Source organism: Ornithorhynchus anatinus, chromosome X5 (assembly GCF_004115215.2).
Source record: "Ornithorhynchus anatinus isolate Pmale09 chromosome X5, mOrnAna1.pri.v4, whole genome shotgun sequence".
In the NCBI taxonomy this organism is placed as follows: domain Eukaryota; kingdom Metazoa; phylum Chordata; class Mammalia; order Monotremata; family Ornithorhynchidae; genus Ornithorhynchus; species Ornithorhynchus anatinus.
The window spans coordinates 61,199,083-62,274,980 of NC_041753.1; the positions used below are offsets into that span (position 1 = coordinate 61,199,083).

A 1,075,898-nucleotide genomic window follows, 5' to 3' on the forward strand; every position below is an offset into this window, starting at 1 on the left:
TCCCCCACAACTCCTCAGCATGAGCCTGTAGCTGCAGCTTTAGTCCATCCTGACCCTTCTCTTACTCAGAGCCACTAACATCGTTTGTAAAAATAATCTTGTATTTCTTCCTCAAAAAATGGGGGGGTGGGGGAGGGGTTATGCTGTGGGGGGAATTATTTGAGTAAATTCATCATGGCCTACATGGTCTCAGGCTGCAGTGCAGTTATAATTTATTACAAAACTCACCACTGTACAGTGCTTGTTTTATATATGAATTCAACCTTCTGTTAGGCACATGAGCATATATACACATAAAACATTTTCCAACTTCTTCCATGTTCAGTTTGGGTAGACACCCATTTCCATATGGAAACCTCAGCTTCTGGCATGAACTCATTAGGTTCAAAGATGCACATTTATCAGTTTGGTGTCTAAAATATTTGGGTGTGTAAGTTTAGAGGTCAACATGAAAACTGAAACATTAAATTTAATCACAGGCTGTATTTTATAAATAGAGTAATTGAGAAATGTAAGGGACTTGGAGTCTACCCCCTCTCCCGCAGTGATGAACTGTTATTTTTTCCATTTTTTTTTGGAATTGTTGACTTTAGTCTGATATTTTTTTCCTGGTGTATCTCCCCTCCCTACCTTTAGATGGAAAGCACTCCCTGTCGACCAGGAGCTGGTGTCCAAATAATAATAATAATAATTATAGTATTTGTTAAGCGCTTACTATGTGCCAAGGACTGTTCTAAGCACTGGGAGAGATACAAGGTAATCAGATTTTCCCACGTAAGACTGACAATAGGGATAAGTTCATTCATTCATTCAATAGTATTTATTGAGCGCTTACTATGTGCAGAGCACTGTACTAAGCGCTTGGGATGAACAAGTTGGCAACAGATAGAGACAGTCCCTGCCGTTTGACGGGCTTACAGTCTAATCGGGGGAGACGGACAGACAAGAACAATGGCAATAAATAGAGTCAAGGGGAAGAACATCTCGTAAAAACAATGGCAACTAAATAGAATCGAAGCGATGTGCATTTCATTAACAAAATAAATAGGGTAATGAAAATATATACAGTTGAGCGGACGAGTACAGTGCTGTGGGGATGGGAAGGGAGAAGTGGAGGAGCAGAGGGAAAAGGGGAAAAAGAGGGTTTAGCTGTGGAGAGGTAAAGGAGGGGTAAAGGATAAGGACAGTAAGTGCTCAATAAATACCACTGATTGATTGAAATCCGCCAGTAACAAGAGAAAGGCACGTACACCTGGGAGTGAGGTAGCGTGAATGTGTTAGGCTCATCTTCAAGGCAGAATTCATGTGCTGATGAAGGATCCTTAAAGAGCAGTAAATCTTAGCAGTGATCTTCTGGCCCCATGTACACCCCCATTTTACAGATGGAGTAACTGAGGCACAGAGAAGTGAAGCGACTTGCCCAAGGTCACACAGCAGACAAGTGGCAGAGCATGATTAGAACCCATGTCTTCTGACTCCCAAGCCCGTGTTCTTGCCACTAGGCCATGCTGCTTCATGCCTTCTCCCCAGCACTTGATGCTATGCCAGTTGGAAATGATCAGTGAATATTATCGATTATTGAATTGTACATTCCAAGTGCTTAGTACAGTGCTCAGCACACAGTAAGCGCTCAATAAATACGATTGAATGAATGAATAATAGCAGAGTGAACCTCCTCATTAGTGCATCCATGCTGATGTGAGCTAGAGTCTTTTCCTCAACGTAACCTTTTCTGGCTTTATTTCTTTCTCAGTGTGGTAAAGGTTGGAGTAAAAGTGTTGACTTTTAACCCTTCTCCTGCTGCTGGCTTGGATGACTCTGGGGCCCCCATTGCCCTCTCAGTTTGGCCATTTCCTTATATAGAACGAGAAATTCCACCTGCTGTACTGACTTGCAAGATAGTTCCTTACCTTGAAAACCAGAAAACCTTAATGAGAACCAACACATAATAATTCAATGTTGGCTTCAGATCCTAAAGGCCTGACACAGTCTATTTTTCAAAGACTCTCCTGAAGGAAAGAAGAGACATTTCTCCCCATCAACCATCAGAAAAAAAAAGCGGGGGCTGGGAGGTGGGGGCAAGAGCAGACGGGGGTAAAACTGTCTCAGTGGAGAGTTCATAAGAAAGCATCCTCATTACTGCTGTGACTAAGCATCCACCTACCAACTTTAAGACCAAGCTTCCTGCTCATCCATTTGCTCAGAGTTAGGAATAAGTTGGCTGACTGGGGGATGTTGGGAGTATACAGGGATTAAGTCATGTTTGATAATTTTTTAATACAGAGAACACTTTTAATTAATGCCAGGGGCCAAATGTGCATGACATTGGCATTTTAGAGAAAAGTAGTATAATGATTAAATATAAATCTCATCTGTAAGCTACATTTTATGCATTTCCAATTTGAAACTGGTATGTATGAAGATCCAGGCTGCACAGGACCTCTGCATGAGTAGTTTTCACAAACTGGCTCAGAAAATCTTTTAAGTGAAAACAACAAAAAAAAAACTGCACCCACAGAGCCCAGTAGAAATCATGTAGAAGACCAACTGAAAAATCACATGAGATCAGAACTAACCAATAATGACATGGACTTGTGTCATGGAGCAGACAGGAAATGTTCATAAGATGAATGTGTTTATGGTCTTAACTCCCTCCTCTTTATTCCCTAAACCCCAAATCTCCTCTAAAATTTTCTGGGAAAAAACTCTCGCATCAGCTGCTTGTGCTTCCTGTATGTAAAACTCAATGGAAAACTCTGTGGAATCTTAAGATAAATAGGTTAGGCAAAGGATTTGTTCCTGTAACTGCAAAGTTGGCACAGAGATAAGTGTTACTCTGGGTTTGTTAAAGAAATAGCTGTTTAACATGGAGAAAAACAAGAGGCTAACATTTGGTATTTTACAAAGACTCCAGGGACACTTGGCTCAGACCATTCCTCAACTCTTGGTCTGTGTTGATAATGGAGCATTGGACAATAATGTTCCTTGTGCCATTTGTTTCTTTGGAGTAAAGCAGAGCTATAGTGGTCTCCCATGCCACCCAAGGGGGCATTCTACCACTGCGTCTTTCCCAGACCCCTCAAAACATTAAAGCATCTGGGATGCAGTGAACTCTTTCCAGAGGAGAATCCAGGAACGAAGAAAACTTTATAATTTTATATCCCATGGTAAGATTTGCAGTGGGAACTGAATGAGATGAACCAAAGCCAGAAAGTTCTTGGTTCTTATCTTTAGTCACTACTGTTTCACCTACTTGCTCCTGGAGGAGATGCTCTTCTCCTTTCAGCAATGGTGAGAAACTTTTCCAGTTCTGTCCCACTCTTGGCCAATCTCATCTCTCTCTCGAGGTACTATTTCCCTCTCTCTCGAGGCACGACTCTGGTACTTTTTTTTTTTTTGGGCAAAAAGAGTAATGGATTATACATAAAATATTTGATGCCCATGACTGGAAGGGGCTTTAATCAATCCATAGTATTTATCGAGTGCTTACTATGTGCTTGGGAGAGTATGAGAGCTTGGGAGAGTTAGAAGACAAGATTCTTGGCCTAAAAGAGAGAGTCAGTGTGGCCTAGTGGAAAGAGCACAGGCCTGGAAATCAGAGAACATCCTGGCTCTGCTACTTGCCTCCTGAGTGACCCTGGGCAAGCTATTTAAATTTCTGGGCCCCAGTTTCCTCATCTGTAAAATGGGGATTCAGTACCTGTTCTGCCTCCCCTTTTGACAGTGAGCCCTGTGTGAGAAAGGTACTGTGTCTGACCTGATTATCTTGTATCTGCCCCAGTACTTAACACAGTACTTACACACAATAAGTGCTTAACAAATACTATTATTATTATTCTTGTTAGTATTAAGAAGTTTACAATCTAATCAAAGTATTTATTGGGTGTTTACCAAGTGCAGAGCGCTGTACTAAATGCTCGTGAGAGAACAATACAATAGAGTTGGGAGCTGGTAGACATGATCTCTGCCCTCGAGGAGCTGACAGTCTACTGTGTGCAAAGCACTGTACCAAGCACTTGGGAGAGTACAATAGAGTAAGAAGACATGATCCTTACCCTAAAGGAACTTGCAATCTAATCAATCAACTGTATTTATTGAGTGCTTATGGTGTGCAGAGCACTGTACTAAATGCTTGGAAGAGTTCAGTAAAGTCAGTAGACATGATCCCTTCCCTGAAGGAGCTTACAATCTAGAGGAAAAGAGAGACAGTTAAGAGAAAAAAACCCAGATACAATTAGTAAAAATAAGAGCAGGGAAAGAGGGATAGTGATTAAATAGTATCGTGGCTCAGTGGAAAAGAGCCTGGGCTTCAGAGTGAGAGGTCATGAGTTCGACTCCCGGCTCTGCCACTTGTCAGCTGTGTGACTGTGGGCAAGTCACTTAACTCCTCTGGGCCTCAGTTCCCTCATCTGTAAAATGGGGATTAACTGTGAGCCTCACGTGGGACAACCTGATGACCCTGTATCTACCCCAGCGCTTAGAACAGTGCTCGGCACATAGTAAGCGCTTAACAAATACCAACATTATATTCAAAAATTAAATCACTGATGGTGACATTCATCTATGGGGGTTGGTGTGGCAGAAAAGGCCAATGTGGGGCCCACAGTCCTGACCACACTGTTATCCACATAAAAGCTATCTTTTGTTATGCTGGGTCTCATTTGTCAGTAGTGTCTGGAACTGTTTTCGCTTTTCCTATTTAGTCTCATGATCCTTTCAAAGTTTTTGCTCAAAAAGATCTACCCCTTTCTTGATTGTAATGCACCGTGCCAGTCTGTCACAGATTGCCTTCTACTTCTTAGCTGAGATGCAACACAGTCTGAGGCTTTGTTTTACTGCATCCTTGAACTGTTTCCACCATCCTCTCTGCTTTGGATTGCCCAGTTACAGCTCACAATCCAGCAGGTGTGTTGAGGTGACTATAGTTTGAATGCTCCTAGACTGACTTCTTCCCAGGACTTTGTTGCTTGTGATCCTGTCTGTCACTTAATGTTAAGCTAATAATAATAACAATAAGAATTGTATTTGTTAACCACTTACTATATTCCAGGCACTGTACTAAGTGCTGGGGTGGATATAAGAAAATCGGGTTGGACACAGACCCTGTCCCACGTGGGGCTCACAGTCTCAATCTCCATTTTCCAGATGAGGTAACCGGCCCAGAGAAGTGAAGTGACTTGCCTAAGACCACGCTGCAAACAAGTGGTGGAGCCAGGATTAGATCCCATGACCTTCTGACTCCTAGGCCCATGCTCTATCCACTGCACCAGGAACTGCTCAAGGAGTTGGTTGTAGGAGGTCCAGATTTCCTAAACATAAAGAAGGTTGGTTAACATTACATTCTGTAGACCTTTAGTTTGGTTTGAAGCCTGATGCCATGGTGCTACCACCCTCTGTCTGACAGTCTCCCAAAGGATGTGTTGGCCTTCTTGATTTGATTTTCTACTCCTCTATCCAGTACTGCCTCTTTGACCAGTGTGCTGCTTAGGTAGCAGAAAAACTAATTTAACATTGTTGTAGGCACCCGGGTGTAGAATCTTGTTTGAGGTTGGGTCAGCTTGTGGGTTCTATGGGTTTTGAACCACTGGGCTGTGTTGGATTGGGTAAGACCGAAGGCAGACCTGTTTGTAAAAGAGCAGCCCTCTTTTAGGGTTGTGTCAGGCTTGGGGGTTGTGAACCTTTTTTTCACGTCAGTTGTCTCCATGGGCTCCTGGGATTTCAAGTCCAACAGCTATCTGGGTTGATTGCACTTATGTGAAAATACCACTCGCTCACTCTTGTCCTGCTCAGATCCATGTCAGACATGGACTCCATAGTCTAGGACTTGTCTAAGGTTGGGTTGGGCAGGGACTGGGGTCAGGGCTTGGCCCTGCTGTGATATTCAGAACCCCGTGTGCTATATCGATTCCATCGAGGACAACTTTAAAGATGTTGCTCAAGACTGAGTCTCCTTCCTTCCATTGATTTGTGTTAGGCTTTGGGGGCGACTAACAAAAGTGATAGCAAGACACCATTCGGGGTTTTCAACAGGCATTAATGGCTATCACACACCTAAATCCTTAGGCAATGCTTTGAATTCTTACTCCTTCATATTGTTTTAATAGATTCTACTATTAACTTCCATTTAGAAAAGATCTGCAATACAGCAGCAGCATGGGGTCATGAAGACATCTTTGCATGAAGAAAACCTTTCTCGAATAGTGTAATGGAGTTTGCATTGGCAGATTTATCAAATCACTAGATGTTAACCGAACACTAGAAAGTTAAAATGAAAATTGAGTTCAGTCTATTTACATATACTGAATGTTCTCTACTTACCAGGTAACGGGAACATTCAATAAGGATGAAGCTGAACCCTTTATTTACAAGAATAATAATAACCATATTAGAAAAGAACAAAAAGATTTGCTAACTTTTCAGAAAATATTCCCAAATGTATTCCATCTGGAAAGTCACAAATTCTGTAAGACCCATGTCTTTCTATGCTTTGTTGTTCAGCCTGCTTTAGGAGATCGATACATGTTAGATTCATTCAGTATGGCAGTGTACTATCTGCTTGGGGAAAATTTTATTTTCCTGTTTTAGTACTGGCAATTTCTTCAGAGAATCTGATCACTACTACAAAAGCTATTGTTTTTGAGACAAGTATTAAAGATAAACCAAAAGCAACATTTATAAGCATAACTCAATACTGAAAGCAAATTAAAAGAGGTTACTCATTTAAAAATAAATGAGTAGCCAGATACTGCTGTTAAAATGATAGAATGTAAGCTCCACTTCTTCCTAGAGAAGGAGTGCATCGTAATACTCAAATGCTTTCCCTTTTTAATAAAAAAACCAGTAAAAATGATAGGTCCATCCTAGGGCTAAATGCCTGCAAAATATCAACTTGAAAATTCACTTATTTTACGGGAGAGCTGGCTCAAGAAGGAGACAGTAATAATGTGAAAGGGCACAATATCTCCCTAAAGAACTTATTTTGCAGGACTATTTTCAAAAAAGAATCTAGCAAAGAGATTGCCCAGAGCTCTAGAGTCAGGGAAGGCAATCAGGAATCAGGAAAATGAGGTGCACTGCTAAAAAAAATGAGACAAAGAGCTACAGGTGGAAATGTAGGTGACTAATTGAATCCATGCATCCACTTAGGAGAGAAATTCAAGGCAAAATATTTTTCAGATGCTTCCTCTCCACTCGTGCAATGCTTTTGTGTGGTGGGAAGATAGGAGAAGTGTGTGTGTTTGTGTGTGTGTGTGTGTGTGATGGTTGTATTCTAAAATTGGCAAATTTCTACTCTGGAGTCTAGGAGGTAATTGTTCATATAATGAAAAAGCTGTTTCATTTGGATAATGTGTCAGCTACTTTTAGGTCTGATCTCTTCTTGGGTTATAGACTGTTTTATTAATTGCTGCTACTTCTAGCATAGCAAATTTAATACTTGAAAGAAGAATCTGTCTGTTTGGCATGCAAGTCTGTTTCACTAAAAACACATTTGAAGGAACAACAGAAACTCTGTATAACTTTAAAAATCGCTGGTCTTAACCGATTGAAAACACTTTTTAGAGAATAAAATATGAAGCCGAAAGAGGGTCAAGTTTCAGCCTTCAAAATCTTAAAAAGGTCCAAGTCATGAATTTCCTAAAATTAGAGGTGAGATTGTCACTCTTTATTGTTGTATAGTACTTTCCCAAATATTTAGTACAGTGCTCTGCACCCAGAAAGCGCTTAATAAATATGATTGAATGAATGAATGAATATGTGTCCTAATAATGGAAGTGACAATTAGAACCAAATTATCAGAGGGAGAGACACAATTCCAGGCTCTAATTAAAGGAGAGCAGATTAAATAATATATGTCTGACCGGGCTGAGCGCTAAAACCAGCACCAGAGGAAGTGGGGGTGAGTGGGTATCCACTCTGGCTCTTGGCACCAAGTAATAAAAATAATGATGGTCTTTGTTAAGCACTTCTGTGTTCCAAACACTGTACTAAGTGCTGGAGGTAGATACAAGATACACGTTAGGAAGCTTGTTAGGGATGGGGAACGTGTTTGCCAACTCTGTTGTGTTAAACTCTTTCAAGTGCTGAGTACAGTGCCCTGAACATAGTAAGTGCTCAATAAATACCATTGATTGACTACAGTAATTGGTGCTCCATGCCCGCTGAGGAGATTGAGCCGGCCATGATGTTTCCTTCAGCCTTCACAACAACACTGGCACCGGCTTTGTGATGACATTATATCCCAAAGTTTCCAATGGGACCAGGGGCTAGGGAAGCCCCTTGTGGACAGAGATTGTGTCCACCGATTCTATTGTATTGTGCGCTCCCAAGAGCTTAGTATGGTGCTCAGCACACAGTAAGCACTCAATAAATCACATTGATTGACAGAGCAACTCTGTAGGGTAGCCACTGACAGCATTAAAGAATTTCAATTCCCCTTTGCTAACCCCCGTCTCTGTGCATACAATATATATAATGTGCATCACATAAGAGGATCATAAGGACACACCTGAAAAGGTTACTTGAGGAAATTCACAGAGCCTATATAGTTGCTTAGCATGCTGCTAAGTGGTCCTTTGGCCCCCTTCACTGGGCTAGATACATTGTTTTCCCTTGCCACGTCTCTGCACACATGGGCACCACTTCTGAGTTGTGGGATTCAGGGGCAGGGGCAGGGGCAGGATGGGGGAGGGGTGGGATTTAAAAAAAAAACAAATAAGTACCGGGCATGAGGGTGTCTGAAGTCATATTTTGAGACAGGGACAGACCAGCTAAGAATACATGGCAGCATAAAGCCTCTCCAAACAATAATAATGGTAATAATAATAATGATAGTGGTGTTTGTTAAACACTTACTATGTGCCAGGCACTGTACTAAGCACTGGGGTGAATACAAGCAAATTGGGTTGGAAACAGTCTCTGTCCTGTGTGGGACTCAAGGTCTTAATCCCCACTTCATAAATGAGGTAACTGAGGCACAGAGAAGGGAAGTGACTTACCCAAGGTCACAGAGCAGACAAGCGGCAGAGTCATATTAGAACTCGTCCTTAAGAACACTTCATTCAATCATATTTATTGAGCTCTTACTGTGTGCAAAGCACTGTACCTAGTGGTTGGGAGAGTACAATAACTGGTTCTGTGCTCTCACCCCTCATGGGCTTTGTTTTTTCATTTGTCCATGAAGGTAAATATTATTACAACTCTTTACCCTCATTACTTTCAGCAAGTCTATGGTGGAGCAGCATTCATGGCATGGTCTGGATTCTCCCTCTGTTGAGAGTGGGAAGGAGCCCTAATGCACAGGGAATGAAGAACCTGGCTTGGTGTCTGCCATTTTAATCTATTTCTCTGTTTCCATCATCAAACTTTTCAAAAAGCCCTTGTCTTTTTCATCCTCCTGGACCACAGTCACTCTTCCTACATGATTTCTCTACAAGTGAGAATATAATATCAGTGGTAATAATTACAATAATAATGGGGTTGGTAGATCCCAGTTCAAAACTCCAAGGCTAAAGTTATTGGCAGGAACTTTTACTACTCAGTAGCTAAAATTCATATGGCCAGCATCCATAAATGTGGGAGAATCCAGACCATGAAGTCAATGCTGATCCACCGTAGACTTGCTGAAGGTTAATGAGGGTAAAGAGGCGCAATAACATTTACCTTCCTGGACAAATGAGAAACCAAAGCCCAGGAGGGATGGCAGCCCAGAGCCAGTGCTCTGAAGTTGAGAGAGACTTTATGCTGGCATGTAAGGTGGCCATTTGTCTGGTCTGGCTCCTCATGGCCAGGGAACACATCTGTTACATTATCCTCTCCCAAGTGCTTAGTACACTGCTCAATAAATACGATTGACTGCCTGACTGGAATTGATTTTTTTAAAGCCCACTTACCTCACTTTGCCCCTGCCTCCGAGTCCCACAACTCCAAAGTTGTGCCCACGTATACAGGGACCCGGCAAGGGAAAACAATGTATCTAACACAATGAAGACATCCAGGGGGCCACTTAGCAGCATGCCAAGCAACTATATAGGCTCTGCAAATTTCCTCAAAGAACCTTTAGGTGTGTGCCCTTATGATGCCCTTATGTGACGTACATTTTATATATATAACGTATATATATAGAGAGAGAGAGAAGCAGCATGGCTCAGTGGAAAGAGCCTGGGCTTCGGAGTCAGAGGTCATGGGTTCGACTCCCGGCTCTGCCACTTGTCAGCTGTGTGACTGTGGGCAAGTCACTTAACTTCTCTGTGCCTCAGTTACCTCATCTGTAAAATGGGGATTAACTGTGAGCCTCACGTGGGACAACCTGATTACCCTGTATCTCCCCCAGCGCTTAGAACAGTGCTCTGCACATAGTAAGTGCTGAACAAATACCAACATTATTATAATTGTTGGAAGGAACTTTCTACTTCTCAGTAGCTGAAATAGCCCACCACAGTGCGGCCTGCATCCATAAATCATTTGACTTTTTATTGGTATTTACTGTGTGCTTACTGGGTGCAGAACACCGTGCTAAGGGCTTAGGAGAGTACAGTACAATGGAGTTTGTAGACATGATTCCTACCCTTGGGAGTTTACAGTTTAGTGGAGGAACTCCAGATGCCTCTTATGGATGAAACTCGTGACTGCACATTGGATACGTCACTCTTTTTATACTCCTGAGCCACACCAATAAGAGCAAAAGGCCGTGGACCCCACTAGGTAGAAGGGGCCTATCAAAATGTGATAGAATGGATGGTCTTCCCACCTGGGAGAAAGTCAGTGACCTAGGCACAACCTTGAATGGATAATAGTATCCCTAGACCTGATGGCAGATGTGAGAAGATTTTTCAGGCAGGGAGGGGAGAGGTTTCTTCATCAGCAACAGATTTTCCTTTACATATGAGCAACCAAGTATTGGTCACAGATTTTCAAAGAAATCACTGCTCTCCATCATTGTCAAGAGCAGTCAATCAATGGTATTTGTCGAGCGCATACTGTGTGAACAGCTCTGCACTAAACACTCGGGAGCTAGACTGTAAGCTTGTTAAGGGGAGGAAACATATCTGCCAATTCTGTTGTACTCTCCCAAGCACTTAGCACAGTGCTCTGCATGTAGCAAGCACTCAATATATACGATTGATTGATCGATTGAAAGTACAGGATGATAGAAGTGGTAAACACAATCCCTATCCAGAAGGAGCTTGCTGTCTATAGATGGAGACAGACATTAAAATAAATTACAGACAAGGGAAATAGTAGAGTATAAGGACACGTACGTAAGGGTTGTTCGGCTGGGGTGAATATCAAAGTGATTAAGGGATACACAGCCGAGTGCATAGGCGACCCAGAAGGGAGGGTGGATAGGGGAAATGAGGGCTTAGTCAGGGAAGGCCTCTTGGAGGGGATGTGATTTTAGGAGGGATTTGAAGGTGGGGAGAGTGGTGGTCTGGCAATTACAGAAGGAGGCTGGAGTTCCAGGCCAGAGGGAGGGTGTGGGCAAGGGGTCAAGGTAGGGTAGACAAATGCTGGCTAGGAACCTCCTGGATTACTTCTAGCATAAAGTCAGCAACTCTGAGCTAGCCGAGTCACAATATGGCTTTAAAACCACTATGTAGCATACTGGACATGATCTTTGCTATGCCTCAGGTGTAAGAGAAGCAGCATGGCATAGTGGATAAGAGCATGGGTCTGGGACTCAGAAGGTGATGGGCTCTAATCTCGCTCTGCCACTTGTCTGCTCTGTGACCTTGGGGAGGTCACTTCACTTCTCTGGGCCTCAATTGCTTCATCTGTAAAATGGGGATTGAGGCTATGAGCCCCAGGTGGGACACAGTCTCAGACAAGCAGACAACCTGATTTCCTTGTATCCACCCCAGTGCTTAGTACAGTGCCTGGCACATAGTAAGTACTTAACAAATACCATAATAATAATAATTGTTATTATTATTAAGAAAAACAGAGAGGGCCAGAGCATCACCGTATACCTCTCTAGTGCATTTGCTTACCTCAGAAAAGTTTGACATCAAGGAATGGTTTGGAGGGGTCATTTAAACCACCATCCTGAACCCTTGCCTTAGAAAGATACTGAACCAGAATCCTTTATTCCCTAAAAAGCCTTCCTAATGGCCAGTGAACTCTAGCTTGTGGGCTGGAGCTAGGGAGTGAGTATTCAATCCTTGTCTTCATGGAAGGCATTACTTTCATGTTTTCTTGTTCAACGTCATGTCCAGTTCTCACCCGCCACATCATGTCATTTGTTCAAGGACCGGTCCCAAGGTTCTCTGAGATTTTAGCTGAGTTTTCACATATACTAATGACTAGAGGGGACAGAGAGTGCTGGATGTTTACCTGCAAGTGCATATTAAAAGGGCAGTATGGGCAGATAGAATAGATCAGAGCTACTCAACGCACAATCTTAGGAGTGAATTGTCCTTTTTCCCAAGCAAGAGTTATGGAAGGAGCTTTAGAAGTAATACCCTTTTTTAGGTTACTGAAAGTCCAAGTGGCCTTTTCCCAACCAAAATCTCTCAGTGCCTGACAATTGATTTTGGATAGTTTCCCAATTGCCCAGGCTCTTTTGATTTTCCTCAGGGAATAATATCATTCTATATATTTCATCTCCTGCATTTATAAAGATGTGTAAATGTGTTTCTTGTGATTTTATTAGCTGCAAGTAGTTAGAAGTGTGGATACTTTTTAAAAAATTAATTGGCACACTAAGGCAGCGTGACATTGAGAGGACAAGACTATTGACTATGCTCAGGAGAAAGGGTAGAGTGTCTTGAAACTGATTTATGTGATCATCCTGGGGAAGGTGGGAGAATTATCAATCAATCAATGGTATTTACTGAGCGCTTACTATAAGCAGAGCATTGTACTAAGCATTTGGGAGAGTACAGTACAGCAGAATAAGTGGACACAATCCCTGCCCATGATGAGCTTACAGTTTAAAGAGGAGACAGATATTGATATAAATAAATAATTTACAACACATGATTTAAAGCTGTAAGAAGCAGTGTGGCTTAGTGGAAAAAGCGCAGGCTTGGGAGTCAGTTTGTGGGTTCTAATCCCGGCTCCACCACTTGTCAGCTGTGTGACTTTGGGCAAATCACTTAACTTCTCTGTGCCTCAGTTACCTCATATGTAAAATGGGCATTAAGATGAGACATTAAGATGTGAGCCCCATGTGAGACAAACTGATTACTTTGTATCTAACCCAGTACTTAGAACAGTGCTTGGCACATAGTGAGCGCTTACCACATACCATCATTAAGTGTTGTGGAGCTGCAGGTGGGGCAAATAACAAATGTCCTAAGGTCACAGATCCAAGTGCATAGTGGAGGCAGAAGGGAGAGTGAGCTGGGGAAAAAAAGGCTTAATTGGGGAAGACCTCTTGGAGGAGGTGTTACCTTAACAATGCTTTGAAGATGGGGAGAGAGAGGTCTGGCAAATATGGAGAGGGAGGGAGTTCCAGGCCAGGAGGAGGATGTGGGAAAAGCGTTGGCAGAAAGATTATGCCCTGATCTCGTTTGTGAGTAAACTGGCGCTAGAGGAGTGGACTGCATTGGCTTGGCTGAAGTAGGAGACTAGTGAGGTGAGTTAGGATGGGGCGAGTTACCCAGTCCACACATCTTGCTCCCCTAATGCTCACCTTCTCACTCTACCTCAATCTTGTCTATCTCACTGCTGACCTCTCACCCACATCCCGCCTCTTTCCTGGAATGCCCTCCTTCCTCATATCCGACAATTACTTTCCCCACCATCCAAGACTTTTTGAAGGTGCATCTCCTCCAAGAGGCCTTCCCTGACTAGGCCCTCCTTTCCTCTTCTCCCACCCCCTTCTGAGTTGCCCTGACTTGCTCCCTTTCTTCATCCATCCTCCCAGCTCCTCAGTATCTATGTACATATCTGTAAATTACTTATTTATAATGGTATCTGCCTCCCCCTCTAGACTGTAAGCTCATTGTGGGCAGGGAATGAGTCTGTTTATTGTTATAGCATACTCTTCGAAGCACTCAGTACAGTGCTTTCCATGCAGTAAGAACTCAATAAATATGATTGACCGACTGACTGAGTGCCTTAAAGCTGATCTTAAGGGGTTTTTGTTTAATGCGGACATAGACGGGCAACAAGCAGAGGTTCTTGAGAAGTGGGGAGACTTGGACTGAACGTTTTTGTTATTCCTGGACATCTTGGGTGGGGAGGGGTAGGGTAGAGAGGAGAATGTCCAGGTGTTTAAGTAACACAGTGCACCAACCCTTTCAAGTCAAGAACATACTTTTTCTCAACTCTTGGCTGGCTCTTCTCTCCTTTGGTGCTGTGTGACATCTTCAACTTACTGAGCTCTATAGCTCATCTTCATAATTTCTGAATCCTTCCTCTCAGAGAACATTCAAGGTAGCTGACACAAATGAGCCAAAGTCTTATACCACCCGAGCGTGGAAATAAATAGAATCATTTCAACCATTGGAGTTGAAAATCACAAATAAACAGTTTTTATACCAGGGTTTTGATACTCCTGAAAGAGCAATTGAATGAATTAACAGGTGTTCACCTGAATGTTATTCTTTTCTGTTGATCCATCATGGGGTTGCTGTGACTATATGTCACGTACCATGACTTTCTCATTTTTCCAGTGTTTGAAGTGGCAAGATACCACAGAAATTTCATCAGCCTGAAAGGTATCCAGGGAACTTATTAGGTAATTGTTTTTTTCTGAAGTATATATGTTTCAGTTATTTTCTTCTTCTTGTGTACAACTTTCTCTTCTTTCTTTTTTAAAAGCTGCCTCCACCAAAAGAGACCCAGGGTCCATAAATAATTGCCGTTTATCCACAGCCTTTGCCCAAGTGTCTGAGAATAAGGAGGGAGCTGTCTTACCCAGAAAAATGCTGTTTTAGGAGACTGTGGAAAAATGACCCAATGCTAATCTACAGTCCTTCTGGGAATATAAACCCCTGTGGATCTCAGAAAAGTTCTCTACCAGAATTCAAAGGAGTCATCCCCAGAGATTTGATGAGTCTGGGACTTCTAGAAGAAAACAACCAACCCCTAGAGATATAGAACTTGGAAAAACAGGATGGTGTATCTGTTAGTCCACCATTCTATTTTTTTTCATGTTCTAATATTCCAGTGAGGTTGACTGAAAAACCTGAATCTGAACCGGAACAGATCCTGAGCCATACCGTACTTCTTTTCACTGTGAGGTATGCGTTGAATGCTAGGACATCGTTGAACACCATGAGAGAGGCTGTTTGGCAGGACCCATCGTAGCAGAGAGCATAGCCCCTGAATTTCAGAATCCCTGAAGAAGTTAAAGGCTTTTGCAAGTGTTTTGGTCTTGACAAGTTGCTGGTGCATTTTACCCCCCATACTTTGCTTGGCTTATTAAACCCATGTGTATTTTAAGGGAAACACGATCCCTCTAGTTCTGAGTCATTCACACTTAAACCATCAGAATACACTTTAGCTAGAATTACTTGATGAAACTGTCGAGCGGCCACCTTAAAGCTCTTTATAGCTGTTGTTTTTCAGAGGCAACAGAGCCAAGGGATGAAGCCAGGAGAACGGAGTCCTGGACTTGGCTCTACCCCTGGGTGACCTGGCGATCATCACTTAAGCACTTCATACCTCTGTCTCTTCACTTGTAAAATGGGGTCTATTACCTCTCTACTTCATAGGGATGCTGCAAAGAGGAAGGTAATGTCTATAAAGTGATCTGGGCTTCAAGGCATAGTTATAAAAAATGGAGTTGAATTTTTCTAAATGCAAATAACTTCAAAGACATTGTTATGCGGTGGAAATGGCAATTTTTTCTCCCCATCTGGAAGACAAGAATATCAGAAACCTTATAAGAAAGCTAATTCTTCTGTGATTTCCAGACTACATATTTGTTGTTTCCCAATAAGTAAATATTAAATTACAGGCCTTTTGAGGTGTTTGCATTGCTTCCACGCATGTGAAGGAGAATCAGATCCATTCCATTTTGTGATAAAACTGAGGAAATCCTAGGAATTTGAGGAAAACTAAAAGCACAGTTTAACCTAATAATAACTGTGGTAGTTGTTAAGTGCTTACTGTGTGTCAAGCACTCTACTAAGCCCTGGGGTAGATACAAGATAATCAGGTCGGACACAGTCCCTGTCCTTCGTGGGGCTCACAGTCTAAATAGGAGGGAGAACAGATAATTAATCCCTATTTTGCAGATGAGGAAACTGAGGCACAGAGAAGTTAAGTGACTTGTCCATGGTCACTCAGCAGACAGTGACAGAGTTGGGATTAGAACCCAGGCCTAAAGACTCTCAGGCCCCTGCTCTCTCTGCTAGGCCACATCACTTTCCAACTCCTTAAAAAAGCACCCATTTCTGCATTTCAGATAATGTTTTTGATTCACTGGGTGTGGTTCTTAAGGGAATACCCAGTTCTCTTTCTTTGATTTAACCTTCTCTCTCTTTCCCTGCAAATCCACCTACAGCATTGTTGGCATTCAGTAAATATTCAGTAAATATTAACCTCATTATAAGTTCCTGGAGGACAGAAATCGTGTCTGTCAACTCTTATGTGTTGCATTCTCCCAAGTGTTTAGTTCAGTGTTCTGCTCACAGTAAGTGCTCCATAAAGAAGCAGCATAACCTATTGGAAAGAGTAATAATAATAGTGGTATTTGTTAAGCGCTTACTGTGCTCCAAGCACTGTTCTTAGCGGTGGGATAGATACAAGGTAATCAGGTTGTCCCACATGGGGCTCACAGTCTTAATTGCCATTTTACAAATGAGGTAACTGAGGCACAGAGAAGTGAAGTGACTTGCCCAAAGTCACATAACTGACAAGTGGCTGAGCCGGGATTAGAACCCACGACTTCTGACTCCCAAGCCCATGCTCTTTCCACTAAGCCACGCTGCTTCTAGGACCTGGGTTCTAATTCCGACTCTGCCACTTGCCTGCTGTGTGACCTTAAGGAAATCACTTAACTTCTCTGTGTCTCAGTTTCCTCATCTGTCAAATGGGGATTCAATCCTACTCCTTCATACCTAGACTGTGAGCCCCATATGGGACAGGGACTGTACCCAACCTGATAACCTTGTACCTACCCTAGTGCTTAGAACAGTGCTTAGCATATAGTAAGTGCTTAAGGAATGCTGTACTGCTCCTCCTCCTCCTCCTATTACTACTAAATACCATTGATTGATTGGAAGACTTGGGTAGAGAAGAGAGATGTTTGCATGATTATTTCTTCATGTTAGAAGAGAGCTTCTCTCAAGGGTTCTGTTTGGAAAGGATATAGGCCCTTTCAGCCAATCATTTATTGAGCACTTACTGTGTGTAGAGCACTGTACTAAGCACTTAGGAGAGTACACTATAACAGAGTTGGTAGACATGTTCCCTGCTTTCTTTGTGAAGACACATTATCTTGGGTCCCAGCCTTGCGTTGGTTATTAGATGTTGCTATTCGTGGAGCCTGTTGATGTTTGTGGCTTAAATTTTTTATTCTACACGCAGGTCATGTTGTCAGTCAGCTGAAAGCATTTATTGAGTGCCCGCCTTCCAAGGAGCACTGCGCTAGCCACTGAAGAACAGGAACTGGTTCCTGCCATCAGGGTTCCCTTACAATCTAATGGATCGATATATTTTTTCCAAAGTCAAAGACGTACCCCGTAGTAGAATCTGTGGGTCTGTAGTAGAAAGCATTGACTAATGGAATCTTCCTAAACTGTGGGAGTTAGCACAGGGTCATGCTTCAAGATCTTGGTTTCATAATGAGAGCTTTGTTTTCTGAAATTTCTACAAGAGGCCGAATACATTTCTTTTGAGAAAATGTGTTTTAGTGACTATCTGATCCTTGAGGCTTACTGCTCTGGGGAAGGCCTTGGACCTTCTTGAGTTAAGCCATAATGGTGTGACATATTCAAATCACTGAATGTTCCCCCGACAAAATAAGTGCTAGCTCCATTTGGATGCTCCCACCCTAAGTGCTAGTGGAACACTGGTTGGGCCCCATCCAGCCCGCAGGCCACAAACTGGTTCCTCTAGACTGTAAGTTTGTTGTGGGCAGGGAATGTGTCTGTTATAATATACTTTCCCAAGCACTTAGTACAGTGCTCTGCACACAATAAGTTCAATAAATAGGATTGACTGACTGACTGCATTAAGCTACAATCGGATCAGATACATTCCCTGATCCATGTGGAGCTCACAATCTAAGGGAGAGGGAATAGAGCTCTTTAATCCCCATTATACAAATGAGGGAACTGAGGCACAGAGAAGTTCAGTGACTTGCCTGAGGTCACACAGAAGGCATGTGGTGGAACCGGGATGAGAGTCCAGGTCTCCTTCTTTACTTCATTCATTCAGTCGTATTTATCGAGCGCTTACCGTGTGCAGAGCACTGTACTAAGTGCTTAGGAAAGTACACTACAACAATAAACAGTGACATTCCCTGCCCACAACGAGCTCACAGTCTAGAGGAGGGGAGGCAGGCATCAATACAAATAAACAAACATCAATCCCCAACACGTGCTCTTTCCACTAGGTCACACTGCTTCTAATTAACAAGAATATACAAGTGGTAAATATCCCTTTCCATATTAAATACACATCTCCTTACTCCCTTACAGAGGAGGACTTGAAAAAAACAACCTAGGACATTTTTTGCATGCCTATCCTTCTCATTGGAGATCCACAGATACTCCTTTTACTCACTAGCCAGATTGTTATAGGCGTGTGACTATATTCAAGTATCCTTTTAACCTCTGAATTGCCAATTCAACCAATCAGTCAATCAATAGATGGCATTTATTGATTAGGAGAGTACAACGTAATAGGCTTTGAAGCCACGATCCCTGCCCACAAGGAATTTACAGTCTAGACAGGGAGACAGATATTGAAATAAATGTATGTAAGTGCTGTAGGCATGCGCTGACTTGTTTTATCCAAAACCTTTCAAACACAAATCTCCAATCCCGTCACAGACATTGTCTCAGTCAGACTGTCTCCATTTCCCTGATGGAAAAGCTGAGGCTAAGACAAAGTCATCTGGCCGAACCTGGGTCGGACTCAGATGTAATGGCAGAGTTCTGGCCAGATGGGAGAAGCCGCATTCTTACCCATGGCAGTACAAATGATTTAATCTCAAATTGACTATTTTCTAAATGTGGCTGTTCCCAAAAATAGTATATCATCATTTTTAAGAGATAGTGCGGTATGACATCTTGCTTACACTGGAAACATTTGCTGCAGAGATCATTTAAAACGAGGGTTAAAACCCCCCCTCCAAATTTAAAGCCCAATAATCTCACATTCCATACAATTCTTAATATCCAAGATGAAAAATGACAAGTGATATGCCATATCAATATAAGCATGCTTTGCTTTTTACTGTTGCCTAAAAACAAACACTCCAAGCTGTTTCTTACCCACACAAAGGTCATATAAAAGCAGACTATAAGCAAAGAGAGGAGTAAGTGGTAACAGAGGGCACCAGCCTCAGCAGTAAGCGGTGACCATGACTGCAAAGTCAATGCACAGATGTGGATTTTATGCCCTAATGAGCTACAGGTGACCATAAAACCACTCTGGAGAAATCAGCCAGCCCGCATTTTTCCAGGGACCAGACTCTTGCCTTGAATTGTGAGACCATTTTGCCATTTTCCTTACTAGAGAAACAATCATGTGAAAATCCTTTTCATTTGATAATATTTCAAGTGAGTGCACTGCTGTCTCTGAAAGAAAGGAGGGGGGAAAACGGTTTCAAAAAGCTCAGACACACATGTGCATGCGTGTGCACGCACACGTGCACATACACACACACCACACCTTTCACCCGGCCCCACTAACCTTTCGGTGGGTTTAGTGCCGTTAAAGTTACATGAGCTTACTGCTGTCTTCAGTTAAAAACAAAAAAATCTCTTCCAACATTTAAAGAATTTAAAAAGAAGGCAGTGATTTCAGCAATGAGCACAGCCAAATTTTGCATCTGGCCCACACACATTGTTTCAAGTCTAGACCGATCGGCCCAGACATCATCATAGCCACATGTTTGCAAATTAAACTTAGACCTCCCGATCAAAGAAACGGGACCTCTTAAACATGCCATAAATTCTAATTGTGCATATTAGGATATTATTTGCCTGAGGAAACATGGAGACGACAGTGATATTCAAATACGTTTTTTTGGGGGGGGCGGTGGGGAGTCTTTTTCCTCAAGGACCAAAGGTAATAAAAGAACTTTTTATGCTCCAGATACATGAAAAAGAAACAGAAAAAATAAAATAAAGCAATCAGTGCTTACTTCAACTAGTTACAATTTTAAAGACTTGGACAGCTTACTGAGTCAAACGGAATGTCATTTGTATTGCAACGAGGCACAGACATGTGTAGTGGGGCGAGGAGGCAGGGGAAAAGGACAGGAACTGCCTAATCAATCAATCAATCAATCAATCAATCAATCAATCAATCAATCAATCGTATTTATTGAGCGCTTACTGTATGTACAGCACAGTACTAAGTGCTTGAGAGTGGACAGCACAAGAATATAACTGACCCATTCCTTATGCCCTCTTTTTAAAATATTTTTTGGCCCTGTGAGAAACAAAAAGGGGGGAAATTAAAGGCTTATTTTTCTTCAGGAGTTGGACCATCCTACTAGACTTTTCATTCTTTTTCTGTCAGTTGATCAGGTTCTAAATTCCATGTGTGTCTGGCTTCACATAAGCAGCCTTATATTCTTCCAGGCACCAGTGGAAATGAGCCTGTGTGGTGAGGAGAAGTCTGAAGCAGCTAAATGAAAAAGAAGTCTCAAAGCCATATCTGCCCAGTCCAAAATAAGGTGGAGGTTTGGATAGGAATTTAGATTTCTGAGGCCAATGCTCTGTTTTTCCCTTAATTATCTCGACAACTCGAGCAAATATGGCTTATTTGTGCCTGGATTCTCTTAGGTAATTGGAGCGGAGTAGAACTGGATTTTCTGTTTCCCAGAATAAGCAGTGGCTTTAAGGATGAAAAAAGTAATTCTCCAGTGTTTTCACCCCTAAAAGTTCTGGGTCCATTTGAAGTCTCAGGAGGGCCTGCTGAATTTCACTCCATGTTCCTTACGTTTTTCTTGAGAAATCAATTTGAACTCTTTTGTGAAAATTCATGGGCTTAGTCTAATGATAGGGAAGGGTTTCAAGTGAATTTCAAATACTGAGAGATCCTGTTGACATTTGTATATAACTCTGTATGCCAGTTTACAAGATGAAGTTTCAGTTTATTTCCCTAGATGTGAAAAGCATCATACACGCTGATACAGTGACAAATATAGATTTATTCAGAATACCATGTAGCGAGTGCCTTGTTTGAGCCTGCAGATGTCAGTGTGATAACTAGTAGTCAAAATATTTTATGATACAGTAATATTTCAAGAGATCTTACTAACTACTATTTTCAGGTTTAAATCTCCCATTACTCAACCATTTTTCATTAAACAAACATTGATTTTTCTCCTTTCTCAATAGTCAATAGCTGATGACATTTATTAAGTACTTACTAGGTGTGAAGCATCAGAGTGTGTGCTGGGAAGACAAGATGGACATTGATTCGGCCCTGGGCACCAGGGGCTTCAAAGCCTAATTACTTTTTTTTTAATAGTATTTGTTAAGCACTTAGTACTTTCCAAGGACTGAACTACACACTGGGGTAGATACAAGCTAATCAGGTTGGGCAAAGTCCATGTCCCTCATGGAGCTCATGGTATTAAATTTCCATTTTACAGATGAGGTAACTGAAGCACAGAGAAGTTAAGTGACTTATCCAAGGTCACACAGTGGACAAGTGGTGGAGCCACCAGTACTAGCGATTCTATTTATTTAGTAGCCATCTGATGCAATTTATTTATATTGACGCTATTGATGCCTGTCTACTTGTTTTGTTTTGTTTCTGTCTCCCCCCTTCTAGACTGTAAGCCCGTTGTTGGGTAGGGATTGTCTCTCTTTGTTGCTGAACTGTACTTTCCAAGAGCTTAGTAGTGTTCTGCACACACTAAGCACTCAATAAATACGATTGAATGAATGAATAAATGACTAAAAGTGCTTGGGAAAGTACAGGAGAAGCCAGAGTCACATATCCAGGTCCACAAGTTGCTTCCATTGTAATGGGAGTGGATGGTTAGGGAAGGGAATGCAGGGTGGAAGAATGGACACAAAGAGAAAGGCCAACCAATAAAATGAGCCAGAGCATGGGTAAACAGATAAAGTAGAACAATTGAATAGTTTTACTAGCCAAAAAGTGTAATAGTACTTTCCTGTAACCCCCTCTCAGAGTCGCACCTGGAGAGTTTCCAGTACTCTACCGGTCTCGGCCTCGGGAGGGAGTGTCAAGCAGAGGCCTACCCATTCCATTCCTAGCTTGGGCTGTGGCTAACGAGTGGAAGGCAATCTGCTAAAAGTCAAAACTCATCCATGCTGGGCAGCAGCGGCACGTGAGAGAGTCGAGAGCGGAGACTCGAGTTTACTGCGCAGAAGGCGGCAGTGGTAAACCCCTTCTGTATTTTTACCAAGAAAACTCTCTGGATACACTACCGGAACGATTGCAGATGGAGAGCGGGCATTCTGGGAGAGATGTGCCCATGGTGTTGCTATGGGTCTGAAATGACTCGACGGCATAAGACAAGACAAGACTTCCCTGTACAGTCCTTGGACATCTTGTAGGTCCTTAGGCTGTCCCTCTCTAGTCTCTGGAGCCCTGACGTTGCAGGTGGGGGGAACTCCAGGTGATGTGTTCATGGGCTACTCACCCACCTTGTGCTCCTACGCATATTTCCCTGGGCAGGGAGGCAAGGGTGCCTCACCTCCATTAGCTCCATTTGCTATTACTCTCAAACCCGCTCCTGAAGTGACCAGATTTTTCTTGAGGCAGAGTAGGGAAGGGGATGGGGTGTGCAGGGGGTGAGGCAACCAGAGGATGGATGGGGCCAATGGTCCCAGCTGGATGGAGAAGAAAGGGGGAGGGGGAGGGCAGGCAAGGGAGATAGAAATGAGGAGAGAAAGAGGCAGAGGCATGGGTTGCCCCCACTGGATCATCACTGAGAGAACAAATCTAATGGTGTCTCCATAACATTTTGGTCAGGGCAGACAACTAGAGCTATCCCACCCCACCCCCTGGAGCTAGAAGTGGTTCCCCCTCTTTACCCCTGCCAGAAGGAGGATGCAGAGGATGCTTGCCCCTCCTCTTGCCCCACCAAAACCCGATGAGGAAGAGACATCTTCCTGCCTCACCTCTGTCTGATCTGCCATGGCAGCCTGGAGGACCAGCACCCCCACCCCCCACACACACCCCACCCGAGGGATGGGTTTGGAGCTTTAGAGTTGTCGCAGCGGCACAAACCCCAGTCACTGTGGCACTTTCCAGCCAGGATTTACCATCCACGGTTTGGCCCTGTCAAATCTCCCCACTGACCACCCAGTCTCCCAACACTCCTCCCCCAATTTGACTTCTAGGCTCAAAATGAAAAGTTGGCACCCCTGAGGAAAGACTGAGAATGACACACACAGGTCCACCCGAACGCAGACGCATACTCCTACCGGTCATAACGACTGCCTCACTTGGATCCACAGGCACACAAATCGACTCACTGATTGAAATCCACAGTCAGAGGGATGAGACTTCACTCTGGTGGTATGTTTACAAACAGACACACAAGTGCACACACTCCCCCCCCCCCCCCCCCACCATGATGATGATGGGATGATGATGGAGTCTTTAGTTGAATCCTGAGACTTCGGGACTGAGAACCCGTGTGAAAGGAACTCTATTATATGCTGTGATTTGCGGAGTGCCACTTGCGTTCTCTTGTCTCTGTCAGTTGGGTTCGCACTGGGGCATGGAATAATGGGTACAGCCATCTTGAGTGACACCCTTACAAGCATGATTAATTTCAAAGTGGCAGCTCCCCCAAAACTTCAGGATTCACTTAAAAGCTTGCTAAATCATGCCAACTGGGGAACTCTGATCTAGAACACTGGGCTTTATTGGATTTTCCCAAGGGCCAAAGCAAATTGTATGAAATATAAAGACTCCATGTGATTCTCCTAGCCATTCCTAGACAGTTCTAGACAAAACTCATGGGCTATTTTCATGCATTTTTCATGTGCAAATGATCAAAAATGGAAAGAGCATTATTTATTTTTTTCTCATCTCAGTTCTTTTTCACCCACCAACTGTCATGGACCCAAATCCTCTGTGCCTCAGAAGTATATGCGTCACAGTATTAGGGAAAGAGCCACCAAAGAACTTTGCTGGCCCCCTGATGATCTCAGGTCACAGACTAGAGAACACTGACCCGGAGGGCCAAGGGCCTCCAACAAGAAAGGATTTATCCCAGTTGGCTTGTTGGGAGTTTTAGGTGGAGAACATTAGTAAAGTAATACCACAAGAACACTGAATGCCTCATTTCCTTGGTTTGCTAGCCTGAAGAACTCAGCAAAAGAGTTACACTCATTCTTCAGTGGGGTGTTCAGCTTGTTTGGGTTATTTAAAAGGCAATAGTCAATCAAAGTGTGACATAATCTCTTTCTTGGAAGAAGCTGGCTGTATTGCAGGCCATTTTCGGAAAGTGAGGGTAAAGCACAAGGAATGAGAAAATGCTCGGAAGGAGAATTCTGTAAAAAAACCTTCAAACCTTTTTCTCTGAGTTCTCTCCAGGGAGGAAAAAGAGGGCAAGAAAAAGCTCAGTCACTAATGGGCGGGTTCCTGCTAACATAGACGGGAAAGGAATCGTGTTTGAGGAGCACTTAAAAACAAATGTGTCTTATCCCATTGGGACTGTGTACATCGAGCTGGAACTTAGATTCTTAGGTGAGGTCTTCAGACAGAAAGTCACCCCATGTACTAACTTGAGAGACTAGGGAAGAGAAACAGAACAGAGCAGAAAGCCAAAGCCAAATGTCAGACGAAGTTTAGAGAAATTTCAATGGACAACAACAACAAAACTATTGAACTATAAAGAAGTCTCTTGAAGAACCCACGGAGACCCAGAGTTTCTTGGATGGTGATGGGAATCAAGCAATCAATCAATGGTACTTATTGAGCACTTACTGTTTGCAGAAAACCATCTGTAATTGAGTTTAATGTCTGTTTCCCTTTCTAGTCTGAAAACTCCTTGTGGGCAGGGATTTCCTAAGCTCTTTTATACTGTACTCTCTGAACTGCTTAGTACAGTGCTTTGGACACAGTTAGTGCTCAATAAATATGATTGATTGATTGCTTGATTGATTCATTGATCGGATGCATAGCTCCTGTTGCCCCCAGCCCATCCTTAAAGAAGCTTGGCAGCATCAGGGAGGGATGGTGACACATTCTGTTCCAGAACATCCCTAAACAGAGGCAGAACTGTTGATTTTCCTGCTCCCAGTTGTCACCACTACCGCCGGCTTCCCCCAGCCCTTCCAACTAGTCAGTTTAATCAACAAGAACATTGACAAGTGGACCCACCCGAGTGAAGTGGAAGATGAAATCACTCGAGTAGTATATTGGTGGCAAACTCCATCTTCCTCCCCTAATGGGTTGGGAACTTTAGAAGGAGGAGGTGGGAGTTTAGGAGTTGATGGCTGAGCAGTGTGAGTCAGGTAGGGTAATGGGTAACTGTTAAAATGGAGCTGCCACTACTGCGAGCCTAAAATCATTAATGTGAGCTTAATGGCCCTCTAGACTGTAAGCTCGTTCTGGGCAGGGAACGTGTCTGCCAACGCTTTTATTTTGTTGTATTGTACTTTCTCAAGCACTCAGTACAGTGATCCACACAGAGTAAGCCCTCGATACATATGCCTGATTGACTGATAGAGTTTTGCAAAGCATGGTCAGGTTGAAGTTAGGAAGGCTAACGTCTTTGAGAGAACCAGGACCATCATCGTCGAATGATTTCAAATGGGAGCCCAAAGCTCTGACTGGAATTGGAAGTGAATTAGCAGCAAAGGCAGCGAGTGCAGAATGGTTGTGCTGTGATCACTGCCGACTGTTCCCACCAACAAGGAGGATGCTGTCATGTCTGGATTATCTGTAGTAAATGGTTGACTTTTTGGGTCAAACCCAAGTAGAAAGTATGGCAAAAAGTCTAGACAGGAGGTGACAGGCATGTTGATCTTTGTGACAAGGCCAGTTTCCTTAATGGCATTTTCCAGTGGGAGGCCTTTCTGTTTTCAGTTAGGTGGACTTGTCCATTAGCTTCAGAATGAAACTTTCCAACTGAATTCATTATCAGTGAGTGGGACCCACCCTGTCTGTGGTAATGATTCTCCTTAGAGGCTCTCTAAGTTACTCTTGGGGTGAAAATAATGGTATTGGCTTGTAATAAAAATAATAATAATAATGATAATTATTGTACTATTTGTTAAATGCTTACTATGTGCCAGGCACTGGCTTAATGCTGGTGTAGGTGCCTTCTCCGTCAACTTTCATAAGGAGGTTAGATTTCTACCAGGAGACTTGGAGAAAACATCAAAGTGAAGTGATGATTTGGAGATGAGGCTCAGATAGGTGCCTAAAAGGGAGCTATTTGCATCTTGAAGGGTATGAGAGTCATCATTTGTGTGGAATTTGAGCCATAAACTTGGGCAAGGGTCCAGCAGTCTGGGAGAGTTTCAGCATCTTTAGGTACACTGGGCAACAGACAAGTATGAGGGCAAACAATGTTGGACAATGAATTTCTTTCTCCTCCTCTAGTGATCCACGGGAGCCGAAAGATTAGTCTCGATCCAATCAGTCTTTCTACAGAGTAGAGGGGAGCCCTTGGTCCTGAGTTGAAATGGAGGTTGTCTGGGCTAATCAGGGGGTTTAGTGGAAAGGACAATTCATCAGATCCAGATTTTTCAGAGGCTGCTGAAAAGAAGATAAACATCTTGGTTTCATTCAAGACCGCGGCAGAGGATCAAGTATCCCTGTTATGTGGCTCTGACAAGTTGCTACTGGATACCGGAGAGGCCCTGAACTGGGTTAATGGATATAGGCATCCAGGCCTGGCGCGAAGAGGGGAAAAGGGGTGGTTGAGGCAACTGCCCTGGTCTCCACCCCCACCCCTCCCACCCCCTGCAAATAAAAAAAAAGGTGGCAGAGAAGCGTGCATGGGGCAAAACCTCTCCTGGCCTCAGAGCAGCACAGTCATTGACTCGCTGCCCCCTCTGTAGAAGAATTTGGCCTGGTCAGGAGGCATCCTGGCCCTGGGACTCAAGGAGCCAGCAGAGGAAACCCCCGTTCCCAATTGGAGCAATTGGTGCGAGGGGCTAGGATGGGGAGGGTAGCGGTACCTTGAAGGGCCAGAGGAGACACCGCACTGCCCCCACAGGCTGTTCCACCCCGGGCCAGGGCTACTGCTTCAGCTGCCTGGCTCCTGTCCCCCGGCAGTTCTGCCTCTCAGAGGGAACCGCAGATCCAGCTCTACCTGGCTTTATGAACATCAGGGTGGTCCCGGAAATACCCTGCAGAGTAACTGGGAGGGCCCTAGAGATGGCTTTAAATGGGAAAGAAATGCTGATTTCTGAGGTTTTTCCTAAGAATCAAGTTCAGGGATAAAAGCTTCTAAATGAACAACTCTTATCCAATTAGCCATGTGCCAACCCGACATACGGCATGTATTTCCTTATACAATCAACCCTAATGCTCCCCCACAAGGGATACCTTCAATTATCATCTCGTCATTGCAATAGACATAGTGTCTGGGCCAAGTCTCCACAGTTTCCAGAGAGCTCTGATTTTGCAAGCAGAATAAGTCCACAGAGCCACAGTTAAAACCCCTTTTACGGTGAAGCCTAATGTAGGATATAGGTTTCAGAATCCTGAAGAGGAACATCTACGAAAGGCCAAAATAAAGGAGGAAGGGGAATCGGCCCATGGCTTGTCGACTGATCCACCCATCTCTCTTTCTGCCTGAGGGCAACATGGAGAGGGAGGTATATACTGTGGACCAATGAAACAATGTCTTGGAAGTTTGAGCATCTTGATACAGCCCTCGGTATAATGGTACTTTAGATAAAATGGAATTGGCACCTTCAGAAATTTGCACCTGAAAATACATAGTTGGTGACAGTACATAACCCAGATTTTGCAGCCTATGCCAGAACCTTAGAAAGATGAACTCTATTTCAAGAAACAGATGATTTGATTCTAAAATGAAGACTCAAACCCCCCTCTGTGTAAGGGCAATGGTATATGGTTAGGAATTCTGTCAATTAATTTAGAAGGAATTTGCACATGGAGCTGAGCATTATACAGTCACTCTCTGAGGTGAAATCTGTTGAGAGTTGTCAGAATAAACTGCTTCAAAATGAAGTGTCTGGGATAGGAAACACCATTGTGACAGGCAGATGGAGCTGATCACAGAACAGTAGTTTAATGAGGTGACAGCACATGATCACCATGTTCTTTACTGTCATGTTGAGTGCTTGCCCCAAACATTTTACCACAATTATGTTTATAACATAGTTCAGTTGTTGCTCAGTGACAGTTCTGGGCCGGGCTTATAGAGTTATCAATGGTTTAACAGCAAACGCAGCGGTTATGCCTTTGGATTTGGGTTTCTCTGTACATCTGGATTATGTTTACACTCAAATATCTCCGCCTGAGAGCCTGGGTACCGTGGGGAATAGGGACCATTAGAAAGGCTTAGATAGAGATCAAGATATCCAAAAAGCTCATAACCATCCTCCAGCAAAAAGTCTGTGTACATTGACTGCGTCATCCCGGAGGAAAAAAAAAATCCCAACTGAGATGATCCAGGGTTTTATGCCAAACGTAAAAACAATTCTACCGGACAGTGAGCTTGAACTGACGGCTAATGCCCCATTGCCTCACGAAGTCAGTCGGTTCTTCGCTTTATTTATTTTGGATTCATTTAATGTATCTAATTATACACCAGGGCTTTTTTGTTTTTAACAATTATAGTATATTAATCTAGAAAAGACGTTTGAAAGTTGGGGGAACTGTCCAAGTTTATATAGTGCACTTGGTCATCTGTTGCTTCTAGGTGTCTTCTTGAGTCACTTGCCGACAATAAACCATTTCATAGTGAATGGCCGGTGGAAAATCAGGACTCTGTCCAACCAGATTAACTTGCATCTATCCCAGTGCTTAGTACAGTGCTTGGCACATAGTAAGCACTTAACAAATACCATTATTATAATAATAGTATAATGGTATAGTATAATAATAATAATAAAAAAGGAACAATAGGTTGTCTGGGCATTTTGCTTCAAATTGGTTAGGAGGCTGAGTTTATTTTGGTTTATTTTGATGAATGCTTCCACAGTTCAATCTCCAAAACCTTCCAATTGAAGATTAATCTAGCAAGAAATTCTCCTGACACAAGCAAAGGCTCCAGAGAGGGGCCTACCTCGCAGACAAGCAGACCGTCTGGCCAATTGAGCCCATCTGAGTTTCCCGATGCAGATTTGAGCAACAGCTGTTGATGCAGCATTCCCCTTTGGCCCGAGGAGGAAAACACCAACTTTCATCCTTTCACCGTTGCCTTTTCTTAATTGGCTGTACAAGGCAAGAGAACAAGGAAGCAGTAATCTGATGGAAGGAGCATGTGATTATGAGCTAGAGACCCAGGTTCTAATCCCAGCTTTGCCACTTGCCTGCTGTGTGACCTTGGGCAAGTTGCTTAACCTCTCTGTGCCTCAGTTTCCTTATCTGTAAAATGGGAATAACTGTTCTCTCTCCCTCGAGAGGACTATGAGCACCGATGGGACAGGGACTGGGTCCGATCAGATAATCCTGTATCAACCCCAGTGCTTGGCCCATAGCACTTAACAAATACCTCAATTATTATTATTCAAACAAGGGATTTGAGATTTGGGATTTCGCTTAACTCTGGGGGCACCACAGCCTTGGCCTGCAGGAAATTTTTTCGGCCCCCTTTCAGGTCTTTTGCCTGTTTTGTGTCATAAAGACAGAGCTCTAAGTTCAGCAGGTCGGCAACACAAACACTGTTCTGTTTTTTGTGCCACTTTACAGCACGTTCTCCACAGCATGTCAGATGGTGCTTGTTTACACAGTGATGCAAATTGCTATAAAGTGAGGTAATGCACAGTAAAGCGTGGCGAATAAAAGTTAAAAAAATGTTTGCATTCCAAGGTGAAATTCAGTTTCAGGCGGCTGAAACAAAACATCTCACTTTTTATGGGAGTTAGAAGTAGAGATGAATGAACTGGTCTTAGAATCAATCCCTCCCTCCCATTAGATTTTTCCATGCATCTCTTCCATTCCTTTTGCTATTTCCAACTCTAACTGGCCTTTCATTTTCCTGAAGTTCAGGATGCTTATTTCCTTCCCATCATGCTCCCCAACCTCCAACCCAGGTTGAGACTTCTCCTTTCAGAAGGCTCGGGGAGGAAATCTGGCTTTCTCCACAGCCACACTTGTGAGGAGGTCTCCTTTCCTTTCCTTGGGGGAACACCCGGCCAGCACCATTGGGATTGTGGAATGGGGCTGGGAAACAAAGCCAGTTGGACCTGCTGCTCTGTGTTTCAGTCTACCACTGTGTTGTGGAACAGGGAATGTGTCTTTATTGTTATATTGTACTCCCCCAAGCACTTAGTACAGTGCTCTGCACACAGTAAGCGCTCAATAAATACGATTGACTGACTGACTAGAACCCCTCCTCCCAACCATTCTGTGAGGACAGGACCCATCTAAACTTCTGTCCACTGTGATTATTTCATAATCAGGAAGAGGCTAGGGTAAATGCTGTGAGGTGAGAGGTTTAATTAAGAAGCTTTCAAGGCACCTAATAATCTCCCCAACAATGTTCACATTGGGTCCAGAAAGCCCCTTCACCAGTAAAGGCACAAGTCATTTAGTTACATAAGGGAAATTTCATTCATTCATTCAATCGTATTTATTGAGCGCTTACTGTGTGCAGAGCACTGTCCTAAATGCTTGGAAAGTACAATTCGGCAACAGATAGAGAGAATCCCTACCCAACAACAGGCTCACAGTCTAGAAGGGGGAGACAGACAACAAAACAAAACAAGTGGACAGGCATCAATAGCACCAAAATAGATAAATAAAATTATAGATATATACACATTATTAATAAAATGAATAGAATAATAAATATCTACAAATATACACAAGTGCTGTGGGGTGTTGGGGGGGGTAGAGCAGAGGGAGGGAGTAGGGCAATGGGGAGGGGAGGAGCAGAGAAAAGGGGGGCTCAGTCTGGGAAGGCCTCCTGGAGGAGATGAGCTCTCAGTAGGACTTTGAAGGGGGAAAGAAAGCTAGTTTGGTGGATGTGAGGAGGGAGGGCATTCCAGGCCAGAGGTAGGACGTGGGCCAGGGATCGATGGGGGGACAGGCGAGAACGAGGCATAGTGAGGAGGTTAGCGGCAGAGGAGCGGAGTGTTCGGGCTGGGCTATAGAAGGAGAGAAGGGAGGGGAGGTAGGAGGGGGCAAGATGATGGAGAGCTTTGAAGTCAATAGTGAGGAGTTTTTGCTTCATACGAAGGTTGATAGGCAACCACTGGAGATTTTTGAGGAGGGGGTGACATGCCCAGAGCCACTTCATTCATTCATTCAATCGTATTTATTAAGTGCTTACTTGGTGCAGAGAACTGTACTGAACGCTTGGGAAAGTACAATGCACCAATAAACAGTGACATTCTCTGCCCACAATGCCATTGCTGTCACTGCCACCCTGTCTCGTTCCACAGTTTGTGGTCCCAACCTTCCAGGACTGTAAAGTCAGGGCCCATCAATCAGTAATTAGTGGCATTCATTGAGCAGTTACTGTGAGCAGAGCACTGTGCTAAGCATTTGGAAGAGAACAGAACTACAAGTGAGCACGATCCCTGCTCTCGAGGAACTTAGAGTCTACTATGTGCAGAGTATGGTACTAAGCACTTGGGAGAGTACAGTATGTTAGAGTTGGTAGGCATCATACCTGTCCTCAAGGACCTTTTAGACTAGAAGGGGAGACAGATATTAACATAAATTACAGATAGGAAAAGTAACAGAGTATAAAGATATGTACTTAAGTGCTGGGGGGGCGGGGGGGCGGGGTTTAGGAGAGCTTATTTGAGGATTTAGGAGAAGGCGTGGACCCAAAATCATAGGTGATGCCAAAGGGAGGGAGAATAGGGTGGAGAGATGAGAGTTTAATCAGAGAAGGCTTTCTGAGGAGGTGAGATTTTAGAAGGCTTTGAAAATGGGGAGAATGGTGGTCTGTTGGATATGAAAGGGGAGTGAGTTCTAGGAAGGAGGGAGGATGTGAGTTAAGGGGTTAGTGGCGAGGAAGACAAGAGTGAAGCACAGGCCTGGGTGGGGTGGCGGGGAGGACACATGAACTCGGAAAGGCGGAGGGCCAAGGTGTTGGGGAGAAAAGCTGAGGATGCACTTCCTTTTCCTTCCTCCCTATGGTCTTTCTTCCCTACCTCTTCCACCACCACCTCCTTGCAGCCGGTTCGCCCACACTGTTCTGGCCTCCGGCCCCCACAAAGGAGTTGGGATGGAGGTGGCGGCAGCAGCATTGACTTGTTAAAAATTAAGCAAGTTAAAAGAGTAGAAATAGAATAGAGGGGAGGACTGTGGAGGCAGGACGATGAATTTAGAGTATGGGAAGAAAAGAGAGAAAGCTTTATGTCTAGGAACCGAGGAGGACTGGGTTAGTGAGGGTGGAAGCAGGGAAGGGACAAGTTTACTTCACTGCAGAGTAGGCATCTGGGAGTCAGAGGACCTGGGTTCTAATCCCGGTTCCACCACTTGCCTGCTGTTGGAGACCTTGGGCAAGTCACTTACCTTCTCTGTGCCTCACTATCCTCATATGAAAAATGGGGATTCAGTACCTGTTTTCACCCTTTGATTGTGAGCCCTGTGTGGGACAGGAAATGTGCTTATCTGATTATCTTGTGTCTACTCTGCATTTAGCACAGTGCTTTTGTTTATAGTAAGTCCTTAACAAATCCCACAATTATTATTAATTATTATTTTCATTACTCTGGAAAGTTTCCAAAAGCAAAAACCTGATTTGCAGTCCCTTCAAGAGGAGGTGATCTCTGCCGGGTTCCTGTAAAACCCTTGGGAAAAATACAGCCACATAGCTGGATAAGCATGCACCGGAAACTATGAGATGAGGGTAGGGGAGACAGGCTGGGGGATCCAATAATTTGAGAATTAGTAGCTTTAGGGGTTCAGGCATACCAGCTTCATATCATTTAACAGAAAATAGGTGATTTAGAGATAACATGGTCGGGACTCCCAGAGAAAATCACTTTTCTTTTCCACCAGTGGTTACTGTGTCCTTTCCTGAGCTATATCTCAGGTGATAGATATATCATTTTTCTAGAAATTGTATATTAGTCATTTTAAAAGGGTGGTGTTTGAAACAGCATATTTGATGCTTGAGTAACAATATTGGCTGCTTGAACTTTGAACTCAGGTGGGAAGCTGCTCCTAGGAGCATGAGATGAAACATTCCAACCTATCCAGGTTCAATTTCTAGTAAGAATCACTGTCATCTCATCACCCCCAAGTTTATCTGCCAATCTTCTCGGTAGATAACTTGCCCTGTCCCAGAATGATTGTTCATATTTCAAACCATTTCACGTTCTCTTGGAGGAAGAAAAGCAAAAGAAAAAATTATTTAGAATATAGCCTGTCAGAAATTGGAAACATTCTGACTGTTGTTCCAAAACAGTCACTTATATTCTCTGTTTCTCAGTCTCCTCAGCTGTAAAAATAGAGGTTCAATCCCTGTCCTCCAGCCTACTTAGACCGTGAGCCCCATGTGGGAAAGGGACTATGACCAACCTGATTATCTTCTATCTCCCCCGAGCTTAGCATGGTACTCGTCATACAGTAAGCCCTTAAATACTGTGATGATGATGATGATGATTATTGTTATTATTATTTCATAGGGGACAGACCAGCAGAAAACCAGACTGCCTGGTACAAAATCAGACAACAGGCCACCCTCTAGCAGGGTCTGCCCTTATTGTGCCTCTTTCCTGGCTCTGTGATTGAAGCAGGCGGGGGTCTGGTTGCAGGACTGTTTCTAGTCTCTCCCAAGCACTCAGTACAGTGTTCTGCTCACAGTAAGCGCTCAATAAATACCATTGGTTGGTTGGTAGTCAGGCCGGAGGGCACACTGGATGCTCCACTAGGCCCCCTAGAGACAGCTGATTTGACTGACTTTGGGGGTCCAGGGTCATATGGCTAGAAGTTTCTATCCCCATGGAATGCCTCAAGACTGCTATGGCTTTGATGCAGTCCAAACCTAAAGGTGACCCCCAAGTCACGCAATTATAGCTTCCCCCCATATTTTACACAATGAACTGCCTATGTGTAATACACTTAAAGATGGATATCTGTGAGAGAAGTTTTATTTCCGTTGGTTTTTTTAGTATCCCATAAAAGTAGAGTTAGGGTTTTCTTTCCAAAGTATTCCCAAGTTGGTACTTCAAGGCATGTGGGTGCAGCTTCACTTCAAAATAAAGACTTCCCTTAATGGCTAGCATCCTATATGTAGGTCACCAGTCTAAAATTTTATCCCTGCAGATGGTGGAGTATGAAGAAAGTTTCTCTTGTCTGTTCACTTTTGTCCTGGCTTCCCTATCTTAGTACTTTTTTTCTTACTGAAGTGACTGAGAGGATGGGAACAGAGAGAAAAGCCAGGGTCAATAGGTAGGAGAGAGAACTGGAAGAAGAGAGTCAGCCAATGAGCAGACAAGCAGCATGGCCTAGGGGAGAGTGCAGTGGCCTGGAAGTCAGAGAAGCTGGGTTCAAATCCTCCCTCACCACTTGCCTGCCGTGTGACCTTGAGTAAGCCACTTGGGTACAACGTCTCTGTACCTCAGTTTCTTCATCTGTAAAATGGGGATTCAGTATATGTTCTCACTCACTCCAACTTAGATTGTGAGCCCCTTGTGGGACAGGGATGGTGTCCAACCTGAATTATCTTCTATCTCCCCGAGAGCTTAATACAGTGCTTGGCAAAGAGTAAGAGTTAACAAATACCACAATTATTATTTAGGAGGGGCAGCGGTGGAGAAGTGCTGGCTGAATTCTTGCTGGGCCCAACTTTAACTTTCTCCAAACACGTGGGTGAAATTATGATTTGGAGATAGTGAAATCCAAAGCAATTCCACTGTAATGTGAGAGCTAACCTACCCCGTCTGGTAGAGGAACCAAATTATTGAGTCGGGAATTGATTGGTTGAGCCATCTTGTTGAGTTAAATAATCCTTCCAGGTAGGCCTGGTGTACACTGCATTCTGCTTTAGGAATCCTCGTCCTATTTGGCCATGTTCGGAAAGTGAGCCCCTGTTTCCAACCATGAACTTGGGTTCATTTCTGTTGCAAATGATGTATTTTTTCAAAGGACACAACTCCATACACTCTCGATACTGATACCGGAGAATACCTAGAATTAGAGTGGATTTTTTCAGGTTTTTAGGTGCCTTTCTGGATAGTGGCTAGAGGATCTGGAGATAGATTCTGGATGGGGGTAGGAAAGAGGATTTTTCAATCTGCCTGTAGAGTGTGTTCTTTCAACCAGAACACAAAACAGTGATTTGGAGGGGGTGGCTGCTTGACCTGATCAAACGTAGTGTCAGGGCTGTGATCAGCCTTAATGGTTCCTGGTAGATCAAAGGCAATAATGACAGTAGCCAAAGGTGGCATTTCCACTTTTTTATTTAAACTGGTAATTGCTAAGCGTTTACTATGTGCCAGGCACTGTACTAAGCACTGGAGTAGATACAAGATAATCAGGTTGGACACAATCTATGTTCCTCATGGGGCTCACAAGTCTTAATCTTCATTTTACAGATGAGGTAACTGAGGCCCAGAGGCCCAAGGTCACATATCCACTAGGCCATGTTGGTTCTCTTAATTATACCACTTAATTATAATGAAGCCCTGGAATAAAGTGGGAAGGCTACTGGTTGATTGTCATGGGTGATTGTGGTCTAAAGGAGCCAAAGAAAAGCATAGTTCCCTTTGTGGGGGAATTAAAGTAGGAAGGTACTCTGTGCAGAAGGAAAATGTAAGGTTCACTGAGAATGTGCACATGATAACCTGCTTGGATCAGGCCCAAGTAAGTGAATTGGAGAATGTCAAAACAAACTATAAATTACTCTAGAAATAATTGGGTGCAGATTTTGCAAAAAACTGTTTGCAATCAGCTGTTCTTTTTTAAACAGCCAGGGAAAAGGCCGGCCTGCTTGGCTTTTTCAAAGTGCCAGTAAGAGAAAAGGGAATTTATTTTTATTTGGAAACCACCAATTCTCCCTTTGCTCTCCCCACTGTTCTAGAAGAGCTCTCCTCACAAAGGCTGCTGCTTTCTTTGTTTCCTTCTCCCCATTAAAACCAAACATTCATTCTTTCAGTGACGAGTTCTTCTAATTCTTGGTCATTTCAGGAGAAAGCAGCATTAGAAGGCAGCAGTGGGAGCTGAGATTCTTGGTGGTGTCTTGTTGGGTTTGATTATTAGTAATTATTGAGCTATTATTATTATTGTTAATAATATTATTATTATTAGAAGCAGATCAGAAACAATCCCTGCCCCAAATGGGGCTCATAGTCTAAGTAATTAATCCATCAATCAATCACATTTATTGAGTGTTTACTGTGTGCAGAGGACTGCACTTAATGCTTGGGAGAGTACAATATAATAAACAACAGGTATTGAACCCCTACTTTACAGCTGAGGAAACTGAAGCCCAGAGAAGTGAAGTCACACAGCAGGCTGTGGGAGATCTGGATTTAGAAGCAGCATGGCCTAGTGAATAGAGCATGGGCTTGGGAGTCAGAAGGACCTGGATTCTAGTTACCTCCTTACCTGCTGTGTGACCTTGGGCAAGTCGCTTCACTTCTCTGTGCCTCAGTTACCTGATCTGTAAAATGGGGAAGAAGACTGTGAGCCCCATGTGGGACACAGACTTTGTCCAACCTGATTACCTTGTATCTACCCCGGTACTTAGAACAGTGCCTGGCACATAGTAAGCACTTAAGAAATACCATTAAAAAAATTAGAACCCAGGTCTCCTGGCTGACAGTCCGCTGCCCGGCTCATCTTCCTGCAGAAACGCTCTGGGCATGTCACTCCCCTACTTAAAAACCTCCAGTGGTTGTCTATCAACCTCCGCACAAAACAAAAACTTCTCACTCTAGGCTTCAAGGTTCTCCATCACCTTGCCCCTTCCTACCTCTCCTCCCTTCTCTCTTTCTACTGCCCACCCCACACGCTCCGCTCCTCTGCTGCCCACCTCCTCACCGTCCCTCGGTCTCGCCTATCCCGCCGTCAACCCCCCCGGGTCACGTCTTCCCGCAGTCCTGGAATGCCCTCCCTCCTCACCTCTGCAAAACTAATTCTCTTCCCCTCTTCAAATCCCTACTTAAAGCTCACCTCCTCCAAGAGGCCTTCCCAAACTGAGCTCCCCCCTTTTCCCTCTGCTCCCTCTACTCCCCCTTCACCTCTCCACAGCTAAACCCTCTTCTCCCCCCTTTCCCTCTGCTCCTCCCCCTCTCCCGTCCCATTCCCTCAGCACTGTACTCATCCGCTCAACGGTATATATCTTCATCACCCTATTTATTTTGTTTAATGAGATGTACATCACCCTGATTCTATTTATTTGCTATTGTTTTAATGAGATGTTCTTCCCCTTACTCTATCTATTGCCATTGTTCTTGTCTGTCTGTCTCCCCCAATTAGACTGTAAGCCCGTCAAAGGGCAGGGGCTGTCTCTATCTGTTGCCGATTTGTACATTCCAAGCGCTTAGTACAGTGCTCTGCACATAGTAAGCGCTCAATAAATACTATTGAATGAATGAATGACAGTCATGGATACTATCCACCAAGACACCATGCTTCCTCTTTGCACAGAGGGGATATGGTCCAGCCTACCTTGTCTGAGACCGGAGGAATTATGCTCTCCTTGAGTTGTTACTGACATGTAAAGGCCAGACACTGGTATCACTAAAATGGGGCAGTCAGCGGCAAACTCGAAGGCCCTCCTCTTTTCTGTCTAACCTGGCATCTGTTCTTTCTGGTAGAAGAGCATAAAGTGTTTTTATTTTCCATTAATGATAACTCAGTATTTTTTATAGTATTTGTTAAATGCTTACTATGTGACTGTACTAAGCTCTGGGCTAGAATCAAGCTAATCATTCATTCAGTTCATTCATTCAGTAGTATTTATTGAGCACTTACTATGTGCAGAGCACTGAACTAAGCGATTGGAATGTACAAATCGGTAACAGATAGAGACAGTCCCTGCCCTTTGACGGGCTTACAGTCTAATCGGGGGAGACAGACAGACAAGAACAATGGCAATAAATAGAATCAAGGGGAAGAACATCTCATTAAAACAATAGCAAATAAATAATCAGGTTAGATACAGTTCATGTACCAATCAATCAATCCACTTTATTGAGCATTTACTGTGTGCAGAGCACTGTACTAAGTGCTTGGGCAAGTCCAATACAACAGAGTTGGCAGACACATTCCCTGTCCACATGGGGCTCACAGTCTTAATCCTCATACAGATGAGGTAACAGGCACAGAGAAGTTAAGTGACTTGTGCAAGATCACACAGCAGACGTGGCAGAGCCGGGAGTAATCCTTCTGACTCCCAGTCCCATGCTCTAGCCACTAAGCCATACTGCTTCTCACCTATATGCAAAATTTCTCATTAAAAAGAGTCAAAACTACAGGGGAAATTTGCAGTGTTTCTGGTGGCTGAAGCCTAGAATGACACTCTTAAACTTCAGTGACTGTGGCTGTTGCCTCACAAACCTTGATTTTAACATTTTCCGTTGTGGTCTTTTCCAATTTATATTATTAAATCCCAGTTTTGCTTAGTATCTTGTTTAGGAAATTTTGCTGGGCCTAAAACAAAATTCTCAGTGGCATCTCTTTGGGAGTTTTTAATCTTATATCTACTGTAGAAGAAGCAGCGTGGCTCAGTGGAAAGAGCCTGAGCTTGGGAGTCAGAGGTCATGGGTTTTAATCCCCGCTCCGCTGCTTGTCAGCTGTGTGACTGTAGGCAAGTCACTTAACTTCTCTGTGCTTCAGTTACCTCATCTGTAAAATGGGGATTAAGACTGTGAGCCTCACGTGGGACAACCTGATTACCCTGTATCTACCCCAGCGCTTAGAACAGTGTTCTGCACATAGTAAGTGCTTAACAAATACCAACATTATATAGACAATATTTAACAATAGGGTGGGCAGTAATTTTCACCCTAATCCAGTGGTATACAACAAAACAGCTCCAATTTCCACCTCTCAAAGGAAATCCCTTGGTGGAGGTCTAATACTTGGCTTTACTTCTCTGCACCTTCTCCAAATCTATTCTGTCCTTTCCAAAATTTGGTCACCAGAACTGAATACAGCAGTTTTATATACTGTATATTGGATTTGTTTAATGATAACAGTAATAATAATTATGATGGCAATGATGATGATGATGATGACTGTGGTATTTGTTAGGGACTTACTTTGCGCTAAAATGCTGGGTTAAATCTGAGATCATCAGATCCCACATGGGGATGACAGTCTAAGTAGGAGGAAGAACAAGTATTGAATCCTCATGTTGCAGATGAGGGAACTAAGGCACACAGAAGTTAAATCACTCACCCAAGATCACACAGCAGGTAGAGCAGGTAGAGCAGGGATTAGGATAGAGCACAGGCCTGGGGGTTAGAAGGTCGTGGGTTCTAATCCTGGCTCTGCCACTTGTCTGCTGTGTGACCTTGGGCAAGTCACTTCACTTCTCTGTGCCTCAGGTACCTCATCTGTAAAATAGGAATTGAGACTGCGAGCCCCATGTGGGACAGGGACTGTATCCAACCCAATTTGCTTGTACCTACCCCGACGCTTAGTACAGTGCCTGCAACTGATACCAGTGTGCTTAACAAATACCATAATTATTATTTTTATTATTCTAACTTCCAGGCCCGGGCTCTTTCCATTAGGCCACACTGTTTCCTATGGTATTTATTATTATTATTTATTATGATGCTTGTTTAACTCTTCCTATGTTTCAAGCACTGTACTTAAGCACTGCCATAGATACAAGATGTTCAAGTTGGCCAAAGACCCTATATTACAGGGACTCACAGTCTTAGAGGTAGAGAAAACAGGTATCGAATCCCCATTTTATAGATGAGGAAAGTGAGGCACAGAGAATTTAAGTGACTTCTCCAAGGTCACACAGCAAGCAAGTGGCCAAGCTGGGTAGAACTTTTTTTAGGAAAATTATCTGGGGAGCAGAGTGAAGTATGGCCTGGAGACGGGAGAGAGACAGGAGGCAGGAAGGTCAATGAGGAGGCTGATGCAGTAGTCAAGGCAGGATATGATAAGTGCTCAAAACAGCATGGCAGTAGTTTAGATGGAGAGGAAGGGTTAGATTCTAAAGATGTTATGAGGGTAAAACCAAATAAGTGGATCAATTGACAGAGATGAGTTGAGGATAATGCCTAGGTTATGGGCTTGTGAAACAGGGAGGATAGTGGTGGGGTCTACAGTGATGGGAAAGTTGTAGGGAGGACAGAGTTTGTGTGGGAAGATGAGGAGTTCTGTTTTGGAAATGTTAAGACTGAGGTTTTGGTTGGAGATTCATTCATTCAATAGTATTTATTGAGCGCTTACTATGTGCAGAGCACTGTACTAAGCGCTTGGGATGAACAAGTCAGCAACAGATAGAGACAGTCCCTGCCATTTGACGGGCTTACGGTCTAATCGGGGGAGACGGACAGACAAGAACAATGGCAATAAACAGCGTCAAGGGGAAGAACATCTCGTAAAAACAATGGCAACTAAATAGAATCAAGGCGATGTACAATTCATTAACAAAATAAATAGGGTAACGAAAATATATACAGTTGAGCGGACGAGTACAGTGCTGTGGGGATGGGAAGGGAGAGGTGGAGGAGCAGAGGGAAAAGGGGAAAAAGAGGGTTAAGCTGCGGAGAGGTAAAGGGGGGATGGCAGAGGGAGTAGAGGGAGAAGAGGAGCTCAGTCTGGGAAGGCCTCTTGGAGGAGGTGAGTTTTAAGTAGGGTTTTGAAGAGGGAAAGAGAATCGGTTTGGCGGAGGTGAGGAGGGAGGGCGTTCCAGGACCGCGGGAGGATGTGACCCAGGGGTCGACGGAGGGATAGGCGAGACCGAGGGACGGTGAGGAGGTGGGCGGCAGAGGAGCGGAGAGTGCGGGGTGGGTGGTAGAAAGAGAGAAGGGAGGAGAGGTAGGAAGGGGCAAGGTGATGGAGAGCCTTGAAGCCTAGAGTGAGGAGTTTTTGTTTGGAGCGGAGGTTGATAGGCAACCACTGGAGTTGTTTAAGAAGGGGAGTGACATGCCCAGATCGTTTCTGCAGGAAGATGAGCCAGGCAGCGCAGTGAAGAATAGACTAGAGCGGGGCGAGAGAGGAGGAAGGGAGGTCAGAGAGAAGGCTGACACAGTAGTCTAGCCGGGATATAACGAGAGCCCGTAACAGTAAGGTAGCCGTTTGGGTGGAGAGGAAAGGGCGGATCTTGGCGATATTGTAGAGGTGAAACCGGCAGGTCTTGGTAACGGATCGGATGTGTGGGGTGAACGAGAGAGACGAGTCAAGGATGACACCGAGATTGCGGGCCTGAGAGACGGGAAGGATGGTCGTGCCATCGACGGTGATAGAGAAGATCCAAGTAGATCCAAGTAGATCCAAGTAGAGATGTCCTGAAGGCTGGAGGAAATTCAAGGCTGCAGAGGAGAGAGGTCAGGGCTGCAGAGATGTAGATTTGGGAATCATCTGTGTAGAGATGGTAGTTGAAGCCGTGGGAGTGAATGAGTTCTCCAGGAGAGTGGGCATAAATGGAGAATTAGAAGGGGGACTCAGAACTGAGCCTCGAGGGGCTCCCAGTTAAAGAATGGGAGGCAGAGGAGGAGATGGCTAAAGACACTGAGAAGGAGTAGTCGCCTATGTATGAATGCAAAGCCACATAAGCTGCCTGTAGGCAAGAATACGTTTGACATGACTGCAATTGAAGAAAATGAAAAGCAACCTACAGGCCAATGTGAGAGGTGCAGGGTGGGATTTGTTTGTTTTTTTCCAGTAAATCTGTTACCTTAGAGGCTTAGGTTAGTCATGTTTAGTCTGTTAAATAGTTCAGAGTGGAGGGGAAGTTTTTGGCTTTCTTTGCAGCTTACTAAAAATTTTGAGGCCATGCCTCCAAAATGCCAAGCTGGGAATACGAGAATCTAAATTCACACTGCTTGTTCTATTAATGAGAGAGTGGGAGAGGGAGAGATAGGTGAGAGAGCGGGAGAACAGAAACAGTTTTGTCTTCAAAAGAATCGTAGAACAATATATTTCGCATTTAAAAAGGAAGAGCGTTTAATAACCACAAATGGGATTCCATGGGGGATAAGTGCAATATGAAGAAAAGTTTAGCCAGAGTTTGTCCTCCATTCCCCCCTCCTCATCTATTGTTCACTCCAGGTGGAATAATTATCTGTTCTAATCAAGAACAGCTCCTTTTTGTCAGGCTGCTTTAACCACTAGTCCTCTGCTCTCAGGGAGCTCCTTCACTGCTATCTGGGCAGCCCACCGCCCTCAGCTCTTTATGGGGGACCCACCTTCACCATTCCAGCCCCACCTTCCTCTTTCCTCCTCTGCCGGAGCCCTTGCTAGACTAAAAATAGGTTGGCAGTATTGGGGAAAGGAGTGCACATCTGCAATGAGGGTCTGCAAGACTGGATGCTTCTTGAGGGCAGGAATCATGTCAGTCACTCCATCAAACTCTCCCAAGTGCTTAGTACAGTGCTCTGAAGGAATAGACTGGAAAATCCTTGAAGGCAGGGATCGGGTCTACTTATCTATTCTACTTTCCCAAGTACATAGTACAATGCTCTGCACGGAGAAGACTGGAAACTCCTTGAGGGCAGAGATCAGATCGTGTCAGTTACTCTTTTGAACTCTCCCAAGTGCTTAGAACAGTACTCTGTACAGATTAGACTGGAAACTCGATGTGGGCAGAGTGTCAATTACTGTTGAACTCTCCCAAGCACTTTGTAGAGTGTTCTGCTCACAGTAAACACTGGATAAATACCACCGATGATGATGGTGATGTTGAGAATTGGAGAAAGAAACTAGGCTTGGGGGAGGACCCAGTGGGCTTTCTCCATCCCTGGTCCTTCAGGGTCTTAATCTGACTCTGCTAGATGGTCCAGGCCCCCCTCTTCCTCCCTGCCATCAGCCATTAAGATTGGGAAAACTCAATTTGGTAAATAATGCCTAATTTGGACATTGGGCTATAAAGGGACCTGCATCTGCGGCGCTTATAAACTGAAACTCAACCTATTCATAGCCGTGCACTCTCTTCCACAGGGCAGTCAGCTTCATTGACCTGCCATTTCTCTTCAGTAGTTTGAGGCCTCATCAGACGCTTAGGCAGTTGGTTTTAATTGACATTCATTAAATGTGCCATGCATCGGCTCCCACCTCTTCGAGTAGGTCGAGGTAGGTTAACAAGGCAGGATGACTCTTGGGGGAAGGGGGACCCATACATCAATTTAATTGGAGCATTCACCTATGTTCCCTGGACAGCTGCCAAGGAACTTTCTACTCGAGGCACAGGGACAACTGTTTGTGGGAAAGAACCTTTTGGAACCTTTAAGAGGAGGGACTAGGGGCTAGCCTAGCTCATCACATTCTAAAAGACCAGGGCGATCAGGGACATCTCATTACAGAGCCGCTCAAATTTGATCCAACCCGTCTTGGGACAGGGCGGGAGTATGGGCAGGCTCTTTCTCTATGCATCTGTGATTCTCTCCCATGTTTTACCATCCCTTTTTGTGGACCTATGCTTGCTTCTTGGATCAAAGGGAAAGCAGTAGGAAAGGCTCTCTAGAAGACAAATACGGGATTGGTGGTCACAGGCAGAAGCCAGGCTGCATAAGGCTCTGAGGACTTTGTCGCCCTATTCTACTGCCATTTGGAGGACCACTTGCCATTGCAATGACCAAGACCAATGCCCACACTCTGCAGGGGTGGAGGCTGGTTGATGGTGAAATGTGCCCTTCAGAAAACCTAGAATTATGGGGTAAACTTACAGTCAGAGGAGCAGTGTGGCTCTAGTGGTTTGGGGATACAGAAGACTTGGGTTCTAATCCCTGCTCTGCCATTTGCCTGACTGACCTTGGGCAATCACTTAACTTCTCGGTGCCTCAGTTTCCTCATCTGTAAAATATGGATTCAATACCCATCCTCCATCCTACTTAGACTGTAAGCCCGGTGTGGGACAGGGTATCCTACCTGATTACCTTGCATCTATGCTAGTGCTTAGTACATTGATCGGCACATAGTAGGACTTAACAAATACCAATACAAATTTCCACAATTATTACTGATGGGGTTATTGACTGGATGATGGAGAAAAGGGGTAGGAATTCCTGTGTTGTTCTAAACTCATCCTTAGAGTGTAAGCTCATTGTGGACAGAGAATGTATCCTGTGCTTTTGCTGTACTAACCAAGTACTTAGTACAGTATATTGCGCTCAGGCACATAATAACTTCCTCTCCCACTCTCACTACCAGGCAGAATTTGCTTAATGGTTGAAATGTGACCTATAATATTCAACTGTTATTGTTTCTATGCTTGTTCTCCTTCTACCCCACGGCATAATAAATACACATTGGGGACACTCAATAAATCATTTTGAAGGTAATGATATGAAGATGATGTTAGGAGGAGGTTGGCAGGCATTTTAAGGCTGATGAACAGGTGAAGGAGAGAGGCACTGGAAGACTTGGAAAGGAAATTTTCTGGAGAGGCAAATGGAAGAATGAGAGGGAGGGAAGGAACTGTGAGGACAAGGAGGATGAATTTGTCAAAACGTTTCTCTAAGGAATGTATCGGAACTGCCTGAAGGAGAGTATAATGTATAGAGCTGAACAACTCAGGGGAAAACAGAAACTGGACAGCAGGAGAAAAACCGGAAAGGAGTGGAGAGGAATGTGGGAGAGAAATGAGAGGCAAGAAAAGAGAAAAAAACCCCAACAAAATGCAAAATTTTAAATGTTCCAGGTGAGTTTTGAGACATTTCCCTGAGTAGCCTATAAGAGACAGTCTGGTTCAGATTTATTTTATGACTCCAAAGATATTAATTGAAGGGATTTCTATCCAGGTGCAGCATAAAGCAGGAATGCTTTATTGAGTTACAGCCTGCTTCATCCCAAGTCTCCAAAACATGATTAATTCAGTGGCAATTTCTCTGGGATAGCTGGTAATGGGCTGCCAACCAAAAAAAAAAAAAAAGATGTGTAATTCTGTCCCTATACTTTTTTCTCCAAATCCACGTCTTTCAAATAGCATAAGCATCCTGAAACTGTTCAGATTTGCCAACAAGCAGGACTTGGGCAGACTGAGCTCAGACTGCACCTGAGCATAGGTTTCGTGGCTGAGCTCAGCCAGACGTGACCGAAAAATCCCAGCTGTACTGATGACTGCCAGCGTGGGCCGCTGCCTTGGTTGAACCGCACTAAATTACATTCCCAGGTGCGGTGGTTCGTTCCCGCATGGAAGCTGATCAGAAGGCAAGTTCACTGGCTATGAAATGGATGGGGCAGTTGGGGCAGGGGTCGTTGGCCTCATCGTTCCTGCTCTGTTGAAATGGGCTGGAGCTTTGTCCCCTGCGACCCAGATCTTTCTTGCCATAGCCTGCAGCTGGATGTGATCCCTGTGTCAGAGGTTGGGGTGAGGAAGGAGGTTGAGCCCAGATCCACATCACCACACTTTTCAGGCAGGATTCACTGCTGGGTGAATTCTCTTCGAAATAAAAGCTCAACTGCCACAACCCGAAGGCCTTGATGGGACAGTCTCTGCCTCTAGCCTACAACCATTCTCCCATCCCCCATGTCACCAACCCAGAAAATCAGGTTTCGTCTTTCTTCTCTTCTCTGGAGGAGAAATGGAGGTTCCCAACTTTGCCACTGATATATCTTTGGGCTTTGGGCAACCATCAGTAGTTTGAGACCTGGGAAGCAGTGTAGTCTAGTGGAAAGAGCACGGGTCTAGGAGGCAGAGGACCTAGGTTCTAGTCTCAACTCCACCACTTGCCTTCTGTGTGACCCTGGGCAAGCCACTTTATTTCTCTGTGCCTCAGTTTCCTCAGCTGTAAAATCAGGATTCAATGACTGTTTTCCCTCTGTCTTAGACTGTGAGTCCCATGTGGGACAGGGACTATGTCTGAACTGATTAGCTCATTGTCTATCCCAGCACTTAGAAGAGTGCTTGTTACATGGTAAGTGTTTAACAAATTCCCTGAAAAAACCCCCAAAACCCTTATCTCCTAACAGGATGTAGAGCTATAGACTGTAAACTCTTTTGGGGGAAGAGATCGCAACTACCAATTCTTTTTTATTGTATTTTTCCAAGGACTTAGTACTGTGCTCTGCACGCACTAAGCACTCAGTAAATACAGTGGACTGACTGACATGTACATATCCTTATACTTTGACACTTCCTCTATCTGTAATTTATTTTAATGTCTGTCTCCCTCACTGGACTGTAAACTCTTTAAAGGGAGGGTTTGTCTCTATCCACTCTGTTGTATTCTCTCAAATGCTTAGTACAGCCCTCTGTGCATAATAAGCCTTCAGTAAATACCACTGACTGATTGATCGATGACTGTTGCCTATATCTCTTCTGCAAGTTCAACTTTCACAGCCTTTTGCATTTTGCATTTTCAGGTTTCCTCTTTCTTCTCTGTCTCTGGAGGAAAAATGGAGGTTCCCAACTTTGCCACAGATAACGTATCTTTGGGCTTCAGGCAACCATCAGTAGTTTGAGAATGCATTTTGGCAACTCTTCACAGCTATTCAGGTGTGCTGCCTGAGACCTCGCCTTAATCCATTTCAGTAAGGACCTGGTGTGTCAGGGAATGTGTCAACCAACTTTGTTGCATTGTATTCTCCCAAGTGCTTAGTACAGTGGTCTGCACACAGTAAGTACTCAATAAATACCATTGATGATGATGAGGAGGAGCAGGTGGAAAGATGTACCAGGACAAAGCAAAGAAAAATCTAGCCTGTGGGTGAAAGAGGGAAAAGGAATTCAAAGGAGAGCAAATGGAAACTTAGAGGAGCATTATTTCCTGAAGTTATTGGAGCCAAAGAATTCCAGTGCAAAAAAAATTATAAAGGCTCAGCCCCCTTAATGCCAAATTCGGAGGAACTTCCAAAAGCATTTTTGAATTAAAGGGGCTTGAGCTGACTGTCTTGCTTATTAACTTGCTATATTGTTTCTTCTGAAGTGCTGATTATTGTTCATTCATTCATTCAATAGTATTTATTGAGCGCTTACTATGTGCAGAGCACTGTACTAAGCGCTTGGGATGAACAAGTCAGCAACAGATAGAGACAGTCCCTGCCGTTTGACGGGCTTACAGTCTAATCGGGGGAGACGGACAGACAAGAACAATGGCAATAAACAGCGTCAAGGGGAAGAACATCTCGTAAAAACAATGGCAACTAAATAGAATCAAGGCGATGTACAATTCATTAACAAAATAAATAGGGTAACGAAAATATATACAGTTGAGCGGACGAGTACAGTGCTGTGGGGATGGGAAGGGAGAGGTGGAGGAGCAGAGGGAAAAGGGGAAGATGAGGCTTTAGCTGCGGAGAGGTAAAGGGGGGATGGCAGAGGGAGTAGAGGGGGAAGAGGAGCTCAGTCTGGGAACGCCTCTTGGAGGAGGTGATTTTTAAGTAGGGTTTTGAAGAGGGAAAGAGAATCAGTTTGGTGGAGGTGAGGAGGAAGGGCGTTCCAGGACCGTGGGAGGACGTGACCCAGGGGTCGACGGCGGGATAGGCGAGACCGAGGGGCGGTGAGGAGGTGGGCGGCAGAGGAGCGGAGCGTGCGGGGTGGGCGGTAGAAAGAGAGAAGGGAGGAGAGGTAGGAAGGGGCAAGGTGATGGAGAGCCTTGAAGCCTAGAGTGAGGAGTTTTTGTTTGGAGCGGAGGTCGATAGGCAACCACTGGAGTTGTTTAAGAAGGGGAGTGACATGCCCAGATCGTTTCTGCAGGAAGATGAGCCGGGCAGTGGAGTGAAGAATAGACCGGAGCGGGGCGAGAGAGGAGGAAGGGAGGTCAGAGAAAGAGGTGCTGGGTGGAAGAATCAAAAGATTTATGATCTTCTTTCCCTCTTATATTGAGAAGCCAAAGGGGGTGACTCCAGCTGTTAGTTTTCTAGAAATTAACCAACCAAATCCTAATGGCAAAACAATGTCTGGATCTGAGTTTCACTTTTGATTCAGTATTGGTTGTACCTTTTGGATTAACTTCAAATTATACAGAAAACCTTATCTAGATAGCTGGATGACAAAGCTTGCTCCAAATTAGACCCACTGTTAAGGGGATGAGAATTACTCGGGAAGACTCCAAGAAGAAGGTGTATGGGTAGAGAGAGAGGTGAAGGGGGGAGGATGGAAGGGAAAGTCAGGGGGGTGGATTGGGAAGGGAAAACAGAGAGAAGGACTGGAAGAGGGAAAATGAGGAGAGGAGAGGCAGGGTCCAGTGAGTGAGGGGAATTTACTTCTTCCTTTCCCTTCTCTGCTCACTGCCTGTAGTCTCTGTCTCTGCTCACCAGTGGTGAATTGTATTGACAGGTGGAAAGCAGACACAGTTGCCCAGCAACTTGACAAGGCCAAAAATATCTCTTCTGGGCAAGGAATGGGAATAGTTCCTGGCCATGCTGGAAACTCCCATTCCCTGCCCAGAGGAGAGTTCATATTGGGTATTAATAATGATGGCTGCTGTGGCTGCTCTTGAGGAAAAGAAGAATAAAGGACTCCTCTTGTTTAGCGACAGAAACAGTAGCTGTCATCACCATCACTGCTGAGTCTTATTATTCACTTTGCAGAATATCTAGGGCCTTGGCTTCTTCTCCTTTTTCTCCCTGACTTGTGGCTATTTCACTCCTCCATTGTCAGGGCATTCAAAATTACAAGAGGTAAAATTCAAATGATAGAGTAAATTAGATATTGGGATTATAGATTATATGATATATACTATATTATATTATTATATAATCTATAGATTATAATGATCCACTCTAGTTTTGCTTCTCAATTCCATGTATATTTGAGATGCTTTCTGTTCTATGAACTGAATACTGAATTAATGAGATTTCCCTCTGGGGAGAGATGAGGATGTGTTTCTGTTTGAAGGAGAATATATGGTTTAGTTAACTTATCTATAGAGAGGAGGTAGAGTTATAGAAAACTACAATATACAGTAATTAGCTCAATATAAAATAACTTCTGTATTTTGCTGTTGGTTTTTATTTGTCTTGGACGAGGAAAGAGAAAGAAGGATACAAGATGATTTTGGAGAACTAAGTAGAGGCTTTGTTGTCCTCTACCAAATTTCAGTGGAATATCATAACACGTTTGCCTATTTATCCCAGAATATTTATTTTCCAATGTCTTAATCTTTTAAAAGAGTGGAAATTGCATCTGACATTTTCATTTTTTCATGGATATACTTCTGTGCGCTCAAACTGTGATACTGTTTCTGCTTCAAAATAACATAATTTCCTGCTAATCAACTAACTCCTCCAAGTCACACATAGCACTGGGAGAGAGAATCTGTTTTTTTGGCCGGGGTTATATTAACTCTTGCACAGAGATTGGGAGAGGACTGTGATATTATGGTAATATTCAGACTCCATTCTTTGGTTACTTTATAAAGAATGGTCTCTTGACACCCCAGATAATAATAATAATAATAATAATGTTGGTATTTGTTAAGCGCTTACTATGTGCAGAGCACTGTTCTAAGCGCTGGGGTAGACACAAGGGAATCAGGTTGTCCTACGTGAGGCTCACAGTCTTAATCCCCATTTTACAGTTGAGGTAACTGAGGCACAGAGAAGTTAAGTGACTTGCCCACAGTCACACAGCTGACAAGTGGCAGAGCTGGGATTCGGACCCATGACCTCTGACTCCATAGCCTGTGCTCTTTCCACTGAGCCACGCTGCCCAGATCTTCAACAGCTGATGGGGAAGCAGACTAGTGGCAGAGTGGAGGGGCCTACCTTCCAAGAGTTAGTCTCTACCTTGCTTTTATTTATTACTAGGACTTTATTCAGTGGTAGAAAAAAGAAGCAGCATGGCCTAGTAGATAGAGCCTGGGCCTGGGAGTCAGAAGGACCTGGGTTCTAATGTCGGCTCTGCCATTTATCAGCTGGAAAATGGGGATTAAGAGCCCTATGTGGGACAGGGACAGAGTCCAACCTAATTTGCTTGTATCCACCCCAGAGCTTAATATAGTGCCTGACACATAGTAAGCGCTCTACAAATACCTCAATTATTATTTCCATATAATTCCTTTTTCCCATTTAATATACTCCCTTAAAAACTGTATTTTACTCTCCCATGCTCTTAGTATAGTGCTCAGTAATAATAATAATAATGACAATAATAATAGTGGTATCTGTTAAGTGCTTACTGTGCATCGTACTAAACTCTGGGATAGATACAAGATTATCAGGTCCCACATGGGGCTCACAGTCTAAGTAGGAGGGAGAACAGTTATTGAATCCTCATCTTGCAGATGAAGGAAGTGAGACACAGAGAGGTGATTTGCCCAGTTTCACACACAGCAGTAAGTGGTGGAGCCAGGATTAGAACACAGGTCCTCTGACTCCTGGCTCGGGCACTTTCCACTAGGCCATGCTGCTTCTCTGTTTCAGTTGCCATTTGGAAGATCACTGGACAACCAGCTCTGTTCCTGTACTCTCCAGAAGATATCAGTCTTGCACCATACAGGCCCTTACTGCTCCCAACAAGCATTGACCTCATTCCACTCCAAAAAGATAGCCTCTCTCAGCTAGAACTTTTCCTTCCTCACTCTAATGGTGCTATGGCCACTCACTACCTCCTTTCCTGATGGACACCTTACTGGACAAAATGTGGGTATCCTTCATCTTAGCACAATCCACAGAATCATGTCACTCATAGCACGGGGACAGGTTGGAGGATTGGAGTGGTGGGAGTGAGAAACTGGAGTAGAAAATGCTGAGCCATGCAAAATTTATTCTGTGTGGTGAATTGAACTTCCCTTTGGACGTTCGGGCTTCCAGTTTCTGCTTGTCTAGTTTCTGACCCCTCCTCCCCCTGTTCCTCCATAATCTTAGTTGGTTGACACCGGGACGAAGGACACCTTATTCCGCATTCCTGGCCTGGCGTGGGATGTCTGGCGGGTTCGGTCAGCAGGGCGGTGCCCCTCCCGCACTTCTGAGTTCCACTTCGCTAGCTCAGGGGGTCACGTGAGATGGTGGGTGCCCCGGTTCACCTTGTAACAACTCAGCAAACCGACAAGATCCACCCCCTTTCCAATGCTAACCCAGTACAATCTAGGATTGGCAAAGATGGCATAATAATAATGATAATAATGTTGATATTTGTTCAGCGCTTACTATGTGCCAAGCACTGTTCTAAGTCCTGGTGTAGATACAAGGTAATCAGGTTGTCCCACGAGAGGCTCACAGTCTTAATCTCCATTTTACAGATGAGGGAACTGAGGCCCAGAGAAGTGAAGTGACTTGCCCACAGCCACACAGCTGACAAGTGGCAGAGCCGGAATTCGAACCCATGACCTCTGACTCCCAAGCCCGGGCTCTTTCCACTGAGCCACGCTGCATCTTGAACTATGCCTCTTGTAGTTGAATCTTCGGGACAACAGTGTGCTTAGAGTGGCTATGCAGTAACTTCAGGCCCAGAGAAAGATGCTACATCCATCCATTTGGGGAAAAGAGCTGTACTTCATCAGGCTCTTGTTGTACATTGCCATCGAAAGCATCACTCACAGTAATGGACCCGGAAAGGGCCAGTGACCACTTACTCAGGTGATAGCCTAGTGCCTACCTACAAGTCTGGCTTGCATAGGCTGAAAGCCCCTCTAGGTCAGCAGGACTCTCTTTTTATTGCATCTGTATGCTTCACAAGTGAGAAGCAGCGTGGTCTCGTGGAAAGAATATGGGCCTGGGAATCAGAGGACCTGGATTCTAATCCCGACTCTGCCAGTTGCCTGCTGCGTTACCTTGGGAGAGTCACTTAACTTCTCAGTACCTCATTATATCTGTAAAATAGGATTCAGTGCCTGTTCTCCCTCCTATTTGGACTGTGAGTCTGACCTCATTAACTGGCATCTACCCCAGAGCTAAGAACAGTGCTTGACACGTCCTCAGTGTTCAACAAATACAATAATAGTAGTAATTATAGTAATGAATGCCTAGGATAATGCTTTGCATAAAGTAGGTGCACGGTGAGTGATGTGGATGATGGTGGCGGTGGTTTAACCCTCTGCCCAGTTTGTACTTAGGGCAACCTACTGTAGGACGAACCATTTTCCTCATATTCAGAAAAAGCTTTGGTTGCCTTACTGCTTTCCTCATTGGTCCTGTTTTTCTTTTATACCATCCAATTGCATGACCCTTTCATCTCCCTGTCAGCTCTATTTTATTCATCCAAAAGGAAAAATGAAAGGCTAATGTGGGTTGTGTAGATTTTTTGCTGGAGAATATGATGGAATAAAAGTAGATAAAACAGTGAGCAGCTGTGCATGGGAACTGCCTACTTAATTACTTTTTTTCCCAGTATAAAGTTTGGGTTTCTTATGAAAAGAGCTATAGAGAGTCGGAGGAGTTCATTTTGACATCCATTTCCAAGTTGTTAAAAGGTCGGGTTTCTGGGGAGAGCAACCACATCCAAAAGTTGTTTTTATTTTTCTGGCTTGCCTTGCCCCTGCTACTTGCTGCTCTTAGTGTCAGTTCTCTGGCCCTGTAGGTTTTCTGCAGTACAGCTGGCCAGACAGCCCCCGGTGGGCTCCCAGTTTGAATGGCTACTATGAAATCAATATTCATGTCATTCCCAGGTTATACAGTAGTATCATTTTCCTTTAAGTGGATTGTTTGAGACCAGAGGCAGTGCCTTTCAGTTTTCTACAAAAACGTTCAGGCCATGTTTCCCCCCTCCTCAAGAACCTCCAGTGATTGCCCATCCACTTTCGTATCAAATATGGAAATATTTTGCCATCAGCTTTAAAGCACTCAATCGCCTTGTCCCCTTCTACCTCACCTCGCTAGTCTCCTACGACAACCCAGCCCTCACACTTCACTCATCTAATGCTAACCTTCTTACCGTACCTCAAACTTGTCTATCTCACTGCCCACCTCTAGCCCAAATCCTGCCTCTGACCTGGAACATCCTCCATCTTCATAGCTGAAAGACAATTACTCTCCTCAATAAGTATGATTGACCGACAAATACGACTGACTTCTCACAGTAACTAATAAAGGCCTTTACATACAGTGGCTACTCAGGAAATGTTGATGGACTGACTTCACATTTCTGGATGTGGTGATCCTAGAAAAGGAATTGGGGTTGGCAGTTTCATGGCCCAGTGGAACAGGTCTGTTGAACTCTTTAGACTCCTAAGGATTCAAGTTGATTGTATTATTAAAAGTGGTGATGACTTGGGTGAAAGTCTTCCCACTCTTATTCATGACTATCAAGGATGAAGGGCAGGGCTGATTTATCCACTGGGCGAATTGAGCATTTGCAGTGGGCCCAGTTGTAAAACAATGGTATTTTCTGAAGCTTGAAGTAGGAACGGGGGGTTTCCGGGAATGAGGTCTATAGTCCAAGCATGGGGAGTGAGTACAAGGTGGGGGGGTGGGGAAGACAGTGAGATAAGAGATGGAGAAGCAGAGGTAATTAATCAATCAATCAATGGTATATATTGAACATTTAATGTGAGCAGATTACTATACTTAGCACTTGGGAGAAAACCTTGGCATCAGTGACCTTCTTCTTGCCAGATCCAATGACTTCTACTCCATCCTAATCTTCTTCGACCTCTCAGCTACTTTCAACATTGTGGACCACCCCCTTCTCCTGGAAACATTATCCAACCTGGATACTGATACTGTCCTCTCCTGGTTCTCCTATCTCTCAGGCCGCTCATTTCTCAGTCTCTTTTGTGAGCTCCTCCTCTGCCTCCCATCCCCTAACTGTGGGAGTCCTTCAGGGCCCGGTTCTATACTCCATCTACACCCACTCCATTGGAGAACTCATTTGCTTCCATGGCTTCAGCTACCATCTCTGTGTGGATGATTCTCAAAACTAGCTCTCCAGCCCTGAACTCTCTCCTTCTCTGTAGTCTTGCGTTTCTTCCTGCTTTCCGGACATCTCCTCATCAAACAGAAACACCTCACCAGTGGTTTTAAACCATTCAATCACCTTGCCCCCTCCTATTTTAGGCTACTGATTTCCTACTACAACCCAGCACACTCACTTTGTTCCTCTAATGTCATCCTACTCACTGTACCTCCATCTCATCTACCTCATCACTGACCCCTCACCCATGTCCTACCTCTGGCCTAGAACTCCCTCCCCTTTCTTATCTAACAGCTGATCACTCTCCTCACCTTCAAAGCCTTTTAAAAATCACATCACTCCAAATGGCCTTTCCTGACTAAGCCCTCATTTCCTCTACTCCCTCTCTCTTCTGTGCAGGTCCTTGTATTTTGATTCATTCCCTTTATTTACCCTACCTTCAGCCCCTCAGCAATTATATACATACTGTAATTTATTTAAATGTCTGTCTCCCCCTCTACACTCTAAGCTTCTTGTAGGCAGGGAACATGTCTGCTAACTCTGTTATATTGTTTTCTTCCAAGCGTAGTGGGAGAGACAGACATTGAAAGAAACTACAGGTAGGGGAAATAGGGAGTATAGGTATATGCACTAAAGTGCTATGGGCCTGGGGGTAGGGAGAGAATCAAAGTGCTGAAGAGCTACAGACCTAAGTGTTATAGGCAATGCAGAATGGAGGGTGAATAGGGTGGGGAAATGAGAAGGGCAGAAGAGGTGGGAGGAAAACGTAGAGAGACATAAAGGCAAGTATACACACACACACACACATTGACCTACACACATCAGACACACCAATCGGACTCACAAGTAAAAACACAAACAGACATTCTCACGCTTTCCTAGACAGGTATGCTTGGTACGGGGGTTGAGCTACATTAGCAGGAGAGGCAAGAGAAAGTGTAGCAGCCACGTGCAGTCATGGCTACTGCCAACAACCTGGAATTACCACCGTGGATGACTGACTGAGCCCCTAGACGGTCTATATTTTGAATCCACAGAGGAAGGGCACTGATGGCCATGGTGGGAGTTGAGCTCCACAGCTGCTTTCGAGCATATCCTCCCACTATTGCTGCTGCTGCTGCTCTTCCTCCACTACCTTCAACCCCTTGGTAAGACTTCGGCCAGACTTCTGGCTTTCTGTCCGGTGAGAAAGAGGCGAATTTTGCTTTGTGGAATCCCTGACTTCCTGGTCTGGGGCTAGGGTCAGAGCCTTGCAGTGGCCCTGGTGAGAAGAAATAAAATTGCAAAGAAATTCCAGGGGTTTGTAAAAAAACCAGAGGGGTAGAGATGATGATAGTGATGATGATAGTGATATATTTGTTAAGTGCTAACTATGTGTAGAACAGACATTGTTCTAAGTGCTGGAGTGGATCCATGATAATCAGGTTAGACACAGTCCCTGTCCCACATGGGGCTCACAGTCTAAGAAGGAGGGAGTAGAACTGAATCCCCATTCCACAGATGAGGAAACTGAGTCACCAGTGTTCTTAACTCTGTTCTGCCTGTCTTCCTCTTATCCAGTCAGTCAACAACAATTCCCAAGCACACTCAGTGTCTTGTCTTATGCTGTCGGGTCATTTCCAACCCATAGCGACCCCATGGACACATCTCTCCCAAAACACCCCACTTCCATCTGAGATTGCTCTAATATTGTATCCATAGAGTTTTTCTGGTAAAAATACAGAAGTGGTTTACCACTGCCTTCTGCTGCGCAGTAAACTTGAGTCTCCACCCTCGACTCTCTGCCCTGCTGCTGCTGCCCAGCACAGTTGAGTTTTGACTTGTAGCAGATTGCCTTCCACTCACTAGCCACTGCCCAAGCTAGGAATGGAATGGGAATACCTCTGCTTGACTCTCCCTCCCATAGCTGAGACTGGTAGAGTACTGGAAACTCTCCCTGTGCCATTTACTATTTATCCTTGCTTAAAACCTAACTCCTGGAAAGAACTCATCACCAGACTGTTGCATCATAGATTCCCATTTCCTTGTCACATAAATGGCACATGGTCAGATCAATTGTCAGATCCATGGAATGCTTTTACTGGAATCTGAGAAGCAGAATATTACTGTGATTTTTTAAGTATCTTTGAACTGCGTGAATTTTAAATATTTCACCTAACTTCCACGCTTCCTCCGTTCATGCATTTCCCATTTTCCCAATTTTCTTTCTGTTCCTTAATCGTGTACTCATACCAACATCTGTGTGATTCTTTTCTAATGTTAATGGTTCTTTTCTTTGTACCCATTTAATATAGTCCTTTAGAAGTCCTGCATTAATCAGCTAAGTTTAGGAAAATTTACAAAACATACATTGTAATCTGCCTCATTGCATTTACAGTGCACGTCTGTAGCTCAGACTGACACTAACTCAATCCTGGCTACAAGCTTCATTAGTGACACCATTTTGGCTGTATGTTCCACATGGCAGAGATCATGTGATGACCACAGCACCTGCTTCCAACCTGCTAAATTGTATGATCATAGGATTATGCAAAAAAGTTGTATTATATAATTAGGCACTAAACCTTTTCCATGTGTGACATTATAATAATTGCATCAGTTGAAATATTTGAAACATAATATGTATAACATTAATAATAAAGGCATTTTTCCATATGGTATGGCCAATGTCTAACATGCGAGGTAAATGTAACATTTCACTCACTAGCAATTTGTCCTTTTTGAAAGAGAGTACGGTATTGACAGACACTTTCAGACCTGAGATTTAGGCTGTGGTTATCACTATGGATGTTTCTGACATAGTTTTCATTTTGTTAAACTACCTTCAAAAGCCTCAGGATTTGTGGTCAACTAAATTCAGGCTCAACCAGAAACTCGCTGGGTGTCCTCCAAAGTCAGAGATGAGCCTCTCTGATCCTTTCCACCTCTCCCTTAGTGGAGAGAGCATGGGCCTGGGACTCCGGAGACCTGGGTTCTCATCCTGGCTCTGCCACTTGCCTGCTGTGTGACCTTGGGCACGTCGCTTCACTTCTCTGGGCCTCATTTTCCTCATCTGGAAACTGGGGATACTATAGATTAGGAACCCCAGGTAGGGCAGGGACTCTGTCTCATCTGGTGTTCTCATATCTACCCCAGTACATAGCAGAGTGCTCGGCAAATCGTAAGAGCTTAACAAACACCACAGCTATTATTAGGAGGACACTGGAATAGAGAAGCAGCGTGGAGCAGTGGAAAGAGCACAGGCTTTGGAGTCAGGGCTCATGAGTTCGAATCCCTGCTCTGCCACTTGTCAGCTGTGTGACTGTGGGCGAGTCACTTAACTTCTCTGCGCCTCAGTTCCCTCATCTGTAAAATGGGGATTAAGACTCTGAGCCCCACGTGGGACAACCTGATTCCCCTGTGTCTCCCCCAGCGCTTAGAACAGTGCTCTGCACATAGTAAGCACTTAACAAATACCAACATTATTATTATTATTATTATAGAGGGGCTGGCTGGGAATGGTGCTTGACACATAGTAAGTGCTTAACAAATACCATCATTATTATTATTATTATTCACAGCTCACACTGCTATAACAGGGGCACGGAATTCAGGCATTCAGAGTCCACAGAACACATGCCCTTAGGGAGGAGATGCCTGGAACTCCAGCAAAATTCTCATCCCTCTGCCTCTACTAGCAGATTTCTGGGAGTGCACTGATCGCTTGTAGAGCCATGGCTACCTGGAAGCACTGTTGTCGTCTGGGAAATTCATCCAGATAATAATAATGATAATTGTGGTTTTTAAGCACTTACTATGTGCCAGGCACTATACTAAGCGTTGGGGTAGATACAAGGTAATCGGGTTGGAAACAGTCCCTGCCCCACATTGGGCTCACAATCTTCATCCCCATTTTACAGATGAAGTAACTGAGGCCCAGAGAAGTGAAGCATCATGAAACATCGCTACACAAGTCCATGTGGGAGAAAGGGGAGTTGAGCCAATCCTCCCCATCTTCATAGGGCATGTGAGGCTAGCCATAGGACTAGGACAGGAGTGGATTTTTAAAGGCCCTTTCCCTGCCCGCCCCCCGGGATAATGTGGTTCATCAATTGGGAATGCAGACTACAAGGAACTGCTAAAAAAACCCCTTCTGACAAAAAAGAATTTGGCTGCCTAATGTCAGTCAAGTCCAATGTATTTCTTTTTCAAATAGGGAAGGCTCAGTATGTTGCATTATGTTCTGTTTAATTTGCAAACTGCAAACCTTCATCCACTGTGCAGGAGAGAGGAACTTGTCTGTCTGCCACTGTTTGGATAGGAAGAGTTGAGAGAATAATAGTGCCAACATTTGCTACGTAGATTGGATTACCCCAATGATTCCTTTTTTAAAAGGGAGTATTTACAAAGCTTTTCACAGGAGTCTGAAGAAATGCTCAAATGGAACCTCACATGTCAGCCACTCTTGTCAGAGAAAAGCATCAACTCCTTCAGGAGACTCCAAAAGTCAAAACAGTTAAATAAACTCAATCCCATTTTCAGTGGAGGGCAGAGAGCATTCAGCACACAGTTCCCTCTTTCCACCAACTCTTCAGCCTGAAGCAGCTTAGAGGCTAATAAAAAAATAAAATAAAATGGTATTAAAATGTGAACAATGCTCCCCTATTTTCATTTGTAACAGGTTCTCTATTCTCTAAAGTATGGCTTGAAAATTGCCACAGTTCGACAGAGGTTGACAAAACTGTGAGCGCTGCCAAATCAGAGACAGGGTTTGGATTTAGACTGTCACTGAAATGAGGCTCAGGGTAGACTGAACAATTGCAAGTGGAGCTGTGGCAGGATGTGAGAGTTCCGACTGATTTGAAATCAGAAAGAGGGAGGGAGGCTAAGGTGATCAGAATTCTGGGAACTCAAAATGGGATGGGGGTGGGCCAAGTCAATCTCAGCTCTGCCTGCCACTTGCCTGCTGTGACCTTGGACAAGTCACTTTGCTTCTCTGGGCCTCAACTGTAAAATGGGGATTCAGTAGCTGTTCTCCCTCCCACTTAGACTGCGACTCCCATGTGGGACAGGGACTGATTAACATGTGCCTAACCCAGAGCTTAGAACAGCGCTTGACACACAGTAAACACTCTTTCTCCCTCTTCCCCCTCTCTCTCACCCCACCTGTTCTTCCCCTCTCCTTCTTTCTCTCCGCCACCACCTTTTCTCTCTCCCTCTCCCCATCTCCCACCAACATCTCTCTCTCCCTCCATCTCTCCTCTCTCTCCCCCAAATTCTCTCTCTCCCTCTTAGTCTCTCTCCCTCCCTCCTTCACCCTCTCTTCCCCCACCTCTTCCGCCCTCCCTCTCCCTCCGTCTCTTCCTCTCTAACCTCTCTCTCCCGTCTCTCTCTCTCCCCCAAAACCCTTTTCTCCCCCCCGGGCCACCGACTCTCTTTCTCTCTCTTCCCACCCTCTCGCTTCCTGTCTGCTTCCCAGTCAGAATAATGCTTTACCTCCAGATAAGCTACCTCATTTCCACTTGCCTGGAGGTAGGGTAATCTTTCACTGCAGCTGAGCCCCTGCCCTGGGTGCCAGCATGCAACTGCTTTAGACTGTGTTGCAGCAAGTACTGAAAAACTCTCCTCTTCCCTGCCTTTTGCATCCATCCCCCATTTTCCCATTTCCCAGGCAGCATCCACTTGGGTATTTTGTCAACAGCCATTCTCATTGCAAGGGCAACAAGGTCACGTTTAAGTCTATCAGCCTAGTTCCTAAATTTCATTAATGGAAACATCATCCTCTGTCATTACGTAGGTGCCGCATCTGAAACTGACACAGGGGCTGAATATGATGAAAATACAACCTAAGCAGACAATATTTTCCATATTTGCAAAGCTGCCTTTCAGATCACCACTGGTTAGTTGAAGGACTTCAGGAGTCTTCCAGTAAGAGAACAATAATGCAGCCTATTTTCAGAGTGTTTCCCAGATGCAGCATTCTTCAAGTTGCCCGTGACTTGACTTCCCTTTTTGCTTGTCTGATGCCCCACACCTGACTTCCCTGATAATAATAATTACAAATTAAGGTATTTGTTAAGCACTTACTATGTGCCAGGCACTGTACTAAGCACTGGGGTGGATACAAGAAAATCAGGTTGGACACAGTCCCTGTCCCACGTGGGGCTCACAGTCTTAATCCCCATTTTCCAGATGAGTTAACTGAGGCAAAGAGAGGTGAAAATGACTTTGCCCAAGGTCACACAGCAGACAAGTGGCAGAGGTAGGATAAAAACCCATAATCTTCTGACTCCCAGGCTCATGCGCTATCCACTACGCCATGATGAGTCTTCCAAAGAAATGGAAGTGTGAAGGAGAAATGAACATTGGGGCCAGAAAGGGACTGTGAAACGTTACTATCAAGATTATTAATGTGCTGGTGCTAATATTAGTCAAAGCAAGTTGATTTTTCCCATAATACTTGGAAAATTTAATGCAAGTCATCATGAAGGCTGTAATTTGGGTACCTGTCCTGTAGGATGTATCAACAGATGCAGTGTATTCGGGTAATTTTTAAAGTGGCTTTCTAAACTTTGGTAAATTTTATGCTAACTTCTATGCACTTCATTTGTATTGCCCAGTTGCACGGTTCTTCCTATCAGTACTTTCAAGGTAGGGTAACAGTTCCTGAAGAAGAGTGCTAATGCCACAGACTTCAGGGAATGTGGGTTGATGTTTTATGCAGGTCTAACTGCTCCTCAAAAATCCCCAGTGGTTGTCCCTCCATCTCTGCATCAAAAACTCCTCACCTTCAGTTTCAAGGCACTCCTCAATCTGCTCTTCTCCCTACCTGTCCTTACTTGTCTCCCACTACCACCCAGCCCAATTTCCACACGCACATGCACAGAACTGTTTCTTCCAATGCCATGTCATGCTATATGCAGGTGGATGGGCTTTGTCAGAAGACTATCCCTAGTTCAACTGTTACATTCTACCCAAAAGATGTAGGAAAATCATGTGTTGGGAAAGAACTGACCAAATTGAAGTTTTTTTCTCCATATTTCTTTTCCTTTCCTTCTCTCATCTCCTGCTTCTCTCTGCGGCACAAACATCAATCGATCAGTCAATCGCAATAATTGAGCACTTACTGTGTGCACAGCACTGTACTAAGCACTTGGGAAAGTACAATATAGCAGAGTTGGTAGATATGTTCCCTACCCACAAGGAGCTTACAGACAAGAGAGGGAGACAGATAATACTATAAACAAATTATGGATATGTACATAAGTGCTGTGGGGATAAGGGAGGGGTGAATAAAAAGAGCAAATCCAAGCACAGAGGCAACACAGAAGGGAATGGGAGAAGAGGAAATGAGGGCTTAGTTGGGGAAGGCCTCTTGGATGAGATGTGATTTTAATAAGGCTTTGAAAGTGGAGAGAGTCCTCATCTGTTGGATATGAAGGGGGAGGGCATTCCAGGCCGGAGGCAGGATGTGGATGAGGAGTCTGTGGCAAGAGAGATGAGACTGAAGTACAGTGAGTAGGTTGGCATTAGAGGAGCAAAGTGTGTGGGCTGGGTTGTAGTAGGAAATCAGAGAGGTAAGGGAGGAAAGGACAAGGTGATTGAGTGCTTTAAAGCCAAGGGCAAGGAGTTTCTGTTTGATGTGGAGGTGGATGGGTGACCATTGGGGGTCAAGAGGCCTTCCCTGACTGAGCCCTTCTTTCCTCTTCTCCCACTCCCTTTTGTGTCGCCCTGTCTTGCTCCATTTATTCATTCCCCCCCTCAACCCCACAACACTTATGTACTTATCTGTAATTTATTTATTTATATTAATGTCCATCTCCCCCTGTAGACTGTAAGCTCGTTGTGGGCAGGGAATGAATGTGTCTATTTATTGCTATATTGTATTCTCCCGGACTCTTAGTCCAGTGCTCCATACACAGTAAATGCTCAGTAAATACGACTGAACAAATTAATTCTTGAGGAGTGAGAAAACATGAACTCATTGGTGTTGTAAAAAAATGAACTAGGCAGCGGAGTAAAGTAGGGACTAAAGTGAGGAGAGATAGGAGGCAGGGAGATCAGTAAGGAGACTGCTGCAGTAACGAAGGTGGGATAGAAGAAGCCCTTGAATAACACTTGTAGCAAGTAATTGTAGCAACTTGTATTAACTTGTAGCAAGTAATAAATGAAGCAGGTACCTAAGAACTCTGGATACTCCAACAACTGGTTATGTATTTCAAAGATCTGACCCTTTAGCATGGTCTAATGGAAAGGGTGTGGGGCTGGAAGTCAGGAGACTCAAGTTCTCATCTCAGTTTCATGTGGGCCTCGCAGACTATGAGGGGGAATAAACAGGTATTTTATCCCCATTTAACAGATGAGGAAACTGAGGCACAGAATGATGATTAAGCGATTCACTCACAGTCACCCAGCAGGGAAGTGTCAGAGTTGAGACTAGAACCCAGGACTCCTGACTCACAGGCCGCCCCCCCCCGCCCCCCGCCACAATCTTTCCACTAGGCTATGCTGCCTTCCACTTAGACTGTAAGCTCCATGTGGGACAGGAACTAGGTCTGATCTCATGGCTTAGTGGAAAGAGCATGGGTTTGGGAGTCAGAGGACATGGGTTCTAATCCCGGGTCTGCCGCTTGTCTGCTTTGTGATCTGGGGCAAGCCACCTAACTTCTCCGTGCCTCAGTTACCTCATTTGGAAAATAGGGAGAGCCCCACCTGGGACAACCTGATTACCTTGCGTCTACCCCAGTGCTTAGAACAGTGCTCCGCACAGCGTAAGCACTTAAAAATGCCATCATTGTTATTATTATCTGATTCTCTTCTAACTACCACAGGGCTTAAGACAGCGCTCGGCATATAGTAAGTGCTTAATAGGTACCGTCATTACTATCATTAATTTGTGTCGTTGCTCGATTGAGCCTTCCTAGCCTCTTGACCCCCAAAATAGAATTCATTGTTCACTGTCCCCTTCTCCCACCTTCATAAAGAAGCACAGTTACTGAGTTGCTTGTCTGGCAGAGAAATGGGAGAAGGCAAACATCACTTGCTTTTTTATCACTCGCTCGCTTGCCTCTCACAGTCGTGGGTCAGTGATTTCTTCTGTTGGGAAATCACCGTATAGTGAGTGAGAAGCTAAAGCATCGCTCCTTCTATCAGACAGATACCAGAGCTAATCCGTTGCCAGGGTGTTGGGCTTTTTGCACAGAAACTGCGTTCGGTTTTTAATATGGCATATTCTATTAGGCTGCAAATGGCTCCATCTTATTGAATTTATTTATAGTGCAATCATTAAATATATTGTGTGGTAATTGGAAAAAAAATAACTGCTGCACAAATAAATGAAGATATTTTATGAATAATCATGAGGCTATAAATAATATTAGTTGACGGCAACCAGAGGGATGCCTCTCTACAAATAAAAAATCAATTGGGATAGTGGCAAGGGAGGGAGTTGGTTGTATCTGAGCGGATTGAATGGTGCCAACTTTCAGTCTTTGCTAAAATGCTTCATCTGGATCTCAAGAGCACTCTAAGATTTTGTAAAACTAATCTTGTTTTCCAATAATGACCTGCCCCAACTCAATTTCAAAAATAAACCAGAACGTGGGATTTTCCAACCTGGAACAAGCCATTTATTTCTATGTAGTCACTACCTCAATCAATCAATTATATTTATTGAGGGTTGTAAATAATAATAATGATGGGATTTGTTAAACGCTTACTATGTGCCAAGCACTGTTCTAAGCCTGGGATAGAAACAAGGTTAGCAGGTTGTCCCACTTGGGGCTCACATTCTCGATCCCCACTTTACAGATGAGGTAACTGAGGCACAGAGAAGTGAAGTGACTTGCCCAAAGTCACACAGTTGAGAAATGAAGGAGTTGGGATGAGAACCCACGACCTCTGACTCCCAAGCCCGGGCTCTTTCCACTAAGCCATGCTGCTTCTCTACTAAATGCTTGGGAGAGTACAAAATAACAGCATTGGTAGGGACCTTCCCTGCCCACCAGGAGTTTACAGTCTTTAGGTAGCTTACACTCTATAGTCCACCTGGGGAGGAGATGAAGGAAACATCTGGTACTTCCCCATAAGGTGAAAACCTTTCATTATCATCCTATCTTCAACTGCATCACTTCATCTGAGAGAAAAACCTTCTTTTCAGATGTCTGGTGCTTCCAATTTCTGGCCTTGAACTATGGCAATATGGTTATACTTGCTAGTGTTTGTGGAGCCCGACAATGAGACCTGACTGAAACCCCACCTCTCTCTCCACCTCTTCCCTGGGACCTGGGAAATCAAAGAATTTCCCAGTTAAGTCTCTCCTTATGAAAAGTATTTCTAGTTATTGTTTCTAAAATTACCGGCATTTAATTGTACTGAGGTGATTCTGTTCCCCACACGGTACGAGGCAGGGTGTCAGTTTTCCATTTATTTTTTCAAAGTGTGAAGTTGGCAATTATATTCCTTCTCACCAGGGCCGCTGCAATGTTCTGCGGGGTTCCATCCCCACTGGCTTTCGTGAGAACTGTTTAACAGCATTGAGTTAACATGAAAGGGCACAAGGATGCCAGTCAAGTTTCCTCTATTCCCAGAACTGTCAGCTCCATAGGGCTTCTTTTTACTCTTCTGAAGCTTCTCTCCTTTGAGTTTTAGATAACTCAGATCCCCCTTTTTAAGCACCTCTAGTTCTCTCCCTCTTGTCTCCTTATCTCCCACAAACAACCACCCCCCCTCCCTGTAATTACATTGCTGGAAGAAATGTGAAACTGCAGACATAGCCCAGGTGCAGTCTGTTAAAGATGGCTCTTAGTTACTGCTGGGCAGCTGCTACCTGAGTCGGACTAGCTTCCCACTCCTCTTACACCAAAAACAAGACACGGAACAGACTGTGTTAGCAGTAGCCAGTCTTGGGATCCGAGGAGGACGAGGCTTGCTCTGTTAGCAGTTTGTTCACTGTCCACTTAAACCATGGCTCAGAAGCAGCATGGCTCAGTGGAAAGAGAAGGGCTTTGGAGTCAGAGGTCATGGGTTCTAATCCCGGCTCTGCCACCTGTCAGCTGTGTGACTTTGGGCAAGTCACTTCACTTCTCTGTGCCTCAGTTACCTCATCTGTAAAATGGGGATTAAGACTGTGAACCCCACGTGGGACAACCTGATTACCTTGTATCCCCCCAGCTCTTAGAACAGTGCTTAGCACATAGTAAGTGCTTAAATGCCAACATTATTATTATTATTATTATTATTCAGGGGGATCTGGCTTCCGGCAGAACATAAGGGTGACTCGGAAGGCATCTGATGTGTTTCCGGTTCCTTCTTTGGTTCAGCGCCCACTGGTGTGAGATGAAGTGCAAAGGCCTTGTTCGTCAGGCCCTTCTGCCAACCATAAGGGCAGTTGCCCTGTTCTAAACCCTCCACCTCTCTTGGCACATAGTAAGTGCTTAACAAATCCCATCATTCTTATTATTTTGTCCCCTTAAAATACAAATTGTAGTATTTGTTAACGGCCGACTATGTGCAAAGCACTGTACTAAGTCCTGGGGTTGATGCATTATAAGCTGTGAATCCCTGGCCTTCCTGGGACTAAGAGGGAAGCAGAACAGATATTGAATGTCCATTGTACAGATGAGAAAACTGAAGCACAGAGAAGTGAAGTGACTTGCCTAAGGTCACGCAACAGGCAAGTAACAGATCTAGGATGAAAGCCTAGGCCCTCTGACTCCCAGGCCCATGCTTTATCAAGTGGGCACACTGCTTCTTATGGCCACAAATGGAGATGAACACATCCCTAGTTACCTCAGTGAACAGGTCTGATTGTTGATCCAGGTTGCTATCAAAAAAACAGATGATTTGTCCTAAAGCCCTTCCCACTTGAGACATTTTATACATTCATAAATCAGTGGCATTTACTGAGCAATTACTACATGCAGAACACTGTACTAAGTGCTTGGGTATGATAGAACAAAATACTCGACCTGGCTAGAGACCAAACTTGCAGAAAATAACCTAACAAATAAGCCTTTATTGTCCTGGATACCCCTTGTGTGTTGAAGGCAGAGAACTGAAACTGGGAAGTTGGAAGAGATCCCATAAGGTCTCAGATGTACGTTTTGCATTGGGGACACTAGACTGGAAGCTCCTCGAGGGCAGGGATCGTGTTTATTAACTCTGGCGTACTCTCCCAAATGTTTAGTACAGTGCTCTGCACAAAGTATGTGCTCAGTAAAGCTGTTGATTGATTGATCAATTGATTGACAGCATGAAGAAGCTTGGAAATGCCCTTCTCTGGGGAGGTCTGTTTTAGGCCAATTGCTCTGCCTTTCCTGCATCCACACATTTGAGGAGAGAGGAAAGAAAGCTTTCGCTAAAGGATGACTGCCATATTTAATGCTGGAAGTGAATGGAGCCCAAATTGAAGCATTAGCCGCATATTTTCTATTTATATTTCACTCCAGGCAATGAATGTACATATGCAAATTCACAACAGCTGTTGGTCCATTTTTATTTTGTCCTGACTTACAGCTTGTTTGATATTTCTGCTTGCCCTATTGCACTGGAGCACTTGAAAAAATGAAGAGTTTACTCAATTTTATCTGCTTTGCCTCCGAACACTTCACCAGCAACATCTGATTCTCACAAAGGTCAGGAGAAAATATGGTTTCTCCTCCCCAACTTGGAAGTGGAGAAAGTGAAGTCCAGGGAGAGCAAATGACAGCTAGAAAGCTTTGCAAATTGCCACTCCCTCGAGAAGGGTTAAAACCTAAAGGCTGAAAGAGAAGGGAATGCAGGAAACTGAAAAATTCTTCTCTCCACCCCACTCCCACAGCATTTATGTACATATTTTTCTACTTAATTCCTTCCCCTCCATGTAATTCATTTTAACGTCTATCTCCCCAACTAGGAGGGCAATCCTTCAGGGCAATCAATCAGTCATATTCATCGAGAGCTTACTGTGTGCAGAGCAGTGTACTAAGCGCTTGGGGGAGTACAATATATCCGAGTTGGTAGACCCGTTCCCTGCCCACAACAAGCTTACAGACTGGAGGAGGAACTGACATTAATAGAAATAGTTACCTAGGTGCTATGGGGCTGAGGGAGGGGTGACTAAAGGGTGCAAGTTCTAGTAAAAGGGTGATGCAAAAAGGAGTGGGAGGAGGGGAAATGTGCGGCTTAGTCAGGGAAAGCCTCTTGGAGGAGATATGTTTTTAATAAGGCTTCGAAGGTGGGGAGAATGAACCTTTGTCTGATATGAAGAGGGAGGGAGTTCCAGGGCAGAGATGCAGGAGGAAATATGCTTCCACAAGCAAACTCAGAATTTCATAAAGGCTTACATGATCTAATCAATCAATCAATCAGTGCTATTTACTGAGAGCTTACTATGTGCAGAGCACTGTATTAAGTTCTTGGGAGAGTACACTATGTGAGATCTAGGCAACATGCCCATGATTAAGACAGTAGGTTTATTTCAGAAGATAAAAGGTCCACTTTAAAAGGCAACAAACAGAGCGGCTCTGCGGCGGCAAATGAGTGGAAAGGAGAAATGCCACTATACCCAAAAGTCTTCAAAGGATTCAGGGAGAAAATGCCAACAGAGAGATAATCCTTAGGATCCGCACCCCCCGTTTTCATATTTTCTTTTTTGATCAATGTCCTGTGAAATCCCTACCAACTGTAGCATTTAGATTACCAAGCGACCTAGATAGAATTAGAGAATTGTAGAAGAGGGTAGTTTTCCCTAATTCGTTCATTCCTTCAATCGTATTTATTGAGCGATTACTGTGTGCAGAGCACTGTACTAAGTGCTTGGAAAGTACAATTCGGCAACAGATAGTGACAATCCCTACCCAACAGTGGGCTCACAGTCTAGAAGGGGGAGACAGATAACAAAACAAAACAAGTAGATAGGCATCAATACCATCAAAAGAGATAGAATTATGGATATAATAATAATAATAATGTTGGTATTTGTTAAGCGCTTACTATGTGCCGAGCACTGTTCTAAGCGCTGGGGTAGACACAGGGGAATCAGGTCATCCCGCGTGGGGCTCACGGTCTTAATCCCCATTTTACAGATGAGGGAACTGAGGCACCGAGAAGTTAAGTGACTTGCCCAAAGTCACACAGCTGACAAGTGTATATACACATCATTAATAAAATAGTGTAATAAATATGTACAAATATACACAAGTTCTGTGGGGAGGGGAAGAGGGTAGAGCAGAGGGAGGGAGTAGGGGCAATGGGGAGGGGAAGAGGAGCAGAGGAAAAAGGGGGGGCTCTCTTAATATGGGCTTAGTGCTTGGCACAGTGCTCTGCACACAGTGAGAGGGTCAGTAAATACCACTGCTTGATTGAAATGGGGCAATAAAATACCAATCAGTCTTGCAAAGAAATGCAAAACATATACTAGTCCTGAATTTTGGCTCCCTCTCATCCACTCCCAGGGTGTACATAGATAGTAAATCAGAATGTTTTTCTACTAGGAATATTTTACTAGTTCCCTTGGTATATCCAATTTGTTGGATGATTTTGTCATACCCATAAACGGCCAATCGATCAAATCAGCCATCTTCTCCACTCCACTCCACTGCATTGTTACTGAGCCTGGGCCCATGGGTCCATTATACATGACAGCCTGCTCAGGGACTGTTTTCCCTTTTATCTCCTTGTCTCTCGTTCCGTGTGAGGGTTTTTCTCACAAAACCTTCCTTGGCAGCAGCACGTCATGCTGGTCTAACCTCAGCCAATGACTTGCAGTTTCAGTATCGTCAGAGGCTTTGTTTCACCGTGTCTTCAAATACTTGGCAAGAAGTCGGAAACCTCATATTCCAGCTCCAATCCCACTAACGCCCAAATGGATCACCTTGAGATAGCACTTTCCCTCAGGTGTAATCTAGGATTACGATAAGCATCACTTTCTTCCTCCCCAGAGGAAAAAAACTGGTGACCAGGAGGGCAGATAATGGTGGAAAGAGACTTGCCTATTCCTTCCCCCAGCAATCGTCCCTGTCGGTATCATGCTCTGCACACAGTAGGCTCTCAGTCAATGCCGGTGATTGATTGAAGGGGCCAGTCCCTTTTCCTTGAGTCATTCTGGACCTACCTTAGGGTTCTGTTGCACCCCTAAGAAACTCTGGGAGTTGTCCAGAACTGTGTTGGAGCAGCCAGACTGGAGGAGGGCAATCTGTCCCTCTTTGCAGCAGGTCACACCGTGCCTCAGACCTCTTAGTGTCCCTGGTGTAATTAAGCATTTCCAGGTTTAGTCACTTGCTTTGTAGTCGAGTCGAAGCCGGCATGAGAATTCTCAACCCTCTGAGTAGCTAATCAATTGCATTTCAGTGGCTTAGTCCAGTGAACCACACTGCCTCCAATTTTCAAGAGTCAACCCTCCCATTGTCCTAGGAGCGGGACCTCCCAACATCCCCCCTTACCACACCAATGAAATCGACTAGCCGCTACCTAGCTTCACAACCCTAGTGTCCCACCCCGACTGTGCCCAAGTGATCCTTGACTTGCAAGAGCAACTCGAGAGAGGGCACGTTCTCTGAACAGATTCTGTAATTCGGTGGGCCCGCTGCACGATACGCAATTACCAATGTACTCTAGTACACTGTTCCCAAAGGCATTTAAATCGGGTGATAGAAAATTCCCATCTATTTTAAATGAGTTGGATCAGATTAAAAGATCCCCAGGCTGCAGACCTACACAAATAATAAAGGGTGGTGGTTGGGTGGGGGTGGAAGGAACTCTTCTGATGGGCATCAACATAACAAAGGGAATTATTTTCCTCATGTTTCACAGTGGGATCGGAATGGAAATGGGCACTAGTTTGATGAAACGATGATTGGTTAATTAGCAGGCTGGAGGGTTAGATATAGAGGAGCTCAGGGAGTGATCTTTGAACCCTCTGTATCCCATTCTTGCCCTCTTCTCTCCCCACCCGTGTTCTAGGCAGCATACAAAAGTAGGTACCAGGGCAACCTAGTTTTCCTCTTCCCCGGTCTCGAAGGATTTGCCGCTGTCTGCTGCCCAGGTAATGTCTCCACATGAGGTCCTCGTGGGCAGAGATTGCATCTGCCTATTCTACTGTGTTGTTCTCTTCCAAGAACTTTGTACAGTGCTCTGCACGAAGTAAATGCTCAATAAATACCATTGATTCACTGATCAGTTTTCAAGACCTGTGAGGAGAGTATCCTGCATCCTGCTGACTTGTTCACTTTAGCTGTATTTGGAAAGAATGCTGGGAATTAGGCTTTCCTATGTGGGACCACACTTCTCCTGTTTCCGATCTATTCGAGATGAAAGGAAGGTGAGCAGATCTGAGACGGGACTGAAAACCGTGGGAGTGGGGCCAAGGACCACTGTCAGAAAGATCCACCAGAACACCTCCCCCTTATCTTACGTCTCCCCACAAACCCCTCTGGAGCTGCAGATGTAGCCAATATGCCACCATTACTGAATACTGAGACCCAGCTATTGAGGTAAGCACTCCCAGATTTAAGCAGAATACCCTTCAATTAGGAAATGAAATGTGCACATATTAATGGTAATGCAATAATGTCTAGGCAGAGGGCACGGATGCTTGTCTCATCTGTTGCTGATTTGTAGATGGCCAGTACCTTGCAATAAGTCCATAGTTTTCACTGTGTCCCGCACCAGGGAACAAGCTACATAGTAATTACCTCTGGAAATACTACAAGTGATTAATTTACTAAGTACTTATCACTAAATTATAATTATGTGATTATAGGATGCTGACTAATGAAAAGTCTGGTGAGTAGACATTAAATTGTGCCTTGTAATTTGAAACATTAAGATTCTGTGAGTGCAGCTTTAAGATGCTGTTACAGTTATTAGAGATAAGACTAAGTTATTCTATTTATGGTCAACTGGCACCACATCCAGTTTTTTTTTACTGTATGGGATTTGGGTTAAATCAAGGATTGTTGTGAAAACAGGCCAAGATCAAATAACTCCTATTATCCTTCACTGGTCCTGTGGCATTCATACCCAGTCAAGCCTTCTTCCCATGACAGGAAGACCTCGGTCTAGGGGAGAGAGTGGAAGAAACTCTCTCCCATGATGCTGGAGTGGGAAGAGGGGAGGGTGCGTGGATGGACAGAAACACCAGCGTATAACCCCTGGGACTCCCTTCCTATCCACCTGGAGCTCCATTTCTGCCTTTTCTCTTCTCCCAATCCTCATGCTTGACAAGTCACTTCACTTCTCTGTGCCTCAGTTCCCTCAACTGTAAAATGGGGATTGAGATTGTGAGTCCCAAACGGGACAGGGACTGTGTCCAACCCGATTTGCTTGTGTCCACCCCAGAGCTTAGTACAGTGCCTGGCACATAGTAAGCGCTAAACAAATACCACTATTATTATTATTGTTATTATTACTATTATTCCCCACCCCTCTACCCCCATTTCCTGGAGCTCCTGGCTTGTGCTGAGGAGCCTACGTCACTAGTGCCCGATACTGCAAACATTAAATACAACATTTTGTGTACACAATGTGGCTGGGATTGTGGATCCCACATTGACATTTTAGCCATGCCCACACTCATAAATGAATTTCACCATCATTGGTTAGAAAGACATATACACTGTCTCTCTTCATCCCCCCCCCCCCTTTTCTTTCATTCATCTATTTCACTGTATTTATTGAGCTCCGCACGCAGCACTAAGCACTTAGAAGAGCCTTGTCTTATGCTGTTGTCATCTCTGACCCATAGCGACTCCATGGATGCATCTCTCCCAGTACGAATAATAATAAACAGACACATTCCCTGCCCACAACGTGCTTACAGTCTCCATTGATCACCCTGGGGCCTTGAGTTGGTAGGACTCTTCAACTAGGAAGGACAACCCTTTGACCAAGTTTTTGAAGCTTTTATTTACATTTTTTCCTGTAAATTTTGAACTAGGAATTTCCCTCTATGAGTTGTCTTCTTCCCTCATCTCCCTCCTTCCCCGTCTCTTAAATTGTTAGCTCCTTGAGGTCAGGGACCATTTCTACTTCCATTTCTAACCGTGTTCTGCAGGTAGTACCGTGCTACATGAATAATTGAGGCTGTTGCAAATGTTACAATGGAATGCCAAATCCTTACACACCTCATCAAGAGGAGAAGCAGCGTGGCGCAGTGGAAAGAGCACGGGCTTTGGAGTCAGGGCTCATGAGTTCAAATCCCAGCTCTGCCACTTGTCAGCTGTGTGACTGTGGGCAAGTCACCTAACTTCTCTGTGCCTCAGTTCCCTCATCTGTAAAATGGGGATTAACTGTGAGCCCCACGTGGGACAACCTGATTCCCCTGTGTTTACCCCAGCGCTTAGAACAGTGCTCGGCACATAGTAAGCGCTTAACAAATACCAACATTATTATTATTATTATTATAATTTGCTAGTTGTTTGCATCTGCAAAAAGGGAGGGTTTTTTTAATGGTATTTGTTAAGCCACTTACTATGTATGAGGCACTGTACTAAGTACTGGGGCAGATATAAGCGGATCTGGCTGGACACAGTCCATATCCCATGTGGAAGTCATGGAATTTGCACCTCTGTAGCCCAGCTACTGTTATAGAAATGAACCGTAGGAAGGCAACTGAGTAGGTAGTATACTGACACCTCAGAAATTATGCTTCCCCCCAACCTGAGTGATTTTTCCTTTGTGTCAGAGGGTTTATGAACTGGAGTCCTGTTGTACTATGGGAAGGGGGAGAATTTCAGAACCAAAAGGTCTTGGAAAAGTTTCCTTTCCAATGCTGGCATTCAAACACTGGAAACTGCTAGCAAGAATTTGCCCAGATTGCATCCATGAGTGTGTCTGTGAGACTCTTTTACACAGAAGCACTCTTTGATGGTAAAAATCCATCATGCACATTTTCTGGCTCTTTGCCATTGGGTGAACACTACTCAGATGTCAATGGCTGAGCAGGGAAAGATGTCCTACCATCAGCAGGATATGCACTCGAGTTATTTTTTGCAGTAGTGGTGACGGTTTGCACCAAGTCATCCATGCTCTCACGTTGCACTCCCCCTCTCCCCAACCATGTGCATTGTGAAACAGCTGGAAGGGAGAATGGGTGCACCCTTTGTAACAGAATGTCTCTGAGATTGCTGTGGCATGAGTAACATGGGGAGAAAGGAGTCACTTCTCACTCCCCAAGATGAACCAAGGCCCAGACCTTCTAGAGCTTTATATAACTTGTCATGTCGAATTGCCTTTAGAAGTCAGTTGGCAAGGAGGCCCCCTGGTACAGACTTTAGGGTAAGAGAGCACTCTACCTCTTAACAACCAGAAGCATCTAGAAGGCAGGAATAATAATAATAATAATAATGTTGGTATTTGTTAAGCGCTTACTATGTGCCGAGCACTGTTCTAAGCGCTGGGGTAGACATGGGGGAATCAGGTTGTCCCACGTGGGGCTCACAGTCTTAATCCCCATTTTACAGATGAGGGAACTGAGGCACAGAGAAGTTAAGTGACTTGCCCACAGTCACACAGCCGACAAGTGGCAGAGCTGGGATTCGAACTCATGAGCCCTGACTCCAAAGCCCGTGCTCTTTTCACTGAGCCACGCTATCAAGATGGTGTCTTCTGAAGAGTTTCAGCCTGCATAAAATCTTGTTTGGGTGTTCAAAAAAGGCTGCTACTGAACTAGTTTTATTAGCTATGCTTTTCAAATGACATGCTTTTCCAAAGATATAACTCCTTTAGGAGATTCTTGGAAAAAAACACCAGGTAAAATGAAGGTTAAAAAAAACAACAACGCGCATCAGAAACTTAGCCATGGAATCAGGACTGTGAGGGGGTAGGGGAAATTGTGACAGGGGAATGGAGCAGTGAGTTCCAGATATGGTCAGAGTTCCCCCTCCCCACTTCTTTTTTTTTTAAATCTCATACTATATTTTTTCAAGAAGTTTGAGAACTCTTAATACCTCTCGGCTACAGCAAAGCAAAATTGTAAAATAGAGTTTGGGGCGATTTGACTCTGCTTGTAAGGATGGGAGCAATGTGCGGAAGGAATTGAGGCACTTGAGGGTTGGAGAGAGTGATGGACTTCTCCATTTATACGTAACTTTCCCCCCGGATCCTCTAGTAAAGTTACAGGACAACAACTGTAGGTATCCCAAAGAGGCTCAATTCAAAAGACCTTTATGATCCTCCAAAAGACAAATGCAAGAGAGCTGATGGAAAATCAGAATGAGTCTATGAACAGAAGCAGAAGGAAGGAGAAGGTGGAGAACCAGGAGGAGGAGGTTGGAGAGTTGGCTGAGAGAGCTGTTGGCCTGGCTACCTGACTATTTTGAGTGAATGGATGCATTTGCATTGGAGAAGTGGCAGGCATCTGGAAGCAATGCTTGTTTTGCTTTGGATGATATTAAAACATAGAGCAGACACTCAATTTTCACTTTGAGACAGAAAATGAAGAAATGAATCTTGCTCACCTGTTCCTGTAACCCTAATGACTTCTTTCTTTTCCCTGACGTTAGGGGAGGGAAGAAATCTTTTAGGTGGAACACAAGGAGAAATTGCCTGGAAACACTCCCTTAACCAGCTTAGGCATGGTCTCTCTCCCTCCCCCCATGAGCCCTGACCCCAGAACACTTCCTGAGGAGGAGTGTAGAAGACGGGGCTTCTTCTTGAACAAATGAACCTCTGGACTGTTCGATCCAGAGATCAGCCCAAACCAGCTGTCTGGGAAATTTCTTTTTCTTTTATCAGGAAAGAAAGATCAAGACTGGGGAGGATCTTTCTCAGGCCTCCTGCATCACAACTTCTCTTTAACAGGTTACATGCCTCTGTCCTGAAGGACCCGGGGGAGCTATCACAGTGATCACCATTTGTCCTGTGTTAATTTTCTTGAAATCACTGCCATCAAACTACAGGAAGCAGAGTGGCCTAGGGGAAAGAGCATGGGCCTGGGAGTCAGAGGACCTGGGTTCTCATCCTGACTTCGCTACTTCCCTGCTTTGTGACCTTGGACAAATCACTTCACTTCTCCGGGTCTCAGTTCCCTCACCTGCAAAGATGGGGATTAAATACCTCTTATCTCTCCTACTTAGACTCTGAGTCCCATGTGGGATCTGATGATCTTGCATCTACCTCGTGCTTAGCACATTGTTTGGCACATAGTGCTTACAAAATACAATTTTTGTTAGCATCATTATTATTACATTTCTAAAGTGCCCTCTAGGATTTAGAGAACAGAGGTCACAAGATGAGGCAAAGCTGGTTTTTTTTCTCCTTTTAAAAACTGGTTTTATGAATTACTCCATGTTCTCAGTGATATGAAATTTAGGGGAATATGTTCCTGCTGTAAGATTTTATTGTACCTTTTTGGGACTCATTTTGTTGGCAGTAAACACTCTGCTTTGATATTTATTGGTAACCTCTTTGACTGGAAAAAAAATCTGTCTTAGAAATCTGGATTTCTGGGGTCTAGCAGTGCTAGCGGGGGACAGAGTGTACCGGCTAGAGAGAGGTCCTTCCCAATACTCCACTCAATAAGTACAACAGGAATGCAGTGTCATTCTGGGAGAGGGGAGGGAAAAAGAATAAAAAAAAACTTGTAGGCAGAATAAATCCATGCAGAGGAAAGAAAACAACTTCTAAAAGCGAGGAAAAGTGAAGCCAGTTGGATTAGTCCTGTAAGCTTCTTGTGGGCAGGGTTCATATCTACCCCAGCGCTTAGAACAGTGCTCTGCACATAGTAAGTGCTTATCAAATACCAACATTATTATTATTATTATCTGTTGTACTGTACTTTGCAATGTTCAGTTGCATAATACATTCCCAAGTGCTGAGAACAGTGCTCTGCACCCAAAAAGTGCTCCGAAAACGCCATGGATTGATTGACTGCTGCCCAACTCCTGATACGTTTGGTCTATCTGCATAGTTAGTTGGGCTTTCAAAGTCTCCCCTCTTGAATTACTTGAAGGTAATTTGGGTCTTGACAATGAAAACTATCCAAGACACTCAGAGCTGAGCTGCCATCAATGGCTACGGCTAACATTGAGCACTCCTCAGGTATCTCCAGTTACCTGGTCATTAGAGTCACCAAGCCTTTGAACCTCTCCTAAAGCTCCCAACAGAAGCCAGATTTTCTTGGGAATACCTCCAACCACACAGTTAAGTCAGGACTAGACTGGCCTTTTTTCAGTAAGGATCATTCTTAGTAGGAGGTGAGGCTTCAGAAATGATCACATGACACTTGTAAAAAACTCAGTAGTCCAAAAAGTTTATCCACCTCTCCTCTTGAGGATTGATACACTGTGGTGACACGGATTTCTGACTAATGGAGGAAAGGAGTGAGAGGAGTAAGAGGAGCGAGGATCTTGTGTAATATGCATTCTACTGAATGTCAATTTACAATGCAAAGCGCCTTCATAGCCAGCAGTGCGGATATCCAATTTGTTTTCACTTTATAGAACACTAAAGATATTATTGAATCTCCTCTTGCCCTGGTTGCTTATGGAATGACTTTTCATCACACACAAAGGCATAGTGGCAGCCATTTCGCTTTAATTAGCCATGTCTTTAGACACAACGTTGTCCAATGTGATTACATACTATTACAGGATATTCTTCTCTCACAAAGCCCAGCTAAGTTCAATGAAGCAAGCATTCTGTTAATTTCAATGGGAGCTCTCAGAGCAAAAACTGAAGCCAAGTTATATTGTCTATTATAAAGGGCTCTAGAATGGTTAACGAATCAGATTCCTGCACAGACTAAACATTCTTCTCAGACTATCATTTAGCATGTTCCATGGTTTGTAGCTAACTGTCCTTAAATTGTTCCATTTTTAAATGTTGGATTGCATCCCATTTTGAGATCACTCTGAGGTAGAGCAAACAATCATAACAAAATTGTGACTTTAGCAGCTTTACATTCCACTGCTTTTTTTTTATTACAATAAAGGTATTTCATTTGTGCTTTTTTTTCATGGTATTTGTAAAGTGCTTACTTTGTGCCCGACACTGTACTAAGTGCTGGGGTAGTTACAAGCTAACCAGATTGGACACAGTCCATGTTCCACATGGGGCTCACGGTCTTAAACCCCATTTTACAGATAAAGGTAAGTGAGGCACAGAGAAGTTAAACGACTTGCCCAAGGTCACACAGCAGACAAGTGGCAGAGTCAGAATTAGAGCTCAGGTCCTTCTGACTCCCAGGCCCATGATCTATCCATTAGGCCACACTGCTTTTTGGCACCTTCCTACCTTACATTTTGCTCTGCACACAGTAAGCACTCAATAAATATGACTGAATGAATGAATTTCAATGGAGTCCTGAAGGAGTGGCTGTTTGTGTTACTGAGTGACAGTTACTGCCAGTTTATCTGCGATAGACCCCCTTTGATTTAACTGTGGAAAATTTCTATTTCTACTGCCTCGATTAGGGAGTTCATTAGGAGACACAATCTTAGGAGACAGAGAAAAGGAGATTGTAATGGGCTCCCTTAATTGGTGAAGACTAGGGTATTAACAATATAAATGGGGAATAGCCTCAAGCTCCTGAAAATGTCACAAAAACATGATTTATTTTCGCCTATTAGGTACTGACAAAATCCCCTCTTTAAGAGGTTTCTGAGTACAACTTAATAATAATATTGGTATGTGTTAAGCACTCACTATGTGCCAAGCGTTGGGGTAGATAGACGATAACTAGATGAGTTAGATGGGATACAATCTCTATCCCACTTGGGGTTCAAAGTCTAAGGAGAAAGGAGAACCCCTATTTAATCCCCATTTAACAGATGAGGAAAATGAGGCACAGAGAAGTGAAATGATTTGCTCAAGCTCACACAGCAGGCACGAGGTAGAGCTGGGTTTAGAACCCAGGTTCTTCTGACTTCCAGGCCTGGGCTCTATCCACTAAAGCCATACTGCTTCTCTAATTTAAGAAAGGTAAAAAAAAAAAATTCTCCCCCTGTCCTCTATGAATTTTGTATCACTGTCTTTCTATTGGGGTTGATTTTGATTGGGGCCAATGGGGAGAGAGAGGAGCTTTCATCCTCTGGTTCCAACAAAGATTTACTCCCATGGTGGCTGCCTGAACATCTTTTACCATTAATACCATTAAAAAAAATTTTTAGAGGAGGAGTGGATTTTGATTCTTACTCTGATGCAGGAATTGACAGAATTATTGAGCATCTACAGAGTGCAGTGCACTGTACCAAGAACTTGAGATTCCACAGAAGTATAAAACACATTCTCTGCCCACAAGGAGCTTACGCTCTAATGGAGGAATAGAAACATAGAAATACTGAGTATTCATATATGATAATAATATGTGATACATGATTATAATAAATAATATGTGAGTACATGAGTGCCAGGAGTGGCTAAAAGGTTGATAAAAATCATGGTACTGATAATTAGTTGGAGAAGGCTTGCTGGGGGAGATGGGCTTCTGGTAAGTAGGTAGGTAAGTACTCAGTAAGTTGATAATTTGATTAGGAGGGTTTTGAAGGTGGGGAGGGTTGGAGTTTGATGGAGTTGGAGGGGAAAGGAAATTCCAAGATCTGGGGATAACATAAGTGAGGGTCGATGGCAGGCAAGGTGATAGTGAGGTCCAGCTAGGCAGTGGGTTTGGGAGGAGAGAAGAGTTCAAGTAGGGGGTGCACAAGCCATCCTCTTCCAGCTTAGAGCAGCCTCCTGTCTGCTTGTAAAACCGCAGAAGGAGGCCACAGCAGGTTTCTGACCACTGGATCTCTCCTCCTTCAATTGGGGTGTCAGGTGCATTATATCAGGAATCTGCCTGAGCCCTCCGATGCAGGGAATCAGCCCTTGTCATCGTACTCAGATAGAGAAACCGGGACCCAGACAAGATATAGGACTTGACCAAGGCAGCTCGGTACAGGAACAAAGAGAGAACTCAGTCCCAGTCCAGAGGGCATTGGTCCCTACCTCTCCCTGCCAAGTTAATCTAAAACAAATACCAAGCTCAGAAGAAAAAAAGCCAAGAAAACAAACTTTCCAGCCAAGTTGAGGATTTCCAACTACGAAGATAAACCACGGTTTCAATGCAAGCATGGAACGGTTTCTAAGTGGCGTATCATGCAGAAAGCCTCACTGATGTCTAGCCGGGACTGCACCTGGCTTTGCTCAGTACCTCAGTTATTCATCACCTAACACAAAACATACTTACATAGTCCCAGCCTGAGACATAATAAACGCACACTCTGTGATTCTGATGTGGTTTACTTCTAACATTGGCTTCTCACAGAACATCTGTCTGGCACGGGAACAATAACCAGGATCAAAAGATAGCACAGCCTTTCGGACACTCCTTAGCCTGTTGTGCACTCCCCTGGGGGAGGTGAAGGAAGAGGGATGCTTATCCATGGTCAGACACGTGCTTTAAATCGGGAGGAACGGCAGGCAAAAGAGCCTTTCTAACCATGAGCAATTTAATTTCAGTTTCCCCATCTGAAAAGTCTTGCCTTGTTAATAATAGTGGTCTCTGTTTAGCGCTTTCTAAGTGCCAAACAATGCACTAAACACTGGAGTAAATGAAAGACAATCAGGTGAGACAGAGTCTCAAATAGGACTCACAGTTTAAGTGAGAGGGAGAAGAGGTATCGAATCCCCATTTTTTAAAAATGGTATTTGTTAAGTGCTTACTATGTGCAAAGCACTGTTCTAAGCACTAGGATAAAAGGTGATCAGGTTGTCCCACGTGGGGCTCACAGTCTTAATCCCCATTTTATAGATGAGGTAACTGAGGCACAAAGAAGTGAAGTGACTTGCCCAAAGTCACAGAGCTAACAAGTGGAAGAGCCAGGATTAGAACCCATGACTTCTGACTCCCAAGCCCATGCTCTTTCCATTGAGCCATGCTGCTTCTCTAATTACAGATGAGGAAACAGAAACACAGAGAAGTGAAGTGACTTTCCCTAGGTCACATGGCAGGTAAGTGGATATGCTAGGATTAGAACCCAGGTCTCCTGACTCCCATGCCTACGCTCTTTCCACTAGACCATGCTGCTTCTCAGACTTCAAGGTTCCTCTCATTTTCAGAAATGAACTGTCTTCTTACAAATGTCACCATTAAAAAGTTTTTTATTTGGGAAAGTAATAGGCTGATAAGATAAAAGGGACACTCACTAATACCATCAGCAGCAAAACATGACAAGGGGCATATTACTTGAAACAATTAAAGACATCTCAGGGGCATTCATTAGGCCCTCATCTGCCTTAATGACCCAGGAATTCACTTGCCCTTTTCTCTTCCTCCAGAATCTCCAAGTAATGAAAATATTGAAGCATGTTATTGTAACTATAAAATTGCAATATAATGTTCCTTTTCTTTTTTTAATAAAGGTTGATATATCTTTCTACTTTAAAAATGGTTCATTATGCTTCTTTTCCAAGGAAGCATAAAAATGCGGTAGGACAAATTATTTGGCTTACTTTGCCAAGACAATCCTCAAAAGTGTCCCCTCCTTCGCCAGGCCTGAGCAACGCTGATCTTGGCTCTCTCTCTCTCTCTCTCTCTCTGTGTGTGTGTGTGTGTATTATTTGTTAAGTACTTAGTATATACCTCACACAAGGCTGGTGTAGCCGGTTGATTCAACACTTTTTCAAGGCCTTTAAGCACTTTTGCGGGTTCTAGTTAAGAAGGGATGGGGTGGGGGAAGCAAGTAGGAACAGACCTTCCTCTTGCCTAATCCCGTATTCTCCCAAATCCTGCCACATGCCCTTTCCCCCCATATCCCTCCATCAGTCCCTGCTCCCCTTGCCCGGCAATATCCCTCCTGGTTGCATCACTCCCCTTCTGCCCCTGGCCCATTTGGACTGCAAAGTTCTCATTATCAATCAATCAATCAATCAATCAATCAATCACATTTATTGAGTGCTTACTAAGTGCAGAGCACTGTACTAAACACTTGGTAGAGTACACTATAACAGAGTTGGTAGACAGATTCCCTTCCCACAGCGAGCTTACAGTTTTCTTGTTTTCTTCAGAGATTCTAGGACACTTTTAATTGTAAAACAAAACAAAAACCTGATAGGGATGGGAAAGGATCCTGTCCCTGAAGTGGTGCAGTATCGCTGCTGCTGCCATTTTGTTCCCTCCCCCACCCAAACTTCTCATAGACCCATGTGAATTACATGAGATGTAGTGTGGTCTAGTGGAAAGAGAGTTCCCTGACAGGTTGGAGCATTTTGCTCTAGAAAGCATTATTCAGGCAATCTTTCGAAATAACAGGAGAAACTAACATTTTTTAATGGCTATTGATTGATCCATCTTGCAGTTTGGATTACAAGGTTACCCGATCATCCGAGCAGGGGTTGACGCTGGGGAAGAGGGGAGGTGGAACTTTCCATGAAGCTCCGTAGAAGGAAGGAACTCGTGTGCGGGGAGTGGATGGGGGACGTCAATGTGCGAACTTTCCTCTGAAACCACAGTGTGTGTGGGTGAACCTGGAGCTGACCCCCTCAGCTGGGGCAGGGACACCAGTCTGGGCCACCACAGCCGGGGCTCTCCCAGCCAGTCATGAAGAACTGCTTCTGCTACCTCGGTCACTGCTACGCTCAACTCTGAGGGACGGGAGAGAGCCGCCCTGGGCTTTCCCGGCCAATTCTAGAGAGCTGTTGTTGTTACTGCTGCCGCCAGGCCGTGGGGGTGAAGGGGGAAGTATGCTCATGCACGTGGTTTCCACTGCTGGACCAGGGGACAGGGAGGCCACTCTGGCAGGGGTTGGGGCAGGGGTGGGTCTGTCTTCCCCCTCATCAGTCTGGACTCTGGAGCAGGGAACTCCTTTCTCCTCCCCTCAAAATAGAAAAGCTGTTGTCAAGGTTTCCTCAACTGTAAATTGGGGTTTCAATGCCTGTTTTCCTGTCTGCTTAGACTGGGAGCCCCATGTGGGGCAGGGACTATGTCCAACATGATTATCTTGCATCTACCCTAATGCTTAGTGCCGTGCTTGGCAAATAGAAAGCCCTTAACAAATATCACAGTTATTGTTAGTAGTAGAGCTAGGATCAAATCATGTACATTAACTGAGAACACAACTTTTTTTGGATTTGTTTAGGAATTTTTGTGGTATTTGTTAAGGGCTTACTATGCGCCAGGCACTGTAGTTAGCGCTGGGGTGGATAAAAGCAAATCGGGTTGGACACAGTCCCTGCCCTGCATGGAGCTCACAGTCTTCATCCCCATTTTACAGATGAGGGAACTGAGGCACAGAGAAGTGAAGTGACTGGCCAGACAGCAGACAAGTGTCGGAGCCAGGAATAGAGCCCATGACCTTCTGACTCCCATGCCTATGTTCTATCCACTATGCCATTACGCTTCCAGTCCGCCTCTATGGTTCCCTTGACAAATTCTCCAGAGTCAGGCTCACACAGAGTCAAGCCTATTGCATTATTTTTTAAAAAATATGTTCCCAAGAGGCATCTCTCTGTCCCTATATGCATTGCATTTGCGGTGGGGGGGAGGGGCGGGGAGAGCTGGGAAGCCTCAGGGTCAAGCCAAGGTGTCAAACCTAGAAAAAGGAGTAGTCCCAACTTCACTATTGAGCCTCAACCAGGCCAGATGCAGAAATCCTGGTTTTCCCTTTCTTCAAGCCCCAGGGACTGACCAGAAGCCAGTGAATAGAACTGAATGATCTGGCCTGCAATGGCTGGAGCTAGTCAGGGCCTGAAAAGGCTAGTCAAGGCCTGAAAAGGAGCCAGGGAGAAGGGACATAAAAGAGGGATTGAAAGAAAGAATGGAAAAAAGGAGAAGAGTGGAGTGGAGTGGAGGAATACTGGGACTAATCAAGGTGGTGGAGAGAGATGCTGGGACTGACTTTGTTGTGAAGAAGAAAGGCTGGGAGTTTCTGGATGGATAAAGAGAACAATATGAAACAGGTGAATATACTGGGTTTCAGAAAAATAAGGAGTTGGAAGATAAAAAGAGGTGCAACACAACCATCCCTGGAATGGTTCCTAACGGTCCTAAACTGTTGAAGAGATCCAAAATCTTCCCAGTACATTCCATCTGGGTCATCCGCCTCCAAGAAATTTGTGTTAGTGGAGAGAACAATGGAGCTTGGGTTGAATCCTGATTGTGCCATGGACAGTTGAGGTCCTGTATGTCTTCTACTTTGATTACACTCTCCCCAGCTCTTAGTAGAGTGCTCTGCACACAGTAGGCAATCAATAAATACTACTAATTGACCTGATAATGTATGTTTTATATCTATATAGCTATAGATATAGAAGTCCTTCATACTCAAATAAGACACTATTCACTGATGATAAAATGGGCACCTCTGTGATTGAAAAGACCATTGTAGAACCAACAATCAATTAATCAGTGCTATTTAATGAGTGCTTACTATGTGGTGGGCACTGTGCTAAGCTCTTGGGAGAGTGCAGTAGAGTAAGTAGATACCATCCCTGCCCTCAAGGAGCTTACAGTCCAACACTCCCCACACTGCACACATACAGACACACTTCTTTGTAGTGCTGTTGTGTTCATTGCTTACCAGCACCTGGTGCTGTTTTTGTTTTCATCTCAACTCACAGTCTTTTTGAAGCTTCTACTCTAAAAGAGCCACAGCTTTTTAAAATGCAGTATGCCATGCTGCTCTACCTTCAGCAGTTGACTCTCTATTTCCAGCTGTGAGGCAAAATTGTCAGAGATTTTGTTTTGCCATACAGTTACAACATTCCTTCTGTCCCCCTTATTTGAAAGTTTCCCAGTTTGAACTCATCATTCAACAGCCATTTGGGTATCCTAGTGTCATCCATTCTCCTCTTGTATCCCACTCAGTGCAGCTGTATCGAGATAAGTATAACATCGAAGCACACCTTTAATGCTAGAAGACATTTTGTTCCATGACTTTGTTGTCGGTGATTCTGTCCTGCCATTTGATATTGAATATAGCCCTTAAGAGTCCCTGATAGAATGACTCAAGGAGCCTGCTGGACATCTGTGTGGGGTCCAGGTCTCTCAGCCACAGTGTAAGTGTTCCCCACCACTACATCTCTGAGGCCTTCAGTTTGATCTGGATCCTAATATTGCATTGCTGGTACACTCGGTTTAGCAGCCTCTCAAAGGATGTGCTGGCCTTGAGTCGATTTCATACATTCTTGTTTTTTGTTGCATCCTTGGCCATTGTGCTGCCTAGGCCACAGAATTCTGTGGCATTATTTATATCTGAGTTGCGATATCGACTGTGGGTTGTGTGTACCTCTTCCTTGCTACACTGAAATACCTCACTTCCCCCATCCATAAAAGTAGGAGTTAGTGAGATGAAGGAGAATTTATGTGACAGTGCCTTGGAGAAAGACAAATGTGATAATGTGATAATGCACAGTAAATCATTCCAAGTCATTAATATGAATCTCAGGTGTTCTTTTATTAGTAATGCTGTTCATTTTAATAATATTCATCTGGCAACTGGCAAAGGTTAATGAGTTTCTGCTTCTAAAAATGAAATTTGCTCTTGGAAAATGAAAATCACCAATTACAACTAAGGTTGCTCCTGATGACAATGATAAACCCAGATGAACCAAACCTGCTTTGAGTGCTCTCCTAGTTCCTACTGATGAGAGCACCATCCAAGGCCGATACCTTGGCCAGAGAAGAGCAACGTGGCTCAGTGGAAAGAGCACGGGCTTTGAAGTCAGAGGTCATGGGTTCAAATCCCTGCTCGGCCACATGTCAGCTGTGTGACTTTGGGCAAGTCACTTAACTTCTCAGTGCCTCAGTTACCTCATCTGTAAAATGGGGATTAAGATTGTGAGCCCCACGTGGGACAACCTGATTCCCCTGTGTCTACCCCAGCGCTTAGAACAGTGCTCGGCACATAGTAAGCGCTTAACAAATACCAACATTAACATTAACATTAAGTATACCTGAGTAGAACAACTCTGCCATCTGTACTGTACAGTTCTAGCTAATGTGCATGCAGTAACTCCCATTTTTTACCTTTTGTATAAAAATCTGTGTTGTGGAGGAAGACTAAAACCTACTCAAAAGAAAATAGTCTCTTGAGATTTCTTGGCCTTGCAGGAATTAACCTAACACCCCAGAAATAGGGCATGGTGTTGGAAGCATTTTGTAAAGCCTGCCATTTGAGCTCTTGTGGACCAGGAAGGCTGCGAACTGGCTCCTAACACGTTTCCTCAGTGGCCTGGGAGTGTATCCGATTGGCCGCAGCTGCCCAGGGGGCTTCGGGCTCCGTATCCCCCTTTGTCCAGCCTCCAGTCTGTCAAGACAGTGGAGATGGCCTTGAAATCATCCAGAGCAGCTGCTGGATGGGAATCTGAGGGGAAGGGGAAAGTCTGATGTACAGTCTGTTCATCAGGCAGATGTGCTGTGACCTCAGGGTTTCTGGTTGGCCTCCCAATCCAGTGAGAGGGCTAATGGAATTTAGCTCCGCTAGTGGTCACTGGGGGTGCCCAGCCCAAGGAGGTGCTGTGATCGGGGGGAAGGGAGGTACCGAGTAAGAGAGCCCTGTTCTGAGCAGATTTAGGGTACAGTTAACATTTTCAGGAAAAGTATCTTCAAAATTGTCCCTTCCCTATGCAGACATCTCCACTGATTAAAAAAAATGCCCCTTAATCCCAGAGAATGTTGGGATAAAGGGGAGAAGAGTTTTTGCAAAAGATAATGTCACCTTTCCTGGTCGTGGCCCGTACCATAGATGCATTCTACCTACATCACATATATAGCTACTCTCTGACCCCATCCAGTAAAAAAGTAACAGATGGTAAATGGGCTATTTTAATCTAAAATCTGGGCAAGCAGAGATGCCATCTGAGTTGGATGATTCTGTAGGGAACATTTTTGATGTAATCCCACTTTAAGGGAACTGCTAATTACTTCTAACACACAAGGTCTACAGATTGTACTCTAGTGCTCACAACTTCCCAGACCCTGAATGGAGCAGGCTCTGAATGGCCAGGTCAATCTCTGAGCAATATAAAGACACCTGTAAGGAATAACTGTAAATTTATAGAAGGGGGAAAAGGGAAAGCAATCTATTAAACTATTATGTTGAGCAAGATAAATTGGCATTTTAACCTAGGGAAAAATACGAGTACTGAATGAGAAACTGTCCCTCATCACCAATCCAGTCAATCAATCCATCAATGGAATTAAGTACTTACCATATGAAGAACACTGTATTAAGTGCTCGGAAGAGTACAATACAGTGGAGTTGATTGACACAATCCCTGCCCTTGAGGATCTTATAATCACATCTTCCCTTCTTATTCCTCTTCTCCAGCAGTAGTTGGGGCAGCATTAATTGACTGCCTACTAGGTGCAGTGCACTGCATTAGCCCTTTGGGAAATGGAGAATAAAAAAGCAGTCAGTCAGTCAGTTAATTGTATTTATTGAGTGCTTATTGTGTGCGGAGTACTGCACTATGCACTTGGGAGAATACAATATTATGATAGACATATTCCCTGCCCACAGTGAGTTTACAGTCTAGAGGGGGAGACAGACAATAACATAAGTAAATCAATTACAGATATGCACATAAGTGCTGTGGGGCTGGGAGGGGAGATTAATAAGGGGAGATGACTGAACTCTCCTTTCCTCTTCTCCCACTCTCTTCTGTGTTGCCCCATTTATTTTGTTAATGAGATGTACATCACCTTGATTCTATTTATTTGCTATTGTTTTAATGAGATGTTCATCCCCTTGATTCTATTTATTGCTATTGTTCTTGTCTGTCTGTCTCCCCCCGATTAGACTGTAAGCCTGTCAAAGGGCAGGGGCTGTCTCTATCTGTTACCGATTTGTACATTCCAAGCGCTTAGTACAGTGCTCTGCACATAGTAAGCACTCAATAAATACTATTGAATGAAAGAATGCCCTGACTTGCTCCCTTTATTCATCCCCCACCACCCCCCAGCCCCACAGCACTTATGTACCTGTCATTTATTTATTTATATTGTCTGTCTCCCCCTCTTGACTGTAAGCTCATTGTGGCAGGAAATGTGTCAGTTTACAGTTCTATTGATAAACCCCCTAAATTCAATGGTATTGAGAATGGGCTTTTAAATCCTTTACAATTACAACTTCTTCAGTAGACTGCTATTTTTTTTTAATCTGTGATGTTTTGGATGACACATGACAAGTAAGTCTAAAGACGTTTTGGAGAGTCAGAAGCTGGGAGCTTGTTTAAAAGAGCAGTAGCATATTTGGTTATGCATTAACATAGTAGTGAAAAATCAACAGAGAGTGGCAGAAGGTTCTCAAATATGTGCCAGCTGTTAGGACCTACTGACTCGTGTTTACTGTTGTTCTTCCAGATGGTCTTTTCAGATCCCTTGGGGTTACTTATTCATTACACCTAATGCTTTTGTAAATACAGTTTGACTCTTTAAGTGAAAACACAAGAAATAATAAAGAAGTGGTTGGACAGAAAGAAAAATAGACTGAAAATGATAAGACAAAAAGATTTTTCCTTAATGTTCGCTCCTCTGCTCCGCTAACATCAACCTGCTCACTGTACCTCACTTTCATCTGTCTTCCTGTTGACTCTTCATCCATATCCTCCCTCTGGCCTGGAACTCCCTCCCCCTCCATATCTGACAGACCATCACATTCCCCACCTTCAGAACCCTCCTGCAACAGGCCTTCCCTGACTAAGCCTTCATTTCCCCTATTCACCCTCCCTTCTGCATCACTTGTGCACTTGAATATCCACCCTTTAAGCACTTGATATTCACCCTCCCCATCCAGACCCACAGCACTTATGTACATATCCTCACACTCCTCTGCTTTCCCTATCTGCAATTTATTTTGATTTTTTCTCCCCCACTAGACTGTAAGCTCCTTGTGGACAGACATCAGGTCTATCAACTTTATTGTATTGTACTCACCCAAGCACTTAGTATGGTGTTCTCCGCACAATATCTCCATACAATAAACATTCAATAGATACCATTGATTGATTGATTGATGTTCAGGTAGAAATATGGGGGATGGGAGAGAGGGTGGAAGAGAGAAAATCTGATATATAATATCTATATATAATGTATTTATAGATTCGAATGTATGTGAGAAAGACCCCACACCACTCATATATTCTAGCTGACTCCTGCTGGATTTGTTTTCTTCTTAGATCATCTGTCTTGTTTTCAAAAAAGACAAAGAAAGTCCCTTTTAAGTGGAATTTCACTGGGAAGAGCAAAGTGACCTTAGAACACAAATAAAGTTGAACTAATGACTTGACTAGTGCTTTTTGTGTTGTAGAATGGCTAATGATTGAGTTGGTCCACACCATCATTTATAATGTAACTCATTACATAACATTACAGCCTCTTGTAAAAATCAGGGACAACACTCAAATACAGTAAAATATGTCCAGGGGTGAGTGATCAGATTCAGACATAGTTGCTGAACAAGAGTGAGTAACGCTTGGGAAAATATGAGTTTAAATAGGTAAAACAATATAACAGAGGGGAGGAGGAATCCAATTCCCAAATAAGTTTCTTCAACTGGTGTATTTGCTAATTCTTTTATTCGAAACTCCTGCAACAACCAGAGACATTTCATGTAGCAGCTAAATTGTACCTTGTAAGGCATCCTCATGCAAAATGAGGGAAGATTGGGTAATCACTGTTTTGTGGGGTAACATCTTTTTCCTCCAGTTCTTTAAGCTCACAAGTAGATGGGCAGGTGAGTTAAAAGCTGACCCAGGTAATGCAATACTTTCATGACCCAGTTAGAAATGCTTTAAAATGGACCACTTCTTAATATCAGTTGACTGGAGACTAATCCATTGCTAACTGCAAGCTGAACTTCAATCATTTTTTAATTTCTGCAAATCCAACTGATTTCAACTTAGTCTTAAATCCACTCTTCCATTGCAGTTGGTAACCCTGGGGGTTGAAGATCCAGCTATCCTTAGTCATCCAGATTGGCAACTTCCTCTACATAAGCTGGACCAAGGATTCTGTGAGGGAAAATGAATCAATGTTCAGCCACTACGTCCATTCGGTTTCCCGCTCGCCATACTCTCAGACTCTCTTTTTGTCCTTTGTTTCCGGAGGGGGAAAAAGAAAAGAAAACGGCCATCCAATCGTTTCTTCTCTGAAAGGTTTTTGGAGATCTCGGAATCAATCTATCAATCAAGCAATCAATCGTATTTGTTGATTGCTTACTGGGAGGGGATCACTGTACTAAGAGCTTGGGAGAGCACCACAGAAATGGTAGACACTTTCCCTGCCCACAGGGAGCATACAGTCTAGAGGGGAAGACAGACTTTAATATGAATAAATGAATTATGGATTCATACATCAGTGTTGTGGGGTTGAGGGTAGGGTCTATAAAAGGGGTGAATCCAAGTGTGAGGGTGACCCAGGAGGGAGTTGGGAATAGAGGAAATGAGCCAAATGTGGTCATGCATTGCATGCCCACTTGCTTTAAGTCTGAAGATTTTGTTGGAGGGCCAATATCCGAATGTGCCCATTTGCCCAGGAGCAAGGTTGGACCACTCCAGAGATCATCTGGGCAATAGTCCAAGAGTCCATTTGGTAAAATGAACGTTCTGCACTTTCCGAGTAGAGGAGGGAAGAATGAGGGGTAGCAGTATTGCTAGCTTGTTTCTCTCCTCCACCCTCTGGATGTGATACACAGGATGTCATCAATCCCCAGAAGCTCTGCCCAGTTCGTCCTAGGCAGGGGGATGCCTGGCCTGCTGGTTGGAGAGAGACCCAATCTGCCTGGACTTAAAATAAAGCAATCTTTTTTTAAGTAGCATTTATTAAGCACTTGCTATGTGGCAGGCACTGTACTCAGCACTGGGGTAGGTCCAAGATAATCAAGTTGGATTCATTCGGGGCTCACAGTAGGAGGGAGTAGAATTTAATCCCCATTTTACAGATGAGGTAATTGAGGCACAGAGAAGTTAAATGACTTCCCCAAGATCACACAGCAGGCTAATGGCAGAGTAGGGATTAAATAGAGCCCAGATCCTCTTACTTCCAGGCCCATGCTTTTTCCACTAGGCCACGCTGCTTTTTGTGGTCCAGTCAGCTGGCCAATATGAAGTGCAATAAATTCTGCCTTCATTTTTATTTTTATTTTGGTAGGCTTACATAGGAAATTGGATTTGTAAAAGAACCCTGAGGGTTTCATATGAGGATACTTGCTAAAACATGGGAAGGGGTGGGCATTGATAAACATAAGAGGGCCAGGCAAACATTTTGGTGGGCCCATGGGGTTTTTTTTACCTTGTCTATGAGACTTGCATCGATGTTGGTTATCAATACAACTTACTATGTTATGCTCTCTCTCCCCACTACATCTCAGCTTGCCCTCTTCATTCCTCTCAAGCCACCGCACCACATCCTTGTCTCTCTGGCCTCCAACCTTTTGTTCCTGCCCTCCTTCTTGCCTGCAACTCCTTCCCCCTTCAAATCTGCCAGATCACTGCTCTCCCTATCTGTGAAACCCTCCTGAAATCACATCTCATGAGAAGCAGTGTGGCTCAGTGGCAAGAGCCCGGGCTTGGGAGTCAGAGGTCATGGGTTCGAATCCTGACTCTGCCACTTGTCAGCTGGGTGACTGTGGGCAAGTCACTTAACTTCTCTGTGCCTCAGTTACCTCATCTGTAAAATGGGGATTAAGACTGTGAGCCCCACGTGGGACAACCTGATTACCCTGTATCTACCCCAGTGCTTAGAACAGTGCTCTGCACAGAGTAAGCGCTTAATAAATACCAACATTATCATTATCTCTTCCAGGAAGCCTTCAATCGGTCAATCAGTTGTATTGATTGAGCACTACCTGAGTGCAGAGCAGTGTACTAAGCACTTGTTTAGAAACTAACTTCCCCAGTTAATATCCCTTTTCCCAGGAATATCCTCCCAACTACCACTTTTTACGGTATTTTTATAGTATCAGAATTCGTGCACCAACTATGCAATGTCTGTACCCAATTCCATCCAGAGCACCTATGCACACAGAGACTGACACACCCTACTGTTTAAGCATTACCTTATACATAGAAATCCATGTTCTCCTTCTACTCCTATCTGCAAATTATTTCTGTGTGTCTCCGCCACCAGACCCTAAACTCTTTGAGGGCAGGGATTGTGTTGACTGCTATCTTGTAAGCTTCCAAGTACTTAGTTCATTCATTCATTCAATAGTATTTATTGAGCACTTACTATGTGCAGAGGACTGTACTAAGCACTTGGAATGTACAATTTGGCAACAGATAGAGACAATTCATTCATTCAATAGTATTTATTGAGCGCTTACTATGTGCAGAGCACTGTACTAAGCGCTTGGGATGAACAAGTCGGCAACAGATAGAGACAGTCCCTGCCGTTTGACGGGCTTACAGTCTAATCGGGGGAGACGGACAGACAAGAACAATGGCACTAAACAGCGTCAAGGGGAAGAACATCTCGTAAAAACAATGGCAACTAAATAGAATCAAGGCGATGTACAATTCATTAACAAAATAAATAGGGTAACGAAAATATATACAGGTGAGCGGACGAGTACAGTGCTGTGGGGATGGGAAGGGAGAGGTGGAGGAGCAGAGGGAAAAGGGGAAAATGAGGCTTTAGCTGCGGAGAGGTAAAGGGGGGATGGCAGAGGGAGTAGAGGGGGAAGAGGAGCTCAGTCTGGGAAGGCCTCTTGGAGGAGGTGATTTTTAAGTAAGGTTTTGAAGAGGGAAAGAGAATCAGTTTGGCGGAGGTGAGGAGGGAGGGCGTTCCAGGACCGCGGGAGGACGTGACCCAGGGGTCGACGGCGGGATAGGCGAGACCGAGGGACGGCGAGGAGGTGGGCGGCAGAGGAGCGGAGCGTGCGGGGTGGGCGGTAGAAAGAGAGAAGGGAGGAGAGGTAGGAAGGGGCAAGGTGATGGAGAGCCTTGAAGCCTAGAGTGAGGAGTTTTTGTTTGGAGCGGAGGTCGATAGGCAACCACTGGAGTTGTTTAAGAAGGGGAGTGACATGCCCAGATCGTTTCTGCAGGAAGATGAGCCGGGCAGCGGAGTGAAGAATAGACCGGAGCGGGGCGAGAGAGGAGGAAGGGAGGTCAGAGAGAAGGCCGACACAGTAGTCTAGCCGGGATATAACGAGAGCCCGTAATAGTAAGGTAGCCGTTTGGGTGGAGAGGAAAGGGCGGATCTTGGCGATATTGTAGAGGTGAAACCGGCAGGTCTTGGTAATGGATAGGATGTGTGGGGTGAACGAGAGGGACGAGTCAAGGATGACACCGAGATTGCGGGCCTGCGGGACGGGAAGGATGGTCGTGCCATCCACGGTGATGGAGAAGTCTGGGAGCGGACCGGGCTTGGGAGGGAAGATGAGGAGCTCAGTCTTGCTCATGTTGAGTTTTAGGTGGCGGGCCGACATCCAGGTGGAGACGTCCCGGAGGCAGGAGGAGATGCGAGCCTGAAGGGAGGGGGAGAGGACAGGGGCGGAGATGTAGATCTGCGTGTCATCTGCGTAGAGATGGTAGTCAAAGCCGTGAGAGCGGATGAGTTCACCGAGGGAGTGAGTGTAAATGGAGAACAGAAGAGGGCCAAGAACTGACCCTTGAGGAACTCCAACAGTTAAAGGATGGGAGGGGGAGGAGGCTCCAGCGTAGGAGACCGAGAATGATCGGCCAGAGAGGTAAGAGGAGAACCAGGAGAGGACAGAGTCCGTGAAGCCAAGGTGAGATAAGGTATGGAGGAGGAAGGGATGGTCTACAGTGTCAAAGGCAGCAGAGAGGTCAAGGAGGATCAGAATGGAGTAGGAGCCATTGGATTTGGCAAGAAGGAGGTCATGGGTGACCTTAGAGAGAGCAGTCTCGGTAGAGTGGAGGGGACGGAAGCCAGATTGGAGGGGGTCTAGGAGAGAATGGGAGTTAAGGAATTCTAGGCATCGATTGTAGACGACTCGTTCTAAGATTTTGGAAAGGAAGGGTAGTAGGGAGATAGGACGATAACTGGAGGGGGAAGTGGGGTCAAGAGCGGGTTTTTTTAGGATGGGGGAGACGTGGGCATGTTTGAAGGCAGAGGGGAAGGAGCCCTTGGAGATTGAGTGGTTAAAAATAGAAGTTAAGGAAGGGAGGAGGGCAGGGGCGATGGTTTTAAGAAGGTGAGAGGGAATGGGGTCCGAGGCGCAGGTGGAGGGGGTGGCACTTGCGAGGAGGGAGGAGATCTCCTCTGAGGATACTGCAGGGAAGGATGGGAAAGTAGGGGAGGGGGTTGTTGGGGGGGAGGGGAGAGGCGGAGGGGTGACTTTGGGGAGCTCAGACCTGATCGTGTTGATTTTCGTGAGGAAATAGGTGGCCAGATCATTAGGGGTGAGAGATGGGGGAGGGGGAGGAACAGGGGAGGACAATCCCTGCCAATAATGGGCTCACAGTCTAAACGGGGGAGAACAGAGTTATAGACACAGTAAATTCTATCCATTGATGTTGTTCTTTTAAAGCTTGGCAAATCTTTATGCAAATCAGTATCTTTTAGGATTTAGTGTTGTAAACTAAAGTCCCTGTAGGGATTTGAATTACATGGGATTCTCATGGGATCTCAGATTTGATGAGGTTGTTTGGTGAGTATTGTGCAAAAGAGTGAGCAATATGGCTATGTTGCTAGGAGGAGGAGCTGAATATATTTTTGCTAATTGATCGATATTTGTTATTTACGATATGACCTGGAGATCTAGACCAGTGTCTCAAATGTGACCACAAAAGGATATCTCTGCAGCTGCAGGGAGACCCAGACAGACAGATACAGAGAGATGAGTACAGATACACATACAGGTACTGTACAGATACAGTCAAGTGCTTCGAACAGTGCTCTGCACTCAGTAAGTGCTTAATAAATACAATTGAATGAATGTAGAGGGAGAGAGATAGAGGCAGAGAAAGATAGATGAGAGACACCAAGAGGCGTAACCCAACCATGGGGAGTATATTTCAAAATACCATGAACATGGTATTTAACAAGTGTGTTTGTTAAGTGTTTACTATGTGCCAAGCACTGTGTTAAGCACTGGGCTAGATACAAGACAATCAGGTTGGACACAGTCCCCGTCCCACATGAGACTCACAGTCTAAGTAGGAGAGAGGCTAAGTAAGGGGGGTTTTGCTAATTTTTCATCATTTGCCCTATTTTGAGAATGGACAGCTACCTTAGTGATGCAGAATCATTCTATTTTCTTTTAGAACTGCTGGTCAAAAAATCTCTTCAATCAATCACATTTAGTGAGCTCTTATGCTGTGCAGAGCCCTGTACTAGGTGCTTTGGAGAGTATATACAATACAGCAGAGTTGTAGACACATTCCCTGCTCACAAAGAGCCTAGAGTCTAAGGGGGGAGATAGACATTAAAATCAATTATAGATGTGTACATAAGCGCTGTGAGGCTGAGGGTGGGGTGAATGAAGGGTATAAATCCAAATGCAAGGACAACGCAGATGGGAAAGGAAGTAGGGGAAATGAGGGCTTAGTTGGGTAGACCTCTTAGAGGAGATATGATTTTAATAAAGATTTGAAAGTGAAGAGAGTGATGGTCTATCAGATATGAAGGGGCAGGGAGTTCCAGGCTAGAGGCAGGACATGGGCAATAAAATCTGTAGCATTTGCTAAGCATTTACTCTGCCCCAAGCACTCTACTAAGCACTTGGTTAGATAAAGAGTAATCAGATTGGACACCATCCCTGTCCCACACTGGTCTTACAGCCTAAGGGGAAGAGTAAACCTGTATTGAATCCCCATTTTACAGATGAAGGAAACTGAGGTCCCTGCCACTTGCCCAAAGTCACACAGCAGGCAAGTGGCAGGGCCGAGATTAGAACCCACAGTTGTCCCCCCTCTACCACTTTGAATTTGGACTTAGCCTCTGTCCTTGTACCACTTGATTGACTTGCTTTACCTCTGGGTAGTGAAATGCATCATCACGGCCTGGCTTCAACTCCATCTCCTGTGATGTAGGGATTGCAATTCAGTGCTTCTTCCCAAATGCATCTGAAAATCCATTCCTGTGAGTAAAACCACTTTGCGATCCATGGTCGGGAGGGGTGACACACAGGAAATGGATTATTCTGTTGGGTATTGCTACTGTTATTACAGCTACTAAGAATTCATTTTTATAGTGAATGAAAAAAGTTTCCTTTCGGTGCATAGTCAGGGTAGCAAGGCAGCTTTCTTCCATGGGAGGCCATTCTTGCCTCCTAGCATGAATCACAGACAGATATTACTCAATCCACAACCCTCCCGTGATGAAAGACATCACCGGATTTCCCATCTTGGGTGTGGATGGGAAAACTAACCGGCAGTGGACGAGCATAATAAATAGGGTTGCCAATTCCTGGTGCCAGGATGATAATTCGTAATAATAATAAGAGCAAAATGACGAATGATCACGGTGTCCTGGGATCTGTTTCTCTTCCTTCAGGACAGGGTGGAGAGGCATGACAGGTGTCTTGGTTGCTGTTTGCCCCATTAGCCATCTCAGGGCCAGATGGCAGTAGGAAAGGTTTCTTATGAACAAGAAAAATTTTACCATGAGAAAGGGTGGAATATCCTCTGGAGGTCTTTCAGAACAGGATACTGGCATCTGGAGCAGGTTTAAGCCTATGGATGGCTAGAAGAAGGAGGGACTAACTAAACGATCCTTGCAGACTGAAGCCTATGACTCTAGGAACTATGTTAATGAAATAAAGGGACTTGACTGCCCTCAATCAATCAATTGATGGCATTCACTGAGCACTTAAGTAAAGAGCACTGTACTAAGCACTTGGGAGAGTATAATAAAGTAATCCCTGCCCTCAAGGAGTTTATAATCTAGCAAGGGGAAAAAGGCATTAAAATAAATTGCAGATAGGGGAAGCAACAGACTATGAGGGTGTTTACATAAGTGCTTTGGGGGTGGGGGAGTGGAATGAGTACTTAAGTGATTAGTGGGTAAGGATTCAAGTACATAGGTGACACAGAAAGGAGGGAAAAATAGGTTGGAAAATTTGGCTCCACCCAAGGAATCCAGAATGCTTTGCAAATGTTAGCTCACTAGCCCTTACCAGATCCAGTGAGCAAGGGAGAGGGTTTATAACAAATAATGACAATGATTAGAATAAGAATAATAAGAATAACAATAATTGTGGCATTTATTAAGGATTTACTATGTGCCAAGCACTGTTCTAAGCTATAATAATAATAATGATGATGGCATTTGTTAAGCGCTTACTACGTGCAAAGCACTGGGGAGGACACAAGGTGATCAGGTTGTCCCATGTGAGGCTCACAGTCTTAATGCCCATTTTACAGATGAGGTAACTGAAGTACAGAGAAGTAAAGTGGCTTGCCCCAAATCACACAGCTGACAAGTGGTGGAGCGGGGATTTGAACCCATGACCTCTGACTCCCCAGCCCATGCTCTTTCCACTGAGCCATGCTGCTTCTCTGAGGTAGGTACAAGGTTATCAGGTTGTCCCATGTGAGGCTCACAGTCTTAATGCCCATTTTACAGATGAGGTAACTGAGGCACAGAGAAGAGAAGTGGCTTGCCCAAAGTCACACAACTGACAAATGGAGGAGCCAGGATTAGAACTCATGACCTCTGCCTCCCAAGCCCACGCTCTTGCCACTGAGCCACGCTGCTTCCCCTATATAAACACTGGGGTAGATATAAGATAATCAGGTTGGACCCAGTCCCTGGTCCACTGGGCGCTCAGAGTCCAAGTAGGAAGGAGAACAAGTATTGAATTCCCATTTTGCAGATGAAGGTAAAGAGAGGCTAGCAGAGCACTGGTCTAGGAGTTGGAGGACCTGAGTTCTAATCCCAGCTCTGCCATGTCTCTGCTTTGTGACCCTTAAATTCTCTGTGCCTCAGTTATCTCATCTGTAAAATGGGGATTAAGACTGTGAGCCCTTTGTGGGACAGGGGCTGGCTCCAATCTTCTTATCTCGAATCTACCTCAGCACTTAATACAGTGCAGAAGCAGCAGGATGGAGTGGATAAAGCATGGGCCTGGGAGTCAGAAGTTCATGGGTTCTAATCCCGGCTCTGCCACTTTCCTGCTGTGTGACCTTGGGCAAGTCACATTACTTCTCTGTGCCTCAGTTACCTCATCTGTAAAATGGGGATTGAGACCATGAGCCCCACATGGGCCGGGGACTGTGTCCAACCCACTTTCCTTGTATCTTCCCCAGCACTTAGTACATTGCCTGGCACATTGTAAGCACTTATCAAATACCATTATTATTATTATTATTGTTACAGTGCCTGGTACACAGTAAGTACTTAACAAATACCATTTAAAAAAATGAGAGAAATGGAGTGGAACTGCTTGAGGGAGAATTCAAGGCTCCAGGGAAGTGGGGAAGAGATGAAAGTAACTTGGGGGATGCAATAATTTGCATCCCAGATCTTGCCCTGCCTATCAATTCCCTCAGATCTGACCTAAGCCTCTGTGACGCCACCTCCCCCTCAACCCACCCAAGTGTTCTAGTTTCTTCAGGTCTCCCCCAGCCCGAGCCCCTCTGGGGAATCCTGGCATCAGCTTTTCCAGCTAATTGATGATTAGCATTTGGCGTTTTCCCTAGTTCCCCTTTTAACCCCTATTCCCATGACCCCATCCCCACCCCTTGCAGGCTAATCAGGAGGCATGCTTGAGGACCCTGGGTTCTGTTGATTATATTCTCAGTGGTATTTACTGAACACCATTATTCTTGAGGCTATTTATTAAGCCTTGAAGGAATGTCCTTTATTTACTTATTAGGAGGTTACCACCTCAAGAAGTTAAGGGCTGTGATCCACACAGCTGGTTTCTGGGGGCAACCTCCCACACACTTGAGAAGTATTGGCTCTAACAGGAATTGTGGGATGGAATTTCCAAAGCTTCTCGCTGGGGCTTATAAACTATACTGAAGGATTGCTAGTTAGAAAGTTGATTAAAAACCCTAGACAAATAACAACTTAATCTAATAAAGATCTAAGTCTGTTCTGAAATAGTAAATATGGGGATTCCTGCGGGTATTTCAGAGCTCTTGTACTACAGAGATTCATTTGTTCATTCAAGGCACGTTGAATAAGAGAGGGGAACTTGCTTGCTAGATCTGCGTAACAATTCGGAAGAAAGGAAAAAGGCCTGTGTTTTAGGTTGTTTTTTTTTAAGCAGCCTTTACAAAATAATGACTTCGGTGCCCATGGCGGAGCTGGACAGTGCAAGGGAAGCAAAGGGCGGAGTGATTATCCTGCTGCTTTGCTGCACACAGACAGCTCAACCAGATCATTCAGGGTCCAAGAGTCCAATTTAGGTCTTTAATTTTTCATTAGGGCTGTCTGCATGGACCAAATCAAGTGGATAATTAATCGATCCTCTGCTTCACTTGCTCCATGCAGACCTAGCCATCATTTAAATTACCATATGTGTGTGTGTGTGTGTGTGTGTGTGCAAATTATCTACGGAACCCCTCATCATGAGATCATTTATATATGTCTGTAGAGAGAGCGAAATAAAGAGAAGCATAACTATCTATCTGTGTATATTCATGTATATAGTTGTCCTTCATATTCAAAACCAGTATGGATGATGAAATGCACCTATGAGCCCCTGTGTGAATGATAATGACAATGCAAGACCCCCAGTTCCAGCCCCATTGTGCACACAAAAAGGCTGGCCCTTGTGTTGTTGTGCTTAACGTTGGTAGTGCCTGGAGGTCCTTATTCTTTTACCACCTCTCTTCCTTAGGGCCTTTCCTTTCCTGCTAGCAGTATGCTAGCAGTAGAAGTCTGTACTGGACTCCCAGTCAAACCCAGGCTTCAGACCAAGAACTTACTTGAAGGAATTGATGGTAGTGTTAGTGGCTTATCCATTGTCATACCCACTCTCTCATTCTTGGCAGGCTGCTTCTCAGGACCCATTTATGCTCCACGTGACCATAGCATAGGGATAATGCTGTGCCAGAGTACCTTAGCCAAGAAGCTGGTTGCCTTGGTAGTCACTACAATCTTTGCTGCCCATATTAGCCAACTATTTTTCAAGATTTCTGCTGGGCCTGTCCACTAATAATAATAATAATGATAATAATAATAATAGTGCTCATTAAGTGCTTACTATGCGCCAAGCATATTAAGATCTGGGGGAGATGCAAGATAATCTGATCTCACATGGGGCTGACAGTCTAAGTAGGAGGGAGAACAGTTATTGGATCCCCATTTTGCAGATGAGGGAACTGAGGCACAGTTATATCAAGACAGACTATGACAGATGACTTTGATGTGGCCATAAAGGGAAAGAGAGGGGTAAGAGATGAACACACATACAGTAAACAAACAAACAAAAAGTAGTTTTCCATACACCAGGATGGAGTAAATGAGTTAAAAACTGGTGCTCCTTGAAGAGCTGAGACCAATATTTTAATAAAATATGAAAACCAGCCACGCATAATGCTCTATAGACTCCCTGCAGTGAAGATGATTTCCCTTGGAGCCTGGAAGCTGAGGAAATCCTAGTGTCTCGGGCATCCATCCGAAAACCTGGGGGAGTTGAGATAGGTAGTTCTCAGCTCAGAAACTGCCCCACTGGTCTCTCTCTTAGATTTTATGTCTAAGGTGCAATTTACGTGAGGTAGATTTTCCAAAGTGGATGAAATTTGTCAGCATGGTCAGCCTGCTCTGTAATAAGTTCCTGTTGCCCTGTGTTTTTTTTTTTCAGTTCATGCCCCCATCCATGAGCTGCTTCACAATCAGTCATAGCAGGTGACTTGGGGGATGCCCTTCTATTTCAGCAGGCACCACTGCAACCTTTCAGAGCATTGAAAATTGCACCGCAAGCCTCCAATCTATTTTGTAAACCACTCAGCTCCAGCTTTTGTTTCCATTCACAGCCACAAGCACCTTCCTTTCTTTCACCCACACACTACCTGAGCGGGTCTTGCTCTTACCCTTTGAAGGTCACCCTCCTCCGCTTTGATTCAAGGCTTCGCTTTCATCCCATTTTACAACACTTGGAAGTTCCTGCTCATCCTGCTCATTTCTCCTCTATCCATTTCAATGCATCTGCCTAGGAAATAGGACAGCTCTTTTGACCTCTGCAAGTCTTTTCCGCTGGCCCTCTCACCCATCTGAAGTCTTTGATCCGTGCTCAATCAAATAAGCACTCACGCCTTTTCATTCGGTCTTTGTTTGGACTCCGCAAAGGGGAGTCTACCTGCCTCTTGTGTTTGTATTTGAAAAGAGGAACCCCAGGGCTTGGTGAAGCTAAAAACCAAACAGGGACTGATAGAAGGCCTCAGACAGTGACATTTGGAGAGAACTGAGTCACTTCCACATGCACATTTTTCCCTTTTCTCTCTATATTATTTTTCTTTTACCTAAAATAGAAACATACTAACCTTTCTTTGAGTAGAGGAAGGAAGGAATTCTTAATTAGCAGCAATGTCACAGTTTTAAAAGGCAGAAATAACAGCAAAGATTAAGTTTCCCTGAGAAGAGACTTAACTGAAGCACTAGTATGATTCAAGGCAACCTAAAGAGATGAAATATTTTTTAATGATCTTTTCAAGGAAGCTGAGGAGGAACAAGACCCTCTGACTGTCCTGAAGTTCTTTGTCCTTTAAATACAGGATGAAAAGTAGAGCGCTGCTTTGAATTTTCCCAGACACCTGCCCTCTCCTAAAAAGCTAATCTTGGGGCTCATGGAAAATCGTCTTAGAAAAGGATTTCCGAGTGATCCTTAAGCCAAGTTTTTGCTTGACCAAAATCAAGCTACGTTGCGAAATGTGAAATTGAAGTGAGGTGCCACCAGCTATGCCACCGGATTCCCTTTTTTCCAGAAGATTATGGGGAAAGTTCAATGGAAATTTATCCTGGGGGGTGGGGGGCAGGGGCATGATGGAGCAACTGGCAGGTGTAGGTAGTCACATGGCTAAAGTACTTTCAACTGCTGTCAGTCTTGGAAGCCTCATCCACTGGGCCTAAAATGAACCGTATTCTGTCATAATGGATGTCATATATTAGAACTGTGGATTAGCCAAAATATGACCAATGAAACCACTTTAACAGTTTAAGAGCAGTGCCATTTTACAGGATCCGCCCTTAATCCTGCATACAATAGTTGCTATCCCACAGCAGAATCTACAGGGCCACTCAGTCATCATAATAGTGATATTTGTTCAGCAGTTGTTATGTGTCCAGCACTGTACTAAGTGCTGGGGTAGGTGGCAAACAATAATTTCTTATTAATGATAATACTAATAATGTAATGGTATTTGTTAAGTACTTACTGTGTGCTAAACGCTAGGGAGGAAACAGAGTAATCAGATCAGACACTGTCCTTGTCCCACATTCTAAGAGGGAGGGAGAACAAGTCTTAAATCCCCCTTTTATGCATGGGGAAACTGAGGCACAGAGAAGTGAAGTGACTTGCCCAAGGTCACACAGCAGAATTAAAACCCAGGTCCCTTGACTCCCAGGCTTGTGCTCTTTCCATTAGGCCTTGCTTGCTTCCCAGGCTCTTTCCCAAAATCCAGTCCTCACCGTTCACCCCTTTTGGCCAGGTAATAAGACTCCTGGAGAAACGATAGAGCTCATCTACATTACAGGCTTGGGTATTCAAAAATAAACCAAGAGGAATCTGAGTTCTTAGTCTGAGTTCTCCATGACGGGTGAAAGGCAGGGGAGGCTAAAATGCTCAAGGAGCATCAGGGCAGCATCAAGCCACACTTTCTCCAACATGGGAGCTGACTATCGGCTTTGTATTTCTTTTTCCTCCCTTCCTCTTCCTTTCAGTCTCCTCCTTTGCCATTTCCTTTCCTTCCCTTCAGCAGCAGGGAGCCCGTTAGTCAGTCCTCAGCATATGGGCTCCCCTCGTGTGTCCAGTATGGCACAATAGCTGCCTTCTGGGAAATTTCCAACCTAGGCTACTGATGGCATTTGTTCAGCCACAGCAGGCTCCAGGAACATTTGTTGGGATTGCCTCATGAGGACGCCAGGCTTCAAGAAGAGTCAACTTCAAAACTTTATTGAAGGCACATCTCCATAAGGCCTTCCTTGACTAAGCCCTAAATTCCTCTTTTCCCATTCCCTTCTGCATCACCCTGATTTGCTCCCTTTCTTCACCCCTCCCTCAGTCCTCCAGTACTTATGCCATAGCCATAATTTATTTATTAACATTAATGTCTGTCTTCCCCTTTGGACTGTGAGCTCGTTGCAGTCAGGGACTGTGTCTACCAACTCTGCTGTACTGTACTCTCCCAAGCACTTAGTATAGTATTCTGCACAAAGTAAGCACTCAGTTGATTAATAGCTCTGGACGGAAGGTGCTTTTCCAACCTCATTCCCGGGAGTGCCCGGCTTTCATTTCAGAGCAGTCTAGGGAGGAGCGGGCTCTGCCAGAGAGCTACAGATACCCATGAAGGTTCAAGCTGAATGGTCGGTTTAAGTCTGGAAAGGATACCACACGATGGAGCCCGGGCGACCAGCCTGTGACCGGAACAAACATTATAATGCAGGAAGCTCATTTATAACACGAAAACGGCAGATTACAACATTGAGCGGTGGTAATTACAGTCCCCACTGATGCCGCTTCTTAAAATGAGGGATTAAAGACGTCTGTGAACTGAACAATGCTATGGCCTGTTTCAGGGAAACGGGTAATTTCTTCCAGCTGTTTGGCGCTGTAATCCCCAAAAGCCTTACCCCAAAGTTAGCATTAGCTCCAGACGCTCTAGAAATGATACACGGGTTGGAGCGAAAAGATGGCTGTTTAGTAGCCTAACTGAAATGGGTCGGTGGTTTCATCTTGGGCAAGTATGTCCATAGCACCCTAACCTCCCCCACGATTAGCACTCATTTACCCTGTTGTTTGCCTTTGCAGCTGAGAACACTCTTCTGTTGGCTCTTGACCCCATATACCGTGAAATCGGCTAAGTATACCGCCCCTCCCTTAATGACCACATTTTCCTCCAGCCACTCAACTGCACAGCATAACACAAAAGGCATCTGTACAAAATGTTTGAGGCCCAAGGGCCAGATAAATGTGGTCATGTCTCTGTTTTCTGGAATGGGGGTTGGGGGATGGGGGAGACTTAAAAAGCATCACTGGTTCAAATCAAGTTTGCTGAAAATGAGAGAATTGGACAGTTCATGAAATGGAGTTCTATCCTGGGGAGAGAATTTCTATCTGGCATACAGCCGTTACTCTTCTTGACCCTCTTAGGGTCATCTGCTAGCTGCCCTTTTTAATGTGCCATACACCAGGGGCGTTTTGTGATCCAGATGCTCTACTTCCCTGGCCATCAACCTGAGGACTGACAGAGCTGCAACTTCCAATAGAGAGAAAGGAGATCTGAAAGGCAAACGTTAGGTAGAGAAGCAGTGTGTCTTAGTGGAAAGAGCATGGGCCTGGAAATCAGAGGACCTGGGTTTTAATCCAGGCTCTGCCACCTGCCTGCTGTGTGACCTTGGGCAAATCACTTAATCTCTCTGTGCATCAATCAATAAATGGTGTGCAGAGCAGTGTATTAAACACTTGGGAGAGTAATAATAATAACAATTTTGGTATTTGTTAAGCGCTTACTATGTGCCAAGCACTGTTCTAAGCACTGGGTAGATACAAGGTAATTAGGTTGTCCCACGTGGGGCTCACAGTCTTCATCCCCATTTTACAGATGAGGTAACTGAGGCACAGAGAAATTAAGTGACTTGCCCAAAGTCACACAGCTAAGTGGCAGAGCCGGGATTAGTACCCATGACCTCTGACTCCCAAGCCCATGCTCTTTCCACTGAGCCACGCTGCGTACAGTACAACAGAGTGGGTAGGCACGTTCCCTGCCCACAACAAGCTTTCAGACTAGAGGGGAAGACAGACATTAATATAAATAAACTAACTATGGATTTGTACATGAGCACTGTGGGGCTGAGGGTGGGATGAATAAAATGCAAGGGTGACACAGAAGGGAGTGGAACTGGAGGAAATGAGGTCTTAACTGGGGAAGGCCTCTTGGAGGAGATGTGCTTTGAATAATGGGGATTCAATATCTGTTCTCCCTCCCCCTTAGAAGGTAAGCCCCATGAGGGATAGGGACTATATCTGACCTGATTATCAAGTATCGACCCCAGTGCTTAGTACAGTGCTTGGCACTTACAAAGTGCTCAAAAGAGAGCACAGTTGTTGTTGGTTTCCTTTGGGATTACTTTAATCTAAAATGGATAATGAATGATCTGAGTAACTATCTAGAGAAGCTGTCCTTCATAAAGCTCTGTAAAGTATATGGGAAGGATCAGAGTGCTGTGCATTACATCACAGCACAGAGGGGAGGAAGACACGCATGCTTATAGGAAGAGCCATCGCCTCGTTTTAGGGGTTCTTTAATGGTGTTTATTAAGTGCTTACTATGTACCAGGCACTGTACTGTGCATTGGGGTAAATACAAGATAATCAGGTCCCACCTGGGGCTAACAGTCTAAGTAGGAGAGAGAGACAGATACTGAATCCTTATTTTGCAGATGAGGTGACTGAGGCACAGAGAAGTTAAATGATTTGCTCGAGGTCACGTGGCAAAAAAGTGGTGGAGCCTGGATTGAAACATAGGTCCTCTGACTCCCAGGTCCATGCTCTTTCCACTAGGCCATGCTTTCCCACACAACTACCTTGCTTCCCAGGCTATTGTTTTCCATATGAATGGAGGCACTGGTTAGATGTCTTTGTGCATGGATGTACTGTGTGTGTGTGTTTGTGTGTGTGTGTGTGTTAGATAGTAATTATGGGATTTGTTAAGCATTTGCTATGTGTCAAGCACTGTTCTAAGCACTGGAGTAGTTAGAAGTTAATCAGGTCAGACAGAGTTCCTGTCCACATGGGGTTCACATTCTGAGTAGGAGGGAGAACAGGTATTGAACCCCCATTTTACAGTTGAGGAAATCGAGGCACAGAGAAGTTATGGGACTTGCTCGAGGTCACACAGCAGGCCAGTGGCAGAGGTGGGATTAGAACCCAGTTCTTCTGACTCCCAGGCCCGTGATTACTGCTTTCTGATGAATTAATTAGAACATTTTTAGTTTCCCATTAGAGTACAATTCATTCTGCGCCCACAGAGAGGAGAACTGGCTTGCATTACCCTGGGGGATATTTGGTCCCCATCTCCCAACATAGAAGAGGTCTGTTGCCTGTGGCCATGCCATCCCTGCGATTCAGGAGCTGCCCTGCCTTAGATGAAGAGATGCTTGAAGGAGGGCAGGAGTGGATAGGGTGGAGGCCAGGGAACATTTCTTTATAGCAATTCTCCCCTAGCACCTGACTGACTCTTTCCTCCTTATACCCTGCTGCTTTATTGTTAGGCACTTGCAACAGGGTACAGAAGCAAATTTTCCTAGCTGCTACATAGTCAGGAGTGTGACCACTGTGACAGTCAGATGACTCTCCAAGGCGGTCGGACAGACACAAGAGAGGGAACAGCACTGACAGCAATCCTTTAAACTGTGAGCTCACTGTGGGCAGGAATCTATCTGTCTTTTGTTATATTGTACTCTCCCAAGTGCTTAGCAGAGTGCTTGATCACAGTACGTGCTCAATAAATACGATTGAAAGAATGAATAGCAATCAGAGAACCAACATTTCTCCCATTTCCTTGTTGTGTTACTTTGGGTAAGCCACTTAACTTCTCTGCGCCTCAGTTTCCTCATCTGCAAAATGGGGATTTGATTCCTGTTCTCTCTCCTACTTAGACTGTGAGCCCTATGAGGGACCTGATTATCTCATATCTACTTCAGTGCTTAGTACAGTGCTTGGCACATAGTAAGCTCTTAACGAATACCACAATTATTATTATCATTATTATTATTATCATTAATAATATTATTCCTGCATTTCCACTGATAGGGCTCCTTCCATGAAACTTCAGTTAAAGTGGATTAAGAAAAGCCTCCAAGCAAACAAATTCTGTAATTAGATGAATGTCCTGCTTTATTTCTTGTACTTTCATGTTGTTTTCTGGACTATGGCTGCTTAATTTCAGGGAGAATATTGAATTACAGTGGGTGATATCCCAATCAAAGTCCAATATTCTCTTAGAAATGAAACACGAGTAATGAAATGAATTACCTTAATTAGGCATTACTGTCTATTCTCTAGGAGATGTGTATTCAATGTTTAATTTTGCTCTCTTTCATCTCAACTAATCTCATTTCTTACTAAGTAGGATAGGCCTACTTAGTAAGCAGATGATGTTATAAATGGACAGACATATTCTGAAAATATGAACAAGGAACATGCCATACAAAAAAACAACATAAAGCTAGAACTGAACATCGGAAAGAGTGTGAACTACTTGATGTGCCAAACATTTTCAATAGGAAATATTGGAAAAAGAATGTTTCAAAGAAAACCTAGGGGCATTTCACCTTCAGAGAACACAGTGGCAAGAAAGTTTCCTGACTAAATATACCATGCTTTCCAAAATTGAATAAGCAGGCAAGAGGTCTGAAAAATAGCACTGTTAAGAGGTTCTAAATCCCTTTCATTTAGAGTGAAACTGGATAAAAGATTCTTGGATCTCATAAGCCTACATCACATAATAGTCCTGCAGTCGACGATGTATATATACATATATATATATATATACATATCGCAAAACTGAGTTATAATATCTGACTTGGACCATACAAAAAAGGTCAAGGAAGAGAGAATTTAGCACTGACTCTAATGGTGTGATTGAGGTCCCAACAGAAACAGAAAGGGTGCATCAGAATGAGCAAACCTCCCTTCATCAACACTCATTCCTGTTTTTGTGAGGTGGGCCATATTTCCTTCATTTTATGTGATGCTCATTACATTAATCCTGAACAAAGGAATTCTGAAGTACAGTGGGTTATGAGAATTCATCCCTATCATATGATGAGCTCATGTAAAATTGAGTTTATGTAAGAGGAAATCTGGAAAAATTTGTTTCTATTCAGGAGCCCAAAGCGAAATAATTGGTTCAGATTGAATTACTAGTCTCTTCCAATGTGGGACTAGGGGACAGTGGAAACACTTAAACACATGGTGGCCTCCCTCTGCAGATTAGCTGGTCTGAGCCAAAGGAAGAAGAAGGAACAGCTCCTTGGACCCCCACTTAATCATCGGCGGGGTCAAATGATGCCTGGTCGCAGAGCTCACTCCGGATGGCACTGGGTTGGCTATAGGGATGGAACCATAAGCAACATTACCAGGACCTTCCTAGCTTCTGAGCAGCACCAGTAGGCATCTGGCGATGAAATCCTAGCTAGTGCATAGGGCTGGGAATTGATGAGGACCCCAAATCTCCAAGCTTCTGGCCAGCACTGACACGGGTCTGAGGTGATCTTGGGGGGCTGCTCCAGAATCCCAGCAACTCTCGTTGGGAATGGGAAATCAATCAATCAGTCAATGGGAAAGAATGGCGACATCACACGAGACTGGATGGAAAAACCTAATCAAGCCCCTGATGGAGTTTTGGGGCTCCCAGACACAGATAGAACCCGGAGGACTTCTGTGCCTGGTAGATTGCCCTACTCCCAAGACCAGATGGGTCCTACTCCAGGGCCAGGAGCAGACTGGAGGTTCAGCAAGGCCATTCTCTCAGCCTCTCTAGGGCTGCTTGTCTGCATCCTCTGGAGAGAATTGAGTTTATTATTTCCATTCCTACTACCTTATTAAAGTGCATTTTTGTCCCGTGAAGCCATCAACTCAGGGAAGACCAAAGGTTTTCTAAATAAATTAGAGGGAAAGAAATAAACTAATCAAAAGTACCAGAAAGTTAAATCATAATGGAATGCTGATGGGGCAAAAAGAGTACAGTATTTAGAACCAAACAAGACCATATGTTTCATACAGTATAATTCACCGAGATCATTTTTCAAGGTTCGGAGAAAACACTCTCAAATGCTCTCTGGGCCCTTGGCTACACCCCCCCCCCCAACAAGTTTGAAAGGTCTAGGTGCTAGGACATTCGATATTGGCATTGGCATTTTACTGGCTGGTTTCACTATAAATACAATCTTCTGTCTTGAACATGGGTCAAAGCCTATCCATTCATTCACTTGTTTTCTTTTGCCGTTTGCTGACCTACTGATTCAAGGAAACTGGATTTATTCGACGGGGACTAAAAATGGAACCCTGGAAACTGGTCACCGTTACTAACCATTTTGGAAATTAATACCATGATCTTTTATATGAAGTCTGTGAGCAAGCCCAGAGGCTCTGAGAAGCAGCATAACAAATCTCCCCTAAGCACACAACACAAGGCTCTCTTGGCTAATTGACTCAAGTCATTCTATGGTAGAGTACTCCACGTGTAAGTTTCGCAATAACAATTTAAGGAATTCCCCACGAGACTCGAGAATTTATGTTGGAAGTACTTGCTGCTTAATTTTTGAATTCCAAAAAGGCTCTTCAGAGTTGATATAAGGAGATACCGATATTAATAGGACAGCGTGACATCACATCTGTGCTCCTTGCCTTTCTATGCTGTTGGTTCTCCTGGGGGAGTTTTCCAAGTGCTACGAAAGACGAGGTCATAAGTCTGTCAACACTCACACCGCAGGATCAGAGAGGGTCAGGACGTCATCCTTGGAAGTCTCCCAGTTAAGGTTGCCTTATAATACTGTAATGAAGTGTGCAAACTTGCGGATCAAATCTGGAGATGAAGCAATTAGGCCCAGGACTGAACAATTACCAGTGGACTGAGAAATGAAGCTGCCTGATAAGCTGGCTGCCAGCTATCCATTACCAATCCATCAGTGGCATTTATTAAGCACGTGCTGCAACAGAGCACTGTACTAAGCACTTGGGAGAGTACAAGAGAAGTAAGACACAAACACAAGAAGCGAGCAAGGTGGCTGTGTGACCTGGCTGAAAGAAATCTGTAGATCCCTCTAGACTGTAAGCTTGTTGTGGATAGGGAACATGTCTACCAATTCTGTTGCTTTGTGCTCTCCCAAGCATTTAGTACAGTGTTCTCACACACAGTAAGTGTTCAATAAATACCATTAATGATGAACATGATGGTATAGGATGGGGAGTTAGGAGATTAGAGTTCTAATCCAAGCTTTGGGATCCACAGCATGGCTCAGTGGAAAGAGCATGTGCTTGGGACTCAGAGATCATGGGTACTAATCCCAGCTCTGCCACTTGTCGGCTGTGTGACTTTGGGCAAGTCACTTCACTTCTCTGTGCCTCAGTTAATAATAATAATAATAATGTTGGTATTTGTTAAGTGCTTACTATGTGCAGAACACTGTTCTAAGCGCTGGGGAAGATATAGGGGAATCAGGTTGTCCCACTTGAGGCTCACAGTTAATCCCCATTTTACAGATGAGGTAACTGAGGCACAGAGAAGTTAAGTGACTTGCCCACAGTCACACAGCTGACAAGTGGCAGAGCCGGGAGTCAAACTCATGACCTCTGATTCCGAAGCCCAGGCTCTTTCCACTGAGCCACACTGCTTCTCCCCCATCTGTAAAATGGGGATTAAGACCGTGAGCCCCACGTGGGACAACCTGATTACCTTGTATCCCCCCCAGGGCTTAGAACAGTGCTTGGCACATAATAAGCACTTAACAAATACCATCATTATTATTATCCTGTACAAGAAGTCACTTAACCTGTCTGTGCTTCAGTTTCCTTGACTGCAAAATGGGGATAAAATATCTGCCTCTCCCTACTGCTTGGCTTGTAAACCCTATATGGAACAGGATGTGTCTGACCTGACTTTCTTGTGCTTGGCATATTAAGAGCTTAATAAATACTATTATAATAATAAAAAAAGACACAGCCCCTAACCTCAAGGAACTTCCAAACTAATGGGGGAGGAAAACAAAATATATTTAGAAACAGAGGGAACAGGAAGAAGGACAAGAGTATAGCCGGTTGTAGTAATAATAATATTCATGATAATAATAATGATTGTGGTATTTGTTAAGCACTTACTATGTGCTACACACTGTACTAAGCACTGGGGTGGATACAAGCAAATCAGGTTGGACACAGTCCTACGTGGGGCTCACAGTCTCAATCCCCATTTTACAGATAAGGGAACTGAGGCACAGAGAAGTGAAGTGACTTGCCCAGGGTCATACAGCAGACAAGTGATGGAGCCAGGATTAGAACCTATGACCTTCTGACTCCCCGGTTCGTGCTCTACCCACTACAATTGTGTCAGATGACATAACCCTAGTGATGCTCAGCATCTTCAGGGAGGCCTAGCAACAGTCTTTGCCTCATCTAAGAGAAAACCTAAAGCGTAGAATGCCTCCAACTCACTACAAACACTGAATAATAATTATGGTATTTGTTTATCATTTACTATATACCAAACACTGTACTAAGCACTGGGATAGATACAAGATAATCGGGTCAGACACAGTCCATGTCCCACATGGGACTCACAGTCTAAATAGGAGGGAGAACAGCTAGCTATTGATTCCCCACTTTACAGATGAGGAAACTGATGCACGGAGAAGTTAAGTGACTTGCCCCAGGTCACACAGCAGTCAAGTGGCAGAGATTAGGTCCTCTGACTCTCAGGCCCATATTCTTTCCACTAGGCCCCACTGTTGGAGATTGTTGTTGGTGTCATTAGCTCAAGACAAGAGGGAGAAAGCGAAAGGGAGCAGAGGAAGCTGAAGCAGATACACAGGAAGGGGGAGAGGGGCATGGATGTACACCCGGTTCTCATAAAACATGGGGACTGTGTTCCCCCGCAAACCCCACATTAAGGAAAACTCATGCTGTAGTACTCATGAGGTCTAATGCTGAATATGGGCCCAAATTTACAAGTGTCCTCAGTCTAAACAGGCTCACATTACCAGATGGACATTCTTCAATTCCCAAACAATGTTCTAGCCAAAATGCGTTGGGGAAATGTGCATTCTGGCAGAACTTGGGTGTGATTGGGGAACCATGCAGAGGTGAGAGAGAGGGTAAAGGAAGTAGGGAAGAGCAAATTAAGGGGAATAGAAAGGAAATGTTGGAGGGGACTGGAGTAGGTTAGCGATGGAGAGAAGGGAAGCAGCATGGCCTAGTGGGAAGAGCATGGGCTTGGGAGTCGGTGGACCTGGCTCCACCTCTTCACTGCTGTGTGACTCTGGGCAAGTCTCAGTTACGTCATCTGTAAAATGGGGTTTAAAACCACGAGCCCTATGTGGGACAAGGACCGTGTACAACCCAATTATCTTATATCTACACCAGCACATAGTATAGTACCTGGCACATAGTGAGCACTTGGAAAATGCCATAAAAAGTAAGGGCTCAATAAACACTACTGTTTGATTGAGCAATGAGAAACAGGAAGGAGAAGGAAAGAGAAAGAGTCAGGGAGAAATGTGTAAACTCAAAATCCCATAAAAGTTCCATAAATACCAGTATTTAAATTTTTGGCAAAGTTCTCTCTGATGTACTAGATTCTTCTAGGAATAGACGGTACAATACCCATTAGCAGGTGCAGGGAAATTTTGAAACCAAGTAAATTCTTAAGTCCCCTAAGGAAAGTAAAACACTGATAGCACAGGGCAGGATAAGCATACTTCTGTCAGATGTTCTACTGGCTCCGCAGATAGTTCTCCAAATGTGAATTTATGCATCCAGACCTATGCTCCAATGCTTCAGTTCTTCCAAAGTCAAAACTTTTTATTGAACAGTAGGAATTAAACCACCTCATACTCAATTAATTTCCATTCATCTTTTGGCAGTTTGCATAATTTTAAGGGTGCAAATTAGCAAATCATTTTTATCTGCTTCTCCATTAGATTGCACACTCTCTGAGGGCAGGGAACATGTGTCTTCTTTAGCACAGTGCTTTGCATTCAGTGGGTATTCATTAAATATCAATGATTGATTGATTAATTAAGGAAAGTTACCAGTGAGTCTTCTGAACCCAGATCCCGGGTAAAACCATTAGGCTTTAGAAGATAAGACAGCATTTCTGCCCACCCAATATAATAAGACCAGTTAGCTGGTTCCTAAGCAAATAGCTCCTAAGGTTACTATTGCAACTTTGCTGATGCATAGAGGACATAGCCTATAAAACAGATTTTATTTTTGTATATTTTTTAATAGTATTTGTTAAGCACTTACTATGTGTCACGCATTGTTTACTGAGGTAGAGGCAAATGTTCCAAGTTGGACACGGTCCCTGTCTCAAATGGAGCTCACAGTCTAAATTGGAGGGAAGAGGATTTAATCCACATTTTACAGATGAGGTTACTGAGACACAGAGAAGTTAAGTGACTGGCCAAGGTCACACAGGAGGCAAATGGCAGGACCGGGATTAGAACCCAGTTTCTCTGACTCCCAGGCCTGTGCTCTTTCCACTAGGCCATGCTGCTTCCATGATTTCAGTTACTTCCCCCATAATCGATCAATCAATGGTATTTACTGAGTGTTTGCTATGTGTAGAGCACTGTACTAAGCACTTTGGATAGCACATTACAAGAGAATTAGCAGACAAGCAGACATGTCCCCTGCCTGCAACGAGCTCACAGTCTAAAGGGGGAGACAGATATTAATATGAATAAATAAGTAATTTATAATATATAATTTAAAGATACATATATAAGTGCCATGGGGCTGGGGGTGGGGCAAATATCAAATGTCCAAAGGTCACAGATCCAAGTGCACAGACAACATAGAAGGGAGAACGAGCTGGTGGAAAAGAAGACTTAATCGGGGAAGGCCTCTTGGAGGGGATGTGACCTTAATTATGCTTTGAAGGTGGAGAGAGCGGTGGACTGGCATATAAGGAGGGGAAGGGAGTTCCAGGCTAGGGGGAGGACGTGTGCTGCGGTTATTTTGGCTATAAGATGAGTCCTGCATGTAAAACACCTTCTGATGTACTCTTGTCTGCCTACTTGCTTGTTGCACTCTGTGCCCCAAGAGTAACGTGACTGGCTGGGAGGAAAGAGAGCACATAACACTATGCTAATCAGTAGCATTATAATCTCAGGACTGAGGAGTGTCTGTCATTCTCGGCGGGAGACTCCATCATCACTATTGGTAAGATGGCCTTTTGGTGACATGTTTCATTTCTGACATTTTCACCTTCAAAAATAAACAGATGTGTGGAAGAGGTCATGGTGCCGATCCAAATCTATCGAAGCAAACAGTATTCATTGGGGAGACTTGTGGGGCTGATTGCTTTAGGCCAAGAGACACAGTATCAAGGTTAGAATGTTCTCCTCCCTCAGCGTGACAGGAAAGAGGAGATTGTTTTCCTGGGATTGGCATCTCCAGGAGGGAAGAACCTGAGAGGAAGTATAAAGAAAGAACACTGAGATTCTCCTGAGAGGTTTATGCCATGGGTTCTGAGGTTTTACTTAAGGGAGAAGTAAATCTTGTAGTGGAACTTGGGATGAAGCTGACTGTAAGTCAATAAAACTATACGTCACGCCTGACTTGGCATCTGTTCAATAATGTCTTTGAACTCACATAAAAATAAATAGCTATGTGATCTGTCCTTTCCTGGATATTTGGGGAAATACTCCCAAGTTTGCCAGGGCTGTGATACCATCTCCATTTGACCAAAAGAGTGGATAGTTGGGTGGACATCTTCTTCCAAAGCTGCCTTCCTGTACTAATAATGGCTCCATTTTGGGAAATTTCATGTCTTTCTCTCTTTTTTTTAAAATGGTATTTGTTAAGTGCTTACTATGTGCCAGGCACTGTAATAAACGCTGGGGTCACTACATGCTACTCAGGTTGGACACAGTCCATGTCCCACATGGGGCTCACAGTCTTAATCCCCATTTTAGAGATGAGGTAACTGAGGCCCAGAGAAGTGAAGTGACTTGCCCAAGGTCACACAGCAGACACGTGGGGGAGCCGGGATTAGGACGCAGGTCCTTCTGACTCCCAAGCCCGTGTTCTATCCACTGGGCTGCACTGCTTCTCTGCTGTTCCTCCATTCCATCAGACCAAACTTCCTGGGCACTCCTCCCCTCTCCAAGGAGCAGTTCTGTGTTGAATCACCCTGTGTTTGCTAAAGGAAGCCCAGGTACTGGTGCAATGTGTCTCTTTGCACTTCCCAGTTATCTTTGACGCTTAAGATGGTTCCAGGTAAAGATTAGAAGAGGACTGAGTGGGGGCACTCTTTCCTGACTCTACTTTGTTGGAGCCAGGACAGATTTACACTTTGAGCAGAAGGGAGAGCCCCGATGGAGTAAGTCCCACTCTTTTATCACAGCTTTGATATCTTACAGCCCTGTAAAGGACACTCCAGGAGTGTGCCTAAACTGGTGAAAGAAAATAGAGGAATGAGCAATTGTCTGATCAATCTGGGTGGGTAGACAAACAATCTACATAACATGAGCCAAAAATACCCCCAGAAGGATTGGTGAAACTCCTTTTCTTTGTGTTATTGCAATTGACCTCTGGACTCTAGACTGTAAGCTCATTGTGGGCAGGGAGTATGTCTACCAATTCTGACATATTGTATTCTCCCAAGTGCTTAGTACAGTGCTCTGCATAAAGTGAGTGAATACCACTGACTGACTGACCTAATCATATTTAGACTCTGTTTGGTGTATGCTCATTTGGGTTCATCCAGTTCAACATATCCCAAAAATTCTATGGTCCATTAGCCCAGCAGATGCAACAGATGTAACAGAGAAGCAGCATGGCCTAGTGGAAAGATCATGGGCCTGGGAATCAGAGGACCTGGGTTCTAATCCTAGCTCCACCACTTGTCTGTGTGATCTTGGGCAAGTCACTTAACTTCTCTGTGCCTCAGTTCCGTCATCAGTGGGAAGCAGAGCGGCCTAGTGGATAGATCACAGGCCTGGGAGTCAGAAGGCCCTGAGTTCTAATCCCGGCTCTGCCACTTATCTGATCATTTACCTCAGCTGTAAAATGGGGGTTAAGACCGTGAGCCCCACATGGGACAGGGACTGTGTCCAACCCATTTTGCTTGTATCCACCCCAGTGTTTAGTACAGGGACTGGCATAATTTAAGCGTTTAACAAATACCACAGTTATTATTAAAATGGGAACTAAAACTGTGAGCCCTGTGTTGGACAGGCACTGTGTCCAACCCAATTACCTTGTATCTACCCCAGCCTTTAGTGCAGTGCCTGGCAGATAGTAAGCACTTAACAAGTACCATTAAAAAAATGAACTCTGTGGGCAAATTTCTGAAGGAGTGAGGCAGTATACAATGAAGGCATAAGCAGTCATCTGAAATTGAGCATTACATTTAATTAAGGTGAGCATCTACACCAACAATTAACCCTTGCCCACCCAAACCACGAAAGACGAGGCTATCGACAAACCAGAATAATTTTCACAGGGACCATATCTTCGACCTCTGTTGGACTCTCCCAAGCACTTAGTACCATGCTCTGCACCCAGTAGGTGCTCATTAAATACCATCAATTGATTGGTTGATTAATTATTAGGTCCTGGAAAGAGTTAGTGAAGGAAGTTCATTTAATAGTATTTATTGAGCGCTTACTATGTGCAGAGCACTGTACTAAGCGCTTGTGATGAACAAATCGGCAACAGATAGACAGTCCCTGCCGTTTGACGGGCTTACAGTCTAATCGGGGGAGACGGACAGACAAGAACAATGGCAATAAATAGAGTCAAGGGGAAGAACATCTCGTAAAAACAATGGCAACTGAATAGAATCAAGGTGATGTACAATTCATTGACAAAATAAATAGGGTAATGGAAATATATACAGTTGAGTGGACGAGTACAGTGCTGTGGGGATGGGAAGGGAGAGGTGGAGGAGCAGAGGGAAAAGGGGAAAAAGAGGGTTTTTAGCTGCGGAGAGGTAAAGGGGGGGTGGCAGAGGGAGTAGAGGGAGAAGAGGAGCTCAGTCTGGGAAGGCCTCTTGGAGGAGGTGAGTTTTAAGTAGGGTTTTGAAGAGGGGAAGAGAATCAGTTTGGCGGAGGTGAGGAGGGAGGGCGTTCCAGGACTGTGGGAGGACGTGGCCCAGGGGTCGACGGCGGGATAGGCGAGACCGAGGGACGGTGAGGAGGTGGGCGGCAGAGGAGCGGAGCGTGCGGGGTGGGCGGTAGAAAGAGAGAAGGGAGGAGAGGTAGGAAGGGGCAAGGTGATGGAGAGCCTTGAAGCCTAGAGTGAGGAGTTTTTGTTTGGAGCGGAGGTTGATAGGCAACCACTGGAGTTGTTTAAGAAGGGGAGTGACATGCCCAGATCGTTTCTGCAGGAAGATGAGCCGGGCAGCGGAGTGAAGAATAGACCGGAGCGGGGCGAGAGAGGAGGAAGGGAGGTCAGAGAGAAGGCTGACACAGTAGTCTAGCCGGGATATAACGAGAGCCTGTAGCAGTAAGGTAGCCATCTGGGTGGAGAGGAAAGGGCGGATCTTGGCGATATTGTAGAGGTGAAACCGGCAGGTCTTGGTAACGGATAGGATGTGTGGGGTGAACGAGAGAGACGAGTCAAGGATGACACCGAGATTGCGGGCCTGAGAGACGGGAAGGATGGTCGTGCCATCCACGGTGATAGAGAAGTCTGGGAGAGGACCGGGTTTGGGAGGGAAGATGAGGAGCTCAGTCTTGCTCATGTTGAATTTTAGGTGGCGGGCCGACATCCAGGTGGAGACGTCCTGGAGGCAGGAGGAGATGCGAGCCTGAAGGGAGGGGGAGAGGACGGGGCGGAGATGTAGATCTGCGTGTCATCTGCGTAGAGATGGTAGTCAAAGCCGTGAGAGCGAATGAGTTCACCGAGGGAGTGAGTGTAAATGGAGAACAGAAGAGGGCCAAGAACTGACCCTTGAGGAACTCCAACAGTTAAAGGATGGGAGGGGCAGGAGGCTCCAGCGTAGGAGACCGAGAATGATCGGCCAGAGAGGTAAGAGGAGAACCAGGAGAGGACAGAGTCCGTGAAGCCAAGGTGAGATAAGGTATGGAGGAGGAGGGGATGGTCGACAGTGTCAAAGGCAGCAGAGAGGTCAAGGAGGATTAGAATGGAGTAGGAGCCATTGGATTTGGCAAGAAGGAGGTCATGGGTGACCTTAGAGCAGTCTCGGTAGAGTGGAGGGGACGGAAGCCAGATTGGAGGGGGTCTAGGAGAGAATGGGAGTTAAGGAATTCTAAGCATCGATTGTAGACGACTCATTCTAGGATTTTGGAAAGGAAGGGTAGTAGGGAGATAGGGCGATAACTGGAGGGGGAAGTGGGGTCAAGAGCGGGTTTTTTTAGGATGGGGGAGACGTGGGCATGTTTGAAGGCAGCGGGGAAGGAGCCATTGGAGATTGAGTGGTTAAAAATATAAGTTAAGGAAGGGAGGAGGGCAGGGGCGATGGTTTTAATAAGGTGAGAGGGAATGGGGTCCGAGGCGCAGGTGGAGGGGGTGGCACTTGCGAGGAGGGAGGAGATCTCCTCTGAGGATACTGCAGGGAAGGATGGGAAAGTAGGGGAGGGGGTTGGTGGGGGGGAGGGGAGAGGCGGAGGGGTGACTTTGGGGAGCTCAGACCTGATTGTGTTGATTTTCGTGAGGAAATAGGTGGCCAGATCATTGGGGGTGAGAGATGGGGGAGGGGGAGGAACAGGGGGCCTAAGCAGAGAGTTAAAGGTCCGGAACAATCGGCCGGGGTGACGGGCATGGGTGTCGATGAGGGAGGAGAAGAAGTTTTGCCTGGCGGAGGAGAGGGCAGAGTTAAGGCAGGAAAGGATAAATTTGAAGTGTGTGAGGTCGGCTTGGTGCTTGGACTTTCGCCAGCAGCGCTCAGCAGCTCGAGCATAGGAGCGTAGGAGGCGGACAGAGGAGGTGATCCAGGGCTGTGGGTTAGTGGAGCGAGAGCGGTGGAGGGAAAGGGGAGCGAGAGAGTCGAGATGAGTAGGGAGGGTGGAGTTGAGAGCGGAGACCTGATCATCGAGAGTGGGAAGAGAGGACAGGGCGGCAAGGTGAGGAGAGATACTATTGGAAAGACGGATGGGATCGAGAGAGCGGAGGTCTCTGTGGGGCAGTAGCGAAGATTTGCAGGGGGAGGGAGTGTGAGAGATGAGGCAGGTGAGAAGGTTATGGTCAGAGAGAGGGATTTCAGAGTCGGTGAGGGAGGAGATAGTGCAGCGGTAGGAGATGACGAGATCGAGGATGTGACCGAGTCGGTGAGTGGGCACGGTATGGTGGAGGAGGAGGTCGGCAGAGTCGAGGAGGGATAGCAGGCGGGCGGCAGAGGAGTCGTCGGGTACATCCATATGGATGTTGAAGTCTCCAAGGATCAGAGTGGGCAGAGAGAAGGAGAGAAGGAAGGTGAGAAAGGGGTCAAGGTGGTTGAAGAAGTCGGAGGTGGGACCGGGAGGGCGGTAGATGACGGCGACAAGTATCTGGAGGGGGTGGTAGAGGCGAATGATATGGGCTTCGAAGGAGGGGAAGGAGAGGGAGGGGGGAGGAGGGATAGTGCGGAAGCGGCAACGGGGCGAGAGGAGGAAGCCGACGCCTCCTCCCTTACCGGTGAGTCTGGGGGAGTGGGAGAAGGAGAGGCCTCCGCTGGAGAGAGCGGCGGCAGAGGAAGTTCTCCAAAGATCTTTAGAAACATGGTCATTGTCATGACTGGGCTCTCATTATTTCACAGATTTAGACAGAAGAAATGTAAAAGAATCCAAGAGTCAATGGAGGACCCTTCTATTTCTTGTTCCCTTGATCCAGGTTCACAATTCGCTTAGTACAGCTTAGTTAAGGATAACTGGGATCTCGGTGGGCAGCATTGTAACCTTTCCTCAACCACATTTGGGTGAGCAACTGCTAAATACCACAGAAATAATAATGAGAAGCAGCGCGGCTCAGTGGAAAGAGCCCGGGCTTTGGAGTCAGGGGTCATGGGTTCGAATCCTGGCTCTGCCACTGTCAGCTGTGTGACTGTGGGCAAGTCACTTCACTTCTCTGTGCCTCAGTTACCTCATTTGTAAAATGGGGATTAAGACTGTGAGCCTCATACGGGACAACCTGATTACCCTGTATCTACCCCAGCGCTTAGAACAGTGCTCTGCACATCGTAAGCGCTTAACAAATACCAAGATTATTAAAAATGAATGTCATGATTTTAAGATCTCTCCATCTTCTCCATCTTCCTCTCTTCCCATACTGATTTTTATCAGTCTTTTCAGTTAGGTTACAATAGGCCTCCACTGCTTTCCTTAACTTGGACAAAGGTATAGCATTTAAAGGATTTCCTTCCTAAGAGGTAAGACCATATTTGTGCAAAGGATAAATCATGATATCTCCCGAGGCCAAAACAAATGTCCTTGACCATCTGGACAGACATCCATATCTAACTACCTCATGAGCCCGTGGGGTGTTTTGTGGTTCTGGAGTCCCTAGTAGCTGAGTCCTAACCTACTTCTGAGCACAGACAGTGCTCAGCATGATCTTTTCATATTTTAAGCACTGGGCCCGACTATTTTTTTTAATGCCTTTGTTTCTTTAACCATCAAATGAACTTTTGTTCTATTTCATCCTGCCAGACAAATCGATTTCTCTCCTTCCCTTTACTAATCTTCAGATAAACAGCTATTTGGAACCCAAAGGTTTCTTCAGCTTTTCCTCCTATTGCCAGTGTGCTGTCCTCGCCAGTGAAGAAAGCTGAAGAGCTCACAAAGTAGGCGTAGCAACGGTGCCTCTTCAACTGTTCCATCTGGCAGGCAGTAGTCAGGCTTCCCTAATCCCTTCAGAGTTTCACAGGTTTCTTTGTAAATCAGCTTGCTTTTTAAACCAGAGAAATCCGATTGGCATTGTTGATTTTCTTTCTTCTTTTGGGTGGAGCAATCACCCTCTGAAGGGCTAAGGGGAATAGATGTGATCTACCTATTGGCTGAACTTTTAAATCACAAACTGTGGTGACAATTTGCATTAAAGATAAAGCTAGATGGTGTTGCAGTGGGGCTTACAGGCATTTTTGATAGAAATGAAAATATCATTCATCTGACTAAAATGGATTGAACGGTTCAGTGCACAGAGCGTTCTTTTCATCGGTAAACAGTTAGAAAAATCCAGTGAGTGAAAAATGAAACACTGATTTGGTCTAAAATTGAAGCTTCTTATAGAAATGCAATACTTGTTCTGACTACATTAAAACGGCCTGGGTAGGAAACTTGGAGCTCTGGGCTAAAATTTTGGAAATATAGTTCATCCCCACTAACATAAACCAAAGCCCAAGTTTCCTGATGAGAAATGAAGAAAGGCTGAAGAGTAATGAACTACCTACAAAACAAAAGAAATCATAATCAGGCATGTATTGAATGATCTTGGGATGCATGATACTTTACTAGGTATTTGGGGGGCTTACAGATTTTTGTGAACCCTTGAGGGGCTTCCCCTCAAGTTGAAAGATGAAACAAGCCCCTAGATAGACAGATAGGCATAAAAAAGGGAGAGACCGAGAAACCCAAGGCCAAGTTAGAGGGAAGGGTGGCTTGACATCCATCAAATAAGGGAAGTTACAGAATGTCCAAATTCATCATCCAAGGGCCAGCCACCAAAGAGCCAGCACCTGGAGGTTCATCAGGAATGGAAGTGAAAGCTGAGCACTGCCCACATCTAGTTTTTGTGTATAAGGATAGGGCTGAGTGCCTATTGTGGGCAGATCACCGTACTAGGCACTAGGGAGAGTACAAAGGAATCAGTATATATAATCCCTGTCCTGAAGGTACTTACAATCTAACAGGGGAGACTATCTGTAAATACATTGCAATTAGGAGGAAGCAATAGAATATATAATGGGTAGAGTTACAGTTCATTCAATCCATCAATGGTATTTCTTGAGTACTTACTGAGTGCAAAGCACTGTACCAAGCACTTGGGAGAGGACAAGACTCACAGTCTCTGCCCTCAAGTAGTTTCATCCTGATGGTTGCAATCTTAATGGCTCACTAAGAATGGGAAGCACCATGGCCTAATGGAAAGAGCACCAGTATGGGCATCAGGGAAACTGGGTTCTAATCCTGGCTCTGCCACTTTTCTGCTGCGTGACCTTGGCTGTCACTTAATTTCACTGTGCCTCAGTTCCCTCATCTGCAAAATGGGGATTCAATACCTGTTTTCCCTCTTACTTAGACTGTGGGTTCCACGTGGGACCCAATCTTCTCGTGTCTACCCCAGCGCTCAGTACAGTGCTTGACACATAGTTAGTGCTTAACAAATACCATAATTATGAAGTCACAATGATCGTTATTCATGTTCAAGAACTGAAAGTCATTATGCTGGCATCTTTAGATCCCTGAGTAGCTGGATTTCTACCTTTGATATGTAGTCTATAGAGAAGTCATTCCCAGAGCCCATTGATGGCCTTTTATTATTTAGTAATTTCAATGCCAAGGATTTAAGGACATTTGCTTGTTGAATTTGGTTAGCTTACAAATTTGTTAGTGCTCATCTTTCGTCTTCTCTGGAAGTCACTTAGGAGTTTGAGAAGGTGGATTTGCTCTTGCAGGCCTCTAGTTTTCCTGAGTTAAATTGGAACATTGCACTTTTGATTGTTTCATTCTATCATAAAATGTTCTTCAAAAATGTAATTTGATTTATCAGAAATGTTGCCTACGGTTAGTGTTCAATAGTTTGAAAATCCTCAATCTAAACCTGAATTTATAAAGGCTCTTTTTACTCCTAGAGCCTTTCCGAGTTTCCACACAAACTAGGCTTCATGGTCCATTTTCTAATTAGATCCTCATAGTTAGCATTTTAAAGAGGAATGTCAGAGGAAAACTTCCTCAGATTTGGTCTGGTAAAAGGATGGAAGAAAGCCATTTTGGATAGAATTAGTGATTGTTTTCTCTAAGACGCTGTTGAACAGATGCTCATATTCTCTATATCCTTTATCTTTCAGAAACTAGAGAGGCTTTTATGTTTGTATTAGACCAGCAGAAACTTGAACAATTCCTTAATCCTTAGAGGCCTATGAGCTAACTTGCACTTTTCCAGGGAGAAGGAACTTTCTGGCTGATAGTCCAACTCTACCTCAATGCTGCTATAGCCCCTATCTCTCCCAAGGATATCACACTGGGTGTCATTAATTCCTAGACTTTTTTATGATACTTGTTAGGTGCTTACTATGTGCCAGGCACTGTACTAAGGACTGGGGTAGATACAAGATAATCAGGTTGGACACAGTCTTTGTTCCACATGAGGCTCAGAGTCTAAGTAGGAGGAAGGACAGGCATCAAATCTCCATTTTACAGATGAAGAAACTGAGGCAGAGAAAAGTTAAATGACTTGCCCAAGGCCACATGCCAGGCAAGTGGCAGAGCTGGGATTAGAATCCTCTGAGTCTAGACCCGTGCTCTTTCCACTAAACAGGGCTGCTTCTGCCCTGGGAGAGATCATCTTGGGAAACCTTTTAAGGATGTAGTAAAACAAGCCTCAGACAATGTGACATCCCAGTTGAAAACTGGGAGGTAATTACAGAGGTTAGACCTGCATGGAACACCGCATTCAAGAAGGGAGTAGCTGCCTTTGAACAAAACCTTCACACAGAGAGAAGCCAGCAGGCAAAAGAGAAAACAGTGAAAAGTGCTAAGCATATTAATCCCAGCAAAACAACAAGGGATGATCTTTTCATTTGCCCAATGTGGCCGTGGTTGTAGATCCCACATTGACTTTTCAGCCACACACACGCTCATGGGCGAATTTCACCAGCAGTGGTGTCTTCTTCCAAACCAAAGGACAACTATTATGAGTGAATGAATCAATCAATCAATCATATTTATTAAGCACTTACTGCATGCAGAGCACTGTACTAGGTACTTGGGAGAATATAACAAAGTTGGTAGACATGCTCCATATGTGTATTCATCTGAAAATTCATCCTGTTGTAGACGGAAGTAACCCAAACACCCACAGTAGGGGTCTTACTTTGTCCTAGGGCCTGAAACCCCATGGGTCATATTCCATTCCTGTCCTGAACCCTTATAGAAAAAGGTAGTTGTTTTATTTAAGGATTTTAAGTAGAAAGCCTCAATCATCTTCCTCATCTCATGGAACTAATAGTTAAAAAAATTTCAGTCTGCTCAGTGGATGTTCATTTACTTCAGTAACTTACTAACTGAATGCAGTAATAATTATACATGAACAGTGGGTTAATGATATCCTCTTCTTCTAAGAGGCAGACTGTCACATAAGGCCTAGCTAGGCATGGCGTGTTTAGGGAGGAAACCTGGCCTGGTGGAAAGAATACTGAGCTAGAAATTAGGAAACCTGGCTTCTCTCTCATCAACTCCCATACCTATTGGTCCCAGGAATTCTTTTAGACCATTAACTATTTTCTGAAGCCCACTGTGCCCCCTCCTCTCAACTACTTTATAACAAAACAGATCCCATCAGATGAGAGCTCCGCAAAGCAACAATAAACAGGCACATTTACTGTCCACACTAGCTTACAATCTGGAGGGGGGAGACAGATATCAATACAAATAAATAAATTACAGATATAGATAAGTGCTGTGGGGCTGGGAGCGGGGAAGAACAAAGGGGGCAAGTCAGGATGATGCAGAAGGGAGTGGGAGAAGAGGAAGGGGAGGGAAGTCTGGGAAGGCCTCTTGGAGGAGATGTGCCTTCAATAAGGCTTTGAAGGTGGGGAGAGTAATTGCCTGTCGGATTTGAGGAGGGAGGGGTTCCAGGCCAGAGGCTGGACGTGGGCCAAGGGTCGGCGGCGAAACAGCCAAGATCAAGGCACAGTGAGAAGGTTAGCACTATCTGGTCCATACTTCATTTTTCTGCTCATACCATTTTTCTACAAGATCAACCTGCACACATCTCTCCACTCCCCAAAACCCTTTAATGGTTACACATTTCTCTCCACATCAGAAACTCCTGATTGTCTTTAAGGCACTCCATCAACTCACTTTTACCTATTAACCCTCTTCTCCTTCTACAGCTTACACTCTTCATTCCAATAAAGCTACCCTATTCACTGCACCTCAATTCTTGTTTCCTCTGCTGCCAATTTCTTACTCACACCCTTCCTCCTGCCTGGAACTCCTTTTGCCATCAAATCTGGGCTACTTTAGTTCTCTCCATCTTCAAATCCCTCAGAATCAATCAGTCAATCATGTTTATTGAGCACTTCCTGTGTGCAAAGCACTCTACTAAGCACTTGGGAGAATATCATATAACAATAAAATGGACCACAACAAGCTAATTACATTCATTCATTCAATAGTATTTATTGAGCGCTTACTATGTGCAGAGCACTGTACTAAGTGCTTGGAATGTACAATTCGGCAACAGATAGAGACAATCCCTGCCAATAACGAGCTCACAGTCTAAACGGGGGAGACAGCAAAGCAAAACAGAAAAAAAAAAACAAAACACAACAAGTAGTCTGACACAGACATCATCAAGATAAATAGAATCATAGATATATACACATCATTAACAAAATAAATAGAGCAATAAATAATATATACAAATATGCACAGTGCTGAGGGGAGGGGAAGGGGGAAGAGCAGAGGGCAGGAGAAGGGGGAATGGGGAGGGGAGGAGAAGCAGAGGGAAAGTGGGGGCTCAGTCTGCGAAGGTAACTGGCTCCAAATCATTTTTCTCCTCCTAGGCTCTTCTGACCTGTGTTAGCCGCCAGCCACTAAATGGTCTCTTGCTGGATGAAAGCATTAACGTGCCTCCCAAGGCCCCATCTTTCTCTTGGGGAGAACATAAAGCTGTAACAGTTTTGCTAATAAAAATTGGCATTTTATTCTTATGTGTTTCACCAGTTCACCATGGAATCTGGAATATATTCCCTATCCCTATTCCTCCAGAGGTGAAATAATAACTTTTCTTTCTCCCTTGGAGGGTTCTTACAGCTATATTTGAAAAGAGATTTGAGATCTGCAGAAAAGTCCAAACAAGAGCATTTTCTTGAGGGTGAGTGGCAGGATATCTTAGTCCAGCAGGCCAGACAAATTCCCAGAGTGAAAGGTCACTGGTGGATGCAATGCTTATGGGATTGCTGTTGTTCTGTGTGCCATTACTGGGGCGGAGGTAGAAGGGAGGGTTCGACTCTTTCTTCCCCTCTGTGAATGAGTCGAAATTATAACTCCGGCTACTAGGCAGCTAACTATCCCAGTGTCCTTTGCGTGGGTCTGTCCCTGCAGAAGACAGATGGGGGTTGAGATCAAAATCTGTCCCGAGTATTCTGAACACAGTCAATGCTTTTATACATTGAACACCAAACAAATTCCCAATCTGCATTGGGTTTCTGAGGTGACTGAGAAGTGTCCTTCTTTGGGCATCTGTAAGAACAAGATAGAGAACTCTATCTTCCTGGAATGCTTTCAGGAAACATGGGGTTGGACAAGATGACTTCCCAGCATCTTTTCCCAGCTTCAACCCTTTGGTCTATGATGTTTGAGTGAGAATGTAAAAAGCCAAGACTGATGAGATAACTACTAGGAAGCACTGAGGTGTGAACTGCTGAGGAAAGAAAAAGATCGGGTACTTAACTCTGCCACACTGGCCAGCAGTTTTGATGATTAATATTTCCAGTATAACTCTAAGTCTAGGAATGGAGCCATACATTTTAATGGTAAGGCTAATTGATGGAACAACGAAAAACTCCACCTTATAGTACTGTGAGAAGGGATAGGCAATATCTAAATTCAACCAGAAGCTGAAGAGTATTTGGAGAAGAGGAGGGTAATGTGCATCTATAGCATTACCTAGGAGCCACTAGGTGCAGGTGTGGGATATAAACAGTTTTCAGTCCCTGTTTATTAATTCACCTAGATGGGACATTTTATTGATCTGAGAATTGAGTAGTGAGAGCCGCCTTCTTGTTGGAAAAAAATCATTAGGTCCATAAAAAGTTGGTTTGCCCTTCAAAATTTGCATCTGCTCAGCCACTTCCAAAGCCATCCTCTCCTAGCCATCTCTATTTTATATTCTCACCCTCAGTTCCCATCTCCTTCTGCTCCCCAGACAGCAGCCTAAGAGAAAACAAGCATCTGCCCTCAGGGAACACACTCAACGTTGGCCATTCAACTGTTCCCACTGTTACTCCCACTCCCCTGCACCCTACTTTCTCCACTTCCTCACCAATACACACATTCTCATGAAAGCCAAACAAAAGCAGAGGAGATAGGAAAAGTGCAATTTACACCATTTCTTTTAGATCTGCTCCCTGATTTGTATAAGGCCCTTGTCTGACATCTTTTAAACCCTGGGCACCTGGGCCAGGGCTTATTTTCAAACCTGGGCTAAATTTTGGGAAACTATAAAGTCAGTCTTTTCCACCATTATTTCTTGCCTAAGTTTCTGATAAGAATAATTTTTAAGACACCTGCCTGCGTTGGGAACAGATAAATGAATAATTATGGTATTTGTTGAGTGCTTACTATGTGCCAGACACTGTACTAACCACTACAAACCTCCAAAAGTAACCTCTGAACCTCCAAACGTAAACCCAGCTCCTCTGAGAGGACCCCCAAATCTTCTGCCAGTGGCAGCATTCCGATGCACAACTTGTATAGTACTTGGCTAGGAGTGCGTGGATTAGCCTGCAACACAAAGGCTGGACAAGAAACTAAGAAGGTAGTTCACTCTGTCAAACAATAAAATGTGCAAAGAATACCATTTGGCAACAAGATGAAAGTCCAGCGCTACCTCTCCATGAAAGAGCCGGTTACGTTGATTTTCTTTTTTTTTTTGAAGTCATTAAAGGTCAGTGTGAAAAAGTTTCCACTCTTTTTAGCAAAGCCCCACATACGGGCTGATTTTGCTGAGAGTGAAAATTTTCCCACACAGCTCTAGTATCTTATTCATCTCCTCTCCTTCTCCAAACACAAACAACCAAATCTTTATGTGTGATCATGCCATAAATGGAGAGAAACAGCAGAGGCCTTTTGGGTTGTAATTATGGGCATGAAACACTGTGAGCTATATTATCTGGGCTCTTAAAGGCATTATACAATGCGATGAAAGCTATGTAATTTTGCTGCCTATATACGCTGGATTGCCAGGTGAAATTTTTGTTTAACAACAAAAGTGAGATAGAAAAAGGAAGCCATTGGACCAGATATAGTTTTCTCCCTCAACAACATACAAGTGTTTTTCACATTTCCAAATATGAAGTAGGCAGATGGTAGTTTCTACCAATGATTATTTCGTTTTTATAAACGCAAAATAATGACTAGCTCAGGAGTCTCACTGCTGTGATATCCAACTCCAGAGCTTTTGTAATCTCTGTAATAAGTAATATATGTTCTCAAAGGGTGGTGTTTGGACACCTGAGCTTTCTAAGGGCCTCTTACACTGAACAACAGACAAAGAAAACAAAGCAAAAAAAATCCCTTTAAGTCTCTGAATTCTAATTATTTCGGTGAGGAGGGAACACAGCAGGCTAGACCAGACAAGGGAAAAGGAAGGCTATCGAAGTATGTGGAGAGGAGCTTTAGGGGTATGGACCTCTCTCTAAATCCTGGACTACTGCCATCCTAGAGGAGAGTGATGCCCCCGAAGTCTGTTTTCCTCTTCAGGTTTCTCTTTGCTCCCCCCGGAACTACTCTCTGTCTCCAAACTCTGCACACTACTCCTTCTTCCAGCAAGTTGTAGGGGAACCAGGTGGCCAAGATTTAAAATGGTCTTCCCAAAACTGAGTCAGAACACCATGCCTTCAAAATACACATGCATAAGGAGTGGCAAGGCCTACTGGAAGGAGCATGGGCCTTGGGAGTCAGAGTTCTAATCCCTGCTCTGCCAGTTGCCTGCTGAGTGACCTTGGGCAAGTCACATAACTTCTCTGTGCCTTAGTTTCCTCATCCCTGTGTCCAACCTGATAACTTGTATCTACCCCAGCACTTAGAACAGTGCTTGCCACATAGTAAGCACTGAAATACAATAATACTAACAATAACAATAATAATGTAATAATAATATTAAACACTTGATTAAAAAAGAAATTCAGAAGATGTGGACAAGCAGGGAAAGATTCTGAAAATCTGTAAAATAGGAGAGGCATTTTAAACTTTTAAAGCTATAGGAATAAGCATGGGAATAGGGACAACTGGAGACTACTATGGATATATAAGATGGAATGTATTGAGCCACTAAGAGAGTGGGATAGTGAGTTCATCACTGTTTAAACACTTTATGGTGTTAAGGTCTGGGAGAATACAAATGTTAATAATTCATTATGGAGGAGATTTTAAAAACACAGTGCACATTCATATTCATTCTCCTTGCTGACCTCCCAGCCACCCATCTCTCCCCACTCTAGTCCATACTTCACTCTGCTGCCTGATCATTTTTCTACAGAAACATTCAGGACATGTCGCCCTGCTCTTCAAAAAATTCCAGTGGTTGCCCATCCACCTCCATAGCAAACAAAAACTCCTCGCCATTGGCTTTAAATCAGTCCATCACCTTACCCATTCCTATCTCACCTCACTTGTCTCCTACAACCCAGGCCGCACACTTCTCTCCTCTAGGACTAGCCATCTCACTGTGCCTCGATCTCACTTATCTTGCTGCTGACCCCTAGCTCACGTCCTGCCTCTGGCCTGGAACACCCTCCCTCCTCAAATACAATAGTTACTCTCCTCCCCTTACAAAGCCTTATTGAAGGCACATCTCCTCCAAGAGGCCTTCCCAGACTAAGCCCTTCTTTTCCTCATCTCCCATTCCCTTCTGCGACACCTTGACTTGCTCCCTCTGCTCTTCCCTGCTCTCAGCCCCACAGCACTTATGTACATATCTGTAATTGTATTTATTGTATCGATGTCTGTCTCCCCGACTTAAGCTCGCTGTGGGCAGGGAATGTCACTCTTTATTGTTGTATTGTACTTTCCCAAGCTCTTAGTACAGTGCTCACCACACAGTAAGTGCTCAATAAATATGACTGACTGACTGAATGAATGAATATTCAGCTACAATACAATTACAACTTCCCCTTAATCTATCTCACATTATTGCAAGGCCAAGGACAGAGATGAGTCATTACTGAAAACTAATCATGGAAATTAATAGCAGTGGAAAAGGGACACTCCACAGTGGAGGTAATAGACAGTAATGAGAAACAACATGGCTTACTGGAATGAGCCCAGGCCTGGGAGTCAGAGGACCCAATTTCTAATCCTGCCTCTGCCACTTCTCTGATGGGTGATCTTGGGCAAGTCATTTCACTTTTCTGTGCCTCCATTTTCTCATATGAAAAATGAGAATTAAATAGTACTCTCACCTACCTAAACTGTGACCTCCATGTGGGACAGAGCCTGTGTCCAATCTGATTATTTACTCCAGTGCTTAATACAGTGTATAGCATAGAGTAAGTGCTTAACAAACACTATTATTATTGTTGCTATTCTTATTATTAATGCTTAACAACAGACTGCAATTCTTAGCATTTTGATACTAATTAAGTTATTAATTATTAAGGGCTTCACTCACTTCTTCCTTCCTGATTGGGTCTACATAGGTTAAGTGATATTGCATATATGCTCCCTCCCCAAAATATTGTTGTTTTCTCACTGGGCTCTAGGCATGTCTGGGCATGTCTGGATGTTCTGGGAATGTCACACCCCCCCCTCCTCAAAAATCTCCAGAGGTTGCCTATCAATCTCCGTATCAAACAAAAACTCCTCACTATTGGCTTCAAAGTTCTCCTCCACCTTGCCCCTTCTTACCTCACCTCCCTTCTCTCCTTCCACATCGCAGCCCGCACACTCTGCTCCTCTGGTGTTAACCTTCTCACTGTGCCTCGTGCTCGCCTGTCCCGCCGTCAACCCTCGGTCGACCTCCTAACTCTGGCCTGGAATGCCCTCCCTCCTCAAATCTGCCGATCACACTTCCCCCCTTCAAAGCCCTACTGAAGGCTCACCTCCTCCAGGAGGCCTTCCCATTCTAAGCCCCCCTTTCCCTCAGCTCCTCCTCCCCTCCGTGTTGCACTGACTCTCTCCCTTTGCTCTACGCCCACTCCCCGCCTCACAGCACTTGTGTATATATGCACATATCTATAATTCTATTTATTTATATTGATGCCTGTTTGCTTGTTTTGATGTCTGTCTTCCCCCTTCTAGACTGTAAGGCCGTGTGGGCAGGGATTGTCTCTATTGCTGAATTGTACTTTCCAAATAGCAGCGTGGCTCACTGGAAAGAGCACGGGCTTTGGAGTCAGAGGTCATGGGTTCGAACCCCGGCTCTACCACTTGTCAGCTGTGTGACTTTGGGCAAGTCACTTAACTTCTCGGTGCCTCAGTTACCTCATCTGTAAAATGGGGATTAAGACTGTGAGCCCCACGTGGGACAACCTGATTCCCCTGTGTCTACCCCAGCGCTTAGAACAGTGCTCGGCACATAGTAAGCGCTTAACAAATACCAACAAATACTTAGTACAGTGCTCTGCATACAGTAAGTGCTCAATAAATATGATTGAATGAATGAATGAACATATAAGCTACACATTGGTGTTCTGAATGACTACACCTAGAGTACCACTTCTATGTTTATATGACACCCTCTGGATTGTTAGCCCTTATGAAAATATTTGGTAGCATGAGGGGATTTGGGTCTAATAACTATTTAACAAATTTGACTTCCCTGAAAAGTTCACCAAGATTCCGTAGAGCTGTCCTTTGGGTTCAAGCAGGTACGTTGGCCTAAGCATATTTTTATGGGGGTATACAAATCCCTATATGTCAGGGAGTTGGCATTCAATAATAATCAAAGCAGGGAGATTGGCGAATGCCCAGAAGGAACTATCAAAACTTCAGGAGCAGCAGGCCTGAGCAGCCATAAGGAGAGTGTTCTGCACAGAGTAAGGGCTCAGTAAATACCATTGATTGATTGAGAAACAGAAGGTTAGCCCCAGCAAAGGTGAGAGAAAAGGCCACGCTACTGGCATCTCTGAAGAAGAGCAATGCATAAATCCCCAGTGGTATTGAGCAAGTGCCGTGTCAGAGTTTGTGATTGATATGTCTGTATTGAGACCCCAAAAACAATGAAGTGGAATGAATTCTCTGCTTCTTTAGGCCCCAAATTGTAATGGACAAAGAGACTTTTAACAAGCCCCCTCCAGCTCTGACAGGGGAAAGGAAGTCTCTTCTCTCTGTGTTGGCCAGGGAAAAGCAGGAAGCAGGAAACAGGAAGCAGAAAGAGGAAGAAGCAGGAAGAAGCAAGGACAAACAGTGTGCCAGGACAGCGCAAACTGTGACACAGAAATGCAAGGTAAAAGTTTTCTCCAAAGGTCCTCATATTCAGTGTTTTAGAAAATCTGACCGAACTGTGGTGCACTGACCTTTACGATGAGGTAACAGTCTGTCCTTTTCACCAGATACTGGCCCAAATTAGAACAGTCTGCCAACTCTTTCTAACTTGTAGTACTAAAACATAATTTTGCTTCTTTAATCATCCAGAGGCCTAGGCCTGTGGCGTGCTTTCCTAAGTCCCTAGAGCATAATGAACTATTAAGTGGTTCATCCAAAGGGGAGATTATCCTAGATCTAGTGCTAATAGGCTTGTTGCTGAAAAAAGCAATAGATAAGAATCAGCGGCCTGTCTGAAAGAACAAATGGTTCCACAGTGAGCCCCGTTGCTGTATTTTTGGCCATTTTGGAAGTGCAGGAGACAACCTCAGATCCTTTCACAGATAAAGCAGCCCAGATATCATCTGAGGGGTCCACTACCCCACGGCATCTGACTCTGGGGTCCGCTAAGTCATAATGACATATGTTAAGTGCTTACTATTCATTCATTCATTCAATAGTATTTATTGAGCACTTACTATGTGCAGAGCACTGTACTAAGTGTTTGGAATGTACAATTCGGCAACAGATAGAGACAATCGCTGCCCAATGAAGGGCTCACAGTCTAATCGGGTGAGACAGACGAACAAAAATCAAGACAACATAATCACGATAAATAGAATCAAGGGGATGTACAGCTCATTAACAAAATAAATAGTGTAATAAAAATATATACAAATGAGCACAGTACTGAGTGGAGGGGGAGAGGAAGGGGGAAGAGCAAAGGGAAATGGGGCTTAGCTGAGGGGAGGTGAAGGGGGGAAGGGGGAGGAGCAGAGGGCGGAGGGGGAGCAGAGAGGGAGCAGAGGGAAAAGGGGTAGCTCAGTCTGGGAAGCCCTCTTGGAGGAGGTGAGCACTCAGTAGGGCTTTGAAGAAGGGAAGAGTTAGTTTGGCGGAAGTGAGGAGGGAGGGCATTCCAGGACAGCGGTAGGACATGGGCCAGAGATCGACGGCGGGATAGGCATGAACGGGGGACAGTCAAGCACCATTCTAAGTGCTGGGGTAGACACAAGCTAATCACATTGGACACAGTTCCTGTCCCCATAGGGCTCACAGTCTTAATTCCCATTGCACAGATGAGGTAACTGAAGCCCAGAGAAGTGAAATGACTTGCCCAGGGTCATACAGCAGGCAAGTGGCAGAGTGGAATTAGAACCCAGGTCCTTGTGACTCTAAGGCCCGTACTCTATCCACTAGGCCAGGCCCATCCCCTTCAGGAGCAAGGGGCGGGCATTATTGGGGACCCTAGGCCCTGAGCTGAGGACCTGGGTGACTCTCCCTCTGCATCTATCATTCATTCATTCAATAGTATTTATTGAGCGCTTACTATGTGCAGAGCACTGTACTAAGCGCTTGGAATGTACAAATCGGTAACAGATAGAGACAGTCCCTGCCCTTTGACGAGCTTACAGTCTAATTGGGGGAGACGGACAGACAAGAACAATAGCAATAAATAGAATCAAGGGGATGAACATCTCATTAAAACAATAGCAAATAAAATGGAATCAAGGCGATGTACATTTCATTAACAAAATAAATAGGGTAATGAAAATGTATACAGTTGAGCAGACGAGTACAGTGCTGAGGGGATGGGAAGGGAGCCGTCGATTAGACTGTAAGCCCGTCAAACAGCAGGGACTGTCTCTATCTGTTGCCGACTTGTTCATCCCAAGCGCTTAGTACAGTGCTCTGCACATAGTAAGCGCTCAATAAATACTATTGAATGAATGAGAGGGGGAGAAGCAGGTGGAAATGGGGGGAAAAGAGGGTTTAGCTGCGGAGAGGTGAAGGGGGGTGGTAGAGGGAGTAGAAGGAGAAGGGGAGTTCAGTCTGGGAAGGCCTCTTGGAGGAGGTGAGCTGTAAGTAGGGTTTTGAAGAGGGGAAGAGAATTAGTTTGGCGGAGGTGAGGAGGGAGGACATTCCAGGACCGCAGCAGAGGAAACTCCTCCCTCTTTCCCCTTCATGTGTACACACACACATGCTCACAGGAATGGAAGGCAAGCAGCAGCTTATCTTCACAACCTTTATAATATCGGAAAGGCAGTGGCAGTTGTTTTCTCAGGACTCTGGCCTGAAGCAGTGAGGTGTCCGAAGTCTGTGCAGTAGTGTTCCAATTATTGCTTCCAAAACTTTTCAATTATTCAATTTTATCCATTTTCCCCATTCTGATTCATTTTAATTATTAGCTATTTCCTGGGTATTGGTCTTCTCCCTCTCTCCACTTTAGATGGTAAGCCTCTAACCCTCTAACCACTTTAGATGGTTAGAGAAGCAGTATGGCTCAGTGGAAAGAGCACGGGCTTTGGAGTCAGAGGTCATGGGTTCGAATCCCAGCTCAGCCACTTGTCAACTGTGTGACTTTGGGCAAGTCACTTAACTTCTTGGTGCCTCAGTTACCTCATCTGTAAAATGGGGATTAAGACTGTGAGCCCCAAGTGGGACAACCTGATTCCCCTGTGTCTACCCCAGCGCTTAGAACAGTGCTTGGCACATAGTAAGCACTTAACAAATACCAACATTATTATTATTAGCCTCATGGAGGACAAGGAACTGCGTCCAATCTGATGATCCCATATGTACTCCAGAAGGGAACATGTTATAAGTATTTAATAAATACCTGGGACCACTGACTATTTTTCTAATGGTATTTGTTACGTGCTTACTATGTATCAGACACTGTAATGTGCATTGAGGTTAGTGAGCTAAGGTAATTAGGTTAGAGTCCATTTTGCTTTGTTATCTGTCTCTCCCTTCTATACTGTGAGCCTGTTGTTGGGTAGGGATTGTCTCTATCTGTTGCTGACTTATACTTTCCAAGCGCTTAGTACAGTACTCTGTACACAGTAAGCACTCGATAAATACAATTGAATGAATGAATGAATGTGAGGCTCACAGTTAATCCCCATTTACAGATAAGGGAACTGAGGCACCAAGAAGTGAAGTGATTTGCCCAAGGTCACAGCAGATAAGTGGTGGAGTTGGGATTGGAACCAGGTCCTCTGACTCCCAGGCCTGTGCTCTCACCACTAGGACCCTGCTTCTCTTCTATCTGTAGTTATCTAGGCCATCAAATTTCAAACACCCACTCTGTACTCGTCCGCTCAACTGTATATATTTTCATTACCCTATTTATTTTGTTAATGAGATGTACATCACCTTGATTCTATTTATTTGCTATTGTTTTAATAAGATGTTCATCCCCTTGATTCTATTTATTGCTGTTGTTCTTGTCTGTCTGTCTCCCCCGAGTAGACTGTAAGCCCGTCAAAGGGCAGGGACTGTCTCTATCTGTTACCGATTTGTACATTCCAAGCGCTTAGTACAGTGCTGTGCACATAGTAAGCGCTCAATAAATACTATTGAATGAATGAATTTTCAATTATCTATTCTGCTGAAAAGTAGCTGCTGCTACTCAAAGAAGTTTCCTTTCCTCTTCTCCCACTCCATTCTGCATCGCCCTGGCCTGCTACCTTAATTTATTTCCCCTACCAGCCCCAGCACACTTATGTACATACCTGTAATTTATTTATTTATTTATTTTAATGTCTCTCTCTCTCTCCCCCTCGACTGTGAGCTCACTGTGGGCAGGGAATGTGTCTGTTTACTGTTTTGTCCTCTCCCAAGCACTTAGTACAGTGCTCTGCACACAGTAAGTGCTCAATAAGTACGATTGAATGAATGAATGAACAATACAACGGAGTTGGTGGACACATGCCCTGCCCACAACAAGCTTACAGTCTAGAGGAAATCTATGAATATTTTCAACAAATTAATTTACACTAATTTATTCACTTATTCTTACAAATATCAGCAACCAATAGCTATAGAATCATTTCTTTGTTCCCTTACAATTATTTGTGAGTGGCTTGTGTCTGTCAGTCTTTCCCATTATATTATAGCCTTCTTGAGGGCAAGGGCTATGTTTCTTATTCAATGATATTCTCCCAGTGCTTAGCACAGTGTTCTATGCACAGTAGGGACTCAATAAATACTGGATGATTGATTGACTGATTGGGTGCACAAATAGGAAAAGAGCTGCCTGAAAGTAGTAAGAATGACTGATTTGAATTTCATCTCCTTCAATTTCTTCTGCCTACCTGCTTATGGAGATACCGTTGTTGGGTAGGGATTGTCTCTGTTGCCAAACTATAATTTCCAAGTGCTTAGTACAGTGCTCTGCACACAGTAAGTGCTCTATAAATATGATTGAATGAATGAATGAATGAATGAAAAGAGCAGTACAAGTAGTGACAGAGAGGAGGAGGAGGAGAAGGAGGAAGTGGAGAAGGAGCATGGCCGAGTGGATAGAGCACCGGCCGGGAGTCAGAAGGACCTGGGTTCTAACACCGGTTCTGCCACTTGCCTGCTGTGTGATTCTGGGCGAGTCATTTAATTTCTCTCTGCTTCAGTTACCTAATCTGTAAAATGGGGATTATAGTCATTATTAAAGGAACTAGTAGTCAAGCAACATGCCGAAGATTAACGTTAGGAAGACTTGCTATGAAGAGCCTGGAAAAAGTCATGAAACGTGCTGATGTAACAATTGCCACAAAAACACAAATTGTCAATTCTATGTTTTTTCCAGTGACAATTTTTGGATCCAAAAGCTGGACAGTGAAAAAAACAGGATAGAAAAAGCATAGATTCTTTTGAAATGTAGTGATGGAGAAGGTTTTTGCCAATACCATGGGCTGCCTGAAAATGAACAAATGGATTTTGGAGCAAATTAAGCCAGTGGTCTTTGAAAGGCCAAATGACTCAACTTAGATTAGCATATTTTGGACACATAATCGGGGAGACTAATTCTCTGGAGAAGACAATAATGCTAGGAAAAGTCCAGAGAAAACGTGGAAGAGGCAGAGCAACAGCTAGATAGAAAGAGACCATAACGACAATAACGGAAGAACCATTAGAAAGGTTACAGATTGTGGCAGAGGACAGGACGTTCTGGAGAAAATATATCCATAGAGTTGCTATGAATCAGAAACAACTCAATGGCACTTGATAATAATAATAAAATGGGGCTTAAAATTGTGAGGACCATGCAGGACAGGGACTGTGCCCAACCTGATTAGCTTTTACCTACCACAGTGTTTAGAACAGTGCTTGACACATAATAAGCACTTAACAAATGCCATCATCATCAGAAGAAGGGACAGGAGGGAGAGGAGGAGGAGGAAGAAGAGGATGACTGAAGGGCTTGGATCATCTCTGCCTGGCTGATCTCACCCTGAATAAAAGATACTGGACTGTTCTCTGCAGCTAATGACTATTTTCCATCTTTGTTGATCATTTGAAACATAAACTACTGAAATTAATTTTTGCAATTCCCCCCAGGAGGTAAGTAATTAACATTCTCAAGTAGATAAGCAACTTCCTTTTCCTAGGGATGGAAAAACCCAGCTCACACTCTTTACTCTACCTTCATCATCATCTCCCCTCCTGCCCCCAACACACACACAACTTGCCCATTTTCTTTGGTTCATACCTTTGCCCCCACCCAAATGCCCTCTCCTTCATCAATTAATTTAAAACTTGCCTAAAAACATATCATCCAAATGAAGATTTCCCAGTTTAATCCCTCCAGACCTAGCTTTCTCTTCCTACCCAAGCACTTATGTATGTTGCTGTAAATTTTGCATATATATATATATATACATACACACACACAAATACATATATCTTATTTGTATGCTTATGTAGATATTCTCATTGGATGTTCTGTTTTTTTTTCCTCTTATTTCTCCCCTATAGATTGCAAGTTCCCAGAGGGACAGCAACCTTGTTCTTCTTTTATAATTATTCTTAGGTCCAGACCAGTACTCTGCAGAAAGCAGACATTCAGTGATGATGAGTTAGTAGTAAAGCCAGGAAAACTAAACAGTTCCCAGTTTAATAACTCCTTTCCAAGTTCCCAGACAGCCATTTTTCTTTCTGGATTTTCCTACTTCCTGTCTACCCCATCTCCTTCGCATCATTCAATCCCTTTACTTCATGGTCTAAAATTAAACCCAAGGGTTCATGGGCAAACAAATACTAAATTTTAATGCTCTCCTTTCCTTTTCTTGTTTATTTTTCTTCCTGGTGGAGTTTTAAACCCCTCCAGCAGTTGCTGCATGATGTAGACCTGCAGTTTCTAGAAATAAAAAGACGGTCTAAAACTTTATGGATATTTTTGCTGACACAAAACGATCAAAAGGGGCATTGAAAAAGAAATAATGAAAGTTATTAAAGAGAAAGTTATTAAGTTTGGCTTTAAGGGCTTGAACAAAACATTTACTAGGAGTTGATCTTGTTTGAAGACAGAGTTGTCTAAACTAGTTATTGGCTGTGGAGAAAAGCATTTGTGAAATACATTTACAGTCACTTGTCTTATTGTCTTGCAAGTAGATTGTAGGTTCATTGGGGAAAGATCCTTAAGGAGACATAGAGATAGTTAATACCTCAGAAGAGGAAGTTTGTCTGACTTGTGGAGGACCCTGACCAGTTGTTCTCTAAGGCCTCAGGGGATTGGAACAGAACAAGATAGAATTTGACTGGGCAAAAAGAACTTAATTGGGTGATCAAACAGCAGCATTTTTGAAAAAAGGAATAGATGAATAGATGTCTCTGATGGTTTCAGTCATTCACTTGCTTGGAAGTCATGCTGGCTAAGCTGATTTCTTAAGGTGACTTCCAGCTCAATGAGGCTTCTGTTTTTCCCTGGGACAGGTAAGGTGACCTGTGGGATACATGTCTAGAAATGTCAGCCCACAGGAGAAATGAAGAGAATTGTTTCCTATCGTACACCCAGCACAAGGTTCCATGATTTATTCACTGCTCAAGAATCAGATCCTAGAAGAAGGATGACCCCAGAGCTTGGGGGAGGGTGGGGCCCAGAGGAATGATGTGGGTGGGGAGAGGGTGAAGGCATGGCAAGAACATATAATAGCTCATCCAGTTGTATTGTGGCTACTGCGTGCCATCACTACTAGGGATTTCTTTTTAAGAGTTCTTCACCAACTTAGCGCTCATTTCTCTCTCCTGCATCTCCCTTCTTTCTACTCCCTCTCCTTTCTGTGTCAACCTTGCACTTGTGTCGCCAACCTCTCGCCCCCGTCCTGTATGTGGCTTGGAACATCCTCCCTCCTCATATCCAAGAGACAAATTACTCTCTCCTCCTTCAAAGCCTTATTGAAGACACATGTCCACAAGAGGCCTTCCCTGACTAAGCCCAGCTTTTCTCTTTTTCCAGCCCCTTCTGCATCCCCTTGACTTGTACCCCTTATTCGTCCCCCTTTCCAGCTCTACAGCACTTATGTATATATCTGTAATTTTATTTATTTTTTTTAAATGTCTGTCTACCTCTCTAGACTGTAAGTTTGTTGTGGGCAGGGAATGTGTCTCTTATATTGTTATACTGGACTCTCCCAAGCACTTAATACAAAGCTTTGCACACAGAAAGCGTACAATAAATACGACTGACTAACTACCCCTGTAACCTGTAAAATAGGGATTCATTAACTGTTCTCTCTCTTGCTTAGACTGTGAGCCCTGTGTGGGACAGGGACTGTTTCAACCTGATTATCTTGACTCTACCCTAGTGCTTAGTAAAGTGCTTGGAATATATTAAACCCTTAATAAATGCCATTAAAGAAAAAGCAGGGTAGTTCAGTAAACACATATTCCCACTTAGGGCAGTAAGGAAACCCCTATGTATCTATGTAGGTAGGCTATCTATCAAGATCCAGGCAAATAACCCTCTCCTTCCTCCCCACCCCCCTGCTTTGGCAGAGCTGGGGCATCAGAGGTCATGGGTTCTAATCCCACTCCGCCACTTTTCAGCTGTGTGACTTTCGGCAAGTCAATTAACTTCTCTGTACCTCAGTTACCTCATCTGTAAAATGGGGATTAAGACTGTGAGCCCCAAGGGGGCAACCTGATTACCTTGTATCTCCCCCAGCACTTAGAACAGTGCTTGGCATATAGTAAGCGCTTAACAAATACCATAATTATTATTATTATAAGAGGAGGGAAACACATGACTGACTAGATGTCTTCTGTTGATGACTTGAGGTCAGTTGGTCAAATTTATTGAGCGTTTACTGTGTGCAGAGCATTGTACTAAGCGCTTGGGAGAATACAATATAACAGAGTTGGTAAACATGTTCCCTGCCCACGATGAGTTTATAGTCTAGAGGGGGAGACAGCCATTAATATAAATACATTACAGATATTAAATAAATGCTGTGGGCCTGAGGAAGAGGTGAATAAAGGGTGCAAATCCAAGTGCAAGGGTGACGCAGAAGGGAATGGCAGAAGAGGAAACAAGGGCGTAGTCACAGAAGGCCTCTTGGAGAAATGCTTTTAATAAGGTTTTGGAGGTAGAGACAGTTATCATCTGTTGAATATTCATTCATTCAGTCCGTCGTATTTATTGAGCGCTTACTGTGTGCAGAGTACTGTACTAAGTGCTTGGGAAGTACAATTCAGCAACAAATAGAGACAATTCCTGCCCACAACAGGCTCACAGTCTAGTAGGCGGGGAGACAGACATCGATAGAAACAAATAAATACATCTTTGGATGTTATGAAAAGGAAGAGGGCAGGATGTGGGCAAGAGGTTGACGGCAACATAAATGAGATTGAGGTACAGTGAGTAGTTTGGCATTAGAGAAGCCAAGTGTGCAGACTGGATTGTAGTAGGAAAGCAGCGGCGTAAAGTAGGAGGGGGTAAGATGATTAAGTGCTTTAAGGACTAAGGAGTTTCTGTTTGATGCAGAGGTGGATAGGCAACCACTGGAGATTTTTTGAGGACTGGGAAGCGTGGACTGAACATTCTTGTAGAAAAATGATCCGGGCAGCAGAGTGAAGAATGGACCAGAGTGTGGAGAGACAGGTGGCAAGAAGGTCAACAAGGAGGCTGATGCAGTAATCAAGGTCGGATAAGTGTTTGGATTAATATGGTTGTAGTTTCCATGGAGAGGAAAGCGTGGATTTTAGCAATGTTGGGAAGGTTGAACCAACAGAATTTGGTGACAGACTGAATATATGGGTGGAGTGAGAGAGATGAGTTGAGGATGATGCCAAGGTTACATGCTCGTAGGACACAGAGGATGTTGATGCTGTCTACAGGGATGAGGGAAAAGTTAGGGAGGACAGAGTTTGAGTGGAAAGATAAGGAGTTCTGTTTTGTTAAGTTTAAAATGTCGGCAGGAGAAAATGCAAGACTGCAGTGAAAGAGAAAGATCAGGACTGGAGATGTAGATTTGGGAATCGTGGCCCTGGGCAACTCATTTTGCCTTTATTCCTTCATTTACTGAGCTCTCAGATAGGTAGATTGAGCTGATTCCTCCCAGTGTTGAAGCTGAATTAACCCCATCTTATCAGTTAGAACTTTGAAATTAATAGCCTTGTTGCTAGTCCTGTGGAAACAGCCCATCTTGGAGAATTATGGGTTCTGGTCCTGGCTCTGGAAGAAGGATGGGGCTACGCAGTCAGTGGTGAAAAATTCTGACCAAAGAGCCACCTAAGGAATTCCGGGAGGCAGACAGGCCCAGCTAGAATCCTGAAAAATAGTCACTAATGAGGACAGCAAAGACCACAGTGCTTACCTGGGTTGCTGAGTGCTTAATTATGATGCTCTGGTGGTAGGAGTAGTAATAATAATAACTGGGGTATTTGTTAAGCACTTATTGTGTGCCAGGCACTGGGGTGGATACAAGTACATCAGGTTGGACCCAGTCCCTGTTTTATGTGGGGCTCACAATCTCAATCCCCATTTCACGGATGAGGTAACTGAGGCACAGAGAAGTGAAGTGACATACCCAAGGTCATACAGCAGTGGTGGTGTAAGATTATTTATTAATAATAATAAATAATATATAATAATAATGCTGGTATTTGTTAAGCTATGTGCAAAGCACTGTTCTAAGTGCTGGGGGTATACAAGGTGATCAGAATGTCCCACGTGGGGTTCACAGTCTTAATCCCCATTTTACAGATGAGGTAACTGAGGAACAGAGAAGTTAAGTGACTTGCCCAAAGTCACACAGCTGGCAAGCGGCGGAGCCGGGATTAGAACCCATGACCTCTGACTCCCAAGCCCGGGCTCTTTCCACTGAGCCACGCTGATTCTCCTATTAAGTGCTGGGTGCAGAGCACTGTGCTAAGCACAGGGGAGAATTAGACACATTCCCTGTCCTTCAGGGAGCTCAAAATCAAACCGTATAAGTAGGGAGAAGGGACTGGAGACAGGCACACAGCAACAGGATTCTGCCGTGGTAACTGTGGTCATAAATGGATCTTGCGTATGAAATCCCATGGGGGTGCTTTTCAGTGTGTCGCCCCACTGCCCAACTCATTGTTCATTGCACTTCCATGCCAAGCAGGAATGTGATTGGCAAATATGAAAGGGAGTGATAGTGATGTTAGACTGTCAGCTCCTTGAAGGCAGGGGACCATGTCTGCCAACTCTGTTATATTGTGCTTAGTACAGAGTGAACACTCAATAAATACCACTGATTGATTGATAGATTGGCACCTCACAAACCCCTAACCGCTCTGATCAATTTATTCAGGAAGATTCTCATTCCTAAAGCCTCAGGACTGAGGTCCATCAGTCATTCTTGACGGGAGACTCCATCATCACTTTAGTATTAAATCGAGTTCCACAGGCCTGAAATGATTAATGCAGTACCAAAGATGCTTAACTTTCAACTGGGAGACGTTGAGGTACTATGGAAATCTACTAGCTTTGGACCCCTTGGGCTTTTTTTTTAAAAAAATCTAGAGACTTGTAATAGACTAAGTGCTATTACTGGCTTAAAATTCTGAAGATACAGACATTAAGGGAACCAGTAGCGAAGAGGAGGGAAATAATAATAATATAGTAATAAGAATAATTGTGCTATTTGTTAAGCACTTACTTTGTGCCAAGCACTGTACTAAGAACTGAGGTAGATACAAAATAATCAGGTCCTACATGGGGTTCACATTCAAAGGAGGAGGGAGCTACAGATACAGGGGCTTCCATTCTGGGGCACCAAACTAAAGACAGTCAGGAGGGAAGAAAACCTGAAAGAATTTCCTCAACAGTTCTCTAGCTGTTCCTATTCCCTGTAGCCAAGTGAGGCTAACTTAATGCATGTACGCTTGGATGCGCACGCACACACACAGCCACAAACACACACCCACACCCACACACACGAATGCCTTTGTCCTGAGGAAAAATATCTACTGGCCAAACATTGTGTGGGCACCACACAAGCACCCTGACATTCAGCTCCTATTGTCTTCATCCAGTGTAGACAATACACTGGTTTGTCTTCATCCAGTGTAGACAAGGTCCTGAGCCTTTCTCTTGAGACCCGCCCCCTCCCCCAACACTCCGCCCCCTTCCAATTAGAATTAATAGCTTTCCCTCTGCTGGGATCCAGAAGCATATTTTCAGGCTATTAGCTTCTTTATAACTCTCCTCCCCTCCCCCCCCCCCCACCCACCCAGTTGCTGGTCAACATTTCTTCTCATGGCTTCAAGCATTCTTCCCCTCCCAAGTCTCTGAGCTCCACACTGCTTTCAGGAGGAAATGTATAACCCCGGTGAGGTCCCAGAAAAAAGTCAGTCTGCCTCTCCCAAGCACACTCCAAAGCACACCCATCCTGAGTGTCAACAGCCTACTAAAGTCTTCCACAGTTGTTTCCAAGCTGTAGAATTTGTAAATGGTATATCATTCCCTAACTGAATGGTCACGTTTTGTTTAAAAGAGAAACAGTGGAAAGATGGACTGTGCCCATTTTGGGTCAATTACCGGTAAGGGTAGCACTTATTGGCCAAGTCTTTTGCAATTATTCAGTAATTAAGTTGCCCAGTACCCATGCAAAGTAGGAAAGTATTGATTCTATTTTACACTTCACCTGAGGAGACACTGAGGCAGAAAGGAATAATAACATTCCCATGAAAACTCCTAAGGAATTTTGAGGTTTTAAGAGTATGATCAGAAAATGAGGGCAGCCCTGCAGTCCAAATTGGCTTTTATTTCTAGTGACTTGCGTTCCTCTGTGTGATGGTACCTAATAAAATCAGGGCAGGAGCTCTCACTGTTCCTGGTTAGTTCCATAACATACTAAGCGCTTAGCAAATACCTCTGTTATTACTGAAAGTATTTTTTGGGTGCTTACTCTGTGAAGAGCACTGTACTATGCACTTGGAAGACTAATAATAATAATGATGTTGGTATTTGTTAAGCGCTTACTATGTGCAGAGCACTGTTCTAAGCGCTGGGGTAGACACAGGGGAATCAGGTTGTCCCACGTGGGGCTCACAGTCTTAATCCCCATTTTACAGATGAGGTAACGGAGGCACAGAGAAGTTAAGTGACTTGCCCACAATCACACAGCTGACAAGTGGCCGAGCTGGGATTCGAACTCATGACCCCTGACTCCAAAGCCTGTGCTCTTTCCACTGAGCCACGCTGCTTCTAAGAGTACAATATAGTTAGTAGACATGATCCCTGCTATCAGGAATCTTACAATCTAGCAGGTGAGGGCGGTAATAAAATGAATTACAGGGTAGGGAGAATCAACAGAGTTTGAAGATATATTTGTACATAAGTGCTACTGGAAGGAGGGGTGTGTGTCTGTGTGTGTGAAAACACCAGTGCTTAGGTCCCAGAAGTGCCGAAGTAGTGGAAGTGGGAGTGGAAGTAAGTGGGAAGGTGAAAGATTAATCAGGGAAGGAATATGCCAACATTGAGGTCTTTCTTCAAGTGATTTTGAAAAAAAATTCACACCAGTGGCCAAAGTCTGTCAAGTTTATAATAATAATAATTACAATTGCGATCTTTGTTAAGCATTTACTGTGTGCCAGGCACAGCGCTAAGCACTGGGGTGGATACAAGCAAATTGGGTTGGACACAGTCCCTGTCCCACATGATAATAATAATAATGGTATTTATTAGGCATGTGGGGCTCACAGTCTCAATCCCCATTTTACAGATGAGGTAACTCAAGCCCAGAGAAGTGAACTGACTTGCCCAAGGTCACCTAGCAGACATATGGCAGAGCCTGGATTAGAACCCATGACCTACTGACTCCCAGGCCCGCACTCTATCCACTAATGCCATGCCCTTCTCAAAGAATCCTTAATCCACTCAACTGCCAAAGGATTTGAACCTGCACTCTTCTGATCCGAAGTCAGATGCCTTATCCATTCAGCCACATGGCTGCCCACAACCTTCTGACTCCAGACCCGTGCTGCCCCTAGGCCATGGTGCTTCTCACTAGGCCATGGATGAAAATGACTAATTTGAAGGGGTATTTAGTAGGTGGTATAAAATAAAGCAAAGTTCCCATCATGCTTACCCACTGCCAGCCAATTCAGGGTGTGTTTGACACTCCACTTAAGAGTTTTGATTTAATTTGCTGCACCATTATATTTTTCATTGACTCAGAGCAATCAATCAATAAATGCTATTTACTGAGAACTTACCGTGTGCAGAGCACTGTATTAAGTGCTCGGGAGAGTACAATACAACAGAGGTGGCAGACACATTCTCTGCCCGCAATGAGCTTACAGCTAGAGAATTTAAGTGCTTAGTACAGTGCCTGGCACCCAGTAAGTGCTTAACAAATACCGTAAAAAAAAGAGTGAAAAATCCCCAAAAGCCAAAGGAATGGATACTGACTAACAGAGATGAACTTCTCTTCCTTTGCCTGCTAAACAACCCAGTGGCTTGTATTGCATGTTACATTAGATGTTTAATTACCATCATCTTTCAAAAGAGAATTTATCTGTACCCACCCAATTCATTTCACTTAGGATCTCAGTTGTCAGTCTATTGGAATGATTTTTTTTGGTGAAGAAAGGATTAAATTCAGGCAGTCTTTCTTTTATGGGTCAAGTAGCAAGTAGGCAATCTATTGTGCCACCTAGATCACCGCAACTATACATTGATTTAAAGCCACTGCCCTGCAGAATGTGTTCCTCTCATGCACGTCTGGGCAGCTGCCCAGAGTCGGCAATAAAATGGGCAATTATCATTTTTTGTAGCGGCTTTCTCTACCTCCAGAGATTTCCTTTTCAATTCCATATTTTTTAACTTTTTTCTTTCCTGGTGTGTACAAATCACCCTTTGAAGCTTCATTACCCAGGGATGAAGGAAATTTTACTGCCTTGAAAATGTTTGGCAGGATACACCCTGGAAAAAAAAACCCAAACTAAATAAAAAAGCATTATATAGCCAAGAATAAAAAAAGGAATTTACCACAGCCTATTCCAGAGACTGCTGGGGTTGGAAAGAGGAGAGAGATGTTTCGATTTTTTACATCCAGGAATGGATGATTGAAGAACCATGAGTGACTGACTTCAAAGTTAATAATGCTAGTCACACTGCTAGATGAAGCCTGTTTCTCTGCCAAGCAGCAGAAGAAAGCAAGAAACCACTGAAAATCCCACCCACATCACCCTTATCCTTTGGACCCTGGAACATGGCATCTCCATCGTAAGATTTTTTGCATCCCCATAGTACTCTCTGGCCCCCTTCTCTCAAGAAGACTTCCAAGTCAACAGACTAAGTGCAAATCAGGTGTTGGGTTTGGGGGCCAAAATAAGAAGAGGAAAATTGAGACAGAAAAAAAAGTTTAGCAAGCAGTTCTATTTATGAGCTTCTTCATAATGTTAATTTGAGAAAAGCAAGGGAGGTTTTGCTTTTTGTTAAAATTCAACAGCCCCTCAAATTGTAAAAAGTGAATGTCTTTCTTCATGATTGGGAGCAAACTGAAATGAATGTTTTTGGGCCTCCAGTCATGAATTGCAAGCGATTCATATTGACAATATACCTTCTCAAATAACAGCTAAACATCCACGGACACAGGAGAGAAGACTTCCTTGAATGTGGGTGGGGGTCCTTTTGGCAAAAGGGCCATGGGCTTCAAGGTTCTCCACCAATTTACCAGACACGATATATCTGCTCTCCATACCTGCTGCTTCCCAACCCTCGCTTTTCATTCCTCTCAAATGTTATTTGACTCTCCCGCCTCCTTCTCTTCGCTTCAGCTGTTGCTCCGGCTTGGAATTCCCTCTCTCCACTGTTCTCCCAATATTCAAAGACCTCCTGAAAGCCCACCTCCTCCACCATGCCTTCCCTGATTAATTCCCAACATGCTAAGTCATATAAACCCATCAGTCATCTCTAGCATTTATGTACCTGCCTAGACCTAGCATCAGCATTTGGGTGCAATGCATTGTATTAAGCGCTTAGGAAGGACAAAACAAGCAAGTGACACACTGACCATAAGGAACGGATACTCTGACGGGGGAGACAGACATAAAAGTATGTACAAATAGACTAATAAAAATGAAAGAATATACAGTTAAAAGTGGGTATATACAAATATAAATGTATATATAATAATGATGATGATGGTATTTGCTAAGCACTTACTATATGCCAAGCACTGTTCTAAGCGCTGAGCACTGTTCTAATCACTCCACCTTCCTCCATTATCTCCCACCCTTCTTCAGTTCTCATGTATCCCTCTGAGACCCAAACCTGATAGCTGTCCAGGGAAAGTCTATAACTCTGTTTTCCAAAAGAGCCTATTAAACTGATATAAAGTGTTGTGCATGGTAGTATTTGAATTGGATTGGCCAACAATCCTGGGTCCACTAAAAGGAGGTGCTCCAGCAATCACTGACCATGGAATTTCTTAAAGCAGGGTGGCGGGGGGGAGGAGGTGGGGAAGGACCCAGCCCAATGGAAGTTTATAATCAGGTTTTGTTGCCAAGCGTAGAAGTTGAAGACATTCTCTTAAAAGGGAGTAGAGTATGTTGTCTAATGCAGAAGACCCATGAAGATTCAGGGTAAGGAAATCCAAATCCCACTTTGTTTTCCATTTATGGGGTCCATTTATTTGTTTCAAAGCAGAAAGGGCGATAACTTTCTGCATCTTCTGGCAGAAGCAACAATCTCTTTATTTGACAAGCTGCCTCATACTCCGCCCCCCACCCCACCCCCATACATTGAGCAGAGGACATTCAACTTGCAGATTCACTTACCCTGGTGGCTCAGACCTGCTCCCATTAATTGGGGCATCAGTCTCTATGATTTGAATCTAGGAAGCAGTTATGCTTTGCTGAAACGTCAAGGTCCTCCTGCCTGGGACCTTCACAAAGATATTGAATTTCTCTCTCTGGAGAGGAGGAGGAAAATGAATGAGTTTCAAGGATGCCAGCGACTGATAAATTCTGTTTGACTGGAGAAAATTGTGTGCATGCAGTGATAAAGACAGAGATAATTGAAAGGAAGTCATTATCATTTTTAAAAAATCATAATTTGGGGCCAGAAGTGTTGCGGTTTTGAGTTAAATGATGTGCAGTATCTGCAGGGAGCCTGTCACCATTGATATATTTTAGATACAAAATCTGCATACAGGTTCTTTTTACTTTCAGAACCTTAACCAAAAGAGACCAGTGGAAATATTTATCCACCCTGACACTAGGTCTCTCCAGTAAGAAAGTGGCAGGGATTTGGATTCCCATTTTTGTTTTGTTTTTCTTTGCTTGTTTGCTGTACCGATTACATCTGATTTTAAGATCTCAATAAATCTCTCCTTAAGTAAAGGACAGATCGTCACTCCTTATGCAAATAAAATATTCAGTTTCTTTCAAAATTTAGGATTGACTTTGAATTGACCCCATACTTTATTCCTCGGCGGAGCTCTATGGAGGGATATTTATAATACCAGTGGAAGTTGTACATTATACCAGTGGGAGTTTTCTTCATCAGTAGATGAATAGCAGAAGCATGGGCAGACTAAAACATGACAGATATATGCAAAAGACAGCCTGAATCTGATTTATTGTGCAGGCTATTACTTACATAGCTCTCTTTTGTCTCTCTCTTGGGTGCCTGAAATGGCATTATTTTCTGTAACAGTAAAGTATAAAACTGGAAAAAAAAACATATAATAAAATACCAAGTGAAAAAAATGTAAGCACAAGTGCTATTTCCCATTTCCTAAATATAGTAGATTTTTAAAACATATCTTCATGAGTTTCTACTCTGGCCAAATTACATACCAACTCAAGGAATAAATTCCCTTTCACATGGAAAGATCTTGTTTCGCGTACATATCCAGTTGCATGTCAATTTCCAGCTTTGTCAGTAAATTTCCCTTTGGGTTTTTTCACCTGTTTTCATATTGCTTTCGAAATTTGAATAGACAGAGCAGAACACTAACCTCAGATAAAATATGATTTTTTTAATACTTCTCTCTTACTCAAATCTTGTTAAAGTTATTGGAAATGAGATCATTTCCCTCATAAAGCAGACCCAAGAATAGCGATTGGCATATACTTGTAGTTACCCAGATACTGTCACTGCCAAATTCAGAGGACTTTAGAGAGGGATTTTGCTATTTTCCTCCCCTTTTTTTTTTTATTGTCAAAGACATATTGACTGCATTTTGCGATCCTGCTATTGGCTTAGTTCAATAATATTGTATTTCCGCTGATCTGGGCTGAAGCGTGATCTGGTGTTCAGTGCCAGGGGCTTGGAACCAAGAGACCCGAGGAGTAGTCACTTGGGAAAGTCACTTAACCTCCTCAGTTTCCTCATCTGTAAAATGGAGATAATAATGAGGCTGATGTCCATCCCTCCCTCACAGGGATATTATGAAACCACACTGGAAGTATAAAATCACTGTACAAAATACCAGGCACCAATAAGTTTCCCTATATAGACAAACTTGTATATTTTCATGGAGTCTTGCAGGTGAGAAATTGAGATCTTTTAGGAAGCTTTGCAGTTCACATTAAGACTAGTAACACTCTTTTCTGAAATGGGAAATTGGCAGAAAGGTCAGAGAAACTGTAATTATTTAATATCAAGGAGAGAAAGGGATAGCTAGATTTCCATAATTGTGCCCTTATCAGAATAATAATAACTGTGATATTTGCTAAGCACTTCTGTGAACCAAGGACTATCCTAAGGTCTGGGGTACAAGATAATTAGGACCCTCATGGGCCTCACATTCTAAATAGATGGGGGAACAGGTATTGAATCTCCAATTTGCAGATGAAGGATCTGAGACACAGAATTAAAGCGACTTGCCCAAGGTTACACAGTAGGTAAGTGGTGGAGCTCTGACTCCCAAGCCTGTGGTCTTTCCAATGAGCCATGTTGCTTCCCCTTATGCATATGCAGCCACCATTAGCCTGTAGTGTCTCTAGACTGTAAGCTCATCTGGGGCAGGGAATGTGTCTACCAACTCTCCCAAGCACTTAGTACAGTGCTCTTGTCACAGTAAGCCCTCAGTAAATGTCGTGGATTGATTAGCGCTCATGTAGGTATCTATTGATCTATTTTTTTTTATTCATTTATCCATCCTTCCATATTCTTGCTATTGCCAATTGTATCTTTTTTATCCTTGACTCCTCTCTCTCATTCCACCCACATATCCAGTCTATCACTAAATTCTGTTGGTTCAACCTTCACAACATTGCTAAAATCCACCCATTATCTCACCATCCAAACTGATACTATGTTAATCCAAGCACTTGTACTATACCATGCTGATTTCTGCCTCTTTGCTGACCTCTCTGCCTCCTGTCTCTCCCCACTCCAGTCCCTATTTCACTCTGCCGCCCGGATCATTTTTCTACAAAAAAGTTCAGTCCATGTTTCCCCACTCCTCAAGAATCTCCAGTGGTTGCCCATCCACCTCTGCATCAAACAGAAACTCCTTACCATATGCTTTAAAGCACTCAGTCACCTTGTCCCCTCCTACCTCACCTCACTATTCTCCTACTACAACCCAGCCCACACACATCACTCTTCACAGCCAGCATACTCACTATACCTCAATCTTGTCTATCTCTCCACCGGCCTCTCACCCGCATCCTGCCTCTTGCCTGGAACAACCTCCCTTTTCACATCCAACAGACAATTACTCTCCTCACCTTCAAAGTCTTATTGAAGGCATATCTCCTCCAAATGCCTTCCCTGACTTAGCCTTCATTTCCTCTTTTCCCACTCCCTTCTGTGTAGCCCTGACCTGCTATCTTCATTCACCACCCCAGCTCCCAGACCCACAGCACCTATGTACATCCATAATTTATTTATTTATATTAATATCTGTCTCCCCCTCGAGACTGTAAGTTTGTTGTGAGCAGGGAACTTGTTTGTTATATGTTCCATCGTACTCTCCCAAGTGCTTAGTACAGTGCTCTGTCCACAGTAAGCGCTCAATAAATATGAATGATTGATGTGTGTAAATAATCCATGTATACCCCATTGGATTGTAAGCGCTTCCAGGGCAGGGATCATGTTTCTACTTGTGTAGTACTCTCCCAATCATTTCTGTTACATCGATTTTTTGCTAGATTTAGACAAAAGAAGAGTGAAAAATAGGAGACCATAGTCACCATAACATGGCTAACATGGCTATGAATCACCTATAAGGGCTCTTGTTGTATTGTACTTTCCCAAGAGCTTAGTACAGTGCTCTGCACACAGTACATGCTTAATAAATATGATTGAATGAATTGAATGATTACCAAAAATAAATACGATTGAATGAATGACCATTTATTTTGAGGAAAGGATCCAGGACCTTGTAAGGACTCTGTTCTCAGTTCTTCATTAACATTTCAAAGAGAACCATCTGCAAGTATTTGAAACCCGTTGACTACTAGACACTCATTTTGAATAGTGTAGGTTTTTTTAATGGTATTTGTTAAATGCTCATTATGTGCCAGGCATTGTATTAAGTGCTGGGTTGGATGTAAGATAATCAGGTTGGGCATAGTACCTGTCCCACATGGGCTCACAGTCTAAGTCAGAGGATTTCCTGTGAGATTGGTTCCCTGTGAGATGCTATAGATCACTGATAAGTGTCAGAGAAATGTCACAGAAATAAGTGTAATAGAATAGTTCCAGATATATGAGGCTAAAACGTGAAGTAAATAAGCTTTATAAGGCTTTTTTGTCCTCCACAACCTTCTCACATTTCACCCAGTATAATAGAAGCTATGTACAATTTCAGTTGTTTCCCAAGCAACTTTCCCCCTGCCCCTTATTTCCCACTGAAATGGTAGCTGAGGCAAGTGATGTGTGGATAACATGGAGGTTTGCAGAAACACAATTTACCATGTAGTTGTAAAATAACTGTATAGTGCTCTGCATGCAGCTAGTGCTCAATAAATACTAACGATCAATGGGAAAACATTGTCGAAGTAGTGCTAGGAGCCTGCAAAATCTGAATATTAGTAAAAGGTGCAGGCAAAGTAATTAAATGTGATACCATGCCCATGATGGTATTTGAAGTCTGTTTCTGATCTCGATGCAAAATTAATCATAAGCAAATACAGATCACTGTTCACTGAGTGACTCAACATGTCCAAGTCAGAGCTCCTCATCTTCCCTCCCAAACCCTGTCCTCTCCCTGACTTTCCTGTCACTGCCGATGGCACAACCATCCTTCCCATCTCACAAATCCACAACCTTGGTGTCAGCCTTGACTCCTCTCTCTCATTTGCCCAACATATCCAATCCGTCACCAAAGCCTGCCGTTCTCACCTTCACAACATCACCAAGATCTGCCCTTTCCTCTCCATCCAACCCACTACCATGTTAGTCCAGTCACTCATCCTATTCTGACTGGATTATTGCATCAGCCTCCTTTCTGACCTCCCAACCTCCTGTCTCTCCCCACTTCAGTCCATACTTCAGTCTGCTGCCTGGATTATCACTCTTCAGAAATGTTCTGGGCATGTCACCGCCTCCTCAAAAATCTCCAGTGGTTGCCTATCAACCTCCGTATCAAACAAAAACTCCTCACTATTAATAATGCTGGTATTTGTTAAGTGCTTACTATGTGCAAAGCACTGTTCTAAGCACTGGGGAGGATAAAAGGTGATCAAGTTGTCCCATGTGGGGCTCACAGTCTTCATCGCCTTTTTACAGATGAGGGAACTGAGGCATAGAGAAGTGAAGTGACTTGCCCAAAGTCACACAGCTGGCAAGCGGCAGAGTCAGGATTAGAACCCATGACCTCTTACTCCCAAACCCGGGTTCTTGCCACTGAGCCACGCTGCTTCTCTATTGGCTTCAAAGCTCTCCATCACCTTGCTCCCTCTTACCTCACCTCCCTTCTCTCCTTCTACATGCAGCCGGCATACTCCGCTCCTCTGGAGCTAACCTTCTCAATGGGCCTTGTTCTTAACTGTCCTGCTGTCGACCCCTGGCCCACATCCTACCTCTGGCCTGGAACACCTCCCTCCTTAAATCTGCCAATCACACTTTCCCCCTTCAAAGCCCTACTGAAGGCTCACCTCCTCCAAGAGGCCTTCCCAGACTAAGCCCTAAGCCCCCCCTTTCCTCTGCTCCCCCTCCTCTCCAAATCACCTCATCCCTCTCCCTGCCCCATAGTACTTGTGTATATATGTACATATCTATAATTCTGTTTATTTATATTAATGTCTGTTTACTTGTTTTGATGTGCATATATCTATAATTCTCTTTATTTATATTGATGCCTGTTTGCTTGTTTTGATGTCTGTCTTCCCCCTTCTAGACTCTAAGCCCAGTGTGGGCAGGGATTGTCTCTCTTTATTGCTAAATTGTACTTTCCAAGTGCTTAGTACAGTGCACTTCACATAGTAAGCACTCAATAAATATGATTGAATGAATGAATGAGTACTTACTTTGTGTAGAGCACTATATTAGGCACTTGAGAGCATACAATATGAGGTCTCTGTCCTCAAGGATTTTAGAGCCTAAGGCAGGAGTTTACAATCTAATGGATTCTAATCCATCCAGTTGGATTGTGACACTACTGGTGCTAAACTATTTCAGGACTCAAAGCAAAGCTCTCCGAAAAGTGTGTTGGATGAAGGATTTACAGGCAATCATACTCAAATTTGAGACTCATGTTCTTCCCTTGTTTTCTATATAGCATTTTTCTTGCTCAAGTTAAAATACAAGGCAGTGGGAGTTATGTACATGAATGAGATTGGGAGTTGAATGTTTTGTTTTCCAGCAATACTGGGCACTCTCATCAACAGTTAAAGTAAAATGAAAACTACAGGAAAGAGGGTTATTAATCCTCTCTCATACACATGCTAGAGGGTTATATGCTATTATTGTTCCAAACATTATTTTCCCTTTCTTTTTCAATTTATTGTCTCATTACAAGAATTGATAATAATACTGTCTTGTGAGTGACTACCGTGTACATAAGTTCTTTCAACTGTGGCTAGTAGCCAAAAAGAAAAATTGTATCCTCTCTTTAGGGTGCTTTTTGTGCTCAGGCACACTTATTCTTTTTAATATACGGGAGTATGGACAACTCTTATTATTTCTTTATATTCTTTTCTCTTCATATGGCTTTATTGGTGTTCTGAGCAAGAAGACCCATATAATACAACTGCACATTCCTCCTGGAATCCAGAAGGAGAGAGAGGTAGAGAGATTTGCAGCCAATGAGAAGGGAGAATGAAGATCTCCTCTGCTCCACCCAACTTTAAGTCCTCCAATCCTGCCCCCACGAGACAAGGCAATACAAGAAAGGCATTAACAGTTCTTGTTCTTTTACATCTGGATATGCTGGCCCATATTTTTATACTGTCTCTTAGTCTACTGTGGAGAATGAAGAGTCCTTGAGGATAAGGACTTCATAGGTCATAGGATTTCATGCTTGAATCTTGAATCTTAGAGGAAGCATCGTGGTTTAGTGGCAAGAACCCAGTTTTGGGAGTCAGAGGACCTGGACTGTATTCCCGGTTCTGCTACTTGCCGGCTTTGTGACCTCAGGCAAGTCACGACTTCTCCGTGCCTCAATTTCTTCATCTGGTGATTCATATCTGTTCTCCTTCCTACTTAGATTATGAGCCCCATGTGGGAGAGGGACTGTCCCCGATCTAATTTAACTTGTAGAAGAGTGGGTGACAGTAAATGCTTAACAAATACCATAATTATTATTGTTATTATTTTCATGGTATTTGTTATTATTACAATCCTAGACTCTGAGTCATAACAAAAGGTCATTAGCATCCTGATCATTAATGCCCTTTCTATGAGTGACTGTGAATTTTTTATTATTATTATTACTACTACTACTAATAATATAATAATATTTGTTAAAAGTTTACTTTGTGACAAGCACTGTACCAAGTACTGGGATAGATACAAAATAATCAGGTAGGTCACTGTTCCAGTCCCACACGGGGCTCACTGTCTAAATAGGAGGAAGAACAAGGTTTGAATCCCCATTTTACAGATAAGAAAACTGAGACATAGAGAAGTTAAGTGACTTGCCCAAGGTCACACAGAAGGCAAGGGGGCAGAGCCATGAATAGACTCTGTCCAGATTAGGGTCATGATGACAGGGTACGAGTGAGGTTTAAGACCATTTTACTGATCATTTTCCAAAATCATCGGGCCAGCAGAAATTCCATTTACTTCACACAATTAGCATTGGTCCTGCCCAAAACCATCAAACCCATCTGCTGCCCTCCTAGGGACACCCACAATCCTCATCTGCTTCCCAAGGACTCATGCCTTAGCCTCTATCTGCATCTCACAGCACATCGGAAATGACGGGGCCGAGGCTCCACCACCATTTCCGATGCCCTTGTCATCGTCATCACCTAATTCGACCGTGGTTATCAGAGCTGTCTTCCCAATTCAGCAATACTCCAATAGACCTACAAGAGGCATAGTTCAAGAAGCAGCGTGGCTCACTGGAAAGAGCATGGGCTTTGGAGTCAGAGGTCATGAGTTTGAATCCCAGCTCTGCCACTTGTCAGCTGTGTGACTGTGGGCAAGTCACTTAACTTCTCGGTGCCTCAGTTCCCTCAACTGTAAAATGGGGATTAAGACTGTGAGCCCCACGTGGGACAACCTGATTCCCCTGTGTCTACCCCAGCACTTAGAACAGTGCTCTGCACATAGTAAGCGCTTAACAAATACCAACATTATTATTATTATTATTACCTGCAGAGAAAGCGACTTAGCTAGATAATCCTGTTGGCCCCATCCTAGGAAATAATCCTGACACTTGGTCCCATCCCTTACCCAGAAACCTTGGATCCTGATTAGTGCAGTGGGTCTTCAGTGGACAGTTGATAAAAATGGTAAAGTACAGAGTAGACCCTCAAGTAAACATAAACAACTCAGAGTGCCAAGAACCTGCCTCACCCTCTTGGGTGTCCTCCCTCCCCCAGCACTCCAGCATTCCAGCACTCTCCACTGATTGTGCCACGTAGGTGGGTGAAAGTAGGGGTACCTAGAGAAGCAACTCAGGTCCTCAGAGCTCCCTTGGCAGCATTTCTGGTTTACTTCTAGGTTGCCTCTAGACTGTAAACTCTCCGCGGGCAGGGAATGTTTCTACCAACTCTGTTGTATCGTATTCTCCCAAGCATTTAAAACAGTGTTCTGCACATAGTAAGCACTCAATTAATATGATTGATTGATAAATATGATTGATTGGTCACCAGTCTCACACAGACCTGGGGACTAGCACAGAAGGAACCATGAGGTAAATCTCCTGCCTGGGCAATGGCAAATATTGAGGGGACTCTAAGAAGCTTCCACTTTTGGGAGGGGGGTTTGGGTGTCCCCTCAACATTTCTGGATCCGCTGAATGATCTGTGCACTCTAACAGAATGTATTTTGTGTATGCGTCTTCATATTCTTTCTGTTTGAAGATGGTGCCATTGAGGATGAGATGAAACCCTGCATGGTATGGCAAAAAAGAGCCATGCATGACCCACACAGTCCTTTTGAGATTGTTTTTGTTATATGCAAGTGCCTGGGGCTATTTGACATTTTGCATTTTGGTATTCTGCTCTCCCAATCCTCTGTTCTAAATACCCAACCCAACACCCACTCTTTAACACTTTTCTATTTTATTCCTGTCTTCAGCAACTAGGCTCACATAGGCATTTTATTTATTTAAATAGTTATGTCTATATTCAATTATTCAGCTATTTCATCTGATGTATTTGTACTGCTTCCTGTGATATCCTTATTCTTCCTCCTACTCCCAGTATTTGTAAATCATTTCTGTCTGTCCATCTACCTCCCCTTCACCCCCCCACCATTAATCCATCTGCTTTCCTAGCTCTCGACCCTCCCCACTTCTCCCTTCCTCATAAGCCATACCCATTCCCAGCCTGGGCCAGCAGGGAAGATCAACATCACATTCTGGGAATCAGACCTCTAGCCTCTAACCAACAGCAACAGAACCAGAGAGATGCACCTAAAGATTCCTCCCCTGACCAGCTCTGCCTTTCCCATCTATTTTCTTAACAATGAACCAACTTTGCCATGAAAGCAATTTGGTTCTTTAGTGAGGCAGTGACTTTTAGTGGACAGAGCAGAGGGCTGGGAATCAGAGGACCACTATTCTTGTCCCTACTCCACCAGTTGCCTACTCTATGACTTTGGGCAAATCATTTAACTTGTCTGGGTCTCAGTTTCCTTCTCTATAAAATGGGGATAAAATACCTGTCCTCCCTCCTCCTTTTAGACTATGAGCCCCAAGTGGGAAAGGGACTGTGTATCTCTACCTGAGCACTTAGCATGCTGCTTGGCACATGGTAGGTGCTTCAAATATACCATGTGGTAACTCACCACCAAGCACAGGGACTGACCAACTCAGTCAATTGATCGTATTTGGTGAGCATCTAACTGTGCACAGAGCTCTATAAAAAGTGACTGGGAGAGTACAACAGAAGTACAAGAAATAATCTCCACCTGAAAGTGTTTAGCCAGTAAAATATACTGTAAACTCCTTGAGGGCAGGGAGCATGGGTCCTTCTGCTGTTGTCTTTTCCCAAACAATTAGTATAGTGCTTTTCGGTCTGTAAGCATGCGATCAATACCACTGATTGACTGATTGGAGTCAACACATTTCCCCTGCTGAGATGTTTCATTCATGTCTTGCCCATCAATGCAGAGCTGCTGGGATGGCTGTGTCAGCTAAAGGACTTGTATCTGGAGAAAAACTGTAGATATGGATTTCAAGACTTTTATTGGTCTGGCCACATACATCTAGTGAACTGCTCTGTAGGTTCCATGGTTGAGTAGGCCCTTCATGCCTGGATTCATTTTATCAGTGCTTGTGAAAGGGGGGTTGATGTGAAACGTTTCTGGCTCTCCCAACAAAAGAAGATGGGTCAGCTTGACATTATGGGGTGGGAGAGGACTGAGGAGACAACAAGATTGAAATCCAGATGCTTTTCAGCTGCTGGTAGGGAATAACAAATGGTGATAAACAGAAACCTTTGCTGGATCTCATAAAATAATAACTTTCATGCTGGGTTGGGTTTTGAAGCATCCAAACTTTCTCCGGAGATTACATCTGAAAAGCACTAGTTCAGAAGCATAGTGCACACAGAAAAGCTGCCTTTAGTTAATGACTTTGGCAAAGTATCTCTCCTGGGCAACGTTTGGAAAATGATCTCCATAAGATTTTATTATTACTGATCATCCTGTACCTTTTCTGTGCTATTTGTCAACAAATAGCTCTTCTAACAGATCTTTTAATAAACCCCATGTGTTCTGTGATTCATTGCAATGTCGGGGAGATCCTCACCGGAGATATTGCACTTGAAAAGGTTTGCTGGGTTTGTAACTTACACCACGATAGCTAGAAGTAGGAGAAAACTACCAAAGAGCTCTTCCACGTGCAGCTGTTTGTGTTGGACTTAAAGCTCTCTTAATTGAAGACATCCTGAGCGCTGGGCTCTTTTGTTTTCAACAAGTCAAATCAAAACCAAGGACATTGGCATTCACAACTTGATTTGCTTGTATCCACCCCAGGGCTTAGTACAGTGCCTGGCACATAGTAAGCACTTAACAAATGCCATCATTATTCATTATTATTATTGTTATTGTTATTAAATGCCAATCAGACCCCTCAGATTTCTGAGGCATTTCTTTATTTCCTTCATTCTTTAAATTGTTCATAGGGAAATTGGGACCTCCTATGACATTGGCTGTTACATTCTAATCCCTAGAAAGAGCAATGTTAAAGTACTGAATGTCCCTGGGCTGTGGCAGCCTTGGGAAGTCCCCCACGCTATAGTCTACACTCACCTCACCCCCTTTCCATCATGCACCTGCCTCTAATTACTTGTGTGCATCATCCCTCTTTTTTGGCAAGGAGCAGGAGTAGCTGTGTCAGCAGATACAGTTTGATCAGGAAGCAGCGTGTGATCAGGAAGCAGCGTGTGATCAGGAAGCAGCGTGGTCTAGTGGATAGAGCCCGGGCCAAGGAGTGAGATGGACTTGGTTTCTAATCTCAGCTCTGCCACACTTCTCCTATGTGACCATGGACAAGTCATTTCACTTCTCTATGCCTCAGTTCCCCTTTCAGGGTCACACCTGGAGAGTTTCCAGTACTCTACCAGTCACGACTACAGGGGGGAGAGTCAAGCAGAGGCATGCCCATTCCTTTCCTAGCTTGGGTAGTGGCTAGTGAGTGGAAGGCAATCTGCTACAAGTCAAAACTCACCTGTGCTGGGCGGCAGCGGCATGGGAGAGGGTCATGGGCAGAGACTCAATTACTGCGTGGAAGGAGACAATGGTAAACCACTTCTGTATTTTTACCAAGAAAATTCTATGAATACGCTACCAGAATGATTGCAGATGGAAGTGGGGGGTTCTGGGAGAGATGTGTACATGGCTTTGCTATGGGTCAGGCATGACTAGATAGCATAAGACCACAACAACATGCCTCGGTTCCCTCATCTGTGGAGCAGCCAGAAACTGTAAGCTTGTAGTGGACAGGGAATGTGTTCATTGTTGTATTGTACTCTCCCAAGTGCTTAGTACGGTGCTCTACACACAGTAAGCGCTCAATAAATATGATTGACTGACTGCAAAATGGGGATTAGGGCTGTGAGCTCCTTGTGGGACAGGGACTGTGGCCAACCGAATTTGTTTGTATCCACCTTTGCACTCAGTACGGTGCCTGGGACATTAGAAGTACTTAACAAATGCCATTATTATTATCATTATCAGTCACAGACAGGACCTTCTCAGGGATGTGAGAAATGGACAACGGTCAGCTTGCCCAAAGGCAAAAATGTCCCTTAAAGAAAACATCAACTTTCAAAAGATGGATGTTGGAAAACCTAATGGGCCCTCAACAAGTGCAGTGCATAAAAAGATGAGAGTTATAAGAAGTCTTCCAAATGCTTCCTAAACCACTGACACCTGTTTTCAGCACAGGGGGAGTTTGAATGAGGCTACAAACACCCATGGGTAATGAAAGTGAATTTCAAGGAACTAGAATAATTTTAAGCCAGGCAGGCAAAACAGGTTTATTGGAAACTAAAAATGAAACAAGTAACCTTAGATGGGAGGATAACTATGCTGGAAGATGGAATGAAGAAATGCAGGAAGTGTCACTGCAACACCAAGACTTGTAGAGAAGGAATAGGAGGAGAAGAGAAAATAATAATAATTATGGTATTTGTTAAGCATCTATTATGTGTCAAGCACTGTATTGAATGCTGAGGTAGATACAAGTTAATCAGGTCCCGCATGGAACTCAAAGTCTAAGTAGGAGGAAGAACAGGAATTGAATGCCCATTTTGCAGATGAGGGAACTGAGGCACAGAGGAAGTGAAATGACTTGCCCAAGATCACACAGACCACTGGTAGAGCTGGGATTAGAACCCAGGTCCTCTGACTCCCAGGTCCATGCTCTTTCCGTTAGGCCATGCTACTTTTCGTGAGATGATAGTGAAATTTCAAGAAATTTCATTTCATAAGGGACAATAGTGGAGCAAAAGTGTTTCAGAGAAAAGGAGCTCATTGGTGGACTTAAATGTCATTTTATAGAACAAAATTTTATGTTACTTCCTTTTCACCTTCCATTGTAGTTGGTGAATAATAATAGTGGTATCTAAGTGCTTACTATGTGCTAAGCACTGTACTAAATACTGGAGTAGATAGAAAATAATCAGGTTATATTGTGAGGAGGGGCTCACAATATAAGTAGAATGGAAAACAGGCATTGAAACCTCATTTTTTAGATGAGTAACCTGAGGCCCAGAGAAGTGAGAGAGAAGAGGGAAGATCCTTGGATTTGTTCAATGTTTTAACAATTTCTTTCCCTTGGCACTTATTGGAAAGCAGTGGAAAGAACCTGGGCCTAGGAGTCAGAGGACTTGGGTTCTAATCCCAGCTCCACCATGTACCTGCTGTGACCCTGGGCAAGTCACTTAACTTCTCTGGACCTCAGTTACCTCATCCGTAAAATGGGGATTAAGAATGTGAGCCCCACCTGGGGCATGGAATGTGTCCAACCTGATTAGCTTGTATCTATCCCAGTGCTTAGAACAAAGCCTGGCACAAAGTAAGTGCTTAACAAATACCATTAAAAAATTGTGAAGTGATTTTCCCAAGGCCACACAGCAGGCCCTAGTAGAGCAAGGATTAGAAGCCAGGTCCTCTGACTCCAAGGCTCATGTGTTTTTCACTAGACCACACTGCTTCTCAATAATTGTCAAGGGGAAGAATTTGTTAAAACATTAAACAAATTTAAGGATCTTTTCTCTTTATATGTTTGTCAAGACTCAATAAATGCAAAATGCTTCCCTAGCCTATCTCTCTTAGGATGTTCCTTGCTAGTTTTAGCTACATGAGGAAAGTGAGGTGGAGGATGAGACATTACCTGAAGCATTTAGCTTCCTCCAAATCTGGAAATTAGAAGGAAAGTTTTTTTTTTCTTCCAAAGGAAATTTATTCTGAGCATGTGAAGCCCATGAAGAGAAAGAGTTACAGCAGTGGCCAGAGTTACTTGTCAAAGGGCAATCTCGAATCTATCTGATGAGAAAAGTACTCTTCTTGAGTAAACTGACAAGACATCTAGACACCTAAGGTGTGTCACGGCAGAGCCTATAGGAAGTGAGTCCAGAGAAGGGAGGGGGCAAAGAGAGCGAGGAAGAAGGAAGAGGGAGGAGAATGAGAGGGCAAAGAGAAAAGGAGGAACAAAGAGAGAATGGCAGGAGAGGGGGGGAAAGAGAGTAGGAGGGATGGTGAAGGGGGAGAAGTAAGATGAGAAAAGGGGATTAAAATAATACCTTATATTCATTCTGCACTTTTAGTTTTCCACATCAATTGTGTCATCCTCTCCTCCCAACAACTCTTAGAGGAAGAAGTCCATTTTACAGATGAGGAATCAACTGTGGCTTAGAATCATCTGGTTCCTCGGGGGACCCCATCAGTACTGCCACTAACACTGCATTTTGGATAGAAGTAGTGGCGGCAGCCATTACCAGCTTCTCCTGTGACTGGAACGAGTAGGAGTTTTCAGTGCGGCTGGGAAAACGTAGTTCCAACTGCTCCAGATCCTCCTTGTCCTGCCTAGCCTCAGCAAGGCCCAATGCAGCTGCTACAGTGATTAGTGGTGGCAGCATCAAGCTATTGCTACTGGAAAGGAGGAAGAGATGACCCTGCCTCCTCTTCTTCCTCTTTATTTTCCTTCTCCTTTCCCTTTCGTCCTCCTCCTTCCTATTTCTCTCTCTCCTCGCTGCTACCATACCACCACTACTGCCATAGTGGCTGAGTCATTCCTTCATGTCACTCTGACCAAAGAGGAATTTTTAACAGCTCCCTGCTTTGGCCATTCAGAAGCAGCATGGCCCACTGGAAAGAGCGTGGGCCTAGAAGTGAGGGGATTTGGGTTCTAATCCCAGCTCTGCTAATTGCTTGTGATATGACCGTGGGCCAGTCACTTAACTTCTCTGTGCCTCAGTGTCCTCAATTGTAAAATGGGGATTATATACTTGTTCTTCCTCCTTCTTATACTGTGAGTCCCATGTGAGACAGGTACTGTGTCTAACCTGATTAACTTATATCTACCCCAGTGCTTGACACATAGTAAACTCTAAACAAATGTAATCATCATTATTATCATTCAGGTGATGGAAACTGAAAGCATGGTGGTAACAGCTAATGCAGGACATCTGGTCATGGCCATCTTCAGTTACCTCCAGAACTAACCACACTATCAAGAGCAGCAACTTGGAATATGGATGTTGTGGTATTATTCCTTTACATTTGGAGGAGCTGTTTCCAAGAGGAATTATTCAGAAATGACTTAAGAAGCTCTTTCTCTCTGCACCCATGCCAATCTGCAGAGAAAAACCTCTCCTTTGAAGTGCTTCACAGTTTAAGCTTTTGAATTCAGAAGGTTATTGGTTCCAGTGTTTTGACAGTCTGTTAAGGAAGAGGGAGGTGTAGGGGTGGGTTATGAGCATTGCCCTGGATGAAGGTGGCCAAGAAGCTAAACTTTAAATTTTGGTGAGAATATGCCAGCTGGTGCACATTAGAGATAATGATGACATTACTGTTGAAACTGAACAGCTGGTAGTTAGTTGAAACGATGATGGAAATCAAATAGGGTAATTAAAATACAGTGATCACATCAACTGAAACATCTAAAAAGAAAAATTCTGTTGACCCATATTGGGAGGCTCTGGAATCTCTTTCTCTGAGGAGCTTTAGTATTGGAAAGTAGATACGCATCTGCTTTAGCAATTTTAAGTGCTGAATAAGAGGGGTGGATGAAACAGCCTCTCTGGGTTTCTTCCGGTCTTTTGATTCTATAAAACGTTAAACTTTCTTTTTTAGAAGAGAAGGACAGCAAGGATGGTTGGAATAATATAAAATGTAGATTCCCCTCTAGACTGTAAGCTCACTGTGGGTAGGGAACGTGTCCACCGAGTCTATTACATTGCCCTCTTCCAAGTACTTAGTGCAGTGCTCTGCACACAGTAAGCGCTCGATAAATAGGACTGATAGATTGAGTAAGCTAAGGATCCTAACAAATGATGGGGGATAGAAATGAGGAGGGCATGAGATGGGGATGGAGGTGGCATAGGGGTACCCTCACTGGCAGCAGGAGCAATAATGAATGCCTTTTCTGAGCAGAGCACTATATTAGGTCTTTGGGAATCTACCATAGAAGTAAAAGGACATGATCCTTGCCCTTAAGGAATTTATAGTCTAGCGAGATAGACTATACAAATCCTAAAAAGGATGATGATAATGATAATGACGATGATGTAGTCTCCCATCGATAATGACAGACAAGCCTCGGCCCAGAGATTTCAGGACTGAGAACCTGGACGAGAGCAGAAACGAATCAGTTTGAGCCCTTGGGATTTCTGCCACGCCACTCATGCTCTCAATCCTGCCAGTGGTCTTTCCACTGGGGTGCTGAATTCAACCAGTGAGAAGGCTGGCAGGGATGTCGTGCACTGTGAAGTAAGTAAAAAAAAGTAAAGGTATGAGTACAAATGATAATAATGAATGACTAATTATGGTCCATTTTAAGCACTTACTACGTGCCCAGTATTGTATTAAGCACTGGGATAGATACAAGATAATCAGGTTGGACATAGTCTCTGGCCCCGCAGGGGTGAAAAATCTGAATAGGAGGGGTGAAAAGAAAAGAAGCCAATTCATTCCATAATTAGATATGGACAAGGGTACTGAAGGGGCAGATGGAATGATATATGTGACCGGGAAGGTGGGATTAATTGGGAAATGCCTCTTGGAGGAGGTGATCTTTGAGGAGGGTTTTGGAGTTGGGAAAGGGTGTGGTTTGGTAGATTTGAGGGTGGTGGGAGTTCTAATCTGGGGGATAGGCACCAGCAAGGTGTCTGACCTGGGAGAGTCATATGCAAGATACATAGGCAATGATGGGAGAGAACTGGCCGAGGGGAACTTGGAGGAGGAGGGGAAATAGTCGGAAGCAGTCTCCGCCAGGCTCCACACACACATGTTCCTTGGGCCCCTTGTCTCCCCTGACCTTCTGCCATTCCTTGAGAGAAGTGACAGATGTTTCTGATAGCAACCAACATTCTTAGGATGGAGCAAATCAAACTAAGGAAAGAAACCAATTACTATTTTTTTTACAGCGTTCTCTAAACACCGGGATAGATACAGCATAAGATAAACAGATCAGGGAGTCACTGTTCCACGTAGCTGTACCATTATGAAAATGAAAAGATTCAAATGTACGGAAACGAAGTAGGAGGAAGAAAAAGAAAAATACTACTGAGCATTGATGTAGCATGCCTTCATATGTATTTGATGCCAGAGGAAAATAAAAGACACAAGTATTTGCAAGATAATAGATTCTCACTGGTCTGGTTTAGGCTTGGTCCTGCCTTGAGATGGACTTGGTGACTTCTCAAAGACCCGTCCAGTTTCAGAATGCTCTGATTCGATGAGTGAAGAGGCAAAAAGAAAGGTCAACCCAAGACCTCTATTCTGTCCCGTGCTTGTTTCCTTAGGCCGTGTTGCCTCCCCTTCCTAGTAGAGGATCAATGCCTACCACTGAAAGCTCTTCACTGTTGTTCATTCTAAGTGTGCAGAAAAGTTGTCTGAGTAAAAAGAAGCCGATGGTGGATTTGGAGATATCGGCTAATGGGTTTTGGGTGAAATATAAATTGTGAAAAATGGAACTTCTGAAGTGCTTTAATGCCCTAATAATTGAATTGTGTTGGTTGAATACTTACTGAGTGTTCATAATATGCTAGGTGCTATGTTTCATTACAGCTTCAAGGAATCTTAGCTGGCTTCCGTAAGTTGTAGTCCTTTGCATATAGCTGCATATAGCTGTGGGTGGAAGGGGGGGCGGTATAGGGAGAATGGGTGAAAAGGTCCGGGTGTAATCAGTAGTCCTTTCCATGCTGTGAATACCTAAAGATGGTCCTTTGCCATGGTCTTACATTTGCTTTTCAGGTTGTAACTTGGGCTGTTATTGATTCTGCCCCTGTTTCTCAATTTTTCCAAGGGAGACTTTCCCTTCCTTATTCCAGGGATGCTTTGAATGTTGAAACTAATAAATGATTGCCAAGTGCAGTATAAATGCTACATATTCTCCTTAATGAAAACACATATCTAAATACAAAAAAAAAAGCCTTAGGGAACTTTAGCAGAAGGGAAAAGCTGCCAAAACAATGATTAACTTAAAAACTGCAAAAATAGTTGGAAAATACCAGCAAATTCCCTACCTTTAATTTCAGATCCCTTTAATTTGCATGCTCATTACACGTTTCTTGGAAAAGGCGAAGGGCAGGGATTATTATATGAGAAGGCATCTCCTTCAGAAGGATGGAAACCTGAAGTATGAGTGAATTTAGGTGTTGAATAAGAATGTAATTTTATGACAGTGCTAGTAAGTGGTAGTAATAGGAGGATTAGAAGCCCATATTCTGAAAGGGGAAACTCTTTATGCTTCTTGGGAGATATAAAGAGGATTCTTTAAATCTTGGATCTGTGACCTTTGGGTAATTGATATTTGCCCCAACCCCATACTTATGTACATATATTTAAATTATATATTGTAAATTATTTATATTAATATCTGTCTCCCCCTCTGGACTATAAGCTTGTTGTGGGCAGGGAATATGTCCACTAACTCTGCTGTTTTGTACTCTCCCAAGTGTTTAGTTCAGTGTGCCACACATAGTAAGCACTCAATAAGTACCATTGATTGATTGATTGATTTTATATATTTAGCAAAGAACAACTCCCTAATTTCCCTATCACTTTATCACAGAAAGAATTTGGGCAAGTGTGGACTGATGAGCATCTAAATTCTCTGCATCTGGTAGAATGTAAACCATACACCCAACTGGAAGTAAGTTGGAGAGAACAGTTGGGGAAGGAAACTGTTAATGTTGAGATGCCTCCGAGGGGGGGAGGTCCCCATTTCTAGGGGAGCCATCTTCCCAAGGTAATGGTAGGATTGTGTGTTCAAAGCAGAGGATGGCCAGGACAATGACTGTGAGTGGCTTGCTGGCCCCAATTTGAAATTGACCAAGAAACCTGCAGAGATCGAGGCAGAATTGACCACTGGGAGCTGACCTGTCACTCCCAGACTCTTGATTGTACATACATATATGTACATTAGCATCTGGCAACAGTATGAGTTTGGGAGTCAGAGGTCACGGGTTCTAATCCTGACTCCGCCACTTAGCTGTGTGACTTTGGGCAAGTCACTTAACTTCTCTGTGCCTCAGTTACCTCATCTGGAAAATGGGGATTAAGACTGTGAGCCCTACGTGGGACAACTTGATTACTTAGTATCTACCCAGCGCTTAGAACAGTGCTTGCATAGGAAACACTTAACAAATACCAAAATTATTAAAAGGCTCTTTTTAGCGAGACCCCATTGGTGAGCACCTTCCATGCAAGAACTGAAAAAGAAAAAGAAAGTTCCTGGAGGGAAAGACAGAAATATCTTGATTGGAAAATCATTAAGAGAAAAAACTACTATCACTCTGGATTTTGATAGGATTTATGTATGCAAATCCCCTGAAAATATAAGGAATCAGGTGTTCTTGAAAGCCCTCAACTTAAAGCCACAAACAGCATATGGAATGGTACTGTTCATTCTGTGGGATAAATATAAATAAGATTAAATTGATATCTAAAATCAGTCACAGATTAAGACAATGTATTTTGGCAGTCAACTTCTAGAGCACTCATTTCTGATGGGGAGCTGGATATGATGATAATAGTATTTATTAAGTGCTTACTGTGTGCCAGGTGCTGTCCTAAGCGCTACTCTTGTTACTAATAATAATGTTGGTATTTGTTAAGCGCTTACTATGTGCAGAGCACTGTTTTAAGCGCTGGGGTAGACACAGGGTAATCAGGTTGTCCCACATGGGGCTCACAGTCTTAATCTTAATTTTACAGATGGGGTAACTGAGGCACAGAGAAGTTAAGTGACTTGCCCACAGTCACACAGCTGACAAGTGGCAGAGCTGGGATTCGAACTCATGACCTCTGACTCCAAAGCCCATGCTCTTTCCACTGAGCCACGCTGCTTCTCTACTACTTAGGCAGCTCTCATTTCTCACCAGCCTCTGGGAGCCTTTCCCTGAGTGCAGCAGGCAGAGCCCTCCCCAGGCCTGAGACTATCGCCCGTGTACCTCGCCCAATCAGTTAGTGGGATGGATGGAGGGCCTAGGCTGTACGCTGGGCAGGGCCCCTGACCACAGTGGGCTTTTCCCCAGGGTGGCATTATTGGTTGTGTATGATGGTAATTACTTCATGTACATTAGAAGACAGGCAAAATTATATTCCCTTTTCCTATTTTCCAGGGCAATATTTGTGAGTGTTTGTTATATAACTAGCTTTAAAAATAAAAAGAAATCTTTCAGAAGAGCTTTGGAAAGTTGATATGACAACCATCTATATCAGTGTATCGTAGGTTTAGAAATTGGCTATATGCAAATATGCACTTAGGCAATTTTTCAAAAGCATATTATTACCCTCTTCTTTCTGTATAGCAGCTACCTACTTTGAATTTTCGAGGGCCTTTATGATGAATTTAATTAAGACATTTTAAAAATAAATGGATTTTCATTCTCTTAAATTGCTCAGTCCCTTTATGGTAATCATTCATGTTAAAATACTATTTAATAAGCAGGTAATTATATCAGCTGCATCATCTTCGAACCATGGACAGCTCTATTAATCATATCTCCAATTAACAGATGAGTCTGAGGCACATGGCATTTAATTACTTTTTCAAGGCAAATGGAAGACCAGTGGCAATGTTAAGAAGAAATTTTACTCCAATTAGCAGAAAACAGTTCCCCTCGAGAGCTCATAACACTCTTCTTGTTGATAGTTTTACAGGGATTCCAAAGCCTTATGATGTCTTGCAAATAGCCACCTAACTTCTTGCCTAGGATGAAGAACATTCTATGCCAGGTGAAAAGAAGAAAATCATATGTTCATTTGCTTTATTACCAGTGTCTCCTGGGGGAAAGAGAAGAAAGGTCAGAGACAGACAACAAATCATCCAATATAAATTGCTCATTATTATTACTATTGTTGATAGTAGTAATAACAATAATAATAATAATAGTGATATTTGTTTATGCTTACCATGTGCCAAGCACTGTACTAAGCACTGGGGTAGTTACAGGACAATCAGGTCAGGCATACTCCTTCCACATGGGACCCACATTCTGAAGGAGAACAGTTGTTTAATCCTCATTTTATAGATGAGGAAATTGAGGCACAGAGAAGTTAAGTGACTTGCCCAAGGCCACCCAGCAGGCAAATAGTGGAACAAGGATTAGAACCCAGATTTCCTGACTCCCAAGGTCATGATCTTTTCACTAGGCCAAATTGCTTCTCACTTAAGCTCCAATCATTGAAAAATTGAAATTGCTGAGGTGTCCAAAAATCCACAGTGATTTGTGAATGTGTTCAATAGACCATTTGCCATTTTAACCTTCCTCTTTTCAGTCTCACAAAGGACTAGGACACAGTAAAGGACCATGGGAGGTGGCCAAAAATCCTGTAGCCTGAAGCAACAAATGCCTGAGACTCTTTGTTAATTTGCTACTTTAGCTTAGCTGCATTATTCTGTTGGCAATTGGTTTAGATAAATGAATGAACTGCTGGTGACAGAATATTGTTTTCAACAACAGAAGTTCCATTTTGACATTCCAGTTTCCATGGGAAGTTGCTATATGCCTGGAAAGCAACTGGTAAAAAAAGGTATATGTGCTGGTGAATGTTTTGCTCTTATTTATTTGTCCAGGTGTTAAAAACGTATGGTCAATTTGAAATGTAATTTTCAAATACTTCATAAATCGAAGCCACCGCCACCAGAGAATAAAATAGCCTCACTGAGCGTCAGTGAACACAGAAATGTGTGTAGTTCAAAGTCTTGTTTGGCAAGAAATTCTCTAGGCTCTTCACTATCATTGCAAAATATTCTGGAAAGAAAAATATTAAAACAAACATTTGTATTAAAATTAAGAAAACATTTGTGTATTATAGAAAATCCAAGGTATACAAAAGGAATTTCTATGTTTTCATTTTTGAAGCTTTTTAACATCAAAAAAGTAGCAACTTGAGATTTTTTTCTTACATGTAGTAAGAAAAAAAAGCCCTACTACTCTCTCAGCCTATCAGATTCCCTTTCAAAGAGAGTTTTACAATGTATAACTTCCCCAAATTGCAGATTTATGCAGAAAAATAAGGGATAATGATAAGGAATCTGACAAATCTTTTAACTATAACAGTGCTAGTGAGGCTACTATAATTTATGTATAGATACTGATTCTAATTAAGTAATAGTAGAAGTTGCCTTTGAATTTATGAGGCTATAATCAACTCCCTTATGTTCAATAAATGCCACAGCTACAGTCTGTGGTGTTAATTTCACACTACAGTGGGAGCTAGTGATTGTTGCCAAATATACTCATAAGTCACAGGCAATTTGGATTATTACCGTAGTGCACACTGCATCAAGAAATGAGCTAGTCCATAATCACTTTTTAAAGTCATTACTGAGTATTTGAGCATTATAATGCTTGTGTCTTTAATAAAGCATAGTGGAGTTGCTTCCTACCCTGGAAAATGATCTTCTTAGATGCTGTAAATACTAACAGTCCTTGATGCAAATAACAGGTAACAAGTTTCTCCCTCCTTAGCCTTTTGGCCAAATAGATCTCTGGGCATAAGAGATCTATAAAGCCCCAATTTTTCCTGGAAACCACCTCAAGTGAGATAGTCCTACTTGAGGTAAGGATATACTTACAGTCTATACTTAGACTGTGAGCCCCATGTGGGACAGGGACTGTGTCCAACCTGATTAACTTGTATCTACCCCAGCACTTAGAACAGTGCTTACCAAATATAATAATGATAATAATAGTATTGATATTCCCTTAGGCAAAACTGCCAATTTGGGATCAAAGTCCATTTGATTTCCCAGTTGCGCATGGTTATTCCCAACTCTAAGAGCTTGCTGGCTAGAATATGTGCTGTTCACTTTCAATTTCCTGAAGTATGGTGTCAAGGAAGGCAGTCTCACTTTGTGGTTTAATGTTAGAATCACTTTCCTACAAGTATCATGGAAAAAAGATGGGAAGCTGGAGAAACTTAGAAAAACATATAACCTCTTTTTTCCCCCCAACATAGGTGCCAGTTGAAATTTATAAGAAATTCCACATGGAACCATTTATTATTTGGACTATTATTTGTTAATCCAAACCTGACAGAAACCACTTTGGAGCAGTTACCTGTTGCTTGAGATCAGCTAATTGGCTAATGGCTATCAATTAACTCCAAGGGATGGTTTGAGGGGATGCTGTTTGGGACTAGCTCTTAGAAGAGGAGAGGGGAACAAGAAGAGCCAAATTCCAAAAGGATGTTCAATCTGTTGATCAGTCTTCTCTTTTCCTTCTGTGCTCTATTTGAACAAAGGAGAAAACTAAGAAGTAGAATCTGGCATTTTCTCCCAGCCCTACTGACTTTTTTTCATCTAGGCATCTCCTTTGGCCCTCCTGGTTTACCGAGCAAGCACTCTTCATGAGAGAGAACTCTTCTGTTTCTTTTTTTCTTGTGGTATTTTTGAAGCGCTTACCATGTGCCAGGCACTGTACTAAGTGTTGAGTAGATACAAGATAATCAGGTTGGACATGGTCCGTTTCTCACATGAGGCTTATGTTAATACCCATTTTACAGATAATAATTATTATTATGGTATTTAAGCACTTACTATGTGCCAAACCCTGTTATAAGCTCTGGGGTAAATACAAGGTAATCAGGTTGTCCCACGTGGGGCTCACAGTCTTAGTCCCCATTTTACATATGAGGTAACTGAGGCACGGAGAGGTTATGTAGCTTGCCCAAGGTCACACAGCAGACAAGTGGTGGAGGAGGGATTAGAACCCGTGTCTTCTGACTCTGAAGCCCAAGCTCTTGCCAGTAAGCCATGCTGCTTCAGATGAGGCAACTGAGGCACAGAGAAGTAAAGTGACTTGCCCAAGGTCACACAGCAGACAAATGTGAAGCCAGGATTAGAACCCAGGTCCTTCTGACTCAGGCCCGTGATCTCTCCACTAGGCCATGTTGCTTCCCTAGTACAGTGTAATAGAGTACAATAGAGGTACAGTAGTGGTACGATAGTACAATTAAGGGCAGTAGACTTAGTAGACATGATCTCTTCCCTCAAGCAATTAACCACCCTGGGGGTGACCACAAGTTTGTGATTAGAGCATTTGAACATCATTTCTTGAGGAATCAACCAGCAACAAAAGTAAAAAGACAAACTTTTCCTCATGCCTGATGGACAAGCAAATAGAGACAGAGGCTTCCTGCTGACTTCCAGCACCCGTTCTGCTTCCTGTGATTAGTTAGGCAGCCCATTGTCTAACATATTTTCCAGCACTATCAATCTAAAATCTTGTTCTGCATTTTCTTAAGGAAATCCAGGGATGGTTTAATTGGAAGACTAGTTACAAATTTCAGGATTGACATTTGAGAAAAAAGGACATGGAGAATCTATCGGGGAAGCAGACACTAAAATGAAGTACAGATAGAGGGAATCATCAGAATTTAAAGACATATACATGAGTGCTCTGAGGGGAGGAGGGCAGAGTGAGTACCAAAGTGCTTAGATGCCACAGAAGTAATACTCATAATTGTGCTTTTTGTTAAGTGCTTACTATGTGTCAAGCACCATCCTACGCCCGGGAAGATACAGGATAATCAGTTTGGACACAGTCTCTGTCCCCCACAGGGGTCACAGTCTAGGTAGAGAGGAGAACAGGTATCAAATCCTCATTTTACAGATGAGGTAACTGAAGCACAGAGAAGTGAAGTGGCTCCTACTCAATCCTAATCCTCCTTGACCTCTCAGCTGCCTTTGACACTGTAGATCATCCCCTTCTCCTCCACACCTTATCTCACCTTGGCTTCACGGACTCCGTCCTCTGCTGGTTCTCCTCTTATCTTTCTGGCTGTTCATTCTCGGTCTCCTTCGCAGGCTCCTCCTCCCCCTCCCATCCTCTAACTGTAGGAGTTCCTCAAGGGTCAGTTCTTGACCCTCTTCTGTTCTCCATCTACACTCTCTCCCTCGGTGAACTCATTCGCTCTCATGGCTTCAACTATCATCTCTATGCAGATGACACACAAATCTACATCTCTGCCCCTGTCCTCTCCCCCTCTCTTCAGGATCGTATCTCCTCCTGCCTCGGGGATGTCTCTACCTGGATGTCTGCCCACCACCTAAAACTCAACATGTCCAAATCTGAGCTCCTTATCTTCCCTCCCAAGCCCTGTCCTCTTCCTGACTTCCCTATCACTGTGGACGGTACGACCATCCTTCCCGTCTCTCAGGCCCGCAACCTCGGTGTCATCTTTGACCTGTCTCTCTCGTTCACCCCACACATCCGATCCGTCACCAAAACCTGCCAGTCTCACCTTTATAATATAGCCAAGATCCGCCCTTTCCTCTCCACCCAAATGGCTATCTTATTGTTACGGGCTCTTATAATATCCTGGCTAGATTACTGTGTCAGCCTTCTCTCTCATCTCCCTTCCTCCTCTCTCTCCCCGCTCCAGTCTATTCTTCACTCCGCTGCCCGGCTCATCTTCCTGCAGAAACGTTCGGGGCATATCACTCCCCTTCTTAAAAACCTCCAGTGGTTGCCTATCAACCTCCGCGCAAAACAAAAACTTCTCACTCTAGGCTTCGAGGCTCTCCATCACCTTGCCCCTTCCTACCTCTCCTCCCTTCTCTCTTTCCACTGCCCACCCCGCATGCTCCGCTCCTCTGCCGCCCACCTCTTCACCGTCCCTCATTCTCGCCCACCCCGCCATCGACCCCTGGGCCATACCCTCCTGCGGTCCTGGAATGCCCTCCCTCCTCACCTCCGCCAAACTAATTCTCTTCCCCTCTTCAAAAGCCTACTTACAGTTCACCTCCTCCAAGAGGCCTTCCCAGACTGAGCACCCCTTCTCCCTCTACTCCCTCTACCGCCCCCCTTCACCTCTCCGCAGCTAAACCCTCTTTCCCCCCCATTTCCCTCTGCTCCTCCTCCTCTCCTGTCCCATCCCCTCAGCACTGTACTTGTCTGCTCAACTGTATATATTTTCATTACCCTATTTATTTTGTTAATGAAATGTACATCACCTTGATTCTATTCATTGCTATTGTTTTTGTCGGTCTCCCCCGATTAGACTGTAAGCCCATCAATGGGCAGGGATTGTCTCTATCTGTTGTCGAATTGTACATTCCAAGCACTTAGTACAATGCTCTGCACATAGTAAATGCTCAATAAATACTATTGAATGAATGAATGAATGACACACAGCAGACACTTGGTAGAGCTGAGATCAGAACCCAGATCCTCTGACTTGCAGGCCTGTGCTCTTTCCAGTAGGCATGCTACTTCTAAGTACTGGAGGAAATAGAGTGAAGAGATAAGAAGCACGAGAAGCAGCATGGCCTAGTGGATAAAGCACGGGCCTGGGAGTCAGAAGGTCAAGGGTTCTAATCCCGGCTCCGAAACTTGTCTCCTCTGTGACCTCGGGAGAGTCACTTCATTTATTTGTGCCTCAGTTACCTCATGTGTAAAATGAGGATTGAGACTGTGAACCCCACATGGGGCAGGGTTTGCATTCAACCCGATTTGCTTGTAGCCACCCCAGCACTTAGTATGGTGCGTGGCACATAGTAAGTGCTTAAAAATGCCATTATTATTATTATTATGAGAGATTAATTAGGGAAGAGCTCCTGGGGAGAATAGGATTTCAGAAGGGCTTTGAAGATGAGAAGAAAGCATGTAGGTTTGGGAATTTTTTTTTTCCCAACAAGCATTTGGGAAACATGCAGGCTTGGCCACTGAATGAGGGGATGGGAGTAAAGAAACGTACCTATAAGAGTCCAAAGGAAAGTCACTGAAACAACCTAGGTGCAACCCCTTCAGAAAGTCATCGACTCAATAGTGTACAGACTTATTGTAAATTCCGCTCTGGCTCTGTTGCTGTCTAGCTGGACTTTATTTTCCCCAGTGGCTGAGTCAATGGTTGGTAGTTAATAGAGTCATCTGGATCATAGATCCAATAAGGGTAATTGTCCTGGTTCTGTGAGAAGCAATGGTGGAAAGACAGGGGTGGTTCTGCTCCCAAGCCTGGGTCACTTACATCCACTTCCTCCTGCATTCTCCAGCCACCAATCAATCAGTCATATTTATTGAGCACTTAGTGTGTGCAGAGCACTGTACTAAGCCCTTGGGAGAGTACAATACAACCCAATTCGCAGATACGTTCCCTGTCCATAACGAACCAGCTCCCTCCTTCCCAGCTATATTCTATGTAGCTGCAGCAGCTCTCTAAGGTGCAGGCCTGGGACTGTTTGGAGGGCTGAGAAGACAGATTATCTTTTGAGAAGCCTGGCACTGCTACAAATCAATCAATCAGTAGTATTTATTGAGGGATTACTGGGTGCAGAGCACTATATCAAGCCCTTGGGAGACACATTCCCTGCCCACGATGAGCTGGTCGATCTCTGGGGGAGAGATCTAAGGGCACAGCTTCCACTCTATTTTAAAGGATGTCTCCCCCTGTATCTTGTAAACTCCCCAGGGGCAGGGATTACATCTACCAACTCTATTGCATTGTACTTTCCCAAGTGCTTCGTACAGTGCTCTGCACACAGTAAGCACTCAATAATTCCAGTGATGGATTGATTGATTCAACAATCTTTCTGCTTCTCTCCACCAACCCCTAAGAGTGACAGGGCCCTGCACGCTCCAACCCAGAACCTCTTAAGAATGGCCCTGTAAGTAAGATTCCTAGAACACAGGCCACAGGGTACCATTTTGTGCTCTGCAGCACAAGGTACAGCAATTATCCACCCTGAGGGGTGTCCACAAGTCTATGATTAGAGTATTTGAATATCATTTCTTGAGGAGCCAACCAACAATAAAAGTAAAAGGCAAACTTTACCTCATGCTTGATGCACAAGCAAATATAGACAGAGGTTTCCTGCTGACTTCCAGCTCCCTTTCGGTTTCCTGTGACTTGTTAGGCAATCCAGTGTCCAACATATTTTCCAGCACTATCAATCTTAAATCTTTTCTCTATTTTTTTAAGGAAATCCAGGGTTACTTTAATTGGAAGACTGGTTACAAATTTCAGCACTGACAGTCAAGAAAAAAGGACATGGAGAATCTGAGGATGGTGGGGAAAAAGAGAGAGACCAAGATAGAGTTTTCTAAGAAATTTTCTGTCAGCTTCCCTTGCCAGCAAAGATTCAAAATTGCAAGGGATGTAGAGGATGATTTTTTCTTAGGAACCTCGCTGACTGGCCACGGTAAAACAAAAGATATCTGGTTTCAAAATTATTGCTAATTATTGCTTTCTCTTTTGGCCAAGCAACTTTTTTTTTCTTTCTAGGTTATTGAATCTCCTTTATGTTAGGAATTATGTAGTTATTTGGGGTTTATTTAATCTATTTAGGGGTTAACTCTTGATGTTCTTGGAATCTTTTGACAGTTTCCTAAGTGAATACCCAAGGCAGCCTCTGATTGTACCTAGTTCCTCACAAATAATAATAATAATAATAATGTTGGTATTTGTTAAGCGCTTACTATGTGCCGAGCACTGTTCTAAGCTCTGGGGTAAACACAGGGGAATCAGGTTGTCCCACGTGGGGCTCACACTTAATCCCCATTTTACAGATGAGGGAACTGAGGCACAGAGAAGTTAAGTGACTTGCCCACAGTCACACAGCTGACAAGTGGCAAATGATTGACAGCAGTTTTGCTATCAATAAACTAACTTCAGACAATAGGGAACTGCTTCAAAAGGATGAGTTTTCTTTGTTAACAAATAACATTCTGAATAATACATGGTCACAGATTGAAAAGAAGACTGTAATTCAATCAATTGGTTTGGATGATGTCATAATCCACAAGGACAGCAGAGTACCTGCAATTCAATCCTTTCAAGTTCATTTCTTCTAATATTCACAGCAGGGCTTCAACCGGCATTTACTTCATCACTTCCAACCTTTGGATATTTTAGTTTATCACAGGATAGACTCAAGAGCTTTAGAAAAGGATTAATTCATTTTTTTAACATGGTTTTATAAGTGAGTCTAAAAGCTAGGGTATTGTTACTGAGATGGAGGGGAAAGAACTAGGGAATATAGGGGAAGATAAGTATGATTCCTTTTCACCTTCTGACCCTGAGATTTGCAGCCCATGAGAAAGTTTCTGTGTGTGTGTGTGTGTGTGTGTGTGTGTGTGTGCGTGCCTTTGGAGTGTCTTACATCCTTATGTTTGCAAAATTCCTCTTAGAGAAAGGTCTCTATCACAGTGGCCTGTGTTTTGTGAGCATGTGATTCGATATTACAAATTGCTCAAACCTTGAGACCTTATCTTTTAAAATCACAATCAGAAATTCAGTAAACCTCAGTAGTCTTTTCAATCCATGTATTCAGCAACATTTACAGACTCACTTATTAGTAATTTCATTCTACAGTAGTGTTTTCAGAACATAGGGATCTCAGGCCTGGTTTCTCCAACTACAACAGTTTAAGTAATTGAAGTTAAAACTGACAGTGTTTCAGATATCCAGATCATGTTCCACTCTGTTCTACATAGATCTAGCCTCAAGCTAAATCACAACAGGTTCTTACCTTGAAAAGAACTCAATGTATTTCCTAGTTTGTTAGTTTGTTACAGGATTTATTAAGCACTTACTATGTATCAAGCACTGTATTAAGCCCTGAAGAGAATCAAATCAGACTAAGGCCCTGCCACATGGGCCTGTCAGTTAAAGAGGTAAGAGAGAGGGGATATCTTCTTCCCAACCTCCTATTATCTAGGGTGTGTCTTCCATAGCATATTATCTGAATAATTCAGGCCTCAAGATATCTTTTGTCCTCAAGTATCTGAATATTTCAGGTGAAGTGTTGCCAGTCGTGTTCTTGCCCTTTGATTCAAAACATGTGTGAGGAGAGTGCTGAAGGCTGAAAATTCATGATGTGGATATTTTGGGCCAGAAAAACACTTTGGCCTGAAATATTTGAATAATGGAAGCCAAAACAGACTTTTAGGTCTGAATGATCTGGAGATCAACTTCTCTTTGCGTTTCACAGACATTGTACCAAGGCTGAAAGTAACTTGGAATAGACTGGAACTTAAAAAAGTCCTGGACTGATTTTTTGGGGGTGATAGGGGTAATGGTGGGTGTGGCCCTTTCAGAAGAGGAGGACAGCACTCCTTCCCACATGGGCCCATGCCGGGGAGGATCTGTATCACTGGTTCCATCCTCAGCCCTGCTGTCTCTTGCTTGCAGTTGCTGTCTCTAGCCCTTCGGTGAGGAAGCAAAAGTGAATCCCCCTTCGCTGGCTTGCCATTTCTCTATGCAGAAGGTACTGCCCTACTCTGCTGCCAGATGAACAGGGGTGTGTTGAGGGAGAACTGTGATCACTTTGGGAGGCCTGAGGTCTAATCTGTGCTTCACTACTTGCTGCTGTGTGATCTGGATAAGTCACTTGATTTCTCTGTGCTTCAGTTTCCTTGTCTGTAAAATAGGGATTCGATATCTGTCCTATTTTTTTTAAGGTACTTGTTAAGTTCTTATTATATCCCAGGAATTGTACTAAACATTAGGGTAGATAAAAGATAATCAGGTCGAACCCAGTCCCTGCCCCAAGTGGGGCTCACAGTCTAAATGAGAAGGAGAACAAGTATCAAACCCCCATTTTACAGATGAGGAAACTGAGGCCCAGTGAAGTGACTTGCCCAAGGTCACACTGCAGACACATGGCAGAGCCGGGATTAGAACTCAGGTTCTCTGACTCCCAGGCCTGTGTTTTTTTCACTAGACTACACTACTTCTCTGCTTCCTTTCTACTTAGACTGTGGGTCCCTTTTGGGACAAGGACTGTGTACAATCTGATCATCTGATATCTACCCCAGTGCTTAGAACAGTGCTTGGCACTTAGTAAGCATTTAGCACATACCACAATTATGATTATTTCATGCCCAGCAGCACCAGTTAGTTTTGTTTTTGTTTTTACTTTCAGCATTGCATGGAACTTTCTTGACAGATACTTTTTAAAGAGTTCTTTCTTGGGGTATTCTAGTCCCCTCCTTGACTTTTTAGCATCTCCTTCCATTTCTCTCTGGTTGGGATCTGGTCCTTGTAGAGGTTGGTGAGGAACCAGCCTTCAGCTCAATCCTCTTGAATGGGATAATTATCTGCTCCCCATTTTGTTTCTGGTTTCTCTTTTCTGGAACTTTCCCTAATTCCAGAGAGGTTTTTTTTTTTTACAGAGCTTTCCTTAATTTTGGAATAGCATATGAATGACAGCAATCTACTTTGGATCAAGTATTTATCCACAACATAAAAGTTTCCACTGCTCACCACCCCCACACATTGAGAACTCTGACTGGCTGAGTAACCTTGTAACTTCACCTCTCCTTAGCTCGTGGCTCTCCAGTGGAAATTGATAGCATTGACCTTCTTTCATGGAAACTAATGAATAAGTGATTGCAGAATACTTCTGAAATGTAAAATACTCTACAAAGGCTAGTTAATAATGGTAGATCAATTGACAGCCTTAAAAAACCTTCCATATCTGAATTGAAAAAGGCCAAACCATGCAACCTATGGGTCAGACAGCCTGAGTGGAAGGCTTACTATGGCTCCTTTAACTGCAGTGATCTGGAATTCTTATTGTCTATCAGTGTCCTTGTGTTCTTATGTTGATTTGTCTTTATGTATTTAATCATTCCTCACTGCCCTTTGCCACCATACCCACTTTTAGGTAGCGAGACATGTGAGGGCCAGAGATCCAGTCTTATATATCCTTTATTCTATTCTTCCTCAATGCTTAGTACAGTGTTTTGTACACAGTTGATTCTCAATAAATTCCAATGTATGAATGAACCAATACCCAGATAAAGGCTAAGAGTAGCTGATGGGATAAAAAGACCAAGAGGATGGGGATTCCTCAAACAATGCCTTCTGGAGAAGATGGCCATTTTGAAGGTCTCTAAAGTTGGGAAGGAAATAGTATGGTGGATTTGAGTGGAGAGGAAATTCCAAGCAGGGAGAAGGGTGGGTGCAATTAGTCTGGCCTGAGAGAGTTGAGAGTGAGATATAGTGAAGAAGTTAGCTTGGGAAGAGTGAAGAATGTGAACTGGAGTGTAGTGGGAAAAGAAAGTGAAAAGGTAAGTAGGAGACACTGGTGGAGAGACTTGAATCAGATGAGTTTTGAGAAATGGGTAGCTATCTGAAGTCCTTGAGGAGGGAAGGGATATGTTTTCAATGGTATTTGAGGAAGATGATCCAGACAAGTGAGTGTAGGACAGACCGGAGAGAGGAGAGGCTTGATGCAGGAAGATGAGTAAGAAGATGTGGTAGTCAACAGGGTTTGGACCAGGAGATGAGAGCTTGGATCAGGTAGATGGCCATAGGAGTGGAAAGAAAAGGAGCTGGGATTTCAATCTATGAAGGCCTTAGCAACAACTGAGGAATAAAATCCAGGGGGTAGTTTGTCAACAGTACCCTAGTTTCTAGTTTTAGAAACTCCCTTGAAGCAGTTTATGTCTCTCAGTGAAGGATGGATGTTTTCAGTCTCTGCCTTTCGCCAGATAATGCCAGGGCCTTTGACAGTGACCCTAAAAAATGGCTGGTGCCTTTCTATAATGAAAAGGGGATACCCAGTGAGGCCCTTTTCCCCACCACAACTGCTGATGATAGAAACTGGGAATTATCAGCTCTCTTCTGTGAGGTTCTGACATTGTTTAAAAACATGTTGAATTCAGAGATAAATGAACTGTGGTTGTTTGGACAAAGAAGCATTAATGCGTGTGGAGGGCCAACCAACACTTGGAGCGAAGAGGAAAATTTTTTTTTAGGAAATCTGGGCCTGATGAAAGGAGAATAAAGAAAGAAGGAGTGGTCAAGTTAAGGTTAATGCTGACATTGACAATGACACTGAAGGGCCTTGAATGAAGCGAAGAGAGATGTAATCTTTCTCTTCGCCCTCCCTCATCCTCCTCCCTCAACCCCAACTCCCTAAAAATAATCATAATAATTGTATTTGTTAAGGGCTTCCTATGTGCCACACATTGTTCTAAGCGCTGGGGTAGATTCATTCAATCGTATTTATTGAGCTCTTACTATGTGCAGAGCATTGTACTAAGCACTTGGAATGTTCAATTCGGCAACAGATAGACAATCCCTGCCCAATAATGGGCTCACAATCTAAACGGGGGAGACAGACAGCAAAGCAAAACAGAACAAAACAAAACAAGACAAGGTAATCAGGTTGGACACAGTCCTGGTCCCACTTGGGATTCACAGTTTTAATCCCCATTTTACAGATGAGGTAACTGAGGCACAGATAAGTTAAGTGACTTGTCCAAAGTCATTCAGCACATAAGTGGCAGAGCTGGGTTTAGAACCCATGTCCTCTGACTCCCAAGCCCGTGCTCTTGCCACTAGGCCATGCTGCTTTTCTTAAACCTCATTCTCCCCGTTCCCATTTTGTTGCAGCTGCTGCTGGTTACAAAAATAGCTTCAGGAGGGATGGAGAAGGGAAGTCAGGGAGGCCCACACTTTACATTGAGACTTCCATTGGGCATTCCCTGCTCATTCCCCAGCACGGCCTCAAGTCATCTGGTCCTGTTAAAGGTGCAATAAAGTGAAAGAGTCAGCATAGGGACCAACTTTTCATTTTGAGTACAGGTATCATCAACTTTCCCCTCTCAGGGTCGCACCTGGAGAGTTTCCGGTACTCTACCAGTGTCGGCTAAGGGAGGGAAGAGTCAAGCAGAGACATACCCATTCCATTCCTAACTTGGGCAGTGGCTAGAGAGTGGAAGGCAATCTGCTACAAGTCAGAAGTCTCCTGTGCTGGGCAGCAATGGCATGGGAGAGACTTGAGGGAAGAGATTCAAGTTTACTGCGTGAAAGGAGGCAATGGTAAACCGCTTCCTTATTTTTACAAAGAAAACTCTGTGGATCCACTACCAGATCGATTACAGATGGAAGTGGAGTGTTCTGGTAGAGATGTGTCCATGGTGTCGCTATGGGTCAGAGACGACTCGACAGCATAAGACAAGACAGTCGTCAATTTAGGGTGGAGCTTTGGGGAGGCGGCCTTCCAGGGGCAAGGCTTTCAGATGGGTGGGAGATAAAGAGGCAGAGAGTCCCAGAGAGGTAGAGAGTAGAGAGACAAATAGGAGACAGACAGTGAGGTCAGAGAGGGAGTCTGAAAGGGGTACCGGGGGCAGGTCTGTATCCAGGGTGGGTAGGGGTAGAAGAAACCCCCTTATACATGATGGAGCTGCTGAGTTGAAGTGAAATTCCTAGCCTAGACTTGGAGGCTAGATAGGGTGAGTTAAGCCCCTAACTAGGCCCAGAACTACAATGAGGGAGAGAATCCTGCCCTGCGGGGAGGAGCTCATCCCCTTACTACTCCCAACTAAAGCCAGGGACCCGAGAGATCCCAACACTGACCATAGCAGAGAGTAATCAAGAATCTGACCCTGCCACAGCTTAATTGGATGGAGGTAATTCAATAGAGACATTACCACCTTGAGTCTCCATTTCTTGTTGGCCCCCATCCAGGTCTAAAAGCCGGTTGGGGTAGCTGCTTGGCCTATGCTAGTAGGCTTTCCTCCTCCACACTGTCCAGGTCTTGGTAGGGTTGGAGTTTGGGGGGTGGTGTCAATTTCTCCTTTCTTCCTTATGGAGTTTCACATCCTTAAACTAGCACATCATTTTTTGATGGACTGTGCACAACCTGATTATCTTGTATCTATCCCAACACCTGGTACTGTGCTTGGCACATATAGTAAGCCCTTAATAAATGCCACACTTATTATTAGTAGTAGTGGTAGGAGGAGTAATACTGAAGTTTTCCAGTCTATGAAATAAGTTGCAAAATTACATCACAGTTTCCAAATTACTTATACTTGACTTATTGTAATGGACCCATAGGTTGTGACTTTTTCTAATAAATGAGAAGTGATGTCTTAAATATCTGGCACATGGCCTACAATCCCTCTGTAACTGTTTGAGGTGTGATGTTATTAATTAGTATTTTACCTTGGCTTTACACACACAATTTTATTAATGAATGCTTTATAGCCAGAGATTTCTGCTAATTGCATTTACATTCACATATGTATAAATACACAGCCTACTTTTGCTATACATATGCATATATATAGCACATAGAGATATATATGTATTATATATATATGTATTAACAGTGATATATATATCACTGTTAATTGGGTAGGGGCCCAGAGCACCAAGAAAATCAGGAAGAGAACTTCAAAGAAAGCAGACCACCAGCCATAATAATTTAATAAGCACTCCCTCTCTGTCATGTTTTGGTTCCCCATTTGTTAGATGCTCATAGGAATTTGGTTTTTACATGAACTCGAGTATGCTTTCCTACAGGCACACTGCTGTGTTCACTGAGTGGAAAGAGATGGAGAAAGTTGTAGGAGAGGGAAGTGAGAGAGGGACTGATTGAAATTTGGAAACAGGAGAAAATTTTTATGGGTTTGTAGATTCTTTTAAAAAATGTATCCCTAAGATAAATTCTAGGGACTCTATTTTTCTATATTTACATCTTCACTGATATCTCTCCAAGAAGCCCAAAGAGCATCCGCAAAGACAATTCATCCTCCTATGAAGGAATGTATTATTGGAGACCAGAGAAAACCCCCCCACACTGCTCATTATTAAAAAAAGGGCTAATTCCAAGATATTTTTCTCAATTCATAATTTTCTTTACTGAGTCAGATGGTTGCCTGGGGTCACAACCAGTCCCATAGAATTAATTCATGGAGGGCAAGAGAATCAATCTCCTTCCCTCTTGTTCATGGAGGGACATTAGAATGCCTTGCACTGACATCCCCTCCTTGTTACAACATGCACAATACCTTTACTGGATCAGATCGATAGCCTTTCCAGCTCAGCATTCATTCTTAATGGTGGCAACAGTTTGCTTGGAGGAATCATGTGTGGACAGGGATTGTCTCTCTTTATTGCTGAATTGTACTTTCCAAGTGCATAGTACAGTGCTCTGCACACAGTAAGCGCTCAATAAATACAGTTGAATGAATGAATGAACCATGTGACAGTCACCCTCCTTGATATCCATCTGAATGTTTAATGATGCGCCAATTTTTCCCTCTAATACATTTCCTCCAAACATACCAAATTTTCCCTCTAGTGGCTTATTGTGACCCTTTGACCCCTAATTTATCCAAACCCCATCATTCTATTTATTCTTTTGGCCTGCACAACTTCCTACAGTAACAAATTCCACATTCCTCTGTGGCTAGTGTTGTGCGATTTGGTGACAACATTTCTGTATTCATCCTGTGCTCATCCTTCATGATTTTGTAAATGTCAATCATGTTCCATGTCAGCTTTCTTTCCAGATCAGAGAGTCCTAAACATTTTCATCTCCTTTCACATGGAAGCTTCTCTATCCCCCGGATCATCTTGATTGCCCTTCTCAGTATCTTCTCTAGCTCTCTTATGTCCTTCCTAAGATGTGATTTTTCTCTGTGTGTGTGTGTGTGTGTGTATGGCAACGAGAACTGCACTTGGTATTCTACATGTAGGTGAAACTTGGATTTATATAGTGGTAGAACTCTAGATCAGCATCAATCTTCCCTCAAGGCCTAAACTAAGAGTTTTATTTGACTGCCAAAAGAAAAATAAAACTCCACTCTCTCAAAGGGAGCTGGAGGCACTTAGGATGTCCCAACTGAGGCAGAACTCTGAAAGTACCATCAGTATGATTTCCCTGAGGCTCTCAGAATTCAGGTAGGAGATTTCTCCTAGAGAGGTAGCCTTCTGCCCTTGGAGCAGCCTATTCCCAACCTCTCTGGGCTCGGTGTGAAAAACCACTGAGATGAGATTTCAGCTGCCTAGAGAAGCCCTAGAAGAGCAGAGTGGGAGAATGTCAACTCAGTGGTTTGTTTATTCTGGAAAAGCTGCAGAGAGTAAGGGCTATTTGGGGAGTTCCCCTCTGCTCCGCTAGAGCTATAGTGGCAAAGGAGTGGGAACAAGTATCCACACCCAAGGCCTGGCCAAGATTAGTTTCTCTTAGTAGACTCCCAAGTTGATCATTGACATGAGCAGAGCCTTCACTTTCCACAGAGTTGTACATCAGGGTACCTATGGGGCAGAAGACCCACTGAGGGTATGCCTATGATGTTCCGAGTCACAGTCCCAGAGTTGGTCCTGGTTCCACAGCGAGTGTAATTCTGTTAGTAAATATCTTATGTCTGTCTTCCGTGTTAGAGTGTAAGCTCCACGTGGGAAGGGAATGTTTCACCTCTGTCTTTTGGGGTTTCCTGATCACTTTGTACAGTGCATTTCACCCAGTGGATCCCCAATAAATACCTTGACTGCTACAAACCATAACCTTGTTGTGGGCAGGGAGCCGTGTCTACCAATTCTGTTACACTGTACTCTTCCAAGTGCTCATTGCTGTGCTCTGCACACAGTAAGTGCTCAATAAATATGATTGATTGATAAATGGGCAAGGGAAGTTGCAGTAGGTCTCTCAAGGCAACCTACCAGCTGACCACCTCCTCCCCGACACCCCCACACACACTTAGGGTGAATATATGCTTACTGAGTTCAAAAGAGAGAGGAGATGTTTGTAACTTTGTTCTATGTAGCAGATTCAGTATTCCCAGAGCAAACATCTACAATCCCTCTAATGCAGAGTGGCATGTTTTGCTGTTGATGATTTCCAGTGGGTCAACATACTACAGTTCAAGGGATTTCTTTGGACATAAGTGTTTTCCATTGCAATTAATTTGTATCCAGTCACCAGGAGAGAGAGATTAAATTAAAAAGCTTTCATGTACTCGGCCTCATCACAAATAAATATGGACTAAACTGAGTCTCTGCTTAAACTACCGTAATAGGGGTCAGAAAGATGAGTATTTTCATCTCTGTTTTGGAGTTGGAAGTTATTCAGGGGGCAGGTATGCACCACAGTGGTATTGCTTTGAACTGCAAGTAAGCCACCTTAGGTGAGATCAGAACCGATTTTAAGAAAGGAAATCACCTGGCTCAAATGAGATCAGCTGGACAATAGACTTTTGCTGTTTCCCTGTTTATTTAGGCAAATTACAACAGAGGCTAGCTCCTTCAGCCCCGTGGAAGGCTGAGCCCTTGTCTGCTATTTTCGAGCCAGCTATTCATCACAACAAGAGCTTTATTAAAAATGTTCCTCCCATTCTTCAGAGAACAAATATGAAAATCTGGTTCCTGAAGATATCAAAATCATTTATTTTTGAAGTTAGCAGCAATGGCTGCAGAGACTGCTCCTAGACTGATCTCCGCTATAGCAGAGGACATATATTTTTCAGAATGAGGTTTCCTTCTTTCATCCATGAGAAATAATGGAATATTAAACATTCTATAAAAAAATTAAAATGTTTTGAAAGCAAGAAAGTGAGAGAAAATCACACCTACTGACTGGAAATCACCATAGGGAGCTTTGCTGTTGTGAGGCAGAAGACATCAGAGAGAGTTTTCTTGACGTGGAGTCTTTGGGTTATCACAGCCCCAGGCAGGTTTTTCCATGCAATTTACAGATAGATGAAGTTTGTGTGACTAACGGAGCAGCTGCTGTGCCCGTTGGGGCACTGAGTACTCCGTGAACAACTTCCAGATGGTCATCTGTCAGATTTCCCAAAATGTCCCTCCTCGAGTGACTGCGGGAGTGGACAAAATGGCCACATTTTAGCAAGTGACGTTCCCTTACACGATCCCTGTAGCCTAACATTCCCTGAAACGATCGAGTTTCAAGTTAGGGGCTTGAAGTACATTGCTTCTTGGAGTAGTAAAGGAAAAGATTTGGGGACCAGTGGGATTCAAAGATACAGAGATCAGTTTCTTAACCTGGAAACAAATTGGGACTGCAGCTTGGCATGTAAACCTAGAATTATGATTAGAGGATGAGGTATGAGCAAATTGGAGCCTAGGGTGCTACCAGCTCTATGGTGGACCAAATTCAGGATCCCTTGCCTCTCTCCAAGAGGAAACACCACATTGGAAGCATTGCTTCATTTAGACATGTACCCTCTCTCCAAGGTTTTGTCCAAAACTGGAGCACAGGAAATTTTCTCCTCATCACATCCCAGCTCCACCACTTGTCTGCTGTGTGACCTTGGGCACGTCACTTAATTTCTCTGTGCCTCAATTCCCTAATCTGTAAAATGTGAGTCCCATGTAGGACAGGGACTATATCCAACCCAAATATCTCGTATACACCCCAGCGCTTAGAACAGTGCCTGGCACATAGTAAGCCCTTAACAAATACCATAATTATCATTATTATTATTATGACTTTGGTTCATTGGCATTTAGCACTTAGCATTTAGCAATAAATATGATTGATTGACTGACTGACTGGCACTTGGGGGATGAAGGTCATGGGGTGGGGGAGTCATCACCCTGGTCAGCAAAGGAGTTGGGGTGGCCAATGTTGGGTTTCTGTAGTGCTGACCTGGGGATTGTTGGTGAGATGGATGAGCTTTGCACAGTAAACCTCTCCTGCATCGAAATGGCCCATCACAATCAATCCATCAGTGATATTTATTGAGCACATGGTGCAATAGAGTTGGTCATTATGATCCCTGCTCCCAAGAAACTTTCATTCTAGTTGGGAAGGCAGACATTAAAATCAATTACATACAGGGAGACTCGACCGAATTCAAAGATATGTAAATAAATGTTGTGGGGCTGGAGGTGGGATGAGTGAGTATCAAAGTGCTTAGTGAATATGGATTTAAATGTATAGGTGATGCAGAAAGAATGGGGACTTCGGAGGTTGGTCAGGGAAGGCTTCCTGGAGGAGATGTGATTTTAGTTAGGCTTTGTGGAGAGTGGTGGTCTGACGGATATTAAAAAGGAAGAAGCAGATAATGAAATGGAGCAGCAGAGAATAGTTTCTTTCCATCCACAATAAGGAGCAAAACCTAAACACCCCTTTTATGCCATGTCTCCCGCTGTTCCTCCCTCTTGGGCCTTGAGTCTATAGTGGAAGGGGCCAGAGCAGTTAATGTAAGGCCCAGGATGGCTTCTTGGATACGCTCCTCTCATATTTGACCATTATTACATGATCAAAGCTGTGACAGTTCAGGATGACTCCTGGGGCCTGTGTCGGGCGGCCAGTGGAAGACGTGGGCTAAAAGAGGAGGAAACCAAGAGATAGGGGGTTGGTGGGGAGAGGGACTCTTTCATCCTCCTTCCTCTTGTGTTCCCCGCCTCTTTGGCTATTTTTATCATGCCTTTTACATGGACTGTCAAAGGGAAATGGAAGGGCTACTTATCCATCCCTTCAACTTCCCCTCTGTCCAGCTCTGAGCATAGTACTTAGAAAGAGGGTGGGGTGGAGGTGGGGAGTTTATTTGGGTTTTGCTTGGGAGTCTTGATTTTGAGGTTTCACCTCCAGTAACAGCTGATTCCCAAAACTTTGCTCCCTGCCATGTTCTTTCAATAAAATCCCGACTGCTTGTGCTCACTGACATTACATCAAAACCAAACAAAACGAGTCTGCACAAATGTCAAAGTTACCTGCTGGTTTTAAAGTGTAACGTTAACCTGACCAGAAAAAAGGAAAACATTCAGCTTCTTGCCACTCACATTTTCTCAGGATTTGCCAGCTTGATGTTTTTAATTAGCCCCATGCACCCAGTATTTCATTTCCCACAGACGAGACACTACATCATTTACTTCTTACTCCTCTTTTCTCTCAGCAGTCGCCACTGCATGATGTAATCTGTCCAGAGTAGCATCCCTCCTCACATAGCATCTGGCCTGGATGAAAAGAGATGGGCTGGCGGGTGCTCCTCACTTTACCTCAGAACCTTCCTCAAGGGTGTGGCCATGTCACCGCAATGTGGCTATTTGGAAGGCAGAATGCTACCAAGGCTACACTGATTCCAAATGCACCTGAGTGAGAAGAGAAAGCTTTTGATTTTTCCCATGAAAAATCTAATGCTTTCTTTCTTGACTCCCCCAAACCGTTATGCTTTATTCTTGAAGGAACGTGGAAGCTGAAGATGAATTAACTCACAGCCAGAGACGTTGATTTTTAAAACAGTGTGGCCTCTTGTAAAGAGCACAGGACTGGGAGTTAGGAAATCAGGTTTGTAATTCCAACTCTGCTAATGCCTGCTATGTCACCTTAGGCAAGTCACTTTCCTTTTCTGTACCTCAGTTTGTTTTCCTGTAAAATGGGGATTTAATAATTGTGGTATTTGTATTCCACAAGGTATTCTCCTTCCTACTTGAATGTGAGCCCCGAGTGAGAGAGGGACTGTGTCTGATCTGATTATTCCACTTCTACCACCATCACATAGCACAGAGCCTGGCACACATTAAGTGCTTAACAAGTCCCAAAATAATAGTTATTATTATTATTGTTATTAATAATGATAGTGCAGGGAGAGCCTGCTAGATTGAGAACAGAACTAACCTACCAAGTTTGGTGATAAATCAGCATTTTTACCATCTTCCAAGTGTTTTTGAAAAGGGAATAACGGACCTTGTATACTTACACAGTAAGAATCAATCACACCTTAGAAACTGACTCAGGGCCTGATTCGAAGCTACTCTCAGTTCAGACCAGTTGAAACAGCACCGTGTGATGCCTGTATTAGGACTAGGACTGATGCTATAAGCATAGTTTAAGGCCCAGAACCATGTGCTTGTACATCAATCCATCAATCAGTTGAATTGTAGAGTGCTTACTGGGTGCAGAGCACTGTAGTAAGCACTTGGGAGAGTACAATATAACAGAGTTGGTAGACACATTCCCTGCCCACAACGAGAGAGGAAAAGTGACATTAATATAAAGAAATAAATTATGGGTGTGTACAAAAGTGCAGTGGGACTGAGTGAGGGGTGAATAAAGGGTGCAGATCCAAGGGCAAGGGTGACACAATGGAGTGGGAGAAGAGCAAATGGAGACTTAGTCGGGGAAAGCTCTTGGAGGAGATGTGCTTTTAATAAGGCTTTGAAGGTGGGGAAAGTGATCTGTGGATATGAAGAGGGAGGGAGTTCCAGGCCAGAGGTATGCAGCGAGATAGATGAGATAGAGGTTCAGTGAGTACAGGGATATTAAACATCAATGAAATACTAAAGTAGCATCTTGAAACTAAGTTACTGACTTTTGTAAATTATTTTCATTAGCTGCAATCCAAGGCAAATAAGATATCCCTTTCTATCTGATAGAAACTGTTTATTTGGAAACAGTTTTCTAGAGTTATTTAGTATGAAAGGAAATTTATCACATGATCAGAAGGTTTAGCACATTAAATACCGGAAGATATTGCGTAGCTAAAAGGAGATAACACCTTTATAGTTCTGAAAACAAATCCTAAAAGAACTTCAATAAATAACTAGTTGGAAGCCTGCCTTAAGGATGAAAAAATATTTTGTATCTAATCAGAATTTCTGGCATCATGCAAAATAATTTTCTCTGATTGAATATTTTTGTACTGAAGAAAATCTTTATGATCACTTCAGAGAACAAAAAGACAAATTCCTTCAGAGAAAAATACCACATGTTTTATCACCCTGTCTACCCAGAAGGCTGAAAATGTTTCACTTACCTTTTCATTTTGCTATAACTTGGGCAAGTGCTTAACAAATACCATAAGTATTATTAATAATTAAGGAAGTTCTGTTTCTTTATATTCTTATATTCTTCATACTCCAGTGTCTTGTTGATGACATTGACAATTCTTTACTAAAGAACAGAAACCAGTTTTCAGTCAGTCACTTTATTAAGAGTATTTATTCATTGCCTACAGTGTGCAGAGCATTATACTCAGCACTTGGGAGAGTACAGTAGATAAGAAGACACATCCCCCCTCAAGGAGTTTACAATCTAGCGAGGGGGGGCGGGTGGACAGGAAGAGAAGGGGATATATTTGTATACATACATATAGATATAGATACATATTTTCACACTGCTTTAAAACAAAGAGTTTCTCCACCTTTCCCGCTTTAGGTTTTACTTGGTACAGTCGTTTCTGTTTCACCACTGAAATTTATGAGATTTTTGACATGGTGAGCACCAGAATGCTCATCAGAATAGGTTCCTGACCCTGAAATTTTTACCAGGAAATCCTGGAAATAAACTGAAGCTTGGGACAGAACAAACTTAGTACAGTCCTTTTTCTGTTCTAGCTAGGGACCTCACCTTTTTTCATGTTAGACTTCATGACCCCATTCCTCTCTCCTGGAATGTCCTACCCACCTCACCTCACCATATACAGTCCTTCTCTTTCAAAATCCTACTTAAATCCCATGAAACCTTCCATGACTAAGCCATCATTTACCCATGATTCACCACCCACCATAGACTCTCCAGGGCTAACACAAATAACTGTAAGGATATATGTCTTTTATTATGATTTCTTATTCATTCCATCTAAGTTCCAAGTACTGTACCTTTCAATTGCACATAGATCTCTGTCAATAAATCATAAAGTGTTTGAGGGAAGGGTCCTTATTTTTTCTTTTCTTGTAATACCACTCAATATCTAATAGAATGTGTTGCACAAAGAAAGCACTAAATGAATGCTACTATTATTACTGCTACTATTATCACTCCTGTTACTAATACTATTACTGTTTTGGAGGAATCAGTGGACAATTTGCCTGAATAAGGTCTGTCAGATCTTATTATCTTACAGTGAACATTTCACATTCAACTTTGGATTCCTGACCACATTAAGATTTAAGTCCTGAAAATAGCACACACTGAAAAGAACAACCCCCGCTACCATAATGCCATATATTAATTCATTCGTTCATCCATTCAATCGCACTTATTGAGCCCTTACTGTGTGCAGAGCACAGTACTAAGCACTTGGAAAGTACAATTTGGCAACAAATAGAGACAGCCCCTACCCAACAATGGACTATTAATCGGTTACTTAAGAGTTTCACCACTGAAATTTATGTGATTTGGATATGGTGAGCACCAGAATGCTCATCAGAATATTCATTCATTCATTCATTCAATAGTATTTATTGAGCGCTTGCTATGTGCAGAGCACTGTACTAAGCGCTTGGAATGTACAAATCGGTAACAGATAGAGACAGTCCCTGCCCTTTGACGGGCTTACAGTCTAATCGGGGGAGACAGACAGACAAGAACAATGGCAATAAATAGAATCAAGGGGAAGAACTTCTCATTAAAACAATAGCAAATAAATAGAATCAGGGTGATGTACATCTCATTAACAAAATAAATAGAGTAATGAAGATATATACAGTTGAGCGGACGAGTACAGTGCTGAGGGGATGGGACAGGAGAAGGGGAGGATCAGAGGGAAAGTGGGGAGAAGAGGGTTTAGCTGCGGAGAGGCGAAGCCGGGGGTAGAGGGAGCAGAGGGAAAAGGGGAGCTCAGTCTGGGAGTCCTCTTGGAGGAAGTGAGCTTTAGGTAGGGTTTTGAAGAGGGTAAGAGAATTAGTTTAGATTCCTGACCCTGAAATTTTTACCAGAAAGTCCCAGAAATAAAATGGAGCCTGGGACAAAGGAAAGGGGATGTTGAGAAATATGGAAGTTTTTGATTTCTATTGGTTGCCCAGCTCCCTTCATTTGCAAAACCCTCCTGAATTCACATCTCTTCCAGGAGGTTCTGCCCCAATACATTTTTTTCTCCTTAAATTATGTTGATGCTTAGTACAGTGCTCTGCCCACAGTAAGCACTCAATAAATACCATTGATGATGATGTCACCCCCAACCACCACCTCAACACTTCTGTGCCAATTAGTCACTTAACCAATCAAATCCATCCGTAGCACTTCTGTGGCTCTACTGGTCAGCAGTAAATCAGAAGTCAACAGAATCTATTCTCACATTAAATCTCATTTAAGTCCTCTTCTTTCATTACCGTGTTGAAATATGAAGTGATCTTCTTCATCTTCTGCATTCAGAAACATACCATTGACTTTGGTCCACTTGGCCAAAGTAACAGTTTAAAAGTAATCAATTCTGGGAAACAGTGTGGTCTAATGGAAAGAGCATGGCCCTTGGAGTCACAGGACCTGGGTTCTAATCTCTGCTCTGCCATTTACCTGCTGTTTGATCTTGAGCAAATCACAACTTCTCTGTGCCTCATTTCCCTAATCTGAAGAGGGGGCAGTCAATGCCTATTTTTCTTTCTGTGAGCCCCATGTGGGACCTGATTAATTCGTGTTCATTCATTCATTCATTCATTCATTCATTCATTCATTCATTCATTCATTCATTCATTCGTATTCATTGAGCCCTTACTGTGGGCAGAGCACTGTACTAAGCGCTTGGAATGTACAATTCGGCAAAAGATAGAGACAAATGCTGCCCAAACAACAGGCTCATCTACCCCCCAGCTTAGTACAACGCTTGGCACATCATTATTATTATTGTTAACTCTTTACCTCCCAGTTTTAAGAAAAAATTAATGACAAAAGTAATTTAAGAGTTCTTTCCTAAACTTTCTAGATAATAAGAGGATAAATGATTTATTTGGGATATATTTTTAAAGGGGAAAATTACAATATCTGTTTGTTCTGTTTTATTTTCAAGGCTATTTTTTGACTGTGAGATCTCTGACTCGTAAAAACACCCTAATGTCTCACGCTCCACATTGTTGTGCATTTTAAACATAAGCAAATTTTTTTGTAGATTCTATAGCTGCACATATATTTTCTGCTTTATTCACTTTGCTCCATTCCATATTCCCTTGTCTATGCATTTTCCTTACGTTTTTATACTTTTATTGATTTAGCATATCTCTAAGTATATGAAAGCGAGGCATAAAGGCATAGCATGAGATATTACAACAAGTGATGACAGAGCTAGCAATTGTATTACATCTTGAGACTCTGGCCCTAGAGTAAGTGATAAAACTAGGGTTTAGAGTGGCCCGATTCTAATAAGGGATCAGAAACCAACACCTCTTTGGCAAATAGATCTGAGTTTTGCCAGGGTTCTTGGGAACTAGGGGATAGGGGATTTAATTAATCAATCATTGGTATCTACTGAGGGCTTAGTGTGTACAGAGCATTAGGCTAAATGCTTGGAAGGATATAACAGAACTGGTGGGCCCTGGTACCTGCCCACGAGGGGCTTATGTTCTAGAAGGGGGAGAGTGCAGTCTAAAATCCATTTAAATCACTTTTCTATAAACAGTATTATCCTGCAAATAATCAATGAAGCCATTCCCATTACACTAATCTCAGGTGCTTAAAAGTGTCCCTCACCTAACAGGAAATTGTCCAATCCATCTTTTATGACACATGGAGTATGCATTGGCATTTGACTTGGAATTTTGGCTGGATTGAGAGAATATTTGCTGCCCAAATATTTTCCAAACCTAGGTACAATATTTAATCCTCTGCTATGTAAAGAAGTCTAGTTGTCATCATTGTTGTCATCAAAATCATTCATTGGCTGTGTCTGCTTGTGACAGGCATGCTTTGAAAAATTGTCCAGTGGAAAATAAGATTTTTATAGCCTGAATTTGCCTGGATCAACCTAAAAGGAAGTGTCAACATTAGTGGGTACTGAGCCACACAAGCAGAAACATTTGATTGTGCTGAATTTTGAATAGAATGTTCCGGTGCCAAATTCTTCTAATATTATTGAATTAACATGGGGAATGCCATTAGGGCTGCTAAGAAAAATCTGGATTCAGAAATGTGTTTTCAACAGGATATTGAGTTGGCATTATGCAGCAGACAACTGGGTATTGAAAAAATTGGGGTGTTGACTGGATGAATGGCAATGCATTAGCACTGGACATTATAGCCAGCCAAGCGTCTGTGTTGGATTCATGTGTGCCCTGTGCTTACCCAGGAGGACGATGGAGCCAATTACAGCTCCATTCCCTGAGGATACTCCATCACTGAGCTAATGAGGTAGCCACAGGTCACCTGACAGGGCGGGTGGATGACTGGAGATTGAATCCTGCCTAACAGCTCTTTTTCTTCACTAGAGTGCATTGATTAATTACCAGGAAAAAGAGTGAGTCCTCACATAGAATGTAGCATTTTCTATCCATTTCCTAGTTGCTTGACTGGAGTCAGAGAGGACATCTCCCAGGAAAGTCTCCATTTAATCCATTTGCTTAGGGGCTGCCATAGGGGAAACCAAGACTAATGAAATTCAAAAATGAGTACAGGGAGTAGCTCCAGTGGATTAGCTACCTAATTTCCTGACAAGTATCCTATTGGCCTATACAAAGTTCATTTGCATGGGGAAAAAGCCTAAAAGAAATCAGGTAGTGGAAGATTTTTAACAAAATTGAAACTACAGTCCAGTTTACTGGTAGTGTCCTTCTTTGGGATGTTTCGTAAGGAATCTTGATGCTGGCAGATGCATCATTACTGTGGTAGTAATGAGTGTGGAAGACCTGGTTAACTTTATGTGAGTTGGGCAAATTTTGAAGAGTGGTAGATTTTTAAACCTATCTGGAAGACATTTATGTTACTCCAGAATAAGGAAAGGGTCATGAGGAAAGCTAGCTCGCCATTCTTAGTGGCCTCAAGTGCATGTGTACTCACGGGTATTATGTTTGTTTATGATCAACTGAGGTTAATCAATGTAAAGGTACTCGAGGAAAATAACAAGAGTGAACTCTTTCACGAGCATATTGTTATTAAAGATCTCTCCTAGATATATGAGGTTAGCTGCAGTGCTACAAGCAATACTGGCAGTACGTATTCTTTATTAACAAATAATTCAAATTATTTCCTGATGTTTTCAAACCACATTCCTCCCTTCAAAGCACAGATAAAAATCAACCTCCTTGCAGAGGCCTTCCCTGAGTAATCCCCATCAACCACCATAGCACCCATGCAAATACCGTTTATTCATTTGTTAACTATTTACCTATTTAGTTAATTACTCATTTATATTTCTGCTTATTTATATTTTATTATTATTTATATTTCTGCTCTTACTTTTTCCTATTGTACATGAGGCAATGTATCCCTTTGTCTCCTCCATTAGATTTTAAACTCCTAGAGAGCAGGGACCATGTCTCTTACTTTTCTTGCGTATTCCCGAGTAATGGGCAAAAAAGACCGCTGATGATGATAATATTTTTGTGGTTATGTCATCAGAGATACACCTTGCTACAGCCTGAGCAGTGGAACCTGGTTAGAAGCAGTCGTTTGCCCAATTGAGCATTATGGAACATCTACCCTGCTAGGAGATATCTTAATGACTGACATCAACCTAATGTTTCTGCTAACAAGCGCTCCCTTTGAAAAGGGAGATTGTTGGCTGGATAATTTACAAAGAAGGATCCTGACTCGGGAAAGTTGTTTCTTTGCATCAGAAAAAGCTTCAATTATTGACTCTTTGGGCTCAACATAAAACTTATCTGTTCCTTTAGATATCTGTCTGATGATGGAGAAATACTGGCAAGGGCCATCTCAGAGAATAAGTATTTAAACCAGAGTTTTGCTCTTCCCTGGGCACCTAGAGATTTGGTGATGACATACTTTATTAACATTAAAAGAAACACTATAATTATAATTATATTTTAATGATTCTTTATGTCTGCTTAATATCAATTTTGAAGAAGGCAACACAACATTAAAGAGACAATAAAAGTAGAAACTATGCGAGTTTAATGCAGTAGTCTTGGTCAGAGCTGACTTTAAAATCCTTCAGCTATATCAAAAGACACCCTGGAGAAGGAAGCAGAGAATGGCAGTACCAGTTAGAGGCTGAGACAGAAAAATAAAAGAGGTTAACCAAGGAAAAGGAGTATTCAATCAACAGGTAAAATAATCTGTTTGCCTAAAGAGGTGGGTTGAAAGCAGAGCTCCTTTTTCTAGAGATGCTTGATTGTGTATTGAGCATTAAAAACTTTACAATTCATGGAAGAATCATGGGCTCCCTCATGCTTGCTGTCTTGTTTCCTCTCAAAGTTCTCCAGCCTGGGCTGAGTCAGGCTCAGAAAGCTTGGCCAGGAAAAATTAAGGATGAGGTTCCAGGTAGGTGCACCCAGTCTCGATTGCCAATCCCCAAAGGGAAGCCCTGTGGCCCGGTGGAAAGAGCATAGGACTTAGAAGATGTGAGCTATAATAATAATAACTGTGGTATTTGTTAAGTGATTACTACATGCCAAGCAATCATTCAATTGTGCTTACTATTTGTGGAGAGCTATACTAAGCACTTGGGAGAGTACAATATAACAGAATTGGTAGCCACATTCCCTGCACACAGTGAGCTTCAGTGTAGAGGAGAAGTTAAGAGCAGTGAAGTAGATAAAATCTACAGTGAGTCCCTGTCCCAGATGGGGCTCACAGTCTACGGGGGAAGGACAATAGATATTGAATCTCTATTTTACAGATGAGGAAACTGAGGATGGAGAAGTTAAGTGGCCTTCCTAAGGTCACACAGCAGGCAAGTGGTAGAACTGAAATTAGAACCATGGTCCCCTGGCTCCCAGACCCAGGGTTAAGGTTAGGGTTGTCTACAGTGATGGAAAAGTCATGAGGAGGGCAGGATTTGGGTGGGAAGATAAGGAGTCCTGATTTGAACATGTTAAATTTGATGTGTCGGTGGGACATCCAAGTAGAGATGTTCTGAAGGCAGGAGGAATTGCAAGACTGTAGAGAAGGAGAAAGATCAGGGCAGTGGAGATAGATTTGGGATAGAGGTGGTAGTTGAAACCATGGGAGCAAATGAGTTCTCTAAGGGAGTGGGTGTAGATAGAAAATAGAAGTGGACCCAGAACTGAGACTTGAGGGACTCCCACAATTAGGGTATGGGGGGCAAAGGAGGAGTCTGCAAAAGAGACTGAAAATGAGCAACCAGAAAGAAAGGAGGACTAGGAGAGGACAGTGTCAGTGAAGCCAAGGTTGGATAATGGTTCCAGGAGAAGGGGGTGGTTCACAGGGGTTGAGGGCAGCTGAGCAGTCAAGGAGATTAGGATGGAGAACAGACTGTTACACTTGGCAAGACCATGATCATTGGTGACCTTTGAAAAGGCAGTTTTGGTGGAGAGAAGTGGTCAGAAGCCAGATTGGAGGGAATCAGAGAGAGAGAATTGGAGGAGAGAAAGTGGAGGCAGCAAGTGGAGACAACTCGCTCAAGGAGTTGGGAAAAGAATGGTAGGAGGGAGATGAGGCAATAATTGGAGGGAGACAGGGTTTTTTTTTTTGGTTTTAGGATAGGGGATACATGAATGTGTTTGAAAGCAGTGGAAAGAAGTCACTGTAGAGTGAATAGTTGAAGATTCAGGGAGGGGAGAAGGGAGGGAGCAAGTTTTTAGATAATGTGCAAAGGGATGAGGTCAGAAGTGCAGGTGGAGAGGTTGGAATTTGAGAGGAGGTGGGAGATCTCTTGAGATACTGCTGTGAAAGATGGGAGAGTTGAAGAAGGGACAGGTGAAGAGAGGGACTGGAGAGAAGAAGGGGAATTTTAGGGAGATCATGCTTCATGGTGTCCAAACTGATTATCTTATATCAACTACAGTCATTATTACTGAATGGCTTGAATTATTGCCTTCTACTTTTCCCCTTCCTCAATTGTTGGATCCATTGCTCAGAGTCCATTTCCCTTTCTCTCTCTTATTCTTCGGGGAGAGCATAAAGCACATGCATATTTATGACACTGAAAAGTGAATGGGGAGTCAACATTAATCATTCCAACAATCGTAGAGCAGAGCGCTGTACTAAGCACTTGGGAGAGAACAATACAACAGAATTAGCAGATACGATCCCTGCCCATAACGAGCTTACAGTCTAGAGGAGGAAGCACCCCCTGTTCAGACTCCCCTAATATCAACCTAATCTTTATACCTCAATCTTGTCAGTTCTGCTACTGACCCCCTAACGGACCTTCTCCCTCTGGCCTCGAACTCCCTTCCCCTTCATATCCGACAGTCCACCATGCTCACCACCTTCAAAATCCTCCGAAAATCCCATCTCCTCCAAGAGGCCTTCTCATTCATCCTCATTTCCCATATTCACCCTCCCCTGCTGTATCAACTATGAACTTGGCTGTTTACCATTTAAGCCTTTGATAGTCGCCCCAGCCCCACAATACTTAGGTACATATCCTTGTACTCCCCTATTCCCCCTATCTATAATTTACTTTAATGGCCATCTCCCCCCATAGACTGTAAGCTGTTTGCCTACAGGGATCTCATCTATCAACTGTGTTGTACTGCACTTTCCCGAGAGCTCAGTACAGTGCTCTACACACCATAAGTACTCAATAAATACCACTGATTGATTAATTGGATGGGGAGCCAAAGACTAGAATCAATCATAGCTGGCCAGACAGTTGGTCCAAACTGGGAGCACAGCTGAGAGACACAGGGTGGGGACAAACCAGAAGAATTTGTGAACAAGTATTAGAGGCATTTTGCTCACAGCAACCAAATATCTTATGTTGGCCCTGCCTGGGACAACAGAGGGTTGCGAGTCCCATGTAGACCAGGGACTGTGTCCGACCTAATTATCTTGGATCCACTCCAGCATTTATGACAGTGCTTAACAGATGCCATAATTATTAAGAGAAACTGATCTCCTCACAGGGTTGGTTAGTGCCACCTCCAGAAATAACTGAATGCCAAGGGAGCATCTATGCAGAAACCTCACCAAATGGCATCTGTTTCAAGTGTCAAGGAAAGAAGTACTAGGAATTAATTTTTGATATTACTGAGGAGAAACAGGAAGAAAGAGAACAAGGTCTATTAATCATAACAGGGACATCGACACTGCTTTCAATTAAAATGCTTCTCCCTGCTGGTGTGTCTTTTAAAATATATCAAATAATTAAAAAAAATCACTGTCTGGTTCCAAGGAACATTTTTTTTTTCCATTTATCTCCTTAAGAGTAGATTTCAGTTTAGTTGTTTTACATTACAGCATTTTAATCATCATCCTTCTTTATCCAAGCACAGCTACTTTATTTTAACAGTTTAGTCTCTTGCATTGTTAAGTCTAAGTTTTCCTCCCTGAATTTATTGGATTATCTTGGCATTTTCATAATTCCTTCTGTTTTTCCTCCCCTCTGCTTGTTCCCTTTCCCTTTCACGGGTCCCAAAGGGCATTATTTTTTCCATTTGTCTCTTTTACCTAGAATTTTCTGAAGACCCTCTTCCTCAACATCCCTCACCTAGATTGTTTGCACCTGACTTTTTTTTAAGCTACCTGAGTTACTAGCCTCCCTAAGTCATCTCTCCAGAGGAACCAGTTGCCTTGAGTAGTAGCTTAAGCCTTACGGTGAGGCAGTTCTAAGCAGTGTTTTTTAGTTCCTCTAGTGCATCCAGTTACTATGGCAACACAAACCTCCATTGATAGCTTTAGCCTATTTAGCTACCTCCAGACTCAAGCATTTCCCATACACTATTAGCTGGACTCTGATCTCCCCTCTCCTCTGGGTTTCTACACAATTTTCTTTAAGTAGTCCTAAACTCAAGATAATTTGTGTGAGTGAATGAGGGCCTTTCCCCCCCCTTCTTAAATTAAGTTTCTCTTGTACTGTTAATTCAGAGGATGGGCAGGTGTATAGAGGGGTACTGAGAAGCAGTGTAGCTCAGTGGAAAGAGCATGGGCTTTGGAGTCAGGGCTCATGAGTTTGAATCCCAGCTCTGCCACTTGTTGGCTGTGTGACTCTGGGCAAGTCACTTAACTTCTCTGTGCCTCAGTTCCCTCATCTGTAAAATGGGGATTAAGACGGTGAGCCCCACGTGGGACAACCTGATTCCCCTATGTCTACCCCAGTGCTTAGAACAGTGCTCGGCACATAGTAAGCACTTAACAAATACCAACATTAATTAATTAATTGCTTGGAACCACCCACTGTGGAGCATCAGCCAGGTGCTCTATCACTGGTATCAAAGATGATGGATGGATGTGTCACACTGTCCATAATAGAGTGGCCCATTCTTTAAGGTAAAGGTCTGTCACATTTCTAGAACAAACTTCTAATTTAAGCCCTTGCAACTTGCCCATAAAGATTCATTCTGAAATGAGATTTGGCACTCAAAATCTCTCATTTAGGGGACAAACTTTCCTCCTGCCCTCATTCATCCCAGTAAATATATCAGCTTTGAAATGATTTTCAGAGTCATCGAACCCAGGAATGTTTTCTTTTTCTTCCATTTAATGCTACCAGCTATTATTTCATAGAACTGAATTCTGACTTTGTGGAATTTTAGTTTTATTAAATATATGCATTAAACACAGGGAAATCGTGATTCATTCAGTGATCTGAGATAGCTAATTTAGGTCATTTAGGAGCATTTTCTGAATTTATTCTTTGAAATCATTGTCAAAATACAATCATGAAGACCCCTACCTGATCCGAAGCACAAATAAAAAAGAACCAATCAAGAGCACAAATACTTACACTATTGGAATTTTTTAATGGTATCCTTTAAGCACTTACTATGTGCTAGGCCCTCTGACAGCCAATCTAAAGTTAAAATATAAAGCTCAGCCCGACTTACTTGCTTGAAGCACCACAGAACTGGGTTTTCTTGACAGAAATACATGTCTTTCATAATACACATAATATATAATGGATAAGTCTTAATATGTATTATTAATACATGTCTTAATAATTAGTCTTAATAAGTCTTAAGTAGGGTCTTCCATGAATACGATTAGGCCTTCAGGTGGGCAAGTGAACAGAAGTGTCAACAGCACCAGGCTCTGCAAGCAGCTAAAGCAACACCATGACAACACGATTCAGTTCTTCATGCGAATTTACTTGAGTACTGAGTTGTTCTAAATGCATTCTAAGGAATCCTAATCACCACAATAGATTTAGCAAGCAGTGTATGCAATGGGGCTAGGGGCTGGAGAGTTCTTTTGAGGGCTAAAGTGCTCACAGTTCTAGGCATTTGTTGGGTGTCTCCTGTGTGTATTCCCAAACTCTGAGGTAATAACAACAATAATAATACTAATAGTAATGACATCTGTTAAACACTTACAATGTGTTAAGCACTGTATGAAGTACTTGGGTAGCTACAAGATAATGAGGTGAGACACGGTCCCTGTCCCTCATGGGACTCATAATATAAATAGGTATTGAATCTCCATTTTACAGATGAGGAAATTGAGGCACAGAGAGGTTAAGTGACTTGCCCAAGGTCACACAGCAGGCAAGTGACAGAGTTGGGATTTAGAGCCCAGATCCCTCTGACTCCCAAATCCATGCTTTTTCCATGTGGTTGTAGGTTCTTCTTTTCGTTCCCTCAAATGACCACTAAGAATGCAGATTGGATTTCAGTGAGTCTGCTATAATAATAGTAGTGGTATTTAAATGCTATGTACCAACCACCTGAGGTGTCACAATACCCTTGCTTATATAAGTTTTACGATCTGTCTAGATGACTCCCTGGTAGATAGGGCTGAATGATGACCTGCCACATGTTCTGGTCTTCTCATGGAGCTGGAGGGGAAATTTCTGGTAAGTCTAATTACCTCCAGCCACCTCACCATCCATTCCATTGGAGCAGGGCAGTTAGGAGAAGAAATCTAGGTAGAACCATTGAAGTTAGTTGAGGAAATTTTTTGCCAGAGGTTACGAAAGGCAGCATGGTCTGGTGGTAAGAACATGGGGAAGGGAGTTGAGGGACCTAGCTTCTAATCTAAGAGGCCGGGCTTGGGAGCCAGAGGTCATGGGCTCGAATCCCACCTCTGCCACTTGTCAGCTGTGTGACTGGGCAAGTCACTTAACTTCTCCGTGCCTCAGTTCCCTCATCTGTAAAATGGAAATTAACTGTGAGTCTCATGTGGGACAACCTGATTATCCTGTATTTATCCCAGTGCTTAGAACAGTGCTCTGCACATAGTAAGTGCTCAGCAAATACCAACATTATTATTATTATTAATAATCTCAGCTCTGACACTGCCCTGCTGTGTGACCATGGCAGGTCACTTAACTTCTCTGTGCCTCAGTTTCCTCACCAGTAAAAGGGGGCTAAAAAATACCTGCCTTCCTACCTCTTACACTGTAATCAATCAATGGTATTTATTGAGCACTTACTATGTGCAGAGCTCTGTACTAAGAGCTCTGTACTAAGTGCTTGGGAGAGTACAATACATGGAGTTGGTAGACAATTTTCCTGGGACAAGGTTTGTGTCTGATTTAATGATCTTGTATCTACCCCAGTGCGTAGCACTTAGTAAGCGCTTAATAAGTACTATTAGTACTATCAACGTAGATAGATCTTCCTGCATAAGATTTAAACTGGAGAGTTTGTGATTATCTTCCTTGTATAGTTTTGTCCAGTGGCTTTGAGCTAGAAAAAAGATTCACAAATTGCTGATTTCTAGGTCCAAGTCTTGCTGTGGGACCAGAAACAAGGGGAGGGGGCTGGGAAGTAGTGCTAAGGTACCTTAATAATGTTTGGTCTGAAGACCAGAGCTGAAGGCACACTGAAGAGATGCTTGGTGGCTGATAAGGCAACTTTATAAAAACTTTCTCTTGCCCTTGCTCTTTTTCCAGAATAAGTGTTTACTCTCTGCTATTGATTGTTCACATTACTGAGCACCCACTATATATTTTTCACCTCCTCCATTAAGAGCTCAGGTCCTGTACATTTGCTCCAGAAAAATAGAACCCTGCATGCCTTTTGGGGTCTTATGAAAGGTGTTTGCATATAGTAGTAATTCATATGCTTTCATCTAAGTGGTGCATGAAATACTTCTGTCCAAGTTGGGTTTTATTCCTTTATCTGACACTGCTGTGCAGAAAGAATTGAGCAATTAATCAAGCTTTTGTTGCAAATCATAATAAAAGGGTTGATTTAAACCTACATCAGCTGGCCACTTTTAACTAGTTCCTGTTGAGTGCACACTGTACCTAATCCTGCTACAGTGCCTCCTGCTTTCAACTTTGAATTTCTATACTTTTGTGGGTTGATTTCACACTCTTTGTGTTGGTTGAACATTTCTTTATGTATTTGATTTCTGAAGTGCGCATAAATAGAGTATGGTGTAAAATAACAATAATGCTTCCAGTGTAATTTTGTTTTCGCATACTTATATCCTTTTTGAAAGCTCTTCTTTTGGGTTGAGCTTTAATACATTAATCTGAGTCCGCAAGCGAAGGTCCTTTTCAGAGAATCTGAAATAAATCTATTCGACTTGTTTTCTAACTCTTCTCCTGTGAGATTCTATCTGCCCGCTGAAGGAGGGCTAAGATGTTCAAAGTTTCAGTCCAGCTCCTTCTCTGCAAGAAGCAGTTCCTCTGAATGTTTAAACACTTAAGAATTTGCTAAGGGTTTTGTTTTCATTTTTTGAAACACCATTTTTAGAATATGACGCTGAAAATCTTTACAGTCATTTTGGTTTACTGGTTGCCTAGAGAGCATTGTGGACTTTCATTAATCTTTATTTCTGATGGTGGAACTGTTCAATGCTGCATTTGGGTTCTTGTAATGGTCGTATAGGGGCTTTCTTTTAATAGTTTTTCTTTCTTTTATCCTTTATAAAAGATTCCCCATTTGGACTCCCTTAGAAGTTGAAGTGAAAAACTTAACCTTAATCCCTCATTAACTCTTCAGTTTGAAACCCACCTGTTGCAAAATTGGAGTAACTTATTGTGGCAAGGTTTTGTCTTTTTTTGTTTTTGTTTTTTTTGTTTCCTTCCAGTTAAATGTCTAGAGCTTCCAGGCTGAAGTGGGGTTTAAAGCAGCCAGGGAACTCATAACTCAACTCGGATTGCATGATCCTTCAAGTTGGGAGACAACTTCTTGGAAAACAAATGACCTAACAGAAGGACAATTACCATTGAAGAAAGGAAAGGAGAAACTAAAGAGTAGCTTTAATGGTGGTATTAGATCTATTAAATGAGGCAGGCTGCCCTGGAGGCATAGATCTTCCCCAGCATTTCTCCTTGATGATTTATGATATGGATACAGTGAATGTCCTTGTGGACTCGTTTGTGGTAAGCATTTTTTGCTTGAGTTTCACTCTGCGATGCATCCACATGAGGCCAGAGATGTTTGGGTCCAATACTTCACCTTCATCAGAGCTCCCTTTCCTGTTGGGGGTGGGGTGGAATGTGAATTGAGAACTTTCATATGTGGAAAAATGGTGAAGGTCAACATGGCACAGTCTTTCGGGCTATGGGAGAGTTGTCCCTGACTAATCCCTGCTATCACACCCCAGAGGAGCGTAGTTTAGAAAACACCCTAACAACAGCTGGTTCCAGTACAAGTGCCTTTATTCCCACTTCTTTCTTGGGAGGTTCCCAGCTCATGTCTGCAGGTCCAGGCGCTATGCACATGTTGCCCACAAACCTGGCCTGTTTTAGGTTTTATCTATTTATTGAATTCCTTCCCCCAGATAGTTGTGCCAATACAAATCCTCCATGGCCTTCCCACTGGTTAAGCTTAGGGCTGTCAATCCATTTCCTCAGCCAATCAGTGGTTTGCACCATCAGTGTCCTCTCCTCCCAGTGGGGTCCGTTAGGACCAGCCATCCTGGATTCCCTACTACCACGTGGGCAGGGTCCGGATCTTGACCACTGGGCAGAGGTGAGGCATTGGGGTCAGACCCCCTTCCAGACTTCAGAGTGTAGCAGGGCAAAGCCCAGGTCCCTGTGGCCACTGGGCTGAGCACTGGGGAGTGGGAGGGGAAGGACTGGAGCTTGGATTGGAGCCAGGGCTCCAATCTCTGTGGAGAGAGGAGAGGGGGAAGGGAAGGCTAGCCCCAGAGCAGCCCAAGCTCTCCACCTGGTGTGCATGCCTGCCCTCACTCCAGGCCGTGTCCCAGACCCAGAGCAGACCCTCCTCCACCTCCGCCATGCAGCCTGACCTCTCTGCATGGTGCAAACACCCACCTTCACTCCCACCCACATCCCAGACCTGGCACTGACCAGGAACGTCGAAACACCCCACTCCTCCCCCTCCCCCCAGCTACTATGGGCATGCTCCTGGTTGGGTTCCTGGGCTCTGCCAGGCAGCACAAGCAGACCAACAGCACACGCTCCCACTAAATCCATAGCCGTTGCCGCCCTCAGTATTGGGCAGGGTGTCACCCGGGCCTGAGTAACAATCCCCACCTTTGTGGTCATGTCTTCCCACCAGAAGGAGAAGCAGCGTAGCCGAATGGAAAGAGCATAGGTCTGGAAGTAATGACTGTGCCACTTGTCTGCTGTGTGATCTTGGGCAGGTCACTTAACTTCTCTGTGCCTCAGTTCCCTCATTTGCAAATGGGGATTCAATATCTATTCTCCCCACTATTGAGGCTGTGAGCCCCATGTGGGATCTGATTATCTTGTATCTACCCCAGTGCTTAGTGTAGTGTTTGACATATAGTAAGCTCTCAGCAAATACCATTATAATCACTATTATTTTTATTACCAGCCACCTTTGGCATTTATAATTGGATATGGGTTTATTTATTCCACCTATTTATTCATTTATTAATCTTTTGCTTTTGTTACTGCCAGATGACTCTGTTTCTCCTCATGCTCCTATTCTGTATATAAAAGCTGTGAATGCCTATCTTCCCCATTCAGTTGTAAGCTCCTTGAGGGCTGAGACCATGTCTTCAACTTTTATTGTATACACCCAAGTACCTAAGATAATGCTCTACACATTGTAGCTTCTCAATAAATACTTCTGACTGACATACAGCTTTCCTACTGCCCTTTGATCTACTCTGCCTGCAGTAGGTATGACAATTAACAATGCTAAATAAATAATCTTCATGGTGGCATATGCTGAAAGTTGGATTTTTAAAAATTGGTGCTAGGAATTTTAACTAGGAACCCATAGGAAAAAGGGCCCTTTGGAATAGTCTTGTCCACTCATAGTGTGCAAGATCATGGGTTGACAGAAATACCTTAAAAGGAATAAGTTGCTGTGCATATCCTTTTTGTCAGGATTGTAGAAAGAGATCTGGGTTGAGCAAATCTGATGCAGAAATAGCTGCTTCAGGTTCACTTAGAAACAAATATTCACAGAAAAATGTTACTTAGGAGATGTGTGCCTTGCTATGGCATTGGGGAAAGAAGCATCAAATTGGATGATTCACAGAGAAAATGCATAGGTTGCATCAGAAAAACAGTAGCAGCATACTATCAGGGGTCATTGAAAATGGACTTTTTATTTAACAGAAATGAGATGATGTGTCAGTCATATTTTGTTTTGCCTTTGAATGTATTAGTCATTGGTTTAACATCTGGAATTTAACATTCATAGCTTTTTTTTCTTAAACACATTCAGAGCAAAGACAAGCATTTTATTCATTTTGTACATTCCCCCTCTGCCATAAATTCCGTGCTTTAACTTGTTTCCTCATGATAGTCACACTTAGCAATTTGCTATGAATCTAGAACTACCAGCACTGTTCACGCAGGAAAAAAAAGTAGCTGCTGGCTGGACCTTTTTATTACCAGAATTCAACAATACAGATTTCCTTTTCCAATTTCTGTAATCTCAGCTAGTCTCTTCCATCTCATCCTATTTAGAAACTCTGTGAATACTCAATAAATGTTTACTGGCTGATTACTATTAAAAGTTTCATTCCACAGAACAATAACCAGTTGAATTAAAAGGTATATGAATAACACTTCATTAGGTAAAATATAGAAAAATCTATAAAATGAAATCTCACCACTATTTGGCAGGCATATCAATTCTTGAGATTTGGGGATTTTAATCCTCTAGAGTGTAAATTCCCTAAGTGCAGGGTTCATGTCTACCAACTCTACTGTATTATACTCTACAGCTTCTGACCCCATCCCTTCACACCTTATTAAAATAACTTGCCCCTTCCTTGACCACCATCTTCAACTGCTCATTTTCCAATGGCTCCTTCCCCACTGCTTTCAAACACATCCATGAATCCCCTATCCCCCCAAAATGTTATCTTGACTCCACTGCACCCTCCACTTAACACTCCATCTCCCTCCTACTGTTCCTTTCCAAATTCCTCAAGCAAGTTGTTTAGACCCGCTGCCTCCACTTCCTTTCCTTGGCTCTGGCTTCTGCCTCCTTCCCTCTATGGAAACTACTCTCTTGAAAGTCACCAAAGACCTTTTAGCCAAATTCAATAGCCTCTACTCCATCCTAAACCTAAACCTGTCAACTTCTCAACTGCCTTTGACACTGTGGACCATCCCCTTCTGGACATATCATCTAAGCTTGGCTTCACTGATACTCTCCTCTCAATTCTCCTTTTTTATGGCATCTGTGAAGCCCTTATTATGTGTCAAACACTGTTCTAATCTCTGAGGTAGATACAAGTTAACCAGACCAGATACAGACCTTGTGCCACATGGGGCTCACAGTCAACTGGGAGGAAGTCCTCCTCCTATCTGGTCATTCCTCAGCCTCTTTCACTGGCTCTTTCTCTGCCTTCCACCCATTATCTGTGGAAGTCTCTCAAAGTTCAGTTCTTGGTGCCCTTCTATTCTCCATCTACACCCACTCCCTTGGAGAACTCATTCCCATCTCGACTACTGCAACAGACTTTTTGCTGACCTCCCTGACTCCTGTTTCTCCCCTCCCCAGTCCATACTTCACTCTGCTGCCCGGATCATTTTTCTGGACTGTCTTGCCACTTCTCTCAAACCTCCAAAGAATGCCCCTCCACTTTTGCAACACACAGAAATGTCTTACCTTTGGCTTTCAGGCTCCCAGTCAGCTCTCCCCCTCCTACCTCACCTTGCTGATCTCTTAGTACAACTGGATCCACACATTTTGCTTCTCTAACGCCAACCTACTCACTGTACCTTGATCTCGTCTCTCACCACCGACCCCTTGCCCACATCCGCCCTCTGGCCTGGAACTCCCTCCCCCTTCATGTCTGACAGACCACCACTTCCCCACCCTCAAAGCCTTACTAAAAGTATATTTCTGCCAAGAGGCCTTCCCAGACTAAGGCCTTTCCCCCACTATTTACTCTCCCACATTACCTATGCATTTGGACCTGTACCCTTGAAACATTTGGTGTTTGCCCCACAGCACATATGTGTCTAGCCTCTGCTTTCCCATTTTCCCCTACCTGAAATTTATTTTAATGTCTGTCTCCCCTTCTAGTCTGTGAGCTACTTGTGGGCAGGGATTGTCTCTACCAACTCTATTTTATTGTATTCTCCCAAGGGCTTTAGTGCAGTGCTCAGTCCATAGTAATAATGATGATAGTATTTGTTAAGTGCTTACTATGTACTAGGGATGCACTAAGCACTGGAGTGGATACAAGCAAATCAGATTGGACACAGTCCTTTGTCCCACTTGGGGTTCACAGTCTCAATCCCCATTTTACCGATGAGGTCAGGGAGGTCCAGAGAAGCTAAATAACTTGCCCAAGGTCACACAGCAGACAAGTGCTGGAGCCAGGATTAGAACCCATGACCTGTGCTCTATCCAGTACACCATGCTGTCTCTCAATAACATTGACTGGGTATAAATAAGACAATGTCAAGGCAGAGGGTTCCTTGCTTACCTTCCCTGTTGGATGTACAGTTCCATTTATTATTATTTCTGAAAATACTTCAGGCCGGTCTAAGCAATGAATGGGATAGGTGGTCAAGATAATGCAGCCTTAAGTATACTTGGCTGAGAGTCGACAGTCGTGCTATTCCATCTCTGCCTAGAGGTGGGATAAGATCATCGTGTTCTTTAGTGTGAGAACTTTGCAAGTCAGTGCAAAATGACCGAGGACCTATTTACTGTGTGCCAGTCATCAAAATTGTCAAATTTCAATGATAATGAAATATTACTTTTGGGTTCTAAGTGGGTAATATAAGCTCACATATTGTCTTTCCCTTAACGTGTGCTGTTTGTAATGTTGTTTGGAGAGATTTCCATATCATTCTGGTATGTGCTGAGGTAACTTTCTATCTTTAGTGATTTGTTGAAATCAAAAAGGATATAAATCATATGGAACCTGTCAAAACTCACTGCTTCTTCCCTGAGGCTATCGTCCAGTTAATTTTCTCCTAAACTTCTGAAAATCTTTTCACTTCACGGTAAGCCTGTTTTAAAAACCTATCTGCACACTGTGCTGAGCTAAGGGTAAACAGAAACCCTTCCTACCCTCAAGCTGCTTGCTATCTAAGAAGCGGCTTGCTACGAAGTGGCTTGGAAAAGAAGGTGTCAGGGTGGGGTGTTGTGATTTGAGAAAAGGTTCAGTCAGGAGTGAGTGAGCCAAATGCAGTTATCCAGCCATGAATTTTGTTTTGGCTCCCTTTTTAGGGCTCACGCACAGCTTATTGGCTTTTCAAAAATTCCTCTGAGACACAACAATGGGAATTGATTAAATTAGCTGCTTTGGGACTTTTTTGCAGGGTTTATAAAAAGCAGCAGGCAGGCATTTCCTATGAAATCTAAAAACAAAACAGGAAAATAGTATTTCTGCTGTGTCTCTGATGATTCAGCTGGCTGTTTGGGGAGTTGTTCCACATTTTATAGAATTAAACAATTCCAGCTCCTTTATCCTATTTGATACCTCATTAAAAGTAATCAAGAGGCAACCTGGCCCTGTATAAATTTAGTAAAATTATTGAGGATTCAATCCCAGCTGTACCGGGGATTTGATGAATCTGTGCCTCCAGTTTCTTCAGCTGTAAAATAATTGAGCACTGCAATGGATCTACCTTACAGGACTGCTCTGTGATCTAATTAAAGATAGTAAAGTACCTTAGAAAATAGACTTTTTTCTGTGTAAACACTCATGTATTTTTAAAGTGTTCTGATGGCAGAAAACTGCTTCAAAAAGCCTTTTATTAAAAATGAAAACATAATTTTCTTAGGCATCTTGTACTGAATGAGATGCAAATAAGGACCAAACTTTGGTTTTAATCTAAGGGGGAAAAAAATCCATTTATTTCTCCTATAGAAAGCACGGAACAGCAAGAAATAGAGAACGTAACTAGTTCTGAACTACAATCTAAGGGACAACTATATGACTTATAATTTCCATTCACCTTAACACAGCTTCACTTTGTGGGGTAGGTGTGTAATATGAATGATAGAGAAGCAGAGTGTCTGAGTCAGAGAACTTGGTTTCTAATCCTGGCTACGCCACTTCCTGCTGTGTGAGCTTGGTCAAAATCACTTATCTTCTCTGTGCCTCAATTCCCTCATCTTCAAATGGGGATTCAATGCCTGTTCTCCCTCCTACTTAGACCGGGAGCCCCATGCAGGGTCTAATTATCGAGAAGCAGCGTGGCTCAGTGGAAAGAGCGTGGGCTTGGGAGTCAGAGGTCGTGGGTTTTAATTCTGCCTCCGCTGCTTGTGAGCTGTATGACTTTGGGCAAGTCACTTAACTTCTCTGGGCCTCAGTTACCTCATCTGTTAAATGGGGATTAAGACTGAGCCCCACGTCAGACAATCTGATCACCTTGTATCTCCCCCAGCCCTTAGAACAGTGCTTTGCACACAGTAAGTGCTTAACAAATACCATCATTATTATTATTTATTATCTTGTTTCTACCCCTGTGCTTAGAATAGTGTTTGGCATATAGTAAGCACTTCACTGAAACCACAATTATTATAACAGGATCCCCAGACATCTGCTCCCTAGTAAGGTGAAATGGGACAACTGAAACTGCGGGGGGGGGAAGAGGAGCCACTGAACGGATGCAATGAGTTGCAGGCTCAAAAAATGAGGCAAAACTGATGAATGTTCAAAAACTTCCAAGGCAGACAGACCAGACTGAAATCAGAAAGAGTGACTTTTTTCAAGCAGAAGCTTTGAGGGGGATCAGGAGACTGATAGAAAACCCAAAGCGGCAGCAGGTGCTGCAAACTGCAACCTCATCAGCACAACCGAAGCCAATTTGTGTGGGTACTCAAAATCATACAATCTGTTGGCCTCCCATCCATCAATGGCACAATCTATGAATACAAAGAACAATAATATAGGAGGAATTAACAAAAAAATTCTGTATGGTCCTCTTGCCAATCATTTATCCCCCACCTACTAACCTATTTAATCTCATCTCCTTCCCATGCCTTTTCACTGCTCCCAATTGTCACTAGACTTAAAGAGCCCAACCACCTGCTGGCTGTACGTGCGTTCCTGGAAACCACTCTCTACCCACCTCAATTATCAAAAAAACCTCATTTTGGCCATGTTTGGCCTGTCATGTTCACCATTCAGTTTGGACATAGTATGGTTCCCTTATTGCTTAGAACACAACCTGCGTTTCTCTTTTTGGAGGCATAGACCTTCAGGACTGCCCAAAAGCCCATCCTGGGAATGATGTTGTGAACATATCTGCCTATTTACAGAAAAGATTTGGGGTTTTTCCAGTGTTTTTGATGATCCAGCCAGTCAGATAGGATAAGCAGATAACAGTATGCCACTGATAGACTCTCCCAAGCAATAAAAGGTGTTTACTAAACACTTACTAAGCATTTGGGAGAGTTCAAAACAATACAGTTGGTCGACAAGATCCCTGCTCTCAAGGAGTTTATAATCTAGTGAGGGAGAAGAGGTAAAAATAAATTACAAATAGGAGAAGCAGAAGTATATAAGGAGATATATATATATATATATATATATATATATATATGTATGCCATCTCTGTGGAGGTGGGGTGAGCATCAAAATACTGAGGGGCACAGACCCAAGTGCACTGGTGATGCAGAAGGGAGGGATAATAGAGTGGAGAGAGGAGAGATTAGTCGAAGAAAGTTTCTTGGGGGAGATGTGGTTTTAGTAGGGTTTTGAAGATGGGGAGAGTGGTAATTTGTCAGATAAGAAAGGGGAGGGAGTTCCAGGCACTTAGGGACAATATGAGCAAAGAGTTAATGGCAAGAGAAGCTAGGTCAAGGTATGGTGAGTAAGTTGGTATTAGAGGAACAAAGGGTTCAGGCTAGGTTGTAGTAGGAAAGGAGCCAGGATGAGTAAGCGGGAGAGAGCTGAGTGAATGCCTTGAGTCTGAGGGTGAGGAGTCTCTGTTTGATGTGAATATGGATGAGCCACCACTGGAGGTTTTTGAGGAGTGTGGAGACGTGATAAGCAATTTTTTTAGATAAATGACCCTGGAAGCAGAATGAAATATGGATTAGAAAAGTGAGAGGCTGGAGGCTGATACTGCAGTTGAGGTGGGCTATGACAAGTGTTTGGCCCAGCACCATAATCAATCAATCAATCATATTTATTGAGTGCTTAATGTGTGCAGAACTCTGTATTAAGGTGTTGGGTGAGTACAAACCAACAGAGTTGGTAGACACATTCCCTGACCTCAATGAGCTTACAGTGCTCTGAATGCAGTAAGTGTTCAATTCAATGCCATGGATTTATTTGATTATGAGAAGAGGGGAACAATTCAGAGCTCCAGCACACTGGGGAAGCAGCAACTGTCGATCATGCTGAGTCTGGCCCTTTGAGAGGCAGCAGGAGAATATAATGCTTGGTCAAAAGTTCCTATCTAAAATACGATAATAAAATGTAATATTTGCCAATCCCACTTTGGCTTGATTGAAAAGGAAGCTGGATCCAGTAGGGTCATTCAGAAAAATGGAGTTTGGTATTTATTTTAGAAGCCAGCATTGCTTTTTCCCTGGCCACCATTTTACTGTGAAGGGACCTTGCTTAAAGCCATTGCAGTCAACACCATCTTTGTCATCAGCATCAACTAGCAGCAACATTTATTCATTTTAAGGAATTTAAGTGTTTTACTAGGTGTCCTGTACCGTTCTAAACACTGGGGTAGCTACAAGTTAATCAGTCCCTGTTCTGTATGGGGTTCACAGACTAAATAGAAGGGAGAAGGGGTATTGAATCCCAATTTTACAGATGAGGGAACTGAGACACCAAGAAGTTAAGTGACTGGCCCAAGGTCACACCGCAGGCAGGTGCCAGAGGCAGGTTTAGAACCCAGGCCTCCTGCCTTCTAGGCCTGGCTCTTTCCTCTAGGCCAAACTGTTTTATTGAGCAAAGTGGACTGGTGATAGAGTCAAGTTATATTGTAAATGTGGAAGTAAAGAGGAAAAGGCTATTGCCATGATCAACTCTGTTGTATTGTACTCTCCCAAGTGCTTAGTACAGTGCTCTGCACACAGTAAGAGCTCAACAAATATGATTGATTGATTGATTGATTGATTGATGAACCCGATCCAGTTTTTAACCTTCGTTTTAACCTTTCTCTAGTCAGGGGATACATCTCTTTTTTTAAATTTTGAACGCACGAGTTCATTTCATTTCAACTATGACAGACAAGCAAAGCATCCTGAGCCCCAAAGGAACTACCACACCAAGCTTTTTGACAAGTCAGCACAATAGAGATGAGAAAGAGAAAGCCTCTCATCGTCCCCAAACTCTCCATGACTTTTCAATCAGCCTCAATGTTGGGTGTGAGCCAGCCATTTCAATCTGGGGTTGCTCTGGAAAAACTGAAGCCAATCAAAACCTAGGTAAAGCATCCTCCAGTGATGGGACTGTAAGGAAGTTGGTTATGTAATGGAACTCTTCTTTGACCCAGTTAGCAAGTTGATCAGCGCTGAAATATACAGCAAGAGGAATCAAGGCTTCTCGAGGGAGGGTGTTTGCCTCAAGCTGCTACTTGTTGGAATAGGAAATGGTCTGTCACCTTAATACACATAGCTCATGCCAGTCAGGACATGAATCAAACTGAATCCACAAACACTAGGTCAAACCGAGATGACTATTGGTACTGAAATTACCTTTTCTACTTTGCATTCTGTACTGTGAAACCAATTGGAGTTTTGTTCCTGAGGAATAAAAAGCCAGTTCAAAGTAAAAAAAAAAATCTCAAAATGGTGGGTCCCAAGGACACCACTTCCTACAAATCTAGCAATTTTCAATTTTATTTGAAATAAAATGCTGGTTTACAAGAATCCTTTTTGAAGTGAAAGCATTAAACTAGCCAGCTGACAGAACAGAACGTATTGTAAAAATGGATGAAGGCTCAAGAGAGGATTTGCTGTGTTTTTCCAGAAAAATTATTGTACAGTGTGGGAAAATTGTTTAACTTTTAGGGTTTAAACTGAGTGTGCTCTCAAGCAACTGCACATTCTGGATTCCTGATGTTTTTGGAGGGTGAAGAGGAGTGTGTCAAGAAGAGGAAGGGAAATGTGCTGGTGACAAAGGAGGAATGAGGTCATTATGGAAAGGATTAATTATTATTAGTGATAGTAGTAATAATAATAATTCTATATGCCAAGCAGATCAATCAATTAATTCTATTTATCAAATGGATTGATTTAATTTGAGAAGAGCATGGTCTAGTGGATAGAGCGTGAGCCCGGGAGTCAGAAGGACAGGAGTTCTAATCTCAGCTCTGCCACTTGCCTGCTATGTGACACTGGGCAAGTCACTTCACTTCTCTATGCCTCAGTTACCTCATCTGTAAAATGGGGATTAAGACTGTGAGCCCCATGTGGGACATGGACTGTGTCCGACCTGATTTGCTTCTATCGACCCCAACGATTACCTGGCACATAGCAAACGCTTAACACATACCATAAAAAACAAAGCAAAACAAAAGCTGCTCACTGTGTAGAGCACTATACCAAGTCCTTGAGAAAATACAAAACAATAGAGTTGGTAGGCACGATCCCTGCCCACAAGAAGCTTAGAGTCTACAGGGGTAGACAGGCATTAAATTACATTACAGATGGGAAAACAGTAGAGTATACAGATAGGCACGTAAGTGCTGTAGGGTTGGGGTGAGTATTAAAGTGCTTAAGGAGTGCATGCCCAAGTCCAGAGATGATGCAGAGAGGAGGGCGGGTAAGGGAAATGAAGGCTTAGTCAGGGAGATACAGTATAGATGCAGTATATGCAGATTCATCATCATCATCATCATCATCATCATCAATGGTATTTATTGAGCATTTACTGTGTGCAGAGCACTGTACTTAGCACTTGGGAGAGTACAATATAACACATTTCCTGCCTACAGTGAGCTTATATTCTAGAGGGGGAGACAGACATTAATATAAAGAAATAATTTATAATATACAGTATATACATATGCACATAAGTGCTGTGGGGCTGAGGGTTGGACACAGTATAATTACCTCTACCCTGCAGACAGAATTTCCGGGAGCAATATTCGTGGTTATGGGTGATATTCTAGGTGACATCACTAAGAGTGGGGTTAGGGGCAGATCAGAGGGAGGCTTCTCCTCCAAAGCTATGGAACTCAACCCTGAATTCACCAAGCAAAATCCTTAATTCTTCCTGGGGTAATCTGACCCTGGATAATGGGATTTGTTAAATGTTTACTATATGCCAAACTCTGTACTAAATGCTAGGGTGGATCCAAAATAATCAGGTAGGACATAGTTCCTAGCCCTCATCAGGCTCATGGTCTAAGTAGAATAATAATAATAATAATAATGTTGGTATTTGTTAAGCGCTTACTATGTGCCAAGCACCGTTCTAAGCGCTGGGGTAGACATAGGGGAATCAGGTTGTCCCACGTGGGGCTCACAGTCTTAATCCCCATTTTACAGATGAGGGAACTGAGGCACAGAGAAGTTAAGTGACTTGCCCACAGTCAAACAGCCGACAAGTGGCAGAGCTGGGATTCAAACTCATGAGCCCTGACTCCAAAGCCCATGCTCTTTCCACTGAGCCACGCTGCTTCTCCAAATTGTGCTATTTGTTAAGTGCTTACTATGTGCAAAGCACTGTTCTAAGCGCTGGGGGATACAAGGTGGTCAGGTTGTCCCACGTGGGGCTCACAGTCTTACTCCCCATTTGGCAGATGAGGTCAAGTGAGAACAGCTTTTTGATTCCCATTTTACAGATGAGGAAACTGAGGCACAGAGACTTTAAAATTACTTGCTCAAGGCCATGCAGCAGGCAAGTAGCAGACCAGGATTAGAACACAGATCCTCTGACCCCCAGGCCCATGCCTGGGGGAGGAAGGTAGGATAAGTGAAACTGTGTTTTCTATTCCTTTAAATTATTACAGCTTCTTTCAAGGAGAATTGGAAAAATATTTTTAGAAAACTAAAATGCAGCACCAAGCACCTTGGAAACTGAGGTAGGGATTTTGTTGGATACTCTTCTGAAACACATTTTCAGAAACCACCATGGAGTGGAAGAATTAGGCATATCCCCGAGCCCAAGATCCTGAAATAGGGCAGTGTTTTCTTCAGGAAAATAACGGGCAGCAAAGGAAAGAGTTTTTTCCCTTCCCTTAGCCCGAATCATCCTTGAGCCATTTTCTTTGGAAAGAATTCACTGGTAATAATGTTGGTGTCAGAAAATGTATAACATACCTTCTGCTTCTGTGATCATGAATAATTTTAAAAAAAATTTAGTGAAAGAGTGAAGTTGTTGAGGCTGTTGCTGCAGAAGCTATGTAGAAGTAGTTTTTTCATCATTATTGAACAGGGAAAATGGAAATCAGGGCTAGTTGATTTTTTTGGAAGCAGTTACATAGAATTATTTCACTTTGGGAAAACATATATTTTGATCTGTCTGTCTTCCCCTCTAGACTGTAAGCTCATTGTGGGCAAGAATCATATCTACCAATTCTGTTGCAGTGCACTCTCCCCAAGCGCTTAGTACAGAGCTCTGCACATAGTAAGCTCTCAATAAATGCCAGTGACACACTCTCTCACACACACACCCCTTGAAGATCCTAGATCAGGTGGTGCACAGAAGCAGCGTGGCTCAGTGGAAAGAGCACGGGCCCTGGAATCAGGACTCATGAGTTCGAATCCCACCTCTGCCACTTGTCGGCTGTGTGACTGTGGGCAAGTCACTTAACTTCTCTGTGCCTCAGTTCCCTCATCTGTAAAATGGGGATTAAGACTGTGAGCCCCACGTGGGACAACCTGCTTCCCCTATGTCTACCCAGCGCTTAGAACAGTGCTCGGCACATAGTAAGCGCTTAACAAATACCAACATTGTTGTTATTATTATTAGACAGGTCCACAAATTTCAGGGCTGTTCTGTCAAAATGAGTCATCTGAACCATATCACACATGTGCAGCTCCCACCTTGCTATGAGGCTAGGCCTTTTAAGACCGGACCATGGCTAAGGGCCACCCATTCTGGCTGTGGCTTGAAGCGGGCAAGGCCCCCGGATTTCAGCCCATACAGGGCTCTACATGCCAGCTCAACTTCAGGCCCCTTTGTCTCCCCCTCCCCATTAGTAAAATGGTGATAGTAATAATCCACCCTACAGCTCAAGGGGGACATCAAGAACTCTTAACTAATAGAGATGAGAGCGGAGTTTAAGCATTCTGAGAATGTCACAATACATGAACTAAAAACCTGGCAAACCTCCTGGGTTGAACTATTTTTGAGTTAGCAGAATATCAATATGGAAAGAGCATGAGCCTGGGAGTCAGAAGACCTGGGTTCTAATCCCAGCTCCACCATATGCTTGCTGTGAGACTCTGGGTAAATCACTTAACTTGTCTGTATCTCAGTTTCCTCATCTGTAAAGTGAAACCTCAATACTTGTTCACCCTCCTACTCAGATTGCAAGCCCCATGAGTAGAGGGACTCTCTCTGACCTAATTAGTTTGTATCTACCCCAGCCTTCAGTACAGTGTATGGCACATAATTAATTAATTAGTTGATTAATTATGGTATTTGTTAAGCGCTTACTGTGTGGCTTAGTGGAAAGAGCCCGGGCTTGGGAGTCAGAGGTCATGGATTCTGATCCCGATTCTGCCACTTGTCTGCTGGGCGACCTTGGGAAAGTCTCTTAACTTCTCTGTGCCTCAGTTACCTCATCTGTAAAATGGGGATTGAGTCTGAGAGCCCCACATGGGACAACCTGATTACCTTGTATTTACCCCAGCACTTAGAACAGTGCTTGGCACCTAGTAAGTGCTTAACAAATACCATAATTATTATTATTATTATTATGTGCCAATAAAACCCTGAATGACACTTGCTGGACAATGAGGTAGAGTATGCCGCACACAGTAAGCGTTCAGTAAAAACGATTGAGTGAATGAATGAACTCTGTTGTAGTGTCCTCTCCCAATCACTTAGTACAGTGCTCGGCATGCAGTAAGCACTCAATAAACATGATTGATTAATGAGTCATTTAAATGAATGAAATACAATAGAAAATACAATGAAAACAATTAATGTTCCAAGCTAGTGATTTATATTTCCTCCATGGGTAGACCACTTGTGCTACTGTTTCCTCCTCAAGTCCATGCAACAAGTGAGCTGGGAGGGGAGTGAGTTGGCAGTGCTGCCTTATCTTCAGTCATTGGTCAACCAAAAGATCCTGTTGAAGGTTGGCAAAAGGGTTGTAGGGAAGGAAAAGGGAAACTACATTTCCCAGGAAGCAAAGGGTTGACACATGATCCTTCAAAACAGCAGGAAGCAGTCCTGGTAAGTGTAGAGCCCCCGAGCTCCCTTCATGGTGGGGAGAGGTGAAGAAGCTGAATTTGCCTCTTTCTGCTCCAGAGGCAGCTCAGAGAAGGAACTCTTCAGAACTGAGTCCTTGTGGGTAAACCCATATCCCTGAATTAAGCCGACGGGAAGTGGGGCCTGATGACCTATCTTGCAGTTTTGCTGAGGTGATTCTTACTTTGTGGTATGTCTCTCTATTTATGTTCCAAATTAAATCTTGTTTGTTTTTTCTGCCTCTTTGTGGGTGGCTCTCAGTCAATCACTAGACTGCATTGAGTGCTCACTGTATGCACAGCAGTACGCTTAGCCTTTGGAAGAGTGCAGTAGAATTAGGAGGTAGGTTCCCCACCTTCAAGAGCATACAGCCTAATGGGGGAGATAGACACTAAAATAAATTATAGGTAGGGGAAGCAAGAGAGTTTATGAATCTGTGCAGAAATGCTGTGGTGGTGGGATCTTGGGTGTGGGAGAGTACCAACTGCATACTGTGTGTAGACCACTCTACTAAGCGCTTGAGAGAGTTCAGTATAACAGAGTTGGTAGACACGTTCCCTGACCATGACGAGCTTAGGAGCAGGGGAGATGAGATTAGTTAGAAAAGGCTTACTGGGGGAGATGTGATTTTAGTAGGGTTTTGAAGACGGGGAGAGTGCTGGTCTACCAGATATGAAGGGAACGGCTGGAAATCTAGTCGGCTCAATCATAAACATAATCATCAGTGGTATTGTATTTACTCAGTACTTAACTATGTGCAGAGCACTGTATTAAGCGCTTTGGAGAGTACAATACAACAGAGTTGTCAGATGCATTACTTGCATGTGAATTTACTGTCTAGAGAATTGTTGTGTGCAGTGAACTACCAACACTGTTATATTGTACTCTCCTAAGCTCTTAATACAGTGTTCTGTGCACAATAAGCACTCAGTAAATGCAATTGATTGATTAATAGAGACTATATGATTTCACAAATGGAGGCCTTGCTGAAATTTCTAAGCTCATGTGGCTGAGATTAATCCTGGTTTAGGGTGAAGCAGCCCAGAACTCAGTCTAGGGAGGACCCAAATTCTCCTTTAGATTCTAACTGAGGAAAGGAACCTTTTAGATGGTAAACCTCCATGGCTGAATGCCATTCTGGTGGTTGAGACTGACTTTCAGGTGTGCCAAAAACCAGAGCAATCACCCTCCACTTTTCAGTAATAGCAAATCTGTGAGTCATTAGCCCTCTGTCATATAATACGAAGTGCAGAGGCGTGTTTTTAATATCCACCTCATTATGTAGCAAGACACAGTGTTCCTATCTTACGTAAATGGCTTTGCAAGCCCACCCTCTCCATCGTAACAGCCCAAGTCTCTTCCCCTTTAATGTCAGGCTAAAAATGGAAATCTGTGTTTATTCTTGAATGTCTCTGGCCATCAGCCTTGCTCATCTATGCCTGGAAATTGCTGGGTAAAATCTGAATATTGTTCCTGTTATTTGATCACAATGGGCTGAATTTTGTTTTCCAAGTTTGGCAGCAGGGAAACCAGGTAAAACAGCTTTTGAGAGAAGGGAATGATGTTACGTGATGATGTGCTGCTCTACCATATCCTATAAATTCTAAGTTTGGAGCTGGAGGCAACTGAAAGGCATTGGAGGGTGTCTGGGTCGTGACAGCTATTTAGGACATGGCTGAGACAGTGGCCCAGCGGTGAGAGTGCCAGATAAATTGTACATGGACTGGAATGAAGCTAGGAAGAAACCACTCTTCAGGAGAATATTGAAGTTGTGACCCCCCCAGGGTTTCTTGAACTGGAGTATGGAGGATGTGGATAAATAGTTGGCATTCTTGCTGTGAATTTCTAAATCATTAGTATTTATTGAGCATGTATTGTGTGCAGAGCACTGTATTAAAAGCTTGGGAGAGTACGGTATAACAGAGTTGGTAGATACACTTCCTGTCCACCAAAAAATCCATATGTGGTGTCTGTCGCTTTGCTGGGGGTGTTCAGGGAGCATAATCCAAAGGCCAGTTTCAACTGTGTTGGAGGTGTTTGCTTGGTGTTTAGGATTTGCCAAATGTAGGTTGACTTGACTCGAATTTCCCTAAGTCGATCAATCAATCATATTTATTGAATGCTTATTGTGGGCAGGGTACTGTACTAAGTACGTGGGAGAGTGTAACAGAGTTGGTAGATGTGTCTCCTGATCACAGCGAGCGTACAGTCTAGAGGGGGAGGCAGTGCTTCATAAATCAGTCAACGGTATTTGAGCGTTTACTGTGTACAGAGCACTTCATGAAGCACTTAGAACAGTAATACAACAAATACCATAATGACAATCCAATAAATTGGATCGTGATAGTTTGTGAGCCCACTGTTGCCTCATCCGATAACCTTGTAAGATTCTTAAGGTGCGGACAATGTTTCATACTTCAGTACAGTCAGATGTCATTCATAAAACTGAAGTTAACAGGCATTTTTAAAATAGTACTGAATATATCCATTGATTTTTTTTTGAAGCATATTAGCTGCCTTCTAAATGAAGCAGAATTGCTCTGCCCTCGTTATGATCCTGAATTCACACATACCATGTGCCAGGTGGCACTTTTCTTCTAGACTTAGGTAAGACCTCTGAGATAGAAATAGTTCCACTTTCCTTGCCCTCACATCTTAACAGCAGTCGTCATTTGGCAAAAGAGGAAACTGAGGCACAGAGAAGTGACTTATCCAAGGTCATACAGCTGACAAGTAGCAGAGCTGAGATTAGACCCCAAGTCCTCTGACTTGCAGGCCCATGCTTGTTCGAGTCAAATCTATCCTGAACCCATTTTCAGGGTTGAGTACCAGGGAATGAAAACAGGGAATGGAATACATCACAACTACCTCTCTTTGGCCCACACTCTCATCACAGCCTCCTTTGCCCACCAGGGCCACAAAAGGCATTCACAAGTTTCCAATCTCCAGGAGAAAGCTGTGAAGGTGAAAGAGCAGAACTGGTTTTAGGGACAGTTTCCATTTGGGAATCTTGCCATCTACAGGACACATTGGAAGGTCCAGTGTGCTCAACTTCAGATCCTTTCTCTGAGGCACTTACCAAATTCATACACTGTTATCATGAAGAAAAGGCATCCAGAATAATTCCCTGGCATTTCCCCTCAAGAAGAGTTGCCCTAAGAAGACCATTAAGTAGGGGAAATGCATTTAGCTAGTTAATGAGACACTTCTAAAAGAAGTTCTTTTGAAAAGGGTGATAAGTAGATGAACAGATAAAACTGATAAATCTGTCAAATTTGTCCAATTTCACGACGGCTACTGACTAAAACACCATTTAAAAACTTTTATCATTGCACATTTAGAGAGAAGGCATGCGAGAGGCGAAAGAAGCTTAGAGTCATGTCCTTAAGTTCAAATAAAAGATTAGATTCGTTTTTACAAAGTTCAAAGGTCTGAAGTTCTGGATTCAAGTAGGATTTGTTTTGTAAGCCTCAGAGCATGGTTTGTCCAAGTTCAGAAGTTAATTAAATTCTCAGTCTCTTGTTAAACAGGCACAAAATGCCTCTCTTGAAAAGTGATTAAATTTTATCGGCCACTGGTTGCCACATTTAAAGGTAGAAACTTGTGGCCAAAAAATGCGAGTGGGGAAAAAAAATCCCCAGAAGAAAGAGCTCGCACAGTCTCAGGACTCAGTTCCCTTCTCCTCCACTTCCCAATTCCATTAATAACGGAGGGTAATGAAGAGAGAAAATGGCATCCATCCCTATACTAATTTGGCCACCAAGATGAAGGTGCAAAGAGAAAGCAGCAGTTAACCAACAAAAGAGCTATTTAATCCACCTCTTTTCAGTCACCCCCAGTGAAGGATTTGACAAGATGCTGTTAAGGTAGCTCAGTTAAAAAGAACACCATTAGCGTCACTACAGAAGCAAGAAGCTTGGTGTAGACCATTAGCCAAACTGCTTCAGCTTTTAACTTAGTGACTGCACTAGGTCCTAGGGGGCTCCTAATTATCTGTGACATGCTGCAACCAGGTCTAAGGATGGCAAAGGCATATTTTACCGGTGTCCTTCTGATATGCCCCACACATCCAATTACGTAGAAATGTCTACAAAAATCTCTCCTCTGCCCCAAAAGAGAAATGGACGAGTAATTGAGGAAATAACCAATGCAGAATCTGAAAAATGGAGAAAGTGCTGTGAAGTACTAAGATTCTCCCTTCATCAGTGCTAGGATGTCCATCGAAGGTTTGTCGTCAATGATTTGGTTAAAGAACCTGTTCTTTTGGCAATTGAAGGGACAGACCATGGACTCTGTCTGATCTGTGGCGATCGTGGCAGTCAGTGAAAATAGGCCCAGAAAGCCCCCGGAAAGGTGATGATGACGGCAAATGTGGCTCAAGAGGCCAACCTAGGGTTGGGTGGTACTGTGTCTTTATACTTCTCCGCTCCTTTCCCACAGCTAAACGAAAGTTTGACACCCACACCCTCCACTGGCCATGGCAGAAAACACTCAAGGCTCCATTCCTGTGTCACTGGACAGTGAAGTCAGGTACAGATACGGATGGTGTCTTTTTTTTTTTAATGTTATTTGTTAAGCACTTACTATGTACCAGGCACTTTACTGAGTGCTGGGGTAGATACCAGTTAATCAAGTTGGACACAATCCCTGTCCCACGTAGGGCTCGCAATCTTAATCCCCATTTTACAGATGAGGGAATTGAGGCACAGAGAAGTGAAGTGACTTGCCCAAGGTTACACAGCAGACAAGTGGCAGAGTCAGGAGTAGAATCCAGGTCCTTCTGACTCACAGGCCTGTGCTCTCTCCATTCATTCATTCAATCGTATTTATTGAGTGCTTACTGTGTGCAGCACTGTGCTAAAAACATGGGAGAGTACACTACAACAACAAACAGACACATTCCTGCCTGCAACCAGCTCATGGTCTGGAGGGGGAGACAGACATTAATATGAATAAATAAGTGGATAAATAAATTACAGATAATAATGTTGGTATCTGTTAAGCGCTTACTATGTGCCGAGCACTGTTCTCAGCGCTAGGGGAGATTTACAGGGTAATCAGGTTGTCCCATGTGAGGCTCACAGTCTTCATCCCCATTTTACAGGTGAGGTAACTGAGGCACAGAGAAGTGAAGTGACTTGCCCACAGTCAAACAGCTGACAAGTGGCAGAGCCAGAATTCGAACCCATGACCTCTGACTTCCAAGCCCGGGCTCTTGCCACTGAGCCACGCTGCTTCTCTAATATATGGGATGGGAGGGGATATGAATGAAGGAGTGAGTAAGAGTAGCGCAGGAGGGAGTGGGAGAAGAGGTGAGGAAGGCTTAGTCAGGGAAGACTTCTTGGAGGAGATGTGCCTTCAATAAGGTTTTGAAGTGGGCCTATCCACTAGGACATGCTGCTTCTCTTCCTTTCCAGGAAGGCACTGCCCCCACTTCTTCAAAGAAATAAATGCTGACACCGGATGTCAAAAGACTGGCTACAGCAGAATCCAAGGTAGATGAAATTGCTGGTGATTAGTGGCTGTGTTGCATAAGGCAAGCTGCCTGATTAATGTCGAGAAAAGTATTGCAGGCTCCGTAACAATAATGTAAGCTTCAGGGAAGAGAGCTTCTGAACAGAGATGGCCTAGCCAAGTGGTGTGGAGTGAGAATGGGCCTGGGAGTCAGAGGACCTGGGTTCTAATTCCCACTCTGCCACTTATCTGCTGTGTGACCCTGGGCAAGTCACTCCGCTTCTCTGTGCCTCAGTTTCCTCATCTGTAAAACCAGGATTTGATACCTGCTCTCTCTCTGACTTAGACCATGTGGGACTGGGACTGTGTCCAACCTGAATAACTTGTATCTACCCCAGCACTTAGAACAGTGCTTGATGTGCTGAAGTGCTTAACAAATACCATAGTTATTATTATTCTTAGATGGGATCTATATCACAAAGAAAACAAAGAAGATTTGGGAACACAGATATCTCCTCTAGCAAAGGCAACTTGAAGCTATGTTTTTCAGGTAGAGATCCACTAACACCGAAGTTAAAGTTGTACACATCTAGAGGAAGAAAATTAGGGGGAAAGGGTGAGCAGGGCAGGTTTTATTCTCCATACATTTTTACGGTACTTGTTAAAGCGCTTACTGTGTGTCAAACACCATTCCAGATGCTGGGATAGATACAAGTTTAATCAGATTGGACAGAGTCCCTGCCCTACATGGGGCTCAAAGTCTAAATTGGAGGGAGGAGGATTTAATCCCCATTTTACAGATGAGGTAGCTGAGGCAGATGAAGTGAAGGTCACGCAGCAAGCAATTGGTAGAGCCTGGATTAGACCCAGGTCCTCTGATGCCCAGGCTCTTTCCTCCAGGCCAGGTTGCTTCTGCTACCTCCTACCACCTCAGCACTTCTGCAACAATTAAAACACTCGGGTCCTCATAGCCGCTTGAGGCACTTGGGTACATATCGAATTACAGACTCTAGTATATGCTCACACACCCACATATCCACTTTTCATCCCTTCTATCTGTAAATTATTGTAGTGCTTGAGTGTAAGCTTCTTCAGGAGAGGCTTTCTATTAACTCCCTTGTACCATCCCAAGTGCTTAGGGCACTGCACTGCACACAGATGCTCAGTAAATTCTACTGCTAGACAGTCAGTCCTCTAGACTGTAAGCTTGTCGTGAGCAGGGAACGTGTTTACCAACTCTACCTCCTACCTTACCTCCCTGATTTCCTACTATAACCCAGCCTGCACACTTTGCTTCTCTCATACCAACCTACTCACTGTTCCTCAATCTCGTCTATCTCACCGCTGTCCTCTGGCTACATCCTGCCTCTGGCCTTGAATGCCCTCCCTCTTCATAACCAACACATGATCATTCTCCCCATCTTCAAAGCCTTAATAAAAGCACATCTCCTCCATGAGGCTTTCTCTATGTCCTCATTTCCTCTTCTCCCACCCCAATCTGTGTCGCTGTTGCACTTGGATTTGCACCCCTTATTCACCTCTCCCTCAGCCCCACAGCACTTATGTACATAGGCCTAATTTATTTATATTCACGTCTATATCCCCCTCTAGACGATAAGCTTGTTGTGGGCAGGGAATGTCTCTACCAACTCTGTTAATATTGTACTCTCCCAAACACTTAGTACAGTGTTATGCCCAGAGTAAGCACTCAATAAATGCCATTGATTGTCAATGGGTTGCGGAGGTGACGTAATTTTGGTGCAGCATTTAACACTGTGTTGCCAATATGTATTTTAGGTTGTGTATGGCTTCTCTAATGCAGGCGGATACACTGCCTAGGTTTTTTTTGGACTTATCAGCTCGTAACACCTGGCAGATTTTGGCAAATCGGTTTATTGTCATTTGCATGTCTTCTTGGGTGTGTGCCTCGAGTGCAATCATCTGTATATAGTAATTCTCGAATGACGCTAGGATTTTGGATGATGCTCAAAATTGGAGTTGGAAGAGTTTCTCAGAGGTATGGAAGTATATTCCAACACCTGTACCCAGATTTCCTGTTGTGTCTTCCGGCATGGAGAGGCAGTGCGGCCTAGTGGTCTGGGAGTCAGAGAACCTGGGTTCTAATCCCAGCTCTGCCAGATGTTTGCTGTGTGGCCTTGGGCAAGTCATTTAACTTAATAATAATAATAATGTTGGTATTTGTTAAGCGCTTACTATGTGCCGAGCACTGTTCTAAGTGCTGGGGAAGACACAGGGTTATCAGATTGTCTCACGTGGGGCTCACAGTCTTAATCCCCATTTTACAGATGAGGTAACTGAGGCACCGAGAAGTTAAGTGACTTGCCCAAAGTCACACAGCTGACAAGTGGCCGAGCCGGGATTTGAACCCATGACCTCTGACTCCAAAGCCCGTGCTCTTACCACTGAGCCACGCTGCTTCTCGGTGCCTCGGTTACCTCATCTGTAAAATGGGGATTAAGACTTGTGGGACAGGGACTGTCATCCAGCCTGATTAGCTTGTATCCACCCCAGCACTTAGTACAGTTATTGGCACACAGTAAGCACTTAACAGGTACCCTAACGGAATCGAACAGAACCTGAACCCTCTATGCATCTCTGCTTTACAAATAGGGATGGGTAAGACAAGGCTCCTGGCTCTGACCTGGCCAGCCATATCATTATGAAGCCTCAGAACCTGAATGCACTTTTTGGGACAGCCAAATTTGCTAAATCATTTTCACAGTCCAGATCTCCTGATGGTGCCAGATACTTTTGTAAGATCTAGGGCAACCATATCGAGATACTGGTACTGTTTCCTGCACTCTTCCTGTGTCTGTTATGTTGCAAAGATCATCCCCACTGTACCATGCTGAGATTTTGAGCCACTCTTTGAGAGCCGATACAGGAGTACTCTGGCTAGAATCTTTCCAGCTGCCTCGATAATTGCCACAATTTGATCTTTCACCTTTCTTCGGGAAGACGGGAATGATGGTGAGATCATATGGCATCTCTGAGTTCTGTAGGATGAAGGAAAGCTTGGGGAAGTGTTTGAGCAGGGTGTCTCCTCTCCATGCTTGTTGATCTGCGTCGGAGCCTGGTTCTTTGTCATTTAGTATGACTCTGATTGCTGCAGGGACTTCCTCAATAGTTGGAACAAGTACTTCTACCTTCATGTGTTGGAAGGTTTCTGTTTCGAAGGGCCTTGTCTTCCACTGAATAGGGTAGATACAAGCTAATCGGGTCGGACACCGTTCACATCCCACGTGGGCTCATAGTCTTAATTCCCATTTTACAGATGAAGTAACTGAGGCACAATTATCTTTAAATATGTACATATTTTAAAATTATATATTATAAACTATTCATATTGATGTCTGTCTTCCCCTCTAGACTCTAAGCTCACTCTGGGCAGGAAATGTGTCTGGTAATTGTGTTGTACTCTCCCAAGCACTTAGTACAGTGTTCTGCACATAGTAAGCATTCGATAAATAATAATAATAATGGAATTTAAGCACTTACTATGTGCCAGGCACTGTACTAAACGCTGGGGTGGATACAAGCAAATTGGGTTGGACTCAGTTCCCTGTCCCACATGGGGCTTACAGTCTCTATCCCCATTTTAACAGATGAGGTGACTGAGGCACAGAAAAGTTAAGTCACTTGGTCAAGGTCACACAGCCTACAGATGGTGGAGCCGGGATTAGAACCCATGATCTTCTGACTCCCAGGCCCGTGCTCTGTCCACTAGGCCACGCTGCTTCCCTTCAGTGCTTCAGTGCTGTGTAGAAGTTCTTGGTTTTGTGGTGCTCTGCAGAGCACACATTATTTTCCCCTTTGGCATCTCATCACCTGTCAGTCATGTTCTTTAACTCGAGAGACGCAGCGTGGCCTAGTGAAGAGAGCACGGGCCCAGGAGTCAGAGGACCTGGGCTCTAATCCTAGCTCTGCTACTTACCTGCTGTGTGACCTTGGGGAAACCACACAACTTCTGTGCCTAATTAGTTTCCTAATTTGTAAAATGCAGAATCAATACCTGTACCCTGCTTAAATGGTGAGCCCCATGTGGGACAGGGACTGTGTCTGACTGGATTATCTTGGCTCTACTTCCTGCATAGTGCTTAGCACATAGTAAGCGCTTAACAAATACCATCATTATTGCTGTAACAAAATAAGGGCTGCTTAAACCCCCAGTCCACATTGACAGTGCCGAAACAAGTAGCAAAACAGGTACGTGAAGGACTAGGACTTTGTCTGACTCCCTCTCTGCTAACTGCATGCAGCCAGGGGATGCTATAGGATGCCACTTTCCGTATCTTTATTGGTTATCTGGACAATGGAGTTGTGGGAGCATCAGATCTGCAAATGGTACTCAATTAGATGGAGGTGATTCAGACTTTGGAAGAACATTATTTGCAAATCTACATAACAGTGGGAAATATAAAAAAGAGTTGAACGTGAAACTAAAAAGCAATCCTGCTACACCTGGGTTTGCCCGACTGTCTGAATACTTTTTGGTTTGGGTTACTGCTGTCCTTTTTAAAGAAAACCTATCTATGGGATTTATCAAGCGCTTATACGTATAGCGGTCCACATTCGGAGACCCCACTGATGGTGTAAAGGCCAATGCGGGATCCTGGCCAGAGAGATAGTCTCCCTCTAGACTGGGAGCTCCTTATGGGTAGGGAATGTGTCTGCTGTTATATCGTACTCCCCCAAGCGCTTAGTACAGTGCTTTGCTAGTCAATAAGTACGACTGAACGAGTGAATGGAGGGGAACTAGGAGAGGACAGTGTCAGTGAAGCCAAGCTTGTATGCTTAAAGTTTGCCATGCCTGATGCTGTTTTCTCCTTTGCCTCCTTATCTCTCTCTGGCTCAGAGAGCCACTCCCTACTTGATGGCAGTCTATCTGCAAGAAGTGACTCCCAGCCGGGACGCAGCATTTTTTGAGGCTTTGTTTTACTGTGTCCATAAAGTGCTCCCTTGCTTTCAGCTTCCTGATCTCAGCTGTCCATACAGCATCGTTGGGGGCATAAGTGCTTATGATAAGTGTTTTTGTTACGGGTTAGGTCAGCTCTCTCACTTGCCTGCTATGTAACCGTGGGCAAGTCACTTAACCTCTCTGTGCCCCCATTTCCTCATCTGTAAAATGGGAAGAAAATCCCGGTTCTCCCTCCCTTGAACCGTGTCCGATCTAATTGTCTTGTTTCCACCTCAGCACTTAGTACAGTGCTTGGCACATAATGTATTCTTAATAAATGTCATCCTCGTTATCATCGTTCCTTCAAACTCTTTGAGTCTGTGATTCTAGTCACTAAGGGTTCACTTTGTGCATTCATTTTTACAAGGTTTCTGAAATCTCATAGTCACGTCTCATAGTCACTTATGACTATGCTTTTGCTTTTATATTAAGTTCATCAGTATCTTCATCAGTAGTAGTTACTAATAGATATGGTCAAGGCTAGTGCCTCTGGCTAATTATGTGTATTCAGGATTTAAAGTTAATCATTTTCCTCTATTTTAGTTGAATGGTCACAGTATGGAGCCTGCTCTGTTCATGTTTTTGTAATTCCAGCTGGCATCTAACAGAGTTATACTTAAATCTGGAAAAAAGAATGGACCTCTGGTGTGAAAAGCTTCTTGAGTTCATGAAACCTGAACTCAACAATACAAATTCCTCATCCTTCTACCTGGAGGATCATTTAAGAAAATCAAAGCACAGACACAAATGAAGGACCAATGTAAAGAAACATGAAACTTCATAATGAGGATAAAGAAGAGCCCCTCAAAAAAAAAAAAAGAAAAACAAGAAATAATTATCCGTTCTCAAATTATTCAGTGTGGTAATACAGTTCCAGAGGATTCCCTTTCATAAAATCAGCTGCTTATTTGAATCAGTCTAGAAAAACCTAGGCCGTTTAGGTATGTTGTTGCATATAAAAATGACTCCTCTTGCTGCACAGCTTTTAGGCTTTTGGAATCACATACAGGAATCACTAATCACTAATGGGGGAAGCAGCGGGGCTCAGTGGAAAGAGCCTGGGCTTCGGAGTCAGAGGTCATGGGTTTGACTCCCGGCTCTGCCACTTGTCAGCTGTGTGACTGTGGGCAAGTCACTTAACTTCTCTGTGCCTCAGTTACCTCATCTGTAAAATGAGGATTAACTGTGAGCCTCACGTGAGACAACCTGATTACCCTGTATCTACCCCAGCGCTTAGAACAGTGCTCTGCACATAGTAAGCGCTTAACAAATACAAACATTATTATTATTAATTAAGTATTTTGAAAAACTAAAAATAGCTGTGATATAAAGCAGTGGACCAGAATAAGAGAATAACAAACTTTAGCCTTTTGGAGTCAAATTTCCTCAAAATTGTTGTAAGCTCTTAGTCGGCAGGGAACATGTTCACCAATTCTATATTATTATACTCTCCCAAGCACCTAGTAGAATGCTCTGCACACAGTAAGTGCTCAATAAATATGACTGATAAGGAAAAGGACTTTAAAAGACAGCATTAAGTCATTTATCATCACTCAATAGTATTTGAGAGCTTACTGGGTCCAAATGAGTAGATGGGATGTCTCTTGAGCCTGGCCTCAGTACCCACTAAGAATAATATGGGAGGTGGTGAAGAAGGAAGTGATCCATGTGCCATACCTTTAGTTTCCTCTTCCTCCCATTCATTTTCTCCTCTCCTTCCCTTCCCTTCCCTTCCCCTCCACTTCCTCCAGTGCATAGTCTAAAGCTCCACCTCTGCGTACACCCCCATGATCAAAATGAAACAGGGATGCCCCGATTCTATATGCTATTAGTATGCATAAAACATGAGTCTAAATTGTGAATGTTTGTGTGTGTGTGAGTAGCTGTACAACCATCCTTCGTATTCTAAAGATGACACCAGTGATTGTGAAATTTGTGTGTGTGTGTGTGTGTGTGTCTGAGAAGGCCATTGTGGGGCCCACAGCCCCATCCATATGGGTGTACACACAAAGATAGACAATCAGTAATATTAAGTGCTTACTTCGTACAGAGCACAGCAGCATGGCCTAGTGGATAGAACATGGGCCTGGGAGTCAGAAGGACCTGGGTTCTAATCCAGACTCCTCCACTTGTCTGCTGTGTGACATTGGTCAAGTCACTTCACTTTTCTGGGCCACAGTTACCTCATCTGTAAAATGGGGATTAAGACTGTGAGCCCCATGTGGCAAAGGGACTGTGTCCAACCCAATCACCTTGTATCCACCCCAATACCACGCCTGGCACATAGTAAGAGCTTAGCAAATATCACAGTTATCATTATTATCATTATTCCTAAACACTTGGGAGAGTACAATAAAGTTAATAGTGCCTGCTCTCAGGGATGTTTATATCTAGCATGGGAGATAGACTAAAATAAACTACACGTTCAGGGAAGCAACAAAGTTTAAACATGGGTACATAAGGACTACTGGAAGGTAAGAGTACCCAAGAGCTTCAGGAGACCTGCAAATTCTGAAGTGGCAATTGGAGGGGATTGTACTCTCCCAAGTCCTTAGTACAGTGCTCTGCACACAGTAAGTGCTCAGTAAAAACCATCGATTGACATTGGTTGGGAAGATGAAAGACTATTATTATGATATGAGATTACTATGTGTCAAGCACTGTTCTAAGTGCTGGGGTAAATACAAGTTAATCAGGTTGAATTGATCCCTGTGTCACATGGGGCTTACCGGGTACTGACTCTCCATTTTACAGATGGGGGAATAGAGGCACAGAGAAGTTAAGTGATTTTCTCAAGGACACACAGCAGGCAAGTGGCAGAGCTGGATTAGAAGCCAGATCCTCTGACCACCAGCCCTGTGCTCTTTCCACTAGGCCATGCTGCTCCTAATTTAATCAAGGAAGGCCTCTTAGAGGGGAAATAATTTCAGAAGGGCTATAAAGATGGAAAGAGCAATTGTTTACTGGTTGTGAAGGGGAAGGGTATGAACAAGAGATTGGTTGGAGAGAGATGAGAAAGAGAGACAGTCAGTAGTTTGGCTTGAGAGGAGCAGGGAATGTGAGTTGGGATACAGTGAGAAGGAGAAAGGATAAGCAGAGGGGTTGGAATTGATTGAGTGCCTTAAACCAGATGGTCAGTTTCTGCTTGCTATGGTGAGAAATGGACAGCCACTGGAGGGTTTTGAGGAGTGGGGAGATGTGTGAAAAACAATGTTTTAGAAAAATAATCTGGGCAACAGAGTGAAGAATACAATGCAGAGGGATTGGGGGCAGGGAGGTCTGCCAGAAGGCTGATGCAGTAGTCGAGTCTAGGTACTTGAACCAGAATAATGGCAATTTGAAGAGGAAGGGGTGGATTAGTTGGATTACCTCTACCTCGGTGCTTAGTGCTTTCTAACCCCGGCTCTGCCACTTGTCTGCTGTGTGACCTTGGGCAAGCCACTTAACTCCTCTGTGCCTCAGTAACCTCATCTGTAAAATGGGGATTAAGACTGTGAGCCCTACATGGGACAAACTGATTACCTTGTTTCTACTCCAGCATTTAGAACAGTGCTTGGCACATAGTGCTTAACAAATACCATAATTATTACCATTATTATTATTATTATTAGTGTAATGCCTGGCACAAAGTAAGTACTCATTAATAGGAGTAGAATGGAAACTCAGCTGTTTTCTACAGAGAAGGAGAGATATTAGGGCAGGAGATGTAGATTTGGGAATCATCTGCGTAGAGATGGTAGTTGAAGCCATGGGAGCAAATGAGTTCTTCAAAGGAGTGGGTGTAGAATGGAGAATAAAAGGGGACCCAGAACTGAGCCTTGAGGGATTTGTTCAGTTAGTGGGTGGGAGGCAGGCGAGAGATCTCTTTTTGAGAAAGTGCTGGGAATATTGGGAGAGTTGAAGAAGGTGGTTCAGAATGGGAAAACTTGAGAGGAGCAGGGAAGATTTTAGGGAGAGCACGCCTGATGGTTTCAGTTGTCTTAAAGTACGTGGCCAGGTCATTAGGGGCAAGAGATGGGGGAGGTGGGAGACAAGGGATTTGAGGCGGGAGTTAAATGTCAAACAACTGGTGAGGGCAATGGACATGAGAGTCGATGAGGTTGGAGAAATGATGTTGCTGGGCCGAGGAGAAGGCAGAGTTAAAGCAGGCAATGTTAAACAAACATTGCAAACTTTGCTGTTAAACTTAAAAGTCCTTTTTAGATCTTGAGTATAATCAATATCGCTGTCTTTGGGAGTTTTACCCTTTTGCAAAAGAAATGTCTGAAGCATCCCCATTCTAGTTCTCTCTTTAGAGACTGTTTACTGCTCCCCCAGCTTTTCTGTCTCTTCCCTCTCTCCACCCCACCCATCTCCACTTATCCTACAGTCTGGGGCTTTGTTAAAGGGTTGCAGCAATTTCCCAGTGAAAGCGTAGGGTACTTTTGAGACGGTGGGTCTCTGCATCTCTGGAAAGAATTTCGCGAACCTTTATTGTACTCAAGAGGGCTTGAACAACAAAAGACCTGAGATATGTTCCTATTCCTCCTTGCAACCCATTTCTGACTGTCACCCACACTAGGGCCCTTTCTCCATTTCCTCTTCGCTACCTCCCTCTTCATTCCCCTCACATCACCAGCTCAAGTGACCAAGATTGCTCCCATACAAGCATATCAGTACCATTCCTTTGACGGGGCCACAGTGTTTGCTGTTGAATGACAAAAAGCAGCTCCTTTTCCTCTCCTCTCTCACTAGTCTTATGCAGCTGCTACCCCACAACCGGCTTTTTCCACCACATCCAGAACTGGACATTAACCTTTGGCCTTCTACCCCCAACTGTAGAGTCCTACTAGTAAACTATAGCGTGTTTCCAGATCCCTCTGCCACTGTATCCCTTCATTTCTAAGCCTAGGCATTCACCCCTGAAGCCCGGGAGGAACTTCAGAAGCAGCGTGGCTTAGTGGAAAGAGCCCGGGCCTGGCAGTCAGAGGTCGTGTGTTCTAATCCCGGCTCCGCCACTTGTCTGCTGTGTGACCTTGGGCAAGTCACTTAACTTCTCTGTGCCTCAGTGATCTCATCTGTAAAAATGGAGATTAAAAAATGTGAGCCCCACGTGGGACAATCTGATTACCCTGTATCTACCCCAGTGCTTAAAACAGTGCTCTGCACATAGTAAGCACTTAACAAATACCAAATATCATAATTTTCTTTAGGACATGCCTGCTGTGTGACCTTGGGCAAGTCACTCAACATCTCTGGGCCTCAGTTTCCTCATCCGTAAAATGGGGATTAAGAGTGTGAGCCCCATGTGGGACAGGGACCTTGTACAACCTGATTAACTTGTATCTACCTCAGGGCTTTGAACAGTATTTGGCACATAGTACGCTCTTAGCAAGTACCATAATAGTGATAATATTTATCATTATTACTATGTGGCCCAGTAGCAGGCGGCAAGATGGGAGCAGTGAGAGAAGCCAGTCATCTAAATAAGTCACAGCTTCTCTAAGGAAGTAATATAATTTGTATTTGTTTACACCAAACAGCTCCTGCAACTATTGACAGTCCTGCTTGGTTCTGATTTAAAATTATTTGGAACACCAATGAGAGAGAGAGCAAAAAGCTTCGAAGCCCAACTGACTCATTGGCCTATCTCCGTGTTTGCTCTGGGCCTTGGACAACATATTTATTGATCTAGTTCATTCTGTAGGGTTTTCAGGACTAAAATAGAAGGGGAAGGACCGTCTGTGGCAAATAAATGGACTCTGTGGGGTCCTGGTTGCAATATAAAGGGAACAAATTTGTTGTGGTTTATAAATTAGAAAGGAATTAATCATCTTCAAGTAACACTTGAAGATTGTAATTTGCCAGTATTCTTTCCCTGCATATAGGAATGTGCCTGCCAGGATTGATGTGTAACTTCCAGGCTTTCCCCCACCGAGCCCAATATACTGTGGAGAGGGTGTCACAGATCCTATAGATAATAATAATAATAATGAAAAAATAATAATTATGGTATTTGTTAAGCACTTACTGTGTGCCAAGCACCGTTCTAAGCACTGAGGTAGATACAGGGTAATCAGGTCGTCCCATGTGGGGTTCACAGTCTTAATCCCCATTTCACAGATGAAGTAACTGAGGCACAGAAAAGTTAAGTGGCTTACCCAAGGTCATACAGCAGACAAATGGTAGAACTGGGATTAGAACCCACGTCCTCTGACTCCCAAACCCATGCTTTTTCCACTCAGCCATGCTGCTGTGCTTATGGGGGTACATCCATGCCCCTCCCAACACACACATGACAACCCTGCTACTGAGAAGTAGTGTGACTTAGTGGAAAGAGCACGCGCTTGGAAATCAGAGGATTTGGGTTCTAATCCCAGCACTGTCACTTTGTCTGCTGGATGACCTTGGGTAAGTCACTTAACCTCTCTGTGCCTCAGTTACCTCATCTGTAAAATGGGGATTAAGACTGTGAGCCCCACGTGGGGTGACCTGATTACCTTGCATCTACCCCAGCACTTAGAATAGTGCTTGGCCCACAGTAAGCACTTAACAAATACCATTATTATTTTATTTATTATTATTACTGTGAGGGGAACCGAGCATGGCAAATGGGGGGGCGTGTATGATCTCCATTCCCATTAGCTCCCTTCCACTCGCCCCATTACCCAGTGAATAACAGGGTTCAGCTAGGCAGTGGGGCTTGTGGATAGGGTAGGCAGGGTGTGGGTACCCCCATTAGCCCTTTTGGGCCTCCTCACCCCTGGGAAGCAGCCACAAGGGCAGGCAATGAGGAGGAGGGCTCAGTCAGTCCACAGTCCATCCTCTCATTAGCTGCAGTGGTTACTTGAATAAAATCCGTTGCCATTTGTGGCTTTCTCTTGTTTCCTTATGAGTGGGCCATCTCTGATTTGCTGAGCTGCTGCTTCCTAACAGTCCACTAGCTAGACCTTATCTTTTAAAGTTGTGCTTCAGCATCTCCTTATATATGTTGTCTCCTGAGGCAGGATGACATCCATTCCTCACCAAGTGCCACTCGGAGGCCGGTTTTAATGGTGGCCATTGTTGGCCCGGACTTAGCATTCAGTAAAACAGTGCCTGGAGCTGGAAGGGTGTTCAAGTGATCGCAGCCAGGCAGGTGCGTGTCTCAGCCATCCAGAAGAAGTGGATTTTGGAGCACTTTCTTGAATGGGCTCCAGAAGTAGAAATGGCTTGAAGGTGCCATGTTCTTTCAACTGCTGTAAAGCCTGCAGTGATAAAGAGGGGCAGGTTCACATCTCCAAGACAAGTTTAGGCAATGCTCAAATGAGGTCATGCATGCTATGTGTCTTTTTGATAGGTGTCTGAGATGAATTTATTAAATAACATTTTTGGTATTATAGGGAAACCAGATGTAGACATTGGTGTCTTGTTGGCAAGATTTTTTTTTCCTTTTTTGCTCTTGCTGGAAGGAATTTTAAGCTGAAGGGTATAAAAATGGTCACAGGTGAAAGCAATGTCCTAAATACGCTTTACATCAGTGCTGAAAAATCCCGAGAACAAGGAGACTGTCGCTCGTCTTGTGTTTTATTATAAATCTGATGCACTAGCAAAGGCCTTGAATTGTTCAGCTCTGCTGATGCATCCATAAAAATCCTCTCTAAGGGACTGCTGCTACTTTCTTTATAACACTCATTATAAATGAATCCTCCCTGACAACTAACTAGGGAAATATCTTAATCTACATAGACAAGATCATACTCTTCCAGGAAGCCATCTTTACTTCGACATTCCATTAATAGAAAGGATTCCATTAAGGTTCAGGAGTGATTTGCAAACTAATGTTGTTCTGAATGCTTCTAATATATAACGTTGTTGTTCGGTTTATCTATTGAATTAGTCCCTCTTGGTGCACGTTACACTGGGAGTAATCTTGGGAAATAGCAGTGAAATTGAACTTTGCTTCATGCTTTGATTACCTGTATTATTATTATTACTTTCCCCTCTGAAAGACTTAAATAAAACCCAATTATATTATTCTTGGGAATAGTAGTGTGTGAGAGCAAATATTTTTCTCCTGTAGTGATATACAAGTGGGAGGGTAACATAAATGTTCCAAAAGTACAGAACACAGTGCAACCAGCCAAGAGGTATATCTTGTTGTCAGAAGTCTATAGATTAGGCTTGTTTGTTATATTAAAACTAAATAATGTGTATTTCAGTCTAAGGGATATTGGAAGTAGAATTATATTTCTCGCGCACAGGGCATAAACCATCAACAAATAAACCGATTGCTTTTACTGACTATTTGTTCCCCTCTGTCGCCAGCATATCTGTGATTCTGAGACACTCCAGGGGTTGGTGATAAAGGTGATGGGTGTCCATTTTGAATTAGCTCCTATTATGGTGAAATGCTGGCCAACCCGAGCTCTTTCACTTGTGACAACTCTCGTCTATCTCATCCTTTTCATGAAACTCTGGGCAATTGCTGCTTGAAATGCTACTCCTGACAAGAAAGGCTGTTCTCCAGAGGGAAGTGATGGATGGGAATTATTGTGTTCGTATCCAGAAAGCCACAGTGTAAGCTTAGGCTGACTTGTATGCAATCACTCAACTGAAACCTGTCCCTCATGCACTGGGTGCCCTCTGCCTGATCACGGATCTGTACAAAACTGAAGAAGGGAAAACTAATCTCCGTGGTTCATTTGCCAGCACAGACACAGTCAGTGGTATTACTTAGTGCTTACTGTTTGCCAAGCACTGTACTAGGCACTTGGGAGAGTAAAATAAAATAGAGTTGGTGAGCACAATTCCTTCCCTCAAGGAGCTTCCAGTCTAGAAGAAAAGTATTTGGGGAGAGGGGAGGGGAGAGAAGACACACAACCGGCTCGCGGCATAATTAAAAAGTAGTTTTGATGGCGCAGGATGCCCCGCGGCATCCCCAAGGACCAGTTCTATTCAGAGTTTTTATCCATGATCTGGACAAAGGTATTGAAAATATTCTTCTCAAATTTGCAGATGGTATGAAGACAGGGATAGCATTCAGTAGGACCTTGAAAACTGGAAAAATGGTCAGACAAAAAGAAGCTGAACTTCAGTAGGGCAAAGGCAAGGAAGTACCCTTAAGGAAATTATTTAAAAAGGCAGAAATATAGGGTAGGATGAGCTGAACATGGTACAGGGAAATCAGAAAAAGATTTGGAGGCCATAGTGGACCTCAAGCCGACTAGGAGCCTGCAGTGAATGTAATGCCACACTGAAAGTATATTAACAGGAGAGGCACATGCAAGAGAGAAGGAATTATCTTTCTCCTTAGAGAGCATCAGATGAGATATTTAGTTTGTTGTGAGTTACCCCATTATAGAAAAGATGTGGGGAAATTGGAAAGGATGAAGAGAAGAGGAGAATGCTAATCGGGATAGAAATCTGTCCTATGAAGAAATGTCCTATGAACACTGGGGTTGGAGGAGGGGCGGGGGGGAGGAGGGTTAAACTAAAGAAGAGGTGGCTAAGGAATTAATGACCTTATATAGAAGTTCAACCTTTCTGTTGAACTTAATTATTGTCTTCAAGTGTAATAGGGTTTTTATGAGGAGGATGCTAGCTGGTTATTCACTTAGTCCAAAGAGGAGCAACCGAGAGGAAATAGGCTTAAATTCAAGGAAGCGACATTTTGGTTGGCCATTAGGGAGAACTTTTTGACTGTCAGGATGAGAAACACTAGACTAGGCTACCAAGGGAGATAATGGATTCTCCATTTCTGAAATTCTTAGAGGAAAGAGTAGACAACTACCTCTCTTAGCTTGTTTGGTTGTTCACCTGGCTGAAGGCAGGAGTCTGAACCAGGTGATCTGGCACTATTATTCTGTGATCAATCGGTGGTATTCAATGAGCACTTACTATGTGCAGAACACTGTACTAAGCACTTGGGAGAGTGCAATACAATGGAATTAGCAGTGATTCCCTCACTTGCTTCAGGTTGTAAAAGAAATAATATCTATTTAGTAATGAAGGAGAAGCCACGTTGGGACTTTTCAAAGTGATGGATTCCTGATGAGGTTTTGCCTTTTCAGTGAAGCTGCAAGACAGTCATCCTGGTGAGTGATTGATCAAACACACCTCACTGGGTAAGAGGAGAAACCACGTGGACCAAAGAACAGGGAAGCAGGATGGTCTAGTGGAAACAGCCTGGACCTGGGAATCAGATGGCCTGAGGTCTATTCCCCTCTCTGTCACTTGCGCGCTGTGACCTTGGGCAAGTCACTTCACTTCTCTACATCTCAGTTTTCTCGTATGTAAAATGGGGATTAAATCCTACTCCCTCCTACTTAAACTGGGAGCCCCATATGGGACAGGGACTGTGTCCAACCTGATTATTTCGTATTTACCCTAGTGCTTAATACAGTGCTAGGCACATAGTAAACTCTGAATAAATCCCATCGTAATAATAATCATGATGACTCGACGGGAGAGTCCGTGGTGTGCCATGCAGATGTCCTGTTGGAAGACGGGGCTGGGTTGATGGGTCAGTGTCTCAAGTCCATAGAAACGTAATGCCCCTGGTCTCCATTTCAGGAGACTGCAACAGTGTGAGAAGGCAGAGAAGAGGTGGAAGTAACCATGCCTATTGACGTGGGCAGCAGCCTTGAAGGCTTTATAAGCTGCCCGCCTGACAGAGAGACAGAAGTAGGGAGCTGAATTGTTAATGATCCTCTGTTGGAGCAATCCAGCCTGGGACACCCCCAGGAAGGCCACTCTACTCAGGTGCTGAATGCAGTCTAGTTTTGTCTCATCTCTGGCTCTGATGGTGATGATAGTATTTAAGCGCTTACTATGTGTCAAGAACTGTTCTAACTCCTGGGGTAGACATGAGCTAATCAGGCTGGATAGAGTCCCTGTCCACATGGGGCTCACAGTCTTAATCCCCATTTTACAGATGAGGGAACTGAAGCAGAGAGAAGTGAAGTGACTTGCCCAAGGCCACCTAGCAGACAAGTGGTAGGCTTTCTAATCCCGGCCCTGCCACTTGTCTGCTGTGTGGCCCTGGACAAGTCACTTCACTACTCCATGCCTCATTTCCTTCTTCTGTCAAATGGGGATTAAGACTATGAGCCTCATGTGGGACAGGGACTGTGTCCAACCCAAGTTGCTTGTATCCACCCCAGTGCTTAGTACAGTGCCTGGCACATAGTAACCGCTTAACAAATACAACAAAAAAAGTAGCAGAGCTAGGCTTAGAACCCAGGTGCTTCTGACTCCCAGGTCTGTGCTCTATCCACGAGGCCATGTGATGCTAGGGATTCACCCCTAAGGAATTCCAGTTGCTATTTTATGGGCCTTTGGACCTAGGGCAGACTGGGATTTCCCTGGAGCCACTGTTGCCAGGTGGAGAGTCCACAGAGTTGCCCTCATTCCAGACTCTAACCTTTGACTGACTCCAACTTTCTGTAAGGCAGCAGGGAACCCACAATCCCTTAACATTTAGCTCAAGATTTCTGGTGCTCAATCAGACACTGATTTAAACTTTTCTTCAATCTCTTTGTTTTTAATAGTACTTGTTAAACACTGTGTGCCAAGCACTGTACTAAATGCTAGGATAGGTACGGGAGTAACAATAATAATAATAATTAGGGTATTTGTTAAGGATTTACTATGTGCCAGGCACTGTACTGAGCGCTGGGAAGCAAATCGGGTTGGACACATTCCCTTTCCCACGTGGGGCTCACAGTCTAAGTAGGAGGAAGAACAGCTATTGAATCTCCATTTTACAGAGGAGAAAACTGAGTCACAGAGAAGTTAAATGATGTGTCCAAGGTCATATAGCAGGCAAGTGGCAGATTCAGGATTAGAACCCAGGCTCTGACTTCCAGGCCGTGCTCTATCTACTAGGCCACGCTACTTCCCACTGAGGATAGAAACAAATGGAAAACTACCTCAAACCAAAAAAAATGACAACTATTTCATGGAATGCCCAAACTCTTCATGATAACCACCCAGAAACGGGAGCCCTTATCTAGATTTGGAGATAATATTGCTCTCAAGGTTTGACTTCTCAATCATAGTTATCTATTTCAAACCTTCCAAAACAGCCCAGCGGCAGTAATAGGTGTCTAACTGATCCAACACCTTCTTCCAAACAGAAATGTTTTGCTAACTTCACAAGCTTGTATGGTTCTTCCATGATGTATATCTGAAGAGAAAGAAAAATGCTATAAGGCTCTGGATAGACTCATGACAACAGGAACAGTACCTGTCAAACAGACTGTCAGGGGATATTTATTTGAATGTGTAGCCAGCAGTGCTGAAATGTGGGGGAAAAATAGTCATTGGATCAAAGTTTAATCGGTAGTTGAGTGTTACTCAGAGTATGCCAAATATCAACTTGTAACTGCCAATTCAGTCTTCTCCTTAACAGAATAAGAGATTGCCAAGATCAAAACAATGGCCCCGTATTGACTCTCATGGTTTGACAGAAAGATTTATTGCAACTGCTATGAATGACACTATTTCCCTGATCTTCACTGAACAACACAAAAGTTTCACTAGTAATGCAACCAGCTTAATGTCATGGAAACCAAAGCTCCAGACAGCTGTTGATGGTAATGATGATGATGATGTTGTTGAAGACCAATAGCAACTCTATCAGAGCAGGAAAGTACATCTGCCTTTACTATTGAAATGTTACATAATCATAGGATTTTAGGCAGTGTTTAGGATCAGCCAAATGCAGCAGATTGACAACAAAACCAAAGAAATTGAAGGTTGCATATTAGCCCTCACCCAGCCATCAGAGATCTCCATCGGTAATTCAGAATAATGATGGTGCAAAGTTTGGCTTTCCAGGGTAGCTCATTGTCCAATGACACAAAAATGAGCAAGAAGTCAGGCACATCCTTTGGATAACTGACACGATGGCACCATTATGGATTCAAACTTCAGATGGTTTGTGAGGAACTGTAGTGTCTAATTTCCCATTTGGCAGCAAGGCCTGGATTTAGCATCAGTATCATTCCTTAATCCGTTCTAGTTCTGAGGCATTATGTATCATCAAATCACACAGCCGTGTCACAAACCTAAGACTTGGGACTGCAGTCCATCCACTAGTATTAAAATAATGCCAATTGCCCCACACCAGTTTGGCTGAGTCATGGGAGGGGAAAATGGATGACAACAGGACACCCAAGCAGCTGTTCTTTTGGTAAACTAAAGTGGGGATACTTTAAAGGATGAAAGAGGAAGCGTTTTTTTTTAAGACACCATGAAGCAAACTTCAGACAGCGTGGCATAGCTGAGGAGACAACAGCAGACAGATGGTCCTGACAGGAAGTAAAGGGCAGAATTTATTTTAGTTCCATTTGATATGGTATTAAGCACTTACTAAGTGCTAAACCCCCTCTCAGGATTGCACCTGGAGAGTTTCCAGTACTCTAACAATCTTGGCTATGGGAGGAAGAGTCAAGCAGAGACACACCTCTTTCATTCCTAGCTTGGGCAGTGGCTAGCTAGTGGAATGTAACCTACTACAAGTCAAAGCTCACCTGTGCTGGGCAGCAACAGCATGGGAGAGGGTCAAGGGTGGAGACTCAAGTTTACTGCACAGAAGAAGGCAGTGGTAAACTACTTCCATATTTTTATTAAGAAAACTCTATGGATACACTACCACAATGATTGCAGATGGAGAATGGAGCATTCTGGGAGAGATGTGTCCTTGGAGTTGCTATGGGTTGAAGACAACTCGACAACATAAGACAATACAAGTGCTAAGCACTGGGATAGATGCAAGAAGAATTGAAAAATAACACTATGCACTGCAGGCAGAAAATGCAACCATACTGGGAGGAACTACACGTACACAGCATGGAAAGGATTATCAGTTATATTACAGTCTGGCAACCATATTTGCACACATGATAAAATGTTCACTGTTGGTAAAATCATCATCCAACCCTGTAGGGACCAACTCCTCCAGTAATCAATCAGTCAACCATATTTATTGAGCATTTACTGTGTGGAGAACACTTTGCTAAGTGCTTTGTTGAATACAACACAATAGTTGATAGACACGATCAAGGAGCTCACAATCCAGGGGAGGAGCTTAAGGAAGAGGTCGATGGTGAGAGATGAGAACAAGACACTGCAAAAAGTTGGCTTGGAAGGACTGAAACATGGAGCTGTGTTATAGTGGGAATAGAGCTGATTGCATGCCTCATAGCTAATGGTCAGGAGTTTTTCATTCATTCAATCATATTTACTGAGCGCTTACTATGTGCTGAGCACTGTACTAAGCTCTTGGAATGTACAATTCTGCAACAGATAGAGACAATCCCTGCCCAGCAATGGGCTCACAGTCTAAATGGGGGAGACAGACAACAAAATAAAACAAAGCAAGTAGTCTGGCATCAATATCATCAAGATAAATAGAATCATAGATATATACATATTAACAAAATAAATAGGGTAATAAATAATATATACAAATATGCACAAGTGCTGTGGGGAGGGGAAGGGGGAAGAGCAGAGGGAGGGAGTAGGGGGAATGGGGAGGGGAGGAGGAGCAGAGGGAAAAGGAGGGCTCAGTCTGGAAAGGCCTCCTGGAGGAGATGAGCTCTCAGGGCTTTGAAAAGGGGAAGAGAGTTAGTGTGGGAGATGTGAGAAGGGAGGGAATTCCAGGTCAATGGTAGGACGTGGGCCAGGCGTCGACGGCGGGACAGGCGAGAACGAGGGACCGTGAGGAGGTTAGCGGCAGAGGAGCGGAGTGTATGGGGTGCACTGTAGAAGGAAAGAAGGGAGGTGAGGTAGGAGGGGGCTAGGTGAAGAGGAATGAGCAACTACTGGAGGATTTTGAAGAGTGGGGAGATGTGCACAGAATGATGTTTTAGAAAAATGAGCGGGGCAGCAGAGTGAATAAGAATAATATTGGTCATATGTCTCAAGCACTTCATTATGCAGAACAATTGCACGTGGAGAGTGGGGCATTCTGGGAAAGATGTGTCCATGGAGTCGCTATGAGTCGAAGATGACTCGACAGCGTAAGACAAGGCACTATACTAAGCGCTGGGATAGATGCTAGAAAATCAAGTTGGACATAGTGCTTAGCATGTAGTAAGCGCTTAAGAAATATCACCATTAATAGCAAAATGTTACCATTTCTTCAGGATTCCCTCCTTGTCTGGGATGAGACCAGAGGCACCTTCACCCTTCAGAGGTGCCCATGGTGGCAAGTGCAGGACTGTATATAATAATTGTGGTATTTGTTGAGTGCTTACTATGTTCCAGGCACTGTACTAAGCGCTGGAGTGGATACAAGCAAATCGGGTTGGACACAGTCCCTGTCCCACGTGGGGCTCCCAGTCGCAATCCCCATTTTACAGATGAGGTGACTGAGGCACAGAGAAGTGAAGTTCATTCAGTAGTATTTATTGAGCGCTTACTATGTGCAGAACACTGTACTAAGTGCTTGGAATGAACAAGTCGGCAACAGATAGAGACAGTCCCTGCCGTTTGACGGGCTTACAGTCTAATCGGGGGAGACAGACAGACAAGAACAATGGCAATAAAAGTGAAGTGAAAGTAAAAGTGAAGTGACTTGCCCATGGTCACACAGCAGACAAGCGTCAGAGCTGGGATTAGAACCCAGGTCCTCCTGACTCCCAGGCTGGGGCTCGGTCTGTTATGTCATGCTGTTTCATCTCCCTCTGTAGACTGTAAGTTCCTTGTGGGCAGGAATTGCACCTACCAACTCTATTGTATTGTGTTTTCCAAGCACTTAACACAGTGCTCTGAACACAGTAAGCACTCAGTAAATGTCGATGACTGATTTTTGTGGTGGCCTGCAGAGTTCTGAGTCTCTACCATTTTAGCCATTCACCAGTCCCATAACCTCTTCGACTCGATTCTGTGTACAACTGAACATTGTGGGCATTGGGTTGCTAGGACCGGTGGTGTTGAATTAATTGGGAAAGGCCTGTTGGAGGAGGTGAAAGTTTTAAGTGGCTTGACTGGGGGGTGAGCCGTGGTCTGCCAGTAGGGGGTGGTTAGTAGTATTACAGGAACAAAGACAGATCAAATTTGTAGGATTTGGTGACTTCTGAGTCATCTTCTATATGGATCTCTAAACCCACAGTTGATAGGAGTGAGTTGAAAGGTTTGGGAGTTCTCTGGGCAGGAACACTAGACTTTAAACTCCCCAGTAGACTCTAAGCTCCTTGAGGGCAAGGATCATGTCTACCAACTCCTATTGTACCCTCCCAAGTGCTTTGCCCAGTGCTCTGCACACAGTAATACCCAAGGAGCAGTGTTGCCTAGTGGAGAGAGCACGGGCCTGGAACTCAGAGGACCTGGGTTTTAGTCCTGGCTCTGCCACTTGTCTGCTGTGTGATCTTGAGCAAGTCACTTCACTTCTCTGTATCTCAGTTCCCTCATTTGTAACAGGACTCGCCTGTCCCACTATCGACCCCTGGCCCACGTCCTACCTCTGGCCCAGAATGCCCTCCCTCCTCAAATCTGCCAAACTAGCACACTTACCCCTCTTCAAAGCCCTACTGAAAGTTCACCTCCTCCGGGAGGTCTTCCCAGACTTAGCCCCCCCTTTTCTTCTGCTCCCCTTCCCCTCCCCATTGCCCCAGCTCGCTCCCTTTGCTCTACCCCCTCCCTGCCCCACAGCGCGTGTATATATGTACATATTTATAATTATAATTCTATTTGTTTTTATTAATGTTATGTATATATCTATAATTCTATTTATAATGATGCTACTGATGCCTGTTTGTTTGTCTGTCTCCCCGCTGGGAGCCGTTGTGGGCAGGGATTGTCTCTAATCCTGAACTGTACTTCCCAAGCGCTTAGTATAGTGCTCTGCACACAGTAAGTACTCAATAAATGCTATTGAATGAATGAATATAAAGTGGGGATTAAAACTATGAGCTCATGTGGGACCTGGACTATCTCCAACCTGATTAGTTTGTATTTACCCCCATGGTTAGTACAGTGCCTGCCACATAGCGCTTAACAAATACCATTAAGAAAGTACCATTGATTAATTAATTGATTAATTAATTGATTAATTAACTGATTGATTTCTATTGTGGTAGAAATATACTTGCTCTTTGAGAGTTTCTTCCTGAAGCCACTATGGATTCCCGGCATGTCCTAACCTTTTAGGGTTGGGAATGTCCCTATTTCCTCATTAGATTTCTCTGGAAGTGGAGAGGAAAGGTCCCCAGGAGTGTCTCAGAGCCCACTTAAGAATTTCAAGGTGACAGAGGAGGAATTAGTTTTCCTTTATTAGAATCCAGAAGGTGCAATTTCAGGATTGGGTTATTGCTGGATGATTGAATGTAAGGATTTTAATGGAGCTTGGCAATTGTTCCAATCTGGAGTTCTGTCCTTAACTGAGGAAGAGGGGGCACCCAGACTGCCCCCAACTGGGAAGCTAGTGGTTAGTAAGGTATCTGATGGAAAGAACAAAGCAGACAAAGGAGTCTGACTCTGGTCAGCCATGTCTAGGCCTGAACCCAAGTAAATCTGGGCTCTTTGCCAATTCACGTGGCCAGGGAATTCAGGGACTCCAGGGCAGGGTTTTAGCAGCCTGTCTCTCTCCCTTTTCTGTATTGCTTCTGCCTTTCAGTCTAAGAAGCTTCTAACAGATTAGGGTTGAAACTACAGCCTTACTCATGATACCTAGGAACATGCCACTTTATCCTTCGTATTCCCTGCAAATGATGTATAATAGTTCCAATTTTGTCACCATTTATCCGTAGGCTTGTCACTCAGTTGTTCTGTGCCTCAGTTTACCTATCCCATCTGCCACATGCATTCATCATGAAGGTAAATGACTCATCTGTGTAGCTGTGAAATGGCTTTGTGGTCTATGGAAGGAAAATGACGTATGGATTCAAGGTACATTGAGAAGCAGTGTGACCTAGTGGAAAGAGCACGGGCCTGGGGGTCAGTGGACCTGGGTTCTAATTCCGGCTCTGCCACATGTCTGTTGTGTGACCTTGGTCAAGCCACTGAACTTCTCTGTGCCTCAGTTCCCTCATCTGTAAAATGGGGATTAAGATGGTGAGCCCTATAATAATAATAATAATAATTATGGTATTTGTTAAGCACTTACTATGTGCCCAGCACCGTTCTAAGTGCTGGAGTAGATACAGGGTAGTCAGGTTGTCCCACGTGGGGCTCACAGTCTTAATCCCCATTTTACAGATGAGGAAACTGAGGCACAGAGAAGTTAGGTGACTTGCCCAAAGTCACACAGCTGACATGTGGCCGATCTGGGATTAGAACCCACAACCTCTGACTCCCAAGCCCATGCCCCTTCCACTAAGCCACGCTGCTTCCACAGTGTGCTTCCCTATGTGGTTCAGAGACAGTGCCCAAGCAGATTATCTTGTATATATCCTAGCACTTTGTGCCTGGCATATAAGAAGTGCATAACAAATACTGTAAAAAACACAGTAGAATTTTTTTTCCTCAGAGTTGGTAGGACTTTGGAAATAATTCTCCATACTTCCACAGAAGATATAGTCTAGAATATCTGATAAAACCGGGACATTCTGCCGGTCAAACCATCCTACGAATTGTTCATTTTAAGGAAAAAGGAAATGGGAAATCTCTAGCATTCGTCTTCCCCAGCTTTAGCTGAAGTCAGTTCTGTGAGGGATCTCCTTTAGGTGGGCAAGAATATGCCCTGTAATATGAGATGCTACACTTGCCTCCTCAGATGAAGGATTGTTCCTGAGCTTTATATTTCTTCACTGTGGGGTGAATTGGAAACAATGCTACTCTTATGGATGTGTGTGCTCATGTATAAATAAATCAGCTGAAATGTACATTGCAATCCCACAATGCCCTCCCCCTTTTTCTCTTTTGTTCTATAAAAAGCATCTACCATCCTATGTTCTTGATGGATTTGTCTTTGAGATGTCCTATTCATGCACATGTGTGCAAACACACATATATAAATCTAGTCAATTGCTCAACCTACATCTCTAGACTGTTGGTGGTGAGAGAGAGAAAGCTTAAATGTATTGGGTGAACTGTATGTGTGGGGTGGGGGGAGGGGGAGATTCTCATCTCTGGCAGCTTAGAGCAAACATGGACAAATGTTGAGGGGGGAGAATAAACAGTTCTAATCCAAGATCACATATTTCAGATGTAGACAGCCTGTCTAGGGGTTGTGAGCACTCTTTCTCTCTCCTGCGTCAGGGATTTGGGTTATTTTCATCATAATGAGTATCATTATAATTAATATTAATTATGACATGACACTTTAAATGCCACTTTCAGTTTGTGGCTTGAAATGAAATTAAAGCGATAAAACTGTACCTGTTAAAGGAATGGTATGAATTTTTAATTTTGTGGGGAAGGTGCTTTAGCCTTTCTGAAACTAGGGATTCTAGGCTGCTGTGGCTGCAAAAAAAAAAAAAAAATGAGGTCTTTCCCCTTTCTCCTCAGAAAATCACGTAGGCAAAAGGCAGAAAGCAGCACATTAGTCATGGACTTAAGTACTGACTTACAAATGATACTCAGTTTTGGCTTTTTTATGAATTCAGGATCAAAAAGCACAAGTCAGAAATATTTTCATCTGAATATCAAGTAGCTTCTTCCAGCTAGATAGGGTGTGGGAATTGGTGAACGATATTCTGCTTGCTTATTGCCTCTCCACACCTCTTTGGAAATCAGTCCATCAGTGGTATTTATTAAGCACTTACTGTTTCCAGGACACTGTACTAAGCACTTGGGGAAATTACAGTACCAACAGAATTGGTAGACATATTCCCTGCTCACAATGAGCTTACATTCAAGAGGGGGTGACAGACATTAATATACATGAAAGAATTACAGATATGTAATAATCATAGTAATGATAATGGTATTAAGTGCTTACTATGTGTGAAGCACTGTTCTAAGTGCTGAGGGAGATACAAGGTAATCAGGTTGTCCCACGTAGGGCTCACAATCTTAATTCTCATTTTAAAGACGAGGTAAATGAAGCACAGAGAAGTGAAGTGACTTGCCCCAAGCCACAGATGACAAGTGGCCGAGTCGGGATTAGAACCCACGACCTCTGACTCCCAAGCCCATACTCTTTCCACTAAGCCCCGCTACTTCTCTAAGTGTACATAAGTGCTGTGGGGTTGAGGGAGGGAGGCAGAAGAGGAGCCTGCAAAAGAGACTGAGAAGATGTCAGAGATCTAGGAGGAGAACCAAGAGAGGACAGTGTCTGTGAAGCCAAGGTTGGATAATGTTTCAAGGAGTAGGAAGTGGTCCACAGTGTCTACGGCAGCTGAGAAGTAGAGTAGGATTGGGATGGAGTAGAGGCTGACAGATTTGGTGAGAAGGTGGTCACTGGTGACCTTAGAGAGGGCTGTTTTTGTGGAGGAAAGGGGGCAGAAACCAGATTGGAGGGGATCAAGGAGAGATTTGCAGGAGAGGAAGTGGAGATAGTGGATGTGGAAAACTCTCTCAAGGAGTTTGGAAAGAAATGGAAAGAGGGAGATGGGATGGTAACTGGAGGGAACCATGGGGTCAAGGGAGGTTTATTTTTAGGATAAGGATATTTGAGCATGTTTGAAAGCAATGGGGAAGAAGTCACTGGAGAGTGAACAGTTGAAGATTGCGGTCAGGGAGGGAAGAAGGGAGCAAGTGTTTTAATAAGGTGCGAAGGGATGGGTCAGAAGCACAGGTGGAGGGGGTAGATTTTGAGAGGAGGTGAGAGATTTCTCCTTGAGATACCGCTGGAAATATTGGTAAAGTCAAAGAGGGTGGAAGAGATGGGGGAGACTGGAAAGGAGCAGGGGAGATTTTAGGGAGATTACGGCTGATAGTTACAATTTTGTCTAAGCAGGTGGCTAGGTCATTAGGGATGAGAGACGGGGAGGTGGGGGGACAGGGGGTTTGAGGAGGGAGTTTGAAGTCTGGAACAGCTGGCAGGGGCAGTGGGATGGGAGTCTATTTGGAAGAAGTATCGTTGTCAGGCAGAGGAGAGGGCAAAATTTTAGGAGGTGAGAATAAATTTCTGATGGGTGAGGTCAGACAGATCTGGATTTCTACTGGCAGCTCTTCACAACTCGAGCACAGGAGTGGGGGAAGAGTACTGTAGTGGTGATCTAGGGTGGTGGGTTAGTGGTTTGAACTTGGCAGAAGGACAGGGAGTGAGGGAGTTCAGTTTAGTAGAGAAGGCGAGGTTGAGGTTATGCATAAAGGGAAGGTAGTTTGGGCATGGAGATCAAAAGGGGCATGATGGCTCTCTTGTCTGCTGTGTGACCTTGGGCAAGTCACTTCACTTCTCTGTGCCTCAGTTAACCTCATCTGTAAAAGGGGAATTAAGATGGTGAGCCCCATGTGGGATGAGGACTTTGTCCAACCTGATTACTGTGCATCTACCCCAGTGCTTAGAACAGTGCCTGGCACATAGTAAGTGCTTAACAAGTGCCATTATTATTATTTAGATTATTATTTAGAATATTGGAGGAGGTAAAAAAGCCTGGAGGTCTCAGTGGGGCCATAGGACAGATTTGCGAGGGGTGGGTATGTGGGAGAGAGAGCAGGTGAGGAGGTCGTGGTCTGACAGAGGAATTTCAGAGATACTACAGTGACTACTAATTGTAAGGTCAAGTATGTGTCCAGGTTGGTAAGTGTGTGAGATGGGGTGGAGCAGGAGGTCATTGGAATTGAACAGTGAGAGGAAGTGGACAGTGGAAGCATCGTCGAGTACCTCCAAATGAACTTGCAACCTTAAGGCTAGGGGCAGTTATACTCTGGTTTCCCAGATTAAAAGAATTAAAAATTTTTCTTTTTCTTATTAGAAAGAACTTGGAAGGAAGATGGGATTTTGATATGTCCTTATAACCATAAAAGTGGAATGTTGAACAGAAACAGTAGGTGTCTTAATTTCTAGGGACTCGATTGAGGAAAATGATGTGATTTCCAAAATAGAAGGTTGAATTTATTTTTGCCTCTTCCCATCCCCTCAACCCTCACCCTCAAAATTGGGAGAGTCAACCCAAATTTGTACTTTATGACTAGGTCAGTATTACACAGCACACCATCATAAATCATATCATCAACTATACTGAGTGTCATTTACAGAGTGATATACTAGGTGCTTGGAAATGTACAATAGAAGACACCATCCCTGCCTTCGAGTGTGTATTGTGTGAATGTGTCAGGGCTGGTTGTGCTATCTGGAATGTAGTAGGGTGTCTCTGGGCTTTGTTAATGATGTACAAAGTCCATACCTCTACTTTCTTCTCCAATTGCATATATGGCAGGTTTTTTTGGTGGGGAGAGGGAGGGTGCTGCTCAGTTACCTGCATGCCAGTTCTGCAACTGAACTCAATATGATGTGCTTGAAACTTCCAGTGAATGGCTTGGCACTGGTTGAGATCTCCCTTGAGCTGCCTTTGATTACATTCCCAGGTTTTGCAGTGATGCCCATCCGAGCAGGCTTTCTTTATTTAAAAAGTAGCAGAGGCGGGTAGGAGGATGGCTTTAACTAAACTCAGCTGCTATTAGTTGGAGGCTTGGCCTCCAGAACAGACACTTGCCCTGCTGGCATGGGGATGGACTCATCTTTAGAGGGGGAGAAAGGCCAAAGTTGACCTAGACTTATGTTACCACCCTTTTGTGTCATTTTCCCCTATTTTTAAAACTGGTATTTATTATGGTATTTGTTTAGCACTTGTTATATACCAAGCACTGTACTAAGCACTGGGGCAGATAAAAGGTAATCAGGTTGGACACAGTTCCTGTCCCACATTATAATAATGTTGGTATTTGTTAAGCGCTTACTATGTGCCGAGCACTGTTCTAAGCGCTGGGGTAGACACAGGGGAATCAGGATGTCCCACGTGGGGCTCACAGTCTTAATCCCCATTTTACAGATGAGGTAACTGAGGCACAGAGAAGTTAAGTGACTTGCCCACAGTCACACAGCTGACAAGTGGCAGAGCTGGGATTCGACAGATGAGGTACTTGACGCCCAGAAAAGTGAGGTGACTTGTCCAAGGTCACACACAAGACAAGAGGCAGAGCTGGGATTAGAACCCAGGTCCTCTGACCTCCAGTCCCCAGCTCTTTCCACCGGGCCATGCTGCTTCAATTATGGACTTGAAAGGCAAATTGGACTCTCTAAATAATACTTGGCTTTGAACTGGCCTCTTTTTTCTGAGAATTTCAAAGCACCTTGTCAGGGGGTGGTCTGTTCCATTAAACCAGACAAACTGAAGTTTAGACCCCAGCTGAGTTGAACAAGTGTGCAATAGAAGCAGTCGTACACTGGTTTAGATTGGACCTAAATTTAAATGCTGATCCTGAATGTTGCCCCCTCCCTTTCCTCCACTCCCTCTCCTACTGTCTGGTGTATCAAAATGCCGAATTGATTGAGCACTTATTGTGTGTAAAACACTGTGCTAAGTCCTTGGGAGACTACAGTGTAATAGAGTTGGTGGACATGTTCCCTGCCTACAGCATGTTTGCCAATAGGAAATACTCAGGCAGACTGCCATAGTCTATGCTATCCAATAAGCAAATGAATGGTGCTGTTTGCAGCAATGTCCTTCTGGGATGGGTAGTTATTCCAGTGTGTCTGAAGCCTGGCTAACTGCTATAAATAATTATATACTATATATGGGTAGGTTGGATGGTATTGGCAGCTCTTTGAGGTCAGGGATTGAGTCTAGAAACATCTTCTCTGCGTCAAGCAAAAACCCCTCACAATTGGCTTCAAGGCTTTCCCACCAACTCTCCCACTGGTGCCCAGTGGAAGTCCAGTAAATATAATTACTGCAGTATACTCATTATACTCATTATGGGCAGGGAATGTGTCTGCTAATTCTGTTGTATTGTACTCTTCCAAGAGATTAGTACAGTGCTCTGCACATAGTAAGCACTGAAATACCCTTGATTGATTTCTAATAGCCTGCACCTGATTGTACATAGATGTCCAACAGATACTTGTTGACTAGATGACTTATTTGGTCACTTATCCCTCTAGTCACTGCATCAAATGGCTAATAGGTGACTCAAAGATTAAAACTGAGGCAAAGAGGTTCAAAATGCATTTTGGATTCCTGGAGGGAATTTTAGCTTGGAATAGATCCTACCACTTCAACTAATGTTTTTAGGATTTTTTTCAATCCCATTCATCAAATATCTCAAGCCTCTCTTCAGTAGATAACACTCATGGTATTTGAGTGCTTACTGCGTGCAGAGCACTATACTAAGCACTTAAAAGTACATACAAGATTAGGAAGAAAAGAAGAGAGTCAAGACATAGTTCCAGAATGAGTTTCATTGCTGACTAACAGGTTAACTGTGGGCATGTCACTTTCTCCTCCCCAGGCCTCAATTTTCCCATCGTTGAACTGGGACCATGTTCCCTGCCCCTTCTCAATTATTTTTAATAGTATTTGTTAAATGCTTAATATGTGTCAAACATTCTTCTAAGTCCTGCGGTAGATACAAATTAATTAGGTTGAGTCCCTGTCCTGCAAGGAACTCACAGTCTAAACAATAATAATGATAATGTTAAATAGGAGGGAGTACAGGATAACTGTGGCACAGAGAAGTTAAGTGACTTGCCTGACATCACACAGCAAGCATTTGGTAGAGTCAGGAGTAGAACCCAGGTCCTCTGACTCCCAGGCCCATGCTCTTCCCACTAGACCATGCCACTTTTCCAGTTTATCTGGATGCTCAGACAAAAAATGAGGTATGGAAAAGAAATATGTTCTAATTGAGGCAGATTCTCTTTTGAGCCTGTCACACCTTGGTAATATTGCTGTGTTACTGCTACCATCACTGTAACCACAGAAACCACAAACTAAGAAGGGAGGTGGCTTTCTTTGGGTCATAGAGTCTTTTAGTGGTCTAGCTCAGGGTACAATCTAATTCCCATTGCTGTGCTTCAAGCATAAGACCAGTATTTTATTTTCTACATAGAAAGGGGCTGGCATTGTTCATTCTGGGCTGTGAAAGTGGGTGGTAGGTTCTAGGGAAAGATTCCTCAATTTTCATGATCCTGCAGACGGTTCTGAGCAAGTGTTCTTTAAAAAACTTTCACTCTGCACTTTTCCTGAGGTGGGGGTTTTACTCCTCCTGTTGATTGGTGACATGCATTGAGCTAATGCACACAGGGGAATTTTACCACATGAGCCAGGTACAATCTCAGCTAACATTCATTTGGTGCCTGACATTAGGTTTTCCTGGTATAGATTAAAAGCCAAAATAGAATTTGCTACAAGAATTATATATCCCAAATTGCACCTCACGCCCTCTACCTCTACTTAGGAGGCAACTGATTTCATGTATTTTAAATGGATTTTTTTCCTATGGTATTAAGTGCTCACTATGTGCCAGACACTGTACTAGGTACTGGGGTAGATAGGAACTACTCAGTTTGGAAACAGTCCATATCCCACATGAGGCTCACAGTCTTAATCCCCATTTTACAAATGAGGTAACTGAGGCACAGAGAAGTTAAATGACTTGCCCATTTCACACAGCAGATAAGTGGTGGAGCCGGGATTAGAACCTAGATCCTCTGACTCCCAGGCCCACGCTTTATCCTTTAGGCCATGCTGCTTCCCCATTTTGATTTGGAGCACTGCCATCTTTGCAGATAAATGCTCCCGGTTGCGGTGTTAGTCATTTGATTAAGCATTTTGTTTAGATGCTCATCTCTCAGTGGAAAGAGCACGGGCTTTGGAGTCAGCGGTCATGGGTTCGAATCCCGGCTCAGCCACTTGTCAGCTGTGTGAATTTGGGCAAGTCACTTAACTTCTCGGTGCCTCAGTTACCTCATCTGTAAAATGGGGATTAAGATTGTGAGCCCCAAGTGGGACAACCTGATTCCCCTGTGTCTACCCCAGCGCTTAGAACAGTGCTCGGCACATAGTAAGCGCTTAACAAATACAGAGAAGCAGCGTGGCTCAGTGGAAAGAACATGGGCTTTGGAGTCAGGGCTCATGAGTTTGAATCCCAGCTCTGCCACTTGTCGGCTGTGTGACTGTGGGCAAGTCACTTAACTTCTCGGTGCCTCAGTTCCCCCATCTGTAAAATGGGGATTAAGACTGTGAGCCCCACGTGGGACAACCTGATTCCCCTATGTCTACCCCAGCGCTTAGAACAGTGCTCGGCACATAGTAAGCGCTTAACAAATACCAACATTATTATTATATCTTTAAAGAATAATATTTTGATTAATAACTTAAGACCCCAGGACTGTCACTGATAACCCATGCTGACAGTGGGTTTTAAAAAATGACTCAGTGACGGGACTGAATGAAATATTGAATTTCACCTCATTTACAATTTATATCTTGCTATCCTTTCCTCAATCATCCTAACTCCACCCTTCCTCTCTAGTTACCCAGTTGCTCACCAAGGAGCATAAAAAAAAGAACAGCTCTTCAGCACAAGCCAGTGAGCCAAGGAAATGCGTTTTGTTTATACTTTGGAATGAAAACAATTTCTATAGATATACCTAATTGCTACAGAATAAGAAAAATGTAACCATTATTATTGTTTGGGTAAGCTCTTAGGTAGTTGTGATATTAAGTGCTCAATAAGTGTCAAGCACTATGCCAAGCACTGGTAAAGATATAAAGCAATCAAGTCAGACACAATCCCTATCTGATTGTCTGTCAGACTCTGTCTCCTAGTCTGAGGCAGGGAGATCATTGTGTACAGAAAGGCCAAAGATAAAATGGGCATCCAAGTATCCTACACTGAGGATTCTAAAAAGAAGAAGCTATGTTTCTCACCATTACTTAGAGAGCACAGGTAAGGATGCCTTAGAGCGTGTAACTGAACATCACCTTGGACCCTGATTCTTGTTTCAAACCAATAAGGGAGCATCCCCTCTAGACTCTGTTTACTAATGCCTCCAAAAGACTGCCTGGCGAACCTGATCAGGTTGTATTTACTTTGTTCAGTGCTTTGCACATAGTAGGCACTTAACAGGTACCATACAAAAAAAAATCATTAATGGAGGAAATTCTCCTGAAGCAGGTCAGATTTCAGAAGGGCTTTGAAGATGGGGAGAGTTGTGGTATGGCGGGTTTGAAGGGGGAGGGGTTCGTTTTGCTGTCTTCCCCTTTTAGACTGTGAGCCCATTTTTGGGCAGGGATTGTCTCTATCTGTTGCCGAATTGTACATTCCAAGCGCTTAGTACAGTGCTCTGCATACAGTAAACGCTCAATAAATACGATTGAATGAATGAATGAATGAATGAAATCACCATTTAAAAAGTATCATTCCGCCCAACCTCCGGGAAGTTTACTTGTGGAAAAAAAATGTAATCAGCTCTTACTGGCATCACGATGCACAAAGAACAAGGGAGTGAATGGGTATTTGCCAGGCTGGCATAGTTTGTCAGAAAGCTTAATTACCTAAGTCCCGGCATGTGGTTGCCTAGCACAGGAAATACTGAGTGGAGCTACCATAGACACAGTGGTGAGCAAGAATGTGGAATTTGTTACCACAAGAAGTTGTGCAGACAAAAATAGCAAAATATTTAGCAAGGGCCGGGATACTTGCAGCCTCCAAGTCCACCCTACATTATTGGAGAGAAAGTTTTGGAATGTTGCTGGTTCCTCCAAGCGTCCTGTAGTCCCTGACAGAATATTGAGTTGGATACACACTGTTCTCATAATTGGGTTCTGCAATTGTGTTTCTCTTCTACATTAGAGAGCACACACCTGAAAATGTGGCCATCATGTGGTTTTCTCCTTTCTCACATACCATTAGGAGGGCTTTTACTTTTTTCGTCAGTTTGCCACTTGACTGATGAGATGGTTTCTTTCCCCTTAATTTTCCAGCTTTAGTTGGCATCATTCTGGTTAGCCTTGATTGACTGAATTCCCTATCTATTTTATTAAGAAGGACATTCTGAAATAGATTAAAGAATCAAAAATAATAAAATTGCCTTCAGAGGGAGAGGGGAACAATATGGCTGAGTAGAGGTGAAAAAAGTAAAATGAGAATCAAATTAGAAGGTCATCATCAAAACCCATTCATTCAGTACCACCGCACTCCCTGCTTCCTTCTGGCAAGCCACAGTACATCAGCCACAGCAGAAATCTGTGGGTAGAAGAAGAGAAAGGAGTCTGGCTTCCCAAGGTTTGAGATAAGTAAAGGTGACAGTTTTTGAGAGCACTCTTCACCCTGTAGGCCTCCTCATCTCCTCTCCCATTGCTCCCTATCTTCTTATCTATTCCTTCCTCCCCAACCTCCCTCAACATATACAAGCCTCAGGACCTGGGAAACAGTGTGGCGTTGGGGAGAGAGCACAGGCCTGGGAGTCAGCTCTGCCATTTGCCTGTTGCGTGACTTTGGACAAGTCACTTAACTTCTCTGTGTCTCAGTTCCCTCCTCTGTAAAGTGGAGAGTCAATGCCCATTCTCCTTTCCTCTTAGATGGTGAGCCCCATGTGGGACAGGGACTGTGTCCTATCTGCTTGTATCGTATCAACCTCAGCACTTAACAAATACCAACATTATCATCATCTGGCAAATGGATGTTACCTTCTTTGGTGTTCATATAGCACTTTTCTAAGGAGGAAATTGTTGTTTTGCAGTTTCCTTCAACAAGTCTGTGTGGACCGGTCCATGATGATAATATTAATTGTAGTATTTGTTAAGTGCTTACTTTGTGCCAGGCACTGGGATGGATACACGTAAATTGTGTTGGACACTAAATTGGGTTAATGTGCATAGTAAATAATTTTAAAGGACCAGAAAAGGTTAGCTAGTGGCCCCAGGCCACACAGAAAGAAAAAATAACACAACTCAGCTTTCCTAGTCCCTGGCCTTGCTCCCCAAACTCATTCCTTTTTTTTGAACACTTTGGAAAAACTCTCTGGAGATGAATCCGAGGAAAAGAGAAGGGAAAAAAAAAGTATACAGAATACCACAAAAAAAAAAGTACAGGGTATAAACCTTCCAAATGTAATCCTGACAAAAGAAATCACTGCCTGGCAGTCTCTAAAGTGGCCGTGTGATAATTCAGAGAAGTTATTTAGCACTCAGGATAACATTGCCTCTGAATGATGAAGGAGTCTGCTGGCAGAAATTGTCAAAAGACTGACATCGATCAAAGTTAAGTGAGGTGTCTTTGCTGATGCTGCATACCCTGGAGTGCTGCCAAAACAGATCTTAGATACTACTGCTGATGAGCCTATGGGTAACTCTGATGATGAGTGATGGGTTAGCCAAGCCAGTGCTTAGGAGCAGAAGAAATGGGCTGTTGTTTTCTTCATCCCCAGTAATTCATTGCTGTCTGCATGTTAATTTCCCTAAACTGCATTTGTGTTTTAGGGAGAGGGATGTTTGGCTTGGCAGTCAACAAATTGTAGTCAATGAATTTGTTCTTATTTCCCCAATTGTTTGGGAGTGGGGAGAGAAGGACAATCACTCACCATACATTGGAAGTAGACAAAGGCAAGGGTGAAGTAGAAATCAGCTGAAGAAATCAGTCAGTGGAATAGAAAGATGCAACTCAGGGGCTGCTCGATGTAGGTGGGGTGTCTCAGTTGGAGCAGCAGTGTGTGGGGGACAGAGGGTGAGCTTGAGGGCTGCTGCTTCCCAATGCAACCCAAACCCTTATCGTTTTGGTCATTCGGCAGCCTGGGCCTGTGCCAGCCTTGGTCCAGAGGGAGAGGGAGATGGTTCCAGGATGTGTCGGGGGGCTGGCCTCTGGGCCTGCCATAGACTGGTCCCAAGCACTTCGAAGAACTCTAGAATGATCCTTGTCTATTCCTGCACCCCTGGAGTATAGGTGGATATTTAGCATGGCCTACTGGAAAGAGCTCGAGTCCAGGAGTCAGAAAGACCTGGGTTCTAATGCTGGCTCTGCCAATCGCTTGCTGTGCGACCTTGGGCAAGTCACTTTACTTCTCTGTGCCTCAATTTCCTCAACTATAAAATGGGGATTCAATACCTGTTCCCCCTCCTACTTAGTCTGGGAGCCCCATAAGGGACAGGAACTGTGTCTGGCTTAATTAGCTTGTACCTACCCAGTGCTTAGAACAGTGTTTGACACATACTAAGTGCTGAACAAATACCCTTAAAAAAAAAATGTACCATGCTGCTGGGGTGGGGATGAAGGGTCCACTCGATGAATGTGAATTCACCTCACTGTTTCTTATTCATGTTTGGGCTTGTCGCCCTATTGGATGAAGAGTAGAGTGCACTGGGCAGAAAATTCTGTCCCCTACACTTTTAAATATGCCCATCTTGATTTTCATGGGTGGCAGAACCTTATAACAGAAGAATCTAGAAGGAAGATGGGTGGGGACTCCATACCCCGGTGGCCACAAGAACCAGGAGGAATCAAGGGGACAATCTGCTCCCTTAATCCTGTGTGTAATCAGCCATCCCACCTGTGGGACAAAAAGAAGACATCAAACACCACCAAAACAAATCCACATAGAAGTTGAGGCAAGGAAGCTCTGACTGTGATTATTTGGTTTGGTGAACTGAGCCAACAAGTTTGGGGCCCTGGTCATCTCCCTCCATCAATATCTGAATACCTGCAATGTAATACCTATAAGCTCCCAGTTCCCAGACCCTCCTACTAAATCCTCATTTAACTTCATTTACACTTCCTCAGAACTCCATGCTCACACTATGTGGTGGCATGTTTTGATCAAGCTTGTGAGGAACAGTCACATGCTCAATCTTGAGCCATGTAAATATCTGCTCTTTGCCTCTTAGTTATACTGCATTCGTACCTCTACTCTACCAATGGTACAGATTTATCAAGCAAAGAGGTAAAAAAATTTTCCTTTTGCCTCACTAATAATAGCCCCCTGACACTATATTAACTTCTGAAGAGCTCAAGACACACTTTCTCATCTGTGTGTGTCCTCCCACTCCCCCTTACCCTCATTGCAATGGATAGATGGACAATGAATATAGATTTCTCTCTCTCTAAAAATGTGTGCACACATTTAGGCGGGGGTTGTATGCTGCACAGATCTATCCTTTCATAACACACCTTCCGTGTTTGCTTGGCAGGATCTCAGGATTTCAAACACATTGACATTGGGAACAAAGTGATAAAGGGGTAAGAAGAAGAAGAAGAAGAAAGCTTCTGTAAATATTTTTTCAGAGCAGAATAAACTGGATTGGAGCGGGAGTGGAATCTCCACCTGCATCCAATTCAGAGGGATCCTATGGTCTAGAAGACAGGACTGTTCCTTTTTCCTTCACAGTTCTTCCACTATCAAATAGCCTAAATTAAGCCATCATGGTAGAAGGAGATCTGCGGAGAACTTGGTTTTAAATCATGCAAGTTATAAATCATTTGCAAATGCCATTCTGAATAGGCAGTGGAGAAAATTTTGCTAACTGCAAGGGTACCTGCCAAACCATTTGATCTCTGCACGAGTGAGAAGGGCTTAAGAGATGTACTTAATTAAATGAGGATTTAACAGGAGCACCCTTGTGTGATTTTATTTTTTCCCTAGTCCCTTCTCCCCACCTCCCCGCCTCCCCGCCCATGCAAACAACACAGGTAATGTCACAAACCTTTGGTAACATGACATTAATATTGCACAATCAAAATGAAAATGACAGGAAATGCAAAAGTTTCGGCTGTTTTAGTAATTCCATTTCACCCATAGTGCACCCAGGCAATTCTTCCAATTACTCATTAATAGATTACCTGGACTGTGGTACATTATATCCTCCCTGCAGCAACCCTGGAACACAGAGCACAGACATGTCCTGTTCTCTGTGAGTTCCTTCAAAAGTCTTTGCAGTGTTATGACGAGCAAAATTTCTGAATTTCCTTTCTGTGATTTTAGAATGCAAATGTTCTTTAAACATTGTGTAAACATGGGTTTTTTCCCTCGCAGTCAGTGAGATGGATAATTCTCATTATTCAGTATTTGCACCAAAGATAAAGACTCCAGAGACCCATCAAAATGGGATATTAAAAATGTATATGGCTAGGTGACTCACCATACCTTTCTCTAGTTTACTCAAACCCCATGGCTCCACCAAGTCAACATCTTCATCCTCATTAATAGCCAACACTTTTTCCACAGTAACTCTACTGTCCCCTCACTGGGTTCTTTTGAAATCTCATCAAGTTTTGCGTAAGACAAGTGAAAATTGAAACATCCCTTAGACAACAAATAGCCCACAAAACGTATCTTTTTCTCCACTAAAAGTTGTGTTTTCCTTAAAGCCAAACTTGATGGAAAAGCTGAGATTTTTTGAATCACCCAGAGGCAAATTATAACAGCTTCATAGCTCCAAAGTATATCGAGCAAGACAGCATAGAACCTAAAATAATTTCTAGCATGTGACACCAAATGAGTCACTCACACTGAGGAAAAGTCTAATCCTTCCATCTCCCCAGTTCTTTTAAGCCCTTTCTTTATTAAACCTTGCCTTCTCTAAGAGAGAGTAGGTCAGGTCCCTCTGTGACCAAAGTAAACCACAGATCCGTCCCCCTTCTGCCGCTGAATGGATTGGAACGACGCTTTTTGCTTGCCTAACTGGGGTCAGTAGACATTCTCCTAATTACCTTGGAGAGAATCCCAAAGGATCCCTTGTCCGACGTGGCAAAAGAGCCTTAAGATCTATTTCCTCAATCCTGGAGACCATAAAAAGTTAAATATTTTTTAGGATAGGGCATGAGAGATGGAAGAGGGACAATGTCTTGCAAACCAATGAGGGAAAATCTCTACGTGCAGCAAGAGAGTTAAAGAGTTATTTCCTGTGTGGGTATTCAAAACTGTTCAAATGCTGAAAAATCTGGCTTTACTCTGCACAGGTACCTGACTTTGTCTAGGCTAGTTAGGCTTCAGTTACCATCTCTTCTGTAGGACACATCTCACCTGTATATCTGGATGCTGATACAATGTACGAAGTTAGTAAGCAGAGCCATGGCGAGCCACATGTGCCGGTAGAATGGCAGCCTAAATGTCACTTCCCTCTGATCCAGGTGGAGGTCTTCCAGACAGGATGCAAACTAGGTGTCCAAAGCACACCTGTACCCAGGAATGATAGCCTGGCTTGTTTATTCTAACAGCTGTAAGAAATTCCCTTTAGTTAGCCCATGCATACAGCAGAAGGTGTTCTCTCATACCCTTTACCTTTTCCCACACCCATCCTCAGAGTAGCCATGTTGAAAAGTACCAATCTCTGAATCAGCTGCCTTCATTGGGCCCCTCACCGGGTATGGAGCACTCCTTTCTCTAAGAGTGGGTTCTTACAGCTCCTTCCCACAACTCTCATCCTTCTTCCTTGGGTGGGCAGGAAGAATGGGAGGAGGTTCAGGATCCTCACTGAGACCCAGCGTCATCTTCCCTGCTAGTCTCCACTCCTCTGCCTAACTTCTGAGTCTTCTGTCCATGCCCTGATACTCATGATTATTACCTCTACTTCACGTCCCCCTCCCACCGCCCCCCCCCGACTCCCCCACAGTTCCTAGACACCGAGAATCTGACTGTTATTAAATAAATATACCTCTCCCAGCTGCTTTGACAGTAAGTTCCTTCCACATCATTGGGAAAGAGAAAATCAACTAAAAAAACCAAAAAACTTTTGATCAGGTGTCATCATAAGGCAAATGAAAATCTGAAACATTTCACAGAAACATAAGTAGGAGGTTCTGGACTCACTTTTACAATATGGTTGTGATCGTATAGCCCTTTCTGCTTGCAGAGAACAAAATTCAATCCTGTTTATCAATAGTTTAGTCCTAGCATGGGGGCCTAAGAAAAGGGAGGCTTTGGATCAAACAGCAAGTTAATCACCAGTCTGTGACCTCTTGCTCCCTCCTCTTCCTTTACTGGTGTAGTTCTAAACGGGAAGGCATCTGCCCAACTGCCTTAATATAAATCATTGTAATTGCCTGCTTAGGTTGGAGATTTACAGCCATGACAATAGGTGACTTGTGACTGCTGACCCTGTAAATGTTCTCTCCATCCCATAAACCCATAATGAGGGCTCCTAATCAGAGCATCAAGTTTGAAAAGCAAAGGAGGAAGTGGTTGTTTAAGTTCTGGAAGTTGACTATCTCCTTTTAAAAGATACTGTCACTGAGAAGCACCCTAATCCTCTCTGATGGAGGCCAGGCCTTGACATGTGGCTAACTTAAATAGCAGCTTTTCTGAGAGTGAGCTTCAAATCCCTTGGTAAAATGCCAGGAGTTGTAAACTGTCAAAAGCAGTTGGAGGATAGAGGCCTTCGATTCTCCCCTGGCTAATAACGATTTGAACTGCAGGGCTCACACCGACCCACACTGGCTCTCCCTTTCCTGACGCTTCCAAGCTCCCAGGGGCTAGTGGGACAGGGAGACCCTGTGCAGGCAGCATCAGTGCACTCTGACCACGGCAGGACTGTGGTGCCACTAGTCTTGGAAGTTACACCGGCTGCAGCTCTACTTGCTTCTCACTCAACTGTTCCCTGGCCATAGTTCAGTTGGGCTCACCGTTGGGCAGTGCCCCGACTCAGCTCTTCTGGCCAAGAGTCACTGTTTAGAAACAGCCCTCTCTATTGAGACACCGCTGAGCCCATTTCTAAGTACATTAAGGAAATCCCAATTAGGATTGCTAATAAGCTCAAGGCTTTGCACTCTTGGGGATCTTTTGCCTTCTGTGGGCGGTCAATATTTGTTGATGTCTTGTCTTATGCTGTTGAGTCGTCTCCGACCCCTAGCGACACCATGGGCACATCTCTCCCTGAACGCCCCCCCCCCCCATCTGCAATCGTTCACAGTAGTGTATCCATAGAGTTTTCTTGGTAAACATATGAAAGTGGTTTACCATTGCCTCCTTGCATGTGGTAAACTTGAGTCTCCGCTCTCGACTCTCTCCCATGCCACTGCTGCCCAGCACAGGGTAGTCTTGACTTGTAGCAGATTGCCTTCCACTTCCTAGCCACTGCCCAAGCTAGGAATGGAAGGGGTATGCCTCTGCTTGACTCTCCCTCCCGTAGTTCGTTCATTTATTCATTCAGTAGTATTTATTGAGTGCTTACTATGTGCAGAGCACTGTACTAGATGCCTGGAATGTACAACTCAGCAACAGATAGAGACAATCCCTGCCCAACAGTTGGCTCACAGTTTAAACAAGGGAGACAGACATCAAAACAAAACAAGAAGTCTGGCGTCAATATCATCAAGATAAATAGAATCATAGATATATAAACATCATTAACAAAATAAATAGAGTAATAAATAATATATACAAACATGCACAAGTGCTATGGGGAGGGGAAGAGGCAATGGGGATGGGAGGAGAAGCAGCGGGAAAGGGGGGGGCTCAGTCTGGGAAGGCCTCCTGGAGCTCTCAGTAGGGCTTTGAAGAGGGCAAGAGAGTTAGTTTGGCAGAAGTGAGGAGGGACGGCAATCCAGGACAGTGGTAGGACGTGGGCCAGGGGTCGATGGCGGGACAAGCGAGAACGAAGGACCATGAGGAGGTTAGCGGCAGAGGAGCGGAGTGTATGGGGTGGGCTGTAGAAGGAGAGAAGGGAGGTGAAGAAGGAGGGGGCTAGGTGATGGAGAGCTTTGAAGCCAAGAGTGAGAGTTTTTGTTTCATGAGAAGGTTGATAGGCAACTGCTGGAGGTTTTTGAGGAAGGGAGTGACATGCCTAGAGCATTTCTGTAGAAAGATAATCCGGGCAGCGGAATGAAGAATAGACTGGAGTGGGGAGAAACAGGAGGATTGGAGATCAGAGAGGAGGTTGATGCAATAATCCAGTAGGGATATAATGAGAGCTTGTACCAGCAAGGTAGCAGTTTGGATGGAGAGGAAAAGGTGGATCTTGGCGAAGCTGTGAAGGTGAGACCAGCAGGTTTTGGTGATGGATTGGCTGTATGGGGTGAATGAGAGAGCAGAGTCAAGGATGACACCAAGGTTGCGGACCTGTGAGATGGGAAGGATGGTAGTGCCGTCCACAGTGACAAGGAAATCAGGGAGAGGACAGGGTTGTTGAGACTGGTAGAGTACTGGAAACTCTTTAAGTGTGACCCTAAGGGGCTATTTGTTGATGGGAATGATCATAACAGTTTGCCTTTATAGACATGATGAGAATAACTGTGATATTTTTGAAGCACATACTAGGGTTGTTAGAAGATAAACATATGAGACAGACACAATCTCTGTCCTACATATGACTCACAGATTAAGTAGGAGGGAAAACAGGTATTTAATCCCCATTTTACAGATGAGGAAACTGAGGCACAGTGAAGTGAAATAGCTTGCCCTGGGTCACACAGTAGACAAGTGGCAGAGCCAGGATTAGAACCTAGGCTTGTGCTGGTAATTCACACAATGTCTGTTTCCCAGAAATCTTCCGCTGGAAGGGAAAACAACTAGAAGCATCAGAACACTTCTACAATAGCAATCCATAATTGTAAACCACCCCTTTATGGATCTGTTGAGTCTCTAATGTAGAGCAAAGAGGCCAACAAACAGATTACTGTCATCCTCCTTTAGTAAATCAAGCACTACAGCGTGGGTCCACCGAATGCTCCTTTATGTGCTGGGAAGTTGTACAAGTGCTACTGTTTCACTGGTTGAAAAGCACTGTTCTAGATTACTGATTCAGAGTCAACATGCATCGTCAAGAGTGACAACCTCATATTTTCTAAAAGCAGTTGAAACCCAGGATTCAATGAGCCGGTAATTTCCGCACATTCCCAGCTACTTGGCTCATTGCACCATAGCCAGTCAATCCATCTATGGTATTTGGCAAGTGCTTGCTGCGTGCAGAGCACTGAAGCTCTAACTGTTGCTGTACAGTAGGGTAGACATGATCCCTGCCCTCAAGGAGCTTACAATCAAGTGGGGGAGACAGGCATTAAAATAAGTTTAGTTTAAGTTATCATGGTATAAGAATGTGTATCTTCACTCAGTCATATTTATTGAGCGCTTACTGTGTGCAAAGCACTGTACTGCTTGGGAGAGTACCGTATAACAACAAACAGACACATTCCTGCTCACAATAAATGGGTGAATGTGTATATAAGTGCTGTGGGGGTGGGAGTGAATATCAAAATGCTTAATGGAATAGACCCAAGTGCGTAGGTGATACAGGAGGGAAATAAAATTGGGTGGGGAAAAATTGGGAGAGGTTAGTCCGGAAAGCTTCCTGGAGGAGATGAGATTTAAGTAGGGCTTTAAAGGTGAGGAGTGTGATTGTCTGTCATAGGTGAAGGGGGAGGGAGTTCCAGGCAGTGGGGAGGGGAAAGGAGAATTGAAGGTGTCATGCTCTTTAGTTGATGAGGCACTAAATAGCAGCTGTTAGGAAGACTGTCAAAAGTGACCCTGACCTTGGGGGTATAGTTCTGGCATGTTCTATCCTGCACTGTCTTTGCTTGATATCGGTTACGTGTTGTGCCTGAGGTCCCTCTGAGGAAAGAGTCCTTTAGGAATTTTCAGTCCGTGCAAAGCTTCTCCTCCCTTCATCCCCTCTCTCTGATGATCATTGAACTTCAGTATCCAAAAGGTTTTTCTCCTTTACTTTGAATTGGGTCAGAAACTGTAGTCATCAAAGAAATCAGTACTACTGTGATCTCTGCCATTTATGAAGGAGAAAATACAGTGGCATGTCAGTCATCCAAGTGTTCCTTAGGCACGCTTTTAGATTCGGAATGTTTGGTTAAAAATAGCAGGTGCCATAAAAAAAACCCAAAACGGTATTTGGCCGACAAAATGCCTCACTGGAGGTGGCCCTGTAGGCATGATGGCTACTTCTTTAATCTGCCAGGAGGGAGCAGGGCTGCTTTTCCATAAGGAGCTCCTATTGGCAGTGATACCCAGGGGGCCTCTAGGAGGTCAGAGAGGTGGACAGAGGAGAAATTTACACAGAGATGATGAACTGTGTGGGGAGGAAAGTAAAGGAGCGCTATGCAGGCTGCTTCATCCTAGGTCCAGACCTTTATCAGAACAGCCCTGCATATTAATGACCTTTCAAAATGCCAACTCTTTGAGCAGTAGCCTTACCATTAGTTATTTATGGGATTTTTCGGTACTTACTAGATGCCGAGCACCGGGGTGAATATGGGATAATCAGACCAGATGCAGTCCCCGTCCCATCCTGGGCTCACACTCTAAGTGGAGGTAGATGGATAACTGGAACAACAAGAATGAATCATGAGTAACTATTTGCCAAGTTATAACCAGTAATAATGGTTTTATGTAGAACAGAGCAATATACAGTCAACTCTTGATTATCTGGCATGATGGAGGAGGGTCCTGGTGTTCATACTACAGAAGTTAACTCAACAGAAGAGAGGTGGCTTAGGGAAGAGGGAAGAGAAGGACTTGGTTAATGGGAAAGAGAGAGAGAGAGAGAGAGACCTGCTTGCAGTATTGGAGAAATTTAACAGGAAAGCAGATTCATGGGTAGAGCTATTTTAACCCACTGGGCAAAATGTGCAGTGCCTGGGACTCAGACCCCCTAGGAACCCTCCACAGTCAAATGATGCCCTTTCCAACCACCACCATGCTACTGAGCAGAAATGGGAGGAAAAGAGCCTGCACAAAGTTGGCTGAGCTCCTTATCTTCCCCCCCAAGCCCTGTCCTCTTCCTGACTTCCCTCTCACTGTGGATGGTACGACCATCCTTCCCGTCTCTCAAGGCCGCAACCTTGGTGTCATCCTTGACTCGGCTCTCTCATTCACCCTACACATCCAATCCGTCACCAAGACCTGCCGGTCTCACCTTTATAATATCGCCAAGATCCTCCCTTTCCTCTCCACCCAAACCGCTATCTTACTGCTACAGGCTCTCATAATATCCCAGCTGGATTATTGTGTCAGCCTTCTCTCTGATCTCCCTTCCTCCTGTCTCTCCCCACTCCACTCTATTCTCCATTCCGCTGCCCGGCTCATCTTCCTGCAGAAACGCTCTGGGCATGTCACTCCCCTTCTTAAAAACCTCCAGTGGTTGCCTATCAACCTCCGCACAAAACAAAAACTTCTCACTCTAGGCTTCTAGGCTCTCCTTCACCTTGCTCCCTCCTACCTCTCCTCCCTTCTCTCTTTCTACTGCCCACCCCGTAGGCTCCGCTCCTCTGCCGCCCACCTCCTCACCGTGCCCCATTCTCACCTATCCCGCCGTCGACCCCTGGGCCACGTCCTCCTGCTCTCCTGGAATGCCCTCCCTCCTCACCTCTGCCAAACTAACTCTCTTCCCCTCTTCAAAGCCCTACTGAGAGCTCACCTCCTCCAAGAGACCTTCCCAGACTGAGCTTCCCCTTTTCCCTCTGCTCCCTCTGCTCCCCCTCTGCCCCCCCCCACCTCCCCTCAGCTAAGCTCCCTTCCCCCCCTTTCCCTCTGCTCCTCCCCCTCTCCCTTCCCCTCAGCACTGTGCTCGTCTGCTCATTTGTATATATTTTTATTACCCTATTTATTTTGTTAATGAGATGTACATCCCCTTGATTCTATTTAATGCTGTGTGTTTTTGTCTGTCTGTCTCCCCCTATTAGGCTGTAAGCCCTTCAATGGGCAGGGATTGTCTCTATCTGTTGCCAAATTGTACATTCCAAGTGCTTAGTACAGTGCTCTGCACATAGTAAGCGTTCAATAAATACTATTGAATGAATGAATGAATCAGTCGATCATATTTATTGAGCACTTACTGCGTACAGACCACTATACTAAGGGCTTGGGACAGTACAGTATAACAGAGTTGGTGGACACATTCCCCACCCACAGTGAGGTTACAGTCTAGAGGGGGCAACAGACATTAAGTCATTACATATTTGTACATAAGTGTTGGGGCAGAGAAAGCCAGAGAAGCCTACATAATTAGGTCGGACACAGTTCCTGTCCCACATGGGGCTCACAGTCCAAGAGAGAGGGAGAATGGGTATTTCATCCCCTTTATACAGATTAGGATAAGGGGCCCCGGAGAAGTTGTGACTTAACCAAGGTCACATTACAGGTGAGTGGTGTAGCCAGAATTAGAATCCAGGCCCTCTGACTCCCTGGACTGTTATCTGTCTACTAAGCCTTGCTGTTTCTCCAAAGATTGTGTCTCTTATTGTTCTCTGCAAGTACAGTGCTCTCCACTCAGTAGGTGCTCAATAAATACTAATGACTGAATGAATAAACCAGAGCCTTTCTTGGACTCCTCAAGGATCGATAGACTCATAAGTGCCATCTCGAAGGGGGCTATGAGGGCAGGTATCCCAGTGGTTTGCCAACCGTTGGGGGCGAAGCCATTATTTACACCTCAACAGCTCTTTTGGCCAGACACATAGCCTGGATCATCCCAGCTCATTGTGGGCAGGGAATGTGCCTCCCAACTCTGTTTTATCGTACTCTCCCAGGTGCTTAGTATAGTGCTCTGCACACAGTAAGCGCTCCATGAATACTACTGCCTGACCCATTGACTGACTCACTGTGCCTCATTCTTGTCTCTCCCACCACCAACCCCTTGCCTAAACCCTTTCCCTGTCTGGAACTCTTTCTTCCTTCAAATACTACAAAGCACAGTTATCCCCATTTTCCGAGTCCTTGAGAATAGGGAATGTGTGTTTTGTTTGGGCTGTACTCTCCCTGTGCTATACCAATCAATGATATTTATTGAGCCCCAGTTGTGTGCAGAGTAATAATAATAATAATAATGTTATTTGTTAACCGCTTACTATGTGCAGAGCACTGTTCTAAGCACTGGGGTAGATACAGGATGATCAGGTTGTCCCACATGGGGCTCACAGTTTTAATCCTCATTTTACAGATGAGGGAACTGAGGCACAGAAAAGTTAAGTGACTTGCCCAAAGTCACACAGCTGGCAAGCAGCAGAGCCGGGATTCGAACCCATGACCTCTGACTTCCAAGCCCGGGCTCTTTCCACTGAGCCAAGTACTGTACTAAGCACTTGGGAGAGTATATATATATTTGTTATTTAATTATTTATATGTATCATTTGAATCTCTCAGTCAATCAATTGCAGTGTGCAGAATACTGTACTAAGCGCTTGGGAAAGTACAGTATAACAGGTAGAACTAGTAGACATATTCCCTGCCCACATCGATCTTACACTGTAGATGGGGAGACAGACATTAATATAAATAAATGAATTATTGGATAAATGGATATGTATATAAGTGCTGTGGAGTTGAGGTAGGCGTGAATAAATGGAGCAAATCAGGGCAATGCAGAAGGGAGTGGGGAAAGAGGAAATGAGGGCTTAGGGAAGGCCTCTTAGAGGAAATGTGCCTTCAGTAAGGCTTTGAAGGTGGGGGGTGTAATTGTTGGATATGAAGAGGGAGGGTGTTCCAGGCCAGACGCAGGACGTGGGAGAGAGGTCGATGGCGAGATAGAGGAGATCGAGGTACAGTGAGTAAGTTAGCACCAGAGGAGCTGAGTGTGTGGGGTGAGTTGGAGTGGGAGAGCAGGGAGGTGAGGGAGGAGGAGGCAAGGTGATTGAGTGCCTTAAAGCCGATAGTAAGGAGTTTCTGTTTGATGTGGAGGTGGGTGGGCAATCACTGGAGTTTCTCGAGGAATGGGGAGGTTAGCTTGGGAGGACAGAAGTGAGGATGGGTGTAGTAGGAAAAGAGAGATGATTGAGTGCCCTAAAGCCATCGGTTTGTAGTTTCTTCTTGATGTGGAGAGGAATGGATAACCATGGGAGGTTTTTGAGTAGTGGCGAGATGTGTATAGAAAGACTTTTACAAATATGATGCAGGTGATGGAGTGAAGTATGAACAGGAGAAGCAGGGAGTGACGGTGAACGTTGGGCAGATCCTGGAGATGTTGTGGAGGAACCGCTGTTTCAGGAGGCTGCGGGCTTCACAGATGCTTAATTCCCCCAAATGGCAAACTAAATTCACTCTCCCACCAAATTATATGCCACTCTGCCATTGTCTTGTACACTGTTCCAGCCAGGGCCCCTCTACCCCGCTGACAAAAGTGTCTGAGCATTGGATAGTTGTGAATACCACACAGGCATCCTGCCATTGGGCTCCTATTACTTTCACTCAGTGAGGAGGATGAGCACCTAGCCTTCCCCCTGAGAGCAGATAAGGGCTCTCTGCTTGGCTTTCCCTGCAGGCCTGGATCCTGGTGGGAGGTAGTAGGAGAGTTGTCCTTTGGTTCAAAAAGTCCCCACTGGCTGGGAGACTGCATCCCTAACTGGGAGGATCGCTGAGAGAGAATCTCTTGAACATTTACACACTTTGCTCATGAAAATAAAGTGGTGAACTTTGTCTGGTCCTTTACTCGGCTAAAAGAGCCATGGCTAAAATAGGTAAGGCCTGCCTCCTGACAGCTGGGCATGCACTTGATTTGGTTTTTGCAGGAGCAGTGACGGTTTGCACTGAGCTGTCCACACTGTCTCACCTGATCCTCCCCTTCCCAGCAGCACACACTACGAGATGACTGGTAGGGGGAATGGGTGCAGCCTCTGGTCACAGAACAGAATATCTCTGAGACTTCACCTGCAGATGACACCACTGCTGTGCCGACACCCCTTTGGCCTAGTGGATAGAGCACAGGCCTGGGAGTCAAAAGGACCTGGGTTATAATATTGTCTCTGCCACTTGTCTGCTGTGTGACCTCGGGCAAGTCATTTCACTTCTCTGGGCCTCAGTTACCTCATCTGTAAAATGGGGATTGAGAGTGTGCGCCCCATAGGGTACAGGGACTGTGACCAACCCTATTTGCCTGTATCCATTGCAGTGCTTAGAACAGTGCCTGGGACATAGTAAGCGCTTAACAAATACAACAATTATTATTATTATTAGGTACTCTCAATCATTTAGCAGCATCTTTGAGAGATCCTCCTCCTTTAGATCCAGCAACTAATGACTCCAGGTGTTCCTTTTTTATGGTGCTTGTTATCAATCAATAATTCAGTCATATTTATTGAGTGCTTATTGTGTGCAGAACGCTGCACTAAGGGCTTGGGAGACTACAGTATAGCAATATAACACGCCATGTGTTCGTTAAGTGCTTACTATGTTCTAGGTACTATACTAAGTGCTGGGGTAGATACCAGATAATCAAGTTGGATACAGTCCCTGTTCCACATGGGCTCACAGAGGGAAATCAGAGGGAGGATTTTTAATCCTCATTTTACGGATGAGGTAACTAAGGCACAGAGAAGTTAAGGGACTTGCCCAAGGTCGCACAGCAGACAAGTGGTAAAGTCGGGATTAGAACCCAGGTTCTCTGACTCCCAAGCCCATGTTCTTTCCACTTGACCGTGCTGCTTCCCCCAGAACTCCGGGTTGACCTCTTCTCTGATCTCGGTAGTATTTTCAGGTGTTTACAGAGACTGGGCTGAGTGTATTGTGCTGAGCCAAGGTCTTCAGTGGGCAAAGATGAAAAATAGTGCATTTACCCCACCTCTTATGTCCTGCAAGGCAAAAGACAATCAGTCAGTCAATCAGTGGATTTATTTAGTGCCGACTTTGCCTTGGCTTCCTGCGGAAACATGTCCACACATACTCCCATCCTCCGTCTGAGCAGGCTACCCTCCGACGGAACATATAGTGTTTCAAACGTCAAGAAAGAGCAACCAGTTTTCAGTCTGTTTTGCAGGCAATTTTCAAAGAAAAATATGATCCCATATTGATTACACTTTTCAGGATAATGTTTGCTTACCATACCTCTCCGCATACTTCAAGTCTTGTGGTTGAGTCTCTCGCGTCTACCACAACTCCACTGTCCAGTTGCTGTTAGTGGAATTGCAATAAACACATTGCTATGCTCTGAAGCGATTTAGCATTTTCATTCTATTTCATTCCACTCACAAAGGTTCCAAGTGCATGATCCATGAGTATTTTTAAAGTCAAAATCTAAGTGGAAAATCTCGAGGTTAGCTGGTTCAGTTAAAATAATCAGAGGAGGTTGGATAAAATTTGAAATATACCAACATACGTCAGTGTTTTGAATGTGTTAACATGTAACAAATTCATAGATTTGTTTTGGGTTATCGTCTGTTACCTTCAAGCACAGGGAATTGGAAGTATATTTCAAACATGATCTAGAAACTCTGGATATTTATTTTGCACATGGACTGGCTAATCCAGAGATTATGATGTGTGTATTTGTTAAATATTGTATTTACAAATGGGTGATTGAATTGAGTACTTTGTATCCCAATTTCAATTAGCACAATTGTCAAAGAGATATTATTTAACTTTCAAATTTCTTCCCCATTCTTCATTTTTTTCCACGAACTGAAAGCCAGGTTTTTCAGAGAAGAGTTGAAATGGGCTATTGGCCGTGGGAGTCTCTCACCTTCAGCTGGGAAAAACAAAGAACTAGGTTTCCTTCAGGCTTTCCTGGAGTGATGATTGTTTACTCTGGCTGGTTGGTTACACTGCTGCTCTGAATTCTGAATGCTGTATGCTAACATGTCTACTTTCTCTACTGTACTCTCCCTTGCACTTAATATGACACTCTGCACACAGTAGACTGTAAGCTCCTGAAGCAGCGTGGTGTAGTGGCTAGTGTACGCCTGGGAGTCAGAGGACCTGGGTTCTAATCCCAGCTCTGCCATGTATCTGCTACATGACCTTGGGAAAGTAACTTCACTTCTCTGGGCCTCAGTAACCTCATCTGGGAAATGGGGAGTCAATCCTACTCCCTCCTACTCTACCCCAGTGTTTAGAACAATGCTTGGCAGATAGAGGGCTCTTAACAAGTACCATTATCATTATTATTATTATTGCGGGCAAGGGGTCATGTCTACTTACTCTCTTGTTCTCTCCCAAACAATGCGGTGCCCTGTACACAGTAAGGTCTCAATAAATATCGATTGATTCCTCTCCAGGCAGGTGACTACCCTCCCCCGATTAGACTGTAAGCCCGTCAAACGGCAGGGACTGTCTCTATCTGTTGCCGACTTGTTCATCCCAAGCGCTTAGTACAGTGCTCTGCACATAGTAAGCGCTCAATAAATACTATTGAATGAATGAATGGTCTAGACACTTGTCCTATCCTGGCTAGACTACCATTCGGTAAACACCCAATAAGTACCATCAATCGAATGGATCTGTGTCCATAGACTTAAGTCAATTGATTAGAGAGTATATCCTACCTGATAATTAATTATGGTATTTGTAAGCACTTACTAAATTCTCAGTCCTCCTGCAATTTGCTCTAGACAACTCTGAATTGTCCATGTTATTGGAGGACAGGTAGATCTTGGATAACTAAAATCTGAAAATAATATTCAATCCTCTTTTCAGTCAATACTTTCAACCTCCTTCCCCATAACTCCTAATAACTCTATTAGAAGCTGAGTTTTCATAGAAATCTGTTATCCAATGGATCAACTATGTGAATCGAAACTAATTCAGATTATCCAAAAAACAAACCCCTCTGGCTCAGAAAATTGAGCCTAAAATGGCCAAATCCACTTTTGTTCAAGGAAGCTTTCAATTACCTGGATTACCTTGGTTCCAATTAGGTCAGATCATCTGTTTTTTGCCTTTTCTTTTTGTTTTACAGTAGCAAAATGGACTGTTTTGAGTTTAATTTCCTTTTATTTTCCCTACCTCTCCTATTGAAGTGGCCCTGCTGAGCCATCAAATAGACATTAGACAGGGAGATGGAGTGAAGGAGAATAAATGGGCCTGGATAGTCACAGACTGAACCATCAGTCTCTGAATTATCCAGATTTAACTCTATTTTACTGCCTAACCTTCAACGGGCAGCCCAAAATCTAGAAGTGGGGATGGCTTGTCTCAAGCTGAGAGCATAGGTGAGCACAGCACAGAGTGCTGGCAAATAACCCTAATCATAAAAACACATCAGCCATAATAAGGGGTGACCAAAAATAACACTAGTTATTTTGGCCTGAAAGCATCATAACTTTCCCAGTAACAGCCCCTCTGAAAGGAGAGCATAAACCAAGAAATAATCCCAAAGGACATTTGGGGTCAGGATTTACAAGTGTTCGCCCAATCTTGTTCAGTGTTATTTCCCTTGTTAAAGAGCCATTTTCTTAAGGCAAATTGCTTCCTTTTAGCTTGGATAGGATATGTGATGGCTTGAGTTTAAATAGCCATTCCATGTAGCGATTTGACTGAGAACATTGTTCCTTTGATTATAGTCTTGGGCCACCAGAATCCATGAAAACCTTGTTTGGATCCTCAGTGCCTGAATAGTGACAGGGAATTAGGTACTATAGGCAGCCGTGCAAGGGGAAAACCTTGGTAGGCTCAAGAGGGGTTGGAAAAATTAGTGGCCAGGCCCTTCATTCATTCATTCAGTCAATCAAATTTATTGAGCACTTACTGTGTGTAGAGCACTGTACTAAGCACTTGGGAGAATACAGTATAACAATAAACCCTGTTCCTCCATCTCATCTATCTCATCATCGACCAGCCCCTTGTCCACATCCTGCCTCTGTCCTGGAACTCCCTCCCCCTTCCTATCTGACAGACCACCACACTTCCCACCTTTAAAGCTTTATTAAAATCATCTCTTCCAAGAGGCCTTCTCTGAGCCCTCGTTTCCCCTTCTCCCTCTACCTTCTGCATCACCCAAGTACTTGGATTTAGACCCTTTATTCACCCCACCCTCCACCCCATGACACTTACGTTCATAGCATGTTTTATTTTAATGTCTGTCTCCCCATCTAGACTATAAGCTCCATGTGGGTGGGGAACATGCCTACCAAATCTGTTTCATTATACTCTCCCCAGCACTTAATAAAGTGCTGTATTCACAGTAAACACTCAATAAATATGATTGATTCATTAAAAGGGAAGGTTAAGGAAGCAATTATAATAATACCATTATTATTATTATTATTTTAAAAGGCACTTGTGATTACCATGGTGCACCTCCCAGTAATAATGGTGACATTTCTCAAGCACTTTTCTTGACAAGGTGGTTACAAGATGATTAGGTTGGTCGCCAATGTGAAGGTAGATATGAAGGGCAGCCTTCAGACTGTCCCTCCTAGTGTCTTCTGCGGCCACTGCTGGGGACCGAATCCTGGGCCGGGGGACCATTGCTCTGCCCCAGTATGGTATTGCCTATGTGGTAGTGGTCCCGGTATTTATTGAGCACCCACTGAGTGCAATGCACTATACTAAATGCTTGGGAAAGTATAACTGACCCTTTAGTTGGGGCGACAGAAAAATAATGACAAATAGAATAATCGGAGTAATTAATTGGCCGTTGGATGGATTATGCACATGTACCCAAGGGCTTCTGTTTGAATGTGAAGGAAAAAAAGGCCAGCTTTGAATCATCAAAGATAAACCGTCTGCTCGTACACTGAGGAAAATAGTACACTAAGGAAAACATTAGAATCACTGGCTGAAAGGAATGCACTCTGCTCAGAGAATAACGAGACCTCTGTTTGACTCCATGGAGCGTCCCACAAAATGTCACATTTTAGCTATTAAAGAGAATGAGGCAGAGGCAGTTCTTGTGGCTGACAGATTCCTGAAGTGGTTATTGAAGAAGAGGGGTATGGGTATCCCACTGGGCATACAAAAAAACTTGGTAAAATCTGGACTTCCAAGCAAAGAATATGTGTTAGGTGTTTATTAGTGTGGATTTAACCCAATGGGGAGGAAACCAGGCCCAGAGCTGTGTGTTTGTCTGGTTTGGTGCTTTTGGCAGTGGAACTTGTCCCTCCGATAATAATAAAACTAAATACAAGTGAAACAAGTCAAAACAAATACAAAATGGGGAAAGAACTGCTTAAGGTTTTCATTTTCATGTTACTGAGTAGCAAAAGTCACAGTTCTTGTAGGTTTATCATTAAAGGTAGGTGAGCCTGTGGAAGTGGCATGTCAAAAAAAAAAAGAGAGAGAGGATTTAATAGCCACTCACCAATACCTGAGGTGAGGTAATGGCTGGTGCCATTATTTGCTGAATTTTTTTAAATTGAGCCTTTCACAGCAAATGCCCCTGGGTACAAATACAAAAGGAACAAAAAAACACCAGGCGAATCAGCAAATAAGGCCACGTTAAAAATAGCCTCAAATTACCACCCTCCAAGAATTCGCCCATTTTAGAAGATAGGTCTTATTCCTATTTCAGCTCAGGTGTAGTGAGAACTCCCTTCTCATTACTGTTATTGCCCTCTCCTCTCCTCCCTTCCCTCCCCTCTAACCTCCCTGTCCAACACACTTTTCCTCCCCCAAATAAAGATGCTTGCATGCCATGCTTCAAACTTCAATTTTGCAAAATTTGGAAACTGCCCTTTAGAACATCTGCTTTCAAAACATTCCCTGCAATAGGATCTAAGGTGAGGAAGAAAAAAAAATTGGGGCTCTCTTGCTGAAAGAAGATGTTTTTGGATCTATCGGCTTCTGGGAGGAGAAGAGGTTTCTCATCTCATGCTAAGTGTCTACAAAACTGGCAGGGTATGTTGGACTGGATCCAACCTGATTAACTTGTGTCTACCACAGCACTTAGAAACAGTCCTTGGCACATACCGTTGTGGGCAGAGATTGTCTCTCTCTGTTGCTGAATTGTGCTTTCCAAGTGCTTAGTACCATGCTCTGCACACTGTAAGCACTCAAAAAATATGATTGAATGGATGAATGAACATAATAAGCAATTAATGAGCACCGTAGTGATTATCTGTTACAGAACCACTTGGAGAATCAGTGTGGATGGGCTTCTGATCAAGGCACATATTGATTCAGTTGTATTTATTGAGCGCTTATTGTGTGCAAAACACTGTACTAAGCACTTGGGAGAATACAGTATAACAATAAATAGGCATGTTCCCTGCCTATAATGAGCTTACAGTCTAGAGGGGGAGGCAGACATTAATATAAATAAATAAATTGTAGATATGTACATAAGATATGTATATATGTACATATTGGTTCTGTGGTATGTTCTCTATGAGGCCAGACTGAGAAATGCACCAAGGGTTCATCAGTTTGTTCACAGAGGTGAATAGTGGGAAAGGAATCTTGAACAAAGAGTTTCAGTTCCCTGAATAGGGTGTTCTAGGGACTGTTTGGACCAAACCAAACTCAGGTGATTTGGGATTTGGTGATTTCTTTACCTCCCACCGATCCAAACTAGAGTGGTCACTGATGGCCCTCCTGTATACAGGACAAGGAGAAACACACATACCTGGCAGTTCATTACACGTGGTACACAGAGTAGCTTGATAATGCCATAGCTGGCAATTTGCAGTTCTCCATCTATTTTCCCACCATTCTCGAGCATTTCTCTCAGGGGAATCCCTAGGCCTCCCACTTGTTCCAGAGCCTTTATGTTCTCCTTTCACATCAGGGTGAAGTTTGGTGCAATATCTAAGCCATGGATTTCTGAAGCTAAGGGACTCCCGGAGCTGAAAATAGAAAAACAGTGTCCGATACTGTATCAGAACCAGACGGGAGACAGACCAGCTGAAAACTGGAAGACTGTCCTGTATAAAACCGGACTCCTGGTCACCCTAGCCAGAACAGACAACCTCCTCAGAGCATCGCCATGGATGTACTTATGATTCTGATCTGCCCAGTGGAAGGCCACAGTAGCAGGCATGGGGCCATCAGGAAAGGGCTGCTTCTCTCTGAGCAAATGTTTTGGGGAAAATGCAGTGCCAAGAAACAAAATTAAAAACAGCACCTCGTGCTGGGAATGATAAATACAACATTTTGGGAAAATGACAGTCTTTACTTTCTTCAAATACAGAAGATGAATCAATCTATCAGTTAATATATTTGTAAACTGTAAAGCTGGATGTGAAGTCACAAGGCCCTAGACTGCTTCTCTGTTGGGACTCAAGGATCCACAGAGCAGTGTTTCCTCCCTCCTACCCCACCCTCCATTCTGAAGCCAAGACCCATCATAATCCTACTAATGATTGTGGTATTTACTAAGCACTTACTCTAGTATAAATACTATACTAAGCACTGAGGCAAATACCAGATAATTAGGTCAGACACAGTCCCTGCCCTACGTGGGGTTCATGGTCTATGTAGGAGGGAGAACAGGTATTGAATCTCCATTTTACAGATGACAAAACTGAAGCACAGAGAAGTTAATTGGTTAACCCAAGATCACACAGCAGGTAAGTGGCAGAGCAGGGAGTAGAACCCAGGTCCTCTGACTCCCAGGCCCTTGCTCATTCTGCAGGGTAGGAGAAGCTCCTGTCTGTTAGGAAAAAAAACCTAGGGAACTGCAGTGACTTACCTCACTGACCTCTCTGCCTCCTGTCCCTCCCCACTCCAGTCCATACTTCACTCTGATGCCTGGATCATTTTTCTAAAAAATATTCAGTCCACATCTCCCCATTAGTGGTTTCCCATCAGTCTGTGCATCAACAGAAACTCCTTACCATTGGCTTTAAAGAACTTAATCAGCTCTCCCCCTCCAACTTACCTCACTGATTTCCTACTACAACCCAACATGCTCATTTCGCTCCTCTAATGCCAACTTATTCACTGTAGTTCAGTCTCATCTATCCCATCACTGAATCCTCACCCTCATCCTCCCTCTGGCCTAGAACTCCCTCCCCCTTCATATCCAAAAGATAATCACTCTCTCCACCTTCAAAGTCATACTAAAATCACTTCTCCTCCAAGAGGCCCCTCCTAACTAAGCCCTCATTTCCCCTGCCTCCTATCCCTCTGTGTCACCTATATATTTGGTTTGTCACTTAATAACAATAATCATGTTATTTGCCAAATTCTTACTATATACCAAGCACTCTATTAAGTGTTGGGGCAGATACATGATAATCAGGTCCCACATGGGGCTCACAGTCTAAGTAGGAGTGAAAACAGGCATTGAACCCCCATTTTGCTGATGAGGGAACTGAGGCACAGAGAAGTTAAGTGACTTGCCCAAGGTCATACAGCAGGTAAGTGGTGGAGCTGGGATTAAAACCCAGATCCTCCGACTCCCAGGCCTGTGTTCTTTCCGCTAGGCCAAGCTGCTTCCTTGATGTTCATTCCACTCTCAACACCATGACACTTAGGTACATATCCAAAAATTTTTTTAATTTCTGTCTCTCCCTCTATGCTAAAGTCTTTGTGGGCAGGGAATGTGGTTACCAGCACTGTTGTATTGTACTCTCCCAAGTGGTTACCACAGTGCTCTGCACACAGTAAGTCTTCAATGAATACCTTGGTTGATTGATTGATTGATTCATTCATTCTCTGGAATCTTGCTCCAACTATTTTTATATCACCTTTATTTGGAAAGAGCCCGGGGTTGGGAGTCAGAGGTCATGGGTTCGAATCCCAGCTCGGACATTTGTCAGCTGTGTGACTGTGGGCAAGACACTTAACTTCTCTGTGCCTCAGTTACCTCATCTGTAAAATGGGGATTAACTGTGAGCCTCACATGGGACAACCTGATTACCCTATATCTACCCCAGCACTTAGAACAGTGCTCTGCACATAATAAGCGCTTAACAAATACCAACATTATTATTATTATTATCTGCCTCTTCCTTTAAATTGTAAACTCTTTGAGGGAAGGGAAAGTGTTTCTGCTTCTGTTGTACTCTTCCAAGCACTTAGCTTGGGGTTACATAACTTCTCTGTGCCTCAGTTACCTCATCTGTAAAATGGGGATTAAGACTCTGAACCCCATGTGGGATATGGACAGTGTCCAATCTGATTAGTTTGTATTATTTACCCCAGTGCTAGTTCAGTGCCTGGCACAAAGTAAGTGCTTAACAAAAATCATTTAAAAAAAAGAAGAGAGTATTCCAGACTTTCAGAGCAGGGAGGTGGTGCTGAGGAAAAGGGAGGTGGGTCTTTGAGCTGAAAGGCAAGGGATGCTATCCGGACCATCCTAAGTCCCAACACAGTTGTCATTCAAATCACAACTCTGTAGCAGCACTCTCTGTTGTATTGTGCTCTCTCAAGTTCTTGGTGCAGCATAAATATTCATTCAGTCGTATTTATTAAATGCTTACTGTTTGCAGAACACTGTACTAAGCGCTTGGGAAAGTACAATATCAGTGATTGATTGTCAGTGCATAAGTTCAATTGGTATAGAAATGCTAAGGTGGTAGTTGAGGCCTGGAGAATATATGACGTATGGAGAAGAAAAACCAATCAGGGGAGGCCCCTTGGAAGAGATGCAATTTTCAGAAGAGCTTTGAAGATGGGGAGAGATGCAGCCAAACCCAGTTGAATATAGCATAGTGCTGCGTTGTTGAGGAGGGGCGGGGGCGGGGGGTACGGGAAGGATCAGAGAACCGCACTTTGTCACCTGGCTGACAGAGTGGTGATCGATCAATCATCTGTGGCATATAGTGAGCGCTTACTGTGTGCAGAGCACTGTACTAAGTATTTGGGAGAGCACAGTAAGTACACACAGTGCAGAGTATTGGCAATTCTCCTTGGAAAATGCTACAAATTGTCAGGTACTGCGCCCATCCACTGCAGTGGCAGTTGTACAAGAGGAAACCAGGAAGCAACTGACACAAATATTAAATTTCTCCACATTCTTCAATCTCCCTACAGGAGCTGGTCTAAGAGTGGTACTTGGCTTGTGGTTGTTGGCTTCCCTCTACTCTCCAAGGAGAAACACCTCAGCGATTCAAAATAAGATTGGGCCTGGGACCAGCGCTACAAGTCAACCTATCAGTGAACTGCAGCCACGCCAAAGAGGAATCTGCTTTAAAAGTGGTCAGGCTATAGCATGAATCAAAACATCCACCTTCACCATGATGTTTGTTTTTTTGAATTTTGAAAACTGCCTTTAGGGTGAGTTTTGGATTTGTTTCTTTGGAAAATTATGGCATGACAAAGCTTTGATCATTGTGACATTCAAAACTCATTGTTTCTGGATAGAATCCACAGGAACTCTGAATGTCTCTTGCAAACGTGATGCACAACAGTCTTCAAAGATGGTGGGTGCAAAATAGAAAGATGCTTCATTGTGTGTAGTTTCGCCATTTCTAATTTCTTTCTTAGCCATTGTTTCCCAATCCCCATTTCTGGCTTTTTATTACTTGTTTATAAAAGGTGGTACCATCCCACTTCCTTCATTTCCTTCATGTTACAGAATAGACTGGATCTTCAAGTCTCAAGTAAAACAATTCATTGGGGAAAGCAATTATTTTTGCATCTGTTGAGCAATTACTATGTGTCAAGCACTGTTCTAATTACTGGGGTAGATACAAGTTAGTTGGGTCAGACACAGCCCCTTTCCCACATGGGGCTCACAGTCTAAGTGGGAGGGAGAACAGATATTTAATCCTCATTTTACAATGAGGAAACTGAGGCATAAAAAGTTAAGTGACTTCCCCAAGGTCACACAGCAAGCAATTGGCAGGGCTGGGTTTGGAACCCAAATTCTCTGACTTCCAGGACCGTGCTCTGTCTGCTAGGGCATGCTGCTGCTTAAAACAATAATGCCTAATACCCTTCCCCTCTCCCCCACCCCATTTAGCTGGGATGGGAAGGAAGGGGAGATGTGAGTGTTAACAGAAGGGATTAATAACCATGACGTTTATTGGTAAGGAGAAGAAGAGGAGGCTATGAAGAAGGACCTGGGGAATCTGGTTCTGACAATGAGAATTTCAGAGCAGGATGCAATCTTCTTTTGAATTAAGTTATAGGACTCTGTTTTTGCTGTATTTTTGCAATGGTGAATGCTAAATTCAACTTGTTTTGATGTGCTCTTTAAGCACCTCCTAAGGAGGAAATAAAAAACAGTACAACTGATCAGAGAAAAATTATCAGCTTCTGTGGTTAGGCGGCTGCCATTTCATTTCAGTTGTGAATTTGGACTGGGTATAAAATACCACACAGAATCATTATCATTCTAAAAGGGACTATTTTATGTTTGTAATGTCAGTCTTCAGAGAGTATTGCTAGTCAACTGTTGCTATACAACCGTTACCTTGTATATTTTAAAATTCATTTTCATTATCAAATGCATGTCATTCTACTCATGCAAACTTCTTTTATGAGAACTCTCCCCCACATACAAAAACACATACACACCCATACACACGAACACTTGGATTTCAAGTTCTTTACTGGACTACCAAATGAGGTAACTCGGCTCAATTTCAGGTGACATCAGTGATGCTGCCTCTTTAAGGACTGTAGATTGGGGACCGTTTCCATGGTAATAAATTGAAAGCAAAACTGAAGTTGTTGAGTGCGAACCTAGCCAGCAGAAGGCTGTGGTTGTTTAAGAAAAAGTAACTTGTTTTCTCATCGGTGCCTTGTCTTGTCTTATGCTGTCGAGTCTTCTCCGACCCATAGCGACTCCATGGACACATCTCTCCCAGAAAGCTCCATCTCCGTCTGCAATCGTCCTGGTAGTGTATCCGTAGAGTTTCCTTGGTAAAAATACAGAAGTGGTTTACCATTGCCTTCTTCCAGGCGGTAAAATTGAGTCTCCACCCTCAACTCTCTCCCAATACCACAGCTGCCCAGCACAGGTGAGTTTTGACATGTAGCAGATTGCCTTCCACTCACTAGCCACTATCCAAGCTAGGAATAGAATGGGTATGCCTCTGCTTGATTCTCCCTCTTGTAACTGAGACTGGTAGAATACTGGAAACTCTCCAGATGTCAACCTGAGAGGGGATATCGGTGCCTTAGTGTTAGGTAATTATCAGAAAAAAAAAAGAAAGAAAACAGTTCAGAGAAGCAATGATAGATTCAGGGAGGTCATCCTCTAGACTGCAAGCTCGTTGTGAGCAGGGAATGTGTTTGTTTATTGTTATATTGTACTCTCCCAAGTGTTTAGTACAGTGCTCTGCAAACAGTAAGCACTCGATAAATACGAATGACTGACTGACCATTTGGTCCAGCATTAGGTGTGCGCTGTGGACCCCATGCTGTCTCACAAAGAGTAGCCAAAATAATTACTTAGAGTCCCATTTTTTCAAGCAGGGTTACAGGAGAGGACATGGCAGGGATGGGAATAACATTACAGTGTAGATAGAGTGCTTGGGTGGGTGGGGGAGTTACCACAGGTCCTCACTGTTCCAGGCAATAGTCTTTGATCACAACTGCCTTAGGAAATAGAGTTTCCAGGACACAGAGTTCTGCAGCGGTGGCGGGATGGCTGGTCTACCTGACTGGTCCGGACATCGGGAGGTCCTGCTGGCTCCACAGCTCTCCGTCTTGTGGGGGCTTCGGGTCACACGAGTCCCTGCACTTTCTCCATTCCCGGATCCTGAGAGAGAATCACCTATAGCAGGAACCCCTCTCCAGGTGGTGGTGGTTCAGTGTTGAAGTTGCAAGAATTCTCCCCCAACAAGGGTGAATCCTAATGGTAATAATGGTTTACAGTGAGCACCACTGAGTACACTGTAATAATAATAATAATTGTGGTATTTGGTAAGTGCTTGCTATGTGCCAGGCACTGTACTAAGAACTGGGGTGGATACAAGCAAATCAGGTTGGACACAGCCCCTGTCTTGCATGGGGTTCACAGTCTAAAAATGGGCATTGAATCCCCATTTCACAGATGAGGAAACTGAGGCCTAGTGAGGTGACTTGCCCAAGGTTACACAAAGGCACCTGGTGGAGCTGGGATTAAAACCCAGGTCCTCTGACTCCCAGGCCTGTGCACTTTCCATTGCTTCTCCCTAGGTCACATCCTCCCAATTACAGCTGCCCGCCCACCTCCGAGAACTCACAATCACCAATAGCATTTTTTTCCATACAGATTTACCAACTCTACTATTTAAGCATCTGTTCATATATGTATAATTCCATTTTCTTCTTCCACCTATCTGTACCTTTGTGTTTGCCATCCCTGCTAGAGAGAAGGCTCCTTCTAGGCTCTATGTCTTGCAGTCTAGCAGGCAAATAGCAGAGATGGGATTAGCTGGCATTAGAACCAGGTCCTCTGACTCCCCAGCTCATGCTCTTTCTACTAAACTACATTGCTTCTCACCCCCTTGCTCCTCTCCCAGGTCCCTTTGAACATAGGTGCCACTTTCAAGCCTCGGGACTTGATCGCAGAAGATTAAGCCCTAGGAGAGGGCTGGGAGTTTAAAGCAAAAATACCAGTCATCAAGACATCTGGTGCTGTATTCACACAATACAGGGGTCAGACCAACAGAAAACCAGGAGTTCTGGTGGATAATCAGACAAGAGGCCACCGTATGAGAAAGTAAGGAGATAGGGCCAACGGACACCAGCTGTTTAGGCCATTATGAAAAAGGCTATTCACTGCTGCTAAGGAAAGAAGCCATAAACCCATCAGTGGTATTATTGAGCACTTACTGTGTGCTGAGCACTGTACTAGGCATTAGGGAGAGTACAATATAACAAATTTGGTAGACATGATCCATGTCCACAAGGAGCTTACAGTCTAGGGAAGAGATTGAAAGACTGAAATTGAAGAAGGATCCACCTCTGGCAATGTACTACAGTATTCCTAACGAAAGCTCTGTTTCTCTGCCCTGTTCCAAAGACTGAGGGGTTTTCTTTTGTTCCTTGATTATGTGAGATTAGCCTTCATCTCCAATCCTGAATTCCCTCCAGGGTCCTGTGGATGGCAGTTGGGAATGTGGTTGTTGGCTGGGTGGTAGAGTTGGACAGGAAGCCTACAGATAAAGAAAAGCCTATCTTTGCAGGATTCTACTGACTGGGTCTGACCTGACGATGAGGCCAGATGAAGGGGAGAAGACAGCAACTCAAAACGTATTAATAAAAGTTTGGAAATGTTCCCCTTGTCTATGGATCTGAGTATGACCCATTTAATTTCTGAACTGGGATGATTTTCTAGTATCCCTTCCTTTTTTATATAGTATTTGTTAAGTGCTTACTATGTGCCAAGCACTGTTCTAAGTACCAGGGTAGGTACAAGGTTGTCAGGGTGGACATTATCCCTGTCCCGTCTGGGGCTAACAATCTAACTTACCATCTGAATTTGCTGCAAGTGAAAGATGACCAGAATGTTCTACACTGAAAGGGACAATCACAGATTGCCCCCTCTGGTCTTCCTTCTTCTCAGAAGCCCTGCAGAACAGGCAGAAGTCTTACTGATGTCCTTGACGGTGAGAGTGAGAGTCTGAGGGAGCTGGCGGCACGGGAACAGAAAGGAGGAAGCTGCAGTTCCTGGCCTCCTGGAGTCCTCACTGCCTTTCCTCTCTCTTACAGACCCCAGAGAAAGGCTGTTCTACTGGCTTGGTCCCAACCAACTGCAGTGGGAATTCTGGGGAGCTGGAAGCAGTGGCAGCTGCTCTCAACTGCTGTTTTGTCTTGGGCTCTACTCCATGCTGAACTGGACTGATTGTGAGTGTGGCTACGTGCGCTCATCTTCTCTGTGTTGATGTCCGTGTGTCTGTCTTTTTCCTTTTCCTGTGCTTTTCTCCTCTGAACTACTCGCCTGTTCTTCGACAGTTAGCCCTGTTTCCCAGAAGCCTTCTTCCCCACCCACTCCCCCCATCACCAGACTCGAGAAAATTGGGTTACTTTATGTAGCTATCACTCTGTCAGTAGAACCCTCGATTCTTTGAACATTTGGAAAATACATTTCGGGAGTTAACAATCATTTTTCGATGCAAATTCTGTCAACCTTCCAGCTTTCTCTTTCTTGCTGTTCCAGGAAAAAAAAAACCCAACCCTGGTTCTGCCTTTGAATTTTATCAGGTGCCTCCGACTCCTAAGATGTTCCTGGTGAATGGATTTCATTATGTAGGAACCTGGTTGTTGGAGGCATTTAGTCACTGCAGATGGCTTCCATGTGTTCATTTCACTTCCTGACCACATCCCATGCTCTTAACTTGTGAATTTTACTGGAGATACCCTCCGCAAAGATCATTTTATAAAATGAGTTATTGAGAGTATCTACATCTCTCCCTGTGCTAGGCTAGTTATTTCCTCCAGCAAGAACAGCTGATTAGAAGAGGAAGAAAGAAGATGGCATTGTGCCTGGTGAAGCCTAAGTAGGTCCTCAAACAGAATAACTTAGAGGGCTCAGTGCTGAGAGCCTCAGCCCCCTCACCCATTTTTATGAGAAGCAGCGTGGCTCAGTGGAAAGAGCATGGGCTTTGGAGTCAGAGGTCATGAGTTTGAATCCCAGCTCTGCCACTTGTCAGCTGTGTGACTGTGGGCAAGTCACTTAACTTCTCTGGGCCTCAGTTACCTCATCTGTAAAATGTGCATTAAGACTGTGAGCCCCATGTGGGACAACCTGATTCCCCTATGTCTACCCCAGTGCTTAGAACAGTGCTCTGCACATAGTAAGTGCTTAACAAATACCAACATTATTATGTCACAAATGCTGATAAAATCCACTAAGCCACAAGAGGCAGCATGGCTTAGTGGCTAGAGCATGGGCCTGGGAGTCAGAAGGACCTGGGTTCTAATCCTGGCTCCGCCACATGACTGCTATGTGATGTTGGGCCAGTCACTTAACTTTTCTGGGCCTAAGTTACCTCATCAGTAAAATGGGGATTAAGGGTGTGAGCCCCACATGGGACAGGGACTGTGTCCAACCCATTTAATTATATCTACCCCAGTGCTTAGAACAGTGTTTGGCACATAATAAGCACTTAATAAGTACCATTACTATTATTATTATTGCTCATTCAAGCATCTCTGCATCTATGGAGAGCATTTACAGAACAGATTTCATTTACAAAGACTCATCCACCGGGCTCCTAATGGCTGGTGATGTGAATTGGATTTCAGCATGGGCATTAAGGAAAAATCAGTCATTCAGTTGTATTTATTGAATGCTTATTGTGTGCAGAGCACTGTACTAACTGCTTGGGAGAGTACAATGTAACAGAGTTGGTAAACAGGTTCCCTGCCCACAAGGAGCTTTCAGTCTAAAAGGGAGCTAAGAAGCATATATAAATATGTAAATATACCACCAAATGGATATTTGGAATCCAAATGTAGCATAAGGAAGTCATTTTAACTTTGTATCTTTAGGGCAGTACTTCTCCAGCTCAGATGCTGTAAACACTCTCATGTCCAAGAAATAACTTTGAATACCTCAGATTTAACATTTTCCAAAGTCTAAACATTTTCAACTGGGAGATGGCTTGTCACAGATGTTCGGTGGGGGAGGGAAGGCCATTGTGCTTTTTCCTCTCTAGAGCTGTTAACCATCAGCAATACAACCTTCTGTATCCTAAACAGGTGTTCAGTTGCAATGCCTACCATTGAAGAAATTTCCAGTGTATAAAAATTAAAAAGCTACATTCAACCCTGGAGACCCTTAAAAGGCAAAACTGCCAAATGAATAATAAATACCGTCACAAACGCTGCCCCCTGATTGGTTGTTATTACACGGGTTGAGCTAAAAAGAATGCTAAAACGCAAGTTTGGTGCTGCAATGTTAATTCATTTTTGTGTATTTAAAAGGAAAAGGGATGGTTTGACATCATTTGGGTAGTTTCCAAAGCAACTGAAATATTTTCTGGGCATAATCTAATTTCCTCATATACTTGTGGGTTTTACTTTTCCAACAACAGACCAAGGTGGCAAAAACTGTTGTTTCTTTCCCAAAATGCATACATACAGTTAATAATAATAATAATATTGGTATTTGTTAAGCGCTTACTATGTGCCGAGCACTGTTCTAAGCGCTGGGGTAGACATAGGGGAATCAGGTTGTCCCATGTGGGGCTCACAGTCTTAATCCCCATTTTACAGATGAGGGAACTGAGGCACAGAGAAGTTAAGTGACTTGCCCGCAGTCACACAGCCGACAAGTGGCAGAGCTGGGATTCGAACTCATGAGCCCTGACTCCAAAGCCCATGCTCTTTCCACTGAGCCACGCTGCTTCTTCAGTTACCTTCATTTGTGTTTGAAGTGGTTTACAGTTAATATAAAGATCCAAATGGTTTAATTATATTGGATAGTTTTGCAGTGTAACTATAAGTTGAAAAATGTCATGCTATTTTTGCTTAGTTTGGATGCTTTAAACTGTTCATGTGAGACAAATGGCTTTTAAGATATTTTAGCATAGAAATTAGCAAAGAAATCGGTAGTAAACCACGAGGGTCCCATCTTCAATATTTTGTTGATCATGTTTCACTGCATTCAGTCTTTGTAACTCCATTTCTTCCCTGCTGTACCACCCCTCCACCCTTCTCCAAAAAGATTGCAGTATTTGAAGAAAGTACTTTTAAATTTGAAAAGCTTCCTAATCACCCCTTTTGACTTTCATGCCTCTAACCCACTGCACACAGCTTCCCCCACCCCCTCCCCCCAACATGGAACTCTGTTCCTCCTCAGTTCCTAACCACATCCCTTTGCTAAGTGGAATTTATTGAGTGCTTACTGTGTGCAGAATGCTGTACTTAACCCCCTCCTCCCCCTAACTTTCCCATTTTAATTGACAGTACCACTCTCCTCCCATCTCAGAAGCACACAACCTTGGCATCATCTTTGACTATCCTGACTCCATTCCTCTGTTTTCCCAGCTTGGCCCAACCATCCACCCCACATAAGACAGGCTACAGCTCTCCCCACGTTCAAAGCCCTCCTAAAATCCCACCTCCTCCAACAAGCTGTCTCTGTTTGATTTCCCAGTACCTTGAGGCATATTATCCCTTCAGCCAACTTTAGCACCTTTGAACTTCTTCATATTGTTCTTGGCACTCATACATATACATGTATAGATATGTAGGTACCTATACATGCACACCCTTCTTGGCACTCATATATGTATGGATATCTGCGTATGTATTACATATAGCTATTTAGATATGTCTATACATGTATTTGTATGAGTGCCAAGGAAGACATAAATGAGTTCATAATGAATAAATTGAGTGCAATTCAATTTATGTATACATATATATGTGTGTGTGTATTTATATATATATATACATCAAGTGCATATATATGTATGTGGGTGTATATATATATATATTTATACTATATTATATACAAGTGTGAATACGGCACCAGGCACTGTGCTCCCATCCCCCTGCAGGATGAGTATCACAATGACATATTATATAATTAAATTTATTATATATAAAAATTATATCTATATATATTATAACATTATATAAATTCATATATATATAAATGCCCACACACATATATATGCACTTGATGTATTGATTTTGATTAGCTGTAAACATTTTTACACCTAATGCAAGCTCTCTGTAGGCAGGAAATGTGTCACTTTGTTATTCTGAATTTCTCTGGCACATAGAAGAGTGGCCTGCACCAAGTGGGAACTTTATAAATGCTGCTGCTATTATTGCTACTTTCATTTCTATTTATTGAGTGCCTTCTACATACAGAGCACTGTCCTCTAGGCTTTGGAAAGTTCAGCAGAATCAAAAGAAGGTGATGCTAATGGATCCAAATGCCAAGTGGGGATTCAACACCCGTTCTCCCTCCTACTTAGACTGTGAGCCCCAGGTGGGATCTTTCATTCATTCGTTCAATAGTATTTATTGAGCACTTACTAGGTGCAGAGCACTGTACTAAGCACTTGGAATGTGCAATTCGGCAACAGATAGAGACAATCCCCGCCCAATGACAGGCTCACAGTCTAAATGGGGGAGACAGACAGCAAAGCAAAACAGAACAAAACAAAACAAGTAGTCTGGCGTAGATATCATCATGATAAATAGAATCATAGATATATACACATCATTAATGAAATAAATAGAGTCATAAATAATATATACAAATATGCAGTGCTGAGGGGAGGGGAAGGGAGAAGAGCAGAGGGCAGGAGATGTACACGAGCGGGTAGAACAGTGTTTGACACGTAGTAAGACCTAACAAATACCACAATTATTATCATTATTAAAGGGAGCCAAGACTTCTAGGTTCTGGATTTTGTTGGTTCAGCGAATATGCTGTGTCCCTGCATGACTCTGGCTTTTAGCTTATCTACCAAATACTGAGGATGGTTAATCAGTATTTTGAAATATTTTAGGCAATAATCATTATAATTGATATAAAATCAACCATTACAATTGCTGTTTTGTGTGATGGCCACAGTCAATCCATCAGTGGTATTTATTGAGTGCTACTATGTGCAGAGCACTGTATTAAGTGCTTGGGGGAGAGTACAGTGCAAAAGAAGTAGCAGACCTGCTCCCTGCCCATAATGAGCTTACAGTCTAGACAAATGGTCAAGATAAGTCTAGACAACATAAAAAGCTTTTGCCAACAGCTAAAGGCCTGCCTCCCAGCATATATTAGGCAGATCACTAGAATGTGAGATCCTTGGAGTCAGGAATCCTGTCTACCAACTCTATTGTACTCTCCCAAGTACTAAGTACAGTGATCTGCACACAGTACATGTTCACTAAATACCATTGATTGATTAATTAATTGACTCAAAGATGGCTGAGCTTGATCCTATAAGATCTACACCAGCAAGATGGATGATTGCTAGATTATCTGGTATTACCTTGGGATTCCTGGCAAGGGATTGTTGTTATCTGCCCAGAAAAAAAAAAATTGGACAAAGACAGGAGGGAGAGGAGGTACAGACACTGGATCCAGGGAGTTTGCTTTCTGATGGTGTCAAGCATATAAAAATAGTGGCATTACTGAGTCAGACCATCCATCCCAGTATTCTAGAGGGGCAACAGGATGATGGGAGGGAATGTGTCATGGTTGCCATCTTTGAAATCCATCTATCATCAGAGAAGTTCCATCCAGTGACTTTCAGTCTTCCCTCCATATCCTTTAATTTCCCTCTGGAGCCCTCATCCACAAATTTATCCAAACTCTTCTTGTACCTACTCCTATTTTTGGACTGCATAAATGGTAGCCTGTGGTCTTTGGTAGCCACTTTCACAGAACTGAATCATTTCTAGACTGTAAGCTCACTGTGGACAGGGAACGTGTCTGCTAATTCTGCTGTATCATACTCTCCCAAGCACTTAGTACAGTGCTCTGCATATAGTAAGTTCTCAAAGAATACAATTGATTGATTGATTAGGAGAGGCAGCACAGTATAGCGAAGGAGCTGGTAGCTGGAGAATCTATGTAAAATAAGTGCTTATAGGAAGTTGAGAGTATTTCAGCAGCTTAGGAGACACCCTAGTGCTGGACTGGCAACTGGGGGTTATACAGTGGGGAGATTAGAAATTAATTGGGGGGTGTTTCCTCGAGGAGCTATGCTTTGAGAAGGGCTTTGAAGGTGGGGCGGAGTAGTAGGCTGCTGGATGTGAAGTGGGAAGGAGTTCCAAGCAGGGGAAGAGGGCATGAGCAAGAGGTAAGAGGTGAGAATGAGGCACAATGACTAGATCAGCTTGAGTGGAATGAAGAGTAGGAGCTGGGGTCAAATGGGAGAAGAGAGGGCTTAAGAGGGAGAGAGCTGATAGAGTGCCTTAAAGCCAATGGTCAGAAGTTCCTTCTTGATGTAGAGAGGAATGGACAACCATTGGAGGCTTTTGAGGAGCGGGAAGACCTGTACAGAAAGACATTTTAGAAGAATGATCTGGGCAGTAGAGTGAAGTATGGACTAGAGTGGAAGTGATGGGAGGCATGGAGAGCAACGAGGAGGCTGGTACAGTAGCCAAGCTGGTGCCTAAGTGGTGGATGATTGGTTGGAGAGTATGGAGTGAATCCTGAAAATGTCGTGGAGAAAAAAAACCAACAGAATTTGGTGAAAGACTGAATAAGGGGTTTGAAAGAGAGGGAGGATTCAGGGATAATGCCAAGGTTGTGGCCCTCAGACTCAGGGAGGAGGGGGTGTTGTCAACTGTAACTGGAAAGTTAGGTGGAAGAGAGGATTAATTAATTAAAACATAGAAATTTACCATAAGACCCCTCTGGAAGTACTCCCAGTTCTTGGCAGCCTGGGGGCTTGCAGTGCCAAAATGCAGTTTTTTTTTAAATGGTATTTGGTAAACACTTACAATATGCCAGACACTATACTAAGCACTGGAGTAGATAGAAAATAATCATGTTGGACAGAGTTCCTGTCCCACAGAGGGCTCACAGTCTTAATCCCCGTTTTACAGATGAGGTAACTGTGGCACAGAGAAGTTATGCAACTTGCCCAAGATCACACAACAGATAAGTGGCAGAATTGGGATTAGAACCTAGGACTTTCTGACTCCCAGGCCCATGCACTAACTACCAGGCCAAACTGCTTCTCAGAGATTGGATTCCCAGGACCCAATTTTAGGGAGGTCATGGGATAATTTCAATTTAGGGACAGAGATCCAGTGTCAGACTCGTTCTTGTATCTACCTTGGAGAAGCAGCATGGTGTAGTGGATAAGCCCGGGCCTGGAATCAGAAGGTTATGGGTTCTAATCCCGGCTCCGCCACTTGTCTGCTGTGTGACCTTGGGCAAGTCACTTTACTTCTCTGGGCCTCAGTTCCCTCATCTGTAAAATGGGGATTGATACTGTGAACCCCACGTGGGACAGGGACTGTGTCCAACCCGATTTGTTTGTATCTACCCCAGTGCTTAGTACAGTGCCTGGCACATAGTAAGCGCTTAACAAATGCTATCATTATCATTATTATTCAGCAGGGATCTGAGTGGCTTGTATGATCCAAACTGACCCTGGCTACCTTCTGTTATTAGGCTGAAATTGGGCTGTGTGTCACCCTTGTCAGCATCATTAAGTCACCAGGAAGCAGGGATCTCAAGTTCTGTCTCCTGTTCAAATGATGAGAACCTAATTCCCTATTTCCCTGAGGACCAATGATTCATAAGACACAGCATTTTCTCAGAATGTAACCACTGTGTTATGTGAATTTTACTGACTTGTAAAAAAGAAAAAAGTACTCCAGTGGTTTTAAACAGTTCATGCAGTTTTGAAAATTCTTTACCTTCATGTTAGTAGTAGTTTACTCACATGTCAGGAGCTGACCTGGGAGATAGTAAAAATTAGGATATATTTGAAGGTACCTGGAAAATGAATAAATGGCATTGATGTCATGTAAAAAAACCAGAAAATTGTAATGTCATACGTAAATGTACATAACATAAAATAATACATAGCCATAAATATTGCAAAACTAAAACTCATTAAAACTCAGAATAAAGACTCAAACTCAAATTCCCAGTATATAGTGTGGTAGAGTTACAGCTTTCAAGGAGGACTTTTGGTCAAAGCACTGTATTTTCTCTACGTTAATAATGCTCAAATGTGACTACCCACTAAAGTACAATAAATCAATATTGACATAACCTTTTTAGAAGCAATAAGGAGAGCAGAACAACATTTCTCATAAGTTGGGTCTGCATAGCCCTAAGTGAAGAGAAGAATTTTTTTTTCATGCAGATCATTAAATGGGATCATTCAGGCCCCCACATATCCACTTCAGAGACTGAAGTATCTAGTTTAATAAAACTCAGCCTCATTCTATGCAGTGTAGACAGACATAGGATCTGAGGTGAGAATTGAGGAATGGGAAAAAAATAGAAAAGAAGAAATTCAGCAACGCATGACCATGGAAGAGTCTATCTTTATCCAGGTCGTATTAGAGAATACTTTAGAATGGTGAAGAGTATGTCAGATCCAGGCAGAGTCAACCTTTTCACTTTATGTTCCAAAGAGACAACTGATTAGCTCAATGACTGTTAACCTAATTGGAAAAGGTTAAAATGACATTTATAGTCACAGGACATGTCTGCAGGAGGCAAACATGTTTGTGGGAGGGAAATTTTCAAGGAGAGATGTCACTTTCTCCCCAAAATCTGTGGAGGGAAAGTCTACTGCTTAATGCTGAAATAATGTTAGCAGTCTTGGAGCAGCCCAGATGAAAATATGAACACTAGGCAGCATTTTTTTTCCAAAAGTGGAGCCCTTTGGAACAGTCCGTCCATAGCTGTGTAGCTATCCCGATGCAGACCTTCTGAGAGAAAGTCACTCGGAATGGAATCAAGCTATGCCCTATGCCAAAGCACAGGTTTCCACAGGGAGTTGGCTTCGCTCCAGGTCACGAAACATCTGGAGTGGACTTTCCAGTCCCCCCAACTCCTGACTCTGGAAAAGAAGAGGCAGATTTTTCCAAGCTTATGAAAATCCTCAAACACAGAATTTCAAAACCTAAAGAGGCCAGCACATGTTTTCTATCTTCCGAATCCATTTACCCACTCTCCAGGGTCAGACTGCTACTACCCAATAGACTGGGAATTTTCCCATGATGCCAGACCACAAGGCAGAGTTTCCACTGGCAGGGATTGTTGACATCCTCAATAATGTCACTAGGTGTGGGTTGGGGCCAGGGCAGAAGATGACATTGGCAGATGAGCGCTGCTCTTCCACTCCCCAACCTTTCCAAAACGACTTTCCTCTAGACTGTGAGCTTGTTGTGGGCAGGGATTGTCACCATTTATTGTTGTAGTGTACTTTCCCAAGCGCTTAGTACAGTCCTCTGCACACCATAAGTGCTTAATAAATACATTGAATGAATGAATGAATGAAAAAGGGATCGGTCCCACAAGGGCCAGTGGGAAAATGCCTAAATTACCTCCAGGATGATCAAACCTGATCAATTTCCTCATTGGGGATCAGCAGGGGGATGAGGGAGAGAGAAGGTAATGACCAGGGCTTCTCTCCTCCTGTTAGCACTTTCAGTCTAACCAGTAGAATGCTATTTAGATAAACCGCATCCCACTCCACAAAATCCCTTTCTCAAATCTTTGTATACACCCTCTTGGCCTGAAGGCCAAAGGCAGCCATTGGATTCTAAGCTTCTTGAAGGCAGGGATTGTGTTTTCTATATCTGAGGGACACTCCCAAGTGCTTAGAACAGGATTCTGTTCCCAGTTGGCACGTGAAAAATGCCTAGGAGGGCTTAGAGTAATGTTTCCAAAACAACTTTAACCAGAGACAGCCTAAACTCATCTTTACATTTTTCCAGACCTCTTCCTCACTGCATAATTGAACTGCCCTTTTAAAGCAAATATTTTCACTGTGACAGATTTTGAATAAATATTCATTATCCAGGTACATTTATTTCAGTGAAACAAGAAGCATTAATTGCCAATTTCTGATTACTGCCATACATTTTCCAAAACAAATTTAAAGGGAAGGAATTGTACCAAAATACTTTTTTATATCACAGATCACAATGACAGCACATATATGGAAATTAATGAGAGCCTTTCAGATTTTTCTCTTTCACAGAATCGAGAATCAATCAGCCAGTAGCATCTATTGAACCTCCTACAGTGTGCAGAGCACTTAGCTAAACACTTAAAGTGCAACAGAAATAAAAGACACAATTCATATCCTAAAGGAATTCACAATCTAATGGAAGAGTCAGGCAGAAATAAAATTATATATAAATACTGAGAATGGAAGGAAGAATAAGGCTTCAACTGGCAGTAGCAACAATACAGAGAGATGAAGTAGATGAATATATACCACAGATCAATCTATTGATGTATATGTAAATGGTGTGTATATACAAGTGCTAAGGAGGCTTGTTGCATTGATGAGAAGTGAGCTGTTGGGAGCAATGAGCAGGAGGAGGAAGAAAGACCCCTGGGCCACATCCTCCCGCGGTCCTCCCGCGGTCCTGGAACGCCCTCCCTCCTCACCTCCGCCAAACTGATTCTCTTTCCCTCTTCAAAACCCTACTTAAAACTCACCTCCTCCAAGAGGCCTTCCCAGACTGAGCTCCTCTTCTCCCTCTACTCCCTCTGCCACACCCCCCCTTTACCTCTCCGCAGCTAAACCCTCTTTTTCCCCTTTTCCCTCTGCTCCTCCACCTCTCCCTTCCCATCCCCACAGCACTGTACTCGTCCGCTCAACTGTATATATTTTCATTACCCTATTTATTTTGTTAATGAATTGTACATCGCCTTGATTCTATTTAGTTGCCATTGTTTTTACGAGATGTTCTTCCCCTTGACTCTATTTATTGCCATTGTTCTTGTCTGTCCATCTCCCCCGATTAGACTGTAAGCCCGTCAAACGGCAGAGACTGTCTCTATCTGTTGCCGACTTGTTCATCCCAAGCGCTTAGTACAGTGCTCTGCACATAGTAAGCGCTCAGTAAATACTATTGAATGAATGAATGAAAAGAAGAAGTTACTGTGTGCTAAGCACTGAACAAAGCAGTGGAGTAGATACAAGGTAAAACCATCGATGCACACAGTCCCTGTCCCCTATGGGGCTCACATTTTAAGGGAATTAATCTGGGCAGATTTCTTGGAGGAGGTGAGCTTTCATGGGGGGTTTTGAAGATGGAGAGAGATGTGGCCTGGTGGATCTGAAGAGAGTAGAATTCTAGGCATCGGGAGATGTAAAAATGTTCTTTAGGCCACTGATGTTCAACCAGAGGAACAAGTATCTGAGGATACTTCAAGCTATCAAACAGGGGTATGACCCTATTTCATTCATTCATTCATTCAAAAGTATTTATTGAGCACTTACTATGTGCAGAGCACTGTACTAAGTGCTTGGAATGTACAAATCGGCAACAGATACAGTCCCTGCCCTTTGATGGGCTTACAGTCTAATTGGGGGAGATTAATCGGGGGATATTTCTGCAGAACTGCTTCTTGCTGAGCTCCCTGATGATCCCGGCAAGCAGAGCATTAGCCAGATCAGATGAGTAAAGAAACTACGCTTCCTACCGCTGCCAGATCCCTGGACTTTGTGCCTCTTTTGGGGGCAGAGCAACAGTTGACCTCCCAGTCCCATGGATATTTTTTTTCTGGAGATGCAGAGATAATGCAGCAGCAGGGGCAGTGGAGCAGTTTCTCTTTTCACGTAATCTGGCTACCGTGTCTCTTCTTCGTCAGCTTTGACTCTGAGGAGTATCCTCCCTCCTAGACTGTAAGCTCCTTGAGGGCAGAGATCAATGTCTACCAGCTTTCTTGTACTGTGCTCTTTCAAGTGCTTAGTGCTCTACAGTGCTCTACACCCAGTAAGTGCTCAATAAATAGCATTCATTGATGGATTGACTAACAGGTGCCAACTTCACCAGGGTAATGGGGTTAATGGCCCCACAGCTTTCTGCCCTGGACTCCCAAATTTGCTCATCCCTGGTCTCTAAAGAAATCTGAGAGTTTCCAATCAGGACTGAAAAGACTCAAAATGGTGACTTTTGAGCCTATTAGTTCTTTGAAGCCTAGCCCTCCCAGTCTTCATTACCACCCTCCCCCCACACACACACCTAAAATCTCTCTGCCCCTCACGGTTTTCTCCCCCTCCCCAAAATCTCTTCCCTCCCCTTTACCCCCCTGCACTCTCAATAGAAACTTGACGATTCAGATTCCTCTCTATGTCTTGCAAAAGAGAAAGGATGTTGGTGGCTGGGTTAACCCAAGCTAATCCCACCTTTCTCATCATGCTAGCCGATTAACTACCTAAGACCTGTGTACATCTCTTTGTCATTTAGTCAGCTATTGAACTTTGCATTTTTGTTTTTGTCATTTGTATCTATATTCCTAGTCTTTTACCTAAGGTCTGCTTGCAATCCTATCTGCCTGTCTCTCCCATTAAATTGTAAGCTCCTCAAGGGCAGGGACCAGAACACGGTGGTCACTCAATAAATGCTGTCGTTGATGATGATGGTAATGATAATGAAGCCCCAACCCTAATATCCTTAAACGGTCATGGTCCCATGTTCGTTAGCATCACGGCTCACCCATTCCCCCCTGGCAACCCAATGTCCTGCGACTATTTTTGTTCCAGAATTTAGCATGGGGCTGGTTAATCTTTGCAGAGTTTTGAAATGATGTGTTTAAGGTCAGCCAGAGAGTCAGTGGGGTTAAGATCCAAACTTCCTCACCTTTAGACCCCACCGGGCTTCCATATTGCAGAGCAGAGTCTGTGGGAGAGAGGAAATGCAGAGCTTTATAACTGTTACTAAGCCCTGAAGTCCTGGCAGATACACCATTGGAAAGACATTTTATTTTAGAAAAGCTGCAGCAGCCCCAACAGGGCTACTTCACACAGGAACTTCCCTCGCCATTAACAATCCCTGCATCAGTCTGCCTCAAGCATTTGGGCCCAAACCCAAAACCGAACTGTGGAAGCCTAAGCATGTCGACTCCATTCATGAAGTTTAGTCTCTGATGTCCCCTTTGCAACATGGATTTGAATTAGTGAAGCTAGTCTCTCTGTCGGTGTGTGGGTACAGTTGTGTCCTTTCCTGTGTGTATTAAAAAGCGGATCTTTCACAGAGGAGACCTGTTTCATCATTTGAGTGGGACAAAACTACTTTGGGGCAGTCTGCCTTGCCGTGCCTGACCCGCCAAGTACCCACTTTGGGGATTTTCCCATTCAAACTTGCAGGATCCAGAGCAAGTACCCACAGAGATAGGAAGGCTTCTGACATCTTGGGAACTGGGAGTAGCTTGGGGGTCGGAGAGGATCTTTTTCCAAGAGGGGACCCCTACCACAATTTCAGGGCCTGCCTTGTTGTTGGAGGATATTTCCGAAAACTGCTTGGGAGCCCTGGAGGTCCCACAGTGGTCATTGTTGCCAGTGATTGTTGTAGGGGGACGGTTGGTATAATATTCTCCCAAGTGCTTAGTACAGTGCTCTGCACACAGTAAATGCTCAATAAATATGATTGATTGACTGAATGGTTGGGAAATGTGTGGGCGTGTGTGTGAGGAGGAGGACAAAGAGGATGAAGAGGAAAAAAGGGGAGGAGGCAACCCAAGAGTGAGGGAATGAAGAAAACTACAGGAACCCCCACAGTGCACTCCATACCTAACCTAGTTCCATGCAACTACCAACTGAGGAAGTACTGAGCTGAGGAGAGGTGGGGAGGAGTCTTGGCCCAAGAACAAGGAACCAAAAGTGACGGTGAGGGCCCACATGTTTCGCTCCTCTGGTGCTAACATGCTCACTGTGCCTTGATCTCTCCTGTCTTGCCACCGACCTCCGGTCCACATCCTACCTCAGGCCTGGAACGCCCTCTTTCCTCAAATCCACCAGACAATTACTCTCCTTCGCTTCAAAGCCTTCCGGAAGGCACATCTCCTCCAAGGGGCCTTCCCAGACTAAGCCCCACTTTTCCTCATCTTCCACTCCTTTCTGCGTCACCCTGACTCTCCCTTTGCTCTTCCCCCCCTCCCCGCCCCACAGCACTTATGTATATATCTGTCATTTTATTTATATTAATGTCTGTCTCCCTCCTTGTAGTCTGTGAGCTCGCTGTGGGCAGAGATTGTTTCTATTGCTGTATTGTACTTCCCCAAGGGCTTAGTGCAGAGCTCTGCACACAATAAGCACTCAATAAATATGATTGAATGAATGAACCAAGTGAGAGAGTGCATGTGTGTGTGTGTGTGTGTGTTGAAGTTGCCATTTGCTGTGGAAAAGTGGGAAGATGGGAATGTAGAGGCACAGTTTTGCCATGGGCGTAAATGTATCTCACTTTTATGGGTATCTTTATCCTGTCCTTTTTGTCCTTCTTGAGGAAGTATGGATTCCAGTATGGTAAATACCATCAGTGGTATTTACTGAGCACTAACTGTGTGCAGAGCACTGTACTAAGTGCTTGGGAAAATACAACAGAGTTGGTAGACATGATCCCTGCCCACAAGGAGTTTAGTCTACAAGGAGAGACAGACATTAAAATAAGATACAGATAGGGGAAATAGTAGAGTATAAGGATATTTATATAAGTACTATGGGGCTGAGATGGATATAAAGTACACAGCCAAGTGAGTAGTCACCACAGAGAAGAAGGCAGATGGGGGAAATCAGGACTTAATCAGGGAAGGCTTTTTGGAGGAGATGGGATTTTAGGTGGGCTTTGAAGGTGGGGAGAGTGGTGGGCTGTCCGATATGAAGAGGGTAGGAGTGGGACACGGACTGTGTCCAACCTGACTACCTTGTATCTACCCCAGGGCTTAGAACAGTGCTTGGGAAATATTAAGTGCTTAATAAATACCACAATTATTATGATTATTAAGAGGGTCAGTGGTGAGATAGATGAGATCAAGGTACAGAGAGTTGGTTGGCGTTAGAGGAGTGGAGTATGCAGGTTGGGGTTGTAGTAGAGGTTCAGCGAGGAAAAGTAGGAAAGCAACAGCCGATCGAGTGCCTTAAAGCTGATAGTAAGGAGTTTCTGTATGATGTGAAGGTGGATGGACAACCACTGAAGGTTTTTAAGGAAGGACGAGATGTGGACTGAATGGTTTTTCAGAAAAAGCGATCCAGGCATCAGAGTGAAGTATGGACTGGAGAGAGGACTGACTAATTTGTCCCAGTTTGGGGATGGAGCGAAAAGAAGAGGGAGGACCTTACTCTGAGTTTGAGAAAAGTGGGACACTCATTTTGACCATTCATCCTTTTCTGAAACAAATGTGGAGATCTTTATATTTTGATCTGATAAAGGGACCATGAATCACACTATCTATAGGATGAGTCACGCTCTATAGGATGAGTCACGCTCATGGATGCCATATCAGTAGCAGGGGAGTCTTTGAAACAAAGGACAATTCTACTGCAGTAGGGTAAATAGCAGATGAACTTCATTTCAACCTCATCCACACAGTATCCAGGGTGTTTGATTAATCCCATTTCAGGTTTAGCCGCTCTGTCTAACAAAGAATGGTTCCATGAGGGACTATAACTAGAACATCAAGTGCCTGGCAGATTTTTCTTAATTAAACCAGGAAATAGATGCCAAGCCATTCTATTGAGACTATAGAAAAAGCTGTCAGTCAGGGAAAAGGAAGGAAGAAGAGCGAGAAAGGCAAGAGAAGACATCTGTGTCAAAAGGCCATTTAGAGAAGAAGCAGTGTGGCTTAGTGGGAAGAGCATGAACCTGGGAGTCAGAAGACTTGGGTTTTAATCCCAGCTCTGCCACTTGTCTGCTGTGTGACCTTGGACAAGTCACTTTACTTCTCTGTGCTTCAATTACCTCATCTGTAAAATGGGGATTAAAACTGTGAGCCCATGTGGGAACTGGATGTGTCCAACCTGATTAGCTTGTATCTACCCCAGTGCTTGGTACAGTGCCAGGAACAAAATAAGTGCTTAACCGATATCATAAAAAAAATTCCAGGAGAATGGACATACCAAGTGAAGATCATCAGAATTTTAAAATGGAGGAGGACAGATGTAGCCATCACCAGTACATCCTTTTAGGTTCTAGGAAGTCACTCTGGGGCTTTGCTTTCTGCCCGAGTGAGTTTCTTCATTTGGGTTTGTGTTGAATGACCACCAAAGCAGACACTGGAAGTTGTGGGTCATATTTCATTGGTACAGTGCTCTGCACACAGTAAGCGCTCAATAGATACGATTGAATGAATGAACTTCAAAGCCTCCTGGATAAACACTGGTGGCTTTTCCCCCAAGAATAGACACACTTGTATCTAGATGATGACTTTTTCCTTGCAATCCTGGAACATTACAACACTATTCCAAGTCCGAGGCCATCCTTCCCCACCACCACACCCGTTTCAGACCTAGAAACAACTGTGGAAGAACAAAGTCTATGAACTATAATTGAGGGAAATGGTAGCCTCAATAAAGGGCTCCCCAGGGCTGGTAAATGGCAGCCAATCAATCAGTGACATTTATTAAGCACATACCATATGCAGAGCACTGTACTAAACACTTAGGAATGTACAAAACGATAGAGTTGGTAGACACGATCTCTACCCACAAGGAGCTTATGGTCCAGAGAGGTAGACAGACATTAAAATAAATTATAGATGGGGAAATAGCAGAGTGTAAGAGTATAGGCAGTGTAATGGCTGTAATGCATCAGTGCTGAGAGGCTGGGAGTGGGGTATCAAAGTGCTAATGCCAATGTTTCAAAATGGCACACACAATTCATTAGCAATTACAGCTGTCCTACTTGGACACGAGAACATTGCAGAGATCAATATCTAATGGAATTTTCAAAATGATGGCCACATTTTCCTCATTGGATTTTTGGCTGCAGCACTGGTATATTTTCTAGTCTTGGCCTTCATTAGATTGTAAATTCCCCAAGAGCGGGGCTTGTGTCTTCTATATGTTCCCCAAGTGCCTTCTACAGTGGTCTTCACACAGTCGGTGCTCAATAAATACCGTAAATACTGATGCTTGTACTTTACCAAATTATACCTTGGTTCAGGGAAATATCGCATGACCTCCATCTGACGGAAAGCAGCCGTTTGGTGTTTTCCGAGAGAGGTGACTCAATTAATAATAATTGTGGTATCTGTTAAGCGCTAACTAGGTGTCAGGCACTGTACTAGGCTCTGGGGTAGATACAAGCAAATCAGATTGGACACAGTTCCTGTCCCACATGGGGCTCACAATCTTAATCCCCATTTTACAAGTGAGGTAACTGAGACACAGAGAAGTTAAGTGACTTGCCCAAGATCAGACAGCAGACAAGTGGCAGAGCCGGGGTTAGAACTCAGGTCCTTCTGACTCCCAGGCCTATGCTCTATCCACTAGGCCTTGCTGCAACCAATTCTGTGATTGCCTCAGCACGCCAAACTGTGTTTGGATTAAAGATAGAAACCCCACTAACTCAGGTAAACCTTTTCATTGGGTTGTAAAAAGGAGATTGAAATCAATCAATTAATCTATCATTCCAATGCATTTATTGAGCACTTACTGTGGGAGAAGTACTGTATGAAGTGCTTGAGAGAGTACAGTTTAACGCTATAATGGAATTGATGGACACATTCCCTAACCACATCAAGTTTACAGTCTAGAGAGGGAGACATACATTAATATAAGTAAATAAATAACAGATGTGTACAAACGGACCGTAGGACCGAGGAAAAGGTGAATAAGGGGAGCAAAGCCAAGTGCAAGGGTGGCACAGAAGGGAGTGGGAGAAGAGGGAGTGTGGGCTTAGTCAGGGAAGGCCTCTTGGAGATGTGCCTTCAGATGTGCTTTGAAGGTACCATCAGATGTGCTTCGAGTAATCGTCTGTTCAGTATGAAGAGCGAGGGCATTCCAGGCTTCCAGGCCAGAAGAAGGACGTGGGTGATGGGTCGGTGGCGAGATAGATGAGATTGAGGTATATTGAGTAGGTTGGCATTGAGCAAAGGGTGTGGGCTAGGTTGTAGTAGGAGAGGAGTGAGATAAGGTAAGAGGGGGCAAGGGGTTTCAGTGCTTTAAAGCCAGTGGTAAGGAGTTTCTGTTTGTTTCAGAAGTTGGTGGGAAACCACTGGAGGTTCTGGAGGAAAGAAGATATCTATGTGTGCTTCCGTTACAGGAGGAAGGCCCTATTAATATCCCTGGTCTGAATGCTAAGAGGTATGAACCGTGTCTTTTCCTCTTAAGATGGAGAAAAACTTAAAGGGTTTCTGAAATATCAGTACTGCCATGGAAAGAGTATTTGCTGGCTATGTTTTAGATCAATTGGAGAATTGCTGGGCTGTGTAAAAGCGGTGAGAACTGAATTTGTGAATTTTTTTTTTCCACTACACCTAGGTCATTTCTGCATGGGATCACATCTAATGTACTTCTAAATTCCCTGTGTGCCTTAACACTAAAAATAAATGTCTCACAGCTGACCATTAGATTTGATACTAGCATTTTTCATTACAATTCAGCACGAGAGATGAAAAGTGTTAGGTGGAGGTTATGCAGAAACGATAGTATTTCTTGGAGATTGCATCCTTTGTGTAGCTTCCAGATTGGCTGAGGAAGCCGCCTGATTGATAGGTGCTACCCAGGGATGCTGGCTATTCTGAATTATCCCAGTGTGCTTGGATTTTGCTTACTGAGCTAATGTAAGATAGGCAGGTAGTGGAATGGAGGGGCCAGGGCTAAGCCTAAAATGCAGTCTAACTGTCACGTGGACGTGCTGAGAAGGCAAACTCAGAGGAAGGACAAGTGCTACAGGGGCAACTATGATCAATCTTGGCCCATTTATCCCCATAGATGGAAAGGTTTAGGGACCAGGGAGGAAAGAAACATCTCGTGGTTCAGGTTTTTTGGGTTCTTTTGTTAATTTAAAGTCATTCTTGAAAACTTTCCTGTAGAATGACTTCTGGGGGGAAAAAAATCATGGGAGCATTTCCTGAGGCCCCGCTTTAAATTTCAGTTAATTAGTCAATCAATCAACGGTATTTATTGAGTGCTTACTGGGTGCAGTGCACTGTACTAAACGTTTGGGGGAGTACAATTCAATAGAATTGGTAGACACGATCCCTGCTCACAAGGAGCTTTCAGTCTACAGGAGAGACAGACATTAAAATAGATTATGGATAGGGGAAATAGTAGAGTAATTTATCCCCCAAATGGAAAACCAAACTTCCCCTCCCTGCATAGGTTTATGGCTGCTTGGGATAAAGGGGGTCAAGGTCTTTGCGATGTCCAAGTGCCCCTGTGTCTACCCCAGCGCTTAGAACAGTGCTCTGCACATAGTAAGCACTTAACAAATGCCAACATTATTATTATTATTATCCATACAGAGCTCCCAAAATGTTGCTCTTGTCTACAGTCACTCTATCAATCAATGGTATTGATTGTTTCCTGTATGCAATAATAATAATAATTATGGTATTTGTTAAGCGCTTACTATGTGCCAGGCACTGTGCTAAGTATCAAGCCCTTGGGAAAGGACAATAGAATTAGTAGATGTGACTCCTCCCTTCAAGGAGCTTACAGTCTAACTGTGAGACAGACAGTAAAATACATTATAGATCATTCTACACAGCCTGGTTTTCAAAAAGCATGTTTGCTCTGTGCAGACCTGGACTCAAACAATCTATTAAAAGCCAAAATAATTTCTGCTTATCCAAGCCCTAGCCCCCCATCTCCATCTTTCACCTTGAGTCCCAAGAAAATCAACTGTTTACGGGAGACAGAGAACCAGTTTCATGTCTGGATTCTAAAAGATGAAAGGTGGGAAGGAGGAGGCTATATTTATAAAGACAAAACAAACATGTCTTCAAAAACCCCAGAATTTACTCATTTCTTTTTTATAGTCTTGTTTTCAATGTAATAAATGGGGATTGCAATGCAATTTTGGCCTCATTTCATATAAATCAGCTGAAAAATTGTCCGACTGATGTCCAAATATATTGGATTTTTTATTTTTTTTTGGCTGTGCATTCTCGAGCGTGAGTCCTGATTGGCCTCAGAGTTTGCCTTATTGACGGCAGCTTCCCATGGAGCCTGGTGATAGCTCCAGACGTACAATAGGATGGTTCCAAGTGAGAATGTGGTTTCAATATGAACAGGGAGTTTTTTTCATCAGAAAAGTGGTGGGGGGAGGACAGTGAATGCATCTTCTATGCTCTTATTTTCCATGGTTTGGTAACTTAGAGATAGGAGAGCTTAGTAGCAGGCAGAGCTTAGGGAGGATGGAAAAGAGAAATATGCAATTTGTCAGTCAGGGTTACTTTAGCAGACTCTGAGATGAGACCAACAGTGGGTGTTTGCAAAATCATTTCCTTTGTCTGGCAGAGTTTTCCCAGCAAACATTATGTTGGTGCTAAGGTTTAAATTGCCCTGGGCAGAATTGTGCAAAACACCCTTCAGAAACTTACAATTGCCCCATTCAGATCTTTTGACAAGTAGGTATCAAACTGATGATATCTATGAATAATAGTGAACAAGACCATAATGAGGAAAAGGCAAATGCAGCAAAATCTGCAAGCCAATGTCCAGTCAAGAAAAGCCAGGAAAATATATAATCAGGGGGCAGAGAAAAAAAACATTGACCTAAGCAGTAGTTCAGTCAGACAGTTGGGGGATTCAGTTTGCAAGCATAATACACTATCATCATCTGCTTGAGAGACTTTTGTAACAACAAAATATAGTAGACATAAACATCATTATAACAGCAACAGCTAAAATGAGTACACATTTTGTATATAGGAAAATGCTCTCTCTTTCTCCAACCCTGTCTGTTTTAAAAGAGACAAAATGCCAGCAACAGATAATGTCCATGCTTTCACCCACTGGAAACATATTGCTGATTCAATTTCCCCTCTCTGTTTTTCTTTTTATTAAATCATTCAGCTTGAAACAAAAACAACAATAAATAAACATAAACCTCGTTTAAAAGAAATATTGAAAATGAGGTGATAACCAGCCACTTGGTGGAACAAAGTGCTTCCAAAATCCTGCAAATGAAAAACTACAATGGGGCCAATACACTGTCACTCATCTAATAGTCCTTGCAAGCTATTTCTGAAATTAAAATGGAAAAAATGCTCAAGAACCTTTTTCTATAAATGTATTCATTCATTTATTTCTAGAGGAAAACACGCTATCATGGTGAATGCATGGCCAGTAACAAATTTTCTCTGCAGGCAACCACCAGTCCCAACTGAAAGACCCCCCAAATTGTTTTCCAGAGTACCCTATGTAGAAGGGTGTGACCTTCCATGCAAATATGAGACCTGCATCAACCACAGGGGCAGGCCCAGCTTCTTGAGCAGTTTCAATGATATATCACCCTCAATCCCCCTCTAGACTGTGAGCTCACTGTGAGCAGGAATGTGTCTGTTTGCTATTATATTGTACACTCCCAACTGCTTAGTACAGTGGTTTGCACACAGTAAGCGCTCAATAAATACGATTGAATGAATGAATGAACCCCATACTCACCAGCCATCAGATGGCGAGACAGCATCCCCAACAATGAATTCCTGGAATGTGGTCAGTTCACCAACACCGAGGTGGTGCTTGTCTCAACCCAACTTCACTGGGGAGGACATGTGAGGAGCATGGATAATAGCAGGCTATCCAAACAGCTGCTGGATGGAGAGCTAAAATGAGATGCATGCAAATAGGGAATACAAAACAAATATTTTAACAACTTACTGAATCCCAGTTTCAAACGAGCTCACACAGCAGGCAGGTGGCAGACTCAGTATTAAAGCCCAGGTCCTCTGGTTTCCAGACCCCTGCTCTTTCCAGTAGGCCACGCTGCTTTTGCGTATGATAGCACCAATTTGTTCATTCACACTGTGAAGTGGATGATTGGTCACAGATCATTCTATTCAGCCTCACTCAAACAATGCTATTTACTATGTCCTCTAGACTGTAAGCTCGCTGTGGGTACGGAATGTGTCTGTTATACTGTTGTGTTGTACTCTCCCAAGCGCTTAGTACAGTACTCTGCGCACAGTAAGTGCTCAATAAATATAATTGATTATTTATTGAGCACTTACTGTGTTGAACATACTGTACTAAGCTCATGTACTAACCACTATACTAAACCATACTTACCCGTATAGGCAGCATCTCACCATTAGTAATGTCATCTTCAAATACAAAAGGTTGCTCTGCTACTTGTGCCTGACAGTCCAGGAATACCTTACCTGCTATAATTCAGCACTCTCCGTTCCATTCAGCGACATGCTCATTCCTTTCCTCTTTGACTTCCATGTCTATGGCCCCTACCAACTGGTCCAAATTTGCTCCCCTTCCTAACCTCTGATAATCTTGCCAACTACTTTGTTGGGAAAATATGGAAATTCTCAGCTGTGAACTTCCAAGAGCCCTTCCTTTACCACCTCACCACTCTTCTGTCCCCTCCTCCTCTTTCTTTTCCTTCTCCGCTGTCTTTCAGGAAACCTTCCTTCTGCTTTATAAAACTGCCCCCTTGTGCCAGTGCCCGGACCCTAATCCTTTCTCATCTCTTAAGAACCCTCGGTCCCCTTCAATCAATCAATGGGATTTATTGAGCACTTAATGTGTGCAGAGCACTGAACTAAGCTCTTGGGAGAGTACAATATAACAGAGTTAGTAGGCATATTCTCTGAGAAGCACCATGACCTAATGGAAAGCACGCAGGCCTAGGAGTCAGAGGACCTGGGTTCTAATTTTGGCTCTGTCACATGTCTGCTATGCGACCTGAGGCAAGTCACTTAACTTCTATGTGCCTAAGTTAACTCATCTCTAAAATGGGGATTAAAGACTGGGAGCCCCACATGGGGCATGGACTGTATCCAACCTGATTATCATGTATCTATCGCAGCATTTAATACACTGCCTGGCACATAGTAAGAGCTTAACAAATGTCATTAAAAAAAAAAGAAGCTTCCTCACATTTACCAGTCTTCAACCTCTCACTCTCAGATGGCCCCTTCCACTCTGTCTTCAAGCACATTCAAGTGTCCATATACTAAAAAAACTATTTCTAGAGCTCCATCTAACCTCCCTAACCTAGTCCTGTAGAAACTCCTTGAGTGGGTCGTGTACACTTGTTGCCTTTGCTTCCTTTCCACAAACTTTCTAACTCTCCTCTTGACCCACTGTGTTATAGGTTTCGGCCTCTTCATTCCAGTGAGATAGCACTTTCCAAATTCACATATGACATCTGCATAGTCAATCAATCTATCGTATTTATTGAGCACTTACTGTATGCAGAAAACTGTACTGTGTTTGGGAGAGTATAATACAACAGAGTTGGTAGATATGTACCCTGCGCACAGTGAGCTCACAGTCTAGAGGGGGAAAAAGACATTAATATAAATGAACGAACTACAGATATGTGTGTGTGTGTGTGTGTGTGTGTGTGTGTGTGTGTGTTCTGGGGCTAAGGGAGGAGTGAATAAAGTGAACAAATCAGGACAATGCAGAAGGGAGTAGGCAAAGAGGAAATGAGGGCTTAAGGAAAGCCTTTTGGAGGAGATGTGCCTTCAATAAGGCTTCAAAGCTGGGGAGAGTAATTGTCTGTTGGCTATGAAGAGGGAGGGCGTTCCAGGCCAGAGGCAGGATGTGGGCGAAAGCTTGGTGAGAGGTTGGAGACAAGATTGACGAGATCGAAGTACAGTAATTAGGTTAACATTGGAGGAGCGAAGTGTGTGGGCTGCATTGTATTAGGAGAGCAGGGAGGTAAGGTAGGAGAGCAGGGAGGCAAGGTAGGAGGGCACAAGGTGATTGAGTTCTTTAAAGCCGACGGTAAGGAGTTTCTGTTGGATGCAGAGGTGGATGGACAACCATTGGAGGTTCTTGAAGAGTGGGGAAACATGGACTGAAAGTTTTTGAAAAAAAAATGATCCTGGCAGCAGAGCCAAGTATGGACTGGAGTGGGGAGAGACAGGAGTCAGGGAGGTCAGCAAGGAGGCTGATACATCCAGGTGGGATGGGATAGCTAAGTTGAATGTGACCTACTGTGCATTATGCTTCCTTTACCGTTCACCCAGCTTTGACACTGTAGACAATTATAATAATTGTGGTATTTGTTAAGCACTGTTCTAATCACTGGGGTAAATACACGATAATCTGGTCAGACATGGCCCCTGTCCCACATGGTCCTCACAGTCTAAGGAAGGGACAGAACAGGGATATAATCACCATCTTACAGGTGAGGAAACTGAAGCACAGAGACGTTAAGTTACTTACCCAAGGTCACACGGATGGCAGGTGGCAGATCCAGGATTAGAATCCATGTCCTCTAACTTTCAGGCCCTTGCTCTTTCTACTGGGCATGCCACTTCCTCGTTGGAATGCTATAAGATCTTGGTTTTGCCAACACAGTACCCACCTGGTTCTCCACCTACCTCTAACTAACTGATCAGTTTCATTTGCGGGCTCCTCTTCCTCCTCTGACCTCATAATTGTGGATGATCCACAAGGTTCTGTTCTGCATCCCCTATTCTTCATGCTCTTCACTCACTCTCTCGGGGAGCTCATCTGCCCCCATGATGTCAACTATCAATCCTATGCAGATGAAATATGAAGCAATTTGAAATGGCCCAGATGATTTTTCAATCATTTCATCAATCAATGGTATTTATTGAGTGCCTACTGTGTGCAGAACACTGTATTAAGCACTTGGGAGAGTACCATAGAGCAGAGTTGGTAGACACATTCCTTTCCCATAACGAGCACCCAGTCTAGAGGGGAAGACAGACAAGTAGAGATGCCTTGAAGACAGGAGGAAATGCGAGGCTGCGGAGAGGGAGAGAGGGCTGAAGATGTAAATTTGGAAATCATATGCATAGAGGTGGTCTGTGAAGCCATGGGAGCGAATGAGTTCTCCAAGGGAGTGGATGTTGATGGAGAATAGAAGGGAATTGAGCCTTGAGGGACTCCCAGAGTTAGAGGATGGGAGGCAGAGGAGGAGCCTGAGAAAGAGATAGAATGAGCAGCCAGAGAGATAGGAGGAGAACCAGGAGAGGACAGTGTCAATGAAGCTGAGGTTAGATAAAGTTTCCAGGAGAATGGAGTGGTCAACAGTGTCGAAGGCAGCTGAGCGGTCGAGGAGGATTAGATTGGTTAGAGGCTGTTGGATTCAGCAAGAAGATCATTCATGACTTTTGAGAGGGTAGGTTATGTAAAATGAAGGAGATGGAAATCAGTTTGGAGGGGGTCAAGGAGAGAACTGGAGGAGAGGAACTTGAGATACAGGTGTAGACAATTTCTCTCAAGGAATTTAAAAGGGAATGGTGGGGGGAGATGGGGCAAAAAATGGAGGGAGAGTTGGGGTCAAGGGGAGGGGGTTAGTATAGGGGAGACATGGGCATGTTTGAAAGCAGTGGGGAAGAAGCCATTAGAGAGTGAACAGTTGAAGATGGGGGGAAGAAGGGAGAGGGCAAATGCTTTGATAAAGTGCGAAGTGATGGGGTCACATGCACAGGTGGAGGGGATGGGTTTTGGAAGAAGGCAGGAGATCTGCCTCTCCTCTGGAGATACTACTGGGAGAGATGGGAGAGTTAAAGAAAGGAAAAGAGGAAAGAGGGACTGGAGAGGAGCAGGGGAGATTTTGGGGAGATCACGCCTGATAGTTTCAGTTTTCTCAATAAAGTAGGTGGCCAGGTCATTAAGGGCAAGAGATTGGGGCAGGGGGAGGCAGGGGACAAGGGGTTTGAGGAGGGAGTGAAACATCTGGTACAGTTGGTGAGGGCATTGAGCATGGGTGTCAATAAGGATGGAGAAATAATTTTGCTGGGCAGAATTAAAGCACACAGTGATAAACTTGAAGTGGACAGGGTTGGCCTGATATCTAGATTTCCACCAGCAGTGCTCTGCGGCTTGTGCACAGGAGCAAAGGAAGTGGGCTGTGGAGGTGATCCAGGGCTGTGGGTTAGTGGTACGAGATCGACAGAGGGATGGGGAGTGAGTGAGTTGAGTTCAGTAGAGAGGGTGGTGTGGAGGGAAATGAAGGCGATGAAGAGGGAGGACATTCCAGGCCAGCAGCAGGACATGGATGAGAGGTCGGGGGTGAGATAGATGAGATCAAGGTACAGTGAGCAGGATAGCATTAGGGGTGCAAAGTGTGAGGCCTTGATTGTAGTAGGAGAGCAGGTAGGTAAGGTAAGAGAGGGCAAGGAGATGGAGTGATTTTCACACAGGCTCCTTTTTACAGACAATGAAACTGAGGCCCAGAGAAGTTATGTGACTTGCCAAGGATTACACAGTGGCGGAGCTGGGACTAGAACCCGTGTCTCCTTACTCCCAGTCCTGTGCTCTTTCCACTAGGTAGCACTGTCTCTCAAGACTGGTTTCCTTTTTTTCCAAGAATAGCAAGTCTTAATTGGACCAACGTTGTGTATGGCGATGAAACACCTTAGAGACGAGCAAAGCAAATTTTGTATTGGACCCAGCAAATGAAGAGTTTGGATGTGATTTGAACAAACCCGGGGAGCATTATAAAGAAGTTGTTCTTATTGTTCTTCTAATTTTGTGTGAATTTTAAACTACAGTTATGTGTAAGGGCAAAGAGCATTCTTCATTTTATGAAAAAGAAATATACTATAACCTGTTAGCACTCCAAATTGGTCTCATGAAAATAGTTAAGCAAAAGTACTAAATGAAGTATAGTTTCCCAAAGGAAATGATTTAAAGTGCATCAGTGTTTTCCCAAGATCCAAAAACTTGACCAAATGAGAAAATATATATTTAAAACCACAATAAATATAATTACATGACCAAATAACAATGGAAATATGTACCAGTAATGATAAACTTTGGATTCATTCTAAAGAAACAGCCTTCTCTAAGGTAACCAATGACCTTCTTCTAGCCAAATCTGACAGCCTCTACTCTATCCTAATCCTCCTAGGCTTCTCAGCTGTCTTTGACACTATAGACCATGACCTTTTCCTTGAAACTTTATCCAACCTTGGCTTCACTGACACTCTCCTCTCTTGGTTCTCCTCCCTTGTCTCTGACCGGTCATTCTCAGTTTATTTTTCTGGCTCCTCCTCTGCCTCCCATCCTCTGACAGTGACAGTTGGGGAGGTCCTTCAAGACTCAGTTCTGGCTTCCCTTCTATTTTCCATCTACACCCACTCCCTTGGAGAACTCTTTCACTCCCATGAATTCAGCCACCATCTCTATGCAGATGATTCCCAACCTACCTCTCCATCCCTTACCTTTCTCCTTCTCCGCAGCCTTGCATTTCCTCCTGCCTTCAGTATATTTCTACTTGGATGTCCCGCTGACACATCAAACTGAACTTGTTCAAAACAGAACTCCTCATAGTCCCACCCAAAACCTGTCCTCCCCTGATTTTCCCATCCCTGTAGACAGTACCACCATCCTCCCTGTCTCACAAGTTCACAAGTTCATATCTTTGACTTTATCTTTGACACATCTGTCTCATTCAACCCACATATTCAATCTGTCACCAAATCCTGTCAGTTCAACCTCCACAACCTTGCTAAAATCTACCCTTTTGTCTCTATCCAAACTGCTACCACGTTAATCCAAGCACTTATCCTATCTCCCTTTGCTTACTGTATCAGCCTCCTTCCTGACCTCCCTGCCTCCTGTCTCTCATTCATTCATTCATTCAATCGTATTGATTGAGCACTTACTGTGTGCAGAGCACTGTACTAAGCTCTTGGAATGTACAATTCGGCAACAGAGACAATCCCTATCCAACAACGGGCTCACAAAACAAAACAAGTAGTCATGCATCATGTGTCTCTCCCCACTCCAGTCCATACTTCACTCTGTTGCCCAGATAATTTTCCTACAAAAACGTTCAGCCCATGTTTCCCCCTTCCTCAAGAACTTCCACTGGTTGTCTATCCACCTCTACATCAAACAGAAACTCCTTACCCCTGACTTTAAAACACAAAATCATCTTGCCCACTCCTACCTCACCTCCCTGATTTCCTTCTACAACCCAACCTGCACACTTCACTCCTCTAATGCCAACCTACTTGCTGTACTTCAGTCTCATCTATCCCACTACTGATCTCTTGCCCACACCCTGCCTCTGGCTTGGATTACCCTCCCTCTTTATATCCAACAGACAATCACTGTCCCCACCTTCAAAAACTTTATTAAAGTACATCGCCTCTAAGAGGTCTTTGTAGTAAGCCCTCATTTTCTCTTCCCCTATTCTCTTCTGGGTCCCCTTTGCACTGGGATTTGCACCTGTTATTCACCCTTCCCTCAGCCCCACAGCATTTATGTGCATATCCATAATTTATTTCTATTAATGTCTCTCTCCCCGCCACCCGCCCATACTGTAAGCTAACTGTAGGCAATGAGCATGTCTACCAACTCTCTTGTACTCTCCCAAGCACTTAGTACAGGACTCTGCATGCAGTAAGCATTCAAATAAATACAATTGATTGATTGATTGGTATGTTAAATTGAAATGAGAATCTTCTTCAAGTCATTGAACCTACCTTGAAGAGAGAAGGTGGAGTGTACTTGAGCTAAGGTAAACTTTACAGCTCCGTGAGAGAGTGCTGTAACTAATACCGGTATTCGAATACAATAGGGCTTCCGCAACCAGGATATACCAGAATTGCTGTGGCAGAATTAACTCAAAAAGAATTGCCAGGCGATTCAACTTTCCCTTGTGAAGAGAAGTGTACACCAATTTCCTTCTAACAGGTTATCATATACAGTATGTAAAATCTATATGACTTTTTTCTGGTGCACATGCGTCCTCTTTGAAAATGTCATTTTTCATGTAGCTCATGAAGCTGTGATTTGTCTAGAAAAACTTATTTGCCTTCAATTTTAAACAATCTGTCATTATTGTCCTGGGCCCATACTCCTGGCCTTTGAAGAATGAAACATTGGCATTTAATCATTAGTATTTATTGAGCACTTACTGTGTGCAGAGCACTTTACTAAGTGCTGGGTAGAGTACAGTACAACAGAGTTGTTAGACATGTTCCCTGTCCACAAGGAGCTTACAGTCTAGAAGGTCAGACAGATGTTAATATAAATAAATGAATTAACCTCAGAGGTAGTCCCAATCATGTGCCATTCAAACTAAAGTTAAGAATGGAGTCATTCGTTCATTCACCTGCCTAGAGGCGAGACCTAGATCAGATGGCCTCTTGGTGTCATTTTATGATGTTATTGATTATAATGGTATTTATTAAACAGTTACTGTGTGCCAAGCACTGTACTGAGCAATGGGATAGATACAAGATAAACAGGTTGGACACAATCCCGGTCCCACAGGTGGCTCACAATCTAAGCAGGAGGGAGTAGGAGTTAATCTCCATTTTACAGATGGTGAAACTGAGGCACAGAGAAGTTGTGATTTGCTCAAGGTCACATAGAAGACCAGTGGTGGAGGTGGGATTAGAACCCAGGTTATCTAACTCCCAGGCGTGTGCTCTTTCTACTAGGAAACACTGCTCTTCTCCTCTCCAGGTCTCTGACTCTCCGTGGATTCTGCAGATGACAAATTTCCCCATGTTTGATCTTATTAACCCCTGACATTCCACTTAGTCTCTCCACGCCTCTTCCTGGATCTTTCTGGCTTAATCGTATTAACTACAAATTCCTTTCTTCCACTCATTTCTGTTTCTAGGTATAGAGATGAGAGTCGACAGACTGACTGCCACGCTACCTCTGTGTGAAGTTACATACACGTTTTATACTGGAGCTCTAATTATTGGTTATACCTTACTACATATATAGTGGCATTGCATAATCAAAACCATAATCATTTCTTCATAGCCTGCCTGTGGAAGGAAAGGAACTAATAAAAATAATAATAATGATAATTGTGGCATTTGTTAAGCACTATGTGCCAAACAATGGACTAAGTGCAAGGATAGATACAAAATAATCAGTTTGGACACAATCCCTGTCCTACAAGGAGCTCCCAGTTTAAGAGGGAAGGGGAGCAGGTATTTAATTACCATTTTATAGATGAGGAAATTGAGGCACAGAGAAGTTAAGTGACTTGTCCAAGATCACACAACAGGCAGGAGGCAGGGCCAGGATTAGAACCTAGGTCTCTGACTCCCGGTGCTGTGTTCTTTCCCCTAGGCATCTATTCTTACATATTGTGATGTATTACCATTCTACAGATGGGGAAAGAAAAGCCCAGAGAAAAGTGTCATAATCATAACAATGCAGGAGTGGAGTGATGTAAGCACTAAACACTCCATGATCCTAGTTCTGTGCTTTTCCTTTTCATGATTCCTACCCTTCTAATCACGTCTTCCAAGTGAATAGATTATCATTGTGCATTACTATTGAAGTGTGTGTTATCACGTCACCCTCTAGTGGCTCCAGTCAAAAGCTCTAGGAAAGGGAAGGGGTAAGAAAAATAGGGTTGGAGAAACTGGGGAAGGAGCAAAGAGGGAATGAAAAGTCAGGAGAAAAAAGATGTCCAGGGTGAGAACTTCTATAGAGGTGGCATTTGGTTCAAAGATGATGCTGCAGATAGTGAAATTGTATCCATGGATATCACTCTGAGACTCTCTTATACACCAAGTCCATGAAAATTAATTAAAGTACCTTTCTTGGCCCTCTGCCTTTTAGGGTGAAAATTGCTCAGGTACCACTGGTTAAGAGATGAGCAGTATATCCTACCACCGGCAAGATGTGCGCTTGAATTGCTTTGACCAAAGCATGATGTTTTACCCTGAATGATCCACATTTTCTTTCCTGGGCCTTTTATGTCCAGTGGCCCACATTGTAAGATGACTGGAAGGGAAAAGATTTGCAGTCTGGGGGACACAGAACAGAATATCTCTGAGCTCTCTACAGCAGCGAACACCACCGGGTCCACATCCATTTTATAAGCCATCTCTGAGGATACTCAGGAGGCGATGATGGAAGAGGAGGAGGCAGGTGGTGAGAGCGTCCGGAACGGCAACCTCCTCCTTCCCCTCCGGCACTGTCCATTCTCCCCACCCTCTTGCCCCAGTCTGGCCCTGGCACGCTAGTAGTTTTGGGGCCCCGGAGGATGGGGGCCAAAGGGCCCAGAAGGAGCTACTGATGGTGGGATAGGAGTGATGGCAGCTGCTGTCAGAAAAACAGAGCAAGTAAAAGCCAAACGAGGAGAAATAGAACAGAGTAAGGGGAGGGGAGATGGAGGAGGCAGGGCAGAGGTGTAGAGAGGTAGGGTGTAGAGAGGTAGGCAGGTGAAGACTAGGGAGGGCTGGATGAAGGGGAGAAGTGAAAATGAATGTACTGTCAAGTCACAGTTTAGGACACCAGTTCCATTGCCCACTACCCTGCTAGCAAACAAGGTCAAAGTTCATACACATAAAAACATTTCATTCATATTATTTTATTATCAGTACAAGTTTACATTACTATTTGATCATGTTACTAAACTTAATGTGTTTTTTTATCACTGGTTTTCAATATATTTACATTGCCTTGGTCAATCTTTGTGATCTTGTAAATGCAATGATGTAGTGATATTATTGAACTAATTGGTCAAGTAGTTAGTTCAGGGTAATTTTGGTAAAAACTGGGTTTTTCAGCCTTGATTCAGGATCCAATCCCCCATTCATAATATTGTTCCTATGAGAAAATTGGTTCCAACTTCAAATATTTTTACTTCCGATACAGTTTGCGGGGAAACGTTTGTGTCATTAGTCTGAGGACTGCAAGTAGTTCCTCACTTAGCAGCTCCTCTGTGGGCACACCATCCACAGATCCTTTCCAGTGGGAAGGGGAGTATCTCTATTCCCACCTACTTAGAGCGGAAGCCCCATGTGGGACAGGGACTCTGTCCAGTCTGATTCTGATTTCCTACTACAACCCCAGCCTGCACACTTTGCTCTTCAAAGGCCAACCTAATCACCATACCTCGATCTCCTCTATCTCAACGCCTACACCATACCCACATCCTGCCTCTGGCTTGAAATGCCCTGCCCCTTCATATCCAACAGACTATCACTCTCCCCAACTTGAAAATCTGTACTTTCCCAAGTGCTTAGTACAGTGCTCTGCACACAGTAAGTGCTCAATAAATGATTGATTATCTTCTCTCTACAGTGCTTGACACATAGTAAGTGCTTAATAAATATTAGTAGTAGTAGTAGTATCTTCCCCCCTCTCTCCACCTCACAGCACTCAGGTATATATGTATATATCTATAATTCTATTGATTTATATTGATGCCTGTTTACTTGCTTTGATGTCTGTCTCTCCCCTTCTAGACTGTAAGCCCTGTGTGGGTAGGGATTGTCTCTCCTGCTGAACTTGCTGAACTTGCTGAAGTACTTTCCAAGTACTTAGTATAGTGCTCAGCACACGGTAAGAGCTCAATAAATATGATTAAATGAATGAATGAATACTCCATACCACTGGCTTTAAAGCACTCAGTCACCTTGCTCCCTCCTACCTTTCCTCATTGCTCTTCCACTACAATCCAGCCCATATGCTTCACTCTCTCTACTCACTAAACCTCTGTCTCATCTATCTCACCGACGACCTCTTGCCCACATCTTGCCACTGGCCTGTAACCCCCTCCCTCTTCATATCCAACAGACAATTATTCTGCCCACCTTCAAAGCCTTATTAAAGGTGCATCTTCTGCAAGAGGTCTTCCCTGACTAAGCCCTCATTTCCTCTTCTCCCACTCCCTTCTGTGTCACCCTCACGCTTGAATTTGCTCCCTGTATTCATCCCACCTTTGGCCCCACAGCACTTATGTACATATCCATAATTTATTTCTTTCCATTAATGTTTGTGAGCTTGTTGTGGGCAGGGAATATGTCTGCCAACTCTATTATACTTTTTTCTCCCAAGCACTTGTGCTCTGCACACCGTAAGCACTCTATAATCCAAGCAGATGAGTGAATTATGGACTGTAGGAGGGAGAAAAGAGGCTGATGCAGTAGTTAAGGTGGGAGATGATAAGTGCTTGGATCAACGTGGTAGAAGTTTGGCTGGAGAGGAAGGAGCAGATAATGGTTTGGTTCCTTTCTTAAACTGAGTAATATAGTTTGATATACAAATACACCTTGCAGACTATACCTGAGTTCAAGAGCAACTACTAGCCTTCAAACATAAATCAAAAGAAATGAGCAGCTTGGCTATTTGATGATGTTTCTGTGTATATTAGCTTGCTGAATAGAGTAGAAAAGAAGGCAAGGAAAGGGAGGTGACTGAGGTTAAACAAAAAAAAAATAGCTCATAAGGCAAAAAGACATAGAATGGAGAAGAAAAGAAAAATTTGGAAATGTTGGAAATCATTTTTAGAAGCGTGTGTAGCTCATCATCATCATCATCATCTTCCAATACCTTGAATGTAGAAAAAAATGAAATATTTTAAATGGCCTTAAGTACTTGAAGGAATATAATCAAGACTCTCAGTACTTCCTCTCATCAGAGACTAGCTACTTTCTCCCAAAAGTCTTATATTTGGTAGTATGCAAATTATTGAGATATGTTGGTCATTCTAAATATCCACCAGTAAGTGGCACTAGTAGCTTCATTAGCTGAATTAGTGAGCAATTTATGGTCCAGGCTAAGTCTACCTTGCCATAATTTGAGGGCGGGAGCCAAGTTTAAATCAAATGGGCATTCTAACCCCCTGAACACATTGTCATTTACATTGTAAAATGAATAAACAATAACTGTAGCTATACTGTTGCTCAAAATAATAAGAGTACATTTCTCAGGACATTTTGTTCATTACCCAGATATCTGGTTTGGGGAACCACATTTAACAGACTGGCAAATCTTTTCCCATGTCTACATTGTTCATGGGTGAATTATTCCGTGGTCTCTCTCTGGGCCAAGCCCTTGCCTCATCAAACTGAAACTCTTCAACCTTAGCCCTCAATCAGCTCTCCCCCTCCTGCTTTACCACATTAATCTCCTACTACAACCTAGCCCGTACTATTTGCTCCTCTGACACCAGTCTACTCTCTGTACCTCAGTCTTGCCTATCTTGCTGCCGACCTCTTGCCCACGTCCTCCCTCTGGCCTGGAACTCCTTCCCCATTCATAGCCATCAGACCACCACCACTCCCCCTACCTTCAAAGCCATCCTAAAATCACATCTCCTCCAAGAGAACTTCACTAAGCCCTCATTTCCCATACTCCCTGTCCCTTCAGAGTCACCCTATGCATTGGGATATGTACCCTTTAAGCCCTTGATATTCACCCCGCCCTCAACCCCACAACACTTAGGTAAATATCCTTATACCTTGCCATTTCCACTTTCTGTATTCATTTTAATGTCTATCTCCCCTTCTCTTGTGGGCAGAGTTTGTATCATACTCTCCCAAGTGCTCAGTAAAGCGCTTCGCACTTAGTAAGTGCTCAATAAATGCCATTTGATTGATTGATGATGAGGAAACCACAATCACTCTTTGGAAGTTGGCAACCAATTTAGGCTTTTAACCCAGTAATAATAATAATAATGATATTAATAGTGATGGAATTTGTTAAGCACTTACTCTGTGCCCGGCACTGTTTTAAGCACTGGGGCAGATACAAAGTAATCAGGTTGGACACAGTCCTTGTCCCACGTGGGGCTCACAGTCTTAATTCCCATTTTACAGATGAGGTAACTGAGGCATGGAGAAGTGAAGTGACTTGCCCAAGGTCACATAGACAGCAGAGCCAGGATTAGAACCCATGACCATCTGACTCCCAGGTCCATGCTCTATCCACCATGCCATGCTGCTTCTCCATACTGCTTCTATGGAACTTACTCTTAGAAGAATGTTACAGCGAGAATACCAGGAAAATCACAGAGCCTTTTCAAAAGGAACACAGATCTTTTAAAGCCTCACCAATTTAAGGAGGGGTTTGGGTGACTTAAGTTTGTAGTTGTCCAAGGGGCCATCTGAGGCAGGCTTTTGTTGGTTAAAATGCCCAAGTGAAGTTTGAAAGGGGTGGGGGGCAAGGAGGTGTCAGTTTTGCCAGTATTTTAGCCTTTCTTCTGTGCCTTTTCTTCCTCTGCTTCTGCCAATTTCTTCCTGAGCTTTCGTTTTGAAGGCTTACCTGCCAGCATAATTTGTACCGCTTTCTTCCCTGATTGAACAAGTAATTCTTCTAGAGTTTAATCTAAGCAGGTTCATTTTGACTTCAGTTCTTTCTCCCTACCTGCTTTAGGGGCTAATAAAGGAGTGCAGCTCAACTGTTTGATATTCAGGTCCTTTGATTGAAATGGTGTAGGGAATAAGGCTGTGCTGTGTATTGTTTCTAAAGCAGATCTCCCTCTTGTGGCAAGAACATTTTTACCAGCCAATTCGTTAGCATCCCGGGGAGGTGATGGGGACTGTTCACTTAGGGAATTGCATATCCCTCAGAATCGTTCATCTTCTCAGGCATTTTTTGGATCCAGGTGGCCATCACCAGCTAAACCTGGTGGCAAAATCAATCCATCAATCGATCAATTGTATTTATTGAGCGCCTGCTATGTGTTGAGCACTGTACTAAGCACTCGGGACAGTAATCAATCAATCAGTGGTATTTATTGAGTGCTTACTATATGCAGAGCACTGTGTTAAGCGCTTGGGAGAATACAACAGCAGACACATCCCCATCCACAACGAGCTTGCAGTCTTGAGGGAGAGACAGGCATTAATATAGATAGACAGTAATAATAATAATGATGGTATTTGGTAAGCACTTAGTATGTTCCAGGCACTGTACTAAGCACCGGGCTGGATACAAGCAAATCAGGTGGGACACAGTCCCTGTCCCACACTGGGCTCCCCGTCTCAATCCCCATTTTACAGATGAGGTAACTGAGGCACAGAGAAGTGAAGTGACTTGCCCAAGGTCACACAGCAGACACATGGCGGAGCAGGGATTAGAACCCATGGCCTTCTGACTCCCGGGCCTGTATTCTGTCCACTATGCCATAATAGTTTAAAGTATATAATTTCAAGACATGTACGTAACCAGCAATCCATTCCTCTTCAATCCGATAGGCATTAAGGCTACTCTGTCCATTAACCAGCCCGTACTGTACGTGCAGCGTCCCACTGTTGCATTTTACTTACAGGAGGCAGAGCCCTGAAACTGTTATTCCAGCTCCTACTTCTCCAACGGGATTAACTAGAAATGACTAAGATATTTGGGGATCTGAGAAAGCCAATGTAAATATGCACTGTACAGCCTCAGTTCTAAGACAGCCACTCCGCCTTTTGCAAACACCTCTTACTGTTGGGCATTTCAATTCTGAAACTTATAGTGTTTTTCTCTTTCTTATTTTCAATTCTGTGCCTGCCTTTCTCCTTAGCCGATATGATGCTTTTCCTCAGCCGGCTCCTTTCATCAGACCACCTCAGGGTGAGGCATTTGGCATTTTATGCCTTTCAAAGGCCTTCACAGCTCTTTTCTAGTTTGTCTTGGTAATGGCCCCATGAGGCTGGTGAAACACAAGTATAATGTCCCAGAAATTGAAGCATAGAGTGGTTAAGGGGCTTTCCCAGATTGGGAGCATAGCTGGGATTAGAACTCAGCTCTCTTTCAGCACCAGTGTACAACCCATCAATTGTCATCACCTGCATCTAATTCACTGACCACTGCCTAATCCAAAACTGCAGGGAGAAAATGCTATTCCATGGCACTGTAGAAAACAAGTGTCTACTGGGTTTAAGCATTTGCAGTTTCAACTACAAAAACAGCTCTTGGAATGCAGATAACATAAATCAAGTCCTTTGCACATTTAAATGGTAATGGCCCCAGTTCTCCACAAAAATCTTTTGTAGACATCTGCTGAGAGACTGCAAGCTCCTTGAGGGCAGGGATAGGGTCTACCAACTCTGTTGTATATTCCCAAGTTTTTAGCACCGTGTTCTGCCCACAGAAAGCACTCCATAAATACCATTGATAGCTTGAGGGAAACATTTACCTACCACGAAGTCTGTCACTAATTCTTTTGTGAATTAATTCTTTATAGGTATTCACATGCCAGCCGTATGCCCAGAGAAATGTGTCCTCTGTCTCTCAGGGTAAGACACTGGGCTGTAACATATGTTTATATCATTCACTGAGTGATTGCAAATAATAAATTTTTACCAATGAATCATGAATGTGTTCTTACATAACATCTCTAGTTTATGCCTTAAATTTGAGGAGGCAAGAGAAAATGCCAGATTTAATGTTGTAACACATATTTGCCAAACTGGTTCCTGGAAATTTTCTTTCTGCTAGAACCTAAAATTTCACAATTGGAAAAAGAACACTGTATATTCATTCAAAAGTATTTATTGAGCGCTTACTATGTGCAGAGCACTGTACTAAGCACTTGGAATGTACAATTTGGCAACAGATAGAGACAATCCCTGCCCATTGACAGGCTTACAATCTATTTTCTTAAGGAACCTCAAAATCCTTCACAGTTACAGTCACACTAATATTTCTTACATGCCTTTGATGTATAAATAGGACAAATGTATCAATCCTAAATTTATAGGTGGAGAAATTGAGGTAGAAGGTGATCAGTGGATTGATCAAGGGTATTTGTTGAATACTTACTCTGGGCAGAGCACTGTACTAAGTGCTTAGGAGAGTAATAATAATAATAATAACAATGGTACTTTTTAAGCACTTACTATGTGCCAAGCACTGTTCTAAGTACTAGGGTAGATACAACTTAATCAGGTTGGACACAGTCCCAGTCAGTCTATGTAGGGGGCATGTAGGATTGATTTTATAGATGAGGTTAACTGAAGGACATAGAAGTGAAGTGACTTGGCCAAGTAGCCACATGGCAGAGCCGGGTTTAGAACCCAGGTCCTCTGACTCGCGGGCCTGTGCTCTTTCCGCAGTTTGGTAGACCTGATCCCTGAGCTCAAGGAGCTCAAAATATTAATAATAATAATTATGGTATCTGTTAAGTGCTTGCTATGTGCCAAGCACTGTTCTAAGCGCTGAGTTAGATACAAGGTGATCAAGTTGTCCCACGTGGGGCTCACAGTCTTAATCCCCATTTTACAGATGAGGTAACTGAGGCACAGAGAAGTAAAGTGGCTTGCCCAAGGTCTCACAGCAAACAAGTGGTGGAGCAAGGATTAGAACCCATGTCCTCTGACTCCCAAGCCCATGCTCTTTCCAAAACATGCTCCATGGTGAATTATTTTCTATGCTGAAATATCCCACAGTTTAAAAGATGGAATATTCTCATATCAATCGATCAATGTTATTTATTGTTTACTATGGGCAGAGCACTGTACTAAGCGCTTAGGAGAGTTCAGTGCAAAAGATTTGGGAGACACATTTCCTGCCCACAGTGAGCTTACAGTCCAGAGGGAACAGTGCTGAAAGTAAAGAGAATCTTTCCCCGGAATGTTGGCTGCCCCTGCCACCCTGGTCATGACCTGGCCTTCCTATGGACGGGAGGTGGGAGGGGTAGCTAGCCACTGGCAAAGACACTGGGTGCCTGGCACAGGCACTCTGGGGGAAGTACAATGAGACACCCGCCACCCCGGAATGCCCGTTCCGGGATTTGGTATTATGCCAGAGCCGAGTTCAGATTGACTCTGGTCTACTGACTCTGGCATACTTCCAGCACTGTACTGGTTTCACACATACTGTGCCCCCCAGTTATTATACTTGATTAATGCCATTAAAGTTTGAAAGAATAAAGCAGTCAGAGACTTTAGTCCCAGGAGATAACACGCTTCCAATGAAGATTTGACGAGCGGAAGCTGATTGTGCTCTTTAAAAATCTGAAGCTCCCAAAAACGTTTAGGGTACAGGACCAAAAATCAGTGTCCAAATTTTGTCTTTAGAATGTGTTTTTACAAAAGCAAACAAAGGCAGGATTCAGTGGAGACATAAAGCTGTGGGTGGCAATATCTTAATGTCATAACCCTATGTACACTTGATTTCATCTGTTTCCAGACGTTAGTTTCGGCTGTTTCGGCCAAATCGACCTCTCCAGTCCCAAGCTGTTCTACCTTCACAACATCGCTAAAATCTGCCTCTTCCTCTCTATCCAAACAACTACTACACTGATCTAAGCGCATAGCCTATCCCGCCTCGACTACTGCACAGGCCTCCTTGTTGACCTCCCTGCCTCCTGGCTCTCCCCACTCCAGTCCATACTTCACTCTGCTGCCCAGATCATTTTTCTTCCAAAAAAAGCATTCATTTCATGCCTCCCCACTCCTCGAGATTCTCCAGTGGTTGCCTATTCACCTCCACATCAAACAGAAACTCCTTACTATGGACCTTAAAGTACTCAATCACCTTGGCCCCTCCTCTCTTACTTCTTTGGTTTCCAGTACAGCGCAGTCCACACACTTTGCTCCTCTAATGCCAACCTACTCACTGTACCACCATCTCATCTACATTGCCTCCAACCCCTCGTCCACGTCCCACCTCAGGCCTGAAACTTTCCCTCTCTCTTCATATCCAACAGACATTCAGTCTCCCCACCTTCAAAGCCTTATTAAAAATACATCTCTTCCAAGATCCGAGAGGCCTTTGCGGATTAAGCCCTCATTTCCCGTACTCGTTCTTGTGCTTGGATTTGTGCCTTTCAAGCACCCGACATTCACCCCACCCACATCCCCACAACACTTATGTACATATCCGTAATTCATTTTAACATCTGTCTCCCCCTCTAGACTGACATCTCCTTGTGGACAGGGAACATATCTACAGGTCTGTTATATTGTATTCTCCCAAATGTTTAAATGTACAGTGCTCTGCACACAGTAAGCCCTCAGTAAATACAATCGATTGATTGATTCCCCATTTTATGGAAGTATACCAAGTTCACTGAAGCTTAGAGCACGTTCCCAGGCCATGTTCCCTGACCCCCGATACACTTGCTTAGAGTTACTATCTTCCCTCCCTAGGGATGCTTGAATAAGGGCAGCCATCGACATTTAAAATAAAACTAACAGACAGTGCAGGTCTGTACCAGACAGAGGACTGACCAGCTGAAAAATGGGCTGTCGGACATAAAACAGGGCAATAGACATCGTAGCGATCTCTTGGGGTGGCTGATAGGGGCTGCCGTAGCCTCAAAACGGGGGTTTCTTATCTGAGAAAAAAAAAGAATGTTTTCTGTGTGTCTCCAATCCGGGAGGGGTAAATACAAGTAATTTAATTGCCTGTGGTGTCAGTTGAGGGTTTTTCTGTCAGGTAGCTTTCTCCTGACTTATCCGTCTTTTCCCATTTTTCTTCATTTGTATCATTCCTTCCGGTCCCTATGACATGGACCAGGTGTGCTCTGTGGGCTGAATTGAGTTGGTGGCTGGGTCAGTTTGAGACTGGCCCACGTGGACCCACCCTAGGCCACCACTGGCAGTAACTTCCATCAAGCACTAGTCTGATGTGGGACTACCAGGCCACTATGCATGCATGGTGCAGTTAAGTAAGGCCAGATAATAATAATGGTGGCATTAGTTAAGTGCTTACTATGTGCAAAGCACTGTTCTAAGCACTGGGGGGGATTTAAGGTGATCAGGTTGTCCCATGTGGGGCTCACAGTCTTAATCCCCATTTTACAGATGAGGTTACTGAGGCCCAGAGAAGTGAAGTGACTTGCCCAGTCCCACAGCTGGCAAATGGAGGAGCTGGGATTAGAGAAGCAGCGTGACTCAGTGGAAAGAGCCCGGGCTTGGGAGTCAGAGGTCATGGGTTCTAATCCCAGCTCTGCCGCTTGTCAGCTGTGTGACTTTGGGCAAGTCACTTCTCTTCTCTGTGCCTCAGTTACCTCATCTGTAAAATGGGGATTAAAACTGTGAGCCCCACGTGGGACAACCTGATCACCTTGTATTCCCTCCCAGAACTTAGAAGAGTGCTTTGCACATAGTAAGCGCTTAACAAATACCATCATTATTATTAGAACCCATGACCTCCGACTCCCAGGCCCGGACTCTTTCCACTGTGCCACACTTCTTCTCTAGCTCGGTGTACTATAAGTCCCAACCACCTATAGGATCTGGCCTAGACACATGCCTTTTCCTCTGCTCCCCCTCCCCTCCCCATCGCCCCAACTTGCTCCCTTTGCTCTACTCCCATTCCCCCCCAACAGCACTTATGTATATATGTACATATTTATAATTGCAATTCTATTTATTTTTATTAATGATGTGTATATATCTATAATCCTATTTATTTATAATGATGCTGCTGGTGTCTGTTTACTTGTTTTGTTGTCTGTCTCCCCCCTTCTAGACTGTGAGCCTGTTGTTAGGTAGGGATTGTCTCTATCTGTTCCCAAATTGTACTTTCCAAGCGCTTAGTACAGTGCTCTGCGTACAGTAAGTGCTCAATAAATACGAATGAATGAATGAATGAATGAATGAATGAATGAATGCCTGGCCTTACTTCTGGATGGACATGGAACCATGTTTCTGTGACACATGTGGGCACCTGCAACCCCATCTGGAAGTGAAACCAATTCTGATGATCAGGGTTTTGGCCGGATGGGATTGAAATTCCTGAGGCTTGGTCTGGGTACCAGAATTTCTTGTGGGCAAGGAATGTGTCTGTTTATTGTTATCTTGTACTCTCCATAGCGCTTAGTACAGTGCTCTGTACACAGTAAGCACTCAATAAATATGATTGATGTACTGACTGACTGACTCAACTCCCTGCTCCTCTAAACACCCAGCTCTCCCAATTTACGCATATTTCTTCCACTGTTCCATTCAGTCAAGCAGCATGGCAGAGTGGATAGAGCACGGGCCTGGGAGTGCGAAGGTCATGAGTTCTAATCCCAGCTCTGCCACTTGTCTGCTGTGGACCTTGGGCAAGTCACTTCACTTCTCTGTGCCTCAGTTACCTCGTCTGTAAAATGGGGATGAAGACTGTGAGCCCCATGCAGGACAGAGACTGTATCCAACCCGATTTGCTTGTATCCACCCCAATGCTTAGTACAGTTCCTGGCACATAGTAAATGCATAACAAATGTCATAATTATCATTATTATTATTAATAATAATAATCATCATCATCATGTATTGAGCGCTTACTGTATGCAGAGCACTGTACTAAGGGCTTGGGAGAGTACAATATAACAATAAACAGACACATTCCCTCAGAGAACACTGGTTTTGTTTGTAAAGTTAGAGGAAGTTGAGTACTATAAAATTTTACCAACTTCTGCATTGTTGACATTTTCTGCAGAATTCTTCTCATTTTTCATTTTATTGCCAAAATGTCAAGATGCAAATGCCCTAAGTGTTTGCCAACTTGTATCTGTATGGCCACAAGGAAATATTCAGTACGAACTAGGGTGAACAAGGATAGGCTATACATAATTTATTTCCAGTTCTTTCACCCAAAATTCGACAGAAGGTGCATTCAGAACACACTTAAGACGCAAAGTGACACCAGGCATTAGTTTTTCATAAATTTAACTGAATAGAGTTCTGGGGAAGGAAGTTTCTTCTCTCTCAAATTGAAGTTGTATCATGCAAAATTTTCATCTAGCTCATTACAGTGAAACTTGTACAAAGCATCTTCACAGTGAAATTTTCACTCACAAAGTTATTACTGTAGAAAACATTTACTGTATATTGACCATTTGGAGAAGTGCTTCATGAACATTTCCATTAGTTTTGCCTCCTAGCTCCTCTTGTAGTTGGGCTAGGACTGTTTAGAGATGAGGAAACTGAAATACAGAGAAATCAGCCTGCTCCACAATTTTCAGTGAATTAGTGTCACACTCACCTTTCGAATTTTGAATCCCACACTTAACCAACCAAGTCTCAGCCCTTAAATATAATAAGGGTCTCAGATAAGAATTGATTTTTTTCCTTCATCTAGTATCCTTTTCACAATGGGCACAGGGAGGAGCTGAGAAATGTGTCTTCAGCTCACCTGGAGGAACAGAGGAAGTCTCCGAGAAACAGCATAGTGTAATGGATAGAGTACGAGCCTGAGAGTCAGAAGGTCGTGGTTTCTAATCCTGACTGTCACTTGTCTGCTGTGTGACCTTGGACAAGTCCCTTCACTTCTCTGTACTTCAGTTCCCTCATCTGAAAAATGGGAATTGAGATGTGAGCCCCAAGTGTGATAGGGACTGTATCCAACCCAATTTGCTGGTATCCACCCTAGCTTTTAGTAAAGTGCCTGGCATATAGTAATTACATAACAAATATGACAGTTATTATTGTCTCATCTTTTTTTTTTTTGGATTATCAATGTCATATTAGATGACATCCTCTGTGTGTATGTGTGTTTGGTTTTTTATGGTATTTGTTAAGGTCTTATTATGTGGCAGGCACTATGCTCAGCACCAGGGTAGTTGCAAGCTAATCAGGCTGGACACAGTTCAGGTCCCACATGGGGCTCACAGTCTTACAGATTTTACAGATGAGGTAACAGGCTCAGAGAAGTTAAGGGACTTGCCCGAGGTCACGCAACTAACAAATGTCAGAGCTGGGATTAGAACCCAGGTTCTTCTAACTCCCAGGATCATGTCCTTTCCACTAGACCACGCTTCATCCACCACTTCTTTGGGAGCCCCGCTACCAGCTTTCAGAAAAAGGAGGTTCAGTCTTGTGCTGGTGTGGCCACTATCGAGCAACCACTTTTTTTGTTCTGCAGCTCCCTTATACTGGGTAGAATGATGGATGTGGCTGCATGACAGCTTCATCATCGATATGATAGGAAAGATGCAAAGTTGCAGTATTCTCCAGAACAAATGATGAGTGGTTTAAAAATAAGCCCCCAGGAATGATGGGGAAACAACTACAGCGGAAAAGAGCCTATGTCCCTTCATGTATGAAGCTTATTCCCCATTTCTTATCACTAAATATAAAATCCCAGGATCAAAATTCAATTTCATAGTGATGTCAGAAAGAAAAACGGTCCTTAGAACTAGTCTGTCTATATTTAGATTCACATAAAAGAGCATAAAAGTTGTACGGACAGGCAAAAAGCGGGGCAGAAATCTCCAAGCCACTTATTTGGAGGCCACTTTTTGGTGCAATCTGTCAGTTTTCCCTTCCTTCTGGTTTCACCAATGCACTTATGTCCACAGCTTCTAAGCACTTTGATACTCACCTCACGCTCAGCACATTTATGTCCATATCTTTATATTCTGTTTCTTCCTCTATCTGTAATTTAATTTAACATCTGTCTCCCCCCTCTAGATTGTAGGTTCCTGGAGGGCAGGGATCGTGTCTACCAACTCGTACTGTATTTCCTTAAGCATTTATACAGTGCTCTGCATACAAAAAATCCTTGATTTATTGTTGATGTTGGGACTGAAGAGGGCATTGGTGTGAAGAACAGAGTGCAGAGTAGTTACTAATCAATCAAGGATCTAAAGTTACTAGGAAGGGAAAGAAGCAGTGGTTAAGTTGGATGAGAAGTGAAATTTACTTCTTAAAATTAAAGGGGGGATTCTTTAAACTTAATGGCTAAAAAAATGCTAGTAACTGCTCTAGAATTTGGTTAAATTCTGGATCTAGAATCCAGGAGCTAGTCCAATTCTGACCACTGTTCAACTTGATCTATTCTGTGCCCCATTTCCTCTACTGAAATTATATATTTATATGCACATTTTATTGGATATTTGATGGCCAATTTTCCACCCATCAGATATTGCTCTGGAGGTTCTAAGAAGAGCTCTACTTCAGACTTCCTGAATTATTGGTAGCTACTTTCTCTCTGCTGACTCCCTCAAATTACATCTCTTCTTTCCCTCCTGGTTCTCCTCCTACCTCTCTGACCATTCCTTTTTAGCTTCATTCACTGACTTCCCCTCTGCCTCTCATCCTCTTACTGAGGGTGTCCCCCAAAGTTCAGCTGTGGGTACGCAACTCTCCTTGCTCTTATTTTTAAGGCACTCTTCATCAGCTCTCTTCCTCAAGCAGTCAATTGCATTTACTGAGTGCTTATTATGTGCACTTGGGAGAGACCCTTTCCCTGCCCACAAGGAGTTTATAATCCCGAGTCCATCTAACCTTGATGATCTCCTACTACAACCCAGCCCACACACTCTGCTCCTCTAATGTCAGCCTACTCTCTGTACCTCCATTTAGTCTATCCCATGATCGACCCCTTGCCCTCCCTTCAACATCAACTACGCCCTTGGCTGTGTACCCCTTAAGCACTTTGATACTCATCCCAGCCCTACAGTGCTTATATAAATATTTTTATACTCTTCTATTTCCCCAATCCCTAATCTATCTTAATGTCTGTCTCCCCCTGTAGGCTGTAAGGTCCTTGTAGGCAGTGACCGCATCTACCATCTCTGGTGTATTGTACTTAGCCAAGTGCTTAGTACAGAGCTCTGCACATGGTAAGTGTTCAATAAATTCCATGGATTGATTGATCCACTCACATGGCCTCTGCTCGCATCACTTTGTGGACGATTTCTAACTCTATCTCTGACCCCCTCTTCTGACTTACAATCCTGCATCTCCTTTTGCCTCCAAGACATCGCCTCTTGGTTATCCTGCCAGCATCTCAACTCGGCACATCTGTATCAGAATTCATCCTTTCCCCTAAACCCACGCCACTTCCTAACTTTCCCATTTCAGTCAATAGCACTACCATCCACCCCATCCCAGAATTTGTCAGTCTTGATTCAAACATTCGATCTACTGCCAAACCCTGCCGGTTCTTCCTACATAACATCTCCTAGATGCCCTCCTTCCTCTCCACTCAATCAGCTGTCCCCCCGATACAAGTTCTGTTCACTTAGGGACCAGTGTAATGTGAGCTCTGAGATGCCTACCAGGAGGTACAGAGGTCCCCGGGGAAGTGAGTGAAATTGTGAGATCTAGAAAAAGGTGGTTGGGAGCAGAATTCTCTTGGTTTATTACATGATGATTAACATACTAAAAATACTTGCAAGAGTTTTATTATAACATATGGAGATCCCTGATCTTGGCACCTGCCTGAGGTCAGGCTGGAGGGGAAGCTCCGGGAGTCAGGGGGAAGTGTGGACCTGAAAGCCAAAGGAGAGTCGAACCCTCTCTCTCTGTGAGCTGCCCTTAGCCAGCCCCGGTAAGGGGTGGTAAGCAAGTCCCCGGGTGATCTCATCTTCAGGGAGATGCCTGGGTTTGAGACAATATGAAATGGCAGCAATAGGGGTGCAGGGATTTGGGATGTGCTAGGCAGTGATCCCCATATCTGACTGCCCCAGGAAAGGAAGGACTGGAGGTTTTTAGGGCACAGCAGAGGCTAGAGGGTCCAGATGCTTCTGAAGTGACTTCAGGGACTCTTTTGGCTGAGATTTAATAATAATGATGGTATTTGTTAGGCGCTTACTATGTGCCAGGCACTGTACTAAGCACTGGGTTGAGGACCCCTGGAAGCAATGCTTACAGCAACACAACTCCCATGGGGGGTGAGAAGAATAGATGATTGCAGTGTATACCTAAACTGAATGGGGAAGTGGAAGGGAGCACACAGATCAATCCATCAGTGATATGCATCGAGCGCTTACTATGTGCAAAGTACTGCATTAAGCACTTGGGAGGGTACAGTACATGTGGCCTAGTGTCTAAAGCACGGGCGTGGGAGTCAGAGGACTTGGGTTCTAATCCTGGCTCCACTGGTCTGCTGTGGGACCTTGGGCAAATCATTTAACTTCTCTCTGTCTCATTTACCTCATCTGTAAAATGGGGATTAAGACCGTGATCCCTATGTTGGACATGGACTGTTTCCAACCCAATAAACTAATATCTACCCCAGCGCTTAGAACAGAGCCAGGCACAAAGTAAGGGCTTAACAAATAGACCGTAGTCTATTTAGTAGTCTAGAGCCTTACAGTCTCTGTAAGACTGTGTCTGTGGACAATATCTAACTCTATCTCTAGCCCCCTCTTCTGACTTGCAATGCTGCATCTCCTTTTGCCTCCAAGACATCTCCAGTTGGCTATCCTGCCGGCACTTCAAACTCAGCACACCTATAGCAGAATGTGGAGCAGGACACATCTATAGCAGAACAAAATGTGTCTGTTGTTATATTGTACTCTCCCAAGCCCTTAGCACAGGGCTCTGCACATAGTAAGCGCTCAACAAATATGATTGGATGAAATACCTTTAAAAAAATAGTATTAGTGGTAATAGTATTAACTGTTGTACACAGAGCACTGAAGTAAATGCCGGGAGAGAATACACAGGTGTCCCTTGTGGGGCTCACAATCTAGAGTTGTACCAATAAGGTTGGTAGTCATGGACCCTGCCCTCAAGTTTACAGTGTAGTGATGAGCTTAGCCTGGCTATATGTAATAATAATAATGATGATCACATCTGTTAAGCGCTTACTATGTGCAAAGCACTGTTCTAAGCGCTGGGGTTGATGAAAGGTGATCAGATTGTCCCAGGTGGGGCTCACAGTCTTAATGCCTATTTTACAGATGAGACAACTGAGGCCCAGAGAAGTGAAGTGTCTTGTCCAAAGTCACACAGCTGACAAGCGGCAGAGCCGGGATTTGAACCCATGATCTCTGACTCCCCAGCCCATGCTCTTTCCACTGAGCCATGCTGCTTCTCTAGAAGGTGTCACTTCTGCAACTGTCTATCTTGTTCCTATTTAATCATAGTTGTGTGAATCTGATGTTTCTAAAATTAAGAATCACAGGAGAAGACTGGCCTTTCCCATCTAAGCTCTCAGTTCCTCTTCTCACTCCCTTCTGCGTTGCCATTGCACTTGGACTTGCACCCTCAGCCCCACAGCACTTATTTACCTATGTGTAATTTATTTATATTAATGTCCGTCTCCCCCTCTAGACTGTAAGCTCCTTGTGGGCAGGGAACATGCCTACCAACTCTGTTATATACTCTCCCAAGCACTTAGTACAGTGCTCTGCACACAATAAACACTCAATAAATAAATAAATATCTCTAATGTATTATATCCAATGTATTTATTATATCTGTAATTCATCTATATCAATATATATGCATTTTATTTATTTACTTATTTTAATGCCTGTCCATCCCCCCCCCACACCAGACTGTAACCGTCATGGGCAGGGAATGGGTCTGTTTATAGTTATAGTATACTCTTCCGAGCACTTAGTACAGCGTTCTGCACATAGTAAGCGCTTAATAAGTACGATTGACTGACCGATTGAAGATGTCCTCTTCTGTGCTTTTCTGTCTGTGCTCCCTTGACTTGGACAAAAAGAAATTTAGGCCTAAAGAGTGGAGCAGTATTCTTTTGGAGACCATTGTGTGATAATAGCTGCAACTCTTATGTTTGTAAATTTGGTTGGTACTGTGCCGTCCATTACCTTGGATAAAGAGGTGATGGCCACATCGACCTGAGCTAAGGGAAAGAATCTCAGCCAGATAGTCAAAACTCTCTTTAGTGCCAGGTAACAGTGGTTTGAACCTTCATCCTGCAGAACCAAAAAAAATGTTTTCATTATTGGAAATTAAACCCAAGCTAGGCTTTTGCCAAAATTGCAGCATTGAGATTGGCTTATTTTAACGATGCCGGCCAAGTTAGACAGTCGTCTATGGTAAATTGCATTGAGATGGACTTCTATCTTGCCTTTTTGAAGGACTTTGAAAAATTTCTGTGATGTTTGAAGGGCCTTCAGTGGGCAGCTTCATGACACCTTCTGACTCCTTAGTGTTGCTCAGATAGTAGTTCTTATGAGGTTGCAGAAATGTTGTTGATATGTACTGGGTGGTGTTTGTTGAAACTTCTTGTTGAAACTTCTTCGCTTCCTCTTGTGAATTGTGGTTTTGAAGGAAAAACTGCCTACGTACGGGGCTTTTCTGTTGGTTGAAATCATGCTGGTAAATTGAAATGTATGGTATGTGGCTTTCGAGTTCTTTCCCGGTCAAGTTCCATGCAAGAATGTTGCTAAAGTCCTTGTCTTTACTCTCATCCTCAGATGTTTTTAAACCCTGTAACAGGATGCAGGAAGATGTGAGATAGCTCAGCCCCCTTACCCTATACTCCAATTGAATGGAGCTACAGATAGCACCAGTCTGCACATTTAGTATGCACATACTAAATGCTTACTTAGTGTTCTCTCCTGCTGTCAATCAATCACATTCATGGAGAGCTTACCGTGTGCAGAGCACTGTACTAAATGCTTGGGAGAGTATGATGTAACAGAGCTGGTAGACATATTCCCTGCCACAATGAGCTTACAGTCTCCTTATCCCCATTATTACTCGCCAAGTTCATTATCACAACTGCTCTTCCTGGCACTGCTCTTCCTACATTTTCAGAGCACTGTACTGAACGATTGAGAGAGTATGATGTAACAATGTAACAGAGTTGGTAGACATGTCCCCTGCCACAATGAGTTTACAGTCTCCTTATCCTCATTTTCACTCGCCAAGTTCATTATCCCAACTGCTCTTCCTGGCACTGCTCTTCCTACATTTTACCCTACCAAACCTTATTGGGGTACTACAGATGAGAAAATGGCAGATTAGGTCAGAAAACTCAGTTGAGGCTCTGCCCAGGACTTTCTGGATGAACTGCAGTGCCATATGGTATAATATCAGAGGTTAAAGCAGGGCTCTCTGTGTGGATGAAGGAGATAACTCCAGTGGGACCCTTTTCTACCTTCCCTATCCCCGAGCCTGGGTAAGTCCAGCACTCACACTGTTGAAGCTGTTACACAACTCAATATGCTGTTGGCAGGAAAAGTGCTTGTTTAAGTCTTGGGAAAAAAAATGAGACAACATAAGAACGGGGTGTAAAGCCCTCTGCTATCAATCACCTCCGAGGGGCATTAATAATGCAGTCTCATAATAATACTTATGGTGTCGGTTAAGCGCTTACTAAATGCCAGGCACTGTATTAAGCGCTGTAGATTCAACCTGTGTGATGGGCTTCAGGTTGCTTGAACAGTCTCCCGGAGGTAGGGCTCACATTAAATTTTGAACTTCCATCATTTTGTATGTTACTTCAACTAAGTACCTACCGTAGCACTCCGTAGCTGCACCCCGACCACCTGAGGGCAGAGCTGAGTTTTCTTGTTGGTCCTTCTTGGCAAAAGCAGCAGACTGGATCCACCCCACTGCATCAGATGTTTTCAAGCGCTGGTTGCCAACTAGCAGACTGAGAGCAATGTGACATCACAAGTTTGGATTGTCGGGTCAAGGGCTTCCTTAGAATAGTAAGCCCCTATTTTGCTTCACCAAAGTGTCCAAGGGTTTTAAGGACAAGTAGTTCTCAGTGTGCAAAAGCACCCAGAGGGCACACAATAAATCTTTTATCATCATCAGTGGGTCTAACTGAGCACTCGATAGGGCACTGTGCTAATAGCTTGGGAGAGTATAGTCAAGTCTGGGGACTGGACCCCTGCCTTCAGTGACCTTACAATCTACTGGGGGAGACAGACATTAAAATGAATTACAGTAGTGAGTGTCAGGTAATTGGTTGATAGAGCAATCTCATTAAGTTCCTTAAATTATGTACTTAGTGTTCAGAGGCATATTTAGTATAGTATATCAATCTATCAGTCAATCAATCCGTCATATTTATTGAGTGTTTACTGTCTTCCCAAACACTGTTCAGTGGAATTGCTAGACATCATCCCGGACTACAAGGAGTTTACAGTCTAGTAGGGGAGGCAGACATTGAAATAAATTACAGATAGGATAAGCAGCAGAGCGTAAGGATGTGATTACAAGTGCTATGGGGGTGGGAGTGGGGTGAGATTCAAAGTGCTTAGTAGAGTAAGTGCTTACTTTGCTTCACCAAAGTATTCGAGTAATATGAGAACATATTGTTCTTCATCTGCAAAACACCCAAAGGGCACTCATTAATTCATCATCATCGTCAACATCATCATTGGTACTGATTGAGCACTTACAGAGCACTGAGCTAAGCACTTGGGAGAGTACAGTAAAATCAGTAGACAAGACTCCTGCCTTCAGCGACCTTACAATCTAGTCCGGGAGAGAGACATTAAGGTGAATACTTTGTAAACCTGCAGGAACGAGGTTAGACTTGAGAGGAGAGCTGATTGAGTGCCTTAAAACTTACGGTGAGGAGTTTCTGCTTGATGTGGAGATGGATGGGCAACCACTGCAAGTTTTTGAGGAGTGGGGAGACATGCTACTGGAAGCAGTAGGTTCTGTTTTAAACTTGCTTTTTGTGACCCACTTCCCTTTCAGTCATGTAACTTCCTTGGGGAGAGTATTTATCAGAGGAAGATAAAGAAAATTCCCATACAGAAGACATGAAAAGGAATGCAGAGGGAGTAAAATAAGAGTAGAATCTGTGGATTAAGCTTTGGTCTTCCATGATGCTCAGGAAGTTGATCCAGTTCAGTTTTCACCTGTTTATCGCTCTCGAGCAGAGGATTTCAAACTGGCTTCAGGATCCTGTTGAGGGTTGGTTTACGGGACTGCCCCAAATTCACACAGCAGGCAAGTGGAGGGGCTGGGTCTAGAACCCAGGTCTCCTAACACCCACCCCTGTGCTCTTTCATTCATTCATTCATTCATTCAGTATATATTGAGCACTTACTGTGTGCAGAGCACTGTACTAAGCGCTTGGGAAAGTACAATACAGCAATAAAGAGAGACAATCCCTGCCCACAACCAGCTCACAGTCTAGCGGGGCCACGCTGTTTCTCATTGCTATGGTTCCATTTAAAAATTACCTGCATCACTAGAATTCACTTTTTAAACAAAATGATTTAATGCATCAAAGTGTCAGCTTTTGGCCACCACATAACAGACTTAGAACATCACAAACTGGGATTTACATATTAATAAGCATGGTATTTATTAAGCACTTTCCTATATTCCAAGTGCTGGGGTAGATGGAGGATGATCAGGTAGCAATATTAGTAGAAACAGTTTCCTCTCATTCTCTACCGCTTTTCACCATCTTGTGACTACGGAAGCATCTTGTAGTCCAGGAAACCCTACAGTGGCTGCTCAGACTCTCTTTTGGTAAATCTTGAACTTTTCTATGCTGATCTTTATAGAACAGTCAGTCGAATAGAATGCTTGCAGATAGCCATTCCCTACTCTTCTTGGTTGAATAGCAAGGTCCATGCCCGGTGAGTAGTAAAGAATGTTGGTTTAGTGGATTTAACTCCCCACATATTAGGTTTTGTGGATATGGGGGAGGAATATGGGCCAAAAAGATGTTTGTGGGTTGATAACTTTCTTGTATATATATCAGATGTATGGTGCTGGAGTGACAAGTGGGTCTGAAATTGTGAGGCCTCTAAACTTGTCTATATTAGCTGGATTTATCCATCATCAATGGCATTTATTGAGCATTTGCCGTGTGCAGAGCCCCACAGTAAGCATTTAGGAGAGTACGATACAACAGAGTTGGTAGGAGAGATCCCTGCCCAAAAGGAGCTTACAGGCTGTAGGGGGTGACCGACATTATAATAAATTACAGATAAAGGAATGGCAGAGCATAAGGATGTGTCACCTCCTCACTGTCCCCCGTTCACACCTATCCCACCGTCAACCTCTGGCCCACATCCTACCACTGTCCTGGAATGTCCTCCCTCCTCACCTCCACTAAACTAACTCTCTTCCCCTCTTCAAAGCCCTACTGAGCGCTCACCTCCTCCAAGAGGCCTTCCCAGACTGAGCTACCCCCTTTTCCTCTGCTCCCTCTGCACCCCCTCCGCCCTCTGCTCCTCCCCCTTCCCCCTTCACCTCCCCTCAGCTAAGCCCCCTTTCCCTCTGTTCCTCCCCTCCCCTCAGCACTGTGCTCATTTGTATATATTCTCATTTGTATATATTTTTATTCCCCTATTTATTTTGTTGATGAGGTGTACATCCCCTTGATTCTATTTATCGTGATAATGTTGTCTTGTTTTTGTTTTGTTCTGTTGTGCTCTGCCATCTGTCTCCCCCGTTTAGACAGTGAGCTCGTCATTGGGCAGGGATTGTCTCCGTTGCCAAATTGTACATTCCAACCGCTTAGTGCAGTGCTCTGCACATGGTAAGCGCTCAATAAATACTATTGAATGAATGAATATGTACATAAGTGCTGTTGGGCTGGGGTGGGGTGAGTATCAAGTGCTTAAAAGTTACATACTCTCCATAGGAAAGATTCAAACATAGACCCAAGTGAATGTTGTATTGTTGTTTTGTGGGGAATAGAGATTGGGAGCTAGGGGGAGTCATTATTTTCTGCCCAACTATCGGTCTTCTTGACTCTCACCTGAACCTGATGGTTTGTGAAATAGATCACTCTTTCATGCAAAGCCATCCACCAACCAGCGAGCATCCCCTGTGTAACACAAAGAGCTAATCGGAAGTCCAGATAGTCGACGTGCCCATCTGTGATTCATGATAAAGATTAATTGATGCTCCCTAATGGAAACAAATTGAATCTGTCAATGATCCTTCTTGCTCAGCTCACATCCCCCCACACCCCACACCTTTCCATGAAGGCTTGGGGAGTTCAACTAAATCAGCAGGTTCTTGGAAACAATTGATTCTGAAGCCATTTCTGGAGACGAGGACATGGCTAATTGGAATCTTCTGATTAGCAACCACCAGGGAAGAGTGTGCTATAGCTCATTTCCAACCAAAAGCAGATGAAATGGGCTAAGTAAAATGTGTTTGTGTCTGTCTGTCTTTGTGTTGTGGGGGGGGTAAGAACAGAGAAGTCATCGAGTTAGACGTCTCTCATTCAAACCATATGGCAACTTTTCAGGACACTGAAGTTTTTTCTGTGTAATGTTCCAGCGAAGGACAGACAGGGGAGTTCTAAGCATAGACGTCGTAAAGGAAAGGCTTTTTGTTGCTGTTGCAGCTCTTAAATAAAAAGCTTAAAGTATTTATGCCATCTAGCACCGTCAAAAACAGTGGAAAGATGCTGCTGGAGTGATTTCCTGAATGAAGCTCTCACCATTCACAAGACAGGTCTATGGGAAGAGCAGGGATTTTTCTCTGGGTTCCCTAAGTGTCTTACCATGAAATCCTCCGCATGCTGTTCTATGATTTGCATCTGGTTGGGGCTAGGAGAAGGTGGAATTGGATTCCTTGATGCATCCTCATGCTTCCCTAACTCCACCTCTGGCATCAGCCTTTCAGTGATCTCTCGGAGCCTTATTTAGGCAGTTGGGAGTGGGGAGGGAGGGGAGAGAGAAAGAGTGAAGGGAGACAAAGGTAAGTAAAGAAGGGAAGACAGGAGGAAAAGTCTTAGGCATGAGAAGTCACGTGATAGGCTGAAAGCTCCTTCCTTTAACTCTTTTTTTGCAACTTCAAGAGCAACAGTTGTTTGGGAATTCAATACTTAAATAGCATGCCTGCTCTATCCAACAACTCTGGGGCCAAGCAAAACCTTAACCTTTAAAGCAGCATCTGTTTGCCCATTGCATAACAACTGGGTAATGTAATGAAGGAGAAAAAACACCCATATTATATGAGGAGAAATGGCTGGTTGAGGAGGTAATCTTAGGTAGGGGCCCAATATCAATTGGGCGGCGGGGGCTGGGGGGGTGGGAGTGCCCCATAGGAGGTGCTTTCCCTCTCCCCCAACTCATGACCCACTGCAAACAGCAGCCCTGACTCTTCGCCTATTTGCCCCAGTGCTTAGTGCTTGGTACACAGTGCTGAACATTTTTATTACTACTATTATTGTTGTTATTATTATTATTATTTGCACCACAAGACTACTGCAAGAGTCGGACTTGGATGGGGGATTTCTCCTTTTATTTTTCCCACTTCTCACCCTAAGCTCAGGGCTGCTGAAAGAGTAAATTGGCCAGGCTGGTTTAGTAGTTCTCCCCTCACCTATATACACCCCACCTACTCCGTCACACTCATGACCTGTTCCTCTAGAAAATCTGAAGATGCTCCTGATTGGGTGCACCCAACTATAGTAGAAGAGATATTTATAGTAGAAGAGCTATAGAGGCCATAGTAGATTAAGAGATGAAAGCATACGTTAAATCCACTGCCATATGTGGTGATAAGGAGAGATGGATTATGTTGTGATTTACCTCTCTCTCAGTACATATTTCATTAGTTAAGCCTAATGGTCAGCCTGGTAGATATTCAGAAAAACCTTTAGGCCCACACAGAACTCTGGAGGGGGGAAGAAGGAGGGTGGAAAAAAACCTTATAGAATACACGGCGAAGCACAGTCTCAAACTCTGTGCCGTAACAGTAAGTTGTTGGGAGACCACATGCAGCAATCAGACGAGTCTGACAGGCAGAAATTGGGAAGGGGGTTGTTTCTAGTTCTAGACTAAAAGATTCATGAAGCTTGAGATGTTAGGAGGCAGAGTTGAAAAGAGCAACTGGCCTGATGTGGAACTGATCCAGTAGTTCATTGAGGGTCTATCCTTTTTGTAAACAGTGTGGGAGTGTGTACTGATCCAGCCTCAGGTCTTTTTGACCTCATGCATCCACATGGGTAGCATCTTACCATCAGTAGCATTATTTTTGAGTATGAAGGAATAATGATGGTAATAATAACTGTGGTATTTGTTAAGTGCTCACTATGTACCAAGCACTGTACTTAGCACTGGGGAAGATACAAGATGATACGTTCGGACACAGTCCCTGTCCCACATGGGGTTTACAGCCCAGTAGGAGGGAGAACAGAGATCAAATCCCCATTTTGCAGATGAGAAGACTGAGGCACAGGAAGTGAAGTGACTTCACAACACAGCAAACAGATGGCAGAGCCAGGATTAGAACCCAGGTCCTTTGACTCTCAGGCCCATATCCTTTCCATTAGGTCACATTGCTTCTCAAGAAGGACTCCCCCACTGACCCCACCTTCTCACTCCCTTTCTTTCTCTGTCTTCTCTTTTCTCGCATTCTCTCGATCTATATTTCAAGAAGAAATCAAGTAAGTCTTTCAGAGGGCTGGAACCTTACAGGATTTCTGAGGTGGAACAGATAGATCTTCGGATAAGGTTTTCATTTCCCTGGCCATGATGAGATTGTTTGGGAAGAAGTACTGAGGTCAGAGATGGGGCTGGGTGCATTATCAAGGAGGTTCAAATACATATTCATGTTTCTTTATCCCAAATAGATAAATCAAACAAACTTATTCCTGTCCTCTAGAAGCTTCCAGCAGAATAAATCCTGACATTTAGTGACTGCAGTCAACTTGAATAATTGTAGCAGTGAGAACTGGAATCGGGAACAGATCTGGAAATAGACAGAGGCCCTGTACTATGATTGGGATAGCAGCACAAAGATTTAGGATTTGCATAGTAGGGAGCAAAGAAGTCAGTTTGAGTAGAAGGTAGCAGGAAATTGTCAGAATGAATATTTAAAGGAAAGTATAGTTTGAGGGATGGACAGTAGTTCAAGATCTTTTTTAGTTTTCAGGACTGATTTTTCCCCTTCCTCATTTATACATGTGCCCAAAAGGAAGAATATGCCCTTTCACTGAGCTGGATGCTGGTCCAGGTATTGGTTTACAAAGTAGAAAAGTGGTTTAGCCACTTCCTACCTCACTTACAAATTCTCTCTCATGTTCAACACTGCGAGTGTTATGTGTGCCAAGCAGGGCATAATTACAGAAGGGAAGTGTTAGTGGAAAGAAAAAGAGAAAGAGACCATGGAGAAAAAGTATCAATGAGCAATTTTACCCCTCCTCAGGGGGAGAACTGACATTGGTTCATCTACTCCAGTGCACTAAAAAAGCTGAGAGGAGGACTTGTATCTCGGGAGGAAGGAGTGCCTGAAAGTCTGGAACTCCATCCTCCTTCCAATCCTCCCCCGCTTTTCAGAGCTCTTCTTCAATTCCACCTCCACCAGGAAGCTTTCCCTGCTTCTTCCCTCCAGATTACATCCTGGCAATTATCATCTCAGCACCTTCGTCCCGCCTTAATACTTCGGCACTCACAACCTCCCATTGAACGCTTATTATATATTGATTTACATATTCTACTATTTAAGCGTTTTCCCTCTCCTGTAAATCGTTACGTGTCTGGTTCCCCCATTAGACAGTCAGCTCCTGGCGGGCAGGGATCGCGTCTACCGACTACCATATCGTACTCTTCCAAGTGCTTAGTATGGGACTCTGAACACAGTAGGCGGTCAATAAATACTGTTGATTGATTGACTGATTGGCAGATTCCTGCTCCTCTTGGCTATTCCTCCGTTCCTCCGTTGGTGGATCACTTTCATTCAAGAGAGAGAACTCAGGTGAGAGAAATGTTTCATGCTCCCCAGAGGTTAAAGTAAGTCGGAACCATCCGCAGTGCCCCACTGGTAAAACAATACGGAAAACAATACTACTGCTAGTAATGCATGGCAGAGTGGATAGAGCATGGGGCTGGGAGTCAGAAAATCATGGGTTCTAATCCCCCCTCTGCCGCTTGTCTGCTGTGTGACCTTGGACGAGTCGCTTCACTTCTCTGGGCCTCAGTTACCTCATCTCTAAAATAGGGATTGAGACTGTGAGCCCCACGTGGGACAGGGACTGTGTCCAACCTCATTTGCTTGTATATAGCCCAGTGCTTAGTACAGTGCCTGGCACATAGTAAGTGCTTAACAAATACCATAATTATTATTTTACTACTACTACTACTACTAATAATATTTAAGTGCTCGCTGTGTGCCACGCACTGTACTAGGCGCTTGGGAAAGTACAATAGAATAGAGTTGGTAGACATGATCTCTGGCCACAAGGAGCTGACAGTCTACAGGGGGAGAAAGATATTCAAAGAGATTAGAGATAAGGGAAATAATAGCATACAGAGATATGTCTAAGGAGAAGCAGTGTGGCTAGAAGGAAGAGCATGGGCCTTGGAGTCACAGGACCTGAGTTCTAGTCCTGGCTCCGCCACTTGTCTGCTTGGTGACCTTGGGGAAGTCACTTAACTTCTCTGTGCCTCCATTCCCTCATCTGCAGAATGGGGATTCAATGGCTGCTCTCCCTCCTACTTAGACTGGGAGTCCCATGTGGAACCTGATTATCTTGTATCTGCCCCAGCACTTAGTACAGTGCTTGGCACATAGTAAGCGCTTAACAAATACCACAATTATGTTAATAAGTGCTGTGGGGCTGAGGTGAGTATCCAAAGTCATTAAGGGGTACATAGCCAAGTTGTTAGTTGATGTACAGGGGAAGGAGGGAAGGGGAAATGAAGGCTTAGTTAGGGAAGGCCTTTTGGAGTTGTGCTTTAAGTGGGGCAGGCTTCAGCCAGTCAATTGTATTTATTGAGTGCTTAGTACTAAGCACTAAGTGTACTAAGTGCTTGGGAGAGTACAATTAACAGACACATTCCCTGCCCACAACGAGCTCACAGCCTAGCAGCCCATTGGCCACCAGCAGCACCGGCTGCTCCCACAGAGAGTCCGGCATGGCTCCGTTCGGAGTGTGGTAGGGATGGGGAAGATGGGCAAGCCAGCCTATGCTCCCACTGCGCCCACTCTTTCAGTTGGCATTATCTGGCTCAAGACCTGAGGGGAATCCCATCATCCTCAGTGGCTGCAGGCTCAGCTGGATCAGCCCTAGGCCCCTCCACACAACATCCACGTATATCGAAACACTAGGCACTTCAAACCGACACCATCACCTCCAGTTCTTAAATCTCACCCCTTCTCCCTCCCACCTAACACACTCAATGCCCGTTTGCCGTTCCAATAAAAGAAATATTTTACTTTCACCCATGCTACCTTGATTCCAGCAAACAACGAGGACATGTCCAGTGGAAACAAAAATAAACCTTCCTGAAAACCTGACTCAGTGCAGATTTCTGATGTTTTTCACTATGTGGCCAGTGCCTTGAGAAAATAGGCCAAATGTCACGTGTAGGACAGAAAGAGAATATGGGGACGTCAAGGAAACAAAAATGGCTCAGCCCCTTGTTAGCGTCCATGTTCGATGGGAGGAAAGTGGAGTTAGATTTGGATTGAGCTCTTCTGAACTCTCAAAAGCCAGTCAGCTGTGGCCTAAAGAAAATCCACAACTTAATAATAGTAATAATAATAATGGCTTCTGTTAAGTGCGTACTATGTGCCAAGCACTGTTCTAAGTGCTGGGGGTAGATATAAGGTAATCAGGTTGTCCCACATGGGGCTCACAGTCTTAATCCCCATTTACAGATGAGGTAACTGAGCTACAGAGAAGTTAAGTGACTCGTCCAAGGTCACACAGCAGACAGGTGGTGGAGCCGGGATTAGAACCTACGGTCTCGGACTCCCAAGCCCTTGCTCTTTCTACTAAGCCACGCTGCTTCCCTGAATGGGTCCCTGGTGGGTGGGTCCTGGTCACCATCTGTGGGCATTGCCCTGTGCACCTGAGATCCCAGACATTCTCCTTCATACACCTAGGGGAGCTACAGCTTTTTTCACGTGGAGGAACATGCGGACCGAAGGAGCAGTCTCTGAGCACCCCCTGGGGGCGGTAGGAAACGTGGCCCCAGATCGCCACACTTTTGGTTCAGCTTGGAAAAAAGTAGATATTGGGAATGAGTCAATATAACAGACTATCACATAGTCTAATCAGTCATTGCCTAGTACATCGGGATCAGTTTGGGTACGGCGAATAAGGTGCAGAGCAGGCTGAAAAAAGTTCATCTGTCATACCCGTTTCTTAAGGGTATGACAGATGAACTGACTTGAGCCGCTGATGCAAGAGGACTTACTTAGCAACTAGTATTTTTCGATGTGTTCGATCCTGCAGGGTAAGATTCTGCTCTTTTTAAAAAATGGCATTTTTTAAATACTTAAGTAATGGGATAGATACAAGTTTATAGAGAAGCAGCGTGGCTCAGTGGAAAGAGCACGGGCTTAGGAGTCGGAGGTCATGGGTTCTAATCCTGGCTCCGCCACTTGTCAGCTGTGTGACTTTGGGCAACTCCCTTAACTTCTCGGTGCCTCAGTTCCCTCTTCTGTAAAATAGGGATTAAGACTGTGAGCCTCATGTGGGACAACCTAATTACCTTGTATCTACCCCAGCGCTTAGAACAGTGCTCGGCACATAGTAAGCGCTTAACAAATACCAACATTATTATTATTATCAGGTTGAACACAGTCCCTGTCCCACATGGGGCTCACAGTCTAAGTAGGACGGAGAGCAGGTATTAAATCTCCATTTTACAGATGAGGAAATCGAGGGACAGTGAAGTGAAGTGACTTACCCAAGGTCATATAGCAAGCAGTTGGCAGAGACGATTGGAGGCAAAACAGGATAACCATGGATTGTGGTAGTAATGGTATTTAGTGAAAAGCAGGATAACCATGGATTGTGGTGGTAATGGTATTTATTGAACACTCATGGGAAGCAGCACGACCTAGTGGAAAAATCATGGGCCTGGGAGTCAGAGGACCTGGATTCTAATAACGGCTCTGCCACTCGCCTGCTGAGTGACCTTGGGCAAGTCACTTCATTCATTCATTCATTCAATCGTATTTATTGAGCGCTTACCGTGTGCCAAGTACTGTACTCAGAACTCGGAGAGTACAATTCAGCAAGAGAGGAGACAATCTCTGCCCAACAACGGGCTCACGGTCTAGGGGAACTTAACCGACTTTTGCCTCAGTTTCCTCATCTGTAAAATGAGAATTCATTACCCGTTCTCCCTCTCTCTTAGACTTTGAAACCCCTGTGAGACAGGGACTGTCCCCCACCTGATGGTGTTGTATTTCAGTGCTTAGAGTACAGTGCTTGGTGCGTAGTAAGTGCTGAACAAATACCACAATTATTATTAGTATTTTTTATTGCTAGGTGCCCTGCACTGTACTAAGCACTTGGGATTCCTTTTTCAGATGTTCCACCTGACTGACCCAGGGTCATGGGCAGGCAAGCTGCTAGTACTGGTAGCCTTACCTTGACCCTGTCCCTTTGTTAGCATTTCACTTGGACTCGGGGAAGACACTGAAGCCATTCAAGCTGGCAAGGAAGTGGAATGCTTGCTGTCAACTAGGGAGAGATGGTGACATCATAGTCCTTTGGGGTGGGCTCGGAGGTGGCGCTAGAGATTTTTCAATATTATCTGCACCGTTTATACTCCCTGTGAATTCCAGGCAGGCGCTCGCACTTGGGAAATTGCTCCGGATAGAGATGAGACGAAAATAACATTTTCTTCTAAAATTTTCTAACGTGTTTGCTCTGTGCAGACACATCTTGGGAATAGGAAATTGCCAGGTTTGGGCCCAGAATTGAGCACCACGGCTCCATCATCTAATATTTCATCTCTGATTCCTTTTTATTTGTAAAATAGGAGGAAACAATACTGTGCTGTTTCTGACCGGAGGTCCGTGAGGGTTAAATGTTTGTAAAGATATTTTAACTCCTTGGAAGAAAGGTGACGTGCTAGATAAATACAAAGTATCATTATTCAAAGCGGTGGATTGAGATAAATTAACCTGTCACAGTATATTTAGCTAATGTAGTACAAGACTATAAGAAGGAAGGGAAAAATACCTAGCCTGGCTGAGAGGGCGGTGAGAATTCCGAATTGGGGTAAAGATGACTTAAAAGGAAAACTAACCTTATCTTTCTCCTTTTGTCAAACCGTTTTGTCAGTTTGGGGGGGGGGGGGAGACCTGAGGGAGTGGGTCAAATCGGCTTTTTTTTCCCTTCCTGCTCTCCCCCCCCCCCGCCCCCCGAGACACCATTTGACATTTCGACATATAATTTGTGAGGGAAAGGTTAAAGGAAAATGTATTTTAAAGGGAAAATGAAGTAGGAGTATGAGATCATTTAATGTGAATTGGGCATTATAAATTTTCGGTTTAGTGATGCGCTTCCCAGGTTCTGGGACTCACGAGGTGGCTGGAAAAGAATTGGAGGATTTCTCCCCTTGGCAAAGTACTCTCTATTCTCAGTCCGGCATTGTACGGAAAACTTCTGCTTCCCCAACCCCAATTCCACCCTACATATCCACGGGTAGATTTGGCTGCGATTCTGGAATTTAACTCGTCTCTCGAGTCGCACGGGATGGACCCCAAGCACTGCTTTCAAATGCCAGCAAGTAGCGTGATCTCTCCAGTTTGGGAGCTGCACTACTAATCGATCCCTTTTCAGAGAGTCGATGCGCCTCCTCGTCACGTTAGATCGTCTCGCTCCGGAGCAGAAGGTGTAAAATAAACAGTTGCTAAAAAGCGTGAAGAATTAACGAAGTGCAAATCTCGGGTTATTCGTCGGCAATTGACATGGAATTGACCTTTTTGAATGCTAGTTGTTAAGGACGTTCAGGGTGAGGCTGCAAGAACTCCTCGGCTCGCAAGCCTCTGGGCTGGTTCATACCTTCCTTTGATTTGGGAAAGCACTGACACGTTCGCAGGAAACGGAGGGTCTGGCTTGGTTTGGGTTGGTTTCGGTGACTTCACAGGTCCTTCTGGCCCAGGCAGCGTAGGGGTGACGAGCCGAATGTGGCGGCGCTAGGACCTGGTGAGCTCTCGGGCTCGGACGCTTTCGGACGAGCGGGGGTGGGGGGGGGGGGAGGGGAGGTGGAGAAGGAGGGGTGTCGGGGCCGGGGGGGGAGAGTCATTTATGCAGAGAAGGCGCTGCTGCCATTTCCACTCACACTCCACATTCACTACTCAGAGAGGGAGGGAGAGAGGTTCCCGAATCCGTCTGAGCTGAGGAGGCGCTCAGCTGCCAACACTCTTACACTGCCGCCTGCTGCTGCTGCTGCTGCTACTGCTCTGGGCCAGAGAGGAGGAGGAGGAGGAGGAAGAGGAGGAGGAGGAGGAAGAGGAGGAGGAGGGGGAAAGAGGAGGATAATCAGGGAAAGAGAAGAAGGATCGGGGAGAGCCAAAAAGAACTAAGGCAGAAAGCAAGAAAAACTCGAAACACTTTTTTTTTCCTCTACGAGAAGAGAGCGCTACATCAAAGCTGTGGGAGCGCTTTAACCCCTGCAGAGGAGAGACGAGGGCGATACACCTTAAGAGTCAGAAATGGTCTGAAGCCAGCCTACGGTTCAATGCAATATTCTAAGATATTTCTTGTTTCCGCCACTTCAAACCGAGAGATTACCGGCGGCCGCCGCCGCCGCTGCTGTTGCTGGGGTTGTCCGTCTGGAGGAGGTGAACGTTAAGGGGCCGCGAGAGGACGGGAAAAGCCTCGGAAGGAAAGAGAAGTTGTGTGGAGTGCTTGGCTGACGACGAGGAGGAGAAAGAGGAGGAAGAACCGAAGGAAAAGATGGGCTGGAAGAGTGGCTGCTGTCCGGGACGATTGGACCTGCTCTGTGTATCCGTCCTCTTTCTGGGCTTCTTGATGCCCATGTGCAGGACTCGAATGTACACCAACCACTGGGCTGTGAAGATAACGGGGGGATTCCAGGAGGCCAACAGGATAGCTAGCAAATACGGATTCGTCAATATAGGACAGGTAACCCGCACTCCTTTTCTCTCTCTCCCCCACCCTCACCCCCACCCGCCCCCTTGCAAACTTTCCGTACGTGTCGCTGTCACTGTCGCTACCGCGGTAAACTCAGACACGGGACCGGGGCAAACTAGGACAGTGACACTCCCCACCCCTCCACCCCCATCCCCTGCCCCTCTCCACACCCCCCAGCCTCCTTCCCTCAGATGTTCTGCACCCCCGTGACATGCGAACACAAACAGTGCTCGAATACACACTCACACAGACACGCATACACACAGACACACGCGCGCGCCCGCACGGTAACTCGCCAGCCATCCCGAGCAGGTACGGGCTTTCCTGTAGCCCAGATCCTTTTTTTAACCTGGGGGTCTCCCGGTGTATTTCATCTCGGCTGTGTGTTGTTGGGTTGTATTTCAGTCCGTCTCGTAAAATCCGGATTCGGTTCAGATGTCATCAGAGCGATGGGAAGAGAGGTGTGTGCGTGCGTGTGTGCGTGTCTGTATCTGAAAACCAATATTTAGAGGCGGGGTGGGGGAATGGGATGGTCAGGTTTATTTTCCTGATGGGTCCCGGCAGAAGCGTTTTGGGGAGGGGTGGGAGGCAGAGGAGAGACACCTAACTCAACGCAAGAAAGAAGTTTGATGATTCTCGTGAGAGCAGTTGTGTAAACGAGGGGGGAGAGAGGGAGAGAGAGAGGAAACCCCCCGACCCGTTTTTCTGGTCTCAGTTGTGTGGGATATTTCGGGAAACAACTCTTCCCGGTCTCCCGTCCCCGGGGAGAGGAGGGAGGATGGAAGCGAAGTGGGGAGTCAGAATGAAGGGCGAAGGGTGCTTCGCAGGAAAACGTCCCGGGATGGGCCTCGGGGCAGTGGGGCAGGATCCGTGCTCGCACAGCGAAGGCTGCGGGCGGCCAGTTGAGCCAGCGGTAGGCCCCCCCCCGCCCCCCCCCAAGGTTAAGGGACCTCGCTGGGCTCCTACTCTTCTGCTCCTACTCTTCTTGGACCGCTTGCTCCGCTTTTATTATTGTTGAAAGGCACCGCTCGGTCGGGAACGCTGCAGAAAGCTGCCTGGCTGCCTGAGTAGTGATAGTAATACAAATAACGTGATTCGGTGGGGATGGTTGGAAGCGACCAACGGGAGGAGACTTGAGCGCATACAAGTCCGGGATCTCCCGCAGATCTTTTCCTCCTTCGCCTCCTCTCCCCACCAGCACCTCCAGCCCCAGCCAGGCCTCGCGGGCTGCTCCCCGCGGCTTGTCCCAGCGAGCGGGACGGGGGCAGGAGGTTTCAGCCGAGCGGGGTTAGAAAGCGGCCCGTCGCCCCGTCTCCGTCCCCCCCGACCGACTGTCCCCCAACCCTGCCCGCCGTCTGCGTCCTTCCCAGTTGGGGGGTGGGAGGCGGTGGGGACCGGGGCGGGCGGGGGCTGGGGGGGCGGGGGGGAGGGGACGGGGGGGCAGGAGGCGCATGGGCCGGGAGCGCAGCGGCGGCTGGAGAAAAACGGCCTCGGGGGCTCCCGGCGGAGAATCGGGCGCCACTGGAAGAGCTAGGGACGGGAGAGTGTGCTTTTCAGGAAGGGAGGACGGACAAGGAAAGGGGTCAGGAGTTGGCCGAGGGGAGGTCGATGCTCCGGATCTGGTGCCCGAGTACCGGTGGGCGCCGGCTCCCGGGCCTTCCTTCCCGCCGGGAGGAGCCACCGAGTTAGACATCCAGTTAGAGCCTTTTCCCACTCGGGCCCCGAGGGAACCGTCTGTGACGACCAACGGTGAACTGTCAGTTCACTGTTCCCGTAGGTCCCACTTGCCAGAGAGACAGACGGTACTGACTTGCTTGTCTCGTCCACCCGAGAGCCCGAGGCAACTGGGGAATCAGGAGACTCGAGTTCTAATCCTGGATCCGCCGCTTGCCTGCTAGATGCCCTTCTCCGTGCCTCACCTTCCTCCTCTGGAAAATGGGGACTCAATACCCGTGCTCCTTACCCTCGTCCGATCATCTTAGCGCAGAGCTTAGCGCGGTGTCCGGCCCCTAGAAGGCACTTAACGAATACCCCAGTTCTTTCTCGCCGAACTCAGATTTAGCGGGGCAGGGCCCTGCGTCCTGCCCAGTCAGTATGGGAACCCCTGTAAAAGTGCCCGGACTGCCTCCACAGATGTTTTGTTTAAAAACACCTGGCCTGCCGGCATCGAAGGGGGCATGAACGAACGTTTGGATCCAAACGGCTTCAAGAACGGCGAGAGAGGAAACACCTGCCCAAGCTGGATCCAGCCACGCTTACTTAGGAAGGACTCGGGTTCCGCATCCCCTTGCACAGCGAGTGGGGTGAAACGCTCATTAAAGCCCCGTCGGGAGCAGATAGATGGTATTCTTTTCCTATCACACAAACTTTCCTGGCTTTTTTGAGACGCGTGTAAGGAAGGTACGAGTTGCTGCTCTTTACAAACCATGATTTAAAGTAATTCCTGATAACCGAGTGGAAAAAAACCCCGAGTGGCATGTGCACACTTTCTCCTCAGTGCAATTCTTTCTAAGCTTTCATTCTTCTAATTAAAATGGGCTTTGGAGTCAGGGCTCATGAGTTCGAATCCCGGCTCTGCCACTTGTCAGCTGTGTGACTGTGGGCAAGTCACTTAACTTCTCTGTGCCTCAGTTCCCTCATCTGTAAAATGGGGATTAAGACTGTGAGCCCCACGTGGGACAACCTGATTCCCCTGTGTTTACCCCAGCGCTTAGAACAGTGTTCTGCTTTTGGAGTGGCTTTTGGAGTTACGAATGACCCCTTTGATGCCATCAGAATCCACAAATAATCCGGATGTACCCCCGAATAAATCGTTTTGCATCAAAGGTGTACTGGAGTAGTAAAATAAATTCACCCGTGCAGTATTTGTCACTCACGTTTCAGTGCATTGAGCTTTTCACATTTTGTACAAATTTACTTGTCTACCAACTCTTTTATAGTGTTGTAACTGACTCTGGTTTCATGGTTCAGTTAACGGCAGGGATCGAGTCACGGTCATATGCAGTGTTCTATGACAAAATTAAATGCCTTTATTTCAGTTGGGCTGCCCATTCCTGGAGAGGCCTAGAAGGTAAATTGGGAGGAGTAGTAGTATTTATTAAGCGCTTACTGAGTGAGGGCACTGTGCTGAGCACTGGGAAAGAAGACACAAAAGAGAATTTGACAGGGTCCCTGGCCTTTGGGAGGTTCACAGTTTAAACATATAAGTACATGGAGGAGAGGGGACTGGAGACAGACACATTTAAAACAGCATAAACCACAAGGATGAATACACAAAGTAAAAACAAAAATCACTAAGGTTCTGTGGCTAGAGGAACAGACATTCAAGGGGTGAGTCCAAGGAAACAAAAATCACTAAGCTTCTGTGGCTAGAGGAAGACTTTCAAGGGGTGAGTCCAAGGCACACCCATAGCCATAGTGACTTCTACAACAGCCACCAGCTTTCCCCGGGTTTTGTGGACGCCTCGCGCTGGGTATGCTTTTCTCGTTCCCGCCAGGGTGGAGGAAGATGGGATGGGGTGGAGTCTCCCCGGTGGTGCTGAGGAGAGCTGGTGCCGGTTCCTGAGGAGGCAGTACGTCGGCTTTAAGGCGCTCAGTCGGTTCTCCACCTCCTACCTTTCCTTGTTTATCTCCTACCACATCCCCAACTACGCACTTGGCTCTTCTAATGCCAAACTTCTCACTGTACCTCCATCTCCTTTGTCCCACTGCCTACCCCTTGTACATGTCCTCCCTCTGGCCTGGAACTCCCTTCCTCATATATGACAGTTCTCCCCTGACTCCACCTTCAAAACCCTCCTAAAATCCCATCTCCAAGATACCTTTCCTGACCAAGCCTTCATTTTCCCTACTAGCCTTGTCCTCTGGGACACCTGTGTGCTCAGATTCATTCATTCGGTCATATTTATTAAGCACTTACCGTGTGCAGTGCTTGGGAAAGTACACTACAACAATAAATAGTGACATTCCCTGTCCACAATGAGCTACAGTCTGGACCGCGGAATATGGTATTTGTTAAGTGAGGCTCAGTACTAAGCGCTGGGGTGGATACTTGAAGCAGCGTGGCGCAGTGGAAAGAGCATGGGCTTTGGAGTCAGGGCTCATGAGTTCGAATCCCAGCTCTGCCACTTGTCAGCTGTGTGACTGTGGGCAAGTCACTTAACTTCTCTGTGCCTCAGTTCCCTCATCTGTAAAATGGGGATTAAGACTGTGAGCCCCACGTGGGACAACCTGATTCCCCTGTGTTTACCCCAGTGCTTAGAACAGTGTTATGCACATAGTAAGCGCTTAACAAATACCAACATTATTATTACTCTTCTGATAGTTACTTACTGGAGTAGTACCCCTTGAGCACTTTAGATTCACCCCACCCTCAACCCCACAGCACTTATGTACATAACTTTAAGTTGCCATTTCCCTCTCTGTAATTGCACACAGTAAACACTCAATAAATGCCATTGATGATTGATTGATTGATTGGGATGCTGAGGGCAGGCAATGACAGCTTTTATCCCGGTGGCTTAGCATGCACAGAGCATGCCAGGAGCAGGGGTCCTTGTAGACAGGAGGGAAGGTGGCAGATGCTGGTTGTTTTCCTCCGCTGCAGTGGGTCAGATCCTTCCCCTGTCTCCCAGCCTGGAGTATATTCTGTCATAGTCCCCTCTTTACCACTGCTATGGGGACACTTAATTCATTGGGCCTTGATAATGCCTTAGAGGGATCCAACCCCCAGATCCCTGGGGTCCACTTGGGGTCACCCTAGAACTCTCCTCTCCAGTGTTCCCCAGCAATTTCAAAGATGGGTGGGGCTCCTCGTCCCATCAATCAGTGACATTTATTGGGTGCTTACTGTGTGCAGAACACTAAGGAGAGTACAGTACAATAGATTAGAGTAGGGCACGATCCCTGCCCACAAGGAGCTTGCAGACTAGAGTGGGAGACAGACATTAAAAGAAATTACAGATGTATATATACACAAGTGCTGTGGGGTGGGGGGATGGGTGAAAATCAGTGTGTTCAAAGGGGTACAGATTTATGTGCATAAGTGATGCAGAAAGGAGGGCTTAGATAAGGAAGGCTTCTAGGAGAAGATATGATTATAGTAGGGCTTTGAAGATGGGGAAAATGGTGGTCTGTCAAATGGGAAGTGGGAGGGAGTTCTAGGCCAGTGGGAGAATGTGGGCAAGGGGTTGGCAGTGAGAAAGATGAGATCCAGGTATGGTGGGGTCAGCAGGGCGAGGTGCATGGGCTCGGTTGTGGAAGGAGATCAGAGAGAGTAGGTAGGAGAGAGAGAGAGAGTTGATCCAGTGCCTTAAAGCTGATGGTAAGGAGTTTCTATTTGATACAGTGATGTATGCACAGCCATTGGAGGTTTTTGAGGAGAGGAGAGACATTGAGTGAATTTTTAGAGAAATGATCCAGGCAGCAGAGTGAAGTAGGGACTGGAGAGAAGAGAGGCAGGAGGCAGGAAGGTTAGGAAGGAGCTGATGCAGTAATCAAGGCAGGGTATAATAAGTGCCTGGATCAGCATGGTAGCAGTTTGGGGAAGATTCCAGAGATGTGAAGGTAGAACTGACAGGATTTGGTGACAGGCTGAATATGCAGTTTGGATGAGAGATGAGTCCAGGACGATGCCAAGGTTATGGGCTTGTGAGACGAGGAGGATGGCGCTATTGTCTACAGTGATGGGAAAGTTAGGAGGAGGACCAGTTTGGGTGGGAAGATAAGGAGTTCTGTTTTGGACATGTTAAATTGGGGGTGTAGCCGGGGCATTCAGGTAGAGATGTCCTGAAGGCAGATGGAAATGTGAGACTGCAGAAAAGCTTCCCCTATTTGCAGTAGCCCCTGGCTTTTCATTGTGGACTGGCATCCTAGCTCTTCACTGGAGAAGTAAGTGGTCAGTTCTTCCTCCTCAATGCTCCTGACACCCTTAGGGCAGTCCCTTGCTGAGATCTGAGATAGGAAGTCAAGGTCATTCCCCACTCTTCACACACACACACACACACACACACACACAGAGTCTTGGAGACCACCCCTTCTACATTCCTCTCAGCTCCTGCTGCCTACAAGGTATGTACATAAGTGCTGTGGGGCTGTGGGGAGAGAGGGATGAAAAAAGGGAGTAAATCTAAAGGCAATGCAGAAGGGAGTAGGAGAAGAGGAAATGAGGGCTTAGTCAGGGAAGGCCTCTTGGAGGAGATGTGCCTTCAATAAGCTCTGAAGGTCGGATATGAAGGGGGAGGACATTCCAGACCAGTGACAGGACACGGGTGAGAGGTCAGCAGCGGCGAGATAGATGAGATCAAAGTTCAGTGAGTAGGTTGGCATTAGAGGAGCAAAGTGTGAGGAGCAAAGCGTGAGGGCTGGATTGTAGTGGGAGAGCAGCAAGGTGAGGTAGGAAGGGGCAAGGTGATTGAGTGCTTTAAAGCCGATGATGAGGAGTTTCTTTCTGATGCTCGGCTCCAAAGTCATGGGAATTGCAGGCTCAGAGTTGTCCAGTTCTGTTTTATCTCCATATCAGGAGGCATGGGCTTTAAGGGACCCATATGGCAAGGATGGGGCAGAGACGTTCACAGCGACGTGGGTTAAATACCACACAGAACAGCTTTGGCTGTGGGATTGGGGTTGTTCTAGTAGTGGATGGAAATGCATAAGTTAATTTCATTTTGAAAATATGGAACAAAGTGCATCCTGTATTGATTTCACAGGGGCCGTGTGAACACTTGAGGAACAATTGGCCAAAAAAAATGGGGTATTCCATAAAACGGGATATGTGGCCACTCTAGAGGGAAAGCAGTGTGGCTCAGTGGAAAGAGCCCGGACTTGGGAGTCAGAGGTCATGGGTTCGAATTCAGGCTCTGCCACTTGTCAGCTGTGACTGTGGGTAAGTCACTTAACTTCTCTGTGCCTCAGTTACCTCATCTGTAAAATGGGGATTAACCGTGAGCCTAACGTGGGACAACCTGATTACCCTGCATCTACCCCAGCGCTTAGAACAGTGCTCTGCACATAGTAAACGCTTAACAAATACCAACATTATTATTATTTTTAGAGCTGACCATACCTCTAGAGGTCTCTACTTAGACTGTGAGCCGCATGTGGGACAGGGACTGTGTCCAGCTTGAATATCTTGTGTCTACCCCAGCGTCTAGAGCAGTGTTTGGCACATAGTAAGTGCCCAACAATTACCACTGAAAAGTAAGCAAACCAAAAAATTGGCCAACGTATGGGATATTCCATAAAATAGGGGGTATGTGGTCACTCTAGAGCTGACCATACTTTTAGGGGTTGGGACCATCCATTCCCATGAATGCATGGATGTTTACTTCTAACAGTGTCAGATCGGCACACAGAAATTCAAGGAGGGGAACACAACTCTGGGCCAGCGATTTGAACACAGTGTATGCGCAGATTTATCGTGGCACCACTGAGGCCACAGCATGCTTTCTTTCCCCTTCCCCTAAACAATGGATGCCCAGGAAGGGGAGAGGTATTGGCCATCTTGTGCTGAGCAGTGAACAGAGCAGCATGGCCAAGTGGAAAGAACATGGGTCTGGGAATCAGAAGGCCTGGCGCTGCCAATTGTCTGCTGTGTGACCTTGGGTAAGCCACTTAGCTTCTCCGGGCCTCAGTTACATTATCTGTAAAATGGGGATTTAGACTGTGACCCCCATGCGGGATATGGACCTTGGCCAAGCTGATTAACTTGTATCCACCCCGAGCTTAGTACAATGCCTGGCACATAGTAAGTGCTTAACAAATACCATAAAACACAACAAAACAAAGTAATAATGTATTTGTTAAGTACTTACTGTGCGCCAGGTACTGTATTAAGCATTGGAAAAACTAAGCACTCCCCCTCTAGACTGTGAGCTCATTATGGGCAGGGAATGTGTCTAAAAACTCTGTTATATCGTTATTTTTACTCTCCCAAACACTTAGTACAGTTCTCTGCACACAGTAAATTCTCAATAAATTCAATTGATTGAGAGTGCACTAGAAGTAAAAGACACAGTCCCTAGCTTCTGAGAGTTTAGAATGTCAAAAAGCCTGTAGAGAGCTCTAACAGTATGGCTGCAGGTGGTCAGATTTTTGAGCCTACCCTGAGGAGAGTTATGAGGACATAGCCACAGAACAGTCATACTAAAGGAGATTAGTTTGATAAAAAAGAAATATCCAAGATGAGGTAGAATGGGTTTGATATTCTGAAAGAGAGAATAGTGGGGAGGTTTGCTGCAGTTATTCAAATGACAGAGTTTTGCACTGTGGGATGTTCTGCTGGTGACTTTGTGTTTTGCTCATGTTATTTCTGAAATGACTGAGCATTTGTATGGGGTTGTTGCTCTTACTGTACAATGTGAATATGTTTTACATTACTTTAACAGAATGATCACACCTAAGATAGGTAGTGTAAGAAGGGACTTCATTGAATCTCACTTGACTGAAAGAGCATCATTAATATCTCTTCAGCCTGAATTAGCTATAAACTCAGTGTTAAGTCACCAGCTCATTAAAAAAAAAACAACTCATGGAGAAGCACCACTTAGGGCAAATTCCTTGCACAGGGAAGCAGCTGTACTATTTAGTTTCACAACTTTGTGCTGCCTTCAATTATTTTTTCCAAACCTGAGACTGACAGTAGCAAGAAGAAAAAAGAAAAAAAACAACGTATAGACGTGGGACTACAATGAAGAAAATCAGAAGGGAAATACTTCTGTAGATCTTCAGTAGATGAGCCCAAGGCAGCCAGAATTCAGCATTATTTGGGCCTCCAGAAAGGAAGGAGAATTGAATCGGAAGATACAAAACATGAAAGAGAAGAAGTTTCTGAAGTGGATCGCAGCGACCGAGACCGGAGTTCTGGGTTCCCCTGAATAACCCGAGCAACTGCATACGTTTTCTGTCGATTAGACTGTAAGCCCGTCAAACAGCAGGGACTGTCTCTATCTGTTGCCGACTTGTTCATTCCAAGTGCTTAGTACAGTGCTCTGCACATAGTAAGCGCTCAATAAATACTATTGAATGAAGATGAATGGGCTGGGAGCAAATGTATAGATATGTGCACAGTCACCAAGATTTTATAAGCATGGAGGGTATGCATTTCTTGAGATACTTAGTTAATGCTGAATATGTTTAGATTTAGTAACTGTGACTAAGACTGGATTTAGGAGCCAATGTTCCAGGTCACTGGACTTGGTGTGCCTTAAATGGGCAGAGTGTGTGTGTGTGTGCATGCGTATGTGTAGGGTCCCCTGGGAGTGGGGAAAAGGGGAGGAGGAGGGAAGCCTGAGAGGGATGTAATTTGTGCTTATATCATCACGGCCTGTCACTGTTGTGGTTGCTGATGCTACTTCAGCAGCAACTTAGTCAGGGTGGGGTGCATTGGCCACCAGAATAGTAGCAGTTTCGTCAGCGGAGCAATTTTACCCAGGCCTGGCACTGGGAGGGGCACCAAAACACTCCTACTTGGGTTGCGCCATTTGGGCTAGAGCCACCCAGAATGGGGTCAGTGGAAGTCTGTTGTTCTACTGGAACAAGAATGTGCTTTGGAGTGTCCTAGATTTGACTTAATGAGGTCTCTTCATGGTCAAGATAACTTGCTGTAGGACCGGGGCATGGCCACTGAACACAGCATGCTCCTAGTGGAATTTCTGTGCCTGCACATAGGGGCCTTGGGCAGTTTGAGAAGTACTTTAGAAAAATCCCTCCAATCTATGCAGTGGCCTGCCACCCACCTAAACCTCCCCTTTCTCTCAGCCCATTCCTCTCATACCGTGACTCAATCAATCAGTGGTATTTACTGAGCCCTTATTGTGTGTAGAACACTGTACTAAGTGCTTGGAAAAGTACAACAGAAAGGAGTAGGTATAGATGATCCTTGCCCACAAGGAACTTATAAATAAGAGGCACTGTCCCTGTTACCTAAGCTAGTTTCTCCTAGCTAGGAGTCAGGGAAAAGTTCTACCACTTCAGCTTCGGGACTCTGAGCTAGCTGACTATGCATCTGTTAAGCCAAAGATCCGGCCTTTTGTTTTAGCTCTTCCCCTACCTTGCCCAGTTTGCAATATGACCTTGCTTCCCCCTCTTTTCCTCTCCTTTCTTTCCTGCTAGTGTTTCCTTTCTGGAATGAAACCAAGGAAAGTGTTACTGTTGTTCTTCCAATTTGCAACCACCTAAGGGATAGTAGGTTGCAAATCAACTAGACTTTGGGAAAGAGCAAACAGACCAGACAGTTGCAAAATTTTCTTCCTTGAGAGAGTGAGAAGTCAACTAGACAAGGGGGAAGCAGTAGAGATCATCTGTCTGGTCTTTGGTAAGGGTTTGGATTCTGTCTCACATGACATTCCCATTGAAGCAGGAGTCCCAGCTCCAAAAGGGAAAGGGGACCATTGGATTTCTCCAAAGGGACCAAACCATTAGCCTCACCCACACAGGTTTTTGGACAGGGTGGATAGCTGTAGGTAGTCCACTCCACTAATAAGGGTTGGAAAGGAGCTGGAAGAGGCGACTTAATTTTTTGACCCTCCTGACAGGCCACATCTCCCTGGCCCCTGACATGGCACCTGCCACCCACCTAACCTCTCTCTCGCTGGACTCTAGGCTACTAGAGACCCGCGGCTACTCTTGCCCCTGACTTCGAAGCCCTGTGAGGTTAAGCTGTATATACACTTCTCCAACCCCGAGTCTGTGAGACAGGCTGAGGGAGGCTCTGGGAGTGAAGTGGATGTCTGGGTTCCGGAGCCACTACAGGAGCTGCGTAATTCTGGTGAGGCTGGTCTGTGCAACCACTGTGCTCCTCCAAACCCCAAGTCACCATCCTCTGCTTCTGCTCCTTGGCTGGTAAGAATGGTGGGAGCAGTGCAGATGATGCAGCAGCAGACATGAAGCATCCCTACCCTTCTTCTCTTTCCCTCCCCTCCTCTTTTCCTTTCTCTCCCCCTTTACTTTCCTTCCACGTCCCTATCCCTCTAGTGTCTTCTTCCTCTATCTTCCTTTTACTCCACTCCCCAGTCCTCTCTCTCATACTCCCTTAAAGCTCTTTCCCCCAAACCCCACCCTCTTAACACTCTTCACCCAGGTTTGCCCCAGTGCTTCAAACGAAGAGTTTGCACCCCTTTCTCCAAAACCACAGAAGAATCTGTCTCGACTGTCAATTTGGATAGATAGATGAAGTGATTTTTCTGCAGAAGGCAATGTGGGGGAGGGTCTATTCAAGATCTTTATCAATAATCTGGATGAAAAATTGAGTTGAGTGTGTTCTTCAAGGTTTTAGAAGACAGTAAAATGGGCAAAATTGGTAACAGTTGGCAGGCAGGGAATAAAGTACAAATAATTTTGTTGTTAATTTTGATAATTTTGTTTAAATGGTTCTATAAGTGGAGATCATGACGAGGCAGTACAAGGACAAAAAATGCCCACAAACATGCGGCATGACCACCAGCTCAATGCAGCAGCAAATTGGGGCCATTACAAAAGCCATCGTGATATTGGGGGACACTAAGGAGTGTGATAGATCTTTCAGCTATACTGAACCTTGGTCAGACCCTCATTGGATTATTCAGTCAATCGTATTTATTGAGTGCTTACTGTGTGCAGAGCACTGTACTAAGTAGGTGGGAGAGTACAGTCCCAAGAACTGGTTGACACTCTCTGTGTCCAACAAGAAGTTGCAGTCTAGAAGATTATTTTATAGAGTTTTGGTTCCCTAAGTTTAACAGTAAAGAGAAGCTGGAGAGGGTGAGAAGAGCCTGGCAAAGGTTAAGGGAACAGCAATAAAAATGAATAAAGGGTGGAATAAAGACCCCATGAGTAAAGGTGAAAGGAATGAGGGTTGGTTAACCTAGGGATAAAAAGGCTAAAGGTGCTCTAGTGAGTCATTTCATGCAAATAATTCATTTTTTTATGAGGATGGAGCTGATAAATTCTTCCCTGTCCCCTAGGAACAAACAACGGGAAATAACTCTCACAGTGGGAGGAAGCATGGTTCTGGTCTTTAGGAGATCTGAGTTCTAGTCCCAGCTCTGCCCCTGGGTGACCCTAGGCAAATCACTTAATCTCTCTGTACCCCCGGTTTCTCATCTGTAAAATGGGGATATTCATCTTTACCTGTCCCTGCCTCAGGGATATTGTGAAGACAAAATGCAGTGATTGATGTGAAGGCACTTTGGAAAAAGAGAGCGGTGTGCAAATCCAAAGTATTATTATTAACCAATCAATCAATGGTATTTATTGAGTGCTTACCATGTGCAGAGCACTGTACTAAGCGCTTGGGAGAGTAGAGTTGGTATCAGTATAATCTGGAGCAGGCTTCCGAGGGAGGTTGTCTGATTTTCATCCTTGGAAAGATGTAAGAAATGAATGGATGGTTCTGGATGGTTCTGGAAAGACAGAGGGCTGGACCAGATGATCTTTCAAATTCCCTCTAGGAGATGATAGTCCCTGAACCCATGTATTTCCAAGACTGGACATCACATTTTCACTTCGTTCACTGGTGGTCTGCAGAATGTCATCCCTGGAGGCAAGAGAAGTTGGGGGAAGGCCCGGCTTTTCAAGGTTTGTACAAGTTGGGGAGATGCTGCCGCCTCCCCAACTCCCCTATCCCCCCTGCCACCTCATCTCCACTCAGCTCCCTGCCAAACTTCAGGAAGCTGAGGTTCCCACCCCAACTCGTGCATGCTTGCGAGTGTCGGTCCGGGGCGGGAGGTGGGCTCCTTAAATTCCCTTCCCACTGGATCGACACTCTGACACAGCCTCCCTGCCCATCCTGGCAGGACTCCTTAGGCCAAGAGGCCCTGGATTAAGTACATTGCATTGCTTGTAATACATATTGCTTATGTATTGAGAAGCAGCCTGGCCTAGTGGAAAGAGCACGGGCCTGGGAGTCAGAGGACCTGGGTTCTGATGCCGGCTCCGCCATTTGTCTGCGGTGTGATCTCGGGCAAGTCACTTCACTTCTCTGTGCCTCAGTTACCTCATCCGGAAAATGGGGATTAAGACTGTGAGCCCTGGGTGGGACAGGGACTGTGTCTAACCTGATTATCTTAGATCTGTCCCAGCGCTTAGTACAGTGCCTGGCACATAGAAAGCACTTAACAAATACCATAATAGTTATTATTATTATTATTATATATTTGAGGCCCAACACCTTTCTATGAATTTAGGTTTCAAACAGCCGTGAACTGGTTGCTTCTCTTCATTTTTGAGGTTGCCATGCTTGAGCCTCACATTCCTGAAACTGTATCCTGAAACTACAGTTTCTCAGTGTTCAACTCCCCAAAGCCTTGTAAGAAAGTATCCATAACCATAAGTGTTGAAGTACTACCCATTGCATTTGGGCTTACCTTTCTCAATTTCTAGTGCCCTTCCAATGGAAAAACCAAGCTACAGTTCACTTCAAAATCAGTACGGAGTATCTCCTGGCAATACCTTTTCAAATTTTTTAAATGGAATCTCTTTGTTTGATTCATTTTTTGCTTATTGGAGTGTAAGTTCCCCAAGGGGCATGCCAATTAAGCAGCAGTGTGGCCCCGTGCATAGAGCACGGGCCTAGAAGTCACAGGACCTGGGTTCTAATCCCAGCTCCACCACTTGTCTGCTGTGTGACCTTGGGCAAGTCATCTAACTTCTCTATGCCCCAGTTACCTCATCTGGAAAATGGGGATTAAGACTGTGAGCCTCATGTGAGACATGGACAGTTTCCAACCTGATTAGCACCTAATAAAGTGCTCAGCACATAGTAAGTGCTTAGCAAATAGTATTAAAAAAAGGGGTGGGGACCAGGCCTTTTATCATATAATCCCAAGTGCCTAAAACAGTGCTCTGCAAACAGTCAGTGCTCAGTAAATGCTTTTGATGATGATGATGATGATGACGACACTGATATTAAGTTTCTATGTGCAAGTGTGTTTCACCTAAAAAAAATCCTTTCGCTGCTATTTGTGTAATTCCATATTTATTTGTTGGCAGATGATCTTTAGAAAAGTAAACAAATTATCCTGCAATTTGGTTACCAGTTTTATAAGATGATTCAATCATGTGTCTGCCTTTGGCCTTTCAAGGAGATGACAAGGTCTACGGTGTTGAGGGCTACTGGATTGGCTGGGGTTCTCCTTCTCCCTCTACTGCCTTGTCATGTGATCGTAGTGAGCCCACTTAGCCTCCCCTGGCTCCAGTTAGAAGATAATGCACCTGCCTCTCAACCTGCCTCCCAGGAGTGACAGGCAAGATGCACTCGCCTTGAAAGACCAATAAGTTAGGATTTCACTATTAAGCAGAGGACTCTAAAGGCCAGAGCCCTCTGGAAAATGCCATTTGCTCTAGGCCCTCTCGGTCCTTGAGATTTTCTCATTGAGGGGAGCGCTAGTTCCATGCTTTCAGAATTCCTAAGGTGAGAATCAAAGAACAGGGCCCACGGGAAATTTCAAGGGCGTCGAATAAGTCAACCAAGCTCCTGCTCACTTTGGACTCTGGCAGCGAAATCCAGGATTTGGCTATTGGGGTCTGATTGGCAGTGCAGTTATCTCCGACCCGAGTATGAGGATCCTCAAGATCAGACATAGGAGCACATTAGAGGAAGAGAATGAACGATGGTGAGAGAGTTTCCAGTTAACTAATTTCTAATTAGTTTCTAATTATTTTGCCTTTAGATGTATTGGGGAAACCAGCACAAGCAGTTGAACACGAGAGGTAGGCTACCAGACCAGATGCAGTTCCTGAATAGTCTTCAAAAAATACCCCCAAATACTAAACGTCCTGCTAAAGTCACAAAGGATTGGAGAATTTTGACAAAAGTCAACAGTAGAGTAAAATGTAGCGGCAGCATGGCCTTGGGGAAAGGGCCTGAGAGTCAGAGGACCTGGGTTCTAATCCTGGCTGCCATTTGCCTGCTTTGCAACCTTGGGCAAGTCACTTAACTTCTGTGCCTCAGTTTCTTTAGTAAAATGGAGGTTATATTCCTGTTCTCCATCCTACTTAAATCGTTAGCCCCACCTAAGACAGGCTCTGTTTCTGACATGACTATCTTATATCTAGCCCAGAGTTTACTGCAGTGTTAGGCACATAACAGATTCCCCTAACGAAAACTACTATCGTTATTATTATTATTAGCTGAGCTACAGCTTCTATCCTGAGCATAAATGAAGATAATCCCAGATGTTGCTGCCACCAATGGCATCAAGTGGAATTTGAGGTTCTGGAATGCCCCTACAGTGGCTTAGCCCCCTCCATTATAAAATGTACGCTCAGAAGGGGAGCGAGAATTGGTTATGTTTTCCGATCATTTCCCTCTGTTCACCAGTATCCTGTTTCAGTCTTATCAGGATCGAGGCTCCAATGGCCAGTTCCTCAAATTTAGTTAGGTATTGGAAGTCTTCAGTCCTTAAACTATTTGGGTCAGAGGAAAGAAGTAAGTAGAGCTGAGTAGCATCTGGGCCAACGATATTTCATTTAGGCATTATTTTGCTTGCTCTCTTGCTCCAGTTCATAGACCACATGGAACAATCAGGTTAAAAGCAGTACTTCACAGAAGAATCCCCATTTCTTATTCTCTTTCAAGAGCTTACTCTCCATTTCGGTTCAGCACTCAATAAATACCAATGATTGATTGATTGATTGATTGATTTCCACAACCGGTGCAGTTGAGGTGCATAGAGAAGTATCAATCAATCATTGACATTTATTGAGCACTTACTATGTGCAGAGCACTACAATGCAGGTTTGAAAAACAATTACAGTCCTCAAGTTTACAGTCAAATAGGAAAGACTATACGGTTCTGCCATAAAGCGTGCTTTCATTATACATTTTGGCTGAAAGGCTGTTAGGAGATCGGGGCCTGTCCAAGACGGGTTACAGTGCGACGTGGTATTGGAAGAAATGGTTTGTCCATGGTGTAGGACACGGTGAGTACTGTAATGTGAATTTTCCTTATCACAAGCTTTGGCCAGAGCCTGACCTCTGTACTGCAGTCGTAGGTATAGGCACAGATGGAGAAGTAGACAGTAGTTGAAAGGATGTGAGAATAGATAGAAATAATAATCACATGATTAGATTGAAATACAAATCAAAGTCAATCTCTTGCACGGTCTTTGAAGGTGGGGATAGCACCATTGACTTGTTCCATATGTTCCCCAAGCACCTAGTAGAAGGTCACACAAAAACGGTGCTCGAGGGATATGCTTTATTATGATAAGTAGACCAGTAACAAACAGGTAAGCACATGAGGGCCAAGATGGCTGAGGGGATGGCCTGGCCAGTATCGAGTGGGGGATTCCAACAGGGCCGCTAGTCGGCCGGGACTTCCTTCAACAGAACCAGCCTTCTTTCTTCTCACAACATCTGTTCGTGCCATCTGCAATTTTGGGGTGGGAAGAGAGGAACAGTATAGGATGGGGTGTTTTTTTTCTCATTGAGTCTGATCAAGTGAAAACTTGGCATCTCATCCTTCACAAAGAATTGCTTTTGCCCCTAGTTGGAAGCGAACATCTTGTTTACGTTTGCTCCCAGGGCTGGACCCTCATTTCAGATGTATGACGTGAACTGCCGCAGAGCTCACTTAAATCTGCCACACCATTCTCATAGAGATGGTGCCTCTTTTCTCGGCAAATTGGCTTGTGCATTTGTGTACCCCCATGTGCTCATGAGTTATTTTAAATGGGCATGCTGTGTAACATCTGAGATTTAAAGCGGTATCTGAAGCGTCATCTGTGGAAATGAATCCAAAGGAGGGGGGTTCTTCCTTTCTCAGACAAAAAGAAATTAGCTGTGAATAACACATTCGGAATAACTTGCAATGGCTGCAAAATATAAAAATATTTTCTAAATATCACCCAGAACAACCACGTGCTATTTTGCAGCCATTTAAAGATAAGTTTAATGGCACAAACCTAAATCTACTTTGAATCGACTTCAAATGCATGTGAAATGCTAGACTTTTGTGAGGCACAATCGACCAAAAATGGAAATTTTCAGATGAATGTGAAGGTGGCTTATAGATTTGAATGGGACAAATGCAAACACACGAGCCTGCAGACCTAAGCATTCACATGAAATTAAAATGAAAAAAAATGCTCGGGAACAGGTTACCGAAGAGAAAACCTGGAGGCATATGCTCCTCTAATCTTCCTAAACAACATCCGCATCCTCTACCCATTGATACATATGCTTAGTTCTCACTGAAGCGCAGGGTGTAAAATGTCTCTTTTTCTTAACAGGCTTTGTGAAGCACGCCCATGAAAAACATGAACTAGAATTGAGAAATGAAATGAATTTGCTGTATCATGATGTGTCCTGAATTACTTGTCTGTGCATCACTAACTTTGAACTGATTTTAACTAATTATTAACTCGGCTGGATGGATTTACTTTATTGTTATTATAAAGGGCTTTGAGGTGACAGCCTGACAAAGTGCTGTAAAATTTATTGCTTGCATTTTGCTCATCCAGCATTTCTTTAATGACTTTTACCAGCTTCCCTCAGATTGGGGTGTTCTGTCATGGAGGCCCAGTGCTTTTTATTAATTGATACTTCGTATAGGAATCCTTGTGGAAATAGTACCACGTCCCGTTCCTCCCCCCCCCCCACACCAGGTGGTATATTACTCATTGTGCTGTGCTCAGGGAGGAATCAACCTTCAGGTGTAGCTTTACTATTTATAAGAGAAAGTGGTGTCCTATGTGTGTGTGTGTCTCTGTGTGTGTTTGTGTATGCGATGAGGAATGATTCTTCCTGTGATTGAGGTCTTGGAAAATCTGACCATTAGACACTCTCCATTAGACTGTTTTGATAAGGTTGGTAAATTTCTTTCAGACTTTGATACAGGACAAAGTCTGGGAGGTGAGTTACAACTTCATCTCAGTGCCAGTTCCTGCTGATCAAGTAAATGATCAATCTAGAGGATGAGGCATGAATCCCTCTGAATGCAACATGGAGCAATTGAGCTCCTTCCTGGTGAGACCCAAGAGTCAAAAGGTTTATTGGAGGCAGGTGAGAGGTTACTTAATCAACTCAGTGCAAGGTAGCAAAATGACCCTAGGGGTAATTATGGCATTTGGCCCTTTGTCACTGGGAATACTAAGTGTTTCGTTAAAATAGTGTGGCTCCACCATATGTTTCTCTATTACTCACTTTGAATATATGGGGTGCTAGCCCTCTTTAGTCTTCAAAGCCTAGGCTGCAGTTAAAATCACAGAATAGTGATGTTAACATATCAAACTCAGTCCTTCTAAGAATGCAAATGAACCCCACCACTTTACATGGAAGTAAATGCTAATTTGGTTTTTTCCTTCTTGAGAATTTATCACTTTTTGAAAAACTTCGAGCATATTTCACAAGAAGGCACATAAAAGCAGTTAGGCCTAGTGGAAAGAGCAATGGCCTGAGAGTCAGAGGACCTGGGTTCTAATCCTTGCTCTGCCATTTGTCTGCTGCGTGACCTTGAGCAAGTCACTTAAATTCTTTGTGCCTCAGTTTCCTCATCTGTAAAATGGGGATTAAATTCTAGTCCCTCTTATCTAGACTGTGAGCCCCACGTGGGACTAAGACTGTGTCCAAGCTGATAACCTTGTAGCTACCCCACTGCTTAGGACAGTGCTTGGCACATGGTAAGCACTTAACAAATACTATTGTTATTGTTATAATTATTATCATTATGAGAAGGAGGAAACTTTATGAGAGCCTGTATTTCTCAAATTACAATAACAATGTAGCCATGATTTGGGCCAGGCTAGTAATAAAATATATGGATCATTTTAGTGCTGCACCTCAAGTAGAAGTTAATTATGTGGGAAGTCCATTTTCTTCTTTATTTCTTCTAGGTGGTGCATAATGAAATCACTGGAAAAATATCATTTTCCATAAAATGTGATCGTAAGCTCCGAGGGCAGAAACTGTGTCTTTTATTTTTACTGTGCTTTCTCAAGCACTTAGTACAGTGCTCTGCCCACAGTAGGTGCTCAATAAATGAATTGTTGTCTGAACAGTCTTCAGAGAGGAAAAGTTGTCTGGCTTTCATGTATAAGGAAGAAGCGGCTATGTAGATTGGCCCAGCCTCATGCTAGCAAGAAATTAAGTCACCAAAGGGCAGGCGTGGGCAAGTAAGGATTTTCATAAAAATGGAAAACGTGCCCTGCAACATGAGAAGTGTTATGGAGGCTTAGTGGCATGAGATATATCAGTACAAGGATGCTAGCATGAGAGGAAAGGAAAAACATTTTGTGGGCTCATGAAATCTTTTATAAGTTGATAGATTCAAAGAAAATCTTACCTGCAGGCCTGGAAGGAAGTGTTTGCTCCTTGGATTTATTAGGAAAGTAAAAAAGTGGTAGTGACTGGATCTGCACAAGGCAGGTGCATTTTTAAAATAGATCAGTCAGTAGTGTTTACTAAATGCTGACTGTGCAGAGCACTGTACTCGGGAGAGTACAATGCAATGGAGTCGGTAGGCACGTCCCCTGTTTACATTTTACACTTGGAGTTTAGAGGGAGCTTACAGTCTAGAGAATTCTCCAGTAGGAAACTCCTTTTTAGATAGGGTAGAGCCAACCCAACATCTGTGGGCACTGATTGCCCTGGGCAGGAGTTGGATTTTGGAGTCATATCCTGCCTCTGCCCACTTAAGGATCCCAGAGGGAAGAACCGTCTACCATATTAACAGATGAGATTGACAGATCACGTTGAGCTTTTCCAATCTTAGCTGCAACTCTGCCTACAGGAAAGAGCATGGTGGTAGTATGTATTAAGTGCTTACTATGTGCCAAGCACTATACTAAATGCTGGGGTAGATGCAAGATAATCAGGTGGGACATGGTCCCCGTCCCCCATAGGGCTCACAGTCTAGGTAGGAAATCCCTTTGGCGTGTTGAGACTACCTGTCCTATGAGTCCAGAGGGGCAGCCATATCCTCTTGGAAGTTAGAATAGGTGTAGATAGGTGTTAGACTGTATACCTTGGCTCTGACCAGGCCTGGTGGGCTTGGTTTGGCCCGGACCTTAGATTGCCAATCGATCGAAGGTATTTATTGAATGCAGATCACTGTATTAAGCTCTTAATACAGAGCATGGCTTAGTGGAAAGAGCCTGGGCTTGGGAGTCAGAGGATGTGGGTTTTAATCCCAGCTCCACCACTTGTCTGCTGTATGACCTTAGGCAAGCCACTTTAACTTCCCTGTGCCTCAGTTACCTCATCTGTAAAATGGGGATTAAGATTGTGAGCCCTATGTGGGACAGCCCCATTACCTTATATCTACCCCAGTGCTTAGAACAGTGCTTGGCACATAGCGCTAAACAAATACCATAATAATAATAATTATTATTGTTATTACAAGAGAGTAGAGTTGGTAGACGCAATCCCTGCCCACAAGGAGCTAATGGTCTAGAGGACTTGCAGCTAATGGTCTCTCCACTGCCAACCCGATGACCTCAGAACAATTTCCAGGCAGACTGTAGTGGGGTGAAGGCAATAATGTGTAGGCACCAACACAGCAGCTGTCCATAAGGGTAAGTAGGCGGAACAGCCGAGAATGCAATTGGATGGGGAACAAAGGGGAAAAAAAAGAAGCTATTTCCTTGAATACTTTTCAGCCTCTCTGTGCTCAACAGCAAAAAAAAAAAAAAAGGACCTGCAACTGCAAAATCCTCCTTTGGTAGGTTGAAACAAAAGCTGGTAGCATTAATATTAATAAAAACACATCATTAAAAAACACATAGATTCTGCAATTTTTTTAAATAGATGCTTGTTAATGCAATATTAATGTTTGTCAGCCAGTGTTAATGCGAGCAAAGTCTCGGCCTCTAAATGGGAATTTTGAGGATTGTTCGAGAATGTGCTATTGTGCACCTTTTAAATGTGGATGAGTGCCTCATAGGCATACTGAAAATAACATTTTCACTCTCAAACATTTGTGAGAAATGGAACGCTACATGAAAAGGAAGAAAACTGCCAATGGAGACAGTTGTTTATCAGCAAAAACTGGACAAATAAAACTTCTCCGTTGTTTTATAGAGAGGGCCGAGGATAAGTCAAAAATATCCCGACTGATTGACATATAATCCATGTAATAAATGTCCCCTTTGAAATGAGCATTCACATAGCTTGTACATTTTCAGTTCAGAATGCTCTGTGCTCTCAATTCCAATGGGAACTGAGTTTTAACTGAAATATTATATTACTAAAGCCATCTGAGGCCCTGCTCACTATGGGAAATGCAGACAAACATCTTGGTCGCCACTCCGAGTGGTGGCAGGATGGCACCTTGTTTCCTTCAGCCATGTGTGGCTATTGGCTTGGGCCCTAAACTCTAGCTCTATGCAGCAGGAGTGGCTGTACTTACTTCCCCTATCACAAGGCTGTTTGGATGATTTCCTTGTAGACTGTGAGCTCCTTAATAATAATAGTAATAATATGTGCCAGGCATTGTACTGGGATGCCGGGGTGGAGACAAGCAAATTGGGTTGGACACAGTCCCTGTCCCACGTGAGCCTCACAGTCTCAATCCCCATTTTACAGAAGAGGTGACATAGACACAGAGAAGTAAAGTGACTTGCCCAAGATCACACAGCGGACAAGTGGGGGAGCCGGGATTAGAACCCATGACCTTCTGACTCCCAGGCCCGTGCTCTATCCACTATGCCATACCACTTTCTTGTGGGCAGGGATTGTGACTACCAACTCTGTTGTATCGTGCTCTCCCAAACGGTTAGTACAGTGTCGTGCACACGGTAAGCACTCAATAAAAAACATTGATTGATTTCCTGGCCCCTTTTAGGCAGAAGTGACAAATGGGCTCCTCGTTTTCAGACCAAGGGATGAGAGGCAGGAGGGCAGGGGCAGAGATAGGAAAACGTGAGTTTGGAGCTGGAGTTCGAGCTGCCTGTTGAGGGCCAGGAGCTAAGGCTTTGCACCCCGTAGATTGGGAGTAAGATCGGTCCAGTCCAAAGGCAAATTTAGTTGACTTTGGGTTGACCTGGGCAGTTTTCTCCTCCCTCCTTTACTGGGCTGAGCAGCAAGGAGTAGAGGAAGATAGGGAAACGAAATGTGTATTTCAAGGCTTGTCTTAGTTTTGACTTGATCTGGTTGAGAGTGGTACAGCCAAAACGAAGATCTTAATCTGACTTGGTTTTTCAGAGCTCAGTCAAAGTGGGGAAGGAGAGGAGGGAAAGAAGGCAAGATCAGGTTGGAGGGGTGGATGTGATTGTCTGGGAGTGCCAGTTAGGACCAGAAAAGTGGCTGTTTGGTAGAGAAATATTAATTGCCCCATCTCCTCCCACACCCCTCACAATACATTCAGGGTTACGATGAAGTTCATTGCTCCCCAAGTAAAGCAATTCGAGAAATTGTAGCTTAGTGGAAAGAGTACGGGCTTGGGAGTCTGAGGACCTAGGTTTTAATTCCAGCTCTGACCTCTGACACTTGCCTGCTATGTGACCTTGGGCAGGACACTGGACTTCTCTGTGCCTCAGTTTCCTCACCTGTAAAATGGGGATTAATACCTGTTTTCCTTCCTACTTAGACTGTGAGCCCGGTGTGGGACAGGTTCTATGTCTGACCGGATTAAAAACTATCTAGCACTTAGTCAAGTGTCTGGCACAGAGTAAGTGCTTAATAAATACCACAATTGTTATTAGTACCTGTAATACTGATAGTAATTATTGTTACCTGGGCATGATCGACATCTCTTTGGGAACTCCCAGCAAGGTGTGTACGTGTGTTATGCGTGGGGTTCTTTACTGCACAGGTTGTGCATAAAAGAAAGGTTCATCTGTTGCCCTTTTAGGGTGTGGTGCTTCACAGCTCTATCAGCCTCCTTGCTGTAGGAGGAGGCTACAGGGGTGTGGTGTGTTTGAGTATTAGAGATTCCAAACACGTCCCTCTCCCCTCCCACCTCCACTGTGTGCTTTCCTCAATCTGTTTGCCTGCCTCACCTTTTTACCCCCTTCCTTCTCCCAGCCCTCAGTCCCTCTATCTCATCTATCAATCAATGGTATTTATTGAACATTTTTGGCAGGCAGAGCACTTGACTAGGTGTTTGGGAGAGTACAGTATAGTAGTACAGTGCTCTGCACACAGTCAGCGCTCAATAAATACGATTGAGTGAATGAATGCTGGAATCGATAAACAGGAGCCCCTGCCCTCAAGGAGGTTACAGTCTAACAGTCCTTCTCATCTTGCCCTCATACCTCACTCCAGCTGCCTCCCTGCTTCTCGTGTCTCCATTCCCCCCCGCAAATTGCTTTTGAACATTCTTTGTGGTTGTCTGTATAGTATGTCACTGGCAAATAGTGACAGGCATGACTGCTAGAGTTGTGTGGGGACCAAGACCAAGCGTGTCTATTCTTTGGAGTGGTAGATTGTGATCGGTCTTGAGACTTGCTTCATAGATACTTTCAGAGCTGATGCCAAGAAAGGACATACAGCATAAAGATGAAAAAAGGTAGGCATCCCCTTCAGAGCAGTTGGCACTCCTCTGTTGATCAATCAATTGTATTCATTGAGCGCTTGCTGTGTGTGGAGCACTGTGAGAGTACAGTATAACAGAGTTGGTAGACATGTTCCCTGCCCACAAGGAGTTTATAGTCTAGAGGGAAGCCGTATTAACAAGATGCCTCACTGTTTTTAAATTAGAATTTTGAAAAATCAGGACCTGGTGGATTCCAAGTATTTTTCTGCTCCCTGTGTTTCAAACTAGCAAGATTTTACTATATGCAACATATATGAGACAGTTAATTGTACAATCCTCATTAATTCAGCAAAGTTTATTCAAAATTGTGTAAAATTCCCTAGGGGGTTCCTACTTTAAGTGTTTAATAAACTGAAGTTTAGATACTATCAGTCACATTGCAAATTGGATCCCACTATTAAATTGTTTGGATAACTGAAAATAAGTGTAGCTTGTCTGTAAATCAGCACTAAGTGAAGTATGGATTTCTAGGCCATCAGGATTACCTGCCCTCCACTAGAGAGGAGGGTGAGAGACTATAAGCAAGGTATCCCTTTCAAGTGTTTCCCCCCCGCCCCCATTGGCAACTAATCCAAAACCTGAACGGATTCATTATTTCAAGAACCAGTCCTTTTAAGTCAGCCGTTCCCCTTCGGTAGATAAAATGAGATATCTGATAATCACTTTAATTTGAAGTTACTTGTTTTGGGCCCTGAATTTCAAATTTAAGGAGATTTTACTAGATCTAGGTATAATAATAATGATGGTATTTGTTAAGCACTTACTATGTGCCAAGTACTGTTCTAAGCGCTCACAACAATTACAAAGGTTTATATACAAAGCACTTTCTAATATCCAGGACCATTTCTTCTTCTAATGGCACATCTACATCCACCTGGATGTCTCTTTTGGTTTTCATGTTGTTGAAAACGGTTATACTGGCAGCTGTGATGAATAATAAGCCACCTTTAGGCAGCTGTGCAAGTATACCACAGACAGTATTGCAACCTTGTACAAGATGGCATGATTTTTCAGACTGACAGTTGACAGAAGACCCAGTTCATCTTGGTAATAGTGAAAGAGCTGGTGCAAAACCTGTTAAGGTTTGGCTTTTTGGCTTCTATTCTTTATTTTGGGGCTCTAGTGATTCACATAGGTGGGAAAGTTTAAATATTAAACTCTATTTCAGCTTCTTGGAATCACTTCCAGATGAGGTTGGTTTTGTGTTTTCTTTTTGTAATCTGGCTGGATGGAAACAACAGTAATAATGTTTTTATCTGAAAGACTATAATGCAAGAGCTATTTTATGTTAATGATGCAATTATTCATTTTAGACACTGTTTGAAAAACAAAAACCATACATTTCCAGTTCAGTGTAAGTTCCCAGGCAAGAATTGTCCAAGCTAGCAGTTGATATCTGAACAGAAATGATCAGAATCTGAAATGGAATCCACTCATGTATGTCAGCTCGATGGGATAGGACATCATTTGTTTAAGTAAAAGGTGGGGAAAAGAGGCAGAAATTACGGACAGCTGCTGTTAGCTGTATTTTGGGGATTAAAATGATACGGTTGATTGTGAAACTGTCAGATGCCTACTCCCAGAGGTGAGGCAGCACGGCTTTAGGGATAGAATGAGGGAGGACTTTCTCTGACTCAGTTTCTTCATTGGCATTTATTGAGCGCTTTTTGTGTGCAGAACCCTGAACTAAGGGACTTGCAGTTTCTCAAAATAGAATTAAAATCTATGGGCCCTGCCCTCGATGCTCCATCTGCCCTGGTCTAAGAATAAACTGTTGTTTGAAAACGTATTGATGAAGAAAAAGAAATTAGAAAACAGTCTTGAAGGCCAGGCTGTCCCTTGATCAGAATGAAGTGCCCAAGTGTCTGCAAGCTCCAGACCAAAGTGAACATCACTGTAGTAGTTGAAGTATCCTGGTTACTAACCTTCAATACCTGGACCTACCTCACCAGCTACACTTCATATAAAATGGCAATAATAGTAATGGTATTATGTTAAGAGATTGTGTAGATTAGAATGCAATCAGATCAGGCCCAGTCTAAGGGGAGGGAAGACAGGTATTTCATCTTCATTTTACAGAAGAGAAAGCAGGCCCAGAGAAGTCAAATGACTTACCCAAGGCTACCACAGCAGGTAAGAGGTGGAGTTAGAATTAGAACGCAGGTCCTCTGACTCCCAGGCCCGTGCTCTCTCCGCTAGACCACACTAGGCAAGGTAAGTAGCACAAGCAGTGAGCATGGGAACACAATCAGTCAAAACATTGCTTGTCACAGCACACCCTAGCTGGGCAGGCTGGAAATTGGATGGAAGTAGGAAACTCAAGAAAGTAGTGTATGGTGAAGTGAAGAGGGAGCTGGACTGCACGTAGTAAGCGCTCAATAAATACTATTGAATTGAATGGACTGTGAGCAAGGTTAGTAGAAGAATTGCTTTCAGGACACAGTGGTGCACATCCTCTGACCATGTGTGAGCAGTTTCCTGCTGTCCAACAATAGCAGCAGCAGACCAGTCCATTATGAGGCAGTCAGTAATTGGGTGGCTTTTACAACAGAGGTTTTAGGAAGATGATGATAGCAGGCGGCTGAATGGAAAAAAACCACCAGCATTGGAGCAAGAAATTCAGCTGTGCAGTCAGAGGGGATGATATGAGATATGAGAGGGGATGTCCGTCTCTCATCAGTCTTTTCAGCTGCACCTGTCCACAAGAATAAAATCTCTCTGCCAATAGCATCTTCTTGAAAGAAAGGACCACTATATGTATGCCACTTGTTTAGTAGAGTATTTATTGAGTAGCCCGGGGTTCTGGGCAGTGATCGGAAAGAAGATGCTAGGTAGTTGCTTAACAAGAAGTATCTTCTAGACCAGGCTTTTAATATATAGATTATTGAATTTCAACAAGAAACATCCTTGGGGATGAAATATTCATGAACATTTTCACGAACTATAGAGGATGAAAATCTGACCTGCTAATGATTTTAAGGTTGTCTAGAGGATCGCAGGAATCATCCTGAAAGCATACCCTTAGCCTTCTGGAATTTCAGCCCTGTCTTGTAAATCCCTCGTTGAATGGCATTTGGAGGTTTCCGGTCATTCCCTGTGCACTTATCTTTGGGTTTGCTACTGTTTCAGAGTAAGAGATCAGAGCTTAGAAGTCTTAGCTAGTGCTCCTCCCCCTTTGTTGATTTCGTTCAGAGACTTGTTTTTAGAACTAAGCCAGATTTTCTAAGGTCAATAAGAGGTTCAACTTGAAGCGTGGAGGAGTGTTTGACAGTTCCTTCTCTCACTCTTCAGTTTTCAGCCCATGTGTGAAGAATTTGGAAAGAAGTGATTTGTGACAGTCTTCTGACCAGGAGCATTAAAGCAGTGTTTTGTTTGGTGGGCTTTTTTTTTTTTTTGGTTTGTTTTGGTTACTGTTTTTTTTTTTTTAATGGTATTTGTGAAGTGCTTACTATGTGCCAGGCACTGTACTAAGTGCTGGGGTAGATACAAGATAATCAGGTTGGACACAGTCCATGTTCCACAGAGGGCTCACAGTCTTAATCCCCATTGTACAGAGGAGGTAACTGAGGTACAGAGAAGTTAAGTGTCTTGCCCAAGGTCAGACAGTAAGCAAGTAGTGGAGCCTGGATTAGGAACCGGGGCCTTTGACTCCCAGGCTCATGCTCTTTCCCACATGATCCTTGTTGGGGGGAAGGAAGGAATGAAGAATAAGAGAGGAACTGAAAAATATATGTCTATACTTGGTTGTGGAAGACCTGCGTTCTAATCCCGGCTCTGCCATTTATCTGCTGTGTGACCTTGAGCAAATCACTCAGCTTCTCTGCCTCCGTTCCCTCATGGGTAAAATGTGGATTCAATACCAGTTCTCTCTCCTATTTATACTGTGAGCCCCATGGGGATCTGATAGAGCACGGGCTTTGAAGTCAGAGGTCATGAGTTCGAATCCCGGCTCTGCCACTGGTCAGCTGTGTGACTGTGGGCAAGTCACTTAACTTCTCTGTGCCTCAGTTACCTCATCTGTAAAATGGGGATTAAGACTGTGAGCCCCACGTGGGACAACCTGATTCCCCTGTGTCTACCCCAGTGCTTAGAACAGTGCTCTGCACATAGTAAGCGCTTAACAAATACCAACATTATTATTATTATTATTACCCCAGCATTTAGTACAGTGCATGACACCATAATTATCATTATTATTATCATTCTTAAGAGATAGCAAGATACACCTAATTCTCCTATAACACTGGGGTTGCGTTCTTGCAAAACCTCTCATCAAGACAGTATTTATTGTTCATCCACTTGCTGCAAACAGATACGTGATGGGCAGTTTCTTCCACTTGATGGAGTGAGCCATACTAGGCACTTGGAAAGTTCAGAATAAAGAAGTGACATGTTCCATGCCCACCAGGAGATTACACTCTAAAAAGGGAGACAAACACAGAGTCAAAGGAAACTTGTGTTGTAGTGGTCACTCATTCCCATGTTGCATGTGTGTACTCAGGCAGTTTCTTTGATTACAATGCGTGATGGGCCCAATCAGGCTAGTGTTGTCCGAAGAACATTCCTGACTTCCTAGTGGTGCTGTAGACAAAATGCATAATGAAAACATACATTATGGAAGAACTCAGTGTACGGTTACAGGTTACATAGAAAACCTATTATCTGAACTTGGTTTTGCAAATCAAAGCTATTTCTGATATTTAAACAAAATCAGGCATGTGCTTATCTGAGACAATCAAACTCTATTACGTTTGGTTATGTGAACTTTCAGCTCTCGGAACTAACTTTAGTCCCAGTTAGTTTGGATTAGTGTCTCTTTCCTTGTCTATTTTTGAGTAGCCAAATCTGAAAATCTTCCTGCACAGAGCCAACCTAATGTCAGGCTGAAATCATTTTGCCGAGTCCACGTATTTTTTAACGGCCTTGAGGAATGCCAGCAAATTAATGGCAGATTTACTACCGGTAAATTGGGGAGTAATTGAGCACCAAAGGTCTAAAAAGTGTAAATGGAGGATAGGCAGCAGACTGGACTTTTTCCTGTAAAATTACATCCTGGTGTCTGCCACTTGATTGGCAGCTACTGCTCAGAGGAACTTCACCTCTCCCCTTACCGGTTACACGTCACAGGGATGTACTCGCTGGCTCTCACTGGCAAAAGCAACAACAACAACAAAATCTCCCTGACACTGCTAGCCCCTTTCATCCCCGAAAGTCACAGGAGCAGTTCAGCAGAGACAGGGAGGAAGAGACAAATTAAGAAAATAAAAAGTGGGTGGGCTCAGACTTTGGGATTACAAGCCAGAGGATGAGGTGGGGAGGAGGAGGATGTGGAGTCTCCCAAATGCCACTGGGACTCAAGTTTAAAGGTGGGAGGGGGCCGTTGGGATTGGGGAAGGGCAGGGCTAGTAATGGAAAAAAAACAAACCCAAATGACTTAACCGGCTGTCAGTGACAGCCAGTAAGTATGAGCCTCTGGCATGGGCCACCCCACTATCAGCCTCCCTGATCTCTGCGATTTACTTTGAAGGCCTCCCAGGGGGACAGTTGGGTAGGGGTGGGAGAGACAGGTGAGCCACATGGGGCTCACGATCTAAATAGGATGGAGAGCAGGCATTGAGTCCCCATTTTACAGATGAAGAAACTGAAGCACAGAGAAGCCAAGTGACTTGCCCAGGGTTACATAGCAGGCAAGTGGAAGAGCTGGGATTAGAACCCAGGTCCTCTGATGCCCAGACCTGTGCTCTTTCTACTTGGCCACGCTGATGGGGGAAAAGGTGTCTGAAGCAGATAGAGGTGGAACAGAACAGAGCAATGATAGCCATGTGGGGCAGACCTAACAGAAAAGTAATTGTTATTTTTCTACTGCCAAGTTTTGCCTACTTTTTTTTCATCTCTCATAAAATAAATAGATGCCTCAGTAATTGATTTTGTTGTTTGAAGTTACGAAATACATTCAGAGTCATATTTTCTTTCTGAGGGGCTAGGTGCTTAGGAGTTTTGGGTGGGTTAAAGATATAAATAACCTGACCGTGCATTTTGCTGTACATTTTCTTAAGTAAACTGGATGGAATGATTTTGAATAATCATATAGGCATTTGATGATTTTTATACCTCCCATGTGAAGACAGTTTGGTTATAGATTGATACAGAATTACTTAAAAAGCTGCATATAAATTAAACATTAAGAACGCAGACGCAGACAGGCCAAGCAGCTCAATTATAATCTTTGGTTATGCAGTTCCTGCCTCAAGGACACTCCATTCATTTCATATCATATGTCCAGCTTTTGAAAGTTGATCACCAAGGTTCAAGTAACGTTTCAACACAGCAGGAAAGTGCATAATTTATAGGGCTTTAAAAAAATTAGAAACAGAAAATGACTTTTCATAACTTAAACCTCTCTCTCCTCTTTCCCTCATCTCTTCCTCCTCCCCCCCCCCCCCCCACTCCCCAACTTCCAGATTGGCGCACTGAAGGACTACTACCACTTCTATCATAGTAGAACAATTAAAAGATCAGTTCTCTCAAGCCGAGGCACCCACAGCTTCATTTCATTGGAACCAAAGGTAAGAAACCCCAGCTGGGCCGGTACAAGACGTCAAAGCTTTTGCATTTTTAATGGGAACTCTCCCACCAGGCGATGTTGGCTAGGATGAAGTCTATTGTAATAGGTATTGGTATGCCATCTCTTCACTCAGTCTTTGCTTACTATTCAGAGGAGGACTGGAAAACAACTGTTTTGAACGGCACAGCCTCATCATCTCAATAAAGTGCCATAGGGTGATCCGTGGAAGCTGGCTCGGGATCCGTCTGTCGCCTCAGAGATTCATTGGTTGCTTCTTTACATAGGGGTGGGTGCAGAGAAAAGGCAGTTAAAATTCATTCATTCAGGCAGTGGTATTTATTGAGCGCTTACTGTGTGCAGAGCACTGTACTGAGTGCTTGGAAAGTACAATTCAGCGACAGTTAGAGACAATCCCTACCCAGCCATGGGCTCACAGTCTAGAATGGGGAGACAGACACCACCACAAAACAAGTAGACAGGAAACTCATCAGTGTACCCAGTTTGCTAATCACTTTAATAAGTATTGCACTTATTAAGCGCTTACCGTGTGCTAAGCACCGAGGTAAATAAAGATCATGCAATCGGACACAGTCCCTGTCCTGCATGGGGCCCGCTGTCTTGTTTAATCCTCATTTTACAGATGAAGAAACTGAGGCCCAGAGAGGTTAAGTGACCCAATTAGCTTGTGTCTACCCCAGTGTTTAGAACGGTTCTTGACACATAGTCAGTGCCTTAACAAATACCATCATTATCATTTCCTAAGATCACACAGTAGACTAGTGGCTGAGCTGGGACTTGAACCCAGGTGACATCCAGTCCTGTGCTCTTTCAGAGTAAGAGGAGGATTCAGTTCCAATCAGAAAGGAAGAGGCTTATTCAAATGATAGAAACTGTAAAGAGGATCTCTGTAAAGATCTTGCAAAGGCTGTCAAGAGCCTTTGCAAGACACTATACATGAGAACTCAGGGTCAAGTGCTACTTCTTCTCTTGGTGTGGGCCTGTCGCAGTCCATGGATCAAAGAGAAACAGGTGTCTTAAATACATTCTGAGGAAAGCGAACCCAGTTTTAAGTAGTACAAGGAGAATTAAGGCTCCTGATGATGTCTTCCTTCTCATCCTTTGTCAGGGGCAAGAAGGATGATATGATGCAATTTTGAAAGTGCTTTAATGTGTGCGGGTAGCAAAGATCCTCAACTCTATAAATGAATGAGCACAGGGTAGAAGAGTCCTCAGGTAAGCACCGTCATTTAGGATCACAATTATCTTCCTCTTCACTTCTTCACTGGCAGCACCTGGTCTGTGCCACCTGTGGGTTCTGGAGGAGTTTTGGGCACATAAGAAAGATAGTACCTTTATCTAACCTGCAGTAGATGGTGAATGGTGAACTGCCATCTGTCATGCTGAAGCCAGGATCTTTCAACAGCACTTCAGATCCCCATGCAGTCCTTCTAGACTGTGAGCCCGTTGTTGGGTAGGGATGGTCTCTGTTGCCAAATTATACTTTCCAAGGGCTTAATACAGTGCTCTGCACACAGTAAGCGCTCAATAAATACGATTGAATGAATGAATGAATGTACATTCAGCAGTGTGGAAATAGCACAGGACTTGGAGTCAGATGATCCGGGTTCTAATCCTGGCTCTGCCACTTGTCTGCTGTGGGATCTTGGGCAAGTCACTTCACTTCTCTGTGCCTCAGTTTCCTCAACCGTAAAATGGGGATTCAATACCCAGTTGCCCTCCTACTTAGTCTGTGAGCCCTGTGTGGGACAGGGCCTGTGTCTGGCCTGATTATCTTCTTCCCTCCTGAGTCCAAATCACCTGATCTGCAATGACCCTGGACTTGCCTGAACTTCTTTCTGGAAGCTCTCTGGACATGAGTATGAGTTGGAACCAGGAAACTAGATCACTCTGGTTCCAAACCCCGTAACCAAAGATTGATCCAGAATTGGCCTTGGGTTAAGAAATAGTGAAGTGATTATCAACCAAGTTTTTTTTCTTTGGCATAGAGAATAGGGGCATGGCCTAGGTGAAAGAGCGCAGGCCTGGGAATCAGAGGACTTGGGTTTTATTCCGAGCTCTGTCACCTGCCTGCTGTGTCACCTTGGGCAAGTCACTTCACTTCTCTAGGTCTCAGTTTCCACATCTGTAAAATGGGGATTCAATTCTTGTTTTCCCTCCTACTTAGACTGTGAGCTCCATGTCAGATAGGGACTGTGTCCAACCTGATTATCTTGTATACCCCACTGCCTAATACAGTGGTTGGCACATAGTATTTACTTAATAAATACCATGATTATCATCATTATCATCATTACTAATTACTTGCCTCATCATTGGATCTTCGAGCCTCACCGTCTCTCTGCAGAGTTGAAGATAGATGGATGAGAAGGCTACAAGCCAGAAGAACATAGGAAAAGTATAGCAGTGACCCACAAGCAATTGAACAAGAAGCCATAGCTGAGTTGCAAGCAGAAGCTGATGTACCAGGCGTGGTCTATAACTGGTTGTGCCACCCTCTCTCTAGAGGCAACATAGTTTGTTGGAAAGAGCCAAGATTAGGAGTTGAGACCCCTGTGACCTAATTCCTGCTCTGCCATTTACCGGCTAGGTAACTTGGGACAAATCAGCTCAACTCTGTCTCAATTGTTCATCTGTATAATGGGATAATAGTATCTTCCAGTGTATATTGTGAAGACGAAAGCATTATTATAATCATTATATGCTATAGGTTGCTGCTACTTTGTTTCAGGGAAATTCCAAAATTGGAGGAAATTTACAGGGCCATTAAATGGGCCGTGTGATTCTTCTGTCTAGTAAATGCTACAGTGCCTAGCCTTTGCTCCCTCCTGATTATATGTTGCTATGGTCTAAAGATGGAAATTCAGAAGCAATGATAACACAACCAAAAAAAAAAAAATCCCCTTGACCTTCAGGAGCTAGGGAGAGTCCAGTGCTTAGATTGGTTCTCTGAAGGAATGGAGCAAGAATAGAAGTGGTGGTCATGCTAACTCTATCTTATGATTTACTTTTCAAATGACTGGACTCCCAAAGTTTATGATAGCATTTCTGGTGCGCTAGTAGAACAGTCAAGTTGAATAGCTAGAGTCTGGTGGCAGTAGAGCAGCCTAGCAGTTAAGTCTCATCAATTTTCCAAACCACAACTTTTTTTTTTCACTAGCAGCTCTTACCTAGCCAGTATAGCCTGAATTTCATAGCACAAAATAAATGAACTTTCCCTATGAAGAGCCTGGCACAATTAAGTCTGTCTGCATGATTCCTTAACCAGTTTGGGGGAGAGGCTGCCTGTATCCATCTCCCAGAGTTGTGTCTTTACAAAATCTGTGGGAGAAACCTCAGGCGTGGCTGTAGCTAGCCACTCCTTTCCCTACCCCAAGACAACATTATTTCCGTGATGGTGCGTCTATTGTCTGTGGTGTCCCGACCCTATGTACAGTGGGGGGATATATCCTCTCCATCCTACTTACATCAGTGAACTGTCCACTCTCGCTCAATGCAGAAAGCAGAATTGGATTATCTCCCAGTTTAAAGATTGATTTCCTTGAGAGATCAATAACTTCCTACTTCCTCAGTCTCCTCACCAGCCCCTTCACTTTTGTTGGTGCTACACAGAACTCTTTGTTTTCTGGGGGGGTTTTTTGGCAAATAGCTGTGCCATTTATACATGGTAATTTTGCTTACCTTGAAGTCATATTATCAATGCATTAACACATTCCAGGGTTTCTGTTAATGAGTCAACGTAAGGTATCTTGGATGTGTTCATGCCCTTCGCATCCCAGAAGTTGTGAATGTCTTGGCTGACCCTGTTGTGTTGTTGGTTACCTATCACCATAGTGATCATTGCTAATAACCTACCTTCTGAGGAGCTGAAAGCAGTAAAACGGGTGAAGTGGATGGCACCGATCCTCACAAATCCTCTGAGTGAAACTCTTCTCAATGGCCTGTCATATTTTTTTATGGTATTTGTTAAGTGCTTACTATGAGCCAGGCACTGTACTAATAATAATAATGTTGGTATTTGTTAAGCGCTTACTATGTGCAGAGCACTGTTCTAAGCGCTGGGGTAAACACAGGGGAATCAGGTTGTCCCACGTGGGGCTCACAGTCTTAATCCCCATTTTACAGATGAGGGAACTGAGGCACAGAGAAGTTAAGTGACTTGCCCACAGTCACACAGCTGACAAGTGGCAGAGCTGGGACTGTGGGCAAGTCACTTAATTTCTCTGTGCCTCAGTTCCCTCATCTGAAAATGGGGATTAAGACTGTGAGCCCCACGTGGGACAACCTGATTCCCCTGTGTTTACCCCAGCGCTTAGAACAGTGCTCTGCACATAGTAAGCGCTTAACTAAGCACTGGAGTAGATACAAGATAATCAGATTGGACACAGTCCCTGTTCTACATAGGACTCACAGTCTTAATCCCCATTTTATTGTTGAGGTAATTGAGGCACAGAGAAGTTAAGTGACTTGCCCAAGGTCACACAGCAGACAAGCGGCAGAGCCGGGATTAGAACCAAGATCCGCTGACTCCTAGACCCGTGCTCTTTCCACTAGACCATGCTGCCATCGTGGGAACTTTTCTCACCTGTCAACCCTGGGGATTATGAGGTCAAATGTGGAGAAGACTTACAAAGGTTGACCAAGTGGAGACTGTCATAAAGGGGATGGGGAGGGCAGGAATAGGAGGAATATTATGAAAAGAAAGAATGAATGATAAAAGCTTGCACTTTTAGCAGCTTGGAGGAGAGGTCAAAGTACTAGTGTTTCACCAGTCCTTATGACATCGCCGGGAATAGGGAGCTATGACTCCATACAACATGTGATGGAAAAAAGGCTCAGTTGATTAGCTTCCTATTGCTTAGGCAAGGCCCAAGGAAACTCAGAGCACATCACATTAGGAGAAGGGAACCTCAGCCCCGTACAGCCTCTGGGGAAATCCTGAACAAGTTAGAATAAAATGGGGTCACATGTTTAAGAAGCAAAAGATAGTTGGGCTTCCCGAAAGTAATTTAAGTTGCCTACTGAGGTGGGGGGAAAAGACATCACATAGTTTTGTGTATATGTTTCAGTGAATGCAAAAAGGTCCCAAATAAAAATGTCAACACCTAAAGTACCTCAGGGTAATGTCTTCTGCTCTCTTACCTACTCTTCTGGTTTTCACTCCCATCCACGATTATTCTAAACTCAAACCAGCCCTAAAAAATGAAGTCAATGATGGGTGGGTCAATATTTTTGACTCACTCTCCCCATTTTCAAAACCTTTCAAAAATCATATCTCCGCCAAGAGGCCTTCCCCGACTAAGTCCTTTATTTCCCTTATCTGCTCTCCCCTTCGCATCGATTCTGCGCTTGACTGTGTACCCCCTAAGCAGTTTGATACTCACCCCATCCCCACAACACTTATGTAAATAAATTTATGCTCTATTTCCCCTATTGCTAACCTATTTTAATGTCTGCCTCTCTCTGTAGACTGTAAGCTCCTTGTGGGCAGGGATTGCATCTACCAACCCTTTTGTATTTTACTTTCCCAGGCACATAATACAATGCTCTGCACACAGTAAGTGCTCAATAAATACCATTGATTGATGATTTATTGCTTGTGGACACAGACATTTAGTTATCATGTCCAAACTGCCCAACCTGATTGTTTCCTGGTTGGAAATTTGGCCCTACGGCCTCCAGCAGGCCTTTCTGGACTCAGGTCCACAGAAAACTTTCCCCACGAGGTTAGAGTTGGCCTTGTAAACTGGGGCCCCAGTCCTGGGTTTAGGCTGGGTGGAGTGAGACTGGGATTGGGGGCACCCTTGGCTAGCAAGGTGGAGCTGGGAACATCAAACCCATGCCTGTGTTCTTTCTTGGAGTCTGAGGGACATCCCCTTCAAAAAAGGAAACCAGGCCACGTTAATGAATCGGCAAAGTTAAGGCCCAGAAAAGTGAAAGTGACTTCCCCAAAGGAGCTGCGGCAAAGTGAGGAAGAGCAAGAATAGAAACTCGGTGTTCTGATTTCTAGTTCAGTGTTCTTAAGAATAATAATAATAATAATTGTGGTATTTGTTAAGCTCTTACTACGTGCCAGGCACTGTGCTAAGCTCTGGGGTGGATACAAGCAAATCGAGTTGGACAGAGTCCCTGTCCCTTGTGGGGCTCACAGTCTCAATCCCCGTTTTACAGATGAGGTAACTGAGGCACAGAGAAGTGAAGTGCCTTGCCCAAGACCACACAACATTGGCAGAGCCAGAATTAGAACCCATGACCTTCTGACTCCCAGGCCCGTGCTTTATCCGCTATGCCATGCTGCTTACCTCCAGACTGTCCACTTCTCTGGGCTGGGAAGGCAATGAACACCCCTTTGGGGAGCATCTCAGTTCTCTACCTGGTTATTCCTGCTTGCATCTGAGGCTGCTTGTGCCCTCCACCAGGATCAGCCAGTGTCTGATGTGAGCTTGATTCAGGGAGCGAAAGGGAGGCGGTGGGTACCACCATGGCTTCCCTCCTGCCCGCATCCTGCCCTTCCCACCTCACCCCCAGGAATCAGTTAATGCATCTAATAGCACGGAAACTCTGCAGCCTTCTAGAGTAAATGTCCACACATTGCTTTCATCCCAGCAGTTGTTCTAGGAAAGGTTGTGGCTGTGTGGTCATAACCTGCTGCCTGTGGTTACCTTCTGTTATTTCTCTATATTGATAGGAACAGAATTAGGAGCAGCACAGCAGAAATTGGAAGACAGCCCTAAAGGAATATATGCTATGCATAGACAAAAAAGAAGACAGCCCAATGAATCACCAGTAGAGAGCAGCTGGGCCAGCTCAATTTTGTCATATGTCAAAATGTTATCGCACCCCTAAATCAATCAATCAGTGGTATTTACTGAGCACTTACTATGTTCAGAGCACAGTACTAAGGGCTCGGGACAGTACGACACAACAGAGTTAGCAGATTTATTCCCTACCTATAATGAGCTTACTGTCTAAAGGTGAAGACAGACATTAATATGAATAAATAAGTAATTTATAATATTAATTCATTTGATCATATTTATTAAGTGCTTACTCTGTGCAGAGCACTGTAGTAAGCACTTGGCAAAGTACAATACAGCAATAAAGAGTGACAATCCCTCCCCACAACTAGCTCACAGTTTAGAGCGGGGGAAACAGACATCAGTAGAAATAGACATCAATAGAAATAAAATTACAGATATATACATTAGTGCTGTTGGACTGGGAGGGGGGGAAGAGCAGAGGGAGCGAGTCATTTTGACGTGGAAGGGAGTGGGAGCTGAGGAAAAGTGAGGCTTAGTCTGGGAAGGCTAGAATGAAATCGAAAGATATGTACGTAAGTGCTACAGGGTTAGGGTTGAGGCGAATATCAAATGTCCAAAGGTCAAAGACCCAAGTGTAAAAGCAGGAGAATTGGTAGCCTTAGAGCGTTTCCCCAGTCAAGGATTGCAGTACCCCACATTCTGATGGAGTCAGTTTCTGGTGACGGGGGGAATGATAGTGGTGACTTCCAGACTTGCCATTTTCTTGTACGTAAAAGGGTTATAGGGAACCTCTCTGTCCATAATTTCACTCCCCCATTCAAATTTGTGGTTGGGCAAACCCTGTGGAGTAGCTATGTGGCTGAATTTGCTGCATAACTTAGAATTCTGAATACTCCGCTCTGTTTGGCCAAAAATCGGAGAATGATCAGAAAGGTGGCCCAATTCCCATCTCTGAGAAATCTGGGCCCAATTTTTCAAGGTGCTGCAGTGTTGATGAGACACCCGGCTTTCAGTAGTCCTTATGAAATCCCATTGAACAGGAGGACATCAAAAATAAAACACACACCAAGTTGATGCCCAGTCCATTGCAGTCATAAGATTGAAGAGTGAAATAAATTATTCAGCTCATTTCCTATTGTAGAATATTCCACTTAGAAACAAGGACAAAAATATGCACATGTTAGTTTTGTGTTTTTACTGTATCTGAAAGTCTTCATACTATTGGGATTCATTGATTTTGATTGTAATTGTATATGTTTGTGTGTGTGTGTGTGTGTGTGTGTGTGGTGGGGGAGGTGGCACAGGGGGTGGGGGTGGGGGGGTTGCCCCGTTGGAACATTTTGTAAGAGTTGATAAGCAGCATAGCCTAGTGGAGAGAGCACAGGCCTGGGAGTCAGAAGGAACTGGGTTCTAATCCCTGCTCCACTACTTGTCTGTTGTGTGACCTTGGGCAAGTCACTTAACTTCCTTGAGGCTCAGTTACCTCATCTGTAAAATGGGAATGAAGACTGAGCCCCACGTGGGACAACCTGATTACCCTGTATCTACCTCAGCGCTTAGAACAGTCCTTGACACATAGTAAGCGCTTAACAGATACCGTAATTATTATTATTAATATTTGTATCTTGTATGGGTACCATGTGTCTACCCCATTGCTTAATACAGTGCCTGGCATATGTCAGTAATTAACAGATACCATAAAAATAATGCGGGCCTATTTGGAGGTATCCTAGTCTTGGAAAGATGCCGGGGTAAGGTGAAGATTTGATGGGGAAGAAGGGAGAATGGATGGTGGGGAAAGAGGGACAGGAAGAAGAAACGATAGCAACCACAAATCAATATTTCATCAGGTTGCTATGCAGCAGTGGTTATACCAGTTCAAATTGCTTCAGAGTAAGTCAGGTTGATACAGGGTTTAGTTAGCTGAGAAGCTGGTGAAGGGATGGATTTCACCACAGGTTTGTGGTTTTGTTTTGGCTTGGATTCTGGTGCAAAATTTGAGAAGCCACTGCTTTGGAAGATAGCCAGTTGGAAAGGAAAACCTGCTTGTCTTTTCTTGCTTGGTGAATTTATGCTAAATGGAGGGGTAGTGGTTTTTGTTGTTGTTTTGTTGTTTTTTGTTGATTGTATGTCCTTTTGGAAGGGGTTCTTGGTTTGCGGCACTGTGTATTGTGCATGGGTATGTTTGGATGAATAGGAACATGAAAGAAAGGAGGCCAGAGATATGAAAAACCCCCTTAATTCTGTGGTTAGGGCTAAGAATCCTTAGTCTTTTCTAAAAGGAAAATAAATCCCTTCCATTGGATTATGAAATGAAGCTTTTTCTGGGGGGAAAAGGAGGCAAGGATAATGTGTTTGTATTTTTAAAGACATTGGTTATGGTCTTTGAGTTTAGAGAATAGTGATGGGGAAGGTCTTATCATGGAAAAGTTTTAGTTTAGCATTGACGCAGAGGTGTTAAACTGATAAAGATTATTAGTGAACCAAAGAATTCTATTGGCCAAGCCAATGGTAGAGTTTGGAAGCACTATTAACAGGTTGCCTTTTGGCTGTGTGTGGCTAGGAAGATATTTCCCCACTGAGTTTCCTAAATCATTTGCCATTCAAATGAATAGTAGTCGTGTTTTTACAGTCACGCTTGCAAACCTGCCAATCAATCAGTGGCATTTATCGAGCAGTTATTGTGTGCAGCTGAAAACCGAGTTTATAGTCAGTTTAAAAGTCCCTCTAATTCTACATCAATATTTTTTACACTTGTGAAAAGAAAAGGGTCCAGATGAAAACTAAAAGCATTAGCTGAATAATTGTGGATTAGCTTGGATTCATATGGGATGGATGTGTGGTTTAATGTCTGGGAGTCAGAGGAACTGGTTTCTAATCCCTCCTCTGCCACCTGCCTGCTGTGTGGCTTTGGGAGAGTCACTTACCTCCTCTGTGCCTCAGTTTTCTCAGCTGTAAAATGGGTATTTAATACTCATTCTCACTCCTACTTATACTGTGAGCCCCATGTGGAACAGGGACTGAACTGCCATCAGTAATAGATGCACTCTATGATGAGCACAAACAACACACTTCCCCCTGGTTTAACTATGGTGGTGATACAAAACTACCAAGTGACCAAGCCTGGTTTCTCTCTGGATTACATTTAGTTATAATTACGGTTGCTACAATAGCAATTTGTTGCATTTACAAAGCTTGACTCCTGGGAGCAGCATTGTTAAAGAGAGAGTGAGTGTGGAGTTGGGCTGCTCGGTCTGAGTGTATTTAGTGCTCAGAAAAGCAAATGCTGACAAATCAGCCAGTGCCACCCAAACTTGTCCCTTCGTCTGCTGCAGTGGGAGGCAGCATGAACTAGTGGAAGCGGTATGGGGCTGAAAGTCAGGATACCTTGGCTTTAGTCCTGGCTCTGCCACTGACCTGCTGTATAACCTCGGATTGGGCCTCAGTTTCCTCATCTGTAAAGAAGAGATAAGCGACTGTAAGCTCCTTGGGGTCTTACCAACTCTACTGTACCAAACTCTCCCAAGCACTTAGTAGAGTGCTCTGCACATAGTAATCACTCAATAAATTCCATTGATTGATTGTTGATACTTACCCTCTCTCTTAGATTGTGAACCCCATGTAAGGTCTTAGTACTCACATCTATCACCCCTCCCACCCTGATGCCTTATTGTATATAGCTTTATAATCTATTTCCTCCCTCTTCCTATAATTGATTTTATTACCTGAATCCCCCACTAGGTTGTAAGCACCTCAGGGATCTTGTCTAATTAATCTGTTATACTCTCCCAAGTCCTTATTACAGTGCCCTGCATAGAGTAAGCACCCAATCAATGCGATCGATTGGTTGAGAGGCAGAGGGTGTGTCTGTTCTGACCTTGTATCTGCCCCCAGCATGTAGCACAGTGCTTGGAACTGAATAAGTACTTAATAAAAGCCATAAATTTGCTACTAGCTAAATCAACTAGCTATGCTTTAGTGCCTCTCCTGGGGCCTGTCTCCTTTATGGCTACATAAGACATAAAGGTCAGTTGCTTTATACTATAGAAAGTGAATGCACAATTGGAAAATAAATAATCCTGGTGTAAAACTCTCTGAGCAGATAATATGGCAATAATAATAATAATGATATACTTAAAGTACCTACTATATTCCATGTGCTGGGTTAGAGTCAACATAATCAGATAGGACAAAGTATTAAAGCCAGGGAGATCAAAGTATCATGCTCCATTTTACAGATGAGGAAACGGGCCCAGATGTATTGCAGTCACACAGCAAGCAAGTGTCAGAGCTGGGACTGGAACTCTTGGTGTGTGTATGTGTTAAATGCTTAATACGTATCAAGTACTATACTGAGCCCTTGGGTAATTACAAGATAATCAGGTGGGACACAGTCCCTGTCCTACGTGGCGCTCACGGTCTAAATAGGAGAGAAGACAGGTATTGAATTTCCATTTTACAGGTGAAGATACTGAGGCACAGAGAAGTTAAATGACTTGCCCAAGGTCATAAGACAAGCAGGTGCCGGGACCAAGATTAGAACCCAGGTTCTCTGACACCTAGATATTAGGCCACAATATGAATCTGAGCTAACGTTTTCAGTCTTTATCTGGCCTTTTTTCTTTTAACACATTAAAAATATTGGTGCACAATTAGAGGGACTTTTTAAACTGACTTTTTAAATTGTGGGGATTCGTTCCTGGATTTTTCAGGTTATGAGCTACTGGGATCGCTTCAATGTTTTATTCATCTGAAATCTTAGTTAACATTTTTTTATGGTTTTTTTTTATTTGGTATGGTTCTAAGTGCTGGGGTAGATATAAGAAATTCAGGTTGGACAGAGTTCCTGTCCCACATAGGGCTCATGGACTTAATCCCCATTTTACAGATGAAGTAAACGAGGCATGGAGAAGTGAAGTCATTTGCCCAAGGTCACGCAGCAGACAAGTGGTGGAGCCGGGATTAGGACCCAGGACCTTCTGACTTCCAGGCCTGCTCTAGCTATTAGGCCATGCTGCTTCTCAACACATAGTTAATACATTGTTAACCATTACTATTTCTTCTCAAAATTAGAGCAGTTTACCTGTTACAATGATCCGCTTACTCTAGATATGTTGCTCAAAATGTCCCTTGAATAATTTTGCCATTCCTTCAAATCTTGATAGTGTTGGCTCAGTCCTACAAACCTCTGGAATATATACATAGTGTTCATTGTAATTTTAGGGATGAAAGCCTAGAAAGGGCCTAGTGAGCTTTAGAACATCTCTCTCTCTCTCTCCCTCGCTCTCTCTCCTACACCCAAGGGAAAGCAGGGATTGTCCTGGGCAGGGAATGTTTCTGTTATATTGTACTCTCCCAAGTGCTTAGTACAGTGCTCTGCACACAGTAAGCACTCAATAAATATGATGGACTGACTAGTGTCACAGAAAAAGATTCTTGGATTTATTAACAATAATTGTGGTATTTGTTAATAATAATGTTGGTATTTGTTAAGCACTTACTATGTGCCGAGCACTTTTCTAAGTGCTGGGGTAGATACAGGGTAATCAGGTTGTCCCACGTGGGGCTCACAGTCTTCATCCCCATTTTACAGATGAAGTAACTGAGGCACAGAGAAGTTAAGTGACTTGCCCACAGTCACACAGCTGACAAGTGGCAGAGCCGGGATTCGAACTCATGACCTCTGACTCCCAAGCCCGTGCTCTTTCCACTTGCCAAGCAGATACAATTTATTCAAGTCCCACTTGGGGCTCACAGTCTAAGTAGGAGGGAGACCAGGGATTGAATCTCCATTTTGCAGATGAGGGACTGAGACAGAGAGAGGATACATGATTTGCCCAAAGTCACACAGCAGGAACGTGGCATAGCTGGGATTAGAACCCAAGTTCTTTGACTCCCAGACTTATGCTCTTTCCACTAGGTGACCCAAGGAGGAAAGGGAGTGTTTTAAATAGCAAAACACTGCTCCTGGAGGTTTAAAAGGCTTAATTTCCTGCATGACTTTTAGAATACAAGTGATTTGCCCCAGGTCACATAGCAGGCAGGTGGAAGAGCCAGCATTAGAGCTTAGGTCCTCTGACTCCCAAGCTTGTGCTCTTTCCACTTAGAGCTCTCCTGTTACCGTCTCGCAAGCCTCCTTGCTGACCTACCTGCCTTTTGTCTCTCCCCACTCCAGTCCATACTTCACTCTGCTTCCCGGATCATTTTTTGACAAAAACTTTTGTTTGTGTTTCCCCACTCCTCAAGAACCTCTGCATCAAACAAAAACTACTTACCATCGACTTTAAAGCACTCAGTCACCTTGCCCCCTCCTTCCTTACCTCACTGCTCTCCTACTACAACCCAGCCCGCTCACTTCGCTCCTCTAATGCCAACCTGTTCGCTGTACTTTGATCTTGTCTATCTCGCTGCCGACTTCTCACCCGCATCCTGCCTCTGGCCTGGAACGCCCTCCCTCTTCATATCCAACAGACGATCACTCTCCTCATCCTCAAAGTCTTAATAAAGGCACACCTCCTCCAAGAGGCCTTCCCTGACTGAGCCCTCATTTCCTCCTCTCCCACTGCCTTCTGTGCCACCCTTGCACTGGGATTTGGTCCCTTCATTCACCCCTCCCTCAGCCCCACAGCACTTACGCATATATCTGAGATTTATTTATGTTAATGTCTGTCTCCCCCTCTAGAGTGTAAGCTCACTCTGGGCAGGGAACGAGTTTACCAACTCTGTTATATTGTACTCTCCCAAGCGTTTAGTGGCTCAGTGGAAAGAGCCCGGGCTTGGGAGTTAGAGGGCTTGGGTTCGAATCCCGGCTCTGCCACTTGTCAGCTGTGTGACTGTGGGCAAGTCACTTCACTTCTCTGTGCCTCAGTTACCTCATTTGTAAAATGGGGATTAACTGTGAGCCTCACGTGGGACAACCTGATTACCCTGTATCTACCCCAGCGCTTAGAACAGTGCTCTGCACATAGTAAGCACTTAACAAATACCAACATTATTATTATTATTGTTATTATTACAGCACTCTGCATACAGAAAGTGCACAATAAATACAATTGATTGATACTGAGCACCTGATTTGTTCAGATCACTGCACCAAGTGCCTGAGAGAGTGCAACAAAATGATTATATATGATACCAGTCCCCAAGGATCTTACAGTCTAAAGGGGAAATAAATTATAATAAATGAATGCACTGATAAATAAAATGAATTACACTAAAATGAATTATAGCTAGGAGGAAACAATACCAGATAAAGATTTATAGGAAAGTGCTGTGGGGGAGTGTGAGTACCCAAGTGCTTAGTTGGAAGTGCCCAAGTGGAAATTGGGGTGTGGGGGGGACATAAAGAAGTGAGGAGGTGAGAGATTAACCCATTGTTCACACCTTTCTTCCTGACTGCCTAATCAGTCATGCCACCCTTAAACCCTCTAAGAAATGTATTCACACTCAGTTACTTTGGGCAAGTCACTAAACGTCTCTGTACCTGTTTCCTCATCTATAATAATAATAATGATGGCATTTGTTAAGCGCTTACTATGTGCAAAGCACTGTTCTAAGCGCTGGGGAGGATACAAGGTGATAAGGTTGTCCTATGGGGCTCACAGTCTTAATCTCCATTTTACAGTTGAGGGAACTGAGGCACAGAGAAGTTAAGTGACTTGCCTAAAGTCACACTGCTGACAAGCGGGATCTATAAAATGAGGATTCAATACATAGTGTCTTTTCTTCTTGGACTGTGAGCCCCGTGTGGGAAAGGGATTCTATCCGACGTGATTACTTGTATCTAAGGTCACGTGTCTTCCAAGAGGCCTTCCTTGATTAATAATAATAATAATAATAATAATAACAATAATAATAATAATAATGAAAATGGTATTTGTTAAGCACCTACTATGTGCCAAGCACTGCTCTAAACTCTGGGGAAGATACAAGGTGATCAGGTTGACCCCTTGGGGCTCACAGTCTTAATCCCCATTTTCCAGATGAGGTAACTGAGCACAGAGAAGTTAAGCGACTTGCCTAAAGTCACACATCTGACAAGTGGCAGAGCCGGGATTAGAACCCCCGACTGACTTCCAGGCCCATGCTGTTTCCACTGAGCCATGCTGCTTCTCCTAATCCCTCTTTTCCCGGCTCCCTGTGCCTTCTGCGTCATCTATCCACTAGGATCTGTGACCTTTGGGCATTTGAATCCCAGCTCTGCCACTTGTCAGCTGTGTGACTGTGGGCAAGTCATTTCACTTCTCTGTGCCTCAGTGACCTCATTTGTAAAATGGGGATTAAGACTGTGAGCCTCACGTGGGACAACCTAATTACCCTGTATCTCCCCCAGCGCTTAGAACAGTGCTCTGTACGTAGTAAGCGCTTAACAAATACCAACATTATTATTATTATTTTTGAAATTCACCCCACCCTCAACACTCAGCACTTAACAAACATATCTTTAAACTATATATTCTAAACTATTGAATTATACTGGTGCCCGTCTCCCCCTCTAGACTGAAGCTCACTATGGGCAAGGAACGTGTCTGCCAAATCTTTTATATTGTAGTCTCCCAAGCGCTCAGTACAGTGCTCTGCACATAGTAAAGCTCGATCGATACATTAACTTAGTGATTGATTACCCCAGCGCTTAGCACAGTGCTTGGCACATATTAAGGTCTTAGCAATACCTACAGTATTATTCAACTCCGCCCTTCCTTCTGCATGGGCTGGGTGTGCTGCCTGAACCACTTTTAAAGAGCATGCCTGGAAAAAAAAGAATACTAACCCTCTAGACTTAACTCGTTATGGACGGGGGACATGTCTGCTAATTCCATCGTATTGTACTCTTCCAAGCTCCAAGTATAGTGCTCTGGACATAGTAAGAGCTCAATAAATACAATCGATTGACTGCTCTGTACGTAGTAAGCACTCAATAAATACCACTGATTGATTCAGTTACCAATCAATTAATCAGTTGTAGGGAAGCAGCGTGGCCTAGTGGATAGAGCACAGGCCTGGGATTCTGAAGGACCTGGGCTCTAATCCCAGCTCTGCCACTTGTCTGTTCTGTGACCTTGAGCAAGTCACTTCACTTCTCTGTGTCTCAGTTACTTCATCCGGAAAATGGGGATGAAGACTGTGAGCTCACATGGTGGGGCAGAGACTGTGTTCAACCTGATTAGCTCCTATCTACTTAGAACAGTGCTTGACCCATAGTAAGTGCTTAACAAATGCCATCTATTTTGTGTAATCATTAAACAAGCTTCACTGTACTGGGCTCTCCCTGCATCACTGCTCAGTTGAGGCAACGCTAGAGGGTGGGGGCAGTGTATTTTGGTGTCGTTTATTTTAGGTCGAAGCATTTGCATGTCGGGTTTTGTACACGGCTCTTAATGATGACTTAAGTGAATGGCCTTGATCAGTCCAGGTGGACTCATACCTTAGTGTCTCCGTCTGTTTGTAGGCTGTGTAAAATGGTATCGTCCCATTAAGAACAAATTAGTTCCTCTTTTTTTAGCATTGTAACATCCAAAGATTTATTTATTTATTTGTATCGATGTCTGTCTTCCCACCTTCTAGACTGTGAGCCCGTTGTGGGCAGGGATTGTCTCTATTTGTCTCTGAACTGTACTTCCTGAGCGTTTAGTACAGTTGCTCAATAAATATGATTGAATGAACGAGCATTGGAAATACAAAATCCGGAATCAGAAACTACTGCTTTGAGATGAACAGTAGACTTTATCTTAATGTGTTCTAACAAAAGTGGAAAAGCTTTCTAGTTTATTGTAAAAAAAGTTGAGTTCTCTTTTCGGGGATTTACAAGTTTGTCTGCCCACTCTGACAGCCCAGCCTCATCATAATTAGCCCAGTCGTTAACGGCAGCCTCGAGGTTTTTAGGCTGTCCCCCCCCACACACTAAAAAAACTCATTAATTTTTTTTCATTTTGTAATTACAGTGTCCTTTTGAAATGCATCAGTAAATATATTAGCATTAATTGTGGGGCAAAAAATGGAGATGAGTTTGAGGGTTTTATTTGGCTTGCTTCCTTAATTAGTGTAGCATGCATTGGGTGTTGGAAAAAAAAATGCACTGCACAGCCCCAGCCTTTTAGCAGGATGGGTCAGGATGGTCATGTAATTTGTGGGCCTGAATGCCGCGTGAAATGGGACTGGAGTCCTAGCAAAGATTGCCTTTTCTGAATCAATCAGTAGTACTTATTGGGTGCTTACTGTGTGCAGAGCACTATATTAAGCTCTTGGGACAGCACATTACAACTGTACTAGCAGCCACAGACCCTGTCCTTAATAAGCTTACAGTCTAATAATAATAGTAATAATAATAATAGTTGTCTTTGTTAAGTGCTTACTATGCACCAAGCACTGTTCTAAGCGCTGGGGTAGGTACAAGGTAATCAGGTTGGATACGGTCCCTGTCCCACACAGGGCTCACAGTCTCAATTCCCATTTTACAGATCAGGTCGCTGAGGCACAGAAGTTAAGTGACTTGCCTAAGGTCACACAGCGGACAAGTAGCAGAGCCGGGATTAGAACCCACATCCTCTGACTCTTGAAACCATGCTCTTGCCATCCACCTTCAGCATTAACGAATACACATATTCATTTATCCATTTGGTCACTTCACCCCAATGTACTGATGTTACTAACCACGACCTCCTTGTTCTTGCTATACCTCCACGATTGACATCTGCTGACCTGCTGCAGCCACAGCCGGCGTCAAGGCTTTGGCACATGGTTGTGCTTAGCAGAACAGTAAGCACTAAAATACCATCAACTGATTTGACTAACAATTAAACTCGATACAGACAAGTGCAGCCAGAAGGTCCTGCCTGGTTAAAACTTTGCTTATGAACTTAATCATTAAGAAGTGTGACCTAGATAACATTCATTCAATAGTATTTATTGAGAGTTTACTATGTGCAGAGCACTGTACTAAGCACTTGGAATGTACAATTCGCATAGCTTAGAGAAGCAGTGTGGCTTATTGGAAAGAGCCCGGGCTTGGGAGTCAGAGGTCATGGGTTCTAATCCTGGCTCTGCCATTTGTCAGCTGTGTGACTTTGGGCAAGTTGCTTAACTTCTCTGTGCCTCAGTTACTTCATCTGTAAAATGGGGATTAAGACTGTGAGCCCCACATATTCATTCATTCATTCATTCAATATTATTTATTGAGCGCTTACTATGTGCAGAGCACTGTACTAAGCACTTGGAATGTACAAATCGGTAACAGATAGAGACAGTCCCTGCCCTTTGACGGGCTTACGGTCTAATCGAGGGAGACAGACAGTCAAGAACAATGGCAATAAATAGAATCCAGGGGAAGAACATGATTACCTTGTATCTACCCCAGCGCTTAGAACAGCGCTTGGCACATAGTAAGTGCTTAACAAGTAACAAGTAACGTCATTATTATTATTATTATAGTCACAGCAGATTTGCTCTTGACCAAAGAGGTCATTCCTTGGCACCAAATCCACGGTTTTCTCTTCATCTAATAGTGTAGTTCAATAAAAGTTTTGAATGAGCCCAAGTTCAAGAGTCCTTCCAGTCAAAATAACATCCAAATCATCCACCTAATGAAAATTGGAACCTCACGAAGAGACTTAGTCCTCCCATCTATGAAGCTCACTATGTTCAGTTCTTGGGATTTATGTAGGTAGTACTGTGGAACCTCAGACCTGACCTAAACTCCTGATGTCTGCTGCAATAAGCATCTTCTTGCTTTTAAAGGACCAAGACTCTCGTTGATGGGAGCTTTATTTGATTGCCAAAAACAGCCTTCCAACATGGTTATGCAAATTCCACCACCTTTCAACGGGAGCATGATGACCTGCTGAAATAGCATACCACCTTTTTGAGGACACCTCCTCTGTTTTGAGGACACCTGGGGAGAGCTGAGTTGGCTCCAAAAAACTTCTTCTTCCCAAATTCCAATGAAAGGAGGGACACCATTGTCTGGAACTGGTTCTCAGTCACTCAGTGAGCGACCCAGGCTGGTGACCTGATGTGGCCAATTGATGGGGAGTTGGCAAGGTTCAACACCTCTCGACATATGGGTTGGAAGGGGTGTAAACCTGACCCAAAGAATTTCTCCCCAAGTGCAATGTAGTCTGGCAGCTAATGCAGTATTGATATTGACAAACGTCAACAGTCATTATGACTAATGTACACAACTTTACACTGACCCAAACAAAAACAACAAAATGCAGTGTTGATATTGAGTTATGATTAGTGTATGCACCTTTACACTAACTCAAAAAAAAAGTGCAGCATTGATATTGACAAATATCCACAGTCATTATGACCAGTGTACACAACTTTACACTAACCCAAACAAAAACAACACAAAACCCAGAGGTGTTTTCTCTGCATTGATTGCAGATCTAACCTAAAAGCTAATGCCCAAAAGTGGTTGGGTTAATTTGAGTTATCTATCACAACACGCCAGAGGTCACAGTGAAGCTTGTGAAGCAAAATGACTTAGCTTATTAGTAGTAGTTAATGGATTTCTTCATATTACATTTTATTGAAACCATAACATTATCCACAGGGCCTCATACTTTGATTCAAGCAGTGCAAGATATGGCCTGGCCTTCAAAAGCAGTATAATTTATTTCAGATTAAGGCATGTGTTAGGAAGATCAATTGGTTTCCAAGGATATTTCACCTCTGGTGTGAAAGCATCCTAAGGTTGCTATTACTATTAATAATAATTATGGTACTTGTTAATAGCTTATTGTTCACCGAGCACTTGCTGTATTAAGAGTGGCGTGACCTTGGGCAAGTAATTTCACCTCATCTGCAAAATGAGGATCGAGACTGTGAGCCCCACGAGGGACAGGGACTGTGTCCAACCTGCTTAGCTTGTGTCTGTGCCTAGAACAGTGCTCGACACATAGTAAGCACTTAACAAATTCCGTCATTATTATTATTATTATCCTCTAGACTGTAAACTCGCTGTGGGCAGGGAATGTATTTGTTTATTGTTGTGTTGTACTCTCCCAAGCATTTAGTATGATGCTATGCACACAGTAAGGCTCAATAAATGCGATTAAATGAAGAGCTGGAGTAGATAACAAGATAACTCAGTTTAGCACATTCCCTTATCCTACATGTCATGGTCTAAGTAGAAGAGAGTAGGATTTAAATAATAATTATGTTATCTGTTAAGTGCTTACTGTGTGTGAGGTACCGTATTCAGAACTGGGATGGATACAAGCAAATCCGGTTGGACAGGCACTTACTATGTGCCAGGCAATCTACTAAGCACTGGCGTGGGAACAAGCAAATCAGGTTGGACCCAGTCTCCACCCTCCATGGGGCTCACAGTCCCAATCCCCATTCTACAGATGAGCCAACTGTCTAGAGGGGAAGACATAACATTAATATGAATGAATAAGTAATTTAGAATATGTAATTCAAAGATGTGTATCTATCACCCCACCCCCAATGGTCAGTCCAGTTCCAGCCCAGCATGGTCTGTCCATTAAGAGCTTTTATTGACTAATTGATTTATGTTCTACCTTCACAGCATTTCTAAAATTCACCCTCTCCTCTCCATCCAAGTTGCTACATCGATCCAAGCTCTTATCCTATCCCGCTTTGACTACTACATCAGCCTCCTTTCTAACCTCCCTGCCTTCTGTCTCTCCCCACGCCAGTCCATGCTTCACTTTGCTGCCCGGATCATTTTTCTACAGAAACTTTTGTTTGTGTCTCCCCACTCCTCAAGAACATCCAGTGGTTGCCCATCCATCGCTGCATTTAACAGAGACTCCTTACCATGGGCTTTAAAACACTCAATCACCTCACCCCCTTCTATCTTACCTCGCTGGTTTCCTACTCCAAGCTAGCACGTTCACTCCCTTAATACCATCCTATTCACTGTATCTCCATCTCGTCTGTCTCACCGCGGACCCCTTGCTCACCTCCTGCCTCTGGCCTGGAACTCCCTCCCCTTTCAAATTGACAGACGATCATTCTTCCCACCTTCAAAGCCTTATGAAAAGCACATCTCCTCCAAGAAGCCTTCCCCGATTAAGCCCTCACTTCCCTTACTTCCTCTCTCTTCTGCGTCACCCTTGCACTTGGATTTGTACCCTTTATTCACCCCACTCTCACTCAGCACTATAACCTTTACGTATATATCCAGAATTTATTTTAATGTCTGTCTCCTCCTCTAGCTGTAAGCTCCCTTGTGGGCAGGGAACATGTCTACCAACTCTGTTATATCATACTCTTCCAAGCGCTTACTTCCAAATCGGTCTTGGAACCAACCCAGGTTGCTGGGGATGTTCTAGGCTGGGGATGGTCCAAAGCTGAACTGGATCTCTGCCTCACTAGAGTGTAAGTTTTTGTAGGATAGGGACTATGCCTTCTGCCTTCGTTATATTCTCCTTCTGCCCAGTACAGTGCTCTGTACACAGTAGGAGCTCAATAAATACTCATGATGATGATGATGACAACGACAACAACGATGATCTTGGTCCAGACCTGCCACCTCAAGATTTGGGTGAAACAGGCCCGATATATCTGATTATCTTGTATCTATCCCAGTGCTTAGTTCCACGCTCGACACATAATAAGCACAAAATAAATGCCACCAGTGAGCACAGTAGATCAGGGAGGAACTTTGGAATGCTGATGATAAATGGGAAAATGAATTAAAAGAAAGAAAAAGGGAAAAGAGAAAATGTTAGAAGAAATCAATCCATCAAGAAATCAGTGCCAGGGAAAAATGGGGAATGTTCGGCAACCAATTCACAACCAACTGTCGCACTTATATATTTACTGTATTACTTACATACTTGCCTATGTACCCATTTCCTCCAAATTGAGTTTTCTAGTATTAAGGGCAATGCAAACTATTTGTTTCCTTTTATATGCCACAAAGGTATGTGGGCTGTTTATCACTCCCCAGGGTTGCATTGCAGAAGATAAGAGGGCAGCGTATGACTTTGAAATGTCGATGGAGCGTTCTTATTGAAAGGGAATAGGGAGAACATCATTTGCATTGGCAATAATTGTAGTTCTATTGCTCAGCTGGCTTGAGCAGGATCCTTGGCCTTCTGGAGGCTCCAACAGGAGTGTTTCAACTGATCTAGCGGTGGGAATTCTCAGAGAGAGTTCCTGGCTTGGGAACAAGTGGAGGGATGACAGTTAGGGAGAAGCTAATCCTGCTGGGCTAAAAGCCAGAAAATCAGCTAGGAAATACATGGGCGAAGAGTCCATTTCAGGATGAGGCAACGCAGGGCAGTCTGAATATTGACAAGGACCAGTGTGACAGAGAAACTCTTCCAAAAGATTAGAGAAATCACTGCCACAGCCACTGGGGATATGCCTACGTAATAATAATAATGTTGGTATTTGTTAAGTGCTTACTATGTGCTGAGCACTGTTCTAAGCACTGGGGTAGACACAGGGGAATCAGGTTGTCCCACGTGGGGCTCACAGTCTTCATCCCCATTTTACAGATGAGGTAACTGAGGCACCGAGAAGTTAAGTGACTCGCCCAAAGTCACACAGCTGACAAGTGGCCGAGCTGGGATTTGAACCCATGACCTCTGACTCCAAAGCCCATGCTCTTTCCACTGAGCCACGCTGCTTCTCTATGTCTGATGCTGACATCAGACCTGTCTATATCTGTAATGTATTTATTTAGATTAGTGTCTTTTTCCCCCCTCTAGACTGTAAGCTGGTTGTGGGCAGGGAATGTGTCTGTTTATTGTTGTATTGTACTCTTCCTGGCTCTTAGTACAGCACTCTGCACACAGTAAGCGCTCAAAAAGTATGACTGACTGTCTGACATTAGAGAAGCAGCGTGGCTCAGTGGAAAGAGCACGGGCTTTGGAGTCAGGGTCATGAGTTCTAATCCCAGCTCTGCCACTTGTCAGCTCTGTGACTGTGGGCAAGTCACTTAACTTCTCTGTGCCTCAGTTACCTCATCTGTAAAATGAGGATTAAGACTGTGAGCCCCACGTGGGACAACCTGATTCCCTGTGTCTACCCCAGCGCTTAGAACAGTGCTCTGCACATAGTAAGCACTTAACAAATACCAACATTATTATTATTATTATTATGAAGACAGGGTATTCAAACTCAAAATATGTCAAGTCTTAACCAGCATTCTTTCTTTGAAAGAAACCAACCTGACTCAGCATGGTGTTATGTACTCCAGTATGTTGCCTAACACTGAAAATGTGCAGCAATGATTTGGATGGGTGCTCTTGGTAATTCATTGTGACAGGCTGAACCACATATTTAGAAGCAGGCAACCTGCTAACAGTTGTGATATGCACAGATAACTGGACCATCTGGAGTGAGTGACAGTATTAATAGTAGACAGGGATTTACTAAATCATCACGTCCAAGGCTGGTAATCTGTGATTTGAGAAAGAGACCGGTCAAAGCGTTGTGTGTTATGAAATGTGATGTGTGTTGCCAGCGATTGGTCAATCCTTTCCATTCGTTCTCAATTTGCAGCCCATTATGTTAGCATCCTATCTTACAACCTAACTTTTTAGGAGCGCCTAAAAGCACACTTTCAGCAGGATTGGTTTATGTAACATCGCTCCTGTCCTGAAATCGAGTACCAAATTGTTGGATCAAAAGTTACCTAGAGACTGATTTACCTCTAATCAATTAATCAGGAGTATTTGAACCACATTTTAATGATCCACACTCTGGTAATCCTTCTAGGCACCCATTAAGGTAGAAAACCACTTACACATTGCTCTAAGAGAGAAGAGAAGTCTGGTCTGCAGTGGATCTCCGATCTCAGAAGGAGGCAAGCAAATAACAGCTTTCCACCGACCCATTTCTCTCTTTGATTTTGGACAGGTTCACCTTGGAGACTCATTTGGGCAATTAATCAACCCCAAAACCTACTGGGTAGGTACAGATTAACTTTTATAGAGATTCCAGCAGTAACGCTTCCAGTTTAATTCTCTTGAAAATGGCTATCTCTAGGAACACTATAGGAGAGCATAATTAATCTGTGTAATAGTGATCATTATTGACATTGGTATTTGTCAAGAGCTTATTGTGTGCCAAGCACTGTACTAAGTGTTGGGGTAGATACAAGATGATCAGGTCGGGCACAAGTCCCTATCCCATGTGAGGCTCACAGTCTAAGTAGGAAGGAGAACTGCTATCTTATTCCCATTTTACAGATGAGGAAACTGAGGCCCACAGAAGTTAAGCGACTTGCCCAAGGTCATACAACAGCCAAGTGGAAGAGCCAGGTTTGGAATCCTGGTCCTCTGACTCCCAGCCCATGCTCCTTCCTCTAGGCCATGCCACTTCCCATTATCTCCATTTCATTTAGGGATGCCGCTGGTTTTATATATATACCCAGCAGCATCTCTATATCTCTGTGTGTGTGTGTGTGTGTGTGTACATATATATGTATATTATATATAAATACAGATATATACAGTATATGTGTGTGTGTATAAATATATATATGATTAAGCCCTCTTTTTCCTGACTCGCACTCGCTTCTGCATCGTCTATGCATTTCAATTTGTGACCTTTGAACATTTGAAATTCACCCCACTCCCAAATCCCACAGTACTTATATACATATCTTTAAATGATATATTATAAATTATTCATTCATATTAATGCCTGTCTTTCCCTCTGGACTGTAAACTCATTTTGGGCTGGCAACATGTCTGCTAATTCCGTTGTACTCTCCCAAGTGCTTAGTACAGTGCTCTGCACATAGTAAGTGCTCAATAAATACGATTGATTGTTTAATAGATTGAGATGTGTATATCTATAGATAGATTGAGAGAGAGAGAGAGATGTAAAAAAGCAGAGAGGCTGCAGATATAACCCTAACCCTCAGCAGAATGTCATCCTCAACTGGGATCAGAAGGTACTAAGTACATACTGGAGGTTTCTCCCTCCTTGCTTCCTCCAGCCTCTGCATACTGCCTGTCTCTATTTCTCCAGTTCCAGGATATCTCAGAAATCTAAAGAGCAAGCCTTAGAATCGTGAAAATCCTTGCTTCGGGTGTCAAGACAGTGTGGTAGGCACTCGTTTGGCAAGGAGAAGTCCAACTTCCACTAGGGAGAATGGGGAGTGGCCAGAAAGTAATCAATCATCACCCAAACCCTGTGCACCTTCTCCGTGGAGAGCCCTGTACTACATGTCAGTGACCATGTGATAGAAGTGAAGACTCTTGAGGGATTTGCGATCCTTTCCTGGGTTGGAGAGGAGATGGTTGTCCATGTCCACTGAGCAGTGTGACACCTCACATTTCTAGAAATATCAACAGAGCTCATTCAAGGTATGCCAATTCTAAATACACTCCTTCCCAAAAGGATGCTTTTATGGATGCTTTTGGCCAGTCAGACAGAAAATATGTCAGATAAAATGACAGTGATGAAAATGATGACTCTTTCTCCCAGTCCCCGAGCCTTATCTTTTCTAATTTATTTTAGAAAAGAGTATTAGTTGAGATTTCAGAGAAAGTAAGCCCCAGCAATATAATTGTTCTTAGCCTTCTTCTAGGTGTAGTGAATCCTGGGAGTCAGACATCATGGGTTCTAATCCCGGCTCTGCCACTTGACTGCTGTGTGACCTTGGGCAAGTCACTTTACTTCTCTGGGCCTCAGTTATCTCATCTGTAAAATGGAGATTGAGACCGTGAGCCCTGCTTGGGACAGGGACTGTGTCCAACCCGATTGGCATGTATCCACCGCAACGCTTAGTACAGTGCCTGACACATAGTAAGCACTTAACAAATACCAAAATTATTATTCCTAGGTTGAAACAGGACCTGCCAGGAAGCTGGGAGGCACGGCACTGTCTTCTTTTTCACACGGGGTTTTAGAAAGTCCTCACCAGCACATTCATTCATCGAGTGCACCTCCAACATTTTATGTGCTCTGACCTGCAGAAGCAGCGAGGTATCACCTTGCTGGAAACCATGTCAGCGGTTTCTGAGCTGTGGGAATAGCCCTGCAATTGAGAAAACATTTGGTTTGCCTCAAGCAATGGGATTTAGGAAAGTAAACTCCATCTGTATCCCCATTCACCCAAGGATGTTTCACTTTTCCTGTAGCCCCTGCACACAGGCTTCCCTCCCACCTCTCCCACCTCCAAGTAGTTTGCGGGTTAAATATTTCAGAAGGCGATGATGGTGTTTAAGAGCTGTAGCAATCACCGTGTTTTGGTAGCCACAAACTCCCCTGCCAACTGGGAGGTTAGAGTTTGGGAACGAGCGCAGCTAGACTGGGCCCCAGGTCAGAGGCCAGCCAAAGGAACCGATGTCATTAGCACAGTTGGGCAAAGTGGGGAAAGCATATTTCCCAAATTTCTTGGGGGTTTTCATTCATTCATTCATTCATTCAATAGTATTTATTGATCGCTTACTATGTGCAGACAACTGTACTAAATGCTTGGAATGTACAGTTCGGCAACAGATAGAGACAATCCCTGCCCAGTAATGATGGGCTCACAATCTAAATGGGGGAGACAGACAGCAAAGCAAAACAGAACAAAGCAAGACAACATCATCAAGATAAATAGAATCATGGAGATATACAGCTCATTAACAAAATAAATAGGGTAATAAATAATATATACAAATAAGCACAGTGCTGAAGGGAGGGGAAGGGGGAAGAGTAGAGGGCAGGAGAGGGAGGAAGGGGAGGGGAGGAGGAGCAGAGGGAAAGGGGGGATCAGTCTGGGAAGGCCTCCTAGAGGAGGTGAGCTGTGGCAACAGCTAGGAACCTGCCTTAAGTTAGGCACAGTCATCCCACTTCCCAGGTTTTCCAGGAAACCACCAGGCATTCCAGAGAAATTTTGCTTTTCTTCAGCTGAAAATCCAAGTGGAATTCAAGGGAATGTAAACCACGGCACACTGGACATTAGAAAGGTTGCATATTTCCAGTTTTCCCTTGCCAAAGGGAAGCTGATTTCAAAAAGCTCCTCTTATCACTGTTTATGATTTGAAACAAAAGGTGACCCTATTTCTCTCCTTTCCTCTTCTGATTATAGCTGCTAATGTTTCATCTGCTCCCTTGTGTTCTTGGTGACATGGGACAGAAATAACAAGTGTCAGAGCAGTGGAATGATCACCAAAGAAGAGATTTATTTTCTAGCTGTGGTGAATGGTGTAAAAACCCAATCCATAGTGTCTTTTGGGATGAATGGGATAGACAAAGAGAAGAAAAAAACAAGGAGAAACAAATTTAGGGCTCAATTCTGATATTGCACAGCAACATTGCTTTTCCACATTTGGGACTTTGTGATTTAAAACTGCTGTAGTAATGACTATTTATTAAAGTTTAAAACTCAAAGCTGTTGCTTTTTAGAGCTGCAAACAACTCATTAAACTGAAAGGCCTTGATTGCATTGGGAAATTCCTGCTTCTAGTTAAAACTATTCCGATTGAATTAGGCAAAAGGGGAAAGAACATTTCTTTTCTATATGTGTAACAGAGCCTTGATTTTCATTAATAAACACTTATAATGTAAAACGTTGGGTCCTGAAAAGTTTAGGATAGATTAACTTTTCTACCTCAGGGGTTTCCCTTGCTGCCCCTCTCACCTGCTATTAAATACCTAATCAGCCTTCACAGCTCGGAGAAGAATGCCATGCCTATATCCTTCTTCTTGTGAGCATTTCTCCTCTTTCTGCATTAATTTCAGTTTAAATGAGCAATTTCTCCGATCTAAAGAAAACAGTGCAGCTCTATAGTCATTTAGTCCATTATTCACAAATGCAAATTGGGTAATCTAGAAGGGTTTTACTAATATCGTTGCCTGTCACAAAAGGTGCAAAAAATCCCATGAAACAAGCTGAAAACCGGGGGGGTCAGGGGATTGAACTTCATCTGGAAATCTTTTTCTAGTATTTTGGAACTCCCAGAATAAAAATCTTTCTCTCCATGTATGCTTGTCCTCATTGGAAAGAAAATCATTTGGTAAAGCACAAAACAATAGTTGAACCAGGAGAGGGAAAAAAATATTTACATTCATCCTGCCCCTTAATCTGGGACAGGAAAAAAATGTAAAGTCAAGTAAAGTAATAGCTAAGTTGTCTTGAAATATGTGATGAAATTTCAGAAGTGTGCACAACTGAATTTCTAAGACGATTTTCTGTATCACTTTAGGGCCAGGAGCCCCGCTGGTATAAGGCTTGTTCACTCAGCCACAAGTGGTGATTTCAAAACCCTTTCTGTGACCCCTCTTTCCATTTTCCTTTCCCTCTTTGGTTTTCCCTGACATCTGGCTTTCTTAATCATGCTTTTCTGCCTGCGTGCAGCGTAATTATGTCCACTGCTTTGATTGTGGACTAGTCATTGACCCTTAAAATGTTGGAGAAGCACTTTGTCAGTCAGTGAGAATGCATCACTTAGCGCTGCTGGATTCATTGACTTTTATCCAACTTTAGACCCCTGCAGTTTATGAAATGGCTGCTGGTATCTGTAATAATTCCCAAGCTCTTGACCTGTGTCAACAGCTACTTTGTCCTACTGTCTTCATCCATTTTTATGTAGAGATGGCTGTTGCTGCTATTAAGAGAGAAATTGAGATGGCCAAAGTAGGGAAAAATAGACTCTCCTTAAAGAGAAAGGGAAATCTGCACAGCAGTTGATTTTAAGAAAAATACAAAAAACAACCAAAACAAAGCCAATGTCAAATGCTGTTAGAATAATACCATTAATGATATGCATTGATAGAAGGCTGACCATTAATGTGTCTACATCTAGGAAACATCCAAAATGATATTTAGCTGGTTTCGAGATAAGAACTCAAGATCCAAGATAAATGCTACTCAGTTCCAGTCATTCAGCCAGTCGGTCCATCAATCGTGTATTTTGAGCACTTATTGTGTGCTGAGCACTCTTAGGAGAGTACAGTATAACAGATTTGGTAGATATGTTCCCTGCTTACAGCCTAGCTACTCTCAATACTTTTTTGACACCAAGAAAATGTAAATGTGGATCAGGAGGCAGCCTGGCAGCCTAGTGGAAAGAGATGTTAGGAGACCCAGATTCTAGTCCTGGCTCTGCCATTTGCTCGTGGTGTGACCTTGGGCAAGTCACTTAACTTCATTCATTCATTCATTCATTCATTCAAACATTCATTCACTCGTATTTATCGAGCGCTTACTGTGTGCAGAGCACTGTACTAAGCGCTTGGGAAGTACAATTCAGCAACAAAGAGAGACAATCCCTGCTCTGGGCCTCAGTATCCTCATCTGTAAAATGGGGATAAAATACCCGTTCTCCTTAGGCCATGAGCCCCATTTGGAAGAGAGATTGTATGTGATCTTATTTTCTCCCCAAGCACTCAGCACAGCGATTGGCACTGAATCAATGCTTAATACATATCATCATTATTGTTATTAGATAATACCAAATGCCAGACATCTAGTGCCCCTAAAGTACAGGGAATCATTTTTGCAAACCCCCACGTTAAGGAAAACCTGAGCTATTGTACTGACATGACAGGGCACAGTGTTTTCAAGGAGGCTTGGGTTATTGGACCAACATTCCATGATTCCCTAATGATGCTCTAGCCTAAACATAGAGTGAAAGCATGTTATTGCTGAACTGGGGAAGCTGTGTAGCCTACTGGATAAAAAAAAGGGGCCCAGGAATCAGAGGAGCTGGGTTCTAACCCCAGCTCCACCACTTGTTTGCTGTGTGACCTTGGGCAAGTCCTTAACTTCTCTGGACCTCAGTTACCTCATCTGTAAAATGGAGACTAAGACTGTGAACTCCAGGTGGGACATGGACTGTGCCCATTGTGATTAGCTTCTATCTATCCCAGTGTTGAGTACAGTGCCTGGCTAGTAAGTGCTTAACAGATCCCATTAAAAAAATTGAGTGCTCTTGAATAATGATAATAATAATAATAATTGTGATATTTGTTAAGTGCTTACTTTGTGCCAAGCATTGTACTTAGCACTGGGATGGACACAAGACAATTAGGCCTGACAGTTCCTCTCCTATAAGGGGGTCACAGTCTAAGGGTGAATGAGAATGCATATTGAAGCCCTATTTTATAGATAACACTGAGGCAGAGAGAAGTGAAGCGACTTGCCTAAGGTTACATAAAAAGCGAGTGGGAAGTGAATGACTTGCCTGAGGTCACATAGCAGGCAAGTGGCAGAGATGGGATTAAAACCCTGATCCCAGGCTCCCAGGCCCCTGCTCTTTCCACTAGGCCACACTGCTTCTCTTGATGCTAAGTATAACCCAGTCCCAGAAATGAGAAGTGTTTGTTGTTCTTGTACATGGAAGAATTTGCATAAGATTTTATGCAAACTTATCCAGTGAAATAAAAGTACAGTGTTTAGCACATTTTCCCCTTCCCTAGTTATTGTCATTTATTTTTAAGATACAGAGGACTTCGTAGGTAACAGGACAGAGTTCAGACTAGAACTCATGCCTTCTGTCTTCCAGTTTGACAACACTATACTTTGCCATATTTTCTATGCCTACTTACTCCCTGCTTTGAAATCCTTTTCAGTTCTCACACTTTTCATTTGACAGAGAGAAAGCATGGGAAGAGCAGGGCCTATGGACATGATACCATTTTCCTTCTCTTTTTCACAGTCTCCAGCTTACCCCTTGCACTACATAATAGATGGCCCCAATAGAGGGTAAATGCCCATTTATAGCTACTGTTTCTGCAAAGAGGCACTGGCTTGGCTCTCTGAACATGTACATACTTCAGACATGTTATGTGATACTTAGATGTCAGTCATGCTTTTGTTTATTATTATGCCCTTGTTTGCCAAGGTAAAATTGCACTCCCAAGATGAAGTACTGTGTCTCTTTCTTCCAACACAATGTTTTCCAGAAAATATCTTTAGGCCAATAGGGAAATTAGAAAGCCATTAAAAAAAATGGCAGGAGAATTCATTTGTGGTTTTGTGACAAAACCTGAGAAAGATAACAATATTAATTTCCACAAAGTGATAAAAGAATGGGAGGAATGTTGGTTATCCGTGATTGGACCTAGTTCGGGTAATCAAGATCAGTTCAGGAAAAGTCAACGCAGTTAGGCCTAAACCTACCCGAGATAGCAATCCCAATTTTATTTAGTTAGGGATTTTCAGTTGCCTGAACTAGTCTTGATCCCACATAATTTGGACATCTGATTTTCCTTTGTTCCACCATATTGATATGCGTACAAAATAAGAGTGATTGTCTCCAATATAACCAGATTCAAGTGTGAAAATTACCCCGAAGTCTTTTTTAAGCTTCTCTGAGAAAACTGCATGAATGGGAAATTGTGTCAAGGATGGGATTTCTTGGCATTCCTGTCTCCTGGGATATTGCATCTGTAATTTGTGTAATTTAAGAGGGGGAAACTCCTGGTGCAGTGTGTCAAGCTTTTTTCCCATTACCTTCCACTCTTCATCTTTTTCCCAAAACCCTCCTAGGATCCTAAACTTATCCTGAATAAGAGCATGTACTTTGAGTGGAGTGGTCAATTTGGGTGGCTACCAATGATTTCTTAGGTTGGTAGAGTAGGCAAACACCACAACTGGAATTATGTGAGACATAATTATGTTATTTGTTTTCTAATTTTAGTTTTCTCTCCAGTAATTCATTTCATGATGTATGAGGGGAGCATTAATGTAATACCACAGTGCAAAATCTACTTGGTTAGCTTCACACCAAATGTAAAGTTGCTGAGAAACCTCAGGTTGCCTGTTCCTTTACGACCAGACTTTTGTCTCCAGTAGTGGCTAAATTTGGGAGAAATCCAAATTCTCAGTATTTCCATGAGTTGTGTGTTCCCCCACCTTGGCGCTGGGAAGAATAGAGGCTGATCTTAAAGGGACAGGCAGTCCCTTTACCAAGTTACTGATTCATGATTCTTGAAACAATTCTTTGGAAGGATGGCAGGGGTAGAGGTTTGGAGAACATCATCAGATATGCCCTGAGTATTGTATAGGTTTTTAGAGTCTATTAGAAGGATAGGGATCTGTGATAGTCCCAAAATAGTTCTCGTTTTTAAACCACACTCCTGGTGACTGCTGAGATTAGTGGAGCCTACAAATGATGATTTCTGAAGTAGTGTGGTTTCCATTTTGGCTTAACTTTGGTTTGGAGACATTCAAGAAATGAAATTTTTGGAGCTCAAGTACACAGTTTCCCTTCACCTCACAGTTCAGTGGGACAGTATGGAAATGTTAAAAAATGCAGCCTATTATGTGAATAGAGCCTCCTCCAGGAAATAAATGGACGGCTGTACAGTCCTTTATTCCTGAGATTTTTTTCCTTCAAGAGCTACGGGGTAGGAAGTGTGGAAACTTATTTTAAAATATAAATGACATTGCTCCACTTGAAGAACACTTCCAAACCAAGAGTAAAATATTTTCAAAAATAATAACAGTTGTAGGTTATGTATGTCTATACACCAATAAAGCACAGGCCAAAATACATGGTATGGCACCAAATAAGTACTGACCTATTCTTTGGTATTATAACCCTGTGATCTGACAGGGCAGCTTCTAGGAAAGTCCAGCTGGCAGGCTGCCTTGTCACCTATGAAGAGCTAAACTCTGTAACCAAGCACTCTCAGAACTGTCTAAATGATAATGTGTGTTAAGCTTTCAGTCCACTCATGTCCCTAGAAATTAAGTTCTTTTTGGTACTCTCAGTGTCTGTGTGAGAAAAAGAGAGCCCACAGCTTCATTGTAACCATAGAAACAATTATTCAAACAAATATCAATACAGTTGGCGTATTTCAAAATATCCACAAACACTAGTATAAGCTACATCATGAAAATTTAGAACTCCAGAATCCTGAAAAGTCTCTTTATTAGCTTTGTGTGCTTTTGCAGACAGATGTGGCTACTTTGATTTGTGCATATGGGTCCTTCTGCACTTTGGAATTGATGGTAGCTTAGAGAAAAGAAGAGCATTTACCATTCCCGGATTTGTTTGGAAAAATTCTGTGGAACTCCTCTCACTGAGGACTGTAAATGACATGGTAGTCTAAAACCTCGGGGATAATTTACATGTTGAAAGATAGGATGAGGATCAGGTCCCTGACATTTCAATTTTACCTCCTAAGATTGCTATTATCCTGTTCCTTAGTATCTTGAATATCCAGGTTTAAAAAAAAATTAACATTACCATCTAAATGTATATACAGCTAAAGGAGAATTCATGGAATGTGGCTAGCGAATGGGACTGTAGTCTATGTCAAAGAGACTGAAACACTATGAAGGCTTCTGTAAATTAAAAAATTTCTCTTTCCTGCCTCTATGAAACATCTGTTCAATTTTTAAAATTGATTCTCATGGACAATAGGGGTCTTTTCTGTTCCATTTATAATCTCTCTTTTAAGAAACATCAGCATATTTTCTTTAAAGCATGTTAGGCCATGCTTAAGTGATTTTGCTAAAACATGATTCATAACAAGAAAGCCCCTCTTCAGCTTCCTTAGCATCCACAGGACAGGGCATTTAAAAGTTATAGATGGAAAAGTAGGAATACTTTCTTGGGAAGTGAGGCTTAAGAGGGAGCAGGGAAGGAAAACATGTGGTATGTAAATCACCACAGAATAATAGCTATTGCCCCTTTCCAGAACATTAGTTTTTATTTGTTGATTGTCCTAGTATTTTACAAAGATCAGTTGTCAGTGAAACCACAACTATGAAGTTCAACTGTGGTTTTAACCACAGATAACTTGACATTTTTTCTTGTAGAGCAACATGCTTCTTGCAAGCATGGTTAGTGGCGTGAGAAAAAAATGAGTTTCTAAAATGATTTGCTTTTGTCTTGTTTAGTTACAAACTTTCTGCATGTGTCTCACCCTATGATGAGTTTCAGACCTTTGATAGCTTGATTTTGGCCTTGATCTCTTGTTTGCCTTGTATTTTGAGCTTGTTGTAATTTAACCTGTTAATCAGTATCTTGGTCCTCTTTTCCCCAAGAAATGCTTCAATTATACTGACAATACTGGTCTAAAAAGCCTCACTGAATTAATCGGGATTGAGAGAATTCCACAGCAGTGGGCTACTAAGTTTTTTGGGTTCCTCCCCCCACCCCTTAATTCCCTTTGTGTCCATGTGTGGGTAGATAATGTTTGAACAGAGCTTTTAAATGCTTTGAGACTGCATTAGCCATTGACCAAAGAAGTTTACCAAAAGACACTTAAGAAAACAAATTGGAGAATGCCACTGGGGCTTTGAAGATTGGCCCGTAACTTCTAAACTAAACTGGATTGTGTTCAGTTTTATAAGTACAACATAGAGGTTGCTTATTTTTATGTTACCATAATTTTGCTGGATAGTAAAGGAAACGAAGACCACAAATTGAGACCCTGCGTGGGGAGATGTGGGGTGTAGATTTTATAGACATTGAAACTTGGAGTAATGTTTGCAGCCTAATTCTAAAACCAGTTTAAATGAAGCGGGTCATGCAGAAAGCACAGTGCGCCATCACAAAAGGCTTTTGAAGCCGAATTAAGGGGTGCCTGTATTATGAGCAAAAAAAAAAAATAAATGCCATTGTTACTAATAGCATAACAGCATACAACACCATGTTCTTGAAATTTGTTCTACAAAAGATGATAGCTAAAGGGCTAGTCTGTCATTGAGTGACATAAATAGCCTGTCGTGGAGGCCTGTAAGACTTGTTAAATTAACTAAATTCCCAAAGGATCCATAAGGCAGAGTGAGTGCTCAAGTCCATTTCCAGAACAAAGCCTATAACATGGAAGGTATTTTGGACTTGAGTAATGGGAGATGATCCAATCCTGGATAATATTTAATAATCTCCATGGAACCCTAACCCTTAACCACATGTTTTCTTTGTTGGCAGGTGGAGTGGATTCAACAACAGGTAGTAAGAAAACGGATAAAGAGGGATTATGAACTCAGTGGTACCCACTCTACTTATTTCAATGATCCCAAGTGGCCAAGCATGTGGTACATGGTAAGTGTCCAAAGGAGGCACTGACTCGACTTGAAGTAACCCTTTTCTTGAGAGGGGATGGAGTTTTGCCTGGGAAAGTGGAAGTACATTCAAAGTCTCAATTTTGTGCTTAAAGTTAGCCTTATGGGGTTGAGGGACAGTTGATTTCTATTTATTTTGGAGCGCTTCAACTGGCTGTTTCATAACAAAGTCCTGAGAGTGAGGCGAATGAGGGAAACGGATTAAGGTATATGAAGGCAGAAAAGTTTCTTTATGATAATAATAATAATTATGGTATTTGTTAAGTGCTTATGATGTGCTAAGCACTGTTCTAAGAGCAAGTTAGGCAGTATCATTTTAAGTGAAGATGAGTCGGGGCAAGCTCAGGAACTCTACAGTATTTACTGACTAGAGAGAACAACGAGGACTAGATTGTCTATAGAAATTAGCAATTTTTCTGAAGATGATGGTGACACATGCCCATTACATATAGACAGACAAATGGGGCCTAATCTGCTGGCAAAACAGTTCAAGATATCCACAAGCTAGCTTGGTTCCAGGACCCAAAATTCCTTGCCCAGTCACCTCCCATTACCATTTCTGGTAAGATGCTTCTTGGTCTTTTAGAAGAATAATTCTGCAGCTTCAGTCTGAGGTTTGGAGAGCTAATGGGGGTATCTTGGTAATCAATCAATCAATCACATTTATGGAGAGCACTGTACTAAGACAATAGAACAGAGTTGGTAGGCACCTTGGCTGCCCACAGCGAGCTTACAGTGTAGAGGGGAGATAGTGACCTGAGGGTGACCTATGCCCCAAGCAGCTGACCCTCACTTGAATAGTCCTCGATCTTCTGTCTCTGTTGATGATGCAAAGCTCCTTGGGTTCTAGACCATTCATTCTTTAGGTATTAAACCTGTCTCATGTTCATAAAGGGATATAGACTGCCCTGCTCATTCTTATTCACCACATCTTTAGTTTTAATTGTTCAAAGGACCCACCTATGACCACCCTATCCATACCCACTCCCCTCCCCCAGCCCCATCATTAGTACTGGCTTCCTCTCCATTTGCCTCTCCAGCAAGGGTTACACTATTCCATTCTCTCTGCAGTTGTGTGGTGTGTTCAGTCAATCAATAGTTTTTATTGAGCACTTACTCTGTGCAGATCACTATATTAAGCACTTAGGAGAGTACAGTATAATTGGTTGACACAATCCCTGCCCCACAGGGAGCTTACAGACTAGAGGGAGAGACAGACAAATAATAAATTACAAGTAGGGGAAGTGGCATAGTATAAGGATATGTACATAAGTGGTGTGAGGGTGGAGTGAATATTAAAGTGCTTAAGGGATACAGACCCAGGTTCATAGGTGATGCAGAAGGGAGAGAGAATAAGGGAAATGAGGGCATAGTTGGGGAAACCCTCTTGGAGAAGATGTGGTTTTTAGTTGACTTTGAAGGTGGAGAGTGAGGTGGTCTTCTGGATATGAACGGGGAGGGATTTCTACTCCAAAGGGAGGACGTGGGTGAGAGGTCGGTGGAGAGATAGACGAGATCGAGGTACAGGTAGTAGGTTGGCATTAGAGAAGCAAAATGTGTGGGCTGGGTTTTAGAAGGAGAGAGTTCAGCTCCTCCAGGAGGCCTTCCCAGACTGAGCCCTCCCTTTCCCTCTGCTCCTCTTCCCCTCCCCATTGCCCCTACTCCCTCCCTCTGCTCTACCCCCTTCCCCTCCCCACAGCACTTGTGTATATTTGTACATATTTATTGCTCTATTTATTTTATTAATGATGTGCATTAATCTATGGTTCTATTTATCTATTTTGATGGTAGTGCTGCCTGTCTACCTATTTTGTTTTGTTGTCTATCTCCCCCTTCTAGACTGTGAGCCCATTGTTGGGTAGGGATTGTCTCTATCTGTTGCCGAATTGTACTTCACAAGCACTTAGTACAGTGCTCTGCACACAGTAAGCGCTCAATAAATTGAATGAATGAATGAATGAATGAATGAATGAATGAAGGAGATCTGCAAGGTAAGGTACAAGGGGGAGAGCTTATTGAGTGCATTAAAGCCATTGGTAAGGAATTTCTGTTTGATTCTGTGTGTATTCTTACAATGGATTTTTTTTTTTTTTGCTAAATCAAGATGCGTTGTGATCCCCCAAGATCAGTGGAAAATCTTAGGGAAACTTATCCCTTATCTGCCATGAGTTTCCATTTATTCCTATCTCCCTAACATGATATAGAATCTTCCTAAGTCTGCTTGAAGCAAAAGTCCTTCAGCTCTAAAGAAGGTCAGACTTAAGGCCCATTGGTTACAGTATGCAAATGATGGCTTTTTATTCCCCCTTCCCTCTTCTGTTTGCTCTAAAATAGTAAGCAATTGTAATTGTGTGTCTGAGTTTTAATTAAAAGCTTCACCCATGTTGGTCTTCCCTCCCTAAAACCATCCTGTCTGGTCTTGAGATCTGAAAAATGTATTTATCTGAGTTTCTCTGGAGATAGTAGCTAGGATGAGTTGCCTCTGCTTTAAAATACCGAGGTTTCCAAGAACCAGAAGGTTCAAATCAGGTCAAGGTTGCTCTGGGCTCCTCCTCTAGCTAAGGAAATGCTGGAAGCTCCCTGTAAGAGGGAGAGGGCCGGGACCATATCTAGCAACCCTCTTGGACTCTCCCAAGTGCTCAGCAGAGTTCTCTGCACACAGGAGACTGTAAGAGCCTCAAGGGCAGGGATCATGTCTTCTAACTCTATCGCACTCTCTCAAGCACTCAGTATAGTGCTCAACACATTGTCGGTGCTCAATAAATGCCATTGATTGTTTGATTGTTGAGTTAATAATAATGTTGGTATTTGTTAAGCGCTTACTATGTTCATTCAATTCATTCAATAGTATTTATTGAGTGCTTACTATGTGCAGAGCACTGTACTAAGCGCTTGGGATGAACAAGTCGGCAACAGATAGAGACAGTCCCTGCCGTTTGACGGGCTTACAGTCTAATCGGGGGAGACGGACAGACAAGAACAATGGCACTAAACAGCATCAAGGGGAAGAACATCTCGTAAAAACAATGGCAACTAAATAGAATCAAGGCGATGTACAATTCATTAACAAAATAAATAGGGTAACGAAAATATATACAGTTGAGCGGACAAGTACAGTGCTGTGGGGATGGGAAGGGAGAGGTGGAGGAGCAGAGGGAAAAGGGGAAAATGAGGCTTTAGCTGCGGAGAGGTAAAGGGGGGATGGCAGAGGGAGTAGAGGGGGAAGAGGAGCTCAGTCTGGGAACGCGTCTTGGAGGAGGTGATTTTTAAGTAAGGTTTTGAAGAGGGAAAGAGAATCAGTTTGGCGGAGGTGAGGAGGGAGGGCGTTCCAGGACCGCGGGAGGACGTGACCCAGGGGTCGACGGCGGGATAGGCGAGACCGAGGGACGGTGAGGAGGTGGGCGGCAGAGGAGCAGAGCGTGCGGGGTGGGCGGTAGAAAGAGAGAAGGGAGGAGAGGTAGGAGGGGGCAAGGTGATGGAGAGCCTTGAAGCCTAGAGTGAGGAGTTTTTGTTTGGAGCGGAGGTCGATAGGCAACCACTGGAGTTGTTTAAGAAGGGGAGTGACATGCCCAGATCGTTTCTGCAGGAAGATGAGCCGGGCAGCGGAGGGAAGAATAGACCGGAGCGGGGCGAGAGAGGAGGAAGGGAGGTCAGAGAGAAGGCTGACACAGTAGTCTAGCCGGGATATAACGAGAGCCCGTAATAGTAAGGTAGCCGTTTGGGTGGAGAGGAAAGGGCGGATCTTGGCGATATTGTAGAGGTGAAACCGGCAGGTCTTGGTAACGGATAGGATGTGTGGGGTGAACGAGAGGGACGAGTCAAGGATGACACCGAGATTGCGGGCCTGCGGGACGGGAAGGATGGTCGTGCCATCCACGGTGATAGAGAAGTCTGGGAGCGGACCGGGTTTGGGAGGGAAGATGAGGAGCTCAGTCTTGCTCATGTTGAGTTTTAGGTGGCGGGCCGACATCCAGGTGGAGACATCCCGGAGGCAGGAGGAGATGCGAGCCTGAAGGGAGGGGGAGAGGACAGGGGCGGAGATGTAGATCTGCGTGTCATCTGCGTAGAGATGGTAGTCAAAGCCGTGAGAGCGGATGAGTTCACCGAGGGAGTGAGTGTAAATGGAGAACAGAAGAGGGCCAAGAACTGACCCTTGAGGAACTCCAACAGTTAAAGGATGGGAGGGGGAGGAGGCTCCAGCGTAGGAGACCGAGAATGATCGGCCAGAGAGGTAAGAGGAGAACCAGGAGAGGACAGAGTCCGTGAAGCCAAGGTGAGATAAGGTATGGAGGAGGAGGGGATGGTCGACAGTGTCAAAGGCAGCAGAGAGGTCAAGGAGGATCAGAATGGAGTAGGAGCCATTGGATTTGGCAAGAAGGAGGTCATGGGTGACCTTAGAGAGAGCAGTCTCGGTAGAGTGGAGGGGACGGAAGCCAGATTGGAGGGGGTCTAGGAGAGAATGGGAGTTAAGGAATTCTAGGCATCGATTGTAGACGACTCGTTCTAGGATTTTGGAAAGGAAGGGTAGTAGGGAGATAGGACGATAACTGGAGGGGGAAGTGGGGTCAAGAGCGGGTTTTTTTAGGATGGGGGAGACGTGGGCATGTTTGAAGGCAGAAGGGAAGGAGCCCTTGGAGATTGAGTGGTTAAAAATAGAAGTTAAGGAAGGGAGGAGGGCAGGGGCGATGGTTTTAAGAAGGTGAGAGGGAATGGGGTCCGAGGCGCAGGTGGAGGGGGTGGCACTTGCGAGGAGGGAGGAGATCTCCTCTGAGGATACTGCAGGGAAGGATGGGAAAGTAGGGGAGGGGGTTGTTGGGGGGGAGGGGAGAGGCGGAGGGGTGACTATGTGCAGAACACTGTTCTAAGCGCTGGGGTAAACACAGGGGAATCAGGTTGTCCCACGTGGGGCTCACAGTCTTAATCCCCATTTTACAGATGAGGGAACTGAGGCACAGAGAAGTTAAGTGACTTGCCCACAGTCACACAGCTAAGTGGCAGAGCTGGGATTCAAACTCACAAGCCCTGACTCCAAAGCCCATGCTCTTTCCACTGCGCCACGCTGCTTCCAGTTGAGGTGCTATTTGGATATCTTCTCACCCAGGTGGCCTTACCTTGGTTTTCTTCATTTATTGGTTTGTTCTGAGGTTTCCATTTAAGATGTTGGTTTCTCTAAAACATGTAGAATTAATTTTATCTTACAGGGAATATTCCCTTTTACTGATGGCATATTCTCCTGTGATGTTTGGAGTGTTTTATTTAAGAAACAATAAAGGGGATTAGCTGAAGTCATTATGAGGTGAACAAAGCCCCTTCCTGTAATCCAAACGAGTTTGACATAATCCTGTGGTTTATTTGTCTAGTTTTTATGCTCACTAATGAAAACCTCACTTGGATTCTGTAGACAACGAGACTCTGGGAATGAATTATTGACCCAGGATGTATCCCGTCAAAAACATTCCAGAGAGTTAGCAGAATGTTAAATACAGTATTGTTGCAAAGATGATGTCACCTGCTCACACGACAGGATCTTTATTTATAGTCTTTGGTTCGGCTGAGCTGTTTTTACTACATCTTCTAGGCTTCTAGGCTGAAGGTGTGCTTTGTACGCATCAGAGGAATTCGCTAGTTTGGGTTGTTGACTGGGAGCCACCTGGCAGACAATTTGGAAATTAGTAATGAACTGCACAGGCGTGGCAACTCCAGACCTCACAACAACTTCTTGTTCTTTTCAATGTGAAAATACTTGGAAGTTTCTGAAGATAACTCTTGTCCAGGTGTGATTCCTTGAGAGGCCATTAGGTCCCTACTGACCTCCAAGGGCAGGGACTGTGCCTTCCCAAACACCTAGTACAGTGCTCTGCAACAAGATAGGTGCTAAGTAAATGTTACTGTTGTTGATTACCAATGACACCTTCCAACATTTGACGGCAGGGAGTTTGTCCCACTATAGGGGAAGTCACCATAGCAGTCTTGCTCCTCTCCCAGTGCAGCCGACACCACCCACTTTGCTACTCAAACACCAATCTACTTACTGTACCTCGATCTCACCTCTCTCGCCTCTGACCCCTTGCCCATGTCCTCCCTCTGGCCTGGAACTCCCTCCCCCTTCATATCCGGGGACCACCGCTCTCCCCATCTTCAAAGCCCTCCAAAAATCACATCTCCTCCAACAGGCCTTCTGTGAATAACCTTTCATTTTCCCACCCTATTCTCATCCCTTCAGTGTTGCCTGTGCACTTGAATCTGTACCCATGCGCACTTTGATACTTAGCCCAACCCCAGTTCCACAACACTTTCACACATACCCTTATACTCTGCTGCTTCCTCTCTCTATATTTTATTTTACTATCTGCCTCCCCTGAGCTCCTCTTCTTCCCTCCCAACCCTGGTCCTCTCCCAGACTTCCCTATCACCGTGGATGGTATGGCCATCCTTCCCGTCTCTCAGGCCCACAACCTCGGTGTCATCTTTGACTCGTCTCTCTCGTTCACCCCACACATCCGATCTGTTACCAAGACCTGCTGATCTCACCTTTACAATATCGCCAAGATCCGCCCTTTCCTCTCCACCCAAACGGCTACCTTACTGCTACAGGCTCTCGTAATATCCCGGCTAGACTACTGTGTCAGCCTTCTCTCTGATCTCCCTTCTTCCTCTCTCGCCCCTCTCCAGTCTATTCTTCACTCCGTTGCCCGGCTCCACTCAAAACAAAAACTCCTCACTCTAGGCTTCAAGTCTCTCCATCACCTTGCCCCTTCCTACCTCTTCTCCCTTCTCTCTTTCTACTGCCCACCCCGCATGCTCCGCTCCTCTGCCGCCCACCTCCTCACCGTCCCTCGGTCTCGCCTATCCCGCCGACGACCCCTGGGCCACGTCCTCCCGTGGTCCTGGAATGCCCTCCCTCCTCACCTATGCAAAACTAATTCTCTTCCCCTCTTCAAATCCCTACTTAAAGCTCACCTCCTCCAAGAGGTCTTCCCAGACTGAGCTCCCCCCTTTTTCCCTCTGCTCCCTCTACCCCCCTTCACCTCTCCGCAGCTAAACCCTCTTCTCCCCCCTTTCCCTCTCCTCCTCCCCCTCTCCCGTCCCACCCCCTCAGCACTGTATTCGTCCGCTCAACTGTATATATCTTCATCACCCTATTTATTTTGTTTATTTTGTTTAATGAAATGTACATCACCCTGATTCTATTTATTTGCCATTGTTTTTATGAGATGTTCTTCCCCTTGACTCTATTTATTGCCATTGTTCTAGTCTGCCTGTCTCCCCCGATTAGACTGTAAGCCCGTCAAAGGGCAGGGACTGTCTCTATCTGTTGCTGACTTGTACATTCCAAGCGCTTAGTACAGTGCTCTGCACATAGTAAGCGCTCAATAAATACTATTGAATGAATGAATGAACTGTAAGGTCCTTCAGGCCAGGGATCATGTCCCTGAACTCTTATTGTATTATACATCCCCAAGGGCTTAGTACAGTTTTCCATGCACAGTGAGCACTGAATATCCTTGATTGATTAATTGGCTAATTGATCATTCAGAGCCACGAGACATGGCCACGCACCTGGACCCGAAGTATACCTGCTGTGATCCACAAACTTGGAGAGGGGGCACTCTGATCAAACATTTCCACTCAGCATATGGATCACAGACCAGATGCCTTCAAGAAGAAGGGCAAAGGATCAGATCGTGGCAATCACCAGTTAGTCGATTGTATTTATTGAGCATTTACTGTGTGCAGAACACTGTACTAAGTGCTTGGAAGAGTACAATACAACAATAAACAGTCATAGTCCTTGCCCACAGCGAGTTTATCAATCAATCAATTAATCAGTCGGTGCTATTGATTGAGTGCTTACTGTGTGCAGAGCACTGTATTGAGAGCTTGGGAGAGTATAAGACAATAGAATTAGTAGACACCTCCCAGCTTTCAAGGACCTTAGAATCTAGTGGAGGAGCTTACAGTCTAGTAGGCATCTAATTGCTCTACATTGGCAGCAGGAACCCAGCCAGAATTATCCTGGGGTCAGCTTCTAAAGTAAATCATTGATCTAATGCTCCTGGAATCACAGTGGGCTCTAATTCATTCATTCATTCATTCAGTCATTTATTGAGTACTTACTGTGTTCAGAGCACTGTACTAAGTGCTTGGGAAAGTACAATACAACAATAAACAGTCACCTTCCCTGCCCTTAACTAGCTTACAGTCTAAAGTGGGGGAGACAGACATGAATACAAATAAATGAAATTACATGTATGTACATAAGTGCTGTGGGGCTGGGAGGGGGGAAGAACCAAAGGAACAAGTCAGGGCAACACAGAAGGGAGTGGGAGTGGGGCTTAGTCTGGGAAGGTCTCTTGGAGGAGATGTGCCTTCAGTAATCACAGTGTGGCACAGTGGACCCACTGCTTTGTGCAGAGCACTGTACTAGGTGTTTGGAAATGTACAACAGAAGGCATGGTCTTTGCCCTTGAGGACCAATAAGGAAAAAATTTTTTATGGTATTTCATTCCTTCATTCAATCGTATTTATTGAGCTCTAACTGTGTGCAGAGCACTGTACTAAGCGCTTGGAAAGTACCATTCAACAGCAAATAGAGACAATCCCTACCCAACAACGGGCTCAAAGTCTAGAAGGCGGCGGGGGCGGGGGGGAAGGGGGGGGACAGACAACAAAACAAAACAGAGCAAGCTTCCTATGTGCCAGGCACTATCCAAAGCCCTGGGCTTGATTCAAGATAATCAGGTTGGACAGAGTCCATGACCCACTTGGGGCTCACAGTCTTAATCCCCATTATATAAATGAGGGAACCGAGGCCCAGAGAAGTTTTGACACCCTGTGGACCAGTGGCAGAGCCAGGATTAGAACCCAGGTCTTTCTGACTACCAGGCCCGTGCTCTATCCCCTGCTTCTCATTTTCTAATGGCTTCTCAAGGAATCACAACTGGACAGTAATTATCTTCAGAAACTGCCAAGTATTGTCCTGATCTTTGCAGCATATCCGAGACATAAGTACAGGAAAAGGCCCTGAGACCTTTACAGTTGTCTGAGACCTTGCCAAAGCATTTGACCCCACTAGTAGATCTGGATTCTGGAAATTGCTTACCAGATTTGACTGACCTGAAAAGTTCTTTAAGATACTGAGGCTACCTCAAAATGGCCTGGGTGGCCAGGTCAGAGCTGAGGGTGCCTTGTCTGATGGATCGATTTATCAGTCATATTTATTGAGCGCTTACTGTGTGCAGAGCACTGTACTAAGCACTTGGGAGAGTACAACACAACAATATAACCGACACAATACCTGCCTACAGTGAGCTTTACCACCTAGAGGGGGAGACAGGCAATAATATAAATAAATTATGGATAAGTGCTGTGGGGCTGCGGGCAGGTGTGGTGAATAACGGAAGCAAGTCGGGCGATGCAGAAAGGAGTGGGAAAAAGGGAAACGAGGGCTTGAGCAGGGAAAGCCTCTCGGAAGAAATGTGCTTTCATTAGGCTTTGAAGGTGAGGAGAGTAATTATCTGTCAGATATGAGGAGGAAGGGAATTCCAGGCCGAAGCAGGAAGTAGGCAAGAGATCGGCGGCAAGATAGACGAGATTGAGGGACAGTGAGTAGGTTAGCATTAGTGGAGCGAAATGTGTGATGTCTGATCCAGTTCCCACTGCAATGCATTAAAGCTGGAGGGAGTAGTGGTCCTGGTTCTGTTCAATTTATTCTCTCTAGCCATGCTGTAAGATACAACAAGAGACCTTGATGCAGGTGCTAGAAAATGCTTCCTCACTTCCGCAAAATTCTTCCAAATGCAACAAATTTTGGGCATCATCTAAATTGTGGTATGCCCATGACCGTTTCCTTGGAGCACATATGCAAGCCACTGTAAAGCACTGCACCAAATCAGCCAGACATTAACCATGATATTACCTAAAGAAAACAGAGGCAATCTATCAGCTTGTGCCAGAGAAATCAGACACACATCTAAAAGTCTATATTGTCAACACAGAGTTGAGCACTATCAAATAATTCCGTTACCTAGGCAGCACACCGACCAACGATGCAATGTTAGACAAGGAAGTAGAAAACCAAATCAAGAAGACCAGCACATCATTTGGAAGACCGTCGGAGTGTAACAGCATTGTGGCACAGACTCCAGACCAAACTAAAGGTCTCAGAGCTGTAGTGCTGTCCAAACTTCTCTATGGTTGTGAGAACCAGACTCCTCAGATCCACTTCTTAAGCACTTCTATCAACATCTCTCAGGGGCTATCCTCAGCACTAAATGTCAGGACAGGATCACAAACAATAAAGTCCTGGAATAGAGTCAGACTCCTAGCATTGAAGCTATATGTTCTGCAACACAGCTCTGCCATGTGAGACACCTGAGGTGATTGGACAACAGCATAATACTCAAGCAGCTGCTCTATGGCAGGTTGAAATTGGGAACCCAGAAGCAAGGAGAACAGAGAAAATATTTGAAGGACATGGTAAAACAACACCTCAGACGAGGCTGCGTCCCAGCTGAAAACCGGGAGTCAGTTGCTGTAGATGGACAGGCATGGCGCACTGTGATGAAGAAAGGCGTGGCCCATTTGGAGCAAAAACTCCAGAAGAATTGTGAAACAAGGAGACTGAGGAAGAAGCCGCACCGAGACCTGCAAGCAACAAACCCGACAGCACAACAAGGATTGGCATCTGTGTGGGCACAGTGTGGCTGGGACTGTGGGCTTCACATTTGTCTTTTCAGTCACACACACACACACATACCCATTGGTGAATTTTGCCATCAGTGGCATCTTTAAGTATGAAGCACAACCACTCACATACACAGACATGCGCACATCCACACACACATGAACATGCACACTGTTGATGGATACTGCCAGAGGAGAGGATGAACCAAGAAAAAAATAAAAAATGTTTTGTGGGTTAGCAAACTTTTGTGGTAGAGTTCCTAAGAGTACAACATGCAAATTCCTAAACTTAATATGAAGTGGCCCATCTAAGAGTCCTGTTTAAGGTCAAATTGCAGTAAGCATGGCCCTTGTCCCAGAACCTCCTCCTTATATTTCATGAACGAGAGCTAGGTGGTTCTTCTGCAAAAGTTTTCAGACTTGCAGATCAGCAGAGTGAGAATTAGTAAAGTTCTGCTGCAAATGTACTGTCTAACTGCCAAGAGCGATTGACTAGCAAGGACAGTAATTGTGAAAAATGATTTTAAGCCACATGGTACTTTCTCAGCCAACTGGAAGGATTTCAGAACTTCCAAAGTGTGGAACATTGCTATGTCTGCGGTCGATTTGATTTATACTGTGATTTGACTCTAATAAAAACTGGTGGAGTTTATGGCATTATTGGCCTGGCATCTCTGAAGTCTTCTTTTTTTAAACACCTCATTTTTAATTGAAAATGCAACATGTTAGTAATCTCTATCCATGTGGCACAGCTAGAAGAGAGCAGGTGCTCTTAGAGAAAAGGGAAAAAAGAAAAGAAGGAGGCAGTAAATCATACTGGAGGAAAGGGGAGAATTATGCAAGGGTAACCTTACAGTTTGGGTGGGATATTATAAATAAATGTAAAACTGTCGATCAAAATGGCTGGTATTCAAGCAATCTCCATTTTAGGCATTACACTGATGGTTTTATAATATCCCCAGCAAACCTCCAGTGAAATGAGAGATGGAGTGGTTGGTTATATTATTTGTTTTAGTAGAAATGGAGTCTCTGGAATAGAGAGGCTCTAACAACTTCCTGATTTTGGTATTTTGAATTTCTTCAGTGTTCCTAGAGAGACTTCATTTTTGGCAGTTGAACTAGGCAGATTTTCTGCTCTCCTATTAGCCTGTTCTCTTCACAGAAGGATCCAGCTTTCTCCTCCATATCTGTCTGGAATGCCACTCTCTATAGTGTGGAAGGATGAATTCCCAATAAAAGGCTTTTCCATAGTCCATTGGTTCTCAGACTTTAATCCTACACCCTCTCTACCGCTCTCACAACTCTTATGCCTCAGATCATCCCATCTATCAAGTATGACTATTACTAATAATTGTGGTATTTGTTAAGTGCTCACTATGCGCCAAACATTGTCCTAAGCACTGGGGTAGATATATGATAATCAGGTTGGACTCAGCTCCCGTCCCACATGGTTCTCACAGTGTAAGTAGGAGGGAGAAAAGGTATTGAACCCCCATTTTACAGATGAGGAAAGGGAGGTTCAAAGAAGCCAAGTGACCTGCCCAAGGTAATGCAGCAGGCAAATGGTGGAGCTGGGATTAGAACCCAAGTCCCGGGTTCTTTCCACTAGTGAGTTTCTCTCCACCATACGACCATTTGAAGTTTTGTTGCTCCCCCTCCAAGACTCCAAAGCCATGTTAGAATGCCCCACCATCCTCCTGGGGCTTCATCCTCATGGCTTGATAATAATGATACTAGTAATATATTACTAATAAGTGTGGCAGCTGTTAAGATTTTCTGCTCTTCTATTAGCCTGCTCTCTTCACAGAAGGATCCATCTTTCTCCTCCCTATCTGTCTGGAGTGTCACTCTTTATAGTGCGGAATGATGAATTTCCAATAAAAGGCTTTTCTATAGTCCATTGGTTCTCAAATGTCCATCCTGCAACAGGCACACACTGTGCAAGTGGCAGACCCGGGATGGCAAAGCGGGAGACTATAATCGTGCCCACCCCATCCCAGTGTTGAAGGTTCTTTCTGCACAAACTGTTTGAAAATTTTTCTAATGCAGTAACCCCACAGGGAATGTCTTGGAACAGTGATAAATGTGTGGTGTGTGGTCTGCCCAAAAAACAAACAAATGGATTTGGGAGCAAATTGAACCAAAGTGGTCTTTGGAAGGCCAAGTGACTCGATTTAGATTAGCAAATTTTGGACACATAATCAGGAGGACTAATTCTCTGGAGAAGACACTAATCCTAGGAAAAGTCCAGGGAAAACGTGGAAGAGGCAGACCCGCAGCTAGATGGATAAAAACCATAGCAACAATAACGGAAGAACCATTAGAAAGGTTGCGGATTCTGGCAGAGGACAGGACGTTCTGGAGAAAATATATCCGTGGAGTCGCTATGAATCGGAAATGACTCGACGGCACATAATAATAATAATAATAATAATAAATGGTAGGATAAGACAAATTGGCCCAATAACTGGGAGGTTGGAAAGCTAAACAATGCTTTGTGCTCTAACCCTCCTCACTCCTATGACATCCCTCCAGTTTAGTTTAAGTTTAGGTTTATTGCTTGTCTAGGAGAAGTAAGCCTAACCTCAAAACCAGCAAGGATCATGTCAGCAGGCTGATGTGAAAAATACAATAGGATTTTGCATGGAGCTCGAGTGTGAATGTCACCAACCTGTGGTTTAATGCCTTCTCTCTTCCAAAAAACATTCAGGCCATGTTTCCCCACTCTTCAAGAACCTCCACCTCCACATCAAATAGAAACTCCTTACCATCGGCTTCAAAGCACTCAATCACTTTGCCCCCTCCTACTAAACCTTACTGCTCTCTTATTACAACCCAGCTCTCACACTTGGCTCCTCCAGTACCAATCTTCTCACTGACCTCGAGCTCGTCTATCTCACCACCGGCCTCTCGCCCATGTCCTGTCTCTGGCCTGGAACACCCTCACCCTTCATATTCTTTGGACAATTACTCTCCCTTCCTTCAAAACTTTATAGTAGGCACATCTCCAAGAGACCTTCCCTAACTAAGCCCTTCTTTTCCCCATCTCCCACTCCCTTCTGTGTCGCATTGACTTGCTCCCTTTATCCCCCCTCTCAGTCCCACAGCACTTATGTACATACCTGTAATTTTATTTATTTATATTAATGTCTGTCTCCTCTTCTAGACTGTAAGCTCACCGTAGGCAGGGAATGTGTCTGTTATATTGTACTCTCCCAAATGCTTAATATAGTGCTCTGCATCCAGTAAGTGCTCAATAAATACGATTGACTGACTGACTGACAAATCCCAAGGCAGACTTACTCATAAATTCTGTGTATTTTGTTGTCTTTAAGATGATGGCCAATGGCCTTGCAGGAAAAACACTCCAAGATTGTAATTCAAGGGGAAACTCAACCAGGGTTATGTTTGAAGCAGCAGAAACACCCTTTTCTACACTGTGGTTGATTGTAATTCCTGTTGGGTTTCATAAACTCACTTAAACTATGGTTTGACTAATTAAGCAAACCTCATTTTCTCAACTGCTGCCCTGCAAAAGAATTAAAAGCAGTTAGTCTTGACAACTGAAAGGATTGGTGCCCTATTATGAGTTGCAAAGTTGTTTCTGCAAAAAGGTTATAAGGCACTTTTATGTGCAAATTTTGCTTCATTAGTAACTTATTTACTGATTAAGATTACTACCACTGACCCTTGAACTGACTTAATCTCACTAGGGTTGTAAATTTCTTGAAGATTGGGTGATCCAAGGTCTTTCACCCATGTATAGTGGTCAAACAGCCTCTCTACAGTTATAGTTCCCCTTTTCCCGCATTACTATACACCTTTACAGTTCTGAGTCATCAGGAATGTGTTTTGATGCCTTTAAGCCAACCATCTGAGAATAGGTAGGAGTGCTCTAAGTTATCTGACTTTCATAAAATAAGATGAAAGAATAAGTTTAGCACTCCCTGGCAATTTGATGTCAGAGACCGTCGGCTATAATGTGGGAGATGAGAGTTAGGAAACTACATCTGGTTCCTTATTTTCCAGATCATTGGAGTCAAATTGGGCTGTTCCTGGGCGATGAGAGCCAGTGATCATCAGCCCCACTGAAGAGGGCTGGCTGGGTTGGAAGTCCGAGAGAGAAAGTCAACAGAGCCAAAGCCCCATTTGCGAGGGGAAAAAAATCCTTTTAACAGTCTAGTCAGAAAGAAGAGAGCTCAGGGCTCTATTCTCTTATGCGTTCCCATTAGGTTTAATAGAGTTGCAACCCAGCTGGTTTGTTGCAGTCTCTTAACTGTAAAAAAGCTTGATGGATTACTCGAGGTGACCGTAGGCCATACCTATTAGGCTACAGTCCAATACACATAATAGATTGGCAGAAAGACCTGATGTCAAGACTGGGAAAGAAGAACTTAGAGGCAGAGCAAAGGCCAAGGAATCTTGTATTTTGACCCCTGAGCTGGAACTCTTTTCTAATGATAGTCTGTGAAAGAAAACGAAAAGAATGTCTGGGTGTCCTGAAACGTGTTTTTATCAGGGTAGTCAGAGAGCAATCTATCTGTACTTACTATCTGGTATCAGAGGAATTATTATTGGATTCTAGTGAACTGAATGACTAAGCAGGCTGCACAGTACAATGTAATGAATCAGTACGTTTTTGTGGATCAACTTCAGGAGAGCAGAAAGACCAGTACGGACATTTTATTACCATTAATTTGCCCTTCTGTTGGGTTTTAATTCTCTACCCACTCCCTCAACCTCCTCCTCTGTTAAAAGGTGCCATTCATGTTGAGTTGATCGAGAACGTTAACATTCCTTGTGCTCCTAAAGTGAGCAAAAACAGGGACATCTGCAAATATTATGCACGGTCTTATTATTACAGGGCATTGTACTGGGTGCTTGGAGAACGTACAGAAGGAGTAAAAGGCATACAATCCCTGCCCTTGAGGAGTTTTCGATCCAAAATCAGACTCAGCCTATGTGTCTTCCTGTCAATAATGACACGATGGTAGTAGAGATGCCAGTCTGCACAAGAGGACGATGTGGTCACTCTAGAATGTCATTTCCACTTGGGGAGCAATCTATACATTGGCTATAAATTATGGTCGAGATCAGTGAAACCCAGTGGATTTTTCACTTGGGCAGACCCTGCAACTTTGTCACGACTGGATTCCGGGATGGATCAGGCTCAAGGCAAGATGTGATTTGGGGCAGTGGTGAAGGGTTTCAGCATAAGGTTCGAAGAGACGTAGATATCGACTAGGGTGGCCCTCGGACCTCTTGCTTCTGAGGCCGAGGCCTCACAGACTCAGCTGCCTACAGGACTGCAATTGGGCGCTGTAACCTGAGGGTTGTTTTAACCCTACTCAGTGTACACACTTACACAGCAAGAGCTCATTGGAGGTGCAAAAAGAATTCTAAAAATATCCATTGTAGATAGAAAAGACTGGATGCTTTGTATAAGGGGCCTTTCCTTAATCGTAATTATGTTATCCAAGATAAGGAAAGATTGAAGAGGGACAAGAGTAACTGAAAAGGCATCATACCATTTGGCTGAAGTTCCCCCCGAATTTAGGAGCATTTTTCCAGGAATTTTCCAGACACCCCCTTCCCTCCTAACCTCACTTGGTCAAGTGGCTTTAAGTTTCCTCCTCACCACCTCCCAGATTCCTCTGAATGCAGTTTAAGCCCTTGATCTTCACCTTACCCTCTCCTTTCCCCAAGCATTTACGTTCAGATCCATAATTTCTTTATTTTAATGTCTGTCTCCCCCTCTAGACTGTAAGCTCCACATGGGCAGGGAAGATGTGTACCAAATCGTTGTATTATATTCTCCCAAGTGCTTAATGCAGTGCTCTGCAGACAGTAAGCACTCTCAATACATACCATTGATTGATGGGTGGATTGAGCTGGGGAATTTGGCAGCAGGATCTGAGGTGGTGGAAAGGGGGTCGCTGCAAATAAAATTACTGAACCTGAAGGCGTCAGGTGCCTTATCCGTCCATGCCAGACAGGAGACAGACTGTTCGGAAACTGGACTGTCTGAGGCAAAACTGGTATGAAACAGAATGCTCAAGAAAACATCGGCTCAGTGTGTAATTATGGGGTGAAAAATAACCCTCCCCAAATGTTCAGCCCTGTAGAGAAGTAAAAAAAGAACACTTAAATCATGGTAGTAAGCTCCTTGAGGGCAGGGATGATATGTTCCAACTATTATACTCTCGTAAGTGCTCAGTACAGTGTTCTGTACACACTAACCACTCAATATGTCTTATCAATTGATTGATTCACCCTAATTTCTAAACTCAGTTTGGAAAGACAGTGATAGAAAATGAGGGGAAGCTGGAGACTGGGAGGTTTCAGGACAAGATGCTTCATCTAGCTTGTGTGTGGGATAGAAGGGGTGGGGTGAACCAGAGGGAAAATATTGGAAAGTGGGAGAGGGTCAACCTTACTGGAAGATTAGCCATTAAAAATAAATGAAAGGATCAGAAACTAATGAGATTAAGCCACCCTCTCCTCTTGCCTCCCATTTGTTTAATATTCATTCATTCAATCATATTTATTGAGCGCTTACTGTATGCAGAGCACTTGACTAAGAACTTGAGATAGTACAATGTAACGATAAACTTTTGCTTATGCCAAGGACTTAGTACCCAAAAAGCAACTTCAGGAGCATAGCAGAAAAGTATTGGAGAATTGGCTCAGTGCAGCCTTGCCCTAAGACAGGATCGAATTCTCTCTAGCAAATGAAGTTACCCTAGTACCTAATTTGTATTTTGCATTGGTTTTGTATTGGATTCGTAATCTCTAGACCTTTATTTTTTTCACCATAAACTGAGTTCGAAAGCATGTCAGAATCACAATAAATATCTGTCGAGCTCCTTCAACGCAGATAGTACCGTACTAGGAACAGTGAGCTAGGAATTTACTGGACATGGATAGTTACCAGACCTCTGCTCCAAAAGACCTTACAAAATATAGTATGAAATAGACAGATTGAGTTTATGTTTCTCTTCCTTGTGACCTAATGGAAAAAACACGGGCCTGGGAGTCAGAAGACCTGAGTTCTAATCCCAGCTCTGCTACCTGCTTGTTATGTGACCTCGGGCCTGGGAGTCAGAAGACCTGAGTTCTAATTCCAGCTCTGCCACTTGCTTGCTATGTGACTTCTGTCAAGTCCCTTAATTTCTCTGGGCCTCAATTTCCTCTGTAAAATGGGGATTAAATATCTGTCCTCTCTCCCTTTTAGACCGTAAGTCCCATGCGATATGGGGACCGTGTCTGACTTGATTATCTTGTATCTACCCCAGCATTTAGTATGGTGCTTGGCATAGAGACACAGAATAAGCACTTAAAAATACCATTATTATTATCATTATTATTATTACTACTATTATTATTATGAAGGGAGGGAGGAAGGTGGAGTTGGGTATGAGGCTCTACTAGTACTTTCATGCACATGCATCATCACTATCAGTCCAGTAGGCTTAGTCAGAAGTTAAGGTGATTCCCTTGTTTTCATAAAATCACACCAGTATATAGAGATGGCATTCAAAACCAGGATAGGACACTTACAATTTGTATAGTGCCTTTGCAGAAAAGAAATCCTTTTCTCTGCACCAGTAATACCTGCTGAAGGATGTTATTGAAGAAAATGGCCTAGTTGGATTCCTGAAAGGATTAGACACTTGGATTAATAAGAAAAGCACCAACAATTATCCTGGCTACAGCAGGGTAAAAATGACATGGTTTTCTCATTCCTTATGCTTTAGGGCATGAAAAGAGAATTTCCAGTAGTTTGGGGCAAAGTCATCAGGAGAGCATTATAGTATACTGAGTAGGTTGATCGAAATGCATTAATTTTCCTCTGAAGCCCCTGCTCTAGGAAATTAGTGGAGTCAGGCTGTCCAGGTATGCTTCTCTGTCCATGTGAGCAACTGCTGTATGTTTCAGGCTCAGTTACATCTGATGGACCCCAGTGAGAGTAAAGAAGCTAATCAAGCAATTTCCTGCCAATAATTTTGATTCAGTGAAGAAGTCGTATTAAAGTGGTCTCTTTAGTAGCCATCTAGATTTATTTTGCTGCTTGTCAGAGGTGAGATGGTTTTGTTTTCTGCTCAATAAATAGATTTCTTTCTCAGGGATACATAATACAGCACTACCACATACCCTTTTGCTTATTGCAGTTGATCTTTTGGCAAGGGAAATGAAGGAAGGCATTTGTATTACCATCTGAAATGTGGAAATGCCCTTATTTGAAATGGCAGTTGGTCTGGAACCTCAATTTTGCTGCAACTTAAATCCAAGACTTAGCCTGTAAATACCTCTCTTTATATGAAGTCTTCACATTTTCCAAATAACAGTCCCCTCAATAAACAGTTCACTTTTGATAGATTAACTATTGGTATAACTAGAGACAGAGTGAACAGTAGTTTGCCCCAAATAAATGTTATGGTGTGTTCTCACATTCAATTAGTAGTTCATATTTATTGTGTCAGTGACTTATCCGGCATCATCTTGGCACATTTGGTGGGGACATTAGAGAGCAGTTGTGTGATCCCTGTCCTTAAAGAGCTTACAAACTATACGGCTACATATGTGGTTAAGGCACTTAAACCACAGAATTTACCAGCTCACCCAGGTTTTTGCCAGATCTCTTCAGGAGGTGAAGGTGGATATAGACGTTTACACGATGGGAGGTGGGGAGTTGGGATGGGGAGGGGGGTGCGGGTACAGGGGAAGCTGCTTTATTGAGGAAAGTAGGACTGGGGCACAGGGGAATACTGAATGTCAGGGAGAGGGAGCAGAAAGAGCCAGGGAACTCACCTTCTCCTGTGGGCTCCTAAAGCAGCCTGTGCTGTGGTATGGGATTCAATTGAGATGAGATTGGCCACTCGAGACATTTCGTTTACTTGCCTCATAGGGACGCAGTGTGGCCTCGTGGAAATAATAATAATAATAATCGTGTAATTAGTTAAGCTCTTGCTGTGTGCCAAGCACTTCACTAAGTAATGGGGTAGATAGAAGATAATCGGGTCAGACACAATCCCTGTCCCACGTGGGGCTCACAGTCTAAGAGGGAGGGAGAACAGGTATTGAATCCCTAATTTACAGATGAGGAAACTGAGGCCCAGAGGAGTGAAGTGACTTGCCCAAGGTCACACAACAGGCACGTGATGGAGCCGGGATTAGGAGCCAGGTCCTTCAACTCCCAGGCCTGGGCTTTTTCCATGAGGCCAATTCTGGCAGAAGACTTGGAGTCAGGAGCCCAAGGTTCTACTCTCAGCTCTGATACTGCTGTGTGACCTTCACTTCACTTCTCTGTGCTTCAGCTACCTCATCTGTAAAATGAGGATGAAATCCCTGTTCTCCCTCCTAGTTGGACTGTGGGACAGTGACTCATTCCCATCTGATGATCTTGAATCTACTCCAGTGCTTGGCACATAGTAAGAATTTAACAAATATCACACACTAATATTATTATTAACAGCAACTGAAGATGGCAGTTTCACCCCTCACTGCCCATTCCCCAGATCCACCTCACCTGTCTCCAATCACAGCAGTCAACCCCTATCTCTGTAAATATTGTTTTTATGTATCTTTTCATGTTTTGAGGCATCTGTTACCTGGATTAAGTTGGCATCCATTAATCAAAAGTATTTATTGTGCACCTACTGTTTGCAGAGCACTAAGAACTTGGAAGAGTACAATAGCATCAGTAGGCTGGATCACTGCCATTGAGAACCTTAGAATCTTTAAAAATTGGTGCTTTTGTAAAGTTGTTGGGGTCAGGGGTCATGTCTCGGTCTTCTTTTGCAAGAGTCCTTAGGCCAAAGTGTACAAACATCTAGTCTAAGGATTCCCAAGCTTTTGATGGACAGAGCTCCAATCAATCAATCAATTGATGGTATTTATTGAGTGCTTACTATGGGCAGGTCTCTGTACCAAGTGCTTGAAAGAGTACAGTATGACAGAGTTGGTAGACAAGTTCTCTGCCACCAACTATCTTACAGTCTTCATTGTAGGATTCAGTTCCAGGACCCTCATGATAATGATGATGATGATGATAACAAATACCAAAATTATTATTATTATTATTATTGTTGTATTCATTAAGCCATTGTTATTATTATTATTATTATTAAGTGCTTACTATGTGCCAAGCACTGTTCTAAGCACTGGAGTAGATACAAGGTAATCAGGTTGTCCCACGTGAGGCTCACAGTCTTAATCCCCAGTTTACAGATGAGGAAACTGAGGCCCAGAGAAGTTAAGTGACTTGCCCAAAGTCACACAGCCGATAAGTGGCGAAGCTGGGATTAGAACCCATGACCTCTGACTCAAGCCCGGGCTCTTTCCACTAAACCACTCTGCTTCTCATTCCCTCACACTGTCTCTTTTTCATCAGAAATCACGTTGCCTTTAAGAACCAAAGAGAAAATACCTGTCAAGTACCATGTGGAGGTATTTGTTATAATAATGTTGGTATTTGATAAGCGCTTACTATGTGCAGAGCACTGTTTTAAGCGCTGGGGTAGACATAGGGGAATTAGGTTGTCCCACGTGGGGCTCACAGTCTTAATCCCCATTTTACAGATGAGGGAACTGAGGCACAGAGAAGTTAAGTGACTTGCCCACAGTCACACAGCCGACAAGTGGCAGAGCTGGGATTCGACCTCATGAGCCCTGACTCCAAAGCCCATGCTCTTTCCACTGAGCCACGCTGCTTTGCTTCCTTCCATAGAGCAGAACAAGGGGCACAGGCTCTTTTGACTAGCTGAGCTGCTTCAGTCTTCCAGAAGTGGATTGCTACAGCGCTCTGGGAAAGTCGAGCTCAACATTGTTAATTGATGCTATTTTTTATGAAGAAAAGGACTAGTTTAGAGGAGCTAGTCAGTCAGTGGTATTCATTGAGCGCTTACTGTGTGGAGAGCACTGTAATAAGAACTTGGGACAGTACAATATAACATCATTCCCTGCCCACAACGAGCTTATGATCTAGAGTGAATCAGTCTAGTTGAGAGAACCAGTAACAGCTAGAGTACTTGGAGGCAATGTTTTTCTCGAGTGAAGAGTGTTTGAATTTGAGGAATGTTTTTTTCTGTATCGCTCTTCCTAATTGAGGAGCTCACAGGGTGGCCCAAACCACTGGTCGAGCTTGGTTTTGTTACCATGCCAAGCCCTAGGGTAAGACCCAGGTTGTCTCAAACTCAAATATGCACTTACTGTTTCTCCCACAGTCTAATGGGAAAAGCAAACCAGTGGCTCCACATTTCATCTCTCTTTGACCACACTGGGGTCTGCTTAATGGAGCCCACAGAGTGGATATGATTTTACAAAGTGCACAGCTTACTCAACCTGTGTAATCTCCAATCCTGAGCAACCTGAGTCTGCCTGGAGTCCCCTGGTTCCTGCATGCCATGTGGGAGGATGGTGTAAAAATAATGCAGTGGCATCCATAGATAGGAAGAGTTTCTCCACCTCCTGCCTTCCCTGGGTCCTCCACTCCCCAGCAAAATATCAGGATGCTGAACGAAGCCTGTGATTTCAAATAAGGGTGTTCACAATTATAAGGGCTAGCTGTAGATGACACCTGTCAACGCTTCCTACCAGAGTTACAATCGTCATGTCTAATGGCTTCGTCTTTTGAATAATTGGCCATTTCGGAGAGGCGAAAGGGGGCAAGAGGGTGGAGGTATTTCATATGAGCCGAGAAAAAGCTGACAACTCATTTTTCCCCCTTCCTCCTCTTGTAAGCTAAATCTTCAACTGCAGCAAAAGTCCAAAAGGTCCCAGGCTAACTTAGGACTAGTAGTACTGGGGAGGTGCTTAACTTGGTGGGGGGGGGGAGGCAGCAGCAACACTCCAAATCACTGAGCTCCTAGACACACATGACGTGACACATGCAACACCAGCACGTAGCATGATGAGAGGATGTCACACACCTGGCATTTTGTGGAAGTCTGCTTGATTCAGCGCAGCCTAGGGTGTTCCTCCAGACTGCGACACAGGTAGGCTTGGGGCCTCAAATTACAGGAGATCATCAGCGTCCAGGACCGTATCGGAATCGCACAGGCGACAGGTAAGCTGGAAACCAGGTTCATCAGGGTAGTACCGGATCTCTGGCCAACCTATCTTTGGCTCATGGATTGGCACCTATATCTCTGCCATGTAGATCTATGCTAAGGCATGTTGACTTTCAGTATGGTTTAGTGGAAGTGATAATGAAGCTGATAGAGCACCTAATACAGTACAAACATTCTTATAATGTTTCTCAGCGGTCGGCCATTTTTTTTGCTCGCAGTCCACATACCACATTTTGTAAATGGCCGTGAGCCAGCCCATAGTGAATTCATTCATTCAGTCGTATTTATTGAGCACTTATGTGTGCAGAGCACTGTGCTAAACGCTTGGAAAGTACAATTCGGCAACAAATAAAGACAATCCCTACCCAACAACGGGCTCACAGTCTAGAAGTGGGAAGAGAGGGAGTGACTGATCTGCGGGACTGTAGCCACTTCCAACCGTTGTGGTTCATTCCAGAGTTCGAGGGAGCTGTGGATGCAGTTGGTAATGCCCAGTACCCAGCTATTCTCGGTCACGGCTCACCAGAAAGGAAGTACCTCCATCCATGGTTGAAACAGACTGAGTTAGGACCTGCCTCAGGCAGAAGGACCTGGCTCAAATCCAGCCTGATTCCAACCTAGTCTTGAGCTGTATGGTAAATGTTCCAAGCCAGAGATTATGTAAAAAGTCTTTCTGAGCATGTGCAGGGGAATGACACTTTGCTGCCCCCTAGTGGAGGGCTCCTCTACTAAACTCCCTGCACTTTTCCCAGATTCTTGAAAGGAATTTGGGAATAGAACTAAAATTTGGACTCCATAAATGAGCCCTAGATACCACCAACCTCTGCTTCAACCTGGCCTAAACTCTGATCCACACCTGACACCCTGACCCACTCCCGAGACTCCGCAAGTTGAAAAATATCAATTTGTCTGGTTGCTGAGTGGGCAGGCTACTTGAAAGTCTTATGGGTTTAGGATAAGTGGCAGGCTGAGCCTCTGGGTCTCCAAGCAGGCCCCAGTGGCCAGAATTCACATTTCCCGGCCTCTTGAGTTTTTCTGTCTCTTCTCCTACCACCCTGGCTTGCTACCCATCAAGATGAAGATGGAGTATGGCCGATGAGCTCAACAGCAAACTGGCAGCAAGTAAACAAGGCCCATTCTGAATCACTGCAAAAAAAGTTAGAGAGGACTCTAGGTTCAGGAGGGAGAATCCTATGAGAAGTTCCTGTCTCACTGCATCCACTTTACATATTTACTGTTGTTTCCCTGACTTTGGCAGGACTGTTGAATATTTGTTTGCAATTTTATTGCCTTCAGTTTAGATTGTCTTCTTCTAGAGATTAGGGACCCTCTCCTACACCCTCCTGGTAATTTTCCCAGAGCCTAGGTGAGATGGACGCGTATGTTGGTATAGTCTGTGTGGATGCAGACAGTTTCCTTGAAGATGTGTAATCAAACAATTTATCGATGATATTTATGCAGTTTTAACTGTGCTCAAAGTGCTGGACTAAGCACTTGGGAGAGTGCAGTGCAACAGAGTTGGCAGACATCTTTCCTTCCCACAGACAGCTTAAAGTCTAGAGAAGGAGACAGACATAAAAACTATATGTGTATATATATATATATATGTATGTATACCATTTAAATATATGTTTTATTATATTTCTATAACTAGTGTATATATATGCATCTATACAATTTAAATATGGTATTTGTTAAGTACTTACTATGTGCCAGACATTGTGCTAAGCACTAGGGTAGATATAGGTTAATCAGGTTGGGCAAAACCCACATCTCATATGTGGCTCACAGTCTTAATCCCCATTTTACAGATGAGATAACTAAGGCACAGAGAAGTTAAGTGACTTGCCCAAGGTCACACACCACACAAGTGGCAGAGTCAGGATTAGAACCCAAGGCCTTCTGACTCCCAGGCATGTGCTCTATCCACTAGGCCATGTTGCTTCTCTCTCTCTCTCAGTATATTTGCCATTTAAATATGTATCTACATGCATGTATATATACATATATGTATTATATGTATATATTTATTCATATTTTAATTCATATTTGTTAAGCGCTTACTGTGTCCCAGGCACTGTACTAAGAACTGGGGTAGATACAAGATAATACAGTTGGACACAGTCCCTGTCCCATACAGGGCTCACAGTCTTAATTCCCATTTTACAGATGAAGTAACTGAGGCACAGTTATCTTTAAATACATACGTATCTTTCAATTACGTGCATATCTTTAAACATCTGGCATGGGTATTGGGAATGGGAGTCAATAAAGATGAAGAAATAACGTTGCCAGGTGAAGGACAAGTCAGAGTCAAAGCAGGTGTGGATGAAATTGAGGTGGATGAGGTCAATCTGATGCCTGGATTTCTGCCAGCAGCACTCTGCAGCTCATGCACAGGAGGGGAGGAGGCATACTGTAAAAGTGATCCAGGACGGTGGGTTTGTGGGTTTGATCTACAGAGGGACAGGGGAGCTAGTGAGCTGAGTTCAGTGAAGAGGATGGTGTGTGGTCTTAACCTTGAACCCTAAAAGTAGGAGGTGAATTAGCTAAGATGAAACAGAGCTCTTTGTCTTCTTTATATTTTACAGTATACTTCTTGAGCACTCTGTGTGGTAGGAATCATACAATATGCAATTTTTAAACAACCAGGGTTGCGCTCTCACTTTCAACATTTTTTTGTCCTTTCAAAATGGCCTGAATTCCTTGGCTCCCAATCCTTTGATTTTTACAGCTGAAATGCCTTGGAAATGTTGCCTTTAATGTGAAATGCAGCCTTTCCAATTTATTGTGTCTCAGCTGTATTGGGTTTGGGAATTCTGCTTTACCCAAGTTTAAAAACTGCACCTGGACATGCCAGTAACATTCTCTTTACCCAGTGGAACTGATTATCTTCTAGGCAAGCATCCTGATGACTGCAGTAGGGCTTGGCATAAAGAAACAAAGCACATGAATTTTCTTAGGAGCTGTTGGATTTTTGAGTCAACAGCATAGGTTTTACATATTTATACAAAACATCTTAATACATCCCCAGCTAGATTATGTAGTCAAAAGGATTAAGAAATCCAGACCATGCAGAATGGTCCAGGCATGTGATGGGAATGCGAGAAGAAAGGGAAATGGAGAGAAAGAGAGTGACAAGCCCACGAGTGCTGCAGAGAATCCTAGAGGCCCTCATCTGACAGCCAAACCCAGACAGATTTGTATCAATCTCTTTGATTGTGAGGAATGGTAGGAGTTCAGAGATGATATCACCTTTTCAGGACCCAGAAGGTTGAACGTGGGGTGGGTGGTGAATTGCTTGATGGTTTAGTTGTCTGGAAAGATAAGTTACATTAGGGGAGTCGGTCAATCAGCAAGTATTTATTGTGTGTCCCCACAGTTTGTAGACCCAGTCTCTTGCTTTCAAGGAGCTTACAGTCTAATATCAGTGACAAGAGAGACAAAATGTCAATCTCCAAATGCAGCACAATCAGATGCAGTCAGGTGTTTTTTTTTCTTACTCAACTATGAACAGTGAGGAATGGATCAGTGATTGTGCTAGTGGACTGAAGAGGAAGTAGAGCTTTGATATAATCAATGGCATTCATTGACCGCTTACTGTGTGCCAAGTATTTTACTAAGCACTTGGGAGAGTACAGTACAAAAGAATAGGTAGACACATTCCCTGCCCATGAGGAATTTACAGTCTAGGGGGTGCATAGGGATGCAGAAAGGAGGGAGAATAGGATGGGGAAATGTGAGATTAGTCGGGGAAGGCCTAGGCTCCTAGTAAACTGGCACCTGTGAAGCTAAGGAAGATCCACAGAGAGGCTGAGTAAGGAGGCACAGATACTCTGATTTATGGGCAAGGGAAAGTTATTTGTTTTCCATATGTGCAAAGGGTTTTATTTTGCTCTTATTAATGTGTGGAAATTCTTGAGCTCTTACCAGTGCCTTCTGTTTTTCACTGTACATGCCTCTAGAGGTGTTGGCTAAACCGATGAAGCCTGGATCTACTTCCTATAAAAACAGTGAATCTCCAGTGACTCCAAACTGATCACTAGCCCGAGCAGAGTGGGTCTAGCCCATCTCCAAACTTATGAAGTGGGTGGAGTATCCCTTGGCTACCAAGATCCTGCAACGAGAGCCCCTCAAGGATAGCTGGATGTCACTTTGGAAAATCTAACCACTCAATTAGGGTGACCATTTAGTCCAAATTAGGCAGGAAAGGCTTGATCTGGGGGCTTTCCCACCTGTCCATCCAATTGCTGATGAATGCCAGCAAAATCTCATCCAGGAGCTCCAGAACTCGTGGCCTAGGGGAAAGAGCATGGGCCTGAGAGTCAGAGGACCTGGATTCTAATCCCAGCTCTACCATCTGCCTACTGGGTGATCGATCTTGGGCAAATCACTTAACTTCTCTGTGCCTCTGTTACCTCATCGGTAGAATGGGGATTAAGACTGTGGGCTCCTTGTGGGACATGGACTGTCTTCCACCTGATGATCTTGTCTCTACCTCAGTATTTAGTACAGTGCCTGGCTCACAGTAAGCGCTAAACAAATACCATTAAAGAAAACAAGTGAACAAACAAACAGTGGGTGATAGGTTGTTTTTAACATGCCCTCTGCTCTGCATCCTGTACTGTTTGAGACCAAGGACTTCACATGCTAATGGAAATATCATGATACTCTGATGTCATGACTTCCAGCATCTCTGGGGCCTTTAGAACATGTTAGAGCTCCTGCACTTATAGTAATGTCAGTTTGGTGTTCTTAACTCCCGTTTCATAGGTGAGGAGAGGTGTAACTATATCCAACGTATTCCCAGGAATTGAGATAGGGCTGAACAAATGTAATAGTAAGATCCTTGAGGGCAGGGATCATGTCTACTAACTCTATTGTATTGTAGGGCATGGGCCTGGGAGTCAGAGGGCCTGGGTTCTACTGGCAGCTTTGCCACTTACCTGCTTTGGGACCTAGACCAAATCACTTCTCTGGGTCTCAGTTTCCTCATGTGTAAAATGGGGATTAATACCTGTTCTCCATCCTACTTTAGACTGTGAGCCCCATGAGGGACAGGGAGTGTGTCCAAACAGATTATCTTGTATCTATCCCCATTATTTAGTAAAGTGCTTGGAACAGAGCAAGTGCTTAACAAATACCACAGTTATTATTATTATTACTCTCCCAAGCACTTAGTACAGTGCTCTACACAGAGTAGGTGGTCAATAAATCCTATTGATTGATTGGTTTTTCTGCCATTCATTGTGACTTAAGCTTCATTAAAACTTGAAGTTCGGGAAGATTCTTCAGGAGATGCAATCAAAGTTCAGGATTTAGCTTTGAGTGAAGTAATTTTCTGGCATCACTGCTCTAAGTCTCATTTTTCCTTTTTTTAAATGGAAATAATAGTAACTCACACTGTCTGACTTCACAGAGACATTGGAGGGATAAATTATACACAGCTCTTTGGTCTCTTCGGAAAAGATGCTTTGCAACATCAACATTTTTATCGAGTAATATGATTAGAATACACTCCACGAGTGCTTATGTTTGATGTTCTACTCCTACAACATAGCTAAAAAAACTATTATCCAGACACTTCTTCCATGTTTTCTTGGTGCATTTGGAGAAATCGAAGTCTGTAAGCCAGATGAGTTCAAAATCCAGATAGCACTGCTCATGCTCTTTGTGGAAAAAAAAAAGGAAATCATTTCTTCCTTCTCTTAGTTCCCATCCTAGGGGCCTGTAGCAAAGAGAAGAGAGGTAACTTTACTCAGTAATGAGCCTGACAGATTTTTCATCAAGGGGACCGAGAGGAGAAGGAGTTCATGCAGACAGAATTTCCTGAACAATATAAACAAAGAAATTACATTTTAGAAAGAAAAAGGGTTGTTTCCTGCTAATGTTCCTCAAAATTATTGAATAATGCAGCCCAGTTGTCTCTAAAATTCATTTTCATGGCACTAGTGATGGAATTGCCTCTCAACTTACAGGCACTTAAAGGATACATTTAACTGGATATTGTCCTCAAGCAAACACAATTGACTAATTGCACTTCTTGGGGGCAGGAGAGAGAGTAGGGGAAATTGGATTCAAATGAAGCAACATTTTGTTTTTTCAGTCACTCCACTAAGCCCCATCCATTTTCGAACCTTGGGTCTTGCTTCCCCATCCACTTAATGTTTCAGTTTGAATAGCATCTCACTGCAGCTTGAATCACATACCCCAAACCAGAGAACAGTTGGCAAGTGTTAACTTTGATCAATACACCATGTTGTTCCAAAACAAACAGACCTCAGCACCACAGAGCACACCACTCCTGCCAGGAGAAACATCCCATCAGTGCTGCAAAGGCAATGACTTCCCTTGTCTAGATGTAACAGTTCTGCTGACCTCTACAGCAAGGAACATTTAACATCCCAGTACAACTGGGTTGCCCAATGTCCAGAAATACACGTCCTCTCCTTCTTTTTGTCCAATACCTATGATGGGAAATGAACAGATAAGTATTGTGTGTTCTGCCCTAACCTTTGGCCGCAGCCTGCCTGCCTCATGAAACATTTGGGCCCACCGATACATCTCATCCTGGGCCCTGGGGTGCACTGCTGCTTAGCAGTCAAAGGTCTCAAACGGAGTGAAAATATTTCCGTTACCCACAGTGCCTGTCCTTTTACACTCAAACCCAACCCCTTCCACCCCTCTTCCTCCTGTCCCCATTAATGCTTCTTCTTGAAGAGCTCTCTTTAACACCAAGAGATATAGTGGCAGCTGGAAAATCTTGAATCAGATCCCTAAGCAGGAAGGAGTTCGGCTTTTAAATCGGGAGCGGGTAAGATTTGTTTGGTTTTGAAAGAACTGTTGAAATTCACTATATGCAGTGAGGGGGAGGGATAGGAGGAAGTAAAACCTTTCCGGTTTTAATCACTGCTCTCGAATCTGTTGTTTGCCTAGTTGACTATCTTTCCTTAGACCACCCAGTTATTCCTTTGGCTACTCTGGTTGGATGATTCAGTCCACAAGTATGAGTAACATTGCAGAAACTGAATGATTTCTAATGATATCTGATCTCCTTTTTGCTGGATGGATTTTTCTTCTGCACAGCAGTGGCTTCTTCCTATCCTTCCTTACACTCTCTCAGATTACTTTATTAAAATGCCACAATTTATCAGGCCAAACTGAGGAGTCAGCCAATCATTTGAAGAAATATGGAGTGAGATTTCTGTGGCTGTCCTCCAGGTCCAAGGGATTTATAAAGAAGTTATAAGACAGGAACCCTGCCCTCAAGGCACTTTACACTCTGAATATAAGAAAAGATCCATGGAAAAATTTATATTAGTAACCAACCTAAGGATGGATATAGTAATAGAAATTTTCAACAAGATGGAAACAGGGTTAAAGGGCCCTTTCCTACCCTGCGGAAAGAGCACGGCCCGGGAAGTCTTGAGTTCTAATGCCAATTATGCCACTTGCCTTTTGTGTGATCTTGGGCAAGTCACTTCACTTCTCTTTGCCCCAGTTTCCTCATCTGTAAAATGGGGGTTAAATACCTATTCTTCCATGAGCCCCATGTGGAACAGGGACTGTGTCCAACCAGATGAACTGGTCATCTACCCTGGCGCTTTTTACAGTGCTTAGCACATTGTGTGCGCTTAACAAATTACCACAATGATTTGTCAGTCTAGCAATGGTATTTATTGAGTGCTTAATGTGTGCAGAGCACTGTACTTAGTTCTTGGGAAAGTGCCACACGATGCTGGTAGAAACGAACCCAGCCCACAAGGAGCTTACAGTTGCATTTCTATTAACTGGCCTCTAGGTTTCTTACCATTCTGTCATGGTGTGCCAACCCGCTTGACGTCACCAACCCCGGGGACGACTCTAAGCTGTGCCAACTTCTGTCCGTTATCTTTTTTGGAAGAGTGACCTGTGTTCTCCTCCACCTGTCTACTCCTTAGAAAGAAATAGCCCTTCTGGCCTCACTTCCCTATCTTAGCCTCTCCTGGCTGAATGCTCCTGCGTTGTCTTGGGGGTGGAAGAGGCATTTGAGGTCATCCTTGCAATGGTGATTAGCTACGGATAGCTAGGATGCTAACCAAACAATAAAATTGGCTTTTCAGCATAGCCCCTGAGGCATTTTTTGGATGACACAGCCACATTTCAGCCTCAGAAAATCCTTCTGTGCCTCCATGCACTGGCGTGTGCCAGATAAAGAGCTGAGGGGAAAAAATGCATAAAATGTGAAGGGTGGTGTGGGGGGAGCTGCAGAGCCACTGTCTTTTGGGCAGGCACCCAGGCTGCTAATCAGGCCAAATAATTAGGGGAGCCCCTCTGCCCAGTGGGAGATAATGAGGCACAGCTGGAGGGAGTTGGGGAGAGTCAGATAAAGGGAAAGGTTGGACAGACTTAAGGGGGCTGGCCCAATTGGGTCGTGAAGAAGCCAGCCAATGTTCCTGTCTGTTGAGATAGTTTACTTGAATAATGAACTCTTCGGGCCATGTAGCCCAATCCTCTCCCCTTTTAGCTGAACAGAGGGATAATCTGGTCCCTGAGAAGTGATTCCCTACAGGTCAAGATAAAAGCTTGCGATGGACTGAGAGCAGCCTCAAGTTGTAGTGGGGGCTGCCTGGACCAGCCACCCTGTCAATGACTCCCTCCCAGAGATAATAAGACTTACTTTAAAAGACTCATCTGGGCGAGAGTCATGCAACCAAGATGGACTCTTTCAGCACTATTCCCTTCCCTGCAGGGTGCTCTTTACTGGAACTGATTATGGTTAAAATGCTAAAATTTTCTTGGTGACTTTGCCTCTCGCATTGGATTGTGAGCTCTCACAGGCCGGGGACCAACTTCCCACAGGGCTTTTGGACATCGTAGCTGCTTGATGGATGAAAGAAAATGGTTGGAGCGGAGTGGGGATGTTTATGTCTATGAAGCTAACTATGCTTCCATGAAGCAAACTTGAAATGGGTATTAGGACATTACGGAAGTAGAATCCATCTAGTTACTCACCCACTAAGGCAGCTGGCAATTTTTTATACTAGATCTCTGAATTCCAAAAAGCCCCGAGGAAGTAGGGCGTGGTCTAGGGGGAGATGTAAAGGGTGAGAAACATCCTTGTTTCAAATGATTTGTTTCAGATTTTGGGTTACATAAAGTTTTGAAAACTTGGGATCCCCCTGCATAATACATTTGTACTCATATTGAAATATAATACCATGATTCAATCGTGGTGCACGCATCTGGCTATAAATATTTATCCTGCTGTTTTGTAAATATGCGTGGTTTTTGTTCACTCCCTAAACACCAGAAGCTTCTGACTAACCCCTTCTGTAGAAATTGAGCAAGGGTCTACTTAGTCAATAGCCCAGTTTTCGTAAGTTGATTTTTAGCAATCTGTCACCCCAAACTCAGTCATTCTTGATGCAGAAAATCAACTAATACTCCACAAATGTGCCTCCCTGTCAACATCCGTGTTTCAGCCATTATGTTAGTCCCCTTCTTCCTCTGTAGTGCAGTGTCCAGTCCAAGTTTACTCCTACTAAGGCACCGATTTTTCTGCAGGGGATGATTTGTCTGTCGCTTCTCTTCCTCCTTGGGGGTCAGTGAACTTCATGTTGGGCTAAGAGCCAAACTTGAGAAGCAGCATGGCCTAGTGGAAAGAGCATGGGCCTGGGAGTCAGGGGACCTGGGTTCAAATCCCAGCTCTGCGCGCCACATGTAGGCTGTGTGACCTGTGGTAAATCACTTAACTGCTTTGAGCCTCATTTACTTCATCTATAAAATGGGGACTATGAGCCCCATGTGGGAAATGGACTGTGTCCAACCTGATGAGCTTGTATCTACCTTAGTGCTAGTACAGTGCCTGGCACATAGTAAGCACTTCATAAATACCATTTGAAAAGAAAGAAAGAGCCTTGATAAAATGGGGAGCAATAGGATGAAGGTGGTGATGGGGGTGGGAGTGTTATAATGATTGTATTAAGCTCTTACTGGTGCCAAACACTGTCCTAAACACTGGGGTAGATACAAGATAATCAGGCAAGACACAATCCATATCCCACATAGGGCTCACAGTCCAAGTAGGAGGGAGAACAGGCATTGAATTCCCACTTTTCGGAGGAGGAAACTGAGGTCCAGAGAAGTTAAACTTTCCCAAGGTCACACAACAGGCATGTGGCAGAGCAGGGAGTAGAACCCTGGTCCCTGATTCATTCAATTCATTCAATAGTATTTATTGAGCACTTACTATGTGCAGAGCACTGTACTAAGCGCTTGGGATGAACAAGTCGGCAACAGATAGAGACAGTCCCTGCCGTTTGACGGGCTTACGGTCTAATCGGGGGAGACGGACAGACGAGAACAATGGCAATAAATAGAGTCAAGGGGAAGAACATCTCGTAAAAACAATGGCAACTAAATAGAATCAAGGCGATGTACAATTCATTAACAAAATAAATAGGGTAATGGAAATATATACAGTTGAGCGGACGAGTACAGTGCTGTGGGGATGGGAAGGGAGAGGTGGAGGAGCAGAGGGAAAAAGGGAAAAAGAGGGTTTAGCTGCAGAGAGGTAAAGGAGGGGTGGCAGAGGGAGTAGAGGGAGAAGAGGAGCTCAGTCTGGGAAGACCTCTTGGAGGAGGTGAGTTTTAAGTAGGGTTTTGAAGAGGGGAAGAGAATCAGTTTGGTGGAGGTGAGGAGGGAGGGCGTTCCAGTACTGTGGGAGGACGTGGCCCAGGGGTCGACGGCGGGATAGGCAAGACCGAGGGACGGTGAGGAGGTGGGCGGGAGAGGAGCGGAGCGTGCGGGGTGGGCGGTAGAAAGAGAAAAGGGAGGAGAGGTAGGAAGGGGCAAGGTGATGTAGAGCCTTGAAGCCTAGAGTGAGGAGTTTTTGTTTGGAGCGGAGGTTGATAGGTAACCACTGGAGTTGTTTAAGAAGGGGAGTGACATGCCCAGATCGTTTCTGCAGGAAGATGAGCCGGGCAGCGGAGTGAAGAATAGACTGGAGCGGGGCGAGAGAGGAGGACGGGAGGTCAGAGAGAAGGCTGACACAGTAGTCTAGCCGGGATATAACGAGAGCCCGTAGCAGTAAGGTAGCCGTTTGGGTGGAGAGGAAAGGGCAGATCTTGGCGATATTGTAGAGGTGAAACCGGCAGGTCTCGGTAACGGATAGGATGTGTGGGGTGAACGAGAGAGACGAGTCAAGGATGACATCGAGATTGCGGGCCCGAGAGACGGGAAGGATGGTTGTGCCATCCACGGTGATAGAGAAGTCTGGGAGAGGACCGGGTTTGGGAGGGAAGATGAGGAGCTCAGTCTCGCTCATGTTGAGTTTTAGGTGGCGGGCCGACATCCAGGTGGAGACGTCCTGGAGGCAGGAGGAGATGCGAGCCTGAAGGGAGGGGGAGAGGACAGGGGCGGAGATGTAGATCTGCATGTCATCTGCGTAGAGATGGTAGTCAAAGCCGTGAGAGCGAATGAGTTCACCGAGGGAGTGAGTGTAAATGGAGAACAGAAGAGGGCCAAGAACTGACCCTTGAGGAACTCCAACAGTTAAAGGATGGGAGGGGGAGGAGGCGCCGGCGAAGGAGACCGAGAATGACCCGTCAGAGAGGTAAGAGGAGAACCAGGAGAGGACGGAGTCCGTGAAGCCAAGGTGAGATAAGGTATGGAGGAGGAGGGGATGGTCGACAGTGTCAAAGGCAGCAGAGAGGTCAAGGAGGATCAGAATGGAGTAGGAGCCATTGGATTTGGCAAGAAGGAGGTCATGGGTGACCTTAGAGAGAGCAGTCTCGGTAGAGTGGAGGGGACGGAAGCCAGATTGGAGGGGGTCTAGGAGAGAATGGGAGTTTCCCAGGCCCCGGCTCTTTCCAGTAGGCCACACTGCGTGAGTGGTAGTGGCATCAGGAGAGAAAATCCTCAATTTTTACTCTTCCAAATAGGAGCCCTCTCTTGCCATGAAAAGTAGGGATTCTGTGAAACTGTATAAAACCTTTTTGGGAATAATAAATCCCTCAAATTGCCCAAAGGTGTATATATAATAAGCTGAAGCACAGCCTTGTTTTAGGAGCAGATAATACATGTCAGATAGTGATGAGAGAGAGGTCTTCACAGATGATTTAAATAATGTGTGAATCCACTTGCATTCTTTGCACCTTTTTGAAGTGCTAAAATAGAGGTGGGAAGTGATGGGAAATTGGTAAAGGCTGTTGAGTTGTGAGTGTTGCTATGGAATTCATTTCTGGTTTAGCCAAAGGGATCTGTAGAACAGCAACGCTGAGGGCAGTTTTTGAGAGGCAAGTTTTGGAGGAATGACTGTAGATTAGAGGGAGGCCAGCAGTGTATAGAAATGCAATGATACTGTATTACTGTATCATGACTCCAATTAGAGAATGATTTGGTGTTAAAATGAAATTCTTTCTCTTCAAAAGTTCCCAGTGCTTCCCTTATACTCCTATTTTCATTTTCAAATTATCCCTCTTTCCCTGACCCACTATTGCTTCTCTCTCCAACCTCAATGGGGTTTTTTCCAACTGATTCTCCATCTCCAAACAATCCATCAAGCTTATTTCCAGCATGGCCTAATGAATAGCGCACGGGCCCGGGAGTCAGAAGGACCTGGGTTTTCATTCCGGCTCCACCACTTGGCTGCTATATGACCTTGGGCAAGTCTCTATGTCTCAGTTATCTCATCTGTAAAAGGGGGATTAAAACTGTGAGCCCCATGTAGGACATGGATTGTGTACTATCACCATGCCTGGCACATAGTAAGCACAATTATTATTATTATTGTCATTATTACAACAATTATTATTATTGTTATCATCATTATCATTATTATTACTGGGTGTATTTTACAGATGTGGAAACTGAGGCCCGGAGAAGCTAAGTGACTTGCCCAAGGCCACACAGGAGCCAGGTGGTGGAGTTGGAATTAGAACTCAAGTCCTCTGGCTCCCAGGCCTGTGCTCTTTCCATTAAGTCACACTGCTTCTCTGTGAGAACTGGTTTTGTTTCTGGGAGTCTTATGCTTTCAGTAGGTTTGGCTTTTCCCCTGTGTTAAAAACTTTGGCTGGCAGGCAACATAATGTGATAACATCATTTGGACGCCATTTTGGCAGATGTCCTCCAAATCCTCCTGAACCTAGGAGCTTTCCTCCAGGGAATCCTGATGTCCCAACTTGATTCTATTTATTGCTATTGTTTTTGTCTGTCTGTCTCCCCTGATTAGACTGTAAGCCCATCAGTGGGCAAGGACTGTCTCTATCCGTTGCCGATTTGTACATTCCAAGTGCTTAGTACAGTGCTCTGCACATAGTAAGCAGTCAATAAATACTATTGAATGAATGAACTCCAACCACCAACCGACTGCTCCAGAGCCGTTTCATTCCCCTCCCAGGTCCTTTAACCCTACTACCACTTCTGGGTCATGGAACTCAACATTAGAAGCCGTAGTGGAGGGGACTTTAGTTTGAAAACACAAATGCCAGACAAAAAGTTGTGCAGTACAGATTGCAGTTGTGCAATCCTTACCAGAAAGGGGACGGCGCAGCTGAAAGCCAGCGTGTCCGGTTTGAAACTGGGAGACTGTTCATGCGTGAAGACCAGTGAAAATGTTCGTTCATGGTCACTATTCAGACTTTGCTTCCTGTTTCCTCTAAGGCCTCAGCATTTCTCATAGATTAGTAACTGTCTCTTTCTAATGCCTTAGCATAAGTGGAAATCTCAGAAGAGATAAGATATTGGCAGAGGCTTCCATTTCACTTGACTGTTTTGTTTTCCCCCCAGACTATCTTGCTATTTGTTAATGAAGACATTGATCTGCTGTACCCATTGTTCTCTGCCTCCACTGTTCAAATCAATCTGCTTATCCTCTGTTAAGTCATTGCATTATGCTAATGAGTAGGTTAATTCCCAATTCCCCCCATTCAGTAATCTTTGTTGTCCAACACATTATCTCTTTTCTTCTTATAGCACTGCAGTGATAACACTCATCCCTGCCAGTCAGATATGAATATTGAAGGGGCTTGGAAGAGAGGCTACACCGGAAAAAACATTGTGGTCACTATCCTGGATGATGGCATTGAACGGACCCACCCGGATCTGATGCAAAATTACGTGAGTTTTTATTGTGTTGTGTTCAGACCACGCAGGGGAACTGTGCTGTGATTCTCCTAAAGAGATAAAGGAAGAAAACGAAAGACAGAGGGACTATCCAGTCCATGAACAAGCTGGTGCAGAAAAATATGCAGAACAATTTCCCTTCATTCATTCCATCGTATATACTGAGCGCTTACGACGTGCAGAGCCCTGTACTACACGCTTGGGAGAGTGCAATCTAACAGGACACAGACAAATTCCCTGCCCCCAATGAGGAGGCAGCAATATAAAAATCCTATCTTTGTCCTTTTTACTCTGTCCTCATCAAAGTGGTTTAGTAATAATACATCCTCACCTCCCCATCACCACCCCAGATTTATTTTTAGAGACAATATTATTCTACCTTGATTGTTCTAGTGTCGACACACCCATCTTCCTTACTTTCATGAGCATTTTGGAAAATTAATTTACCTATACAATTATCTTCTGAAATTTCATCCATCCCCCAGCTTTCCTAAATTACTTTGTAAACTTGCTTCCCGTCTTGTTATTTGGATCCCTGACTTTGTGTACATCCTGTGTTGAATTCTGACACATTGGATTTGGGGGGATTGTTTCTATTTCTTCTCTGGCCTTAACATTCATGAGACTTAAAACAAATGAACCAGAAGTAATCTGAGGAATTGCACAGTGAACTGTACCTCTCTCAGTTGATCAATACATTTATACATTTAAAATAGAGTTGGTTATTTTGATTGCACAAATAAGGTGCCGCAGTTTTACCCAACTGGAAAGATCTAATTCTTACTTAAAAACACCTGTTAGACATCAATTCAGGAAGTAATTTTCCAGATACTACTTGTGATTTCAAAATAATCGAACAAAGCAACTACTCAGCGAGACGTTTAGGAGGCGTACCCAAAACTCATAGCCTCTTGGATAGAGTCACAAAGCTGGGTGCCATAGGAAGGGACCACACTCCCCTTCCCCCACTCTCCCTCCCCCCACTTTTCCCTTAAGCAAAATTCCCCATTCTCTATTCATTCTGCAGCAGATAACTGGCATTACTAGTGGGCTGCCTGTGCTGGGCAGTTGTTAATCTGGGATCATTTGAGATGGTGGTGGTAATGAAGGTGGAACTGTGAAGCGATTAATAAAACTGACTTGCTATGACAATACACCACAAGCTCTCACAACAATTAACAGCTGCCCTACAGGCTTAGCAGTTATTTGTTCTACAAATTGCTGTGTGCAGAGCACTGTGCTAAGAGCTTGGGAGAGTACAGTACAACAATAAACAGACACATTTCCTGCCCACAACAAGCTGATGATAATGAGACTTGACCACAGACATCCAAGGACAGAAAGGGAGCGACACTGGAAAAAACATATTGAATATAGCTAGTCATCCAGTACTGATAAAAGGTGAACAAATAGTACTTTCATTACGTAAAGGAATTTGCACATTTCTTTGGAACTGGGGTAATTGCATCTTGTGAGGAAGAGAGTGCGTGGTGATAGCAATAGCAGAGAATGGGCAGCATTCTGAGGAGCAGCACGGCTAGGTGGAAAGAGCATGGGCCTGAGAGTTAGAAGACCTGGGTTCTAATCATGGCTCTGCCTATTTCTTCCTCTGTGACCTTGGGCAAGTCACTCAACTGCTCTGCATTTCAGTTACATCATCTGTAAAATGGGATTTATGACCTTGAGCCCCATGTGGTACAGGGGGCTAACCTGCGTCTAACCTGGCTAGCTTCTATGTACCCCAGCTCTTAGAACAGTGCTTGACGTGTAGTAAGCACTTAATAAATTCCTTAAAATAGGGCAGGTTGAAGGGAAGTCGGTGGATGAGTCAGGAAAGATTGTATAGAGGCTGTGGGATTTCAAGAATGTTTTGAATGATGAAAAGGAGAATGCTTGGCAAGATGGGAGAATAGTAGGAGTAGTAATATGAGTATTTGCTAAGCACTTACTCTGTGCAGAGCACTTTAGGGAAGCAGCATGGTGGAGTGGATAGAGCACTGACCTGGGAGTCAGAAGGTCGTGGGTTCTAATTCCGGCTCTGCTACTTGTCTGCTGTGTGACCTTGGGCAAGTCACTTCACTTCTCTATGCCTCAGTTACTTCATCTGTAAAATGGGGACTGGGACTGTGAGCCCCATGTGGGACTGTGCACGGGATGAAGACTCAGATCGTTCTGACCCAAGGACAGAAAAGGTACTGTGTCCAACCCAATTTGCTCGTATCCACTCCAGTGCTTAGTACAATGCCTGGCACATAGTTAGTGCTTAACAAATACTATAATTATTGAAAAGCAGCATGTGATAGTAGATAGAAGGATAGAACACGGGCCTGGGAATCGGAAGGTCATAGGTTCTATTCCCGGCTCTGCCACTTGTCTGTTGTGTGGCCTTTGGCAAGTCACTTCACTTCTTTGGACTTCAGTTACCTCATCTGTAAAATGGGGATTGAGATTGTGAGCCCCACGTGGTTGTCAGGGACTGTGTACACCCGATTTGCTTTTATCTACTCCAGCACTTAGTACAGTGCCTGGTACGTAGTGAGCGCTTAATACCATATTTTTTTTTCTAGAAAAGTAAACAAGTGGGAATAAGAAATGGACCCCATCCCTAAATGAATAAAGAATGAATAAAGACTGAGGAGAGGACTTGAGGCGGACACTTTGAGAGCAATGAAACAATAAAACATTAAAACAGCATAGGGAACACAGACAAATACACAGTACACACACAAAAAAAAGGTCAGTAGGGAACTGTGGCTAGAGGAGCAGAATTTCAGGCTCTTCGTGATTCAGAGTCTCCATTGTACCTGAAGCCACAAATGGCTACCATGGCCACTAGCCTCCCTGAACTTTTAAGGAGCCCTCTTGCTGCAAGTGCTGTTCTATTTCCCCATGAGGTTGTGGAAAGCAGGATGGGAGGGGGTCTCCTCAATGGGGCGGATGATGCACAGAGCAAGCCAGGGGCAGGCAGAGAGTTCCTCAGCCTTGGTGAGTGGGAGCCGAGGGTGCGCAGGGAGGTGAGGCTGCAGTTACCAAATGTTTTCCTCATAATTGCAGAAAGAGTATTTTGGGGGAGGGGTCGGAGAGGGAAGGGGGTCAAATGGCACAGGGATTAGGTGGGAACTCGATGTTTAGAGTAGGAGGGCAGTGAGCAGTTTAGCCAAGAATGAGCAGAAGACTCAGACCATTCTGACCCAAGGACAGAAAAGGTATTTAAATAAGCCAAGCAGCTTTAATAATGTTGGTAATTGTTAAGCGCTTACTATGTGCCGAGTGCTGTTCTAAGCTCTGGGGTAGACACAGGGGAATCAGGTTGTCCCACGTGGGGCTCACAGTCTTAATCCCCATTTTCCAGATGAGGGAACTGAGGCACCGAGAAGTTAAGTGACTTGCCCACTGTCACACAGCTGACGAGTGGCCGAGCGGGGATTCGAACCCATGACCTCTGACTCCAAAGCCCGGGCTCTTTCCACTGAGCCACGCTTACCATTCAGCAGTTGTTTAGAATGTGCCTTTACGGGGCACCTCCTTCCCTTAGAGGGGGAGAAAAACAATAGTGCCAATAATTATTAAACAAAGAATCTATGCCTAAAACAGTCAGTCATCGCTGAACCACAAGAATGTTAGTTAACCTAATTGCTCACTTGCAGGAACATGTTTAAGAATTCATGAGTCCCTTGAGCAAATGGCTAATTAATGAGATTCCTTTCCTTCTCTCCCCTGTTGGCTACAGGATGCTCAGGCGAGTTTCGATGTGAATGCGAATGATTTCGACCCGATGCCCCGCTATGATGCAAGCAATGAGAACAAGTAAGGTCCACCTGTAGGGGGGCACACATCTGACATGCTCATATTAAGGGAGGTATTTTAATGGGGATAGTCACCGCTCGACTTGGTTTAGTGACTCCGGTCACTTCTTATTGGGCCTACGATGTGTTCCATTTTCTCCTTTTATTAATCAATTCCTGGCTCGTATTGAGAGCTCACCCTGTGCAGAGCACTCAGGAGAGCACAGTACGATAGAATTCGTTGACACGATCCCTGCCCAAAAAGACTCGTTGGCTGGGATGGTAGTTTTTACCTTGTTTCCGTCGTCCCTCCTAGTCTTGTGAAAAATGTGCATCTTTACAGACATAATGGTAACTTGGACAATTTGTATATCCAAGCAGTTTTCCACACCTTAGCCCTGACAAATTTGCTACTGTGTTTGGTGCTAGCAATGAACTAAGAACTAACATCTCACAGATCAGTGGTGAGCGAGGATGAAATGAAGGCTCTTGGTTCCTTTGCTTCCAATCACAGTCATCATTGCCTAATTTAAAATGCAATGAGCGGGGTACACACAGGGAACATATTTTAATTTGCTGTATGAGCTGATGTGGAAATCACTGAAGAAAAATGGGAGATGCTGCAACGCCGTACAAAAGAGCGAGGCACGGCAGGCCAACTTCTAGATTCCGGGCCCATTGACTAGTTGCATGTCACTGAGTTTTATTTGCAATGGGGAAAGAAAAAAAATGAGAACAATATTAACTAAGGATCGGAGACAACAGCTGCATCTGAACAACTCACTTTCCAACTATTCTTGAAAAATAGGCCAATGCCATTAGGTTTTAGACCAGCTTCCATTCTCCAAGGGGCCCGAACTCCTTTGTCTTGGGGCTGTTGGCTATTGAGGACATTCTGGGTGAGGTCAACAGTGGGTAAGGTTTGAAATAACAGAAGCCCGGCTCAGTAAGCAGTCACTACTCCTCTTACTTCTCTCCTCTTACCTCCCATTAGAATATGCATGCCGTCGGGTAACTGTCTGGTTAATCTCTGCCATAATCTGACCCTCTTATGGGGATCACTGGGCTTCTATTAGTTTACTTGGTTAATGCACATAAGTGGTGACCTGAACTGGCCAGAGTTCTGTGTGTCCTAGGCTGTTGACGTCGTAACGTCGTGCCCACTCCAGAATGGGGTCTCACCCGCGACTCCATGCTGAGAAGCAAAGTTGCCGGGCTCTGGGGTGCCTGGGTAGCAAAGGCAGAAACCCCAGGCTGGAGATCTCTCCCAAAGCCGTGGGGACCTGGGGTCTATCCTGTCAAAAGCCGAGCTCCTCATCTTCCCTCCCAAATCATCTCCTTCTAATTGAGAATCAGCAAGGCCTAGTGGATAAAGCATGGGCCTGGGAGTCAGAAGGACCTTGGTTCTAATCCTGGCTCCACCATTTGTCTGCTGAATGACCTTGGTCAAGACACTTCACTTCTCTGGGCCTCAATCCCCTCATCTGTAAAATAGGGATTAAGATTGTGAGCCCCGTGTGGGACATGGACTGTGTCCAACCGGATTAGCTTGTCTCTACCCCAGCACTTAGTACGGTGCCTGGCACATAGTAAGCACTTAACAAATACCATTAAAAAAAAACTGCCCCATCACAATCGACAACACCGTCATCCTCCCTTGTTCCATTTTAATGTTCACATTCAGTCTGTTGCTAAATTCTGTCAGTTTTTCCTCCACCACATTTTCTGGGTCTTTCCCATCTCCTATATCTAAACAGCCAGTCTCATGGTCCAGACGTTCATCTTATCTCACCTAGGCTGCTGTGTCGATTTCCTCCCTGCTCTCCCTGCCTTCAGCCTCTCCCCTTTTCAATCACTGTGTTGCTCAGATCATCTCTCTAAAATGTCATTCTGCACATTTCTCTCCAGGCCTCAAAAACCTTCAGTGATCACCCATTCCTCTCTGCATCAAGTAGAAACTCCTGATTTGGGGTTTTAAAGCATTCCATTAGCTCACTCTCCCTTACCTATCCACTCTGTTTTCCCACCACATCCCAGTTCACACTCTCCCCTCCTCCCAAGATCATCTTCGCGCTGTGCTTCGTTCCATCTTCTCCTGTCTCCAGCCCCTAGATTATACTCTCCCCCTAGCCTGAAACTCCCTCCCCCTTGAAATCCACCAGACCTCAGTCAGCTCTCCCCATCTTCACAGCTCTTCTGAAATCCCACCTCCTCCAGGAAATTTTCCCCGATTAGTCTTTCATTTCCTCAGGTTACATCTTCCCAACCAGCATCCCCACACTTTTTGCACAGCCCCCATTACATTTTTGTATATATCTATTTGGTACTCTGGTACTTTAACACCATTTTGCCCTCTTTCTTAATGATTTTGAATGTCTTGTTAGATTGTGAACTCCTTGTGGGCAATCATGTCTCTTACACCTATTGTGCACTTAGTATGTGCTCTGCCTACAGATGTTCAGTGAGTACTATTGATTGATCAAATGATTGATTGATGGAAACAGTATTCTTGGTCCTGGCTTCAGAGACTGGTCTTTTCAGGATGGGGATTCCTATCAGATTTATGCCACCGTGGTCTTCTAAAGCAGGATGGGGTCCAGAGTTGGTGTTTATTGAACTGTTGAGGAAATGAAATTGGTATGTGTGTTTGTGGGGGGGCAGGGGGATGTTACCAATTTATATCAGTTTAGTGTTTAATGAAAAATGGGCATGTTCCGATATCTACATTCTCTCTAGGAACTCTGCTCTTAAAATATTTTAGAGTGCTAGAAATCAGTTCCCTTCTGCTTACAGTGGGCCCACTTTTATTTAGTTGCCCACCCCTACAAAATACCTGAATAGAAACTTTCACTTTCCACCTTTCATAAAATTCAAAAAAATCCATCATACCAAGAATAGAAGCAGTGTGGCCTAGTGGAAAGAGCAAAGGACTTGGAGTCAGGAGACCTGGGTCCATCACTTGCCTGCAGTGTGACGTTGGACAGGTCACTTAACTTCTCTATGCCTCAGTGTCCTCATCTGTAAACTGCTAAACAGTGAAGATGTCTGTTCTCCCTCCACCTTAGACTGCGAGTCCCATGTGGGTGGGATGGGGACTGATTTGCTTATGTTGTATTCATCAATGGTATTGATTCATTCAATGGTATAACTATTCGCAGAGCACTCTACTAAAGCAATTGGAAAGTTCAATACAATAGAGTCAGTAGACATTTCATTCATTCATTCAGTAGTATTTATTGAGTGCTTACTATGTGCAGAGCACTGTACTGAGCGCTTAAAATGTACAATTCAGCAACAGAGACAATCCCTGCCCAATGACAGGCTCACGGTTTAAATGGGGGACACAGAAAGCAAAGCAAAACAGAACAAAGCAAAAACAAGGCAACATCATCAAGATAAATAGAATCAAGGGGATGTTCCCTGCCCACAAGGCATTTACCGTCTAGAGGACTGTATTTTCTAGAGTACCTGTACCTAGAGGATCGGATCTGCCCCGGCACTTAGTACTGAAGCAGCGTGGCTCAGTGGAAAGAGCACGGGCTGGGGAGTCAGGGATCATGGGTTCACATCCCAGCTCTGCCGCTTGTCAGCTGTGTGACTTTGGGCAAGTCACTTCACTTCTCTGTGCCTCAGTTCCCTCATCTGTAAAATGGGCATTAAGACTGTGAGCCCTGCGTGGGACAACCTGATCACCTTATATCCTCCCCAGCTCTTAGAACAGTGCTTTGCACATAGTAAGCGCTTAACAAATGCCATCATTATTATTATTATTACTGTGCTTGCCACATAGTAAGTCCTTAACCAATACCACAATCATTATTCATTCATTCATTCAATAGTATTTATTGAGCGCTTACTATGTGCAGAGCACTGTACTAAGTGCTTGGAATGAACAAGTCGGCAACAGATAGAGACAGTCCCTGCCGTTTGACGGGCTTACAGTCTAATCGGGGGAGACGGACAGACGAGAACAATGGCAATAAATAGAGTCAAGGGGAAGAACATCTCGTAAAAACAATGGCGACTAAATAGAATCAAGGCGATGTACATTTCATTAACAAAATAAATAGGGTAATGAAAATATATACAGTTGAGCGGACGAGTACAGTGCTGAGGGGATGGGAAGGGAGAGGGGGAGGAGCAGAGGGAAATGGGGGGAAAAGAGGGTTAAACTGTGGAGAGGTGAAGGGGGGGTGGTAGAGGGAGTAGAGGGAGAAGAGGAGCTCAGTCTGGGAAGGCCTCTTGGAGGAGGTGAGTTTTAAGTAGGGTTTTGAAGAGGGGAAGAGAATCAGTTTGGTGGAGGTGAGGAGGGAGGGCGTTCCAGGACCGCGGGAGGAAGTGGCCCGGGGGTCAACGGCGGGATAGGCAAGACCGAGGGACGGTGAGGAGGTGGGCGGCAGATTATTAGTCTCTTTGCCTCAGTTTCCTCCTCTAAGTGGGGACTAAATACCTGTGCTGCCTCCCCTTTAGAGGAGGAGCCCCATGTGGGATAAGGACTATGGTGATTGTATTATATGTAACCCAGTACTTAGAACAGTGCTTGGCACATAGATGTGACTTAGATACCATTATTATCAGTATTTTAAAGAATAGTTTAGGAAGTAGAGTTTAATATCCGAATATTTCCAGTCTCTGAAGATCAAAGCATTGAGGTCTGTTAGGAAGAGCACCCAGATTTATCAGATTTATCATGAAGGCACCTAAAGACTGCACCTAATATTGAAGAGAGCCGGGGAGTTGTGTAGAAAGGATCCAAAGCCAGTGTTAAATGATGGTATTTGTTAAGTGCTTACTATGTGCCAGGCACTATACTAAGCACTGGGGCAGATACAAGGAAGTGGCAGGGCTCCTTTTCGTCAAGGAGGCAGTCTATTTGTAGCTGTTTACAGGTTATATTCATTTGCAAAACACAGGCCTTCTGTAGGATTAGGGCTTCTCTGCGGTGCAGAGCCGGTGTTGGGGGGGGGGGGCATGAGGGGGGGGCATGGGCGAGTTCCTTCACTCTTACATAATTGTACTGAATTCATGATTGTATTGACTGACTCACTGTTATTCTTTATAGAGTATAAAGGGCTCCGGGGTTGCCTTTATCTCCATATTCTGCTTACCTTTAGGTTTTCCTCTCAGGTACAAGCATACTTTTCCTAATCCCCTCATCCCAAACACACCCTGAACCGGCATCTCCTCCAGGTCACACCCAATATTAGCATCATCTCATTGACCTCTTTGAAGGTGTTAACCCTTCCCACCCTTACATTTGGCCCAAAGGATTAAGAGAGTTTTCTGAGTGGTTGGGCATAAAGAGGTGACCCTTCTCCATCAGAGTTTGAGATCACTTAGAGGCCATTCCTGCTGTTGTCCCAAATATTCAAATGCCATATCAAGGGTGTTTAACTCCAGTCTAGAACTCTGGGTTCTCTTCACACTGTCTCCCCATCTCTCCCCCTCCCAGTCTTCTACTATTCCTAAGCAATCACTTTCTCTTCCTGCAGAGCTGGGATTTTCCTTAGGTAAATTTTAAAATTAGCATTATTGCCCCCTAGTCTGGACAATCGACAAATCTAGACCATAAATTCCTCTAGACCGTAAGCTTGAGGTGGGCAGGGAATGTGTCTGTTTAGTGTTGTATTCTCCCAAGCTCTTAGTACAGTGCTCTGCACACAGTAAGCACTCAATAAATATGATTGAATGACTATTGGGGATGGTGGGAATGTAATCACCCCCACCCAAAAACCCTGGGAAGTAGGGAGAGGCCAGTATTATTACCTAGCTTCAATTACCTAGCTAGTATTACCAGAGCTTCAAGGCTCTACGTCCCCTTGCCCCTTCCTACCTCTCTTCCCTTCTCTCTTTCTACTGCCCACCCCGCACGCTCCGCTCCTCTGCTGCCCACCTCCTCACCGTCCCTCGGTCTCGCCTATCCCGCCGTCGACCCCTGGGCCACGTCTTCCCGCGGTCCTGGAACGCCCTCCCTCCTCACCTCCGCCAAACTGATTCTCTTCCCCTCTTCAAAACCCTACTTAAAACTCACCTCCTCCGAGAGGCCTTCCCAGACTGAGCTCCTCTTCTCCCTCTACTCCCTCTACCGCCCCCCCTTCACCTCTCCGCAGCTTAACCCTCTTTTCCCCCCATTTCCCTCTGCTCCTCCCCTTCTCCCTTCCCATCCCCTCAGCACTGTACTCGTCTGCTCAACTGTATATATTTTCATTACCCTATGTATTTTGTTAATGAAATGTACATTGCCTTGATTCTATTTAGTTGCCATTGTTTTTACGAGATGTTCTTCCCCTTGACTCTATTTATTGCCATTGTTCTTGTCTGTCCGTCTTTCCCGATTAGACTGTAAGCCCGTCAAACGGCAGGGACTGTCTCTATCTGTTGCCGACTTGTTCATTCCAAGCGCTTAGTACAGTGCTCTGCACATAGTAAGCGCTCAATAAATACTATTGAATGAATTGAATTGAATTGAATGAATTACCTGCATCGACAGCTAGGGAAACTGAGGCACAGAGAGGTAAAATGACTTGTACAAGGGATCACAGCAGGCCAGTGGCAGAGTTGGAGCTGGAAGCCAGGTTGTCTCTCTTCCAAAACTGTGCCCCTACCAAGAGACCAGTCTGTTGCTAGCACTCGTTACCAGTCAGTCACTCAATCAGTCAGTGGTATTTATTGAGCACTTACTGTGTGCAGAGCTCTGTGCAAAGCATTTGGGAGAGTACAATATAATAGAGTTGGTCCACAGGCTCCCTGCCCTCAAGGAGTTTACAGTCTAGGCAAGTAAAATCCTCTCAAGGACCAATCGTTTTCCCCTAGAAACCACTGACTCTTAAAGGAAGTGGGGTCAGGTGACTACCAAACTTGGATCCAGTTTCCTCTCCTCCAAGATTCACAGGCAGTATTTCTTTACCTACTACCTACCAATCTTTCCCCCACCACATACATTCTGAAAGGAATTCCAGGGCGATTTTCTTTCCCTTCAGCTTACTCTCCTTTATTCTAACTGTTTCCTAATCTATGTCATTCTAGCTATACAGCCCAGTTCTGCGAGCTCCCACATAAACCAATGTTCTCAACCTCATTCTGGGAAACACTTGGGAAAAAACAGCGGGACAGGAGAGAGGAGAGTTGATTTCTCTTTTGACGTGTGTAACCTCTCGGTGCCTCAGTTTCATGCTGTTCCAGGGGGACCTGCCACCTTCCTTTCAGGAATTTGGATTGGGTAATGAGATCTTTGATAAAATACTTTAAGTTCACTGAAACCAGTTCAACTCTTGTCTTAAACTAAACCTGTGGGAACCCAAATTGGCTTTGTTAATTTAAAGGTGGCTAAATTTAAATTACCTCTGTCAGGAAAAGGCTCCTAGACTGTAGCTCCAGTCAGATAGATAATAGTCGGCAGCAGTTCTGAGAGTCTGTCAATCTGGTTTCCAGTCCCAACTCTGAACTACTGTGATACCTTGTAAGAACAGTGCTTGGCACATGGTAAGCACTTAACAAATGCCATCATTATTATTATTATTATTCAAAGTAACTTCATTTAAGTAAGTGACTTCGTTTAGCCTCTCTCTGCCTCTGTTTCCCTAGCTGTAAATATGGGTAATAATTCCTGCCTCTCTACCTCCCAGAGATGTTGAGGGCAAAAGGAGATGTGATAGGAAAGTGCTTTGGAAAAATAATAATTCAATACAAAATCAGGGCATAATCGTTATTGGTTCACTCTGGGTTTTGCTTCTGATAATAATAATAATAATAATGATCAGTACATTTATTAAGCACTCATGTGCCAAGCACTCTACTAAACCCTTGGGTAGGTACCAATCCTTCAGACTCCTCCCCCTTCGCTCATCATCATCATTATAATCAATGGTATTTATTGAGTGTTTACTGTGTACAGAGCACTGTACTAAGCACTTGGGAGAGTACAATACAACAGAGTTGGTAGAGTAGGCCAGGGTAAGAGCTGGTACTTGAACCTGCGTCTTCTGACATAGAGTCCCATGCTCTTTCTACTAGGCTACACTGCCTTCCTGATTGTGGGAGGAGGCAGTGCAACTAGAAATTCACTGTAAATGATACTTAAGCAGGAAAATGGATTAACATTTTTGTTCACATATTTGTGGTTTTTGTTAAGCACTTACTTCGTGCCAATCACTTTACTAAATTCTGTGTTTGATATAAGATAATCACCTTGGACATAGTCCTTTTGCCACATGGAGCTTACAGTCTAAGAAGGAGGAAGAGGAGGTATTTCATCCCTATATTGCAGCTGAGGAAATTGAGACATGAGGGTCACAAAGCTGGGATTAGAACCAAGGGCCTCTGATTCCCAGCCTCATCCTCTTTCCACTAGGCCTTGCTGCTTCTCTGAAAACTTTCTGTTTTATCTGAATTTGTGAAGGCGTTTATTCCTAAATTCTATAGGGGTTTTAAGAACCCTCAATTTTTTGAGAACACTTTTAGTAGTTATGCTTGCTAAAGTGGGTGTAGACCATACAAAGGGGTGGTACTATTGAAGCTACAGAACTTTCATCTCATTCAGCAGCTGCCCAGACTGAATCCTGAGGATCTGCACTCTTAGAGAGAGTGAATACTCACTGCCGATAGTAATTTCTCCCCACTTCCTAGTGGCTTGAGCGGTCAGCTGACCTAAAGGGCACCAGACATCTCATCCTTTTAACACATGTCCTTGGAGAGAGACTCTTGGAGCTGATGTATGAAATAATTTGTATTAGGATGCCTGGTTCATTCAATAGTATTTATTGAGCGCTTACTATGTGCAGAGCACTGTACTAAGCGCTTGGGATGAACAAGTCGGCAACAGATAGAGACAGTCCCTGCCGTTTGACGGGCTTACAGTCTAATCGGGGGAGACGGACAGACAAGAACAATGGCACTAAACAGCGTCAAGGGGAAGAACATCTCGTAAAAACAATGGCAACTAAATAGAATCAAGGCAATGTACAATTCATTAACAAAATAAATAGGGTAACGAAAATATATATAGTTGAGCGGACGGGTACAGTGCTGTGGGGATGGGAAGGGAGAGGTGGAGGAGCAGAGGGAAAAGGGGAAAATGAGGCTTTAGCTGCGGAGAGGTAAAGGGGGGATGGCAGAGGGAGTAGAGGGGGAAGAGGAGCTGTCATCTAGATGTCAGTGGGGAAAAGGTTATCTGTACTACTTCATGATGTATCTCAAGAAAAATACAATTTTACATGTTAGAACTTGAAACAGCATGTTACATTCAAGTCCCTCAACATTTGCTTTTCACTTTATCATGGGCTCTTTGAAAATGTTACAGCTTGGAGAGGAAAGGCAATCCACAGAGCTGGGAGTGCATCATTTCAGTGTATCACTAACTGACTTTGTAGAATGCCGTGAGGAAGGGACCTTCAGTAAGTCGCTTTAAAATCTTTGAGCCACACCCTACCCCCCACCCCCTCCAGTCATCCAAGCGGAGTGGTTGAAGGAGATAGAAAATTGGAGAATGCAGAGTGGTGACCTGGAACAGGAGCAGTGGAAGGAGAGAGAGGGTATAGGCAATCAATAGCCGTGCTGTTGGTCCAGAAGATAGTCAATCAATCAGCATTATTTATTGAGCACTGATCATCTGCAGAGCACTGAAATAAGCCCTTAGGAGAGTTGATTGACACAACTCCTGCCCACAGGTAGCTTACAGTCAAGTGGGGAAAGACAGACAATAAAATAAACTACAGCTAGGGGAAGCCAGAGAATATAAGGATAAGCAGAGAAATGCTCTGGGGTTGAGTGGGGGTGAATATCAAAGTGCTAAGGGGTATGAACACAGGTGCGTAGGTGACGCAGGACGGAGGGAGAATAGGGTGGTGAGATGAGAGGTTAGTCAGGGAAGGCTTCCTGGAGGAGATACAATTTTAGTAGGGCTTTGTACTTGGGGAGAATGGTAGTCTGTCAGATCTGAAGGGGGAGAGAGTTCCAGGTAGAAAGGAGGGCATGAGCAAGGGGTCGTTGGCAAGCGACAAGATTGAGGTACAGTAAGTAGGCTGGTGTTAGAGAAGTGAAGTGTGCAGGCTGGGTTGTAGTTGGGGAGGAGCAAGGGTAAGTAGGAGGGAGAAAACTTTTTGAATGTTTTAAAGCCAGTGGTGAGGAGTTTGTGCTTGATGCAGAGATGGATGGGCAACCATTGGAGGATTTTTAAGGGGCAGGGAGATGTGCACAGAACAATCTTTTAGAAAAATTAACTGGGCAGAAGAGTGAATTATGAATTTGAGAAGGGAGACGCCAGAGGTAGGGAAGTCAATGTGCAGGCTGATGCAGTAGTCAAAGCAGGATATGACAAGTGCTTGGACCACAGTGATAGCAGTTTGGATGGAGAGGAAGGTGTGGGGTCTAGAAATGTTGTGAAGGTAGAACCAAAAGGATGTGATGAAGCAGAGAAACAGCGTGGCTTAGTGGAAAGAGCACCGGCTTGGGAGTCGGAGGTCATGGGTTCTACTCCCGGCTCCGCCGCTTGTCTGCTGTGTGACCTTGGGCAAGGCACTTAACTTCCCTGTGCCTCAGTTACCTTTTCATTCATTCATTCAATAGTATTTATTGAGCGCTTACTATGTGCAGAGCACTGTACTAAGCGCTTGGGATGAACAAGTCGGCAACAGATAGAGACAGTCCCTGCCGTTTGACGGGCTTACAGTCTAATCGGGGGAGACGGACAGACAAGAACAATGGCACTAAACAGCGTCAAGGGGAAGAACATCTCATAAAAACAACGGCAACTAAATAGAATCAAGGCGATGTACAATTCATTAACAAAATAAATAGGGTAACGAAAATATATACAGTTGAGCGGACGGGTACAGTGCTGTGGGGATGGGAAGGGAGAGGTGGAGGAGCAGAGGGAAAAGGGGAAAATGAGGCTTTAGCTGCGGAGAGGTAAAGGGGGGATGGCAGAGGGAGTAGAGGGGGAAGAGGAGCTCAGTCTGGGAAGGCCTCTTGGAGGAGGTGATTTTTAAGTAGGGTTTTGAAGAGGGAAAGAGAATCAGTTTGGTGGAGGTGAGGAGGGAGGACGTTCCAGGACCGCGGGAGGACGTGACCCAGGGGTCGACGGCGGGATAGGCGAGACCGAGGGACGGCGAGGAGGTGGGCGGCAGAGGAGCGGAGCGTGCGGGGTGGGCGGTAGAAAGAGAGAAGGGAGGAGAGGTAGGAAGGGGCAAGGTGATGGAGAGCCTTGAAGCCTAGAGTGAGGAGTTTTTGTTTGGAGCGGAGGTCGATAGGCAACCACTGGAGTTGTTTAAGAAGGGGAGTGACATGCCCAGATCGTTTCTGCAGGAAGATGAGCCGGATGGGGATGAAGACTGTGAGCCCTATGAGGGACAACCTGATTGCCTTGTATCTACCCCAGCGCTTAGAACAGTGCTTGGCACGTAGTAAGCGCTTAACAAATACCACAATTATTATTATTATTATTCATTATTGATGACTGACCGAATATCTGGGTTGAATGAGAGAGATGAACTGAGGATAATGCCAAGGTTATGGGCTTGTGAGACAGGGAGGATGGTGATGTTATCTACAGTGATGGGAAAGTTGGGACAAGGAGAGCGTTTGGGTGAGAAGACGAGTTCTGTTTCAGACAAGTTAAGTTTGACATGTTGGCAGGACATCCAAGTAGAGATGTCCCAGAGGCAAGAGGAAATGCAAAACTGCAGAGAAGGAGAGGTCGGGTAGGAGAAGATCAGCACTAGAGAAGTAGATTTGGGAATCATCTGTTTAGAGATGGTAATTGAAGCCATGAGAGTACATGAGTTTTCCAAGGAAGTGCCATAGATGGAGAATAGAAGGGGACCCAGAACCTGAGTCTTGAGGGACCCCTGCAGTTATTGGATGGGAGGCAGAGGAGGAGCCTGTGAAAGAGACCAAGAAGGAGCAGCCAGAGAGATAGGAGGAGAACCCAGAGAAGGCTGGTTGAGTGATGTTTCCGGGAGAAGGGGGTGATCTACAGTTTCAAAGGCAGCTGAGAGATCTAGGAGGATTAGGATGGAGTAGAGGCAAGAAGGAGGTCATTGGTAACCTCAGAGAGGGCAGTTTCCATGGAATGGAGGGGGTGGAAGCCAGATTGCAGGAGTTTAAGGACAGAGTTGGAGAGGAAGAGGAGACAGCGGGCATAAACAGCTATTTTGAGGAGTTTGGAAAGGAATTGTGAGGTGGGCAATGGCTATACAGGAGGGTGCCATGGGATAAAAGAAAGGGGGTTTTTTTAGGATAGGGGATACATGGGCATGCTTGAAAGCAATGAGGAAGGATCCCTTGGTCAAGGATTCCTTGAGTGGTGAAAAATAGTGGGGTAGAGAAGGAGAAAAGAAGAGGACAAGTGTCTTAATAAGGTGTCAAAAGATAGGGTCGGAAGCACAGGTGGAAGGGGTAGATTTCCATAGGAGGCAGGAGATCTTTAGAGAAATGGCAGAGGAGCAGGAGAAAATCAATGAAGAGGTAAGGAAGGATGGGACTGGAGAGCTGCAGGGGAGAATTTAGGGAGTTCTCCCGCCTGATGGTTCCAATTTTGTTGAAGAACTAGCTGGCAAAGTCATCAGGGCAAAAGGTGGGGAATAGAGCGCTGCTCTGGGACTCTGGAGTCCTAGATTCTAGAGCAGGTTCTGCTCGGAGCTGACTAATGATAGTAATGATAATTATTATATTTGTTAGGCACTAACAGTGTGCCAAGCACTACACTAAGCACTGACAGTCCCTGTCCCACACGGGGCGCACAATCTAAATCAGAGGGAGGTGGATTTCATCTCCATTTTACAGATGAGGTAACTGAGGCCCAGAGAAATTAAGCGACTTGCCCAGGGTCGCACAGCAGACAAGTAACGGAGCCGGGATTAGGACCCAGGTCCTCTGACTCCCAGGCCTGGGCTCTATCCGCTAGGCCAAGTGGCTTAACATGGGCAAACACGGCACGTGCACTTCCCAGTGTGCTGCAGTCTTGCCCACCTATTCGCTCGTTACACTCCATGGTCCAGCAAGGGATGAGAGAATGCAAAAGGTGCTCTGCAAACCATTAAGTACTCTAATTACTCCCTCCTAGCAGGTCCTCAGTCCATAAGGAGCAGGACAAAGGCTCATCAGTTGTATCTGATGGGCAATTCCATCCATCCGACTGGCAGCCAGTGTGTTAAATGGCAGAGCTGTGACTACCCATGAGATTCCATTCACTGTGACCACCCATCTGCGCTCTCTAACATTCACGCAAAAACTCCTTCGGTTAAAATTTATATATTTCTAAAGCCGAATGAGGTGAACAGAAATACAATTTACAATTAAAGGCAGCCTATCTCAAGTTTGGTGCTAGTTGCTGATTGCTACTTCTTATTTGAAAAATAGATGCTTGAGCAAAAGCATCCCGAAAGGCGGCATAAAACTGCTGCTCACATTTAGCTTTGCTCTCCTTTTGCATCAGCCTGCAGAGTTAAACTAACTGCATCGTTCCAGTGGTTTAAAATAGAAAAAGCCTGCTCACATGCAGAACCACCTCCTGCCATTTTATACCCTGACTCCTCTTTCTGAAGACTGAGTTATTGACAACAGTGGCTAGATCTTCCCCTTGTTGGGATTCACCTGATGTGGAAGTCCTAGCTGCTTAAAACGTCACAGTGAAATATTTATTGGCCAGGAGATGATGGGGCCACAGTCATTTGAAGGGAATAAGGGAGAAGAGCAAAACATCTACTTAGTTTTTAAGAGTAAAACCCTCCACTGGGTAAAGACCAGTGAGTCTTAAATCCTCCTGCTTATCTCCAGTTCCAGGATCTTGACAGAAGGAGGGAAGGCATTTTTTTGGTTCTTTTTGCCTACCACCTTTTCCATAGCTGTCTCCTCCTGTCCAACTGAAAACAGTCTTTTTCCATTCACCTCTGCATCAAACAGAGAGTCCTTACTACCAGCTTTAAAGCACTTGATCAGCTCACCCCATCCTACCTCACTTCACTGATCTCCTACTATAGCCCAGCCCACACACTCCGCTCCTCAGGTGTCAGCTTGCTCGCAATGCCCTGATCTAGTCTATCTTGCTGCTGACTTCTTTCCCACATCCTGCCTCTGGCCTGGAACTCCCTCCCTGTCCATATACATCCAACCATCACCCTCCCACCTTCCCCGATTAAGCCCTCTTTTCCCCGACTCCCTCTCCCTTCTGTGTCATCTGTGCACTGGATCTGTGACCCTTGGCCATTCTATATTCACCCTACTCTCAGCTCCACAGCATTTATGTACCTGGCTATAAATGATATATTATAAAGTATTCATCTATATTAATGTCTGTCTCCCCCTCTAGACTGTAAGTGCACTGTGGGCAGGGAATGTGTCTACCAACTCTTGTACTCTCCCAACCTCTTTAATACAGTGGCTCTACACACAGTAAGCACTCAGTAAATGCCATCGATGATGACGATGATGATGATGATCTTTCTTAATAGTGATGGTATTTGTTGAACGCTTACTATGTGCCAAGCACTCTTCTAGGCACTGTTCTCATTAATTCTCATGATTCTCATGATTCTCTTCTCATCATCGTCATCATCATTTTTAATGTTAGGGGTGGAGTTTTGGAAATCAAAGTTCAGATGAGAAGACAGACAGGTCTCGGTGTGTCCCTTGGTTCTTCTGCGGGTTTTGCAAGAAATTATGTGGAGATGGGATTCTGAATGGAGCAAATGCAAATATTGTTTCCCTTCATTAGAAAGAAACTTTATTATACATAAAGTAGAGAGAACCCATACTATTGATCTCAGGTCAAAATCCCATTTTTCCTCCATTTGGAATGTGCTCATGTGGATGAGCCTCACCCTGTCAACAGTTGAAACTTGTACTGTGAAACTTACACTTAGAACCTCAGTGATGTGAAAACCAAATGGACTATTCTGTAGATATGAAATGTGGCTAGTTGATTTTGAAACTGCAGTGTAGAACTTTCAAGTCTTGAAGGGTGCAGTTCTCTCACCTGATTTATTTACTTCTAGCATTCAGATACTCTTGCCAGGCACTGGGGTTAGGGTCTTGAAAACTCCCGTGGTTGGTAAAATTTGGTTGATAAAATCAAAGGCTTTTAGGGTTATGGCTTTGTAGTTTCAGTCACCTTGGGTACTTCCACTTTTTTAAAAAGTACTGCTCACAGTAGGCTTGTTCACTTCAAAATGTCTCCTCACAGGTGTCCTATTTCTGCATGGACTAGACCATTCAGCAACTTATTTTTTTTTCCCTAGGAACTTCACCTTCCTTGTTCTCTTCACAAATTTCTCATTTCTTTTACTACAGAGGCAGTGACTCAGGAAAATGAAATTGGGGGGGCGGGGTGGGGTGGAGGGGAGAGAAAGGAGCTCTGTGACTGATTCTGACCTGCCTGAAGCACAATCCAGAGGGGGCAATGGAGAGGCAACTGAGCATAAGTGCCCTCTGTCATGGGAGCTATGGGAGCGATGGCCCCCTCAGCTATCTCTCTCATCCCAGCTCTCTGACAAGACCTGGGCGTTTCCCATCAAAACTGAAAAGACTGGAGGAGAATGGTGGCTTTCGAGGCTGATAGCTCTTCAGTGCCCCCCTCCCCTCTAAAGTCTCCATCTTCTTTTTGCCCCAGTCTCAAAATGATAAGATGACACCGCTGTAAGTGAGCAGGAGGATGATTTGAAATAGCGGGTGCTGACCCTTACCAAAAATGGGGAGGCAAAATGAAATCCCCAAAATTAAGTGTGTCTATTCACAACTGTAGCTGGTGAGGGAATACCTGCATTTCATAGACAAGTTGGAATTTTCCTTCTCTAAAAGGCCTACATTGTAGTAACTTTGAAAGAGAAACTAGCCGGATTTATTTAGATTCATAACACTCAGAATTCTGTTTCTACTCTTCTTTAGCTGTGAAAATTATCTAAAAATCAAGTTTGGGAGATCTGGCCAAGCATTGTGGTTGGACTGTAATTGAATGAACACCAGGTAGAAATGGACTAACATTCACGGGAGGGGAACCAAAAAATGAAAAACAAGCAGGTCCAACCTTCCAGACATACATTTCTTAATGAAAACTGAATCTCCAGAGGTTCATTTTGATCTAGATAAAGAGTTTTGGGGTTGTTTCTCTTTTTAAAATCCACATTCTTCTGAAGTGAAGCCTCCAGTGTTTTATGGAGCCAGTTCTCAATTATTCAGAGTCTGGTTTTCTCAGTTGTGGAGTTTCTTCTCCTCACCCCCTCAAGCAGTGAAAAAGGGCAAAGTTTGAAGTGTACAAGACAGTCAGTTTTGGTACTTGCTTTTACTTCTGATAAAAGGTTTGAGGAGGAGATGGTTGGAGCTTGGTTAATTGAAGTTGGGGGATTCTCGAGTTTTCTTTCAGTGACCCACACTATCCCTCTGAGCCACGGGTAATCAAGAGTTGGCTCTATCGAAACTGCTTGGTTAAACAATAACAACACCTGGTTTATTTGTTCGTTATTCTGTTCAGCCAGTGGAAGAGAGCTAGTAGGGTCTTTAAAAAATGGTATTTGGCCAGGAATTACATTTATGCTTTTCCCTGCCTCTCACAATCCTTCCTCTCATCCTTTCACTTTCCTGTCATTTTTTATTTTTATGTGTCTGGGTCCAATGCAAGATGTAAGCTCAGCATGTGAAGGCCATTCTTGAATTTTTGTGTTGGGTTAAGTGCCCATTTCCTATAGATTCGGTAATACCATTTTTCTCTTACTTTTCCAAAAAAATCTGGTAAATGGATTTTAAAATCTTAAAGTAGTTTCACCTTATTTCTGATGATCCCTCTGCTAATTCCCCTATTTGTTCTTTTCACAGCTCTGTATTGATCTTCTGATATACCCCTAAAAAAATCCTGTTTTCCCATAAAACATTGATACCCAGACTTTATGATGAAAGCCTCCCCAAACTTCATTTCAGGTCTTAAGAACCTTTGCCCCAATTCTGACAGGAGCCACTGGCCCAGAGTGAGTAACAATAGTCCTCAAGCAAATTGTAAGACACCCCAATTTCATCTAACTTCTGGAGTAGTATCGACTGGTCTTTAAAAAAAAAGGTTTAGTGGGCTGACACGGTTTTGGTACTTTATACAAGTCAGTTTTAAGCATCCAGTCCACCTTGGAAAAGGATGGGCAAAGTCTCATTCCAGCATTTTCTTTTCTTCATACAAACTGCCCTCAGTCTACAATTAGATTTAGTGGCATTTTTCATTTTGATGGAGTATTGGCTGATTCTAAACATAATTTTATTCATGAATGAGATACAATGGCCTGTAGGGAAAACTCTGGCTACTTGTTTAAATAGTAAAACTGCAACTTAAAAAAGATTGATTTCATTCCTTTAAAATTTCAGGGGCAGCAACAGGAGAACCAGCCCACCTGCAAATTACTCAGTGGTTCTCCTAGAAAGCCTTTACAGTTAGAACGATCATAAGACCTTGGTGGTGGGTTGTTGGTTTTTTACCGGAGATCGGTGTAATTGGCCACTCCCAGTGTCCCCTGCCCTCATTTACAGACTGTAAGTGTGCCACCTTTCTCAAAGACTCCTGAATCACTGAAATATAATTTGTGGAGAGTGATGGAAGGACTTGGCTGGGAGTGAACCTTGATTAAAATGCCCTGAAGAAGCAGACTGGATTTGGATTTTAAAAACCCCATCTCATAAATCCCATCCATCCTAATAGTAATAATAATAATGTTGGTATTTGTTAAGCGCTTACTATGTGCCGAGCACTGTTCTAAGCGCTGGGGTAGACATAGGGGAATCAGGTTGTCCCACATGGGGCTCACAGTCTTAATCCCCCTTTTACAGATGAGGGAACTGAGGCACAGAGAAGTTAAGTGACTCGCCCACAGTCACACAGCCGACAAGTGGCAGAGCTGGGATTCGAACTCATGAGCCCTGACTCCAAAGCCCGTGCTCTTTCCACTGAGCCACGCTGCTTCTCCATGCAGGCCTATGCAGGCCTAGGCAGAGGAGGGGCCAGGAAAGCCAATTGGCCCAGTCCCAAGGTCAAGCACAAGCCCAGCATGATGGTTTGCCTCTCTGCACAAAATAAACTCTGGTGCCTCCATGAAAAATAAATGGATTTTGGGTTTCATTTGAGCGGTAGATTGTAAGATCCTTGAGGGAAAAATGTGTGTTTTGCTCCCGTTATATTCTCCCAAGTATTCCACTGCTCATGTCAATCAGTCAATCAATCACCTCTCTTGCTTGTTCTTTGGATCCCTCCCATCTACTCCTAAACCCCAAACACTCTTATATGCCCTGAAATAACAGGGAGGAAACCACATGGCCCACTGCCCAGCTTTATATCCCATTCCTTTTTCCAGTGTTAATTTTAATGGAGTTCTCAATCTTTGATTTTTCTTTTCTTCCCTACTCCAAGAATTACCAGGCTCTTGAAGAGAGGCCTATAAAACAGTGGGAATGGCCCAATTCAGCATTTAAAATCACTGGTATCAATGAGTTTCCCTTCCATTTGGAGTGAAAATTATGCATCCTAATAAACAGTGATTAGGACGACAAAGCAGTTCAGCTGATGAAAAGGACATCATAGTTGAACAGAGTAGCGGGAGTAGTAATAACAAAGTACTGTACTGAATATTAGGAAAGAAAGCAAATGGATGATAGAGACATGGCCCCTGGACCCAAAGGCCTCACAGTCTACTGTCAGTATGCACCATCAATACTTTTCCCAAGGACCTAAGCTTTAGCGTGAATGCTCGATCCGTAGTTGAACCCTTCTTAAAGGGAAATGCAGCATGACCTAGTGGCTAGAGCCCGGGCCTGGGAGTCAGAGGACATAGATTCTAATCCTGGTTCTGCCACTTGTCTGCTGGGTGACCTCGGGCAAGTCATGTAACTTCTCTGTGCCTCAGTTACCTCATCTGTAAAATCGAGATTAAGACTGTGAACCCCATGCGGGACAGGGACGGTGTCCAATGTGATTATCTTGTATCTACCCTAGCTCTTAGAACAGTCCTTGGCACATAGTAAGCAGTTAACAAATACCATAATTATTCATTATTTTATTATTATTATCATTATTATTATTAAGGGGTTGGTGACAGATGCACGAGGAAAGATGAAAACAGAGAAATATAAGAGACAAGGCCTGTGAAAGAAACAAGAGCAGTGCAGTATTATGACTGGAGCAGCAGCAGAGTACCAGACTCCTCATGGCTTAGAGTCCAGCTGTCACAACATTCACAGCCGCAGTCACAGCCATGGCCTTACCAGCATTCTAAAATTTGCAAAAAAAGCCTCCCATTGCCACCCATGTTTGAGTCTTTTCTGAGCTGCGGCAGGGGTTGATGGGAGTCCTGATAGCATGAGGGGAGCAGCTTCTCACCTGTGAAGTGCTCACCCTTCCCGCCAGGGTTTTAACAGAGGAATTTAACATGTCCGGACATGGCTCAAATGTTAAGAGCCCTAAAATTCTAGCATGAGGCCATGTATAAATTGCCACTCAAAACAGGCCTTGGGTGAGCAAATTGTCAAGCAAGGGGCCAGATTCAGACCCCTGTGGGCAAACTTGTGCAATACTACAGCCTCAGCGATGACATGGAGCTGCTCATTAACTATGGTGAAATTTTTCCTACTCACCCAGGCAGTCTGTCAATCAGTGGTATTTACTGAGCACTGACTCGGTGCAGACCACTGTGCTAAGGACTTGGGAAAGTACAGTCTAACACAATTGGTAGATAAGTTCCCTGCCCCATAGGGGTTTACAGTCTAGAGAGGAGCTTACACACATTTGGCATGGACATCAATGGCTTAGGTAAACAACTGTGGACAATGGAGCTGTGGAGCTTTCTTTTTTACCCTTTCACTATATGATTCTGCTCTGGATCTTTGTCTCCAGAACATAGTGTCACCATGAAGAAGTTGCGTGGCCTAGTGAAAAGAGCATGAGACTGGGAGTCAGAGGACCTGGATTCTAATCTCTGTTCCACCTCTTGCCTATGTATGGCTTTGGGCAGTCACTTAACTGCTCTGTGCCTCAGCTTGTCATCTGTAAAATGGGGATTCAGTACCCGTTTTCCCGCCTATTTAGATTGTGAGCCCCGTATGGAAAAGGGATTGTGTCCAACCTGATTTACTCGTATCTACCTCAGCACTTGGAACATAGTAAGCACTTAACAAAGATAATAATAATGATGAGGATGATAATAAACAAAAACTTTCCCATTTTGCGTTCGTAAAGATCTTCTCAAAGCAACGCTGGATGCCACTAATTGCATTATTGCCTCTCAACTGAGTTCCAACACAGAAAGAGTGGAAAAAAAGGCTCGTTTCAGTGGGCCATAGAAGGATCCATAGTCTGACTGCAACCTTGAAATGTCTGTATTCATACTTGTCGCTTGCATTTGAGTAACAAAGAATTTGAGACTGAGGAATTACCCTAAAAGACCATTACCAGGATCTGAATGTTCTGTCCCTACATATTTTATATTTCCTCATGTAATTTTTGTGCTGATCTATCTTTTCTTCATTTCCCTTCCTCATTACACTTTTATTATAGGAGCTTCTACTAGAATTCCTATTATAAAGCCCATTTCATTTCCAGGGTTAATAACCTGGTGGTTAATTTGGTCCTGGTAGGAGCTCTTACAGCCCAAGAGCTTTCTTTTCTTTCCTTGTCTTGTCTTGTTTTTTTTTTTTTTACATTTTCAGAGAAACATATCTACCTAATAATGATTGAATTCATATAATGCCATTTCGTGGAAGCTATCGGTTTCTGCAAAATGGTTTTATCAGAATTTTTTTCTTCAGCTGTTTCAAGGAGACTGTTCAAATAAAAGGTTAGCAGTTGTATTTAATATTTTAAAACAGACCTGTTGTATGGTATGGGTACATATGTGGACTAATATGAAATGTCGTGGTTGTCCTGATGAAACACACAACCTGCGTTTTTGGAATGAGACTCCTGTACCATCCTGAGGATTCTGAAAACTTAAATTTATACAAATTGGGTCTGATTTAGAAGACTCTGCTGAATGGTTTGATGGTTTGATGTGAAATCTTAGGTGGCATTATGACACACTCAAACCTGCAGAATTTCTAAATATGAGTTAAGCATGAGCCGTACAATCCACTGAGAGACTGAAAAGGAGAGTCGGCCACTGGAGAAGTGGGTTGATGGGGTTCATGGCTGGTCAAAGGCCTCCCGGGTCATTTGGTACTGAGCTCATCCTCAAGCACCCTGTTGGATATTGTGAGACCCAGTCTTTTATTCAGACAGGTATGGTCCACAAGGGGCTCATAATCAGATGGTGGGAAGAACAGCAGAGAATCAAAGGGTAAAAGTTAGTATACTGGGGTTTATAACTGAATAAGTGTTAATAGAGTTAATAAGAAACAAAAACATTTCAACTAAAAACAACAGTTCGACAAGAACGGAGAAGCAACGCATCACTCCTGTGATGGAATAGTCCTCAGACTTCTCACTGTTGCAGGTATAACTGGCCTCGGTCTAAACTACGGCAACCTCCTCAAGGCAGGCTTTGGTCCTTCCCACCTTGTCTACTCTAGTGAAGGGGTGGGTTTCTGTTGGCAAGTGGCAAAGTTGTAGTGGGTAGGAAGGGGCTGTGGAGGAAGAGAATAATTGTGGTATTTGTTAAAAGCTTACTATGTGCCAAACATTGGACTAAGTGCTACCAAGTAATCAAGTCGGACACAGTCCTGTCCCACAGTCTAAGTAGGAGGGAGAACAGGTATTGAATTCCTATTTTACAGGTGAGCCCCATGTGGGACAGAGACTGTGTCCAACCTGCTTATCTTCTATCTACCCCTCTGCTTAGTACAGTGCTAGGTACATAGCAAACACTTAAGGTGAGAAAACTGAGTTCTGGAGTAGTTAGGTGACTTGTCCAAGGTCACACAGCAGGTAAGTGACAGAGCCAGGATTAAAATCCAGGTCCCCTGACTCCCAGGCCCTTTCCACTAGACCACACTGCTTCTATTGGAGAGGAGGGCACTCACATCTACAGAGCCCCTTCCTCTGCTTTCCTCTAGAAGCCTAGCCTCAGTGGCAGAGGGTGCTACCATTGAAGGCATTGACAAGCTCTGGCCTGAAACTCCCTCCCCCTTAATATCCGACAGACTATCCCCCTTCAGATCACATCTCCTCCAGGTGACTTTCCTGGACTAAGTCGTCACTTCCTCTACTCTTCTGCGTTGCCCTCGCACTTGGATTTGTACCCTGTATTCAACCCACCCTCAGCCCCACAGTACTCATTTGCACATCTGTAATTTATTTTAATGTCTGCCTCGCCCTCTAGATTGTAAACTCTTTGTGGGCGGGGAACGTGTCAACAAATTTAGTTATATTGCAATCTCCCAAGCACTCAATACACAGCGCTCAATAAATATGATTGATTGATCGAAGCCCTTATGCTTCTTGGAGCAACTTTCATCATGGATTGGGAAACTGGAGCATGGAAGATCTGTTCATTTTTCTTAAGCTGAGAAGGGTCTTCAGTCTTAGCTCACAGGGCCAATGTGTTTCTCATGACTTGGGACTGAGTACCATAGTCTCTCAGTTTTAAAATTTTACCAGTATTTAATGAAGGTCATTTCTCTTTTTGAATACAGGTGGGAAGGAACCTTTTAAACATAATCTTGAACCTCCTATTCAGACCAATGTGTTTTGGTGTTTGTTTGTTTTTAATGATCTTGTTTGAAATTTGATGGTTGATGAGGTTGGTATGAAATTCTAAAGAGGGTTTGAGGTGGAGAATTCCATTTATCTTTGTTCTTTCTTTTCATTGTCAGAATGACTAATGACTGCCAAGCATTTCCCACCTGTTTGCTAGACAGAGCTGCTTGTCTTAAATGAGAATAAATATCTGAAAAATTCAGGAATGGAAAAATCAACCTATACGGTAAAGAGTTGGGGAAAACTGGGGTGTATTTGTGTACAAACTCGGCTGTGTGGTGAATATCGAGAGCAGTAGCACAATAAGATAATGTTATTTCTTGAGATGTTTGTGATGGACATGCATTGAAATGGTCTGTAATCCTTTTCCCCTGAACTTCATCGTCTGAAAAGATTCAGTGGTGACAGCTTGAAGTGGATTGGACTACAGTGTTAGCGACATGAAAAGCTGGAGGGCTTTAAGCCCAGGAGTCCCCAGAGTTTTCATATTATAAAAGACTTGACAGACTGGGGAGGAATAAAAGATGGTTAAGAGCAGCATTTTCAAAGTGTTTCTGGAAATCAAAAGAGTAGTTTTGGATTGGACTGTGAAATAACAGACCCAATTGCACGGAAAGAGAATGTTGCAAGTTACCTGTGTCTGAGAAGGGAACAAGAATAACATACCCATAACATCTGAAAGAACTATGAATTTGTTAACCTTAAGAACACTGATTTTCTTTTTCCAGGTCCTTTGTGTTAGCCTACACTTGAAATAAGAGGCAAATTAAGAAGTGTAAACTTTGGTGGGGTCTTTTAATTGAACGAATTCAACAGGAAGGAAGGAACACACAGCTAAAAGTAGGGTTTGTTTGAGGTTTCAAAAATGTTACCTGACATGATCACTCCTCCCCTCATCCTTGTTTTGGTCAGAATCTCATTACAGGTTTCCTAAATGCCTCCTCTGTGCTTTGATTCTTAATTGATTAGGCAAAATTCTTCTGATCTTAAACACAAAGGGCAAACATCTTCAGGACCTTAACTTAATAAAAGAAACTGACACTAAAACATGAATAGCACCTCAAATTTAAGATATTAGTTCAAATTTAGGCTTTAGTACTTTCATCACTTGGAACTTTAAAATATTTTTATTGAAGAAAAATGAAAACATGGTGCATGAAAGAAGAAGTCTCATAGGATTGCATAGCACTTCCATTTTCAGATCTTGGAAGAGATATAAGGCAAATCATTATTAAAGCTGTCCAACGGATCACTGTTCGATGTGGAAATGTTATAAAAAATCATTTCTTTTCTGGGGTTATGACTGAAAAAACTAGATTCTCCTTTTTGGAAAGAAACATGAAATATGGCAGTTTGAAAGTTTGATCCTGTACTAGACTTTCTTGCTTTCTTCAGAAACAAAATTTTTCTGAAGACTCACTAGAGAAATTATTTTCCTCTGGCCTGTAAGCTTGCTGTGGGCATGGAACATTTCTACCAACTCTGTTGTATTGTAATCTCCCAAGCACTTTGTAGAGTGCTCTGCACATAGTAAATGCTCAATAAATACCGTTGATTGATTGATTGATTGATCCTAGTCCTTCTCCCTCCAGTTCCCTACTTGGCAATTTGAGTGAGAGTATGGAAGTTCAAGATTAGATCAAGGTCATGGAAAGGACTCAACTCCAGAATGAATTCCCTCCTGGTTATATCCACTGAATCTCGAGGGTGACTGTGCGTGCTATTTCTTTGAATACTTGCTTTGAATTCTTTGAGTACATGTGCCTGGAAATAGTCTGTGTGCCAGTTCCTTCTAGAAATAAGACTCCCCTTTTCACCCGCTTAAATATTAACTTGGATTATTAATAATATTAAGTGATTCCTATATGCCAAGCACTGTGCATAGTCCCTTGCCCCACTTGGGGCTTACAGTCTAAGGGGGAAGGAGAAGTGCTTTTTCACCATTTTTATGTGGAAACTGAGGCACAGAGAAGTGCACTGACATACCCAAGGTCACTCACTCAGCAAGCACTCCCAGACTTGTGCGCTTTCGACTATGCCTCACTGCCTCTTGAAGCAAAGTGTGCCCCATGTCTGTTTTAGGGCTTCCTCTGAATTTGTCAGCTCAGGTTGTGAATAATAGGGCTTGACAGGCAATCAATAGTGCCGAATGAACTGATAAGACTTGAGGACGTAATGATTTGCATGATTTCAGAGCAGTTGCTTTTGAAAATGTTTCTCCTTCCTCATTCTCAAAGATCTACCTACCTAAAATAAGCTAGAACATCGGCCTCCTCACTGACCTCCTTGCTGATCTCCCTGCCTCCTGTCTCTCCCGCTCCTGTCCATACTCCACTCTGCTGCATGGATCATTTTTTCTAAAAAAATGTTTAGTCTATGTCTCTCCACACCTCAAGAACCTTCAGGTGTTGCCCATCCTTCTCATCAAACAGAAACTCCGTATCATTGACTGTAAAGCACTCAGTCAGCTCTCCCCTCCTTCATTACCTCACTGATCTTCTACTATATCCCAACCTGCCCACTTCACTCCTCTAACACCAACATACTCACTGTACCTCTGTCTCTTCTGTCCCTCTGCCAACCCCTTGCCCCACATCCTCCTTCTGGCCTGGAATGCCCCCCCCTTCCCCTTCATACCACAGAACATTACTCTCCCCACCTTTGATGCCTTACTAAAATCATATCTCCTCCAAGAGGCCTTCCCCAACTAAGCCCTAATTCCCCCTACTCCCCTCCCTTCTCTGTCGCTTATGTACTCAAATTTAAACCCTTTTAAGCATTTAGTATTCATTCCACCTTCAGTACTTAAGTTCACGAATGTGTCTACCAACTCTGTTGCATTGTACTCTCCCAGGTGTTGGTAGACACATTCCTTGTCCACAGCGAAAATGAATTGGGGCCATCCTCAGTCTGGAGCACTGAAACACACAATTCAATCCAAAACTGACCCTGTCACCCTAAGGTCACTTGGATCAGAGATGACTGAGCCCTGGGGCAGACCCCCGCAAGAGAAGAATCAAAACGGGGAGCTGGGTAACAAGCTCATCATCCCACCTATTATAAAGAGTACCCCTTGGAATTGATAGGAGAATTTATTGAGCATTTACCCTGAAACAAAAGCACTGTACTAAGCTCAAGGAAGAATAGATAAACATTGCTTCCTATACATTCTCTGGCCCAGAAAGGAATCTTACTCTCATAAATAAGAATTGAAAGTATATTCCAATCAATCAATGGTATTTATTGAGCTCTTAGACGCTTGGGAGAGTAAGCTTCTTGAGGGCAAGGATCATGAGGACCAGCTCTATTGTATGTACACTCAGTGCTAGTACAGTGCTCCACACACAGTAAGCACTCCATAACTACTTTTGTTTGATTGACTGAACTAAGCACTAGAGTGATGGTGGTGATGATGATGATGGCATTCCCACCATTAAGAACAAATGCTAAGCCTTGGTTCTGAACTTTTAGGGGAGAGACCCTCTGTGAAAGAACTGGTTATCATCAATGGTATTTTTTGAGTGCTTACTGTGTGCAGAACACTGTACTGAGTGCTTGGGAGAGTACAGTACAACAGAATAGGTAGACACGTTCCCTGCCCACATTGAGTTTATAGACCAGAGATTATAGTTGTAGTGTTTTTGTGGAGCACCGCTTATACTTCCAGTCATGTTCCCGCTGGAATACAGAGTGCAAAGAGTAAGCAGGTGGGCACGGGTACAGCTCATTGTGACATGTACACAAAGGTTTTAGGGGGTTTTATGTGCAGCACTCATTCATGGCCGAAGTAACTACAGCAGAATGCTCATGCCGTGTGGCCTAGTGGAAAGAGCACAGAACCTGGAGTCAGAGGACCTGGGTTCTAATCCCAGTTCTGCTCCTTGCCTGCTGGGTGAAGTTAGGCAAGTCACTTCACTTCTCTGTTCCTGTTTCCTCAACTATAAAATGGGGATTCAATGCTTGTCCTCCCTCCTACTTACACTTTACTATGTGCTGGGGTGGATACAAGCAAATCAAGTTGGACACAGTCCCTGTCCTGTGTGGGGCTCAACAGTCTCAATCCCCATTTTACAGATGAGGTAGCAGAGAAATGAAGTGACTTGCCCAAGATCACACCTTGACTCTGCTCTCTCACTCACCTCACACATCCAATCTGTCACCAACACCTAACGGACTCACCGTCACAGTATCGCCAAGATCCACCCTTTCCTCTCCATCCAAACTGCTACCATGCTGGTACAAACTCTTATAATATCCCGATTGGATTATTGCGTCAGCTTCCTCTCTGATCTCCCATCCTCCTGTCTCTCCCCCCTCCAATCTATTCTTCATTCCACTGCCCAGATTGTCTTCCTACAGAAACGCTCTGGGCATGTCACTCTCCTCATCAAAAACCTCCAATGGTTGCCTATTAACCTTTGCATGAAACAAAAACTCCTCACTCTTGGCTTCAAAGCTCTCCATCACCTTGCCCACTCCTACCTCACCTCCCTTCTCTCTTTCTACTGCCCACCCCACATGCTCTGCTCCTCTGCCGCTCACCTCCTCAACGTCCCCCGTTCTTGCCTATCCCGCCGTCAACCCCTGGCCCACGTCCTCCCGCTGTCCTGGAATGCCCTCCCTCCTCACCTCCGCCAAACTAACTCTCTTCCCCTCTTCAAAGCCCTACTGAGAGCTCACCTCCTCCAGGAGGCCTTCCCAGACTGAGCCCTCCCTTTCCCTCTGCTCCTCCTCCCCTCCCCATTCCACCCTCTCCTGCCCTCTGCTCTTCCCCCTTCCCCTCCCCTCAGCACTGTGCATATTTGTATATATTATTTATTATCTTATTTATTTTGTTAATGATGTGTATATCTCTATGATTCTATTTATCTTGATGATATCTGCGCTAAACTGCTTTTGTTTTGTTCTGTTTTGCTTTGCTGTCTGTCTCCCCTGTTTAGACGGTGAGCCCGTTATTGGGCAGGGATTGTCTCTATCTGTTGCCAAATTGTACACTCCAAGTGCTTAGTACAGTGCTCTGCACATAGTAAGTGCTCAATAAATACTATTGAATGAATGAGTGAAAGACAAGTGGCAATGCTGGGATTGGAACCCATGACCTTCTGACTCCCAGACCCACTAAGCCATACTGTATTTGTTAAGTGCTTACTGTGTGCCAAGATCTGGTCAGATAATCAGGTCAGACAGTTCCTGTCCCACATGCAGCTCACAGTGGGAGGGAGAGCAAGTATTTAATCCCTATTTTACAGATGAGAAAACTGAGGCAAAGAGAAGTTAACTGTCTTGCCCAAAATCTAACAGCAGGCAAGCAGTAGAGCTGGGAATAGAACCCAGGTCCTCTGACTCCCAGGTCAGTGTTCTTTCCACTAGACTTTACTGGTCTTCTGATTGATCCCCCAGTTCTCCCCCCACTCCCCCCCCACCAAACACACACACACACACACACACACACACACACACAGGTTGGAAGAAATTAGGAGGAAATGGCCTTTTAAGGCACTGACCCAGCATAATATAATTAAACATACGCCTCTTCTTCAGTAGAGTGAAGGTTGCTGGATGAATCCTACCAACCCACCTTTTTTGTCCTTGTTTTTTGTTTTTGTTGTTCCCTGCATTTGCTAAGAATAGCTCTTCCCTCCAAACACACCAAGACAATAGTCAATAAAAAGTCATCCCTTTCTGGAGCAACTGTGCATTTACCAGTCCAAAATGTCAATTCACTTTTTGAGAACAAGGACAGGGAAATTTCTAGGCACAAAAAAGAAATTCACATCTCAGAATCCATTTGGAGATGAGGGTTCTCTGATTGATTTGACCCTACCTCATCTATAAGTTTGAAAGAAAATTAGCTCTTAGATGCACAACAGATCATGAAAAGACTTTGCCAAAATTTTAGTAAATCCAAGTGAAGATTGGTGTTCCTGGAAAGCAATGCATTCAGAATCAATTTGGGAGATAGGCATTGTAGTCACAGTTGACAGTTTTGCTGATTCAAGTTCATTCATTCATTTCTTCATTCAATCATATTTATTGAACACTTACTGTGTGCAGAGCACTGTACTAAGCACTTGGAATGTACAATTCGGCAACAGATAGAGACAATCCCTGCCCAACAATGGGCTCACAGTCTAAAAGGGGAAGACAGACAGCAAAACAAAACAAGTAGTCAGGCATCAATACCATCAAGTTCCCACTTGTGAGTAGGGTCAGCAGTATTAGCTCCGCCTTACACAAAAAAAGAAGTTACTGTCAACTCGTGGTCTGTGCATATTTAAGAGCGTTGGACCAAACTTCAGCCCTGGGTTGGGAAAACTGGCAGTGGCAAATTAAGTGACTGTGGTCTGGGGACAAACACCACCAATTTAGTGAGTTTACTTCTAGTCTGATTTTAGAGCTGAGAATTGCCAGGTCCAAATTCATCAACTCAAGTGCTTTGACTTAGGTGTGGCTTTTCCCAGGGTTCTGGGAAACCTCAAATTTTCCAGCACCTTTTCCTCCAGATACTAGTTTTCAGGCACTAGGTGAGGAAATAATGTAAAACTGAAATGTTTTAAAGCTTTTTTTCAGCTACCCAAAGGAACCCTGGCAAAAAGCTATAAAAACATACTCCCTACTTATTGGATTTATAAAGCACTTTTCTCCAAAAAGTGACCAAAATCCCATAGGAACATGCTAATGTTCTCAGAGCACAAACAAAAGCCTTTAAAATCCAGGGCAATGTGAAACTTTTCATTTCAGTAGAACTTTCTGTATTCTTATAGGATCACAAAGCACCCCTCTCTATCTCCAGGCAAGTGACGGTTTCAAACTGCGATTATTTCAACATTCCTGATTCACCTTGTTTTTACCAGTTGGCGAGTGGTTTCCATGGAAATAGGAATGGAATAAGCATTCTCAGTTTTAGACTGTCAGCTGCCAGCTGAGAGCTATAAATGCCATTTGGTAAACAGCAAGAGTCCAGCAGTCACTGATTTTAGAGTAGCAGGGAGAGAGGAGGAAGTGCTTGCCAAATCATTTTCTCCCTTCTCCCATTGCAAGGATATATGATGAACTATTTGAAGTATTATTGATTGATGTTAATATCCATCGATTATTTGAAGTAGCAGAGTTAACAGTACATCACTTATAGATGAAATCCACAGATAATCTCTTACCTGTTAACTAGCAAAATTTGTTCAATTTGAAATTCCTTTTCACTCCCATCCCCACTGACCCCACTGGTGGAAGAGCTAATGAACTGTCAAATTGCCAAAAGGTAGAAGAAGGAAAAAACAAATGGCCTGGCTATCTAGGACATGGATTGTTCACTTTTGGACTGTGGAGAGTTGACTGTAATTGTCTTCAGTGGGCCAAAGTTTCTAGTTTCTCCTGTATGTTCAGAATCCTGTGTACACATCATTCCAGCTCGTCTTCCAAAATGACCACTTATATTTAATATGTTGGGGGAGTTATGCTATAATTCTTGGCTCTGATTAAAATGTTCAGGAGAAAACAAATGACTTTGGGCCTCAGTTATCTCATCTGTAGAATGGAGATTAAGACTGTGAGCCCCACGTGGCGCGTGGACTGTGTGCAACTTAAATATCTTGTATCTACCCCAGCGCTTAGGACAGTGCCTGCCTGGCACATAGTGAGTGTTTAACAAATACCATAAAGAAAACATGAACAAAATGGGATTGAGTTGATTTCATATATATGGGTTTTTTCTCCCATTTTAGAATACAGGAATTAGTCAAGTACATTGCCATTATCCTGTAGTAAATTACTGTAGCAAGTATGTCAGTTAGTTTTCACAAATTTCTGTACATTCTTCAGGAGTTTCTAACACACCAGGCCTCAGTGGTAGAAAGTGTTTTTGAGTGTCTACAGTGTGTAGAGCACCGTACTAAGCCCTTGGAAGAGTACAAAGCAGTTAGTAGACTTGATCTCAGCCCTTGGGGATCAGTCAATCTATCAATTATATTTCCCGCATGCTTCTGTGTGCAGGGCACTGTACTAAGAACTTGGAAGAGTAAATTAGTTTACAATCTAGTGGGAGAGGCCCACCTTTCCAGAACTGGTGGAAGGCCAGTTACTATCTTTATAGCAGTACTTATCCAAGTCAAAACAGTCCTTGAATTTGGGGTTTATTTAGTCCACTAATCCCAAATTTAAAAAAACAAAAATCAGAAAAATCGAAAACTACTTTCAGTTACAGAAAAAAGCTAGTGTATTTTGCCCAACACTCTCCCTCCAAAGAAGAATATCACCTCCTTGTTTTGGTGATCCATTCCTCGAGCATCACCTGGGTGATGTTTTTCTCCCCAAATCATCCCAAAATGAACATGCAAATTCTTTATTAGTGTGGGGTGGTGGAAAGGTTTCAAACAGTAAGCAACATATTTATTTGTGCAGTTGGAAAGTGATTTTTCTGAATATCAAATAAGGCCTTAGAGTGGCACTAAAATTTGATGTTATTGTCTGCTTTGCTTTCTATTCCAGTTCCTGTTTGAAATTGAAAAGGGCTGAAGAAAATGACAACCAAATAATGTTGTGAGATTTGAGGCCAGTCCTTGATCACCCTTGACTGCTGGCTGGGTGTTAATTATGCAGCTACTGTCTTTTCCAATATTGGGCAACTATTACAAACACCAAGTGCTTAACCTTAAGTCTGTCCCAGCAGGATAGTCCCTCTGGTTCAAAGTTATGCATTTTAGATACTTACATATCTAGATGACTATATATTATAAGTGCTCTCATGTACAACTGAAGTAAATAATTTATTAGTTGAGAAAAATGAAACCTCTAATGCAGAGTTGTGAAACTGCCTGAATACTTCAGCAAAATGTTACTAATGATTAGCATCAGTTGAGTATTTGACACGTTTTCTATTGCCAGTTCTTTCTACTGGGGAATATCACCTTTACTAAACAAGCTTAATTGTTTTGGTAAATAAGTTTTGGGCACAGAAGACTAGAGAAAGTAATCAGGGTAAGCAGGAAACCAGCCTAGAAAGCAGAAAATATTTGGGCGTGTACGTGCACAACCTCCCTTTAAATACATTATCCAGTGGGTACTTCTTTCTTGTAGAAGGCACTGGAATGAGTGAAGAACACACAATAGACACTCAGCAAATATCAACAATACATCTTGTCTTGTCTTATGCCGTCGAGTCATTTCCGACCCATAGCGACACCACAGACACATCTCTCCCAGAACTGCCCTGCTGTCCATCTGCAATCCTTCTGGTAGTGGATCCATAGAGTTTTCTTGGCAAAAATCTGGAAGCAGTTTACCATTGCCACCTTCCGCGCAGTGAACTCGAGTCTCCGCCCTTGACTCTCTCCCATGCCACCGCTGCCCAGCATGGGTGAGTTTTGACTTGTAGTAGATTGCCTTCTACTCGCTAGCCACTGCCCAAGCTAGGAATGGATCAGGTAGGCCTCTGCTTGACTCTCCCTCCCATAGCCGAGACGGGTAGCGTACTGGAAACTCTCCGGGTGTGACCCTGAGAGGTTTCAACAGTCAATAAATATCAACACTCAAAAGAAATATCAAATGTAAAGACACCCTGCTCTTAACACTAGCCATTCAGATCCTACAGCTCCCATCTTCCATTATAGAATGGATGTAAAATTATCTGGATTCACAGAATCAATAGAGTTGGAAGAGAACTGTGAGAAATCAGCTGGCCTGTTTGGTTTCATGGCTTTCTCTTCTTCCTCTTCCTTCACTGCATCACCTCATATCCAGGTTCAGATCCAGAAATTTGACTACTGGATAATTTTGAAGAATGAAAATTGAGCTGAAGAGACCTGGAAGCCTTTTGAGGGCAGGAATCACATCCTGCTCAGCCCATGGTAGATTCTGTGAAGCCAAAATCATTATTTTCCCCCAAAGGAGAAAGAAATCTATATGGCTACAGAATAAAATGCATGACTCCTTACCTGCTATTATGGCAACCCAAACACTGCTAGGATTAATCCCTCAGCAGTGATTACTGCATAATGGGAAAAAGCCAAAGTTTGAGACAACTGTATGCAGTAGTGCTGTGATAAAGGAGCATTCAGCAAATGATTTTCAATAAATGAATCGAACAGTAATTATTAAGATAATTGACATTTTAAAATACCTGAGAGAGATTGGTTTTATAAGGTGAACCGCAATTCTATCCAGGTGTCCAAATATACTTTGATTATCCAAACTAGCTTGGTTCTTATAAGGGGTTGGTTTGGTGAACTGGTGGTTTGGTTAATTGGCTTTCCATTATAAAATGACAAGGCATGAGTAAGGCAGATGCTTAGAAGCCAAGGCTTTTGGAGTGCAGTTAAATCGAAAGGGGTAAGAATGACATTAGACTAGCTGTGATGTGGAGTTGGGCATGGGGAATCTTGGTTTGTGTTTTTTTTTCAACTGAAATCCTGTTTCACCTGGAAAACTCATCAGAAACCAGAAAAGGAATTAAGAAGGATGAAAAGAGAAGGGTAAATCTTTGGAATCAACCTGTGATCAGGATACATGTTGTCAGCCCTGACCACAAATCTTTCAAATGGCTTGGCAGAACAGAAAAGCTTTGCAAAAGTCACCAACCTGTGAGTTTGGGCTGGTGATAGTTTTGAATTAACCCTATGATGTTTATCTTTATTATTGGTAATATTATTGATACTGAAAAGACCTTATGGCCTTTTTCATTCTAAAGCCTAGTAGCATCAAACTGCAATTATGCCAAACAGAAAAAGAAATCTGTTGAATGCTTTGGCTGTTGGACTGTCTTTTTTTTAATGGTATTTGTTAAACACTTACGATGTGACAGGTTCTGTACTAAATGCTGGGGTTGATACAAGCTAATCAGGTTGGACATGATCCATGTCCCACATGGGGCTCAGTCTTAATCGCCATTTTAAAAATAATAATAATAATGATGGCATTTATTAAGCACTTACTATGTGCAAAGCACTGTTCTGAGCCTGGGGGGGATACGAGGTGATCAGTTTGTCCCACGTGGGGCTCACAGTCTTCACCCCATTTTACAAATGAGGTAACTGAGGCACAGAGAAGTTAAGTGACTTGCCCAAGGTCACACAACATTTTTCTACAAAACCTCCAGAACCTCCAGTGGTTGTCCATCCACCTCTGCATCATACAGATATATGATCAGATCAGTCATACCATCAACTTTAAAACAGTCACCTTGCTCCTTCCTACCTTACCTCACTGCTCTTGTACTATAACCCAGTCCTCCCACTGCACTCTTTTAATGCCAGCATACTTACTCTGCCTTAGTCTCATCCATCTCACTGCCGACCTATCCGCCCACATCCTGCTTCTGGCCTGGAATGCCCTCCCTCTTCCTATCTGACAGACAATTATTCTCCCCACTTCAAAGCCTTATTAAAGGCACTTCTCCTCCAAGAGGCCTTCCCTGACTAAGCCCTCATTTCATCTTCTCCTACTCCCTTCTGTGTAGCCCTTGTCCTTGGATTTGCTCCCTTTTTTCACTCCTCCCTCAGCCCCACAACACTTATGTACCTATCTGTAATTTATTTATATTAATATCTGTCTCCCCTTCTAGACTGTAAGCTTGTTGTGGGCAGGGAATGTGCCTACTGACTCTGTTTATACTGTTATATTGTACGCTTCCTAGAACTTACTGCAATGTTCGGCACACTGTAAGCACTCAATAGATACCACTGATTGATTGGTACGTGGAAGAGCTAAGATTGGAACCCAGGTCCTCTGACTCTCAGACCCGGCCTCTTTCCACTAGGTCACACTGCTTCTCTTGTTAAATGTTAAGAAGATATTTCTATTTTTATTCATTTCAATACACTTTCAGATAGAATTTGGAACTGGTCAGGCCCTTGGGATTTCATCGGATGATTTTCTGTATGACACGGAAGATATTCGGTAATAGAACAGGAAAGTATTTGCTAGTGTTTGCCTAGCCTTTGATTTATGCCTTCATCTTTCTCTGTAAAGTCCATTTCTCCCCAGGAAACAAAGAAGTACGGTAGAAATAAAAAATAGCAGTGCAAAACGACTTCGTAGGCTCTTTTTAGGAAATAGCATGCTGCTTTTATCTGCTCTTCTGCTAAGATGATTACTGACATAGTAGAGACAAGTAATGTTTGTTGCTATGTCAGTTACATAGGATGTCATTCATTCATTTATTCAGTCATATTTGTTGAGCACTTACCTAGTGAAAAGGAAACCATCGTGAGAACCATCACCAACATTCATTGTCCATGCACCCTTTAGGAAAACTCTGTGATATAATAATGGTGGTATTTGTTAAGCGCTCACTATGTGCCAGGCACTGTTCCAAGTGCTGATTTGATATGTGGTCAGCCGATAGTGTAGAGACTTTTTGCCCAAGTGTCTCTTCATAGTCGTTTCAAAGCCCAAAAGTCTGTTTCTTTTTATATGTGAAACCTGCTTATCGATTTTATCACCTTGCACTCTCCCAAGCGCTCAGTAAGCTGCATTGCCCACAGTAAGCATTCGATAAATACCACTGGTTGGTCGATTGATATGTACACAAAGAATGGTTACAGAGTCATTAAGACATAGACCGGCATTTGTCAGCATGGGTTTCTGGAAGATGGCAGGCATAGTTTACTTGGCTATGCCATCTGAGAAGTAGTACAAGTATGAACATTGTGGTATGAGGGTTGAAAGTTTCGGCAACATGGGAGCTGGATTGTAATGTCCATGAATCAGTTCCAAGTCAAGCTATTACCTCACCTGAAAGAAGCTGTCTACTAAGTGCCCCATCCATGTGCCCTGACATCATTTGGACACAATCAATGATGATAATCTTGGTATTTGTTAAGTGCTTAAAAGTGCCAAGCACTGTACTAAGCGCTTGGGTAGGTACAAAATAATCAGGTTGGACAAAGTTCCTGTCCCACATGGGGCTCGCAATCAACTCAGGGATGTCGAAGGGATGGCTGTTCCTTTTGGCTTTTGATCTCCTTTGTAGAACGTACTCTTAGGTATTCTCCCTCAGGTATTCTGTTTCTTAAAACAATTAGCATGATTTTAAGTGTGATGGAGCAAGGTTTGCCTGACACTGTCAGAACCCTGTTTATATGTTCTTTCAGTGGACTTTCATTTCAGTAACCCTTAGCTTAATTGGCTCACGTTGGTCTTGCCTAATGTAGGCCGGGTGCTGAGTGATCTCCTGTATTAATAAACATGATATTAATTCAGTTCTGAATATGTGCTCTATTTGAGCCTTTGTTTGAAAGACTCCCAGCACTTTCCTCTTTCTAACTTGAATAATGTATCATGGGAGTTCTGTGCAATATGATTTCATTAATAGTAATAAAAGAACAAAGTTCCTTCTACCTCTCTGGGCACCCAGAAAAATAGCATGATGGGTAAAGCATTGCAGCAAACTGTAATTGCAACAAAACATTTCTTTCTTGCTCAACGCTCGACCTTCGAAAATGGTGTAAGTGAAAGCAGATTCAAGCTCTGAGAAGCAACATGGTCTAGTGGACAGGGCACAGACCTGGGAGTCAGAAGGATATGGGTTCTAATCTGGGCTCTGCCACTTGTCTGCTGTGTGACGTTGGCCAAGTCACTTAACTTCTCTGGACTTCGGTTCCCTCATCTGTAATAGGGGAATTAAGACTGTGCGCCCCATATCGTGTCCAACCTGATTAGCCTGTATCTGCCCCAGTGCTTTGTCCAGTGCGGGGCACATGGTAAGCGCACAACAAATACTATTTGGAAAAAGAACTTGTCACCAAGCAGAGAGAAAACTGGGTTGGAATGCATTTTTTACTATGCTGTATTGAATAAAAGTGCTGTCTTCCACCCAGATTCTCTACATTGATGAATGTTTTTGCATCTCGCCTCCATGATTAGATGTCCCATATGATTAGATGTCATATCCATATAAATGTGCTTTGTTTTCAAAGATGACCGTCTCGTCGGTAAGGCTCCACCCATGTGAGTCAATGTAGCCGGAGAAACTATGTGACTGACATTCTCTCCCCCACTATATGCAAATGAAGGTTGTCCCTTGCAGTGCCAATGTATTTGTTCCATACAGGGCCTGTGTCTGTTTGTGAGACTGTCTCTTGGTATCCCAATCTTTGCAAAGCCTTCATTCAGAGAGAGCAACATCGCTCCCAGTTACTGCCCTCCAGTGGTCTGTGTGCTGCAGTGGTCTCCCAACCATCACTGCTGTGTCACATTGTGAGAGCTTATACCTCACTGTGTCTTGAAATCATGTTTACTACCCTCCTGGCTTGTGAATGCTCCCTTTCACTTCACTGGCTGTTTGGGTATCCTGCTCTGGTCCATTCTCCTCACAGATCTTGTCCAGCAAAACAGTGTTGCTGTGAGCAGGGTCTCAATGCTGGTAAACTGGGTGTATTCCAGGAGACCCGTGGGTGTTTGTCCTGCAATTTGACGTTGAGGTTGAGCTGGTGAAAGTGCTCAAGAAGCTGGATGTGCCTCCTGTGGGTGAGCCAGGCCTCACAATCCTATAAACGATTGAACACCAACAAATCTTTTTAGACCTTCAACTTGGTCTGCACCTTGATGCCCACACTCTGCCAAAACCCTAGGGGCCCTTTTTATTTGGTTTTCCACTGTTTTGTCTATCCGTGCATCTTCGGATAATGTATTGCCTAAGTAGCAGAATTTGGTGGCATCATTGAGTTATGTGTTGCCAACGAAGATCTTTGGTTGAGTGTGATGTTTAGGCTACTCTTTCCACACTTCAACACCAAAAGTCTTCAGCAATGATTGATTCCAGCCTCCACTCTTCCAAAGCTGCCGTGCCCCAATTCCACGGCTAATCCTTACACTGCCTCCCCTTGCAGTCTAGCTGCCTTTCCTGTTTTGTATTCAAAGCCAGTTTAGTAGCAGGTAAATCAAGTGGCCGCCCAGGGCCACCATTTCCTAGGTGACAGGTTACTTGTTACCAAGGAAGAGAGGCTAATAAATAGCTTTGGTTTTCTTCAGACTCACTGCTGGTCCATAGCCCTGTGCTGAATCTGTGAAGCGACTCAAAATCATTCGCATTTCTTCTTCGGTCTGTGCCTCAAGAATGCAGTCTTCAATATTCAGTGGTTCCTGAATGACCGGCTCAGTGACTTTTGATGATGTTCGTAGCCTGTTGAGAAGAGTTTTCTGTTCAATTGGAGGGGGACTCCAATGTCCCCTTCCAGATCCCTTTTTGCATGCTCAAGCATGGCGCTATAGAATGAGTTGATCAGGACAGGATCCACACTTGTTCAGTTGGATGCCTGGTCCTCTTCTTCTAAATCCATGCCAAAATCCCAGTCAAATCATCCAAACAACCCAACTGGACCTCTTTGAGAGTGACCTGTGAGCAGTCTAGTGTGGACCCAGTGAAACAGCTGCCACCGTAAACTGGAATACAATACCCAATGGTATTTGAAATGAATGGTTCAACAGCAAATGCAGAGTGCTGTTCAGGAATGCCAACATTTTTCTGTTTGACAGAGACAGTGCTCGCGGCATCCAACCAGTTTGCGGTGCACCCTAGAAAGTACATTGGGCTAATACACAGATAGCCTGTGTTGAAGAACTGAGGAATTAACCCCGTGATGATGAACTTGGACTTAGGTGTTGGAAGTCAGGAATTCAGCACAACTGTTGGGTAAAGCAAAAGGGTCTCCGAATGATAAAAACACTCATTTTGTCTTTAACGGGTTCTGCGGGTGATTGTCCAGATAAAGTCTCAGCCAGTCGAAGTCTTAACTTCTGAGAAGCCAGAGCAGGCCCGTTAAATACTGATGCCCTGGGTCGGAGAGGATCATGCTTACTTTAGAAAATGTTTGTGTTCTGCCTGCAGGCATGGGACTCGTTGTGCTGGAGAAGTGGCAGCCGCTGCAAACAACTCACACTGTACAGTAGGAATTGCATTCAATGCCAAGATTGGAGGTATGTGAAACAGACTCACACCAATAGAAAAATAAGCCAAGGGCAATTTGTACTACATAGCGATCCGAAACCTCTTTGAACTGGAGGTAGAAGTGTGTTTGCATAACAGCACACAACTGCTGCTGACAGGTAAAATGGCTATGATACGCATGTCATTTAATGCCATACTTCAACAGCAGCCCTCACTCAGAAATTTGGTTCTTTAAATGGACACAGAAATTGAGGGTGTCCTCGGCGGAGATAATATTCCTGCTTTCAGAACTAAAAATATGTAATTGGTACTTGGCTAGGAAGTACCAGAAAGGGCAAAAGTCTCTCTGTGGAAAAAAATGGTTTGAAATGTCTCCAAGCTGAGAGAATTTTTAATTGTCTCTCTTGCTCAGCCTTTTCAAAGCATTCAACTACAATCATATTTTGGATTTTTAAAGGACAGGGTTCAACCTTGCAGGTCAGTTCAAAATAAAACGATGATGGAGTCATCGGTTATCCCATAGTCCCCATACTATGAATGATTCACATCCTACGTAGATGTATGTATGTTTGAATTTCCACATACACACATCAGGAAATTACTGGATGTGATTGTCTAGACCCTGTTGGTCAGATAGGGCACTAGTCTCTGCAATTGTGCACCCAGGAAGAGGTTGATGTTACTCTTTTTCTCAAATGCTTCTGAAAGAGCCAAGAAGATGAAAAGAGATGTACTTCTCGTCATTTTCATCTGTAGTCAGTTGCTGAGGGGCAGACCAATAATAGGTCTAGAGGGCAGGTGCTATCAAAACAAGGTACGGAAATAGTCCCTCACCATCTTTCCCATAATGTTCTTTTTTCACATTACATCTCCTTAAGACGCAGCTGGAGAAGTACAGTTAATACTTGGGAGCTCCTCTCCAATTTTCCCCTCACTTTTGCAGTAGGCAAGTTCAGTATTTCCTCCAAAGGTTGTGGAGGTGGAAGACAGAATGGAGGCCTTCTGTCCCTCTTCCTCCATTAAAAACTGTTCCTCTGGAAGTAAAGATCGAGAAGATGCCTTTCTGTGTGACGATTCCAGGCAAGATTTGATTAACCTGATTGCTTTCCAGACCTTTCACACTTCATGTCATTTCTAATGAGCCCCAGAGATTTCTGTAGAATACTGATCCTGGTTCTCATAAAACATAAAGAGGAAAGAAGCCTGAAAAGATCACGAAACCTGATGCCAGGAAACTTGGGTTTTACCCCAGCTCCGATACTGTTGAAAGGCACTCTGTTCCCAGGACTAGGGATAGGCAACAGATGAGATGACATTCTGTTATTTAATTTGCAGTCAGATGCCATAAAATGAGCAGGATCCAGGTGCAGAGAACTCTCTTGTTCATCTGAAACCCAGCATTCTTCTCCGGAAGGTTACCCACAGTTCAGTGTTCCACTTGGAAGTCTTGGGAGAATTACTTAGCAGGGATAACTGGCTACACAGCACATCTACCCACCTATACACGCTTGGATTGTTTTCAACCATCCTTTCCTTATCCCTTTTGCCTATCTTTTGGCTGAACCAATTTCTTCTGGACTGATTCGAGGTTGGTTTTTTTTCTATTTTCAAGCCGAGTATGCTTCCCATTTTCAAGTTAACAGGGAAACTCCTTCAAATGGTTCCTAATCTAGAACATTTCCCCAAAGCCTATAAACTCACAGGGTGGTTTCACCAGTTCTTCCCAAATTCCCTAGTCTTCTAGTGATAAAGGACCTGATGACAGTTGCACATCATCAGCCTGATGAGGGGCAGTGTTGTATTTTCATATTAATCCTGTTGCTATAGGTTCAATTCCAATAATCTGGCTGACTGATGTTTCTCACTTTGGGATTTGAAATAGGAAGGTCTTATGTCTAATTCTTCCCTGAACCAAAACCATCCCTCTGTGGCAATTAAATCAGTCAATTGTACTTACTGAGCACTTACTGTGTGCAGAACACTATACTAAGCGCTTGGGAGACTACAATATAACAGAGTTGATAGACACGTTCCCTGCCTAGTAGTAGTTTAGAGTATAGAGATTGCATAGTTTAGACGATTTTTACCTGAACTGTCCCTGTTTTTTCGGATTTGTACACAGGAGAGAATGCTCTAGGATGTATTGAACTACTCTTGTCTTTCCTTTATATGCCAGAAGCTATTATTAACTCTCCCTCTGTGAGGCCAAACATAAGAAAGCCACCCTACTCCCGAGTAGTCTCCCCTTCAGTCAGAATTATATCTGGCTAGCTGGAGTAGAGAATTCTAGGGCAGGCAAAGCTGACTCTATGCAGCCCACAAACAGCACATGTGGGTGGATTAGGGCTGAGAGTATTGGAAGCACTTTTGAATTGTATGGAAGCAAGATGCTGAACATGAGGTAGTCTAGTAATGCTTGTGAAGTCAGAAAAAGCTTTCTAAAACTCTCTTGAATGTCATTCGGAGCCTTGAATTTTAACAAAACCATGGGATAAACACCCCTCACCACCACCCCCCCACAAAAAAACAACCAAAAAACACCCTTTTCCCACTGAAAACTCCAGCTTGTTAACTGGTGATTAACTGTACAACAAGAGTGAGGCCATCTGGGTAGCAGAAGTGCGAGCTGGATGTGCATCCAGAGGAGGTGAACAGCTATGTGAAAGACAGTGGGAACTACAAGCAGAGGAACTGAGAAAAGTTATTGCCCTAAAGGAGACAAAGGCCTTCTACTGAAAAGCAGCAGGGAAGGAGGGGAAGGCATTATTCACAAGTTAATCAAGTAACCAAAAGGCGGCTGGCCACCCTCACACAGTTACTCTAAAGCTTTTTATTCACTGAGTCACTCAAACTTTTCAAGAACCTCCTCTGGCCTTTTAAGAGAATAAATTGCAGATGAATGCTTGACCCAGCTTAAGTGTATTGTACAGGAAAAAAAAAAGCTGAACTAAAATACATTTATGGACGAAACACCCAGGCGCATGAAAACAAGAACATTCAGAGTTATGCATTTAACTCCTCAACCAGTAGGCACAAAGGAATGCAGTCGGATGAGGTTAAAGAGACACTTCTATTATGTCTAGGCTGTAGGGGTTAAATCCTTGTCTGTGAATTTCCTTTCTCTAGGGATTAGTGTCACTCTATTTACATGCTTTCGGGGTCTTTTATTTTATTGACTGAATTTCTTTTTTCCTTTTCAAATCACCAAAGATCATGATCCAATAATCCACAGACTAGAATCAAGCTGTGCGAATTTACATGTTGCCTACAAATTCATATATCGCCAGGCTGATCAGTACATGGCTCCAAAACACTCCCTAAGAATTTTTTTTTTTCCTGGACTTCCGTTGGTGTATTAAAGCCATAACCCCAAAATCCAGCTTCTCTCTATGTACAGTTTGGGGTAACATTGACGTTACGTTTTTCCATAGCACGTTTTTCTATGTATTTTGGCTAGAAGGCTGGTAGAGTATTAGATAATATTCTTCTGATAGAGCACGTTGATCTGCATAGATCACCATATTGGAAAAAATGTTGGGTGCATATACACGGCGTCAGTGAAGAATTTTCCTTAATGTGGGGGTTCTACAGGAATGCAAACTCTACATTATAGGAGAACTGAGTGCGTCGCTGTCGACCGTGTATTTGAAACCGTTCAGGATTTCACACTCTTTTTGCTGGAGTTGAGGGGGGCAAGTGGAAGCTACCATTTTATAGACTACACATTCCAAGGACAGACATGAAACTCAAATCTGTTTTAATCATTTCTTTTTAAATAATCCCTTCACCACGTGGAGTAAATAAGTCAATATGCGCATAAGTGCTAAGGGCTGTGGGGTCAAGCGGAGATTAGTTGATAAGATGCTTTTTAGGGAGGGAAGGGATTTGGCAAATTTGAGAGGGAGAAGGTTGTGCACGTGGGTTGTAGTCAGGAGGGGTGAGAGCAAGGTACAGTGAGGAGTTAACTTGGGAGGAGTGAAGTTACTTATTGGCCCAAAAGGACTGAAGGTCATTTTTTATTTGCTTTAGGAATTGTAAACTCAATATATATGTGAAGTACAATTGTGTATGGTCTTTTTTTAGATTAGCTGATTAATTAAATAGTGTACTTTTGACAAAACTGTCAAGCATATCTTTCTGGGGTTCCAGTTAGAGCACCGAGGAAGTAATTTGCAGACTGGCACACGGTTAGCCTGGAAAAATCATGGCTTGCCATGGTTACCCGAAATCTCTAAGAGTAGCCTTCTCATCTATGAAAAATTCTTTCCTCTATGCATTATTCAGCAGAGAAATTATTTTCACATAAAGTAGGCATGACTCTAATTTCAGCATGGCAGTACAAATAGAAACAAATCATATTTTATGCTTATAATATCAAAATTGATTCAGAAGGTAATTGTGTCTGTGTTGAAGCCTCCTAAAATGTTATGCATTATAAATTTATTGGTTAATGTGCCTCCAAAACGCTCAAGCTCTGTGCTGAACAAAAATGTGGACTCTGATCTGAAAACCTTTTATAGTAAAGTGGAAATGCTGATTTTTCTCTTTTAAAGAAATAGAGTACGCACCATTCTCTGCATTTCAGGTGGTGACTGAGATTTCAAATATCTGCTAAATGTCAGTTTCAGAAGGCATTTACTGTTCATCTGGGGATTAAATCCTACTCCCTCCTACTTGGACTGTGAGCCCCATGTAGGACAGGGACTGTGTCCAACCTGAATATCCTTTATCTAGCCCAGCACTTAGCGCAGTGCTTGGCACATAGTAAGCACTATACGAAGTACAGTAAGTATTCATTATTATCACCTAGCTGTACACAAGACAAATTAAGCACAGTAGTGTTTCAGTCTTCAAGAAACTCCTGTAAATCGATTAGATTGGCTTTGCTTGTAATTGGCGGGGATTTGAACACACATTTTGGTTTCTAGCTATTTGTTTACTCTGGTGCCAATTGGGCAATTGTGGGGATGTAACTTTTAAGGTGACTGGCAAAGCTTGGGTCCTGATAAAACATGATGAGTTCTACTGTTTTATTAAAGAACTGAGGCAGGTCATCTTCATTTGACCAGAAATGTGTTCTGCAGTTGAGTAAGCCACTGATGGATAGTGAATGTTTGCAAAGAAAATTAATTGCAAATGTTTGAGTTCCATAAAAATTTAAGGTAAAAGGATCTGGAAATGAAATTCCCAGCTAACTACTGGATGCTGTCTTTTATATATCACCACGTGGCATACATAGCAGTTTGAAAATCATTGCATACACTTGGTGATGTGCAGTTCAGTGAATTTAGTGGTAATATCAAAAACGTCCAGCAAGAATTCCATAGAGGAAAGGCATGCCTGCCAACTGCTGAGGAAGTCCAGTATGAGGAACATATTTTACAGCTCTGGCTAGGTCGTTTGTGATCCCAAAATTTAGTGTGAAATGCCTGAGGTGCCGCTGTATTGGCTTGGAGGGTGGATTGAAGAAGGGCCTCTCTGTTTTGCTCCTGTTTTATTTTAATGTGATATACCTTGGGGTGAAACCACCTTGAAATAACCTGACTATTCAGCAGATTTTTCAAACTGAAACAGCCCTTTGGCACTTTACCTCAGAGTTTCCTGGGCCCTGGGGTTGGAAGGAACCTTGAGGTCATAGGGAATATCAACCCCAATGTGGGTCCCCATATTAATCATCTTCAAGACAGGAGATTTTTGCTAGTCTCATTAATCTGCTCCTGTGTTTTCACCACTCACATAGTCAGGAGGTTCACAGTTGAATGCTTCCCACTGCATTTTACACCTAGTAAGACATGTTCTGTTCTCAATTAAATTAATTAATTCTTGTTGGACATTTTATTGGGCCCCATTCTCCCACCTGCAGGTGAAGAGCACCTCTTTACTCCCTAATGCTAAACTCAAGGATGTTATGCAATGTCCCCGAGTATGCAGTAAAAATGCAAGCAAAGCAACATTGGTTAGATACTAGAAGGTAGATAATTCAACTGGATTTCAGTGAATGTTGTTGGTCTTGCTTCCCCAGTGACTTCTGTTGTGTCAGTTTGGGCCAGTACCCAACTTGTGGGTGCCTTAATTTTTCCATCTGTAATATGAGAACAGTCTTATTTCTGACCCACTTAGTAGGAATGTACCCCAATGAAGTAGTGGTAGTAATCGGATTTATTAAGTGCTTACTGTGTGCATAGTACTGTACTAAAGTGCTGGAAAAGAATACACAGGAATTAGACACAGTCCCTGCCCCACGGGGGACTCCCAACCTAAGAGTATAATTGGGGGAGAGGAGACTGGAGTCAGACACATAAGGAGCGGTGAAACAATAAAACACAAGGACAAATTCACAAACTAAAAGCAAAAATCAGCAAGGTGCTGTGGCTAGAGGAGCAGCATTTCAGGCTCCTCTGGGCTCAGAGTCCAAGGCACACCCATAGCCACAGCGACTGCTACAAAAGCCCCCAGCCTATCCGTCGTTTTGTGGAGGCTTTTCTCTTTCCCGCTGGGTGGTGGAAGACAGGACAGGATGGAGCCGGTGCCGGTTCCCAGGGAATCAGCGTGGCTCCTCCCAGTGTGGCGGGGGGCGGGGGCGACACAGACAGAGCACGTGGGACCAGCTCTTATCCCTGTCCTGGCTCACCTGGAACAAGTTGGGAGCAGGAGTCCTCAATGGCAGGAGGGGGGGCAGTGGTAGGTATAATAATTATGGTATCCGTTAAGGTGTTTGTTAAACGCTTACTATGTGCCCGAACGCTTACTATGTGCCCAAACGCTTACTATGTGCCAGGCACTGTTACTAAGCGCTGAGGTGGATACAGCAAATTGTCCCTTGCCCCACGGGGGGCTCTCACAGTCTCGATCCCCATTTTACAGATGAGGTAACTGAGGCATAGAGAAGTGAAGTGACTTGCCCAAGGTCACACAGCAGACAAGTGGCGGAGCCAGGATTAGAACCCATGACCTTCTGACTTCCAGGCCTGGGCTCTATCCACTACGCCATGCCACCGTTCCTTTACTTGGCTGCTGTGGAGAGGGAGAAGAAGATTGATGACTTACCACTAGTAAAGTCTTTTCAGATTCTGTGAAGAACAGTGCACCATGAATCAAAGTTAATTATTGGTGTAAAAATAACTTGATGATGAAGTAATTTATAGTTTGGCTACTCGGGCTTGAATATCCATCTTTCAATTAGAGTGATAGTGTTTGAAGTGAATGAGAAGAAAATGTAACATGGAGATTTTCAATATACAGTGCGGTTGTCAAAGTTCGAATAGTATGGTACAGACTACAACCAGGTATTTTATTTAAAGAAAGATAAAGGGAAAACAAAATAAGTGAGGATAGCGCACTTCCCTTACTCGTTTTTTGTTTGATGCCAAGTGGTTTGGTGTTCCTTCCCATCCATGAAGGAGAAAGTCACCTGAATATTTCCTGGGCTTCCTGAGTCGGTCCACTTTGGTCTTGACTCCACTTTTCACCTGTACTCTCATCTTGATTTTTCAGGAGTGCGAATGCTAGATGGAGATGTGACAGACATGGTGGAAGCAAAATCAGTCGGTTTAAATCCCCAGCATGTGCACATCTATAGTGCGAGTTGGGGTCCCGACGATGACGGCAAAACAGTAGATGGACCTGCCCCTCTGACCCGTCAGGCCTTTGAAAATGGCATCCGCCTGGTATGTTCTCATTGACGCGCCATCGGTTTGCACCCTATCCATGCCTTTGTGTTGGGAGGATTGGGGGTAAGCACAGTCATGTATATCTGACAAGTACGATGCCGTGCACGCAGATCTTTACATGGTGTTCACACAAATTGGATTGGCCCAAAAGGGCTAAGTTGGGGGGCCAGGTACCAAGGTGGAGATCTTTTGAGCCGCTATCCAGTTTAAATCCTGTAAGTAAACACACAGGCACACATGCACACACACCCCCCCCCCCAACTCTGCTGCATATGAGGTCACAACCTGTGAAAAGGAAATAATTGAAACCCAGCATGTGCAGAGGGAGAGAGCTAAGCTAGCACAACCGGGTTTTAACTTTGGTCTAACCTCTTCCTCTTGCCAAGTGTGAATGGGCTTGTTGGGATTTATTTACCAGTAAACAATCTGTCTGGATTCTGAGCCAGGGAATACATGCAGTGGTCTGAGACCTGGAGTACAACACTATTTCTAGCTGGACTCCAAGTAAAAATGATTCCCATATCCATTTATCTTGGAAATTGTATTAACATCTCATTAGCAGAGCCCAAGTTTAAACTCGGGGACTGTTAGAACAACCTCTCTATATTGTGGAAGCGGCTGATGGGGAGAGCTTATGTGCTTGTTCTGTGGATGCCTCCTGACTAAAAGATAACTCAGGTTTATTTAAGAAAATCACTTTTCCTTTTCAATTTGCAGCTACATTAGAGCCCTTTTAATGCATAAGATGATGGTTTAAATTGTTGTCTGGAGTTCCCTCTCACAGCCCCATAACACTAAATGAATGTGCCTTTAGGTAATGTGTTTATTCCATTTGCAGAGCCAGAACTTCAAATTGCTACTCTGTAGGGCAGAGCTGAGTCATCTGAGCTAAATGAGCACAGACTTATCTTTTTTTTTCCATATATTTCCAAACTTTTGTAATGTGTTTATTTAATGGCAAGCAGGAATCTATAAGTGTGGGTTCAAAAACATATCTGCCTGCATATGCATTCCTATTTAGTCATCCCGTCACATGTACCCTCATTTGAAAATGATCAGTAACTAGATCACTGGTAATCAGGGATTTCTAGCTGGCTAGCTAGAATGGTCCAGGTGCACATCTCAGTTAGTAGATGATTGGGGGAAACTTGGCTTGAGTCGCAATGAGAACAAGCCTAGAATTACATTTAGGTAAACCTTTGATCTGCCTAAAGTAGCTATCAGCTTTCCCGCAATTCTTAACTTGCACCAGGCGTGGAAATGCTGCAAAATATCCTCAGAACTGGGAAAGGAGAGACTGGGGCAGTAAAGTTGGAGCCCACTCCTGAGGAGCAGTATGGCCTAGTTTAAAGAGCACGGGCCTGGGAGTCAGAAGGAGCTGGGTTCTAATCCCGACTCTGCCACTTGTCTGATGTATGACCTGGGCAAGTCACTTCACTTCTCTGTACCTCAGTTACCTCATCTGTAAAATGGGGATTAAGGCCGTGAGCCCCATTGGAGGCAGGGACTGGGACCAACCTGATTATTTTGCATCTGTCCCAGTTTTTACTACAGTGCTTGGCACATAATAAGTGCTTAATAAGTACCATGATTACTATTAATTATTATTCCTTTGTATGTGTTTTTGAATGTAAGTGGGAGTAGAAAGACATCCTATTACCAGGGAGAAGACAGGTTCCTGACAGACAAATGCAAGCTCAAGGCCTAGTGGAAAGAGCTCAGGCCTGGGAGTCAAGATTCTGACTCTGCCACTTTCCTGCTCTATGACCTTGGGCAAGTCCCTTAACTTCTCTGTGCTTCAGTTTCCTCATCTGTAAAATTGGGATTCAATACCTATTCTCCTGCCCCTTAGACTGTGAGCCCCATGTGGGACAGGAATAATAATAATAATGTTGGCATTTGTTAAGCACTTACTATGTGCAGAGCACTGTTCTAAGCGCTGACGTAGATACAGGGTAATCAGGTTTTCCCACATGAGGCTCACAGTCTTAATCCCCATTTTACAGATGAGGTAACTGAGGCCCAGAGAAGTGAAGTGACTTGCCCACAGTCACACAGCTGACAAGTGGCAGAGCCTGGATTCGAACTCATGACCTCTGACTCCCAAGCCCATGCTGTGTCCAACCTGAATTTCTTGTATCTACTCCAGTGTTTAGTACAATGCTTAGCATATAGTAACTGCCTACTAAATATTATCATTATTATTATTATTATTTCCTTGGCACCTGAATTTTGACTGTACAGGGTGGGGGGGTGGGTGGGGTGTGTGTGTGTGTGTGTGTGTGTGTGTGTGTGTGTGTGTGATATTCTATTTTTTCTAGAGGAGTTTGTTTCAAACCCTCTTGTGCCCCCCAAAAAGATCCTTTCTTCTTTATTTGCTATTTTGTGGGAGAAGGCTCATTTTATACTCAAATCGTGCATGTGCACACATGTCCACACACATCTACACAGACATACACATACATTTACACAAGGCATGCTAAGCAGATATATCCTCTGTAAGATGTATTCATCTCAAAGGTTTATTACTGGAAGATCTGGGTAAAAGACCCAAATAGGTGAAATAAGCTAATGCTCCAGATTGTAAATGCCCTATAGCATTTTTTCTCAAATGAAAGAGTAAAATATACATAAATGAAAAAGCATAAAGATGTCAAGCTGTTCAGCATAGCTTACTGAGTTCATAAAATCATGTATTCATGTGGTGCCTTCTTCTGAAAGACTGGGGAAGGAAGTTAGGGGAGGGAGTGGAGAAAAAACAGGCAATCTCAAAGCATGGAGGGAGCCCCTTCGGCTTTCTTTAGCTCTGGAGGGAGGGAAGGAGCAGAGAGGAGAGTAATATTTACTCTTTCTTTGCTCTGTCTGTGATTTTTCAGGGTTGCCCAGGCCTATTTCAAGGAGGGGTTCAGCTTGGGGAAGGGGCAAAAAAGGCAAAACTAAGAAATAAGAGCAAAGGAGGTTTTGATGTAACTCTCTCTTGAGCTGCTGCAGCCGCTGCTGCTGCCAATTTGGAGTCAGTCCCTCTTGAGGTGGCTGGAGGAAGATTTTACCCTCCATCCGTGGCCCAGCAGGTCCACAGATGATCACCACAGACAATCACCAGAGGGAAAGCTAGGGATAACTAAAGATGGCTGTCAACAAGGACAACCTTTCTCAAAGTAGCCTTTTATCACAATTGGAGACAGAATGCTAGGCTGGACAAAACATTTGTCTGATCCACTAATGGCTTGGGTCCTATCCATATTTCCTATGCACTATCCCCCAAAGCCCAAAGGGGAAAACTGTGCTCACCGTTTCAGGGAATTGACCATTGGGGAGGTGATAATGATAGTCTTTTAAGGATAAATAATTCAATTTCCTCATTGTCTCTCTAGTGTTAGACTCTGGAATTTCTGGAGTTCCAATAATTGCAAAGTTTTCTATTTTTCAGTACTAGTCAAAAATTCAAGCACCATTTGGAATGGGCCAAGAGATCTCTGGCACAAAGCTGACTGGCCTTAGGATTGATAGATTTGAATGGCATAGGCTTTCCATTTAAAGGAATCAAGAAACCACTTGGCTATTTGGTCCAATTGTTAAATAAGGAAATACAATGTAATGAAATCAGGAGAAGTTATGGAAAATATTCAGGAGATATTAAGAAACAATCCCTTACTGGCAGAAAGAGAGATTTGGATAACCCATCAGGAGTCTTTGATTCAAATTCCTGAAGTTTTATTCTAGATAAGCCAGCAGTTCCCGTGATAATTTATGGCCAAAGCTGAAGCCTCCCCATACTCTATTCATTGCTCATTCTAAGTTCATTAAACTACTCTTACACACGCACACACACACACACACACACATGCACACAAATGCTTAGTCTACTCCCCACACTCCCTGAGATCACTCCTGCTGAATGATGAGGGATGCCCTTGGCTCAAGGGGTCAGGTTGCAGATGTTGACTGCCTCAGTTAGGTTGCTCCAGCAGGAGTTTTGTTGTTCTAACTTCATGGGGCCATTCTAGGTTCTGTTAGGGACCAGATAGTGGAATCCAGGAGCCAATCCAGTCCCTCCCCGGAGACAGCCTAGCACAACCTTCCTTCACTAGCACTTCAGAACCATTTTCCACCAGCTGGTAGATGGAGGAAGTGAGGCTGAGTAGGGGGCCATGCTGGCAAATGTGCGCTAGTGGATCCCTTAGTCCTAACAGCCATGGTGGCTCCTTGGAGCATGTACTCACCCCTCACTATTGTCTTCTCCAGGCCATGGTTTCAATTTAGACAACTGGAGGGATGACAGGAAAAGAAGACAAAATTTCAAGGCTCCATTTTTCCCCACCCCCGCCTCCCCAGTTCCACACTGGATACCCAAATAATTGCTTCTTCTTCTCTGTTTGGATTTTGTTTGTTTGTTTTGGGCCTCACCTGTACTGCCCATCCTTGAATGACAGTGGTTAGTGAGCAGGACATCCTCACTCTAATAGAGAAGGGGAGGACAGGCAGTGAAATCTAAATCAAAATCATTGGTTCATTGCCTGTGTGGCGGTACTATGGCCTTTATCCTGTTCTCACTACACCATTCTGCTTCGTGGGTTGGATAGCAGCCAGGACATTTGATGGACATTAATGATCAGATGTTTTGCCGCTGAGCCTCTTGTGTGAACTCGGCTTGGTGCCTCCCCTCCCATCCTCATTGTCCCTTTTCATCTTTCTCGCTTCGCCAACTTTGGCTGCTGAATGTGTATTCTGAGTATTTGTTAGGGGGTGGGGAGGGGCACACGACCCTTCTAACAGTCACACGCAATCTGGCTCTCTCAGGCACAAGTATTCTCCTAAATCTCCAGATATGTAAGCTCAAGGGGAGGGGAGAGGTTCGAGTGGGTTGCATAATGAAAGTAGTAATAATCATCACAGTGAAATTAGTTAATTCCACTAGGAAGGGGAGGATTGGGACTTGGCTATCATTTGGACAAGTGACAGTGTGCTATTAAATTTGTTCGGTGATGCTGTAACTTCCAAACATCACCAATTTGCGGGTCTGCAAGGATGTGCTCATTTAACAAATCTTCTTCGATGTCAATTGACTTTAATTTTAAATCCCCACTTTCCAGATAGATGTGTAATCTAACGTCTGGTCCTGTAGATCGGGCCAAAGAGACAGAAGAGTAGTATACGATAGACAGACTTGCCCTTCCGATTCAAAGACGATGCTGCTGGTGGTGCGGTTGTACCCACGGGTGTGTGCGTTATGCTGAACATCACCTGGAACCTGTGCCCATGAAAACACAGCATGATGGTTAAAAAGACCATATTTTAAGGGTGCATTGTGGGGTGGGCCAGGGTCTCTAGGATTGACAGGCAGGCCCCAGTGTGCATATGTACACACACACACATACACACACACACACACAGCCCTCACCAAGCTCCAACAGTAGGCGATATCCTGGAGGTATATGCATTATATAGTCGTCACAATTTGATCCAGAACCAGACTTGGCAGGCAGCATCATAGATTGCCTATTTTTATCAAAAAAACACAAATCCACTCCAGCCCTACAACTGATTCAGACTGCAGGTTTTTTGGGTTTTTTTTTTTTTTTGCTTTCTAGCTCCATTATGTTCAGGTCAGCAAATGGGGCTTATTTGACAAATTCCATACTGCATACATAACTACAGTGAAATTACCCTTTTTATTACCAGTCAGCATTCAAGAGTTAGAAAGTGAGGCGTTCTTCCTCAGCCATCTGGACCCTTGCTAAAGCCCTTTTGGCCGGGGAGTGGGGGGTGCGGGGGGCCGGGCAGGGAATGTCCAGCCCCTCAACCCAGACATTGCACTGAGATCTGTCCCTCAGAAGCGCAGCAATAGTCTGGCAGAAGAAAAACCACTTGAGATGCATGTACAAAATAAAAGGACAAGATTATCTGGAGTCCAGAGCAGGATGCTCCATAATTTTATTGCACGCTCTCTCTTCTGATTGCCATCCCCAACACCACAGCTAAGGAAATCATATGATTTGTCAGTGACCAAATAAACTGGCCAGGATTGATCCATGTCTTATTATATTCCAAATCAATCAGTCAGTCAATCAGTTGTATTTATTGAGCGCTTACTGTGTGCAGAGCACTGGACTAAGTGCTTGGGAAAGTACAGTATAACAGAGTTCCCTGCCCTCAATGAGCTTAGAGTCTAGAGGGGCATATAGATATTGATATAAGTAAATTAATTATGGGTATATACGTAAGTGTTGCGGGGCTAAGGGAGGGCGGAATAAAGGGTGCAAATCCAAATGCAAGGAAGTGGCAGAAGAGGAAATGAGGGTTTAGGAAGGCCTCTTGGAGGAGATGTGTTTTTAATAAGGCTTTGGAGGTAGGGAAAGTGATCGTCTTTCAGATGTGAAGGGGTGAAGGGGCGGCGTGAAGGAGTTCCAGGCCAGAGGCAAAATGTGGGTGAAGGGTCGGCAGTGAGATAGATGAGATCAAGTTACAGTGAGTAGGTTGGCATTAGAGGAACGAAGTCCGCAGGCTGGATTATAGTAGGAAATCAGATAGGTAAGCTAAGAGGGGGCAAAGTGATTGGGTGTTTTGAAGCCTACGGTTAGGAGTTTCAGTTTTATATGCAGTCAGATGGGCAGAGGTTCTTGAGGAGTGGCGAGACAATGGACCAAAGAAGGGTTTTGTAGAAAAATGGTCTGGACAACAGAATGGAGTATGGACTGGAGTGAGGAGAGGTAAGAGGCAGGGAGTCAGCAAGGAGGCTGATGCTGTAATCAAATCTCCTGATTGGCCTATGAATTTTCAGTTACCATTTATATATTCATTGGGTTGAAAGATAAAGAAAATTCAAGTTCCAAGTAACGTCTAAACTGGCTCAGCCCCATTATTCATAAACATTCTCTTTCTTCTTCTTCAAATGCCGAGTCGTTTCTGACCCATAACGACTCCGTGGACACACCCTCTTCAGAACGTCCCATTTTCTATCAGAATTCTTACCATCGATTTGTTGTATATTTCATTAGTGATATTTTCCTTAATCACTCTGGTTAAAATGAAAGCTGTGCTGCCTTATCAGTGGGCATCACCACTTGGAAAAACTGACTTAAATTGACCGTAAGTCATAATTTATAATGCGAGCTCATTGTTTTCCCAAGAAAAGACATTTCAGTGTTCAGTTATTCTAGGGAATAGCAGAACAAAGTAGAAGGCGGCACTAACAGTCATATGTAACTGATAAAAAGGAATGGCTGATTTATTCAACTTAATTTTTAGGCAGCTGTTGGTGATGGAGTAATGAAAGCATTTATAAGAAATTTCCACCATAACTCATTCAAAAGACTCAGAAGAGTTTTACAAGTTTAACATCCTTTCTCTCTTAGACATTGCAGCAAGGGAAAACCAGAAGAATCTCTGGTCTTGCTTTAAAGGAATTAGGAAAGTGTTTTAGTGGTATCTGAGGAGAGAGGGGAAAATTCCACACACCGATTTACCTTGTGGGTCACATTGATCTTCATGATTGGTGTGATATTGCTTTAAAGTTATTATTGACCTCCATAGGAATCCGAGACAACATTCAGTTCTCTGTTAAAGAACTGAGAACTGTGACTTGTTTACTGTTTTGGGGTTGAGCTGGAAGGTCTCGTCAGCCAAAGTGAATCATTCTCCAGCATAGTGCCGACTTCAGAGCAGCGCAACAACTTCTTCTTATTGCTGGAGTGTTGCTCTCCCTTACTTTTCCAAGTTCATTTCCAAATACATTTACTGTAAATTCTTTGCATGCTCTAGTCGACAGTCAATATTTTGTATTCTCTGCACTTTCCAGTAGGAATTGAAAGCTGATTCTGGGTATTTCTGGGTAACATCAAGACAGACCTTGAAAGTTAGTATTGAAAATACCCCAGCGACCCTCAGGGGCCAGTCTTCACCACCCTTGCTAAAACTCAAAGCCCTGGATCAAGCGGTTTGCATTTTCCAAGATCCCACTGAGCATTTGTTCTGAAAATATTCTGTCTTGAGAGGATAAAAGATGCAAAAACTTTAGCCAGATTGAAAATTGATTTTTCAGCTCTGCGGTGGTGGGATATAGTTGTGATGAATGGCAGATTCAGAACAGCAGCGTCAAAGGTAAAGTCTGTGTCTTAGTGTTGTTCATTATTTAGGATGATTCTTTAAGGAATGACACGGGATAGTGAAGATTGTGTAAACCCTGGAGAGGTGCCTGTCACAAGTAGCTTACATCCTAAACCACATGACTTAACTCAGAACCATTCTGTGAAAGTTCTCTGAACCATTCTGAACCAGGGTATCCATATAGTAGAAGGGCAGCAGATATCCCCCTCACCCTCAGCCCCACAGCACTTATGTACACATAATTACATTCGGCCATTTCCCCTATGTGTAATTTCTTATAATGTCTGTCCCCGCCACCTCCCCAGACTGAAAGCTCCTTGTGGGCAGGGATTGTGCCTACCTGCTCTATTGTAATATACTCTCCCAAACACTTAGTGCAGTGCCCTGCACACAGTAAGTGCTCCATTGATGGATTGATTGATGCCACGGTTGTAATTTCCCATTGGTCCAATTTCCGCAGTTACAGTATCCTTAGCTTTAGTGTAGCTGTTGCGGTGAGCCACAGTATGGAACAGAGGAGAGAAATGAGAGAAAATGAAAAGAAACAAATAGTCACTGAACAGACTGTTGGATTTCCTTGGGCTATTTTTTTTTTCTTTTACTCAAACTGTTGTTTTCTTTGGCCTCATTTAGGACTATGGTACTTAGCATATTTTCGGTATCGGAAGTTAGATTGCATTATTGTCTGTGCAATCTGAGGTGTCCAGAAGATCATATTGTTGTGTGTTAGTGCACGTGGGACTCTTTCCATTGGTGACTGCATCGGATGTCATTTTGGATGCTTTGCTTTTAATCTTCTCCGAGCTGTGTTAAATAACTCTGCTTTATAGTAGTATCGGTGGGAGTAGTATCAATCAATCAATGGTATTTATCGAGAACTTTCTGTGTTCAGAGCACTGTTCCGAGCACTTGGAAGAGAATGATAAAGTAGACTTGCCCTCAAGGAGCTTACCATCTAGTAATAATAGTTGTAGTAATGGTATTTATTGAGCACCTGCTTTGTGTTGAGCATCGTACCAAGGGCCGGGGTGAATTCAGATACAGTTCCTTTCTGTGGGGTCTGGACTTGTACGATATGCAAAGGACAGAGGGAGACCGTTCAGGGTTTGAGGAGACTCTGAGTTCATGGATCCTGCCATTTTTGACCTTCGGCTCCTGCCACGGCAGGGTCATGATTTCCTTCATTCTGCCAACCTAGCGTGGTTTAGTGGAAAGAGCCTGGGCTTGGGAGACAGAGGTCGTGGGTTCTAATCCTGGCTCCCCCACTTGTCTGCTGTGTGACTTTGGGCAAGTCACTTAACTTCTCTGGGCCTCAGTTACCTCATCTGGAAAAATGGAGATTAAAAAATGTGAACCCCCACGTGGGACAGTCTGATTACCTTGTATCTACCCCAGCACTTAGAACAGTGCTCAGCACATAGTAAGCGCTAAATAAGTACCATAATTATTATCAGCGCTTAGAACAGTGCTTTGCACATAGTAAGTGCTTAACAAATGCCATTATTATTATCATTATTATTATTATTCAAAAGTGGAAAAAAATGGATGCTCTGTATGGTGTACTGGTGGACCGAGGCCTTGATTTGAATATCATTTCAAATGCATAATTTAATTTTTGATTATTTTTTACATTCCATTCAAACAATGAATACACGGGAACTTGAAATAGCCATTAACAATTGAGGTTGTAAGAATTTTATACTTATTTATTAATTACTCTTTACCCTCTTGAGTGAAGAGGATACTCTTTTTCACCTGAGAAAACTCAAGGACCCAGTGGGTAAGAATTGACTATAGAGATTCGTGAACTGGAATGTGAGGTACATGATAGGGAGCTAAAATGTAGGGTATAACCTGCTTTTATTATATCTTTCTACATTATTTTGGCAATATTGTTAGTTGCTGTCAGAAGCAGCCCATCACAAATTAACAAGCAGGGATCTCCTGTGCTCCACAATCAATCAATCAATTAATCAATGGTATTTATTGAGTACTTACTGGTGTGCAGAGCACAGTTGTAAGTGCTTTGGAGAGTACAATGCAACAGAGTTGGTAGACATGTTCCCTGCCCACAACGAGCTCTCAGTCAACAGGTGGAAGATGAACTTCTGCATTTACCTTTCCTTAAAAGAGAAGGATATATGGTGAACTCTCAATTTTCTATAGAGTAGGGAGAATCTTGAAACTTCCTGTTAACTAATAGCCTCAACCTTACTTCTCCACAAACTTGGTTAAGCACTCTGGTCAAATCAGCAAATTGTGTGATTTGAGGTGTGCCCCCAGCAGTAGGAAAAGAAAAGGGGCCACTGTCTCCCCCATTCTAGACTGTGAGCCTGTTGTTGGGCAGGGATTGTCTCTATTTGATGCTGAATTGCACTTTCCAAGCACTTAGTACAGTGCTCTGCACACAGTAAGCACTCAATAAATACGATTGAATGAATAAATTTGAGGATCCAGAGGGTGGAGGAGATGAGTGTGGGTTTATTTATCGCCCCATTTTTACCTGCTATTATAAAATTACCAATAATGAGCATCAGTCATCTTATAACTTTATGAGTTCCTTGTGGGCAGGGAACATGTCTACCATGAGGCTTAGAACAGTGCTTCAGGGCTTAGAACAGTGCTTGGCACATAGTAAGTGCTTAACAAATACCATCATTATGAGAAGCAGTGTGGCTTAGTGGATAGAGCACGGGCCTGAGAGTCAGAAGAACCTAGGTTCTAATCCCAGCTCCGCCACATGTCTGCTGTGACCTTGGGCAAGTCTTTTCTTTTCCTCAGTTACCTCATCTGTAAAATGGGGATTAAGAGTGTGAGCCCCATGTGGGACAGAGACTGTGTCCAATCTGATTAACTTGTATCTACCCCAGCACTTAGAATAGTGCTTGGCATATAGTAAGTGCTTAACAAGTAACATAATAACATTATTATTATTACTACCAATGCTGTTATAGTGTACTTTCCCAAGTTCTTAGTACAGTGCTCTGCACACAGTAAGCACTCAATAAATATAATTGATTCAGGATTTTGTTTGGCCCCTACCTAATTTGTTAGTCAACAGGCATTTATTTAGGGCCACTGGGGTACCCTTTAAAGACAGTTATTAATGTTATTATTACTAGTAATAATAGTTGTAATATTGGTTAAGCACTTACTATGTGCCCAACAACTGTTCTTATAACTGGGGTAGATACAAGATCATCAAGTCAGTCATGGTCCCTGCCTCACATGGGCTCAGAGTCAAAGGGGATCACAGTTATGAATTAATTCTGAAAGGGTTTAGTTTATTAGAGGACAGCAACATAAGCAATGTCACGCTGGATCAGACCAGCATTATCATCATCTCTTGAGAATCTTCGTGGTGAGATGCACTGTAATAGATGCTGTATAACCCTCCGCGAGAAAAGGTCAGGAAGGTAGGTGAATGCTTATCATCCATTACCTTATGTCCAATTCCTCTGTTATTCAATTCCTCTAATCCTGCAGTCCTTGAGCCTCATAACTACTATAGTTTAAAAAAAATACAGCCCAATCCTCTGAATCATGAATATTTTCTTCCTCTGTTTTACACTAGCTGGGGTAGCATCCTGGACTAGTGGAAGGAGTATGAGCCTGGGAGTAGGAGGACCTGGGTTCTAATGAGGATTTGCCTGCCATTTGCCTGCTGTGAAACTTTAGCCAAATCACCTTGCTTCCCTGGGCCTGTTTCCTCATCTGTAAAATGGGGATATCGGTCAGTCAAACGTATTTATTGAGCGCTTACTGTGTGCAGAGCACTGTACTCAGCACTTGGGAGAGTACAGTATGTCAGTACAGCAGACGCATTCCCTGCCCACAACGAGCTTACAGCCTGTAGATGTAACACCTCCTATTTAGACTGTCAAGCCCCATGCAGGGCAGGGGCTGTGTCCGCCCTGATTATTTCTATCTACAGCAGTTCTTAGTGTAGTACTTTGCAAATAGTAAAGACTTGATAAATACCACAATTATTATTATCTTTATTAACTGGGCTCAGATGGCCAAAGCAGTGCACTTGGTTTAGTTGATACATTTTTTTATGGTATTTGTTAAGCGCTTACTATGTGTCAAACACTGTTCTAAGCACTGGGGTGAGTACATAATTAGATTGGACACAGTCCCTGCCCCGCCTGGGGCTCACAGTAGGAAGGTGAACAGGTATCCCCATTTTGCAGTTGAGGAAACTGAGGCACAGAGAAGTGATTTGCCCAAGGTCACACAGCAAGCAGTTGGCAGAGTCAGGATTGGAACCCAGATCCTTCTGACACCCAGACCTGTGCTCTTTCTACTAGGCCACATTGGTTCTCATTGGGGATTTTTGGGTTGCTTTATCATTCACCTTTAAAAGGACTCTTGGTTTTAACATGCATCATTAGTCCTTCATGGTAATGATTCTAAACAAGCTATTATTAAGTGCTGCCTAGATAAGGAATGTGTTTTAGAAGCATGGAAAAACAGGTATTGGTATGCAGCATACATGGCCTTAAAGAAGATTTCACTCATTTTAATTAACATGAAAATAATTTCAACCAGATTATGGGTTAATTGCCACTCATCAAATTTTATTTTTAAATCCAAGATTGATTCTACGAGTGATGCCGCAGAAGGAAAATTTCTCAGTAAATTTTTCTTTCTTTTTTTAAATTTTTTTTAAAAAAATTTTTATAATGCTGCTATTGAAAATTTGGAACCTAAATCACTTCCAGTACTACTTCTTTGCTGTTAGTTCAGACCTAGCTTCAGCTTGACGGTTCCTGCAAGAAACACTTCTTGGAAACAAGTTAGTCATAACATCCTCCAGTCTTGAAAGATTGGCAGTTTTCTCCTCAAAACTGTTTGCTCTTCTATTGAAATAGAGTGGGGGTTTTTCGTGGCATTCCCCCGGGGTAGTGAGCTTGTAAGAGCTCCTGACCAGTGAAACATCTTATTCATACAACTGTATAAATACAAAAATAACACTTAGGCTAAATGTAGGAAAACGAAATGAGGGAATAGTTAGGCTGCTGAGGTTCGCTGCCCATGCTCTCCTCCCGAAGGGGTCAGTACAGACAAGTAAGAGAGCCTGGTATGAGCCTGGGAGTAGAAGGACCTGGGTTCTAATCCTGACCCTGCCATTTGCCTGCTGTGAAACTTTAGCCAAGTCACTTTGCTTCCCTGGGCCTGTTTCCTCGTCTGTAAAATGGGGCTATCAATCAATCATTCGTATTTACTTCCCACTTCCAGTCGTGGCAGTGTGAGGTTGTCTCTCGTTCCACATGGGAGGTACTGATAAGGCACCACACTGGTCGGACACAGTCCCTGTACCTCATGAAGCTCATAGTTTAAGCAGGAGGGAGAACAGGTATTTCATCCCCATTTTGCAGATGAGGAAAGTGAAGCACAGAGAAGTGAAGTGGCTTGCCTAAGGTCACACAGCAGACAAGAGGCAGATCTGAGATTGGAACTCAGGTCCTCTAACTCCCAGGTTCTTTCCATTAGTCCACATTGCTTTTTCCTAGCCCTCATGAGGGGTCTACCAGAAACTGTACTAAGCACTAGAGTAAGGAATATAGTGGCAAAGGAAAAATCACATCCGAGTGCCTTATGGAGCTGAACGAGAGAGGGAAAAGAAAGGAAAGGGAGGATCACGGAGAGAGAAGCCAAGAACAGGAGTCCCCAGAAGCAAGGTCTGCCAGGGGAGTTCAATTCCGGATGGGGCCTGGAGAAGAGAGGCAGACAGAGGCCCTTTGAGGAAAGTGCTAGTGTGGGTTCGTGAATTCTGAGAAACCATCTAGAGTAAGAAATTCTTGGGGCTGAAACTTCCGCCGTCGATGAGGTGCAAGGACAAGGGTCTCGTCTACATAATAGCGGCTACCAACATGGGACTGGGGAAGAGAGCTGCTGAAGATAACTGCAAAGCACTTTGCTTGCACCCAAACAGTTCACAAGGTAAATGCTAACAAATAAATCAAGGAGGACTGAATTGATCTATCCTGCCAAACCCGAATGTCAGGACATTTGACGTCCAAGGGGGTGTATCTGGACTGAACTAAGAGGCAGACCACCACTGGGAACATTCTCCAAACCATGATTGGCAGACCCAGAATGTCACACTAGCCAGATGTTGTAAGATGAAAAACTGTAAACCACTATCTGACCTTCAATCTTTGGACTTGGTAAAAAAAAAAATACTTTTTGGTTGTTATGGGGTGCAATCACAGGTGTCCCAGAGGAATAAAGACAAATTAACCAATAGAGAATAGAAAGAGCAAGCAATATTTGCAATGCTTGACCGGTCAAATGTGTCTCGTGTGTGGATTTCATAATACATTTAACTTGGCATCCTGTTGAGTCGGAGTGTTTTTCCAGCTCAAAATAATTTTTAAATGAGAGATTGCATTTTCTAGGCGTGACCTTTTGTAAACATCAGCCTGGAAAATGTGATAACTTCTTCTGTTTTAAAGAAGAATCTTTTGAGATATTCCCCCTCCCCAAACGCTCCCTAGTTAAAACTCACATATTGTCATCCAGAAGAATTTCTGAGTATTGTTATTTTATTTCCACATGCATTTAGGTTCTGTTACACTCTGAACAGAGCACACTAATGAAAACCCCCTGTACATCTGGATTAAATAACTCTTTGAATCGTTAATTGTTTCGAATTGACCTATTAGATCTCCAGCAGCTGTCTTTATGGCATTTTCAGTACACAAATCCCCTCTGTTTATTTCACAGAGTTTAACTGTAAAGTATATTTATCAAACTCAATTCTTCTCTTCTGGCTCAGGAAGGCGCTAGTTATACACAGTCTTGGATGTGGAGGAAAGTACAAGCCACCGTGGTTTGAGTCTTCTCTCTCGGGCCGCCCCCCAAATAGTTTCCTCTTTTTCAGCTGGATTCATGTCCATTGGGCTTCAAAGTGATCATAGGACTTCCCTTGCTGGGACTCCTTCGACAGTCTTGCTGCCAGATGGGAAGGGCTACTGTCGTGATTCCTGATTTCCTTAATTTTCCTCTCATTGGTCCTTTTGTGAGTGAGAGGCTGGGAGAGAACAGGAAAGGCACCTTCACATTCACGTAACCATTTTGCAACACATATGGGCTCCGATCGCAAGCCCATCATCTATCCAGAGCATGGAATCTGCCAAGTTTGTTGTGTAGTCAGCACATTGTATAGGGCCCTGACTGAGGTTACTTAAAATAAAAGTTGACAGTAACCCAAAGATTTCTCTGGACCACCATGAAAGATATCTAGGGATGTTACTCTGCTAATATTCCCTGCATATTATTGGCCGTATTGGTCATGGGAGCTTCTCCTATGGTGATTATTGTGCATGGGGGTGACCTTCAAACATGTACTTTCTAAGCACTTAGTACAGTGCTCTGCAGACAGTAAGTGCTCAATAAATACGATTGAATGAATGAATGAATGGATGAATGAATGAATGAATGAATAACAAGCTCAGATCCATAGGAAAGAAGAACCAGCTCCCTGTTAGATAAGGCTATTGCATGGTGTTTCAACTGTAAGTTCCTTGAGAGCAGGAATTATGTCTGCCAACTGTACTGTATTGTTCTTGGGAAGCAGCATGGCTTAGTGGCAAGAGCACAGGCTTGGGAGTCAGAATACGTGGGTTCTTGTCCCACCTCCGCCGCTTGTCTGCTGTGTGACCTTGGGCAAGCCACTTAACTTCTCGGTGCCTCAGTTGCCTCATTTGTAAAATGGGGATTAAGACTGTGAGCCCCATGTGGGATAACCTGATTACCTTGTATCTACCCCAGTGCTTAAAATGTGCTTGTCACATAGTAAGCACTTAACAAATACCATAATTACTATTATTATTACTTAAGTACTTAGTATAGTGTTCTCCACCCAGTAAGCAATCAGTCATGTTTATTGAGTGCTTACAGGGTGCAGAGCACTATATTAAGCCTCAATAAATATAATTAATTGATTCTTATTCTTCAAAGTCCCTGGGAATATGACTAGAGGCAAGAACTAAGGAAATAAGGCAAGAACCTATTTCTCCCATTGTTTAGAAAGCCCCTCATGGGTAAAGCTACTGTTGAACTCCAAGGGAGCATTAGGTTGGATCAAATAATCCCTATCCCGGGACTAGTTATGAACTATGTTCCTATTATTCTAGGTGTAGCTTTTTTGAATCTTTGCTTTTCTTCCCATTAATAATTAAACAATGTCTCGAGGGCCTAGACGTAGCCTGGGGCTCTCAAGATCCCTCCTCTCCCATGAAGTCTCCCAAGGAAAGATATTTGACTGGTTACCCCATAAGCACTTTGATACTCATCCCAGCTGCACAACATTTATGTGCAAGGAAGCAGCATGGCCTAGTGGAAAGAGTATGGGCCGGGCAGTTAGAGGACCTGGGTTCTAATCCCACCTCTGCCACCTGCCTCCTATGTGAGCTTGAGTAAGTGACTTAACTTCTCTGAGCCTCAGTTTCCTCAGCTGTAAAATGGGGTTTGAAAGTCTGTTCTACCTCCTACTTAGACTGTGAGCCACCTGTGGGACAGGGACTGTGTCCAATCCGCTTATTTTTTTCTTCCCCAGTGCTTAATACAATGCTTAGCACATAGTAGGCACTTAACATATATAATAATAATAATGATAATACCCTTATACTCTACTATTTCCCCTATCTGTTATTTATTGTAATGCCTGTCTTCCCCTGTAGACCTTAAGCTCCTCATGGGCTGAGAGTGTCTCTACCAACTCTACCGTATGGTACTCTCCCAAGTGCTTGGTACAATGCTCTGTACCCAGTAAACGCTCGATAAATCCCGTTGAGTGATTGATTGATTGATTTAATTGCTCTGTGCCTTGTCCAAGGTTAACAACGCAGCCTCGAGCTACCTCTTAGGGTGGTATGGAATTGTTGAGCCAGATTCTTCTATGATATCATCTCGGGTGCTAGGATTACTTAGTGTAAATTATCACTTGGGTAATGACTCCCTGGTGGGCTGAAGGACTTGTGGCAATTTTCCAAAGCATCTAAGGAGCTTAGGCCAAGGGAGAATCCAGCACACCAAGGAAAGCTTTTTTGAACTTATTAATTATTGTATTTATTAAGCACTTCTTAAATGTCACCACACTGTGGGCTAAGTCCTGGGATTGGCACAGTCCCTGTCTCACATGGGGCTCACATTCTAAGAGATGGAAATAGTAGGCACCTAATCCCATTTTACAGGCTCAGAGAGGTTAAGTGACTTGCCCAGGGTCACATAGCAGGTAAGTGGCAGAGCTGGGACTAGAACCCAGGACTCTTGACTCCAAGTCCTATTCAGCCATGCTGCCTCTCTATCCTAGCACTATAAAACAATAATGTGCATTTCTCCTCTAATGTTCTAATTTTGCAGTGACTATTGTCTGATCTCTCTAATGCATTACATGAGATGTTTAACCAAATCTTCATTGTTTCACAGGGAAGAAGAGGTCTTGGTTCTGTTTTTGTTTGGGCATCTGGAAATGGTGGAAGGAGCCGAGACCACTGCTCATGCGATGGCTACACGAATAGCATCTACACCATCTCTATAAGCAGCACAGCTGAGAGTGGCAAGAAACCTTGGTACCTGGAGGAGTGTTCATCCACACTGGCCACGACTTACAGCAGCGGTGAATCTTATGACAAGAAAATAGTATGTCTTTTTATTGGCTGTAATGTTTGGGGGTTTGGAGTTTGGGAGGACATTGGGTTTGGGGGATGATAAGGGAACTGGCAAAAAAGATGTACACATGAACACAGACATTCGTATCTCTTCTTGTTGCAGATTCAAGGTGTGTTTTCGAGCAAGTCACTTAAACTTTATTTAAACCTAACACACGGGTTCCTCCGATTCCTGTCAGACTAGAATTACCCACCTATCAGTCAATCAAGCGATCAATCGGTGGTATTTATTGAGTGCTCGCTACGTGCAGAGCAACGATAGAATTGGTAAATACATTCCCTGCCCACCAGGATCTTACAGTCTAGGTCCTGGAGGAGACAGACATTAAAATAAATTATGAATATATACGTAAGAGCTGTGGGGCTAAAGGTGAGGTGAATATCAAGAATTTAAAGTGTTCACATCCAAGTGCAAGGACATGGTAGAAGGGAAGGGGAGGGGGAGAAATGAGAACTTAGTTTGGGAAGACCTCTTGGAGGAGGTATGATTTTAATAAGGTTTTGAAGGTGGAGAGAATGGTTGTCTTATATGAATGGAGAGGGAGTTCCAGGCCAGCAGGAAGATGCGGGCAAGGGGTCGATGGTGAGATAGACGAGATCGAGGTACAGTGACTAGGTTGGCATTAGAGGAGTGAACTGTGCTAGTGGGGTTGTAGTGGGAAACCAGCACAGTAAAATAGGAAGGGGCACAATGATTGAGTGCTTTAAAGCCAGTGGTAAGGAGTTACTGTTTGATGCTGAGGTGGATGGGCAACCCCTGAAGGTTCTTCAGGAGTGGGGAGATGTGTACTTAATGTATTATTAGAAGAATGGTTCGGGCAGCAGAGTGAAGTACAGACTGGAGCGGGGAGACGTCAGGGAGGAGATTGATGCAGTAGTTAAGGCGGGATAAGATAAGTGCTTGGATCGGTCTAGTAGCAGTTTGGATGGAGAGGAAAGGGCAGATTTTAGTAATGTTGTGAACAAAGAACTGATGGGATTTGGTGACAGATTGAACATGTGGGTTAAATGAGAGATGAGTCAAGGATATGTCAAGGTTATAGGTGTGAAAGAAAGAGAGGATAGTGACTTCAATCTATGACCTTTGGACATTGATATTAGCCCCACAGCCAACTCCACCGCACTTATGTACATGTCTTTAAATTATCTTTTATAAATTACTTATTCATATTAAAGTCTGTCTCCCCCTCTAGACTGTAAGCCCATCATGGGCAGGAACATGTCTCCTAATTCTGTTGTACTCTCCCTAATGCTTAGGACAGTGCTCTGCACTTAGTAAGCACTCAGTAAATACGTTTGATTGACTGATATTTTCTTCAGTGATGGGAAAGAAAGTGTTAGGACAGGGTTTGGGTGGGAAGATGAGGAGTTCTGTTTTGGTGAGGTAAAGTTTGAGATGGCAGTGGAACAGCCAAGTAGAGATGTCCTAAATCAATTGAATGAATGAATGAATGAATGAATGAATGAATGAATGAATGACAAGCAGAAATATGAGACCTGCAGAGAAGATAGAGAGGTCAGGGATGATGAAGTAGATCTGGGAGTCATTTGTTGTGGAGAAGGTAGTTGAATCTGTAGAAATGAATGAGCTCTTCAAGGGAGTGGGTGAAGATAGGGAATAGAAAGGAACCCAAAACTGAGTTTTGAGGGAGTCCCACAGTTGGGGGAGGAGGGGAGAGACAGAGGAGCCCACCAAAGAGACTGAGAAGGATCAGTCACAGAGATAGAAGGAAAACTAGGAGAGGACAGTGTCAGTGAAACTAAGGTTGGATAATGTTTCCAGGAGAAGGAGGTGATCCACAGTGTTGAAGGCAACTGAGGGATCGAGAAGGATTAGAATGGAGTAGAAGCCATTGGATTTGGCAAGAAGGAGGTAATTGGTAACCTTAGAGAGGGCCCTTTCCATAGAGTGAAAGGGATGGGAGCCAGATCGGAGGGGAACGAGGAGAGATTTGGAGACAAGGAAATGGAGGCAGCAAGTGTAGAAAATTCACTTAGGGAGTTGGGACTGGAATGACAGGAGGGAACCGGGGTGATGCTGAAAGGAGCCATGGGGTCAACTTCTGCAACAAGAGCTGAATATAATGCTTGTACAGCAATCTCCATTTTCTAATGCAGCAGATCCAATGGTGCCCAGCAACAGAAGCAAGATCTCCCAACCCATCCTCGGCATACTTTGATTGCCTCTGATTCTTCTTCTGAAGGGCTTTCTTGATGCTGCCAATCCCTCAGCTGCTGCTTTGTGTTCTTCAACCTTTTCACTCCTCCCGGTCTCTTGCTGACGGCTCATTGTCAAATAAACTGTCTGGTATTCGGTTCATCTTGCTGAGGGGACTCCCATCTGTGTTACTACTCTCTCTCTCACTCACTCAGTAGTATTTATTGAGCGCTTACTATGTGCAGAGCACTGTACTAAGTGCTTGGAATGGACAATTCGGCAGCACACAGAGACAATCCCTGCCCCGTAACGGGCTCACAGTCTAAACAGGGGAGACAGACGGCAAAGCAAAACAGAACAAAACAAAACAAGACAACATCATCAAGACTAAGCGCTAGGAGGGAATACAGAGGTGGGAATTAGATACGGTCCCTGCCTCTCATGGGTCTCACAGTCTACCTACGCTACTGTATTATACTTTTCCAAGCACTCAGTAATAATAATGATTGTACTTGATAAGCACTTATTGTATTCCAAACATTCTACTAAGCACTGGGTTAGATATAAGATAATCAGGTTGGACCTAGTCCCTGTCCCATATAGGGCTTACTATCTAAATACAATGCTTTGCCCACAGTAAGTACTCAGTAAATAAAATTGATTGATTGATTACTGACACTTTTCAGTATTCAGTCCCTTGCCCCCATTCCTTGCAAGGTCGTTTTGATCCTGTGCCCTTCTTTCTCTGATGCTGACTGGCTCTCTCGTCGGTCAAGCCATTTGCATGTTGTGGATCTCCGGGTAACTGAGAAGCAGATAGAACAAACTCAGCCCCAACCCACCTTTCTTCCTCACCCCTAGTCCAGCGTAGTCAGTATGGCATCGCCTGAATTCTGATTCCTAAATCAATCTCATTTGGGATTACTGCACCTAAAGTTATTTTTGCAGTCTTTCTGTTCATGCTAACACCCTCATGTGCTAACTCCACCTTCTTCAAATCCTATGACTCTAAGGCAAGCGGACAGAAGTATGTTCTACAGAAAGCACATTCGAGTTCACCCACAAATACAAATCCCATGAAACCCAAGCAAATTCAGGGCTAAGTATTCATTCAATCGTATTTATAGAGCACTTAGTGTGTGCGGAGAAGTAGAAGTAGAAATCCTGCTGATCCCTGGCCTTTCCCACATCATCTGATTTGGAAGGTTCCAATACCTTGGTCACCATCATCAGTATTTGAGTGCCCACCATAGAACACTGTGCTAAGCAAGGTGGAGTAAGTCTAGAGAGAAAACAGGTTGTAATCACTGTAAGCAATTTGGCATTTATTTATCTATGGGTTTTTTTAATGGTATTTGTTCAGCAGTTACTATGTGCCAGGCACTGTACTAAGTAAGGGCTGGGTAGACACAAGCTAACCAGGTTGGACACAGTCCACATCCCACATGGGGCTCACAGTCTTAATCCCCATTATACAGGTGAGGTAACTGAGGCACAGAAAAGTGAAGCGACTTGCCCAAGGTCACACGACAGACAAGTGGTGGAGTCAGTATTAGAACCCAGCTCCTTCTGACTCCCAGGCCCATGCTCTATCCACTAAACCACACTGCTTCTCAGCAAATGTGGTGTAACCTAAAAAAATCCCATATTCAGCCTGCTCTTTAGTAACTTTATAATTGATGAATTGATTTTATGCTTTCTTTTCATTGCTAGTATCGCTACTACTGATAATTATGATATTTAGTAAGTGCTTACTATGTGGTAAACAGTGAGGTAGATACAGAGTTATGAGATAAGACACAGTCCCTATCCCACATGGGGCCCCCCACTCTTCCTTATTTTTTCATTTTACAGATGAGGACACTGAGACTCAGAGAGGCTAAGTGACTTTCCCAAGGACACACAATAAGCCAGTGATGGTGCTGGGACTCAAGCCTGGATCTCCTCACTCTTTTCACTAGAGCACCCTACCTCCCAACAGGGGTTGTGAGTTATTTTAATCAACAACGGGTCAGAGTAAAAAGCACACATGAGGTGATGTTGTATTCTTGGTTTGGGTTATCTATTAAGATGAAATCTTACTCTCATTCTAGAGCAGGGATCTGTTTGCACAATATTTCCCACCATGTGATGCTCATTTCATGGAGAATAGAGCATTTTTTCCGGCACGGCAACCACACATTTTGAGCTGGTGCCAGCTGCTAAGATATTCTCCCCTCCAGTCATGTGTAGAGGAAAGAGGAGCAGGGAAGGGATGGAGATCATATATGCCAGGCTAGTTGACAGTGTAGTGGAAGTCATCACAATATTTGTGGTGGGCAAGGTTCTTCAATACATGTACCCTTTAAAACCCAGCTAGGAGGTTACTCCATTTTCCTTTTTGGCACAGTCAGCAAGGAGTGCCATTTGTATTTTATCTTGACTTGATCGGCTGGGTTACAATGTCCTGGGAGGCCAGCCAGTTATTCCTCTGTGTTAGCTATTTTCAGTTGCTCTGCTTTTTGGGGTGGCTTTTGGTTAGGTTGTGTGTTTTATTTTTTGTTTGTTTTTGTTCTGACGTAACTTTTCATTCCGATAATTTTTCCGTGCTCTCTTTGCCCTCTTTCCACAGAAACGTTATCTCTGTTTCTGGTGTGTTTTCCCCATTCTGTTTGATAAAGAGCAAGGCAAAGTCATTAGGTTTCCCAGCAACATTCACTCTTCTATGATGAAATGCTCTCTCTCCTCCATCCCTGACCTCTTCTTCTATTAACAAAAACTTTTATTTATGTTTGCCTTGTGTTCAGTCTTTCTTTTCTCTTTCAGTAGTAATTCCCTTCAGTGCTTCAAGTTTCTAAGGGTAGTGTAGCTTTATGGATTCAATCCTGGAAGTCCAAAGCTCTAGATTCTTTTCCTAATACTATTGCAGGGCCTCAAGTTTACCTAAGCCTCCCAGGTAAAATGGGCTATTCAGACCAATGGACCGTCAGTACGGCTAAGATAGCCATTTGGAGACGTTTAGCGTTACTGGACATCAGTTGTCACTTAGAAAAACAGCTTGATCTAGTGGAAAAATCACAGGTCTGGGAGTCAGGAATCTGGGTTCTAATCCCAGCTCTGTCATTTGGATGCTGAGTGACCTTGGCCAAGTCACTTAACTTATCTGAACCTCTGTAAAATGGGGATTTAATACCTATTCTCCCATTTTTTAATGGTATTTGTTAAGCGCTTACTATGTGTCAAACACCGTTCTAAGCACTGGGGTAGATACAAGTGAAATAGTCGCTTACTATGTGTCAAACACCGTTTTAAGCACTGGGGTAGATACAAGTGAAATAGTTTGGACACAGTCCCTGTCCCACATGGTTCTCACAATCTATGTAGACCCTTCCCCTTAGACTGTGGGCCTGCAATTCACACAGGGTCTGTGTCTGATCTGCATGTACTCTAATAAGAATAATAATAATAATGGTATTTTTAAGTGGTTACTATGTGCCAAGCACTGTTCTAAGCACTGGGGTAGATATAAGTCAGTCAGGACCCACAGGGAGCTCACAGTTTAAGTAGGAGGAAGAACAGGTATTGAATCCCCACTTTGCAGATGAGGGAACTGAGGCACAGAGAAGTTAAGTGACTTGCCAAAGGTCACACAGCAGGTAAGTGGCAGAGCAGGGATTAGAACCCAGGTCATCTAACTCCCGGGCCCCGGCTCTTTCCACTAGGCCATGTGGCTTCTTGACCTCAGTGCTTGGTACAGTGCTTGCCACATAGTAAGCACTCAACATATACCTCAGTTATTCTCAGAATAGAAAGAATTACATACAGCTTTCATCCATGATCTTTCCTTCACTGACATTTCATGATTGAGCTCTCTGGCCCCTTGACAGGCATCATGTCCTTGTCCATTTACTGTCATTGGGGTAAAATGGTGTTTCCTCCCATTCCATATTATTCCATATATTATAATTTCCATATTAGAGTCTAATCAATGGTATTTATTGAGTGCTTACTGTATGCAGAGCACTGTACTAAGCTTTTGGTGCTCCTTATAGTCAGGGAACATGGCAGTTCTTTTTGTTGAACATTCCAAAGTGCATAGTACTCAATAAATATTCTCTCTCCTCATTTCCTTCTGCTCTGTACCACATCTCCAACATTCAGGTGCTCATGAGCTGGAAGAAGCATGGAAAGAAAGGCAGCATTCTACCAGTGCCCTGGCCAAATTATCCACCCCCTGTAACTCTCCTTCCTGGAAAGTTCTTAAGTTCTTTCAGTTGTAAGCAGAATAACAGAACATTCCACATGCACTCATACCCTGAGATTCCACCCTCACTTTTCCAAAAGAGGACCTTTCCTTCTGCTTTCTCAAGGGCTCAGTTTAGGGACATGTTTAAGAATGCTCATCACCTAATGGTCTCTTTTCTTACATCCTGGCACTGGGGAACCATCAAAGGTCTTAACACCATATCATGACTGCAGGTGCCACCGCAAGACTTGAATCTCCACAAATTTCATCTTTTTCCTGTGGTAGGGATGTGGCCCCTTATGGTTTTTGTTTTTTTATGGTATTTGTTAAGCGCTTACTATGTGCCAGGCTCTGTACTAAGCTCTGGAGTAGATACAAACTATTCAGGTTGGGCACAGTCCATGTCCCACGTGGGCCTCACAGTCTTAATCCCCAACTGAAGTAACTGAGGCCCAGAGAAGCTAAGTGACTTGCCCAAGGTCACACAGCAGACCTGTGGCAGAACCAGGATTAGAACCCATGTCCTCTGATTCCCAGACCCGCGTTCCACTAGGCCATGGGAATTCCTTCTTCTCAAGTATCCTTTGTTCTTTCTCCTTGTAACCAGAAGGGTTTTCTCAATTCTTTACTTTGCCCCCCAAGGCCTTCTTTTCCTGGCTCAGTGGAAAGAGCACGGGCTTTGGAGTCAGGGCTCATGAGTTCGAATCCCAGCTCTGCCACTTGTCGGCTGTGTGACTGTGGGCAAGTCACTTAACTTCTCTGTGCCTCAGTTCCCTCATCTGTAAAATGGGGATTAAGACTGTGAGCCCCACGTGGGACAACCTGATTCCCCTATGTCTACCCCAGCGCTTAGAACAGTGCTCGGCACATAGTAAGCGCTTAACAAATACCAACATTATTAACATTATTATGTTCAGGCTCTAGGGAAGGAGAACAGGACCCTTTGCCTCTTTCCTTTAAAAAGCCCAACTTCTTATTTTTTCACCACCTGCCCATGACACAGTCCTTCTAATAACCAACAGTGTTTGCCTTCTAAATAAAAATCATAAGCCTATTGTGATCCGTTTGTCCTTGTGGTCAGTGTGGATCCTCCAACGGCTTCCACAAGAAAGTGAAATTTTGCATCCTAAGGGCAGGAATTTCCATCCCCTTTAAATTGCAGTATCCAAGTAAATTGGAAATCCAAGGTAGTTCAGGATGGAGTTTGGTACTAGAGCAGCCCAGGTCCCTTCTGGCGTGCAGACATACCAGGACCATATGTGTTCCTGCAATATGGAAAGGGGTAGGCACTTGCAGAGTGAGTCCATTTTAGAACTAGTCTGTATGCCAGATTGCATAAACCAGGAAATAAAGTTTTGAGGGTCACCTAGATGGTGTCTCCAGCTACAGCTGATGGGCCTGTGACCTAACCATGCTGCTTTAAACTGAGAAGTGTGTTCATTCTTTACTTATCCCCCAGGTGCCTAATTTAATTCTGTATGCCAAGAAAGCACTCACTATTTTGTGAAATGACTGACTGCAAAGGTGTCTCATGTCTAAGGTGACTAGACAGCCTTTCTTTTTTTTTTCTGTCATTTAGCATTTTTCCTGGGTCCCCTTAATTTTTTTCCTAGTACAGTAACCTAATTTTTCCTCCTATTCATTAGACAACCTATTCCTACTAATTAGGCCCAAACTCCATCAGTTGATTGAGAAAAGTTCGTTAAGCCTCTCTGTAAGTAAAAATTAAAAAGCTCAAATGAGGAAATCCAGGCCAGTTTAGAAGGTGGGGATGTTTGAAGCAGTCTCTTAGAATCATTCAGTCCATCAGGGGAAATGGTGTGGCCGAATGGAAAGAGCATGGGCCTGGAAAACAGGGGACCTGGATTCTAATCCTAGTTCTGCCACTTGCATGCTCTTTGACCTTAGGCAAGTCACTTAACTTCTTTGAGCCTCTGTTTTCCCATTTGTAAAATGGGGATTCAATACTTGTTCTCCTGCCTACTTAACTGTGAGTCCCATGAGGGGCGAGGACTGCATCCGACCTGATTATCTTGTATCTACCCCCAGCACTTAATAGCGCCCTTGACACACAGTAAGTGTTTAACAAATACCATCATTATTATTATTATTATAGTCATTCAACTGTATTTATTGAGTGCTTACTGTAAGTAGAGCACTGTACTAAGCACTTGGGAGAGTGCAGTAGACTAGGTAGACACAGTCCCCATTCTCCAGGAGCTGACAGTCTATTGTGTACAGAGCACTGTTCTAAGCACTTGAGAGAGTACCGTAGAGTGAGTAGACATGAACCCTGCCCTCAAGGAGTTTACAGACCAAGAGATGCCGTTCCTGAAAAGTTATGATTTTATTTTAGCCCAAGAAAGAACCTCTTTTCCCCTCTTGCTTACTATGTTTTCTTTACATCAAGAGGTACCTGACACTATATCTACTTTTAGTGTTCTGTACCATTCAGTACCCACCCATTTGATTACTACCAGTTGCACGTTTAGACCAGCGTCCCTGAATGTTACCCATCCAACAGATTCCATGCAAGAGTTATGGGGAACCAAGCACTTGTGGTGAGCACCTTATCTAATTTCAAAATCTGTGTGGTTTTCTTTAGAAAGTTAAAACTCCTTCTCCCTTTTATGTTTCTAATCCTATTAGTAGTACCAGGAGGTTATTTGTATTAAATCTCCCTCAAAGGAGAAACAGATCCTTAAATTTAATTTTTGTTGACAGAGGAGTAGTTTGATTTTTTTTGCATCAAGCCCAGTGATTACTGTGGGCATCAAAATTAATTGGTCTCTGATTTATTTTTATCCTCTTGTGCGTAACAAATCAGCACCCCATATTTTATTCATTAATATTTTCAGTTTTAGGCTTTTCCTTATCCATCTAAGCAGTTTTTGAAAGAGCTCTTCCTTTCCAGATCTCCTAGTAGAAAGCAAAATTTACAGCAGAACCTGAACCAATTTATTAGACAGCACCATCGCTGGTTGGTTTAAAATAAAAACAAAAAAGTCCCCCATGTTCAACTTTCTTTTAGCAGATATGATAAAATATGACACCTCCAAAATAGAATACCGTAGTTGGAGATCTCCTGATGTTAGGGGAAGAGGAAGTAACTATAAGATCACTTTAATCATTTGTCACTTGAAAGCAAAAGCCAGTTTAAGCTGACATACCTTTGGGAATTACATCAGCAGGTAAAAAAAATGGTTTCAATCATTGGTCACGGCTCAAGTCCTGAAATGTGAAATATCAGGAAATAAGAGGCTTAGGATGAGAAAAGTGAAAACATATAGGTTTAACAACCATAATGGCACACTTTCAAACTTCCAAAGCAAGTCACTTGTACAAACCAATTTTATGTTCAGTCAGGCTGAGTTGTGGCATCATCTGCTTCGGTGAATGAAAATATAAGCTGTGATTGTGACAGCTCCTAACTGCTCTGCCATAGCATCCTGTCCTGTTCCTTACACTCAAACAGACACCTGTAGCACTTGCTCTCTGAAATCAGAATGAAAAATGTTGTTTCAGTGTTGGGTAGAAAATGAGGGAATTTATAATGCAGTAGACTATAATGCTGGGCCTAACCTCCAGAACTCCCCTTTTCCAGACACTCTTTCAATTAGTATCTAACGCAGAATCACATTATCATCTGGGTGACTCACGTAGAATCTCTGAACTCCCGCCCCTGAGAGCGGCGTGGCAAGTGAATACTAACTATCCTTTTAAATTAACTTCTGTGCCTCTGTCAGGGCTGACATCCATGGATTGTGATTAATGAGGTTGCTTCCATGTAGTCCTGGAATTTGGAACATCATTTTTCTTCCTGAAGCCTGCTTGTTTGTTGGTGGTCTTGTGCCCTTTCTCTTGAAAGATGGACACAAGAGCTCCCTGATGGTGCCCCCTTAATGATGAAAGTCCTGCCTTAGATCTTTCCTCTGGTAATTTACACCTAAACAGCTCCACTGCTGTCAGGAACTTCCTTTTGAAATAGCTCAGCTGGAACTTCCACTTGGAATGAGAGGGAAGGAGGGAGGAAGGACAGGAATGTTTTTCCTTCTCCCGCCACCCCCTATCTCCCTCCCTTCACCTTCTACCCTACCCCTCCAGTTTCTGCCTGCCTTAGTAGCTGACAGACAGAAAAATTAAGGAGTAAAGCTAGAAATACTGCAGACCTCCCTTCATTTCCTAACTTGACAACAATTAGCAGTATTTGGACATATAAAGGCTGAATAGCTAATGCAGTCATTCCTTCGCTTCGGCTGCATCTTTGAAAGTCAGGTGACGGTGATTTTTCTTTAATAAATTAATTTTGAAAAGTAAAAAAAAAAGCTGGGTCAGCCCAAAGAGCACACTGCACTGAATTAGCCATAAAAATCCATCAGTGGCATTTATTGAGTGCTTACTGTGTGCAGAGCCCTGATAGCCCTGATCATCATTACCTTCAACCTCTGTTGGACCTCCTAGGTCACATTCATCCGTATCGCGCCTCTCTCTGTTCTGAGCAGATACTGGGGTCTTGAGGTGTCAGAAGGAGCAGAGATAGCAAGTAGAACCAGTGCCAGAGAGTCATCATCATGTCTGATTCCAGCTTCTCTCCACCAGGCTCAGATTCTGTTCCAAATCCAGAACACACACACACACACACACACACACACACACACACACAAAAGCACAGGGTGCAGAGGAGAGAAGATTCCTCAAACCTGCGGGAAGGAGAAACACAGGATATGGAGGCCAGCCCCCTCCCAAGTCCAACAGAAAACCATTCCTTTATGTGGTTATACCCAGGTTTATATGTGCCTGGGAAAATGCATATGTGTGTCTTATATAAAATGAGATCACGTGATGTGAGAGGTACTAAGTGAAATGATCCCTTAGCCCCAGGCTTTGGAAAGTGTCTGTTGCACTGATTTCAGATAATGATAAGAGGCTATTTGAAAGGCAGAAAGTCTCCACACACACTCTGTTTTCTGGATTTGTTTTGGGGACTTGAAGTTATCTGTGCGGCTGAGTGGAGAGCAGCTTCAGAGCTCCATGGAGGGATGGGGGAGAAAAATCCTGAAAGACCTTCAATCTTTTCTCTCATAACTGAAAAAATGATGACTTGAGAATGAAGTAAAATGAGAATGATAGAAAGCTCTCTGAACCCCAGGCCCCAAACCTGGCTGGTCATTGTTGGATGGTGAAATAGAGTTCGTGACTGCTTTGTTATTTTAGAATGTAAAATGAAGGCGGAGATTCATTCTGGCCCTATGGGAAGGAGTCACCTGCTTTTGAATACATCTAATCTCTACATTTGTAGATCTACAGCGGAATAATATTAATCAAAATGAAGGTCGCTACCTACTTGGATGAAGGCTCCAAACTAAATATAAATCCACCCAATTGAGCATAAAAGAATGGTACTGAGTTAAATAATAATAATAATTATGGCATTTGTTAAGTACTTACTATGCGCCAGGCACTGTACTAAGCGCTGGAGCAGATACAAGCAAATTGGGTTGGACATAGTCCCTGTTCCAAAAGGGGCTCACAGTCTCAATCCCCATTTTCTAGATGAGGTCTCTGAGGCACAGAGACGTGAAGTGATTTGCCCAAGATCACACAGCAGAGAAGTGGTGAAGATGGTATTAGAACTCATGACCTTCTGACTCCTAGACCTGTGCTCTATCCACTAAGCCATGCTGTTTCTCGTACAAATACTAAAATGCTAAAATTAAAATGCTTCTAAGTGGAGGCTGATTGGAAAATAAAAGTTAGGAGAATTAGATAGTGTCTTCTACCACTGGTTTGGATCCAGCCCAAATCAGTAGTGGTTGAATATAATTACCATCCAGTAAATGTTCAGTGGCTTGTGAGATGGGTTACTGATCTCATTCCAGTCCTTAGCAGGTCAGTTATTTCTTGGTTACCTTGGTGGAAAGAGAAAGCTGCAGGGAAATAATAAGCTGCATTCATAGCTACATGGCAAATAACACACTGTCTCTCAGAGCAAAGGGGAGGAAGGGGACCCTGAACTCCATCAATCCAGGCTTACACCTGGGAAAAGGATGCCCTGAGAATTTGAATGGGATGGTTCAGTCTGATTTAGAAGCAGGAAAAAGGCTAACCAGAAAGAAGGTGGGAAGCCTTATGGCAAGGTGAGATCAACCCTTAGGTAGTACCTTTTGGGGTGCTAAGATTTAACACTACAGGTATTTTGCGTGGCATATTTTTCACTCTCAGTGGAGTTTATTTGGATGAAATGGGTGCTTGCGACTAGTTTTTTAGGCTGTCCTAGAAGCAGTTGAGAGCCAATTTTCAAATTGAGGTAATTTCAATTGGAAGGTGGAAGGGAGCAAAGGAGTCTCTGTGAACAGGATTGGGTGCAGGGAAGGAACCTGGAATTTAAACCATCCTTTTCTAGTTGCCCATCTGGGACTGTATTTTGGGTCCACCTGCAAGTGACTCAGGCTATGAGGGATTTGTTTGCTTTCACAACCACAGCTGTGAAACGCCAGCAACCTAAATTTTGCTCTTTCATTGCTCCCAGATTACTACGGACCTGCGGCAGCGTTGCACAGATAACCACACGGGAACTTCAGCCTCTGCCCCCATGGCTGCAGGCATCATTGCTCTGGCACTGGAAGCAAAGTAAGTGTCCATCTCTACCCTCCGTTAGCTGGTAAACCACCCCTTCTCCCTCCATTGCTGCTTATAGCCTCCAAAATTGGAGTGTTCATTTCCTGGGTGCGTATTTTCAACGTTTTGGTTTTTTGACTCTGGGATCTTGCATTTTCCAAGATTACTTGGGGCTTTTTTCCTTTTTCAGTCATTAAACCAGTGTGCAAGTGGTTCTGTGCTCTGAATCTCAGACTTAAAGTTTATGAATCAGTTCATTGATCAGTCGGTCAGTGTGGTATTTATTGAGTGCATATTGTGGGCTGAGTACTGTATTAACCACTTGGGGAGTATAATAGAGGAGGAGGATACAGTCCCTGACCCCAAGAATCTCCCAGTCTAGTAAGGCAGACACACTGAAATGAATTACAAGTAGGGGGAGGAACTGAGTATAAGAATATATAAACATACCCTGGGACACCAAGGAAGCCCAGGGAGAAATGATTTTCCTAGTCTCTGAGCATCCTTTTTGCATCCTCCTCACCCTCTTTTACTCCTACTCCACTAGAAAACTCAGCCCCACCATTTCCAGTCAGGTGGAGTATATTTTCAATTAACCACTGTCATTTATTGAGCACCTACAATCAATCAATTGTATTTATTGAGCACTTACCGTGTACAGAGCACCGTACTAAGTGCTTGGGAGAGTACACTGTAACAATATAACAGACACATTCCCTGCCCCCAATGAGCTTTCAGTCTAGAGGATGAGCTCACCATATGCAGAAGACTGTATTGGGCACTTGGGAGTAAAATAGAATTAGAAGATACGATCCCTGCCTCAAGGAGCTTATAGTCTACTCTGTGCAGAACACAGTGCTAGGAACTTGGGAGAGTGCAATAGAGTTAGAAGACAGATTCCTGCCCTCCAGGAGCTTACAGTCTACAGTGTACCTAACACAGTACTGGCTGTCTGGGAGAGTACAATAGAGTTAGTAGAGCCGATCCCTGGCCTCAAGGAGCTAAAATCTAGTAGGGGAGGCAGAGGCTAAAATAAATTCCAAGCAAGGGGAAACAGTCTGCAGATAGACCCAAAGAGTTAAAGCAGCATGTTTCCATGATCCACTGCCTCAGAAGATGGAATGAGAGAAATAACAGATGAACGGGAAAAACTGCAAAATGAGAATTAAATCATTAAATGTATTTTCATACTTGTACTGAAAGACCCTCCTATTGATTTAAAGGCCACCTTTCTTTTAGGAGGGAAAAGCCCTTGATAGCATATGAACACAGAAAAACCTGGCTTTAAATAATATAAGGCCTGTGACAACTACTACGGAAGCGAGAACATCTTCTACCTGAGATGTGAGGAGCCTGTGTATTGCTCCACTTTCTGGAGGGACTTCATTGCCCTGTCCCAGGCTCTGTGCTGTTTTTTCATCCTGTAAAGGGGACTGTGATCAGATTACAGGGTCTGGCATGAATGATTTAAATTTTCTTTATCAGAAAGGGGTAGGTTAAGTTCATTCAAGCACGGAATAGACAGTCATCCATGCCCGTGCTAGAGAGTGGCTTGCCAGGGATACCAGTATCCGCTTTCAGATTCTAAGATCCTCTATTAGATGGTATGCTTCTTGAGGGCAGGGATCATGTCTACCAGCTGGTTTTGTGCCAGCTCAACTCTAGCAGTGTTTTGGCTCCAAACCTTACACACCCGAGCTTTGAAGACGAGAGCCATGTTCGACCTACCTGTGGAAACATGCACTTCATTTCCTGCCTTTCTTTGGAGATAGGAAACTCCAAATCTTTAGTCCAGTGGAACAGGTGTTGCAACTGGAGAAGCAGCATATTCAAGTGGAAAGAGCACGGGCCTGAGAGTCAGAGGACCTGGGTTCTAATCCTAGCTCTGCTACTTGTTTGCTATGTGACCTTGGGCAAGTCACTTCCCTTCTCTGTGTCTGTTACCTCATTTGTGAAATGGGGGTTACAGCCTCCTCCCTCCAATTTAGAGTGTGAGTCCCACGTGGGACAGGGATTGTGTCCCACCTGATCAACTTGTACCTACCTCAGCCCTTAGAACAGTGCTTGACACATAGTAAGCACTTAACAAATACCATTATAAAAACACCTAAAAACTGGTTCTCCAACAGAGGATCTTAGAGTTGATGAGAACATGAAATTAGAATCCGACTCCAATTTCTCCCCTCAAGTTCATAGTCCTTCCCCTTTCTCAGACTACTCCTCAAAGGCATTCAAGTCTTGCTGCTATATTATTTTAATTTGAGACAAGATCTTTGCTCTGCCTCTATCAGTTGGTATCAGAGCTGTCATCTTGAGAGGAACTTAACTACACTGCAAAATTGAGGCAGGAATCATTGCCAATTCTCTTCTGAAGATGTTTTGTGTCAATGTGACAGTATCGAAGGTGAGAGAGATGCTTCCCATTGGTAGAGATAGAGATTTGAAAATTGGCACTCAGTGCGTTGTTTGTTTGGGGCCCTGACCCTGCAAGATAAACCATAAAACCGGGTACAGAATGGATCCCAAGCAAACTGGGAACTATACCATGGATATTGGAATCAGTTGGTGATGGTCAGAGGAAGAATGAAAAAGTGTTTCTGGGGTGTGTTTTGAAAATAATCTGTTTTCTAAATGGGACATCTACTAACATAGTCATCAAAATAATCTGCTTTCCTTTGTGACTTAGTCCAGAGTTTTAATCAATCAATCAGTGGTATTTATTGAGCTCTTACTGTGTACAGAGCGCTGTACTAAGCACTTCAAAAAGTATTGCAGAGAATAACATTTTTAAATAAAGGGATTTAATATCATATAGATTAGGTTCAAGAAGAAAGGAAAAAGCCAAAGAGGAAGGGTTGTCACTCTTGTAAAGGTTTTTCATTCATTTCCTGGCAAAATCTAGTTGTACATAAGGACTCTGGGGAGAAAAAAGAACAGAAGAAATGACAATTCACACTACATCTCACAAAGCAGTTTAAAACCGGATTTAAGGAAAATAAAATGAATAATGGCTCAGTGTTTATCAGGGTAGTAAAATGTGTTTTATTGCAAAAACATTCCCTAACCGAACACAGCAATTGAGTCCAAAGAAAAATAACACTGGGTCAATTGGGGTGATTAAAGCCTCAGTCTTGAGTCAGGAAATTTAAAGCTAATGGTGTCCACAAATAAGAATAACTCTTTTGCCCTGCATTACAATAGGATTTTTCTTTGCAGGTTTCCCCTATATTTTCAGCAATGAAGAAATGCTATCTATATGCAGCAAAGACTGCAGAAAAGGGAGCTATTTAAGCATGTACGAACACACTTTTGATGTTAATTAATGCTTAGAAGATTAAGGATGAGCGAAATTGTAGCCTTGTCCAACCAGAGTTGAAATACCAAATGATCTCTGGACATTCGTCCTGGCATTGGAGCAGGATCGGCCCCTCTAGTTTCACCTCTATCCTTCATCCTCTATCTCTCCTCTTTACCGCCTCCACCTTCTGCTGAGAGGCCTGACATTATGGGAGTTTGCCTTGCTCAGCACAGTTCCCAACTCTTTCTCCTAAAATGTAATTTGTACTGTGAGTTTTATGTTACTCTCCTTTAAGAGAAACTTGTCACCTGACTGACATTCCTACTCTTCCACACTTCTGAACTTCTGATTGATTGACCCACAGAAAGAAGTGAGGGGGTGGAATGGGATAGGCAAATTGAACAGGGCAGGTGGCATCAGAAGAATTACCTTTGCCCTGATCGTACATAAAAAAAGTTTGAATATGATGGTCTCCACCATGATTTTTCAATGTTACAGTTAACTGCTTTTTTTCCCCTTTAAGACCATGTATCTTCCTCTTCTTGCTTCCTTTCCGTTCCCTTTACAATTGACTGAGATCTCCCGTGCCAAAGTTGGTGGACGCTCCAAGGAAGGGAGGTAACAAGAGGCAAAAGACTGGGACACCGTCCTTAGCCCAAACCTAAAGCTTCTTTGCCCTTCTAAACCCTTCATCTGGCTAGCTCCAGAATGGCAACTCATGGCTTCCTGCTTTTATTAACCCAAGCTTCTTTAAATGAATGCACTGAGTGATGCCTACGCCCTCCACTCTGAGAAAGGCATCTTTGGGTATCTCTGTGACCTCTAGGAGCCCCTCCATGACCTCTTCGAGGGGTTTGAGAATCTCTGCCATTAGTATGATGCTGATTTTAATGTACTTTTGATTGCTTTACATCCTGTAGACTGTCTTTCAATTAACTGGTTGTGAGTGATGATTTAGGGTGGCAGTGTGGGAAAGTGTTTTGAATTTTTCATAATCTGGCTTGACTACTGCATCAGCCTCCTTTCTCTCTCCTCCTTAGTCCCTACTTCATTCCACTGCCCAGATCACTTTTCATTCATTCATTCAATCATATTTATTGAGTGCTTATTGTGTGTTCAGAGCATTGTACTAAGCTCTTGGGAGAGTACAATACAACAATAAACAGAGCCATTCACATTCCCTGCCCACAACAAGCTTACAGTCTGGGGGATGGAGAGGTGGGAAGGAGACAGACATTAATATAATTAAATTATAGATGTGTACACAAGTGCTCTGGGGCTGGAAGGGGGGATGAACAATGGGAGCAAGTCAAGGCCACACAGAGCGGGTTGGAGAAGAGAAAAGGTGGGGCTTAGAGAAGGTCTCTTGGAAGGAGAGACGCCTCAGGGAAGGAGATGTGCCTTCAGTAAGGCTTTGAAGGAGGGGAGAGTAATTGTCTGTCAGATTTGAGGAGGGAGGCTGTGAGGGAGGGCGTTCCAGGCCAGTAAAATGTTGTTCTGCACCTGTCTCCTTGCTCCTCAAAAACCTCAAATTGTTGATTCATTCAATCGCATTTATTGAACACTTACCATGTGTGGAGCCCTGTATTAAGTGCTTGGGAGAGTACAATACAACAATAAACAGACACAGTCCCTGCCCACAAGAAGCTCACAGTCCCTCTGTGCACCAAGCCAAAATTCCTCACTGCTGGCTTTAAAGTACTCAATCAATTTCTCCCTCTTGATAATTAACTCTGTTCTTCCACTGCATCCCAGCTGTCTCTCTTCATTGATCTCAAACTACCATACTCACTGTGCCTCGTTCTCATCTTTTCATTCAATCGAATTTATTGAGTGCTTACTGTGTGCAGAGCCCTGTACTAAGTGCTCTACCACCAACCTCTTGCTCATGCCCTCCCCCTGCCTAGAACTCCCTCTCCCTTCACATTCAACAGACCACTGTTTTTTCCTTTTGCAAAGCCCTTCTGAAACCCCATCTTCTCCAGGAGCCTTCCCCGATTGGCATCTAATCTCCCGTTCTTATATCCCCTCTACTCTCTATTCAGCATTTCTGTGGCATTGTAGAACTGAAGAACACACATCCTCCGATGGCACTTTCTATCCGTGTCTTCCGTACCTTATTACTTAGGCATTATGCCATGGGCATCCCCCTTTTTACTTCTCTCTCCCATCTGTAATTTAGTTTAGTCTGTCTCCCATGCTAGATTGCAAGCTCCTTGAGGTCAGGAATCGTGTCTACCAACTCTATTGTACTGTCCCAAGTGCTTAGTACAGTGCTCTGCACATAGTAACTGCTCAATAAATACCACTGATTGACTGAATTTCTTTCACATTGAGAAGTTTGAATACATCCACAATTACATATCTGTAATGCATTTATTCATTAATCCATTCATTCATTTATATTAATATCTGTCTCCTCCTCTAAGCTGTAAACTCGCTGTGGGCAGGGAATGTGTCTACCAACCCTGTTGTATGTGCTCTCCCAATTGCTTAGGAGCAGCATGGCTTAGTGGAAAAAGCACGGGCGTAGGCTTCGCCACGTCTCTGCAGTGTAACCTTGGACAAGCCACTGAACTTCTCTGTGCCTCAGTTACCTCATCTGTAAAATGGGTATTAAAACTGTGAGCCCCACGTGGAACAACCTGATTACCTGGTATCCACCTCAGCACATAGAACAGTGCTTGGCCCATAGTAGGTGCTTAACAAATAACATTATCATTATTATTATTATTAGTGCTCTGTCCATAGTAAGTGCTCAGTAAATATCATTGATTGAGCAAGGCTGTCAACTCCCAGGAGGAGTTGAAATTGGGACTGTGCTCCCACACTTTGTAGCGGTGTCCACCCCATCCCACACTGCCCTAAAGTAGAGGGCCAGCAGGAAGCAGGAGCTGCAGTGGCTCCTAACTAGGTAAAGCTCACACTCTGCTGCTCTACATTAGGACAGGAATGGGCCTACTGGACCATGCCTTCTCTACCCTCAGTGGGGAATCAATCAGTAGTTGATGATAATGTTGGTATTTGTTAAGCGCTTACTATGTGCCGAGCACTGTTCTAAGCGCTGGGGTAGACACAGGGGAATCAGGTTGTCCCACGTGGGGCTCACAGTCTTAATCCCCATTTTACAGATGAGGTAACTGAGGCACAGAGAAGTTAAGTGACTTGCCCAAAGTCACACAGCTGACAAGTGGCTGAGCCGGGATTATTTACAGAGGACCCACTGTGTGCAGAGCACTGTACTAAGCGCTTGGGAGAGTGCAATAGAGTAGGTAGACAAGATCCCTGCCATGAAGTCACTTACAATCTAGCAGGAGAAATAGGCCCGGAAATAATTTACCAATAGAAGGAGGAAGGAGAATTAGCTATGACTATGAGTTAGTGTTAAATAGGTGCTTCCCCCATATCCTTTCCAGTCCAGTGTGTGTGTGCAAACGTGTGGGTGTGTCTGTGTGTGTCTGTTTCTGCATTTCCACCCATCTGGCCCCACATGTGTCATTTTTATCCCAAGCCCTGCCCCACAGTTACCCTCTCGCTTCTAATGAAAAGTTGGCAATCTGATTCCCACTGGACAAAAGAAGGAAACCAGGAGACTTGCTAAATAACCTTTCTCCCAGTGCCTTTTGCAGCCTTGTGGCTCAAAAAGGTCACTGTAGTTGCCAGAGGAGATTAGCCTATATGCCCTGGAAGAATCTGTCTGATCATCTCCTCCATTTAACCACGTTGTGGGAGGTGGTTAGTGGGTGTGTATTTAATAATAATAATAATAATAATGTTGGTATTTGTTAAGCGCTTACTATGTGCCGAGCACTGTTCTAAGCGCTGGGGTAGACATAGGGGAATCAGGTTATCCCTCGTGGGGCTCACAGTCTTAATCCCCATTTTACAGATGAGGGAACTGAGGCACAGAGAAGTTAAGTGACTTGCCCACAGTCACACAGCCGACAAGTGGCAGAGCTGGGATTCGAACTCATGAGCCCTGACTCCAAAGCCCATGCTCTTTCCACTGAGCCAGGCTGCTTCTCCATTGTAGAGATGGGTAAAGTAAAAGGGTTCAGCGAGTTCCTCAAAGGTCATTCCAAAGACCAACCAGCAGGCTGAAATCAGAACCGACGGTGGGCAGTCTAAAGAATACACAGCTGCAAACCACACATTGTCTCCTGTTCTAGCTTGTCAAATTGCATTCCTAAACATTGAATGTTATAAATATCAAATGGTGCAATTCATCTTCAGGCAATAAAGGGGTAAAGCATTGACAAAATCTTGCATGATATGACTCATGCCAAAATCATGGTATCATTTTTATGGCTTGTTCCCTCCTGCCATCATGCCAAGATTTTCAAAATGTACCACACTCAGCTGATATGTTATTCAGTAAAAAAAAAAAAAGAGGCAGACCGCCCATATAAAACTCAGGAGACAGCTAAAGGAGATTTCCAGGTAGTTGGATAGGAAAAGTTATTCTGTGGGGGCCAAAATGAATTGGAGGCTGAGGAGGTGGGCTGGGAGCAGTCTTTCAGAGGGAAAAGAAGAATACTGAAGCCCCATTACACTCCGTGGGTTTTTTTAATGGGGAAGTGGAAGGCCCAGCCAAGAAAACAGGTAGGAGAAAGTACACATCTCCCTCTTCCCTCCCCTCTCCACCCAACCCTGGACATGGGTGGAAGGGACAGGAAAAGGGGTTTACAGAGAATTCACACTGGGTGTTGGCTACATGAAGTTTTGGTGGAGACTACTCCAAAACTGGATATCTCTTGGAAATTTTTCTTTGATTTCAGCAATAAGCAATCAGTGAATTTTTCAGGGGATTAATGACTATGCTTCAGTACATCAGCTCCACCAGCTGGTAATTAATCCTCTGTAAATGCCTTCTGCTGGGTGATTATTACTATGAAAGGCTGAAAACTTCTCAAAAAATGTGGGGTGTCTTTTTTTGTATTGCTGATTCACTCTCTTTGTCACTTTCTTTGCATAAGGTGCTGACTGTAGTGAATTGGTATCTGTAGTGATTGTATGCATTGTCTGTCTCCATGCCACTCATTTTGCAACAAGGATGACAAAATTTTGAGTTTCCTGAACTTAACCCCCATTGGGTTTCAGAAATTCATTCAATTGTGTAAGTCAGATGATGAGGTATCATTTGTTCACTTCAAACTTTGTGATGGTGTCTATGGCAACACCAAAATGCTGGATTTTTTTTGAGCGGGGGTGGGGAGGGGGGAAGATTAGTTGAATGGAAATTCTCTTTTTCAAGGTTAATTGTGTTGTTCACAACTGCCCAGTAATCATTTACCCAAAGCATACTTCAATACATTTTGCAAAATGGCTCATTGTGTTTCTTGATTAAAAATCACTGTGTTAGAAATTACCAAACCCCCTGCTCTCTACTTTGAAACCTTGGAAGACTTGAGAGCCTATTCTCTGTGGGACTCGGCTGATGGCTGCCAATTGTGTTGACCTATAAATTCTCCCTTTCTGAGTGTTTGTACTGCCGCAGGAAATGTGTGCTTTGCGACAACTGGAATTAGGCTACTGTAATGATCAGAAAACGTGGGGTGTTTGGTTTTTTTTGCACTTTTTTTTTAATCAATCCAGGTCAAAAGGATTCAAACGACAGATTTCACAACATATCATCGATCTAGGTAAACCAGGTGTCCTAACAGGGTCCCTAACAAAGATGTAGGGGTTTGATACAGCAAAGACCTGCTGTAATACCATCAAAAATAAATTACTCACATACTTGTAACACCTTGAATAGTCTAGTATTCAGGAACATGGGGGCACATTTTCAATAAAATGGACTGTGCCAATTAATTTTCCCCAAAATACCTTCATTTCTCATCATTCTGAGGATTGGCTCTCACATTTCTGATCTTGGAAAATGTAACCCGTTAGCAAATCTATGTGTGAGATTGCAAGGCTGAGTGAAGATTCTTCTTAGGCATAACACATAAACATACCAAGTACCCAGCCATAGAAGATGCTTTTGGAACATGGCTTGTCTAATTCTCTAGTCTGTTTTACTCCTTTATAAATAAATGTATTTATTTATTTATATTAATGTTCTTCTCCCCCTCCTAGACTGTGAGTTTATTGTGGGAATGTGTCTGTTAATTGTTATATTGTACTCTCCCAAGTGTTTAGTACAGTGCTTTGCACACAGTAAGTGCTTAATAAATAATGAATAAATGAATTTATCAGTCAATAGTATTTATTGAGCACTAACTCTGTGCTAGCCAATATAAGGAGCACTTGGAAGAGTGCAAAAGAGTTAAGAGACATGATTCCTGCCCTTGAGGAGCTCAGAATCTAGCAGAGGAGTGTTAAAATTACAGGTGCTATAGAGTTTAAAGATAGGTGTAAATAGGTGTAAGAGTGCTGTGGTGGGGGGGGGTGGAGGGGTGAGGGGACGAGTATTCAAGAATACCCAAGTATATTCAAGTACTTAGAATACCCTGGAGTCTAAGGGATGCAGAAGTCCTGAAGTGGCATAGGAGGTGAGGAAATGAGAGCTAAGCAGGGCAGACTACTTGGGGGTGATATAATTTTGCAAGGACTGTGAAGGTGGGAAGAGAGGTAATCTGCCGGATGTGAAGACGGGAAGGGAGTTCCAGGCAGGAGGTCGATGGTGAAGGAGTTGAGAGAGAGGCACCGTAGAGTGAAGTGTGTGGGCTAAGGATAAGTAAAGGGGAAAGAGTTGAGTGTCTTAAAGCCAATGGTTAGGAGTTTCTGCTTGATTCAGAGAAGAGTGGTGACTATTGGAGGTTTTGAGGAGTAAGGAGATGTGTGCCAAATGACATTTTAGAAAAATGGTCCAGAAAGCCAAGACAAGTATGGACTGAACTAGGGAGGAGGCAGGGAAGTCAGCAAGGAGGCCGATGCGGTATTTGAGCCAAGATGTGAAAAGTGCTTGGACCAGCATAGTAGCAGTTTGGGTGGAGAGGAGAGGGCGGATCTGGAGATGTTGTGAAGGAAGAAATGATAGGATTTGATGACAGAAGAATACGTTAATTGAAAAAGAGGAGCCAAGTTTGTCTGAGAGACAGGAACGATGGTGGCATTGCCTACGGTGATGGGAAGCTTATGGGTAGGAAGGAATGTAAAAACATTCCATGTTCACTTTCTATGCTCAGAGGAATCTAAATTGCTGCAAAGGTGGGCTGTGCTGAACTGGTTTATTTGATTACAATATTCAGGGGTCTTGATTCTTATTGCCCAAGGCAGCTTCATGATTTGACATTTTTTAATGGTATTTATTAAGCGCCAGTACAGTCAGGCACTGTACTAAGTGCTGGAGTAGATACAAGCTAATCAAGTTGGACACAGTGTCTGTCCCATTTGGTACTTATAGCCTTAAATCCCCATTTTAAAGATAAGGAAATTGAGGCACAGAGAAGTGAAGTGACTTGCCTTAGGTCACACAGCAGACAAGTGATGGAATTGGGATTGGAACCCAGGTCTTTCTGACTCCCAGGCCCATGCTCTATCCACTAGGCCATGCTGCTCAGAATTCAACATGCAGAACTCAGAATTTTAGAATTGAGATTGTTGGGAGAAATGGGGGGAATTAATGCATACTGCAGATTAGAAGTCATGATGGATAGCCACAAACTGTGGAGGTCACTGACCCTGCAGTTTAGTATTCATATTCATTTATACATGCCTATTTCAGCCTATTAGGCTGTTGATAACATTTGGCTTCTCACAGTACTGTTAATCTGTGAAATCGGGTGCTGAATTGTATCTCTTTCCCTGTTGAGAGTCTAATGGGAGGACAAACTAGCTAGCGTTTAAGTTGCAATACAGTAGTTCATTAACTTGATGAGGATGGCAACCTCATCTCTGAAAAGAAACTGTTGAAGTTACTAAATTATTGCACTGAGTTGCCAGGTCAGAAGATGCTTTTGATTAACTGAGGGGTTGAAAGGAAGATTTGCATTACTTTGGAAAAGGAACAAAAGCAGATTCCATGTTGAGGACATGACTTCACTCTTCCAGAGAATTCAGATTTTCAAATTTCCCTGATATTGCATTTTTTAAATGTTATTTGTTAAGCACTTACTATGTGCCAGGCAATGTTCTCAGCTCTGGGGTAGATACAACGTAAGCAGGTTGAACACGATCCCAGTCCTATACAGGGCTCGCAGTCTTAATCCCCATTTTACAGATGAGGTAACCAAGGCACAGAGAAGTTAAGTTCATTCACTCAATCGTATTTATTGAGTGCTTACTGTGTGCAGAGCACTGTACTAAGTGCTTGGAATGTACAATTCGGCAACAGATAGAGACAATCCCTGCCCAACAGCAGGCTCACAGTCTAAAAGGGGGAGACAGCAAAGCAAAACAAGTAGTCAGACATCAATACTATCAAAATAGATTAATAGAAGTGACTTGCCCAATGTCGCCCAGTCAACAAGTGGAAGAGCCGGGACTAGAATCCACAACCTTCTGACTCCCAGGCCTGTGCTCTATCACTAGGCCAATTCTGCTTAGAAAGTACTCAGCCTATATGGAACACAATCATAAATTGTAACTTCTCAGTTACTTGCAATAGTGGGACAGGAATGGCATAGAAAATTGTAATCCATAGGTGATCTAAAGTTTCATTTAGCTAGTAATGTAAGTGTTCCACCGCACACTATCTTTCACTATAAACCGTAACATAATTACTTAGACAATTAACCCCATATGGGACAAGAACTTTGACCTGATTACATCATGTCTACCCCAGAACTTAGTAGAGTACTTGGCAAATAGTATGTGCTTAACAAATGTTATTATTACAATTGTTATTCTCATTATTACTGTTGTTATTATTATTTGGCTGATGGGAGTTTCACCTCCTCCTGTCCTGGTACAAAATACAAAGCCAAAATACAGGGAAGCAGGGAAGAAAAAAGAAGCTGCTAAGTGAAGAATCAGCACTTATATATAACTAGGAGGAAATCACTCTTAACACTTTTAACACATTAACTCTTGTATTTTGTTAGAGGCTAGTTTTCATCATGTCCTGTGGCATTTCTTCCATAAAGTTTATTCTAGGTTTCTTTGTTTCAGCCATTTAAACTACACTGTACTCTCCCAAGCACAGTGATCAGTGATCTGCATACAGTAAGCGCTCTAAATATAATTGATTGATAAATTGATTGATTGTGCCTGCTGTCAGTTTGTTTTTGAACCATGGGTCAGATCAATAAATCGGTCAATTGTATTTATTGTGTCTACCAAGTTGGTAGACACATTCCCTGCTCACAACGAGTTTAGTGTAGCAGCAGGGGGTGGGGGGGAACGTACATTAATATGCATAATTAAATTGAATTATAGATATATACATATGTACACAGGGCTCTCGGGCCCGCAATCTCGGTGTCATCCTTGACTCGTCTCTCTCGTTCACCCCACACATCCTATCCGTTACCAAGACCTGCCGGTTTCACCTTTACAATATCGCCAAGATCCGCCCTTTCCTCTCCACCCAAACGGCTACCTTACTGCTACGGGCTCTCGTTATATCCCGGCTAGACTACTGTGTCAGCCTTCTCTCTGACCTCCCTTCCTCCTCTCTCACCCTGCTCCAGTCTATTCTTCACTCCACTGCCCGGCTCATCTTCCTGCAGAAACGATCTGGGCATGTCACTCCCCTTCTTAAATAACTCCAGTGGTTGCCTATCAACCTCCGCTCCAAACAAAAACTCCTCACTCTAGGCTTCAAGGCTCTACATCACCTTGCCCCTTCCTACCACTCCTCCCTTCTCTCGTTCTACCGCCCACCCCGCACGCTCCGCTCCTCCGCCGCCCACCTCCTCACCATCCCTCGGTCTTGCCTATCCCGCCGTCGACCCCTGGGCCACGACCTCCCACGGTCCTGGAACGCCCTCCCTCCTCACCTCCGCCAAACTGATTCTCTTCCCCTCTTCAAAACCCTACTTAAAACTCACCTCCTCCAAGAGGCCTTCCCAGACTGAGCTCCTCTTCTCCCTCTACTCCCTCTACCACCCCCCCTTCACCTCTCCGCAGCTTAACCCTCTTTTCCCCCCATTTCCCTCTGCTCCTCCCCCTTTCCCTTCTCATCCCCTCAGCACTGTACTCGTCCGCTCAACTGTATATATTTTCATTACCCTATTTATTTTGTTAATGAAATGTACATCGCCTTGATTCTATTTAGTTGCCATTGTTTTTACGAGATGTTCTTCCCCTCGACTCTATTTATTGCCATTGTTCTCATCTGTCCATCTCCCCCGATTAGACCGTAAGCCCGTCAAACGGCAGGGACCGTCTCTATCTGTTGCCGACTTGTTCATTCCAAGCGCTTAGTACAGTGCTCTGCACATAGTAAGCACTCAATAAATACTATTGAATGAATGAATGAATGAATGAATGAATGAATGAATGAAGGGCTGAGGGAGTGGTGAATAAAGGGTGCAAAGCCTAGTGCAAGGGCGACACAAAAGGGTGTGGGAGAAGAGGAAATGACAGCATAGTCAGGGAAGGCTTCTTGGAGATATGTTTTTAATAAGGCTTTGAAAATAGGGAGAGTGAATATCTTTTGGATATGAAGGGAAGGGGAGTTTCAGGCCAGAGGCAGGTCATGGGTGAGGGGTCGGTGGCAAGATAGATGAGATCAAGGTACAGCGAGTATGCGGGCATTAGAGGAGCAAAGTGTGCGGGCTGGGTCGTAGTAGGAAATTAGGTAGGTTAGGTAGGAGGGGGCAAGGTGACTGAGTGCTTTAAAGCCAATGTTAGAGTTTCTGTTTGATCTGTAAATTGTGTTTGTCTCCCCTGCTAGAGTCTAAGATTCAGGAGGTCAGGGATCTTGTCTTCTAATTCTACTCTACTTTCCCAAGTGCTTAGTGTAATACTGTGCACACAGTAGGCCCTCAACAGATGTTATTGATTGGTGGATTATTGAGCACCTACCTACTGTGTGGAGGGCACGGTTCTAAGCACTTTTAAATAGGGGATTAAGCTGTGAGTCTCGTGTGAAACAGGAATTGTGTTCGACTGGTATGTATATTGTATCCATCCCAGCACTTATTACAGTCCTTGGTACATGATAAGTGCTTAACAAATACCACAATTATCATTATTTTGTTATTATGATGATTATTAGGGAGTATAGCCATCATGGTAGTAGCAGCAGCTTATGCCACTGTTCAGTTTTCTACTGGACTTTCTTTGTGGAGTTGAGAATTGCAGGGAGCACAGCCAAAAGCAGAGCAACAACAGTGAGAGCCTGGCCCTGCATGATTTGAGCTCAGGCCCTGTGGGGTCCTGGTCAACCCAGTAGCTGACAGGGATCTTAAGAGATTGGCCACCTTCAGTTCTGAGAATGAAGGCTCGTGCGTTCAACATTGGCCCCATGGGTTGCTGGGGCAACTTTGCATGAGTGAACATGTCACATTATGGATCTCTCTGCCCAAGACTGAGCCTGCCCTGACTTGTTTTTTGCTTGGCGGAACCCAGTCCAAATGTCAGGCTGGCCTGAGGCCTACTTCATACAGTACTCTAAAATGAGTTCTTTGAGGGGCACATAAGAGGTAGGGCAGTTGTTGACGGCTAAATAGCTTCATTTTCCCGATGGTTATACAATCTGGGAAGCAGTATGGCCTAGTGGAAATAGCATAGGCCTGGGAGTCAGAGGACCTAATCCCAGCTCCACCACTTACCTGCTGTGTGACCTTGGACAACTTGGACCTTGGACCAACTTGGACTTTGGACATAGACAACTTCTTTATGCCTCAGTTTCCCCATCTATAAAATGGGGATTCATTACCTGTTCTCCCTCCAACATAGACTGTGAGCCCCATGGCGGCTGTGTCCAACCTGAATATCTTCAATCTACCCCAGCTCTTAGTACAGTGCTTGGCTCATAGTAAGAGCTTAACAGATTCCATAGTTATTAGCTGATCTTATAGGTGTTTTTAGATGTCATGTGAGAGGAGAGCAGATGTACTTACTTATAACATTTTCACTCAGTTCTGGAGCATAGGATGCCAAGGATCCAGAATGATTGGGTGTTCAAATAATCTGCAGTTTGGATAATGAAATGAATGAAATTGGGTGTGGTTATATTAGACAGGCACACGCCCAATTTAGCTCATTTAGCTGATCCTTTTTTTTTTTTTTGCCAATTATTCAAATTATCTTTGGTCCAGTTAACCAGCTGGTTTGGATAACTGATGTTAAGACTCTCAGTTTTCCACAGTATTTGTTAAAACTATCACAGTGCTAGTGGTTCCATTAGATTGAGATCATCTACCCTAATCCCCTGTCTATTGATGCTACTACACTTATCCCACTTTAGCTGATCAATCAGTTGTATTTATTGAGCTTCCAATGTAGAGATCACTGTACTAAACACTTGAGAGACTACTGTGCAATTCTACAGAGTTGGTAGATGTGTTCCTGTCCACAAGGGGTGTACAGTAACAATAATTGTGGTATTTGTTAAGGGCTTGCCATTTGACAAGCACTGTACTAAGTCTGGGGTAGATACAAGATAATCAAATCGGACACAGTCCCTGTTCCCTCTCTCCTATAGACTAGTAAGCTCCTTGTGGGCAGGGACCGATTTGTACATTCCAAGCGCTTAGTACAGTGCTCTGCACATAGTAAGCGCTCAATAAATACTATTGAATGAATGTCTACCAACTCTGTTGTATTGTCCTCTTCCTAATGCTTAGTACAGTGCTCTGCACCCAGTAAGCACTCAATAAATATGATTGAATGTGTGAATATGGTGCTCTTCACAGAGTAAGCACTCAATAAATACCTTTGATTGAGTGATTCTTGGGGCTCACCATCTAAATTCATTCAATAGTATTTATTGAGCGCTTACTATGTGCAGAGCACTGTACTAAGCGCTTGGGATGAACAAGTCGGCAACAGATAGAGACAGTCCCTGCCGTTTGACGGGCTTACAGTCTAATCGGGGGAGACGGACAGACAAGAACAATGGCAATAAATAGAGTCAAGGGGAAGAACATCTCGAAAAACAATGGCAACTAAATAGAATCAAGGCGATGTACAATTCATTAACAAAATAAATAGGGTAACGAAAATATATACAGTTGAGCGGACGAGTACAGTGCTGTGGGGATGGGAAGGGAGAGGTGGAGGAGCAGAGGGAAAAGGGGAAAAAGAGGGTTAAACTGCGGAGAGGTAAAGGGGGGATGGCAGAGGGAGTAGAGGGAGAAGAGGAGCTCAGTCTGGGAAGGCCTCTTGGAGGAGGTGAGTTTTAAGTAGGGTTTTGAAGAGGGAAAGAGAATCAGTTTGGCGGAGGTGAGGAGGGAGGGCGTTCCAGGACCACGGGAGGACGTGACCCAGGGGTCGACGGCGGGATAGGCGAGACCGAGGGATGGTGAGGAGGTGGGCGGCAGAGGAGCGGAGCGTGCGGGGTGGGCGGTAGAAAGAGAGAAGGGAGGAGAGGTAGGAAGGGGCAAGGTGATGGAGAGCCTTGAAGCCTAGAGTGAGGAGTTTTTGTTTGGAGCGGAGGTTGATAGGCAACCACTGGAGTTGTTTAAGAAGGGGAGTGACATGCCCAGATCGTTTCTGCAGGAAGATGAGCCGGGCAGCGGAGTGAAGAATAGACTGGAGCGGGGCGAGAGAGGAGGAAGGGAGGTCAGAGAGAAGGCTGACACAGTAGTCTAGCCGGGATATAACGAGAGCCCGTAACAGTAAGGTAGCCATTTGGGTGGAGAGGAAAGGGCGGATCTTGGCAATATTGTAGAGGTGAAACCGGCAGGTCTTGGTAACGGATAGGATGTGTGGGGTGAACGAGAGAGACGAGTCAAGGATGACACCGAGATTGCGGGCCCGAGAGACAGGAAGGATGGTCGTGCCATCCACGGTGATAGAGAAGTCTGGGAGAGGACCGGGTTTGGGGGGGAAGATGAGGAGCTCAGTGTTGCTCATGTTGAGTTTTAGGTGGCGGGCCGACATCCAGGTGGAGACATCCTGGAGGCAGGAGGAGATGCGAGCCTGAAGGGAGGGGGAGAGGACGGGGCGGAGATGTAGATCTGCGTGTCATCTGCGTAGAGATGGTAGTCAAAGCCGTGAGAGCGAATGAGTTCACCGAGGGAGTGAGTGTAAATGGAGAACAGAAGAGGGCCAAGAACTGACCCTTGAGGAACTCCAACAGTTAAAGGATGGGAGGGGGAGGAGGCTCCAGCGAAGGAGACCGAGAATGACCGGCCAGAGAGGTAAGAAGAGAACCAGGAGAGGACAGAGTCCGAGAAGCCAAGGTGAGATAAGGTATGGAGGAGGAGGGGATGGTCGACAGTATCAAAGGCAGCAGAGAGGTCAAGGAGGATTAGAATGGAGTAGGAGCCATTGGATTTGGCAAGAAGGAGGTCATGGGTGACCTTAGAGAGAGCAGTCTCGGTAGAGTGGAGGGGACGGAAGCCAGATTGGAGGGGGTCTAGGAGAGAATGGGAGTTAAGGAATTCTAAGCATCGATTGTAGACGACTCGTTCTAGGATTTTGGAAAGGAAGGGTAGTAGGGAGATAGGGCGATAACTGGAGGGGGAAGTGGGGTCAAGAGCGGGTTTTTTTAGGATGGGGGAGACGTGGGCATGTTTGAAGGCAGAGGGGAAGGAGCCCTTGGAGATTGAGTGGTTAAAAATAGAAGTTAAGGAAGGTAGGAGGGCAGGGGCGATGGTTTTAATAAGGTAAGAGGGTCCGAGGCGCAGGTGGAGGGGGTGGCACTTGCGAGGAGGGAGGAGATCTCCTCTGAGGATACTGCAGGGAAGGATGGGAAAATAGGGGAGGGGGTTGGTGGGGGGGAGGGGAGAGGCGGAGGGGTGATTTTGGGGAGCTCAGACCTGATCGTGTTGATTTTCGTGAGGAAAAAGTGGCCAGATCATTGGGGGTGAGAGATGGGGGAGGGGGAGGAACAGGGGGCCTAAGGAGAGAGTTAAAGGTCCGGAACAGTCGGCGGGCATGGGTGTCGATGAGGGAGGAGAAGAAGCTTTGCCTGGCGGAGGAGAGGGCAGAGTTAAGGCAGGAAAGGATAAATTTGAAGTGTGTGAGGTCGGCTTGGTGCTTGGACTTTCGCCAGCAGGGCTCAGCAGCTCGAGCATAGGAGCGTAGGAGGCGGACAGAGGAGGTGATCCAGGGCTGTGGGTTAGTGGAGCGAGAGCGGCGGAGGGAAAGGGGGGCGAGAGAGTCAAGATGAGTAGAGAGGGTGGAGTTGAGAGCGGAGACCTGATCATCCAGAGTGGGAAGAGAGGACAGGGTGGCAAGGTGAGGAGAGATGCTATTGGAAAGACGGATGGGATCGAGAGAGTGGAGGTCTCTGTGGGGCAGTAGCGAAGATTTGCAGGGGGAGGGAGTGTGAGAGATGAGGCAGGTGAGAAGGTTATGGTCAGAGAGAGGGATTTCAGAGTTGGTGAGGGAGGAGATAGTGCAGCGGTAGGAGATGACGAGATCGAGGGTGTGACCGAGTCGGTGAGTGGGCGCGGTATGGTGGAGGAGGAGGTCGGCAGAGTCGAGGAGGGATAGCAGGCGGGCGGCAGAGGAGTCATCGGGTACATCCATATGGATGTTGAAGTCTCCAAGGATCAGAGTGGGCAGAGAGAAGGAGAGAAGATAGGTGAGAAAGGGGTCAAGGTGGTTGAAGAAGTCGGAGGTGGGACCGGGAGGGCGGTAGATGACAGCGACAAGTAACATCTAAATAAGAGGGAGAAAGGGATTGAATCCCCATTTTACATATGAGGAAACTGAGGCACAGAAAAGTTAATTTACTTGTCCCAGATCACACAGCAGGCTATATAGAGGGCTACTGAGCCACTAGCAGAGATTTCACAACATCCCTCAATAAACTGTGCAAGGAATTCCCTCAGAGCATTGAGTAGCCAACCATTCAGACTGAAGTAATAATAATAATGACAATAATTGTGGTATTTGTTAAGCACTTACAAAGTGTCAGGCACTGTACTAAACGCTGGGGTGGATACAAGCAAATTGGGTTGGACACAGTCGCTGTCCCACATGGGGCTCACAGTCTCCATCCCCATTTGACAAATGAGGTAACTGAGGCACAGAGAAGTTAAGTGACTTGCCCAAAGTCATGCAGGAGATAAATGGCAGAGCTGGGATTAGAACCCTTGACCTTCTGACTCCCAGGCCCATCCAATGGTCACAAGTATCCCACTCTGTTTAATGAATTCCTGGGACCATTGTTAAATACATTTCTGAAAGATGAAGTCACATAGCTATTCCCCTCTAAAATAAAAAGTGATTTGTAATCCCTGTGTTAATTGGGTGTTTTAAGTACACTTATACAGAAGCAAGATTTTTTTTGGTACTTTTCTAAAAGTACTCCTTAGAAAGATAAGTGGGCCACATTATTCATTCACCATGAAGCCATAGACTGAATCACCTCTGCCCCACTAGAAATGATTGTGTGGCTGGATGTTAATGGGGGTAGAATCTAGTTCCCTGGTGAATCTCCTTTAATTGGGATCCACGCTGTAGTAAGCTGAAGTGAGTTCCCAAGGTACAAGATCACCTGGGTTTCATCTTGTTGACCACACGGGAATTTTTATAGTTCTTTTTGCTTTCAGCCTGGTTTTCTGACCCTGAAATTTGCTCTAGAAAACAGAGCAGGAAATGAAATGGGTTTCCACCTTTTTTGCTTTAAATTAAAATCATTTTTATGTATATTATTTGAGTAAGCCTATTGACCTATTTTAAATGTCCCAGCAGAAGAGCTAAAATAAATATAAAATATAAAATAAATACCACAACCCAGCACTTTCACTTCATTCCCCTAACATCAACCTACTCACTGTACCTCAATCTCATGTATCTGGCCGCTCGCTCCCATTCTGCCCTTCATATGTGACAGATGATCACTCTCCCCACTTTCAAAGCACTTCTCCTCCAAGAAGCCTTCCCAACTAAGCTCGTTATTCTCCTACACCCTCTCCCTTCTGTGTCCTCCTTGCTCTTTGATCTGTACCCTTTAAGCACTTGGTATTCACCCCACCCTCGGTCCCACAGCACTGATGTCCATATCCATAATTCCATATCCATATCCATGTCCATAATCCATAATGTCTGTCTCCCCTCTCTGGACTGTAAGCTCTCTGTGGGCAGGGAGTATATCTACCAACTCTTGTACTCTCCCAAGACCTTAGTACAGTGCCCTACACACAGTAAGCACTCGATAAAGATGATTGATCGAAATATGGATATTGAAGTACATCAGGATAACACCAATTTATTCAGCACCTAGGGTATTTGCATAGTTACATATCTTGGAAATGTTGCAATGAGTGACACCCATTCAGAAGACAAGCCAGGATCACTGCTCTGGTCAAAATCTGTCCCCTCGCACCCTCTCTTTCCTGACACTGCCAAGTCTATCTTTGTATGTTCTGATTGGGTATTGGAGGTCCAATGTTATGACAGCAAATATATGGCTGTAACTTTCTTTAAATGTTGTGTGTGGATGTGGGTGTGTTTTGAGGGTGGTGGTGGGAGTGGCCACCAATTTATCCTGCAGAATCATTTAAGTAACAAAGAATTCCAGGTCAGTGTGGTAGAATTTGAGAATGGAATATCATTTCTCAGATGAGTCACTGCAGATCACTCAAGGCCTTTCAGGTGATATATCAAATATATCCAGGGATAACACAGTATTTATAAAGAAGAAATGCTGATGCCTTCAGATTGCATGACACCATTTGTTCTTTGTACATAAAATTGGTAGTGTTATCTTCCTTAATTTGTTTGAAGATCAGGTTGCTCTGCTTTTGTTCAACCTGAGCTGGCAAGTCTGGGAGTGATTTGGACAACAGAGTGAAATCAAGCTATCTGCATGGAGGGCTAACAGACCCCATTGCTGATTTGATCTACTTTTTCTTTCTCCCTTTGCTTCAGTGGTAAATGGCTTACACACCTCATTTCTGGTCTGGATTTAAGTATCGATAAAAATCGCTTAGCCGTCAGCTCTTTTGCAGGAGGGTATACGGATCCAGTTTCTGAAAATATTGGTGACTTTTAGAAGGAGATGGGTCATTTGCGATGCATTCACCCCTTCTGAGTTAAAGACTTGGTTGTGATGAGGGTGATTCTCCGATTCACAACCTGTGACATCAGGGAACTGCTTTTCAATGGTATACATTTTCTCCTGTTCTGGAATTTCCATTTGCATTCTATATTTGTATGAGGTTAGCTCCTCGATGAGTGTTTCAGCATAAAAATGAATCTTTTCATATGATTTCTAATTTTATGACACCAGATACTGCCTCAATTTCATGGCTACTGCCTCCCATCAGCTTCTTTAAATTCATTCCCAGAAAATATCTTGGATGGTTGTTCAAAATTTAAGAATTTTGAAGTTCAGCTCATCATTTAATTGTCAGGTGATTTTGAATCAAATCTTTTCCTCTTGGATCTGGTATGCTGTGGATTATGTCTGGTTGGTATAATCCCCCAAACATTTCATGAGATTTCAGGGGATTTCAGAGGATTCTTCTGTGGAATATGATTAACCCAGTTAGAAAAAAACATTCTCGGTCCCTAAATTTGCTAGCACATATTTCTCTTATTGATGCTCTTCTTTTGTTTGGGAGCAGTTTTGTCTTGCAGTATGTGATAACTCAATTAAATCAGTTTCTTTCAGTGGCATCTTGTCTAGATCTTGTCTGTCCCAAATGTCCATTGAGTAACTATTCCTCACCTAGGGCCCAATATCGATATGCTTGGCAAATTGTTCTTTTTCCAGATGTTTCATAACCACTGCTCTAATGCCTTTGTTTGATAAAGGTTAATCTTTTCATAGATGAACTGTTCGTTCAGTCTTTTATTTTTCTAAGAAAACCAATTTGGGCACCCCAGAATGTTTGAAGTTCAGGGGCAGCTTTGATAAGTGCCACCAGATTCATATTCCAGGTACAGCAACTTTTGAGACTGCCCAATTAGCCTGGAAACCTAACCGAGGCAGATTTTCTTGGAAAATTGCCAGGAATGTCACTCCCATCCCCTGCTAGAAAGCCTATGTGCTAAAGGCTCTCTTGAGATATTAGCATTTGGAATATCCCAAGTCTTCTCTTTCTAGTGTTATGCAGATTATAGGTCAAGGTCCATAAAGTGTTGTGAACTGCTGAGAAGAAAAGTGATCGACAGATACCAGGCAAAAATGGAAGGGATGCCGGTGCACTAAGGAATAGTGGACTAAAAGCTATAGCTCTGGGGCACTTGAAAACCAAACGGAAAAGATTTCATAATGACAAATAATAATGATAATAATGGTATTTGAAAAGCGCTTACTGTGTGCCAAGCACCGTACTAAATGTTAGGGGGTAAGTACAGCAGATACAGATCGGACACAGTCCTTGTTTCACAAGAGGCTCACAGTCTAAGTAAGAGGGAGAACTGGTACTTTATCTGCATTTTACAGTTAAGGAGACTGAAGCCCAGAGAAGTTGAGTGACTTGCCCACGGTTATGCGGCAGGGAAGAGGCAGAGCCGGGACTAGAACCTGGCTAGTCTATTTATTACCCTATTTATTACCCTATTTATTTTGTTAATGAATTGTACATCGCCTTGATTCTATTTAGTTGCCATTGTTTTTACGAGATGTTCTTCCCCTCGACTCTATTTATTGCCATTGTTCTTGTCTGTCCATCTCCCCTGATTAGACTGTAAGCCCGTCAAACGGCAGGGACTGTCTCTATCTGTTGCCGACTTCTTCATCCCAAGCGCTTAGTACAGTGCTCTGCACATAGTAAGCGCTCAATAAATACTATTGAATGAATGAATGAATGAATGAACCTGGGTCTTCTGACTCGCAGACCCATTCTCCTTCCAGTAGGCCATACAGAAGATAAATGTCAAGTGCCTAGTATAGAGCATCGCACCCAGTGGGTGCTCAATAAATGCTGCCTCTGCTACCATTCACTGCTATGTTGAAAATCCACATTTCCAGATGTGTTTATCAATTTTTCTACTTGTCATGTGGATCGTCTTGTTCCAAAGAGATATGAGGCAATTTGGTAAGCTGTAAGGTCAGAGAAGCAGCATGGCCTACTGGAAAGAGCACAGGACTGGGAGTCAGGAAGACCTGGGTTCTAATTCTTACTCTGCCACTTGCCTGCTGTGTGACCTTGGGCAAGTTATTTCACTTAACAATAGTAGTTGTGGTATTTATTAAGCGCTTACTATGTGCCAGACACTGTACTAAACTCTGGGGTGGATCCAAGCAAATGGGGTTGGACACAGTCCCTGTTCCTCAGGGGGTTCACAGTCTCAGTCCCCATTTGATAGATTAGAAGCAGTGTGGCTCAGTGGAAAGAGCACGGGCTAGGGCGTCAGAGGGCATGGGTTCAAATGCCGACTCAGCCACTTGTCACCTGTGTGACTTCGGGCAAATCACTTCACTTCTCTGTGCCTCAGTTACCTCATCTGTAAAATGGGGATTAAGACTTGAGCCCCACGTGGGACAACCTGATTGCCTTGTATCCTCTCCAGCGCTTAGAACAGTGCTTTTCACATAGTAAGCTCTTAACAAATGCCATTATTATTATAGGTGAGGTAACTGAAGAAAAGAAAAGTTAGGTGACTCACCCAAGGTCACACAGCATGCAAGCAGCAGAGCCAGGTTTAGAACCTAGGTACTTCTGACTTCCAGGCCCACGCTTTATCCATGTTGCTGCTCTGCCACGCTGCTTCTCTGTGCTTCACTTTCCTTCTCTATAAATTAGGGATTCAATGCCTGCTATCCCTCCCCAAATATTATGAGTCCCATGTGGGAGAGGGACTGTTTCAGTTCTGATTGTATTAGTAATGATGGCATTTGTTAAGCACTTACTATGTGCCGAGCAGTGTTCTAAGCGCTGGAGTGGATGACAGGTAAATCAGCTTGTCCCACATGGGGCGCTCAGTCCTAATCCCCATTTTACAGATGAGGTAACTGAGGCCCAGAGAAGTTAAGTGACTTGCCCAAGGTCACCCAGCAGACAAGTGGAAGAGCGGGAATTGGAACCCGTGTCCTCTGACTCCCAAGCCCATGCTCTTACCACTAGACCATGCTGCCTTTTATATTGTATCTCCCTCAGCGCTTAGCACAGTGCTTGACACATAGTAAGTGCCTAACAAATACCATACTGAGGTCCCAACTGCACAGCTAGTGCTCTTGCCACCTGCCAACTGGATCTCTGCTTCTCTCAATAGTTTTTAAAAATTTATTTGATTACTGTTTTGAAGCTGCTGTATCCTCCCTGGGACTATCTCTCGGTGGCGTGGTTGCAGGGGAGGAGGGCTGGTTTCTCAAGCCCAATAGGATAGGAGGGACAGAAGAGGTTAGGTGGGGAGGGATATTCACAAACTTTCCTTAGTGGAAAAAATGAGCCCCAGCCTTGCTCTTTCCATCTCATCTGCACAGATTTGGTCTGAGCATCACTCCTCTTGAGAGTCCCCTCAGACTCCGCTTATATTATTGCTATTGTTCTTGTCTGTCCGTCTCCCCCGATTAGACTGTAAACCCGTCAAAGGGCAGGGACTGTCTCTGTTACCGATTTGTACATTCCAAGCGCTTAGTACAGTGCTCTGCACATAGTAAGCGCTCAATAAATACTATTGAATGAATGAATGTAAGATCCCTGTTCCTAAGGACTGTGGGTATGGTACAGATAAGCCATCAGTGGATCTAGATGGGATTCAGTTTGGATTCATTCAGTAGTATTTATTGAGCACTTAGTATGTGCAGAGCACTGTACTAAGCACTTGGAATGTACAATTCGGCAACAGATAGAAACAATCCTTGCCCAATATTAATGAAAATGAGAGCCACAGATCTCCTAGAGATATAAGTCAGAATGTAATAGGGAAAAAAAACCTTTGTCAGCTCCCTCTACCTATGTATGAAATATAATGAAAATGAAAAGCAACTTTCTGATCTTCTGTCCTCACACAGGTAAAATCTGGGTGATTCTGTCATTAGGGTCTGGTCTTTCAATAGAGGGAGATTTGGGGGCATTATAGACTGAGGAGTTATAGGATACTAGGGCAGTCATTTTGGAAGGCCTCCTGATATCTTTGTGCCGTTTCAATTTTCTGGAGCTCATTTCTCCCTTCTAATTGCATGCATTCCATGAAGAACTAGTTTTTGCAACCCAGCATGAGAGGAAGTAACTCTTACTCCTTCAGGCCGAGTGGCATGTAGGAGGTTTCTTGAATCTGTCGGATGTGGCTGCTTGTGGCAAAAGATAAATGTTATGCTTTTATGCTTGGTTACGGCAACCATCGGGCATGACTACTAATGTTCAAATAAGAATCTGTCTCATATCATGAGAATTTTATTTTTAAAGGTTCAACTCATAAAAAGAGGCACTTCTGCATACTTAAAAATATTGCATATGAAGCAAAATCTTGTTTATAAAAACCCAGTACTAGGGATTTATGCAGCACCCATCCTGAAACCTCCAAATGCTTCATCTCTGTCTCACACACTACCCCTGTCAGCTAGATATGACCTGTCTCTCCCTCCCTCTCACCTGCAGGAGCTTTAGGTTGGTTGCCATCTTTACGTAAAATCTCATAAATGAACCTTGTCAAAGAGAACTCCCTTAGTCTCCAGCCTTCTTAAGTAGAGACACCCTAAATGTACTTCAGAGATTTTCATGACAGCCCCATCTCTAATTTTGAAGATTCCTGTCAATTCAAATGTGATTAACTTAAACATAGAAATATAAACTAACTGCTTCTAGTAATAATCATCATCATAATAACAATAATAATAACGGTGGCATATGTTAAGCACTTGCTACGTGTCAAACATTGTACTAAGCCCTGGGGTAGATACAGAATAATCAGGTCGAACAGTCCCTGTCCCACATGATGCTCACATTGGCACATAGTAAGCGCTTAACAAATACCATAAGGATTATTAATTATTATTAGAAGGGAGAGCAGGTATTGAGTCCCCATTCTATAAATGAGGAAACTGAGACGCAGAGACTTGCCCAAGGTCTCACAGCAGGCAAGTGGTGGAGCCAGGATTAGAATCCAGGCCTTCTGACTCCCAGGCCCATGTGTTCTCAACTCGGCCAGGCTGTTTCCCTAAGTCAATCAATCAATCATTTATTGAGCGTTTACTGTGTGCAGAGCACCGTAGTAAGCATTTGGGAGAGTACTGTATAACAACAGTGATAGACACATTCCCTGCCCACGAGGAGCTTACATTCTAGAGGGGGAGACAGACATTAAAATAAATTATGGGTATGTGCCCAAGTGCTGTGGGAGACTATGGGTGGGGTGAATCAAAACGACGAATCCAAATGCAAGAGTGATGCAGAAGGGAGAAGGAGTAGGGGAAATGAGGGCTTAATGGGGGAAGACCTCATGGAGGAGATGTGAATTGAATAAGGCTTTGAAAGGGGGGGAAGTAGTGGTCAGTCGGATATGAAGTGGGAGGGAGTTCCAGGCCGAAGTCAGGAGATAGGCGAGGGATCGGTGTTGAAATGGAAGAGATGAAGCTACAGTGTGTAGGTTGGTGTTGCAGGAGCAAAGTGAGTGTGTTGGTTGTAGTAGGAAATCAGGGAGGCAAAATAGAAGGGGGCAAGGTGATTGTTACATTCCCCCAAATGAGTTTTAAAGTCAAGGCTTGTATGACCAATGCTCAAAATTATGGATCCAAAATATAGAGAAATCAATGAAAACTGTTCTGACCTTTCTAACTCATTTTGCTTCTTAGTGAGACACATGGGATTGAGAAGATCCCCACAGGTCTTTTAGCCCAACACATTTCTTCAACTGCTTGTGGTTCCCAGTTTTTACATGGGTTGAAAATGCAGCTTTACTGTATCAGTTGGTAAATAGCTAAGAAGAAAATGAAAAAAACACTCCCCCCTGCTTGTAACTGTGCCTGTATATTAAGCACTTGGCATTCACCCTACCCTCAGCCCTTCAACACTTATATACATATCTGTAATTTATTCATTTATATTATTGTCTGCCTCCACCTCTAGACCCTAAGCTCATTGTGGGCAAGGGAACGTGGGATGTAAGCTCCTTGTGGGCAATACAACTCTGTTGTATTGCATTGCTCTGTACATAGTAAGTGTTTAACAAATACCATCGATTGGTGGATTGAATATCAGGTCACAGAACATCTTGAAAGAAATGAACTCCAAAGATTTGACAGATTCTGGTAAAGGAAATAAAGGATACATTGTTGAGTCAGTGAAAAGAAGCTCTATTTTAGTCTATTGGAGTTTGTATACTTGTTAATTAACTCCAGGCCCTCCTAAATCAGAGCAGAATTGTCACTGCGGCAGGCAAGGTTCATTATTCGTTATAGGGAGTTGATCTCCAGTTGTCTGAGATTTCAGCCAGGATGAGGACCATGTGTCAACGGGAGCCCAGAAAGCTTCTGGTGCACAGTCTCTCTCAACATCATTCAGGACCATCCCCCCTCCATCCCCCTACTCTACTGGGAGGCAACTTGGTCTGGTGATGCCTTGACTGGTTTGAATGGCAGTAATAGGGAAGCAGTGTGGCTCGGTGGAAAGAGCCCGGGCTTGGGAGTCAGAGGTCATGGGTTCGAATCCTGGCTCTGCCACTTGTCAGCTGTGTGACTGTGGGCAAGTGACTTAACATCTCTGCGCCTCAGTTCCCTCCTCTGTAAAATGGGGATTAAGATTGGGAGCCTCACGTGGGACAACCTGATTACCCTGTATCTACCCCAGCGCTTAGAACAGTGCTCTGCGCATAGTAAGCGCTTAACAAATACCACCATTAATACCCTTGAATTTGTCATGAATTTCTGTTCCTCTTTACGGGGCCTGAAGCTCACATTCCTTCTCACAGAGGGACTCAGTAAGACCAGGCTTTTCTGCTTATATATTTTCTAAGCCTGGCTAATGACTTTCATTTTTATTATCATAAATTCAGTGCCCCTAGTCTGGCTCCCAGGTAACCTGGCAGTTTCTTTGTGGCTTGTTCAATTGATCAATCAATGGTATTTATTGAGCGCTTACTATGTGCAGAGCACTGTTCTAAATGCTTGGGAGAGTACGGTACAACAGAATTAGCAGAAACGTTCCCTGCTCATAATGATCTTACAGTTTAGAGGGGGAGTCAGATATTAATATGAATAAATAAGTGGGGCACAAAGAAGTTAGACAACTTTCCCGAGGTCACATAGCAGACAGCCCCGTTTTAAGCTCTCACCTCCAGTTACTTGAGTTCAGTTCTCCAGTTCAAATATTGGAAAAACAGCTGGGTAGAGTGAAATAATTTTGTTGGTAAAGCAAATGAACTTAAACCTACCGTCGTTGAGCTGGCTTGAGATGGAGATTAATATACTCCTGTGACTCCAGACACAGAGTGCCCCTGTATGTCTGCATTCAGGAGCTTGAGACATCTCTAAGTAGTCAGAGATGCATTTATTCTGCAGCTCTCAGTCACCACCTCTGCAATCAAATCCTCTAAATAAAAGATGATAGAGGAGACAACCATCCAGGACACACACAAAGTACACCTTTCTCCATTTCAAATTACAGGCCAGTGCATGCACGTAGGAATTCAAGATGGGGGTGGATATGGTTAAGGACATGAATTTTGGTTTCATGCTCCAGGTGTCTGGTTGTGAGTTATTCTTTTCTCAACATTAAAATCTCAATCACATGACTCCTAAGAAAGAAGGAAAAGTCAGGAGGACTTGGTCTTTGTTTCATTATTTGAATGCTTAGCCTAGTTACATGCTGGTTATAGTTCTTCTGTGTGCAAAATAATTCCCATGCAGGTATTTCTTTAAAGATGCTATGTCATGGGAAAAAAGGAACAAAATAATACGATATTTTAAACCCAAAATACACAGGGAAAAGAAAGATTGCTCTCACATGCATATATTTGTGAACCCCCCCAGCTCCCCCCCCCCAAAAAGCAGGAAGAACACATTTGCCATTATACTTCTCTGTTCTCGGAGAAAGGATGGTGTTTCCAATGAAAACCCAATTTTCATCTACCATTTCTTATCATTCTTGGTGTTTCTATAGAAGCCTCTCTATCCAGTAGTCAAGTTCAGATGTGCAATTTGAGCCTGTTTCCTGTCACCAAATGATCGTTCAGGTGCAAATTCAGGCTATAATGATTGCCACCGTACATTCAGTCTAGAACCTGGGTAGCTGGTCTGACCACTTCGGCATGCTTTTATTTGTAGGGGAATAATGGAAGGTGTTTTTCTGCTGACATGAGGGAAGCAACAGGTGGCCATTTTGCTGAGGTCTGATACTTTGTTGAGAAGCCTTCTTATTTAAAGTTTCCTCAGCCATGAACTACATTTTGATAAACTTGGAGATAATGGTGCAGTCCATATCAAAAAGGGAAGGTGAAATTGATCTCACTTAATGCCAGAACTAAATTTCCAATCCAGACCCCATGATACTTTGCCATTTTGCTTTTGCTTTCTGAATTGCTTGTGACTCTCTGCTTCCCCGACTTGTGCTTTCTTTTGCACAGTGATTCTTGTCTTGTCTTTCCTCAGTCCGTTCCTGACCTGGAGAGATGTGCAACATGTTATTGTTAGGACTTCCCGTCCAGGACATTTGAACGCCGATGACTGGAAAACCAATGCTGCTGGTTTGAAGGGTGAGAACTTTCTTTCGTATTCACTGTCACAGGCCAAAGCTCTTCATTTTTGTATTTTCCAGTTTTTAAGAGGGGAGAAGGAATTGAAGCAGCTAGCCTAGTGGAAAGAGCACAGCCTGGGAGGCAGAGGACCTGAGTTCTAACCCCAGCTCCTCCACTGCTGAGTGACCTTGGGCAAGTCACTTAACTTCTCTGTGCCTCAGTTTCCTCATCTGTAAAATGTGGATTAAGACTGTAAGCCCCAAGTGAGACAGGGACTGTGTCCAACCCTATTATTTTGTATCTAACCCAGTGCTTAGTACAGTGCCTGGCGCATGGTAAGCACTTAACAAATACCACAACTATTAGCATCATTATTATTATTTGTTAGCTGAAATCATTCAAGAGGTACTTATATTGGCACAAGCAGCTCCTGGCCTTTCAATTAATATGAAACAAGGTCTCTTGGCTCCCCACAAAGGTAAAGGAAGACCCAAGCTGGGACTGACCTACAGGAAATGCATTTTGGGGAACCCATTTGACTTTCATTTCTTGGTTGATTTTTAGAATAAATTATTTATAGTATAATGAACCTTTCTTAGTAGTGCTTTTTTATTCTGGGCTGTTAATTCCCATGCGAGTTGTTTCTGAGAAACTTACATATGAATGAATAATCACTGCAATTTAACTCTCTCCGTTCATAATCATCTGTGTGACCTTGGGCAAGTCACTTAATTTCTCTATGCCTCAGTTACCTCATCTGTAAAATGGGGATGAAGACTGTGAGCCCTACGTGGGACAACCTGATTACCTTGTATCTACCCCAGCACTTATAACAGTGTTTGGCACATAGTAAGTGCTTAACAAATACCAACTTTATTATTAATGTATACTGGTTTATACAGCCCAAAATGAACTAAAAACTTTGATATAGCTTACAGCTTTCCTTAAGTAAAAATGTCTTTTATTCTCTGAGGAGTCATTTCTCACCAAAGTACAGGGCAACATATACCATGGGGGCCCAAACATGTATAATTATATACACACACACACCATACATGAAGATACAGAAATCCAAGCACCTATGTGGTCTTGATCAAGCACTTGTGAAATATGTAAGAAGAAATATGCACATAAACATTGATTAGTGATCATTTTTCATTAAAGCCCATGATAAACTCAAAATGTTAATAATAATAGTAATAATAATAATTATGGTCCATGTTGAGCACTTACTATGTGCCAAGAACTGTTCTAAGAACTGGGGAAGATACCAGGTAATCAGGTTGGACACAGTCCCTGTCCCACAGGGATGTTAATCCCCATTTTATAGATGAGGAAACTGAGACAAAGAGAGGTTAAGTGACTTGCCCAAGGTCACACAGCAGACATGTAGCAGAGCTGGGATTAGAACCCAGCTCTTTCTGACTCCCAGGCCCATGCTCTAATCCACTAAACCACACTGCTTCTGAAAGCATTTCAGAGTTCTCATGTCATAAAATCTATTGTCATAAAGCATATAATTTCCTATGTAGGTACCATCATAAGATTTTGAACAGTTTTCTGAGAGAAGCAATAAATCCTTCTCTTTTGAACATTATTCCACACAAGTCTCCATCCTCTTATATTACATTATTCACATTAGGATTAGCAAGCAAAGAGCTGTATATGCCTCAGTTTGCTCAGTGGCCATTCATTCCACCATCCGGTGTACAGAGAGGGTAGAGAGGTCTGAGATAAATCAACATATCATCTCATCTGGTAGACCATGACCGGAGGCTGCAGAGTGAAAGGAAGACAGACCGAGTTTATCAACCTCTCTGGAGGTAAGGAATCCAAATTAAGGGCATAGTTTTACTTTTGGGGGCAATTTAGGCAAAGCAAATGGTTCCAATAAAAAAAAAAAGCTAGCTCTCTTTCAATCTGTTGGTTTTGGATAGCAGGGGGTGGGGAAGAAGTGGGGTGGTAGAGTACAAGTTTAAATTCAATTAGATTAAGTCACCACATCCAAACCTGAGATTGGAAAGGGATTGTATACCACTTCTGGCAAGAATGATGCTGCATTTTACTATTGCACGTGGCAATATTTAGTCTAATATTTCACTATTCTCCTTGACTGCTGCCAAGAGTAACAATTAAAGTGCTCTTTTTCATAGATGAATGATTCTGAACAGGCTGGCTTCCCAAAGGAATTGTATTGTAACATTGTTGATGGCAAGATCCATATTTCATCCAAAGCATGTTCATAACAAGAAAGAAATGCGGGGGGAGTCTCTCTCTGTCTCCTTTCCTACTCCCACACACATACACACACCAAAAAATAGGAAACAATATGCCTTTCTTCCATGAGTGGAAGGGGAAAGAGGCCGGGGGTGGGGGGAGGTTGGGGAAGAGACAGCCTGACTCCTTTTGAAATGAGAATTGAAAGGGTGAAAAACAACAAAAACTTGGAAGAGCCTCCCACTCCACAAAGGGTCAGCAAGAGCTGGTTCTTGAAAGTGGGTCAGCAGAGGCCTTTTCAGGGAACTGTTCAGCTGGCGGTGCTTGGCAACCTGCAGCTTCTCCCACTTGTCAGGACCCAGACAGAAGTTGCTCACAAACAGGAGCTTTTGACCACATGTTCTCGCTTTTATTTCCCCCTTCGTGCTAATGAAATGAACGCATGGAATCAAATGAAAAACACTTGAGTCGCCTTCTGTGTCCTTTATCTGTGCTACTTGAGATACGTAACTGGTTTGGAGGTGATATTAACTTTCAGTGCTCATAAAAGATCTGTCCGCGTGGTGAACTACAAACGCAGCACTAACATCCTTGTATCATTAGTGCTAATCCACAGCAGATCGTCTCAAAATGGTCCCCAAAAATGTCTGCCGCCACCCCTGCCCTAAGTTATTTTTCTGTCATCAAGGCCATGATCTTTGGTTTCTAGTTGTGCTACCAGGTGAAGGTAATCTCAGTGCATTTAGGATGACTGCAAAAAGCAGCCTCAGGAGACAGTTCTGCCTAGTCGGGTCCTAACTTCACTTATCATTCGTAGACTGTAGAATGATGGTGTAGAAGTGGGTTTATTTTGCCCAACCTCCTTCCAAGAAAACTTTAGTTTGCTGAAAGCAAGAGGTTGTGCATCTCTTCCCCTTTGTCAAAAATATCCAAGCATATAGATTGTTTTTGTATTCACTGGTTCATTTTGAAAAGTTGTGGCCATTGTGGACCTTGGAAAACCAAGGAGGAGTAAGGCCCATCTGCTGATTTCTCTGTACGTAGTGCTTACAGAAATTTACTCAGCAGTTTCTTCAGGACTTGTTCCAGGTTCTCTGGCTGCCATTCTTCTGTTTCTGATTTTGCTCTGCACCCCTAGGACCTTGGGTAATCTCCTCTTGGGGAGGCCAGCTTGACACAAGACCACCTAAGAAAAAGAAAATTGCTTCTGCCAAAATCATGTTAACCAAATGTAAGGGAGGATGCATACCACACCATTTGTTTCCAGAAATGCCTCACCCTCACCCTTGAATTAGCAGTAACAGAAGAACACTCCCAGGAACAAATGATGTAAACATGTGCAGCTCAGTATAGGCCAGTGGAACCTAAGAGGACCCATAGAGAAACAGTGTGGTTTAGTGGTAAGAGCATGGACCTGGTCAGAGGACCTTGGTTGAAATCCAGCTCCACCCCAAAGAATAAGCCAAGTGTCAGTGAGCCCTGAATTGGGGAATGGAAGAAATGGGTTGGTCATGGGACGGTTCTCTACTGTTACTAGAGCTTTCCCTACACGAGTCGTGTGCTTGGAAACATCAGGTGATACATGTCAGCTCGCTAAACTAGACACCTAAGTCTCCTACAACACAGGGGTTGCTTTGAAGCAAACTAGCATTTCAGAATCCAAACGGGCTAGTGTTGTTGTACAGTTATTTCCTAATTCCTTAACTACATTCTAGCCTAAATTTGGAGTGAGAACATGGCAGAACAGAGTATACTAAGAAATGAAATGGCTTATGCTTTACCTGTTTTTCTGAAGAACAGCGTTTATTCCCCAGCAACTCATTTAGTTCAGATTTTCATCCCCTACGTAGACTGGAGGGTGCTTTAATGGGTTATGTGTAAAATGCACACATAATGGTCAAGAAATGCAAGTCACCCTATCCAGAGGAAAATGACTGTTCATTTCATACATTTATTGTGGTGACAATCATTCAATCAGTCAATCAGTGGTATTTATTGAGTACTTACTGTTTGCAAAGCACTGTACTAAGTGACTGGGAGAGTACACTACAAAGGAGTAGGTAGCCAGGATCCCTGACCTCAAGGAGCTTACAGACTAGAGGGAGAGACAGATATTAAAGCAAATTGTAGATGGATATGTACATAAGTGCTGTGGAGCTGGGGGAGGGGTGAATATCAAAATGAATAAATATCAAAGGGGCAAATAAATACCATGGATCGATTGACTGATGCAAAAACTCATATCTGCCTAGAATATAATCTAAATACTATTTGGAGATCTCCTGGATGTGACTGTATAAAGTCACCCATGTCACGTGCAGGCTGAATTACTTTTTCTTCACCCTCGCCTTTGCCATTACTAGCCATATGGAAGTGAAAGAGCAATCGATACATGCTTGCAGTGAGTGAAATCAGCATTCTAGATAGAAAGTCTTCTTAGTTGGGTGGTGTTAATGTACTCTGTTAAACTGTTCTAATCAAGGAATGGGAATAGCTAGCTGTCAGATAATAAATCAAGACTGACTGAAAGGTCCTTGTGGGCAGGGAATGTGTCTACCAAATCTGTCATATTGTACTCTCCCAAGTGCTTAGTATATTGCTTGGCACACGGTAAGTGCTCAAAAAAATATGATTGATTGATTCTGTCATCTTTACTAGGAGGAGGAATGAAAAAAAGTCACTGATAATAATAATAATGTTAGTATTTGTTAAGCGCTTACTGTGTGCCAAGCACTGTTCTAAGTGCTGGGGTAGGTGCAAGGTAATCAGGTTGTCCCACTAGGGCTCACAGCCTTCATCCCCCTTTTACAGATGAGGTAACTGAGGCACAGAGAAGTTAAGCGACTCGTCCAAGGTCATGAAAAATGACCACGGAGTCTAAACGAGTTTACCATGCCTTCCCAGGCAAGGCAATCTCTTTTTTCTACCAGCATGTTGCTGCAACTCCCCAGATCTTTCTGTGACCACAACTAAACTGCTAGATATTTTTATTTTCTGACTTTCCAACAAAAGGTAAAACAATGAACAGTCTAACATTATGATTAGACTCCAAGGCTTTAACATTTTAGCCAACTACTGTTAATTGCCATCATTTCATCTAGTAGGGTTGGTGATTTTAAGATGTGCCAAAATATCTTTACGAGCTGCCTGACTTTCGATTTGTTACACTTATTAAAAAAGAAGTTGAAGGTACTGCAATTATTAAGCATGCAACATGTGTTCAGGGTTAGTGAGCACTGAAGCCGAGGAGGGGGTTCTGATATGACTTCTGAATTCGTTACCCTTTGGAAGTATGTGGCCCCTTTTAATTTTCCAGCTGTAACATTGTCCCATTCCGTGCATGTCTCCCCACTCCTCAAAAACCTCCAGTGGTTGTCCATCCATCACCACCTTAAGCAGAAACCCCTGACCGTTGGCTTTAGGCACGCTATCAGCTCTGACGCTTTTCCTCACTCCCATCCCAATCAATTCATTCAATAGTATTTATTGAGCGCTTACTATGTGCAGGGCACTCTACTAAGCACTTGGAAATGAACTAAGCACTTGGGAGGGTACAGTTGTAGAAGTAGACCCAATCCCTGACCTCAAAAAGCTTACAATCTAGTGGAGGAGACAGACATTAAAATAAATTAGAGATAAAAGAAGCTGCTGATTATAAGTAAAGATATGTACGTAAGTATTGTGAGGGGAAGAGGGAGAGGATGAGTGCCCAAGTGCTTAAGGGATACAGACTCATGAGAGAAAGGAGAGAAGATGGGTGGGGAGACTGAGAGATTAGTCCTAGAAGGTTTCCTGGAGGATATGTAATTTTATAAGATCTTTGAAGGTGGGGAGAGGGGTGGCCGGTTGGATTTCAAGGAAGAGGGAGTTCCAGGCAAGAGGCAGGGCATGAGCAAGGGGTCGACAATTAGGGAGACGAAAGCAAGGTACAGTGAGTAGGACTCCCACTACAACTAAAATCAGCCTACTCACTGTCGTGTTCTCATCTCTCCCCCCACCAACTTCTGGCTCACACCTGCCCATCTGCCTGGAACTCCTTCCCATCTTACATTCATTCATTCAGTCATATTTATTGAGCGCCTATTGTGTGCAGAGCACTGTACTAAGCCCTTGGAAAGTACAATTCAGTAGATCACTGTTCTCCCTATTTTCGGGGCACTTCTGAAATCACATCTCCTCCAAGAGGCCCTCCCTGATCAATCCCCCTTCTCTCCATGCTATAGTCCCACCAACTCCTACTTCATCTCTTCCCCATCAACTAAGCATTTAGGGACTCATGCTCACCTGTCGTAGTTATACACACCTCTTTGTAGAATATTTCTCCCTCCTGTTTGTAATTTATTTTAGTTTCTGTCTCCCCACCTAGCATGGAAGCTCCTCGAAGGCAGGGATCATGTCTACTAATTCTCTTATACTCTCCCAAGTGCTTAGTATTGCATTCTGCATACCGTAAGTATTATGATTGATAGGTTGTTTTGATCATTTTGATAGGACGGTTTCAAATGTTTCATAATAGTAATAATAATAGTGGTATTTGTTCAGCTCTTACTATGTGCCAAGCACTGTATCAGGAGCTGGTGTAGCCCCAAAAGCAGATCAGACACAGCCCTGGAGGCGGTTGACTGGTGATAGTTAAGATTAAGCAATAGAGAGCACCAAGAGTTAGGTCTTGCCTTGGAGGAAGGTCAGAAGAAAGTATCAGCAGCAGAGATGAAATTAGCACTCAGAATTCCTGGTCCTGCACTCAGCCCATTGGATTTTGGTCCTACCCTAGAGAAAGAATAACATTGTTTGTGGCATTGTTATCTGGAGGGAGGGAAATACAGTGGATCCCTCTTCACATTCATTTGCCTAATAGAACATCCCTTCCACCAAACTCTTTTTGCCCACGTGCCATCATTCCTGCTTAATATCTAGTGGATCAAAATAACATAACACTTAATGTCAATTGGAAGTCGACCCATTTCCACGCTCCAACAACATTTGAAAGTGAATTATTGGACATGAAGCGGAGTTTCCCAATTAGCCACATGGTATAATCTCGTCCATTTGATCTAATGGCATGGGAAATGGTAAAATATGGTCTCAAACGCTGTGTTATTGTCATTTATAGCTGGAGCAATGAGGGAGAGCAAAGAAGAAGAGAAGCAGCGTGGCTTAGCGGAAAGAGCCCGGGCTTGGGAGTCGGATGTTGTGGGTTCTAATCCTGGGTCTGCCACTTATCTGCTGTGTGACTTTGGGCAAGTCACTTCACTTCTCTGTGCCTCAGTTACCTCATCTGTAAAATGGGGATTAAGACTGTGAGCTCCACATGGGACAACCTGATTACCTTGTATCTCCCCCAGCACTTAGAACAGTGCTTGGCACATAGTAAGCACTTAACAAATACTATTATTATTATTAATAGGAAAAAAATCTCAATTTTACAGATTTCCAGCTGAAGGCATTGTTTTTTGGTTTATTTGAAAATCCTCAATAATGTCCAACAATGATTGTGGCAAATTGACCATGTTTAAGTGAGCTAGAGTGAAATTGAAGGTAAGAAAATCCAGTTTTCCAAATCAGGCTAAAGGATCCTGAGAGGATGTCAAATCTATGGGGAATGTATGTTTTTGGAGCCCTCCCCCAGTCAGCTCAGCAGTCTCTTCCTGTCTGTCTTTTCCTTTCAAGTCTCCCATGCTGTCTGAGTTACAGGGGGACGGTAATCAGGTGATCTTGACTCCAAGTGCTGAGTGCTGAAGGGGGATCTTGTTATAATGAAGCAAGGCCATTATGCTTGATGCCGCTCTACTTAAGCTCTCCTATCTCTAAGTAGGTGATGGCCATCAGCCGTACATTTGGAGACCTCCTTGTGTGCTCCGTGAGATTTTTCCTAAGCACATGGGGTTTAAGCATATGTGGTTTCACACCAATTATTCACAGCCGAAACTGAACCGAAATCTTGATGTCTGCGCTACGTGTGCCATGGCAGGTTCTTTTTTTTTTGGTTGTTTTGTTATCCATATATCACATGCAACTAGTGAATGTATAAAGTTGTGCTTGGTGGTTGTGCAGAGAACTAAGGACTTTTAAAGTCTAAATTTATGCCACCATTGTCCCTCTCTATGGGTTTCAACTAAGCCAATTAACCTCAATCTCCATTTCAATCCTATGGGGATAACAGATTTCTAGGCATAAGAGTTCTGGAGATTGAGCTCTGTGAACTTGGAAGATGAAAACTATCCAACATTAAAACAGCCTTGAAGCTAAATTCCCACTCGTTGTAGGTCCCCCAACAAACAGTAATTAAAATAACAGTGCTTTGTTCCCATGGTGCCTTTCTGTCCCAGGGTTCAAGCCACTTTTCATCTCCCTGAGTGGAGCTAAGTGGGGTCTGAGTTTTGTGCCTCCCTGCTCATCTTAGTCCTTGAACTTGAAAAATAAATTAAAACCAGGGCTTTTTTTAGGTTAAGATTAAAGCCAGTTTACAGGAGAGAATTTTAGTTTAGCTTGGGTCATTAATAGGGTTAAAATATGGATTGATATGGGGCATAATGATGATAATTGCTATGAAGTAGCAGATCATTTTAAATCTTTTTGGCCTTCAGAAGGCCTTGATATTTAGTGTTCAGCCCTCCCTCCTAAATCCTTCTGGTGTTTATTTTACATTCTGCAAGATTACAGTGAACATCCAGCATAAACTATGGCATTGCCTGGGCAGAAGGTGATTTGGGGGATTCTGCTCTGAACCCTGGTGCATCACCCCCTTTATCCCCAAAGACAGAGAAAATGAGGAGGGCAGTTCCGTTATCAGGCACATGATATGTTAGTCAGCTCTAAAGCAACTAATAGAAGTGGTACCTCTGAGGGTCTAAATTTAAAGATCTGTCACTATTTGCATTTCATACCTATCATTTTGGATGAGCCAATTGCTTTCAGCAGAAACCTGACCTTTAAAGTCCTTGCCCAGGGGTGATTTCTGTTGAGTAAGACTAATGTCTGGCCACTTTGGGATTTTAAGGCTCTAGAATAAAAGTGGGTTCATGCTTTTAAATGCTTTTAGGTTTTTTTATATTCCAAATTCCAAAATAATGGCAATATTTAAACCCCACATGGGGTTCTTTGAGTTATGAGTACCATGTCAATCAATCAGTGGCATTTATTGAACCCCTGCTGGGTGCTAGGCACCGAAATCTCTTCTCCCCCTACATCCCACTCCCTCTCTTTGTTCCACTCATGCTCACCTACTCACTGTGTCTTATTCTCGTCTCTCCACCCTCTGATCTCTTGCTCACACCCTCCACCATGCCTTGTCCTTCATATCTCGCAGATACAGCTCTCCCCCATGTTCAAAGCCTTTCTGAAATCTCATCTCCTCCAGGAAGCCTTTCCTGATTAATTTCTCATCTCCCTGCCCTTTATCCTCCCAAGTGCCACTTCAGCATTTCCGTGCCACTTAAGGACTTGGTTGCTCTCTCCCCCATATCCCCTTCAAGCGCTCATAGAGCAGAGGTACATATCTTTATTCTCTATTACTCCCATCTACCTGAAGTGTAATAATAATAATGTTGATATTTGTTAAGCGCTTACTATGTGCAGAGCACTGTTCTAAGCACTGGGGGAGATACAGGGTAATCAGGTTGCCCCACATGAGGCTCACAGTCTTCATCCCCATTTTACAGATGAGGGAACTGAGGCACAGAGAAGTAAAGTGATTTGCCCACAGTCACACAGCTGACAGGTGACAGAGCTGGGATTCAAACCCATGACCTCTGGCTCCCAAGCCCGGGCTCTTTCCACTGAGCCACGCTGCTTCTCTAAAAGTGTAAAAGTGTTTAAAAGTGTAAAAGTGCTTAAAAGTGTATTTTAGTGTCTTTATCCTTGGCTGCGTTGTAAGCTCCTTGAAGGAAGAGAGCATGTCTATTACTTGTATTTTATTCTTAGTATACTCAGTGTAGTGCTTGGAATGCAGTAGGTACTCAATAAATATTAGTCACTGTATTAAGTGCTGTGGAGAGTACAACAGAAGATGTGCATTCCTTACTCTCAAGAAGCTTACAATCTAAAGCCCAAGAAATTTAAAAATAGACTGTGCAGATGTGGTTGCCATGTTTCTATAGCAAACGATACCATGTACTCTATTAGAATACATCCTATAGCTTGATTGATTATATTTCTGAGAATAAGATTCCTGTGGCTACTTTAGGGACTGTTGTCAAGTAGTTTCCTTTAATGTGATGCTACTAATGAAGTTGCAGGCATTCATATGCCAATATTTTTGCTATATCCATGACCACGGCTCTAGTCATTCAACAGGAATCTCCAGGTATCTAAAGTTCTTTTGTTTTTAATACAAGGTGAGGAGGCTTGAACACTCGCATTAAGATATATTGGCTATTTGAGAGCTGGAAAATCTTTCTTCTATATGTAACGAGCAGTGACCTTGGAGAAGGCCTGCTTCCTGTACCACAAATATTCAGTCACTCAGTGATATTTATTGAGCATCTACTGAGTGCTAGATACCATACTAAATGCTTAGAAGAGTCCAGCAGTAGCAATACACATGTTCCCTGTCCTCAAGGAGTTTACAATCTTGTGGGGTGGAGAGAGACAAAAAATTTTTGCAGATGGTGAAAGTACAGATAATACAGATAAAGATACAGATAGAGATAAAGCAGGGAAGCAGTATAAACACTTCAGGGATGATTCAACTCCCTGAGATCACACCTTTCCACTTAGCATGGCCTAGTGGGTAAAGCACAGGCCCAGGAGCCAGTGGACCTGGGTTCTAATCCCAACTCCACCTCATCCCTGCTATGTGACCTTGGGCAGGTCACTTAACTTCTCTATGCCTCAGTTTCCTCACCTGCAAAATGGGGGTGCAATATCTTTTTTCTCTCCTATGTAGACTATGAGCCAGTCAGTCAATCGTATTTACTGAGCACTTGCTGTGTGCAGAGCACTGTACTAAGTGCTTGGGAGAATACAGTATAGCAATATAACAGACATATTTGCTGCCCAAAACGAGCTTACAGTCTAGAGGCGGAGACAGACCCGATGTGGGTAGGGATTGTCTTTATTTGTTGCCAAATAGTACTTTCCAAGCATCTGCACACAGTGAGTGCTCAATAAATATGATTGAATGAATGAATAAATAAATAAATTACAGGGACTGTGCTCAGTCTGATTAACCTGTATCTACCCCTGCACTTGTGGCATGGAAGAGAGTCGAGGACGGAGAAGACAGTGGTAAACCACTTCCATATTTTTACCAAGAAAACTCTATGGGTACACTACCAGAACGATTACAGATGAAGGTGGGGTGTTCTGGGGGAGATGTGTCCATGGAGTCGCTATGGGTCGGAGACAGCTCGACAGCATAAGACAAGACAAGACCCCAGCACTTAAAACAGTGCATGACACATAGTAAGTGCTTAACAAATACCTTAAAGAAACAGCTGAAGTAATAGCTGAATATGCAGGTAAATGCATAACTAAATAAAAATGTACACCTGTACATATGTGCTGAGGTTAGGAATAGAATGCACAAGTGCTAAGTTGTTTGGCTGTTGTGACTGGGGAATAAACCCCACCACAACAACCCTTTCCTTTTTAAGATGATTTTAAAAGACAGAAGCAGTGTGGTCTAGTGGATAGAGCACAGGCCTGGGAGTCAGAAGGACTTGGGTTAAGGACCTGGATTCTAATCCTAGCTCCACCACTTGTCTGCTTTGTGACCTTGGTAAAGTCACTTCACTTACCTCATCTATAAATTGGGGATTAAGACTGTGAGCCCTACATGGGACATGGGCTACGTCCAACCTAATCAATTTGTATCTACCCCAGTGCTTAATACAGTGTATTAATAATACATAGTGATACATAGTAAGCACTTCACAAATACCATTTTTTAAAAAGGCATGTGTGAGTATATTTCTGCCTTAGCTATGATGAGTCCATTTTAGGTTACAAGTTCAGATGAACGGTTGCAAATCTAGTGTTTCCTGAGATTTGCTAAAATGTGCATTTCCTGAACTTCTATTTCTTCCTTTGGAACAGGGAAGGAAATCTCAGCAGATTTCCATACCATGGATGTAGTTAAAGTTACTTGGGTGATGTTATGCCAAGCCCTTTGAGTAGCCCCATGTTAGGTGAAAGCAGACTCTCACTTGTGTCAGTGTTGGGAAATGCATATTCATGTAGCAGTTTAAAGAGGAGTTGCCTGTGTCTGCAGTTTGGGGTTAATATACTTTTGCACGTAAAGCAAATTCAGAACTCTCAAAATCCTTAGATAGTCCTACTGAGGCTTCAGTGCATGCATTTTCTGTGTTCTATATGTGATGGTCGAATCTGGAAATCATTTGCCTTCTATTCATGTTTCACTCGCAGAAATAGCTACAGAGCAAAAATGGAAGGTATGTGGCCAGCCTTGTTATTAGCAAAGGGCTAAATCTTATACAACTTATGAGCCTGGGACCCCATTGAATTCCAAGCACATATTACTAAAGGATCGGGATAAAAACAGAGAAATGCAAAAAATGTGTGATTGCTTTGCATCCTGCAACCTCCCGTGATTTGAAAAGACAGGGAAATGTGAAAAGCATGTGGACAAAGAGTTTGTTCCCCTCTAACCCTCCCCCACCATACCTTGAACAGAAAAGAACACTGTCTCTTACATAACACATTTCCTCTGCAGCATAGTGTTTCTGTGTTTCCAAGGTCAAATTGAGTTAAACAAGATCCCCGGTCACTTTAGTACTACCAGAAGATATTGGTGTCAAGCTTTTTTTAAGTTTTAAAAAAATGGGGTTGTCTAAAGTAAAACATAAGAATTGGAAATGAGGCTTATTCAATCAATCAGTAGCATTTATTGAGCACTTACTCTGTACTAAGTATTTGGGAAAGTACAATAGAGTTATTAGACAAAATCCCTGTCCTCAAGAGTTTACACTTTAGCTGGGAAGACAGACACTAAAAGAAATTACACGTAGGAGGAAGAAGAAAAAGGAAATATGTACATGAATTACTGCTTAAATAAGGCATGTAAGATATGTACAAAAGTGTCATGGGAGCTTCTGAATACTTTCTGTTCCCATATCATTATTTTCATCCCCTCCATTTTTGGTGGAGTAAATAAATAAAATGGAACCATTCAAGCACCTTTACAAGATACATGTGCAATGAGTTAATGGAATTAAATTTGCCATGCAGTCAGATGAAGCAGATTTTCTGTGCAGGTGGTTTCTCTGAATAGTGACTGGAATGAGATAGGTGATGAGATGAAGGAATTCCATGTGGGCAGTGGTTGTTTGGGGGTGGCCCAGAATTCAGAGTTTCCATCACCTGTCATATCTCTCAGTGGGACTCGTCGACTTGGGCCTTGTGTTTCATTTGATGCCTTCCAAACTCCTTAGAAAGCAGTAGTAATAGGAATGTAGCCAGTTGGAAAGGCATTCACAGTAGAAGGAAGTGTGTTCAATAATGAAACAGGGAAAGGCAAAGCGTAAAAAGGTTACGGCTTCACTATCAGGGATGTCAGTTTGTGCTATGGCAGGAATACATCCTCGGTGTCAGAAGTGCCTCGTCAATTGTTACCCTAGGGCCTTCGCGTGCCTTGTCCACAGAGGTAAAGCTGGAGCCAAATGCCCACACACCTCTCTGCCTGGTAATCATAATGGTATTTGTTAAGTGCTTACTATGTGCCAAGCACTGTTCTACGCGCTAGGGTAGATACAAGGTTATCAGGTTGTCCCACGTGGGGCTCACAGACTTAATTCCCATTTTACAGTTGAGGTACCTGAGGCACAGAGCAGTTAAGTGACTTGCCCAAAGTCACACAGCTGACAACTGGCAGAGCCAGGATTAGAACCCATGACCTCTGACTCCCAAGCCCATGCTCTTTCCACTAAGCCATGCTGCTTTGTCCTGCTCTCCTCACTAGACTGTAAGCTCCTCAAGGGCAGAGATTATGTCTACCAACTCTGTTGTATTGTACTCCCACAAGTGCTCAGTACAGTGCTCAGCACACAGTAAGTGCTCAATAAATACCGTTGATTGAAGTAGACTCCGCAACAGTATGAGAGGCGGCATGGCCTAGTGGAAAGAGCACAGGCCTGGAAGTCAGAGAATGTGGGCTCTAGCCCTAGCTCTGCCACATGTCTGCTGTGTGACCTTGGGCAAGTCATTTAATTACTCTGTGCCTCAGTTACCTCCTCTGTAAAATGGGGATTAAGATAATAATGTTGGTATTTGTTAAGCGCTTACTATGTACCGAGCACTGTTCTAAGCGCTGTGGTAGACACAGGGGAATCAGGTTGTCCCACGTGGGGCTCACAGTCTTAATCCCCATTTTACAGATGAGGTAACTGAGGCACCGAGAAGTTAAGTGACTTGCCCAAAGTCATTGCCCAAAGTCACACAGCTGACAAGTGGCCGAGCTAGGATTCGAACCCATGACCTCTGACTCCAAAGCCCGTGCTCTTTCCAGTGAGCCACGCTGCTTCTCTGTGAGCTCCATGTGGGACAGGGACTGTGTCCAACCGGATGACCTTGTATCTACCCCAGTGCTTAAAACAGTGCATGGCACATAGTAAGCGCTTAACAAATACCACAATTATTATTACCAGTGTAGCTGTGGAAACAAGATTGGAGTCATCAGATGTCCAGCCTGAGCAGAAATGGGTTTCTCAATGTTATATCTCTTTAAAAAAAGAGAGAGGAAAAAAAGAAGGATTCCAGTACAGATGTCTATGTTCTCATTTGAGATTTGGGGAGATTTTGATACTGGTGTCAGTGTCCATACTAATAGAAAACTAATCCAGAAATCCAAGGAGGAATCCTGTGGCTTTATTTCTCATTCTCCTCCTGGTTTCCTAAGGCCACAACAACAAGCAGGGTAGAGGGACATTCCAAGCAATTGTTTTGCAGATTCCAGCTGGTATGTTTTGAATAAAGTCAGATGTAGTCTTTTGCCCAGAATCTGAATTCAAGCTTCTTCCACATGCTCTCATCTTTCTAACCTTAGGCATTTCAGAGCAATTAAGTTCCTATCACACTGCCCCAAAATGGCTGCAAAAGACTTAATTTTATGGGGTGGTACCAGGAGGCATGTCATGTGCCCCCTAAAATGTGCAAAACCAATCTAAACAGGGTGTTGGGATCTCTGCTAGATATTAACAAATGGAAAAGAGTGATTTGGCACTGAAATGTCATTCTTCCATTTGTGCCTGTCTGGTCAATTCCAATAAAAATGTGGTCTACAGATAAATGTAAAATTAAAGTATCTTTTCCATATTAATGGCATCTTCACACTCATGGAGAATTCCTGATCAAAATGGCTGTTGGCCATTTTTCTGCAACAATAGGGAAAAGCAAGTGTTTCAGGCCAGATTCTTTCTACCTCTCCAAGCTCCACATATTTCTTCTCCTCATGCTGCATTTACATGATTTTATGGGGCTGAGGGAATGCATTCTGCAGGCAAGTGATTAACCGGCAGCCGGAAGGGTAAGATTCAGCCTGAATGTCCATCTAGGAAATGGGACTACGCTTCTTCAGCTTTGCAGGGTTATGGTCAGATGCTTTTGCTTGTAATAATAATAATAATTCTAGTATGTGTTAAGAGCTTACTGTGTGCCAGGCACTGTACTAAACGCTGGGATGGATTCAAGCAAATAGGTTTGGACACAGTCCCTGTCCCACATGGGGTTCACAGTCTCAATCTCCATTTTACAGATGAGGAAACTGAGGTATGAAGGAATAAGGTGACTTGCCCAGTCAAATATTCATAATATATATTTATACATATAGATATATATAACGAGTGGAAGGCAATCAGCTACAAGTCAAAACTCACCTGTGCTGGGCATCAGCAGCATGAGAGAGAGTCGAGGGCAGAGACTCAGGTTTACAGTGCGGAAGGAGGCATTGGTAAACCCCTTCTGGATTTTTACCAAGAAAACTCTATGGATACACTACCAGAACGATTGCATACACACACACACACACACACACACACACAGAGAGATAGATATATACATACCAGTGCTGAGAATACGTATAAATAATTCGTAAATGCTACAGGTAGCTTACAATATGGAATGAAAAGTTGATCTCCAGGAGTTCTTAGAACATGACTTTTATTTCATTACTGATTCAGCCATGTCAATTCCAAATTTTCCTTTCCATGACTTCACTAGTGGGGATGTTGGATTGAACTTGCATTTATACATAAATCAGAGGACTGGTTGAATTGATCACTTAATGGTATCAATCAATCGATCGATCAATGGTATTTCAAGAAGCAGCATGGCCTAGTGGAAAAAGGATGGGCCTGGGAGTCAGAAGACCTGAGATCTAATCCCAGCTCCACTGATTTCCTGCTGTGTGACCTTAGGCTAGTCACTTAACTTCTCTGGGCCTCAGTTTCCTCATCTGTAAAATGGGGATTCAAACCTGTTCTCCCTCATATTTAGAGCGCGAGTTTCCTGTAGAACAGAGTCTGTGTCCGATCTGACCAATTTGTATCTAATCTAGCACTTAGAACAGTGCTTGACATATAGTAAGCGCTTAACAAAATACAATAATTTATTGAGCACTTACTGTAATAGAGTTGACCACAAATACAAGTTGTGTCACATGGGGTGGTTTTTATTGTTTGTTTCTTGTGTAATCACCTCAAATATAAAGTCTCTTCTTAGATGCCCATGGTAATAAGGGAGAGTGAAAGCCTGACATGATGAAATCCATGGGTGGTCCCCAAACTTCCCTAAACCTTAGTTTTGACCTCCTGTCTTCCTCTTGCCTCCCTCTGCTACCTTTATAAAATAATCCTCAGGGGGAATGGTGAACTTGTTTAAATTTCCCCTCATCTTCCTACTCCCAGTGGTGCTAAAAAACACCCTAAAAAAACCATGAAATGGGCCAAGATGAGGGGGAGAAAGGAGAGAAGGAAAGAAGAAAGAGCAAAGGTGGTAGAGAGAGAAAACCCACAAATTGTGACAAACTGTGTACACCACTTGGATAATTAGGACTTGGTTGAATTGGTCAGATTGTCTATAAAGGGAAGTGCCATAGAATGAATACCTGGGGTGGGGGGGGAAGGGGCTCTTCTGTTCTTCAGGAGCCCCAGACCCAGAGAACCCCACTGAGATAGATGTAAATAAATTTATTCTCTTTTCCATACGAACAGCTTTGATTTCCTTTCTGCAAATAGTAAGTGCTCACTAAATACTATTGATTGATTAATTTTTTATGGTATTTGTTAAGTGCTTATAATGCACCAGGCACTGTAGTAATTAATTAATTAATTCATTCATTCATTCAATAGTATTTATTGAGCGCTTACTATGTGCAGAGCACTGTACTAAGTGCTTGGGATGAACAAGTCGGCAACAGATAGAGACAGTCCCTGCCGTTTGACGGGCTTACAGTCTAATCGGGGGAGACGGACAGACAAGAACGATGGCAATAAATAGAGTCAAGGGGAAAAACATCTCGTAAAAACAATGGCAACTAAATAGAATCAAGGCAATGTACAATTCATTAACAAAATAAATAGGGTAACGAAAATATATAGAGTTGAGCGGACAAGTACAGTGCTGTGGGGATGGGAAGGGAGAGGTGGAGGAGCAGAGGGAAAAGGGGAAAAAGAGGGTTTAGCTGCGGAGAGGTAAAGGGGGGGTGGCAGAGGGAGTAGAGGGAGAAGAGGAGCTCAGTCTGGGAAGGCCTCTTGGAGGAGGTGAGTTTTAAGTAGGGTTTTGAAGAGGGGAAGAGAATCAGTTTGGCGGAGGTGAGGAGGGAGGGCGTTCCAGGACTGCGGGAGGACGTGGCCCGGGGGTCGACGGCGGGATAGGCGAGACCGAGGGACGGTGAGGAGGTGGGCGGCAGAGGAGCGGAGCGTGCGGGGTGGGCAGTAGAAAGAGAGAAGGGAGGAGAGGTAGGAAGGGGCAAGGTGGTGTAGAGCCTTGAAGCCTAGAGTGAGGAGGTTTTGTTTGGAGCAGCGGTTGATAGGCAACCACTGGAGTTGTTTAAGAAGGGGAGTGACATGCCCAGATCATTTCTGCAGGAAGATGAGCTGGGCAGCGGAGTGAAGAATAGACCGGAGCGGGGCGAGAGAGGAGGAAGGGAAGTCAGAGAGAAGGCTGACACAGTAGTCTAGCCGGGATATAACGAGAGCCTGTAGCAGTAAGGTAGCCATTTGGGTGGAGAGGAAAGGGCGGATCTTGGCGATATTGTAGAGGTGAAACCGGCAGGTCTTGGTAACGGAAAGGATGAGTGGGGTGAACGAGAGAGACGAGTCAAGGATGACACCGAGATTGCGGGCCTGAGAGACGGGAAGGATGGTTGTGCCATCCACGGTGATAGAGAAGTCTGGGAGAGGACCGGGTTTGGGAGGGAAGATGAGGAGCTCAGTCTTGCTCATGTTGAGTTTTAGGTGGCGGGCCGACATCCAGGTGGAGACATCCTGGAGGCAGGAGGAGATGCGAGCCTGAAGGGAGGGGGAGAGGACGGGGCGGAGATGTAGATCTGCGTGTCATCTGCGTAGAGATGGTAGTCAAAGCCGTGAGAGCGAATGAGTTCACCGAGGGAGTGAGTGTAAATGGAGAACAGAAGAGGGCCAAGAACTGACCCTTGAGGAACTCCAACAGTTAAAGGATGGGAGGGGGAGGAGGCTCCAGCGAAGGAGACCGAGAATGACCGGCCAGAGAGGTAAGAAGAGAACCAGGAGAGGACAGAGTCCGAGAAGCCAAGGTGAGATAAGGTATGGAGGAGGAGGGGATGGTCGACAGTATCAAAGGCAGCAGAGAGGTCAAGGAGGATTAGAATGGAGTAGGAGCCATTGGATTTGGCAAGAAGGAGGTCATGGGTGACCTTAGAGAGAGCAGTCTCGGTAGAGTGGAGGGGACGGAAGCCAGATTGGAGGGGGTCTAGGAGAGAATGGGAGTTAAGGAATTCTAAGCATCGATTGTAGACGACTCGTTCTAGGATTTTGGAAAGGAAGGGTAGTAGGGAGATAGGGCGATAACTGGAGGGGGAAGTGGGGTCAAGAGCGGGTTTTTTTAGGATGGGGGAGACGTGGGCATGTTTGAAGGCAGAGGGGAAGGAGCCCTTGGAGATTGAGTGGTTAAAAATAGAAGTTAAGGAAGGTAGGAGGGCAGGGGCGATGGTTTTAATAAGGTAAGAGGGTCCGAGGCGCAGGTGGAGGGGGTGGCACTTGCGAGGAGGGAGGAGATCTCCTCTGAGGATACTGCAGGGAAGGATGGGAAAATAGGGGAGGGGGTTGGTGGGGGGGAGGGGAGAGGCGGAGGGGTGATTTTGGGGAGCTCAGACCTGATCGTGTTGATTTTCGTGAGGAAAAAGTGGCCAGATCATTGGGGGTGAGAGATGGGGGAGGGGGAGGAACAGGGGGCCTAAGGAGAGAGTTAAAGGTCCGGAACAGTCGGCGGGCATGGGTGTCGATGAGGGAGGAGAAGAAGCTTTGCCTGGCGGAGGAGAGGGCAGAGTTAAGGCAGGAAAGGATAAATTTGAAGTGTGTGAGGTCGGCTTGGTGCTTGGACTTTCGCCAACAGCGCTCAGCAGCTCGAGCATAGGAGCGTAGGAGGCGGACGGAGGAGGTGATCCAGGGCTGTGGGTTAGTGGAGCGAGAGCGGTGGAGGGAAAGGGGGGCGAGAGAGTCGAGATGAGTAGAGAGGGTGGAGTTGAGAGCGGAGACCTGATCATCGAGAGTGGGAAGAGAGGACAGGGCGGCAAGGTGAGGAGAGATGCTATTGGAAAGACGGATGGGATCGAGAGAGCGGAGGTCTCTGTGGGGCAGTAGCGAAGATTTGCAGGGGGAGGGAGTGTGAGAGATGAGGCAGGTGAGAAGGTTATGGTCAGAGAGAGGGATTTCAGAGTCGGTGAGGGAGGAGATAGTGCAGCGGTAGGAGATGACGAGATCGAGGGTGTGACCGAGTCGGTGAGTGGGCGCGGTATGGTGGAGGAGGAGGTCGGCAGAGTCGAGGAGGGATAGCAGGCGGGCAGCAGAGGAGTCGTCGGGTACATCCGTATGGATGTTGAAGTCTCCAAGGATCAGAGTGGGCAGAGAGAAGGAGAGAAGGAAGGTGAGAAAGGGGTCAAGGTGGTTGAAGAAGTCGGAGGTGGGACCGGGAGGGCGGTAGATGACAGCGACAAGTATCTGGAGGGGGTGGTAGAGGCGAATGATATGGGCTTCGAAGGAGGGGAAGGAGGGGCGGGGAGGAGAGATAGTGCGGAAGCGGCAACGGGGCGAGAGGAGGAAGCCGACGCCTCCTCCCTTACCGGTGAGTCTGGGGGAGTGGGAGAAGGAGAGGCCTCCGCTGGAGAGAGCGGCGGCGGAGACCGTGTCTTCGGGAGAGAGCCACGTTTCCGAAAGGGCGAGGAGGAGGAGAGAGCGGGAGAGGAAAAGGTCATGGACGAAAGGTAGCTTACCTGTAATAGAGTGGGGGTTCCAGAGGCCACACTTGAAAGTAGCTGTGGGTGCAAGGGGGGGAGGGGGGGAAGGGCGGGGGGAGGGGAGGGTTTGGATGGGAAGGAGGTGGCGGGGCCCTGGACGGGGAGAGGGGGATGAGGGGTAGCGGTGGGACAAGAGGACTGGGATGGGGTGTAGGTGGGGAAGAGAGAAGGGGGGAGGGGGTGAGGAGGGGGTTTGGTGGGGGGGAGAGGAGGGGGAGGGGGAAGAGGGGTAACGCTGGTAAAGTGGGGTTCTAGGGCGGGGGAGGGGAGGGGGGGAGGAGACAGAGGAGAGAGCGGGAAAGAGCTGAGCGAGAGAGGGGAAGGGGAAGGGGAGGATTAGAAGGGGCGGGAGGGGGTAGGGGGGGAGGAGGGACATGGCGAGGCCAGAGAGGTGGGTGGCAGCACTGACAACAATAAACAGTAATAAACGAAATCGGTAATATAGCAACATGATACAGTATGATAAAATACAGTAGTGCTAATATAGCAACATGATACAGTAGGATACAATATAGTAGTGTTAATAAGCGGGCGATGACCAGGGTCGGGGGTAGGCTCGATTAAGGGGCGACCTGATCAAAGTCTGATGACAATAAACAATAACAAGCGAAATCACTAATATAGCAACATGGTACAGTAAGACACACTACAATAGTGTTAATAAGCAGGCGATGACCAGGGTCGGGGGACGAGCCGACCCTACCCGATCAGACTCAAAGTCAAGCGGCCAGCGGCCGAGAGAGTCCCAGAGCTCATGACCAAATAACCCTGTGGCGGCGGGGGGGCCCTGAGGTTGTCCGGGGTGGGTGGCGGCCGTAGGCGGCGGCTAAGGTAAGGTAACACGGTGAGACAATGACGTCGTCGCCCGGGGCGGGGGCGGGGGAGATGAATCACCTCAAGGGGGAAGAGGGAGTGAGGCCTTCCCAAAATGGCCACCTCATGCAGAGTGGGGGCTTCCCAAAATGGCCACCTCGGGCGGAGTGGGGGAGCGGTTGGGGAGCACAATGTCCCCAGGCCCGAGCAGGGGGACACAGTAATTAAGGTACAGTACAGTAGTAAGGTATAGTAGTGTGTACAGTGATTTAATAAAAATATTCTCATTAGGAAATCCAGATCCAGACATACTCCAAAAGATAGACTTAGCACTCTCCATGGGAGCAAAAATTTTCCTACCCCTCTTAAATCAGTGGCCATCTATCAGTAAATAAAGACTCTAAGCTCCTTGTGGGCAGGGAATTCGCCTGTCCATTGTTGTATTGTACTCTCCCAAGCGCTTCATACAGGGCTCTGCACAAAGTAACTGCTCAATAAGTACAATTGAATGAATAATGACAACCAAACCAATTGAGCAGTTCATGAAGGAGTGTGCCTGAAGAGGGGAGGAGAACAAGATTTTCGATGGCTCTGGGAAGGGGTTGTTCTGTTCCTTGTGTTAACTCCATAATTCATATGTGCAAATGAAGGGCCTACCTGCAGCTGTTATCCAAATCTATCCCCCTACCCCTACCCCTGCCCCCAGAGGAACTTTGAAGTGCAGATCCCAAAGACAGCCACATATCTGCATCTGGAGGGCTTCCACTTACAAGTCTTCATGAGCACCAGCTAGAAGGCTGGCATGTTTGGGTTTAGCTGGGATTGCTTTTCAAGGAGAATTTACCCGTGTCTGAGCTTTAAAAAGAGGAAACAAACAGAACAGGTGCAGCTCTCCCCTGGATTCCCACTCCTCTTTTCCGTACTCCAGAGGGAGAGCCCTTTGCAGAGTGGAGCAGCCAGCAAATGCTGGCCAGGATGGAAGAATAACCAGTCCGGCAACTTCTAGTCCCTTTCCCTCCCATTCCACCTTTTATTCTGTTGGGAGGGAAGAATAGAAGGAGAAGAAGAGGGAGAGACACCAAGTTTTATAGGAGGTGAGGGATAGTTTAAAGGTGATCGTGCCTCTGCAGGCAGGATGATGGAGTAGGATGACTTCATTGTCCCTTCTGGCTCAGGAATTTCTAGGATTCATTCAATCGTATTTATTGAGTGCTGACTGTGTGGAAAGCACTGTATTAAGTGCTAGGATTCTATTTTTCATCCAGAGAGAAACTGTTGGTGTTCCCATCGCATCCCTCTAGACTGTTAAACTCATTGTGGGCAGGGAATGTGTCTGTTTACTATTGTATTGTACCCTCCCAAGCACTTGGTACAGTGCTCTGCACAAAGTAAGCGCTCAATAAATACGATTGAATGAATCTGAAAAGACTTCTCCTATGACATAATAATTGGTCACAGAGGAGCAGTGTGACTAGTGGAAAGAGCAGAGGCCTGGGAGTAAAAAAGACCTAGGTTCTAATTCTGGCTCTGCCACTTGTCAGCTGTGTGGCCTTGGGCAAGTAACCTAACTTCTCTGGCCCTCAGTTATGTTATCTGTAAAATGAGGATTAAGACTGTGAGCCCCCTGTGGGATGTGGACAGTATCCAACCTGATTAGCTTACATCTACACTACTGCTTAGGACGGTGCCTGGTACATAGTAAGCACTTAACAAATGCCATTAAAAAATGGACTTGTCTGACTAAGCCGTGCCCCTCCCCCGCCCCCCCCCCCCCCGAAGCTGGCAGACAGGCAGGAGGTTGGGGCCAGCAAGCAACCCACCACTCCTCCTATCCTGCATACTTGGCTCCATGTTCTGAGAAGGTTGTAGAGAAGGTTGTAGAGCAAATGATTGAAGGGGAGGAGAGTGGTACTTCCAAGGGGAGGGATAGGGGGCACTAATTGTGGTATTCTGAGGATCAAAATGGAACCCATCGTTCACGCAGCTGCAGGCAGCTCTTTGATCTCCAGGGTCCCCACTGCACCGCGTTTAACACCTTCTCCAAGAAAGTTATTGAGTAGCTCTCTCCCCCCCCTACTGTTTCCCACTCCCCAATCTCCATTCTCTGAGGAATACCCTCGTTTATTACCTAATAACCTGAGGCTTCAGGTCTAAACATTAACATTGAAGTCAGTTGCATGAAGATTAATATAGAGAGATGCAGTATCAATCACTCAGTAATATTTATTGAGCTCTTACTGTGTGCAGAGCACTGAACTAAACACTTGGGAAAGTACAGTACAACAGGGTTGGTAGACATGTTCCCTGCCCACCAGGCACTTACAGTCTAGAGGGAGAGATAGACATTAAAATAAGATATGGATGTTATTCAAATGTACTGTTTTAGTAGTAGAAATACCTGAGCTTTGCCTGAGTTTATCATTTTCCTCTGGGTTTTTTTTTATTACTATTATTAAGTGCTTGCTACGTGCCAGGCATTGTTTTAAGTGTTGGGGTAGAGACAAGGTAATCAGGTTGGACACAGTCTGTGTCCCACATGGGGTTCAAAGTTTTAATCCCCATTTTACAGTTGAGGTAACTGGCATGACACAGTTGACAGGCTGGGATAATAATAATAATTATAATGGTATTTGTTAAGCATTTACCATGTGCCAAGCATTCTACAAAGCACTGGTGTAGATACAAGATAATCAGGTCCCACATAGGGCTCACAGTCTAAGTAGGAGGGAAAAACAGATATTGAATCCTGATTTTGTGGATGAGGCAACTGAGGCACAGAGAAGTTAAGTGAGTTGCCCAAGGTCACACAGCAGGTAAGTGGCAGAGATGAGACTAGAACCCAGATCCTCTGACTCCCAGGCCTGTGTTCTTTCTAATAGACCAAACTGCTTCTCATACACTCTTCCTCTAAATTAGATTTTTGCAAAGAGATTTAACCTCAAGAATGGGAACAGATTGAAAAATAATAATAATGTTGGTATTTGTTAAGCGCTTATTATGCGCAGAGTACTGTTCTAAGTGCTGGGGGAGAGACAGGGTAATCAGGTTGTCTCACGCGAGGCTCACAGTTAATCCCCATTTTACAGATGAGGTCACTGAGGCACAGAGAAGTTAAGTGACTTGCCCACAGTCACACAGCTGACAAGTGGCAGAGCCGGGATTCGAACCCATGACCTCTGACTCCCATGCCCGGGCTCTTTCCACTGAACCACGCTGCTTCTTTGGTTGATTTGCAGCTCAATCATCCATTTTCTGACTATTAGATTGTAAACTCATTATAGGCAGGAACCTGTCTGCTAATTTCTCTTGTATTGTGCTTTCCCAAACACTTAGTGCTCTTCACATAGTAAATGCTCAATAAATACCAGTGATTGATTGTTTGATATATATAAACTGAGTGGTGCCCCTTCCCCACCCACCCTATGATTATTCCTTGTGATCTTTCAAAGGTTTGTGAAGATATATTTTCAGATAGTGCTGTTGTTAAAGTGGATGAAAACAACCTTTTCTCTAGAGATGAGAAAATTCTCTCCATATTTGAGGCTTGCTGAAAATCTCAAAGTTCTTTCCAAAGTGATCACTGACCATTATTTGACCTGAACAAATGTGGACCAGTGAGTCTCCTTGTCTCTAGTTGACATGATGTGCCCAGCAATTCAAAACAAGCTCTCCGTAAAAAAAATACGTTTAAGTCCTCACTCTCCCAACCAAAGAGTTTGTGAGGAGGCACACTTTTCCTGGCAAACAATAATGTTGATATTTCTATTTGTTAAGTGCTTACTATGTGCAAAGCACTGTTCTAAGCGCTGGGGGATACAAGGTGATCAGGTTGTCCCTCGTGGGGCTCACAGTCTTAATCCCCATTTTACAGATGAGGGAACTGAGGCCCAGAGAAGTTAAGTGACTTGCCCAAAGTCACACAGCTGACAAGTGGCGGAGTCGGGATTAGAACCCATGACCTCTGACTCCCAACCCCAGGCTCTTTTCACTGAGCCACGCTGCTTCTCTACAGATCTTGGGCTAAAATAATAATAATGGTGTTAGTTAAGCATTTATTATGTGCCAAGCACTGTACTAAGTGCTGGGGGGTTGGGAATGCAAGCAAATTGGTTTGGTCACAGTCCCTGTCCCACATGAGGCTCACAGTCTTAAATCCCAATTTTACAGATGAGGTAATTGAGGCCCAGAGAAGTAAAGTGACTTGCCCAAGGTCACACGGCAGACAAGATAATAATAATAATGTTGGTATTTGTCAAGCGCTAACTATGTGCAGAGCACTGTTCTAAGCGCTGGGGTAGACACAGGGGAATCAGGTTGTCCCACGTGGGGCTCACAGTCTTGATCCCCATTTTGCAGATGAGGTAACTGAGGCACAGAGAAGTTAAGTGACTTGCCCACAGTCACACAGCTGACAAGTGGCAGAGCCGGGATTCGAACCCATGACCTCTGACTCCAAAGCCCGTGCTCTTTCCACTGAGCCACACTGCTTCTCAAGAGGCAGAGTCAGGATTAGAATCCATGACCTTCGGACTCCCAGACCCATGCTCTATCCACTAGGCCATGCTGCTTCAAAAGGAAGTGAGTTACCATCATCCATGTATAAAGATCCCCTTTTTTACAAATGTCTGGTGGAACTACCTGCGTCAACCACTTCTAGATCATCTCTTGAGAAGTTCATGGTTCAGTTCTCTGTGTTTGGGATAAGGGTGGGTGAAGAGCTAGAGAAGGAAAAGAGTTCATTACCTTCATCGTGCCTCGGAGTCATTTATTTGAGCATCTCTGCCCAGCTAGTGGTTTTAGCCACTTAGACCTATTAGTCTTCTTGGCAAGAAGCCTTGTAGTGCTTGACTTATGCTTTAACTGCTACTCTGTTGACAATGGTTTGGGATGATATGGGGGTATGTGTCTCTGCCAGCATGGGCGCAAGCACATGTGAGGAATTCACTAGCTCTGCCTTGGCATTGGTTAGGAGTTGGCTTCCTAATCCCACTACACAATGCAGCTGGAAAGACTTAGCCCATGCCTTGTCACATCACTTGTTAAGAGACCACGTACATTTTTGAAGGAAGCAGTATGGTGTGGTCTAAATTGATTTATCAGTTCAGCACTTTGTGGTTTCACTCATTTAATTCCACATTTACATACCCAAAGCCAAGCAAACCAGGGGTTTAAGTGTATGGTCTGCTCCCTGAGCAACTACGAAGGCCTACAGTTCCATATGATGGAAGGGAATTGATTGAAAATGCCTCTTTCATTCATTCATTGAATTGTATATATTGAGCACTTACTGTGTGCAAAGCACTGTACTGAGCACTTGGGAGAGTATAATACAACAGACACATTCCCTGCCCTCAGTATGTGAAAATTGTAGTGGGAAGAATCTACATTATGGCATAAATGTAGTCTGTGATTCCTTGCTTGCTGTGAACCAGGTGACCATTTCACTCCCTTGATGGGCTTTTACATTCAATTCCATTTGAATTTTAAAAAATTCTGCCAACTAAAACATCTCTCCATACCCTTAATGCAATTCTCTTCAATACTTGCATTTTCTGGAATGGCAATTTCAAGTTGGGATTTTTGATCTGTGGAAGCGTGCATCATTTAAATGTTTCAGAATTGAAAGATTACAAGATTTCAGGGTGGGAATCTGTCATAAATGTCTAGTGGCCTCCATATATTTTACGCAGAGAGTTCAATCTATTCCTCCCTTGTAAAAGGAAAGATAATTGTTTAAGTCTTCTGGGGTGTTCAGCCTAATTACTAGGTGTGACAGCAAATTGATTTTCTTGCACGTAAGCTATTAATGCCAGAAAATCCTTAGAATATGAGATGTTTCCCCCCATACCTCAATTTATTAATTGCTGGTAGAAATAAAGCCCAATACTTCAATTATTCCAGTGTGTGTGGCTGAGAAGCAGCGTGGCCTGATGGATAGAGCATGGGCCTGGAAGTCATAAGGGCCTGGGTTCTAATGCTAATTTTGCCATTTGTCTGCTGCGTGACCTTGAGCAAGTCACTTCACTTCTCTGGGCCTGAGTTTCCTCATCTGTGAAATGGGGATTAAGACTGTGAGTCCCAAGTGGGACATGGAGTGTGTCCAACTTGATTAGCTCGGATCTATCCCAGCACTTAATACAGTGCCTGGCACATAGTAAGTGCTGAACAAATACCATAAAAAATTAAACTGTCAATGAGGGGACGATGGTGTCACTTTGTAGACTCATTATGTTTGCTTTGAAAGGCTTGACCGGAGACTGAGGTCAGAATGGGACCCATCCAAAGCGTTCCAGATGGATGGATGGATGGATGGATGGATGGATGGATAGATGGATACCTGCATGGTATCCATGTGAGCTGGTCGTGAACAGTCTTGGTGTGATCCTAATCATTCTGTTTATCCTCCATAGTGAGCCACCTCTATGGATTTGGACTGATGGATGCCGAAGCCATGGTAATAGAAGCGGAAAAGTGGACCACAGTCCCGCAACAGCATGTGTGTGTGGAAAGCACGGACCGGCAAATCAAGTAATTCTCATGATAAGAATATATTGAACTATTGCTCCAAAGTAGTCATGGCCTGATATGATCTTTCCAAACTCCTGTTGCCCTTGATTTCATCCCATGGACATTAATGGTCTAATGCATAAAGCTTTTGGGGGAGGGTTAATGTCCCTGGCTTCTAAATTTCGATCATTATTTCTCCAAGGTTTTAACTACAAGCACTGCTAGAGGAAAAGTGTCATGGAGCCTCATGTGGGGCAACCTGTTTACCTTGTATACCCCAGCACTTAGAACAGTGATCTGCACATAGTAAGCGCTTAACAAATACCAACATTATTATTCTGAAGAGGACTCCGTTAACTCTCAGTGCTCACAATATTTGCCTCTAGCAGTGGTCACTTGCATCCTGGGGTAAAGTGGCTTGGATTTTGCCCTTACTGGGCACCAAGAACCTGAGTCTGTTAAACTCTTTCTAACAAGTCTCCTGGCAGCAGGATGCAAAGCATCCAGTTCTCAACCCTCAGGGAATGCAGATCTAATACAGTCATGTTGGCAAACGGAGGTTAGATGCCAGCCATGAGGGAGAGGTGGCCAATTGGTTCTGCTTAGAAGATCCTGGTGTTCCACTTGTATTTTTCCTAATTCCCATATTTTTTTTCCACGCTCCCCTCTCTTGATCTCTATTGTCAATTACATTTGAGGGATACACCATATTGTTCTTTTTCTCGTTCCTTCAAACAATTCAATAGTTTGAGAGCACCTTGATCCTCACCTGCCACTCTTAGCTTCCAGGTGCATTGTGCCTGGTGGAAGATCCCCTACCTACCTATAGTTTCCAAAAGAGACTTGGACAAGAAGCAGGAGGGCGCACCCTTTAAGAAACCAAAGCTGGTCCTTTATTCAGCTTCTCTTAGTAAGCAAGATTGAAGAGGGAGGAAAGCCACATTTCAAAATCCCGAAGTGCTTACGTTGGGGAGGTCTTGATGTGCTGAAGCTCCTTCCGTTTGTTACAGAACAATCCGCCCCAACAGCGCGGTGCGCTCCATTTATAAAGCCTCTGGCTGCTCCGAGAAATCCAACCACCACGTCAACTACCTGGAGCACGTGGTTGTCCGTATCACCATCACCCACCCCCGGCGGGGGGATCTGGCCATCTATCTCACTTCACCCTCAGGAACCAAGTCCCAGCTGCTGGCCAACAGGTATGTGGGGTGTCCCTATCCCTCCTGCACCTCGAATTACTAAATGTACATCTCCTGCTACTCGTAAGGGGTGAGAAAAGTCACAGTTGCCTAACTACTTCCGGAGGTGGGAGTGGTGGCTGGGAAGGGGGAGGGAGGTTGTGTGCTGCTGGAGCCTATAATTTCAGGGTCCTTCAAGCAGATGGGAGTGGGGGAGGAAAGAAACACCTATAATCTGAAAGGATGAAAGAGAATGGATAGTGACAGATGTAGTACCCATAGGGGATGCCGGGGAAAGTATGATGAATCTTTGGGTTCCAGAGAAGAAAGGCGTGTGGTTGGAGTTCCATGTCCTCTGTAATTTTTCCTCTTTTCCCCCTTCCACTCCCATGCAGAGATGAAACTGTGTCTTGGGGCAGAAGAAAATGGGGGTGGGTCGGGGTGGGGGGTGAGGGGCTGGAAGGCATCCATTTCCCTCCTCCACCTAAATCCTCAAACTACACAGGGCTAAATATGGAGCTGTGTCCTACCTGCGCAAGCCAACAATCTTCCTTTGAAGTTAGTGTGTAGCTTCTATAGCACGAACCCTGAACGTTTTTAAAATGTGAGCCAGAAGAGGGGAAAACAGTCCATATCTCCAGATGATGAAATGAGTGAGGTCATTGCAGCTGCCTACAAACCACCACATCCCTGTTTGGATTGGTCTGGGTATAAAGGTCATTTGAAACTTTGCTCCCTAAAGGGCAATTTTCTTACTATTCTGAAGTGGAAAATGAAGAATATTGGGAGATGGTGGGATGGGGGAGCGGGGGAGCACAGGTGATTGTGGGTTTATTATTCAGCCATAACAACTTGTAGCATAGGTCCCATTCCCTTAGGTTGTCAACTCCTTGTGATCAAGGAACATGTCTTTGGCTTCCGTTGCATTTTCCGAGCATTTGGCATAGGGTGCTGCACTCAGTAGGCCTTTAGTCAGTGCCATCACTGGTGCTACTTCATCTCTTAGCATTTACTATGTGCCAGCCACTGTACTAAGCACTGGGGTAGATACAAGCTAATCAGGTTGGACGCAGTCCATGTCCCACATAGGGCTCACAGTCTTAATCTCCATTATACAGATGAGGTAACAGGCACAGAGAAGTTAAGTGACTTGCCCAAGGTCACACAGCAGACAAGTGGCAGAGCTGGGACTAGAACCCAAGTCCTTCTAACTTCCAGGCCCATTCTCTATCCACAGGCTACACTACTTTTCTAGTCTCCTGTCATTTAGGTTTGCAGTGTTGTCGACCAATCAGTGGTCATTAAGCGCTCATTGTGGGTAGAGCACTGTGCTAAGTGCTTGGAAGGGTACAATACAGTAGAGTTGGTAGACATGTTCCCTGCCAACAAGGAGATTACTGTCTAAAGGGATAGACGGACACTGAGATAAATTACAGATATGTACATAAGTGCTTGGGGCTGAGGGTGGGGTAAATATTCATTCATTCATTCAATAGTACTTATTGAGCGCTTACTATATGCAGATCATTGTACTAAGTGCTTGAAATGTACAATTCGGCAACAGATAGAGACAATCCCTGCCCAGTAATGGGCTCATAGTCTAAACGGGGGAGATCAAGTGCTTAAAGAGTACTGATCCAAGTGCAGGGAATGCAGAAGGGAGAGCGAGTAAGGGAAATGAAGGATTAATTGGAGAAGGGCTCTTGGTGAGATATGATTTTAGGAGGGCTTTGAAGGTGGGGAGAGTGGTGAACTCGCAGATATGAAGGGGAAGGAAGTTCTAGGCCCGAGGGAGGAACTGGGCGAGCGGCGACAGCGAGAGAAAAGAGAGCAAGGTACAATGGGTATGTTGGCGGGATAGGAGCAAAGCGTGTGGGCAGTGTCACCCTAACGACACAGCAGGCTTCTGTATAGACTTCTCATTTTTATTTTACTCCATACCAGGAGAAGAGAGCTGTGAAAAAGTGAACATTCTCACTGACCGTAAACCTAACAGATCTTTTTCCTCTGTGCCCTCCTTGAATTCTATTCAGGGTATTTTTAAGTGCTTACTCTTTGCTAAGATCTCTGGGGTAGATACAAGCTTATCAGAGTAGACACGGTGTCTGTCCCCTGCAGCGAAAGCCAACTGGTTGGTTATATGCCTCCTGGGAAGCTGTGAGTGGTTTAAGGGAGAGCTCCTGGCTAGTGGATGGGGACCAGATCGACGCTGAATTGGACTTCTCGCATGTTGTATTTGGAAGGCCGGGTTTGCATTTTCCCTCACTCTTCAATCCATCAATCAATCTATTTATTTACTGAGTGCTTTCTGGGTGCAGAGTACTGCATTAAGCCCTTGGGAGGGAACAGTACAACAGAGCTGGTAGGTATGTTCCCCTCCCACAAGGAGCTTACAGTCTAAAGGTGAGCTTACAGCTGGGCTTATACTCTTCGGTGAGGGCAGGGTGAGGTTAATGACTAATTCCTGACCCATGGATCCCAATCTTGCCAGAGTCAGTCTACACAGATGCAAAACAAAATAAGGATGCTTTGGCATCAGATGTGTGTGTCGGGGGTGGTGTCAGGAGACAGAGGGGGTAGGGGGGCTTCCCCCATGCCCCTCTCTTTCAAGAACCAAAGAGATCTCCGCTGCTGCTGTATAATCACTGCTACCTGCCTGTAACATTCTTTCCAAATCAAGCAAGACCTTTTGAATGTATGCTCATGTGATTAATGGTGGTCTCACCAGCTGTTGTTACTGAACCTAAGGAAAACCTTTCTTCTCCTACATTACTCATCTGGGCTTAATTTGAAAGAGTATGCTGGTGAGGCATATTGAAGTGCAAAGGTATGTTTTACACATGTGCAGATCTATCCACTGGTTTTAGAAAAACAGTCTCTCCGCGGTTGCTGTTTGCTTAGCCAGTCGAGCCCCTTTAGGCCCTCTCTGGCCTCCTCCTGCAGATTTTGTTTTTTCATGTTGGCTTCCCCCAAAATGACTTCAGTGAGGAAACTTGTGAGTCAGAGATGCAGTGGATTCCATCGCAGGCATTTGGTGGATTACATCGTACTGGCTTCAGCCTCTTGTGCATTCTTCAAAAAACAGTATTACAGGGAACATCTGCCTTGTTGTCTGGAAAGTGCCGAACACAAACATGCCGGATGATGGCCTGGAAAACAAGCGAAGCAGGTTTGGGAGAGTAGATGGAGAAAGGACTTTTGCTTCTGGTTTTGCCAGTTGCCTGCTGTGTGACCTTGGGCATGTCACTGAACTTCTCTGTGCCACAGTTTTCTTATCATAAAATGGGGGCTACCTTCCTGTTCTCCTCCCTGCTTAGAGTGTGTTCCCCAGGTGGAACAGGGACCTGATTTTCTTGTATTTACCCCAGCCCTTGGTATGGTGCTTGACACATAGTAAGCACTTAAATACCACAACTAGGATTAATTATTATTAGCTAAAACTCATTTAAGGATGAAACTAGCATTGAGGTATACTCTCTCCTGATCCCAGGGTGGACCATGCCACTTTCCGTATAGCTGTTTCTGAGGCACACACCCCATATGAGTGGCTCAAGGGGGCTGGCTAAGCTCTGACAATAAGTAGCCAGCCCAAAGGAGTAGTTTGGGAGCCAGAGGAAAGGGAGTATTCAGAGGTGCAAAGGAAGTGGTGTGGACTCATTTGTCTCCCACTGAAGAAAAAAAAAAGTCCCTGGCTTGTTATTGACCCTTTTAATGTCAAACAGCTGCTGCCTATTAGAAGTACATAAGGGCCTAAGCTTTTAACCACATGGAGGCACATTCCGGGGCCCCCACCTTCCTCTGCCTTCAAGGCTATGACGCTAACGGTATCCCTCCTACTGCTGTGACAGGGGAAGGGTGTGCTTCTTTTTGTATCTTTGTTTTCCAACAACCTTTTGAAGCTTTCATTTTATTAGCAGAAATCCCAATTAAAAACCTACGTACCTCTTACTCCAACCCATGAAGATCCCATCCCCGCTTACTTTGGTATCGTTCTGAGAGTTTTCAACATTGGTGATGAGGAGGACAGAGAGACCTGAGAGGAAGCAGGGTTCTAGCTTTGGGCCCCTTTTTGGGTGTGAGGGTATTTTCCCACCCAAGGGAACAGGTGGAGCTGCAGGAGGATCTTTCAGAAGGAAGTTTGAGAAGTTGTTGGAGCCATCCAGTTGTATCTGTGAACTCTAGCTCTCATCTTCCCAAGAACTCCCAGCACTAAGTAGGAGGCTTTTATAGAGTAGCTCACTGGAGCACCCTTCCCTCCATGGAAGGCCAGCTCAACTCCCGTACCAGTGTTCTAAATTCTAGCCTGCCTCAGCTGGGGTTCCTGTGTCCTGAGAGAGTCTCCTGGCTGATTGAAAAGTGTCTGAGTGACATGTAAGCCTTCTGGCATTTTAGGCTGTAAATTCACTGTGGCCACCACATGTGTCTACCAACTCTGCTGTATAATGATAATGGTATTCGTTAAGCCCTTACTATGTGTCAAGCACTGTTCTAAGCGGTGGGGTAGATCCAAGCTAATCAGGTTGGACACAGTCCCTGTCCCACATGGGGCTCACAGTCTTAATCCTCATTTTACAGATGAGGTAACTGAGGCCTAGAGAAGTGAAGTGACTTGCCCCAGGTCACACAGCAGACAAGTGGTGGAACCAGGATTAGAATCCAGATCCTTCTGACTCCCAGGCCTGTACTCCATCCACTAGGCCATGCTGCTACCAAGGGCTTCATACAGTGATCTGCACACAGTAAATGCTCAATAAATACCATTGTCTATGATGATGATTCAGCTCCTATTGGATTTGCAAGGTATGGAAGAGGTCCCTATCATTATGGCCCTCGGTCTGCTGTGCTTTCCCTCCAGGACTGGATCCTCCTGGAAGGCTCTCAGAAGAGTTCCAATTTATGGTACTCAGAGTTCTAGGCATTCAGGTTTTATGAGGGGCTGGGTGGGATGTACTGTGCTGTATTTCAGGATCGGTAACAGGCGATGGTGTAAACTACTACTGTTGTTCAGTTGTACCTATTGAGCACTTGCTGTGTGCAGAGCAATATACAATGCACAATATGACAGAATTGGTAGACATGTTCTCTGCTTACAAGGAGCTTACAGTCAAAGAGCAGCCTGCTTTCCCCTCATGCCTGATAATGACTGTGGCATGTTAAATGTTTACTATGTGCCAAGCACTGTACTAAGCACTTGGGTGGATACATGGTAATCAGGTCTAGCACATTCCCCATCCCTCATGGGGCTCATAGTTTATAGAGGGAGGAAAATGGTCTAGAAGGTTCAGAGGAAACCCAACTGCTGTTGAAGAGTTAAATCAATAAATCATAGTTATTGAGCACTTACTATGTGCAGAACACTTTACTAAATACGTGGGAGAGTACAATATAAAAGAGTCAGTAGAATGTTCTCTGCCCTCAGTGAGCTTAGAGTCTAGAGGGGGAAAGTTCAGTCAACAAAATCAGTCCATTCATATATGGAGGTCCACTTTCTTCTACAAATGTGTTATAATGAAGGAATCTAAGATCACTCATTATGCCTGCTCAGGTCTCCCTCCAGCTGTTCTCTCCCTCTTTCTCCTTCCCCCACCCCCTCATCAGAAATGGTAGTACCTACTGAACACACTTCTGAAAGATCTTTTTTCCCTAACATACTTAGATGAAAATGTTCTCTGGGTTGCTCATCTCCTGGGTTATTGCTTGGGAGTGTTTGTTTTCCCCCAAGCAAATGGGTAGTAGAAACAAGCTAACTGCTTTGATTAAGTCAGCTCAGGTTGTCTGGAGTTCCTCAACGGTTACTTCCCCCAGAAGACAGGCAGTGGCCTGATCCCCTGTGGAGAACAGCTGTTCAAAGGAGACTAGCTTTTTTCCAAACATCTGCAGGTGCTAAGCTCTGTGAGGCATTCTGCTGTGTTCAGAATACACGTTCAGCTTAAGCTTTGGGCCCCATTAGCCCAGCATGCAAGGACCGTTTGCACAGCAGGTCCCTAATTTTAGGGGGTGGGTGCCGTGTAAAACAAAGAACAGTACTTGAAGGGACAAATAATGGCCCCCTCTCCCTTCCCCCTTTCGGCTCCACCCTCCTTTCCCCAGCACTTCTGTCAGGCCACCACTTTCTCAGTCCTTCTGTATTTTCTCATTCAAAAGCAGTAAATTCAGAAGAAAAGGCAGGATCTTCAGATGACCCTTGTGGGACCTTTTTTAATGAGGTCAGTCTGCACATTTCCTGGGCACAGTCCTACAATCAGTGATATTTATTGAGCATTCTCTCCATACCTAGCACTGTACTAAGCTCTTGGGAGAGTCCAATATATGTGCCTACACATAAGGCATCTATAACCCTACATTCATCCTTCACCCTAGTAACTGACAAGGAATATAATTCAGAAATCCTTCCCTTGACTATATTCAGCAGTCATGAGGCATTTGCTAGAATTCTGAAAATCCTTTCCTTTTTTTCAATTTTTTCCTGTTTTTAGATTGAATTAGAGGTATTAGTCTTAAGCTTCAAATTCTGGCATTTGACTGAAAACCAATATGTTGCCTCCACTTCAAATTTGATTACAGCTGAATATTTCTGCTTCTAATTATTGGTTTGAAAAGGAGAAGAGGTACAGTTCCTAGTTGGAGGGGAGAGAGACATATACATTCTAACTGGGAAGCAGCATGGCTTAGTGGAAGGAGCACGGACCTGGGAGTCGGAGGACCTGGGTTCTAGTTCTGGCTCTGCCAGTTGCTTGCTGTGTGACATTGGGCAAATCGCTTAACTTCTCTGTGCCTGGGTTTGCCTGTTCTCTCTGCTATTTAGGTGGTGAGCCCCATGTGGGACAGGGACCGTGTCCAACCTAATTCACTTGTATGTACTTCCCAAGTGTTTAGTACAGAGCTCTGCACACAGTAAGATCTCAATAAATGCAATTGAATGAATGAATGAATACTCCAGGGCTTAGAACAGTGCTTGACACATAGTAAGTGCTTAACAAATATGATTTTTAAAAAACTGACCAACTGGAAAGTTTTTTTTAAAAATGTATTATTCAAAATTTCACAATCCATGACTTGGTTCAGGAAAGCAGTAATGTAGGCATTGACACTATTTGAAGCTTGCCTAACTGGAGAAAATCTTAGGTGAAACTATTTTCAGGCCTCAGTGAAAGTGACCAAGACCTTGAATCTTTGATTTCCTTCCTCCCTCATCAAAGGCCTGTCTCATTTTGTCCTGGGACCTGCCTCACATCCAGGCCTGTTAAGTTCCTTGAGGGCAGGAATCTAGTCTTCTAACTTCATGATACTCTCCCAAGTACTGAGTACTGTGCTTGGCATAAAGTAGGTATTCAATAAATACTATTGATATGACTGATATACAAAAATACTAGCATAGGTCAGCTGCCACTTTACATTTCTTTTGCTTATTTTCTCACTCCCAAAGGAAGATTGGAAGTCTTTTGTTTTTAAGCACTTACTATGTTCCAGGAACTGTACTGATTGCTGGGTTAGATAAAAGATAATCAGGTTGGACAGAGTTCCTGTCCCACGTGGGGCTCAGAGTCTAGATTGGCGGGATTCTGTGTCTCCAGATGGAAATATCTGTGGCTACCCGATATTCTTCTAGATATTTAAATGGCCTCAGAAAAGTTGGAATCCCATCAAATGCTTCTTCTCAGTGCTTTAATTTCCTTATCTGTAAAATGGAGATTAAATCCCTGTTCTTCCTCCTCTTGTGAGCCCAATGAAGGACAGGGACTGTGTCTGACCTGATTATCTCATATCTACCCTAGCACTCAGTACAGTACTTGGTCACATAGTAAACACTTAACAAATGTCTTTAAAATTGCTACAAGTGAAATATGCTCAGAAAAGGAAAGCTTTCATATGACGTAGAAATGGAATGACAATTGCAAATAGATGTTTTCCGTCAGACTCATTCACATAGAAGGGATCTGTCCTTCAGTGGCATCATATTCAGAAAAAAAAAAGCTAGACATAGCTCAGGGTATGTGTGTGCTGTGTGTATATATATATATAATTGTTTTAGGTATGCGTATATATGACTAAAGTCACTAGGCCAGACCTATTTTTGCTGTTCTGAAAATGCCTGAACTGGTTGGATTTAGATAAGAATAGAAACCCAACAGCATAATTAAAATACCACATTTTGGAAAGAATTTATGAAAACAGTTCAAAGACCAAATATCTGAAGAGACCAAAAATTCAACTGCGGTTGAGCTAAAGGGAAGTTTGAAACATGGACTGTAACCTCTTCTTTAAAAAGAAGGGGAAAATACTTCTGGAAATCATGGTCTAATTCTGTTGTGAACTGAGATGGTAAATACTATCTGAGTCATAACAGATGAGACAATTCATAATCAATTTATAATTTCAAAAATAATTACATGTCAATACGTACTTGAGAGTATTTATAAAAGACTGTATTCTTTAGTTGCCATAACAGCGTAGAAGAATGTTGCTGTCTTGACAAGTTGGCAGCCAGCTATGAAAAATCATACAGTAATGCTATGAGTTATTTGCTGAGTTAATCCCTCAAAAAGCTGCACAATATTTAATGGCAACAATGCCAGACTTCTTCCAAAGTAACGTGCATTGAAATGACTGGCAGGGGTGGGGTTAGGGGCATTATTTTTACAACTGGAGGTGTAATTTGTTACGGCACATATATATTTCATTCCACTAAATTCTTGTTCGGGAATCCTGCTCTGGACGGGGCGGACAATTTCTTAATGTAACAATTGCTGAGGACAGGGGTATCAAGTTAAGGCATCCTGAATTTTCTTGGTTAATACAAACAGCAGTGATATTGGATTGTGTGGTTTGTCAGCGTTTGCCCATTTTATAAATTCAACACTATAAAAATCAGCTCTTTTTAGTTGGCGATATGAACCAATAAATTGAGGAATCCTTGCACTCCTGAAATGTTTTCAGTGGTTTTGAATATTATTTGTGCAGATTTCTTCTCCGAGAATGACCCTGGCAAAGGCCACACCAGTGATATTCATTCATTCATTCATTCAATCGTATTTATTGAGCGCTTACTGTATGCAGGGCACTGTACTACGCACCGGGAAAGTACGATTCGGCAACAGAGACAATCCCTACCCAACAACGGGCTCACAGTCTAGAAGGGGGAAGAGAGACAACAAAACAAAACAAGTAGACAGGCATCAATACCATCAAAATAAATAAATAGAATTATATATATATACCTCATTAATAAAATAAATAGAATAAATATGTACAAGTATACACAAGTGCTGTGGGGTGGGGAAGGGGGTAGAGCAGAGGGAGGGAGTAGGGATGATGGGGAGAGGAGGAGGAGCAGAGGAAAAGGGGGACTCAGTCTGGGAAGGCCTCCTGGATGAGGTGAGCTCTCGGTAGGGCTCTGAAGGGGGGAAGAGAGCTAGTTTGGCGGATGTGAGGAGGGAAGGCATTCCAGACCAGAGGTAAGACGTGGGCTAGGGGTCGACAGCGGGACAGGAGAGAACGAGGCCCAGTGAGGAGGTTAGCGGCAGAGGAGCGGAGTGTGCGGGCTGGGCTGTAGAAGGAGAGAAGGAAGGTGAGGTAGAAGAGGGTAAGGCGATGGAGAGACTTGAAGCCAATAGTGAGGAGTTTTTGCTGCATGCGAAGATTGATAGGACACCACTGGAGATTTTTGAGGAGGGGGGTGACATGCCCAGAGCATTTCTGTTTCTGATATTTTAGCGAATTAATTTCTAAATTTTTTTTCCAGAAAATCTTGTGATCCCAAAGCATTTTCCAAAAGCATCTAGTACTGTTAGTTGGTACCTAAAATTTAGACTGCAGAGTATCACGTAGAGGAGTGAATTAGAGTCCTGCACCCAAAATTGAATGTTGCCCAGTCAACTCTCAATTAGTCATGGTTATGAAAGAGAGAGCCTAAAAAAAATCCACAGATTACCCCAAAACCTAATTTTAGCCCTTACTGTCAACCTCTTTCCCCATCAAACTGCTCAAATACAGTGCTCTTAACTAGTTTGAATTTCACCTCTTCTCCCTGCCCCTCCTGATTTTCTAGCAGAGGTGTGCGGGGGCAGGGAGAGGGTTAAAGGACAGGCTGCAGAATGGAGATGAGCAAGTAGAAGGCTGATGTCCATAGAATGGGTAATCAGTTCCTGCATAACTTATTTCGCTGAAATGAAGACAATTTTTTGACCTTCTTTTCAGTCCTTCCAACAGCCCCGTGATTTAGACCCAATGGCTAAGAAACTGTTCCTGCCTAATAATAATAATAATAATTAGGGTACTTGTTAAGCACTTAACATGTGCCAAGTGCTGTTCTAAGTGCTGGGGGAGATACAAGGTGATCAGGTTGTCCCACGTGAGGCTCACAGTTTCAATTCCCATTTTACAGATGAGTTAACTGAGGCACAGAGAAGTTAAGTGACTTGCCCAAGGTCACACAGCAAAGTGGCAGAGGTGGGATTAGAACCCACGACCTTCGACTCCCAAGCCCGTGCTCTTGCCACTAGGTCATGCTGCTTCTCAATGCCGTTGGTGCCTCTCAATCAGTCGATTGATTAATGGTCCTTATTGCGCACTTACCCCATCCATGGGACAGAGTCATCTGCCTACCTCACCCCGGTCCTGTCAGCTGGGGTCAGAGCTCTGGAGCCACCATTGCAGGTGCCCCAAAGGCGATCTTGTATTGGGATACGTGGCCGGCAGTGGAACTGGATTTCTGTGGTACATCCATGGTCGTGACTTGCAGATCCTGCCCTGAGAACAGTGGCACATGTGGGGTTCCTTGGGGAATGGGTCTGCTTATTGTTATATCGTCCTCTCCCAAGCTCTTAGTACAGTGCTCTGCACACAGTAAGTGCTTGATAAATACAGCTGAAAGAATGAATGAGTTGTGCTGTGGCTTAGTGGCTTCAACCCCATCTCTGGTGGATCTCTCTCCCTCCCCCACCACTCCTCAGCTGTCTAGGCGGATTGGGTGGGGGTAAGCCAAGCAGGTGAGTGGCTCTTCCTCACAAGGCTTCAGAGAAGAGCCGAGCAGAGCCATTAGAGCCTGGCCCCTAGTCACACCTGGTCCGGGACCAGAAGGGCAGTGGTGGAGAAGTAGGAGGTTTTCATCTTTTGATACCTTTTTGTTCATCCATTCATCCAATCAGTCATATTTATCGAGCGCTTACTATGTGCAGAATACTGTACTAAGCACTGGGAAAGTACCCCCACACCCCTCTTTCCCCTTTCCTTTCTCCTCCCAATTCCTTTATTCTCTTCCTGGAGGGAGGCATCTTGGCCTAATGGAAAGAGCACGAAGCTGGGAGTCAGAGGACCTGGGTTCTAATTCTAGCTCTGCCACTTGGCTGCTGTGGGACCTTGGTCAAGTCAATCAGTCGATTAATCAGTGGTATTTATTGAGCACTTACTATGTGCAGAGCACTCTGCTAATCACTTGGGAGAGTAAAATTCAACAGAAATTAGCAGACACATTCCCTGCCCATAACGAGTTTATGATCTAGAGGGGTGTCACTTATCTGGGCCTCATTCTCCTCATCTGTAAAATGGGGATCCAATACTTGCCCTCTTTCCACTTATACCATGAGCCTCGTGTGGAACAGGAACTGCGTCTGACCTAAACAACTTGTATCTACCCCAGCACTTAGAATAGTGCTTGACACATAGCACTTAATAAATACCACCATCCTTATTATTCTGCCTCCTCTTTCTTCCCTGTCCTCTTAAAGCCACATCCCTCAGCACTCTGCCCCTAAGTTTGCCCCCACATTCAAAATGTGAATTTGGCACCCCTACCGGAAGCCGTATCCCATTTCTGCTATTTCCGTCTGGTGAGACTTCAAAGGAAATTCCGTCTTAAAATTCTGCTTCACATAGTTCTCCAGTGACCATTCCATATGGCTCAGGTGTGACTACATGCTCGTTGCATTTCAAAGGAGTCTAACTAGTGTCCTCTACATTGTGCAGAGCAAGGCAGCACTAAGGTGAACCTGCAGGGGTTTAGAAAATTCTCAACATAAGAACACGTACAGTCATTACTGATTCAGACCACAGGTTTTTCCTGTTGCCTCTATTGCATAAGAAATTGTAGAGTTCAGGCAGGCTGGACCCTGAATTTTCCCCAGATCATCAGGCTGGGACTTAAAAGGGAGTAGGCCAGCTCCTCCCCCCACGCCCCCACCCCCCCAAAAAAAATGCCACCCTTGCAGACCTCTGGCATAGGGTGTGTTGATCACTGGGAAAAAATGTGTGCCCTTCCGTCACCTCTCAAAACTTCATTATTAGCTTCCGGTTTTAAGTAGTATCTACTTGAACCAAAATACCTGTCTCAACATTAGCCTGCAGGATCCGAACAAACTGGGGCTTCTCTTTTTAGGATTTAGAACTTAGTTTCACCCTTCTCACCCAGGCCCTCTGTAATTCAATTACCATAGTACTATTAGGGAAAGGAAATGTCTCTATGCCAGGTAAGTCTCAAAATTGTGCTCAAAGCCAGTCTCGTCACAGAATTAGTCATTGGTGGGCATTAACCCTCTGAGGTTGGGCACCTAAAGCTTTGTTTACATTTGATTCTCACAGCATCAGCCATGTGCTGACTGCCTCTCTACAGGGCATGACAATCATGTGCTTTCTCTACAAAGCAGTGGACAGGGTGGGTTCAATCCCCATCGCTTATGTTTCAAAATCAAATCGATCGGTAGTGTTTGTTGGCCCATAACCATATATGGATCACTGTACTAACTAACAATAATAATAATGATAATTGTGGTATTCGTTAAGCACTTAGCATGTGCCAAGCACTATACTAAGCACTGGGGCAGATACAAGCAAATCGGGTTGGACACAGTCCCTTTCCCGTATGGAGTTCACAGTCTCCATCCCCATTTTACAGATGAGGGAACTGAGGCCCAGAGAAGTGAAGTGATTTGCCCAAGGTCACGCAGCAGACGTACTGAAGCCGAGATTAGAACCCAGGGCCTTCTGACTCCCAGGCCCGTGCTGGATCCACTAGGCCATGCTGCTTCCACCAGGGGCTTGGGAGAATACAATAGATTTAGTAGACAGGATCCTCCCCACAAGAAATGTACAATCTAGTTGGGGAGGCTGAAACTAAAATAAATTACAGGTAGAGTTTAAAGATATGCATGTAGGTGCTGTGGTGAGGTGAGGGTGGGATGAGTACCTCAATATTCATCAATCTGGATTGTGCTTCCACCTCAGCAAATATGAGTCTGAATAAGGGAGCAGATAGAGATACTTTATGTCGTCTGGAATGAAACAGATCTTATCCCCTATTAACATATTTTTTCCAAACAATTCCATCCGGCACATGCCTTATCGAATTGCCCCATCACCGTTTTGGCCCCAAGAACTGTTAGCACTGTGGTTCCATTCGTGTCATGCAAGGGCCCAGGTCTGGGTGGATGCTTTTTTTCTTCCTCCCCACAAAAGACTTCTTTGCCTGTCATATTTTCCTGTGTTCCAGCCAGATCCTGGAAAAGCCAGAAGGAAAGCTAACAGTTGATCCATCTGGATACCGTAGCCTCAGATGTCTTGCTGCCACTTTAGCAGCCTCAAGCACACTGTGGATAGATAAAACGTTTCATCTGCTGTGGAACTGGGGCAGAGTTTAATTTCATCACTTTTTTCCCAGTTTAGGAGGTGGGGAGGAGTGTAGAAAGATATATGGGTGACATTTGACTCTACTAAACTGATTTTCTTTGTTGCCCTGGCCCCTCTCCCACAGCAGCCTGGCCCTTGATGTTGACCAGGCAAGCCTTACAAAGAGACTGTCAGCTTTGGATTCATCTTTCCACTGAACAGAGAGAGGGTACAGTGCTCTACGTTAAGGATGTTTGACTCCCTTCAAGATGTAGGAGGGCTAACTAAAGGTTCACCTCTTCATCTTATCAATCAGTCCGTTGTATTTATTGAGCACTTACTCTGTGCAAAGCACTGTACTAAACGCTTAGCACTGTGCTAAGTGCGTAACCGAGCTTCTTCACATGCAGCTTTCCCAGGTTGACTGGCCCCTCTTCCCCTGCCTCCCCCCTTCTCTTTCCACCACCTCAGGTGTCCCCACTAACTGCAGCTACCTCTGCATGATGTCGTCCTTTGTCCGCCCAGATGTATATTGTGTGATTTATGTTCTTGTGTTTTTATTTAATCATCTCCTCAGATCTTTGTAAGCACACTGTAGGCAGGGAACATGTATACCAACTCTGTTGTCGTGTACTCTTCAAGTGCTTAATACACTCCCCTGCACATAGTGAGTGCTCAATAAATACCACCGATGGTGATCTTTGCATGCGTGTGCCTGTTTTGCCCTGTAAGACTGTAAATTACTCAAGGGCAGGGACCGTGCCTTATTCCCTAGCCATGCCCATCCATCCTTAGTTCAGTGCATTGCCCAAGATAATAATAATAATAATAATATAATTATGGTGTTTGTTAAGCACTTACTATGTGCTAGGCACTGTACTAAGCGTTGGGGTGGATACAATCCAATTGGGTTGGACACAGTCCCTGTCCCATGTGGGGCTCACAGTCTCACCGAATATATGATTCTCTTATCAATGGTATTTACTGAGTGCTTACTATGTGCAGAGCACTGTTCTAAGCATTTGGGAGAGAGTACAGTACAACAGAGTTGGCCCACAATGAGCTTACAATCTAGTGGGGGAGAAAGACATTAATATAAATAATTTATAATATATAATTTAAATATATGTACATAAGTACAATGGGATTGATGGTGGAGTGAATATCAAATGCCTAAAGATCACAGATCCAAGTGCATAGACAGAGAAGGGAGAGAGAGCTGGGATAAAGAAAGCTTAATCTCTCTGAATGTGGCCTTATTCTAATTCTGGATGGGCCGTGAAGAGGGGGATCTCTGATAAAGGAATGAAGTTCATTCTTTCTGGTCTTTATATAATAATCAAGCAATTGTTGGTGGCTCTCTTACAGGTTATTCGATCATTCTATGGAGGGATTCAAAAACTGGGAGTTCATGACTGTTCACTGTTGGGGTGAAAGGGCAGCAGGTGACTGGGTCCTCGAAATTTATGATACTCCATCTCAACTGAGGAACTTCAAGACTCCGGGTAAGAATGGTCATTTCTTACCCTTATCAAACTTTTCCGTTTCTCCATTTTCCTCAGCTTCTCCTGCTTAGCACAACCCTTTGGGGGCTGCAAAATATATTTGCCCACAGAAGCCTTCAGTCCATCTCACGTTATACTCACTGCACTAGCAAAATCATCATCTGGCATTCTTCATCATACACGACAGTGTCGTCCTTGCAGAGAGATTTGATCACTTCCCCAGGTGCCTGCTTTGTCCTTGCCCCAAACCACATACAACTCAGTTCCCTGTTGGCTTATGTCAACTTTTGCGTTCATGGAGAAAAGAGACAGCAACTAAACCCCATTACCTGTGCTTCTTCACAGGGCAGAGAAAATGAGCTTCCTCAGATATCCTTAGCCAGATATCCTTAGCCAGAGTTCCCTTTTTATTGTCTACCTAAGCAAGAGACAGGATTGTGCCAGTTGCTGCTAAACAAGCCAGCACTGAGCAGCATGAATATGGGGACTCGACTTTCTCCTAGTGACCTAAGTCGGCGAGCCAAGATTGCTGAAAAGTCCTCTGGCCTTGGGTCACTCACAAATTACCATGTTAACAAAAGCCTTTTCAGGGAGGCTCAGACTCCATACACCACACCACACCAACACACTGCTGAAATGGATGAAACAGGCCAAGTTCAAGCTCAGCATGAGTGGAGAGGATTGGAGGTTTTACAATTAGCTTGGGTTAATAAGAGTATTTGGGCAGTGTTCGCAGTCATATTTTATTCTGCTAGCATGATTGTTTCCTTCCATTTTAGGGGAAAAACAGAACTAGTCTGAAAATGTAGCCTGAACTACAGCCACCCAACTTGACTCCATCAGAGTTTTATAGTTAAGCATGCAAGACTTCTGCATTAATTCACTGACAGTGTCATGACCCATATTTAGCCCAGTCTAAAGGACACACGTTATGGTTTTTTGAGTCTCCTGAGGGAACTCCACTTTCTCCCACTCCCCAAAACTTACAGGGAAAGTAAATTTTCCCCCAGTGCTGCATTTACATAATAATAGCAATAATTGTGGTATTTGTTACTACTTCCTATGTGCCAGGCACTGTACTAAGCCACTGGGAGGGATACAAGCAAATCGGGTTGGACAGAGTCCCTGTCCCACATGGGGCTCACAGTCTTAATCCCCATTTTGCAGATGAGGTAACTGAGGCACAAGGAAATTAAGTGGCTTGCTCAAGGTCACACAGCAGACAAGTGATGGAGCCGGGATTAGAACCCGGGTCCTTCTGACTCCCAGGCCTAAGTTCTATTCACTAGGCCTCGCTGACATCATCCCGCCCACTCTATCCCTCACCTTCTCATCCTTTGAAGCCCACATCATCCATCTCTGACCCTGCTGCAACTACTAGTCATGGTTATCTACCCTCTCCCTCCTCCACCCCAGTCCACCTCCAGTTTATTTTCTGAGCAATTTTGATGCCTTCCTCACCTTCCTTCATTCCTCCAACTCCCTTTTGGATCCTCTCCAATCTGGCTTCCACTACCTTCACTCCACTGAGACTGCTCACTCCATGGTTATCAGCAACCCCTCCTTACTCAATCTCATGAACTCTACCCTAATTCTCCTCGACCTCTTCATTTATTCAGTCCTATTTATTGAGCATTTACTGTGTGCAGAGCATTGTACTAAGCACTTGGAAAGTACAGTTCAGCGACAAATAGAGACAATCTCTGCCCACAACGGGCTCACAGTCCAGAAGGGGGAGCTTGGCTGCCTTTAACACTCTTGGATCACACTCGAGTTCCGGAAACACCATCCAACAACCTTGTTTTTTCTGACACAACCCTCTCTTGGGTCTCTTCTCTCTTTGGCTGATCCTTTTCAACCTCCTTCACTGACTCTTCCTCTGCCTTCACTCCCTAACTGTGGGTGTCCCTCAAGGCTCTGTTCTGGGCCCCCAACTGGGCCTATACTCATTCCCTTGGGGAGCAGCTTTTTAAAAAATTCTACATTCACATTTGTAAGTTCTAGAAGGATCTCCATCTCTGTTGAGTGGGAGAGTTTTCAGGCTAAATTAAATGGTGAACTCTGCCTCCAGCAACAGTGTTATTTGCACAGATATGGGCTTTTTACTTATTCATTATTAAAATACGTATTTAGTAAAATATTTTCATTGTCCCTATTAAAGCTGCCTTGGGGGCAGATTTCATTTATGTGCTGGCAACTTGTAAGGACTTTCTCACTCTTTATTTAAACAACTACTCCATAATAGAAAATCCCATCTGGGAACAGACACTTCTGCCTCTCCTCCCATTCACCTGCTAACTACTTTCATACCTAGAAGAAAAATAATCTGTTCTCCAACACAAGAGGAAAGAGGTGGGAATGCTGGTGGTAATTCCAAATCACAGGTCTTCGTAGAGGTCTAAGGAATGAAAAATGAGACTGAGTATTTAGACTGTGAGCCCATTGTTGGGCAGGGATTGTCTCTATCTGTTGTCGAATTGTACATTCCAAGCACTTAGTACAGTCCTCTGCACATAGTAAGCTCTCAACAAATACGATTGAATGAATGAATGAATGCTACAATCAATTAGTCGATCAGTGGTACTTGTTGAGCACTTACTGTGTACAGAGCACTGTACTTGGAGGAGTACGATACAGTTGGCAGACATGATCCCTGACCTCAAGGAGTTTACAGTCTAGCTGGGGAATCAAACGTTAAAATAAATTAAAAGTAAGGGAAGGAACTGAGTAAAGTGGGGAAGTACCTAAGTGCTTGGGGTTAGGACTAAGTGCACAGGAAGTGCAGGAGGGAGGGAAAATAGGGTGGAGGTTGAGATCTGAGTCTCACTGAGCTTGAGAGAGCTTAAGAGGTTTACCGTCTAGCTGGGGAATCAAACATTAAAATAAGTTAAAAGTAAGGGAAGGAACTGAGTAAAGTGGGGAAATACCTAACTGCACAGGAAATGCAGTAGGGAGGGAAAATAGGGTGGAGGTTGAGAGCTGAGTCTGGGAAGGCTTACTGGAGAAGATATGCTTTCAGTAGGGCTATGAAGATGGGGAGAGTGGTGATCTGTCGGATAGAGAAGCAGCATGGTATAGTGGATAGAGCACGGGCCTGGGAGTCAGAAGGTCATGGGTTCTAATCCTGGCTCCACCACTTGTCTGCTGTGTGACCTTGGGCAAGTCACTTCACGTCTCTGAGCCTCAATTACCTCATCTGTAAAATGGGGATTGAGACTTTGAGCCCCATGTGGGACAGGTACTGTGTTGAACCTGATTTGCTTGTATCCACCCCAGGGCTTAGTACAGTGCCTGGCACAGAGTAAGCACTTAACAAATACTACAATTATTATTATGATTATGATTATGTAGAGGGTGGGAATTCCAGGCAGGAAGAAGGGTATGAACAAGAAGTCGACAGCGGGTGAGGCAAGACCAAGGGACAGTGAATAGGTTGGTGTTAGAGGAGTGCAGAGTGCAGGCTGGGTTGTAGTGGAAGAGGAATGAGGATGATTATGGGAGAGAGAGAGCAGATGGACTGTTTTGAATCTGATGGTGAGGAGTTTCTGTTTGATGCAGAGATGGATGGGCCACCACTGAAGGCACTCAAGAAGTGGGAAGATGTGCACAGGATGATTTTTTAGAAAACTGATCTGGGCAACAGAGTGAAGTATGAACTGGAGAGGGGAGAGGTTGGAGGCAGGGAGATCAACAAGGAGGCTAATGCGGTAGTCAAATCGGGATATGACGAGTAGTTGAACCAGTGTGGTAGCCGTTTGGTTGGAGAGGAAGGAACAAATTCAGGAGATGTTTTAGAGATAGAAGGATATCCCTTTGGACCAAGACTGCACTTCAGAAACTCTAAGGAATAATGATAATTGTGGTTTTTGTTAAGGGTTTACTATGTGCTTGTGCATATAGCATTTAGCACATAGTAAACCCTTAACAAAAACCACAATTATCATGGTGTAGGAAGTAGAACAAATTTTCAAACCCCATTTTATAGATGAGGAAACTGAGGTCCAGAGAAGTTAAGAGACCTGCCCAAGGTCACAAGCAAGTGGCAGAGATGGGATTAGAACACGGGTCCTCTGACTCCCAGGCCCTTAGTCTTTACAGTAGGCCATGCTTCATCTCAGAAATTGCATTAGGTAGGCCAAATTTAGTATGAAACAGGAGTTAAAAGAGGTGAGTCTTAAAGAAAAAGGATCAATTTGGAGGCTGCTCCAAATGAGAGGATATATTATCCCCCCACCCTTAAACCCTCATGTGTGCTCTGTTTGTTCCATGAGGAAAATACAGTTAAGAATCAGGCCCTGCGTTACTCTCATTTATTGGTGTTCAGTGATAAATCAATCAGTACATCAATTTTCTTGCAGTCAGAAGAACCTGTTGCTCCTTAAGTACAGACGTCTTCTGCTACAGAAGTGTGAGATGTCAATCTCTTGTTTTTCCTGCAGAAAGTTAGGTGACCTGTATCCTTTGCCAAGGAGTAGGCCTGTAGTCCATCACTGAATACGAAGAGGAACAGGCAGTGATGGGGAGTAGGACGATCAAGGGTGGGAGAGGACAAGGAAAGCAGGATGCTAAGGAAGGATCTGGAATGGCCACACATTAGAAGGAAAGTAGTCTTCAGTTCCTCCAAATCATATTAGACCCTTTTCATTAGAAGTTCCCAAATTGCCATTTAGGGGTGCATATTCTTGAATTCCCTACCTGCTTTGATTTGGAGAATTTCAGAGCAGAAGTTATGACTTGCTGGGGAGGTTGGGTGGGGGGAAGGAAGCTCATACAGCCTTCCTTCTATTTTATGTTATTTAATATTTATGTTTTAATCACTACTGCTAGTGCTTGCTTCGCTGTGATTTTCATTATACTTGGGACCTTGAGGCTATTTAAGTCTTTAAGATATAAATGAATGAATGAATGTGTTAAACAGATCAACTGTGGGAGGGAAAGACTCTGATAGACCTGCCAGTCAAAGGGAAACTGTATAGAAACCATTAGACTCATTTCTAATCCTGTGCTACATAAACCTCAGTTACTCAGAAAATGCCACATAAAATTTTGTATGTGATAGGTAAAGGTAGAGTTGCAAGTAGGATGTAATACAGTTCGTGTTTTTGTTCCTGACTTTATAAAGAGATCCCGTAATACAGAAAAATTCTCAAAACAGTTGTTCGTATGTTTTTTTTGAAATCAAGATCAGCAAAATTCTGACTTTGAGACTCAGGGAGTTCTTGTCCTTCTTCGTGCACATATACACACACGTACTGATAAGAAGGTATTATTAAACAAATAGTCTTTATTAACAAGTTGTATCTGCTGCTAGCTCTTCTTTGACAAACTGGTAGGAGTGTCCGATGGGGACAACGTTATCAAATATTTTACAGAGGGAAAATTGAATCTGCAAAAGGAAATACAAACTAGTTTGTTGTTGCTTTTCTGGAAGCGGGTTTGTATGTGAGTCAGATTTTCCATGTGATTCAGAGAGAACAGGGATGGGAAGAAAATCCATATCCCCCAAATTTGATCAGTTTCTCAAATTTAGACAACTCATGTCAGAGATCCATAGGAATGAGGATTTCAGGGTCTCACTAAGAAACATCTGCTGCCTCTTCTTGGTTCAAAGACTGGAATTCTTTGGTAACTGTGTGGTTTTGTTCTTGGTTCCCAAGGCAAATTGAAGGAATGGTCCTTGGTTCTGTATGGCACATCTCTCCAACCTTATTCACCAACAAATGACTTTCCTAAAGTGGAGCGAGTGCGCTCCAGTAGAGTGGAGGACCCCACGGAAGACTACCCTCCAGATGATTACACAGGTAAGTCAGAGACTGCATATTAGCAACACTCAGTTCTACCCAACCAAAATCACTTAAGGAACTCAGGGGGAAAATTTCCCCCCTCAAAAGACTTTGCCTGGGTTCTCCAGACACTAAAGGTAAATTTGGGGATTCAGAAGATCAAGGAATTTGCCTAGTACTCCATTTTGCAGTGTTGTCCTGGCACCCTTTCTTTCAGGGTTTCCAGTTGCTTTTGTTTGCAAGTTTTTCATTAGTTTCATTGGTTTCTGTGGCATCAAATCTGGTTCGAAAAGCATTCATCAGGAAAAGGAGAATAAGAAGTTCATGTATGGTTACTAATATAATGAACTACTTGCATCCCATGAAGCATTCACTCATTGTTCATGCATTTCTTCCCCACACTCCTCCCTATCACTGCCTGGCACTTACCCAATTCCCATCATCCTATCTCTCTGGCCTTTTCCTATTACCATCTAACGTTCCCTCATTCCCCTATTCCCTCATCCCACTCTCGATCTGTCTCTCCCTTCCTATCTTTTGCTTTCTCTTTGCCTGATCTTCAAAGCTTAGGATGGGTAACCAGAGATAAGGACATGGGGTGAGGATAGCAGGACTCCTCCTTGATAGAGGGCAGCAGAGAAATTCGATGAGTCACTATCCTCCCTTGCTCCCTCCCCTCTTCTCCCCATCATGATCCTGGCTCATGCCACTGAGATTGGCAGCCATCCTTGTGACACCCTCTGTCCAACCTTCTGAACACACTCAAGCAGACATAGCAGAAGTGGAGAACAAGGAAGGGGCCAACCATCCCTTACTCCAGGCTGTGGCTATACTTAGTGGTGGAATCCACGGCTGAGCAAGTGGTTCAGAGTTCCAGGCTATTATTGGCTAACATTGTAATAAATGCTGAGGTGACTCCATAGAAGACTAATGAAGGATAGACCCTGACCTTCAGTGGTCCTATAGTCTACAGGTGGAAGGATGGACACAAAGAGAAAAGTCAACTGTTAGAATATTGTTTAACATTTCAAGATAAGAGACTAAAATTCTACAGCTCAAAAGCCTCAACGGTAGAAAACGCCTGATAGATAAGTACTGCTTGTGTGTTGGAAGCTGGGATTACTGCTCCAGGCTGAGCCATCGTGAGTCAGAACTCCCCAATCCAAATGGAGCCTTCATTCATTCATTCAATCATATTTCCTGAGTGCTTAGTGTGTGCAGAGCACTGTACTAAACGCTTGGCCTCCTGACCTGAAGACACTGGAGCCCCAGTGGTGTGGGAACTCAACCATGCTTGACTTGGTAAAGAGCTCCCCTAATACAGAAAATTTCTCAAATAAATTGGTCCTGCCTGATCCTGGGCTTTCTCCACACAGTGGCTGGAAGGTGAGGAGGAGACTCCCCTCAGCATTCAGGATCCCTATCCTTCCCTTCACCCCATCTCATTCCCCAGTGTAGATCCCACAGCCCAACTCCCAGAGAACCTTCAACTGAACAAATAACAAGAAGAATGATGACACTACCCATTAAGCACTTACTCTGTGTCAAGGACTGTGATAGTACACACGATGATCGAGCTTTTCATGGAAGGTGCAGAGGAGAGAACCAAGCTCTCCCTCCACTTCCCCATGAACTTCCTTTTCCCTCTGCCTGCTTAGGGCAGCAGGGCATTCTCTCCTTCCCGTGGAGAGTTGTCCTTAGGTTTGGGAAACTCAGCTCTGAGCCTTCCAGCCCATGAGAGTCGAGGGACAAGAGCCGAGTGGAGTAGCATCGATTGATCTAGGCATTAGGAAGTCTGGGATTGGTCCTGGACCCCATCCCATGGCACCTGATGGCGCTTTATCTGGGTCTTTCCTCCTGTTTCTTCACACTGAATTGAAGTTCCTGTACCCATACTTGGGAATCAATTATGGGGAAAGAGCCAACAAGTGCAAAAATTGGTTAGAGGACACGGACAAGGGAAACAGGATCTGGAAAAACTTGCATTATTATCAGGTACCTCACCTTCTGGCCATGGTCTTTCAGGGAGACAGACCATGCTACTCACTTCCCACCCATCCCAGCACCATACATTTCTAGTCTTGTGGTGGGTGCTTATGTTGTCAGGAAAGATGGAACATCCCCAGTCCACTAGCTGTGAGGAGAGAGTCCTGTGGACAGGGCCCATAGTCTCAAACTGTTCAGAATGCCATTTTAACATATATCAGTGGCCTGTTTCCAAGGGTTGCGATATAGCTCACGACGCCATTGCATAATGGGCAAAGCTTCTCACATTGGGGCGATGTTCATAAATTACGTATTTTAAATTCCTCCTCGGAGCACCCTGCACTTTTACAATCCACTCCAAGCTTCTTCCCTGTGGGAATTAGAGAGGGTACTTTGTTGAGCAGCCTCATAACCTAATGTCTTAGCTGCTCAGGTGGCACCTTCTAATTCCAGCAAGCATTACCTCAGAGTCATTTATAAACTTACATTACAGAGCTCCCAGGGCCACTGAGCTGATCAGATCTTAACTGGCGAAACCATCTGAGTTCTCTCTTTGGCCATGGAATGTTATGTGTACTAGGGCACCCAGTAGACCATTTCAGGGTCTCTCTTGGGGGCCAAGAGTAGGAAGGTGTTCCCTCACTATGTATATATATATACATATATATATATATATTTCTCAAAAGGAGAAATGGGGAACACTGGGGCATCTTATTACCTATTAAGGTAAACCCAACAGTGACTTCCTCCTCTTCCAGTTTTGGCTGCATCTACATTCTGAGCAAAATGAAAATTTATCGGGATTTGGTTAGCACCTGAATTAATTGCAATCATTGCTCATTTCCCATTTCAGCAGACATCTGGTAAAGTGAAAATTAGAAGCTACCCAGAACCCCCTTTCTGTGAAGCCATCCCAGGGTTTATACACTAGGTCTCGTTATTCACCTCGTATGTGAGGTCAGCCTATCTTGAGGCGTGTAACCTGATTATGTCCATTTTGGCCCAACACAGAGATTCTGTCTCAATCATGCTGCCTACTCAAGCTGCCTGAGTAGATGAGACTTTGCCAGCTCAAATTAAACCAAGGCAGACAGAGATGTTGCTTGTAGCACAGGGGATATTTGTGCAGTTACAAACTGAACTAGTACTATTGATGGAGTTTATTTCAAAGATGTTGATAGGGGTGTTCTTTGTGTTGTACATGAATGTAGAAGCCAGGTTGCTGCAGAAGCCAGTTGTGGTTACTTTCAGCTCTGCAGTTTTGGAAAGACGACCTTTTCTACTAGATCCAGACCTCCCCACCCACGTTTGGAGTCCTTCATCTCTCTTAAGAAAGACTTAATAGTCTGAGTCTGTGTACATCAACCAATGCTTCAGGGAACTTTCATTCATTCTCAGAATAATTCTCTTCCAAACTTGCAGTGAACCAGTGAATGTTCCACCCTTCCCCTTGATTTTGGTGACCAGCAGCACCAATCCACCCTGAGTGAGACAAACTCACAGACACCATGATATGCTTACACCAAAAGCACACAGAAACACATACGGATGATCACCAACACAAACACCCACTCTGGGACATGCACCCTCCCCACCCCTGCCCCCCTCATTTCACACATCATGACACTCAAAATACACCCCAAGTTACACCTGGTCATACTCACCGTTAGGACATTAACACTTCAAGACACCCACACCCATACACACATTCCTGACCCACATATTCACATCCCCACATATATATCCCAGCACATGCACACCCTCTGGGAGATGTTTAGTTGAACAGTGACACACACAACACTGTCCCTGGATCCTCTCACCCTGTTCAAGTCAGTCTTGGCTAGGCCATACCCAGCTGCCTGTCATTCCTGTCACAGTTTAATACCCTTGGGAGGAAGCTATTATCTCTGTTTCATGAGGAAGCTGAAGCACATAAAGGTTAAGTGATTAGTCAAGGTCACCCAGGAAGGTAGCAGTAGGACCGGGATTGGTTCTCAGTATTCTTGACTCCTACAGCTCTATTCACTAGATGATCGTATGTTCTGAACCTTTAGAAATTATGACCGACTGTGTGCTGTGCCAGAAGCAGGTGGACATTTGCCTGGGGGTCGATAATAATAATAATAATAATGATGGTATCTGTTAAGTACTTACTACGTGTCAAGCACTGTTCTAAGTGCTGGCGCAGATATGAGTTAATCGGGTTGAACACAGTCCCTGTCCCACACAAGGCTCACAGTCTAAGAAGGAAGGAGAAGAGGTACTGAATCCCCATTTTACAGGTGGGGAAACTGCGGCCCAGAGAAGCAAGGTCACACATCAGGCAACTGGTGGAGTAGGGATTAGAACCCAGGTCCTCTGACTCCCAGGCCTGTGCTCTTTCCACTTGACCACCCTGCTCCTATAATATGTGTGGTACTACTATGGCAATTGAGATGAATCTTGGGGCAGCCCCGAGGCTAGATGTGCAGAATTGTTGTGTGGAATAGTTCTGTAAAATACAGAGCCTTCTTCAGAACTCACCCCAATCTCCAGCCATTAGGACAAACTTCCAGAATTGTATACTTCCCTTTCCATTCCTGTGGTTCATCGCAGTAACCACTTCGGTTTGCTCTGTTGCAGAGCAGGTGGACATAAGAAATGACTCCCAGGCTCCAGTTCTGGAGTTATTTGGGCTTGTGGCCCTGCTTTAAATTACATTTAAACCTACCCTTTTTTGAATTTCCCATGGGCCTGCGGACATGGGTGCAGTTTCTAATATGTTAATATCTATGTTTAAAGTGCCTGCTTCAAGATCCAAGACTAGATGATGACGAATTTCTCCCCAGTGTTGGAATCATTTTCTTTTTGTGCTTGCGTCAGTATCACTCTACTTATTCTGTGTGCTTGCTGGCCTCATCGAAGATGGGCCTTCCAGTTCCACAGCTGAGCAGTGACCTTATTTCTGCTTTATCAGCGGATTTTCCTCCTGGTTTTCTGCCCTTTTTTTTTCATTTTGAATGTCATGGAAAGTTGTTTATTTCAGTTTCTTCTCTAGTTGACCCAGTGACAACATTCATTTGAATTTAAAATTTTTGTTCTTTTGCCCATGACAGTTACTGTCTTATTTTTTAGAGCATCATGTGACCTGGGTTTACAGTTTGGAATAATACTGAGGCATCTACTATTTTCTTCGGAAGCCAGGAGTTCACCTATAGGGCATTTCACCCAAACAGTGGGTAGTAAGCATTTGGAATTGATTAACACAGGAAACAATATCATGAGGTTCCATAAGGGTTTGGCTAAATTTTATGGAAGAGAGGTCCATAATAGGGTACTTGAGGGAAAGTGAAGGTTATAACGGGAAAGGCTAGGGATGTCAGAGGCTTGAATAGGTTGAAATCGATATGAGGATGAGAGGTCAGTGAAGGGTTATTGAAACAGGGAAAAGTGAGGGAGGCTAGTTTCCATGTCCTTAACCGCTAGGGTCAATATAAGGAAGCCAGTCATCACACTGTTCATCTGGGCATTCTTTGTTCCCGCCATTGGAGACAAAAGTCTGGGCTGGATGGACTACTAGCTTCATCCAGCATGGCACTTCTTTGTTCTTCTTGTGATTCTTCCATGTTGGAGAAATTCCATGCAGTCCTTGCAATTTAGTGTGTGAAGAGGATGGTAATTCTGACCTGCATTAGTCACCTAAAAAATGAGTAAAAAATAAAGTTGTTTCCCTTAATTTTTGGATTTCAAAAGGTCTGTGTGACCCTGAATGCAGCGAAGTAGGATGTGAGGGTCCAGGACCAGATCACTGCAATGACTGCCTACACTACTACTACAAATTGAAAAACAACACTCGGTAAGAAAGAGGGATACACAGGCCTCCCTACCTGGAATACGCTTCTTAGCTCTCATGGAAAGTGAGTTGTTATTAAGTGGTGAAAGCATCGCATCCTATCTCATCTCTCTGAGGTGAGGTGAGGATTTGTTAACAACCCTCTGTCCAGCACTTAGGTCTCTTCAGAAGCTACACATCCCGAAGTTCGCTGACCGCTGGAAAACCTGGACATTGAGACATCATCTCAAGCTTACCTGTCTTCCCCTTCCCCCTGGACAACTGGGAGAGCTTGGGGGTGGGAGGGTAAATTGTGGCATTAATATTTCCTGGCCTTCGGGGACTGTCTGGTCTTTAAGTCCCAGAATGCTGTGGGACACAAAACTGAGCATGTCCTGAGAGTGCTCCAGCCAGGACATGGGCATCCAGGCATGTTCAGAGAGTGAGAGTAGCCGGGGATTGGGCAAGGTAGGCTGACCAGTTTAGCCAGGATAGTCCCACTTCTAGGCCTCATGGATATTTTTCTCAATTGCCCGGGCTAGCCCACAAAAATCCTGGATTGCCTTGGCCTACATGGGAAGTATGGCCGGCCTTCTTAAAAAGAATCATGTTTATTGCGGATCTTGATGCCTGCTTCTTTACTCCCCATTCCATCATCATAATTTCCTGTATCATTAGTGGGAGACAGAGAAAAGTCCCTTCTCGACCCCTTATCTGGCATTATCCAGCATTGCCCAGTATTGCTCCCAAGCACATCAAGCCAACATAGAAGAGGGGTATGTGAGTTAAAAAAAAAAAAAAAGACTAGCATGATGGGTGTGCAATTAATCACTTGCCGCCTACCTCATTGCCTAAGCCTTGACACCCCCACATCCACCCTTCCATCCAGTTGCATACCCCTCCACTTCCAGAAAAGGGTTGGAATTAGGAAGGTGGGAAGATTTCTTGGCACGATTTCATCGATTGACTCCCTGAGGAAGAGAGCTCTATGAAACCTGTGGGCAGATGCCTGGATGGACTTATATTGGACAGCTTTTGATTGAGGGTAGGACCTGTGGAACAAGGGAAACACAGGGAAGCTCAGGAGGGCTGCTGTTTGGTGACGGTACATAGAGGAGATGCTGGAGATTGCACCTCTGGTGACCATGACCGTTTCTCTTATCAGAATCTGTGTCTCAAACTGCCCCTCGGGTCACTACCATGCGGACAAGAAGCGCTGCCGAAAGTGTGCCCCCAGTTGTGAGTCCTGCGTCGGAAGCCACAGCAACCAATGTCTCACCTGTAAATTGGGCTACCATCTGAATGAAGAAACCAGCAGCTGCATCTCTGACTGCCCTAATGGATTTTACCTGGATCTCTGTAAGTAATTTACTAGAGTTTGGGACTTCCTGGGGAGGGTAATTCCTCCATGAGTTTAATGCAAAGGAGACCGTACTCTATTGTAATCAATCCATCAATCGTGTTACTGAGTGCTTACTGTGTGCAGGGCCCTGTACTAAGCACTTGGGAGAGTACAGTATAGCAGAGTCGGTAGACACATTCCCTGCCCACAACGAACTCACAGTCTAGAGGGGGAGACAGACATTAATATAGATGAATAAGTTATGGATATGTACATAAGTGCTGTGGGGCTGAGGAAAGGGTGAAAAAAGGGAGCAAATTAGAGTAACGCAGAAGGGACTGGGAAAAGAGGAAAGGAGGGCTTAGTGAAGGAAGGCTTCTTGCTGAAGATGTGCCTTCAATAAGGCTTTGAAGGTGGAGAGAGAAATTGTCTTTTGGCTGTGAAGAGGGAGGGCGTTCCAGGCCAGAGGGCGGACACAGGCAAGGGGTCAGTGGCGAGGTGGATGAGATCGAGGTAGAGCGAGTGGGTTGGCCAAGTGTGTGGGCTGGGTTGTAGTAGGAGCACAGGGAGGTGAGGTAGAAGAGGGCTAGGTGATTGCTAGTACTCTCGCAAGTGCTTACTACCATGTTCTGCGCACAGCAAGAGCTCAATAAATACCATTGAGTGATTGTAGCAGTGGTGTCTTCCCCTGAGAAATTATTACTATTATTATTATGGTATTTGGTAAGCACTTACTATGTGTCAAAAACTGTTCTAAGCTCTGGGGTAGATGCAAGTTAATCAGGTTGGACGCAGTCCCTGTCCCATATGGGGCTCACAGTTTTAGTAGCGGGGAAAACCGGCATTGAATCGCCACTTTACAGATGAGGAAACCGAGGCCCAGAGGTGAAGTGACTGCCCTAGGTCACACAGCAGATAAGTGGCAGGTCTGGGATTAGAACCCAGGTCATCTGACTCCCAGGAGCATGCTCTATCCACTAGGCCATGCGGCGGTAGCACTTTTATGGACATACATACCCTACTATTGAAGCAGTAACTCATCTACATATCCATTTCTCCTTCTTCCTATCTGTAAATTATTTTAGTATCTGCCTCTTCCACTAGAAATATTTGAAGGCCAGGGCCATGTCTACAAACTCCTGAACTTTCCTAAAATACTTTGTACAGTTCTTTGACTAGAGTTGACACTCAATAAATACTATTACTAATAATAATAATGTTGGTATTTGTTAAGTGCTTACTACGTGCCAAGCACTGTTCTAAGCGCTGCAGAGATACAGGGTAATCAGGATGTCCCACGTGAGGCTCACAGTCTTAATCCCCATTTTACAGATGAGGTAACCGAGGCACCGAGAAGTTAAGTGACTTGCCCAAAGTCACACAGCTGACAGGTAGAGGAGTCAGGATTAGAACCCATGACCTCTGACTCTTAAGCCTGTGCTCTTTCCGATTGATATATGAACCAACCCAACAGCAGTGAGAGGCTGGAGAACAACGTGGAGGGGAAGCAAGACCTAGTGGAAAGAGCCTGGATCTGATAGTCAGAGGATCTTGGATTCTAATTCCGGCTCCACTGCTTGTCTGCTGTGTGACCTTGGGCAAGTCGCTTCACTTCTCTGTGCTTCAGTTACCTTATCTGTAAAGTAGGGATTGAGATTGTGAGCCCCACGTGGGACATGGACTGTATCCAACCTGATTGGTTTGTATCTACACCAGTGCTTAAATACAGTGCCTGGCACGTAGTTAGTGCTTAGAAAATACCATTTAAAAAAAATATCTGAAATCCCTTGCCTTGGAACCCTCATCCCAGCCAAGGGGAAAACCCAACTTGGTGTATACGGAACTGGTAAAAATGTCTTTCAATGCCATGTGAGAACCCAGCTCGATTTCTCTCATTCCCTGGGCCACGGGATGCAGCATTTCTCTTCTCTCCCATCTCCAACCTCCTGCTCAGGTCCCCTCCCCGTCCTGCCTAAAACTCCCACCCCCTTCACCACCAACAGACCTCTGCTTTCCTTATCTTCATTCATTCAATAGTATTTATTGAGCGCTTACTATGTGCAGAGCACTGTACTAAGCGCTTGGAATGAACAAGTCAGCAACAGATAGAGACAGTCCCTGCCGTTTGACGGGCTTACAGTCTAATCGGGGGAGACAGACAGACAAGAACAATGGCAATAAATAGAGTCAAGGGGAAGAACATCTCGTAAAAACAATGGCAACTAAATAGAATCAAGGTGATGTACAATTCATTAAAACAAATAGGGTAAAGAAAATATATACAGTTGAGCAGACGAGTACAGTGCTGAGGGGATGGGAAGGGAGAGGGGGAGGAGCAGAGGGAAATGGGGGGAAAAGAGGGTTAAGCAGCGGAGAGGTGAAGGGGGGGTGGTAGAGGGCGTAGAGGGAGAAGGGGAGTTCAGTCTGGGAAGGCCTCTTGGAGGAGGTGAGTTTTAAGTAGGGTTTTGAAGAGGGGAAGAGAATTAGTTTGGCGTAGGTGAGGAGGGAGGGCGTTCCAGGACCGCAGGAGGACGCGGCCCAGGGGTCGACGGCGAGATAGACGAGACCGAGGGACGGTGAGGAGGTGGGCGGCAGAGGAGCGGAGCATGCGGGGTGGGCGGTAGAAAGAGAGAAGGGAGGAGAGGTAGGAAGGGGCAAGGTGGTGTAGAGCCTTGAAGCCTAGAGTGAGGAGTTTTTGTTTGGAGCGGAGGTCGATAGGCAACCACTGGAGTTGTTTAAGAAGGGGAGTGACAGGCCCAGATCGTTTCTGCAGGAAGATGAGCCGGGCAGCGGACTGAAGAATAGACTGGAGTGGGGCGAGAGAGGAGGAAGGGAGATCAGAGAGAAGGCTGACACAGTAGTCTAGCCGGGATATAACGAGAGCCCGTAGCAGTAAGGTAGCCGTTTGGGTGGAGAGGAAAGGGCGGATCTTGGCGATATTGTAAAGGTGAAACTGGCAGGTCTTGGTAACAGATAGGATGTGTGGGGTGAACGAGAGAGACGAGTCAAGGATGACACCGAGATTGCGGGCCTGAGAGACGGGAAGGATGGTCGTGCCATCCACAGTGATAGGGAAGTCTGGGAGAGGACCGGGTTTGGGAGGGAAGATGAGGAGCTCAGTCTTGCTCATGTTGAGTTTTAGGTGGCGGGCCGACATCCAGGTGGAGACGTCCCGGAGGCAGGAGGAGATGCGAGCCTGAAGGGAGGGGGAGAGGACGGGGGCGGAGATGTAGATCTGCGTGTAATCTGCGTAGAGATGGTAGTCAAAGCCGTGAGAGTGAATGAGTTCACCAAGAGAGTGAGTGTAAATGGAGAACAGAAGAGGGCCAAGAATTGACCTTCTGACTGATCTGACTGATCTTCAAAGTCCTTCTGTCTCTATCTGTTGCCGATTTGTACATTCCAAGCGCTTAGTACAGTGCTCTGCACATAGTAAGCGCTCAATAAATACTATTGAATGAATGAATGAATGAATTCTTCAAATCACATCTTCTCCAGGAACCTTCCCTGATTAATTTCTCATCTCCACACCCTTTATCCCCCTTACTGCCCCTTCAGCACTTCTGCTTCGCCTAAGCACTTGGGTACTCACTACTTACACATCCCTTTATACTTTATACTCTGTTGCTTCCTCCTAATTCTAATTTATTTCAATAATTTCAGTACCTGTCTCCCCCATTAAATTGTAAGCTTCTTCAAGGCAGAAATCATGTCTATTGATTCTATTATACCTTCCTAACCACTTAGTACAGTGTTTTGTACATGTTAGGCACTCAATAAATGCTATTGGTTGATCGACTGAGCAGAAACAATCTCGGGAACCAACAGCTACCTGAAGGACCAGATGGCTTTGACAAAAGTGGTGTGCATTCCACTTGGTTTACTTGGGTTACAACATATCATTATGATGATGATGATGATGGTATTTGTTAAGCACTTACTCTGGGACAAGCACTGTTCTAAGTGCTGGAGTAGATACAAGTTAATCAGTTCGGATGTGGTCCCTGTCCCAGGTGGGTCACACGTAAGTAGGAGGTAAAACAGGTATTGAATCCCCACTTTACAGTTGAGGAAACTGAGGCACTGGGAAGGTGAGTGATTTGCCTGAGGCCACACGGTCAACAATTGGTGGAGATAGGACCAGAACCCAGGTCCTCTAACTCCCAGGCCTGTGTTCTTTCCACTAGACTGTGCTCCCTCTCTTTCGTACTATTTCCAAGCTCATTTATATAGCCTTCCTGGATTAGAATTCTGTTGATCAGACATGCCCAATGAGCAATGCTGATTCATTTAAAATGGAAAAAAAAATCATTTCTGTTCTATTTTAAAAGTGATAGAAATAATGAAGATACATTTGATCTGCGAGAAAGGGCAATGATGGATTTGGCATTCTGTGCTGCATGCTGATTTCCACTCACATCCATGTGGAAAATATTTAAAACAACAAGCATTGGAACACTGCCATATGATTTCATTAAATCAAATTGATCTGTACTTTCTGGATTTCTCCCTCCTCCCTATCCCCCAAAACAGATAAAAATGTATGCCGGAGATGCAGCGAAAACTGTAAGACCTGTACGGAATTCCAAAACTGCACAGAATGCAGACACGGCCTGAGGTAAGGAACGATGAGATGGGATTTCACTGTGCACAATAACGAGGGAAGCTTCAGACTCTATGGATATACATTCAAGAGAGTTACACCTCGTTCCTATTTGACCTTGGCTTTAAGTTAAGTGTTTTATTGCTATTTACATTGCCTCCTAGTTTTTCTCCTGAGATGAAGTTTGTGTCGTTTAGCAGTTTAGCGATAGAATGTAGACCAGACAGATTCACTTAAAAAAAAATGTTCAAATGTAGGTAAATAAAAGGTCTGGCCACATTAGAACATTCTTCACCCTTTTGACCTACAGTGTAGTAATCAAGGATTATTGCAGAAACAAAGCTAGTAAATTGTATAAATCTTCCTGATTCATTCCTGTGATAGTTGGAAACTATTTTCTTATCTTTACTGTGTCTCTCCATACATCCAATCATTCACTTTATCTTAAGTACCTCAGGCCTAGCTCCATTATGGAACGGAATGCACATATATTTAATACCAAAGGCTATTTTTTCTTGGTAAGGGACTTAATCATAGCAAAAATCCATAAAGGAACTACACGTTTCAAGCCCGCAAATAAATAAGTGACCATTTGATCCAAACTGAGGAGGTGACACAATGCTCCACCGCAGCCAAATTAGTTTGAAGGGATAGTACTGTGGGTTTTTGTTGAGTGGCCCAATAGGCAAGGCACAGGCCTGGGAGGCAGAGGATGTGGGTTCTAATCCTGGCTCTGCCGCTTGCCTGCTGTGTGACCTTGGGCAAATCATTTGATTTCTCGGTGCCTTAGCATCCCCAACTGTAAAATAGGGATTAAATATTTGTTCTCCCTCTTATATAGATTGTGAGCCCCTTGTGGGGCAGGGACTGTGTCCAATCCGATTATTTGAATCTGTCCCAGCGCTCAGTAGAGTACTTGGCGCATAGTGGACACTTAACAAATACCACTATTAAGTCAAAATTCTTCTGTGACACCTTGAAAAAAAGCCATATGTGGTATGTCAGTGAGCCACGTACCTGATATCCATACATCGCTAAGGTCTCTGAATAATTCATCTTAGAACATCATTCTTGGCTCCTTTAGCTAACAGTTTTAGCCAAGTTGAACAGGGGTTTAACCTGGACCATGGTCACAGACAAGTTTCTGTCAGGGCCAGACAGGATAGGCTTTATTAATCAGAGCAGCCAAGCCACCGATTTCCCAGTTTCACATCAGGACAGAATCACAATTTGTTTCTCCGGTTTTCCATTCCTGGAGAGTCTATTCCTCAGGTAATAGAATGCCATCCCTACTTGATGGCAACAACTATATCCTTCAAAGGTATAAGGAATTGAGGGGATGAAAATAAAAGCCTCAACTAAAAGTAGAGTCTTTTCTTAGTTTCTCCTCTTCTCTCTCCCCCTTGGACTGTGAAAGCCCCTTGTGGAACAGTGACTGACTGATCTGATTGTATTGTATCTTCCTGCACTTAGATCAGTACTTGGCACACAGTAAGTGCGTAACAATTATATTACTATTATTATTTTCCTGTTTTCTACTTTAAAAGAATGGAGGGTTTTATCACCCAGTACTCAGGGCCACCTGGCTTTAATGCTGAATCCTGTGGGCTTTCAAGACTCCAGTGCAAACTGTGGGCCTTTCCTCCATCTGAGCCGAAGTGCGAAAAACCCTTAGTTAGGTCTCTGCTACCTAGTAGTATTTTCAGTGACTGTATTCTGGCATCCTTAGGTCCCACTCTCATTTTTCTCTTCACTAGTATTTACCTCTATTTCTCACCGTGAGGTTATCGGGCAGTGTTTCTACCCGCTAAACATTACCCTTTTCCATCTTACAACGTTTGCATTCCACTGTTTGGTGAAGTCATTTCTGGGAAGAGTGGTTCAGCTTGCTCCACCCCTCAAGCTCCCTAAGGCTTCAGGGTTCCACAGTGCTGCTGCGGGCCAGAAGGCATAGGCCAGCTGATCCCTCAGCGTTTCTAGTCAAGCCACAGGTAACATCAGCCCACCCCCTACCAACACTGGGGCAGCTTCAGAGGCCCCCAAGAGCACCCCAGGGGCTTGGCTTGAGCCTAGGGTGGCCTTGGGGGACCTGTTCTGGGCTGCAGCTGCTCCAGTGGGGCCTGCTCTGGGCCAAGCCACTCCATCCCATCTTGACAAACCCCCAGGTTGGGTGTGGGGAATGGTTCCAGTTCGGAAGAACTTGGGGAGGATCCAGAGGGAATCGGGAGCCTCCCAAGCTGAGTGAAACCCAGGACTGCCTCAGCCCCCAAAGCGGATCCTTCCAGGGTGACTCTGGATGGCCCCAGAGTTGGGACCAGCTGGGGCAGCATGTTTTAGGTGCCATAGCACCACTATGACTTTTCTACGATCAGACCTTCCACGGGGACATCATTAGCAGCCCCTGGAATTTGACTTCTATGAACTACCCGGAACTTCTGAATTTGCAGAGCTTTGAGAATCCCTCTGGGGTGAAAGGTGCCATCAAAAGTTAGGAATCTCAGACCACCGCTGAGAAAAATAAGTTCCAGACACATACCTACATGCATATAACCAGTGCTGAGAAAGAGGGTGGAAGGTTTATCCGGTTCTTCTTTTATCTTTACTAGCTTACATGGATCCAGATGTTCTATCACCTGTGAGGATGGGCAGTACTATAACGGCAAGGACTGTGAACGCTGTCACCGCTTCTGTGCCACATGTGCTGGTACTTCTTGTTGTTTTCCTTGACATGATCATTCTGTCTTTGTGGAGGTGGGGGAGCAAATTCCCTATGGGCAGGGAATGCGTCTACCAACTCTGACATATTGTACTCTCCCAAGCACTCAGTACAGTGCTCTGCATGCAGTAAGACCTCAGGAAATACAATTGATTGATTGATTTGGGTTGGTTTGGGATATCATCTTTCCGAACAGGATACATTTGTGATGAGGAAATTCTATAGGCCCCTGATGTTGTCTTGGCTTGCCATCAGCCCTTAGAACAGTGCTCTGCACATAGTAAGCACTTAAGAAATACCATCATCATTATTATTATTGGCTCTTTAAAGCCATCATGAAAGACAGACCCACTTGTTGAAATGTGTACACAGTTGCCAGAACTACCCGTAAGATGCATTGACAACTGAGGTCGTGTTGTTCTTCGTGTCTTATGATTCCATATTAGGACAGGATATTTTCTTTTGGCGCATAAAAGCCAGTAGCTCTGGTTGAGACGGCAAGAAGCTCTGCTATAGTTGATGTTTCAAAGCACCACACGTGTCAAATCTAACCTCAAGAGAGGCATAGCATTACTATCACACGTTGAGCTTTCTGTGGGTCATTCGATAGATTGAAGGTATTGAGCGATTACAGGGTGCAGAGCACTGTACCGAGCGCTTCGGAGGGTGCGAGACAATAGAACCGGTAGACGTGAGCCCTGTCTTTAAGGAGTTTACAATCTAGAAATAGGTTCTGCAGTCAATAATGGGGGACATTCTGATATTTTGTTTATTTGCCTTGGCTTTAAGGCTCCGGAGCAGATGCGTGCATAAACTGCACAGAAGGTTACTTCATGGAGGATGGGAGATGTGTACAGAGCTGTAGTAGTGGTTATTTCCCTGATCACTCATTGGATAATGGATTCAAATCCTGCAAAAAGTAAGCAGATTTTCCCTCCTCCCCCAAGTGTTGCATGTGTTTGGCCCTTTTAAATGGAAGGGTACAATATGGTTGACTATGTTTTTGGATGTGACTCTCAAATCAGGTTCTGGGGCAATTTAGAATTTTATAGCAGGAATCATGGTGCAAACATTAAACCAAAGGCATTTTAAGAGAAAATGTGTGTAATACAACTTAACATTTTCTCTTGAAAGGCTTTGCCTTGTGAGTGGTTTAGAGAGGGAAATCATGCTTTTTTCCATTTCTAGATATGTAATATGACTTCCAGACTTGGCAGGAAAGGTCTACCTGCTGGGAGTCTTTTCACGGTGCAAAACCAGTCACTGCCCTAAGAAAAGCAGCACTTGTGTATATTTGTACATATTTATTATTCTATTTATTTTATTAATAATGTGTATATATATCTATAATTCTATTTCTCTAGTTTGATGTTATTGATGCCTGTCTACTTGTTTTGTTTTGTTGTCTGTCTCCCCCTTCTAGACTGTGAGCCCATTGTTGGGTAGGGATTGTCTCTGTTGCCAAATTGTACATTCCAAGTGCTTAGTACAGTGCCCTGCACAAAGTAAGTGCTCAATAAATACGATTGAATGAATGAATGAAAAGAGCTTGCATAATCTTCCCCGGGGAGAATCAAACGGGCAGTGTTATGTAAATAATGTTTTCCTGAAAGTGCCATGTGATTAACTGGAATAAGATGTAATGTTTTCTCTTAGATGTGATGCCAGCTGTTTGTCTTGTAACGGTCCTGGGGACAAAAACTGTACGAGTTGCCTAAGTGGATATCTCTTAGATACAGGGGTCTGCGTCCTGGGAGCGATCTGTAAGGATGGTGAGTCCCATGGTACCTTGTTGATCATTCTGTGCCACGTCTTTATAAAAGGTGTCATCAATCTAGTGTGGGTCAGTTAAAATCATCTCCCTGTTGGCTTTTTTTCCCCGGTGATTTATTTCACTTCCATTCATTTTGAAGATGTTACTTCATATCCTTCAGTAAGTGTTCACTGGCATTTTCAGCTGGGCATCGTTGGCTAAGCAATATGAAATTGTCATCCCCATGAAAATATTGCCCATGACATTCCTTCCTTTCCATAACCACCAAACCCATATACCCCAAGGAAAGGAGGGTTCCTATTGCGGGTGCGGCACCATGTTGGTTGAGGAGATTGTTAATGCACTGACCAGCTTTGAGGGACTCATAGTCTGCAGAGCTGAGATAGCAAATTAAATGGATGAGCTGGTACCCAATTAGAGGGTGGTTCAGAGTCACTTTATATTGGTTCCTTCTGTAGAACTTCCTTCGGGGTAGCCCAAATTCCCCCAACTGTGTGAAACCAGTAATCTCCTAGGATAAAAGTATAAAAGCCCAGCGGAAGCTATGATCTGACTCACTTCTTCCCGACACTAGTCGAGTATAGAGGTCAAATCAGATTCATTCCCCAACCCTCATATACGTTAACTAACGTGTTGTTGACTGGATACCACAAGGCCTCTTCAGAGTACGTTGGGAATTCAAGGTCCTGAACTGTTGTTTAAAGCTCCTTTGAACTTTCACAGATTTGGGTTCAGTGTGAAAAGACAGTGGAGGCCAAGGCCAGTGCCAGTTTGATCAAAGAAATCATCCATTTAAGAAGAGTTTCACCCACCCCCAATCATGATCCTGTGTTTCATTCTCATCCCTTTTTTTGATTGTTTCTCACCTTTGGGCTGTTTGTAACAGAAAAAAATAAAGTTAACTGGAATTTCATTTCTCTTCCCTGGGTGAGGGTCACCACTGGAGTGGTTGGGAAATGGAGGCCACACATCCTCAAACTCACGTTTGGAAGGACTGAAAGGGGGGTCAGGCAAGACCTGGGAGCACCAGACAGAGGGAAGATAATGAATTGGGTGACAGGCAGGGCAGCATAGCAAGAGGGAGGGTTCAAGAGGGAGAAGAGCATGAGGAGGTGATAGGTGCTTCTTCACGGGAATTGGCTTTCACCCTTCACTGTTCCGGTGACCCCCATGCACCCCAGCCCAGAAGCCTCTTCACCCTCTGAGTGTAGGAAGCCATATATGTCTGTTTGTTGTTGTATTGTACTCTCCCAAGGGCTTAGTTCATTGCTCTGCACACAGTAAGTGCTCAATAAATACAATTGAATGAATGAAGAATCCTTAGAAGCAGTGTGACTTAGAGCAAAGAGCCCGGGCCTGAGAGTTAGAGGACCTAGGTTCTAATCCCTGCTCTGCCTCTTACCTGCTGTGTGACCCTGTGTGACCCACTTAACTTCTCGGCCCCTCAGTTCCCTCATCTGCAAAATGGGGATGCAATACCTGTTTTCCCTCCTATTTAGACTGTGAGCCCTCAGTGGGACCTGATTAACTTGTATCTACCCCAGCACTTAGAACAGTGCTTGGCACACAGTAAGCACTGAAAACATACTATATATTAAAAAAAGGGTCCCAAGTTAGAGCTGTGAGGGCTGCGTCCATCTCTCCTGAAACAGCATGGCCTAGTGGAAAAGTACAGGCCTGGGAGTCAGAGGACCTGGGTTCTAATCCCAGCTCTGATGTTTGCCTGCTGTGTGACCTCGGGCAAGTCACTTCACTTCTCTGTGCCTCATTTTCCTCAACTATAAAATGGGGATTTAATTTATGTCCTCCCTCCTTAGGCCATGAGCCCCAGGTGGGACAAAGACTATGATCCATCTGCATATACTGTATATACCCCCAGTGCTTAGTACAATGCCTGACACATAGTACGTGTTTAAAAAATATCACAATTATTATTGTTACCCTTGAATTCAGGAGGGTCGGGCCATCCCCTTTGTTATCAGCTAGCAGACTTCCAGGTTGGAAATAGAACATGGGCCTGGGCATCAGAAGGACCTGGGTTCCAGTCCCAGCTCTGCCACTTGTCTGTTGTGTGACCTTGGTCAAGTCACTTTACTTCTCTATGTCTCTGTTATCTCATCTGTGAAATGGAGATTAAGACCGTGAGCCCCATGTGGGACATGGTCTGTATCCAACCTGAATATCTTGTATCTGCCCCTGCACTTTGTACAGTACGTGGCACATAGTAAGTGCTTAACGAATGCCATAAAAAAAGAAAGAGGCAGTTGAAATAGATGGGGGAAAGAGAGCCCCAAAGGAGCCAGACCATACCCTCTTGTTCTTCCACCACATCTGAGAAAATGAGGCAAAGCTGGTGATGAGCAATTTCCTCCTGCTCTCTTCCATACAATCGAGCATGGGCCCAAATCTTTTAGGCTGAGCCTCTCAGAATGTGGGCTGTAGAAAGATTGCTTTGGTATCCAATTGTAAAATAAGTTCCTGAGCACTTGCCCTGGTCTTTAGTCCATGATGCTCACTGTCAGTAGCTGCACACTCACTGAGGCTTCAGTAAGTATGGGAAGGACTGGCAGAAAATTAGGTTGGTAAATTAGGTTGGTAAATTCAGTTGGCTAGTGTCTTGTTCTTCAAGGCCAAACAAAGCCCTTGAAATGCCTTGTATGCATTGGCCTTGTGGAAGGATGGGAAGAGACCAAGAATCCCCTGTGAAAATGAATAAGCCTTTGGATCCTTTAAGGACTGCTGTCACGGGTGGCCCAGGTAGAAAAGTTTAATTACAGTTTAGAAGATTTTTTTTATACTCTCTGTAGTACAATTGTGTGTATTCTTTGTCTCAGTAAAATTCCTTTACTGTTTTAATCACCAATTTCTAATTTATTCTTTTTTCTAATCTTTTTTTTTCCTTTTCATAAATGGATACCAATCATTTCCTGTTGGACTGCAATATCTCTTCTTGAAAAAAATGCTGTTGACTGAAATTACTTTTGATGGACCCAATTTCTTACCTGTTACCTGCTCCTGAATGGTCTCTTGCAACCAAAAACCAATTTTACCTCTTTGACCAATCAAAACCTTCCTGCCTGTGTGTGCATCATGCTGTCTACACCTTCAACTCCCCCTTCTCTGTCACTGACCCCTCCTGGAAAAGCCAAGGAAGAATCCTGGAACGAGGGAAGCTTCTGTATGCTAGTGAAAAAGAACAATCTCTGCCAGCGGAAAGTCCTCCAGCAGCTTTGTTGCAAAACGTGTACATTCAAAGGCTGAACAACCAGTGCCCAAAATCCCTTGTTCCTGTAGATTGATAGATTAATCTGTATTATTAAAAAGAAAAAAAAAAAGCAAGGCACCTCTTTCTCTCTCTCTCTCTTTCCTCTCTCTCTCTTTCTCTGTCGACTGTACAGGGAGATGATGAACTGTTGTGTCAGAACTTAAACGAAAAAAAAAACCTACAACAAGCCTACCTTTTATACCTGGGTGTTGCGTGCTAAGCACCCAGAATCATAGAGTCAGTATTGTATGACCAAAGTATTTGATGCCAAAATTACAATTAAAGTAATGATTTGATATTCTGTCAACTTTAGGGTATCCCTGTTTTTGAAGGTTCTCTATTTTTTTCCTTCCTACTTTTCCTTGCCTGTTTCCCCTTCGAGATGTTTAAAAACATGTTTCAAGAATACGACACAAGTTTACATGGATTAAAACAAAACAAAAACTCTTTGCATCGGTCTTTTTGTGTGCTTGTATTCAGAGTCAGGAAACTTGAGGCAACCAGGCCAGTGGGAATCCAGAGGGTCCCCCAGGGCTGTATTATGTGTCATATGTCCAGAATTTCAGGAATGAAACTTGGCTTATTCCACATCAAAATTCACTCCGTACACCGGGCACTGGTTTTTGCCTTCCGTGCAGCTGGGTGGCTTTTTTCACCTTTCCTACATACGCTTATGGAAGCACAGAGCCTGTGAATGGATGAGGGCATCAGGCTGCCTATGTCCTTGCTCTTGGCCTCGCCCCTTGGATCTGGTCCTTCTGGTAGTGGGTGGGTAGTTGGACATCATGCCTCTGATGCAGTTGGGTGGGTCCGAACTAGTCCAAATGCTGCTTCTTAGAAGCTGTGAGTATTAGTCAGGGCTGGACATGTTTTTCCCCCGGCCCCCGGATGGTACCAAGGCGTGCAGAAACTACACCATCAGTTTTGGGGGGGAAGAGGTAGGAGGAGGCCTGCATTACCATAAAACTAGTTGCATTTTACAGAGCATTTTTGCCTATGATCCCTATGAAATCAGCCTGCCAAAAAGCGCTTTTCAAATGGGTTAAAAATTATTTTTTCCCTGTACAGAGGAGGTTGTGTAGCTGTTAGTTTCCTAAAATGTGTATGGGGACGGGGGGAGGGAGAGAGGAAATCCGCTGAAGTCCTGTGCTTTTCAAAAATCCCACCTGAGCTTGCTTCTCCTTTATTTGACAGTTCAGGGATCAGGGCTTGTGTGGGCCAAAATGTTGGGAAGCAGACTGCGGGTGTTCGGCCTGCATTTGCAGCATCTCTGCTTCTTCCAATCACACCGAGGTGACTGTGCACGCCATTCGGCATATGAGAAAATGACTCTTGTGCCCAAGTTGCCCGGTAATAGTCTCAACGAGGCCAACAGCCTCTGGCTACCTTGACCACACCATCATGGTTCTGTCACTCTCAGACCCGTGGCCTTTCGCCTGTGTCCCAGACAAAACACAAACGTTGGCCAAGCCCATTGTCATTTGCTTTCTCTTTTGTTCCTTTGCCATCCCAAATAAGTCACAGAACTAAGCAAACCAAACTTCAAGGAAATCCCATTTGGCCTTAAAGGGCAGGTCAGGAAGAGAAACGGCAGGACGCCGATTATCCAAAGAGCCCAGGACGAGGCAGGTTCAGCTAACTGAAAATTCAGAGTAGAATTGGGTGTGATTTCCTCAGAAAGACCACAGTCACGATTTTGCTCCATTTTCCAAACTGCTTGTTTTCCGTTACCCAACCTAGCCTTCCTCCGGACAGCTGGTCATCGGCTTACTCCATGTACGGATAATCGGCTCTCTGCTCTAAAGCCCTTTGTTACTTCAGAGCTTGGCATGCGTATAAGGTACGAATGGCAAGAGGATTGCCTTTCTGTGAAGTCTGAGGACTTTCGCATGCCTCCCTTTTGAGTGTCCAAACCACTCCTGTGTTTTGTGAGCAAACTCTTTCTGCCAGGGCCCTCAGCTTCCCCGAAAGCCACTGAAAGCCTTCCTCCACCAGGTCTTGGCTTCTAAGCGCCTTCACTTCCTTAGAATAATTGGCTCTTTCAACTCCGGAGGAGGTAGAGGTCCAGCGAGGAAACTGAGAGTCACCTCAGTGTGAGCTGGGAGACTAAAATACCCATCGGATCGAGTGTCCGAAAGAGGGTTTTGTTCACCCCACCCCTCCGTAAAAGCTGCCCTTGTATGAATAATTCCAATAAGCAAACAGACCCTATGGATAGTTAGAACCTCACTGAGGTGATGGGGCATCCTGTCGCAGCCCCCGAGGGCCTGAATTTTTGGCTTCTTTCTACCGAGGCTACTGCTGGATGTAGGAAGCCGCCTACTGTGCAGGAACAGAAGCTTGGCAGGGCAGACGCCGGCTTCACACGCAGGCTTAAATGGAAAGGAGCCTAGCTGTCTAGGGATGGGGACCGATGCAACCTTCAGAGACATCCATTCAGCTGAAACGGCTTGTAATCTTCATGGCTCATGTGATGTCATAGGAAAAGTCAGAAATGGCAATTGTGTCTTCTGGTAGTCCACAGTCTGAAAACCCTTGTGAAGTCCCCCTGGTACCCTCTCGCATTTCCCCGCTCGCCATTCTGCGTCAGGTTGACTGTATGTGTACTGGTTTAACTACTAGTCTGGTACTGGCTCATTTCTCTTCATACCATTCTTAACTAGAACATAATGCTTTCAAAGGTTTAAGTTAATGTTATATATATGATATATGAATATATATTCCTAATTGAGATATAATTATGTAATAGATAGAAAAATGTTTGGATACTTAAATGCCTCTAACACTAATATAGAGACAAAATTCATATCTTCTGTTTTTGTCAAGTTTTTTGAACTAGAAACCCACTGTTACATCCAAGTTCATTTTTACTGAAAAATACTGTACACGTGTAAACTGTTCAGTTGTTTTTTGTAAAATATGGTAGAATCGTTGTAATTGATACTGGTCCAAATCAATGTTATTCCATATTTTATTTTTTCTATTAAATTAACCTAAGTTCCTGTTCATTTGCTCTGAAAGAACATGTGTGTGAGCTGTGGGCCAAACCTCCGCTCTGGGGTCATGTCAGGAAAGGAACTTATAGGATATAATATGCACAATATAACAATATAACTCTGTTATATTGCACTCTCCAAATCACTCAGTACAATGCTCTCCAGGCAGTAAGCTCTCAATAAATGCAATTGATTGATTGATCGAATGATTGAACTTTCCCCTCTGTTTCCAAGTGGGAAGAGTTTGATACCAGAAGAGTCAGGCCTCAAAATGAAATAGAAACAGCTTATTTTTTCTTTTCAAAAATCTACAACTTTTTCCCAAACCTGTGTTCAGAATCTGACTCAAACCCCATTTTGTGAAGGCAGGGAAATTGGTGGGGTGGCTACTTTCCAAGACTGGATCAGTGACAGTGGGGCAGGACTCCTTTTGGGTCAAAAATGATTGCCAACCACAATCACTGTGCAACGCTGCCTGCTCATAATTTTCCAGGGACAGATCCTCACACTGTGAGCCCCTTGTGGGACAGGGAATGTGCGCGATCTGAATATTTTGTACCTACCCCAGTGCTTAGCCCAATTAAGTGCTTAATAAATGCCATCATTAAATTATTATTAATATAATTATCATTATTATCATCTTTAAGGATCAGGCCGGCCCCTTGCTTCTCAGTTTAGGTCAATTCATTTCTCATTGTACACCCACTAATTTCGCAACTTTCTAGCAAGTCTCCTTCTGAGGGAAGAGGTTGGGCTGATATCTTGGCTTGAATGAGTTGTTTAGGGAATGTCTATGGAAAAGAAGGAGTTGGCTGTTTGAGATGCCAAATGTAGGTACCCTCAGTTCTTCCATAGCACGTGTTTTCACCGATCATTTTGGATAGGAGGCGACAGCAGAATTAGGGAATGCTTTTCCAACATTGCCTGTCTGTCCGGGTATAGCACGACTTGGTGTTAGAGGATCTGGTTGTGGCCATGCCTACGTCATCGGACAGAGGGTGAGTACTGCAGCACACGTGTTCCTTCACGTGGCATTCTGGAAGAAGGCAATCCCCCCCATATTGTAGGAGAGCTAAGTTTACAGGGAGAAATGGGAGCTTCAGGGATTGTACTTATAGGATCCTTGGGCTTCTAGTTTAATAGTTGGGGTGCTGCCACTTGGCAGCTAGATACCCTGATGAACTGTGATTGTGGGCCCGATGTGGGACAGGGACTGTGTCCAACCTGATTACCTTGTATCGACCCCAGTGCTTAGAACAGTGCCTGGCACATAATAAGCACTTAACAAATACCAATTAAAAAAAAATGGGAAGTGAGAATTAGAGGTTCTTGGTCCTCTCAGGGTTGGCTAGCTGGGAGTGTGGCATTGAAGAATCCACTTCTCCCAGGCAATAATGATTGACTGAATCCTGTTGGGTTTTCTCTCCAGAGAAACCAAGGCCTGGTATGGCCCAAATCTCCTCTAGAGTGATGGTTCCAGAGCAGGAATGACTAATAAGATAAATTGACCTTGAACCTTCTCACCTGCTTCCATTCATGTTCCTTTGGGGAACTCCTAGAGACATCTCATCAACGGTGTCTGTACTTTACCATTTCCATGTCTACCTGGTTGGCAAGAAAGTGAAATTGGGGAATGTGAACATCCCAACAACCTGCTGAGGAAATACTAAAACATCATTAGAAAAACTGGGTGTGCCCCAGTCAAAATGGGATGTCTGGTCACCCTCCACTGAGAAAGGTCATGACTAAGGGCCTGCAGAGTAGAGCCTCTCCCTTTTGGCCCGTCTTAAGGTTGGGGTCCTGTGAGGTCCTCGGTAGCAATCTGCACCCACAGTCTTTTGGCCATCAGTGTTGGTTAGCATTCACATTACCACACTTCCTCTGTTGTACAATTTTCCCAAGTGCTTACTACAGTGCTCTACACACAGTAAGCACTCAATAAATACCATTGATTGATTGATCGATTCCTCTGGGGCTGTTGTAACCACAGCTCCCTCTGCTGGTAATAGCAGCACTAGCAATAGTGGTCGTAGTACTATCAATCAATCATGTTTATTGAGTTCTTACTGTGTGCATAGCACTGTACTAAGCGCTTGAGAAAGTACATTATAACAAAGTTGGTAGACACATTCCCTGCCCACAACGAGCTTACAGTCCAGAGGGGGAGAGTACTGGTATTTATTGAGTGCCTACAGAGTTCTGCGCAGCTCTGTTCACCGAGGAGAAGCTAGGAAGCAGCATGTCAAAGTGGAGAGAGCACGGGTCTGGGAGTCAGAAGTTCATGGGTTCTAATCCTGGCTCTGCCACTTGTCGGCTGTGGGGCCTTGGGCAAATCACTTTACTTCTCTGTGCCTCAGTTACCTCATCTGGAAAATGGGGATTGAGACTGGGCACCCCATGTGGGACAGGGACTGCATCAAACCCAATTAGCTTATCTACCCCAGCGCCTAGTAGAGTACCTGACACATAGCACTTTACGAATACCATAATTATTATTATCATTATCGTTATTATTAGTAGGAAAGAGCATGTGGTTGGGAGATTGAGCACAAGGAAGGAATGCAAGCTGAGCAGAGGGAGAGTGGATGCTGATGGATTATGCAGAGCAGTTAAGCCATTGGCTCAATGTCCGTCGCTACCCAAAAGGGCCAATCAAATGCTGGACAGCAAAGAGCAAGATTCCTCATGGTATAAAAACATGGTGTCAATACTTGGAATACTGAGTGCAGTCCTGCTCACCACTAATTTTAGTTTAGTTATGACATTTACTAAGCACTTGTTCTGAGCTAAGCACTGGGTTTGGTTACAAGACAATCAGATCGGACACAATTCCTGTCCCCTCTGGGACTCACAGTCTATGAGGAGAAAGAGCAGGTATCCACTCCCTTCTTTACCATCCACATTAGTAGCTATCTTTCAGGACTACTACTGTGCTTGTCCACATTGCTCTTTGTGGGGTTTTGGTCAGAAATCCTCACCATTGATGGCATAGCTCCTACCAGGCAAAATCGAGACTAGAACCCAGCTCTCCTGAGGATATAATAGAGCTGGAAAAGGGAAACCAAGACAATGTGGGAGATGTGGAGGAGGGGGGAGGGCAGGGGGAGGGAGAGTCTTCTGTATGAGGATAAATGAAAAGGGGAAGTCTTTAGCCTGGACAAAAGCAGGCTTGATCAATGTTTACAAAAGCTCGAAGCGGGATGGCAAGGCAGCCACAGAATTGTCGTTCGCCAAATCCCACTCACTGGGATGTGGGGACCCCAGATGAAGCTTCAAGGTGGGAGGTTCAAAAGACACAAGGGAGATAAGCTTTCCCCCAGGGGGAGGTAGGCATATGGCATTCATTACCCCAGGAATGAATGAAAAATATCAGTGGTTGAATAAGTGATTGGATGAATTCATGGATGAGAGTTATCAGAGGGAAGGTTAGGAATGTTGAATAATACGATTCTCTCCGTGAGGATGAAGGTCAAGGAGGCCAACTGTCAAACTGTCCCTCCGAGCATCCTTTGGTGGCTCCATCGGAAACAGAGTACTTACTGAGTTGCGCGGACCACGGGCGATGTCTTCTGTTCTCAGGAGGATCTGGGGTCCCTGGATGAGAGAGTGCCCTGAGTGGTGGTTTCAAGCAGGGACAACTCATTTACAACTGCTCTGCATCGATTCACAAGTCATTTTGAATGCAGTTTGCAACAAATCAGTGGTGCTTGCCCCCCTCTGTCGAGAAGGTTGTATTACACTCTAGGTCACGAATTTTTTTTCCCTCTGTTATTAACCGCAAATCACATTTGAAGTGGGAGTCTCAAATCTCAGGAAATCCGGAAAGTCTAAACGGCAGAGGCTGCAACATGAAATATTTGGGTTGCCAGAGGCTTTTGTGCTGAACGGCTTCTGTCTCAGCTTCTTCTCTCCCGGGAGATCAGTCCTCCTCCATTCATAGCCGCAATAAGGAGAACTTGCAAATTTGATGTCTAGTGTCTAACTTTGCTAGGCGGATGTTTCGGTTTAGCATCTCTGTTAGGCTCTGTCAAACCAATTCTCATGTCAGGTGCATGTAAGCATGGAAAATTACAGTTTCCTTTACTTCTCACATTGCCTGAAGCAGTGACGGAGCCAGAATGTATTTATCTGCCTGCCGGAACAGGAAGGAAAAAAAGGAGAAAAGGGAAGCCATGGCCAGGGATGGCGCTACGCTGTCGCCATTCAAGTTTTAACCCCCATAATTAATCGAGCTGTGGGATTTATTGAACATTTACTTAGTAGGAAGCATTGTGCTAATACCTTGATTTTCTAGACCCCTTTTATTCAGTTTGGGGCTGGGGTATCAAAGTGCTTAAGGAGTACAGACCCAAGTGCACAGGCAGTGCAGAAAGAAGGGAGGGAGTTGAGAGGTTAATCCCAGTAGCTGCTAAAAGCAGCCCAGTGACAGGCCTATAGGTTGGTGCCAAGTCTCAATGCGACGAAGTGGCATGGCCAGAGCTGCGTGATCAGACAGCACAATAGCAAGGCTGTTCAGACCGAATCTTCTCAGTCACACAGATCATACATCCCGACCTCTAGAAATGACTAGGCTTCATCTCACTGAGGGAAGGCAGAATCAATCAGTGGTATTTATTTAGCACTTACTGTGTGCAGAGCACTCTACTAAGCACTTGGGAGAGTACAATATAACAGTTAGTAGGTACGCTCCCTACCCACATTGAGCTTACAAACCTAGAGGAGGAAACAGGCAGCCAAACTGTTAGGATGCTGCTCCAAGCACTTATCCTATCCCACCTCCATTGCTGCAACAGCCTCCTTGCTGAGCTTCTTGCCTCCTGTCCCTCCTCGCTTCAGTCCACACTTCACTCTGCTGCCTGGATCATTCTTCTACAAAACCCCTCAGTCCACATCTCCCCACTCCTCAAGAACCTCCAGTAGTTGGCCATCCACCTCCACATGGATCAGAAACTCCTTACCATAGGTTTTAAAGTACTCAATCCCCTTGCCCCTGCTCCTTTTCCTCTCTGATTTCCTAGTACATCCTAGCCTGCACACTTTGCTCCTCTAACACCAACCTACTCACTGTACCTCAATTTTATCTATCTTGCTGCCCCGACCCCTTGCCCACATCCTGTTACATAACAAACTGTTACGCTAGGACCAATGTAAACTACGAGTGTGGCTAACTGGATGGCCACTCCCAAAGCATACTGCTGAGGAGTATGAAAAGCAAAATTGGTTTGGTTTTGTAAGAATCCGTGCATGTCAAAAAATTAAACATCTTGCTCCTTTCAGAGGTGTGTGTTCCCCGAGGCAAGAAGGCAAGTAGGGAAGTACTAAGAGAGGAGAGGCAGGAGTGAATGTGGGTCGGATGATGCAAATTTTCTAACCCAAGTAGAATTTGGGCCGGCCTGGTGTCTTCTGGGAATTATTTGCAAGGCTGGGATAGCAGAAGATTGTATTGTCCCTTGAGTCGACCTTTTGTAACCATCTAACAGGGACACTAAGTAAAAATTCATTCATTCATTCACTCAATTGTATTTACTGAGTGCTTTCTGTGTGCAGAGCACTGTACTAAAGTGCTTGGAAAGTACAATTCAGCAACAGAGATAATCCCTGACCACAACGGGCTCACAGTCTAGAAGGGGGGAGACTGGCATCCAAAACAAGTAAACAGGCATCAGTAGCATCAATATAAATAGAATTATAGATATATACACATTATTAATATAAATGAATAGAATTATAAATACGTACATATATATACAAATGCTGTGGGGCGGGGAGGGGGTAGAGCAAAGTGAGCGGTCGGGGTGATGGAGGGGAGCAGAGGAAAAGGGGGTATTAGTCTGGGAAGGCCTCCTGGAGGAGGTGAGCTTTCAGTAATAATAATAATAATAATGTTGGTATTTGTTAAGCGCTTACTATGTGCAGAGCACTATTCTAAGCGCTGGGGTAGACACAAGGGAATTGTCCCACATGGGGCTCACAGTCTTAATCCCCATTTTACAGATGAGGTAACTGAGGCACAGAGAAGTTAAGTGACTTGCCCACAGTCACACAGCTGACAAGTGGCAGAGCCGGGATTCAAACCCATGACCTCTGACTCCAAAGCCCGGGCTCTTTCCACTGAGCCACGCTGCTTCTCTATGACAATGACAATGATGGTATTCATTAAGCGCTTACTATGTGCCAAGCACTGTTCTAAGCGCTGGTGTAGATACAAGGTAATCAGGTTGTCCCACATGGGGCTCACAGTCTTAATCCCCATTTTACAGATGAGGTAACTGAGGCACAGAGAAGTGAAGTGGCTTGCCCAAGGTCACACAGCAGACTAGTGGTGGAGCAGGAATTAGAACCCAGGTCCTCTGACTCCCAAGCCTGGGCTCTTTCTACTAAGCCATGCTGCTTAGGGCTTTGAAGTGGAGAATTACGCTTGTTTGGCAGATTTGAGGAGGGAGGGCATTCCAGGCCAGAGGTAGGATGTGGGCCAGGGGTCAACAGGGACATGAGGACAGCAACGCCGGAAAGGTGAGAATGAGGCACAGTGAGAAGGTTAGCCCCAGAAGAGCAGAGTGTTCTGAGTGGGCAGCCTGAGATGTAGAAGGAGAAAAAGGAGGTGAGATAGGAGGGGGCAAGGTGATGGAGAGCTTTGAAGCCAATAGTGAGGAGTTTTTGCTTGATACGGAAGTTGATAGGCAACCACTGGAGATTTTTGAGGATGAGGGGGGTGGAGCGGGTGACATGCCCACTTTCTGCAGAAAGATAATCTGGGCAAGCAGAGTGAAGTATAGAATGAAATGGGGAGAGACTGGGAGTTGGGAGACCAGAAAGAATGTTGATCCAATTGGGATAGGAAGCTTCATGCTTATTCGGGAAAATGATTTATTTCAATTTGATCCAGATTTGGATCTAGCATTGTATATTAGAGAAGCAGCGTGACTCAGTGGAAAGAGCTCAGGCTTGGGAGTCAGAGGTCATAGGTTCTAATCCTGGCTCCGCCGCTTGCCAGCTGTGTGACTTTGGGCAAGTCACTTAACTTCTCTGTGCCTCAGTTACCTCATCTGTAAAATGGAGATTAAAACTGTGAGCCCCACGTGGGATAACCTGATCACCTTGTATCCCCCAGCGCTTAGAACAGAGCTTTGCACATAGTAAGCACTAAACAAATACCACCATTTATTTTATTTTTTATTAAAAAGATACTTGTGTTTCTAAGAGAAGAGGAAAGCAAGTGTAGCCTAGTGGAAAGAGCATGGGCCTGGGAGTCAGAGGACTTGGGCTTTAGATTCAAAACCCATTCTCTCTCCTTGGACTGTAAGCCCTCCGTAGGAGAGGGACTGTGTCCAACCTGATTGATTTATATCTACCCTTGTGCTAAGTACACAAATATTATTATTACTATTACTATTATCATTACTAGGAAGAAAAGCAGGCATTGTCATGGGACAGCCATCTAACAGTAACTCAAATACACACATATACTAAACAAACGCACCGTGCCACCCAAGCGAAAATATCAAGAGAAAATAGTGGGTTGCAACTGCTCTTTCAGGGTTAGCCATTTAAATTCTCCCTAAAAAAGCATGCGACCTATTAATGCATAATGACAGGCCTTCCACTGTGGGGAGATGCTTAGCATACACAATTTCCGAGGCACACTCTGGTAAATAACATGTTCTTAAAGGCTGCAAATTAAAGAATAAGCCACCCGAGAACCGGCCCTCAGCTGGCAACTAACCAACACAGCTGAAACACATTAACAGCACATCAAATAAAAGAAGCACCACAGGAGCAACAAAAGCTTTTGAAAGCCTGCACTTAAGCAAGGTAGGCGGCTCCTCTTTGGCTCAAGAAGCGTGGCTGAGTGTTGGCTGTGGCTTGGGGCTATGCTAGAGGCAGATTAGAGCTGAAGAGAAACCAGAATCCTTCTCAGAAACTAGGAAATACGCAGGTATCTTAAACGTACCAGGAAAAAAAGGGGATTACCAAGTCCCTGAGCGATAGGCTACCTGGGTTTATAGATGCCATTTCCATATGCTCAGCATGCTTTATTTTTTTTTAAGAGGAATGAGTGTTAACCAAAAGACTTGCTGTCCTTGGGGGTGTGTGGGGGAGGGGAATATAATAAATGCGATTCCAGGCTGTCACTGCTGAGCTGGATTTTGGTGTCTGATTTACATTTAAATTTGGGTTGTTTCCTTTTATTAATAACGAGAGTAATGACACCCCAATTCTCTCGTGTTTTGCAATATTTCCAAGCAGCCGTGATGTTTCCTTAATTGTCTGAAAGTGTTAATGTGCCTCCCAAATAACCTACTGTATTATGGGAGAGTAAATTTAGGCAGTTGAATAACAATGATAACATTTAATATTTCTCTAATCACTTTTCTTCCAACAATTTTAAAGCACTTCATGGCTGCTAATTAACTCCCCTATTTGAAAATGGTTCAAAATGATGACATGCATCCTTCCAGAAATGGAGTTAGCATGTATGTACAGTCTTACAGTTGCTTCCCATACTTATAACTTAATGTCTGTCTCCCCTGCTAAATGGTACTGTCCTTGACAGCAGCGACTGTGTGTACTTACTGTAGAGCCTAATACATTGCTCTGCACATAGTAAGTGTTCAGTTGATACCATTAAGGTGGGATGACTTTCAAGTCCTCAAAAGAAAGGTGCTCCATCAGCTGTCCTTGCTGAACCATTCCCTGATCGATTGCCTTAGGTATTCCATAACATGCATTATTATCATTCCACCTCCCCAGAGACTCCTTTCCATCAGTTTTAAAGCATCGTTTAGACTGTGAGCCCGTTATTGGGCAGGGATTGTCTCTATCTGTTGCCGAATTGTACATTCCAAGCGCTTAGTACAGTGCTCTGCACATAGTAAGTGCTCAATAAATACTATTGAATGAATGAGGCACAGAGAAGTGAAGTAACATCCAAGGTCTCACAACAGCCAAGTGGGGGAGTCAGCATTAGAACCCATGACTTTCTGACTCCCAGGCCCCTGCTCTATCCCCTATACCATGCGGGTTCTGGTAGTGCTTCTGGTTCTCCCTCCCTCTTCATATCTGACAGAAGATCTCTCTCCACCCCCTTCAAAACCTTATTGAAAGCACAACTCCTCGAAGAGGTCTTCCTGACTAAGCCCTCATTTCCTCTTCTCCCATTCCCTTCACCTTCACTGTTGCTCTTGGATTTGTGAGTTTTAGTCACTCCTCCCTCAGCCCTAGGGCACTTATGTACATAACCGTAATTTGTTTCTTTATACTAATGACTGCCTCCACATCTAGATTGTGAGCTTGTTGTGGGCAGGGAACATGTCTAACAACTCTGTTTATATTGTACTCTCCCAAGCCCTTAGTACGATTGATTGAACTCTTACTGTATGCAGCACTCAAACACCACTGATTGCAGAACACTACCCTAAACTCTTGGGAAAGTACAGTAGATAAGACCACTGCCTCAAGGCTCTAACAATCTGGTGGATGTGACAGACATTAAATTACAGGAAGGGAAAGCAATAATAAAAATTGTGGTATTTAAGTACTTACTATCTGCCAAGCACTGGAGTAGATACAATAGAATCAGATCACAGTCCCTGCTCCACAGTCTAAGAAGCTGGGAGAAAAGGTTTTTTTAATCCTTATTTTATAGATGAGGGAACTGAGGCACAGAGAAGTCAGTAGACTTGCCCAAGATCTCACAGCAAATGCATGCTCTTTCCACTAGGCCATGCTGCTTCTCAAGCAATCAATTGAGAATAAACACAAAAAAGGGAAGTAGTGTGGCTTAGTAGAAAGAGCCTGGGCTTGGGAGTCAGAGGTTGTGGGTACTAATTAATGTTGGTATTTGTTAAGCGCTTACTATGTGCAGAGCACTGTTCTAAGCACTGGGGTAGACACAGGGGAATCAGGTTGTCCCACGTGGGGCTCACAGTCAATCTCCATTTTACAGATGAGGTAACTGAGGCACAGAGAAGTTAAGTGACTTGCCCAAAGTCACACAGCTGACAAGTGGCCGAGCTGGGATTCGAACCCATGACCTCTGACTCCAAAGCCCGTGCTCTTTCCACTGAGCCACGCTGCTTCTCTCTCTGCCACTTATCAGATATGTGACTTTGGGCAAGTTACAACTTCTCTGTGCCTCAGTTACCTCATCTGTCCCACATGGGATAACCTTGTATCTACCCGAGCTTTTAGAACAGTGCTTGGCACGTAGATGCTTAAATACCATTATTATTTTATTGTGGACAATGGATGAGACCACAATTGCTTTCCCTGGTGGGATTGATTTAGTGCAAATAGATTATGGATATAAGAGCAGAGAAACATCCACTTCTGCTAGATCACGAGGGTTGTATTCTTGCAGATTCTCACGTTAAGAAAAACCTATGCTGTTTTTACTCACCTGTCCCAAAGCCACATAGCTGCACACAGCAGTTGCTTCGTTAACAAGGCTCACGGTGCTGGAAGAATGTTCCCCAATTCTGTAGCAGCGTTCTAGTCAAAACACATATTAAAAACCTGGTCTGGTGGAATTAAGCAAACAATTAACAGGTAGAACACATTGTGAAAGAATTTGGGAGAGAGGGCAGAGTCCGAACAATACAAGCATCAGTGTGTGTATGTGTGCAAGCACTAAGATAGATACTTTTTTTTTGCTACCTCAGAGGCTTGCAAAAAAAGGTGTTTAAAAGCAAACAGTTTTTATGTGCTGTGGAAAAGCTCAATAATTTTTCTCACTAGCAAAGAGTGAGTGTAAAAAAAAAAAAAAGTTGCTAAAAGTTGCTAATAATTCCCGTATGGTTTACAGGCTCCTCAGGGCAGACAATGTGTGTGAATGGGGATTTTCACAAGATTCAGCAAGCCCCATTCACCTTTAGTAACAGCAGTTCAGTGTATTATCCTTCCCAAATTCTTGTTTTTACCCACACTATTTTTTTTATTTGAAAAATGTGCTTGGGGGCCACAGATACATGAAAGGCAATCTTTAAGATGTTTTATTTTTGCCTTCCTGAATGAAAAGTGTTCAGGCATTTCCATTTCAATTGGTTAATTACTATTTTTCATCTTAAACTCCCAATTTCCAAGTTGCAACACAAAAAACCCCTGAGAATCACTACTTCCCTTTCCTATCTGCTCCCCGCCCCTCCCCCACCATCACCACCCCAGCTTTCTTTCTAGATCCCCTAGGTAAAGTGTATTTCCTCACTTTGATTGGCCTGTTTTTATTTTTCATCCTCTTTGATTCTACAGTGGCAGTCAATAGTATTTATGGAGTGCTTACTGTGTGCTGTATTAAACTCTTGGGAGAGTGCAGTACAATAGAGTTGATAGAACTGAATGCATTCCTTAAAGCCAATGGTTAGGAGTTTCTGTAATGCAGAGGTGAATGGTCAACCTTTTGGAGGTTTCTGAGAAAAGGGGTGATGTGGACTAAATGGTTTTTCAGAAAAATGATCTATGCATTATATATCACCAATATAATTTTTCTCAAATTTCAACTCATTGATCTCTGGGATTCTGGATTCAATAACTTCCTTCAAACTTGAACCATTTGATTAGAAGTTCCTGGAGGACAAGGAATGTGTGTCTTGCTTCTGTTATACTCTGTAGTGCTCTCCCAAGTGCTTTCCAGTTTGGGCTCAATGAATACCATTGATTATGGCATCAAACAACCTATTTTCAGATTTTTCTTTTATACATTCAATCATATTTTTTGAGCACTTACTCTGTGCAGAGCACTGTACTAAGTGCTTGGGGAATACAATTCACCAACAAATGGAGACAATCCCTGCCCAAAATGGGCTCACCATCTAGAAGTGGGGAGAAGACCTGGGAGCATGTTTTGTGCACTTTTGTACCCCAAAACTTCATTTCTCTTGATCAGTTTCCCCTATTAGTCCTACTTTGGTAATTTTATAATAATGATATTAAGGGATTACTCTATACCAAGTACTGTCCTAAACCTTGGGGTGGATTCAAGATAATCAGATTGGGCACTTTCTTTAGTTTTAAATGGAAGGCCTGAGACGAGTGCTGGAAAAAGCAGTCACCCCCATGAGGAGTCTTATGACAAGAGCTAGCCAACACCCATCCAGTAGCTGTTCAGAGCACTGCTCTCTCTCCCCATCCGCAGGATTAAAGCAACTCACCTTGCTCACTTCTCCCCTCCACCTGAAGCTGGTATCTTTTCTCCCTACTCCCACCCTCACCCAGGCTCAGACCCAGAAATCAGCAGTTCTGGAAACTATTTTTTCCTCTCCCATCAGAATATCCGTGTGGTTTGTTTTTTTTAGTTTTTGGCAGTCACTTGCCTGTGCTCTCTCCTCCAGTCACCAATTTTTTTTATCATCTTATTCATATCCTGCTTCTGTCCAAGTGCTTTTTCTCTTCCCTTTGAAGGCCACAGAGCCCTTCCATGATGGTTCCAAGAGAGGAAGATAAAATGTAGATTCTTTCCCCACCTTTATTAAATCCCAGTGCAAAACCTCTCTCCCAAGTAAGACTGTAGGATCACCAGTCCCAAATCTCCTTTGCTGTTTTAACTCATGTTGGCCTTATTGTTCCAAAAAACAATTAAAAAAAAAATCTCAACAGAGCTATCAAGTATACAACTGGCAGTAGTCAGACATAACTTCTTATTTAAAAAATGGAATTAAAAGCTGCTTGAAGAGGCAGACTCTGTTCCACTAGACTATCTTGCCTTGGTTTTATTTTCTCCTCACCTCCCTCCAGACTCTTCTCAGTTTTGCTTTGTATCATCCATTCCCATAAAGCACACCCCTGGGGCATTGTTGGGTCATTTCTCTCCTTTCCCCTCCTGCTCTCTCTCTCTCCTCGGGTACCCTGATCATTCTACAGTTATTTTTATTGACTTTGGACCCCCGTAGCTCCACGTAGTCATCCAAAATGAGAAAGCGTCTTTGCTCGCCATTACCACAATATCTGTGCTATAATCAGACTTGATGCACATGCAGTCCATTCTTTGATTATGTATTCACTCTTGAGGCCTTGTCACATGGAGACAAGGTCCAGAACTTGTAAAGCTGGCCGAAATCTGAAGTCTTCCTGCCCGTCCCCACACGTCTCTCCACCTAAGAGACTGCTTTTTTTTAATGGTATTTTTTTCATATGGTCCCTGTTAAGCACTTACACATGGGGCTCAGTCTTAATCCCCATTTTCCCAATGAGGTAATTGAGGCCCAAAGAAGTGAACTGACTTGCCCAAGGTCACCCAGCAGACAAGTGGCAGAGCTGGAATTAGAACCCAGGTCCTTCTGACTCCCAGACCCATGCTCTAGCCATTAGGCCATGTTGCTTCTCTGCTTACCCATTCTGAAGGGCCCTACCTGTCCTGGCCTGCCTGGCCCAGAGCTAAACCCAGTTCAATTTGAGTCAGGTGCAAACAGTCTGTCTTCTACTGGGCTGAAGGCCAGAGGCTGCTTAGTTTGGGCTGGGGAGGTCTGGCTGGGTGGCTTCTAGTTGTCGTGGGGCTCAGCATCTCCAAAACCGTCTGGTGCCCATGAGAGGCCACAGGGAGTGCACTTGAGACCCACTGATCTCCATCCAGGTTCCTGGATTGTCTCATTGTCTCGAGCCCTTTCTAACATTAAATTGTTCCTTTCTCTTTGAGTGTTTCCATTCCCTGGGCAAAATGCTGTGCATTTTGGCAGTCGTTAGACAATTGATCTCAACTGCACCCCTATTAGTCTAACATTATCATCTACGTTTGGCACCAAGGGACCTCACAGAGATGAAAAGATCGGCCCCAGTCAGTAGTGGGCAAGTCACTAACTTCTCTGTGCCTCAGTTACCTCATCTGTAAAATGGGGATTAAGACTGTGAGCCCCACGTGGGACAACCTGATTCCCCTGTGTCTACCCCAGCGCTTAGAACAGTGCTCTGCACATAGTAAGCGCTTAACAAATACCAACATTATTATTAGTGAAGGCTTCATTGGATTCAAGATTTCCTAACCCCCAGGTCTTTGCTTAAGTCATTAGCCCCTCATTTCCTTCCCATCCTGACAGAATATAGACCCCAGTTAATCAGATTGCTATTGAAGAAAAGGCAGAATTTATTCAATATGTTTGGTCCCAATAAAGTCCCATAACAAAGCATCCAGAAACTGTTTGTTTTGCTTTTGTGAAACACTGTGGTCCTGTCATAGGAACTACTAGGGTATTAAAATGGGTTATAAGCTCAAGACACAGTGTAGCATTAGTTAGTGGGGCTCGTAGGCTCCATATTTTACCTGAATTTGGTTACATATTTGGCAGCGGAACCCTTAGGATAAGAGCCCTTATATATGGTTTACAAATAAAAACCTGTGTCTGGCTGGCTTTCATGTCTGCTGGATGACCTATAGATGTACCTGTCTTATACCGAGCAATGATCCTAGAACTTTTAAGAAACCAGCCTGTAGGAAGGCATAAGTGATGAGCTCTTCCTTCAACAATTCAGTCAAAATTTGACACACTATTTGGTTACAGTGGATGTTTTTTCACAATAGTTTGAGGCATCTCTTTACAAAGAGTGGTTTGAAAAGGTCTGTGATAGAACTAACTGCCAGTTCCACTCTCACATATGGATAAGATTGCAACATGAATAAATTCATCTTCAAACTACTGTAGATATAGAGAGAGAGCATATACACACTGATTTTATATATATTTATGTATATATGTAAAGTCATATATGTAAATACATATTATATGTATGTGGATATGGCCTAGTGGAAAGAGGTTGGGACTGGGTCTCAGGGGACCTGGATTCTAATCCCAACTCTGCCATATTGGCCTGCTGGTTGACTTTAGACAAGTTACTTAAACTCTCTGTGTCTTTATCTGTAAAATGGGAGTTCAATACTTTTCCCTCCCTCCTCCTTAGACCATGAGCCCCATGTGGGGTAGGGACTGTGTTTGGCCTAATTATCTTTTATCTGCCCCAGTGCTTACTATTCATTCATTTCAATTGTATTTGAGTGCTTACTGTGTGCAGAACACTATAGTAAGTGCCCGGAGAGTACAACAATAGACACATTCCCTGCCCACAATGTGCTTACAGTCTAGATGGGAGGAGACAGACATTAATATAATAAGTAAATTATAGTATAAAATATAATAAGTACATTAGTGCTGTGGGGCTGGGGGAGGGGGAAGAACAAAGGGAGCAAGTCAGGGTGATGAAGGGAATGGGAGAAGCTCGCTGCAGGCAGGGATTGTCACTATTGTTGTATTGTACTTTCCCAAGTGCTTAGTACAGTGCTCTGCACACAGTAAGCACTTAATAAATATGATTGAATTGAGAAGAGGAAAGGGGTGGCTTAGGGAAGGGAGATGTGGCTTTGAAAGGGGGGAGAGTAATTGTTGGATTTGAGAAGGAAGGATGTTCCAGGCCAGAGGCAGGATGTGGGCAAGGGGTCGGCGGTGAGATAGATGAGATCGAGGCACAGTGAAAAGGTTAGCATTAGAGGAGTGAAGTGTGCAGGCTGAGTCGTAGTAGGAGAGTAGCAAGGTGAAGTAGGAGTCAAGGTGATTGAGTGCTTTAAAGCCAATGGTGAGGAGTTTTTGTTTGCAGAGGTGGATGAGCAAGCATTGGAGTTTTTTGAGGAGTGGGGAGACATGTTCTGCACGTTTTTGTACAAAAATGATCTGAGCAACAAAGTATGGACTGGAATGGAGAGAGACAGGAGGCTGGGAGGTCAGCAAGGAGCCCTGATGAAGTAATCCAAGAGGGATACGATAAGCGATCATATTACAGTGGTAGTCATTTGGATGGAGAGGAAGGGGTGGATTTTAGCGACGTTGTGAAGGTGGGACCCTCAGGATTTAGTGGTGGATTAAATATGTGGGTAAATGCTTAACAAATACCATTATTGTCATTATGATGGAGTCTTCTGCTGGGAATAATAGATAAGCCTCAGTCCTGAGACTTCAACCCCAAGAACCTGTGTGAAAGAATTGATTTTGTGATAAGCACCATGGCCTAGAGGAAAGAGCATGGACCCAAGCGTCTGAGTTCAAGTTCTAGCTCTACCACTTGCCTGCTGTGACTTTGGGCAAATCACTTTCTTAGGGTCTCAGTTTCCTTATCTGTAAAATGGGGACTCCATACCTTACACTGTGAGCCCCATGTGGGGTGGGGATTGTGTCCGACCTAATTATATTCTATCTACCCCAGCGCTTAGTACTGTGCTTGGCTGTACATAATAAGTGCTTGCTTAACTAATACTATTATTATATTACTGTCATTTTTTTATTATCATTACCATCCATAGAAGTCCTGCTGCCATGTACTAGTTTATCCTGAAGTCTAGGATAAATAGCGGTCTTCCCAGGTTGGGTCTGGATATACTTTTGGCAGAGACATACACTCTGAGTACTTGCATAAGCAAATCTTTTTTTTGGGGGGTGGGGGTGGGGGGCGGATTTTGAACATCTGAAAATTCCTTTCCACTGTCCCTTCCTCTGCAGATAAGGGGTTAGCCCCACCAAGAAAATGAAGTGGTTGAAAATGACCAAAAGAGGTATATTGAGCTCCAGAGTCCTGCCTCTTGATACACAACCCCCAGTGTTTGAAAGTCAAAGCCTGTGAGGAGGTGAAAAGATTCCCCTAGTGGAATCCTTGAAACTCAGTTTGCTTTATGGCTTGAACTCAAAAGAGTTCTTACTCCAGGATCAGCCACAGTGGTCGCTCTGGATTACCAACTCACCCAGCAAATTCTTGAAATACATTTACTTTTTGTGCCAGGCAGAAATTGCACACCAGCAACATTACACATGATGCACTGACAATCAAACGCCTCACAGAGTCATTAAGAGAATTGATGTACTGTGTACCCTGCTCTGTGCAGAGAGATGCCAAGTGCTTAGTACAGTGCTCTGCACATAGTAAGTGCTCAATAAATACAATTGAATGAATGAATGAACCACCAGGTGATGTATGTGGTTCCCCAAGATAAACATACTAATGATGGCCCAGTAAAGGATGAAATTGCCAAATGCCACTCAGGAGTCAGCTGCTCTGAGGTTTCTCCTTAAAGGGCAAATTCCTCTGATTTGGGGGTCTGTTTCTTCTTTTAATTAGTGATTGTGCTGAAATTTCTTCCAACTGCCTTAAGCATATACATGTGAGGAAGCTGATCTTGGAGTGTGTATGATAGGAGGTAAATGATAATAATAATGCTTGCTATGTGCTGACTAGGCACCAGCACAAGCACTGGGGTAGATACAAGTAATCAGTTGGACACAGACCCTGTCCCACATGAGGCTCACAATCTAAATAGAGGGAGAACAGGTATTGAACCCCCATTTTACAGATGAGAAAACAGAGGCATAGAGAAGTTAAGTGACTTGCCCAAGGTCACTTAGGTCCTCTGACTCCCAGGCCCATGCTCCTTCTTCTAGACCACAATGCTTCTCATGCAATAGTTAAAAATAAATGACTTATACTGGGGAACATGGAGCTTTTCAATAGCCAATAAGCAACTCCTCTTGATGACTCAGGGCTTGGTCCACAAGAGGAATGATACCTTTGATATGTGTGAGGCATTTTGGTTTAGAAATAGTAAAGTGAAACGGGGAGACTAGAACTCTGAGTTTGAGTGTGAGGTCTGGGGGAGACAGGCACAGTGTAGCCTAAGAGAGAGAGAACAGGATTAGATTAGAACCCAGCCACTGCCACTTCTCTGCTGGGTGACCTGGGACTAGGCACTTAGACTTTTCTCTGCTTTCGTTTCCTAAGCAATGTGGCCTAGTGGGAAGAACACAGGCTTGAGAGTCAGAGGACCTGAGTTCTAATGTCGGCTTCTCCACTTATCTTCTAAGTGACCTTGGGGAAGTCACTTCACTTCTCTGGGCCTCAGTTTCCTTATCTATAAAATGATGATTAAATCCTACTCTCTCCTATTTAGACAGTGAGCCCCATGTGGGACAGGGCCTGTATCCAACCTGATTATCTTGTATCTACCCCCGTGCTTAGTACAGTGCTTGGCACATAGTAAGCACTTAATGAATGCCATTATTATTAGCTTCATTATCTGTAAAACGGGGAGTCAATTCCTGTTCTCCCTCCCCCTTAGACTGTGAGCCCCATGTAGGACAAGGTTTGCGTCTGATCTAGACTGTAAACTCATTATGGACAGGGAATGTCACTGCAAATTATGTTGTACTGAACTCTCCCAAGCACTTAGTATAGCACTCTGCACATAGTAAGTGATCAGTAAATATGATTGATTGATCTAATTATTCTGTATCTCTCCCAGTGTTTTGCATATCAGAATTTGAATGTGCCCTCTGATCCCTCCCCTCCTGTTAATAAATTATTTAACCCAGTTTTCCAGGGAAGGCTCCAGGGGTGGGAGACCTTCCTATGACCCCTTTCTGCTTCTCTGAGTGGAAGATCTTATGCCTGCTTTTCTCAGCTGGATTGCCCGGATGACAGAGTACTTTCCGCTCTCCCACACACCCATGCTCCACTCTGGATCCTGCCCACTCCGGCTAGGTGCACCAGAAGGTCATGCAATTAGGTTTGGGCAATGGGACTCCCAGACTGCAGCGGCAGCCATTCTGACCCCTTGTGCCCAAATGAGAATGCCAGGCAGAAGCTGACCATCTGCCCCCCACCCACAAAAACTATAAGAGAATCCACTCTTAGTGGAAGAAAAGCAGTACAGCTTAGTGGAAAGAGCATGGGCCTGGGAGTTAAAGGACCTGGGTTCTATTGCCAGCTCTGTCCCTTGCCTGCTGTGACCTTACTCAAGTTGCTTGACTTCTCTGGACATCTGTAAAATGAGGATGAAATATCTGTTCTCCCTCCCCCTTAGAATGGGAGCCTCTAAGTCCAACCTGATGATCTTTTATCTACTCCAGTGCTTACTACAGTACGTGACGCATAGTAAGCGCATAAATGCCATTATTATCATTGTATGCCCCATATAGGTTGGAGAATAAGATATAATAATGGTGAGTCTTTTTATAGCATCTAGGCCATGTTCCAGTTATTTCATTGAGACCTTCAGAGTTCTGGTGCTTGTTGACTTAATGGAGTTGCTTATAACACTTGCAGAGGAAATTGGTTGAGGCCCCCACCTTCACTCCAAGTACCCTTTGAAAACCCACGAGAAACCAGGCTGCTGACAAAGGCATCATAAACACAGGGGAAGCGGAAAGAATAAACCCGATTCCACATTGCCAAAGCATGAAGGAATCTGGACAGCCCTAAACATTCGCATGTGTGCCGGATCTACAATTTCAGATCTCTCTTTTCAGTTCTGATGCCAACCTTTGAGGTGCCAAAGCAGCTTCTCAAAGCATCTCTGTACAAATCACGGAAGAGAGAGCCAGCACTGGGGACTGCAAAATAAACATAGCTCAAAGGGGTCGGTAGCACCTATCAGGAAATGCCCAGATGGGGAGGGCCGAGGGGGTGAAATGGTCAGGCCAGAGTGATAAAGAGATGATTGTCTGTGGATGCTCAGGGCTATCAGTCTATCTGAACAAACCAGGCTTTCTGCTTTCAACAAACCCTGCGACACAATAGATGCAGAACGTTCTCCATCAGCCAAAGCTCTCTGGTATTCCCCAGGTCGCTGGCTTGAAGCTCTGCCATGCTGCTTCCAGCCACCCGATATGGCTGGGGATTTCTTTTATGTTTTTTATGGTACTTAAGTGCTTACTCTGTGCCAAGAACTGTTCTAAGTACAAGGGTCAATTCAAGATAGGTCGGACACAGTCTCTGTCCCACCAGGGGCTCACGGTCTAAGTCCCAGACTAAACCCCCCTTCCCCCCCGCTCCTCCTCCCCCTCCCCATCATCCCAACTCAATCCCTCTGCTCTACCGCCTCCCCACCCCACAGCACTTGTATATATATTTACATATTTATTATTCTATTTATTTTATTAATGATATGTATATATCTATAATTCTATTTATATTGATGCTATTGATGTCTGCTTACTTGTTTTGATATCAGTCCCCCACCCTTGTAGATTGTGAGCCTGTTGTTGGGCAGGGATTGTCTCTATTTGTTGCTGAATTATACTTTCCCAGCATTTAGTACAGTGCTCTGCACACAGTAAGGGCTCAATAAATACGATTGAATGAATAAGTAGGAGGGAGTGGGATTTAATCCCCATTTTACAAATGAGGAAACTGAGGCACAGAAAATTTAAGTGACTTGCCCAAGGCCACACAGCAGACAGGTGGCAGAACTGGGATTAGAACCCTGGATTCCTGACTCCCAGGCTGTGCTCTTTCTACTAGGTCACACTTTCCTCCACCTTACCCAGGTAATGCTGAGTCTTCTTTGTTCATACATAAAACCCCTACACATATGATGATCTGCCCGGGATTAACCTAGAGACCTTTAATCTTTATGCCTCTGCTTGTAAGATTCTTTGATGCCGATTGATACCCTCTTAATCTGAGCACTGTGTGTGGAAATATCAATGTCTTGCTGACACTCTCTAAGAACGTGCCTTGAAATTTTCTCAAGTACTTAAAAAAAAACCCTTCTCATTCATTATCTCACACACCACCAAAAAGTGTTGGCATTTCAGGATTAATATTGCACATAATTATTGTCACGTGTAAAAAACAATGAATTTGTATATTTCAATTACCAAGGGCAAATGTGAACATGAGGTTGTGAGCAGGTAACTAGGCTGGGTGTTGATGTCTCCGCTAGGTGGTTGTTGTTTAAGATTCCCCTTGGATTTATAGGTTTTTTTAAGATTTCCTTATGACTCCCAGGCCTGGGCTCTATCCACTGGGTCACACTGCTTCTTATAAATGCATTTAAACCCTCCTCAGCATTCCTGAATCGATGTATACTTAATTATGGATTTTGACCACTTGAGTTGTAAATATAACATGGTGTAGTGGATAGAGCATGGGCCTGGGTATCAGAAGGTCATGGGTTCCAATCCCAGCTCTGCCACTTGTCTGCTGTGTGACCTTGGGCAAATCACTTCACTTGTCTGGGCCTCAGTTACTGCATCTGTAAAATGGGAATTAAGACAATGAGCCCCATGTGGGACAGGATCTGTGTCCAACCTGATTAACTTGTATCTACTCCAATGCTTAGAACAGTACTTGACACATAGTAAGTGCTTAACAAATACCATCATTATTATTTTCCTTTTTGTCTTTACTGTTACTGTAAGCTCCTTGTGGGCAGAGAACATATTGCTTCATTATTCTGTATTCATTCAGTCATATTTATTGAGCGCTTACTCTGTGCAGAGCACTGTTCTAAGTGTTTGGAAAGTACATTCAGCAATAAAGAGAAGTAATCCCTGCCCACACCGGGTTTACAGTCTAGAATGCGGGAGACAGAAATCAAAACAACTAAACAGGCATCAATATAAATAAATATAGATGCATACACATCAAAACAAGTAATAATAATGACAGTATGTGTTAAGTGCTTACTATGTGTCAAACACTGTTCTAAGCACTGAAAATGGAAAACCCAGGGCTCGACCCCGAGGCCTCATACACGCAAATGCTGCATGTTACCACTGAGCTACATCCCCCCAACAGGCATCAATATAAATAAATAGAATTATAGATATATGCATATATACAGAAGTACTGTGGGGTGGGGGTGGGGGGGAGAGCAAAAGTGTGGTGACACAGAAGGGAGGGGGAGCTGAGGAAAAGGGGGGCTTAGTCTGGGAAGGCTTCTTGGAGGAGGTGAGCCTTCAGTAGGGCTTTGAAGGGAGGAAGAGTGATTGGCAGATTTGAAGAGAGAGGGTGTTCCGGGCCAGAGGTAGGACGTGGGCCAGGGTCGACAGAGGAACAGGTGAGATCGAGGCAAAGTGAGAAGGTTAGCACCAGAGGAGCGGAGTGTGTGGGCTGTGATGTAGGAGAGAAGGGAGGTGAGGTAAGAAGGGGCAAGATGATGGAGAGCCTTGAAGCCAATAGTGAGGAGGTTATTTGATACAGAGGTTGATAGGCAACCACTGGAGATTTTTGAGGAGGGGGGTGACGTGCCCAAAACGTTTCTATAGAAAGATAATCCGGGAAGCAGCATGAAGTATGGACTGAAGTGGGGAGAGACAGAAGGTTGGAAGGTCAGAAAGGAGGCTGATAAAGTAATCCAGTCGGGATAGGATGAGTGATGGTATCAATGCGGTACTTCTACACTTCCCAAGCACCAAGTAATAACAATAATACTGATGGTATTTGCTAAGTGCTTACTATGTGCCAAGCACTGTTCTAATCGCTTGGACAGTGAACACTCAATAAATGCTAGTGCTACTACTACTCCAACACATCAAGGAACCTAGAGACTCAGATACAGCGAGAATGATGTGACTTGCTCGAGGCCTCTTGGTTTAGCCTCGGGAAGGGCCGGATCAAAAACCAGACCTCCAGACTTTCAGCCTAGTGCTCAGACGTGCATCCTGAACTCCCCTCTCTTCCCGAGGATTATTTTGAAATGTGCTTCAAGTATGTTTCTTCTCCAAGGATTGCTCCCAGCTTGCCTTTATTTGTCATTAATATTAATTGCGCAATGAAGACTGACAACAAATATGCAGTGCTCAGTGGGGCAACAAGGATTATTTACTGTGCTCCAGCCTGGGGCGTGGCGTGGCCTGTTGGATAGAGCAGGAGTAAGACAACCTCGGTTCTAATCCCAGCTCCACCACTTTCTGCTGTGTGACCATGGGCAAGCCACTTATTTTCTCTGCGCCTGTTTCAACATCTGTAAAATGGAAATCAAATACCTGTTCTCCCTCCAACTTAGACTGGGAGCCCCATGTAGGAGAGGGACTGTGTCCTACCTAATCAACTTGTATTTAACCCAGTGACTAGAACAGTGCTTGACAAGTACTAGAATTATTATTATTTATTGAGTATGCTGTCGGGGAAAGAGTGTCAGGAACACACACAGACCAGTCAGGGATGTCTGGAGCTGTTTATGTGCCTCTTGGAAATGAGATATCAAACTGCAAAGTTAGAAGAAGGTTCTTATTCTTGCTCTCTGCTCCAATTCTGGCGTTTTCTTGCAAGTCAGGAGAAGTCTGGTACGTGGGAAAGTTCAGTATGTAGAGGGGAGGTAATTTAGGGTGTGTGTGTGGTGTGGGGGAAAATGAACCAGCGCATTTTGCATTTTCTGGCTCCTTTTCTCTGTTCCCTTGTTTAGTACCCAGCTGGTGCTCTACCACCAACATTGATATACTGAGTTATTGGTCCACTGGGAAATCAGGTCTCAGATCTGAGATCTCCCGAGAACTCGGTGAACCTCACTGTGTGGCTCTACGGGCAAGGGAATTGTTGGCTTTGAAATCTGAATTCACAGCCAGGTCAGTCAGTCATATTTATTGAGCACTTACTGTGTACAGTGCACTGTACTAAGCACTTGGGTGAGTACAATATAATTATAGCAAACACATTCCCTGCCCACAACAAGCTTACAGTCTAGAGAGTCATTGCAGAGTCATGTGCAGTGGGTCACTTCTATCTGAAAAGATGGTTGGTGCCCGGGAAATGGGCAAAGCAATGATTCGGTTCGGGTTGCCTGGTGCAGCCAATCCTGAGTGGAATGTCAGTGTCGGAAAGAAAACTGGTGCGATGGCATCTGTGTATAAGCAGTGTAAGTGAGCTGGATCCAATGTGCGCAGTGTTTCTAATACTTGCTGGAAATGTGTTAGACTTGAATGACTTCTGTGGAAAGGCCTCATATGTGTTATTCATAGGAAAAGAGCAACTCTTTCCAATTATGGAAAAGCTTCTCTGGCTATCTCAGCTTTGTGCTTCTTTCAGGGTGAGACGTAGCTCGCATCTGCCAAATGGCAGCCCAGACTCAACTCCCAATGTCAGTCAGTGACTGGAGTCTCCTTGCTCCAGGGTGGCCAGACTTGTTCTGGGTGGGTATTTATTTCTGCTTTTGTCTCAGCTGGGACCCCTAAGGGGCAGGAGGCCTTCAACTGTAACAGTCAAGTCAGTAGGAGCTCAGCAGAGCAAGTCTTAGGGAGAAGCCCCCCCTGCTCCTCAGATCTGTACTGTGTGCCGACAGCATCCAAAAACATGTCATTGCCTCATAACTCTATGAGTTTCCAACTCCCAGGGCCCCTGGGAGAGGAGCAGTTGTTGTTGTAAGATCGTGATTTAGAATTGGCAGCTGAAGGAATTCAGGGGTCTCATTCTGGTGTCTCGCTTCTTTTGCGAGTGACCGCAGTGCACCCCGGCCGCCTTCGGGCTGCCAAACCTGTGGGATTTACTGTCTGAAACAAACAATGGCTTTCGTTCACTAGGGGAGTACGTCGATGACAGCAGCCGCTGCTGGTCCTGTGATGAATCCTGTTCCAAGTGCCAGGGCCCAACCAAAGAAGACTGCATCGCTTGTCCTGGCACAAGGTAGGTGACTCTTGGTCTGTCTGGATCCTCAGCCCGTGCCACAGCGTGGAGGTTCAGTGTCCCCTGCCAGGACAGACGTGGAGGGAGGTGAGGGCCTGGCTAGCCGCCCCTTCCCCCACTCCAACAAGAGAGCTGATGGGAAATGACGTTAATACTTTTGTCATCTTGAGCGAAGTCCAATATAATGTGGCTCATGACCCGGTGGATCTGGATATGCAGTGGCTTGAGTTCCTTTCCCTGCATCGAAAGGGGCTGGTCTAGAAATGACTCCCTCTGCAGGAAAGGAAGTTGTCACTGGTCTTCCCAGGACACCTGTTGCACCCAAACAGACTTTGTCAAGGCAAATGCCCGTTTAATGTGGGTGGCCTGCTTGTCTGTCTTCTCATATCTGCACGGTAGTGAGACCTCACTGGACATCCCTCCCTAGAGGGCTGCAACTTTTCAATGGTTTTTATTGAACACTTACTCTGTGCAGAGCACTGTACTAAGCTCTTGGGAGAGTACAGTAGTTGGTAGACACAATCCCTGCCCTCAGGGAACTTTCAGTCTAGTCAGGGAGACAGAGAGTAAAATGAATTACAGATAGGAGAAGCAGCAGAGTATAAGGCAATGTACGTTCTGGGGTGGGGGGAGGGAGGGGGGAGGGGCTGGGGGAGGTGAATGTCCAAGGGCGTAAGGGGTACAGAGCCAAGTGCATAGGCGATACACAAGGGAGGGAGAAAAGGGAAGCAGCATGGCCTAGTGGGTAGAGTATGGGTCTGAGAGTCAGAATGACCTGGGTTCTAATCCTGGCTCTGCCACTTGTCTGCTGTGTGATCTTGAGCAAGTCACTTCACTTCCCTGGGCCTCAGTTACCTTCATCTGTAAAATGGGGATTGAGACTGTGAGCCCCATGTGGGACAGGGACTGTCTCCAACCGGATTAGCTTGTATCTACCCCAGCGCTTAGAACAGTGCTTAACACATAGTAAGTGTTTAACAAATGCCATCATTATTATTATTAGGGTGGGGAGTTGAGCACTTAGCCAGGGAAGGCTTCCTGGAAGAGGTGTGATTTGGGTAGGGCTTTGAAGATCGGAAGAATGGTGGTCTATCCAAAGTCTCTTTGACCAGTTCAAAGCCTGGCAGCCCCTGCCATGCTTGTACTTGGTGGCAGCCGCTGGCTTTCTTCTCCAAGTCATCTCCCCCTTCAGGAAAAGGAATTGGCTCCTCTGTCAGCTCTCCTGTGGCAACGCAGCCGGATGAATTCGTCAGTCGGTTTCTAAAGTCTCACATTTGCCAGGGACTCAACTGCTTTGCTTTTGAGGAAATCAAGGATTAGAACTGCAGCCGCAAGGTCTCCCCTGAGATGCCTTGCCCTGCCCCCTGACTTGTGTGAGCCTCCTGGCATGACTGAAGACTAAGTGCTCCTCTCCCTTCCTTGGGGAATTTCTGCATTTTCCCTGACAAGGGAGAAAGGAATGAATTTGGAAACTTTTTTTGTTCTAAAAAAAAATCAAAAAAACCAAAAAACAAAACCTGGTTTACAAAGGGAAAACAAACTGTAACGCCTTAGTGATCTGCAAAATATCCAAAGCTTCTCCTCTCCTGAGTCCACTGTGGGCCTTGAATCCCTCCCTTTCTCAAGGAAAGGACTAGACATCTCTGTTGAGCCAAGCGCAGCCCCTTGGAGGGCAAAGATTCAACCAGAAACATATTATCCACTAAGTAGAAAGTTATTCTTCAATTGTATCATCCTGGATCTACCCTAGCACCTAACACAGTGCTTGGCACATAGGAAAGGCTTAAGCATTACCATAACTCACTGTTACTTTTCTTCTTCCGTGGAAAATTTCCATGAAGCCAGAGGCTTTTGCTTCAAAAAATCATTTGGAATGGGAAAGAAGCCGGTACCATCTTCCAGAGACTTGTGGGCATCTCTAGACATAGGGAGTCTAGTGCTGGGCCTGCTGTTTTAAACACGGCAGCAGTTTCCCTATGGCTCCCCGTAGTGGATATCCTTGTCAGTGCAAAGAGGGAGTCTGAGTCTCCAGGGATTAGGCTTGAACAAGTGCTCTTTCCAGGGAAATACTACTAGGCCTTATATGAGTATGGCTCCTTATATTGCCCTTTGGGGCTTCTCTTTACTCTTGCCAACTCCACCGCACTGGATTCTTGCACTTTAAATTGGCCTGGACACCAGCCTGTCACACCAGCCAATCACATTGGGCACAGTTGGGCTGTTCCTTGTTCCTTGTGATCATAAAAAGTGCCATTAAAAAATTAAAAATCAGTTATGGGATAGGTACGTAGTGCCGTGGGGCTGAGGATAGGGTGAATATCAAGCGCTTAAAGCGTACTGCTCCTTTTCCCTTCTGCGTTGCCTGTGCGCTTGGATCTGAACCCTTTAAGCACTTGATATTCACCCCACCCGCAGTCCCACAGCATTGTGTATCTATCCTATAAGTTTATTTCATTTTTAATGACATTTTTATGGTGTTTGTTAAATACTTACAATGTGCCAGGCACTGAACTAAGTGCTGGGCTAGATACAAGCTAATCAGGTTGAACACAGTCCCTGTCCCACATAGGACTCACAGTCTTAATCCCCATTTTACAGATGAGGTAACTGAGGCACAGAGAATTTAAGTGACTTGTCCAAGATTACCAACAGAGAAGTGGCAGAGCCAGAATTAGAACCCAGGTCTTCTGATTTTCAGGTCCACACTTCACTAGACCACGCTGCTTTGTTAAGCACTTACTATGTGTTAAGCACTGTTCAAAGCACTGGGGTATATACAAGATAGGTTGGACACAGTCCCTGTCCCACATGGGGCTCACAGTCTAAGTAGGTGGGAAAATAAGCATTGAATCCTCATTTTACTGATGAGGAAACTGAAGCACAGAGAGGTTAATGGACTTGCCCAAGGTCACAGAGCAGGCAAGTGGCAGAGCCAGGCTTAGAACCCAGGTCCTCTGACTCCCAGTGCCTCTGTCTTCACCTCTTGACTGAAAACTCCTTGGGGGCAGGGAATGTGTCTACCAACCCTATTATATTGTACTCTCTTAAGTGCTTAGTATAGTGCGCTGCACACAGTAAGTGCTCAATAAATACCATTGTTTGACTGATAGCCAAATGAATGCAGGAACTCATGAGACTGAAGCCCAGGGGTTCCAGGGTTAGAGTTAGGTGGGGTTCCCAAAACTGCCCAGTGTGGCCCCTAGGTGAGTGAGCTGCTGCTGCCACCCCAATCCTAACCAAAAGGTACTCCCAGGAGGGGCCGGATGGAGCATGCTTTTCTCCCAATCACTCCCTTTCCCGTGGAGTAATAATAATAATGACGATGGCGGTATCTGTTAAATGCTTAGTGTGCTAAGCACTGGAGTAGATACAAGATAATTAGGTTGGGCACAGTCCCTGCCCCTCACTGGGCTCACAGTCTAAGGAAGGAGAACATGTATTGCACATGAGGAAATTGAGACACAGAGAAGTGAAGGGACCTGTCCAAGGGTCACACAGCAGTCAGGTGGCAGAGCCAGGATTAGAACGCAGGCCCTCTGACTGCTAGGCCAGTGCTCTTTCCACTATCCCATGCTAACTCTCTCGGCTCCCTGAGGTCAGGAAAAGCGCACAGGAGGCTCACAGGAGCTGCAGCCCCAGACAACCCGGTTCAGCTTCAGTGAGTCAGGAAGGCGAGAGAAGTCTCAAACCTGCAGAGTGAAAAGCAGGGTTGGAGAATCACCCCCCTCACCTGTTCTTCCCTCTCCTTACCTTGTCCCTAAATCCCTTGGCTGTGTGGAAAGGCACATCACCAGGTGCTAATCCATCAAGATGGGGAGGCAGATCCAATGTCAGCAAATGCAGCAAGGATGGAATGACCTCACTCTTCACATGGGGCCCCTGCAAAATCCATTATCCCCGAAGCAATCACAGTCAGCGGTATTTACTGAGTGCTAACTCTGTGTAGGGCTCTGTACTAAGCAGTGGGCAACAGGGGCGGAGTATCTACTACAGCCCCACTTGTGGGGCTTCAGGGGACTGGAAAGGGGCAGAGAGAGAGGGAAGGGAGCAAGGGGAGATCACCAGGAAGGAATTAGATAGATAAGGCTGTGCATTAGGCGTAGGTAAAGGCAGTGACATTAATCTCAGTATAGGAGGTTTCCCCAAAGAGGATGGGAAGGGAACAGTACATTCTCCCCCACTCCCCGCGCCCCACCCATTTATTGCTCCCATTATACCCTGCTCTGTCAGCTCTGCCAGGCTAGAAATGGCCAGGAAGACAGCCAATACTATGCACATCACCTGCCCACTCTATCCCGTGTCACTATCCCGTGTCAGCGGCCAATGAGCCAGGGTGAGCCGGTTCATGCCTAAGGATTTCTCCATTGGGTTCCACCTCACAAGGGCAAGTCTGGAGATGGGCTGATGGGTAGAACATATGGGAAGTTTCTCAGGTCTCTCCTCTCAGCCTTACCTACTCCAGGTTCAGAAGAAGGCTGGGCCCTCTCTTGCTGGAGGCAACATGCAGACACTGAGGAGCATCTCATTTTCCTTTCCCGCTGGCTACCCAACTCCTTGCGTCCTGCCTTTCTTTCAGTCGCTTGGCACAAAGGTGCCTCTCCAGAGCTGAGCTGTTCCCAGGGGCACAGTAGGACAAAAAGACAAAAGAGCAGGACAGCAGAGAGGAAAGCAGGAGGGAAACCGAGAGCAGGAAAGAGAAATGCAGACAGGAAATGCAAAAAGAAACAATAAGGGAGAGGTGAATAAAATGGGAGTTGGGAAGGGGGACAAAGGGGAAAAACAGAATGAAAAGGTGGAAGATACTGGGTAAAAGAAATACAGGGAACTAGCATGAGACAAAGGAAAGAAGATAGGGAAGAAAGAAAATGACAAAGAAAAGAGGATTGGAAGCCTTGGGGAGCTGCTTGTCCAGGGTAGGGTTCACATCTACCTACTATATTGTACTCTCCCAAGCAGTTCAGTGCTCTGCACACAGTAAGTGCTCAATAATTGTCACTGAGTGATTGATTCAGAGAAGGCAGAAATTGGAAGGAACCAAGATTTGGGAGTGAACGTGTCAATGCAGGTGGGTGGAAGAAGCTGAATGGGCAGGTATACTAGACAAGGTGGGAGGCGTGAGAGATTATGTGGGTTGCTGGGTGAGAGAGTAGATTTGATTGTAAACTCCTTTTTCTCAAACCCCCAGTTCCCAAACACCTCATACAGTGCTCTGCACCCCATAGGTATTAAAATATTTTTGAAGATGATAGGTATGTCTAAACTCCCTCTAGACTGTAAGCTCCTTGTGGGCAGGGATCATGACAACCAACTCTGTTGTATTCTTCCAAGCATTTAGTACACTGCTCTGCACACTATAAGTGCTCAATGAATACCACTGATTGACTGATTTCTGATATTTTCAATGCTTTCTAAAACTTTCAGTTGATTCTAATTTGTGACCTAGTTGTAGTTGAAAGCTTAGTCTTTAGAAACCCTGCCTGGGAACAGACTCTTAGAGCTCCAGACTCTTTTTCTCCAGAGAAAGGGCTACTCAGTATCATAATAACTGTGGTATTTGTTTAGTGCTTACTTTATGTCAAGCACTGTACTAAGCACTAGGGTAGATACTAGGTAAATGGGTCCCACATGGGGCTTACAGTCCAAGTAAGAGAGAAAATGGGTACTAAACCCCCATTTTGTAGGTGAGGGAACTGAGGCACAGAACAGATTTGCCCAAGGTCACCCAGCAGACAAGTGACAGAGTCAGAATTAGAACCCAAGTCCTCTGACTCCCAGGTTTGTGCTCTTTCCACTAGACTAGGCTGCTTCCCATCACTGTCAAGAAATATTTGCTGAGTGCCCTTCAGGGTACATATCAGTTGTAGCAGTAGTATTTATTAAGCGCTTACTGTGTGCAGAGCTGTAGTCTACTTTCCCTGTCTCAATTCAGTTATTCTCCTTTGGTGCTTTTTTACAATATTGTTATTTATTGCATTTTCTGAGTACTGCACTAATTCAGTCATGGTCCCTGCCCTTCAGTTGGTTCAATGCCTAAAGGGAATGGAGAACTGGCAACAGACATATGAAATAAAAAATACAAAATAAGAACTATAATATTCTTAGAATGAGCCCATATTTCAGAGATATCATTTACAACTCATGCAAACTGAATTCCCAACCAAGTTTTTAAAAACTTAGATAATCAAGCAGATTAAATCATTTGAAAAATTATCTGTGGTCTTATCTATAGCCAGAAGCCTAATCTGTCAACTAATGGCACTTCTGAGAAGGGAATTTTTTCCTGGTCTGATTTGTCAGAAACAAGACCATTAAAACAGTAAACTACCCCAAAATCAGTGTTTAGGATTCATTCATTCATTCAATCAATCGTATTTATTGAGCATTTACTGTGTGCAGAGCAGTGTATTAAGCGTTTGGAAAGTACTGTTCGGCAACACATAGAGACAATCCCTACCCAACATTGGGCTCACAGTCTAGAAGGGGGAGACAGACAAACAAGTAGGCATCAATACCATCAAAATAGATAAATAGAATTATAGATATATACACATCATTAATAAAATAGAATAATAGATATATACAAATATACACAAGTACTATGTGGCAGGGAAGGGGGTAGAGCAGAGGGAGGGAGTAGGGGCAATGGACGGGGAGGAAGAACAGAGGAAAAGGGGAGCTCTTTCTTCATGTTAAAGTTTGTACCAGGGAATCCCCTTGTTAGGAAAAAGTCCATTCTCTTATCTTGTTTATATGTGGCAAGGAAATTTCCTTTTTTCCAGCCAGACATAAATGCATTCTCAATTAGTAGTCAACCACAGTGAGCCTCTGCTATTGGAGTTTGAGATCTGAGCCCATCAGTTAGGTATGGGCAGACTGGTACTGACAACAAGGTTGCTTCTTTCTGAACTAATAAGGGATATTGTACTCTTCCCCAAGTGCTCAGTACAGTGCTGTGCATGCAGTAAATGCTCAATAAATGCCACTGATTGATGAATGTGATTGGTAGCTTATGTAGCAGCGATATACAGTTACATAAACAGGGTATCCTGTGTGTCTCTCTATGTCCGGTTATGTGTAAGTGTATACAGAGTCCCAAATTTGATCAAACAATTGTTCAACCACTTGAAAACCTGATATGCCCATTCCCAAGGAAGTGTCATTTTAGCATGAACTTTTAGGAACCTGGTAACTGAGGTGCACATCCCTCTAGATTCTTTCTGGGGTTCCTGATCAACAGGAGGCTTTCAAATTCAGCTTCCCCAGTCTCATCGAATGCCTCACCTCTGAATCATTTACAAGAAAATAGGTATTCTAAATACCTCTCCCCCAGAAGCTGAACCCTTCTCCCCCTAGTAATGACAGTACAGGGAACAAAAACTCTGGACAGGAAACAGTTAACAATATCCATGTGGTGGTGGGTTTTTTTCAGGAGTGGAGGGAGGGGGCTATTTGCCAATGAAAGCCATTTCACAGTAATTCACTGTAGGTGTTTACAGGCTAAGGTGAGTAAGTGGGGGCAGAAATAAACAGCCATCAGGAAAAGCCTCTAAAGATTGGAGTTCAAAAGCCATGCTAATAAACATCTTTGCTAGATGCATAGGCTGATTAAACAGGTAACAATGAGTTGGAAGGCTGGCAGTCTGTTCCTCTCATTAGCAACCCATCAAGCTCGTGGTTTTCCTTGATATCTGGGAGCCTTATAATAACTGAAGTGGGGTAATGTTTCCTGTGCATGTAGGCCTAGAGCTCTACGTAGTTCCTGACAATTCATTATCCAAAATCCAAAGTAAATGAAGAGTGGGGAGGAAAGATGGTGAAAACGGCATGAATCTGCTGTTGAACAGCGTCTCCTCAGAGCCCTCCAAGGAGGCAGGGCTGTTCCAAGGGAATGACCAATCAGGGCGGCGGTCCAGGGCCCCGACCGCCGGCCGAGCGGCAGGGGAGCCCCAAGGTAATGATACGTGGCCTTGGGCCAGGCCCGGGGAGGGACACGGGATGGACTCATAGTGGTCATTTTGTCTCAGACCTATCCAGAGACTGCTCTGCGTGGAATGGACCTTAACCTCAATTGGTGTCTTCTTTATCCTCTGTCCTGCCCCAGGATTTTTGATAATGGCCGCTGTGTTGTGCGCTGTGCCCCAAAGAAATTCGAGTTTGACAAACAATGCCATCCCTGCCACCACACCTGCCAGGAATGCCAGGGAAGCGAGCCCTTCAACTGTACCTCATGTGGCATAGGTAAGGAGTTGCCTGCTCATTTTCCATCCTCTCAACACTTTACCCTTGATGTAATTAACTGGCCTCATTCTCTGGACTGAAGACTCCAGAGAATGAGGCACCAGGGCTTGGTAAACCTTCAGAATTGGCTGGAGTCAGCTGAGCACCTGTGGCAAATGCAACTGCCCGGCCTTAGAAGGGTGTAGAATGTGGGTGGTAGAATGAAGGGAGAGAGAGGTAGAGGAAGAGAGCCTCCTCGACTCACAGGTGCTTGAGAAGTAGCATGGCCTGGTGGATAGAGCATGGGCCTGGGAGTCAGAAGGTCATGAGTTCTAATTCTGCCTTGGACACTTGTCTGCTGTGTGACCTTGGGTAAGTCACTTCACTTCCTCTGTGCTTCAGTTACCTCCTCTGTAAAATGGGGATTGAGACTGTGAGCCCCACGTGGGACAGGGACTGTTTCCGACCCTATTTGCTTGTATCCACCCCAGCACTTAGTACAGTGCCTGGCACACAGTAAGCGCTTAACAAATACCACAATTATTAATTATTATGACTCTGTGGCATGACAAGATTATTATTAGTTGGAGGACAAAGCTGCTCTGCATTTCTTACACCCCAGTCCTGGTGGAGAGAGCATAAGACTGAGAATTTAGAGACCTGGGTTCTAATCCCAACTCTTCCACTTGCCTGCTCTGTAATCTTGGGCAAGACACTTCAATTCTCTGGGTGGACCTCAGTTCCCTCATCTGTAAAATAGGGATTTAATGCAGGTTCTCCCTTAGAGTGTGACCCCAAGTGGGACAAGAACCATGTCTCATTTGATTATCTTGTACTTAACCCAAGTTTAGCACAGTGATTGGCACAGAGTAAGCGCCTAGCCCATGGCACAGTTATTATTGTTATTTGTTAAATGACATGAAAGTAAAATGACACCCCAGGAGGCAGGGAAGACACCTTTGGTGTTTAGGAATTCCAGTTTCTGCTGCTACTTGGCAGTAAATTAGACTCCTGTGGAAGAGGTGGTTGTGTTCACCACCCACCAGGGTGCCGTTCAGCTTCCAAGTTTTAATTTGGAGACCACAACAGAGAGGATCTTGTTCCACAAGTAACAAAATATCCCAGAGGCTGAGCTAAACACACAACTGCTTTGGTCACCTTGAGTTACTTGAGGCACTGGGACAATATGGCTCCATACATTTACATGCTTTTTTTAAAAAGAAAAAAAAACTTTTTTAAGAAAACAAAAATTTCAAACATTGAAATTTCAAACATTTGCAAAGCAGCATGCTGTAGTGGATAGAATATGGGCCCAGGAATCAGAAAGTCATGGGTTCTAATACTGGCTCCACTACTTGTCTGCTGTGTAATGTTGGGTAAGTCACTTCACTTCTCTGTACCTCAGTTCCCTCATCTGTAAAATGGGGATTGAGACTGTGTGTCCCATGTGGGACAGGACTGTGTCCAACCCAATTTGCTTGTATCCACCCCAGCGCTTAGTACAGTGCCTGGCACATAGTAAGCACTTAAATACCATAATTATTATTATTATTATTTGCATAGGCCCCATAGACTTCTGCATAGTTATTAAATGAGGGATGAGAGTTAAAATATCTCCCCGCTTCCCTCCGAACATCCAGGTAAATGCATAGAGTTTCAAGACAAGTATTACGTTAGATGAGAAGCAGTGTGGTCTAGTGGAAAGAGCATGGGTCTGGGAGTCAGAGGATGTGGGTTCTAATCCCTGCTCTTCCACATACCTGCTCTGTGACCTCAGGAAAGTTGCTTAACTTCTCTGGGCCTCAGTTCCTTCATCTGCAAAACGGGGATTCAATACCTGTTCTAGAGCTCAGTTTGGGAGTCAGAAGGACCTGGGTTCTCAGTGGAAAGAGCACGGGGTTTTGGAGTCAGAGGTCACGGGTTCGAATCCCGGCTCTGCCACTGGTCAGCTGTGTGACTTTGGGCGAGTCACGTAACTTCTCGGTGCCTCAGTGACCTCATCTGTAAAATGGGGATTAAGACCGTGAGCCCCACGTGGGACAACCTGATTCCCTTGTGTGTACCCCAGCGCTTAGAACGGTGCTCGGCACATAGTAAGCGCTTAACAAATACCACCATTATTATTCTAATGCCACTCTGCCACTTGTCTGCTGTGTGGCCATGGGCAAGTCACTTCATTCAATCGTATTTATTGGGCTTCACTTCTTTGTGCTTCAGTTACCTTATCTGTAAAATGGGGTTAAGAGTGTGAGCCCCGTATGGGACAGGGACAGTGTCCAATCTGATTAACTTGTATCTACCCCAGCACTGAGAGAGTGCTCGGCACATAGTAAACACTTGACAAGTACCATAATTATTATTATTGTTATAATTATTCCTACTTAGACTCTCAGCCCCCTGTGGGACCTGATTACCTTGTATCTGTCCCCGTGCTTAGTACAGTGCTTGACACATAGTAAGCACTTAACAAATACCACAATTAGTAGTAGTAGTAGTAGTAATAGTGTTATATGAGTCTGTGGCACCATTATTTACGCCCTATTTTTGTAATCATCGTTTTATATTGTCTCAGCAATTTAAGTTCTGTAGGTCAATGAGTAAAATATTTATCTATGATGTTTTAAGCCTGTAGGAAATCCTAATTATCATCCCTTAAGCCCCTTGAGGGACAGAGATTGGATCTGGTCTGACTGCATTGGCCCAGTCAGGCCAATGTTTCAATTAGTTAATCAGTAGCATTTATTGAGCACTTACCCTGTGCAGAGCACTATCCTAAGAGCTTAGAAGACCTGAAGACAACAGTTGGTGGACATGTTCCCTGCCCTTAATTAGCTTACAATCTACAGGGGGAGACAGACATTAAATTATGGCTATGTATAAATCTCAGTGTCAACCTGATTCTCTGTATTCTTTGGGGATGGAGGTGATATAGGATGCATAAAGGAGAGGAGAGTTGATTGAGCTGACAGTCTCTCCAATTGGCTGACCCTGAGCGAGAACAGAAGTCCAAAAGTGGGACCAATAATATTGTGATCCCACAGCTCCAACAACTGCTCTTTGGTGTCTCAATTCCCTATAATGTTTGTATGAGGCATGAAGCAGTGACCTGAAAAGTGGTCCAGGAGTTCTGTGGAGCTTTGCAACACTCATAATGAAAATGTTATTTGTGAAGCACTTATTACGTCCTAAGCACCGTGTTCAGTACTGGGGTAGATTCAAGATAATCAGATCGGACACTGGCCCTGTCCCACCCAGGGCTCACATTCAAAGGGAAGGGAGAACAGGAAACAGGCCCAGATAAGTGAAGTGACTTACCCGAGATCACACAGCAAGCAAGTGGTGGAGCCAGCTCTGACTCCCAGGCCCATGAGCTTTCCACTAGGCCACGCTGCTTCTCAACTACCCCAGAGGTTAGGCATCCTGTGGGCGTGTGGAAGAGGAATATGATTCTACTTGAGTTTTCGAGAAAGGTAATTTGCTTCCTCTTAAAATACTTTCACTCTTCTGATACTTTATATTAACATCTGTCTCCCCATCTAGACTGCAAGCTTCTTGTGGGCAGGGAACATGTTTTAGCAACTCTGTTGTATTCTCCCAAGCCCTAAGTTCAGTGCTCAGCACACAATAAGCACTCAATAAATACCACTGATTGATACTTTGGGAGGCTTCAAATGCTGCCAAAGGTCCATGGCTTCACTGATACTTTCTCTCTCATGCCTCCCTTCCTTTTCTCCGTTGTTCAGATAAGTTTAAAAAAGAACGCTTCCTGTACTTGGGAGAGTGCCGAGAAGGCTGCCCTCCAAGTTACTATCACTCAGAGAACACCTGCCTACCTTGCCCAGAAAACTGTGATGTGTGCAGCGACTCTGCCTCTTGTATCCGGTGCGTCGGTGGATACAAACTGCTGACAGACAAGACCTGCCAGAAGTTAAAATGTGGACCAGGTAAGTCGTCTTCAGTTAAGGGAGTAGGAGTGTAGGACAGGATTGGATTGCATTGGACACTTTTGACCTACTTCTCCAGTGTTAGCCAAGTCATTTACCCTTTGGGATTTGTTGTCATACCTGGAAATCAGCAATGCTGACCCTTGCCCTCTATATCTCCCTCACTGAATTGTTTTGGAGATAATTAACTGCCTAAATGTACCTCTCCAGGCCTGATTTCTCCCCTTCTCTGCAGTCTCACATTTCATCCTGCCTACGGGACTTCTCTACTTGGGTGGTTTGAGAACTTAACATGTCCAAAACAGAACTCCTCATCTTCCCACCCAAACCGCATCTTCCCCCCGACCCGACTTCCCATCACTCTAGACAATACCACTATCCTCCTTATCTCACAAGCCCCTAATCTTGACATTATCCTCAAATCATCTTTGTCATACAACCCGCATATTCAATCTGTCACCAAATCCTACCAGTTAAACCACCCAACATTACTAAAATCTGCCCTTTCCTCTCCATCCAAACTGCTGCTATGCTGATCTAAGCCCTCATCCTATCCCTCCTTGACTACTGCATCTGCCTCCTTGCTGACCTCTCCCTGGCGCCCGTCTCTCCCCACTCCAGTCCACACTTCACTCTGCTGTCCAGATCATTTTTCTGAAAAAAGTTCAGTCCATGTCTCCCCTCTCCTCAAGGACTTCCAGTGGTTGCGCATCCACCTCATCAAACGGAAACTTCCTTCCACAGGCTTTAAAGCCCTCAATCTGCTTCCTTACCTCACTGATCTACTACAGCTCAGCCTGCCCAACTTTGATCCTCTGGCATAGCTTGTTCACTGTACCTCTGATCTCATCTACCACTATCCCTTTTCCCGTGTCCTTCTGTCCTGGAACTTCATCCCCCTCCATATATGCCAGACCACCACTTTCCCCACCTTCAAAGCCTTATTAAAGACACATCTTGTCCAAGAGTCCCTCCCCGATTGAGCCCTCTTTTGCCCAACTCCCTCTCCCTTCTGCATCGTCTATATGTACTACTTGGATTTGTATCCTTTAAGCATCTGATATTCACCACACCCTCAGCCCTAAAACACCTATGTACATATCTGCACTTTATATTAATGTCTGTCTTCTGCTCTAGACTGTGGTCAGGGACCGTGTCTACCAACTGTGTTGTATTATACTCTCCCAAGTGCTTAGTACAGTACTCTACATTCAATAAATATCCATGATTGATTCAGAACCGAAAGACACATCATCTCCAGAGAATCAATCAAGCAGTGATATAATAATGATGATAATAATTGTGATATCTGTTAAGCACTTACTATGTGCCAAGCACTGTACTAAGCACTGAGGTAGATACAAGATAATCAGATTGGGCACAGTCCCTGCTCCACCTGGGCCTTACAGTCTACGGGAGAGGAAGATTGGGTATTTCATCTCCATTTTACAGGTAAGGCAACTGAGGCACAGAGAATTTCAGTGACTTGCCTAAGGTCACACAGCCAGCAAGTGGCACATCTGGGATTAGAACCCAGGTCCTCTGACTCCCAGACCCATGTTTTTCCCCTGGGCAACACTGCTTCCGAACAGTTGCACCAAGATAATGGCATATTAAGTGATTAAGGCTCCAGAGTTCCATGAATGGTAGTAGAAGTATCAGTAGTAATAATAGTATTAGTAATATTAGTAGTATAAATGGTAGTAGTAGCATTTACTGAGACCCTCTTGAGGCCTAGAAATAAAGCATCTCCTGCTCACGAGGAGCTTACACTCCAAGAGGATATGTAAATAAGTTTATATGCTCGAGTTGGCTGGAGGGAAGATATGGCTCAGGTTTCTGGGAAATTCACTGGGAAAAGCTTTGTTGGAGGAGGTGGAATTTTAGGGGGGATGTACATGTGGAGTCTCCCCCAAACCGGTGGAACAGCATGAACAAGGGGAGGGAGGCAGGAGAGTTGAGGGTTAAAACAGTCAACAGTTAAAAAGTTGACTTGAGAGGAGAGAAGAAAGCAAGTTGGGAAATGGTGAAGAACCTTGAAGTTAACTGTGAGCAGTTACTGTTTGATCAGTCATTCAGGCTGTGGTATTTCGTGAGTGCTCATTGAACTGAACAGTTTACAGAGGGAGACACTGAAATATATTACGGAGGGAGGAAATAGTAGAGTATGAGGATATTTACATAAATGCCGTGGGTCTGGGGTGAGTATCAAAGTTTGATAGGAAGAGACCCAAGGAGCCAGTGGAGGGTTTTGAGAAGAGGAGAGATGTTGGCTGAGAGATGCTACAGATAGGAAGCAGCGTGGTTTAGGGAAAAGAGCATGGGCTAGGGAGTCAGAGGTCAAGAGTTCGAATCCCGGCTCTGCCACTTGCCAGCTGTGTGACTGTGGGCAAGTCACTTAACTTCTCTGTGCCTCAGTTCCCTTATCTGTAAAATGGGGATTAAGACTGTGAGCCTCACATGGGACAATCTGATTACCCTGTATCTACCCCATGCTTAGAACAATGCTCTGCACAAAGTAAGCGCTTAACAAATACCAACATTATTATTATTATGATGTGAGCAGCAGCGGAAAGTATAGATTGGAATGGGGAGAGTCTGGAGGCAGGGAGACCAGCAAGGAGGCTGATGCAATACTCAGACCCAAGCAAGAATGGAGATCATACCAGAGTGGTAGTAGTTTGGGGGAAGACGAAGGGGAGACTCAGGAGATGTTGTGCAGGGAAATCAGGCGGGATTTGGCAGTGGACTGGATGTGAGTGATAAATGATAGCGAAGAGATGAGGGTGACACCAAAGGAGTCATTTTAGACAACAGGAAGCATCAGTGCATACTTATGTGTAAAGCTCTTTGAGACCATTACAGTTAGGTCCCCATCTCCACAGACTGGATCTGAATGGGGCTAGTCTTCATTGAGCATAAAAGCCACTTGTGGCAAGAGCCATCCCCTGCATTTGTCTGCCACATTTCTCACCTCCAAGCCCTTTCAAGGAACTCTGGTGTCACTACATCCACCTTATTTCCACTCTTCCAGTCTCAATTCTGACCCTCTCCTTGAGGGTCCTGAAGATGTCTCCTGGGTCCAGTAGGGCTGTGGTGGGGTGACTCCCGAACCCATCGAAAGGCAAAAAAGAGGACACGGTCCTTCTAGGGAAAGCAATCCCTGTCTTCAGGATTTCGAGCTATTGCTTTTCAGCTCTTCCCTGCTGAATTGAAACAAAATATGCTGGTTGCAAATTTCCCTGTTGTTGGCTAGCTAATGAGTCACCTATCGTTAGGGATTCAGGAAAATTCTTCCAATCTGATCTTAATCTTGCCCCTTGCAGGCTCAGCCATTAAATTGGTATGTCTGTGCAGACACACACAAATAAATAAAATGAGGATTAAGACTGTGATCCCCGTAAGGGACAGGGACTATGTCCAACCTGATTAGCTTGTATCTACCCAGTGCTTAGAACAGTGCTTGATACATAGCACTTGAAAAATACCATTATTATTATTATTATTATCATTACTGTTGAAGTGATACCAGATTTCTAGTTTGTTCTACTATCATGGGAAAAGTGGAATATACATACGTAATATATATGTTTTATATATATATCTTTGTGTGTGAGATATCTATAATATGTGATGTATAGTTGTTCCTTTTCTTTGTGTAACAGTGCCCTCTGTCCAATGAATAATGGCTGTTCCCATCTTTTGAAAGGAGCATCAGACTTTCAGAGAGATTGCAATCTTCTTGGTATTTACACATAAGATTTAAAATTTTTAAATGAAAAAAATGAATTACGCCTTATTTGAGGAAATAGAGAATTGCCGTTTATCCTTAAGTGTACAGAATAGTCTAAGTAAAAAAGAAATCTCTTCCAGGTAAAACCCATTCGTTCTAAGTTAAAAGAATATTCTTGCCCAAAATTATGTTGGCTTCTTATCTTCACTCTCATTATGAAAAAAGCAAACACTTCATCATCAGATTGTTCCCTTAACAAACTCTAGCACATATTGTCCTTCCACATAATTTCAAATCAATCTAGAGCTCTTGGATCTTTCCATGTGAAGACTGGAAGTTGTGTGAAGGATGTCTGAGATACAACTTGGGTATGTCTGGTTCTTGGATTCCATTTCTTACATTTTCGTGTGAATAGATAGGTTGATTTGATTTTTACAAACTTTTTTCAGACAAAAAACTGCCCTTTTCCTGACAGTAGCATGCCTCACTGTCTACCCTGGACATTCAACTCCTGGTTTTCAGCTGGGATTCAGCATCATCTAAGATTTTGTTTTACCATGTCCTTAAAACGTTTCCTCTGCCCATCTAGCTTCCGATATCCAATTTCAGCTCTCCATGCAGCAGCTGTCTGGGTATCCTGTCGCTGTTCATTCTCTTCACATGACCCACCTAGTGTCGCGGGATTGAGACGAGCAAAACTTTAAAGCTAGGAGATTGATTTTGTTCCAGAACTTAGTTTTTGATCTTGTCTTGCCATTTGCTATGAGGAGAGCTCAAATATGATTCTGAAGAAATTGCTCAATAATAATGGCATTTATTAATCACTTTCTATGTGCCAATCACTAGGCTTAGCGCTGGAATAGTTACAAAATAATCTGATTGGACATAGTCCTTTGTCCCACACGGGGCTCCCGTTACAAGAGGGAGTCATTCAGTCAATCATATATACTGAGTACTTACTGTGTGCAGAGCACTGTACTAAGCACTTGGCAGAGTACACTACAACAATAAACAGACTCATTCCTTGCCCACAGGCTAGAGGGGGAGACAGACATTAATATAAATGAATAAATGAAAGATAAGTACATAAGTGCCAGGGGCTGATGGGGTGACTATCAAGTGTTCAAAGGGCAGAGATCCAAGTGTAAGGTACAAATGAGGAAATGGAGGCAAAAGGTGACTTGCCCAAGGTTACACAGCAGCAGTTGACAGAGCCAGGACTAGTACCAGGGCTGCCTGACTCCAAGTCTCACACACTTTCTACCAGTCTCTGCTTTGCGGGAGAAGATGGTGTCCAGGTTTGAGTCAAGGGTAGATTTCAAAGCCGTAGAGAAGGTTGGACAGAATACTTCAGCTCTATGGATCTTCATTGTGTGCTGGACCTCCTGATTTGCTTTTCTACTTTATCTGTCCTTGCACTGTTCGTCAGTGTGCTGCCTAAATAACAGAATTCTGTGACAGCATTTAGCTCGGTGTTTCGATATCGATTTTTCAGTTCTGTGTGTGGCTTTCCTGGTGCAGGCTGATACCTCACCTCCGTTTTCTCATCTGTTTATTCATCTGTAAAATGGATAGCCTGCTCTCCCTTGTTGTGTGGTTGTGCTTGATGTTGGCAGCACCTAGCGCTGTTTTCTCTTTTGTTTGTTTCCCTCACGGCCCCCCAAAAAAATTAGGGTTAGGGTTAGGGTTGTCTGTTTTGTGTCCTTGTCTCTCGATCTTTACAAACTTTTTGCACACAAAAAACTGCCCTTTTCCTGACAGTAGCATGCCATTCTTCAACTGGAAGTTCCATGTGGGAAAGGGATTGTGTCTGTGTCTTAAGCCCTGACTGATTTGGTAAATTGATTTAGACTCATTTGGGTGTGTGCCTTTAGGGTGCATTTATCTGCCTACAGTAATTCTTGAATGACTGTCTCTGGGACTTTGGATGATGCATGAAATCCATTGAGTTAGAAGCATTTCCCAGAGGTGCAGAAGTGGATTCCAACACTCACATCCTCTAGCATGACTGTGAAAAATCAATTGAACAGGATCGGGCAGGCTATTCATCCCTCCCTCGGCAATGGGAAATGGATTGGACAGGGCATCCTTGGCTCTGAGCCAGCCAGTCAGCCATGCCAGTCAAACAGTCATATTTATTGAGCGCTTACTGTGTGCAGAGCACTGAACTAAGTGCTTTGGAGAGCGCAGTAGAACAATAAGCAGACACATTCCCTGCCCACAATGAGCTTACAGTCTAGAGGGACACATTCTCTGCCCATCATAGAGTAGTCTCAGAATCTTGAGAAATATTTCAGGGCAGTCAAATTTGCCAAGTAATTTCCAGAGTGAAAAATCTATTGATGCTTTGGGTAAGTTCTGTAACACTGGGTAGAGAGGGTTCTTGGTGCCACTCCCTGTACTTTTCTTGCCTCTGATGTGCAGGAATGGTCTAAAGCCACATTGTGATTGTGGGAGGTGCTTGATCAATGCTATATTTTAGTAGCAGATCCAGGAGTAATCATCACTCAAGCAATTTTATTTTGACACTCACTGTGTGCAGAGCACTGTATTCAGCACTTGAGAAAGTACAAGTGCAGTAGAGAGAAGCAGTGTGGAGCAGTGGATAGAGCACGGGCCTGTGACTCAGAAGGTCATGGGTTCTAACCCCAGCTCTGACACTTGTCTGCTGTGTGACTTTGGGCAAGTCACTTTGTTTCTCTGTGCCTCAGTTACCTCATCTGTAAAAAGGGGATTGAGACTGTGAGCCCCACATGGGGCAGGGACTGTGTCCAACTTGATTTGCTTGTGTCCACCCCAGCACTTAATACAGTGCTTGGCACATAGTAAGTGTTTTAACAAATACCGTTAATATTATTATTACATTTAAGTTGGTAGGAACGATTCCTCCCCTCAAGGAGCTTTCAATCTAATGAACTCTGGTATTTCCGCCAGTGGAGGGTAATGAGCTGCCTCGATAATTGCCACACTCTGATCTCTTGCCTTTCTTGAACCTGGTGATGCTAGCTAAGTTTTCGAGACCTCGTGGCATCTGCTCAGTGTTCCATATGTTGAGGAAGAACTTGTGTAAATGTTTGAGCAGAGTGTCACCCCTCCACGTTTGTAGATATCAACATCCAGGTGCTCTCCCATTTTTCATGGTTCTAACTGCTCAGCTGCATCCCCGGCAGTTGGTATGAGTGTGAGATCTTTGTGTGTTTTGCAGAATTTCATCTTTGGTAGTAGGAGAGTTGTTGGAAAGCATCGAAATGTTATAGCTATGGTTATAAATCCTGTTGGTTCAACCTTCACAACATTGCTAAAATCTGTCCTTTCCTCTCCATCCAAACTGCTACCACATTATTCCAAGCATTTATCCTATCCCACCTTGATTACTGTACTACCATCCTTCCTGACCTCCCTGCCTCCTGTCTCTCCCCATACTTCACTCTGCTGCCCAGATGATTTTTCTACAAAAAGTTTCAGTCCATTTTTCTCCACTCCTCAAGAACCTCCAGTGGTTGCCCATCCACCTCCTCATCATACAGAAACTCCTTACCATCAGCTATAAAACACTCAATCACCTTGCCCCCTTCTACCTCACCTTGTTACTCTCCTACTACAATCCAGCCCGCATACTTCGCTCCGCTAATGCCAACCTACTCACTATACCTCTAACTCATCTATCTCTCCACCGACACCTCGCTCATGTCATGTCTCTGGCCTGGAACGCCCTTCCTTTTCATATCTGACAACAATTACTCTCCCCACCTTCAAGTCCTTAATAAAGGCACATCTCCTTCAAGAGGCCTTCCCTAACTAAGGCCTCATTTCCTCTTTTCCCACTCTCTTCTGCATCATCCTGATTTGCTCCCTTTATTCATTCAATAGTATTTATTGAGCGCTTACTATGTGCAGAGCACTGTACTAAGCACTTGGAATGATCAAGTCGGCAACAGATAAAGTCCCTGCCGTTTGAGGGGCTTACAGTCTAATCAGGGGAGACAGACAGACGAGAACAATGGCAATAAATAGAGTCAAGGGGAAGAACATCTCGTAAAAACAATGGCAACTAAATAGAACCTCTAGCCCCACAGCACTTATGTACAAATCTGTAACTTATTTATTCATATTAATGTCTTTCTCCCCATCTAGACTGTAAGCTTGGTGTGGGCAGGGAATGTGTCTATTATATTGTCGTATTTTACTCTACCAAATGCTGAGTACAGTACGCAGTAAGGGCTTAATAAATACAATTGATTCATTGATTGAGCTATCTCTTCAGGATCCCCTTCTTGCCTGTGGTGAGATTAGAGCTATCTTTATTCTAGAGAAATCAAGATGGCATGAAACAAGCTAGATGATGACTTTAGTGATATATACAAGTTTTTGGTTTGTGGTGGTCTGCTTTCTTATCCCACCACTTGCCACTCATGTTCAGTAAAAGGATTTGCATATGCTAACTAGTTACACGCTACCCCCCCGCCCCCCCCCCCCCCGAGCTCCCCTCTTCAAAACCCTACTTAAAACTCACCTCCTCCAAGAGGCCTTCCCAGACTGAGCTCCCCTTCTCCCTCTACTCCCTCTACCGCCCCCCCCACCTCTCCATAGCTTAACCCTCTTTTCCCCCCATTTCCCTCTGCTCCTCCCCCTCTCCTTTCCCATGCCCTCAGCACTGTACTCGTCTGCTCAACTGTATATATTTTCATTACCCTATTTATTTTGTTAATGAAATGTACATCGCCTCGATTCTGTTTAGTTGCCAGTGTTTTGACGAGATGTTCTTCCCCTTGACTCTATTGCCATTGTTCTTGTCTGTCTGTCTCCCCCCGATTAGACTGTAAGCCCGTCAAACGGCAGGGACTGTCTCTATCTGTTGCCGACTTGTTCATTCCAAGACTTGTTCATTCCAGAGTACAGTGCTCTGCACATAGTAAGCGCTCAATAAATACTATTGAATGAATGAATGAAAGTCTTCCTCTTATGAGAGGCAGTGTGGCTTAGTGGAAATAATAATAATAATAATGTCGGTATTTGTTAAGCGCTTACTATGTGCCGAGCACCGTTCTAAGCGCTGGGGTAGACACAGGGGAATCAGGACGTCCCACGTGGGGCTCACAGTCTTCATCCCCATTTTACAGATGAGGTCACTGAGGCACCGAGAAGTTAAGTGACTTGCCCACGGTCACACAGCTGACAAGTGGCAGAGCCGGGATTCGAACTCATGACCTCTGACTCCGAAGCCCGTGCTCTTTCCACTGAGCCACGCTGGAAAGAGCATGATCCTGGGAGTCAGAGGATCTGGGTTCTAATCCCAGCTTTGCCACTTGTCTATGACCTTGAGCAAATGATTTAACTTCTCTATGCCTCATTTTAACCATCTGTAAAACAGGGCTAAGACCCCTGCTCTCTCTCTCAACCTGGGAGCTCCATGTGACATAGGGACTGTGTGTGACCTGATTATGTTGTATCTATCCCAACAGAGCTTTGCCCAGTACTTGGCACATAGGAAGCACTTAATGAATACAATCATTATTATTATTAATAGTAATATAATAATAATACATTCTGTCTGAGTTCTCTGGTGCCTCAAGGGACTGCTGGGACAATCTATGTTTCACAGCAAGTAGGCCCTTTACCTCAGTCATTTGTGCTGAACCTATCTAGGTGACTTTCTTTTGGCAGTGCCCAGTGTCTTGACAGCTGCTTGGAATATAGCAACACAGAGTTCCTGTGAATATGGTGAAGCTCATCCATCCATGTCCAAAGCAAGTGACAGTTATTATTGCCTCAACCACAACATCATCAGAAAGTATTTATCTTTCTACTTTATTAGCCAGGGTGTTCTGTGTCGCCAGATTTTTGTTTCTTGGGCCAGCAGGCATGGGTGTTGTGAAACTAAGGTTTGGTATGTGACTGTATCCTTAGATTCACAAGGCCAATTTGTGGAGACATATTTAGGGCCCTGAGGCACCACATTTCAAGGGTCTAGCTACTATAGTGAAGATTTACAAGGAGTTAAATTATGGGGAATGAAGGAGGAGGATAAGTAGGGGTTGTTGAGGTAAGTCCAAAAGCGAACTCAGGCCAAGAAGAAAAGAAAAGCTCAAATTCATTTGCAAATGGAATGAAAATGTAAAACACAGTGCCTGAGGGGAGAGTGTGTGGGAGTTTTCTTTGATAAACCCTTCCCTGAGGCTAGAAGTCTGTAGACAGCCTCCAGTGTGGGGAGTGGAGTGGGATCCCTGAAGTTTCCAACTCCATTATGGAGCAAGAAGCACCAGCTGTACTTCAGCAGAATTACTGGATTCAAATTAGCATCAAATATTTCTTGGGAAGAAAAACAAACACACATTTCACTTACATCACAGCTGACTCTGTGGGTTCAGAATGTCAAATCAATACTATTGAGGCAACCAACCTTAATGAATATAACGCTGTGTAAATTGAGATAAATGCAGACGATTGACAGGGTTTTTGACCCTTGGAATTTTAAAACCCAACCATATCAAACAAAACCCAAAATTGAAGGTTTGTCATTCCAGAGCTTTCAGTAACATGGTGTGCTGTGATTTACTGACTTTGTCGGCGGGAATGTGATGGAATTTATTGGAACACGAGCCACAGTTTAGTCATACTCATAGTCTGATAGAAATATGTACAATGAGGACAAATGTGTGGAGGCCCCCGTGGAACAGTTCAGTTTTTAGCTCTAGCTAATCTCAAGTCAATCTTTGCTCTTTGGTGGATGAGGAAGAGAAAAATCACACAACAGAGGAAAAAAAATTTTCCTCTCAGGCAGCTGCCCCTGAAAGGGCTGGGATTAAATCTCATGGCACAAACATGCTCTAGACAACAGGCTGGCCTTCTCATGGGATCTCTGTTTGGGAAAATTCACTTCCAAATGGAGAGCTTGAATGCTGATTCGAGCTCAGCCCAAATGAAGAAGGACTCCTTAGATTGCATCAGACATCAGACATCAGACGAACTGGGAACTTTTGTGGACAAACATCTGGGCCTTTGCTCGTTGCTATGCCAGATATGGATTAACAGAAGATCTGCAGAGAAATCTTAAATCACAGAACACGCACAAAAAGACCCAAGATTTTTCTCTAAAAGGAAAATGCTGAATGTGTTGCATTTGGGGGAACAAAAGAGCTACATCCGGCGTTTATACTCCACTTGGATTTTTCTTCACAAAATTGTCGACATACACAGTTTTTAAGGCAGCTAAGAGTTTTCTTGAAAATGTTCTTTGTTTTTACCAAGATTCCTTGAATCTTAATTTTCCTGAGCTTAATCAGGATGCTTTTTTGAGCACACTCATTAATATAATAGGTCATAAATGAAATGAGTCTACTTCAGGTTTCATAGTTCCTTCATCAGCAAACATAGCCTGATACATTGAGCACAGGACTGGGAAAACCCTGACTTTTTAGTCGAAGCTTCCAACATTGACTTGCTGCTGAACCTCTGTGTTTCTAGAGCTTTGTCTTGGGGAATGTAGTGAGATGAAATGTAGTGATAATAATAATAATGGTGGTATTTGTTAAGCGCTTACTATGTGCAGAGCACTGTTCTAAGCGCTGGGGTAAACACAGGGGAATCAGGTTGTCCCACATGGGGCTCACAGTCTTAGTCCCCATTTTACAGATGAGGGAACTGAGGCACAGAGAAGTTAAGTGACTTGCCCACAGTCACACAGCTGACAAGTGGCAGAGCTGGGATTCGAACTCATGAGCCCTGACTCCAAAGCCCGTGCTCTTTCCACTGCGCCACGCTGCTTCTCATAAAGTCTAGTGAGACTTTATGATGTCTCTGAAGCACTTTGAACTACATTAGAAAAAGAGTAGCAGGGTTGTCCTTCAGTTTGAAGGAGATGCGGCAACAAGGAGACTTCATTCAGGAGCGTGAGTGTTTTTGAGATAAAATTTCTCGTATATTTTGTCCCTGGAAATCCAGTAGTGCGCCTTTTCTGACCCCCTAACAATTTGGGGTGAGAATTCCTCGGACACCAATGGTAAAGAGGGGAGTGATATGTTCTGCCACCAGTAGAAGGTGTGCTGGAGTTATGTTTGCTGTCCTGGTGATAATGTGCACTGAACCATCCTGGTGATAATGTGCACTGAACCATCCGCATACTCTTGCCCAGAATCGCTATGCCCAACGGCACATGTTGTGAGATGGCTGGTAGGGAGAAGAATTGCAGACTGTGGACACAGAACAGAATACCTCTGAGACCTCATCTGCAGCAGATGCCACTGTCCCTGCACCCTTTTGATCAAGCACTGTTGGGTATGATACTCAGAGTGGCTTAGTAAAGATGGTGGGTGGGGGGAGGTTTCCACGTGAGAAAAGACTCTAAATGTGCAGTGTTATACTTATATAAGCTATGACTCTCTTAGTGAGATCGAAATTCATGGTCAATCACTGAATGAGATTAGTTATGAATTTACCCTGGGAGTAGGTTCATGCGGGTTTTGCTCAGATAACTCTGATCCCAGATTTCTAGTTTTACTTTCATTTCCCTTTATTTTTCTTCCATCCATTCTTTTTTCAGGGATGATTTCCTTAAACGGGATCCTCCCAAAAGCAGAATGTCAAACTGTCCTGGCCACTTCCAGGCCTGTGGCATTACAATAGGGCTGAGATCTTTTTTTAAAAAACCTTGATTGGAACTTCCTTGTTAAAATGACATTTTTACATTTATGTGATCTTCCTCACAAAAATCTTGAAGGACATTGCAAATATTATGTCTTTCACCCTCAAGTCAGACAGAGTTTTGGCAAACAGCAATCCTGTAGCCCAGAATGGGTAACTCTCCTTATATCAGATTCAAGATATGAATAATCGGCTCCTGAAACTCACTTGGGAGCAAAGTGCATTAGACCATTTAAGCATTAAGCTGAAAGAAAAAAGAAAAAAAAAGACTAGTTAGGATTTTCCATCTTATATCCATTTGAAACCCCCTGAAAGATCCACCTTACCTGAAAAATATTAGAAAAAATATTAGAAAATGAATCTTGTTTTCATGAGACCCCATTCTCTTAAGAGCTAGAAAAGGCTGCTACTCCACATCGCCTGTTCTTTTCTTTCCTTCGACTTGTCTTCCATCATTTCCTCAATCTCCTTCTTCACCACAAAGGAAACAATAAGCCTGACTGCCGTTTTCCATGGCAATGACCAAGAATGTCACAGTGGAACTCCCCTCTGGGACATCAAATGGCACCATGTGAGTCAGTGGGGAGGACTTCAAATGCAGGTGAACACTCCTATCCATCTGCCAGCATTATATCCTGGGTCACTGGAGCTGCCTGCCCTTTCTGAGCTTCAGGAACAAATATCTGACCTCAGAAAGTTTGGCCTGGTTCTGCCTTGAAAAGGAGCACTTTTGAAGAGATGCTTCTTTTTTCAAGCAAGCCAGTTCCCAGAACATTCCACTTTCATACTTTGTCTATAGCTTTTTTCAGCTACCACGTGATGAGGGCCAGTGATAAATTTACCCCCCCCCACACACACACCCCACCCCTTCACCACTCATGAGCACATCATTCTTTAAAATAAATAGTAGTAGACTCTCCAGGGAGGGGAATGGGACTGTAGAGAGAGTAAGCTGATCCTGAGTTTCTGCCCACTAGCTACATTTCTTGGTGCTCTGCATACAGTAAGCGCTTAGTAAATACCCTTGATTGATTGTTTAATTTGACTGGAGACTTTGGGTAACCAAAAGCCCCGATTGGCTGCATAGTGTAGAAGGGGTTGATTGCAAGGCACTGGGTAGAGTACTGGGCTGGGCCAGGCCAGGGGATCGACATTCTACCAGGAATTCACTGTAAAACCTCAAACAAGGTGCTTAAGGTGTCTTGCCTCAGCTACTTCCATTTTGTTGAGGAAAATCAATGCTTGTCCCTTTCATCAGCCCGCTCCCCCAGCCCCCAACAGGGACATGGTGAAAAATAGATTATTTGCATGAAGGATGAGTGAGTTTGTCTTCTGGAGGGTCACAAAATGTAATTTTTGTTCTCATTAACAACCATCCTAATATTAAAATTGTTTTCCAGGCTTTTCCTCAATCATTTATCCTTTAGTGTCTTTAGTCATTCATTCACTAGTATTTATTGAGCACTTACTATGTGTAGAGTGTTTGGAATGTACAATTCTGCAACAGTTAGAGACAATCCCTGCCCAATAATGGGCTCACAGTCTATACGGGGGAGACAGACAGCAAAGCAAAACAGAACGAAACAAAAACAAGACATCATCAAGATAAATAGAATCAAGGGGATGTACACCTCATTAACAAAATAAATAGAGTAATAAATAATATATCCAAATATATAATAATAATGGTATTTGTTAAGCGCTTACTATGTGCCGAGCACTGTTCTAAGCGCTGGGGTAGACACAGGGGAATCAGGTTGTCCCACGTAGGGCTCACAGTCTTCATCCCCATTTTACAGATGAGGGAACTGAGGCACAAAGAAGTTAAGTGACTTGCCCACAGTCACACAGCTGACAAGTGGCAGAGCTGGGATTCGAACTCATGACCTCTGACTCCAAAGCCCGTGCTCTTTCCACTGAGCCACGCTGCTTCTCTCAATATAGAAATGAGCACAGTGCTGAGGAGAGGGGAAGGGGGAAGAGCCGAGGTTGGGTGGGGAGGGGGAGGAGAGGGAAAGGGAGGGGACTCAGTCCTGGAAGGCCGCTTGGAGGAGGTGAGTTCTCAGTAGGAGATTTCAGTAGTCATCAGTATGCCTGTTGTTTTAGAAAAGGTTGGAGGGATTAAACACTGTCACTCTAGCGATTATAGAATTCCCCAAATGAGTCTTTCTTCTAGAGGACCAAGACCACCCAAAACTAATACCCAGAAACAATTGGGTCAATTAAAAAGACAAATCCCTTAAACCATGTTGTATCCATTTTTTCCTCCATTCAAACCTGCAGTTCTATTGCTACTCTTTCTGAGTTTTCTGAAAAGCTATGTCAGCCTTCCTGGTGCCTTGAGATCACTTCTAGTTTGGACTATGTACTTATGAACCTCAGTGCCTCTTCCCATATGTAGCAGCCTGTTACTTGGGGCTGTAAAACCCTTTACAGCAAAAGGAAATGTCAACCTCATCCATCCCACCTCCACCCAAAATAGGGCAGTTGCTTCCTTACCAAAGAAACCCTGTTTCTGACTTAGCTCCCCCAGGAGCCAAAGAAGATGGGGAATGGACCCTTCAAGAAGGTACGGTTGAGAAAGAGTGAAGCAGTGATGGAGAAACTAGGGCTTCTGTCCCCCTTGCTTCTTCCTGAACCAATCACAAGAAGACTTCCCGGTCCCTCTTCAAACTGAAATCTTCATTCCAGACATAACATCGTTAGAGTGACTTTATTAAAATCTGACTGAGGAAAAGAATCCATCTCTATATGGATTCCCAGCTGATAGACTAGAAATTTATTCACCCTAGAATTGGGCCATTACTGAATCCTGAGTTTCTGCTTGCTAGCTACATTTCTTGGTGCTCTGCATACAGTAAGCACTTAGTAAATACAATTGATTGTTTAATTTGAGTGGAGACTTTGGGCAACCAAGAGCCCTGATTGGCTGTATAGTGTAGAAGGGATTGATATGATGTCCTTACCACTTCAGAGTTTGAATTTCTGGCCCTCCAGAAATCAACCTGAGGCCAATTCTTTGGCAAACGACCAAGCTCATTGCATCTGTGAAGTCTCCTCATAGTGGTTCCCTAGAGGAAGAGCCCAAACAACACCAAGAGCATAGGCTTGAATGATCAGCTTTGGTCCAGTTAAATCTATAATTTAGACTCCCACTAGATGGTAAACTCCCCCGCCTAGATGTGCAAGCTCCTTGAGGGCAGGGATCACGTCTACCAACTCTATCATATTGTACTCTCCCAATCGCTTAGCTGCAGAAGTCCTCACATACCAATGATTGATTGAAATGGCTAGGCTAGGCAGACTGAATCCTGGCTAGGAAGTGTAACAACTGAGAAACCACCCTTGAGCGACACTAGAGCTGATGCTGTTAAAGGGTCAACAAAATCTTTTTCTTCCCAGTTTTTCCCCCAGCTGTGCCTAAGACCATCTGTAGCAGCCTAGTGCTTTTTACTTTCTTAAAAACAGCTTGTTCTGAAAAGCAATAAACTCTCTGCCACCTGGATCAGGCAAGTAAATAATGTTCTGTGCTAATGGACAGGAAGCGTAGGGATGGGTATTTCCTGCCACTTATTCCCTGGGTTCCCAGGGACAGGGAGAGCTGTGGGAGGAGTGGGATGGGAGCAGTTCTGCCTGCTCAATCAAGATTCCACTTGCCAACTAAGACAAGGAGGCACCAGGTCCTCATCTTTGTCATTTCAAAGCCTGTGAGGGAGGAAAAGCTAGAGAAGCAAAGGGTTTCCTAGGCTCACCTTCCCCACCCCATATCTGGGTGTGGAACAGCTGACAGCTTGGGATATCCTTGGGATGGAATGATGTGGGTATTGGTAAGAAACTGAATGAGGAAATAGAAAATAAATCTGGCCTAAAAAAACCCCAAAACATTGTCAGGCTTCATTATGGAACAATTAGAGAAGTAGTATGGCCTAGTGGATAGATCACGGGCCTGAGAGAAGGACCTGGGTTCTAATCCTGATTCTGCCACTTGTCTGCTGGGTGACCTCAGGAAGTTGCTTAACTTCACTGTGCCTCAGTTACCTCATCTGTAAAATGGAGATTAAGACTGTGAGCCCCATGTGGGACAGAGCCTAGGTCCAACCTCATTCGCTGTTTCTACCCTAGCGCTTAGAACACTGTTTGACACATAGTAAGTGCTTAACAAATACCATCATCATCAGCCACTCTGCAGTTCCCCTGCAAGGATAACACTGAATTGTTTGGTGTCATTTCTGGAGAACAATGGAAATTTATTTTAAAGGGCAGTTGGTAAAATTTTGCTAAGTCTCTCAACCTTCCAAACCAATCGCACATTTGCATTGCAAATGTATAACCTGAAGCAGAGGAATAGACTGTACATTTGAAATATCCAAATGGCCCAGATTCATCTTTAAAATCATATATAAATTGAAGCAAGGTAATATTAATGGGGCTCGGTAGTTCAGCAGTAGGAAAGGGTCCGTAGGTGGAGAACGAGTGGGGCGGGCCAAATTCCGTGATAACTATTATATTTAAGGATGTAAAAATGTGCTACGTTCCTGATTCAGAAGTAAATTGACTTTCTGTGCTTAACAAAGCAACAGCAGAAGTTATACAAATGGAGGGGATGACATATTGAGATTTCAAAGATGAAATATGACAGTTACTTCTCAGTATGGGGTTCAGTAATCCCCTCATGTACACTGAAGAGGCCAAAAAAGCAAACAGTTTAGCTTAACTGAAGTATCCGTAAACCATAGTTTCCTAAAGCCACTGTCCAATTGTTTGCATTATATGACCAAACATATATCCCCTATGGGGAGTAAGAGAACAGTGCAAACATGGCAAATTTGCCAAGTGGACACAGTATCCAGTGTCCACCTCTTCTCAGAAGTACGACACTGGATCAGACTATTGGATCCAGCTATTCTGGAATTGTGCTGTACTTTGAGTGTGGCTAGCTGATGATTCTGACCTTTCACAGATGGCACCTGTGCCTTGTATTGAACAGGTTTGCTAACCAGGAGTCAAACTACCAGCAAGCAGCGGCGTATGGCCACCCCTATAGGTATGCCAGCAAACCCTATAGGTATGCCAGCAAACCAGAAAGAATCAAAGTAGTTGGGTCAGACAAAGGATAAATGCTTCCAACGGATTACACTTGACAGTGGAGGAACGAGAGGGTTTTTCTAAGGAGTCAGGATGATAATAATTGTGGTTTATCTTAAGCCCTTATCAGCCAAGCTCTGTATTAAGTGCGGGTCAATGATACTTTATGAAAAGATCCAGGAACTTTTCTTTGGTCGGGTGCTGGGGTGTGGGGCTTGGCTCTGGGCCACCAGTAGAGCCCCAATAACTGGGACGTTCTCCTGCATTCAGTTCCCATTTGGGGAGTGGCACAGTGACCTGATTTCTCTACAGCCTCCCACGTACTAGTCTCTGGGGTTCTCTGGAGGGCTGTCAATCAATAAGTAGCCCCATAGGAGTTTGGGGGAGCTCTGAGGCCAATCCCAGTGCCCTGATAGTGGTCCCTTGGCCCATGAGGATGGCATGAAGAGGGAAGTGTGTTTGGGAGTCCCTTGGCACTATTTCTTGTATACTTTGGTATACTTTGTATACTTTGTATAGGTTGGCAGCCCCTTGGACCAGGACTATGAAAGATGGGAAGAAACCACTGGAGCCTCAGGGGATCATGCCTAGGTTGTAGGGTCCTTGAGAGCAGAGATGCTATCTTTTACCTCCACTGTATTCACCCAAATGTGTGCTTTGCACACAGTGGTATTCAGTAGCTACTTTTGTTTGATTAGGTGGCACAGACAGGGGAGAGTATTGAGTTGGGAGAAAAGTAGGAGTGCAGGTTTCCAAGACCTTTTTAAAATCTGATTTCCATCATGGAGGGGTAGGAATAGGGGTGAAGGAGAAAACACCGATCAATTCTAAGGAAAAATTTAAATTATAAACCTTTATGCTCAGAAATATGAATAAATAGCAAGGCTCATTTAAGCTGGCATGAACTAGTATAGTGTTCTGCACTTAGTGGGTGCTCACTCATTAAATAACTTTGGTGGTGATTCTGCTGTCCTGTGTATTGAAGGAACTCATCAAATCAGTGAGTCAGATTAGCATAGCAAATTTGGAAATTACCTCTCACCCCCCACCTCCGACCCCAACCCAATCTTTTAGCAAGCATTTTGCATTGCCCTTGAACATTTTTGTCACTCACTCACCTACAAAAACCCAGCAATGTCTCTGGCCTGTGCTTCAATCAATCAATCAATTGGTGGTATTTATCACATTGTATTAAGTGGTGAGGAGATTACAATGATACTAATAATAACTGTTAAATCAGTGGAAGGAGCCTGTGCTTGGGAGTCAGAAGTCGTGAGTTCTAATCCCGACTCCACCACTTGTCAGATGTGTGACCTTGGGCAAATCACTTAACTTCTCTGGGTCTCAATTACCTCATCTGTAAAATGGGGATTAAGACTGTGCGCCCCACGTGGGACAACCTGCCTACCTTGTATCTACCGCAGTGCTTAGAACAGTGCTTGGCACCTAATAAGCGCTTAACAAATACCATCATTATTATTATTATATGCACTCTTTCATTAAGGTACTCCTCACAGAAATAGATGACATTCTGTCTGGGTGACCATGACTTTTCATTGAGAGATGTCAGGGGGGACTTTATCATTTGTAGTTTTATATCTTCCAGAATTGCTTTCATTAACTCTGTTGAACATCCAACTTCTTTTTATTTACACCTCCCTTCCCGTTTTACAGAAATGCTGCTACAGCTATAGAAGTATTCTTTGGTTTGTACTTTGCACATCATGAAATTTATTTTAAACTCTTCTTAACACTGTTCTATAGGATTTTGAGTAAAATATCCCTCCATAACAAACACACACCATTGCCTTTGTGAATGGTATGTTCACAACTTTGCTTCCTTGTCCCTGGGGCAAACTGGTCAAACCAGTTGTACACATAATAAGGTCATCAAGCCAAAGTCTATACTCTTTATCCATTTCAAACTATAACTGATGGACAGATATTGCAAGTCTGAGTGGTACTCATACCTAATGGCCAAAATTCAGATACCTTTCCCCCCTACTGATGTTTAATTCCTTCTTGACTCCAGTTTATAATTATTAATATAATAATACTTATTAATCACTTACTATGAGCCAGGTACTGTGGCTGAAACAAGATAATCAATTTTGACTCAATCCCCGTCCTGATAGATTGTAAACTCCTTGAGGGTAGGGACTGTGTCTACTTACTTGATTGTACTCTTTCAAGCTCTGCGTACAGTAAGAGCTCAAAAAATACCCACAAAGAGCTCACAATCTTAGCGGGAGGGAGAACAGATATTTTAAGCCCATTTTACAGATGAGGAAACTGAAGCATGGAGAAGTTGTAACTTGCTAAATTCACGAAGCAGGCAAGTGGAAGAGCTGGGACTAATCAATCTATTCAGCGCTTATTATGTGCAGAGCACTGTACTAAGCATTTAGGAGTGTACAATACATCAGAATTAGCAGATATGTTCTCTGCCCATAACGAGTTTACGGTCTAGATGGGGAGACAGGCATTAATATAAAAACATTTTATAATATTCATTTTAAAGACACATACATAAGTACTGTGAGGGTGAGGGTGGGGAGAATATCAAATGCCCTAAGTCACAGATTTAAGTGCATAGATGACTCAGAGGGGAGAGTGAGCTGAGGAAAAGAGGACTTAATCAGGGAAGGCCTCTTGGAGGAGATATGACCTAAGATGTGATGTGACTAGATGTGTTCTAGATGTGAACCCATGTCTCCTGACTCTCATTCCAGGGGTCTTATTACCAGGTCATGCTGCCTTGGTAGTTTAGCTTGACATCCATTCTATGTCATTCACTTGTTATCAGAAGGATGTGGGTTCTAATACAGGCTCCACCACATGTCTGCTGTATGACCTTGGGCAAATCACTTAACTTCCCTGGGCCTCAGTCACCTCGTCTATAAAATGGGGATTAAGAGTGTGAGCCCCATGTGGGACGGGGACTGTGTCCAACCTGATTAACTTGTATCTACACCAGTGCTTAAAACAGTGCTTGGCACATAGTAAGCTCTTAACAAGTACTGTGATTATTATCATCATTATTATTTCAGGCCCCTATAATTTAAAATTTTCTTGGAAGTACAAAGACTAAAAAATGTCCCTCTGAAGTCCCCTGAAAAGGTGTAACCATAGAAGCATTTTTTTTCTCTTAAAAGCTAGTCCTGGTCAAGAAACTGTGTTGTACAAATGGATGAGACAGGTGGATTAGAGGTAGGAGTACTTGGGTAGTAGCAAGAAGAGCTTTGGAAGTATCCAGCTAGATAGGTAGACAGATAGCTTAAATAAACATATTTACCTGAAAGAGAGCAAAGCTCTCACTGAGCCATTAGATGTATAGAGTAAATAGTTCATTGTAAGGGATGATCAAGTATTCTTACTACCTGAAGACATGATTGACTATAATGGAGCTGAGGGAGCAATCTCGATGGCCTGCCTAAATCACAGGTGTTTTAAAATGTTTCCAAATATGTGCCTAATTATTTCTCCACTTCAAAATAAGCCTTTTCATCTTCCTCAAGGTTGTTAAGGACTGTTGGTAGTCTTTGTGTTGTTATGGTAACCGGATCACATTCTCTTCTATTCATTACCCAAAGTGAAAGAGTTCTCTGTGCCCCCCTTAGGCCTCTCCTTTAGTGTGAGGCCTCGGGAAAGAAGTGCAGGCACTTCATTTCTTTCAAAGTCCTGTTCCTTATTTATGGGCTCACACCCAAATGCCATTCTCCTCCCACTCTCCTGGATTCACAGGGAAAAGGGGAGGAGTCGGCCTGCTCCTGGCTCTCCAATACCAACATCGGACCATCCCTCGCTCTCTATCCTTCACTTTCTCTTCCTTTGAAATCCACATCATCTGCCTTTACCACACATGAACATTATTAGTAGCCGTTATCTTCCACCCCCCCAGGTCCCACCTTCAATTTTCTGAGCTATTTTTGACAACTTTCTTCTCACTTTCTCCTTCCCTAAACTGATCTTTAGGGATTGCAACATTCATGTGGACATTTCTCAAGACTTCTGCTGCCAACTACCTGCTTCCTCTCACTCCTCAACTCTGCTCCTCCTGCTCCACTCCATCTCACCCACTCACCAACATGGACACACTTGGATCTCATCATCATTTTATCATTTCCAACCTTACCAAATGAGAAATCCCACTCTCCAAGGACATTCTCCTAACCTGTCTTCTCTCCCACATGCCCCCACCCTGTAAAACTGTCCTCTCTCCCTATGAAGACACCAATCTCTAGACCTCCTTCACTTCCCCCAGGCCCTCATGGTTCCATTTGGACTTCCTCCACAATCTCCTTTTGCTTGATGCATAAATCTGCATCCTCAACTCTGCCCTATCTGCTGAACTTAACTTCCTCACCCCTTCTGTCCCTCCGTTGACCTCACATTAGCAACATTCAGCTTTGGACCATCTCCACAGTATACTTTCTCCCCTTTAAGTGCTTGTGCTTCAGAATGCTATTGGCAGAAATCTAGGCCCCAGGTTGACCTCAGACATCTTAAATTCATCCTCACTTGTTACTCTGCCCTCTCCTCTGCTCAGCAACACTACTTCTCTCTTAGTGACTCCCATGCCCCTTGCCCCCATGAACTATTCCAGGCTTTTATCTCCCTCCTTAAACCCTCAGTGACCCCACATATTCCTTCACTCACCCCTAATGATCATGCCAACTGCTTTGTTGGCAAAATCAAAACCATCAGGTGTGAACTCCCCCAAATCTCTCTTTTACTTCACCAGCTCCTTCCCATTCCCTCATCCACTCTCTCTCTCACTCTTCTCCGCCATCTTTCAAGAAGAAATAATTCTGCTTTCAAAATATACCCATTCCACCCATGTTTTCAATCCCATCCCTTCTCAACTTCTAAAATAACTTGCTCCCACCCTTAATCCCTCCATGATTATCTTCAATCATTCACTCTTTGATGACTATTTTCCCTTTGCCTTCAAATACACCTACTTCTCCCAATTGGTCAATGGTATTCACTGAGTGCTTACTGTGTGCCGATCACTGTACTAAGCACTTGGGAGAGTAAAATATAACAGAGTTGGTATACATGACCTCTGTCCAAAGGAGCACACAATCTAGAGGGGGAGACAAACATTAAAATAAATTACAGATAGGTACATAAATACTGGGAGCAAAGGGTGGGGTGCGTAAAGGGTATAAATTCAAGTGCAAGGGTGATCTAGAGGGAGTAGGGGAAATGGGGGCTTCATTGGGAAGGCCTCTTGGAGGAGATGCGATTTTAATAAGGCTTTAAAGGTGGGGAGAGTGATGGGACTGTTGGATATGGGTCGGGGGGTAGTTTCGGGCACGAGGCAGGACACGGGTGAGGGGGTCAGTGGTGAGATAGATGAGGCTGAAGTATAGTGAATAGGTTGGCATTAGAGGAGTGAAGCGAGCATGCTGAGTTGTATGAAATCAGCTAGGAGGGCAAGGTGATTGAGTGTTTTAAAGCCAATGGTAAAGGGTTTCAGTTTGATGTGATGATGATGATGATGATGTTGGTATTTGTTAAGCGCTTACTATGTGCAGAGCACTGTTCTAAGTGCTGGGGTAGACACAAGGGAATCAGGTTGTCCCACGTGGGGCTCAGTCTTAATCCCCATTTTACAGATGAGGTAACTGAGGCACAAAAAAGTTAAGTGACTTGCCCAAAGTCACACAGCTGACAAGTGGCCGAGCTGGGATTCGAACCCATGACCTCTGACTCCAAAGCCCGTGCTCTTTCCACTGAGCCATGCTGATGTGGAGGCAGATGGGTATCCACTGGAGGTTCTTGAGAAGTGGGGAAACATGGACTGAATGTGTGTTTAGAAAAATGATCCGGGCAGCAGAGTGAAGTGTGGACTCAAGTGGGAAGAGACAAGGGGCAAGGAGGTAAGCAAGGGGGCAAATGCAGTAGTCTGGTGGGACTAGGATAAGTGCTGAATCAGCATAGTAGCGGTATTGATGAAGAGGAAAGGGAAGATTTTAGTGCTGTTGTGAAGGTAGAACTGACAGGAACTGATGACAGATTGAATAGGCACATTCCCTGCCCTAAACGAGCTTACGGACTCTACCAGTTCTCCTTTCTCTCTGGCCGCTCCTCCTTGGTGTCTATTGTGGGTTCTTCTTCTACCTCCCACTCTCTAACTGTTGAGGTCCCTCAGAACTCATTTCTAGATTCCCTTCTAGTCTCAGTAGGTACTTGTTCCCTTGGGGAGTTCATCTCATATCATATAATCACATCTCATGTATCATATGATATGATATCCTATCATATCTTCAATGACCACCTTTATGTGGATGCTACCTCATTAACCCTGACCTCTCACCTTATCTCTCTCATCTCCCCCTGCCTCCAGGGCACCTCAACATAGATGCCCCATCAGAACCTTAAGCTTAACATGCTTAAAACTGAACTTCTCACCTTCCCTCCTCCTAACTTTGCCATTACCATTGACAACACCACCATCTTCCCCATCTCTCAAGCCCACAATCATGGCATTATCCTTGACTCCTATCTCTCTTTCTCTTTCAACCCCCCATATTCAGTCTGTCACCAAATCCCACCAGTTCTTCCTCCACAACCTTTCCAAAATTAGCCTCTTCCTCTCTATCCAAAGGGCCACCACAATGGTCTAGGCAATTGCCCTGTCCTGGCTTGACTATTCACTGATCTCCCTGCCTCCAGTCTCTCCCCTCTCCAGTCCACGCTTCACTCGGTTTCTTGGATCATCTTTCTAAGTTGTCAACTGCACGTGTCTCCCCCCCCCCCCCAAAGCCTCCCCTCCTACTTATTCATTGTCTTCTCCCAGGGCACCCTACCTAGCTTGCACACTTTGTTTAGAGAAGCAGCATGGCTTAGGGGCAAGAGCATGGGCTTGGGAGTCAGAGGATGTGGGTTCTAATCCTGGCTCCACCACTTGTCAGCTGTGTGACCTTGGACAAGCCTTTAACTTCTCTGTGCCTTGGTCACCTCATCGGTAAAATGGAGATTAAAACTGTGAGCCCCACGTGGGATAACCAGATTACCTTATATCTACCCCAGATCTTAGAACCGTGCTTAGCACATAGTAAACACTTAAATACCACAATTACTATTATAATTATTTGTTTCCTTCACATTAACCTACTTGCTGAGCCCTGCTCTAGTCTCTCCCACCGTTGACCCCTATCTCAACCACTCCTCCTTCACATCTGGCAGAACCACTGCTTTTCCCATCTTCAAAGCCCTCTGAAATCACATCTCCTTCAGGGGCCCTTCTCAGTCTCTCTTCATTATATCTCCCCTAATACCACTTCAGCCCTTCCATGGCCCCTAAGAGCTTGGGTACTCACATCACTAACCCTATACCCTGGGTACATATCTTTATATGCTATTACTTCCTCCTATTATGGCATTGATTAATCACTTATTCTATTCTAAAACCTAGGGTAGGTGTGAGATTGGACACAGTCCCCTTCCCACAGGGGGCTCACCCTCTGTCTTCTCCCCACTTTACAGATAAGGAAGCAGAGGTCAAGAGAGGTTCATTGACTTGCTCAGAATCACACAGTAGACCAGTGACAGATCTGGGGCTTGAACCCAGGTCTCCTGACTCCCGGCCACCATCATCACCAATGATATTTATTGCGTGCTTACTGTGTGCAGAGCACTGTACTAAACGCTTGGGAGAATACAATTCAACTCACCTGTGCTCTCTCTCTCCACTAGGCCATGCTGTTTTAGTGTCTGTCTCCCCAGCTGGTTTGTCAGCTTCTTGAGAGCAGGGATCGTGTCTACTAATTTTGTTATAGTCTCCTGGTACTTGGTATAGTGCTCTGCACATAATGGGTGCTCAATAAATATTTTTGAATGATTATACTTCAAGAAGCTCTGAAACTAAACTAAAACTGCACATTTTTCTATCAGTGAGCTTGAAGGCACAGGGTCAGACTATGGATCATTATCAAGTGTCCAATTAGCGAGCATTAGGAAAAGCTCAGAAATCTCTTCCATTTAATCCCTGTGCACCAGCAGCAAGAATTTTCCCCGAAGCTAAGCTGCAAAATCAAAGATTTAATGCAAGATAAAGGAGAGGGCTTGGATAAGTAGTTTCCATACATTTTGCTCATTGAAAAGTGTTAATGAAAAAAATGCTAAAATACTTTGATTGTCAGTGTTCCTAAGTGGCAATAGCTCAGCTCCTGCCCATAAGAATGAAGGCCAGAGTCATTATTTCCTCGAGGGATGGGAAACTGTATATGGTATAGTGACATTATAGCAGGGAGCTTTGTGCTAATTAAGAAAAGAGCTCAGCTAGCCACAAAGGACCCCCCATTTAAAGATGAACTCTTAGTCCAAATGAACCTTACCTTACAGCCTACTGACCTGCAGGTGGTATTCGCTATCTAGTCAGGCCTCCCCAGGGCCAAGTGAAGTGCAGTGTGGGAAATCATCTTGTGAAATGGAGGATTTTTTTTTTCCTGAGTGACCCAGATTGGCCACCTAAACAAACATATTCATTGACTAAATTCCATCAGAGCCGCTCATTTTTTAGCTTGTGAGCCTAACGTGAGGCAGAAATTCTGTGCATCTTATATCTCCTCTGGTGCTTAGCACATAGTAAGCTCATAATGAAAACCATTTCTAGGCCAGGACTGTCCAACCTAATGATTTATTTTGGTGTGGTGCTAATACATTTTTTTGATGGGTGCAGAGAGAAAGGAATTGGGTTGAGGTACAGAAAAAAATCTGGTGACTTTTCATTCCTCCCCATTCCCTTCCCTTCCCCCTCCTTTCCTCACCATCTTCCCCCCACACACACACAAACCCAAACACAAAGCCATTAACGATGTGGTGGCTGGCCCTATTTGACAGGATATAAAACCATTCATTACCTTGCAGTACAATGGTATGTGTTTGGGTAGCAGGCTAATTCCCTCTGCTAATCACCCATGGGATTTCCACGGAGTCACTGGTCACAGGACATGAGGAAAAATGAAGACTTTTTCAGAGGAAATTCTTGAATATGCAAGTAGATTGTCTTGAAGAGATAATTGACAAATATTGTTTTGAAACAGGTTCCTTGGATGGTCTGCATTATGAGGAATGGACTAGCATTGTAGTCACCTGAAAGTGAATGAGTTCTCCACCCTGCCCTCAGGGACCAGAACAAATTTAATATAATCCAGTGATGTTAAATCGGCTGTTTTTCAGGCTTGCTACTGAAAAAAAGCCCTTTGGCTCCAGAAAAAAATGGGGCCAAGAGATGACTGCAGCAGACTAGGAATGTGCCTTGCTGGCCTAGTGCAAATGCAGTCCCAGACTAGATTAAAAGGGTCAGATCACAGCTGTGCCAGAGTAGAGACCAACAAGAAGGATTGTGGTATTTGTTAAGCATTTACTATGCGATAAGTACTGAGGTAGATGCAGTACCATCAGAGTGGATACAGTTCCTGTCCCACACGGGGCTCAAAGTCTAAAAGGGGACGTTGGAAGAGCTGTGTATTGATTTCAGTGCCTCACTGAGACAATCAAATTTGAGAAATGAATTTCTTCCCTGAGAGATTAGGCCCCCTGGATGACATGGGTTATTAACTGATGAAGATTTCCACCACCTTAAAGATTCACAAATCAAAACTGAACAGCAATGATGGCCTCCCTTTGTAACATGAGAAACTGTAAAGTTTGAAAAGAACATCACAGTCAACAAAGAATTCTTTTTTATTCACAAATGGCACCACCATTAAGCAGTATTCATTAAGAATGGCAAGTGGAAACTGTTGTGTACCATTTAGCACGCAACTCCCAAATACCCTCCCATTGCCACCACAAATAGAAGAACAGACATGCAGCGAAAAGGGGACAGAGCCAAACTTTAACCCAGTGTTTGACAGAATCCCCCAAATGGCAGAGATGAGAAATGCAGAGTAGGAAATTTGGACACCGAATAGGGCCGAACTGCCTAATCAAGGAAAAGGTTTTTGGGGGAGCAGTTAGTCGGTCAATTGTATTTGTTGAGCATTTACTGTGTGCAGAACATGTACTAAGCACTTGGGAAAATATAACAGCTACATTTTATATAAGCCTAGGGTGGGCAGGGATTGTCTCTCTTTATCGCTGAATTGTACCTACCAAACGCTTAGTACAGCGCTCTGCCTATGGTAAGCGCTCAATAAATATGATTGAATGAATATTTTATACATTTTATATAAAGTTTATAGCAATAAATAGACACAGAGCACTGCTTTCCCCAACCTGGGTTGCAAGAAGGAAACATGTTGAACTAGAGATTTGAGTCTGTGGGGAGAGAGAGGTACTTCAGCTAGTGCCTGCTGATTAATGATTCGAAAGTGATCTGGTTACCATAGCCACTTAAGGAAACACAGAAGAAAACACCACTTCTTACAAACATTCCTGCTGATGAATGATAGAGACTTTCAAAGTCTTAAAAAATAAGAATTATAAAGATTCTCTGCTTGTTTGGAGGAGGTCTCCCCACCGAGGTTAATCATTTGGAATGGCTTCTAGATTTTCAGATAACCAGAGTTATTTACCCAGGTTTGAGCTAGACTAGCAGTTTGGGCAAAAGCAATGACCGACAAGAATGTCTGCTTAGGGAATAGATTTTGTTTTTGAGTAGTTATGTTTCTGTTTAGGCAGCAGGAGCGATAAATGTGGGTTGTGTTTCCCCCCTACCTCTACCCTCCCTCCCAGCAACAGTATATTTACTTGAAGAGTTTTCTTAGAAGCCAAGAATGTGAAATGCACCTAGTCAGAGTCAGGAAATGAAAGGTTGTGCATTTCAGACCCTTCCCTGTCTGTCTGAATGGAGCTGTAATAAAAGAAAATGTGATTTCGGCAGTTTTGCCCTGTCTCCAGTGTTTTTTCAGCTTGGCTCTTGCAGAGTTGGACATCTCAGGATCCAAAGGGCTGTTCACTTTTGCTCCAGGCGACTCCAACTCTAGGCTTTTGGCCGTATCTCCTGACTGGGAGTGTGGATTCAAAGCAAAGTCTTTAAAGGGAGACTGCAATGATTAAATGCCTTGGGACTTCCAAGAATTAGGGGTTCCTTAATCAAACGATCAAGATAAACCGTAGGCAAGAAGCCCAAGTGACTATGTGCCCTAGGTTCAGAAGGCAGAGCCTAGCCTATACATGCATACGTATGTTCCCCTAGACTGTAAGTTCCTCCTCTAGTCTGTAAGTGCCTTATGGGCAGGGAATGTGTCTACCAAATCTGTTGTATTATACTCTCCCAAGTGTAAGGGCTCAAAAATACCACTGACTGATGATGATTACCTACATAACCTTGGAAAACAAAGCTGGGCAGGCTAGAGCCCTTTTATTGCACAAGAAGGTCTAGTCTTTCGAGAGCTTACAGCCTAAAGGGGGAGACAAACATTAATATAAATAAGTAAATGGACTTTACTGAGCGCTCACTGGGTGCAGAGTACTGTACTAAGCGCTTGGGAGAGTACAATACAACAGTGTTGGTAAACACGATCCCTGCCCACGAGGAGCTTACAGTCTAAAGGGCATGCAGGGTACCCTTCATCCTGCACTTTTCTTCAAATCTTCCTCCGCTCTTCCGTTCTCCTAATTGTCCATTCTGCCCCACCCTCTCTGCTTCTTCTGCTACCCACATAGAGAGGAAGATGTGTGCCTGATCATCTCTGCCCTTTCATCACGAGATTCATGTGCATCTATCTCCATCAGCCATTTTTTTAAGGGAGCAGGACGTCTACAGTGCCAGCAGCACAGACCTTCAGATCAAGTCCCCACTAGACTGAAAGCTCCTTGTAGGCAGGAATCATGTCTGCCAAATTTATAGTATTGTAGTCTCCCAAGTGCTTACTACTATGCTCTGCACACAGTATGTGCTCATTAAATACCAATGATTGTTTGATTGATTAGGGGACTGTCCTGCCAAAATCAAAATGTCTGTCATCTTAAAACCATTCTCCACCTTCTCCTATTACTCCCCATATCACTAGACTAAAAGAATACAAGATCTGCTTTCCGCAGATTCACCCAGACTGCCCCAGGAAAACCAGTTCAATAAAAGAGACAGAGCATATTCCACTGTTTGGTTCTTAGCCCATGCTGTCTGACTTTCTTAAGGCTTAGCCTGATTTCTTTTAGGCCCCAGATAATGTGGGATTATGCTTATTTTTACAGTTAGACTAGCACTGCTCAGTCAGTCCTCATCTTCCCTCCCAAACCCGGTCCTCTCCCAGACTTCTCTATCACCGTGGATGGCACGACCATCCTTCCCGTCTCTCAGGCCCGCAATCTCGGTGTCATCCTTGACTCGTCTCTCTTGTTCACCCCACACATCCTATCCGTTACCAAGACCTGCCGGTTTCACCTTTACAATATCGCCAAGATCCGCCCTTTCCTCTCCACCCAAACGGCTACCTTACTGCTACAGGCTCTCGTTATATCCCGGCTAGACTACTGTGTCAGCCTTCTCTCTGACCTCCCTTCCTCCTCTCTCGCCCCGCTCCAGTCTATTCTTCACTCCGCTGCCTGGCTCATCTTCCTGCAGAAACGATCTGGGCATGTCACTCCCCTTCTTAAACAACTCCAGTGGTTACCTATCAACCTCCGCTCCAAACAAAAACTCCTCACTCTAGGCTTCAAGGCTCTACATCACCTTGCCCCTTCCTACCTCTCCTCCCTTTTCTCTTTCTACCGCCCACCCCGCACGCTCCGCTCCTCTGCTGCCCACCTCCTCACTGTCCCTCGGTCTCACCTATCCCGCCGTCGACCCCTGGGCCACGTCCTCCCGCAGTCCTGGAACGCCCTCCCTCCTCACCTCCGCCAAACTGATTCTCTTCCCCTCTTCAAAACCCTACCTAAAACTCACCTCCTCCGAGAGGCCTTCCCAGACTGAGCTCCTCTTCTCCCTCTACTCCCTCTACCACCCCCCCTTCACCTCTCCACAGCTAAACCCTCTTTTCCCCCTTTCCCTCTGCTCCTCCCCCTCTCCCTTCCCATCCCCTCAGCACTGTACTCATCCGCTCAACTGTATATATTTCCATTACCCTATTTATTTTGTTAATGAATTGTACATTGCCTTGATTCTATTTAGTTGCCATTGTTTTTACAAGATGTTCTTCCCCTTGACTCTATTTATTGCCATTGTTCTCATCTGTCCGTCTCCCCCGATTAGACTGTAAGCCCGTCAAACGGCAGGGACTGTCTCTATCTGTTGCCGACTTGTTCATTCCAAGCGCTTAGTACAGTGCTCTGCACATAGTAAGCGCTCAATAAATACTATTGAATGAATTTGGGAAGAACAACCCTGCACCCCATTAGAGGATGAGTTTCTTTTGGGCAGGGAACATGTCTCGTGCTTCTGTTGTACATGCTCAAGTGTTCAGTACGATGCATTGTCCCTAGGGGGGTGCTCAATAAATACCATGGAGCAATCAATTTTGCCAAAGGATGAGAATTTGATATATTTGCTCCCAAAGCAAAATGAAGTTATTTTGGAGGGAAGGGGAATTTGATATTTAAGAGATTGGCATTGCAAGGGGATCAAGTCGTTGCTGCCCTTCTTCTCCCACAGTGAACTCCCTTACTATGAAAGTGTTAGCCTCTAAAGTCCAGCCAGGACCAGTCTTCTACTGGCCCATCTGCTTTCGCTCCCCTCCTCAGGCTGACCCTTTGAAGCCTCAGCAGCTGTCAGAAAAGTCCAGGGCTGCAGTGGCTGCTTAGATGCCTTTGGAGTTTAGAGGCTGGGAAGATGGTAGACTATGGCAGAGGTTGTACAAGCGAAATTGGAATCCTTTGATGCTGCTGCTGCTGCTATTACTACAGTGACCCAGGAAGGGGGCTAGAGTCACAGCTAGAATGCACAAAAAGTATAGTTTCTGAGGAGGGATACGGAGAAGGAATGACTGACGAAGAGAGATGTGGAGGAGGGAGAAGGGGAGAGAAAGAGAGGATGAGAAAGAGGGAGGGGAAGAAGAGAGAGGGAAAGGGAGAGAGAAGGAAAGCAATAGGGAGAGATGGACACTCTGTGGTGTGGAGGTGCGTGAGAAAGAGCAAAAAACATGATTAAGAGAGTGAACAAAGAAGAGCCGGCTTCTGTGGGAGTGATGAAGAAGCTTCTCTGTCAGTGATCAATTAGAACAAGTTTCAGACTTGTCACTTTTATTAGTAGTTAGTCATCAAAAAGAATAAACCAAGATGAAACCTGCATGAAACAATTTGACAATTTTCCATATGATTTGCTAGGTAAAACAGCAGGCTTTAAGTCATCATCCTTAATCCAGAATGAACTTGGTTTCAGAGCCGAACAGTATTTCCAAAGCAAAGTTAGACTGAGCAGTATTTCCAAAGCAAAATGATGTCGAGAACACTATATGGCTATGTCTGCATGGGTAAGATGTAGTTGGTGAAAAAGGTTTTTGATCATATATTCTGCAAAAGGGGAATGGTGGGTATTGTCCTTTGTGGACAGGAACTCCCAGAAACCTCGATGAGAGAACAATCTCCCCAGAAGAGACTGAATTTGGATCTTTTCCATTCCTTTGACCCACTCTCCCGTCCCACTGCCCCCTTTGGTTGTGCCCAGACATTCCCCAGTGTCCAGACAGGTGGGCTATTCAGTAGATTGAGATGTGTTAGAGAACTTTCCAGTGGATTCATTCATTCATTCAATAGTATTTATTGAGCGCTTACTATGTGCAGAGCACTGTACTAAGCGCTTGGGATGAACAAGTCGGCAACAGATAGAGACAGTCCCTGCCGTTTGACGGGCTTACAGTCTAATCGGGGGAGACGGACAGACAAGAACAATGGCAGTAAACAGCGTCAAGGGGAAGAACATCTCGTAAAAACAATGGCAACTAAATAGAATCAAGGCGATGTACAATTCATTAACAAAATAAATAGGGTAACAAAAATATATACAGTTGAGCGGACGGGTACAGTGCTGTGGGGATGGGAAGGGAGAGGTGGAGGAGCAGAGGGAAAAGGGGAAAATGAGGCTTTAGCTGCGGAGAGGTAAAGGGGGGATGGCAGAGGGAGTAGAGGGGGAGGAGGAGCTCAGTCTGGGAAGGCCTCTTGGAGGAGGTGATTTTTAAGTAAGGTTTTGAAGAGGGAAAGAGAATCAGTTTGGCGGAGGTGAGGAGGGAGGGCGTTCCAGGACCGCGGGAGGACGTGACCCAGGGGTCGACGGCGGGATAGGCGAGACCGAGGGACGGCGAGGAGGTGGGCGGCAGAGGAGCGGAGCGTGCGGGGTGGGCGGTAGAAAGAGAGAAGGGAGGAGAGGTAGGAAGGGGCAAGGTGATGGAGAGCCTTGAAGCCTAGAGTGAGGAGTTTTTGTTTGGAGCGGAGGTCGATAGGCAACCACTGGAGTCGTTTAAGAAGGGGAGTGACATGCCCAGATCGTTTCTGCAGGAAGATGAGCCGGGCAGCGGAGTGAAGAATAGACCGGAGCGGGGCGAGAGAGGAGGAAGGGAGGTCAGAGAGAAGGCTGACACAGTAGTCTAGCCGGGATATAACGAGAGCCCGTAATAGTAAGGTAGCCGTTTGGGTGGAGAGGAAAGGGCGGATCTTGGCGATATTGTAGAGGTGAAACCGGCAGGTCTTGGTAACGGATAGGATGTGTGGGGTGAACGAGAGGGACGAGTCAAGGATGACACCGAGATTGCGGGCCTGCGGGACGGGAAGGATGGTCGTGCCATCCACGGTGATGGAGAAGTCTGGGAGCGGACCGGGCTTGGGAGGGAAGATGAGGAGCTCAGTCTTGCTCATGTTGAGTTTTAGGTGGCGGGCAGACATCCAGGTGGAGACGTCCCGGAGGCAGGAGGAGATGCGAGCCTGAAGGGAGGGGGAGAGGACAGGGGCGGAGATGTAGATCTGCGTGTCATCTGCGTAGAGATGGTAGTCAAAGCCGTGAGAGCGAATGAGTTCACCGAGGGAGTGAGTGTAAATGGAGAACAGAAGAGGGCCAAGAACTGACCCTTGAGGAACTCCAACAGTTAAAGGATGGGAGGGGGAGGAGGCTCCAGCGTAGGAGACCGAGAATGACCGGCCAGAGAGGTAAGAGGAGAACCAGGAGAGGACGGAGTCCATGAAACCAAGGTGAGATAAGGTATGGAGGAGGAGGGGATGGTCGACAGTGTCAAAGGCAGCAGAGAGGTCAAGGAGGATCAGAATGGAGTAGGAGCCATTGGATTTGGCAAGAAGGAGGTCATGGGTGACCTTAGAGAGAGCAGTCTCGGTAGAGTGGAGGGGACGGAAGCCAGATTGGAGGGGGTCTAGGAGAGAATGGGAGTTAAGGAATTCTAGGCATCGATTGTAGACGACTCGTTCTAAGATTTTGGAAAGGAAGGGTAGTAGGGAGATAGGACGATAACTGGAGGGGGAAGTGGGGTCAAGAGCGGGTTTTTTTAGGATGGGGGAGACGTGGGCGTGTTTGAAGGCAGAGGGGAAGGAGCCCTTGGAGATTGAGTGGTTAAAAATAGAAGTTAAGGAAGGGAGGAGGGCAGGGGCGATGGTTTTAAGAAGGTGAGAGGGAATGGGGTCCGAGGCGCAGGTGGAGGGGGTGGCACTTGCGAGGAGGGAGGAGATCTCCTCTGAGGATACTGCAGGGAAGGATGGGAAAGTAGGGGAGGGGGTTGTTGGGGGGGAGGGGAGAGGCGGAGGGGTGACTTTGGGGAGCTCAGACCTGATCGTGTTGATTTTCGTGAGGAAATAGGTGGCCAGATCATTAGGGGTGAGAGATGGGGGAGGGGGAGGAACAGGGGGCCTAAGGAGAGAGTTAAAGGTCCGGAACAATCGGCGGGGGTGACGGGCATGGGTGTCGATGAGGGAGGAGAAGAAGCTTTGCCTGGCGGAGGAGAGGGCAGAGTTAAGGCAGGAAAGGATAAATTTGAAGTGTGTGAGGTCGGCTTGGTGCTTGGACTTTCGCCAGCAGCGCTCAGCAGCTCGAGCATAGGAGCGTAGGAGGCGGACGGAGGAGGTGATCCAGGGCTGTGGGTTAGTGGCGCGAGAGCGGCGGAGGGAAAGGGGGGCGAGAGAGTCGAGATGAGTAGTGAGGGTGGAGTTGAGAGCGGAGACCTGATCGTCGAGAGTGGGAAGAGAGGACAGGGCGGCAAGGTGAGGCGAGATGCTATTGGAAAGACGGATGGGATCGAGAGAGCGGAGGTCTCTGTGGGGCAGTAGCGAAGATTTGCAGGGGGAGGGAGTGTGAGAGATGAGGCAGGTGAGAAGGTTATGGTCAGAGAGAGGGATTTCAGAGTTGGTGAGTGAGGAGATAGTGCAGCGGTAGGAGATGACAAGATCGAGGGTGTGACCGAGTCGGTGAGTGGGCGCGGTATGGTGGAGGAGGAGGTCGGCAGAGTCGAGGAGGGATAGCAGGCGGGCGGCAGAGGAGTCGTCGGGTACATCCGTATGGATGTTGAAGTCTCCAAGGATCAGAGTGGGCAGAGAGAAGGAGAGAAGGAAGGTGAGAAAGGGGTCAAGGTGGTTGAAGAAGTCGGAGGTGGGACCGGGAGGGCGGTAGATGACGGCGACAAGTAACTGGAGTGGGTGGTAGAGGCGAATGATATGGGCTTCGAAGGAGGGGAAGGAGAGGGAGGGGGGAGGAGGGATAGTGCGGAAGCGGCATCGGGGCGAGAGGAGGAAGCCGACGCCTCCTCCCTTACCGGTGAGTCTGGGGGAGTGGGAGAAGGAGAGGCCTCCGCCGGAGAGAGCGGCGGCGGAGACCGTGTCTTCGGGAGAGAGCCACGTTTCCGAAAGGGCGAGGAGGAGGAGAGAGCGGGAGAGGAAAAGGTCATGGATGAAAGGTAGCTTGCCTGTAACAGAGCGGGGGTTCCAGAGGCCACACTTGAAAGTAGCTGTGGGTGCAAGGGGAGGAGGGGGGGAGGGGCGGGGGGAGGGGAGGGTTTGGATGGGAAGGAGGTGGCGGGGCCCTGGACGAGGAGAGGGGGATGAGGGGTGGCGGTGGGACAAGAGGACTGGGATGGGGCGTGGGTGGGGAAGAGAGAAGGGGGGAGGGGGTGAAGAGGGGGTTAGGTGGGGGGAAGAGTAGGGGGAGGGGGAAGAGGGGTAGTGCTGGTAAAGTGGGGTTCTAGGGCGGGAGAGAGGAGGGGGGGAGGAGACAGTGGATCAGGAAGCAACATGGCCTAGTGGCAAGAGCAGAGGCTTGGGAGTCAGAGGATGTGGGTTCTAATCCTGCCTTCGCCACTTATCTGCTGTGCGACCTTGGGTAAGTCACTTGACTTCTCTGTGCCTCATCGGTAAAATGAGGATTAAGACTGTGAGTCCCATGTGGGACAACCTGATTATCTTGTATCTACCCCAGCACTTAGAGCAGTGCATGGCACATAGCATGGCACGAGAAGCAGCGTGGCTCAGTGGAAAGAGCATGGGCTTTGGAGTCAGAGGTCATGGGTTCGAATGCTGGCTCGGCCACTTGTCAGCTGTGTGACTTTGGGCAAGTCACTTAACTTCTCGGTGCCTCAGTTACCTCATCTGTAAAATGGGGATTAAGACTGTGAGCCCCATGGGGGACAACCTGATTCCGCTGTGTCTACCCCAGCACTTAGAACAGTGCTCGGCACATAGTAAGCGCTTAACAAATGGCAACATTATTATGTGCTTAACAAATGCCATAATTATTACTATTATTATCTGGACAAATGTCTGTCACTGAACTGCCCATCTATCTGGACACTGGAGAACATCTGGGCACTACTGTGGAGGGCAGAGGGATGGGAGAATGGGTCTAGGGGAATGGAAAAGAGCCAAATTCAATCTGTTTGGGGGAGATTGTTCTATTAATGAGTCCCCAGGTAGCTGGGTAAGGACAGAGCAAGCATATTATTGGAAATGCTTTGACACAGAAGGATGCCATGAAACACTTCCTGATCACTGTCTAACCTTCTGCTAAAGCAAGACTTGTTTGGTGAGACTTGTTGGGGCCATTCAAACTGGGTGGTCAAATAATCAGTGGTATTTATTGAGCACTTACTGTGCAGAGCACTATACTGAGTGTTTGGTACACTTAGTACCCCCACCTCCAAGCATTATTAAGGTCACAGCTCCTTCAGGAGGACTTCCCAGATTAGACCCTCTTGTGCCCAGCTCCCTGTCCCTTCTGTGTCATCTGTGCACTTGGATCTGTGACTTTTGGGCATTTGATAATTCTCCCCACTCTCAATCCCACAGCACTTATGTACATATCTTTAAATTATATACTATAAATTACTTATATTAATGTCTGTCTCCCTCTCTAGACTGTAAGCTCTTTATGGGCAGAGAATGTGTCTGCTAACTCTGTTGTAGTATACTCTCCCAAGTGCTTAGTACAGTGCTCTGCACGTAGTAAGTGCTCAATAAATATGATTGAATGAATAAATGAAACACTCAGTAAATACCATTGATTGGGAGAGTAAATATAGCAGCATTGGTAGATATGTTCCCTGCCCAGAAGAAGCTCACAGTCTAGGGTGATTAGTACTAATCAACATTACTATTATTACTAAAAAACATCACAGAGCTATAATGCAAGAAATATTGTTTAATAATAATTATTATTATTATGGTATTTGTTAAGCACTTACTATGTGCCAAGCACTGTTCTAAGCCCTGCAGTAGATACAAGGTAATCAGGTTGTCCCACAGCTCACAATCTTTATCCCCATATTACAGATGAGATAACTCAGACCCAGAGAAGTTAAGTGGCTTGCCCAAGGTCATTCAGCAGACATCCTCTGACTTCCAAGCCTGTGCTCTTGCCACTAAGCCACTCTCTCTAGACCTTGACCAAGCTATCTTGACAGCTGTGGATTGTAACAACCTTTATATATTCTATTTGCACACCAATTATAATCTGGTGAATGGATTGGCAGCTCATTATAAGTTTAAACCCCAGAATGCGCTCGGTAAAAGTCAGGATATATGCTATTATCACAGAACTGTGATAATAGACTAACAAATTCTGGTCACCAGTCTAGGTATTCTACTGTTTGATAACCCTAATAAAACTGTACAGATATTTGATACTGCTGTCCCCATAAGGAGAAATATCCCTCTAACACATGCAGAGAAGATAAGTAAATATATGGGTCCCCAGAGAAGTGAAACCAGATGTGATAACTGAAATTCATCAAAATACAAATCAGTTATGGTATCGATGCCTAGCACATAGTAAGTGCCTAACAAATACCATAATTATGATGATGATGATGATGATGATTGTTGGTTCTGTGGCCTAGTGGGAAAAGCACAGGCTGGGGAGTCAGGAGGTCTGGGTACTCATCCTGGCTCCACCACTTGTCTGCTGTGTGACCTTGGGTAAGTCAATTAAATTTTCTGCGCCTGTTTCCCCATCCGTAAAATAGGGATTAAAGACCCGCTCTCCCTCTGCCTTAGACTGTGAGCCCTAGGTGGGACAAGAACTCTGACCAACCTACTTTCATTCATTCATTCAATCGTATTTATTGAGCGCTTACTGTATGCAGAGCACTGTACTAAGCGCTTGGAAAGTACAATTCAGTGACAAATAGAGTCAGTCCCTGCCCACAACAGGCTCACAGACTAGAAGGGGGTAGACAGAAATCAAAACAAGTAAACATACATCAATAGCATCAGTATAAATAAATAATAATTATAGATATATACCCACCATTAGTAAAATAAATAGAATTATAAATATGAACATATATACACACAAGTGCTGTGGGGTGGGGAGGGGGGTAAAGCAGAGGGAGTGAGTCGGGGTGATGGGGCGGGGAGGCGGAGCAGAGGAAAGGGGGGCTTAGACCAAGAAGGCCTTCTGGAGGAGGTGAGCTTTCAGTAGGGTTTTGAAGTATGCTAGTTTGGCAGATTTGAAGAGGGAGGGCATTCTAGGCCAGACGTAGGATGCGGGACAGGAGTCGACAGGGGGAAAGGTGAAAAAAAGGCACGGTGAGAATGTTAGCACCATAGGAGAGGAGTGTGTGGGCTGGGTTGGAGAAGGCGAGAAGGGAGGTGAGGTAGGAGGGGGCAAGGTGATGGAGAGCTTTGAAGCCAATAGTGAGGAGTTTTTGCTTGATATGGAAGTTGATAGGCAATCACTGGAGATTTTTGAGGTGGGGGGTGGCGGTGACATGCCCAGAACGTTTCTGTAGAAACACATAGAAAGCACGTAAATACTAAAATTATCATTAGTACCTCTTTAAGGAACTGGGCATTCCCCAGGCTTCTGGATGCCCTTAAGAGAGCCAGGCACTTTTTGTTTCAACAGGCAAGGCCTGTTGGCAGGCAGGTAGAGAGGGATGAGCTAAGCCTTGCTCCAAGTCAGGCCTAGTGCTGGCCCAAGTAACCAAGGGAGTGTAAAATCTTCCAGTCCCAGATCTGCAAACTGTTTGGTCCAGGGTTCCCACTGGAAAGTATAGGTGCCCTGGGATGAGGGGTCTCCTCACAAGGGCCCGCAAAACTCCCCAGGCCCAGCTAGGGTTTTTTTGAGACTTGAAGAACTTGAAGCTGGTGATGAGAGAGAGCCTGAAAACCAGGACTGTGCCAGCTAAATCAGGACATCTGATCATCTTAATTCAGACATACTCTTGGTTACTCAGACCAGGGCTTTTGGCAAAGGCTCAATCAATCAATCAATCAATCAGTGGTACTTATTGAGCACTTACTATGTAAAAAGCACTGTACTAAGTGCTTGGGAGAGAACACTATAACAGAATGAGCAGGCATATTCCCTGCCCATAACGAGCTTACAGTCAAGGGGGCTCCTGACTAGAATAGAGTGGAACGAAATCAGTCAGTCCATCAATCAATGTAATTTATTAAGCACTTACTGTGTGCAGAGCACTGTACTAAGCACTTGGGAGAGTACTTTATGAAGAGCTTTAGTAAAAAATGTATTTAATGTTAAAGCTAAATTGTGACTTTTTCTATGGCAATTGGGTTCAAGGCCTGAACTATGAATTATCCTTCCATCCTCACAGGAAAGAAAAAGGAGAAAAAAATGAAACAGCAGATAAAAGGCCTGTTGAATGTGGATATTGAAAATCATTATTCAATTAGTGCTTACAAAGGGCTCTCCAATTCCAGCTCTAATTCAAAGTCAGAGTTCCAAATCCTTTTTTTAAGAAGGATATACAAAAACTCTGTTACCAGTTATATTTATTTTCTAGAGGGGTATTCTCTGCAAAGCCCAATAACCCCCGACTTCACTAGACTGTACGTGTCTTGAGAGCAGGGAACTTGTCTACTAATTCTACTGGACTCTTCCAAGCACTTAGTACAGTGCTCTGCACACATGAGGTACTAAATAAATACAATTGATCGACTGAGTCCAACAGGAGTGGCCATCAGCGACTATGCCAATAAGACTGGTCACTGTCTTTGTGGCAAAGGAGGATGTAGAATTCCCTGAGGAATTCTGGAATTAATACTCTCTGGAAGGGAAACAAGATTGTGAAGAGGAGATAGAATACTTCTGAACTTTAAAACTGTCAATAGTTCTCACCAGAGCTTCACTTCTGACTTAAAATTGAAATCGCACCCATCTCATCCCCTGAAATAGTACAGTGGAAGTGAGCTGTCTCAACCGAAGCCGTAGTTCTTTGACAAGGCATCTGCTTACACATTCTCCTTGAGAGGGATGTAAACAGCTGGAAGCTGGCCACTGTTTTTGGAGGCTTTTTTCCAAATGTGTGAGACTGTGTCTGAATTCAGATTGACCTTGCTCCCCTTTTTTGCTTAAAATATGCCCTCTCAGCTGAATTGTCTGACAAGATCAAAACCCCAGTTCTCTCTAAACAGTCTACTTTGGATAACACCTCCCAAAAATTCTAGCTTGTTTAGACTTCTTTTTTCCCCCTGGTCTACACATCACGTTCCCGGAAAATTCATGTTCCTTCTCAAATCACCACCCATCATTTCAAATTTCAACCTGTCTCAGAGGCACTTTCATGTGTCTTGGAGGTTACCTGCCACCTTCTCCCCCCACCCCCCTTAAGGCTTATGGTAGCTGCTGCATTTATGCTCAGAGCTGCCGAATATGTGGTTTCGCTACATGTTTGAGATAGACGGCAGTGGCAGAGCTAAGGAACATTCTTCCAACAATGCAAGAGCAAGGACTTGGGAGTCAGAGGATGTGGGTTCTAATCCCAGCTCTGCCACTTGTTTACTGTGTGACCTTGGGCAAGCCGCTTAACTTTTCTGTGCCTCAGCTACCTCATCTGTAAAATGAGAATTAAGAGTGTGAGTCCCACGTGGGACAACCTGATTACCTTGTATCTATCCCAGTGCTTAGAACAGTACTTGGCACGTAGTGAATGCTTAACAAATACCATTATTCTTATAATTATTATTATTATTATTATTATTATTATTATTAAAAGTCTGGATTCAGCACAACGCAGTCTCAGAATAATCATAATAATGATAGTATTTATTTAGTGCTTATTATGTGTCAAGCACTGTGAGAAGTTCTGGGATTGATAAATGAGAATTAAATTAGACACTGTCCTTATCCCACGTGGGGCTTGCAATATAAGATGTAAAGAGAACAGGCATCTCATTCCCATTTTACAGAGGAAGAAACCGGGGCCCAGAAATGTTAAGTGGACTACCCAAGATCACACAGCAGGACTTGGAGCGAGCTAGGATTAGAACCTGTGTCTTTTGACTCCCAGTCCCAAGTTCTTTCCATTAGGCCAAGCTCAGAAACTTAGTACAGTACTCTGCACACAGTAAGCACTCAACAAATATGATTGAATGAACGATTCTGCACACTGTGCAGTGTTAAACATGGATTATTATACCATGTTTTTCTTAACACAAGGCTCTGCAGGAATTCAACCTCTGTCTTCTCTTTTGACCCCTTGACTCTTATTCCCTGTGAAGACAATGAGACCATATAGGAGTATATGTATTTACTTTTGGAGCAGTGTGTAGATCGGAGCAGTATGTAGATCGTATGGGATGGGCAACTTTAAAAATAAACAAGAATCCTTCTGATCCTGTAGTACAGTAATTTTAAAAAATTACGGGAATAGTATCACTGAACAGCTTGTGAATACATATCATCATTTTAAAAAATTACTGTGATGATACGTATTCACAAGCTGTTCTGTGATACTATTCCCATTCAGTGAATTCAGTAATGCCAAAGGTCTTCAAGTTATATGGCCTTGTACCACTTCCTGTACACAGTTCACAATTGGGCTGGAAAAATCCCTGAACTCCAGATTACATTGGTATGCACTTTGCTTGAGGTTGTTGCTATTTAATATTTTCATCTATCACCTGCGTTGTGGAGTAGAGAGCGTGCTCATTAAAGCTCAGTTAGGAAAGTAGGGTTAGTCAGCCCCTTGAAGGATAGGAACAGAATTTAACGTATTTGCGACAAGTTGGAAAAATCGACAGGGGCAAGTAGGATCAAAATGGAATAGATACTTAGCGAGAAAGAGCAAGCTATGCACATAGAAGATGAGACACAGATTGAGTGCAACAAAAATCAATCAATAGTATTTATTGAGCACCTACTGTGTGTAGAGCACTGTACTAAACACCTGTGAAAGTACAATAGAGTTTAAAAATACCGAACCTGCCCTCGAGGAGTTTACTTTCTACTGGAGGAGGCCAATATGGGAACCACAGCCCTGACAACATTGTGCTCACACAAAGATGGTCCTTCGATGTGCTGTTTTGTTTGTTGTTTGTAGTGTCTGGACCTGCTTTGATTTTTGCCTCCTTGTTTCCTTATCCTACTCAGTCAACCAATCAATCGTATTTATTGAATGCTTACTTTGTGCAGAGCACTGTACTAAGCTTTTGGAAGAGTACAATACTACAATATAACAGACACATTCCCTGCCCACAATGAGATTACAGTCCTCTTGAAACTTCTGCTTCTGGGGAGCAGCATGGTCTAGTGACACCTGGGAGTCAGAGCACCTGGGTCCTAATCCTGACTCTGTCACTTGCCTGCTGTGGGACCTACGACAAATAATAATAATGATAATGGTATTTGTTAAGTGCTTACTAGGTGCCAAGCACTGTTCTAAGCACTGGGGGAGATACAAGGTCAGGTTGTCCCACGTGGGGCTCACAGTCTTAATCCCCATTTTACAGATGAGGGAACTGAGGCACAGAGAAGTTAAGTGACTTGCCCAAGGTCACACATCAGACAAGTGGCAGAGCTGGGATAAGAACCCACATTCTCTGACTCCCAAGCCTGTGCTCTTTCCACTAAGCCCCACTGCTTCTCTATTTCTCTGGCCCCAGTTTCCTCATCTGGAAAACGGGGTTTAAATACCTGTTTTCCCTTCCCCCTTAGACTGTAAACCCCATGTCAGACAGCGACCATTTCCAACCTGATTATCTTGTATCTCCCCCAGCACTTAGTAGAGCGCTTGGCATATAGTAAGCACTGAATATTATAATTATTACTATAATTCAGCTCTGCAGTGTACTGGGCTGCTCTGTCTGCTGCAGTTGTTTCCCAGTCTTTACCTGAGCTGCGTTATGGTTTGAAGCCAGCATATCCAGTACTCGCTAGACCTGATCTAGAACCCTGTGTACATTTTGGGTTTTCCAAAATTAAGAGCTAAAAGAAAAAATTAGGGAGAGTCTAGAAGAGAGCCCAAGGATGATCGGAAGAGACTCTGAGGTCAGAAAAGTGGGTTCATGAGGCATGTGGCATGAGGCATGAGGCATGAGGCATAACCCTTGCTTAGACTGGGGAAGGGGAAGACTTAAGTCCTAATAATAATCTTCAAGTATATAAAGAGTTGTAATAGCAAGTATAGTGACTAGTTGTAATTCATCTCTATTGGGAACAGAAAAAGAACCCCTCAAAATTCACTTAATTTTCAGCATGTGGGATTTATAAGGAATAATTTCTAGTGGATAACTAGTCATACACATCATGGTCTAAAGATGCCATTTGGAACTCATCACTCCCATACTCAAAAACCTCCAATCTGAACTTTTCTCGCTACACCTCAGCTCACGCTCTTCGCTCCTCCCAAACTATTCTGCTAATGGTACCTCCCTTACGACTCTCCAGCCTCCAGCCCATTGTTCAGACCTTTACCCCTGCATTGAACTCCCATCCCCTTCAAATGCTCCAAAAGACATTCATCCTCAACTTCAAAGCCCGATTTAAAGGCTCCCTTCCCCAAGAGTCATTTTCTGACAGTACTACATTCCAATAGTCACCTTAGCGTGAATGTGAGTACCTCTGTGTGCATTAAATTTTCTGTTTTGTTTTTGATCTTTGACTGTACAACCTTACACTTTCACACCTTGTATGTTTGGCCATTTATGTGTGCTTGTCTACCCCATCACACTGTAAACACCTCAAGGACAAGGACCATGCCTTTTTCTTCTAGTGTATATTCCCAAGCACCTAATGTTGTGCTCTGCAGACAGTTGGTGTTGTTGATGATGTTGACATGGGGAGGACTCCACTTACCATCAGAAAGATGTATTCCTTGTCAAAGGTTTGGTGGAGTGAAATACTGGGTAGCCCAAGCGCTATAACTGTAAATACCCACAGATCCTTTCAGCCTGGGGAGGGCAACTCTGTTTGTCAGTAGTTTACAACTCCAGTAGCCTTGCTCTGATCTTCTCTGTCAGTTTTTTCCCCCCCAATTTGATTACTAGGATTAATGAGAATCCTTGTTTAACTATAGTTTTCAGGAATAACCCAGGTAGTTTGAGCTTCTAAATACTGAAAATGCAGTCTTTTCAAGATACCCTGTACCAAGGGTTCTAGAAGGGCTTTCATTTTAAGCAAGGCAGTAAAATCTATCACTCGTCTAATTTTTTTCAAGATAGCAAACTAATTGTATTTCTTTGTCATTCCAGAGGATCCAGAAATCTGCAAATCATGCAATACCGGGTTCTACTTGTAAGTTCAGCTCTCTCGTTGTGTCACTAACTTTTCTGCAATTTATGCATTGCTGACATAATCCCATATCTGGTGATTAAAGCAAACAGATCTAGCAGCCTGCAGCTACTCTGTGCTGTCAGGCCATAAATAAGCAATTCTTGGATTTAGAAATAATAGCCCAGCTGTTTCCTTGCCTCAGAAGAAGGCCTCTTCTTTCTTTTTTCTGGAAGTCATCCATCTTGACACTGGTGTCTAGGAATCTTTGTCATGGGTTACCAAGATTCACCGTTTATGGACGGACTCTAATATGCCAGTCCCCTAGACAAGTTGCTTCTAAATGCCTGCACTGAGACCTTTTTCCTTCCTGAAGTCCAATTCTTCTTTTGACTATAGAGTTGTCCTTCGTGTTTGGTGAAATTGGAGAAATTCCCGGTGAGCATATGTGCGGCTGAAGAGATCTAGGCAGAACCCAAAATCCTGGCCACCCTGTCACTAGTGTTGTCATGCCTGACGTAGGCAGCATTTGGCACCGTCTTCTCTTTTGACTCCTTGCCTCATTCCCTGTGAAACGTTTACTTGAAAAAAGCCATGCCTTGAAGCAGCGAGGCCTAATGGATAGAGCATGAACCTGGAAGTCAGGAGGACGTGGGTTCTAATCCCAACTCTGCCTCTTGTCTGCTGTGGGACCTTGAGCGAGTCACTTCACTTCTCTGGGCTTCAGTTACTTCATCTGTAAAATGGGGATTAGGACTGTGAGCCCCATGTGGCACAGGGACTGTGATCAACCCAATTTGCTTTTATCCACCCCAGCTCTTAGTACAGTGCTGGGTACATAGTAAGTGCTTAGAGAAGCAGCGTGGCTTAGTGGAAAGAGCATGGGCCTGGGAGTCAGAGGACGTGGATTCTAATCCTGCCACCACCACTTGTCTGTTGTGTGACCTTGGGCAAGTCACATAACTTCTCTGGGCCTCATCTGTAAAATGAGGATTAAAAGTGTGAGCCCTTTGTGGGACAACTTGATTACACTGTATCTATCCCACCACTCAGAACAGTGCTTGGCACATAGTTAGCGCTTAACAAATACAATTATTAGTAGTATTATATTAATAGTTAGTATTAGTATATTAGTAATAATATTGTTAGTAGTAGTATTAGTAGTATTATTATAGCTAAGTAGCTATAATTAAAGTGGCCAGAGACCTTCATTTAGGTGGGACACTCACACACTTTGACTGCTGTCCTGCCAGATGAACTGTTGGCCTGGAGGTCCCATTGTTGTCCCACTTTCCTCTGGGGAGGTGGCTACAGATGTGCTTGCAATAAGTAGCCTTGGCCCCCTGCAGCAACCAGCCCCCAGCAGCCCAGAGCAGCAGTACTGGCAACAGCAGCAGAGGGGAAAACACTCTATCCCCCTCTAGACTGTAAGCTTACAGTCCCTACAGGCAGGGAATGTGTCTACCAACTCCGTTATATTGTACTCTCCCAAGCCCACAGTACAGTGCTCTGCACACGGTAAGCGCTCAATAAATATGAATGATTGATCAGTGCAGTCTTCCCCCCCTACTTCCTTGCAAAGGGGGCAGTGGATTTGGCTTTAGGCCCAAGTGATGCTGGCCTGACAACCAAGGAAACGGCAGGTGTGTGAGAACTATCTGGGTGTGTTATATGTGGGCATATGTGTCCCTGTGTATGTGCTTGTGCGAATGTGTCTGTAGCCCGTTTCCACTCCGTGCCACCTCTTTCTGTTTCCTATCAACCAATCACATTTAGTGAATGCTTACTGTGTGCAGAGCACTGTACTGAGTGCTTGAGAAAGTACATTACAATAGAGTTGGTAGACATGATCCTCGCCCACAAGGACTTTACAGTCTACATCCTGCCCTTTTGTCCTCTCTTCTCCTCTCAGTTATCCCCTTCTCCTTTGGTCTCATTTTTGGTCTCTATCTCTGTCTCTGTTTATCTTTCTCTCTTCCATTCCTACCTTTTAGGTCTTGCCCCCTGCAGGCCTTGTTTGTGTTTCCCCTTTGGTGTCCTTACAGTATGGTCTCTTAATCAGTCAATCAATCTTAGTATACAATAAATCATCTCTTATGCACGGTACTTGGGACAAGTCATCAAATACATGAATGAACTCCACAGGTAATCCAAAATTCTCATTTTAGCTTACTGCTCCCTACCAAACTTCTCTACCAATTTTTATGAGATTTGTTAACCAGCAACAAAAATGAAGTGGCTGTATTTCTCCTCTTTTGAGGTCCCAGTTTTTCCCTCTGGTGAACTTACTAATGAGTAGGGAATGGGGAGGGAAGCGAAGGACCTGGATAATCCACAAAATGCGTGATCGCCCCCTGAATAATGGAGAGTTGAGAGTAGATCAAGTACCTTTATGGCATTACAGCTGGCTCAGAGAATCAGTTCATCTGTTCTCCAGTTCATTGGTACTTCTGTTTGTTATAATGGTTGTTGTTTGTGGTATGCAACTTGGGTAACGGTCTACTGCTTTCATGGTAATTACTTCTGATTCCATTTCCTTACAGTAGGTCTTTGTGCTCTTCATTGAATTCCCCATCTCATCTATGCGTCCTTTGGTTTCTGATTGAAATTGCTTTTCCATTAGAAAAAAATGGATTCATTCGATAATTATAAGGTGTAACAGCTGCCCAACTGGTGAACAAAAGCTCATTGTTCAGCATGATAATCACTGGCATTTATAGAGCCCTCTTCCTGCTAAAGGATCCCAAAAACACTTCCTACCACTTCTGCCTCTTAAATGTCCTAGTTCTAGATGACACAAAACCTAAACTGCCCTAAACCCTGTGGGCTAGGATCATGTCTTCCAACTCTATCATGTATTATACGCTGCTGAGCGCTTAATGCCTTGCTTGCCTTGCTTGATTAAGCGATTGATAAATACCATCAATTGATTGTTTCACCTCCGAGCTACCGGGAAAATCCTGGGGGCTGGTGGGTGGATGGATGGATCCACATGGATCAATCTGGGCCACGCTGGCAGCCAAGGAAAATGAGATGAAGACCAGAGCTGTCAGCACCCACGGAGCTGGAGCTGCATGTGAGCAGCAGCTGGAAGTGAAGGAGCTTTAACTCCTCAAACACCCCTCTTCCTCCCTCCATACTCCCCTCCTTCCCCCTCCTCTACTCATTATCAGACTTTCATGAGGGGAACCTAAAAACTTCCTGTTGAATTTTTTTCAGATCCATTCTGGCCTTGAACTTGGCAGAAGGAGAAGGGGATCTAAAGGTCTCCTATCCCTGTGCTCTTTTCCTGTCTCTAGCTGGTGGTGCCTGGCTTTAATTAATCCTTTTTGTCTCTCTCTTGTTCTCCTTTATTTCTCTCCTTTCTCCTTCTGTCACTCTCCACCAAAGCACCACACCCCACTTCCCCAGCCTACCAGTACCCATGACAGTGTCCATGATGAGCAAATCCCATACTTGACTGATGCAACCTAGTGTAACTTGAGATTTGGGGAAGTGATGGTCTCATGACTTGTGCTCCAGTCCCATTACACCACTGACCATTTGTAATGGTCTTACTAACATTTGGGAAGCAGCATGGCCTAATGGAAAGAGCATGGGCCTGGGAGTCAGAGGACCTGGGTTCTAATCCCAACTCCTTCTGCCTTGACCTTACCTGCTATCACCTTGAGCAAGTCTCTTAACTTTTCAGAGTCTCAGTTCCCTAAGCTGTAAAATTGGGATTCAATGCCCATTCTCCCTCCTACTTAGACTATGTGCCCCACTTGGGACAGAGACTGTGTCTGACCTGATTATCTTCTATCTACCCCAATGCTCAGTATAGATTTTGGCACATTGTAAGCACTTAGCACATGTTATTACTATTATTATTATTATTGTCTGAGACTGCTGTTAAAGATGTTTATCATTTTGCCTTCAATGGGCTATCTGTGATCAATCAAAATTGATTTCTGCCCTCGGAGAGAATTTTAATGAGTTGCAGAAAGGGTTGGAGAGAAAGGCAAAGGTGTGAATCGAGTTCAGTGTGCAGAATGTGGAGAGTGGAAGTGGCTTGACTTGCAATGTACAGAGTAGTCCTTTTGGAAATTATGCATGTGTTGAGAAAAAAGTGAAATGTTTGTCTCAGATGGGTTTCAAGACTCATTTATGGAGGATGCTCTTCCACCAGATTTGAAAACCATTGCTATAAAACCTGCCCTGAGAAGACCTACAATGAAGACTTCAGTTGTCAAGCATGTGGTCAGAATTGCCGCAACTGCAACAAAAATGAGTGCTATGAATGCGAAATTGGCTTTTATCTTTTCGGTAAGAAGAACATGAAATTAGGTCACACTTCTCAGATACAAACTGTAATACCTGGGTTCAGGGCACTTGGAAGCACTTATTTTACAAAACCCTAAACTGTTTGATGCCCTTTCCCCCAAGGAATAGTTTTGATTTGTTTTTTAAATGCACATATATTTCTGCCAGCACTTTTTGCTGATTTCAATGCCCAGCACAATGGATGCATTTCATTTGGTGTAACTAAATGGCTTTGACAAGGTAGGAATAGTGGATGAGAGGGAGGGAGGGGTTTTTGGGAAGCAAGCCCCGGGATTATTTGGATTCCAGAAATCTTCTCATTTGGATTTCTCAAAGGCAATGTCAGTTTTCGGTGACATTCCATGCCTCACATCTGCCAAGCTCCATTGGCTTTGATGGAAGTTACTTGACTAAATCCCAGTGGAGCTGTTCCCAGTGGACCACTAATGGTCCAGCATGTTCTTCAAAAATAGCCCCTATACAGGAGACTTTTGTTTCACCTGAGCTTGTCACTTGCCCGAAGACTAAACGCGGCTTTCAAAAACATTTCTGCAGCTTCGGTGGGATGGTTCAGTGGCTGGATGCTGCTGGGAGCCATTCTCGAAACCATGACCTGAGTCCTTCGTGGCTTTGCTCTGTGAACCTAGGGGACAGCTGTGTCAGCGAATGTGCCCCGGGTTCCTTTAACGACCTTGAAAACCAAGAGTGTGAACCCTGCCACCACACCTGCAAAACCTGCAAGGGACGCCGGAATGATGAATGCAGCAGTTGCAAGGGGGTTATGCAGCTCGTGGACGGGAAGTGTTTGACTCCATCCAAGGTCCCAAAGGGAAACACGATCTTGTACGGTACGTGGCTTTGCCTTTGATTCATTTTGCCTTCCGAGTCTCTTTCAAGATGTGAGTTGAAGAGGCTTAACCACCCCTACCCTTCCCCCCATCCTGACTTTGAAGCTCTTCCTGTCCTCAAGTCTGAATAAAGTTACAGCAACCGCTGAGCAAGTAGTGAAAGGCTGGAAGGAAGCCCCAGATGGGCTCTGACATAAACAGGTGAATATGTGGATTTAATCCATCAGTCAATCAATCATATTTATTGAGTGTTTACTTTGTACAAGGCACTGTACTACACTCTTGGGAGAGTAGAACACAAAAATATAGCAGACATATTCTCTGCCCACAACGAGCAAAGTCTCCTGTTTCCAAACAGGCTCTGACTGAGCTCTGCTCTTAGGCTACTGTGGCAGCTATCCCCTCCACTCCTGTAATTTGAATTTTGAAACAGTGCATAAAAGTTCCCTCTGAAAAATCAGCCTTCCACCACAGGGGGCACAGGAAAATGCTGGCTCCGATGAGGGAGAGACAAGGAAGGGTTGGACATTTTGATTTAACTTGCCGTTAATGGATCCTACCTCCCTGCTAGCCTGTATCTGAGAACCTGGCCGCAGACAGGATAACTACAAACTTGCAGTGATCCCAGTGGCTCAGATGATCAAAAACAATGACTACTCCTGCTGGGAAAAAGCTGATTCTCATTCTGCCCCGAGAAGCTTGTGAAAGAGAGAAATGGGCTCAGTTTGATTTCTAGGCCATGATCCGTTCAAAGGATCATTTGGGTGCAAGAACAGCAGCAGCTCAGGGAAAGTCAGTGGCCTGAGAGAGTGATAAATCTGGGTCACAATTCAGATTTTGACTTGGATTCAGAAGGGAAAGGTTTTTGTGTTTACCCTCCACTCCTGCTATCCCTACCCATGTGGATGGACGAATGGTCATTCTTGGCCATCTTGTCGGACCAAAGGCTGTGCAGAACCCAGGGTGCAGAGAACCATGTTCTCTAACCCAGGTCCTCTCTGGGTGGGAAAAGTAGGGAGCCCATTGTTCAATTCCAAACTGTGATATCTTTAGTGAATTGTAGCTGGGCCTGAAAATGAATTTGTCTGACATTCAGGCATTTTAAAGGAACTGTAAGCCAAGGGGAAAAAAATGGTCCGGGGCCGTATTTCTAGCTCAGAACATCTGTATTTTATCTGGCGTACCAGATGATGAAATGGTGCTAAGAGCCAAGAGACAGAGAGGGCTTGATTCACCAAATGATTACACATCTTTTCAACTGGACTACGCATTTTGCAAGCTGAAATCAGGTCTCGTTTGTTCCTGGTTGCTGAAGTACCACGCCCAACCCTCTCCATTTTCTCCCAACAAAACCTAGGTTTTGGAAGGGAAGCATGAACAAGAAGCTTGGCCATTTTGGTTACAGGCTTTAATAAGGATCATCTGAAGCAGCTGGTGTTGTTCCTCATAACCTGGAAAGGAGGTAGAGTCAGTGACCTGGCAGGTCTTTTCCATTCCAACAAGCTCTGAAACAAGACAGGCAGACCGTTACAAAAAAAAAAGTTGAAAGTGTTTATTAACTTATTGAACAAGGTAAGACCATAGCTGAGCTTCTACAGCCCACTACGGACACTGTGATACAGAATGGAAAATACATTAAAGTCAGCTTCCATAAAAGTTCTGGAAGCATTATGGCAATTGCGTCCATCTTTCCACTGTTTTCTCCTTGAAAACAGAGATGAAGCTGTAGCACAATAACAGAGAAAAATGACAGATGGACTGTTGCCCCCTTTGAGATTACAGGAAGCCAATTTGTGTTATTCCTGCATGCTCAGTGTCACTGGAAATGGATCCGGTGACAAAAGAAAATGTATATCATTTGGAGTGGAGGGCACAGATGTTGATGTGGCACAAAGAGACATGCTTCTAGGAATGTTCAGGAGTGGAAAATGAAGAAAGCAAGTCACGGAAAGAAGTCATCCAGCTCCTCTAACACTGCTCCACAGCAGAAATAACCAGCTCATGTCTCTAGCCATGCATATGCCTCACTAGATTAATTTAACCCTGTTATTAAAGGTGGGTTTCCTTTAAAAAAAAATCACAAAACATCTCGGCAATGTCAGTTTATGCTTTCATGTTCCACTCCGTATTGGGTGGCCAATTTCAGAAATGCTAGGAGGGTTTGTTTCCTTCACAAGCAAGATGGCGTGAAAGCTTCCCCTTAAGTACTGTTATTATTATTACACCGTGAATAATACTATTTGTTAAGTGCTTAGTATGTGCCAAGCACTGTACTAAGCTCTAGGGCAGATACAAGTTAATCAGATTGAACACTGTCCCTGTCTCACATGGGGCTCACAATCTCCATAGGAGGGAGAACAGGTATTGAATCCCCATTTTATGGATGAAGAAACTGAGACCCAGAGAAGCGAAGCAACTTGCCCGAGGTCACACAGCAGGCAAGCAGTGGAGCCGGGATTAGAACCCAGGCCCTCTGAATTTCGAGACCAGTAGCTTTTCACTAGGCCATGTTGCTTCATTCTCAGCTTCTAAGCAGTACCATAATACCATTCTTATCTGCCATGAACAGATAAGGATGCTTCCACCCTGGGCCTCACTGATAATTCCAGTTTGGCTCAAGTCAACAGCTGTTGCCTTGACCGCTGGCACTGAAAAATAATTGGATACGTGCTTACTCTGAGTCAAGCACTCTTCTAAGTGCTGGGGTAGATACAAGTGAATCAGGTTGGACACAGTCCCTGTCCCTTATAGGGCTTGCAATCTATGTAGGAGGGAGAACTGGTTTTTAATCCCCATTTTACAGATGAGGAAACTGAGACACAGAGAAGTGAAGTGACTTGTCCTAGATCACACAGCAAGCAATCGATAGAACAGGGATTAGAACCCAGGTCCTCTGACCTCCAGGCCCAGGCCCTTTCTCCTAGGCTTCTAAAAACTGATTTTAAAGCTAAAACTGATCTTCCTAAAACTGATTCTGGCAAGGAATGGACATCTCTGGTTGAATTTCTGGGAAACCATTTAAATCCCGTTAAACGATTTACATACTGGTGGGATTGGGAGGTCCCAGAACTCTGATCTTGTGCATTTCTCCCACCCACTTCTGCCATTGCTGAAAATCCAGCACACAGCTGGCTCTCATTGAACTTCCGGATAGTCTCCTAAGTCAAGAAGGCAAGGATAGGCGGCTTACCTTTGGCTTACCCTTAAAGGGGGTCCTCACAAAAAAGAAACATGACTTTAATTCACTGGAACCACTTGCAAATATATATCATTTCCTAACTTAGTCACTTGGATGAAGGAGATTCACTAGATTTTTCAGAGTTGTGACACCACGGAGTATGCTCCAGGACAAAAAGGTGGGATTGCTGCCTGATTTACCAAGTCAGCTTTCTCAGGCAGCATGTCCTCATCAACGCACTTCAGCAGCAAAGAGCAGCTTTTCATGGCACCATCAAGAAAGTCAGCTACTAGTGGTTTTTTGTCTCTTCTCCACCCTGATTAATCTCTTCCCCTAACCCAGTTCCGAAGACATCGGGTCCTAGCCTGAAGCAATGAAGCGGCCGTGGCCTAATGGAGAAAACACGGCCTTAGGGGTCAGGGGATCTGGGTGCTAATCCCAACTCCTCCACTTGCCTGCTGTGTGACCTTGAGCAAGTCACTTAATTTATCTGTACTTCAGTTCCTTCTTCTGCAAAATAGGTTCTCCCTCCAATTTAGACTGTGAGCTTCATGTAGGGCCTGATTATCTTGTATCTGTCCCAGTGCTTTGTACAAAGCTTGACATATAGCAGGTGCTTAACTATTACTGTTATTATTAGTCTTGAGGAATTCTTGATCCAATTTACAAGCCAGCCCCTATTCCCACATATGGTTTTCGGTATAGAAAAGCAAGTCCAGGAGGAAGAGAATCCTGGATCAGTCAGGCCCAAAGAAGGTTGGTAATAACTATAATTGTGGTATTTGTTAAGAGCTTACTGTGTGTCAGACACAGTCCCTGCCTCAAATGGGGCTGACAATATGAGGGGGAGATAGAGAAAACAGGTATTGAATCTCCATTTTACAGATGAGGAAACTGAGGCACCGTGTCATTCAGGGACACATGCAAGGCCACACGGCAGGCCTGTGGTGAAGCTGGGAGTGGAACCCAGGTGTTCTAATTCTCAGCCCTGTGATCTCTCCACTAGGTCATGCTGCTTTTCAAGGAGAATAGTGATACGGCTGCCAGGCAGCAGTGAAGAATCTGGTCTTGACCCTAGAACCTGTCCCTGTTGAAAGCCTATCCCGGGGGAAGAGCCTGCAGTAGAGGAGAGAGTGGGGAGGAAAGGACCGGCTTTCACTGAGGGAGCAGGGAGATCATTAGAAGCGGGCGAAAGGGGGAAATAGAATGCTGAGAGGTATCAAGGAAAGAAGCAGACAAGAGGGTGGAATTGCAATAAAAGAAAGTCCTATCCAGGAAACAGAATAAAAAGAAATGGACTTAAATGTCACCCGGAGAGATTTAGGATGGAAATGAGGATGAACTTCCTGATGGTAGAGGTGGAATGGACTAGCAAGGGAGGATATAGAATCTCTGCCCCCGGAGACCTTTAAGAATTGAATAAATAAGCATCTGTCTTAGTTGGTTTAAGTGCGCACTGGCTTGGAGACAAGAAACCGGACTCTGGAATCCTATAAATTTATGGAACTCGGGTACGAAAGCAGGGAATCTATGATTGAGGTCAGGAAGAGAAAGCATCAAAGCACCTATAATTTCACTTGTTTAAATTAAGTCACTAATCTTTCATTTCCATTCGATTCAGTGTTCAGAAGTGTCGATGGCTAGAAGCCTTAGCCAGCCTGACCCAATCACAGAAATTCTTCAGGGTCTCATACCCGACATCAGCAAGCTTAAATGCTTGAGCAGACTCCCCTCTGCTGGACGCAGAGAGGTACTGCAGAAGTTTTAACCAAGGACTCCAGGAAAATGACCGTTTAGACTTGCTGCCAGCACATCAGAGATATAAACCGAAAAGTGGCCTCTTGATAGTTAAAGAATGTCATCGTAAAAAGAAAAATAAGCAAATAAAAAGGAAATCAACTGTGACCTAGTTATGCAAAACAAAATTCCTTCAAAATGTTCAACAGGCAACCGGACGGATAGTCTCCCGTGATCCGGCCCGACCAGCTGCTTCGCAGCTGCAAAGCCTCTTGTCTTATCTTGGCAAAGAAAGTTTCATTTTTCTCTCTCTTCCTTTCTCCCAGCTCTCACTCCCTCCTCTTGGCAAGTGATGGTAATCATGATGCGGAGTCGGCGGCGTAGGAGAGACATTAATTTCCCGATACGCATCACCTGAAAGGAAACTCGATAACTGAAATTCTCCCCTGTAGGCCTAATTTGAGGTCTAAACAGGTCCCCGGATTAGGATAATGCAGCAGCCCCCAGTAGCAGCTTTCATTTGGCCTCGCATTCCACAGTGTCAAATTCCTCCCTTCCCAGCTAAGTAAAAACCCCAAGAGAGCCAAGAGAAGAGGCACCCACTCAGCTGCTTCTGTAGACCTTGCCTCTTCCCTGAATCTGGAGCTGAGGAATATTTTTTGCTCATTCTTTGCCTGGATCACTTATGACCTGAATCTGGAATGAGAAAGAGCTTGAGCATCAGCCAAGGGGTTTAGAAAAAGTGCTGCCTTTATCAAGAGATTGAGTTCGATGGGGAGTGGTGGGAGGAGTCTGGGGGGCGGGGAGGAGGGAATCGTGGGGGTGGTAAGGGGAGGAGGGTGATGGGGCCTGTCAAAGAGAGCTATCTGAAGATGACTTCCTGGAGGGGAAAAAAACTGTTCCAATAAAAGTCCCAGCAGGATGGGAAAATTAAAAAAAAAAAATTCAAGCCAGCGATGCACTAATTCTGATCTGCTATACTTGAAGTCATTTTCAGGAGTGGAGGTGGGGAGGGAGGCAAATGGACAGGTGAGGATGGGGGACATTTGTTACAGCCTCACTATGCACCAAGAATTGTACTCAGTAGTGTAGATACAATGCAATCATATTGGACACAGTCCCTGTCCCGCATGGGGCTCACAGTCTAAGCCATCTTAGGGATAAAATTGAGGTTCAAATCAAATTTGAAGATCCACAATACCCCATGATTGATTAACAGCGTGGCTCAGTGGAAAGAGCATGGACCTCAGAGCCTGAGGACCTTGGTCCCGATCCCAGCTTCACCACTTGCCTGCTATGTATGGGACCTTGGCCAAATCACTTAACTTCTCTGTGCCTTGGTTTGCTCATCGGTAAAATGGGGATTCAGTACCTGTTCTCCCTTGCCCTTAGACTGTGATCCCATGTAACAGGGACCAGGCCTGATCTGATTATCCAGTATCTACCCCAGTGCTTAGTACAGCACTTGACACATAGTAAATGCTTAACAAACACCGTTATTATCATTATTATTGTTGTCGTTAACATTATTATTGTCATCATTAGAGGAAACAGCGAGAGATCCAGAATACTGATCTTGTAACCTTGGCAGCTGAACAAGGGAAAACTATCTTTAGAGCTCTCCCAAGGATAAAGTATGGCTCTGTGGACCTACTGTTACCCAAATGGGAAACCAGGAGACAAAGTATTCTGCTAAAAGTGTCTTCGGACTAGATAGGGATCCTTCCAGTCCAATGACTCTATACCCCAAGCAAAAAAGAGGGGACCTTCCTGCTGACATTGACTGATAGGTCAGGTCCAAAGACCACCTCCCCCACTAGACTGTGAGCTCGTTGTGGGCAGGGAATATGTCTGCCAACTCTGTCATATTATACTCTCTCAAGGGCTTAGTATAGTACTCTGCACACAGTGAGCACTCAGTAAATACAACTGAGTGATTGACCTTCCCCTACACTGTGTGAAATGTTGAGTTTCATGCTCAGAATCAAGTAGTCTGTAGTTGCAAGGGGCTAAGCATAGCCTGGGCAAGGGGTTATCATAATAAGTAGATACAGTGGCAGGGGTGGGGATTGGGGGGTAATTGAGGCAATAAAACACAGAGAATGTGAGTAAAATTACATCCATGACTGGAAGTTGATTTGTTTTTTCTCTCCCCACCTCAGGCATCTTGAAAAAAATTTATCCCTGTCACTCTTCCTGTAAAACTTGTAATGGATCTACCTCGACATGCATCTCATGCCCACAAGGTTAGTGTGCCCTTCGGGAAGACTTTGGCAGCAGTGGGTCATTGCTGTTGCATCCTTTCTAAGACTTGCCTATTTGTAATAATAATACCCACATCAAAAACCAAGCATCTTTTGCATTTTGGTGTCAATCAAACTTTTCCTTGGACTTGTACTGAATACTTGAAATCCAAGTGAGCCACCCTTAATACACTGCATTACACTCCCCATCTTGGGAAAGCCTGGTCATGACTCTGCCAGTTAGTGGTGTAGCCATGGACTTACCCTCTCTGGGCCTCAACATTCTGTGAAATGGAATTAGCAACATCAATCTAACTTCCTCTGAGAGGAATAAGGAATCAAAATAATAATCAAAAGTCCAGTTGGATACCTTTCGAGAGGATATAGATGTTACAACACTAAACCCTGTCGGTAGATTACCGGACCCAACAGAATTCCCCATTCTTGGTTTCCTAGAACAGTCTCATTGCCTTTCTAAGCCATGTCCTCTACTCAGAATCATGCTTAGGTCTTCCTGGACATGTGACAAGATGGTATCATCTCCTGCTATCCTCCCAATCTCCTTCCACCCTGGCCCTTGGTCCCATCTTCCTCAGACCCCCTTAACATCCCAGATAACTAGACTTTACTCCCTGAGTACTGTGGACCAGAACCTTAGCCTTATCTCACCTTATCTCTTTCATTCAACCCACACATTCAATCTGCCACCAAATCCTGTCGGTTCTACCTTCACGTAACAAATCTTCCCTTTCCTCTCAGTCAAAACTGCTACTATGCTGATCCAGCACTTATCCTACCCTACCTTGATGACTGCATCAGCCTCCTTGCTGATCTCCCTGCCTCCTGTCTCTCCCCACTCCAGTCCATACTTCACTCTGCTGCCCAGATCATTTTTTTAAAAAAAGTTCAGTCCCTTTGCTCATCCACCTCCTCATCGAACAGAAATTCTTTACTAACAGCTTTAAAGCACTCAATCACTTTGCTCCCTCCTACTTTACCTTGCTGATTTCCTACTACAACCCAGCCTGCACATTTTGTCCTCTCACATCACCCTACTCACTGTTCCTCAGTCTCACCTATTTCACCACCAACCCAATGGCCAGTGTCCTGCTTCTGCCTGGCATTCTCACCCTACTTCATTTCTAATGGGTGATCACTCTCCCCACCTTCCAAGCCTTATTAAAATCGCATCTCCTCCAAGAAGCCTTTCCCTACTAAACCTTCATCTCCCCTACTCCCCCCACCTTCTGTGTCACCCCTGCACTTGGATTTGTACCCTTTATTCACCCCACCCTCCGCCCCACAGCACTAATGTACATATCTGTAATTTACTTTAAAGTCTGTCTCCGCCTCTAAACTTTAAGCTCATGTCTGCCAACTCTGTCGCTTCATATTCTCCCAACCACTTTGTACAGTGTTCTGTGTATAGTAAGTGCCCAATAAATACCATTATTGATGATGATGCACACAGTAAGTGCTCAATAAATACAATTGATTGATGGGACACCTGCTAAAATGGTTTGAGCTGAAGCACAGAATAAACCCTTTAATGCAAGTCCCCAGCCAGCCTGAGTCTAGCCATCCTCTCTCCATATCTAGCCCATGGCCACCAGCTTTGGAATACCCCTGCCTCCAACCCCCATCCAATATCTCAACAAACACACACACCCACACTTTCTCTGAGACACAAAAAAGTGAGATTTGAAAAACTCCCTTTCACCAGAAATATGAAAGGTTCCATAGTTACAATACACATGCCCATACATTCAGGGCTAAACCCAAGGTAGAGGGAATTGCTCATAGGTCCTGGCCTTTGGGGGACTCATCCCATGCCACCATGTAGGAAGTAGAAGTTACACACTTCTTTTCAGTCACATCTTTAACTCCTTAGCCTCATCCCTCCTTCATCCTAGAACAAGACCAAGAACATTGGCCCACCCCGGCCATGTCCCGCTCAGCCCCACACCCTCTAAGGGCATCCCTGGACACATATCCTCTCTGGTCACCTGCCATCTCTCTCTGTCCCCCGTGAGCCCTCCCAAAATGTCATTTTCCTGTTGAGAGTGCTCCTATTTCCTGAGTTGAAAGACATGGATGATTCTCCCATCTGATAACTCTTCATGGATCTCCCCTCAACTGTGGTGGTTTTGACATCACAGTAAGCACTCAATAAATACAATTGATTTATTGATTTTGAGAATTTTTGCTTGGATCCAAATAATGCGAGAAGCTGGGGCTCTGATTCATTCATTCATTCATTCAATAGTATTTATTCATTCATTCATTCATTCAATAGTATTTATTGAGCGCTTACTATGTGCAGAGCACTGTACTAAGCGCTTGGGATGAACAAGTCGGCAACAGATAGAGACAGTCCCTGCCGTTTGACGGGCTTACAGTCTAATCGGGAGAGACGGACAGACAAGAACAATGGCACTAAACAGCGTCAAGGGGAAGAACATCTCGTAAAAACAATGGCAACTAAATAGAATCAAGGCGATGTACAATTCATTAACAAAATAAATAGGGTAACGAAAATATATAGAGTTGAGCGGACGGGTACAGTGCTGTGGGGATGGGAAGGGAGAGGTGGAGGAGCAGAGGGAAAAGGGGAAAATGAGGCTTTAGCTGCGGAGAGGTAAAGGGGGGATGGCAGAGGGAGTAGAGGGGGAAGAGGAGCTCAGTCTGGGAAGGCCTCTTGGAGGAGGTGATTTTTAAGTAAGGTTTTGAAGAGGGAAAGAGAATCAGTTTGGCGGAGGTGAGGAGGGAGGGCGTTCCAGGACCGCGGGAGGACGTGACCCAGGGGTCGACGGCGGGATAGGCGAGACCGAGGGACGGCGAGGAGGTGGGCGGCAGAGGAGCGGAGCGTGCGGGGTGGGCGGTAGAAAGAGAGAAGGGAGGAGAGGTAGGAAGGGGCAAGGTGATGGAGAGCCTTGAAGCCTAGAGTGAGGAGTTTTTGTTTGGAGCGGAGGTCGATAGGCAACCACTGGAGTTGTTTAAGAAGGGGAGTGACATGCCCAGATCGTTTCTGCAGGAAGATGAGCCGGGCAGCGGAGTGAAGAATAGACCGGAGCGGGGCGAGAGAGGAGGAAGGGAGGTCAGAGAGAAGGCTGACACAGTAGTCTAGCCGGGATATAACGAGAGCCCGTAATAGTAAGGTAGCCGTTTGGGTGGAGAGGAAAGGGCGGATCTTGGCGATATTGTAGAGGTGAAACCGGCAGGTCTTGGTAACGGATAGGATGTGTGGGGTGAACGAGAGGGACGAGTCAAGGATGACACCGAGATTGCGGGCCTGAGAGACGGGAAGGATGGTCGTGCCATCCACGGTGATGGAGAAGTCTGGGAGAGGACCGGGCTTGGGAGGGAAGATGAGGAGCTCAGTCTTGCTCATGTTGAGTTTTAGGTGGCGGGCCGACATCCAGGTGGAGACGTCCCGGAGGCAGGAGGAGATGCGAGCCCGAAGGGAGGGGGAGAGGACAGGGGCGGAGATGGAGATCTGCGTGTCATCTGCGCAGAGATGGTAGTCAAAGCCGTGAGAGCGGATGAGTTCACCGAGGGAGTGAGTGTAAATGGAGAACAGAAGAGGGCCAAGAACTGACCCTTGAGGAACTCCGACAGTTAAAGGATGGGAGGGGGAGGAGGCTCCGGCGTAGGAGACCGAGAATGATCGGCCAGAGAGGTAAGAGGAGAACCGGGAGAGGACAGAGTCCGTGAAGCCGAGGTGAGATAAGGTATGGAGGAGGAGGGGATGGTCGACAGTGTCAAAGGCAGCAGAGAGGTCAAGGAGGATCAGAATGGAGTAGGAGCCATTGGATTTGGCAAGAAGGAGGTCATGGGTGACCTTAGAGAGAGCAGTCTCGGTAGAGTGGAGGGGACGGAAGCCAGATTGGAGGGGGTCTAGGAGAGAATGGGAGTTAAGGAATTCTAGGCATCGATTGTAGACGACTCGTTCTAAGATTTTGGAAAGGAAGGGTAGTAGGGAGATAGGACGATAACTGGAGGGGGAAGTGGGGTCAAGAGCAGGTTTTTTTAGGATGGGGGAGACGTGGGCGTGTTTGAAGGCAGAGGGGAAGGAGCCCTTGGAGATTGAGTGGTTAAAAATAGAAGTTAAGGAAGGGAGGAGGGCAGGGGCGATGGTTTTAAGAAGGTGAGAGGGAATGGGGTCCGAGGCGCAGGTGGAGGGGGTGGCACTTGCGAGGAGGGAGGAGATCTCCTCTGAGGATACTGCAGGGAAGGATGGGAAAGTAGGGGAGGGGGTTGTTGGGGGGGAGGGGAGAGGCGGAGGGGTGACTTTGGGGAGCTCAGACCTGATCGTGTTGATTTTCGTGAGGAAATAGGTGGCCAGATCATTAGGGGTGAGAGATGGGGGAGGGGGAGGAACAGGGGGCCTAAGGAGAGAGTTAAAGGTCCGGAACAATCGGCGGGGGTGACGGGCATGGGTGTCGATGAGGGAGGAGAAGAAGCTTTGCCTGGCGGAGGAGAGGGCAGAGTTAAGGCAGGAAAGGATAAATTTGAAGTGTGTGAGGTCGGCTTGGTGCTTGGACTTTCGCCAGCAGCGCTCAGCAGCTCGAGCATAGGAGCGTAGGAGGCGGACGGAGGAGGTGATCCAGGGCTGTGGGTTAGTGGAGCGAGAGCGGCGGAGGGAAAGGGGGGCGAGAGAGTCGAGATGAGTAGAGAGGGTGGAGTTGAGAGCGGAGACCCGCTCGTCGAGAGTGGGAAGAGAGGACAGGGCGGCAAGGTGAGGCGAGATGCTATTGGAAAGACGGATGGGATCGAGAGAGCGGAGGTCTCTGTGGGGCAGTAGCGAAGATTTGCAGGGGGAGGGAGTGTGAGAAATGAGGCAGGTGAGAAGGTTATGGTCAGAGAGAGGGATTTCAGAGTTGGTGAGGGAGGAGATAGTGCAGCGGTAGGAGATGACGAGATCGAGGGTGTGACCGAGTCGGTGAGTGGGCGCGGTATGGTGGAGGAGGAGGTCGGCAGAGTCGAGGAGGGATAGCAGGCGGGCGGCAGAGGGGTCGTCGGGTACATCCGTATGGATGTTGAAGTCTCCAAGGATCAGAGTGGGCAGAGAGAAGGAGAGAAGGAAGGTGAGAAAGGGGTCAAGGTGGTTGAAGAAGTCGGAGGTGGGACCGGGAGGGCGGTAGATGACGGCGACAAGTAACTGGAGTGGGTGGTAGAGGCGAATGATATGGGCTTCGAAGGAGGGGAAGGAGAGGGAGGGGGGAGGAGGGATAGTGCGGAAGCGGCATCGGGGCGAGAGGAGGAAGCCGACGCCTCCTCCCTTACCGGTGAGTTTGGGGGAGTGGGAGAAGGAGAGGCCTGATGAAAGCCCTCAGCAGGAAATGTGTTCTTCTCACAACAAAGGAGGACATATTCAGGTGGGGAGGTGGGGGGAGGGGGAGGAGAGTGTGTGTGTGTTTGTGTGTGTGTGTATAATTAAAGTTAGTTTCCAACACTTGGCAGAAACATTTCCCCATGAAGGGCTGTGGCTAGTATCGATGGATGCTATTAGTTTTGCAATCTTAATTGCTGCTATTGAGTGAACACTAGGGCAACACTGAATTTCTCACATATCTGAACAATTTGTTTTCATTCCAAAACATTTCTATGCTAAAGGTAACAGAGGCAAATCTGTCTTTGGCATCATTACAGAATCAAACTACTTCTGCCTAACAGGCCAGCAGGCAAATCCAGAAGCCTTCTTAGTAGAGCTTTGGGGCAGGAGGTGGACTTTTTTGGGTTGGGGGGCGGGGGGAGCGGGTATCAAGACGATGAGAACTGGTGACTTGAGAATGAGTGACTTTCTAGAGGATGCCACTAATGGGTGAGGCAGAGTTGAAGAGTTAGAGGCTGGCTACTACTCCAACTGGATGAATTAGCAGGGCAGGGCAAAATGGAGATTACATCGGTGACCATCAAGGTTATCAAAGTCATTTATCGATTAAATGTACTAAGCATTCAGTACAGTGCTGTGCACACAGTAAGTGCTCAATAAATACAATTGAATGAATGATGAAATTCATATATAGCAAGTAGAGAACCCTTCTGCTGGATCTCCATTGGATTTGTTCCTCACTCGTCACCAGCAGCGGCCATTTAATGAGTGTCCCCTGTGGGTGTAGCTCTCTTTTCAGCACTACTGAAAAGGCAGGAACCCACTCCAGGAGTTTACAGTCTATGAGCGGTAGTCTAGCCTATGTCAAGTAGAACGGTAAATTGCTTTGGCTGGGATTTTTCTGACCCATTTCCTTTTAATTTCCTTTGGTGTGTGTTTTTAGGAAAGTTTCTTGACTCCCAAGTCTGCGTCTCTTCCTGTCCCCAAGGAACCTGGTCTTCGGAGATGAGTGGGAAATGTGAGAGGTGCATGGATGACTGTGTCTCATGCACAAGCGCTACCCATTGCCTCCAGTGCCTGTCTCGTCTAGACCATCCGCTCTACCTGCACCAAGGAAGGTGCTACACAAGCTGCCCTGAGTAAGTTGCTCCTTTCTTTCTTTTTCATGTTTTCTGGAACTAGCATCAGTTTCTGGGATCTCCCCGTGCCTCTCCAGTGGATCACTTCCCACCCTCACTTCCCTTATTCGTGCTTTTTTTTCTCCTAATGGTGTTTGTTAAGTACTTACTATGTGCCAGGCTAAGCATTGGACTAGATACAAGCTAGTCAGATTGGACACAGTCCCTGTCCCATGTAGCCCTCATAGTCTCAATCTCCATTTTACAGATGAAGCAACTGAGGCACAGAGAAGTTAAGTGACTTCCCCAAGGTCACACAGCAGGCTAGTGGTGGAGTCAGGATTAGAACCCAGGTCCTCTGGCTTCCAGGCCCATGCTATTTCCACTAGGCCACGCTGCTTCTCCAGTTCTTCCTTCTGGATTGCCAATGCACTTGGATAATAGTAATAATAATAATAATGTTGGTATTTGTTAAGCACTTACTATGTGCTGGGGTAGATACAGGGTAATCAGGTTGTCCCACGTGAGGCTCGCATTCTTAATCCCCATTTTACAGATGAGGTAACTGAGGCACCGAGAAGTTAAGTGACTTGCCCAAAGTCATACAGCTGACAGGTGGCAGAGTTGGGATTAGAACCCATGACCTCTGACTCCTAAGCCCGTAATCTTTACACTGAGCCACGCTACCTGGATCTGTTCCCCTTAAGCACTTTGAAACTCACTTCACCCCAGCCCCACAATTCTTATATATATATATATATATATATATATATATATCCTGATACTCTCCCATTTCCCCTATCAGTAATTTATATTATTATTTGTCACCTTCTCTAGTCTGTAAGCTCCTTATGGGCAGGGATCATGGGCAGGGATTGTGTCTACCAATTCTACTGTATCGAACTGTATCGAAGTGTGGTGCTCTACGTACAGTAAGTCCTCAGTAAATGCCATTGGTTGATTGATTATAGCTGCAGGAATCAAACCTGCTGTATGTTGTGGCTGTCACTGTGACTGTGTTTCTCTCTCTGATTTTCTTAAACTCTACGAGCTTCAGCAACCTGTCACCTTTCTATCGGAATGGATTGACCCAGTAACATCAAGACCTGAGAAGATACTATAAAAATGTTTTCAACTAATCCATTTACAATGACCTAAAAGAATATATGGTACTTAGAAGCAACCATGAAGGCTAGAGAGAATCCATATCTTTCTATGGTAATAATAGACCATAAAGATAAACAAGGGAGAACCATTGGACTTCAGTAATCAATCAAGCAATCAGTGGTATTTATTGAGTGCTTATTAGGTACAGAGCACTGTAATAAGCCCTTGGGAGAGTAAGGCTTTAGATGCTACCCCTCATGTCATGCTCATTGACAAATTATGGCCTCGAACCACTTCTAGCCAGAGAAATACCCAAAGGGTAGTCTTCAATGGCTTGGGGTCAACCTGGAAAGATATTTTGAGAGGTGGCCTACAGAGGCCCAATTCTGTTCAGTATCTTTATTCACTACATGGATGTCCCAACCCCTCCTCAAGCTTAACATGTCTAAAGCCGAATTCTTCATCTTCCCACCCAAACCCTGTCCTCCCCCAGACGTTGCCATTACTATAGACAGAACCACCATTCTCCCTTCCTCACAATCCCATAACCTTGGTGTTATCAACTCATCTCTCTCATTCAACCCACATAAACAATCTGTCATCAAACCTTTCAGTTCTACCTTCTCAACATCTCTAGAATCTGCCCCTTCCTCTCCATCCATACTGCTACCACGCTGATCCAGACACTTAGCATATTCCATCTTGACTAAGGCATCAGCCTCCTCACTGACCTGCCCTCTCCAGTCCATTCTTCGCTCTGCTGCCTGGATCATTCTAAAAAAAAATGCTCGGTCCATGTCTCCTCTCTCCTCAGGAACCTCCATTGGTTGCCCATCCATCTCCACCTCAAATAGAAACTCTTTTCAGTTGACTTTACAGCACTCAATTGTCTCTCCCTCTCCTACCTATCTTCAGCCCAGCCCACACAGTTTTCTCTTCTAACACCAACCTTCTCACTTGGAGCTCGTCTTTCTTGCCACCTACCCCTTGCCCACTTCTTTCCTCTGGCTTGGAATGTCCTCCCCCCCACTTCTTTCCTCTGGCTTGGAATGTCCTCCCCCTTCATGTTCGGCAGACCACAACTCACTCCACCCTACTAAAATCATATTTCCACCAAGAGGCCTTCCCTAACTAAGCCCTCGCTTCGCTGTCTTAGCCCTCCCTTCTGGGTTGCCTATGCACTTGGGTCAGTTCCTTTTACACGCTTTGATATTTACCCCACAGCACTTACATATATAGCCATAATTTATTTTAATGTCTGTCTCCCCCTCTAGTCTTGTGGTAAGTGATTGTCTATTCCAACTCTTTTGTACTGTGCTCCCCCAAGCTCATAGTTCAGTGCTTCTGCACACAGTAAGTGCTCAAGAAATATGATGGATTGATTGCTTAATTGAAGTAGGAATGGAGAAAGTTCTTAATAAATGTGTAAGGTGGCTAAATAAAATTCCAAGTGGCTTAAATTGGAAAAATGGCCCTTCAAAAGTAGGATAAAATTTAACAGGGACAAGTTCAAAGTTCACTTTGATGAGATAGATGCACCACAGATATAGGCCCAAGTACAACGGAAAAGGCCTTGCAGGTCATAGTCAACCACTGAATGAGTCAGCAACTGAAGGGCTGCTATTAAGCTAATGAGATATTACTAGGATGAATAAGCAGGAGTATGACATGCAAGAGTTAGGAATTGCCCCTTTGGCTATACTATGCACTGGTTAGAATTTTATTAGAGTCCTAAGTGTTATATCCACCACACTTTGAAAAAAAAAAGTAGAGAAATCATAGAAAACGTAAAGAAAGATAGAAGATCCAGATTACTGACAAAAGTGATTTAAAAGATGAAAAAATAGATTCCACTGAGGAAAGATGAAAGGAATCAGAGTAGTTAAATCAGAGAAGAGAAAGCTGAGGTATTCAAAATGAGAAATAAAAGAAAATTGACTTAAATAGAATCAGGAAAGCTGTCAATTGACTAAAGCAGTGAAAAAACACTGATAGGTTATAAAGTAAGGCTGTAGAGTCCCTATCCCTGGAGATCTTTAAGAAACTAACAGTTAATCATCTTTCTTGGATAGTTTAGTCATTAATCTATCTAGAAGAACTTCTAGATAGTACAAGGAACTTCTGTCACTATCACTGCCACTTTTATTTTAATCCGATGTAATGATATCACTGCAGGGATTGTCTCTATCTGTTGCCGAATTGTACGTGCCAAGCGCTTAGTACAGTGTTCTGCCCATAGTAAGCGCTCAATAAGTACGATTGAATGAATCACCACCACCATTGCTGTTAAGCGCTTCTGACTCCAGAGGTAGAGATGATCCCTGATCCTTCTAGGCCACTGGGGAATAGGAAAGTGAGGTTTGGGGGGTTACCTATAAAGGCCGGAATTGCCCACTGTTTTGAAGTTCTTTTCTGTTCTGTCCTTTTTGTCCTCATTTCTTTGTAGGGCGCGTTGTTCCCGTTTATAACCATAATTATCTCTACCACCAGATGGCACAAGATGTGTATACAGGCTCACTTGATTCTCTTGACTCCACAGGGGCAGTTTTGCAAAAACTGGCAATTGCACAAAATGTGACCCGATGTGCAAGACTTGTGAAGGAGATGCCACCAACTGCCAGTCATGTGACCATCAACTCCTCCTTGAGCAGGGGAGGTGCAAAGTCTCCTGTTCTGAGCGGCATGTCGCTGTGGAGGGTGTCTGTAAGCGTTGCCCGGAGAAGTGTAAGGATTGCATTCATGAAGAAACATGCAAAGGTACTTCGGGAGACTTGATTAAGCTGATCTACTTGTGGAAAGGTGTCAGGCGTTTTCCTAGGTTCATTGGAAGTGTTCTCCCATCTCACTGTAGTTTAATAGAATTAAGTCAATGCCCTACTGAGGTGGGGTGGAGGGAGAGACAGGGAGTCACCAAAGTTTCCGGGTAAAGAGGTGTCCCAGGCCTGGACTGGAATGCTGGGAACCACTGTCTTTTTTTGTGGAATTCCCAAGAGTCTGCTGTTCCCCAGCCTGGGCCGATCCAGGGGGTTTAAGGAGAACTATAGTTGGAATTTCCAGGGCAGTCCAGCCTGACCATACCAAACTTACTTGAGCGGAACTTCACCTGAAATCCCAGAGAGGGAAAAAGCAAAGGTGATGACTTCCAGGTTCCATCTCTCTGGGTCCCAAGAAAGGAGAGCCAGTGCGGTTAGAATGGAGAAAGGCTTCACTTTGATTTTCCTTTACCACTCATTCTGAAGGAAAATCTGTCCCTCTTCGTGTCTAGACATGAGGAAGAATTTCCTGACAGGAAGGGACTGGGAGGCTCTGACATGGGTTGTAAGGTGGTGGGTTTGCCTTCCCCAGTTTGCCTTGAGAGAAGGATAGAGTATCATTGGTCTGGAATGGTGGGTGCAGATATTTGTTTATTCATTTATTTCTGGTATTTGTTGAATGCTTCATTTGTCCAAGGCACTGAACTAAGTGCTGGAGAAAGGTAAGAGGATATTGATTCAGACATAGTTCCTGGCCAGAGGGTGGCTCATAGACATATGAGCTCATAGGCTCATAGAGGCAGGATGGAGAGGACAAACACTGGAAAAGAAATATCTGGAAATGTTCAGTAATAATAATCAATCAATCAAGGTGATTTATTGAGTGCTTACTGTGTGCAGAGCACTTGGAAAAGTACATTACAATAGAGTTGGGTTTTTTGTTTGTTTTTGTTTTTAAATGGTATCTGTTAAGCACTCATTAGGGGCCAGGTACCCTACTAAGTGCTGGGGTAGATACAAGCTAATCAGGTGGGATGCAGTCCACGTCCCACCAATACCACAATTATCATTATTAATAATATCAATTGATAGTAAGCAGCATGACCTAGTGGGCAGAGAACGGGCCTGGGAGTCAGAAGGTCCTGGGTTCTAATTTCGGCTTTGCCACTTGTCTGCTGTGTGACCTTGGGCGAGTATTAACTTCTCTGGGCCTCAGTTTCCTCATCTAGAAAATGGGAGTGAAGACTGTAAGCCCATGTGGGACTGGGCACAGTCCCTGTCCAACCTGATTATTGTGTATCTACCCCAGTGCTTAGTACAGTGCCTGGCACAGAGTAAACGCTTAACAAATACCATAAAATTATTATTATTATTATTATCTCTTCAGGCAGAGCAAATTCAAGCCGAATGAAAGGAAGTTGTTCCCCTGGGAACTAGACAACTAGCTCATAAGCTCCTGGAGGGCAGAAACCATGTCTATCAACTCTATTATATTGTACTCTCCCAGCCATTTAGTACAATGCTCTACACCTAGTAAGTGTTCAACGACTTTGATCGATTAATTGATTGGATAACATGCAGTGGGTCTCCTTCTCCCCTCAGAATGCTTGCCCAATTTCTTCCTGTACAATGATGGATGCCATGAAAAGTGCCCCTCTGGCTTCTACTCTGACTCCCACAACTGCTTCTCCTGCCACGAGGACTGTCTGGAATGCAGTGGGCCAGAAGCTGAAGACTGTAACCGCTGCAGCTCAGATTCCTTTGTCCTATACCATGGGCAATGTTTAAGTAGGTGCCCGGAAGGGACTTACTTCGAAGAAAGAACTGGAGATTGTAAAGGTAAAAGCATCAGGGCCCTATGGTCGGCTGCCTAGTGGTGGTGAGGCCCTGGGAATAGAGGGAGAGATGGTGTAGGTTATCACTCACAGAACACCCATGAGGGGCCTATGCTCGGCCTGATGAAGATCACAAAGATCCTCACAAAAATGAAAACTCGGAAAAACCATTTGAAACCATCATGTGTTAAACCAGACAGGCAATTTAGCACAGGAACCTGGAGAGTGCAGAATAAAGGGTAACCTTGGTGTCATGACCCTTTCTTGCAGGAATGGATGCATCCACTACCTTAGATCCTCCTGACCCTCATTCATTCATTTATTCATTCAACTGCATTTATTGAGCACTTACTGTGTGCAGAGCACTGTATTAAGCACTTAAGAGAGTACAATACAACAGTAGACACATTCCCTGCCCACACAATGAGCTTACAGTCTAGAGGAAGGGAGACAGACATCAATAAAAATAAATTACACATATGTACATAAGTGCTGTGATGACCCAGTGAGTTTAATGGATATGTCACTTGCAAATGTGAAATGAGGATAGTTTATTTGACTTGATGGGTCACTAAACACTCACCAACACCCCCCCCCCCCCACTGCCACACACACAGTGCTTCCAAATAAGATAACACAGAGTGACACCCACATGCCTAGTGGCCCCCACTTAACATTGTCAGAATCCCCCTGTGGGTGGGGGGGGGGGGGGACCTGACTCCATACGGGTGTCTAACCCTCTCCCCCAGCTCACCTAGCCCTGATCCAGGCAGGGAGCTCCAGTTTGTGTCCCCGTAGAGGATGGGGGAAGAGTCCGGATTCTCTCCCTCCCACTTCAGATGGGAGGGTGAAAGGTTTACGCTTTTGTTTTTGGTTCCCTCTGCAGATTGCCACAAGACCTGTCACGCCTGCTCCTCAGCTTCGACCTGCAGCTCCTGTAAACAAGGCCTGGGGATGAACAGTCAGGGCATCTGTCTCACACACAAGGACTGTTCCCATTCTGAGTACCGCGATACAGCCACAGAGACCTGTAGGCCTTGTCACGGGAAATGCTTTCGCTGCACGGGCCCAGCTGAGGATCAGTGCCTGAGCTGCCTAGGAAACTGGCATCTTCTCAGTGAGTACATCCATCCCTCCTGCTCCCCCAACCCCCCGCTACCCCCAAAGGGCCCAGTGTTTCCACACGGGAAGGATTTTCTTTTCCTCTCAGAGACTAGAACTGACAACAAAGACCCTTCGTCCGTTCACAGATACAACCTGTGTGAAAGACTGCCCTGCTGGTTATTATAAAGAAGAACACCGCTGTTCTGCCTGCCACAGCACTTGTGAGACGTGTAATGGACCGTATAGCACCAAGTGCCTCTCCTGCCGGCCGGACTCGTTGCAACTGGGAAATCAATGTCTGCAGGTCTGCAGGGAAGGGTAAGGCCCAAGGCCACATCAATAGGAAGCTTCTGTGAACAGGGTGTTCTGTAGAACTGGAAGAGGAAAGGCACACAGTGGATATAGGAATCAGGACATCTAGCCCCGGGGCTTGTGACACTGGCTTCTCTGGTTCAGGTTCCTCCACAGACTAAAGGTCTATCCTCCCCTTAGGCAGAAGGCAGAATGGAACTCAACAATGAAATCCCTAGTCACAATCAAGCTCAATTTCCCCATAGTTTGACAGGCTGGTGAATTCAGGTCTGTGAGATCATATGGGGAAATCGGGGAAAGGGGCATACCACCACCCACAAATCATCTCCGCATTCCAGGGGATGACACCTTTGCTCTCACAACTCCATGTGCCTTGAACTTCCATGCTCTTTCATAAAACACTTTAAGCCCTTTAAAAACTATGAAAAGGCAGTCTTTGGTGCCAAAGAACTCACGGGCTAAGGAGCACAAGTCAGCCAGCATGTATTTTTGGAAGGGTGCTTTGTCAAGGTTGGGGTTCATCAGCTTTGTTGTAGGTAGGCCGATTTATGCTCCTCGCTTTTTATTCATTCATTCAATTGTATTTATTAAGCACTTACTGTGTGCAGAGCACTGTACTAAGTGCTTAGCTAACTTTTATCTAACTAAATATTCAGTATTATTAGTCTGCCAGGCTCATTTTCCTAGACTAGCATTGCATTTATTGTTTCTGTATGTATTTGTGTAAGATTTAGCTCAAGAGCCTGAGCAGGTGAAGCTGATTCCATGATAACCACCAACTGCTCTAGACATCCCCGTGACAAAGATTGAAAAAATACATGCTCTTTCTGCAGTGGGCTTCTCTTCTAACATAGTCCACTTGAGCTCGTTGTGGGCAAGGAATGTGTCTGTTTATTGTTATAGTGTCCTCTCCCAACCCCTTAGTACAGTGTAAGCACTGTAAGCACTGAATAAACACAATTGAATGAATTAAAGGAAGAGCAGTAAAGTTCTCCCCTACTTTTTGCTTGCTTCCCCGTGGGCAGGGAACATGTCTACCAACTCTGTTATATTGTACTTTCCCAAATGCTTAGTACAGTGCTCTGCAGACAGTAAAGCACTCAATAAATAACTTTGATTGATTCCTTACTGAGCAACTTTCCCTGTTCTCCCTTTGCTTCCCATTAGGCCTTTCTCTCTAGGAGGACAGCATCCTGTAAAACTTCACTTCAGTAATGGCCTTTCCTATCCCACTGCTTGTCCCTCTCAGCCCTTCCCCCCACTATAGTCACAAATGCTTTTCCACTTTGAAAGACCCTAATCTTTGGTTTGAACTCGGTGGATTGTTCTTCAGAGAAATGACTCTGTGCCTGTTTCCTCATCTCTAAAATGGGGATGAGACCTGCTCCTCTTCCCTCTTAGACTGTGAGCCCTGTGCCTAATCTGGTATCTACCCCAGCACATTGCTTGGCACCTAGAAAAAACTTATTCAATGCCATAAGTATTGTTTTCTAAAATGCTCACCTAGCCCAATGGAATTCAGCTACACTAAAAAAACAATTTGAGTCAATATTTTGTTCCAACTGAAAAGAAACCTGAATCATGATCTTGCAGTTGTGTCCAGAGGCAGGAGGGGGGGACTAGATGACCCCTCAGGTCCCTTTTAGTCATAAGGATTTTCTCAGTCAATCTTATTTACTGAACACTTACTGTGTGCGGAGCACTGTACTAAGCACCTGGAAGAGTACAGTAAAACAGAGTTGGTAGACATGTTCCCTGTCCACAACAAGCTTAATTTATTCTCCATTAGAAAACCTAAACTGGTACCTATATGTACATATAAGAATATAGAATGCATCAAAATATAATAATATATAAAAATACTGGCTTCCAGCTCAAAGTATGACCTGGCATTTAACAGTGCATCCAGGGGAGGATAAATGTCACCTAAATCAATTTATTCAGTAGTCATTTCATGGAAGAAATTATCTATTTTAGCTCACTTCCTCCTGTCTTCTCATCACCCCTCTCAAATTTCTAGCTTGGCATCTAGAAAAAACTTAATAAATACCATAATTATTATTTTCTACAAATACTCACCTAGCCCAAGGGAATTCAGCTACACTAAAAAATTAGTTTGAGTCAATATTTTGCTCAAACTGAAAAGATGTTTGATGAGGAAAATGTTAGAAACACATCTGAGGTGCCCCTCCTTCCTGGCTCTCATTGGATTCATCTCATTTCTCTGACCCATGTTCAGGATCTCCTTTAAGCAATGGGCAAAGACCGAGTGTTCAGTCCAAGTCCACGAGGTGGACAGAGCAGTTAATCTGGACTGATTCTATACAGGAAGAAAATTCCACCTGGTAGAGCTGCAGCTGGGCCAAGATAAAACAAGAGTCAAAACAGGGCATGACCCCCCACTTACTCACCCCCACAGTGGTTGCAAAGAAAACGGATTGTTTCTATTATCAGGGAAGGTCCTTTAAAAACCTTCATTTCCTCCTTGATTTCAGGTATTTCGCTGACAACTTCAGCAGAAATTGTGAGAAATGCAACAAGAGCTGTAAGACTTGTTTGGGGCCTCAGTCCACAGACTGCCTGGCTTGCGATTCGCATTTCTTCCTGTTGCGCTCCAAAGGAGAGTGTACCCGTGACTGCCCTGAGCATTTCTACAAGGACCTGAACACACACACCTGTGAGAGATGTCACCCAACCTGCAAGGAGTGCAGCGGTGAGCTGGTTTACATACCCCTTCGTTCTCTTTCTTAGTGGTGCTTTAGGAACTCAGGGAGAGCCTCCACCCATCAGCCACTGAAAACATTTTAAACAAAGAAAATGACTTCATAATTGAGGTATTTGTTAAGCCCTTATAGTATGCGAAGTACAGGGGTAGTTACAGGATAATCAGATTGGACGCAGCCCCTGCCCAACTCATGGCTCACAGTCTAAGGGCCTAGGAGTCAGAGGGACCTGGGTTCTAATCTCGTCTCCACCATTTGTCTGCTGTGTGACCTTGGGCCAGCCACTTTGCTTCTCTGGGCCTCAGTTACCTCATCCGTAAAATGGGGCCTAAGACTGTGAGCCCCATGAGGGACAGGGATTGGGTCCAACCCGATTAACTTGTATCTCCCCCTGCCCTTAAAACAGTGCTTGGCACATAGTAAGAGCTTAACAAGTACCATAATAATTATTATTAAGGGGGAAGGAGAACAGGTATTTCATCCTCATTTTATAGATGAAAAAATTGAGGCACAGAGAAGTGAAGTGACATGTCCAAGGTTCCACAGCAGGCAAGTGGCTGAGCCAAAATTAGAACCCAGGTCTCCTGACTCCTGTGCTCTATCCACTAGGCCATGCTACTACTAGTGGCCCAGTGGAAAGAGGACTGGGATCAGAAGACAGTGGACCTGGGTTCTCATCCCAGTGCTGCCATTGCTCTCCTGTTGACCTTGGACAAGTCATTTAACTCTCTGACCCTCAGTTTCTTCATCTGCAAAATGGAGCTAAGACATCTGCTCTCCCTTGCTCTTAGTCTGTAAACCCCAGGTGGGGCAAGTATTATGTCCAACCTGATTATCTTATATCTACCTTAGTGTTTAGCACAGAGTAAATGCTTACAAGGTATCATAATGATAATAAATATAGTGATAAAATGGAAAGATTTAATCAATGTAGTGTTTCCCTCTTTGTACATTTCTAGTCTCTCTTTCCATATTGCTCAGCTCTTTTTTTTAAATGGTATTCTTTAAGTCCTTAGTATGTGCCAGGCACTGTACTAAGCACTGGGGTAGATGCAAGCTAACCAGGTTGGACACTGTCCAATATGGGGCTCACAGTCTTAATCCCCATTTTGCAGATAAGGTAACTGAGGCACAGAGAAGTTAAGTGCTACAGAGAAGCAGCATGGACTAGTGGAAAGAGCATGAGCCTGGGAGTCAGAGGACCTGTATTCTAATCCTAGCTCTGCCAATTGCATGCTGTGACCCTGGGCAAAACATTTAACTTCTCTGTGCATCAGTTTCCTCAATTGTAAAATGGGGATTCCATAACTATACTCCCTCTTGCTTAGATTGTGAGCCCCATGTGGGACAGGGACTGTGTCCAACCTGATGAATTCCCCTAGGGCTTAGAACAGTGCTTGACATACTAAGCACATAACAGATATAATTCTTATTATTACTATGTGCGGAGTAGTGTACTAAGTGCTTGGGAGAGTACAATATCACAGAGTTGGTAGACATGTTCCCTGCCCACAAGGAGCTTATTGTCTAGAGAAGAGCTTACAGTCTAGAGGGGGAGATGGATATTAAAATAAATTACGGATCTGTACATAAGTGCCGTGGGACTGAGGGTGGGGTGACTAAAAGGTACAAATCCAAATTCAAGGGCAACACAGAAGGGAGAGGAAGTAGGGGAAATGAGGGCTTAGTCAGGGAAAGGCTCTTGGAGAAGGTATGATTTTAATAAGGTTGTGAAGGTGGGGAGAGTGGTGGTTTAGTGGATATGAAGGGGGAGGGAGTTCCAGACCATTGGGAGGACGAGAGTGAGGGGTTGGCAGTGAGGTAAACAAGATCGAGGTATGGTGAGTAGGTTGGCATTAAAGGAGCAAAGCGTTTGGACTGGGTTTTAGTAGGATTCAATGAGGTAAGATAGGAGGGGGAGAACTGATAGAGTGTTTTACAGTCAGTGGTAAGGAGTTTCTCTTTGATGTGGAGATGGGGTAACCACTGTAGGTTCTTGAGGAGTGGAGAAACATGGACTGTAATTTTTTCTTTTTAAATGATCCAGGTGGCAGAGTGAAATATGGACTGAGAAACAGGAGGTGGGGGATCAGCAAGGAGGCTGCTGCAGTTGTCAAACCAGGATAGGATACATGCTTGGATCCGTTGTTATTAGTGAAAGTCATGTTAACAGCTCAAGTGGTTTCTTCCACTTTGGACTACTGCCATTTTGTGATCAATTCCTGCTCCAGATGGGAGGGAATGTGACTTACTGGAAAAAGCATAGGACTGGGAGTCAGTAGATCCAGCTTCTACTCCTGGCTCTGCCACTTGTTTGCTGTGTGATCCTGGGCAAGTCATTTAACTTCTCTAAGCCTGTTTCTTCATCTGTAAAATTGGGATAAAAATACCTGTTTTCCTTCTCTCTGAAGACTGAGCCCCATGTGGGACAAGATCAGTGTTCGATCTGATTATCTTGCAACTTCTCCAGCACTTAGCGCAGACCAGCCTAAGATTTTGCTGAAAAGGACAGGCAAGTAAGCAGTGAATTGAGAGAGTTTTGACCCCTCACTACTTTTTAAACTAATTCTGCTAAGCTTGATTAGTCAGCAGGATCACCTGGCATTTCCCTTCTCTCTTTGAAAAAATACTTATTGCTGGTGGTAAATCAAGCTCTTAGCAAAGCTTCAGATGTTTCCCGTCTTAACCTGCAGCCCAGCCCAATCCTGTAAATCCAAAGGCCTTAGGGGATAACCTGAGACCTTGGTTAAAACAATCAGGGAGCCTTTGAAAAGACTTCCTCTGTGGGTCACTTTCTCATCTTCTCATTCTCCTGCACAGTTGATCCAAGAACAGAACAGTACAGAACAGATTTTTTTTTATGGTACTTGTTAAGCGCTTACTGTGTGCCAAGCATTGTACTAAGAGCTGGGGTATAAACAAGATAGTCAGTTTGGACACCAACGGCCTGGAGAAGCAGTTTATTTGTAAAATTTTATTTCATTTAGACTGAAATGTTCATTACATCAGGCCCCTTTGCAAACCTTTGAATTTACATCAGGCCCCTTTGAATTTATCACTAAATAGTGTTTTTGCAAAAAGTAAAAACAGAGAAAGGAACTAAAATAGCACTTAGCTTCTAAGTTTGGTTGAAAAGTCCTAGATTTCAAAATCAGTCAATGAATCAGTGGTATTTATCGAACACTTACTATGTGCAGAGCATTGTACTGATTCCACCATCTATGTACTGTCCCTACCTTGCCTAAAGATAGAGTCTATTTTTTCTGCAAGAGAATTCCAAAATGTGAGCACTGGGCACCTGAAGATGAGTATTTCAATCCCCCTCATGGGAGTAGCTACTTAGAAGTCAGGATTCCAGTAGCGGCCTTAGAAAGTCTAGCAGACATGTTTCCAGCCGGCTTTGTGTTTTGACATCCTGGCATTTTGCCCTTGACTAATCCCATTCTGGAAGGAGTGAGGTGAGGCTGGAACACTTGGTCACTCCAGTCAAGTGGAAGATAGTGGAAAAGATCAAAAGATACTGAGAACCACCTCTGGAAAAAAAGACAGACCAATATAGACCCAATCACATGAAAACTGTATTTTTTTTTTCCTTTTTAGGAAAGGGCCCACTAAAATGCTTATCCTGCGTGTGGAGCTACAATTTCATGGACGGAATATGCAACTCGGACTGCCTTACAGGAGAATACAATGTGGGAGAGGTATTGTATGTTCCCAGGTGATGGGAGTCTTCCTGAACTCAGAGCTGTACGGGACAAACTATACTTAAATCAGGGCCTGCACGGCCGAAAGTAAAAACCCAGAAAGCCCCTCTCTAGCTTTTACTGAAGCTGGATAACTTCTGTGGCTTTTGGGTCAGGAGGCTCTTTGGTGACATGAATATGAGAGAAAAGAATTTTTAAAGATACCAAATAAGGAACATGAGAAGGAGGAAGAATTCAAGTCTTCAGGTCCAGACAGATTAAAATAATGAGAGATCCATAGCCTTGATTTCTAGCACCAGGATCATGATTCACAATTATCATTGACAATGCAAATTTACAGATGAGAGAAAACCAGGTTTGGGTTAAATAGAGCACCTAAAACAAGGAACATTCCCCTCTTAGTCAGGGTTGCCAACTGGTGAGATTGATTTTTGTGCATGGTATGACTAAAAATGACTGATTTTCAAACTTTCTTACTGATAGATCAAAAGCGGCACAGAGAAGACATAGGGTGGTCGGGCTTTGTAGCTGTTCTCTGCTCTCATTGGATCATATCATTCTTGTCAATTGGCAACCCTGACCCAGTCTCACTCAGTCACCCCATCCTCTCCTACTCCATCTTTCTCAACGCACCCACGCAGGGCTTAGACTCCTCTTGTTTGGTTGCAGCGCCAGACCACAGGCTGGCACAGACAGGAGCTGATGGAGACCTCAGGGGCAGGTACAGGACCAGCATGGAGAGGAAATATTGCTGAAGAAACCCGGTGACTTGGCTAGAAGTGACTGACAAATGGCTCTAAATGAAGGAGAGGGAGTCAGTAAATCATATTTATTGAACACTTACTGTGTGCAGAGCACTGAATTAAATGCTTGGGAGAGTACAATATAACAAACACATTCTCTGCCCACAGAGAGCTTGCAGTCTAGAAGGGGAGACAGTCATTAATATAAATTACAGATATGTACCTAAGTGTTGTGGGACTGAGGGTGGGGGGATGAATAAAGGGAGCGAGTCAGGACGATGCAGAAGGGAGTGGAAGAAAAGAATAAGGGGGCTTACGGAAGTCCTCTTGGAAGAGATGTGCCTTCAGTAAGGCTTTGAATGGGGCGGGGGGGAGAGTAATGGTCTGTTGGATATGAAGAGGGAGGGTGTTCCAGGCCAGAGGCAGGATGTGGGTGAGGGGTCAGCGCAAGATAGACAAGATCAAGGTACAGGGAGAAGGTTAGCATTAGAGGAACCAAGTGTGTGGGCTGGTACAGGTCACGAAGATCAGACCTAGCAGTTCCTCCCTGCCATAGGCAGCAGGGTGGGAGGGGCAGGGGCGAGGGATAGACCCCTTCCGGATAGGGGTGGGTCCATCAGTTCCTCCGCAGATGGAAATCTGTCTTTACGGAAAACCAAGACCCAGAAAGGGACAGGGGACAGTTTAGCGTGACCTAGTGGGAAAGAGTATGGGCCTGGGACTTGGAGGACCTGGATTCAAATCCCAGCTCAGCCACTTGCTTGCTGTGTGACTTTGGGCAAGTCACTTCACTTCTCTGTGCCTCATTTGTAAAATGAGGATTAAATATCTCTTCTCCTTCCCCTTTAGACTGTGAGCCCTGTGTCATTGTCATTAATAATAATAATAATGTTGGTATTTGTTAAGCACTTACTATGTGCAGAGCACTGTTCTAAGTGCTGGGGTAGATACAGGGTAATCAGGTCATCCCACGTGAGGCTCACAGTTAATCCCCATTTTACAGATGAGGTAACTGAGGCACAGAGAAGTTAAGTGACTTGCCCACACTCACACAGCTGACAAGTGGCAGAGCAGTGATTCGAACCCATGACTGTCTCCCAAGCCCGTGCTCTTTCCACTGAGCCACGCTGCTTCTCGCAGCATGTACCAAGGGCCTCAAAGCATTGCCAGGGAGACTGGAGCCATATGCCAAAACAAACTAACAATGTATTTCTCATTTCCAGAAGGAAAAATTGGAGTGTGAAAAGTGTGACGAGACCTGCATAGAGTGCAAGGGTCCTGGACCTCAAAACTGCACCGTGTGTCCTGCTAACATGATGCTCCTTGGAGATGAGGGCCGCTGCCTGCCCTGCTGTAATAGTTCCAGCCCCGTGAATGCCCTGGAGTGCTGCGACTGCTTGGAATTCCTGGGTAAGACTGGGGGCAACCGCAGGATTGACAGGGATCACAGAGGTCATGCATCATCAAAAGATCTGTCTGAGAGCCAAGTAGATCAAAGACCTCTCTCAGATCAATTTCTTTTGTTCCCTTGTGGGCACTTGCTTATTTTCCCCCTGGAAGGAGGGGACCTGGCTTACCCACAGGGGATGATGAAGGTCAAATGGATTTTTCCTTTCTGACAGGTAAACTGGGTATCAATTGTTTAACTACTTCCTGGTGCTTTGAAGGCACATTACAGAATGTCTTGCCACAGGGTGAAATTTACTGAGTAAAAATGACACTCTGTTCTTTAAACCTGGGTCCATTCATTCATTCATTCAATTCAGTCATTTATTTAGCTCTTACTGTGTGCAGAGCACTGTACTAAGTGCTTGGGAAAGTAAAACACAGCAATAAAGAGAGACAGTCTCTGCCCAAAAGGAACTCACAGTCTAGAAGCGGGGAGATAGACATCAATACATCAGTGTGGGCTGGGAGTGGGGGGAAGAGCAAAGGGAGCAAGTCAGGGAGACATAGAAGGGAGTGGGAGATTAGGAAAAGTGGGGCTTAGTCTGGGAAGGCCTCTTGGAGGAGATGTGCCTTCAGTAAGGCTTTGAAGTCAGGGGAGAGTAATTGTCTGGCGGATTTGAGGAGTGAGGGAGTTTCAGGCCAGCGGTAGGACGTGGGCCAGTGGTGGGTGGCAAGACAGGCTAAATTGAGGCACAGTGAGAAGATTATTCATTCATTCAATAGTATTTATTGAGCACTTACTATGTGCAGAGCCCTTGTACTAAGCGCTTGAAATGTACAAATCGGTAACAGATAGAGACAGTCCCTGCCCTTTGACGGGCTTACAGTCTAATCGGGGGAGACGGACAGACAAGAGCAAACGCAATAAATAGAATCAAGGGGATGAACATCTCATTAAAACAATAGCAAATAATTAGAATCAAGGTGAGGTACATCTCATTAACAAAATAAATAGGGTAATGAAAATATATGCAGTTGAGCGGACGAGTACAGTGCTGAGGGGATGGGAAGGGAGAGGGGGAGGAGCAGAGGGAAAAGGGGGGAAAGAGGGTTTAGCTGCGAAGAGGTGACGGGGGCGGTAGAGGGAGCAGAGGGAAAAGGGGAGCTCAGTCTGGGAAGGCCTCCTGGAGGAGGTGAGCTTTATGTAGGGTATTGAAGAGGGGTATTGAAGATTAGCACTAGAGAAGCAAAGTGTGTGGGCTGGGTTGTAGAAGGAGAGAAATGAGGTGAGGTAGGGGGCGAGGTGATGGAGTGCTTTAAAGCCAGTGGTGAGGAGTTTTTGTTTGATATGGAGGTGGATAAACAACCAATGGAGATTTTTGAGGAGTGGGGGTAGACATGTCCTGAACGTTTCTGTAGAGAGATAATAATAATGTTGGTATTTATTGAGCGCTTACTACATGCAGAGCACTGTTCTAAGCGCTGGGATATACAGGGTAATCAGGTTGTCCCACATGAGGCTCCTCACCTCCGCCAAACTGATTCTCTTTCCCTCTTCAAAACCCGACTTAAAACTCACCTCCTCCAAGAGGCGTTCCCAGACTGAGCTCCTCTTCTCCCTCTACTCCCTCTGCCATCCCCCCTTTACCTCTCTGCAGCTTAACCCTCTTTTTCCCCTTTTCCCTCTGCTCCTCCACCTCTCCCTTCCCATCCCCACAGCACTGTACTCGTCCGCTCAACTGTATATATTTTCGTTACCCTATTTATTTTGTTAATGAATTGTACATCGCCTTGATTCTATTTAGTTGCCATTGTTTTTCGAGATGTTCTTCCCCTTGACTCTGTTTATTGCCATTGTTCTCGTCTGTCCGTCTCCCCCGATTAGACTGTAAGCCCGTCAAACGGCAGGGACTGTCTCTATCTGTTGCCGACTTGTTCATCCCAAGCACTTAGTACAGTGCTCTGCACATAGTAAGCGCTCAATAAATACTATTGAATGAATGAATGAATAATCCCCATTTTACAGATGAGGTAACTGAGGCACAGAGAAGTGAAGTGACTTGCCCACAGTCAGACAGCTGACAAGTGGCAGAGCCAGGATTCGAACTCATGACCTCTGACTCCCAAGCCCGTGCTCTTTCCACTGAGCCACGCTGAGATAATCTGGGAAGCAGAGTGAAATAAGGACTAGAGTGGGGAGAGGCAGAAGGTTGGGAGGTCAGAAAGGAGACTGGTGCAGTAATCTACACGGGTTAGGATGAGTGATTGTATTAATGTGGTAGCGGTTTGGATGGAGAGGAAAGGGTGGATTTTAGCGATGTTGTGATGGTGAAATGGACAGGATTTGGAAACAGATTGGATATGTGGGTTGAATGAGAGAGCGGAGTCAACCTTGCCATTATCCAGGCTTGTGAGATGGGAAGGATGGTGGTGCCGTCTTCTAAAGTGACTAGAAAGTCCGGGAGAGGACAGGGTTTGGGTGAGCAGATAAGGAGCTCTGTTTTGGACAATTAAAAATGGGAAGCCATCCAACCTGCTATTATGCTGATCCAAACACTTATCATATGCCACCTTGACTATTGCATCAGCCTCCTCCCTGACCACCCTGCCTCCTGTCTCTCCCCTCTCTGGTCCTAACTTCACATGGCTGCCTGGATCATTTTTCTAAAAAATTGTCCATTTTCACATCTCCCTACTCCTCAGAAACCTCCAACGATTGTCCATTCATATCTTACCTCCCTGATTTTCCACTATAACCCTAATCATTTGATCGTATTTATTAAGCGATTACTGTCTGCAGAGCAGTGTACTAAGTGCTTGGGAAAGTACGATAAAACAATAAACAGTGTCAGTCCCTGCCCACAGTGAACTCACAGTCCTAGAGGATCTTCATCAGTGGTATTTACTGAGTGCTTCCAGTGTGCAGAGCACTGATCTGAGCACTTGGCAGAGTACAATATATCAGAGTTGGTAGACATCTTCCCTACCCACAACAAACTCACAATCTAGAGGGGGAGCCAGGCATTAATATAAATAATTTATAATATTCAATTTATAGATATGTGCATAAGTGCTCTGAGGGTGAGGCATATATCAAATATATCATTTATAAAATGCCCAAAGGTCACAGATCAAAGCGCATAGATGATGCAGAAGGGAAAGGGAGCCAGGGAAAACCCTTTGCTAACCCTTTGCCCACTTTCTCCCTCTGGCCTGGAACTCCCTCCCCATCCCCATCTGCCAAACCAACACTCTCCCCACCTTCGAAGCCTTATTAAGGTCACATCTCCCCCAAGAGGCCTTCCCCGATTAAGCTTCCTTTCACCAACTCCCTCTCCCTTCTGTGTCACCAGTGCACTTGGAGGTGTATCCCTTCAAGCATTTGATAGCCACCCCACCCTCAGCCCCACAGCACTTATGTCTATAGCTGTAATTTATTCTAGTGTCTGTCTCCCCCTCTAGACTGTAAGCTCCTGTTGGGCAGGGAACGTGTCTACTATGTCATCCTGCACTCTCCCAAGCAGTAGGGGCAGTGCTCTGCACACAGTAAGGGCCGAATAAATACCATCAAGTGCATAATTAGAAACAGCTTGGCCTCTTAGAAGCAGCTTGACCTAGTGGCAAGAGCTTGGGCCTGAGAGTCAGAGGACCTGGGTTCTAACACCAGCTCTGCCAGTTGCTTACTCTTTTCCCATCCCCCATATATGCAGCCATCTCTAGGCCTAGCTATTTTTATGTTAACTGGGTGCAATCCAAGAATAAAAATCAATCATTGGTATTTATTGAGCACTTACTCTCTGCCGTACGGTATTAAGTGCTTGACAGAGATTGTAGGTATGCTCCCTGCCCACAATGTCCTCACTGTGCCACTCCTTCTAAATAATAATAATGGTACTTGTTAAGTGCTTAGTATGTACCAAGCACTGTTCTAAGCGCTGGGGTAGATACAAGTTAGTCAATCAGGTTGAACACAGTCCCTGACCCACATAGGGCTCACGTTCTGAATCCCCATTTTACAGATGAGGTAACCAAGGCCCAGAGAAGTGAAGTGACTTGTCCAAGGTCACACAGCAGACATGTGGCAGAGCCAGAATTAGAACCCATGACTTTCTGACTCCCAGGCTCGTGCTCTATCCACTAAGCCACGCTGTCCACTAAGCCACGCTGCTTCACATGACACTAAACTGCTTCTAAAGAAACTAAGAAGACAAGGTCTCTAGAAAGGAATGAAAATGAGTGTGTTCCAACTAAGAACTAGTCAGACTGTTAGCCTCCTGGACATTCTCCTGGGACTACTCATCGAGAGTCCATAATTCATTATGACTGACTACTTGTTCTTTATTAAGATGCAATGTGGTTTGGCAGAGAACAAAAGCCTGGCAGCTACATGTGATTCTACGAAGATAGAACTAGTCCTAACTAGCAGACCAGATGCCAGTAAGGTTCAGTAGACTAGAATCCCACCACTGGAAGATTCCTCAAAGATCTTCTCAACCATCCTTCTGCTCAATTCAAGGCTGCCTTTAAATCCTACCACCTAGCTGGTAGTCTTTCCTGTTTTTAAATATCTCCAGAGAAGGCTATGCTATTTGATGATGATGATGCTTCAATCATTACAGTTATAGAATGGAAGGCTATTTTGTAATAATGATAATTATGGCATTTGTTAAGCGCTTACTATGTGCCAAGGGCTGTTCTAAGCCCTGGAATAGATACAAGATAATCAGGTTGTCCCACGTGGGGCTCCCAGTCTTAATCCCCATTTTACAGATGAGGTAACTGAGACACAGAGAAGTGAAGTGGTTTGCCTCTGATTCCAAGCCCATGCTCTTTCCACTAAGCCAAGTCTCTCAGTAAAAGGTAAAGTGATTTATCCTACAGGATATAGACTGTGTCACTAGAGGACAGGGCTAATTTGGGGGAAGGAATTATCCTGTAATTCTATTTCAAGAGTCCAAATCTGCATGAAGCAAACTTGGAGAAAGAAAGAGCTATGTCCTTTATATTCAAAGATGCCTTTTACAAAGACAAGTAGGTGTGACATTACCACTTCCCACACACAAAGACCTCACCTTATTGTACTTACATGTTAGCTGCTTGAAATGCCGGTTTGTCCCTCACTAATGTAGGTGGCAAGTTCTGCTTGGAAATCAAATTAATGCTTTGAAGTTCAATAATCCTAGTCCTACCTCCCACTCTGTACTGGAACAATGTCTTTCTTATTGACTGCATTTCAACCTTCCCTACTCATCTCTCACTCTTCCCCTTCTCCAGTCATTTTTGTCCCCACCTTCCCTCAGGGAAATTTCCTAGGGACCAGTCAGATTGGAACAGGGGAGTGCAGCACAGAGTTCTCAATCAGATAAATTGTAGGTCAATCAGGAGACACTCATGAGGATGCATTTTCTAAATCTTTTTTTTTTTTATGGTATTTGTTAAGTGCTTACTATGTGCCAGGCACTGTTCTAAGCACTGGAGGAGATGCAAGGTAATCGCATGGGGCTCACAGTCTTAATTCCCATTTTATAGATGAGGTGACTGAGGCACAGAGCAGACAAGTGGCGGAGCCAGGATTAGAACCCAGGTCCTCCTTACTCCCAGGCCCGTTTCTAGGATCGCCTTCTAGATATTTTTAGGGCTGTAAGATACCCCTGCTTGTTCTTTGACATTTTATAACCTAAGGTTACATTTTCCCCATGCAGATAATCAATCACTCAATAGTATTTATTGAACACTTACTGTGTACAGATCACTGTACTGAGCACTTGGGAAAGTACAATACCCACAGAGTTGGTAGATACATTCCCTGCCCACAAGGAGTTTACAGTCTAGAGGGAGAGATGGACGTTAGAATAAATTACAGTTAGGGGAAATGGGAGAGTATAAAGGTGTGGACATACGTGCTGTGGGGATGGGAGTGGGGTGAATATTCATTCATTCATTCAATAGTATTTATTGAGCGCTTACTATGTGCAGAGCACTGTACTAAGCGCTTGGGATGAACAAGTCGGCAACAGATAGAGACAGTCCCTGCCGTTTGACGGGCTTACAGTCTAATCGGGGGAGACGGACAGACAAGAACAATGGCACTAAACAGCGTCAAGGGGAAGAACATCTCGTAAAAACAATGGCAACTAAATAGAATCAAGGCGATGTACAATTCATTAACAAAATAAATAGGGTAACGAAAATATATAGAGTTGAGCGGACGGGTACAGTGCTGTGGGGATGGGAAGGGAGAGGTGGAGGAGCAGAGGGAAAAGGGGAAAATGAGGCTTTAGCTGCGGAGAGGTAAAGGGGGGATGGCAGAGGGAGTAGAGGGGGAAGAGGAGCTCAGTCTGGGAAGGCCTCTTGGAGGAGGTGATTTTTAAGTAAGGTTTTGAAGAGGGAAAGAGAATCAGTTTGGCGGAGGTGAGGAGGGAGGGCGTTCCAGGACCGCGGGAGGACGTGACCCAGGGGTCGACGGCGGGATAGGCGAGACCGAGGGACGGCGAGGAGGTGGGTGGCAGAGGAGCGGAGCGTGCGGGGTGGGCGGTAGAAAGAGAGAAGGGAGGAGAGGTAGGAAGGGGCAAGGTGATGGAGAGCCTTGAAGCCTAGAGTGAGGAGTTTTTGTTTGGAGCGGAGGTCGATAGGCAACCACTGGAGTTGTTTAAGAAGGGGAGTGACATGCCCAGATCGTTTCTGCAGGAAGATGAGCCGGGCAGCGGAGTGAAGAATAGACCGGAGCGGGGCGAGAGAGGAGGAAGGGAGGTCAGAGAGAAGGCTGACACAGTAGTCTAGCCGGGATATAACGAGAGCCCGTAATAGTAAGGTAGCCGTTTGGGTGGAGAGGAAAGGGCGGATCTTGGCGATATTGTAGAGGTGAAACCGGCAGGTCTTGGTAACGGATAGGATGTGTGGGGTGAACGAGAGGGACGAGTCAAGGATGACACCGAGATTGCGGGCCTGCGGGACGGGAAGGATGGTCGTGCCATCCACGGTGATGGAGAAGTCTGGGAGCGGACCGGGCTTGGGAGGGAAGATGAGGAGCTCAGTCTTGCTCATGTTGAGTTTTAGGTGGCGGGCCGACATCCAGGTGGAGACGTCCCGGAGGCAGGAGGAGATGCGAGCCTGAAGGGAGGGGGAGAGGACAGGGGCGGAGATGTAGATCTGCGTGTCATCTGCGTAGAGATGGTAGTCAAAGCCGTGAGAGCGGATGAGTTCACCGAGGGAGTGAGTGTAAATGGAGAACAGAAGAGGGCCAAGAACTGACCCTTGAGGAACTCCAACAGTTAAAGGATGGGAGGGGGAGGAGGCTCCAGCGTAGGAGACCGAGAATGATCGGCCAGAGAGGTAAGAGGAGAACCAGGAGAGGACAGAGTCCGTGAAGCCAAGGTGAGATAAGGTATGGAGGAGGAGGGGATGGTCGACAGTTAAATAGCACCAGGAATTGTGGAGCTCTTTGGGGATACCAGAATATCCTTTGTCCTGGCAATTCTGTCATCAATGACAATTCTGTCATTGTATCTGGGATTTCACAAGAGGGTGCACAGTATGTGAGGCTCAGGAGAGAGATGTGATAACCCTACGATTGAAAATCAACTTGGTTGGGGGAAGGGTCCCCAGTCACTCCATCGCCTCATCTCTGAAATATATCTCTCTTTCCTTGGGGTTTGTCTTCCTGCAGATGAATGTTTACTCAGAACAAGCCCCACTGTGCCCAAATCAGAGAGTTCCAAGAAGACGACTCTGTTCGTCATTTCTTCCATCATGCTGGTCCTCCTCCTAGGAGCAATGGGATATGTATGGAGGAGGTCACGAGCCAAAGCTCAGTCAGGTAACAAGACCAGGTATGAGAAACTGCCAGACCACAACAAGACCTACTCCTCCTCCTCCTCCTCCTCCAAGAACAACCTACACGAGAGCACCAGCTTCCAGGAGGATCAGGTGATAGAGTATAGAGACCCAGACTATCTAGACGAGGAGGAGGAGGATGACATCGTCTACATGGGCCAGGATGGCACGCTGTACCGCAAATTCAAGTATGGACTGCTAGGTGATGATGACGAAGATGAGTTGGAATACGATGATGAGAGCTACTCCTTCAAATGAACTGGGGCAGAGGAATATATTTTTCCCCTGTGGGTTTTTTCTTTTTTGTCTTTTTGACATTGAATGCAGTCCAGCACTTGTAGGTATCTGCCTAGGATCACTCAGCTTAGATACAGATCAACATTCATTCACCTCCAACAGGAGGAGAGAGATTGAGTGGTGTATTCTCCAGGGCAGGAAGCCCTAGAGGGAAAACCGATAAGTTGTCTCCGAGCTATTGCATGTGATAAAACAGCCTCTTGTGCACCATTTCCACACTGTATATATGACTTGTGGGTGGTTTCTGGGACCTGCTTCAGGGCCAACTTTTGAATCAATTTTTCTTTTAAGCGTCTCTTTGCTTTTAACTCCCTTTGGTCCCATCTTTAAATTGACAGGATCGGGAAAGAAGCCCCCTCCCCCGCCTTCCCTCCACATATCATGACCACTTCCACCAGGGCTGGATTAATGCTGTTGCAGAGGAGCAACTGGCCCAGGCCCCATATTTACAGGGGTTTCTAAGACTGGGCCAGACTAGAAAATCCTGGCGGGCCAGTGTGAACTCACAGAAGCTCCTTTATTTCAACTATACCATTCTGTCTTGAAGCCAGCTGGGAGAACAACACAGAGGAAATTTTAAAAAAAGGCTCCTCAGACCTCTCCTCTTTCCCTTCCCTTGCCCCTCTCTCAGGTCTGGCCCTGAGTGTTCACAGTCCTGCCCAGCTCTGAGCTACCAGCACCCTTAATCCAGATGCTGCTGCCCAGTTGACTATAGATATATTGTAGTGGGCAGAGAACATCTGTTTCTGCCTGAACATCAACCTGTGATAACTGATGGGATGTGTGTAGCACTAGAAACTTTTGGCTCTAACAACAACAATCACTATTTATTTAATGCTTATGCAGGGTCAAGGAAACTAATAATAATAATAATGTTGGTATTTGTTAAGCGCTTACTATGTGCCGAGCACTGTTCTAAGCACTGGGGTAGACACAGGGGAATCAGGATGTCCCACGTGGGGCTCACAGTCTTAATCCCCATTTTACAGATGAGGTAATTGAGGCACAGAGAAGTTAAGTGACTTGCCCACACTCACACAGCTGACAAGTGGCAGAGCTGGGATTCGAACCCATGACCTCTGCCTCCAAAGCCCGTGCTCTTTCCACTGAGCCACGCTGCTTCTCTGACTAGCAGAATGTTCTCTAGAACATGAATTTTAGTACAGGTTAACATCAGGGAGTTTAGATCTACAGCCTCTTCTCCCCACCCAAATGAAATAGTTCTTCCTTCATCTTTTGTCTTTTCTTCCTTACCCTTTTTCGTGTTTTCTATAATAATAATAATGGGTATTTATTAAGCGCTTACCATGTGCCAAGCACTGTACTAAGCGCTAGGGTAGATACAAGGCAATCATATCAAACACAGTCTCTGTCCCATATGGATCTCACAGTACAAGGGGGGAGAGATCCATGCTACCCTTCTGTTTGCACTCTCCACTCTTGCTTTGAATCATCATCATCATCATCATCAAAGATGTGGTGGTTGTTAAGTGCTTACTATGTGCACTCTAGTAAGCCCTGGGGTAGATACAATACAATCAAAATCAGATACAATCCCTAACCCACAGGGGGCTCACAGTTTAAAGGGGAGGGGGAAGAGTTATTGAATCCCCATGTTACAGATGAGGAAACTGAGGCACAGAGAAGCTAAATGACTTGTCCAAAGTGATACAGCAGGGAAGTGGCAGTCAGGATTAGAACTCAGGTCTGCTGACTCATGGGTGTGTGGTCTTTCCACTAGACCACACTGCTTCCCTTTTACAACATATTCTTGTCACTCTTCCACTACTGTACTCCTTTTTCCTATGAATTCCCATGGACCAGGTGATTCACATTCTCATAATGATGAAACTTCTACTTCTGAGGGGCAAAAAATGGACTTTATTCCTTAGCCAAGGAATAAATAAGCTTTCACTTAAAGCTTATTAATTGTCCCCTCTTTTCTCCAATCTTTCTGCCCATAATGAAACTTTCACATCTGAGAGAAAGAAAATCAATCAATTAATAATATTTATTGAGCACTTACAGTGTGCAGAGCATTGTTACTGAGCACTTGGAAGAGTTCAATATAATAGAGTTGGTGGACACATTCCCTTCCCCAAAGAGAATGGAGTTTATTTATCTAATCATATTTGAGTGCTTACTATGTGCAGAGCATTGTACTAAGCGCTTGGGAAAGTACAGTACAGCAATAAAGAGAGATGATCACTGCCCACAACAAGCTGTAGCCATGGGCTACTATAGGCATAAGATTCAATCCTGGTGGCTTCCATATGTCTGTCAGTGTCTGTACTCCATTAAGAGGGTCTCTGTTCCAAGGATCCCCCAGTTCTAGATTAGTGACTATGTCTACAGATGGAATTGAAACTGTCAAAACCCCACTTTACCAACATAAAGGAATGCAGCAGCTTCAGGACTATTGATTGGGATTCAAAGCAAGTTAATTTTGTGGTCAATTTGCCATAAAGGGAGTCCAAAAGACCCCAGAAGAGAGATTTGGAACAATCAGAAGAAATAGAAACAATACAAAAAAACCCAAAAACCCCATCATAGAGTCATTAATTTAGATCAGCTCTGTGAGTGGAACCTTTTGTTTCTTCCAAGTATTTTCCATAATCTTTAGTAAAGAAATTCAGTTTGTACAATGAGGTCATCTCAAAGAATTCCCTTCTCAGCATGTTTGTTTTATCTTATACTGTCGAGTTATCTCGGACCCATAGCGACTTAATGGACTCATCTCTCCCAAAAAGCCTCACCTCCATCTGCAATTGTTTTGGTAGTGTACCCCTAGAGATTTCTTGGTAAAAATATGGAACTCGTTTACCATTGCCTTCTTCCATGCAGTAAACTTGAGTCTCCACCCTCGATTCTCTCCCGTGCCGCTGCTGCCCAGCAAAGGTGAGTTTTGACTTGTAGCAGAGTGCCTTCCACTCTCTAGCCACTGCCCAAGCTAGGAATGAAATGGATATGCCTCTGCTTGACTCTCCCTCCCATAGTCGAGACTGGTAGAGTACTGGAAACTCTCCAGGTGTGAACCTGAGAGGGGAAGGATGTTTGTGGGACTTGGGAAAACAGGTAATCAAGCAAGATGTGTATATTTGATTGATCACCTTGTATATCACATTATATAGACTCTCATGGTAAAATTAAAGCACCAAGGCCAGTTGGTGGCCAACTGTCCTGAAGGGGGAATGATGACAGAAAACAAAGGTGGGATTCACATATGCTCCTTCAGAGGACATTGTTCTGACTTAATAATTGTGGTATTTGTTAAGCACTTACTATGTGCCATACACTATACTGATCTCTAATACAAAACAATTAGGTCCCATAAGGGCCTCACTGTCTAAGTAGGAAAGAGAACAGGTATTGCATCCCATTTTGCAGATGAGGGAACTGAGCCACAGAGAAGTGACGTCCCCAAGGTCACACAACAGGCATGTCGCAGAGCAGGGATTAGAACCCAGGTCCTCTGACTCCCAGGCCTGTCCTCTTTCCACTAGACCACACTGCTTCTCAGACTTACCAGATAAATGTAGAAATTGTTTTCCAAAACTCCTCAATGATAATAATAGCAATAATAATAATGGTATTTGTTAAGTGCTTACTATGTGCCAAGCACTGTTCTAAACGCTGGAGTAGGTACAGGGTAATCGGGTTGTCCCACGTGGGGCTCCCAGTCATAATCCCCATTTTACAGATGAGGTAACTGAGGCACAGAGAAGTTGTCACTTGCCCAAAGTCACATACCGATAAGTGGTGGAGCTGGGATTAGAACCCATTAGAATAATAATATTGGTGTTTGTTAAGTGCTTACTATGTGCCGAGCACTGTTCTAAACTCTGGGGTAGATACAAAGTCATCAAGTTGTCCCAAGTGAGGACATGCTCCTTCCACTGCCACTTCCCCCCACCAGTTTAAAGCCTACTATCAGCTTCAACACAGCACATTCAATATTACTTTTGGTAAATCTAGTTCACCTAATAGTCCTCCTTATGTCCCATGGCAAAGGCAGGATTAGCATTTTCTAGTGGCCAACTCTCCCACTATATGGCTATTTAATTAGAGGTTCTTTATGTTATGTTATAAAATTAAGGTGCATAGTCTTTCCTCTAAAACATCTCAGGAAAAGGGAATATCCACCAGTACAATGGACTGTCACAAGTTTCAGGTGATAAACTCTATGGTTAATTGGTATCTACCCCAGCACCTAGAACAGGCATAGTATGTGCTTAACAAATACCGTAAAAAACAAAGCAAAACAAAAACAACTCGGTGTCTATTGGCCCCAATCATTGCATTTCAGAAACTTTTAAAAACGTTTGTTGAAGCTGGGTGATGTTCTGCTTAAAGTAGGGGTTTACTAGAGACAGGGAATGGTAGAAGAAAATCCAGTTTAACACCCCTCCCCCCCTCCGCAGTAGAATAAGTAAAAGAAAATCCAGTTTTCCAGTTTAACACCGACACACCCATCCCCGCCCCCCCGCTTCCCACCCACCACGTTCTCAAATATACCAGGCCTGTCTCTTCTGGAACACGAGCTACAAACATCAAATGATAGAAGATAAATGGCAAAGTTGACCCAAGAACATAAGTGATAAAAAGCAAATATGTTCTCTGTTCACAAACAGCCCATTACTAAATCAGGAAGCTTTCTGAAACAATTTCTTTAAGGTCTGCCTACTCCCTGTAGAAAACTTTGAAGTAGTCTTTTAAAAATTTTACTTAAAGGTTATAAATTGTCCCCTCCTTTTTCTCCAGTTTTTATTACTATGATCTTTGTTTCCAATCTTTTGTTTCTGTAGCTTCTCTGCTGCAATGATTTCTCTTCCACCCTCCTGTCAAGTGGAATTTTATGTTTAGTGTCTAAAGAGGGGTTCTCTAGAGCAGACTGTGCAGTTAGAAATAATCTTAGAAAGATAAATAGTGCAAACATATCCTTTTGGGTTGGAAGGGTTCCCCTGCTATATTGACAAGCCTAGTACCACCATCACATAATGCTAGGACAGAAACACCAGAAACTGAAATGTTTCTCATTAATTTCCAAATGCTGTGAAGAGCCAAAAGTAGCATATGAAGCTACTTTAAGTGTATGTCCTGATCTTTTTAAATCTAGCATATTTTATATTGTGTGTGTCTCATGACTTCTTTAATTCAAAAGAAGTGTCTATAAGACAAAAACACCTCCCTTAGACGTGTAGACATGACTAAGAAAAACATTTCTTCTTCTGAATCACTGGGTCACATGAAATATGGGGAGTTAGATTCTCAAGATCTTGAGAAATTGGTATCTCACTTCCTTGTCTTCCCAGTCTTGGCCTCCTGCTCCTGTTTTCTCATCAATCAGTGGTATTTATTGACAATTTACTGTGTGCAGAGTACTGTACCAAGTGCTTGGGAGAGTGCAATATAACAGAGTGGGTAGATAGGTTCCCTGCCCACAAGGAGTTTACAGTCTACAGGGAGGAGAAAAGACAGTAAAGCTAGAGCACTTGACTTCAAGGACAGTAGTCAGCTGGGGTCCAGGAGAAGTATTAGCTACTCTTAAATGTAATTATTCTTCCCCTACTTTCTTTGTCAGGTTTCACTATTTGCTTATCTTTTGAAGTTTTATGATCAGAACCAGATTGATGATTACAGTGGCCATCTCACGGTTAGAGTGCTTGTTAAGAAGGTGGTTGGTTCCTTGTTCCTTATTTTCTGAATTCTGTGTCCTTCACCCAGGATTAACCTCTCGCTGAGTTAAATGTAAATTGTGTTTGTCAAACCCAACCGGTGTCCCTGAGGGTTTTGGCAAATATATGTCCTTGATCCAGGTCACTTCTAAAGCCTAATCTCTCATTCCTTCACTCTCCCAGCAACTCCTGGAGACCCTGACTCTTTCTTCCCTTAAACATCCACACACATGACCCTGTGCACAAACGAATTTAAATAAGGTTCTGGGAGCACACGCACATTTCTCTCTCCCTGCATGAAGACAGAGAAAAGGGAACAAGCAGGTCAGGAATCAGGACTGGGATAGGGCAACCATGGGGTGAGGGTTTGAACCTTCCTGCCCCACCCTGCCTCCCCACCTGGTTAAGTAGAATTCAGTCAGGTTCCGGAGGGTTTTGACCACTAGTATCTCTTGGTAAATTTGTGTCCTCAAAATTTGGGAAGTTTTGCACTATATTTTCCTAGGCATCATATAATACACCAGAAAGTGAGAATTATTTCCAAGAAGAATGCGTTTCAAAGCTTTCTTTGCCTCTCCAGTGGCTCATTTTGCATTCAAAATTACGCATCTTCTGGAATCATATTTTCAACTAGTAAAATAAATTTCCTGTATCACAAATCCTTTTTTAAAGACCAAAAATAATACCTGTAGAATAAATCCCCCTGAGATGGATTATTACATTATTGTTTACTGCTGTGTGATTATGGTTTGTTACAAGTTATTGTGCTTACATTGCATTTTCCCTTTTCTTGGTATCATCAAATCACTGGTAGTTCCACACTGAGACTTGACTTGCTTTCCCACAATTTGGAAACCATTTCCCAGGAATTTCTGTTCCCCCTATGCTATTTGAGATTAAATGGGGTCACTTCGAAAAATAATGTGTTGCTCCCATGATTTGCAATGAAACAAATCTCATATTTGTAGTTATCATTTGAGTAATTGTTCTTACAAATGCAATTCCAAGTCATTTTATGTGCAAACTTATCTTGAACAAGGTGCAAAGTGATAATGAGGTATTTGGAGGGGAAAAAGTGATTATTTTCCATTTTGTATTTTCAAATACCTCAGAAAATTACTGAGAACCAACTTATGCTGTATATAATTCTGATCATCCATCTTAACTAGTTTTGGCTGTTCAAATTAAAAGAAAGTAAATGAGAAGCCAGACTGAAATGTAAAGTATAACTCAGACAATGCCATGGGGTTTTCTTCATCATTAGTGAAGTTTATGCTGACTTGGCCTATTTTGTTGTGGCTAGAATAAACAGTCTTTGTACATAAAAGGCCTGGGATGGTTTCTGTGACCTGCCCTCTTCATCTTTTCTCCCTTTAGAAATACTGGGTGATGGGATTTGGTAGAAAGAAATAAATTATTCAGTAAGTGGAGTCATTTAGCATTTGTTCATAGCCCCCAGTGGAATCATACAGAATGTGTCCAGAGAGCACAACAAACACTGGAGCAGTGAATAACGATATCTAACCTAATAGTTTAATATTCTTTGTTTCCCAAACTTAAGTTCCTCCGAGATTTTCAGACCAACAAATTCTGACTGGAGGGCCATGAGTCATTGGGGATCAGATAACAGATTGGCTGTCAGTGAAGCCTACTGTTCAGGTCCCAGACAAAAACTCATGATTGGCTAAGTCAGTTCTCCACCTGGCTAAACTTCAATGCCTTTACTAAATCCTGGGGAACAACAACTTTGAATGGGTGGGGTCTTAATGTAAATGAACACACTGTGGTTTTAACACCTGCAAATGATTAGAGATCCACAAGCCCATGAGTTAAAATAACTTGGGCAGATTTAAGAAATTTGAGGTTGTGCACAAAATCATTTCAATAAAAACTGGAAATATAAAGATGTTTGGAGCAGGTACACTTCTTTTGCAGGCTTCTGAGGTTCACTGCGCTTCTCTTTCTCCACAACCTATTTTCTCCCCAAGCTATTGCTTACCTTGAAAACCCTTTGATAGAAATCACCATAGAAATATTTTTTCAGGTGCACTTTTTTGTACTTCAGGTGTGGGGAAGAGAAATTGAATTAATAATAATAATAATGGTATTTGTTAAGAATTTACTATGTGCCAGGCACTGTACTAAACGCTGGGATGGATACAAGCAAATTGGGCTGGACACTCCCTGTCCCATATGGGGCTCACAGTCTCAATCCCCGTTTTACAGATGAGGTAACTGAGGCTCAGAGAAGTGAAGTGACTTGCCCAAAATTTTGTTGATCATTAGCTCTTGTCTGATGTGTAAAATTATCCTCTGAGGTTTCTAATCCTGGATCTAATAGCAGGCTCCAGAATTAACACTAAGACAGGCAGTACTCCCCAGAACTCTGGAAAATACCCTCTCTCCTTCTGCCTTCTATTTTCATCTCTGGAAGCAGTGTGACCTAGTGGAACGACCACAGGGCTGGGAGTTGGAAGGATCTGGCTTCTAATCCCCAGCTCGGCTACTTGCTGGCTGTGAGATCTTGGGCAGGTCACTTAACTTTTCTGTGCCTCAGTTACCTCATCTGTAAAATGGGGATTAAAACTGTAAACCCCAGGTGGGACATGGATTGTGTCCAACCTGATTACTTTATATCTACCCCGGCATTTAGCACAGTACCTGGCACATAGTCATTGATAAATACAGTTTTAAAAAAAAAGGCACCACACATGATTACATCACTGTTTTTTGACTACACCAAATCAATCACACTGAGATGGTTGAGTGGGGGCTGCAGCAATTTTATCAGAATTAAAAGTTCCAACCTTGCACTGGCTCCAAAGCTTCCTCGGCCTAGGGGAAAGAGCACGGGCCTGGAGAAGCAGCGTGGCTCACTGGAAAGAGCACGGGCTTTGGAGTGAGAGGTCATGGGTTCGAACCCCGGCTCTGCCACTTGCCAGCTGTGTGACTTTGGGCAAGTCACTTAACTTCTCGGTGCCTCAGTTCCCTCATCTGTAAAATGGGGATTAAGACTGTGAGCCCCACGTGGGACAACCTGATTCCCGTGTCTACCCCAGCGCTTAGAACAGTGCTCGGCACATAGTAAGCGCTTAACAAATACCAACATTATTATTATTATTATTATTAAGTCAGATGACCTGGGTTCTAATTCTGACTCTGCCAATTGCTTGCTGTGTGGCCTCAGGCAAGTCACTTCACTGTAAAATGGAGATTCAATACCTGTTCTCCCTCCTACTTTGACTGTGAACCCAAGTGGGACAGGGACTGTGTCCTACCTGATTGACTTAGAGAAGTAGTGTGGCTCAGTGGAAAGAGCCCGGGCTTGGAAGTCAAAGATCATGGGTTCTAATCCCTACTCCGCCGCTTGTCAGCCATGTGACTTTGGGCAAGTCACTTCACTTCTCTGTGCCTCAGTTACCTCATCTGTAAATGTCTGCCCATCACCTAAAACTCAACATGTCTAAAACTGAGCTCCTTATTTTCCCTCCCAAAACCTGTCCCCTCCCTGACTTCCCTGTCACCGTGGACAGCACGACCATCCTTCCCATCTCACAGGCCCGCAACCTTGGTGTTGTCCTTGACTCAGTTCTCTCATTCACCCCACACATCCAATCCATCACCAACACCTGCCGACCTCACCCTCAAGATATCGCCAAGATCCGCCCTTTCCTCTCCATCCAAACCGCTATCATGCTGGTACAAGCTCTCATAATATCCCGACTGGATTACTGTCAGCCTCCTCTCTGATCTCCCTTCCTCGTGTCTCTCCCCGCTCCAGTCTATTCTTCATTCAGCTGCCCGGATCATCTTCCTACAGAAACGCTCTGGGCATGTCACTCCACTCCTCAAAAGCCTCCAGTGGTTGCCTATTAACCTTTGCACGAAACAAAAACTCCTCACTCTTGGCTTCAAAGTTCTCCATCACCTTGCCCCCTCCTACCTCACCTCCCTCCTCTCTTTCTACTGCCCATCCCGCACGCTCCGCTCCTCGGCCACTCACCTCCTCATAGTCCCCCCTTCGCGCCTGGCCCACGTCCTCCCGCTGTCGTGGAATGCCCTCCCTCCTCACATCCGCCAAACTAACCCTCTTCCCCTCTTCAAAGCTTCACTGAGAGCTCACCTCCTCCAGGAGGCCTTCCCAAACTGAGCTTCCCCTTCTGTCCCCCCCAACCTCTGCTCTTCCCCCTTCCCCTCAGCACTGTGCTCATTTATATATACTATTTATTACCCTATTTATTTTGTTAATGAGGTGTATATCTCCTTGATTCTATTTATCTTGATGAGGTTGTCTTGTTTTTGTTTTGTTTTCTTTTGCTTTGGTGCTTGTCTCTCCCTTTTAGACTGTGAACCCGTCATTGGGCAGGGATTGTCCCTATCTGTTGCCGAATTGTACATTCCAAGAGCTTAGTACAGTGATCTGCATATAGTAAGCACTCAATAAATACTATTGAATGCATGAATGAATAAAATGGGGATTAAAACTGTGAACTCCACATGGGACAACCTGATCACCTTGTATCCACCCAGCGCTTAGAACAGTGCTTTGCACATAGTAAGCGCTTAAATACCACCATTATTAATAATAATGATAGCATTTATTAAACTCTATGTTCCAGGCACTGTATTCAGCGCTGGGGTGGATACAAGCAAATTGAGTTGGACACAGTCCCTGTCATTCATTCATTCAATAGTGTTTATTGAGCGCTTACTATGTACTAAGCGCTTGAAATGTACAATTTGGCAACAGATAGAGACAATCACTGCCCATTGACGGGCTTACAGTCTAGTCGGGGGAGACAGACGGACAAGACAATTTAATAGCAATAAATAGAATCAAGGGGTTGTACACCTCATTAACAAAATAAATAGGGTAATAAAAATATATACAAAAGAGACAGTGCTAGGGTGGTGGGGGAGGGAGAGGGGGAAGAGCAGAGGGAAAGGGGGGAAAGGGGCTTAGCTGAGGGGGGGGTGAAGGGGGGATTCCCTGGTCCCACCTGGAACTCACAGTTTTAATCCCCATTTTACAGATGAGGTAACTGAGGCACAGAAGGAAGTGACTTACCCAAGGTCACACAGCAGAGTTTAGAACTATGTGCTTGACACATAGTAAGGGCTTAAATGCAATAAGAATAATACCTGAAGTCCACACTGGATTTGTGTAAGCTACTCGAACACAGGCTAGAGTCTAGATTTCCTGCAAAAGGAGGGAGATACATCCACCCTCCCCTCACCATAATCCAGCAGAGGGTTGTTTTCCTAACCTTTACTACAGCCCTTTCTTCAATTCAAGGAATCAGATTTGTCTCTTTTTATGTACTCAGAACACAATTAAATTCAATTCGCTTTCTTACTCAAATACAAGCGACAATAAACGAACAAGAAATCTGAAGTATTAAAAAAGATAAAGTCGTGTGGATCATAAACATCCAAAGATTTATGAGCATAATTAAATCCAGAAATCCAAGCAAGCTGAGATTGGAGAAACTTCTGATGCAAAATGAATATAGTGACTGCTTAATAAATACCATTGGATGATGGTGATAATAAAGTTGTAATGGAATGAGAAACCTTTCCATGAACCTCAGTGCAGATAACAAATAAGAGACTTTGATATACCAGCTCAGTTTAAAGTCAAAAGTAGCTTAAAGCTAGGCTGGGCCATGATGAGGCCTTTTCTGCATTTCACATGTAATCTAATTTGCAAATGGAAGATAAAAAAATATTTTCTATAATGGGGCCATCCAAACTCTTCTGTGAAGAGTTTGGTTTTGATAAAGACGTGAATCCCAGACTGGTGATTTTAGGAATAATCTGCAGTCAGTTTGGGGAATTATTTCTGAAAAGTGAAATTAGCCAAGGCAATAGGCTATTGAGCGGGAAACAATTGAAATTTACAACATATATACACACTGAAATGATAAAAAAAAAAATTTGTGGACAATTTTCTTTTCCATTCATGGTTTCTATGTGTTCTCAGGGCAGGTAAAATCCTGCTTTTATATACATATATATGCACAGTCCATGTCCCACATGGGGCAAACAGTCTTAATCCCCATTTTACAGATGAGGTAGCTGAAGCACAAAGACTTGCCCAAAGTCACATAGCAGACAAGTGGTGGGGCCAGGATTAAAACCCAGGTCCTTCTGACTCCCAGGCCCTTGCTCTAGCCACTTGGCCACACTACTTCTCAAGGAAATATTGAATTATTAGGATCATAAAGTAGGTGGGCTACAAAGAGTGGGGTTGGGATGAGGGTGATAAACCAATGTATAACCAAGTGACATCCAAACCATCCAGCCTGCTGAATGTCAAACTTCCGAAGAATGAAGACACATGCAAGGATATTTCTACACTTCAGCAATTCCACTATGGAAAGGAACCCTATCTACTTTTACCAGTGTGACCAATAACTGGGCACATGCTCAAGTAAAAAAGAGCAACCCAAGAAAGAGCCCCAAGCACTCCATTCACCAACAAAGAGAAACAACCTCACTAAAAAACTCCAGCTTTTATCCTTTATTGACAAAGTTTATCCTTTGTCAATCACCCAGCATTAGCATTTTTGCCCACTGTAGATGGTCCTAAGGCCTCTCCTCTGATGAGCACCCTGGTATTCGCACCTGATTTCTTCATGTTAAGACCTTGGTGACCACAAACACTCATCATTCATACCTTCTATTTCAACTCTCAAACCTTACTCTGTGGCCAGGGCCCTGGTACATTCATTGAGTTTTCTGAGAATGAAGAGATGACAAAATTTCAACAAGAAGCAAATAAAAAAGTCTTTTATTGGGTATTTGGAAGAAATATTGCAACAAAAATGTTTTACATCTGCAAATCGAAAAGCAATCAAAACACTAGCTATAACTTCATAATCACCCTAACCCTAGTTGTACCTCTAGACCGAATATGGTTAATTTCAAGTTTTTCAGGTTAATTTCAAGTTTTTTAAATATCAGTGACTGGACTTTTTTCAACAACTGAACTTTAGGCACAAATGTCACTTCTCCATCCCTTTCTCAATCCGCTCTACAGTTAACTGCCTTTTATCAATTGACATCATAGCCTTATTCAGCCTTATTCAGCCACCAAGACATTCACTTTTGTAGTTTCAGTAGTTTAATCCTTCAAGCTTCCTCACCCACAAATAATCAAATTTCATTCAGCATTTTAAAGCGACAGTGGGCAGGCAGAAATAGCCAAGATTTATGCAATCATAACAATTGTTTCCTTTTTTAGCCTCTCAGGTTATGAGTTTTGTGTGGTATATTTTGCATCTATTCGAGGGTTTAGCATATAGTGTTTAGTACCATTATTATTACATTATTGTTTAGATCACATTTGGGTTTTCATTAACTGGATGATTTGAGTTCTCTGAGTCTGCTCTACACTTTTGAGAAATGTGAATAATGAATTGTTACAAAACAACAAGGGAATGAAAAGCCAGCCCTACCTAGGTGAAAAAAAAACCCAACAAAAACCCCAAACCAAACACTTTCCCAACTCTAACCATACTATCTTATAAAGGTCTGAGTTCCACAATGGAGGTTATTGATGTTTCAAGAGGAGGATTTAACGGACTGCCTAACGTGGGTGAGAAATACTATACTTATGACATTGTGTTAACTATGTGCTAAACGCTGGGGTTACGGAGATTAAGGAGACCAGGTACAGTCCCTGTCCCGCATGAGGCTCACATTCTATTTTATGCACATTTTACAGATGAGGAAGCGCGTTTGATTATTGTTACATTGTTCTCTCCCAAGCGCCTAGTAGAGTACTCTGCACACAGTAAGCCCTCAATAAATATGATTGAATGAATGAATGAGGTCCAGGGAGATTAAGTGACTTGCCCAAGGTCATCCAGTAGGCCAATGGCAGAAGCCGGGTCTAGAACCTGCTTTCCTCACTAGCAGTCCCATGCTCTTTCCATTAGGCAATACTGCATCTCCAAAAGACACCCATGAGCCAGTCTAGACATCCCCTCTGAAGGCACTGGGGTTTCAGTTTGTCTCCAGGTGGAGCCTGTCAGCCCATGAACTCAATCATTCATTCAATCGTATTTATTGAGCGTTTACTGTGTGCAGAGCACTGTACTAATCACTTGGGAAGTGCAATTCGGTAATAGAGACAATCCCTACCCAACAACAGGCTCACAGTCTAGAAGGGGTTATCAATAGGCCCCCTTGATCCCTGCATGTGCTTAATGATAATAATAATCATATGTGTTAAGCACTTATGTGCCAGGCACTGTACTAAACACTGCTCTATGGTTGCTCATTCTCTTCTGTTGAGGTATTTCTATAATTCTTAAGAAAAACCTGTAAATTTCCACCCTTCACGCTCAACCAGAGGCTGCGCTGAGGTCTGGGGCCTGAAGGGGCACAAAGGAACCCCTTTGGAAGTTGGAATCTAATTTTGAAAATTTATTATAAGAAATTTAGAAGCCATGTTGTAAATCTAACCTCTTGCTTATCCAAAAATATGTTCAACAGACTTTTGTCTACTTTAATATTATTTATACTCTTAAACCTCTTTGAATACATTGCAGGATCTACCTTTTATCTACCCTTGAACCCTCGCAACCCACTTACTATGTGCCAAGCATGGGGGTAGATACAAAATAATCATGTCAGACACAGTGCCTACTTCACCTGAAGCTCATAATCTAAAAGGGAGAGGGAGAATAATTGACCTTCGTTACAGATGAGGAAACTGAGGCCCAGGGAAATTAAGTGACTTGCTTAAGGTCACTGCAAGCGAGGTCAAGGCAGGAGGAGTTGGGATTAGAACCCAGCTCCTCTGACTCCCAGGCCCATGCTCTCACTACAGTGCCTAGCACTCAGGTGCTCAATAAATGCCACTGCTTGATTAATTTGGTGAAACTCTGGGTGGGCTTTAAATAGTAGGTCTATTTTTCCATAATGGTGCTTTGAAGGTGCCCTGTTTGTGTATTTGAGAATACCTGGCCTGCATCGTTGAGTCAGAGAGTGCGGACATAACTAGGTGCATTTATGAATGAGCAAGAAACTAAAAGGAAATAAGGCTACAAATATAAATTGAAGTAAAAATAGAACCCAGCTTCAATTTATTTAAATATTAAAATTTCTGAAAACATTCAAACTGAAACCCTGCTCAAGTTAGCATCAAGTTTCTTGCACTACACAGGAATACAAGAGTTTCAGCATTTTCCAGAAATGTTCATATTGACTGGCCTCTAAACAGTAGTAGTACAATGTTTATCAAATTTTCTAAAGAAACAGATGCTACCATCAATATTAACGTAAAATTTCCTTCACATGTTTATGAAGACATGACTAGCAGCAAAATTATTGGTATTCAGAGTACAATCTTAAAGAAAGTCAAACAATATACTCCATGGATGCATTCAGTAGTGCTATTTCATCAAGCCACTGTGATTTTATGCAAATTCCCATAAACTGTGTAACTGGTTCGATGGAGCAAATTTACATTTAAAGTTAAATATAAATGCCAGTAGGCAAAGGGTAACACTAATGCCAGTATTAGTCTGATTTTCTCACACATTCAAATAACATCAAATGCTCTAAATAAATCAATTTCACTTAAATTAAATTCATCTATGCATTCTATATTTGTATCAAGTTTAAGTAAAAGGATTTATTTATATTCTCCTCTTGCTCTTCCTCATGACTTTGCTGTCAGTACACCTGAACATTTCTAACAGTCCTGCCACTTCAATTACTGAACATGAACAATGGTAAGGCACTGTACACTAATGTTCCCCTAAAAATCGGGGAACACTGATGAGTCAGCAGAGGTGGCTCCTAAACTTTGAATTCCTTATTAGTTCCCTTTAGAAAATTAGAATTATTCTTCCTTTTATTTTAGGAATCTATACCAAATTTAACCCAGTCTATGAGGCAACCTTCCTCTAAAATTTCCTAAATATCTGAAGATCGAGTGCCTCAGGTTTTCATGGATTGCTGACAGAAATAAATGTGAGTCACTTGTGACCAAAAAGCCATTGGTCAGAATGAAGAGAGAATGGGATTAAAATACATTTAAAAAAATTAAATCTTTAATCACATATACACACATATACATCTACATATATGTATATATACATATATATAGAAGGAACATTAATAGCAGCTAATTATTGACTTGATATTTTTATAATTAATTTCCAATGAATCAAGATCATAAATATGCTTAGTAAATAATTCACTTCATAACAACTCAGATATTTTCCCTTTGGGCAAAACAATCTGAGATGATAAGATTGATGCTCCTACATTTTCCACCTTAATGAAATAAATTAGGGTTAAAAGTTTAAGATTTAAAATGGTATCCCCTATAATGAAAGCCAAGTATCCCTCTAGCCACTGCTTGTTCATGTAGGGACCCTTGGGGGTAAGGGAGGTACAAAACAAACTAGAAAGGACTTTGAGTGGAAAACCACCCTGTGTCTCAGTTGACAGCCATACCCTCAGCCACTTCAGGCAATTATACTTATCTACTTCTAACTTACCTCCAGACTGTAGGCTCCTTGCGGGGAGGGATCATGCCTACTGACTCTACTGTATCATAATTATTATTATTATTATGGTATATGTTAAACGCTTACTATGTGCAAAGCACTGTTCTAAGTGCTGGGGTAGATACAAGGTAGCCAGGTTGTCCCACATGGGGCTCACAGTCTTAATCCCCATTTTACAGATGAGATAACTGAGGCACAGATAGGTTAAGTGGCTTGCCAAGGTCACAGAGCAGACAAGTGGCAGAGCTGGAATTGGAACCCATGTCCTCTGACTCCCAAGCCCGGGCTCTTGCCACTAAGCCATGTTGCTTCTCTCAAGAGCCTCATACATCGGTCTGCACACAGCAAGGGCTTAATATCACTGATTGATTCCCTTGAGTTTACTGTTTACCATATTTACTTGCATCATCATCATCATTTCATTTTTTTGTGAACCCAAAACCGGTTAAGGTGTCTTATGTGAGGTCATAGAAGAACAAATTCTAGCAATAAGGGGAGCAGGAGGGAAAAAAAAAAAAAGGAAAGGAGGGGAGAAGAAAGAGAAAGGCAAGAGGATATTTACACTGCTTCTCCTTTATTGCACTCTCCCAGGTGCTGCATATAATGTCTCACCAAGCACCTAGTACAATCAATCAATGGCATTTATTGAACACTTACTCTGTGCAGAGCACTGTGCTAGGCACTTGGGAGAGTACAATTTAAAAGAGTTTGCAAGCAGGGCCCCTGCTCCCAAGGATCGCACATCTACAAGGAGAGATAGACATTACGGATAGCACAGACAGCATTCTGTACACAGACGGTATGCAATAAATATCAATCAGAAAATAATGGGAATTCACAAAATTTTGTATGTCAAGCATCTGATCTAGCATTAAAATTTGGGATTTTAAACATCCTTGACACCCTCAAGGATGTCTTTTCTAAATATTCACACCTTTAAAACTGAAGCCCCGTACACATGAACTAGAAAAACACTGATGGCTTGAACCTCACAGGACTTATTTCAACAGTGCCAATTTAAATCAAGCTATATCATCTCTCACAAAATATATTATACCATATTATATATAAGTACAAAATGTACAATGTGTCATTCTTCCCCTAGGCTTCTCACTACTAATCTTTCACACCACAATCTTGGAACACCTGCTCTCCTGGCATTAAAGGAAAACTTACCCTGTAGTACTCACCTGTTCTGAAACACAAGCAGTTCTCCCCACGCAACACTGTGATGTCCTGTTTCCAAACAGGCTTGTGTTGTTGGATGGGTGCTCCCTAATTCCCTCACAATGCTCCAGCCAAACCATGTAGTGGAAACATGCGTTACGGTGGAACTGGTTGTATCATGCAACTGTCTCTTCCTATGTTTTAGTACTAGTAGATTAATGCCAGAAATACATTTTTAGAAAAACACAATTAGCCACTAGACTGACTAAAATCCCAACGGTTTGACCCTGTCTTTTGTCTTTATATACACACACATTGTCATCCTCGGAATCCAAATGCTGCCATATTTTCTTTTACCACTGTGGCATATTTGACAAAACCTCTCAAATGTTTCAAAACATAAGTTGTAACCTTGATGTAACCTTGATTTTTAAATGAATAATCCTAGATCTGTTGCACGAAGAGTTTAATGTTGCATTAGCTTAAGATGGAGTAGCTATACTGCATTCAAGTTGTGTTTCACAGGGCTAATTTCAAATTGTCCACCAAGAACAAGAGTCCAGTTATAACGGAAGCTCGAACTAGAATGACATTTGTTCAGAAGCCATTTGTCGTTCTGTTTCTGTACTTCACCAGGAAATGGTTGTCTTTGAATTTACTATGCTCTGGATAATCCAGTCTTTTTTTAGCTTCTTCGATATCATTTCGAATCGCTGCAATAAGAGCATCTGTAAGGAGATGAAAGAAATAGAAAATAAGGAATCTACTCCATAAACTTGATGCGGATGTCTGAACAACAAAATGAAAACCACATGCGACAGTCATGTCCAACTAGTTTTATATTCAACATTAAATGCATTGCAAGTCATTTAAATGAAGGTGAAAAATCAAAAAGCATGTAGTAGGCAAATACCACACTAACAACTTCATCTTATGAAAATAACGTTGGCTGTCGGATCAACAGAATACTTTTTATTCCATTATAATAATAATAATAGCAATAATGTTGGTATTTGTCAAGCGCTAACTATATGCAGAGCACTGTTCTAAGCGCTGGGGTAGATACAGGGTAATCAGGTTGTCCCACGTGAGGCTCACAGTTAATCCCCATTTTACAGATGAGGTAACTGAGGCACAGAGAAGTTAAGTGACTTGCCCACAGTCACACAGCTGACAAGTGGCAGAGTCGGGAGTCAAACTCAAGACCTCTGACTCCGAAGCCCAGGCTCTTTTCCACTGAGCCACGCTGCTTCCCAATAATGTTGGTATTTGTTAAGCGCTTACTATGTGCCAAGCACTTTCTAAGCGCTGGGTAATTGGGTTGTCCCACGTGGGGCTCACAGTCTTAATCTCCATTTTACAGATGAGGTCACTGAGGCACCAAGAAGTGAAGTGATTTGCTCAAAGTCACACAGCTGACAGGTGGTGGAGCCGGGATTAGAACCTGTGACCTCTGACTCCTAAACTCGTGCTCTTTCCACTGAGCCACCCTGCTTCTCTAACCTCTTGGAGGTAATGCAACCTCCACCAAAATTTGCATTCACAATTTGCCACAACATTAGAGGGAGAAAAGGCATATGAACAGAGGACAAACAGTATTGTTACAACCTTAGAATGAAAGTACTACCCATCTTCTAGTTCTATTACTATGGTTACTAACAAAATATTCTTTAACAAAATAATCTCACTGGAGACTAAAACATACTAAAGGAAAACCCATCCAAATACAGCAGTCTGGGCATGCCAAACAAGATAAGAGCAGCGCTTAGCATCAAACCAATATTTGAAAAGAACACAATTTTGACACGCTTACCAATGGATTCAAAACTTTCCTCAGGTCTGATGTAACCTGTGATGATAATGCTGAGCATTTCACCGTAGAAATCCTCTTTGAAATTGTGCATGATATGTGTTTCCTAAAAAGCCACAAGATATATTAAGGAGATTACCAAATGGAAGGGGAGAAACATCCAAACTTCAAGATTGACTCAACCTTCACTTCAAACACATTGGTATCTGATTAAAAACCATTTGCATAGGATGTTTATGCAAAAATCTATTTGCATAGGATGTTTATTTACACAGACACACATCCTCCTCCTAATCAACAATAGTATTTGTTGAGCGGTTACTGCTAAACACTGTACTAAGCACTTAGTACAATACAATAGACACATTCTCCGCCCACACCGGGCTTACAAGTCTCCAGGGTGGGGAGACAGACATGACTACAAATAAATACAATTACAGAAATGTACATAAATGCTGTGAGTGGGGAAGAGCAAAGGCACAAGTCAGGGACTAAGGGGGAGGCAGAAGGGAGTGGGAGATGAGGAAAGGTGGGTCTTAGTCTGGGAAGGCCTCTTGGAGGGGCTGTGGCTTCAATAAGGCTTTGAAGCGGGGGAGAGAAATTGTCTGTCGGATTTGAGGAGGGAGAGCATTCCGGGCCAGAGGCAGGACATGGACTAGTAGTCAGCAGAGAGAGGTGAGATATCAAACACCCAAAGGTCTCAGATCCAACTCACACAGATGACACAGAAAAAGAGAGGGAGTTGGAAAAAAGAGGGCCTAATCGAGGAAGGTCACATTCATTGTCGGAATAATGTTCCCTAACTCTGGCACTGAGTTCTACCCAGAAAACAAGCACGATGGAAGAACTGACTACTATATTGAAATCTAAGCATCTTCATTCACTTCTTTCAACAGCATAGTATAAGAAAACTGCACAAAGGCACAGATAAAGCAAAATTCTTACCATTGACTTCTTAGCATTTCTGTAGTATGGGTTCCACCCCACACTTAAAACCATTTTATGGACTTCTCCGTTTCCAACACAGGCCCAGCCATAGTATATTCCTGTAGACATGTCAGGTGGAAGATCTTCAACAATGTCTTCAGGAAAATTTGCTGCATATGGAAAAAGAAGTTCATTTTTTCTTAAAGCTGAGAAGAGATCCATATTTAAGAGTTACACTAGTCTTTCTAGAAGCTTTCAAAAAAAAAAATCACTAGAAGCACAATTGCCTGACTGAGAAAATTTGCAATGATCCTGTCCAAATCTGCCAGTCTCATCCCCCTTCTAGTCATTCTAATCTCGTTTCCTGGACTCCGGTATAAATAGGGTAAGAGAACAGAGAAATTTGCCTGCAGCAACTATACCATTAGTCCTCCACAAAGATACTTTATACATGAAAAAAATCACACCAAAAGAAGATAGGAAAGAACATATTAAAATGTTCCAGGCTACGGGCATAAGGGCCAATTTTTGTTGCCATGGCTGAATTAGACGTACTCTACAATTAATCATCTCACCTGAAGATGCTGAATTTTAAGATGCCTGATTCTAAGTTTATTAACATTAATGTCCATCTCCCCTTCTAAGCTGCAAACACGTTAGGAGCGGGGAATGTGTCTGCTGATTCTGTTGAAATGTACTCTCCCAAGCACTCAGTACAGTGCTCTGCTCATGGTAAGCGCTCAATTAATACCACTGATAAATAATGGCAAAATCAAAACAAAGATTTCAGCCTTCAGCCATAATTTTGACTATGACCTAAAATTTCCCACAATGCTAAGTAGGAGGAAGAATGGGAACCGAATCCCCATTTTACAGACGGGGAAACTGAGACACAGAAAGTTAAGTTCATTCATTCATTCGATCGTATTTACTGAGGGCATACCGTTTGCGCAGAGCACTGTACTAAGCGCTTGGGAAAATACAACAATAAACAGTGGCATTCCCTGCCCGTGGCGAGCTCACAGTCCAGAGTGGTGAAGACAGGCATGAATACAAAGAAATATAACTACAGATATGTACGGAAGTGCGTTGGGGCTGGGAGAGGGGAGGAGTTAAGCGATTGCCCAGGGTCACACGACCGGCAAGTGTCCGATCTGATTACCTGGTATCTACCCCAGCGCTTAGTACAGTGTTTGGTCCATAGTAAGTCCTTAGCAAAACATCACAATTGTCATTATTATTATTTTTTACTATTACGAGGTGGAGCCGGAATTATAACCCAGGTCTCCCGATTCTCGGTTCGCGGCCCTTTCCACTAGATCCCGCTTTTTCTCGATTACTTTTAAACGACTCCGAGTATTCATTTTAAACTCATCTCGATCCTTTCCGGCTGCACAGCTCCTATGACTGCAACACCAAACGAACACCTACAGTCGCACCTTATGAACACCTACTTCTCAGTCAATGACTGGTATCTATCGGACACCGGGTGCAGGGCACTGTCCCAAACGGCTCGGGAGAGCGCTAAAGAGTCAGTAGACACGATTCCCGTCTTAAGGATTTTTTGGGAGTCTGGCTTTCCTCCGATCGATAGAGGGGGGGATCGAGACGGACAGAAGGACGGGGGGGGTTTGGAAGGGTTGCCTTTTGGTCCGATCAAAGATCAAGACCCCGGGGGTGGCCAACGGTTACCAATCAAGAGGCCCTGGAGGCTTGGAACCCAAGTCCTTTTGACTCCCAGGCCCGCGCTCGATGCACTAGGCCACGCGGCTTCTCGATCTCAATATATTCTTCTGGGCGTGTTAAAATTTTCTCCCCCTACCGTGCTTGGGAGCGAGGCCGTTGGGGAAGGGCGGGCGGTTTCGGGAATAGCCAAGCCTCAATTTCCACCCTCCCCCGCCTCTCACCCCACCGCTTCCCACACTCTCCCCGGTGCCTCCGACTGCCCCTGCTCGCAGCCCCCCCCCCCCCCCCGCCCGGCCAAGTGCCCTTCTCCCCCTCCCCGCCCGCAACCGGAGTCCGGCCCGCTGGCTCAGCGCCGGGATGGGCAAAAGCCGCTCACCTGTCGGGATGCCCAACTGCTTGGAACCTCGGCCGAAGCCCCGCACTACTTCCCCCCGACAGAAGTAAGGCAGGTACTTCATCTTGTCTTCTGTCGTTCCCCCTAAGGGCCCCGACTGTGGCTGAGCGGCCGTTGATTTGCGGCGATGGGGCCTGGCGAGGCCGGGCGGCTGGACAGGCGAGTGGACGCGCGGGGAGCCCGGCACTTCTTCTGCCCCAAGGCAGCGCTCGCGTCAACAAACGCCCCCCTCCCCCCGCCCCCGACGCTCACCGGCCCCTCTGACTCAACAAACACCGTTTTGGTGACTCCGCACCGTCGCTAGCCAACGCCGGAGAGACGGAAGTCGAAGCCGGGAGGGGGGCGGGCCCAAGAGAGAGGAGGGGGACGAAGAGAAGTAAAAGGGGAAGGGAGGGGAGGGGAAAAGCGGAGAGCGGCTTGACCCGCTCAGCCTCCGCCGAGTAGCCCTTAGTGACTCCCACCGGCGCCGTCATCGCCCTTCTCTTGTCTACAGACCCCTTTCTTTCCCCTTTCCTCTTCTCCTTGCGCCCCCCGGTCTTTTTTTCTAATGGAATCGCTCACCCGACCCCGCCTTTCGTATTAGTTTCTACCACTCCCTCCGTCCCCCCTTCCCCCCCCCCGCTTTCTTCCACCATGCGGGCGAGGAGCTGGCGACCCCTGCTGTCGGGAGCGACGAACTGCATGTCTTTGTCAAGACCTTGAGCCACCCTATGCCCTCATATTTTCCGATTTCAGGTTCTTCCAGGTGCGGGGCGCCCGATCGATCAGTCAACAGTAGGTTCACATAAGAAAGTGTGCGATAGTAGAATTATCTTCTATTTCGAAGATGACGTTACCGACGGCGAGCGCGAGTGTCTTTGAGAGAGAGCATTTCTTGAACACGCACACATTCCGTCCATAAAAATCCAGTAGCGCCTTCTCCGGCCCCCTGTCTTTAATAAAAATAATAATATAATATTATGGTATTTGTCAAGCGCGTACTAGGCGCCAGACACTGTACTAAGCGCTGGGGTGCATACGAGCAAGCCCGGTCGGACACGGACCTGTCCCACATAGGGCTCACGGTCTTCATGCCCATTTTACAGATGAGGTAACTGAGGCACAGAGAAATGAAGTGGCTGGGGGTAAATACTGCTTTGATACCAATCTCGAGGAGGGGAAGAGTATGTTCTACCGCCAGCAGGACACGCATTTGAGTTGTCTTTGCAGTACACGAAATGGTTTGCCATCCACACACTGCTATCTTCAACCTCTCTCTGATGGTTTCATCTGTTCTGTCTTCAAACATGCTCGAGTTTCTTCCATTCTAAAATAACCTTGTATCAGACCCACAGCCCCCTTCAGCTTGTGTCCCATCTCCCTGCTCCCATACCTATACAAACTCCTGGAACTGGTCAAATCCATCCTTATCGACACCCATGCCCATTGCCCGCACCAGTCGCTCCAGACATTTAACTCCCTCCTCAAACGCCCCCACCTCCCCCATCTCTTACCCCAATGACCTGGACACCTACTTTATTGAGAAAATTGAAACTATGAGGTGTGATCTCCTTAAAATCTCCCCTATTCCTCTTCACAACTCTCCCATGTTTCCCAGCAGTCATTCAATTGTATTCATTGAGCACTTACTGGGTGCGGAGCACTATACTAAGAGCTTGGGAGAGGACAATATTACAATAAACAGACATTCCCTGGTCACAACGAGCTTTAATGTTTATTCATTCATTCATTCAATAGTATTTATTGAGCGCTTACTATGTGCAGAGCACTGTACTAAGCGCTTGGAATGTACAAGTCAGCAACAGATAGAGACAGTCCCTGCCCTTTGACGGGCTTACAGTCTAATCGGGGGAGACAGGCAGACAAGAACAATGGCAATAAATAGAGTCAAGGGGAAGAATATCTCATAAAAACAGTGGCAAATGAAGAGAATCAGGGTGATGTACACCTCATTAAACAAAATAAACAAAATAAATAGGGTGATGAAGATATATACAGTTGAGTGGATGAGTACAGTGTTGAAGGGGTGGGAGGGGAGAGGGGGAGGAGGAGAGGGAAAGGGGGGAGAAGAGGGTTTAGCTGTGGAGAGGTGAAGGGGGGACTAGAGGGAGCAGAGGGAAAAGGGGGGAGCTCAGTCTGGGAAGGCCTCTTGGAGGAGGTGAGCTTTAAGTAGGGATTTGAAGAGGGGAAGAGAATTAGATTGTCGGAGGTGAGGAGGGAGGGTGTTCCAGGACCGCGGGAGGACGTGGCCCGGGGGTCGATGGTGGGATAGGCGAGACCGAGGGACGGTGAGGAGGTGGGCGGCAGAGGAGCGGAGCGTGCGGGGTGGGTGGTAGAAAGAGAGAAGGGAGGAGAGGTAGGAAGGGGCAAGGTGATGGAGAGCCTTGAAGCCTAGAGTGAGGAGTTTTTGTTTGGAGCGGAGGTTGATAGGCAACCACTGGAGTTGTTTAAGAAGGGGAGTGACATGCCCAGATCGTTTCTGCAGGAAGATGAGCTGGGCAGCGGAGTGAAGAATAGACTGGAGCGGGGCAAAAGAGGAGGAAGGGAGGTCAGAGAGAAGGCTGACACAGTAGTCTAGCCGGGATATTATGAGAACCTGTAGCAGTAAGGTAGCCGTTTGAGTGGAGAGGAAAGGGCGGATCTTGGCGATATTGTAAAGGCGAGACCGGCAGGTCTTGGTAACGGATCAGATGTGTGGGGTGAATGAGAGAGACGAGTCAAAGATGACACTGAGGTCGCGGGCCCGAGAGACGGGAAAGATGGTCATACCATCCACGGTGATAGGGAAGTCAGGGAGAGGACCGGGCTCGGGAGGGAAGATGAGGAGCTCAGTTTTGCTCATGTTGAGTTTTAGGCGGCGGGCAGACATCCAGATGGAGACGTCCTGGAGGCAGGAGGAGATGCGAGCCTGAAGGGAGAGGGAGAGGACGGGGCGGAGATGTAGATCTGCGTGTCATCTGCGTAGAGATGGTAGTCAAAGCCATGAGAGCGAATGAGTTCACCAAGGGAGTGAGTATAAATGGAGAACAGAAGAGGGCCAAGAACTGACCCTTGGGGAACTCCAACAGTTAAAGGATGGGAGGGGGAGGAGGTGCCTGCTAAGGAGACCGAGAATGACCGGCCAGAGAGATGAGAGGAAAACCGGGAGAGGACGGAGTCCGTGAAGCCAAGGTGAGATAAGATTTGGAGGAGGAGGGGATGGTCAACAGTGTCGAAGGCAGCTGAGAGGTCAAGGAGGATTAGAATGGAGTAGGAGCCATTGGATTTGGCAAGAAGGAGGTCATGGGTGACCTTAGAGAGAGCAGTCTCGGTAGAGTGGAGGGGACGGAAGCCAGATCGGAGGGGGTCCAGGAGAGAATGGGAGTTAAGGAATTCTAAGCAGCGAGTGTAGACAACTCATTCTAGGATTTTGGAAAGGAAGGGTAGTAGGGAGATAGGGCGATAACTGGAAGGGGTAGTGGGGTCGAGAGAGGGTTTTTTTAGGATGGGGGAGACGTGGGCATGTTTGAAGGCAGAGGGGAAGGAGCCATTGGAGATTGAGTGGTTAAAGATAGACGTTAAGGAAGGGATGAGGGCAGGGGCGATGGTTTTTATAAGGTAGCGAGAATGGGGTCCGAGGCACAGGTGGAGGGGGTGGCACTTGCGAGGAGGGAGGAGATCTCCTCTGTGGATACTGCAGGGAAGGATGGGAAAGTAGGGGAGAGGGTTGGTGGGAGGGAGGGGATAGGGGGAGGGGTGACTTTGGGGAGCTCAGACCTGATTGTGTTGATTTTTGTGATGAAGTAGGTGGCCAGATCATTGGGGGTGAGAGATGGGGGAGAGGGAGGAATGGGGGCCTAGTTTAGAGGGGGAGAGAGACAGACATTAATATAAATAAATAAATGTACATTAGTGCTGTGGGACTGGGAGGGAGGATGAATAAAGGGAACAAGTCAGGGCGACGCAGAAGGAACTGGGAGAAGAGGAAAGAAGGACTTACTCAGGGAAGTCCTCTTGGAGGAGATGTGCCTTCAATAAGGCTTTGAAGTGGCAGGGAGAGTAGATGTCTGTAGGATTTAAGGAGGGAGGGCATTCCAGGCCAGAGGTAGGACATGAGCTAGGGGTCGGTGGTGAGATAGATGAGATCGAGGTACAGTGAGAAGGTTAGCATTAGAGGAGCGAAGTGTGTGGGCTGGGTTGTAGTAGGAGAGAAGCAAGCTGAGGTAAGAGGGGCCAAGGTGATTGAGTGCTTTGAAACCAATGGTTCAAATGAGTTTTTGTTTGATGTGAAAGCTCCCCCCTCTAGACTGTAAACTCGTTGTGGGCAGGGAATGTATTGGTTTATTGTTATAGCATACTCTCCCAAGTCCTTAGTACAGTGCTCTGCACACATAAAGCCCTCAGTAAATAAGATTGAATTGAATTTAATTGAATTGAGGTGGATAGGCAAGCACTGGAGTTTCTTGAGGAGTGGGGAAACATGTCCTGAACTTTTTGTAGAAAAATGATCCGGGCAGCAGAGTGAAGTATGGACTGGAGTGGGGAGAGACGGGAGGCTGGAAGGTCACTAAGGAGGCTGATACAGTAATCAAGGCAGGATAGGATGAGTGACTGTACTAACGTGGTAGCAGTTTGGATGGAGAGGAAAGGGTGGATTTTAGCAATATTATCAGAGGAGATCTCCTGCCTTCTCTCAAAATCCATCTGACCCCATACCTTCACACCTTATCAAAACATTTGCCCCCTTCCTTCTTCCCTCCCTGACTGCCGTCTTCAGCTGTTCACTCTCCAATGACTTCTTCCCCTGCTTTCAAGCACGCTCATGTCTCCCCTATCCTTCTCTTGACCCCATGGCTCTCCGGTTATCTCCTATCTCCCTCCTACCATTCCTCTCCAAACTCTTTGAGTGAGTTCTACACCTGGTGTCTGAAATTCCTCTCCTCCAATTTGCTCTTTGACCCCCTCCAATCTGGGTTCCATCCCCTTCACTCCACAGAAACTGCCCTCTCAAAGGCCACAAGTGATCTTCTTGCCAAATCCAATGGCCTCTACTCCATCCTAAGTCGACTTCGACACTGTCTACCACCCTTTTCTTTTGGAAACATCATCCAACCTCAACTTCAGTGACACTGTCCTCTCCTGGTTCTCCTCCTGTCTCTCTGGCCACTTATTCTCAGTCTCTTTCATGGGCTCTTCCTCTGCCTTCAAGACGTCTCTATTTGGATGTCCCACTGACACCTCAAACTTAGAAGCAGCGTGGCTCAGTGGAAAGAGCATGGGCTTTGGAGTCATAGGTCATGTGTTCAAATCCCGGCTCGGCCACCTGCCAAGCTGTGTGACTGTGGGCAAGTCACTTCACTTCTCGGTGCCTCAGTTCCCTCATCTGTAAAATGGGGATTAAGACTGTGAGCCCCACGTGGGACAACCTGATTCCCCTGTGTCTACCCCAGCGCTTAGAACAGTGCTTGGCACATAGTAAGCGCTTAACAAATACCAATTAAAAAAAAAAAAAAACATGTCCAAAACAGGACTCCCTATTTCCCACCCAAACCCTGTCCTCCCTGATTTTCCAGCACCACCGTCCTTCCTTTCATTCATTCAATAGTATTTATTGAGCACTTTCTATGTGCAGAGCACTGTACTACGCTCTTGGAATGTACAATTCGGCAACAGATAGAGACAATCCCTACTATTACACACAGTGTAATAGGTGTGACAATCCCTGCCCAGTAATGGGGTCACAGTCTAAACGTCTCGCACAGTCTTTCCTGTCTCGCAAACCCATAGCCTTGGAGTTATCCTTGACTCATCTCTCTCATGTAACTCATATATTAATCTATCACTAAATCCTGTCAGTTCAACCTTCACAACATCACTAAAATCCTCTCTCTCCTCTCCATCCAAACCGTTGCCATGCTAATCCAAGCACTTATTCATTCATTCATTCAATCAATCATAATTACTGAATGCTGAATGTGTGCAGAGCACTGTACAATTGGAAAGTACAATTCAGCAATAAAGAGAGGCAATCCCTGCCCACAATGGTCTTACAGTCTAAAGGCGGGGAGACAGACATCGAAACAAGTAAACAAGTATCAATGTAAATGAATAGAATTACAGATATATACATAAGTGCTGTGGGGCGGGGGGAGAGGGAAGAGCAAAGGGAGTGAGTCGAGGTGACACAGAAGGGAGGGGGAGCTGAGGAAAAGGGGGCTATCCTGCCTTCTTTACTTTAACAGCTTCCTTGTTGACCTCCCTGCCTCCTGTCTCTCCCCACTCCAGTCCATATGTCACTCTGCTACCCAGATAATTTTTCTACAAAAATGTTCAATCTAAGTTTCCTCACAACTCAAGAACCTCTAGTGGTTGCCCATCCACCTCTGTCTCAAACAGTAAGTCCTTACCACTGGCTTCAAAGCAGTCAATCACCTCGCCCCCTCCTACCTCACCTCTCTGCTCTCCTATTACAACCCAGCCCGCACACTTCGCTCCTCTAATGCCAACCTACTCACTGTATCTTGAGATCGTCTATCTCACCACTGACCTCTGGCCCACGTCCTACCTCTGGTCTGGAACGCTTTCCCTCTTCATAGCTGACAGTGACTGTCCCCACCTTCAAAGCCTTACCGAAAGTACATCTCCTCCAAGAGGCTTTCCTTGACTAAGCCCCCATTTCTACTTCTCCCACTCTTTTCTGCATCTCCCTGATTTGCTCCCTTTATTTACCCTCTTTTCAGCCCCACAGCATTTATTTACATATCGATAATTTATTCATTTATATCAATGTCTGTCTCTCCCTCTAGATTGTGAGCTTGTTGAGGGCAGGAAATGTGTCTACCAACTCTGTTGTATTGAACTCTCCCAAGCGCTTAGTATAATGCTCTGAACACAGTAAGCACTCAATAAATATGATCAATTGATTGATAGAAAATCAGACTGGACACGTTGCCTGTCCGGGAGGGAGAGGAGGGGGGGGCATCCCAGTCTAATTAGGAGGAAAAACAGGTATTGAATCCCCATTTTACAGATGAGGAATCTGAGGCACAGAGAAATTAAGTGACAGCAGGCAAGCGGTCAAGCCATGATTAGAACCCAGGTTTCCTGCCTACCAGTCCTGTGCTCTATCCACTAGACCACTCTGCTTCCCTCTCTGGAGAGGATTTGGCCCTCTCCAGTTTTCTGAGCCTAGCTTATGCTCAAACAGGAGGTAAAGGAAGTGGGGTATGAAGTTCCAGTAAGTATCGCTGGGAATTGTAGGTGAGAGAAGTTTTTCTGATTCCCCCACCCCTTTTTCGGATCACCATGGTGACTTTCATCTTGAAAGATGCACACTGCCATCAAGTTGAAAACTTTTATGCAACTTTTATTCAGAAGAATGGATATGTATTTCTATTCCCCTGCCTATTGCTGTTAAAAAGTGAAGAGAGACTCACCCTCTTCTCTGACTCCAATATCTTGAGTTGGCACCACAACAAGCATCCAGATGAGAGTTAATTAGGGTGCAGTTCATTATAACCAGCAATGTAAGCAGTATGCCTCAGTGGATAGAGCACGGGCCTGGGATTCAGAAGGTCATGATTTCTAATCCTGGCTCCACCACTCCTCTGCTGTGGGCTCTTGGGCAAGTCACTTAACTTCTCTGTGCCTCAGTGACCTCATCTGTAAAATGGGGATTGAGACTGTGAGCCCCACGTGGGACAGGGACTGTATACATATCGATTTGCTTGTATGCACCCCTGCACTTTGTAGCGGTGCCTGGAACATAGTAAGTGCTTAACAAATACCATTATTATTATTATTGTTTGGTTGAACTGTGTTGCAGTGAGAACACACCAATAAATCATGTTTACCATAATACAGTATATTCAATAGTATTTGAGTGCTTACTATGTGCAGAGCACTGCACTAAGCGCTTGGAATGAACAAGTCAGCAACAGATAGAGACAGTCCCTGCCCTTTGACGGGCTTACAGTCTAATCGGGAGAGACGGACAGACAAGAACGATGGCAGTAAATAGAGTCAAGGGGAAGAATATCTCATAAAAACAGTGGCAACTAAATAGAATCGAGGCGATGTACATTTCATTAACAAAATAAATAGGGTAATGAAAATATATGCAGTTGAGCGGACGAGTACAGTGCTGAGGGGATGGGAAGGGAGAGGGGGAGGAGCAGAGGGAAATGGGGAGAAAAGAGGGTTAAACTGCGGAGAGGTGAAGGGGGAGCGGTAGAGGGAGTAGAGGGAGAAGGGGAGCTCAGTTTGGGAAGGCCTCTTGGAGGAGGTGAGTTTTAAGTAGGGTTTTGAAGAGGGGAAGAGAATTAGTTTGGCGGAGGTGAGGAGGGAGGGCGTTCCAGGACCGCGGGAGGACGTGGCCCGGGGGTCGACGGCGGGATAGGCGAGACCGAGGGACGGTGAGGAGGTGGGCGGCGGAGGAGCGGAGCATGCGGGGTGGGCGGTAGAAAGAGAGAAGGGAGGAGAGGTAGGAAGGGGCAAGGTGATGGAGAGCCTCGAAGCCTAGAGTGAGGAGTTTTTGTTTGAAGCGGAGGTTGATAGGCAACCACTGGAGGTGTTTAAGAAGGGGAGTGACATGCCCAGAGCGTTTCTGCAGGAAGATGACCTTCAGGTGAAAATACCTTCCAGAGTGATTAAGGTAGTCAACACGGGCATGTTTTTTCTGCTGAAAAGAAGGCACAATCTTTCAACTGTAGTATCTAAAGCAAGTGGTTCTCTTGCTGTCCACAAGGTGGTATATTGTATCTTTATTTCTGACTTCTGTGGCCTTGGTGTAGGGCTTCCTGTTCTCATTCAAAAATGAAGACCAGAATAATTCAATCATTGATACTTATTGACTCCAGTACTCAGCAAAGAGAAAACGTCGACGTCTATAATTCTGGAAAGGAATCATTCAAACCTGTGCCTGCTGTTCTCCGTAAAGAAAATTACAAAAGGGAAACTGGTAAAACAAGAAAATGCCCCAGCATGAAGGAATGGAGAGCAAACAAATCCAAAACTATGATTTGAAGACACAGCTTTCTGTTTATCCATTGTGCATGCAAATAAACATGAACCATCAGTAAAACCGTGTTGTTAAATTGGTTTGTTTTTCTTTCTTTCTTTTAATCAATCAATGATGTTCACTGAGTGCTTACTTGTGTTCAGGGCACTGTAACTAAACACTCAGGAGAGTACAATACAAAAATGCTTAGGAACAGCCTATCAGCCAACTTAGCTGCATACCTGAAGTTGACTAATTAAGAAATGAGAGGCTGTACTGCTGGAGAAAATGGTTGGCAGAAAAATAATGCCCTAAACAGAAGTAATACAGGAAATATACTCACCCCATCCTTAGCCCTACAGCACTTATGTACACCACGTTAAGTACGCAGTCTTATACTATGTCATCTCCCCTATCTGTAATTTATTTTAATGTCTGTCTGCACCTCTAGGTTGTAAGCTCCTTGAAGGTAGGGAAAATATCTACAAACTATCGAACCGTACTCTCCCAAGTGCTCAGTACAGTGCTCTGCACACGGTAAGCACTCCACAAATATCACAGATGGATTGATTAATTAATTATGACTGTTCAGGGTGTGTTTGAGATTTTAGTCCCTTAAAAGGAACTCATATTTACTATTTATTTGCACTGTCTGCACATTTAAGACACTCTTAGGAGCTTGGGAAGAAAAGCCTGTGTATGTGGCAGATTATGTTTCATGCCTCCTTCTATACATCTTTGCTTCCTCAGAGTTTCAGTCAGTTGTAGGGCAAAAGATATTCTTTGAAAGTAAATTAGGAATCTTTAGAAGTTGTAGTAATTCTTCCACGTGTATTTTCAAGTCAAATACTATTTCCCGAAAGTGCTCAAAATGCAGTAAAGGAATATTATGTACAGTGAGAGAATCTGGTTTATGTCTTTTTATGTCCCAAGAACTTCTTGTAGAATTCTTCAGAGATATAGTAACAGAAGGCCTCCTTGTAGAGTAGCCTTTCCACATTGATAGTAAAAAAATTGGTAAAGTTTGATAAAAGAAGGAAATTTTAAATTCTTATCAATGAAAGATAATCTGGAGTCACAAGTTGCAGGGCTCCATTTGGAAGGTTAAAATTAGTAGAAAAAGTCAGCGACTAATTAGACACTTGATAGTCTTTAATAACAGTGTACTACACTCCCAAGAAAAAATAACTGATATTTGAAAAATAAATAAACTTCTGAACTGTGAAGATACGAGTTAAAAACAGAACCCTAACAAGGTAAACTTTGGGAAACGGCACAGCTCTTTTGTGCATAAATCCATATCATCAAGTTTCTCTCTTAGGAGATAGCAATTCACAGTAAGAGATAGTTATTCTACTCTCTTTGCATTCTGTTCAGAAAGCCCCACTCCAGAAATTCACAGTGACTGTGTTAAAAAGAAGTGTGAGCGTCACTGAAACATTTCAGTAAGCTCTGCTCTGCCTGTTGCAATTCTATATATGCCACTCTAGTGCTCGTAGTACTCAAGCCAAAAAAGCGGAAATATTAGGGAGACTTACAGTACTAGTGCTGCCTCCAAGGCCACCCCAGGAATCCTGATGATAACCCGTAGGCTTGATTGACAGAAAGTATCTCAAGTCTTTCCACCTTCCCCTCCACCTCGTGTGCCCCCCCCCCCCCACCCCACAGATCTTTTTGCTCATCTAATGAGACAGTCTGCAGAGACCAGATGGGACGAAGCTTTGTCAATCAAGGCAACTCCTGAGCCGACGTCCATTGCCCAAACTCAGTTGAGCATTTACCAGGTGAAATTTGCTGCATTAAGACAAAAAGTTCTAGCAACCAAACTCACTTTGTTAGTTTGAAAATGAAGCATCCATTGTTTGTGCTGTTATGAATCAGGTGGGAACCACTAACTTCCTTTCTTTTTTTTCACACTGTTGGGCAGTTCACCTCATGTAGATATGTTCAGCATGTTCAAGTTTAGCCCAGTAAGAATGATGCTGTGCTTTTAATGTGACCCTTGACTCAAGTGGACATTCCCTAGGAAATGAAATCCCCATCTGTCCACCAGCACTATGGTTGATACCCTGCCATGTTATCCCCCTCTGCTGCTGCAACCCATTCTCCCCTCCCCCCAAACTTTTTTTTTTTTTTGGTATTTCTCAAGCACTTACTATGTGTCAAACATTGTTCTAAGTGTTGGGGTAGTTACAAGTTAATTAGGTTGGTCACAGTCCCTGTCCCTCATGGGACTCAGAATCCCACCCTCCTCCACCCCATCCTTTGAAGGGGGAATGTATCTATCAATCAGTCATATGCAGAGCACTATACTAAACGTTTGGGAGAGTACAATATAACACAGTTGGTAGACACGTTTCCTGCCCAAAATGAGCTTACAATCTAGAGGGGGGAGACAGACATTGATCTAAATAAATAAATTTCCTCATCTCCCAGTTCCTTTCACTGAGAAAGGGAAACCCCAGGCAAGAGCAAGGCTGTCGTAGCACAAGCTAGGCTGAGGAGCCTGCGAGGCAGGGCAGAGAAGGTCAGGGCCAAGGGGCAAGGCAGGCTTGCAGAAATTGAGAAAAAGAAATTGAGAAAACTGAGGCACAGAAAACTTGTTCAAGATCACACAACATTCATTCATTCAGTCATATTTTTTGAGCACTTACTGTGTGCAGAGCACTGTACTAAGCACTTGGGAGAGTACAATACAACAATGAGCAGACACAATCCTTGCCCACAACGAGCTTACAGTCTAGAGTAGGGGAGACACATCAATACAAATAAATACATTACAGATATGTACATAAGTGCTAGGGGCTGAGAGGGGAGAAGAGCAAGGGGAGCAAGTCAGGGTGATGCAGAAGGGACTGGGAGATGAGGAAAGATGGGACTTAATCTGGGAGGGCCTCTTGGGGATGTGCCTTCAATAAGGTCATGGGTTCAAATCCCGACTGCCACTTGTCAGCTGTGTGACTGTGGACAAGTCACTTAACTTCTCTGTGCTTCAGTTACCTCATCTGTAAAATGGGGATTAACTATGAGCCTCACGTGGGACAACCTGATTACACTGTATCTACCCCAGGGCCTAGAACAGTGCTCTGCACATAGTAAGCGCTTAACAAATACCAACATTATTATTACTATAAGGCACTGAAACAGGGGAGAGTAATTGTCTGCTGGATTTCATTCATTCATTTGTATTTATTGAGAGCTTACTGTGTGCAAAACACTGTACTAAGTGCTTGGGAGAGTACAATAAAACAATAGACACGTTCCCTGCCCACACGAGCTCACATTCTAGAGGATTGGAGGAGGGAGGGGTTTCCAGGACAGAGGCAGTAAGTGGGGTAGGGATCAGTGGCGAGATAGGTGAGATAGGGGCACAGTGAGAAGGTTAGCACTAGAGGAGCAAAGTGTGTGGGCTGGGTTGTAGGAGGGAAATGAGGGGAGGTAAAAGGGGTCAAGGAGATTGAGTGCTTTAAAGCCAATGGTGAGTTTTTGTTTGATGCAGAAGTGGATGGGCAACCACTGGAGTTGTTTGAGGAGTGGGGTGACATGTCCAGAATGTTTTTGTAGAAAAATGATCTGGGCAGCAGAGTAAAGTATGGACTGGAGTAGGGAGAGACAGGAGGCTGGGAGGTCAGCAAGGAAGTTGATTCAGTAATCCAGGCAGGATAGGATGAGTGATAGCAGCTTGGATGGAGAGGAAAGGGTGGGTTTTAGTGATATTGTAAAGGTGGGACTGACAGGATTTAGTGATGGATTGAATACGTGAGTTGAATGAGAGAGAGTCGAGGATAATGTAGGCAAGTGGCAGGGCCAGGATTAGAATCCCAGTCCTCTGACTCCCATTTTCCACTAGGCCAGGCTGCTTCCTGGGTTCAGTACTTTCCCCCGAGCATTAAAAAGTTTTGTTTTGCAAAGCCAAACTTCCCTAAAAGACCTCAAAAAAATAAAAATTGCAAACCATTACAGATCCTCAGGGATAAAAGAAAAACAAATCTGTCAAAAAAATTCCTGGCAATAAGATTTCAGCTAAACAGATTTTAGTGATTCCTTGTGTACCTCTGACAAAAAAAATACAAATTACAAATCCTTCTTCCACTCTAGCTGCAGACATGGACTCCATTATGAAACATTTGGATTTTATACCTTTTTTCTAATCTGTATTTGTTTTGCCCCATGCATATTCAGTGAGCCAGTGGTAGAAGTAGAGCTATAAAAGCAGGTAACAACTTCCAGTCGAGTGCTTCATTCAACAGGACATGCTGACTCTATTGTAATATATATTGTGTTTCCTTTTCAGAATGGAAATGTAGAGGTAGCAAGGAGCACTGTATCATGTCTTAATGGCAGACAGAGTCAATTCATCAGGTGTTACATGTTTCATGCTGTGAAAAAGCAACTATGACTCACTCAGGTTAGTGGGAAATGTGTCCTAAGTGTGAAAAATTGCTGCTCAAAAAAGACACGGGGGGTTTTGTGATGTGGAAGTCTGTACTTTGTCAACAACTTTGAATGACACTATTTCTTCAGAAATCTACTGAGAAAATTCAAATATCCCCACAGTCAAGTTAGGGTGCAAATGAATAGTTCTTATTGAAAACCTGCCTAGAGATTGAAAAATTGGGAAGTTTGGTGTAAGCTCCAAAAGTTAGGCACTGTGTACTCCTGACTTCCCCTTCAGACCAGGTAACTCCTAATCTTCATCTGAGCCAGAATCCCTTCCTCTCCTCTAGGCCTGCCTCAGACTCTTGGCCCATTTTCACTCCAGAAAGGTGAGTAGACTCTAAAATTTACATCTAGTAAAGATTGCTACCCCTCTCAGAATCGCAACTGAAGAGTTTTCAGTACTCTACTGGCCTTGGCTATGGGAGGGAGAGTCAAGCAGAGGCATACCCATTCCATTCCTAGCTCTGGCAGTGGCTAGCAAATGGAAGGCAATCTGCTATAAGTCAAAACTCACCTGAGCTGGGTAGCAGCAGCATGGGAGAGAGTCAAGGGCAGAGACTCAAGTTAACTGCATGGAAGGAGACAATGGTAAACCACTTCCATATTTTTACCAAGAAAACTCTGTGGATGCACTACCAGAACGATTGCAGATGGAGAGTGGGGCATTCTGGGAGAGATGCGACCATGGAGTTGCTAAAGGTCGGAAACGACTCGTTTCCGACTCGGCAGCATAAGACAAGGTATTGGTTAAGCATTTATTACATGCCTAGCACTGTACTACAGTCAGATGAGACCCAATCTTTTGTCCCTTAGGGGGGACTCACAGTCTAAGGGGGAGTGAGAACAGATATTTAATCCCCATTTTCAGGTGAGGAAACTGAGGCAAAGAATAGCTAAATGATTTGCCCAACGTCACACAACAAGCAAGCGGCGGTGCCAGGATTAGAACCCAGGTCCCCTGATTCCCAGGCCTGTGTTCTTTCCACTAGGCCATGCTGTGTCTCCATCTTCCTAAATGTCTCTATCTTCCTAAACCAGTAATGTCAGTAGTGGCCAATCATCAACTATTCATATCCAGAGCTGAGCGTGCTTTATTAAGTGTACATGCCTCTCTATTCTGTCCACTGGCTGCCAGGGGCAACCCAGAGTCCATAAATTTGAGACCCAATTCTGATTAATGAGTGGCAATCTCCACAACCCAGTAGAATACTCATTTGGAATGATTAAAATTTTTTTTTAAAGTGCAACACCATTACCAAGCCAGACCAATGCCTATTCAGCGCATTACAGACACATAGTGGGATTCTGTTAAATTTGAGGTGACAGGAGCACAACCAAGTAGAGATATCTTGAAGGCAGGAGGAGATGTGAGCCTGGAGAGAGGGAGAGAGATCAGGGCTGGAGATGTACATTTGGGTCTCATCTACATAGAGATGGTAGTTGAAGCCATGGGAGTGGATGAGTTCTCCAAGGGAATGAGTGTAGATGGAGAATAGAAGGGGACTGAGAACAGAACCTTGAGGGACCCCCACAGTTAAGGGGTGGGAGGCAGAAGAAGAGCCCATGAAGGAGATTGAAAATGAATGGCAAGAGAGATAAGAGAACCAGGAGAGGACAGAGTCAGTGAAGACAAGGTTAGATAACGTTTCCAGGAGAAGGGGGTGGTCCACAGTGTCAAAGGCAGCTGAGAGGTCGAGGAGGATTGAGATGAAGTAGAGGCCATTGGATTTGACCTTGGAGAGGGCGGTTTCTGTAGAGTGAAACACAGAGTACAGATTAGTAGTACAGTGTCTAGCACACAGTAAGTGCTTAACAAATATCACAGTTATTATTATGTCTGATCTGCCTATATTCAATTTTCCCAGCACCCAGTACAGTGTTTGGTACATAATGAGTGCTTAAGCAATATCACTATTATTACTGTAAGAGGAGAGAGCACTTGCTACCCCAGAAGGGGTTTTCCTTGCTGTTTCTGTGAGAACCTTATTTGGGAGAAATGGGCTTAGTATTTATAGTCTTAAACCTGAACAATTTTTATTCTTTTTTGGATGCAATACTTTCCTGGGATATTAAGTTAGAACAGATGCTCCTCAGTTTAATGAAATTGGTGAACAGCAGTGCTAATCATCTTAATCGTTTATTAGTGCTCTTTCCTGTTTCTTCTGCAACTTCATATCTCCAGATGAAATGATAGATTTACTTTCTAGTTATGATACTAAATTTCCACTGAGGACAGAACAATACAAAATGGGTTCAGAATGCAGCAAGAGTTATTTAGGTGATGTATAAGGAAGAATCATGTAAACAATGTGGGTAGCTGTTCATTGGACTGGGTTGCAAAGGGAAGTTATACAGCCTTTTAGAAATAGGATGGATGCTCACATGGCCCTTGGTGAAGACTTATGGTTGGGCAGGATGACCGATCCAGAAATTCTGATTTTCTCAAAACAGGAAACCTAATCCCAGCCTCCACAGAGCCATGAGCATGACTGTGGTAGAAATTGAGTGGAAAGGTCTGTGTGGACTCTGTTTTCTGTGCTTGGCCCTAACAAACAATGAAAAATTTAGGGCCACATAGTAAGTGCTTAACAAATACCACAGTTATTATTATTATGTCTGATCTGCCTATATTCAATTTTCCCAGCACCTAGTACAGTGTTTGGTACATAATGAGTGCTTAAGCAATATCGCTATTATTACTGTAATAGGAGAGAGCACTTGCCACCCCAGAAGGGGGTTTCCTTGCTGTTTCTGTGAGAACCTTGTTTGGGACTCTGTACTCTGTGTTTCACTCTACAGAAACTGTCCTCTCAAAGGTCAAATCCAATGGCCTCTACTTCATCTCAACCTTGTCTTTACTGACTCTGTCCTCTCCTGGTTCTCCTCTTATCTCTCTTGCCATTCATTTTCAATCTCCTTCGTGGGCTCCTCCTCTGCCTCCCACCCCCTAACTGTGGGGGGTCCCTCAAGGTTCAGTTCTCGGTCCCCTTCTATTCTCCATCTACACTCATTCCCTTGGAGAACTCATTCACTCCCATGGAAAATGTGTCTGAACCCCAGATTTTTTTTTAAAAAGGGGGGGTGCTATGTTAGGAACAAGCAGTGTAGCCTAGTTGAAAGAGCACAGTCCTGAGAGTCAAAGGACCTGGGTTCTAATTCCAGCTCTGCCACCTGTCCGCTGTGTGACCTTGGGCAATTCACTTAACTTCCCTGGGTGTAGTTTCCTTATCAGTAAAATGGGGATGAGTGTCCTCCCTCCCACTTGGACTGTGAGTCCCGTGTGGGACAGAGACTCTGTCCTAGTCCTATCTTCATGTACTGTATCAACCCCAGCTTTTAATACAGTGTTTGGCACATAAAAAGTGCTTAAACAAATACCTCAATTATTATTAAATGGGATGCATCCCCTTTAAATGGCACAGAGGCTGTCCAGCTCTGGGTGGGGTAGAACAGCAGAAAAGCAAATACACTATACATTTAAATGTACTCTTTTTGTCTTGACTTTCAAAATCAAAACAAAAGGAGCACATTTAAATGTGCATTTCACCTCCCCTTTTCCAGGGAGAAACGGGCCCCACTGGTTTAACTCTACTAAATGAATCTCTAGGCTCCAGTTCTTTAAGGTGGTTTGAGCGTTTTGTCTTTCCAAGTACTGACATTAACCTAACAGGTATATAATGGCTGGTATTATCCTTTTTCCTTCTTTTAAAGGTGGGCACTACATTTGCACTTTTTCAATCTTTAGGGAAAGTCTTCATAAGTGCTCAGTACTGTGTAGTACATACAGTGGGAGCTCAATAAATACCTTACAATGATTATGGTGGTTCTACAATCATACCTATTAATTCTTTGAGTACTCGGGGGCCCTAATTGCATCTAGTTTTTTCAAGTTTCTAAGTTTGCTTTCCTTGTACACATTTGGCTTTCTACCCTCCACTTGCTCTGGCTGTGCATTGTTGATCTTTTTCATTATGACAGAGGTGAAAGGAACATCAGACACTTCTGTTTTTCTCAGGAGATGAGTTATTCTGGGCCTTTCCTTCAGTGTTTGCTGATTCACCCGGATTTTCCTCTCCCTCACCACTCCTTACAGACAGGAGAGAAGGGTTACTCCATGGAGATGTTTTACGTGGTGGGAAAATGCTCTGTGGGGTCTGTGGGCAAATAAGGCCATTTGGGGAATGTGTCCTAGGATAGGACCTGTCTCACATTGACAGAGATGATACAGTCAGCATGACGACCATGCATGTGCTCCCCTAGGAAGCCTCACAGGAATATTTTAAGAGCCACCTGCACAAGCATATACCTGAGTGAAGAATTAAGAAAGGAGTGGAGAGCACCTGTTTCCCTAGCTGGGAAGCAGTGTGGCCTAATGGAAAGGGCATGGGCCCGGGAGTCAGAAGGATCTTGGTTCTAAGCCCTGCTCTGTTACTTGTCTGCTGTGTGACTTTGGGCAAGTCACTTCCCTTCTCTGTGCCTCAGTTAACCTCATCTGCAAAATAGGGATTTTCTCTCCTATTTAGACTGTGAGCCCCATGTGGGACCTAATTATCTTGTACCTATTCCAGCACTCAGTACAGTGTTTGGCACATAGTGAGGGCTTAATGAATAATACAATCAGTATTAAGAAATTTGAGTTCTGAGTTCTGCGGTTAACCTGCTCTTTGATTTAATTTTTTTTTTTGGTATTTAAGTGCTTACTATATGCCAGGCACTGTACTAAGTGCTGGGATAAATACAAACTGATCAGGTTGGACACAGTTCATGTCCCACATAATGCTCACAATATGAATTCCCATTTTACAGATGAGGTAAGTGAGGCACTGAGAAGTTAAGTGACTTGCCCAAGGTCACACAGCAGACAAGTGTCAGACCATGGACAGTTCACTTGACTTAATAAAAATAATAATGTTGGTATTTGTTTAGCACTTACTATGTGCCAAACACTGTTCTAAGCGCTGGGGTAGATGCAAGGTAATCAGGTAGTCCCACGTAGAGCTCACAGTCTTCATCCTCATTTTACAGATGAGGTAACTGAGGCACAGAGAGGTTAAGTGACTTGCCCAAGGTCACGCAGCTGATAAGCGGCAGAGCCGGGACTGGAACCCATGACCTCTTACTCCCAAGCCCAGACTCTTTCCACTGAGCCATGCTGCTTCTCTGTACCCTAATCAATCAACCACTTATTGTGTGCAGAGCACTGTACTAAGCACTTAGTACAATATAACAGAGGGAGTAGACAAGTTCCCTGCCCACAACCCAGTTTCCTCATCTGCAAAATGGGGATAATAATACATTTATTTCCTTCTTTTTCAGGCCTTAACTTTCTCAATCAATGTTTTTTATTTAGCACTTACTGTGTGAAGAACACTGTACTGAGGGCTCTCTCCTTCCTTGTTCCTTACATACTAAGGCTCCCAGATTCTTTTCAATAAATCTCAAGGTGTCTTTTACCTAACTTTGCATGATTTCAAGGGGCCCCAATTTGAAGTATCTAAATTAAATTGAATTGGTACAGCCTATTGAGGTAGTATTCTAACACAGTATTCTGGGCATGCCACCTAGGAAATGCACACACCCAGTTCTTCTATGACATTACATTAAATGCTTTTACTAATTGCACTCATTTCTTCTGACATTGCATAGATAGATATGTACCGTAGGAAGAACATTCCTAATAGTAGTCATGGTGTTTCTTAAGCACCTATTATATGCAAGCACTGTAATAATAATTGTGGAATTTGTTGAGTGCTTACTATGTGCCAGGCACTGTACTAAGCGCTGGGGTGAATATAAGCAAATTGGGTTGGACATAGTGCTTGTCCCACATGGGGCTCACAGTCTCAACCCCCATTTTACAGATGGGGTAACTGAGGCACAGAGAAGTTAAGTGACTTACCCAAGGGGCTCACAGCCTCAATTCCTATTTTACAGATGTGGTAACTGAGGCACAGAGAAGTTGAGTGACTTACCCAAGGTCACACAGCAAAGTGGCAGAACCAGGCTTAGAACCCAGATCCTTTGACTACCAGACATATATTCTTTCACTAGGCCAGGCTGTTCCCTAACAGTGTTCAATCCAAAATTTGTTAAGGGCTTGTTAAATGCCAAGCACTGGGGTGGATACAAGCTAATCAAATTGGATGCAGTTCTGTCCCACATGGGGCTCACAACCCAAGGAAGAGTGGGGGAGTGCTTGGATCCAGGGACATACAGAGCAAAAACACACTCTCACGTACTTTCAGATGGACGGAGACAGGAGGAAGCAGAACCACAGATCTACAGACTTGTTTCTCACATTCTATTTTCTCCTCTCTTTCTCTCATACATAGGCAATGCACACCTGCATTTATTTGCGCATGGTAATAGCACCAAGGCACATTGATCCATTTATTTACCCAAGTCCCCCTCCCCACCTCTATGGGAGATTTAACTGCTTTTCTTTAGCCCTACTTGGAGCAGGCAGCATTAGCAGGGCCAACAGCTGCTTCCTCCAGCCACACTCTCTACAATGTTGCATTTTCCCTAGCCCACCCAGCTATGATAGCCGCCCTAATAGCTGTCATTCTATTCTAAGGGCAAACTGCAAGATAGTCCAGTAAGTAGGGGGTGATATTTCTTGGGACAACTTTTCCTCAACCCAGGGAGTTTCAAATTTAATGTAGTTCCTGTGAGTGGTGGAGGAGATACAAGGAAGCCAAAGTGGGGGAGGAGTGAGTTTACAGAAAGAACTTTTACCGGTTTCTCCCTCCTCTTTCAGATCCAGTTTCCTTCAAAACGTCTTTTCTGCCGATCTTTCAGTTTACGTAAATCATACTGTGAGTGGTTAGAACTACTATTTTAAGTTAACACATAGCCCAAGCTAGAGCACAGTTTAGTGGAAAGAGGATGGGCTACGGAGTCAGAGGACATGGGTTCTAATCTTGCCTCTGCCACTTGTCTGCTGTGTGACTTTGGGCAAGCCACTTAACATATCTGTGCCTCATTTACCTCATCTATAAAATGGGGATTAAGACTGTGAGCCCCATGTGGGACAACCTGATTTCCCTGTATCTACTCCAGCCTTTAGAACGCAGTAAGTGCTTAACAAATGCCATAATAATTATTATTTATGGTTATTTGTTAAATGCTTAACTATGTGTCTAGCACTGGGGTAGATGTAAGTTTATCAGGTTGGACACAGTCCCTGTCCCACATGAGGCTCACAGTCTGATTCCCATAGGATTTCAATCCATCAGTGGCATTTAGTGAACACTTACTGTGTGCAGGGTACTGTATTAAAGATTGTAGGTGTCCCTGTTTTTGTATACTTGATAAAAGCTTGAACTTGTAAATTCGTTGTGGGCAGCGAATGTGTCTGCTTATTGTTGTATTGTATTCTCTCCCAAGGGCTCAGTACAGTGTTCTGCGCACAGTAAGTGCTCAATAAATACGAATGAATGAATGAAAAAGAAGCACGGATTCTTGACACCTTCGCCCCGCCTTCTATTTGCTTGTAATTAAAGCCACCCTAAGATGATTGCCTCCAGGCTTGTTAAGCGTTTACCTTCCAGGCACTGATGCAGGATAATTAGGAGGAACTCAGTCTAAATCAGAGGAAGGAGGAATTAATCCCTATTTTACAGAGGAGATTACCGAGGCCCAGAGACGCTAAAGTACTCGCTGCGGACAAGTGGTGGAGCCGGAGTGGTAATTTCACGAGGATCTTTCCTACTTTAAAATGGAATGATGGAATCTATGGCTTTCATTTGGAACCCATCTCTTTCTTTTGCCAAGTAATAACGAAAGCAGTAAAACGGTAGGAGACTTAAAGACATGCTTATTATAAAGCAAGAAGCGCCCTTGGAGAAAAACGATCTACAATCGAACCGTCATGGAATTCGGACTGTTTTAAAACACAGAATCACGGTGGTACGTTAACATCTACCGCAACGATCACTTTCTTATTTAGCTCTGGTCTTTTTGGGGATTGTAAAGGTCGCCTTTGCGGGGCTGGAGCAGGAAAGCCCTAGGGGGAAGAAAAAGCAGAAGCGGGGCTCAATTCCCCCTTGCCTTTATAGCTGTGGCTTTGGTGGTGAGTGGTCAGGACTCGGGGGGTGGGGAGGAAGGGGCCGGGAAGCAGGCGTCCGGAATCGTCCATTCCAAGCGCTTAGTAAGCAGTATGGCTTAATGGCAAAACATGGGCTTGGGAGCCAGAGGTCGTGGGTTCTAATCCCGACTCTGCCGCTTGTCAGCTGTGTAACTTTGGGCCGGTCACTTCACTTCTCTGTGCCTCAGTTCCCTCATATGTAAAAAGGGGGTTAAGACTGTGAGCCCCAAGTGAGACGACCTGCTTACCTTGTATCTACCCCAGCGCTTAGAACAGTGCTCGGCATATAGTAAGCGCTTAACAAATACCAACATTAGTATTATTATTATTATTATTATTATTACAGTGCTCTGCACACAACAAGCGCTCAATAAAGACGATTGAATGAATGAATGAATGAAAGGCCGCGGGCTGGGGGTGGGTGGGGTGGCGATGGGGCGCGTTCGTGACGCCAGGGGGCGCCCTCGACTCGAAGCGCAAACGGGGCCCCCGGCGCAGCCCCGCGGCTGAGCGTTGTAGCAAGCGAGGTGGGCGGGCAGGCGAGGAGGAGGGGAGGCGGTGCTGCGGCCGGCCGATGGAGCGGCTCAGCATGTCGTCCCTAAGGAGGAGGGGCTACCACCGTTCGGGCCGCCGGGGCAGAAAGTCCGGGAGCAAGCCGGCGCCTCAGCCCCGGGAGGAGCTGAAGCCTCCGCGCCCGGTTCCGGCCGGTTGGGGAGCAGCGGTGCTGCTTGGCCCCAGGTCGCGGGAATCGACGGCATCTTGGGCCCGGCCCATGGCCCTGCCCACACCCAGCTCACTGCAGGTAAAGCAGGCTGCTTGCCGGCGGGGTTGGGTGGGTGAGGTCCCTCGAGTTCCGCGGGGGGCTCTTTCCTCTCCCGGTTTCGGGGGGAGTGGGGGAACTCATTTCGGGCACGGGTCGGGCTCTGACCCCTTCGACCTTTCCGGGTGATGCGGGGGGGGGGTAACCCGGCACGCATCTCAGTGCCCGGACAGCGACGCGAAGGGGGTGGCGATCACCGGCTCGCCTTAAAGCCCCTAAAGTATACCGTTTGGAAGCGAGGGGTTGGCTGGTTGGACCTGCGCCTTTGGCCCCAAAGCCCCCTCCCGTCCCCGCTTTTCTCCCTCTTCCCCTCTCCCTCCCTCCTCCCCTCTCCCTCCCTCCTCCCGTGGCTGGACAGGGGAAACGCCCCCCTCCTGGCTTTGCAACAACTTTTTTCCTCCAAAAGCTTCTGCCGCTCAGTTCATCAGGCAGCGCTCCTGCCCCTAGCTCAGCTTTTCCCTTTTGCTCATGGTACCGCGCTTTGAATACTCTGCGGCTGGAAACAGTTGGCTACCGATCTCCCTCGGTGATTGCAGAACCGAAGGCCGGGACTGAGCAAGGAAGCCCCCGTTGGCCGGTTGTTTGGAGTGGGCTATCGAAAGTAGCCTTGCACTCTTTTCTGTTCTAGCATCATCTGGTGTTATGAACTTTTTTTTTTTGGCGACTTACTTTCCATCTGAAGATGACCAGAAAGTCTTTAGATCCCCTATAATCGATACATATATATATATATATCCCACCCAGTTAGACCTTTGGGTAAGATAATCTAGGGCCAGGCTAAACCGTCTTCACTTCCAATTCTGAAGTTAAGACTCGCCGTGTTTGGACACCGACTTAAGCAGGATTTCTTCTATTTCCGTTTTACTTCTCTCATTGCTGATAGTAAGTAGCAGGTTTAGCATGAACGTGGAAAATGGCTAGGCGTTTGGGCATCGTATCTTGCAAAAGAAATGACAAGTGCTTTCATTCAATCGTATTTGAGTCCTTACTGTGTGCGGAGCACTGTACTAAGCGCTTGTAAAGTACAATTCAGCGACAGAGACAATCCCTGCCCACAAAGGGCTCACAATCTAGAAGGGGGGAAACAGACATCAAAATAAGTAAACAGAGATCGGTAGCATCAATATAAATAGAACTAGATATATACACCATAAAAAATATAAATACGTACATATATACACAAATGCTGTGGGCGGGGAGGAGGGGTAGAGCAAAGGGAGCGGGTCGGGGCGATGGGGAGGGGAGGGGGAGCGGAGGAAAAGGGCTTAATCTGGGAAGGCCTCCTGGAGGAGGCGAGCCTTCAGTAGGGCTTCGAATTCAATCGTATTTATTGAGCGCTTACTGTGTGCAGAACACTGTACTAAGCGTTTGAAGGAGGGAAGAGTGATTGGCGGATTTGAAGAGGGATTTCCAGGCCAGAGGTGGGACGTGGGCCAAGGGTCAACGGCGGGACAGGCAAGAACGAGGCCCGGTGAGAAGGTTAGCACCAGAGGAGCGCAGTGTACAGGCTGGGCTGTTGAAGGAGAGAAGGGATGTGAGATAAAAAGGGGCAAGGTGGTGGAGAGCTTTGAAGCCAATAGTGAGAAGTTTTTGCTTGATACGGAGGTTGATAGGCAGCTACTGGAGATTTTTGAGAAGGGGGGTGACATGCCCAAAGCGTTTCTTTAGAAAGATAATCCGGCAGCAGAGTGAAATATGGACTGAAGCGGGAGGGGGGAGGGAGGAGGTTGGGAGATCAGAAAGGAGGCTGATGCAGTAATCCAGTCCGGATAGGATGAGTGATGATACTAACGTGGTAGCGGTTTGGATGGAGAGGAAAGGGCGGATCTTGGTGGTGATGTGAAGGTGAGACCGGCAGGTTTTGGTGACAGATTGGATGTGTGGGGTGAATGAGAGAGCCGAGTCAAAGATGACACCAAGATTGCGGGCTCGTGAGGCGGGAAGGATGGTAGTGCCGTCCACAGTGACGGGAAACACAGGGAGAGGACAGGGTTTGGGAGGGAAGATGAGGGGCTCAATCATGGACACGTTGTCTTAGGTGGCGGGCGGACATCCAGGGAGAGGTGCCCTGAAAGCAGGAGGAGATGCAAGCCTGGAGGGAGGGAGAGAGAACAGGGGAGGAGTTGGAGATTTGGGTGTCATCTGCATAGAGATGATAGTTGAAGCCGTGGGAGCGAATGAGTTCACCAAGAGAGTGAGCATAGATGGAGAACAGAAGGGGACCAAGAACTGACCCTTGAGGAACCCCTACAGTTAGGGAGTGGGAGGGGGAGGAGGAGCCCACGAAGGAGACTGAGAATGAATGGCCAGAGAGATGAGAGGATATTGATATGCATACACCCTGTAGATGAAAATAAAGGTTGTACACACTATTCCTTTCTTAAAAAAAACAACAAATTAAAAGGCGGTCTTTATTACATACTAGATAGGGAACCCAGCCAAGCTAGGAATTTTAGAAAAAGTCATAAATTAAAAGGCAACGAGAGGCTATTTGCAACCACTCACGAAATTTGCTTCACGCACCTAAACAAGCATCTTTCGTATCTCCATCTCCATCTCCCCCGGCATATCGCCCCTATTTCAGAGTTGTTCTGAAAAGCAAGTTTTTTGGGATTTGGGGTTTTTTTTTTGTAAGGAAGGGGGAGAGGAGAGAGGAGAGGAAGGAGGAGAGGATGAGACCAATGTAAGTTACCTGTTTGGAGCCTAGGCACCTCCAGACAGGTCTCTTGAATAGTGGTTTAGGTACCAGATTTCAATTCTGGCAAGGTGACATTTGGACCATGTGAGCCAGTAAGGTTTTCTAATATTTGGTTACTGTTAGATATTTTCTTCTTGAAAATTTCATTTTTTTTAAAAAAGGCATTCTGAATGGAAGTTCTTTCAAGGGAAGAAAGTTTTTTGTGTTTTTTTTTAAGTTGGTTAGCTATTGGGACTTTACAAATGTAACTGGAGTAATGGAGGTCATTGTAGATTTTATGGGACCTTTGTTTAAATCTAAAAATTCTGGTGACTTTAGTTATCCATACCTCAGGAGCTAAGGATTTTCCTCTGTCCCTCCTTTTTCCTCACCCCATTCCCTTTAATCTTTCCATGGTGAAGATTTTCCTCTGTCTCTGGTCTGAATCTGACAAGAACTCATCAGTAACTGGGGATTGATTGGAGCATACTTTTTTTGTGAGTACGTTTTGTTTCATGAAACCCTAAGCATATTGTTTAATTGATAGAAGGGCATGTGGTGGACTTAAATGGAGAATTTTTCCAAAAGCTAAGACTTATAAAACAAACTCCATACATCACTCCACTGCCCAGATTATCTTTCTAAAGAAATGTTCTGGGCATGTCACCCCCCCTTCTCAAAAATCTCCATGGTTGCCTATCCACCTTCTTATCAAAGAAAAACTGATCACTATTGGCTTTAAAGCTCTCCATCACCGTGCCCCCTTCTACCTCACTTCTCTCCTTCTACATCCCAGCCCGCACCCTCTACTACCCTGGTGCTAACCTTCTCACTGTGCCTCCATCTCACCTGTCCCGCCGTCGACTCCTGGCCCATGTCCTACTTCTGGCCTGGAATGCCCTCCCTCCTCACATCCACCAGACAATCACTCTCCCCCTACTCTTCAAAGCCCAACTGAAGGCGCACCTCCTCCAAGAGGCCTTCCCAGACTAAGCCCCCCTTTCGGTCAGCTCCCCCCCTTCCGTGTCTTCCACCCTTTGCTCTTCCCCCCTCCCTGCCCCACAGCACTTATATATCTATAATTTTGTATTGATGTCTGTTTACTTGTATTGATGTCTGTCTCCCCCCCCCCCCCCGCACCCAGACTGTGAACCCGTTGTGGGCAGGGATTGTCTCTATTGCTGTATTTGTACTTTCCAAGCACTTAGTACAGTGCTCTGCACACAGTAAGCACTCAAATGTGCTTAGAACAGTGTTTGGCACAAAGTAAGTGCTTAAATACCTTCATCACATACGATTGAATGAATGAAACTCTTTAAATTTTGAAACTTCTCTGCAAAGTTCGTTGTGACAACTTGTGTATCAAGTTGAGTTCTGAATGGCAGCAAATTGTTCTGTTCTTATAGGGGATTGTAATATAGTGGGTTTTTTTTCCTTCAAACCAGCAATGAAAAACTACACTTTTAGCATCAAAACCGACTTCTCCCGCTGATTGTTTCATTGTTCTGATTATACCGTATCTACTCCAATGCTGCATGCATTGCCTAGCATGTAGTAAGCACTTAATTATTCTCTCTTCCCCCCCACCCCCACCATGTCAAGCATGGTGAGACGCATGCATAGAGAAGCAGCGTGGCGCAGTGGAAAGAGCATGGGCTTTGGAGTCAGGGCTCATGAGTTCGAATCCCAGCTCTGCCACTTGTCAGCTGTGTGACTGTGGGCAAGTCACTTAACTTCTCTGTGCCTCAGTTCCCTCATCTGTAAAATGGGGATTAAGACTGTGAGCCCCACGTGGGACAACCTGATTCCCCTGTGTCTACCCCAGCGCTTAGAACAGTGCTCTGCACATAGTAAGCGCTTAACAAATACCAACATTATTATTATTATTATGTCATGTTTCCCTTCCTCCTCATCCTATTGCCACCACTCATAGCCCCACTCCCTACCCAAGCCCACAACAGGAATCATAATGATTTTTAGACCCACCCAATTGGGTCACTCAGCTCAGGTTAATGCCAAGTGCCGCTAAAAGAATTGTGGGGAGAAAAGAAGGAAAGGAAGGGGAAGGGGAGTGAGGAAGAGAGAAGGTGAAAATATTAGGGCAAAGATTGATTAATCACTCATCTCCCCACCCTATTTTGCCCCCCAATGTCACTTCAGCACTTACAGAGTGCCTCCCACCCCCAGCATTTCCGTACATACTCTCAAACACTGTTCCCCATCCTGTAATTTATTTTAGTGTTTGTCTCCCCAACCAGATTGTAAGATCTTTGAGGGCAGGGATCATATCTATTAATTGTAGTGGTACAAGTACTTAGTTCCGAACTCTGCACATAGCACTCAAATACTATTGAGTGGGTGAAGAGAGCTGGTACATGAGATGGAGTAAATGTTAGATAAGATATTCTGGCACCATTTTATCTTAGGTCCTTTTGAATAATGATGGAGAAAATGAGATTAGACATCTGGATAAACTAATCACAGAAGCTCAACCGTTTGAAAAGTGGGTCATTAAACAAATGAAACTGAATAGCAGAGTGCCAAGTGGAGCTTTTAATCAAAAACACCATTTTCCTCCTGTTGAACAGTTGGGGAATGTCTTGGATGCACCAAAGATCTAAATAGTAGAATCTCATCAACTTCATCCCTTTTTCAGTTACATGCGTAGTGCTGGATGTTAACCAAACCATTTCCTGATGTTAGGTTCCAAATTCTCAATAGTAACTCAACCAGTGCATTGCAAGATGGTATCGAGGCCAATTGAACTCAAACTTCTGGAAATAAAAGGTACTTAAAGACACATTTAGGACAGAAGGCTCCACCTTCACATAAAGACTAAGCCGATGAGGTATAACAATAATACCTTGCAGGACCTCACACAAAAGCAAAATCTGAGTTATCCACAGTCTCTCACCAGGTCCCCTTGGGCCCAGGGGCATGCATTGTGAGATGGCTGGTAGGTGATTGTGGTTTATGTTAAGCACTTACTGTGTGTCAAGCACTGTCAGTTAATCCTATTTATTGAGAGTTTACTGTGTACAGAACACTGTACTAAGTGCTTGGGAGTGTCCAATATAACAATAGACACATTCCCTGCCCACAAGGAGCTTACAGTCTAGAGGGGGAGATGGACATGAAAATAAATAAATAAATACATTGTATTAAGCTTTGGGATAGATAAAAGCAGCATGGCTCAGTGGAAAGAGCATGGGCTTGGGAGTCAGAGGTCATGGGTTCTAATCCTGGTTCCTCCACTTGTCAGCTGTGTGACTGTGGGCAAGTCACTTAACTTCTCTGGGCCTCAGTTACCCCATCTGTAAAATGGGGATTAAGATTGTGAGCCCCACGTGGGACAACCCGATCACCTTGTATTCTCCGCCCCCCCAGCCAGAGCTTAGAACGGTGCATTGCACATAGTAAGCGCTTAACAAATACCATTATTATTATTATTATTATTATTATTATAAAAGATAATCAGGTTGGACACAGTCCCGTCCCACATGGGCTCCCTCGGTAGGAGAAAGAACAGGTATTGAATCTCCTATTTCAGATGATGAAATTTTAGCACGGAGAAGTCACACAACAGGCCAGTGGTAGAGTCGGAATTAGAACCCGGTTCCTCTGACTCCCTGGCCAGTGCTCTTTCCATTAGGCCATGCTGCTTCCCATAAGGGGGGAGAGTTGGAGTCTGTGGTCACAGGAAAGTATATTTCTGAGATTGCATGAGCAGTAGACGCCACTGTGCCTTCACCCATTCCATACACCATTGCTGAGTTTGATATTAAGAGTTCTTAGTAAGAACATCAATCATATTTATTGAGCACGTAGTGTGTGCAGAGCACTGTACTAAGTACTTGGGAGAGTACAGTCTGAGTTGGTAGACACCGTTTCCTGGCCACAAGGAGTATAGAGGGGGAGACAGATATTTAAATAATTTATGGATATGTACATAAGTGCTGTAGGGCTGAGGATGGGGTGAATAAAGGGTACAAATCCAAGTACAAGGGTATGGAGTAGGGAAAATGAAGGATTAGTTGGGGAACGTCGTTTGGAGGAGATGTGATTTTAATAAGACTTTGAAGGTGGGGAGAGTGATAGTCTGTTGAAACTGAGGGTGAGAGAGTTCCAGGCCAGGAGGGATTGGTACAGTGAGTAAGTTGGCATTAAAGGAATGATGTGAACATGCTGGGTTGTTGTAGTAAATCAGATAAGATAGACATGGGCAAGTTGTTGAATACTTTTAAAGCCAATGGTAAGGGGTTTCTGTTAGATGTGGAGGTGGATAGACAACCACTGGAGGGTCTTAAGTGGAGAAATACGGACTGAGCTTTTAGAAAAATTATCTGGGCAGCAGAGTGAAGTATGGACTAGAGTGAGGAGAGGCAGGGAGGTCAGTAGGGAGGCTGATGTAGTAGTCAAGATAGGATAAATGCTTGGATCGGAGTAGTAACAGTTCAGATGGAAAGAGTGGTTTTAGCAATTTTGTGAAGGTAGAACTGACAAGATCTGATGACAGGTTGAATATGTGGGTTGAATATGAATACGAATAAGTGCTTAGTACAGTGCTCGGCACACAGTAAGCACTCAAATATGATTGAATGAATTGATTGAATGGGTTGAATGAAAGAGATGAGTTGAGGATAAGGCCAAGGTTATGGTCTTGTGAGACAAGGAGGATGGTGGTGCTGTTTGGTGATGGAAAAGTCAGGGGAAGAACAGGATTTGGATGGGAGGATAAGGAGTGTTCTGTTTTGCATATGTTAAGTTTGAAGGGTTTGCAGGACATCCAAGTAGAGATATCCTGAAGGCAGGAGGAAACTTGAGACTTCAGAGAAGGAGAAATATCAGGGCTGGAGAGAGAGGTGTATTTTGTGACCGCCAGGGGAAAAGCAAAGAACAACAATGAAATAAATACACTTGCCCCTTTGCCCAACTAGACAAACTGAAGTTGGAAAATGGTTGGAACATGAAGGCAGAGGCAAATGTAATAATAATAATGGTAACTTATTAAGTGCTTATTATGTGCCAAGCACTGTTCTAAGCACTGGGCTAGATACAAGTTAATCAGGTTGGACAAAGTCCCAGTTCATATGGGGTTCACACTCTTAATCCCCATTTTCAGATGAAGGAACCGAGTCCCAGAGAAAGTAAATGACTTGACCAAGGTCACACAGCAGACACATGGTGGAGCCAGGATTAGATCTCAGGCAAATGAACAAGGAAAGCTGTTCCTGGGGATAGTGTAGCATCAGAGATAGTGACTTCTATCTCTTCTAGATCGTAAGCTCCTTGTGGGAAGGGGACATGTCCAATCAATCAATGGTATTCATTAAGTGCTTACTATATGCAGAGCACTGTACTTGGGAGAATACATTACAACAGAATTAGACCCGTTCCATGCTCGTGAACCAAGACTGTTAATATTATACTCTCCCAAACCTTTAGTACAGGGCTCCATACACAGTAATCGCTCAATAAATACCATTGATTGGGCAGATTTAGAAGGCCCAATCCCAGTAATTGCCTGATGGGAAACCAGACCCCAACAGTCGCTGCTCAAAAGGGAAAGACCTCTCTGAAAACAGGTTGTATCCAGCAGTGTATCCAGGCTCAGTGCTGTGGTATCGACTTCACATCAGGCTAGCCCAAAGGCCTTAATGTATCTTTCTAGGTGGTAACTGTTGATAACTGCTGATACCATGCTACTAAGGATATATATGGAGGGCGTAGGATAGAAAAGCCTGAAAAGTTAAGAACCTATGTTTGGTTATCAAGCCAGCCTAGAGCGGGGGAAGACCTTTCTTTAGAAGACCTTTCTGGATCTTGCCAGCGGAGAGACATATGAATGGAGAAGTGGTTGACCCTATTTTCTGGTGCTTTGAATCTGGTTTGTGTAGAATTACTGAGTGAGAACCTTATTTTCAGGGTTTTGGTAATTAGAAAGGACTCAGTAATTGAGATGCTCTAAGCTATCCCAGAAGCCCCCATTTCTTGGACTAATCCAGTGGAGGGCATGGAGGTTGAAAAAGGGCAAACATAAAGAGCAAGGTGGCTTACCTTGCTTGCTGCTCTGGTACTAGTAGCGATGATATTAAGCTCTTAGTATGTGCAAAGCACTGTGCCAAGTGCTGGGAAAGAATATGTGAGTGGTGAGTAGGCTCAGTCCTTGGCCCTCAAGTGGATCCCAATGTAAGTAGAAATAAGGGGGACTGGTGACAGAAACATAAGGAGAGATTCATTGATTCATTCATTCAATAGTATTTATTGAGTGCTTACTATGTGCAGAGCACTGTACTAAGCGCTTGGAATGTACAATTCGGCAACAGAGACAATCCCTGCCCAATGACGGGCTCACAGTCTAATTGAGGGAGACAGATGGCAGAGCAAACCAGAACGAAACAAAAACAAGACAACATTATCACGATAAATAGAATCAAGGGATGAAATAGTAAAAACACTAAGGTAACATAAAGGACAAATATGCAACTTAGGACCTGGGTTCTAATGCTGACTCCACCACTTGTCTGCTGTATGACTCCACCACTTGTCTGCTGTATGACCTTGAGCAAGTCACTTAACTTCTCTGTGCCTCAGCTACCTCATCTGTAAAAATGGGGGTTAAGACTGCAAGCCCAATGTGGGACATGGACTGTGTCCAACCTGATTAGCTTGTATCTACCCCGATGTTTAGTACAGTGCCTGGAACATAGTAAGTGCTTAACAAATACCATAAAAACACTTCCAAAAGCAATAAGATGGATCCTGGGGCTAGGGGAGTGAAGGTTTGGGTTTATTACAGCTCAGAATCTAATCAGTGTCAATCATGTATTGAGCGCTTACTGTGTTTAAAGGACTGTACTAAGTGCTTGGAGAGTACAGTACAACAATAAAACAGACACATTCCCTGCCCATGACAAGCTTACAGCCTAGAGTCCAACAGTCACAATTCCAGCTGCAGTGACCACAACAGCTATAGCAACTGACTCAGGCTACCCAGTGTTCCACACTTTGCTGAGGCCCCATGTTGCAGCTGCTTCTGTCTTCTGTGCTGTGGTGGTGCAGCAAGATGGGATCAAGGACATAGGATGGTGGGGGGGTGCGGGGGGTGGGGGGTGGGGGGGGTGGGAGGTTGCGAGGAGAGCAATGGAGCAGGTTACTGGTGGGCTAACAAGGCTCTCCGGTGTGAGCTTGTGGTCAGGAAATGTGGTGTTTACCAACTCGGTGTTTCCGCCAGCGCTTAATACTGATCTGCCTGCAGTAAGTGCTCAACAGATGCATTTGCCTGGCCTTGGGTCAACTGGTGAGAACAGCACAAACTGAGTAGAATTTGGAGGTACTTAGTACCTTAACCTTGTCCACTGTCTCTCCTCCACTATCCACACCTAACCATCCAAGTCTGAGACCATTAATAATAGTAATATCGGAGTTTAAGCACATAAGCCCTGTTTTTGTTAAGCACCTAGGTAGATGCAAGATAATCAGGTTGGACACAGCCTTTATTCATTCATTCATTCAATAGTATTTATTGAGCGCTTACTATGTGCAGAGTACTGTACTAAGCGCTTGGAATGTACAAGTCGGCAACAGATAGAGACAGTCTCTGCCCTTTGACGGGCTTACAGTCTAATCGGGGGAGACAGACAGACATGAACAATGGCAATGAGGCTCACAGTTCAAGTCGGAGGGAGAACCAGGTATTTACAGATGAGGAAACTGAGGCACCGAGAATTTAAGTGACTCACCCAAAGTCACACAGCAAGCAAGTGGCCGAACCGGGATTAGAACCTAGGTCTTCTAACTCCCAGACCCTTTCCACTAGGCTGTGCTGCTTCTCAAGTTAAAAAAACAACAACTAGGAATTGTTACTCTTTGGAAAGAAGCTAAAACTTTATGTATGCTCCACTGAAGGCATTCTTAAATGTATTCTCTGCAGATTGAACAAAAAAGACTAATATTTTAAAACAAAGTGTTAAATGGTTTAAAATTTCTGATTTCTACAAAAAATGTGATAAACCGTTTTCTTCCAGTGTGCTCATTTCCCCTTGGCTACGTAACCTCTACTAATAGAGAGAAAAACATTGTTATTTTTGGTAAAGCTGGCTCAATGTAAGTAAATTGCCTCCTTCAGCACCTGACTTGAATGCAGGTATATGAATATTTTTCTGCTCTTCTGGGAAACCCTTCCAACTCACTGGCTATATGTATCACGGGAAGCAGCATGGCTTAGTGGAAAGAGCATGGGCTTGGGAGTCAGAGGTCATGGGTTCTAATCCCAGCTCCACCACTTGTCAGCTGTGTGACTTTGGGCAAGTCACCTAATTTCTCTGTGCCTCAGTTACCTCATCTGTAAAATGGGAATTAAGACTGTGAGCCCCAGCTGGGACAACCTGATAACCTTGTATCTAGTCTGTGAGCCCATTGTTGGGTAGGGATTGTCTCTATTTGTTGCTGAGTTGTACTTTCCAAGTGCTTAGTACAGTACTCTGCACACAGTAAGCACTCAATAAATAAGATTGAATGAATTAATGAATACCCCAGCACTTAAAACTTAAAAAACGTGCTTGGTACATAGTAAGTGCTTAACAAATACCATCATTATTATTATTATCATCCAGAGACAATCATTCAGGAATTTCTGTATGTGAATGACAGTGCCCTAGAGGCAGATTCTGAACAATCAATGGTTTTTATTGAGCACTTATCTTGTGCAGAGCACTGTACTAAATAAGCGCTTGGAAAAGTTCAATAGAGTGGTAGATGCAATCCATCCCCACAAGGAGTTTACAGTCTACAGAGACCTCATTATGGGCAGGGAATGTGTCTGCTGAATCAGGTGTATTGTACTCTCACGAAGTAGTGCTCAATAAATACCAATGATTGATTGAGGCAGACATTAAAGTAAGTTACAGATAGGAGAAATAGAAGATAAGGATATGTACATAAGTACTGTGATATTGGGGTAGGTATTAAAGAAGACATTCATATTATTATAATAAGCTGCTTTACCATTTCAAAGAAAATTAAAGTCATGTGCCAGCCTGCACCAGGGGAGCTATGGGCAACCCGAAATTATACATTGGCGAGAGAGCTAAAACTAGCTAGAGAATTCTCTTATCTAACCCTAACACAATGATAGAGTCATTCATTCAATAGTATTTATTGAACGCTTACTATGTGCAGAGCACTGTACTAAGTGCTTGGAATGTACAAGTCGGTAACAGATAGAGACAGTCCCTGCCCTTTGACGGGCTTACAGTCTAATCGGGGGAGACTGACAGACAAGAACAATAGCAATAAATAGGATCAAGGGGATGAACATCTCATTAAAACAATAGCAAATAAATAGAATCAAGGTGATGTACATCTCATTAACAAAATAAATAGGGTAATGAAAATATATACAGTTGAGTGGACGAGCACAGTGCTGAGGGGAAGGGAGAGGGGGAGGAGCAGAGGGAAAGGGGGGAAAATAGGGTTTAGCTGCGGAGGGGTGGGGGGGGGTAGAGGGAGCAGAGGGAAAAGGGGAGCTCAGTCTGGGAAGGCCTCCTGGAAGAGGTGAGCTTTAAGTAGGGTTTTGAAGAGGGGAAGAGAATTAGTTTGGCGGAGGTGAGGAGGGAGGGAGTTCCAGGACCGCGGGAGGTTGTGGCTCAGGGGTCGACGGCTGGTTAGGCGAGAACTGGCGACAGTGAGGAGGTGGGCAGTGGAAAGAGATAAGGGAGGAGAGGTAGGAGGGGGCAAGGTGATGGAGAGCCTTGAAGCCTAGAGTGAGAAGTTTTGTTTTGTGCGGAGGTTGATAGGCAACCACTGGAGGTTTTTAAGAAGGGGAGTGACATGCCCACAGCATTTCTGCAGGAAGATGAGCCGGGCAGCGGAGTGAAGAATAGACTGGAGCGGGGAGAGAGAGGAGGAAGAGAGATCAGAGAGAAGGCTGACACAGTAATCTAGCCGGGATATTACGAGAGCCTGTGATAGTAAGATAGCCGTTTGGGTGGAGAGGAAAGGGCGGATCTTGGCGATATTATAAAGGTGAGACCGGCAGGTTTTGGTGACGGATTGGATGTGTGGGGTGAACGAGAGAGCCGAGTCAAAGATGACATCGAGGTTGCGGGCCTGAGAGACGGGAAGGATGGTCGTATGAGGAAGTAGGAAATTGATTCGCTGCACTATCAGCAGAAAACTAGAAGACAAGTGCTGCAGACAGACCAGTACTGCCTACTGTCAAGAAAGAAGCTGCTGTTTTTGACAAGTGACAAAAGTGAAAACAAAACCAGGCTCCGCAAACAAGAAGGGAGCAGTCTTTGTGCACAGTGTGGTGGAAACCTTGGTGCCCATTTAGCCACATGCACTACCCTAGGTGAATTTCACTGGTGGTAGGGGTATCTTTCAATGTGAAGCACAACTATCTATAGAGACCATCTTTAAATATTCGTGGGTATAGGGTCTGTCTATTCAGGGGTTTTGAGAGTGATAGGAAGACATACTTAAGCATTCAAATGTCCATATCCATGGACTTCAAAACTACTGAAAGGCCTAACCCTAGAAATGTAGCCTGAAACCTAGCTTGTCTGATTCTAGCATTTTAAATTTTGTTGAACTAACATTTACCTCACCTAATCTGAATTTGTAACTACAATAAATACCATGCAGAAAATAACTTTTTTTTAAAAAAAGGATGTAAATGCAGTGTATCATATTAGCATTTCAGTACTATAGGTTTATCCCAACTCTGAAGTCATTAGCAAAAAGAAAAGTACAATAATGGAACCAATAATTTAATTAATATAACCCAAGTATACAGATCGAAGCAGCTAGGTCTAGTGGAAAGAGCATGGGCCGGGGAGTCAGAGAATCTGGCTTCTAATCTCGGCTCTGCCGTGTATCTGCTGTGTGATCTTGATCAAGTCACAACTTTGCATACAGCACTCAATAAATATGAATGAATGAACTTCTCTGTGCCTCAGTTTCCCCATATGCAAAATGGGGATTCATTCAATAGTATTTATTGAGCACTTACTATGTGCAGAGCACTGTACTAAGCGCTTGGAATGTACAATTCGGTAACAGACAGTCCCTGCCCATTGATGGGTTTACAGTCTAATCAAGGGAGACAGACGGACAAAAACAAGACAATTTAATCGCAATAAATAGAACCAAGAGGATGTGCACCTCATTAACAAAATAAATAGGATAATAAAAATATATACAAATGAACACAGTGCTGAGGGGAGGGGAAGGGAGAGGGAGGAGCAGAGGGAAAGGGGGGGAAAAGGGGCTTAGCTGAGGGGAGGTGAAGCGGGGGCAGAGAGAGCAGAGGGAAAAGAGGAAGCTCAGTCTGGGAAGGCCTCTTGGAGGAGGTGAGCTCTCAGGGCTTTGAAGAGGGGAAGAGAGTTTGGCGGAGGTGAGGAGGGAGGGCATTCCAAGACAGCGGTAGGATGTGGGCCAGAGGTCCATGGCGGAATAGGCATGAACGGGGTACGGTGAGGAGGTGAGCGGCAGAGGAGTGGAGCGTGCGGGGTGGGCAGTAGAAAGAGAGAAGGGAGGAGAGGTAGGAGGGGACAAGGTGATGGAGAGCCTCAAAGCCTAGAGTGAGAAGTATTTGTTTCGTGCAGAGGTTAATAGGCAACCACTGGAGGATTTTAAGGAGGGGAGTGACATGCCCAGAGCATTTCTGCAGGAAGATGATCCGGGCAGCGGAATGAAGAATAGACTGGAGTTGGGGATTCAATACACGTTCACCCTCTTAAACTGTGAGCCCCATGTGGGACTTGATTATCTTGTATCTACCTAGCACTTAGTACAGCGCCTGGCATTTAGTGCTTAACAAATATAGTTATTATCCTACTCCATTTCTGGATAAATACTATTGAATGAATGAATGAATGAATATCTCTTGAAATTTACAGTAATTGTTTTCTTGAGTGTTTGAATAGTAAACTATTAAAATGATTAATGTTACTCAGCAAATAACATTTAAAGTCAAGAACTTTTAGAAAAATCCCCAGGAATCACTGAAAACCAAAATTAATCACCATCCCAATGCTTTTTCTGACAATATCACTATTAAACTTCAACTGTGTGAGTTATTTTTCTCCATCATTTTAATTAGTACTTTTTATTTAGCAAGGAATCCAAGGTGCTTTACAAATTTAACCTCATAGACATCTTATAAAATTGATGAGCAAAATAACAGAAAAAGTATTTCTGTTTCTCATATACCCTTAAATTACACCACTGGTGAATCCTCAGGTTAATGATCTCTGCCCTTCCATTTTAGCTGTTTATATCTTTTTTCAATTATTCCCATTGCCTTGAGGTGCTGATAATAATAATAATAATAATGTTGGGATTTGTTAAGCGCTTACTATGTGCACAGCACTGTTCTAAGCACTGGGGTAGATACAGGGTAATCAGGTTGTCCCATGTGAGGCTCACAGTCTTCATCCCCATTTTACAGACGAGGTCAATGAGGCACAGAGAAGTGAAGTGACTTGCCCACAGTCACACAGCTGACAGGTGGCAGAGCCGGGATTCGAACCCATGACCTCTGACTCCCAAGCCCAGGCTCTTTCCATTGAGCCACACTGCTGATGAATAGTCCACTTCAACTCTATAGATTCAGAATCAACTTTGACAAGTCCATACCCATTTTTTCAGACACATCTGAATCCTGTTGACTGTATGTGAAATTACTTTCTTTTTATCCAAACCAGTATTATTTCCTCTCCTTCCTAAACACCGGTATCCTGTATTGATAAATACCATTTGATGCTGTAGATGATTAAATGCTAAATTTCTGTGAATGTTGGTCACTTTGAAGAGCTATAGCTGTAGGTTTGTATATTCATTAAAAAAACAAAAAAACAAATCTCTTTAAAGACTATGACATCTTATCTGCCGTGAGTGAATATAAAGACTGGCTACATTCAGGAGTCTATAGCATATCTTCAGAGGAAAAGGAAAAGAGTTGGGCTGTGTGGATTCTCTGAAAGTTGAGTTTTGGAAAACTAGATGCAGTTTAGCAACCTCACTATACAAAAACTTTCAAGAAGGTTAAACAGAGGGAAAATTTGGGATTATTCCTCAAGTTCCACAACATTTTAATCATTGACATTTACAGATGATAGGTTCAAGATTAAAGGAAACACTTTCAATGAGTAGTAAGCATATGGGAATTTTTTTATCATAGGAAGTTTTGGAGACAAAATATCAATAGGGTCATGAAGGAATTGGAGTCTTAGTGACCCAACAGCCATAAAAAATAATTATTGAAGGAGAGATCCATAATGGTTAAGAGAAGGATTATTAGGGATGTTAATAGGGAAATCTCTAGCCCTGAGTCTGGATGTGGAGCATCTCTGCCACTGTCATTCGTTCATTCAATTGCATTTTCTGAGTGCTTACCAGCACTGTACTAAGCATTTGGGGGAGTACAAACAGACACAGACCCTGCCCACAATGAGTTTACAGTCTGGGGGAGGGAGAGGGGAAGAGAGACAGGCATCTATACAAATAAATAAATTACAGGTATTTAGAGGACTCAAGGATAACACCAAGGTTGCAGGCTTGTGAGACAGGAAGAATGGTGGTGCCATCTACAGTGAGGGGAAAGTCAAAACAAACAAGACAAAACAAAATTTGGGTCTGAATGGTTCATTGACCCAATTCAGTACAATGTTTATGTTCTTAATAATATAAAGACCACCTGACACTTTATTGGAATGAAAAAGGGTGTTGTTGTTTTTTTACCATCAACTCACCTGATCACCATTCATTCATTCAGTTGTATTTATTGAGTGCTGTGTGTGCAGAGCATTGTATTAGGTGCTTGGGAAAGTACAATATAACAGTAAACAGACACATTCCCTGCCCACAATGAGTTTACAGTCTAGAGAGGAGACGGACACTAATATAAATAAATTACAGATATATACATGAGTGCTGTGGGGCTGGAGGGGAGAAATAAAGGGAACAAGTCAGGGCTATGCAGCAAGGAGTGGGAGAAGAGGAAAGGGGAGCTTAGACAGGGAAGGCACCACTTCAAGCTTGCCCATAGTGTATATTTTATGTAGGCTGGCGGCAGGACGATAATAAAATCATTCTTCTGCAAAGTAAAACCTCTTTGCAACAAAAGGAAGGAACTAATTTGCAGGGGGATTTGTCTTTATTTTTTAAGTCTTTTAAAACAAATTTCACAGTGACGTGCCAGGATCAATGGGATTGTCTATTTGTTTTGTTTTGCTGTTTCCCCCTTTTAGACTGTGCGCCTGTTGTTGGGCAGGGATTGTCTCTATCTGTTGCCGAATTGTACATTCCAAGCGCTTAGTACAGTGCTCTGCACACAGTAAGGGCTCAAGAAATACGATTGAATGAATGAATAGGGACTGCATTCTCTAAAATAAACCCATAGCACCTGCTTAAAAATAATAGCATTTAAAAAAAATTTATGGTATTTGTTGAGCACTTACTATGTACCAGGCACTGTCCCAAGTGCTGGGGTAGATAGCGCTAATTAGTTGGACACAGTCCCTGTCGCAACATGGGACTCATAGGCTTAATCCCCATTTTACAGGTGAGAGAACTGAGTCCAGTCAGTCAACTGTGTTTATTGAGCGCTCACTGTGTGCAGAGCACAAAGAAACGAAGTGACTTGCCCAAAGTCACAGCAGACAAGTGGCGGAGCAGAATTAGAACCTACGTCCTTCTGACTCCCAGGCCCATGCTCTCTCTACTAGGCTACACTGTTTGATTCCCAGCAAACTCATCCATGCCACTCCAGCTATTGTTGCACTTGGAGTCGAGGAAACAGAAGATGAGGGTGGAGATGTGGGGTGGACAGTCTTTGCTTAATGGGCAGTCTTTGCTTAATTCAGTGGTAATTTAAGGCTTTAAGTAATCAAGCCATCATCAGATTTGCTTGGGGTTTCTACTGTGCTGTGAGGCCCCTTCATAGATTTTGAAGGTGCTTTGCCCAGTCACATCCCACAGTTTTGCTGTTGATATAAAACAACATCAAACTAGGAGTTTTCATTTAGAGAGCCTATTTTAAACCTAGTCCATTTATCAATGGTGCCTTGCAGATGAAGCCACATTCTGGTAAATCACAGTATTTTCTAAACAAGACATTTGCTTTGGAATGCTTTTCAGTAAACATGGACCTCTGTTTTTAAACAAAGGACAGAAGCAATGGCAATACTTGTCTGGTAGCTGAACTGGAAGGGAGAAGGAGGTGGCTGGCTACGTTAGCGAATTAGTCCCAGAGGACAGTTGACTTCTGTTGCAAGACAGTTTTGGAAAACTATACATGGAATGGATTTAGGTGACAACTGTATATATGTGGCCACTTAGGCTCACAGACTAATACCACAAGATGCCTTTCCCTTTCTCAGCCTAGTGATTCCCACTTTGAGATGAGTAGACTGAAAACCCAATGTGGGCAGTCAGTCAGTCCATTGTATTTATTGAGTGCTTACTGCATGCAGACCACTGGACTAAGCGCTTGGGAGAGTGCAATATAACAGACACAGTCCCTGCCCACAACCAGCTTACAGTCTAGAGGGCAGGGAATGTATCTACCAACTCTGTTATCTTGTACCCTCCCAAGTGCTTAGTATAATGCTCTGCACACAGTAAGCGCTCAGTAAATATGATAGATAGTAATCGACCCTGAGCCTTTCAATAGATGCTTCCAGTTATCTTCCAGTTATTGTCCTATCTCCCTCCTACCCTTCCTTTCCAAACTCCTAGAACGAGTCGTCTACACTTGCTGCCTTGAATTCCTCAACTCCAACTCTCCTGGACCCCCTCCAATCTGCTTCCGTCCCCTCCACTCCACCGAGACTGCTCTCTCAAAGGTCTCCCATGACCTCCTTCTTGCCAAATCAAGTGGCTCCTACTCTATCCTAATCCTCCTCGACCTCTCAGCTGCCTTTGACACTGTCAACCATCCCCTTCTCCTCTACACTTTATCTCACCTTGGCTTCACGGGCTCTGTCCTCTCCTGGTTCTCCTCTTATCCTCTCCTGGTTCTCCTCTTATCTTTCTGGCTGTTCATTCTTGGTCTCCTTAGCGCCCCCCCCCCCCCCACCCCATCCACTAACTGTTTGGGTTCCTCAAGGGTCAGTTCTTGGCCCTCTTCTCTTCTTCATCTATACTCACTCCCTTGGTGAACTCATTCACTCCCACGGCTTCAACTCTCATCTCTGTATAGATGACACCCAAATCTACATCTCCTCCCCTGTTCTCTCCTCCTCCCTTCAGGCTCGTATCTCCTCCTGTCTCCAGGACGTCTCCACCTGGATGTCTGCCTGCCACCTAAAACTCAACGTCTAAAACTGAGCTCCTTATCTTCCCTCCCAAACCCTGTCCTCTCCCTGACTTCCCTGTCACTGTGGATGGCACGACCATCCTTCCTGTCTCACAGGCCCGCAACCTTAGTGTCATCCTTGACTCGGCTCTCTCATTCACCCCACACATCCATTCCGTCACCAACGCCTGCCAGTCTCACCTTTACAATATCGCCAAGATCCGCCCTTTCCTCTCCATCCAAACTGCTATCGTGCTGGTACAAGCTCTCATAATATCCCGGCTGGATTATTGTGTCAGCGTCCTCTCTGATGTCCCTTCCTCCTGTCTCTCCCCACTCCAGTCTATTCTTCATTCCGCTGCCTGAATCATCTTCCTGCAGAAATGCTCTGGGCATGTCACTCCCCTCTTTAAAAACCTCCAGTGGTTGCCTATCAACCTGTGCACAAAAAAAAACCTCCTCACTCTTGGCTTCAAGGCTCTCCATCACCTTGCCCCCTCCTACCTCACCTCCCTTCTCTCTTTCTACTGCCCATCCCGCACGCTCCACTCCTCTGCCACTCACCTCCTTACTGTCCCCTGTTCGTGCCTATCCTGCCGTCGACCTCTGGCCCATGTCTTACCGCTGTCCTGGATTGCCCTCCTTCCTCACATCCACCAAACTAACTCCCTTCCCCTCTTCAAAACCCTACTGAGACCTCACCTTGTCCAAGATGCCTTCCTAGACAGAACCCCCCCTTCCCTCTCCTTCCCCTCTCGCCCTCACCATCTGTTCTTCCCCCTTCCCCTCTCCTCAGCACTGTGCTCATTTGTATATATTTGTATATATTTTTTATTACCCTTTTTATTTTGTTGAAGAAGTATACATCCCCTTGATTCTATTTATCTTGATGATGTTGTCTTGTTTTTGTTTTGTTCTGTTTTGTTTTGCTGTCTGTCTCCTCCATTAAGACTGTGAGCCCGTTGTTGGGCAGGGATTGTCTCCAACTGTTGCCAAATTGTACATTCCAAGCGCTTAGTACAGTGCTCTGCACATAGTAAGTGCTCAATAAATACTATTGAATGAATGGAGCGTTCTGAGAGAGATCTCTGTGGAACAGAAGTGAGTTGGGATTTAAAGAGCAGAGTTGAAGGCACCGTATATGTAAAACATCTCTTGTGGTAGCCATGCACCCTGTGGGCACTCAATAAATATTTCCTGACTGTGTGAAAAGAAACCAACACTTGGCTCCCCTCCTCCTCTCCCCTCCTGCAGTGAAAGTCACCAAGTCAGCTTGAGCACATCCTATCTTCACCCTGCATTCTTCTAAAGCCAGAAGCAGTCAGCCAGAGCAGTGTCAGAGGAGAGGCAGTTGGATAGCGGTGAAGATCAGGGTGAGGTTGGAAATAGTGGGCAGTGTTACTTCCTTGTCAGAGGCCCTATGTTTTTGAAATCCAAGAACTTCTTTCCACTCAGCCTGTTGATTCATTCATTCATTCAATTGTATTTATTGAGCGCTTACTGTGTGCAGAGCACTGTACTGAGCTCTTGGAGAGTACAATTTGGCAACAGATAGAGACAATCCCTACTCAACGACGGGCTCACAGCCTAGAAGGGAGAGACAGAAAACAAAACAAAACAAGTAGACAGGCATCAATACCATCAAAATAGATAAATCGAATCATAGATCTATACCCAGTTCTATGCAACCTACAGGGTGGTGATACATTTTCATGACTGCTTTAATCATCTAGAAATGATTAATCTCTTTCATTAGAGATCTCATCTCTCTCGCTGCCGACCTCACCCACATCCTGCTTCTGGCCTGGAGCATTCTGCCTCTTCATATCTGACAGACAGTAACTCTTCCCACCTTCAGAGCCATATTGAAGGCACATCTCCAAGAGGCCTTCCCCGACTAGACCCTCATTTCCTCTTCTCCCACTCCCTTGTGAATCACCCTTGCGCTTGGATTTGTACCTTTTATTCACCCCACTCTCAGCCCCACAGCACTTATGTACATATCATGAAATTATATGTTATAAAACAGCGTAGCTCAGTGGAAAGAGCCTGGGCTTCGGAGTCAGAGGTCATGAGTTCGACTTCCAGCTCTGCCACTTGTCAGCTGTGTGACTGTGGGCAAGTCACTTAACTTCTCTCTGCCTCAGTTACCTCATCTGTAAAATGGGGATTAACTGTGAGCCCCATGTGGAACCTGATTACCCTGTATCTACCCCAGCGCTTAGAACAGTGCTCTGCACATAGTAAGCGTTTAAGAAATACCAACATTATTATTATATTAATGTCTGCCTCTCCGTCTGGACTGTAAGCTCATTATGAGCAGGGAACGTGTCTGTTAATTCTGTTGTACTCAGGTGCTTAGTACAGTGCTCTGCATACAGTAAGCACTTAAATACTATTGAATGAATAGTAAGCACTCAGTAAATACCATTTATATCCATAATTTATTTATATTAATAACCTGTCTCTGCTGGACTGTAAGCTTATTGTGGGCAGGGAACATGTCTATCAACTCTGTTATAGTGTACTTTCCTGAGCACTTAGTACAGTGCTCTGCCCACAGTAAGCACTCAGTAAATACGATTGATTTAGCCCTACTTCCTGAGGTAGTAAACATAGGTTTTTAACCTCCTACATTTTGAAAAAAAAATTGGAGGAAGAGGGAACATTTGGAATTAAAAGGTCTACAAAGTTTACAAAGACTAAGTCAGTGAGAGGTAGTGGAAGTAGAATTGAGCACCCATTTGGTGCAGTGCACTGTACTAGACACTTGGGCAGTACAGAATAACAAAGTGACATGTTCCCTGCCCAGAAGGAGCTTACACTCTAATGGGTGAGACCAGCATAAAAATATTTGCAACACTGTCAAAAAAAATTGAGTAGATAGTAAGGAAGCAAAGAAAGAAAAGAAAACCGAGGCTGAGCCATGAGAAGGGTTTAGATCATGTCTACTGACTCTCTTGTTTTGAACTCTCCCAAGCACTTAGTGTACAGTTTCTCAGAACACAATAAGTGCTCACTAAATACTACTGATTGAAAATAGGTAGGACAACTGTATATAATGTCTTAATTAAAGATGACCTCACTAACAGTGAAGCTTGCTTATGGATACTTCAAATGGTGGTAGGTTTCATCTGCCTTGCAGGACCTCATCTTTGATAATGTTTAATAGAGTATTGAAGTGTTTTTGCCCTCTCCTCAGGAAACCCTCCATGTCTATGATGAGGCTGGTGTCATCTTCTAGACTTTAACCTCGTGGCCAGGGAATGTATCTGTTTATTTTATATTGTACTCTCCTAAGAGCTTAGTACAGTAAGTGCTCAATAAAAATAATTGGCAGAAGGAATTAGCTGTACTGACATTACTTAGACACATTAAAGTAGATTTCTCTTTCATTTTTTAAATCAAAAAGGAAAGAAAATAACTGCAAAAATGGCAACTATTCTATTAATCAAGAAAAGCTAGAATCATGGCCCATTGTCATTATTTTTCCAATATAATCCAAGTGCTTTAAATAGTATGCATGTCATAGCTGATGATTTTTCATTTTCATAAAATTAAGCAGTTTCCTTCTATATGCAGTTTCATGAGATAATCAGTGGTATTTAGTAAAGTATGGCAAATATACAGAAGCTCTTGGCTCAGTGGAAAGAGCACGGGTTTGGGAGTCACATGTTATGGGTTCTAATCCCGGCTCCGCCACTTGTCAGCTTGTGACTTTGGACAAGTCACTTAACTTCTCTGTGCCTCAGTTACCTCATCTGTAAAATGGGGATTAAGACTGTGAGCCCCACGTGGGACAACCTGATTACCTTGTTCCCCCCCCAGCGCTTAGAACAGTGCTTGGCACTTGGTAAGTGCTTAACAAAAGCCATCGTTATTATTATTATTATTGCCAACTTCATAGAATCACTGGTGTAGGAGTATAGAAGTTAGATTCATCAAGTACTGTGAGCTTATTGTGGGCAGGGATTGTCACTCTTCATTGTTGTATTGTACTTTCCCAAGCGCATAGTACAGTGCTGTGCACACAGTAAGCACTTAATAAATAGGATTGAATGAATCGAGTGCCTACCGTGAGCAGAATACTGCATTAAGAAGAGTACAGTACAGTAGAGTTGGTAGACATGATCCCTGTCCTCAAGGAGCTTACAAAATGCTGACCTGCAGATGCCATATTTACTTGACTGTTTGCTTTTTTTCCTCATAATTTCTGCAACTCAGAAACAGGGGAGGGCTAATACATGGGGAATTAAATCTAGCAGTAAGGGGAATAAGAGAAGAATGGGAGAAGGAAGAGAAAGGTAAGTGGGCACTTCTGTTGCACTCTTCCAACTGCTAAATACAATAGACAGTGGATTATGGCACCCCTCTCTCCCACTCCTTTTTCCTCTTCCTACCCCCAGAGCTTGTGTGCACATTTCAAAAAAATAAAACTTTGCCTGTATCCTGGGTGTCGTCATCCTACCTTCCTACCCTGGCGTATAATAATGATGATATTTGTTAAGTGCTTACTATGTCCCAGTCACTGGGGTGGTTACAAGCCAATTGGGTTGGACACAGTCCCTGTCCCACGTGGGGCTCACAGTCTCAGTCCCCAATTTATGGATGAGGGAACTGAGGCCCAGTGAAGTGACTTGACCAAGATCACAAAGCAGACAGGGAGTGGAGCCAGGATTAGAACCCATGACCACATGACTGCCAGGCCTGTGCTCTATCCACTATAGCATATGCCACCATTAGTCTGTGTGTGTGTGTGTGTGTCTGTGTGTCTTTGTGTGTATAATCCCCACCCCCCTGGGCTGACTAACTTGGTGGTCTCCATACTCCCACTGCCATGCTCCGGGACTTCCCCTCTCCCCCCCTCTGTAATATATTATTATAATAATAATAACTTCCCTTATCTGTAATTTTACTTTAATGACCATCTTCCACTCTAGTCTGTAAGCTCCCTGTGGGCAGGGAACATTTCTACCAACTCTGTTGCAAGCAGCGTGGCACAGTGGAAAGAGCACGGGCTTTGGAGTCAGGGCTCATGAGTTCGAATCCCAGCTCTGCCACTTGTCAGATGTGTGACTGTGGGCAAGTCACTTAACTTCTCTGTGCCTCAGTTCCTTCATCTGTAAAATGGGGATTAAGACTGTGAGCCCCACGTGGGACAACCTGATTCCCCTGTGTCTACCCCAGCGCTTAGAACAGTGCTCTGCACATAGTAAGCGCTTAACAAATACCAACATTATTATTATTATTATTAGTTTTCCAAGCACTTAGCACAGTGGTCTGCACACACTAAGTGCTCAATTAATCAATCAAACATATTTATTAAGCACTTACTGTATGCAGAGCACTGTATTAAGCGCTTGGGAGTGTACAACACAATAGTGTAACAGACACATTGATTACTGTATCAGCCTCCTTGCTGACCTCACTGCCTCCTGGGTCTCCGACTCCAATCAATACTTCATTCTGCTGCCTACAAAAATGTTCAGTCCATATTTCCCCACTCCTCAAGAACCTCCAGTGGTTGCCCATCCAGCAGATATGAAAGGGGAGGGTGTTCTAGGCCAGAGGCAGGACGTAGGCGAGGGATTGGCGGCGAGGTAGATGAGATTGAGGTACAGTAAGAAGGTTGGCATTAGAGGAACGAAGTGTACAGGCTGGGTTGTAGTGGGAGAGTAGCGAGGTAAGGTAGGAGGGGGCATGGTAATTAAGTGCTTTAAAGACAATCCTGATGTTATGGCACTCCTGTAAACTGGTGTTAATTTAGAGGTCTAAATTGGAGATTCCTTGGAATAAATACAGTCTCTACCTATCCATTCTCTTGTGGGGTTTCAAATTCAGTGCTTTGAATGGCACTTTTTGTCCTAGCTGACACTCTACACTGGTAAACTGTGTAGCTATTGTAACTATTGTAATTATTCCAATTAGAACTTTGAAGTGGGCAAAAATGGCTTTTCAACATTTCCTTAATTTGTAGCATTAGAGAGGAAGAGAAGTACTCAATATTTAAATCATAAACAGGTGTTTCTAAAGACAAAGTTAAAACTATGGGAAAGCAGGTCCAGATACTTTTTTTTCTTCCCAGATGCAGCATGGCCTAGTGGAAAGAGCACGGGACTGGGAATCAGAGGATCTGGGTTCTACTCCAAACTCTGATGATTGCCCTCTTTGTAACGTTGGACAAGTCATTTAACTTATCTGTGCCTCAGTTTCCTCATCTGTAAAATGGGGATTCAGTACCTATCCTCCCTCCTGCTTAGATTGAGACCCACTGGGACAGGGACTGTGTTCAGTCAGTCAATCAATTTATTGAATACTTACTGTGCAGAGAGCACTTTAATAATAATAATGTTGGTATTTGTTAAGTGCTTACTATGTGCAGAGCACTGTTCTAAGCGCTGGGGTAGATACAGGGTATCAGGTTGTCATTCATTCATTCATTCAATAGTATTTATTGAGCGCTTACTATGTGCAGAGCACTGTACTAAGCGCTTGGGATGAACAAGTCGGCAACAGATAGAGACAGTCCCTGCCGTTTGACGGGCTTACAGTCTAATCGGGGGAGACGGACAGACGAGAACAATGGCAATAAATAGAGTCAAGGGGAAGAACATCTCGTAAAAACCGATGGCAACTAAATAGAATCAAGGCGATGTACAATTCATTAACAAAATAAATAGGGTAACGAAAATATATACAGTTGAGCGGACGAGTACAGTGCTGTGGGGATGGGAAGGGAGAGGTGGAGGAGCAGAGGGAAAAGGGGAAAAAGAGGGTTTAGCTGCGGAGAGGTAAAGGGGGATGGCAGAGGGAGTAGGGGGGAAGAGGAGCTCAGTCTGGGAACGCCTCTTGGAGGAGGTGATTTTTAAGTAGGGTTTTGAAGAGGGAAAGAGAATCAGTTTGGCGGAGGTGAGGAGGGAGGGCGTTCCAGGACCGCGGGAGGACGTGACCCAGGGGTCGACGGCGGGATAGGCGAGACCGAGGGACGGCGAGGAGGTGGGCGGCAGAGGAGCGGAGCGTGCGGGGTGGGCGGTAGAAAGAGAGAAGGGAGGAGAGGTAGGAAGGGGCAAGGTGATGGAGAGCCTTGAAGCCTAGAGTGAGGAGTTTTTGTTTGGAGCGGAGGTCGATAGGCAACCACTGGAGTTGTTTAAGAAGGGGAGTGACATGCCCAGATCGTTTCTGCAGGAAGATGAGCCGGGCAGCGGAGTGAAGAATAGACCGGAGCGGGGCGAGAGAGGAGGAAGGGAGGTCAGAGAGAAGGCTGACACAGTAGTCTAGCCGGGATATAACGAGAGCCCGTAATAGTAAGGTAGCCGTTTGGGTGGAGAGGAAAGGGCGGATCTTGGCGATATTGTAGAGGTGAAACCGGCAGGTCTCGGTAACGGATAGGATGTGTGGAGTGAACGAGAGGGACGAGTCAAGGATGACACCGAGATTGCGGGCCCGAGAGACGGGAAGGATGGTCGTGCCATCCACGGTGATAGAGAAGTCTGGGAGAGGACCGGGTTTGGGAGGGAAGATGAGGAGCTCAGTCTTGCTCATGTTGAGTTTTAGGTGGCGGGCCGACATCCAGGTGGAGACGTCCCGGAGGCAGGAGGAGATGCGAGCCTGAAGGGAGGGGGAGAGGACAGGGGCGGAAATGTAGATCTGCGTGTCATCTGCGTAGAGATGGTAGTCAAAGCCATGAGAGCGGATGAGTTCACCGAGGGAGTGAGTGTAAATGGAGAACAGAAGAGGGCCAAGAACTGACCCTTGAGGAACTCCAACAGTTAAAGGATGGGAGGGGGAGGAGGCTCCAGCGAAGGAGACCGAGAATGATCGGCCAGAGAGGTAAGAGGAGAACCAGGAGAGGACAGAGTCCGTGAAGCCAAGGTGAGATAAGGTATGGAGGAGGAGGGGATGGTCGACAGTGTCAAAGGCAGCAGAGAGGTCAAGGAGGATCCCACGTGAGGCTCACAGTTAATCCCCATTTTACAGATGAGATAACTGAGGCACAGAGAAGTTAAGTGACTTGCCCACAGTCACGCAGCCGGCAAGTGGCCGAGCCGGGATTTGAACCCATGACCTCTGACTCCCAAGCCCTGGCTCTTTCCATTGAGCCACGCTGCTTCTCTAAGCAGCACTTTACTAAGCGCTTGGGAGAGTACAATATAACAGAATGGTAGACATGTTCCCTGCCCACAAGAAGGGGGAGACTATCCAACTTGTTTAACTTGAATCTACCCCAATGCTTAGAACAGTGCTTCACACATAGTAAGCACTTAAATACCATCATTATTAGATACACCGAGAGAAACAACTATAGAGATGCAAGGGGGGGGGGGGGAACTAGCAACAGAAATAGACCACAAGCTAAGTGAGCAGTGTGGTGATTTCCAAACAGCACCCTCACCCAGTTTTTCTTTAACATGAGGGTTGACCACGTGTGTGGAAAATTGGCACTGTTGTCAACACCTGTTCTAATGCTGTGCAAGCAGTTGCTTCAATCATATAGCATGCCAAGTTTGGTAAAAATAACAAAAAGATGAAGAATTATGGTGCTTAGGCGTTTACTATATGCCAAGCATTGTAACTAAGCTCCTGGGTAGATACAAGATCGTCAGTCTCTGTCCCACATTGGGGTTAATAGTCTAAAGGTGGGGGAAATTCAAGCAGGCTTGTGTCTGCATCAGGGCAATGCAGAAGGGAGTTGAAGAAAAGGAAAAGAGGGTCATTCATTCAAATACTCATTTTCCAATTGATAGAAAAAATAGTGCTAGCCAGCATTTTGGAGCAAATTTTGCTTGCATCTCGGTCTATTAGGGTTCAAATTAATAGGATAAAAAAGAGGAATTTTAAAAAAAAATCTTTTCAAAGTAAACAATTCCCAGGCAGTTTTGAATGCATCCCAAATCTGGGCAAAATTGTCCCTGCTGTTTACATTGTTTTCACTCATTGCATTTTTGGTTTCTTCAAAGACTATCTAACTTCCCAGTTAGTTTTGAATATTAAAGAAAATGACTGGGCTGTGAACTGAAGAATGGCCCCAGGGAAGCAGAGGAGAGGAAAGATGAGAAGCAGTATGGCCTAGTGGAAAGAGCATGGGCTTGGAAGTCAGAGGACCTGAGTTCTAATCCCTACTCTGCCATGTAAATACTGTGACACCTTGGGCAAGCTACTTAACTTCTGTGCCTGAGTTTTCTCATCTACAAAATAGGGATTCAATACCCATTCTCTCTCTTAGACTGTGAGCCTCATGTGGGACCTGATTATCTTGTATTTATTGCAGTTCTTAGCACATAGTAAGCGCTTAACAAAAAACACAGTTATCATTATTATTTTTCTCTTAAACAATTGGTAACTGTTTCTGTTAAGATTCTCTGAATGGGAATGGACTTTTTTTGATTGGTAGACTGTAAACTCCGTGTAGACAGGGATCACGTCTACCAACTTGTATTGTATTTTCCCAAGTGCTGAGTCCAGTGCTCTGCACACAGTAAGTGCTCAATTAATGCCATTAATTGATTTAGGGGAAAAATGAGTAATAAATCATTCCTCAGCTTCAAAATCCATTAAAAATAGATCCCCTTGTCCCATCAGGTCCCACTTAAAAGTGTGTGGAGGAACTAAAGCCTCCTTTAAAAATCAAATACAAACCAAAGTCAGTGATCTTGTTGAAAATTAGAATATGACACACTTTCTCTAATGAATGTTCTTATCACATCAACATCCTTTGGCATGACAGATTTCTTACTGCCCATTTCCTTCCTTTCGTTAGTTTTATTGAGCCTGTTTTTAACCTGCAGTCACAATCTTTTAATCCTGCACCTTATCTGCACCAAGTTTTTTTAAATTCTGTCTCTTCTAACAATGCCTGCTTAGATGTGGTGTACGGTATCCAAAGACAGAACACCATGCCTCATTGTTAGACATCATATGGCCCCATATATGCCATTATAGCTCCTAAAGAGTGAAGCTGGCTCTAGCCTCATCGTGCACAAGGAGGGAATCTTGAAACTATGACATTTTAATGTTCTCTGTACACACCTTCTAGTATTCAACTACTAAAGATGAAGCTCTTCAAAACATAGAAAACCTTCCAATGTACAAAGATGCAGCACTGTCCCTACTACCGAGGAAGTTACCACACGAAATATAGCAGAGCCCTTGGATCTGCTGAGATCTTCAAACATTGGAGGGGATTCCCTGCTTAAAGACTGGCAGGGTCAGAGGGTGCCCTATCTGATCCATTCCCAGTGCCAAAAGAGTGAAGAAGGGATGCATAGAGGATGTAGTCTATAGAGTCACAGACCTGGATGCAAGGTTTAGAATATGCTACTGCTCCTTTAGGAAACTCTGCAAGATTCTAAGCTGCATCGAAAGTTCTAGAGGCAGTCATTCAAGAATTGCTGTGTGTAGATGACTGTGGCTCACACCCAAGAAGACGTGCCAATGATTGCAAGCGTTTCACCGAATGAACTGGACAGTGCGGACTGATGAGAAGTCTAAAGAAAACCAAGGTAATGTATCACCCTGCCCCAGAGAAGCCATGCACGCAACCAAAAATCACTATCGATATCCCAGAGCTAAACACTGTCATAATTATGTGACTTAGGTAGCACACTGACTATTGATGCACTGATAAGCAAAGAACTACAATATCAAACCAAGGAAGCCAGCACATCTTCTGGGAGTCAGCTATAGGGAATGTGATGGCAGCATATTAAGCTCCAGACCAAACTGAAGGTTTACAGAGCTGCGAGGCCAGGACTCCCCACAGCTGACACTTCTGACTCGGAAAAGTTTCATCACGATCTCATCGGGCTATACTTAAGGCTAGGATAAGAGATGACTAAGGCCCAGAATGAAGTTTGCCTCCTTAGGATTATGCTCACCCCAAAATGACTTGCCTGGATGAGGGATGCGTGGAGAAGAGAGATAATAGGACACTCAAACAGCTGCTGGATGATGAGCTGAAAGTGGGGAAATGGAAAGCAAGGACGGCAGAAGAAACATTTCCATTGTCTGAAGCTGCGTGGCAGCTGAAAACTGGGAGTCACTTGCCAAGAATAGACGAACATGGCATACTGCTATCCAGAAAGGTATGGCTGTCTTTGAGCAGAAGCTTTTTTAAGATTGTGAGACAAGGAGGCAAAAGCCTAAAGAGCTCCAGGTGTTGCAGAGAATAATGAGAGCAGCACAAGGGACATTCTCTGTGTGAGCACAGTGCGATGGAACCATGGACGGATCCCATGTCGGCTTTTTCAGCCTCATGCCCCGTAGGTGAATTTCACTCTGTGGCATCATCTTTGAGCATGAAGGACAACTGTATTTATAGAACAGAGGTGGTCAACAGGGTCCACAACCACCTAGAAGTACTTCCAGGCTCTATTAAGAGTGTCCAGGTGTTACGGTTAACAGTGAGGATCTCTGGGGGTCTAGCAAGAAGCAGCAGCAGTCACAGGGGCAAGTGATACCTTGATGAGAGTACCTTGGTGTTGGCATATGGAAACTGTTTTCTTTTGTCATCCACTGTTGCTGCTTTGGCTGCTCTCAGCTCTACCAGAAAGACCGTTCAACTAAGGTGAGTATTTTTATGGGTGTGTGAGTGGAGGTGTGTGTTAGATGCCAGCTCCGAATGAATGGAGGTTATATGGGTGGGGGGTGTGTAATGAATCTAGAAGGGATGTTCTTTGGGTATTATCTTGAGACTGTCTTTAAAACAAAAAAGACTGGAAACTTTCAGCATATTTTGCTTCTTAAGAGGTTCTCTCTCTTCAGGCACCAAACTCCATCCTTTAGAGCACTGATCAGAAAAGTCTTCCCTGGCTTGACTGAAGTTATTCGTCCCTGACACGTCCTCATCCTTTATTTTTTCCTTACTTTTTGCCACTTCTTTTCCTCGTCTCTTTGACATGTTCCTTATTTGGCCTTCCATTCCCTGCTAGCCAATAACAGCAACTTGGATGAAAGTACCAAAAACCATACATGACTAAGTACAGTCAATCCTAGAAAGTGGGTGTCTTGTCCCCGAAGAATCCCAGGGGTACAGACAGGTCCAGCTTCAGACAGTAATCGAGGTAAGATGGGGCCTGGACCAGAGCTTCTCAAGATGGCCACTTGCACGTGCACACGCTCATAGATTGTGTGGGAACTATCTTTCGTTTCCCCAGTGTCTCTCCACTCCTCTCCCCCGGCAACCAAAAACAAAAATAAAAACATCTCTACCAAGGGTTGTTTATTTGGTCATTTAACTGTTGCAGGATTGAGTGCCAGTTTCTGTGCCTTCAGCCCTCCTCCCCAAGTCAGGGGGTATAATGCTGCAGGGCTGGAATGTATACAAGTTAATCAGGTTGGACACAGTCTCTGTCCTACATGGGGCTCATAGTCTAAAGAGGAGGAAAGACCAGGATTCTCATTTTACAGATGTGGAAACAGGCTTAGAGAAGTGAATTGACTTGCCCAGTGTCACACAGCAGGCGAGTGGCAGAGCCGGGATTAGAACCCAGCTCCTCTGACTCCCAGGCCTAGGCTTTTTCCGCTAGACCATGCTGGAAAGTGAGCTGGAAAGGAGCAGGTGATGAGATGAAGAAGATTACATATAAGATGGAGCAAACTGTGCTTAGTTTTTAGTTCAACTACCCTCTGCATAGCATAGTTTAGAGCCAGCGAGGCCGAGAGCCTCACCCCGACCCCCAGTGCACAGATGGATGGCTCTGGACAGGCGTGGGAGAGAGACTGCAGCCCATTTCCAGCCGGGCTTCGGGCACTGGCTGAAGGGAGCAAGAGCCAGGAAGATTCGGCCGGGCAACATGGGGAGGCTGAGGTGCTATTATGGGTCTGGGGAACAGTGCCCCTGGCCGGGAAAGTGGAAGGTTGGTATAGAGCCTACGAGGCCCAGGACTGGAGTGAGTAGCCCATGTGAACTTTTGAATGGGTGCCACAGAACTGAGGGGGCTCTGCAGTCCAAGGCTGGCCTGTCTAGGCAATCATCCCCGCTTTGCCACGCAGATGGTATAATGTGATAACATCACAGGCAAGCACCACATGTCATCACATCGTGCTCTGTGGACAGCACGGCACACGCTCGTGTCATGTGAAACGTGGGGGTGACACTTGTGGACTCTTGCCTCGGCCCACAAGTCAGGCTGAGGCTACCCTAGGTTACAGAAAACTCTCTTGCCTCCAGTATTCTTGCCATGACCATCTCTTCTGACACCACATCGTGGTCTATCCAGAGACAAGTGTGTTGTAGGAAAAAGGACCCCAAATTCCCTCATGGCACTTTACCCATGACATGTAATGAAAACACATAGAAGAATTGACTATATGTGTAGTCAATATATACATATTGTATATATGTAGTCATATATACAATGTATATATGTGGGCTTGTGCTTGTCAGCCTGTCTCACAAAGGTGGGGACGGAGGGGGGAAGAGGGGGACCTGTACCTTCCCTATATACTATAGATCCTCCACTTAGTGCCTAGAACAGGCCTTTTTATCCTCAATTAGTGGTGATAATATAACCTTGTTTTAATGGTGATAATTATAGGGTGTGACTTTTAATTACCATCATTTTAAAACCCTACTACCTTTCTCAAAATACAACTTATGTTGGGCAGAAAGTTTTCTCTCTCATTTTAAAGTCAGAGAGATTAAATGAGCTTCTCTGAGGTCAGGCACTGAATCAAGGGTGAGCACCAAGAAGGAATCTAATTTTCCTATCATTCTATTAGCCTTGCTTCTAGCACTGAATGCAGTGGTAGAGGAGTTCATGGCATGAAAATTGGCCCGAAAACCCATGGATTTTTCCTAGATAATTACTGAATTCACATGTAACAATTAATTGCCCCCACTGCCTGATTGCCACTCTTCTTCCTTCCTCCTATTCTGGAGGAGGAAATAAAAGATTATTTTTGTGAGCAGTGACAGTGGTGCTTAAAGGAGTTAGGATCAGGACAGGTTTGTCAAGATAGGCAGCCTCTGGGATAGGATGAGAATCCAGACTCACATCCAGAGTAGCAGAATGCGTAAGTGATTCCTATCAGTCAATCAGTGGTATTTATTGAGCGACCACTGTGTGTTGAGCACTGTACTAAGCTCTTGGGAGAATACAATAAAACAGAGTTGATAGACTTGTTCCCTGCCCACAAGGAGCTTACTTAGACTTTGTGGTTCTTTTGGGGGGTTGTTTTTGGGCTTGTTTCTTTGGCTCTAAATGAGGTGTGAGAGGCCTCCTAGCCAAAGAAGGAAATAAGTGATTAATAGGGCCAAGTAAGTTGCTTTCTAAGGGTCAACCCTGGGATCATTGCTTGGTTCTGGTTCTGAGGGATCCTCTTTGGAGCCAGATTCAGACCCAGCCATCAAGAGAAGGGTGACATATTTAGTACAAGCTTTGTAAGAAATGAGAGACAAGGAGGCAAAAGAGAAAGCAGAAAGAGGAGCTGCAAACATTAGATATAACACAACAAGGGACAACTTTTTTGTGTGAATAATGTGGCAGGGCCCGCGGATTCCTCATTGGTCTTTTCAGCCACTCTTGTAAATTTCACCAGAAGTGGTGCAGTCTTCAAAAAGGAAGAACTGCTATATAGATATATTCATTTATATAAAGAAAGGTGGGGGTGGTTATTGTAATTTGAGTGCCTATTATATGTAAAATTTCGGGAAGTTCCATAGAAGTAAGAGATAGAGTTTCAAGTGCCTTCTTATCTTCCTCTTCAGTCTCTCCTCATTTCCTCCTCTTTTCTTCTCTTCTTTTCTCTTGCACCTCTTATTGCTAGACTTAATTCACTGTATAATAGCCCTTCGATTGTCTTTAGGGTTGCAAAAATTATGCAAAAAAGTGGGGCAATTATGCAAATGCAGTGGTCCAGATTCAATTGCCTTTATAGCCAGGATGAGAAGCTAAAAAAGGGAAACACGAACTCTATTGACAACTGCAAATGCACGTTTTTATTGAAGGAAGTCAGACTATTAAATTTGTAAAATTGTTCAAACCTAAAATTGTGAAGCCGAGAGTCTTTCCCTACTTTGCCTACGCACTCGAATCTCTACCCTTTAAGCATTTGATATTCACCCCACCCTCAGCCCCATAGCACTTTTGTTTTAATTGTCTGTCTCCCCCTCTAGATTGTAAACTCCTTCTGGGCAGGGAATGTGTCTGCCAACTCTGTCTCATTGTACTCTCCCAAGTGCATAGTACAGTGCTCTGCTCACAGTAAGTGCTCAATAAATGTTATTTATTAATTGATTTTTCTCAAAACCTCAGGCCTATAAATGAGCCTAGCAGTTCATTCATTCATTCATTCATTCATTCATTCATTCATTCAATTCATTCAATCGTATTTATTTAGCACTTACTGTGTGCAAAGCAATATACTAAGCACTTGGAAAGTACAGTTCGGTAACAAATAGAAACAATCCCTGCCCAACAATAGGCTCACAGTCTAGAAGGAGGGGGAGACAGACATCAAAACAAGTAAACAGGCATCAATAGCATCAATATGAATAAATAGAATTATAGATATATGCACATCATTAAAATAAATAGAATAATAAATATGTACGTATATACACAAGTGCTGTGGGGAGGGATTAGAGCAAAGGGAGTGAGTCCAGGTGATGGGGAGGGGAGGAGGAGCCAAGGAAAAGGGGGGCTTATTCTGGGAAGGCCTCCAGGAAGAGTTGAGCTTTCAGTAGGGCTTTGAAGGGGGGAAGTGCTAGTTCGACCAGTAGTGTGTAGCTGGGGGGAGTAGGGTTAGATAAGGTGTTGGGGGGGTTGGGGGTGGGGATGGGGGAGAAGAGCTGATGCAGAGTCTGGAAGGGTCCAGGTGGAAGAAGATGACAAGCAGGTTGTCTCGGTTGTGACTGTTGCCACCGCTGCAGCCTGGATCCAGTATTCATGGGGAGGCGTGACCAGTAGAAGTTTTAGGACCAGGAGAAGGTGATGGTGGTGGGGCGGAAGCTAGGGGGTGAGGGGCCCAGAACTGGGGTGGATCAGTTTCAGGCACCATCTTGTTCATGTCTGCGGTGTGATCTTGGGCAAGTCACATAACTTCTCTGTGCCTGTTACCTCATCTGTAAAATAGGGATTAAATCTAAATTAAATCCTCCTTCCTCTGATTTAAACTGTGAGCACTACATGAGATTCATTCAGTCGTATTTATCGAGTGCTTACTGTGTGCAGAGCACTGTACTAAGCGCTTAAAGGGACTGTGTCTAACTTGATTGTCTTGCATATACCCTAGTGTGCTTCACACATAGTAAGTGCTTCACAAGTACAATTAAGAAAAAAAATCTCCCTGTGCTAGAAGCCTAGTACCTCAATTCCTCCCTATCTTTCAGTTCTGTCCTTCAATCAAATGCTCAATCTTGCCAATTTTTCCTCCAGAATATTTCCTGGATGGATCCGCCCCTTCCCCTCCACCAAAATTGCCCACTGCCCTGGTCCAAGCTCTTGTCATATCACAGTTTACTGAATCAGCCTCCTTACTGGTCTCCCTGCCTCCAGCCTCTCTCCCTATCAGTCTATAGTCCAGACTGCTACTTGGATCATATTCAAGAAATGTTGCTTGGCTCACATCTCTCCACTCCTCAAAAATCCTCCAGTGGTAACCCATCTCACTCCTCATCCAGCAACACTTGGTTTTGAGGCTGTCCACCTCCGTTTTTTATGGTAGTTGTTAAGCGCTTACTAGTCGGGCACTCTGCCAAGCACTGGGGTAGATAGATGCCAATCAGGTGGAACACAGTCCTGTGATTTGAATAAGACTTTGAAGGTGGGGAGAGTGGTGGTCTGGCATATGTGAAGGGGGGGACGGTATTCCAGGCCAGAGGGAGGACATGGGCAAGGGGTCAGTAGAGAGTGTTAAATGAGATCCAAATATGGTGAGTAGGTAGATATTAGAGGAGTGAAATGAGCAGACTGGGTTGTAGTAGGAAATCAGCAAGGTAAGATAGGAGGGGCCAAGGTGTTTTGAGTCCATGGTAAGGAGTTTCTGTTGGATGCGAAGGTTGATGGGCAACCATTGGAGGCTTTTGAGGTGTGGGGGGATGTGGACTGAATTTTTTTTAGAAAAATGAATGGGACAGCAGGGTGAATTACGGGCTGGGGTGGAGAGAGGTAGGAAGCAGGGAGGTCAGGTTGATGTAATAGCAAGGCAGGATAGGATAAATGGTTGGATTGGCATAGTAGGAGCTTGTATGGAGAGCAAAGGGTGGGTTTTAGCCATGTTGTGGAGGTAGAACTAACAGGATTTGGTGACAGATTGAATATGTGGGTTGATTGGGAGAGATCAGTTGAGGATAATGCCAAGCTTACAGGCTGGTGAGATGGTGAAACAAAGAGGATGGCGGTGCTATCTACAGTGATGGGAAAGTCAGGGGGAAGATGGGGTTTGGATGGGAAGGTGAGTTCTGTTTCAGACATGTTAAGTTTGAGGTCACGTCTAAGGTCAAATCTCCAAGAGGACATCCCCAATTTAAACCCTCTTTTTTTAATGGTGTTTTGTAAGTGCTTACTATGTACTAGGCACTCTACTAAGTGCAGGGGTCAATACAGGCTAATCAGGTTGGACACAGTCCATGTCCCACTTGGGGATCATAGTATTAATCGCCATTTTACAGATGAGGCAATTGAGGCCCAGAGAAGTTAAGCAACTTGCCCGAAGTCACACAACAGACAAGTGGCTGAGTCAGGATTGGAACCCTGGTTCTTCTATCTCCTGTGCTCTATCCACTAGGCCTCATTGCTTCACAATATAGTGATTGATAATCACTGGTCCTTTCAATTAGCAAATGGCAAATCAAGACTTGCTAGGCCTGCACTGGATTTCACTGCATGGTGGGACCCAGCCCTTAATTATATGCTGTCACTTAACCATAGTGACAGCTGCTTTAAGGTGGTTGCTGCCTCTCAGGCCAAAGCAGGGATAGGTTTTAGTTTGGTAGGGGAGGGGGTTGGGGGTCAGTGTGGATCCATCCAGTCCTCATTACAGTGGCTTTGGCTGGGACAGGAAGGCAGGACTACAGGGAGTTAGAGGTGGTTTATGAGCCCCTGGCAATAGCTTGAAGCTTTGATTAAAGTTAAAAAGTAGGGAAGAAAGTACAGGAGAGTGGAAGGGGGCCCGGGAGAGCCCGGGTGGGGTCAGTGAATTGGGGGAATGGTGGGTGGAAAGGCACAGGGAACAGGGTGGGGTAGGGAAGGGATTGGGGAGATAATATTGACACTGTAACTGGCCATATCATCGGGGTATACGGATGGTGAGGAAGGTCAGCAAATCATTGCATATGTTGTGGATTGGCCCTAAACCCACAGGAAGCCTAAACTGAATATAGAAATTGGACTAGCTGCCCTTGGGTCTTGGTGAACTGTGCCTTGCTGTCTGCCAGAGGCTTTCTGTGGATTTGTGTGGCTCTCTCAGATTTCATGTGCTTGTAGTACTTCTAATTGTGCAATTTTTTGCTCCAGTGCCTGCCCCAGCCCCACTTTCCTTCATGGAATCCAACTCTTTCATGAAAATTGGTGGTGAAGATATAAAGACCTTGGTAAGATTGATTTCACTGAATTTTTCTTGTGGCCTACAATGGAGCTACTTTGTGTTTTTGACATATTGAGTTACTCTCATGGTCTAACAGCCTATTAAAATAGTGTGACATTTTGGCAGTTTTTCTCTGTTGAAACCAACTGCTTATATCAAATGCCTTCCTTCCATTTATTGTTCTGTTTGTATAGCATTCCTGGACTTCGTGTACTAACTTCCTCACCCTTCTGTGTTTTGAATTTTGAGTCCAAGAAGTCTGAAATTCTACTCCTCTAGTCACAGGGCCCTACTGATTTTATTTTCATATTATGTATTTTCACTTATTCACTTGTATTTACTGAGTGCTTATCGAGTGCAGAGCACTCCATTCATTCATTCATTCATTCAATCGTATATATTGAGCCCTTACTGTGTGCAGAGCACTGTTCTAAGCGCTTGGAATGTACAATTCGGTAACAGAGACAATCCCTGCCCAACAATGGGCTCACAGTCTAAAAGGGGGAGACAGCAAAACAAAACAAATATCAGGCATCAATACCATCAAAATACATAAATGGAATCATAGATATATACACAAGCACTAAATACTTGGGAAAGTACAATACAACAATAAACATTGACATTCCCTGCCCACAACGAGTTTACAGTTTTGACGGGGTGGACACAGACATCAATACAAATAAATAAAATAACAGATATGTACATAAGTGCTCTAGGGCTGGGAGGAGGAAGACCAAGTGGAGCAAGTCAGGGTGACACCAAAGGGAGTGGGAGATGAGGAGAAGTGGGGCTTAGTCTGGAAGAGCCTCTTGGAGGAGATGTTCCATCAGTAAGGCTTTGAAACGGGGGGGAGAATAATTTTCCACCAGATTTGAGGAGGGGAGGGCGTTTCAGGACAGAGGCAGGACTTGGGCTAGGGATCGGCAGTGAGATAGACAAGATGGAGGCACAGTGAGAAGGTTAGCACTGGAAGAGCGAAGTGTGTGGGCTGGGTTATAGAAGGAGAGAAGTGAGGTGAGACAGGAGGGGGCAAGGTGATAGAGTGCTTTAAAGCCAATGGAGAGAAGTTTTTGTTTGATACAGAGGTGGATGGGCAACCACATGAGTTTGTTGAGGTGGGGGGTGTGACAGGTCCTGAACATTTTTGTAGAAAAATGATCCGGACAGCAGAGTGAAGTATAGACTGGAGGGCAGAGTGACAGGAGGCTGGGAGGTCAGCAAGGAGGCTGATGTAGTAATCCTGGCGAGATAGCATGAATGATTGTAATAAGTGGTGCAGTTTGGATGGAGAGGAAAGGGTGGATTTTAGCAATGTCGTGAAGGTCGAACCAACAGGATTTGGTGCGGTTTGAGTATGTGGTTTGAATGAGAGAGAGGAGTCAAGGATAACACCAAGGTTATGGGCTTGTGAGACAGGAAGGCTGGTGAACCATCTACAGTGATGGGAAAGTCATGGGGAGGACAGGGTTTGGGTGGGAAGATAAAGAGCTGTGTTTTGGACATGTTAAGTTTGAGGTGATGGGAGGACATCCAAGTAGAGATGTCTTGAAGGCAGGAAGAGATGCGAGATTGGAGAGAAATCAGTGCTGGAGATGTAGATTTGGGTATCCATCTATATAGAGATGGTAGTTGAAGCCAAGGGAGCGAATGAGTTCTCCAAGGGAGTGGGTGTAGATAGAGAATAGAAGGGGACTAGACTGAACTCCAGATGTCTGTCCCTAGTCCCATCTCCCCACTTATACTCTTAGACTGTGAGCCCCTGAAAGGGCAGGGGCCATGTCTAAATCTCACCTGTGCCTTCTCTCCCAGCACTTAGTGCTCTGCACACACTAAGCACTTAATAAATACTACTAGTATTAGTAACTTAACCAGCCTCAGGAATGCTTTGCTTACAACAAAAAGGCTTTTTTTTACCTAGTCCAAAGGAAGCAGGATTATTACACAAAATATCGTCTTTTTTTTTTTAAAAAAAATCTGCATTCCATGTTAATAATTTACCACCATCTACATATCTAGAAACTTGTTATATGGAAACTTGCTATTCAGAGTTATTTTTGGAGCAGCAGTTGGGCTAAATTTATGATGTCCTGTGTTTCAGCATTGCCTTTGCCAGCATTGTTTTAATTCCTTGACTCTAGAGGAATTACCTGATGTGACTTCCCCGCCCTGCCCCCCCAAGAGGTTGGAACACCTGAAGTTTCTTTATTGTAGCAACAGACCCACTAAATTTAGTGTTTAAAGGAGTACCATAATTATTATCATATGAACACACCCACTGCTCTGAGAACCACAGAAATAAAACCAAAAAATAAAAATACTTGGCATGTAGTACTGTACTAAGTGGTGGGGTAGATACAAGGTTATCAGGTCCCACATGGGGCTCACAGGCTAAGTAGGAGGGAGAACAGGTATTGAATCCCCATTTTACAGATGAGGGACCTGAGGCACGGAGAAGTAAAGTGACTTGCCCAAGGTCACAGAGCGGACAAGTGGTGGATCTGGGGTTAAGTGAGTAATCTGGCACATCCTTCTATATGAATGGTTTCAGGCCTCTGTATTCCAGGCCTTTGACTCTGTACTGCAAAATTCAAATGTAGTTCTACCTGATATTTTATAGCCAACCACCACCTCCTCCCCCAGAGGAGGTAATGCAGGATACCAGATGGTGCACACAATCTCTCTCCCTTCCTCCTTCTCCCTCCACGCTTCCTCCTCCCCACCCCCCACAGTCTAGGTTACCTGCTTGGGGCCTTGCCCCCATGTGATCCCCATGTGGGATGGGGACTGTGGTCCAACCTGATTAATTTGTAATCTACCTCAGCGCTTAATACAGTGTTTGGCACACTGTAAAAACTTAATAAGAATAATTGGTTCCTGTCTCCTGTTGGCTTCTGGGACTGTTCCACAGTCTGTAATTCAAGGCTAGAGCTCTGTAATCCCTTGAATTACTGCAGGTGTGTCTCAGTATCTGGCACTTTGTAGGTCTAAAAGGGCCTTCCTTTAGATCTGCTGAAAAATAAACCCTGAAGACAGTGATTCCTTCCAGCCAAGGGGGTATTTAGAAGGTAATTAGGGGTTACTATTATTAGGCTTTTGCTATATGCCAATGGATGACTTTAGCAATTTGAAAATGTTTGTGAATGTCCTGATTTTGAAAATGAGTGGGGGGAGGGGTGGGAGGAGGCAGGGGGTGACCCTGGACAAGGGGAATCAGAACCGGGAAGTGGTATAGAAAGGAAGCAAGCAACAGCAATCTCAAATTCTTACAGGAGTGCAGGCTAGTACAAGCATTTGCTTCCCGAGGTCATAATACCCGGGTACACAGTTCCACTTTTATTCATTGTAGACCTAAAAGAGAATTTTCTGACAGAAATTCTATGTGGAAGCCAGCAAAATAGAAACAGGAAAAAACAATAGCAAAAACAGAAGCAGCATGGCATAGTGGATAGAGCATGGGCCTGGGAGTCAGAAGGGATTAGAAGGTTCTAATCCCAGCTCCGCCACTTATCTGCTGTGTGAACTTGGGCAAGTCACTTAACTTCTGGGCCTCAGTTACCTCATCTGTAAGATGGGGATCAAGACTGTGAGCCCCATGTGGGTCAGGACTGTGTCCAACCCAATTTGCTTGTATTTGCTATATGCAGTGCCTGGCACATAGTGAATGCTTAACAAATACCATAATTATTATTTTTTTTAGAGAAGCAGAGTGGCTTAGTGGAAAAAGCACAGACTTGGAAGTGAGAGGTCATGGGTTCTAATCCCAGCTCCACCACTTATCAGCTGTGTGACTTTGAACAAGTCACTTAACTTCTCTGTGCCTCAGTTACCTCATTTGTAAAATGGGGATTAAGACTGTGAGCCCCACGTGGGACAGCCTGATTACCTTGTATCTACCCCAGTGCTTAAAACAGTGCTTGGCACATAGTAAGCGCTTAACAAATACCATCATCATTATTATTATTAATAAAATAGGGCAAAACATGGCATGAACTGAGCATGTTTGGCCTGAAGTCCAAATTCTGAGTAAAATGAGTCAAGGGAGAGCTTGAGGTCAGAGGAGCCCTCCAGAAACTTCCCTCAAGTTGGGATGTCATGGGCCTGCTGAGATGGCTGAAAAGCGGGTTCTCAGGAGCCAGGAATGGCTAACATCTAATGGGGAAAAAGGCTAAATACAGATGAGCAACTAGAGAGAAGAGAAATCTGGGAAATGTATGTGCCATTTTATTTTTATATTTTAATAAACTGTTGGTATTTGAGTGCCTATTGAGTGTGTAGCACTGTACTAAGTGGTTGGGAGAGCACTACAGGAACAAGACACAGATCCTATCCTTAATGAGGAAGATAGATGAAAATTAGTAACCATTTGTAGCTGGTTGTGGGTGGGACCTTGAGGGTGCTCAGCTGCAGCTGTTTGCACAGAGCATGTCCACAACGGGTACCCTTGATGGTGCAGACGGGAGGTGGCAGATAACAGTTGCTTCACAGCAGCTACCACAGCCTACCCCTTGTTCTACATTTTGTGGAGGCTCAATCTGCTGCTGCAGCTGACTTTCCCACCACGATGTTGCCAGGCAGGATAGGTCTGAGTCCTCAGGATGATGGCAAGGGCTACCGATGAGCCGGCACGGCAGTCCGGTGAGTGGGAGCCAGCCATGGGCCCTGGCACCGCTTCCGACCTTCCCGGCTGTTATTTACCAAGCATGGTAGCTGGAAGAAGAACAAGGATAAAGCCAGAAGTGGTACAACTCTACCAGGATAATCTATCTGAGGAAATGAATAAATATACAAAGAAATGTACATGTGTACACAAGTGCTGAGGATAGAAGTAAAATGCAAAGAGCTAAGGATGCTGTTAGTTTGACAGAAGGCTTGCTGGAGGAGGTGGGGTTTTAGGAGGGTTTTGAGGAGGGGGACAGCTGTGGTCTGGCAGATTTGGGGCAACGGAATGGAGCGCCAGTCTGGTAGAACAATCTGAAGGTTAGGAGGTGGGAAAGTTGAGAGCTAGATTCAGTTAGAAGATGAGCTAAGAAAGAATTATTATTATATTTAGTGCTTCCTATGTCTCCAGCACTGTTCTAAGCACTGGGGTAGATATAAATTAATCAGGTCGGACATAATCCCCGTCCCACAGGATGCTCACAGTCTAGTGGGGAAGGAGAACTGATATTGAATCCCCATTTTACAGATGAGGAAACTGAGGCCCTGAGAAGGTAAGGGACTTGCCCAGGGTCACACACTGGGCAACTCGCAGAGCTGGGATTAGAACCCGGTCGTCTGATTCCCAGGCCTATGCTCTCTCCACTAGGCCACACTGGAAGGTAGCAGGTGAAGAGAGAAGATGTGTAAAATGGAGAAAACTGTGCTTAGCACAGAGCTCTGCACAGAGTAAGTGCTCAACAAATACCACTGATTGATGGGTAAAGCTATTGGAGAATCTCAAAGCCAATTGTGAGGTGTTTTTGCTTGATGTAGATGGAGGTGGGTTGCCTTTGGAGGTTTTTGAGGAGTGGAGAATTGGGTGCCAAGCATCGTTTCAGGAAGATGATCCCTCCAGCCAGCCACTCACAGTCTAGACTGAGTTTTCACAGAGCTTTCTTTCAAGAGGCCAAATGTTGACATCACCACTATTAGCTGCTCAGCATGTTTAAGAAATCTGTTTTCAGAAAGAACCATTGAATCATTGTGTGGGCTGCACTTGGAGTCCAGGATTAAGTGGGCCTGGTTTCCACAGAAATGAATAGCAAAACCAAACTTCCTTATGTAGAAAACAGGTAGCCACCCTAGAGCTGTCCCTTGGGAGGTGCAGGGTTTAAAGCACAGAAATCCCGCTTGTAACCTCATCGGCTAATACCTAACCACTCCCCCCACTCCATTTAATTCCCTAGAGACTGGCGGCGAGTGGCAAGCTTGGATTTCCTTTGCGCCCCGCCACTGCACACTGACGCTTCACGATTGATGTTTGTGCAATAGCAGGACTCACAGGGAGACAACACGGTCTAACATCAGCGACTATCATTCGTCCACATGTCCTAGTTCTGCTTCTGTTGCTGGTCTGCAATGTGATCTTGGGCAAGTCCCTCGGTACCTCAGCTTACCTAGCTGTAAAATGGAGATGATCAGACCTGCTGCTTTCCCAGGGAGGCCCCACCCTATCCCAGAGTCTCTCTTGCCGGGAAGGGGTGGAGCCTGGAACAAGTCCTCCCGACTGGCCCTTCCCTAGGGACAGCCCTAACCACAGGACCGATTGGTCAGAGGTTGAACTAATCCTCATATTACAAACCACACCTCTTCATATAGGAATTTATTTTCAAGAACCAAAGAACTCTGCACCTGACACTGCACCTACCAAACACTGAGCAGCCGCTCAGAATTCCAGTGCTCATCCTAGTATTGCGTTTCATTTTAAGATAGGACAAAATCTCAAAAAATCTGGAGTGGGGTGGTTTATCGACTGTGCCTATGAAACTAAGCTACGATGACGAATCACATCGAGTGATGTGTGGGGTCAATTCTTGAAATTTTAAGAGATCTTGAGTTTTACACTCGCTGTGGGCAGGTAATGTGTCTCCCCACTCTGTCGTACTCACCCAAGTGCTTAGAACCGTCCTCTGAACAGAGTTCATTCAATCATATTTATTGAGCACTTACAGTGTGCAAAACACTGTACTAAGTGAAGCATTCAATCAATGCGATCAATTGATTTTGGGAAAAGTTGCCAGCAGAATAAGGGTCCGAAAGGTGGAAGAATCTGGACATGGGTCGGGTTCTTCAGTGGTTTGCTTTTCTCAGGAACCAAAAGCCCTGGCAGGGGAGGTCAAACTACAGTCTGCAAGTGAGAAGCCACATGGCCTAGTGGATAGAGCATTGGGCCTGGGAGTCAAAAGGATCTGGGTTCTAATCCTGGCTCTGCCACTTAACTGCTCTGTGACCTTGGGCAAGCCACTTAACTTCTGGGTCGCAGATACCTCATCTGTAAAATGGGGATGAAAACTGCGAGCCCCATGTGGGACATAGACTGTGTCCAACCCCATTAGCTTGTATCTACCCCAATGCTTAGTATAATGCTTTGCACCTAGTAAGCGCTTAACAAATACCACAGTTATCATTATTATTATAAGTGAATGCCAACCTGCCCAGCCTGATGAGCGGTGGCCCATGACTCCCAGCAGACAGCAAGACTCCGTGTTGTGGGATCAAAGCATTTTCCCAGGACCACTGTTTCCCAGAACTCATTCCGGGGCTGAGAACTATTGTACTTGCAAGTAATTCTACTCCCCACCCAACTTAATGTGCGGTCTTTAGCAGTGACCGATTAGTGACCCACTAGTGACAGGCATTTGTTTAATAATAATAAATAATAATGGTACTTAAGCGCTTACTATGTGCCAAGCACTGTTCTCCATTGACCCTAATTGGTGGACAGAGAGGGGGAGAACAGAAGGAATGGGGGGGAGGGGTAGTTTGAAAACCCTCAATCTGGAGAAGCAGCGTGGCTTAGTGGAAAGAGTGTGGGCTTGGGAGTCAAAGGTCATCGTTTCTAATCTCGCCTCCACCACCAATCATTCATTCATTCATTCATTCATTCAATAGTATTTATTGAGCGCTTACTATGTGCAGAGCACTGTACTAAGCGCTTGGGATGAACAAGTCGGCAACAGATAGAGACAGTCCCTGCCGTTTGACGGGCTTACAGTCTAATCGGGGGAGACGGACAGACAAGAACAATGGCACTAAACAGCGTCAAGGGGAAGAACATCTCGTAAAAACAATGGCAACTAAATAGAATCAAGGCGATGTACAATTCATTAACAAAATAAATATGGTAACGAAAATATATACAGTTGAGCGGACGGGTACAGTGCTGTGGGGATGGGAAGGGAGAGGTGGAGGAGCAGAGGGAAAAGGGGAAAATGAGGCTTTAGCTGCGGAGAGGTAAAGGGGGGATGGCAGAGGGAGTAGAGGGGGAAGAGGAGCTCAGTCTGGGAAGGCCTCTTGGAGGAGGTGATTTTTAAGTAAGGTTTTGAAGAGGGAAAGAGAATCAGTTTGGCGGAGGTGAGGAGGGAGGGCGTTCCAGGACCGCGGGAGGACGTGACCCGGGGGTCGACGGCGGGATAGGCGAGACCGAGGGACGGCGAGGAGGTGGGCGGCAGAGGAGCGGAGCGTGCGGGGTGGGCGGTAGAAAGAGAGAAGGGAGGAGAGGTAGGAAGGGGCAAGGTGATGGAGAGCCTTGAAGCCTAGAGTGAGGAGTTTTTGTTTGGAGCGGAGGTCGATAGGCAACCACTGGAGTTGTTTAAGAAGGGGAGTGACATGCCCAGATCGTTTCTGCAGGAAGATGAGCCGGGCAGCGGAGTGAAGAATAGACCGGAGCGGGGCGAGAGAGGAGGAAGGGAGGTCAGAGAGAAGGCTGACACAGTAGTCTAGCGGGATATAACGAGAGCCCGTAATAGTAAGGTAGCCGTTTGGGTGGAGAGGAAAGGGCGGATCTTGGCGATATTGTAGAGGTGAAACCGGCAGGTCTTGGTAACGGATAGGATGTGTGGGGTGAACGAGAGGGACGAGTCAAGGATGACACCGAGATTGCGGGCCTGCGGGACGGGAAGGATGGTCGTGCCATCCACGGTGATGGAGAAGTCTGGGAGCGGACCGGGCTTGGGAGGGAAGATGAGGAGCTCAGTCTTGCTCATGTTGAGTTTTAGGTGGCGGGCCGACATCCAGGTGGAGACGTCCCGGAGGCAGGAGGAGATGCGAGCCCGAAGGGAGGGGGAGAGGACAGGGGCGGAGATGTAGATCTGCGTGTCATCTGCGTAGAGATGGTAGTCAAAGCCGTGAGAGCGGATGAGTTCACCGAGGGAGTGAGTGTAAATGGAGAACAGAAGAGGGCCAAGAACTGACCCTTGAGGAACTCCAACAGTTAAAGGATGGGAGGGGGAGGAGGCTCCAGCGTAGGAGACCGAGAATGATCGGCCAGAGAGGTAAGAGGAGAACCGGGAGAGGACAGAGTCCGTGAAGCCAAGGTGAGATAAGGTATGGAGGAGGAGGGGATGGTCGACAGTGTCAAAGGCAGCAGAGAGGTCAAGGAGGATCAGAATGGAGTAGGAGCCATTGGATTTGGCAAGAAGGAGGTCATGGGTGACCTTAGAGAGAGCAGTCTCGGTAGAGTGGAGGGGACGGAAGCCAGATTGGAGGGGGTCTAGGAGAGAATGGGAGTTAAGGAATTCTAGGCATCGATTGTAGACGACTCGTTCTAAGATTTTGGAAAGGAAGGGTAGTAGGGAGATAGGACGATAACTGGAGGGGGAAGTGGGGTCAAGAGCGGGTTTTTTTAGGATGGGGGAGACTCTGTGACTCTGGGCAAATCACTTAACTTCTCTCTGCCTCAGTTTCCTCATTTGTAAAATGAGGATTAAGACTATGAGCCCCACCTGGGACAACCTGATTACCTTGTATCTACACCAGCGTTTAGAACAGTGGTTGGCACATAGTAAGTGTTTAATAAATACCATCTTTTTTTTTAATTTTAGTAGCAGTCGTAGTATTAAGTGCTTACTGGGTTCAGGACACTGTTCTAAGTGCTGGGGAAAATACACAGGCAGGAATTAGACATGATCTCTGTCCCTCAGGGGGCTCAAAAATCTAAGGTCTACAGCAGGAGCTGTCGTAATCCCAGCTCTGCCATTCGTCTGCTGTGTGACCTTGGGCAAAGCACTTTGCTTTTCTGGGCCTAAATGATCTCATCTGTAAAATAGAGATTAAATCTTCCTCCCTCTGACTGTGAGCCCCATGTGGGACAGAGATTGTGTCCAATCTGATTGTCTTGTATCCCCCCCATCACTTAGTACAGTGCCTGGCAAATAGTATACGCCAAATGAGTACCATTAAAAAAAAAAAAGATTACAGACTAGAAGGTAGATGGACATTACAATAAATTACAGAAAGGGGAAATGACAGTGTAAGGATGTGTACACAAGTGCTCTGGGGCTGAATTGAGTTATGAAAATAAAATGGTCAATGTTTTTGTTTAATATTTTATTTTTCTTGTCATTTAAAAAATAAAAAAAAAATGTTGGTATTTGTTAAGCGCTTACTATGTGCCGAGCACTGTTCTAAGTGCTGGGGTAGACACAGGGGAATCAGGTTGTCCCACTTGGGGCTCACAGTCTTAATCCCCATTTTACAGATGAGGTAACCGAGGCACCGAGAAGATAAGTGACTTGCCCAAAGTCACACAGCTGACAAGTGGCCGAGCCGGGATTCGAACCCATGATCTCTGACTCCAAAGCCCGTGCTCTTTCCACTGAGCCACGATTTATTATGGACTTATTTGCCTACCAATGTAGTGGGAAGAATACAAGCTTTAGAACCAGAGGACTGGTGTTCTAATCCAGGCTCTGCCACTTGCCTGCTGTGGGACCTTTAGCAAGTCACTTAATTTATCTGTTCCTCAGTTTTCTCATCTGTAACAAGGGGATTCAACACCCGTTCTCCCTCCTATTTAGGATGTGAACCAACCCTGTGATGGGCAGGCACTGTCCGACCTGATTCCCTTGTATCCACCCCAGCGCTGAGCACAGTGCTTGATGCTTGATGAAAGCCCTTAACAAATGCCACCTGTTATGACTATTATTAAAAACAATAGTAATAGCAAATGTGCAGTCACAGCAAAATAGTTTTTGAGAAAGAAAGATTTTGATACCAGCACTGCCACTTGCCTGTTGTGTGGCTTTGGGGAAAGTCACTTCACTTCTCTCTGCTTCTGTTTCCTCAATTGTAAAATGAGGATGAAAATGCCAGTTCTCCCTCCCCCTTCTGTGAATCTTATTATATGTTCCTCCTACCCTTCCTTTCCAAACTCCTAGAACAAGTCATCTACACTCACTGCCTTGAATTCCTCAACTCCAACCCTCTCCTGGACCCCCTCCAATCTGGCTTCCGTCCCCTCCACTCTACCGAGACTGCTCTCTCAAAGGTCTCCCATGACCTTCTTGCCAAATCCAATGGCTCCTACTCTATCCTAATCCTCCTCGACCTCTCGGCTGCCTTTGACACTGTCGACCATCCCCTTCTCCTCCACACTGTATCTCACCTTGGCTTCATGGACTCCATCCTCTCCTGGTTCTTCTCTTATCTTTCTACCGTTCATTTTTGCTCTCCTTCACGGGCTCCCCCTCCCCCTCCCATCTACTAACTGTTTGGCTTCCGCAAGGGTCAGTTCTTGGCCCTCTTCTGTTCTTCATCTATACTCATTCCCTTGGTGAACTCATTCGCTCCCACGGCTTCAACTATCATCTCTGTGTAGATGACACCCAAATCTACATCTCCTCCCCTGTTCTCTCCTCCTCCCTTCAGGCTCATATCTCCTCCTGTCTCCAGGACATCTCCATCTGGATGTCTGCCTGCCACCTAAAACTCAACATGTCCAAAACTGAGCTCCTTATCTTCCCTCCCAAACCCTGTCCTCTCCCTGACTTCCCTGTCACTGTGGACGGCACGACCATCCTTCCCATCTCACAAGCCCACAACCTTGACTCAGCTCTCTCATTCACCCCACACATCCAGTCTGTCACCAACACCTGCCGGTCTCACCTTCACAATATCGCCAAGATCCACCCTTTCCTCTCCATCCAAACTGCTATCGTGCTGGTACAAGCTCTCATAATATCCCAGCTGGATTATTGTGTCAGCCTCCTCTCTGATCTCCCTTCTTCCTGTCTCTCCCCACTCCAGTCTATTCTTCATTCCGCTGCCAGGATTATCTTCCTACAGAAACGCTCTGGGCATTTCACCCCCTTCCTTAAAAACCTTCAGTGGTTGCCTATCAACCTCCACACGAAACAAAAACTCCTCTCTCTTGGCTTCAAAGCTCTCCATGACCTTGCCCCCTCCTACCTCGCCTCCCTTCTCTCTTTCTACTGCCCACCCTGTACACTCTGCTCCTCTGCCACTCACCTCCTCACTGTCCCCCGTTCACACCTATCCCGCCATCGACCCCAGCCCATGTCCTCCCGCTGTCCTGGAATGCCCTCCCTCCTCACCTCTGCCAAACTAACTCTCTTCCCATCTTCAAAGCCCTACTGAGAACTCACCTCCTCCAGGAGGCCTTCCCAGACTGAGCTACCCCCTTTTTCCTCTGCTCCCCCTCCGCCCTCTGCTCCTCCCCCTTCCCCCTTCACCTCCCCTCAGCTGACCCCCCTTTCCCTCTGCTCCTCCCCCTTCCCCCTTCACTTCCCCTCAGCTGACCCCCCCTTTCCCTCTGCTCCTCCCTCTCCTCCTCCCTTCAGTACTGTGCTCATTTGTATATATTTTTTATGACCCTATTTATTTTGTTAATGAGGTGTACATCCCCTTGATTCTATTTATCGTGATAATGTTGTCTTGTTTTTGTTTCGTTCTGTTTTGCTCTGCCGTCTGTCTTCCCCGATTAGACTGTGAGCCCATCATTGGGCAGAGATTGTCTCTATCTGTTGCCTAACTGGCGCTTAGTACAGTGCTCTGCACATAGTAAGTGCTCAATAAATACTATTGAATGAATGAATGATTGGGTCTGATCTCATTATCAGGTATCTACCCCAGTGCTCACCAGAGTGCTTGACATACGGTAAGCACTTAACAAATACCACAGTTATTATTATTATGTAATTATAATGCACTTATAATTATAAATAACATGATACAATAAATATAATAATAAATACTCTAGCTCTTTGTTAATTGCACAGGATGAGTGAATGTGAGAGCAAAATTCTGCTTAGATGAAAGTTTGACTTATGTTCATCTTATTTAAATTTTCTCATAGGGCTTTTCTCCGGGCATCCTCAGGTGACCTTGTGCCTCTGCTAGATGCACACTAACAACTCCAAGGGCTTACAAGAAAGAGATTAGTGGTGACCACAGCTCCGATGTTATCTGAAATGCTGAGGAGGAAGCTTCGTCACTGTCACTTCAAGCACTTTTTCCTGATCCTCCTGGCATTTACTCTAGTGACCTTCTTCTCGGTTCTAAAGATTCACCAAAAGATCAGCTTTTTAAACCAAAGACATTTGGAGTTCAGAGGAGATGGTCCTAACAACAATATCAATTGCAGCAAAATTTTACAGGGCGATGAAGATGAAATTCTGAAAGCAAGGCTTGAAATGCTCACAGTGAGTTTCAGAAATCGCCCTCGGTGGACTACATCCGACTACATAAATATGACCAAAGATTGCGCCTCTTTCACCAAGAAGCGCAAGTATATTCTGGAACCCCTTAGTAAGGAAGAGGCAGAGTTTCCGATTGCCTATTCCATAGTGGTTTACCATAAAATTGAAATGCTTGACCGACTCCTGAGGTCCATCTACGCCCCCCAGAATTATTACTGCATCCATGTTGACAAAAAATCTCCGGAATCCTTTTTAGCTGCAGTGAAGGGAATTGCATCTTGCTTCAACAATGTCTTCATTGCAAGTCAACTGGAGAGTGTTGTGTATGCATCGTGGAGCAGAGTGCAGGCAGACCTCAACTGCATGAAAGATCTCTACAGAAAGAGTACAAACTGGAAATATTTGATCAATCTCTGTGGCATGGATTTCCCCATGAAGACCAACTTGGAAATTGTAGAGAAGTTAAAGTCCCTAAGGGGTGAAAATAGCTTAGAAACAGAGAAAATGCCTTTGAACAAGGAAGTCAGGTGGAAGAAGCATTATGAGATTGTCGACGGTAAACTGAAGAACATGGGACGCAACAAACAGCCCCCACCTCTCGAAACTCCTATCTTTTCCGGCAGCGCCTATTTTGTGGTGAGCAGAAAATACGTAGAGTTTGTGCTGGAGAGTAGCAAAGTATTTAAGCTCATCGAGTGGGCTAAAGATACCTACAGTCCCGATGAATACTTATGGGCCACCATTCAAAGAATCCCCGAAGTTCCCGGGGCGCTTTCTTCCAGCACTAAGTATGACGTTTCGGATATGCACGCAGTCGCCAGGTTTGTGAAGTGGCATTACTTTGAAGGAGATGTTTCCAAGGGGGCTCCATATCCACCATGCCAGGGGATTCACGTCCGCTCCGTGTGTGTGTTTGGAGTGGGAGACTTGAGCTGGATGCTACGGAAACACCACTTCTTTGCCAACAAGTTTGATACTGACATTGACTCCTATGCAGTCCAATGCCTAGAGGAGTACGTGAGACATAAAGCCCTGAATCTGCCCAAACAGTAACGTGCTATCTTGTGCTTGGTACGTAGCTTGAACAAGATAAGGCTGTCAAAAAGAAATAAATGAAATAACAAGGATGGGCAAAAATGTTAACTACTTCACCCTCAGCTCTGTTGCGAGCCTCAGAAAAACAGTCCAAGGAGGGACGTGCTGGTATTCATCTGAGTGGCTTCTAACACATTCAGTTGGAAGAGGAACACCTCCAAAATATGAGTGGTGTCCCCAAAATATCGAACTCATGAAAAGTCCATGAGAAACCAGAATATAACCTACTATCTCCCAGTTCCTTTTGAAGAATTTGGATGAGAGCCAGTGGAGTAAACCTAGGTTCTGTTAATCTGTGTGTGTCTGTTTTTCCCAAGAATCTCTGATAATATAACTCTGTTGTTGCAGGGGAGGGAAGAGGGGTTGCTGCAGGTGGCAGTTGTCAGGACAAGTAGCTAGATGAGAAGAGCTTAAGTTCATTTCCTTTTAAATGAGCTCAGGGACTTTTTAATTAGCAGAGCTTTAAACACAGGGGGATTTGGTCATTGTCAAAACTATAAGGATTTGTAAATTTAAAAGTAACAAACCAATTGGGAGGCTAATGTGGCTCTTCCCAAAATAAATCGGTGTGCCTATTTGATTTGATGCAAATACGTTAAGTTCTAAATGAACCTTGGAAAATGTGATTTCATTTCTGTTAACACGAATCACCTTGCATCGTGTATGTTTTTCTTCTCAGGGAATATTTTATTTTAGATCTTAAGTGCCTGATTTGGTTTACACTTTTCTGGGGACCTGCTGTCCTTTGGGAAAAGTAAGGAGGGAAAGAGAAGAAACAGAAGAAGGGGAGAGAGGGCCCTTTTTCACCTTATCCCTTCAGCAATATCTGCTCCCAGCTCTTCTGCTTCTCGCAGGGCGCAGATGGCCTCGGTTGCTTCAGCTCCTCACTTTCCTCCCCTCTCCCTCTCTCAGCTCCCTTCCTTCTCTTCCCTGCTGTCCTCCCATCTCTCTTTTGATCTCCCCTCTTCACCCTTCTCCCTTTTCCCTTTTCCTTCCTCTCCTAGGCTTCCATTTTTGGGTAGCCTCCTACCTGTCCCGATTGTCCCTTCCTTTCATGTCCCCCTGGGCTTGGGCAAACCCTCCGCTACTTCAGCTTGCTCCCCAGCTGTGCTGCTAGTGACATAGGCTCCGATGGTGGGTGACTCCTCTTGGTCCTTCTGCCATTTCTGTCCCCACCCTATCACCAACTCTTCCTGGTATTTCCTCATCCCAGCCAAAAACACAGCCCCAAACTTCTCCGATCACGAGAAACCAGCCCAAATGACCGATCACTCCCCCACCCTCTTGCCATTCGCCACAAAAATGGAGAACATTGACATTTTAGGGAAGGGATTTTTTCCCCTTGATGGAAACCCTATCAACTGTTGCACTCATCGCTCGTATTTATAGTAATCACAGATAACATCAGACAGAGCAGAACCTTGTGAGGAGGAGGAGGAAGGAGCCAGAGGAAATGAAGCAATTTCTCATGAAGAGGTGACCACAACTCAACAAAATAAATGCAGTGGATACAATGGACCCTCTCCATTCATGGATGTGAATGAAGATGGACTGGCCCCTGAACCATGTCCCCTCTCTATTCATACCCAACCTTGGATCGACCCTCCTTTTTCTTCTCCCAAACCACTTGAAAATAGACTCAGTCACCTTGCCTCTGTCACACACAGTCAGTCAAGCAAGGTTGCCTAGTCATTCACAGCCCACTCCCTCCTTTTCACACATGCTTTGTCTGCCTCCACTCACAAAGGTCACTTCAGTTGCCTAACTAACCCATATTTTCACCCCGATCTGCCCCTGGCTCTTGCCCATCTCTTGCGGTTGTGGATTTGTTTGAGTAGCTTGAAGATACTCAAGCAGGTTGGGGGATGGGGTATTTAGCTTATTCTGAAGACTAAGCTTTGGGCAGAGAGTCAGGGGGAGGGGAAGGGTTTGGTATCGATGGGAAGTGAGCGTGAAAGGAATTCAAAATGAAGCCAAAATGATTTTTGGTGAGGCCCAAAACCATGTGGGACCTCATTTTCAATATTGCCTCATTACTTAGTGAATTAAGTGGTTTAGACCTGGTTTGTTTTTAAATGCTTGTCAGTCTCTGCTTGGCTATCTCATCCTGTGCATGGTCATGGATGGTACTGATGGCCCAGGGTTTTAACCAGTGCCCAAATTCGGTGCATTATTTTAAAACCATACCACAGTGCTGCAGAGTGACTGCTCTGGAATGCAAATGGAGAGTGGGAAAAACACACTGGAGTAAGCTATTCCCTTTCTAGCGCTTAACCTTATAGGACATCAATGACAGTTAATCAAAGATTTCTTTTAACTCCTTTTTAGAAAATTTCACAATAGAGAGCAAGTGTGTAAGCAGTATTGCAGGGATGCTGTTCAGTGCATTGAACGAAGATATATTGATTTCTGCCTGTGGGGAATTTTGGGAGAAACCATTTGGCTCTAGTTTGAGTTTCTACAGCCATCTCAAAAGCTAACCCATCTAACCTTCAGGCAGTTTTCACTCTCCCATTCCCCTCCCCGCCCCTCGCGCCCCCCCCCCCCCCCCCCGTTTCCTGTTTCATTAACAGCAAAGCTTCAGCTAGCCATTCTAAAATAGGAAAAAAACAAAACCATATTCCCGAAAGTCTACTCAACTCTGGCTAAATGTGTTTGCTAAATGGGTTTCCTTTTAAAAACAAAATTGCACAAATGCCATATTTAAAAAGGGGGCCAAAAGTGACACAACTAAGTCTGCCTCTTATTCTGTGAAAGGAATGTAAATAATTGTTTTCATTTCAAGAAATGAACAGGTTCATGGGGATTTTGTTTCTTCCCAGAAGTATAAAACAAACTGGTTGGATATGTTGCTTTTATTCCAAGTCAGGCCCGCTCAGAAATGGAGCAGTGCACTGTATAAGGAGCACCATCTGTAACGCAGCTTAGGCCCACTACTCCTCTTTTCTGCAGAAACGTCCCAGAAATTTGTGGACCAGCCTAAGTAGCTGTGTTCCTGCTTCAGGCTACTAGGATTTGGGATTGGAGGGATGCCACCCAGCCAAAAGATGAGAGGAACCAGATGGGTGTGTATATTTTTGAGTATGTTCCTTCCAGGAAGGTGCTAGCACACAAATCACTTGACCAACTATGATGAATAATTTGACCCAACTTACAGACTGTTTAAAAATGGAAGATGTTACTGAAGCTGTTGGATTATCCAGGAGTTGGCATTGAAGATTTTACTCTCCAGTTCATTTCTTCCCAGGGATATGCCAGTATTGTTGAATTTTTGTGGGCAGGTGGAGAGTTGTTTCAGCATTCTTGGGTTCTCCTTAGTAAAGTTTCATTTAATAAATTTGGTGGAAAGGACATATGTTGTTTTTATTGGGCTGGAGTTTTATTGCCTGGAGGCAGATGTTCTGCTTCCTGAAATACCTAATATAATTAAAGCTAGTTTGAAACCTTGATCACAATGTGGTGGTCTGAGAATGAATTATATAAATAACCATTTGAACTAACTGATCCCCTCGCAGGATCACACCTGGAGAGTTTCCAGCACTCTACCAGTCTTGACTACAGGAGGGAGAGTCAAGAAAAAGCATACCCATTTCATTTCTAACTTGGGCAGTGGCTAGCAAATGGAAGGCAATCTGCTACAAGTCAAAACTCCCCTGTGCTGGGCAGCAGCGGCATGGGAGAGTCAAGGGAGGAGACTCAAGTTTACTGCACGGAAGAAGGCAATGGTAAACCACTTCTGTATTTTTATCAAAAACATTATGAATACACTACCAGAACGATTGCAGACAGAAGTGGGTGGTTCTGGGAGAGATGTGTCCAGGGAGTCTCTGTGGGTCAGAGATGACTTGACAGTATAAGACAAGACAAAACCAATTGATAATTGTTGAATGAACATCTGGGGTTTCTTTGGTCAACTGCAGGAGCAACTAAGCAGCAGCATGGCTTAGTGTAAAGAATGTGGACCTGAGAGTCAGAAGACTTATAATAATGTTGGTATTTGTTAAGCGCTTACTATGTGCCGAGCACTGTTCTAAGCGCTGGGGTAGACACAGGGGAATCAGGTTGTCCCACGCGGGGCTCACAGTCTTCATCCCCATTTTACAGATGAGGGAACTGAGGCACCGAGAAGTTAAGTGACTTGCCCAAAGTCACACAGCTGACAAGTGGCAGAGCTGGGGTTCGAACCCATGACCTCTGACTCCAAAGCCCGTGCTCTTTCCAGTGAGCCACGCTGCTCTAATCCTGGCTCCACCACTTACCTGCTGTGTGACCTTGGGCGAGTCACTAAACTTCTTTGTGCCTCAGTTCCCTCATCTCCAAGAAGGGAATTCCTGTTCTCCCTCCTACTTAGACTTGTGAGCCCCATGTGGGACCTGATTATCTTGTAACTATCCCAGTGCTTAGTACAGTGCTTGATACATAGTAAGTGCTTAACAAATACTGCAATTTTATTATTATTATTGTTTGCTAGTTCATATAGAGGGGGCTCATTTGAAGGTGTCTGGGATGGATTAATGAAGATAGGTTTCTGCTAAATCAGTGTGAGTGCAAACTGGGCATTTCCTTTGAGAGGAGGAGGCTGTTGACATATAGCATCCATTCTCTTTAATTACATCAAAATGTGGGAGCAGCTTGGCTGAGGAGCATCTGCACAGGAGGAGATAATTGGTTTTGTTTCTGTTAACTCAGCAGCATTTTGCTAGGTCAGTATTTGTCATGCTAAACGACCCTTGGTTTAGTCAAAAAAAAGAGGGTTCTGATCTCTCCTTAAGAATAGCTTTCCTTAGGAATAGTTCTCTTAAAAAAAAAAAAAAGAATTACTGCCGTGGTAATGAGTTTATTTAGCAGGCTTAGAGTGTTGTGGGTGTCGATAAAATACCCCACACTAACCTTAATTTTGCCTGCTGCAGCTAAGATAAACCCATTTATAACTTAACAAAACATATCAGGTCAACTAAACCAATGGAACTTAAGCATCTCCAAAATTATAAATTCAGAAGGTGCTCCCAAAGGGGACCTGAGTTCTAATCCTGCCTCTGCTACTTATCTGCTTTGTGACCTTGGGGCAATCAATCTGTTGTATTTATTGAGTGCCTACTGTGTGCAGAACAAAATATCCTGGGTTTATAATTTAGCACAAAGACTTACATTCGTTTGAAAAGATGAAAGTACTGAGAGTAGTGCTAATATTCTCCATGTTCCATGTTCTGTAGCCTGGCCATTATAGTTGGAATAGTGTTAATCTGAAAATATAAACCTTTAGTAAAGTGAATTTAGCATGCTATTTCAGGTTTCCTACTCCCCCCCACTGTGAACCCCATGTTCACAGGAACCTGATTTTTTTTTATGTATCTACCCCAGTTCTTAGCATAGTGCTAGGCACATAGTGAATACTTAAGATATACCAGGATTGTCTGTACAGAGAACTGTACCAAGTGCTGGGGGGAAAAATACTCAGGTGAAATTTAGACACACTTTCTGGCCCTAGAGAGTTTCACCGTCTAAGTCTAAAGGAGGGGAGAGGGGATGGGTGAGGGCATATGGTTAGAGGAGCAGAATCTCCGGCTCCTTGTTCAGAGTCCAACAGTCACCGTCATGGCAGCAGCTACGGCCTTCCCAACCTTGTACAAACTGAGAAGGCCTCATCCTGCCATTGCCTCCTCACCCTCTCAGCTGGAGAAAGAGGGGTCGATGGGAATCCCAGTGGAATGGGGTGACGGGGGCTTCTCTCCCATGGGACAGGCTCCATTGTAAACGCAACCCACCTCATAACTCCTTAAGCTCACCCAACTGCATCTTTCTTGTGACTCTCGCCTCTGACGTGTTGCACAAGTCTTTCCCTCTGCTTGGAATGCCCTCTCCCCTCTGCTCAGTCAAACCATTTCCCTCACAACTTCAAAATCTTTCCAAAAAGTCACTTCCTCCTCAGACTTTCCCTGATTAATTCCCTACATTTCTGCTCATGCCACTCCTTCAACCACCATAGCCCTCTTGCATATATCTGTTTATCTGTCAACTCTCTCCTCTTTTCCTTCCTGCTCTCAACTGCTACTCCCCAGCATCTGCCCTCCTGTGATTCTAATGCCGCTGGTATAGTGGGTGATTTGGATCCACTCGTCTACTCTATTATGTTGTAAGCTCCCAAGGGCCAGACCTGCATCTTTTACTTGTCTCGAGCATTCCTAAGCACCTAAAACAGTGCTCGGCAGTGGTGTTGAGGAGTGTGTTAGAAGTGTCTGGTGTGGCCCCTTGAAGAGCTATGGTGTGAGGCTAGATTGAAGGGGAATAATTAAACTGGGCCATGTGAGCCAGGCAACCCAGGGGAGAATTCTGAGGTGAATTTTGAATGAAGGGGTAAAGGTGGCTTGACATAGGGGAAGCAGAAACCATTTCAATAGAGGGGATGGTAGTAGTAATAATAATAATAATGATGATGATGGTATTTGTGCTATGTGCCAAACACTACTAAGCAATGGGATAGATACAAGATATAGGAATACCCTCCCTCCCCACCTCCGCCAAACTCTCTTCCCCTCTTCAAAGCCCTACTGAGAGTTTACCTCCTCCAAGAGGCCTTCCCAGACTGAGCTTCCCCTTTTCCCTCTGCTCCCTCTCTGCCCCCCCTTCACCTCCCCTCAGCTAAGCCCCCTTTCCCCCCTTTCCCTCAGCTCCTCCCACTCTCCCCCTCCCCTCAGCACTGTGCTCATTTGTATATATTTTTATTACCCTATTTATTTTGTTAATGAGGTGTACATCCCCTTGATTCTATTTATTGCGATTAAGTTGTCTTGTTTTTGTCCGTCTGTCTCCCGCGATTAGAGTGTAAGCCCGTCAATGGGCAGGGATTGTCTTTATCTGTTGCTGAATTGTACATTCCAAGCGCTTAGTACAGTGCTCTGCACATAGTAAGCGCTCAATAAATACTATTGAATGAATGAATGAATGACACAGTTCTTGTCCCACATGGAGCTGACAGTTTAAGTAGAAGGGAGAACAGGGATTTTATCTCCATTTTACAGACGAGGAAACTGGGCCCCAGAGAATTTAAATAACTTGCCCAGAGTCACACAGTGGCAAGTGTCCAAGCTGGGATGAGAACTCAGGTCCACGCCGACTCCCAGGTCCGTGCTCTTTGCACTAGGCCATCGTGTGGAAGAAGGCCTAAGGCAGGGCTGTGGTGAAGTGCTGACATTACTTATCCCCACACAGGCCTATTCCCGTTGCACTTGTGTTGGGGTTGCCCATTGGGATTCTGGTATGATTGTAAATTCATTGTTTCCCTGCAAATAGGGCTGAGAAGGACAGCAGTTGCACTGAAGCCAGTCAGCCTCCCCCTCCCCAAGAAGCACTCAGCGGGCCTAAGCAGCAAAGAATGATGGAGTCACAGTAAAAAAGGGGTGAAGAAATCCGGGGACAAAAGGGATGTGGAACAGAAGTGCAGAAAATGAAAAAAAAAAAAAAAGGGACAACACCTCCTAGAACAGCATTGGACTGAGGTCATGGGGTGACCATGTTGGGTAATGGGTGAAGGGAGAGTAAGTGAGGTGGCAGCATGGAGAGAGTGATTGAAAAAAAAATGTTGGATTTGGAGATGTTGGACAGGAACTAATGAAAATTAGGTTAGCATAACATAAGTGAGGGTCTGACGAAAGATGGCATGGAGATTGAACGCAAAGTCCACGGGTGGGAGGATGAATCTTTCCCTGTCCGATGCAGCCAGCAACCCGGCCAATGGGGCAAGGCAGCCCATCCTATGTTAGTTGGCACTGGTAGTGTAGTGAGAGAGCTGCTGGCCTAAACAGCTCTGCCTTAAATAACTCAATAGCCAAACCTGCTGTGGAACAGATCTGGTTTTTGTAAAGAAAAAGCTCTTTGACCTGACTCTTGTGGGGCCCACCTCACCATTAGTGCCAAGTTCATGTGAATGAACGTGGTGGCCGGATACGGTTAATCCATGGTGCCGTTCAACACTAGCTGTAACTCTTCCTTTGTAAGTATTCCCTCATAAGTCTTCCATTGCTGCCAAGAAAAGCACCATGGTAATAGCTGCCTTTCCTGCAGCTACTAAGGATCCTCGGTCCTGGCATTCTCCGTGCCTGCTGGGCCAGAGATAAAAGCTGCTCCTGCATGCTCTCCAACTCCCCTGTCACACTGCTGAGGAAAGAACCGTGTAAACATCCCCTTCCCTACAGCCATTGAGGATTCCTGCTCCCGGCTTGCTCTGTGCCTGCCAGGCTAGGGATGAAAGCCACTCCCATGGGCTTTTTGACTTTTCCAATTCCACCGAGAAAAACGCTGTGTAACTTCACCCTTCCCTCCCTCTGCTTTTGGCGTGCTCCGTGCCTGCCAGGCCGGGGATAATAGCTGCTCTCGTGCGCTTTCGGACTCTTCCATCCCCACCGAGAAAAACACCAAGGTAACGGCCGACTTCCCTCCCACCACCGAGGGTCCCTGCTCCTGGCTTTCTCCCGCAGGCTCTTGAACCCCTCCATCACCACCGAGACTTGAAGTGTATTTTGTCATTTATTTTGGGTTTTAATGGTTTGTCACTCCTGATGTGTCTGCCTCCAATCCCTTCTGCCCACTTAAACTTTTAGATTGTGAGCCCCACAGAGGTCAGGGGTCATGTTTAATTCCCACTTGTGTGTTTTCTCCCAGCAGTTAGTCCAGTGTTCTGCACAGGGTAAGTGCTTAATAAATACTACTACTCCCAGCCCCGATTTGATCCTGATGTGAGCAAACTCATCCAACTGACCAACCGTGTTGACTTACAGCCAGGTTCCTTGGTGCCAGCTGATACACTGCCTATGTTCTCTTCAGCTTCATCATCGCTCCAAAGCATCACACTGGCCCTGTAAAGTGGTTCAGTCTTTTCTTTTTAATGGTATTTGTTAAGCACTTAATATGAGCCAGGCGTTGTTCTAAGTGCTGGGGTATACAAGCTAATTAGGTTGGAAATAGTCCCTAACCCACATTGGGCTCACAGTCCTAATCCCCATTTTACAGATGAGGTAACTGAGGCATGGAGAATAATATAATAATAATGTTGGTATTTGTTAAGCACTTACTATGTGCCGAGCACTGTTCTAAGCACTGGGGTAGACACAAGGGAATCAGGTTGTCCCACGTGGGGCTCACAGTCTTAATCCCCATTTTACAGATGAGGTAACTGAGGCACAGAGAAGTTAAGTGACTTGCCCACAGTCACACAGCTGACAAGTGGCAGAGCCGAGATTCGAAGTGGCTTGCCCAAGGTCACAAAGCAGACAAGTGGTGGAGCTGGGACTAGAACCTGGGTTGTTCTGACTCTCAGGCCTGTGCTCTGTCCATTAGGCCATACTGCTTCCCTTTGCTTGTATCCCTGGGTGTTGCCCTCTAGGTGATACCCATCTGCAGATAGCAACTCTTGAACGACTGGCTCTAGTTCTTTCAAAGTTTCTGCCAGCCATTGGAGTTGGAAGAATTTCCTGCAGAATCTAACGCCAGCATCCAGATCCCTTGCCGCCATCTCCAACATGGCTGCATAATCTTGAGTGAACAGGTCTGGACCTACCACACAGCCCTGTTTTACCTTATCAGTGATGGGGAATGTTTCCAACACAATTCGCTATTTTGATCAACTTTTCAGGGTAACTTCAAGAAGCAGCTTGGCCTAATGGATAGAGCCCAGGCCTGGGAATCAGAAGGACCTTGGTTCTAATTGTGACTCTCCTTGTGGGCAGGGAATGTGTCTGTTTATTCTTGTAATGTACTCTCCCAAGTGCTTAGTACAGTGCTCTGCACACAAGTGCTCAATAAATACGATTGAATGAATGAATGACTCTAGTATTTGTCTACCCAGCACTTAGAATGATGCCTGCCGCACAGTAAGCACTTAACAAACACCATAAAAGAATGCTAAACAATTGCCAGAGCCCAGATCTAGTGATGGGGTCAAATTATTATTGTTATTACTACTATTATTTTATTTGTAAAGTGCTTACTTTGTGTCAAGTGCTGTTCTAAGCGATGGGGTGGATACAAGTTAAATCAGCTCAGACAAGGTCCTTGTCCCTCCTGGGGTTCACAGTCTAAGTAGGAGGGAAAACAGGTATTTACTCCCCATTTTACAGTTGAGGAAACAGGCCCAGAGAAGTGAAGTGATTTGCCCAAGGTCACACAGCAGACAACTGGCAGAGGTAGTATTAGAACCCAGATCCTCTGCCTCCCAGACTCCTATAATCATGCTTTTTCCACTAGACCACACTGCCTCCCAAATGCCTTGTTAGGTCTATAAAAACTGAATGGAGGTCTGTCCTGCTCCTTGCTTTTCTCCTATATCTGATATCCTACAGAGATCATGTCTGTTGTGCCATTTCATTCATTCAATCATATTTATTGAGCGCTTACTGTGTGCAGAGCTATAGCGTGGCTCAGTGGAAAGAGCACGGGCTTTGGAGTCAGAGGTCATGGGTTCGAAACCCGGTCTGCCACTTGTCAGCTGTGTTACTGTGGGCAAGTCACTTAACTTCTCTGTGCTTCAGTTACCTCATCTGTAAAATGGGGATTAAGACTGTGAGCCCCACGTGGGACAACCCGATTCCCCTGTGTCTACCCCAGCGCTTAGAACAGTGCTCTGCACATAGTAAGCGCCTAACAAATACCAACATTATTATTATTATTATTACTAAGTGCTACGACACTGAGTTTTTAGGAGTGTGCCATCAACACCATTCTTCAAGAGCAGACCAAATAGCTTCGGTTAGGGTCTTAACAGTAACGAAGAGCTGTGAGATACCTTGAGAGTTGCCACAGTCTACCTTTTGCTTTTTTCTTGAAGATGCAAGTGATGGCATCTTTCAAGTTCTGTGGTATCTCTTCAGTGTTCCCTATGTTGGGAAAAATTTTGTGTAGTGGGTCCCCTCCATGTTTGCAGATCTCAGTAAGCATGTCATCAGGTCAATCAATCGGTAGGATTTATTGAGCCCTTTATACAGAGCACTGTACTAAGTGCTCAAATTCATGATAATAATAATTGTGGTACTATGTGCAAAGCATTGTTCTAAACGCTGAGGTAGAAACAACACATCAGACAGCCCCTGCCCTACACAGGGCTTTCAATCTAAAGGGGAGTGGGAACAGGTGTTGAATTCCATTTTTGAGCATCTTAAAGTTGGAATTTCCTCAATAATTGGTTTGAATGTGATGTTTTCACACATTGACATGTTTTCTCTGTGTTGCAAGGCCTCATCTTTGATAGTAGAAATTGTGTTCAAGAGAATAATGAAGCATTGTTGCCATTTCCTCAGAACTTCCTCCTTGTCTCTAATGAGGCTGAAGCCTCATTTTCACTCTTCATAGGTGCTGTGATAATGTGCACAGGTCTCTATAGGTTCTCTAGAGATGTATAACAATCCCTGGTTTTGTGGTGGTCTGCATACACTTGGCTTTGAAATCCCACCACTCAGTGTCCCTTAATTTGATTAAACTTGTTTTAGATCCTCTTTCCCTGGAGATATTTAGTTGTAAAACCAAATGGAAGGAAGCAAATCTGAAGTGAAAGAAATCCCCAATTTTCTAGAAAGACCAGGCCCAACATCCTCACCTGTGAGAAAGTAAAATTGGACTTCCTTCAACTCAGGGGACCCATAGAGAACATTTGGATGGAATACAGTTCTAAAAGCTACATCCAAATCAAAAATTTTCAGGAAAGAAATGTCTGCTGAGCACATTTTCCACACAAACAAATCAATTCAGGAAATCTAATACTTAGGAAACTCAGTCCTGTTCCCACACCAGTTATGTGACCGATGTAACCCAAGAGACTGGAATGAGAGTGTGTACTGTCCACATCCAGGAAAGGATGCTGACCCTGCCCTAGCTAATGAAGTGGTTGTGGAACTTTGCTCTTGAGGGAAAGGGTGAGAAAATCAGGGAGGGAGAGGAGAGTTTGGAGTTCCCTTGTTCCTGGTTGTTTTCCTTACTGAGCATTTCATAGAAAACACCCCATATGGGGTCAGGGGACAGCTGCTTCCTTTTGGACCGGGGCACATTTCTACAGGGTGCATGGGATGTAAATGAGGAAGTGAAGATGGGTGATGAAAATGGAGTGTGTGTTTTTCGGTGGGGGGGGGGGGAGAGGGGGCAGTTAGGTTGAGGACTGAAACATTTATGCTGGTCTCAGAGCCAAAACCAACAAACCTGAGGGCTGGAGTAGGGGAAAATTATCCCCAGGTACCTGCCACTGTGACAGCTGTGTTGTATGGGATGATTTGGTGCAGCTATGAAGCTGGAACATAAGTACCTCTGGGAGGAAGTTGGCAGTCAGGCATTCAGTATGTGGTCGGGCAGGGAATAATTTAAACCTAGTGGGGTTGGTCCCTTCCACAGAAGGGGAATGACTGGCAAGAGCCTGGGAGTCATAATGGAATGTGGGGGGCTGGGAGGAAAGGAAGACTTTGTTCATAGCATAGATATGTATATAGGGGAGACAGAAACAGGTAGAGTCTTAAGTGGAGGGCATCAGCCCTCCTGACTCCAGCCCTCTGTTTTTCTACTAGGTTGTACTGCTCATTAATATGCCTTTGAAATCTGTGAGGCTGTCAGCTGCTGTTTTTCTTTAAAAAACAAATTCCATTCCGCAGATGTGTATATTAAACAGGGACATGAGCCTCATTGGATTTGTTTTTCTAATTCCAGGTACAGCTAATGCCCAGCACATCTATACAGCTGCACCCTTGGTCTCTCTCAGGGTGTCAAACTCACAGATCCTGTTTGAAGGGGCAGCAAGTAGCTTGTTTATTTCTATTTCCCAAGCAGAAGTCCATAAATCAGCACCAACATGTCGTTATGGCTCAATAAACCTTTCACTATTCTCAAGTATTTTAGCCCTCAAATATATTCTAAAAAAATGGGACCTTGGCAAAGCCAAGGGCCCTGGAGCTAAGTTTAGTGTTTATTCCCAGCTCTAGTACCTACCTGCTTGCTGTGGGATCTTGGGTAAGTCACGTAACTTTTCCGCTCCTCAGTTCCCTCATCTGTAAAAAGGGGGTTAAATGCCTACTTGTATTTTATCTACTCCAGTGCTTGGCATATAGTAGGAGCTTAACAGATACCACAATTATTGTTATTCTTAATAATAATTTACACTTTCTAGCAAAATCTAATAGGCTTTATTCTATCCTAACCCTCCTCAGCCTAATGGCTGCCTTTGACATTGTGGACCACTCCCTCTTCCTATAACCTCTCTCTGGCCTTGAGTTAATAATAATTATAATAATTATGGTATTTGTTAAATGCACTGTTTACTATGTGCCAGGCACTCTTCTAAGCGCTAGGGTAGATGCAAGGTAATCAGGTTGTCCCAGATGGGGCTCACAGTCTTAATCCCCGTTTTACAGATGAGGTAACTGAGGCACAGAGAAGTTTAGTAGCTTGCCCAAGGTCACGCAGCAGACAGGTGATGAAGCCTGGATTAGAACCCACGTCCTCTGACTCCTAAGCCCATGCTCTTCCCACTAAACCGTGCTGCTTCTCTGCCTGACTCAGTACTGTTCAGATTCTCTTCCTACTGCTCTAACTGCTCAGTTTTAGTTTCCTTTGCTGGCTCTTCTTCCTTTAGTCACCTTCCCCTCCCTTAGTTCATCATGGTTTAAAATAAAGCATGCCTGCAGGGACCAATTCATTATTTTCTAGTTGGCTATCGTGATTTAACCTGGGCTTTGGAGTCTAACCAGGATTGCTTGAGGCCATTCTCCATGCTCCAATTTTGAAGTCCAAGAGCCTCATTAAAAGGAACATTTTGGAGCTGGAGTGACTGTTTGAATTAGCTGAATACTAGGTAGCAAACTCTCAGCTGTCAATCAAGTGAATTGAATGACTTCATATATTTTACTCGGAGCTGGGGCAGATTTTAGAACGAGTCGTCTACAATCGATGCTTAGAATTCCTTAACTCCCATTCTCTCCTAGACCCCCTCCAATCTGGCTTCCGTCCCCTCCACTCTACCGAGACTGCTCTCTCTAAGGTCACCCATGACCTCCTTCTTGCCAAATCCAATGGCTCCTACTCCATTCTGATCCTCCTTGACCTCTCTGCTGCCTTTGACACTGTCGACCATCCCCTCCTCCTCCATACCTTATCTCACCTTGGCTTCACGGACTCCGTCCTCTCCCGGTTCTCCTCTTACCTCTCTGGCCGGTCATTCTCGGTCTCCTTCGCTGGCGCCTCCTCCCCCTCCCATCCTTTAACTGTTGGAGTTCCTCAAGGGTCAGTTCTTGGCCCTCTTCTGTTCTCCATTTACACTCACTCCCTCGGTGAACTCATCCGCTCTCACGGCTTTGACTACCATCTCTACGCAGATGACACGCAGATCTACATCTCCGCCCCTGTCCTCTCCCCCTCCCTTCAGGCTCGCATCTCCTCCTGCCTCCAGGACGTCTCCACCTGGATGTCGGCCCGCCACCTAAAACTCAACATGAGCAAGACTGAGCTCCTCATCTTCCCTCCCAAACCCGGTCCTCTCCCAGACTTCTCTATCACCGTGGATGGCACGACCATCCTTCCCGTCTCTCAGGCCCGCAATCTCGGTGTCATCCTTGACTCGTCTCTCTCGTTCACCCCACACATCCTATCCGTTACCAAGACCTGCCGGTTTCATCTTTACGATATCGCCAAGATCCGCCCTTTCCTCTCCACCCAAACGGCTACCTTACTGCAACGGGCTCTCGTTATATCCCGGCTAGACTACTGTGTCAGCCTTCTCTCTGACCTCCCTTCCTCCTCTTTTGCACCGCTCCAGTCTATTCTTCACTCCGCTGCCCGGCTCATCTTCCTGCAGAAACGATCTGGGCATGTCACTCCCCTTCTTAAACAACTCCAGTGGTTGCCTATCGACCTCCGCTCCAAACAAAAACTCCTCACTCTAGGCTTCGAGGCTCTACATCACCTTGCCCCTTCCTACCTCTCCTCCCTTCTCTCTTTCTACCGCCCACCCTGCACGCTCCGCTCCTCTGCACCCACAGCTACTCTCAGGTGTGGCCTCTAGAACCCCCGCTCTATTACAGGTAAGCTACCTTTCATCCATGACCTTTTCCTCTCCCGCTCTCTCCTCCTCCTCGCCCTTTCGGAAACGTGGCTCTCTCCCGAAGACACGGTCTCCGCCGCCGCTCTCTCCAGCGGAGGCTTCTCCTTCTCCCACTCCCCCAGACTCACCGGTAAGGGAGGAGGCGTCGGCTTCCTCCTCTCGCCCCGTTGCCGCTTCCGCACTATCCCTCCTCCCCCCTCCCTCTCCTTCCCCTCCTTCGAAACCCATATCATTCGCCTCTACCACCCCCTCCAGTTACTTGTCGCCGTCATCTACCGCCCTCCCGGTCCCACCTCCGACTTCTTCAACCACCTTGACCCCTTTCTCACCTTCCTTCTCTCCTTCTCTCTGCCCACTCTGATCCTTGGAGACTTCAACATCCATATGGATGTACCCGACGACTCCTCTGCCGCCCGCCTGCTATCCCTCCTCGACTCTGCCGACCTCCTCCTCCACCATACCGCGCCCACTCACCGACTTGGTCACACCCTCGATCTCGTCATCTCCTACCGCTGCACTATCTCCTCCCTCACCAACTCTGAAATCCCTCTCTCTGACCATAACCTTCTCACCTGCCTCATCTCTCACACTCCCTCCCCCTGCAAATCTTCGCTACTGCCCCACAGAGACCTCCGCTCTCTCGATCCCATCCGTCTTTCCAGTAGCATCTCTCCTCACCTTGCCGCCCTGTCCTCTCTTCCCACTCTCGATGATCAGGTCTCCGCTCTCAACTGCACCCTCTCTACTCATCTCGACTCTCTCGCCCCCCTTTCCCTCCACCGCTCTCGCTCCACTAACCCACAGCCCTGGATCACCTCCTCCGTCCGCCTCCTGCGCTCCTATGCTCGAGCTGCTGAGCGCTGCTGGCGAAAGTCCAAGCACCAAGCCGACCTCACACACTTCAAATTTATCCTTTCCTGCCTTAACTCTGCCCTCTCCTCCGCCAGGCAAAGCTTCTTCTCCTCCCTCATCGACACCCATGCCCATCACCCCCGCTGACTGTTCCGAACCTTTAACTCTCTCCTTAGGCCCCCTGTTCCTCCCGCTCCCCCATCTCTCACCCCTAATGATCTGGCCACCTATTTCCTCACGAAAATCAACACGATCAGGTCTGAGCTCCCCAAAGTCACCCCTCCGCCTCTCCCCTCCCCCCCAACAACCCCTTCCCCTACTTTCCCATCCTTCCCTGCAGTATCCTCAGAGGAGATCTCCTCCCTCCTCGCAAGTGCCACCCCTCCACCTGCGCCTCGGACCCCATTCCCTCTCACCTTATTAAAACCATCGCCCCTGCCCTCCTACCTTCCTTAACTTCTATTTTTAACCACTCAATCTCCAAGGGCTCCTTCCCCTCTGCCTTCAAACATGCCCACGTCTCCCCCATCCTAAAAAAACCCGCTCTTGACCCCACTTCCCCCTCCAGTTATCGTCCTATCTCCCTACTACCCTTCCTTTCCAAAATCCTAGAACGAGTCGTCTACAATCGATGCTTAGAATTCCTTAACTCCCATTCTCTCCTAGACCCCCTCCAATCTGGCTTCCGTCCCCTCCACTCTACCGAGACTGCTCTCTCTAAGGTCACCCGTGACCTCCTTCTTGCCAAATCCAATGGCTCCTACTCCATTCTAATCCTCCTTGACCTCTCTGCTGCCTTTGACACTGTCGACCATCCCCTCCTCCTCCATACCTTATCTCACCTTGGTTTCATGGACTCCGTCCTCTCCTGGTTCTCCTCTTACCTCTCTGGCCGGTCATTCTCGGTCTCCTTCGCTGGAGCCTCCTCCCCCTCCCATCCTTTAACTGTTGGAGTTCCTCAAGGGTCAGTTCTTGGCCCTCTTCTGTTCTCCATTTACACTCACTCCCTCGGTGAACTCATTCGCTCTCACGGCTTTGACTACCATCTCTACGCAGATGACACGCAGATCTACATCTCCGCCCCTGTCCTCTCCCCCTCCCTTCAGGCTCGCATCTCCTCCTGCCTCCAGGACGTCTCCACCTGGATGTCGGCCCGCCACCTAAAACTCAACATGAGCAAGACTGAGCTCCTCATCTTCCCTCCCAAACCCGGTCCTCTCCCAGACTTCTCTATCACCGTGGATGGCACGACCATCCTTCCCGTCTCTCGGGCCCGCAATCTCGGTGTCATCCTTGACTCGTCTCTCTCGTTCACCCCACACATCCTATCCGTTACCAAGACCTGCCGGTTTCATCTTTACGATATCGCCAAGATCCGCCCTTTCCACTCCACCCAAACGGCTACCTTACTGTTACGGGCTCTCGTTATATCCCGGCTAGACTACTGTGTCAGCCTTCTCTCTGACCTCCCTTCCTCCTCTTTCACCCCGCTCCAGTCTATTCTTCACTCCGCTGCCCGGCTCATCTTCCTGCAGAAACGATCTGGGCATGTCACTCCCCTTCTTAAACAACTCCAGTGGTTGCCTATCGACCTCCGCTCCAAACAAAAACTCCTCACTCTAGGCTTCAAGGCTCTCCATCACCTTGCCCCTTCCTACCTCTCCTCCCTTCTCTCTTTCTACCGCCCACCCCGCACACTCCGCTCCTCTGCCACCCACCTCCTCACCGTCCCTCAGTCTCGCCTATCCCGCCGTCGACCCCTGGGTCCCGTCCTCCCACGGTCCTGTAACGCCCTCCCTCCTCACCTCCGCCAAACTGATTCTCTTTCCCTCTTCAAAACCCTACTTAAAACTCACCTCCTTCAAGAGGCGTTCCCAGACTGAGCTCCTCTTCTCCCTCCACTCCCTCTGCCATCCCCCCTTTACCTCTCCGCAGCTTAACCCTCTTTTTCCCCTTTTCCCTCTGCTCCTCCACCTCTCCCTTCCCATCCCCACAGCACTGTACTCGTCCGCTCAACTGTATATATTTTCGTTACCCTATTTATTTTGTTAATGAATTGTACATCGCCTTGATTCTATTTAGTTGCCATCGGTTTTTACGAGATGTTCTTCCCCTTGACTCTATTTATTGCCATTGTTCTCGTCTGTCCGTCTCCCCCAATTAGACTGTAAGCCCGTCAAACGGCAGGGACTGTCTCTATCTGTTGCCGACTTGTTCATCCCAAGCGCTTAGTACAGTGCTCTGCACATAGTAAGCGCTCAATAAATACTATTGAATGAATGAATGAATGCCGCCCACCTCCTCACCATCCCTCGGTCTTGCGTATCCCGCCGTCGACCCCTGGGCTACGTCCTCCCGCGGTCCTGGAACGCCCTCCCTCCTCACCACCTCCAAACTGATTCCCTTCCCCTCTTCAAAACCCTACTTAAAACTCACCTCCTTCAAGAGGCCTTCCCAGACTGAGCTCCTCTTCTCCCTCTACTCCCTCTACCATCCCCCCTTCACCTCTCCGCAGCTAAACCCTCTTTTCCCCCTTTCCCTCTGCTCCTCCCCCTCTCCCTTCCCATCCCCTCAGCACTGTACTCGTCCGCTCAACTGTATATATTTCCATTACCCTATTTATTTTGTTAATGAAATGTACATCGCCTTGATTCTATTTAGTTGCCATTGTTTTTACGAGATGTTCTTCCCCTCAACTCTATTTATTGCCATCGTTCTTGTCTGTCCGTCTCCCCCGATTAGACTGTAAGCCCGTCAAACGGCAGGGACTGTCTCTATCTGTTGCAGACTTGTTCATTCCAAGCGCTCAGTACAGTGCTCTGCACATAGTAGGCGCTCAATAAATACTATTGAATGAATGAATGAATTTTAGTCCCAACTGTTCAGTACAGAACAAATATCTAAGAATTTAGAAGCAGTGTGGCCTACTGGAAAGAGCATGGGCTTGGAAGTCAGAGGACCTGGGCTTTAATCACAGCTTGGGCACTTTCCTGCTGGGTGACCTCAGGCAAGTCATTTAATTTCTCTGGGTGTCAGTTTGCTCATCTTTAAAATGGGGATTTAATATCTGTTTTCCCCCCCTACTTAGACTGTGAGCCCATGTAAGACAGGGACTAGCTCTGACCTGATTAACTTGTACCTACTCCGGCACCTAGAACAGTGCTTGACACGTAGTAAGCCCTTAACAAATACCACAATTATTATTATTATTATTATTCTAGAGCTAGCCTCATGTCAGCTTCACTCCCGGCAGCACTAAGAGAGCTTAGAGGAGTTTAGAAGAAACCCTCAACAGGGTAACATGGAAAGATCATTCATTCATTCAATCGTATTTATTGAGTACTTACAGTGTGCAGAGCACTGTACTAAGCGCTTGGAATGTACAATTTGGCAACAGACTGTGTGACAACAATGGGCCCACAAAAGAATGTCCCTAGGAACACTACATCCATGGTTGTTTTGGTGCTTTTGGAATGAACCATGAGCAGAATCACCTCTTGCTGGAATGTGGCCACTTTTTTAACCCACTGAGGGTGGGGGGTGGAGGGCCTTTAATTTACTATGCTCTGGGCTAAACTGTCAAAACACGTTTCCTACATCAACACACTCACAACTCACACACACACATCACACATCTACCATTTGCTGAGGATGGCCTTGGTGTCGGGGTGAGCAGGCCTCGGCTGAAAGCAGGATGTGGGGAAAGTTAAGGGCCCGGTGGTTGGCGCTCACTTCTCCAGCCGAGGTGCTCGCCAGCAAGATCTTGGGGTCTGGTGGCAGCAGCAGCAATCAGGTATCTGGACTATGAGCTCGTTGGGACCAGGGAATGACTCTCAATTCTGTTGTACTCTCCCAAGTGCTTAGTACGGTGCCCTGCCCCCAGTAAGTGCTCAATAAATACCTTTGATGAGTGATGGGAGAAAGAAGAGGTGGAACATCAACTCTCTGGCTAGTTGATTGAGAGTGGTGGTAGGAGCTTCACTAAAGTGACCCAGCAGCTAAATGAGGGCTTAGTGTGTGTGTGGGAGGAGGCTTCTTGGAGGAGATGTGATTTTAATAAGGCTTTTCAAGGTGGGGAAAGTGGTGGTCTGTCAGATATGAAGGGAAAGGGAGTTCCAGGCCAGAGGCAGGACGTGGGCGAGGGGTGAGCGGTTAGATAGACGAGATTGAGGTGTGATGAGTAGGTTCACATTAGAGGAGCAAAGTGTGCCGTCTGGGTAGGAAGAAATCAACAAGGTAAGGTAGGAGGACATGAGCTGATTTGAATGCTTTAAAACCTATGGTAAGGCGTTTCTGTTTGATGCGGAAGTGGGATGGGGAACCACTGGAGGTTCTTGAGAAGTGGGAAGAAATGGATTTAATTTTTATTTTATTTTTTTAGAAAAATCTGGGCAGCAGAGTGAAGTATGATTCATTAGCCCTGAAAAAATGCTTTGAGGCTTGATTTTGTTCAAAACTAGATGGGCTGAAGGCACTGTGTTTGGGACCAGCTTTCATTTCATTTTTCCCTGTTGTCATAGCAATCTACTTCTTTTCCCTTGATGTTTACCAAAATACTGTCAGTCAAAGTTCTTTTTCATTTCAGTCCCTGGGGAATTTTCCTTTTATCTCATCTTTTGGCAGGAAGATAAGACCCTCTCCCTCAGACCTAGTGGCTTCTTTCCCATCCCCTCTTCCCATGTCTTTCCTCCCCTCCCCACCCAACCAGGTATCACGTTAAGCAATGGCCGAAGATAACCTGTCTTTTTGGTCTTCTCAGTTGACAGCTGTGAAAAGAAACAGAAGACTTGTGTGTGGAGACAAAGGGCATACATGTTCCCAGTAATATCCTAAGGGCATCCAATCATTACCCATTCTCAGATATTTGTTATTTTTATCTTCTCTTGCAAGATGCGTACAGAGATCTGCAGGCTTGCTGTGGCTGTGACGGAGTGTACCAATCACGACCTATTCTTTGCTTGTATTATGGGGGAAGGGGCTTGTCTGCAGAGAAGCAGCATAGCTTAGTGGAAAGAGTATGGGTCTAGAAGTCAGAGGTCCTGGGTTCTAATGTGGGCTCCACCTCTTGCCTACTGTTGTGACCTTGGGCAAATCACTTAGCATCTCTGTGCCTCAGTTTCCCCAACTGTAGAATGGGGATGAAATACCTGTTCTCCCTATTACTTAGACTGCAAGCCCCATATGAGACAGGGACTATGTCCAACCTGATTAATTTGTAACTATTCCAGTACTTAGAGCAGTGCTTGACACATAGTAAGCACTTAACCAATACCAAAAAAAAAAAAGAGTTCTCTGCTGCTCTCCACATCTCCTCCACCACCCTCTGCCACCATTCCACTTGGCTGAGATTTAAGATGGGGTAGACACTAAGTAATAATAATAATAATAATGTTGGTATTTGTTAAGTGCTTACTATGTGCCGAGCACTGTTCTAAGCGCTGGGGTAGACACAGGGGAATCAGGTTGTCCCACGTGGGGCTCACAGTCTTAATCCCCATTTTGCAGATGAGGGAACTGAGGCACCGAGAAGTTAAGTGACTTGCCCAAAGTCACACAGCTGACAAGTGCCGAGCCGGGATTCGAACCCATGACCTCTGACTCCAAAGCCCTTGCTCTTTCCACTGAGCCACGCTGCTTCTCAGGGACATGTCACGACTCCCATGAGGTACACCCTAATCCACCCAGATGAGCTGCAAAGAAAATTGGCAAGAGGAAAGGATGCAAGAGGGATTGGGGTTCTACAGTAGCAGAACAGATCATTTCCTGAATATTTTGGTTAGGTATTCATTGGCTTATCAAAATATCTTAGAGAACCACTTGCTAAGGAAAGAGCCATTTGAATATAAGATTTAAGAATTTTTTTCTTCAAGACAGGATGCTGCAGTTTGCTCAAGATAAATGTTCTCTAATATGAAAAGCTGGGATTTTGGTTCCAAATTCCAACATCAGGAATTCTGAGCGTGTTCCAGAATAGGAGAAATGAGTCCTCTCATTTCATATACTCGAGAAAAGCCACAGTTGCTTGAATCAACATCCCTATCCTCTTCATCAATTGATGTGTTCATTTTGGGCTGCCTGGCTTGGGTTCTGCCAGTGAGTTTAGTCATAAAGTTTGCTTCCAAATGAGTCACAGAGACAGAACCAGATATGACCAGAATTTGATGGCTATTTAAAAAAAAAAGTGCCTGGAAGTTAAGTGTCAACTTCTGGGTCTGACCCTGGTTGTAAAATGGAGAGTAAGGGAAAGGATGGAGGCAAAATTCCTCATCCATTTCCCCTGTTAGATTGGAAGCTCCTTGAGGGCAAGGATTGAGTCTTGTTTTATGCTGTCGAGTCATCTCCAACCCATAGCAACTCTATGGACATCTCTCCCATAACACCCCACTCTCCATCTGTAATCGTTCTGGTAGTATATCCATAGAATTTTCTTGGTAAAAATATGAAAGTGGTTCACAATTGCTTTCTGCCGCACGGTAAACTCGAGTCTCTGCCCTCCACCCTCTCCTATGCCACAGCTGCCCAGCACAGATGAGTTTTGGCTTGTAGCAGATTGCCTTCCACTGGCTAGCCACTGCCCAAGCTAGGAATGAAATTGGTATGCTTCCGCTTGACTCTCCCTTCAATAGCTGAGACTGGAATAATAGTAATAATAATGCCAATTAATAATAATTATGGTATTAAGTGCTTACTATGTGCCAAGCTAAGGAAGCTTCTAAGCGCTGGGGTAGTTACAAGGTAATCAGGTTGTCCCACGTGGGGCTCACAGTCTTAATCCCCATTGTACAGATGAGGTAACTGAGGCACCGAGAAGTTAAGTGACTTGCCCAAGGTAACCCAGAAGCCAAATGGCGGAGCCAGGATTAGAACCCTCATCCTCTGACTCCCAAGCCCCTGCTCTTTCCACTAAGCCACTCTGCTTCTCATTATATAGTATAGTACTGGAAGCTCCCCAGGTGTGATCCTGAGAGGGGAGGGATTGAGTCTATGTACTCTATAGTACTCTCCTGAGTACTTAGTACATTGCTCTGCACAGAGTAAGAGTGTAACAAATAAGGAGTGTGGCCTAATGGAAAGAACATAGGCCTAGGAGTCAGAAGACCTGGATTCTAATCCTGACTCTACCACTTGCTGTGTGACCGTGGTAAGTCACTTAAGTTCTCTAAGCCTCAGTTTCCTCATTTGTAAAATGGGGGTGCAGCACCTGTTCTCCCTCCTACTTAGACTGGGAGCCCCGTGTGGGACAGGGACCTTATTTTCTTGGGAAGCAGCATAGTGGTTAGAACATGGGCCTGGGAGTTAGAATGCCATGGGTTCTAATCCTAGCTCTGCCACTTATCTGCTGTGTGGCCTTGGGTAAGTCTCTTCACTTCTGTGCCTCAGTTACCTCATCTGTCAAATGGGAGTTAAGATTGTGAGCCCTATGCAGGACAGCGACTGTGTCCAACCTGATTTCCTTGTACCTACCCCAGCACTTAGTACACTGTCTGTCACATAGTAATCACTTAATAAATACCAGAATTATTATTATCATTATTATATCTACCCCAGCACTTAGTACAGTGCTTGGCACAGAGTAAGCCCTTAACAAATACCACAATTATTATTATTGATCAGTTGCTGAGCTCGGTGCTCTGAATAGTTGTTTGGCGGTGGCAGAAGCTGGATGGTTCTTTAAAGACTTTCTTCCCTTCGCTTTTATCTTTTTTACCTGGAATTTTTTGTAAACTCCTGAGGTAGTCACTATAGGATACCTCAGGGATCGTCTGGCAGTTCAGCAACCAGCCACCAAATGTTTGGTGGGGTGGGAGCCAGGGGTTGGAAAAATGCTCCATGACGTGCAACCAGCCTAGGTAATTGCCCCCTGGAGGTGAGCTATGAGTTCTAGTCCCCTTCTCTCTCCTCATTTACCCTGATCTCTCCCTCCACCCAGCTAAAGGCATAATTCAGTGGTGAAGTATAGAGCTGCAAACATGAGAAGGGAATTGTGGTTGTACCCAGGAGATTGTCTGGGAACAGTAAGGTAAAAAGCTGTTGGACTGGGTTAGAAAAGGGACAAAAGACATTCAACACACAGAAGGTGGGCTGAATAGGATTTAACCTCCTTTGAGTGGAGGTGAATCGCGTTTAATTCTTCTAAGTATGGCAGGGTGGGAGGGCCGAGTTTGGGGGAAGGAATTGAGTTCTACAGAAACCTCTGCTTCCTCTGGTTTCCAGTTTCAACTTTTCTCATCTAGCATTAGTAAAAAGATTCTCCTCTCCTTATCTGTATTTTTTCAAAAACAAAGCTGAGGTTCTGAATTGTGCCTGTTGTACAAGAAAGGTCATCACGGTCAGGGGAATGATGTGGAACTAAGTAATGTCAACCGCTGCCAGTTGCAATCCAGACAGCCAATCAGGAATGGCAGCACTGCCAACCTTCTGAACAAGGTGAAAATCATTTAATTATCATCCTCATCAACGTTATTGAGTGCTTATTGCATGCAGAGCACTGTACTAAGCACTTGGGAGAGTACAGTGTGACAGAGTTGGTAGGCGCAGCAATAACAACTGTGGTATTTGTTAAGTGCTTACTATGCATCAGGCACCGTACTAAGCGCTGGGGTGGATACAAGCTAACGGGGTTACAGTCCCTGTTCCAGGTGGGACTCAGTCTCAATCCCCATTTTACAGATGAAGTTACTGAGGCCCAGAGAAGCGAGTTGACTTGCCCAAGGTCACCCAGCAGACAAGTGGCAGAATGGGGATTAGAACCCATGACCTTCTAACTCCCAGGCCTGTGCTCTATCCACTGTGCCATGCTGCTTCAACGAGCTTACAGTCTAGAGGGTGAAACAGCCATTAATAGAAATAAATAAATTACAGATATCATAAGTGCTGTGGGGCTAAGGGTGGAGTTATTAACGGTGCAAATCCAAGGGCAAGGGTTGGTATTTGTTAAGCGCTTACTATGTGCCGAGCACTGTTCTAAGCGCTGGGGTAGATATAGGGGAATCAGGTTGTCCCACGTGGGGCTCACAGTCTTAATCCCCATTTTACAGATGAGGGAACTGAGGCACAGAGAAGTTAAGTGACTTGCCCACAGTCACACAGCTGACAAGTGGCAGAGCTGGGATTCGAACTCATGAACCCTGACTCCAAAGCCCGCGCTCTTTCCACTGAGCCACGAAGGGTGATGCAGAAGGGAGAGACAGTAGGGGAAACGAGGGCTTTCAAGTCAAGGAAGGTCTCTTGGAGGAGATGAGAGTTATTAAAAGCCTTTATTAAAGGCTTTGAAGGTAGGGAGAGTGGCGGTCTGTCAAATAGGAAGGGAGAAGGAGTTCCGGGCAAGAGGCAGGACATGGGCGAGGAGTTGGTGGTGAGATAGATGAGACCCAGATACGGTGAGTAAAGTTGGAATTAGAGGAGCCAAGTAAGCGTGCTGGGTTGTAATAGGAAAGCAGCAAGGTAAGATGGGGACAAAGGTGATTGTTTTAAAGCTAATGGTAAGGAGTTTCTGTCTGCTCTGTGTTCTTAGGCAAGTCACTTAACTTCTTTGGGCCTCAGCTTCTCATCTGTAAAATGGGTATTAAATGCTCATTCTCCCTCCTACTTAGCCTGGGAAAGAGCTGTGGGACAGGGACTGTGTCTGATATGATTTATCTCATTTCTACCCCAGTGCTTAGTACAGTGATTGGCACACTTAAGTACCACAGTTATTGTTGTTAGGGTTTCTGGGTGATGCTTTGGAGGAAGGATGTGGTATAACAGTTGGTTTTATTTCACCTCATTGGTTTTGGCTGCTGAGTGAGTCCATTTGGCCTGTTCTTCTCCTGTCACTCCCTTCCCTCAGCTTCCCTTTGTTCTCCTGCTTGACACTTGCCTACCCTACAGGGTCTTTGAGCACTGTGCATGACTGCCAGTGGGGGGCAGGGGGTGGGGTCGGGGGGGGAGGGAGCCATATGCATCACCTCTGTTGCTGGAGAAGGTGATCGAGAACAGATAGAGAAGCTGGACCTGGCAGAACCGGACATGGAATGGGGCCCTGGAAGAACTGGGCAAAGAAGGTAAGTGGCAGCCAGAGCAGAACCAGGAATGGAGTCTGGATGCAGGTTTTGGAGAAAGCTTTAAGCAGGCAATCGATCAATCTGTGGGCAGAGCATTCATTCAATAGTATTTATTGAGCGCTTACTATGTGCAGAGCACTGTACTAAGCGCTTGGAATGTACAAATCGGCAACAGATAGGGACAGTCCCTGCCCTTTGACGGGTACAACACCAGAGAGTGGTAGGCACAATCCCTGCTCATAAGGAGCTTAGAAGGCTAATGTGGACATCCAAATACAGTTCTTCAGCCCCCAACCATCCAAGGATTAGGACGATCCAGACTAATCTAGGGAAAGCCACGAGTAAATTGGTTCATTGGCATAAAAGTTCTCCCCATTGCTCATTGTTGTCTTCCTTTCTTCCTTGCACTGTGAGTCCCACTTGAGCCAGGGACTGTGTCTGAACTGCCTAAACTGTATCTACCCCAGCGCTTAGTACAGTGCCTGGCACACAGTAAATAATTAGCAATTGCTAATAATATTATTTCAAATTGTTCAGAGGTTTTGGAAACACTGGGGTACGTAGCAGGGACAGTTCCACATAGTAAATCTTACAGACTTTGGAAAGACTTCAGAATTTTGACACCAATGAGTAATTCCAATCCAGGGCTGCCAATTTGCTCTCTCCCTACCTGGAGCCATGCCTACTATCCGTGGTCATTTCTTTGCTTCCCTCTCATTTATTTCTTTTTAAAAATTAGTAGTGGTGTTAGCAGTGGCATTTATTGAGCAATTCACTGTACTAAGCAGTTGGAAAAGTACTACAGAAGCACAAGACATGTTCTCTGCCCACCAGGAGTTTCCACTCTAACAGGTAAGATAGAGTTTGAATCTGTGGACCACCCTGACCCATTAGGTCTGGCTTGAGCTGAGACAAGAAGTGGGGAATCTTCGAATCGATGTCAGCCTGTGGCAACATAGAGTCATCTTGCAGGGGGCTGGTCCTGGGCCCAAGATTGTTTGACAATGGATCATGATGGAACAGCAACCCTACCGAGCCCAAACCATCGGGTTCCAGCTGCATCCCTGGAGTTCACGTCTCCATCATCGGGACCTGAGGCTTCCCTGGGGGTGGAGGGAGAGGAAGGATACTGTGGGTTGGGGCGGTGAGTCTGGTCCTGGGCTCTTCGTGTTCCTGTGGACTCCAGAAGATTGAGTCTACCCCAGCCTCTCCTACTCTGTCTCCCCAGGCCCCAGTCCTGTTGTAGGTCTGGTCTGGTCTGGGGATGTTGTGGCAGAGTAGCAGTCAGAACCAGACCCCCAGACCATGACCCAAACTCCTGAGAAAGGCTCAATGCCAATCAGTTCCCCAGGGTCTAATGGAACCAACTTAGAAACAAATGGGCTATGATTCGAGCGGGGTGAGTTAATTCCACATCGAATGCATTCCGTTGCTTTGCAGGAAATCCAGGCAGCATTCTTTCCTCTCTTTGAGGTTCAAGGAAAGGCAGAAACTAGCCCATCCTTCCCAGAAGCCATTTACAACACTCCCTTTCAGTTGGACTACGGGAGTTGAGGCAGCCCCTCCCTATTTGAAGGAAAGTCACATACCAACTATGTTGGGTATGGAAGCTTCTGCATCATCTAAATTTGGACATGAGCTGAAGTCAACATTGGTTACAAGGGCGAAACTCTTTTATTCGTTTAATCATTTATTCCAACAGAGCTTTTTTTTTTTAGCCACTTTTCTTGATGACCAGGATCACTGTGCCCCCAAACACCTGCTGGCTGCAATGTAACACATGGAGTTTGGCACACGTCGAAGGATGGCAGATGCTCATTCAAATTGAAATCTTCTGTTGCTCACAAATCAAATTAAACTCAAGCCAAGCCCTTCATATCTCTCCCTTTTTTAGGAGACATCAGAGAAAGAAGCCAGAAAATGGGGCTATTGCCCAGGCCTTGCACTGTAGAGAACACCAGGCCTGCCAACAGCAGTGGCAGAGTCATCTGTGTGGGATCAAATTGGCCCCCTGGAACCAAGGATTCCTGGGGTTCCAATCCTTAAAAGCTCCCCTCCCTCCCTACTCCCTTTACTCTCCCGGACTGAACTCAGAAATAATGGTCTGGTACCAGATGCTTTGCCTCAAAGCATTAAATGTTGCACAGTGACAACCCAGCTTGCACTGTGTATTAAGTTCACCTTTCATCTTTCATTTACCCAAACCAAAGGCCCTAAACGAAGAGGATGAGAAGCTCATAATCCCAAAATGTATCATTTTGTTAGGGGGCAAAAATAGGGAAGGATGGGGTCGGGGGTGGGTGGGTTGGGGGGAAGGGAGGATGAAAAAGCACAGTGGAGTTTGGGAGTGGCAGGTGAGTTGCCCAAAGCTTAAGAAACAGAAAGACCCAGTCTAGGGGTTTTTTTCAGGCTCATCTGAATGCTCTCAGGACAAATTGTGATATTTGTCAAGTGCTTACTACATGCCAAGCACTGTACTCAGCACTGGGACAGATAATCAGGCTGAACGCACCCAGGACTATCTTTAAATATGTACATAACTTTATGTCTTATGCCCGCCTTAAAAATTATGTGCATATTTTAAAATTATATATTATAAATTATTTATTCTTATTGATGTCTGTCTCCCCCTCTAGAGTGTAAACTCACTATGGGCAGGAAACGTGTCTGCTAATTGTGTTGGCATGTACCCTCCCAAATGCTTAGTACAGTGTTCTGCATGTAGTAAGCACTCAATAAATAATAATAATAATTGTGGTATTTAAGCACTTACTATGTGCCAGGCACTGTACTAAGCGCTGAGGTGGATACAAGCAAACTGGGTTGGATACAGTTCCTTGTCCCACGTGGGGCTCACAGTCTCGATCCCCATTTTACAGATGCGGTGACTGAGGCACAGAGAAGTTAAGAGAAGGAGCGTGGCACAGTGGAAAGAGCCCGGGCTTGGGAGCTAGAGTTCATGGATTCAAATCCCGGCTCCACCACTTGCCAGCTGTGTGACTTTGGACAAGTCACTTTACTTCTCTGTGCCTCAGTTACCTCATCTGTAAAATGGGGATTAAAACTGTGAGCCCCACGTGGGACAACCTGATCACCTTGTATCCCCCAGCGCTTAGAACAGTGCTTTGCACATAGTAAGCGCTTAACAAATACCACCATTTATTTTATTTTAAGTGACTTGGCCAAGGTCATAGAGCAGACAAGTGGTGGAGGTGGGATTGGAACCCAGGACCTTCCGACTCCCAGGCCCGTGCTCTATCCACTAGGCCATGCTGCTTCCCTTTAGTGCTTCAATGCTGTGTAGAAGTTCTTGGTTTTGTGGTGCTCTGCAGAGCACACATTCTTTTCCACTTTGACACCTCACCACCTGTCAGTCATGTTCTTTAACTCAAGAGATGCAGCGTGGCCTAGTGAAAAGATCACGGGCCCGGGAGTCAGAGAACTTGGGCTCTAGGCCTAGTTCTGCCACTTGCTTGTTGTATGACCTCGGACAAGCCACTTAACTTCTGGGCCTCAGTGTCCTCATTTGTAAAATGTAGAATCAATACTTGTTCTCTGCTTAGATGGTGAGCCCCATGTGGGACAGGGACTGTGTTTGACCTGATTATCTTGGCTCTACCCTCTCCCCCATGCCCCAGTAGTGCTTGGCACATAGTAAGTGCTTAACAAATACTATCATTATTACTGTAACAAAAAGGGCTGCTTAAACCACCAATCCAAATTGACAGTGCTAAAACAAGTAGCAAAACGAGTACTTGAAGGGCTAGGACTTTGTCTCTCTCCTCCTCTGTCAACTGCACACAGCCAGGGGATGCTGTAGGATGACACTTTCTGTATCTTTATTGGTGATCTGGACAAAGGAGTTGTGGGAGTATCATATCGTAAATAGTGCAAATCCACGTAATATTGGGAAATATTAACAGGAGTTGAACATGAAACTAAAAAGCAATCCTGCTACACTTGGCTTTGACAGACTGTGTACTATTTGGTTTTGCTTACTTCTCTCCCTTTTAAAGAAAACCTATCTATGGGATATATCGAGCACTTATACATATAGCGGTCCGTATTCGATGGAGACTCCGTATTCGATGGAGACCCCACTGACGGTGAATAGGCCGATGTAGGATCCTGGCCAGAGAGATAGTCCCCCTCTAGACTATGAGCTTGCTATAGGCAGGGAATGTGTCTGTTTGCTGTTATATTGTACTCTCCCAAGTGCTTAGTACAATGCTTTGCACACAGTAAGCACTCAATAAATGAGATTGAATGAACAGAAAATCCCCATTTTAAGATGAGGACGCTGAAGCACAGAGCAGTCAAATTATTTGCCCAAGGTCACACAAATAGGCAAATAGAGGAGCTGTGATTAGAACCCAGGTCTTCTGACTCCAGGTCCATGCTCTTTCCACTATCCCACGCTGCTTGATTGGAGACCTGGGATGAGCAAGGCTGGAAGCCCAACTCAAACAGCTGGGGGGTGAAAACAATGTCTTTTCCCTATAGCTGGAAACCCCTTGGGGCAATGATCCTCTTTCTCCCTGTAGGGATGGCTCTCCCTGTAGGGATGGCACCTATGAGCCAAAACGTATGATACAATTGGCCTACCATTTTTATTTTTGTATAGCTACCTAATAGGTGCTGGCCCAACCATAGAGTTGGCTTAATAGAGCCAGACAAGCCAGCTGACCTCCAATGAGGGCCCCCGAGAAAAGAGGGGCTCTGATCTGGCTAGGTATCTTGATAGAGGCCTGGAGAGGGAGGAGATCCCAGCATTGCGGTTAGCCAGAGTATCTGCATGCGCCACCTCCCCGCCCCCCCGAAAGTCTGATGAACCAATTGCTCACAGTCCAGCCCTTAGCACCTACTAGGTGCTTAATAAATGTCATTTTTTAAAAAAGAGCAAACCACCCAGGGAGCCAGACTTAGTGGGGCATCTTTGTTGGGGAGGGAGGAAGGGCAAGAGGCCGCCAGTCCCTCCCTTTCTCCTTTCATCTCTCCCTCCTTTTCTCCCTCCCTTCTTCCCCCACTCCCTTAGGGGTGGCTCTCCAGACTGACCTCGCACCCCATAGGCCAATAAATCATAAAGAAAAAATTGTACCTGAACACTTTCAGACAGAATTGAGTTCATCTTTTTTTTTTTTTAATGGATGCCCCTCCCCTTTATGTGTTTTATTGGGTTTTAATTAGGGACCACCTAGAGACATGTTGCAAACTTGCAACTGATTTAAGCTGCGAAGCAGGGGAGTATGAGAGGGAACAGCAGATCCTCAGAACTGAAAAGAGTAAATGAAAGTGATTGAACACACTTAACAGTCAAAGAGCATCTGCCTCTGGAGACTCCTGAGAGGCAGGGAACAGCTGGCCAGTGTGCTTGGAGGCAGGAAGTCTGCCAGTCCTGGTAAGGATCCAATATGGGGAGAAGAGGAGTAAGGTGGTGCTGGTGGTGGGGAGGGTATGAGCAATATAGATCAGTCAATTAATGGTACTAAGTGCTTGAGAGAGTACAACAGGACCAGTTCCAAGACACATTTTCAATCAATTATATTTATTGAGCGCTTTGTGCAGAGAGCTGTAATGAGGGTGAACTCTTTCAAGATGATCCAATAAACAAGCTGTTTCTATTGGTTCCAGACGGATTATCTTGGGTCTTGCAAAAGGGGAAGGTGGAACTTTCTGTGGCCCTGTTCCTGCCCCACTTCTCCCCCCACCCACAGAGGTATTTGCAAGCTGGGCTCTCAGCCCTCTAGGAGTGGGTGACCTTTGCTCCCGTACCTCACTTCGAGGAGGTGGGGGTGAGGAAGGTCAGTTCTGGAAGATAGGACCCTGGGAAGAGGTCTGGTAGTCGGTTGTTTGTGAGCTGGGTTCCCACCCCTACTGAAGGGGGATTTGGGTTCCCTCATTTGGAGCTGGCCCCCATGAAGGGGGCTGGGGGCAGAGGTCCCATGTACAGGCTCGGAGAGCGGAATATCTAGCATGCAGTTTCCTCCACCGGGGGTGCGTGTGGATTGCCAGGGCAGGGAGCAGATTGGAGAGAGGATGCCAGGCCAACATCAAATTGTGTAATGTGACTGGTAGATGTCAATCATAGTGGACCTGGTTCCTTGTTGGGTCGTACTACAAACTCTTCTACTTCTACTAGAAGTTAGTAGATCTGATAGGGCTTCCAGACACATTTGTAATCCAAACCAACACCTCTTATGGGAAGGAGCATGGCCTAGTGGAAAGAGCACAGGCCTGGGAATCAGAGGTTCTAATTCTGAGTCCGCCACGTACCTGATGTGTGACCTTGGGCAAGACACTTAACTTCTCTGTGCCTCAGTTTACCGATCTGTGAAATGGGGATTCGTTACCTGTTCTCCTTCCTACTTAGACCGTGAGCCCCTTGGGAGATGCGATTATCTTGTATCTACTCCGGCATTCACTACAGTGCTTGGCACATAGTAAGCGCTTAACAAATACCACAATTATTATTGTCATCATTATTACACAAATTACACCTCCCGAGGTCTGACAAAGGGGGTGAGATTAACGCTCACCTTTGGAGGATCAGGTATCCAGTCCTGATAAAGGAGGGGCAACTTGTAATTCCCACAGTGCAGGCGGCATGGCCTGGGGTCAGCCTGGGCCTTTTCCCTTTCAAGGAAATCCAGTGCTTAGTACAATATTGGGCACACAGTAGATGCTCAATAAATGCGAATGAATGAAGAATGAATGATTTCCAAGAAAAGGGAGGGCTCATCACCCCGTGCCCTCTGGTGGCAGGTATGGGTATGGCCTCTTGTGCTCTATCAAAACAAAGTACCCGGCAGCCAGTTTCGCAGTTCCACAACTGAAAGCACGAGGTGGCCCTGCATATTCATTCATTCATACAATCGTATTTGTTGAGCGCTTACTGTGTGCAGAGCAAAATTTCTACAGTGCTTCTGAACCGAAGAAATGGATAGAGGAGTGGAAATAATCACCACCATCTTCCCATATCTCCTAGAGACATTCTGGACTGCCCTGAGGCCTGCTCCCTTGGGGGTCCACCCCTTTGGCGATCTGCTGCTGTACTCACAGGTCAGTGAGGGGTGAATAAGAAGGTGCTGGGGTCATGCAGTTCAAGGCAGTTCAAAGTGCTATGTGACTCTGGGGTACCGACCATCTCAAGGTCAAATACTATCTCGTGACCTCCTGAGCCAGCAGGCAGAACTCGGAAGTGAGGGTGGGATACCACCTCCACAACCAGAACTGCTAGATTGACAGCCCAAGTCGGGAATACAGAAAGTGTCCCTCGCCCCCATGCCAATCAAATTGGGGATGGAGGCAGGGGGAGGGCAGAGATTGGTTAAACTGAGGCCGGAAGCTGGAATGGCCTCGGAGCACAGGTGATAAATACCTGCAGCCTCTAACCTTCTGTGCAGAGGATGGAGACTTGCAGCAGCCGACTGCAGGTCGCCTCTGTCCAGAGAGTGAGAAACCCACTCTGCCCGCACCAAGTGAGGAGTCATGGGATTGGGTGAGTGTCCCATCCTGCTGAACGCTCATGGGACTGGAAGCCAGGTGCCTCGCCATGGGTATGTAGCGCATGAGTGGATTCCTCCCAAGTGGGAAGTACTCGTGTGTGGGAGCTAGGGCTTCACCACAGGTGTGTAATGCATAAATTGATTCCTCCCATGTGGGAAGCACATGTGGGCGAGAGCCAGCCGCCTCACCACGTGCGGGTAACGCATAAGTGAATTCCTTCTGTGTGGGAAGTGCACGTGGGCGAGAGCTAGCCACCTCACCACATGCGGGTAACGCATAAGTGGATTCCTCCCGTGTGGGAAGCGCATGTGGACGAGAGTTAGCCGCCTCACCACGTGCGGGTAACGCATAAGTATATTCCTCCCGTTAGGGAAGCTCTAATATTATTAATTAATCACATTCCTCCCAAAAGGGAAGTTCACTTCACTGCACCTAAACAAATAATTCAATTTGCCTCACAGAATTAATTTTGTATAAAACTCAGGTTTTCCATCCCCGCCCCCTCGCCCAAATGCTGATTCCCAAACGAACCTGTCGACGGGTGACAGTGCTCTGGGATGGGTGGAGAGTTGCTTTTCTAAAAATCACACCTCCTTCAAGAGGCCTTCCCTGACTAGGGACTCATTTCTCTTAGTCACCCTTCCTTCTGCAGCACCTGTGCGTTTGAATCTGTACTCTTAAATCTTTTGATACTACAGATCCATGATCTTGCCATTAAACCACTTTGCTCCCCAATAGGAAGATCTGGCATTATTAGCTGCCCATCAAAACGTCCCATTTCATCCATTCTTGCCTCTCTCCTGCTAAGAGAGGAATACAATTGTCTCCTCTGTAGACTGTGAGCTCCTTGTGGGTAGGGAACATGTCTACCAACTCTGTTATACTGTACTTTCCCAAGTGCTTAGTACAGTTCTCTGCACACGGTAAGCACTCAATCAGTATGATTAATTGATTTGATTCAAGGTCTTCTTGACCAGTGGTGCCTGGCACAGAGTAAGTGCTTAACAAAAACCGTTTAAAAAAAATGGGAATATCTGTTTTTGCCGGCTTCCAGGCCTGTCAGAATTTTATCTGCCAATGTTCTCTCCCTTATCCATCTCTGCTTGCCTCACAGAGCAGTTCAGGGCCCAAGGCCATGCTATTGGCCTGCACACATGCAGAGCAGTCACTCTTCAAATTCATTCTTTGCATCTAACCTGGCTACCAAGAGCCAATTATGTTCTTTGGCTGAAGATCAACTTACTCGTTTGATATGTATAAAAGCAGACTTGTTTCAGACTGGTGCTAAAGAACAGTTCAGGTGTTTGAGGAAGGAAAGAGAGAAAGAAAGAAAAAATATACTTCAGGACCTGTTATTTAGCTTCCAGTATAATATTTTCATATACCTCCAGCTCTGGCCGGAGAGATTTCTGAAACATAAAAAGAAATATTTAGATAAGCCTAAGGCTGTGCCACAAGTCAACAAAACCAGGTAATCTCAGCATTGGCTGCCAGGTGCACAGGAAGAACCAGCCAGTAACCAGGCTCACTCAATACAAAACTCTGTTTTCTATAAGAAAACTCTGTGTATACAGAGTGTTTGTCTTAATAATAATAATAATAATAATGTTGGTATTTGTTAAGCGCTTACTATGTGCCGAGCACTGTTCTAAGCGCTGGGGTAGACATAGGGGAATCAGGTTGTCCCACGTGGGGCTCACAGTCTTAATCCCCATTTTACAGATGAGGGAACTGAGGCACAGAGAAGTTAAGTGACTTGCCCACAGTCACACAGCCGACAAGTGGCAGAGCTGGGATTTGAACTCATGAGCCCTGACTCCAAAGTCCGTGCTCTTTCCACTGAGCCACGCTGCTTCTCAGTCTTCCAAGTCCCACTTGCATCAGCGATTGCCAAACCATTCTCACAGTGATTTTATTAGCTTGGTGGCTGTAAAATCCCACACACTCCTCTAAACTCTGTCCCCCACCCACCTTGTGTTAAGGGAGTTGAAAGTTGAGGGTCGAGACCTGACCAGTCATCTAACGAAGAACACTCTATTTAACTTGCCCAAAAAGGGCATTTGTCAATGAATTCTTAAAACAAATTCATGTTTAATGAAAATTCAATTCATATAAAATTAGTCCACTGACTGATGATCAGCTGTCTCCCTGCTACAACAGCTCTCCTCTTAGTTGGATGTCAACTCCTGCTACCATTCCTCATATCTCCTCTCCATCCCTAACATGGCAGTCCTCTGCAACCCTCTCTCAGTAGCCCCACTATCACCCTTGGTCATGATACGGCCTTCCCTTCATGACTGAAGCTCCATGCCCTCCACTATTTCTCCCCACCACCTCCCTCCATGCTCCTGCCTGTCCGTATCCTCTGCTGTTTGCCCTAACCCCCCCGTGGTGGGTTGGGGGAAAGGGGAGGATTATATAAATACTAAGGGTGGCTGCAGAGATGATGGGACATGGGCTGTGGGTAATTGATCAGGGAAGGCTTTTTGAGAATGTCGGGTTTTGAAGTTGGGGAGAGCCATAGAGGCAGGAGAGGTGAAGCAGCATGGTCTAGTGGAAAGAGCACGGGCCTAGGAGTCAGAGGACATAGGTTCTAATCCCGGCTCTGCCGCGTGTCTGCTGTGTGACCTTGGGCAAGTCACTTAATTTCTTAGTACCTCAGTTACTGTGTAAAATGAGGCTTAAGACTGTGAGCCCAGTGTGGGACAGGGACTGTGTCCGACCTGATTACCTGTATCTACCCCAGCGCTTAGAACAGTGCTTGGCACATATTAAGCGCTTAACAAATGGCACAATTATTATTATTAGGTGGGAAGAAGCTAAGACAGCTTGTGGGGGTGAAGAGGTATAGATAGGCCATGATGATGGAATACCTGCATTTCAGTTTGACAGTCAACCTATGGGCAAAAGACACCTTGGCTGGGGGACATAGAAGTAGTATGATTGTGACTGTTCAGATCAAACCTTGCCCTGCACCCTGGGTCATTTTTATCCTCATGTTTTCTCAGCTGCTCAATGTCTGCATCTGGAGAGCCTAACTCTGCTTCCTTCTTGACTCTTATGCTTCTAAATACCATTATTGTTTCTGTATTCCTCATTAGAATATGAGCTCCTTGTGGGCAGAGAACGTGTCATGTACTTACTTTCTTTAGTGCTTAGTACAGTGTTGCACTTAGAAGGTGCTCAATAAATAACATTATTACTATTATCCATCGATCAGTGGTATTCACTGAGTGCTTACTGTGTGCTGAGCACTGTATTAAGTGCATGAGAGAGCACAATACGATAAGAGTTGGTGGACATGATGCCTGCCTGCAAGGAACTTACAGTCTAGTTGGGAAGACAATTATTAAAACAAATTACAGCTAGAGGAAATGGGAGAGTATAGGGATATGTGGAGCCGGGGGTAGGATGAATATCAAGTAGTTGAGGGGTACAGATCCAAGGGCACAGGTGACACAAAAGGGAGGGCACATAGGGTGGGGAAATGAGGATTTAATCAGGGAAGGCCTCTTGGAGGAGATGTGATTTTGGTAGGGCTTTGAAGATGGGAAGAGTGGCAGTGTGTCAGATATGAAGGGGGAGGGAGTTCCAGGCCAGAGGGAGGTCTTAGGTAAGGGGTCAGAGGTGAGATAGACAAGAGCAAGGTCCAGTGATTAGGTTGAAGATAGAGGAGCAAAGTGTGCTGGCTGGGTTGTAGGAAGAGATTAGTGTTGTTAACTAGGAGCGTGAGAGGTGATTGAATGCCTTAAAGGTGATACTAAGGACTTTCTGTTTGATGTGGAGATGGATGAGCAACCATGAGAGGTTTTTTAGAAGTGAGATTTGTGCAGACTGTGAACCCCATGTGGGACAGGGACTGTGTTCAATCTGATGATCTTGTATCTACCCTAACATTTAGTACAGTGCTGGCACATAATACGCACTTCAATACCATCATAAAAATAATAAAAAAATGATGTTTTAGAAAAACGATCCAGGCAGCAGTATGGACTAGAGTGGGGAAAAGCAGGAGTTAGGGAAGTCAGTGAGAAGGCTGGTGTAACAGTTAAGGCCAGATATGATCAGAGTTTGCAGTGATAGCAGTTTGGATGGAGAGGAAGGGGGTGGATTTCACAGTTCTTGTGAAGCTAGAACCGACAGAATCTGATGACAGAGTGAATATGCAAATTGAATGAAAGATATGTAAAGGATAATATCAAAGATAAGGAAATTTTGAGCTTGTGAGACAGGGAGGATGTTGGTGCTATCTACAGTGATGAGAAAGTCAGGAGGAGAGGGTTTGGATGGGAAAATGAGTAATTCTGTTTTGGACATGTTTGAGGTATTGGCTGGACATCCATGTAGAGATGGCCTGAAGGCAGGAGGAAATGTGAGACTGAAGAGAAAGAAGGAGGGAAATCAGGGCCAGTGACATGGGTTTGGGAATCATCCACAGAGAGATGGTAGTTGAAGCTGTGGGAGCGAATGCGTTCTCCAAGGGAGTGGGTAGAATAGGATAGAAGAGGTCTGAGCCTTGAGGGACTCCCACAGAAAAGAGGTGGGAAGCAGAGGAGAAGCTTGTAAAAGAGACTGAGAATGAGTTACCAGAGAGATAGGAGGAGACAAACTAGGAGAAGACAGTATCAGTGAAGCTAGGGTTGGATAATGTTTCCAGGAAAAGGTGGTGGTCCACAGTTTCGAAGGCAACTAAGAGGTCGAGGAGGATTAGGATGGAGAGTAGAGGCCATTGGACTTGGCAAGAAGATCATTGGTGACCTTTGAAAGGGAAATCTAGGTGGGGTAAAGGGGGGCAAGGAGAGAATTGGAGGAGAGGAAGTGGAGGCAGTGGGTGTAGATAACTCACTCAAGGAGTTCAGAGAGGAATGGAAAGAGGGAGATGGAGCGATTACTGGAGGAAGCTGTGGAGTCAAGGAAGGTTTTTTTTAGGATAGGGGAGACATGGGTATGTTTGAAAACTGGGGAAGAAGTCATTGGAGAGAATGGTTCAAGATGACGGTCAGGGAGGAGGCAAGTGTTTTAATAAGGTAATAATAATAGTAATAATGGCATTTGTTAAGTGCTTACTATGTGCCAAGCACTGTTCTAAGCACTGGGGAGGATACAAGGTGATCAGGTGGTCCCACGTGGAGCTCACAGTCTTAATCCCCATTTTCCAGATGAGGCCCAAAGAAGTGAAGTGACTTACCCAAAGTCACACAGCTGACAAGCGGCTGAGCCGGGATTTGAACCCATGACCTCCGACTCCCAAGCCCCTGCTCTTTCCACTGAGCCACGCTGCTTCTCTAAGGTACTACAACGGCTACTACCACCAGTACTACCACCAGGGAACAGTTTGTTCACCGACACACTAGGCCACTCCTGGGCCGGGAGTGGCCCACCCATCCCCAGAACCTGTCAGGCCAGTGAGAGAGGGAATGATCAGTGTGTAGCAAGGTGTTAGCAAGGTCCCAGAGCAAGATGGATGTGCCATTGAGTCAACTGACTATTCAGATAGCTCAACTTCTAAGGCCTGTGTTGACCCCATTAGATCTCACTTGCTGCCCCCAAGGTGGGGACTCTAGAGATTCTTGAGAGTCTGTGGAAGCTCACGTGGGAGTGGTCAGAAGCAGATGGTGGGGTGGAGGACAGAAGAGGAAGCAGATGAGCCTAAGTGATAAGGTGGGAAGTAAACTCTGAAGGATGGGCATTGCTAGTTGTTTTTCTGGGAAGGGAAAAGAGTGGAGACTGGAGTGGCTGAAGGCAGGAGAGCTGAATGGGTGGTGCCAAAGGGTCCCTAAACCCTAAAGTGTCAGGAGAAGCCAAAACCAAAAGCCACTTGAGAAACATATATATCTGTAATTGATTTATTTATATTGATATCTCTCTTCCCCTCTAGACTGTGAGCTCGGTCTGGGCAGGAATGTGTCTGTGGTTATATCGTACTCTCCCAAGCGCTTAGTACAGTGCTTTGCACACCGTAAGCACTCAATAAATACAATTGAATGAATGAGTGAATGAAATGGCACACCCCTTTCCCTCAGGTCCGCCCAGGAAATGACCTGGTGAGGAAAAAGCCACATCTGGGCCTTTCCTAAGAAGACCAAAATGAAGCTGAAATAGAAAAACCCGAAAAGTGATCTGTTTAGCTTGCGCAGGAAGTCAGAGACAAGAAAAGTTTGAGGAACCTTGCTAAAACTGCCTTGCCTAGTAAAACTGTCCAGTGGTGATGATTTCACAGTCTCTGTTGAAATTCAGTCATGTGAGTTCCCAAAATGGAGGTATTCAAAGAACATACTCATAATTTTATCTTAGAAATGGTGTATTTTCACAACAGCTTTCCATTTTCTTGGGCAGATACTTTTTCAGGTTGGAATGCCTTAAATATGTATTCTCAACGGTTAGATATTTAGAGTAACTGAGAGCTAGACCTGGCTTACTGTTAGCACACATACATAACTCTTTCCAGTGGGCAGGCATTAAATGCTCAAGAGTCAAAGAGCAGCCACAGTTTGGATGGTGCCTATAGTATTTACCTTCTTGATTACTGCCATCTGAAAGGCCTTTGCTGAAAATGATACTAATTCCCTACTCTCCCCATCCCAGCTCTGCTAGTAAGAAGCCAACCATCCCTGTGCAGATTAGAAACCTAAGTGCCCCAGAGCCCTGAGAGTAAAGCAGTCTCCTGTTAAGCACTTACTATGGGCCTATCACTCAATGGTATTTATTGAGTGTTTACTATATGCAGAGCACAGTACTAAGTGCTTGGGAGAGTACAGTATAACAGAGTCGGTAGACACGTTCCCCGCCCATAGTGAGCTTACAGTCTAGAGGGGGACACTCTAGAAATGAAATGAATATAAATACATAAATTACAGATATGTACACAGATGCTGTAGAACTGGGGGAGGGGTGACTAAAGGGTGCAAATCCTAGTGTGAAGGTGAAGCAGGAGGGAATGGGAGAAGAGGAAATGAAGGCTTCGTTGGGGAAGGTCTCTTAGAGGAGATGTGCTTTTAATGAAGCTGTGAAGATAGGAGGAGTGTCATCTGTCAGCTATGAAGAGGGAGGGCCAGAGGCAAGATGTGGGCAAGAGATCAGTGGCGTGATAGATGAAATCAAGGTTCAATGAGTAGGTAGGGATTAGCGGAGCAAGTATGCAGGCTGGGTAATACTAGGAAATCATGGAGGCAAAGTAGAAGAGGCAAGATAATGTGCCAAGCACTGTAACAATAATAATAATAATGATAATAATGATATTTGTTAAGCGCTTACTATGTGCCAAGCACTGTACTAAGCTGGGGGAGAACACAAGCAAATCACATCGGGCTCACAGTCTTAATCCCCATTTTACAGGTGAGGGAACTGTGGCACGGAGAAGTGAAGTGACTTGCCCAAGATCACACAGCAGACAAGTGGTGGAGCCGGGATTAGAACCCATGATCTTCTGATTCCCAGGCCCCTGCTCTATCCACTAGGCCATGTACAAGATAATCAGGTCCTAGATGCAGTTCACAGTCTAAGTAGGAGGGAGAACAGGTATTGAATCCCCATTTTGCGAATGAGGAACTGAGGCACAGAGAAGTTAAGTGATTTTCCCAAGATCACCCAGCAGGTATGTGGCAGAGCCAGGATTAGAACACAGGCCCTCTGATTCTCAGGCCTGTGCTCTTTCAACTAGGCCACACGGTTTTCCCATCAACCTACGTTTGGAAGCCCCGTGAACTCCTCCAAGTAGATACCGAACCAAATTATTAGAAGTGAATATTTAGTGCAGTGGACATATCCAGTTACAGTGGTCCTGGTCAAGCATGGTATTTTCAGAATAGAATAGCCAAAGCAACCTCCACCAGGCTACATAAACGTTCTCTCCAGTGGGAGATAAAATTTCTCCCTGACTACTGCACTGTGCTCACTGTGCTTACCGTAGGTGTCATTGCTCATGGCCCGAGTCATTTTTGTTATTATTGTTAAGCACTTACTATGTGCCAGGCACTGTACTAAGTTCTGGGGAAGATACAGGCTAATCAGGTTGGGCCCAGTCCATATCTCACATGGGGCTCACAATCTTAATCCCCATTTTCCAGATGAGGGAAATGAGGCACAGAGAAGTTAAGTGATTCACCCAAGATCACACAACAAACAGCAGATCTGGCATTAGAACCCAGGTTTTCTGACTGCTCGGCCTGTGCTCTTTCCACTAGGCCATGCTGCTTCTTATTTCCTTTCAAATCATTCACTCTGCAACCAAATTAGCAAGTATAGCCGGTTCTCATCAAGATGCTGCTCTATTCACAAGCCACATATCACTATGGTAATCCTGAAAGGCCAAAGCATGGCCACAATGTCATGCAGGAGAATATCATCGAAGCATTTGATGAAAAGAAAATAAAACCCAAAAAACAGGAACCTCACTCCATTTATGTACCAATTAAATTAATCAGTCTTCCCATTTGTGGTTAATGTCTTGCAATGTTTATTTCCCATGTAGACTTTTTTAAAAATTGTGCCCTTTGTTTAAAAGGGCACAGGAGAAGAAATAACTAAAGCAAATATTCAATGGTTGCTTTGTACCACGCGATTTTTCGTGAGAATTTTGTTTCCTTTTTTCTACCACCTTTTACCTTAATGTATGGGGAGGTTAGCAAAATGAAATGCATCATTTATTTCAAATAGATAAGAGGCCAATCATTTTCCGGAGGGAAACAAGGTGTGGTAGAAACGTCAACCATAACTCCCAGAAAATATTAGTTAGAGTCTCCCTTAGCAATGACTCTTGCATCCGTTTGAACAAAGAGCTCATTTAAACTTTCTGGTTTTACTGTGATTATCTGCACCCACATAAAAGCAGGGGCCAAAAAACAGGCTTTCCTGACCATGATTTTCTTAAATAGGTGCATAGAAGACTGTCAGTGGTTAACTGTAAAACTTATGATGGAACAATCCTCTCCAACTGGGTTTAAAAATTCTGGGGTCACACTAAGAAGCTGTGTTCAAGAACGGTTTTCTACCTAATAGTAGTTATAATGTAATTGGGATATTTGTTAAATGCTTGCTATGTGCCAAGCACTGTCCTAAATGCTGGGGTAGATACAAGATCATCAGGTCGGACACAGTCCCTGTCCCAACCTGGGCCTCACAGTTTAAGAGCCTAGTGAGGGACTGAGAGTGATTGGTTATTATTGGGTCATCATGATCAAGTGCTATAGCCAGAGGGAATTTAGAGTTTTAATTTTTCCTATCAGAAAAATTGGATCTAGCATTCCTCTAACAGGCGTGCATTGTTGAGCATGAGAGTGCTTTTTCCCAGACATGAAATGAAGCTACATTGTAACTCATTGGCCGAGATTCCATTTAGTCTTTTTTTTTTTTTCAGATAGGTGTAACTCTCTGAATGTATGAGTTTATCCTGGAAAAGATGACGTGACCCTAACTATAGAAAGCACAGACATTCCACCTTAATATCTGAAACTAAAACAGGGGAATTATTTGGGAAAAAAAAATAACACTGAGGGCTGTAAAAATCTTGAGCTCATAGTGGTGGAAAATTTTAAAAGCCCAGTAACCAAAAGAGTGAGAGGGCATGAATAAGAACATTCTGCTTTCCTTCAAGCCGTGATGGCTGAAACTGACACAAAGCCAAGTGAAAATATTAGTTTCTCTTATTGGCACAGAAAAACATCAACTTTGTTATTAATCCATGGGTTTTGATGCCCAGTAAATAGGCCTTTGTCCTGCAATGAGCTAAGGCATCGGATCTGACTTAGAAGACAAACTCATTTGGTCGGAGGTGTTTGGGGGATGATTTACTTTAGAAATTCCAAGCAGCCTGCATGGTTGAAAACTAATTTTTCTGCAGTCAGTGTCATGAGTCAAAGATGCCCGAATCCAGGCTGCCTTTAGGGAAACCTGGAAGACTATTGAGCTGAAGGCCTGGAATGGGTTGGAGAGGATGGGGGAAGAAGGATTGCAGAGAGAATCTCAGAGCCTCTCTTTCTCTCCCTGGGTCCAGGCTCCAGCTCTTGGTGGTGGTCCTGGGATCACCTCCTCTCCGGACTCCAAGATACCCACACCTTTCCTGGCTCACCACCCAAAAGGGGAAGTAAGCACCTGGGGGCCACGCGTTAGTCTGGTGGTTGCCAGTGTCCCACAGCCAAGACAGCACAATTCTTAAAGCTGTACCATGCCCTTCACCTGCTGCCATGGCCACTCCGAAGCACCTCAGGTGGCTCTGCAAAAGCCCTCAGGCACCCAATCAATCAATCAGTGGTATTTATGGAGTGCTTACTATGTGCAGAGTACTCTACTAAGAGCTTTAGGGAGTATAAACCCAGAGACTTGGCACAAGGCTGAGGACAAGTGTTCTGTGGTCATGGCGTCTCTGCTTCCCCTACCTTCTTCCACTAGGCCACACTCCTAATGAAAGCAGTGTGGCCTAGTGGAAAGAGCATGGGCTTGGGAGTCAGAGGACCTGGGTTCTAATCCCAGCTCTGCCACTGACCTGCTGCCTGACCTTGGGCAAATCACTTCACTTCTTTTTGCCTCAGTTCCCTCATCTGCAAAATGGGGATCCAATACCTGTGCTCTCTCCTACTTAGAATGTGAGCCCCATGTGGGATGATGATGATGATGATGGTATTTGTTAAGCGCTTACTATGTGCCAAGCACTGTTCTAAGTGCTGGAGTAGATACAAGGTTATCAGGTTGTCCCACGTGGGGCTCACAGTCTTAATCCCCATTTTACGGATGAGGTAACTGAGGCCCAGAGAAATGAAGTGACTTGCCCAAAGTCACACAGCTGACAAGTGGCAGAGCCGGGATTAGAACCCACAACCTCTGACTCCCAAGTCTGTGCTCTTTCCCTTAAGCCATGCTGCTTCTCTAATGATGGCATAGTGGGATCATGGCGTAGTAGATAGAGCACGGGCCTGAAAGTTAGAAGGTCATGCATTCTAAGGGTTCTAATCCCTGCTCTGCCACTGACCTGCTGTGTGGCTTTAGGCAAGTCACTTCCCTTCTCTGTGCCTGAGTTACCTCATCTGTAAAATGAAGATTAAGATCATGACCCCCATGCGGGACAGGGATTGTATCCAAATTTGCTTGTATCCACCCCAGCGGATAGTGTCTGGAACATAGTAACGCTTAACAAATACCACAGTTATTATCTTGTATTTACCCGAGTGCTTAGTATAGTGCTTGACACATAGTAAGCACTTAACAAATACCGCAGTAATTACCAGCGTGAAGGATGAGGTATGTTTAGGGATAGAAAACCACTTGTTTTGGATGGGGTGGTGGGAAGGGGTTGTGGTGGTCAATCCTAGATGTCCTTACATATGGAGCCAGTGAGACTTGGAAGAAAAGAGGTTCCTTAGGAAAGAAACTTGGAAATTTGAGACAGGAAGTCATGTATTTGGTTAAGTGATGTTTAGCTAACCTTATATCAATAAGATGGGGGCAGAAGCCTTGGTCTAGTTATTTAGAGGATTACTGTAGCCTAGCCTGCTAGACATATAGTAAAGCTAGGATGGGGCAGTATTATTATTATTATTACATAATATTGATAGCTATGGTATTTGTTAAGTGCTGAGGTAGTTACAAGATAATCAGGTCAGACACAGTCTCTGTCCTAGATGGGGCTCACAGTTGAAATATGAGGGAGAATAGGTATGTCACCCCATTTTAGAGTTGGCGAAACTGAGGCCCAGAGAAGTTAAGTGATTTTCCCAAAGTCACACAGCAGGCTAGTGGTGGAGATGGTATTAGAATCCGTGTCCTCTGTCTCCCAGTTCTGTGGTAGTACTGGTTTATCGACTTCTGCCTGGCAAATCTCATTTGTAGGGGAAGCTCCTCATGAGAAGCCCCTCCCAACAGGGGAAATTAATTAGCGTGATGTGTCAACCATCAATCTGGTACTCCACCCAGACCAGCAAGAAAGAAGCTAATCAAAGGGGGGATTCAGGTGGAAGGGGCGTGACCCAGATAACAGGAGGAGAAAACTCAGCAACATTCCTAAAGGAGGGAAGGTGTAGTTGGTCAGATGGTCGAGAAGCAACATGGTTTAGTGAGCCTGGAAGTCACAAGGTGCTGGGTCCTAATTCTGCCTCTGCCGCTTGTCTGCTGTGTTTCCTTGGGCAAATCATTTAACTTCTCTGTGCTTCACTTACCTCATCTGTAAAATGGGGATTAAGGCTGTGAGCCTCATATGGTTCCTAGATTGTGTCCAACCTGATTGTCTTGTGTCTACCCCAGTGCTTAGTACAGTGCCTGGCACATAGTAAGTGGTTAACAAACCCTCTTTCCCCCTACCCACAACCCCCGAAAGGTAGGTTCTGGTCTAAAGGAGAGACTGGACTCCCTCTAGAGGCTATAGAATCAATCAGTCAATGGTGTTTTTTGAGTTTCCAACATTATCCAACCTTGGCTTCACTGATTCTGTCCTCTCCTGGTTCTCCTCTTATCTCTCTGGCCATTCATTCTCAGTCTCCTCCGCGGGTTCCTCCTCTGCCTCCCACCTCCTAACTGTGGGGGTCCCTCAAGGTTCAGTTCTCGGTCCCCTTCTATTCTCCATCTACACTCATTCCCTTGGAGAACTCATTTGCTCCCATGGCTTCAACTACCATCTCTATGCGCATGATACCCAAAATCTACATCTCCAGCCCTGATCTCTCTCCCTCTCTCCAGGCTCATATCTCCTCCTGCCTTCAAGATATCTCTACTTGGATGTCCTCCGTCACCTCAAACTTAGTATGTCCAAAATAGATCTCCTTTTCTTCCCACCCAAAACCTGTCCTCTCCTGGACTTTCCCGTCACTGTAGACGGTACCTCCATCCTTCCAGTCTCACAAGGCCGTAACTTTGGTGTTATCCTTGACTCCTCTCTCTCATCCAACCCACAAAATCGCTAAAATCCACCCTTTCCTCTGCATCCAAACTGCTGCCACGCTAATACAATCACTCATCCTATCCCAACTGTATTACTGCATCAGCCTCCTTTCTGATCTCCCAACCTCCTGCCTCTTTCCACTCCAGTCCATAGCTGCCCGGATCATCTTTCTACAGAAACGTTCAGTACATGTCACCCCCCCACCCCCCCAAAAAAAATCTCCAGTGGCTGCCTATCCACCTCCACCTCTGTATCAAACAAAAACTCCTCACCATTGACTTTAAAGCACTCCTATACCTTGCCCTCTCCTACCTCACCTCGTTTCCCTCCTCCTACAACCCAGCCCACACACTTTGCTCCTGTCTCACTGCTGACCCCTGGCCCATATCCTACCTCTGGCCTAGAACGCCCTCCCTCCTCAAATCCTCCAGACAATTACTCTCCCCCCCTTCAAAGCCTTACTGAAAGTACATGTCCTCCAAGAGGGCTTCCCAGACCAATCCCCGCTTTTTCTCATCTCCCATTCCCTTCTGTGTTGCCCTGACTAGTCCCTTTGCTCTTCCCCTCCGCCAGCGCATTTATTTATATTGATGTCTATTTGTATTGATGTCTGTCTCCTCCTCCAGACTGTGAGCTGCTTGTGGGCAGGGATTGTCACTCTTTATTGCTGTATTGTACTTTGGTACAGTGCTCTGCACACAATAAGTGCTTAATAAATACAATTGAATAAATGAATGAATGAGTGCTTACTGTGTGCAGAGCACTGTACTAAGTGCTTGGGAGAATACAATACAAGTGAATTGGTAGACATAATAATGTTGGTATTTGTTAAGTGCTTACTATGTGCAGAGCACTGTTCTAAGCGCTGGGGTAGATACAGGGTAATCAGGTTATCCCATGTGAGGCTCACAGTTAATCCCCATTTTTACAGATGAGGTAACTGAGGCACAGAGAAGTTAAGTGACTTGCCCACAGTCACACAGCTGACAAGTGGCAGAGCTGGGATTCGAACCCATGACCTCTGACTCCCAAGCCAGGGCTCTTTCCACTGAGCCACGCTGCTTCTCTTCGTAAATCCTGTCCACAAGGAGCTGACAGTCTAGAGGGAGAGACAGACATTAACATAAATTATGGATATGCACATAAGTGCTGTGGGACTCAGGTGATTACCAACTACTTAAAGGGTATAGATCCAAATGCATAGGTGACACAGAAGGGAGGGTAAGTAGGGGAAATGAGGGTTTAGTTGGAGAAGGCCTCTTGGAGGAAATGTGATTTTAGTAGGGCTTTTAAGGTGGGGAAAGTGGAAGTCTTTCTGATATCAAGGGAAAGGGAGTTCCAGACCAGAGAGAGGAAATGGTTAAGGGGTAAGTGGCAAGATAGACAAGATCGAGGTACAGTGAAAAGGTTCATTCATTCATTCAGTAGTATTTATTAAGCACTTACTATGTGCAGAGCACTGTACGAAGGGCTTGGGAAAGTACAATCCAACAGTAAACAGTGACATTCCTTGCCTACAACGAGCTCACAGTCTAGAGGTGGGGAGACAGACATCAATACAAATAAAATTACAGATAAATACTGTGGGGCTGGTGTGTGTGTGGGAGGGCAAAGGGAGTGAGTCAGAGCGATACAGAAGGGCGTGAGAGATGAGGAAAATTGGGGAGTCTAGGAAGGCCTCTTGGAGGAGATGTGCCTTCAGTAAGGCTTTGAAGTGGGGAGAGTAATTGGTGGATTTGAGGAGGGAGGGTATTCCAGGCTGGAAGCAAGACATTCATTCAATAGTATTTATTGAGCGCTTACTATGTGCAGAGCACTGTACTAAGCGCTTGGGATGAACAAGTCGGCAACAGATAGAGACAGTCCCTGCCGTTTGACGGGCTTACAGGGGTCGGTGGGGAGACAGGAGATCGAGGCAGAGTGAGAAGGTTAGCACTAGAGGAGCGAAGCTTGTGGGCCGGGTTGTAGGAGGAGAGAGGCAAGATTGGCTTTAGAGAAGTGAAGTGTGTGGATTGGTGTATAGTAGGAAATCAGTGAGGTAAGGTAAGAGGGCAGAGCTGATTGAGTGCTTCAAGGCTGATGGTAAGGAATTGTACGTAAAGTACGAACTCTGGAAAAGTGGAGTAAGGACTGGTTGAGTGGGAAGAAACAGGAGGCAGGGAGGCCAGCAATAAGGCTGATACAGTAGCCAGAGCAGGATAGACTAATTGCTTGGATCATCGTGGTAGCAGTTTGGATGGAGAGGAAAGGGTGGATTTTAGTGATGCTATGAAAGTAGAATCGACAGGACTTGGTGACAGATTGAATATGTGGGATGAATGGGAGAGATGAGGATGATGCCAAGGTTATGGGCTTGTGAGACGGGGGGATGAGGGGGCATTGTAGTAGGAAATCAGTGATGGGAAAATCAGTCAGAACCTGGGCTATAAGCACTCTAACACTCAGCTCCTAAAAAACCTCAAATCCTTCCCTTAAGGAGCTCCTAATCTAATGGGGGAGTCAGCCAGTGAAAGAAGTTATAAAAAGGAGGAAGTAAGAGGGTATAAATGTATGGACACACACAGATCTACATCTCTGCCCGTCCTCTCCACCTCCCTTCAGTCTCGTATCTCCTCCTGCCTCCAAGACGTCTCTACCTAGAGAAGCAGCGTGGCTCAGTGGAAAGAGCACGGGCTTTGGAGTCAGGGCTCATGAGTTCGAATCCCAACTCTGCCACTTGTCGGCTGTGTGACTGTGGGCAAGTCACTTAACTTCTCTGTGCCTCAGTTCCCTCATCTGTAAAATGGGGATTAAGACTGTGAGCCCCACGTGGGACAACCTGATTCCCCTATGTCTACCGCAGCGCTTAGAACAGTGCTCGGCACATAGTAAGTGCTTAACAAATACCAACATTATTATTATTATTATTACCTGGATGTCTGCCTGCCACCTAAAACTCAACATGACCAAAACTGAGCTCCTCATCTTCCCTCCCAAGCCCTGTCCTCTCCCTGACTTCCCTATCACTGTGGACGGTACGACCATCCTTCCCGTTTCTCAGGCCCGCAACCTCGGTGTCATCTTTGACTTGGCTCTCTCGTTCACCCCACACATCCGATCCGTCACCAAAACCTGCCGGTCTCACCTTTATAATTTCGCCAAGATCCACCCTTTCCTCTCCACCCAAACGGCTATCTTACTGTCACAGGCTCTCGTAATATCCCGGCTAGATTACTGTGTCAGCCTTCTCTCTGATCTCCCTTCCTCCTCTCTCTCCCCGCTCCAGTCTATTCTTCACTCCGCTGCCCGGCTCATCTTCCTGCAGAAACGCTCTGGGCATGTCACTCCCCTTCTTAAAAACCTCCAGTGGTTGCCTATCAACCTCTGTGCAAAACAAAAACTTCTCACTCTAGGCTTCAAGGCTCTCCATCACCTTGCCCCCTCCTACCTCTCCTCCCTTATCTCTTTCCACTGCCCACCCCACACGCTCTGCTCCTCTGCCGCCCACCTCCTCACCGTCCCCCGTTCTCGCCTATCCCGCCGTTGACCCCTGGGCCACGTCCTCCTGCGGTCCGGGAATGCCCTCCCTCCTCACCTCTGCCAAACTAATTCCCTTCCCCTCTTCAAAACCCTACTTAAAGCTCACCTCCTCCAAGAGGCCTTCCCAGACTGAGCTTCCCTTTTCCCTCTGCTCCCTCTACCCCCCCTTCACCTCTCTGCAGCTAAACCCTCTTTTCCCCCCATCTCCCTCTGCTCCTCCCCCTCTCCCTTCCCCTCAGCACTGTGCTCGTCCGCTCAACTGTATATATTTTCATTACCCTATTCATTTTGTTAATGAGATGTACATCGCCTTGATTCTATTTATTTGCTATTGTTTTAATGAGATGTTCATCCCCTTGATTCTATTTATTGCTATTCTTGTCTGTCAGTCTCCCCCGATTAGACTGTAAGCCCATCAAAGGGCAGGGACTGCCTCTATCTGTTACCGATTTGTACATTCCAAGCACTTAGTACAGTGTTCTGCACATAGTAAGTGCTCAATAAATACTATTGAATTGAATGAATGAGCCTTTCAGCACTTTGGTGATGGGGAAAAGCTGAAGCGACAGTGGCTTCATGGTTCGCCCTCTTTTTTATTCGTCAACTATATACTCTCAAATAGCACCTGCGTCTCTGCCTTCAACCTTGCTCCCTCCTACCTCACCTCCCTACTCTCTTACTACAACCCAGCCCACACACTTCGCTCCTCTAATGCCAACCTACTTACTGTACCTCGATCTCATCTATCTCGCCACCGACCTCTCGCCCTTATCCTGCCTCTGGCCTGGAATGCCCTCCCTCTTCATATCCTACAGACAATTACTCTCCCCCACTTCAAAGTCTTATTGAAGGCACATCTTCTACAAGAGGCCTTCCCTGACTAAGCCCTCTTTTCCTTTTCTTCCACTTCCTTCTGTTTCACTCTGACTTGCTCCCTTTATTCATCACCCCCTCCAAAACCCACAGCACTTATGTACATATCTGTGTTTTATTTATATTAATGTCTATCTCCCCCTCTAGACTATAAGCTCATTGTGGACAGGGAATATATCTGTTATATTGCTATATTGTACTCTCCCAAGTGTTGGTATTTGTTAAGCACTTACTATGTGCAGAGCACTGTTCTAAGCGCTGGGGTAGACACGGGGGAATCAGATTGTCCCACGTGGGGCTCACAGTCTTAATCCCCATTTGACAGATGAGGTAACTGAGGCACAGAAAAGTGAAGTGACTTGCCCACAGTCACACAGCTGACAAGTGGCAGAGCCGGGATTCGAACCCATGACCTCTGACTCCAAAGCCCGTGCTCTTTCCACTGAGCCACGCTCTTAGTACAGTGCTCTGCACACAGTAAGCACTCAATAAATATGATTGATTGATGGATCAATTGATTCAAACAAGCTCAACTCTCTCCTTTAGTGAGAAAGTCTTCTCTGGATCCCAGTCCACCACAGCTATCACCCTGTCTCTCTACTCCTATTCCTGTCCAGTCATCTTAAGTAAATTGTCTCTCTTCTGCCTTCTCCTGCCCTTACTACTCCCCAACTCGCACTCTTTGCTTTTCGCCAGTTCCCCATATCATTGCACCCTGCTAAACTTTGCCACCTCCAAACCTTAGCTCTCACTGTTCCCCAGATTTAGAACATCCCATCCTATCCCCCCCACCTCAGCCCCAATCTGCCCAATTATAGCCCCTGCTAAATTCAAAGTCCTTCAAAAATCCCATTCCCCCAGGAAGCCTTCCCCGATTGATTCCCAAGATCCCAAAGGGATCAGATGAACAACCAGCCTTGTAACTTAAATAATAATTGTGATATTTGTTAAGAACATACTATCTACAAAGCACTATTTTAAGCACTGGGATAGACACAATCAGATGAAAAAATATTCCCTGTTCCACATGGGGCCCACAGTCCAAGAGGGATAGGGAAAAGGTACTGACTGAATCCCCATTTTTTTTTTTTTTTTTACAGGTGAGAAACCTGAGGCACAAAGGAGCCAAGTGACCCTTGTGTATAGATGTATAACTTTTATTAATATAAATCAATAATGATAAGCTATACACCTGAACGAGTGTGGATGATATGATTATTATTGTTAATAATAATGATAGTAATTGCAGGATTTATTAAGCATTTACTATGTGCCAAGTACTGCCCTAAGCACTGGAATCGATGCAATAATAATAATTATGGTATTTGTTAAGCACTTACTATGTGCAGAGCACTGTTCTAAGCACTGGGGTAGATACAGGGTAATCAGATTGTCCCACATGGGGCTCACATTTTTTAATCCCCATTTTTACAGATGAGGTAACTGAGGCACAGAGAAATTAAGTGACTTGCCCAAGGTCACACAGCAGACAAGTGGTGGAGCCGGAATTAGAACCCATGACCTCTGACTCCCAAGCCCCTGCTCTTTCCACTAAGCCACACTGCTTTTCTAAGATACAAGCTGTTCGGGTTGGACACAGACCCTGTCCCATTTGGGGCTTACAGTGTAGGTAGGAGGGAGGGAATATTAATCAATGATATTTATTGAAAGCTTACTGCAGGCAGAGTATTGTGCTAAGTGCTAGGGAGAGTCTAATACAATAGAGTTTATCTGTACAATTTATCTGTCCATTCAATTATTTTTCCAGCTTTTTCACCTTGAAGTTTGAACTGCTTCCTACTTATTCATTCAATAGTATTTGAGTGCTTACTATGTGCAGAGCACTGTACTAAGTGCTTGGAATTTACAGTTTGGCAACAGATAGAGACAATCCCTAACCATCGACGGGCTTACAGTCTGATCGGGGGATACAGACAGACAAAAACAAGACAACTTAATCGCAATAAATAGAATCAAGGGGATGTACACCTCATTAACAAAATAAATAGGGTAATAAAATAAAGAGGGTAATAAAAATATATACAAATGAGCACAGTGCTGAGGGGAGGGAAAGGGAAAGGGGGAGGAGCAGAAGGAAAGGGGGGAAAGAGGGCTTAGCTGAGGGGAGGTGAAGGGGGGGACAGAGAGGCAGCAGAGGGAGCAGAAGGAAAAGGGAAGCTCAGTCTGGGAAGGCCTCTTGGAGGAGGTGAGATCTCAGTAGGGCTTTGAAGAGGGGAAGAGAGTTAGTTTGGCAGAGAAAAATATGGAAAGCTTCACGAATTTGCATGTCATCCTTGCGCCAGGGCCATGCTAATCTTCTCTGTATCCTTCCAATTTTAGTATATGTGCTGCTGAAGCGAGCACATATTCTTATTCTTCCTCTGTCTTTCCCATTTCTGTAAATTATTTTAGCCTGGAGCTCTTGAGAAAAGGAACCAGAGTAAAAGCCTGAAAATGTGCAAGTTGCCAGTGAAGCTGCCGATTGCAGTCTCCCAGGGATCCTGGGGTCACTAGATCATAAGCTCCTTGAGGTCAGGGATTGTATCTTCTAACTCTGTCGTGCTCTCCCAAGTGTTTAGTTCAATTCTCCGCACACAGTAGGTGCCCAGTAAATTCTATTGATTCACTGGAACGTTCAAAAATGAGCCTGATTTCCCTCTAAATCTTGCTCTAGTCTCTTTTTCTTTAGGGATTTTTTTTGTGACTAAGGATGGAACATGCTTAGTGCTGTAGGTAGCTGGCCTTGGATGACGCCTGATCTCTGAAGAGTTCTGTGCCTAGGGGCCAAAGCCAGCAGAAATCTGGGGGCATCACAGAACCCTCTTCTGAGCTCTACTCTGTCCGTCCCTTCCCGATAACCCCAACGCTAAAAGAGCCTCCAGCGGAAGCAAAGGCAAGTGACAATGTGTGTTTTTTCTCAACTTATCTCCCCCTTGTGGGTGTCTAGTGACAGATGTTTTTGTTTCTCTGGTGTTTTCTGTAAGGAAGAATGTGGAAAAAGCCCAGGACTGGGAATCGAGGTACCTGGGTCCTAATCACAGCTCAGCCACTAGCTTGCTGTGTGACCTTGGGTGAGTTGCTTAAACTCCATGCCTCAGTTTCCTCATCTGTAAAATGGGGATTAATACTTCTTCTCCCTCCAGTTAGACTTTGGGCCCTGCGAGAGTCAGGGATTGGGTCCAATTTGATTATCTTGTATGTACCTCAGAGGTTAGTACAGTGGTTGGCACTTAGTATTTAATACTGTTGTTACTATTATAAGGACTGGGTGGTTCAGTGGTCCCAGTCCCTCTCCTGACTCTGTCACTGATTTGTCATCTTGGGCAGGTGACTTATTATTGACCTGTTTTCCCAGTGCTTTCTTATTGACAATGATTCATTCTTCACGATGGCCCTTTGAGGGGAGTGGCGGTTATTGTTCTACTCTGGCGGAATTCCCGCTACATAAATGATGGCCTGCTCTGACCTAGACTTTTGAGTCCATTGTCTTTTGGAGGGAGGACAGTGTACCCAAATCCAGGATCTGCACCAGAGCCACCAGCAGAGGTTCCTTTGTCCATCCCCCAGGATGTGGCGACTTGGATGCAAAGATCTCATAACTGATAGCCCCGTACAGTAGATCCTGTGCATCTCCCTGGAGTTAGAGCCCGACCTAACTGCGGTTAGTCTTCAGCTGGCCCACAAGACTATTTTGGCTCTCTGGAGCCTACGTTTGCCGATAATAAGCATAATGGTTATTAGGCTCCTAGTATACGCCAAAGTAATCAGTCAGTCAGTCAGTGGTATTTGAGTGCTTATTGTGTCAATCAATCATATTTATTGAGCACTTACTATGTGCAGAGCACTGTACTAGGAGCTTGGGAGAGTACAATACAACAGAATTAGCACACATGTTCCCTGTCCATAATGAGCTTACAGTCTAGAAGGGGAGACAGACATTAATATAAATACATAATTTATACTATATAATTTAAAGATATGTACATAAGTGCTGTGGGGTTTGGGGAGGGGGCAAATAGCAAATGCCCAAAAGTCACAGATCCAAGTGCATAGGCAACACAGAAGAGAGACAAAGCCAGGGAAAAGAGGCTTTAATTGGGGAAGGCCTCTTGGAGGAGATGTGACCTTAATAGGGCTTTGAAGGTGGAGAGAGCAGTGGTCTGAAGCATTTGGAGGGGGAGAGAGTTCCAGGCCAGGGGGAGCTACACGGGGAAGGGGTCAGCGTCAAGATAGATGAGATCAGAGCACAGTGAGTAAGCTGGCACTAGAGGAGCAGAGTATGCAGACTGAGCTGTGTGCACTTTTCCCTCATGGGTTCCACAGTCTAATGGGAAGGAGGAGTAGGCATCTTACAAATGGAGAAACTGAGGTACGGAGGTTAACTGTTGCCCAAATTCACAGAGCAGACAGTGGTAGATCTATGATTAGAACCCAAGTCTCTTGATTCCCACTCCCATGCTTTTTATACTAGGCCACATCGCCTCCCTCATAACTTTCTAAATGCAAAGCTAATGTTGACTTTAACAGGAGAAGGACTTAAGTGGTTTGGGCCCCAGTTACCTTGAGTTCTCTTCTACTTTCACTCAGCATCCTCAACTCATCTGGTGTATGTGGAGGCCCTCCTGCCTACAATTTAATAATAATAATGGTATTTGTTACATGCTTACTAAGTGTCAAGCACTGGGGTAGATACAGTTGAAGCAGACTGGACCCAGTCCCCATCCCACTTGGGGCTCACAGTCTGAGAGGGAGAGAGAACAGGTATAGAATCCTCATTTTACATATGATGAAACTGAGACACAGAAAAGTGAAGTAACTTGCTCAGGGTCACATAGCAGGCAAATGGCAGAACTATGATGAGAACCCAGGTTGACTCCCAGGCCTGTGCTCTTTCCATCAGGCCATATTTTTACTCCATTGGTCAGGTCAAAAAGGAGAAAATAGAGAGTTAGCCAGCCTTCATCTTCTGAATTCACTTCCCATAAGCCTCCAATGAATTCAATTATGCACACTTTTAGGCTATGTCTTGGAGCATTTGTCTTTTAATTCATCTTTTGCCACCCATAATTCCCAGATTTAAACTTGTCCCAAAGGCTTCACTGCAGCTTTCTGCAGCACCTCCTCTGAGTTTTCACAGGCATATTAGGTGGTACCAGAGTTTTTGCAAGACACTATAGCACTGCTAAATGACTCGGTTAAGTTTTCAACGTCTCTGTGAAAATAACACAGGAAAGGATGTTGGTTTGGCATTCTAAACTTAATTTGATTTAATATTTTTTTTAACCTAGAGTGAAAAGCCTTCTCTCTTTAAACAATCTGCCAATTTTATGGGGTAGACGGTTTAATCTGGAGGAAAGAGTGCAGGACAAAGAGTCAATCAATCAATCAGTGGTATTTCTTGAGGGCTTACTGTGTGCAGAGCATGGTAGGGGAATGAGGGCTTAATCGGAAAAGGCCTCTTGGATGGGATGGAATTTTAGTAGAGGTCTGAAGGTGGGGAAGAGTGATAGCCAGTAGGTTAATGAGGGGAAGGGAGTTCCAGGCCAGAGGGAGAAGGTGAGTAAGGGGTTAGTGGTGAGCTAGACAAGATCAAGGTACAGTGAATAGGTTGGCATTTGAAGAGCAAAGTGTGGGGGCTGGCTTGTAGTAGGAAATCAGTGAGGTAAATTAGGAGGGGGAAAGTTGATCAACTGTCTTAAAAGCCAGTGGTAAACAGTTTCTCTTTGATGCCGAGGTGGATGGGCAACCACTGGAAGTTTTTGAGGAGTGGGGAGACATGGAATGAACACTTTGTTTTTTTAGAAAAATGATCTGGGCAGCAGAGGGTCAAAGTGGTAGCAGCTTGGATGGAAAAGAAAGAGAAGATTCTAGTGATTTTATGAAGATTGAACTGATAGGATTTCATGACAGATTGAATGTGTGGGTTGAATGAGAGAGAGAGATGAGTCAAGGAAAACACCAAGGTTATGGGCTCGTGAGACAGGAAGGATGGCGGTGTTGTCTGCAGTGATAGGAAAGTCATGGGGAGGACAGGGTTTGGGTGGGAAGATGAGGAGCTCTGTTTTGAACATTTTTTATGGTACTTAAGTGCTTACTTTGTGCCAAGTACTGTACTGAGTGCTGGGGTAGATACAAAATAATCAGGTTGGATACAGTCCCTGTCCCATATGGGGCTTCATGGTCTAAGGGGGAGGGAGAACAGTCATCAAATCCCCATTTGCCCAAGGTCACACAACAAGCAAGAGTGGGAAGTCTGGGATTAGAACCCAGATCTTCTGACTCCCAGGCCCAGGCTCTTTCTACTAGACTATACTGCTTCCCAAGGACATGTTAAGTTTGATGTGTCAGTGGGACATCCAAGTAGAGATGTCTTGAAGGCAGGAGGAAATGCAAGACTGCAGAGAAGGAGAGAGGGCAGGGCTGGAGAGGTAGGTTTGGGAATCATCCACATAGAGATGGTAGTTGAAACTATGGGAGTGAATGTGTTCTCCAAAGGAGTGGGTGTAGATGGAGAATAGAAGGGGACCTAGAACTGAGCCTTGAGGGACTCCCACAGTTAGAGGGCCAGGGGATCTGGTTTCTAACTACATCTCTGCCCCGGACTTTTGGGAGTATACAAGGCACCTGTTCAGACAAAGATGGCTTATGAATAGGGTGAGCAGGAGGAAGAACAACCCTGAGCAAGGCAAAAGTGTGTGGGTGGGAGGTTTGGTGTGGGTTGTAGTGGCCCAGAATCAGAGAGGTGTAGGGAAAATCCCTTCACTCTCTCATTGTCTCTACAAAACTGAGAAATGAGTGCATACTTTCAAGATTGCGGGTGCCCTAGAGCAAATGTGCAGAGAGCACTCTAACCTACCTAATCTTTTTTGAAGGGGCTTAGAATTGCCAAGAAATGTTAAATTATAAGGCAGTTCAGTGGCATAGAGTTACTAAACCTAAATCACTGAATTATACGTTCTGGGGAAAGCATTGAATCTCTCGCTAAGTCAGACAGGATGAAGTGAAACGAAAAGGGCTGTCAACTGCTGGCAGATCAAATGTAAAAGAAGAAACAGCCTGACGGCTATGCTTGGAGGAGTTTCCGAAAGAGACTGTGTATCGGAGAAACCTTATCATGCTGTCACCCAAATCTCTCTCCCTTTGGTAATCTGTACTGCCTGTGGCTGAGGTGTAGACGAGAAAAAGGATTTCCCCTTCTCCCTCCGTCCTCCTCCCCCACCCCCAATTAGTCAATCAGTGGTATTTCCTGAGAACCTACTGAGTGCAAAGCTTGGGAGTGTCCAGTAGAAGTTCCCTGCCCTTCTTAGGCTTTGAAACAAGGGAATCCTGGTGGACCCAACCAGACTCCTGCCACTTTGGCTCTTTCCCAGGTCCTCCTGACCCTGGACATCCGCCCCTACCCTCTTTTGGCTGCCTCTGTTTTAGCAGATAGACTCCCACCCACATCACAAGGGAGGAAAAGAAATAAAAATGAGATTAAATATGACAACTGCAAACGATGAAGCTTTAAAACACACTCTGGGTCTGGAAAAGGGAAGTGAGAACTCCTAGAGCACCAAAGGCTGGGAGGTTTTTTGGTTTTTTTTGTATTGCCATCTGTTAGCGTGTTTAGGAGACTGCTAATAATAATAATAATGATGGTATTTGTTAAGCGTTTAACTATGTGCCAAGCACTGTTCTAAACGCTGGGGTAGATACAAGGTAACTAGGTTGTCCCACTTGGGACTCACAGTCTTAATCCTCATTTTACAGATGAGGTAACTGAGGCACAGAGAAGTTAAGTGATTTGCCCAAGGTCACACAGCAGACAAGTGGCAGAGATGGGATTAGAACCCACAGCCTCTGACTTCCAAGCCCATACTCTATCCACTAGGCCATGCTGGTACCTTTGGCTGGGCTGATCAAAAGCCTGAATGATGAAAAAGAGGGGAGGCATTTTCTAATTCAGAAAGAAGCTTTTAAGTTAATTTGTTAGGAAGTGCTGAGAATGTTGCACGCAGTCTCGCCTAAACCTTTGTCTGCACAAGCAAAGGGGCTATGTAAAGCAAAAGACCTTCAATTAATTATGGGACTTAATTAAGCTCCATACTGTGTGCCAAGCACTGACTGGGGTAAATACAAGCACTGGGATAAGGCTGCTAAAGTTCCCGAATCATTAGGAAAACCCCAAAAATGCCATATAGGACTCCTACGGGGGAAGAGATGGTCATGGGAAGGAGTGCTGTGCATTCTAGACTCCTGGGGAAATGATTCCTGTTTCTGCTACTTTTTTCCATGTCTTTTACCTCCACTGTACTCTCCCAGAGCTTAGTATAGTGTTTTGTTCAAGGAGCTACATTCAAATGCCTGACTACTTGTTTTGTTTTGTTTTGTTGTCTGTCTCTCCCGATTAGACTGTGAGCCTGTTGTTGGGCAGGGATTGTCTCTATCTGTTGCCCAATTGTACATTCCAAGTGCTTAGTACAGTGCTCTGCACACAGTAAGCGCTCAATAAATACAATTAAATGCATGAATGAAATGGTGGCGATATCTGGTGCTCAGCCTCTAACCAAGAGCTCGGGGCACATTGGAAAATAATAATAATTGTGGTTTTTCTTCATTCATTCATTCAATCGTATTTATTGAGCGCTTACTATGTGCAGAGCACTGTACTTAGCACTTGGAATGTACAATTCAGCAACAGAGACAATCCCTGCCCAACAGCGGGCTCACAGTCTAAATGAGGGGAGACAGACAACAGAACAAAACAAGTAGACAGGCATCAATAGCATCAGTATAAATAAATAGAATTATAGATATATACACATCATTAATAAAATTATAGATATGTACTTAAATACACAAGTGCTGTGGGGCGGGGATGGGGGTAGAGTTCTTAAGTGCTTATTATGTGCCAAGCATTACTAAACACTGGGGTAGATACATGATAATCAGGTCCCACATTGGGCTTACAGTTTAAGTGGGAGGGAGAACACGAATTGAATCCCCATTTAACAGATGAGGGAACTGAGGTACAGAGACGTTAAATGACTTGCCCGAGGTCACACAATAAATGAGTGGCAGAGCTGGGATTAAAATGCAGGTCCTGTATTTCCCAGGCCCATGCCTTTTCCACTAGGCCACACTCCTTGTCAATTGGATTGCAAGCCCTTTGCCCTTCCAGAGGGATAGCTAGAGCAGGGAATCTCCCATAAGAGCTGTTGCACTTTCCTCTTTCGAAGTCCCTGAACCCCTGAAGCCTGGATGTCCTAGGCAGGAAGTTTCCCGCCTCTGAGCTGTCCCCTGTATAGGAGATTTCAGGGAGATTGGGCAGGCAAATTGTCCTGCTTCCAACTAGCATAGCAGCAATCTACTACCACTTTCCTAGAAGCCTCCACCTCCTCTCACTCTCACTCTGAGTTTTGTTTTTAGAGGGGAGAAGTGCTAAGGGATCTGAGGTTCTCAGGGCCTCAGAGAGGCCAATTTGGAGGGGAAAACCAGGCTTCTCTCTGCTGAGCAGTTGTCTGTCCCCAGGAAATCACTTCCACTTTCAAGTACCCAACTTAGAGGTCAGAATTGCAGAAATGCTCTTGAACAAACACTGCCTGTAGCTGACTGTCACTTTGGATATTTTTACAGCAGAAAGAAATGGGGAAGGGAAAGTGGGAACTGTCACAAAGTGCTTGTTATAGCAGCACATATACTAAAAATGGAATGATAAAGAGATTAGCATTAGAGGATTGATCGACTGATTGGCCCCATGCAAGGAAGACATGAAAATATATGAAGCATTCCATATTTATGTAGAGAAGGATCGTAGCCTAGTGGAAAGAACACGGATCTGGGAGTCAGAGGAGCTGGATTCTAATTGTGGCTCTGCCATTTGCCCTCTGAGTGACTTTGGGCAAATCCCTTAACTTCTCTTTGTGCCTCAGTTCACTTCATCTATAAAATGGGGATTAAAGTGGTGAGACGGGGACAGTACCAAACCTGATTATCTCGTATCTACCCTAGAGCTTAGTTCAGTCCCTGGCACATAGTAAGTGCTTAACAAATTGTTGTTGTCTTATTCTGTCGAGTCGTGCTCAACCCATAGTGACATCATAGAAATGTCTCTCCCAGAATGCCCCACTTCCATCTGCAATAGTTCTGGTAGTGTATCCATAGAGTTTTCTTGGTAAAAATACGGAAGTGGTTTACCATTGCCTCCTTCTGTGCGGTAAATGAGTCTCTGCCCTCGACTCTCTCCCATGCCACTGCTGCCCAGCACAGGTGAGTTTGGACTTGTAGCTGATTGCCTTCCACTCACTAGCCACTGGACAAGCTAGGAATGGAGTGGGTATGCCTCTGCTTGACTCTCCCGCCTGTAGTCATGACTGGTAGAGTACTGGGAACTCTCCAGTTGCGACCCTGAGAGGCGGCTTAACAAATACCATTCAGAAAAAAAGTGACTTCAGAAAGTGAGAGACTTTCTGGCATTTGTTTTACCTGCTCAGGAACAGCTTGGACACCAGCAAAATCCCCGAGCTGGGGCTTATTCTGAATAGATCTAGGAGAGACAGGGCCCATGCCTAAATCCATTCTTTGTATTTTCTCCCAGTGCTTAGTACAGTCTTCTGTACACAGTAGGTGCTTAATAAATACTATTACTCTAGAAAGTGGCATGTATGTTTCCACTTTCTGGAGGTTACATTAAAGGGGTTCTTTGTCCCCAACTTTCCCGCTTCCCCCATCCTTTTGTTCAAGAGACCATTTAGGTGGCTTTTGGGCTGTTTTATATCGGAGCAACTTGTCACCTCAGAGATCTTCAGGGGTGGCCAAGTCACAGCACATTCCTCTTGCCTTCTGATCCCTTGCAGGTGTGGAATGCTGGGCTTCCTTCTGTCTTCAACCAATGCATCAGTGGTATATATTGAGGATTTTCTGTGTGCACAGCACTGTACTAAGAGTTTGGGAGAGTACAAAACAATAGAATTGGTAGACACAATGCCAGCCTTCAAGGAGTTTACAGGCTAGTGGGAGAGACAGACCTTAAAATACAGATAGGGGAAGCAGTCTTCCAGTGCAAAGGTCTTGGTGTCCTTGCCTAAGGAGCCAGTCTACCCTTGCATGGGAGGCACATCTCTGTTTCTTAGACTTTAAAACAAGGGAATCCTGGTGGACTCAACCAGACTCCTGCCACTTTGGCTCTTCCCCAGGTCCTCCTGACTCTGGACACCCACCCTTACCCTCTTCTGGCTGCCTCCTTCCTTATTCCCCCAACCTCTCTCACTACTCACTCGCTCTCTCACACTCTTACCTTCCCACCAACCACCATTTCCCTAAGGTGACCATCCCTTTGGTCTTACCCTTTGAGCACTTGGTATTTGCTTCTGGCCACCTCAGCCCCCCAGCACTTAGGTCCATATCCATAATTTATATTAATGTCTTTATCCCCTTCTAGACAGTAAGCTCCCTGTGGGCAAGAACTATGTCTACCAACTCTTGTTGTATGGTACTCTTCCAAGGACTTGTTACAGCACATTGTACACAGTATGTACTCAATAGTTGGGGAGATTGGGCTTGTGTTTGGGGAGGGGTGAAGGCCAATGGGGAGTGAAACTGAGGCTTTGACAGTGATGACCTCTCAGACTGTAAGCTCCTTGTGGGCAGTGATTTTAACTATAGACTCTGTTGCAAGGTACTCTCTTAAGCACTTAGTTCAGTGCCGTGCACACAATAAGTGCTCAATAAATACCACTGATTAACTGATAGCATGAAAGCTGCACATAGGTAATAAGTCTTTCCACCCTAGGGCTTGATGTTTTATCACCTCATGCAGAGTTAATCAAAATCAATCAATCATATTTATTGAGTACTTAATGTGTACAGAGCATTGTAACAAGCACTTGGGAGGGTACAATGTAATGGAGTTGGTAGACCTATTCCCTGACCACAATGCGCTTACAGTCTAGAGACTGATGTGGAGGTGGATGGGCATCCACTGGATGTTCTTGAGGAGCGGGAAGACAGGGACTGAACAGTTTTGTAGAAAAATGAGTTGTGTGCTGGGTTGCCAACCAAGCCTTAAGGGAAATACAGTGAGCCAAAAACAAAATCTATGTAGATTGCCTGAGCAAATTTGAATGAGGCACCAGGATTTAATTATCTGTGAGATTTAACAGGCTCAGCATTGAACTGAAAGCCAAGAGATTACAGAGGTCAGGAATACCTCTGACTGACTAGTGGATCTGGACATACCACTCCAGTGACCTATATCCTAGTTTCCCTATGGAAAAGATTAACAAAAAGGTGAGAGCATATTTTCCAGCTCTCGTGTGTCTTGGAATTGTCAAATAATAATTCAATGATAATAATAATAATCTTAATAATAAGATTGTAAACTCCTTGAGGGCAGGGATCATGTCTACTAACTTTATTGCCTTCTCCCAAGATTGATTGAATGTCTGAGGTTATGAAACTTACGTTTCGCTGCTGCTCTGGATAACTTCAGCAAAAGAAGTTATTTGTTCTGGTCCCTCTCTTGTGACTATTTTGTAAATGGATTTATTGAATGCTCACTGTGTGCAATGCAAGGGACGATGACAGTCTCCCATGAGGAATGGTGGATGAGTCTTAGTCCTGAGACCTCAGGACTGAAAACCTGCACAGAGGAATCGATTCTGGATTGCATTCTCTCCGTCTTTACCAGTCCCGCACCCCCCGGGGAACTAAGTGTAATGTGACAGTAAATGGGCAGGGGTGCAGCACATTCCAAAGTGCTTGTGTAGTCTGTGTCACTGAGGCTTGTAATATTTCCTAATGGTTAATTCGTATTCCCTTAAGGAAGACAAAACCACCTTTAAACTGAGGGTGTGTTTTAAAAAATTTAGCCAGTCTTTGAAAGAACAGCTTTCTCTTTCTGACCAGGATCTGGAATATCCATGTTTAGTATTCTGTATACCATTTTGGCTACCATGTTTTTCCCTGGCGGTCTCTCAACCTTCCACCTGTAATTTAAAATCACTGGTCATATACTGAGCACCCATAGCCAGAATTAAAGGGAAGTAAAATGATTTTGACACACTATCCGTTCCTCTTATTATAATAGTGGTATTTGTTCAGCCCATACTATATATCAAGCACTATACTAAGTACTGGGGGAGAAACCAGATAATCAGCTTGGACACAATCTTAGGGAGAACAGGTCTCAAATTCCCATTTTGCAAATGAGGAAACTGAGGCACAGGGATGTAAAGTGGTTATCCCAAAGTTAAACAAGCAGGAGGGTACAGAGCTGGGATTAGAAGCCAGGCGGAGGCTCTTTCCACTAGGCCATGATGCTATCTCAAATTCTTATTTATGTCTGGTGCCAACCTAGAATACTGTTAACTGTCAACAAATCTCCTCAGACTTCACCCAGTGGGACTAGAGCAGATCATTTGTTCCATAGATCTTTAGTCTTGCCAACTACAGACATTTCAGGAACCTCCCTCCCGTTGGTAGGGTAAACCTCAAGTACATTTTTACCAGCTAAATCTGCTTTCAACTTTCAATGTACAGAAAGAGAGAAATAAGAAAGCCAGAATTTATGTTTGTGCTTTCCAGGTTCTTCTAAGAAAATGAATCTTGGTTTTTTGTGTGTGTTTTTTTTAAACTCTCAGATGTGAGAGGATGGTTGGCATCCTAGGTCACTGGCCGATCGAAAAACCCTATGGTGGTTCATTCTGATGTAACCCAGGGTGGGGCCACTCAGTTTATTCCTGGCCAGACACTCTGAAATAATAGGGCCAGTCTCTGGAAAGATGGAATAAGCACAGAAGCAGCATGGCCTAGTGGATAGAACATGGGCCTGGGAGTCAGCAGGACCACTTGTCTGCTTTGTTGACCTTGGGCAAGTCACTTACTTCTTTGGGCCTCAGTTATCTCCTCTGTAAAATGGGGATTAAGACTATGAGCCCCATGTGAGACATGGACTGTGTCCAAACTGATTAGCTTGTATCTAGCCCAGCGCTTAGTACAGTGCCTGGCTCATAGTAAGTGCTTAACAAATACCATAAAAAAACCAAAGATGCAGGAGGGAATGATTGGGGGGTGGGAGGGGGATTCATTATGATGTAACATGCCTTTTCCAAGGCAAAACCTCTCTGGATGCAAGTTAAAAGTAGGTTGAAATAAGCCCAAATGAATGGTACCATTTCCTTCTTTCCACTTCTCTGTTTTTACCACTTAGTACAGTGCTTTGCACACAGTACTCACTGATGTATTAAGTGCAGAGGGAAGTATACATGCAATTGAGTCGGTAGGCATGATCCCTGCTCACAAGGACCTTACAGACTTGCTCCTCTCTCCAGCATCTGAATGTATACAAAGATTTATAATTAATGCTTGACTATGTCTGCTGCAATCAGGTTGATGTTGGGGGCCAGGGGGGACAGCAGGGGCAGAGGTGTGTGATGGTGGGTCTCGGCTTCTAATCAGCCCCATCCCCAAAGCTCCACCCAGTAACCCCTAGTTAGTCCTGGGGCACTGGAAAAGAGCACAGAGCAGACGGAGAGACAGCCACCCCATCTGAAAGCCTGAACGACCCTGCTTGGAGCTGGACAGAGAAGGAACCAAAGAGAAGGGGCATTGAAGTATTCGACTGCAGCTTTTATTTCTGAATTATACAGAGAGGTGATACATAGTGATGTTACATATTCCTGTATTGCTTAATCCATACAATTTAGGCAGCATAGATACGAATTGCTATAGATTTTTTCCCAAACAAAACCTAATAGTTCTGATGCTAGATTCTGAACAACCTGATACAAGGTAGAAAAAACCATCTTTATATAAAAGATTAAATTTGTGCAATTCTAAATGTTTCTATTAGAACTATTGGATTTGATAGGCATTGATATGATGTTAATTGCATACCGATTACCATATCTAAATATTTGAAGTTATCTAAAAGTTATGGGCTATGAGCTGAGGTGGATAGATTTTCCATTGAGCCTTAAAGTGTATTTCATCAGCAGACTCATTTGGCTCCCACAAGAGCCCCTTCATTTTCTCCCATCTGCTGACTGTGATCCTCAAATAAGCTTTCTCACATTGATCAGACATTTGTCTGTTCCATGAAGCTGGCTTCTGTTTGCTCACTTACGTGAGGAGCTTTTCTAGCATCCCTTAATAGAAATCCCATTGGCCCAACAACCTCCAGCTGGTTTGAACTACCAATAAAGTGCTAGGCAATGCCCTAAAGTCAGAGCCAGAGCAAGACTGACCAGCTTATGAACATTACATTTTTCGAGGATTTTTTTTCCCCTATTTCTATTGATGTGATATCTGTAGTTGCCTTTCTTCCGATGAGCTCAATTAATTACACTTACTCTTTTGTTTTTCGGTGTGTGTGTGGGGGAGGGGGGTGTGCTAATAAGAGCAGGGTCCTAAGTGTTTGAATGCTCATGCAACCCACTTGAACAGTTCATACAAATTCACTAACGTAGAAAGACGCTGAAGACTGACAGTGACAATAAAGCCAAGAAACGTGTCATGCCACAGCAGGTCTACACAAATTGGCAGGATAGACTGAGGGCACAGTGTGGGTGAGGTGTCAGTTTCATCTGTTGGTAGACAAAATGGTCGGTTAGCAACTCATTTGCCTACTGACACGTTCACCATTGAGGCTGATCATTTGGGCCATGATGCTGTTCATCACTGCAGTCTCAGCATGTTGTCCCCAAAATTGAAGAGTGGTGGCCTTGAAAGGCAGCAATTCTCTAGGGCAGGGTTCCCCCAATTCCCTAGGGCACAGACTGTGGTTTCTTTTTTATGTGGGAGAAGGTCGGGGGGTGGGAGGTACCAGGGTGGGTCTTGAAGGGTACTTTCTGAAGGGCAAGGCCTGGTGGGTAGTTATTTTGAGGGAAGAAGTAGCTGGGAGAGGGAAGGGTGTGGAGATACTAGGAAAGTGGGTCTGATTATAGGGTATGAGGGAAGGGAAAATTTAGGTAACAAACTCCAAAGGGGTTTTGTGAAATTTAAGGGGTGTCAAGCCGAGTTTGCAAACCATTGCTCCAGAGGAAAATATATAACAGAATTCCTTTTTGGTTCTTTTGCCACTGCTATATTTTAGTGTAACCTCTTTGTTTCCATATTAATTCCACAAATACAGTATCTGAAAAACTGGGGAGAGTCGAGCAGCCAAGCAGAATTGCCTTATTTCAAGCCACATTAATTCATCCAGATCTGTGCCTTTGGGGAACCATCATGAAATTTAATGGTTGGGCTTTTTTCCCTTCACCAAACATCAGAATATTTTACTCTTTCAGAGCATTCTAAAGAACACATCCTCAGCTTGCTCCCCATTTTTAAAAGTGGAAGAAAATCTGGGTACCATTTATCTACCATTGGGAGTCATTTGTGTTTGGATATCTATTTGAACAAGCACCTGCATCCTAGAATCACACCAATTAGAAATCAGATTGACTCTGGAGATTTTATAAAGGGGCTGTTTTAATAAATTAGGGCTGAATGTTAAATCTGAAATCAAATGAGGGAACTGTTAAGTGGATTCGTTTTTATGGTGTGTTGTGACAGAAGGATGGGTAGCTAAATGCCATCAAAGGATTTCTTTAGTAGCTATAAATCTCAAAATTCTTCAGTGTTAATATTTTGAGATGTAGTCACCAACATTTGGGATGGAGGATGCAGCCAAAAGACTGACATGAGAGCCATAGTCAAAATATGGATGTTGCTTTTCAGGTTTCCCACTGATGTCATGATCTTCATTAGTCAGGGCAGGATTAACAGTTTTTAAAAAAGATTTAAAAAAATAAATATATCAGAACTGACTATTAAAATAAAATTAATTTTGTTAGCGAAACTAGCTTCTCTCTGGGAAAACCCTTCCAATGAATCTCATTTAGATTGCAAGCAGGCAGTTCAGTTCTGTGACCAAGAGGCCCATTCAGTATTCTAAGCAGTGGCCCAACTTGAGAAAGAAAGGACTTGCACATGCCGTGTGAAAAGACAACATTCTGAACATGAGATGAACCCCGAGAAGTAGGCTTAAGATGCTTCCGTACATACAAGGGAAATCTGAACTAATCTGGGGAAACGAATCTACCTCACCCTACTTGGCAAAACCAAACTTGCTTAAATCTTAAAATATGACTAGATAAGAGGAAACAAAATGATCACTATCTAAGGCAATACATCAGCTCAGAACTCTTATTTTCTTGCAAGGGTTTTACTAAATTGCACATGAGGAACATTATTGGCAAAACTGGAACAAAACTGAATTGAACATACATACAATTGCATGGGCTACTGCAAATGAAAAGAATTAGCTTTTTTTCCTCTTTCAGAAATCTAGAATAGCACTAAGAAGAGCAAAATGAAAAAAAAAAGCAGTCACTTGTCCTCCAGGTGGATATGTTGCAGCAGGACCGTGATCAGAAAGCCCTCTTCTTATGTTTTTGCTAATTTGGCTTTTCCTTCAGCTTCATGTCAAGACTTTAAAGGAAGAAGGAGGAAGAAATCATGTCATTTTAATATTACTTGCCACTCCATGTGTTGCCCTCCTGCCCCCCATGCCCCCTTTAAGCATATCGTGCAGGACTTTAAATTCAGAAAATGAAATTGCAAAAATCCTCCAATCCTGTATTAGCATTTCATTTCATCCTTCCCCAAACAGTGTAAATCTCTCTTGGCTCTACTGTATGGTTTAAAATCCCCGATTTCACATCAGTTGGAAAAGGTGTAAAATCTTCTCCTATAGAACCCCTTATATTTTAGAGGATGAAGGGAAAACAACAGAAAACATCCATTTCTGATAACGTGTATCTACCCCAGTGCTTAGTACAGTGCCTGGCACATACTAAGCACTTAAATACCACAATTATTATTATTGTTTCTGATAGTGAAATGGAAAACTAGATTTTTCCAAGAGCCCAAGACAGCACCCTTTCCACCCTCTCCTTAAACCACCTAAAACCAAAGCAACATGAAACAGAACTCCAGCACAAAGCAGACCAGGCAAAAGGACTGGGTAAACTCCAGCAAAGTAGCATTAAAAAGGGACCCTGGCGGGTCTGGTATTAAAAAAATATATATATCTTGACACTCATTCCCTTCCACGTAGCTGCACATCTTCCTACATGAAACTATGGGGAACATCTATAAAGAAGAGGTAAAGTGTGGAGTGAACCTCTTTGGAAGCTACAAATTTTCCTCCACAAAAGGCAGAGATTTGCATCTGTGATGGTGATGGATAAATCTTACCCTGACAAGATTCTTGTTGCCCACATACCCCCAATATCTTGAGGAAATAAAGCTAGACAATGTCAAAACTTTGGTCCTGGGGAGTTATATAGTCACTCATGCAGAAACATACCCTTGAAGGCAAAGTGGTATTATTGCGTTTGGCCCAGTTGTGAATAAGTGCAACCCACTTAGCAGCTGGCTACTCAACTGGGCTAGTTTGGAGCCACAACCAAAGCAGTTGTTTCTGATCATTTAGGAGGGTGGGACATTTTGCTTCATGGGATCCCCTTTATTTTATTCTCTAATGGCACGATATGCAGGTTCGCTTTGCTTAAGCTCAATTTTCATCAATCCTTCCATGTTGCCATGTTTAAAACTTTAATCTACATACTTTTGCCTTTCAAACTCCTGGTATGTCTAGTACCAAGATACAATTAGAAAAGAATGCCCCTGGGATATTGCCTCCTGACTTAAGGGCTGTTAGAATAGGATAACAGATCAATCAATTAAGCAATCAGTGGTATTTATTGAGCACTTACTGGGGGCAGACCATTGTACTAAGTGCTTGGGGAAGTACAGTGCAGCAGAGTTAGCAGGCATATTCCCTGGCGCTTAACAAATGCCATTAAAAAAAAAAGGAGCTTACAGTCTAGACCAGATGAGCTCAGCTGCTGGTATTAGCTTTAAGTATTCCAAGTTCAATTATGTTGCAGCACTTCACTCTAGCATAATCTTTCTGCTAGCTTCTGAATAATAAATGGTAAAAACATGGAACACATTGACCAAACCACATTGAGAAAGGAGTTTACCCAGTCCTCAGTATCGTTTTCCATGCACAGTCTTGTAATAACAGGGACAGTGATAATATTAAAAGAACAACAGTAATAGCAGAATTGTCATTAATTTTGAATTCTTACTCCTGCTCCATAGAAGCCATTTCTGGATCATTGGAAAGGCAGCTAGTTCTGGGTACAAGGGAAAATAGGCAGCAGTAAATGTGTTTCTTGAAAGTATCAACTGTCAAGCATGACATTATATTTCAGGGGAATTACCAACTGTTCAAGTACTAAGACAGCATTAGAATGGTATAGGCCATATTTGTATGAGAAATAATAACTGGGTGGAGCACTTCTATCTGTTTTCCTAAAACAAGATGAGCCATGAGCTGAAAGTGCAGTAAGAAAAGTAAACCCCCAAATCCCACAGTGCTCCTCTTCTCCTATTAGACTGTTGTGGATTGGAAGGGGGTGGGGCACGAAGGAGGGGGGAATTAAGATTTTGTTTACACCCTGAACCAAGGAAACTAGTTTGCCATCCAAGGAGGATTAAGTAGTCAAACCATGTTTACAGAGAGGAAACTTTTGTAGTAATAAGGAAGGTTATCATGAATCTATGAGGAAAGCATTCGGCTTCACTTACTACTGCTATGGATATCTAGGACCTAAGTAGACTAGGACCTAATCATCTATGCGAAGATTCAAAGAATGTACCAACAGCTTCAAGGAGCAGCTCTGTGAAGAATGGATCATACCTTCTCCCATTTTCCAAACATGAAGTGATGTACAGATCTGACACTAGGCCAAGGTCCCAAAGGAAGTCTGCAATAAAATCCTGGAATCCTGAAGCACCTACCAGCTCCACTCCTTCACACTGCAGTATTCTTCCCTACCTCCTTGAGATTGGGTGACAATTCACATACAAATAACCAAAGGAACTGAAACTGGATTAGGCAGATTGTCTCAGGCTTTCTGGTAGTCCTGTAGTTTTCAATCCCCAGATACACCTTATGAAGTAAGAAACAATGTGAAGTTTTCTAGAGAAAACACCTACACAGTACCTGGAGCAAATAACCTCTTGTCTACCTTGAAAAAATCTATTGGAAAAGAGGATCTGGGCCTCCCAAAACAGTGGAGGAGGAAATGAAACAGCAGAACAACTAAAGCTTCATTTAAGAAAAAAGTCAGAGGAATGGGGGAAAAACTGAAAAAGTGGATGACAACCAGAGCTGTTACTTTCTGGCAGCTCTGCAGGAGAGAGAAAACTGATTAGCAGTGAGAAAAAACACACACCGGAAAGGAACAGATTTTCTTGTAACATTAAAATAACACTTCAGTTTGAGAGTCTAACAGGTCTGGGTGACTGTCTAAATAGCCTATTTTGAAAATGGTTACTTTACTCTTCAAATACATTCTCACACCGCGCCAGCAAATCTGAAAGAGGAAATCATCATTTCCGCTACAGGCTTGTCAGAGCACACGCGTTACTGGATGTAAATAAGTTTCAGTTGGCAGAGACATATTCATGATTACGCTTAAGTGTGGAGTGAGCTAAAATTTGGTCTCTTAATTACTGAATTCAATATCCCCCTAGCTTCCCTCAATTTTGTGGTACTCCTGTATGATAGTAGTGAACTGAGAGAGTTCTAGCTGATCCATGATTTACTGTGGGAAGCAGCATGGCCTAGTGGGTAGAGCACAGGACCAGGAATCATAAAGACCTAGGTACTAATCCCAGCTCTGCCTTTGTTAGCTGTGTGACCTTGGACAAGTTGCTTAACTTCCCTGTGCCTCGGTTGCCTCATCTGTAAAATGGGGATTAAAACTGTGAGCCCCATGTGGGACAGGGACTGTGTCCATCCTGATTAGCTTGTATCTACTCCAGTGCTTAGAACAGTGCTTGACACATAGTAAGCGCTTAACAAGTACCATCATCCTCATCATCATCATTCTAGTCTGCAAACTGGATGAGAAGCAAGAAAGGCTTCACAGGTGCTACTTTGGGGATCGAACTTCCCCAGTGAAGTCACTTGACACAAAATTCCACTCAGTACCTCCATAAATGTAGGATGGAAACCGAGATACAGAGTGAGCAGTATGAAGACAGAAAGTAATACACTCTCCTGACAAAGGGGAATAGACCAATCATATGGCATTTCTTTGTGGAACCATATATTGTACATATTTTAGAGTAGTGTGGCACCTTAAAAGGAGGTTAACTCCTGAAGGGCTGGGAAAGGGTCAGGTGTATGAGCTGAAGTGTATTCACCATGGGCCCTTAAATATTTAAAGAAGCAATTACAATTCTTACAGAAACCCAACCTGAAGGAAAACCAATTTTCCTGGAGTAACAGTGACTGCATGTGCGCCGAGAGGAGCAGGTTTTGAAATGCAGCATTGTGAAAACTCACTCTTTGAACCAGATGCAGGTATAAACACTAAACATGCAGTTTCATCCAATTCATTCCAGAAAGGTAAGCCAACAAAAAGCCAGCTGCTAACATAAAATCAGGTCTTACTTAGCTGCTTCTGATGCTTCTCTCAGTTCTTCATCCAGTCTGTATGAGCAAAAATCATTGATACAGAAACAAAGAAGAAGCAAGCAGAAGATAAGAGAAAGGCCCAGCAAAGCACAGCAAAGAACAAGAGTAGTTATATGCGTTGTTAAACATTCACCTGGTTTTTATGCACTGGGATCAACTTCTTCAATTAAATACCATGTCATTTTTTCCTGTCCAATTTTTATGTACTTTTACTTAGTAATTCCTTATCTGAAGGCAGATATCAGAGTAGCAGGGGACCTGAAACATGCTTGCAGTATATAAAGCTGAAAACATTCAACTGCTTGGTCAGATGTTGGCAATATTAGCTGCAGCCTGGGCCAAGTCAGCTTAGTTTATTAGGCTTCAGTTGCAAAGAAGGTTGACCTCAACAGCTTTGAAAGAGGGAAAAACATGGCTGACACAGGACGAAATGGAAAAAAAAAAAAGACTTCTTTCAACCATAGCTTGTTGAGGTCACCTACAAGTGAAAGACTGCTTCATACACACATAGGCAACAATGCTAACAGTAGAATGAAGTGCAGATCAAGAATTTTACCTCACGCTTCTCTTATAAGATCTCTCTTCATCATACCTTACAAGATAAAAAAATGAATGCAATGAGGAAAAATAAGCAAGTACAATGACAAGGAAGATAATGAGCAATTTACTATGGCATATCAAAATGTGGGAAAATATCAAATTTGAACCTCAAATAATTTTTTTAAGAGAGTTGGGCACAAGCCTTATTTTCAGTAGAAAAGACCAGTTTATTCTGATGTAAAATTGAATAGCAATTTACTGGCTATAATCATAATTATGTATATTATCTTTGAAGTTACAAAAATATTTGCCCTGCCCAAGAGTGAACAAGGACTTTCTAAAGCCCAGTCTCTTCCCAGTGGCTGAACACTGGCTTCATTGGCTGGGAGAGACCATGGACTGTGAATTCTATTCCATGCCAGGAAGGAGCGTGGATCTGAAAACGAAGTAACAAATCAGGTGAGACAGGAGAAATTTGACAACTGAAGAAAGGGAAAGAAAATGACCAACAGATTTTGGAAGGCAGATGGAATAGGAAAAGAATTAGGCAAGACAGTATGGAAATAAAGAGGGAGAAAGTGATTCTCTTTTCTCAAAAAAAATATGTGTATATGCACCTATGACTTATTAGTCAGGATTCAGTTCACCCTTACAGGTACTCAGGTCAGTGAGAGGAAATCTGCCTACATTTAACTCCGTCTCACTAAGAATCTCTTCTACATTTAGTTGAATTTATTCATGAAAGTTCCAAAATTAGCAGATGTTCAAGTAGAATCTGACTGTAGCATTATTTAAGAGACTAAGCACCTACTGGAGCTTTAGCCAAATGTGTTCAGAGTAATTATGTCTTTCAGAGTGCACCCATGGCTGGATGTAATGCTTTAATAAGGTTGCATCCCAAGAGGTGTCAGGTTGTAATCAGTATTTCCCTGTAATCTCACATTACTAGCACTTGTAGGGGCTAATTACCATTTCCCTTGCAGAGGCCAAAGTCAGCTCAGGGGAGAAATGGTATGGTTGCTAAACTCAACAGTGGTATGAGACCCAGACTGCCTAGGACTTCTCTGGGAAATCTGCCTTTCCCAGAGCCCTCCCTTCTAGGCCCCATATGCTCCTGAGGAGAACAGCAACAAAACATTTTTACCCCCTTCAACTCTCACCCACTTCAAGTTACAACCCAGAACAGGAAACACAATGTGAAACACAAGCCACAAAAAGACAATACACATTGGCAACCATGACCCAAAAAGGAGTAGCTGCTGCTTTCTGACACCAGCGTCACTATATTTCACTTCTGCTTTTGCAGTGGATCACTGAGGCCATCTTTCACTGAGCAAGTTTCTTTGCAGGCTGCTGCCGTTCTAGCCATCTCTGGGAAAGGGAAAATTTCATTTGCTTCCCTGACCAGCCACCAGGTAGATAGGATACGTCAAATGGAATAAGAAAATAAAATGGGAGCTTTGAAATAATCAAAACATTTGATTTTCAATTTTACCACGGTGCTGCTGCTGGGTGATTTTTTTTTTTCCCAGATAGGAGAGAGTGAGGACTTCCTGCAGGAGTTAAAAACTCCCTTGATTTCACTAAAGGATTAAATGTCCTCCAATGCTCCAGTAAATATTTAAAAAGCCCAGTACAGAAAAACGTTCACCTGCTGAGCAGTAATTCATCCCAACATGAGTTCATGTAGAAAGGGAATTCAAAGATACTATCCAGTTCGAATCAACTCTGAGAGCCCAACCCCTTATCCCCCCTCCCCGCCCCACCTGACACACACACTTCCACTTCTTACCATGTCTTCATATTATTCTGGACTTACTTGATGATGCTCTCTGGGATAGGGACGTATTCCATTGGGATCAACTCACTGAGTTCTGACAAGCTGCTGACATACTGTATCTTACTGCTGAATTTGGAGCTAAAAGTAAATAAAAATGTTATAAACTGCTCCCTCTTTCCCCCATCCTCAACCCCCTCCCCAAAACCCAAGCTCTGCAAATAGTTTTCAAAAATCATTAGGCCACAAAAATTCTATCTGGTCGGCAAAGTGTGCATTGGTCCTACCCATATTTACCAATGCCATCACCGCCCCCTTCTTGAAATCCCCACCACTTTCTACCGTTCCTCAAATAGCAAGAAGTTAAAAGAATACAAGCATCTGCCTCCAGCAGGATACACTCAGTGTGGTCTACGTGATCACAGTTATACAGGAGGTAGGACAGTCTGGAACCCTAATTTACAGTCGGACCAGTTAGTCGAAGATGTTTAAGATGCCTATTAGACTAAATGCAGCCACACTGGGCACCTGAAAAGACATATTGTAACTGACTGCTGAATTTGGATCTAAAAGCAAATTAAAATGGCATAACTGTATCTAGGGTTGTCAGATATCAAGTTTGAGAATACTATAGAGTTCTTCGAGGACAGAGGGCAACTAAATCCACGTGTACGGAGGTAGGAAGATAGTTGCCCTTTGTACTCCAAGAAAACACCACCGGTGGTAAAATTCACCAAATGCTGCTGGTGTGCCTGAAAAGGCCAACGCAGGACCCACGGCCCCAACCACACCATGCACACACAAAGACTGTCCTTGTCACACTGTCTTGCTTATTGTTTGCAGTGCCCGGCGCTCTTTGCATATTTGCCTCCTCATCTCACAATCCTCTACCAAAGCCATCACTGGCCCTCTTCTTGAAATCTCCACTGCCCCTCATATAGCAAAAGGTCACCTCAGTTTTCAGTTGAGATGTAGAATAGTCTGAGATTTTGTTTTACTATATCTTTTAAAATGTTTCCTCTGTCTTCATTGTTTGGGTTACCAAATTTCATCTAGCAGCTGTTAGGCACCCTACAGTTATCATACCACCTTTTATTTTGCCAAAGAACTTTGATTCATCCATTCTCCTTACATGTGGGCCTAGTTTCAATGTGAGGAGCCTGACTTCATTCCGGGGTTTTGTTGTGTGGGATTCCACCTTGCCATTTGATGTCGAATAGGCCCGCAAGTGACACTAATGGAAAAGCTCAAGGAGTCAGAAGTGGCGTCTGTGTGGTGCAGGTTCCACAGCCATACAAAAGGTTGGACAGCACTACAGGCCTGAAAACCTTCAGCTTGGTCTGGAGCTTGATACCACCCTGCCAACATCCTCTGTCTGATAGTTTTCCCAAGGATATGCTAGCATTTTGTATTCAATTTTCTAGGCCCGGGGTGCTGTCTAGATAATAGTGTTGCCAACATAGAAGTTTGGTTATGGGTAGAGTTTCTTGGGTGCAGGCAGTTATATTACTTTCAGTTTCTTTCAGACTTAACATCAGTCAGCAATGCCTCGCTGATTCAACTAGGTGCTTCGTACTCCTTTCTTGGGTATATGTTTGTAGGATGCAGTCATCAGCCTCTAGCAATTCTCGAACACCCATAGAGCAAATTTGCTGTAACCAATTCCAAGACTTTGTCTGATGCTTGCAGCCTGTTGAGTATGAATCGTTCTCTAGAGGAGCAGAAGTGTGTTCTTATACCTGTGTCTAAGTCCCTTGTTGCATCTTTCAGCAAAGCTATGTAGAAGAAATCATCAGGAGTGGGTCTACTGCATAACTGGGAAATAGGGAAGTAGAAACTTCCCGACTTAGTAGAAAGAGCATGGGCCTGGGAGTCAGAGGCTCTAATTCCGGCTCTGTCATGTGCCTGTTGTATTACCTTGGACAAGTCAGTTCACTTCTCTGTGCCTCAGTTTCCTCATCTGTACAATGACGATTAAATCCTACTCCCTCCTACTTAGACTATGAGCCCCATTTGGATCAGAGACTTTGTCCAACCTGATTATCTCGTATCTACTCCGGCACTTAGTAAAGTGCTTGGCATGTAGTAAGTGCTTAATAAATGCCATTATTATTAATAATAATAATGATAATGGTTAGGATAGGGCATCCCTAACTGTGACATGACAAGCCATCAAGGAGCTGTGCCAGAATCTAGATAAACTTCTCAAGACAACCTAATTTACTATGCCATTTCCAGAGTCCGGATCTACTGATGATGTCAAATGCTTTCCTAAAGTCTAACTATTGGCACAGAAGTCTTCAGGCCATTCCCTGCACTTCTTCTGGCTCTGACACACTGCAAAGATCATGTCCGCTATGCTTACTATAGTCTGAAGTCATACTGTGGTTTCAGGCACATGGGATACTCTTCAACGGTCAGGGTAGGAAGACTTCAGCGAGGATCTGCCTGGCTAGGAAGAGTGGTGAGATGCCATAATGGTTGCTGCAGTCTGATTTTTTCCCTTTCGTCTTGAAGGTGGTGATGATGGAGGCATCATTGAAATCCTGTGACATCTCCTCCATGGACCATATGTTGAGGAAGGGCTTGTGTAAGTGAGTAGAGTGTCTCCTCCAGGCTTGTAGATCTCAGTGGGTATGCCAGTGGGTCCAAGTACTTCTCCACAGCGTGGCTCAGTGGAAAGATCACGGGCTTGGGAGTCAGAGGTCGTGGGTTCTAATCCCGGCTCTGCCACTTATCAGCTGTGTGACTCTGGGCAAGTCACTTAACTTCTCTGTGGCTCAGTTACCTCATCTGGAAAATGGGGATTAAGACTGTGAGCCCCACGTGGGACAACCTAATTACCTTATATCTACCCAGCGCTTAGAACAGTGCTTGGTACATAGTAAGCGCTTAACAAATACCAAAATTATTATTATTATATCTGATGGTTCTGCTGTGGTGACTGCCACAATAGTTGGTACAAGTGCCTCATCTCTGCATTTTGGAAGGTTTTTTATATTTTGAAGTGCCCAATAGTAGAAGGAGCATTGATCAGCAGTATGGCCTAGTGGAAAGCACATGGGCATGGACGTCAAAGGACCTGGGTTCTAATCTTGGCTCTGCTACCTGTCTGCTGTCTGACCTTGACAAGTCGCTTAATTTCTCTGTGCCTCAGTTTACTCATCTGTAAAATGGGGATTAAATACTTGCTCTCCCTCCTACTTAGACTGTGAGTCCGATGAAGGACTATGTCCAATTTGATTATCTTGTATCTATCCCAGTGCTTAGTTCAGTGCTTGACACATAGTAAACGCTTAATAAATACCACCAGTATCAATACTAAAGTGTTTCCATCACTTCAAGATTCCCACCTGGACTGTGATGAGGCTAGAACCAGCTTCACTCTCAAGAGATACTGAGGTAGGTACAAAGGTACAGAGCCATAGAATGGTTTTAATTAGGTGTAGATGTTCTTACTTTGATGGTGGTCTGCACAGCCTTGGATCTCTTCTGCTCTGACATCCGATTCTGTTGTGCATGTTTCCTTAACTTGCTTCACATGTCGCAATGCAGGTTTCTGACTTTTTTTTTGTCTGAATCTTGAGGTGCTGCAGGGTGTTGCTGTGCAGTACTGATTTCACTGCAAGTACATTTTTTTAAAATCTCTGAGCCATTTACAACAAACCAATCTTGGTGACCTCTCTGGGTCATTCTAGCCCAATGTCTTGATAGTTGCCTGATGATAGACAGTATTGTGAAGAAATGCCCATTCCCTGTTTATGCTGAAGTTTCCTGTTCCAACAGGACTACTGTAATTTTGCTGCAGAGTTCTTTGCAAAAGGGTTTGTTTTCCAGAAAGTCCACATTTATCAGCCTTGGTGTTTTGGAAGTCATTTTTTGATGCAGTGGGGAACAGTCAGTATGAGTCTGAAATGTTTTAGATGATGTTCTACCTAAGAGCTCAATAAATACCACTGATTAACATAAGCACTCTGCTCTCCTCATGGCTGTTCTGATTCTGTATAGCCTCTAAGGTCCCTCTACCACACTACGTTATGGTCAGCGAGAGATCACTCCTGTTTATACCGTGGGTTTCCATTTTGTTTGGCAGGTGGAAGATGGTGTCGGTAGTCGCAAGATGACGATCAGCACATTCACTGAGCAAAAGTGAGCCTTTGCTTCTAAGTTTGGCACTCCCGTTTAATCCGATGACTTTTCCATGCTTGGGTTTCACTACCAGTTCAGTGTTGAAATCACCGATCACAAAAAGATTGTCAGTTGCTGGTTCTCCTTTGATGAATCTCTCTGAATCTTTGTAGAATCTTTTCCTTCTCCATTGCATTTCATCATCGTGGGGGCATATGTGCTGATGGTGGTGGCAAAACACTTTTGTTTCAGGGGCTGGCCTAGCATCATCAGAAGCTCACTTATACCTTTGGGCAGATTTGGAAAGCCCGATATTAGTGATTATCTGATTGCAAATCCAACCCCTGATAGCCACCATTCTGAAGAGGGATGGTCTCTTCCAGAGAAGCTGTCTCCAGTCCCTAGCTCTGCAAGGTGTCCTTCATCCAGTAGTTAGTTTTGTTCAGCGCTGTGTTACGGACTCCATACCTGGCCAGGTCATGCACTATTTGAGCCATTCTTCTTTCAGGGTGATGATGCCTGTTTTCATCGTCACGTGGTGTCCGGATGTTCCACGATGCGATGGTTACATCCTTAGTATTGTTTGAGAATACAGAACACCAGCTTCAGTCCGTCTTCACCCTCCCTTCACTCCTGTGGAAAGGTGGGGCTTGTGTTACTCAAATAAGGGCTAATTATGCATTCCCTCCGAACAGACCTTTCTAGGAAACCGGGACAAGATGAGGAAATAAGGAATAAACTCATATATACGGGGCTTCTGCCAGCCCTAATATTGAAGCGCATCAGACAGTCACTCTCATGGAGACACCAGAGTAGAGTTCCCCCCTAAACACAGATTGCCATGAAAATCAAACAAAATGAAAAGTGAGAAGAGAGCCAGAATATATGCAGTTTCTCATTAAACTTTGCTTGACTTTTTTAGGCCCTTGATATGTGTTTACCCATATGGTTCCAAAAGCCATGTATTTTACAGAAGGTAAATGTGAGTTGGTCATTTAAGCCCCGGACTGTAAGTTTGCTGTAAAGAAATTAGACGCTGTACCAACTGGACAAATAGTAGTTGTTGATCTGCATTCACTGGTCTGCAGTGAAGCCTTGTGCTGCCAAGCTACCTTTTTTCCTACCATTGGTTTTGGTCATATATAAGATGCATATGCATACACTGGGGACCAGATTCCCTGGTCAGGGGTGTGGGAAGATGGTACCAAAAAAGAGGGAGGGCTAGAGGAAGGGAGAGAGAGAGCGAGACGCAGAGAGCGCGAGAGTGTGTTTTCAGATGGAGAGACAGAATCCCTAAATAGTATGACCATCCCATTCAAATCAGGATGTCTAGTTACACCTTAAATCACATCCATACTTCCTTTTATCTAAATATAAATACATGTATATAAATTATATATACGTGATCAAAATACCTACATTATAGGTATTTCAATACAGCTGGTCTCATTGGAAACTGGATCTATTTAAATCAGTCTGCCCCATATCAAACAGCCCATTTCACACGATGACAGTGTTTAGCTCTTTGTCCTTTCCAACATACCACTGGACCAAATTGCCAGTAGATTAAAGGGCAAAGATCATAACCGCAGATCTTCTTTCACTGATTCCAAGACAAGGTAAACTTACCTCCTGGGGAAGCAGCAGTAAACATGAAGTGCCCCCAGAGTTGTTGACATAGAACAGGTGACTACTGGGAGGCTGGGGAGTCCATCAGTCCCAGGTCTGACTTAGTGCCGGTCAGACCTGGTCCTGGGAGGGTTGGCTCCCGGGGGCTTCCCTGAGGCCTATGTAGTGATCTCCTACCAGAGTGTTCCCCTGAACGTCAGTGCTGAGTTGAGTTGGTCTGAAGCCTGGTTCCTCCTTACTGACCTGCAGGCATTCCCCAGCCTTCATCCTCCAGCGGATCCCTCAAGGCTCTGCTCCAAAGTCCCCTGCCAACCCAAAATATCCTTCAGGCAACCACAGGGTGTAGGAACAGCAATGGAGTTGTCTAGCAGATAACTGAGTCCCTTCGAGCAGCTTCTGTACAGCCGGTATTTTTTTAAGCTGTCAAGGCAAGTTCCTAAATTTTACCTATATAGTCCTGATGGCACTGGACTGTTAGTTTAACTATTGTTGAATGGATTTGATACCAGGATTTGAAAAGCTGAAAAATGGGAGGTTCAGGGCATGAAGACAAGGTGTTTTATTTCCAAGAAACTACATCCTCACTCATGCCTCTTGATTGGCTCATGAGTACCCTTGATTGACAGATGATGTCCAGGGGGACTGGTGACTCCACACTCCCTTCTCTCAACCTGCAATCATCCTGCCCCAGGGGACCGTGGGGGTTGCACTCGGGTGTTACTGTCTGCCCCACACCATGAGGGTCCTGAAAGAGGAAAATCAGGAGCTTGTGCCGGAAGTGCAGGTGTTTGGATTGCTCAACCAGTGGGGTGGTATGGCAAACATGCCAAAGGGTAAGCACCCCAGTGCGTGGACAATCATGAGATGAGGATGTGGCAGTGCTCAGCATTTCCACGTTTGGAGAAAGGGTATAAGAACTCAGACTCAACTAGGGTGCTTTGCGGGTGCTGCTCAGAGGACCTGGCGCACCTACTTGCTGTGACAGGGGATGCCCGCACCTTGACCAGCCCGAATTAAGACAGGGAACTCAGAAGGTTGGTAACCAATGGAGCCATGAGCATTTAACTGCTGTAATTGACTTGCCCCTAGGCAAACGAAGGAACGGACATAGGAGTCTGCGGCTATATCTCACTAAATGCTAGCTATGGGGAATTCAGCTGAAGTGCTTGTTTGATTGTCCATCTATATCAGCTGTCAACTGTAACTGAAAAATGCCTATCCATTTTGCTATCTGGGGTCTCTCGTTCATTCTTGACTCGGAATGCCTAACAAACTCGGTCCCGACTCTTCCCCTTTTGAGGTTGGTCAGTGACATCAGGACACCTAAGATGCTGGGGTTGACCTAAGCTTCCACCCCCTGTTTACCTGTTTTGACTGCATCCTCTCCTCTTTGGTGCTAATTTTAGAATGCTGATGTCCAGCAGAGCTAGGCCACACAAAGAGGGTAGAAACCTAAATGGGTAATATATTTAGTACATCTGCAAGCTATCTGCTTACACCCACTCACCCCGCCAGGCCCAACCTACAACTTTGCTGCTGATACCCATGGGTCAGGACATGTAAACTGTAGGTATCTGAGTTCTCTACTTACGGGCCAGTGGCGGGGTCCCCTTAGCCAGCTTACCCTGGGGTACTGTGGGGTAGAATGGAGCTGAATCAGGAGGGGCGGGTCAGAGTGGGAGAAGGCTGGGAGGAGGAGGGAGAGAAGGGAAAAAGAGGGGCAGGGAAGGGGCAGAGTAGCAGCTTTAGGACAGGCCGTAGCCATTACTCGCCCCACGCATCCTGTCAGTGGCTGCGGCAGAGGTGGCTGTTCTTGCATTCATTCAGTGCAGCCGTCCTGTGCTCACATCCTGACACTAATTATCTGACCTCACCTGCAATTTTGCCATGGGCCCACATGAGTCAGATGGGGAAAGGTGCAGCTATGCAGATCTCAGAACCGTCACCATGGCCTGAAGGGGACATTGCCTCCCTTCCTCCCCTGGGATTGGCGCCTTTTGAGGAGCAGCGTTTCACAGGATAATCAATCATATTTATCGAGCACTTACTGTGTGCAGAGCACTGTACTAAGTGCTTAGGAGAGTACAGCATTATAGGAATTTTTAGGAGGTTGTAATGTGATGATAAAATGATAAAATCTAGGGGTTGTGATGGGGCTATAACAACAATACTGGGTGAGAAAATAGGGAAAACAGATGACCCAAAATGGCTAGGCCTATTGAAAACTGAATTGGGCATTGGTCTACTTTCTGGTTCATTTACTGGTCATTCAGCATCTCCTAAGTTGAGCTTGTCAAACCTTTTGCTAAGAAAAGGACATTGAACTTTACTATCCCCAGGTAATCTCATTGTGGGCAGGGAATAGGTCTGTTTATTGTTATACTGTATTCTCCCAAGCACCTAGTACAGTGCTCTGCACACAATAAATGCTCAATAAATACGATTGAATGAATTGAATGAAGGTAAGGATCAGACAGCACCATGGATCTTGGGGAGAGACAGTGCCAAGGACCCTCTATTCACATGAAATTAACAAATCATGGGGTGAAGATGATACGATATTGATCAAGGCACTCAGGTAAAGTGATAATAGTTTGGTTACAAGGGATAATAGATAGGCTACACCTCATTATGGATAGTTCCATCAGCTAGATACTGTATATTCCAATGTCCTGGGGAGGTTGGGCACTGGGAGAAAGGTCTCCTCTGGCTAGAACTCAGGTGGAAGGTTGTAATGGTTCAGACCAAAGACTGCCCTGCCTGTGGACTATTCCCCCCCCAACAGGAATGTACTGCTGGTTTCCTTCTTTCTCTTCTTCTTGAATGGGTGCTTTGCTGCATTTACTCTATTTTGTTCCCTCTGTGTCTAGCCTTCCTCTGAAACCTCTGATCCTGTGAGCTCCCTGTGGGTGAGTGACCGTAGTTGAATCCATATCCTACCTTTCCCCAGAGTTTAGTACAGTGCTTTACCACTGTCATTAGTATTACTACCATCACCTATCTGATAGGTACCTCAATGAAGTAACATCCATCAAGCCCTTTCTAACAGTTGCCTGGTACCGTCTGATAGAGCTACCTTCCAGTAGCCAAGAGACTCTTCAAGGCCAGGTCTTTTGGCCAGAATACTGTGGTTTATGGCTATGTTTAACTATTAATCTAGCAAGAGGATGAATTAAAGGGTAGCAAGAAGCCAAAACCCATTTCCAGAAATTAAGAATGCAAAATCTACTTCTGCAACCACCTTTTTTTTTTTAAAACCCACAAACAACGCCTGGCAACAAATGAGCAGAAGAGGCTTACCTTATAAAAGGTCGAGTCACTGCAAGGATCGTTCTGATGAACCAAGATGGGTGAACAATGATGAATGATTTCAAGTTCTTCCTTAAGCTATTTTGAAAGAAGAAGGTGATTACACTTGGACATAGTTAAAGAAGAGCAGCATGAAATCCCTAAGGCATCTCAGAAAGCAGTTTTAATCAGAGTGAAAAGTGTATAGTTGGGGTGACCTTTATAGTAGTAGTGGTGGGCAGAGAGGAACCAAATCCAAACTAGAAACTAACCGTCTGTCAATCATCTGGTAACATTTTTTCATCCAGCCTAAGCCAGGCATCTTCCTTCTTGGTGTTGCTCCATTCAAGTAGACGATCATGTAGTCTTCAGCTACCATCAATTCCAAAGTGCTAATTACATATCTGATCCCAGAGACAAAGACAGATTTTATAAAGCATTTAAGTTTCATGAAAATCCTGTTGAATACATTTTGTTGTGGTATTTGTTAAGTGCTTACTATATGCCAGGCAGTGTACTAAGTTCTGAGGTAGATACAAGTTAATCAGGTTGGACACAGTCCGTGTCCCACATGGAGCTCACAGTATTAATCCCCATTTTACAGATGAGATAACTGAGGCACAGAGAAATCAGCCAGTGAGAAGTTAAGTGCCTTGTCCAAGGTCACACAGCAGGCGTGTAGTGGAGCCGGGATTAGAACCCAGGTCCTTCTGACTCCTTGGCTTCTGCTCTATCCACTAGGCCATGATCCTTCTCTGAAGCAAAAAGCATTTTTCGGTAGCATAATATAGTATGCTTGGAACTGATCTGAATCTAGAGTTGAAAATATATGATCATCAGAAAATTATAAACTTTCTGCAAGTGAGCATTAACCATTATTTTACGGGTTCATTTTTTAATGAACAGACATTCTAGTCCTACCGATGGATTACTGATGATAACTGTTAATCCAGCATATAGAGGAGCAAAGATTTATCAGCTACAGAAAAAGATGCACCTAAGTTCATACTAAGGGAACAGTAGCTGAGAAAAATGAGATTTCATTTTGAACAAAACCTTAGTCATTTCTAATCCAGGAAAAATGTTCTAGGTACATCCTGCTCAGATAACCTGCTTCCCTGAATGTCTTATCCTGGGAGCACTGTACCCTGACAAAGTTTCCCTGATACTCTACCAACCCTTTTAATATTCAAAATCACCTCCCTTAATTAAGGACATGCTTTCTATCACTACATCATAGACGCTGATTCATAAAACTCTGTGACATTGCTCACAAGCATCACTCACAGGAAAAGATTTTCCATGACATAGTTGTAATCGGCCCGACTGCTGTCTGGCAGAAAACATGCAGCAAACACAATGATGGCATTGAGGCCGTCCCCATAGTATCCTAGAGGCAAACAAAAAGACATTTGTAACTAAGGAAAAGCTCCTAATGAGATAATCTTTACCAGAAAGGAGAAATCGGGTATCCCTGGCATATATGAGTATTTCTTTTTTAAACTAAGGAAAGCTTAAAAGGGGATGTAGAAGGGATCAATTTTTAATCAAGGGTGGGAAAGCAAAGTTTCTTGTCAGAGAGTTTTCTAAGAAACCAATTAACATCATGATATTTCTGCAATGATAAAGAAAAACTTTCAAATATTTGTTGCCCTGAAAGCAAGTCAAGTTGAAGAGGAAACTTTACAGTGTAATCTCAAAATCTCAACTGGCTTTATAAGTCACAAGCCTGTTGGGAAACTGAACAGCATACTCTTTCTCTTTGCTTATTCCCTTACTATTTGGTTTCCCTGAGAATCTGTGATGGATAGGTTACCCTGATGATTTGAAGAAGGAAAATGCTTTATTATAATATACAATAATCTAATATATAATAATAAATAATAATGTGTTATTTATTAAGCTGTGTCCCAAGTATGGTTTTAAGCGCTTATGTAGATACTAGCTAGTTGTGTCAGACACAGTCCCTGTCTTCACATGGGGTTCTTAGCTTATTGATGTGGGAGCAGTAGAAAGAGATAGGGTTGGGGAGTGGATGATATTGGTAAAGGTAAGTAGAAGTACCCAAATTGTACAGGCCAAATATAATTTTTTAGGCCTAATGATGTTTGGAAAGTACTCATGAGAAGGAAACACGACCTGTGATTGTGAATCGAAACTACCGCAGTACTCTTTTGAAGCAGTACAAAAGCAGTTTGTGGTCTGTCGAGAAGTTCAATCCATCGTGATCAACCAATCATACTTATTGAGAACTTACTGTGTGTGGAGCACTGTACTAAGTGCTTGGGGGAGCACATATAAGAGATTTGATAGACATGTTCTCTGTCCACAAGGAGCTTTCCATCTAGAGAGAAAGGTAATGAATCCCCATTTTACAGATGAGGGAACTGACACACAGAGAAGCTAAGTGACTGGCCCAAGTCATACGACAGGTAAGCGACTGAGCTGGTATTATAACCCAGGTCCTCTGACTCCCAGGCTCGGGTTCTTTTCACTGAGCCATGTAGTATTGTTAAATGGAGAACATCACAAATATATATTCCAGAAAATAAAAGTATTTGGGGCTTTCAGGGAAGTGTGAATGCAACTGTGCTCCAACCTAGCTTGATTTTGGATGGTACAGTGCCCTGGCACAGGAAGTGGCCAGCATTACTTAGAAAGGCATAAAAGGAAACAAGGAAAGGTTGGTCTGTAGTGACTGATCCTTCCTGTTCATTCAAACACCCCCATAGAGGCTCTAAATGTAGAAGACACAGTCCCTGCTCTAGAGGAGTTTACAATCTATGTAAAACTTGTCTATTATCCTCAACCAATAGCATTTAATGAAATGCTTGGTAAAAATGTCGACTGATTGATTATTTATTCAGTTTGAGACCACACCAAAATAAAGGTAGGTGATCCTGAATGAAGTGATTTTTATCTGGGGGGAAAATTCAGCAGCAGCTAAATTCTAATTTTTAAAAATCATTTACACAGGGGTATGGAGATTCCTTTTACTGCACTTTCTTTATGGATTCTGCCTTTTTGGGATGCACTGGTGAGGGAGGTATCCAGGAAAGGGGACTGCTGGGATCCACCTAGGGTTTCCCTGAAGTCTGCCTCAAGATGTTTGGCCTTGGTTTCAAGCTCTTTTCAAGGTAGAGGGTTGTAGTCAGGCCCAATCAGTGGTGCAAGGGGGTGAAAAGAAAATACAAAAGAAAGGATATGTTGGAGAGCTGGGTTCTAATCCCGGCTCTGCCACTTGCCTGCTGTTCTCCCTCCCTGTTAGACTATGATCCCCACGTGGGACTTGGACTGTGTCCAATCTGATTATCCTGTATCTATTTCAGCACTTAATATAGTGCTTGGCATATAGTAGGTGCTTACCAATTGCATCGTTCTCTTCCAAGTGCCTATTATGGTGCTCTGCACACAGTAAACTCTGAACAAATACCACTGGTTCATTATTTGACAAACATCATTATTCATTTTCTTCCTAGCTCTGCTGAAGTTTATCATCCTCTTCCTGCAGTCCAGGACTCTTTCATTTATTCATTCAATAGTATTTATTGAGTGCTTACTATGTGCAGAGCACTGTACTAAGTGCAATTCGGCAATAGATAGAGACAATTCCTGCCCAATAACAGGCTCACAGTCTAAACTCTTTCCTGCCTCCTACCAGAGTCCAAGTCTGGAGGACAAGGAGGGAACAGCCCTGAGTCAGAAACAGGACCAAGGTAATAATAATAATTGTGTTTTGTTCAATAATAATAATAGTAATGATGGTATTTGTTAAGCACTTACTATGTGCCAGGCACTGTATTAAGCATGGGGTGGATACACGCAAATCGAGTTGGCACAGTCCCCGTCCTATGAGGGGCTCACAATCTCAATCCCCATTTTACAGATGAGGTAATAGAGGCACAGAGAAGTGAAGTGACTTGCCCAAGGTCACACAGCAGACAAGTGGCGGAGCCAGGATTAGAACCCATGACCTTCTGATTCCCAGGCCTGTGCTCTATCCACTGTTCCAAAATACTTAGTAAATGCAAGCATTGTCCTAAATCCTGGGGTAGATACAAGATAATCAGGTTGCACACAGTTCCTGTCCCACAAGGGGCTCATAAGTCTAAATAGGAGGGAAAAAAGGTATCAAACCCCCATTTTACACATGAGGGAACTGAAGCACAGTTTCCTCAGCTGAGAAGCAGCATAGTCTAATGGTTAGAGCATGGGCCTGGGAGTCAGAAGGACTTGGGTTCTAATCCCAGCTCAACTCTGCTACTTGTCTGCTGTGTGACCTTGGGCATGTCATTTAACCTCTCAGTGCCTCAGTTACCTCATCTATAATATGGGGATTAAAACTGTGAGCCCCATGTGGGATATGGACTGTGTCCAACCTGATTAGTTTGTATTTACCCCAGTATTTAAGTATTTAATTACATAGTAGGCAATAAAATACCGCTTTTGTTTTAAAAAGGCACAGGGACATTAAGTAACTTGTCCTAGGTTACACAGCAGGCAAGTGGAGAAGCTGGGAAATTTGAACCTAGGTCTCCTGACTCCCAGGTCTGTGATCTTTCCACTAGGCCATGCTGCTTCTCTCTTGGTCTCTTCCACTGCCCCCAAAATTGAGCAGTGTGGGTTGGCTCCCACCTCCAGATCAGAAATGGTACCCAGGCAACCCCTAGCTCTCAAAGAGGGCCCCCTTCCCTCAAAGCAGTTATCCAAAATATGGTCAGTCCAGTTCTTTTTAGATAACTGGGTGTTCGGCAGGTTAAAAAGTTCCATAGTTTATGCAAATAATTCAGCCACTTTGCTTTCCCTAGATTTTCCATTTTTGGAGACCTTTTTTTTTAAAAAACCCAACAAAACAAACTGCCAAATTGTGCCGTCTTAGAGGGCAACATAACCATTGTCCCTTGAAATGCAGCTGAGTGCATTAAGTACCAAGGGTGCAAAGGTGATGTGCTAGGGAGAGAAATAGGTTGGGGAGATGAAAAGTTAGGCAGGGAAGGCTTTCTGAAGGAGATGTGATTTTAGTAGGGCTTTGAAGATGGAAAGAGCAGTGCGTCGCCCCCCGCCCCCCGATGTGAAGGGGGAGGGAGCACATAAGCAAAAGGTCTAGTTGGTAAAATCTTACCAACCACAGTACCTGTTCTGTGTGTGTGTGTCTATGTGTGTGTATTTGTGGGGGTGTGAGTGTTTTCTTTTACACAAGAAACTTGTTTAATCGATTTATGAAGATAATATATTGAAGGGAGGGGGAAGAGGGGAAAATACATTTTCTGGAGCAATCTATAGTGAGACAGAATACCAGATTGAGGATGGCTAATAATCAACTCCTCACCTATCCTTAAGGTTTTCTTCCACTGGAATAGCCCAGAGTGCTATCCCAATCTACACTGTAAATAAAGTGCATGGCTAATTTAAAGTGCAGTTATTTGTCAATAATATTGTAATCCAGCGGAGGTTTTTACTACACCATGCTCCCAATTTAAATGAAAAACTTAGGAATTTGTTTGCCAAAATGCAAGAGTAAGTCCACCACTATGGTCCTTACTAGCCTCTAAAAGAGTGACTCCAATCCTTACCTGCAGCAGAAAAGAGAAGAATGAAAGGAATGTAACACAAGTTTGCTGGTCAGCAATTGGAATGGAGAGAGAAGAAAAGATGCCACAGTCTCACACCAAAACATACACACACACACCCCCGCAGGTAAGTTTTCTCCTCAACCGGCAGGGATCATTTTCCAGGAGCAATGCACAGAAGGTTACCTGAATCTCCTACAATGAAATAAGAGAAGCAGACAAGGGAAACTTTTTGTTAAAATTCTAGGGAGCCTGCTGGGATCTTCACATGAAGTCCTGGCCTCCAGCTACCCACATGATGAAGGGACCACGGCAGATTGACTAGACTAAGAATAATGCCACATTTCTTTCTTGAGGTTTAAGAGAAGGGTGGGGATTTCTTTTCTTGGCTTAAAGGAGCTAGAGGTTCAAAAACGGGTTCGATTAAAAGAATGCCGTCATGCACCAGTCTTTCCAACTGGCTTGGGCGCTTGGCATGGGCTCGCTGTTTCTTGCAGGTGGCATTGCCAACTTACTTAGCTCCATAAGGGCCCCCATTGGCAGTTCCTCAGAGCCCAGCCATAGACAGCTGGCACTTGCATATTATCATAAATGGAATGCCATCTCCAGAGCACAGTTGAATACACAAAAACAAGTGGCTGCTTTTCACTGATATGGGCAAAGAACATGGTACTCAAGGCAGGGTTGCTTGCCAATCACTCCTCAGAAGTCAGGAGTTCAGGGCAGAGTAAACCACTGGAGGGAAAATCTGCATCTATTACCATGAATCCAAACAGAGCAGTGTTTACTTTGAAAATGAAAGAAATGAAACTTCGGTAACAATTTGAAAGTGACGATCTCCATACCCACCGATCACTAAACTTGCTCCCATTTGTCAGAAAAGGATGCGACAAGAAGAAGCTCCTCCTGAAGGTGGAAAATCTGGGCGCACATCATGCCATAGCCAGGGAATGCGAGCAAGGGTTACAGGCCTGCGGAAGCTTAGGGGCCAGAGAGGGCAGCAAAGAGGGGATAAAGTGCCTTCTTTTCAGAACCAACCAAACAAGCCTGGAGTTTACAACAATGAGAGGAAAGAAACAAATGCAAAAAAAAAGAAAGGGGCTCAGCAGAAAGCCTGTGGTTCCAACTAGCAAAAGGAGAGCCAGAGGAGAAGCGATGGGCCTTATTGACCACAGATTAGGAATCAGCACAAGCAGCTGACTAGGCAGAATACTTTCCTCTCCCTCTGGCCACTAACCGGGTTCAGTCCATGTCATCTACCTTGGCTGCAGCAGAACTGAACAAGCAAAGGATGTGTATCAGCCCAATAAGAGAGAATTCAGGCTTGTGCTCCTGGTGTCCGATGATACTCCTTTTACTAGTCAAAGTTGCTATTAAGTTATCAACTGAGAGGTGAGGCCTTTGGAGGATGAGTCTTTCCTTCCTAAAGAGTGATGTGCAAACTGTGATTTAGCCACAGGCAAAAAGCAGTGTGATGGTGTGTGGATTCAGATCACTACCACTGCCTCAAAATATCTTTCCTTCTTAACCAGACCAAGCGTCTTCATGTCTGAACAACCAGCCGATGATTTCAGAGACAGCAAACTCCCTGAAAGGACGCACCATTTCTTTCTACGATCCCATAGTGCCCAAGAGTGCCAGGTAACCATGGAGGCTTAATCAAGATTTTGAAGACAATGACAGTGGTAATGATGAGGGATGAGACATAAGGACCAGTAAAAGTGTTCACACTGGTGTTGCGATCATGTATCCCAATTGTCGTACAATTTGGAATGGAGGGTCAATAACATACTAGTGGAAGGGAGTCTGGGTTAAATAATTACAGTCACTGATGTTAATAATAACTATTAACAAGCAGGGGAAAAGGATCTGGGTGCTTTTTAATGCGGTCCATTGAATGTCAGGACTGGGCGCTTGTTAAGTAGCAGAGAATTTGGAGGACTCCCGTGACAAAATTCAAACACCCAATGAGGTCATGTTCCGGCTGGTGGACTCCTTAAAACTGCTGTATATGAACGCATGTGCCAGAATGCTAATGGAGTGAATACCTTGAATACCTTGAAAATCCAGAACACATGAGTATGTGGCAGAACAATGAAGATATGAAATGCTTGGCACCGTAGAGACAATGTGAAGCATTAATACTGCCATTTAATTAACCCTTCCCTATACCAAATTAATCAAGGGTCTATAGATGGCACTATAAAGGTAAAATGAAGCTATTTCTCTTTCCCCACCTCTCTTTAAATTGGTGCACCCTTGTGCCGGAAAGATGCTGCCATCACGCACAGAATTAAAGCAGTTAAGAAAAGCATACTTTGTGCAGAAAAAAAAAAGCCAAGTTAAATCTACAGAGGGAGTTTCAACGAAGTTCTTGAAGAAAATCCAGAAAGCTCTTTTTTTGTTTTCATATGGAAAGGAATTTGGTGAAATGAGAATCACACTGTCAATCCCCTGATTTATCCATTTAGATATGCTTTGAACTACATGGACTGCTCCTGTATGGAATTCGTATGTTTGGCAACCCCACCTCTTCCACACTTTCCTGGAACAGAGTATATTTAATGGAAAAACTGCATTTTCATGTTAGAAAATATTCTCATTATTGAGATGCCCCCCTCCAACACCTCACTTACTCTACCTTAGGGGCTTGAAGCTCTAAGCTGTACACCCCAGAAGGCAGGAGACAAAAGGGTTTGCTCTTTTTTGCCTTTCACATTCCCCATTCCCAGATAGCAGCTTGGTCTTTCCTACCTCCGTGAGCAATGACTCTTTTGTAGGGTTCTATTACTTTCATATCAATCCGCTGCTCCTGCTCTCCTATCACCACTGTCCTCCACAGCCGGTTGTCTTCTCGCTCCTCCTCAGCAGTGTACTCCGGAATGACAGATTCTTTCTCCTGGGGCTCCCGGGCATTCCGGACGGCCACTTGTCCCTCTGGAAGAAAAAAGCAGTGCTCTTCAGAACAACAGTTCCGAGGAACATGTCTAAAACTGAGCTCCTTATCTTCCCTCCCAAGCCCTGTCCTCTCCTTGACTTCTCTGTCACTGTGGATGGCACGACCATCCTTCCCGTCTCCCAGGCCTGCTACCTTGGTGTCATCCTTGACTCAGCTCTCTCATTCACCCCACACATCCAATCCGTCACCAACACCTGCTGGTCTCACCTTTACAATATTGCCAAGATCCACCCTTTCCTCTCCATCCAAATGGCTATCGTGCTGGTACAAGCTCTCATAATATCCCGACTGGATTATTGTATCAGCCTTCTCTCTGATCTCCCTTCCTCCTGTCTCTCCCCACTCCAGTCTATTCTTCATTCCGCTGCCCAGATCACCTTCCTACAGGACCGCTCTGGGCATGTCACTCCCCTCCTCAAAAACCTCCAGTGGTTGCCCATCAACCTTCACACGAAACAAAAACTCCTCACTCTTGGCTTCAAAGCTCTCCATCACCTTGCCTCGTCCTACCTCACCTCCCTCCTCTCTTTCTGCTGCCCACCCCATACACTCCGCTCCTCTGCTGCTCACCTCCTCACTGTCTCCCGATCACGCCTATCTCGCCGTTGACCGCTGGCCCACATCCTACCGCTGTCCTGGAATGCCCTCCCTCCTCACGTCCACCAAACTAACTCTCTTCAAAGCTCTACTGAGAGCTCACCTCTTCCAAGAGGCCTTCCCAGATTGAGTCCCCCTTTCCCTCTGCTCCCCCTCCCCTTTTCCCCACCCTCTACTCCTCCCCGTCCCCCGCCCCCTTCCCCCTCCCCTCAGCTGAGTCCCCTTTCCCTCTGCTCCCCCTCCCCTCCCCACCCTCTGCTTCTCCCCCTTCCCCCTTCCCCTCCCGTCAGCACTGTGCTCTTCTGTATATATTATTTATTACCCTATTTATTCTGTTAATGAGGTGAACATCCCCTTGATTCTATCTTGATAATGTTGTCTTGTTTTTGTTTTGTTCTGTTTTGCTCTGCTGTCTGTCTCCCCCCGTTTAGACTGTGAACCTGTCACTGGCCAGGGATTGTCTCTATCTGTTGCCAAATTGTACATTCCAAGCGCTTAGTACAGTGCTCTGCACATAGTAAGTGCTCAATAAAAACTATTTAATGAATGAATGAAAAGGAAGGGGAGCCTTCACAGCCTTATATCATGGAATAAAGAACAAGCAGCATGGCTTAGTGGAAACTGAGAGTCAGAAGACTTGAGTTCTAATCCTGACTCCACCATTGCCTTCTATGTGGCCTTAGGCAAGTCACTTAAGTGGTGCAAGCCTCAGTTTTCTCATTTGTAAAATGGAGACTTCTAGAAGTTGGCATAGCCCAGGTCTCCTGAAAAGTTTACTGTGATCCCAAGTTTACTCCGCAAGGATATAGCGGGCCACACGGAATTGGAGGGGCCTTGTCAGATCCTTTCCCCACCACGAACAGAGTAAAGCAGGGCTTGTATTAAACTGAGTTGTGTTTAGAGACATTCTCAAAGAGGCCACAAGGAAGTTGGTGTCAGGATCTGTTGTCAGTCCTCTGGGAAACCCTTTCAACTCAACAAAACTGAGAGTATCATCATAAATGCTTGAATAATTCATACAGGAGCTTCAATACACCGCTGACTGTGCTCTGAAAGCCTCCACTCACAGAAAGGCATGAAGCTGATTACTAACTAGGTCTCAGAATCAACAAAATGTTATAGATTCATAACTAGTCTGAAGAAGACACTGGCTTTTACTGGATTGCAAAACCCATACATTACCAAAAATTTCCATCAGCAACACAGAGTTGAATATTTTCACCAGTGAATGTTTAATTTTGTTACCAGGGCAGCACACTGTTGAATGATATAATAATGACTACAGCAATAATAATAATAACTGTGATATTTGTTTAGCGCTTTACTATGGTGCCAAGTACTAGTCTAAGCGCTAGGGTAGATACAAGTTAATCAAGTCAGACGCAGTCCCTGTTCCACATGGGGCTCTCAGACAAAGAAAAAGAAGAAAGGTAGATCAAGAAGGGTTGGGCATCCTTTGGGAGACCAGAAGACAAAGTGCGGTGCCAACACTGCATCAAGGTTCAGACCAAACATAAGGAGGGCAATTATAGCATCCAACTCTCAGTCAGCCAGTCAATTGTATTTATTGAGCACTAACTCTGTGCAGAGCACTGTACTAAGTGCTTGGGAGGGCACAATATAAGAGACACATTCCCTGCCCACAACAAGTTTACAGTCTAGAGACGAGCTTACAGTCTATGATTGGGTGACCTGGACTTGCCACAGATACCACATTCAATTTTTTGAACAGTTCCCCCAATGCCATCTTATGAGAAGTGGAAAGACTTAGTGGAAAGAACAGAGGCCCGGGAGTCAGAGGACCTGGGTCCTAATCCCTGTTCTGCCACTTGCCTGCTGTGTGACCTTGAGCTAGGGACTTAACAGCTCTGGCCTGTGGGGAGCTGAGATTGGGAAACTGTGAACAGGTCGCACAGAAGACCTAAATTATTGATAAACAGTGGGAGCAGGAGGAAAGCATAGCTATTCTAGTATTAACAAGTATGTGGAAAGATGAATACGTGAATAAAGAAATGGAGAATGTACACTAATATAGCCATAAATGCTGAGGGTGATTACTAGATTAACACTGCTATTGGAGAGGCAGCGTGGTCCAGTGGAGAGATGAGCCTGGGAGTCAGGAGACCTGGGTTCTAATCCCAGCTCTGCTTCATGTCTGCTGTGTGATCTTGGGCAAGTCACTTAACTTCTCTGTGCCTCAGTTACCTCATCTACTTAAAATGTGAAACCCATCTGGGATAGGGACTATGACCAACCTGATTAATTTGCATCTACCTCAGTGCTTAGAACAGTGTTGGCACACAGTAAACACTGAGTGACCTTGGGCAAGTCACTTCACTTCTCTGTGCCTCAGTTATCTCAGGGAATTGAGACTGCGAGCCCCACGTAGGACAGGGACAGTGTCTAACCCGATTTGCTTGTATCCACCCCAGAGCTTAGTACAGTGCCTGGTATGTAGTAAGCACTTAACGAATACCATTATTATTAAGTACTACAATTATTTTTATTATTATTATTATATCATGGGGACCATCCAGGAGGAGGTGGGTTTTCAAGGGTTTTTTTTAAGAAGTCAAAGATGCAATAAATAACATTATACGTGTATGGAAACTATTTTATGAAAGTGCTCAAGTGTGTACAGATATTTCCCAAAATATGTCTGCAAGGCCAACTAGGCATTGGGTTTTAAGATCCAGGCAGATCTACTAATTCGCTTTAGACTAAAAACGGCATAGTAAATTTCAAAAGGTAAAAGGCAGAGCTGTGGCTGTTAAATTGGAAAAGCATAATCACGTCAGCCAAAATAAAGAGGAGAGGACACATGTCGACAGGCTATGGCTTTAATTACCAGCTCCCTGCTTCTGCATCACTGCTTTCTTTGGCACTTTCACTATTGCTTAAAAAGGAAAGGTTCAGGTGAAGAACAGTTCACTATTTGGGGCACCTGTACAGAGTTGGGAAGAAGTGAAGGCAAGAAATTATTAGGGTCGTACACTCCAAGTGCTTAGTACAGTGCTCTGCACACAGTAAGCGCTCAATAAATATGATTGAATGAATGAATTAGGGTTACACTTTCATTCAATAGTATTTATTGAGCGCTTACTATGTGCAGAGCACTGTACTAAGCGCTTGGGATGAACAAGTCGGCAACAGATAGAGACAGTCCCTGCCGTTTGACGGGCTTACAGTCTAATCGGGGGAGACGGACAGACAAGAACAATGGCACTAAACAGCGTCAAGGGGAAGAACATCTCGTAAAAACAATGGCAACTAAATAGAATCAAGGCGATGTACAATTCATTAACAAAATAAATAGGGTAACGAAAATATATACAGTTGAGCGGACGAGTACAGTGCTGTGGGGATGGGAAGGGAGAGGTGGAGGAGCAGAGGGAAAAGGGGAAAATGAGGCTTTAGCTGTGGAGAGGTAAAGGGGGGATGGCAGAGGGAGTAGAGGGAGAAGAGGAGCTCAGTCTGGGAACGCCTCTTGGAGGAGGTGATTTTTAAGTAAGGTTTTGAAGAGGGAAAGAGAATCAGTTTGGCGGAGGTGAGGAGGGAGGGCGTTCCAGGACCGCGGGAGGACGTGACCCAGGGGTCGACGGCGGGATAGGCGAGACCGAGGGACGGCGAGGAGGTGGGCGGCAGAGGAGCGGAGCGTGCGGGGTGGGCGGTAGAAAGAGAGAAGGGAGGAGAGGTAGGAAGGGGCAAGGTGATGGAGAGCCTTGAAGCCTAGAGTGAGGAGTTTTTGTTTGGAGCGGAGGTCGATAGGCAACCACTGGAGTTGTTTAAGAAGGGGAGTGACATGCCCAGATCGTTTCTGCAGGAAGATGAGCCGGGCAGCGGAGTGAAGAATAGACCGGAGCGGGGCGAGAGAGGAGGAAGGGAGGTCAGAGAGAAGGCTGACACAGTAGTCTAGCCGGGATATAACGAGAGCCCGTAATAGTAAGGTAGCCGTTTGGGTGGAGAGGAAAGGGCGGATCTTGGCGATATTGTAGAGGTGAAACCGGCAGGTCTTGGTAACGGATAGGATGTGTGGGGTGAACGAGAGGGACGAGTCAAGGATGACACCGAGATTGCGGGCCTGCGGGACGGGAAGGATGGTCGTGCCATCCACGGTGATAGAGAAGTCTGGGAGCGGACCGGGTTTGGGAGGGAAGATGAGGAGCTCAGTCTTGCTCATGTTGAGTTTTAGGTGGCGGGCCGACATCCAGGTGGAGACGTCCCGGAGGCAGGAGGAGATGCGAGCCCGAAGGGAGGGGGAGAGGACAGGGGCGGAGATGTAGATCTGCGTGTCATCTGCGTAGAGATGGTAGTCAAAGCCGTGAGAGCGGATGAGTTCACCGAGGGAGTGAGTGTAAATGGAGAACAGAAGAGGGCCAAGAACTGACCCTTGAGGAACTCCAACAGTTAAAGGATGGGAGGGGGAGGAGGCTCCAGCGTAGGAGACCGAGAATGATCGGCCATAGAGGTAAGAGGAGAACCAGGAGAGGACAGAGTCCGTGAAGCCAAGGTGAGATAAGGTATGGAGGAGGAGGGGATGGTCGACAGTGTCAAAGGCAGCAGAGAGGTCAAGGAGGATCAGAATGGAGTAGGAGCCATTGGATTTGGCAAGAAGGAGGTCATGGGTGACCTTAGAGAGAGCAGTCTCGGTAGAGTGGAGGGGACGGAAGCCAGATTGGAGGGGGTCTAGGAGAGAATGGGAGTTAAGGAATTCTAGGCATCGATTGTAGACGACTCGTTCTAGGATTTTGGAAAGGAAGGGTAGTAGGGAGATAGGACGATAACTGGAGGGGGAAGTGGGGTCAAGAGCGGGTTTTTTTAGGATGGGGGAGACGTGGGCATGTTTGAAGGCAGAGGGGAAGGAGCCCTTGGAGATTGAGTGGTTAAAAATAGAAGTTAAGGAAGGGAGGAGGGCAGGGGCGATGGTTTTAAGAAGGTGAGAGGGAATGGGGTCCGAGGCGCAGGTGGAGGGGTGGCACTTGCGAGGAGGGAGGAGATCTCCTCTGAGGATACTGCAGGGAAGGATGGGAAAGTAGGGGAGGGGGTTGTTGGGGGGGAGGGGAGAGGCGGAGGGGTGACTTTGGGGAGCTCAGACCTGATCGTGTTGATTTTCGTGAGGAAATAGGTGGCCAGATCATTGGGGGTGAGAGATGGGGGAGGGGGAGGAACAGGGGGCCTAAGGAGAGAGTTAAAGGTCTGGAACAATCGGCGGGGGTGACGGGCATGGGTGTCGATGAGGGAGGAGAAGAAGCTTTGCCTGGCGGAGGAGAGGGCAGAGTTAAGGCAGGAAAGGATAAATTTGAAGTGTGTGAGGTCGGCTTGGTGCTTGGACTTTCGCCAGCAGCGCTCAGCAGCTCGAGCATAGGAGCGTAGGAGGCGGACGGAGGAGGTGATCCAGGGCTGTGGGTTAGTGGAGCGAGAGCGGCGGAGGGAAAGGGGGGCGAGAGAGTCGAGATGAGTAGAGAGGGTGGAGTTGAGAGCGGAGACCCGCTCGTCGAGAGTGGGAAGAGAGGACAGGGAGGCAAGGTGAGGAGAGATGCTATTGGAAAGACGGATGGGATCGAGAGAGCGGAGGTCTCTGTGGGGCAGTAGCGAAGATTTGCAGGGGGAGGGAGTGTGAGAGATGAGGCAGGTGAGAAGGTTATGGTCAGAGAGAGGGATTTCAGAGTTGGTGAGGGAGGAGATAGTGCAGCGGTAGGAGATGACGAGATCGAGGGTGTGACCGAGTCGGTGAGTGGGCGCGGTATGGTGGAGGAGGAGGTCGGCAGAGTCGAGGAGGGATAGCAGGCGGGCGGCAGAGGAGTCGTCGGGTACATCCGTATGGATGTTGAAGTCTCCAAGGATCAGAGTGGGCAGAGAGAAGGAGAGAAGGAAGGTGAGAAAGGGGTCAAGGTGGTTGAAGAAGTCGGAGGTGGGACCGGGAGGGCGGTAGATGACGGCGACAAGTAACTGGAGTGGGTGGTAGAGGCGAATGATATGGGCTTCGAAGGAGGGGAAGGAGGGGGGGGGAGGAGGGATAGTGCGGAAGCGGCATCGGGGCGAGAGGAGGAAGCCGACGCCTCCTCCCTTACCAGTGAGTCTGGGGGAGTGGGAGAAGGAGAGGCCTCCGCTGGAGAGAGCGGCGGCGGAGACCGCCGGACCGGCGGAGACACTTCAGTAATCCATGGCAAGATTTAGCAATGAGAGGATGGGAGGGATGGGGGAGGTGGTCTTTTGATATCAGAACTAGCACCTTTTTGGTTGGGGCAAAAAGAGGAATAGTTAGAACGCTCCCACCACCACCAGCTTGAGGGGGCTTGGAGAGGGGCTGAGGTTCTGGGGACATTTTCCATCATTACAAAATCCTAATATGCCTGGTTTGGTGAATCAAAATTCAAATATGGTTGGACCCTGGGCAGAAAGTACTGATGAGTAGCACTTGAAACCTTCAGGGTTTTTTTGTAAATCATTTCCTTTTTCACTTCCCTTTCCTCTTCCTTTCCACAAACATGTGGAAAGGGTTTCAAGTAATTCATATAACAAATGAAAGGCTTGAATGAATTTCACTAGAAGAACTTCTGCATGCTCAAACCCATACTATCTTCTACTATAAAGCCTAGAAATTTATGGCCTCTTTTTGCCCAAAGGACTGAAAAATTATAAGAGAAAACATTCTTCCTTGGAGTTATCAGAGCCTCTGGGAATCCTGTGTGACTAAAATGAATCTACATTAATGAAAAAAATTTCCAGTCAAAAGCTTTAGTCTTATACACACTTTCCAAGGGCAGATTTGCATCCTGGTCCAAACTTGGGCACACCAGAAACAGAATAAACTACTACTACTACTAATAATAATAATCTTAGCAATAAGACATTTTTGTTATTGAACACTTTTAGTTTTCTAAATGCCTTCGCAAATGTTGCCTTTTGTCCTCGCAACATTCCTGTGAGGTAGGATGAGCAGGGATTATTATTCTCATTTTACAGAGGAAGAAACTGGGGCCCAGAGGGGGAAAGTGACTTACCTGAGGTCACACAGCAGGGCCAGAAGCAGAGGCAGGACTAGAATCTGATTCCCAGTTGCACATTCTTTCCACTAGACTATGCTGCCTCACTAAAGAAGCAGCATGGCTTAGCGGAAAGAGCCAGGGTTTGGGAGTCAGACGTCATTGGCTTTAATCCCCAATCCTCTCCTTGTCAGCTGTGTGACTTTGGGCAAATCACTTAACTTCTCTGGGCCTCAGTTACTTCAACTGTAAAATGGGGATTAAGGCTGTGAGCCCCACGTGGGGACAACTTGATTACCTTGTATCTACCCTAGCGCTTAGAACAGTGCGTGGCACATAGTAAGCGCTTAACAAATATCATTATTATTATTATTATTATTATTATTATTAAAGGGTCACATTACGGAGGCTGACATACCGTACTTGGCCACAATCATGTCAGATCACTTCAGATCCTTAATTTAACTTCCAATTCTCTTCAATCCCTCCCCGCCAACTTTTCTGCCTCCCCATGCCAGATCTTTACCATGTCCAGGGTACTCAAAGGAATCAGCTTCATCAGGTGTGTCAAGGTCATCCACATTGATGTCAAGTTCATCTGGAGTGTCCAAATTATCATCAGAGAGAAGAGACCCTTCACTCTGGTCCAGAGAGAGGTTGATATTTGGGGCCGTGAGCTTTATCTTCCGGGGATGAGAGCCATTCAGATCCAGAGAATTGGGTGGCTCTAGAGAAGGAAGGAAGAGAGGATTAGTAGCATTAGACCACTGTCCCTGGGGAATGCCTTTATCGCCACCAATCCGTGAGCTTTTCGTGGCCCTGACGTTGCTTTAAATGTTCGAGACATGATGAGGAGGCTGAGGCCGGTGGAGTTGCTAAGATGCTGCTTTCTCAGCCAACTCAATCAATCAATCAGTAGTATTTATTGAGCACTTATTATGTGCAGATCACTGCACTAAGCACTTGGGAGAGTACAATACAACATAATTAGCAGCCATGTTCCCTGCTCAGAATGAGCTTAGAGCCTAGGGGGAGATTACAACTTCTCCCATTTCTCCCACCACCACAACTTTGACAAAACATGGGCTCTTGATGTTGAGTTAATTAAATTTACCTCAAACCTCTGTTAATTAAATTTACCTCCTACCTATCAATTGACAGTATACTCAGTTGATAATTGTGGTAATAGCATTTACTATGTATCAAGCACTGTACTAAGTGCTGGAGTAGGTAAAGATAATCAGGTCAAGATACAGTCCCTACCCACATGGAGCTCACAGTCTAAGTAGTAGAGAGAACAGGTACTGAGGCACTGACAAGTTTAGTGGCTTTCCCAAGGTCACACAGCAGGCAAGTGGCAGAGCTGGGATTAGAACCCAGGTCCTCTGCCTTCCAGCCTTGGGCTCTTTCCACTAGGCTATGCTACCTCCCTAATATAAAGTACAAAATTCATTTTTGCTGGATACAGAGTTCAAAGCAAAATTAACTCTTGCTTCTCAAATGCCTTCTTTTAAAGGTGATTCATCTGTCAAACTTTCAAGGATCAGAAATGAAAGTTTTCAGATCTGACCAGGAGGTTAAGCTCTTGACGAACTCCACATTAAGGAAAACTTGTGCTATAGTTTCTGCGGCTTGACTGACACTGTGTGCGTGTCCACAGTCACATCCGACACTGGGCCGCATTCTATCTAGCTAGGCATGTGTTTTTGGAAGAATGCCCCCAAATTCTCCGCCTGTTCTAACCAAAGAGTGTAGTGATCCCATGCTTTATGGAAGAACTGAGTGTATGCATATGACAGCTTCTTTAGGTTCCACACAGCACAGTGCTGCATTGGAAACCTTTTTAAAGGGCCAGGTAAGTGTTACACTAGATTCATCCACCTACACTTCAGCAGCATTTTGCTTTTCATTATCAGTCTTGCTATTTCACTTCCATTGGTTTAATGTGGGAGATTCAAGCACTTTTAATATCACTGAAAGGTTTTGGAATCCTTTCACAACAGGAAGAAGAATCACAGGTCAGGAAAGGGTCTCAAACCGGATGGCCCTTAAGTTATCTCCAACAGATGGCATTCTTCTATTTCCCTCAAAGATTCCCTTAGAAGGAAATGTCCAATATTCCTTGGAAACTCATTTTAGGGCTTTTAACCTCTTACGGCCAGGGCTTAGAATGTAAGTTCCTTGTGGGCAGAGATCATGTTCACCAACTCTATTGCACTGTACTCTCCCAAGCACTTAGTACAGTGCTCTGCACATAGTAAGTGCTCGAGAAACAGCCATTGATTGGTTTTTTCCCCCAACATCTAACTTAAATCTCTCCTGTGGGGATTCAAAATTATTCCTGTTGACTGACTGTGAGTAGAGAGCTAAATGGCAATTGATTGGATTTGATCCCAGTGGAATCGGAGCTCGGGATGAAATGAACTAAGGCTTCTAATTGCTGCCAGCTGGGATGGTCCAGGAACCACTGAGGGTAACACTAGGATTCAAGTGAACTGCTTCCCCCACGCTCCTGAAGCACACAATGCAAGAGGGGCTAATGGAGGTTACGTCCACCACTTTTAAGGGAAGTCAGGCGGCTTGCATCCGACGATTCCCTTCTGGTTTCTCAACTCCCCCCAACTGGGGGAAGACCAAAATATGGGCAGGTTGATGTCAGCAATGGCTGTGCAAAACCTTTCCGGCTCCCTCCTGAAATGAAAGGCCCGTTTGTTGTACCACGCTGCCAGTTTGGATCATTTCCTCTTGGTTGTGCAGCAAGCCAGGTAGTTCTTTAGTCACTGGCAGTTTAGCAACAAACCCTTGTGTGGGGAGGCCCAAAGGAGGTTTTGAGTAATTATGACCTTGAGTTGAAATTGGCTGCCTTCCTGCTACCACATTTCATCTCCCAATTCCACCTCCTTTGTACGCCTTCCCAGGCCTTTTCATATGTGAGGTACGGAGACGTCAGTCAAATTTAACGATACAATGTACAGTACCCAATTATCTCAAGAACTGCAAGCATTAATCGGCAGGAACTGCAAGCATTAATCGGCAGCTGATGCCAAGACACAGGAGACAGAATGTGGCACAGTGCAAATTATTATCATCAGCCAAGTGAACTATGGAATTAACTGAATAAAGCCAACCTGACACTCTCTTTACACCCCTAACAGTGAAATGCTAAGTTCTAAGCACAAGAAGCATACCCTTCACTGAATAATTTAATGCCTTGCTGTAGAATCTTGCGAAGAGAATGAACAAACGGTTCTCTCACCAGGTCTGATGTCTGGAGAATTGGGACTGAGTGCTCCCTCCTCAAAGGGGATGTCCATTCCTACATCCTCTGGAAGTGGTCTGGAAAACCAAAACAAATTAGTTTAAAATGAGAAAGTTGTGTGTAAAGATGACCCAAAGACCACACAATAATTCCATCCCTGAACACCCAAAAAGTTACTCTTTATACATCCAAGGCAAGTGACCACCAAGCCATGAGAAGCAGCGTGGCCTACTGGATAGAGCCCGGACCTGGGAGTCAGAAGGACCTGGACTCTAATCATGGCTCTGCCACTTGTCTGCTGTGTGACTTGGGCAAGTCACTTCACTTCTTTGTCCCTCATTTACCTTATCTGTAAAATGGGGATTGAGACTGTGAGCCCCTAATGAGACATGGACTCTTTCCAACTTATCTTGTACCTACCCCAGTGCTTTGCACAGTGCCTAACAACAAATATCATTAAAAAAGCCTCCTGAATTGTGGCTACCCACCTCTACCTGGTATCCACAGTAAATCTCCCTCCTCATCAGAGATGGTAAGAGAATAAAGTATATCATATGGAGGGTGCTAACGTTGCAATGGTTCATTATTTACTAATTTCATTATTTGTTCATTACTGACTCTTGTAGGTCACCGAGTGACTCTCATTCAACAACAATGTACAAACTGAATCTGGTCAGAGGGCAGTAAGCAGAGAAAGCCATTTCTTTTTGAATGTGGCCTTCCACTGGCTCAACCCAGAAAAGGGGGCTTTGGGGGAATCAACACCCCACCCCTGAATCCCATACACTTTGCTGGATTCTTGGCTGAGGTGGTGCAATGTGCGTATTTTTAACTTTTTCCACCTGACTCCTGCACTATCTACAAATGTCACCACCATACCTGTGACCCAGGCATTGAATAGCATTGGGTACAGGAGACCCAAGGACAGAGTGTGAATGGTTCAGCATAAACCATCACCACCACAGCAAAAACAATTCTGATGCCTATCAATCAACCAATCCTATTTGTTGAGAGCTTACTGTGTGCAGAGCACTGCCCTAAGAGCTTGGGAGAGTACAATAAGTCAGGGTTGGTAGTCACCTCCCCTGCCCACAATGAGCTTGCATTTCCTATTTGCAGGAAATACTCTTCTCTTCTTAACCACTGGTGTCTGACCAGTACTCACCCTGAAAGGCCTGAAAAAGTGCACAACTCCTTTTATGGACAAAGTCTAGAAGTATGCAAGAGAAACACTCATGAGTACAGCCTCATCATCAGCAGGATCATCTTTGAGCACACAGTGCACACAGTGGGGTCTCAAAAATGGCTGTTGATACTGCGAATGACTAGGCTTGTAGGTTTAAGACAGCTCATGAATGAGCCCTTGGTGAGGGTACTGTTGGTCCCGGACTGTAAACTCTAGCAAGGCATAGGTTTTACATGTCTAAGATATCTGCATACATGTATACACACAAATATCCAACATAATACTTTTAACCTGCCCACTTAATAAATGTAATTTGATAAATAACAGAAACCACATCAGTAACAGAATTAGGGCTGGAAAACATCCACTGGGGATAGCTTTGATGAGCCTGCCACAGCAGAAATTGTTCAGAAAGCATTTAAAACAATAAAACCAATATTTGTCTGCAGTTTCCCTAGTCTTCGCTTCACCCCACTTCTCCTTTCTATATCTTATAGCCACATTAACCGATGTATTCCATAAATAGAAACTGTGACGCCCTTGTGGGACAGGGACTGTGCCCGACCTGAGTAACTTGTATCTACCCAGTGCTTAGAACAATGCTTGATACCATAATTGGAATTATTAAAGTTGTATTAATCAGTTAATGATATATATTGAATGCTCACTGTGTGCAGAGAACTGTACTAAGCCAGTGGGAGAGTAAAATACAATAGGCTGGGTAGACATGATTCCAGCCCTCAAGGAGCTTACTATCTAGTGGGGGAGACAGACATTAACATTAATTTCAGAAAGGGGAAGTAGCAGACTATAAGGAAATGTACATTACTGCTGAGGCCGAGATACATTTCCATACTTTGAACCTAAAGGGATTTCCCAATTGTCTGAGGGTAATATGTCCAGAAAGCAGTTTTTCAGCTCAAGTTGTGACAGCTTCCCCATTCCCTTGTTTGCCCGCTTAAGCCCCCACCTCCTCTTTTCTGAAACTGATATTCAGCAGGACTTCCTGATGGGGAGAGGTGAAGGCATCTGGGATGCTGGGGCTGCTTCTGATAGCACCATCAGTCTGCCTCCCTGCGGAGAGTGAAATGGCAGCAGGAGGGAAGCAGTGTGGTCTAATGGGAAGAGCCCAGGCCTGTGAATCAGAGGACCTGGGTTCAATTCCCAGCTCTGCCACTTGCCTGTTGTGGGACCTTGGCCAAGTCACTTAGTCTGTGACTCAGTTTCCTTACTTGTAAAATAGGGATGAGATATCTATTCTCCCCCATGACAGTGAACTTCATGTGCAGCAGGGACTGTGTCTGACCTGATTATCCTGTATCCTACCCCAGTGCTCGGTACAGCATTTGGCAGATAGTAAGCACTTAACAAATACCATCAAGATGATGATGATGATGATAACATGCTGGTCGCTAGGAGCACAATAGAGGATTCCTTTTCCCATCTTTTCGGGATTCATGTGGCTCCCCCCCCAGGTAGTCCTTGGCTTGCCAGCCTGCCCTGGATTCAGGTCATTGCCTGCTGGCATGTAACTTTGCTCGACTGCTTGCTGAGGCACTGGCAGGGCTCCACACTGGGCTTGGCTCTCTAGCCCTTTGCTCGGAAGGAAAGCAAAGGGATGAATAGGAGGGGGCTTTCCCTGCTGAAAATTCTGCTGAGCAATGGAGAGTGAAATAACATAACGGAGGAAGGTTGGGGATTGATCTAGTAGGCTTGATCCTGTCAGAGCCTCAGCTGCGGTTTGTTGTACAAGCTGCATCATATCTGTCCACATAATAAGTAGGGGCGAGGGAGCCACAAGAGCAGTGACAAGAATGGGAAAAGAGAGAGAATTGGAGAAAACTCTCTCAAGGTGAACAACCAGGCAGGGAGAGATAACAGAAAGGCCAAAGGAAACAGATAGCAGGGGGAGCAAAGAACAACGATGCACAGGATGACTAGACCCAGGCCTTATGTAGCTGATTTTAAGGAGTGGCACAGTGGTCAAAAAAACTCTAACAGCGCCTGGGAAGGGTGGCACTTAAGTTTCACATTTCAATCAATCAGTAGTATTTATTGAGCACTTACTCAAGTGTGTGCTAAGTGCCTGGGAAAGTACAATATAACAGATTGGGTAGACATGTTCCCTGCCCATAAAAAGTTTACAGCCTAAAGGGGGAGAGAGACATTAAAACAAATTATGGCTAGATATATAAGTGCTATGGGGCTATGCATGGGGTAAATAAAGGGTAAAAATCCAAACGCAAGAATGATGCAGAGGGGAGAGGGAGTAGGCAAAATTAGGGCTCCTTCGGGGAAGACCTCTTGGAGGAGATATGATTTTAATAAGGCTTTGAAGGTGGGGGAGAGTGATTGTCTGTCAGCTATGAAGAAGGAGGGAGTTCCAGACCAGAGGGAGGATGTGGTTAAGAAATCGACAGTGAGACAGATGAGATGGAAGTACAGTCAGTAGGTTGGCGCTAGAGAAGCAAACTGAGCTTGTTGGGTTATAGAAGGAATTCAGTGAGGTAAAATAGGAGGGGACAAGGTAATTGAGTGCTTTAAAGCTGATGGTAAGGAGTTTCTCTTTGATGCTGCGGTAGATGGACAACCACTGGAGGTTCTTGAGGAATGGGGAAACATGGACTGAATGCTTTTGTAGGAAAATGATCTGGGCAGCAGAATAAAATTTGGACTGGAGTGGGGAGAGACAAGTGGCAGGGAGATCAGCAAGAAGACTAGTGCATAATCAATGTGAAATTACTTGTGCTTTAATCAAGGTTTGAATCATCATGGTCGCAGTTTGGATTGAGAGGAAAGGGTGGATTTTAGCAATGTTGCGAAGACAGAACCAACAGGATTTGATGACAGATTGAATATGTGGCTTGAATGAGAGAGATATGTCAAGGATAATACCAAGGATATGGCCTTGTGAGACAGGAAGAAGGTGGTGCTGTCTACAGCGATGGGAAATTCAGGGGAAGGACAGGGGGTTGGGTAGGAATATGAGTGTTGTTTGGACATGTTATGTTTGAGGTGTCAGTGGGACATTCAAATAAAGATGTTCTAAAAGCAGAAGGAAATGCCAGACTGCAGAGAAGGAAAAAGATCAGGACAGGGGATATCCATTTGGGAATCATCTGCATAGAGATAGTAGTTAAAGCCATGGGAATGAATGAGTTCTCCAAGAGAGTGGGTGTAGATGGAGAATAGAAGGGGACCCAATATTGAGCCTTAAGGAACTTCTACAGTTAGGGGGTGCGAGGCAGAGGAGAAGCCTGTGAAAGAGACCGAGAATGAGTGGCCAGAGAGATAGAAGAATCAGGAGGGGACAATGTCAGTGAAACCAAGATTAGGTAATATTTCCAGTAGAAGGGGGTGGTCCACAATGTAGAAGGCACAGAGAGGTTGAGGAGAATCAGGATGGAGTAGAGGCAATTTGATTTGGCAAGAAGGTGGCCGTAGGTGATCTTTGAGAGGGTAGTTTCAGTGGAGTAAAGGGGGTGAAAACCAGATTTGAGGGGGTCAAGGAGAGAATTGGAGGAGAGGAAGTGGTGGCAGTGGGAATAGGCCACTCACTCAAGGAGTTTGGACAGAAATGGTAGGAGGGAGATGGAGTGATAACTGGAGGGAGTTGTGGGGTCAAGGGTGTGTTTTTAAAATGGATTATGTGCACCTACTCATTGTGTTCTGTGCCCCAGCAGGACATGACTGGCAGGCACAAGAGAGTGCGAGGGCTGCTGTGCAAACCACTAGCACAGTAATCAAATTTTTAAAAAAATGTTATTTGTCTAGCAACTTAGTACAATGCCTGGCACATAGTAAGTGCTGGCATAAATAATAATAATAAAGAATAATAATTATGGTATTTGCTAAGCACTTACTACTGTTAAGCACTGTTCTAAGCACTGGGGTAGATAAAAGGTAATCAAGTTGGACACAGTCCCTATCCTATGAGGCTCACAGCCTCAACCCCCATTTTACAGATGAGGAAACTGAGGCACAGAGAAGTTAAGTGACTTGCCCTAGGTCACACAGCAGAAAATCGGCAAAGCCAGGATTAGAAGCCAGGTCCTCTGACTCCCAGGCCGTGCTCTTTCCACTAGGTCATGCTGCTTCTCACAGGTTCCACTGCACAGGTAGAATATCGGTCCTGATATTCTGGTGACTGGACTGAAGCCAGTACATTATTTATGATGGGAGGCTCCATCACCACTCAAATTGATGAGGCAAAGCCTTGGCACATTCTGCTTAATGTGAGACCTAGTCTTTTATCTATGCCAATTCTTTCTCCAACACTTGGCTGGTTGACTGCTGAACACTAGTCAAGCAAACAGAGATGGTTTACTGTCCCTTTAGTGGTTGATACATCCAGATAATTCATCTTGAATTTCCAAAGAATGAAATTTGCTTCAGAAACGTTTCCTTACCAGAATAATGACTCTTCACCACCAGAATAGAAATTACTTTAATTATTAATTTGACCTTGACATGATGTCCCCCGACTTGAAACACAAATGATTCTGGTCTGACTACCTTCTTTTTTTTCTTCCTCATTCTTATTTTTCATAAAAATAAAATCACCAAAGAAATCTGAGCCAAATCCCACTCCTGAATAACAGGTAGAATGGTACAATGACCATTTCTGTATATTTACTCGCTAATGTTTCTGCAACACAGAAGTTTTGCAGCAAATTAACCCTTCGGCGATTAGTATAGGTATTTTTCTCGAGAAAAAACATCTTGAAGATTTGCACCCTCAATATTTCAGAAAATTAAACCTTTCATTCTCAACTCAGTCACATTTGGTTCCAGGGGCTCAGTCAGATGGCAATTTATTTGGGGTTTAATTACCTGCTCCTCCTACCCATTTTGCCTTTTCTAAGCTTTACCCCTTCCTGTTGCCTTCTTGGCTTCCCCTGTATGTAACTAGTTTGTGTTACATGTTTCAAGTAGAGTATTAAGTAATTCATTCATTCAGTCGTATTTATTGAGTGCTATGTGCAGAGCACTGTACTAAGCACTTCGGAAAGTACAATACAGCAATAGAGAGGGACAATCCCTGCTCACAATGAGCTCACAATCTGGGGGGGGGGGGCAGACATCAATATAAATAAATAAATGCACCTCTAGATCTTTAGTGAAAAGATGCTCTGTAAATTTAGCAAATAAAGCAATTTATCCTTTACAATGAAGCTCAGTACAGTGCTCTGCACACACTAAGCACTCAATAAATACAAATGAATGAAGGAAGGAAAAAAATAGGGCCGGGGATTGTTAACAGTTAATGCAAGCTGTTAATCAGCTAAAAGACATACAACACCTCTTCCTCCCAAAGAAGACTACCGGATTACTATTTCAGCCTCAGGAGAAATATGCAACTACCAGATCCCAAGAACAATATACTAGAAGCAAGCAATACCCTGGTTTCCTATGTTTCTCACTATGTTTAAGATAGTTTAAAAGTGGTTCCAAAAGGATAAGTAATATCAATATTGATTGCTTTTATCAGTACAGAATTGTATCCACTAGAAAAAGCAAAGCAGATATATCTAATTGCTGCTTTTAAAAGCCATGCAGGTGCCAGTGCCATACCTGAGCACAACGTAGGTAAGTCGAACACTACTAGTTTGGCATGTTAGACTAGTGGGGATAGACTGGTCTGTAATCCTGTAAATTCACTGTGTGCGGAGACTATGTCTACCAACTCCATTACATTGTAACTCTCCCAATTGCTTAGTACAGTGCTTTGCATTGTATTCAATGAACATGACTGGTCGACTGATTGACTGGGAGGTAGTGTGGCCTAGTGGAAGAGCCTGGGACTGGGAGTCACAAAACTCTACTCTGAGTCCCAGCTCTGCCACTTTGACCTTGGGCAAATCACGTTTCCGTCCAGGCCTCAGTTTCTTCATCTATAAATGGGGATAATATAGATTGGAAACCACATTTGTGTGTCCAGTCTCATAACCTTGCATCTCCCCTAGTGCTTAGCACATAGTAAGTGCTTAATAAAAACCATAACTGTGAATCACAGTGTTCACCAAGTCCAAGAATACAGCCAAATTTCTGCATTAAGAAGTTTCATTTCTGCATTAAGGAGAAGTTTTAGAAAGGTGAAACACTATATTTTAAAACCTCAATTTATTTCCCCTTCCTCCCTTTCAAAATAGAGTCCATCAACAGAGTACAGTCAACCCAGATGATTAGACGAATGGAGCAAAGTGTAGTGGTGTAGAGTGACCTATTGGGAGGCCTTGGGGTGGAGACCTTACCCTGTGGTGGTTGGTTGATTTGGCACAAAGCTGACCATGTCAGGCTCAGTTACCTCTTTTTAAAAGCATTTCAAGTGGGAAGGGCCACAGTCGGGACACTGGAGCAATACTGTGTAAGCTCGGCTTTCCACCAATGCATGATTATTCTTATTGCTATTATGGTATTTATTAAGTGCTTACTATGTGTCAAACACTGTTTTAAGTGCTGGTGTAGATGCAAGTTAATCAGGTTAGACACAGTACCTGTCCACACACAGGGTTCACAGTCTAAGTAGGAGGGAGAAGAGGCATGGAATCCCCATTTTATAGGAGGAAACTGAGGCACAGAGAAAAGACTTGCCCAAGGTCACACAGCAGGCAACTGGCAGAGTGGAGATTAGAACCCGGGTTCTGACTCCCAGACTCGTGCTCTTTCCACTAGGTTGCACTGCTCCTCATGGTTGTTTCTCTGGTAGCTCGTATTTGTAAAGGACATATTTTTCCAAAGGGCATTCACAGCTCTTATCCTCTCAATTTCCCTCCCAGGTAGGGTGAGGCAGGTATAATTATTTTCATTTGACAAAAGAGGAAACTGAGGTCCAGAGAGGTTAAATAGCAGGTCAGTAGCAGAGCCAAGATATTCAGCTCCAGATCTCCTGACTCCCAGCCAGCCCCACTGGGACAATCACACAGGCTCCCTTCATTTCCCCTCCCCCCCCCCCCCCCCCCCCCAGCCCTACAGCAGTTATGTACATATCTGTGATTGATGGATTTATTTATACTAATGTCTGTCTCCCCCTCTAAACTGCAAGCTCCCAGTGGGCAGGGAATGTGTTTGTTTTATTGTTGTGGTTAGTACGGTGCCCCGCACGCAGTAAGCGTTCAATAAATATAATTGATTAATTTACTGAGCAATGGTAATTATTGAGTGTTCACTATGAACAGAGCACTTTACTAAGCACTTGGGAGTGTATGATACAACAGAGATGGCAGGCACATTCCCTGTCCACAATGACTTTACAGTGTAGAGATCTGCACACAGTAGGCACTCCATTGATTGATTAATACCATTGATTGACTTAAGGGTATAAAGCAACACTTGTGTTTGGCATCTTTTCCGGATCTCCTAATATTCCCCTCCACAGTCCATGGGTAACACAGGACCTGGGAGAAACCAGGGTCAAAAACAAGGGGGCTTAGGTCCCCCTAAAGTACAATTAAATCCACTAGTCAGTCAGTCAATCATATTTACTGAACCCTTACTGTGTGCAGAGCACTGTACTAAGTGCTTGGGAGAATACAATACAACAATATAATAGAGAGAACCCCTGCCCCCAACGAGCTTATAGTCTAGAGGGGGAAAACATGGGACTGATGGCTGTATAATCAAACAAGGCTTTTGTTTGTTTTATTCTTTCACAAATGTCTGATGTGTCTTACTGAGACAGACTTAGAGCATCCCTTCTGCCCTTGTTGGCTTAGGTCCCATGTCCTCAGTTCAGACTGATGGCTGATACTTGAAGAAACCGTGACTTTTTTCAACCAAAAGCTACATAAGGAACGAGAGACTAGGAGACAAACAACAAAATAGAACCAGGTGCCACAAACACCAAACACGACATACGACCAGGGGCAGCACTGGTGCATCTCACCATCGGTGCTGACTTCTTCAAGTATGAATTACAATGATATAAATATGTACTTTGAGAAAAAAGATCCCCAAGACAGAAACAAGACACAGAATACATTTAAAGAAATGAGATTGATTTTTGGTCCGTGGAGTCTCGCTTTTCCTGTATAATTCTCTGCAGCAGTTCAAACAAGCTCTAGGCACCTAGTGGCTTTCAATAAACATTATTAATTCATCTACCACTTCCATTCTCAGTCTGTAGGATTGATATTCTATAATAGCGGCATGGGTTAATTGCAGTAGCCCAGGATCCCAGTGACAGGCAAATTTTTTCATGAAAGGCCTTTGAGAGGGAAGCAGGAATATATGTGAATTTCCAAAAAATATTTCAATCACTATAAATACTCCCCCCTGCCGTTTTGTCAAGTACAAATCAAGATCTGCACATTTTATGTCCTTCTGGCAGTTTTGAACCTGAAGGGATAAGCAGGTTTGTTCGTATTTTGTTGGATTAAGTTGGCTTTTTTGAAATTGAGATTCAACTGAGTCTAATTTCAAATGAGCCATGAACTCAGACTTCAAAAAAACACCCACCACGTTGCCTGCTGACAAACAGTGGTCTCTGACAACTTGGCACTTTAAGGAGGAGACAGCCAAACCTCCCTGGGCATAAAACGTTCTCATCCCATCTCACCTGGATTACTTCATCATCCTCCTTGCTGACCTCCCAGCCTCCTGTTTCTCCCCACTCCCGTCTATACTTCACTCTGCTGAAACATTCAGGATATGTTACCCTACTCCTCAAAAACTCAAGTGGTTGCCCATCTGCCTCCGGATTGAACAAAAACTCCTCACTATTGGCTTTAAAGAACTCAATCTCCTTTCTCCTTCCTACCTCAGCTTGCTACTCTCCCACTACAACCCAGCCTGCACACTTCGCTCCTCTAATGCTAACCTTCTCGCTGTGCCTTGATTTTGTCTATCTAGTCGCCGCCCCCTCACCCCCTCCGTATCTGATAGACCCTTGTACTCTCTTCGCATTCAAAGCTTTATTAGAATCACATCTCCTCCAAGAGGCCTTCCCCAACTAAGCCCTCATTTCCCTTACTCCCTCTCCCTTCTGCATCACTGTTGCAGTTAGATTTGGACCCATCATTCATCTCACCCTCAGCCCCACAGCACATATGGACATAGCTGTAATTTATGTTAATGTCTGTCTTCCCCTTTAGACTGTAAGCTCCTTGTGGGCAGGGAGTATGACTACCAATACTGCTTTATTGTACTCTCCCAAGCACTTAGCACCATGCTCTGCACACAGTAAATGCTCAATAAATATGATTGATTGATTGATTGATTGATTACAGATCCAAGTGCATAGGAGATGCAGAAGGGAGGGGAGTAGGGTAAATGAGGCTTTAGTCGGTGAAGGTCTCTTGGAGATGTTATTTTAGGCAGACTTTGAAGGGGGAGAGTGACTGTTTGTCATATATGAAGAGGGAGGGAGTTCTAGTCCAGAGGGAGGACATGGGCAAGGGGTCAGCAGCGAGAAAGAGAAGATCGAGGTACAGTGAGTAGGTTGGTGTTGAAGTGTCCAAGAGTGGACTGTTTTCTCACTCTACTGTGCTCCGCCAAGCCATTCATAGCATTAATTGAAAGATGAATCTTGTTTTTTTCTCCTTTTCTTGCTCCACTCTCCCTGCTTGATAGCCTGGAAATTCCCTTTGGTTTCCTCTCCATTCTTTGCCTCTATAAAAAGCTCTAATGTTAGGTGGAATCTCACAGGATAGCCAGCTTGAGACAAAGGCACTCCAAGCTGTGTGTCCTTTCCCTTCCCCTCAGCAATACCTTGTGTTTCTGATTCAGCGGTTAGAGGGTGGGGTCTTGGGGAGGGACTCAAAGTTGGACCCCTGGAACTGGAACCCCATGTCTCAGGTCAGCACATCCAGGCTATGCAATATACTCACCCCCTCCCACCTTGGTCCCATTCTAAAAGTTCATGGGGGCCTTTGTATGGTCATTATCCCAGGTAGGGATGAGGCCAAATGTGCCCCCTGTTTTTTCCCCACTACAAATTAGTTTCCATCAACCATAATAGAGTGTTTACCAAGAGTATGAGTCCTGGGGTATCATGTGACTTCAGACATTTGGATTCAGAACCTTATTCAAAGTCAAATAATTTTCTAACTACCTGGAATCCAGTGCCTGAAAATTATTCCCTAGGGGGAAAAATAGGGTCTTCAAATTAATCAGTAGTGAACATTCTGAATTATGTGGTCACACTCCTGTATCCTGCTGAACTTCTCACTCCCATAGCTCATTCTCTCCCCATTTAGGTTTCTCTCTGGCACTTATACAGAATGCTGAATAATATATTTCCCCCTGAATTCACAGTTTTGTGCATCTTCTTTGTGACATGCTACCTAATTAAGCTACTCTAGACCATCAAATAAAACCCAGCTTGGAAAGTCATTTATAAAAAGAATTAGGCACAACACTCTCTGGGAATACTGCTTAGATGGAGAAAAACAGACTGCAGATTAAACCGACTAAGCTCTGCCACATATCATTCAGTTACCAAATCATTCCTTATGAAAAGAGGAAAACCTAAGTCTTACATTGGCAATAAAATTAAAATGTGATGATTCTGTTTGTTCCAAGGACTTATTTTTAGAGAACTCACAAATCCGGCCCTTGGGGGCTTACAGAAACAGAAGGGTAGCAAAGGCAGAGCAAGTGACAGCATGAGACCCAGAAGGTGCCAGAGACAGAAATAGCAGGAGACATAGGCCGAAGAAAGAGAATGTGCTAGGAGAGCAAAAAAAAAAAAAAAGAATAAAAGATAAGTGTTCTATTGATTTTCACATATACCCTTTCAGAAGAAGGAAAAATTAGAACTCACCAGGGTTTCATCATTTTTAGATATTCAGAAGGGGAAAAGTATGGTCTTTAGGAAAATAGGGAAAGTTCTGTAAATGATCAGTAATGTGCATATAAAGAGGGTCTCAGTAAATAGAAGGCAGTAGTGTGGCCATGTGGAAAGAGCATGGGGTTGAGTGAGGAGGACCTGGCTTCAGAGAAGCAGCGTGGCTCAGTGGAAAGAGCCCGGGCTTTGGAGTCAGAGGTCATGGGTTCGAATTCCGGCTTGGCCACTTGTCACTTGTGTGACTTTGGGCAAGTCACTTCACTTCTCGGTGCCTCAGTTACCTCATCTGTAAAATGGGGATTAAGACTGTAAGCCCCACGTGGGACAACCTGATTCCCCTGTGTCTACCCCAGCGTTTAGAACAGTGCTCGGCACATAGTAAACGCTTAACAAATACCAACATTATTACTATTATTATTATTCTAGTTTCAGCTTTGCTACTGGACTTCTGGGTGATCTTGAGCAAGTCACTTAACCTCTCTGGGCCTCAGTTCCCTCATCTTTAAAGTGGGGATAATAATACCTGCCTTCATCTCCTTACAGGGATGATGTGACAATACAATGAGATTGTTAAGGTCAAAATGTCTTGGAAATATAAAAAAAAGTGCTATGCAAAAACAAGATATTATTAAACACCATTGACTGATTGACATAGGCATAGCTGCCCACTGCTTATTTTCATTGCAGGGGCAAAAAGGGGATAATCTGTAATGGTAACTGTGGCATTTGTTAAGTGGTTACTATGTGCCAGGCACTGTTCTAAGCACTGGGATGGATACAAGCAAATCAGCTTGGACACAGTCCCTGTCCCCACATTTGGCTCCCAGTCTTAATCCCCATTTTACAGATGAGGTAACTGAGGTCCAGAGAAGTGAAGTGACTTGCCCAAATTCACAGAGCAGATAAGTGGAAGAGAATCCAAGAATCCAAGATTAGAAGGCAAGTCCTTCTGACTCCTACGTCCATGGTCTATCCAATAGACCAGGCTGCTTCTCAGCAGAGAGAGGGATGAAAACTGGGAGGAGATAGGGTACAAAGAGCCAAGAGGCCAGATAGCTGCCATTTGGGGTCTTTTCAGCCTTACTGGGAAACTCTCAGGTCTTAAGAGAGATCTAGGATGAGTGAGAAAAGAATTGCCACCCTGGCCTTCAGGAGTGAGCACCTATGGACATAGGGAGGGACAATCTCTTAGTCAGTAGAAATGCAAGGGGCAGGGTTCTGATGACGGCGGAATAGATTACGATGACGCAAATTGCTGGATTGTGGTGAAGAGGCAGTCCATGCACATGGCTGTTCGGCACAGATGTTTTGCCCTGGGCAGATTGGAGACAGAACCAGATATTGCCTGTGTAAAGATTTCCCCAAACAACTACTTGTGCCAAGCAGGCATGGTCAGCCCTTGTAAGAATTAGGAGGAAACATTGAGATCCACAGGCCAACCTCCAAGTCCATAGAAGAGAACACATGAGGCATTCTTTTCTAAGTACAGAAGGAAAAGAGGGCCTGGGTTTGGGTAAAGGGGTGCCAGAGAAAAAGCAGCCCTATTGGATGAACACTGGGTTTTTCTGCTCTCAAATTTCCTGGGTAAAAATCCAGTGAGCCAGGCAAATCTAGGAATCAAACTTGGATCTGTGACTTCCCATCCAGTGCTTTTTTCAGGCCAGGCTGCCTGTAAATACTCCCTGCCCCCTGCCCAAATGCTATAAAGTCAAATGATTGGTATTGCAAAAGACTGTCCCCCTGCAGACATCAGTTCTTCTGATGTCTTCTCTGCAGTTTCCCACATCCCTCCCTCTACAAACCAAGAGCTGGAGGGGGGGAATCCATGCCAGGGCACCTGAGACTGAAAAAAAGAAGTCATTACTCTTACTTACAGCTGCCTCACTAGGTAGCATTTCAGATTTTATACAGCTAATTTGTAAAACTTGATTAATTTTACAACCTCCTAAGGGATAAAAGCAGTAACCCTGTGCACATACTAATTTTAGGACTATTTGATTCAATTATCCATGACTCTTTAATTGGCATATCTTGACTAGTGGAATGATTTATTTAGGGCAAAAACATCTCTGCACAAAATAGTGAAATGAAACATCTTATCTAATGAGAGCCAAAAGAAATCATCCACTCTTTATAGAAGCAGCATGGCCTATTGGATAGAGCATGGGCCTGGAAGTCAGAAGGACACCCGGCTCTGCCACCTGTCTGCTCTGTGACTTTGGGCAAGTCACTTAACTTCTCTGGACCTCAGTTACCTCAACTGTAAAATGGGGATTAAGAGTGCAAGCCCCATGAGGGACATGGACTGTAACCAACCTGATTAGCTTGTATCTACCCCAGCACCTAGTAATAATAATAATAATTGTGGTATTTGTTAAGCGCTTACTCTGTGCCAGGCACTGAACTAAACTCTGGGGTGGATATAAGCAAATAGGCACATAGTAAGTGCTTAACAAACACCATGAATATAATAAATATAGGCTGGAACTCCAGAGTTTGTCCAGTCTAGGGCTCAAAAGCTATGGTAGCCATTTGCCACAGGTCATGTTCTACCACCACCATTACACATGCCACCTGAATGCCTGCCAGGCTAGGGGAGGGGAGAGGGAGAACTTTGGCTAGCAATCAATGGTATTTATTGAGTGTTTACTATGTTCAGAGCACTGTATTAAGCGCTTGGGAGAGTACAATGCAAGAGAGTTTGTAGACACGTTCCCTGCCCACAGGGACCTTACAGTCTTGAGGGGGAGATGGGTATTCAAATAAATAACTGATGGGGGAATAGGAGTATAAGGACATAAGTGCTTAGTACCATGTTCTGCACACAGTAAGCACTCAATAAATCCAAGTGATGGATTGATTGATTGACATGTACCAAGTCCATTCTGTAATTTCTTATTAACCAATGACTCCCAAATTCCTTTTTTTCTTTTAATCTCACCATCATTTTATCCATCTTCCCCCTGCACTGCTTCTTTGCTCAGGACTGAGGCTCATCCATCGTTCTCACAGCATCTTCCTCACAGCACTCCTTGCTCTGTTGCTCCCCCATGATCACCCTGAGGAAACATCTCTCCAAATAGCATTTCTTCACTCCTGTTTTATTTTAGAATGTGAGAATTCTAGAACTGGCATTTCATTTTTAGCTACTGAGCCTTTTGAGGAGTTGGAGATGAAAAGAGTTATGAGTTGTCACATATCTTCCCCTGCGGTGTTCGGGTCTGGGGTCAGGACTATAAGGCCTTTGGCTAGTCCCGGAGATGATGCTAAGATCACCCTTCTAGAATCTGAGGGAATGGAAGGATTTGGAGAGGCCATCTAACTCAGTTCCTGCTTGAATTAGGGGGAGGACTACACCAGATAGGTCCCAGATAAACGGTTCATTCCATATTTATATGTATATAATTGTCCTTTAGGGCTTGAAGAATAGGATGATGATGTGCCAAACTCCATGTGTGAGGGCAACTTGATAAGACTAATGCTAGAACCTCCAGTCTCTTCCACATCAGCACACGTTTACCCTGATCTCTTGCTGCTCTGTTGATTGGCTACCCTCACTGGCTGGTGCAGTTTTTATTACCCCCTCCTGGTTTTGCTGTCCATTTCTAATTTCTGTCATGTCTACCGCTGCTGTCTCCACAGCTTTGCTGCACTGTCCAAGGAAGGGATGGAAGAGGGAGGAGAAAGGGAGAGGAAGGTGACAGAGAAAGAGAAAGGAATGGGACCTATTAGATTGTAAGCCCTTCACGTGCAGGGATTGCGTCTTCTAGTATATTCGCCCAAGTGTTTATTATAGTGCTCTGCATACACTACATGCTAAATACTATTGATTGACAGACCATCCATGTGAAGCTTAGTGCCATAGACTGGGGGCTCCCATGACAAGTAGGGGCTGAGACTAGGGTCCTTGCATCCCCTCATTAATCAACCCTGGTCCCATAATCAAATTGAGTGCTGAATACTAATCAATCAATTGTATTTATTGAGCATTTACTGGGTGCAAAACACTGGATTAAGTACTTGGAAAGGGTCCAATAGAGTTGGTAGACTTGACCCCTCCCCTCGAGGAGCTTACAGACTAGCAACTGCTCTACAGACCATCAGTTTGGTCAGAAGTTGGACAGAGAAGATGAAAAAGTTTAAGAATGGAGAGTAACATTCAGTTATGTTGACTTGTATTAATGGGGTTTGAGAAAATTTAGCAATAAATTCAAAGAGCTGCTCCTTCCTGAATTCCCTCTGACATAATAGTGGTGTTTTTTCTTATTATTAGCACTAATAATAATAATAACTGTGGTATTTGTTAAGTGCTTACTATACAGCAAACCCCGTCCTAAGCACTGGGGAAGATACGACACAATTGTGTCAGACACAGTTCCTGTCCCACATGGGACCTACAGTCTAAAGATTTACTGACATATAAATGGTGGCCTGACTAGGTGGGCATGAGTCCTTAAGAGCCCGGGCTTGGGAGTCAGAAGTCATGGGTTCGAATCCCGGCTCTGCCACTTGTCAGCTGTGTGACTGTGGGCATGTCACTTAACTTTTCTGTGCCTCAGTTACCTCATCTGTAAAATGGGGATGAAGACTGTGAGCCTCATGTGGGACAACCTGATTACCCTGTATCTACCCCAGCACTTAGAACAGTGCTCTGCACATAGTAAGTGCTTAACAAATACCAACATTATTATTATATTATTATTCAGTCATCTATCTCTCTCATTTTTCAGATGCCTTGTCTGGGTCTCTCCTGAGCATTCACAGCCTCAATGAAGCAAGCATGCCTCACTTTTCAAACACTGGCTTCCTGATTTCCAGATACAGAAAGTAACCCATTGTAATGCCATGTATTTTGCAAACTAAGATAGTAGGAGAGGAGGAAGAGACCTTTATGCCCCAGACTTGGAAATGCATCTAAACCACTTCTGATGTGGGGAAACAGAAAGCCAGGCACCTATCTCTACAATTGGCATATGCAGAGACTATCACAACCTCACATGTGAATTCTCTGCCTGAACAAACTTAGGTGTACCAAAATGAGCCCACAGATTTTGGAGCCACGTTTAGAAATTAATCTTTATTTGGATCAGCAGCTAGAATGGCATTGCCTATGGTTCTGTTCAGATGCTTAGGCTATTATTTCATGAGCCAATTTCCAGAGCTTAAGTTAATCCAAGGTAGAAAGTGGGGGGACTCATGAACTGCTCTTTGGATCACAAGGGGCTCTTTTAGTGCCCTGCATTTAATAGTCTGACTTCCACATGACCAGATATTTTGCTGTCAAATTTTGGGATTCCATCCTGCCACCAGCAGACCTATTAAGGTCCTGTTTTTGGCTGGAATGGCGAGGCAGGAACATGACAGAAGCAGTACAAAGCAGAAGTGCCTTGTGGGCAGGGAGTGGGTCTTGTGCTTCTGTTGTATTTTCTCAAGTGTTTAGTACAGTGCACTGCACCGAGAGGGGGCTTAATAAATAATAATAATAATAATAACACTAGTACTTGTTAAGTGCTTAAGTGCCAAGCATTGCTCTAAGCCCTGGGATAGATACAAGTCCTGCATGGGGTTCACACTCCTAATCTCCATTTTACAGATGAGGTAACTGAAGCCCAGAGAAGTGAAGTGACTTTCCAAGGTCACATAGCAGACATGTGAGGGAGCCAGGATTAGAACCCAGGTCCTTCTGACTCCAAGGCCTGTGTTCTATCCACTAGGCTACTCTGCTTCTCTAATAAATCCTCATCTTCCCTCCCAAGCCCGGTCCTCTCCCTGACTTCCCTATCATCGTGGATGGTACGACCATCCTTCCCGTCTCTCAGGCCCGCAACCTCGGTGTCATCTTTGACTCGGCTCTCTCGTTCACCTCACATATCCAATCCGTTACCAAAACCTGCCAGTCTCACCTTCATAATATCGCCGCGATCCGCCCTTTCCTCTCCTCTCCACCCAAACGGCTACCTTACTGCTACAGGCTCTCGTAATATCCCGGCTAGATTACTGTGTCAGCCTTCTCTCTCATCTCTCTTCCTCCTCTCTCTCCCCACTCCAGTCTATTCTTCACTCCGCTGCCCGGGTCATCTTTCTGCAGAAACGCTGTGGGCATGTCACTCCCCTTCTTAAAAACCTCCAGTGGTTGCCTATCAACCTCCGCACGAAACAAAAACTTCTCACTCTAGGCTTCAAGGTTCTCCATCACCTTGCCCCTTCCTACCACTCCTCCCTTCTCTCTTTCTACTGCCCACCCCGCACGCTCCGCTCCTCTGCCGCCCACCTCCTCACCATCCCCCATTCTCGCCTATCCCGCCGTCGACCCCTGGGCCACGTTCTCCTGCGGTCCTGGAACACCCTACTTCCTCACCTCCGCCAAACTAATTCTCTTCCCCTCTTCAAAACCCTACGTAAAGCTTACCTCCTCCAGGAGGCCTTCCCAGACTGAGCTCCCCTTTTCCCTCTGCTCCCTCTACCCCCCCTTCACCTCTCTGCAGCTAAACCCTCTTCTCCCCCCTTTCCCTCTGCTCCTCCCCCTCTCCCGTCCCATCCCTTCAGCACTATACTCATCTGCTCAACTGTATATATCTTCATTACCCTATTTATTTTGTTAATGAGATACACATCACCCTGATTCTATTTATTTGCTATTGTTTTAATGAGATGTTCTTCCCCTTGATTCTATTTATTGCCATTGTTCTTGTCTTTTTGTCTCCCCCGATTAGACTGTAAGCCCGTCAAAGGGCAGGGACTGTCTCTATCTGTTATGGATTTGCACATTCCAAGCGCTTAGTACAGTGCTCTGCACATAAGTGCTCAATAAATACTATTGAATGAATAATAAATCTCACTACTACATTAGTACAGATATTAGAATAATCAGAGTGGTGGAGGAGGTGCTGCCCAGACTTCTCCTTCCCACACTGTCACTGCGGCAAAACTGGTAGCTACCTGGAGGTCTCCCCTGCAACTCCACTGATGTGTCTCTAGGATCTCCAGATTTCAGCTGGGGCCACTGGGATGTGACTGCCGGTGACAGCAGTGGAAACGGCAGAGGCTTGAGTAAGTGTTGGGTGCCGCAGGCATTTATGTGCATCGTCCCTTGAAGACTCCACTTTTCACCTCCCCCCCACCCCCCAACACGGGGTCACTTTAACCGTGAAGTAACTTGGGCACTGGAAAAATCTGGTTCCGTTTTCAGGCACTGCTAAAGGGATAGTCACCCCATAGGACATGGTGGCATGTCTGTATTTAGAAAACGAAGTGCAGGATTTTCCAGCACTCCAACTCGGTCCAACTCGGTCCTGGTTTGGGATCCAGATCAAAATGAATTGGTTCTACCAGACGATATTGATTGCAGTTTAATTCTAAATTGAGCACATTTATTTATAATAAATAAGATCCAGTCAGTTTAAAAATGGCAACCACTGCACTGCTCTTTTGAAGGCACTTCAATCAACCAATCAATGGTATTTGTTGAGTGCTTACTGTGGGCAGAGCACTGTACTAAGTGTTTGGGAAGAATAGATTAAATAGACTCAATCCCTGCCCTCAAGGTGCTTACAAAAAAGACTCCCCCATTAGCACATTGCCCCTGCCCTCATCAAAGTTAGATCTTCAAACAAAATTCCCTCCCTCCCATCCAATTAATATTCTGCAAGATCACTTATTTCCCCAGTTTCTGATCCCAAGTATTCCAGATTTTATACTCTATAGATTCTGCAGCGTTCTGCAATTTCTTTTATGTATTTAAATATTTCTAGAATCCTACGGCTGGAAAAAAATCTCGAAAGGTCACCTAGTCCATTCCCCTGCCTCCAAGTAGGCCCTCACTTAAATCACCCTTGACAGATGAGACTCCATCCTGTTTCTAGAGAGCTTCACAGAAACAACAGTTGGAAAGTGAACCCCAAAATCTTACTATGATGGGAATTTTTTTTTTTATCTTTGCACTGAAATTTTGATGTAACTTTAATGGCCAAACTCAGATTAAAACCCAACAGGAGTGGGTTTGCCACAGAAAATAGGTCATGTGCTTCAGGAAAACAAAGGAACAAAATAACAAAACAAGACATAAAACATCCACGGCTGTCAGCTACTGCAGTTCCCAGTTTAGCAAGGGTTTAAAACAGTGACAAAACGGTCAATTCTCCAATTCCTTTATTTCTCCCACAATTGTGCAAATGGGGCTGCAAATGATCAAAAGTGGGATGCCACTGACAATACAGGAAGGGTTTGCCCTCTAATTACCAAGAATCTGTCGGCTCTCAGAGAAAACAAATGCAGAGAACGGACACAAGCCTAATAAAGAGCAGCTACAGAATTAAAACGCAGCTGCTTGATTGTCAGCACTGGATGCTTTGCATGATGCTGACAGTCTGTCCACCCTTTCCTATTTCTTTCCTCAAAATAACAGCAATAATAAACTGGCCAGCAATAATAGCACCTTTCCTTTGTCACTGTCACAGCAAAAACATCCACTTACCTTTCAAGGATGAGAGGAGGCTTTTCTGAAGGAGAATGAAAAGGATGCTCTAACGATACACTTCAGCATCTCCCTTCTGGAGCAGTTAACTAGGAACACAGAGCCGCCACCATTTTCTGGTCACATGACTGGTGGCACATCTAAATAAGGATGATCACCTGCCTCCAGAGAGCCTACTGCATGTACCAGCCACTACAGCAGTCCTGGCTGGCACATGATTTGAAGCAGCAGAGAATTTCAGAGGGTAATATTGATTCTCTAATGGTCCCTGAGGCATGGGGTCGGAAATGTTGTTCAACTTTTTTTTAAGGGGTCTAAAGCTGCCTGTCCATCTTGAAAAACTGCTGCTGCTTTCCTGAGCCTGCTTGAGCACAGCTGGGAGGGGGAGATAACCCAGCATATGTAATAATGGGTTGTAATGGAGAAGCAGCGTGGCTTAATGGAAAGAGCCAGGGCTTGGGAGTCAGAGGTCGAGGGTTCTAATCCCAACTCTGCCACTTGTCAGCTGTGTGACCTTGGCCAAGTCACTTAACTTCTCTGTGTCTCAGTGACCTCAACTGTCAAATGGGGATGAAGACTGCGAGCCCCACGTTGGACAACTTTGTATCTCCCCCAGTGCTTAGAACAGTGCTTGGCATATAGAAGCCCTTAACAAACATCAACATTATTATTAATAATAATGGATTCCACCCATTCCAGCACTCCTTCTTACCCCCTCGTGCATTTTTTTTTACAGCAAAGCTACCCTTGCTGGCTTTCTATCAATTGCTTCGGTTTAATAAACTGATATGGAGAAAAAAAGCTCCTGATCCTATGCAACAAAATGAGGCCCATTAAAAAAAAAATCAAAGACTCGAACACAACCTTAGAGAGCTTTAGGCACGTAAGATGAACTCTAAAATGTATTACACTGGGAGTAACAAAATGGGCTTTGGAAAGTCCAGCTTCAACCAGGGTCCTGGTTTCCATTACCACGGCCTTGGAATGTGTTCAATCACCATTATCACCATCACTATCATAATGCTAATCAATCAAGCAATCAATGAAATTTACTGAGCGCTTACTCCGTGCAGAGCACTGGACTAAGGTCACAGATTGAATACGTGGGTTGAATGAGAGAGGAATCGAGGATAATGCTGTTATGGGCCTGTGAGACTGGAAGAAGGATGGTGGTGTCTACAGTGATGGGAATGACATGGGGAGGATAAGGTTTGGATGGGAAGATGAGGAGTTCTGTTTTGGACATGTTAAATTTGAGGCATTGGCAAGATATCCAAGTAGATGTAGTAGTGAAGGCAGTAGGAAATGAGAGACTGTAGAAAAGGAGAGAGGTCAGGGGTGAAGAGTAGATTTGGGAATCATCCATGTACAGATGGCAGTTGAAGTCGTGGGAACAAATAAGTTCTGACTTCATTCAGTAATAATAATAATAATAATAATAATGGTATTTGTTAAGCACTTACTATGTGCCAAGCACTGTTCTAAGTGCTAGAGTAGATACAGGGTAATCAGGTTGTCCCACATAGGGCTCACAGTTTTAATCCCCATTTTACAGATGAGGTAACTGAGGCACAGAGAAGTTAAGTGACTTGCCCAAAGTCACGCAGCCGATAAGTGGCAGAGCCAGGATTAGAACCCATGACCTCTGTGACTCCCAAGCCCATGCTCTTTCCTCTGAGCCACGCTGCTTCCCTTGGTCAGTCAGTCAGTGGTATTTATTGAGCCCTTACTGTGTGCAGAGCACTAGACTAAGCACTTGGGAGAGGACATTTCAACAGAGTTGGTAGACACGATCCCAAAATGTTATCAACCTGAAATGTTTTGGGTTTTTTTTTAACCAGAACTGCAAATATTTGCTAGTGCTATGATTCTGATGTATCAATGGCTAAAGTACAGTAGTAGTGCTAGGAGCCACTGGAAAAAAAAATTCTGAACATTTTTATTCATCTGCAGCCAGGGGATGTTAGCCTATGCTGAGAAGGGAACACTCACCCTTTAATCAGATTTTCTTCATATATAAATTAACTCTGCAGGAGTCCACTAGAGAGCATAGGAATTGTGTTAACTCTCCGGGCCCTAGAGGGTGTCATAGGGTTCTACATAACGCTGGAGTGGCCAGCAGAGCACAGACATCTCCCAAGCATATTCACTTCTTCGTTTGACCTCTTCGCTTGTGCTAAGCTACTCCAAGATATGTGTGGATGTGGGTGTGGGTATGGGTATGTCGAGGGAGGGGCGGTTAAAAAACTAGGTCCAGGAAACAGTGAATTTAAAATACTGGAATTCTGGACAAAAAAATAATAATGATGATGGCATTTGTTAAGTGCTTACTATGTGCAAAGCACTGTTCTAAGCGCTGGGGGGGGAATACAAGGTGATCAGTTTGTCCCATGTGGGGCTCATAGTCTTAATTCCCATTTTACAGATGAGGTAACTGAGGCACAGAGAGGTGAAGTGACTTACCCAAAGTCACACAGCTGACAAGTGGCAGAGCTGGGATTAGAACCCATGACCTCTGACTCCCACGCCTAGGCTCTTTCCACTGAGCCACACTGCTTCTCATTTACAGAGCTGGACCCCATAAATGAGATTTGTTATTTCCACAGTTTTAAGGACTCACTCCGAGGTGGGTCTTTTTTCATTATTGTTGCTTGGATACCCTGAGGCACTTCATCATTCTTGTCTTGTCTTTTGCTGGTGAGTCGTCTCCGACCCATAGCAACGCCATGGACACCTCTCCCAGAACGCCCCACCTCCATCTGTGTATAAATCTGTATATCTATATATAGAAATATATAGTGTATATATCTATGATTCTATTTATCTTGATGATATTGATGCCCGACTACTTGTTTTGTTGTCTGTCTCCCCAGTTTAGACTGTGAGCCCGTGGTTGGGCAAGGATTGTCTCTATCTGTTGCCGAATTGTACATTCCAAGCGCTTAGTACAGTGCTCTGCACATAGTAAGTGCTCAATAAATACGAATGAATGAATGAATGAATGAATGAATGAATGAATGAATGAATGAATGAATGAATCTGCAATCGTTTTGGTAGTGTATCCATAGAGTTTTCTTGGTCAAAATCAGGAAATGGTTTACCGTTGCCTCCTTCTTCATCATTATCATCAATTCATATTTATTGTATGGCACTTGGCTGGGCCCTATGCTGCAATTTGTAAGTAGTACTAATAATCCTATTTTTGAAGTGCTGTGTGCACAACACTGTACTAAGTGCTGGAAACAAATAAACAGGTGAGAATTAGACATGGTCCTCATCCCTCAGGGGGCTAACAATCTAAAAGAAATGCTATCTGAATACTGAAGAAATATTTTCAAATAAGAAATTATTTTTTTACACAGCTGGTACTGTACTCTCCCAAGTGCTTAGTACAGGGCTCTGCACATAGTAAGTGCTCAGTAAATACCATTGATTGATTGATTGATTGATCATTTTAAAAGCCAGCAGCTAAAATAGCAAAAGGCATATTTTTGGTAAGTTATTCATCAAATAAATCAAAGAGCATTTTTAATTTGACTGTCACTTCTGCACACAATAAGCACTCAATAAATACAACTGAATGAATTAAAGGGGAAAAGATAAACTTTTATCACCCATACATTTATGAATCTCATTCAGTGTGGTTTGCTAGTTTCTTCGAAGGCATAAGCTCCTTTCCAAGAATAAGGGAAATACTTTTAGAACTACATTAACTCGTTCTTTGCCTTGCCTTAGGGATGAATTCACTTTAGTATATTGTAAATCACTGCTGTGTGCACTGAACAGTCTTCATCCATTACAATGAAGCAAAAGACTTGGTCCAAGTTTTTTTCTCTTTGGAGAAAGTTTTATTATTGCTTACAATCTCAATATTTTCATTTACTGTTTACCAGCCTGATAAAATGAAGTTGGAAAAAATAGGCTACTTTTAGGCTACTATGTCAAGATCGCACCCATGTCTATTCCATTTCTCTAATTCCATAGGTTTAAACTGTATTTTTATTACTGATTATCAGTTCAAATCCCTATAAGTGATTTTTATTACTGATTATCAGTTCAAATCCCTATAAGTGATTTTTATTACTGATTATCAGTTCAAATCCCTATAAGTGTTGGCCTTTCTCCTTGGCATCCAGGTGGGAGATCACCAGTTCAAATTTCTGATTTCCCTTTCTGGCACTGTGGAATCAGTAAATTCAGCCTCCAGATCACCTCAAATCACCTCACACCACTTCCCCAGCCAATTAAAGGAGCTTTATTGACAAGAGCAAATGGAGCACAGTTCTCAGCTGGAAAAGCAGTGGCCAGTGGAAAACTGAAAGCATGTGTGATGATAGTGAGGAACCGAGGTAAGCTGCAGGGTGTTTTAAGCTATGGAAATGGAAAGGACTGTACATGAATCAAAAAGCATTACAAATTTTGGTTCCCTTTTCACTCAGCTAAACAAGCACAGCATTTCAAGATTCACCACCATCACTGGCTTGCAGGATTGCAAGCCCCGCCAGCTCTTCCAAACCTGCAACTCTCTCCTGAAGTTCCCGGTCCTGCTACCACCTCCCTCACTAATTACTGAGGACCTTACCACCTATTTTGCTTATTAAATCGAAACCCTCCAGGGTGATTGTCCCAAAGTTTCTCCATTAGCCTTCAACACTCTACTGCTGCTACTTCATCTTTCTCCTGCTTCCCAGATGTTTCTCAAGAGGAAGAATGTGTTTACCAACTCTGTTATATTGTACTCTCCTAAGCGCTTAGTATGGTGCTTTGCACACAGTAAATGCCCAATAAATATGATTGATTGATTGAGTTCTCCCTCCTGCTCTCTAAATCCACCCCCTCTATCTGCACCCATACTATCTCACCTCCTAAAGTAATTAACTCCTACTCCCTTCCCCTCCCTCACTGCTACTTTCCACCTCACTCTCGGGTGGTTCCTTATCCTCTGTCTTCAAATGTGTTCAAGTCTCTCCCATTCTAAAAAAGCCCTCTATCCTACTGCTCTCTTCAGTGATCGCCCTGTTCATATTCTTGTCCAGACTCCTGGAATGGCTCATATCCAGCGGCTCCCTTCATTTTTTGTCCAACAATGATCTTCTTGGCTCTCTGCAGGCAGGCGTTACTCCACTGAAACTGGTCTCTCCAAGGTCCCCAATGCCTCCTCGTAGTCAGGGAATGTGTCTTCCAACTCTATTATATTCATTCATTCATTCAATCGTATTTATTGAGCAAAGCACTGTACTAAGCGCTTGGGAGAGAACGACACTACAATAAACAGACATGTTCCCTACCCACAACGAGCTTATGGTCTATCATACCTCAAGTGCTTAATACAGTGTTTTGCATGCAGTAAGCACTCAATAAATATGATCAATTGATTGACTGACCTCCTGGAGCCAAGTCCAAAGGACCCTATTCCGTCCTAATCTTCTTTGGTCTATCACTGCTTTTGACACCGTAGACCTCTGTTTCTTCCTTGGAACATGATCAGGTCTCAGTTTTGCTGGTTTCTCCTTCCTGACTGCTCCTTGTCTGTTTCACTAGATCCTTTTCCACCTTTCATCCATCCCATAAAAATTGTGAATAGTCTGTGAGGATCCATTCTGGATGGCCTAGTCTTTTCACACTACACTCACTTTCTCAGGGAGCTCATCAGCTCCTAAGGATTCACTCACTAAAGGTAGATCGATGGGCAGAGCAAGTGGGCCCCATGCTCCAGGCCTTGTGTTTAGGTGAACGTTGAAGGTAAGAGAACCCCAAAGGACCAACGATGCTGTAGAAGCAACCCTGTTCTCCATCTCCCAATTCCATCCATCAACTCCCTCTTCTTTGTCCTCCCAGGCTTCTTTTCCCCAGCTTCTGTGTCTGCCTCACCTCTCCTTATCCCATGTTCTTTACCTTGACATTGCATCCTCACTCTCCTCTGCCCTCAACGTTTACTTGCTGACAGAACCCATATTATGGAGGTGGCCCTTGCTGATGTCCACCTCCTGCTTCCAGCTGATGAGCTGGTGAACCATATTCCTTCCCCGCCCTCTGTCCCCACCTTCCTCTCTGAAATATCTCTTACCTGGCTTCTGTGTGCTCATCTTCCTTCACTCCAAAGCCTCCCCACTGCCCTCTGCTAGCCCTTTCTATGCCCATATTTCCACCCAGCACAGCTAGTTTGTAAAGAAAACTTATTCTCCTCTCACCTTCCCCTTCACTGGCTTGCAGCTCCCACTTCCTATAGTACTGCCAAAGATGTGGCTGAGACTGCGGGAGAAATGAACCCTGGGAAGGGACGATGGTACCCTGCCCTGATCTTACTATGCCCAATTTGTTCCTATTCCCATGGGTTTGTAACCTCACCAGGAAAGGAGCAGGTGTAAGGGGCACAAACTAAAAAAAAAAAAGCCACTTTAGGTGGAGCCATTTATGGGCAAGGACTTGCCTAGTAAGAGGATGGGAGTGGTGGGTGGGGAAATGTGAGGACACAGAATGGGGGACGGGGGAGAGGTAGGTGCATAGAGAAGTCGGGGAATGAAAATTTCAAATAGCTGCAGGGCAACATCAGAGTGAGTTCCTAGTAATCTGGGTTCATCAGCGAGTGAAATATGCCACATTGGGTGGTTGTGAACATTAAGTCCTCTAAAACTGTTGGCAAAGATAAAAAACGCTGTAAACTTTTACTTGTTGCCTTCATCCGTAACTCATTTGGATGATCTACGTATGCAAATTCTTAGCTAATTCCAGTTCTCTAAATAAACTTTATCTTCAGTTATCTGGAAAATTCAAGTCATTGGCTAGTTCATTCTAAAATACATTTGTAGGCCCCAGTGAACCTAAATGTGTGCAGATTTATGCTGAGTGCAATGCTAGAACAAAACTCTGAATAATAATAATGACAATAATAGCATTTGTTAAGTACTTACTATATGCCAAGTACTGTACTAAGCTCTGGGGTAGAGATAAGATAATCGGGGGCACACAGTCTAAGTAGGAGGGAGAAAAGCTATTGAATCCCCATTTTGCAGATGAGGGAACTGAGGCACAGAGAAGTGAAATGACTTAGCCAAGGTCACAGAGCAGAGTAGTGGAGGAGCCAGGAACTGACTCCCAGTTCTGTGTTCTTTTCACTAGGACACACTGCTTCCCTATGAAGGCACCATGAAAAGTTGGTCTCAAAATTCCCAAGTTTGACCTAATGCAAAAAGGGAAACCAGAGAATATGGAAGAGTAAAAAGAAAGAAGTCCCTCTCCTGAGACAAAAAACTACACTACAGGTGATGGTCTCCTAATGACAATAGTAATAATTACAGTAGTTCTTTAGCACTTACCACGTGCCAAGGACTGTACTAAGTTAATCAAGTTGGACACGGTCCCTGAACCACAGCCCAAATAGGAGGGAGAGCAGATCATTATTTTGCCAGATGAGGAATTTGAGGCACAGAAAAGTTAAGTGCCCAAGCTCACACAGCAAGCAAGTGGTAGCATCAGGATTTGAAACCAGGTCCACTGGCTCCCAGTTCTGTGCTCTTTCCACTAGGCCACACTGCTTCCTAGGGTGTCTTCTGACATCCAAATGCATTGTTAAGGTGTCCCTGGGCAAGGGCCAGCTTTGGCTTACTGGGTTCCTGGCTCCAAACTATTCAGCCAAACAAGATCCAGAAAAAGTCAAACTATGCAAACTGAAATCATCAGCGTTGCCCGATACAGTGCACACTGAATGTCGGAAAATGAACATAAACCACTGTTTGCAAACGCTCCACCTGAGAAATAATAAGCCTGAAGCTTATGAGGCCCCATGAAAAACGCAAAAAGATCTAGTAACGTATTATGCATATCACTCACTGAAAAGAAAAGGGCTTTTTGTAGGCTTGTCATACATAAAAAAAGCCAAGAATGACTAATGTCAAAAGGAAGAATTCCCACAGGATGGAGAGGTCTAGAATAACATCTTTCTCTGGTAGCACACTGGAACAATGCCAGCAGTGAAATTTACTGAGTCTGAAGGTCATTTTGGAGAAGTTACAGAATAACTCACCTTACATAATTCAAGGAAACAAGATTCTGAGATTCAGCCACTCTGGCCCTACAAGAGTCCACCATGGATAAGAAAGTTGGCTACGCTATTCCAATTTCTGTCTGACGAAGCCATACTGCCCAGACTAGTGCATGTTTTTCAAAACGATCAGAACATAGCAGTAGGGAGCTTTCTGAGACTATCAGATAAATCTTGTTTCCTTTATTTCCTTCATTTTCTAGCCAAATACCCTTTTCTACTTCTGGTTCCTATATACAGTGGCCCTACAGCCCCCATGCTCTTTTCTGCGGTGCCAGGTCTGCAGCAGTGTGTTTCTAAGTGTGCATTTACCATAACATTTCTTCATCCCTCAAATGGCAATTCAAAAATTATTATCATTATAGTATTTGTTAAGGACTTACTATATGTCAAACACAGTGGTAGAGACAAAATAATCAAGTTGAATACAGTCCCTGCCCACCCAGGCCTCACTGTCTAAGAGGGAGAAAAGACAGGTATTGAATCCCCATTTTACAGATGAGGAAAATGAGGCAAAGAGAAGTCAAGTAATTGCCTGAGGTCACGCAGCAGGCAAGTGGCAGAACAGGTCCTCTGATTCCCAGGCCTGTGCTCTTTTCACTAGGCCATTTTGCTTCCTCAAGTGGAATAATGCTGTTGTTTATAGAAATAATAATAATTAATAATTATGGTATTTGTTAACTGCTTACTATGTGCAAAGCACTGTTCTAAGCGCTGGGGTTGATACAAGGTAATCAGGTTGCCCTACGTGGGGCTCACAGTCTTAATCCCCATTTTACAGATGAGGTAACTGAGGCACACAAAAGTTAAGTGACTTGCCCAAAGTCACACAGCCAATAAGTGGCAGAAACGGGATTAGAACCCATGACCTCTGACTCCCAGGCCCATGCTCTTTCCACTAAGCCACGCTGCTTCTCTATTTTGGGAACACCAAATTGCACCCTTTTTAAAGTGTAAGAACAGGAAGAGAAGCACTTTGGTTGTAGAACCTAGGCCGATTGGCTAGGAGGCGATTAGAAGGGGGAAACAGTGGCTTCTAGGAGATGCAGTCCTGCAGATTCTCAGCAGGGTACTAAGGTAGGAGGCAAATTATTTTCTTGGATTTTGCAAACCACTCTCATCACAAGGAACCTCTCTCATTCATACATCTCTGTATGCATAAATACGTGCATACACCTACTTAGAAAGAAGAAGAGGTTATGTGGCTCACATGCCCCCTTTAAAGCAGAACCACACTTAACCCATTCCTGACAGAATCAGTGTGGCCTAGTGGAAAGAGCAAAGGCCTGAGAGACAAGAAACCTGGTTCTAATTTCTTGTTCCACCATTCATCTGCTGTGTGACCCTGGGCAAGTCACCCAACTTCTCTGGGCCTCAGTTTCCTCATCTGTAAAATGGGGGCTCAATACCTATTCTTCCTTCTATTAAAACTGAGCCCCCTGGGGGACAGGGACTGTGTCTAACCTGATCATCTTGTATCTATCCCAGCCTCTATAACATAGTAAGCACTTAACAAATAACAGAGTTATTATTATTAGTACACCTTTTATTCACCCCTTCCTCAGCACCATGGCACTTAATAATAATAATGTTGGTATTTGTTAAGCGCTTACTATGTGCCGAGCACTGTTCTAAACGCTGGGGTAGACACAGGGGAATCAGGATGTCCCATGTAGGACTCACAGTTTTTAATCTCCATTTTACAGATGAGGTAACCAAGGCACAGAGAAGTTAAGTGACTTGCCCACAGTCACACAGCTGACAGGTGGCAGAGCTGGGATTCGAACTCATGACCTCTGACTCCAAAGCCCGTGCTCTTTCCACTGAGTCACGCTGCTTCTCTTGAATACATATCCATAATTTATTTATTCATATCGATGTCCGCCTCCCCCTGTCTACCAACATGTCTGCCAACTCTGTTATACTGTATTCTCCCATGAGCTAAGTACTACTGTCTTCTTTTGCTCCACATTTTGTTACTTTTGGCAGTTCTTAAATAGAAAGTCAAAAGATAAACTTGGATGAGAAAACAAAAATCATTTCTTACCCCGGGGGGCTTAGTTTTCTTCGGTCACTGCCAAGGAACTTCACCTCTTCTTCCATGTTCTTGTCAGGGGCTGAGGCTCCTACAGCAAGCTGTGGGGAGAGCATCTCCCATTCGTTCTCCTGGGAAACCACTTGCACCGAAAGAGCTCCTGCCTCTTCTCCATCCACAGGCTGCTTCTTCCTTGCCAGGCTTCCTGGACGAGAGGATGCCTCCAGGCCCACAGATTCTTGAGGCCTTTTTTCTCTCAGAGCTTGAGTCTGTGTATCCTCAACCATTTCCGTGACCTTGACAGATTGTCCAGAGCCTGAATCGACCGTCTCTGTCTGGCTGGAACTTTCTTCAGGTGACGTATCGTTCGCTTCAGCATGGCCCAAGACCATCCAACTCTGGTCTTGCCCAGGGCTTTCTGGTGACCTCTTTTCCTCACCCCGACTGAGACACGCAACGGAAGAACTTTCCTCTGATTGGCTATTCCTTTCATTTATTACGGAGGTTGACGGAACTGCATCTTGGGGGCTCTCTGAAAGCCACATTTGCTCTGACCCAAGCTTAGCTCCTTTAAATCCGGTGTCGCGTGCTTTTGTTTCAAGGACATTCTCGTATTCAGAGCTACTCTCTTTATTGGTAACTAGTATGTAGTCCATCTGGAGCGTGCTCTGACCTTCGTAGCTCTCATTCACCCACATGCCTTTGTTCTTTTCTTGTGCCTTTGGCTCAGGGTCCTCAGCAAGAACCCTTTCCGCTTCTTCTGAGTCCATGGCGATCTGATCAATATCTAAGAGTGGAAAGGAGTAAAGGAAAAGCGTTACTTAAGCATCAGTGTAGACCACAATTTTCCAAGATTCTTCACAATAAAATATTTCAAATGAAAGACTTCGTGCAATGTATTGCTTCGCTAACTCTGTTAGTCACTTCTACGTGCATTGTTGGGGCCTGGGAATCGGTACATGCAAACATGCAAGGAGTTTTTCTTATGACAGCTTTTCACGGGACCGGATTTCCCAGAGTTAGTATAGCACCATGCATCTCCATAAACTGAACGGAAATTCCACACGTGCACTGCCTTCCTCGGTTCAACAGCCATGCTTTGTTAGTTGGCGAGCATGTCTTACCATCCTGCGGTCCTATGCCTCCACCTGCTGGAGCAGCAGATTTACTGCTTTCCGCTTCGGACCCTTCACAGGAGGACCCCACACTAGATCCCGAATCCAAAGACTGAGCTGCCAGGGCGAGATCTCCCCGAGAGCACACTGCGAACAGCTGGTGAGAGGGTCCCCTCTCTCTCGCCGTGTCTTTCTTGGCAGGCGGTGCAGATAACAGCAACTCTGCCACTTCACTGTCAGGAGAGTGTTCCACCGCAGCTACCTCGTCCTCTGTTCTTTTTGTCCTGTCAGAAGTGTCCATGAGAGATGACAGATCAAAGGGTGGGGTGTAGAGCACAAGTTGTTGCTCTTTAGAGGGTTCCTCTGGCTGAACATCAGAGCCATAGTGAAAGCGTTCAGGTTTCTTAATCGACTCCTCGTCAACCTGTCGAACAATTTCACCGTATTCCGAATCGCTCTGCGAAGCTTCAGATGGACTGCTGTCCTGTTTAGATGGACGTCCTGCTCCTGAGGTTTCTTGGTCGCTCCCCCAGGTGAATTTATTCGTCACAAACAGGAATTCAGATGGAGTGTCAGGGCCTGAAGCGTTACTGACGTTTAGTTCTTCAACAGCCTCAATCCTGTCAAAACAAATGTCTGGCGTCTCCGGTTGGTCAACTCTCCCTGCAGTCTTCTGAGTAGTTGAGTTTTGTTTGTAGTCAGTTGAGGGGCTTGCATGACTTCTGTCTTGCTGAGGAGAAGTGTTGGCAGCATTTGCGGGAAACAAGTCACCAGTGACCAGCTGTCCATGAGGATAGTCCTCAGCAACAGCAGGTGCGTCTTGGAGGGTGGCAACCATGATGTCTGCATTCCTTGCCCCATTCGAATGAACAGGCAGAGCCCCTGAGCTTTCAGGAGTCACTCTATCTGCTCCTACAGGTTCAAAAGCCAACCTCATTTCTGGGACCATTTCATTTTGGGATTCTACTGAATTCACATCTTTTTCTCTACTTGGTTCAGAAAGTGGTTGGGCTTGGGGAGAGACTTCCCGATCCAGCTTATCGACTATGGCTGGCTCATTGTTCTGGAGAAGTAGAATCTTTTTTCCAAGGTGCATCTCCAGTTCATGATGCCCAAGGATGGAATCAGTGCCTTCTGCTAAATCTGGTTTGGTGAGACCACATTCACCAGCTTCTCCATCAGGCTCCTTCTCAGTGCTGGGAGACTGCTCGGTGTCTTGCTTCAACTCCTGCTCCTGGCACACATCGGGGCTACTGGAGGCCTGGGAATTGCTGTCCTGTTCACAGTTGGTTAACAGATCAGGATTCTCACCCTCTGCTTTCCAACTGCAAGGCTGCTCTACATCAGTCCAGAGATCAGGCACCATAGAGATGCATCTGCTTTCCTGAAAGTTGTTGGGGAGAATATCTGGAACAAATGTGCTCCGGGGAGAGGCAGAAGGAGTGAGCTCATCCCATCCCGGACTTGGCTTTCTTAACCATTGTGAAGATGGACTGATTGCCACGAAATCCTTTGCTAAAGAAGTGTCTGAGTCTTGGTTTTCACTGGTATCTGATTCTTCTTGCTCCCACAGATGAATTTTCTCGGCCTCTGAACTTGAAGGGTCTGGTACTATTTCTGTATTCTCTTTAGTCTGAGTTAAGTTTGGCTGAGCCAGGTCAGGAGGCGCATTATCTTGATGCTGCTCTCGACGATGGCTTCCTAACAGGTGTTGATCACCGGAAGCCAAAGCAAATTGGTACCCTTTTAAATCCCCTTCTGCCTTACTTTGGCCAAGTGCTCTAGGTTGACCCAGCGGTGTGCTCTTTGAAACCACTTGGCTGTGTTGAATGTCCCAAGATGGTTTGTCATGGTCATACTCCTCGTTATCATACTGGAAAGGTGATCTGTTTTCATCACTAAAGGCATCAATGCACCGTGTTTCTATTGGTTCATGATCACTCTGAATGGGTAGGCCCCATGGATCAAGCTTTTGGTTGACAGAAAGGTCCCTTTTCAAGTCAGAACATTGCCCTGCCACTGGCTTCTCTTTCTGTGCCAGAGGGTTCCACCACTCTGAGTTGTCAGCTGAAAACCCAAGCATTTCTATTTTGGACTTTTGCTTTCGTTTGGCCTTGCTGCTCAGTGTGGTTGGCGGTGGGGTCTTTTCTGTTTCTGAATTAACTGGAGAATTCCTTTCCTCTTGTCCTGATACAGTTGTCTGTGTGACAGTATCATTCAATGCAGATATATTCCAAATATCGGAATTGATTTGATTTTCAGGTGATGGTCTGGCTTTGACTTCACCCTTGTATGTTTCCCAGTCATCCACACATTTAGAGGATTCTTGAGCTTCATGGTTAGCTGTGGTCAAGTGTGTGTTGCTTTTATCCAATGGATCCCAAATTTTGGAATCATTTTGGGAGTCTTCTTGGGAAGAGGTCATGTTACTCTCTTTTTCCAGTGAGTCTTCACCGTCCAAGCTACCGTCAGTCCCCGAACTCGTTGCATCATGATGGGTGAGCTCAAGCATTTTATGTTCATTTCTTTCTTGGGAAACCAACGGATTTCCTTCCTGAGGGGCACATGACTTTTTGGAACATTCCTCTACTTCAGAACTTGAGAAGGAGAACTGATGGTCGTCACTCTCAGGTGTATCACAAACCTCCACCTTTTCAGGAACTTTGGGACTGAAGCCCTCTTCCGATTCTTCCAGTCTTTTTTTCTCAAAGAGTCCTTCTTCAGAAGTCTCTTCAACATTCCCATCATGAGACACTGATTCTGATCTCTCATTTCTCCATCCACTCCAGGCATCTTGGTTTTCTTCCTGATGGTCAGTATCAAGCGAATGATCCCAGCTGTGTACATCTGCAGAATGGTCACTTAGGTCAGGGCTCGATGCACTCGAATTTGCATATTCTTTGGCTGAGCCACTCCATACATCATCTCCATCGCGATTACTTCTGACTTGAGAATTGCTTGAAGGGCTATATCTGGGACTTTTAATTTCAAGAACCTCCTTAGCCTCAAGACTAGGGCCAGTGGAGTGTGGGTTACTTCCTATTGATATATTCTTATGTGTGTCTAGAATTTGGGAAACCTCTTCTGGAGGGGTTCGGCGCATATATTCTTCTTCTGCAAATTTATTTTTGGCCTCCTGAACTTCAGAAGATTCATTTTTCTCAAGATTCATTTCAGTTGCCACATGACCTGGTAGAGCTGCATCACTAATGTCTAAACCAGCAGTGTCATTAGAAGACTCTCTTCGATTTGTGACGGGTTCTTCATGTGCATCATTTATCTCCAAATCCTTTCTGGAAGTGTCCATTTCAAAGTCACAAGATCCCAGACTGATGGGAGTTTTGTCAAACAAGCCTTGATGAAGTTCTCCCAAACCTTCTGAGAATTCATTTGCCCGAGGACTAGAGGCAGTGGATGGAGAACTACTTTTAACCAATTCATCCCACGTCCCTTGGTTTTGAACAGCAATAGGAGAATTCGCTTCACGGTCCCCTTCCTCTCTTTCTGAACTTCCCGAACTGGACTGAGGCGCCGGGTCCAAGGCAGGGCATTCTCTTCCATTTTTTTTGTTAATATGTTCTGTATTCTCCTGCTCTGCCTGGTCAATTTCACTGTGTCTATAAACCCCATCATTCCAGGTGTCTGAATGTTCAGAGTGTTCTTCGTTTTCTGGACTTGACGCAGAGGATTCTGTATTGCCCTCAAAAGTTCTTTTCCACATTTCCTGACCTACAGGATTCGTCAAAAGGGCAGGAGGGATGATTATTTCCAGTTGCTCGGTTCCTAAGACTTCTGGTGTCTCTGGGCTGTCACTCTCCCTATCTTTGCCCAATGAGTCAGGTGTTTCAGGAGCTGATTTGCTTTCTTCCAAATTGGCAACACATGACGAGTTGGGGTATGATAACGATGGCAGGCTCTCATCCTTCAATGCTGCATCCCAAATACTGCCAGAGGTGAGCTGTCTGCTTGTCTCATCCAATATTTTCACTTCACTGGGAGCAACATCCTTGCCTAGCTCAGAGGTAGCAGAGGATGAATGGAGCTCCCATCCACCTTGGTTATCCTCTTGACACTCCACGCTCCACGGCTCTACTTGTCTCACTGAAAATCTGGTTTCTGGTTCTGAGACTTCATTTCGATAAGCCTGTGTTTTCCCATCAGCGACAACTTCCATTCCCACATTACTGTCATCCCAGTCCAAATCATTGTCCATGTCTGAAATGGTTGCAGTTGACTGGGTGTCCTCAAGGATGACTCTATTCCATAAATCCAGATTTTCAGATGCCACTTGCAAAGTGTTAGTTCCACTATGCAAGAGAGTCAGCTGTCTGTTTGTCTCATTGTACATCTGCATCATTCCAGGGTCATCGTAACTGGACTGGCTACTTTCACCACCATCATCCTCAGTCAAAAAATACTTAGGATCCAAGTGTTCTGGCTTAAATACACCTTGATCGTCCAAATTTGGAGCAGGGATGATGTCAGAACTGACTGTTTCTGAATGAGCATCATTCTGTGGGAGCCCAGTCCACATCTCAAGGTTACCTGAGCCAGAGCTAATTCGGCTTCTAGAGGATGACTGCTGCAGCGCCTGAGACCTCTCATCAGCTTCGCTCAGCATGGGCTCCCCTGGATGCAGACTAGCATCTCTGAGACCAAAGACTGCCTCTTTGGCAAAGTGCTTGTCCTCAATTTCCTTTTCATCCCCTCCGAGAGTGGGTGATATGTAGGAGTCAGATGTAGAGTAGTTGGTATCCAGTGGGGAGACAACTAAATCTTCACCCACATTTGATGTGCTGAAGTCGGAGCATCTATACGATAAGAAGGAATTGTTCCAGGGTTCCAGAGTTTCTACTACTTCTTTCTTCACGTTTTCTTCATACAGGTCCCAGGTACTTACCTTTTCAAATGACTTTGCCCTGGGTTTCAAGTCGGTGAATACGTTCCGTCTTTCCATTGGCAACTGGGAATTCTTCTGTACACTATCTGGAGCCATTTGAGGATCTACAAATGCCAGCTGGTCGTCTTCTGAACAATCTTCCCTCCTATCCCAGGCTTCCAGAGAGGCTTGATTACTTGGGTTGCCAGATGCGTTGTCCACTGGGGTGTCGGAAGAAAAGGAAAAGCCACTTTTGGCCATTGCCCATTCCTCAGGGTCCCTCACCGAAGGCAGATCGGCCTCGGCCTGGTGCGCATTCCATGCGTTTTTCAGAGCTTTATTGCTGTCTTCTTTCCCAAACTTGGTCCAGACGATGAAAGGCTCTGTATTAGTCGGTCTGGTGTTTCCTTCGGGACTCGCCCACGGGTCAACTGCAGGAGGTTGACTGGACTGCCACAGACCGGCAAAATCTTCTATCAGATGGTTTGTCCCCCGAGGGGAGGTCTTTGGCAAATGGGACTTCTCAGTAGGGGGTCCCTGGAGTTCCCCTCCCTCCTCGCCTTGCTTCCGAGTGTCAGCCTGATTGAAGCCCTGTCGGGCAAGCTGAAGCTCCAAGGGGCCTGCCTTTGGATACTCAAGGTGCCTTGACGGTTTCTGCTGGAATACAGAATCAGAAGCCCTTCGGTCAAGTGGAATTGCTTTATGATCCTTCCATGACTCGGGGCTCTGAAAGACAGATTCCTGTTCGCTGGAACTCCAGGCCTCTGTATTCTGCAAAATGGCATTTCTAGAGTCCACTTCAAACCCCCCCCACCAACTGCCACACCTCATGCGAGTTTGAGGGGACTTAGTAGGATCCATTTCGTTGATCTTTTGTATCACGTCTTCTGGGAAGAATGAGGGTGGGCCGTCAACAAGCGGCGAGCTTTCTACTAAACTGTTCATTGGCGTCGGTGGAATTCTGGTTCCGACCTTGCTTTGCGGTCTTTCGGTTGGAGGAGACTCATCTGCCTCAAAATCGGTCAGGTCGGGAGATTTTTCTGAATGGTCTCTGGGACTTTCTTGCCTCTGGCTATATTCCCCATCAAATTCCACTGGGCTGTCTCCATCAGCCGCTGTCATCAGCAAACCTGCTGAATAATTAGCCATGTCATTCCCTAATAGATGCATCTCATCAAGATCTTTTGACTCGGTGGGTGGCTGTCCTTCTGATGAATCACTGTTGGGAAAGAAGTCATCTGCTGGGGAATAGTCTGCAGAATGAGAAGAAGACTGAGACTGTACAGTAACTATGGGTGCTGGGTCAAAGTTGAAAAGGTCAAAGTGGTCACTGTGGTTTCCTGACTGAGGCTTCTGCTCCTCTGCTATCACCCCTTCAGGAATGGGGCTATAGGACTCAAACCCCGGGAGGAGGCTGTGGTGAGGACCAGCACCTTCTGCCACTGGGCTATCATCGCTGAGGAAAACTGAGCTCTCCTTGGAAGACCGGCTACTTCTGATGGTAGCCAACCCACTGTCTGGACTTACGAGATCCACGTTAACATCCACCTGAGCCTGCATAGATCCATTGAGATCTTGCGGATTTTCTATGAAATTCACTGAACTGGGCGGTGGCTCTATGTCAGAACCATACAACTCCATAATACCAGAAGACCCTTGGGAGAGGGGGGCGCTCCCGGCCACCGCTTCCGTCGAGGACGTCCGGCTGTTGGACACCATCTCTGGACACCTCCGGTTGATGACTTCCTTGACGAGGAGAACAATTTGATCACAAGTGACCAAGGGATTCTCCTGCTGATAAACCAGGATGTGGTCGCAGACACATTCAAAGGGATCCAGCTCCAGGCAGGGGTTCTGGCATTCTTCCAACTCACAGCAAATCTGTCAGCAAAGCACAAGGGTCATGTGATCACAACTGTTTATGCAAGTCAGTTTTTCCAGGGAACCTGCTTTGGGGTGCCTGCAGACAGCTTTGGTTTTTCTCTGAGGTTTCAATGAAATTTAACCCATCCCTTCACTGGTGCATACGTCCAACTTTATAGCTCCCTCCCCCGCTCCCGCCACATTTATGCCTACATCTGTACCATGCTGAGTAGCAGCATGGTATAATGGATAGAGCACGGGCCTGGGAGTCAGAAGATCATGGGTTCTAATCCTGGCTCTGCCATTTGTCTGCTGTGTGACCTTGGGCAAGTCACTTTACTTCTCTGGGTCTCAGTTACCTCAGCTGTAAAGTGGGGATTGAGACTGTGAACCTCACATGGTGCAGGGACTGCGTCCAACCCGACTTGTTTGTAATCTACTCCAGTGCTTAGTAACGTACCTGGCACATAGTAAGCACTTAAAAAAATACCATCATTATTAATTATTACACCCACCTGTGTGTATGCCCAGCTGGACATTCATCCAAAAACAGCAATTCAGGTTTGCCAAACAGAGGAGGGGTTCTCCATTTGTCCAGGGAACTGGGGTGGGTAAAGGGCTTGCAGTGTTCTCGTTCTTGAGGGTCGAGGCTGCAGTCCTCTCCAACGTGATGGTATTATGGTGTCTTAACCCTCGGAACTGCTCCAGAGCCTACATTCTCCCTCTACTGTGTTGACCCAAGTTCTTAAAAGATGGTCTTCTGCCTGGACTGTATAGTCACTGGTTCTGGGAGCAAACTTACCTGATTGCACAGCTCGATATTCTCAGAATATACGGCTATCTGCTGTCTTGTCTGCTGTTCATCTGATAAGTCGTTGGCCAGAAGGACAAGTACATCAAAAGCATATTTGTCTGAAAATATTTTCAAGTCACTGAGGATGGTCCGATGAAATGAGCAGTCCTAGAATGCAAGAGAGACTTAGAAGCTATAGGGCATGAGCTTCTTTCCAATCCTATTAAAACAGTTTGGTGAGCAACAGGTATATCTGAAAACAACTTTGTTGTCAATCAACGTATCAGTGGTATTTACTGAGAGCTTACTGTGTGCAGAACACTGTACTAAGTGCTTGGGAGAGAACAATACAGTAAAGTTGGTAGACATGATTCCTGTCTACAAGGAGCTTACCATCCAGAAAGGGAGACAGACATTAAAATAAATTGCAGGTAGGGTAAATGGCAGAGTGTAAGGATGCGTACGTAAGTGCTGAGGTGGGGTGCCAATCAAAGGAATTTATTGAGTGCTTACTGTGCACAAAGTACTGTACTAAGTCCTAAGGAAAACGTAAAAAAACAGAGTTGATTCACACGATTGCTGCCCACAAGGAGCTTATCGAGGGCATTGACGGCGGGGTGAATATCGAAACATAAATGCTTTCAACGGATCACATTGCCTTAGACAACGGATATTACCATGGTCCTGAAGGCTTATGCTGACACAGAGTAGCAAAAGCTGCACACAAGGATCCTGAGTTATTATGTACATCTCTGGGGAGCCAGGAAGTGGCTGATTAGGCCCTTCCTCTATGTTTTTCATTGAAATATCATGCAATCATCATCCATGGTATTTCATGAGCACTTACTGCATGCAGAGCACTGTACGAAGCACTTGGGAGAGTATAATACAACAGAGATGGTAGACATGTTCCCTGCCCTCATGAGACTTACGGTCTAGAGGACAAGGTTCTAGCAGCTCTACTGGAATAAAAGAGGGATAGAAATAAAAATATGCTTCCTCTTAGTTTGCTCTCTCCGTGTTGGACGAGATTGCGTCCTACCTGATTTTCCTGTCTCTGCCTCAGTGCTTAGCATGGTGCTTGGAACCTCATAAGAGTATAACAATTGTGGTAACTATTAAGTGCTTAGAATCAGCGTGGCCTAGTGGATAGAGCACAGGCCTGGGAGTCAGAAGGACCTGGGTTCTCATCCCAGCTCTGGCATTTGTCTGCTGTGTGACCTTGGGCAAGTCACTTAACTTGCCACGTAGGCCTCAGTTACCTCATCTGTAAAATGGGGATTGAGACTGTGAGCCCCATGTGGGAAAGGGGCTGGGTCCAACCTGATTACACTGTATCTACACCAGTGCTTAGTACAGTGCCTAGCACATAGTAACTTTTTAACGGATACCATTAAAAAAAAGTGCTTACTATATGCCAAGTACTATCCAAGAGAATAATAATATTAATAATAATGTTGGTATTTGTTAAGCGTTTTCTATGTGCAGAGCACTGTTCTAAGCGCTGGGGGAGATACAGGGTAGTCAGGTTGTCCCACGTGAGACTCACAGTCTTAATCCCCATTTTATAGATGAGGTAACTGAAGTCCAGAGAAGTTAAGTGACTTGCCCACAGTCACCCAGCTGACAAGTGGCAGAGCTGGGATTAGAACCCATGACCTCTGACTCCCAAGCCCGGGCTCTTTCCACTGAGCCATGCCACTTCTCAGAATCAGGTTGGGCACCGTCCCTGTCCCACCTGGTACAGTCTAAGGAGGAGGGAGACCCGGTATTTAATTCCCATTTTACAGATGGGGAAACTGAGGCTACAGAGAAGTTAGATGACATGCCCAAGGTCACCCAGCAGGCAAAAGGTGGAGCCGTAATTAGAGTCCAGGTCCCCTAACTCCTAGGCTTGTGTTCTTTCCTCTAGACCATGCTGCTTTCCATAATAAATACCGTAATTATTATTATTACCTGTCATTCAGAGTAGGATCATAATGCCTGTGCACTCATTCCAAACTTCTAGGTCTGGCCAGATGTTAAGATAGCCCGGGGGGGGGGCGGGGGTGGGTGCGTGGTGGGGGAGGGGAAAGGGTGGAGGGACGGGGCGAGGGGGAGAGAAGGACTTGGAAGCGGCAGGTTTGATCCTTGTCCCTCAGTCCTTCTTATACTTTGCCAGGTGAACTGGGGTCATGTTGCTACCTAGAGCCGTTGGACACCAACAGTGATCTGTTCTCCTCTCTGGTGTATTCTCCTCCCCCAGTTATTTCCCCATCCTCGTTGCCTGTCTCACCCTCAGAAAGCATCTGCTACAGAGGCACTCAATTTTTATCCCGTGTCAAAGAAGAAAATATGGCAAGTATCACATAATGAATATTTAATCACAAAACCACACATGCTCTCATCTCGAGCTCATCATTCAGTGACGAATGTGCCTATTTACTCTGCAACATTGCTGGTGGGCATGTCATGGACACTGCTCTGTCTTGCTCTGCATTACAAGAAAGTGACCTTTTATAGTAATAATAATAATAATAACAATGGTATTTGTTAAGCACTTACTATGTGCCAAGCACTGTACGAAGCACTGGGGTGCATACAAGCAAATTGGGTTGGACACAGTCCCTGTGCCACAAGGGGCTAACAGTCTAAATCCCCATTTTACAGATGAGGTAACTGAGGCACCGAGAAGTGAAGTGGCTTGCCCAAAGTCACCCGGCAGACAAGTGGCAGAGCTGGGATTAGAACCCACGACCTTCTGACTCCCAGGCCCGTGGTCTATCCACTACCCCATGCTATAATCAGTCTCCTCCAAGAGGCTTTCCCCAGTCATTTCCCCTACTCCCTCTCCCTCTGTGTCATGCTTGCACTTGGATTTGTACTCTTTATTCAACCCACCCTCAGCCCCACAGCACTTATGTACATAGCCATAATTTATTTTTATGTCCATCTCCTCTTCTAAACTGTAAAGCCCTTTTGGGCAGGGATCGTTTCTACCAACTTTGTTATATTATACTCTCTTAAGCACTTAGTACAGTGCTCTGCACACCCTAAGTGCTCAATAAATGAATGATTTATTAATTGACTTCTGATAAGAGTCAGTGCTCCCTAAAGTCAATATTCCAAGGAGAAAATACTTTCATCATCCATTAACATCTTCTTTCTTGTTAGAAGAAACCTGATATTAGCTGTCTTTTGAAAGGAAAGAAAAATGTTTGAACCATTCTTAAAGTGGTTCATCCCATCTCTAGTGTTTCACCCAAGGACCATATGGCATAAAGTGTTTCCTTCTAAGTGAATCAATCAATCAATCAATCAGTTGTATTTATTGAGCGTTTACTGTGTTCAGAGTACTGTACTTAGCACTTGTGAGTGTGCAATATAACAGAGTTGGTAGACATGTTCCCTGCCCAAAGGAGCTTACAGTCTAGAGGGGGAGGCACACATAAATATGAATAAATACAATACAGATATGTACATATGTGCTGGGAAGTACATAAGGGAATTAGAGTAAAACCCACAAGCATAGTCTCCAATGCTTCCTACTCTCCTCTCCATTCTGAATTCATCCTGGGATACCTAGCCTTGTGAATAAGGCCTATGGGACAATCCACTAACCTTCTCTTCTATCTCCAACATATTAAGGAGTAATCTGTTCAGTAATCTCTCAGATTTACTGGTGACAGATAGAGGCAAATTGCTTCCATAAAACCCAGCTGGAAACTCAGCCTTTAATCTCAACTTCAATCCAAGCTATTCAAAGGGGAAAAACAGCAGCTTCCGCCAACATTTTGTCCGTTTCCATTTTTCCATTTTGTAACCATCACCTTGAGAGCCTCAGCTGCAGGTCTTCTCCAGCCAAAAGCTCTAGGTGTCCCAGGCCCATTTTCTGCCTGCTGTCTCTACCCAGATACTCTAGTGAGGAATCAGCAACCTCGTCCTGGCATCCAGGATTCCAAATGGTTTCTCTGGTCCTCTGGGCTATGAGGACACTTGGAAGGCATTAAAACAACTGAATGTAGATCATAATGATGGTGTTTGTTAGCGCTTACTATGTGTCAAGCACATTTCTAAGCGCTTAGTACAGTGCTCTGCACACAGTAAGAGCTCAATAAATACGATTGAATGAATGAATACAAATCAAACAGGTTGGACACAATCCCTGGCCCCCATCGGGCTCAAAGTCTAAGTACAGGGGAGATCACGTATTGAATTTTACAGATGAGGAAACTGGGGCCCAGAAAATTTGGGACTTGCCCTATGTCACCCAGCAGTTGGACCCAGGATTAGAACCCAGGTCCTCTGACTCCCAGGCCGGGGCTCTTTCCACTAGGCCATGCTGTTTCCCTAATGCCTTGGGAAAACGTATCGAGGCCCCAGTGAGAATTAGAAGGCCACAGCGGGAGGAGCGAGGCTGTCGAGGCATAGGGTGGAGAAAGATCTAGAGAAAGCAAGAGACCAGGGACCTGGGGCTTGGTCGAGATGGTAAGGAAGTAGACTGTAAGGTCCACTTACTATGGTTGATAATGGAGATGGCTAAAGCACTGTTCTCCTAAGCAAAAGGCTTTGCTTCTCACCATATTTATAAACTGCATTCAAAGGCACTATTCATTCATTCAACAGCATTTATTGAGCGCTCGCTATGTGCAGAGCACTGTACTAAGCACTTGGAACGTACAATTAGGCAACAGATAGAGACGATCCCTGCCAACAACGGGCTCACAGTCTAAATGGGGGAGACAGACAGCAAAGCAAAAGAGAACAAAACAAAAACAAGACAACATCATCAAGATAAATAAAAACAAGGAGATAAATGCCTTATTAACAAAATAAATAGGGTAATAAATAAAATATACAAATGAGCACAGTGCTGAGGGGAGGGGAAAGGGGAAGAGCAGAGGGTGGGGGGGAGGGGAGAGGGGTAGCAGAGGGAAAGGGGGGCTTAGTCTGGGAAGGCCTCCTGGAGGAGGAGAGCTCTCAGTAGGGCTAGAGTGAATGTGGTAGTAGTCATAGTAGTATTTGGACTTATTGAGCACCCTCTGGGTGCAGTCCACCATGTGTGCTTGGGAAACAACAACACAAAGAAGTGACATGTATCTTGCCCACAGAGAGCTTACCCTGCAATGTGGGAAACAAACAGAGAAGTATTTACAAATGTATATTTCCTGGGACAACTTTTGCAATTTCAGGAATTTTTTTACTGATGTTTTAGCCTGAATCACTCAAAAGGGAGGGATTGGAGGATTACGTTTACCTCCAAACCCAGTCATGGCATATCCTAGCCAAGGCTGGCCAAGGTCCTTCTATCTGGGGTTCTGCTCCAAAAATGATGATCATGTCAGGAGTTACGTATCAGTCCGTTTTCCAAGGGATTATTTTAGCACTCTCTTTTGCAGCTTTCCCATTGTCCCATGGCGAGGAATCTGAAAGGTGGCTGTGGTGCCTTCTATCTGGTTGAGAGATCTGAATCTACATACCTTACTCAACATCCGAAGGCAGGACAAGATGATCAACAACATCAACAACAACATCATCAACAACAAAGTCTTGGAATGCAGTCCGCTCACCAGCACTGAGCAATGCATATAAAAACATAGCTCTGTTGGGTGGCACATGTGAGAAAAATGGAAGGTGGCAGGAAAACCAAGCAGATATTTTACAGTGAACTGAAAGGGGGTATAGCAAGCCTGGAGAGCAGAATAAAGTACTTTCCCAAGCATTTAGTGCAGTGCTCTGCATACAATAAGCGCTTAATAAATACAACCAAATGAATGATATGAACATAGAGTAAAGCAGAGTCTCAAAAAATGGAAAATAACAGTGGACTGCTGTTGGAAGACCACTGAAGCAGACAACCCGGCCTGGCAAGCACCAATCGGGAGAGGGGTTGCTCTTCTGGAGCGAAGACTTCATGAAGTGGGGGATATCGAGATACTGAATACAGATAGAGGCCCTGTATGGCACGCACCCACTAGCACAGTTAGGGTAGCTCTTTAAATGCAACTACACACACACACACACACACACACACACACGGATACACTCTTACCACTAGTAGTATCATCTCTGTAAATCAAGGCACACATAGCGTGGCTCAGTGGAAAGAGCACGGGCTTGGGAGTCAGAGGTCATGCGTTCTAATCCTGGCTCCGCCACTTGTCAGCTGTGTGACTTTGGCCAAGTCACTTCACTTCTCTGTGCCTCAGTTACCTCACCTGTAAAATGGGGATTAAGACTGCGAGCCCCACGTGGGACAACCTGATTAGCTTATATCCCCCCCAGTGCTTAGAACAGTGCTTGGCACATAGTAAGCGCTTAACAAATGCCATCGTTATTATTATTGAACACTTTTACAGGATCGGCTCCAGATATTAGTGTGCCTTGAAGCTGGAAAAAAATCTGGTGCACCCTGTTCCGTATGGCGCACACACAACATAATGTCATACACAACATTTTTATGGAAAAGTGTTTTTCTGCTGCATCGTCGTCTCCGCATCCCTACGTCTGTCCCTTGACTGAGCCCCCTATGTTGCTTGGCTGCTATCCGTGAAGGACAGTGGCACTGCCATCTTAGAGAGGAGACATGCAACCACCATCTTTGAGTTGGGCTGGGCTCAGTACCTCTATATGTAGCTTACAATCAGTCAATCATACTGACTGACTGATTACTGTGTGCAGAGCACTGTACTAAGGACTTGGGAGAGTACAGCATAACAGAATTGCTAGACATGTTCCCTGCTAGAGGGGGAGACAGATTGAATAAATTGTTAGCATGTACATTACCACTTATAGATCCTGAAGGAGGGGTGAGGGAGGGGTGAATTAAGGGTGCCAATCTTGGTGTGAGGGTGATGAAGAAGGGTGTGAGAGCAGAGGAAAATGATCTCATTCATTCATTCATTCATTCAATAGTATTTATTGAGCACTTACTGTGTGCAGAACACTGTACTAAGCGCTTGGAGTGTACAATTCAGCAACAGAGACAATCCCTGCCCAATAATGGGTTCACAGTCTAAACAATCTCACACACTGATCTCACAATACTGAAATGGGTGGGGCTAAACCACAATTTTATGTAAATCATACAGACTTGAGAGGTAGAAACATACAGTTCATGCTTCAAAGTAACACAGAGTAAGTGGCCAGTTGATGTCTCTGTCCCTTCTCAGATCGCTGAATTGTCCAATTCGCCTAGTGTCTCTAATTTAAGTAGGATGTCTGGCACTTTCCATTCAAACGAGGGAATGAGTGAGAAGCTTAAGGAATATGGCAGGCATAGCATGTTTATTCTGCCTCTACGCTAGTGGTGTTTGCATATGAGATAATTTATTATTGTCTTCTAGCTAAGCACAGAGTCATGTGCTGTGATGGTTCTTATGTTGCTGCCAAGCTATGCTGTCCCTGAATAAACAGCAGTTCATCATCAATACAACACAACTGTATATACAGGTTGGCATTTTATTCCCCCCATCTGCCTTCTACCTGATGAATTACTGTTTTGGTTATGTGTATACAAATACTATTTATTAATCTGCTCAAATGTGTCCAAAAATGTGTTTCCCCCCCTTAAGTTAAAATTTTAAAAAATACTTCATTTGTCAAATGTTTAGAAAGTAGAAAGGCTTTTTTCTTCCCTCCTCCCACCTCTACTTCTGCAAGGGAGATACAGCTCCATTCTGCTAGCACTGCCTAGGTCCCTCGAGATTGTCTTCCCCTGTGCTGTGTACTGGGCATTTGCCTTGGGATTTTAATAGCCAAGACCTTAATATCCCCTACAGGGAGAGATAAGAGAAACTGCTCCCAGCTTCATCCCCCTGAACACCTTTGCCTAAAACAAGCAGCCCGTCTTCCTCTGGGCGTTCTGGATAGATGCACACCGGCAAACATCACAAACTCGTGGAAAAAATGACTTTTGGTTTCCCCAGGCAAAAAAGAAGCAAGAGTTGTCAAGGAATCCAGATGAGGCTTCTCTCGTCAGGCCAGTTCTCTAGCCAGCAAAACTGTAACCAAGGATGGGGTGGGACAGTAAGGGTTTGGACCACAGGTTTGACCCCAGGAACATCTCGGCAGGCCTCCAGCCTCACTGTCCTCATGGGAATAACTCCAGCCGCCACTATCCCACCCAAATCCCATTAGGGTGGACTGGGCTATGTGAGGCACGCTGGTCCCACTTCCTCACTGTAGGAGCCCAAGGAGCCCCAAAGCAACTCTGCAAGCCTCTGGTTTCCTTGGGGAAGGCTGACTCCCAATCACACTCTAAGGAACTGAAGGGCGGGGTTAGAGTTGGTTGGTCACATCACGGAGAGGTCAAAATCAAAACCTCTCTGAAGTGATTGAGGATGATCACTTCCTTTCCATGTGCCCGGGCTGATCTCCTTATAGAGTCCCTTAATTTGATTGGGGCTTCCCTGACCTTCCCTGAAGCTTCAGGCGGCTCTGAGGGGGAGGGGTTGAGTTGGGATCGCCCTCCTCTTTTCCTGAGCTGGGGTTTGGACAGTTTGGACAGGGTTAGGCCACCACTTATTCCCATTTGTATCCTCTTTCCTGGCACTTAGTACAGTGCTCTACACACAGTAAGTGCTTAATAAGTCCTATTTCTACTACGGGACATAAGGGCGCCGAGGGACTCTGTGATCACATAGTGGTTGGCTCTTCCACCGCCAACTCTACCTAGCATTCGGCAGTGAGGTAGTAATGGGAGCAGGCGATGGTTCTGTCCCCACCAACACACCATCATGGAAAGGGCAAAAGAATGAAGAAGACAAGGCAAACATTATATCCCAGTAGTCTGCTGCAGTTCTGGGAGAAATTCCTGGCTCTTAGACTGCACTGTAATAAAATATATTTGGCTCCTGTGATAAGTTCACCGACCTATGGTACTGACCCGATTGCTTCATTGACCAAATTGTGTCTGACCTGATTATCTTCTATCTACCCCAGTACACAGTTCAGCGCTTGGCAAATATTAAGTGCTTAACAAATACAATTATTATTATCTTTATTACCAAAACCTTGTTGCACTTAATTGAAACCCACTTTCACAAAGAAACCCCAGCTTCTGCCACACCTTCTACTGCCAGGGAAGTCTATGAGTTATTACAATGGTTTACCATTCTAAGACCGTTCTCCCCTACTATGATTTAACCAGGTTCATTGCTGATAAAGACATGGTTCTGTAAATGTTCAACCACATAAAGCAGCTTAATTCTCCAGTCCCCTGCCTCTCCCCAGGGGGAACTGGAGAATGGGCTCTCATAGATGTGCATGGGACATCAGCTCACTTTTTAATTGGGGAAAAGGTGAATCTGTTCTCCCTCTTCCATCCCCTGTACCCCAGCTTTGCCAGTGAGTGCAGTGTCTGAGGGAACCCCAAGCTCCCACAACAACCAGAAAGGGAGGGGTCTGGAGCAGTTGTGAGGAACAGTGCCTCATTGTTACATCATATATCTCACAAGATGAGGGGTGTTTAATAATTACTTATAAAATGACCTGAGCTTTTTGAATGGCTGTATGAATACCTGCAATTTGTTGAACTATTAAACCATTTTCAAGTCATTTTGACTCTTCCGTTCCACCAGCTACAAGAAATTTCAAAGTTAAATTCTAAATGATAATCATAGAAGAAAGGCTAAAGCAAACGACCTGAAACATGCTAAAGGCAACGATCAGGCAATCTATCATATTAACTGAGTGCCCACTGTGTGCTGAGCCTTTATTAAGCACTTGGGAGAGTGCAGAAAAAGCAGATGTGGCCTCTGCCCAAACTAATCGATCAATCAATTATATTTACTGAGTGCTTACTGTGTGCATAGCACTGTACACTCGCCCTTGGGCAAGTACAATACAATAGCAGTGGAAGACACCTTCCCTGCCTACACAGAATCTGGAGGGGGAGACAGACATTAAAATAAATTAGGGATATGTGCATAAGGGCTGCGGGCCTGGGGGAGAGGTGAATAGCAAGTGCTGAAAGGTTACAGATCCAAGTGATAGGTGATACAGAGGGAGAGAGAGAGAAGGGAAAATGAGGACTTAAGTGGGGAAGGCCTCTTGGAGGAGATATGATTTGGGGCAGGCTTAGAAGGTGGGGAAACTATAAAGAAGTGACACGTGGCCTGCAAATTGCACAATGCCCACAACCACCACCTTACAAAGGTGGACTTTTAGAGTATTTTTGGTCATGGTCGGCATTGAAATAAAGCAGTAGGGTTCAGTAACTTTTAAAGTGCAGCAAAAACACAGACCATCTAGGCATCCTATTATGCATTGTTTAATGGGTGAGTTCTCCCCTCCCCCGAACCCCTCATAAGTGGTCTTATTCTGGATTCCCCAACTATCTGGTATATATTCTGAACACATTGGGTGTTTAACATGAGATTCAGCCTGCCAGATACCCAAAGGAAATTCCACCAATTGCCCCCAGTTCTTGTGAATCTATTGTTATATATTCCTCAATAAGTGAATTCTTTCATTTTCAGGGCATTCACTGCCAAAGATGGATGGCACAACAAATAAAACCCACCCTATAACCAAATAGCTGTCAACTAGATTTTAAATCAGAAATGAAATACTCCTCAACAGAGGCTCTTATTTAATGAAGCAGAATAGCTTTTCAAATGTATTTACAGAACTTCCTTGATTCTGGTACTGTATATTCTGACAATTTTTTCCCAAAAGAAATAAACAAAATGAGGTACATGCAATTTATTGCTGGGAATAAAATCAGAGAGTTTATTCACAAGCCACCATCAAAATTTGGTAGGTGGTTATAAATTAAAATACAAACTTGCATATTTCAGATTTTGAAAAGGTATGGTTTCATAACATCCAGTTTGACAGTATAGGAAAAGCTTGCAGGGACACTGTAAACCATGGATTGCTGAGTTACTGAAATTTAAGAGTAGAGTTTGACATTTATACTCTGCATGGAGTTATTTCTACCATGAGGACATTTTTATCAAGATTTCAAAAAAGTGCTGAGGTATGTACACAAATGTTCTAACTGAAAGCTATATGATTTATGCTACCAAAATTCCATTATGATGTTTAAAATATTCAGCAATATTAAAGTCTGATAATTTTGACAGGCAAATGATTTATGAGAACACAAATGCATAAATTAAGAGATTTTGTTTATTCTGTTAGTCGTTCACTCTTTAATTGGGAAGTGAAGATACTTCCCCTGTTTTCCCCACTCACTTTCATAGTGTACTTACTTTTATGAAATAGCTGAAGCATTTTAAAAATGAAAACTTCAGTAGGTTTAAACAGTGCTGCCCATTATACTATTAAAATAGTATTTGATCATATTGTATACTTAGTATAATGCTTGAGAAGCAAAGAGTGGTCTTTGAGGCAATTTTGAGAAAATGCATTATTTAAATCTAAGAAATAAATACTGTAAAGAATTGTATAACACTTATGGACCATAAACATGTAGTGTATAAAAATATATCATTATAAATTACATACAAGTATAATCCAATGCATACCCGACATTTTAGAAGCTGGTGTCCAGAGTGTGTACACATTTAAGGTATAGAGTTCTTGGTTTTTAAGAGGGTCACCAAGATATTTTATTGCCTTAACTCAGAAAGGGCCAAACACTACAATAACAGTGTTGGCAATTAGCATTATTGACAAATCAACTGTCAATAAGCATGCATGCAACTTGGGTAGTCAGTCACTGGAATCCATTAACAGTTGAGGTCTAGTTTGCAATTATTTTGCATTGTTATTGTACATACGGATTTGAACAGCTTCTCGTCGAGTGAAAAAATGGGAAAATGCACTATATAGAGGATTAGAAAATAACTTGCACAGAGTACAGTGAGAGAGTAGGCGTGGCAGGGGAATAGATTTGCAGTGGAGTTCACTTACTCTGTGTTACTTTGAAGCATTAACTGTAGATTTCAGCTTCTCGGTTCTGTATGATTCACAGAGTCGTGGTTTAGCCCCACACATTTCAGTATTGTGAGATCATTTTTCTCTTCGTTTACTTTCTTCTGCATCACCCTTGCACTTCTCAAACAGAGATAAGGAGATGATGACGATGATTATGGTCTTTGTTAGGTGCTTTCTAAATGTCAAGCACTGTTTTAAGAGCTGGGGTAGATACAAGTTAATCAGGTCAGACCCACTCTCTGTCCTGCATTGGGCTCACAGTTTAAGAAGAGTGGATAGTAACCTGTTCCCCTGACACGAGAGAGGAAGAGTGGCAGCCATTAAAAAGGAAGGATGGTGGTGGCCAGAGAGGCCCAAGGGAGCCACATAAAATGGCCTACTCTGGGGAACGAACCACATACCATAAAAGAACCTTAAGAACACAAAGAGCAAAAATGTCTATACACTGACATTAAGGCTAGAGGAGAGCTGGAGTGAAGGAAGTGACCAAGATTTGGGTAAATTAACCTAGGACTACTCCAAAAGGGACGAGGACTTTTACTAGACTTTTTAAGGAAGCGAAAGATGTGGTTTGGCAGTGTGGAGTGGAGAGAGGGCATTTTAGGCAGAGGGACTTCAACTGACCAGTGGTTCAGAGGAAGGACAGTTGTGTTTGTGGGGTGGGGTCTGATCAATCAATGTTATTTATTGAGCACTTATTGTGTGCAGAGCACTGGACAAAGCTGGACTTGAGGGATGGGCACTAGCAGGGTGTTAGCAGAAGATGAGGGAAATTGTCTAAGGACTGTCAGGGGAGGGGAGGGGAGAGGGAGAAAAATGGGGGAGGAAACTGAAGTTTTGATTGGTTACAAGCAGCAACAAGAAGGCCTGAAGGTTTCTGAGGAGAGAAGTCATGTGCCAAGATCAATGCTTGAGGAAGATTATCCTCACATTTAGAGTGTAATATCGTTGGGGGCAGGGAATATTTATGGTTTTATTGTACTTTCCCAAGCGCTTAGTACGTTGCTTTGCACACAGTAAGCATTCAATAAATACGATTGAATGAATGAAAGTCTAGGAAGATCACTGTTAACTTTGATCCCACCTAGTTTTCTTCTCCAGACCAAAACAGATCAATAACGGAAATGGCGTTTCCTGAGAGCCAGAGGACCTGGGTTCTAATCCCAGCTCCGCCACTTGCCTACTGTGTGACCTTGGGCAAGTCACTTCACTTCTTTGGGCCTCTAGTTTTTTCCTCAACTGTATAATGGGGGTTCAATACTCATTCTCCCTCCTACTTGACTGTGAGCTCCATGTGAGACATGGACTGGGTTCCACCTGATTATCTTGTTTCTACTCCGAGCACTTAGAACTGTGCTTGACACATAGTAATAGCTTAACAAACACCATTAATATATATATATATATATATATATATTTTAACTTTGCAGTGCCAGGCCAAGAGGGAATTATGGGATAAGTGGCTAAGGTATGGGTTCCATCTGCTTCTTAGGGCTCACTGGATGCCCCACAATGCCCTTCTACCCAGAGATGAGATAATGATGATGATTATAATTTTTGTTGAGCCTTTTCTATGTGTCTAGCACTGTTCCAAAGGCTGGGGTAGATATGTTAATCAGGTCAGAAACAGTCCCTGTCCCACATAGGGCTCACAGTCTAAGAAGAGCGGATAGCAACCCATCCTGCTGACACAAATGAGGAAGAGTGGCAGCCATGAAAAAGCAAGGATGGTGGTGGTCAGAGAGGCCCAAGAGAGCCACATTTGATGGCCTATTCTGTCACCCTCTTATTCTTGTTCCAGATCCTTTTGTCCCATCCTTTCAGAAACCCTCTGGGAGGTTCACAGTTGGAGAGGAAACCAAATGATGTCATCTTCCAAAACAGACTACAGAAGAAAAAGAAATCTCCTGTAGAGCACAGATGACCATTATTGGATCATCCTCAAAATGCACTGTGTCCTTTTTCTAGATTCCATGAGAAGGGGCATGGCCTAGTGGAAAGAGCATGGGCCTGGGAGGCACAGAACCTAGGTTCTAATCCCAGTTCTTCCAATTGCTTGCTGTGTGACCTTGGGCAAATCACTTAACTGTCCTCTGCTTCAGTTCTTCTGTTCTCCCTTCTACTTAGACTGTAAGCCCAATATGGGACAGGGACTGTGTCCAACCTAATTAAGTCTTATCTACCCCAGCGCTTTGAACAGTATCTGACACATAGTAAGCATTTAACAAATATAATAACACATAAAAACAATGTCTTTCAGTAGACCACAGGAGTGTTCAAAAGCTGAGTGCCAGGTGAGAGGATGGGTCATTTGCTGAATCCAGGTTCTGGATTAAACCAAGCCTGTAGTTGGTTTAAAATTAAAATTTGGAAAAATCAGGGACATTTGCAGGGACAGTTAATGGTAGCAATCATTCTTTTACATGCAGTAGTAAAGGGGATTAAATTTCAGGCACCAGAGGACGAGATGATTTCCTGAAAGGATCAAGATGTATTTCCTTCTGCCTTTGCCCCTTTCGTTCATTCAATCAAATTTATTGAGCACTTACTATGTGCAGAGGACTATACACTAAGCGCTTGGAATGTACACTTCGGCAACAGATGAGACAATCCCTGCCCAATAACAGGCTCACAGTCTAAATGTAACCTCCCACCATGCATTGCACTGTCTGATGGGTGCACTTCAGGAGGGGCACTCACTGGTATTCTGGATTCCTCTGCTGCATTATCAAGAAGGACAGCAGACAAGATACTACATTTTGCAACCCAGCTATCTCATCTACATTAGAGTAGCTCCTCATTTGAACTCTCGTTTCATTTTCCAAATGAATACCATAGCTACCCTATGTAAATAAGATGCTCTCCCCCCACCTCCCACCCCCAAGGAAATCTTTCAGAAATCTCAGGATTTTGAACTCATGTGAATCCAGATCTTACTTTTAAATGGAATAAGTATCCCGGCCAGTTTGAATAAAAAAAGAAATAATTGGAATAAATGCAGATAGGGCCAAATTCATTGGTCCCTTTTGAGTACAGAAACCTGATTAACTTGCATGGATGGAGAGACACAAGGTGCGCAGAGACTGGGAAAACCACTTCAGCAAGGTTATCTGGTCTAGGTATCATTCTAAACACAGAAATAATCCTGGGAACTGATTTGAATTTACTAATGCTATTCTTTAAGGAAGGCAGTATTTAGGGGTATTACCTAAAGTGTGCTTTGGGTTGGGAATGTATACAGCTCCCCCCCCCCCCTTTTCTTTACTCTTCTTTATAAATGCCCCCTCAGAACAAGACTCCAAAAAACCTGAACACTCTTTCTCTCTGGTAACACTTTCTGATTTATGGCCTCCAACAGTCAATTACCCAAGTGATCACTGTAAATGTACATTACACACACTTCTGATTTTTCAGAGCTAACTGTGTCAATATTAACCTGACCAAATTAAGAGCAAACTGTCTCTTTTGTTCTTCACACTCCTCACATGGTGCGCACAATATGGCTTTTGTCAGAGGTGCTCCATCATTTTGGCTCAAGGAAACTGTCAGTACAGTTTGGGATTCGTTATTCATGGGTAGATATCCCGATGGGTCTAATGAAGCCTTTCTGCTGACAACTCATTTGCTAAAAATACCCAACCACCACCAAGTATAAATGGGAAATATGGCTGGGTTCCCATTGTTAGTCTCACGATGAAAGTAATTATTTTTTTTGAAGCACAACAATCTACAAGTCAAGACCCAGTGCACTGTGTCTTTCAAGGCCACAACTTACCACCCATATTTGCCTCCTTGTTCATTTCCATTTGCACACTGATAAACTTCATGACACATTTAAATTGCAATATAATAGGGTAAACACCAATCTTAGAGCACACATGCAGAGCCAACAGTCTGTGTGTGCCATTTGTTGCAAATCTAAGATAATTACCAGAAGCCCCCTCCTGAAAACTAATTCACTCTCTTTTTGTTCTTCTTTTTTAATAGAAATAAAAGTTTTCAGGTACGATCAGTCAACTCCAAAAAAGGAACAGTAACAGCTAACGTATTAACACAGAGCAAAAACTGATGGATTGACTGCTTCAGTCAAGTAAGCTCCCGCTGGACTCTTAGCTCATTGTGGGCAGGGAAGGTGTCTGTTACATGGTCGTGTTGTACTCTCCCAAGCGCTTAGTATAATGCTCTGCACACAGTAAGTACTCAATAAATATGATTGATTGTATTCTATCTGACTGATTGAAAAGAGGGGGTCATGCTTGCTTGCCGAAGTGGTTTTAAGTTGGTAAATACAACCTATCTCTTGTGCTATTCCTCTGATGATTCAGAACTATTGGAACACTGCCTTTGTTAAATCTTTTTAAGAAAATCTAATCTATGGGAACTTTATAGCATGTCTGCACCAGTGGCTATATCACTCCTCTAGACCAACTTCACATACCTGCCCAGAAATATTCTCTTCTGACTAGTGCTATCCCTGAAGTTTGATTTTGTTAGGATAGATTTGCAACTCCCATTCATTTTAATTTTCTTTATATTTTCTGTGTTGGGAAGAAGGCAGTAAGTAGCTTCATTCTGGTAAAGGGGGAAAAATGATTGCTTTAAAGAAAGGAGACCAGATTTGTAGTAATGTTGCTCCAGGAGGAGGAGAATTTGCAAAGGTCTTTTCCAGAATGGTTCAGTCCTCCTGCAAGGGTATCTCTTCATTTCAACTCACTGATAGTGAACAAAAACTGAAAAAAAAACTTAAAAAAAATCCAGTCCTTCTCCTCGAGAGCTTTCTAACACATACATTAACACTTATTCTTTTGATTCTTTATATTAACTCCAAAAGACTGCTTCACATTTGAATATTAATCTGAACAAGTATTTCTTTTTCATTTCTCCAATGTCTAAGGTCAACTTTCCAGGCTACCTAGAAACATTCCATTAATTATTCAAGGTATTTATTTATCACTATGTAGCAAGTACTGTATGAAGTGCTAGGGTAAATACAAGAGATTCAGATGCAGACACAGTCTCTGTCCAACATGGGGCTCACAGCCTTAAGAGGGAGAGAGAACAGGTAGTTAATCCCCATTGTACAGATGAAGAAATTGAGGCCCAATGAGATTAAGGGATTTGCCCAAGGCTATATAGCAGGGCAGTGGCAGAGCTGGGAAGAGAACCAGGTTTTCCTACCAGTTCCATATGCTTTGTTCTAGGTCCTGCTGCCTCAACAAAAAAAGCATTAACATGTCCAAATGCATATTTTCAGTTATCCCCTGCATACCAGGAAAATAATAAACTTTTCAGGGATTAGAATTTTATACTCCTGAAGTCCTACTTTCCCATAACATAAAAAAGAAAAAACTCAGATTAGAAATGAACAATCATCACATCTATGCCTGTGTGTCTAAATTTTTCTGCATGGCTAGACCAGATGATCTCTGAAGGTTCTTTCTTATTAATTGCAGAATAAAGTGAAGTGCCCTTTAGACTCCCTACCCATGGAAGTTATCCTCTGGCTTTTATTAGGATCAACAGTATTTATTGGCTGCTTGCTGGGTGCAGAAAACTGTACAAAGTTCTTGAAGACCATACATAAAAGTAACAATAGGATCCCTGCCCTTCAGAAGCTTAAAACTACTCAATGCAATTAGTCAATCAACAGTTTATTTATTGAAGAACTATCCTGTGCATACAGTATACTAGGGTCCGTGGGGTGCTATTTAAGGCATGGACTCTCCAGAACCTTTCAAACTAATGTGGAGAGGAAAGGAGAAGGAATTGTATTAAAACATATACTCTATCACCAGAGGCTGAGAAAATATACACCTACTGGGGAATCAGGAGAAGTGAGATGGCTAGATGGGAGGTTCCAAGAAGGAGCCAAGAGGACCAATCTGAAAAGATTTCATGGAGAAGTAGAATCTTGGGTGGATTGCTGGAGGAGGGGCGGGGCCTAGTTTAGGAGGAGGGCTCCTCCTTTCACTCAGGTGATGGCTTGGAGCTGGGAGAAGCACATGGCGGGAGAAGGGAGGGAAGAGGGGGGCGGCAAGACCGGAAACCTGAAGAATTTACGGTGTTTGGCATTGCCCTATTTGTTTGCCATATTCCTTACATTCATTCAATCAATTAATCAATCAATGGTACTCATTTAGTGCTTACTGTGCGCAGAGCACGGTACTAAGCCCTTGGCAGAATACAGTACAGTAAAGTTGGTAAACATGATCCCTCTCCTCAAAGAATCTACAATCTGCTGGAGGAAACAGACACTAAAATCAATTACAATGTAGGGAGAAACAATAGAATTTAAAGATACGTACAAAAGATATGTACAAAAATGCTGTGGGGTGGGGCAATTAAGCAATTACTGCTATCAACTGCTCCCCATTTCTAGCAGTGTCCTTATCCATCCCAGTTCACTGGAGATTGCCTATGCTATCTTCCTCCCTGCCAGCCAGGGCTTGAAATGGTACACACAGTGAGACTTGCAGAAAATCCATCTTGCTACTCAGGGTATCCAGCAGTTATCATATAGACGGCTCCTGCTGAGATGGAGTGGATGGGGGTGAAGTCGACCTCACGTCTGCAGCTGAGGCTCATGGCTTCTAAAGTCATTTTTCTCCTGATTCTGTCTGTATTCTTGCCTCTGCTGGCACTCTCACAACCTAGAAGGCAGCCCGGTATTCCAGCAAACCCACTGCAAGAGTGAAAGTCCGGCCCAAGACTGCACTTTTTCATCTCTAAAGTACCTGAGCCGGGAGGATGGGTAGCCACTCTCCCTTTATTCACTGATTGAATGGAAAACCTGCCATAGATTCACCTGCTGTAGGACTTTAGCTACTTGCTCTGGATTCAAGAGGCTAGCTGATGTTCAGATAGGAACTTCCGATAAATGCACCACAACTCGGTCTTGCTTCTGGAAGCGAAGGCGGCTGTGATTCTTTGAAAATAACCTACATGTTCTGGCATTTCTTGAGGTTTTTTTCAGTATGTCCCTTGAATTTTTCACGGCAGCTCTTTCAAGCCAGACAGCAAATTGTCTGCTCCGCACTCACTCAGAATGCCAAAAAAATGACACCAGAGGGAATGGGGAATGTCCGGTAGGTGAGAGCTAGCTCCCAAGACTGGACATGCACTCCCAGCTAAGCAAAGACAGTGGGGTGCAGTGGTAGCCAAGTGGCTTTTGCAAGCTTGCTACTGCTCTCTGCCCCAGCGGGGGATACAGTAGAGCTGAAAATGATCTTGTAGGAGCAGGGAGGGAAGGGATGGGTGACACTGTTCACTCAGTCATTCGTGATAATAAGAAGCAGTGTGGCCTATTGGATAGAGCACGAGCCTAGGACTCAGAAGGCCCTGGGTGCTAACGCCGCCTCTGCCACTTGTCTGCTATGTGACCTTGGGCAAGTTGATTTATTTCTCTGTGCCTCAGCTACCTCACCTGTAAAGTGAGGATTAAGACTGTGAGTCCCATATGGGACAGGTACTGTGTCCAACCCGATTTGCTTGTATCCACCCCAGCGTTTAGTACAGTGCTTGGCACATAGTAAGCTCTTAACAAATACCACAGTAATAATAATTATAAAAGTGATCTTTGTTTAGCACTATGTGCCACGACCTATTCTAAGCACTGGAGTAGATACAAGCTAATTAGGTCAGGCACAGTCCCTGCCCTGAATGGGGCTCAAAAGCTAAAGGGGAGGGAGAACAGGTATTTAACCCCATTTTACAGAAGAGGAAACCGAGGGGCAGAGAAATGAACTGATTTGCCCAAGGTAACAGCAGGCAAGGGGCAGAGCTGGGATTAAAGCCCAGGTCCTCTGACTCCCAGACCCGTGCTCTGTCCACAAGGACATGCTGCTTTCTTAGTATGTTGCTGCCATAAGACAGGCTCAGGGTAACCTTCTCCCGGCCATGTCCCTCGTCTCCTCCTCCCACCTCCAACCCTCACACAGTTTTGTTTCAATTCTCTCTAACTCCTTTACACACCAAAGGATGTGTACCTTCTGAAGTGCTATCTCCCAACCTCCTGAAGTCTTAGGAGACGGTTGTCACTTAAGGGACAACCCCCAAACCTCTCCATCAGGACAGAACTACTTTGTCCTGGACTCCCTTCTGATGGGGGAGAGGATAAGGTAACAGTAGGCTGAGGAGCAACTCGCCCACTCCCAGAATTCTCTGGGATCCAGATCTATACTTGTCCTACACTCAGCTGCACTTCATTATCCCTACTGTAATGATATGCCACTAGCGATAGGGGAAAATGTCTTCCGAAGCTCCAAAGAATTAAAAACGAGTATCTGAGCCTGCGGAAACATGACCTTCCTGCCCCTCAAATAATACCTTTAGTGAAAAATAGTTCATTCAGGAACGCATATAATGCCACATAGAACAACCTCATTAGAAAAGAGCCAGCAGAGCCCTTGATTGTTAACTTTTAGTTCAAGTGGCAAAATTCATCTTTAAAACTGGCCTGCCTTGATGGAGTTGAAATATGCAGACTGTTGTTCTGTGCTGCTCATTTTTATTTTGGCTATTATTACTCCCATTATCTAATTTGAATATTTCAATGAGATTTTTTTTTTCTGCTTGTGCCCTGCGGTTTCAGCAAAAGGTGCAATTTTTAAAATCCAACAAATAAATAAAATCCACCGTTCACCTTTTGAAATTAATTTTCTCTCCCAGAGAACTCAGGGTCTCAATGGGAGAGGAAATTTATTTCCAAAGCTTCACGCTTTGTTTCCAAGGGGAAACCAGTCTATTTATGTTTCTCCTCAGAGAGATTCAATCTAATCATTTGGGTGACAACATCCTTTAGCGGAAACCAAGCCCCAGAACTACCATCCAGGATTATGATCCCAAGTCCTGTCAAACCAATTGAGCTTGGAACTCCCTTCCCCCCTCACATGCACCAGATCATCACTCTCCCCACCTTCAAAGTCCTCCTAAAAATCATTCCTCCTCCACGAGGCCCTCCCCGACTAAGCCCTCTTTTCTTCGACTCCCAATCCCTTCTTTGTCGTCCTTGTACTTGGATCTGTACCTTTTGAGCACTTGATAGTCACCCCACCCTCAGCTCCACAGAACTTGTGTACACAGTTGTAATTTCTTTATCTATTTTAATGTCTGTCTCCCTCTCTAGACTGTGAAGTACTTGTGGGCAGGGAACATGGCTACCAACTCTATTGTACTGAACTCTCCCAAGTGCTTAGTATAATGTTCTGCATCCAATAGGCACTCAATAAATACCATTGATTGATTGACTGAAGCTCAGGAATTCTGAGTAACTTCAGAAAAGCACTATTGCTATTTGAGGGGGAAGAGTTGAGGACATAGGGCAATGTGGATCATTAAGAGAAAAATTATTGCTGATAATTCTGGGAAAATAATTTTGAGTCACATTTCTGATGTATTCAAATGACTTCTTTCAAGTTCCCAGAAGGGCACAAAGAAATGTGAAGCATATGCAGATCTGTGTAACTGACCCTGCATAACCTAGAAAGGATGAGAAGGACTCAGAAGAGTGGAAAAAAAAGACATTTCCCTTTTACCTATTCCAACTTTCCTCCCCTTATATATGCATCAAATATCCCTCATTCTCTTATAGCAGGTCAAGATCAATCAATCAATCAGTGGTATTTATTGAGCATTTTACTGTGTATGGAGCTCTATACTAAGCACTTGGGAGAGTACAAGAGAGTTCGTAGACATGATTCCTGCCCTCAAAGAGCTTACAATTGAATGAAAATGAGGGAATGACAGATTAGTTGTTGTAGACCCATTATAATCGTAAGACATCTCAATAGAGACACTTTTTAGTTCGCAAGGATAACTGTTCAGAAAAAAAAAAAAGATGGGGTTTCAGTATACCAGTTTTAAGTTACTTCTGTGGGGCACAGAACACTGCAAGGTACCATGCTAGCCAGAGTTAAATAATAATGTTGGTAGCTAAGCGCTTACTATGTGCAGAGCACTGTTCTAAGCACTGGGGTAGATACAGGGTAATCAGGTTGTCCCACGTGAGGCTCACAGTTAATCCCCATTTTCCAGATGAGGTAACAGGCCCAGAGAACTTAAGTGACTTGCCACAGTCACACAGCTGACAAGTGGCAGAGCCGGGATTCAAACCCATGACCTCTGATTCCGAAGCCCAGGCTCTTTCCACTGAACCACGCTGCTTCTTATCAACCAAAAGTTGCAGAGTACTGCAGCCATGATACATTTCCCCAAACTTGCTCCCATTTGCAAGGCCATGGTTTGACCCTCCACCCCCACCTTAGTATGGGTGTAGCAGAGGGGGCTAATAGTAATAATTATTATGGTATTTGTTAAGTGCTTACTGTGTTTTGGGCACTGTACTAAGCGCTGAGGCAGATACAAATACAAGCAAATCAAGTTGGATAGAGTCCCTGTCCCACATGGGGCTCACAGTCTCAATCCCCATTTTACAGATGTGGTAACTGAGGCCCAGAGAATTGAAGTGACTTGTCCAAGGTCACACAGCAGACAAGTGGCGGAGCAGAGATTAGAACTCATGACCTTCTGACTCCCAGGCCCGTGCTCTATCCACTAAGCCATGCTGTTTCATGCTGCTAATATGAGCAGTCATGCCTCTCCTCTGTCCTTGAAAGTCTCTTAGACCACACACCCTCATCCCCTTCCCTCTCTCCCCTGGTTCTCAGAACTGTGCAGATGGGGTGCAGCAGAGCGATTGAAGGTGGTGGGATCCACATCTCTGCCACCTCGGGAGTGCCCTGTCCCCCACTCCATAGCAGTGGGGGAGGAGTGATCTTTACCAGTCATGAGGACAAATGACCCATTTTTTTTTTACTGCGTGTCAAACACTATTCTAAGCACTGGGATAGGTAAAAATTAATTAGGTCAGAAACGGGACTATGTCCGACCTAATTATTTTCAACCAATTCCAGCACTTAGGACAGTGCTTGACGCATAGTAAACATTCTAAAAATGCCACAATCGTCATCATCATAATCATCATCAAGTAACCAAGATCGAAAGAATAGCCCTGGGCTACCAATCATGGGACCAACATGGCCAAACTGTGAGACGTAAATCACTTGTGGTTTGTGATGCCTAGGGCCATGCCCTGGAAACACAACTCTTGGGCCATCCCAAGGCAGCTCCAGGGGGAATGGTAGCCCAGGTCACTCCTCTGACAAGCTACACCATTCTATCTGAAGCAGTTTCACGGTTGTGAAGTCAGCCGGGGCTGGAGCTGGATGGGGAACAGGGGGCGCCAGGGAGGGGCAACCTAAATTACAATCCTCTCTGGTCTGCACCAATTTTACCTTATCAATTTTACCTTAGCTTCATGCCCGGAAGCCCCAACTTTTTGTCAATCCAAACTCCAAAGAGAATCCAATCCAATCTAATCCAAAGAGAAAAATGAAACCCAACAGCTTGCTTGGGAATAGGCTCTTGGCCATTGGATACCGAAGGGGTTACACTTTGGGGATCTTCCTTATTTTGTAGGTAAAAACTTCCATGTGAGTTTCCAGTTGTTCAGTCTGGTAACCCTGAAGATTCTGTGGTCGCCTAAAGCTCCATCGGCTCATGAGAGGTGCACAGATGAGCACTCTTACCAAGATCAATATTGAATTGCCTGATGATTTCCCTGCTAGTGGAAGAGCAAGGACCGACATGCACCTTGGAGGGAAATGTGTGCGAGACTTAAGCATTCCTGCAGCAGGACAGGTATTGCATTCAGATACCTAACCAGGAGGGATCTATTTGAGCAGCATTGCCTTAGGTATAAATTTATATGTGATAATTCATATTCTACAAAATAACTCCCATGCAAACACAGTAATGCAAAAACACATTTCCTGCTGTCAAGAAAATTTCTAGCAAAATTAATCAACCATTCATCCATTTAGGCTCTTTGCATACCCTTTTGTCAAAGAGGGAATACTAAGAGATTTCTTTCTTCTTCCATGCACTCATTTCAATGAATTGAAGAATCCATCAAGCTTGAGTTGATTTATTGAACTGTCTCCTAGCTCAGCAGTACAACTACAGCAAATGAACTGGTAACTTCTCTTAAAGCCAGCAGTGATTCAACAATATCGGGTTGATTGCGTTCTTCACAATTCCAAATCAAAGACTGCTTTTTGTGTTCTGAATGGATTCTTTATGGCCTAAGTGCAACCTCGGTGAGCTTGGGTGTTTGAAAAGTTGTTTTGCATTCCTTTCATTAATGAAAGAACTTTTGGATGAAACCATCTGTTACAACAATACTGACCCAAGCGACAGTGTCATTTCTTCCTTTTAGCTGAACTTGAAGGGAAACTCACATCCAAAATTCAGAATCTAGGATGGATTTTTTTGGAATTGTATATTCTGCTAATGTCCAGTTTCATCAGTTCCCGACATTGCTCTGAAGACCACCACAGAAGCTTTTGACAAGGAAATGAATGAAGTGTGTGTGTGTGTTTGTGTGTGTGCGTGCTTATTTTTATATCCATTCATTCAAGCTGCCAGGTATGAAAGATCATTACAAGGGGGCACTTAAGGCATAAAGAACCCAGAAAAGCCAAACAGACTGGAACACTGTTTAAACATGGATTTTCTCCCCATACCCTGTCCCCTAAACCCCATGGAGCCCATTTATCACTCACCAGCTTTGCATTTTTCTTTGTAAAGATAGAGGACCTTTGCCTATTCTATTTCATTAGTGGGGCACCATACAAGGCTCCTCTGCACATGACAGGATAGAGTGCTAAACATCCTCGCCTGAAGGATTTGTGGGAACAAAAGCCCATCTTCAATCTTTGTCCCTGGGAGGCACTTTTAACACCTGCCAACCACAGCACTATCATCAGAAAAACATTTAGAGATTTATCTTCGGGCTGGTAATTATAAGAGATAATTTGTTTGGAGTATGGATAAAGTTGGTCTAGCATAAACAAACTAGAGGCTCGAATTACATGACGAACATCATTAACTATTGATTTAACCACTGCTAGGCTGCGAAAGAACCGACCCGTTCTTAAGAAGGCATCTTCCAAAGGGGCAACTTTTGCCTCAAAATGCACAGAAAGTTGAGTGTGCATGTGTGTGGTGGGGGGAGGAAGGGAGATGTGAACCTCAGCCCTCTTCCCTTATCTTTGTGGAAGCTAAAAAATTTCTTCTCAGACCAAATTCTCAGTGCCTGCATTTGCTTTACAAATAGTAGAGGCAACAAATGGCCATTCTTCCAGTATTTCAAAACTCTGCCATTCCTTGGATCAATGGACCAGGGAGGGAAAGAAGCTGGGGTACTTTTGCAGGAAAGAGTTGTACAGATGAAGAAACTGAGGCACAGAAAAATTAAGTGACCTGCTCAAGGTCATACAGACAGCACGTGACAGAGAACCCAGATGCTTTGATTTCCAGGCTGGTTCTCTTTCCACTAGATGCTTTTGTACTTAGCACTTGGGAGGGTACACTAGGGTTAGAGGACAGGGTGATCTCAAGAAGCTTACCATCTAGCAAGGGAGTGAGACACAAAATAATTTAGAAAAAGAAGAGAAAAGAAAAATAGATATGGAGAAGAGTAGGTGATGAAATATTTGGGAGTCAATATGTACAGAGTGTTATGGGTTAGTAAGTGGGTAGTTAGTAAAGACCCCTCTCAGGGTCGCACCTGGAGAGTTTCCAGTACTCTACCAGTCATGACTACAGGAGGGAGAGTCAAGCAGAGGCCTACCCATTCCATTCCTAGCTTGGGCAGTGGCTAGTGAGTGGAAGGCAATCTGCTACAAGTCAAAACTCACCTGTGCAAGGCAGCAGTGGCATGGAAGAGAGTCGAGGGCAGAGACTCGTTTACTGCTCAGAAGGAGGCAATGGTAAACCACTTCTGTATTTTTACTAAGAAAACTCTATGGATACACTACCAGATCGATTGCAGATGGAAGTGGGGCATTCTGGGACAGATGTGTCTATGGTGTCGCTATGGGTCGGACACAGCTCGACAGCATAAGACAACAAAAACTGTTAGGAAAGAAGTGCTGATTTGGTAGTTGGGGGATAGAACCTAGGGAGAGGAAAAATAAATTAAGAAAGCTTCCTAGAGGAAGTGTGATGTCAGAAGGACTTTGAAGATGGGGAGAGCTGGGGTGTGGTGGATTTGAGAGGGGAGGGAGTTCAGGCAGGAGGAAGGGTGTGAATGAGGGGTCACAGGAAGGTGGATGAGCACTAGGAGCAGGTTGGCCTGAAAGGAATGCAGAGTCCAAGCTGAGGGGTAATGGGAGAAAGACTGTGAGTTCCTCAAAGACAGGGTCTGTGTCTAATTCCAACCTGCGTGCTCTTTCCCGGTGCGTAGTAGAATGTTTTGCACTCAGTAAGAGCTTAATGAATACTATAAGTACTAATGCTAAGGGAGAGAGAGAGAGTTGATGGAGTGCCTTTAAGCCAATGGGTTAGGAGTTTCTGCTCGATGCGTAGAGAAGGATTAACCACTGAAGGTTTTAGAGGAGTGGGGAGATGTGGCATGAACATTTTTTTCAAAAAATGACCTGGACAGCAGAGGGAAGTAAGGACCAGAGAGGGGAGAGTCTGAAGGTGGAAAGACCAGTGAAGGAATTGATGCAGTAATCTAGCCAGTATTTGAACCAAGGTTGTGGATTTCAGGTACAGGGGATGCTGGGGGTGTCAATTATGATAGGAAAGTTAAGTGGAGGAAAGGAGTAAAGTGTTTAGCAATGAATAGGTGTTCAATATATACCACTGATGGGTTGATTGACTGAACCAAGATCAAAAGCATCAACCATCATTATTTCCAAGAGGCTAAATTCTTCTCAAATATGGTTTCTCTTGTTTGAAACAACTGTCAAATCTGGAGATCACTTATTATTCTTTAAATGCAGTGTGGCCTAGAGGAACTGGGAGTCAGGAGACCTGAGTACTAGTCTTGGCTCGGCCACTGCTGTGTGACTCAGGGCAAGTCACCACACTTCTCTTGGCCTTAGTTGCCTCATCTTGTAAATTGGGAATAAAATGCCCATCTTCCCTCCCCTTTAGTGTGAGCCCTGTGAGGGACAGGGACTGCATCCAATCTGATTACTTCCATTCAGTCATACTTATTGAGTGCTTACTGTGTGCAGAGCACTGTACTAAACAAGTGCTTAAAACAGTGCTTGGCACAGTCAGCATTTAATAAATACCAACATTATTCTTATATACAGGACGCCACCAATGATGTCTTCCCCATGAGGGACACAGAGGGATGGAAAAATTAGCAAGGGGAAAAGACATAGAAAAAATGCAAAAGGAGGATAAACACAGTGAAGATTTCTGCAACGGTCACAAACATTCTATAAATTGACAGAGGTGTCGATCATTTCTTTAAAATTGTGTGCCCCAAGATATTTCAGTGATCCAATATTAAAGTACTGTTACTCAAACGGGCAATATTTTCTAGTTTAAAATGAAGTTTTCTATCTTTAAATAAACCTGTTCTATCCTATTGGTAAACTGTTTGGTGTCCATCTTCCCTGCAGCATTATAAGCAACTTAAGAAGAAGAAATCTTGGCAGTACACATTTCCAGGAGACCCAAGAGTCAGTCCGACAGCACTCTTATTCCCTATAGTTGCATTTAGTGCTCTCTCTAAGATTGGGTTGAGACTTTTCCATCGCTATTCCATAGGTATCAACCAAGTAAGAGACCCCCAACACGGACAACAGATGAGGGGCAGGTGCTAGCCACCAGGGCATACTGGCTACCCTGATGCTATGAGCTGACGGAATGGCCCTACTTGTCCGAAAGACACTTGTCCACTGAGAGCTGGAAGGGAGGTGTTGATCGATACACACAGGTCATTTAAAATTCTGTTTTCCGCTGGGGAGGGGAGATGGAGAGAAAGAACTGGGAGCCGCTTTCTGAGATTACTGTAAAGATTCTTTGTAATTTACTCAAGTTTAGATAAGTGTACTAATAAGCACTCGTGGTTATGAGAGTTAAGTGAGATGCCTTCAGCAACTCATTTGTTAAACAGTCAGTTCCTTCAGATGAAATGCAAGTCATTATCTAGCCAAACAAGGAAAAAAAAACCAAACTTGTTCTGCAGATGCATATCCCATGCCAAGTTCAAAGTCTGCATTATTATTGTCATTTTGTGGGGGTTGTTCCTGAACTGATATAATGGAAATGACACCATCAAAAGTTTTGAGGTCAGGGCAGTCAGTGCTGTTCCATGTCAAAGCTCCAACTGAGCCACTAGGGTGAACTCAACCCATTAAAAAGAAAAACATAATATTAGCTATAGGAAGTCTCTGCTATCAACACAAAGCAATGCCTAAGGAATGCAGGAGCTGGCTTAAGTCTGTTCCATTCCTCAATTCAAAAGTAGGTTTCCTGTGTGTTAACCACTCCTGATAGGGCCTCTTTGAATAGCATTTGGTCATGTGTTGTAAAGATTAGACAGGATCTCTACACTGTAGAAGCATCTAGACAAGGGATTTTGTTGGTTAGTTGAACCCTAAGCCTCAGCTGTAAACAATAACTTTGAAAACCATCAGTCCTTTTCAAAACACACACACACACGGGCCCCAGATGCTCTGCCCTTCTCCCTGAAATAAATCTAAATAATTTAAATGCAAATTAATTAACATCAACTGAAGTGGCTCTCTCGAGTTATTCTCCATAAACACCCTTCACAAGTAAGCTTTCCATTTACAAGACAAAATCCAACTTATCTCTTTTGCACCTGGAAGGGAAAAATGGTTGTCATTATCACCTTCTAAACAGAATAAACATTTGGTTAACTCCAAATGTTCTTGTACTGATGGGAAGGCATTGAGTGAATGGAGCATTCTACTACTTGAAAGAGAAATACTGTTATTGAACAGAGAGCTGCCTTTGTAGCAGAATTTAGTGGTGGCTTTAATTTCTATATTTTCCCCCAAAATACAGCACACTGTTCAAAGATGCACTAACTGACCAAGAAGTAGACAACTCAGTCCAAGTGATTTACTGTGACCTTTGGGATGCTGATAGGGAGAGCAGAATCAATTTGGAATCTTGCCCCAGCTCAAACTGAAGTTCTAATGGGCATTCGAAGTGTCTAATTTCTTGATTGGCAAAGCCCTAAACCTATTAAAGTAACAATACCCAACATCTTGAGAATTTCAGCCATCTTACCCAAAAGCCATACTTAACATTAAAGCAACATTGTCGACAACAAACACCTAGAATGTAATCAGTCCACAAGCACTGCAGCCTTGCTTGTGGCTACAGAACTCGAGTGGACTGGGCTTCTGCACAGAATATGTAACAGTAAGAGAAGTAGTGTGGCCTAGTGGATAGAACACAGGCCTGAGAGTCAGAAGGAACTGGGTTTTAATTTCCCCTCTGCCACTAGTCTGCTATATGACCTTGGACAAGTCATTTAACTTCTCTGTACCTCAGTTTCCTCATCTGTAAAATGGGCATTAAGACTGTATCTTGATTTACCCCAGCATTTAGTACAGTGTCCAGCACATAGTAAGCACTTAAATAACGTAAAGATTTTTAAAAAGATAGTTATGAAGCTGCTACATGTTGCATTGAAATGGGACAGCTACAACTAGTATAGCGGAAAAAATGGGGACAGATGCAGCAGTCAGAAACAGAATCACTCTTTTGAGCAATTGCATGGGAAAGACTTGAGTTCAAGAAATAGAATCTGAAACAGAGGCAGGTTCAGCAAATAGTGGCTGCAACTGAAAATTAAAGGCTAGCCTTTATGGTTTCCATGTGGCAAAGCTGATGCTATTTAGTCTTTGGAGTCACATGTCGGTGATGGATTCATCAATAGTATTTATTGAACCCCCACTGTGAGCAGAACACTTTTCTCAGTACTTCTGAGAGCACATTAGAAGAAGGCACAGTCCCTGTCCACAAACAGTTTACAATCTAACAGATCGCCATCGGTAGCATCAGCTTGAAACACAAAAGACAATTCTATAATTATTTTCATAGAGATGTTACAGGCATTGGGTGAAATTCAAAGCTTCTGCCGAATACCCAGCAAAGTGTGGAACTAAAGATATTTAAAACTTTGGTTCTTAGGGGATAGATTACAAAGCTTTTCTATGGAATATCTAATTTTAAACTTTGCCTGCAGCATTTACAGACACATACACACCCATTTTTTTTTTCCCTGAAGAAACCCATAGAAACTTCAGGGTGGAACTGTTGAAGGGAACATGATACTAAGAATCTGAAGCTGAGCCATGTTTAAAAGTCCTCTGGGCCCAAACATTCTATATATGGTTTAGAGGTCTATTCCTTCCCCAGACTGCCTGGATTTCTACTCTACCCATAACATATTATGTGTTTAGACCCTTAATTGGCACTACCCCCAAAAAATAAATTCAGAGAAATGGAAAACTGAACAGAGTTGAGCATCCTCTCGATGAAGTTAACCAAATCCAATTAACAATGTTTGGAAACCCAAACTTCCATTGGGATATGAATTTTCTGCCAGGTAGATGCTACTTTTCATGCACGTATGCTACATCCACAGAACACTGAGAGCTATGATAAAATTCAGGGGCGAATCAATCAATCAGTGGTATTTAATGAATGCTTACTGTTTGCAAAACACTACTAAGCCCTTGAGAGAGTTCAGCACAACAGAGTTGATAGACACAGTCCCTGCCCACAAGAACGGCAATATATCCTAGTGGAAACAGCATGGGCCTGGGCCTCAGAGGGTCTGGGTTCTAATCCCAGATCTGCCAATTTCTTGCTCTGTGACCTTGGGCAAGTCATTTAATTTCTCTGTGTCTCAGTTTCCTCAATTGTAAAATGGGGATTAAATGCCCGTTCCCCCTCCTATTTAAACTGTGAGTCCCATGTGGGACAGGGATTGTGTTCAACCTGATTAACTTATATCTACCCCAGCACTTAGAACAGTGCACGACACATAGTAAGTGCTTAACAAATGCAATAATAGCAATAATAATGAGCTTACAGTCTAGAGGGGGAGACAGACAATAAAATAAATTACGGCTATGTATCTAAGTACTGTTTGGGCTGAGGGTGGGGTGACTATTAAGTGCTTAAAAGGTACAGATCCAAGTGCATAGATAATGCAGAAGGGAGAGGGAGTAGGGGACCCAAGCATGGCCTAGTAGATGGAGCGTGGGCCTGGGAGTCAGAAGGTCATGTGTTCTAATCCCGGCCACAACTTGCCTGCTGCGTGACCTTGGACAAGTTATTTCACTTCTCTGTGCCTCAATTCCCTCATCTGTAAAATCAGGATGAAGGCTGTGAGCCCTATGCGGGACAGGGACCATGCCCGACCCGATCATCTTGCATTTATTCCAGCACTTAGTACAGTGCCTGGCACAAAGTGCTTAACAAATGCCATGATTATTATTATTACACTATACTCTGTTAACAACCTGTATGCTCTTTTAAACGCCAGATAGACTTCATCGGCAGAAGGCAGTTAATTCCTTGGGTAATCGAGTATACGTGTTCACAGTGATAATAATAATAATGTTGGTATTTGTTAAGCGCTTACTATGTGCAGAGCACTGTTCTAAGCGCTGGGGTAGACATAGGGGAATCAGGTTGTCCCACGTGGGGCTCACAGTTAATCCCCATTTTACAGATGAGGTAACTGAGGCACAGAGAAGTTAAGTGACTTGCCCACAGCCACACAGCTGACAAGTGGCAGAGCCGGGAGTCGAACTCATGACCTCTGACTCCGAAGCCCAGGCTCTTTTCCACTGAGCCCCGCTGCTTCAGTGGGGTTGCTAACTTTTGCCTTGTCAATAAAGTTCCTCAAATTTGAAATGTTTGGGAGTGGACTGGAAAGGAAACAAAAACTAGAAGAGAGTGGCCCCTCTAGGCTTGACTCAAACATAAGTTTTCCCCTATCATCTATTGTGAACTACTGCTCTTTGCTTTTTATCTTTAAATGTGAGACTGAGAGGCAAGTCTCATATTTAAAGAGGTTCATATTTCCCTCAGCTTCCAAGATTGCCACCTCTACACCAGAAGTCTCTCCCTCCCAAAATATAAACTGCCAACCCACCTCAACTTCCCTCTCTTCTTTCCTCGTGACCCTGGGTTGGATTTCAGAAAGAGGTTAATGCCAAATGTTACCCTAAAATGGATTAGGGGAAAGGAAACCTACATCCCAATATTTTAAAATTTTTGAAATATTTACCAAATAAAAACAAAAAAAAAAAAGGAAGCCCAGTTCCCATCCAGTAAGTTTCTACTCTGAATGCTGTTTGCCCTCAGAACATGAACTTCAGTCTCACTATAAGATTTTTATCTTCGATAATTTGAATATTTGTGGGTAAGGTGAACCTTACAATTATGTGCAATTTGTAACAATTTAAGCAGAAAACCCCTGTATCTATAAACTTTTACACCTTCCTTTAGTATCCTAGCAATGTGCCCAAACAGGCAAAAGCATGCTCATGAGCTGTGTCAAACTTTTTTGAAAGTCATATTGATTGATTGATATCTTTAAGAATCAGAAATCATTTAGGACCACTTCTGCAGCAAGAACTTAAAAATGCTTTTCAATTTTCACCAGAATGCTCATGGAGGTACTAACGAAGAATATTCTTTAAAAAAAAAAAACCCGATTGGGAGAGTACAGTAAAGTTAGTAGACACGATCCTTATCCTCATGAAGTTTACAATCCAGTAGAGGAGACAGATACTAAAATAAATTGGAGGTTGAGGGAAGCAAACAAGTTTTAAAATATGTATGTAAGAGCTAAGGGGGAGAGGGTGGGATGACTCAATCAAGCAATCAATGGTATTTAGAGGAGTTCTCAAGCCAATGGCCAAGTCACTAACTATGGGTTGGCACATTCCTCCCTTGTTATTCATGAGTTTGCCACAGTGCTGACGGCCCAAAGCCCCAAGATAGCTAGACTGTAAGCTCCTTGGGAGCAGGGATCGTGTCTACCATCTATTGTATTGCACTCTCCCAAGCGCTTAGTACCCTGACCTGCAATCAATCAATGGTATTTACTGAGTGCTTACACTGAATCCACCCCAGCGCTTAGTGCAGTGCCTGGCAAAAAGTGCTTAAATGCCATTATTATTATTATTATTATTAATAATAATAATAATAATAATAACTACCGCTGATTGATTGATTGACTGGCCAGGATCCCAGGTTACCTGAAAAGAACTTTCATCCCATCGACCCTTTCCCTCTCTCCCTGGGTGGGGCAGCAGGATGGCCAATTCCTCTCAATCCCAATGTTGTTGGGTGAGCCACATCACGTCCACTTCTCTGCCTTATCTACTGGAAATGGTGAAGGAAGGGAGGACAGGCCAGGGGATAAGCAGAAAGTTAACTTCAGGTTGCTCTGAGCTGCTCCACCTGCTTAGGGTAGGCCTGAGGCAGCTAATAGCAAACGGAAAATTAGGAAGGGAAAAGGCTTATAACATAGCCTGGTCACAGCTGGAAAGATCCCTGTGTGCTTTCTGCCTCATGTTCCAGCCAGCTTTCAAAGGACTCAGGAGTTGGCATTCTGACTCTACAATGGAAAATACAATTCCATAAGCTGACAGATCACCCTCTCATACAGATTCAGTCATCATCTTAGTTTCATCCCATTACTCCTAGCCAGATCCCAAGCCAAACAATTCTTCTCCTCGAAGGTTTACCCCCTTCAGATATTTGTAGATAGGTACCATGTCCGCCCCTTGCTTAGTCCTTGTTTAACCAACCTCTAATAATTAGTTCAATCGATCTCCCCTCATAATTTACTCACTTCACCTCCCTTAATCATTCACCTCTCTGCTTTTCCATTAGAGTCTTAGGCATTTTAAAATAAAGTCAAGAAAAAAATGGCAGGCCTTTAGTTATCCATACATCAATCCTCACAAACACTTTGGATTAATACCGACGTGGCTTAGTGGAAAGAGCAGGGGCTTGGGAGTCAGAGGTTGTGGGTTCTAATCCTGTCTCCGCCACTTAGTTGTGTGATTTTGGGCAAGTCACTAACTTCTCTATGCCTCAGTTACCTCATCTGTAAAATGGGAATTAAGACTGTGAGCACCACCGGGGACAAACTGATGACCTTGTAGCTCCTCCTGTGCTTAGAACAGTGCAGGGCACATAGTAAGTGCTTAACAAATGCCATTATTATTATTATTCCTCACTCCATTTATAGTTTAGCATTTGATTACAAAGTTCAAGTGGATCAGAGCATCCTGGAAAAACCTCTTTAGTAATCATCGATACCTGCCAACGCTCCATTCTGAGCTGTGAGGAACAGGTCTAAGTATATTGTTGACTACAATATGGGGAAAGAAGAAATACATTTGCACAAAATGGGACTGAAATTAAAAAACAAACAAACCAGCTTACACGTAGCACACGGATGTATTTTAAAGATGCACAGCTAGAGATTTGCATTCTAAATTTGGGCCAATCTCTTTTCCCTGTGACCTGAAATCCTTGAAGAATTACAGGTAAATGTACATTTAAAAACATTTTTTTCCACTAGTCTATGCAATTCTCAAAAGTTTTTTTTTCAAAAACAAAAATCTCAGAGACACAAGAAGAAACTCATCTATTTCAATGAGAAAACATGAGAAAAATTTAGAAAATCCCCACTCAGAGTAAAGGTATATAGCTCTTAGCAATGACATCACTTAAAAGTAATTGAAGAGAAGAAAGGAGAAGAATACTAAATGAGACTCTGTGGGCCATTAACGTTTTGAAAGATTAGTTCAAAGGAAAAAAAGAGACTTTAAATGATGGTTTGTTCTTATTTTAAAGAGCCCTTAAATATTTAAGAGATTGTTTTAACTTGAGTCATTAAAAATTACACAATTTTGCTCCTTGTTTTAATTATTCAGGAAAGGAAATAAACTGCAAATGTGTCTTAAAGCAGTGAACTTGAATTCAGGCAAACACCTAAACATATATTACCCCTAGACTGTAAGCTCCTTGAGAGCAGGGATTGTGTCAATTTACTGTGCTCTCAACACTTAATACAGTGCTCGGCACAAAGTAAGCATTCAATAAATAATTATAGTAATAATTGTGGTATTCATTAAAAGTGCTTACCATGTGCCGAGCGCTGTACTAAAAGCTAGGGTAGATTCAAGTAAATCAGTTTAGACAGTTCCTGTCCCAAATATGGCTCACAGTTTAAGAAGGAGGGAGAACAGGTATCGAATCCCCATTTTACAGATGAGAAAACTGAGGAAAAGAGAAGTCAAGTGATTTGTGACTCACTCGAGATCTCATGTGGCAGAGCCAGGATTAGAACCCAGGTCCTCTTATTCCTAGCATGTGCTCTTTCCACTAGGCCATGCTGCTTCTCCATCAATCAATGGTATTTACTGAGCACTTTCTCTGGGCCAAGCACCGTACTAAGCTCTTGGGAAGGTATAATAGAGTTAGTAGAATTGGTCCCTGTCACTGATTGATTGATTGATTGAGAATGAAACTGGCCAATCAGTCAGTGGTATTTACTGAGTGCTGCTGTGTGCACAGCACTCTATGAAGCACTTGAGAGAGTAGAATGCATCAGAGTTGGTAGACACCTTCCCTGCTCACCAGGAGCTTCCAGTCTAGAGGGGTCGTTCTGAGGACTGCAGTTTCCTGACTCCAAGAGGTCATATTTTGGCACTTCTTCTTTGACCTGAACCCAGGAGGTTACTTGGGTAAACTGACCTGTCGAGGTTCAGATTTCAAGAAAAGATTCCAATTAAATCTGTCCAGGTCACTTTTTTCTATCAGTTCCAGGACCTCTGTTAAGGGGGGAAGCTGGAAATGTAAAATCGGGCCCTGCAACAGGACAAGATCTGGGACCGGCCTAACTAGGCAAGTCCTAACACCATGGGGTCACGGCTTTTAGGAACACAAACGTGACCTGAAAAATCAAAAGAAAAAATAAGGGATGGCTAGGATTGGTTGATTGATCTCAGCGAATGGGAAGAATTATTCATTCAATCAATTGTATTTATTGAGTGCTTACTGTGGGCAAAGCACTGTACTAAGCGTTTGGGAGAGTACAATAAAACAAGAGACAATTCCCTGCCCACAAGGAACTAACAATCTAGAAGCAGCGTGGCTTGGTGGAAAGAGCCTGGGCTTGGGAGTCAGAAGTAGTGGGTTCTAATCCAGGCTCCGCCACTTGTCTGCTGTGTGACCTTGGGCAAGTCACTTAACTTCTCTGTGCCTCAGTTACCTCATCTGTAAAAATGTAAGAACAGTGCTCTGCACAGAGTAAGCGCTTTACAAATACCATAATTATTATTAGAGGATTATGTGAGATGAGAAAGAGAGCATACGATCCAGGGAAAAATTTAAAGTCACACGATTCACTGAAGATTCATATGTGAATCGACCATTGGCGATCAGCCCGTCAAAGGGCAGGGGCTGTCTCTGTTATCGATCTGTACATTCCAAGCGCTTAGTACAGTGCTCTGCACATAGTAAGCGCTCAATAAATACTACTGAATGAATGAATGAATAAAATAATGTGTCACGTAGACCTACCCACCGAAAACGTGTTTTGTGTTTTTTTCCCCAGGGTTAAAACTCAAGAGATCACACATACAGACCCCTTGAAGCTTTGACTCGCAATCAGCCGCCAGATGGCGCTGCTGGCCCATTGGAAGCCTGACCGCTCTGCACCTCAGGCCTAGAAAAGATAACTTTCCACTGTGATATCTTCTCAAACTGGAAGAGCCACAGTCTCTTTGCCCGGACATGCGGTTTTACAAAATCTCATTAAAGGGCTAATACTTTCTGGGGAGGCACGCCCTGAAGGACGCTTGCTTACCGAGGCCTTTGAGGAATACCTGAAAAGGTGCAACTGAGAGGAAACCGACAGAGTATGGAAGTGAGAAGCGTTAGTTTTGAAACACAAACGTTCCTCGTGCAAAGAAAAGATAAGTTAGAATTCATGGCCGTGGCACGATATCTTTGCGGTTATCTCAATTCCTTCCTCTTCTCACTGCTATTTCGACTGGAGTACCTGCGATATTCTTCAACTCTAGTACAGGCAAAGTGTCTGATGGCTATTAATCTACGAGCCTGTCACTGCTGCCTCTTCTAAATCTGCATAAATTTTACTAAAAAAACTTTAGAAAGAAATGCTATTCAGAGCAAATGATGCATCAAATTCAAACAGGCCATCAAGATTGCTAATGGATTTTAATAGCAGCTATTACAGCATAATAGTATTTTCCCAACAGCTGTTTGTTTATACAATTTTCCGTTTACAGGACCTTTATGTCCAATCCCAGGAGACAGCCCTCAATTCATTTATAATCATTTGGTTCCACCTACAAACAAATGCTATTTTATTCGCATTTAGAGTGTGTGCATGGTCTGTGGATTTGACCGACTTCCAGTTCACTCAATGAAACCAGCAGTGAATATTACAAGCTACACTAATTAGTTAATATTTATGTTTACTGACTACGGTCACAATGAATGTTATCAACTGGTGAACAGAAAAAAAAAAAAGACTTTATCGGTTTGGGACAAGTCCTTAGCCTTGGTGCAAGGCTATGAACGATCTGACTGTTGGGTGAGCGGGCAATAGATATTTTCAGCTAGAAGACACGAAATAAAGACGCAAAATAAAGACAAAAATGTGCCGGAGAAGCCTCGTATTGAAGTAATCGGCAAACCGATGTATGGCAGAATGCAAAATCAAAGTAGTAGATAAATATTAAGTGACAAAAAGACACAGGTCGAGCATTTGATCCTAGCCCTTTGACTAAAACTCTAAGCCTGAATTCACTGGCTGGGTCGACAGAATGAAAATGAATCCTGGCCCACATGCCCAGGTCCTGAATGAAACCAGACAGCTGGCATCTCTTTTGTAGCCCCCGTTTTGTTGGTTTTCATGACATTCTGGGTCTGTGGGGAGACTCAGTATATTTGCTGAAGACAGATGCTTCTGTTCTCTGTAGATTAGTGATATGGGAAGCTGGGGAGGGAGGTGGGGGGGAAAATTAGTAAGAGAAGGGCGTTGTGTTGGCACATGTGGGTGGGGCTAATCTAAATTTTGCAGGCCAAGGAAGGTGTTCACACATATGATGACTGTTTCCAAGGCATTTGCAAGACCCAAATTGAATTTGCAAGACCCAGTGAGAAGCAGTGTCGCTCAATGGAAAGAGCACGGGCTGGGGAGTCAGAGGTAATGGGTTCGAACCCCGGCTCTGCCACTTGTCAGCTGTGTGACTGTGGGCAAGTCACTTCACTTTTTGGTGTCTCAGTTCCCTCATCTGTAAAATGAGGATGAAGACTGTGAACCTCACATGGGACAACTGATTACCCTGTATCTCCCCCAGCACTTAGAACAGAGTAAGCGCTTAACAAATACCAACCTTATTATTATTATTAATATCAAATTCAGGTTTGATGGCACAGCAAATTACATAAACCCATGGTGGACAGGGAATGTGACTGTTTATTGTTGCATTGCATGCTCCCAAGCGCTTAGTACAGTGCTCGGCACACAGTATCTGTTCAATAAATACGACTGAATAAATGAATATATTCCACCAACTCTACTCATCTCCAAGATTGACAGAGAAGGAACAATTTGGTCAAGTCATGCCATGGAAGGTATTTCAAACTGAATGGAGTTGAGAATGATGTAGCAATGATCCAAGGTGGCCTAGCAGATGACTGAACAATTGGCTGACTGGTTAAGGATCAAGAACCCGATTTTGTTTTCCTGTTGCTTAAAGTTACAGGGAACTCTCATTTGGCCAAGTTTTTAGTCCTAAATAAATATTTAGTTACCCTCTCTTCAGCAACCAAATCAAGTTGATCTCAATCTAAAAGTTTCTAGAGAGCTAACACTGTTTCCATTATGGTTCATTTGGTTTTAGCTTGTTGGGTGAGCTGTGGGCAAAGTTTAAGGAAATTCTTTTTTTCTGGACAAATACATTTTCCTAAATTGTCTATAAACCTGAATTTCTAACCCTTTCTACTGGGTTTGTACAATCAGCAAGCTCTAAAAAATTTGGTTAAATGACCCAAGTTTAACCTGATTCAGAGCCAATAATCGTATTTATTGAGCACTTACTGTGCATAGAGCTCTGCACTAAGCCTTTAGGAGAGTACAATACAACAGAATTAGTAGACACGTTCCCTCCCCGCAACTCAATCAACTGCATTTATTGAGCCTTTACTGTGAGCAGAGCACTGTACTAAACAATACCACTTTAGGTTTTGTAAAGTGCTTTTATTTTTCAAAGTGCCTTCACATCGATGATCTCATCTTACCTCACAAAATCTTAAAGAGATAGGGAGAGGCAGGTATTACTAGTCCTGTTTTACAAAAGAGGGAACTGAGGCACAGAGAGATTAAGTGACTTGTCCAAGGTCACCCAGTAGACCAGGGCAGAACTGGAACTTGAACCCAGGTCTCCTGACTCCCAGAGCTGTGATTTTACCACTAGGCCAGACTGCCCCCACCAGTGCCATCCATGCCAGTAACCCTGATGTCAGCACTCACACCTGATTAGTCAACCACAAAGAAGGCGAGTCCCCCTGGCCCCTATCTCCAGGCTTCATTTTGGGGTGTATTTTTAATTTTTTTGCTCGTGGAAATTATGCCATCAGCAAATGAGAGGAAAAAAGACCGAGAATGGCGGGGGCGGGGGACATGACAAAGCTGGAACCATTAAACCTTTCAATGGGAAAGTGAACACACAAAAATAAATCATGAAAGTTAACTCTTCTGTGGGGGATAACTGATCTTTAATACTGACGGTTTATTGACCACGGTTTGAGAAATATTGCCCTTTGGATATTGAGGGCCACAAAAGAGTTAATAATAATTGTGCTATTTGTTCATTCACTCAATTGTATTTAGTGAGCACTGTGTGCAGAGCACTGTACTAAGCGCTTGAAATGTACAATTCAGCAACAGATAGAGACAATCCCTGCCCAACAATGGGTAAGAGCATACTCTGTGCCAAGAACTGTACTAAGCACTGGGATAGATGCAGGATAAGCAGATATTTACCTTCGAATAGTTACATTTAGAATGTAACTAGGGAAGCAGAATGGTGTAGTGGATAGAGCATGGGCCTGGGAATCAGAAGGTCATGGGTTCTAATCCCATCTCCACCACTTGTCTGCTGTGTGTGACCTTGGGCAAGTCACTTAACTTCTCTGTGCCTCAATTACCTCATATGTAAAATGGGGATGAAGACTGTGAGCCCCAGGTGGGACAAGGACTGTGTCCAACCCAATTTGCTTATATCCACCCCAGATCTTAGTACAGTACCTGGCAATTTTTCAGCACTATGTAAGCACTTAATAAAAGCCACAATAATAATATTATTATTATCATTAAAGCAGAAGGAATTAAAGAAACAGAGTTTGAGTTACAGCTTCATTCTTTCAGAGGATATTGGAAGAGAAGTGAAGACAATCAATCAGTGGTATTCATTTATGGTATTTGTTAAGTGCTTACTATGTGCCAGGCAGTACAGTTACTAAGTGCTGGGCTAGGTAGAAGATAATCGGGTTGGACGCAGTTCCATTCCCCACAAGGCTCTCAGTCTTAATCCCCATTATACAGATGAAGTAACTGAGGCCCAGAGAAGGTAAGCGACTTGCCCAAGGTCACACAGCAGGCAAGTGTCAGAGGCGGAATAGAACACAGGTCTTCTGACTCCAAGGCCTGTGCTCTTTCTATTGGGTCATGCTGCTATTCAACAGTGTGAGAAGAACTTACAACACCGAGGGGAGATGGACACTAAAATAAATTAATAATAATAATGTTGGTATTTGTTAAGCACTTATGTGCAGAGCACTGTTCTAAGCACTGGGGTAGATACAGGGTAATCAGGCTGTCCCACGTGAGGTTCACAGTCTTCATCCCCATTTTACAGATGAGGGAACTGAGGCACAGAGCAGTGAAGTGACTTGCCCACAGTCACACAGCAGACAAGAGGCGGATGCGGAATTCGAACCCATACACCTCTGACTCCCAAGCCCGGGCTCTTTCCATTGAGCCACGCTGCTTCTCTATTACAGGTAGGGGGAAGCAAAGATACGTCCTTAAGTGTTACAAGGTACACATGTCCGGCCACCAGGAGGCCTGCAGGAGACTCCAATCACTTGAGTCAGAAAGCTACTGTGCCCAAAGCAAAAATCAACAGCTTCATCCAATCCCCAGACAATACTGAGTTATTATGACCACATGTGTCCTTTCCTGATCCCCTTTTGTAATGACGGAAAATGGAACAGAACACGTTCATCCTATTAAAAGGCATGCATGCTCTGAGTCTGCTCTTGGAAATCACTGTTAGTTTGCCCCACGCAGAGACAGTTAGTGTTGCACAATTAGGGACTTTTTTGATTCTTGAATATCTGTGCCAGTTCTACGGGGATTCTTCCTCTGAAGACCTGAATGTTAATCTGGTTGGTCCCTGGACATTACAGACCACAGTCATAAGGGCTCAGTCTCTTACCGGTTAGGGACTCTCATTTAAAGCCATCGACAATTTTAAAATATATGGTCACTAGGTGGCTCTGACTTTCCATTGGAAAAAAGTCATTAGGAGCGACTCAACAAAAACATGTTCTTTTCGGTAAATAATTTGAATAATGTTTGCTTCTTGAAACGATGCCCGTTTTAGAAATAAAGCATTGATGAGAGTAGGATAATGAAGCTAATAAGTTAATTAACATATGGGGAGAGTTGAGTTTTGCATCCATTTAGTAAGATGACACTAGTAAAGAGTCACTGCACATTTTATATCTCTATATGGAAAATGTGCAGGGGCTCTTTATTTGTAGCCAAAAGTGCAAAAGGATAATTATATTCCAAATAACACTCTGCTAACTAGTCTATGTTCCCAGAATTTATGAGCCATCTTTCTGTGGGAGAGGAGTTGATTCTGATCATTTTGAAGTAAAATATACTGTTTACTCTTTCATATGTCTCCCAATGCAGTCAGTCAATCACATTTATTGAGCACTCGCTGTGTGCAGACCATGGTACTAAGTGCTTGGGAGAGTACAATACAACAATATAACAGACACGTTTCCTACCCACAACGAGCTTACAGTCTGCAGCATTTTTCTCTACTCAGACTTCCACTATGGGTGCTACAATCAAATTCGCACACGCACACAGACTGAAATTTAGACAGGTCTGAAAGAATTAAAAGGCAGATGAGAAATCATTTCCCTGAAAATTGGGAATCTCACTTGCACAGCTGGGACGACATTTCTTGAAGCTACTGCTACTCACTACTGGCAGATGCATCATACTCACCACACTAGCAATGGTACAAAGGACTGGAGAACAGTTTGTCTGCCCTAAGATTTATGCAGAAGTGTTTGCAGCACCAGTGTTCTATCTTCTTTGAAAAAGGAAAAAAAAATTATTCTGCTAACCAAGTAGTAATCTTTCATAATACTTCGCTGAAGAGCCAAGTATTATAACTGCTTATACAACTGAACCTGAGTCGCCTCCCAACCTATCTTGTGAGCATTTAATTGTAGTAAAGTGTATAGAAATTTTGGACAATGGTTGGGCTACATAGCAGAAGTAAACAAAGGGGTTTAAAACCAAATTGGGGTAGTAATTGAGCTTGAGTCTAATCTGGCTCTGTCACAGAATCTGGCTCTTCTTTGTGCCTCAGTTCCCTCTCCTGCAGAATCGGGATCCAATACCCGATTTTCTCTTCGAAGCAGCGTGGCTTAGTGGAAAGAGCATGGGCTTGGAGCATGGGAAGAGGTCATGGATTCTAACCTCGGTTCCGCCTCTTAGCTGTATGACCTTGAGCAAGTCACTTCACTTCTCTGGGCCTCAGTTACCTCATCTGTAATGTGGGGATTGTCTGTGAGCCCCACGTGAGACAACTTGATTATCTTGTATCTATCCCGTCGCTTAGAACCGTGCTTGGCATATAGCAAGCACTTAACAAATGCCATCATTATTATACCTGTTCTCCCTCCTACTTAAATTGTGAGCCCCATTTTGGACCTGATGATAATGTATCTATCCCAGCATCTAATGCAGGGTTTGACACATAGTAAGGCTTAACAAATGCCACAGTGATTAATACTAATGCAGCTGTGACCTAACTTCCACGTCCTCGGGGCAGGGGTGGGTGGGTGGGGAGGGAAATGAAAGGTGGTTTCTCCCCTGACTCTGTCAAGTCAGGGTAAGGAGCAGGAAGGGGAAAGGAAGACATGCTTGAGGGGATGTGGGTCCCTGTGATCAGTGGCACCCCCATTTCCCACACCTAAGCATACCAAGGCTATACTAAAAAGCTACTAAAAAGTAGGTCTAAAAAAGCTAATGATGGCATTTGTTAAGAAGGGTGGATGTGCATGATCTGGACCTGACTGATGAAGCAAAAAGGTCTAGTCATGGCCCCGAGAGTCTTAATTTTGAACTGTTCCTTGCCAATCCCAGTTTATCTTCTGACAATAAGAGAGCCCTGGATTTTGAATGGGTTTCTTTTGGCTTCCCCCTTGCCCCAAGTTTGGTGGTTATTCCCTGATTGGAGGACAGGAATAGATAGGCTAATTGTGATGGACAGATTAGAAAAATGTGCCCAGATAAACAAGATGAAATTCAATAGGGACAAAAGGGAGAGGCCAGGACACTTAGGGATGAGAAACAATCAGCACAAATTCAGGTTGAGGAAAGACTAGCTAGGGAAAAGAAAAGCAGAAGAAGATTGGGGGAAGGGTGAGGGACAGAGTTGATCCAAAGCTGGATATGAGTCAGCATCTTAATGCTGTTATTTTTAAAGACAACATGATACTGGAAGGTATTAATAGGAGCATGACACATGAGCATCAGGATGTAGAAAGACTAAAAGGGTACGGAAAAGGGGGCAAAAATGTTTAAATGAAAACATGCCCGTGACAAAAGGTTCAAAGACTTGGGGGTTATCTGACCTAAAGAAGAGATGACTCATTGTCTTCAAGTATATAAAATGTTTTTATGGGAAGGATACTGATTAACTTTTCTCCTTCTGCTCTAAAAGACAAAATCTTCAATTAAATTCAAGAGTTTAAGCTGAAATTAAAGCAGGAGAGAGTGTGGTTGGACAAAAGGAAGGACTTCCTGATCATCAAGGTGAGAACAAACAGGAATGAGTAACCAAGGGAGTCTAAGGAGCCTCCCCCATCTGGAGACCTTTAAGGTAAACTTGAGAGCAATCTCACCTACACGGCAATCTTGGTTTAGTCATTCACATGCTTGGCAGCTGGTGACTGGGACAGATGATCTCTTGACTTTTATTCCAGCTCTGGGAAGCTAGGAGTTTTTGTAATCATCCTTTCCTGAGCATTTGTATGTGTTTTGGAGCAGATGTAAGCTGTCTATGGAGTTACACGAAAAGACCTGTTCCCTACCATCTGGGAGCTTCACTTTCCTACACTGGTAATCTGCCAAAAAGCAAAACAGCAATGAAAAGAAAGTTTTAAATGTTTCTTAGCTAAATATTAGAGAATAACCTGGCCTAGTGGAAAGAGCACAGGCCTGGGACCTGGGTTCTAATCCCGCCTCTGACATCTGCCTGCTGTGTGACCTTGGGCAAATCACTACACTTCTCTGGGCCTGTTTCCTCATCTGTAAAATGGGGAATTCAATACCTGTTCTCCCTCCCTATAAGACTGTGAGCCCATATAGGACAGGGACTATGTCCGATCTGATTATGATTGAATGAATGAATGATCTTGTGTCTACCCCAGTGCTTAGTACAGTTTCTGGCACACAGTAAGCATTTAACAATCAACACCTTTATTAATTTTGCACAGAATAAAACATATAGAGATGAGGTGAGAAATTCAACTTAGAGGAATCTAGAAACTGCCAATTGATTTCAAGGGCAAAAATGTAAAACCTATTACCATCCCCAAAAAGCAGAGTAAACAGAGACTTTCCCAGCCAAGCACAACCCAGGTACCATTTGCAGGGTGTGTGCTGAAAGGGAAGAGCCAGCTGGTTTGATTAAAAGGCAGCATGTATGTTCGCCTTGCTATAAATACAACACAAACAGCATGAAACTCAGTGGGTTCATTAAGACACTTACAGTATATCTGTACCAAAGACAAAACTGACATTAGGGTACATTTGCCACCACAAGAAGTTGGAGAGTGAAGGTGAACGTTTCTGAGTTCACGTTTTGGAACAAATCCCATTTCCATAGGGGGGAAGGGAAAGGAAACGTTTCCCTTTGAAACCTAATAATAAGTATGGTATTTATTAAGCACTCCCTATGCATCAAACACTGGGCTAAGCACTGGGGTAGATACAATACAATCAGAACAGAGTCCCTGTGCCACATGGGGCTCATAGGCTGGGGGACATAGAAGAACTGATATTCAATCCCCATTTTGCAGATGAGGAAATCGAGGCACAAAGAAATGGGCCAGTGGTGGATCCAAGATTAGAACTCAGGTCTCCTGACTCCTAAGCCTGTGCTCTTTTCACTAGGCCATGCTGCTTCTCAGACCTCCTGTGCAAGCAGGAAAGACGACTCTTCATTCAATCAGTCAGTGATATTTATTGAGATGCCTTCTTAGTGTTAAACCCTTGTAGACGAGCTTGGGAGCTTACAGTCTAATGGGAGCAGAAGAAGAACAAGGATATAGCAGGGAGTAGTAAAAAGGGATTGAACCACTAGGGAGTGACATTCACCACTCTGTAGTCTCCTAAACTGCAGCTGTTGGCAAAAGAGGCTTGCTTCATCCCTTCAAAGGAAAACTCTAAATCTCATCTCACTTTTCATCCCTTATTCCAGGGCACGCATTCACTCACACAATTTTAGTGTATGCCTGAATGAGGATGCTTCTTCCTCAATAATATAAACATCATATATGTCAGACCACCACTCTCTCCACCTTCAAAGCTTTATTAAGGTCACATGTCCCCCAAGAGGCCTTCCCCGATTAGGCTCTCTTTTCTCCAGCTCGCTCTACTTTCTGCATCGTCTATGCACTTGGATCTGTGACCTTTGGACATTTGATATTAACCCCATCTCCAACCCCACAGCATTTATGTACATATCTTGAAATGATTATTCATTTATATTAATGTCTGACCCACTGTAGACTGTAAGCTCATTATAGGCAGGGAAGGTGTCCACTAATTCTGCTGTACTCTCCCAAGTGCTCAGTACAGTGCTCTACATATGGTAATCCCTCAATAAATACCATTGATTGATCAACAGATACCACGCTTGTTGATACTCTGAACACATGCTAGCTGAAATGTATGTTGGCTATAATGTCTTCCTTACTGGTCTCCTTGCCTCCAGCCTCTCTTCCCCATATGTACAATCTTCTAAAAATGCCGATTACAGCACATCACTCCCCTCAAAATCTTATGGTTCTTATTGTTTCCTGAATAAAGACTCCTAACTACTGGCTTGAAGGTTCTCCATTTGCCAATTCCCTCTTAACTATCTTCTCTCTCCTCTGGCTACCTACCAGTTCACACTCTTCCTTCCTCCCAAGCTGACCTAATTGTTCCTTGCTTTTGACTCTTATGCCCCTTCCCCATTGCTCAAGTCATCCTCCTCCCTGGAACACCCTCCCTCCTCAACCTTGCTAAAGCATGCATTTCCCCTCCCTCAAGGCCTTCCAAAAAGTCACCCACCTAAGAGGCATTCTCTAATCCCCCACCACCCCAGTAGCTCTCTTTATCTAGTCACTTGGGAAGCAGAAGCATCATGGCCAAGTGGAAAGAGCATGGGTTGGGAGTCAGGGGACCTGGGTTCTAATCCCAGCTCTTCCACTTGTCTGCTGTGGGACCTTGGGCAAGTCACTTCACTGTGCCTCAGTTACCTCGCCTATAAAATGGGAATCAAGAGTGTGAGCCCTATGTGGAACAGGCACTGTGTCTGACCCAATTATCTTGTATCTCCCCCAGCGCTTAGTACAGTCCCTGGCATACGGTAAATACTTAAATACCACAATTGTTATTATTATTATTATTATTAATTGGGTCTATTATATCTATTTCCTTCTCTTAAACATTTGCCAGTTTATTAATAATAATAAGAATGACATTTATGGAGCATTTGCTATATGCCAAGCACTGAAGTAAATACAAGATAATCAGATTGGATAAAATTCCTGTTCCATACAAGGTTCATAATTTTAGTGGGGGGACGGGAGAAAGAGGAGGAAACTGACACACAGAGAGGTTAAGTGACTTACCTAAGGTCACACAGCAGGCAAAGGCAGAATCGGGACTAGAACCTGGGTCTCCTGGCTCTTGTTCTTTCTGTTCATACATACTCTCTCTTCTATTCAGGTGCAAGGTTCTCAAGGGGCAGGAATCACACCTTTTACTCTTTTGTGTTACTCAAGTATCTAGTACAGTAAATATGGTTGATATTGATACCAAGCTCTTTTTGAGGACTGCACAGCTGGCCAATCTGAAGAGGACAGAATCACTGTAACTATATCATTTAAGGTTGGCTAATCACCTGGTTTTCAGCAGGTCTGCACCCCATCCAGTATAGATACACCATCAGGCATCTTTATATTATTACCAGATTTACTTGCATAATTGCCTCACCACATAATTGCCTCACCCCAATTTTTGAGGAGGAAATGAAAGATAGTATTTTGTCACCTAGGATTGTAAACAGTGATAACTGGGAGCCCCAGGAGGAAGAGCAGATGGGTGAGAACCTGTCAACACAGTAGGTGGGGGGAGTTTACTCATTAAGCCTGCCATGGGCCAGGGGAAAAGGAGTGGAAGGGTGAGAATGTGGCAACACAGTGGGGGGGGGGATGTGTTTGTGTGTGTGTGTGTGTGTGTGTTGGGGGGGTTAATTAATCAAGTATCTATTGTTTACAACACTTGGGAGAAAGCAATAGAAGAGATGCACTTTTAAGTGTCTTCTTACCTTTCTCTTCCTTCTCCTCTCCTCTTTATTTTCCATCTCCTCTTTTTCCTACTCCTTCCCTTATCATTAAACTTAATTCTTATGTAATCCCACATAATAGCCCTTCCCCAGTTTTACTGTTACAAATTTTATGCCCCCAAGGGGGCAACTATGAGAGTAAATATATTTTTAACCCCACCCTGCCCCCCTCTGCCTCAGCTCCTGCCACTAAATTCCAGGTCTCAGAGGCAGTTTCTGTGTTCTTCTGGATCTGGAAAGGCTCTGGAATAAATGGGAAGGAGATCAGGGGATCCCCTAGAGATATGTTCTAAGTTCAGATGGAATTCTATGGGAAGCAGCGTGGCTCAGTGGAAAGAGCCCGGGCTTGGGAGTCAGAGGTCATGGGTTCGAAACCCGGCTAGCCACTTGTCAGCTGTGTGACTGTGGGCAAGTCACTTCACTTCTCTATGCCTCAGTTACCTCATCTGTACAAAGGGGATGAAGACTGTGAGCCTCACGTGGGACAACCTGATTACCCTGTATCTACCCCAGCGCTTAGAACAGTGCTCTGCAGATAGTAAGTGCTTAACAATTACCAACATTATTATATTAATTCTGCAAAATTTACACAACAACAACGTCAGTGTGTCCAGTATTCATGAGGGCCATTAATACCCACCCTGCATGACCTCCAATTTCATCACCCTTAACCCTTTCTCATGACTTTCTCTTTCTGAGTGAGGCGAGGGAGATGGACAGGAACAGAGGCCCCACTGAGTTGCTCTTCCTGTGAATGTGTAGGGGAACTACTTACATATCACCTAAGGCCTAGAGACCTGCTATGGTTTGAGCAAAACTTCAGGCCAGGCAGCAAAAAGACAGACCATACTCAGGATCAGATGGAGTAGCTCATTCTGCCCTTGCTGGGCCCTCAGGGACAATCACAAATGTGCTCCACTCCAAACAGATGCAGCTTCACTCTCCCAGGACCTGAAATCTGGTCCTGTTGGGTCCGGCTGGGTTTTGGGTCACATATGAACCCCTACTTCTAGGGTCCAGCCCCAGATTTTTGAGTCTTGCAGAGGGTATTCATTTGTGGCTTTTAGGGTTGCCTGATCCTTCAGTTCTACTCCTGGCTCCGCCACTTGCCAGCTGTGGGCAAGTCACTTCACTTCTCTGTCCCTCAGTTTCCTCATCTGCAAAATAGGGATTCAATTTCTGTTCTCCCTCCCCCTTAGACTGTGAGCCATGTGGGACAGTGACTGTGACTGAGTGATCCCAGCAATTAGTAAAGTGTTTGAAATAGAGTAAAGCACTTGAAGATAATAATAATAATAATTTTATTATTTCTTCCCCACTCCCACCAACATGAGGGAGAATCAGGTTCTTTCCACTCAATAAATTACTGAATTTACTCAATACTCAATAAATTATCCAGTAGAGTTCTGTTTGGTGAAAAACCATACCCATGCTTCTCCAAACCACTGCAAAAGGGAAAGAGCAAGGCTCATTAATGGACCGATTCAAAGGACTGAACAGAAATGGTAAATTCTCCAAATTGAAATTTCCTTCAGAGGATCTTAATATCCTCTACAATGCCCACTCCACGACCACAAAACCAAATCTTCAATCTTTCCCCGTGGCATTTTACAGGAACAGTCAGTGCGGGACTGACATATCCAAATCCAAATGAATAACTCAAGCATTAGGAGAGCACTTTTCTGGAGCCTTTGAGAGCTCCGATGCTTCTGAGCAACAGGTGCCATATACAAATAGGCATGGATAAGGAGGAGCAAATGAAAGTGAACAGTGAAGAGCAGGGAAGCAATTGTTCCCTGAGCCAGAGGCTCCAATCCACTTGTCTGCTTTGTGACCTTGGGCAAGTCACTTAACTTCTCTGTGCCTCAGTTTCCTCAACTGCAGAATGGGAATTCAATACCTGTTCTCCCTTCTATGTAGTCTGTGAGCCCCATGTGGGACAGGGACTGTGTCCAACCTGATTGATTTTTCTCTATCCCAATGCTTAGAACAGTGTTTATTAGATAGTAAGTGCTTAACAAATACCATTAAAAAATCTCTTAATGCTCTAAAACAGTTTCCCAGTCAAGTCCCTGATAGCTTTCTTAATTCTGGGAGGAAAAAATCAAACTCACAGAAAAATATCTGTTCACATAAATAATCTACTCATATTGTATAAGCAGTGCTAGTACAATGTCTGGCATATAGTAAGTGCTTAACAAGTACCACAGTTAACTAATGAGAAGGCATTACTCCATCCTTTATTCATAATAATAATAATCTTGGTATTTGTTAAGCGCTTACTATGTGCAGAGCACTGTTCTAAGCGCTGGGGTAGATACAGGATAATCAGATTGTCCCACGTGAGGCTGACAGTCTTAATCCCCATTTTACAGATGAGGTAACTGAGGCACACAGAAGTTAAGTGACTTGCCCACAGTCACACAGCTGACAAGTGGCAGAGCCAGGATTCGAACCCATGACCTTTGACTCCTAAGCCCGTGCTCTTTCCACTGAGCCACTCTGCTTCCCATATTCATGGGCACCAAACTTCCAGAATGTAGCCAAACAAAATGGCCATTTAAAGAGAGTAAAATAATATTTGACTGATTAAGGAGAGCCCAGGCTTTTAATGCACTTAATCAGACTAATGCAAATTCATTCATTCATTCAATAGTATTTATTGAGCGCTTACTATGTGCACAGCACTGTACTAAGCGCTTGGAATGCACAAATCGGTAACAGATAGAGACAGTCCCTGCCCTTTGACGGGCTTACAGTCTAATCGGGGGAGACAGACAGACAAGAACAACAGCAATAAATAGAATCAAGGGGATGAACATCTTATTAAAACAATAGCAAATAGAATCAAGGTGATGTACATCTCATTAACAAAATAAATAGGGTAATGAAAATATATACAGTTGAGCGGACGAGTACAGTGCTGAGGGGAGGGAAGGGAGAGGGGAGGAGCAGAGGAAAAGGGGGGAAAAGAGGGCTTAGCTGAGGAGAGGTAATGAGAGACAAATAGAGACTCAGGAATGTGCCTGAGGAGAAAACTTGGGGGATCACCATAAAAGTGGGGGTTCTTCTTTGGGAATCCTGAATGGCCAGCTGGGCACTCCAGGATAGGGGATTGTGGATGGGTTACTGGGCTCTGAGAGGAATTATATATTCTTCAAGCAAGCAATCAATAGTATTTACTGAGCACTTAGTCTGTGCAGTATGTAATACTACTACTAATAATGATAGTATTTGTTAAGCGCTTACTATCGGCTAAGCACTGTTCTAAGTGCTGGGGTAGATACAAGGTAATCAGGTTGTCCCACGTGGGGCTCACAGACTTAATCCCCATTTTACAGATGAGGGAATTGAGGCCCAGAGAAGTGAAGTGACTTGCTCAAAGTCACACAGCTGATTAGTGGCAGAGCTGGGATTAGAGCCCATGACTTCTGTCTCCTAAGCCCGGGATCTTTTCACTAAGCCACTCTGCTTCTCTATGTATATGTGCTCTGCACACAGCACGATAATAAGTGCTTGGAAGGGTACAATATAACAGTCACATTTCCTGTCCACAATGAGTTTACAGTCTAGCAGGGGAGACAGACATTAATATACATAAATTATGGACATGTACATAAGTGTTGTGGGGCTGGGTGGGGGTGGATGATGAATAAAAAGGAGCCACTCAGGGCAATGCAGAAGAGAGTGGAAGAAAAGAAATAGAGCACTTAATCAGGGAAGGCCTCTGGAAAGAGATGTGCCTTCAATAAGGCTTTGAAGTGAGGGAGAGTAATTGTATGTTGGATATGAAGAGGGAGGGTATTTCAGGACAGAGGCAGGACATGGGTGAGAGATCAGCAGCGAGACATGAGATTGAGGTATGGTGAGTATGTTGGCATTAGAGGGGTGAAGTGTGTGGGCTGGGTAGGAGAGTAGCAAGGTGAGGTAGGAGACGGCAGTGTGATTGAGTACTTTAAATTCTGTTGTACTCTACTCTCCCAAGTGCTTAGTAGAGTGCTGTGCACATAGTTAGTTCTCAATAAATATCATTGATTGATTATGCAGTATGTATGTAGTATGTTAATTGATGTTATGGGTAACCATTGGAGATTTTTGAGGAGTGGGGAACCATGTGCTAAACAACATTTTAAAAAGGCAGACTGAATATGGGGGTTGAAAGAGGAATTAAGGATAATGCCAAGGTGGCAGGGTTGAGAGATGGGGAAGATGATGAAGGAGGAGAGGATTTATAAGGGAAGATGAGGAGCTCAATTTTAGATATATTGAGCTTAAAGTGCCAGCAGGACATCATGTAGAGATGTTCTGGAGGCAGGAGGAAATGGGATACTAGGGGACAGAGAGGAAGGAAGGAGAGAAAAGAGGAAAAAGTGAGTATGGGGTATGGGGGTCAACTGGGGAGTAAGGATATTTCATTTAATCGCATATATTGAGTGCTTACTGTGTGCAGAGCACTGTGGTAAGCGTTTAGAAAGTACAATTCAGCAACAAATAGAGACAATCCCTACCCAACAACGGGCTCACGGAATAAAAGATAATAATGGTATTTGTTAAGCGCTTACTATGTGCCAAGCACTGGGGTAGATACAAGATTATCAGGTTGTCCCATGTGAGGCACAGTCTTAATTCCCATTTTACCAATGAGGTAACTGAGGCACAGAGAAGTTAAGTGACTTGCCCAAAGTCACACAGCTGACAAGTGATGGAGCCAGGATTCGAACCCATGACCTCTGACTCCCAAGCCCATGCTCTTTCCACTAAGACACGCCAAGAGGAGGAGACTGCGGACTGTAAACCCCTTTTAGGCAGGGATTACATCTACTAACTCTCTTGCACTGTACTTTCTTAACCACTTAGAACAGCGCTCTGCCCATAGTAAGTGCTCAATAAATACCATTGATTGAAAGAAAGAGTGAGAATGAAAAAGGAGAGGCAGAGATAGAGACACACAGCAAGATAAAACATATCTAGAAATATACATATATATATATATATATGCACACATAGAGGGAGAGAAAGACACACAAGTGAGAAGAGATAAAGAGGATACTCTAAGTTTTTGCATTCAAAAGAGACTGACAAAATCAGCACTTCTCCCCCTTTGACTCAAGTAAATGTCAATCAGACAGGCAGGTTCCCTAGCTGAAATGTGATGCTCCTTTGCCATTTATTAAAAATTGAGACAATTTTTCTTCAATATTGGCTTCAGAAGGGAAAAGGAACATTTGAAAAAAATTAACAAAAGTAGGCAAAGATACAGACATTGGGAAAGAGCAGTTGGGAGTGCCGTCCAGGTTGTATCTTCTGTCATGAGATTTTTAAAAAATGTCTTTGCACTTCTCAATACACTTGTCTGCTGTATGACCTTAGGCAGTCACTTAACTTCTCTGTGCCTCAGTTTCCTTTTTGGTAAAATGGGGATTAAATACCCGTTCTCCCTCCTACTTAGACTGTGAGTCCCATGCGGGTCACGGGCTGTGTCCCATCTCCATATACTGTATCTAACCCAGCAATTGGTACAGTGCAGGGCACATAGTCAGTGCTTAACAAATACCACACTTCTTATGATGATGATGGTGATGATTATACACGCACTCACTAATGCAAAATATCCCTCCTGTCCCAGCAACCTTTATTTTCAAATGCTCAATTTGTAAAAGATCTTTAAACTTCACACTGACTTTGTGTCCAATGCTGTTCTGTTCAGAAGGTGGAGTGGGGTTTTGAGACTTTTTAGCATTGGATCCTTCAACTGTCCAAAAAATACCCTACAAGAAGGGATTTTCTCAAGGAATCCAAAATACTGTCCATGGTACTCATAAATACTGTATTGTCTGAAATGACTTATCTCAGTAGTGACTGTGGGCTCAGATTTATTGTACAGTTCATCAACTTCTCAGCATGATGGATAATGAATGTTTCATTTACATCACTAATTGCCAAGCCATGCTTCCTTCAACCTTTAACCCGTATGCTTTATCACATTATCACCATATGTCAATATAATTGCCTTTAACATTTCAAATGAAAAACTTTCTTCTGTAGCCACATCGAAAGCTTTTCCACAAAGAAAGCATGTGAGGGTCAGCTACCAGATGCAAAGAAGATGCAACAGCTGTCCTCTCCCTAGAAAATGGTTCCAGAATTCCATGTTAAACATTCTTCTTTGGGTATTAAGATGACATGCTTTCCACTGGTTCATTCATTCTGACCTTTCATTCAACAGAGGCTTGAACCCAACACCCCAAAAGCAATCCAATTAAACTCTTAGGCGAGATCTACACTTCACTTTTTTAATTCTATCTGTTAAGCACTTACTACGTGCCAGGCACTATACTAAGCGTTGGGGAGTGTCGGATTGGACACACTCCCTGTCCCACATGGGGCTCATAGTCTTAATCCCCATTTTACAGATGAGGTAACTGAGGCACAGAGAAGTGAAGTGACTTGCCCAAGGTCACACAGAAGACAAGCAGTGGAGCCGGGATTAGAATCCAGGTCCTTCTGACTCCCAGGTCTGTGTTCTATCCACTAGGACATGCTGCTTCTTTTCATGACCATTTCCAGAAAGTGGTGTTATACAGATACACAATGCCATGGAAAAGCAGGGATATGAGAGAAGGAGGAACACGTGTAAATTTGAATGATTGGCAAATAATTTGAGATTGCCTACATAGGTCTCTTTTCAGGAGATATCCCAGTTCTATGCACTTGGATCTGTACACTTTGAGCAGTTGATATTCATTCCACCCTCATCCCTACAGCACTTATGTACACTCCTGTAATTTATTTAATGTCTGTCTTGCCCTCTAGATTCTAAGCTCCTTATGGGCAGGGAACATGTCTACCAATACTGTTATATTGTAATCTCTCAAGTGCTTAGTATGGTGCTCTGCACTGAATAAACCCTCAATAAATGTCATTGATTGATTTTGTCTATCGTTATATTGTACTCTCCCAATATTAATAATAATGTTGGTATTTGTTAAGCGCTTACTATGTGCAGAGCACTGTTCTAAGCACTGGGGTAGACACAGGGGAATCAGGTTGTCCCATGTGGGGCTCACAGTCTTAATCCCCATTTTACAGATGAGGTAACTGAGGCACAGAGAAGTGAAGTGACTTGCCCACAGTCACACAGCTGACAAGTGGCAGAGCTGGGATTCGAACCCATGACCTCTGACTCCAAAGCCTGTGCTCTTTCCACTGAACCATGCTACTTCCCAAGTTCTTAGTACCGCGCTCTGCACACAGTAAATGCTCAATAAATATGATTGAATGTATGAATGAATATTGATACCTGCAGTGCTGTCTCCTCTCTTCTCTAATCTGCTCTTCTAACATTATAAGGGACTCAAATCTCTACAGTAAAGGACAGAAAGAGGGGAGGAAAACACAGAGCCAAGAAAAGGGCAAAAGGGGCTACTGAGGGCCAAAAATCACTGGGGGACTTCTAGGGCCTATGGGCCCCAGTCTGGAGGACAAGGTATGCACTTTCCAGACACCAAGTGAATGTCATGGATCTACCTTTTAGAATGGTTCTGAAGTATATCTGGACTAGTGGAGAGATTTCCTGGGCAATGGAAAATGGCCTGGCAGACCTTGGTGACAACCCTGTGTGAACTGACCAATATTACCTTCCTGGATCTCCCCCAGTTCACCCTCTTTGATCCCTGATCTCACCACCTGGATCCTTCCTTGATTAGGTTCAGGCCCTGCCCACATCTACCCTAAGTGAAAGTAGGACCCACTACTCCACAACTTCTTGCTCTGATGGAAGGGAGGGCGGGGAGGGATACTGGAAAGGAAACCAGAGTCACCCAAGCTTTGTCTAAATCCTTATTCCTTCGATCTTCCAAATAACCCAGTCAGGAGAAATTTTTGATAATGGAAAAAAAAAATCCAGAAGGAAGTCACCACAGTTCCTTCATCTGGTCCTACACAAATGTTTGGGAGTGGCTACGTAGGCTGGGGTGATGGCTGAATTTTCATGAAGGTGTCAACAGTACCATCATATGTCCCTTCTCAAATGGATCTACAAGAGGTACCTTCTATAAAACAAAGGTTTCTGGAAATTCTACCTCAGTTTTCCTATGGTAGGATCCACTTGCCATGCTACTGCAGTCCCCCTTGATTTGGATTTTTTTTGGCCTCATTTACAATTGCTCCTGCAGTAGCAGGATCCTTTTTTCATCCAATGTGTACTCTACCACATATCAGTAAATGGATCTAGATAATCTGGCTGATCAACACAGATACCACCTGCAAAGTATGGATACCACAGGAAAAGCACAAGAGGCTGACAGGCATCACACTAAGTTGGCAGCTATATTTAATTTGGGATTTCTCCCTGCCATACTTATATGGAATGGTAGCATAAAGCCTCCAGTGATGGGGCTTAAAGGCAGGGTCACTCCTCAGGCATTTATATTTGACAAGCATCCGAAGACCTGGGCTGGTGTCCAATGAGAAGGGAGAAGACCATGATGTGGAAAGAGTTGCTGAATGGTGAAAGGGAGGAAAGCAAACATCTATGTGGGGAGTGGGAGAAATGGTCCAAGGGGAAATGCTGAGACGCTACTTGAACGGAAACAGGGAAAGTGACATCTGCAGCTGGGGAAGCCACAGCAACCAAAGCATCGTGCTAGCACTAAGCTTTTTGAGAAGAGACGTTACAGACAGAGAACAGCTGGGCTGTCCATGAGAAGCTGCAGACCTCAGATGCTCCAGTCAATCACTGCAAGCATGAGCCAAAAGACTAACACTGACAACAGTCAGAGCGGATGGACTGGGAGTCAAGCTTTGCACCACAGTCATATATTCAGGAGAAAACACCATGGATGGTGATATCTTCTAACCCAAGAATGTGTGCTCACATGCAGAGATGAAGCCGTATGGGCCCAGGACTTGCAAGATATTAGCCAATGCCTAAAAGAAATCAGTCTATGGGGAAGCAAAGCTTTTATTAAAGTTGGATAATTACCAGCTGCATACACACATATATACACACAGATAGTATCTGTCTTCATCCCCATTACCACTCACCTATCTTCTTGACCCCCCACCCTCCAGTAGTGTCCAAAGAGAATGAAATCAAAATGACTAATCTTTACAACTTGTTCAAGAGAAAGCTTTGCCCCAAACAAGTACATGAATGGCAATTTTCAGGACTGATACATTCACACATACAAATCTAGATTTTTTGAAAGCGGCTTGAGGGCAGGGATCATGTCTATTCACTTTTTTATGCTCTTCCAAGTGCTTTTAGGTTCTGAGCCCCATGAGGAAGAGGGACCATGTTGAATTCCCACCTGTGTATTTTCTCCCACTTCTTAATACAGTGTTCTGCACACAGTAAGCGCTTAATAAATACTACTACTGCTGCTTAATAGAATGGTCTGCATGCAGTAAATGCTTAATTAATATTACTACTACTTAGGAGAATGCTCTGCACAGAGGAAGTGCTCAATAAATACTGTTGCTTGATTCTTTTTCAGTAGAGCTCCTTATTTTGACACCTTTTTTTGCTTTTTTGAGTTTCCTCGCCCAACTGTTGATCTGGATTCTTTATCCCATTGGAAGTAAAAAGCGACAGATTCTTGTTAGGTTTTCTACCACACATTTTGCTTTTCATCTGCCTCCTTCGGTCTGGGTCCAGTGAGGAAGCACTTCATTCCCAACTGATTACCTTCAGCTCTGACTGAGTCCTGTTTGAGCACATGGATAGGAGGATGAAACAGCTTTAATCATATGTCAATCAATCAGTTTTCCAGAATACAATTCCCAAGAAGGGTAAGGCACATCTGAATAGACAGATGCGTATGCATATTATATGTATCCGTATATCAATGTACATATATAATATGCAAATATACCTATGTGGAGTCAAAAAAAAAATCTTTCAACCTATAAAACTTTTTACCATGTTGCCCAATGGTCACTAGTCAGCTCCATATTTCCTGATGTCATCATGATGATATATCTGAAGGCAGAGGCATCTCTAAGCCTGAAGTACTATAATTCTATAGGTTGTAATTTCCCTTTTTGAGTAAAAGTTTAATTTTCTCAAGGGGAATTGTTTTTAGGCCCAGTCCAACTTCTTTTGAGGCTTGGGTGACTTGACCTGACTTGTGTATGAGATTTATAATGTATAAGTACACACATACAAATCCAGAAGTGTGTATATGCATATACATATATCCATGACCTAAAGGGAAGAGCAGAGGACTGAAAGAAGACTCATTCATTCATTCAATAGTATTTATTGAGCGCTTACTATGTGCAGAGCACTGTACTAAGCGCTTGGAATGAACAAGTCGGCAACAGATAGAGACAGTCCCTGCTGTTTGACGGGCTTACGGTCTAATCGGGGGAGACGGACAGACGAGAACAATGGCAATAAATAGAGTCAAGGGGAAGAACATCTCGTAAAAACAATGGCAACTAAATAGAATCAAGGCAATGTACAATTCATTAACAAAATAAATAGGGTAATGGAAATATATACAGTTGAGCGGAGGAGTACAGTGCTGTGGGGATGGGAAGGGAGAGGTGGAGGAGCAGAGGGAAAGGGGGAAAAGAGGGTTTAGCTGCGGAGAGGTGAAGGGGGGGTGGTAGAGGGAGTAGAGGGAGAAGAGGAGCTCAGTCTGGGAAGGCTTCTTGGAGGAGGTGAGTTTTAAGTAGGGTTTTGAAGAGGGGAAGAGAATCAGTTTGGCGGAGGTGAGGAGGGAGGGCGTTCCAGGACCGCGGGAGGACGTGGCCCAGGGGTCGACAGCGGGATAGGCGAGACCGAGGGACGGTGAGGAGGTGGGCGGCAGAGGAGCGGAGCATGCGGGGTGGGCGGTAGAAAGAGAGAAGGGAGGAGAGGTAGGAAGGGGCAAGGTGATGGAGAGCCTTGAAGCCTAGAGTGAGGAGTTTTTGTTTGGAGCGGTGGTTGATAGGCAACCACTGGAGGTGTTTAAGAAGGGGAGTGACATGTCCAGATCGTCTCTGCAGGAAGATGAGCCGGGCAGCGGAGTGAAGAATAGACTGGAGCGGGGCGAGAGAGGAGGAAGGGAGGTCAGAGAGAAGGCTGACACAGTAGTCTAGCCGGGATATAACGAGAGCCTGTAGCAGTAAGGTAGCCGTTTGGGTGGAGAGGAAAGGGCGGATCTTGGCGATATTGTAGAGGTGAAACCGGCAGGTCTCGGTAACGGATAGGATGTGTGGGGTGAACGAGAGAGACGAGTCAAGGATGACACCGAGATCGCGGGCCCGAGAGACGGGAAGGATGGTCGTGCCATCCACGGTGATAGAGAAGTCTGGGAGAGGACCGGGTTTGGGAGGGAAGATGAGGAGCTCAGTCTTGCTCATGTTGAGTTTTAGGTGGCGGGCCGACATCCAGGTGGAGACGTCCTGGAGGCAGGAGGAGATGCGAGCCTGAAGGGAGGGGGAGAGGACAGGGGCGGAGATGTAGATCTGCGTGTCATCTGCGTAGAGATGGTAGTCAAAGCCGTGAGAGCGGATGAGTTCACCGAGGGAGTGAGTGTAAATGGAGAACAGAAGAGGGCCAAGAACTGACCCTTGAGGAACTCCAACAGTTAAAGGATGGGAGGGGGAGGAGGCGCCAGCGAAGGAGACCGAGAATGACCGGCCAGAGAGGTAAGAGGAGAACCAGGAGAGGACGGGTCTGCCGCTGCCTCAATGTGTGACTTGGGAAAAGCCTCTCAACCTCCGATTCATCTTCTGTAGAAATGGTGGATAGGATGCCTGCATGGTCTATTGGAACGAGTGCATGCCTTGGAGTCAGAGGACCTGGATTTCTTGTTTGCTTAACATCCCTATGTCTCAGTTCCCTCGTTTGTAAAATGGGGATAAAATATCTATTCTCCCACCTTTTTAGACTATGAGCGCCATATGGGATAGGAGGGATTGCGTTCTACCTGATGATCTTGAACTTATCCCAATGCTTAGTATAGTGGTTGGCACATAGAAAACATTTAATATTATTATTTGCCTACTTTCCCTCTTAGACTGTGAGCCCATGACAAGGGACTGTTTCTGATCTTATCTTGTATCTACCTCAGCACTTAACACAGTTTTTGGAACCTAGGAAGTGCTCAGTAAACACCATAATCAATCATCGACAATGATCTACAGTATATCAGATCGTAGGATCCTTGCAGACAAACTATCTCATAATCTATTGTACATTCCCAGGTGTTTTGTACAATGCTTCAAACAGAGTAAGGGCTTCAATCAATATGATTGCTTGTGGAAAATAGGATCCTGTATCCCAGCCACCCACCAGAAATGCTGAAGGGGTTGTGTAGGATTCTACTCTTCTGGCACTAAATTGTAAAATTGTAAAACCTAGAGAGATGGCCTTTTTGATCGAGAGTGCCAGGATTCTCTTCTGCCCAAATTCTGGTTAATTTGTAACCCTAGGTCATTCAGGATTACATGCAAGATCAAGATCTTGTAGTGCAGGAAAAACAGATGATTCTCATATTGGGATCGACTTTAGAGGAATTTGATTTTTTTTTCCAGATTAAAGCAACAAGTGGCAGCAGCATGGTCTAATGGAAAGAGCAAAAGGCTGCGAGTCAGAAGACCTGGGTTCTGGTCTTGTCTCCACCACTTGCCTGCTGCGTGGCCTTGGTTTGGGCAAGTCACATAACTTTCCTGGACCCTATGCCCTTAGCTGTAAAATAGGAATTAAATACCTGTTCTCTCTCCTACTTAAACTGTGAGCCCCATGTGGGACAGGGACTGTGTCCGACCTGATTTTCTTGTATATACCCAAGAGCTTTGAACAGTGTTTGGCTCATAAAAATTACTTAAAAATACCACAGTTATTATTATTATTATTCCATCTCCACCAGTAAGAATCCAGAAGCTCCGGTCACTGTAAGCTCTTTGAGGGAAGTGATCTTGGCTACCAGCTTGGTACAGTTTACAGTGCTCTGTACACAATAAGCTCTCAATAAATATGATTGATTGATTTTGGTTTAACAGAGGGATTTAACATAAATCCCCATTGACTGGAAAGCTGAGTGTTTTCAAAACACCAAGAAAGCTTTTCCAGAATGAACTCAAAAGGAGTACCAGAAGTCAAAATTCCATTTCCACAGCCAAGGTAATGGGAAATACCTACTTTTTTTGTCCTCTTCCGAATTTTTGTTTATCAGTCACTTCTCAGAACTTAAAAATGGCTTTTTTCCATTTTGCTCTTAAGAAGGTGCTCTGTAGGCACTGTGCATGCTCAGTTTCTAAAATAATGCATTCTAAACTAGTAAGCAGGGACTAGGCACTAAAAGCAGAGTCTCTCTCAGTCTCTCTGACCCATTATTAGAGACTTAAAAACAAGCATGTTTTCAAATGGTGCTATGAGCTGCCAATGATGTATCACCACCATATCTCATTATTCTTCTCTAAATGTGATAATAATGTGATCCGTTAACATAAAAAAAGTTTGACTCCACAAAAGCAGCTGGAAATGGACAACCACAATATGCATAAATCTAACTCCTACCACCGACGACACACTGTTTGACACATATTGTTAGAAGCACCTCGCATTTATGAGTTCTTTTAAGCAAAATACTTGCATTAGGACTCAGCTGGTGCTATACATCAGGCGGTTTGGGGAATGTTCGTTTCTCAGTGGAAATCAGAATTTGTATTCACTTGTCTCTCTCTGGAAACATTTACCAGGTTTGGGGATATACATAGGCAGCAGGGAGGAAAAAGATGGCCATTTCAGGTACCGCTACAAGTTTCCCTGAACAGTCTTATGTTCTCTGCTTCTTCTGCTTTCTGCTATTTGATTATGGCTTTGCTAAAAAGATTAGCGGTGAATTAAGGTGTACACACTCACACACACACCTACCAGATGGCAGTTAACCCTCCCATTCCATGTCTGGGAAATGTACACCCTCAAATCATGGGCTCTTCAACGAACACCTGGATTTTCAGAGCAAAACTTTTTCTCCGAGGGCCTCGTACAGGACAGGGTTATAGCATATCTACTTCAGAGTCGAGCACACTAGCTTTCGCACCTAGTAGGCACTCAATATCAGAAGAAGAGGAATTAGTTGGGTATTTGTTAAGCACGCATTATGTACCAAACTCCATGCTAAGTACTGGAGTCGACGCAGGATAAGCAGATTGGGCATCTCGGCACGTTCGCTTCTGGGCACGATTCTGTTTCTTTATCCCATCTTCCAACCTTTCACTTTGCCTTACATTATTCCGTGCCTGTCATTCCCTCCTCCTCTTTTAGCCCTTTGTTCTTTTGGAAGTCTGAAGAACTAGCAGCAGCAGCAACAGCAGCAGCGGCGGCGGCAGCAGGGACTTTTCCACTTGGGAGCACAGCCGACCGCAGAGGGAAACGGCCTGGAATGGCTTGTCAAGTCCCTCCTGCAGCCAGCTCTTTGCACAGGGAGCCTGCTCAAAGCGAAGCTGATTAAGATGCTACTGAAGTGCTTTTTGCTGGCTCCATGTGGGAAAGTGCTCTAGGGAAAACATGATCACACATGGCTTTTGTTGGCTGCCTAGGCACCCTAGGTAGCTGCCTCTGCCTACCCTGCCCATGAATGCATCTTTGATGAGGAATGGGAAAACCATTTAGTGCATGAGATGGCCAATGTCCTTATTCAAAGTCATTCTTTTAAACCCACCAGAACCTCTGGGACTGGCAGCAAGTTAGAAATCTCCCCACAGGGAACATGAGTTTTCTCCCTCTGGTTTCTGCAATTTCCTAGAATTGGGAGTGGATTAAATCCCTGTGTATCCCTCACACAGGTCAGCTGTCAACTCAGTTCCTCCCCCTGGCCCCTCCACTACCCTAAACAACAACTCAAAAGACCTTCCGGGCCATCACTGTAGTGGCTCATCTGTGAATGCAGGCGTATGGTCACAGCATTGACGCAGTGGTCCAAATCACTCAGAACAAATAAAAAACTATTGACCGGAAATATTCAGACAATGGAACTCCAAGTGTTTCCTTCCCTTGAATTATTCAGATTGTTGTTTCAGTGCTCCACTGTCCCTGAAGACAGAACCCCTGCTGATCCCTGGGGTAAGATTCAGGTCCCTCACTTCCCTATCCTCCAGAAATAGACTTGAAGATCATCGTGGGTCCCAAAATATATGCCGAGTGTCCACCAAGTGTGTGGCACTGTTTTCACTTTAGGGGCATTAAGAAGAAAGCAGGAATCATAGCCTCTGCCTCTCTGACCTTGAGGAACTCACAGTTTAAGAGCAAGGCAAATAGGTTTGTTTATCTCGAAAAATGAGCATCCGTAAACTATTATATCAGAAACTTAAAAAACACCCAAATAAAGGAAAAGTGCTAGAGAAGTACAACAGATTGCCTCTGGAACAGAGGCATGCAAACAATTAATCAATCAATCAACATTATTTATTGAGGACTCCATGCAGAGCACTGTACTAGGCACTTGGAAAGATAAAATACAGTAGAGTTGGAAGAAACAATTCTGGCCCTCAAGGAGCTTATAATCTAGTAGTCAGGGTAGGCAAATCATGACCAAGTAGAAATCAAGAAATATGGCAATAATGCACAAAGTAAGCGCTTAACAAAATACCAACTTTATTATTACTATGCAACGTGAGGTCTGTTTACTTCATTAAATTGTATATTTGTTGTGCTTACTTTCTCTAGCCCAAGGTGGCACAAGTATCTACTATCTACTCTCACAATCTATGTGAGATCAGCATGCCTTTCTGATGTTTCCAATGCTATCTTAATAATGAGGGTATTTATTAACCTCTTAGCATGGGCAAAGTATGGTGCAAAGCACCGAGGTAGATACAGGACGAACGGAACAGACCTGGTTTCTATCCCACGTTTCCTGCATGGTGTTGAAGCAATCCTTTGGAAATGCTTAGTGCTGTGCTCTGCACACAGTAAGCGATCGATCGATTGAAATGCAGTTCAAGACAAGCTGTGTTAAAATGGCTCAGGGCGTGCAACAGTTTGAGTATGCAGGGGCATTCAAACCCACAGCTCCTCTTCCACTCTTCTGAGCAGGGGTTCAGATGAGCAGGGTATCAAAGGACCCTCCTTGCTCAAGCTGCTGTTGGATGTTCTTACTGCATGTTCTTCTTGAAAATCCACTGCACACCCATCACCACTTTGGGGGAATTGGCCAGTCTCAGCCTTCTGACCAGGGTTTTGAGACCATACAGCCTGGATCTTTAAGATCCAGCTGGCCTCAGCAGGTACTGCAGGGTCATTTAGCACCTAAACAGATGCTTTTATTTCCCTCGGTGCTCCAAATAGGTACTGAAAACTATGCAAAACTCCCCAGATTCTTCGTGACTAATGCCTTCGCCTGTGTGAACATATTTGCACACGCCAAAAACGAGGACTTAAACAAATCAGAATCAAGGCAGTGAGAACCAAGGAGGCTATCAAGTCCAGAGCCGAGAAAAATAAGGAAACGGCATATTCGCTAGATGTGTGTTTGCCATAAATTAGGCCTGCTGAGAGAGTAATGCTGAGCCTTCCATATGGCAAATATCAGATTGAGACACACAGAAAGAGAAATGACTTTTTCATTCTTGAATTAATTCTGTTCAGTTTATTTGGGATGTCATATTATCCAGCAAGCATACAGAAACAACACTGTTAGAAATTCAATGATGCTTCTAAATACAATGGAAGAGGTTTAATGAAAAAAACTTTCATCAAAGAAATGCATTTTTATTATTTGGAGTCTTAGTTTTAAAGAGTGATTCTTATATCCATTTGTTATTCCCAAGGGAGAGGATGTCAAAGTCTATTACCACAATTGTTATTCAAACTCGTGTGCCTTTTGCCCTAGATCTAGTCACTCTCAGTTGAGATACAAAATATCTAGTCTATCATTTCTTATTGAATCTTCTAGAAGAAGAGTACAGAAAAAGTTGGGGTCCTCTCAAGCAATAGAAGAGTAAGGCGAGATTGTAAGCTCCTTGTGGACAGGGATCATATCTACCTACTGTTTCATGCTGTACTCTCCCAGTCACCTAGTGTAGTGCTCTGCACACAGAAAGCATTCAATAAATACCAGTGATTGTTGGGGAGCATCCTTTCCACCATCACAGAGGGCCTGGGAGACCATTCTAGTACTGTCTCAGAGTCTTAGGAGTAAAAAGTCATCCCACTGATTGTTTTCACTCAGAATCCTTTCTCTGCTTCCCGCTCATATTCCCTTTACCACTGAGGCTTTCTTATATTCTCTTTTTTCATTTCTGCTCCTTGATTTTTCTTCCCCCACCCATTTTTTTCATCCTATTTTCTTAATTTCCAGAAGCAGCATGGCCTAATGGGAAGAGCACAGGTCTGAGAGTTAGAGGACCTGGGGGGTCTAATCCCAGCTCTGCCACTTACCTGTTGTGGAACCTTGGGCAAGTCACTCCTCCTTAGGCTGTGAATCATAAGTGGAACAGAGACCATGTCTGACCTGATTATCTACCAACATTATTATCTACTCCAGTGCTTAGTACAGTGCTTGGCACCAAGTAAGCACTTAAATGATATTATTATTAGTGTGGTGACAATCCAGTGCTACAGTTAATAACATCAGAGTAGGGTTCTAGAGTATGCCTTTCCATCTCAACATCCACAATATTCCAAATTTTATCCTCATTTTATTAGAGTATAAGCTCCTTGAGGGTAGAGACCATGTCTTTTGCTTCCTGTGTATTCGCCCAAGGACTTAGTACAGTGCTCAACTGGCTCTTTTATAATCTTCCTTCATCTCAGTAGCTTCTTCTCCCTTTGAGGTCTTCTACACCTAAACTCACGGTAGGCTCCACATATGGGACTATAAATATTCATGGCACTAGAATAACTGCCCAAGTTTCAGGAATCCTTGGTGCTTTCTTGAACTCACTACTGGCTTTCTATTTGGCCAAGGACAACTTACATCGAACCTCTATGAATGGAAATAATTCCTGCTAACTCTTCCTGCAGAGTTGGACCAACAAATAAGAAATACATAATGTTAATAAGATTCGTAGAGTAACTATTTATTACAGTGTTGTGGATTTGGAAGGATTCAAAATAATTCAGAAGAAACAATGAGAAATAGAAAAAAAAGAGAAAAAAACTTTAATAATAAATCTATTGTATTTATTGAAAGCTTATTCAGGCATATTTATTGAGTGCTCACCATGTGCAGAGCACTGTACTAAGTGTTTGGGAAAGTACAACACAATAATAAATAGTGAGATTCCCTGCTCCCAACGAGCTTATAGTCTAGAGGGGACTGTGTACTCACCTCACCCTCAGCACTTATGTACATGTCCATAACATATTTATTTCCACTTGTTCAATTCTCTCCTTGATGCCCTTTAATCTGGCTTCTGCCCCCTTTCCCTCCTCAGAAACTGTCCACCAGTGATGTCCTTCTTGCCAAAAGCAACAGCCTCTACTTCATCCTAATCCTTCTCAACCTCTCAGTTACCTTTGACACTGTCCATCACCCCCTTCTCCTGTAACATTACCTAATCTTTACTTCAGTGACACTATTCTCTCCTGATTCTCCTCCTAATCCTCTGGCTGCTCATTCTCAGTCTCTTTCACAGGCTCCTCCTCTGCCTCCCACCCCCAAACTGTGGGAGTCCCTCAAGGCTCAGTTCTGGGTCCCTTTCTACTCTCCATCTACATCCACTCCCTTGGAAAACCCATTCACTTCCATGGCTTCAACTACTATTTCTATGCAGGTGATTCCCAAATCTACATTTTCAACCCTGATCTCTCTCCTTCTCTGCAGTATTGCATTTCCTGCTCATTTCCAAACATCTCTACTTGGATGTACTGCTGACACCTCAAACCTAACATATCCAAAACTTTCAGTGACCTCATCTGTAAAGTGGGGATTAAGACTGTAAACTTAATGTGGCACAGGGACTGTGTTCAACCCAATTTGCTTGTGTTCTCTCCTAGCGCTTTTTACAGTGCCAGGCACATAGTATGCGCTTAAAAAATACCACAGTTATTATTATCATCAATTATAATCCAACATGGTTGAATAATAATAATAATAATCCAAGCACCTAGCCTACCTCACCTTGATTACTGCATCAGCCTCCTTGCTGACCTTCCAGCCGCCTGTCTATCCCCTCTTCAGTCCATACTTCACTCTGCTGACCGCATTATTTTTCTACTAAACCATTCTGTCCATGTTTTCCCACTTCTCAAGAACCTCCAGTGGTTGCCCATCCACCTCTGCATCAAACAGAAACTCCTTAAAATAGGCTTTAAAGCATTCAATCACCTTGCATCCTCCAATTTCATCTTGCTGATTTCCTATTACAGCCCAGCCTGCACACCGGGCTTCTGTAAAGACCAACCCACTCACCATACCTCAATCTTATCTATCTTGCCACCCACCTCTCATCCACATCCTGCCTCTGGCCTGGCACACCCTCCCTTTTTACATTCAACAAAAGTTCATGCTCCCCATCTTCAAAACCTTATTAAATGCACATGTCCTCCAAGAGGACTTCATTCATCAACAAAAATTAATACTTCTCTCCAAAAGGTGCAAGTCACTCCCTTCTGATTGCATGCTTTTGGCTATGACAAAATCAACAACTAAAACTGTGGGTGACCTGCCTTCCATTCATAGTCCTCCATGAGAAGGTTTCTAATCTCTCCTTGATTCTCTAAATATTCCATCTTGTTCATTCAATCGTTTTTTTGAGCGCTTACCATGCACAGCACTGTACTAAGCGCTTGGAAAGTACAATTCAGCAGCATGTTTCCCATTTGATAGTGAAAGAGAGAAACAAATGAAAATTTTGTTTGTTGCAGAAATATAAATGCAGTGTTATGGCTGAATGTGCATCAGGCAGCCCTAACACCACTCTGAAAAGACCATTCATGTTGCTTCATGCCCCTAACAAAATGTCTCAGGGCCTAGCTATTAAGGTAATTGGCTACTGGTGTTTTTGGTTGCAATTAAGCTCAGAAGGAAAGCAGTAGTCTGACTTATGCAGGGACCAGCAATCAATCAATTGTATTTGAGCCCTTACTGTGTGCAGAGCACTTACTAAGCACTTGGGAGAGTACAATATAACAGAGTTGGTAGACTTGTTCCCTCAAAGAGCTTGCAGTCTAGAGTCTAGACCATCCCTCACCCCACCCATAGGTGATGAAACTGAGACCCAGAGAAGTTAAGTGACTTGCTCAAGATCACAAAGCAGACAAATGGCCAAGTGGGGATTAGAACTCAAGTCCTCCTGTCACTCAATCCTGAGCACATCAACAATAAGTTGGTGTTTAAGTTACCTTCTCCCAGATGCAATTTGGGACAAAAATGCATTTTCTACCAGAATGTTATCTTGAACTAATTTTCATTAAGACAGTGTCACCCACCCAATTAATTTCTCATCAAGACATTTGTTTGCTGTCACGGGGACACAGCCAAAGTCTACCTAACACTTTGTGATTTGCTCATTTCTTGAATCAGCTCTACTAAATGCAACTTAATCCCAATTTAAATCTTAGCCATATACATGTGCTTATCTCATTTTGGCCTTTGACACATTTATTGCCCCTTTATCATTTGTGCCCAGAAACAAATATCCTCTAAAGCTGCAAACAAAAAGTATCTGTATTTTTTGGACATGGGAGATTTGTAGGCATTAAAGCATTAAACATCTAAAGAAAAGTAATATTGCATCAGATGAATGCACATAGACCATTCATTAGACTATGAGAGTTCATGCTTTTTTTTTTTTTTTTAATAAGTTCACCTTCGAGTGAGACTGATGGGAAAAGTAAGAGAGGCAGGTTGTGGCTTCATAGCACATACTATGCTTAACATGAGCTTAAATTTAAAGCATAACCCCGTTAAACTATAATTAAGAGGAATGCACAAGCATAGACAGACCTCTCGATAAGCATTATCTCCTAAATGTGAATCAGGGAATTCTGAGGGGAGAGAGAGTTTAATCTGCACCGTTGTCACCATTTTTGGATAACACTTTTGAAAAACCACATTAAAAGTACTTCAGTTTAATACAAAAGTCCAATCAGTTTAATGAAGGAATATTCAATTCTTATTCAATCACACATTCAGTCTGTCACCAAATTCTGTCGGTTCTACCTTCGCAACATTGATAAAAGTCCGCCCTTTCCTCACCATCCAAACTGCCACCATGCTGATCCAACCACTTATCCTATCCCTCCTTGACTACTGCATTTGCCTCCTTCCTGCCTCCCTGTTTCCTCTCTCTCCCCCCAGGTTCAGCTCATATTTCACTCTGCTGCAAGGCCCATTTTTCTAATAATAAAAAAAAAAGCTCAGTCTATATTTCCCCACTCAAGAACCTCCAATGACTGCCCATCCACCTCTGCATCAAAAAGAAAATTCCTTACCACTGGCTTTAAGACCCTCAATCACCTTGCTCCCTCCTACCTTACCTCTCTGATCTCCTACTGCAGTTCAGAATGGACACACTTCGATCCTTTAGTGCCAGCTACTCACTGTGCCCCAATCTTGTCTATCTTGCCACTGACCCCTTTCCCACATCCTCCTCCTAGCCTGAAACTCCCTCCCCCTGCATATATACTAGGCCATGACTCTCCCCACCTTCAAAGCCTTATTATTGTCACATCTCCTCCAAGAGGCCTTCCCCTATTACACCCACTTTTCCCTGGTTTGCTCTCCCTTCTGTGTCATCTATGTACTTGGATCTGAGACCTTTGGGCATCTGATAGTCACCCCACTTTCAACTCCACAGCACTTCTGTACAAATCTATCAATTATATATTATAAATTATTCATTTATATTAATGTCTGTCTCCCCCTCTAGACTATAAGCTTGTTGTGGGCAGTGAATGCGTCTACCAACTTTGTTGTAATGACTCTCCCAAGTATTTAGTACAGTGCTCTGCACTCAATAAGTTCACAATAAACACCAATGATGATGTGCATTTTTAAAATCTTTTTCCTGTCCAGAACCGATAAACTCTTACCAAATTCCCACTAACCACTGTAAAAAGTCACGAGAGAGGAAAACCACCAATTCCTACTGTTTCCTTCCCCTTAACCAGCCCATTCAAGAATTAATGCAATTTAGGATGCCTGTCAAAGAAATTCCTACCAAGTTCCTTTCCATAGCTGCAAGATGGAAGAAGCACTACTAGAAAAAAGGAATGGAGCATACCTTGCCCAGCTGGTCTTTGAGCTAGAAATAATCAGTATTTATTACAGATCATGTTCACAATCTGACAGATGACATCAATAAAACAATGAAGATAGGGGCTCTATGGATCACACAAAAACATCTTTTCATTACTCAATTTTGGACAGTTATGCCTTATTCCTATAAGGTGACAGATTAGCCATGTGGATGCTTCAGAGACCCCCAAACTAAGGCACGATAAACTCCATGGGGTAGTTCTATCATATATTCACCCACCAGCAAATCTCATATATTGACATTTTTAGTACTTAATTGAAGCTGATTGATCTACATATTCTGTTTTAAACTCACCAAAATGATGTATTTAATGTTTTATTTTTAAACACAATTAAAAAATAATATATAAATATATACATACTGCAAATGTAATACAGATAACAAATTCATTTAAGCCCATTTATGCACATTAGTAACACACCATGTGGCAGAAAGACTAGGACTACAAGAAGACCCCTTGGCGATTTATTTTATATTAAATCCCTAATGGCCTCTCCTTATCTTTGCAAAAATATGCACGAAAGTCCAGACTATGCAGCCATTGAAATGAATGGTTATTTATTTGCTAAACGAGAACCCTATGTTTAATGTTCCTTAGACATAAGGTAGTCTGGAAAAGTCGCATTCCTACAGCTCCATACATCATTTATTTTACATACCCTAACTTCTCACAACAGGCATCAGAAAAATCTCTCTGAACAGCATTGTAAGTTGCTGAGAATTCTGTTTTCAATTCCATTACTGGAAGATTAAATGTTAACATGTTTATTTGCTTCTTCGGCAGCAAAATCTAATTCATGCAGTAAGTTGATCTCGTTAAATTACATATATGTATATAATATACATATATATATATATAATTACATAATATATATATGAGGAAGTTTGCAAATACTAGGAGTAAGATTTGCTCAGAATAGAAAAATAACCAAAGTTTCTCCTTTCAAATAAACCCCAATGCACTTAAATACCAAGTGGTAACTTGATGAGTTTAAGAGTTATTTGAAAATTCACTGATGGGTGAACACTCCCAAAAGTAAATGTTTCCCATCATCGATGCCTCTAATACTGCTCAATGAAAATATTTCAATGATATTGACACTTGGTACTGTGTAGCTGCAGATGATTAAGAATAGGACCAAAGAAAGCAATTTGTTGAGGGAATCCAATTTAGACTATCTCTACCACCCCAGGGTTTCAGTTGGTTAGTAGCAGAGTAATGATAATAATCATAATGTTGGTATTTGTTAAGAGCTTACTATGTGCAGAGCACTGCTCTAAGCGCTGGGGTAGATACAGGGTCATCAGGTTGTCCCACTTGAGGCTCACAGTTAATCCCCATTTTTCAGATGAGGTAACTGAGGCACAGAGAAGTGAAGTGACTTGCCCACAGTCACACAGCTGACAACTGGCAGAGCCGGGATTCGAACCCATGACCTCTGACTCCGAAGCCCGGGCTCTTTCCACTGAGCCACGCTGCTTCTCTGTGAGTATGTCTCACAGTGGTCACTGCCCAAACTTCCACCTTCCCCATTCCTCTCATTCTTGCTGGATTAGCATAATGGCCGGACTGGGAGTCTTGTTGGCCTAAGGGAGGTGAAACAGTGTAGATTTTCCTCTTTCCTCCCAGCTGCGAAAAACACAGGGCTCTTTTCTGGTCTCCTTCCACATTCTCCCTCCCCATGAGCTTCTGTCACTCAGCATCCAACCAGGATTCTCAGAGACAATTTACCAGGAATACATATTATGAATAATTACGGTATTTGTTAAGCACTTACTATGTGCCAGGAACTGTACTAAGCACTGGGGTGGATACCAGCAAATGGGGTTGGACACAGTCCCTGTCCCACGTGGGGCTCACAGTCTCAATCCCCATTGTAAAGATAAGGTAACTGAGGCCTAGAGAAGTTAAGTGACTTGCCTAAGGTCACACAGCAGATAAGTGGCAGAGCCGGGATTAGAGCTCGTGCTCTATCCACTACATTACGTTGCTTCTCTATTCCACATCTCTTCTACATCTGAATAAATATAGCTTATTTTTTTCCCAAAGCTACAGTGCCCTTACTCTAAGGAGCATCTGATACTGCTTGAAGTAGATACTATTTCCAAGCCTTAGAGCATCCTTAACCACAAAACTTTTGTCCTGTCACATTTCAGGTAGTTCTTTCTTCTATGAATCCATTTATCCGAATACCCTAAATACGAAAAACAACAGCTATAAAAATGGGATACCTTAGAGAGATGTGATTGAGGGAAGAAGAATTAGACAAGAACTCTAACAGCAACCAATTATGCAAATAATACAAGAAAAACAACTATAATGGTTCAGATATATCAACAGAATGGGAACAGAACAGAAATCCAGATGGGTACATGAACTGACACAGTAGGGAAAGAGACTCACAGAACAGTCAAGGCAAACATGTATGGATGGGCTTTGTGGATAGTGATCCTGTTATTTGGCAAATCCCTTGAGGAAAGGGAACATGTCTACCATCTCTCTCGTGCTATATCATCAATGATATTTACTGAGCACTTACAATGTGCAGAACACTGGACTAAATGCTTGTTGTCTTATGTTGACGAGTCATGCCTGACCCATAGCGACTCCATAGACACATCTCTCCCAGAACTCCCCACTTCCATCTGCAATCATTCTGGTATGTATCCATAGAGTTTTCTTGGTAAAAATACGGAAGTGGTTTACCATTGCCTTCTTCCACGCAGTAAATGAGTCTCCGCCCTCAACTCTCTCCCATGTCACTGCTGCCCAGCACGGGTGAGTTTTGATTTGAAGCAGATTGACTTTCATTCACTAGCCGCTGCCCAAGCTAGAAATGGAATGGGTAGGCCTCTGCTTTACTCTCCCTCCTGTAGCCATGACTGGTAGAGTACTGGAAACTCCCCAGGTGTGACCCTGAGAGGGGATTAAATGCTTGGGAGAATAAGATACCACAGAGTTGGCAGACACATTTTCTGCCTGCAATGCGAAGCAATGTGGGCTAGTGGAAAGAGTTTGGGCCTGAGAGTCAGAGGACCTGGGTTCTAATTCTGGCTCTGCTTCAGTTTCCTCACCTGTAAAATGGGGACTCAATACCCGTTCGCCCTCCTACTAAAACTGTGACCCCTTTGTGGGACGGGGACTTAGTCTAATCTGATTTTCTTGTATCTAACCCAGAGTTTAGCACAGCTCTTGGCACATAGTAAATGTTTAACAAATACCACAATTACTATTACCATTAGCATGGCAGCTAATGGCATAGTGGATAGAGCACGGGCCTGGAAGTCAGAAAGACCTCCATTCTAATCCTGGCTCTGCCACTTGCCTGCTGTGTGACCTTGGGCAAGTCACTTAACTTCTCTGGGCATCAGTTACCTCATCCGTAAAATGGGGATGAAGGCTGTGAGCCCCATGTGGGGTAGGGACTGTGTCCAACCTGATTAACACAGCAGACAAGTGGTGGAGCTGGGCTTAGAAGCCGGGTCCTTCTGACTGCCAGGTCCGTGCTCTACCCACTAGGCCACACTGTTTTGCTTCAATCTACTCCTCTACTTTCAGCCCCTGCAACTTTAATGTTTTAAACCTTCCTTGCAGCTGCTAAATCCCAATACCCAGAACATTTTAAAAATGAAAACACACTCTTACACAGCTTCAATTAAATTATCCTAATCATGCTACTCATGTAAATTTTCAAAAGACTGCCGTACACCTTGTCCAACACACACTCTTCCTTTAATGAATGCACCTTCATTGCACTTAGGGGTCTAATGTGTAAATTAGAAAGCATCTTCATAAAAAAGTGGTGTTTTAGAAATTTGAAAGAAAAAAGTCTGCACAATCTTTAAATGTCAGAGCACACAGTGTGAGTTGGGGGCTACCTTCACTGTAAGAGAAGACTCTAGAAGATATAAATTCTACAAAATAGCATTAAGTTGCTCTTTGTGAGCATCCTGAAATACCATGGGCCAAAGTAAGTTTCAATTTGCCTTCAATCTTCCCCCTTTACAATCTTTCCACCACTAGGCTGCACCACTGATCTACCGTAATCTTCCCCAATTTCACAGTCCAGGCAAGTTTGTCAGAACAACTGTGGTTAACTGTCTAAAGTTTTCAAACTGCAGTCTCGAATATGCCCACCACATTATTATTCCTCTGTTTGGTTTTATTTTCTAAGGTGCTTGGAGAGGTGATTAGGTCAAGGTTCATTCCATTTCTCCATTTCGGTAAAAATCCATTGGGGATATAAAAAGGCACTCGCCAATCACAAACACACACGAGATCACACACGTTCAGTGGGAAATTTGCCACCCCCTCTACCTGGGTAAATGGCTCTGCCTTTCCCCTTTTCATTCCTATGGAAAGACTTGGTACATCCAACAGTAGCAATTTTACAATTTTATGACAAGTTGCTACAGTAAAGGAATTAACCGTGAACATATCACATGAAATTTCCAGGAAAATTACAGACAAATCAAATTAAGCCAGGGTCGAGTCCCTAAATCAGCAAAATAGCTAAAACACAAGGAAATGAAAGAAAAGGTAAGCAACCACTGCTATTAAAAGGAAATATCAGCCAGCAAAAACTGGTCTGAGCATATTCTTAAAAAAGTAATTAGCCAAATCCTTCCAGAAATTAAGCCATCAAAATGACATTACGCTACACTTAAAAAAAAATTATTTATGGAGTGAAAGAGTAGTCATTGTAGCACAGCATTTCGGCCTGGGGGCCTCCCTTCACAAAGGGGGAGGTGAGGAATGGAATTACATATTTTATGTTAGGATGAAGATTCAAATTGTCACAGGCATATTTTGAAGGGGTGTTTTGATGAGTTCCCTCTGCAATGCTCAACTCGAGAAAAAATGACGATAATAGGCTAGTTTCACATTCAGTGCACTGCTATGGGAAAGTCAGAATTACAAAGGATGGAAATTGAGCTAATAGTCTTCCAGGTGCCTTCAGCTTCCTGGGGAGCAGAATTTTTCCATTCTAAGGGCCTTGCCTAATCAAGAGTAGAGCCTAAAGCCTATATCCTCCACTGTTAGCAAGGTTAGCAAGGTTAAACCGTCCTCATTTCAGAGAGATGATTCCCAAAGACAGCATACTGCCTACTTAGTATTTTCAAGGATCCAAAGTGCCATTAATTTCTTTAACAGTGCTAGTGCCGATGTTGATAATAATGCATGTCTGAGGTGCACCTATGCATGTATATCAAAAGCATGAAAAACAATTTGCTATTAGAAGTGCATCAAGTTAAAGGCAGGAACACAGCAGAAGGATTTTGCTATGCTCTGTTTCTGTCTCTGCTGCTAAGGTCATGTCATTTGCCTGTCCAGTGGCCATTCTTAACTTCTAGGATTCTCTTCCCTCCACGAATGAGGCAAAATGCCTGTGCTGCATATTGACCTGGCTTAATTTCCTCCATCCTCTTGATTGTGTTTGCAAAGGACTTGTTGAGAGGAATGTATGGGTGCTGTCGAAGAATCACATTTTGGCTGACCCCAATGCCAAGATAGGCACCGTACCTCTGGCATTCAGTTACTGGTATTTATTAAGCACCTAGTCTGGGCAGAGAACTGTACTAAGTACTTGGGAGAATGCGTAAAGAGGAACAAGCATGGACTCTGCCCTCAACTTAAAATCAATCAGTGGCATTTACTGAGCATTTACTGTGTGCACAGCACTGTGCAAAGCGCTTGGAACAGTACAATACAAAAGAGTTGGCTGTCAATATCTGCCCTCAAGAACTTAATCTGTAGTATTTAGATACTCACCCCACCTCCCCTCCCCGACAACACTGTCATACATATTTTTAAACTTAGGTGCTTTCCCCTACTGGTAATTTACTTCAGTGTCTGCCCTCTGACAAGCTTGTAAGCTCCTTGAGGGCAAAGATCATGTTATCCATTCATTCAGTTGTATTTATTGAGCGCTTACTGTGTGCAAAGCATTGTACTAAGTGCTTAGGAGAGTACAATATAACATATTTATTCATTTGATCGTATTTATTGAGCACTTACTGTGTGCAAAGCACTATACTAGGCAGTTGGAAATTGGCCCACAACGAGCTCTACCCTCCCAAGCTCTCAGTTTAGGACTCTGCACACAGTAAGCACTCAGATACAATTGATTGATCATAGGATGCTTAATACAGGGAACTCACCTACCAAATCTGTTGTATTGTACTGTCCTAAGCACTTATACAGAGCTCTAAATACAGTAGGTGGTCAATAAATACCAAAGACTGTTTGATTGATCGATTCCTTAATAGCCTGGAAGAGTGTTTGTGCCTCCCTAAGAACCTAGTTTGCTAGGTAGGCCCATTTTGTTTCACCGGTAAGTTCCTAAAGCAATCATGCTTTCCATTCCAGAATTCTTTGAATTTTCCCCTATTAATTATATTACCACGAATGTTGAAGGAGTGTCAGTATATGATCAGAAACACCAATTCCAAGAATATCTGAAGGAACAAATTCCCAATAATTATTTTGAAGGAAAAATAGTAGTAACATGGCAGATTCATCACAACCTTTCACACTGTGCTAGTTTCACAATCCAGAAAATGAGGAACAGAGAAGACTAGAGACATGTCCTGCCATGCAGAGTAGAAATTTTCACAGGCTCATATTAGCCTGTCAATCAGGTCGGGCCAGAAAAATGACCAAAAATCCACCAGCCCAATCTTACAATTTAAAATCAAAGTCCTAAAGACCCATAAATAGATCATTTGAATTTACCTCCCTCTAGAGGAAGCAGCAACAGGGTTCAGCTCATGCTGAAGACCTAGGCACAGGGAGCTACTTTGACAGCCGGTATTAAGAAGGAAGTGTAGAAGGGGTGGGAAGGCCTTTGAAATCCCTCTGCAGGTGTTCAGAAGTATGTGGGGCAGTGCATGTTGGGATTTGTAGTTCACACACCTGATGGGCAGGGTTCGTTAAAGGGGTGGCTTACAACTCTCAGGCATGCCATGGGCTACTTTTCCAAAATTTCAGGGTTGGATCAGGCTCGCTTTCAAATTGCTTCAAATCATTTCATTGAGTTTGGGCCAGAATATGCTCATGCTGGGCCATATCAATCAAGGTATTTACTGAGCACAAGAGCATTGTACTAAGCATTTGGGAGAATAGAGTGGGTAGACACAGTGAGTCATTCCTGACCCCATACATTAGAGACCTCTGATTCCCCATCTTTAGGGCTATTCCCTAGATTTCATGTTGCCTTGGATACAGCATAATTTATTCTTCCTTCTTAAATGGGAGAGGGGAGGAAGGGGAGACATAAGCAAATAGAGGTCATTTATGTACAAGACCATTTGCATATGTTTATATCAAATCGACAGTGCTTACTGAGCCCTTACCATGAGCAGAGTACCGCACTGAGTACTTGGGAGAATACAGTACACTAGAGTTAGGAGACACGATCCCTGCTCACAAGGAGCTTACATTCTAGAGGGGGAGATAGACATGAGACAGAGAAGCAGCATGGCTTAGTGGAAATAGCATGGGCTTGGGAGTCAGAGGATGTGGGTTCTTATCCGGCCTCCGCCACTTGCCTGCTGTGTGGCCTTGGGCAAGTCACTCACCGCATCTGTAAAATGGGGATTAAAAGTGTGAGCCCCACGTGGGGACAACCTGATTACCCTGTATCTACCCCAGTGCTTAGAACAGTGCTTGGCACATAATAAGCACTTAAATACCATAATTAGTAATTATTATTATTCTTAATAAAATAAATGACAGAGAGGGGAAATGGTAGAGTATAAAGATATAGACATAAAAAAGCAGCACCTGGTATTCTCAGGAGGTATCTCATCCAAGTACTAACCTGCCCTGACCCTACTTAGCTTCTGAAATCAGAATAAAGTGGGAAATTGATTTAGAAGCTACACACACAGCCCCCCTCTGAGCTGTAAGCTCCTTAGAGGTAGGGACGTGTCTACCCACTGGGTTGTACTGTACTCTCCCATCCCCTTAGTACAGTGGTCTGCAGATATTATGTGTTCAATAAATACTACCGACTGATTAACACAGAGATGCTGGCTCTGGGGGCCATGATTCAGGAAGAAACTCAAGTTGAAATGAAGAAGGATTACAGACCCACTCTGACATCCAAATAACCCACCAAGCACTAGCAAGATTAAAAATTTCTCTGTGCCATGGAAAAACCCTTAGTCATTCAAAGAGGGCAGTCTCGGTCCGGGATCCCATTTTAGCACTCTCATATTTTTAGATGGTGGCTCTCGGCTCCAAACTGTAAATCACCAAAATCATTTTTCACCAGGCAGCTGGAGAAACCTAGAAAGAATCTATCGCCCACAAAGCTCAGGGTGATTACTGAGAAAGAAGATCCCCCTGTCATCAGCGGCCAATCTTAAGTTTCTTCATTACACATAAGAGACCGGAGACAACCAGGATAGGTCTGAAGGTGCTGTCTGCCATGTTCCGGAATTAAGTGTTTCTAACTGGGGCATTTGTTCACCTTTAATCTTTTGGGATGTTGCTTCTGTTTTAAAAATGAAAACAGTGTTTAGCAGATTTGCCACTGAAAATTACAAGTTATACTTTCAATAGAACAGTTTTGTTGCTTTAATGACAGCTAAGGAAAGGCACACCCCAAATCCCAGACTAATGACATGAGATATTTTTTCAACCCATTAAAGTACAAATGCTCTGAATTCTTCGCTACTGATTGATTACAAAGCCTACTCCTAAAGACTCAGTTAACCTTACCACAAGCTATTTATGCCAGAGATGGCATTTTCAACTTTAAGGGTCATGTGTAGTTTCAGCAACGAGAGGAAGTTGGAAAGTGAGAAACTGCACTGGACTCTTTCCATGCTCCATGTACTGCAGCACATTTAATCATAATATTATTACTGGCTGCTAGAACAGTGTCATCTAAACCATGGTAACCTAGCAAATTAAAATAGAACATTAATAAGACCTCAGGGAAAAAAAACTCTCCAAAAAAATAAAAAAGAGTCCTTGAAAAATAAACATTGGGCTTTCAAAATCCCTTTCATTCACAGGCAACATTCATGGCAAATGTAAATCTATATTCTACCCTTGCTGAGAGCAATACCAAATTTGGAATCCTAAGAATTGTGTCAAGAGGGCACTGTGCTTGTACAATGTGTGTCCTGCTTTTTTTGTGTGGTTTTTGTTAAGAGCTTACTATGTTCCAGGCACTGCACTAAGCACTGGGGTGCCAATCGGCAAATCAGCTAAGCTAATCAGGTTGGACACAGTCCATGACCTTGGTGGAGTCACTTAACTTCTCTGTACCTCAGTTACCTCATCTGTAAATTGGGAATTAAAGACTATGCACCCTCTGTAGGGCAGGGACTGTGTTCAACCTGATTAGCCTGTATCTACCCCAGTTATATTGTTAGATTGTTCTCTCCCAAGTGCTTAGTACAGTGCTCTGCACACAATAAGCACTCAACAAATACAATTAGCTGACTGTGCTAAGTACGGTGTCTGGCACATAGTAAGTGCCTAACAAATTCCAATAAAAAACCAACATGGGGCTCACAGTCTTAATCCCCATTTTACAGATAACTGAAGCACAGAGAAGTGAAGTGACTTGCACAAGGTCACACAGCAGACAAGTAACAGAACCAGGAATAAGAACCCAGGTCCTTCTGACTCCTAGGTCCATGCTGTTTCTGTTGAATTCTCCCAAGCACTTAGCACTCAGGAGGTGCTCAATAATATTACTGGTTGATTGAATGAATGAATGAAGATGTCCCAGGTTAGAGACATCCTGTTTGGTTTTTCATTGCTCAGTTGTCAACTGCATAATAAAAAACTCATCTCTATTACATTGGACTCACCACTTAGATGAAGGCTCGACATAAGATAAGCAAATCATCTCGACATGTATGCACTGGTTTACATTAAAGTCATGTTCATGAAACATTTTTTTTAATGGGTTTTCCCTTACCTATCAATCAATGACATTTGAGTGCTATGTGCTGAATGCTGTACTAAGCACTTCAGAAAATACAATATAGTTGGACATGATCCATGCCCACATGGGAGGTTACTGTTTAGAGGGAGAGACTGACATACAAATAAATCACCAATAGGGGAAATGGCAAAGTGTAATGTTATGTGCTATGAGGCTAAGGGTAGGGTGAATATCAAGTGCTTAAGGATATCGATCTAAGTGCACAGACAATGCAGAGGAGAAGGTAAGGAGGGGAAATGAGGGCCTATTCAGTGAAGGCCTTCTGGAGGAGATGTGATTTTAGAAGGATTTTGAAAGTGGGGAGAGTGGTGGTCTGTCTGATACGAAGGGGAGAGAAGCAGCATGTTGCAGTGGACAGAGCACAGGCCTGGGAGTCAGGTGGCCATGGGTTCTAGTCCCACTCTGCCACTTGTCTGCTGTGTGACCTTGGGCAAGTCACTTCACTTTTCTGTGACTCAGTTACCTTGTGTGTAAAATGGGGACTGAGACTGTGAGCCCCACATGGAACAGGGACTGCATCTGACCCGATTTCCTTGTATCTACCCCAGCCTTAGTATAGTGCCTAGCACATAGTAAGCGCTTAACAAATATCACACTTCTTATTATTGCTATTAACTGTAAAATGGGGATTAAGACTGAGCCCCATGGGGTTTTTTTTAACCTGACATATAGCA

General features: G+C 44.2%; 4 protein-coding genes, 3 long non-coding RNA genes and 11 other non-coding genes across 35 annotated transcripts; 10 read left to right on the forward strand and 8 right to left on the reverse strand.

The window, feature by feature from the left end:
• Positions 1 to 22,265: 22,265 nt before the first annotated feature.
• Positions 22,266 to 22,403, forward strand: LOC114808423. The gene has a single exon (XR_003756271.1). It is a non-coding gene; the product is annotated as a small nucleolar RNA SNORA7 (small nucleolar RNA).
• A 136,132-nt stretch (positions 22,404 to 158,535) lies between these two features.
• On the forward strand, positions 158,536 to 158,673 carry LOC114808443. Its single transcript, XR_003756291.1, has one exon. It is a non-coding gene; the product is annotated as a small nucleolar RNA SNORA7 (small nucleolar RNA).
• A 22,070-nt stretch (positions 158,674 to 180,743) lies between these two features.
• LOC114808317 lies at positions 180,744 to 180,882 on the forward strand. Its single transcript, XR_003756163.1, has one exon. It is a non-coding gene; the product is annotated as a small nucleolar RNA SNORA7 (small nucleolar RNA).
• Positions 180,883 to 283,074: 102,192 nt separating this feature from the next.
• On the reverse strand, positions 283,075 to 283,212 carry LOC114808299. Its single transcript, XR_003756145.1, has one exon. It is a non-coding gene; the product is annotated as a small nucleolar RNA SNORA7 (small nucleolar RNA).
• A 9,920-nt stretch (positions 283,213 to 293,132) lies between these two features.
• Positions 293,133 to 307,256, reverse strand: LOC120638149. Its single transcript, XR_005659655.1, has 3 exons — positions 307,044 to 307,256; positions 298,297 to 298,335; positions 293,133 to 293,452 (listed from the first exon to the last, which is right to left on the reverse strand). It is a non-coding gene; the product is annotated as an uncharacterized LOC120638149 (long non-coding RNA).
• A 40,835-nt stretch (positions 307,257 to 348,091) lies between these two features.
• PCSK5 (proprotein convertase subtilisin/kexin type 5) lies at positions 348,092 to 757,733 on the forward strand. The gene is given in 43 exon segments (XM_039910756.1): positions 348,092 to 348,725; positions 378,646 to 378,750; positions 413,344 to 413,457; positions 450,191 to 450,334; positions 454,071 to 454,147; positions 492,594 to 492,682; positions 500,148 to 500,320; positions 517,868 to 518,080; positions 531,022 to 531,122; positions 560,903 to 561,006; positions 588,877 to 588,994; positions 589,984 to 590,172; positions 605,119 to 605,255; positions 610,913 to 611,056; positions 616,757 to 616,859; positions 618,001 to 618,194; positions 622,711 to 622,795; positions 625,387 to 625,484; positions 626,286 to 626,415; positions 627,153 to 627,268; positions 657,792 to 657,894; positions 665,996 to 666,132; positions 669,855 to 670,055; positions 687,908 to 687,928; positions 708,442 to 708,452; positions 708,891 to 708,907; positions 712,924 to 712,943; positions 714,328 to 714,370; positions 718,515 to 718,651; positions 719,296 to 719,496; positions 720,684 to 720,790; positions 724,296 to 724,424; positions 725,957 to 726,095; positions 726,574 to 726,657; positions 732,933 to 733,128; positions 736,754 to 736,971; positions 738,570 to 738,806; positions 739,689 to 739,919; positions 740,053 to 740,224; positions 742,714 to 742,931; positions 746,542 to 746,642; positions 748,612 to 748,798; positions 756,444 to 757,733. Coding segments are annotated over 43 exon segments (5,958 nt in total). The 5' UTR covers positions 348,092 to 348,536; the 3' UTR covers positions 756,869 to 757,733.
• Positions 757,734 to 759,815: 2,082 nt separating this feature from the next.
• Positions 759,816 to 759,953, reverse strand: LOC114808563. Its single transcript, XR_003756410.1, has one exon. It is a non-coding gene; the product is annotated as a small nucleolar RNA SNORA7 (small nucleolar RNA).
• A 14,774-nt stretch (positions 759,954 to 774,727) lies between these two features.
• Positions 774,728 to 779,331, reverse strand: RFK (riboflavin kinase). The gene is made up of 4 exons (XM_001516372.6): positions 779,078 to 779,331; positions 777,034 to 777,185; positions 776,092 to 776,194; positions 774,728 to 775,006 (listed from the first exon to the last, which is right to left on the reverse strand). Exons 1-4 carry the CDS (start codon positions 779,157 to 779,159, stop codon positions 774,876 to 774,878), a joined length of 468 nt encoding a protein of 155 aa, XP_001516422.2. The 5' UTR covers positions 779,160 to 779,331; the 3' UTR covers positions 774,728 to 774,875.
• A 387-nt stretch (positions 779,332 to 779,718) lies between these two features.
• On the forward strand, positions 779,719 to 788,159 carry LOC114808241. The gene is made up of 2 exons (XR_005659688.1): positions 779,719 to 779,840; positions 787,867 to 788,159. It is a non-coding gene; the product is annotated as an uncharacterized LOC114808241 (long non-coding RNA).
• A 4,719-nt stretch (positions 788,160 to 792,878) lies between these two features.
• On the forward strand, positions 792,879 to 793,016 carry LOC114808543. The gene has a single exon (XR_003756390.1). It is a non-coding gene; the product is annotated as a small nucleolar RNA SNORA7 (small nucleolar RNA).
• A 7,134-nt stretch (positions 793,017 to 800,150) lies between these two features.
• On the forward strand, positions 800,151 to 853,822 carry GCNT1 (glucosaminyl (N-acetyl) transferase 1). Of its 8 annotated transcripts, XM_029054568.2 has the most exons (5): positions 800,152 to 800,423; positions 830,731 to 830,900; positions 830,996 to 831,964; positions 838,857 to 838,933; positions 851,723 to 853,822. In XM_029054568.2, the coding sequence occupies exon 5, from the start codon at positions 851,826 to 851,828 to the stop codon at positions 853,116 to 853,118; it is 1,293 nt and encodes a 430-aa protein (XP_028910401.1). In that variant the 5' UTR covers positions 800,152 to 800,423; positions 830,731 to 830,900; positions 830,996 to 831,964; positions 838,857 to 838,933; positions 851,723 to 851,825; the 3' UTR covers positions 853,119 to 853,822. The 8 variants fall into 8 exon arrangements, 7 of the variants coding, with proteins under 7 accessions (XP_039766648.1, XP_028910401.1, XP_039766646.1 ...); XM_039910712.1 differs by lacking the exon at positions 830,996 to 831,964; XM_039910714.1 differs by lacking the exons at positions 830,996 to 831,964; positions 838,857 to 838,933 and having other exon boundaries at positions 800,151 to 800,423.
• A 2,843-nt stretch (positions 853,823 to 856,665) lies between these two features.
• LOC114808600 lies at positions 856,666 to 856,803 on the forward strand. Its single transcript, XR_003756446.1, has one exon. It is a non-coding gene; the product is annotated as a small nucleolar RNA SNORA7 (small nucleolar RNA).
• A 49,336-nt stretch (positions 856,804 to 906,139) lies between these two features.
• Positions 906,140 to 906,246, reverse strand: LOC114808298. The gene has a single exon (XR_003756144.1). It is a non-coding gene; the product is annotated as a U6 spliceosomal RNA (small nuclear RNA).
• A 7,897-nt stretch (positions 906,247 to 914,143) lies between these two features.
• LOC114808452 lies at positions 914,144 to 914,281 on the reverse strand. The gene has a single exon (XR_003756300.1). It is a non-coding gene; the product is annotated as a small nucleolar RNA SNORA7 (small nucleolar RNA).
• A 4,190-nt stretch (positions 914,282 to 918,471) lies between these two features.
• PRUNE2 (prune homolog 2 with BCH domain) lies at positions 918,472 to 994,296 on the reverse strand. Of its 11 annotated transcripts, XM_029054974.1 has the most exons (14): positions 987,787 to 994,296; positions 986,675 to 987,449; positions 956,139 to 956,218; positions 953,409 to 953,609; positions 945,095 to 945,277; positions 942,527 to 942,535; positions 938,058 to 938,160; positions 937,043 to 937,174; positions 936,783 to 936,869; positions 927,768 to 927,866; positions 925,965 to 926,000; positions 925,385 to 925,423; positions 923,007 to 923,054; positions 918,472 to 921,339 (listed from the first exon to the last, which is right to left on the reverse strand). In XM_029054974.1, the coding sequence occupies exons 1-14, from the start codon at positions 994,214 to 994,216 to the stop codon at positions 921,306 to 921,308; spliced, it is 8,256 nt and encodes a 2,751-aa protein (XP_028910807.1). In that variant the 5' UTR covers positions 994,217 to 994,296; the 3' UTR covers positions 918,472 to 921,305. The 11 variants fall into 11 exon arrangements, with proteins under 11 accessions (XP_028910807.1, XP_028910809.1, XP_028910810.1 ...); XM_029054976.1 differs by lacking the exon at positions 942,527 to 942,535; XM_029054977.1 differs by lacking the exon at positions 925,965 to 926,000.
• LOC114807973 lies at positions 930,180 to 944,068 on the forward strand. Its single transcript, XR_003755972.2, has 6 exons — positions 930,180 to 930,315; positions 931,071 to 931,127; positions 931,819 to 931,874; positions 940,432 to 940,486; positions 942,350 to 942,467; positions 943,873 to 944,068. It is a non-coding gene; the product is annotated as an uncharacterized LOC114807973 (long non-coding RNA).
• A 26,511-nt stretch (positions 994,297 to 1,020,807) lies between the features above and the next one.
• Positions 1,020,808 to 1,020,945, forward strand: LOC114808541. Its single transcript, XR_003756388.1, has one exon. It is a non-coding gene; the product is annotated as a small nucleolar RNA SNORA7 (small nucleolar RNA).
• A 47,097-nt stretch (positions 1,020,946 to 1,068,042) lies between these two features.
• Positions 1,068,043 to 1,068,180, reverse strand: LOC114808384. Its single transcript, XR_003756231.1, has one exon. It is a non-coding gene; the product is annotated as a small nucleolar RNA SNORA7 (small nucleolar RNA).
• Between the last annotated feature and the right edge of the window lie 7,718 nt (positions 1,068,181 to 1,075,898).

Excerpts from the sequence above, each read along its gene's own strand:
- RFK (XM_001516372.6), bottom strand. The coding sequence starts at position 779,159 with ATGAAGTACCTGCCTTACTTCTGTCGGGGGGAAGTAGTGCGGGGCTTC. Across the intron at positions 777,186-779,077 it reads GCAGTTGGGCATCCCGACAG|CAAATTTTCCTGAAGACATT; the intron begins GTGAGCGGCTTT and ends TTCCATATGCAG. Across the intron at positions 775,007-776,091 it reads GGAAAGTTTTGAATCCATTG|ATGCTCTTATTGCAGCGATT; the intron begins GTAAGCGTGTCA and ends ATCTCCTTACAG.
- GCNT1 (XM_039910714.1), top strand. The coding sequence starts at position 851,826 with ATGTTATCTGAAATGCTGAGGAGGAAGCTTCGTCACTGTCACTTCAAG.
- PRUNE2 (XM_029054974.1), bottom strand. The coding sequence starts at position 994,216 with ATGCAGGCTCAGGTGGATGTTAACGTGGATCTCGTAAGTCCAGACAGT. Across the intron at positions 945,278-953,408 it reads CTTTGAGTACCCTGGACATG|AGGGACAAGTGGCCGTCCGG; the intron begins GTAAAGATCTGG and ends TTTTTCTTCCAG. Across the intron at positions 927,867-936,782 it reads GTGACTCGACCTTTTATAAG|CTCCAAATTCAGCAGTAAGA; the intron begins GTAAGCCTCTTC and ends ATTTACTTTTAG.